Source organism: Macaca mulatta, chromosome 20 (assembly GCF_049350105.2).
Source record: "Macaca mulatta isolate MMU2019108-1 chromosome 20, T2T-MMU8v2.0, whole genome shotgun sequence".
Taxonomy (NCBI): Eukaryota; Metazoa; Chordata; class Mammalia; order Primates; family Cercopithecidae; genus Macaca; species Macaca mulatta.
This window is the reverse complement of record NC_133425.1, coordinates 64,014,732-65,168,164: the sequence shown is the minus strand read 5'-3', so window position 1 is coordinate 65,168,164 and position 1,153,433 is coordinate 64,014,732. Positions and strand designations below refer to the sequence as shown.

At 45.5% G+C, this 1,153,433-nt stretch overlaps 16 protein-coding genes, 22 long non-coding RNA genes, 3 other non-coding genes and 7 pseudogenes across 132 annotated transcripts in view; 29 read left to right on the top strand and 19 right to left on the bottom strand.

The window, feature by feature from the left end:
* Positions 1 to 9,452: 9,452 nt before the first annotated feature.
* CYB5B (cytochrome b5 type B) lies at positions 9,453 to 122,413 on the bottom strand. Of its 8 annotated transcripts, none has more exons than XR_013410877.1 (5): positions 122,081 to 122,319; positions 98,722 to 98,850; positions 97,597 to 97,888; positions 50,461 to 51,267; positions 49,959 to 50,053 (listed from the first exon to the last, which is right to left on the bottom strand). XR_013410877.1 is itself a non-coding variant. In NM_001194167.3 (5 exon segments), coding segments are annotated over 5 exon segments (453 nt in total). In that variant the 5' UTR covers positions 122,255 to 122,413; the 3' UTR covers positions 82,663 to 83,206.
* Positions 45,310 to 49,142, top strand: LOC144337716 (uncharacterized). Its single transcript, XR_013411150.1, has 2 exons — positions 45,310 to 45,527; positions 46,564 to 49,142. It is a non-coding gene; the product is annotated as an uncharacterized LOC144337716 (long non-coding RNA).
* A 41,582-nt stretch (positions 122,414 to 163,995) lies between the features above and the next one.
* On the top strand, positions 163,996 to 196,622 carry TERF2 (telomeric repeat binding factor 2). Of its 10 annotated transcripts, none has more exons than XM_077984464.1 (11): positions 163,996 to 164,170; positions 164,293 to 164,410; positions 164,518 to 164,613; positions 165,286 to 165,416; positions 177,807 to 177,893; positions 179,505 to 179,651; positions 181,700 to 181,806; positions 183,044 to 183,436; positions 188,761 to 188,846; positions 194,939 to 194,982; positions 195,448 to 196,622. In XM_077984464.1, exons 2-11 carry the CDS (start codon positions 164,404 to 164,406, stop codon positions 195,604 to 195,606), a joined length of 1,257 nt encoding a protein of 418 aa, XP_077840590.1. In that variant the 5' UTR covers positions 163,996 to 164,170; positions 164,293 to 164,403; the 3' UTR covers positions 195,607 to 196,622. The 10 variants fall into 10 exon arrangements, 9 of the variants coding, with proteins under 9 accessions (XP_077840590.1, XP_077840592.1, XP_077840591.1 ...); XM_077984466.1 differs by having other exon boundaries at positions 163,996 to 164,185; positions 194,942 to 194,982; XM_077984465.1 differs by having other exon boundaries at positions 163,996 to 164,185.
* A 3,685-nt stretch (positions 196,623 to 200,307) lies between these two features.
* Positions 200,308 to 207,766, top strand: TMED6 (transmembrane p24 trafficking protein 6). Of its 2 annotated transcripts, none has more exons than XM_028840634.2 (4): positions 200,308 to 200,608; positions 202,505 to 202,631; positions 204,227 to 204,321; positions 207,373 to 207,766. In XM_028840634.2, exons 1-4 carry the CDS (start codon positions 200,396 to 200,398, stop codon positions 207,604 to 207,606), a joined length of 669 nt encoding a protein of 222 aa, XP_028696467.1. In that variant the 5' UTR covers positions 200,308 to 200,395; the 3' UTR covers positions 207,607 to 207,766. The 2 variants fall into 2 exon arrangements, with proteins under 2 accessions (XP_028696467.1, XP_001100588.1); XM_001100588.5 differs by having other exon boundaries at positions 200,318 to 200,608; positions 204,173 to 204,321.
* A 135-nt stretch (positions 207,767 to 207,901) lies between these two features.
* Positions 207,902 to 211,921, bottom strand: NIP7 (nucleolar pre-rRNA processing protein NIP7). 2 transcript variants are annotated; one of them, XM_015126493.3, is made up of 5 exons: positions 211,809 to 211,921; positions 211,603 to 211,689; positions 211,363 to 211,501; positions 210,353 to 210,493; positions 207,902 to 210,138 (listed from the first exon to the last, which is right to left on the bottom strand). In XM_015126493.3, exons 1-5 carry the CDS (start codon positions 211,862 to 211,864, stop codon positions 210,019 to 210,021), a joined length of 543 nt encoding a protein of 180 aa, XP_014981979.1. In that variant the 5' UTR covers positions 211,865 to 211,921; the 3' UTR covers positions 207,902 to 210,018. The 2 variants fall into 2 exon arrangements, with proteins under 2 accessions (XP_014981979.1, XP_077840593.1); XM_077984467.1 differs by lacking the exon at positions 210,353 to 210,493 and having other exon boundaries at positions 209,514 to 210,138.
* Positions 211,922 to 212,125: 204 nt separating this feature from the next.
* On the top strand, positions 212,126 to 223,379 carry PDF (peptide deformylase, mitochondrial). 5 transcript variants are annotated; one of them, XM_077983260.1, is made up of 6 exons: positions 212,126 to 212,535; positions 215,333 to 215,540; positions 216,997 to 217,824; positions 219,460 to 219,628; positions 220,921 to 221,097; positions 222,821 to 223,379. In XM_077983260.1, the coding sequence occupies exons 1-6, from the start codon at positions 212,141 to 212,143 to the stop codon at positions 222,976 to 222,978; spliced, it is 1,935 nt and encodes a 644-aa protein (XP_077839386.1). In that variant the 5' UTR covers positions 212,126 to 212,140; the 3' UTR covers positions 222,979 to 223,379.
* Positions 223,380 to 224,475: 1,096 nt separating this feature from the next.
* On the top strand, positions 224,476 to 227,447 carry LOC144337666 (uncharacterized). Its single transcript, XR_013411077.1, has 2 exons — positions 224,476 to 225,674; positions 226,499 to 227,447. It is a non-coding gene; the product is annotated as an uncharacterized LOC144337666 (long non-coding RNA).
* On the bottom strand, positions 225,733 to 239,514 carry VPS4A (vacuolar protein sorting 4 homolog A). Its single transcript, NM_001267001.1, is given in 11 exon segments — positions 225,733 to 226,555; positions 228,067 to 228,207; positions 229,473 to 229,692; positions 229,974 to 230,055; positions 230,444 to 230,592; positions 231,182 to 231,338; positions 231,750 to 231,869; positions 231,975 to 232,036; positions 234,016 to 234,163; positions 234,267 to 234,378; positions 239,438 to 239,514. Coding segments are annotated over 11 exon segments (1,314 nt in total). The 5' UTR covers positions 239,459 to 239,514; the 3' UTR covers positions 225,733 to 226,453.
* A 3,144-nt stretch (positions 239,515 to 242,658) lies between these two features.
* Positions 242,659 to 247,606, top strand: LOC144337672 (uncharacterized). Of its 2 annotated transcripts, none has more exons than XR_013411085.1 (2): positions 242,659 to 243,556; positions 245,854 to 247,606. It is a non-coding gene; the product is annotated as an uncharacterized LOC144337672 (long non-coding RNA). The 2 variants fall into 2 exon arrangements; XR_013411084.1 differs by having other exon boundaries at positions 245,772 to 247,461.
* Positions 247,607 to 247,677: 71 nt separating this feature from the next.
* Positions 247,678 to 362,404, bottom strand: SNTB2 (syntrophin beta 2). Of its 2 annotated transcripts, none has more exons than XM_077984460.1 (7): positions 361,817 to 362,404; positions 303,133 to 303,346; positions 290,047 to 290,257; positions 279,622 to 279,764; positions 266,193 to 266,389; positions 250,729 to 250,954; positions 247,678 to 249,668 (listed from the first exon to the last, which is right to left on the bottom strand). In XM_077984460.1, coding segments are annotated over exons 1-7 (1,563 nt in total). In that variant the 5' UTR covers positions 362,388 to 362,404; the 3' UTR covers positions 247,678 to 249,667. The 2 variants fall into 2 exon arrangements, with proteins under 2 accessions (XP_077840586.1, XP_001100304.3); XM_001100304.5 differs by having other exon boundaries at positions 250,770 to 250,954.
* Positions 260,162 to 292,652, top strand: LOC144337682 (uncharacterized). Its single transcript, XR_013411096.1, has 3 exons — positions 260,162 to 261,091; positions 262,810 to 263,117; positions 292,165 to 292,652. It is a non-coding gene; the product is annotated as an uncharacterized LOC144337682 (long non-coding RNA).
* Positions 285,472 to 286,257, top strand: LOC144337665 (zinc finger CCHC-type and RNA-binding motif-containing protein 1 pseudogene; annotated as a pseudogene).
* On the top strand, positions 312,941 to 315,997 carry LOC144337684 (uncharacterized). The gene is made up of 2 exons (XR_013411098.1): positions 312,941 to 314,525; positions 314,664 to 315,997. It is a non-coding gene; the product is annotated as an uncharacterized LOC144337684 (long non-coding RNA).
* Positions 332,129 to 333,940, bottom strand: LOC144337671 (uncharacterized). Its single transcript, XR_013411083.1, has 2 exons — positions 333,155 to 333,940; positions 332,129 to 332,850 (listed from the first exon to the last, which is right to left on the bottom strand). It is a non-coding gene; the product is annotated as an uncharacterized LOC144337671 (long non-coding RNA).
* Positions 357,538 to 358,475, top strand: LOC144337670 (uncharacterized). Its single transcript, XR_013411082.1, has 2 exons — positions 357,538 to 357,701; positions 358,160 to 358,475. It is a non-coding gene; the product is annotated as an uncharacterized LOC144337670 (long non-coding RNA).
* Positions 362,405 to 382,977: 20,573 nt separating the features above from the next.
* UTP4 (UTP4 small subunit processome component) lies at positions 382,978 to 421,572 on the bottom strand. Of its 3 annotated transcripts, none has more exons than XM_015126490.3 (17): positions 421,247 to 421,572; positions 420,603 to 420,763; positions 417,062 to 417,253; positions 415,798 to 415,882; positions 413,008 to 413,097; positions 408,967 to 409,178; positions 401,339 to 401,510; positions 401,142 to 401,233; positions 398,064 to 398,160; positions 397,334 to 397,398; positions 395,832 to 395,954; positions 394,658 to 394,814; positions 391,474 to 391,580; positions 388,194 to 388,289; positions 386,186 to 386,371; positions 384,536 to 384,646; positions 382,978 to 383,181 (listed from the first exon to the last, which is right to left on the bottom strand). In XM_015126490.3, exons 2-17 carry the CDS (start codon positions 420,759 to 420,761, stop codon positions 383,065 to 383,067), a joined length of 2,061 nt encoding a protein of 686 aa, XP_014981976.2. In that variant the 5' UTR covers positions 420,762 to 420,763; positions 421,247 to 421,572; the 3' UTR covers positions 382,978 to 383,064. The 3 variants fall into 3 exon arrangements, with proteins under 3 accessions (XP_014981976.2, XP_028696650.1, XP_077840556.1); XM_028840817.2 differs by having other exon boundaries at positions 421,532 to 421,572; XM_077984430.1 differs by having other exon boundaries at positions 420,603 to 420,709; positions 421,532 to 421,572.
* On the top strand, positions 392,217 to 395,386 carry LOC144337680 (uncharacterized). The gene is made up of 3 exons (XR_013411094.1): positions 392,217 to 392,426; positions 392,866 to 393,501; positions 393,621 to 395,386. It is a non-coding gene; the product is annotated as an uncharacterized LOC144337680 (long non-coding RNA).
* LOC144337675 (uncharacterized) lies at positions 417,779 to 421,555 on the top strand. The gene is made up of 2 exons (XR_013411089.1): positions 417,779 to 417,851; positions 419,513 to 421,555. It is a non-coding gene; the product is annotated as an uncharacterized LOC144337675 (long non-coding RNA).
* Positions 421,573 to 421,628: 56 nt separating the features above from the next.
* On the top strand, positions 421,629 to 435,867 carry CHTF8 (chromosome transmission fidelity factor 8). Its single transcript, NM_001378398.1, has 4 exons — positions 421,629 to 421,737; positions 432,399 to 432,457; positions 432,721 to 432,838; positions 433,241 to 435,867. The coding sequence occupies exons 2-4, from the start codon at positions 432,435 to 432,437 to the stop codon at positions 433,463 to 433,465; spliced, it is 366 nt and encodes a 121-aa protein (NP_001365327.1). The 5' UTR covers positions 421,629 to 421,737; positions 432,399 to 432,434; the 3' UTR covers positions 433,466 to 435,867.
* On the top strand, positions 421,629 to 435,867 carry DERPC (DERPC proline and glycine rich nuclear protein). 2 transcript variants are annotated; one of them, NM_001378396.1, is made up of 4 exons: positions 421,629 to 421,737; positions 432,399 to 432,457; positions 432,721 to 432,838; positions 433,241 to 435,867. In NM_001378396.1, exon 4 carries the CDS (start codon positions 433,462 to 433,464, stop codon positions 435,028 to 435,030), a length of 1,569 nt encoding a protein of 522 aa, NP_001365325.1. In that variant the 5' UTR covers positions 421,629 to 421,737; positions 432,399 to 432,457; positions 432,721 to 432,838; positions 433,241 to 433,461; the 3' UTR covers positions 435,031 to 435,867. The 2 variants fall into 2 exon arrangements, with proteins under 2 accessions (NP_001365325.1, NP_001365326.1); NM_001378397.1 differs by lacking the exon at positions 432,721 to 432,838.
* LOC144337669 (uncharacterized) lies at positions 423,679 to 431,700 on the bottom strand. Its single transcript, XR_013411081.1, has 3 exons — positions 431,294 to 431,700; positions 426,214 to 426,288; positions 423,679 to 423,809 (listed from the first exon to the last, which is right to left on the bottom strand). It is a non-coding gene; the product is annotated as an uncharacterized LOC144337669 (long non-coding RNA).
* Positions 433,239 to 467,293, bottom strand: HAS3 (hyaluronan synthase 3). 9 transcript variants are annotated; one of them, XM_028840467.2, is made up of 6 exons: positions 467,092 to 467,293; positions 449,976 to 450,226; positions 448,664 to 448,766; positions 444,422 to 445,057; positions 440,307 to 440,408; positions 436,206 to 439,504 (listed from the first exon to the last, which is right to left on the bottom strand). In XM_028840467.2, exons 4-6 carry the CDS (start codon positions 445,055 to 445,057, stop codon positions 438,581 to 438,583), a joined length of 1,662 nt encoding a protein of 553 aa, XP_028696300.1. In that variant the 5' UTR covers positions 448,664 to 448,766; positions 449,976 to 450,226; positions 467,092 to 467,293; the 3' UTR covers positions 436,206 to 438,580.
* A 1,125-nt stretch (positions 467,294 to 468,418) lies between these two features.
* Positions 468,419 to 723,537, bottom strand: TANGO6 (transport and golgi organization 6 homolog). 2 transcript variants are annotated; one of them, XM_015126488.3, is made up of 18 exons: positions 723,429 to 723,537; positions 705,353 to 705,993; positions 702,825 to 702,941; positions 699,630 to 699,771; positions 691,375 to 691,511; positions 688,643 to 688,805; positions 685,703 to 685,785; positions 664,393 to 664,505; positions 662,398 to 662,574; positions 657,172 to 657,304; positions 655,352 to 655,543; positions 644,911 to 645,045; positions 634,775 to 635,290; positions 632,561 to 632,618; positions 581,321 to 581,461; positions 526,808 to 526,959; positions 506,448 to 506,561; positions 468,419 to 469,471 (listed from the first exon to the last, which is right to left on the bottom strand). In XM_015126488.3, the coding sequence occupies exons 1-18, from the start codon at positions 723,523 to 723,525 to the stop codon at positions 469,295 to 469,297; spliced, it is 3,288 nt and encodes a 1,095-aa protein (XP_014981974.3). In that variant the 5' UTR covers positions 723,526 to 723,537; the 3' UTR covers positions 468,419 to 469,294. The 2 variants fall into 2 exon arrangements, with proteins under 2 accessions (XP_014981974.3, XP_014981975.3); XM_015126489.3 differs by having other exon boundaries at positions 691,375 to 691,508.
* On the bottom strand, positions 478,694 to 487,392 carry LOC144337668 (uncharacterized). Its single transcript, XR_013411080.1, has 2 exons — positions 486,844 to 487,392; positions 478,694 to 479,442 (listed from the first exon to the last, which is right to left on the bottom strand). It is a non-coding gene; the product is annotated as an uncharacterized LOC144337668 (long non-coding RNA).
* On the top strand, positions 487,024 to 491,035 carry LOC144337667 (uncharacterized). Its single transcript, XR_013411079.1, has 2 exons — positions 487,024 to 488,944; positions 489,370 to 491,035. It is a non-coding gene; the product is annotated as an uncharacterized LOC144337667 (long non-coding RNA).
* On the top strand, positions 501,888 to 503,779 carry LOC144337679 (uncharacterized). Its single transcript, XR_013411093.1, has 2 exons — positions 501,888 to 501,949; positions 502,847 to 503,779. It is a non-coding gene; the product is annotated as an uncharacterized LOC144337679 (long non-coding RNA).
* Positions 510,773 to 523,461, bottom strand: LOC144337674 (uncharacterized). Of its 2 annotated transcripts, none has more exons than XR_013411087.1 (3): positions 523,403 to 523,461; positions 512,871 to 514,342; positions 510,773 to 511,881 (listed from the first exon to the last, which is right to left on the bottom strand). It is a non-coding gene; the product is annotated as an uncharacterized LOC144337674 (long non-coding RNA). The 2 variants fall into 2 exon arrangements; XR_013411088.1 differs by having other exon boundaries at positions 510,777 to 511,881; positions 512,871 to 514,349; positions 523,408 to 523,461.
* LOC106995067 (deoxyuridine 5'-triphosphate nucleotidohydrolase, mitochondrial-like) lies at positions 522,791 to 523,721 on the top strand (annotated as a pseudogene).
* On the top strand, positions 536,233 to 569,042 carry LOC144337681 (uncharacterized). The gene is made up of 2 exons (XR_013411095.1): positions 536,233 to 537,032; positions 567,889 to 569,042. It is a non-coding gene; the product is annotated as an uncharacterized LOC144337681 (long non-coding RNA).
* LOC114674567 (U6 spliceosomal RNA) lies at positions 544,591 to 544,690 on the top strand (annotated as a pseudogene).
* On the bottom strand, positions 545,934 to 573,105 carry LOC144337678 (uncharacterized). The gene is made up of 3 exons (XR_013411092.1): positions 572,741 to 573,105; positions 554,722 to 557,493; positions 545,934 to 545,974 (listed from the first exon to the last, which is right to left on the bottom strand). It is a non-coding gene; the product is annotated as an uncharacterized LOC144337678 (long non-coding RNA).
* On the top strand, positions 611,839 to 628,719 carry LOC144337673 (uncharacterized). The gene is made up of 2 exons (XR_013411086.1): positions 611,839 to 611,968; positions 627,993 to 628,719. It is a non-coding gene; the product is annotated as an uncharacterized LOC144337673 (long non-coding RNA).
* Positions 619,811 to 621,660, top strand: LOC144337683 (uncharacterized). The gene is made up of 2 exons (XR_013411097.1): positions 619,811 to 620,381; positions 620,618 to 621,660. It is a non-coding gene; the product is annotated as an uncharacterized LOC144337683 (long non-coding RNA).
* On the top strand, positions 635,899 to 635,962 carry LOC114674493 (U7 small nuclear RNA). The gene has a single exon (XR_003725649.2). It is a non-coding gene; the product is annotated as a U7 small nuclear RNA (small nuclear RNA).
* Positions 723,538 to 732,179: 8,642 nt separating the features above from the next.
* CDH1 (cadherin 1) lies at positions 732,180 to 836,966 on the bottom strand. 2 transcript variants are annotated; one of them, XM_015126485.3, is made up of 17 exons: positions 836,582 to 836,966; positions 834,255 to 834,504; positions 833,296 to 833,410; positions 766,773 to 766,996; positions 759,222 to 759,365; positions 758,941 to 759,096; positions 757,426 to 757,570; positions 755,913 to 756,088; positions 755,509 to 755,637; positions 754,253 to 754,435; positions 751,579 to 751,823; positions 749,108 to 749,253; positions 746,066 to 746,290; positions 744,665 to 744,892; positions 739,345 to 739,475; positions 737,855 to 737,998; positions 732,180 to 734,750 (listed from the first exon to the last, which is right to left on the bottom strand). In XM_015126485.3, exons 2-17 carry the CDS (start codon positions 834,300 to 834,302, stop codon positions 734,541 to 734,543), a joined length of 2,649 nt encoding a protein of 882 aa, XP_014981971.3. In that variant the 5' UTR covers positions 834,303 to 834,504; positions 836,582 to 836,966; the 3' UTR covers positions 732,180 to 734,540. The 2 variants fall into 2 exon arrangements, with proteins under 2 accessions (XP_014981971.3, XP_077840548.1); XM_077984422.1 differs by lacking the exons at positions 833,296 to 833,410; positions 834,255 to 834,504; positions 836,582 to 836,966 and adding an exon at positions 806,214 to 806,594.
* Positions 781,192 to 781,861, bottom strand: LOC703784 (large ribosomal subunit protein eL34 pseudogene; annotated as a pseudogene).
* An 11,918-nt stretch (positions 836,967 to 848,884) lies between the features above and the next one.
* LOC114674404 (uncharacterized) lies at positions 848,885 to 876,385 on the top strand. Its single transcript, XR_003725481.2, has 4 exons — positions 848,885 to 849,084; positions 874,421 to 874,597; positions 874,715 to 874,884; positions 875,229 to 876,385. It is a non-coding gene; the product is annotated as an uncharacterized LOC114674404 (long non-coding RNA).
* Positions 876,348 to 935,863, bottom strand: CDH3 (cadherin 3). Of its 10 annotated transcripts, none has more exons than XR_013411076.1 (16): positions 935,228 to 935,841; positions 934,899 to 935,013; positions 902,723 to 902,808; positions 900,295 to 900,438; positions 899,919 to 900,074; positions 899,669 to 899,813; positions 898,617 to 898,792; positions 897,496 to 897,624; positions 896,128 to 896,313; positions 892,804 to 893,045; positions 892,134 to 892,279; positions 890,052 to 890,276; positions 884,059 to 884,265; positions 880,268 to 880,432; positions 879,742 to 879,986; positions 876,348 to 877,184 (listed from the first exon to the last, which is right to left on the bottom strand). XR_013411076.1 is itself a non-coding variant. In XM_015126483.3 (16 exons), the coding sequence occupies exons 1-16, from the start codon at positions 935,270 to 935,272 to the stop codon at positions 876,975 to 876,977; spliced, it is 2,490 nt and encodes an 829-aa protein (XP_014981969.3). In that variant the 5' UTR covers positions 935,273 to 935,863; the 3' UTR covers positions 876,348 to 876,974. The 10 variants fall into 10 exon arrangements, 8 of the variants coding, with proteins under 8 accessions (XP_014981969.3, XP_077840552.1, XP_077840549.1 ...); XR_013411075.1 differs by having other exon boundaries at positions 879,756 to 879,986; XM_015126483.3 differs by having other exon boundaries at positions 879,756 to 879,902; positions 880,302 to 880,432; positions 935,228 to 935,863.
* On the bottom strand, positions 890,987 to 891,444 carry LOC106995065 (10 kDa heat shock protein, mitochondrial pseudogene; annotated as a pseudogene).
* Positions 928,364 to 929,516, top strand: LOC114674457 (calponin-2 pseudogene; annotated as a pseudogene).
* Positions 934,295 to 936,409, top strand: LOC114674432 (uncharacterized). The gene is made up of 3 exons (XR_013411078.1): positions 934,295 to 934,676; positions 934,909 to 935,288; positions 935,438 to 936,409. It is a non-coding gene; the product is annotated as an uncharacterized LOC114674432 (long non-coding RNA).
* Positions 936,410 to 961,347: 24,938 nt separating this feature from the next.
* Positions 961,348 to 961,442, top strand: LOC114674532 (small nucleolar RNA U109). Its single transcript, XR_003725681.2, has one exon. It is a non-coding gene; the product is annotated as a small nucleolar RNA U109 (small nucleolar RNA).
* A 37,868-nt stretch (positions 961,443 to 999,310) lies between these two features.
* ZFP90 (ZFP90 zinc finger protein) lies at positions 999,311 to 1,122,166 on the bottom strand. 35 transcript variants are annotated; one of them, XM_077984433.1, is made up of 7 exons: positions 1,121,817 to 1,122,080; positions 1,100,808 to 1,101,011; positions 1,035,767 to 1,035,924; positions 1,029,640 to 1,029,707; positions 1,010,352 to 1,010,478; positions 1,009,908 to 1,010,003; positions 999,311 to 1,003,440 (listed from the first exon to the last, which is right to left on the bottom strand). In XM_077984433.1, exons 4-7 carry the CDS (start codon positions 1,029,670 to 1,029,672, stop codon positions 1,001,786 to 1,001,788), a joined length of 1,911 nt encoding a protein of 636 aa, XP_077840559.1. In that variant the 5' UTR covers positions 1,029,673 to 1,029,707; positions 1,035,767 to 1,035,924; positions 1,100,808 to 1,101,011; positions 1,121,817 to 1,122,080; the 3' UTR covers positions 999,311 to 1,001,785. The 35 variants fall into 35 exon arrangements, with proteins under 35 accessions (XP_077840559.1, XP_077840568.1, XP_077840563.1 ...); XM_077984442.1 differs by lacking the exon at positions 1,029,640 to 1,029,707 and having other exon boundaries at positions 1,121,817 to 1,122,166; XM_077984437.1 differs by lacking the exons at positions 1,100,808 to 1,101,011; positions 1,121,817 to 1,122,080 and adding an exon at positions 1,039,117 to 1,039,526 and having other exon boundaries at positions 1,010,352 to 1,010,537.
* LOC144337677 (uncharacterized) lies at positions 1,024,961 to 1,028,771 on the bottom strand. The gene is made up of 3 exons (XR_013411091.1): positions 1,028,367 to 1,028,771; positions 1,025,993 to 1,026,946; positions 1,024,961 to 1,025,098 (listed from the first exon to the last, which is right to left on the bottom strand). It is a non-coding gene; the product is annotated as an uncharacterized LOC144337677 (long non-coding RNA).
* LOC144337676 (uncharacterized) lies at positions 1,024,975 to 1,028,659 on the top strand. The gene is made up of 2 exons (XR_013411090.1): positions 1,024,975 to 1,026,892; positions 1,028,389 to 1,028,659. It is a non-coding gene; the product is annotated as an uncharacterized LOC144337676 (long non-coding RNA).
* On the bottom strand, positions 1,033,917 to 1,034,061 carry LOC114674541 (U4 spliceosomal RNA). The gene has a single exon (XR_003725687.1). It is a non-coding gene; the product is annotated as a U4 spliceosomal RNA (small nuclear RNA).
* On the top strand, positions 1,094,793 to 1,095,137 carry LOC100425182 (large ribosomal subunit protein eL33 pseudogene; annotated as a pseudogene).
* Positions 1,122,167 to 1,125,830: 3,664 nt separating the features above from the next.
* The window catches only part of SMPD3 (sphingomyelin phosphodiesterase 3), a 92,081-nt gene continuing 64,478 nt past the window's right edge, over positions 1,125,831 to 1,153,433 (top strand). For 10 of the 11 annotated variants that reach the window (XM_077984350.1, XM_077984353.1, XM_015126462.3 and 7 more), the window contains exon 1: positions 1,125,831 to 1,125,982. The gene's annotated coding sequence lies outside the window, so the exon portion shown is untranslated. Of the gene's footprint in view, positions 1,126,036 to 1,153,433 lie in introns of all 11 variants that reach the window. The other variant, XM_077984352.1, reaches the window with a different exon arrangement.

Here is a 1,153,433-nt window from a genome sequence, read left to right as displayed (position 1 = left end):
TGTGCACACCACCGTGCCTGGCTAATTTTGTATTTTCGGTAGAGACGGGGTTTTGCCATGTTGGTCAGGCTGGTCTCAAATTCCTGACCTCAGATGATCCGCCCACCTCGGCCTCCCAAAGTGCTGGGATTACAGGCGTCAGCCACCGTGCCTCTCCCATACTTTAGTTTTAAAATACCTTATTGCTGGCTGGGCACAGTGGCTCACGCCTGTAATCCCAGCACTTTGGGAGGCCGAGATGGGTGGATCACTTGAGGTCAGGAGTTCGAGACCAGCTTGGCCAACATGGGGCAACCCCATCTCTACTAAAAATAAAAAAAATAAAAAAAATAAAAATCAGTCGGCCGTGGTGGTGGGTACCTGTAATCCCAGCTACTTGGGAGGCTGAGGCAGGAGAATCACTTGAACTCAGGAGGCGGAGGCTGTAGTGAGCCAAGATCGTACCACTGCATTCCACCCTGGGCAACAGAGCTAGACTCCGTTTAAAATAATAATAATATAAAATACTTTATTTCTAAAAAATGCTAACAATCATGTAAGCTTTCAGTGGGTGGAAATGTTTTTGCCCGTGGAGGGTCTTGCTGAGATGTTGATGACAGCTGATTAATTAGGGTGGTGGTTGCTGAAGGCTGGGGTGGCTGAGGCAATTTCTTAAGACCACAATGAAGTTTGCCACATCAATCCTTTCTTTCTCTGAGAAATCTCCAGATTTCTCTGGAGCATTTGACACTGGGTTTTTGTTTTGTTTTTAGACATGGGAAGTCTCTCTATGTTGCCCAGGCTGGCCTCGAACTCCTGGGCCAAGCAATTCTTTCTCCTCAGCCTCCTTAGTAGCTGGGACGATAGGTGGACAGCACGGTACCCAGCTTGTGATGCTGTTTGATAGCATTTTACCCACAGTGCAACTTCTTTGAAAATTGGAGTCAATCCTCTCTAATTGTGCTGCTGTTTTATCACCAAAGTTTTACGTAATAGTTTAAATCCTTTTGCTGCTGACCAGGTGCGGTGGCTCACGCCTGTAATCCCAGCACTTTGGGAGGCTGAGATGGGCGGATCACCTGAGGTAAGGAGTTTGAGACCAGCCTGACCAATACAAAGAAAGCCCGTCACTGCTAAAAATACAAAAATTAGCCGGGCGTGGTGGCGCACACCTGTAATTCCAGCTACTCGGGAGGCTGAGCCAGGAGAATCGCTTGAACCCTGGAGGCGGAGGTAGCAGTGAGCCGAGATTGCACCACTGCACTCCAGCATAGGCGACTTTTCTGTCATTTGTAACCTCATTGGGTCCTGACTGACCCATCTAGAAATTATCATCAAGTTAATCTAAATCAACATCCAGTTTTTTAGAAAAGGAAAAAGGCCACAACTATTAAGCAAAGGCAAAATGCCTAGACTGAAGGCCCCAGAGGCCAATCAAACCACAACAACCAACATTTCTGCTGTTTACAATGCACAAACTATTCCAGATAAGTCTGTTGATTGAAGCACAAAAGCAACAAATGAAAGAAGTGAAATAAATGTAATCTTAAAATAGAAGAAGATATTTTATAAATTAATGTCTTACAAACTCTATATTCATATAAATCAGCTCAAGGTGAAGTTTTTTCCTTTTGTTTTATTTAATTTTTTTTTTTTTTTTTTTTTTAAGACGGAGTCTCACTCTGTCACCCAGGCTGGAGTACAGTGGCACAATCTCGGCTCACTGCAACCTCCGCCTCCTGGGTTCAAGCGATTCTTGTGCCTCATCCTCCTGAGTAGCTGGGACTACAGGCATGCACCACCATGCCTGGCTAATTTTTTGTATTTTTAGTAGAGATAGGGTTTCGCCAGGCTGGTCTCGAACTCCTGACCTCGTGATCGGCCCACCTCAGCCTCCTAAAGTGCTGGGATTACAGGCATGGGCCACCATGCCCAGCCTTTTGTTTAATTTTAAAATAGGAAATATCTCAGCTGGGACCAGTGGATCACACCTGTAATCCCAGTACTTTGGGAGGCAGAAGGATAGCTTCAGGCCACTGTTCAAGACCAGCTGAGGCAACAGCAAGATCCCATCCCTACCAAAAATTAAAAAATAAAAATTAGGGCTGGGTGTGGTGGCTGATGCCTGCAATCCCAGCACTTTGGGAGGCTGAGGCAGGCGGATCACTTGAGGTCAGGAGTTCAAGACTAGCCTGGCCAACATGGTGAAACCCCGTCTCTACTAACAATACAAAAAAGAAAAAAAAAAGTAGCCGGGTATGGCGGCACACACCTGTAATCCCAGCTACTTTGGAGGCTAAGGCAGAAGAATTGCTCGAACCCGGGAGGCAGAGGTTGTCCGAGATTGTGCCACTGCACTCCAGCCTGGGCTGCAGAGTGAGACTCCATCTCAAATAAATAAATAAATAAGAATAAAAAGTAGCTGGGTGTGGTGGTGTGCATCTGTAGTCCCAGCTACTCAGGAGGCTGAGATAGGAGGATCACTTGAGCCTAGGAGTTCAAGGCTACAGTGAGCTATGATGGTCACTGCTCTCCAGTCTGAAAGACAGAGAAAGACCCTGTCTCAAGAAGAAGAAGAAGAAGAAGAAGAAGAAGAAGAAGAAGAAGAAGAAGAAGAAGAAGAAGAAGAAGAAGAAGAAGAAGAAGAAGAAGAAGAAGAAATTTAAAAGGAAGTATTTAAAATATACAGAAAATAGATGCCACATATCCACAATCCAGATTTAACAGATGTCAATGTTCCGTATATTTCTTCATATTGTTTTCATATTTTTTAGAAAGAAAAAAGATATATACATAACACCTAAGCCTCATTTCCTATTCTTTGTTCCTTTCTCCCTCCCCTTAGAAACTACTATGCTAGGCCAGGCGCAGTGGCTCACACCTGTAATCCCAACATTTTGGGAGGCTGAGGTGGGTGGATCACCTGAGGTCAGGAGTTCAAGACCAGCCTGGCCAATATAGTGAAATCCCATCTCTACTAAAAATACAAAAATTAGCAGGCATCTGTAGTCCCAGCCTCCTCGGGAGGCTGAGGCATGAGAATTGCTTGAACCTAGAAGGCAGGGGTTGTGGTGAGCTGGCATATTGCCACTGCACTCCAGCCTGGGCAATAGAGCAAGACTCCATCTAAAGAAAAAAAAGGAACTACTATTTTGAAGTTGGTATGTGTCATCTGTTTGTTTTCATACTTTTACTGCATATGTACATATCTCGTTGGAATTTGCATTTTCCTATGATGACTCTGGACATCTTTTCAGATGTTTATTGACCATTAAGTTTCCTCTTCTCTCCTTGTTTCCTTTGCTTATTTTTTCATTTAGGATATTTTTATCTCTTTTTCTTATTGATTTGAGCCTTTTCCTTTTTTTAATTTAATTTTTTTTTTTCTTTTTAAGGATAGGGTCTCACCCTGTCAACCGGACTGGAGTGCAATGGCACTCTCATAGCTCACTACAGCCTCAAACTCCCAGGCTCAAGTGGTCCTTCTGCCTCAGCCTCCCAAGCAGCTGGGATTACAGACATGCGCCACCACGCCTAGCTAATGTTTGTATTTTTAGTAGAGACGGGGTTTTGCCATGTTGTCCAGGCTGATCTTGAACTCCTGACCTCAAGTTAGGTGTCTTCTAATTCAATTCAATTCTAACACTGTCTACCTAGAGATAGTGTCAGATCCCATAGATTGAGGGCTCAGTCCCACAAGTCTGCCCCCCACTTTCTGATGCCAAATGCAAGTCCCAGGTTGTTTTTCCCATGCTGCTGACCAACCAGATATAAATAGGGGTTCTCACAACCCCCTCCCGGGTTTGATTAACTTTCTAGAGTAGCTCACAGAACTCGGGGAAACAAATGTTTACATTTACTGGTTTATTGTAAAGGGTATTGCAAAGGATACAGATGAAGAGACGCATTGGGTGAGGTACAGGGTAAAGGGCAGAGTTTCCATGTCCTCTCTGGGGTGCCACCCTCCAGGGACCTCCATGTGTCCAGCTATCCAGAAGCTCTATGAACCCTGTCTTTTTGGGTTTTTATGGAGGCTTCATTACATAAGCATGATGATTGATTAAGTCATTGGCCATTGGTGATCAACTTAACCCTCAGCCCCTCACCCCTCCCCAGAAGTTGAAGGGTGGGACTGAAAGTCCCGATCCTCTAATCATGCCTGGGTCTTTCTGGGACCAGCCACATCCTGAAGTTACCTAGAGGCTTCCAACCCACCAGTCAACTTATTAGCACATAAAAACACACATCACTTTGAAGGATTTTAGGAATTGTATGTCAGCAAATCGGATGAAGACCAAACACATATTTCACAATATCACAGTACTATTATTATCATCTTGCAGATGAGAGGACTGAGGTTTTATTCTCCTATACGGCTCAGGATTCCCATTCTTCAAGAGGGACATTAAGATGCAAAACAACAGGTATACTATCAATATGTTATACATCTAAACAACTCTATACAATCACTATATATTGAAACAACAGCTATATAAGCTGAGCATGGTGGTGCTAACCTTAGTCCCAGTTCTCAGGAGGTTGAGGCAGGAGAACTGCTTGAGCCCGGGAGTTTGTGTACAGCCTGAACAGCACAGTGAGACCCCACATCAAAAAACAAACCTATAAATATGGGCAATTTAAAAAAAACACTCAGAAGAATACTACATACTGTTTTATATAAAATATATGTATCTTGTGGCTCATGCCTGTAATCCCAGCACTTTGGGAGGCTGAGGTGGGTGGATCACCTGAAGTCAGGAGTTTGAGACAAGCCTGGCCAAACTGGCGAAACCCTGTCTCTACTAAAAGTACAAAAATTAGCCGGGCGTGGTGACAGGCGCCTGTAATCCCAGTTACTCGGGAGGCTGAGGCAGGAGAATTGCTTGAACCCAGGAGGCAGAGGTTGCAGTGAGCCGAGATTGCGCCACTGCACTCTAGCCTGAGCAACAGAGCAAGACTCTGTCTCAAAAAATAATTATGTATATATATACCTTATATATAATTATATGTTTATGTGAATGTTTATGATTTATGTACATATATATACTCTATACATACTCTTTTTTTTTTAGAAATGGAAGTAAAAATTTCAACCTCATTGTAGGGGATAGTGGTTAAATCTGTCTTTGGATTTATCTGCAATATTTCAGGGTTTTTTTGTTTTGTTTTTTGTTTTACAAAGGTAGAAACAAATAAAGACTGGTAGCAAATATGACAAAATGTTAATGATTATTTCTAGATGGTGAGAATATGGGTGTGATTTTTTTTTAAAGTCTTTGTGCTTTTCTGTATTTTAAAAATTTCTCAAGGCTGGGTGCAGTGGCTCACACCTGTAATCCCAGCACTTTGGGAGGCCGAGGCGGGTGGATAACCTGAGGTCAGGAGTTCGAGACCAGCTTGGCCAACGTAGTGAAACCCTGTCTCTACCAAACATACAAAAATTAGCTGGGTATGGTGGCGCATGCCTGTAATTCCAGCTACTTGGGAGGCTGAGGCAGGAGAATCACTTGAACCCAGGAGGTAGAGGTTGCAGTGAGCTGAGATTGCGTCATTGCACTCCAGCCTGGGTGGCAAGAGTGAAACTCCATCTCAAAAAAAAATTCTCAAAATATAAAAGACTTTCTAAAGAAAAAATGGGTGTGGGTATGGTGGCTCATACCTGGAATCCCAGCATTCTGGGAGTCTGAAGCAGGAGGATCACTTAAGCCCAGGAGTTCAAGACCAGCCTGGACAACATAGGGAGACCCTGTCTCTACAAAAATTAAAAAAAAATTATTTTCATGCTGAGCATGGTGACACACTCCTGGAGTTCCAGCTACTCAGGAGGCTGAGGTGGGAGGATCACTTGAGCCCAGGAGGTGGAGGCTGCAATGAACAGTGATTACTCCAGCATGAACAACAGAGCAAAACTGACTCAAAAAAAAAAAAGAAGAAGAAGAAGAAGGAGAAGGAGAAGGAGATGGAGATGGAGTTGAAGACAAAGAAGAAAAAATGGGAAGGAACTACACCAAAATAGTAATAGTGATCATCCTTTTATTCTTCCTTCTGCTTTTCTATAATTTCCAAAATTTTCATAATAAGCAAATCTATAATGGGAAGGAAAACACCAGATCATTCAGTTTTGTTCAGAAGTTTTGTTTTTAGCAAACTTAATCCTAATACCTGGAGGTCAGTTAATGTCAGTAGAGAATCAACACCCAGTACCAAGTATCTGCAATTAAATAGGTGATGGAAAAACCCACATTTTTCTTTCTTTCTTTTTTTTTTTTTTTTGAGACGGAGTCTTGCTCTGTCGCCCAGGCTGGAGTGCAGTGGCACGATCTTGACTCACTGCAAGCTCTGCATCCCGGGTTTAAGCAATTCTCTCACCTCAGCCTCCCAAGTAGCTAGGATTACAGGCATGTGCCACCATGCCCGGCTAATTTTTGTACTTTTAGTAGAGACGGGGTTTCGCCATGTTAGCCAGGCTGGTCTCAAACTCCTGGTCTCAAGTGATCTGCCTGCCTTGGCCTCCCAAAGTGCTGGGATTACAGGCATGAGCCACCGTGTCCAGTCAAGCCCACATTTTTCTAACAATATTTCCCCACCCAGATAAGTAGATTAAAGCCCTCTCCTAAGATTGAAATCATATGAACATGAGTAATGGACAAAACGCCAAGGTCTATTGTAGATTTAATTTCTAAAGAATAGAATATATATTTGCCTGCATGTGTATATTCTAAAATACTGAATTGTGGTTACTGCCCAAAGACAATTGACGCATTCAAACTAGTAGAAATGAGGTATTTACTGGAAGTAAAGTTTCTCTTACAATTATTATCATTGCATTGATATTAACAACTGGGTAACAGTAGATGTGAATGGGTAAAATGACTCTAAGTCACAATCACTTGGGGGAAGTTAGAAAAACTGTGTGTAGCATGGAAACCTTTTGACTTTTCTAGCTATCTGGGCAAGCAAAGCTGGGGTTTCCAAGTTTAGTGACAGATTTATTTTAATGTAATTAAATAATTGGAGTTTTCCACTGCCAGAAATTTTTATCCACTTTATTACTTAGAGGATTAAAAGAAAATTTGATCCGATGTTTTATAGAGCTTTCTCTTCCCAGGGACCCAGAGAGGGGACAACCGGGAACATATGACCCTGGATATTATCTGTTTCCGTTGCATCTGACTGAGCACAGCATAGACTAGACCATTGCCAAAAGTTTAAAGTCAGTTTCTCGCCTCTATTTTTCCAGAAGAATTAGGTTTTATGCTGGAGGAAGAAAACTTAGAAATCACTGAATCCTTCTTGTTTGACAAATTATGGCACCCTTCCTGGCAGGATTAATAAAATTACACTTATGCATACACTATGAAGAAATTTCCTTCCTAAGAACTAACCAGGAGGAGCCTAATGCTATAGTTTGAATGTGTCCCCCAAATTTCAGGTGTTCAAAATTTAATCTCCAAATTTGCATGTTGACTGGGGCTTTAGTGAGGTAGTTAGGATTAGATAAGTACATCTGGGTGGGGTCCCCAGAGTGGGACTTGTCGTTTTATAAGAAGAGGAAGAGAGATCTGAGCACACACACACTCTCTTCTCTTCTTGCCAAGTGATACCCTCTACCATGTTATGAAGAAGCAAGAAGGCATCACCAGAGGCTGGAGCCATGCTCTTGAAGTTCCCAGCCTCCAGAACTGTGAGCTAAATAGTTTTTTTCTTTATAAATTACCCAGACTGTGGTATCCTGTTATAGCCACAGAAAATGGACTAAGACCTCTAAGGAGACAATACAAAGACGTTCATTGCAGCATTGTTTGTAACGGAAAAAACAAACAAACAAACAAAACAGAAACAACCAAAATGTCCATCAGTAGGAGAATGGCTACCACTACATAAAATAGTCATACCATGAAGCACTATGCAGTAGATAAAAGCAATGAGCTGGATCTAACAGGACAGATACCAGAAACAGAATGAGTGAAACAGTCAAGTTACAGAACCTGTGAAACTATATTTGTATAAAAACTCATGCAACAGAACTATTTTACATGGGTGTATGTGATATGATCTTAAATGCAAAAATCTTCTAAAAGGTCTAGAACTGTGCTAATACAGTAGCTACTCGCCACAAGTGGCTATTTAAATTAAATGAATTTGTCCCACTAGCCATATTTTGAGGGTCCATTAGTAACTTACGGCTAGTGGCTTCTGTTTTGGACTACACAGATATAAAACATTTCCGTAATTGTAGGACGTTCTATTGAACAATGCTGATCTAGACAAATACATGCCAAATTCATAAGATCACTTAGCTGGGTAGTGGTAAAACCAAAGCTGGTGTCAGAAGACTACTATTGATGTATTCTTGGCATGAGGGCCCATTTGAGTCATGGATGAATGGATGGATGGATGAATGGATGGATGGACTCATTCATTCAGTCATTCATTCATTTACAAAGTCTTCATTCATTTGGAATCATTTGTTTACTATATGTTAAGCCCTGGTTTCAGCCCTTGGGAAACAAAATGTAATCTGATGCCATCCCAGGCCCAGAGGACAGAATAGGCAGGTGTCAGTCATCATCTATGCACCACATACCTTTTCTGCCACAGACTCTGTGTGAGAACTGGGTTCAGTGGCAAACAAAAAGACAAAATCCCTCTCCTTGTGGAATGTACAATCCACAGGAGGGTTTCTCAACACTGTGGACATTTTGGATGGCTCATTCTTTCTTCTGGGGGATGTCTTATACATTCTATTTTTTCTTTTATTTTCTTTCTCTCCTTTTTTTTTTTTTTTTTTTTTTTTTTTTGAGATGGAGTTTCTCCCTTGTCGCCCAGGCTGGAGTGCAATGGTGCCATCTTGGCTCACTGCAACCTCTGTCTCCCAGGTTGCAGGAGACAGTTGGCAGAAGAACTGAGGCAGTTATTCTGCCTCGGTCTCCTGAGTAGCTGGAATTACAGGTACATGCCACTATGCCTAGCTGATTTCTGTATTTTTAGTAGAGTCAGGGTTTCACCATGTTGGCAAGGCTGGTCTCGAACTCCTGGCCTCAGGTGATCCACCCACCTCGGCCTCCCAAAGTGCTGGGATTACAGGCCTGAGCCACTGTGCCTGGCCTAGTCTTGTACATCTTAGAATGTTTAGCAGAATCTCTGATCTCTATCCACTAAATGCCAAAAACATCCCTCCACCCTGCCTCCCTCCAGTTGTGACAACCAAAGATATCTTTAGACATTGTAAATGTTCCCCGGGGACAAAATTGTCCCTAATGAGAACCACAAGGAAAGACAGACATTAATCAAATTATAACAAATTATTTAAATGATGACAAGTGTGCTGACTGCTGCGCTAGGGATGTGTGGGATTCTCTGAAAGCTTTAACAAGGGGCCTGACCTAATCTTTAAGGGATAGATGAGAAAAGCTTCCCTGGGGATGTGACAGTGTTGCCTCCTCTTTTAGCCAAACATGGACAGAACTTACCTGCCATGGACACGCTTCTGTATAAACAGGTGTATGCCATGATCAGAGAGAAAGGAAGTGAGACATCGGGTTCCTTTAGGAGAGGTAAGGTAGGCTGGCTTTGATGCATAATTATCCATTTCAGATGCTGCTATCTAAAGCTCACTCAGCTGGCACAGCTTGGGCAAGCGGCCATGAACTTAAGACTAAACCAGCTAGTACGAAATGGAGACCAGCTGCGGATCCTGTCTTCTTCACGAGAGATCTGGAAGTCATAAACAATAGAGCAAAATGAGAATCAGGATTTACCACATTTTCTCATTTCTCAAAGGATTTGGATAAAATCTCCCTCTGCCTCACACCAGGCCTTTTACAACACAATAAATCCTAGTAGAGAGAAATGGAAGAGACCTGTGAGATGAGCAAATGTCTCCATCCCCAGTAGTCACGGGATTCAGGAGTCCCCAGTTGGAAGATGTGATCAGATCTTTCACTGTTCCTTAATGAGGCCAAAAGGGACTCCTTGGAGCTAGGGCCTCTATTTTAATGTTTTGAGAATTCTGTTTTAAATGACTTTGCATCCTACTGTGACTTCCTCATTTTGTCTCTCCCTAAAATCAGTGGGCTTGGACTGTGAATTGGACTGTGAAAGAGGGAGCTTAGTGATCTCTTGCCCTACCCACTTTTTTTTTTTTTGAGACGGAGTCTCGCTCTGTTGCCCAGGCTGGAGTGCAGTGGCACAATCTCAGCTCATTGGAACCTCTGCCTCTCAGATTCAAGTAATTCTCCTGCCTCAGCCTCCCAAATAGCTGGGACTACTGGCGTGTGCCACTATGCTTGGCTACTTTTTTGTATTTTTAGTGGAGACAGGGTTTCACCATGTTAGCCGGGATGGTCTGGATCTCCTGACCTCGTGATCCACCCGCCTCGACCTCCCAAAGTGCTGGGATTATAGGCGTGAGCTACTGCGCCCGCCAGTACCCACTTCTTTCATAGATGAGGAGACTATGGTCCAGAGAGAGGAAGTATCTGGCTCAAAACTGTACAGCTGCCTTGGCATGGTAGCTCATGCCTGTAATTCCAGCATTTTGGGAGGCTGAGGCAGGAGGATCACTTAAGCCCAGGAAGCTGAGGCTGCAGTGAGCTATGATCGCACCACTGCACTCCAGCCTGGCAATAGAGCAAGACTCTGTCTCAAAACAAAAATAAACAAAAACAAAACTGCACAGTTATTTGTGGCAGAGTAATTCTCAAGCATCTTGATCTCCTCTTTCCCCTACATTTGAGAACAACAGAAGACAATATAATATACATATTAATTTATATTTTACATATATATTGATTTATATGCAATGTGGGGATCCTGAGCATAAAAAGGATGTTAGTGGATAAACCAGTGAAATCCTAATAAAGTCTGGTGTTTAATTAGCAGTAATAAACTAATATGGGCTTCTTAGTTTTGACAAGCGTTCCATGGTTATATAAGATGATCACATTAGTGGGAACTGGGTGAGGAACATACAGAATCTCTGCACTATTTTTGTATCTATTCTGTACATCTAAAATTATTTCAAAATAAAAATATCATTTAAAAAAGAAGTAATAAATGTGCATAAAAACAAGTTCAAACAAAACAGAAGTGTTTAAAGAAACCACCACCAAAAAAAAGAATTAAAGTTCTTTATTTCTGCCTTATGATTCTGCCCCTAAGTTCCAACCACTTTTAATAGCTCAGTGTGTGTGTTTCATGTTTATTCAAATAGAGAGAGTTTTAAAATATTCTATCTCATTTAAACAATGAGCTACAGTCATATGATACAATCATATGAAATGGGCATGACAATCAAATGAGGAAACTGAGGCTCAGAGAGGTTACATACCTGGCCCAGAGCCACAGCTAGTAAATAATAAATGTCAGGGACTAGATTCAAAGCAGACTCTGACTCTACCTAACTCCAAAGGCCACGCTGTTCGCAGGGTCCACTAGAGCTGTGGAGTGGATGAGTGGGAGCCCATGCTGTGGAGTGGATGCATGGGAGCCCATTTGTGCTCTCCAAGCCACATGCTCCGGCAGGGGCTGTGCCTGCTTAAAGGACAGGTGCCACCCTTTACTGAGCATGAAGGCTCCCTACGGACAGCACCAGCCCTCCTCTTTCCCTCTATCCTATGCCAAGAGGAAGGTGATGCTGGCCATGGCCATGATCATTATAGAAAATAACGAGTGTGGCTGGGCGTGGTGGATCACGCCTGTAATCCCAGCACTTTGGGAGGCCGAGGCGGGCGGATCACGAGGTCAGGAGATCGAGACCATCCTGGCTAACACGGTGAAACCCTGTCTCTACTAAAAAATACAAAAAATTAGCCGGGCGTGGTGGCGGGCGCCTGTAGCCCCAGCTACTCAGGAGGCTGAAGCAGGAGAATGGCGGGAACCCGGGAGGCGGAGCTTGCAGTGAGCTGAGATCCGGCCACTGCACTCCAGCCTGGGTAACAGAGCAAGACTCCGTCTCAAAAAAAAAAAAAAAAAAAAAAAAGAAAAGGAAAAAGAAAATAACGAGTATGATTGAGGATGTTTCAGGTCGTCAGCAGTGAAGGATGCGAAGGGAGGTGTGTTCTGTAAACATCAGGAAACACAGGAGTATGAGATCTCATAATATGTTCTAGCAAACCCACATTCTGCAGGTGATGGGTGCACATTTGGGGTCCTTTGGTGTGAACCAATAGCAGAGGATTCAAAACAAAATACATTCAGCTCTCTTTCTCAAAGCAATGTGCTCCACTTGCTAGGAATGGAATTTTCACACATTTAAGGTTGAAATGAAATTTCTGGGAGGGATCTGTGAATCATCTAGCCAGTCACCACTTGCAGGGGCCTCTGAATAGGAGGAAATCAGGACAATATGCTGAGTTTTTCACCACTGGCCTCTGGGCTGTTCAGGATATTGAGCCTTGTGTGACCTTCCCAACAGAAAAATCACCTTTGGATACAATAGCAGAGTGGTGCTCGGAAAAATTGCCTGGCAAACTAAGTTTTGCACCTTAGAAAGGAGGAAACTACAGTCTGTCTTACTGTCCTTCACTCTGTTCCAAGTCCTGCATTAAGCACTTGTCTGTGCTCTCACTTATTCCTCACATCACTTTGTGAGGAATGTTCAGTACAATTATCATGCCCATTTCACAGATGAGGAAACTGAGTCCAAAGAGGAGAGGTATCTTGCCCATTCACATTCCATAACCAGCTAAGAAACAATTCCATACCACTGGGTGCAGCGGTGCACTACTGTAATCCCAATACTTTGGGAGGCCAAGATGGGCAGATCACCTGAGGTTAGGAGTTCGAAAACAGCCTGACCAACATGGTGAAACTCCCTCTCTACTAAATACAAAAAATTAGCTGGGTGTGGTGGCGCATGCCTGTAATCCCAGGTACTCAAGAGGCTGAGGCAGGAGAATTGATTGAACCCGGGATGCAGATGTTGCAGTGAGCCGAGATCACACCATTGCACTCCAACCTGGGCAACAAGAGTGAAACTCTGTCTAAAAAAAAAAATTCCACACCAAATCCTTTGCTTTTTTTTTGAGACAGAGGCTTCCTCTATCAGACAGGCTAGAGTGCAGTGGCTCAATCTCACTCATTGCAACTTCTACCTCCCGGGTTCAAGTGATTCTCCTGCCTCAGCTTCCCGAGTGGCTGGGACTACAGGCATGCACCACCATGCCCGGCTACTTTTTGTATTTTTAGTAGAGATGGGGTTTCACCATGTTGGCCTTGGCTGGTCTCGAACTCCTGACCTCAACTTATCTGCCCGCCTAGGCCTCCCAAAGTGCTGGGATTACAGGCGTGAGCCACCACACCTGGCTTGTAGTATTATTTACAGTGGAAAAATTGGAAACAATTTAAATGCCCATAATTAGAAAATGATCATGGTATCTTCAAAAGATGGCATATGATACAAATGTTAAAAAATCATCTTTCTTTTGCCTCATAGAAATATTTGTCAATCTAGCATACAGCATATGTGCACAATACAAATGTAATATGACATTCAAGGATGTAATTGCTATTCTTAGCCATATCATTCTCTTTGGTATAAGAAAATCATAGATTGAGTGTCAGAAGCTGAAAAGCACAGGGCACCAGGAGAAAAGGAGTCCAGGAAAAGATAGAAATGCTCTTTAAAGGGTGTCATCATATAGGATATGTCTTGTGTGCAATTAGCTAGTCTTGAAAAACTTGATGTAAGATTAAAAAAAATCACTAGCGTCCTTAATTGTGTACACATTTGTTGAGTGCTTATTATATGCAGATACTGGAGACTCAGTGATGAAGAGAAAGCGTTCCTATCTTTCTGAGCAATGCAGTCTGTATAAGAAAGCATTGTTGGCCAGCACAATGGCTCACGCCTATAATCCCACCACTTTGGGAGGCAGAGGCGGGCTATCACTTGAGGTCAGGAGTTGAAGACCAGCCTGGACAACATGGTGAAACCCCATCTCTACCAAAAACACAAAAAAATAGCTGGGCATGGTGGCACACGCCTGCAATCCCAGCTACTCGGGGGGCTGAGGCAAGGGAATCACTTGAGCCCAGGAGGCGGAGGTTGCAGTGAGCTGAGGACACGCCACTGCACTCCAGCCTGGGCAACAAAGCAAGACTCTGTCCCAAAAAAAAGAAAAACAAAGAAGTAATTGTTCTATCTAGTCTGTGGGTAGCATCAAATGAATGAGTTAGGAAACATTTCCTCCATCTGATAATACTTAGAGGGGTGATTCTCCGAGGGGGGTGATGTTCCCCGCAGGGGACATTTGGTAACGTCTGCAGACACTTTTGAATGTCACAGCTAGCGGGGGGCAGGGGAGGAGTGCTTCGGGCACCTAGTGGAAGAGGTCAGGATAGTAAACATCCGACAATGCACAGAACACCTCCTAAAACAAAGAATTATGTAGCTCAAATATCAATAGTGCTGAGATGGATAAACTCTGACTTAGACTATCAGGATTCTTTCTTGGAAGTTACAGAGTTACCTTTCGTGGTGGGAATGGGGAGGGAGTGTCCCACAAGGAGATGGCAGCCTTGCAGAGACGTGGTTGCAGGAGGGAAAAGGATTTACCTGGGTGATTATGTAGCTTGTTAGGCAAAACTATGGATGGAGACAGTCCCAATTTACTGAGAATCCTACTCCAAACGTTAATTTGTAAATTGCTTCTTTGGCATATCTTGGATCCCCTCCCTGCCTCCTTCCAGAAGGAGACCATATGTAAAAATGAAAGGCTCTGGAGATGAAATCAAAAGACATGGGTTGAATCTCAACTTCATAATCATGAAAATCATTTTACTTTTCTAAGCCTCAGTTCCCACTTTTGAGAAGCAGGGATGCAAATGCTACCCCTCCCAGCTGAGAAGAGAACAGGTGTTTGAACTGCTTGGCTCTGGATACAGGCTCATGTGTAACTCTGACATTGTATGTTTACAACGTATCATTAAATGAAAAGGGTGGTTATAAAGCAGTATATATTGCATGCATCCAATTTTTGTTCAATGTGACTATCTGCCAAGAAACTAGTCGGGAAGTAATTATATCAAACAGCTAACATGAATTGTTCTTGAGTGGCCAGAAACAAAAACCAAACCAAAACACAAACCAATATATTACTTTTGATATTAGATTATAAATACATATTATTGAAACTCATAAAAGTTTTTTTAAAAGATATTTTTTGATATGAGAAATACTTAGGATGCAATTTAAGCAAACACAAAAGCAAGATAGAAATTGCATGAACTTGCCAGGCAAGGCTCATGCCTATTATCCCAGAGCTGTGGGAAGGAGAATTGCTTGAGGCCAGAGTTTGAGACCAGCCTGGACAATACAGTGAGACCCTACCTCTACAAAAAATGAAAAAGAAATTAGGCAAGTATGGCAGCATACAACTGTAGTCCAGCTACTTGGAAGGCTGAAGCCGGGGGATCACTTGAGCCCAGAAGGTCAAGGCTGCAGTGAGCCACAATCATATCACTGCACTCCATCCTGGGTGACAGAGTAAGACCTTGCCTCAAAAAAAAAAGGAGTTGCACAGGCTTGCACTGTTCAACATGTTAGTCACCAGCCTCATGTGCCTACTGAGCACTTGAATGTGGCTAGCTCTGAATTGAGATGTGCAAGTGTGTAAAATATCTCCTTTTAATTTAATAATCATAAAAATTGCTAAATGTTTATATTGATTATATGATAAAATGATACTTTTGATATATTTGGTTAAATAAAATATATTGCGTGGTGGTTCACACCTGTAATCCCAGCACTGTGGGAGACCAAGGCGGGCGGATCACCTGAGGTCAGGAGTTAGAGACCAGCCTGACCAACATGGCAAAACCCCGTCTCTACTGAAAATACAAAAATTTAGCCGGGCATGGTGGCAGGCACCTGTAATCCCAGTGACTCAGGAGGCTGAGGCAGGAGAATCGCTTGAACCCAGGAGGCAGAGGTTGCAGTGATCCAAGGTTGCAGTGAGCCAAGATCACACCACTGCACTCAAGCCTGCACTCCATCTCAGAAAAAAAAAAAAAATATATATATATATATGTATATATATGTATACACACATACAATTTCACCTGTTTTTATTTTTATTTAATGAGGCTTCTGAAGCACTTTAAATTACATATATGGTTCACATCTGTGGTTTGCCTATTTCTTTTGAATAGTGCTGATATAGACAACAGAAACTTGACTGTATAATGAAAAAATACAGAGAAAAAAATAGAATGGAAAAATACCGAACTCATCACTGTGATACAGTTTAAACGATAGGATTATAGGTGATTTTTTCTGCTTCTTTGCATTTTTCTGCACTTTCAAATTTTCTATGGGGTCCAGATCTCCCTGTGATAATCTGGAAAAGGGCAAAGGGAGTCTAGAATCTCTCCTGTACTCCTGGGACAAAAACTATTCTTCCTTAAAAAGATTACATCTTACGGGGACTGTTATTGTGTGAATTAAAACATGGGGTGCTAGCTACTTGACGTCTCCATGGTTCTGGGTATGACGGAGAAGGTCCCACATTCTGATCCCTGCTCTGGGCGGGGACGGGCATCTTCCTCCTGCCTTCCCCACAGAGAAGGAACCAAGGGTATGAGAACTATGAGAAGCAGCTCCGTGGATGCTCAGAACATCCCTGGGCAAGGAAGTGAGTCATCTGGTGAGTCAGCCCCGCCGCCCTGCTTTCATTCTTGGGATTGTTCCATGTCACTGCTCCTCTCTGTTACCCTTTCCCCCCTCACCCCCGCATCACATGTGTGGTCTCAAGGCAGCCCAGGCAGATTGCACTAAGAAGGGCTCCTGGGTGCTCAGCACCTAAAGTGGGTCATTCATGGCACTGCCTGCGGTCACCCACAAGCTCGCCTCTTACTGTCATGTCAACTCATCCGGCAAAGGTGTTATTAGCATTCCCATTTCACAGATGAGAAAACAAGACAGAGAGAGGTGAAATACTTGGCCAAGGGCTCACAGCTAGGAACAGACTGGGTCCTGAGATTCAAGTTCAGGCTGATTCCAAAGCATGTGTTTCTAGAACTTTCATCTAGGTCTGCCGCAAACAAGACTGAGAAGTAATTTTTTTTTTTTTTTGAGACGGAGTCTCACTCTGTCACCCAGTCTGGAGTGCAGTGGCGCAATCTTGGCTCACTGCAAGCTCTGCCTCCCGAGTTCACACCTCCCGAGTTCAGGGTTCTCCTGCCTCACCCTCCCGAGTAGCTGGGACTACAGGTGCCTGCCACAACGCCCAGCTAATTATTTTGTATTTTTAGTAGAGACGGGGTTTCACCGTGTTAGCCAGGATGGTCTCCATCTCCTGACCTCGTGATCTGCCCTCCTCGGCCTCCTAAAGTGCTGGGATTCCATGCCTGGCCAAGACTGGGAAGCTTGTGTCTTCCAAGCCACCATTGCCCTAGATTTCAGGTGCTTGAGACCCTCATAAGGTCTGGTCACTCTCTTAACAAACAGGTCTCTGGGAAAGAGTCTAAGAATCTGGTATCAGACATTTACAACAAAGCATGAATTTAGGCTCATCATTACTCCTTCAGTGAAAATCTGCAATGCGAAGTCTTATTCCAATTGTGGGGTGAAAGACTAAAAGGAAGGTCTACCACTGGCAGACACACTGGGGAGATGTCCGGGGAAGAAAGGGAGTGTGCTCAGTGCTACTCTCTGTTGAACCGGACCACGAGCCACCCTGGCCATCTGCTCAGGAGCCCGGTCTTGCTTCCAGTTTACTAAGCCAGGTGGGTGGGGCCAAGGCCAAGGAAGAGATGCTCATGTGATGTGGCTGCCACAAGAATCCCACCCACTACAGATTCCTCCAGTGGAGAGTCACGCCTAGGGATGAAGCATTTCCCTTTCTTTTCAACCTTTTGATTTTTTGGTAATTTAATGTTTTTATAGGTAATCTGTTCACATGGTTCAAAAATTATATACATTACATACACGCACACACAATTTTCTTTCTCTTTCTCTTGCCAGGTCCTCCTTCTCCCTAACTCTTATCCCACTCCCACGGTCTCTAATGTTATTAGTTTCTTTGTATATTTCCAGAGTTTCTTTATGCATATACAATAAACGCACACATGCACACACCACCACCCTTCTTTTTATACAAAAGTCGCAGGCTCTTTTTACAAAAGTGAAAATGCTACAGGGAAGAACACATTGCTATAAACACTTGAATGAAAAGGAATCTGGCCGGGCACAGTGGCTCACACCTGTAATCTCAGCACTTTGGGAGGCCGAGGCGGGCAGATCACCTGAGGTCGGGAGTTCAAGACCAGCCTGACCAATATGGAGAAAGCCCAGCTCTACTAAAAATACAAAATTAGCCAAGCATGGTGGCACATGCCTGTAATCCCAGCTACTCGGGAGGCTGCGGCAGGAGAATTGCTTGAACCTGGGAGGCAGAGGTTGCTGTGAGCCAAGATTGCACCACTGCACTCCAGTGTGGGCAACAAGAGCGAAACTGTGTCTCAAAAAAAAAAAAAAAAAAAAAGGAATCTATAGGTATTTTCTTTCTGGGGCCATTAACTAGGCCCCAGTTTTTTTAGCTTTTGCATTTTTAATGTTAGGTTTAATGAGGCATAATGTACATACAGTAAAATGTATCCTTTTTAGTGGGCAGTTCTGCAAGTTGTCACAAATGCATATGGTCTCACAGCCATTACTATGATTAAGATGCAAAAGGGCCCAGCGTGGTGGCTCATACGCCTGTAATCCCAGCACTTTGGGAGGCAGAGGAGGGTGGATCACTTGAGGCCAGGAGTTTGAGACCAGCCTGACCAACATGGTGAAACCCCATCTCTACTAAAAACACAAAACTTAGCCAGGCGTGGCGGTGCACACCTGTAATCCCAGCTATTCGGGAGGCTGATGTAGGAGAATTGCTTGAACCCGGGAGGTGGAGGTTACAGTCAACCAAGATCACGCCACTGCATTCCAGCCTGGGCAACAGAGTGAGACTCCATCTCAAAAAAAAAAAAAAAAGATAAAAAAGGCTTCTACCACCCCCACCACCAAATTCTTTGATGCCCCTTTGCAGTCCCCTCTAGTGCCACCCCCAACCCCTAGCAACCATTGGTATGTTCTCTGTGCTTCTAGCTTTATGTTTTCTAGAATGTCTCATAAATGGAATCATACATCATTCCACAAAAAATATGCACTCTTTTGTGTCTTGCTTTTCTCACTTGGCAGAGTGCATTTGCGATTCATCTCTGTTGTTGTTGCATACATCCTGCATGTTAATAGTCTATTTCTCATTATTGGCGAGTTGTATTCCATTATTTGGATGTGCCACCATTTGTTTACCTTCGTATCCATTGAAGGATATTTGGACATTTGGACATTTGGGTTGCTTGCAGTTTGACGGTATCATTTCCATTACTTCTCTTCCTTTTTTTTTTTTTTTTTTTTTTTTTTTTGAGACGGTGTCTTGCTCTGTCACCCAGGCTGGAGTGTAGTGGCACGATCTCGGCTCACTGCAACCTTCGCCTCCTGGGTTCAAGTGATTCTCCTGCCTCAACCTCCTGAGTAGCTAGGACAACAGGCACCCACCACCATGCCCAGCTGATTTTTTTGTATTTTTAGTAGAAACGGGGTTTCACCATGTTGGCCAGACTGGTCTCAAACTCCTGACCTCAGGTGATCCACCTGCCTCAGCCTCCCAAAGTGCTTGGATTACAGGCATGAGCCAACCTGCCCGGCCTCTCTCTCTCTCTCTCTCTTTCTTTTTTTTGGCAATAGGGTCTTACTCTGTGTCCCAAACTGGAGTGCAGTTGTGCCATAATAGCTCACTGTAGCCTGAAACTCCTGGGTTCAAGCAATCCTCTCACCTCAGCCTCTCAAGTATTAAGAGCTGGGATTACAGATACATCACTGCTCCGGCCATCTCATTTTTAATCTTTATAATAGCCCCATGACTTACACTCATTAGCCTCATCCTAGAGGGGAAATCTGAGAGCAGGAGAGGTTCAGTGGCCTGCCCTCCCACATCATTCAGTGGAGAAGCAGCAGAGATGGGATCTGAATTCAGATTTGACAGGAAAAAACCTCCTGCTGGGAACGGCGATGTGATCCTGTCTTCCCGCCACTATGTTCAAAGCAGCCAAAGACACCTAAGCTGTAAGGGCTAAAGGTATTAATAAAACACAAACTTCTCTTTCTAATTTTGGCTCCCTTGCAAGAATTCAGACTAGTGGTGAGAGGAAATACTAACGGGGGCCCCTCTAGGCTGGCAGCATGCTCTACCACCTTAAGCCTACCAGCTTTCCCAAAGGGAATGATTCCTAATGTTTTTGAGTGGGTATGGAATGTGCTCTTAAAAGTTTATAGTTCACTTAATATGCATCATCTCATCAAAGAACAACTTCACAGGGGGTGGACCTGGCTCTCCCTGCAACCCACCCACAGAGCCACAGACGCCTGGTGAACTTCGTGCACAAGCCTGTGAGTGACCCTTAGCATTTCTCTCAATTCTGAGCCACACACACCTACCCTTGTGCAATGACAACCTGGCAATTCCATACGCCCTCCTGGCACGCCTGGATTGGCAGGGTGGTGGCCTGGAACGCCAGTCGTCCTCTTGGGAGTTTGTAAGGAATTAGAAGGGCCGTATGAGCACCCAGAGTGGGGCCTGGCATCCAGGAGACAGGCAGCAAATATTGTTCCCCTTCGCTTTGCTGAATCCAAGAGTCAGGTACCATGCCAGCAAACGACACACTGGAGGTTAGACCAATGCGCTACGTGCCACAAGCAAGTCACCTCCTACTCCAATGCTTGCAGTTTCCACATTCATAACGTGGAGCGGGTCCAAGTTCATTAAATGGCATGGAATTATATACGTAGCCTTTCTTTCAGCTGAAAGAGGAGGGATTAAGAAAAAAACTCTTGTAATCTCCTGGGTACCCAGAGGGCCTTGCCCAACCCAAGCAGAGAAAAAGATTTTACAACCATAGAGAAGCTATCAGACGCAGCTGGAAGAGACCCGAATCTTATTGATCACCAAAGCCAGGCCCACAAGGGGACGTGAAGGAGTGTTTCACTGGGTCATAGAATAAATAGATTCTCTGTGTCACACTCATTGTAGAAGTCTTTATAAAGTGGATTGTGGGGATAGCGACCTAGAGGGCACAGACACTTCACTGGGGTGAAATGAGATCATTGTTTATGAGCCAGCAGTCTCGCGTCACTTCTATTTGGCCCACACGTAGGGTGACCAGCTCATCCTTATTTGCAGTGAAAGTTCCGCATCCCAGGCGTGGTGGCTCACACCTGTAATCCCAGCATTTTGGGAGGCTGAGGTGGGCGGATCACCTGAGCTTGGGAGTTCAAGACCAGCCTGACCAACATGGAGAAACCCTGTCCCTACTAAAAACACAAAAAATTAGCCGGGCGTGGTGGCACATGCCTGGAATCCCAACTACTCGGGAAGCTGAGGCAGGAGAATCACTTGAGCCTGGGAGGCGGAGGTTGTGGTGAGCTGAGATCACACCATTGCACTCCAGCCTAGGCAACAAGAGTGAAACTCCGTACCAAAAAAAAAAAAGAAAAGAAAAAGAAAGTTCCACATCCCAGGAAACCTCTTATCCCGGACACAACTTAGTCCCGGACAAACTGGGATGGTTAGTCACCCTTCTTACATGATAATTTCTTAAAACCAAATTCATAACCAATATTCACGACTGAGAAGATTTCTCATGAAATATTCCAAATGCCCAGAATCTCTTAAAAACTGGACAACTTGGTAACTCTGCACCCACATTTGCACATGGAAACAATTGGCTGGTATTGAATGGTAGCAGCTTCTCCCAGATGGATCAAGCACTCACCGCGTTGCCACAGTCCCCATCACTCTTTGTCTTACATCCATCCACTTCATTCCAGGTGTTACCTGCCTGGCTCCTGTAGCATTAGTGTTTGCAACCCTTGAGGTAAATGTACTCTAGCCTTTGAAAAGCTTACAAATTTAAGAGATGGCCAGGCACAATGGTTCTCACCCGTAATCCCAGCTACTTGAGAGGCCAAGGTGGGAGGATTGCTTGAGGCCAGGAGTTTGAGACCAGCATGGGCAACATTGGGAGACTCTTGTCTCTATAAAAAATTTTTTCTTAAAATTATCCAGCTGTGGTGGCATGTGCCTATAGGCCCAGCTACTCCAGAGGCCAGCCTGGGCAACAGGGGGAGACCCTCATCTCTAAAAACAAACACAAACTTAAGAGATGAAACTTTTAAAGCTGACCCTGGGTTGCTCCTTTCCAAATGTTCCAAGATAGGAATATTTTAGGGGCTACAAAACACCATCAATTTTCTTTTTTTTTTTTTTTTTTTTTTTGAGACGGAGTCTCGCTCTGTCGCCCAGGCTGGAGTGCAGTGGCGCTATCTCGGCTCACTGCAAGCTCCGCCTCCCGGGTTTACGCCATTCTCCTGCCTCAGCCTCCCGAGTAGCTGGGACTACAGGCGCCCGCCACCTCGCCCGGCTAATTTTTTTTTTGTATTTTTAGTAGAGACGGGGTTTCATTGTGTTAGCCAGGATGGTCTCGATCTCCTGACCTCGTGATCCGCCCGTCTCGGCCTCCCAAAGTGCTGGGATTACAGGCTTGAGCCACCGCGCCCGGCAACACCATCAATTTTCTTTTTCTTTTTTTTTTTTTTGAGACGGATCTCACTCTGTTGCCCAGGCTAGAGTGCAGTGGCACAATCTCAACTCACTGCAACCTCCGCCTCCTGGGTTCAAGCAATTCTCCTGCCTCAGCCTCCCGAGTATCTGGGATTACAGGTACACATCACCATCTCTGGCTAATTTTTCTATTTTTAGTAGAAACGGGGTTTCGACATGTTGGCCAGGCTGGTCTCGAACTCCTGACCTCAGGTGATATGCCCACCTCGGTCTCCCAAAGTGCTGGGATTACAGATGTGAGCCACTGCGCCTGGCCAAAACACCATCAATTTTCTTGTGTTCTTACTTCAAAAACAAAATAATGTAAACAGTGAGACTCTACACTGTTCACCATAAAACTTAGTGTTGCTGTTGTTCAATGTAAAAAATAAAATAAAAAAAAATTTAAACTCCCGCTGTTTTCATCTTGAATTGACCCTCAAGCACAAATTCTAGTTGCAAGTAATAGAAACAGAATCTAAAGTAGTTTCAGGAGAGACTGATTTAATGACTTCTGTAATCAAATTACAGACCAGTGGGAGTGGGTATCTGGATCCACGGTCAACTGGATTCAGAAACTCCAGTTCTGCTCAGCCAGAATTCTGTTCCAGGTTCTCTGCAAATCGGCTTCATTCTCTCAGGCCAGCTTCTCCACAGGGAAGGGAAAATGAACAAAGGCAGCTCTGAGCTGACGTCCTTACTATTTGAAACCCAAAAGGTGGAAATATTGTAGAGAGAGGGAGTACACTTTTTTCTACCAGTTAGAAAAATCCTAGTAAAGAATTTCCGTTCCTGAGCCTATCCAGGGTCTGTTCTCAGAAGAAAGGAGGGCTGGGTTTCAGGTAGGCCCAAATCATATCTACCAACAGGTCATGCTCTGTGGGTTTTAATGATCTTTAGAGTCCTCCAGGTTGGAAGCTCTTCTCTGTAGTCTATAGTTTTTTTGGTAGCAGTGATGGTAACCATAATTGCTTACTATGTGCCAGACACTATTTTAATTGCTTTGCATATTAAATGCATATGCATAAATACATATTATCTCATTTAATCCCCTCAACAACCCCCTAAGGGAGTTCATTCTTCCGGTTTTACAAATTTGGAAACTAAGACACAAAGTAGTTAAGTAGTTGACACGCTTGCCAAGTGGGCCCGACTTCATCTGTGAACTGAACCCAGGCAGCCTAGCCAGAAATCACAGGACCCAATCATATCACAGCTGCCTATCTGAGAGAGCTACATACTAGACTATAAAAGATTTGTCACAAACGCCTGTGTGCTGGCAATGCGCAAAGGTGTGACCAATAATGGTGTGGTTTTCCATCTGTGAGCGTGGGTTGGGGACTGGGTGAGAGGTCTCCCAGATTCCTGCCATGCTTGCTACCTGTGCTGGGAAAGCCGGCTTTGATCTGCCCCCTGGAGCCACCGGGCACAGCACTATCTGTTTATCTAGCTCTCCGCCAGGCACCTTGCCTCAGACTCTCCCGCTGCTGCATTTTTACTTCTCATCAAATCTGCATCCAGTGACCCGAATCCTGCATCAGTAATCAGAAAAATCATGTTTTGATTTTTTGTTTTGTTTCGTGTTCCTAGTCTAGACTCTGTTTCTAACAGAATACAAATAGCAACATGTTTGTTGATTGTCTGGGTTTTAGAGGACTTAAACTCAATTTAACAAATATGTAGTGAGTTTCTACTCTGAGCCTTACTGTGTGGCCAAGGGTTATAGCAACAAATGAGAAGCAGATTCTGCCCTTAATGAAAAAACTACATTTTTAAAAAAGGACTTATCTCTAAACTCTCTGTTCTGGATTAAGCAAAAGCTTTCTTGATGGTCTGGGTCCCTTCAGGTTCTTGATGACTTCAATACTTTCAAAGAGCTGCAGCCAGTCTAGTGGCTGTAGAATGCTGCTTTCATCGACAGCGGGAATGTCTTTCCTCCCACCCTAGGACTAACTCAGACCTTTAAATCAGGCCTTCTCCCTTACCTTGGGGTGATCCAACCCAAGTGAATTGATTTGCTCCCTGCATTATTAACCTGTGGGAATTAAGCTTGTCTATTGTTGTCTCCCGGTCCACACCCCTTCTTTTTAATTGACCTTCATCCAGAGGTCTTGGTAGGCGTAGGCAGCCATATTTTAATCATATGATTTTCTTCTTGGCCACAGCTGATTGGTTCTGAATGATCACCTGACCCAGCCCAAAGGCTGAACTGAGCCAATCAGCTTCTTTGTCCTTGAGAGTCTGACTTAAATAGTTCAGAGAGTGAATGCCGAAGGTTGGCCGTGGAGCAGGAGAGTGTTGTGGCATTCAGGTGTCAAGCTTGCACCTGGTAAAATCCTAATAAGAGAAGGAAGCCAGAGAATGAAGTCTAAAGAACAGAAGTAAAAAGCCATCCATGAGGCATGATCGCAAGAAAGGAAAGGAGAGAGGGAGGAGGGTAGGTGCCCAGTTTTCCAGGTCTCTTGAATCCAAGTCTTAGCCTTGGGTGTCTGGTTCACCTTTCAGTAAACTCCCAATTTATTTGAGCAAGTTTGGTATGGCCTCGGTTTCATGCAACTTAATTAGAACATCAACATATTTTGTCCATACTATGATTATCACAGTTATTACAATAAAAGATAGATATTCTGCCAATCCCCAACAGATGGTCATGTCTTTTTGTTCATCTTTCTTTCTCCACTACTTTCCCTTGCCTGTGTGCCTAGAGCGTGGCCTGTGCTCAGTAAAAGCTTGATGAAAGAATGAAGGAATGTTCATCTCTAAATTTCTCTGCCTGGCTTTCCAGCCTTCCCCCATCTGGCCCCGTATCTAACCTCATTACCCACTCACTACTACTCACTCCACACCCTCCACTGTGGTTAAACCAGTCTCGCCAAGGCATCCGGCTCATTTCTCTGGGCCTTTCCTCCTGCTGGAATGCCCTCCTCCCTCTTCTTCACCTACTTATCCTTCTTATATCAGCCCTCTCCTCCTTCATTCATTCTTCAGACATCTACTGAATGCCCACTATGTGTCAGACATTATGCTAAGTGCTGAGCCACAGTGGGGAACGAAACAGATGTGCTTTCTGTAGCCATGTTGCTTATTGTAAAAGGGGAAAGATGTATTCGTTTTGAAGAGAAACCAGAGTATATGTTGCTTATTGTCTTACAAACATTCTCCGTGAAGCTTCCTCCAAGAGCTGCACCACCCTCCACCATCTCGCGCTCATCTTCCTCCTCTCTTACCTTATTTAATGCTTAGTAACTCACACCACTGTTAACAATTTCTCTTGAGTTTGTTTTGCCCACCAAGCCTCCTCCTATTAACTGGATTTTATGTGTCTTTGGGGCTGAAGCCTGAGTCTTGTACTTTTTCTATTTATACTTATGTGGCTCAGCAACAGGGACACAGTGGGCACCTAAAAAATAACTCTTCACTGCCTGCCTGCTTGATCAAAAATGTCTCCTGCCCTCCTTGCCTGGTAAATGGAAGGACAGAGAAGTATTTGTCTGTCTTTGCAATCCCAGGAATAAACATCAGCCTGGGTTTCAGCTGATCCCCATAACCCTGGCCATAAAGCATCATCTAAAGCCAGGGTAGAGATGAACAAATAGAGGTTGTATTTGTTCTGTTTAGTCCCGGGTACTCTGGGGAAGGCTTCACAGACCTCCTCGCCACAAACCCATGCTAACAAACAAGAAGCCAGTTCTCTGGCAGTCTCCTGTACAGTGCCCGTTTACCTGGGAGTCAGCTCCCTTGTCTCCAGCCCTTCTGAAAGACACCTTTCAGCTCTGTGTCTTTACTGGGTGGAAGGGAAAGAAAAAATAGGGGCACTAGATTTCATTCTCTCCCCAGACGTAAGCAAAGGCAGTCCATCCCAGACCGAGCTCAGCAAAACCTCACCACAGAGTTTCTCTGCATAAAGAAAGTACCTTTTTGAAACACAAAGTCAGTCTTTCAACTCAGGAAGGGAAAAAAAATAATCCACCAACCAACCCCAAACCTGCACTTGGCCAAAATCCTGAGGTTGGTGGCAGGATTGAAGTGAATCACTTCTCTTTACTCTGATTGCATCAGCGACAGGCAGCTACTTGGTCCCCAGAAGAGGCCTCATGCCATGTTTGTGCCTAATTCTGATTCCTTTTTTTCTTGTAAGCAAAGCCATCTTAACTAATGCGAGACGGGAATTGGATCCAACCCAGGCAGCCGAGTCCAGAAACTGATAGTTCTGAGACAGAAACTGTTACACCCATTAGGGGCTGATCCTCTTAAGTCTAAACTAGCTCCATCCCTCTGTTCCCTGTTTGAGAGGTTCCATGATACCTTTGACATGAAGTCTTAGCTCGTAAATATCCTAAGTTCTACGCAGTGATAACTACAACTTTTTGAGTGAAGCCTTCCTAAGTTCCCTGCCTTTGCCTAGGTACAATATATATTATGTATATAGTATTTCACTGAATCCTTTAAGAAAACAAACACCCCATGAGGTAGGTGCTCTGATTATATCCATTTTATAGATATGGAAACTGAGGCCCAGAGAAGTTAGGTGGCTTGTGCATAGCTGAGCCGGGACTTGGACCCAGACTGCTGACTACAAAGCCCATACTCTTTTTTTTTGAGGCGGAGTTTCACTCTTGTGGCCCAGGCTGGAGTGCAATGGCACAATCTCGGCTCACCGCAACCTCCACCTCCCGGGTTCAAGCGATTCTCCTGCCTCAGCCGCCCAAGTAGCTGGGATTCCAGGCATGCGCCACCATGCCCGGCTAATTTTGTATTTTTAGTAGAGACAGGGTTTCTCCATGTTGGTCAGGCTGGTCTCAAACTCCTGACCTCAGGTGATCTGCCCGCCTTGGCTTCCCAAAGTGCTGGGATTACAGGTGTGAGCCACCAACTCCAAAAGCCCACACCCTTAATCACTGTGCCAATGAGTCTCCCTTTCTTCTCAGCTTTCCAAGGACTCCCCATTCTCTAAAGACTGAAGGAAAGTCTACCCCCTTCCAGATATCTGCAGCCAACTCTGAGCTCTCCCTTAACTGACTGACTTCCTCTAATCTGTTAACAACTCGCGGGGCATTTTGAAATCATCATTCATTTGTGCAGTAATTATTGAGCATCTATGTATGCCAGACACTCTTCTAGGAGACCCAGGTGTGAACAGAACAGACAAAAGTCCTTGCCCTCATGGACTTTACATTCTATGGAAGCAGACAAACACACAAAAATACAAATATGCTTTGGGAGGCTGAGGCGGGTAGATCGCTTGAGCCCAGGAGTTAGAGACCAGCCTGGGCAACAGGGTAAAACCCCATCTCTACAAAAAATATAAAAATTAGCCTGGAGTGGTGCTGTGTCCGTGTAGTGCCAGCTACTCTGGAGGCTGAAGCCAGAGAATGGCTTAAGCATCAGGAGTTGAAGCTGCAGTGAGCTGTGATGGTGCCACTGCATTCCAGCCTGGGCAGCAGAGTGAGACCCCATCTCAAAAAAAAAAAAAAAAAGAATATAAATACATAAAAAATTTATATTAAGGCCAGGCATGTAGCTCACGCTTGTAATCCCGGCACTTTGGGAGGTCAAGGCAGTGGATCACCTGAGGTCAGGAGTTCAAGACCAGCCTGGCCAACATGGTGAAACCCTGTCTCTACTAAAATTACAAAATTAGCTGGGTGTGGTGGCACACACCTGCTGTCCCAGCTACTTGGGAGGCCGAGGCAGGAGAATTGCTTGAACCTGGGAGTAGGAGGTTGTAGTGAGCAGAGATCATGCCACTGCACTCCAGCCTAGGCAACAGAGCGAGACTCCATCGCAAAAAACAAACAAACAAAAAAAAGTGTATTAGATAGCAATAAGTGCTAAACTGGGAAATAAGACAGAGAAAGGAGATAGGGAATGTGTGATAGGGAAGTTAGAATTGTACACAGAGTGGCCAGGGCAGGCCTTCCTGGGAACGTGACACCAGACTTCAGAGCTAAGGAGAATACTGAGGCATGGAGAGGGAAGGGCATTTGAAATGGAGGGAAGGGAAACTGCAAGGGCATGGAGGCCGAAGAGTGCCTGCTGCATTCAAGGAACAACAAGGGGACCAGTGTGACAGGAGTAGGACAAGTGAAGACAAGGACAGTTAGGAATGCAGTGAGAGAGGCGAGAAGAGGAGACCAGCCTCTGTGGAGGCCCTCAGAGCCTGGTGAGGGTGTTGGTGTTTATTCCGAGTGGAATGGGGAGCTCAAAGAGGATTCTGAGTAGACTTGTGTGAATGGGAAAGTTCGATGCCTTTCCTCACCTATTATAAAGGTCACCACCAACACTCCTATAACAAAAGATAGGTCAACAAGAGAAAAATATAACACGTTTATTTATTTATTTGAGACAGAGTTTCGTTCTTGTCCCCCAGGCTGGAGTGCAATGGCGCAATCTCGGCTCACTGTAACCTCTGCCTCCCGGGTTCAAGAGATTCTCCTGCCTCAGCCTCCTGAGTGGCTGGGATTACAGGCATGCACCACCACGCCCGGCTAATTTTTGTTTTTTCAGTAGAGACGGGGTTTCACCAGGTTGGCCAGGCTTGTCTTGAACTTCTGACCTCAAATGATCTGCCCGCCTCAGCCTCCCAAAGTGCAAGGATTACAGGCATGAGCCACTGCACCTGGCCCTTACACATTTAATCAAAGTTTTATGTGACACAGGGAACTTTGGAAATGAAGACCCAAACACCCAGGGAAAACCGTCCATTTTCCTGCTTAGATTCAAGGAAGAATGGGCGGCTGCGTAGAGATGTCAATGGGGGTATGATCTAGTGGAAATAGACTGAGGCGGAAACCTAGCAAGGCCTGTCTGTGCCAATTCTTCTTGGCCTCTCTGTGTAGCATTTCTTCCTCTCGGATGTAGGGCAGGACCTTTCTAGAAAGAGGGCCTTATGACTTGCTATCAGATGAGGGGGGTCAGAGAATTTCTTAATGGCCAGCTCCTCCACAGAAAGGTGGGTGAAGGTTAGAGTGCGTGATAGTTCTAGGTTTTATGGCTTGCTTTGGGGAGAGGGGTTCTACATTTTTGGGTGTTTTGTTTTTGTTTTTTGAGATAGAGTCTCGTTCTGTTGCCCAGGCTGGAGTGCGGTGGCACAATCTTGGCTCACTGCAACCTCTGCCTCCCAGTTCAAGCCATTCTCCTGCCTCAGCCTCCCGAGTAGCTGGGATTACAGGCATGTGCCACTATGCCCGGCTAATTTTCATATTTTTAGTAGAGACGGGGTTTCACCATATTGGTCAGGCTGGTCTCAAACTCCTGACCTCAGGAGATCCGCCCACCTCGGCCTCCCAAGTGCTGGGATTACAGGCGTGAGCCACCTTGCCCCACCCAGGTTTCTAGTTTTTATGATGTGCCTTGGATAAAGAGGAATTCTGGTTCCTGTGACTCACTTCGATGGAGAAAAAGGGACAGGAGATAGGAGGGCAAGAAAATGTCAGAGAGAGACTTTGCTTCTGAGGCCTTCTAATGTCCTTTAGTTCAAAGTACTAAGCCTGTCAAAGCACCATACTTTGGGGTATCATTTTCTGAGCCCTAACATTTGCATTTTAACAGTACCACTCTGGGCCGGGCATGGTGGCTCACGCCTGTAATCCCAGCACTTTGGGAGGCCGAGGCGGGTGGATCACCTGAGGTCAGGAGTTTGAGACCAGCCTGGCCAACATGGGAAACACTGTCTCTATTAAAAATATGAAAATTAGCCGTGTGTGGTGGCAGGTGCCTGTAATCCCAGCTATTTGGGAGGCTAAGGCAGGAGAATCGCTTGAACCCAGGAGGCGGAGGTTGCAGTGAGCTGAGATCGCGCCATTGCACTCCAGCCTGGGCGACAGAGCACGACTCCACCTCAAAACAAAACAAAACAAAACAAGCAAAAAACCAGTACGACTCTGGCCATTGTGTTGAGAGCAGGCTGAGGAAGCACAAGGCAGGGATGCTGTGAATAATGGTGGAGGCTGATGGTGGCTTGGATGGAGGGAGTGAAGGTGGCGAGAGTAGTTGGATTCTGCGTTTTGAAGTTAAGTCAACAAAATTTCCTGACAGTTTGGAGGTGGGAGGTGAGAGAAAGGGAGGAGTTAGGAATGACACCCAGGTTTTTGGCCTGAGCGTCAGGAAGAATGGAGTTGCCATTTACTGAGATAACCGTGGGAGGAATGGGTTTGGAGGAGGGATCAGGAGCTCAGCGTTGGACATGATGCATTTGAGATGCCTACTAGGGACCTAGGTGGAGATGAGTAGGTGGTTCAATAAGCAGTTCTGAAGTTTAGGGGAGAGATCTGGCTGGAAACACCAATGCGGAAGTTATAAGGGTATAGATGGCATTTTTTTTTAAAGTCACAAGAGTGGGTGAAGTCGTCAAGGAAGTGAAAGTAGCTTAAGAAGAGAGGTCTAAGGATCATGCCCTGGGGCACTCCAACATTTAGTGGTCAAAGAGATGAGGAGGAACCAGCAGGAGCAGACCAAATATATACATATATATACATATTTTTAGTATATATGTATATGTATATATAAAATATACAAATATATACATACCATATATATATATATTAAAAAAATAAGGAGGTAAGAAGAAACTTACTTGAAGAACATTTCAAGAAAGCGGGAACGGTTGACTGTGTCAAGTGCTTCTCATTGGTCACGTAACAAGAGGACTGACACTTAACCCATCAGCTGAAAATAAGAAATGCTTAATTAAATAGTTCTCTTGCTTAGTTTAGATGTGGATTCCTCTAGACTTCTTGGCCAATTGCAAGACTGGGCAGGGCAGGGATTTTGTCCTTGAGCTCTGTATCCTACTCTCATCTCACCACCATATTTCTGTTCCTTCCTCCCCTATCCTCTTACCCTCATTTCCCCATACACCTCCATCCAGGCTTTGCTGAGGTCTGAGGATTGGCTTACCAGCCAAGGGACCCTCAAGCCTGAGCTGAAGCACTAGAACAATCTCTTAGGCAAGTCACTGCTTCCGAGATTTGGCAAAGGAAGTGAGCCGCAACCACCACTTTCAAGCAAAGAAGATGGAAGGGATAACTCAGGGTGGTAGAAGGGAAATATGCTGGCATCTCTGTAAAGGGAAGACAAATTTTGCTTTAAAAAAAAAAAAAATGCCCATGGCAATGTTTGTGGTTGTAAGGAAGCAAAGGAATTTCTCCTGGGCTGCATGGCCCCATGGTTTAGGTCATTAATAAGTTTTTTCTAGTTGGATTCATCCTGCAGCCTAGACAAGGGTAGAGGTTGAGAACTGAATTCCTCTGCACTGAGTTTTTCCCTGGCAGGTGAAGGAGACAGGCGTGTCAGAGCCTGGGAACCAGGAGAAGGGAGATGGGAGCAAGATGGCTGGCAAAGAATTCCCAGGGGTGGGGCTGGGCTGAGGAACCTGTTTTAGGAGGGGTGAGGGCTAACATTAATTTTTGAAAAACTTTTCACTGGAGCATATAATAGATAATAGGAAGAAGTACGTGCCATTCAATTAATTTTCACAAACTGTGCAGACCCTTATAACCAGCACTCAAGTCAAGCAACAGAACCTTACTCAAGGACACCCAGGAGCCCCGCCATGTCCTCTTCTAGCCATGATTCTGCCCAAGGGCAATCACTAGCCTGACTTTGAATGGTATGAACTTGTTTTGCCTGTTTCTACACCTTATATGAATGAGTTATATTTTATGTCACTTAACATTTTTCACTTAAGATTATATTTGTGAGATTCATTCATGCTGTTGCATATACTCATAGATCTTTCATTCTGATTATTGCATACTCTTCCATTACATGATTATATCACAATGTATCTCTTCTATTGTTGATGGACATATAAGTGCTTTCCACTTGGGGGCCATTACAAATGGTGCTGCTATAAACGTATTTAGACATGTCTAATACTCAATTTCCCCCCAAGAGTTTACTTTGAAATTTTTCAAACATATAGAAATGTTGAAATAATTGTACAGTCAATAACTATTATGAACCAACCACTCATTCTAAATTAAAATTTTATATTTGCTTTATCACTTATCTATCCTATATCCATTTATCAATTCATCTTTTTTTTTTTTTTTGAGATAGAGTCTCCCTCTGTCACCCAAGCTAGAGTGCAGTGGCTCCATCTCAGCTCACTGCAACCTCTGACTCCCAGGTTCAAGCCGGCCTCCCACCTCTACCTCCCAAGTAGCTGGGATTATAGGTGCATGCCACCACATCTGGCTAATTTTTGATGTTTTGTAGAGATGGAGTCTCACTATGTTGCCCACGCTGATCTCAAACCTGTGAGCTCAAGCAATCCAGCCACCTCAGTCTCCCAAAGTGCTAGGTATACAGGTGTAAGCCACCATGCCTGGCCAATTCATCTTTTTTTTTTTTTTTAAAGCATTTTTAAAATGCATGTGTTGGCCGGGCGCAGTGGTTTATGCCTTAATCTTGGCAGTTTGGGAGGCTGAGGTGGGCAGATTACTTGATGTCAGGAGTTTGAGACCAGCCTGGCCAACATGCTAAAACCCCATCTCTACTAAAAATATAAAAAATTAGTTAATGTGGTGGCAGGTGCGTGTAATCTCAGCTACTCGGGAGGCTGAGGCAGGAGAATCACTTGGACCCGGGAGGGGGAGGTTGCAGTGAGCCACGATCGTGCCATTGCACTCCAGCCTGGGTGACAGAGCAAGACTCTGTCTCAAAAATAAAAATGCATATGTAGAGTAAACTTCACACAGCAGTCCACTTTACCCTCACACATTTCAATATCATTCACAAAGGTTTAATATTTATTTACGAGTTTTTCTTTGAGGGAAAATTTATACAAAGTGAAATGCGTGGATGTGAACTGTGCCATTCAATGAGTTTGAGAAATGTATGTACCTATGTAACCTATAGCCCTATCAAAACATAAAACATTATCATCCAGAAAGTTCCCTCAGGCACCTACCCAATTTCTCTCACCACCATTGTGTTCTCATTTTTAAACCATAGATTAGCTTTGCCAGATTTAGAACCTCGTATAAATACTATCATACAATATGCACTTGTCAACAGCTTTCACTCAGTGCAGTTTTGAAATTCATTTATGGTGTTGCATGAATAAGTTTTTCCTCTTTAGTGCTGAGTAATATTCTCTTGTATGAATACACCACAATTTCCTTATCCATCCCCCTGTTGACCAACATCTGGAAGGTTTCCAGTTTTTGGGCTTTGTGAAGAAAAATGCTGTGAACATTTTCAATCTAGTCTTTTTGTGGACATATGCTTTCATTACTCTTGGGTAAACATCTGGGACTGAAATCACTAGGTCATAAGTGTATGTTTCGCTCTACAAGAAACTTCCAGATCTTTATTTCAAAGTGGGTTGTATGATTTTGCACTTCCACCAATAATATAGCAAAGTACTGTTCAATATCCACACCAACATTTGGTGTTGTCAGGCTTTTTAATTTAAGCTATTGAGTGTGGAGTGATACCCCATTGTGGTTTAATTTGTATTTCCCTGATAACTAACGGTGTTGAGCACCTTTTCAAGTGTTTATTGGCCATTCATATATTTTCATTTGTTTGTTTGTTTGTTTGAGAGAATCTCACTCTGTCGCCCAGGCTGGAGTGTAACGGTGTGATCTTGGCTCACTGCAACCTCCGCCTCCCAGGTTCAAGCGAGTCTCCTGCCTCAGCCTCCCCAGTAGCTGGGATGACAGGCACGTGCCACTACACCCGGCTAATTTTTGTGTTTTTTGTAGAGACGGGGTTTCTCCATGTTGGTCTCGAATTCCCAACCTCAGGTGATCTGCCTGCCTCGGCCTCCCAAAATGTTGGGATTATAGGCATGAGCCACCGTGCCTGGCCTGTCTAGTTTCTTTATCAGTTACTGAGAAGTAAAATGTCCAACTATGATATAATAGTGGATTTTTGTATTTCTCCCTTTAATTCTGCCATTCTGTCAGTTTTTGCTTCATGTATCTTGAAACTCTATTAGGTATACATATATATGATTATTATACCTTCCAGGTGATATTATTATACAATTTCTCTTTTAATCTCTAATAATAATCTCATCCTGAAGACTACTTTGATTTAATGTAGGCACTTCAACTTTCCTATGCTTATTGTTTGCATAATATATTTTTCCCATCTATTTCCTATCAACCTCTTTTGTATGTCTCTTGTAGACAGAGTATAGTTGGATCATGCTTTTTAAAATCTGTTTGGCTATCTCTACATTTTAATTGAAGTGTCTTAGACCATTAACATTTAATGTAATTATTGTTATGGTTGAAAGCAGGTCTACCATTGTACTGTTCCTCTGTTCATTCCCCCCACCCTTTTCCTGTTCTTCTGTTGCTCCTTTCTTGCCTTCTTCTGAGTTAATTGAATATTTTTTAGAAATCTACTTTCAGCTAGGCACGGTAGCTCACACCTGTAATCCCAGCACTTTGGGAGGCCGAGGCAGGCAGATCACGAGGTCAGGAGTTCAAGACCAGCCTGGCCAGCATGGTGAAACCCCATCTCTACTAAAAATACACACACACACACACACACAAAATTAGCCAGGCATGGTGGCACATGCCTGTAGTCCCAGCTACAGCACTTTGGGAGGCTAAGGTGGGTGGATCACCTGAGATCAGGAGTTCAAGACCAGCCTGGCCAACATGATGAAAACCCATCTCTACTAAAAATACAAAAAATCAGCTGGGCGTGGTGGCGTACAGCATGCCTGTAATCCCAGCTACTCAGGAGGCCGAGGCAGAAGAGTCGCTTGAGCCTGGGAGACAGAGGTTGCAGTGAGCCGAGATTGCATCACTGCCCTCCAGCATGGGCAACAAGAGCAAAACTCTGTTTCAAAATAAACAAATAAATAAATACTACTTGCATTTATGTATTAGCTTTTATTAACATACTCTTTGCATTTTTAAGTAGTCACTATAGAAATTATAATATATATCCTAATGCTTCACAATCTACTTAGAATTAATATTGTACCACTTTAAAATGTGTATTATGGACCAGGAGCTGTGGCTTATGGCTGTAATCCCAGCACTTTGGGAAGCCAAGGCGGGCAGATCACTTGCGGTCAGGAGTTCGAGAATAGACTGGCCAACATGGTGAAACGCCATCTCTATTAAAACACAAAATTAGCTGGGCATGCTGGCGTATCCCTGTCATCCCAGCTACTCGAGAGACTGAGGCAGGAGAATCACTTGAACCCAGGAGGCAGAGGTTGCAGTGAGCTGAGATTACACCACTGCACTCCATCCTGGGCAACAGAGCGAGACCCTGTCTCAGAAAAAATAAATAGATAAATATAAAATGTGTATTATATATTATATCTACGTAAGTTATAAACCTCACAGTAAGAGGTTACAATTTTTGCTTTAAACAATCATAGGATTTTTAAAAAGTGAAGAGGAAAAATTACTTTTTTTGAGACAGAGTTTCACTTTGTTGTGCAGGCTGGGGTGCAGTGGCATGATCTTGGCTCACTGCAACCTACACCTCCCGGGTTCAAACCTCAGCCTCCTAAGTAGCTGGGATTACAGGCGCCCGCCACCACGCTCAGCTGATTTTTTTGTATTTTAGTAGAGACGGGGTTTCACCATCTTGCCCAGGCTGGCCTTGAACTCCTGAGCTTAGGCAATCCACCGGTCTCAGCCTCCCAAAGTGCTAGGATTACAGGCATGAGACACTGTGCCTGGCCAGAAAAATTACTTTTTATGTTACTCTTACACTTACTATTTCTGGTGTTCTTCATTCTGAAGATATCTCATATCATGTCCTTTTACCCTGAAACGTTTTCCCCTTTAGCATTTTTAATAATGCAGGTCTGCTGGCAATGAATTATCTTAGTTTTTGATTATCTAAAAACATCATTTTGTCCAGGTGAGGTGGTGGCTCACACTTGTAATCCCAGCACTTTTGGAGGTTGAGGCAGGTAGGATTCAGCCCAGGAGTTTGAGACCAGCCAGAGCAACATGGCAAGACCTCATCTTAACCAAAAAAAATTTTTTAAATAGACAGGCATAGTGGTGGACACTTGTAGTCCCAGCTACTTAGGAGGCTAAGGCAGGAGGATCCCTTGAACCCAGGAGTTTGAGGCTGCAGTGAGCTATGATCACACCACCGCACTCCAGCTTGGCTGACCAATCAATACGCTGTCTCGATTTTTAAAAAATTGACAAGCATTATTAAGTGCTTAATGTGTACTTTTAATTGTTTAGGTTTCCATAGGCCTTTCAGACATCTTACTTTTCAGCCAAGGAATGTGAAGACTTGGCAAGAAGATCCACTCCCCCGGCATTGGGTCTATGGAGTCTGCTTAATCCGTGATACCTCCTGGAAAAGTTGCTTACCAGCCAGATGCTGCCACATGTGCCCCATGAAGAGGTAAACAAGGCGCAACAGAGAGAGGTGACAAAAGCTTCCTCTCACCATCAGTGATGCCAGGAAAAGACAGCATTTCCTGAGACTCATGTTGCTCAGGTCACCAGAGCTGGGCATGTCTGGGGCAGGTGGTATGGGGGCTGCTTCTAGCTTTGCCTAGGAAGGATTCGTGCATATCTGTAGACCCAGGACTAGGTAAGGCACATGAAACACTTGCCTCAAGTGCAAAATTTAAGCGGGTGCCCAAAAACTCAGCAATCAAAATAATATTTTAATACCCTGTAAAAAAACAAAGTTAATGCAAAAAAATCTCTGATGAACAAAATATCAAACTTTTAAATAAGACAGACTTTGCATTTGCATGACTCACATCACTCACCACCCCCCTAATCTTAGCCCTGTTGGATCCTGCCTTTACTGAAAACGTTGATGTTTTGCTCATCATGGATTTTTTTGCATTAATTTTGATTTTTAAATATATCGCATAAAAATGGCACTTATCTTGATTAATAGTGGGGTTTGGGACATGCTAAATTTTGCAGTTGCCTCACCCTAGTCCCATTCCAGAACATCATTATGTACCTCTTTACAATCTTCCTTGCTACACCCCCATCCCCACCAAAAGAAATCCCCCCAGCCTACTTTGATGATAGCAAAGCATTTTTTTCATACATAAAAATAAAACATTGACTGGTGACACTAATGACAGCCAAGTGAGGGGTTTGGGTAAGTTCTTGGCATAGTTCACTTAGCAGTTTTATAAATAGGAGTTCTAACAGACTTCTGGATCCCAGAGTAAAAAAAATTCACCAATTAAAATGATCCTAAATTTCCTCATCTCGACATAAGAGACTAAGAGCAAGATTAAGAAATACAAGGAATCTGAGTACTTTTACTGTTTGTTATAATGCACATTAATGTATTTGTTATTAATTTGGGGCTGCAAGTGGATGGAATAATGAAATCTCAGATCTTATATTTTGTGGCAGGAGATGGCCAGCATGGCGCCATTCATAAGATATTTCACCCCTTTTCTTCAATCCTATTGTGTGTCTGCAGAGGCCACATGGAACAGTACTGGGGACCCCAGTTGTATTACCCATACCAACCTGAGCAAGTTACTCATTATCTATCGGTCTCACTTTCCTCATCTGCAAAATGGGACTACAATTTACCTTAACTAAAGGTTAAAACAAAATTTATAGGACAGGCATGGTGGTTCACTCCTGGAATCTCATTACTTTGGGAGCCTGAGGCAGTAGAATTGCTTGAGGCCAGGAGCTCAAGAACAGCCTGGGCAACATAGGGAAAATTTGTCTCTACAAAAAATACAAAAATCAGCTGGATATGGTGACACATACTTGTAGTCCCTGCTACTTGGGAGGCTGAGGCAGGAGGATCACCTGAGCCCAGGAGTTAGGGGCTGCAGTGAGCTGATTATCCCTTTGCACTCCAGCCTGGGTCACAGATCAAGACCCTGTGTCTAAAACAAAAACAAGGCCGGGCACGGTGGCTCAAGCCTGTAATCCCAGCACTATGGGAGGCCGAGACGGGAGGATCACGAGGTCAGGAGATCGAGACCATCCTGGCTAACACGGTGAAACCCCGTCTCTACTAAAAAATACAAAAAACTAGCTGGGCGAGGTGGCAGGCGCCTGTAGTCCCAGCTACTCGGGAGGCTGAGGCAGGAAAATGGCGTGAATCCGGGAGGCGGAGCTTGCAGTGAGCTGAGATCCGGCCACTGCACTCCAGCCTGGGCGACAGAGCGAGACTCCGTCTCAAAACAAAACAAAACAAAACAAAAAACAAGTCTTCATGGTTCTCTCCTTTATTTATGCTAAATAGTTACAGGCTATCTCGATTATCCTTGGTCTCTAAAATTATAAAAGTTAATTCTGAAAAATAAAACATTATTATTTAGACATATGATCTCATTCTCACTCTCAGGCTGGAGTACAGTGGCTCAATCGCAGCTCAGCTCACTGCAGCCTTGACTTTCCAGGCTCAAGCAATACTCCCACCTCAGCCTCCTGAGTAGCTGGAACCAAGGGCATGCATCACCACACCTGGCTAATTGTTGTACTTTTTTTTTTTTGAGATGCAGTCTTGCTCTGTTGCCCAGGCTGGCGTACAGTGGCACTATCTCGGCTCACTGCAACCTCCGCTTGAGGTTCAAGCTTGAACCTAGTTTCAAGCGATTCTCCTGCCTCAGTCTCCTGAGTAGCTAGCTAGGACTACAGGCACGCACTACCACGCCCGGCTAATTTTTGTATTTTTAGTAGAGACAGGGTTTCACCCTGTTGGCCAGGCTGGTCTCGAACTCCTGACGTCAGGTGATCCACCCGCCTCAGCCTCCCAAAGTGCTGGGATTACAGGCGTGAGTCACCACACTCAGCCAATTTTTGTATTTTTTTGTGGAGACGGGGTTTCACCATGTTGCCAGTCTGGTCTTGAACTCAAGCTCAAGTGATCCGCCCACTTCAGCCTCCCAAAGTGCTGAGATTACAGGCATGAGCCACCATGCCTGGCCGCCTTTTTTCCCCCCTGGGCTAGAGTACAGTGGCGTGATCACAGCTCACTGCCACCTCAACCTCCCAGACTCAAGCAATCCTTCTCTCTCAGCCTCCCAAGTAGCTGGGACTACAGGCACCACATCTGACTAATTTTTGTATTTTTTGTAGAGATGGGATCTCACTGTGTTGCTCAGACTGGTCTCCTGGAGTCACTGCACCTGGCCCCGCATCTCCTTTATTCATTCATCAGCTGATGGACATTTGGGTTGTTTTCATTTTTTGGCTATTATGAATAATGTTGCTATGAACATTCAGGTACAAGTTTTGGTGTGGACAATTTCTTTTTTTTTTTTTTTTGGAGATGGAGTCTCACTCTGTCACCCAGGCAAGAGTGCAGTAGCACAATCTTGGCTCAATGCAACCTCTGCCTCCCGGGTTCAAGCGATTCTCCTGCCTCAACTTCCCAAGTAGCTGGGATTACAGGTGCACACCACCACGCCCAGCTAATTTTTGTATTTTAGTAGAGATAGGGTTTCACCATGTTGGTCAGGCTGGTCTGGAACTCCTGACCTCGTGATCCGCCTGCCCTTGGCCTCCCAAAGTGCTGGGATTACAGGCGTGAGCCGTTGCACCTGGCTGACAAGTTTTCATTTCTCTTGGGCATATGCCTAGGAGTTAAATTTCTGGGTCATGTGCCTCTTTATACTTTTCTTTTTTTTTTTTTCTTTTTCTTTTTGAGACAGAATCTCGCTCTGTCTTCCAGGCTGGAGTGCAGTGGCACGATCTTGGCTCACTGTAACCTCCACCTCCCAGGTTCAAGTGATTCTCCTGTCTCGGCCTCCCGAGTAACTGAGATTACAGGCATGGACCACCACATGTGGCTAATGTTTGTATTTTTAGTAGAGATGGGGTTTCACCATGTTGGCCAGGCTGGCCTCGAACTCCTGACCTCAAGCAATCTGCCTGCCTCAGCCTCCCAAAGTGCTGGGATTATTGACATGAGTCACCATGCCCGACCTCTCTTTATACTTTTCAAGAGAATCATATTAATTACCTACTGCTGTGTAGAAAATTGCTCCAAAACTTTATGGCTTAAGATAACAATAATAATAATAATAATAATAATAATAATAATAATAATAATAATATTTTTTTGAGATGGAGTTTCACTCTTATTGCCCAGGCTGGAGTGCAGTGGTGCAATCTCGGCTCACTGCAATCTCTGCCTTCCGGGTTCAAGCAATTTTCCTGCCTCAGCCTCCTGAGTAGCTGGGATTACAGGCGCCTGCCACCATGCCCATCTAATTTTGTATTTTTAGTAGAGATGGGGTTTCTCCATGTTGGTCAGACTGGTCTCAAACTCCTGACCTCAGGTGATCCACCTGCCTTGGTCTCCCAAAGTGCTGGGATTACAGGAGTGAGCCACCATGCCTGGCAGATAACAATAATTATTATCACTCACAGTTTCTGAGGGTCAGTTGTTTGAAGCCCTCCAGGTTGCTCGTGAGGCTGCAGTTAGATGCTGGTCAAGGTGGCAAGGATCCAAAGGCTTGGCCTGGAGCTAGAGGATCCACATCGAAGGTGGTTCACTCACATAGCTGGCACGTTGGTGCCGGCTATTGGCTGGGTGCCTCAGGTCCTGTCCACATAGACACCTGAGTATGCTCAAAGAACGTGGCTTCCTCCAAAACAAGCTGGCCAAGAGACGAGAGTGGAAGTTGCATTATCTTTTATGACTAAGTAGCAGATGTCACACCCAGTCACTGTCACCCTATTGTATTGTTCATGTATGCCAGCCCTGATTCACAGGAAAGGGACTACAGGAAGAGGTGGATACCAGGGGTGGTAGGGATCAGCAGGGACCATCTTGGTGTCCCATCCAAGTGTTAAACTGGCCCAACCTTGCTTAGCTTCCAAGAAAAGATGAGATCAGGCCAGGCGCAGTGGCTCACACCTGTAATCCCAGCACTTTGGGAGGCTGAGGCAGGCAGATCATGAGGTCAGGAGATTGAGACCTCCTGGTTAACACAGTGAAACCCCATCTCTACTAAAAAAACAAAAAATTAGCTGGGTGTGGTGGCAGGCACCTGTTGTCCCAGCTACTTTAGGCTGAGGCAGGAGAATCACTCAAATCAGGGAGGTGGAGGTTGCAGTGAGCCGAGATTGCACCACTGCACTCCTGGGTGACAGAGTGAGACTCCGTCTCAAAAAAAAAAGAAAGAAAAGAAAAGATGAGATCAGATCAGATGCGTTCAGGGTGCTATGGCCGTAGACAGGGATCATCCTGAAGCCTGGCTGATTTCAAATAGGTTGATTTCAAGGCTCTGTTCTCTTATTCCTGAGGAGATAATCCAATGTATGCACCCCAGACTGGAGATCAAAAATTATATGTCTGCTGAGCGCCTGTAATCCCAGCTCTTTGGGAGGTCGAGGCAGAAGGATCACTTGAGCCCAGGAGTTCAAGACCAGTCGGGAAACATAGAGACTCCATCTCTATTTTTTTAAAATAAAAATAAAGAATTTTTTTAATCATGTCTCAAAACTGGCCAACTGGCCTGACAGCAGGATCTGTCAGGATCTGTGGTTTACTTCCTCTTCTTGGTGAATTGAACAGCATGCAGTGGAAAGTCCTAACTCTCCTGCTGGGGAATTTGAGGAGAAAGAGAACCTTAGTGCACTACGTAATAGAAATAAGATAATGAAGTCTGAGTCTGCATTTTGCCCTTGGGCTGACACAGCCTGAAAGAGCCAGCCCTTTGTCTCTCTATCTACAGCAGCAAAACCTTCCTGGAATGTCATTTGAGTTATTCCACCCAGTGGTCCAATCCACTTTCTCTCCTGGCACATCAGCAAGTTACTTATTAAGCATCTACTGTGTACCCAAGAGCAAATCCCAGGATCGTTTGAGACTAGTGTAGATGGATAAGCCAGAACTGCCCAGGCATGACCAAAATAGATGTTGTCAAACCCACCTGTCCAGAGGCTTCAAAGGCAAGGAACTGAAAAATATTTCTTTCCTTTTTTTTTTTTACCCCCCCAAGTTAGCATTTAGAGAAGTCACGGCCACGAGAATGCTTTCAGATTTATTTTCATTTAGAAAACTCCCAAGGACATGAGAGACAAAGAAAGATTGAGCAACACTTCTACATGAAAGAAGAGTAATAGCACCTGTGACAACAACAACATGTAACGCGCATCCTGATTGGAGCCTGGACTGGGAGAAAATAGCTGTAAGATACATGATTGGAAATTGGTGAAATTTGGCATATGAATTGTAGATTAGATAACAGTATTCAGTATTAGATAACAGGATCAAGGTTAACTTTCCTACATTTTCTTTTTCTTTTTCTTTTTTTTTGAGATGGAATCTTGCTCTTGTCGTGAAGCTGGAGTGCAATGGTACAATCTCGGCTCACTGCAACCTCTGCCTCCCGGGTTCAAGTGATTCTGCTGCCTTAGCCTCCTGAGTAGCTGGGATTACAGGTGCCCGCCACCATGTGTGGCTAATTTATTTTTAGTCAAGACAGGGTTTCACCATGTTGGCCAGGCTGGTCTCGAACTCCTGACCTTGTGATCCACCTGCCTTCAGCCTCCCAAAGTGCTGAGATTATAGGCGTGAGCCACCGCGCCCAGCCTAACTTTCCTACATTTTCTAATTATATTTTGGTCATATAATAAAACAGATTTGTTCTTAGGAAATACACACTAAAAGATTAAGGGGTAAATGTGTCCACAACTTAACTGTCGTCAAGTTGTTCAGGAAAAAAGTATACACACACACACACACACACACACGTTTATGGAGAAAGGAAGAGAAAGAGGTAATCCTAGCACTTTGGGAGGCCGAGGTGGGTGGATTGCTTGAGGCCAGGAGTTCGAGACCAGCCTGGCCAACTTGGTGAAACCCTGTCTCTACTAAAAATACAAAAATTAGCTAGGCGTGGTGGCGCATGCCTGTAATCCCAGCTACTCAGGAGGCTGAGCCAGGAGAATCGCTCGAACCTAGTAGGTAAAAGTTGTGGTGGGCCGAGATTGCGCCCCTACACTCCAGCCTAGGTGACAAAGTGAAACTCCATCTCAAGGAAAAAAAAAAAAAAAAAAAGGAAGAGAGAGAACAAATGCAACAGGATGTTATTAACGCATCTGAGTGAAAGGTATACAGGAATTCCTTATAGTATTCTGTTTGCTGCTTTTGTGTAAATTTGAAATTTTTCAAAATAAAAAGTTTTTAAAAAAATGAAAGGAGGCCAGGCGCAGTGGCTCACACCTGTAATCTCAGCACTTTTGGAGGCAGAGGTGGAAGGATCGCTTGAGGCCAGGAATTTGAGACCAGCCTGGGCAATATAGCAAGACAATCTCCATTTAATTTAATAAAAAAATTAAGAAATAAAAGGGAACTGCTGAGGGTCTTCTGTCAAGGACAGGACAGGAGAGGTCGTGGTGTCATCATTGCTTCATGGAATGTGGAATGGTAAGTAGAGGTCGAGGTCAGATGGTTCCCGGCATGGCCATGCTGCCGCTGTGTCTTGGGAGCTGGAGGTGACCAGTGTCTGAGTTGACAGCATCTCCTGGCAGCTGTTAGGAACCCCAGCACTACCAAAACTTTACATTGTCCTTGTGACCCCAGGGTCAGCCCCTCAGTCAGTCTCTACTTGTTTCACTCCTACCTCTGATCTGGGGACATCTCAGTGGCTCCCCGCGATGTCTCAGGCTAGGCCGTCTTGCTCTTTGACTACATCTTTCTGTGGAGTTGGGCCCTGGGCCAAAAGGCAGAAATCTCTCCTTTTCCCTCCAGATGAGAAGCAGCCTGGCCAGAACACCATGGCACAAACCCCCAAGTTACCAAGAACATCTCAGAGCTGTGGAATTAACCAAATATCTTTGTGTGAGTTAGAAAACCCCTCCCCATGATGCCACAGCATCAGAGGTTTGGGCACCCACCCTGATTCCTAGTCCAGCGGATGTGGAAGAGGCAGATGAGAGCTCCATGAACGTAAGAAACAGATCCTCCGGCCAAGGCCCAGAGAACACCCAAGAGCAACACACAGGCCCTTTGGCCTTCAGAACTCACAAAATATGAAGTCTATAAAACAGTTTCAATGCCAGCCAAGACTGAGTATCACCATTGTGGGAGCCAACCTGCTGCCTTCCAATTAGCAGTGAGATGAAGTGGAAAGGGCGCCAGGCCCAGGGGCTTCAAAGAGGAGGAGGTCAGGGAGATCCCAGACAAGAGAAGCAATCACAGAGCCCCCAAGGAGATGAGCACAATGGGAGAAGAAGGCCTTTCTAGTTCCCATGAAAGTGGTTACTGGACTCTAATGGCCGCAGGCAAGCTCATAGCCCACACAGCCCCCTCCCGGGGACAAACCCCTTTCTCTTCCTCTCAGGTGTGTAGGGGTCAGATCAGCTGGACACTATTCACAGATGATATTCTCCGCCCTCCTCATTCCCAGCCATCAGGCAAATGAATCTCAGGCCCTAGCCCATAGCAAATTCTTTCTTTTCTCTTGAGACAGAGTTTCGCTCTTGTCACCCAGGCTGGAGTGCAATGGTGCAATCTTGGCTCACTGCAACCTCCATCTCTCGGGTTCAAGCGATTCTCCTGCCTCAGCCTCCCAAGTAGCTGGGACTACAGGCACGTGTCACCACACCCAGCTAATTTTTATATTTTTATCAAAGATGAGGTTTCACCATGTGGGCCAGGCTGGTCTTGAACTCCTGACCTCAGATGATTCACCTGCTTTGGCCTCCCCAAGGTGTGGGATTACAGGCATGAAACACTGCACTCAGCCCCATAGCAAATTCTTGACAGCAAACATTTTTTTTCTTTTTTTCTTTTTTCTTTTTTTCTTTTTAAGACGGGGTCTCTGTCACTCAGGCTGAAATGCAGTGGCACAAACACAGCTCACTGGAGCCTTGACCTCCCAGACTCAAGCCATCCTCCCACCCCAGCCTCCTAAGTAGCTGGAACTACAGACATGCACTACCATACCTGGCTAATTTTTGTACTTTTTTTTTTGAGATGGAGTCTTGCTCTGTCACCCAGGCTGGAGTGCAGTGGCCGGATCTCAGCTCACTGCAAGCTCCGCCTCCCGGGTTTACACCATTCTCCTGCCTCAGCCTCCCGAGTAGCTGGGACTACAGGCGCCCACCACCTCGCCCGGCTAGTTTTTTTGTGTGTGTGTTTTTTAGTAGAGACGGGGTTTCACCGTGTTAGCCAGGATGGTCTCGATCTCCTGACCTCGTGATCCGCCCGTCTCGGCCTCCCAAAGTGCTGGGATTACAGGCTTGAGCCACCGCGCCCAGCCAATTTTTGTACTTTTTTGTAGATACTGGGTGTTGCTATGTTGCCAGGCTGGTCTCAAACTCTTGGTCTCAAGTGATCTGCCCGCCTCAGCTTCCCAAAGATCTGGGATTACAGGCATGAGCCACCGCACCTGGCCAACATTTTTTTAGTGCTTACCAAACACTGTCCCATGTGCTTTACAGACAGCAACTCATGGAATCCGCCCAATAATCTCCTATGAGCATAGTACTGTTATTATTCCCATTTGACAGATATGGAAATTGAGGCATAGAGGCATGCCCAAAGTCACTCACCTGGTAAAAAAGGAAGCCAGGATTTGAACCCAGGCGTCTGGCTTGAGTCTAGGCTCCTAACCACTTCCTTATGTTAGGTCTCCTAGCCCACTCTACCTGCTGCTTCTAAAACCCTATTGATGAAGAAATAAACACTCGTATTTTAAAAATCGTACATAGCCAGGCGCGGTGGCTCAAGCCTGTAATCCCAGCACTTTGGGAGGCCGAGATGGGTGGATCACGAGGTCAGGAGATCGAGACCATCCTGGCTAACACGGTGAAACCCCGTCTCTACTAAAAAATACAAAAAACTAGCTGGGCGAGGTGGCGGGCGCCTGTAGTCCCAGCTACACAGGAGACTGAGGCAGGAGAATGGCGTAAACCTGGGAGGCGGAGCTTGCAGTGAGCTGAGATCTGGCCACTGCACTCCAGCCTGGGCGACAGAGCGAGACTCCGTCTCAAAAAAAAAAAAAAAAAAAATCATACATAGACAGAAAGAGATGGATAAGGGGGGTCTGCACAGCACAGACTGATAGATGATAGGGAAAAAGGAGTGGGTCTCATCGTTACCTGGTGCACTTAATCTCATTCATTCACTCATCAATTCATCGTATGTAGAATTCAGGGGCTACTAGGTGTTAGAATGAGAAGATATCAGAAAACAGTTGAGTTGGTGACATGAAACCCAATCACACACACAGTGAAATAATTGGGGAAGGGGAGTGCAGGTCCAGTGCGCAGTGCTGGCAGGAGCCGCGGGGTGGGGTCTGGGAAGGAAGATCTGGCAGGAGGAAGGGAGAGGGCCAAGCTCCAGGGAGCTTTCCCTGGCCACCCCACCCCCACTGTAGGTTGGGGGCCCTTCCCCTGTCCTGCTTATCTGATCCACACTCCCATCCTTATGTTAGCATTTCCCACACTGAGTTGAAGTTTCCTATTCAATTCTCTGTTATTAACATCTGTATCTCCAGAGATAGGCATGGATTCAGTGTTTGTTGAGTGACCTTCTGGAATGAAGAAGTCTCTGAGGGGGGGGAAAAAAAAGCTCAGGTGTGCAAGAGGGGAAATGAGCAGACAGGCTCACCTGAGCAGGCGGCGCTGCAGTGGGTGCTTCTCAAACTCTAACATGCATAAGAAACTCATGAGGAGCTTGCAAAGAACTGCAAATCCTGATTCAGGCAATGCGGGGGTGAGGGCCTGACAGTCTTCATTTCCAGTGAGCTTGCTGGGGATGCCAACACTCCCGGTCCCCAGACCCCACTTTGAGTAGCGAGACCCTAGATGATCCCGACCTGTCTCCACCCACAAGAGAGGCTCATTCCACACTAGGAATCCCTCCCTCCCTCTGCCTCATCTTCCGGAAGTCACTCACACAGCCTCAGCCAGCCACTGCTCCCGTTTTTCCTCCTCCTTCCCAGGACCAGGTTTAAAGACAATTGGCCTCATCCCTGCTGTTCCCACAAAGTGTGTCCACTGGTCCTAAGGGAGGTTTGGTGAGGGAGCTCCTGTGGTCAGGGACGTCTCCCAGGACTCACAATCACAGATCACTTTAGCTCCAAGAAGTCTTGAAATGAGAAAGCTTTGTTTAGGAGCCGGGGCTAGTGGGAGGAGGAGGGGAAGAGATGGCTGAAGTGGGGAAGAGACTTAGTGGTCCTACTAATCCTCCTCAGTACCCTCCACCCATGCTACTCAAATCTAAGTGACACCCCAGGTTTGCTACGCAGTGGTGGCTTCCCTGTCATCCAGATGCCACCCTCAGATCTTCCCCATAAGGAAATTCCAGAGCCACCACTAGAAACAGGCAAGGTTTGTCTTTGTTTTGGGGGAGGTGGAGGAGGGGAGGCACCTTTTCTCCAGTCAGTGACACTCTGTTCATTGTAACTCTTCAGGACCCTGGTCCCCAATCTCCTTTGCCTCTCTTCCTCACAGGATCTGTATTAGTCTGTTCTCACACTGCTGAGAAAGCCATACCCAAGACTGGGTAATTATAAAGGAAAGAAGTTTAATTGACTCACAGTTCCACATGGCTAGGGAGGCCTCCCAATCATGGCGGAACGGGAAGGAAGAGCAAAGGGGCGTCTTACACGGCAGCAAGCAAAAGAGAGAATAACAACCAAGCGAAAGGGGAAACCCTTTATATAACCCTTAGATCCTGTGAGGCTTATTCACCAGAACTGCAGGGCAAAGAACAGCACAAGAAAGACCCACCCCGTGATTCAGTTACCTCCCACCAGGTCCCTCCCCATGACAGGTGGGAATTTCGGGAGCTACAATTCAAGATGAGATTCAGGTGGGGACACAGTCAAACCATATCAGATCTGATGTCTTTATCTGCACTGAATTGTAAATGATTGATAAGATGGAATTACATCACCTCTGAAGCCTTGTTATTCTTGGTTTGTTCCCCTCTTCCAACCCCAGATCTATTTTCTGCTCTTCTCTGACCCTGGGAGGCTGACCTTTGGGGACCTCCTCACCCTCTGGCTTCCTGTTGGGTTCAGTCAATAGGGGGCTCTGCCAGGAGATCTGAGGGCAAGAGGAGACCACCATTGAGATATTTCCCACCTGCTTCAGCCTGGATAGGGGGCAATGGGTATGTCTCCACAGCCTCCATCCCCCTCAAGGCGGCTCCTCCATAGCGCTGTTCTCCCGGGCGCCCTTGAACTCTTCTGCCCCTGGGTGCTAACAGCTTCCTGCTGTTGCAAGGCCAGGGATGCCTCACTGTCTCTGCAGATTCCTTTAGTCCCATCCATCTCACTGTAAATAGTTCTTTTACTAATTTTTATTATTTTTTCTTCCCCCCACCCATTTAAACCCGGTTGAGTTTTTGAGTGCGCCTTCTGTTTCCCACTGGAATCTGACCGATATAGGATGTTGCATTTTTATCAGGTACAGGGTCCAGATTTGGCTGAAAACAAAGAAATGAAGCTCTAATCATAGAATTTGGGGCTAAAGAGAGTCCAGAGAGAGAAGGTATTTTTAAAGGGGAAAGTGTGTGGGTGTTTCTCAGTGCCTCAGAATCCAACTACAGCAAGGGCTGGAAGTTAGTTTCTCACTAATTTTATTCTCTTCAGCCGCCATGTACTGAGACACTGCTGTGTTCCAGACACCATGCTTGGGATTGTGGGAACTGAGGAAGATCAAGACCAGGCCCCATGTCCCGGAACCTTGTGCTTGGGGACACACACGACCAGGGCAGGATGAATGCCCTGGCAAGGAATTGAATGTGACAGGCAGCCAAGCAGGGCAAAGCTGGCTGAGATAAGGGCCTAATCACAGTTCAGACAGAACAGTGGCTAAGCAGCAGACGGAGGCTATGTTCCAATGCTAGGGACCTGGGAGAACCCTGGGGCCCAGGAGGAGGTCCCACAGGTCTCTGGAGGACTGTGAGGTCGGCCTCTCAACACCCTCAGTGCAAAAACCAGGGCAAGCGCCTCTCTGTGACCCCCTCAGGGAAGCCTTCTCAGACACCCAGGCAGGTTGTTGTTTTTTGAGATGGAGTTTCACTCTGTTGCCAGACTGGAGTGCAGTGGCACGATCCTGGCTCACCGTAACCTCCGACTCCCTGGTTCAAGTGATTCTCCTGCCTCAGCCTCCCGAGTAGCGGTCATTACAGGCACGCGCCACCACACCCAGCTAATTTTTATATTTTTAGTACAGACGGGGTTTCACCATGTTGACCAGGATGGTCTCGATCTCATGACCTCGTGATCCGCCCACCTCAGCCTCCCAAAGTGCTGGGATTACAGGCGTGAGCCACCACGCCCAGCTGCCCAGGCAGTTGTATTTGCTCTTCCTCAACTCTTCCTGCATGTCTCCTTTCCTTGCACATTTCCTGCTGATCAAGGGCTTCCCGTGCACACACATCGTGCTGGGGCTTTGCGGCTTGAGCTTTCTTTTTTTTTTTTTTTTTTTTTTTTTTTGAGACGGAGTCTCGCTCTGTTGCCCAGGCTGGAGTGCAGTGGCGCGATCTCGGCTCACTGCAAGCTCCGCCTCCCGGGTTCACGCCATTCTCCTGCCTCAGCCTCCCGAGTAGCTGGGACTACAGGCGCCCACAACCGCGCCCGGCTAATTTTTTGTATTTTTAGTAGAGACGGGGTTTCACCGTGGTCTCGATCTCCTGACCTTGTGATGCGCCCGGCTAATTTTTTGTATTTTTAGTAGAGACGGGGTTTCACCGTGGTCTCGATCTCCTGACCTTGTGATCCGCCCGCCTCGGCCTCCCAAAGTGCTGGGATTACAGACGTGAGCCACCGCGCCCGGCCTGCGGCTTGAGCTTTCAATCCTTCCAACCACCTTTGGGGGAGGCCTCATGCATCCCATTTTATAGATAAGTAAACTGAGGTTCACGCCCAGCAACTTGTCCAAGATTTTATAGTCACTGAAAGAACCACAGTTTGAATCCAGACTGCCTTCCTCCAAAATGCACACTCTCAACCACTCTATTATTGCTTTTATTTCTAACTTGCAGGAATAGCAGCATCTACTACCAGCCAGGAGTGGTGCCGCGCACTTTGCAGTCAATCCTCACAGCGCCCCCATGAGGTAGATCCTAGGATTCTCCTCAGTTTCCAGAGGAAGAAACTGACCATCTGGAGGTGACTTCACTCCCGAAGGGCCCACAACCGGGTAGTGGTGGAGCCGGGGTTTGAACTCAGGAGACTCCCAGTTCATGCCACCAGCCACTACGTTCCTTGAGGGGAAGACCTAAGCTATTCTTTTTAAATAGACCTTCTTTTGTAGGACCTTTTAGATTTACAGAAAAATTGTGAAGGTAATACAGAGTTTCCATGTAACCCATTTCCAATTTCTACTATTAACATCATCTACTAATAGGATACATTTGTTATAATTAATGCACCAATATTGATATATCATTATTAACTGAAGTCCCTACTTTATTCACATTGCCTTAGTTTACCTAATGCCCTGTTTGTGTTCCAGGTCCCATCAGGATACTCTAGGACATCGTGTTGTCACATCTCTCTCTTTTTTTTTCCTTTTTTTGAGATGAAGTCTTGCTCTGTCCCCTAGACTGGAGTGCAGTGGAGCAATCTCGGCTCACTGCAACCTCTGCCTCTCAGGTTCAAGTGATTCTCCCTCCTCAGCCCCCCGAGTAGCTGGGATTACACACGCCCACCACCACACCTGGCTGATTTTTGTATTTTTAGTAGAGATGGGATTTTGCCATGTTGGCCAGGCTGGTCTCAAACTCCTGGCCTCAAGTGATCTGCCCACTTCGGCCTCACATTGTCACATATCTTTAGGTTCCTCTTGGCTGTGACAATTTATCACACTTTCCTTGTTTTCGATGACCTTGACAATGTTTTAAATTGTGGTAAAATACGTGTAACATGAAAATTAACCACTTTTAAGTGCACAGTTCAGTTGTGTTAAGTATATTTACATCATTGTGAGTCAGATCTCCAGAACTTTTGCATCTTGCAAAATAGAAACTCTATACCCATTAAACAATAAGTTCCCGTGACCCCTCCCCTAAGCTCCTGGTCACCACCATTCTACTTTATGTTTCTATGCATTTGACTACTTTAGATACCTCGTATAAATGAAATTATATAATATTTGTCTTTTTGTGACCAGGTTATTTCACCTTGCATAACATCTTCAAGTTTCATCCATGTCATGGCGTGTATCAGAATTTCTTTTCTTTTTAAGGCTGAATAACATTTCACTGAATGGATATATACCACATTTTGTTTATCTGTTCATTTGTGAATGGACACCAGGGTGACGTCTACCTTTTGGCCATTGTGGATCGTGCTGCTGTGGACATGGTTGTACCAACATCTCTTTGAGACCCTGATTTCATTTCTTTGGGGTGTATACTCAGAAATGGGATTGCTGGATCATATTGTATTTCTGTTTTTAATTTTTTGAGGAATCATCATACCGTTTTCCATAGTGGCTGCGCCATTGAACGTTCCCACGGACAATGCACAAGGGTTCCAATGTCTCCACACTCCTGTCAACACTTGCAGTTTTCTGGGGTTTTTTGATGGTAGCCATCTTAATGGGTACAACGTGGCATCTTGTGGTTTTGATTTGCATTTTCCCAGTGACTGGGGCGATGAGCGTCTTTATTGGCCATTTGTGTATCTTTCTGTCTTCACTGGGGAAATGTCTACTCAAGTCGTTTGTCTGTTTTTTAATCAGGTTGTTTAATTTTTGTTACTGAGTTGTAGAAGTTCCTTACATTTTCTAGATATGCACCCCTTATCAGACACAGTCTTATGTCACTTAATGATGGGGATATGTTCTGAGAAATGAGTCCTTATGCAATTTTGTCACTGTACAAACATCACAGAGTATACTTACACAAACCTAGATGGCATATATATTTTTATTTACATATATGTATTATGCAAAACCAGGTGTCCCAGCACCAGTACTGAATATCAGTCCTTTCCCTTACTGGACCTGCAATGCCAATATTAAGTACCATATATCAGGTTTCTTTTTTTTCTTGAGATGGAGTTTCGCTCTAGTCGCCCAGGCTGGAGTGCAGTGGTGCAGTCTTGGTTCACTGCAACCTCCGCCTCTGGGTTCAGGTGATTCTCCTGCCTCAGCCTCCCAACTAGCTGGGATTACAGGTGCCCACCACCACGCCTGACTTTTTTTTTTTTTTTTTTAAGTAGAGACAGGGTTTCACCATGTTGTCCAGGCTGGTCTTGAACTCCAGGCCTCAGGTGATCCACCAACCTCAGCCTCCCAAAGTGCTGTAGCTGGGACTACAGGCATGTGCCACCAGGTCTGGCTAATTTTTTTTTTTTTTTTTTTTTTTTGTATTTTTAGTAGAGATGGAGTTTCACCATGCTGGCCAGGCTGGTCTTGAACTCCTGACCTCATGATCTGCCTGCCTTGGCCTCCCAAAGTGCTGAGATTACAGGTGTGAGCTACCGTGCCCAGCTGAAAGTATATTTCTAAAAAATATTCAGTTAACTCAGAAGTTATAATCTCAAGGGACCACCATTTTTTATTCAGTCATGAACTGAAACATTTTTGTATTGCCATGACTGTATGATTTGCAAATATTTTCTCACATTCCAAAGGTTGCCTTTTCACATTATTAACTGTGTCCTCTGATGCACAACCACCTTGACAGGTTTGAGGAGTACTTCTCAGGTACGTCATAGGCCCCTCTATTTGAACTGGTCTGATTGTTTTCTCACCATTAGACCGAGAGTAGGGTTTGGGGGAGGAAGACCACAGAGGTCAATCGCCGTTTCATCCCTTCATATCAAGGGTACATACAATCCACATGATCTGTGACCTTGATGTTGACCTTGATCGCCTGGCCGAGGTCGAGTCAGGTTTCCCCACTTTAAAGTTACTCTTTCTACCCGCCCCTCCCCCCACCCTTTTCCATATATGTTTCTCTTTGGAAGGAAGTTGCAGCCTTGGTGGTTTCTCTAGACCAAACACACCCTTATGCACAGTCCCTTTTTTTTTTTTTTTTTTGAGACGGAGTCTCGCTCTGCTGCCCAGGCTGGAGTGCAATGGCCGGATCTCAGCTCACTGCAAGCTCCGCCTCCCGGGTTCACGCCATTCTCCTGCCTCAGCCTCCCGAGTAGCTGGGACTACAGGCGCCCGCCACCTCGCCCGGCTAGTTTTTGTATTTTTTTAGTAGAGACGGGGTTTCACCGTGTTAGCCAGGATGGGCACAGTCCCTTTTTTAAACTCTTCTCGAATTACCTGCTGGGACCCTGGCTATGATATAAACAGATAACACATTTCATGAAAGTCTTTTTGTGGACATATACTTTTCTCTTGGATAAATATCTTAATTTTTTTTTTTTTTTTTTTTTTTTTTTTTTTTTTTTTAGACACAGACTCTCTCTCTGTCACCATGCTGGAGTACAGTGACACAATCATAGCTCACTGCAGCCTCCAACTCCTGGGCTCAAGCAATCCTCCTGCCTCGGCCTTCCAAAGTGCTGGGATTATAGGCACGACCCCTCATACCCAGTAGATATTCTGCCCAGCCTAAATACCAGTGCTTAGCACCTTGTCATCACTCAAAACTTTTTTGAGGGAGCGTATATTCAGGGCACTTGACTCTAAGCCCCCAGGAAAAAATATAAAATAATAAAAACCCAAAATGTTTGATGAGACTAACTGAGTCACAGAACTAAGAGCTGTTAGGTCAATAAGCGTTTCATTGACTAGAGTACAGCAATTTCCAAAGTTAAACACGGGCCGGGAATGGTGGCTCACACCTGTAATCTCAGTGCTTTGGGAGGCCGAGGTGGGAGGATCACTTGAGCCCAGGAGGCTGCAGTGAGTCCTGATTGCAGCACTGCACTCCAGCCTGGGCAACAAAGCAAGACCCTGCCTCAAAAAATACAACTAAAAATAAAATACAAACTTGAGCATGTAAGCCAGTGGTAAATGCCGAAAAAAAAGAAAGGACATCTGAGGTAGACAGTGATTAAGTTGTGAATTTTGCAAAAGGACAGGCTTTGAAGGAGAGCCAATATGTGGGGACAACCAGTAGCAGGCTTCTTCCTGCAAGAGACAAAGACTTCTGGCCGGGCGCAGTGGCTCACACCTGTAATCCCAGCACTTTGGGAGCTGGATCACCTGAGGTCAGGAGTTCGAGACCATCCTGACCAATATGGTGAAACCCTGTCTCTACTAAAAATACAAAAAAATTAGCCAGGTGTGGTGGTGCGTGCCTGTAATCCCAACTACTTGGGAGGCTGAGACACGAGAACTGCTTGAACCTGGGAGGTGGAAATTGCAGTGAGCTGAAATTGCGCCACTACACTCCAGCCTGGGTGACAGAGTGAAACTCCGTCTCAAAAAAAAAAAAAAAGAGAGAAAGAGGCAGAGACTTCTCTCCCATGCTGGCTGGACAGGGAGAGTCCTGGAGGGTGTCCCTGCTAGTGCCACAGCTGAGAGCCCTGTGGGCAGGGAGTCCCAACTAGCGCAAAGATTATGGCCCTGGGTTTGTTGTAGTAAGATTTTTCATGATGTTTTGTATCTTGTTGAGGAGCATTAATACCGTTTGTTTTTCCCTCTTGAAATCCACTCCTGAGTTGCCACACCGAGAGAGTTTGTCCTGGCCAGGAGACAATCACACAGTATTTTCTCCTTGGCGCTGGAAGATGTTTGTGTGTTGTCAGAAACTGGGTTTTGGCCTCTCACTAGCCATGTGTGTCTTTGTCTCTAAAGTTCCTTCCAGCTCTGAAATATTACAACACAACAACTATACTTCTTTCTTCCTACATATTTTTTCTTATTACAAAAGTATATGTGTTCACCATAGAAAGTTAGAAAACATACATAAGGGTGCAGAAGAAAATATAAAATCACTCATAATTTTACCAACCGATGCTAATTCTTTCTTTCTTTCTTTTTTTTTTTTTTTTGGAGACAGAATCTCGCTCTGTCGCCCAGGCTGGAGTGCAGTGGCGCAATCTTGGCTTACTGCAACCTCCACCTCCCGGATTCAAGCCATTCTCCTGCCTCAGCCTTCCGAGTAGTTGGGACTACAGGCGTGCACCACCACGCCCAGCTAATTTTTGTATTTTTAGTAGAGACAGGATTTCACCATGTTGGCCAGGATGGTCTCAATCTCTTGACCTCGTGATCTGCCCGCCTCGGCCTCCCAAAGTGCTGGTATTACAGGCATGAGCCACCATGCCTGGCCACCCGGTGCTAATTCTTATTAATAGTCACTCAATTATTTAGCTGATATTTAATGAGTGCTTACCATGGACTGAGCAGTTTGAAATAGATCTTTCTAGGCTATTTACATTTTAGTGAAAGCATCCTACTTTGTAACCTTCTTTTCACTTATTTTTTTTATTTTTTATTTTTGAGACAGGGCCTTGCTATGTCCCCCAGGCTGGGATGCTATGGTGCAATCATGGGTTACTGCAATTTCCGCCTCCCCAGGCTCAAGCGATCCTCCCGCCTCAGCCCCCTGGGTAGCTGGGACCACAGGTGCTCACCACCATGCCTGGATAATTTTTTATATTTTTGAAGAGACAGGGTCTTATCATGTTGCCCAGGCTCATCTTGAACTCCTGAGCTCAAGCGATCTTTCTACCTGGGCCTCCCGAAGTGTTGGGATTACAGGTGTGAGCTGGCTGTAAACTGCCTTTCACTTAATAAACAGTATGAACGCATTCCCACGTTGGTAAATATTTTCCTACAAAGTTCCAGTTTTTTTGTGTTAATAAACACTTTCAGAGCTCGATTTTGAGCAAAGTCATAACCATTTCTTTTTTCCTTTAGAGTGGGGGTCTTGCTCTGTCACTCTGGCTGGAGTGCAGTGGTGCGGTCATAGCTCACAATAGCCTCAAACTCCTGGGCTCAAGCAATCCTCTCACCTCAGCACCCTGAGTAGCTGGGATTACAGGCACACACCACCGTGCCTGGCTGATTTTTGTATTTTTTGTAGAGACAGGGTCTATGTTGACCAGGCTAGTCTCAAACTCCTGGCCTCAAGCTATCCTCCCGCCTTGGCCTCCCAGATCACTGGGGTTAAAAATGTGAGCCATTGCACCTGGCTGCATTTCTTTAGGATAATTCCTAAATCTCCTAGGTTAATTAGTAATCACACAGTGAAGCTTTTGGGAGGCAGTGCCAAAATGGTTGTCTCCAGCTTTCTTTACATCCTTCCACTCACACATATACATAGAAAAGGCCTAAACTGGGCCAGGCGCCATGGCTCACGCCTGTAATCCCAGAACTTTGGGAGCCTAAGGAGGGCAGATCACGAGGTCAGGAGATCGAGATCATCCTGGCTAACATGGTGAAACCCCGTCTCTACTAAAAATACAAAAATTAGCCGGGCGTGGTGGTGGGCACCTGTAGTCCCAGCTACTCGGAAGGCTGAGGCAGGGCAATCGCTTGAACCCAGGAGGTGGAAGTTGCAGTGAGCCGAGATTGCGCCACTGCACTCCAGCCTGGGGGACAAGAGCAAGACTCCATCTCAAAATAAATAAATAAATAAATAAATAATAAAAATAAAAATAAAAATACTGAGGTGGGGAGATCACCTGAGGTCAGGAGTTCGAGACCAGCCTGGCCAACATGGCGAAATCCCATCTCTACTAAAAATACAAAAATTAGCCGGGGGTGGTGATGGACGCCTGTAATCCCAGCTCCTTAGGAGGGTGAGACAGGAGAATCACTTGAACCCAGGAAGTGGAGGTTGCAAAGAGCCAAGATCACACCATTGCACTCCAGTCTGGGTGACAAGAATGAAACTCTGTCTCAAAAAAATAAATACATAAAAATAAATACATAAAATAAAAATAAAAAATTCAGCTCTTCAGTTTCACTAACCACATTGCAAGTGTTCAATAAACATATGTAGCTAGTAGTTACTATAATTGACAGCACAGAAAACATTTCCATCATCACAGAAAGTTCTATCAGACAGCACTTGTCCAGAATAATGTTCAGTTGATGCTAATCATTATTAGTTTGAGTTGGACAGATTTGGAGTGATTTTCTTTATGTTGCATTTCTTGACTCCTTTATAATGAGTATTTATCAATAAATATATACATATGTGTGTGTGTGTGTGTGTGTGTGTGTATATATATATATATATAATGTTTAAAAGCCTTCCTCACAAAGGTTGTACTTTATACCCACTAGCCACCTGTAGATATGTTTAATTCTTCAGAACCTTTATGTCTGGTCATTGGGTTTGAATTCTAATTTTCTTCCTAGAGATACAGCACAATAGAGATGTATTAAAACTCTGCCAGGTGCAGTGGCTCACACCTATAATCTCAACATTTTGGGAGGCCAAGGCGGGAGGACCACTTGAGGCCAGGAGTTTGAGATCAACCTGGGCAACAGAACGAGACCCCCTTTCTAAAAAAAATTGAAAATTAGCTTGTGACTGTAGTTCCAGCAACTTGGGAGGCTGAGACAGGACAGTTGCTTGAGCCTAGGAGGTCAAGGCTACAGCCAGCTACAATCACACCACTGCACTGGGTAACAGAAAGACCCCCATGTCTAAAAAAAAAAAAAAAGAAAGAAAGAAACTCTACACAAATTTACTTACATTTGCACAAAGAAATTCCAGAAGGATACATCAGTAATTAGTAAATTAGTTACCTCCGGCAGGGGGAAGGAGTGTCTAGGCAAAAGACAACAAGAATGAACGGGAGATTTTGCATGTGAATGTATTGCCTATTTAAAAGGAGATTAAAAACAACAGTTGAAATATATCTTTTTTTTTTTGGAGATGGAGTCTCACTCTGTCACCCAGGCTGGAATGCAATGGCATGATCCCAGCTCACTGCAACCTCTGCCTGCCCATTTCAAGCGATTGTCTTGTCTCAGCCTCCCAAGCAGCTGGGACTACGGGCGTGCACCACCACACCCAGCTAATTTTTGCATTTTTAGTAGAGATGGGATTTCACCATGTTGGCCAGGCTGTTCTTGAACTCCTGGCCTCATGTGATCCACCCGTCTCAGGTTCCCAAAGTGTTGGAATTACAGGCGTGAGCTGGTGTGCCTGGCCATATCACATATTTTAAATTACATAAATAGTATACAGTTGTTAATTAAATTATTTTAACAGTTGTTTTTAGCAGTTTTTTATTTTTTAATAAAAAAATAAAAACTAAAGGTAGACAGTGACATTCCTTTCCCTAAAGGTTATTATTGACAGGCTTTCGAGAACCCTTCCAGACTTGGTCTGTTACAGACAATCACACGTAATAACTTTATGATGTAAGCGGGTTCGTAGATATCTGTGCTGGGCACTGTGATTTTTGCCAATAGCACCATCTCTTAGATATTTGACCATGTCTGTGTGCATTTGTTCTTTTAGAAATCACCAGAATCCTGCCTCTCTTCCTGTTGATGAAGGCTGGACAAGGAGGGCCTTTTTCTCTCACACTGCAGGCGGTCCTTGACGCCACCTCCACGTCTCTTTTGAAACCCCTGTGTCGGCCGGGCGCGGTGGCTCAAGCCTGTAATCCCAGCACTTTGGGAGGCCGAGGCGGGCGGATCACAAGGTCAGGAGATCGAGACCACAGTGAAACCCCGTCTCTACTAAAAATACAAAAAAATTAGCCGGGCGCGGTGGCGGGCGCCTGTAGTCCCAGCTACTCAGGAGGCTGAGGCAGGAGAATGGCGGGAACCCGGGAGGCGGAGCTTGCAGTGAGCCGAGATCGCGCCACTGCACTCCAGCCTGGGCAACAGCGTGAGACTCCGTCTCAAAAAAAAAAAAAAAAAAAAGAAACCCCTGTGTCAGGCTGTTTCCAGGTGACGGCGGAGCTGGCGTCAGTGGGTCTAGTCGATCCACCCATGTTGCCAGCCAGGTGTGGGGGCGGGGTTGCCTCACTGACCTGGCAGGGGCTGTTCCTCCTGGCCCTCCTCCTGCCTCCGGTATCTCCTTGCTTGCATCTTTCCAAGGCGTGGGGGTGACCTGAGAAAGGCGCGCACCTACAGGTTGTCAGAAGGAGTCACCTACAGGTTCCTCTCTCCTCCAGGCAGCCAGTAAAAACAAATTATTGTTGTTTTTGTTTTTTCCTTTTTTGTGGAGAATGGGGTCTTGCTATGTTGTTCAAGCTAGTTTCACACTCAATCCTCCCTCCCTGGCCTCCTAAGTGCTGGGATTATAGGCGGGAGCCACGGCATCTGGCATAACAACACTTTTACTTACTCCTCTCCTTTGCCCTCCAAACTCTCTTCCAGCCTGACCTTGCTGGATGCATTCCTAAACCGTCCTTAACTCCCCTGCATTTCTGTGATGGGTTTGCCACGTTGACCTTGGAGGCCCACTCTCCACTCCTTTGCTAGGTGCATCATTGCTCATGCCTTCCACAGGCAGGGGAGCAGAGTGAGTGAGGTGCACTTCCAGAGCCTGCATGGATCTGGGGTGGGCAGGGGAGGGAGGCAGGGACACAGGTGCTGAGTCAGCTTCAGATGTCTCTGATGCTCTTGAAATTCACCACCCAGCACCTGGATCAAATGGAGACCCTCCAGTTCAGAACTTTGTGCAGGAAGGTAGTGGGCCTGTCCCCTCACGGAGGCCCAGTAACTGGCTGAGCTTCAACATTTGTGCTCCTGGGCCCACTGGACCAGAATATAGAAATCCTTAGAGACAGAAAGACATCAGTGATCGTCAGGGGCCCGGGTTGGGGAATGAGGAGTGACTGTTAATGGATACAGTACAGAGTTCCTTTTTGAAGTTATGAAAATATCCTGGAATCAGTGGAATTAGATGGTATCTCTGTGAATACACTAAAAACCACTGAATTGTAAACTTTAAAAGGGTGAAATTTGTGGAATGTGAATTGTTTCTCAGTAAAAAAATGTAGAGGGCTGTCCACGTATTGAGATCTAATTTATATGCGATAAAATCCACCCACTTAAATGTAGAGTTCGATGGTTTTTAAAACATATACCCAGGCCACCACCACCCCAATCAAAATATGAAACCTCTCTGTTATTCCAAAAAGTTCCCCTATGCCCCTTCAGCCTTTTCTTTTCACTCCCATGGCCTGAAAAAGTCAGTGGACCCCCAAACCAAGGAGTAGCTAAAACCCCCAGAGCCTAGAGATGATTAAGGTCTCCTCAATATGCTGAACTGGTCCCACCAGCCAGGGATGATGTGGAAAGAATCAGACCGATGTGGGTTTGGATCCCAGTTATCACTTGTTAGCTATGTGACCTTGGGCAATTTACTTAACCTCTCTGAACTTCAGTTTCCTCATCTCAAAAAAAGAAAGAAAAAAATAAATAAGTGAGGCTAATAATTTGCACTTCGTAGGGTTACTGTGAGATCAGATGAGATTGAGGTATGCAGTTGGCACTTAACACATGTCAGCTCTTCTTTTCTCCTCCTGCCTGCCAAGGAGGTTAACTTTCTGCAGGGACAAGATCAGCCAAGCCACCGTCTCTTAAGGAGGATTTTAATCGTTTTTGTTTTTCTGGAAGGGCAAGAATAGGAGACTGTGTCATGAGCAGAGACTCTAACTTTGGTGCTGCTAAAATGCATTAAGCTGCAGTTTCTATGGGGCCTTAACCACTGTGCATTTGCAACATATTATATTACAAAGAAAATTGTCTGCACCAGGTGTGTTCACCTGGAAAACAGTCCACTGTCTCTCTATCTGTAGTGCCGCCAAACAGGTTTGAGGCACCATGACCCCACTCACCTGGACCACTAATCAGCCTCTCACAGGTCCCCCGCTTCCATTTTTGCTCCCAAAATTATGCTCCTTTCCACAGACATCAGTTCTAAAAATGCAAATAGGGCCGGACACAGTGGCTCACACCTGTAATTCCAGCACTTTGGGAGGCCGAGGAGGGTGGATCGCCTGAGATTAGGAGTTCGAGACTAGCCTGGCCAACATGATGAAATCCCATCTCTACTAAAAATAAAATAGCCAGGCATGGTGGCACATGCCTGTAGTCCCAGCTACTCAGGAGGCTGAGGCAGGAGAATCACTTGAACCCGGGAAGCAGAGGTTGCAGTGAGCCAAGACCACACCAGTGCACTCCAGCCTGGGCAACAGAGCAAGACTCTGTCTCAAAAAAAATAAATAGATAAACAAAAATGCAAATAGTTTCCACTCTACATTCTCCATTGTTTTCCCATCACCCTTGCAATAAAATCCCAACTCCTTCCTATGGCAAGCAAAGCCCACCGTGACCTCGCTTCGCCTACCTCTCCCCTCTCATGTCTCATCTCCCCCACCTCACTCTACGCCGGCCACACATGTTCCTTCTGTTCCTCAAGCAAACCAGCTTGTTCCAGGCCCAGAACCTTTGCAGCAGCTCTTTACTCTGTCTGCAGCCCTCCTTCTCCAAACGAAGGTTTCAGCTCCAATCCTGCCTTCTTAGGGACATCTCTGATCATGTTCCTGCCACCATCACATCCATCATGTCACCTTATTTTATGTTCATTCTTGCACTTGTTGCTACCTAAAATCCTCTGGAACCATGTATGTGTTATTCACCAGGTAACCCCGGTTTCTAGAATTCTATCTGGCACATGGCAGGCACACAATATGTGTTTATTTAATCGAGCCCCTTTGACTCGTCATTGATGCCTGAGTCAATGACCTTCAGGATCAAGTCTGTCTTCGTATGAGAGCTTCTAACATGTAAGTGTCTAGACAGTCATTTTATTTTTGGTATTTTTGGCAAAGTGAGTTGCTTCTGGAAAACCAGACAACGCCTGTCTCCCTAGAGTCTCATCCAAAGCTGTGCCACCTCTTCTTTAATCTGCCAAGACTCGCACTGCCTGGCCCCTCCATCAGAAAGAGGCATGGATAAGACAAAGATTGTACAAATCTCACCGGAACATTCTACTGAAAAATAGGCATGCTACTGGATTGGACCCTTCAACCAGAGGCAGCCAGAGCTAGTAAGAGCTTGTGCTCCTCAGCGGGCTGGACACATGGGATTAATTCTGGCAGGAGCCAGGCAAGAAATGCTGGCCCCTGCAGAGTGCTAAAGAAGAGGAATTTTAAGATCTAGAGTGAACAGAAAGCTGGTGTGAGGGTGGGGATTAGGGGTGATGAAGAGAGCAGGAAGGACTTACTGCCTTAACCCAAGGGATCTTAATCTGCTAGGGTTGATATTAAATGTTTAATCTGGGGCCAGGCACAGTGGCTCTCACCTATAATCCCAGCACTTTGGGAGGCCGAGATGGGAAGATCACTTAAGACCACGAGTTAGAGACTAGCCTGGTCAACATAGTGAGACACCCATCTCTATTTAAAAAAAAAATTTTTTTTTGAGATGGAGTCTTGCTGTGTTGCCCAGGATTGCAATGGCACAATCTTGGCTCACTGCAACCTCTGCCTTCCAGGTTCAAATGATTCTCCTGCCTCAGCCTCCCGAGTAACTGGGATTACAAGCACCTGCCACCGCACCCAGCTACTTTTTGAATTTTTTGGTAGAGACGGGGTTTCGCCATGTTGGCCAGGCTGGTTTCGAACACCTGACCTCAGGTGATCCACCCGCATCGGCCTCCCAAAGTGCTGGGATTACAGACGTGAGCCACCATGCCTGGCCTATTTTTTTAAATTTTTTAAAGTTTAAATAAAATGTAACAAATAAAAATTTAACTTGGGGCATTTACATGTGTGAGTGTGTGAGAGTGTGTGTGTGTGTGTGTGTGTGTGTGTGTGTGTTTTAGAGAACTGGTCTGTAGTTTTTTATCAGGGTTGCAACACTATCTGTGTCCCAAAAGGTTAAGAACCACAGTTCGGGAAGGCATGCAATTAGGCTAGCAAATCATCTCCATCCTAAACATGACCTGCACTGAAACAATCACGAGAAAGGAAAAGTGCTTCATGCTCCAAAGAAAACAAAAGCCACTTCCAACAGGAATTGGCTGTCACATTCTCTGCACTTGGAAAAAAAAAATCAACAGAGCATCCGCCCAGCCTGCCCAAGGCCCATCCCTTAAGCCCAGGTCTCCAGGGAAGGCAGTGAGCTTTTGTTTTCCAGTCTGTGGGCAACTGGCTGGGCAAGGAGCCAGTGGGGAGAGATCTCGATGGAAGAAAATACAGCGATGTGCTGAGTCGAGTGGGCTGGAAGCACCTGAAGGTGGGCCCCGGCTAATGCCGGGACAGAGATGCCGCGAAGACCCATCGCGGGAGGAGCCCTGTGCTGGCTGCTGCCTTGTCTCCTGCTCTCTTGACTTTGCTCCAGCCAGGATGTTGGGCCTGCTTTTCTCTCTTGGTGCTCCAGGCACCTCAGTATTAATCATGGGCCTCAGTGTTTTTCTAAGTAGATTTTTGGACCCTTCATGGATGACAAGTCCATGTTTCTCCCTGGGGCCACCCGTGCTATCAGATCAGAGCACCTGCCTATAGTTAAGGTTGTGTCACATTTGGTTTTCGGCAAACACTCCCTTCGCCTGGCCCTTCTTGCCTTTGTAAGAGAAGGACCTAGGACATGGCAAAGGTCCCAATAAATGCTGGAAGGAGCCCTGAGAGCAAGCGGGAGGGACCGGAGCCAGCGTGCTGCGCCAGCACTCCGTGTAACCTCCAGGGAGGGCGCAGTCCACACATGTCCTGGCTTCCGAGAGGCAGGCCCTGGGTGTCAGCTCACAGCCATCCGCTCCAGCTCAGCCTCTCCGGGAGCCCCAGGGATTCTCACTCGGCCTGGAGTTGTTGTTTTTCTGTGTTTGCATATATGTCCTATCTTTACAGGAAACCAGGGGATTCCTGGTTTCCTTCCCCAAATCTGTTTCTCCACCAAGCTTTCTCATCTCAATAAACAGTGCCTTCATCACCCAGGGGCTCATCTTTCAGGTCCCAGCTGAAGCAGCACCTCCTCCTTGGAAAGATCCTCCCAGGCACCAGATCTGAAGCGACTCCATCACCCACCCACACACCAAGATACCCTGCTTCATGCCAGCCTGTTTATTGATCACATTCTGTAATTATTTCATTTTTCTGTCTGTCTCCTCACTTAAAATGTAGAGTTGGCTGGGCACAGGGGCTCACGCATGTAGTCCCAGCACTTTGGAGGATTGCTTGAGCCCAGGGGTTTGAGACCAGCCTAGCCAATATAGTGAGACCCTGTCTCTACAAAAAAGAAAATTTAAAAATTAGCCTGAAGTGGTGGCATGCGCCTGTAGTCCCAGCTACTCGGGAGGCTGGGGTGGGAGGATTGCTTGAGCCCAGGAGGTCAAGGTTGCAGTGAGCCGTGATCATGCCACTGCACTCCAGCCTAGGTGGCAGAGCAAGACTCTGCTCAAAAAATAAAAATAAAAAATAAAAAAGTAGAGTCCACAAGGATCGGAACAGCTGGATATACTGTGTTTGCTTCTTTCAATTCACTCTTCAGCCCTCTTCCCTCCTGCCTACAGCTCAGGAGGCTGACCAATAGGGACCGTGCCCCGGGCCTCTCTGCAGACTCCTGTGTCAGCCATGCACAGTTCCCATCCACGGAGGATCCCCAAGCTCCCAACTCCAAAGGCTTCTGGTTTGTGTCTCCTAAGGGGAGGTACAAGTAGGAGATGAGAGAGTGGAGGACAATGAGGCCAGGGCAGCTCCCTCCCTGCTGTGGTTCCTGCCCGTTCCCTCTGCTGCAGCCCTTACCAGGCTCTGGTAACCACTTTCTCCCCTTGCCTGTCTGGGCAGTAAGAGCTGCCATGTGTTACCATCCCTGAAATGCTTCCCCATGCCTTCAGCCAGAGTTTCCCTCTGCCCTGCACACATGGCTGCAAACGTTCCTTCATGAAACTCTCCTAATGACCCCTTTTGAATGTGCCATTTGTTACCTGCCAGGACGCTGGGGATGGTTCTGACCAATACTGGGGCCATGTCTGACTCGTACAGTGTTTCCCAGCAATGTGCTGGGGAATGTCTGGCATGTCTTAGGTACTTAATGCATGTATTTTGAATATGTAAATCAATGATAAAGATACTGTGCTTTTATTTACATTTTTATTAAGATAAAATTTATGGGTCGGGTGTGCTGGCTCACGCCTGTAATCCCAGCATTTTGGGAGGCCAAGGCAGGTGGATCACTTGAGGTCAGGAGTTTGAGACCAGCCTGGCCAACATGGGGAAACCCTGTCTCTACTAAAAATACAAAACTTGTCTTGGCGTGGTGATGTATGCCTGTAGTCCCAACCACTCAGGAGGCTGAGGTGGGAGCCCAGGAGGTAGAGGTTGCAGTGAGCTGAGATCACATCATTGCACTCCTGTCTGGATGACAGAGCAGGACTCCGTCTCAAAAAAAAAAAAAAAAAAAAAAAAGAATTTATGCACCACAAAATTCACCCTTTTAAAGTATACAATCCAGTGTTTTTCAGTGTATTCACGAACATATGAGATGAGACCATTACCACTGTCTAATTTCATCCCTTCAAAAAGGTACTCTGTGCCCTTTGGCAGTTACTCCCCACATCTCCCCTCCCCCTGCACCCGGAAACAACTTATCTACCTTCTGTCTCTGGGAACTTGCTTATTTTGGACTTTTTGTTCAAATGGAAGGTAGAGTATGTGGTCATTTGTGTCCAGCTTCCTTCACTTAAGCACAATATTCTTAAGGGTCACCCATGGTGTGGGATGTATCAATACTTGACTCCTTTTTATAGCTGAATAACACTCCAGCATATAGAGACAACACATTTTGTTTACCCATTCATCAGGTGATAGACGTTTGGGTCATTTCCGTGCCTTTGGGCTATTATGAGTAAGGTGCTATGAACATCGGCATACTTGTTTTTGTGTGAACATGTTTTCAGTACTCTTGGGTACATATCTAAGAGCGGAATTGCTGGGTCACATGGTAACTCTATGTTTAACTTTTTGAGGAAGGATACTGTGTTTTCCATGGGGCTACCCAGTACTTTCTTTATCCTGTGGTCCCAGTTATTGGCATCTGCATGGAAAAGAACCCAAACAGACAAGGATGTGAATCCAAGGAAGTCTCAAACACTGCAGGTCCACTCCAAGGTATACATCCAGGCGACATTCTTGCACATACAAACCAGACTATAAGTGCAGTAATGTTCATAGTAGCAGTGTTGGGGAAAAAAAAAAAGACAATGACCTATTGTCCTTTAACAGTAGACTGAACTGCGTGTCGTGGCATGGCGGCTCACACCCGTAATCCCAGCACTTCGGGAGGCCAAGGCAGATGGGTCACCTGAGGTCAGGAGTTTGAGAACAGCTTGGCCAACATGGCAAAACCCCGTCTCTACTAAAAATAAAAATAAATAAATAAATAATTTAAAAAAAATTAGCCGGGCATGGTGGTGCTCACTTGCTGTCCCAGCTACTTGGGAGGCTGAGGCAGGAGAACCGCTTGAACCCAGGTTGTGGAGGTTGCAGTGAGCTGAGATTGTACTACTGCACTCCAGCCTGGCCGACAGAGTAAGACTCCATCTCAAAAACAAAAAACAAAAAACAAAACAGTAGATTAGATAAATACATTGTGGACAATGCATCAAAAAAAAAAAAATGACAGTACACATAACAGCGTGGGTGAATCTCACAAACATAGCATTGAAAGAAACACATCATAAGAGAATACCTACATTATGATTTCATTTATACAAAGTTCCAGAACAAGCAAAACTAAATCGCGTGGTTTAAGATTGCATGTGTAGGTAGAAAAACTATTAAAAAAAACATTATAACCAAAAAACCAGGATATTGGTTGTCTCTGGCAGGGAGAAAGGAAGACATGTCAGAGAGGGGCACAAGAAAGTCTTCCAGGCTGTAGCCAGTGTTCTAGTTCTTGTCCTGGGTGACGGATACATGGGGGTTTATCCTGAATGACTCATAACTGTATATAGGTACTTACCTACTTATGCCCTATTCTGAAAGGCTTTTGTTTTTGTTTTTTTGAGACAGAGTCTCGCTCTGTCACCCAGACTGGAGTGTAGCGGTGCGATCTCGGCTCAAGTGATCCTCCTGCCTCAGCCAGGCTGGTCTCGAACTCCTGGATCAAGTGATCCTCCTGCCTCAGTGTCCCGAGTAGCTGGGACTACAGGCACACAACACCATGCCCAGTTTTTATATATATATATATATATATATATATATATATATATATATAGCGATGGGGTCTGGCTATGTTGCCCAGGCTGGCCTCGAACTCTGGGGCTCAAGTGATCCTCTTACCTCAGCCTCCCAACATACTGGGCTCACAGACATGAGTCACCACTCCCAGCAAGACCTCTAGTTCATGGAGGAAGAGATGTAATATATTTTGTTGTTTATGGAAGAATATATGGGCTTTGGGGACGAAAGTATCTGAAGAAAGACCTGGCTCTACTAGAGGAAATCCAACTAAAGAAAATTAGTGGAGCCTGAGGCAGGAGGATCACAGAAGACTGAGGCTACAGGGAGCCATGATCACGCCACTGCACTCCAGTCTGGGTGACAGAGTGAGACCCAGTCTCTATAAATACATACATACATACATAAAAACTAGAGGTCTAATAACCTAGACAGCATAAAGTTTATAGTTGATTTCTTCTAAGTCCAGTGATTTCTTTGGAGTTTTCCTCCCATAAATAAAATCTCTTTCTCTCAAAATGTTGCTGGACAAAGTTCTCCAAGGACCGATGCCAGTCCATTAATTTTTATTCTGGTTTTTCATATGAATTATGACTGGGTTCTAAAAATGATGAAGTTGTTCACTGGCAAGGCTTTGAGGCCCTTCCATCTAAACCAAAAGGGAAAACATTTTGGCTGAGATAAGCGTGGGTTGCGCCACACACTAGTGAAAGGAAAGCTTTACAATGAGCTTCTGGGAGTTTATGAAAGAAAGCAGAACCTACTGCTTCATTTGACTGCCTGGTAAAACGACCACAACATGCCATCCATATCCTTCCAGGCAAGATATAAACAGTTTGTTTGGAGGTCTGGTTACAATACGGTATTTTAAAAATAAACTTTTTAAATTGACGTAGAACTTACCAAAAAACACACAAATCCTAAGCACACAGCTCAGTGAATTTACCCTAAAGTAAACTCACTCCTATAACCACCACCCAGATCAAGAATTTACTGGCATTCCAGAAGCCCCTCTCAGTCACTGTCTCCACCCTCTCCCTAAAGGTAACCATTATAATTTTAATATTCTGACCTCCATATTTTTATATATCTGATGGCCCAGATAATTATCTCTGGAGGCCAGAGTTAATCAGAAGCTGGGAGGATTGCTTGCCCATGAGTCATTCCTCTTAGGAATAGTTTATCAGCGAGGATGCTTCCAGCTGCAAGTAATAGAAACCTCAACTCAAGTGGCTTAAACAACAAGAAAATTTATGATCTCCACATAAATGGAAGCCCTGCTGCAGGGTTAATTGAGTGAGCAGCTTGAGTCAACAGAGACCCATGTTCTTTCCACCTCCTGCCTTGGCCATCCTTGCTGTTTGCTTCCTGCTCTGGCTGGTGGTAGAACAGCCATCGATGCTCTTTCTTGTGGCTCTGTCTTTGGAGATGAAACTTCTCCCAGAGGTCCCTCTGCAGACAGCCCCTCACAGTCCATTGGTGAGAACAGGGTCACATGTACAACCAGTCAGACCAGGGGCTGGGATTATCCCAATGTCCTAGACTTTATCCCAATGTCCTAGACCTATCATTGGGGTAGGATGGACATGGAGAAGTCCATTCCGAAGCTCCCCAGTGAAAGTCATGTAATTAAATGGAAAGTGTCTGCTTTTCTTTATAAACATGCTTTACATTACTAAATGGTAACAAGAGTTATAAACAGGGGAGGTATGTGGCTAAACATACTGTTGGAGATTCAGGGTTAGAGGGAAGAAAGTAACTCTTTGATGAAAGAATAAATTGACCGTGGCAAAATAAACACAGCAGCTCTTGCTCTTGCTCCTCTGAACGTCAACGATCCTTCCTGTCTCAATTGCCTCTTTGGGTACTGAGTTATAAACATATGTTTTTTAAATTATTGGGATAGTGTCTGTTACCAGTTATGTTAAGCATGGGACATCATGTTTCAGTCCAATTTAGGACAAGTCTCCCCTCTTTGCAAATCACATGATGACATGCAGTGCACACGGGGCATGTCCCCTAAATGCTGCAAGGTGTGCAAGTCAAAGACTCCAGGTCCCTTCAGTCACCTCAATAATATTCAATAGCCATTCAGTTGCCCTAGATGTTTGAATATCCTTTCACATTAAAAGCCCAATTTTTCAATTAAAAATTGCCACCATTAAAAGCATGGTTGTGGCCAGGCACGGTGGCTCACATCTATAATCCCAGCACGTTGGGAGGCTGACACAGGTGGATTAGCTGAGGCCAGGAGTTCAAGACCAGTCTGGCCAACATGGCCAAACCCCATCTCTACTAAAAATACAAAAATTAGCTGGGCGTAGTGGCGTGCACCTGTAGTCCCAGCTACACGGGAGGTTGAGATGGGAAAATCGCTTGAACCTGGGAGGCAGAGGTTGCAGTGAGCCGAGATCATACCATCGCACTCCAGCCTGGGCAACAAGAGCAAAACTTTATCTCAAAAAAAGAAAAAGAAAAAAAGTCACGGTGGCTTATGCTTATAATCTCAGCATTTTTTGGAGGCCAAGGCAGGATTGTTTGAGCCCAGAAATTCGAGACCATTCTAGGCAACATAGCAAGACACTGTCTGTACAAAAAAAATTTGTTTTAATTAGCAGCTGTGATGGTGCACATCAGTAGTCCCAGCTACTCAGGAGACTGAGCCAGGAGGAGTGCTTGAGCCCCAGAGTCTGCAGCTGAAGTTAGCTATGAATGTGCCACTGTACTCTAGCTTGGGTGAGAGTGAGATCCTATCTCTTAATAAATTAAAATTAAAATATAAAAGTGTCTCTTTTTCTAAAGAATATTACAAATATGAATCATATATGTGGATACATGTATTAATATTTATATTCTCAAGGTGGCTGAGAATGTAACACACTTCCATCTCTTTTTTTTTTTTTTTTTCTTTTTTTTTTTTGAGACAAAGTCTTACTCTGTCTCCCAGGCTGGAGTGCAGTAGTACGTTCTTGGCTCACAACAACCTCTGCCTCCTAGGTTCAAGCAATTCTCCTGCCTCAGTCTCCCGAGTAGCTGGGATTACAGGCGTCCACCACCACACCTGTCTAATTTTTATATTTTTAGTAGAGACGGGGTTTCACAACGTTGGCCAGGTTGGTCTTGAACTTCTGACCTCAGGTGATCCATCTGCCTCGGCTCCCAAAGTGCTGGGATTACAGGCCTGAGCCACCATGCCTGGCCAAGAGGTCTTTAAATAATCATTCGCAGAGGATGAATACACAAAGTGATATTCTTAGTACCAGCAAGAAAGGATGAATACCAGGGCAATTCCAATTCAAGAGTAAAAAAGTTCAGCATATCCTTCAGAAAAATATTGACCACAAAACTAACATTTCTGAGGAAGGTTTTTTTTTTTAATGTTTCTAAGATTTTAATTGCACTATATTTATAAGACATTGTATCAGTGCAAGTATTATAAACATTATAGCTAATAGGCACAGTTCTGAGAAGTTACATCAATGATACTTGATCTTGACGGGCCTAACCCTACCCAAGTTTTAGAATATGTATTCCTTTTTACAAAGTAAAAATACAATATTGCACAATCATCAAATATTTTGGTTGTTTTTATGATATCCAACAGCCTTTCAGTATTCCTGGGATGTTTAAATTTTCATTCTTGTTAGAATTCCAAATCCTTTTCAAGAATAACATAGGAGTCATATACATTTTGCTGTTCTTTCTTAGGTCAACCAGAAATGTATCTTTTATTTGTAACTCAATACTATTTCGCTTTGCTTTTCAGTGTAGGTTAGGCCTTCTTGAAAGAAGTTGAGTATTTCATGATGTCAATATCCAGTGTAGCCAAGGATCCTCCAATGAGGGCCTTCAATGTCACAAAGAAGCCTCTGTTAATTTGTTCTATGAAGGTCAGATGAAGGTTGTAGAGATTTTAAGAGGAATGCTCTTTTCTACCATGCCAGCAGAGTGCACATTTTTCACTTCTGTTTTGCTAAAACTACCCCCACGCAAGCAATCCAATGGATTCTGAGCATCTTCTACGTGTAGGGTGTTGCACTGTGATATGGTTTGGCTCTGTGTCCCCACCCAAATCCCATCTTGAATTGTATTCCCATAATTCCCACGTGTTGAGGGAGGAACACAGTGGGAGATAACCGAATCATGGGGGCGGTTCCCTCCATACTGTTCTCGTGGTATTGAATAAGTTTCAAGAGATCTGATGGTTTTATCAGGGTTTTTGCTTTTGTGTCTTTCTCATTCTCTCTTTGCCTGCTGCCATCCATGTAAGACGGGACTTGCTCCTCCTTGCCTTTGCCATGATTGTGAGGCTTCCCCAGCCACGTGGAACTATAAGTCCAATTAAACTTCTTTCTTTTGTAAATTGCCCAGTCTCAGGTATGTCTTTATCAGCAATGTGAAAACAGATTAATACACACTGGTATAGTGAAGGAACACAGAGTAAGAATACTGCCCAATCTCTGCCCGCAAGGAGACTCCGGTCTATCTGGGAAGACTAACACAAAAACTATTCAGATGCCAAAAAATGACATGGCACAAGTGTGACAGGGACTCCGGGATGGAGAATTCAGTTGGAGTGAATGAGAGTGATTTGAGGTTTCATGGAGAAACTGCGACTTAGGCTGGTCTTTGAAGCCTGGATATGACTTAGCTAGGCCGACATGGTAAATATGCTGTCTACAGCCACTCTCTTCATGCCAATGTGGTTCCACTTCCTACTGAGCTCAGACCCAACACAGTACTCTAGGCAACCCAAGCCCATCCACTGGAGCCAGACTCATGACAAAATTCATTTGCCAACAGAAATGGGTGGGAGCGGATATTGGATATTGGCTCATGGAAAACAACACTCAAAAGTACAAGGGATAGGAAAGAACAAGGTGGGAGCAGAAGACGGTGGATGCAGCCAGCTGAAAGTAGGTTCTCTACATAACAAAAGCTGATAGGTAGTATTGGGTCAATTCATAGAAGCTATTGAAAAACAGGTAGTTCTCAAACAATGTTTAATAAATAGCTTGGAGGCCAGGCACATTGGCTCATGCCTGTAATCCCAGCACTTTGGGAGGCCAAGGCGGGTGGATCACCTGAGGTCAGGAGTTCGAGACCAGCCTGGCCAACATGGTGAAACCCTGTCTCCACTAAAAATACAAAAAACTAGCCAGGTGTGGTGGCACGTGCCTGTGGTCCCAGCTACTTGGGAGGCTGAGGCAGATGTTGCTTGCGGTGAGCCGAGATTGTGCCACTGCACTCCAGCCTGGGCAACAGAGCAAGACTACGTCTCAAAAAAAAATTTAAAAAGAGTGAGAATTCATAACTCTTATGAGCAAATGATTTCTTAAGTAAATAGACTGGATTCATTTTAAAAGAATTATGTGACCAAAATGATTTCTACTTTCCAGGTACCTAAGAAAAGGTACACCAGCATTGGATCCGACATGCAAAGTATCCAATTCCACAGTGAAACAGGCATTCTTAGATCTTGCTGGTGGGATGGTAAATTGTGCCACTCTTAGAAAGTAGTTAGAAAGTGATCCACAGACTTAACAATATACATATCTTTAGACTGAATAACCTCAGAGCAATAAATTGATCCAAAAAAAAAAAAAAAAAAAGCCAAGAAAAGGCTTTCAGACAAGGATTTCTTTACAATGCTGCTTATAATTTCTAGAAGTCTTATTCTCTGAATGTTCTTTTCTTTTTCTTTTTTTTTTTTTTTTTTGAGACGGAATCTTGCTGTCACACTACACTTTGTTGGAGTGCAGTGGCACGATTTCGGCTCACTGCAACCTCTGCCTCCTGGATTCAAGTGATTCTCCTGCCTCAGCCTCTCGAGTAGCTGGGATTAAAAGCAGCTGCCACCACGCCTGGCTAATTTTTGTATTTTTAGTAGAGATGGGGTTTCACCATGTTTGCCAGGCTGGTCTCAAACTCCTGACCTCAAGTGATCCGCTTGCCTCAGCCTCCCAAAGTGCTGGGATTACAGGCATGAACCAGCTGAATGTTCCTTTTCTAAAATAGCATCCTATTGTATTCATGGAGACAATGTCATCTCTCATCTTTTTGATGTTATCAGTTTGTTGTTCTGTTTCCCCCTTTAGTTTTCTTCTGCATTGTTTTCTTTCTTTCTATTTTTTTTTTCTTTTTCCTATTTTGTTTTGGTCTCTATCTTTCATGGGAAGGCTTTCCAAAAATAGTCGATGGCCTTTGGCTATCCACGTTTAGGCAAGTTACTAAACACCTTTTGGGGCCAGGCGCGGTGGCTCACACCTGTAATCCCAGCACTTTGGGAGGCCGAGGTGAGCGGATCACAACGTCAAGAGATTGAGACCAGCCCGGTCAACATGGTGCAAGCCTGTCTCTACTAAAAATACAAAAATTATACGGGTGTGATGGCACATGCCTGTAATCTCAGCTACTTGGAAGGCTGAGGCAGGAGAATCACTTGAAACTGGGAGGCAGAGGTTGCAGTAAGCCGAGATCGCACCACTGCACTCCAGCCTGGGCAACAGAGCAAGACTCCATCTCAAAAAAAAAAAAAAAAAAAAGCTACATATCAATCCACTATAAAATTCTGTGAAACCTGAGCATGGCGTGGTGTGGTGGTATGTGCCTGTAGTCCCAACTACTCAGGAGACTGAGGAGGGAGGATCACTTCGAGGCCAGAAGTTTGAGGCTGCAGTGTGCAGTGATTGATTGTACCTGTGAAGAGTCACTGCACTCTTGCCTGGGCAACCTAGTGAGATGCTGTCTCTAAAAATAAATATGTAAATAAAAAGAAATAAAACAATCTATGAAACCAATCTCCTATCCAGAAAGATTCTAAATAATGTATGCAGACACTCTGCTCTCAGGGAGATGGAGCATAACTCCCCACTCCTTAGGTGTGGGCTGTGCAGCGACTTCCTGCCACAGTGTGGAACAATATGGAAAGTCCCTCCTGAAGAGTGACTAGAGGGTAGAGAAACCTGATAAACAGTCCCGCAGCCGGGTGATCAAGGTCAACATCAACCATCACAGATCATGTTGACAGTGTGTCCTCTGGAGATGATATAATGAAAATGGCAATTTATCCCTGTGGTCCTCCTCTCCCCATTTCATAACCTCTGTCTAATCATGAGGAAAACATCTGACAAATTTTAACAGAGGGCATCCTACAATGTACCTGACCAGTACTCCTTAAAACTGTCAAGGTCAGCCGGGCACGGTGGCTCACGCCTGTAATCCCAGCACTTTGGGAGGCCAAGGCGGGTGGATCACAAGGTCAGGAGTTCAAGACCAGCCTGGCCAGCATGGTAAAACCCTGTCTCTACTAAAAATACAAAACATCACCCGGGCGTGGTGGCAGGCACATGTATTCCTAGCTACTCGGGAGGCTGAGGCAGAATTGCTTGAACCCAGAGGGGGAGGTTGCAGTGTGCCAAGATTGAGCTGAGACTCCATCTCAAAAAAAGAAAAAAGACATCAGGCAAAAACTAAGGAACTAGCATAAGAACTTCAATAATAACGTACCAATATTGGTTCATTAATTGCAACAACTGTCGCATATAAACATGTGATGTTAATAATAGGGGAAACTGGTTATGGGAACTCTACTTTTTTTTTTTTGAGACGGAGTCCCACTGTCGCCTAGGCTGGAGTGCAGTGGCACCATCTCAGCTCACTGCAACCTCCACCTCCCAGATTCAAGCAATTCTCTTGCCTCAGCCTCCCGAGTAGCTGGGATTACAGATGCGTGCCACAACACCCGGCTAATTTTTTTGTGTATTTTTAGTAGAGATGGGGTTTTCCCATGTTGGCCAGGCGGGTCTCAAACTCCTGACCTCAGGTGATGCGCCTGCCTTGGCCTCCCAAAGTGCTGGGATTACAGGCATGAGCCACCGCGCCTGGACTATACTACCTTCATTACAGCATGGCTATAGTTGTAGCCATGCAGGCACAGCACGGTAAGCCATACTGAATCCACTTTGCCCTCCCTATGGCCCAGCCCAATGCAGGGCACCCTGAGAAATGCAGAAGTGCCTTCCTTCAGAGGGCATTTAGTTAATTAATGAAGACATTTAAATATACACAAAGTATGCAATTATAGCATCTCCCTTGGGAAACTGCTTTCCCTTTGATCCCCTTCCCATTCAAGGCTGGGGGATGGGTTTCCATTCCCTTGATGGGACCAAAAGTAGACACTCATATTACCCAGTCAACCACATTTTCACTTCTAATTATTAATTTCCTTTAGAAGTTTGGACAGGAAACTAAAGTAACCACTTTGGTTCCTATGGGTTTCTGGTTCCTGTTCCTAGATCCTCAGGAGGGCCAGCTGATTTCTACCCTTGTGTTCCATCAGATACTCATTTGTTACTGATTCACAGCAAGTCATTTCTCTGTTACCTATGTGAGCTTAAGTGGGTTTCTGTATCTTACTCTATGACAATAATAATCTGTAGGTGTTTTAAAGTGAAGAATGTTTCTTCTTTCCAGAGATACTGAGACTTGGCATGGAATAAAAAATGAATTTCTGGGCACAGTAGCTCACACCTGTTATCCCAACGCTTTGGGAGGCCAAGGCCAGCTTAGGCAACACAGCAAGACTCTGTCTCTAAAACAAATTTAAATTAGCTGGCCACAGTGGCAGGCACTTGCAGTCCCAGCAACTCGGGAGACTGAGGTAAGAGGATTGCTTGACCCTGGGAGGTGGAGGCTACAGTGAGCCATGATGATACTCCAGCACTCCAGCCTGGGTGACATTGTGAGACCCTTATCTCAAAAAATTAACAACCAAAAAAGTGACTTTCTGTCTTATGGGAACTTAGGTATACTTGGAAAGGAAGAACTTTTTTTTTTCCCTGAGATGGAGTTTCACTCTTGTCCCCCAGGCTGGAGTGCAGTGGCACGATCTCAGTTCACTGCAATCCCCATCTCCCAGGTTCAAGAGAGTCTCCTGCCTCAGCCTCCCGAGTAGCTGGGATTACAGGCATGCACTACCACGTCCAGATAACTTTTGTATTTTTAATAGAAACAGGGTTTCACCATGTTGGCCAGGCTGGTCTCAAAACTCCTGACCTCAAGTGATCCACCCGCCTCGGCCTCCCAAAGTGCTGGGATTACAGGCGTGAGCCACCGCATCCGGCCAGAAAGGAAGAACTCTTACAAGGACATTACCCAGGCAAGTGTTTTACGGTCAGATAAGTTGCAGAGACCATAGTTGTCAAGATATGTGGGTTTCAGAAGCCCAATTTTAAGTAACTGAAAAGGCAAATTTGATTCACACGAAAGGCCCAGAGCTAGAATGTAGCTTTAAACAAAGGTGAATAGAGATGTTCAAACAGAACTGCATTCCTTCTGGATGGTCCAGTTTATAAACAAATTATTTCTTCCCATTGTTTTTAGGACAGAGCGTCAAGTACATTTTTGTACCACAACACAAAAATGAAGATGTAGCCAGTGCAGTGGCGCATGCCTGTAGCCCCAGCTACTGGGGAGGCTGAGGTGGGAGGATGGCTTGAGCCCAGGAGTTCTAGTCCAGACTGGGCAACATAACAAGACCCCAGCTCCAAAACAAAAGAAAAAGAAAAGAGGAGCATAGCTGAGGTGTTGTCCTTTATAAAATAAAACACGAGGCAAAGCAAGAGGGCAAGATGAGGTAGGATGAGAGGTAGGAAAAAAAAAGTTACAAAAGAGAAAAAGGGGGTCAGACTGGGAGTCTCGGAAGCTCATTTTCCTGTGCTGTTCATGACTTAGCCTCTCCTGATTCTATCTCTATTTGTCTCTGATTAGATTTCTTAGGTTATTAAAATCAGAGTGAGTAGGTCTGTCAGAAGATTCTTATTATGAACATCATTGTATTGTCTGGGAAGACAATCCCACCTCAATTTCTGAAAAACAGGGAAGGAAGAAAAAAAAAAAAGGAAAATGGGGCCAGGCACAGTGGCTCATGCCTGTAATCCCACACTTTGGGAGGCTGAGGCAGGAGGACTGGCTTGAGGCCATGAGTTTGAGACCAGACTCGGCAACATAGTGAGACTGTACTACTACCAAAAAAACAAAATTTTTTTTACGTTGCTGGGCATGGTGGCACACACCTGTAGTCCCAGCTAGTTGGGAGGCTGAGACTTGAGCGGAGGTGTTTGAGGCTACAGTGAGCTATGATCATGCCACTGCTCTCCAACCTGGACGACAGAGCAAAACCTTCTTTAAAAAAAAAAACAAAAACTATGTATTTACATACATGGTTCCATGTTAAATTTTATCCAGGATCCTAGACTGATGAAATGCAAGGACTTCTCATATGTGCTTCTTAAGGATTTCATCAGTCGTCCTCAATTCTCAATCCTTTGCCTCTTATGAAAAGTTGTTTTCAGCAACATAGTTCAGATCTAAATTCTCATTAACTGGCTTCAAGAAACTAAGCCATTTGCATGGGATTCAAGGGTCATTTCAAACTAGTCTCTACTGAGGCAGGTTTAAACCCTGGCTCTCAGGCCAGGGGAGGTGGCTCACGCCTGTAATCTCAGCACTTTGGGAGGCCAAGGCGGGTGGATCACTTCAGACCAGGAGTTCAAGACCAGCCTGGCCAGCATGGTGATACCTCGTCTCTACAAAAAAATACAAAAATTAGAAGTGCCAGCTACTTGGGAGGGTGAGTGAGGCGATTGCTTGAGCCCAGGAGGTGGAGGTTGCAGTGAACCCAGATCATACCACTGTGCTCCAGCCTGGGGGATAGAGACTCTGCCTCAAAACAAAACAGAAAAACCCTGGCTCTCCTCTTAGCTCTGTGGTCAAGTCAGGTGGCTCTCTGAGTTGCCATAAAAGTGTCCTTACAAGGTAGACAGGGACAGATCAGCAAGGTTTGTAAACCACATTGCATGGCACATAGTAGGTGTCAGAGAAATGACAGCATTACAAGTGCATTCTCATGTTTCACCTGGAAAGCCACTCTAGTCTCTCACTGCTTCATCAAATAATTTTGTTTTTAAAATGCTGGCATATATGTGATTAGGCTGACTGGGCTTTGCACATACATAGCAATCTAGTTCACTAATTAACGTTACATTTATGCTATCAATTACCAGCAGCTTAACAGATTGTGTGGATATTTCTTCCCTTAGATTTACATAATTGGAATCAGTCTTCTACCTCAGGCTTTCATGAATCGACCAGGATTTGTAAAGCACCTACCAACTATTCAGCATCAGCGAGAGTGCTATGATAATAAATTCTTATTAGTATCGAAGATTAAACATTAAATTCAAACTTTGGTAACAAGAATGGGGGCATCCTTTCCTGTTAGTAATCCTCAGTTCCTGTGATAGTGAAATAGCCAAGCCCTAATGAACAATCTCTCAACAGAAATCTGATACGTTAGTAATGGTAGATGGCTATCAGTATGTTTTAAAGGTAATTATAAAAATGGCTTATTTCCCTTGTTTTATTAACACAGTCACTAAACTTCAATCTCAGTGTTTAATTTCCCCCAACAGTTTAGCTATTTCCAAGAAAAACAATCATTTGAAGACTGGCATTGCAGATAACAAAACAGTATTACCTGGTACTGGCTTCTCTTTCAGTAGGTAGTTTCAGTGGAAACAGAACCTCAAACCTGGCTACCCTGTTCCCACCTCACACCCATTAAAACACAGCCTTACTTTTTGCATTTCACGATTATCAAATGAACGATTCACTTCACGAAAAGAACAGTGAGCAAAATCCTGGAGAACCACGGAACTCCCCACCACATTGTGCTAAACACATCGTTAGCACAGACACGGGAGACTGTCATGCTTCTCAAATCCTTCTCTTCCAGAACACCTGAGGATTACAAAACCAACACTTCCACTTAAAAAAAATTTTTTTAATTAAAAAAAAATAAGTGTAGTCAGGGCAAGAAAAGGAAAACAGTGTCTTTATTGCGTGTAGTTCTAACAAACATTCACTGTGTGCGCATTCCAGCAGAGAGAGACAAAGATCTTCGTTCAAAATATTCTGAAATAAAATAGGTAAACTAACGCCATTAGTGAATATACAAAAGGAATGTTAATGTTACTTGTTCACAGTCAAAGGTGAAGTTAAAAAAAAAGGGAAGTTAAATAACTGAAGTAATGGTTTGCCCAAATAGCAAACGTAGGATACAAGCGTGGGCAAAGAGCAGCTACTGAAGCTCACGAGGAGGATGCTGGATATAGGGTAGGTAACTTGACAAATGCCTCTGCTTCTTTGGAACCTTCTTCCTAGATCACCCCCACAAATTCCAAACCTGGCTCTTTCAGAGCACAACAGCCAAATGTAACTAAACTCCTCATTACTTCTGTGATATTTGGCAACAGAATGAGATAGTTAAAAAAAGAAAAATCAATTTCTTGTTGAGACAAGACATGTCTGAATCCATTTCTCCTGGGGTAGGAGGAGGTAATGAACATCAACGTTCTGCATCTCAATCTCCTAAAATGGAATTTAACCAGATAGATATTGCTTGAGATTTTAAAGCAGGAGATACCATAAGTAATGATACTTAAGGCCTGTAAAGCATTTTTCATTGTCCCACATTGCAGCTAAATGAGTATAAACTCGACAGTGTTCTGATTTCACAACATATGCATTTATGACAACTGCTAAAAGAACTTTACAGGCTCAAAAGATAAGTTCCAAGGGATTTTTGTTTTTGCTTAAGCAGTCTTGAGATCTAAACACAAGATAAACTTTGACCCCACCACTCTGTTATCTTTACAAATGCGGAAGTCATTTGGAAACCAAAACCAATTGCTGAGTAGGGGCTGGGGAATTTTGGTGTCATTTCAAACTAGTCTCTACTGAGGCAGGTTTAAACCCTGACTCTCAGACCAGGGGCAGTGGTACCAACACCCTCTATTTTGGTGGCATGAAACTTCTCTTACCTCCTCCTTCGTGTCCAGCAGCCATGATGTGTACAGTCCAGTTTGCAGCAGCAGCAGCAGTTAGTCCTCCTCAGGAATAAACAACCAAACACCCCGGAGACCAGCTCCAGGTGGCACTGTCAGCCAATGGGGACTGGCTCCACTTGCTCTCCAGAGGACTTTCACCACCTACCCATGTCAAGACTGTTTCGTGAATTCAAGTTTACTTCCTTAAAAAAAAAAGTCCTTTTGGATGGATTTGGCTAGTGTGCTATATTACTTTATTGTTTAGAAAAACCTCCGCAAACTCTCACACAAGATTTACCTTTCACCTGGCTGTTTTTGTAGGCAACAGAATAATAGTAAATGGACCCCCAACTGGTTTTCCTAATACAAAGTGACATCACATCAGCAGTAGCTCAGAAGCAGCCCTGGGTACTGCAGGGATTTCATGGGTGGAAGAGACAAAGTCTAATTATCTTTTCCTCTGGCTCTCAGTAAAAAACAAGTCCAGATGTAAACAGGAAAAGAAAACCCATGTGAAGTAGAAAAACATACCTTTTGCACTGGCATTTACCTTAAAAATAACAAAAACACCAATTTTACTTAAGATGGTAGTTCTCTAACATTGCTTATAAGCCAGATGTTTTTCATTCAATTTTGGACATTGCCAACACACTTTTACAACTGATTCAGTTATCTTCAGGCTTGGCTTTAGATTGAATGTTCCATTTCAAGCTCCTCAATACTCCACTGTTCTTTACTTTTACCCCAATGTACTCCAATAATCACGTAATTTATTTATTACAGGCAATCATATACCAATCCTTCCTTGCCTTTAAATAGAGAAGCATCAAGTCATACCACTGTTGTTAAATAATAACCAAGGTTTTTATCAATATTGTCTTAAAAGTAGCATCTTATAATGCATACGAACATTTTTCTAAAGATAAAAGTTTTACTAAACCCATATCCCTGACATTTTGTAAAACTCAGCCAGAAATCTCCTAAAATTACTCCCAAATATATCCAAGTGTGCAAGTACAAGGTTAATATTATTTTGATGAATTCTGTATTCATTCAACTGCTAAATCACAGGATACAAGACCTGGGTTGAACTTTTTCTTAAATAGTTTGCATGGGCAGTCCCTGGTTTGCTGGGCAGTTTCCTGTCTCATCAAATCCCTGGCAAGCTGGGAGGGAGGGAGGAGATGCTGAGCAGCCTCTATGGTCCTTCTTGAACCAAGCTGCTCCCTGCCGGATATGACAATGCCTCAGAAGCAGACTAGCAATTCTCAAAGGACAGGGAGAAAAATTACCACAGTTGCTGGCAGAAAACAGCCAGTGTACTATTTATTTCCTCAGGTGCTTCTATGGGGAAAAAAATAAAAGTCTAATATGCCAGAGAAATCATCACTGAACCAATAAGACACAGTAACATAATTCTAGTAACCTACTTCTCAATGAACACACATCAGAGAAAAAAACTGCCAGTATTTTATTCTCATGGAAAAACAGAACAAACCCACAAGTTGGAGTCATGGAGGTAAAATACAGAAGAAATGGAAAACGGGCTCTTGTCATGAACTCTCACTTTCAAATACCATTTTCTATGGAAGTTACTTTACTCGGGGCAAACAGAAGGCCATGCTGGAGTCTTTTACTTTTGGAAAATGGAGAATCAAAAATTTGCTAATCAACAAACAAAATAGGAGGGAAAATCCTTGGTAAAGCTCTACAGACATAATTATACATTTATATTTTACCAATAAAAGATAGCTAGGGTAGAAAAAACAGATGGTTAGAAACTGGTGCCAAACCAAAGTGAAAGCTTTGGTGCTTTTTCTAAACTCCTATCCTGAAGTAGTGTTTTTCAATATTTTTCTAAAGAAAGATAACTCTGAATTCACCAGGGTTCTATCACCCCAATTCATCCCTCCCTTTCCAGCCCCAAGACATAAAAGGGCCATGTAGTTTTTTTGTCCAGCACCACTTGGGAAGGGGCTGGGCTCAGGGGGTGGAAAGAGCTACCTGCTGCCCTAGCTTGAACGGGAGGAGGAGGTGGCCACACCATTCCTTGTAGCTTTATCATGCACATAAAAGGAACAAAACTCATTTGGCAGTTTTAAGCTTAATAGGTGCATATCTTTACTTCAGGAATTAAACCCCTTATGAAAAATAACAGAATTAAATCAAAAAAAATTTTTTTTTTAAAACAGATAAGAGTCTCGCTATGTTGCCCAGGCTGGTCTCAAACTCTTGGCCTCAAACGATCTTCCCACCTTGGCCTCCCAAAGTGCTAGGATTACAGGCCTGAGCCACCGCACCCAGCCCTAAATCAGAAATTTTTTTAAAAATTTACTTAAAAGAAAAATGAAAAAATAAAAGTTTCAACACTAGACTGCCGCCCTGTTAAGAATGTCTAATGTGCAATCAAAGTATTGGAAAGCAGGCATTTTTACGAAAGAGCAATGTCACTATAACTTATGAACAGGAAGTTTTGAAATATAAGGGTACTCATGGAAACCAGTGAAGAGAGGAAACACCGGCAATCATTTGACACAGAACAGTGAGCAGGTACTTTGGGAGTAAGGCTCTGAGAGATGGAGAACACTGGTCCCAGATCTGAGGTGGATGTCTGGCCAATCGTCTTGGCTCCAAGGGGGAAGAATGCAACTGGCAGGATTCAAGGAGAGGGCACTTCTGCAGCCCCCAAGCAAGTCTCTAGTTTTCACCCCAAAATGGATGCACTTTCCAACTTCAGCAAGGCCTCCTCAGGAGGATTTGCTTTCCGATGTGTAGTAGCGGTACAGGAAACCTAAGAGAACAGCGCCTATGATGGGTAAAATCCAGTATGACCAGCAACTAGGAGGAGGGGGAGAAAGCAATAAAACTGTTAATATTTTAAGACAAATGTTCACTATCTTTCAGCTTTCACATGTTTTTATATGGGCGAGGAGTTTTTATTTACTCTGGGAAATTTAACTGCTTTTATCACAAAGTAGTTGGGGAAAAAATATTTGGATTGGAGTGACAAAATTACAAAGTAATTTTTTAAAAGGTTAAAAACAACCAATAGTATGATATCAAATAAGATGCCTTTCCATGCCTTTATATGTGTTTCTACAAAGTCATATAGTGGTTATTTCTGAGTTAGGGATTATGGATACTCTCACATTGTCTTCTCTGTGCTTTTGCTTTTCACGTATTCTGCAATTAACATTTTTAAACAGGAAAAAACACCATTATGTAAGTGACATTTCATATATGTATTAAAAAAATCCATCCCAATATAAATTTGGAAGTAATCATATCTAATATAACTACCAGAAATATCCTATCTACTTCATATGTATTTTAAAGATTTAATCCTTACAACACCCTATGAAATAGGGCTATTATTCTCATCTCATACAAGAGAAACATAAGCTTTGCACCCCAAATCCCAAAGCTAGTAAGGGAGTTGGACAGTGTGATTCCAAACCCCTCTTCTTAATCCCTAGTTAAGTTTGGACACTAATAAGGATACACATACACAAAAAGTATATACAGTTCTAATAGGGTAAAGCAAATGGCAGCTTCAAAAGTACTGCAAGAGCCTTTCCTTAGGAGCTTCAGAACAGTCATCATTCTCCTTAACATAATAATTCTTTAATAGAACTTATTAGCACACTAGTTTTAAAGTATAATTCTTCCATGATCCAAATGACCTGGCTGCCCCTCTACTTAAAACATATGAGTCTTGGTATTAAAAGGTTTTGAAGTCAATAAAACGAGCTGAAGTTCATAAGAAAAATGATTCTTTGCCTAAACATGCCTAGCACTCTGTATGCTTACGTATGGCAGAAAGCTACGCTGGACTAGTTTGGAATGTTAGCCAGGCAGCTTTGTTTAAAATACCAAGCAATATGGCATGTATAACAGCAATATGCACTGGGAACTCTGAAGTAATCTCCTGATAAGAGTAATGAATTCAGACTCCTTGAAGAGCAACCACAAAAGCCTAAAGAATCCAAAAGTAGGATCCTTAAGAAAACCCTGAAGAAGAAAATTTGCCTTTTTTTTTTTTTTTTTTTTTTTTGAGATGGAGTCTCGCTCTATCGCCCAGGCTGGAGTGCAATGGCGCGATATCGGCTCACTGCAAGCTCCGCCTCCTGGGTTCACGCCATTCTCCTGCCTCAGCCGGTGGATCCGCCCGCCTAGGCCTCCCAAAGTGCTGGGATTACAGGCATGAGCCACCGTGCCTGGCCAGATAATTTCTTTAGTACAAAAGACTGAGAATGGTTGACACCAATACTCACATAATTTTTCCTAATACTTAACTGCGACTGAGGAGAGAACCAGACGAAACACATTTATACTGCATCACAGGAGATTCAGGTTCAACAATAACTTCCTGTCCTAACACAGACTTTTCTTCTTGGAGATTCATCCAGATTACTACATGTTTGTGATTCATTTATTTTTATTGTTTTGTAGTGTTCCATTGTATGGATATACCACAATTTATTAGGGTTGTTTCTGATGTTTGAATATCTCGAATAATGCTGCTGTGAACATTCTTGTACATATTTCTGGGTGTATTTGTGCACACATTTCTATCAAGTATATCATTAGAAATGGAATTGCTGGGTCAAAAGTTAATTCATCCTGTCAAATTTACTAGATAATGCCAACCTGCTTTCCAAACTGATTATACTCATTTACATTACCCTAGGAGTGTTTTTAAGAGTTGGGGGATAAACTTTCCAACCAACTCTTATTTACAAAATTTTTAATTTTTATCAATCTGGTTAGGTATGAAATATACCTATGATTTTAATTCACATATCACTAATGATGAATGAGATTTAACCTCATTTCCATATGTTTACATTTGTGTTTCCTTTTCTGTAAAGTGTTTAAATCTTTTTCTCATATTCTTTTTTTTTTTTTTGAGATGGAGTCTTGCTCATCGCCCAGGCTGGAGTGCGGTGGCGCGATCTCGGCTCACTGCACGCTCCGCCTCCTGGGTTCACGCCATTCTCCCGTCTCAGCCTCCCAAGTAGCTGGGACTACAGGCGCCCACCACAACGCCCGTCTAATTTTTTGTATTTTTAGCAGAGACGGGGTTTCACCGTGTTACCAGGATGGTCTCGATCTTCTGACCTCGTGATCCACCCGCCTCGGCCTCCCAAAGTACTGGGATTACAGGCATGAGCCACTGTGCCCAGCCCTTTTTCTCATATTCTACTGAGGTTTCAGAAAACTGATTTGTAGGGATTCTTTATATCTTCTGCCTGATAATTCTTAATCAGTTTTATGTTTAGCATAAGTCTAAGTTTTATAGCATAAGCATAAGGTGTTGTTTTTTGTTTTTTGTTTTTTTTTTGAGATGGAGTTTCGTTCTTGTTGCCCAGGCTGGAGTGCAATGGCACGATCTTGGCTCACTGCAACCTCCGCCTCTCAGGTTCAAGCAATTCTCCTGCCTTGGCCTCCCAAATAGTTGGGACTATAGGCACGCACCACCATGCCCAGCTAATTTTGTATTTTTAGTAGAGATGGGGTTTCAACATGTTGTCCAGGCTGGTCTCGAACTCCTGACCTCATGATCCACCCGCCTCAGCCTCCCAAAGTGCTGGGATTACAGGCGTGAGCCACTGCACCCCGCCCTGCATAAGCATAAGTTTTATGTTTAAAATCTGCAATTTTGTGGCTTGTATTTTCAAAATTTTATGCAGCATTTTGTTGACCCTAAGCCCTCAATATTAAGGAAACTAAATTTACTAATAGTTTGTACTTTTTTATACTGTGTCCATTACCTCAAATAATAGATCTGATATTTTATGGGAAAAGAAAGACATATTTTCTTTCTCTGAAATACCCTGAGATGTCCAAAAGATAGAATGGCTAGCTCTATATAATCTCCACAAATATATTGTACAGGCCAAGGATTCCACAGTCATTTTAGATAGAGGCACTTAAGGGAAGGCAATTTATAACTTTCAGAGCTAATACTAATGAATTACTAATATTAATGCCAAGGAATATATTGTAAGTAAACCTGAGAAAATCCAAATTCCTAAATATGACTGTAGTGTTTTTTTCTTCTGTAAAATGTAATAATAGCACCTATCTTACAGAATGGTTGTGAGAAGTAAATGAGATTAAGTTTTAAGTAGAATAGTGTAGCTGGTTTGAACTGCAGAGACTGAAGGCTGACCCACTAGTAGCTACCTGTCCATGCATACTGGCCTCTTACTGAGTGTGATTCCAATTTGTGTCACAATAAGATTAAAAAATTACTCAAGGCATGAACCTTTTAGATTATTCAAAACGGCTAAAACTATAAAAGTTAATTTTGCTAATGTCAAGGAACAACTGAATTTGCAGTGATTTGGGCCAAAAAAGAATTAGCTGTCAAGCTGCACTCGTAAGTTATGTTACATACATATACTTACGGAAGAGTCTCTTGCTAGACATTACTTTGAACATAAGGAAATCTGTTAAGGGGATACTAACCTTTTGCATGTATCATGTTTTGAAGGGTCCTGAAAATGACACATATTCAAAAATAACAAACAAAAAGAAACAAGATTAACATAGCACATATACATTTTCTTGAATAGCTACATAAACCCTGTAACTGATACCAGAACTTCACTTTTCATGCATTTTGGTGTTTACAAATATATAAGCAATGGATGGACTGGGAATTTTATTTCTGATAACATACTGGCACTTTGCTAGGTTCCTTCCTACTGAAGAATCACTAATGAAAGCATAGAAATGACCTAAACTTTTTTAGATGTTAAAAAATGTTAATAATACAAACTACATTGAAATGGACTACTTTGTGGTCATGATGATGTGCCTGGTTCAGCTGGGCTTGCCACTGGCAGTAGCTAACATCATACTTTCTAAAAACCTTTTTTAAAGCCCAAAAAGCTCTTCTAACACGTAGATCAACTGTGAAATCCTCTAGATCATATAGATGATTGCTTTGTAGATCACAAAAATATACTGGTTCACTCTTTGAAATCATAATAATTATGAAGGAAGACCTTAGAATTGATTTCACAATGAAAAGAGAAAAAACGGAGTCAAAGGAAAGAAAATGACAAAATAACCTTAAAATATAAATCTTAGCAATAAAAGGTACTGAAGTATTGATATCTGCTACAACCTTCAGAGCATTATACTAAGTGAAAGAAAGCAGACACAAAAGACTACATATTATATAAATCTGCTTTATAAAGTGTTCAGAATAGGACAATCAATAGAGGTAGAAGTAGATCAGTGGTTGCCTCGGGCTGGCATGAGGAGGACGAGTTGTGGGGAAGTGGAAAACGACTGCTAATGAGTATGGGGTTCCTTCTTGGAGTGAGGAAATTGTTCTCAAATAGACTGCACAGCTTTGTAAATACACTAAAAACCATTGACTTGTACAGTTTAAATAGGTGAACTGTATGGTATGTGAATTGTATCACAATAAGGTTGTTATTAAAATTTTTTACTCAATTTAAGTAAGTATCAAATGAGGTACTGATTCCATTAATCAGCTGTATAGTACAAAAGGCCTGCTAACTTACTGCCAGAGGACAATAACACTTTTAGCATAGGTTACTGCTGCCCAATATACCATCTTTGCAAAATGTAGAAGTACTTCACGGTATGAACATGGAATATTAGCTCTGCTTAACCACCGTTTTCAATAATCTCCAAGAATTTCCAATCACATTGGCCCCGATATACTTTAGAGCAGTCCATGAAATGAGTTTTAATTTCACATATCCAAAACACTGCCATGCAAATGAATACATGCCCCAAACCTGAAAGAAATTAGCCTGTAGACAAGAAAAATGTCAAATGAAAGGTTTTAAAGAAACCATACTAACATACTACTATACTTCTTTAAGATTTTAATGATTATTGTTATCTGGGACATTTCAGCTAGTCTAGTAAGGATCTAATTAATTAAAATGAGTTACAGGTCAGTCTTTGAAAAATACAACAAATGTTACTATCTACTTTACAGATTCAGAAGGTGGGAGTGGTAGCGATGGTAGTGTGTGCATCAAGTTAATTTATAATGTTGCCTTTTAAAATAAATATTCCACCACAGCAGCTGAGAAATAATTGAATTCCATCAAGAAAATGTTCATGGTCTTTTATGCTTTAGCTACATAAATACCAATGATTTATAGACAAAAAATGTAGTTACTATTTTTAAAAGGGATAATTTGAAAGGCTTATATGAGAGCATCACAGCATAATATATGTATTATGATGCTTAATCTATAATTAGAGTAAAAATCATATACTTCATATAAACAGATTCTCTAGATTTCAAAGCTTTTAGCCTCTTTTACGATCAAAAGCCCTGGATGTCTGCTAAGTAAGGTGAGCCTTAGAAAAAGGTAATAAGCAACTGAAGAAAGAGAACAGAGACAGCCAAAACTGTACTATGCTGAAACGTAAAAATTTCTAAACAATAAATAATTTAAAACATATGGTGTTCTTTGAACTAAGTACTGCAAAATGTGCCTGTTTTAAGATCAATCCATCCCTGGGGCCGAAAAAAAAAAAAGACCAAGTTGTCTAACTCATTAAAGGAAAGAAAAGAGAAAGAGGCATACACTCCCTTCTAGGATACTGACAGCCAAGTAGATGCAAACCATAGTGACCCCACTTTTAATCAAATACATAATAATCAAAGAGATGTTGAAGGCACAGCTCTTAGCAGCCAAGACGCTCAGTCAAATTTGGAAATAAGCCAAATCGGTTATTTTTAAACTGAAATGAAAAAAAGTTCTATTAACACATAACCTCCCTTCCCTAGGCACGGCTCCCCCCAATCTTCATTTCCACAGTTAAGCACTGGGCTAAATCTAATGGATGCTTAAGGGAAATTCGTACAGTTTATAGTTGACTTTAATCTATCCCTTCAGGTATTGAGGCATATCTACCCGGTTATGTCCATGCCCAGATTTTAATGCTCTCAACCTTTGGCATGGAAAGTAATAATTGCAATACTATGACTTTAGTTACAAGAGCGAATCAAATCCACAGTTCTTCCAGCATAACCCCTACCAAGCAATTAATATGCATGCTTCTTTTTCTTCAAAAAGCTTAGAATACACTGGCAAACAACAAAATTGCTGTGACTTTTGGTATTATAGGTTCTAAAAAAAAATTGCTGTTAAGTCTACTCTGACTTTAGCTCAAAACTCATGGAAATTAACTATTTAAATAAAACTGGTTCCTCAAGTTCAAGGTTCATTAAGGCTTTTCTTCCCCACTAAAATAAATAAGTAAGGGCTAGGCACTTGGTTCACACCTGTAATCCCAACACTTCGGGAAGGCTGAGGCAGGAGGATCGCCTGAGCCCAGGAGTTCAAGGTTGTAGTGAGCTAGGATTGTGCCACTGTACTCCAGCCTGGGGGACAGAGCAAAATCCTGTCTCAAAAATAAATAAATAAATAAGTATATTTATATACATATAAACACTAAAGACAGACTTTTTAGGGAAAAAGGAAATATTTTGTAATACCTTAATAGAATTTTTATAAAGCTGCTCATAACTAAAATTATATCTAATATCTTCAGGCCCAATGTTATAAATCAGTTTCCTAATTTGTAAAATGAAAGGCTCAGATCAAATAAATGTGAATTCTAAAGTCATATTCAATTATCTCAACACAATTTTCTAAGCCAAGGAGATTGTAGCAAAACCTAGAGGAGCAGGCTTCTAAAGGGTAGAGAGAAGAAAACACCATTCTCTCACGTCTAGGAAGACTGAAGAAGCACTACCATAGGTAGATTTTTCTCTCTTCCACCAGCTACATAAAGGAGTGATTTCCCAGATATTCATCTGAGAGTATCGCGTCAGTGCACCATAAGCATTGACCCAATTTGCTAAGATTAAGAGAATGACAAAGAGGCCGGGCGTGGTGGCTCACGCCTGTGATCCCAGCACTTTGGGAGGCCAACATGGGCGGATCATGAGGTCAGGAGATTGAGATCGTCCTGGCCAACATGGTGAAACCCCGTCTTTACCAAAAATACAAAAATTAGCTGGGTGTGGCAGCGCATGCCTGTAATCCCAGCTACTCAGGAGGCTGAGGCAGGAGAATTGCTTGAACCCAGGAGGCAGAGGTTGCAGCAAGCCGAGATAGGGCCACAGCACTCCAGCCTGGTGACAGAGTGAGATTCCACTCAAAAAAAAAAAAAAAAAAAAAAGAGAGAGAATGACAAAGAAATGTCACAACTGGCAACTACATGGAAAGGATGTGGGGGTCAATGGGGGTGGATTTCACGATGAACTTTGTTTATGAGAAAACATGACAGAAGAGCACACACTTAAGGAATGGAGCATACTTTGTCATCAGGACAGAAATGTAGGAAAGAATGAACCAGAATCATGATTATGATGCATTAAGACAGACAGGGCAGCCGGGCACAGTGGCTCATGCCTGTAATCCCAGCACTTTGGGAGGTCAAGACAGGCGGATCACGAGGTCAGGAGATCGAGACCATCCTGGCTAACACAGTGAAACCCTATCTCTACTAAAAATACAAAAAAATTAGCTGGGCATGGTGGCAGGGAGGCCGAGGCAGGAGAATAGCTTGAACCCGAGAGGCAGAGGTTGCAGTGAGCCGAGATCACGCCACTGCACTCCAGCCTGGGCAACAGAGCGACACTCCGTCTCAAAAACAAAAAACAAAAAACAAAACAAAACAAAACAAAAAAAAACAGGGCGTTATACCTTCAACCTATACAGCTTACATTTAGGCTTTCAAAAGCTTAAAAGGAAAATATGAGGTATATATATATATAGACCTTATGTTTTAATTCCCACATTGCTATTCCAAGAGGATTCTAAGTAGTTAAAATTGGAAAAAGCAGATTTTTTTTTTTTTTTTTTTTTTTTGAGACGGAGTCTCGCTCTGTCACCCAGGCTGGAGTGCAGTGGCGCAATCTCGGCTCACTGCAAGCTCCGCCTCCCGGGTTCACGCCATTCTCCGGCCTCAGCCTCCCGAGTAGCTGGGACTACAGGCGCCCGCCACTGCGCCCGGCTAATTTTTTTCTATTTTTAGTAGAGACGGGGTTTCACCATGGTCTCGATCTCCTGACCTTGTGATCCGCCCGCCTCGGCCTTCCAAAGTGCTGGGATTACAGGCGTGAGCCACCGCGCCCGGCCATGGAAAAAGCAGATTTTAAGCCACAGGACACCTTTGGCAAATTTAATGGGTATTTAGGTGGCCTGGTAGAGATTGTGTAGCTTTGAATTTGGAACACTTTGGTATCTCTGTAGCCAGTAACTTATGAAAAACAAGTTGGGAACTTCTGGCTTCAAATTCTAAACTGGAAAGGATTTTCCCCCCATAATACCATGGACCTTACAGTATGAGCTACCACTATATGAATTTTAACATTAGGTTCATTTTACCACCTAAAATGTTTGAGTATTGAAGGTATATGATTTCAGCATTTTATAGTCCCAACTATGACACAGTCATGTGGTATGGATCTTGAGGACAGCCTTCTCATCAAGTTCCAATATACTAAAATATACAAGTCAATAAGAACCATTTCTTTCTGGATATGAATATAATTTAACAATTACTGCCTTGCAAAGCATGTAATCCTAGAGTCGAACGGTTATATTAAAAAAATTCCCTGTAGATATGGCAAAATTCAAAGATAGAAAAACAGCTCCTAAAACAAATTGCTATAAACTCTCTTAAGAACTCATTGTGATAAAATATGTAACACCTCGCTCAAGAAAAAAAAACTAACACATTCACAGGATGATCTCTATTGGGACTTAAGAAGTGAAAAATTTAACATTGGAGGACTGATTTGAAAAGAATGTTTCCTTGCCCTTCTGATCCCTTGTTTTGCAAAACTATACATCATTTCTAAGTAGAGCTTTACCAATAGAAGACATTAGTCCTTGAGAACTCTCAGCAAAGGGTATTTTGTTTTTTAAGAGTAATTTTGTCATCACATTCTACGATTTCTTTCAAAAGATTATGTTACAAAGTGTAAGTGTTATACAAAAACAGGAAATAAGCCAAGCGCAGTAGCTGGTGGCTCACGCCTGTAATCCCAGCACTTTGGGAGGCCAAGGCAGGCGGATCACCTGAGGTCAGGAGTTCGAGACCAGCCTGGCCAACATGGTGAAACCCCGTCTCTACTAAAAATACAAAAATTAGCCAGGCGTGGTGGTGGGCGCCTGTAATCCCAGGTACTCAGAAGGCTGAGGCAGGAGGAGAATCGCTTGAACCCAGGAGGCAGAGGTTGCAGAGCCGAGATCGCGCCACTGCATTTCAACCTGGGTGAGAGAGCAACACTCCGTTTTCCCCACCAAAAACAAAACAAAACAAAACAAAACAACCCAACACAACGCACAGGAAATCAGGAAATAACCAGACAAAATTCTTTGGTAAATAGCAATCACTGCTTGTCTAAAGGACATCAGGATCCCATTCCAAACTTTAATAAATTAGGTAGTAGGTATGGAAGGGATATTAAATAATTCTTAAAAATAAAAATTTTAATTTAATATAATCAACTATATTTCATAATTATAAACAATATATTCTTTTTAGTTTCTCTCCCATAAAAGAGGTAAACTGTATGTTACATAATACATTATATAACAGAAAACTGTATGTATAATAAAATTCAGTAGCATCTGGGAGAAAAAAATATAACTTTAAATGCAATTAATAGACTGCTTCTAACATGTAAAATTTACCAGATTCCAAAAGTTAAGCTTCTTAAGTTAAAAATGAAGTTTAAAAAACACGTTAAGCCTCTATGGAGACAATTTTATTTGTTTTAAAAAACAGATCAAATCCTTTGAAAGCAAATGTCATCACATCAACACTTTCATCTATGGAATACTAAATATCTACTTAAAAAATGAGAAAGATCTTTTTTTTTTTTTGAGACAGAGTCTCGCTCTCTCGCCAGGCTGGAGTGCAGTGGCATGATCTCTGCTCACTGCAAGCTCCACCTCCTGGGTTCACGCCATTCTCCTGCCTCAGCCTCCCGAGTAGCTGGGACTACAGGTGATCGCCACCACGCCCAGCTAATTTTTTTGTATTCTTGGTAGAGACGGGGTTTCACCATGTTAGCCAGGATGGTCTTGATCTCCTGACCTCGTGATCCGCCCGCCTCAGCCTCCCAAAGTGCTGGGATTGAAGGCGTGAGCCACCGCGCCTGGTCAACATTTTTTATAGTATACTTGCGAACTATTAAAATTTTTTTTTTGGCCGGGCGCGGTGGCTCAAGCCTGTAATCCCAGCACTTTGGGAGGCCGAGACGGGTGGATCACGAGGTCAGGAGATCGAGACCATCCTGGCTAACATGGTGAAACCCCGTCTCTACTAAAAAAAAAAATACAAAAAAACTAGCCGGGCGATGTGGCGGACGCCTGTAGTCCCAGCTACTCGGGAGGCTGAGGCAGGAGAATGGCGTGAACCCGGGAGGCGAAGCTTGCAGTGAGCTGAGATCCGGCCACTGCACTCCAGCCTGGGCGACAGAGTGAGACTCCGTCTCAAAAAAAAAAAAAAAAAAAAAAAAATTGTTTTTTTACCATGTACATTTTAAACTACTCATTCAAAAAAAATGTAATGGGGAACTGGTCAAGTTACTAGACCTATTTGACTACAAGATTTGACTAGTAAAGCAGATGAACTATTATCTAGATAATATCTATTGAATAAATGAATGAAATGGTGCCCACTTTTTTAGTCAGGTTAGGATTTGTATGCACTTTATCTCTTGAACTGATGGCAGATTAAGTGATAAAACAGCTAACCAAGAAGTAAATACATCATCAAAAGAGAGAATTCACAGACCACGAATATTTATAGGTTACCTGCTAAAGAGCAGGCAAGCAGGCAGGCAAACTGGCACAGAGAGCACTAAGTCTGTTTCTAAGGTGAGTTTCCATAACCAAAAACAGACCAGAAAAATGTTAAGTCAAATATAAGTAGAAGATTGACGGCTCTCAGCATGAGGGCTAATCCAGCAAGGAAGAGATTCACAAAGACAAATGGTTTTTAATTCTAGTTAGTTATTTTTGATTGAAGCAGGTAAAACAAAAATCTGTTGATAGATCTTTAAGTTTTTAAGTCTTTAGGTTTTTAGTATAATAATTCTGGGCTTTCCACTCAGGTACTATCCATCTAACAAACAATAAAACAATGGTGACCATTAATTATTTACCTCTGTTATAAAAGTAATATGAAAGGTGTTTTCTAAAAGAATTAGGGAATGGTTACTGACTTATACACTGGAATAGCAGCATTTTGAGTGTTTCTTGGGGGGCAGTAGGGAAGGTGCGGTTCAGACAGGAAGTAGATATGGGGTTGTGGAGGTGGGAGAGGAGACAGGTAGAAATAGAGGAAAGGAGAAGAAGGAAAATGGAAATGAAAACTCCCCTCCATAGGCTGAAGATACCTTTAATTCGACTTTTAAAAATCACTTCTTCATAAAAATTCAGAAACCCTGAACCAAGAGAAAGGAAGGTAACCAATGAAATGAACTCCACTTCCATTTCTTAATGATGAATGGTTAAACCAGAGATAAAATATGAAGAAAAGAGACAGCTACATCCTAGACACCAAGTGCCTATTTAAACCTCTGTAAGAAATAAATGTGAGAGATCAAGAATTTATTCCTGGAACTGAAGTCAGGTTGGAATATTCGCTCTATAAAAACCTAAGTAGGTGGTCTTGAAAATGTTCCAAAAGGCCTTTCTTGCCTGGTCTGTCTAGAGTAGAGCAGAGTGACTAGAGACACAACAGCCAGACTCTTTACTTGATGAAGACATGGCCCTTGAGTACAGTGACATGAGGAAAACTGGATTGAAAACACTGCCTTTAGTCACTTTTTAACCCAGATAGGGGCTAAACTACATTTGGAGACTTCTAAATTATTACAGAACTCGGTGAGCTTAAATGCTTTTTCTATATTTCTTACAAAAAAATCTAAGGTTCAATAGTTGTTTTGGTTTTTTTGTTTTGTTTTGTTTTTTTTGAGATGGGGTCATGCTGTGTGACCCAGATGGAAGTGCAATGGTGTTACCATGGCATACTGCAGCCTCAAATTCCTGGGCTCAAGCTATCCTCCAGCCTCAGCCTCCCCAGTAGCTGGGACTGGAGGCACACATTACCATGCACAGCTAATTTTATGATTTTTTAAAAATAGAGACAGGGTCTCACCATGTTGCCCAGGCTGGTCTCCAACTGCTGGGCTCAAGCGATCCTCCCATCTCAGCCTCCCAAAGTGTAGGGATTACAGGCGTGAGCCACTGCACCTGGATGGCTCAATAGTTTTAATTCAACTGAGAAATTTCTAATTCTTTGGCCTATAGAAGGCAGACAATGCTTATCACTGAAGAGAATTAAATTTTCCTAAGTTTTCAAATGAAAAGATGGGCATATCATTCAGCAAAAAGTTTGGGCTTAGCTACCTACTTATCACCTAGATTACTTAAACTGCAAATTCCTAAACCCCATCTCCAGAGATTCCAAATCAGTAGGAGTGGAAGCCCAAGAAATAAACATTTCCTATATATTTTCATGTACATGCCAAGGGATTCCAATGGAGGTGATGCAAGAACAGAATTTGGGGAACATTGTTCTGCATTCCTAAGAATGGTCCTAACTATACTACCAAGAAAGAAAAACAGCAACAAGAAGCAATTTGTAGACTTCTAGACATTGTAATTGCAAGCATATTTTTTCTATTGTTTTAATATAAAAGATGCTCTCATAGTTGCTGTGCAGAAATGTGTTATGGCTCCTATATCCCTTGAATCAGATGTTGACCTCTGAGAGTGGTATTTTCTGGACATGTTCGATATACATATCAAGGCCATGCGTAGTTCAAATTTTACCATAATAACACAAGTTATTAAGAGTAAGCAACAACAAAAAATGATGGCTGCTTACCTCCAGGGAAGGGGAACTAAGACACTGAGAGCTGGAGATAGGAGGAAACTTTTTATAGAATACTGTTTTGAACTATTTAATATTTTTTTTTAAAGGATTCAAGAATGGATAATACATGTGTTAGGAGGAGAGGACAAACAACCAACAGTTGTTACAAAGTGTTTTAAGAACCATTTCATTCCCCCTTCAGAAACAATTCAATAGTTCAGAGTAGCAGTCTAGCAAGATGGAAGAGTTACTTTACACAAACACTCTGGATTGCAGGGCAACAGATGGCAGACACTGTTAAGCAAGCAATCTCTTGAGTTAATAGAATTCTTGTGTCTAGGCCAACTTTAATTGCTGTGTCAAACCTATTCAGTAATTCCAGCTCAATGAGGAATGGGAAGCAAGCAGCAAGGAGGAGAAAAAGGGGAGGAAGGCAGCATCACTTTCCTATGTTCTAGGTGGCACCTAAACTGCTGTCCCTTTAAATTAGAGTGCTGTGTAACAGCTATCTGAAGGACAGAAATTAAGGAAAAGTGTTAGGGAAGAAGGGAAATGAACCACCTAGCATGTGGGAGGCAGAAAATGGTTCCATATTTTCTTCCTGGTATGCAATGCAGTACACATTAAAGTTTTCAAACACTCAAATACTTAGTCTTTTGTTTTCGCTGTATTACTAAGTAACCGGGAAGGGTGTGAGCCTATTTGAGCCTACAGGATAAAAGAATTAAATTTGGAAAATAAGTACAGAAAGGCCTCTGTGTTACAGATAAAGAAGATAAACTATAAGAAACAAAACAACTTTGAAATTATTTTTTTCCAACACAGAAACAATTATTATCATTTGTTCTACATAATGTAAAAGTAAGGTATTTTTCTATAACTGAACCCATAAACTAATGTCTTTCAAAACCACACAAGGCATAGCTTTGGAGTTTCAGGGTTTTTTTGGTTTTTTTTTTTTTTTGAGACGGAGTCTCGCTCTGTCGCCCAGGCTGGAGTGCAGTGGCGCAATCTCGGCTCACTGCAAGCTCCACCTACCGGGTTCATGCCATTCTCCTGCCTCAGCCTCCTGAGTGGCTGGGACTATAGGCACCTGCCACAGCGCCCAGCTCATTTTTTGTATTTTTAGTAGAGACGGGGTTTCACCATGGTCTCAATCTCCTGACCTTGTGATCTGCCCACCTCGGCCCCCCAAAGTGCTGGGATTACAGATGTGAGCCACCATGCCCGGCTGAGTTTCAGTTTTTTTTTTTAAAAAAAAAAGCATATAGAAGCATTAGCAAAATGTTTCCTGCTGTTCAAGACTCAGCTATTCTTTTTTTCCTGAGATGACACCAAGTCCAAATTCCTGAAAAATAGGATTTTTGCTTGGGGAAAAAGGAAATACTTTGTAACTTCTCTTGTTAAGAAAAAATGTTTCAAAAAGCAGTTCTACTTGAATAAACAGAAATATAAGCACAGAAGACAAACCGATGACTTCTTACCTTACTACCATTTTCAGGTTTAAGGTCACTCTGTTAAAAAAAAAGGAAAACAAATAATATTTTAAGACATATCCAAATGAATTCTCATTATATGCTTGTTTCTAACTTTGGAATATGAGACTATATTCTGGTGATAGTGAATTCCCTGGGAGACTTGAGGATCATAGAAAGATACCCCTACTCTGAGCATATCACGGTCCCTTGTTAGCATGGTATATACAGACAGTTTTAAAAGTCCATAATTACTACCGTTAGCAAGGAGCTTGCAAAAACAAGCAAACCACTATTTTAGGTAGAGGTATTATTAACTGCGTTACAATAATAAATCAACACATAAAAATAATCCACAATCAGTTCCCTTAGCTTTTTAGAGATACTACATGTGCTACCTGGCAAAGAAGCTATATCCTAACACAATAAGACTGGATAATTTTGGAGAAAATTTAGCCTGATGGCTAGGTTGAATGAATTTCCATCTTTTTTTTTTTTTTTTTTTTTTGAGACAGAGTCTTGCTCTATCGCCCAGGCTGGAGTGCAGTGGTGCAATCTTGGCACACTTCAACCTCTGCCTCCCAGGTTCAAGCAATTCTCATGCCTCAGCTTCCCAAGTAGATGGAATTACAAGGGTGCCCCACCACACCCGGCTAATTTTTGTATTTTTTAGTAGAGGCAGGGTTTCACCATGTTGGCCAGGTTGGTCTCGAACTCCTGACCTCAAGTGATCCACCTGCCTTGGCCTCCCAAAGTACTGGGATGACAGGTGTGAGCCACCACACCCGGCCAATAATTCATTTCTTCATCCTGTTCTGCAGCTATTGAGTAGTTTTCTCTGCATAAGGGTTGCTAGCACTGATAGTTCTTACCGGATGGATATCACCAATATAGTACTGCTTTAGCATTTCTCTGGCATCAGAGGAGTGTCCTACATCTTCAAAGCTTTCACTTGCATCTACACCAGCTTGTTCCAGCAGAACCTCTTCTCCTCCAGGGTGCTACAAGGAAAATATATTTACTGAACTGAGGGTTCTCTAAAAAGCAAACCAACAAGTTACTTTCCCATACCCCTTTCTTCCTTTCTCCCTTTATTAGAAATAATAGAACAAATTGACACTGTGTGCTGCCCGGTAAGAGGCAATGGGAAGAACATAGCATAACTTCTGTGATACTGTGGTCAAAAATGCATAATATGGGGATTACTGTGAGGACACCTAGGACAACCACAAATTTAGAAATATTCTACAAAATCTCTCTGGACAGGTCTGGCCTGTGATCTCTAAAGATACCACCATCATGAGAAAGTAAAAGAAAGAGTGAAGAAATTGTTCCAGATTGAAGGAGGCTAGAGAGACATAACAACTGGGAACAATGTGCAATCCTAGGTTGGTTCCTTTTGCCAATATTATTAAGATAACTGCAGAAACCTGACTGAGGACTCCAGGCAAAGGGTATATGCAATTCTTTATTATATTCTTGCAACTTTTCTGTAACTTGAAATTGTTTCAAATTAAAAAGTTAACTAGGCCAGGCGTGGTGGCTCATGCCTGTAATCCCAGCACTTAGGGAGGCCAAGACGGGCTGATCACTTGAGGTCAGGAGTTCGAGACCAGCCTGGTCAACTTGGTGAAACCCTGCCTGTACTAAAAATACAAAAAGTGCCAGGCATGGTGGTGGCGGGTGCCTGTAGTCCCAGCTACTCAGGAGGCCGAGGTAGGAGAATTGCTTAAACCTGGGAGGGGGAGGTTGCAGTGCGCCAAGATCACGCCACTGCACTCCAGCCTGGGCAAAAGAGCGAGACTCTGACTCAAAATAGTGAAGAAATAGATAAGTTAACTATATAAAGTAGTGCCTCAGGAAGCAGATTCTATAACTATCAGCTATGTGACCCTGCACAAGTTATTAAGAAATTGAGATGTCTTTGGTTCCTTACTTGTAAAATGGAAATGTTAGTAAGAGTACCTGTCTTGACAACTATTGTACATATTAAATGAGATAAGCATATAGAACACTTTGTACTCCAGAAGAGCATAATATAACACCATCTACGATTTTTAAATATAGATACATATATGCATATTTATACCCCTGCATAAAATATCTCTAGAAATGGTGAAAGAACCTAGTGGCTGGGAGATAGGGTAGAAGGAAGACTTAACCACATACTCTTCTGAAATTGTGTTTTGTTTGTTTGTTTTTTGAGACGGAGTTTCACTCTTGTTGCCCACGCTGGAGGCACTGCACTCCAGCCTAGGCGACAGAGCGAGACTCCATCTCAAAAAATAAAATAAAATAAAATAAAATAAAAAATAAATAAACTGTAAATGTTACTTCCCAGTCACAGTCACTAGCCAATGAGCTCCCTGAGGATAAGGATAACTTCTATTTTTATCTCCTAAAAGGTCTCCACCCAATGAGTGGGTCTCACATCCTAGTATTTAAGAATGCTATTTTAAAGCAAGAGTAAGACAGCCACCATTCATTTGTTATTATATCTGAAACTCTCAGGTGTGGTGTGTTCTTTGTTGTGGAACTAAGTCATCAGTTCTGGAATTATGTCCCAATTTGTTCTATATATCTAAACTATGAACGATATTTTTTCATTTTGACACATCCCAACTATTGTGTTACCTTTCAAAGTAAAAGGACAACAAAGCTCTGTAGTAGATTACGGCATTTCAGGGAATGACTGAATTTATGACTTGCTACACAGTTCTTTCTAGAAAGTACTTTCACTTTCATCAATCTCTCGCCACTTATAAAAAAGAGAAATCACAACACTTTTTAAAAATATCAAGTAAAAATTATATATTCACTGTGGTAAATCTGGAAAAAAGAATAATCAACTAGAGTCCTGGAACAGAAATAAGTCCAGTTAACAATTTGGTGCATAAAATTTCATTTCCTGTGTATTCTTTCAATCATTTCAGCCATTAGTCTACAATGTTTTATTGAATCCTTACTATTTTGTGTGGTAGGCAGTAATAAATAGAAGTGTTTTGTGTTCTCACAAAGTGAATTCATATAGTACATAATGTTTTATAGCCTGCTTTTTTTTTCACTGAAGCACGTGGGGGTCAGAGTGATCAAACAAAATTCTTTGGTTTAATAACTTTCACTCTAAAATGTGATCTTAATAGAGATGGCTTAGAACAAGCAAAAAGATGTCAGGGAGCTCTTGGTTTCTGTTTAGAACTCCATAGTTTCCAGACATAGTGAGTGAAAATCAAATGGATAGAGGGCTGCTGTGGGCCACTGGCAGCCCAGCTGGAGGAGCTGAAATCAGTGCACTAGGCCCAAGGCTGTAGCAGGGTCCTGGCCAGTCTTAGGTCAAGATAATACCCAGGCTGAGGGAGCATGAGAAGGCATCGAGGAGAACTCAAAGAGCCCCAGCACCCCAGGAGAAGCCAGACCAGCTCTCAGTGAAGGAGCTACTGTTCAACTCCAGCATCAGCCACTGGATGGTCCTGCCCATATTTATCATCTCCTTCTTCTCAGACATGATCTGCCACTACATGTTCACCCTGGTACAGAGCGACAAGAAGCTCACCCAGGAGCAAGTTTCTGAACAGTTAAGTCCTAATTTGAAGCAGAGCCTTCAGTGAAAATGGAAATTACATTCCCAAAAAGTATTTTCTTGACATGAGAATATTACATCGACAACCCAGAGGATAAAAATATCACCACTTCCTCCCACTATGCTCTCAGGCATGATGAAAGGAAATATAACAAATGTCATCCCTATGATTACTTGTGAATGGGTCAACATGACATATTCAGGCATTGTTGCAACCAAGGTCCTATTTCCACTGACCCTCTGTTTTCTGTTGTTGTTTGTTTGTTTGTTTTGAGACGGAGTCTAGCTCTGTCGCCCAGGCTGGAATGCAATGGCACCATCTCGGCTCACTGCAACCTCCGCCTCCCAAGTTCAAGCGATTCTCCTGCCTCAGCCTCCCAAGTAGCTGGGATTACAGGTGCCTGCCACCATGCCCGGCTAATTTTTGTGTTTTTAGTAGAGACAGAGTTTCACCGCATTGGCCAGGCTGGTCTCAAACTCCTGACCTCAGGTGATCCACCCGCCTTGGCCTCCTAAAGTGCTGGGATTACACTGCGCCCAGCCGACCCTCTGGTTTTAAGCCTATCCTGCAGCAAGTTATCAAACTACTCACATTAGATCCACCCTGAATGAGCTCTGTATCCTGGTATTTCCTCAACATATTTGGGCTTCAGAGAATTTACTGTGATTCTGGGCCAAGATAATGGCAACTGACCAATAAGAAATGAGGCAGGAGCAAATAACCAGAGCAGCCATGCCCATGCCCACAGACACCAGCAAATCTTCCAAGACAAAGTAGAAAGTTTTGGAGCTGACGCATTACCAGTGGACACCAGATGATGTCAAAGAGCTCATGGGCAAAGACCTTCACTTTGAAGGAAGTCCAAAAAGGAGTTACAAGACCAAGTGCCATGGCTCACGCCTATAATCCCAGCACTTTGGGAGGCTGAAGAGGACAGATCACTTGAGGCCAGGAGTCTGAGACCAGTCCGGCCAACGTGGTGAAACCCTGTCTCTACTAAAAGTACAAAAATTAGCTGGGCATGCTGGCACTCGCCTGTAATCCCAACTATTCCGGAAAACCACTTGAACCTGGGAGGTGAAGGTTGCTAGTGAGCCACGATCGCGCCATTGCACTCCAGCCTGGGCAACAGAGTGAAGCTCTGTCACAAAATAAATAAATAAATAAATAAAGAGTTACAAACCTCTATTTTTTGAAGACGAAGCAGTAAAGATTAGCTCTGCCAGAACTTGGAGTAGCCTTTAACCTGCTAACTTGTGTTTGAGCTAGAGCCTCTCAGAATTAAAAAAAAGAAAAAAAAAAAAAGATAGCTAGGCACAATGGTTCACACCTGTAATCCCAACACTTTGGGAGGCCAAGGCGGGATGATTGCTTGAGGCCAGGAATTCAAAACCAACCTGGGCAACCAAGCAAGACCCCGTTCTCCACAAAAAAAAAAATTTAAATTTAAAAATTATCCAGGCATGGTGGCCTGTAGTCCTGGCTACTCAGGAAGCGGAATTAGGAGGATCACCCAGGAGCCAAGGAATTCAAGGCTGTGGCGCCACTGCACTGCAGCCTGGGCAACGGAACGAGACCCTGTGTCTAAAAAAATTAAAAATACAATACATACATATTAAAAAATAAAAAATAATAATTTAAAAAGAAAGATATATGAGCCTCTCAGCATACAGCAAGGATCATTCTTATCTGAGCCAGGTTTCCCTTTATGCCTGAAACTAGAAAAAATGAAGGGTGTGTGCTGGATGATTTACAGGCAAAGAGCCATTTTAAAAATGTTTTACATTTTCCTTCTGGTGACTCTAGAAATGAAAGGCAGAGAAAGGGGAAAACTTAAGCTAGCCAAAATATAAACATTTACCAAAAATTCAATCTTTGAAAAAGCATTATTATTTTCTGAAAGATTTCATGGAAACCAAAAAAAAAAGGGCTGGGTGCGGTGGCTCACGCCTGTAATCCCAGCATTTTGGGAGGCCGAGGTGGGCGGATCACGAGGTCAGGAGATCGAGACCATCTGGCTAACACGGTGAAACCCCGTCACTACTAAAAATACAAAAAATTAGTCAGGTGTGGTGGCAGGCACTTGTAGTCCCAGCTACTCAGGAGGCTGAGGCAGAAGAATGGCAAGAACCCAGGAGGCGGAGCTTGCTGTGAGCCGAGACTGCACCATTGCACTCCAGCCTGGACAACAGAACAAGACTCTCCCTCAAAAAAAAAAAAAAAAAAAAAAGCATTATTAATTATAACTAATTATTATATGCAGTCTGACTTTTAATCACAGTAAGCTCCTATTTTCTTAGGATCCAAGCACCCTGCATTTTTATATTTAATTGTGTTAGTATTTTTATAACTTTCTTTACAAAAATAATAATTTTCATTATCAAAAATTTAGAAACTATAGATAAGCAAAATGAATCTCCCTGTATTGTTCATTTTGAGCCTACAGGATGACATGAAGAGCAAATATGTGAAAACTTCATTCACACAAACTCTTTTCAGACAGATTATCCAGGGCCAGGAGACGTAGCAAACCTTCTATATATATTAATACTATCCAGGGAAAATTAGTGACCCTGACATACTGCTAGATCTATTTCCCATCTAGGGAACTTTCAGGACCATCAAAGACAGGTTAAGTAATGGGAAGTTCTTGATCTAGAGTTGAGAATATTATCAAACCCCCTGAAAAAAAAATGAGTTTCTATACTGTATATGTCCATTCAGTTGAACTAAAAACCCCAAATATTCTAGATAAGAGTTTACATAACTTTTTAAGAAGGCAAAGAGATCAACTGCTGGCAGATATATATAGGTGGGGGTTGTACAGGAATTTTTCTGTCTGGAATAAATGTCCAGGGAAGTGGCAGGGTACCATTTCTGTACCAACGGGTAGATGAAATTTGTATAATGAGCACTGTAATCAAGAAAGAAGTGACTCTTGACTACAAATTAAACCACCTCACTTTCTCTTTAAGAAACAAACCAAAGAGAAGCAAGGCCGGTCGTGGTGGCTCATGCCTGTAATCCCAGCACTTTGGGAGGCCGAGGTGGGCGGATCACAAGGTCAAGAGATCGAGACCATCCTGGCCAACATGGTGAAACCCCGTCTCTACTAAAAACACAAAAAATTAACTGTACATAGTGGCATGTGCCTGTAGTCCCAGCTACTCAGGAGGCTGAGGCAGGAGAATCACTTGAACCTGGGAGGCAGAGGTTGCAGTGAGCCGAGATCGTGCCACTGCACCCCAGTCTGGACAACAGAACAAGACTCTATCTCAAAAAAAAAAAAAAAAAAGAGAAGTAAAACTGGGAAATCAGAGTATCTGTGGACTGTATTGATGTCAATATCCTGGTTGTGATATAGTACTAAAGTCTTGCAAAATGTTACAAATGGGAGAAGAGTACAAAGGATCTCTATCATTTCTTACAACTACATATGAATTTACAATTATCTCAATAAAAATTTCCATTAAAAAAGAAACCAAATGAAGGCCAGGCACGGCAGCTAATGCTTGTAATCCCAGCACTTTGGGAGGTCAAGGTGGGAGGATTGCTTGAGCCTGGGAGTTCATGACCATCCTGGACAACAAGTGAGACGCTATCTCTTTAAAAAAAATAAATAAAAAATCAAACGAGATCCCCTAAATATATACTCAAATGTGTAACAGATATACGTATTTACACACACACACACACACAACACACAGGCCATAGCTGCATTATTCATTACAGTCCCAAACTGGAAATAGCCCAAACGTCTACAGCAGACTATGTATAAATTTGAGATATAATCATACAATGGAATCCTAACCTGCAATGAAAAAGAATGAACCACTGCCACATACACAACACATGAGAATGCAATATGTTGAACTGAAGAAACCAGACACAAAAGAATATACACTGTGAAATTTCCATTTATAAAAAGTTCAAACACAGGCAAAATGAATCTATGCTGTTATGGTAATACAGTGGGTACCTCTGGGGATGAGGGAGAACCAGATGGTGGTTATACAAGTGTGCTCACTTACTACAGTGACATCTTATGGCTAAATCTCAAAAATATAGGCAGTATGTAAAGTAATCAAATTCGTAGAAACACAAAGTAGAATGTGACTGCCAGGCGCTGGGGAAAGGAAAAAATGGGAATTTGTTTAATGTCTATAGTCTCATTTTTGCAAGATGTAAAAGTTCTGAAGAACCTGATTCACAACAATATTCAATATTCAAAATTCAAAACAATTGAACTGTACACTTAAAAATGTTTAAGATAGGCCAGGTGCAGTGGCTCAGGCCTATAATCCCAGGACTTTGGGAGGCTGAGGCAGGAGGATCAGTAGAGGCCAGGAGTTGAAGACCAGCCTGGGCAACACAGCAAGACTCCTATCTATATTAAAAATAAAGAAAAAAAATTGGCCAGGTATGATGGTGCACACCTGTAGTCCCAGCTACTTGGCAGGCTGAGGCAGAAAAACTGCTTGAGCCCAGGAGTTCGGGGCTGCAATGAGCTATGATCACACAACTGCACTCGAGCCTGAGTGACAGAGCAAGACCGTGTGTTTAAAACAAACAAATGTTTAAGATGGTAGATTTCGGCTCACACCTGTAATCCAGCACTTGGGGAGGCTGAGGCAGGTAGATCACTTGAGGTTGGGAGTTTGAGACCAGCCTGGCCAACATGGCGAAACCTCATCTCTACTGAAAATACAAAAATCAGCTTGGTGTGGTGGCCTGCACCTGTAATTCCAGCTACTCAGGAGGCTGAGGCAGGAAAATCACTTGAACCCAGGAGGCGGAGGTTACAGTGAGGAGAGATCACGCCACTGCACTCCAGCCTGGGTGACAGAGTGAGACTGCCTCAAAAAAACAAAAACAAAACAAAACAAAAAAGATGGTAGATGTCATGCTGTTTTTACCATAATATAAACTTTTAAGTAAAATACAATTAAAAATAGAAATAGGCTGGGCGCAGTGGCTCACGACTGTAATCCCAGCACTTTGGGAGGCCAAGGCGGGCGGATCATGAGGTCAGGAGTTCCAGACCATCTTGGCCAATACAGTGAAACCCCATCTCTACTAAAAATATCAAAATTAGCTTGGCCAGGCGCGGTGGCTCAAGCCTGTAATCCCAGCACTTTGGGAGGCCGAGACGGGTGGATCACGAGGTCAGGAGATCGAGACCATCCTGGCTAACACGGTGAAACCCATCTCTACTAAAAAAAAATACAAAAAACTAGCCGGGTGAGGTGGCGGGCGCCTGTAGTCCCAGCTACTCGGGAGGCTGAGGCAGGAGAATGGCGTGAACCCGGGAGGCGGAGCTTGCAGTGAGCTGAGATCCGGCCACAGCACTCCAGACTGGGTGACAGAGCGAGACTCCGTCTCAAAAAAAAAAAAAAAATTAGCTAGGTGTGGTGGTGGGCACCTGTAGTCACAGCTCTTCAGGAGGCTGAGGCAGGAGAATCGCTTGAACCCAGGAGGCAGAGGTTGCGGTGAGCCAAGATCGAGCTCTCAGTTGATTTTTCACAAGGATGCCAAGTCGATTCAGTGGAGGAAGGAACAGTCTTTTCAACAAATGACGCTGGGAAACTGGATTTCCACATGCAAAGGAAAGAAGCTGAACCCCTATCCCACACCATATTACAAAAATTAACTCAAAATGGATCAATAACCTAAATATAAAAGCTAAAATCATAAAACTCTCAGAGAAAACATAAGGGTAAATGTTCATGACCTTGAGATTGGCAATGGATTCTTAGATATGATACCAAAAGCATGGGAAACAACAACAAAAAACAGACAAATTGGACTCCATCAAAATAAAAACTTTTGAGCATCAAGACATTAAGAGTAAAAAGACAATCTACAGAATGTGAGAAAATATTTACAAATCATATATCTGATCAAGAATTAATATCCAGAATATATAAAGAACTGTAACCTAACAATAAAGACACTCCAATTTAAAAGTGGGCAGAGAGCCGGGCGCGGTGGCTCACACACCTGTAATCCCAGCACTTTGGGAGGCTGAGGCGGGCAGATCACGAGGTCAGGAGATTGAGACCATCCGGGCTAACACGGTGAAACCGTCTCTACTAAAAATACAAAAAATTAGCCGGGCCTGGTGGCGGGCGCCTGTAGTCCCAGCTACTCGGGAGGCTGAGGCAGGAGAATGGCGTGAACCCCGGAGGCGGAGCTTGCAGTGAGCTGAGATCCGGCCACTGCACTCCAGCCTGGGTGGCAGAGTGAGACTCCGTCTCAAAAAAAAAAAAAGAAAAAGAAAAAAAAAAAGTGGGCAGAGAAAGAGCTCTCTCGCTCTCTCCTTCTCACATCCAAATTTTAAAAAAGGCAAAGAACTCTAGTAGACATTTTTCCAAAGAAAATATACAAATGACCAATAAGAAGATGAAAAGATGTGCAATATCAGTAGTCATTAAGGAAATGAATTCTGTCAGAAAGGGACTCCCCAAACCAAAAAAAAGAAATGAAAATCAAACCATAACGAGACACCACTTTACACCTGCTAGGATGGCTACAATTAAAAAAACAAAAATCAAAAAATGGGATCTTTGTATATTGCTGGTGGGAATATAAAATAGTGTAGCTGCTGTGGGAAATAGTTTGGAGGTTCCTCAAAAAGCCAAACACAGAATTTCCATATGACCCAACAATTCCACTCTTAGATATGTCCAAATGAATTAAAAACAGATTCGCACAGATACTTGTACACCAATGTTCACTGTAGCATTGTTCACAACAGCCAAATGGTAGACAACCCCATGCCTATAAACAGATGAATAGATACACAAAATGTGGTATATACATTATTCAGCCTTAAAAATGAATGAAATTCTGATACTACAACATGAATGAACCTTGAAGACATTATGCTAAGTAAAATAAGCCAGATACAACAGGACAAATAGTGTTGATTCCATTTATATCCTAGAGTAGTCAAATTGATAGAAACAAAAACTAGAACTGTGATTACCAGAGGCTTGGAAGAGGGGGAAATAGGGACTTATAGGTACAGAGTTTCAGGTTGGAGTAATGAAAAATTCTGGAGATAGGTGGTAGTGATGACTGCACAGCAATGTGAATGTACTTAATGCCACTGAACTGTACACTTAACAATTAATAAAAGGGTAAATTTTATGTTATATATATTTTACAAATAAAAATAAAACAAAACACATTATGCTAAGTGAAAGAAGCCAAATACAAAATGACAAATATTATATGACTCCATTTATATGGGGTACCTAGAAAAGGCAAATTCAATAGAGACAGAAAGTAGATTAGACATTAGCTTGAGTTTGGGGAGAGGAATACGGAGTTATGGCTTGATGGTTAGAGTTTCTGTTTGGGATGGTAATGAAAAAATTTTGGAAATAGATGGTGGTGATGACTGCATAACAGTGTAAACATAATTAACGCCACTGAATTATACAATTAAAAATGGTTAAAATGGCAAATTTTGTTATCTATATTTCACCACAATAAAAGAGAGAGTAAAGTTAGGTTTATATATCTACAATTAATATAAACTAAAAATGTGCTTTTGTCTGAATCGTAACAAGACAGAAGTATATAAGAGGTTTTATGCTCAGTAGTCTAGATTAGCTGTCTATACTATTCAAATCCACTAGACACTCAAAAATTCCTCCCTACTTTTCATTAAGTAAACCTAGTAAGACAGTAGATATTTCCCATTTTCTTCTAGGATTTGCTTTGTATTTAAACCTCGCGTGAACTTGCAAAAAACATTCTTCTAACCTGAATAGCCTTGTACTTTAACACTAATGGACTCTTTGTCTACTTAATATTATGTACGCAATTACACAATATTACAAATGAAATGTTTCAAATAAACTATACTGCCGACAAGATTATAAACTGCCAAAAGAGACAAAACAATGATTGTGATCTATTCATTTCTATCTAAGTCAAGCAGTAATAATCAAGTGAAATACTTTACAGCTGCAAAGGAAATTTCGGAATGTCCTCTTGTGAAAAATTTTATCCAGTTCAACTGTCCCAAGAATATGTGATAGGAATAGGGGAAATCTATTATTGACTTTTCCTTAAGTTCATTTACTTTACTAAGTACTATTGGAACGCAGACAGAAAATCTGTTTCAACAGAGAAAGAGGACAAATTCCTTATGGAAAATAATACTTCCAGATTACTAATTCTATGGAAATAGGGGACTGATGGGCAGAAAAGAGGAGAATGTGAAGAATGGCAGCTACAGAATAAAAATCTTGTTGGAAAAAAAATTACACAAATTCTCTGTGGGTGGAAATTCCATAGTGATGTAATAAAAATGTAACAATGGAGATATACTAGAGACCACCTGACTTGGAAAATTAAATCTACAAACATTAAGATTGAGGAAGTGCAAAATTAGGCCTGGTGATGAAAAGGGGGTTCCTCTAGCCAAACACGTTACCTCATCAAAATAAAACATGGATATTAAAATTTTGGAGAGGACAAAAACTACTTCCTAAAAAACAGTCTGCAGGGCAGAGAAAGATAACAGACCTGGGGGGTGAACAGGAGGAAATGGTGCAGGTCTACAGGTGTTTGCGTTTGGGTTAGAATGAGCCTGATAAGAAAAGGCTGTCACCTAAGAGAGGCAAACCAGCTGGCTGCCAGGAATGGTGTAACCTTGGCAGGGTCTGAAGTACAGGTCTGCAGATCCAAACATAAGTTGACATCCTTATCCCCACCAGATGGGGTCCCACTGCACTGATTCTCACAATGCCATAGGTTCCTTCATGGTATTTATGTATCACAATTGCAATTATTTATTTAATATCTTTCTTCTCCGTCAGACTAGATAAACTCCATTGGGAACAGAGACCACATCTGTCCCATTCATGGCTGTTTTAGAACACAGCATGGTGCCTGGAACATAATGGGAGCTAGGGAGTGAGCACACACACAGCTCACAAGTGCGAACACACACTTGTGTGTTCTAGGATTTGCTTTGTACTTTAACACTGTTAAAGTGCATGCCATGCCCCTGGGCAAAATGAATACATAAATGAAAGTAGATTCCTTGATCAGGTCACCTCACCTGGGCAGTGGTAGAGGTTAAATTCTGCCTCCTCGGCCAGGCGTAGTGGCTCACGCCTATAATCCCAGCACTTTGGGAGGCCGAGGTGGGCAGATGACGAGGTCAGGAGATCGAGACCATCCTGGCTAACACGGTGAAACCCCATCTCTATTAAAAATACAAAAAATTAGCCGGGTGTGGTGGCGGGCGCCTGTAGTCCCAGCTACTCCGGAAGCTGAGGCAGGAGAATGGCGTGAACCCGGGAGGCGGAGCTTGCAGTCAGCTGAGATCGTGCCACTGCACTCTAGCCTGGGCAACAGAGCAAGACTCCATCTCAAAAAAAAAATAAATAAATAAATAAAAATAAATAAATTCTGCCTCATCTTATTTCTCACCTTCCCTAGAACCACTTGGAACCACTCTTGGCAGAGAGCATTCTTTCTATAAAATTATAATGTGAGGCTGGGCACGGTGGCTCACTCCTGTAATCCCAGCATTTGGGAGGCTGACCTGGGAGGATCACCTGAGGTCAGGAGTTTGAGACCAGCCTGACCAACATGGTGAAACCCTGTCTCTGTTAAAAACACAAAAAATTAGCCAGGCGTGGTGGTGGGTACCTGCAATCCCAGCTACTCGGGAGGCCGAGGCAGGAGAATTGCTTGAACCCAGGAGGCAAAGGTTGTAAAGAGACCGCGCCAGTGCACTCCAGCCTGGGAGACACAGTGAGACTCCATCTCAAAAATAAATAAATTAATTAATTTAATTATAATGTTAATTCCAATGGCCAGGCAACAATCCACTTTCTTTTGACCAGCCTTGGAGAAATCCAGTAGGAATTATTAGTCAAACTCCAAAGCTTTCAAGAAATACCCTAGGATTGTACCAAATAGAGCCTGCATTCCCAGCAGTCTTAAGGCAAGGCCACTCTATACCTCACACAACAATTGCTTGGGCACAGATCTTCCCTGCAAATCCAAGTCATCTAATTTATCTTCCAATCCTTCAAAGCACTTGCCACTTGGTACTCAAAAGATGCTGCAGGAAACAATGCAATTTTGTATTAAAAACAAAATAATCACTAACACTTACTGAGCTCTTTAAGCCAGGTAATATGCCATAGTAAATCTATATATGCATTATTTAAATTACTTGTCACAACCACAACTACCCTGTGAAGTATGTGCTATTATCTCCATTTTACAGAGGGAAAAGGGCCTTTACAGAGCCCTTTATAAGGTTCTACAACTATTAAGTGGTAAAATAGAAAGCTCAACCAGACACTTGGACCCCAAAGCTAACACCCAGCCACTAAAAAAAAAAACACGCTTTCAAGTCAAAAATAACAAACAACCCAATTTTAAAAAGGGCAAGACCAAACAGATACTTCATAAAAGGCATATATAAATGGCCAATAAGCCCATGGAAAGATACAACATCATTAGTCATCAGGAAAATGCAAGTTAAAACCACAATTATATACCATTACACACCCATTACAATTGCTTTTTTTATTTTTTTAGACAAAGTCTTGCTCTGTCTTCCAGGCTGAAGTGCAGTGGCGCGATCTCGGCTCACTGCAACCTCCACCTCCCAGGTTCAAGCGATTCTCCTGCCTCAGCCTCCCAAGTAGCTGGGATTACAGGCATGCGCCACCACACGTGGCTAATTTTGTATTTTTAGAAGAGACGGGGTTTCACTAAGTTGGCCAGGCTGGTCTCAATCTCCTGACCTCGTGATCTGTCCACCTCGGCCTCCCAAAGGGCTGGGATTACAGGCATGAGCCACAGCGCCTGGCCCACCACACACCCATTAGAATGGCTAAAAGTAAGATAACTGACAAATACAATGTGTCAATGCAGATGTGAAGAAACTGGAAAACCTACATTGTGGTGGGAGTATAAAATGATATAAACACTTTGGGAAATGCTCTGGCAGTTGCTTAAAAAGTTAAACAGACACATAACCTAGTAATCTCACTCCTAGCAATTTTACTACTAGGTATTTGCCCAGGAGGAATAAAATCATACGGCCCCACACAAAGATTTGTACATGACAGTTCCTAGCAGCTTTATTCATAGTAGCCCCAAACTGGAGACAACAAAAATGTCAATCAACAGGTGAATGGATAAACAAATTTTGGCATGTTCACACAATGAAATCAGAAGTTACAAATCACTGATAATACAGAAAAAATAGATGAATCTCACAGATATACTAAGCAAAAGAAGCTAGACAGAAGAGTACATACTATAGTGTTAGAAATAAAATCAGTGTGTATGGGGACAACACTGGTAGAAATGTTCTATACAGTCATGTGCCACACAATATGGTCAACAATGGACCATATATATGATGGTGGTCCCATAAGATTATAATACCATATTTTTATTGCACATTTTCTATGTTTAGATGCACAAATACTTGTTACTATGTCACAACTGCCTACAGGTTTGTACAGGTTTGTAGCCTAGGAACATGAGACTATACCATACAGCTTAGGTGTGCAGTAGGCTACACCACCTAGGTTTGTGTAAATACACTCTATGATGTTCACAATGGGATAAAATCAACTAATGATGCAGTTCTCAGAATGTACCCTCATTGTGAAGTGACCCATGACCATATATTGATTGTGACGGTGATTATACAGATGAGACATTTGTCAAAACTCACTGAATTCTACAGTCAAAATCTGTACATTTTATTGTCCCTACATTTGATTTCAATTAAGTCAATTTAGAGAAAAAGTGACAGCAAAATATTGATAAACCCAAATGTTTATCAATAGACTACTGCTTAAATAAATTATGATCCATACAATAAATCCTATGCAGCTGTGGTGAAGGAGGAGGAGGGATGCCAGTTATTGCTATGGAAAGATCCCTGAGATACACAGTTAAGTGAAAAAGGCAAGACACAGATCAGTGTGCATAGTATGTTATCTTTTGTGTAAAAAAAGAGAAACTATATTCACCTTGCCTTGTATACGCAAAAAGAAATTACACAAACAACGGTACACAAACAGCGGTAGTTAACTTTAGGAGGCGGTGAACCTGGGCAGAGGGGAAGGTGGCTTTTCACTATATACCTGTTTGATGTACTTAAGAAATGAAAAAATTACCTAGGTTCCAGGAAAGGGGTAACTGTTTTAACTCCCTATACCACATTCCCAATCCTTCCAAATTATATCTAAAATGTGAACAAAGCTATAAAACACACCTAATTCTATACTCTGCAGCCATGAAAAACATTGACGCAGATCCTAGGGTATGGTTAAGAGTACAAGCCATAGGCCAGGTGTGGTGGCTCAGGCCTGTAATCCCAGCACTTTGGGAGGCTGAAGTGGGCAGATCAACTGAGGTCAGGAGTTCGAGACCAGCCTGGCCAACGTGGCAAAACCCAAGGGGAACATCACACACCAGGGCCTGTCATGGAGTGGGGAGAGGGGACAGGGATAGCATTAGGAGATATACCTAATGTAAATGACGAGTTAAAGGGTGCAGCACACCAACATGGCACATGTATACATATGTAACAAACCTGCACGTTGTGCACATGTACCCTAGAACTTAAAAGTATAATAAAAAAAGAAAAAAATACAAAAATTAGCCGGGCATGGTGGCAGGTGCCTGTAATCCTGGCTACTAGGGAGGCTGAGGCAGGGAGAATCGCTTGAACCCAAGAGGTGGAGGTTGCAGTGAGCCGAGATCACACCATTGCACTCCAGCCTGGGTGATGGAGCAAGACTGTCTCAAAAAAAAAAAAAAAAGAAAAAAGAAAAAAGAAAAAAAGAGTAGAGTACAGGCTATAGGGTCACAGTGCTGGAGTTCAAACCTCACCTGTGTCACCTAACTTTATGACTGTGAAAGTTCCTCCTCTGCTCCTGTTTTCTCATCTCTAAAATGGGTTTTTGGGAGGCTTAAAAGAGAAATTACATGTAAAGCACTTAGAATAATAAGCACCCAATAAATACTATGACGACTACTAGGGCAAATCAACTAACAGAATACTATGACTCTATTTCTGTATATATTTGTACATATTTGTATATATAAGTATATACATGTTTGTACATATAAGTATATGCACGGAAGATGTAGTCAAATTATTGGGATTGAAAGAGTTTAGCCTAGCCTAACTTAAATGTGTTCAGAACACTTACGTTCACCTACAGTTGGGCAAAATCATCTAACATGAAGCCTAACTTATAATAAAGTATTGAATATTTCATGTAATTTATTGAATACCATACTGAAAGTGAAAAACAGAATGGTTGTATGGGTACTAACATGTCACTTTCACACCATGGTAAAGTCAAAAAATTTTAAGTCAAGCCATAGTAAGTCAGGGACAGTCTGTAAATTGCTCCAATGCCATCCCTCATCTTAAAACATGTCAGTGGTTTTCTATTATCTTTTGGATCTGATCCAAACTACCTACCAGACCTTGCATGTCCTGGCTCCTGCCTAGCTCTCTGGCCATTCTTGTCCTTCATTCACTATAGACATAGCTTCTTTCAGTCCCACTAATGTGCCAAACTCTTGCTTGACTTCAAATGCTGCTGGAATGCTCTTTTCTGTATTCTTTCCAAATCAGGTTCATGACCATCAGCTCAATTAAAAATTATCTTCTCACAGAGGCTTTCCCAGATCACTCTTATTAAATTAAATCTTTCCTGATTTTTCTTTCTCGTTTGTTTTCTTCATAAAAGTGCCATGATTTAAAATTATTTCATCTGTCTGTTTTTGTTTTGACTCCTCTAGAATGGTAGCTTCAAGAAGGCAGTATCATGGGATTTTTTGATTTTGTTTGTTTGTTTTGAGACAGGGTCTCGCTGTCACCCAGGCTGGAGTGCAGTGGTGCTATCTCGGCTCACTGCAGCCTCGATGTCCTGGCCTCAAGCTATTCTCCCACCCCAGCCTCCTGAGTGGCTGGGACTACAGGCTCATGCCACCATGATCGTCTAATTTTCGTATTTTTTGTAGAGATGGGGTTTCACCATGTTGCCTAGGCTGGTCTCAAACTCCTGAGCTCAAGTGATCTGTCCACCTTGGCTTACCAAAGTGCTGGGATTACAGGTGTCAGCCACTGCACTCAGCTTTGTTTTGTTTTTAAGACAGAATCTCACTCTGTCACCCAGGCTGGGGTTCCATGTTTATTTTTATACACCACCAGGGCCTACTACTACACAGAACTTAACAAATATTTGTTGGGTTAATAAAATGTTATCCCATTCACAAGATGGGTCCTAAAGTAATATTCTCATTTATGGTGACAGTTTCTAAAAACATATATAGGCTGGTGCTGTGGCTCATACCTGTAATCTCAGCACTTTGAGAGGCCGAGGTAGGCAGATCACTTGAGGTCAGGAGTTCGAGACCAGCCTACCCAACATGGTGAAACCCCATCTCATAAAAATTAGCCAGATGTGGTGGGAGGCACCTGTAGTGCCAGCTACTCCAGAGGCTGAGGCAGGAGAATCACTTGAACCCAGGAGGCAGAGGTTGCAGTGAACCAAGGTAATGCTACTGCACTCCAGCCTGGGCGACAAAGCAAGACTCCATCTTAAAATAAATAAATAAATACGCATATAAAGTTTTAAAATAGGGCTGGACATGGTGGCTCACGCCTGTAATCTCAGCACTTTGGGAGGCCAAAGTAGGTGGATCACCAGAGGTCAGGAGTTCAAGACCCGCCTGGCCAATATGGCGAAACCCCATCTCTACTAAAAATAGAAAAATTAGCCGGGCGTGGTGGCATGCACCTGTAATCTCAGCTACTCAGGAGGCTGAAGCATGAGAATTGCTTGAATCTGCGAGGCGGAGGTTGCAGTAAGCCGAGATCATGCCATTGCACAGAAGCCTGGGTGACAAGAGCGAAACTCCGTCTCAAAAAAAAAAAAAAAAAGTTTAAAAATATCACAATGTTATTTCAAGTTACTCTTTTGACAAATGGTTATTTATACACAAGTCAATGGCTTCCAAATTTTCACTTGTAATACCCAGTAAGAAAATAATTTTACACTGCAATCCAGTAAATACCATATACATGAGACATTATAGGCCAGGCACAGTGGCTCATGCCTGTAATCCCAACACTTTGGAAGGCCAAGGCAGGAGGATCACTTGAGCCCAGAGTTTGAAACCAGTCTGGGCAACATGATGAAACTCCATCTCTACAAAAAAAAATACAAAAAATATTAGCTGGGTGTGGTAATACATGCCTGTAGTCCCAGCTACCCGGGAGGCTGAGGGGGGAGGATTGCTTGAGCCCAGGAGGCAGAGGTTGCAGTGAGCCAAGATGGCACCACTGCACTCAAGCCTGGACAACAGAGCCAGACTGTCTCCAAAAAGAAAAAAAAAAAAAAGACATTATATATAACTGAACAAAGTTTCACAAAATTTTACCCTTGATAAGAGAGATGCACTTTGATATTTTCTATTCAATGTCATAAAATATTATAACCATTTTTATGTGATTTTTCTAAACTACTACATAGTGGAAAGATAATGACATGCACTACTTTCATTCATGATTTCAACAACTCATGAATGCACTGACTCAAACTTAATCTGCTAGGGAAAGATAATTCAATTATATTACCAATTCTAAACTACCACATTCAAACTCCAGTATCACACTAACCAGTCATCAATCAAAAAAAATGGTAACCTACAGACACAGGACACTTAGATTAGCAACCCCTTGCTAAAGGAGGGGCCCCAAAGTGACATCAGAGTGGAAAGAGAAGGATGAACATCAATGTAAGTCTTCCCTCTCTCATCTAATAGCAACCCAATTCTTGAAGACTCATAAGCCAAACACTTTGGTGTTATCGTTGACTCCTTTTTCTTTCATTCCCCAAATCTGGCACACCATTAAATCCTATTGGCTCTTCCATCACAACACATCCAAAATCTGACACTTGTTCTGGTCCAACCCACTATCTCTTGCCTAATTACTAAAACAGCCTCCTAACCGGGCTCCTCAATTCTGCCCTTGTCCTCTTGAGAAGGTGAAACCAGCTGGACTTCCTGGGTCGAACGGGGACTTGGAGAACTTTTCTTTGTCTAGCTAGAGGATTGTAAACGGACCAATCTGCGCTCTGTGTCTAGCTAAAGGATTGTAAATGTACCAATCAGCACTCTGTAAAAACACACCAATCAACACTGTGTCTAGCTAAAGAATTGTAAATGCACCAATCAGCACTGTGTAAAAAATGAACCAATTAGCCCTCTGTAAAATGGACCAATCAGCAGGATGTGGGTGGGGACAAATAAGGGAATAAAAGCTGGCCACCCCAGCCAGCAGTAGCAACCTGCTGGGGTCCCCTTATATACTATGGAAGCTTTGTTCTTTCACTTTTCACAATAAATCTTGCTGCTGCTCACTCTTTGGGTCCGTGCCACTTTTAAGAGCTGTAACAACTCACCGTGAAGGTCCGTGGCTTCATTCTTGAAGTCAGCGAGACCAAGAACCCACCAGAAGGAACCAACTCCAGACACACTCTTCCTTCAGTCTTTCACAACAATGTAGTCAGAATGATCCCATTAAGCCATTAAGTCACATCATGTCACTCTTCTGCTCCAGTGATTTCCCATTTCAAAATAAAAGCCAAAGTCCTTCCTAAAAGAAAGTTGCATGTGATCTGCCCTCCCCTGATCATTCTGATCTCATCTGCAACTATCCAACCACTGTGGCCTCCCTCACTGTTCCTCAAACACAGCAGACATCCTCCCATCTTAAGGCCTTTGAACTTGTTTCCTCTGCCAGGAATGCTCTTCCTACAGATATCCTCATGGCTAGCTCCCTCACTTTGCTCCTGGCTTTTACTTAGTCATCTTCATAAAGTTATCTCGCCACCATTGCTAAAATTTCAAACCCTCCTCCTCACACCACATACACATTCCACAGTCCTCTTCCCTGTATTATTTTTTGTGTGTGTGATGGAGTCTCGCTGTATCACCAGGCTACAGTGCAGTGCCACAATCTCGGCTCACTGCAACCTCCACCTTCTGGGTTCAAGTGATTCTCCTGCCTCAGCCTCCCGAGTAGGTAGGACTACAGGCACATGCCACCACGCCCAGCTAATTTTTGTATTTTTAGTAGAGATGGGGTTTCACCATGTTGGCCAGGATGCTCTGGATCCCGACCTCATGATCCACCCACCTCAGCCTCCCAAAGTGCTGGGATTACAGGCATGAGCCAGCATGTCCAGTCCTCTGTATTATTTTTCTTCTTAGTGCTCACCACTACCTAACACAGTATATATTTTAGTTATTTATTCTTATTGTCTGCCTCCTGTGCCGTGTAATCTCCATGAGGGCATAGCTGTTTATTCGCTACTAAATCCCCAGCACCTAGAACAGTGTCTGGAAAATAGTAAAGGCTTAATAAATATTTGAATAAGTGAATGAATGAGTAGGCTTGCAATGAACAAGAAAACAGAATAGATTAAATAAGAATAGCTAATTAGGCTGAGACAGTGGCTCACACCTGTAATCTCAGCACTTTGGGAGGCCCAGGCAGGAGGATCCCTTGAGCCCAGGAGTTTCAGACCACACTGGGCAACATAGTGGGACCCCAATTCTACAAAAAATTTAAAAAATTAGCCAGGTGTGGTGGTGCATACCTTTTCCTAACTATTCGGGAGGTTGAAATAGAAGGATCACTTGACCCCAGGAGACTGAGGCTGCAGGGAGCCGCACTCCAGCCTGGGTGAAAGTAAGACCTTGTCTCAAAAAACAAAACAAAAAAAAAAACAAAACTGCAGGTAAAGATCTGCGGCTTAAGCTCCAAGAGAAACCTTGGCACATTAGTGATGTCTCTGGCTATATCAGCATGTGGTTGAAACAGGTTAGTTACTTCTGGAATCTTCACAGAGGAAAAAAAAAAAGAAACAGGTACAACTATTACTTGAGACTGAATTAATGCTCTCTGTAAGGGCTGAGTGTTCCCTCCAAGCTCACCATCTATTCTGAATCAATCAAGAAAAAAAATGGGGGGAAATAAAACCACAAATGAAAAACATGATTTTCTTTTTTTTTTCTCTTTTTTTGAGACAGTCTCACCCTATCACCCAGGTTGGAGTGCAGCAGCACCATCTCAACTCACTGCAGCCTCTGCCTCCCAGGTTCAAGCGATTCTCCTACCTCAGCCTCCCAAGTAGCTGGGATCACAGGTGCCACCAAGCCTGGCTTTATTTTGTAGTTTTAGCTGAGATGAGGTTTCACCATGTTGGTCAGACTGGTCTCGAACTCCTGACCTCAGGTGATCTGCCCGCCTCTGCCTCCAAAAGTGCTGGGATTACAGGCATGAGTCACTGCGCCCGGCCAAAAAACTTGATTTTCTACCCATTATGAACCATGCTTTAGCAGGAAACTTATTATGAAGCAAATACCAGAAGTCATAGCTAAGGCTAGAATTTTGAAGTAATGCTATGCAGACAAGACAAATCAAGGGATCTGTCAAATCTGCTACTAATTGATTGTATGACCAGGGTCTCTCTGAACCTATTACTCGTACCTCTGTTAAAATAAAAATCACCACTATCCAAGCCACCCTGGACTAGTTGTTCTGAAGATGAAATAATGGGAAAGCCCCCCCCCCTTTTTTTTTTTGGAGTCTGACTCTGTCGCCCAGACTGGAGTGCAATGGCGCGATCTTGGCTCACTGCAACCTCCGCCTCCCTGGTTCAAGTGATTTTCCTGCCTCAGCCTCCCAAGTAGCTGGGACTACAGAGTCTCAGGCTGGAGTGCAGTGGGGTGCAGTGGCGTGATCTCAGATCTCAGCTCACTGAAAGCTCCGCGTCCCGGGTTCCCGCCATTCTCCTGCCTCAGCCTCCCAAGTAGCTGGGACTACAGGCGCCCGCCATCACTCCCGGCTAGTATTTTGTATTTTTAGTAGAGACGGGGTTTCACCGTGTTAGCCAGGATGGTCTCGATCTCCTGACCTCGTGATCCGCCCGTCTCGACCTCCCAAAGTGCTGGGATTACAGGGGTGACCCACAGCACCCGGCCGGAAAGCACTTTTAAAAGCATAAAATGAGGCCGGGCGCGGTGGCTCAAGCCTGTAATCCCAGCACTTTGGGAGGCCGAGACGGGCGGATCACGAGGTCAGGAGATCGAGACCATCCTGGCTAACAGGGTGAAACCCCGTCTCTACTAAAAAATACAAAAAGCTAGCCGGGCGAGGTGGCGGGCGCCTGTAGTCTCAGCTATTCGGGAGGCTGAGGCAGGAGAATGGCGTGAACCCGGGAGGCGGAGCTTGCAGTGAGCTGAGATCCGGCCACTGCACTCCAGCCTGGGCGACAGAGCGAGACTCCGTCTCAAAAAAAAATAATAAATAAAAGCATAAAATGCCATACACCATACAAATGCAAGAAGTTACTAAATTCTGAGTTTGTTAAGTTATTGTTCACTATTAAGATTTATTAAAAATAATGTTCTTTGGGGGAAACTTTTACATTTTAAAAGTTTTTAGAATTAAAAGTCAGGATGCAGAGACTTCTCTTTTAGGCCCCAAATTAATCGAAAAAATATTTCACTAGTATATTTGCTTCAGAGAAATAGAAGTGAACTTTCACAAGTCATTAATCTATTGCTCAAAATAAAATGATCTCACACACACGCACGCACACACACACACACACACACAAAGCTTCAAACCAATCTTTAGTGGTTGCATATCACTAGTTGCCTAGGGTTGGGAGAGAATGACTGCAAAGGGAAAGGAAGCTTTTTAGAGTGATGGAAATGGTTTATGTCTTAACATGGATGAATACATTTTTCAAAACTCAGCAAAATGTACATTTTAGATAGGCACAATTTACGTATGTACATTACACCTCAATAAAGTTAGTTTAAATTTTTAAGTCTATCCTCTTTCCTTAATTAAAAAAAAAAATTAGTTGCACCATGATCTCAAAGATAATTTTTAAAATGAGATCTAATGCAACAGGCTTGAAGATTAAATAAAACAGCCTTGAATATTTAAGAAAAATGACAAAACATGAGCCAATGACAAAAAAAAAAAAAGGTTGATTTATGAATTTCTGGCCTCAAGGTCAACTCAGATTAGGGGGAAAAAAAAGACAATGGAGGCATAATCAAGATGGGGGAGCGTGTGGAGAGAAATCTCAGCTTCTACTCTAGAAGACAAAAACCAAAAACGGTATTACTTCAGAAGGCACACTGGAAAAGCACAGATGTGGGTGCACTTCAGACCTAGGTTCAACGGATCTAGGCCGTTAACTGCATGGCCTTGAGAGTTCTCAACCTGTGAGCCTCAGTTTCCCTTTCTGTAAAATAAAGATAATGATGGCTTAGAGTTTAGCTGAGCACATAGCAAGTGCTCGACACATAAGTAATACATGATATTACATAAGGCACCAGAACTCGGAGCTGACTGGAAATGCATGCAAACTAAAGCCCTCCCCCCAATCCCACCCCAGTTTCCTTCTGAGGGTCGTGATCCCTTTCGTACGCCTTATCGCCCCCAGCCAAGCCTCCCTTCCTTCCCACATACCCTCCACACAGCCTTTTCACCCCTCGCCCCAGCAGCTCCAGAGGCCTCCCACCTCCCAGGCCCCACCTCGTTGAGGAAGCGGGTGACATCGTAGACTCGCCCATGGATCACAAGCCACAGTTCCTTCAAGGAGTTGCGCTTTGCCACCTCCTCCAATCGGTAATAGGTGACTGAGGTCTCGACTTCCTGCCCTTTCCCATCGCTACCGCTAGCTTCCGCAGTCGCCATTGAACCGGACATACCGCCTCTCCACCGCTAACTGAGATTCCGCGACTACTTTCCTGGAGAGACCGCTCTCAGCCTTCCTCGGCTTCCGTAACCAGGGCCCATAAGGCCTTGAGACGGTTCCTAGCAACAGCCAATCACACTTCCGAATAGTGCCTGGTTCGTTTTCTTTTCACCAATGAAACGAGTGACTCAGTTAGAAGTCCCGCCCACTCCTCGCCAGATCCTCCAGGTGAAAGTCTGGTTCGAGGTCGAACTAACCAATTAGGGTCGTTCAGCCCCTCCAACCTCGCCAATCAGATACCGCAATTTTTGGACTGGCGCCGAAAAGAGATGTGCTGACAGCTGTCACCTCAGGAGAGGTTCCCCTTCGCTCAGCCTGTGGGCTTTTAGGGTCTCAGTGTTCCGCTTCCCTTCCCATCGCTGTGGCTTTCTCCTGAGTCTCAGGAAGCTCGTTTCTCCTACACTACCGGCACAGCTTGTATCCCAACCGTGATTTTACATCTTTGCTGCCTCCAGGTCGTGATCTGGCCAATCCCGTCTCTCCTCAGTTTCCCCATCAGTAAAATGGGCTTCATAAGCTCTCTCTTAACAAATGGGTTTGCCTTTTCTTTTCTTTTCTTTTCTTTTTTTTTTTTTTTTTTTTGAGACAGGGTCTCGCTCTGTCACCCAGGCTGGAGTGCAGTGGTGCGATCTTGACTCACTGCAACCTCCGCCTCCCAGGTTCAAGCGACTCTCCTGTCTCAGCCTCCCGAGTAGCTGGAATTACAGGCACCCGCCACCACGCCCGGCTAATTTTTGTATTTTTACTAGAGACGGGGTTTCACCATGTTGGCCAGGCTGGTCTTGAACTCCTGACCTCAGGTGATCCGCCCGCCTAGGCCTCTCAAAGGGCTGGGATTACAGGGGTGAGCCACTGCGCCTGGCTCGGTTTGCCTATTTTAATGAGAGTGCCTGTAAAGCGCTTGGTGCATAGTAATCGCTAAACAGGGTAGCCAATTAGAAAGGCAATTGCTGTCCCGAGTCCTTGGGACAGCAGTTGGGGGTAGAGCGTGCCACGTATCCCATGTTTCTACCACCATTCCGAATCCGATTTTCAAACGAATTCTGTGATGATCAGGATCAATCTGCACTATTTTAGTCTCTACGTGATCTAAAATAGAACTGAACTTAACTGCTCTCCAATAGAGGTCCCAGCACTTTGGAATTCCAAGTTTGGTTAAGGTGCAGTGTTGTGAGCCACTTTTTAACTGCCATTATAACTGACAGATTGCTCTTCCTATAATGTCATTTTCATCTTGTCACTCTCTCAGTCTACCATTCAGGGGTCTCCACAATCCATTCGCAACCTCTTTCACTAACATATCATATTTTCCACCATTCCCTTTGTAAGCCTGTTGCACCAGCCCTGACTCCAAAACTTGCTGGTTTAAAACCACATCTGTGGTCATTCCAGGTCCACCAAGTTTATTTCAGATCACGTAGAGATGAAAATAGTGCAGATTGATCCTGATCATCACAGAATTCGTTCGAAAATCACATTCTGAATGGTGGTAGAAACATGGGATACTGCACGCTCTACCCGCAATTGCTGTCCCAAGCACTCCTCTTCCTTTCAATGCCTACTGGCTTTTCAAGTTCCTCTTCAGTTTCTTCTATTTTCAAACTTCTCCTGCCGTTCTGAGCTCCAGTGGTTCCATTCCTTTGTAGTACCTAAGAAAGCATATTACTATTTTTGGAAACCTGCTACATCTATAAATTTTAACTTTGCAGAATTTACTTCCCTAGTTAGACTGACACGATGAGAACAATCTCACAAGATTCTTAGGATCCTCCACAAACTCCAGATTCAAATATTTACATTTATTCCAGACATTTACTATTTACTGTTACAAGTCTTAGGATAGGCATTGGGAGTAGAGAGATAACATAAGAAACAAAATCTCTGAAAGAAATAAAAACATTTACAGGCTGAATGCGGCTGCTCAAGTCCCGTAATTCCAGCACTTTGGGAGGCCGAGGTGGACAGATCGCTTAAGCCCAGGAGTTCAAGACCACTTTGGGCAACTAGTGATGCTCTTGTCTCTTCAAAAAATACAAAAATTATCTAGGCATGGTGGCACGCAATTATAATCCCAGATATTTGAGAGGCTGAGATCTGAGGATGGATTGAGTCTGGGAAGTCGAGGCTGCAGTGAGGTGTGATCACACCACTGCACTCCAGCCTGGATGACACAGCGAAACCCTGTCTCAAAAAAGACAAATAAATAAAAATAAAAAATAAAAAATTACAAAGTCTAGCACTTAAGTGATATATACATGTAACATTTTATTTGAAATGTTTTTTTTAGAATTTCTAACAAGTAAGTTACAAGAATAACACAATGAATGACCGTATACTTTTAGCTTCGGTTTGCCAATTGTTAACATTTTTCAATATTTTATTTTTTTCCACATATATTTTTATCGTTTTTGTTAATAGTGCTGAACTATTTCAGACATCACCCACCCTTTACAGCCAAATAATTCTACGTGTATCTTCTAAAAATAAGAACATATTGTTACATAACTGCAGTATGATTTTCAAATTCAGAGAATTTAACATTCACACAAAACTATTCTCTAACATACTCTCCATATTATTTTCCATTATTGCATTCATGTCCTTTGTGGAATTTTAGTGTGTCTGTATGATCCAAGATCCGGTTGAGGATCATGTATTGCGCTTAGCAAAGTCTCTTGAGTCTCCTTTAATCTGGAACATTTCCTTAACTTTGCTTTTGCTTTCATGACATTGACATTTTTAAATAGTATAGCCTCAAATTGAATTTTACACTGAAAAATTATTGTGACCTAAATGTTTGGGTCATAAATTTATATTCACAATTTATAGCACATGTTAGCCGGAAAGTCTGGCTTGGAATACCTGTCCCTACCACTCACAGACTTGGTGACCTTAGGCAGGTTTCTTAGCCTCTTTTTTTCCATGCAGATACCCACTACCCACTTGTTCCGACACCATCTGATGAAAACACAATTCCCCCTTGAATTGTTTTCCAGTCTCTGTCGAAAATTGATTGATTATTTAAGTGTGGTTCTCTTTCTGAACTTTCTATTCTGTTCCAATGACTTATTTGTTTATCCTTATGCCAGTTCCACAGTCTTGATTACTGTAACTTTGTCATAAGGCATTAAATCAGGTAATATAAGTCTTAAGGCTTTGCTCTTAACTTTTGAAAATTATTTTCGCTATTCTACATTCTTTGTATTTCCACATACTTTTTTTTTTTTTTTTCACTCTCATCACCCAGATTGGAGTGCAATGGTGCAATCTCAGCTCACTGCAACCTACACCTCCCAGGTTCAAAAGATTCTCCTGTCTCAGCCTCCCGAGTAGCTGGGATTACAGGCCCCCACCACCACGCTTGGCTAATTTTTGTATTTTTAATAGAGAGGGGGTTTCACCATGCTGCCCAGGCTGGTCTCAAACTCCTGTCCTCAGGTGATCCACCCACCTCAGCCTCCTAAAGTGCTGGGATTACAGGCATGAGCCACTGTGCCTGGCCCCACATACTATTTAAAATCAGCTTATTCGGCCGGGCACGGTGGCTCAAGCCTGTAATCCCAGCACTTTGGGAGGCCGAGACGGGTGGATCACGAGGTCAGGAGATCGAGACCATCCTGGCTAACACGGTGAAACCCCGTCTCTACTAAAAAATACAAAAAACTAGTCGGGCGAGGTGGCGGGCGCCTGTAGTCCCAGCTACTCGGGAGCCTGAAGCAGGAGAATGGCGTGAACCCAGGAGGCGGAGCTTGCAGTGAGCTGAGATCCGGCCACTGCACTCCAGGCTGGGCGACAGAGCGAGACTCTGTCTCAAAAAAAATAAAATAAAATAAAATAAAATAAAATAAAATAAAATCAGCTTATTGACCAAGTGATCAAATTAAAACCTCTCCATAATAAATCGTGTTGACAGCACCTGGTGTGATGTGATGAAAAGGGCATGTTGCCACTGTGGCATTCTTCCACAAAACCCGTAACCATAGTTCAAGCATGGGAAAACATCAGGTAAACCCAAACTGAGGGACATTCTACGTAATGCCTGACCAGTACTCCTCAAAACTGTCAAGCTCATTTAAAAAAAAAAAAAAAAAAAGGAAAGACTGAGAAATTGTCACAGACTCAAGTAAACTAAGGAGACATGACAATTACATGCAGTGTAGTATCCTGGACTGGATCCTAGAACAGAAAAACGGCACTAGGGAAAAACTAGCGAAATCCAAATAAAACAGTAAGTTACCAGTGTTGACTTCTTACTTTTGACAAACATATTATGGTAATGTAAAGTGTTATCATTATGGGAAATTGAGTGAGTATACAGAAACTCACTGTACTATTTTTGCAACTTTTCTATAAATTAAAATTATTATAAAAATAAAGGTTATTATTTTTTTGCTAGGCACTGTGTCTCATGCCTGTAATCCCAGCACTTTTGAGGCTGAGGCACAAGGATTGCTTGAGCTCTGGAGTTCAAGACCAACCTGGACAACATAACAAGACCTCATCTTTTTTTTTTTTTTTTTTTTTTTTGAGACGGAGTCTTGGTCTGTCACTCAGGCTAGAGCACAGTGGTGTGATCTCGGCTCACTACAACCTCCACCTTCCGGGTTCAAGCAATTCTCCTGACTCAGCCTCCCGAGTAGCTGGGATTACAGGCACCTGCCACCATTCCCAGCTAATTTCTTTGTATTTTTAGTAGAGACAGGGTTTCACCATGTTGGCCAGGCTGGTCTTGAACTCCTGATCTCAAGCAATCCGCCTACCTCGGCCTCCCAAAGTGCTGGGATTACAAGTGTGAGATACCGCGCCTGGCCTGCAAGACCTCATCTCTTTAAAAAATGTAAAAATTAACTGTGCATGATGGTGGGCGCCTATGGTCCTAGCTCCTTGGGAGGCTGAGGCAGGAGGATTGCTTGAACCCAGAAGTTGTAGGCTACAGTGAGCTATGATTGTGCCACTGCACTCCAGCCTGGGTGTCACAGTGAGACCCTATTTCTAAAAAAAAGTCAGCTTCTTAATTTTTAGGCCGGGCGCGGTGGCTCAAGCCTGTGGTCCCAGCACTTTGGGAGGCCGAGACGGGCGGATCACGAGGTCAGGAGATCGAGACCATCCTGGCTAACACAATGAAACCCCGTCTCTACTAAAAATACAAAAAAATTAGCCGGGCGAGGTGGCGGACGCCTGTAGTCCCAGCTACTCGGGAGGCTGAGGCAGGAGAATGGCGTAAACCCGGGAGGCGGAGCTTGCAGTGAGCCGAGATAGCGCCACTGCACTCCAACCTGGGCGACAGAGCGAGACTCCGTCTCAAAAAAAAAAAAAAAAAAAAAATTTTTACAAAAGGGCCTATAGATGAATTTACAGAAAAAAGGCATCTTAAAAACCTTACATTTCATAAACCATTTATTTCAGTTTTTTAAAATTTGTTTTTAATGTAGATATCTTTAGTTTCTTTTGTTAAATTTATTTCTAAATATTTTGTTTTTTAATGCCCCTATAAATGAAATTACTTCATTTTCCAATTCTTTGCTGCCAGTCTAGATAAATATAATTGATTTTGTACATTGACCTAGTATCCTATACCTTGCCAAATTCACTTATAGTTCCTGTAATTATTTTGTGGATTTCTTAGAATTGTCTATGTAATAATTATGTCAACTGCTAATAGAGACAGCTTTGCTTCCACCTTTCTTCCCGATCTGTATGCCGCTTTTTTCCTTGTGTTATTGCACTGGCTAGGACTTTCGGTACAGTGTTGAATAGAAATGGTGAAGTGAGCATCCCTGTCTTGTTCCTAATCTTAGGAGGAAAGCATTCTGTCTTTCACAATTAAATATAATTTTTCAGTAGATGCCTTTTATCAGCTTGAGGATCTTGAGGATCTAGTTTCCTGAGTTTGTTTTATTTTTATTTTGTTTTTATTAAGAAAGGGTGTTGAATCCTGTTGAATATTTTTCTCTCTGTTTTTTTTTTTTTTTTTTTTTGGTTGTTATTGTTGTTGAGACAGGATTTTGCTCTGTGGCCCAGGCTGAAGTACAGTGGCATGATCATGGCTCACTGCCGTCTCGACCTCCTGGGCTCGTAAGCAACCCTTCCACCTCAACCTCCCAAGTAACTGAGACCACAGGCTGACACCACCACACCCGGCTAATTTTTGTATTTTTTGTAGAGACACGGTTTTGCCATGTCGCCCAGGCTGGTCTCAAACTCCTGAGCTCATGTGATACACCCACCTCAGCCTCCCAAAGTGCTAGGATTATAGGCATGAGCCACTGTGCCTGGCCTGTTGAATAATTTTTATACATCTATCAGAATGATCATATTCTTTTTCTCCTTTATTTTGTTAATATGGTGAACTACACTGAGTGGTTTTCAAAAACTTAACCATCTGGCCGCATTTGGTGGCTCACACCTGTAATCCCAACACTTTGGGAGGCTTAAGTGGGCGGATCATGAGGTCAGGAGATCAAGACCATCCTGACTAACACAGTGAAACCCCGTCTCTACTAAAAATACAAAAAATTAGCCGGGCGTGATGGCATGCACCTGTAGTCCCAGCTACTTGGGAGGCTGAGGCAGGAGAATCGCTTGAACCTGAGAGGCGGAGGTTGCAGTGAGCTGAGATCGTACCATTGCACTCCAGCCTGGGTGACAGAGCAAGACTCCTGTGGGGAAAAGAGAGATCAGACTGTTACTGTGTCTATATAGAAAGAAGTAGACATAAGAGACTCCATTTTGTTCTGTGTTTGAGATGCTGTTAATCTGTGACCCTACCCCCAACCCTGTCCTTGCAAGAGACATGTGCTGTGGTGACTCAAGGTTTAATGGATTTGGGTTGTGCAGGGTGTGCTTTTTTAAACAAGTGCCTGAAGGCAGTATGCTTGTGAAAAGTCATCACCGTTCTCTTAATCTCAAGTACCCAGGGACACGTACACTGCGGAAGGTCGCAGGGACCTCTGCCTAGGAAAGCTAGGTATTATCCAAGGTTTTTCCCCGCGTGATAGTCTGAAATATGGCCTCGTGGGAAGGGAAAGACCTGATCATCCCCCAGCCTGACACCCATGAAGGGTCTGTGCTGAGGAGAACTAGTAATAGAGGAAAGAAGGCCTCTTGGCAGTTGAGATAGAGAAAAGCATCTGTCTCCTGCCCATCCCTGTGCAATGGAACATCTTGATGTAAAACCCGATTGTATGTTCTATTTACTGAGATGGGAAAAAACTGCCTTAGGGCTGAAGGTGAGACATGCTAGCGGCAATACTGCTCTTTATGCACTAAAAAGGTTTATGGAGATGTTTGCATGTGCATATCAAGGCACAGCACTTTTCCTTAAACTTCTTCATGTCAGAGATCTTTATTCATATGTCTTACTGCTAACCTTCTCCCTATGATGATCCTATTATCCTGCCACTTCCCTTTTCTAAGATGGTAAAGATAATGATCAATAAATACTGAGGGAACTCAGAGACCAGTGCCAGCGCGGGTCCTCTGAATGCTGAGCACTGGTCCCCTGGGCCCACTTTTTCTTTCTCTATACTTTGTCTCTGTGTCTCATTTCTTTTCTCAAGTCTCTTGTTCCACCTAACGAGAACCGCCCACAGGTTTGGAGGGGCAGGCCACCCCTTCAACTCCATCTCAAAAAAAAAAAAAAAAAAAAAAAAAAACCTTAACCATCTTTGCATTCCTGAGATAAATCCCACTTTGGTTATGACGCTAATCTTGTTTATTGAATTCAATTTGCTAATATTTTAAAAGGATCTTTGCATTTATATTGATGAAGAGTATTGGTCTGTAATTTTCTCTTCTTGAAGGTCTTTGATAGATTTTTTTCAAGCTCTTTGACAAAAATTTACTGGGTAGCTACAGTAAAGCATTATGGCGACATGAGAATTAAACAAAATTCTTAGCACACTGCCTATCACAGAGAGTCACCAGTAAATGCTGGCTATTTAGGGAGCTATTCTTTCTAGATGCTGAAAAATGAAACCCAGTTCTTAAGGAAAATCACAAGGAAGATGGCACTTACCATATAAAACAATTTTAACATGAACATTTTACTATTGCTGTTTTTACAAGTTAGAAAATCCTCTCCCCAGGCTGGATGATAATCAGTGTGTATTCTGTAATTTATCTCAGATAACACTACCTTAGCATGTGAGACACTGCTCCACTGGAGTTGTTATTTTTATTTATTTTATTTTATTTATTTATTTTTTTATTTTTTGAGACGGGGTCTTGCTCTGTCCCCCAGGCTGGAGTGCAGTGGCACAATCTCGGCTCACTGCAAGCTCTGCCTCCCGGGTTCACGCCATTCTGCTTCAACCTCCCAAGTAGCTGGGACTACAGGTGCCCACCACTATGACTGGCTAATATTTTTGTGTTTTTAGTAGAGATGGGGTTTCACCACGTTAGCCAGGATGGTCTCGATCTTCTGACCTCGTGATCCGCCCTCCTCGGCCTCCCAAAGTGCTGGGATTACAGGCGTGAGCCACCGTGCTTGGCCTGGAGTTGTTATTTACCTTGCAAGCTCATTTTACTGCTTTTGCATAAACAGGAAATGGTCAAGGCAAACATTGTGCATGCTCTTTGAGAACAGAGCAAGAAGCAAGGTTGCTGTCCCAGTTTCTGCAGTCATCAGGCATGCCCTGTGTTCTCTTACCCTTTTGAGGTGGCAGCGGAGAGGAATGTTCCCTTTTCCTCTTCCAGGAATGAAATACAATGAGATGGCCCTCCAATCTTTCTTGCCCTTCTCAAGATATTATGTTCCCTGGCAACCTACTCTTTGCCCCTGCCAGAGGGAAGACAAACTTCTAAAGCTGTCACACTCCAACACTCCAACACTCTTTCCCTTCCCAGGGCCAGGCCTGAGTCATCCAGTGTTTGGGAGGCTTCAGGAAAGTTAGACTTCCTTGCAAAGTTAGGAACCTATATCCTCCAGGGTATAGCCTCAGAGGGTGTTTGGTTGTCAGCATTCTGGTGTAGATCCCACTCTCAAGTCAGCCAGATCTTCCTGGCCCGTTAGGTGGCCTCTTCTGGAGTTTCACCCAAGAACATCTTGTCAGTCTTATATCAGTGAGGCCCGACCCTCACCAGCCCAGCCCAGCTTCTAGGAGTGAAAGAAACTATAGGCTGATGCAAACAGCCATTGGCAAGGATGCTTTCCACCCTGGTTGGTTTTCCTGGCTTCAGAACATTCGCTGTTCTTCCTTCCAGTGTTTGCTACTTTATTTTTAATAGGTAATAAATACAATTCACTTGTATTTTGTTTATCCCTTCCACAGCCCTTCCCTTTTTATACAAAGCATAGCTTATTATAGATAAGTTTTATTGTTTTATTTGTTGCTTTATTCGCTTAAAATTTTTCTTCAAGTTCATTCGATTTATTTATTTATTTATTTACCGAGACAGAGTCTCACCCCATCACCCAGTCTGGAGTGCAGTGGCACGATCTTGGCTCACTGCAACCTTCACCTCCCAGGTTCAAGTGATGCTTCTGCCTCAGCCTCCCAAGTAGCAGGGATTACGGACACAAGTCACCATGCCCGGCTGATTTTTGTAATTTTAGTAGAGATGGGATTTCACCATGTTGGCCAGGCTGATCTCTAACTCCTTGCCTCAAGTGATCTGCCTGCCTTGGCCTCTCAAAGTGCTGGGATTACAGGCTCAATATCATTTTATTAGTTTATTATTTTAATTTATTATTATATATATATTTTTGAGACAGAGTCTCTGTCGCTAAGGTTGAATGCAGTCTCAGCTCACTGCAACCTTGGCCTCCCAGGTTCAAACAACTCTCCTGCCCCAGCCTCCCAAGTAGCTGGGATTACAGGCACACTCCACCACGCCCACCTAATTTTTGTATTTTTAGTATAGGTGGCATTTCACTGTGTTGGCCAGGATGGTCTCAACTCCTGATCTCACTATGTTGGCCAGCCTGGGTGACAGAGCAAAATTCCGACTCAAAAAACAAACAAACAAAAAAAACTGGCTCACAAATATTCCTAGCAGCATTATTCATAATAGCCAAAAAGTGGAAACAATGTAAATGTCCATCAATTAATGCATGGATAAATAAAATATGGTTGTATCCTTAAAATGGAATAGTAGGCCGGGTGCAGTGGCTCACGCCTGTAATCCCAGCACTTTGAGAGGCCAAGGCAGGCGGATCACGAGGTCAGGAGATGGAGATCATCCTGGCTAACATGGTGAAACCCCGTCTCTACTAAAAATACCAAAAATTAGCCCGTCTTACTAAAAATACAAAAAATTAGCCGGGCACAGTGGCGGGCACCTGTGGTCCCAGCTACTCGGGAGGCTGAGGCAGGAGAAAGGCGTGAACTTGGGAGGCGGAGCTTGCAGTGAGCCAAGATCACGCCACTGCACTCCAGCCTGGGCGACAGAGCGAGACTCCGTCTCAAAACAAAAAACAAAAAACAAAAAAAAACATGGAATAGTATTCAGCAACAAAAATAACATGCTAAAACATGGTGAAAACATCATGCTACGTGAAATAAGCCAGTTACAAAAGATCATATTCTATACAATTTTATTTATAGGAAATTTCTAAAACAGGCACATCTCTAGAAAAAGAAAGTAGATTTAGTGGTTGCCTAGGACAGAGAGAGTTGGGGAGAAATGGGGAGTGACTGCTAGTGGGTAAGAGTTTTCTTTTGGGAAAGATGAATATGTTCTAAAATTAAATTGAATCTCATAAATATTCATAATTATTATGTATCAAAATAATAAAATTAAATTAAATTGTAATAATGATTGCACAACCCTGTGACTATACTAAAAATATTCAATTTTACGAGATAAATGGGTGAATTGTATAGTATGTGAGTTATATCTCAATAAAGCTGTTAAAATCACAAACGAAACCTAGATATAGTGTTAGAAGTCTGTATTTGATGTTATAGAAAAGTCATGAAGAGGAGGAAGGAGAGTGATTTAAAAATATTAAAAGGCTGCAATCCCTGTCAGGTGCAGAGCCACTGAGTAAATGGATGTGAAAAGACTTTAAAATTGTGAAGCTCTTTATAATATAAGGGATTCTTTTTACTTTTTTTATTCTTCTTGTTTTTTTTTCTTTTAGTCGTGGTCTTGCTCTGTCGCCCAGGCTGGAGTGCAATGCCAAGATCTCAGCTCACTGCAATCTCTGCCTCCCAGGTTCAAGCGATTCTCCAGCCTTAGCCTCTCGAGTCGCTGGGACTACAGGTGTGCCCCACCATGCCCAGGTAATTTTTGCATTTTTAGTAGAGACGGGATTTCACCATGTTGGCCAGGATGGTCTTGATCTCTTGACCTCATGATCCACCCACTTCAGCCTCCCAAAGTGCTGGGATTACAGGCGTGAGCCACTGCACCCGGCTTTTTTTTTTTTTTTTTTTCAGACAGGGTCTCCGTCTCTTGCCCTGGAGTGCGTTGGCATGGTCATAGCTCACTGGAACCTCGAACTCCTGGGTTCAAGTTATTCTCCTGCCTCAGCCTCCCAAGTAGCTAGGTCTACAGGCATGTGCCACCATGCCCGGCTAATTTCTTTTATTTTTAGTAGAGACAGAGTCTCCCTATGTTGCCCAGGCTGGTCTCAAACTTCTAGGCTTAAGCAATCCTCCTGCCTCAGCCTTCCAAAGTGCTGGGATTACAGGCATGAGACACAGCGCCTGGCCAGATTCTTTTTGTTAAAGACAATCTAGCACATAGATTAGATGACTGTCACTATTTTTACTACAGTCTGTTGGGCAAAGGCCACTTTGATAAGTCATAATGTTTCTATAAACACAAAGTTTCCTGTAGGTTGGTTTTGTCCTCCAAATGCATCAGTTGTCTTTGGCCAATGGCCTTTTTCTAGTCTGTTAAGGATGAGTAGCAAGAAAGCTCCATGGTGATTAAATTAACTTTTACATTTTATTTTATTTTATTTTATTTATTTTATTTTATTTTATTTTTGAGACAGAGTCTTACACTGTCGCCCAGGCTAGAGTGCAATGGCTCAGTCTTGGCTCACTGCGACCTCTGTCTCCCAGCCTCAAGCGGATCTCTATCCTGCCTCAGCCTCCCAAGTAACTGGTACTACAGGCACACACCACCACGCCTGGCTAACTTTTGTATTTTTAGCAGAGACCGGGTTTCACCATGTTGGTCAGGCTGGTCTCTAACTCCTGACCTCACCCTCCCAAAGTCTTGGGATTACAGGCATGAGCCACCACGCCTAGTCATTTACTGTACTTTAAAAAAATCGCTTTATTAAGATATCATTTTTTGGCCAGGCACAGTGGCTCATGCCTGTAATCCCAGCACTTTGGGAAGCCAAAGCGAGTGAATCACCTGAGGTCAGGAGTTCAAGACCAGCCTGACCAACATGGTGAAACCCCGTCTCTACTAAATACAAAAAATTAGGCCAAGTGCGGTCACTCACACCTGTAATCCCAACACTTTGGGAGGCCGAGGCAGGAAGATCGCCTGAGCTCAGGAGTTTGAGACCAGTCTGGGCAACATAGAGAGATCCCATCTCTTCAAACATTTTTAAAATTAGCTGAATGCGGTGGCACACACCAGTGGGCCCAGCTCCTTCGGGAACTGTGGCAGGAAGATTGCTTGAGCCCAAGAGGTTGAGGGTGCAGTGAGCCATGTTCACGACACTGCACTCCAGCCTGGGCAACAGAGCGAGACCTTGTCTCCAAACAAAAAAACAAAAAACAAAACAAGGGTTTGTGAACACTGGTCTTGAGTGCACAGAGCGCCTACCTTCCTTTACCAGGAGCAAAACACTGAGTGGTCTTTGTAACCTCGGCCTCCCAAAGTTCTGGGATTACAGGTGGGAGCCACCGCGCCTGACTGTAACAGTCTACACATCTAACCTTTTGCACTGTCAGATCCAAAGGGAAAAAACCTGATGAGTTGTGATGAGTTGTTTGGGGAAGTGGCACAGGCAAACCACTCACTGTAGAGGACCCAGCATATCACAGAGGACTGAAGGGGCCAAGGCAAGGGAGAGGTTGGGCGGAAACGTGTTACACACCAATCCCCCAACTCTGGTGAGTCTCCGCCTTTTCTGGTACCACCAGCAGGAAGTCACAGTCCTTTCCTTGCAAATAATGTTTCAGAAATGTCCTGGCTGGTGTGGTGGCTTACCCCTGTAATCTCAGCACTTTGGGAGGCTGAGGCAGGAGGATTACTTGAGGCCAGGAGTTCGAGACCAGCCTGGGCAATATGATAAGACCCCGTCTCTACCCCAAAAAAATTCAAAAATTAGCCAAGCATGTGGCAGTTGCCTATGGTCCCAGCTACTCAGGAGGCTGAGGCAGGAGGATTGCTTGAGATCACTTGAACCCAGGAGGTTGAGGCTGCAGTGAGCTGTGTTCATGCCTCTGCACTCCAGCCTGAGCAACACAGCAAGACTCTGTCTCAAAAAAAGAAAAAAGGAAAAGAAAAAGAAAAAGCAATTAACTTCTGGAGCTCACTCCCGCCCCCAATCCACTCAGGCATCTTGTGTTTGGAGTCAAGGTTGTAGCAGGCCCCGTCCCACTCTGGAGCACAGATCCAGTGCAGCGTTTCGAGAGGCATCTTCAGTGCTTCCATACCGCTGAAGCCCATACCCATGGAGCACATACTGTTAGTGAGCACGATGGCACCTGCAGTTCTGCGCAACAGCTTCATAGCCTTTTGTTTGAAGTGCTGCCATAATGACGTTCACACTATTGTAACGCGGATGATTCAGATACGGCCTTGTCTCCTTTCCAACGCACACAACTCGTGTTTTTCATTTTCGGTTCCAGGGAGGGCTAGAAACATCCCCCTCTTCCCTCCTGAGGAAGAAAGTAAGCTTCGCAGTCTTCTCAGGATTTCTGAGGTTCACCTTGTTCTCTAGTGTCCGTGTTTTATACTTTGTCCCTGGGAGAAAAGGTTGAAATCCACCTCCGCTTTCTTCTCAATAGAAAAACAACTTTGGGGCCGGGCGCGGTGGCTCAAGCCTGTAATCCCAGCACTTTGGGAGGCCGAGGCGGGCGGATCACGAGGTCAGGAGATCGAGACCATCCTGGCTAACACGGTGAAACCCCGTCTCTACTAAAAAAATACAAAAAAAAACTAGCCGGGCGAGGTGGCGGGCGCCTGTAGTCCCAGCTATTCGGGAGGCTGAGGCAGGAGAATGGCGTAAACCCGGGAGGCGGAGCTTGCAGTGAGCTGAGATCCGGCCACTGCACTCCAGCCCGGGCGCCGAGACTCCGTCTCAAAAAAAAAAAAAAAAAAAAAAAAAAAAGAAAAACAACTTTGGGATTAGTTTATTTCGCCACCACTGTCAACGTGCAGAGTTTTAGAAAATCATAGAAAATGTGAAGCCTTATTTCCTTTTTCTCACTCTCTCCCGTCCACCCTCCTCCAAAAAAAATACAATTTTGCTGTATTTTCCTCTCGGAAAATGCCAACCAGGCCTCAAGGTAGGAGCACCAAACAGAATCGGTCATGTCGCTCCTTTTCTTCCATTTCTTTCAAACTTCCAAGACACCAGCTTAAGATAGAAGGCCTGGGTGGTGGATAAAAATGCAATATTCAAGCAGCTATCAAGGGGTGTTGGGATGGTGAGCCACGCTGGGGCGTCAGGGGCAGCCCTCCATCCCTTGAGTACAGTGGAGCCCCACGGGGCTCTGGTCAAGGTGGGCACAGCTCCTTCAGAAAGTGAGGACACCTGCCCGCTTACGCTGAGCCTGGCATCAGCGGCTGTCACTAGCCAGCATATGTGTCTCCAAAATGGCTTAATTTCTTTTTATTTTTATTTATTTATTTTTTGAGATGGAGTTTTGCTCTCGTTGCCCAGGCTGGAGTACAATGGCATGATCTCGGCTCACCGCAACCTCTGCCTTCTGGGTTCAAGCAATTCTCCTGCCTCAGCCTCCTGAGTAACTGGGATTACAGGCGTGTACCACCATGCCCGGGTTTCACCATGTTGGTCAGGCTGGTCTTGAATTCTTGGGTGATCCGCCTACCTCAGCCTCCCAAAGTGCTGTGATGACAGGTATGAACCACCACACCCGGCCTCAGGATAGCTTAATTTCTATATGTCAAGCACAGGCCTGTCTTGGAGGATTTTCCCTCTGCCGGAATGGTCTCCCCAACCCCTGCTTCACATACAGACCTTATTCTAATGTCAGTTTAAATGTCATTGCCTTCCTAAGATCATGGCTCACCACTTCCTCCTAAGTGGTTACCTAGTGTCTCTCTAACACATCATTCTGTTTTCTTTATTCTCCATTTGCTCATGGCTACATGACACTTTCTTTTTTTCTTTTTCTTTGTCTTTTCTTTTTCTTTTTTTTGTTTGAGATGGAGTCTCACTCTGTTGCCCAGGCTAGAGTGCAGTGGCATAATCTCAGTTCACTGCAACCTCTGCCTCCCAGGTTCAAGCGATTCTCCTGCCTCAGTCTCCCGAGTAACTAGGATCACAGGCACCTGCCACCATGCTCGGATAATTTTTGTATTTTTTGTAGAGATGGGGTTTCATCATGTTGACCAGGCTGGTCTCAAACTCCTCACCTCAAGTGATCCTCCCACTTCGGCCTCCCAAAGTGCTGGGATTATAGGCATGAGCCACCGCACCCAGCCTACATGACGTTTTCTGATTTGTGTGTTGATTGATCTGTATGCTTTCTGTGTCCTCTGTCCAACGTCATGCATTGCACACAGTAGGTGCTTGATAACTATCTGCTAAACAGATAAATGCTTAGCTTCTGGGATAAGGAAAAAGGGGTAAAGCTTCTAAACAGAGTTTTTTTGAAGTCGGAGTGTGGGAAAGGAATTTGGCCTTGCCGCTGGGTTGAGAATGCTTACAGCCAGCTCCAAACCTCGATGCTTTCTTCTTAAAGCATTTTAACTTTGTGCTAACTTGAGCAGTGGACATGAGACTCACCCCCGGTTAAGTTCAGGTTAGGTTTGGGACACTGGGATATTTTCTTTCATCCATAATCACTGGATCAAGTCCTATAAATCAAACAGTTGAGACACAAACCACAAACAAGGTCGTAATTTGTTTCTTCCTGCCCTCTGTTTTTCTTGGCATGGAAAAACTCAAGCTTTTCCTGACTAAGGATGGGTAATGACATTGAGGGGTGATTCATTAAAAGTGGCCTAAGTAACTGGCCTTTTATTTCTTCTCATTCTTTCCCCATATTGTCCCAAATTCTGTACGGAAACACGTTGAATAAAATAACTCTTCTGTTGATAAAGAACTTTCCCTTGACACTTTGTTCACTTGCAGCTGTATGTTCCCAGAATCAAATCCTTTGAATTGGAGAGGCCAGTGTGAGTACGGGTAAATGTGATGGGTATTTCTGGTAGAGAAAGAAAGGCCAAGGGCCCCGGCTTATGGAAGCCACTTCTCTTATCACCTTTTCTTTCTTTCTTTTCTTTTCTTTTTTTCTTTTTTTCTTTTTGAGACGGAGTCTTGCTCTGTCACCAGGCTGGAGTGCAGTGGCATGATCTCAGCTTACTGCAACCTTCAACTCCCTGGTACAAGCGATTCTCCTGCCTCAGCCTCCCGTGTAGCTGGGATTACAGGCACGCGCCACCATGCCCAGCTAATTTTTGTATTTTTAGTGGAGATGGGGTTTCACCATATTGGCCAGGATGTTCTCGATCTCCTGACCTTGTGATCCGCCCGCCTCGGCCTCTCTCTTTTTTTTTTTTTTTTGAGACGGAGTCTCGCTCTGTCACCCAGGCTGGAGTGCAGTGGCCGGATCTCAGCTCACTGCAAGCTCCGCCTCCCGGGTTTACGCCATTCTCCGGCCTCAGCCTCCCGAGTACCTGGGACTACAGGCGCCCGCCACCTCGCCCGGCTAGTTTTTTGTATTTCTTAATAGAGACGGGGTTTCACCGTGTTAGCCAGGATGGTCTCGATCTCCTGACCTCGTGATCCGCCCGTCTCGGCCTCCCAAAGTGCTGGGATTACAGGCTTGAGCCACCGCGCCCGGCCGCTTGCCTCGGCCTCTCAAAGTGCTGGGATTACAGGCATGAGCTACCGCACCCAGCCTCTTACTGCCTTTTCTTAACCAAGCTGCCTATTAAGTAAGGAAATTGTTCCTGTCCCCAGGGATCCTGGCCACCCAACCAAGAGTGGGGTGTTGCTGTGGCTGAGTCTGGGAGCCTCAGTTCCTCAACTCTACAATGGATGTCACAATATGAGTACCTTCTTCTCACATGAGTGCCATTTCTTTCTTTTCTTTTCTTTTCTTTTTTTTCTTTTTTTTTTTTTTTTTTTGACAGAGGGTCTGTCTCTGTCTCCCAGGCTGGAGTGCAAGTATAGTGGCATGATCTCAACTCACGGCAACCTCCACCTCCCAGGCTCAAGCCATCCTCCTACCTCAGCCTCCTGAATAGCTGGGACTATGGACACGAACCCACACACCTGGCTAATTTTTTGTATTTTTTGTAGTAATGGGGTTTCACTGTGCTGCCGAGGCTGGTCTTTAACTCCTGAGCTCAAGCACCTCCCACCTCGGCCTCCCAAAGTGCTGGGATTACAGGCATGAGCCACCTCGCCCAGACGTGTGTGCCAGTATTTCAACCATTCCTGAGGCCAGGAAAGAGAAAAGGATGTGGTGACAACAACAAAAATTCCATGTAATAATGTAACTACATCATAATATTAGGAGAAATAGCAGAATAAACCATTTTCGTCTTCTACATCATGTGCTTCTATATTATTTGAGCTACTTTTATAAAATTTTTAGGGAATATGAAGAAATTTTAAAATATGTATAGGAAAAAGGCTGAACAGTAATAAACTCAAAGGTTAACAATAGCTATCTCAGAGTTGAGGGCTTGGAGCTGACTTTAACTTTCATCTTTATACTTTTCTATGCTTCTATATATCTTTGTTTAGTTATTTCAAAGATTGTATATTATTTTTATAATGAAAAATTAATAATAAAATACTGTGTTATTTAAGCTGGTGTGTATGCACCAAACTCCTGCTTCTCTTTGTGGAAGTGGAACAATCTATTTTCCAAGAAGTGGGCGTAAAAGGATACAAGTGGGTTGGGTGAGATGGGGGACAGATGTGACTGTGGTCCCGGTCAGGGTGAGGCTGTGGAAAAATACCAGGGATGCCACACCCTGCACGTGGTTCTGATGAAGTCCACTATTAAATCACTGCTCCGTCGTTCCCCGCCCCGCTCCATGTGATATAATCCATTTCCTCTCACCTGCAGTTGTAAGTAAATCTAACTTTTCTGCCTTTCTCGTAATTTCCCTCTGAGGCTACTTCTAGCACTCCACTATCTCTGTGGATTCCCAAGGAGAACAGCTTCTTCTCCTGGGGCTGGGAACACAGCAAGGAAGGGGAGAGGTGAGAGGATGAATCTATAGGTCCCTGATCCTCTAAGTCGGTGGTTCTTGGTAACTTTTGAGAAGGGATTCAATAAATAGCAGACTCAGTCTGGCCAACATGGCAAAACCCCATCTCTACTAAAAATACAAAAATTAGCCAGACGTGGTGGCGCACGCCTGTAGTCCCAGCTACTTGGAAGGCTGAGGCAGGAGGATCACCTGAACCCTGGAGGTGGAGGTTGCAGTGAGCCAAGATGGCTCCACTTTACTCCAGCCTGGGTGACAGACTGAGACACTGTCTCAAAAAAAAAAAATATATATACACACACACACACACACACACACACACACACACACATATATATATGTATGTATGTATCTCACACTTCCTCCCTACTCAGGCTCTAAGTCAATTGAGAGGGCAAAAAAAGTCAGAAGATGGATAATCTTCTGATAAAGGCTATAGGCTGGAGAATGTGGTTGAGTGTGTCCTTGTATCCTAATAAGACAGACTATCCCATCAGTCCCAAGCAGTAGTGGACTGGAGCACCCTCCCATGTGGAAGGAGAGAATTTGTGCTCCCTTCTTGATCCTCAGATACCAGGAAGAGGAAGACACGGCAACTCATGCCCAGTTTCTCCTAATGCTCTCCTTTTCCCTATGTGCAGGAGTAAGGACTGAAGAGGAGGCTGGAGCATTACGGTAGTTGATGGCCCTCCACACCGAATGAAATATCTGGAGTGGGAGGAAGCATTTTCTTCTCCAAAAATTCTTTTAAAAAAAAGGGGGGGGCTTGCTCTGTCACCCAGGCTGGATGGCAGTGCAGTGGTGCAATCTGAGCTTACTGCAACCTCCGCCTCCCGGGTTGAAGCGATTCTCCTGCCTCAGTGGCTGGGATCCCGAGTAGCTGGGGTCATAGGCACCTGCCACCATGCTCTGCTAATTTTTGTATTTTTAGTAGAGACGGGGTTTCACCATGTTGGCCATGCTGGTCACGAACTCCTGACCTCAAGTGATCCACCCGCCTTGGCCTCCCAAAGTGCTGGGATTACAGGCATGAGCCACCGCGCCTGGCCCCAAAATTCTTACTATTTCTTGGATTATACAATAACTTTGAGTATGTGAAGCAAGCTATGAATCACCATCCAAGGAAAATGCACGTAGGTCTTCTCATGGACTTTTGTATCCCTTTCTGTCTTCTGGTTTCTGTAGCTCCAATTTTTCTTTTAGGAACTGTTCCTCTTCCATTCTATGTGAAGTAGTGGTGCTGCCAATCAGTATGCTCAACCTCCTGGTGATGACAAGGGTTGGGCATATGATCCACTCTGTCCAATCAGAGAAGCTGTTTTCCTGGCCCTATTGTTTCCTGAATAGGCATGTGATTTAAAGCAGCCAATCAGGGAAAGACAATTCAGGGAGGTGTGACATAACTTTCCTTATTAATACTAACCCGGCAGGGCAAGATAGCTCACGCCTGTAATCCCAGCACTTTGGGAGCCCCAGGCGGGCAGATCACAAGGCCAGGAGTTCGAGACCAGCCTGGCCAACATGGTGAACCCTCATCTCTACTAAAAATACAAAGTTAGCCGGGTGCGATGGTATACACCTGTAGTTCCAGCTACTTGGGAGGCTGAGGCAGGAAAATTGGTTGTACCCGGGAGGTGGAGGTTGTAGTGAGCAGAGATCATGCCACTGCACTCCAGCCTGGGCGACCGAGAGAGACTCCGTCTCAAATAAATAAATAAATAAATAAATAGGACCGGGTGCAGTGGCTCAAGCCTGTAATCCCAGCCAGCACTTTGGGAGGCCGAGGCGGGTGGATCACCTGAGGTCGGGAGTTCGAGACCAGCCTGACCAACGTGGAGAAACCCCATCTCTACTAAAAATATAAAATTAGCGGGGCCTTGTGGTGCATGCCTGTAATCCCAGCTACTCAGGAGGCTGAGACAGGAGAATCGCTTGAACCCGGGAGGTGGAGGTTGCGATGAGACGAGATCATGCCATTGCACTCCAACCTGGGCAACAAGAGCAAAAACTCCATCTTAAAAAAAAAACAAAAACAAACAAACAAAAAAATAACCTGGAGAAAAAGTAAAGCTTAGACTCTCTGTAGGTGCTTTTTTCTGCCAAGTAGAAAGAATCAGTCTGAAGAATGGAGCCCAACAAAGCAGAAATACATCTAAGGACATTAGTGAACACTTGAATCTAGTCACCAATGAAATCTAGTCTTCTGGTTACTTGAGCCACTAAATTCACCTTTCCTTTTGCCCAAGCTGCTGGAGGTAGGCTCCTGTTCTTTTGTATGTGCACACACAGAACTCGGCCTCTACTTTCCAGAAGTGCTATAAGCCCAGACCTACCTTGAATGTTAAGAGCCCCCTCTGTGAGCAGTGCCCGTTACGAATTTGAAGTATGATCAACTATTCTAAAACATTCAAACACATCTTGCTGCTGCATTTGGGGCAGCAATACTTGCTTCTTCATGTTGGCACCGTTTCTGCGTGTCAGCAACTTGGAAACCATACTGAAAATACAGGCCGGAGGGCATGTAGCTTAAGAGAAAACAAGTCTCATGGGTGTGTTACAATGTAGGAAATGCTCCCGAAAGTGTCTACCAGAGGATAGAGAGGTTATCTTAAAGTTCAGCCACCCTCTTTTTCTTTATATATATAATAGGTGAAAGTTGGAGGTGGGAAAGGGAGAAAGAGAATCCTACCCAAACCAAAGAGGATGTTTGGACAAGTTAACCTGCGGAAAGCTCTAGAAATTTGACGCAGGGTGATGAAAAAGCTGTGGCATGATAGCATCTGGTGTTTGATTAAGCCTTTCCTCTAGGCTGGATGTCATACTAAACACTTTACATACATTATAGCAATTCTAGTGGGTACTATTGTTATTCCCATTTTACAGATGGTGAAACTAACACTGAGAGGAGTTAGAAACTTGCCCAAGGGTCCTGCAGCTGGTAGAGCCAGGATTTGACATTGGGGCAGTCTGAACCCTATATTTGCTAACCATGATGCCCTTCTTTTCTAGCTAAAAACCTGAGTTTGAATCTAGCTCTGTCACTTGCTGGTTGAGTGACCTTGAGCAAATCAACCTCTTTGAATCTGTTGCCTCATGTAGAACATTCAGGGATTAGGCCAGGCGTGGTGGCTCACGCCTGTAATCCCAGCACTTTGGGAGGCCGAGGCGGGCGGATCACGAGGTCAAGAGATCGAGACCATCCTGGCTAACCAACATGGTGAAACCCCGTCTCTACTAAAAATACAAAAATTAGCTGGGCATAGTGGCGCATGCCTGTAGTCCCAGCTACTAGGAGGCTGAGGCAGGAGAATCACTTAAACTCGGGAGGCGGCGGTTGCAGCGAGCCAAGATCGCGCCACTGCAGTCCAGCCCAGGCAACAGAGCAAGACTGTCTGAAAAAAAAAAAAAAAGAAAAGAAAATAAAAGAAAGAAAGGAAAACTCAGGGATTATAGTAATTTGTTTTCTCTCTTTTAATTCTAACATTTCAAAAATTATAATACCCCCAATCCCCCAAACTAGGATTTGTATTACTGGCTTGAACTTTTTTCGCTCAAGACCCTCTAGATTGGTTTTCCCACGGATTTCGGATCAAAAGCCTCCTTTGGGTTATGTATTCCTTTGAAACGGATTCAAAGGCAGGGGGATCTGAAAAGAATTCATCCTTGCTGAGTGAATCAGCATCCCGTGAGCACAGGTGACAAGTTCTGACCCATCCCTTCACTGTCTGATAAGCCCAAAGGTCATGCTCTGGACTCAAACCTACTTTTCCTTCTTCCTGCCCATTTTGTGGGTTTTCTGATAAGGTGCCGCAAGTCAGCTGTGACACTGTTTTCTCTCCCTACAAACACAGTCCCCAGGGCATGCACTCTGCCTGCAAACTTCCCAGCTGCTTCCAGCTCTCCCTCTGCCCACGGCCCTTTATTGCTGCATTCCAACAAATTAGCCATGTGACAGATTATTTTTAACTTCAATAGAGCAGCTCTCTCTCTTTTAATATATCATGCTTGGCCCACATTCCCTCGGTGAAAAGGGCACCATCGGCTGCTTCTGAGAACTTTTAATTACTCCAATTGTTTGCAAAACTCTCTTAGAAGCTTGGGAAAAAATATTGTAAGCTACAGTTCTGATTAAAAAGAAGAAAAGAAAATACATTTCTTTCTCCATTCCCTTCCAGTCCCCTTCCTCCCCAGTTTTCTTATTTAGTGGAGACCTGGGAATTTTCCAGGTCTTCCCAAATCCCCTCTACCCCCCTGCTACCCATTATCTAAGAGCAGGTTTTTTAAAGTGTAAATCCATCTCGAAAAAAAGCTAGAGAAAAAAAGTAATAAAGTGCAAATCTATTTGGGAGGAAGGGAGGGCAGGTTCCTGAGTAACAGAGACCCCCACCCCAATCCCACAAAGAACCCCAGCAGGTGAAGGATGGCAGCTCCTGAAGCACTGAATTCCAAGACTCTTCCTAGGTCTTGGAAGTCACCAAGAGGGTCCTGGAGGTTGAACTTGACACTGAGGTTGAACCTTCTATCTTGAAGTAAACTGCACAGAAACAATGAACATCTCAGTAACCACCACACGGGCCAAAGGCCCTTCTCCAATTTTTCTGAACTTTCTAAATCCCAGATACTTCTCTAATTTCTTTTTTTTTTTTTTCTTTTTTGAGATGGAGTTTTGCTTTTGTCACCCAGGGTGGAGTGCAATGGTGCCATCTCAGCTCACTGCAACCTCTACCTCCCAGGTTCAAGTGATTCTCCTGCCTCAGCCTCCCGAGTAGCTGGGATTACAGGCACCTGCCACCACGCCCAGCTAATTTTTGTATTTTTAGTAGAGACGGGGCTTTCACCATGTTGGCCAGGCTGGTCTTGAACTCCTAACATCGGGTGATCCACCTACCTTGGCCTCCCAAAGTGCTGGGATTACAGGTGTGAGCCACCGCACCTGGCCCGTATAGTGTTCTATTGCTAATGTAAAATAAAATAAAGGAGGAAATAATATATGTGTTATTTTATTTTTTAATTTTTTTTTGGAGACAATCTCATCCTGTCATCCAAGCTGGAGTGCAGTGGCATGATCTTGACTCACTGCAATCTCCACCTCCTGGGTTCAAGAGATTCTCATGCCTCAGCTTCCCAAGTAGCTGGGACTACAGGCATGCACCACCACACCTGGGTAATTTTTTGTATTTAGTAGAGATGGGGTTTCACTGTGTTGGCCAGGCTGGTCTTGAACTCCTGAGCTCAGGCAATTTACCTCTGCCTCCCAAAGTGCTAGAATTACAGGCATGAGCCACCGTGCCAGGCCTGTAAAGACAAGCCTGGCCAACATGGTGAAACCCTGTCTCTACTAAAAATATTTAAAAGTGGTAGAACTGGGGAAGGGAACTGGGCAACTGGACAACAGGGATGGGGAAACAAATTTCACTTTATACCTTTTGTATCCTCTGAATTTTTAAATTATGCGAATGCACAACCTAATCCAGTATAATTACATTTTTTTTAAGTTGAAAGGAATATCTGGCAGTATTTCCAAGCACCTGGGCCCTTGAGATATGAGAAACGCCCACCATTTATGAATTGGGGCAGGAGGAAAGGGCCAGATCCCAGCTGTCACTCACTGTAGTCATGAACCGAAGGCATAGCATCACTCTAGTAAGATAAAAGAGGTACCAGGAGGACAGGAGGAAACAAAATCAGTCTTGAGTCACATATGGGCATCATCGGTATTTATAAAAGGCTTAGACGGTTCCTTCCTAAATTTGAATTTATGTCAAGAGAGAATCATTTCAGGAAGTGTGAGTTCCTCCCTTCAAACTGTTTTGGACAATCCCATTCTGACATGAGCTGCATAGAGCCAAGCTCATTTATAGGGAACATCTGTGTGGGAGGAAGCGGGAGGTGGGAGCGGGTAGAAAAGAGACCTCCTGAAGCTGAACTTGGACACCGCTTGTCTCTTTTCCTGGTTTCCCTTGAGCTGTGCATTTGCTTGGTCATGTGACAAGGAAGGTCTATGAAACTTTTATGGTCCATTATGTGGGTTTATGCATATAACATGGAAAAGTGACACGTGGAAGAGGAGCTTCACTGAAATCTGCACTCTTTCTGTGGATATCTGTGTTCCAGAAGGTTCCTAGAGTTGTTGGGTGATGGCTCTGATTACTGTCTCCTTGTGACCACTAGTCAGCCAAAATGAAAAAAAAAAAAGTTTGGCTTTGAATAACAAGTTTATAATTATTCATCTTATTTCACAGTAAGTTACCCCTTTAAAATTCTACCATTATTTTTCTTGTATTTTTATTAGCATTTAATTACTAGTGAATATATGGTAATATATTCTAACTTTTTGAAAAAAATTGGAGAATTGCAGACAAAGTTTAGGTTCTCTTTAATCACTCCCCACAATGCCAGTTCCTTTCTCCCTTCCTCTCAAAAAAATCATTTCTAGGAGTTTTGAGGCTATCCTCACTGACTTTCCAGTATACTTTTACATACATGTAAATGTACTCATAGAAAATAAATATGCAGTATTTTTATATGCATGTTTTTAAGAAAACAAATTATATTATATATATTATTCTGCAGTTTGATTCTTTTCATTCAATAATATAATATTGAAAACTTTATACGATTATTATAGATAGTCATTTTCTTTTTTTTTTTTGAGACAGGATCTCCCTCTGTTACTCAGGCTGGAGTGCAGTGGCGTGATGTTGGCTCACTTCAACCTCCACCTCCGGGGCACGAGTGACCCTCCTGCCTCAGCCTCCCAAGCAGCTGGGACCACAGTCACATGCCACCACGCTCTGCTAATTTTTGTATTTTTTGCAGAGACAGGGTTTTGTCATGTTCCCCAAACTGGTCTCAAACTCCTGGGCTCAAGCAATCTGTCTGCCTTGGCCTCCCAAAGTGGTGAGATTATAGGTGTGAGCCACTGTGCCTGGCCCTTTTTAACTTTTATACACTGTTCCATTGTGCTTGGCTATTTCTCTTTTGATAGGCATTTAGATTAATTCTAACCTTTGTCTACTATAGACAATACTTCAGTAAACATTCTTGTACAGTTCTCATTATACACACGTACAAGTACCTTGTAGTCAATAAACATTCGGTAGTGCAAATAAAAAGCCAATATGCAATCTTAGAATGAAGTTCAGGGACAATGAAACTCTAAATTTGCCAATTAAAAATTGTCATCATCGTGGGCATTTTGCACCTCTAGATTATTACGGTGTGGCCCTGAGGCTGGGGCTTGTGGAAGAACTGACTGAAGATGTTTCCTCGACCAGATAGAGAAAGAGAGAGCTGTAAAAGACCCTTGTGAAAGGTAGGGCTGGGATACTCAAGACTGTGCTATCTAACACAGTAGTCACTAGCTGCATGTGGTTATTTAATTTTAAACTTAAGTTTGTTCAAATTAAATCAAATTAAAAATTTGGTTCCTCAGTTATAGAAGTCGCATTGTAAGTGCTCAATAGCCACATATAGTCAGTGGCTACCATATTGAGTGCAAATACAGAACATGTCCATCATTAAAGAAAGTTCTGGCCGGGCGCAGTGGCTCATGCCTGTAATCCCAGCACTTTGGGAGGCTGAGGCAGGCAGATCACCTGAGATTAGGAGTTCAAGACCAGCCTGGTCAACAAGGTGAAACCCTGTCACTACTAAAAATACAAGAATTAGGCCGGGTGCAGTGGCTCACGCCTGTAATCCCAGCATTCTGGGAGGCCGAGAAGGGCAGATCACGAGGTCAGGAGATCAAGACCACCCTGGCTAACATGGTGAAACCCCATTTCTACTAAAAAAATACAAAAAATTAGCTGGGCATAGTGGCGGGTGCCTGTAGTCCCAGCTACTCGGGAGGCTGAGGCAGGAGAATGGCGTGAACCCGGGAGGCGGAGCTTGCAGTGAGCCCAGATGGCGCCACTGCACTCCATGCACTCCAGCACTCCAGCCTGGGCAACTGAGCAAGACTCCGTATAAAAAAAAAAAAGATTCAAAAATCAGCAGGGCGTGGTGGCGGGCACCTGTAATCCCAGCTACTCAGGAGGCTGAGGCTGGAGAATCACTTGAACCTCGGTGTGGAGGTTACAGTGAGCCGAGATTGTGCCACCATACTCCAGCCCGGGTGACAGAGTGAGACTCTATCTCAAAAAAAAAAGAAAAAGAAAAAGAAAAAAAAAACAGTTCAAATCAGGCTCAGTAGCTCACGTCCGTAATCCCAGCACTTTGGGAGGTCACTTGGAAGGTTGAGGCAGGAAGATCACCTGAGCCCAGGAGTTCAAGTCTGCATTGAGCTATGATGGCACCAATGCACTCCAGCTTGGGTGACAGAGTGAGACTTTGTCTCGAAAAGAAAAAGAAAAAGAAAACTTCTATGGGACAGTACTATTCCAGAAGTTATTTTATATGGTCTTGTCTAGCAGCCAGTTTAAAATTTCCTTTCCTGAAATGTCATTACTTTCATTATTACTAAACCTTTGATAACGTATTTTAAATAATAGTAACAGCTAACATTTATGGAATGTATGTATTGGTTAGTTTTCTTTGTTGCAGAAAACAGATTTTACTCTTGCTAATTTAAGCACAAAAAGATTTATTAAGGGGTATGGATGGCTCATGGAATCATTAGGGAAGTTGAAGAAATAGACCCTAGGATAAATATCCAGGAATGACTTTCAAAGTGACACCGTGGTTGGGCACAGTGGCTCATGCTTGTAAACCTAGCACTTTGGGAGGCCAAAGCAGGAAGATCATTTGAAGCCACTAGTTTGAGGCTGCAGTGAGCTATGATTGCGCCACTGCACTCCAGCCTGGGTGACAGAATGAGACCCTGACTCAAAAAAAAAAAAGAATTGCTAAGCAGCCACCACAGCTGTTGGCTCCAGAATAGCATTGCTTCTGCCCTGACCAGTGCCAGCAAAATGGATGCTTCCTGCTCTGTCTCTCCCTCCACGTGACTCATAGTTATCAAGTCTCACACAGTAGAATCTAACTCATAAACAGAACCAGAGCTGCAAGGGTGTTTGAGAAATGTCATATTTAGCTTTCCATCCTCTGCAGTCCAGGAAGCAAAGCTAGAAAGGGGTTGGGATGGGTTTTGAGTGACCCAGTCCAAAGCATCTGCCACAACTTGCCAGGTGCCAGGTCCTGGAAACATGCCTGATCTGATTTCATTCTTACAAGAATTCAGTGAGGCAGGGACTATCATCATCCCCATTTGACAGATGAGGACACAACAGTCATGGTGGGGTGCACGGTATGACCTTAGCTGTGCATTGGAGAATTAAAAGAGGACTGGCTGGGCGCAGTGGCTCACACCTGCAATCCCAGCACTTTGGGAAGCTGAGGCGAGAGGATCACTTGAAGCCAGGAGTTCAAGACCAACAACATAGCAAGACTCTGTCTCCATTTTATTTCTTTTCTTTTCTTTTTTTTTTTTTTTTTGAGACGGAGTCTCGCTCTGTCGCCCAGGCTGGAGTGCAGTGGCTGGATCTCGGCTCACTGCAAGCTCCGCCTCCCGGGTTCACGCCATTCTCCTGCCTCAGCCTCCCGAGTAGCTGGGACTACAGGCGCCCGCCACCTCGCCCGGCTAGTTTTTTTGTATTTTTAGTAGAGACGGGGTTTCACCGTGTTAGCTAGGATGGTCTCGATCTCCTGACCTCGTGATCCGCCCGTCTCGGCCTCCCAAGGTGCTGGGATTACAGGCTTGAGCCACCGCACCCGCCTCTCCATTTTATTTCAAAAGAAATAGGCCGGGTGCAGTGGCTCACACCTGAAATTCCAGCACTTTGGAAGGCCGAGGTGGGCGGATCACCTGAGGTCAGCAGTTCAAGACCAGCCTGGCCAACATAGTGAAACCCCATCTCTACTAAAAATACAAAACTTAGCTGGGCGTGGTGGCAGGCACCTGTAGTCCCAGCTACTCGGGAGGCTGAGGCAGGAGAATGGCGTGAACCCGGGAGGCGGAGGTTGCAATGAGCTGAGATCGCACCACTGCACTCCAGCCTGGGTAACAGATAAGACTCTGTCTCAAAAAAAAAGAAAAGAAAAGAAAAGAAAAGAAAAGAAAAGAAAAGAAAAGAAAAGAAAGGAAAGAAAAAGAAAAAAGATGGGCAACATAGCAAGATTCTGTCTCTATTTTATTTAAAGAAAAAAAAAAAAAGATCTTCTTGTCCACTCTTGGAGAGAAGTAACATAAAGAGAAGAGAAAGCTGCCTGGAGAAACTGAGATGATCCACAAGAAGAAAGCGTCGATCCCAAGGTGACAAAGGACAGCCAGGATGAATCTGAGAGCTCATGAGTAGTGCTGTTGAACGCGTTCATGCCAGACAGATTCCAGAGTCCCTGCTCTCTCCCTAAAACCATGCTGCCCCCAATGGATAGAACCAGAACTTAGACACCCATAGGGAAGACAGAAGGACACGGGCCTGGTTGCATTCCCACAACTCCACTTGCATCTGTGGCACAGAACACAGTGCGAAAGTGAAAAAACTCAACGGGGAATGCTTCCAGAAGGAGGTGAGTTGTCAGTCGCTTTTAGAAGAGAAGCGAAGTGTCAGGCTGTGAGAAAGCAGATGATTTCAGATGGAAGAATTCACACGCCTTCATGCCAGGACTCAGAAGCTGAGAGGGGCAGTCACTATAGCAAATCAAAGCAATGCCCTTGACTGAGGATAAAGGAAGTGAGTCAGTGTTTGGGAGAAAACAATAAATAAACTGGTGGGGAACGGGGGTGTGCAGCAGAATAAGATCATGTGAGACCCTTCCTGTGATTATAGTTTTATGAAAATATTAAACTATGTATTGAAATTCAGTTTGGAACAGAATGAAAATCTTGGAGACTGGGTCCTGGAAACTTTTTAACAAATGCCCCCAGGTGATTGGTTGCCTGTCTTGGCTGTCTTGATTTGCCTGTTCTGAGGTCTAGTCTCCATGTCTGCTCTCCTTCGATGGGACCTTGCCCAAGCTTTTGGGGCTTGGCAGGTGGGGCCTCTTTGCATCATTCTTTATCGAAGACATTCTAATATGATCAAAAGATAACTATCGGCTGAGTGGGATGTCTCACACCTGTAGTCTCAGCTACTTGGGAGGCTGAGGTGGGAGGAGCTCTCCAGCCTGAGAGGTCAAGGCTGCAGTGAGCCATGATCGAGCCACTGCACTCCAGCCTGGGCAGCAGAGCAAGCTCCTGTCTCAAAAAAGATAACTGGCCAGGCGCAGTGGCTCACGCCTGTAATCCCAGCACTTTGGGAAGTCGAGGCAGGAGGATCACGAGGTCAGGAGACCAAGACCATCCTGGCTAACATGGTGAAACCCCATCTCTACTAAAAATACAAAAAATTAGCCAAGTGTGGTGGCGGGCACCTGTAGTCCCAGCTACTTGGGAGGCTGAGGCTGGAGGGTGGCATGAAACCAGGAGGCAGAGCTTGCAGTGAGCCGAGATTGTCCCACTGCACTCCAGCCTAGGTGACAGAGTGAGACTCTCTCTCAAAAAAAAAAAGGTAACTATGTCAGGGGAAGAATACATTTCTTATAAAAATATAGGAAATGAATCTTTTGGTGCTGGGATATTCTGAATAATTTGAGAAGGGGTGTCTACACCCCAGAAATGTGGCTGTATGTATAATTCTTATTTTGCTTAAGCTTTATTAAACAATATTATTAACTCAAATTTTAACAAGTCTTTCCAGTTGCCAGGTCCCATGCTAGGCAATTTGATAATGCATGATATCATTTAACCCTCACAGCAATGAACAGTCTTAGAGGTTTTTGGTATCCCCATTTTACAGATGAGGAATCCCGAAGTGCTGGGATTACATGCATGAGCCACCATGCCCAGCTTATATATATATTATAAAAGTAATAGATTAGTGCATTCTCAGAAGAGTCCTCTCGCTAGAGTAGCCAGAGCTCTCTGACCTTCTCAAGGCCCCTCCTAGTGAGAAAGACTGAGCAGCAAGAACAGAGACTTGTTGTGGTTAAATGTTAACTTGTGTTTATTTCTCTACAACTGCCTGTTGTTTAATTTGGCCAAGTCAGTGAAGATTCTTTCGTAAGCCTGTATGTAATTTCTGAACACCAGACCCGCGACCTTTATACACATGCTAAACATTTATAGAGTGGGAGAGTTCTTTTTCTCCATCAGTGAGTTAAGTAAATACCAACATCCTCCCCCTTGAAAAAAAGTATTCTTTGATCTACACCAAAGATAAACCAGCAATAATTCACTGACCAGCTGAGGGTTTTAAAGCAGATTATTTGATAAGCCTGTTAATTTCAGAGGGTACTGGGGCTTGTTTCTTCCTGATGCTGGGTTTTAAGTCATAAAGCCTTAGCATTCCAGAGATGGAAAGAGAAATTTTAAAATGATCTCATCAAACCCCCTCAATTTAATGGATGAGAAAACTATGAGCTCCAGAGAGAGAAAAGGCATTTTAACTCACAGATGTGTTAACAAAGAACCATACAGAAATGTTTTGTTACACAACAATTCCTGCGGCATTTTAAGCCTTCTGTGGTTATTGCGTTTTGTTTCCTTTATGATCTGGTGATGCAAGGACAGTATTTGGGCCTGGAAATGGAAACCTGTGGACATTAATCCTCAGCTTTGTGCTGACGTCAGAGATATTTGAGAATCGTTGCTGCCCCCTGCTGGAAGTTTAAGATTTCATGGGCTCTCAAGATTATATGGAATTGGCCGGGCGCGGTGGCTCACGCCTGTAATCCCAGCACTTTGGGAGGCCGAGGCAGGCGGATCACGAGGTCAGGAGATGGAGACCATCCTGGCTAACACGGTGAAACCCCGTCTCTGCTAAAAATACCAAAAATTAGCAGGGTGCGGTGGCGGGAGTCCTGTAGTCCCAGCTACTCGGGAGGTTGAGGCAGGAGAATGGCGTGAACCCTGGAGGCAGAGCTTGCAATGAGCCGAGATCACACCTCTGCACTTCAGCCTGGGCGACAGAGCAAGACTCTATCTAAAAAAAAAAAAAAATTATGTGGAATTTTTAGGCCAGGTGTAGTGGCTCACTCCTGTAATCCCAACACTTTGGGAGGGCTGAGGTGGGAGGATCAATTGAGGCCATGAGTTTGAAACCAGCCAGGGCAATATAGCAAGACCTCCTCTCTACAAAAAATACATAAAAATAAAATAAAATAAAATTTTGAACCAGCCTGAAAGGTATAAAGAGAAAAGCAAAATCTTCCCTTCCTAGTTCCATTTTCTAGTTATATTGCTAGTAATTTTTTTAACATTCTTTCACAATTTTTCTATGAACGTATATCTATATGCATATGTATATAATTTTTGTCCATGAGTAGGATAATACTATATACCCTGTTTTGAAACTTGCTTTTCTTTCTTTCTTTCCTTTCTTTCTTTTTTTTTTTTTGAGACAGTCTTGCTCTGTCGCCCAGGCTGGAATGCAGTGGCGCAATATCTGCTCACTGTAACCTTCTCCTGGGTTCAAGCGATTCTCCTGCCTCTGCCTCCTGAGTAGCTGGAATTACAGGTGTGCGCCACCACACCTAGCTAATTTCTGTAATTTTAGTAGAGACAGGGTTTCACCATGTTAGCCAGGCTGGTCTCGAACTCCTGGCCTCAAATGATCTGCCTGCCTCCTCCTCCCAAAGTGCTGGGATTACAGGCGTGAGCCAGTGCACCCAGCCAATACTAGCTTTTCTCTTTTTTCTTTATTTTATTTTCTTCATTTGGAATAGGTAATACATTCAAAAGATTCCTAAGTTTAAAAAATTGTCTTTTACATCTTTTCAAAGCAGTATTTAGTAACAAACCTCATTCCTTTTGATGGAGGCATAATATTCCATTGCTTGGGTGTATCATACATTATTTATTCAGTTCTCTTTTGATGGATGAAAAAGTACATCTCTGTAAGAATAGGGACTTTATTATAGGTACTTGGTTTTTGCTGTTCCTGGTAGTGGGAATATGTCAACAGAATGTGTCTAATGAATGAATAGATATTTGCCAACTCTCAAATATTTGTCCATTTCAAAAATGCTGCATTGTTGGAATCTCAAACCTAAGCAAAAGAAAAAAATTGCTGCCCTGAATATCTTTGTGCCTATATTGTTGGCATAGGATGGAGCTAGGAGAAAGCATAGGTTCCAAATGCATGTGAATTTTAAGTTTTAATAGATACTGCCAAATTTTTACTTTGATGAGGAATATAGTAATTTGATCATTTACCTACCTGACAGGGCATCAAAACCAGAATCTCCCAGAGAGTTTAATTTAAAATAGCTCCTTTCTGCACATCCCACTCCATGCTAATTCAGCAGGTAGGAGAGGAATCCGAATAGATTCCTAATTCAGCAGTTAGGAGAAGAATCAGAAATACACAAATTTCCCATCGCTGGGGAATCTGTATATATAACGACGCTCCCTCAGGACTGGGAAGGGCCGCATAATGTACCCATTTTTTGCCATGCAGTAGCAGATGGGAATGTGCTCATATAGCCTCATCTTAATAGGGTTACTCACATGTTATTCATTCCATGCTGACCGACTGCCTGCTGAGTTTAAGACCCTGTGCTCCCTCTCCCAGAGGCAAGACAGAACTGGGGGTGTGGTGTGGATTTCTCCACTCCCATGGGTGGCGATGCTGGGGTGAGTGAGTGAGTTGCTGTACCTGCTGGCCCCTGGCTGGGGGTTGGGAAGGGAGCAGTGTGTGGGTGAAACTCAGGAATCCTGCAGCACTCCAGTGCCCAGAATTTTTAAAAGGCCCAGCCCTGCTCTCAGTGACATGTATCCATGTCTAGTACAAACGAAGCTGGCACCCCTGCTGGATCTTCTTGGGTGACTTCTACCAGGGGTTCCCTGAAAGCTAGTGTGTGGGACAGGGCACAGACCTCTCCCTCTGGGCCCTACTAAACCAGTTAAAGTATGCAGATAAAACCCACATGCAAAATGCGCCATCGACAGTCAACAGATGACACTCATAAAAAGAGATGACAGATTTCACCATCATTCATGACCCACCCAAATGTCACATCCTCTGGGCTCTTTCCAAGGCAGCTCCTGTCCCAAGTGGGTGTTGTTTCCATGCACTGCATGGCACTGGAAATATAACAACAAAAGAAAAAAAATACTACCTCTGCTCCCAGGGCTTACTATGTAAAATGTCTCCTAGCTGCTTTACTGCATGATTCCATCTGATGCTCCCAACCAACAGTGCAGGAAACTCAGACAAGTTAAACAACCAGATAAAAGCCACACAATTTGTTTAGTAGAGTGGTCTTCACATTTTTTTGCTTGCATATTCCATCAAATAATTTTGAAAAACTCTATGTCCCTAGAAACAGGTCTACACATATACAGTTACTTAATTTATAACAAAGGTAGCCCTACAGAGAGTAGGGAAAAGAGTTATTTTTCATAAATGGTGCTAGGATAGCTGGATATGTATATAGAAAAAAATGAAATTGGACTCTGCTTCATATAATTTGCAAACATCAAATTCAGGTGGATAAAAGACTAATACGTGAAAGGCAAAAATCTACAACTTCTTAGAAGACAACATAAGCTAATATCTTCATGACTTCTGAATAAGAAAGAATTTGTTAAACAAGCAACTAACAGCACTCACAATGAAAGAAAATGATAGATTCAGCCAGGTGCAGTGGCTCATGCCCATAATCCCAGCACTTCAGGAGGTTGAGACAGGAGGATCCCTTGAGCCTGGGAGGTTGAGGCTGCAACAACCCAAATGTCTATCAACAGGAGAATGGGTAAATCAATTGTGGCTTTTTTTTTTTTTTTTTTTTTTGAGATAGAGTTTCACTCTTGTTGCCCAAGCTGGAGTGCGATGGCACGATCTTGACTCACTGCAACCTCCACCTCCCAGGTTCAAGCGATCCTTCTGCCTCACCCTCCCGAGTAGGTGGAATTACAGGTACGCACTACCGCACCTGGCTAATTTTTTTTTTTTTTTTTTTTTTTTTTTTTTTAGTAGAAACAGGGTTTCACCATGTTAGCCAGGTTGGTCTCAAACTCCTGACTTCAGGTGATCCGCTGGCCTTGGCCTCACAAAGTGCTGGGATTACAGGCGTGAGCCACCACCCCTGGCCTAAACTGTGGATTTTTTATACAATGGAACACTACTCAGCTATAAAAAGGAACAACATGGATGAATCTCAAAAACAGTTATGCAAAAGAAGCCAGACACAAAGAGTACCTAGTGTATGATTCTGTTTCTGTGAAGTTCAAAAACAGACAAAACTAACCTAATCTCTGTCATTCTGTCTTGGTTAATATCAAACAGATCTGGATTTTAAATCTGATTCAGGCACGTTGGGTGAGTCACTTAACTTTCTAAAGCCTTAGTTTTTTCTTCTCTAAAACTGGCACAATGGCTGGGTGCGGTGGCTCACGCCTATAATCCCAACACTTTGAGAGGCCTAGCCAGGTGGATCATTTAATTCCAGGAGTTCAAGACCAGCCTGGTTAACATGACAAAACCTCATCTCTACAAAATATACAAAAATTAGCCAGGTGCAGTGGCACACACCTGGGGTCCCAATTACTGGGGTTGGGGGGCGCTGAGGCAGGAGACTTGCTTGAACCTGGGAGGCGGAGGCTACAGTGAATCGAGATCATGCCACTGAACTCCAGCCTGGGCAATAGAGGGAGACAAAACAAAAGCTGGCACAGAATTACCTCTTTGTAGGATTTTGGTGCAGACTAAATGAAATAAAGGATGTAAGGCACCGCAGCACACAGTAAGTGATATGTAATAAATGTTCTCGCTCTCACTGGCTCTCTGCCTCTCTCTCTCTGTGTCCAGAACTCCCGACCCCGCATGCGCGCGCGCGCGTGTGTGTGTGTGTGTGTGTGTGTGTGTGTGTGTGTGTGTGTGTGTTTAAGGTAGGGTTTTGCTCTGTCACCCAGACTGGAGTGCAGTGGCATAATCATAGCTCACTGTAACCTTAAAATCCTGGGCTCAAGCAATCCTCCTGCTTATCAGAACTGAAAAGGTCTGATAATAAAATTATTAAGTAAATCATGGTTTGTTCATCTTAAGGAATTTTATTCTGTTATGAAGATTTTCCGACCAGCCTCTCAAGTAGCTAGGACTGCAGGCCACCACTATGCCTAGATAATTTTTTATTTAATTTTTTTTTTTTTTTTTTTTTTTTTTTTTGGAGACGGAGTCTCGCTCTGTCGCCCAGGCTGGAGTGCAGTGGCGCGATCTCGGCTCACAGCAAGCTCCGCCTCCTGGGTTCACACAATTCTCCTGCCTCAGCCTCCCGAGTAGCTGGAACTACAGGCGCCCGCCACTGCGCCCACCCAATTTTTTGTATTTTTAGTAGAGATGGGGTTTCACCGTGGTCTCAATCTCCTGACCTTGTGATCCGCCTGCCTCGGCCTCCCAAAGTGCTGGGATTACAGGCGTGAGCCACCGCGTCCGGCAATTTTTTAATTGTTTGTAGAGACAGGGTCTTGCTATGTTGTCTTGAACTCCTGGCCTCAAGGAATCCTCCTGCTTTGGCCTTCCAAAGTGCTGGGATTCTAGGTGTGAGACACCACACCTGGCAAAAAATATATTTTATATAATATATAATTTTATATAATCGTTATTCCCATAAATTTGTGGTTACACCATTATGTTTCTATCTTTTTTCTCCTCTTATATCTTTTATATCTTTTTTATGCTCTTATTATATCTTAAGCGTGGAATAATCTTTGGGTACATAGTTATGTATTTATTCTTACTGAGAGGAGAAAATCTTTATTTTATTTTTATTATTTATTTTATTTTTATTTATTTTATTTTTTTTTGAGATGGAGTCTCGCTATGTCACTCAAGCTGGAGTGCAGTGGCCGGATCTCAGCTCACTGCAAGCTCCACCTCCCGGGTTCACACCATTCTCCTGCCTCAGCTTCCTGAGTAACTGGGACTACAGGCACCCGCCACCTCGCCCGGCTAGTTTTTTGTATTTTTTAGTAGAGACGGGGTTTCACCGGGTTAGCCAGGATGGTCTCTATCTCCTGACCTTGTGATCCGCCCGTCTCGGCCTCCCAAAGTGCTGGGATTACAGGCTTGAGCCACTGCGCTCGGCTATTTTTATTTTTGAGACAGAGTCTCCCTCTGTTGCCCAGGCTGGAGTGCAGTGGCACGATCTTGGTTCACTGCAGCCTTCACATCCCAGGTTCAAGCTATTCTCGTGTCTCAGCCTCCTGAGTAGCTGGGATTACAGGCGTGCACCACAACTCCCAGCTAATTTTTATATTTTTAGTAGAGATGGGGTTTCCCCACATTAGCCAGGCTGATCTCGGACTCCTGACCTCCGGTGATCCACCCGTCTTGGCCTCCCAAAGTGTAAGCCCATTACAGGCATGAGGCACCACGCCTTCTCAAAAAATCTTCATAACAGAATAAAATTTCTTAATATGAAGAAACCATGATTTACTTAATAATTTTATTATCAGATCTGATAATAAATTTATCAGATAATAAAACTATCATCAGATCTTTTCAGTTCTAGTTTTTTCTACTTTATAAGTAATTATGTGATAAAAATCCTTGTACTTACAACTTGTTACTTATTTGTGATTATTCCTGCACGACGACTTTCTTTCTTTTTTTTTTTTTTTTTTGAGACGGAGTCTCACTCTGTCGCCCAGGCTGGAGTGCAGTGGCCGGATCTCAGCTCACTGCAAGCTCCGCCTCCCGGGTTCACGCCATTCTCCTGCCTCAGCCTCCCAAGTAGCTGGGACTACAGGCGCCCGGCTAGTTTTTTGTATTTTTTAGTACAGACGGGGTTTCACCGTGTTAGCCAGGATGGTCTCGATCTCCTGATCTCGTGATCCGCCCGTCTCGGCCTCCCAAAGTGCTGGGATTACAGGCTTGAGCCACCGCGCCCGGCCGACGACTTTCTTAACAATGGAATTCTTATGGCTGTTGCTGATTTTTTTCTGGATTGCTCTTTAGAAAGGTTGTACTGATTTAACACTCCCACCAGTGCTGGCTGAAAGGGCCTGCTTCACAGTACCTTCCCTGACAATCGGGATTATTAACTTTTTTTTTTTTTGAGATGGCGTCCCACTTTGTTGCCCAGGCTGGAGTGCAGTGGCACAGTCTCGGCTCAAGTCAAGCTCTGCCTCCCGGGTTCACACGCCTGGCCTATTATTAACTTTTAAAACTGTGCTAGTGGAGGCTGGGCACGGTGGCTCACGCCTGTAATCCCAGCACTCTGGGAGGCCGAGGTGGGCAGATTGACTGAGGTCAGGAGTTCGAAACTAGCCTGACCAACATGGTAAAATCCCATCTCTATTAAAAATATAAAAAATTAGCTGGGCGTGATGGTGGACGCCTGTTTGAGACTCTGTCTCAAAAAAACAAAACAAACAAACAAAAAAACCAAAAACCTTGCTAGTGGCCAGGTGCAGTGACTCACACCTGTAATCCCAGCACTTTGGGAGGCCGAGGCAGGCGGATCACCTGAGGTCAGGAGTTCGAGACCAGGCTCACCAATATGGTTAAGACCCGTACCTACTAAAAATATAAAATTAGCTGGGTGTGGTGGTGCATGCCTGTAATCCCAGCTACTCAAGAGGCTGAGGCAGGAGAATCGCTTGAACCCAGGAGGTGGAGGTTGCGGTGAGCCGAGATCATACCATTGCACTCCAGCCTGGGCAACAAGAGCGAAACTCCGTCTCAAAAACAAAAACAGAAACAAAGAAAAAAGAGAAAAAAAAAAACCTTGCCAGGCCGAGCTTGGTGGCTCAGACCTGTAATCTCAGCACTTTGGGAGGCCTAGATGGGAAGATCGCCTGAGCCCAGGAGTTTCAGACCAACCTGGCCAACATGGCAAAACCCCGTCTCTACAAAATAATAATAATAATAATAATAATAATCTTTAGCCAGGTATGGTGGCATGTACCTATAGTCCCGGCTACTCAGGAGGCTGAGGAAGGAGGATCGCTGGAGCCCAGGAGGTCGAAGGTCAAGGCTGCAGTGAGCCATGATCACACCACTGCACTCTAGCCTGGGTAACAGAGCAAGACCCTGTCACAAAAAAAAAAAAAAACCTTGCTAGTTTGATTGGCATGTGTCAGGCAATTTTTTTTTTTCTTGAGACGGAGTTCTACTCTTTTCGCCCATGATGGAGTGCAATGGCACGTTCTTGGCTCATTGCAACCTCCACCTCCTGGGTTCAAGCGATTCTCCTGCCTCAGCCTACCAAGTAGCCGGGATTACAGTTGCCCGCTACCATGCCCGGTTAATTTTGTATTTTTAGTAGTTATGGGGTTTACCATGTTGGCCAGGCTGGTCTTGAATCCTGAACTCAGGTGATCCGCCCACCACAGCCTCCCAAAATGCTGGGATTACAGGCGTGACCCACCGTGCCTGGCCAATTGTTATTATTATTATTTTGAGACAGAGTCTCACTCTATCCAAGCTGGAGTGCAGTGGCACTATCTCAGCTCACTGCAACCTCTGCCTCCCAGTTTCAAGTGATTCTCATAACTCAGCTTCCCAAAGTGCTGGGATTAAAGTCGTGAGCCACTGCACCCAGCATTGTCAGACGTTATTTACAGACCTTATTTCATCTTTATTTTTGAGACAGAGTCTGGCTTTGTTGCCTAGGCTGGAGTGCAGTGGCGCGATCTTGGCTCACTGCAACCTCCGCCTCCCAGGATCAAGCAATTCTTCTGCCTCAGCCTCCTGAGTAGCTGGGATTACAGGCTTCTGATACCACACCCAGCTAATTTTTGTATTTTTAGTAGAGACAGGGTTTTACCATGTTGGCCAGGTGGCTCTCCAACTCCTGACCTCAGGTTATCCACCCGCCTTGGCCTCCCAAAGTGCTGGGATTACAGGTGTCAGCCACAGTGCCCGGCTGGTGTAAGCTGTTTTTATTAACTCATCCAGGACCTGCCTAGAAAGTCTCCTACTCGCCTCTATCCAAAAAAAAAAAAAAAAAAAAAAAAAAAAAAACCCTTATTTTTCTTTTATTTTTTCAAAATTAAGGTATGACTTACATAAAGTGCACAAATCATAAGTGTCCTGCTTGATGGATTTTCTCCTCATTTTTCAAAGTCCCATCATCCTCTGGTTATCCCAAAATCATTCTCTTTTTTTTATCTACCACAAATACCCAACTGTCTCTTTAAGGGAACTTCTTTGAAAGCCATAAGTGCTTCCTGCTTTCCTGTAATCCCAGCTACTTGGGAGGCTGAGGCAGGAGAATCAATTGAACCTGGGAGACGAGGTTACAGTGAGCCAAGATCGCACCATTGCACTCCAGCCTGGGCGACAGGAGCAAAACTCCGACTCAAAAAAACAAACACAAACAAACAAACAAACAAACAAAAAACAGCTTACACTTACTGAGCCCTTACCACAAGCTGAGCCCTTCACTAAAGGCATTAGAAATAGCAATTCATTGACTTTTCATATAATTTCCAAGAGGTACCTTCATTATTTGTGCTTGACAGATGTGGAAACAGAGGCACAGAGACAGTTAAGGGATTTGTTCAAGGTTACGCAGCTTGCAAGTAGAAGAGTTAGAATTGGCTGGGTGCAGTGGCTCACGCCTGTAATCTCAGCACTTTGGGAGGCCGAAGTGGGCAGATCACTTGAAGCCAGGAGTTCGAGACCAGCCTGGCCAACGTGGTGAAACCCCGTTTCTACTAAAAATACAAAAATTAGCCAGGCGTGGTGGCACACGTCTGTAATCCCAGCTACTCGGGAGGCTGAGGCAGGAGAATCACTTGAATCCGGGAGGCACAGGTTGCAGTGAGCCATGATCGTGCCACTGCACTCCAGCCTGGGCAACAGAACAAGACTGTCTCAGAAAGAAAACACAAAAGTTAGAATTGAAAGGCAAGTGATTTGGCACCAGGCACAGTAGCTCAACCCTGAAGTCCCCAGCATTTTAGGAGACCAAGGTGGGAGGAGTGCTTGAGGCCAGGAGTTTGAGACCAGCCTGGGCAACACGGCAAGACCCCTAACTCTACAAAAAAAATTTCAAATTACCCAGGCATGGTGGCACATGCTGGTAGTCTTAGCTACTTGGGAGGCTAAGCCAGGAGGATCACTTGAGCCCAGGAGTTCAAGGCTGCAGTGAGCATGATTGTGCCACTGCACTCTAACCTGCATTACAGAGTGAAACTGTCTCAAAAAAATTAAAATAAAGGCAGGTGATTTGGCTCCTGGTTAAGGCAAGCAGGCTGGAATGGAAAAGCAGCCATGATCACCAAAGATCAGTCAGACCTAGAGGCCTCTTCTCTCATCCTGGAATGTGTACCTCATGGAACTTCTGGCTTTCCAGGATACTATACATATTACGGTCTTGATATAATTAATTCAAAGGTTCAGCATGGGATTCACATCCTCAAGGACATGCCACCTGCCCTTCTGAGTTGTCTTTGAGTGGCCCCAAACTGGATCTTTGCTGGTTCCAGACTAGTGGGGCTGGTAGGACAATCTTTGAAGCTAGACCAGTTACTGGGCCTCTCAGGAAGAGGCACCCACAACCACCATCCTGAACTAAAGTCTGAGCTGGAGGTTCTCCATTTGGTCAAGTGCTGGTTGGTGAATTCCAAGAGTATCAGACATACCTGAAAGTGACTCAGACCCTCTATGGGACTATGGGTGGTCCTTTTGCTTATTTTTCTAATTGTTCTACAACAAAATGTGTTATTTTTGTGATTAGAAAGAGTATATGTCTAGAGGTTTCTGGGTTGCCAGGTGCATTCTATTTCTTGGTATCACTCTGGTCTTTGCTTTATAATTATAGTATTTGTTAAAATGCAAATTTGTTTAAAGACTTTCCTCTGTGCATGCTCTTTTCCACAATTTTCAAAGTGTTTAGTAAGTTGCACATTTTTTTTTCTTTCTTTCTTTTCTTTTTTTTGAGACGGAGTTTCGCTCTTGTTGCCCAGGTTGGAGTGCAATGGTGCGATCTCGGCTCACCGCAACCTCCGCCTCCTGGGTTCAAGCGATTCTCCTGCCTCAGCCTCCCGAGTAGCTGGGATTACAGGCATGCGCCACCACGCCGGCTAATTTTGTATTTTTAGTAGAGATGGGGTTTCTCCATGTTGGTCAGGTTGGTCTCGAACTCCCGACCTCAAGTGATCCACCCGCTTCAGCCTCCCAAAGTGCTGGGATTACAGGCGTGAGCCACCGAGCCCGGCCTGTTTTTCAATCTCTAATACACTGTTCCGCGTCCCTAGCATAGTAGCTGTTTTCTGTAAATTCGGAGCCAAGTTGACTGCAAACCCCGCCGGGTTCACCGGCCTGGGCGGCGTGGACTTCAAGCTCCAGGAGGCATTGCGGCCGGCACATGGAGAACTACGGCGTCTGAGAAGGGGGCCGGGCCCTCCGGTCCTTTCCCTCCCAGAAGCCCGCGGGCGGCTCGGAACGCTGTTCCTATCATGGCCGCGGGAGCCGGGACGGCGGGCCCCGCTTCCGGCCCGGGCGTCGTGCGTGACCCGGCGGCGTCACAGCCGAGGAAGCGGCCCGGCCGGGAGGGCGGGGAGGGCGCGCGGCGATCGGACGCGATGGCGGGAGGAGGCGGGAGCAGCGACGGCAGCGGGCGGGCAGCTGGCAGGCGGGCGTCCCGCAGTAGCGGGCGGGCCCGGCGGGGGCGCCACGAGCCGGGGCTGGGGGGCCCGGCGGAGCGCGGCGCGGGGGAGGCACGGCTGGAAGAGGCAGTCAATCGCTGGGTGCTCAAGTTCTACTTCCACGAGGCGCTGCGGGCCTTTCGGGGTAGCCGGTACGGGGACTTCAGACAGATCCGGGACATCATGCAGGGTGAGGGCCGGGCCGGGGGAAGGGGGTTGGAGCGCCGGGGAAGGGGGTCGGGGGCCCCCGGGGGTCGGGACTGGGGGTCGCCCGGCCAACGATGTCTTCTTTCCCAGCTTTGCTCGTCAGGCCCTTGGGGAAGGAGCACACCGTGTCCCGATTGCTGCGGGTTATGCAGTGTCTGTCGCGCATTGAAGAAGGGGAAAATTTAGGTATGGCTATTTTTGTGTTCTTCTCTGGGCTTACTTGCGTAGGGTTTTGTTTTCAAACTTATATCTGGAACTGAAGGATTCCGGGTTAAAGTGCGATAGTTTCCATCAGTGTGGTCTTTTCCATTCTACGATGGGTCTGTTTTCTGGCTCTAGTTTTCTCCGGTTAAGGTTGTATTGGCTGCTTTTCTCTGTTTTTTTTTTTTGTTTGTTTAAATCTTCTCCCACCTGTTCATTGCTCACCCCAACTTTGCTCATATCTAAAGTGAGTTATGTTCATGTGGACATCTTTTTTCCCCCATGGTAGAGTGTTTTTCAGAGTAGAAGTACATTTTTCCCCTCTGAATTTAACTTGAAAGCTATTTAACTGTTATCAGTTTCTTGCCACTCGTATCTGAGGAGGATGGGTGTATTCTGAATTTGAGAGGTAAATGCATGTATTTAAAAGTAATTTTTTTGCCTGTCTTGACAGGTGTTAAAAAATGGTCACGTTAAATTCATTGATTTGAATTTGGACCCTTATCGTGTATGTCAACCTGTAGCAAATGTGTCAAAATACTAAATGCAAATCTTACCATATTTGCATGCTCCATTTCCATAAGTATATATAATTTTTGGACATAACTTTTTTGCTCTTAGAAAAGAGCTTAAAATGGAAACTGTGCTTTGTCCTAGACTGTTCCTTTGATATGGAGGCTGAGCTCACACCACTGGAATCAGCTATCAATGTGTTGGAGATGATTAAAACGGAATTTACCCTGACAGAAGCAGTGGTCGAATCCAGTAGAAAACTGGTCAAGGAGGCTGTAAGGCTCTATTTTTATTTCTTTTTTGTTTGACCAAAAATCAGGGGTCTTTGAGGATACAGCCCTTACTCTTTCCTGTGTGGGGTAGAGGAAAACAGGAATGGGGAGAGATTGAGCAAGCAAGAAAGCACACACACACGGACGTTATCTCTTCAGGTGTCCCCTTTCCCACCCAGGCGTGGGAAGTAATGGCAGGTGCTCAGCTTTTGTGATTTGGGTGGTCTTCCTTGTGGCTTTGGCATTGAAGCACTGACGTTTTGGAGGTTATTGCACCATTCGGGAGCACTCTGCAAGAGCCTTAAGTAACTCTGGCCTAGGGTTTGGTCACCCTTGTTTATAATAAACCAAAGAGATAAGCGGGGCCTTGGAAAATGTGGTACTGACTTTGAGTTCTTTCTGTCTGCAGAAAGGGGCTTAGAGAATTTCCCTTTTGAACAGAAAGATTAGAATCAGAGGTGCTGAGATAATGAGCCAGCTAGCAAAATAGTAATGGTAGAAGAATGATAGAAGGTTGGCACACACAGTGTTCTTGAATTCAAGAAAAAAGCTAATGGAGTGTCTAGGAATTTGGGATTGTCACTGTGTTGTGGCTCAGGTAGCTTCAAACGGTAGAACTTATTTTAATTTAAAACATAAAAGTGGCTGTGGGAACCAGTCAGAAAAAGACTTTTGTTCCCCCAAAACCAAGGCTGGGGGGTGTGGAAGCAGATGCACGGGTGAAGATGGAAAACATCAGCTAAGCATTGCCCTAGTGGTAGAAAATAGGGAAATGGTTAAGAAAAGAGCACCCCTAAAAGGATGGAATCCCAAAGATGGGGGTGGGGTAGGAAGAGAAAACCTTGCTTAGCAAGGAAGACCTTCTATCTCTTGGCTGTGTACAAAGTACTTGGGTATCCTATTGAAAAACAACTAGTGTGCATGAGGTGCACATAGTTCATTTATTCAATTAAGGACCTTGGGCAGATACTACTTTTGGTCTTGTAAAAAATGCTTAGATATTAGTCATTTCCAAAGAAGAATAATTCCAAGAATACATTTTTGGTATAGGAAATTCAAGTTTGGGTTTGGGGAGCATATGCCAGAAAAGACATTATCAAGGGAGGAGAAATTCATGCCTGCTTTCAGAATGGTTAAGGATCTTTTGAATGGGTACCTGTTCAGAGTAATTCATTTAACTTCTATTAAGTACAGATTGAGTATCCCTCATCCAAAATGCTTGGGACCAGAAGCGTTTTGGATTTCAGATTTTTTTCAGATTTTGGAATATTTGCATTAAATTTAGGTTGAGCATCCCAAATCCAAAAATCTGAAATCCAAATGCCCTCAAATCTGAAACTTTTTGAGTGCCAACATGGTGCTCAAAGGAAATGCTCATTGGAGCATTGCAGATTTTGGATTTTCAGATTTAGGATGCTCAACCTGTAGCAACTCCTTTAGACTCAAAGCTGTAGATTTGCCATCTGGCCCCTCTTCTGGAAGAGTCTTTGTGGGCTTTCATCTTTCAGCTGCATATTTTTTATTATTATTATTTATGCTCATAGATCTCCTTATTTGGGTGGTTTATTAGGAAAAATCTATTAGAAAAATCTAAGCTCTCTTAAAGTAGTCAACCATTTTCTTATGTTGACTGTTCTGCTTTTCCAATCTCCACCGGGTACTAGATCTTATGCTTATTGTTACTGCAGCGTAACAAATTACTCCAAGACTAAGCAGCTCAAAACAGTTAATATTATCTTTCAATTTCTGAGGATCAGGAGTCTGTTAGTGGTTTAACTAAGTGGTTCTGGCTCAGGGTTTCTCATGAGGTTACAGTCAAGCTGTCAGCTAGGTTTGCAGTTATTTCAAGACTCAACTGCTTCCATACTCACATAGTTGTTAACAAGACTCACTTTCTTACTGGCTGTTGGCTAGACACTTCAGCTCCTGGCCTCTCCACAGATGGGGCTGCTTGCAACATGGCAGCTTTTTTTCCCTAGAGCAAATCACGCAAGAGAGCAAGACCCCAAGGGTGAAGCCTCATTCTTGTATAGTCTAATCTTGGAAGTGACACATTATCTCTTCTGCCATATGCTCTTGGTCATACAGACTAGACTCACTCTGATAGTGTGTGTGAATGGGACTCCGCAAGAGGTGAGGCACATTGGGGGCTGCCTTTGGGGTTGGCAAACACAATTACCTTGATCTCCTAGTTGTTAAATGATATTATTTTATCCACCTCTTCAATTTACTTTGTAAAAGTTTCTCATTTAGCGTCACAGAACCTGTTAATGGTCATCCTTGGGAAAATTCCACAGACACCTAGGTTCAGTGAGCCTTGTTGATGCATTTAAGCTTTGTAAAGTGCCAACACAATTTGTTTAAAAGTATATTGAATCTTTCACAAAATTTATCAAGTAAGTTATTTGTTAAGTTAGAACTCTCAGTGCATGGTCTAGGGATCTCTGGAGGTCCCCAGGACCCTTTCAGAGAGGCCATGAGTTCAAAACTTTTCATAAACAGAACCACAATATTATTTGACTTTTTCAGTGCATTGGCATTTGCATCGATGGTGCAAAAAGCAAGGATGAGTAAAATGGGTGATTCCTTAGCATGATCAAGATGATAGTAATTGTACTAGTAGTCATTGTATTCTTCACTGCCACAATTTTTTAAAAACTACCGATTTTAATTAGGAATGTTAGTCACAGTTGGCTGGGCGCAGTGGCTCATGCCTGTAATCCCAGTGCTTTGGGAGGCTGAGGCGGGTGGATCACGAGGTCAGGAGATCGAGACCATCCTGGCTAACGTGGTGAAACCCCATCTCTACTAAAAAGAGATGTGGTGGCGGGCATCTGTAGTCCCAGCTATTCTGGAGGCTGAGGCAGGAGAATGGCGTGAACCTGGGAGGCGGAGCTTGCAGTGATCCGAGATCACGCCATTGCACTCCAGCCTGGGCAACAGAGTGAGACTCTGTCTGAAAAAAAAAACAAAACAAAACACGGAGTGTTAGTCACAGTTGTTTAAAAGCCCAGAACTCCCATTACAATTTTTTTTTTTTAAAAGAAAAAATGTCTTTGGTAAAGCAGCAAAAACTGGATTATTTTTATTAACTCTGGAGGCATGAGTAAACATCTTTTCAGTATTTTGTGTGATGAAGTAGAAAGTATGGGCCAGGTGCAGTAGCTTATACCTGTAATCCCAGCACTTTGGGAGGCTGATGTGAGCGGATCGCTTGAGCCTAGGAGTTCCAGACCAGCCTGGGTAACATAGTGAAACCCTGTCTCTACAAAAATACAAAAAAATAGCCAGGTGTGGTGGTGTGCACCTGTGGTGCCAGCTACTTGGGAAGCTGAGGCAGAAGGATCGCCTGAGCCCGGGAGGTGGAGGTTGCAGTAAGCTGATACCACACCACTGTACTCGAGCCTGGACAACAGACTGAAGACCCTGTCAAAAAAAAAAAAAAAAAAAGGAAGTATGCCTAAAATGTTTCTGCCACATACCAAAACATGATGGTTACCAGGAAAAGTACTTGTGTCATTATTAGAGTTGCATGCTGAGCTAGCTGCTTTTTTTGTGGAATACTATTTTACCTGAAAGAACAACTGACAAATTACAGTTGTTCACACTTGGGTATTTGGCAGTCATTTTCTTGAGAATGAGTAAAGCAAACCTGTCACATAAAACAAGTGACAGTATTTGTTGCCAATGATAAAGTTTAAGCTTTCAAGTGAAAAATAGAATTTTGGAAAACTTGTATTCGTGTGCTTGATAGCTTCCCAATACTTAGTCTTTTCTGAAGATTGGTAATATTAACAACTGACATTTAAAAAATATTTTTAGGCTGGGCACGGTGGCTCACGCCTGTAATCCCAGCACTTTGGGAGGCCAAGGTGGGTAGATCACCTGAGGTCAGGAGTTCGAGACCAGACTGGCCAACATGGTGAAACCTCATTTCTACTAAAAATACAAAAAAAAATTAGCCAGGCATGGTGATAGGCACCTGTAATCCCAGCTACTCGGGAGACTGAGGCAGGAGAATTGCTTGAACCCGGGAGTGGCAGGTTGCCATGAGCCGAGATCGTGTCACTGCACTCCAGACTGGGCGACAGTAAAACTTCAGCTCAGAAAACAAAAAAGATTTAATGAATGTGCCAACATTTGAAGATCTTCGTAACTCAGTGAACCAGTATTTTCCAGATGACCAATGCATGCTATTACAAAATCATTCATAGACGAAAGATCTATTTAAACTACAAGATAACTGATGGATTTATTTTTTATTTTTTTTTTTGTTTTGAGATGGCATCTCTCTCTGTCGCCTAGGCTGGAGTACAGTGGCACGATCTCAGCTCACTGCAAGCTCTACCTCCTGGGTTCAAGCAGTTCTCCACCTCAGCCTCCTGAGTAGGTAGCTGTGATTACAGGTGTCCACCACCACACCTGGCTAAGTTTTGTATTTTTAGTAGAGATGGGGTTTCACCATCTTGGCCAGGCTGGTCTTGAACTCCTGACCTCATGATCTACCCACCTTGACCTCCCAAAGTGCTGGGATTACAGGAGTGAGCCACCACGCCCGGCTGACTGATGAATTTTAATGTGACAGATTAAGAAAAGTTTACTTACTATGGTTTTGTGTAGAATCAAACAAGAGTAGCCACAGTTTTCTGAAAAAACTATTAAAGTACTCCTCCATTTTCAACTTCGTATGTGTATAAAACCAGATTTTTTAAAATGCCCACGGGTGGGGCATGGTGGCTCACGCCTGTAATCTCAGCAGTTTGGGAGGCTAAGATGGGTGGATTACTTGAGGTCAGAAGTTTGAGACCACACTGGCCAATATGGTGAACCCTGTCACTACTAAAAATGCAAAAATTAGCCAGGTGTGGTGGCACGAGTCTGTAATCCCAGCCACTCGGGAGGCTGAGGCATGAAAATCGCTTGAACCCAGGAGGTGGGGAGGCTGCATTGAGCTGAGATCACACCACTGCGCTCCAGCCTGGGTGACAGAGCAAAACTTTGTCTCAAAAAAAAAAAAAAAACAAAAAAAACCCTCTACCGAAACAACACATCCCAACAGATTGAGTACAGAAGCAGTTATGAGAATCTAGCTATCTTCTATATTAAACCAGATATTAAAGAGATTTTCAAAATGAAAAACAATGCTACTCTTCTCATTAAACTTTTATCTTAGTAAATGCCGTAATTTTTCATGAAGTGTTATTTATGTTACTCTGTAATGAGTTTATTGTTATTTTTTAATGAATTAATAAATATTTTAAATTTTCTGTTTTATGTTTCTAATACAGTGAATATCAACTAATATAACCTACATAAACAGAAAGCTCTTTGAAGGTCTGCATTAACATTTTAAGAGGAATATAAAAGAATCCTGAGACCAAAAATTTGAGACCTGCTTTTGCAAGCTGTTAATTATATCAAGACTATATTTGTTTTCTCTTCATAACTAAAGGAGAGATTGATCAGTTAGGTTTCTTTGGAGGACAAGGGATAGCAACACATGTAGCATGTCCGTGAAGCATTTACTTGTTGCTTTTTACTGTGCAGTATTCTCCCCTGCACCTTTGGCAACAGCAGCTTGATGTTCTTTGGGGGCCTTACCCCATTTGGGTTGCTTGTATATCAGATACACTCTTTTAGAACTTTAATTTTTGAAACAAAAATATTTGTTGAGGCTTTTTTATTTTATTTTATTTATTTTTTTTTTTGAGACGGAGTCTCGCTCTGTCGCCCAGGCTGGAGTGCAGTGGCCGGATCTCAGCTCACTGCAAGCTCCGCCTCCCGGGTTCACGCCATTCTCCTGCCTCAGCCTCCCGAGTATCCGGGACTACAGGCGCCTGCCACCGCGCCCGGCTAGTTTTTTTTTGTATATTTTTAGTAGAGATGGGGTTTCACCATGTTAGCCAGGATGGTCTCGATCTCCTGACCTTGTGATCCGCCCGTCTCGGCCTCCCAAAGTGCAGGGATTACAGGCTTGAGCCACCGCGCCCGGCCTTGTTGAGGCTTTTTAAACATTGCTACTTCCCAAAACAGCCTTGCTTCTTTTTGCATCTTTTCTTTATTCTTCAGTTCTGTGAGTTTTGGTCTTCTCTTCCTCTGTTAATATATGTGCTTTCTGGCATTTCTTCCCAACATAAACCTACCTCACTTATTTTGAAAATCTTTTATTTAACTTACCCAGAGACCACTGATCTTGCTTATACCCTAAAAACCTTAACAAATACGTAAGAGAAGAAGCTATACTTACTCTTTTTTTCTTTTTTTTGAGACAGAGTCTCACTCTTTTGCCCAGACTGGAGTGCAGTGGTGTAATCTTGGCTCAGTGCAAGCTCTGTCTCCTGGGTTCACACCATTCTCCTGCCTCAGTCTCCCAAGTTGCTGGGACTGCAGGCGCCTGCCACCACACCCGGCTAATTTTTTTGTATTTTTAGTAGAGACGGGGTTTCACCGTGTTAACCAGGATGGTCTCGATGTCCTGACCTCGTGATCCCCCCGCCTCGGCTAGGATTACAGGCGTGAGCTACCGCGCCCGGCCTGAAGCTATACTTATTTCTGAGAACTGCCAGGTGAAAAAGCAGTGATTCATCTTTTTAAATTTTTTCCCCCACAGGAAACTAATACATAGTTTTAAAAGATAAGCTCATAGCACAACCTTTGAAGCAGACTTCTACATTTCAATTTGAAAGCATTCATATTTCCTTTCTTGTTTCACACATTAAATATAGAAGGATATGTGTTCCAATTCTGGGGAACATAGAGTAAACATACTCTCTTCTATCTCTCCCTCTTAATGTAATTATAAGTCTTGGACAGAATGCATGGAGTAGCTATCTGAGGATTCTATCTGGAAATAGGCATATGGGGAAGGATTTGAAGTTCCACCAAACCAGTGATGAATAGTTTACCATTTTTTCCTTCTCTGGTATCACCCAGCCCAGACTCAAAGGCAGTCTGAAACCTGGAAATGCACTCCAGATGTGAATGGAAAGAGCACCAAGAGAAGCTTTCTCTTTCTGGTCTGAGGGGCAAGGAGGGATCTCTTAAGGGTCAGAGATGGTGAAAGAAATCCCAATTTTTTCTCTTTTTTCCCTTCTTTCTTGCCCTGGCCCCCAGGCGGTACTATCCTGGTGGCAGCAGCTGCCTAGCAATGACAGTGGCAACAGTGAAGGCACCTAAAAGTGAAGGAGAAGAACTCTTTTTCTCACCAAAGGGGCTGTGATCCCCAGAACATGGAACAAATTCCATAGCCTTCTTCCACTGTCTGTCCTGCTGCTTGGCCCTGGATGCAGATGCAGTTAGAGTGTGACAGAGTGGGGAAAACCAAAGTCCAGGAATGCAAGGCTGCTTCACTATATTTGAAAATCAATCAGTGTAGTCCACCATATTAAGAGAAAAACTGTATGATCATATAAATTGATGCTGAAATTGACAAAATTCAACATTAGTTCATGATAAAAACACTTAGCAAACTAGGAATGAAGGGAACTTCCTCAACCTGATAAAAGGTGTCTACAAAAAGCCCACAGCTAATGTTCTTAATGGTAAAAATTGGAGTGCTCACCACTTGTATTCAACATCATACTGAAAGACCTAACCAGTGCAATAAGGCAAGGATGAAAAAGCATACAGAATGGAGAGGAAATAATAAAATTATTTCTTTTTGCAGATGGCAGGACTATGTAGAAATCCCATGAAGTAAAAAAAAAAAAAAAATCCTGTAAGTTTAGCAAGATCAACCCAAAAATCAGTCACATCACATGAAAACAGCATTTTAAAGTAAAAAAGGAAAAGTCAGTCATATTTCCATATACTAGCAGTGAACAATTCAAGATGACATTACCAAAACAATGCCATTTACAATGGCTCCAAAACAGAAAGAAAAATAAATACATGTAAGTCTAGCAAAATGTGAAGGAACTGTATGTGGAAAAATGTAAAATGCTGATGAAAGTAAGGCCAAGCGTGGTGGCTCACACCTGTAATCCCAGCACTTTGGGAGGCTGAGGTGGGCAGATCATGAGGTCAAGAGATTGAGACCATCCTGGCCAACACGATGAAACCCCGTCTCTACTAAAAATACAAAAATTAGCTGGGTGTGGTGGTGTGCGCCTGTAGTCCCAGCTACTTGGAAAGCTGAGGTGGGAGAATCGCTTAAACCCGGGAGGTGGAGGTTGCAGTGAGCTGAGATTGCGCCAGTGCACTTCAGTGTGGTGACAGAGCAAGACTTCATCTCAAAAAAGAAAAAAAAAAGAAATTAAGACCAAATGGAAAGACAGACCATGTTCATGGATTGGAAGACATGAATTAAGATGTCGCTTATCTCCCATTGATCTATGGAGTTAATACAATTCTAGTCACAATCTCAGCAGGATTTTCTTTTGGTTTTTGAGATGGAGTCTTGCTCTGTTGCCCACGTTGGAGTGCAGTGGCACAATCTCAGCTCACAGCAACCTCCATCTCCTAGGTTCAAGCGATTCTCATGCTTCAGCCTCCTGAGGAGCTGGGTTTACAGGTGCGTCCCTTGACACCTGGCTAATTTTTGTGTGTTTTTGTAGAGATGGGGTTTCACCATGTTGGCCAGGCTGGTCTCAAACTCCCAACCTCAGGCGATCCGCCCGCCTCGGCCTCCCAAAGTGCTGGGATTACAGGCATGAGCCGTCACACCCGGCCTAGCAGGATTTTCTTTTCTTTTTGAGACGGAGCCTTGCACTGTTGCCCAGGCTGGAGTGCAGTGGCGCGATCTCAGCTCACTATAAGCTCCACCTCCTGGGTTCATGCCATTCTTCTGCCTCAGCCACCTGAGTAGGCGGGACTCCAGGCGCCTGCCACCATGCCCAGCTAATTTTTTTTTTTTTTTGTATTTTTAGTAGAGACAGGATTTCACCGTGTTAGCTAGAATGGTCTTGATCTCCTGACCTCATGATCCGCCCACCTCGGCCTCCTAAAGTGCTTGCTGGGATTACACATGTGAGCCACTGCACCCGGCCAGGATTTTCTTTATTTTCTTTGTGTGTGTGTGTGTTTTTTTTTTTTTTTAAATGAGACAAGGTCTCGCTCTGTCATCCGGGCTGGAAGGCAGTGGCATGATCATGGCTCACTGCAGCCTCCACCTCCTGGGCTCAGGTGCTCTTCCCACTTTACCCTCTAGAGTAACTGGGACCACAGGCATGTGCCACTTTGCCTGGCTAATTTTTTTTGTTTTTGGTAAAAATGGAGTCTCCCTATGTTCCCATGTTGCGCAGTCTGGCCTTGAACACCTGGGCTCAAGTGATGTTCCCACCTCAACCTTCCAAAGTGCTGGGATTACAGATTTGAGCCACCCTGTCTGGCCTCAGCATGATTTTCTATAGGTACAGAATGACTGATTCTAAAATTTGTATGGAAAGGCAAAGGAATTAAAATAACCAAAAAGTGTTATATTGAAAAGTTGAACTCATACTACCCAATTTTAAGAATTATAAGAAAGTTACAGTACTTAGGACTATAGAGATTAGTGGAACAGAAGAGAGCATGTAAAAACAGACCCACACAAATATGACTAATTGATTTTTGACAAAGATGTGAAAGCTATTCAATGGGAAAAGGATAGTCTTTTCAACAAATGTTGTTGAAACAATTGAATGTCCATATGCGGAAATGAACTTTGACGGTAAGCTCAGATCTTGTACAAAAATTCACTCAAAATTATAATCTAAATGTAAAATGTGAAACCATAAAACTTAGAGGAAACATGAAGGAATCTTTATGTCCTGGAGTTAGACAAAAAAATCTTAGATAAGAATTTAAAAACATTCCTAAGAAGAAAAATTGATATATAGGACTTAATCAAAATTTTAAACTTTTGCTCTGAGAAAAACACTGCTAAGAGAATGGAAAAGCAACCTATAGGTTGGGAGAAAATATTTACAAATCACGCCTGACAAAGAACTGGTATCCAGAATGTACCAAGAGCTCTCAAAAGAAATGAGCCTATACAACCCTAGTTTTAAGTGGGCAAAAGGCTCACCAAAAAGAATACAGATGGCAAAAAAAAAAGTTACATGAAAAGATGTTCAACATTATTTACTCATTAAGGAAATACAAATTAAAACCACAGTAGATTCAAATACCGATTAGAATGGTTGAATTTTTAAAAATACCGATAGTGGGACCTGGTGTCACATGCCTGTAATCCCTGCTACTTGGGTACCTGAGGTGGGAGGATTGCTTGAGGCCAAGAGTTTGAGTTCAGCCTAGGTGATATAGACCCTATCTCAAGAAAAATCAATAAAAAAATACTAACTAAAAAGTGCTAGTTCCATGTTTCAAAACATCATGTTGTACATAAGTATGTACACTTTTTGTTTGTTTTTTAAATAGAGATGGGATCTCACTATGTTGCCCATGCTGGACTTGAACTCGGGCTCAAATGATCCTCCTACCTTGGCCTTTTGAAGTGCTGAGATCATAGGCGTGAGCCACCACACTCAGCCTGTGTTTTAAAAAGCACTAGTGAGGATGTGGAGCAACTGGAACTCTCATACATTGCTGATGGGAATGCGAAATGATACAGCTACTCCAGAAAGTAGTTTGGCCATTTCTCATTAACATATATTCCATAAGACCATGCAATCCTATTCTTGGGTATTTACCTTAGAGAAATGAGAAGTTCTATTCATATCAAAACCTGTACATGAATGTTTTAGCATCTTTATTTATAATAACCATAAATTGCAGACATCTCAAGTGTCCTTCAGTGGATTAATGTATAAACTATAGTACATTCATGGAATGGAATACTGCTCAACAACAAGAAAAAGTGAACTATTGACAGTACACCAACATGGATGGACCTTAAAGGCATTATACAACGTGAAAGGAGCCAAGCTCAAGGCTACATCCTTTAAAAAAAAGTCCTACATACTTATGGGTTTTTTGTTGTTGTTTTTTGAGACGGAGTCTCTCTTGCTCAGGCTGGAGTGCAGTGGTGCAATCTCGGCTCACTGCAGCCCCAATCTCCCAGACCCAAGTGATGCTCCTACCTCAGCCTCCTGAGTAGCTGGGACCACAGGCACACACCAAGATGCCTGGCTAGGTGGTTTTTTTTGGGGGGAGAGACAGGGTCTGCCTGTGTTCCCCAGGCTGGTCTCAAACTCCTGAGCTCAAGTGATCCTCCCACCTTGGCCTACCAAAGTGTGGGAATACAGTTGTACAGTTGTAAGCTACCACACCCAGCCGGCTTGCCTTTTTTTGTATAGTGGTCTTTTTAAAGAATCTGTATCTCTCTCAGACAGTATTTGAGGTAGCTGCTTTATTCTATCATATAACTTCAGATACTCCCAATTTTTTCTTGGCTCTTCTAATTTTTAAAAATGTTCCTGTGTATTATAACTTCCTTGTGAGTGTTCAGTCACTGTTATTTTTCCTCTGTATATTCTCTTGAGGTTTCTTTATGGAAGGACTCTTCTTTCTCTCTGTGACTGATGACACCTTATCTTACCTGGAACTTTGCCCTTTTTATTTGCTGCTTGTGAATGACCTGGGTTTGTTGGCTTCAGTAGTTCCCTAGGTGCTTTAATTGAAGTTGCCAGCTGGGGTTTATGGTAGTAAGGGGTTGTCCTTTCATTCTCCTACAGAACTGGCCTCAGGCCTTTCCAGAATGGAACTAGCAGAACTCTGTGGTCAGCAAATCCCTTTTTTTCCCCCTACACTATATCCTCCCTCCCTCATCCCCCCTTTGCTTTAAAGCTTTTGCATCCAAAAAGAACAGAATCAATTGTTCTGGGGACCTGAAATTACTGGGACCTAGAATGACTCCTGTCCATTGCGTCTTTCCTCAGGAGGCGCTATTGAAATTGGTTAAATGGTCTGTAATCCAGGGGATCAGATTTTGCTCTATCAGCCATGTAACAAAAGCCATTGTATTGTTGAAAAGCGACTCCCTTACAAGCAGAAAGAGACAGCTTCCAGTGGTTCACAACACTTGAACAATAATTGTTAGGTAGTTTTTTGGTTTTTTTTGAGACAGAGTTTCGCTCTTGTTGCCCATGCTGGAGTGCAGTGGCGTGATCTCGGCTTACTGCAACCTCCACATCCCGGGTTCAAACAATTCTGCTTCAGCCTCCCAAGTAGCTGGGATTACAGGCATGCGCCTCCACACCCAGAAAATTTTGTATTTTCAGTAGAGTTGGGGTTTCTCCATGTTGGTCAGGCTGGTCTCGAACTCCCGACCTCAGATGATCCACCCGCCTTGGCCTCCCAAAGTGCTGGGATTACAGGTGTGAGCCACCGTGCCTGGCTTAATAATTGTTAGTTTTTAAGTACAGGAATTTGGTACAATGTGAGAGAATGTTTGATATTCTGATTACACCTGTCATTACAAAAGTAAAAAAAGGTTTTTCCCCTCCTTTTTAGGCTGTCATTATTTGTATCAAAAACAAAGAATTTGAAAAGGCTTCAAAAATTTTGAAAAAACATATGTCCAAGGACCCCACAACTCAGGTAAATTTGATACATTTTTGCTCCTGTGACTTACATCCATCTCATTGCTTTTTGTGGGAAAACAAGGAAAGGGTTCTTGGTCAGGAATATTACCTAAATAGTCTCCTTTCAGCATGTAACACCTGCAGCGAGTTACCTTTTATATCCAAGATAACTCACTGTAAGATTGTTTTCATTAGAGAAATTTACATAAATTCTTCACTTGCCTCATTTCTGTCTGGTTCATAACAGACCATTGATTTAAATGATCAGTACCAGGTATGAAGCTGACAAATGTTGTAATGCTTCTAACTTTATTTACATTAAATGTTGATCCTGCAGATGTGAGGAAGCTTCTCTGGTGAGGACATAGCACCTGTTTCCTGGTGTCAACAGTTCTGTTGGTCCCCTGCTTTTATTTTTTCTTCTTCCTTTTTATTCATTTAAAAAAAAATTTTTTTTTGAGGCAGAGTCTCGCTCTGTTGCTCAGGCTGGGGTGCAGTGGTGCAATTATAGTTCACTGCAGCCTCAACTTCCTGAGCTCAAGCAGTTCTTCCACCTCATCCTCCCCAGTAGCTGGGTTCACAGCTGCATGCCACCACACATGGCTAATTTTTAAAATTTTTTGTAGAGACAACGTCTCTTTATGTTGCCCAGGCTGGTCTGGATCTCCTGAGCTCAAGTGATCCTGCCACCTCGGCCTCCCAGAGTGCTGGGATTACATGAATCATCATGCCCAACCATTTCTTCTATATACTTTTTTTTTTTTTTTTTTGATGGAGTCTTGCTCTGTTGCCCAGGCTGGAGTACAGTGGCTCAATCTTGGCTCACTGCAACTTCCACCTCCCAGGTTCAAGCAGTTCTCTTGCCTCAGCCTCTGGAGTAGCTGGGATTACAGGCGTGTGCCTTCATGCTGGGCTAATTTTTTTGTGTTTTTAGTAGAGACGGGATTTTAGCATGTTGGCCAGGCTGGTCTCAGACTCCTGACCTCAAGTGATCCGCCTGTCTCGACCTCCCAAAGTGCTGGGATTACAGGCGTAAGCCACTGCACCTGGCCTCTATATAAATTTAAATTTCATTATTTGAAAAGGTAATACATGTACATAATACAGAATTCAAAAGGTATAACAAAAGAGTTTGGTGAAAATTCTCTCATCTCTGACCCTCGGCCATCTTCTTCCCTTCACAGGCAATCGGTTTCTTTTTTTTTTTTTTCTTTTATCCTTTCAAAGATCCTCTGTGCATGTGCAAACAAATTGTGTGTGTGTGTGTATACAGACATCCACATATATCCATTTTCCCCATTCTCATACACATGATAGCATATCCTACACACTAATGTGAACACTTTTCTAAATTGCTTTTTTCACTTAATATTATATCTTGGAATAATTCTGTGTTAGCACATAAGGAACTTCTTCATCTGTTTTTTATAGCTGCATAGTAACCCGCTGTGGCTGAACCTGATGTATTGACCAATCCTTTGTGTTGGGCTTCCCTTCCTGTATGCGTGCCAGTGATTTGCATTGACGGCATTGCAGAAGTTCTCATAGTGTCTGTCTCACCTCATCATCATTGAATTTTTACTGGAGTTCTACTTTCTCATGTTGCAAATATCGGTCCATTGTGTAGAAGCTGAGAAATGATCTCCTGAATATTATTCGAGAAAAGAACTTGGCCCATCCTGTCATCCAGAACTTTTCCTACGAGACCTTCCAGCAGAAGATGCTGCGCTTCCTGGAGAGCCACCTGGATGACGCTGAGCCCTACCTCCTCACGGTGCGCCTTGGCCCTTCTCCCGTAACCATGGTGTGCCCTTGAGGATGTGCAGGGAATCAGAATATCTGAAGTGAAAAGAGTTAATGTGTGAAAAAGACATTGAATTGTGTGCACTAGCTTTCTTAATTAAATGCCTTAAAAATGCAAAAGCAGGCCTGGCACAATGGCTCACCCCTGTAATCCCAGCACTTTGGGAGGCCCAGGTGGGTGGATCACCTGAGGTCAGGAGTTCGAGAACAACCTGAACAACATGGTGAAACCCCCATCTCTACTAAAAATATAAAAATTAGCTGGGCGTGGTAGCAGGCACCTGTAATCCCAGCTACTTTGGAAGCTGAGGCAGGAGAATCGCTTGAACCCAAGAGATGGAGATTGCAGTGAGCCAAGATTGCACCATTGCACTCCAGCCTGGGCAACAGAGTGAGATTCCGTCTCAAAAAATAAATAAATAAAAATACAAAAGCACAGATAGTGGCAGAGGCAAATGGAACACACCTGGTCTCCCTCCTCTGTCGTTTTTATCTCCTTTATACATGATTAATCTGCCATGGCTGAAGGAGAACATTCGCTTACAATCGATGGTGGTTCCCAAAGGCAATGACTTGTGAACTAAGTTTGGAGGAAGAGTGGTTTGGTAGATATGGTACGATGGAGTTGCTAACAGGAAGAAGGTATGGTGTAGAGAAAGGTGTCACTGAAAGTATAAGGTCAAAAGAAGCCAAATGAAAACATTCTTTAATTGGATCAAAGAGATAAAAGAATGGAAGCAGTGAGGCTCAGGACAGCATAGGGAAGAACTAGACCCAGGCTGTCACAGATGGGAGGCTGTGATGAAGGAACACTGAGTGAGAGTGGTTTTGTTTTGTTTTTGAAACCAGGACTTTGGCTGAGTGCAGTGGTTCACACCTGTAATCCCAGCACTTTGGGAGGCCAGGGCGGGCAGGTTGCTTGAGCTCAGGAGTTCAAGACCAACCTGGGCAACATGGTGAAACCAAGTGGGAAGATCACTTGAGGCTGCCGGTGAGGTGTGGTCGTGCCACTGCACTTCAGCCTAGGCAAAAGAAACCAGGACTTTGAGAATGTGGAAAATATTCTGTTTCATAACAGATCTGCCAGGCCCATATTAGGGTAGTGTTCATGATCTTAGCAGTCGTTTGGCAAATCTCAGATTATTTATAAGCAGGTAGTTTGGGGTATTCAGGGAGCAGGTGTCAAGATAGTTGAGCCTGGCCTAGGGTCCTTTCCTTTCCATTCCAGGTAACTGGAAAATATCCTGCTGCTGTCTGTGTGTGGACAGAACTCTTAGCTTTTAGGACACCACATATTACAGATAAACAACTGAAACTGAATGACACTGGACTGATTGGAAATGTCTAAAACTTAAGCCAAGGGAGACAGATGAACAGATGGAGTTAGAGCAAGGTTAGCCTACTCAGGGCTCTTTGTGTTATATAGATAAGGATTCTCAAACAGTTGTTAATAAGGCAACACATTTGTAGAAACAGTTATAAAAAATTCTATACACAAACTGGAATATATTAGTGTAAGCATGTATTGCCAGGCATGGTGGCTCATGCCTATAATCCCAGCACTTTGGGAGGCCGAGGCGGGCAGATCACTTGAGGTCAGGAGTTCGAGGCTAGCCCGGCCAACATGATGAAACCCCGTCTCTACTAAAATACAGAAATTAACCGGACATGGTGGTGGGCACCTATAATCCCAGCTACTTGGGAGGCTGAGATGGGAGAATCGCTTGAACCCAGGAGGTGGAGGTTGCAGTGAGCGGAGATCGCACCACTGTACTGCAGCCTGGGCAACAGAGCAAGACTCCCTCTCAAAAAAAATTTATTAGTTATCTTAAGTTTGAATAAAAAAAGCTTGATTTATAAGTCTTATAAGTTCTCTCCTATTTTATGTCCTTCGTTTTATACCTAGATTGGATTTGTAAGTGAACTTGTTTGCATATTGAGTATATTCTTGGTGAAAGAAGCAGAGAATTAATGCAATTCTGTGGCCTCTTCTTCCTGATGACATCCTTCCTTTCCCAGATGGCCAAAAAGGCTTTGAAATCTGAGTCCGCTGCCTCAAGTCCAGGGAAGGAAGATAAACAGCCAGCACCAGGGCCTGTGGAAAAGCCACCCAGAGAACCCACAAGGTAAGAAGATGCTCTCTTGTGATCCTGGGTGAAACACTGGGGTGGTTGTTGGAAGAAGATGCTCTCTTGTGATCCTGGGTAGAACACTGGGGTGGTTGTTGGAAGCAGTCTCCTCCTTAGAGCAGGATCAGTTCCTCTCGGCGATCTGACCTGCTGACGTGTTACGAGGTTACTCGTACAGGGCACTGTGGGAGACAGCACACCCTGGGAAGATGAGGAGACAGGACGCCTGGGGTCCCTGACAACTTCCTGATTGGCCATTCCTCAAAGGCTCTTTCACCATTTCTCTCCTTGCCTCGCCCATATTGACTCAGTACTTCCTTGTGGACACCTAATCTCTTCATACATTCAGGAAGCACTGTTCAGATCTGTGAGTCGAATCCCAAAACCAGTTCCTAAAGCAGGGGTTACAAGCTTAGATGCCCTTTCAGGGCCTGGTAGGAAACCTAAAGGAACAAAGTGGACCTAGGCTGAGAGCGTGGGGCCAGGAACCAGGGCATTTGCTTTTCCGCTTCTTGTGGTTGTTGCTCTGTGGGAGTATCCAAGAATGCTCAGGCTTCAGGTGCTCAGATTTTTGTATGAGATGTCCAGGGTTTTCCGTGAGATTTCCCAATTTTTGGATGTTGACAGTTGATCTACTTAAAAAAAATTTTTTTCATGTGAGTTGGACAACAAGGCAGACTGGCAGCTGGATTTGGCCCGCAGGCTGCCAGTTTGCCCTCTCCTAACAGTTTTTCCCTAAAGCATACTAACTGTTCCAAATGATAGATGAACTTTGTTTTTAAAAGGCAGTTTCTCATTGTTTCAAGACTGTGTGGCATGTCTTTTACTCTGAGAATTCTCAAGATCCTGTTCATAAATGTGTTGTAGGCCAGGTGTGGTGGATCAGGCCTGTAATCCCAGCACTTTGGGAGGCCGAGGTGGGCAGATCGCTTGAGCCTAGGAGTTCTAGGATACAGCGAGCTGTGTTTGTGCCACTGTATCCTATCTCTCTGTCCTGTCTACTGTCTAGGACAGACCCAGACTCTATCTCTAAAAATAAAATGAGAAGTAAAATAAAGGTTATCTAACTTGGAGTTTTAAATTCATAATACAACTTACATATTACATTTAAAGCCTCCTCAACTGGAGGAGTCCTCTATCTAATTTGAAGCTTCAAACTTCAAAAAAGTTGTGGCCGTTTGGATGAGCATCAACAGTGGTGAAAAAGATCTTTGTGCCTATGCTTTATTTGCAGGCAGCTACGGAATCCTCCAACCACCATTGGAATGATGACTCTGAAAGCAGCTTTCAAGACTCTGTCTGGTGCACAGGATTCTGAGGCAGCCTTTGCAAAACTGGACCAGAAGGATCTGGTTCTTCCTACTCAAGCTTCCCCAGCATCACCAGCCCTCAAAAACAAGAGACCCAGAAAAGATGATAATGAAAGTTCAGCCCCAGCTGAGGGTGAGGGTGGCTCGGAACTGCAGCCCAAGAACAAGCGCATGACAATAAGCAGATTGGTCTTGGAGGAGGACAGCCAGAGTACTGAGCCCAGCGCAGGCCTCAACTCCTCCCAGGAGGCCGCTCCAGCGCCACCATCCAAGCCCACCGTTCTCAACCAACCCCTCCCTGGAGAGAAGAATCCCAAGTATGAAGACCTTGTTTGTAGAAATTTTGGGGCTGGTTGGTGGTCCTGGTTGGGCCTGGTATTACTTCCGTGAATGAAGTAACTTTCAGCTAAGTTACCACCAAGGCTTGCTCAGACTGCTAGAATGTGACGCAGGAGCGGGCAGTGACGACGTAGCCATCCCTGCCGGTTCTGAAGCCCCACATGTGGGCTTCCAAGCCTTGCACTAGGGCATGAGTGGGGATGGAAAAGTTTCAGAGCCTCCTACTCATCGCCGCTTTCATTTTTAGCAAACATCTGAGTGTCTTGACTTCTAAACATTAGTCTTGTGTGTTAAAAGAAATTTGTTTGCATTGGGCCACATTATACTTTGACCCTTAAAAAGAGACTGATGAATATGTATAATTTTGCACCCTTCTGAGCATTTGAGACTTGGCAAGTTCAGTAAATACTTACTAATCTCCCATATCCTGCTAGGTACTGTGGGGCAGTGGCTAGAATACTTTAATTTTGCTCCCCATGGTGATTCTCATCCTGGCTTTGAGTTTTGCTTCCCTTTGTGTCCTGTGGCGGATCCTGCTTCCAGGCAGACTGGCCTGCTTGTTCTCTGGAACACGTTATTTGTTTCTACCACTGTACTTTTGCTTCCTCTCATTCCCCACAGTGAACCGTCATACCTCCATCATTGCTTGTCCAAATGCCATTTGTCCTTTAAAGGGAAGAGAAGCCGTTGTTGATGAAGTGCTTTCTGGGGGCAGAGCACTTTCATGTGTCATCTTACTGAGTCGCTACAGTCCTCACTCTGTGATGTGATATATTAACCCCGTTACACAGAGGAGAAGGGCTCAGAAAAGTTCTTAGCTCACCTGAGGTCACACAGCTAAAAGTGGCAAAGATGGGCTTTGGGAGTTTTAATCCAAGTCAGTCTTGACAGAAAAGCCCATGGCCTGTATACCAACAAGTTGCCTCTCTTAAAATTCTCCTTCCTCAGGCTGGGTGTGGTGGCTCACGGCTGTAATCCCAGCACTTTGGGAGGCTGAGGCAGGCAGATCACCTGAGGTCAGGAGTTCGAGACCAGCCTGGCCAATGTGGTGAAACTCCATCTCTACTAAAAATACAAAAATTAGCCAGGTGTGGTGGTGGGCGCCTGTAGTCCCAGCTACTTGGGAGGCTGAGGCAGGAGGATTACTGGAACCCGGGAGGCGGAGGCTGCACAGTCAGCCCAGATTGCACCACTGCACTCCAGGCTGGGCAACAAAGTGTGACTCCATCTCAAAAAAAAAAAAAGAAAACAACAAAAACAACTTCTCCGTCCTCCATAGACTCCTCCCTGGTCAGCGCTTCCCTGCTGTAAGTGATCCACCTCATGGATCTCCCAAGGCCACCTCTGCCACTGCTCTATGTTGTAGTATTTGGGGACCTGTGCTCTGGCATGCATTGTACTCGGTGCCCCAAAAGGCTGTGGCATCTGATAAGTGATTTATCCTCAGGTACAGATTTGCACTATGTCACCACTACTAGTATTTGGAAGTGAGTCCGGCTGGCAAATGGGCATAGCTGCTGGGCAGCGGATGCAGCTCTACGCACGTTATTCTCATTTGATATAGGATGTCATTGGCTCCTCACAGCAACCCTGTGCAGTATAGGTATTGCTCCCGGAAACAGATGAGGAAACGGGAGAGTGCGGGATTACAGTAATTTTGTAAATGGGAGGATTCGTGAAGGTTTGAGACATACATCCTCTCTCATATGTCAAGGATATGAAGTCTAATGAGTCCCCTAAAGCAGCGGGGGTTGGCAAGCTGTGGCCCTGGGCCCAAATCTGCCTGCTGCCTGTTTTTGTAAATAAAGTTTGATTGGAACATGGTCACACCCATCATCAATGTATTATCTAGGGCTGCTTTCTGTTCAGTGGTAGTTTGTTGTGTAATCACAGCAGAGACAGTAAGGCTTACAAAGTGAAAATACTATCTGGCCCTTTACAGAAAAAAAGAGTCAGTGTCCCTGCTCTAAAGAAGTATGTGTGAGGTGCCCTGGCTGCTTATGGGAAGAAAAGCTGAGCCTACTCAGCAAGGTTTTAGGTGGCTCAGATCTTTTAGAGGAACAAAAATTGAACTGGCCTGGGAAGAATGAGCAGAAGGTCATCGAGCGTGTTGGGGGCTGGAGGACTCTAGGCAGTGGGAACTCCTTACATACAGGCATGAGAAAGCCTGGCGTGCCCCTCAGAGTGTCATGGAGCCTGTGGTAGGAGAATACGGTGCACAGGAAAGAGTGAAGGGAGGAGAGTCTGCATGCTGGATGGGCCAGGCCTGGGATTTCTTTTGTCTGGTGTGTCAGACAGGCTCTCAAGCCGGGCTTCATGACACAATGACCTGTGGAATGCTAAAAAAATACGTATTTCCAGGCTCCTGGCTACTGAATTAGAAGAGACAGGAGAATACTCTTTAATCTGCTTTTTAAACTATGCCCCAGATAATTCTAATACAACAAATTGGAAGGCCTGATGAGACCCCACTCAGGGAAAGGAGGGAAGGAGGAAGGCTGGAGACTGGAGACTGCTGCCAGGGAGCAGGGAGGGGCAGTGGGATCAGGAGGGAAGGCAGGGTTGGCGGTGTCACCTGGAGGACAGGGCCACCATGCCCCTATCTTGTATCTCCCACAGCACCTTGCACATAGCACGTGCTTACTAGGTACTTATTCACCAAATAAAATAAGGATTCTTTCTTCTTGCATTTTAAGGAGTGAACCCAAAACATCTGTAAAAAGCCAGCGGAGGGTAATATTTTTAGGCATTTTGGGCCACACGTGTTGTCTGTCTGCTCCATATTATTTTCTTGTTTTTTCTTTTTCTTTTTTTCTTGAGACAGGGTCTTGCTCTGTCACCCAGGCTGGAGTGCAGTGGCACAATCTTGGCTCACTGCAACCTCTGCCTCCCAGGTTCAAGCGATTCTCCTGCCCCAGCCACCATCCCCACCCCTATCCCAGTAACTGGGACCACAGGTGCGTGCCACCGCACCCAGCTAATTTTTGTGTATTTTGTACAGATGGGGTTTGACCATGTTAACTAGGCTGATCTCGAACTCCTGGACTTAAGCGATCCACCTGCCTGGGCCTCTCAAACTGCTGGGATTACAGACGTGAGCCACTGCCCCGACTGTCTTTTTTTTTGTTTTTTGTTAACAACCCTTACAAAAATGGGCTAGCCATTCTTAGCCCGAGCTTCATGGTACACAAGCCAGCAGCCACAGACTGTAGCTTGCCAACCCACGCTACACCATTGCTCTTCACGTTCAAACTGCCAGTCAGGAGCACAAGGACGAGGAAGTGACCTGACTTGGCCAGGACCACTCAGCCCATGACAGTTAGGAGGAGCAGCCAGATCTCAGGCCCATCCACATGGGAAGTTAGGAGAGGCAGTGAACACATCACCTGAAAGTCAGAGGTCTTGCAAAATCACCACCAAAGCATATATTTGTACAGGTAATAGTGCTGAGAGTTCAACAGAGGACAGGGAGAAGGTGACCTGTGAAGACTGCAGGGAGGGAGGACAGCCACTCAGGAAACATGATGGACCAGCCAGGGACTGAGGTTCCAACTGGTTTTATTCCAGCACTGGGATAAGCAGATAGAAAACAAACTGTAACCCCATCTGATTTTTATTTATAAATAGTCATTAACACAAGAATATCCTGAGAAGGAAAAACCTCCTATAAAATGTTTTCACTTTGTCTCAAGCAAATTATTCTCAAGTAACATTTGGGGATAAGATTCAATGTAAAAATGAGAAAGGTCTACCATTTGTCTCAGCCACTTAGCAATTTCATAGAAAACTTATGGAACTCAAGGAATTTTTTCAAGCGTATGTACTTACTCATCAATTTTCTTTTATTATTCATTTGCAGAATACCCAAATGGCATTAAAAATAAGTTTTTTCTTCATGGCGGGCGAAGGATACAGAAATTTGTCTCTACTCTTGGTTAACTTTTGCGGGTCATTTGATTTATATAAATTCTTCGAGACACTGAATTCAGACACTTTCCATGTTTGTAAAAGATGTTATAATTCTGAGGTCAGATTTGTGCTTTGCTCTGTTCCCAGGGCAGTTATTAATCAGGTAAATGCAAAGTTGATTAGAAGAAATGGACTATAATTTCCATTGAATAATTTGGGTTTGGGGTTATTTTCAGCTTTTGTACTTTTTTTTAGCCACACCCAAGCACTTAAATTGTTTCATGTTCACAGGGAGCATTCTTGTTTGCTTTTTACTCTAATCTTTGATAGTATAATTCCCTTGTGGCTCTCTGACAATCCCAATGTTAGTTCAGCTAATATATCTCCAGCTCACATTGGGATCTGTGTTACTGTGCTGAGTGTGCTATGTGTTTGGGATGGACAAAGGAAGATGTGGCCCCCATCTTCGAGGTGGTCCTGGTTAGGGGCACACTGCAAAGTGACAGTTGGTATGGTAGAAACAGCACTGCAGGCCAGAGGGGAAAGGCTTTCTGTGTGTGTTGGGGTTGGTAGTTAGAGAAGGCTTCATTGAGAACCATGGCCTTGAAAGATGGGTGGGATGTCACTTAGCAGGGAATGGACTCCCAAGCACAGGGACTATGGAGAGGCAGGAAAATACAGAGCTTATGGGAGGAAGAAAGAGCAGAACAGTGTGGCTGTGCTGTTTGCCCAGGTGTGGGCATCATGGGGTGGTTGGTTAGAAACTGACGGGCCAGACTGGATGGTCTGGACTCCCCCATACAGGCATATAGACGCCATTGTTCAGGCAGAGAGAAGCCATTAGGGAGTAGAGGAGGCATGTGGTAATTTTAGGATGATTGTCTTAAAATCATCTTTGGCTTTGGAAGGGGAAGAGGCTAGTGGCAGAAACTCCAGTTAAGAGGCTAGTGGAATACTGATGAAAGGCACTGTGAGCCTGAACAAGGGGGAGTGGAAACGGAAAAATCAGTCCAGATATAGGAAGAAGGCATGTCCAAGGAAGAGAGGGAGGTTTGCAGGTTCCCAATCAGAAAATACTGAGACCTTTAATAGAATCAAAACCAAACAAGCCAAAAACCAGGAAAATGAACAGATTTGTAGAGGGGTAGTGATGTACTTGATGAATTAGTGCTGAATTTGAGGGGTGTCCGACAGCCTGGGGGGTGTTATGCGGAGATGCCTGGCCAGCCAGGAGAAAGGACAGTGGCTTTGGGAGGTGCATGCAGGCGAACCTCGATGGTGGTCACAATGGGACAGGAAGGAATACAGGGCCAAGAGTGAGCCAAGGCCAGAATCTGGGACAGTCCAGGATGAATTTGTTTCACACCTTGTGCTCTCCTTGATCTCCCCTCAGAGTACCCAAAGGCAAGTGGAACAACTCTAATGGGGTTGAAGAAAAAGAGACTTGGGTGGAAGAGGATGAACTGTTTCAAGTTCAGGGTAAGCAGGAGATTCTCCTTGGCCTCTTCTTGATGCTTGCTGAAGTACAGATGCATGTTACTGTCATGTTAATATTCCAGAAGCTGCTTGTCTCCAAACTAGAAAAAGTTCAGTAAGTTCCCAATCTCATTTTAATTCATGAAGAATCCATTTTATTTTATTTTTTCCTTTTTCAGACAGGGTCTTGCTCTGTCATCCAGGCTGGAGTGCAGTGGTGTGAACATGGCTCACTGAGCTTCAACCTCCTGGGCTCAAGTGATCCTCCTGCCTCAGCCTCCCAAGTAGCTGGGACTACAGGTGTGCACCACCACACCTGGCTGTTTTTTTCACTTTTTGTAGAGATGGGGTCTCACTTTGTTGCTCAGGCTGGTCTCAAACTCTTGGGCTCAAGCGATCCTCCCACCTCAGCCTCCCAGAGTGCTGGGTTTACAGATGTGAGTCACTGTGCCCTGGTCAAGGAGTCAGTCTCATGTCCTCTCCCATTAAATAATGGAGACTGTCAGAGTAATACCTTATGTTTAAAGAAAGTGCTTGGTTTTGTTTTAATAATGCCTATGATATTTAATTATAGTTGATGTTCTTCCTAAAATACTTCAATTAGATGTGGTAGTAGGGGGTCATTCCTTGCATTTCTTGTTTAAGAAAAAAAAAATCTTAACAGTTTATATAAATCCTTTTTTTTTTTTTTTTTTTTTGAGACAGGGTCTCACTCTGTCATCCAAGCTGGAATGCAGTGGTGTGATCTTGGCTCACTGTAGCCTTGACATCCTGGGCTAAAGCAATTCTCCCACCATAGCTTCCGGAGTAGCAGGGACTACAGGCCCTTGCCATCACGCCCAGCTAATGTTTTTTTGTATTTTTAGTAGAGACAGGGTTTCACCATGTTGGCCAGTATGATCTTGAACTCCTGGGCTCAAGCAATCTGTCCACCTCAGCCTCCCAAAGTGCTGGGACTATACTTGTGAGCCACCATGCCTTGCCAAATTTTTTTTCTTTTTCTTTTTTCTTTTGTTTTGAGATGGAGTCTCACTGTGTTGCCCAGGCTGGAGTGCAGGTTGCTCATTGCAACCTCCGCTTTCCAGATTCAAGCGATTCTCCTGCCTTAGCCTCCTGAGTAGCTGGGATTGCAGGTGTGTGGCACCACACCCGGCTAATTTTTGTATTTTTAGTAATCGGGTTTTTACCATGTTGGGCAGGATGCTCTCAAACTCCTGACCTTGAGTGATCTGCTTGCCTCAGCCTCCCAAGTGCTGGGACTATAGGCATAAACCACTGTGCCCAGCCCAATTTTTTTTTCTTTTTTTTTTTTTTTTTTGAGACGGAGTCTCACTCTGTAGCCCAGGCTGGAGTGCAGTGGCCGGATCTCAGCTCACTGCAAGCTCCGCCTCCCAGGTTCACGCCATTCTCCGGCCTCAGCCTCCCAAGTAGCTGGGACTACAGGCGCCCGCCACCTCGCCCGGCTAGTTTTTTGTATTTCTTAGTAGAGATGGGGTTTCACCGTGTTAGCCAGGATGGTCTCGATCTCCTGACCTCGTGATCCACCCGTCTCGGCCTCCCAAAGTGCTGGGATTACAGGCTTGAGCCACCGCGCCTGGCCAAATTTTTTTTTTTCTATGATAAGAAACTTTTCTGGCTAGGCATGGTGGCTCACGTATATAATCCCCAGCACTTGGAGAGACTGAGGTGGGAGGATTGCTTGAACCTAAGAATTAGAGACCAGTCTGGGCAATATAATGAGAACCCCTAGCAACAAAAATAAAAACAAAAATTAGCCAAGCATGGTGTCACACATCTGTAGTTCCAGCTGCTTGAGAGACTGAGCCCCAGAGGTTGAGGCTGCAGTGGGCAGTGATCATACCATTGCACTCCAGACTGGGAACCGAGTGAGACCTTGTCCCAAAAAAAAAGAGAGAGAGAGAGAAACTTCCATAATTAATAACTTCATAGCCTTTGTGTTAGAATCTCTTCCCACCACATTTTATATTCTAATGGAAATATCTAAGTGCTAAACCTTAATTTAGGGGGTTATGAAGACTTTTGTAACATAGCAACAATAATCCTTTGCCAGTCCCAGAGGTTTTGTCCTTGAAGATTACCTTCACTGGCAAAAATGTAGTTGGTAAGATAAGATCGTGTGGAAAGTGGGGGAAGGAACAGAAAAACAAGAAAAAATGACATTAGATATTTAAAAACAACAGGATATAAAAGTTCTAGAAGCCAGGCACAGTGGCTCACACCTGTAATCCCAGCACTTTGGGAGGCTGAGGTGGGCAAATTACCTGAGGTCAGGAGTTCGAGACCAGCCTGACCAACATGGAGAAACCTCGTCTCTACTAAAAATGCAAAATTAGCTGGGCACGGTGGTGCACACCTGTAATCCCAACTACTTGGGAGGCTGAGGCAGGAGAATCACTTGAACCTGGGAGGTGGACGTGGCAGTGAGCCGAGATCCCACCATTGCACTCCATCCTGGTAAACAAGAGCGAGACTCTGTCTCAAAAAAAAAAAAAAACAAAAAAAGTTCTAGAAAACAACAATTTCTAATGCAGTCCAGATTCGTTAGCTTTAGAAACCTGCTTTCACTGTAATATGAAGTAGTTCATAATTTAAAAGTAATCTGTTCCTGGCCAGGTGCAGTGGCTCACGCATGTAATCCCAGCACTTTGAGAGGCTAAGGATGGTGGATCACCTGAAGTTAGTCGAGATCAGCCTGACCAACATGGTGAAACCCCATCTCTACTAAAAAAAATACAAAAATCAGCCGGGTGTGGTGGTGCATACCTGTAATCCCAGCTACTCAGGAGGCTGAGGCAGGAGAATCGCTTGAACCTGGGAGGTGGAGATTGCAGTGAGCCGAGATTGTGCCATTGCACTCCAGCCTGAGCGACAAAAGCGAAACTCTGTCTCAAAAAAAAAATAAATAAATAAAAATAAAAAAATAAAAGTAATCTGTTCACGTCAGTGTCCCTTTTCCAGAGCGTCTTCCATTGTTTAGGAGATACTGCTTAGGACATTGGCATCTGCTGAGGCAGACATTCTAGCAGGTTTCGTGTTTGTGTAATGTTGCCTTTTCTTTTTTTTTTTTTCTGTTTTTGAGACGGAGTCTTGCTCTGTCGCCCAGACTGGAGTGCAGTGATGTGGTCTCAGCTCACTGCAACCTCCGCCTCCTAGGTTCAGGTGATTCTCCTGCCTTAGCCTCCCCAGTAGCTGGGATTACAGGCCCATACCACCATGCCCAGCTGAGTTTTGTATTTTTAGTAGAGACAGAGTTTCACCATGTTGCCCAGGATGGTCTCTATCTCCTGACCTCATGATCCACCTGCCTCAGCCTCTCAGTGTGCTGGGATTACAGGTGTGAGCCACTGCGCCTGGCCCTTAAAACTTTTTAACTTATTCCCATTGGCTTTAAATGGCATGTCTTTTATACTTATATACCATCTCCCATAGCCCTCTGGTCTTTTATTTATTTATATATTTTATTTTTATTTTTATTTTTTAAGACAGAGTCTCCCTCTGTCACCCAGGCTGGAGTACAGTGGTGCAATCTCGGCTCACTGCAGCCTCACCTCCTGGGTTCCAGTGATTCTCTTGTCTCAGCCTCCCAGGTAGCTGGGACTACAGGTGCGATCTCGGCTCACTGCAACCTCTGCCTCCCAGGTTCAAGCGATTCTTCTGCCTCAGCCTCCCCAGTGGCTGGGATTATAGGCATGTGCCACCACGCCCAGCTAATTTTTATATTTTTAGTTGAGATGGGTTTCACCAAGTTGGCCAGGCTGGTCTTGAACTCCTGACCTCAAGTGATCCACCCGCCTCAGCCTCCCAAAGTGCTGGGATTACAAGCGTGAACCACTTCCCAGACCCAAATTGTACTTCTATAAAATGAACAAGAACTTGAAAATTCTAGGCTGGGCGTAGTGGCTCATGCCTGTAATCCCAGCACTTTGGGAGGCTGAGGCGGGTGGATTCCTTGAACTCAGGGGTTGGAGACCAGCCTGGGCAAGATGGCAAAACCATGTCTCTACAAAAAATACAAACAAAAAAAAGTTAGGCCAGGAGCGGTGGCTCACACCTGTAATCCTGGCACTTTTGGAGGCTGAGGCAGGCAGATCACAAAGTCAGGAGTTTGAGACCAGCATGGCCAATATGGCGAAACTCTGTCTCTACTAAAAATCCAAAAATTAGCCAGGCCTGGTGGCGAGCACCTGTAGTCCGAGCTACTCCGGAGGCTGAGGCAGGAGAATTTCTTGAACTTGGGAGGCGGAGGTTGCAGCGAGCTGAGATTGCACCATTGCACTCCAGCCTGGGCAAAAAAAAAAAAAAAAAAAAAAAAAAAAAAAAATTGGGAATGATAGTAAGAGGAAGATTTAAAAATGAAAAAAAAAAAAATTTAGTACAAAACAGCAAAACCATATAATTTCTTTTTTTTTTTTTTTGAGACAGAGTCTCACTCTGTCACCCAGGCTGGAGTGCAATGGCGCAATCTTGCCTCACCACAACCTCCGCCTCCTGGGTTCAAGCGATTCTCCTGCCTCAGCCTCCCAAGTAGCTGGGACTATAGGCATGTGCCACCATGCCCAGCTAATTTTTGTATTTTTAGTAGAGAAGGGGTTTCACCATGTTGGCCAGACTGGTCTCAAACTCCTGACCTCAAATGATCCACCCGCCTTGGCCTCCCAAAGTGCTGGAATTACATGCATGAGCCACCGCACCCGGCCAAAACCATGTGATTTCAAAGCAATGGTTAGCAGGGGGTTATAATGCAGAAATTATACATATAAACACACCTATAGTCATGTGCCACATAACGAAGTTTTGGTTAACAATGGACTGCATAGATGGTGACAGTGGTCCCATTAGGTTGTATATAATAGAGCTCAAAAATTCGTATCACCTAGTGACATTGTAGATGTCATAGGCATTGTAACATTGTAGTGCAATGCATTACCTTGTCTATGTTTAGATATGTTAGATATGTTAGATACACAATATTTACCATTGTGTCACAGTTGCATGTCACATGCTGTACAGGTTTGTAGGGTAGGAACAATAGGCTACACCATATATCCTAGGCATATTCCTTTTTTGCAGAGGTTGGCTAAGGTAATAGTAATCGGTAAGATTAAGGGGATTAGGACTGTTATAGCAGTGGAAGAATACATGTTTGTTACTTTTATTTGGAGTTGCACCAATGTTTTTGGTTCCTAAGTCCAGTGGATGACTCCAATCCTTTAAAAGTTGAGAAAGCCATGTTGTTAGACAAGGGGGCATGAGTTAGGGTAGGTAAGAAGTTGCAGGCTAGAGCCTAGGCTCTACCATCTAGGTTTGTGTAAGTCACACAAGGATGAAATCACCTAATGATTCATTTCTCAGAACATATCCCCATTGTTAAGCAACATACGACTGTATATATATATACACACACTAATACCTATATGTATATGTAGACATACATATACATAAGGGTTTGAAATATGATGTTCTCTCAGTAATTTTAGAAAACGATGTTGGGGCCAGGCGTGGTGGCTCACATCTGTAATCTCAGCACTTTGGGAGGCCAAGGCGGGCGGATCACGAGGTCAGGAGATTGACACCATCCTGGCTAACACGGTGAAACCCCATCTCTACTAAAAATACAAAAAATTAGCCAGATGTGGTAGCGGGTGCCTGTAGTCCCAGCTACTTGGAAGGCTGAGTCAGGAGAATGGCATGAACCTGGAGGGCGGAGCTTGCAGTGAGCCAAGATCGTGCCACTGCACTACAGCTTGGGAGACAGAGCGAGACTCTGTCTCAAAACAAACAAACAAAAAAAGAAAACAATGTTGATTTTACTGAAGAGCTTGAAACCCATCACTAGCCAGCATTTATGGATGCCTGTTTGTAAAGCAGTTGCATTGTACAGGTTCTCATAGGCTGAAGTGACTGGTGTTTGCAAACAAAGGAGAAAAGTAAATTATCCTTTAGTGATATCCTTTCTCTTCTCAATGCTTGTGAAATTTGAAAGTTTTCCCTTTGGGGACATTCTGTGTCTTTTTCTTGTGGTTTGTGCAGAGAAAGGTGAACTCTGAAATGAGTCTACTTTTAATGTTTTCCAGCAGCACCAGATGAAGACAGTACAACCAATATAACAAAAAAGCAGGTAATTTAAAATTCTCTTTTCTGATACTGGTTATGTGGGTAGAGCAGAGGTAAAATAAGCCCCATGTCTCATAGGCATAGACTGCTTATGTACCCAGTAAAAACCTTTTTTTGAGATTTTTCAGATAATCCAAACTAAGTTAAAGTAATAGTCATCTTCTGGAAGAAAAGCCTAGGAGGACAGAGGACACATTTTCCAGATCGTGAATGATGTAGATATGTTTGCAGTTTGGAATGCAGAAATGATTGTTACTTGAGGATCAAATGGCAGGACATCGAGAATTCCTCAATGTCCAGATCCACAGTGCTCGTATCCTGTCCATTCCATGTTTTAAAAACATAAGCCGTGCTTTCAGGTTCAGATGATTCTCCTGGGATTCTTGAGTTTACCTTATCACTACACTGGAGAAAATGTAAGTAAGTGGAGAGGAAAGGTGGTGATAAATCTTTTGGTTTTCTTTTGCAGAAGTGGACTGTAGAAGAAAGCGAGTGGGTCAAGGCTGGAGTGCAGAAATATGGGGAAGGAAACTGGGCTGCCATTTCTAAAAATTACCCATTTGTTAACCGAACAGCTGTGATGATTAAGGATCGCTGGCGGACCATGAAAAGACTTGGCATGAACTGAAACAGGCTTTCATTTCCACAGAATTCACAGGAGCATGGTTCCTAATAATAGCCCCTGATAGTCTGCTGTTTCTTTCAGAAGCTGGGCTGGGATGAGAATTTTGGGCAACCTCCTTCAATGTGGGGGAGGTCCCAGTTCCACTTCATCACTGTTGGAGATCATGGAGCTAAGAAGCAGAGCCAAGTCCACCCATGTCCTTGGCAGAGATGACAGGCACAGAGCTTGTGCAGTGCCAGAATATCATTAGTGTTTCCCTTCTTTAGTGGTTTGCTTAAATTTAAATCCCTGGTAATCTGTAGAACCTTCTCCTAGGAAATGGTGAAGTCTATTAGGAGCCACTTGTGACTCCATGACCTGTTAAAACCAGCAATGTGAGTATTATTTGGAGTAAATTTTTTCCACGTCAAGTTCTGGCCTTCTGATGGCAAATGCAAAGGAACTTAGTCTGTTATGAACCCAGGTTGATGAGAGACCAGTCCTTGTGGAATAAGATTCCCTTTAAAAACTCTTTAGCCAGTTGTGACATCAACCCTAGACCTGTCTGCCTTGGCATTTGCTCTCACCGTCTGCTGGGCTATGTAGGCAGGTTTATCCTCCACTTCTTATGTGGTTGAACCAGTGTGTTTTTTGGTAAAATGGTGACTGTAGATAAGCTTAGTTCCCCCACCCCCTGCCCCCTGTCCCCTGCCTCTTTTCCCAATTCCCTTCCTTATGCTGGACTTTTAAAGCTTAAAAAAAAATCCTGATTGAATATAAATGCCTAATTTCATTCTTTGTGAAATGGTTGCTTCCTTCTAATTCCCTAATTGTGCTGTGTTCGTGTCTTGCACTGGAATTCAACATTCCCTTCTCCTTTTGTACTGTGTTGTGCTTGCTGTCTCTCCCGGACACCCTTAAAGACTGTCTTTTTAGCAAAAAATTTCAGTAAAGTGTTTTCTGTAATCTTTTTTTAAAAGATGAGAACTAATTATTGTCCATACTTGTAGCATTCTTCATTAAAGTCTTGCTTCTCTCAACTGTAAGTAGCTGTTTAATTGCAGCACAGCATGTATTCACAGAGGGAGGTAGCAAAATGTTGAACAAACTTTGCTGAACTATTTTGATCAAGAAGCTGATGTCAGACTGTGTTGAATGTTTTAATCCTTGGAAGCTATGTCAAACAGATGATGTGGAAGTTTCCTCTTAACCTGTCAGTTTCCTCATATATCATTTCTGGGGACAAAAGAATTCCCCTTTTCTCACTTCTGAGTGAGTGAAAGGCAAAGTTTAAAAAGAAATGCCAAAGTTTTAAAATTCATCCATTAGGCCAGGAATGGTGGCTAATGCCTGTAATCCCAGCACTCTGGGAGGTGGAGGCAGGAGGATCACTTGAGGTCAGAAGTTCGAGACCAGCCTGGCCAACACAGTGAAACCCTATCTGTACTAAAAATACAAAAATTAGCTGGGTGTGGTGGTGGGCTCCTGTAATCCCAGCTATTCAGGAGGCTGAGGCAGGAGAATCGCTTGAATTCGGGAGATGGAGTTTGCAATGAGCCAAGATCTTGCCACTGCACTCCAGCCTGGGCAACAGAGTGAGACTCTATCTCAAAACAAAACAAAACTGGCTGGGAGCCGTGGCTCACCCCTGTAATCCCAGCATTTTGGGAGGCTAAGAAGGGTAGGATCACCTGAGGTCAGGAATTCAAGACCAGCCTGGCCAACATGGTGAAACCCTATCTCTACTAAAAATACAAAAACTTAGCCAGCCGTGGTGGCGGGTGCCTGTAATCCCAGCCTCTCAGGAGGCTGAGGCAGGAGAATTGCTTAAACCTGGGAGGCGGAGGTTGTGATGAGTCGAGATGATGCCATTGCACTCCAGCCTGAGCAAAAAGAGTGAAACTCCTCAAAAAAAAAAAAAAAAATTTAAAATTTAAAAATGTAAAAAATACAAAATTAGCCGGGCATGGTGGCAGGCGCCTGTAGTCCCAGCTACCTGGGAGGCTGAGGCAGGAAAATCGCTTGAATTCGGGAGGTGGAGGTTGCTGTGAGCCAAAATTGCACCACTGCACTCCAGCCTGGGCGATAGAGTGAGACTCCATCTCAAAAAAATTAAAAAAAAAATTCATCCATTAGTTATAAGTGGGAATCTTCATACAGCTTCATTACCTATTAACTGCATTTTGGGGTTTAGTACCTATTGTTCTTCTATCAACCAACCCCAACTGAAACCACAGGGAGAAGTTGAGAACTTGAGTTCCTTTTGGGCCAGCTGCCTTCTGCCTGCCGCTGGTTTGGTCTCCCTCTGAACCGGATTAGAATCCAGAAGCTTTTCTCCCCTTAACTCTCATGTGATTCAATGGTGCTCTCCAGGTAGAAGAGTGAAACTGATGCATTTAGGGAAAGAAAAGATCCTAATCAGTGTTTCTTTATTTCATTTTGTTTTTTATTTTTTTTGAAATGGAGTCTCACTCTGTCACCCAGGCTGGAGTGCAGTTGCGCGATCTTGGCTCACTGCAAGCTCTGCCTCCCAGATTCACACCATTCTCCTGGCTCAGCCTCCCAAGTAGCTGGGACTACAGGCGCCCGCCACCAAGCCCGGCTAATTTTTTCTATTTTTAATGGAGATGGGGTTTCACCGTGTTAGCCAGGATGGTCTCGATCTCCTGACCTTGTGATCTGCCCGCCTCGGCCTCCCAGAGTGCTGGGATTACAGGCGAGAGCCACTGTGCCCGGTATCAGTGTTTCTTAAACTTGAGAATGCCTATGTTCGTTAATATTTTTTCACGTAATTCAGTGTTGTTTTTATTATAGTTACTGAAATGTGTACAAAGATAAAACTATGCTTACAGCTTCTGTAGAACTATGAAACTTACTATGAACTGAAGATTGTTTCGCCGAAACCAAGTCACTGCTTATGACATGACCAGTGCTAGGACTGTGATGGTGGTGCGACTCGGGTGGGGGGTGCCTGTGCCACGTGTGCTGATAGAAGTTCCCAGACTCTTCTACCCGTCACTTGGGCGAGACTGCCACAGAGCCACTGTGCTCCCAGAGTGCTGGGATGTCATCTGGCCTTTGCTAGAACTGAACCACACATATAGAGTCTGTTTTCTGCTTAATTAGCTTGTGACACTTTGAGTCAATGCAAATAATTGCTGGAAGGTGTTGATGCTGTTTTGTTTTTTGTTTTTCAAGATTATGACCAAGGCTAGACGCAGTGGCTCACACCTGTAATCCTAGCACTTTGGGAGGCCAAGGCATGGGGATCACTTGAGCCCAGGAGTTTGAGACCAACCTAGGCAACATGGCAAAACCTTGTCTCTACAAACAATACAAAAATCAGCCAGGTGTGGTGGTGCACTCCTGTGGGTCCAGCTACTCAGGAGGCTGAGGTGGGAGGATCGTTTGAGCTCAAGAGGGTGAGGCTGCAGTGTCTGTGCCACTACACTCCAGCCTGGAAGACAGAGTGATGCCATCTCAAGGAAGCAAAAAATATAGATTATGACTAAAAGCTGTTTAGGCAGTGTCAGAACTCAGAGACTGACAGCTTGAGGATGAGAAACACTGTCCTGCTTGGTGGTTAAGAGCATGAGCCCCCACCGGGGACCCAGCTCTGCCGGGTGTGCTTGTGGGACGGTGAGCCATCACTGGAATCTCTGAATGTCTGTGTCCTCATCTCTAATGCCAGAGCTCACAATACCTCCCTTACAGGACTATTGTGAGAATAAAATAAGATGCAGGTAAATCTTAGCTCAGTGCCTGCCATAAAGGAGGTGGGTGTTGAAATCATCAATAAAAGAATAAAGATTAAGGATGTGAATAATACAATTGTCTTTAAGTGGGTTCTGGATAGCTTTTTCCCCCCATGGGTGCTGAAGAAGACCTGAATGAAAGATCAAGGCCGGGCGTGGTGGCTCATGCCTGTAATCCCAGCACTCTGGGAGGCTGAGGCGGGCAAATTACTTGGGAGTTCGAGACCAGCCTGGCCAACGTGAAAAAACCCCGTCTCTACTAAAATTTCAAAAATTAGCCAGGCATGGTGGCAGGCACCTGTACTTCCAGCTACTCCAGAGGCTGAGGCAGGAGACTTGCTTGAACCTGGGAGGTGGAGGTTGTAGCGAGTAGAGATCGTGCCACTGCACTCCAGCCTGGGTGACAAAGCTACACTCTGTCTCAGAAAAAAAAAAAAAAGGAAAGATTGAGGCTTTGGATAATATAATCGTCTTTCGGTGGGTTTGGATAGCTTTAGGTGACTGTTAGGTGGAAGGGATCAGGACGAGCACTGTCAGTGGAGGGGTCTGAGCACCATCCTGGCACTGTATTCAGCCACTTACATCTTTGCACACATATGCTGTGATTTGCTCTGAGCTGCAGCACTGGGCAGAGAGAAGTGTTGCCCCATGTGTTTATAGGAGCAATTTGATGTAAGAGAAGAGTCTCCCCAGCCAACTTGTTGTCCGTGTATTTAGAAAGTTGTAAACTTACCCAGTATTATATCCCCAAGAAGCAGGAACTAAAAAATGACAGCCCTAAGGAGGGGTGGAGAGACCTGTTCTGAGGTGGTAGACCTATGTAGCACCCATGAAGTAGGTTTGGTAAGCCACTGAGTTTTTGAGGTGAAAGCAAAACTTCCTCCTGCGAGCCAAACACAGGAGTATCATGGCAGTTCTATTATGAATATCTATGTGTGGCCCTGAAATGGGCCTAAATGTGACTTGTGGAGTTAATCATTAGCCCAGCGGTTGTCTGAACGACTTGATTCCCCTGGGCTGCGAGCAGTTCATCTGCAGAGGGGGCTCCAGAAAGCAGCATGTCCCCCTTGCTCTTTGGGGCTGGGCTGGTCATTCTGAATCTAGTGACGTCTGCCAGGAGCCAGAAGACAGAACCTCTAAGTGGCTCTGGGGACCAGCCACTCTTCCGTGGAGCTGATCGACATGACTTTGCCATCATGATCCCTCCAGGAGGCACGGAATGCTTTTGGCAATTTGCCCACCAGACTGGATACTTCTATTTCAGTTACGAGGTATGTGGGTGACTGGCCATACTGGGGGCTTTTTTTTTCCTCCTTTACTCATAAAGTGGGTCAGGTTTTAGGCCAAAACAAGGTCTGGTTGTCTTTATTATGCTGTGATTCCCCACCTGTTAATGAAATGGACCTGCAGTTAGAGGGAAACTCCAGCTGGGTGAATAATCATCAACAGGAGCTAAAACATATGGTTTGGTTCTCACATCAGGGGCCATGCTCAAAGCCATTGGGCAGACGGGGTGCCTCTCCCTGAAGAGGTAATCATTACATGTACTCGGATTTGGGGATGAGAGGAGAGAGAATACACTTTTAACATATTAAAACAAAATGGATAATAGTGCTTTGGAGACTGATCCAGAGATTTCAAAGAAAGCTGCTTCAGTTTATGGGGGTGGGGGAGTGAAGGCTCTGCTGCCTTTAGGAGCAATTCTGGCAAATCAGAGATTCACTAGCTCAAGTTTTCTGTATTCAGCCAGTTAATCCTTTTTTTTTTTTTAGGACGGTAAGTGTTTTCAAGTTACCTATTCAAAGGTCAAGTACTTTTATCCATACTATGGTCTTATACCATGCTGTCCCAGGATGGTGAACTCAATATGAAAGTTAGAGGTTGTTCATTTTGTTTGTTCTTTATCTTAGAAATCTGTTAACTTTCTAATTTTTGTTTACACAGTAATAGACTTTGTTGATCTTACTCCATTCCACTGTAACAACATTTATTTTAAATAAACTTATCAGAGACTTTTCTTACCTTTGAATTTCTATTAGAACAGCAGCCACTACTAAGCTCACTGTGGCCTAGGCTAATCAAGATCTAGCTTGGGAGTGAGTGTCCATGGAGTGCTTGCTGTAGGTGTGCACTGCCAAGCAGCAAATGCCCAAATCTGGGACATCATCAGGGAGCTCAACCACCTAGCAAGTTCATTCAAGAACTCTACAGCCCGGTCGGGTGCGGTGGCTCACACCTGTCATCCCAGCACTTTGGGAAGCTGAGGCAGGCGGACCACCTGAGGTCAGGAGTTCGAGACCACCCTGGCCAATATGGTAAAACCCCATCTCTACTAAAAATACAAAAATTAGCTGGGCTTGGTGGCATGTGCCTGTAATCCCAGCTACTTGGGTGGCTGAGGCAGGAGAATCACTTGCACTCGGGAGATGGGGGTTGCGGTGAGCCGAGATGGCGCCACTGCACTCTAGCCTGGGTGACAGGGCAAGACTCTGTCTCGAAAAAAGAAAAAAGGAAATTCTACAGCCAGAATCATACTTTTTTTTTTTAAAGACAGAGTCTTGCTCTGTTGCTCAGGCTGGAGTGCAGTGGCATGATCTCCACTCACCGCAACTCCCGCCTCCCAGGTTCAAGCAATTCCCCTGCCTCAGCCTTCAAAGTAGCTGGGATTACAGGCGCACGCCACCATGCCTGACTAATTTTTGTATTTTTTAAGTAAAGACAGGGTTTCACCATGTTAGCCAGGCTGGTCTCAAACTCCTGACCTTGTGATCTGCCTGCCTCGGCCTCCCAAAGTGCTGGGATTATAGGCATGAGCCACTGCGCTCGGCCCAGAATCATACATTTTAACCGATCCACACCAACTGTGTGGTCCGAGCAAGACATGTCTTCTTCACACGGGTGCTGTTGGCATTCTGGGCAGTTCTTTGTCCTGCTGTACTGTTTCCTACATTGCAGACGTTCAGCTATGCTGTGCCTCCTCCCCTTAACACCATCACTGTGACACCTCAGAATCCTCCAATCAGTTCCAAACCCCAGCAGCAGGTTGGGCAGTCCCACCCCAGACAGAGACCACTGTGCTGATGACTGTGGGATGTCAGTCTTACCACTCAGCTGGCTTCCTCGTGATGTAGCAGGGGTTCTGCTGCCTACTTAATGTGTCTTGGCAGGTTCAGCGGACGGTGGGGATGTCACATGACCGGCATGTTGCTGCCACGGCACATAACCCACAGGGATTTCTCATAGACACCTCCCAGGATGTTCGGGGCCAGATTAACTTCTCTACCCAAGAGACAGGTCTGTTCTCATTACCATGGCTATTATAATAATCATAGGGTTCTATGAAATTAGAGAAATAATGAGGAAGTATACAAAGATGTTTAAACAGTAGGAAAAAAATTCAGCCTTTAACACCAAAAACCAGTGTTCCTGGAGACTGCTGACCTCCAAGGATGCCAAGTGGCAGTCCACTGACAATTTGGGGACAACACTCCAGGTAAGCCTTCTAACTCTAGGGTTCAGCAGCTCAATTTTATCTCGTTATCTCCAGTCGATCAGATTCTGGGAAAGTGACCAAAAAACAGAGACCCATTTATAATACAAATTCCAATTAACAAATGTATTACAGGGAAGTATTTCTTTCCAGTCATCAGAATATTTGAGTCAGTTACTAAAAGCAGACTCAGAACAAAAGAAAATGCATGATATCCATGTAAGATATCCACACTCCACAACAAAGCACTCCTCCAGCCAGGTCAAGCCTGTCCCACTTTGGACAGCACCAGTGTCTTAACTGCCCTCTTTACTAGCCAGCTGCACTAAAAAAGACATTTTCTCAACAGGGGCATCAGACAGTCCTTCACTATAAAGCACAGGATATGTATCAGTGTTAAAAGATCTTGAACAGGCTGGGCGTGGTGGCTCATACCTGTAATCCCAGCACTTTGGGAGGCCAAGGTGGGCGGATCACCTGAGGTCAGCAGTTCGCGACCAGCCTGCTCAATATGGTGAAACCCCGTCTCTACTAAAAATACAAAAATTAGCTGAGCGTGGTGGCAGGCCACCTGTAATCCCAGCTACCCAGGAGGCTGAGGCAAGAGAATCGCTTGAACTGGGGAGGCAGAGGCTGCAGTGGCCCAAGAGCACGCCATTGCACTCCAGCCTGGGCGACAGAGAGAGACTCTTGTTTCAAAAAAAAAAAAAAAAAAAGATCTTGAACATCTTTGGCCCCTACATGCCAGTAGTGCCTTCCAATCATTCTGACTTTCAAACACTGCCACACCTTTCTAATCCCACCTCACCGCATCTTCCACCGGTCCTCTCCACCCCCTGCACACACAAAGGGAAGCAACACCAGCCCCAACAGATATCCCACACCATGAGTCAATGCACAGACGTCTTAGAGGCAATCACTCCAGGAGAGCTGCTTTCATGCACTATGCATCCAATTATTTTTTTCTTTCCTAATTTCAAGATGGTGTCCCTAGCTCTAATGGTATAAAAGGACCAGGCAAACACCCATGCTCTTAACTCAATCTGTTGAGCAGGAGTTCCTTAATACAAGATGTGGGAATTACATGTTGAAAAAGAGAAAATGTTGTTTGCCACTATCCAGTATGGAAAGGACTAGTTACTAAAATTTGGCCATACAATAAGTAATATTTAGTATGAGTTTAACATAAGGTCCATGTCTTCCGTGTCAAAAACGGGATCTTTGTACTTTCTAAGTAAAAAGAAGGTGCTGTAGAATTCCAAAACTAGAGGACAGATACCTCCAGAGAATCCTTAACAAAGGGGAGGAGACCAAAGACTTGGTAATGATCTAAGAATTCCTACAGGTTTTTATCAGCTTTGTCTAAATAATCAGCATAATCACTTTGGTTCTGTGCAAGTGTACCTCAACTTTGGAGTCTTCTATGAGGGGCCTGAGACTGATCACAAACAGAAGGAAAGAAAACAACTGAACGATATTCTGGATGCAATAGAGGTAAGGAAGTGTTTTGTGGAAGAGAAACATCTGTGGAAACTGATTTTAACTTCAGAGGGAAGATGACTTCATTTAGGTAGAAACCAAACAGGCAAGGGGATGTGAATCTCTTAATAAACTATGACTTGACTGGGCGTGATGGCTCACGCCTATAATCCCAGCACTTTGGGAGGCCGAGGCGGGTGGATCACTTGAGGTCAGGAGTTTGAAACCAGCCTGGCCAACATGGTGAAACCCCGTCTCTACTAAAAATACAAAAATTAGCCGGGCATGGTGGTGGGCACTCGTAATCCCAGCTACTCGGAAGGTTGAGGCTGGAGAATCGCTTAAACCCCGGAAGGCAGAGGTTGCAGTGAGCCGGGATCGTGCCACTGCACTCCAGCCTCGGATAGAACGAGTCTGTCTCAAAATAAAATAAAATACATTATGACTTGAAGCTCTTGAAATTCCACCTTCATTTTATACCAAGGGTTGGCAAACTATGTATGGCTCACAGGCCAAATCTGGCCCATTGCCTGTTTTTCTTTAAATTGAGATATAATTTTTACACCATCTTAAAGTGTATGTCCGTGGTTTTTTAGTATATTCCCAAGGCTGTGCAACTATTAGCATCTAATCCGGAAGTTTATCACCCACCCACCCCCAAAAATCCCACTACCCATTAGTCATTCTCCGTTCTATTACCCCAGGCCTGCCTATCACTGTTCTACTGTCTCTATAGATTTACCTACTCTGTACTTAATTTCTGAGACAGGGTCTTACTCTTGTTGTCCAGGCTGCAGTGTGCAGTGGCTTGATCACAGCTCACTGCAGCCTCAATCTCCTGCGCTCAAGCAATCCTCCCACCTCAGCTTGCCAAAGTGCTGAGATTACTCAGCATTTTGAGCTACTGTGTCGAGATTAATCAACAATTTGAGCCACTGCGGCTGGCCTCTATACGCTTTATTTAAATGGAATCACACAGTACATGGGGTTTTGTGACTGGCTTATTTTTATTGTCATTTTTTGAGACGGAGTTTCGCTCTTGTCTAGGCTGGAGTGCAATGGTACAATCTCAGCTTGCTGCAACCTCTGCCTCCAGGGTTCAAGTGATTCTCCTGCCTCAACCTCCTGAGTAGGTGGCATTACAGCCGCGTGCCACCACGCCCAGCTAATTTTTGTATTTTTAGTAGAGACGGGGTTTCACCATGTTGGTCAGGCTGGTCTTGAACTCTTGACCTTGTGATCTGCCCAGCTCAGCCTCCCAAAGTGCTGGGAATACAGGTGTGAGCCACTGCGTCCTGCCTGAATTGTCTTTTTATCGTTGAATTTTATTTATATATTCTGGATACAAATCCCTTCTAAGATACGTGAGTTGCAGATATTTTCTCCCATTCTGGCAATGTCTTTTCACTTTCTTTTTTCTCTTTTGAGACGGAGTCTCGCTCTGTCGCCCAGGCTGGAGTGCAGTGGCGTGATCTTGGCTCACTGCAACCTCTGCCTCCCAGGTTCAAGTGATTCTCCTGCCTCGACCTCCTGAGTAGCTGGGACTACAGGTGTGTGCCACAATGCCCAGCTAATTTTTATATTTTTATTTATTTATGTATTTATTTATTGAGACACAGTCTTGCTTTGTCACCCAGGCTGGAGTGCAGTGGCACAATTTTGGCTCACTGCAAACTCCATCTCCCGGGTTCAAGTGATTCTCATGCCTCAGTCTCCCAAGTAGTTGGGATTATAGGCGGGTGCCACCACACCTGGCTAATTTTTGAATTTTTAGTGGAGATGGGGGTCTCACCATGTTGGCCAGGCTGGTCTTGAACTCCTGACTTCAGGTGATTGCCCAACTTGGCCTCCCAAAGTGCTAAGATTACAGGAATGAGCCACTGCGCCCAGCTATTCTTCACTTTCTTTTCTTTTTTTTCTTTTTTATTTTTTTGAGACAGAGTCTCGCTCTGCCGCCCAGGCTGGAGTACAGTGGCACGATCTCGGCTCACTGCAACCTCTGCCTCCCGAGCTCAAACAATTCTCCTGCCTCAGCCTCCGGAGTAGCTGGAATTACAGGCATGTGCCACCACACCTGGCTAATTTTTGTATTTTTAGTAGAGACGGGGTTTCACCATGTTGGCCAGGCTGATCTCAAACGCCTGACCTCAGGTAACCCGCCCACCTCGGCCTCCCAAAGTGTTGGGATTACAGGCGTGAGCCACTGCGCATGGCCCACTTTTCACTTTCTTAGTCTCTCCTAAATGCACAAAAACTCACTGCCTGTTTTTGTAAATGTAAGTTTTCTTGAAACACAGCCATGCTCATTTGACAATTACATATTGTCTGTGGCTGCTTTTGTACTACAGTGGCAGAGTTCAGCAGTCACAAGGGCCTGCAAAGCCAAAAATATTTACCATCTGGCCTTAAAGTCCACAGGCTGTCTTCTACCATATACAGAGAATATAAAACATCACCTGGAATGGTAACAACATGCTGAGTACATCTAGATCTAGAGGTCCTCTGGAAGAGCTCTCTAGTTTGAGAACTGAAGTTTTCCATTATTTAAAAATAAAACAAAAGAAAAGGCCGGGGCAGTGGCTCATGTCTGTAACCCCAACACTTTGGGAGGCCAGTGTGGGTGGATCTCTTGAGCCCAGGAGTTCAAGATGAGCCTGGGCAACATGGCAAAACCCTGTCTCTACAAAACAAAACAAAAAAATACAAAAATTAGTCAGATGTGGTGGCACGTGCCTGTAGTCCCAGCTACTAGGGAGGCCGAGGTGGGAAGATCGCTTCAGCGCAGAAGGTTGAGGCTGCAGTGAGCTGTGACTGCGCCACTGTACTCCCGCCTGGGCAAACAAGTGAGACCCTGTCTCAAGAAACAAAAACAAAAATTGCAAACTCAAGTCCAGATCATATTTCATACATAGCACACACAACATTTATCAACAACTGTAATAGTATTGTACATCTTAAAATTGTATGGGTAAATTATTTGACTTCCAGGTAGGTTAGTGCTGGTGAGCACCCAGGTGAGGCTAGATGGGGGTTTGGAAGAATCCCTTTTAAAATTTTCTCTCATAGGACAGCACACAAAAGGTGCAGAACAATATCTTTCACATGTGGCGATACTACAACTTTGCCCGGATGAGGAAAATGGCTGACTTTTTCCTTACCCATTCAAACTATAACTACGTGAACTGGTGGTCGACAGCCCAGAGCCTCGTTATTATTCTTTCTGGAATCCTGCAACTGTATTTCTTGAAGCGTCTCTTCAATGTTCCAACAACTACAGACACAAAGAAGCCAAGATGCTAAGCTAAGGTGACTATAGCACCCTGGCTCTTTTCTTCTGGGGCTTAGTCGAAATCAGCTTTGTAATGTTATGGGAAAAAAATCAATCTATCTCATTAATGTTTTAGTCTGCTGTACACATCTAAAAAAGCAAAATGGCAATAAAATAATAATGAAAAAGTTCTGAAGAAGTATTAAATGTATGCATCAAAATACTGTTCATCATATAGCAGTCCCTTAGCCTTCACTGAGTCTACTTAGAGGCTAACAGAAAATCTTAGAAGGAAGACGAGTTGAAAAAGGCCACAATCAAGTTTGCTTACATATAAAAGCAGGAGTCGGTAATGTTTTATTCTTAAAGACTTTACCTTTGGAACTTAAAATAAGCAGTATATTCATTAAAGAAATAGTTTGGTTTTGCAATACAGGAAGTCTTTACATTTTTTTTTTTTTTTTTTTTTTTGAGACGGAGTCTCGCTCTGTCACCTGAGCTGGAGTGCAGTGGCCGGATCTCAGCTCACTGCAAGCTCCGCCTCCCGGGTTTACGCCATTCTCCTGCCTCAGCCTCCTAAGTAGCTGGGACTACAGGCGCCCGCCACCTCGCCCGGCTAGTTTTTTGTATTTTTTAGTAGAGACGGGGTTTCACCGTGTTAGCCAGGATGGTCTAGATCTCCTGACCTCGTGATCCGCCCGTCTCGGCCTCCTAAAGTGCTGGGATTACAGGCTTGAGCCACCGCGCCCGGCCAACATTTTTTGTCTATAAAATGTTACTAAAGAAATATTCTAATGATCTTAAAATAACTTTGGGAGGCACGGGGAGGACAAAGGGACTGAATTTTTATGTCGCGGTCTTTGATCAGTGCTTTTAGTTCAATCCAGTCAAGTAAGTAAAGGTTCATAGAAAAAATTATGTTTTATAAAATCATAGTGATGAAAAAAAATTCCAGCTTAGGATCATCCCATCCAAGAAAAATACTGAGAAAACAGCTTGTAAAAAAGAAGGTAATATAATCAAATTATACTCATAAAACTCTACACTTAATAACAGGAATACATAATATATATATAATATAAAAATAATTCTTACCATTTATTCCACACCTATCATTTCCCAGGCACTGTACACCGTACTAGATGCTTTACAATCAGACGGAGTCTCACTCCGTCACCCAGGCTGGAATGCGATGGCACCATCTCAGCTCACTGCAACCTCTGCTTCCCCGGTTCAAGCCATTCTCCTGCCTCAGCCTCCCAAGTAGCTAGGACCACAGCCATGTGCCACCACACCTGGCTAATTTTTTTATATTTAGTAGAGATGGGGTTTCACCATGTTGGCCAGGCTGGTCTCAAACTCCTGACCTCAAGTGATCCATCCACCTTGGCCTCCCAAAGTGCTGGGATTACAGGCGTGAGCCACTGTGCCCAGCCTACAATCATGATTTCTAATTCCAAAAATCAGAATTTCTAATTCTCAGGTAGATGGCCAAAGCTATTTTTTAAGTTTTGTATCTTTTTAAACAGAAGAAAACGAACCTTATTAAAGCTGAATGACTCATTCAAGGCCATACAGCTGGTAGGTGGCAGTAGTAGGGTTTGAATACATTTTTCTTCCATACCACACACCAATTACCGTATAGAAAAATAGCTGAATTGCTCTTATTATTTTAGACAAATTTCATTTTTAAAACCCCACATGTGGTTTATTATTCTGTTATGGAAATATCTATCTTGCATATTAATAAAAAAGACAATCCCTGTTCTTTTTTTTTTTTTTTTTTTTTTGAGACGGAGTCTCACCCTGTCGCCCAGGCTGGAGTGCAGTGGCGCGATCTCGGCTCACTGCAAGCTCCGCCTCCCGGGTTCAAGCCATTCTCCTGCCTCAGCCTCCAGTATAGCTGGGACTACAGGCGCCCGCCACCGCGCCTGGCTAATTTTTGTATTTTTTTTTTTTAGTAGAGACGGGGTTTCACCGTGTTAGCCAGGATGGTCTCGATCTCCTGACCTCGTGATCCACCCGTCTCGGCCTCCCAAAGTGCTGGGATTACAGGCGTGAGCGACCGCGCCCGGCCAATCCCTGTGTTCTTATCATGAGTTTAGAAAACAAAGTGTTATCACAGATAACAATAAGCTATTCTTGTTCCTAGTTCCAATGATTTTGAACCTATTTCTCAGAACAAGAAGCCCTCTGATTCAAATATGAAACAGAGTATTCTATTTCATCACAAACACAAAGATCTGAAACCCCATTTTTGAGCTCTCTCTGTATATAATAAGAATCCAGGCTGCATTTGTCAATGATAGAGAGTACAGTAAATAAGAAGTCCCTGAAGAGGTCAGAGTGTTGACAAAATTCAAGATGATGGTGGAGTCCACACAAACACAGGAAACAAAGCTCGGCCCTTCCACACAGCCGCCTGTCCTTGCAGTGACTTCGTTTTAAGTCAACGTCTCTTCATGCCGCACATATTCCCCAACGTCTGCCTGATGAAATACCACAATCGCCATGGGGTCTACTTTTCTGCAGTCTTGTGTAGATTTTGCTGCCACCCCAAAACCCTGGGATTCAAAAGAAGAGACATTAACTCACTGAAGTCATTCAATATACCCATATTGAGGGCTGGAAATAACAAAGACAGAAAAAATACAGTTCTGGTCTTTCTGGGATTCAAAAGGTGCTGCGAATTTATTCTCTCAATCACCCAGATTGAAAACATATCCTTCTTGAATAAAAGAGTACTTGAGTTCTGTAAGAGCTGCCATCTCTACTCACCAAAGGGATGTCTGCCATGGAGTACACCACCACGCCCTGGTACTGAGAAGTATTTTCAGTGATTCGACCCAGACCAGATTTCAACACATGGTTCCCATACAGGAATGACTGCTCTGCACCAGGCTTTATCCACACTTTATACTGTAAGAGAATTAAAATCCAAGAGACACAAAAACGTTACTATTTCTATCCATGCAGACAAACCAGCTGCTGGATCTGTGAATAATTTTCTGAAATAATTTTAGGGTAAACAGAAAGAGACTCATGTTTTCCTCAAACTGTCCATCTCCTGAACAGAAATGCAGGAAGTTGCCCAGCGCAGTGGCTCACGTTTGTAATCCCAGCACTTTGGGAAGCCGAGGCAGGTGGATCACTTGAGGCCAGGAGTTCGAGACCGGCCTGGCCAACACGGCGAAACACTGTGTCTACTAAAAACACACACAAAAATCAGCCAGGTGTGGTGGCACACACCTGTAACCCCAGCTACTCAGAAGGCTGAGGCACAAAAATCGCTGGAACCTGGAAGGCGGAGGCTGCAGTGAGATCGCACCACTGCACTCTAGCCTGGGCGACAGAGTGAAACTGTCAGGAAGAAAAAGAGAGAGAGAAATGAAAAGAAAAAAAAAGAGCAAGAAAGAAAAAGGAATTTAAAAAAAGAAATGCAAAAAGTTATTTTCTCAACTCTACAGGGATCATCTTCCATGGCCAGGTTAACAGCTCTTTTTCTGGACCCCGGTGTCTTCACTGCTGCCACTAACTTGCTTTCTGATCTCTAGCTGGGTCTGCCTAGGCTTTTCTACTTTGCTGGAGAAAACTAACACTACACAGCCCCACAGCACTCCTATCCCATAGCCCTGACCATGCCCAAGATGCAAGACCTCTGCACATCTCCATGTGCTGACACTCCTCCAAGCACACTATCAGGAACTCTGTGGGAGAAAAGCTGCCGGACAATCTGCCTAATCCTTGACTTCATCGCCCGTGGCAGAATTGGAAACCACCCCACAAACCTTGGCATAAGGTGCAAGGTAATCCAGGGCTGTGACGTGCAACCGAAACTTGTGGGTTTTAGTGAATTTTCCAAAGCAGGTCCCCAGCGACACCAGCTTGTCCCCGGAGATATTAGCGGCCAGCTTCATAATCTTCTCACTAAAAGGGTAATAGGGGAGCACCGCTGCGGATGAAGGAGGCTGGTGGGACCCAGGTCTCCCCTCCCCTGGGTCCATGCTGCCTGCCCGGCCCCGCCTCACCTCACATAGTACACCCGGTCGTTGTGCAGACGGAAACAGTAGGTGCCATCGGGCCGGTCCACCAGCAGCTGAAGATTCTCCCCGATACTGAGGGCAAAAAGAGGACTGGAGACCGCGCCCGAACGGACCGGTCTAGGCACCGCGCCCCCACTCCACCCCTAGCCACCACACCCACACACTCCCGCCTCCGCCCCGCGCGCTCCTACTATTTCGCGATCTTCTCAAACATGACACGGGTCTCTTCTTCAGTCAAAGGCCGCATTTTCTCCGTGGGTTGGAACACCGGATCCTCGTGCCTCCGTAAGCGGAAACGGAAGTCGGCCGCTTGCTGCTCCCCGGCAACCCCGAAGCCTTCCTCTCTAGCCCCGTACCAATAGTTCCTCTCGCCAGCGCCCAATAGTCTGGACGACCGCCGGGGAAAGCAAGCCGACTGGATGAGAAAAGATAGAGACCGGAAATGGTCCTGTTTCTTCCTGTCCTAAATTCGGAGTCAGCGCCCCCGGTGGTCCGGAGGGGAAGTGACGTTGTTGCGGGGAAGATGGCTACCGCGGCGACTTCCCCATCGTCAGCCACGGCCTCGGCCACGGCCAGGGCCACGGCAGCGGCTCTCGGCGAGGTGGAGGATGAAGGGCTCCTGGCGTCGCTGTTCCGGGACCGCTTCCCCGAGGCCCAGTGGCGCGAGCGGCCCGATGTGGGCCGCTACCTCCGGGAGTTGAGCGGCTCGGGGCTGGAGCGGCTGCGGCGCGAGCCGGAGCGCCTGGCGGAGGAGCGGGCGCAGCTGCTGCAGCAGACACGCGACTTGGCCTTCGCCAACTACAAGACCTTCATCCGCGGCGCCGAGTGCACCGAGCGCATCCACCGCCTCTTTGGCGACGTGGAGGCATCGCTCGGCCGCCTGCTCGACCGCTTGCCCAGCTTCCAGCAGAGCTGCAGGTGCGACGCGCCTGGCGCTAAAGGTTTTTAACTGTAAAAGCTGACGTTTACGATGGTAGAAATAACTAACACTTATAAAGCGTTTACCACGTTCCAGGCTCTCTGCTGAGCGCCTTATTAATCCATTTAAACCTCACAACAGCCTTCGAGGTAGGTACTGTTATCCCCCCCCTTTTTTTTTCTTTTTTGAGACGGAGTCTCGCCCTGTCGCCAGGTTGGAGTGCAGTGGCGAGATCTCGGCTCGCTGCAACCTACTTCCGCCTCCCGGATTCAAGCGATTCTCCTGCCTCAGCCTCCTGAGTAGCAGGGACCACAGGGGTGCGCCACCACGCCCAGCTAAATTTTTTTGTATTTTTAGTAGAGACGGGGTTTCAGCATGTTGGCCAGGATGGTCTCCATCTTTTGACCTCGTGATCTGCCCGCCTCGGCCTCCCAAAGCGCTGGGATTACAGGCGTGAGCCGCCGCACCCAGCCCTGTTATTTTCATTTTACATATGAGCAAGTCAAGACAGAGATTAGTGATGTCTAAGGACACAGCTAGGAGGTTGCGAATTCAGAACTGATGACCCAGGAGCATATCCCTCCCTCGAAGGGCTGTTGTGGGCACTAAAGAAAAAGGATTCATGCAAAGCTCTTATTATCGGGTCTGACATAGTTAACATTATAGGTGTGAGCTGAATATATGTGTACATTTGTATACTTATTTTATTTTATTTTATTTTATTTTATTTTATTTTATTTTTTTTGAGACGGAGTCTCGCTCTGTCGCCCAGGCTGGAGTGCAGTGGCGCTATCTCGGCTCACTGCAAGCTCCGCCTCCCGGGTTTACGCCATTCTCCTGCCTCAGCCTCCCGAGTAGCTGGGACTACAGGCGCCCGCCACCTCGCCCGGCTAATTTTTTTGTATTTTTAGTAGAGACGGGGTTTCATTGTGTTAGCCAGGATGGTCTCGATCTCCTGACCTCGTGATCCGCCCGTCTCGGCCTCCCAAAGTGCTGGGATTACAGGCTTGAGCCACCGCGCCCGGCCTGTATACTTATTTTATACGAAAGCTTGGACCAGAGGTCATCTGCTTCAAAACTTCCATTGACGGGAAGTCGACAAGGAAATCCTCCCATTTGAGGGCATCAGATATCAAAACGCCTCTCCTTTTGGACGTCTGGATGCGGTGGCTCAGCCTGTAATCCCAGCACTTTGGGAGCCTGAGACTTGAGCCCAGGAGTTCGAGAGCAGCCTGACCAACATAGCAAAACCCTGTCTCTACACAATAAAAAATTAGCTGGGCGTGGTGGCGTGCGCCTGTAGTCCCAGCTATACAGGAGGTTGAGGTGGGAGGGTCAGTTGGGCCCGATTGTGCCACCGCACTCCAGTTTGGGAGGTCGAGGATGCAGTGGGCTGTGATTGTGCCACTGCATTCCAGACTGGGTGACAGAGTGAAACTCTGTCTTAAAAAAAGAAAAAAAGCCCGGGTGCTTTGGCTCATGCCTGTAATCCCAGCACTTTGAGAGGCCAAGGCAGGCGGATCACGAGGTCAAGAGATCGAGGCCATCCTGGCCAACATGCTGAAACCCCATCTCTACTAAAAATAAAACAATTAGCTGGGTGTGGTGGCAAGCACTTGTAATCCCAGCTACTTGGGAGGCTGAGGCAGGAGAATTACTTGAACCTGGGAGGCGGAGGTTGCAGTGAGCCAAGATGGTGCATGCCAGAGCACTGCAGCCTGGTGACAGAGCAAGACTCCGTCTCAAAAAAAAAAAAAGTCCTTTGTGAGTCATATTCTGTCTCCATAGATCCTCAGTCCATTATCCTTAGTTCTGCCTTCCAGCCTTTCATGATTAAAGTTTAATTTTTCTTTTAAGCCTTCGGATATCTGACAGCAGCTTTTGCACCCTTCCATGCTCCAGAGTAGACAAGGGACTTGATAAAGCAGGTCTCTGCAAATATAGAGAAGTGTTGAAAGTAGACTGTGGCAGGAGCTATGGTTGAACATTAGCACAGGAGAAGATGAAGACCTGAGGGAATATGGGGAAAGGTGGTAGATTCTAGGCTAGTTAGTGCTTCATTATGAAAATAATGATAGCTATTGTTAAATATTTAACTCTGTGTCTTTTACTATTTTTACTCTGATGCATTTGCTCTGTTTCAAGTTCTGTGTTAAATGCTTCCCACGCATCATCTCATTTCTTACATCCTTGTGAGGAGGGTCCTATGTACTTTTTTTTTTTTTCCCCGAGATGGAGTCTTGCTCTGTTGGCCAGGCTGGAGTACAGGGGCGCCATCTCTGTTCACTGCAACCTCCACCTCCTGGGTTCAAGTGATTCTCCTACTCAGCTTCCCGAGTAGCTGGGACAACAGGCATGCGCCACCACGCCTGGCTAATTTTTTGTATTTTTAGTAGAGATGGGGTTTTACTTGAACCCCTGGCCTCAAGTGATCCGCCTGTCTCGGCCTCCCAAAGTGCTGGGATTACAGGCATGAGCCACCGCGCCCGGCCCTATATACTGTTTTACCAATGAGGAAATAGGTTCAGAGAGGCCAAGTACCTTGCCACAGCCAGCCAGTGGCATATCTGGATTTCTGTCTATTAGATTTATTAATTGTATGTTTTTGGACAAGTTGCTTAACCTCTCTGGGATTAAAAATTTCCTCAATTGTAATAATGCTTACCTTATAGGTGGGGTGTGAGGAATAAATCAGATAGATCATCCAGCCCAATGTTCATAGCAGGTGCTTGGTAACTGTAGCTAAGGTTTTGGTACAGAGCAGTGAAGGACCAACATTCTCCTGATTATTACTAGGAACTTTGTGAAGGAAGCCGAGGAGATCAGCTCCAACCGTCGGATGAATAGTCTGACCCTAAACCGGCACACAGAAATTTTAGAAATACTGGAGATTCCTCAGCTCATGGACACCTGTGTCCGGAACAGTTATTATGAAGAGGCCCTGGAGCTTGCAGCCTATGTACGCCGACTGGAGAGGAAATACTCTTCCATCCCTGTCATCCAGGTAGCCAACTTACCCAGAGAGGACTCAAAGTAATGTTCTTATAATCATTTATTCTGTGGTCAGGACTGAAGCTTTAGGTAGAAACCCTTGCATGTTTCATATCAGTTTCTGAAAACATTCATTTATTCAAAATACATATTAATCACGTGCCAAGCACTGCTCTATATGCTGGGGATACATTGTGAATAAAGTGGTCCTGGCTCTCATGCAGCTTATGTGCTAATGGGAAGTCTGATAATTGACAAAGAAATAAATGATATCATTTCAGATAGTGGTGTCTGATTAAAAAAACAAAATGGGGAATGGGGTAGAGGGAGTCTAGGGTAGGTTTCTTTAGGTAGGGTGATCAAGACAGACTCTTCTGGGGAGGTAACACTTAAGCTGAGACCTAAGTGAGAAGAAGGAGCCAGCCCACAAAGATCTGAGGAGAGAGCAAACCAGAAAGTGCGAAGAACAAGTGGAGAGGGCTGAAGTGGGCAGAAATTGAGGTATTTAAGGGATACAGAGGCAGCCAGAGTTAATGGATTGTAGCAGTGGGAGAGCATAAGGAAGCAGGTGAAGATGGAGAACCAGGTAAGGCCACCAGTATAAGTCCCAATGAGTGGTTGGAATTTTCTCGATTGCAGTGGGAAGTCACTGGAGGGTTTTAAGCTTTTTTTTTTTTTTTTTGAGACAGAGTTGCTCTGTCGCCCAGGCTGGAGTGCAGTGGCGTGACCTCGGCTCGCTGCAACCAACATTTATCTCCCAGGTTCAGGTGATTCTCTTGCCTCTGCCTCCCGAGTAACTGGGATTACAGGCCTGCGCCACCACACCCACCTACTTTTTGTATTTTTATTTTATTTTATTTTATTTTTTTTGAGACGGAGTCTCACTGTGTCGCCCAGGCTGGAGTGCAGTGGCTGGATCTCGGCTCACTGCAAGCTCCCCCTCCCTGGTTTACGCCATTCTCCTGCCTCAGCCTCCTGAGTAGCTGGGACTACAGGCGCCCGCCACCTCGCCCAGCTAGTTTTTTTGTATTTTTTTAGTAGAGACGGGGTTTCACCATGTTAGCCAGGATGGTCTCAATCTCCTGACCTCGTGATCCGCCCGCCTCGGCCTCCCAAAGTGCTGGGATTACAGGCTTGAGTCACCACGCCCGGCCTTACTTTTTGTATTTTTAGTAGAGACGGGGTTTCACCATGTTGGCCAGACTGGTCTCAAACTCCTGACCTCAAGTGATCCGCCTGCCCACGGTGCTGGAATTACAGGTGTGAGCCACTGCACCTGGCCAGGTTTTAAGCTTTTTAAGCAAGAGAGTTAACCTGATCTTTGTTGGTGAACCTACAGGCATCAGCTTTAGGAAATTACTTCATATTTCAGGAAAGCCATGGGAATGTTGGTCTGCAGTCTTCAGGGTTAGGGGAGTGGGTTCTAGAGAGCATCCTTCCCAGCACAGTGTGACTCTATGTATTGTCAGGGCATCGTGAACGAAGTGCGCCAGTCCATGCAGCTGATGCTGAGCCAGCTGATCCAGCAACTGAGGACCAACATCCAGCTCCCCGCCTGCCTCCGTGTCATTGGCTACCTGCGGCGCATGGATGTCTTCACTGAGGCTGAGTTGAGGGTGAAGTTTCTTCAGGCCCGAGATGCTTGGCTCCGGTCCATCCTGACTGCCATTCCTAATGATGATCCCTATTTCCATATCACAAAAACCATCGAGGCCTGCCGTGTCCATCTCTTTGATATCATCACCCAGTACCGTGCCATCTTCTCAGATGAGGACCCACTGCTGCCCCCTGCCGTGGGTGAGCACACCGTGAATGAGAGTGCCATCTTCCATGGCTGGGTGCTACAGAAAGTCTCACAGTTCCTGCAGGTGCTGGAGACCGACCTTTACCGGGGCATAGGCGGCCGCCTGGACTCTCTGCTGGGCCAGTGCATGTACTTTGGGCTGTCCTTCAGCCGGGTGGGAGCTGATTTCCGCGGTCAGTTGGCTCCTGTTTTCCAGCGGATGGCCATCAGCACTTTCCAGAAAGCAATTCAGGAAACAGTGGAGAAATTCCAGGAAGAAATGAACTCCTACACACTCATCTCAGCTCCAGCCATCCTGGGCACCAGTAACATGCCTACTGTTGTGCCAGCCACCCAGCCAGGGACGCTGCAGCCACCCATGGTGCTCCTAGATTTCCCACCCCTCGCCTGCTTCCTCAACAATATTCTGGTCGCCTTCAATGATCTGCGCCTCTGCTGCCCTGTGGCCCTGGCGCAGGATGTGACTGGGGCCTTGGAAGATGCCCTTGCCAAGGTGAGCACATTCTGTTGGTTTTCGGCTACTCTGGGCCTTCTCTGGTAATGGGTGGCCAGATTTTTGTAATAAACCCGTCTATTTGACAGTGGTGTCTGCTGACATGGAGAGGTTTAGTGTGGTGTTGGAGGTTCTCCTGGTTGAAAAGCTCTGGCCAGTTGCCCTTCATGGGACCTAGGATAGTCCATGAAGTGACTTGCCTATAGTAACAATTCAGTAATGCACGTATTAGCTTTCTAGTGCTGTGTAACAAATTCCTAGAAACTTAGCTTCCAGCAACACATTTATTACTTCCCAGTTTTGGTGGGTCAGGAGTCCAGTCTCAGCACAACTGGGTCCTCTCTGCTCAGGGTCTTACAGGGTTGCCATCAAGGTGTTGGCTGGCCTATGGTCTCATCTGGAGGTTGGGGCTCCATTTCAGACTCATTCAAGTTGGCAGGGGTCAGTTCCTTGCAATTGCAGAACTGAAGCTTTAGCTCCTAGAGGCTGTCTACTCCATAGGCAACTGACAACATGGCTGTTTGCTTCCTCAAAGCCAGCAGGAGAGCTTCTCTCTTGCTTGAGTCTCTTCTTTTAGGTACCTCCTTTCAAAAGATTCATTTGATTAAGTCAGATGATTAGGGACTTTAATTACATCTGCAAAACCCTTCACCTTTAGCATATTTTTTTTTAATGTGTTTTATTTTATGGAGAGAGAGTGTCTCCCTATGTTGCCTAGGCTGGTCTCAAACTCCTGGACTCAAGTGATCCTCCTGCTTCAGCCCCTCAAAGTGTGAGATTACAGGTGTGAGTCACTTGAACCCAGGAAGTCCAGCACCAGAGTCTGTGTTCTTACCCTGTCGCTATGCCACATGTCTGTAGTGTCAGCTAGGCTGCTCTGTTGGTTTTGAAACCTCTCTTTCCTAGCTGTTTTCTTCTAGTTTTCCAGTGGTTCTAGCTTTCTGGAACCTCAGGGGCCTTAGCGGAAACCTCATATAGTTTTGCTTCATTTTCCTGGATCCAGCACAGTTCTGGTTGGTCCTCTATGGAAGTTAAGAACCATGTATTGGGCCAAGCGCAGTGGCTCACACCTGAAATGCCAACACTTTGGGAGGCTGAAGCAGGAGGATCTCTTGAAGCCAGGAGCTCTAGACCAGCCTGGGCAACAAAACAAGACCCTGTCTCTACACAAAATTTTAAAACTTAGCCAGGCGTGATGGTGCATGCCTGCAGCCCCAGCTACTTGGGAGGCTACGGTGGGAGTATTCCTTGAGCCCAGGAGTTTGAAGCTACAGTGAGCTACGATGGTGCCACTGCACTCCAGCATAGGTGACAGAGCAAAATTGTGTCTCTGAAAAAAAAAAAAAAACCAAAACCATGTATTCTCTATAGTTTTATGACACTCCTCCACTAGAACTGGAAACTACACCCATAATGTAACAAGTTGGGTCTGAACTTCACATTAATAAAGTGACACAATTGTGGAGAATGACCATAATTTTGAGTTTAAATGAGACAGTAAAATAATGTACTGTTAAATTAGTTTGTTCAAGAAAACTTGAGGGGGGGGTATACCTTTTTTTTGCCTAGTTTCACGCACTGCTGTCTCAGTGGTGATAGGCTGTCCCAGTGATTGATGGTGCCCTTGTCTCTTAGGTAACTAAAATAATCCTGGCCTTCCATCGCGCTGAAGAGACTGCCTTCAGCAGAGGGGAGCAAGAGCTCTTCGTCCAGTTCTGCACTGTCTTTCTGGAAGACCTTGTTCCGTATTTAAATCGCTGTCTCCAAGTCCTTTTTCCACCAGCTCAGATAGCACAGACTTTAGGTAAGAAAGAAAATTTTGTAAACTGCCTTACTGATGTGTAATTCACATACTAAATAATTCACCCATTTGTGTAAGTCAGTGTTTAGTAAATATGAATCCAATTTTAGAATATTTCCATCACTCCAAAAAGATCCTTCATGCACATTTGTAGTCATTCCTCGACAGCATCCTTAGCCCCTGGCAACCTACTTTCTGTTGCCATATATTTGCTTTTTGTGGACATTTCATAAAAATGGAATCATACATTATATGGCTGTATCTGGCTAAGTGGAAGAAGCCAGTCACAAAAGAACCACATACGTATGATTCCATTTATGTGAAATGTCTAGAGAAAGGGTTTTTAAAGTCTTTTTTTTTTTTTTTTTTTGAGGTGGAGTCTCGCTCTGTTGCCAGGCTGGAGTGCAGTGGCACAGTCTTGGCTCACTGCAACTTCCACCTCCCAGGTTCAAGCAATTCTCCTGCCTCAGCCTCCCGAGTAGCTGAGACTACAGGCTCGCACCACCACGCCCAGCTAATTTTTGTATTTTAGTAGAGACGAGGTTTCACCACGTTGGCCAGGATGGTCTCGATATCTTGACTTGTGATCTGCCTGCCTCTGCCTCCCTAAGTGCTGGGATTACAGGTGTGAGCCATCGCGCCCGTCCTAAAGTCTTTTTTCCAATTCACTTTCACGTCCTTGTCCCCTTGTGATGGGAGAAGGGTTTGGTTGAAGCGCAGCTTCCCAAAGGGCAATGGGTCAGTGCATCACACCTGCAAAGCCTGGCTGCCCTCCACTTTTCCCCTGGGGCTCCCTGAGGTCTGGATTCCTGCTGCAGGCGCCCAACAGTGCTGCTCCATTACCTTCTGCTTCACAGTATAGCTTCCTGTTCCCTATGACAAAGGTGGTTTTTGCTGTATTGAAATACAGTAATTGATGACTGGGCGCAGTGGTTCATGCCTGTAATCCCAGCACTTTGGGAGGCCGAGGCGGATGGATCACCTGAGGTCGGGAGTTTGAGACCAGCCTGGCCAACATAGTAAAACCCCGTCTCTACTAAAAATACAAATATTAGCCTGGCTTGGTGGCAGGCGCCTGTGATCCCAGCTACCACGGAGGCTGAGGCATGAGACCTGCTTGAACCTGGGAGGCAGAGGTTGCAGTGAGCAGCGATCATGCCATGCACTCCAGCCTGGGCGACGGAGCGAGGCTGTCTCAAAAAAAAAGTAATTGCTTCTGTTTTTTCTCCTTAAACTTCTATATTGAATTTTATTAATAACTTTTTTCCATTTTGCTTTCCCCACGTCTGGGGCAGGCATTCCTCCCACTCAGCTCTCCAAGTATGGAAACCTCGGGCATGTGAACATCGGCGCCATTCAAGAGCCCCTCGCCTTTATCCTGCCAAAGAGAGAGACGCTCTTCACCCTGGATGACCAGGCGCTGGGGCCTGAGCTCACAGCTCCAGCACCAGAGCCTCCCTCCGAGGAGCCACGCCTGGATTCCGCGGGCCCAGCCTGCCCGGAGGGAGGGCGAGAGGAGGTGGACGCGGAACCGCCCAGCGTGGGGCCCTAGCCGGCGTCCCCAGCCTCCAGAACGCGGTGCGTGCGGTACCCGGCGCGGGGCTGGGGGACAAGGTTGCGTCGCCCTGGAAGGCCCAGGGCGGGCTCGGGAGGGAGGAAGACGCTCCCGGCAGGAGAGCGGAAGGGGGCGGTGCTCACTCCAGGTCTGGGCAGGAAGTGGGGGATCCAGCCGCTTCCTTGCTGTGCGCTGGCTGACGGCGCTTCCCGGCGTGCCCTGTGCTGCGGCCGGAAGGGGCGGGCCGGGTTACTGCTGCAGGGGCCGCCATGGTCCGGCTGTGGGGCGCGCTGAGCCTGGGGCCGGTCTGGGCGGCAGTGCCGTGGGCAGGGGCGGCAGCCGTCGGTACCCGGGCCTGCAGCTCCACGGCCGCCCCGGACGGCGTCGAGTGCCCTGCGCTCCGGCGCTCCTACTGGCGCCACCTGAGGTGCCTGGTACTGGGTCCTCCCGAACCGCCGTTCCCGCACGTGTGCCAGGTCGGGGACCCGGTGCTGCGCGGCGTGGCGGCCCCAGTAGAGCGGGCGCAGCTGGGTGGGCCCGAGCTGCAGCGGCTGACGCAGCGGCTGGTCCAGGTGATGCGGCGGCGGCGCTGCGTGGGCCTAAGCGCGCCGCAGCTGGGGGTGCCGCTGCAGGTGCTGGCGCTGGAGCTGCCCGAGGCGCTGTGTCGCGAGTGCCCGCCGCGCCAGCGCGCGCTTCGACAGATGGAGCCCATCCCCCTGCGCGTGTTCGTGAACCCCAGCCTGCGGGTGCTGGACAGCCGTCTGGTCACCTTCCCCGAGGGCTGCGAGAGCGTCGCCGGCTTCCTGGCCTGCGTGCCCCGCTTCCAGGCGGTGCAGATCTCAGGTGCGGGCGGCGGGGCCGGGGCGGCTGGAGCAGCGCGCGAGTCTTTTCCGCCCAACTCTGGCGAGAGCGCGGAAGTGGTCGCGGTTCATCTGCCGTACCTCCCGCAGGAACGAAGTGGGACGCGGGAGCGTACAGGTCTCAGGACGGGTAGAAGCTCTTGTGGGGCAGAGCCCGCTCAGATAGGACGCAGGGGCGAGGAGGAGTCTCCTAATTCTTGACAGCCTGGCGTCTTTTTGCTCCCTTGCTTTCTGAAGCAAACACTCTCTTCGGCGCTAGTTAGATCCGCCACGGTGGAGTTGGAGAAGTGGGGATTGGCCCCCCAGCCTGGCCCAGCCCGGGGGGCTAAGCCATTCCCCGCGTGGTACCACAGGATGTCTCGCGGAATGCGGGCTCTGCTGGGGTCGGGGTGATTGTTCCTGCAGAGCAAGCTCGTCGGTTGAAGAGGGTCAGAAAAACAGTGGGGTCTTAAGCTGCAGAACGTCTGTTAGGAGTTGAGAGCCCACGGATACCTCAGAAACGGGAGGAGTGTTCGGAAGGGTCGCACCGTAGGAAGATGATTTCTCATCTCAGCTCTACAGTGAGCTCCATAACCTAATTACCAGAGTTGGGAACCAGGTTGAACACTTGGTAATGGGCCGATGTGAGGCACGTTTTCCAGTTAGGAGAGGAGCTGCTGTCTACATTTGCCGTCTGCTGTTGCCTCTTGTCAGTGGGAACAGCCAGGTGCAGGGGTGAGGAGGTTGGGGATGATGCAGTTCAGCTGTTCCCACTCACCAGGGCTGTAACTTGCTTTGCAGGGCTGGACCCCAATGGAGAACAGGTGGCGTGGCAGGCGAGCGGGTGGGCAGCCCGCATCGTCCAGCACGAGATGGACCACCTGCAGGGCTGCCTGTTTATTGACAAAATGGACAGCAGGACATTCACAAACGTCTATTGGATGGAGGTGAATGACTAAAGCTTTGCTACTGGGGCTGAGGATTTCGGATACCAAGACGCACACACTTCCACTTTGACCTGGGCACATCTTACTTCGCATCAACTTGGATGGCTTGCATATGACAGGAAACTGGACTGCCAAGGCATGGCAGACTGAGCTGGAGGAAGATGTCAGAAATGTTTGCCCTGAAATCAGCTATGAACGGAATGTTGTTTACAACTTGAGGAGAAAAATCACCCCCAAAGGAGTGGACGTTTCCTGACAATTCTGTATGGAGGAAGGTGGGGTAACTGCATTCGTCTGCAATAGACACGAGTTCCTCTGACCTGTATAATCTCCCAAAGCCAAGGTTTGGTAATAATGTAGCCCCTAAATATCTGAAAGCTGTCTTTAAAAATGCAGGTAAGCGTGTGATTGGCCATTTGTGCCGAGTTCTTATTTTTACAGAGGGCTTGTGGCCTTGGACGCCAGTTTGCTTATGGAAATGAAACAGGACAGAATCGTCCCTGCTCAAGGAAGTGTTTAATGACAGCACGAGTGTAAATGAGTGCCCACACATTTTAACAGCCTTGGGCAGGATTTTGCTGCTGACATCTCTAGAGCAGCTGGTTCTTGGCTCATTCTTGGGTTAGAGGCCATGGATCAGGGCTAGGGGCAGGGGTGACAATTGAGAAGTGCAGTGAGCTTCCTTTAAAAATTGGGACAGACACAGAAAGCAGGACTAGTACTTCCTGGTTATACACTTTTTTTGTAAAAATGAATTAACGTCTCACCAACCAGTGTGTAGATTTAAGTGTCTGCCAGGCGGGGTGGCTCACGCCTGTAATCTCAGCACTTTGGGAGGGTGGGGCGGGTGAATCACGAGGTCAGGAGTTCAAGAACAGCCTGGCCAAGATGGTGAAACCCTGTCTCTACTAAAAATACAGAAATTAGCCAGGTGTGGTGGCAAGCGCCTGTAATCCCAGCTACTCATGTAGCCAAGGCAGAGAATTGCTTGAACCCAAGAGGCGGAGGTAGCAGTGAGCCAGGATCATGCCACTGCACTCCAGCCTGGGCGACAGAACAAGACTCAAAGGATGATTCTGACTGTAGAGTTTTCTTTTTTTTTCTGTCTCAAAAAAAAAAAAAAAAAGTGTCAGAGGTGTCTTTGTCAAGAGGTGAAGGAACTCCAGTTTTATTCTTTGATTTTTTTTTTTTTAAAGATAGAGACGGGGGTCTCACTGTGTTGCCCAGGCTGGTCTCAAATTCCTGGTCTCAGGCAATCCTTCTGCCTTGGCCTCCCAAAGTGTGGGATCACAGTTGTGAGCCACAGTACCCAGCCAAACTCCGGTTTTAGTTAAATTGTTTCACCTTTTTTTTTTTTTTTGAGACGGAGTCTCGCTATGTCGCCCAGGCTGGAGTGCAGTGGCCGGATCTCAGCTCACTGCAAGCTCCGCCTCCCGGGTTCACGCCATTCTCCTGCCTCAGCCTCCCGAGTAGCTGGGACTACAGGCGCCCGCCACCTCGCCCGGCTACTTTTTGTATTTTTTAGTAGAGACGGGGTTTCACCGTGTTAGCCAGGATGGTCTCGATCTCCTGACCTCGTGATCCGCCCGTCTCGGCCTCCCAAAGTGCTGGGATTACAGGCTTGAGCCACCGCGCCCGGCCTAACCTTTCTTAACCCCTAGTATTTGTTAAGGTGTTTAAGCAGTAGGAATGAGGAAACAAAAGTTCTGATTCAAGTAAATGTAACTAGAAGTTAAAAATTTAAAAACGTGTAAGCTCACTGAAGTGAAGCTTTGTAGACACGGTTCATTTCCTGGGGGCTTGGGGTACATAACCAAGAACTTAAACGAGTGCCCCCAAGCCACGAAGATCCCAGCTGCTGTGCTTGAGGGGTAACCCGTCAGCACTGGAGCCAAGTCTTGGAGCTACTGGTCCAAAGTTAGCTCACTTCTGCAGAGGCTTCGAACCAGAGCGAAGAAACGGCCCAATGCAAGGCCAGTGTGAGCCAAGAGCTGGCCATGTAATCAGTTCTGGCCCAGCCAGGTTTGAAAGGTAGAGAGGTACTGGGTTTTGGCGAAGGAGGCTTGGAACAAAGCCCTTTTCCCAGGCTACAAGCTTCATTTACTAGGCCAGGTCTTTCTGTGTGAATGTGCTTTGACTTAGGTCTGTTCATATGCATGGGGTAAACGTGGGACAGCCTCTGCAGCTTCACTGCCTGCCGGACACATGTCCGGGGCTGCCAGCTCTGGGCCCTTGGTGTCTGTTGGGGGTCACAAACTGAAATGGCCACAGGGGCTATCTGGGCAGGCAACACAGATGAGTGGGGAGGGGGCCCCTTTCTGCACAGAGCAGCCTCTACTCAGTGGCCACGGACAGGCTGCCTGCCCCATGAGGATGCAGGCCCAACATAGCCTAATTTGATCTTCTAGAAGTCAGAATTCTGAATTTTTATGTCAACTTTGAATTTTTAAATGTTAGCGGCAGACCAAACACAGCTGTAGGACGGGTCTGGCACGCAGGGCTCTCCTTTGCAGTCTCTGATCTGCAGGCCGAACAACGGCGAGAACTATCTGGATCCCAAACACCCCCAGCCAAACTTCTGAGGCCTTAAGGGGAGGCGGCCTTGCACACCTGACTGGAGAACAGGCCTGAGAACCGCAGCGTTCCTGTTTCCTGCTCTGCTTTAGAAGACAGAGCAGAGAGAAAACCAGAGGCTCTTTTAAATGGAGGTAAGGGTGGTCCTTCAGAGTCCCAGGCAAGAGTCAAAGATGAGATCACTCGGGTGGCTCAAGAAGGGAAAAGGATTTATTAGACTATTTCCAGGACAGGGACCCAGGGGCAGTGGCTGGGTTCAGTGTTCTCACGCTCAGGAAGAAAAGGCAGTGAACACCCGCCTGACTGCCTTCCCCTGATCTGAACGACACCATCTCCTCCCCCAAGGAAGACACAGCCCTGGATGTGAACCTAGGAGGGTGGGGAATGGCTTATGTCACTCAGTCTTTGAGGCAGAGCTTGGGCTGGGGATGCAGGGTCATCAGCCAATCTGCTCTCAAGGAGCAAAACTTGGGCGTAAAAGGAATGGGCAGTGGAGCTAGCCAACTGTCTGGAGGTCTGGGTGACCTCGCAGCATGGCTGCTCCCCCCGCCCCCCACTCCTTGATACTTCCAGGTGATTTTATTTTTATTTATAAACAAGACGAAAATCCAAGCAGCATTAATTTAGGGGAACAAAAGATGGAAAAAAAAAGGGGGGGCAGAAGGAGCTGGTGAGCATCCAGGAGAGGAGGAAGTAGGAAGAGCCAGTGTCCACCGTGTGCCCCAGGGCAGTGGAGTGTCTGTGGCTGCGAGGCTCTTGCTTCTGGCTCCCTGGCAGGCAGCCAAACAGCAGAGGGGACTCTGTAGTGACTTTGGGACAAGCCCTGGAGTCCTGTCTGGCTGCTGACACAGGGAGTGCCTGCATTTGCCCCCATCAACCTCCCACCTTCACCATCGCCCAAGTGAAGCAGCTTTTAACTCTCCTGCCCAAAGTCCTCTGAGAATTTCTTCACTTTCAGGAGGTCGTCTGCATTCACCGTGGGCCGGGTGGTGGCCAGAGACCGCAGCATGTCCGACTGTGAAGGCAAGAGCATGTGCTTGAGCAGAAGCCAGGCTCCAGGTCCCCAACCTCCCCTCAGCACACAACAGGCGCAGTAGAGGGTGGGAAGAGGCCTGCCTTCAAGGCCACCCCAGAGACCTGCTTGAATCTGCCTATGGCAGGGACCCTGTTCCCTCCGGAGGCAGCTCAGATGGGCCTCCTCCTGGTCAGAATCTAAGCTCCATCATCTCATAACTGCCCTTAGGAACTGTTTTTTGGAAACGGAGTCTCACTGTTGACCAGGCTAGAGTGCAGTGGCACAATCTCGGCGCACTGTAACCTCTACCGCCTGGGTTCAAGTGATTCTCCTGCCTCAGCCTCCCGAGTAGCTGGGCTACAGGTGCATGCCACCACACATGGCTGATTTTTGTATTTTTAGTAGAGATGGGGTTTCACTATGTTGGTCAGGTTGAACTCCTGACCTCAGGTGATCTGCCTGCCTTGGCCTCCCAGAGTGCTGGGATTACAGGCATGAGCCACTGCACCCCCAGGAGCTTTCTTAACTGCACACCCCCTACATCAGCCACAAGGGCAGACACTTGCCAGAACGGCACAGGTCATAATGAGAGGACCAGGTTACAGGGGTGAGGGGCTGCCTTTGCAACTGCAGCACAGTAAGCCGTCCTGACGCATTCACTGCCTCACTGCACCACACAAGCAAAACCCATGGATTGATGTCATATTATCTGGACCTGACTTTACTTGCTAAAGAACATAAAATGCAGGCTAGGTGTGGTGGCTCATGCTTGTAATCCCAGCACTTTGGGAGGCCAAGTTGAGGATCACTTAAGCCCAGCAGTTTGAGACTGGCCTAGGCAACACAGCGAGGCCCTGTTTCTAAAAAAAAAAAAAAAAAAAAATTGGAAAAATTAGCTGGGCATGGTGGTATGTGCCTGTTGCTGCTACTCAGGAGGCTGAGGTGAGAAGATTGTGTGAGCTGGTGAGGTCGAGGCTGCAGTGAACCATCATTGCACCACTGCACCCAGCCTTTATATGTACAAAATGCTAATGCTGCCACCAGCATCCTGGGCCCCCACTGAGTGTAACGGCTGGCACGCCAGCTTCCCTGAGCTACAAAGGCCATTCTCAACAGCCCAGGACATAGAAGGAGAAGACTGTTTTTTATTTTTGAGACAGAGTCTCGATCTGTCACCCAGGCTGGAGTGCAGCAGTGCAATCTCGGCAACCTCTGCCTCCCGACTTCAAGTGATTCTTCTGCTTCAGCCTCCTGAATAGCTGGGACTACAAGTGCACACCAGCACGCCTGGCTAATTTTCGTATTTTTAGTAGAGACACAGGGTTTCTCCATATTGGCCAGGCTGATCTCAAACTCCCAAGGTGATCCGCCCACCTTGGCCTCCCGAAGTGCTGGGATTACAGGCACGAGCCACCACACCCTGCCTGGAGAAGGCTGTTTTTATTCTGGGCCCAAGCCCCCAATTTTCTGGGCTCTGTGCAGCCCTCTTCCCTCCTTCGTCAGTCACTTACCATGCAAACCACAGGCTCTAAGAGTTTGTCCCCAGGGACATCCATCCAAGTCATCTCCATGGCTCCTGGGTCCCCTGGTGAACATGGGGTTAGGAGGTCATCGATCATCACGCTGGGGTTGGTGCGGGAGGGGCCACAGACCTGAAACCAAATGGATCTGACTGGCTGGAGCAGCTGCCCCTCAGTGTCAATGAGAGGGGCTGGACGACCCCTCCGGTCTCTAAGGAGGTCCCAAAGAGAATGCTCTGGGCCCCTAGCATCTGAGGAAGATGGGCTCCTTCAGAAATTGGGCTCGGTGGTCCAAGCAACTCATGATATGTGTGCGATTCCAGCAATCTGTAGCCCCAGTGCCTTGATGTCTTCCTCATTAACACTGTCACGTCTCACCACGAACACAGTGACATTAAAAGTGTGGTATGGTTTAGCTGTGCTCCCACCCACATCTCAACTTGAACTGTATCTCCCAGAATTCCCACATGTTGTGGGAGGGACCCAGGGGGAGGTAACTGAATCATGGGGGCTGGTCTTTCCTGTGCTATTCTAGTGATAGTGAATAAGTCTCATGAGATCTGATGGGTTTATCAGGGGTTTCCACTTTTGCTGCTTCATTTTCTCTTGCCGCCACCATGGTTCTGAGGCTTCCCCAGCCATGTGGAACTGTAAGTCCAATTAAACCTCTTTTTCTTCCCAGTCTCGGGTATGTCTTTATCAGCAGGATGAAAATGGACTAATGCAAAGTGGTTTTCCAACTGAAGTCTGCTGCCTTGGCAAAACATTCCCCCTGTGTCCACAAGGCTCATTCCCTCACCCCTTCACCTCCTGTCTCAGGCATCACCCCAGTGCCATCTGCCCTTCTCTCCATGCCCAAGACACCTCTCTCCTAATCCTGCTCCATCCCCATCCCCCTCTGAGAAACTCACTGACTGCGCTGACTGTCTCCCCACCAAGAACGAGGGTCCAGGGTTTGTCTGTTGGTCGCTCATATATTCCCAGCACTTAGGACAGTGCCGGGCACACGGGAGGACCCAGAGCAAACACTCAGCAGAGATGTGCTGAATGAATGGACGAGTCTTCCTGGTTATTTCATATCCAGCACTTTCCAAACACTGACTTGGTGTCCACCCCGCACAACAGCACACAGTGCTGACAGAGGAGGCCGCAGCAGGGTTAAGACGGTAAAGTGGCCCTGTCCTCTGCTTTCACACACCCTGGGATGGCCACACTGCAGAAGAGCTGCAGGGAGGGGAGAGTGGGTGCAGCCCCCATGGCACTGGCCCTCCGTTCTCCAGGAAGCCTCAGACTGTTATCACCTGAGCAGCCGGGGAGCAGGACCAGGAGCTAGGGGAAAAAAATGAACATCCTGTTCTTGCTATGACATTTTCTCAGCAGTGGCCACGGGCACTCACCTTTTTGAAGTGTGTGGCCGACTGCACCTTCCTCACGGGCTGCATGAGGGAGTCCCGCACGATGATGCTGATGTCCGCACCCGAGTAGCCTTCGGTCTTCCGGGCCAGCTCGTGGATGTTTGCATCCGTGAGGTTGTGGGGAGTGCTCCCCAGATGCAACCGGAACATCTGGGCACGGGCAGCTTCCTCCGGCAAGGGGATGTAAATTCGCTTTTCAAACCTAGAAAGCCCAGCACACGGCAGGCGTTGAGAGCGGATGATGGAATGCTATTCACTGAAGGGGAGGTGCAAAGATTTGAGTGAAACGGACACACTTCACGGGCCAGTGATGCTGGCAGCACATCCTCAAAAAGCCAGCCTCACAAATGGCTCTGCTTGGCAGGCAGGTGAGAAGATTCCAGGGAAAAGGGGCCAGGGCTGCACCCTGGCTGCCAGCAGCAGGCAGACCATGACCGTGGTGGGAGAAGCCTCCAGCTCTGGCTCCTCCTGGGGAAGACTCACCTCCTCCTGATGGCCGAATCCAACACCCATGGTATGTTCGTGGCTCCAAGAACCAGAGTCCCATCATTGTTATTCCCCACCCCTGTGGAGAAAGGGAGACAAACACGCAGACTCTGGACAGCTGCACGGGTCAGTTGAAACCTGGGGACAGACTCCGGGGGCTTTGCGTGTCAGCAGTTGAAGCCATCCCTGAGCCACCCACCCCTGGCAGGGTCCCAAGTGAGATTAAACCACATCTTAGTCTGGCTGTGCCATGTGAGACCTGTGGCACTGCCTGCCATGGGAGGGGTGGAGTGGCTGGCGCAGCAGAGGCCTCAGGCGCCTCCTGGGAATGGAAGTCCATCCACGGTCTGTGGGGCTGGAGCCTCTCCGTGGCTGAGGACAACCAAATCCAGCCGCAGCTCAGAATAAAGCCCAGGGTCGGCTTTAGGTGCAACAAGAACCAAGGGGGCCCTGGGCCCGGCACACACCCTGCATCTGGACCAAGAACTCCGTTTTGATCCTCCGGGCGGCCTCGCTCTCATTTTCATTTCGGGATCCGCAGAGGGAATCCACCTCGTCGATGAAGATGATGGAAGGCTTGTGCTGCCTGGCCAGCTCAAACAGGTTCTTGACCAGCCTGTGAAGGTGAGAAAGGGGGTGAGGACAAGACGCTCACATCCACGCCCGCCTGGGCTCCCGGCACTTCCCTCTTCTCACCCTTCCCACAGGGAGGCGCAGGCCACGGTCATGCCGGGATTGCAGAAAACGTGGTGGTGAGGAGCCCTCGGGCCGCACCGCACCAAGAGGAGCACACCCTGGTGTGAGCCCTGAACAGAGCCTCCATCCCAGGAGCCCCATGCACTAGCTCTGCACTTGGGACACGTCAGTCCCCTCCTTCCACGCCCGTCTCATCGCATGCAAAACAGGAGTCAGTGTGGGGAACGATGTCCCCCACACACTGCCCCAACAGGGACTGCAACCAGACCCCAAAACTATCCTCACTTCCTTTCCCTTCCCTTCTGGAGCACTTCACCTCTCCTGGGTCCCTTCCACCCTCGCCTGTCTTTGTTGGGACAGTGTCCCAGCCAGTAAGCTAGGCACGCACTGCTCTGGGTGCCTCCCTGAAAAGCAAACCACTCCTCCCGGAGGCGACTCCGCGGGCTGGGCCGCTGGGTCACTAGCAGGGCCGGGGCTGCCAGCAGAGCACAGCCTGGTGGCCGACTTACTTTTCACTCTCCCCCAGCCACTTGGACATCAGGTCTGAGGAGGACACAGAGAAGAAGGTGGAGTTGTTGGCCTCTGTTGCCACAGCTTTGGCCAAGTAGGATTTCCCCGTGCCAGGGGGTCCGAACAGCAGAATCCCCCGCCAGGGGGTGCGCTTGCCTGCAACAGAGATTCCACAGAAGTGAGGCCTCCTGACTGGAGAAAGGAATAGGAAAAGCGGAGGGTCTCGAGTCCCACACACAGAGTACGAGACGGCATTCTGTGAAACGACGGACTTCAGGGGCAAACGAGTGATGGGAGCTACCTTCCCTGCTGTGCCCTGTGCTGTGACCCCATGACCTTGCACAGTGACACCATCTGTCACTGCTTCCTGATCCTGCCCACCCTGTGAGGTGATCGTCATCTCAAAGCTCCAGCCACAGCAGTGTTGTGGACACCAGCGAGCAGCCAGGCCTGGCCCTCTGTGGAACGTGGGAGCTGAGTCAACAATGACCCCCGGGTGCCTCGGAGTGCCAGCCCTGTGGAAGCCTGGAATTTTTACATTGGGGCTTGAAATGGCTCAACTCTCACCTGTGAACAAGTGTGGGAATTTGATTGGCAAAATGACAGCTTCTTTGAGGGCCTCCTTGGCCCCCTCCAGCCCGGCCACGTCGTTCCACCGTATGTTGGGCTTCTCCATCACAACGGCACCTGCAAGAGGGAGGCCGACCCAGGCCCGGTCAAGGGACATGAGCCAGCCCAGCTGCGGACCCACGCACGTCCCCTGCCGCTGCCACCGGGCTGCGAGCCACTTACCCATCAGCTGTTCCTGCAGTTTCTTCTTCTCCGGATTATCCCCTTCACTGTCACTGTCACTGCTGGGAAAGGAGACGGAAAGTCACAAGCTGGCCCTTCAGCCTGGAACGCAGAGGTGCTCCCAGCAAGTCCAGGCTCCGCTGCCTGCACACTGGTTAAGGAACGAAGACTTCCTGGCTTAACAGTGCCGTGTGACCCACAAGCAAGTACTTCAGGGACATCTGGGCCGATGCTCTCAGCAGCTCACTTCAGGAACCCCCCAGCAAGCACCCCTATAACCCACCCTGTTTCTTTGTGGAGGGGATGGGAATCAGGATGTCGGCCCTCTCCTGAAGGCCGTAAAGGAAATGTGCTTCAGCTGGACTTAAAGAGCAGCCCAGGCCGGGCGCGGTGGCTCACATCTCACACTCTGGGAGGCCACCTGCAGTGGCTCACATAGCCCAGGTGGGGTGTGGTGGCTCACCCCTGTAATCCCAGCACTCTGGGAGGCTGAGGTGGGAGGATCGCTTGAGCCCAGGAGTTTGAGACCAGCCTGGGAAACAGCGAGATCCTGTCTCTACAAAAAACAAAATTAGCTGGGCATGGTGGCACGCACCTATGCTGCCAGCTACTTGGGAGGCAGAGGTTGCAGTTAACCAAGATCGCAGCACTGCACTCCAGCCTGGGAGACAGAGAGAAGCCCTGAGGGAAAAAACAAAAGCAGCCAGTCAAGCAACGTAGTTGCCAGAAGCTTTTTTTTTTTTTCTCTTTTTTGAGATGGAGTCTTGCTTTGTTGCCCAGGCTGGAGTGCGATGGCACAATCTCGATCTCAGCTCACTGCAACCTCCGCCTCCCGGGTTCAAGTAATTCTCTGGCCTCAGCCTCCCAAGTAGCTGGGATTACAGGCACATGCCACAGTGCCTGGCTAATTTTTTTGTATTTTTAGTAGAGACAAGTTTTACCACATTGGCCAGGTTGGTTTTGAAATCCTGACCTCAAGTGATCTGCCCGCCTCAGCCTCCCAAAGTGCTGGAATTACAGGCGTGAGCCACCGCAGCCCGCACCAGAAGCTTTTTCTAGAGACTCCGGGACAGCATGTGCCCCGACTCCAAAGCAGCCACTGCCGAACGACAGAGGAGAAGGCAAAACTGAAATCGAAAGGGAACTCCTGGGGAGAGCGCAGCCACTGCTGTCACCCCAGGGCTCCTTCCTCTCTGTATGGAATTTGTAATCCTCAGAACTTTAATCCTCCTTGGAGATCCCTGGCCTCCACCCCTGCCTCGCCAGGCCTCTCCCTCTGGGGATGGGAACGCGGTGCGGACCCTCCATCCAGGAGGCCTCGCCTCTGGTGAGACAGCTGACACCACCCGCACCTCTCCTGCCTGGGGGACCCCCTCATTTCGCCTCCCACGCCTCCGAGATACCACTAGCATTTGTGTTCAGATGACTGGGATCACCGTGGTGGGCGAATCCCGGACCTGAGGTGAGAGGCTGTGGAGAGGACCCTGGCTGGGGTTATCAGAGCCACCCGCCCTGCACTGGGGGTCCAGGCTCCAGCCTGTGAGACCTCGGCAGGGCCCCTAACCTGAGCCGGCCGCCCCACTTGTCAGAGGCAGGTGACTCTTTGACAGTCACAGCAGCTGGCACTCATTGCATGCTCTCGTGTGCCAAGCTCCAAGGGCAGTGCCCGCATCATCTCACTGCTCCCTACGGCAACGCTGGGAGGGGAGTTCCACGACCTTCCCTGTTCGAAGATGTGGAGATGGCAGGCACACCGGGTCCTGGCACTAGGCTGGGAGGTGACAGAGCTGGGGTACCATCCTGAGAGGCTCTACCATCTGCACCAAGCTCCCCTTGTCCCCATGACATGTGGGTCAGACCCAATGAGACGACGAACACGGAAGTGCTCTGGGCCATGCTCCCCGAAAGCAGCTGCTGGCACTGTCATCCCTGCACTATGAGGACCATTTCCACAGGGAAGTCCAAGGCAGCATGAACGCTAGGAATGACGGGGAGCCATGAGGAGGGGGCAGGTGCCTGGGCGGACGCTGCAGACACTCACCCCTTGCCCTCACTCTGGTTCTCTTTGACTGGTTTCTTGCCGTGTTTCTCTTTGCTTCGTAAATAATCCTTCAGCTTCTCAGCCCGGTCTAGGTACTGCACGCACTTGGCTCGAATGCTCTCCTTGGCCTTGTCGCTGTGGGCCTCATCTGTGAAAGGGAACACGGAGGGGCCCCTGTGAGGCTCCTGCATCACCCCCTCCCATCCCCTCCCCTCTGGAGCGCGGCAGCCTGAGGACCCCGCGCGACTCACACTTGATGGCGTGGAGGAAGTACTCCACCGCATGCTGGTACAGCCGCAGCGCCTCCTCGTAGTTCTTGGCTTTGTCCTCTTCTGTGGCTTTCGTCACCAGATCAATGGCTTTCTGGAAAGGCAAAGCAAACTGCTCAGCGCCTCCTTGGAGACACAGAAAGTCGCTGGGGTCACAGGCATGAGGATGGGATGTGACGAGGGATGCCGCTGGGCCTCTGGATTTATTGCTTGTGAGCCGTTTCATTGGCCTACTTTTTCAACATCGGCTAGAAAGGCCTTCAAAGGAGGCTTTAAAAGCCAGCCAGCCGTCTTCACAATAAGCTCAGATGGTTAAAAGCCACGCTCTGGATTTCAGCAAGTGGAAACCTGACCTAATATCTCAGGTCAGGGCTCAAGGGGCGAGTTCATGGGACTTTCTATTCTGCTGCCTCACAGGAAAAAGAAACAGACCCGAGCTGAGAGCCTGGCAGAAGAGACACACAGGAGCAAGAGACTGCTGGTTTGCTTAGCAAGGCGGCCAGAAACTGCACCCGGCCTCAGGGCCAGAGAAGAGCCAGCCAGAAGGAAAGTCCTGCCCGACTGCGAGTTTCCACGGGATACACTGAAAGGCCTCTCTCCGCCTCCTACTGGCTCCACGCAGCTTGCTTCTCCAGGCTGCAGAGAGAACACGGTTTCCTTCGCTGTCTAGAGTGACACCCCAGGAAGGGGCTCTTACACACAAGGCTCCACACACCAGTAGCTCCAGCAAGAAAAGTACTTGCTTGCTCCCTGCTGCCAACAGAAGGGAACTGTGTCCCTCCGGAACCTTGTAAGAGCTCTGTGTCTTTGGGAATCTCATAAATCCTGTAGGCCAGTGCCCTAGGCTGAACTGAAAGCACCTCTGTGGTTTTATTATTTTTATTTTATTTTATTATTTTTTTTTATTTTATTTTATTTTTTTTTGAGACGGAGTCTCGCTCTGTCGCCCAGGCTGGAGTGCAGTGGCCGGATCTCAGCTCACTGCAAGCTCCGCCTCCCGGGTTCACGCCATTCTCCTGCCTCAGCCTCCCAAGTAGCTGGGACTACAGGCGCCCACCACCTCGCCCGGCTAGTTTTTTGTATTTTTTTAGTAGAGACGGGGTTTCACCGTGTTAGCCAGGATGGTCTCGATCTCCTGACCTCGTGATCCACCCGTCTCGGCCTCCCAAAGTGCTGGGATTACAGGCTTGAGCCACCGCGCCCGGCCATTTTATTTTATTTTTAAGACAGAGTCTCACTCTGTCGTCCAGGCCAGAGTGCAATGGCGCAATCTCGGCTCACTGCAACCTCCACCTCTCAGGTTCAAGCGATTCTCCTGCCTCAGCCTCCCCAGTAGCTGGGATTACAGGTGCCTACTACCACACCCGGCTAATTTTTGTATTTTTAGTAAAGACAGAGTTTCACCATGTTGGCCAGGCTGGTCTCGAACTCCTGACCTCAAGTGACCCACCTGCCTCGGCTTCCAAAGTGCTGGGATTACAGGCGTGAGCCATCGCGACCGGCCAATAAAGCACCTACATGGTTTTAAAGCCTGGTTTTAAAAACTGAAGCTTCACCAACGCCTGCAGGAAGCATGACCAGAATTCTCCTCCTCAGATCCAGCACCAGTTACCAGGCAGACAATCCCACCGCAGACCCACGGTTCCAGGCACAGCAAACAATAAACCTCCTGACCGGCTCTTGGCAGGGCCGGGGCATTTGTTCAGCCCTCTCTCATCTGCAAGGAAGAAGTCTCCGAAAGAAACACACACAGACAGCTTGACAAAACAGACAGGCTGGGGGAGGCTGGGCCGGGCTGACGTGAAATGAACTCAGCGGATTGAAGAGATGAGAAGAGGGGTGAGTGCTGGCCATTATTTTCAAGCCTCTGCTCCCTCTACTACCTACAATGAATGGCTGGGAGCCCCAAACCTTCTTGGAAATGAGCTTAGGCACAGGCTGCCCTTGACTGTCCTCTTCTGCGTGATGTTCCTTCAGATGAGACAAGAAGGCAGTGCTCCTCTCCCTGGTGGCTTCTCTTCTGCAGAACAAACACCCCCAGCACCTCGGACTTTTTCACTCTCCGTAATATCATGCTTGGGTCTGTCCTTAGAACAATACTGAAGGTGTTCTTTGTCCTACAAGGAGCAGCACTGACCCCTCCCCTCCCTCCTTCTGGAAACTCTAGTAATGCACGTAAGAGTGCGCTGGGGCTGGGCACGGTGGCTCATGCCTGTAATCCCAGCACTTTGGGATGCCAAGGCAAGCGGATCACCGGAGGTCAGGAGATCGAGACCATCCTGGCTAACACAGTGACGTACCGTCTCTACTAAACATACAAAAAGTTAGCCAGGCATGGTGATGCATGCCTGTAGTCCCAGCTACTTGGGAGGCTGAAGCAGAATTGCTTGAACCCAAGAGGTGGAGGCTGCAGAGAGCTGAGATAGCGCCAGAGTGAGAGTCCATCTCAAAAAAAAAAAAGAAAAAAGAGTACACTGGACTTTTCTGGCAATCACATACAGTTTTTCACACACAGGGGGTCCGAGTTTCAATGGAGAGAAACAGTTTTACAGAACAGGAGGGTAAGGTGACAAACTGCCAGCCCCGCCGCATCTCTAGTAACACATATGGCAAAAGATGAGGACAAAAAGGTGCTAACGGGGGCTGGCAAATGCATCTGTAAAGGACCAGATGGTAAATAATTTAGGATTTGCCAGCCAATCTCTGTTGCAACAACTCTACCTTGGTGGCACAAAAGTGGCTGTAGACAGTATATCAGTAAACGAACAGGGATATGTTCCAATAAAACTTTATTTATAGACCCTGAAATGTAAATTTCATAGGATTTTCATGTGTCATGAAACACTTTTTCTCAAGTTATTTAAAAAATGTAAAACCTGGCCGGGCGCGGTGGTTCAAGCCTGTAATCCCAGCACTTTGGGAGGCCGTGACGGGCGGATCACGAGGTCAGGAGATCGAAACCATCCTGGCTAACACGGTGAAACCCCGTCTCTATTAAGAAATACAAAAAACTAGCTGGGCGAGGTGGCGGGCGCCTGTAGTCCCAGCTACTCGGGAGGCTGAGGCCGGAGAATGGCGTGAACCCGGGAGACGGAGCTTGCAGTGAGCTGAGATCCGGCCACTGCACTCCAGCCTGGGCGACAGAGCGAGACTCCGTCTCAAAAAAAAAAAAAAAAAAAAACGTAAAACCTATGACATTATGTTAAGTCATAATGAAGGAAACCAGCCACAAAGGACCACCTATTGTATGACTCTAGTTACATAAAGTGCCCAGAAGAGGCAAACCCACAGAGAAAAAAGGTAGATTAGTGGTTGCCCAGGGCTGGGAGAGAGAGGGGTTTGGGGGGAGGGGTTTCTTTTGGAGGTGATGAAAATGTTCTCAAAAGAGGTTGTGGTGATGGTCACACAACCATGAATATACTAAAAGCACTGAATTATACACTTTAAATGGGTGAGTTGCACTGGGCACAGTGGCTCACATCTATAACCCCAGCATTTTGGGAGGCCGAGGTGGGCAGATCACACTTGAAGTCAGGAGTTTGAAATCAGCCTGGCCAACATGGTGAAACCCCATCTCTACTAAAAATACAAAAAAAAATTAGCTGGGCGTGATGGTGGGTGCCTTGTAATCCCAGCTACTCGGGAGGTTGAGGCAGAAGCTGCAATGAGTTGAGATTGAACCACTGCACTCCAGCCTGGGCGACAGAATGACACTGTCTCAAAAAAAAATAAAAATAAAAACATGTAACAGGTGAGTTACATAATAAGCACACAAGTTATACCATAATAAAGCTGTGTTCAGGCCAGGCCCAGTGGCTCACACCTGTAATCCCAGCACTCTCGGACGCCGAAGTGGGCAGATCACCTGAGGTCGGGAGTTCGAGACCAGCCTAGCCAACACGGTGAAACCCCGTCTCTACTAAAGATACAAAAATTAGCCAGGTGTGGTTGTGGGTGCCTGTAATCCCAGCTACTCAGGAGGCTGAGGCAGGAGAATCGCTTGAACCTGAAAGGTGGAGGCTGCAGTGAGCCGAGATCACACCACTGCACTCCAGTCTGGGAGACAGAATGAGACTCCGTCTCAAAAAAATACATTAAGAAAATAAATAAATAAAGCTGTGTTTAAAACTGAAAACCATTCTTGGTTCACAGGCCATAAAAAACCTGCCTGGGCATACGGGATCTGTGGCTTCTGCTGGTGAATGGTGGGGTCTGCCTACCGACTCCATCTAATTCCTAACCTGGTACACAACTCATTCCATGTCTGCTCCTACTTCCGCCCTCCTCCACCTTCAGGTCTCTGAATGCTACTGGAACTCTGATGTCCCTTCTTCCACGAAGTCTCCCAGGCACTTTGTCAGTTGTTACTTAATGGACACCTACTATGTGCCAGACACACGTCAGGAATGCTTTACCGTAATTATTCAATTTAAAGCCATCATCACAACAACCTAGAGGGCATTACCCCATTTTACAGACCAGGAAACTCGAGAGCCAAAGATTTAAAAACAAAAAAAAACCTAGCCCAAGGTCACTTGCTGGTGAGTGGCACAGCTGAGATTGAAACCCCGGGCTGAGGCCTGAGCATGTTGCTATCTTCTGGCCCCGTAGAACTGACAGCACCTAGAGGGTGGGTCAGTCGTTCACCCAGGTGGCGACAGCCCAGCACCACCCTGCAGGATCTAGGGAATGAATGAAGGGTCGATGGACGAGAAGAGGCAGTCGAAGATTGGGGAAGGGGCCAGGGCTTGTTCGAAGTGGGGCCGAGGGGCTTCCAGGACCCGGGACAGGAGAGGAGGAAGCGAGCAACGCTGTCTTAGAGCCCAGCCGGACCCCGGGCCGAGCTTCCCGACGGTGCCTGTGCGGCCTGGGTGAGGCTGCTCCCCACGGCGGTACCGGGGCGCCGGCTACACGAAGCCGCCCAGGGGCTGGGCCAGCCAGGCAGGGCCGGAGGGCCTGAGGGTAGAGACGCCACCCCGGCTCCGAGTGCGTGGAAACAGACACGGGTGGAAGCGGCGAGGGGACGGCCAGGGCGGGGTCGCGAGGCCGAAGCTGGGAGGCGCCCACCTGACCACCCGCCCGCCGCCCGGCTCTGCGGCCCGCAGGCCCCGCCGCCTTCGGCCTCCGCAGTCGGGCCGGGCCGCACCAGGTACCTGGAGGGTTGACGTTGTCATTTCATCTCCTGGGTCCGCCCCACACCCCGCGGCGCTGCTTGCGGCCTCGGTCCGGCCCCGGGGAGCCGAGGTACTGAGTCCGGCGCGGAGAGCCCGGCGGTGGGCGCTGAGCGCGGTGCGCGGGCAGGGCGGCCGCTCGCAGCGGGAGCCGAGTCCGAGGACGAGCGAGGAGCGCGGCCCAGAGCGGTCGGGCCCGAGCTGAGCGGCTGCCCCCTAGCGGCCACGGCCCGCACTGCAGGCACGACTCCCTGCCGCGGCGAGGGCAGGGGGCGGTTCGAGAGGCGGGGCGGACTGGGGGCGAGGACGGGCGGGGAGGAGGTGGGACTAGGGCGAGGCGGACAGGGGGCGGGAACGGGTGGGTGGGACAAGGCCTGGGCGGGGCCTGGCAGGACGTACGTTCTCGGGGCGGGACCAGGGGCGGAGCGGGATAGAATCCGGAAATCCTGACCTCTCTTGGAATGACAACGCCCATCGGGCGTTTTTATCCTCACAATAAAACGAATTTATCAGAGCTTTGATTTCTCCATGTTTAATACTGCACGATTATAATTAGCCCCTCCCTTGTCTGGCTTTTGTGGGGAATAAATGAGCTGGCTAATGTAAACAGTGTGCCCCACAATGGGGCTCAATCCCTGGTGGGATGCCGCTGACTGTCTAAAGCCAGTTATGTTTTGCTTTGATTGACTGATAAGGAGTCTTGGTCTGTCGCCTAGGCTGGAGTGCAGTGGCATGATCTCGGCTCATGGCAACCTCCGCCTCCCGGGTTCAAGAGATTCTCCTGCTTCAGCCTCCTGAGTAGTAGCTGGGATTACATGCATGCACACCTACTGTGTACAGCGTTGTGTACTAGTTTCTGGGGATACAATGATCAAAACAGTTCTAGGGCTGGGGATGGTGGCTCATGCCTGTAATTCCAGCACTTTGGGAGGTCAAGGCAGGAGGACTGCTTGAGCCGATGTTCAAGACCAGCTTGGGCAACATAGTAAGACCTCGTCGCTAAATTAAAAAACAAAATAGGCCGGGCGTGGTGACTCATGCCTGTAATCCTAGCACTTTGGGAGGCCGAGGCGGGTGGATCACGATGTCAGGAGTTCAAGACCAGCCTGGCCAAGATGCTGAAACCCCGTCTCTACTAAAAATATAAAAAAATTAGCCGGGCATGGTGGTGGGCGTCTGTAGTCCCAGCAACTGGGGAGGCTAAGACAGGAGGATCACTTGAACCTGGGAGGCGGAGGTTGCAGTGAGCCAAGACCGCGCCGTTGCACTCCAGCCTGGGCGACAAGGGCGGAACTCCGTGTCTAAATACATAAATACAAAGGAGAAAACAATGAGGACACTAGCTTGACTAGGCGACCGAAGGGAACACCCCTGGTGGTGGGATGCGTGGCCCCCGTGTGTCTCCCGACATGATACCCTGAAGACAGCATGGCATCATGGCATCTCTGCGAAGAACATATGACACAGCCTGCTTGTGAGGCGACAACGAGCAGAGCCAGCTGGAGAGCTGTGCTGCAGAATGAAAGACCTGTGCTGAGACTCAGGCACATGCGACTTAGAGTGAGGCTGAGGAGCATTCCAGACTGAAGAACTGAGACGCGACGACAAAAGGCAAGAAAGTGGTACTGGCCAGGATCCCGGCCAGAGAGGAAAACAGGACATGGCCGGGATGGCTGGCATCATTTGAATGGGGTCCATGGAATGAGTGGTGGTGTGCCAATGTTGACTTCCTGATTAGGAGGGCTGTATGGTGGCAATGCAGGGACTGTCCTTATGTTTTAGAGCTCCTCACTAGAGAATCATATCAGAAAAATACAAAGTAATGGAATAAATATGGCAAAATGTTAACAACTGGGAGATTTAGATGAAGGAGATTTGTACTGTTTCTTAACTTTCCTGTAGGTTCAAAACTATTTCAGCATTTTAAAAATCGGAAAACAAAAACAAAAACACGTGACTAAAGCAACTTTTTTATTTACAGTATAAAGGTTACAAAGGTATATATTTATATATATAATACCCTTAAGTTACATATTTTCATTGTAATGTACAATGCTGTATGTTGATGTGCTACTCAAGGGGAAGTGTTTATGCATCTATATTTATAGAGTATACATAAAGCTTTTTCAAATTAGGAACATAAATACTGCCCTGTTTTACGCCTTGGGTTTTTGATTTGGTATTCAGAAGATCTGAGACTTCAATTTCAAACAAGACTTAAAAAGAAGTCTTGTTTAAATACAGAGTTCTAAAAAGAAGGAAAAAACCCAGAACATCACATACTTTTTAATTATTTGTAAAAGCATTATTCTAGTTTTCTAAGTCTTTATACTTAAACATGAAAGCAGTGTGGGAAAGAATCCACATAAGCAGGTTTCATCAGAGTTTGCAGATTAGCCAAAACAGGCCTTCAATAGGTAGTGGTTTTCTACATTATCTTCCAAAAGACCTCAGGTTTGGTACCAAAAAGGACACAGATTTTTTTTAGGCACCAAGGTCTTATAATGCTGCACTCCTCCAATGGATTGTAAATATAATACTGGAGTCGTATAGTGGAGGGAAAATTCTCAAACCTGTTCTTACGATAAGGACAGATTTGCTACAAAGTGAGAATATCGAGAATGATGACTGTGCCAAACCTGAAACGTAATTTATATCATCATTTCCTCTCCCCCCAATTCTATTAATTCACAAATCGAGGTGAAAAGACACAACTGACACCCGCTTTAACAGGACCCAGAGAGAAGGAAAAGCATTTCTTCCAACCTAGGAGGAACACGCATTTACAATACCTATGTGCTGGTTTTAATAACATACAATCATTAGCACCTGATTGTCAAAGGGTAGGTTTAAAGTAAAGAACAAGACACTGAAGGCATGGCCTAATTTTTGTGCACAACTCCAGGATACTTGAAAACCAAGGGGAGGGCACCCATGTAATTCGGTTCCCTATGCCATTCCAATCACTGATAGCTCAGGTACTTTCTGGGCATGACTAAGGATGTTGCCTGAAAGGCTAACGCTAGAGGTAAACGGAAGGCAAGCCGGATAGAAAGGGACTGTTACTGTGTGAAAATTATGGAAAACATTCATTCAGTCAGTCTTATTTTCTTTAAGTGCCCTTTTCACTGAGTCCGAATGCCAGCGTGTCCTGGAATAAGTGAAATAATGTTAATTTGTATTTATTTTTTAAATGTTAAACAATTTTTTTTTTTTTAATTATTTAGACGGAGTCGGGTGTCCCGCTGTGTTGCCCAGGCTGGTCTGGACCTCCTGGGCTAAAGTGATCCTCCTGCCTTGGCCTGATTTTGTTATTTTTTAAATATCTTCATTTTGATCTATCATTAATGGAGAAATACTCCGTCTACCATGTATATAAGGACTTTCAGCAAATGAAATGCTTAAATAGTTTAAGTGTGGAAATGAATACAGCAACATTTAGAAATAAGGGGTTGATAAAATATGCATTTAGTTTTGCTGTTATAGTTAAAGCAGCATTTTTTTTTTAAAGACTTTCTCATTTATCTACTTTGGGCAATAAAATTTTTGTTGTTGTGATTTATCTTACAAAGGATACTGTATACTGTCCTCTTTCCCAAACTAAAGTCTGATTTTGCATTAAAAAAAAAAATCATGCATGATGAAAAGACCAGCCCACTTAAATGTGCTTGGAGTCCTTTCATGTTGGCATGGATCAAAGCCTGAGTATCCCTTCAAACATTTTCCAGTTTGCCAGATCCAGATTAACAGACTTGTAATATACTTTGGTAAAAATATGAAGTGATGAATTACTTAACTGCTGAATGATAAACAGATGGCATGGTGTGACTGAGAAATAATGGATTATGTGCTACTTGAGGGCAGAACTTTCTTTTGGACCCTTCAGAATGCCTGATGTAGAACTATACATTAATACCTGTTTATTAGTTAAAAGAACACATGAATTAATATGTCATTAATTAGCTTTCCAGTTTCAAAATCAGTGTCAATAGCATGGATGTAAGATTATTGCAAAACTGAGAAAGGTACTTAGAGGACTCAGAAATTATAAATCTTTTTCTTTTTTTGGAGATGAAGTCTTGCTCTGTTGCCCAGGCTGGAGTGCAATGACACGATCTCAGCTCACTGCAACTTCTGCCTCCCGGGTTCAAGCAATTCTCCCACCTCAGCCTCCCGAGTAGCTGGGACTACAGGCACGCGTCACCTGGCCCAGCTAACTTTTTGTATTTTTAGTAGTGATGGGGTTTCACTATGTTGGCCAGGCTGGTCTCAAACTCCTGACCTCAGGTGATCCACCGCCCTCCGGCTCCCAAAGTACTGGGATTACAGGCAGGAGCCACCGCACCCGGCCAGAAATTATAAATCTAACCAGGATTCCCAAACCTACAATACAATGAAGTATTATTTCTTTGTTATAGGTTTTTGGTTTTAACCAATCTATTTTAAAAGGGGCAATTCAAGGATTATGGCTTATATGGTGGATTTCTGTTGAATATGATCAAATGTTCACTGGAGAACAAGCAATAATTTGCAAAAGGCGTATTTATGCATTACACATTAAATGTGGATCCTCTTCTAAAACTAGAATAAGCTTCAGTTCAGTTGCCCAATGTGGGAAGAAAGAATAGAGGTGGCAAGAAATGAAGCTCAAGTTTATGTTTTGAAACAAAAGAGGAAACTTATTAAAAGATTCTTCTTAGTTACTATGTAACAACCATTCTTCTAGCTGGCAGTTTAGCTAGTCAAAGAGAGACAAAAAAAAAAAAAACAAAACAAAAAAACAAACAAACCCAGATGTGCTCTATGTGCCTATTTATTGTACCTTACCCTTAACTTGAAATTCTATCCTTTAAGAGAATGAATTTGTGTCACTCATCTGCCAGATGTTTTTGTTTTAGAGAAAGGGTTTCAACTCAGCCACTTACGCAGTCTATTACTAGTGTAAAATAAATTCCATTTAACATCACAGCATAGGAATAATTATATTGCTGAAAAATACATAACCCTGATATATAGAATTATTTTAGAACTATCATCACACATTTTTTGAGTGTGTATGTATCCAGCACAGTGAAAGATTTAGCTTAAAGGGTGGAGGGGGGCAGATTGCTACAATAGGTTTTTAAAGACAGTATGTGGAAAGTCAGAATAATTTTAGATTACCAAGCAATTAAAATAAGGGCACAGAGAAAGAGCAGTAGGAGAAAGAGCAGTAGGAGATGGCAGACTGCTCTACTTTCATCCGCAGTGGTGCTAAAAAAAAAAAAAAAAAAAGCCAAAATAACAACAGAAATTTAACTGAAAGTGATTTCCAAACTCAAAGTAGAGTATAATACCACCTGGTATATGACTACAGTCAAATTCAACTTGAAGTTTAAGCACAATCCCAAATTTAAATAAGTCTCTTTTCATTACATAGATATTTGATCTGATCAGAGCAATTTGCTTTGAGACCAAAGAGATCTGGCATTTTACTTATTCATTAGGGATTGAAAGAAGACGACCTTTGGCTTTTCTAACCAGCCATTTCATTCATGGCATCAACAGCCTCTGACAGCCACGTGGAAATGTATGCTGGATATTTGGATAGTTTAAATATTATGTACAAGGAATAGCTTATAACCAGTGAAAATAATAACATAATTCAGCATAAGTGTCCAAGATAAGATACAAAAGAGCAGAGAAAGTGCTTGAGTCTACAGGTCTTCCCTGAAAGTTTCAAAAATGTTTAACTCTTAAGCAGGTAGGGCTTTTAATAGAGTTTGCATAGCAGCATACAAGGTAATTTGCATTAAAATATATGAACAGAGATTCTTCCACGGCTTTGAAAACAAATATATCCACATGCATATAAGTTAAGCAAGAAGACCTGGAGTTTCTCACACAATTTAAAAAAAAATCTATTATAACCTTTTCTCATACTTTTGTCCATCAAAACCACTTACAGCAAAACCTGTTTCTAGGAGAAACATAGCCTTGTCCAGATTCCACACAGCTTAAATTTTTTTTTATGTGTAATTTCTGGGGCCAGGTGCAGTGGCTCACATCTGTAATCCCAGCACTTTGTGAGGCCGAGGCAGGAGGATTGCTTGAGCACAAGAGTTCAAGATCAGCCTGGGCAACATGGCGAAAACCTGTCTCTACAAAAACCAAAACAAACAAAACAAAAAAAACCCATAAAAATTAGCCAGGTGTGGTGGCACACACCTGTGGTCCCAGCTACTCAGGAGGCTGAGGCGAAAGGATCATTTGAGCCCAGAAGGTTGAGGCTGCAGTCAGCTATGATCATACCACTGCACTCCAGCCTGGGTGACAGAGTGAGAACCTGTCTCACAAAAAAAAGAAGAAGGATAAAAAAAGAACAAATTCTGTTTTATCAGCTAAGTGCATTCATTCAGCTGGAAAAGCTTTGTTACCATTCAACTTAGGAGGATAAATTAGGAAAACAATCAGTAATAATGTTAGGTATTTGTTGTTTAGAAAGATTTTTTCTTATAAAAATATAAGAAATAAATAATCCAATCTCTCCTGCCATGCAATAATTTTCAGTAACAAAGTTTGTGAGAGTAGAGAACATAAAAACAGGCACTATCAGACCTTCTTTGGCCTAAAATGTGCTAAAATGGGTTTAAAATAGGTGAATGACATTTAAAGTAGTATTTTTCACTGCCTATATATGTTCCAGTATTTAACCTGAAACTCTTATCTACTAGGAAGGTGAGTTTACAGTTACAACTATCTAATAAATACTATATGAACATACATTTAAGTATTTCTTCATATAAGACATTAGATACTAATTTCCAGATAATGTTTCATTTGATGACTTCAGGAAAGGACTTACCTTTTTCAGAAAAAGAAAAACTGAATGTTTTTCTTTTATTCCTTTCCTTTTCTTTTTATGGAGAGAAAGGAGAGAAGTTTTAGAAGAAAAGGTGGGAGCCTTTTCATATACCAGCTGGCTGCTCCTAGGCATCTGTGTGGAATGTGGAGAAGCTGTCGAAGCCTCGGGTCTGGGGGCACAGGAAGCAGTCCCTCTGAATGGGGAGCGGACACTATTCTGCAGTTTCCTTTCCATTCCACACACTGGAACCTACCACATCCTCAACAATTTTCTTAATTAAAAATGAAAAAGAAATGAAAAGTGAGCTGGTTCTATAAAAAAGGTAGAATATTGAAAATGCCCATTTTTAGTTATCATTTGGAAATAATTTGCCATATATTTAATTTGGCATCTAAATATAAATACATATTTATCATGGTGTCCCATTCATTAGAGAGCACTTCATTTGTGGATTGAAAATCCCACAAACACATTTGATTGAAGAACAACCTTGGTCATCATGATTGGAGAGCTCTTAAGTATGTAAGACAAGCAGCAAAAGGGCTCTGGTTCTTGGGGCTGCTAATGGACAAAGGAAACCTCCCATTCTTTCATTTCACACCAAGACTCAAAAGATATTATTAAGAACCCTACAGACCTCAGTGCTATACATGTCAGTTTAACCTTGACCAAAATGAGTGAAAATGCACATGCCTTGCCTTTCCTGCTCACACTTTAATTCCACCTATTTTACATCTTCATATAACCAACGAGCAGGGTGGCTCAGAAGCTGCCCTGCAAATCTCAGTGGCTTAGCCTTTCACATTAACACAGAAAACCTCAACCAAATGGCTTTGCTGCTGAAGTCTGTAAAGGCATCATTCAACATCTCATATTAATAATGCTCTCACTGCATAGAGGATTTAAGATTGCCTACCTGAGGGTATTACATATTGAAATTCTGATTCCAGAAATCATTTCTGGACCTTCAAGAGATTTTTTTCCTTCCCTGAAATGAAAATTTATTGTGGGCCAGGTACGGTGGCTCACACCTATAGTCCCAGCACTTTGGGAGGCCAAGGCAGGCGGATCACTTGAGGTTGGGGGTTCAAGACCAGCCTAGCCAACATGGTAAAACCCTGCCTCTACTAAAAATACAAAAATTAGGCGGGTGTGGTGGTGGGCGGCTATAATCCCAGCTACTCAGGAGAATCACTTGAACCTAGGAGGTAGAGGTTGCAGTGAGCCGAGATCATGCCACTGCACTCCAGCCTGGGAGACAGAACGAGACTCCATCTCAAAAAAAAAAGAAAAAAAAGAAAAGAAAATTTATCTGAGATGGAGCCAATCTTAGGTTTATGAATTTTCAAAATATAAAGAGCTTTTGAAAGACATATTCTTGTCTAGATTTTAATTTCCAGTTTTAAGCCGTTCAGATAATTCATTTTTGGAACTTCGACAATTACATGAAGCTGGGGGAAGAACAGGCATGTCTTCCCAACCTCTGCATACTGTTGGTTTCACTGTAATGAGGAAGTGGGGCTGACTTCCGGGTGAAGGAGGACAGTGGAGTTACAATGTTAACCTAGAACTCGCTCTGCTCATGGGTCCTCCCACCGGTCAGGCTGCACTGAAACCAAATAGCTCATTTTGCACACACAGCTGTATTTTTCTCTTCTTTTCTCCCCCTGTGCCTGCCCCATCTGAAGCGACATCCTCCTCCACCCACCACAGCACTCACATTCTTCTATGGCACTCTTGATCGATCAAGCAAACAAGAACTTTCCCTAGACCTTTCTTCAGAGAGCATAAAGAATATCCAAGTCAATATTACCTATTCTTTGAGATCCAGGGACTACGCTAATTTTGACGTTTTATATTGATATTATACCATTTTAAATGTTTGCAGATATATGCCTCCTTCAAAATTAGGAAAAACAAGCTGAGTGTGATTTTCTAACACTACAACATCAGTATTTTTGCTGCTACTGTGTCCTAATGATGACATCTGGCAATGCTTAACCAAAAGGAGGCAGCTGTTCCACAGTCTCATCACCCTGCCCCCTGTAGGGTGTGCTGTGAAGCCAACACTAAGTCTTCCATTAGCAGTTCCTTGTCCATGCCACTGCTGCCACAAAGGGCCAGGCCACAGCTGAGATGCTGCATCCCGTTGTTTTTGGGCAGCCCCAAAACAACTCGACATGACGCTTGTGCGGAAGAGCTGGCTTCACCCACCAAGTCTACTCTGCAAGCAGGCTGGCTCTTCAGGATTTATCTTGCTCAAAGAGATCTGCCTACTAGAAGAGATGCCATTAAGGAAACCCACCTCAAAGACTATTCCTCAAAACTAGGATAGGTGATCTCCTTGAAATGGCAGTGATTTCCAGTTATTCAAATAGTGACTAATAAAGCTCCACTAACCCTAACCAAAGGCACATTTGGTAAGCAATTAAAAAAATGGCTTAACCTAGGAAGAGGATTTTCATTTAAAATAAATCTCACAATATCCTCTGGCTACCACCAAAAATAAAATGGAAAAACCTAAACCAAGCAAAACTTTTCTTTCAAAGCAAAGTGGCTTCCAACTTGCTTTTCAACTCAGTCACCACTAGAAAGGAAGTGAAAGGCAAGGCAAATCAAATTTGCAAGTCCTAAGTCCTAGAGACAGCACTTAAGAGTGGCAAAGCTTGGGATAAGGTGGGAAGTGATGGCCAGGCTGAGATAGAGAGAGAGCCAGGGCAAATGGAACATCCCTTTGGTGATACAACTCAAGGACTTCCTATGGTGGAAGGAGCTAGTGAGGACAGTAAATTCTAAGACATACAACCTATCTGGAATGCTCACGAAGCAACAGGCTGCTGCAAGCTAGCACCCGGGAAGGGACAATTGTTCTGAACAAGAGATCAAGGCTAGGCATAACACAAATCCTACAGGGAGAAGAAAAAGAAAACAATGCTTGGGTATTTGATTATGTCTAAAAAGGAAAACAATGAGCCATTCTTTTTGGCAGGAGAAACAAACCTAATTACTCATAAACCGTATTATGAAACGAAAATAAATCAACAGCTTCATTTTGGAGCCTTTTCGAGTCCTAGAATATCTGGCCAAGGTAGACTGTGAAAGGCAGGCTCTTCTTTAAACACGGTTATGGTTCAGCAGTGATTTGCAGGTCCTTGGGAAGGCACTGTGCTGAAGGAGAGAGCAAAGAGTTTTCTTTTTGTGCTTTTTTTTTTTTTTTTTTTTTGAGGTGGAAATATTTCTTGTGACAGTCAAGGCTCTTTTCTGATTTTTTGTTGCTCATACAAGCAGTCCCATACGAGTGACTTTGGCCGATAAGAATGTGTGCAACACAAATACAATCGGCTTCGGACAAGAGTGCAGGTCCATGGTCTGTGGAGAAAGGACACTAAGTATCACTACCTCACTGCCATATACAGACAACTGAATACATGAAGATGCAAAATAAATTTACTTTTAAGGTAGGTAAAGAATATGCCAGAGCTATGGAAACTCTTGGGAACTTAAAGCCACAGGCAAAAGTGCACTATGGAGTAAGGTTATTCCATGTCATAATACTGGTGTGAGGTTTCACATCCCCAATTAGGAGACAACTGGTGGTGTACTGGGTTCCACCATGCCTGGTAGGAAGATCTAAATAGTAGAGGATTTAAAATCTAAGGCCAGGCGCGGTGGCTCACGCCCGTAATCCCAGCACTTTGGGAGGCCAAGGCAGGCGGATCATGAGGTCAGGAGATCGGGACCATCCTGGCTAACATGGTGAAACCCCATCTCTACTAAAAAAAAAAGAAAAATTAGCCAGGTGTGGTGGCACATGCATGTAATCTCAGCTGCTCAGGAGGCTGAGGCAGGAGAATCACTTGAACCAGGGAGGCAGAGGTTGCAGTGAGCTGAGATGGTGCCACTGCACTCCAGCCTGGGTGACAAAGCGAGACTCCGTCTCAAAAAAAAATAAAAAAGAAAAATGATAACAAAAACCAACATCCAATGTCATCTGGAAAACTGAGAACAGCAGATACAGTGGCTCACATCTGTAATCCCAACACCTCGGGAGGCCAAGATGGGAAGATCACTTGAAGACAGGAGTTCAAGACCATCCTGGGCAGCAAAGCGAGACCTCATCTCTACAAAAAATACAAAAATTGGCCAGGCATGGTGGCACACGCCTATAGTCCAGTTCCAGTTACTCAGGAGGCTGAGGCAGGAGGATCACTTCAGCCCAGGAGGTATAGGCTGCAGGGAGCTATGATCGCACCACTACACTCCAGCCTGGGCGACACAGACCCCATCTTAAAAAAAAAAAAAATTTAATTAAAAATTTCATGGTTCTAAATGGAATGTCAGTCCATGATTTTGTATATAAGGGGTAAGAAGTAATGAGAAGGAAAGAGAACATCTATTAGAAAAAAATGTGTTTCAGAAACACTCCTACCAGTTCTCCCTCGGGACCACCAAAATCAGAAACACTCTTACCAGTTCTCCCTCGGGACCACCAAAATCCAAGTATAGATTTCGGATGCCATCATCCGCAGACATCTTCAGCCTTTCAAAGGGGTAGCGGTATAATATGCTGCTGGAGCCTCCGTTTTCCCTGGAGATGGTGAACCCATTTTCATAGTGAATAGTAAGCCTCACCTCTTGGCCATTTAACATGCAGCCTGTTGGAGAAAAGCAAAAAATATTAGTCGTAAAGTTGTTATGCCAGTTATCAAGTGAAACGGGATTCTTCTGACTTCAAAATAGGAAAAATATTTTCTTGAGAATGTGTGATACCGAACCTATATGGAACCTTCTAAAGTGTGTTTTGTTTTGGTGACTGAGATGAGGCAGAAATGACCATAACACTCCTTGACATCTGATTCAGTTTAATTCCATGAGTACCCACTGAACACTCATAGTGGCAAGTGTGTGTAGGCTGTGCAGGGCACTGGAGAAGCAAGAGAGGCACAGTCCCTGCTCTCAAGGACTTTGTAAACGCATTAGCATAAACAGGAAATCCCCAGCTGTGTAAGGCAGAATGTACAGAACATGAGCAAACACCAAACTGAATGAGGCCAAAGTCAAGAAAAGGTTTCCTGGAGGAGCTGGGCCTTCAGATAGGCCCTAAAGAACTGGTAAAACTGGCCGGGTACGATGGCTCACAGCTGTAATCCCAGCACTTTGGGAGGTCGAGGTGGGTGGATCACTTGAGGTCAGGAGTTCGAGACCAGCCTGGCCAACAAGGCAAAATCCCATCTCTACTAAAAATAAAAAATTAGCCAGGCGTGGTGGCACATGCCTGTAATCCCAGCTACTCAGGAGGCTGAGGCAGGATAACTTCTTGCACCCAGGAGGCAGAGGTTGCAGTGAGACAAAATCACACCACTGCACTCCAGCCTGGGTGACAATAGCAAGACTCTGTCTCAAAAAAAAAGGTAAAACTGGACAGGCAGGGAGGAACAGGCAGAAGGACTGAACTGGGCGAGAAGGAACAACCAAAGGACCAAAGGCAGAGAGGCCTTTCAGGAGCTGTGACATGGTTTGGTTGGCATTTGGGATGAAGATAAAGATTACGTTCATCCAAGTTAAAGGCTATACTCAGCAAAAGTCACAGATTCAATGCTATCAAAGATACAATTCAAAGGATACCTCTGAATTGACAGGATACAAACAATTTTGGTCATCAAGACCGGCAAATACCCCAGGTGTGGAGGCTCATGCCTATAATCCCAGCACTCTGGGAGGCTGAGGCAGGAGGATCACTTGAGGCCAGGTGCGCTAGAGACCAGCCTGGGTAACATGACAAGATCTCATTTCTACTAAAAATAAAAAATGTATCACGGCATGGTGGTGTGTACCTATAGTCCCAGCTACTCGGAAGGCTTGGGTGGGAGGATCACTTGCATCCAGGAGTTCAAGGTTGCAGTGAGCTATGATCACGCCACTGCACTTTAGCCTGGGTGACAGAGCAATGTCTAAACAATTTTAAAAAGAGAGTTTAGAAGTCCTTTTTTGTTTTGAGATGGAATCTCCTTTTGTTACCCAGGCTGGGGTGCAGTGGCGTGATCTTGGCTCATTGCAGCCTCAGTTTCCTGGGCTCAAGCAATTCTTCTGCCTCAGCCTGCTGAGTAGCTGGGATTACAGACGCACACCACCACGCCCGGCTAATTTTTTTGCATTTTTAGTAGAGACAGGGTTTCACCATGTTGGACAGGTTGGTCTTGAACTCCTGACTGCAAGTGATCCACCCACCTCGGTCTCCCAAAGTGTGGGGATTATAGGCATAAGCCATCGCACATGTTTTTTTTTTGTTTTTTGTTTTTTTTTTTGGAGACAGTCTCGCTCTGTAGCCCAGGCTGGAGTGCAGTGACATGATCTTGGCTCACTGCAACCTCTGCCTCCCAGGTTGAAGCGATTCTCCTGCCTCAACCTCCTGAGTAGCTGGGATTACAGGAGTGTGCCACCACACCTGGCTAATTTATGTATTTTAAGTAGAGATGGGGTTTCACCATGTTGGTCAGGCTGGTCTCGAACTCCTGACCTTGTGATCCACCCACCTCAGCCTCCCAAAGTGCTGGGATTACAGGTGTGAGACACTGTGCCCGGCCCCCCACCCCCCGTTTTTTTTTTTTAGACAGAATCTTGCTGTGTCACCCAGACTGGAGTGCACTGGCACAATCTCAGCTGACTGCAACCTCTGCCTCCCAGGTTCAAGCAATTCCGGTGCCTTAGCCTCCTGAGTAGCTGGGATTACAGGCGGGCACCACCACACCCAGCTAATTCTTTGTATTTTTTAGTTGAGACAGGGTTTTGCCATGTTGCCCAGGCTGGTCTCGAACTCCTGAGCTCAGGCAATCCACCTGCCTGGGTCTCCCAAAGTGCTGGGATTACAGGTGTGAGCCACTGTGCCTGGCCTGAGAGGGTTTTTTTGTTTGTGTTTTTTTTGAGATAAGTGTCTCACTCTATCATCCAGGCTGGAGTGCAATGGCGCAACCTCGGCTCCTTGCAACCTCCACCTCCTGGGTTCAAACGATTCTTATGCCTCAGCCTCCCGAGTAGCTGGGATTACAGGTGTTCACTACCACGCCTGGGTAATTATTGTATTTTTAGTATACAGCGATTTCACCGTGTTGGCCAGGCTGGTCTCAAACTCCTGACCTGAAGTGATCCGCCCACCTTGGGCTCCCAAAGTGCTTGGCCCCTGAGATTGCTTTATTTTTTATTTATTTATTTATTTATTTATTTATTTTTGAGACAGTCTCTCTCTGTTGGCCAGGCTGGAGTGCAGTGGCACGATCTCGGCTCACTGCAACCTCCGTCTCCCGGGCTCAAGCGATTCTCCTGCCTCAGTCTCCCGAGTAGCTGGGATTACAGGTGTGTGCCACTACGCCTGGCTGATTTTTGTATTTTAAGTAGAGACGGGGTTTCTCCATGTTGGTCAGGCTGGTCTTTAACTCTTGACCTCAGGTGATCCGCCCGCCTCGGCTTCCCAAAGTGCTGGGATTACAGGTGTGAGCCACCACGCCCAGCCATAGGTTAAAATTTATAATTAATACCAGATTCTTCTGAATGAGACTGTGACCTGATCATGTAAATGCTGTGCCAAATAGAACTAATTAAACAGGTTTTCCCTAAATGTTTAGTAGATCACACAGGCAATGATGGCAATGATGCTTAAGTGCCTAACACCCCTTACCCTTTTAGGAGTAATGAACCAAAGGGAGATAAGGGAAATAAGCCTTTCACTCTGATTTAACAGGTGTGTGTGTGTGTGTGTGTGTGTGTGTGTGTGTGTGTGTGTGTGTGTGTGTGTGTGTGTGTGTGTGTGTGTGTGTGTGTGTGTGTGTGTGTGTGTGTGTGTGTGTGTGTGTGTGTGTGTGTGTGGTGGCTCTTTGTTTTTTCTTTTTTTTTTAGTATAAATTCCCCATTTAGTAAGAGGAGTGGCCCTTGTGTGTGTGTGTGTGTGTGTGTGTGTGTGTGTGTGTGTGGTGGCTCTTTGTTTTTTCTTTTTTTTTTAGTATAAATTCCCCATTTAGTAAGAGGAGTGGCCCTTAACAGGGGTGTGTGTGTGTGTGTGTATGTGTGAAGTGGCTCTTTCTTTTTTCTTTTTTTTTTGTATAAATTCCCCATTTAGTAAGAGGAGTGGCCCTTTCTGATGGGATAGCTTCTGGGGTTTATTAGTTGAGCTGTTGCAGGTGGCTCATTATGTCTTGGTTCACTTAGAATGCTTTTGGATGGCTACATATCCACTATCCACTCCAATTTATAGATAAGTCAGTAAAAAATTCAGCATGTTGATTTTGTTTAACAGGGTTGTTTCCAGAAATAGAAAAAGACACACAATAGCAGCACAATTGTAAGTACTAAAGTTAAAGGGATAAAAAACTACAGTTTTGGCTGGGCATGGTGGCTCACACCTGTAATCCTAGTACTTTGGGAGGCAGAGGCAGGCGGACTGCCTGAGCTCAGGAGTTCGAGACCAGCCTGGGCAACATGGTGAAACCCCATCTCTGCTAAAATACAAAAGAAATTAGCCGGGTGTGGCGGCGTGTGCCTGTAATCCCAGCTACTTGGGAGGCTGAGGCAGGAGAATTGCTTGAACTTGGGAGACAGAAGCTGCAGTGAGCCGAGATCATACCACTGTACCCCAGCACTCCAGCCTGGGTGACAGGGCAGACTCTGTCTCACAAAAAAAAAAAAAAAAAAAAAAAATCAAAAACTACAGTTCTTCAGGTATCAAGAGAGGAAGGTACATAAGCACAGGGCTCTGCGGTGGGTGCTTTTATTTTATTTTAGATGGAGTCTCACTCTGTCGCCCAGGCTGGAGTGCAGTGGCATGATCTCGGCTCACTGCAACCTCCGCCTCCCGGGTTCAAATGATTCTCCTGCCTCAGCCTCCCTAGTAGCTGGGACTGCAGGGGCGCATCAAAACGCCCTTTTTTTTTCCAGTAGAGATGGGGTTTTGCCATGTTGGCCAGGATGGTCTCGAACTCCTGACCATAGGTGATTCACCCGCCTTGGCCTCCCAAAATGCTGGGATTACAGGCGTTAGCCACCATGCCCAGCCTGTAACATTCTTTATAGTGATAAGAGTTTCAGTGTATGCGACTAACTGATGGCTTTTTAGTCAAAAAACAATTTTTTTTTTCCCTGATGATACAAGCATGATATAACTTTAAAAATTCAAACAACTGGCTGGGCACAGTGGCTCATGCCTGCAATTCCAGCGCTCTGGGAAGCTGAGGTAGAGGACTGCTTGAGGCCAGAACTTTGAGATAAGTCTAGGCAACATAGTGAGATTCTGTCCCTACCAAAATTACAAAAATTAGCCAAGCATGGTGGCATACACCTGTAGTCCCAGTTACTTGGGAGGCTGTGGTGGGAGGATCACTTCAGCCTGGGAAGTCCAGGATGCAGTGAGTCATGTTCGTGCCACTGCACTCTAGCCTGGGCAACAGAATGAGACTGTGTCTCTAAAAAAAAAAATAAAAAAAAAAAATAAATAAATAAATAAATAAATAAAATAAAAATTCCCACAACATAAAAGTGGTCTATAACTGCAGTTGGATTTAGGGATGGAGAAAAAGCCAGGGATGTCTGTGGCCCAAATTACTGAGCAGTAAAAGGCACTGCCCACTTCAACAGCCAAGATAGGCTCTACATCTCCCTCCATTGTTTCCTCTCTTCCATCTGCCCCTCTTCCAGGCTAAGGCCAATCCCCTCACCTGTGCCTTGGATTGCATCTACCTCCACCTTCCTAGAAACTGTACAAGACTGATTACTCCTTCTACCTCTTGTGTTTTCAACACATCCCTCTGAATCAGATCCCTCCCATTCACTTTTAAATGCTCAAGCCTCTCTCATTATTAAAAGAAATGCCACTACTCAACTCTGTACCTTACCTCCAAGGACCACCCACCCTCTTCATATCAAAACTTCTTGACAGAGCTATCTACTCAGTTTGCTCCTGATTCACCTCATGTCCAGTCCTCAGCCCTCTGCAATCTGCCACTGCCATCACATCGTTTTGCATCTCTCCCCAAGGGGCATCAATTATCTCCATATTGCTAAATCCAACCTGCTTTTTCAGCCTCATCCTACTTGGCACTTGTAGTACTAATTGTTGGCTGTCTATCAGCTTCTATTTCTCTATTCTTCTTTATAGGCAAACTCCAATTTTATTCAGGTTTTTAATGGGTCCTAATGTGTTTCAGGGAAGGGTACTCCCAACTTATAGATAGACAACTTCTGGGCCAATCAGAGCATGGGTTTCCCCTGGTGATTGTTCTGGTTCAGACTGGACATATGAGCCAAACTGACTCAATCAGATTGAAAAGATACTATGACTAGGAAGAGAAGGCCCCTCTCTCTTTCACTCTTGCTCTCTCTCTTTTATGCAAGATATTTAATATTTATTCTAGTTTTAGTGGCCACGTCCTATTATTTTTAGCATAAACCATTCCAACTGATACATTTACTCCTATTGACTTTTCCTCCCTTGAAATACTCTTCCTTTGGTTTCCACAGCCCTTACCATCCCCACCAATCCTAGTTTTCCTTTTACTGCTCTGGCTACTACTTCTCAGATTCCTAAGTTGGGGGTTGTGGGGTGGGGCATTAGCTTTTTCACACCACACCACAGGGATGTTATTAAGTGTAAAACATACATTAGAGATGGCTTTCTAAGAAGCTCCCTGATAGTAATAAAGCTAGGAGGAAAACTTGCTCAATCACTCCAGCCTGGGCGACAAAGCGAGACTCCGTCTCAAAAAATAAATAAATAAATAAATAAATAAATAAATAAATCAAAAAACTGGTGTTATAATGAGGTGAACACTGGGCCGGGCACAGTGGCTCATGCCTGTAATCCCAGCACTTTGGGAGGCTGAGGTGGCGGATCACCTGAGGGCAGGCGTTCATGACCAGCCTGGCCAACAGGGTAAAACCCCGTCTCTACTAAAAATGCAAAAAAAAAAAAAAAAAAAAAAATTAGCTGGGCACGGTGGTGGGCACCTGTAATCCCAGCTACTCAGGAGGCTGAGGCAGGAGAATTGCTTGAACCCGGGAGGTGGAGGTTGCAGTGAGCCGAGATCACGCCATTGCACTCCAGCCTGGGAACAAGAGCGAAACTCCATCTAAAAAAAAAGGTGAACACTGGTAAATACAACCAGTGTTGTATTTATCCACTTTGTGTAGATAGTACAACCAGTGTATATGTTATCCACTTTGTGTCTATTTATTTATATTGATTTTTTTGAGACAGAGTCTCGCTCTGTTGCCCAGGCTGGAGTGCAACAGCATGATCTTGGCTCACTGCAAGCACTGCCTCCTGGGTTCACACTATCCTCCTTGCCTCAGCCTCCTGAGTAGCTGGGTCTAAAGGTGCCTGCCACCACACAGGCGCCCGCCACCATGCCCGGCTAATTTTTTGTATTTTTAGTAGAAATGGGGTTACACTGTGTTAGTCAGGATGGTCTCAAATCTCCTGACCTCATGATCCACCTGCCTTGGCCTCCCAAAGTGCTACGATTACAGGCGTAAGCCACCGTGCCCGGCCTATTTATTTATTTTTGAGACAGGGTCTCACTCCGTCGCCTAGGCTGGAGTGCAGTGCTACAGCCTGGACCTGCAGGGCTTAAGCAATCCTCCCACTTCAGCCACCTGAGTAGCTGGGACTATAGGCATGTGTCACTATGCCTGGCTAACTTTCAAAATTTTTTAGAGACGTGGTCTAACTCTGTTGCCCACGCTTATTTTATTTTTTATTTTTATTTTTTTTAGAGACAGGGTCTCATTCTGTTGCCTAAGCTGGAGTGCAGTGGTGTGATCACAGTTCACTGCAGCCTCAAACTCCTGGGCTCGAGTGATTATCTTGCCTCAGTCTCCCAAACAGCTAGGACTACAGATGCATGCCACCATGCCCGGCTCATTTTTTTTTTTTTTTTTTTTTTTTTTTTTAAATAGAGATGGGGTCTTCCTGTGCTACTCAGGCTACTGTCGAACTCTGGTGTCAAATAATCCTCCTGCCTTGGCCTCCCAAAGTGCTGAGATTACAGGCATAAGCCACAGTGCTGGGCCAACTATGTGTTTTTTTAAATGAGAACTACTGGTGGTTATCAGTGTGTCATGAGGGACAAAGAACCTAATGGCAGAGTTCTATGCTACAGGTCCTGTTTCTGGGGCTCTGGGGGGCTCTATCTAGTGTTTCCAGCAGGTCCCCTGGTCCATCTCTCTAGCAGCCATAGGACTGTGTGTGTTACTCAGAGCAACTCAGAAGGGAGTAGGTCTTTCAGGTTAGATCTGGCCTGACTGCCCAGGACTGTCTCAGAGAAAGGCTGGGGCATCCTTCCCAGTGACTGCACATAGGAAAAGCCAGCCCATCAGGTATAAGCAACAGGCTCATTATGCCCAGGGTCACAGAAAAGAACATGACACTGTGTTCTTCTCTTATTGCTATTTGGTCAAAGGCATGAAGTATGTCTTACTTATTTTTCTTTTTTTTTTGAGACGGAGTCTCGCTCAGTCGCCCAGGCTGGAGTGCAGTGGCGCGATCTCGGCTCACTGCAAGCTCTGCCTCCTGGGTTCACACCATTCTCCTGCCTCAGCCTCCCAAGTAGCTGGGACTACAGGTGCCCGCCGCCATGCCCGGCTAATTTTTTTGCATTTTCAGTAGAGACGGGGTTTCACCGTGTTAGCCAGGATGGTCTCGATCTCCTGACCTCGTGATCCGCCCGTCTCGGCCTCCCAAAGTGCTGGGATTACAGGCATGAGCCACCGCACCCGGCCTTATTTTTCTTTTATTACAAAGCACAGCACTTCATAAATACTAAAACACTCAGTAAATATTTATTAACTTAACAAATTAGACTGATATTGTTTGTCCTTCAGAAGTTTAACCTGGTCATAAGAATGAATCATTTAGAGAAATTTCAGGGCTTAAGGCTCTAGTTTTGGAGCCCAAAAAGGCCCCAATTCAAGTCCTAACCATACTAACACCAGTTCCCATATCTTGAAAATGCAGGTGACAACATCTGCCCCAGAGAGTTGTGTGTGAAGGTTAGATGATGCCTGTATTTCATTATGCCTTATGACAATCCTGATAGACACCTATTATTTTTTTGGTTTCTGTCCTTCCTACTTGAAAAACCGGGGCTATACTTACCTTATTTTATTATAACTAGTAAAAGCACAGAGTATACACTGGAAAATACTTGCCAAGTAGATGAGTAAAAAGGACTCAAGATAATTTCTAAGAAATGGTGAACAATATGGTCACAGAAAACTGTTTCCTCATATATTTTAACAATATAAATCATTTTAAATGCCTGTTTTTCTTCTCTTCTCCCAGATTTTCTTCATTTTTATTAACGTAATTCCTACCTATATTTACAGCTTCTTAGTCTTCATATCATCAAAACTACAGACATATAAAGTACCTTCATAAAGTTCTTGTATGACTTAAAAACTTTAATGGCTTAAATAATTGGTATGATGAAAATAAGCCTTTAAAAGTATACAATTTTTAAAATAGTTTCAAATCCTGTGACAAATGGAAAATGGCTTTATGTACTTGAGGAAGAGAACTGCATTCTATGCCTACTCATCTTAAAGTTCATATTTGCAAGCAGGAGAAAGTCCTTCTGTACCAGAGGGATCACTGATTACAGTAGAGTTACAGTTCTACAGTAACTATAGTCTAATCAAGGTTTAAAACCAAATGAACATTAGGAAGATTATGCATTGCATTTACTCGTCACATTTTGTAGGTATTCACTGAAATTTTCTAGATGGGTAAACTATAACCAAAACATAGAGACAAGGAATAGCTTAACTGATTTCTTTTTGCCAACTATAGTTTTAACAGACAGTTCTGAATCTCCCAGCAATTTTTTTTTTTTTTTTTTTTTTTTTTGAGACAGGGTCTTATTCTGTTGCCCAGGCTGGAGTGCAGTGATATAATCACAGCTCACTGAATCCTTGACCTCTTGGGCTCAAGTGATCCTCCCACCTCAGCCTCCTGAGTAGCTGGGACCACAGGCACACACTACCAGGCCTGGGTAATTTTTAAATTTTTTGTAAAGACAGGGTTTGACCATGTTGCCCAGGCTGAGCTCAAGTGATCCACCTGCCTCAGCCTCCCAGAGTGCTGGGATTATAGGTGCGAACCACAGTGTAATCTTTTTAATATTAATATGTAATATTTGTATGTATCTTAGGTGCACATGCAATATTTTGTTACCTGATACTTTGTTACATGTGTAAAATGTGTAATGATCAAGTCAAAGGATTTAGGGTATCCATCACATTGAATATTTAACAATTCTATGTGTTGGGAATATTTTAAGTCCTTTCTTCTATTTGAATTACACAAAGTTAACATTATTGTTAACTATAGTCATCACACTCTGCTCTTGAACATTAGAACTTATTCCTTCTTTCTAATTGTATGTTTATACCCATTAACCAACCCTTCTTCACAGCCCCTCACAACACACCCATCCCAACCTCTGGTATTTATCTTGTACTCTCTACATCCATGAGATCACCTTTTTTATTTTTATTTTTTTTTTTGAGATGGAGTTTAGCTCCTATTGCCCAGGCTGGAGTGCAATGGTGAGATCTTGGCTCACCGCAACCTCCGCCTCCCAGGTTCAAGCAATTCTCTTGCCTCAGCCTCCCAAGTAGCAGGGATTACAGGCATGCATCACCACGCCTGGCTAATTTTGTATTTTTAGTAGTGATGGGGTTTCTCCATGTTGGTCAGGCCAGTCTCAAACTGCCGACCTCAGGTGATCCACCTGCCTCGGCCTCCCAAAGTGCTGGGATTATAGGCATGAGCTACCACGCCTGGCCACTATTTTAGCTCCCATGTAAGTGAGAACATGCCATAGTTGTCTTTCTATGCCTGCCTTATTTCACTTAACATAATGACCTCCAATTCCATCCATGTTGCTACAAATGACATGATTGCATTATTTTTTATAGCCAAATAGTATCCCATTGTGTATATATACTGTATTTTCTTAATCCATTTGTCCGCTGATGGACACTTAGGTTGATTCTGTATCTTTGTTATTGTGAATAGTGCTGCAATAAACATGGAGGTGCAGGTATCTTTCTGATATGCTAATTTCTCTTCTTTTGGATAAATAGTAGTAGGATTGCTAGATCATATTGTAGTTCTATTTTTAGCTTTTTGAGAAATATTCATACTGTTTTCCATAATGGCTATACTGATTTACATTCCCACCAACAGTGTATGAATTCACTTTTCGGCCGGGTGCGGTGGCTCACACCTGTAATCCCAGCACTTTGGGAGGCTGAGGTGGGCGGATCACGAGGTCAGGAGATCGAGACTATCCTGGCTAACACGGTGAAACGCCGTCTCTACTAAAAATACAAAAAATTAACCAGGCGTGGTGGCGGGTGCCTGTAGTCCCAGCTACTCGGGAGGCTGAGGCAGGAGAATAGCATGAACCTGGGAGGCAGAGCTTGCAGTGAGCCGAGATCGCGCCACCACACTCCCGCCTGGGCGACAGAGCGAGACTCCGTCTCAAAAAAAAAAAAAAAAAAAAAAAGAGTTCACTTTTCTCTGCATCCTCACCAGCATCTGTTATTTTTTGTCTTTTGAATAATAGCTATCCTAATAGTTACCAAGGTAATATTAAAATACAGCTGTATGGCTTTAAAGGGAAGTTGATTTAAAAAAAATACAGCTGTGAATAAGAACAAAAAAGTTTAAAATTACCAAAAAATATGTTTCTTTTGTCTATTTAAAAACATAAGGAAGCAGCTGGCCCTCACTCATCCTTTCCTCTAGCCATCATATTTCAACAACTATGAGCCTGGGAAGCTTTATCCTGCAAAATGAAATGTAGCTGCTAGACACCAAAGAAACAACATGAACTAAAAAATGCTGAAAATCCAAGTTGCACTCTTCATTTTGGGGAGCATATCCCTTTGAATTCTTAAGGACAATACAGTGACCTCAGATGGTAGCAAAGGGCACGAGTGTGCTGGCCTGACCCCTCGAGTGCCCACAGGAACACAGAGCATCCCAGTGTGATTATGGTATAAGCCACCATGCCCCACCTCCAATACTGTATATATATTTTTAAACCTCATTTACTCTTTTTTTTCAATAGAGATGAGGTTTCACCATGTTGCCCAGGCTGGTCTTGAACTCCTGAGCTCAAGTGATCCACCCACCTCAGCCTCCCAAAGCGCTGGAATTACAAGCGTGAACTATCATGCTTGGCCCAATACAGAGTTTTTTTTTTTTTTTTTTGAGACAGAGTTTCCCACTGTTGCCCAGGCTGGAATGCAGTGGTGTGATCATAGCGCACTACAGACTCCACCTCCCAGGTTCAAGCAATTCTCGTGCCTCAGCCTCCCAAGTATCTGGGACTTCAGGCACGTGCCACTATGTCCAGCTAATTTTTGTATTTTTAGTAGAGACGGGGTTTCACTATGACGGCCAGGCTGGTCTCGATCTCCTGGCCTCAAGTGATCTGCCAGCCTCGGTCTCCCAAAGTGCTGGGACTATAGGCATAAGCCACCATTTCCAGCGTTTCTACTTTTGGAAACAGTCTTGCTCTGTCTCCCAGCTTGGAGTGCAGTGGAGCGATCTTGGCTTGTTGCAACTTCCACCTCCTGGGTTCAAGCAACTCTCATGCCTCAGCCTCCTGAGTAGCTAGGATTATAGGTGCCTGCCACCACTTCTGGCTAACTTTTGTATTTTTAGTAGATATGGGGTTTCACGATGTTAGACAGGCTGGTTTGGAACTCCTGACCTCAAGTGATCTGCCCACTTTGGCCTCCCAAAGTGCTGGGATTACAGGCGTGAGCCACCGCATCCGGCCCTAGCCTGTATTTTTAAAGGTTTTTATTTTGTCCAAAGCCAAAAACAATTAAAAAAAAGAAAAGAAAAACATTTGCAAATATCTATATGTATACATATATATAAATAGATATAAAACAATATTCCAAATTCATCACAACTAACCACAAGAGGGCGCTTCCACAATGGAAAGAAACCACCAACCTTATTTCCTTTAGATACTTATTTCAGTAAGTGTTGGGCACACATTTTCAAACTTTTGTAGAGGAACTCCTATTTCAAATCCTTTATTTTTCCACAGCCATAAGCTTGCTAGATACTCATATTTTAAGGGCGCCCATCCACAACTTAGATTTCAATCTTCTTAACTCGAGAGTCCATGTATCTAGTACTTGGTAAATGAGTCCTTACGTTATTTTTTCTTTTAAGAGACAAGGTCTCACTATGCTGCCCAACTGGAGTACAGTGGCTGTTCACAGGCTTGATCACTGTGCAATACAGCCCTGAAATGGGCTCAAGCAATCTTCCCACCTTAGCCACCCAAGCAGCTGAGACTACAGTGTGTGCCACTGTCTATTTTTTTTTTCATATAATTAAATTCATTAATTTATTTTCAGACAGGTTCTGGCTCCCATCACCCAGGCTGGAGTGCCATGGTGCTATCACAGCTCACTGTTCCCTTGACTTCTTGGGCTCAGGTGATCCTCCTACCTCAGCCTCCTGAGTAGCTGGGACTACAGATGTGTGTCACCACTCCTGGCTAAATTTTTGTATTTTCAGTAGGTATGAGGTTTCACCATGTTACCCAGGCTGGTCTCAAACTCCTGGGCTCAAACAATGGGCCAGCCTCAGCCTTCCAAAGTGCTGGGATTACAGGCGTGAGCCACTGTACCCAGTTTCATTTTTCATTATAGAGATGGGGTCCTCAATATATTGCTCAGGCTGGTCTTAAAACTCCTGGCCTCAAGCAATCCTCCTGCCTCAGCCTCCCAAGTAGCTGGGATTACAGGTGTGAGCCACCTTGCCTGGCTAGTCCTTACACTATTAAATGCAGATTAAATGAGAACTGGCCTGGCACAGTGGCTTGTGCCTATAATCCCAGTTACTCAGGAGGCTAAGACCAGAGAATAGCTTGAGGCCAGGAGTTGAGACCAGCCAGGACAACAGAGTAAGACCTCATCTCTAAAAAAAATAAATAAACTGAAGGCTGGGCATGGTGGCTCACGCCTGTAATCCCAGCACTTTGGGAGGCCAAGGTGGGCAGATTACCTGAGGTCAGAAGTTCAAGACCAGCCTGGCTAATATGGTGAAACCCTGTCTCTACTAAAAACATAAAACTTAGCTGGGCATGATGGCAGGTGCCTGTAATCCCAGCTACTCGGAAGGCTGAGGCCTGAGAATAGCTTGTACCTGGGAGGCGGAGGTTGCAGTAAGCCGAGATCATGCCACTGCACTCCAGCCTGGGCGACAGAGCGAGACTCCATCTCAAAAAAATAAATAAACTGAAAAGGCCAGGTGCCACCGCCTGGAATTCCAGCACTTTGGGAAACTGAGGCAGGAGGACCTCTTGAGGCCAAGAGAGTTTGAGACCAGCCTGGGCAACAAAGCAAAAAAAATTTTTTTTTTTTTTTTAATTAGCTGAGTCCTGTGGTGGGCACCTATAGTCCCAGCTACTTGGGAGGCTTGAGGGAGGATTGCTTAAACACAGGAAAGTTCAAGGCTGCAGTGAACTCTGATCATGTCACTGTACTGCAGCTCGGGTGACAGAGCTAGACCCTGTCTCAATAAATAAATAAATAAATAAATAAATAAATAAATAAATAAATGCTGGGCAGCTACTCCAGAGGCTGGAACTGGAGGATCCCTTGATCCCCAGAAGCTCAAAGCTGCTGCAGTGAGCTATGATGGATCATGCCACTGGACTCCAGCCTGGGTGATAGAGATCTCCACTCTAAAAAAAAAAAAAAGAGATGAACTATAAAAACGCCATGGTGTACATATGGTATTATAAATGTGCTTTGAGTCATATACCAGGCTTAAAAAAACTTTGCTAGTAAAATAGAGAAACCAGATTTCTTTCTATCATTATCACTTTTAGCTGCCATATTTTAGCACATTTTTAAGTCTGGCACAAATGATAATAGTTTTACTTTAAAACAAATTATGGTACAGTCATGCATCACCTAATGACAAGAATATGTTCTGAGAAATGCGTAATGCATCATAAGATGATTTCGTGATTGTATGAACATCACAGAGTGTACTTACATAAGCCTAGATGGCACACCCCACTATACACCTAGGCTCTATGGTATTGCCTATTGCTCTTAGGCTACACACTTATATAGAATATAACTGTACTGAATACTGTAAGCAACTGTAACACAATGGTAAGCATTTGTGTATCTTTTTTTTTTTTTTTTTTTGAGACAGGGTCTCACTCTGGTTGCCCAGGCTGGAGTGCAGTGGTATGATCTCAACTCACTCAGTCTCCCAAGTAGCTGGAACTACAGGTGCACACCACCACCCTCAGGTTTGTTTCTGTTTGTTTGTTTGCTTGTCTGTTCTTGAGACGGAGTCTTACTCTGTCGCCCAGGCTGGAGTACAGTGGCGTGATCTCGGCTCACTGCAACCTCCACCTCCCGAGTTCAAGCAATTCTCCTGCCTCAGCCTCCTGAACAGCTGGGACTACAGGCGCATGCTGCCATGCCCGGCTAATTTTTTGTATTTACGGGGTTTCACTGTGTTGCCCAGGCTGGTCACAAACTCCTGAGCTCAGGCAATCCATCCCCCTCGGCCTCCCAAAGTGCTGGGATTATAGGCATGAGCCACTGCGCCTGGCCTATTTTTTTTTTTTTTTTTAGTAAAGACAGGGTTTCACCATGTTGCCCAGGCTGCATTTGTGTGTCTTAACATATGTACACTTAGAAAAGGTATAGTAAAAATATGGTATTAAAATCTGAGGAAACTGCTGTCATATATGCAATCCATCACTGACTGAAATGTCATTATGCAGCACATGACTGTATAACAGTTCCATTTAATTACTACTAGAAATAAAAAGTCAGCATCTCTACCTAGAGAGACTTCCTTGATCAGCTCAGCAGCAGCATGGCAACCCTGAACAAGTATCCTGGTCCAGGATGACAGATCCCGATGTGTCTCCACCCTGAAGAGATGCATCTCAATGCCCTGTCGAGAGCCTGTCCTGGTAGCAAATGTAAGGTCAGATCCAAGGGAGGGGGATCGACATCCAGAGCCAGAATGAACCAACCTAGGACCACAAACAGAGCAGAAATCAAAAGTAACTATATTATCAGATAAAAATGTCAGGAATTTGTGCTCATTGATAAGCAGAAACTTATAAAAGCAATCAGCAGTTTTTGGATACAGACATTTCAAAGCAAGATTATAATCTGTGAAATACAGACCATTCTGTTTTCCCATAAAATGACCCCTGGTGTCACAGTCAGACAAGATACCAGTCTTGAACTCCTGGGCTCAAATAATCCTCCTGCCTCGGCCTCCCAAAGTGCTGGGATTACAGGTGTGAGCCACTGGGCCTACAGGTGTGAGCCACTGGGCCTGGCCAAGATACTGGGCTGGATGAACCGTGCCCTAATTTTCCATGAGCTCCTCTATGCTCCCAAGGGGTTATGTGTATCAAAAAGATATGATTTTGATTAGGAAACAAGTAAATTAACAGTAATAACTTAAGAGGAAAAATATGCTTCCATAAGAAAAAATGGATAGCTAACTGCATTTCAAACATTTCAGCCAAAGAGCTTTAAAAATGTATTTTTTTTAAACAACAATCTCTTGTCCAATCACCAAAGGACTTCCAATGGCAGAAGGCAGTGAATACCTCTTCTGGGGAGATGCAGCTAGTAAAGATGCACAGTGAACATAAAGTTGGGTTTTATCTAAAAATTCATGCTGCTTTTGCATTTGACTCTAGAATTCCTTGACCTATGAAGCAATGTTATGTGAAAAAAGATTCCAAAATAAATAAAACGGTCTTTGTTCGCAAATGACATGACTGTCTACATTTTAAAAATCCGCCAAAATAGACAAAAGAAATAAAACATATGGATGCATGCAGTGACGCACACCTGTAATCCCAGCACTTTCAGAGGCTGAGGCAGAAGGATCACTTGAGCCCAGGATTTTGAGAACAACCTGGGCAACACAGAGACACCCTGTCTTTACACACACAAAAAAAAAAAAAAAAAAAAAAAAGCTCAGCATGGTGGTGTGCACCCGTGGTCCCAGCTACTTGGGAGGCTGAGGTAGAAGTTGCTTGAGCCCAGGAGGTTGAGGCTGCCATGAGCCATGATTATGCCACTGTACTCCAGCTTTGGTAACAGAGTGAGACCCTGTACGCAACTCCTAAAACTAATAAGCAATTATACCAATGTTGCAGGATATAAGATTAATATACAAAAGTCAGTTGCTTTGAACAATTGAAATCTGAAATTAAAAACATACCATTTATGTCAGTTACCATAAAATGAAATGCTTAAGCATAAATCCAACAAAATATGTATAGAATCTCTACGAGAACAACTTCAAAACTTTCCCGAAAGAAAGCAAAGATGATCTAAATAAACCAAGAGATATTTTATGTTCATGGGTAGAAAGACCCCATATTAAGATGTCAATTTTCCTTTAGGTGATCTACAGATTCAATGCCATTCCATTAAAATCCCAGCAAGTTATTTTGTAGATACTGATAAAGTGATTCCAAAGTTTGTATGGAAACTCAAAAGACTCAGATAGTCAACATAATACTAAAGAAGAACAAAAGTTGAAAATACATCTGTATACTGGCACCACTCAACTTTGACTTACTATAAAACTACAGTAATCAAAACAGTGTGGAATTGGCAAAAGAACAAACAAATTGATCAATGGAACAGAATAGATAGCCCAGAAATAAACCCACACAAATACAGTCAACTGATCTTTGACAAAGAACAAAGGTGATTCAGGCCGGGCGTGGTGGCTCATGTCTGTAATCCCAGCACTTTTTTTTTTTTTTTTTTTTTGGATTTTTAGTAGAGGCGAGGTTTCACCATGTTAGCCAGGCTGGTCTTGACCTCCTGACCTCAGGTGATCTGCCTCCCTTTGCCTCCCTGAGTGCTGGAATTACAGGCATGAGCCACCGTGCCTGGCCAATCCCAGCACTTTGGGAGGCTGAGGCGAGTGGATCACTTGAGGTCAGGAGTTTAAGTCCAGCCTGGCCCACATGGTGAAACCCCATCTCTACTAAAATACAAAAATTAGCCAGGCATGGTGGTGGGCACCTGTAATCTCAGTTACTCGGGAGGCTGAGGCAGGAGAATCGCTTGAACCCAGGAGGCGGAGGTTGCAGTGAGCCGAGATCACACCACTGCACTCCAGCCTGGGTGACAGAGCGAGACTCCCTCTCAAAAAAAAAAAAAGAGAGAAAGGTGATTCAATGGAGAAAGAATGGTCTTTTCTTTCTTTTTTTTTTTTTTCTTTTTTTTTTTTTTTTTTTTGAGACGGAGTCTCGCTCTGTCGCCCAGGATGGAGTGCAGTGGCCGGATCTCGGCTCACTGCAAGCGCCGCCTCCCGGGTTCACGCCATTCTCCTGCCTCAGCCTCCCGAGTAGCTGGGACTACAGGCGCCCGCCACCTCACCCGGCTAGTTTTTTGTATTTTTTAGTAGAGATGGGGTTTCACCCTGTTAGCCAGGATGGTCTCGATCTCCTGACCTGCTGATCCACCCGTCTCGGCCTCCCAAAGTGCTGGGATTACAGGCTTGAGCCACCGCGCCCGGCCTTTTTTTTTTTTTTTTCCTTAAGATGGAGTTTTGCTCTTGTCGCCCAGGCTGGAGCACAATGGCGCGATTTCAGCTCACTGCAACTTCTGCCTCCTGGGTTCAAACGATTCTCCTGCCTTAGTCTCTCGAATAGCTGGAATTACAGGTTCCCGCCACAATGCCCAGCTAATTTTTGTATTTTTAGTAGAGACAGTGTTTTACCATGTTGGCCAGGCTCAACCTCAGGTGATCTGCCCGCCTCAGCCTCCCAAAGTGCTGGGAATAGAGGCGTGAGCCACTGCGCCCAGCCAAGAATGATCTGTCTTTTCAACAAATGATGCTAGAAATAAGTAGACATTCGTATGCAGAAAAAAAAAAAAAAAAAAAAGCGGACCTTACATACTTTTCACAAAAATTAACTCAAAATGGATCTTTGACCTAAGTGTAAAACACAATACTAAAATTTCTACAAAAATTAGCCGGGTCTGGTGGTGGGCGCCTGTAATCCCAGCTACTCAGGAAGCTGAGGCAGGAGAATCGCTTGAACTGGGGAGGCAGAGGTTGCAGCGAGCCGAGATTGCACCACTGTACTCCAGCCTGGGCGACAAGAGCGAAACTTCGTCTCAAAAAAAAAAAAAAAAAAAAAAAATTTCTATCATGTAGGAGAAATGCTAGATGATCTAAAAGGATGTAATATCAAAAGCACAATCCCTAAAGAAAAAAATTCGGTAAGTTGGACTTCATTAAAATTAAAAATTTCTGATCTGCAAAAAATACTGTTAAGAGAATGAAAAGACAAGCCGCAGACAAAAAAATTTTTGCAAAACACATATCTGATAGAGGACTGGTATCCAAAATATATAAGGAACTCTTGAAACTGAACGATAAGTAAACAACCCAGTTAAAAAATGGGCAAAGGACGGCCGGGTGCGGTGGCTCAGGCCTGTAATCCCAGCACTTTGGGAGGCCGAGGTGGACGGATCATGGGTCAGGAGATCGAGACCATCCTGGCCAACATGATGAATCCCCATCTCTACTAAAAAAAGTACAAAAAATTAGCTGGGTATGGTGGCAGGAGACTGTAGTCCCAGCTACTCAGGAGGCTGAGGCAGGAAAATGGCATGAACCCAGGAGGCGGAGTGTGCAGTGAGCCAAGATAGTGCCACTGAACTCCAGCCTGGGCGACAGAGCGAGACCCCATCTCAAAAAAAAAAAAGGCAAAGGACCCACTTCTTGGTATATATCCAAAAGATCTCAAAACAAGATCTTGAAGATACCTGCACATCTATGTTCACTACAGCATTATCCACAATAGCCAAGAGATGGAAGCAACTTAAATGTCCACTGACAAAAGAAAGGATAAAGACAATTTGTTATAAATATACAATGGAACATACTATTCAGTCTAAAAAAGGAAATACTGTCATAATCTACAACATTTAGACAAATACTACATGAAGTCTACTTATATGAGGTATCCAAGGTATTACTCATAACAACAGAAGGATGTAGTTATCAGGGGTTGAGGGAGAGATGGAAATGGAGAATTGTTGTTCAATAAAGTTTCTGTTTTGCAAGATAAAGTTCTAGAGATCTGCAACACAACAACGTGCATATAGTAAATACTAATCTACTGTACACTTAAAAGTAACTAGATGGCAAATTTTGTGAGTTTTTTAAAATAAAAATTTATCTGCTAAAGGCTCTGTCATTCACATTGAGTTTTTTTCACACACACACAAACACACACACACACACGCACACACACACACACCATTTCCCACCTCTGTCCATCAATAAACAATAACCAACCCAACAGCAACGAGTGTCCTTAGTGCCCAGATTGAAATCACCCCCTCCCTCAAAAAGATGGTGAGGCTTCTTGGAAAATGACTCTAGAGAAGGAAATACATCAGCTTGGAATATTGGCTGGGTGTGGTGGCTCATGCCTGTAATCCCAGCACTCTGGGAGGCCGAGGCAAGCAGATCACAAAGTCAGGAGTTCAAGACCAGCCTGGCCAACACGATGAAACCCTGTCTCCACTAAAAATACAAAAATTAGCTGGGCATGGTGGTGTGTGCCTGTAATCCCAGATACTCGGGAGGCTGAGGCAGGAGAATCACTTGAACCCAGGAGGCGGAGGTTGCAGTGAGTAGAGATTGCACCACTGCCCTCCAGCCTGGGCAACAGAGCAAGACTCCGTCTCAAAAAAACAAAAAAAAAAAACAAAAAACAAAACAAAACAAAAACCCTACAAAAAATGGTGAAGTATACATATAGGAAAACCATAAGAAAAATAATTTTCCTTAAGGTCATGAAACTATTCAGTATTTTGCTTCACAGTTTAATCTATTCACTTTTTATATTTTCTTTTTTTAAATTTTCATTCTGAGACAGGGTCTCACTCTATCCCCCAGGCTGGAGTACAGTGGCATGGTGTTGGCTCACTGCAACCTCCATCTACCCGGCTCAAACAATCCTCCCATCTCAGCTTCCTGAGTAGCTGGGACTATAGGCATGCGCCACCACGCGCAGCTCATTTTTACATTCTGTGTAGAGATGTGGTCTCATTATGTTGCCCTGGCTGATCTTGAACTCCCGGGCTCAAGCAATCCTCCCACCTCAGCCTCCCAAGTAGTTGGGACAATAGGCGTGTGCCGCCGTGCCTGGGTCATTTTTGTATTTTGTGTAGAGACAAGGTCTCATTATGTAGCCTAGGCTGATCTTGAACTCCTGGGCTCAAGCGACCCACCTGCCTCGGCCTCCCAAAGTACAGGGATTACAGGCATAAGCCACCACTCCTGGCCTCACTTTTTATATTTTGCCTATTTTAAAGAAGTATTAAGTAGATCTGTGTAACAGAACAAAATACTACCTCATTTATAAGGATTCACTCACCTGACAATGTTTTCTATAAAGGATTTTTAAAAATTTGGTGAGGAATGTATATCAAAGAGAAATAAATAAAATCTCTTTAATATCTAGCTTAAAAATAGCTGAATTTTAACATCTGCTTCAGCATTCTATTGTAGTATGCAGTCATAGCCTCACCTAGATATGTAGTTGGAAAAGGGAAGAGTATTTTAATAGCCCATTCAGATGATGTGGATAGCCTTCTGTCCACAGAACCAAAACTCAGCAAGTGGTTTCATAAAGATTAATTGCAACGTGGAATCTGAAACCTTATCAACAGTTTCTGTATCATGTTTACATTAAAAATCAACTGGTTTCCCTTGAAATTTCAATGGATCTTTTTTATGCGTGCATAATTTTGCAACATCATTTATCATTCATTTGGAAAAATATTTGTTCACTGAGTTACACAGATTTTCCATGTTAAAAATGGTTCATTATAAAAGATGAAAAAAATCTCATTTGATATTACCACTACAAGCTCACAGTAGCAGATATGAGTTTTCCAGCATTCTAATTTTTGCTTGAAAGCTACAATTTTATCATTGGCAACTAATACTGTCAGTGTTTTCCTTAAGTTACAGACTCATTTTGGTGATCTGACAAATACCCAAGTCTGACTAAACGTGTTTGTCAATCGGTCATTCTTTCAAGAAAAAATGATGTTTCCATGAAAAAGCATGGAGTTCAGCTGAGAATTCAATCACACATGTGCTTTTCCTTGAGACAACAGTCATTCTTCAGTATGTAGCAGAAGTGCTCCATGAGTACTTCCCATTTCATCACACAGAATGTTACAAAGATGAATACTCAAGGGTCAAGATTAAATAAAATTAATATTTTTTACTATTTCAGTAGAGACATTTTGAAGTTAAAATGGCATTTTTTTCCCTCTGCAAGTCCACGTGGGGACAGATACAATGACTCCCAATACAGTTTGGTGCCAACTGCCTTGATTCATGCTAAGGTGCCAGCAATTTTACCCACCCTCAGTGCAAATGCCAACAACATGAAAAAAAAGCAAATGACATTTTAGTATTACTATGAAAACAGCTTTGAACTCACAAGGCCTCTGTAAAGGGAATCTTGCAGAGGTCCACGAAGTATACTTTGAGAACTGCTTGGCCGGGCGCGGTGGCTCAAGCCTGTAATCCCAGCACTTTGGGAGGCCGAGACGGGCGGATCACGAGGTCAGGAGATCGAGACCATCCTGGCTAACACGGTGAAACCCCGTATCTACTAAAAAATACAAAAAAACTAGCCGGGCGAGGTGGCGGGCGCCTGTAGTCCCAGCTACTCGGGAGGCTGAGGCAGGAGAATGGCGTGAACCCAGGAGGCGGAGCTTGCAGTGAGCCGAGATCAGGCCACTGCACTCCAGTATGGGCAAGAGTGCCAGACTCCGCCTCAAAAAAAAAAAAAAAAAAAAAAAAAAAAAAAAAAAAAAAGAACTGCTTTACTGAGCTGATTCCCAAAAAACCAACATGCCAATTAAACATTAGCTACCTTAGAAAGAGTTAAATAAATTTCAAAATTACTCTACATATGATCCAAGTAAGACAAAGTGTTGGGGAAAGCAATAGATACTTTATCATATTCAGTTTGAATGCTAATCCCAAAACAGACATTAAAAAATATAAAGTCTAAGAGAATTTTTTCCTACAGATTTCATTATGAAATATTTGGCAAAGGGAATCTAATTCAAACCAGATGCTGGACTCTTGCTGAACAGCGGTTGGTTGGGAACAGTGCTAAAAGGCCCCCCTTTTGTGGAGAGGCCAGATGAGTTCATGCAAAGGCATTTTGGCAGCTTTTGCCCCACAAGTCCCATAAGCACAGCACTACTCAATATTCCACATTCTAAAGTCACCACACTTTTTTTTTTTGAGATCTTTTTTCTCTTCCAAAGAAAGCTTATAGGAAAAGACAACAAAATCCATATCCTGAAAAATCCAGAGCTCCTGTAAAACCGGTGTCTTTCTACCTGTGTCATGTATCTGGCTTTAATCTCAAGAAATGTGTAAAATAAAAATCCTCCTCATTTATCACTTTCATGCCTTCACTTATTCCTCATTGGCCTGAACTATCAGCTATTAAAATCCATGCACATACAGAGCTTTGGTTTCGAAGAATCTGTAAATGTGCAAAAATATAAACGGCAGCTCATGGTTAATTTATGTTACTCTAAGGATGTTATTTGATTTTGAAGTACAATCAACTCTTAATTTTTCAGGATTATCTACTTTGTTTAACATAATAAAGATCCTTAATTTCTTTTCCTTACCTGTGTGTTTATGTAATCCTTTTTTATTCTGTCTCATACACGTGTAAGAACATGGTCCAAAGTATTAACAATAGAATTAGGGAAATTAAACATTCAGCCCTTTCTCATTATTCGTTTAAATCTCAAATGTTCTCTTTCCCCTACATTAAAAACACTTTCTGGCCTTGCCTCCCTCTGCAGGATACCTCCTGGTCTGGATTCATCTTCTGGTCTCTCTCAGGGTTACCCTTTACCCCTCTCTGGTTGGTAGAGGATGATTAAGCCCCACTTAATTCTATTGTGCAGTGACTTCAACCAATTCTACCTTGCCAACATGGCCACATGGAAAAACTAAACCTTTCATCTGTCTTGTTTATTCTAATCCACCAGTACTTCCTGAACAAGGAGTAAAGAAGCCCTGTTGTTACATTAATTAAACTTATTAAGAAACAACATGAATTAATTAAACTTATTAAGAAACAACATGAACTGGTATGGTGGCTCACACCTGTAATCCCAGAACTTTGGGAGGCGGAGGCATGAGAATTGTTTGAGCCCAGGAGTTTGAGACCAGACTGGGCAACACAGCAACACAGGCTAAAAAAATTAGCCTGGCATAGTGGCTTATGCCTATAGTCCTAGCTACTCGGGAAGCTGAGGTGGGAGGATGGCTTGAGCCCAGGAGTTTGAGGTTACAATGAGCTATGATCCTGCCACTGCACACTCTAGACTGGACAATAGAGTGAGAGTTCGTCAGAAAGAAAAAAAGAGAAGGAAGGAGGGAGAGAGGAAGAGAGAGGAGAAAAGAAAGGAAAAGGAAAGGAAAGGGAAGGCAGGGAAGGGGAAGGGGAAGAATAAGGAAAGGAATAGAGAAAGGAAGGCAGTCTAGGAAGCTCTATATGACCCACCCATTTAATTAATGGTGAGTTCAATTTGCATGAATGAGCATGTTTGAATTCCTCACCTTTAATATGAAACTTTGACTATCTGTAAAAATTGGTGGCAGATCAAAAAACTGCTCCTTTTCCTTTCTTTTAATTTTTTAGAGATGAGAGGTCTCACTATGTTGCCCAGGCTAGTCTTGAACTACTGGGCTCAAGTGACCCTTCCAGCCTCCCAAGAAGCTGGGATTACAGGCATGTGCCATGGCACCCAGCTAAGAGCTCTTCTTTTTTCCTTTTTTTTTTTTTTGAGACAGAGTCTCACTCTGTCACCCAGGCGGGAGTACAGTGGCGCGATCTCGGCTCACTGCAAGCTCTGCCTCCCAGGTTCATGCCATTCTCCTGCCTCGGCCTCCCTAGTAGCTGGGACTACAGGCGCCCGCCACCACACCCAGCTAATTTTTTGCAGTTTTAGTAGAGACGGGGTTTCACTGTGTTAGCCAGGATGGTCTCGATCTCCTGACCTCGTGATCCACCCGCCTCGTCCTCCCAAAGTGTTGGGATTACAGGCGTGAGCCACTGCGCCTGGCCAGAGCTCCTCCTTTAACAATGACCAAATTAAACTAATTATTATACTTTTTTTTTTTTTGAGATGGAGTCTCGCTCTGTTGCCCAGGCTGGAGTGCAGTGGCATGACCTCAGCTCAATGCAACCTCTGCCTCCAGGGTTCAAGTGATTCTTCTGCCTTAGCTTTCCAAGTAGCTGGGATTACAGGTGTGTGCCACCACGCTGGACTAATTTTTGTATTTTTAGTAGAGACAAGGTTTCTCCAGGTTGGTCAGACTGGTTTCAAACTCCTGACCTCATGATCTGCCTGCCTCAGCCTCCCAAAGTGCTGGGATTATAGGCATGAGCCACTGCACCTGGCCTAATTATTATGCTTTTTACAAAGAATTCTTCTTGGGCATAATTTTCATTTAATAATAAATATTATAATTAAAGCAGCTAACATTGAGCAGTTACAATGTGTCAGGCACCATTCTAGGCAGTTTATTAGTATAAACTCATTTAATACTCACACCCACCCTACCTCATTAGGGTACACTTAACAAATGAAAAATATGTGTCACAGAAAGGTTCAGTAGCATGCTACCACTTAGTATAACATTCAGTTTATTATGAAACAGTCTCTCTTTTCAATCTTGTTGGGTTTAATTATTTTATTGAAATAACTGAATTATTAAAATATAATTCACACACCATACAATTTATCCCTTGAAGTACAATGGTCTTTCGTATATTCAGAATTTAGGAACCATCACCACATTCATTGTTAGCACATTGTCATCATCTCAAAAAGAAATCCTGTACCCATTAGCTACCTCCCCCTGTCAACGGCTAATCTACCTTCTGTCTATCCTGGGTTTGCCTATCCTGAACTTTTCATATAAATGCAACAATACAGTATGTGGTTGTTTGTGTCTGGCTTCTTTCACTTAGCATAATGTTTTCAAGATTCATTTACACTGTAGTGTGTATCAGAACATTATTGTTTTTAACTGCAAAATAGTATTCCACTGTGTGGATATGTCACATTTTATTTATCCGTTCATCAGTTGAGGGACACTTAGGTTGTTTCCACTCTTAGGCTATTGTGAATAATGCTGTTATGAATGGTCATATGTAAGTTTTCATGTGGACATAAGTTTTCATTACTCTTGGGCATAACTTAGGAATGGAATTATGGGTCACAGCGTAACTCTACGTTTAGCTTTTGAGAAACTGCCAGACTGCCTTGCACAGCAAGTATACATTTTACATTCTCACCAGCAGTGTATAAAGATTCCATTTTCTCCACATCGTTGTTCACACTTTTTATTTTATCTGTCTTTTTAATTATAGCCATCCCAGTGGGTGGGAAATGATATCTCACTGTGGTTTTGATTTGCATTTCCCTGATGGTTAAGGATGCTGAACATCTTTTCATGTTCTTATTGGCCATTTGTATATCTTCTTTGGACAAATATCTATTCATATCACTTTCCCATTTCTTTTTTTTTTTTTTTTTTTGAGAGGGAGTCTCGCTCTGTCACCCAGGCTGGAGTGCAGTGGTGAGATTTCAGTTCACTGCAACCTCCACCTCTGGGTTCAAGCAATTCTCCTGCCTCAGCCTCCCAAGTAGCTGGGATTACAGTCCACGCCACCATGCCTGGCTAATTTTTGTATTTTTAGTAGGGACGGGGTTTCACCATGTTTGTCAGGCTGGTCTTTTAACTCCTGACCTCAGGTGATCCACCCACCTTGGCCTCCCAAAGTGCTGAGATTACAGGCATAAGACACTGCGCCCAGCCCTGTTTCTTAATTGCGTAATTTATCTTTTCATTACTGACTTGGAAAATTCTTTTTTTTTTTCTTGAGACAAGAGTCTCACTCTGTCACCTAAGCTGGAGTGCAGTGGTGCAATCTCAGCTCACAGCAACCTCTGCCTCCCATATCCAGGCGATCCTCCTGCCTCAGCCTCCTGAGTAGCTGGGATTACAGGTATGCAACACCACACTGGCTAATTTTTATATTTTTAGTAGAGATGGGGTTTCACCATGTTGGTCAGGCTGGTCTTGAACTCCTGACCTCAGATGATAGGCCTGCCTCAGTCTCCCAAAGTGCTAGGATTACAGATGTGAGCCACCATGCCTGGACAAGAATTCTTTATATATTCTAGACACAAGTCTCGTCAGATATATGATTTTGAAATATTTTCTCCCATTCTGTGAGTTATTTTTTCACTTTCTTGATGGTGACATTTGAAGCACAAGAGCTTTCAAGTTTCTTAAAGTCAAATTTATCTATTTTTTCTCTTGTTAACTGTGCTTTTGGTATCATATCTGAGAAGACTCTGCCTAACCCAAAGTCATGAAGATTTACTATATTTTATTCTACGAGTTTTATAATTTTAGCTCTTAAATCTTGTCTATATCTTTTCCCTACTTGCAAATTAATACCAGTGATAGTACACACACCACCCCATCTCATTCTTTAGTACCAAAGTGCTTTGGTGGTCCATGCCTAATCTACTTGATAGCCAAGAAATTATTTGCTTATGGCATTATAATTTCCAGTATTAAACAAAAGCTCATCTATGGAATGTGATAAATTTCTGCTTCATGCTTCCAGGTGCACACATTTTAAAAAAGAATAAAGCTACCTTCCTTGCATTCTATGATCAGAACCAAAGTGTAAGCTGATTCTACAAAATTTAAACTTAAGAGATCTCCAGAGCCATATTCCTAAACTCTAAATCTTTGGAAAATATAAATTTATTTGCTCTAATTATAATTACTAAGACACGGTCACATATTTTTATAGGATTATCATCAAGTTCCTAATGTAATCATGACAGAGAAACTATAACTTAAGTAAAGAATTTAATTCAACTAAGATTTATTGATAGCCTCCTACATGCAAAGCATTGTGGGAAGTGCTGAGATGACTAAATCAGAGTTCTTGACTTCAAGGAGGTTATAATTTAGTGGGGATTTAAAAAACCAAATATTAAGAAATTTACAATAAACAATACTGTATATTTTATTTTTTTAAAAGAGAAACTGATAATTAAATTCAGTCTTTCTGCAGGACTATTCTGTCCTGAAGGAATTAATGAGGGCATACCTCCCTAATACTGAGGCTCAGCAAATCCTTTATTTCATTCTGTGATCTAGGAGCTCCAGCTCTAAATTACGGAGATACTACTGGAAGCCTATGTGAAAACGATTTTTTTTATAAAAAGAATAATATATGTAAGGGAAGAATAATATATGTGGTAAGTTAAGGAAATCTTTTAAAGTGAAACTTTTCCTGTAATGCAAAGAATACTCTGCCTTACATGAATCTTTGTCTCCTCAAAGCAGGAAAACCCCACTATTCCCACTGGGATATTCCAGATAGTTTCAGCATTTAGCTCTTTTGACTACCAAATACTTTCCCATGACACTCTTCTTTAATGTGTAGTTTTTGAGTTATACCAACACCTGATTATTTTATAAGTCCAAAAAAATTTGAATTTGGGTATGTTTTCTAGTTTCACAGTTATGATCCCTTAAGACATCTTGGCTTCCAAGTCTAAATTTCTCTATTCTTTTCCCTTTCAGCCCTCCATATGTGGAATGCTAGAAACACCCTGTGGCTTCAGGTCAAATCAATGGTTATTTCATAGAATCAAAATGATGTGTTCTTACATTAGAAAGAGAAGTTGAACAATATTTTGGCTGAGTTGTGTGGTTTATCCACAGTACCACATTCTGGTTTAAATGATTTCATCACTCAGTCAAAAGGCTGCCACAATTTTCAGTGGTTTTCTAGTCACAGTCAATAAAATAAAGAAAAAAAAAACCCCTATAATCTTCATGACTAAGCAAGTCTTGAAAGGGAACAGTTAGGAAGTTTCTTTGACAACTTAAAAGGTACACACAAAAATGCTCAGGAAAAAAACAATTTATTCTGAGCTAGCAGCTGCAAAATGATCAATAAGATTGTAAAAGAAAAAATTTTTGTCTGCATCTGCTACTTAAATGCTCTTTTAGGCACCTAAGGTAACAGAATTCACTTTAAAATTCCTTTGTAGATTTAGAGTAGGATAAATATTTTATTTCCTTATCTTTAGTCTTACTTACCTTGTGGCAACAAGTGGGTAGCTGTGGCATGGTGATGCCCAGGCATCTCTTGTCCATGGCATACAGTCATAGAGCAGCAAATCCTTCTCAGTCACAGCCATAAGGACAGGTCTCCATTGCTGTCTTCCACCATCTAGTTTTGCCTGTTACAATGGAAAAATTCAGAAATCAGGGCTAACTATAATGATATGTCTTTGTAAAAGTTCCTTCAGTGATGGCCTAACACAATGGGTCTCCATGTTGTTTTCCCAACCTGATGGACTTGACATACAGGAAACATCTCACCAAGTTTACACTGGTAGGGGCTCTCCACTGTGAGGTGTGAAGTGGTGTGTGTATTAGAGTTATAAACATTATCTAGTGATACAACACAGTTTTTCCCCATTCCATAATAACTGAGCATTGCCAATTCTGTTTTTTCTTTTATTGAGATAGGGTCTCACTCAGCTTCCCAAAGAGCTGCGATTACAGGCATGAGCCACACATCTGGCCAATATTGTCAATTCTAATTAAATATATAGTAATATGTTCAAAATTATAAGTTTCAGAATGTCTGATGTGTAATATCTTCTAAACATAGGACAGAAACTCCTACTACCAAGTAAGTCTGTATAATGTAAACATCAAAGTTTTTGATCAAGACTTACAATAAGAAATATAGTTTACATTGCAACCCAATATACGCATACATAGATAGTTGAATAAAATATTTTCCAAATAACATAACTCTCTTATTTTGTGCAATGTAATCTGTTAATGTCTTTTTTTTTTTTTTTTTTTTTTTTTTGAGACAGTCTCGGTCTGTCGCCAGGCTGGAGTGCAGTGGCACAATCGTGGCTCACTGCAACCTTTACCTCCTGCCTCAGCCTCCTGAGTAGTTAGGACTACAGGTGTGTGCCACCACACCCAGCTAATTTTTGTATTTTTAGTAGAGATGGGTTTCACCACGTTGGCCAGGGTGGTCTTGATCTCCTGATCTCATGATCCACCCGCCTTGGCCTCCCAAAGTGCTGAGATTACAGGTATGGGACACCTTGCCCGGCCCGTCTATCGTATTTTTTTAAAACGCAGATCATGATTCACTATGTCGTTTTTTTTTCTTTTTGAGACGGAGTTTCGCTCTTGTTGCCCAGGCCGGAGTGCAATGGTGCAATCTCAGCTTACTGCAGTCTCAGCCTCCCGGGTTCAAGTGATTCTCCTGCTTCAGCCTACTGAGTGGCTGGGATTATAGGCATATGCCACCACACCCAGCTAATTTTGTATTTTTAGTAGAAACAAGGTTTCTCCATGTTGGTCAGGCTGGTCTCGAACTCCTGATTTCAGGTCATCTGCCCGCCTCAGCCTCCCAAAGTGCTGGGATTACTGGAGTGAGCCATAGCGCCAGACCCACTGTGTGTGTGTTTTTTTTGTTTTGTTTTGTTTTTTGAGACGCAGTATCACTCTGTTGCCCAGGTTGGAGTACAGTGGTGCGATCTCGGCTTACTGCAACCTCTGCCTCCTGGGTTCGAGCAATTCTCCTGCCTCAGCCTCCCGAGTAGCTGGGACTACAGGTGCATGCTGCCACGCCCAGCTAATTTTTTTGTATTTTAGAAGAGATGGGGTTTCACTGTATTGCCCAGGCTGGCCTTGAACTCCTGGGCTCAGGCAATCTGCCTGCCTCGGCCTCCTAGAGTGCTAGGATTACAGGTGTAAGCCAATGTGCCCAGCCTCACTGTGTTGTATTTTTAAAAAATTATTATTAACCCAGAACTTAACAGCTTAAGAAAACACTTAAACTATGTTCCAAGAGTTCTCCATTGTATTTTATTATTATTATTATTATTATTATTATTATTATTATTATTATGTTTTTAGACAGAGTCTTGTTCTGTCACCCAGGCTGGAGTGCAATGGCAAGATCTTGGTTCACTGCAACCTCCACCTCCCAGGTTCAAGCAATTCTCCTGCCTCAGCCTCCTGACTACCTGAGATTACAGGCACCCGCCACCACGCCCAGCTAATTTTTTGTATTTTTAGTACAGCCAGGGTTTCACCATGTTGGCCATACTAGTCTCGAACTCTTGACCTCAGGTGATCCACCTACCTCAGCCTCCCAAAGTGCTGGGATTACAAGCATGAGCCACCGTGCCTGGCCCATTGTATTTTAGAAATTTATGTTTCAGCTTAGAAGGTTGCATTGAATTTACTTGTATAATGCTCAGTTATCTCTAAAAATGTTTTAAACTTCAGGAAAACAACTACTATTTATCCATACTGTCAAGGATCCAAGGCCAAAAAGCCAAAGACTATATTCAAGAAAAGCCCTGTCATGATCAAAACTTTTCCCTCCTCAGGAGACCTCTGAGCAAGGACTGTTTAACAACACTGTATTTTAACACTGACAGCTTCAAGGAGAATTCAAATTGACAATCACTTATCTCTGAAAGTGTTGCCTTCAGAGCCCTTTTCATGTGCTTTCCTTAAGGACTTCTGAAGGTAATCTGGACATGAGAACCTTACATCTATAATCTGAAAGTGGCCTGAGTGGTTTGGTTCTGTGCTATAATATCTATCACTGGGACTCTCTTCTCCTAGCCAAGGCCACGAGCTAGATCCCAAAAGTGGGAAATTAATTCTAGCCAGTGAAGGGACTAGTGTTCTACCATGTGCTGAAAGCAACAAAAGACAAAACCTAACACTGAGAATTCAAGCAAAATATTGTAGAAATAATTATGCATTTCTTATCAGTGAACCTTAGTTTTCCAAGACTCTATATTAGTCTGTAGTTTTCCAAGACTCTATATTAGTCTCTCCAATGTCTGGAAGGAGAGTATCAGCTCTAAAGAGGTTCTCTTAGAATCATACATTTTTGGATCACACATATCCCCCAAAAAATTCCAGTTTATGTTCACTACTAGGTATTTGTTCCCAAGACTATTACAGACAATATTTCAATAGGTTACATCAGATAGAACTGTCTTCCCAAAGGGTTAAAATGATAAACTGATTTTAATCCAGGCGCGGTGGCTCACGCCTGTAATCCCAACACTTGGGGAGGCCAAGTCAGGCAGATCATGAGATCAGGAGATCGAGACCATCCTGGCCAACTTGGTGAAACCCCATCTCTACAAAAATTAGCTGGGCGTGGTGGCGCGCGCCTGTAGTCCCAGCTACTCAGAAGGCTGAGGCAGGAGAATCGCTTGAACCAGGGAGGCGGAGGTTGCAGTGAGCTGAGATCGCGCCACTGCACTCCAGCCTGGAAACAGAGCGAGACTGTCTTAAAAAAAAAAAAAAAAAAGATAAACTGATTTTTGAAAATAAATGTTTTCCTGGCTGGGTGTGCTGGCTCACATCTGTAATCTTGACACTTTGGGAGCCCCAAGTGGGCAGATCACTTGAGCCTGGGCAACTTGGTAAAAACCTCATCTCTACAAAAACTACAAAAATCAGCCAGGCATGATGGTGTGCATCTGTAGTCCCAGCAACTCAAGAGACTGAGGTGGGAGGATCACTTCAGCCCAGGAGGTAGAGGTTGCAGTGAACTGAGATTGTACTACTGCACTCCAGCCTGGGGAACAGAGTGAGACCCTGTTTCACAAATAAAATAAAGTAAACAAGTAAATAATTTTTCCCCTTAAGTTACAAGAGAGAGATTTTTGAAGGCTAGATCAGAGTATAAGCATTTGGAAAACCTAAATTAAATGTATGTCTTCCCAAAGAAGGTATTTTAAGCCCTAAAGGAAAGATGCTAATGCCAATGGGAGCAATGTTCACTTTCAAGAAAGAGAACTTTAATTAACATGTTTTTCAAACTATTTACTCTCTTAGCTCTTTCAAGTCCTTCGTTTTTAGAGAATATCTTTTCCCTCTTTTACTTATATTGGGGAAAAAAATGAAACCTAAATTTAATCATTCTGATTGCCTATTTGCCTTAAGTTTTGTTGTTGTTTTTTTTTTTTTTTTGGTGATGGAATTTCGCTCTGTTGCCCAAGCTAGAGTGCAATGGCACCATCTCGGCTCACTGCAAACTCCACCTCCCGGGTTCAAGCGATTCTCCTACCTCAGCCTCCTGAGTAGCTAGGATTACAGGTGTCTGCCACCATGCCCAGCTAATTTTATATTTTTAGTAGAGATGGGGGTTTTGCCATGTTGGCCAGGCTGGTCTCGAACTCCTGACCTCCTGAGGTGGGTGATCCACCCACCTCAGCCTCCCAAAGTGCTGGGATTCCAGGCGTGAGCCACCACACCTGGCCTTGCCTTAACTTTTAAGGACACTGTTTGCTTTCAGTGAAGTCAAATGCTGTCTGCTATATATAGTATGTGTTTTTCGATTATGGTAGCACAAGCAGCCTTGGGGATCCCACCATTGAGTTTCTGGCCAGAGACAAAAGGGATACGAATGTTAGGGCTTTGGTTTGCTTGTGTTTGAATACCCACACATACACAAACCTGGCCAAACTACAGCTTTCTCCAAATTTTCTTTTTTTTCCCCTCATGGAGATTCACCCTGTTGCCCAGGCTAGAGTGCAATGGTACAATCTCGCCTCACTGCAACCTCTCCCTCCCGGATTCAAACAATTCTCCTGCCTCAGCCTCCTGAGTAGCTGGGATTACAGGTGCCCACCACCACGCTCAGCTAATTCTTGTATTTTTAGTAGAGACGGGGTTTCACCATGTTGGCCAGGCTTGTCTCAAACTCCTGACCTCATGATCTGCCTGCCTCAGCCTCCCAAAGTGCTGGGATTACAGGCGTGAGCCACCGTTTTGGGCCTCCAAATTTTATTTCTAATAAACAGAGGTGGACAGCACCAAAGATGAAAAAATACTAATAGTTATTATTCATTTCCCTTTTTGACAGGCAATGTACTTCTGGTTCTTTATTTTATTATTACAACAAAAAATGGACAGCAAAAAGTAAATAACTAATTACACTAATACCAACTGAATGTATATGATCCTAACTTGAGTCTTTATGCACTTTGAGAGTTAAAAGGCATCAAGTAGTAACTGTTAAAATAAACCTTCCTTGGTTGTCTTGCCTTTTCTTTTCTTTTTTTCTTTTTTTGACGGAGTCTTGCTCTGTCGCTCAGGCTGGAGTGCAGTGGGGCGATCTCGGCTCACTGCAAGCTCCGCCTCCCGGGTTCACGCCATTCTCCTGCCTCAGTCTCCCGAGTAGCTGGGATTACAGGCACCCACCACCATGCCTGGCTACTTTTCTATATTTTAGTAGAGATGGAGTTTCACTGTGTTACTCAGGATGGTCTCGATCTCCTGACCTCGTGATCTGCCCGCCTCAGCCTCCCAAAGTGCTGGGATTACAGGTGTAAGCCAACACGCCCGGCTTCATTTTTTTTTTTTTTTTTTGAGACAGGGTCTTACTCTGTTCCCCAGGCTAGGGAGCAGGAGCACGAACACTCACTGTAGGCTCACGAGACTCACTGCAGCCTCGACCTCCTGGGATCAAGTGATTCTCCCACCTCAGAATCTTGAAAAGCTGGGACCACAGGTGCCCACCATCTCTCCTAGCTAATTTTTAAAAAATTTTTGTGTAAAGATGGGGTCTCACTTTGTTACCTAAGCTGGTCTTGAATTCCTGGGCTCAAGCGTTCCTCTCGCCCACCTCCCAAAAGCTGGGATTACAGGCACAAACCACGGTACCCGGCCTTTGGCTTTTCTCATTAATGCCCAGGCCTGGGTCTCCCACAGTCGCAAAGAGGCACTGCTGCTGCTACTTTCTTGTCTCTGCACCTGACCCTTCCTAGGACCTGTGATGCCAAGGCCATTGTGAGGGGCAAAAAAGTCACGGTTTAGCCCCAGCTAAAACGAGGGCTCTCGCTCTTCTGGTCTCCTGGGTCTGCCCCACCTGAAGACATGAGCGGTGAGTTGGCTCCAAGTAAAAGCACAGAGCATATATCCACCTCACCTGTTCCCTGACAAATAATGACTTATACTGCATATTTTCCAAGCATAGCAAAGTTGTAAAGGTTACTATAATGAAATATAAACATACCAGGAAGAGTAAAGAGGTTGCATTTATTTTATTTTTCGATAAAATAATCTGCACAAAACAGTACTAGGGCAATAAACAACAGTTATTTGGTAGAGTGATAAAAGCAAGCATCACTATTGACAACAGAAGAGCAGCCGAGTTCACCCAAAGGCAGAACTACTTTGATGAATCTAAGTGTTATGTTTGTGGGAAAAGTGGACACCTAAGTTACGCCTGTCTGAAAAATATGCTTGAAGAACGTGAACCTCCAAAGAAGAAAGAAAAAAAAAGAAAGTTCCTGAACCAGTAGAAGAAACTGCAGAAGTAGAAGACAGTGACGATTAAGGGGAGAATCCTAGTCTTGACAGCCTTATGCCACAGCATTCCAAAAAGCCAAAACTGAGGAGGAAGAAAAGAAGAAAAAAAGAAAATCCAGTTCAGGAGGTCCCTCAACATCAGATGATTCAAGACGCTCAAGAATAAAGAAAAGCACATATTTCAGTGATAAGGAAGAACTCAAGTGATTAAAATTGCATTTATTGGCCAGGCGCGGTGACTCACACCTGTAATCCCAGCACTTTGGGAGGCCTAGGCGGGCGGATCACCAGGTCGGGAGATCAAGACCATCCTGGGTAACATGGTGAAACCCTGTCTCTACTAAAAATACAAAACATTAGCCGGGCTTGGTGGCAGGTACCTGTAGTCCCAGCTACTCAGGAGGCTGAGGCAGAAGAATGGCGTGAACCTGGGAGGAGGAGCTTGCAGTGAGCCAAGATAGCACCACTGCACTCCAGACAGAGTGAGACTCTGTCTCGAAAAAAAAAAACCATTACATTTATTTTGTATATATCACTAAAATAAAAAAGTCTTGGCATACAAAGTTAAAAAAAAATACTCAAATGCTTAAAAAAACTCATTTAATAGATAATACATGTCCTCCATTTGGTGGACTCAAAAAAATCTCCCTTTAAGAATATAACCGGCAGGGCGCAGTGGCTCACAGCTGTAATCCCAGCACTATGGGAGGCTGAGGCAGGTGATCACTTGAGGTCATGAGTTTGAGACCAGCCTGACCAACATGGTGAAACCCCGTCTCTACTAAAAATACAAAATTAGCTGAGCATGGTGGTGCGCACCTGTAATCCCAGCTACTTAAGAGGCTGAGGCACAAGAACTGCTTGAATCCAGGAGGCAGAAGTAGCAGTGAGCCAAGATTGCACCATTGCACTCCAGCCTGGGCAACAAGAGCTAAACTCCGTCTCAAAAAAAAAAAAAAAAAAAAAAAAAAAAAAGAACATACCCAGGCCGGGCACAGTGGCTCATGCCTATAGTCCTAGCACTTTGGGAGGCTAAATTGGGAAGATGACCTGGGCCCAGGAGTTTGAGACCAGCCTGGGCAACACAGTGAGATCCTATCTCTACAAAAAATAATTTTAAAATTAGCCTGGTGTGGTGGTACGTGCTTGTAGTCCTAGCTACTCAGAAGACTGAAGTGGGAGGATTGCTTGGGCCCAGGAGGTTGAGGCTGCAGTGAGCCATGATTACACCACTGCACTTCAGCCCGCGTGAAAGAATGAGACCCTGCCTCAAAAAAAAAATGTAGAGTGGAATGGTGGTTCCCAGTGGCTGGGGTGAGGCGTAAATGGGGAAAGTGAAGATGTTGGTCAAATGGTACAAAGTTTCAATTAAACAGGATGAATAAATTCTGGTAATCTTTTGCATAGTATGGTGACTATAGTTAATAATAATATATTGACCGGGCATAGTAGCTCACACCTGTAATCCCAGAACTTTGGGAGGGTGAGGCGGATGGATGACCTGAGGTCAGGAGTTTGACACCAGTCTGGCCATCATGGTGAAATCCCATCTCTACTAAAAATACAAAAATTAGCTGGGTGTGGTGGCATGTGCCTGTAATCCCAGTTACTCAGGAGGCTGACGCAGGAGAATAGCTTGAACTTGGGAGGCAAAGGTTGCAGTGAGCCAAGATCGCACCACTGCACTCCAGCCTGGGCGACAGAGTAAGACCTCATTTCAAAAAAATAAATTGCGTATTTCAAAATACGTTAAAAGAAAAAATTTTAAATGTTTTTACCACAAAGAAATGATAAATATTTGAGGTGATGGATATGTTGATTAGCCTGATTTGAGCATTCCACAATGTATACATGTATCAAAACATTATATTGTATCCCATAAATATACATAATTATTTGCCAATTTAAAAAAACCACTGTGAACATGGAAATTAAACAAAACAAACAAACAAACAAAACAAAAACCAATATAACCAGTTAAAGGGTAAAATCAGTCACATAAAAATTAGTATCAATAACCTAGGAGGCGGAGCTTGCAGTGAGCCGAGATCGTGCCACCGCACTTCAGCCTGGGCGACAGAGCAAGACTCCATCTCCAAAAAAACAAAAAGAGAAATATCCCCTACCCTCTGAACTCTCACTATCTAAACTTAGGAACTGATGTGAACCTTTGGATAAATCCCTTACTAACCAAAGTTTTACTATTTACTGTCAGAAACTTAAGAACTGAATATATGCAGATAATGTTGATATCCTTATCTGATCTACCTGGACATAGGAGCCAAAGGATCTGGACAGTGCATGTGTGAAAGGACCCAGCTAATTTTTTTTTAGTTGTTAATTTTTTGTAGAGATGGGGTTTTGCCATATTGCCCTGGTTGGTCTCAAACTCCTGGTCTTAAGCGATCCTCCCACCTCAGCCTCCCAAAGTGTTGGTTTTACAGGTATGAGCTACCACATCCTGCCTCATATTTTCTTTTTATTTGCATAAAGAAACTCTCAAAAGATTCAATAGAAAGGAATAAGAGTTGTTACCTTCCCAGGGCAAAGGGCATAACAGGTGGATAGGTAACAGGAATGAGGGCAAGACTTTTCACCTATTAATTTTTTGTTTGATTTTTCAACCATGTGAATGTGTTACCTTTTTAAAATCATGAGGATTTTGAACGATGCCAGAAGCACAGAACAATTACCATTCAATTCAAGTTTTCAACTAGCATATAAAATATAGAAACAATGATAAACACAACTAAAATGTTAAAATTTTCAAAGTCATAAGTACTTATACCATGACTTTCACTCATTTATTAGTTATTCTAATTATGCTTTATAGAAATGATCACTGTACTAATATTACATTCTCATTATAATTTTATTTGAAATGTTCATAAAAAGTTGAGAAGTGGCAAAAAATAAAATAAAAAAATTACTCTTGCTGGTGACCAAAATTGGCCCCTGAATTACCACAATTACTTGGTACCACCAAGATCACCAGGCACCACCACAGATCTACCACATCAGAACTGCTTTGAGGACAATATCCTCCTCAAATAAATAAAATCAACCTGGGCTTAAAAAAAAAAGTTAGAACTATGTTGGGGTGGAAGGTGGGAACCAGTGGGAAACTGTACTTAAAAAAAAAAAAAAAAAATCAAAACTGAAAGAACAGAATCCTTCCTGTGCTGATTCTGCTGTATTTGGGAACCAGTTATTTAGTCCACTCCCTGGCCCTTTGCACACACAACTAGGATTCAAAACGTAAGTTTCAAAAAGACTCAAAAGCAGTGAAAAACAGAGCTAGCACTTAAACACTCATCTCTGAACCCCCTAGTCCAGTCCTTTTTTTTTCAAGCCCCTCTAGCCTAGCTGATGGTGAAGAAAAAAGATGTAACATAATGTCACATAGAACTTTTACTCTCCTTTTGTCAAACCTGGGATCTAAAATAACTTGGGCTTTCAAGTTCTTCTTTTCCTTTCACTCAACATCTACTCAGGCTTTCTTGTTTCTTTTTTTTTTCACTTTTCAGTTATGGAAGACAATTGTACCTCTGTCTAATTGTAAAATCGTTTGTATATTTTATACTTTTCCCAGAGCAGGGGAATCAACTACAGCCTGCTGCCCCTAGAAGCTCTTCTAGTCAGGAACAAGGGTTGGGAAACTATGACCCCTGGGCCAGATCCAGCCAACCACCAGTTTACTTGTTTTTGTAAATAAAGTTTTACTGAAACGCAGTCACACCCATTCATTTTCCTATTGCCTATTACAGTTGTCTTGCTACAACAGAAGAATCAAGTAGTTGTGATGCTATCTTGCCCTCTACAGAAAAAGTTAGCTGAACCTGATCTAAAATCATGAAAATTATCCTCTGTCATTAAGGATAGAGATGGTAATAAGAACTTCTTTTTAGTAACAGTATGATAGTGATTACTATGTCAGTTACTTCTGGTTGAGTGGATAATTAGCAACAAATAGCCAAAGGTAGAAGGAGAAAAAGGAAGGTGAAACAAAAGACCGAAAAACAAAAGATCTGCAAGTTAGATATCCAGGACCTAACTGCATGTTAAGTATTACAGATATCTAAAATGAGGAACCATCCTGGCTCTGAATGGGAACCAGGTGATACCTGCCTCCCAGCCTACCTGTTCTGCCAGCCAGGCAATATGCTTGACCTCTTTACTGCCTCCTGCTGTACTGGTTGCCCCAAGCATGGCGTTGAGTTCAGCCAACACCTGTGGGAGGAGAGCCATTATGTTGGTGTGGATAGCTACGAACCAGGAGTGTGCTGTGGCTGTATCTTTGCAGCGTAGGATCAACGTGTTCCTGCTATCAGGAGAATGTAGCTCTATCAATCTGTGTGGAAAAAGAAAAAAAAAAAATGAGCTAGGACAGAAGTCACCAAACCTGCCAGGTTTAAAATACATAACTGCAAATCTATTTTAACTTAGCATTTTCAAATACATCTGTATACTCAAATAAAGATACTTTCAGGCCGGGCGCGGTGACTCAAGCCTGTAATCCCAGCACTTTGGGAGGCCGAGACAGGTAGATCACGAGGTCAGGAGATCGAGACCATCCTGGCTAACATGGTGAAACCCCGTCTCTACTAAAAAATACAAAAAACTAGCCGGGCGAGGTGGCGGGCGCCTGTAGTCCCAGTTACTCGGGAGGCTGAGGCGGGAGAATGGCGTGAACCCGGGAGGCGGAGCTTGCAGTGAGCTGAGATCCGGCCACTGCACTCCAGCCTGGGCGACAGAGCGAGACTCCGTCTCAAAAAAAAGATACGTTCTCAGCCAGGCACAGTGGCTCACGACTGTAATACCAGCACTTTGGGAGGCCAAGGCAGGCAGATTGCCTGAGCTCAGGAGTTCGAGACCAGCCTGGGCAACACAGTGAAACCCCATCTCTGCTAAAATACAAAAAATTAGCTGGGCATGGTAGTGGGTGCCTGTAATCCCAGCTACTCAGGAGGCTGAGGCAGGAGAATAGCTTGAACCCGGGAGGTGGAGGTTGCAATGAGCCAAGATCAGACCACTGTACTCCAGCCTGGGTGACAGAGCGAGACTCCATCTAAAAAAAAAAAAGAAAAAAAAGATACTTTCTCTTAATTCCCTAGAGCTCAATTCCAAAGAAAACAACATATGGAAAGATAAAAATCAGAGGCCGGGCGCGGTGGCTCACTCCTGTAATCCCAGCACTTTGGGAGGCCAAGGCAGATGGACTGTCTGAGATCAGGAGTTTGAGGCCAGCCTGGCCAACATAGTGACATCCCGACTCTACCAAAAATACAAAAAATTTAGCCGGGCATGGGGGCGGGCGCCTGTAATCCCAGCTACTCGGGACGCTGAGGCAGGGGAACTGCTTGAACTAGGGAGGTGGAGGTTGCAGTGAGCCAAGATCCAGCCTGGGTGACAGAGCAAGACTCTGTCTCAAATAAATAAATAAATAAATAAATAAATAAATAAATAAATAAAATATATTAAAAAATCAGAAAGACCAACTTGGGCTAGTTACTGAACCCGAGAAAAAATTAAAGAAACACCAACTGCTGGATCTGTCGTTTCAGTGTCAAAGTAATAAGCTGAGGGAACTTACTGTAGTCTACAGTAGATAACTTTACCTTAATTTCTATGTCTAAGAAATGAAAAGCATGCTTGCTGAACCATATAGGCACATTGAAAAGAAGGAACTGATACTCTTTTAAACATTTAGGAAATTCTGGTATAAAGTAGTGCCAGCTTAAAAATGTGTACTGCCAAATAATGAACTGAAATTTACATTATGTGAAATAAATAGAAAATTAGCAGCCGGGCATGGTGGCTCACGCCTGTAATCCCAGCACTTTGGGAGGCTGAGATGGGCAGATCACCTGAGGTCAGGAGTTTGAGACCAGCCTGGCCAACATGGTGAAACCCCATCTCTACTAAAATATACAAAAATTAGCCACGCATGGTGGCACATGCCTGTAATGCCAGCTACTCAGGAGGCTGAGGCAGGAGAATCGCTTGAACCCAGGAGTTGGAGATTGCAGTGAGCCAAGATCGCGCCACTGCACTCCAGCCTGGGTGACAAAGTGAGACTTCCTCTCAAAAAAAAAAAAAAAGAAAAAAGAAAATTAGCAGATTATTACTCTTTATGAAAATTTAGAACTGTGTTTGGGTACTTTTATGTGATTACTCATCCAGTGAGTTATGGTAGAAAAATAGTTAAGGGAAGGCCAGGCGCGGTGGCTCAAGCCTGTAATCCCAGCACTTTGGGAGGCCGAGACGGGCGGATCACGAGGTCAGGAGATCGAGACCATCCTGGCTAACACAGTGAAACCCCGTCTCTACTAAAAAATACAAAAAACTAGCCGGGCGAGGTGGCGGGCGTCTGTAGTCCCAGCTACTCGGGAGGCTGAGGCAGGAGAATGGCGTAAACCCGGGAGGCGGAGCTTGCAGTGAGCCGAGATCTGGCCACTGCGCTCCAGCCTGGGCGACAGAGCAAGACTCTGTCTCAAAAAAAAAAAAAAAAAGAAAAAAGAAAAATAGTTAAGGGATCAACACTATGACTGTTCTGTATTAGTTAATGCTCACCAAGAACAATCTATATTTCAAAAGTAACCTTTAGAAAACTGCTAAAATATTTTAAATATACATTGAACAAATTCTTTATAAAGCAATCTATTGAATATTGTTTTGTGTTTTAATCAAAGTTCTTGCAAAGATGAATTTTAAAAGTCAAATAAATAAATAAATAACATATATACTCTGCTGTGAACACATATCTTTTAAAATGGAAAAAAAAAAAGCAATTAGGAGTGTTTTTCATGGTAGGCTACAAATTCACAAACCGCCAATGACCAGGGAGTGAGTTTTCTTTACATTATTTTCTGAAGACAGTTTTTGTTGCCTAAAGGCACTATCATCAGATTCTATGCCACTTGTCAAAAAGATAAGCAATTTACAAGTACACCAGCATTTCTGCTTTGAAGCTCTTTTGTCACAGTTTCTAAGCCCTTTATAATTCCAAATACTTTAAGTTGTCATATTTCGTATTACAAATATTCATTTTCATTTGAATTCTGGTTGGTCTATACTTTCTTAAATAAACATTTATTGAGCACCTACTATATGCCAAATACTGTGCTAGGCACTGGTATTGGAGATACAGTGATGAAAAAAGTGTATCATCTAGCTACTTCCAGGCCTACCTACTAGTCTATCCATCTTTTATATGCTGTCAAAGTTTTATGGTAACAGCAAAATAGGACAAAAGTTCTAGAAAACAGAAGACATAAAATAAGAGTTGTGAACAGCCAAAAGGCTTAAGAAAAGTCTGTATTTGAAAGTTCATATTACTCAGAGGAAAACCTTTAGATATCAAGTTTTAAGCTATTTGCTTTTTATTTAGACACAGTTCTGATGAGCTCTTTATTTGATTTCCTATTATATACCTACGTATATTAAGAGGTAGCTTGGTTCCAGAATTTAGAGGGTCTTGAACAGCAGGTTAAGTCTGAATATTAATTGGTAACTTTTTTTTTTTTTTTTTTTTTTTTTGAGATGGAGTCTTGCTCTTTGCCCAGGCTGAAGTGCAGTGGCACAATCTCGGCTCACGGAAACCTCTGCCTCCCGGGTTCAAGCAATTCTCCTGCTTCAGCCTCCCAAGTAGCTGGGATTACAGGCACACACCACCAAGCCTGGCTAATTTTTGTATTTTTAGTAGAGACAGGGTTTCACCATGTTGGCCAGGCTGGTCTTGAACTCCTGACCTCAAGTGATCCACCCACTTAGGTCTCCCAAAGTGCTGGGATTACAGGCGTGAGCCACTGCGCCTGGCCTTAATTGGTAACTATTAATAACATAGAATCACTTAGGATTCTCAATAGGAGGGCAACATGATCAAAACAATCAACTTAAAAAATAATTTTATGAGACATTTGTACACCCATGTTTATAGCAGCATCATTCACAATAGCCAAAAGGTGGAAGCAACCCAAATGTCCATCAATGGATGAATGGATAAACAAAATGTAGTATATACATATAATGGCATTATTCACCCCTTAATAAGGAAGAAATCCTAACACATGTTACAACACACATCATTAAGGATATTATACTAAGTAAAATAAGCCAGTCACGAAAAAAGAAATAATGTATGAACCCACTTTTATGAAGTATCTACAGCAGTCAAACTCACAGAAAGTGGAATGGTAGGTGCCAGGAGCTGAAGGAAGGGTGAAATGGGGAGGTTTTTAATGAGTAGAGAATTTTAGTTTTGCAAGAAGAAAAACTTCTGGACATTGGTTGTACAAAAATATGAATATACTTAACACTTCTGACCTGTACACTTAAAAATGATTAAGAAATTTTATGTTATGTGTATTTTACCACAATTTAAAAAAATTAGGTCAAGTACAGTGACTCACGCCTGTAATCCCAACACTTTGGGAGGCTGAGGCAGGGAAATCACTTGAGGCCAGGAGTTTGAGACCAGCATGGGCAACAAAGTGAGACCCCATCTCTACAAAAAAAAAAAAATTTTTTTTTTTTTGAGACGGAGTTTCGCTCTTTTGCCCAGGCTGGAGGGCAGTGGCTGATCTCAGCTCACTGCAACCTCCGCCTTCCAGTTTCAAGCAATTCTCCTGCCTCAGCCTCTCCAGTAGCTGGGACTACAGGCGCCCGCCACCATGCCCGGCTAATTTTTGTATTTTTAGTAGAGACGGGGTTTCACTATGTTGGCCAGCCTGGTCTTGAACTCCTGACCTCATGATCCGACCGCCTCGGCCTCCCAAAGTGCTGGGATTACAGGCATGAGCCACTGCGCCCGGCCCCCACTCAATTTTTTTTTTTTTTTTTTTTTTTTGAGACAGAGTTTACCTTTTGTTGCCCAGGCTGGAGTGCAATGGCGCAGTCTCAGCTCACTGCAACCTCCAACTCCTGGGTTCAAGCGATTCTCCTGCTTCAGCCTCCCAAGCAGCTGGGATTACAGGCATGTGCCACCACGCCCGGCTAGTTTTTGTATCTTTAGTAGAGACGGGAATTCACCATGTTGGTCAGGCTGGTCTGAAATTCCTGACCTCAGGTGATCCACGTGCCTCAGCCGCCCAAACTGCTGGGATTATAGCCATGAACCATCGTGCCTGGCCCCCACATGCTTTTTTTTTTTTTTTTTTTTTTTTTGAGATGGAGTCTCGCTCTTTCACCCAGGCTGGAGTCGCCTGCCAGCAGGCCTCCCGGGTTCACGCCATTCTGCCTCAGGCTCCCGAGTCGCCTGCCAGCAGGCCTCGCTAATATTTAGTAGAGACGGGGTTTCACCATGCTGGCCAGGATGGTCTCGATCTCCCTGACCTCGTGATCCGCCTGCCTCGACCTCCCAAAGTGCTGAGATTACTGGCGTGAGCCACCGCGCCAGGCCGGGGTTTTTTTTTTTTTTTTTTTTTTTTTTGAGACGGAGTCTTGCTCTGTCACCCAGGCTGGAGTGCAGTGGCCGGATCTCAGCTCACTGCAAGCTCCGCCTCCCGGGTTTACGCCACTCTCTTGCCTCAGCCTCCCGAGTAGCTGGGACTACAGGTGCCCGCCACCTCGCCCGGCTAGTTTTTTTGTATTTTTTAGTAGAGACGGGGTTTCACCGTGTTAGCCGGGATGGTCTCTCGATCTCCTGACCTCATGATCCGCCCGTCTCGGCCTCCCAAAGTGCTGGGATTACAGGCTTGAGCCACCGCGCCCGGCCCGTGGTATTTTTTTTAAAAGCATAATCTTACAAATCCAAGGAGAACAGGAGAGGAGTCACTACAACAGAATTTTGGAGGCTAGTAAACAGAGGAGTTAAATGACTTAGCTGACTTAAGAAAACTGGAAAGAGCGAAATCCCAGCCAATCCATGTTGGAGAATCCCTAAGAGGCTGGGGAAGCGGTGGTACCAGTTACCTCTGGAAGTGGGAGTAAAGCATGCAGCTCTACTCTGCGTGGTATGGTTGAAAGCCTGTCAGCATTCCCCACACCCAGTGGCCAGTGACTGCCCCACCCTCATTCTAGCAAAAGATTCAGAATTACCCTCATCCCACGAAACTGGGTGGGGGACGCAATGATGTTCTTATTTCAGATCGTATATCAGGCTATTTTCTAGAGGGACTATTTATTTCCATCGAGTTGCTTTGGCACTGTAACCAGTGTAACATCTTTTAAGCATATGCTAAAAGTTCAGCCCCAAAACCTTGACCAGAAATTTCCTTCACTCCTCCTACTGACCTACTTAGCACTACAGATAGGAATCAGTTCATCCTTCTTGAGGCACAGAATGTTCACCTTCTGAAAGTCTTTACACATCATACAGTTCCTAGGACAATCTCTCAGACATTTCTCCTTTGACACAGTCTAACTTCTGAAAATCCTGATGTCTCAGATCCTAGTTATTAAAAACTGGAAGAATGGAAAATAAATCTGTTATAAAATAAAACTAAGCCTGATTAAACACAAGTAGATACCGGGACCACTGGGCTGAAAAAATATGAGAATAGACAGTAAGTTATTTCCCACTGACAGTTAACCAGTTTTTTTTGTTTTTTTGGTTTTTCTTTTTGAGACGGAGTCTTACTCTGTCGCCCAGGCTGGAGTGCAATAGCACCATCTCGGCTCACTGCAAGCTCCGCCTCCCGGGTTCACGCCATTCTGCTGCCTCAGCCTCCCTAGTAGCTGGGACAACAGGCGCCCACTACTATGCCCAGCTTATTTTTTGTATTTTTAGTAGAGACAGGGTTTCACTGTGTTAGTCAGGATGGTCTCGATCTCCTGACCTCGTGATCCGCCCGCCTCGACCTCCCAAAGTGCTGGGATTACAGGCTTCAGCCACCGTGCTCAGTCAGTTAACCAGTTTTTTATGAAAAGAAAAATTTTGCAATTTTTCTTGAAAAGGGATTGTGAAATAGAAAATTAAATTAGAAGAAACAGAAAAGAAGTTCCAAAATAGGACTGATGAGTCTAGGATCCAAAAGAGTCCACCTTTGAAGAAACCATTAAAACTGACAAAGGGGACAAAGTAATTTGTAAAGGCTACTGCTATTTTAAAAGAAAATTCCAATGAAAACTTTGCTAATAAAAATATGGAGGCAGTCTGCCAGTAATCATTTGGGTCCACAAGGGAGAAGAGGAGACAGCTATAATGTCTGAAGTTTTGGCCTCTTGTCAAACCACTGAGGATTTTCTGAGAAATGCAATTAAGATTTTGATCAGATGAATCAAATCAATGTTTAGGTACACAGGATTCTGTAAGTCTAGCTTACTTCTCCTGTTTAGCAAAGTCTTTAATATAACTTAAGTGTTCAACTTAGTAATAATCATATAATTTTATACATTATAAAGGCAAAATTTACCTTTTACGTGGAAAATAGCCAATGTGAAGATGAGTGAGGCACTGTGAACCAATGCAAAGAACATGGATTTACATTTCCAAAAGGAGTATTTGAGAACACCTTGTTCTTCCTAAACTTCATACTGCCTACAATACTGATTGCTAAGGAAGGGGCTCATGTTCTCTCCTTGGACTTCATCATTATTTATTAAGTGTTTGCTTTTCAAAATGAAATACTTATAATTACCAGATGCATCAAATGAGGTCTTGAAAACTCAAGGTAGAGGAAGGGAGTAAAATTCTTCTTCCCCTGTACTTACTCATTCTGATCATTAGCACTTTTTACTTTTTCTCAGCTCTATGGAACCAAATCAAAGTAGTAAAGCAGAAAAAAAAGGCATTTTCCTCTAATATCAAACACATTTTTGGTTTAGAAAGTGAAGGCTTTAGATACGAATGAAGGATGAGCCACAAAAAGATTCCACTATGTACCCACCAGAAAGGTAAATATTAAAAAGACTGATAACATCAATTTTGGTGAGGATGTGAAACAATGAAAACTCTCATATAATGGCAGGAACATAAAATGGCACAAAATAGCACAATTACTTTGGAAGGAAGTCTGGCAGTTTAGCTTATTTTATTTTTTTTATTTTTAGTAGACATGGGGTTTCGCCATGTTGGCCAGGCTGGTCTCAAACGCCTGACCTCAGGTGATCTACCACTCTCGACCTCCCAAAGTACTGGGATTACAGGCATGAGCCACTGTGCCCAGCCTGGCAGTTTGTTGCTGTTGTTATTGTTGTTTTTGAGACGGAGTTTCACTCTTGTTGCCCAGGCTGGAGTGTAAGTAATGGTGCGATCTCAGCTCACGGTAACCTCCGCCTACCGGGTTCAAGCGGTTCTCCTCCCTCAGCCTCCCGAGTAGCTGGGATTACAGGCATGAGCCACCATGTCCAGCTAATTTTGTATTTTTAGTAGAGATGGGGTTTCTCCATGTTGGTCAGGCTGGTCTCGAACTCCTGACCTCAGGTGATCTGCCTGCCTCAGCCTCCCAAAGTGCTGGGATTACAGGCATGAGCCACCACGCCTGGACTAGTTGTTTTTTTTTTTTTTTTTAAGCTAAATATGCACCTATCCTTTGACCCAGCAATTCCACTCCTACAAATTTACCCCACAGAAATGAAAAAGTTTCTGAGGCCTTTAAACCAGAAGAAGAAGAAGAAGAAAAAAAAGGAAAGTACAAAAATATTCAGTGACTTTATTAATACTAACTCTATACTGGAAATTGCTCAAGTGACCATCAATAAAAAACAGATGAACAAATGGATATTTCCTTTAACAGAGCTGAGATAAATTTAAGGACCAATGAGCTCCAAGTTATTTTATTATTTTATTTTTATTTTTATTTCTTTTTGAGACAGAATCTTACTCTGTCACCTGGAGTGTCCAGGCTGGAGTGCAGTGGCACAATCTCGGCTCACTGCAACCTCCGCCTCCCAGGTTCAAGTGATTCTTATGCCTCAGCATCTTGAGTAGCTGGGATTACAGGTGTGTGCCACCATGCCTGGGCAATTTTTTGTTATTTTTAGTAGAGACAGGGTCACAAACTCCTGGCCTCAAGTGATCTGCCTGCCTTGGTCTCCCAAAGTGCTGAGATTACAGTCACGAGCCCCCTGCCCCAAGTTATTTTATAGATTATTATTTATTCTCATTCTAAAGTATATAGTTGAGCAGATATTACGACCATTCTACAGACAGAGAAAACAGGCGGCCAGAGAAATTAAGGAACTTATTTAAGGTCACAAGGACACTAACAATGCCTATAATAATAACTTGAGAACTTACTGATTCTATAATTACTGTCTTATTTAATCCTCCTATAATCTTATTTTATACAGGGGAAATGCAAGGCTTGTGGAAAACAAGTAGCCTGACCAACATTACGAAGCCTATCTTCCTAACTTCTATCTTCTCTCATAACTGAGGTCTAATTAGTTAATGGTTCTGTACATTTTTTCTGCCAAGACACACAGATGTTCATATTCCCATAAGTATAGCCGAAATTATGCATATTTTTTGCAAACTCCTTGTAATCCTAATGCTCTTATGTCTAAAAAGCACATGGAAATGCAAGTATAAGTGGTATCATCATAGGAATAACTTTGAATCTCTTCCAATTTATATTTTACAAAAAGCAAATAATGTGCAAATTTTTTTATTTTTAAAAAATTTTTTTTGAGACACAGTCTTGCACAGTGCCATAATCTTGGCTCACTGCAACCTCTGCCTCCCGAGTTCAAGCAATTCTCCTATCTCAGCCTCCCAAATAGCTGGGATTACAGGCGTGCACCACCACACCTGGCTAATTTTTGTATTTTTAGTAGAAACGGTGTTTCACTGTGTTGGCCAGGCCGGTCTCAAACTCCTGATGTCAAGTGATCCACCTGCCTTGGCCTCTCAAAGTGCTGGGATTACAGGTGGGAGCCACTGCACCCGGCCAAATTTTGATATCTTAAGTAAAATTAGAACAAGTTGCTTTGAAGCATTAAGACTGAGAATCTCAAAACTAGCGTGGATCTTCTAAGACCTTTCCTTATATAGTATGCCATGGTCAAGTAGACTGATCATTTATTGAAAAGGAAGGTATAATAGCACAACTCTGGTAGCCCCAAACTGCCCTCTCCATTTGGTTCTGAAGACCTACTTCACATGTGACCATCACCAAATGTCTTTAGCGTATAAATATGTCAGAGAATTCAGCCCCCAAGTTTTAACAAAGACCAAGGTTACTGGACTTCAATCCTTAGTGAATGATGAAGTAGCACAACATTTAGCAATACAGCCAAGTCATATCATCTTCTTCCTTCTTTCTTTGCCCACTCCCACAACCCTGGGTTTCTATAGAAATTTTATAACATTTTGCCTTTTTCTTCAATACCCAGCTACATCAGCAGCACTATAGGTACCTATTCTCAGAAATAATTTATTGCCGGGCGTGGTGGCTCATGCCTGTAATCCCAGCACTTTGGAAAACCAAAGTGAGTGGATTGCTGGAATCTAGGAGTTGGGGACCACTCTGGGCAATGTAGCAAAACCCTTTCTCTACAAAAAATACAAATATTAGCTGGGCATAGTGGCATGTACCTGTAGTCCCAGCTACTTGGGAGGCTGAGGCAGGGGAATTACTTGAGCCCAGGAAGCAGAGGTTGCAGTGAGCTGAGACCATGCCATTGTACTCTAGCCTGGGCGATGGGAGTGAAGCCTGTCTCAAAAAAAAAAAAAAAAAAGAAATGATTTATAACAAAATTGACTCTGTACTTTTCTCAGCCTGACAGCTAGTTGACAAATGTAGTTGTAATTTGTTTTTCTTTATCACATTGTTTCTCTATTCTATTTAATTCTCTATGGTCCCTAACTTAAAAAAAAAAAAAGCCCATAATTAACAGACCAACTGCTCTATATAAATGTATCTCTTTTCTCTCTCTCTCTCTTTTTTTTTTTGGTAGAGATAGGGTCTTGTTATATTGCCCAAGCTAGTCTTAAACTCCTGGCCTCAAGCAATTCTCCTGCCTCAGCCTCCCAAAGTACTGAGATAAGTGTGAGCCGCCACCATGTCTGGCTCAAATGTATCTCATTTATTTTATTTATTTATTTATTTATTTGTTCTTGAGACAGAGTCTTGCTCTGCCACCCAGGCTGGAGTGCAGTGGTGCAATCTCGGCTCACTGCAACTTCTGCCTCCCAGGTTCAAGCAATTCTTCTGCCTCAGCCTTCCAAGTAGCTGGGATTACAGGTGCCTGCCACCACACCTGGCTAAGTTTTGTATTTTTAGTGGAGACAGGGTTTCACCATGTTTGCCAGGCTGGTCTTAAACTCCTGACCTCAAGTGATCCACCTGCCTCAGCCTCCCAAAGTGCTGGGATTCCAGGCGTGAGCCACCTATCCCAGCCCAAATTAAATTATTACTTTATGAAAAGAATACAAAATTTCTTTAAAGATCAAGCTGTGTTGCACTTAGATGATTCAACATACATACAACCTTCCAGGAATAAACCTATACGTAGCACAAAGTAATTTCTACAATGTCTTGAACTTTTAAAACAAAGCCAAAAATTTAAATATATCAGAATATAATTTTCAAAACGTGTTTACATAGTAGTCAGTTAAGACTTTTCTTGGCCGGGCGCGGTGGCTCAAGCCTGTAATCCCAGCACTTTGGGAGGCTGAGGCGGGCGGATCACGAGGTCAGAAGATCGAGACCATCCTGGCTAACACGGTGAAACCCCGTCTCTACTAAAAAATACAAAAAACTAGCCGGGCGAGGTGGCGGGCGCCTGTAGTCCCAGGAGGCTGAGGCAGGAGAATGGCGTAAACCCAGGAGGCGGAGCTTGCAGTGAGCTGAGATCGCGCCACTGCACTCCATCCTGGGCGACACAGCGAGACTCCGTCTCAAAAAAAAATAAAAATAAAAAAAAGACTTTTCTTAAGAGACAGGATATTGTTCTGTCACCCAGGCTACAGTGCAGTGGCAAAATCCTAGCTCACTGCAGCCTTGAACTCTTGGGTTCAAGTGATCCTCCCACCCTAGCCTCCCAAGTAGCTAGGACTACAGGTGCACGCCAGTAAGTCTGGCTAATTTTTTTTTTAAATGCCGTAAAGGCAGCGATTCACTATGTTGCCCAAACTGGTCTTAAATTCTAGCTTTAAGCAATTCTCTAACCCTGGCCTCCCAAAGTGCTGGGATTACAGGTGTGAGCCATTGTGCTCAGCAGAGTTAAGACTTTTTAAAAATACTATTTCTTGAGAACCTACTGTATGTGCTTGGCTCTGTGTAAGGGCCTTTACAGGTACCATCTCATATAATCAGCACACTAAGTATCATTATCCCTTTTTTTACAGATGATGATATGGTGTTGTATAGAAGTGAAGGGACTTGCTCAGAACCTTACTTTGAGCAGGTGACCTAGTTGGGATTCACACCAAGATCTATCCGACTGCAGAGCTCAGTTCATTCCAGCAAACCTTGTAAAATACTACAGAGCAGAAGCTTTGAAGCCTTAAATACCCAAGGAGGCCTTAAAAACCCAAGGAGGCAATTCAGTTTCTTGGTGTCTTCTGTGCTCCATTCCATCCTGATCAGGCACCTGGCTGTGCATTAAGATCAGAGGAGACCATAATAGTGAAAACACATTATAAAAAGTCTGTCCTTAACTATGTCTTTGGGCAAGTTATTTTCATCTTATTTTTTCCCCTAATCTCTAACTTAACATTCGGTCTACCAGTGCCACTTCATGGAGTTAATGAAGACAAAGTTACAGAACACATATGATTATAGAACTAGGAGGGACATCAGAAATCATCCAATCTAATTTTCTCATTTTGCAAATGAGGAAACTGAGGTCAAGGGGAGCTAACTTGCCAGAGTCACACTGCTGGTTGATTCAGCCAAAACCATAATGCAGATCTCTAACTCTATACTACCTACAGTCTAAGGAATTTCCATCTAAGGAGATACTTAAAAATTTCTCTTTAACAAGAATTCTTTCAATTATAAAGTAATACATATTCATAGTGAAAAAAGTAATAACAACATTATGGAAAGATATAAAAGGAAGAGAAGATGCCCCCTCTTTCTTTCTCTCCCTTAATCTTATTTGACACCTTAGGGGTAAAGCCATTAACTGTTTCTTGTGTGCCTGTCCAAAATTTTTTCTACACATATACATGTATATATGTAGAATAACTTAAAATGTGGAACCCCAAAAATGCATCTCTCACCTTAGACTGATGTTTTCCTCTGTATAATTAAGTTAACAGAGTCATATAATACTGCAACATGTCCTTAAGTTTGTAAAGCTGTAGGTATGATGATCTTGTTAGGTACACCTCACCTGTTTTCCAGATCCGGCATGCTTAGGTTTCTAGCAGCAAAGCACATTTTGAGAGGGATGATCTTCCTGTCTTTGGTGCTGTTCTGGTGTTTTGGCGAACCAGAGTCCTCACTGCCACTAAAGCTTGGTGACTGGGGGGCTGCACCTTCCCACGGCAGATCTGATACTAATGATGGCTTCTTGATATATGGTGTTACTTCTCGGATGAACTTGACTATGAACAAAAAAATCAAAGAAGGTGGTTAGTAATTTTGCTTCCTATAATAAATGATAACTAAAGTATTCACATACATGCTATATCTATAACAAAGTGGGGGAAATGGCTGGGCGCGGTAGCTCACACCTGTAATCCCAGCACTTTGGGAGGCCAAGACAGGTGGATCACTTGAGGTCAGGAGTTCGAGGCCAGCCTGGTCAACATGGTGAAACCCCATCTCTACCAAAAATACAAAAAATTAGGTGGGCGTGGTGGCACACGCCTGTAGTCCCAACTACTCAGGAAGCTGAGGCAGAAGAATCGCCTGAACCCAGGAGGCAGTGGTTGCAGTGAGCCGAGATTGTGCCATTGTACTCCAGTCTGGGCGACAGAGCAAGACTCTGCCTCAAAAACAAACAAACAAACAAAGAAAAAGTGGGGGAAAAAAAGTAAGTTAAAGAGCCATGAATCCGCTGGAGATAGATTCAAAGTCAGACCCATCTAGGCTTTAGATGACTCAACCTTTAGAAACTTCTCCATACTTCTACCCATTGGTTCCCTGTCTTCTCAAGTCATATAAAACAAACTTAATCTCTCTTTTACATGAGAACTCTATAATTATCTGAAGACAGATTTTTCTCTTCTCTCTCCTCCCCATATTAAGCCAAGTATTTCTATTTCCATTCAATTCAATCAACTTTTATTAGCTACCTATCAAGTGTTGGGAATTAGGCTAGCTAGTAAGGACACGAGGGCAAATGAGCCATGGATTCTATCCCTCAAGGAATGCCCAGCCTTGCAGGGGAGACAGCTATGTAAACAGGTCATTACAGTTCTTAAAATCATTACAGTTCTTAAAAGTGCAAAAATAAAGCATATTCAAGATAAGGTATGATCTAATAAGCACAAAGCCAACTCAACTGATCCCGCTTGCTTGTTCAAAATACTCTGTTTCCATTAATGTAGCCCCAAATGAAAATCAAGCTTTTAGTAAATAGAAAGCTTTTTTAAGTTCAATTTTAAAACTCATGAAACTCTTCTTTTACTTCAGTCATGACTACAATTACTATCACTTGAGGCATGGTGTTCTTGTTTCAAAAACTAGACAAACTGGCTGGGCACAGTGGTACACAGAGTTTCTCCTGTGAATAAGTAAAATATGCACATAAAATAAAACTCAAGAGGTATAAAAGGTTTTATAATAAAACTCCAGATTTCTAGCTACCCTGTCTCCATTCCTGGAGGCAACCATTCAAAGAGATGCCTGGTATGCCAAGCATGTATGAAAGTAAACACATACATGTGCATGTATATCTGATCATACATATGGTAGTATATTATGCTTACTGTGCTGTGCCTTGGTTTTCTTTATTTAATAAGGTTGATGATAGTCTTTTATTGGCCTAATAGTTGATAGCTAATTCTACAGCATGATGTGGTCATAGAGATGCCTTTGGAATCAAGAAGACCTGGTTCAAAACCTAACTGTGCTTCTACTCAAAGCTATGTGACCACCCTTAACTGTTCTGAGGTCCTCATCTACAAAATGAGAGTAACACTAAGCAAATAAAAATTTCAGGCACATACTAAACATTCAATAAATACAGTAGCTACCTTTCTTTTTCCTTCCCTAAATTAGAAAGTTAGAGAAGAGTTAAAAAATGTTAATGGTAATCAGTAGAAGAGTTAAAGTTATTTTCTTAAACATTATTTAAAAATATTTACTAGGCTGGGCGCGGTGGCTCAGCCTGTAATCCCAGCACTTTGGGAGGCCGAGGCGGGCGGATCACAAGGTCAGGATATCGAGACCATCCTGGCCAACATGGTGAAACCCTGTTTCTACTAAAAAAAAACAAAAAATACAAAAAATTAGCCAGGTGTAGTAGTGGACACCTGCAGTCCCAGCTACTCCAGAGGCTGAGGCAGGAGAATGGCGTGAACCCGGGAGGCAGAGCTTGCAGTGAGCCGAGAACGCGCCACTGCACTCCAGGCCTGGGCGACAGAGTGAGACTCCATCTCAAAAAACACACACACACACAAAGATTTACTGAAATTAAGTATAATAATAGAAAATATAACAATTCCAATGCTAGCATTTAGATGTAGTATATCTCTGTGCTGTTTGTGCATAGTTATAATACATGTGCTTCTGGGTAGAGTAAAAGCTAGCTGCCTCAGGTCACCAAGGAGATTTTTTTTACCCTAGAAAAATCAGCAGGAGTGCAGTCAGTATATCCCTCGAGCAGCTGACTCAGGCATTTCAACACATGCTTTTTAGCTTTATGCTTTGAAGAACTTTGGCAGAAATTCCTAAGGTTTCCAGGTACTGCAAATGGCAGAGGCATGCTTTTTGAACATTTAAGGCAGTACACTACTGGGCTACCAACTGGAGGAAATTAAAGACATTCTAAATGAATCACTGAATAATATAGTGGTTAGAAAAGAACCCTCAATGATCTACTCAGAAGTTCATTCAATCACACAGTAGCATCACTGAACTGATTACTATACATGTCCTAAAACAAAAACAGACATATGCATACAATTTATGTATTGCCTTATTAACAGAGCAATGAATTTTATCTGAGGTGATGGCAATGCAGTCCATACCCCCATCTAATGAGCCATCCATAATGGCAGAAGAGCTGTGGATGGACATCTGTTTCTAATGTACCTGAAGTTTGGGAATGGCGAAAAGTTAACAGTCTTCTGTTAACTTAACAGAAGTTAACAGGTTAACTTAACCAGGTTAAGTCCTATGTTAAGGCCTTAACCTGGACATGTGGCTGGATAAGCAGAGCCTTTACACCCCCACATGGAGCTTTCAGTTCAACGCAGAACCCACAACATATTTCAGAATCATTTCATTTTTCCTGATAGTTGAAGATAATCCTCAAAATATTTAATCAAACACCGATGTTTACAAACTGTTTTGAGTGTTCAGATGCTGAAGCTAATTTTCTTTCTTCCATTCATGTATCCCCCTCTTTTTTTTTTTTTTTAGACAGAGTCTCACTCTGTTGCCCAGGCTGGAGTGCAGTGGTGTGATCTCGGCTCAGTGCAAGCTCCGCCTCCTGAGTTCACGCCATTCTCCTGCCTCAGCCTCCCGAGTAGTTGGGACTACAGGCGTCCGCCACCACGCCCGGCTAATTTTTTGTATTTTTAGTAGAGATGGGGCTTCACTGTGCTAGCCAGGATGGTCTCAATCTCCTGACCTCGTGATCTGCCCACCTCAGCCTCCCAAAGTGCTGGGATTACAGGCGTGAGTCACCGCGTCCGGTCTCATGTATCCCTTTTACTGAATGTGAAGGGGGCTTCCTCCCACCCCAAAAGCATTACTGTGATCCCTTCTCTTCTTTAGAGTGACAAAAACACATACATGTACTGTACACATGTACTTGTAAACATGTCTGGAAGACATCTTAATCAAAATATCAATAGTGCTTATATACAGGTATAGGATTGCATTTTTTTCTTTATGTCATTGTGTGTATTTAAAATTTTTGTTTAAGTCCATAGCATTTATTTTAAAAAGTTATTTAAGAAATGAAGAAAACTTATTTTGTAACCTTGTTCAAACTCTATCTTAATTTTATTTTTGAGACAGGGTCTCACTCTGTCCCTCAGGTTGGAGTGCAGTGGCACAATCATAGCTCACTGTAATGTCAAATTTTTGGCCTCGAGTGATCCTGCCTCAGCCTCCTGAGTAGCTGCAACTACAGGCACACACCAACACATCTGGCTAATTTTTAAATTTTTTGTAGAGACAAGGTCTTGCTATTTTGCCCAGGCTGGTCTCAAACTCCTGGCTTTAAGCAAGCCTCCCACCTGAGCCTCCCACCTGAGCCTCTCAAAGCGTTGGGATTACAAGCATGAGCCACCAACCAGCCTCTTGCTCAAACTTTAAACATGAAAGACCTGTAAACTGAAATCTTGTTGAGGCTTCAAATACTATAATGCACTGGATGGGATCCAGAATCCAGCTGATTCTTACTGAATTTTAAGCTCTAATGAATAAGGTTATGAAGAGTTCCATGTTTGGGGCATGAGGCAGCATCTGATTTTAAACTGAACACTAGTTAAGTGGCTTTTTTTTTTTTTTTTTTTTTGAGACAAGGTCTGGCTTTATCACCCAGGCTGAAGTGCAGTGGCATGATCTCAGTTGACTGCAACCTCTTCCTCCTGGGCTCAAACCATCCTCCCTTCCTAGCCTCCTGAGTGGCTGGGACTACAGGCGCATACCACCATACCCAGCTAATTTTTGTATTTTTAGTAGAGACAGGATTTCGCCATGTTGCCCAGGCTGGTGTTTAATTGGTGAGCTCAAACAATCCACCCGCCTTGGCCTCCCAAAGTGCTGAGATTATAGGTATGAGCCACTGAACCCACCTGTTAAGTGGCTTTTTTTTTTTTTTAAGTAGAGACGGGGTTTCACCATGTTGGCCAGACTGCTCGCCAACTCCTGAACTCAAGTGATCCACCCACCTCGGCCTTTCCCAAAGTGCTGGGATTACAGGCCTAAGCCGCCATGCCCACCCTGGCTTTTTAAAGCTTATCTAGGCCGGGGCTGAGCATGGTGGCTCACACCTGTAATCCCAGCACTTTGGGAGGCTGAGGTAGGTGGATCACGAGGTCAGGAGTTCAAAACTAGCCTGGGCAAGATGGTGAAACCCCATCTCTACTAAAAACATAAAAATTCACCAGGTGTGGTGACAGGCACCTGTGATCCCAGCTACTGGGGAGGCTGAGGCAGGAGAATTGCTTGAACCCAGGTGGCAGAGGTTGCAGTGAGCTGAGATTGTGCCACTGCACTCCAGCCTGGGCTACAAAGTGAGACTCCATCAAAAAAAAAAAAAAAAAAAGAAGAAGAAGCTTATCCAGGCTGGGCACAGTGGCTCACACCTGTAATCCCAGCACTTTGGGAGGCCGAGGCGGGTGGATCACTTGAGGTCAGGAGTTCGAGACCAGCCTGGCCAACATGGCGAAAACCCATCTTTAATAAAAATACAAAATTAGCTGGGTGTGGTGGTAGGTGCCTGTAATCCCAGCTACTTGGGAGGCTGAGGCAGAACTGCTTGAACCCAGGAGACAGAGGTTACAGTGAGCCAAGGTCATGCCATTGCACTCCAGCCTGGACAACAAGAGCAAAACTCTGTCTCAAAAAAAAAAACGGACAAAATGAAACAAAAAAAAAAACCTTATCCAAAAAGATACAAAATAGCACAGACACAGCCTATGGCTGCAAACACACATATTTGGATAAATGGATCAACCTATTTTATAAACATCAACTTCTCATATAATCGTTATGTTCCTCTTTATCTCTAACTCTTACCTTTTTCATGTCCCAACTGGTGTTCTTTACTATCAGTTTAAGTGAAACTAAGTTAGTCACACAACATTATTTCCCCTGCTTTTGCAAGCAAGTTTGTTCCTGGATTATTCTCAGAGTGGAAGATCTGGCTGTGTATTCTGCACAGGAATGAGTTATGCTGACAGTCACTGTTAAACTATTTTCTCAGGAGGATTCTCTCCAACCTCTTCCCAAGCTCCTCTCTCAAGTCAGGAGCCTGATAAATGACCACCAAAAACATGAGGAAGGAATTGCTTTACTTTGAGTAAAAAGTCTTTTACATTCTCAACTTGCAGGTGTCTTTCAGCTCAAGTCTCCTGGCCATTTGGGGTTTGAGTAGACTGCAGTCTAGAGTCTGGTGACATGAACCTTGAATGAGTTCAGAGTGACTCTTTCACTCTCCCTCTTCATTCTAAAATAACATAGCATATTCATTAATTTATTGAGATCCTACTATATACCAGGAATAGTTTTAGGGATGTAGAATTATTAGTCAGTGAATAAAGTATGCAAAAAAGATGTAATTAAAAATTTAATGAAATTCTAGAGAAATAAAAACTTACATTCACACAAAAGCCTGTACACTAATGTTCTTAGCAGCTCTATTCGTAAGTACCACAACTGGAAACAACCCAAATTTCCTTCAATGGTGAATGGATAAACTGTGATACAGCTATAGAATAGAACACTATTCAGAAATAAAAAGGAATGAACTATAACTCAATAACTTGGATGAATCTGAAAGGCATTATACCAGTCTCAAAAGTTATATGATCCCATTATTGAAAAGAAAAAACTATATGATGAAAAATTCAGTGGTTTCTGGCCAGGCACCATGGCTCATGCCTGTAATCCCAGCATTTTGAGAGGCTAAAGTGAGCAGATCACTTGAGGTTCGGAGTTCAAGACCAGCCTGGCCAACATGGTGAAACCCCACCTCTACTAAAAATACAAAAATTAACCAGGAATAGTGGCGCACGCCTGTAACCCCAGCTACTCAGGAGGCTGAGGCAGGAGGCTTGAACCTGGGAGGCGGAGGTTGCAGTGAGCTGAGAATGTGCCACTGCACTCCAGCCTGGGCAACAGAGCAAGACCCTGTCTTGACCAAAAATAAATAAATAAATAAGAATAAATAAATAAATTCTGTGGTTTCTAAGGGTTAGGGGTAAGAAAGGATATGATTATAAAGGGGTAGCACAACAGAGTTTTCTGAAACCATGGAACGGTCCTGTATCCTGATTGTGGTGACAGTTACAAGAATTTATGTAGGTGTTATAATTTATATATGTGTCCGAATTCATAGAACTGTATACCTTAAGGGAAAAAATTCAATTTTACAGTATGATAATTACAAAATAAAATAAGCAAATTATACAGTATATTAGAAGATGTTAAGTGTGATGGGAAAAGGAAACACAGCAAGGGAAGGAAATGCTGCCTCTGGGGTGTCAGTTTGTAATTTTAAATATGGTAGTTAGGGTAAGCCATTAAGAAGATATTTGAGGCCGGGCGCGGTGGCTCAAGCCTGTAATCCCAGCACTTTGGGAGGCCGAGACGGGCGGATCACGAGGTCGGGAGATCGAGACCATCCTGGCTAACATGGTGAAACCCCGTCTCTACTAAAAAAATACAAAAAAAAAACTAGCCGGGCGAGGTGGCGGGCGCCTGTAGTCCCAGCTACTCGGGAGGCTGAGGCAGGAGAATGGCGTGAACCCGGGAGGCGGAGCTTGCAGTGAGCTGAGATCCGGCCACCGCACTCCAGCCTGGGCGACAGAGCGAGACTCTGTCTCAAAAAAAAAAAAAAAAAAAAAAAAAAAAAAAAGAAGATATTTGAACAAAGACTTCAGGAGATAGAGGAGTTGGCCATGCAAATATCTAGGAGAAGCATTCTAGCTAGGGAGACAGTGTTAAAGCAGTAAGGAGGCCCAGAGTAACTGGAGCTGGATAAGTGAGGGGGACAGAGTAAAAAATAGGGTCACAAAGGCAACGGGGCTGGGAGGCAGACCATGTACGGCCTTTTAGGTCATGGCAAGGACTTTGGCTTTTATTCTGAAATGGGAAGCTATTGGGAGATTTTCAGGAGCAAGTGACCACTATGTTGAAAATAGAATGAAAGAAGGCCAAAGCAGAAGCAGGAAGACCAGCTAGCGGGTTATCAGGGATGAGAGATGATGGGAGTTGGACCAGGGGAATAGTAGTGGAGGTGGTGAGAAGTGGCCAGATTCTACATCAGATTACATAAGGGGGTGACAAAAAGAAGAGTCAAGGATAATGTCAAGATTTTTGTCCTGAACAACCAGAAGGATAGAGTTCCCCTTGACAGGTTTAGAAGAAAGATCAGGAACTTGAGACATACATTACACAATCAAGTCTAACAGGCGGCTAGATGTATAAGCCTGCAGTTCAGGAAATGGGTGTAGGCTAGAAACATGAATTTGGGAACTATGAGCATATGGTTGCTATTTAATGCCATGAAACTGGATAAGATCACTGTATCAGTCAGGATCCCAGCAGGAAACCATAGTAAAGGATTTAATAGAGGGACAACTTATGAAGGTATGGGCAGAGTTCAGGGAAACCACATGGGAAAATAGAGTGTAGTATCCCAGGGCTATTAACAGAGTGGCTGTTTCCACCCCTAGGCCTGAAGGAACTAGGAAAGAAAGTGGGTATCAAACCCAGAAGAAAAGAGCCCTACAGAGACAGTCATGAGAGGAGCAGGACTTTCAGTCAATTCAGCCAGATTCAAATTGGGTGCCAAGGGGATAAATGCTCCAATCTCACCCTCCTCCTTCTTTCCTCCAATGTCCTACTGGGGCTCTACATTGGCCAAACCCAACAAAAACCAAAGGCCAAGGAAGTCTGCTGATGTTGTCCATGCAGGTCAGTATCCTGGGACAGATGGCATGTAGAGAAGGAGCGGACCTAGAAGGGTCAATGGAAGACTTTCAGCACAAGCAAGGAAGTAAGTATGGAAGAGAAAGCAGACACTCCATCATCAAAGGGCGGGAGAGAAAAGGAGGTAGGAGGTAGGCAGAAGATCCACGAAACACAAGTGCTCCATAGAAATACCGGCTTAATAGGCATGCTGGCTTACGCCGGTAATCCCAGCACTTTGAGAGGCCAAGGCGGGCAGATCACCTGAGGTCGGGAGTTCAAGACCAGCCTGACCACATGGAGAAACTCCGTCTCTACTAAAAAAATACAAAATTAGCCGGGCATGGTGGCACACGCCTCTAATCCCAGCTACTTGGGAGGCTGAGGCAGGAGAATCACTTGAACCCAGGAGGCGGAGGTTGCAGTGAGCTGAGATCACGCCATTTCACTCCAGCCTGGGTGTCAGAGCAAAACTCTGCCACGAAAAAAAAAAAAAGAAAGAAAGAAATACTGGTCTCTAAAATAGTACCAAGTTTACCCCAACTGAAAAAGCACTCCCTTGACCTGACGAATCCAGACTTGGCTCTTCCCTCCCTTCACCATTCCTTGAAAATCAAAACAAAACAATTTCTGCTTATTGTTTCTATTCTCTCCTTTCACTCCTTAATCTCTTCTGAATTAAAACAGCATTCTAAAGGGTCATTAATGTTTTCTCACCCAATCCAAAGGCCCTTTCTCAATCCTTATGCTCGACCGTTCCAATATGTATGGCAATGCACTGTACCAACTGTTTTGTATTCCTTCTTTCTGGCCATTTATTTTTTAAGTGCCTTTTTTCTCCTCCTAGCCCTATAATCTAGGTGTTCCCTAAGGCTCTGATGTTAGCACTTCTCACTTTGTCCTCTCATCCCTGTCAGCATTCTGCTGGATCTCTAGTTTGACACAGCTCTCTAGAACCAGTATCTCCTGGTGGCCCCAATCCCACCACCTGGGTACTGCCCCATCCTTCAGATTCAACATATCCAAACAAGTACTAATCATCATCCTTTATCCCCTGCTCCTGTGCTCACTCTTGTAGTTACTAGGATTAGCATCATCTTTCTCGCCACCCAGGATCTAAACCAGTACTATAGTTAGTCTGGTGTGAAGCATACTCTTCTGTATTTTATTAAGGGTTGCCCAGGTGGTTAATTCTCATGCTCAGTCAAGGTTTGGAAAATGCTTCTCTAAACCTTTGCAGACCACTCTCTGTCCCTATCCACTACATCTAATCAGGTGCCAAATCACATCTGAAATTGTTCTCTAGCCTACCTACTCCCCTCAGTTTCCACTGCCAACATTCCTTGGTTAACCCAGAACAGCCACTGTAATGGTGCTGCTGCTTTTTTTTTTTTTGGTAATTGTAAAATATACACAACATAAAGTTTACTATTTTAACCATTTTGTTTTACATGTACAGTTCAGTGCATTAAGTATTCACATTGTTGTGAAACCACCAGCCATCTCCAGAACTTTTTCATTTTCCCCAACGAAAACTCTATACCCACTAAACAATTACTCCCCATTCCCTTCTCCTCTGGCAACCACCATTCTACTTTCTGTCCTTATGAGTTTGACACTCTAGGTACTTCACATAGGTGGACTCATACAATACTTGTCCCTTTGTGTCTGCACTGGCCTCTTAACTGATCTCCTCGCCCAGACCCTCTTCCCTTCTCTCATTCCTTTACACAAGGTTGCCAGGTTGATTGTCCTAGAACCCAACTCATACCAGACCACTCCTGATTTCAGAGTCTCTATGGTTTCCTATTGTCTAAAGAATGTAGTCCAAAGCCTTGTGTATAAATTCATCTTTCCAACCATCTCTTCTCTTCTGTCCCCTCAAACATCTTACTACTTAAAATGCTTGCACAAGAAAACCCACCAAAAGATTCCAAGCAGAAGCACAGGCCACCACAACCCAGTAAACTACTTGCAGAAAGGTATATTCTGACTTTTCCTGTATCCTTATTTATATTGATTCGCTCATTTCTTCACTTCCATGTGTCCAAATCATACCCATTCCCAAAGCACATCTCAAATTCCACCTCTATTAATCCTAATGCAAAAGTAATGGGAGCTTACTAAGATCTAGCACAGATAAACCAGTAATTCTATATATCTAATTGGACTGCATCCACACAACTCCAAGAACAGTTGTAGAAGTGGTAGCTAATGGGTTCAAACTCACCACAATTCCAGGATATGTGAAGAAACTTAGTACAGCAGCTGATGTGCCCCTGATATTGGTCAGACAGAAATTTCCTCATTATAGGCCTGAAAGCAGAGAAAAAAATTCCTGGTACTATGTTGTTAGCCCTGGGGATACAGCAGTTTGAAGCCGTCATATTGGTGCCAGGGTTTTTCGTTTTGTTTGTTTTCTTTCTGTTCCCCACTTCCCGCCTTTCTTCCTTTCCCTTCCTTTTAGTTTCCCCCTCCCCCACTTTGGTCTCATTTCTAGGACTCTCACAGGTATTCTGAAGGACATTTACAGTGATTAAAGTCTCTAAAAAACTCCTTTCTCCACCTATATAGAAACTACAGAGAAAAGCCCAGTGTTCTGAAAGGCAATCATACTGGCTAATGCTTGAACAAGATGTTACTCAATATTGTTTCTATAATATGGATACACATTACAGGGGTTTTGAGATACCACTTAACATTTATGCTTAGGATAGTTCTAGACCCAGGAAGTGAACAAGAAGGGAAGACACCCACTCATCTATTCTACATAAAATTAAAACTGGCTAGGATGTTCCAAACCACTCATCAGAACCAAGCTGAAGGCCGGGCATGGTGGGTCCTGCTGTAATCCTACCACTTTGGGGAAAAAAAAATTAGCCAGGCATGGTGGCGTGTGCCTGTAATCCCAGCTACTCAGGAGGCTGAGGCAAGAGAATTGCTTGAAACCAGGAGACGGAGGCTGCAGTGAGCCAAAATTGTGCCACACACTCCAGCCTGGGAGAGACTCTGTCTTAAAAAAAAAAAAAACAACAACAAGCTGTCCAGGTCAGAGTGTAGTGGCACAATCATAGCTCACTGCAGCCTCAAACTCCTAGGCTGAAGGGATCTTCTTGACTCAGCCGCTTGAGTAATTAGGACTACAGATATGCACAACTGTCCCTGGCTAATTTTTTTTATTTTTTGCAGAGACAGTGGGGTCTCGCTATGTTGCCAAGGCTGGTCTTGAACTTCTGGCCTCAAGTGATCCTCCTGCCTTAGCCTCCCAAAGTGCTGGGATTACAAGTATTGAGGCACCATGCCTGGCCAGGGAACTTAGTTAACACTACACTGAACATCTTTTTCAGTGGAGAAATTAGTGGGTCAAAGTAATATTTAAGGATCATGGTAAGTACTGCCAAATTGCTCCCCCCAAAAATCTGTACCATTTTTATACCCCCACCAGCAATATATAAGCATGTCCACGTCAGTACACTTGCCAACATGAAGTAATCCCACTTAAAATAACCCTTGCTATTTTAATAGGTGAAAAATGGTATATATGCCCACCCAATCTTGATCTCCTGTCTCAACAAATGCAGGATATTATTATTTTCTTCTACTTAAAAGCAGGAAATCCATGTCTCTTTATGCTTTTATTTTGTCTGAAGAACTGGGAGGGGTGATTTGTGATAACAGTGGAGAGTTACAGGACAGTCACCAGAACCTCGTATCTCACACAAATAGAATTTGAGTTCTTGATGTACCAGCATATCTAAAGTCATACTTAATTTTCCATTATTGCCTTGTCATTTAACTCTGTGAATTTAGTTCCTTTCCTCTTGCTAGGCATGAGGGTGGGAAAAGTTGTCAACAAGAAAACCAAAAATGCCCTAAGAAGCAGCAGTGTCTCCCAGATTTATAAGATGTGGTTTAGGTTTATGGTGATCTTGGAATTTTCAGTTCAGTTCATTATCCATCTTTCCTTCTCTGTTCCAATCTAAGCTCTGGTCCAAATCAATAAAAGTAGGAGAAATATCCTTTTCTGAAGATCTCAAATTACTACTGGGATAACAAAAAAAATTCAAGTATAATTTTAAACCTCTGAGCTATAGTGAAATAAGGTAGCTCTGAAATTTGTCCCCAGAAATTAAAATTTCAGGATTTAAAAATTAAGGCCTTTTGGCCGGGGGCGGTGGCTCACGCCTGTAATCCCAGCATTTTGAGAGGCTGAGGTGGGCGGATCACGAGGTCAAGAGAACGAGACCATCATGGCCAACATGGTGAAACCCCGTCTCTACTAAAAATACAAACATTAGCTGGGTGTGGTGGCGGGCACCTGTAGTCCCAGCTACTCGGGAGGCTGAGGCACGAGAATCACTTGAACCCAGTAGGCAGAGGTTGCAATGAGCCAAGATTGCGCCACTGCACTCTAGCCTGGCGACAGAGTGAGACTCCATCTCAAAAAAAAAAAAAAAAAAAAAAAAAAAAAAAAAAAAAAAAAGAAAAGAAAAAAAAAGAAAAAAGACTTTTAGAATGAATTTATACAAATTGGCAAAAAAAAAGCGCCCCAGTATTTTTTAGGCCTCATCAAAGTCTAACTTGAATATCTATTACTTTTATACAAAAGTATTAGCATTCATGCTTTTATATATACAAATGTAGAATAACAAGCAAGATAAATAATATGGGGTTTTGACTATCTACTGTATAAATTCTCCTTGGTAAACTTCTTTAACTACTGATCTAATATAGTGAACTCGTTCTTGGTCATTTATAAAGTAAATATTTCTTAACTGAATTTAAAAAGTGTTTTTCTTTGGAATGTTTCCTCAAACTACAAAAGAATATGCAAGCTTCTCAATTTTTTATAAAAAATGTTTTAGGCCGGGCGCGGTGGCTCAAGCCTGTAATCCCAGCACTTTGGGAGGCCGAGACGGGCGGATCACGAGGTCAGGAGATCGAGACCATCCTGGCCAACAAGGTGAAACCCCGTCTCTACTAAAAAAATACAAAAAAAAAAAAAAACTAGCCGGGCGAGGTGGCGGGCATCTGCAGTCCCAGCTACTCGGGAGGCTGAGGCAGGAGAATGGCGTAAACCCGGGAGGCGGAGCTTGCAGTGAGCTGAGATCCGGCCACTGCACTCCAGCCTGGGCGACAGAGTGAGACTCCGTCTCAAAAAAAAAAAAAAAAAAAAATATTTAAATATCTTCAGTTTGCATTTTTAAATGTTTTTGTAAGGAAGACAGCTACCAGCAAATTTCCCTGTGGAAACTGCCATATGGTAAGTATGTTTGTTTAAAATTCTTTATATAATTAATTGAAAATCTGGGAGACACTGCATCTGAACAATCACTTCAAATTACATATTTTTTTTGGTTTTTAGTGTTAAGATTTATATTTATTTTCTAGGCCACATCTGTTTTGTCTGTTTGCTTGTTTGTTTGTTTGTTTTGAGATGGAGTTTCACTCCTGTTGCCCAGGCTGGAGTGCAATGACATTATCTCGGCTCACTGCAACCTCCGCCTCCTGGGTTTAAGCAATTCTCCTGCCTCAGCCTCCTGAATACCTGGGATTACAGGAATGCGCCACCACGCCCAGCTAATTTTATATGTTTTAGTTGAGATTTCTCTATGTTGGCCAAGCTGGTCTCCAACTCCCGACCTCAGATGATCTGCCTGCCTCAGCCTCCCAAAGTGCTGGGATTACAGGTGTGAGCCACCTCCTCTGGTGGGCCACATCTTTTTAAAAGTCAATTCTATTCTTTATACTTCTCTCCCCTAAAAAGCAGCACTGCTTTATGTGAAACAGTGTTACAACTTGTTTTATATCCTTCTGCTTACTTCAAAACACAGAGCAAATGAGAAGATTGTTGACAGTGACAGTAAAAAAGTTTAGACCCTGTATAGAATTAGAAAAGATAAGACTTTATTTAATTTCATTTTCACTAAGGGAGAGGCAATGAGAAAGGCAGTTTGCATAAGAAACAGGTTGGTTAGGAATAATTTATATTCCTCTTAGTCTCCAGCTCAAATATTAAAGTAGAGGCTACATTCTGAAAACCTGAACCCAGCCGGGCGCAGTGGCTCATGCCTGTAATCCCAGCACTTTGGGAGGCTGAGGTGGGCAGATCACAAGGTCAGGAGTTTGAGACCAGCTTGGCCAACATGGTGAAACCCCATCTCTACTAAAAATACAAAAAATTAGCCAGGCTTGGTAGTAGCTGTTTGTTATCCCAGCTACTCAGAAGGCTGAGGCAGGAGACTCACTTGAACCTAGGAGGCGGAGGTTGCCGTGAGCTGAGATCGCGCCATTGCACTCCAGCCTGGGAGACAAAGTGAGACTCCATCTCAAAAAAAAAAAAAAAAAAAAAAAGACATATACTATAAAATTAAGGGTATCAGAGTTATTGGTAAGTGATTAAAGCAAGTTCTAAGTTTGATATATTTTAAAAAAGTATATACAGATCAGTATGTTAATAAAGTGCTCAAGACAATAGCTAACAGTGGTCATATTTGTGAATGCAATTACAGGAATTTCCATTTTAGAAATTAAGCATTTCTATAATATTTGGACTTTCTATAATAAACATGTGCTCTGTAATAAATTATTATCAAGTTAACTTTTAAATACATGTCATCACGCCAGATGCAGTGGCTCAGGCCTGTAATCCCAGCAGTTTGGGAGGCCAAGAAGGGAGGACTGCTTGAGGCCAAGAGTCCGAGACCAGCCTGAGCAACATAGTAGGGTCATGTATCTACAAAAAAATTTAAAATTAGCCAGGCATGGTAGCACATGCCTGTAGTCCCAGCTACTCGGGAGGCTTAGGCAGGAGAATCCCTTGAGCCAGGAGTTAAAGGCTGAAGTGACCTATTATTATTATTATTTTTTTTTTTTGAGAAGGGTCTTGCTCTGTCACCTGGGCTGGCGTGCAGTGGCACGATCTTAGCTCACTGCAACCTCTGCCTCCCGAGTTCAAGTGATTCTCCTGCCTCACTCTCCCAAGTAGCTGAGACTACAGGTGTGTACCACTACGCCCAGCTAATTTTTGTATTTTTAGCAGAGACGGGGTTTCACCATGCTGATTGGCCAGGATGGTCTCGATCTCTTGACCTCGTGATCCGCCCACCTCGGCCTCCTAAAGTGCTGGGATCACAGGTGTGAGCCACCGCGCCCAGCCTGAAGTGAGCTATTACTGCACCACTGTACTTCAGCCTGGGTGACAGAGTAAGACCATGTCTCTTAAAAAAAAAAAAAAAATTTGGCTGGGCACAGTGGCTCACACCTGTAATCCCAGCACTTTGGGAGGCCGAGGTGGGCGGATCACGGGTCAGGAGATCGAGACCATCCTGGCTAACATGGTGAATCCCCATCTCTACTAAAAAAATTCCAAAAAATTAGCTGGGCATGGTGGCGGGTGCCTGTAGTCTCAGCTACTCGGGAGGTTGAGGGAGGAGAATGGCGTGAACCCAGGAGGCAGACCTTGCAGTGAGCCTAGATTGCACCACTGCACTCTAGCCTGGGTGACAAAGCGGGACTCCGTCACACACACACACAAAAATTCGGGCAGGACACAGTGGCTCACACTTGTAATCCCAGCACTTTGGGAGGCCAAGGAGGGTGGATCACTTGAGCCCAGGAGTTCAAGACGAGCCTGGGCAACATGGCAAAATGCTATCTCTACAAAAAAAAAAAAAAAAATAGCCAGGTATGGTGGCACGTGCCTGTAGTTCCAGCTACCCAGGAGGCTGAGGTGGGAGGATCACTTGAGCCTGGGTGGAGGAGGCTACAGGGTCTTGTTCATGCCACTGCACTCCAGCTTGAATGACAGAGTGAGATCCTGTCACTAAATAAATAATAAAGTGCCATCAAATAATAATGAAAAAAATTATCAGAAAAGTAATTTCAGAAATAGACTCAATAGCAAAACAATACAACAATGTTGGGGGAGTCACTCTTCAATAAATACTGAAGAAATAAAGGGGTATCAGTATGGAATTGCCTTACTTCTATATCTTATACCCTACAATGAATTTGCATTAATCTACAATTGATGCTCTCTGGATATTTTTTGTAAAATCATTAATGTACAGCAACAAGCTTTAAACTCAAATGAACCTCAGCTCAAGTCTTGATATTACCGTTTATCTGTTGGGAGGTTTGAAGATTACCTCTGAGCCTCAGTTTTCTCATTTGCAAAACATAACATACCACCCTTAAACTGCTATTGTGGGGGATTAAATGAGATAATGTGTAAAAGGTACATAGGCCTGTGTTTGAGGGCTGTAGGTACTTAGTATGTGTATACTTAGTGTATATGTATACATACACTTAGCGTGTATGTACATAATTAACAGAATATGCTTCAGAGAGAGTATAGCATAGTGGACAGAGTCAAAGATGTGAAACTGAACAGATCCAGATTTTAATTACAGTTCTTCCAATTATAAACTTTGAGATTTTGGACAAATAATTTCACTAAAAATCTCAGTTTATATTGACCGGGCACGGTGGCTCACGCCTGTAATCCCAGCACTTTTAGGAGGCCAAGGCGGGCAGATCATGAGGTCAGGAGATCGAGACCATCCTGGCTAACGTGGTGAAACCCTGTCTCCACTAAAAATACAAAAAAATTAGCTGGGCGTGGTGGCGGGCGCCTGTAGTCCCAGCTACTTGGGAGGCTGAGGCAGGAGAATGGTGTGAACCCTGGGAGGCAGCACCTGCAGTGAGCCAAGATTGAGCCGCTGCACTCTAGCCTGGGTGACAGAGCAAGATTCTGTCTCAAAAAAAAAAAAAAAAAAAATTCAGTTTATAATCTACGAAATTCTTTCTCTCTCTTTTTTTTTTTTAATTTTTATTTGAGATGGAGTCTCACCCTGTTGCCCAGGTTGGAGTGCAGTGGCGTGATCTCAGCTCCCTGCAACCTTTGTCTCCCAGGTTCAAGCGATACTCCCACCTCAACCTCCCAAGTAGCTGAGATTACAGGTGTGCACCACTATGCCTGGCTAATTTTTATATTTTTAGTAGAGATGGAGTTTCACCATGTTGGCCAGGCTGGTCTCGAACTCCTGACCTCAGGTGACCCACACTTGTCAGCCTCCCAAAGTGCTGGGATTACAGGCATGAGCCACCACGCCCGGTCATAATCTATGAAATTCTAATACTAACCCTAATACTAATTTTACCAAGTAACTGAGACGTTAAAGAAGCTTAACTAATAAAAGGAAACTGTTTAATAGTGTCTGAAAGACATTAGGCACTGAACATAACCTACAGAGTGAGGTTATTATGTACTATATCATTAAAGAATATCTGGACGTGGTAATTAAGGTATCTCCAGAAAAGCTCAGGCATAGGGGCGCACACCTGTAGTCCAAGCTACTCAGGAGGCTGAGAGGGGAGAATTGCTTAAGCCCAGGAATTTGAAGCTGCAATGAGCTATGATCATGCCACTGAACTCCAGCCTGGGTGACACAGTGAAACCCTATCTTACTTATCTAGAAAAAAAAAAAAAAAATCCAGAAAAACAGCAAGCTAACCATTCTTTGTCTCCCCTTCAGGAAAAGACCAATTTTAACAAAATATAACCTTCCTCACCTATATTCCTCTAACACTCTACATATCACTGACATGGCATCTGCCATATGTCACAGTTTTTGTTTTGTCTGTCTTTTCCAATTGACCAACGGGACACTGAAGGGATTAAAACTCAAGACAGAGTCAACAATAATTACAATACATCACTTCTACAGAGTTTATTAATAGTTTTTTAACTTTTTTCTTAGTCACCCTTCAGAACTGTATTGCAGTTTGTGTAGAGCTCTTAGGTCCCGAATACATTCTTTTGCACATTCATAAAGCAAAATTCATGTCTTTTTCCAGTCCACACCCAATATTTCTGTGACAGTGGCTTGAAATTAATTATGGTTGCTTCTAACCTCTTAAAGCAAGGTGAACCCCACTCTATATGGCATCACTGCAACAATGTGCATACAGAGGTGTAGCACAAATAAATTTTATACATCGGTCAAAAATTGGCAGTGCATTGAGAAACAGTTCGTAGCAGGAATCACTAATGCACAGATGTACAGTCAATATTGATTAGATGAATTATGAGAGATTCTGCACAAATACAGATATACTTTTACAGTCCTAATTTTGTCTGTCCTAGTGAAATTCTCAGAAGTATTTCTGGCATGAGTAACACAATTCAGTTAAATGTTGTTGCTAATTGCTCTAGATTATGGATTCTTGCAACCATTTGAATAAAAGGCCCTTGGTCAGCCCCACTAAGTGCTTATGACTATTTGGGACAGAGTCACTCTCTCCATATACTGAAGGTTGTCACATAGACTCTATATGTATAAACTTATCTGCTGAGGGGTTAATTCAGCTAAATTTCTTATTAAAACAAATCTGCCATTAAGAGCAAAATTCTCCTTAGTAAACAATTATAAGCTTAAACAAATGGCTTCTGAATGAGCAGTTTGCTCCTGCAGTTATATAAAAACATAACCTTAGGGCCAGGCACCATGGCTCACACGTGTAATCCCAACATTTTGGGAGGCCAAGGCAGAAGGATTGCTTGAGCCCAGAAGTTCAAGACCAGCTTGGGCAACATCACAAGACCCCGTCTTTACAAAACAGTTTAAAAATTAGCCTGGTGTGGTGGCATATGCTTGTAGCCCCAGCAACTCAGGACACTGATGTGGGAGGATTGCTTGAGCTTGAGAGGTCAAGGCTGCAGTGAGTCACAATCCCACCACCGCACTCCAGCGCAACAGTGGGAGATCTTGTCTCAGAAAAAAGCAAGAAAGATAAATGAAATCTTATCGTAAGGAGTCAATAATGGATTAAAATATTCTTATTAGAAAGTCAGTCCTTGCCTCACAAACACAACATATAGGCTTTTATCTATCCCTAGCACAAATGATAGGAAACAAAATTTTTGTTTTACTCTTAAGAACCATAGGGTGGGTATGGTGGCTCACACCTGTTACCCAGCAATTGGGGAGGCTGAGGTAGACAGATCACCTGAGGTAAGGAGTTCAAGATGAGTCTGGTCAACATAGTGAAACCTCGTCTCTACAAAAATACAAAAATTAGCTGGTCATGATGGCGGGTGCCTGTATTCCCAGCTACTCGGGAGGCTGAGGTGGGAGAATTGCTTGAACTCAGGAAGTGGAGGCTGCAGTGAGCTGAGATCGCGCCATAGCACTCCAGCCTGGGCGACAGAGTGAGACTCTGTCCCAAAAAAACAAAAAACAAAAGAACCATAGGCCGGGCATCTCATGTCTTTAATCCTAGCACTTTGGGAGGCTGAGGCCAGCAGATCACTTGAGGTCAGGAGTTTGAGACCAGCCTAGCCAACATGGTGAAACCTCATCTCCACTAAAACTACAAAAATTAGCCAGGTGTGGAGGTGGGCGCCTGTAATCCCAGCTACTCGGGAGGCCAAGGCAGGAGAATCACTTGAACCCAGGAGGTGGAAGCGGAGGCTGCAGTGAGACAAGATCACACCACTGCACTCCAGCCTGGGTGACAGAGTGAGACTCCCTCTCCAAAACCAAAAAGAGCTTCAATGTTCCCCCCTTTTCAACAACTGTCTCCTATGTGCAAAGCACGTGGATCTTTAAAATGTCTGACACACAAATTTTGTCCTCAAGTTGTTTAGTTGAGGAAGAAAAGACACATGTCCCCTAAAATAGGCCAACTAATAAAGTAGAAATTATAATAAGGCAAAACATGATAAATGCTACAGAGGTGTAAATACAATGTTACACATAATTGGATGTAACAGCAGCAAATAAAATGAAATAACTGAAAAATACTTATATAAAAATACTTACTAATGTTTTTCCACTAGACAACAAAACTTCCACTAGACAACGAAATTCCCACTAGACAACAACAACAAAAAAACCGTAGCAGTTCAAGTGCAAGGAAATCCTTATCTGTACTTTTGTTGCTAAGTGGATGTGTTCTGGACTAGCTGGATAAACCGGATGCTTTGTTTTAGATCAGCACCCTGAATGATAAACTATAGACGGAAATATAATATTAACCCAGCACAATAGCTGTGTTCAAAGGGTCAGCAACCACTCCATCCTGAACATCCAGTCAGAGTCACCACTTAGGAACAAGAAAGTCCTCCAAGTTTCCATGTCTTTAAACACTTGGTAATTTTCTTTTCTCTTTTTTTATATAAAAGAAATGCTAAAAGTAACTGCCAGGCCTTCATTGTTATTAGAGCTTTTCAGACCAAATAGGCAGAATTAACTGAGTTCAGGAAAAGAGAAAAGACAAAGATGTCTTCATGTTCTTTCCCTCTTCATTCTTACATAACACATACTAATGAATTCCACTGTAGTAAACTGAGAACTGTCAGAGTTAATAGACATCAACTACTGCATGTTAAGTAATATTGTGTGACATTGGTCAACCTACATACTATAACTGTATCCACTGATAATTTGTTTTATTAATTTTCTTAATGAAAAAGTAATAAAAACAAAAGCTGGAATAATTTGAGCATCAAAATAAATAACAGTAATACAGGAGTATAACTCACAGAATAAAATAAATATCCATGAGTCCACAATAATATAAATAATTTAATAAATACATAAATGGAGAAGGGTCAGCTCTTTCTTACAGAAGAATTCTCATTAGTAAGTGTAGCAAGCATGAGATAAATAGAAAATCATCATTAAAACACGATAGTAATAATTGTTGCAGGCAAGATCCATTGATTTATGCTAAAATTACTGGACAAAAGTTTAAAGAACAACTGTGTGTTTGCATAATCTCAACATATTTTCCAAGATATTTATTAATTACAAAGGAAATGGTGGCTCACGCCTGTAATCCCAGCACTTTGGGAGGCCAAGGCAGGCGGATCATGAGGTCAGGAGTTTGAGACCAGTCTGGCCAACATGGTGAAACCCCGTCTTTACTAGAGATACAAAAACTCATCTGGGGGTGGTGGCACAAGCCTGTAATTCCAGCTACTAGGGAGGCTGAGGCAGAAGAATCACTTGAACCTGGAAGGCGGAGGTGGCAGTGAGCCAAGATCGCGCTCCAGCCTGGGCAACTCCAGTCTGGGCAACAGGGCAAGACTGTCTCAAAAAAAAAGAAAAAATTACAAGGGAAAAATAGTAACTTTATGTGGAGAAACATGACAGTAATCATAATCAAGGTTTACATGACTAGATTAAGAAATATTGATGTCATACCCCACCCCTACCCAATATGATACACTGAGAATGATACATCCCTTCTCTAGTATCCTTCCTAAGAATGTGTAACCTCCATATATTCATGATGAAACAAAAGACAAACTCAATTGAGGGACATTCTACAAAACCACTGACCAGTATTCTTCTAAAGTGTCAAGGTCATGAAAGAAAAGACAAGACTGAAGAACTGTCACAGATTGGAGGAAACAAAGGAAACGTGACAACAAAGTGTAATGTGGGATCCTGGAAGAAAAAAAGGATATTAGTGAAAAATGGGTGAAAACCATAAAGAGACTGTAGTTTAACAACATCATACTAATGTTGGCTGGGCGTGGTGGCTCACACCTGAAATCCCAGCGCTTTGAGAGGCTGAGGTAGGTTGATCACCTGAAGTCAGGAATTTGAGACCAGCCTGGCCAACAGAGCGAAACCCTGACTCCGGCCGGGCGCGGTGGCTCAAGCCTGTAATCCCAGCACTTTGGGAGGCCGAGACGGGCGGATCACGAGGTCAGGAGATCGAGACCATCCTGGCTAACACAGTGAAACCCCGTCTCTACTAAAAATACAAAAACTTAGCCGGGCGAGGTGGCAGGCGCCTGTAGTCCCAGCTACTCGGGAGGCTGAGGCAGGAGAATGGCGTGAACCCGGGAGGCGGAGCTTGCAGTGAGCTGAGATCCGGCCACTGCACTCCAGCCTGGGTGACAGAGAGAGACTCCATCTCAAAAAAAAAAAAAAAAAAGAAACCCTGACTCCACTAAAAATACAAAACTCAGCCAGGCATGGTGGCTTGGGCGCCTGTAATCTCAGCTACTCGGGAGGCTGAGGCAGGGGAATGTTTGAATCCAGGAGGCAGAGGTTGCAGTGAGCCAAGATCACAGGATTGTACTCCAGCCTGGGCAACAAGAGAAAAACTCTGTATCAAGAAGAAAAAAAAAAAACTTCTTAGATATGATAATGGTTATGCAAGATGTTAACATTAGGGGAAACTGGAAACTCTGTATTATTTCTATAACTTTTAAGTCTAAAATTGTCTCAAAACAAAGGAACTGTAAGTAATAAGAACAAAACAGCTGGGCCCAGTGGCTCACAAGCACTTTAGGAGGCCGAGGCGGATGGATCACCTGAGGTCAGGAGTTTGAGACCAGCCTGGCCAACATGGTGAAACCCCATCTCTACTAAAAATTTGAAAAATTAGCTGGGCATGGTGACGTGTGCCAGTAATCTCAGCTACTAAGGAGGCTGAGGCAGGAGTCTTGCTTGAACCTGGGACGCAGAGGTTGCAGTGAGCCGAGATCGCACCACTGCGCTCCAGCCTGGGCAACAAGAGCGAAAACTCCATCTCAGAAAAGAAAGAGCAAATCACAGAAAATCTGGAAAAGAGAAAATAATCACCTTTATTACCAATAAAATGTATCTTTCTTTCTAGTCTTTTTGCCTATGTATTTTTTGTCTAGGTAATTTAATAGCTATAATCACACATAGAATTTTTATCTTGCTTTTTAACAAGCTTTTAAACAAATCCTATAAAAAAAATTTTTTTTTTTTTTTGAGACAGTCTCACTCTGTGGCCCGAGCTGGAGTGCAGTGGCATGATCTCAGCTTACTGCAACCTCCACCTCTCAGGTTCAAGCGATTCTCCTACCTCTGCTTCCTGAGTAGCTGGGATTACAGGTGCACACCACCACGCCCACCCAATCTTTGTATTTTTAGTAGAGATGGGGTTTCACCATGTTGGCCAGGCTGGTCTCGAATGCCTGACCTCAGGTGATCTACCAACCTCAGCCTCTCTAAATGGTGGAATTACAGGTGTAAGCCACCACACCTGGCTGACAGCCTTTTAAATACTACTTGATTGTGCTTTGTAAAAGCTATATTTATCATTTAAAAGATAAACATTAAAAAATTTACAGTTGATATTTTTTATGTATGTCAAGGAAAAGCAGAAATAATAGAAAATAACTATTGCAAAGAACTTGCAGTATAAGATAATTAATATAAAACGATGCCATAAATAACTGTGATTTAAAATCAGTTTGCTTTTCTGGACTATCTAGGAAAAGAACTTTTGGAAGTTTTAAAACAATGTTGTTCATGGCAAATAATACCTAAACATTTGAGTTTAAATGTTGAGTATGCAATGTCAACAAAGACTCAAGCTTTGTGCTATTTTGCCACCAGAGGCTTCAGTAGGTTTTGTTTTGCTTTGTTTTACATCTATCATCTCATACCTGAGTTCCATGAGTCTTCTAGTAGAGTCAGGTATTATAGGTATAAACCAAGATCTGAATTCAAGCCCTGGATACACCACTTATTAGCAATGAGAATTGTTCTACACTGACATAACAAATTTCTTTTTTTTGAGATAGAGTCTTATTCTGTCACCCAGGCTGGAGTACAGTGGCATAATCAGGGCTCACTGCAACCTCCACCTTCTTGATTCAAGCAATTCTCATGTCTCAGCCTCCCGAGGAGCTGGGATTACAGGCATGCACCACCATGCTTGGCTAATTTTTGTATTTTTAGGAGAGAGGGGATTTTGCCATGTTGATCAAGTTAGTCTCAAACTCCCAGCTTCAACTGATCTGCCCATGTCAGCCTCCCAAAGTGCTGGAATTACAGGCGTGAGCCACCGTGCCCTGTCTGACACAACAAATTTCTTATACAGAAGTTTCAAGATTTTTGGTAGAAAATTTCCAGACATTCTGTTAGTTTCTTATAAGTAAAACAGAGAAAACAATACCTATAAAACTCAAAATGAGATAAAAATTTTAGAGAATTTTTCGAAATAAACACATCATCAATCACTAGAAAATCATGTATAAAGCATTTATTACATTGTAGAAGCAATGTGCTAGGTGTTCAGGAATTTAGGTTTAGAAGGAAGTGGGACATGTAAACACTAAATGCAATGGAGTATATAAGTGTGAACTATCAGTATTTGTTACTACAAAGTTTACTTTTAGTTTCAAATGTTTTAAACCTTTGTATTCATTTTTTAAAAGCATGAAATGGCCACAATAAGTGTTACTATATTGTATTTGTAAACGTTCTTCAAATCTGACTTTCTTACCAGAATCAAAAGGCTATATATACCGTGAGAGTCCACATACATGACAACCTGGAAAAGGCAAAACTATAAAGGCAGAAAACAAAGTAGTGGCTGCTAGAGACTAGCTCTTGTTGGAGAAAAGGACTAACTACAAGTGAGGAACGGGGGAACTTTTGGGGGTGATAGAAATATTATGTATCTTAATTGTGGTGACAGTTATAGATCATATACACCCATCAAAATCCATAGAACTGGGCCGGGCACAGTGGTTTATTCCTGTAATCCTAGGGCTTTGGAAGGCTGAGGCAAGTGGATCACTTGAGGTCAGGAGTTTGAGACTAGCATGGGCAATATAGGGAGACCTTGTCTCTAAAAAAAAATTTTTTTAAATTAGCCAAGCATGTAGTGGTATGCATCTCTAGTCCCAGCTACTAGGAAGGCTGAGGCAGGAGGATTGCTTGAGCCCCAGGAGTTCAAGGCTGCAATGACCTATGATTGTGCCACTGTACCCCAGCTTGAGTGACAGAGTAAGACCCCGTCTCAAAAAAAAAAAAATGGAACTGTACACCTAAAGAGTGGATGTTACTATATGTAAATTATATCTCAATAAATCTGACATTTAAAAATCTGACCTTCTTGCACTGGAACATACATTTTCTAAATACTTACACAAAATCATCAAGAAGCTTAAATAAGTTATGGGTACCTTTGCTTACAAATACAAAATCTGGGGCTGGGCGCAGTGGCTCATGCCTGTAATCCCAGCACTTTGGGAGGCCGAGGCAGGCAGATCATGAGGTCAGGAGATCAAGACCATCCTGGCCAACGTGGTGAAACCGCCGTCTCTACAAAAAATACAAAAATTAGCTGGGCAGGTGGCACGTGTCTATAATCCCAGGTACTCGACAGGCTGAGGCAGGAGAATCACTTAAACCAGGGAGTCGGAGGTTGCAGTGAGCCAAGATTGCACCATTGCACTCCAGCCTGGTGACAGAGTGAGACTCCATCTCCAAAAAATAAATAAATAAATAAAATAAAATCTGGTTTCTATGACTATTGGGTGCAAACTACTAAATAACTGAAGAAATTTACAACCAAATGAGAAGGGCTTTTTAAATATCCTAGAATCACGTTCACTGCCTCAGAGAACTGAGTTCTTTTCTTTTCCCCTCTTGCACTATTACTGACTCACAACATGGACTTAAGCAAATTATTTAGTCTCTAGGTTTATATTCTAATCATATGTGTAGTAATGACTGTTAACTGCCATTACATGCACTTAAGATTCTCAGCTAAACATAAATCATCACATGCTGCAATACTATTTGTTCTGCCTTTGGAGGGACTGCCTCATAATTTCAGAGATATACTAGAATATTCTTTGAGTTGACATCTCCAGTAATCCAGCCATTAAATTAACATCTCCCTATTCCCCAGCTCTTCCATGATGGCCTTTGATGGTCCTGATCTAATTCTCCTTAAGTTATTTAATCTTTGCTAATATCAACCAACTATAGTTCCATGATTCATAATATGGTATTTATGGCTAAATAATGAAAAGTTCCTGAATCAGATCTGATGTCTTACAGGTACCGCAAACTCAATAAGTCTGTATTAGACACTTGGATGGCTAATCCAATACCCACTCCCAATCCTCCTCTCTCTCCTATCTATCTTCACCATAAAGTTAAATACTCACTTCTCCAATGCCCCTTGCAGTTACTGGTAACCATTCAACTAGTTACGGCCAACAAGATGTAAGCTAAAATCTGTAAGGGGCATCTGGGAAAGCTTTTCTTGATAAAGAGAACAGACCCAACCAGTATCTTTCCCTTTCCCTTTCTTCCTGCTTTGAATTTATGTCTCAAGGCAGCTTTGGATATGATATTTGGAGTTGCAACCATGAGATAAACAACCTTATTATGAATAACAGAACAAAGATGATATCATAGAGTGCTGCACCAGTCCTAAGAGTCTACCTTCAGACCTCTTATGATTTGAGATTTAAAAAAATTATTTGTAGCAGGCTGGGCACGGTGGCTCATGCCTATAATCCCAGTACTTTGGGAGGCTGTGGTGGGTTGATCACCTGAGGTCAAGAGTTCAAAACCAGCCAGGCCAACACAGCAAAATCCCATCTCTACTAAAAATACAAAAATCAGATGGGCATGGTGGCAGGCACCTGTAATCCCAGCTACTTGGGAGGCTGAGGCAGGAGAATTGCTTGAACTAGGAGGTGGAGGTCGCAGTGAGCCAAGATGGCAATACTGCACTCCAGCCTGGGTGACAAGAGCAAAACTCTATCCACCCCCCCCCCAAAAAAAAAGAAAAGAAAATTGAACCATCAATGCTTTGAAAACATCAAACAATATTGTAATTTTAGAACTACCTATATTTAATTCCAAAATTCCATGACAAATATTCTCGTGAAGTAATATTAAATTAATACTATAGAGCAGCTTTGGATATGTGGAAATTTGCCCTTGCAACTGACAGCCAATATGTGTTAATATTAGCTTCCTATAATCAGTAAGCATGCTTATCCTGTGATTATATTTATCTTTATGCATGCTAAATCCTCCTCTCTCTCCTGGAGATTATTCTAGGAAAGAAAAAAGATTCACCACTATAATACATATACATGAATTATAGAGCTATACCCAAATATAGCCTAGTTAAATTACCATACTTAGAGAAGATTAATGAAATAACTATTAATTCCAAGTGTATTGTTTACCACCTGCCCCCCCACACACAAAGTGTCCTGTGCACAAAGACAATAGATAACAGAATTTCAGAGCTACAGGAGACCTTAGTAATAATTCAGTCCAACATGTTCATTTTTACCTTAAAAAATTTTTTTTTCAGGCAGCTCTCTGAACCAGGATAAGTTGAGAGACTCCTACAACATGCTTATTTATAAAGATGTTTAAATTGAAACCTAAGAAATCTGAGGCCTAAAGAAATCAGAAAACTTCTTCTAAGTCACAGTCAGTCTACGGCAAAGCCATGGCTAAAAACCCTTGTCATCTGCTCCTGAATTTATCTCCAACCTTCAATTTGTTTTTTTAAGATAGCATAAAATCATAAAGCACTATTTGTGTATATTATTCAGCAGCAGTACAAATGAGTCAGAACTCAAGCTTGCTCACTGGATCTTTACAGTTAAAAACTGAAGTAGTCAGCTTTTATCTAAGATTAACACAAAAGTCTCACCAGTTATGAGAGTAAGTGAGCATTTTAAAATTTTTAATTTTATTTTTTTGAGACAGGGTCTTGATCTATCACCCAGGCTGGAGTGCAGTGGCTCAGTCGTGGCTCACTGCAGCCTCCATGTCCTGGGTTCAAGCAATTCTCCCACCTCAGCCTCCCAAGTACCTGGGATTACAAGTACATACCACCATGTTCAGCTAATTTTTGTATTTTTTGTATTTTTTTTAGAGACAGGGTTTCACCATGTTGCCCACGCTGGTCTCAAATTCCTGGGCTCAAGCAATCTGCCCACCTTGGCCTCCCCAGTGAGTGAACATTTTAATTCATGTTTTAAAAACGGGAAAAAAGGAAAAAGAAGGGCCACACATAGGCCTTGGCTAATAATCTAACAGAAGGCTACATTTTATTACGTTACTGTTAACATATTGTAAAAATTCAGGCCACAGTCCTTTCACTCAGAAGTAATTCACTTTTTCTATGTCAGATATCCAGACTTTAAAAAAATAATAATCAGAGATCAATATTTAAGTCAGTAGGCTTCCTACTCTGAAAGTAAACAGTGGTTTTTGAGCCATTGGAAGTACCAAGGAGCCTGGACAGTCAGAGACACACTCTCCTTCCCACTCGTAGCTTTGCAGCAATGATAGGGGAAGAGCATGGTTACAAAAGTGGCACAGCAGCCCCAGTCAAACTAAAAGTAGATAAATGGCACCAGAGAAGAATACTATTTTTCAAAAGAAGGTTATTACTTTTTTGTTGTTGTTGTTGAGACGGAGTCTAGCTTTGTCGCCCAGGCTGGAGTGCAGTGGCGTGATCTTGGCTCACTGCAAGCTCCGCCTCCCGGGTTCACGCCATTCTCCTGCCTCAGCCTCCCAACTAGCTGGGACTATAGGTGCCCACCACCAGGCCCGGCTAAATTTTTTGTATTTTAATAGAGACGGGGTTTCACTGTGTTAGCCAGGATCTTGATCTCCTGACCTCGTGATTCACCCGCCTCAACCTCCCAAAGGTTATTACTTTTTAGAAGAGATTGTGCTTCCCATACGTCCATCCCTTCAGACCTTAAATCCATGTAAGTGGTTTAATTCCATTACTTCTTTTTTTTTTTTTTTTTTTTTTTTTTGACAGGGTCTCGCTCTGTCACCCATGGGGCTGTAGAACAATGGTGCAATCACGGCTCAGTGCAGCTGTGACTTCCCGTGTGTAAGCAATCCTCCCATCTCAGCCTCCTGAGTAGCTGAAACTATAGGTGCACACCATGCTCAGCTAATTTTTTTTTTTTTTTAATTGTAGAGGTGGGATTTCATCATGTTGCCCAGACTGGTCTTGAACTCCTGATCTCATGCAATCCTCCCACCTTGGCCTCCCAAAGTACTGGGATTATAGGCGTGAGCCACCATGCCCAGCCTGATTTTAATTTCTTTATATGTAAAATCTTAATACCTATCCTTAGGGAATTATTATGAAGATTAAGTGAATTAATTTGTGAAAAATAATTTTAAAAACTGTGAAAGTCATACAAATTTGAGGTATTACCATTATTACCTAATTCAGCAGAACTTGACAAACATTTTCATGGATTTCAGAAATTGACAGGGTACATGGTAAAGAGCAGGAGCTCAGTAAGTGTTTATTGAATGAATTAACAAAATAATTAGAACCTCCTTCCAATAAGTATTATCTTATATACATAATGCGCTGGGTGCAGTGGCTCCTGTCTGTAATCCCCGCACTTTGTGAGGCCAAGGCCAGAGGATGGCTTGAGCCCAGAAGTTCGGGACCAGCCTGGGTAACATAGTAAGACCTCCTCACCCTCATCTCTTTTTTTTTTTTTTTTTGAGACGGAGTCTGGCTCTGTCGCCCAGGCTGGAGTGCAGTGGCGCGATCTCGGCTCACTGCAAGCTCCGCCTCCCGGGTTCACGCCATTCTCCTGCCTCAGCCTCCCGAGTAGCTGGGACTACAGGCGCCCACAACCGCGCCCGGCTAATTTTTTGTATTTTTAGTAGAGACGGGGTTTCACCGTGGTCTCGATCTCCTGACCTTGTGATCCGCCTGCCTCGGCCTCCCAAAGTGCTGGGATTACAGGCGTGAGCCACCGCGCCCGGCAACCTCCTCACCCTCATCTCTACAAATTTTTTTCTTTTTAATTAGCCAGGCGCAGTGGTGCATACCTGTGGTCCTAGCTACTCAGGAGGCTGAGGCGCAAGGATCACTTGAGCCTGAGAGTTTGAGGCTGCAGTGAGCTGTGATCACGCCACTGCACTCCTGCCTGGGCGACAGATCAGGACCCTGTATCAAAAACAAAAGAAAAACCTCTGAGCCTTTTTGAATCTGTGCATTCAATAGAACTTCTGTAAGGGTTAATGAGATAAAGCTCATAAAGCAAGCCAGGACTCTAAAGAAACATACTCCTCTCAGCACCTTCTTAAATATATGAGCGTGTCACACTAACATCACAAAGGCCAGAAAAAAGCTGAAAATTCAAGTTGTAATAGCTTTGGTAGCACACACACATCCACAAATCTTTAAAACGCCCTAGTGCTCTAATTTAATAATTAAGTTTTTATTTTCTGTTGGTGGAAATCCTGGAAGCAGAAGAATGGTCAACAAACATTATCTCACTAACAATCCCAGCACTTTGGCAGGCTGAGGCAGGTGGATCACGTGGTCAGGAGTTCAAGACCAGCTTGGTCAAGATGGTGAAACTCCGTTTCTACTAAAAACTACAAAAAAATTAGCTGGGCGCGGTGGCAGGCGCCTGTAATCCCAGCTACTTGGGAGGCTGAGGCAGGAGAATCACTTGAACCTGGGGGCAGAGGTTGCAGTGAGTTGAGATCATGCCACTGCACTCCAGCATGGGCGACAGAGTGAGACTCTGTCCCAAAAAAAAAAAAAAAACTCTAAAATAATAGTATTTATAGGCTGGGCACAGTAGCTCACGCCTGTAATCCCAGTACTTTGGGATGCCAAGGCGGATGGAACACAGGTCAGGAGTTCCAGATCAGTCTGGCCAGCATGGTGAAACCCCATCTCCACTAAAAATACAAAAATTAGCTGGGCATGGTGGCACGCGCCTATACTCCCAGCTACTTGGAAGGCTGAGGCAGGAGAATCACTTGAACCTGGGAGGCAGAGGCTGCAGTGAGCCAAGATCACACCACTGCACTCCAGCCTGGCGACAGGGTGAGACTCTGTCTCAAAAATAAATAAATAAATAAATAAATAACACAAAGGAGTGCTCAACTTTGAAGTGGGGACGGTAGGGTGGAGTCAGTCAGGAAAGGTTTCACGTAGGACACCTCGATCATTAAAAGACAAGTAAGAGAGTCCCAGGCAGATAACCTAGAAATAAGCCTGCCTGGCTGGTGTTACAGCACAGAGGCAAAGACTTAGAGGCAAGGGGAAAAAGAAACATTCAGAGAAATGAAAGTAGCTAGGAAAGGCTACAATGTAAGGTTCAAGGTGATAGATAATCAGGGAGTCACTGTTGAAAGGTTGTTGATAGTCAGTTAAGGGTTGTAAGATAACACGAAAGGTAATCTTGGTTGTTATGGATTATTCCTCCTTAAAGAGCTACCAAGATAAGTACATAAAGGAAAGAAGTACCCTAAAAACTACAAAAGACTTTTTCCCTCAGAGCAGAGCTTAAGATCACCACCAAAATACAGACTGCAAACTTCAGAGGATAATGAATAAATGTCTATTTTTGAATAACTTAAAGATTAAGGACACAACGTGTATCTCACTCATGTATCAAACACATCACAACCTTGTGACCAGAACATTAGTATAAGTTGTTTGCTAAGGGGGTCCCACCCTGAAGTAATAACACATACTCTAGTAAAGGCATTTTCTGTGTATTCCAAAGACAGCTGCTCAGGTTATCCCAAATTTGGCCCTAGCCTTAATCTATAAATCCACGTCAAACAAACAAACCAACTAACAACAGAAGACGCACAGGAAATCTTTTTCTCTTCTGCCTGTTTTTCTTTTCTTTTCTTATTTTTTTTCTTTTTTATTTTCCTTGAGATGGGGTCTCATTACGTTGCCCAAGCTGGATTCAAACCTCAAACTCCTGGGTTCAAATGATCTTCCCACCTCAGCCTCCTGAGCCAAGTAGCTGGGTCTACACGTATATGCCACCAAGCCTGGCTTTGTTTCCTTTTTTAAATTCAAGTTTATGTTGAAGAGTAACTAAAGAATGATTAAATGGTATTAGGATATTTACATCTGAAATGGTTACCATTTACATCTGAAAGGGTTAACAAATGGTCAGGATATTTACATCTTAAATACATACACTCAAAAGTACTGGGGATGAAATTAAAATTATAGAAGTTGTTTCTCTCCAAAGTGTCCCAGAATATTACCCTAAGCTTTGTCCAATTAATAGATTTTTTTCATTGCTTTAAAGCAATTTTATATTTATTGGGTTTTTTTTTAATTAGCCCATTGAATTTTTAAAATTTAACTTTTTTTAATTAATAGAAATTGGACACTTTTGGGAGGCCAAGGTGGAAGGAATGCTTGAGGCCAGGAGTTCAAAACCACCTTGGGCAACACAGTAAGAACCTGTCTCTATATTTTTTATATTTCTTTTTTTTTTTTTTTTTGAGACGGAGCCTCACTCTGTGGCCCAGGGTAGAGTGCAGTGGTGCAATCTAGGCTCACTGCAACCTCCACCTCCCAGGTTCAAGCGATTCACCTGCCTCAGTCTCCCTAGGAGCTGGGATTACAAGCACACCATCACGCCCAACTAATTTTTGTATTTTTAGTAGGGATGAGGTTTCACCATGTTGGCCAGGCTAGTCTGGAACTCCTGACCTCAGGTGATCCGCCCATGTCAGCCTCCCAAAGTGCTGGGATTATGGTGGGCTGTGCCCGGCCTACAAAACATATTTCTTAAAAATTAGCCAGGTATAGTGGCACATGCCTGTAGTTCCAGCTACTTGGGAGGCTGAGGTGGGAGGATCTCTAGAGCCCAGGAGTTCCAAGCTGCAGTGAGTTATGACCACACCACTGCACTCCAGCACGGGCAACAGAGCAAGAGCCTGTCTCCAAAAACATAATACAGTCGGATGTGGTGGCTCACGCCTGTAATCCTAGCACTTTGGGAGGCCGAGGCAGGTGGATCGCCTGATATCAGGGGTTCGAGACCAGCCTGGGCAACATGGTGAAACTCTGTCTCTACTAAAACACAAAAAATTAGCAGGGCATGGCAGCGTGCGCCTGTAATCCCAGCTACTCGGGAGCCTGAGACAGGAGAATCGCTTGAACATGGGAGGCACAGTTTGCAGTGAGCCAAGATTGCACAACTGTACTCCAGCCTGGGAAACAGAGCTATACTCCATCTCAAAAAACCAAAACCCAAACCAAACCAAACAAAAAACCATAATACATGTTTTTACACTTCTCTGCTAAAAATACGAAGTTAGCCAGGCATGGTGGTGTGCACCTGTAATCCAACTACTTGGGAGGCTGAGGCAGGAGAATTGCTTGAACCCAGGAGGCGGAGGTGGCAGTGAGCCGAGATTGCGCCATTGCACTCCAGCCTGGGCAACAAAAGCAAAACTTTGTCTAAAAAATAAAAATAAAAAATTAAATAACAAAAATCAGAATGTCAAACTTACCAGAAGGAAGAAATTACAAGAATGGGGATCTCTAAGATTGTGCCATGTCCACACTATCTTGCTCAACTTTTAGCATTTTGAATGGGAACTTTGAGCATATACTACCAGATCTACATAGTTTAAGCATCTCGGGGTGGGGGACTCATTCTGTTATGTAAGAAAAAGATAACTTTGTACTATGTCTCCCCTTCTAAATTAGATATATGTTTAAACTCAGCATGAAGAATTAAGGGGCAAATTTCCTAAGTCATTCAACAAAAACACATCTTGAGCAAAATCATGTGCATTAAAGTAGACTAAAAACATCTTAAATATAGCTACTAAAATACAAGCTACTGTGAAGCTACAAAAACTGTTTAAAATATTTCCACCAATGGCCAGATTTCAAACAAGCACCTCTGTAACACTAATACGTAGGGGACATTCATTCAATGTCTGCTGAATTAAATACTGGTTGGATTACCATAAAGCAGAGTATTTCAAGATAACAAATTTAATCTGATGTCAGCCTTTTAAAATACAGAGAGAAGCAATGATATAACACTTCTGGACAGAATTAAACATACCAAGCTTATAGTAAAAGGCATGTATACACACAGACAATAATGGAATTGGTAGAAGGAGCAATACGGCAATGATAGTTCAGGCTAATTTCAATAATATCTTCCCAAACAGCATGGGAAAGAGAACCTAAAAGCTGATTTAAAACATTCAAAAATTTGGCCAGGCGCAGTGGCTCACGCCTGTAATCCCAGCACTTTGGGAGGCTGAGGTGGGCAGATCACAAGGTCAGGAGATCGAGACCATACTGGCTAACAGAGTGAAACCCCGTCTCTACTAAAAATACAAAAAACTTAGCCAGGTGTGGTGGCAGGCACTTGTAGTCCCGGCTACTCAGGAGGCTGAGGGAGGAGAATGGCCTGAACCTGGGAGGCAGAGCATGCAGTGAGCTGAGATCGGGCCACTGTAATCCAGCCTGGGCGACAGAGCGAGACTCCATCTCAAAAAAACAAAACAAAACAAAATTTAAAAAACAGTGAAGAATAAAACAAATATTTTGAAACAAAAAACAAAAAACAAAATATTTTGATACAAAAAACAAAAGGTGATCTGCCCACCTCGGCCTCCCAAAGTACTGGGATTACACGCGTAAGCCACTGTGCCCATCTTCTTTTATCTTTTATGAGACGGAGTCTCACTGTGTCACCCAGACTGGAGTGCAATGGCACAATCTCGGCTCACTGCAACCTCCACCTCCAGGGTTCAAGCAGTGCTCCCATCTCAGCCTCCTGAGTAGCTGGGATTACCGGCATGCGCCACCACGCCTAATTATTGTATTTTTAGTTGAGAATGGGTTTCACCATGTTGGCCAGGCTGGTCTCGAACTCCTAACCTCAGGTGATCCGCCTGCTTCAGCCTCCCAAAGTGCTGGGATTACCGCATCTGGCCTATTTTTTTCATTTTTACATGAAGTTCAAAAACAGGGAAAACTAAGCTACAGTATTAGAGGCTACCCTTGGATGGGAGGTGAAGCGCCTGAAAAGGTGCATGGGTAGGATTTTAGGTTTTAATGTTTCCTCATCTGGGCACTGTTAACAAAAGTATGCCCAGCCTGTGAAAATTCATCCAGCTGTACATTTTTATGATTTGTGCACTTTTCTGAAGGTATGTAATATATCAAAAATTATTTTTAAAATACACATTCAAACTGAATCTCAACAATGGCTGTTTTCTTATCTACTTTATAATTGGTCAACATAAAACGTAAGACAAAATCAAATTTTGATTTTGAAAAATCTACATTTTGACCAGGCATGGTGGCTCATGCCTGTAATCCCAGCACTTTGGAAGGCCAAGGCAGGCGGATCACCTGAGGTCAGGAGTTTGAAACCAGCCTGGCCAACATATAGTAAAACCCCATCTCTACTGAAAAAATACAAAAATTAGCTGGGTGTGGTGGCGCACGCCTGTAGTCCAAGCTACTCGGGAAGCTGAGGCAGGAGAATCACTTGAACCTGTGAGGTGGAAGTTGCAGTGAGCTGATATCGCGCCACTGCACTCCAGCCTGAACGACAGAGCAAGACACCGTCTCTCAAAATAAATAAATAAATAAATAAATTAAGTAAATAAATAAAAGGAAAATCTATACTTTAAAGCCTCTAAGAATTCCTTTCATATTTTGAAAGAATAAAAATGGAAGGCCGGATGCTGTGTGGCTCATGCCTGTAATCCCAGCACTTTGGGAGGCCAAGATGGGTGGATCACCTGAGATCAGGAGTTCAAGCCCAGCCTGGCCAACATGGTGAAACCCCATCTCTACTAAAAATACAAAAAATTAGTTGGGCATGGGGGCGGGCACCTGTAGTCTCAGCTACTCGGGAGGCTGAGGCAGGAGAATCACTTGAACCTGGGAGGTGGAGGCTGCAGTGAGCCAAGATCGCGCCACTGCACTCCAGCCTGGGCAACAAGGGCAAAACTCTGTCTCAAAAACAATAAGTAAATAAAAATAAAAATGCAGCCAATTCCTTATTAACAAAGGCTTAGACAGAAGATTTTTTTTTTTTTCTTCTGAGATGGAGTTTTGCTCTTGTTGCCCAGGCTACAGTGCGATGGAGTGATCTTGGCTCACTATAACCTCCGCCTTCCAGGTACAAGCGATTCTCCTGCCTCAGCTTCCTGAGTAGCTGGGATTACAGGCATGCGCCACCACGCCTGGCTAATTTTGTATTTTTAATAGAGAAGGAGTTTCTCCATGTTGGTCAGGCTGGTCTCGAACTCCTGACCTCAGATGATCTGCCTGCCTCCTCCTCCCAAAGTGCTGGGATTACAGGCGTGAGCCACCGCACCCAGCCCAGAAGATACTTTCTTGTGGGGAAATTAGAGACTAATTACCCACATCTTGATCAAATAGTATATCTACTGGAGAGAAGAGTAATGATCGCTAAACAAAAAGCTAAAAGGTAGAAGCAGGCAGGGAACAGTGGCTCACGCCTGTAATTCCAGCTCCTTGGGAGGCTGAGGTGGAAGGCTAACTTGAGCCCAGAAGTTTGAGACCACCCTGGGCAACATAGTGAGAACCCTGTCTCTACTAAAAAAATTTTTTTAATTAGCCAAGTGGTGGCATGCACCTGTAATCCTCGTTTCTTGGGAGGTTAAGGCAGGAAGATCTCCTGAGCCCAAGAGTTACAGGATGCTGTGAGCTATGATCGCACCACAGCACTCCAGCCTGGGTGACAGAGCAAGGCCTGGCCTTGCCTTTAACAACAACAACAGGCTGGGCGCAGTGGCTCACACCTGTAATCCCAGCACTTTGGGAGGCCGAGGCGGGTGGATCATGAGGTCAGGAGATCGAGACCATCCTAGCTAACACGGTGAAACCCCATCTCTACTAAAAATACAAAAAAATTAGCCGGGTGTGGTGGCAGGTGCCTGTAGTCTCAGCTATTCGGGAGGCTGAGGCAGGAGAATGGCATGAACCTGGGAGGCGGAAGTTGCAGTGAGCCAAGATTGCGCCACTGCACTCCAGCCTGGGCGACAGAGTGAGACTCCGTCTCAAAACAACAACAACAACAACAACAACAAAAGTCGGAGCAAAGAGTTCCTACATTCCCATTACTTCCTAACAAGCACATAGCTGAGTATAGAACATCAATGGAAAGGATTTCATGAACATACAATGGGTTATTTTAGATAATACATTGGTTGCATTTAAGTATTTTTAAGAAGCATTATTAGAAACTTATGTTTTATTTGAGGAAAAGTTATTTATCCCACCTTTTCCTCTTTCAAATCCATCTAAAGTTACCAGAACCTTAGAATTCTTTGGGATCACTAGGGGGCCATATGTGAGAAATATGAAATATGAAAGAAGCAGGTTGGAAATGCCTAATGTAGGAAAGAGGAAATGGGAAAGAAAATATCACCCAAATAGAAGAAAAAGCCATTATGTCACATCCACCAAACAAGATGCCAGAACACAGATCCAAGGATCAATGGACAAGAGAGGGAAGGAAAGAAGCTAAAACTGAAGACCTTTATTCTTGCCTTACAAGGGGCCACAAGAGGTATCTGTTAAATATGAATTCTGCTGGGCTGGGCAAGGTAGTTCACACCTGTAATCCCAGCATTTTGGGAGGCTGAGGCGGGCGAATCACAAGGTCAAGAGTTTGAGACTAGCCTGGCCAACGTGGTGAAACCCTATCTCTACTAAAAATACAAAAATTTGCCAGGCGTAGTGGTGCGTGCCAGCTACTTGGAAGGCTGAGGCAGAGAATTGCTTGAACCCAGGAGGCGGTGGTTGCAGTAAGCTGAGATCACGCCACGGCACTCCAGCCTGGGTGACAGAGCAAGTCTCAAAAAAAAAAAAAAAAAAAAAAAAGAATTCTGTTAACATCTGTTAACAAAGTCTTTCCCAGAATGAAATTGAGGGCAACTGTACAGAGAGTACACAACCTTTCCTCCCTTAAAGTCTAGGGAATTAAATTGGGTCGTGTGTATGAGGACTCCTGTTTGCTAAGGAGTTCTACTCTGTATACATAGCCAACTTAAAATATAACATTAGGGAAACAAAGATCATCAGTATAAAAATACTATGGTCGTATGTAATGCACACAGCAGTAACATCACTGAAACTCTTGAATAAATAGTTTTCATTTTCACTTCCATGAGTGCATTCACCAGTGGTTAAACTAGCAATTTCATTTAAGTAGAAAAGTAATTTGATGCCAAGAAAGATGTGGTAAACTGGAGAGTGGAAAAATACTCTTGTAGGCCACAGACTATGCAATTGGGGTGGATTACTGAAGGGGCCAATGCTGCAGATTTCCATACACTGGCAGATCAACTGAAAATATCTTGCTTCCATTTAAAACTGAATGTTCTGGCCAGGCGCGGTGGCTCAAGCCTGTAATCCCAGCACTTTGGGAGGCCGAGATGGGCGGATCACAAGGTCAGGAGATCGAGACCATCCTGGCTAACATGGTGAAACCCCGTCTCTACTAAAAATACAAAAAACTAGCCGGGCGAGGTGGCGGGCGCCTGTAGTCCCAGCTACTCGGGAGGCTGAGGCAGGAGAATGGCGTAAACCCGGGAAGCGGAGCTTGCAGTGAGCTGAGATCCAGCCACTGCACTCCAGCCTGGGCGACAGAGCGAGACTCCGTCTCAAAAAAAAAAAAAAAACAAAACAAACAAACAAAAAAAACTGAATGTTCTTAGTATGTTTTAGTTTTCCCAGAGCTTAAATTCCACAGTCAATTGATTTAGGTTGTGGAAATTAACTTGAGGTCTTTTCTTTCCACAGAGCAAAACTAATGAATCATCTGTCCTTGTGAAAAATGTGTGATTCTGAAAGAATTTAAAATTTATGTTGAGAAAGGCCTGAGGTACTACATTTAAAAGGGATTGTGGCAAAGCCTGACTTCTTAATAACTACTGTCTCAACATGCTTTTCTTTTGAGGAGCAATAATATTCCATATATGGAATAGGACCTGATGGCACACAACCCAAAGATTCTGGTGCCCAATGGGAGATTTCTGGCGCTTCTAGCAAGCCTATGGAAGCAACTGCAGCTGAGCAGCAATGCTGTTCACTTCTGCTTCCTCATACTCCAAGTGAAGAAGAAGAGTACTCACCAGTCTCTAGCTGATCAGACAATATTAAGAGGAAGTTCTCAATAAATAATAGATTCTGGCCAGGCGCAGTGACTCACACCTGTAATCCCAGCACTTTGGGAAGCTGAGGCAGGTGGATCACTCGAGATCAGCCTGGCCAACATGGCGAAACCCCGACTCCACTAAAAATATAAAAATTAGCCAGGCGTGGTGGCACGTGCCTGAAATCCCAGCTCCTTGGGAGGCTGAGGCAGGAGAATTGCTTGAACCTGGGAGGCGGAGGTTGCAGTAAGCCGGGATCACGCCACTACACTCCAGCCTGGGTGACAGAGCAACACTCCATCTCAAAAATAATAATAATAATTGGGAGGCTGAGGCAGGAGAATCGCTTGAACCTGGGAGACGGAGGTTGCAGTGAGCTGAGATCACGCTATTGCACTCCAGCCTGGGCAACAAGAGTGGAACTCTGTCTCAAAAATAATAATAATAATTATTATTATTATTAATAAACAACGGATTCCCACTGTAACAAAAAAGGGAAAGGGAGAGTTTATGGAAACTGTTTTAAATGGAAAAGAAAGGCAAAAATCCAAAGGTTAATACTATCTATAAAAATTCCAGAACTGTACAGTGGCTCAGTCTGTAATCCCAGCACTTTGGGAGACTTAGGTAGGAGGATCGCTTGAGGCCAGAAATTCAAGGCAAGCCTGGGCAACACAGCAAGATCCTGTCTCTACAAAAAAAATTTTTTAATTAGCCAGGCATGGTGACATGTACCACTAGTTCCAGCTACTCGAGAGGCTAAGCAGGAGGATTGCTTAAGGCCAGGAGGTCAAAGCTAGCTATAGTGAGCTATAATCATGCCAGTGCACTCCTGCCCAGGAGACAGAGTGAGACCCTGTCTCTTAAAAACAAAACAAAACAAAACAACAACAACAAAAAAAAACACTGGGCACAGTGGCTCACTCAGGTAATCCCAGCACTTTGGGAGGCCGAGGCAGGCAGATCACCTGAGGTCAGGAGTTCGAGACCAGCCTGGCCAACATGGCGAAATCCCATCTCTACTAAAAGTACAAAAATTAGCCAGGTGTGGTGGTGGGCACCTGTAATCTCAGCTACTCAGGAGGCTGAGGCAGGAGAATGGCTTGAACCTGGAAGGTGGAGGTTGCAGTGAGCTGAGATCATGCCACTGTGCTCCACCCTGGGTGATAAGAGCAAGACTCTGTCTCAAAAAAAAAAAAAAAAAAAAAAAAAGCCCAAAAATAGGCGGTGCACAGTGGCTCACACCTTTAATCCTAGAACTTTGGGAGGCCAAGGTAGGAGGATCAATTAGGGGCAGGAGTTCCAGATGAGCCTGGGAAACATGGCAAAATTATCAGATGTGGCTGGGCGTGTTGGGTCACACCTGTAATCCCAGTACTTTGGGAGGCTGAGGTGGGCAGATCACTTGAGTCGAGGAGTTCGAGACCAGCCTGGCCAACATGGCGAAACCCCATCTCTACTAAAAATACAAAAATTAGCCAGGCGTGGTGGCACATGCCTGTAGTCTCAGCTACTTGGGGGGCTGAAGCACAAGAATTGCTTGAACCCGGGAGGCAGAGGTTGCAATGAGCTGAGATCGCACCACACACTCCAGCCTGGGCGACAGAGCGAGACTGATGCTCAAGCCACTGCATTCCAGCCTGGGTAACAGCGAAACCCTGGCTCAAAAAAGAAAAAAAAAATTCTAACAGTTCATAAAGTTCACAGCTTACATTTAGTATGAATAGTAACTACCATACTGTTTTCCATTATAAACTAGGAATGTATGTTTGTTCAAAGTAATGCCTACAAACCAGGGACATGTGAGGAGTTACTCCTTGCTTTCTTTATAAGCCTTGAGATGAAAGTTAGGAAGCACATGAACAATGAGAAAGCCTCCAAGTCAGAAAACAGAGGAGACAGTGCCAGAGACTCCAGCCCCTTCATTAAACAGTAAGTGACTGCAAAGAAGTTTGCCTCAATCATGGTTAAATTTTAAGGGATCACTGAAAGGCTGGGGACAAAAAGGTATAGCTAAACATCACAGACACTCAGGTAATACCTGAAATGATACACGACCTAAACATCAGGTGTAAACAAGGGAAAAGAGTCACAGCCCTATCCGCTTGTGTTGCTTCACTGGACTGCTTCTAAACTAAGCAGCATTAGTTTCTCTAGACATGCAGACTGATATCCTGAAGCAATTTTCCATCCAGGTATGAAGCATGGAAGAAGAAGAGAATTAACAATTTTAGAGACACTCAAAAAAAATAATAATAATACTATTGAATTCTCATGTTTTAAACAAACTCAAAATTATTACCCTCCAAATAAGAAATCTAAAATAACTATTCAAACTCTTTTTTCTGACAATCTGAGAATAATTCCTCAAATATTTTTGTTTTTTTGGTTTGCTCCGGGCTTTTTGTTTTGTTTTCTGAGAAGTGTTGTTGACAATAAGTATAATATAACAAAATTAACATTCCTTTTAGCTGTATACTGTATCCAAACCTGGCTAACACCCAATGATTTAGCAACAGTTACCCTCAATTTTAAACATACATCCCTTTCAGAAAGAATTTTAGATTTCTTCAAATGGATAAAATACCTTACTAAGCAGTATTAAAGGATTTTATGTCCCCATTTCCCTAATCCTTTCTATTTTGCTGTTTTTTTACTATTCAGCACCACATCAACATCACATAAATAAGTTAGCCTGCTGCTTTAAATACAGATGGACATTTAACAGAGTTTTACAAGTTATAAGACGGCAACTTTTTGGCTTAGTACATTCTCTCCCATTTATTGGTGTTAATGAGGAGTCCTTCTAGTTCGGTGACATTAATACTATTTAAATGCTAACAATATACAAGATGCTTAAATAAAAGGTAAAGAAGGCCTCAAAAATCCATTAAATAAGCATCCGTTCACATGTAAGATTTATTATTTCAGGTGGAACTTTTAGGCCAGGATGCTGTTTTCCTATGGCTTTCCTGAATGTTCTGCTTTCAAACCAGACCTCTGGAGGCCCTGAAAGTGTGATGAGGAGTAATTATTTTAAAAAGCAGAGAAATGACTCGATTTGTCTGAGATTTCTGCGACACATAAACGAATTGGCTGCAGCAACTCGGTGAAGTGTTTGGTAAAAGTTACAGAGCAGTCTTCTGCCATCACCCCACAAGAAAATAATGCAGATCTCTCAACTTTATCAGTCAGGTGAGGGTAAAGTAAAAGCAAACAAAAATAGAGTCAATATACAAAAATTACTTCAAGATGGATCACAGGGCCAGGCTCGGTGGCTGGTACCTGTAATCCCAGCAATTTGGGAGGCCAAGGCTGGAGGATGACTTGAGCCTAGGAGTTCAAGACCAGCCTGGACATTGTAGCAAGACCCCCGTCTCTATTTAAAAACAAACCAAAAATAAAATAAATAAACAAAACAAAAGGGTACAATATAATGAAAACTCACGTACTCAATTTTATCAGTGTTAACATTCTCAGTTTTACTTCCTAACAAAAAATCCCCGTGAACCTCTCCTTGACTCCATTTATCTTCCTCCTGCTCTAGCAGTTATATCCTAAATTTGGTGTATCACAAATGTGTTGTTTTTCCTGCATTTCAACCCATGGGCCTGAAAAATAAAGCATATTCCAAAAGCATTTTTAGGTTATTTATATTTTTAATGATCTTTTCATACGTGTAATATGATGTATATTCCACCCTTCTAGTGGAAGGATGGTACAGTCTTGAGGAGCAGAATGCCTGACACAAAAATAATTTTTTTTTTTTTTTTGAGACGGAGTCTCGCTCTGTTGCCCAGGCTAGAGTGCAGTGGTGCAATCTTGGCTCACTGTAAGCTCCGCCTTCCGGGTTCACGCCATTCTCCTGCTTCAGCCTCCCGAGTAGCTGGGACTACAGATGCCCGCCACCATGCCTGGCTAATTCTTTTGTATTTTTTAGTAGAGACGGGGTTTCACTGTGTTAGCCAGGATGGTCTCGATCTCCTGACCTCGTGATCCGCCCACCTTGGCCTCCCAAAGTGCTGGGATTACAGGCCCAAAGTGCTGTGAGCCACCGCGCCCAGCCGAAAAGTAATTTCATACTAGCACACTGATGCTAAGAAATAAGTATTAAATTTCTGTAAAAGAAATTGATTCCCCACTTTGTCAAAATACGCCTAATATCTAAATTCCTAAACTCACTGTGAGCAAATGTGCTTGACAACAATGGCCAACACAAATAAGTATAATAGTATAATATTTGTGTTAAAAATGTCCCCCTCTTTAGAGGTTGTCTAAATCTCTGACAATCCATGCATTTGTGTACAGTCAGTTCATATTAACTCTTCATTCTCTATCTCATATTTAGAATTGTAAAATATGAGCTGGAAGGGATCTTATTTTTAATAGATAAGAAACATACTGCTTATAATGCTGAAATTATTTTTTGCCAAGGTCACACAAAGTTAACAGCCATCCAAAATGTTTTGCTGTATTTTTGCCCATGAAAAATCTGGTAATTTTTAAAACTAAATCCAGATGTTTGGAGATGTCTTAATAATCTCAAAGATTTCTTTTCAGACCCAAGCACAGAGGAAGTAGGAGGGTATATGAGAAATAAAGAGAATAATGGGAGGAAACATGTAAGTGGTAGAGGAATAAGAACGAACTACATCTTCCTATCAACCACACACAAACTCCTTAAAGAGAAGCAGAGGAAGAGCGTGCAATGAAGACATTTCTCTTGTCAAAAATATACATGTGAAAAATAGGCCAGGCATGAGGGCTCACATCTGTAATCCCAGCACTTTGGGAGGCTGAGGCTGGTGGATCGCCTGAGCTCAGGAGTTCGAGACCAGCCTGCGCAACATGGCGAAACTCTGTCTTACCTAAAATACAAAAAACTAGCTGGGCGTGGTGGTGTAGGACTGTAGTCCCAGCTACTCAGGAGTCTGAGGCAGGAGAATTGCCTGAACCCGGGAGGTGGAGGTTGCAGTGAGCCGAGATTACCACTACACTCCAACCTGGGCGACACAGTGAGACTCTGTCCCACTACCAAAAAAAAAAAAAATCAACTGTTACATTGTAAAGGACAACACAGATTAATATTAAAACATCTCTGGTGAAGAATGGTTTTCAGAAATTCACTTTAGTGTTTTATTGTTGTTTTTAGCAGAGTTGATACTTGCCCAGAGCCAGTTTAATTTTTTTCAATTACTTTTACTTTGTGTTCATTGTAAAAAATATGTATTTTTATCCTAAAATGTAATTAATAATCTTTGAAGAGACGAATACAGAATATTCATCCATAGTACTCAAAAACATTATATATACTACTAGTGGTTTTCTAAAATGTTGCCATCCCTTATTGCAATGAAAACAGAGCTAACAATGTAAATACTTTTACTGGCCAACAATTACAGCAAAATAAGGAGGCAAATCCAAGACATTTAGTGTTAAGTAAAACAGATTTTGTTTCATTTGGGCAAACATTTACTTGTAAAGATGAATATACTTTGGAGAATGCTACTTTGTTAAAATTTGTGTTTTCCAAAAGTAAAATAACATAGTAATATATCAAAAGTAAAAGCAGTAACAAAAAAATGTTTGGCTAGAATAATTACAAAAGAAAAAATAATTTTTATATTACAAAACAGTTTGCAGATAATGAATACAATTATTACAAGAATATTTCAGAAATCAGTTATATTGTTATTACTAATATTTAAATTATTTTTAAAAAGGGGTACAGAGCCTTGAAAATGGGCTATTTCATCAAATCTGTTTGCTGAAGTTTGAACATCACTACTTGTTCCAGTCTTTGCTCTCTAGACACGCCCTTCCCCTCTAAACATGCCCTCCATCCTTCCCACTTCCCACACCTATTCCATGTCCCGCCCTTCTCTCATCTGACCCAAAATACATTCCTACTACTTGCTCACTTATTCCAAGTTCTCTCAGCATTTGTCTACCACTTATAATGTATGAAATACTTTGAATTCACTTATGTGTAGTTTATTAGTATTTATAAACCCATTTTGGGTACTTCATAAAAGTAAAATCTTTGGGGCTTATATATTCTATTTCTCTCAGAGTGTCTAACAGAGTGTAGTTATTCAATATGAGTTGATTAATTACATACAGCTTTAGGTCCAGTATGGAAAAAAAAAAATGAGGAAAAGACTGAGAGACATTAACTGGATAACCTCCAGATAGATGCAACAACACAGAATCCAAAGCACAATTTTCCTGAAAATTAAGCCAATCATAACAATAAATCCTATTAGTCTTTAGACTTGCTAGCTTCTTAACCCAAACTGATCCACCAGAGAGGCAGTCTATTATAATAGTTAATATCAAAGGCTGTGTAGTTTGATAAATCTGAGTAATATTGCCTCTATCCACCTACAAATTCTATAACCTTGCACGATTATTTAATCTTCCAGGACTCAATTTCTTTATATTTCATATGGGGATGATGCCACCTGACTCACAGGGCTGTTAAAAGAATAAGTTGTGGCCGGGCGCAGTGGCTCACGCCTGTAATCCCAGGACTTTGGGAGGCCCAGGCGGGCAGTTCACAAGGTCAGGAGTTCGAGACCAGCCTGACCAATATGGTAAGACCCCATCTCTACTAAAAATACAAAAATTAGCCAGGCATGGTAGCATGTGCCTGTAATCTCAACTACTCATGAGGCTGAGGCAGGAGAATAGCTTGAACCCAGGAGGCAGAGGTTGCAGTGAGCCGAGATCATGCCACCGCACTCCAGCCTGGGTGACAGAGCCAGACTCCATCTCAAAAAAAAAAAAAAAAAAAGTTGTGATAATAAAGAGCTTAGCAGAGTAAGCTCTCAGTAAGTGTCATTATTATCAATTTTGATTCCTTTTGTTTTTAAAAATTTACAATTTAGCTACTTTTTCTTTTTTTGAGACAGGGTCTTGCTCCATTGCCCCGGCTGGAGTATAGTGGCTCAAACACGGCTCACTGAAGCCTCAATCTCCCGAGCTCAAGTGATCCTCCCACCTCAGCCTCCCAAGTAGGTGGGACCACAGGCGCTTGCCACCACACCTGGCTAATTTTTTACATGTTTTGTAGAGACAGGGTCTTGCCATGTTGTGCAGGCTGGTCTTGAACGACTGGGCTCAAGTGATTCCACCTGGACCTCCCAAAGTGCTGGGATTACAGGTGTGAGCCAACATGCCCGGCCAAAAATATTTTAAGCTCTACAGCCTGTTATAGTGAACATAAGTTAACCTAGCAACCACCCCACTCCAGATTTCATAGTCTTGTGAGGCTGCCAACCTCAATACACAAGGGATGAGCACGTGACAGAGGTCTAGACTGCAGTCTCCATCATTTTGGTAATAGTGATAGGTCCAAGGAACTGGCAAAGCAGAACTATTGGAGTCCTTCCTATCTCCAAACTGATAACGTGAGTGGTAAAAGAACACTCCAGTTTTTCTTACAGGGGTTAGTTATTAAGTTAAGGCAATATATTCCTAGAGCTCCAGGCACCATCTTAGCTGACTATACAGAATTAGACCCTCCACAGCGGAGATGTTGCAGCCAAGATAATTTGAGCCTTTGGATCCCACTGAACCTAAACCTAGATCCACCCCCAGTCTCAGGAGTTACATAAGGCAACACATTCCACTTCCGCTTAAATTCATTGGTTTTGGGTTTCTGCAACCAAAATAATTCTTACTAAAAAAAAAAAAAAAAAAAATTGCAAGCCAGGAACAGTAGTTCATGCCTGTAATCCCAACTACTCCAGAGGTTAAGGCAAGAGGATCACCTGAGCCCAAGAGTTCAGGGCTGCAGTAAGCAACAATCATGCCATTGTACTCCAACCTGGGAAACTGAGTGAAACTCTGTCTCTAAAAAAAAAAACAACAACAAATACTTTTTAAAAACTAAAAATAAATTATATCTGTCTATTTTGATAGACAAAGATTTTTCTCCATCTCTGACTTCAAAAGCTGTCCCTGAGCTCTATATATTTTTGTTGAGCTCTATATACTTTTGTTGTTCTACCTATAAAAATATGATCTTAATGCACACTTACAAAGTTGCTTGAAATTCATAGAAATGTGATGTTCAAAATACCAATAAAACAAATGCTGAAAATAATTTCTTACTCACTTGACATGTCAAGCATTTTTTAAAAGCTCCAACAAGTTCACCTGTACCTAAGCAAATTTATTATTCTGACTTTCATTTTATAGCTGTCTATAATGTTTCTAAATCTCTTAATATGGTGGTTTCTCATTTAATCTATATTATCATCTTCTGATGGTTTTAGAATAATGTAATGAATGTCTGCTATTTATGCCTGCCTAGCATCCATTCCCCCTTCTTCTGTTAACATCACCTTAATTCTCCTTTGAGAAACCGCCACTTTCAGTCCATGTGGTTCTAGGAAAATTGCCCCATTCCCTGGGTACAGGTCTGAAGTGACCTGATATAGGCCTGGCCAATCAGAACATCTGGTTCCCCTTGGCCATGATTGGAACATGGATGAGTAAGTCCCAGTATTTCTGGCTGGAATGACTGGGAAACAGATATTACAAAGACATCAGTTCTCTCCAAATTAATTTATGGATTTAATATAATTTTAATCATTCTTAATCCAGAGGATTTAAGAATGATAAAATCATTCCAAAATTTATCTAGAGAAATAAGTAACTATACTATACCATCCAGCAATTGTCTATTGTTACTTTTCAAATTTTTCTTGGCTGGTACAGTCCACTTGAATTACCAGATATTAAATGTTATAGCTACAAAATACAGTGTGGGGCCAGGCACGGTGGCTCGCGCCTGTAATCCCAGCACTTTGGGAGGCCGAGGTGGGAGGATCACGAGGTCAGGAGATCGAGACCATCCTGGCTAACACGGTGAAACCCCATCTCTACTAAAAATACAAAAAATTAGCCGGGTGTGGTGGCAGGCACAGCTACTTGGGAGGCTGAGGCAGGAGAATGGCATGAACCCGGGAGGCAGAGCTTGCAGTGAGCCAAAATCGCGCCACTGCACCCCAACCTGGGCAACAGAGCGAGACACCGTCTCCAAAAAAAAAAAAAAAAAAAAACCAAAAACAAAAACAAACAAAAAATACAGTGTGGTATGTTACAAAACACTAAAATGGAATATACTAGAAACTCCAGAATCAGAGCAGAGAATATAAAAAGTGCTATTTAAAAAGGTATATTTAAAATCAATGAGGAAAGGACAGGTCATCTCATCCCAAGAGGGGCAGATGTATAGCATGCAAATTGCACCCCATCCTCAGGCACACTCACTGCAGACATCACTAATTAAGCATAGCACTTGTTCCTGCTGAACCCAGATATGGCCTTGGATCTTTCCCCATATGGCACTCTAGGCAGCTACCACCAAGCTATCAGACTAAGCATGCAAGAGGATTATTTGACAAATAATGCTGAGGTAATCAGTTAACTATTTGGAAAAATAAATAAAGTTAAACCTCTAGTGCATACCATATGCCAAAATAAATTCTACATAGATTAAGAAGTTAAATGTAAGAATTGAAACCATAAAAGGACTAGAACAAAGCTGTTGCAAAAGACATCCTGAGAGAAACAGAGAAGCTCTGCAATGAGAAGAAATGGGAGAGAGTAAGAGCAACTGTCCTCAGCACTGCCTTGGGTTCCTGACATCTGAGGCCCAGCTCTTCCTGAAGTCCTAAGACCTGTCTGGTTCTTTATAATATCTCCATCCTTTTATTTGAACTCATTTAAATAGGTTTCTGTGTTTTGAAACCCAAGGAGCCTTGAATAAGGCACGTGCATTTTCTTTCTTTTTTAAAATTTTTGTTAGTTGATCAATTCATTTTATTATAAGTAAGTAAGTTTAGGCTGGACATGGTGGCTCACACCTGTAATCCCAGCACTTTGGGAGGCTGAGGCAGGCAGATCACCTGAGGTCAAGAGTTCAAGACCAGCCTGGCCAACATGGAGAAACCCTGTCTCTACTAAAACTACAAAGATTAGCCAGGCATGGTGGCACATACCAGTAATCCCAGCTACTTTGGAGGCTGAGACAGGAGAATTTCTTGAACCCAGGAGGTAGAGGTTGCAGTGAGCCAAGATGGTGCCTCTGCACTCCGTCCTAAGCAACAGAGCGAGACTCTGTCTCCAAAAAAAAAAAAAAAAAAAAAGTTTATACCATCTGAGTCTCTTTCAATGAAACACTAAAGCTTCCAATTTTTCTAAGTGTGAGGTATAATTTTTTTTTTTCATTTTTAAAATACAGGTTGGGTCTCACTAGATTGACCAGGATGATCTCGAACTCTTGGCCTCAAGTGATCCTACCACCTCTGCCTTCCAAAGTGCTGAGATTAAAGGAATGACCCACCACACCTGCCTAGGTGTAACATTTTACATGCATGACAGATTAAATTCAAAAATACACTGCTCAACTTTCTCATCTATTTCATTAAGTTTACTTTCCATGACACATTCAAGATAATTTACACATTTTAAAGCAAGAGGGTCAGAAGATAGCAAAAAGAAAAATGTTGTAGAAAAACCAAAGAAAAAAAAACTGTATTTCACATATTCTCAACTAACTGTAGCATTCTAGCAATGTCTTGGGGGCCAGAAATAAAGCCAAGTTTGAATTTTATAATTCTTTTATTATTTTGAAAGGCAAATCTATGATACCATAATCACTAGCACTTTGTTCATATATAAAATTATTTCATGAGTTTTGTTTTTACACTAAAATCAAACACAAATTTTATTAAGGAATCAGTGTACTTTCCTCAGAAAGATACTTAAATAAAGTAACCAAATCAATTTTATTTCTCCAGGCACAAAATATTAAACATAACTGACCATACCATCATCTCTCCAAAGGAATTCAAAAGCTCTTTTCTCTAATCTAGAAAAAAGACCCTTTAAAGGAAGAATATGCTCTCATTCCATGTGACCAGATATAGTATACTGTTTATAAACTAAAAGGTTTCTTCTCAAACCCCAGAGACAGCAGACAGAGTTACATGGCTTAAGTGCTTTACAACAAGGCTGAATAGTATGAGGGTAACACTCTCCAAATTATTCCACTTTTCCACTGATAACCATTCTTCTACTGCCCCTGGATAGAAATCTCAGGGCTAATTGACTATATCCAATCAACCACTGTATCCTATCATTTCTTTCTTTGAAACAGTGTCTCTCAATTTTTTCACCCCAGTGTTTCTAAAGGATCAAACACCTGTGCCAGTAACAAAAACTCACTGCAGAATATTCTCTGTAAGTATCAAATTTTTGGGTGCACGGGCAGTTGGAAGGAGACTATCTAGGTAAGAAAAACTTCTTAGTGGACTCTACTATGTCCCCTGACAAGCATCAACTGCTTTAAAGTATTTCTTGAATTGAATCCTCCTCTCTATTCCCACTGCCACTACCACAACCAGCTCCAAAGATGATCACCTCTGGCTTGGATTATTTTTCACTACAACAGCTGCTGTTTTTCCCACCTTTGGCCTTTCCTCTTTGCACTGCATCCAGTGCTTCCACTGCTGCCAACCCAAAATTCTGTTCCCATCATATCACTTCCTGGATCAAAAATGAATTGCATCAATTTCCCACCTCTTCTATCTCTTCAACCTTTCACTCTTTCTGTTGGTTGGCCTTTTCTCTTGCTATACAAATCTGTCCCAATTATTTTCCCATTTAAAACAAAACAAGGCCAGGTGTGGTGGCTCACGCCTGTAATCCCAGCACTTTGAGAGGCCAAGGTGGGCGGATCACGACGTCAGGAGATCGAGACCATCCTGGCTAACACAGTGAAACCCCATCTCTACTAAAAAATACAAAAACTTAGCCGGGCGTGGTGGCGGGTGCCTGTAGTGCCAGCTACTCGGGAGGCTGAGGCAGGAGAATGGCGTGAACCTGGGAGGCGGAACTTGCAGTGAGCCCAGATCACACCACTGCACTCCAGCCTGGGCAACAGAGCGAGACTCCATCTCAAAAAAAGGAATAAATAGAAAGCATAGTCTACTCACTGCCTTCTGCTCCTGTCACTTTGCTGAAACTGCTCTTATGAGAACTCCAGTGGTCTTGTACGCTAATGATCAAACCCAATGGACTTTTTAGCTCTCAACTTTCTTGGCATCTGTAATATCTGAAGATGCCAATCACCTCCACCTCCTCGAAATTCTTGCCTGTCTGACCACCACTGCACACTTTTCTCCAGATTGTTCTCTTACCTCCCGGACAATTCCTTTCCAGATTCTTCCTCCTTCGCCCTGGCTCTAAATGTAGGGGTTCTGCAGGATTCCATCCTGATTCTACGTCTCAATTTGCACTACTCTTTTTTTTTTTTTTTTTTTTTTTTGAGACAGAGTCTCGCTCTGTTGCCCAGGCTGGAGTACAGTGGTGCAATCTCGGCTCACTGCAATCTCTGCCTCCCGGGTTCACGCCATTCTCCTGCCTCAGCGTCCCAAGTAGCTGGGACTACAGGCACCTGCCACCACGCCAGCTAATTTTTTTGCATTTTTAGTAGAGACGGCGTTTCACCGTGTTAGCCAAGATGGTCTCGATCTCCTGACCTCGTGATCCACCCACCTCAGCCTCCCAAAGTGCTAGGATTACAGGCGTGAGCCACCACACCTGGCCTACTCTCTCAATGACTTCATCCACACTCACGCATCAATTATCACTTCTATCCTGACATCTCATAAATCTTGATCTCAGTTGACATTTCTCTTGATTACAGTCCTGAATGCCCAGCCAGCTACTGACCTTTTCCACCAAGATGTCACACAGGTAATTCAAATTCAACATGCCCCAAACTAAACTTATCTTCACCCAGAAAACTAGTTTGTCCTCTGTTCATTTTAGTTTCACAGTTATCCAGCTTCTGAAGCCAGATATCCAGGAGTTAGCCTCCAGTTCTTTCTCTTAAGACCTTAAACATTTAGGCCTGTTGTTTCCATCTCACCATTTCTCCACTACATACTGTCCTATCCAGTCTCGCTATCCTTATGGTGTCACAATAGCCTCCTAACTGCTTTACCTTACCTCGTGTCTACAGCTCCTATACTCCATCTGCCACTCTCAACTTTCTAAAACATTTTCCCTCATTTAAAGCACTTTGGCAGCATCCTGTGGCCTAAAACTTTCTCAAAGCACATGTATATCAGTAAAAATTTGAGTATATGCCCTCAATCTATGAACATTTATTAATGAATATATACTATAAACCATAAATAAAATATATAAACCAAGAAAGACTGAGATACAGAAAAATAAAGATATAAACATAACCCAGATGAAGTCATGCTATCATTAGCTACTATATGACTCAAAGTACACTACATTCTTAAGGTGAAGTTCATTATCGACGATAACGTGTATATATATCCATATTTCAAAGTCTTCTTGACAATTTCATTTTTTAGGCTGACTCCTTGACAGATATAATTACCTTGAAATGTGACAAAGAGCTCCCACCAGGAGGAGAAACGTCGGTTCTACCTTTTTGTTATTGTTTGCAGTGTTAAAATTATCTCTAATCTACTATTTCTTTGTGCAAATCTCTAAGCCACTTGTTCATTTTGTGAAGATTAATGTAATTAAAAGCAGATAATATAAATCCACTCAACCAGGCTCAAGTAAACTGCAATAAGTTGCGTTCTGATAACAGCAGCCAAACTAGTAAGGACACCACTGTCAGTTCCTCAGCTTTGTGAAGCTTCTGTTCCTGTCACTTTGCTGAAATTGCTCTTATGAAGACTCTAACAATCATAAGGCATCAGCTTGTATATCGAGTGTGTAACGGCACCATCTTATAAGACTAAGAGAACCAGTGTTATCTATATATTAAATATTAATAGGCCGGGCGCGGTGGCTCAAGCCTGTAATCCCAGCACTTTGGGAGGCCGAGACGGGCGGATCACGAGGTCAGGAGATCGAGACCATCCTGGCTAACACAGTGAAACCCCATCTCTACTAAAAAAAAATACAAAGAACTAGCCGGGCGAGGTGGCGGGCGCCTGTAGTCCCGGCTACTCGGGAGGCTGAGGCAGGAGAATGGCGTAAACCCGGAAGGCGGAGCTTGCAGTGAGCTGGGATCCGGCCACTGCACTCCAGCCTGGGCGACAGAGCGAGACTCCGTCACAAAAAAAAAAAAAAAAAAAAAAAAAAAAAAATTAATAAAGCTCAATTTCTTTTTTTCAAGGTGAAAAAGTAAATATAAACCTCATTTAGAGACAATCGCTTAGCACTACGTACAAGGCTCTCGATAACCTGGCCTTTGCCCACCTTTCCAGACTGCTCTCCTAGCACACACTTCCTGTACCTTACCACACTTTACTTCTCTCAACAAATCTGCTACTTATCACTTTCTTACCTTTGACATGCTGTCTCCTTTGCACTCCTACCTCCAGCGCCCTGTGTTCTCACCTCTATTAAAGCGTCTATCACAACCTGCAATAACTGTTTCCTTACTAGCCTAAAAGGGCAGGGATTACTCCCAATTTGGAATTCCCAGCATCTACCACAACACTTTGTTTGCAGTAGGTACTTAATAAATGTTGGGGCCGGGCGTGGTGACTCATGCCTGTAATTCCAGCACTTTGGGAGGCCAAGGTGGGTGGATCACGAGGTCGGGAGTTCGAGACCAGCCTGGCCAAGATGGTGAAACTCCATCTCTACTAAAAATACAAAAATTAACTGGGCGTGGTGGCAGGTGCCTGTGATCCCAGCTACTCGGGAGGCTGAGGCAGGAGAAGCACTTGAACCCGGAAGGCAGAGGATACAGTGAGCTGAGATCGGGCCACTGCACTCCAGCCTGGGTGACAGAGCAAGACTTCATCTCAAAAATAAATAAATAAATAAAATGAAATAAATAAATAAATGTTGACAGAATGAGAATGGTCTAAATTATTCTGGTTGGCTTTCAATAACTTGCATAATCTGGCTTCAATCTATCTATCCAACTTTATTTTCTTCCCTCAAGTCCATACCAATTAGCCATTCCCCTCACTTTGTATCATATGTCATGCTCATTTTGGCTTTTGCTTAGGCCATCCCCTCAACTTGAACTGACTTCAGTCTACAGAGAAGTAGCCTGTCCTTCAAGCCTGAGATCAAATCTCCTTTCCCTAGGAAGTCATACTCAATTCCTTCATCACCCAATTAATCATTCCCTTTAGTGAACTCTTGAAGAGTGAGTTTTACACACTTTAGCAACTATTTTCTATGGGGTAGTTTTTCCTTTTCCCTTTTTTTGAAGACAGGGTCTCGCTCTGTCACCTAAGCCGGAGTGCAGTGGTGCAATCTGCAACTTCCGCAGAAAAACAAACAAACAAACAAACAAACATTAGCTAGCATTGCGGTGCACATCTGTAGTCCCACTACTTAGGAGGCTGAGGTGGGAGGAACGCTTGAGCACAAGAGGTTGAGGCTGCAGTGAACTGTGATCGTACCACTACACTCCAGTCTGGGCAACAGAGAGAGGCCTTGTCTCAAAATAAATAAAATGCATAATTTTAAAATCCTGATTAAAATGTAAGGCATTATTATACTATTTAGTGGAAGATGCAAGCAAGCAGCATTATTTGTTGTCCAGTTAGTTACCAGTGTACTAACCTAGCCAGGAACACTGATTGGATCCTCCAATAGTCAGCTGAGAACAGCAAAACACTGTTCTACTGCACTCCAGCTAAGCAACAGAGTGAGACTCCATCTCAAAATATTTCATTTACTTATTCATTTATTTATTGGCAGCGTTTCTGTTCACCCAGCCTGGAGTGCAGTGGTGCAATCATGGCTCCCTGCAGCCTCAACCTCTGGGGTCATGCGATCCTCCCACCTCAGACTCTCAAGTAGCTGGGACTACAATTGCGCCACTACACCCAGCTAGTTGTTTGTTTGTTTGTTTGTTTTTCAATTTTTTGTACAGACAGGGTCTCGTTATGCCGCCCCGGCTTGTGTCAAACTCTTAGCCTCAAATGATCTTCCTGCTCTGGTCTCCCAAAGTGCTGGATTACAGGCATTAGCTACCACACTTGGCTTTTTTTTTTTTTTTTTTAAAGCTAGTCAAGTGAAGCAGTGAGAGTGGAGAAGGAACAAATAATCTGTAACTAGTTGTGATCAATTAGTTGTAAACACCACTGCACTTGGACCAGCACAAACTAATTCTTAACCTATTCACCTAAAATAATTCTTATCATGTATTCTTCTTCAGGTAAAAATGGAGCCCTGGGTTTTATTTTAACAACTTGCCATCCTGGCTATTTCGAGAGTGTCTTTGTTAACTCGTAGCATACCTTCATGATCAGGTCCTACCTTCCTCATTCAGACTTGTGTTGTTCATTGCTGTATTCCCGGTCTCTTAAAAAGTACTCAACACATGAATTGCAAAATGAATTAACAACTTTGAGGGAGGTGTTATTATCATCCTGGCTTTATAGATGAGGAAACTAAGGTTTAGCAAGATTAAGTAACTTGCCTAGGGGTTACAAACCACTAGCCAGAAACAAACCCACATCTGACCACAAAATCCTTGCTTCTACTCTACCCTACTGGCTAGAGTAACTTTTTAATGTCTTGCACTTCTGTGTCTTTACTGGTGGCAGCTCTCTCTTCTTAAGGGGAAGCTCAATTTAAGCTTCATCAACCTGGGCATCCTCAACCTCTGATTCCCATGATGGACCTATATAGACCTCTATCTTTGGGTTGTGCCCTCTCCAAACTTCTATTAAAATAGCACTTTTAGCCCTCTGCTGTACTTATTTACTTCTCCTCCTTTTCCCCACATCTCAACTCTAAACTTCCCGAGGGCAGGAATCAGGTATCTTCAAGTGTCTCTGGCATGAGTTAAGTGTTAAGTAAATATCTGATGAACGAATAAATAATTCCTGCAAATCCCTGAGATAAAAAGGAAACTTTTCATTCAATTCCCTAACCACAGGCAACCAAAGACTATAGCTTTCCCTGGTGTGGGGTTGGCAAGAGTGCCTGAAATTCCCTGCCCACACCACAGAAAAGCATCACTGTGCGATGATACGGCAGTTTTTCAAGTTTTGAGACATCTAATGGAAGGACAATATGGTACAGCTTGAAAACTTTAAAGACTAAACTTAAAATCTATCTTCTAAAAGTGGTCTACCTGGATGGGACACCAGCTCTCAATTTTAAATAATGTTTGACTAGTTCAATTAAATCATTGTTTTCAGTGGTTTTACATATTTTGAGTAATTTTATTTTTACACCCAGTGGCTTCAAAATGCAACGTCATAAATCTACTATATTGACTTCCTCACAACTTATAAGAACAAAAACTGCTTGTCTTATACAAAGTGGGAAAATAAAGTAGAACCTGTGTGTTAGGCAAAAAGGCATTCAATAAACATGTTATTATGCTGCCATCTTTCTAAAAGCACACATGGCCTATTTTAGTCCAATAAAGACTGGGAAGCATTTGCTACAAGGTTTTCATTTTACTAGTCTGAATACTAGGTTCAAACTATACCTACACAAAAAGTGGGTTGTTTGTTTTTGAGACGGAGTCTTGCTCTGTCATCCAGGCTAGGCATCCAGGCTGGAGTGCAGTGGTGCCATCTTGGCTCACTGCAATCTCCACCTCCGAGGTTCAATCGATTCTCCTGCCTCAGCCTCCCTAGTAACTGGGATTACAGGCATCTGCCACCATACCCGGCTAATTTTTGTATTTTTAGTAGAGACGAGGTTTCGCCACGTTCTCCTGACCTCAGGTGATCCACCCACCTTGGCCTCCCAAAGTGCTGGGATTATAGGCATGAGCCACCATGCCTGGCCAAAAAGTGTTGGGTTTTTTTTTTTTTTTAAACATGGTGTAAAAGGTTCAATTGTCTGCCCATCACAAGTGAGGACTACATAAATAGTGCATTCTGGATGTAAGAATTTATAACCAAATGCTTAGCTAGACCAATTTCAAGGTACATGTTTAGAGTAACAATTTTTTTATACACACACCCAAACCACAATCTTAATTTTACTCCTATTAACACTAATTTCCGAGCAGTGTCTAGCCCCACCTAGACGTGCAATATAAATAAGGTTTATAAATAGGACATTATAAAGGTGGGACACTGGAATTTCACAACTGGTGTACATGAAATCATTTCTGGTAAACCAGTATTTTTCCAAATATTCACAAGCTGATTTATAAGAAAGTGAAAATCCATTGTGCCAAGTTGGACTTCTGGCCCCTCGGTTTGATTGGTCCTTCTTCACCAGCAGCCCCCAGCCCTTCCCTTCTGTCCTTCCTCTGCCAGGAATACCCTCCTGACTCATCCCTGCCTGCCTATGTCCATCACTTCCTTGGAGACCCGGCTCAAGATTTAGCTCCGGGAAAAAGTCCTCCCTGGCTAATTCCATCTCCACTACTTTCTAACTTTGCATTCCTTTGGTATTTAAATATAGTTTGCACGACGTAATCGCCAACTTCATTCCTTTCCTCCCTATAAGTTGTTTTGCATTTTTCTATCATTTCTCCAACTAGAGACCAAGTAGGGACAGCATCTTCTTTTATATTCTTTTCAACACAGCTAGCAATAATCACCAGCGAAAGAAAGCTGACCGCTCAAAAATTTATGAAGAAAGCAACTGACTCTTCGTTTATAATTTACAATATCACCTCCAACATGCATGAGTTCTTAGAGGAGAGGAATTTTATTTTTGCCCTAGTTCAAATTCATCAGAAAGATCCAACTTACAGATCACATACATATAACTTACTGTAAAGAATAATCCTGGTTACTGAAACCTATTTTGTGATTTGCCATTTCAAGTTTCTTACAAAAACCCTAATAGCGCGCCTGTGAGTGGTAGGAAGCTGGCAGCAGACTTGCAAAAGGGGCAAAACTCTAGTTGGCAGTAAATGTTCAAACACGTGAGCCTCCACTGTTAAACAAGGTTCATTAACCACACAGACTTGCTGTTTCAGCTTTCTGGCTTCAATGAAGTGCTATGATCTCCTTCGGTTATTGTTGAGAGCCAATGATGGGTTAAATTCCCATAAATTAACCAGCTCTTTGGTGGGTTGCCCAAGCATACAGCTGGCATCGGTGTGGACGGACTTTTTTTTTTTTTTTTTTTTAATAGACCCACCCGCCCCGAGGAGCCAGAGGTGAGTGAGTTAAGCGCCAACCCGGCACTTCTCAGCGGGCAAACGGAGACAGACCCACTCGAGCCGTTCGCTCTGCCTCAAGTTCTTAGTGTCAGCTTATCGGGCCGAGAGGAGGCTTCATAGGCAGCTGCTTTTTACTCAGTCTCAGCCGAGTCTTCCTTAGGGGCTGCAAGTAACACTTCGGCGGCTGCCCAACTTTTCCTGCAAGAAGCATCCGTTTTTCCACACTGAAAGCTCCAGAAACCCGGGTTTGGGGAGAGAGGGGGAGAGAACCGGCTCGCCCCGCCGGCGGGGCAAGGAACAAAGTGAGCTCCCGCGAGCCCAGGCCGCCGCGGCCCGCCCACCCTCCCGCCCGCCCGGCCGGCCCCGCTCACCCTCCAGCAGCACCTCCTTGCCCGCGCGCTTCAACGCCTGCACGGCCTGGTCGTGGGTGGCCTGGCGCAGGTCGGTGCCATTCACCGACAGGATGGCGTCGCCCAGCCGCAGCGCCCGGCTCTGGTCGGCGGCCAGCCCCGGGAAGATCTTGGAGATGAGGATCGGCATCCGGTTCTCGCGGCCGCCCTTGATGCTGATGCCCAGGCCGCCCGCCTCCTGCTTCACCACCCGCACCCGGCGCACGGGAGGCGACGCGCCCGCCTCACCCGCGGGGCTCCGAAGTGGCGCCGGCGGGCTTGGGGGCCCCAGGCCGCGGCTTGGGCTCCCGGGCAGCGAGTCGCCCGCGCCGCCGCCGTTCGGGAGGCCGTTGAAGGCGGCTGCCGCGGGTCCCAGAGCGGGCTCCAGCTCGGCCGCGGCGGCGTCGCCCGTCAGGCTCAGGCTCTCCCCGCTCAGCTCGGCCACCACTCGGACCCAGCGCTCCCTCAGGAGCAGCTCCACCAGCCCCGCTTTGGTGGCCCGCGTCCACACCGCCATGGCCGGCCCCGCTCCAGCCGCCGCAGCTACCCTCATTCCAGTCAGGCAGCCTCGGCGCTTCCCCCTTCCCGCCCGGAGGGGCGGGCCCGGCCCCTCCCCCGCGTGATTCATTATTCATGAGGCCACGCCTGCCTCCGGAGGGGCGGGGCCGGCGCAGCCGCTTCCGGGAGGTGCAGAAGTTGTCTGATCCCTTGCCTCTCGCCGGACGTGGGCAGCCCGAGTGCAGTGGAACTGCATTTCTCATTCTCCTTCCATTGGCTCCCCACGGCTCCCCCCGAAAATTCACGGGAGCTGCCCGGGCACGGAAAGTAAAATCAGCTTGGAGAAGCACTTTGCAAGCCTGCAAGACCCGGTGGCACGTTCATTCTTGCATTGATTGGTTCGTACCCTGTATACTGAGCGCTTAGCCCTGTACTCCGGCTCCTTTTGAGGCCCTGTAGATAAGCTTAGTAGTACCAACAACAGCTGAGAGTTTGCGGTCTAGTGGGGAAGGAAAATGCAGAACCAACCAACTAGGTGTGATACTATGTGGTTAAGTGACATGCAGAAAACGTCCCCAGAACAGCATAAAAGGAACATTTGGTTAGGCCTGGGGTCAGCTTCACAGAGGTGACAACGGAGGGTGAACAGCTCAAGCAAAGGTCCAACAGCATGATCCAAGCCTTTGTCAATGTTTTGTAATCTCGTTTACTTGCCTGTAATTCAAGAGGGAACCATGTTTTCTTAAAACTCTGAAGCCACAATTGGCAGGCCTCAAGGATATTTGCAGAATGATGGTGTCTTATGGTTCTTCAGAGAAACCAATCAATAGGATATATAGAGATATATAAATTTATTATTATTATTATTATTATAAGGGACTGGCCACGAGATTATGGATGCTGAGAAGTTCCACGATCTGCCATCTGCAAACTGGAGACCCAGGAAAGTTGGTGGTGCACTTCCAATCCAAGCCCAAAGGCCTGAGACGCACGGGAACCAGTGGTGTAAACCTGGGCCCGGCGCGGTGGCTCAAGGCCGGGCGCGGTGGCTCAAACCTTTAATCCCAGCACTTTGAGAGGCCGAGGTGGGTGGATCACCTGAGGTCATGAAGTCATGAGTTCGAGACAAGCCTGACCAACATGGAGAAACACCATCTCTACTAAAAATACAAAAAATTAGCCGGGCATGGTGGCACAATCCCAGCTACTCGGGAGGCTGAGGCAGGAGAATTGCTTGAACCCAGGAGCGGAGGTTGCAGTGAGCTGAGATGGCGCCACTGTACTCCAGCCTGGGCAACAAGAACAAAACTCTGCCCCAAAAAAAAACAACAACAAAAAAAGACTCACGCCTGTAATCCCAGCACTTTGGGAGGCCGAGGCGGGCGGATCACGAGGTCAGGAGATCGAGACCATCCTGGCTGACACAGTGAAACACCATCTTTACTAAAAATACAAAAAAATAGCCGGGCGTGGTCGTCTCAGCTACTAGGGAGGTTGAGGCAGGAGAATGGCGTGAACCCAGGAGTGAACCCAGGAGGTGTACCTTGCAATGAGCTGAGATCGTGCCACTGCACTCCAGCCTGGGCGAGAGAGCAAGACTCAGTCTCAAAAAAATGTCTGGGCTGGGTGCGGTGGCTTACACCTGTGATCCCAGCACTTTGGGATGCTGAGGCAGTGGATCACCTGGGGTCAAGAGTTCTAGACCAGTCTGGCCAACATGGTGAAACCCCGTCTCTACTAAAAATACAAAAAATTAGCCGGGTGTGGTGGCAGGCACCTGTAGTCCCAGCTACTCAAGAGGCTGAGGCAGGAGAATCACTTGAATCTGGAAGGCAGAGGTTGCAGTGAGCCAAGATTGTGCCACTGCACTCCAGCCTGGGCAACAAGAGCAAAATTCCATCTCCAGAAAAAAAAGAAAGTCCGAGAAGGGGGCCGCACGCAGTGGCTCACGCCTGTAATCCCAGCACTTTGGGAGACTGAGGCAGTCAGATCACTTGAGGTCAGGAGTTCAAGACCAGGCTGGCCAACGTGGTGAAACCCCCGTCTCTACTAAAAATACAAACATTAGCCGGATATGGTTGTGGGCCCTTATAATTCCATCTACTCGGGAGGCGGAGGCAGGAGAATTGCTTGAACCCAGGAGGTGGAGGTTGCCGTGAGCTGAAATCACGCCAGTGTACTCCAGCCTGGGCAACAAAGCGAGACCCTGTCTCAAAGTCTGAGAAAGGGGTGAGGGTGGGAGTTGGGGGGGGACAATGATGTAAGTCCCCATCCCAGTGCCAAGGCGCCAGAGCCAGGTGTACCAAAGTCTGAGGGCAGGAGAAGATAAATGTCCCAGCTCAGGCAGAGTGAATTCCCCCTTCCTCTGCCCTTTGTTCTGCTCAGGCCCTCAACTGATTGGATGCTGCCTGCCCACATTGGTGAGGGTGACACTCTTTAGAGTCTACCATGGAAATGCTAATCTCTTCCTGAAACACCCACACAGGTATACCCAGAGGTTATGTTTTACTAGTTACCTGGGGATCCCTTAGCCCAGTCAAGTTGACACAAAATTAACATCACAGATGGTTACTTAGGAAGATGCCAGAATTCCAATGTGAACAGAGCATAAGGTCAGTGGAAGTGGGAGGATATGAGTGTGAAAAGCATTTTTTTTTTTTTTTTTGAGACAAGAGTTTCGCTCTTTTTGCCCAGGCTGGAGTGCAATGGTGCGATCTCGGCTCACTGCAATCTTTGCCTCCAGGGTTCAAGTGATTCTCCTGCCTCAGCCTACTGAGTAGCTGGGATTACAGGCATGTGCCACCACGCCTGACTAATTTTGTATTTTTTAGTGAGACAGGGTTTCTCCATGTTGGCCAGGCTGGTCTCAAACTCCTGACCTCAGGTGATCTGCCTGCCTCAGCCTCCCAAAGTGCTGGGATTACAGGCGTGAGCCACCGTGCCCAGACGAAAAGCATCTTATAACAAAATATCAAAGAGTTTGGACTTGACTTTCTAGATCTTTCTTTTTTTTTTTTTTTTGAGACAGAGTCTCATTCTGTCACCCAGGCCGGAGTGGTACAGTGGCTTGATCTCAGCTCACTGCAACCTCCACCTCACAGGTTCAAGTGATTCTCCTGCCTCAGCCTCCCAAGTAGCTGGGATTACAGGCGTGTGCCATCACGCCAGCTAATTTTTATAATTTTAGTAGAGGTGGGGTTTCACCATGTTGGTCAGGCTGTTCTTGAACTCCTGACCTCGTGATCCACCTGCCTTGGCCTCCCAAAGTGCTGGGATTACAGGTGTGAGCCACCACACCCGGCCATAGATCTGACTTTCTTAGCCTGCAGGCCATGGCCTTTTGTTGGGGCAAGTGTACATGGGCATTCCCAAAAATTGTATGCAAAATTTGGTCTCTAAGGTATTTTTTTGAAGCCTGTGATTCATCCAATTGACAGGAAGTTTCCATGACCAAAGGCCATGAGCCACTGCTGTGCACATTGCAGAGCCTGCAGTGGCTTTTATCCAGACAGGAGTGATACAATCTACCCACCTCCTCTAGCTTCATGGACTAGAAGACCTGAGAAAACTGAGGGCCAGAGAGCCAAAGACCAAAGACCATGGCCCAAAGTCCACAGGAAGGAGGCAGAGACAACTCAGGACTCCCAGCCTCTGGATCCAGGGCTATTTTCACTATACAGTACCCCTCAGACCTCAAAAATAAGGGTCCAGGCTGGGCACAGTGGCTCATGCCTATAATCCCAAAACTTTGGGAGGGTGAGGCAAGCAGATCATTTGAGGTCAAGAGTTCGAGACCAGCCTGACCAACATGGTGAAACCCCATCTCTACTAAAAATACAAAAAAAAAAAAAAAAAATTAGCTGGGTGTGGTGGTGCATACTCCATCTCAGCTACTCAGGAGGATGAGGCAGGAAAATCACTTGAACCCAGGAGGCAAAGGTTGCAGTGAGCCAAGAGCGCACCACTGCACTCCAGCCTGAGCAAGACTTTGTCTCAAAAAAAAAAAAAAAAAAGTAAAATTAAAAAACTAAAAAATAAACTAAGGGTCCAGAAAGCACACTGTTAAGAAAGCAAGTGCGGGCTGGGCGCAGTGGCTCAAGCCTGTAATCCCAGCACTTTGGGAGGCCCGGACGGGCAGATCACGAGGTCAGAAGATCAAGACCATCCTGGCTAACACAGTGAAACCCCGTCTCTACTAAAAAGTACAAAAAAACTAGCCGGGCGAGGTGGCAGGTGCCTGTAGTCCCAGCTACTCGGGAGGCTGAGGCAGGAGAATGGCGTAAACCCGGGAGGCGGAGCTTGCAGTGAGCCGAGATCCGGCCACTGCACTCCAGCCTGGGCAACAGAGCAAGACTTCGTCTCAAAAAAAAAAAAAAAGAAAAAGAAAAAGAAAGCAAGTGCTCAGCAAAATCATGAGGTCAAGGTGTCCTCTAACTTTTCTTCAGCAGTAGTAGCAAAAAATCCCTGTGTTTTCATGTGGGCAGGGACGGGGGCAAGCAGAGGGAATGTGCACCAATTCCTGTAAAAGGGGCTGTAAGCTTGCTTGCTCATGAAGTGCACGTTGAGGCTCGTAAACAGTGGCCATGCACCACTCTGTGAATGCATGTTCATGTGCAGGCAGAAACTTCTGAAGAGCCTCCTGTAATAGAAGTTAAAATAATAAATATAGAGGCTGGGAAGTGTCCAGAGCCCAAATGAAGAAAGAATTCAAAATGAGAAAAGTATCTTACCAAAAAAAAAAAAAAATCATTACAGCAGAATCCTCTTTGCGATTAGTGGAGCCGGATTTTCTAAGCTGCAAATGTCAGCAAAAGCTCAACCCTCCAGCCCTCTCCTAAATCAACTGCAGAGGCCAGCTTGCCGTTCTAGCAAGTCCCAATGTGCCCAAGTGCACCTGCGGTCACAGGCATTCTGGCTTTGCTCCAGCTGAGGTGTGAGCCCCCAGAGGCCTGAGTTATGTGAAATTTCTGCTTATTAGAGAGTGTTTGGCAGCTGATTCCTTAGAGAATAAGCACTATTTTTAACACTTTTGCATTTGCAATCACCCAGGAGTTGGGCACTTGAGGACACCTTTATTAGTAAAAGGGAAGTGCTGGGAATTCTCTTCAAGGATATCAAGACTTTTTTTTTTTTTTTTTTTTTGAGATGGAGTCTTGCTCTGTCTCCCAGGCTGGAGTGCAGTGGCCGGATCTCAGCTCACTGCAAGCTCCACCTCCCGGGTTTACGCCATTCTCCTGCCTCAGCCTCCCGAGTAGCTGGGACTACAGGCACCTGCCACCTCGCCCGGCTAGTTTTTTTTGTATTTTTTTTTTAGTAGAGATGGGGTTTCACCATGTTAGCCAGGATGGTCTCGATCTCCTGACCTCGTGATCCGCCCGTCTCGGCCTCCCAAATGCTGGGATTACAGGCTTGAGCCACCGCGCCCGGTCAAGACGTTTTTATCAATAAAGTTGGAGTAAGTCACGGATCTGCTAACTAATAGTGAGGGCACTTACATAAGACAGCAAGTTATATAACAAAATATTTAACCCTGGAAGTAGCTAGTGGAGGTAGACTGGTATTGGGATTACTTGAGAATTTTTCCTTTCAAGATTATTTTCAGTCTGGGTGCGAGAGCTCACACCTTGTAATCCCAGCACTTTGGGAGGCTGAGGCGGGTGGATCACGAGGTCAGGAGATCGAGACCATCCTGGGCAACATGGTGAAACCCCATCTCTAATAAAAATACAAAAATCAGCTGGGCATGGTGGCATCTGCCTGTTGTACCAGCTACTCAGGAGGCTGAGGCAAGAGAATCACTTGAACCCAGGAGGCGGAGGTTGCAGTGAGCTGAGATCGTGCCATTGCACTCCAGCCTGGGCAACAGAGCAAGACGCCATCTCAAAAAAAAAAAAAAAAAAAAAAAAAGATTATTTAAAAATATGTCAATAAAAAAAAATCCCCCAACTGTCAAGCTGTATCTACAAGGCCATCCATAAGAACCGAAATGAACTTTTCAACATTGCCTTTCATCACTACCTTCAGATGAGCCAAACTCATTCAGTCAGTGTCTCCTAATGATGCCTTGCACGTTGTCTAAGTCCTTCTTTCCAGACACTTCCTGCCTCCTCTGGCTGAATTCCCTTACCACCTAGCAAGATTTCATTTCAGCTTTGCCTGACTACTCAGTTCATTGGGAATTTTCCTTTGAACAATTTAATTCTGTTCCTGGCTTGTTTGGCCAAGTAGATTATAAAATACAGGAGGGCAGGGACCACTCATCAACTTATATTTATTCCCCACTATTCCAAAACTATTACCTTGCAGAGAAGGAACTCATTAAACATATGATTGATTGAAATTCGGTACTTTCTGCGCTATAGTCCTTTCAAATAATTCCTCTGAAGGTTATTGGTTCCTTGCAGAGTGAAAATTACCATCTAGGAAATTGCAAGGAGTCAGTGGAAATCTACTTACTGTGGATAATAAAATCTGAAATAAAAAGAGTTCACATCTGTTTCCGCAGTTTCTTAAGGACAGCGAGACAAGCTAAGATCATTCTTTGAAGAGTCATGTTACTTTACCTCTAAAAAAAGGAAATGGCGGCTGGGCACAGTGGCTCACACCTGTAATCCCAGCACTTTGGGAGACCAAGGTGGGCAGATTGCTTGAGGCCAAGAGTTTGAGACCAGCCTAGCCAACATGGTGAAACCTCATCTCTACTAAAAATACAAAAATTAGCGTGGTATAGTGGTGCACGCCTATAATCCCAGCTACTCAGGAGGCTGAGGGATGAGAATCGCTTGAACCGAGGAGGCAGAGGTTATAGTGAGCTGAGATCACGCCATTGCACTCTAGCCTGGGCAACAGAGTGAGACTCTGTCTCAACAAATAAATGAAAGGGCCAGGCATGGTGGCTCACGCCTGTAATCCCAGCACTTTGGGAGGCCGAGGTGGATGGATCACGAGGTCAGGAGATCGAGATCATCCTGGCCAACATGGTGAAACCCCGTCTCTACTAAAAATACAAAAATTAGCTGGGCATGGTGGTATGTGCCTATAATCCCAGCTACTTGGGAGGCTGAAGCAGGAAAATCGCTTGAACCAGGGAGTCAGAGGTTGCAGTGAGCTGAGATTGCGCCACTGCACTCCAGCCTGGTGAAAGAGCGAGACTCCATCTCAAAAAAATAAACAAATAACAAAATAAAAATAAAAATAAAAAATAAAGGCTGGGCGCAGTGGCTCACACCTGCAATCCCAGTACTTTGGGAGGCCGAGGCAGGCTGATCACACGGTCAGGAGATCGAGACTATCCTGGCTAACATATTGAAACCCCATCTCTACTAAAAATACAAAAACCCCATTTCTACTAAAAATACCAAAAAAAAAAAAAATAGCCTGGCATGGTGGCATGCACCTGTAGTCCCAGCTACTCAGAAGGCTGAGGCAGCAGAACTGCTTGAACCTGGGAGGCGGAGGTTGCAGTGAGCCAAGATCGTGCCATTGCACACCAGCCTGGGCAACAGAGCAAGACTCCATCTCAAAAAAATAAAAAGTACCTACTGCTGTCATTATTACCAGTTGACTTTCAGCAGCACCAATAATAAAACATTTGATAGAAACTCTTGGCTGGGCACCATGGCTCAAGCCTATAATCCTAGCATTTTGGGAGGCTGAGGCAGGAGGATCACTTGAGCCAAGACTGGGCAATGTGGCAAAACTCCATCTCTACAAAAAAATACAAAAATTAACTGGGCGTGGTGGGCACCTGTAGTCCCAGCTACTAGGGAGCCTGAGGTGGGAGGATCACTTCAGCCCAGGAGTTCAAGGCTGTAGTGGGCTGTGATCAGATCACTGCACTCCAGCCTGGGTGACACAGTGAGACCCTGTCTCAAAAAAAGGAAGGAAGGAAGGAAGGGAAGGAGGGGAAGAAAGAGAGAGGAAGGAAGGCAGGCAGGGAGGGAGAGAGGGAGGGAAGAGAAGAAAGAGAGGAAGGAAGGAAGGAAGGAAGGAAGGGAGGGAGGGAGGGAGGGAGGGAGGAAAGGGAGGGAGGAAGAACGGAAGGAGGGAGGGAAAAGAGGAAGGAAGGAAGAAAAAAAAAAAAAACAACAACTCTCCAGCTGCTAGTCTATACTTTATCTAGGAATGACTATGCCATAACACCATTTGATTCCATGCTTAAAGGGCAAATGGCCAAATTAATTTCAGTGACAAACAGACCTTGTATAAAGCTACACTTCGGCTGAAAGAGAGTATAGATTGCCAAGAGTCCGTCAAAGGAAAAGAATTAGTGGATCTGGGGCTGGTTCCAAGGTATGAGTGTTGTGTAATTTCATAAGGAAGGAGGGCCTCAAGCAAAATTGCAGCCCTTAGCAAGCCTGAAGGTCACTGCCACAAAGGTGGCCTGATGCCAGAGGAACAAAAGCAGGAGCCACTCAATTACTACTAAAGAAGACGCCAAAGGGAGAAATAAGCTCATAAAATAACCGATCCAACATCCAGCTTTGAAAAATTATCTATGCATAACTCTTCCCCACTTAGAAGACAGCGGGATCAGTTATCCTTTTCAATGAATAGTACTACTTTACCTTCCAGTAGAAATATCCTGCAATATATTTTCACTCCAGCACAAACATGTCGCGAAAGAAAGGTGCATATGTCCTTTAGCTGATGCAAGCACATTTTTAATTCATCTCACCAAGATAAATCACTAACCATCTGAAACCCACAAAAATGGATTAACGATCTCATACAGCATGACTATGAAAACCCACATCTGCTAACCACATTCCTAATAGGAAGCAGCTGGTGACAGTTTTGTAGCACTGTGACATTTTAAAGGAAAATATTAGCAAGGACACACTAAATAGAAGTTTAGTTTCATTGAATCCACTTAGTTACGGAAAATCAGTATTTTCTTTTTTCTTTTTTATCGATAATCATGGAAATTACATAATTTGTCATGAAATTCAAATAATATCTAAAAATAAAAGTCAGCCCAGCACAGTGGCTCACGTCTGTAATCCTAGTACTTTGGAGGCCGAGATGGGTGGATCACTTGAGGTCAGGAGTTCGAGAACAGCCTGGTCAACGTGGTGAAATCTTGTCTCCACTAAAAATACAACAATTAGCCAGGGATGGTGGTAGGCGCCTGTAATCCCAGCTACTCAGGAAGCTGAGGCAGGAGAATCACTTGATCCCCGGAGACAGAGGTTGCAGTGGGCTGTGACTGTACCACTGCACTCAAGCCTGGGTGACAAAGCGAGACTGTGTCCAAAAAAAAAAAAAAATTTAATTAAAAGTCTACTTTCCCCCTTCACCAGTTCCCCTTTCCTTTCCTTTTTCCTTTTGCCTTTCCTCTTTCTTTTGAGACGGAGTCTCACTCTGTCACCCAGGCTGGAGTGCAGTGGCCTGATCTCAGCGCACTGCAAGCTCCGCCTCCCGAGTTCACGCCATTCTCCTGTCTCAGCCTCCCAAGTAGCTGGGACTACAGGCGCCTGTGGCCACGCCCGGCTAATTTTTTGCATTTTTAGTAGAGACGGGGTTTCACCGTGTTAGCCAGGATGGTCTCGATCTCCTGACCTCATGATCCGCCCGCCTTGGCCTCCCAAAGTGCTGGGATTACAGGCGTGAGCCACCATGACCAGGCTCTTTATTTTTTATTTTTTATTTATTTATTTATTTTTTTTGAGATGAAGTCTCCCTTTTGGAGTGCAAGGGAGGGAGGAGTGCAATGGCACCATCTCGGCTCACTGTAACCTCCGCTTCCTGAGTTCAAGCAATTCTCCTGCCTTAGCCTCCCGAGTAGCTAAGATTACAGGTGCCTGCCATCTCATGCTCAGCTAATTTTTGTATTTTTAGTAGAGATGGGTTTTTACCATGTTGGCCAGGCTGGTCTCAAATTCCCAACCTCAGGTGATCCGCCTGCCTCGGCCTCCCACAGTGCTGGGATTACAGGTGTGAGCCACCACACCCAGCCTGGAGATCCAATCTTTAAAGAGGTAACTAAGTTAAAATGAGGTCACCGGGGTGGGCCCTAATCCAGTTTGACTGTTGTCCTTATAAGAGGAGATGAGGGCAGACACACATGCATAGAGGGCAGACCATGGGCAGATGAAGGGAGAAGATGGTCATTTACAAGGCAAGGAGAGAGGCCTCAGAAGAAACCAATCCAGCCTGGCAGGGTGGCTCATGCCTGTAACCACAGCATGTCGGGAGGCAGGAGTATCACTTGAGTCCAGGAGTTTGACACCAGCCTGGGCAATACAGCAAGACCTCGTCTCTACAAAAAAACAAAAAGCGGAAAAACAAGGCTAGGCATGATGGCTCATGCCTGTAATCTCAGCACTTCGGGAGGCTGAGGCTGGTCGATCACTTGAGGTCAAGAGTTCAAGACCAGCCTGGCCAACATGGTGAAACCCCATCTCTACTAAAAATACAAAAATTAGCTGGGCCTGGCGTTGCACGGTTGTAATCCCAGCTACTCAGTAGGCTGAGACAGGAGAATCACTTGAACCTGGGAGGCAGAGGTTGCAGTGATCCGAGATCGCTCCATTGCACTCCAGCCTGGGCAACAGAGTGAGACTCTGTCTCAAAACCACCACCACATTGGCCGGGCGCGGTGGCTCAAGCCTGTAATCCCAGCACTTTGGGAGGCCCAGACGGGCAGATCACGAGGTCAGGAGATCGAGACCATCCTGGCTAACACGGTGAAACCCTGTCTCTACTAAAAAAATACAAAAAATTAGCCAGGCGAGGTGGCGGGCGCCTGTAGTCCCAGCTACTCGGGAGGCTGAGGCAGGAGAATGGCGTGAACCTGGGAAGCGGAGCTTGCAGTGAGCCGAGATCGCGCCACTGCACTCCAGCCTGGGCGATAGAGCGAGACTTCGTCTCAAAAAAAAAAAAAAGGCCGGGCGCGGTGGCTCAAGCCTGTAATCCCAGCACTTTGGGAGGCTGAGACGGGTGGATCACAAGGTCAGGAGATCGAGACCATCCTGGCTAACATGGTGAAACCCTGTCTCTACTAAAAAAATACAAAAAATTAGCCAGGCGAGGTGGCGGGCGCCTGTAGTCCCAGCTACTCGGGAGGCTGAGGCAGGAGAATGGCCTGAACCCGGGAGGCGGAGCTTGCAGTGAGCTGAGATCCGGCCACTGCACTCCAGCAAGGGGGACAGAGTGAGACTCCGTCTCAAAAAAAAAAAAAAACAAAAAAACAAAAAAAACAAAAAAACCACCACCACCACCACCACCACCACCAAAAATAATCCTGCTGACACCTTGATCTCAATCTCAGACTTTTAGCCTCCAGAACTATGAGAAAATAAATTTCTGGTCTGGCATAGTGGCTCACGCCTGTAATCCCAGCACTTTGGGAGGCCAAGGCAGGTGGGTTGCTTGAGTTCAGGAGTTCTAGACCTGCCTGGGCAACATAGTGAGACCCCATCTCTACAAAAAAAATAGATCCTTGATTAAAGAAAAAAAAAGAAAGAAAGAAAAAGGCCAGGTGCAGTGGCTTGCGCCTGTAATCCCAACACTTTGGGAGGCTGAAGCGGGTGGATCACTTGAGATCAGGAGTTTGAGACCAGCCTGACCAACATGGTGAAACCCCGTCTCTACTAAAAATACAAAAATTAGCTGGGTGTGGTAGCACACACATATTACCCCAGCTACTTGGGAGGCTGAGGCAGGAGAATTGCTTGAACCCTAGAGACAGAGGCTGCAGTGAGCTGAGATCATGCCACTGTACTCCAGCCTGGGCATCAGAGTGAGACTTTATCTAAAAAAAAAAAAAAAAAAGAAAAAGTGACAGTTTGGGCTATTAAAAAAAAAAAAATTAGCCAGGTGTGGTGGCGCACACCTGTAGTTCTAGCTACTCACGATGCTGAGGCTGGAGGACTGCTTGAGCCCAGGGGTTAAGGCTGCAGTGAGGTGAGTCAAGATCAAGCAACTGCAATCCAGCCTGGGCAACAGAGCCAGACCCTGTCTCAAAAAAAAAAAAGAAGTTCTGTTGTTGAAGCCATCCCAATAGTACTTTGTTATGGCAGCCCTAACATACTTACACAGATCCCACATCACCTATACAACAGCCTGTTTTTTGACTCCCTAACTTCCAGTCTCTTCTGCCCCTTACACAAATGGGCATTTTTTCTGTCATTCCATTGAATGTGTGAGTGACTCACAGCTGTGTTTTCCACTGAATGAAAATTCTGGACCACAGACAGGAAGGCCCACCCCAACTGGTCTTATTTCTCACTACATGTTGGCTCAAGGACTATGTATCCAAAACGACTTGTCTTTTCCACATACTTTCCTAAACTGCTTACCTTCCTTCTGTGGAAACTACTCTAGTGTGTGTGTGTGTGTGTGTGTGTGTGTGTGTGTGTGTCAGGGTCTTGCTCTTTTCTCAGGCTAGAATGCAATGGTGTGGTCCCGGGTCACTGCAGCCTCAACCTCCCAGGCTCAAGCAAGTCTCCCACCTCAGCCTCTCGAGTAGCTGGGAAACACAGGCATGTGCCACCACATCTGGCTAATTTTTTTATTTATTTATTTATTTATTTTTTTTTTGAGACGGAGTCTCGCTCTGTCACCCAGGCTGGAGTGCAGTGGCCGGATTTCAGCTCACTGCAAGCTCCGCCTCCCGGGTTCACGCCATTCTCCTGCCTCAGCCTCCGGAGTAGCTGGGACTACAGGCGCCCGCCACCTCGCCCGGCTAGTTTTTTGTATTTTTTTGTAGAGACGGGGTTTCACCGGGTTAGCCAGGATGGTCTCGATCTCCTGACCTTGTGATCCGCCCGTCTCGGCCTCCCAAAGTGCTGGGATTACAGGCTTGAGCCACCGCGCCCGGCCACATCTGGCTAATTTTTTAAAAATGTTTTCGTACAGATGGGGTCTCACTGTGTTGCCCAGGCTGGTCTCAAGTTCAAGCAATCCTCCTGCCTTGGTCTCCCAAAGTGCTGGGGTTACAGGCATGAGCCACTATGCCCGACCTCATGTAGCATCATTGATCTACTTGCTTCTCTCTCCAGCTAGGCGGTATAGTTCTTGAGGGCTGAGGCCATATTTCTCTTCCGTTTTTGGTGAGTTGCATATAGTAGCCACTCAATAAATGTATAACTGTTATTAAATTCTGTAACTTCCTAAAGACAATGAACTGACACAAAACTAAGCCTGAATATCTAGATCTGTGCTGTTCAATATGAAAGCCATTAGCACGTGTAGCTATTTAAATTAAAATTAAAAATCCTGGCCAGGCACGGTGGCTTACACCTGTAATCCCAGCACTTTGGGAGGCTGAGGCAGGCGGATCACCTGAGGTTAGGAGTTCGAGACCAGCCTGGCCAACATGGTGAAACCTTGTCTCTACAAAAAATATAAAAATTAGCCAGGCGTAGTGGCACATGCCTGTAGTCCCAGCTACTTGGGAGGCTGAGGCAGGAGAATCCTCAGAAGGTGGAGGCTGCAGTGAGCCAAGATGGTGCCACTGCACTCCAGCCTGGGTGACAGAGTGAGACTCTGTCTCAAAATATAAATAAATAAAATAGAAATGTTTTCTATTTGTGCTATGCTGTAAGATAGTTAGTAGGCACATGTGACTACTGAGCACTTGCAATGTTGCTAGTGTGACTAAGAACATAATTTTTTTTTTTTTTTTGAGACAGAGTCTTGCTCTGTTACCCAGGCAGTAGTGCAGTGGTGCGATTTCAGCTCACTGCAACCTCTGCCTCCCAGGTTCAAGCGATTCTCCTGCCTCAGTCTCCTGAGTAGCTGGGATTACAGGCACATGCCACCATGCCTGGCTAATTTTTGTACTTTTAGTAGAGGCGAAGTTTCACCATGTTAGTCAGGCTGGTCTTCAACTCTTGACCTCGTGATCTGCCCACCTCAGCCTCCCAAGATGCTGGGATTACAGCCATGAGCCACCTCATGCTGGTTTCAAACTCCTGACCTCATGATCCACCCGCCTCGGCCTCCCAAAATGCTGGGATTACCGGCGTGAGCCACCGTGCCCAGCCTTATTTATTTATTTTTGAGACGGGGGTCTCACTCTGTCACCCAGGTTGGAGTGCAGGGGCGTGATTATCTGTTCACTGCAACCTCTACCTCCCAGGCTCAAGCAGTTCTCCCACCTCAGCCTCCCAAGTAGCTGAGATTATATGCACACGCCACTACACCCAGCTCATTTTTGAATTTTTAGTAGAGACGGGGTTTCACGCTCCCTAGGCTGGTCTCAAACTCCTGAGCTCAGATGATTCATCTGGCTTGGCCTCCCAAAGTGCTGCGATTACAGGCATGAGCCACCATGCCTGGCCTACTTTTCTATCATCACAGAAAGTTTATTCGACAGTGCTGATCTACATCATAAAATACCTTGAAATACTAAAAGAAAAAGACAACACGGCCGGGCGCGGTGGCTCAGGCCTGTAATCCCAATACTTTGGGAGGCCGAGGTGGGCAGATCACAAGGTCAGGAGATCGAAACCTACCTGGCTAACACGGTGAAACCCCGTCTCTACTAAAAACACAAAAAATTAGCTGGGCGTGGTGTCAGGTGTCTGTAGTCCCAGCTACTGGGGAGGCTGAGGCAGGAGAATGCCGTGAACCTGGGAGGCGAGCTGGCAGTGAGCCGAGACCGCGCCACTGCACTCCAGCCTGGGTGACACAGCGAGACTCCGTCTCAAAACAACAACAACAACAACAACAAAGAAAAAGACAACACATTAGGGGAAAAAAAGGAGAAAGGGTTACGAATATGTAATTCACGCAATTGGCCAAACATTCAAACACATAAAGTGAGCAACCTCATTAGTAAACAGGGAAATGCAAAGTAAAATGAGATAGCATTTTTCACCCATTGGATAGGCTAAAATTAGTCTACCAGTACATTGGTAAGGAATAAGGAAACAAATACTTTCAAACACTGCTGATGGGAAAACAGCCAGACTGAAGGCCAAATAAAAGTGAAAGAAAATGGACAAAGTATGAGCCACACCCAGGAATTGGCCCAAGAAACACCCGGACATGAGCACTAGGAGACAAGGTCCTAGATTGTACATTACTACACTCTGTATGACTAACACAAAAGACTGCCCACATAACTCAGTATTACAGCTAGATCAGGTGCTCAAACACCTTCCCCCTTCCCTGTAGCCTATGAAATGGAAAATCCTTTGTGTATCATGCCTGCTAATCATCATGTTACAGGAAAGGGGTCCTGATCCAGACCTGAAGAGAGGGTGCGTGGATCTTATGCAAGAAAGAATTCAGGGCGAATCCGTAAAGTGAAAGCAAGTTTATTAAGAAAATGAAGGAATAGAGGAATGGCTACTCCATAGACAGAGCAGCCCCGAGGCTGGTTGCCCATTTTTATGTTCTTTTCTTTTTTTTTTTTTGGAGACAGAGCTTCACTCTGCCACCAGGCTGGAGTGCAGTGGTGTGATCTCGGCTCACTGCAACCTCTGCCTGCCCAGTTCAAGTGAGTCTCCTGCCTCAGCCTCCCTAGTAGCTGGGACTATAGGTGTGCACCACCAGGCCTGGCTAATTTTTTTTTTTTTTTTTTTTTTTAGACGGAGTCTCACTCTGTCGCCCAGGCTGGAGTGCAGTGGCCGGATCTCAGCTCACTGCAAGCTCCGCCTCCTGGGTTCACGCCATTCTCCTGCCTCAGCCTCCCGAGTAGCTGGGACTACAGGCGCCCGCCACCTCGCCCAGCTAGTTTTTTGTATTTTTTTAGTAGAGACGGAGTTTCACCAGGTTAGCCAGGATGGTCTCGATCTCCTGACCTCGTGATCCGCCCGTCTGGGCCTCCCAAAGTGCTGGGATTACAGGCTTGAGCCACCACGCCCGGCCTTTGTATTTTTTTTTAGTAGAGATGGGGTTTCGCCACGTTGGCCAGGTTGGTATGGAACTCGACCTCAGGTGATCTGCCCACCACGGCCTTCCAGAGTGCTGATATTACAGGCATGAGCCACTGCACCCAGCCTTTTATGGTTATTTCTTGATGATATGCTAAGCAAGGGGTGGATTATTCATGCCTTCCCTTTTTAGACCATATAGGATAACTTCCTGATATTGCCGTGGCATTTGTAAACTGTCATGGCGCTGGTGGGAGTGTAGCAGCGAGGACGACCAGAGGTCACTCTTGTGACCTTCTTAGTTTTGGTGGGTGTTAGCTGGCTTCTTTACTGCAACCTGTTTTATCAGGAAGGTCTTTATGACCTGTATCTTGTGCCGACCTCCTATCTCATTCAGTGACTTAGAATGGCTTAACTGTCTGGGAATGCAGCCCAGTAGGTCTCAGCGTCATTTTACCTAGCTCCTATTCAAGACACATTTGCTTTGGTTCAAATGCTTCTGACAATCATATTTATGCTTGGGTTCCTACAACTGAGATAGTGGGGGAACAAGCTGAAGAATGCCACCTTGGCCTCTAACAAATCACTGTGTGACTATGGGAAAAATTACCTCTTCCCTTCTTGGTCTCCCATTTCCACAACTATAAAAATGAGATTGGTTGGTCATGGTGGCTCACACCTGGAATCCCAGCACCTTGGGAGGCCGAGGTGGGTGGATCACTAGATCAGGGGATCGAGACCATCCTGGCCAACATGGTGAAACCCTGTCTCTACTAAAATACAAAAAATTAGCCGGGCACGGTGGCAGGTGCCTGTAGTCCCAGCTACTCGGGACTGAGGCAGGGGAATCGCTTGAACCCAGAAGGCGGACGTTGCAGTGAGCCGAGATCACACCACTGCCTGGTGACAAAGTGAGACTCTGTCTCAAAAAAAAACAAGAGAGAAAAAAAAAAGAAAAAAAAATGAGACTGAGAGTCACATTTATTTTACAAACTCCTGCTTCATCACCACCCAGTAGGAATAACTTCATTTTTATCTACAGCATACATTGTGGTTCAGTATTAAGTAGCATTTAAAGAAATGATTGATGCTCAAAAGAAAGCTTAAAAACCCCCAAATTTGATGTTCTCTATCTTCTAATATTCCAAGATTTTAGTTTTTCTTAGTTGAATTTGCTATACTCTCTACAGTACATGTGAATTATCCATTCAGAGATGAGTTTACTAACCAGTACATGAAAAAAGTGAGTTTTTAAAGCATTTGAGTCAGATTGGCAAAAAAAGACCTTTCCTGGGCTGGTTTCAAATCAGAATTTTTCTGTAGAACCCAAGAATGAGCAGAGGTATACAAAATGGTCAAAATAGAAACATAATGCCAAGAGGGAAACGTTTTATTTTTTTATTTTATTTTATTTTATTTTTTTGAGACGGAGTCTCGCTCTGTCGCCCAGGCTGGAGTGCAGTGGCCGGATCTCAGCTCACTGCAAGCTCCGCCTCCCGGGTTCACGCCATTCTCCTGCCTCAGTCTCCCGAGTAGCTGGGACTACAGGCGCCCGCCACCTCGCCCGGCTAGTTTTTTGTATATTTTTTAGTAGAGATGGGGTTTCACCGTGTTAGCCAGGATGGTCTCGATCTCCTGACCTCGTGATCCGCCCGTCTCGGCCTCCCAAAGTGCTGGGATTACAGGCTTGAGCCACCGCGCCCGGCCGAGGGAAACGTTTTAAATGTCTAGGTTACACAAATCCCCAAAGTAAAAACACCCTGAAACCCATGTACTAAAGCATTCCCCCTTTTTTAATACTGGTTTTCCTCCCCTTCCCTTCCCCTCACATCCCCTCCCCTCCTCTCCCCTGTCTTCCCCTTCCCTCCTCTCCCCTTCCCCACCCTCCCCTCCCTTCTGTTCCCTTCCCTTCCCTTCCCCCAAGTTCTCTAACTTGCTCTAGTCAGTTTCTGCTTCATTTGTATTCCAAGTTTTCTACTTAGGAAGAATTTCAAGGCCCAAAGCACTTACTTCCCATACCATTTAAGGAAGTCCAAATCACTGGCTGGAAAAGTTGAAAAGGAATGCTTTCTACTGTCAGAACTTTTACTTCCTCATTCAGATGATCTGTGGGTTCTCTCTGTGAGAATTACATCCTCCACAACCCACAAGATTTTAGAATTTAAGTAAGTCAAGCCATAAACTAGATTCCAGTTAACAAGGATTCTCTGAATTTACAGCTCTACAACTAGTGAAAAGCAAGTGAGTTAATTTATTATTTTATTTTGAGATGGAGTCTCGCTCTGCGTGATCTTGGCTTACTGCAACTTCTGTCTCCCAGGTTCAAGCAGTTCTCCTGCCTCAGCCTCCCAAGTAGGGAGACTGGGATTACAGGCACGTGCCACCATGCCTGGCTAATTTTTGTATTTTTAGTAGCGACAGGGTTTTGCCATGTTGGCCAGGCTGGCTTGCCTGACCTCAAGTGATCTGCCTGCCTTGGCCACCCAAAGTGCTGGGATTACAGGTGTGAGCCACTGCACCGGGCCACAAGTGAGTTAATATTTAAGGCATCCTAGCCTCCATCTGCTCACCAGCATTCAATGTAGACCAGCGACTTAACTTGTCATTTCAACCACTTAAAACATTTCTTAGAAAGGACAGGATCGGCCGGGCGCGGTGGCTCAAGCCTGTAATCCCAGCACTTTGGGAGGCCGAGACGGGTGGATCACGAGGTCAGGAGATCGAGACCATCCTGGCTAACACGGTGAAACCCCGTCTCTACTAAAAAAAAAATACAAAAAACCAGCCGGGCGAGGTGGCGGGCGCCTGTAGTCCCAGCTACTCAGGAGGCTGAGACAGGAGAATGGCCCGAACCCGGGAGGCGGAGCTTGCAGTGAGCTGAGATCCGACCACTGCACTCCAGCCTGGGCGACAGAGCGAGACTCCATCTCAAAAAAAAAAAAAAAAAAAAAGAAAGGACAGGATCTTCAGTAAGCTAAAAAGGTCCCTAACAGTCCAGTCTAATCCAGACTGGAAAAATATACCTTACAGAAAAAAATTTATTCAACATGAGGCAAGTTTTTTTACACAGGTGACCTAAAAAGTTGCAGGTATTTTTTCTTTGAGAGAGGGTCTCAAAAAAAATCCAGGCTAGAGTGCAGTGGCGTGCTCAGCTTCTTCCTCCTGGGCTCAAGCAATCCTCCCACCTCAGCCTCCTGAGAAGCTGGTACTACAGGTGCTTGCCACCACACCTGGCTAATTTTTGTATGTTTTGTAGGGATGGAGTTTCACCATGTTGCCCAGGCTGGTCTCAAAGTCCTCAGTTCAAGCGATTTGCCAGTCTCAGCCTTCCACAGTGCTGGGATTACAGGTGTGAGCCATGGCACCCAGCAGGTATTTGTTTAAATTACTCCTATCACTGTAAAACCTAACAAGTAGGGCAGAGGCAAACACATCTATTATAAATCTTATCATATCTGTTCTTTCTTATCAAACCTAAAATAGACTGTCCTTTATGTGATCAATTATTGGGCTCTGTTTATCTCTCTTATAATCTCTCTCTCTCTGTTAATTCTCCCCCCCTACATCTACCTTAAATCCTCATTTATTTTCCCTTTCCAGAATGGAGGGTGGGGCTAATCATAGCAAAATGTTTTTCACCAACCCTTCATTCATGATGTCACCAGAACCCACACACTTCTCTGCCCACACTTCAGCCGTCCATCCCCAAAACAAACAAACAAAAAGCACACATACTGGGTTTCCACGGGCATGCAACAGAATACATCCCGAGACGGGAAAGAAATCTATCTGCTCAGTTCAGTTAACTAGAGTTCTTCACTTTGTAATTTAAAGATCACATTAAAACTGGCCAGTTGATAACACACGTGGGAGTAACAATGTCAGAGCAGGTAGAAGAGAATGAAAAATGTGAAATACATGGTAGGCTCTCGGGTCCCCACCTCTACTCTTACTCCCTAACAAAATTCCTGCCTAGTGTTTCCTTTTTTTTTTTCTTTTTTAAGAGACAGGGTCTTACTATGTTGCCCAGGCTAGAGTGCAGTGGCTATTCACCCGTGATCATAGCACATTATGGTCTCAAACTCCTGAGCTCCAGTGATCCTCCCGAGTAGTTGGGACTACTGATGTGTGCCCAGCTCCTGTATCTTTTTTTTAAATATTGTATTTCTTTAGAGATAGGTTATCTCTATGTTGCCCAGGTTGGTCTCTGGACTCAAGTGATGCTCCCACCTCAGCCTCCTAAAATGCTGGGATTACAGGCATGAGCCACCACGCCTGGTCCTTCCATACTTTTGAAACCAGCATATAACAGGTAAAAAGGCAGTTAATGGGGCTGATAACCCAAGCTTCTTTTCCTTTTAAATAAAATTAACCGCTGACTGCCAAAGGTCAAAGGCATCTATTTTTTAGATGGAGCACTCCCTTATAATGCTGAAGTTGAAATTCTTCCTTGAACTCTTAAGGCTGATTATGGTTATTAGTGGTCAGGCTATCCTGAGTAAGTAATTACGGTCCTCTGCCCTCCAGGGCGAGGATGGGCAGATTCCATGCTGTTGCTTAGGCTGGGGGCTGGCAGGAAGTGAAGGCCATCAGCCCTCTGAAGCCTTAGGCGTGTAATAGGGAACAGAAGGCAAGTATCTTTTCTTCTGAGATTGCGGCCTACAGAATAAGCAGGACCCTATCAACATTAGATGAGTTTGCAGCTACTCAGCACATTATCCCAAATACAAATAACTCATTTGGAGTTTCCATTCACTTTCATTCAATGAAGAGAAATGACTGTCCATTATCTTGGAAAAAAACATTTATAATGCCTAGTCCTCAAGAATAACTTGTTTTATTACCATGATTTGTGAAAAGCGACAGGGTAGACAGTTCAAGGAAGGACACAGACAGTGCCCTGTTTTAGGTTCCAAATTTCTTCTTTTTAATGGGTGGTGGGAGCTGAGCAATGATGTCATCCAGAGGCCGTTCCACTGCCACGAGTGTTCTTTCATCCAAAAGATCCATGAAGAGTAGAGGCTGCAGAGGGATGATAATGATTCTATCAGGACTTACAATCCAGGGCTAGTCCTGAATGAACTGACTATAGGTAGACACCATCTAAACTAAAAGGTTAGCCTAGTTCAAGGCTCAAATGATTTAAATCTCTTGACAATCTTTCCTGCCCTGGGACTCAAAATAGTTGGAATGCATAAAAGCTTTTTTTTCTTTTTTAGAGATGGGGGTCTTGCTATGTTGCCCAGGCAGGAGAGCAGTGGCCACTCATAGACATGATCAACGTGCACTGAAGCCCTGAACTCCTGGGCAATGATCCTGCCTCAGTCTCCTGAGTAGCTGGGACAATAGGTAGGTGTGCACTGCTGCACCTGGCTCAAGACTGGGAACTTAACTGAGTTTACTCATAAAAGGTCTCAGCAGGATTTTTTTACATTTCTCTGGATAGAAAATCTATGCTTCTTATATCTCAAGAATCAGTGTTAGGCAAGGACTTTAAAGCCTAAATTATTATTTTTTTTAAAAGATAGAATCTCAACGTCACCCAGGCTGGAGTACAGTGGTGCAATCATACTCACTGCAGCCTTGAACTCCTGAGCAGAAGCTATCCTCCCATCTCAGCCTCTTGAGCAGCTGGGACTACAGGCATGTTCCACCACACCCAACTACTTTTTGTGTGTGTGTATATATATGTATATATATATTTTTTTGTAGAGACAGGTTCTCACTATGTTGCCCAGACTGGTCTTGAACTCCAGCCTCAGCCTCCTAGAGTGCTGAGATTATAGGAGTGAATCACCATACCAGACTAAGGCAACTGACAACTGGCAAGTTACAAATGCATCAAGAAGCTAATCACATTTGAGTAATTTACAGACCTCGCCTCTTTTTTGTGAATAGTGATGGGGTTTTGCCATGGTGCCCAGGTATTTGAGTAGTGCCCAGGTTGGTGCCCAGGCTGGTCTTGAACTCCTGGGCTGAGGAGATCCACCTGCCTTGGTGTCCCCCAAAGTGCTGGGATTACAGGTATGAGCTACCAAGCCCAGCCTGCTTGACATTTATCCTATGGAACACTCCAACAAGCAAAATTTAAAAGCCAGCTTTCACGCCAACAAAGACTCTACCTCAGTGCCAACGTTTCTCACTACTCACGCATTTCATTTTGGTTAAGTATGATGTGCCTGCCTCTAACCTACTAAGGCAAAAACAATAAAACATATACAAGGGACAGCCAGCTTCAAAAAGGTGATTTGTTTCCCACAATCCAGGTTCTCTGCATGGAAACTGAAGGTGCTCTTATCTTCCAATTGTGGAGTTTATTACATTTTGATATCACAAAGGAACCAACTATCCAGAATAACAACACAAGATGTTTTACCTTATATATCTTAGAAATTTTAAAAGCATGAGCTGTGCGCCTCCGGACGACATCTGATTCATTCGTGGGAGGAAATGGATTGTAGAGTAAGGTTTTGTCATTTGGAAGGGGCTAAAAAGACAAAGATACATTGTTTAAATGGTTACTTCTATTGGGCTTCCACAGACCAAAGATCTGTAGTGCATTTTTAGCCCAACATCATCTTCTAACCATCATATATATTCAGTACCTCCCTGACATTTGTTAATTCAGGAAAACAGCTGTAGCCATGATACTTCTATTCAGAAAAACTAGGGGGGAAAAAAGAAGAAAAGGAGAAAGAGAGAGAAAGAGCTGAAGCTACTCTTGCAGCCACACCACAGAGGGTTGGGAGTATGAGGCTAACAGAGCTTGTTACTCCATGCAGCAAGATCAAAGGGCCCTTCTGGGGCTTTTGGCCTGTCTCATCAGTAACACTTGGTCAGAAAGGAACAAACTGGCAAGTGCAGGAGCTCAGCCCACACAGGCTCTGTGCTTTCTAGACTCTCCCCCAACCAGATCACAGACTGGACAAGTGACTGAAGTTCTCCCCAGGCAAAACATCAACACAAACCACCCCTGCTGATGTCACTGACACCTCGGGGTGGCCTCTGGCCAAACAAATGATATTTTGTCTCTGACTTCCTTGGGAAATGGCTATGCCTACTATAGGGAAGCGATGAACTTAAAACCAATGCTTGGGAAAAAATGATCTGGGCTCAATTACAAGAGGCAAGAGAGTGGGAGGGGCCCTTCCTGTATCACTCATCTTGCAGAAGGCACTTGTCAGCCAGCTCTGCTTCCCACACCCAGAGGTCGCAGGGCCCACGAGATGATTCCAATGACACATCCCTGTGCACACCTCCTTTAGAGCCATCTGCTGCTTTCCCCCATGTTCCTTCCACCCCCACCTTCACAGACACACCAAAACACCGTGTCATGGTTGTAATCTAAACCCAAAGTGCAGGACAGGCATGGCCACAATGCTTCTAGGAAACAAAGCACCTACCCAGAAAAGATATAAATTCAGGGCGAATCAAAACAGCAGATGGCAAAGAGGACAGAATCTAAAACTGAAGAAAATGCTCATATCCCATCTAAATCACAGCCATGAAGAATTTTCCTAGCTAGGTTTTTCGGAGATGTTAAGACCAGTTCCTCAAGCCTGCAGACAGCATTTCAGTAGCTTCAGCCAAGGGGTACAGAGGTCAAAACCTCAGCCTGTACCTCCTTTAATGAAATCATGTTATTCAGATATCCCAGAGTTCAAAGTTGGAAGCAAGTTACCCAAATCACTGATTCTTCCTGATGAGGGTCACCTTCTGAATACTGGCCTAATCACTTTTCTGTGTAAGATTTATGTGCTCACTGGCAAAGCAGAGAAATAGTCAAATCAGCAAAAGCCAGTACACAAAGGCCAGCCCCTTCCCTGAGAACCTCCCGAAGAACTGTGGGAACACAAACCAGGGAAAAACAAAGGCCTCTCTCCTCCAAGAAATGTACTAGCTACCTCTATTCTGATTTACTAGCTACTTTTATTCTGATTCTCCTTCCTCTTATCTTATTGTACTTGTTGCTTTTAGAACTTGAAGATTCAGAAGAAGATTTGGGAGGTAGCAGTGAAGAACTCACCAATGACTTGTCAATGATGCAGAACATGTAGGCATCATGGAGAAGGATGTGCATCGGTCTCTTGGGATGAAAACTGATGTGTGTGATAGGAGTATCCCTTTGGAGCCAAAGGTGGTGAAAGCCCTGCTTCTGGACAGTCCGGCTCCAATCTGTATACTGTTTGTCTGGGATGCTGTACTCAAATACCTGAGGAAGGACGTGACACAGAGAAATGCAGGCTGGTACTCAGAAAGACCAGAAGGGCATTCTCATTCCTAACCAGAAAGTATCTACACAAACCTTCAGCTCCCACCACTCTTTTTTTTTTTTGAGATGATGTCTTGCTCTGTTGCCCAGGCTGGAGTTGGAGTGTAGTAGCTTGATCTCGGCTCTCTGCAAGCTCCGCCTCCCGAGTTCAAACCATTCTCCTGCCTCAGCTTTCCGAGTAGCTGGGACTATAGGCACCTGCCACCACGCCCAGCTAATTTTTTGTATTTTTAGTAGAGACGGGGTTTCACCGTGTTAGCCAGGATGGTCTCGATCTCCTGACCTCGTGATCTGCCTGACTTGGCCTCCCAAAGTGCTGGGATTACAGGCATGAGACACTGCGCCTGGCCCATCTTTTTAGAGCTATTTTATGCACATAATACATAGTGTCCTGTATCTTGCTTTTCTTGCTCAGTGTTATATCATGGAGACTGACCCACATTAATATACATATACATCAGTCATGCCCATTCTGAAACATACAACACTCCACTCATTTTATGCATGTATCATGATTTACTTATCCAGTCTGCTTAGTGGACATTAGCTTGTTTCATATCTTTGTCTACTACAACAAAGTTGCAATGAACTGTCTCTGTATAAATGTCTTTTTGCACAGCTAAAAGCATATATATATATATATATATATATATATATGAACTCTTAGAATTGAAATTCCTAAGTCAAAGATCATGTGGACTTAAAAAATTTTAAGATATTGCCAAAATGTCCTCCAAAATGGTTAGGATAATGTTCACAATGTGTGAGAGTACTGTTTCCCTACACCCTCACAACACTGTATATTATCAAGTCTTTGATCTTTGCTAATCTAACAGATATAAAAGACTTCCCATTAGTTTTACTTTCAGAAGCACTTAAGGGACTAAGTGCCAGTAAAAGGTATCGGGGGGAACATTATCATTATGTGGGACAAAGGCAAACATGTGGCTTCACTACTCTTTCAGTCTTTGGTCAAGGACTCAAATCTATAAAACTGAGAGATTTCACTTTTTGGACAGTGTGTATGTGTGTGCATGTTTGAGTGTAAAAACTGACCATCAAAGCAGTAAGCATCATTTGCCTAGCAGTCTACTTAAATGTGCTTCCCAGATGACATTTAATCTTTCCAACAGCTCACGGAGGTAGATATTATCATCTCCAATTTTACGGATGAATTATTGATAACTCCCTAATATAATTATTATTTCCTAATGTATTCTACAGCCCAGGTGTTTTTTTTTTTCTTTTTTTTAAAGATCTCCTTATAATTACAAACTCCTTATAAATTGGTATAGAAAAAAGTAGATTAGGTTCTAATTTTGGCTGAGATTAGGTACCTGATCTTACTAGTGCTTGATTTCCTCATCGGCAAGGGTAAAGGTGAATGATACAATCTTTTAGTCACTTTCAACTCTCAAAATCTTATTCCATCCCATACCCAGTTTAACACCCAAGCCCATGTCATCTCTCCTCTAAAACAATCAGGAAAATGAGTACTTCAAAACTCCTCCTCCCTCTTGTGATTCTTTACTCTAGAATCTTAGCACTTCTCCATTTAAACTGCATCCCATCAAACCAATGCATATTGCTGGCCTATGATGAGCCCAGACAGGCAAGGAAGCTTTACTTACTTCACACAGGAGAAAACTACCTTATATCCTCCAACACCTTCAAAGAAAGGCTCCCTGTAACTGCCTAATATCCCAGCTTCCAGGTTACTATCCAGCAGGAAGGCATTAGAAAGCACTGGAATCTCCCTTACCTGCTGGTCCGAATGAGCGATGACAAGGTTGTTGGTATTAGGGGCAATGGCCATAGCAGTCACTGGGAAATTGTAAGCAGGCACCGTGCAGTGAAGCTGGGAACGAATAACAAACACAAGGGGCAACTCTAAGTGACACTTTTCCTCAGCAAAGACTGAATGGTCTAGGTCAGGGGTTTAAATAGTGCTCCTCAGAACTCAAAAGGGTTCTAGAGAAGTTCCATAAATTTCAGGCATTTCCCCAACCAATGAACTTTCATTTCTTTACTTTTTCTTTTTTTTTTTTGAGATGGAGTTTCACTCTTGTCACCCCGGCTCGAGTGCAGTGGTGCGATCTCGGCTCACTGCAACCTCCGCCTCTTGGGTTAAAGTGATTCTCCTGCCTCAGCCTCCCGAGTAGCTGGGATTACAGGAGCCTACTACCACACCTGGCTAATTTTTTGTATTTTCTTTTTTTTTTTTGAGATGGAGTTTCACTCTTTCTCCCAGACTGGAGTGCAATGGCATGATCTTGGCTCACTGCAACCTCCACCTCCCAGTTTCAAGGGATTCTCCTGCCTCAGCCTCCCGAGTAGCTGGGATTACAGGTGCCCGCCACCATTGCCGGTTAATTTTTGTATTTTTAGTAGAAACGGGGTTTCACCACGTTGGCCAGACTGGTCTTGAACTCCTGACCAAGGTGATCCACCCACCTCGGTCTCCCAAAGTGTTGGGATTACAGATGTGAACCACCACACCTGGCTTAATTTTTGTATTTTTAGTAGAAACAGGGTTTCACCATGTTGGCCAGGTTGGTCTCCAACTCTTGGCCTCGTGATCCACCCACCTCGGCCTCCCAAAGTGCTGGGATTACAGGCGTAAGCCACTACACTGGTCCTCATTTTCTTAAGAAAGCCTATTGGTTGGCCAGGTGCTAAAAAATTAGCCGGGCATGGTGGCATGCACCTGTAATCCCAGCTACTCAGGAGGATGAGGCAGGAGAACTGCTTGAACCCAGGAGGCAGAGGTTGCAGTGAGCAGAGACTGTGCCACCACACTCCAGCCTGGGCAACAGTGTGAGACTCTGTCTCAAAAAAAAAAAAAAAAAAGGCCAGGCGCAGTGGCTCATGCCTGTAATCCCAGCACTTTGGGAGGCCGAGACGGGCGGATCACGAGGTCAGGAGATCAAGACCATCCTGGCTAACACGGTGAAACCCTGTCTCTACTAAAAATACAAAAAATTAGCCGGGCGTGGTAGCGAGTGCCTGTAGTCCCAGCTACTCGGGAGGCTGAGGCAGGAGAATGGCATGAACCCAGGAGGTAGAGCTTGCCGTGAGCTGAGATCGCACCACTGCACTCCAGCCTGGGTGACAGAGTGAGACTCTGTCTCAAAAAAAAAAAAAAAAAAAAAAAAAAAAATATATATATATATATATATATACACACACACACACATACATACATGCATACATATATGCCTACTGGCTGGGCGCAGTGGCTCACACCTGTAGCTATAGCACTTTGGAAGGGCCAGGGAGGGAGGAACATTTGAGTCCACGAGTTCAAGACCAGCCTGGGCAACATAGCAAGACCCCCATCTCTACTTAAAAAAAAAAAAAAAAAATTAGCTAGGTGTGGTGGGGCTCGCCTGTAGTCCCAGCTAGTCAGGACACTGAGGTGGGAGGATTGCTTGAGCCCAGAGGTCAAGGCTGCAGTGAGCTGTGACTGTGCCACTGCACTCAGTCTAGTTGACAGAGTGAAACCTTGTCTCAAAAAAATAAAAAGCGGCCGGGCGCGGTGGCTCAAGCCTGTAATCCCAGCACTTTGGGAGGCCGAGGCGGGTGGATCACGAGGTCAGGAGATCGAGACCATCCTGGCTAACACGGTGAAACCCCGTCTCTACTAAAAATACAAAAAACTAGCTGGGCGTGGTGGCGGGCGCCTGTAGTCCCAGCTACTCGGAGGCTGAGGCAGGAGAATGGCGTGAACCCGGGAGGCGGAGCTTGCAGTGAGCCGAGATCGCGCCACTGCACTCCAGCCTGGGCGACACAGTGAGACTCCGTCTCAAAAAAAAAATATATATATATAAAAAAATAAAAAATAAAAAGCATATTTAACTGCTTACAAAACTAACAGCATTTGTGAAGAACTGAGAGTAAAGCCTTTCCCTCCGAGTAAATCCATCTGTACAAACTGCTTATAAATGTGTTATTGAATAGGGAGTCTATGGCTCTACACCAGGTTTAAAAGAATTTAATGCCTAGGCATGGCTTTTTATGTACAATTGCAAAGCATGTGCACGCTACACACACTCTTTAAATACTAGGCAAGGCTCAAAGACAAGTGCTCAGTACATGCTCCTACCATAATGCAACGAAGGTTACGCTATGCAGTTAACAGGTAAACCCATTAAGTATTGCAGTTTGATGTTATTCTATACACTTTTAATGCTTATTGCAAGTTTTGGATAGTTCGAATCTGATTCTTATGATGAAGATGAGGACTTGTAAGGGATCACTAATGACTCAATTTATGACTGACGGTGTCATTACTGATTAGTGAAAAATGTTTTCCCAGCATTCCTTTTTCGAAGTTTTGATTATGTTTATCTTGAGATTACAAGGCAAGCCATGAAAGGAACTCTTATCTGCAACTATTTGTCTGTGTATATCAGAATTTTCCTCCCGAAAATATAGAAAGAACCTGGATGTGTTTACATCACCCACAAATCATTAATTTCAAATTTCCAGGTGTGAATGATTTCACTGATTCCATTAGCTGCTTTTAATGTTATACAGTATAGCTTCTGGGTTCCATAAAAATAAAACAGGAGGCCGGACGCGGTGGCTCACGCCTGTAATCCCAGCACTTTGGGAGGCTGAGGCGGGTGGATCACGAGGTCAGGAGATGGGAGACCATCCTGGCTAACACGGTGAAACCCCATCTCTACTAAAAATACAAGAAAATTAGCCAGGCGTGGTAGCGGGCACCTGTAGTCCCAGCTACTCAGGAGGCTGAGGCAGGAGAATGGCGTGAACCCAGGAGGCAGAGCTTGCAGTGAGCTGAGATCGTGCCACCGCACTCCAGCCCGGGCGACAGAGCGAGACTCCACCTCAAAAAAAAAAAATAAAATAAAATAAAAAAATAAAACAGGATTCCAAACCTGGAAAAATCATTGGTTAAAAAGAAAAAAGTCTAATACATTTCCAGGTCATGCCAATCTGCCTTGAATCTTGTAACTGCAGGGTGAACTGGCTCCTGTAAAATGGTTCAAACTGCTGCCATTAAGCCCTATGCTCACCTTTAGCTGTTTTACATTGTAGACATGGACTCCAGCACTGGTACCTGACGCAGCTAGCCAATTCCCATCTGAACTGACTGCCAAAAGACACATGGCCTCCACCGTTCCTGTGAGGACAGAACAGTTACATCTCTGAATTCACACAGTGTCCACAGCCAGCCCTGCCCTGGAGATGATGGCAAAAACCAAGGAGACCCTCAGAGTTTTAAATCACTGCCAGGATAATTTGCTGATCACTGTGCAAATTAGTTCTAGATGCTAATGTTTCTACTTTTTTCATCTACTTATTTAGCCATCCCGCCTGTAAAGAGGGTCCAGAGAGATAAAACAGAAGTTATTAGTTCCTCAGGCCTAAGACACTGCTTACTATAGGAATAGAGAATCACAGTAGCATCTGCCACTAAAATACATACTTTAACTGTTTCAAACTCCTTTCCTACCAAACGTTTTTTTGTTTGTTTTTGAGACACAGTCTCGCTCTGTCACCCGGGCTGGAATGCAGTGGTGGATCTCCGCTCACTCCAACCTCCAACTCCCGAATTCAAGTGATTCACCTGCCTCAGCCTCCCAAGTAGCTGGGATTACAGGCGCCCACCATCATGCCTGGCTAATTTTTGTATTTTTAGTAGAGACGGGGTTTCACCATGTTGGCTGGGCTGGTCTTGAACTCCTGACCTCAGATGATCCACCTACCTTGGCCTCCCAAAGCGGTGGGATTACAGGCGTGAGCCACCACGCCCAGCCTTTTTTTTTTTTTTTTTTTTTTTTTTGAGACGGAGTCTCACTCTGTCATCAGGCTGGAGTGCAGTGGCACAATCTTGGCTCACTGCAACCTCTGCCTCCCAGGTTCAAGCCATTCTCTTGCCTCAGCCTCCCAAGTAGCTAGGACTACAGGCGTGCACCACCACGCCCAGCTAATTTTTGCATATTTAGTAGAGATGGGGTTTCACCATGTTGGCCAGCATGGTCTCGATCTCTTGACCTCATGATCTGCCCGCCACGGACTCCCAAAGTGCTGGGATTACAGGCGTGAGTCACCGTGTCCGGCCCCAAATTTTTTTTTAAATCAAAATTATGGACAGGCCAGGTGTGGTGGCGCACACCTATAATCCCAGCACTTTGGGAGGCGGAGGTAGGTGGATCACCTGAGGTCAAGAGTTCGAGACCAGCCTGGCCAAGATGGTGAAACCCCCATCTCCACTAAGAGTACAAAAAAAATTTAGCTGGGCGTGATGGCAGGTGCCTGTAATCCCAGCTACTTGGAGTCTGAGGCAGGAGAATCACTTGAACCTGGGAGGCAAAGGTTGCAGTGAGCCAAGATGGTGCCAATGTACTCCAGCCTGGGCGACAAGAAACTCCATCTTTTGAAACTCTTTTGAAATTCTGTCTCAGAAAAAAAAAAAAAGTTACGGACAAACAGCAAGTTAAATAGACTTGAAGCATATCTTTAATTTATTGAGTGCCTGCTGTATATTTAGCACTAAGGGAGGATGGGCACGTCTGAGCCATCTTTGTCATCTAGAGACTTTAAACCAATCTGGCAACACAACAACTAGTGTGGGATAAAAATTGGACAGTGATGTTCTATGCCAAAATGCGTGCTGCATGTAACGCCCCCAAACGATAACACGGCTTTATAACAAGCATAACCTAGCTGCCAAAGGATGGGTGGTGATGAGGTAAAAAGGATGGGGAACAGTGCAAGCTAAGTGACTAGAATATGCAGGTTTGAGGGCTGTGAAGAAACCAGCTTGACTACAAGGGGAAGTGAGATGAGAGAAGTGGAAAAAATAAAGTCATATATATAATGCAGAGCTGAAGCTCAAGGAGTGCTAGATATAAATAGCCTAAGTTTTGTAATAAAAACATACATAGTTAATAGTCAGTTTGATTTATCTGACCCCTAACTTGTGGGTTTCTTCTCCTGTAGGCTTCTGGATCAGCTTATCAACAGTGAGAGTTGAGGATAAAAGAGGTGACTTTCACTAGGCATGGTGACTCAAACCTGTAATCCCAGCACTTTGGGAGGCCAAGGCAGGAGGATTGCTTGAGCCCAGGAGTTCAAGACCAGGCTGGGCAACATGGTGAAACCCTGTCTCTACAACAACTTAGCTGGGTATGGTGGCATGCTCCTGTGTACTTGGGAGGCTGAGGTGGAAGGATTACCTGAGCCTGGTGAGGTCGAGGCTGCAGTGAGCCATAATCACACCACTGCACTCCAGCCTCGGCAACAGAGTGAGGCCATTTCAAAAAAAAAAAAAAAGAGTTGACTTTCCAGGTTGATGGGAGTTTAAATGACAGTGAAGAAGCAGCTACAATCCAGGACAAGGGAGAGGGGAAAGGCCCATGGGAAGTATCCAAACAACTACCAGCTTAATTAAGCTGGAAACTGAGTCTAAGTCCTTAGCAGCCATAGCTAGCTACACAGCCACACTCATTCATTAATAATCACGTTCTCAAGGAAAACAGAAAAATTCTCAGGAACATTAAATGACCACAGGCAATTAAACTGCATGTATAATAATACTTTTGGGGCAGGCACAGTGGCTCATGCCTATAATCTCAGTTGGGAGGGCAGGATGGGAGGATCACTTGAGCCCAGGAGTTCAAGACCAACCCTGTCAACATAATGAGCCCATCTCTACAAAAAAAAAATGAAAAAATTAGCTGGGCATAGTGGTGGGCGTCTGTAGTCCCAGCTACTCAGGATGCTGAGATAGGAAGATAACTTGAGCCCAGGAGGTCGAGGTGGCAGTGATCTATGATTGTACCTTTTTATAAGCAAACAACCAAAAAAAGCAACATGCCCACAAAATACGTATATACAAACACATATTAGAAAATACCAAAATATTAATGGTAGCTATTTCTGGGTATCAGGATTGCATACGACTTTAACTTTCTTCGTGTTCTGCTAACAAACTAAGGATGATGAAACTTCTCTGGCCCCAAATAAGGAATCAAAAACCCAGTGAGAAAAGAGTAGGTGTGAAGAACATTGCATATCTCATCGAGAGTCTTCTTCTGCCAGCTATCTCCTCCTACTTGAAACTGCAAACATATGAGTGAGTGGATCTGTAGGGTAGGAAGAACATGAGGGAACCCCCAACATGGAGGCTTAAAAGGAAAAAAGTTACATCTCAGACATGACAAGTCTCCCCATGGCCAATTACCAGATTCCCACCTGACTGAGGCTGGAAAGCATGCAGGTGCTTGAAGCTTCCTCCCGACAGCTGAACAATATGCAGAGCTCCTTGATTTGATGCCACAAAGAGCTTTGTTGAATCTTCAGAAAACAAAATCTGAAGGGCACAGCGAAGGAATGGTGGCATTTTGGAAACCTTTGGGTGAACCAATAATAAAAGTGAGAGAAGGGAGACCTACAGCCCATCAGAAACAATCACAGCTAGGCTTAAGTTACATTAATGCTCCCTGTCTCTAAGTAAGCCAACTGACTCAGGGCACAGAACACTGGTTTCTCTCCAGAAACCTATACATCCCCCTTTCATCTCTTCAGTACATATTCACTTCCCTATCAAGGAAATAACTAAGTCACACATGAAACCACTAAACAGAAAAGCCTTAACTTTACTGCCTGTAGGGCATTACCCTATCCCTCTAAGAACATATTTCAAAACTTCAAAATGGAAATAAAGGCCGGGTGTGGGCTAGGTGCAGTGTCTCAAACCTGTAATCACAGCACTTTGGGAGGCCGAGGGGACGGATCACCTGAGGTCAGGAGTTCAGGACAGCCTGGCCAACGTGGTCAAACCCCATCTCTACTAAAAACACAAAAATTAGCTGGGTCTGGTGGTGGGCACCCGTAATCCCAGCTACTCGGGAGGCTGAGGCAGGAGCACTCCGGCCTGCGTGACAAGAGCGAAAGTCGGTCAAAAAAAAAAAAAAAAAAAAGCCAGGCGCAGTGGCTCACGCCTGTAATCCCAGCACCCAGCACTTTGGGAGGCCGAGGCAGGTGAGTCACCTGAGGTCAGGAGTTCAGGACCAGTATGGCCAATGGGTGGTGAAACCCCATCTCTACTAAAAATAGGAAAATCAGCCAGGTGTGGTGGTGGGCGCTTGTAATCCCAGCTACTCAGGAGACGGAAGCAGAAGAATCTCTTGAATCCAGGAGGCAGAGGTTGTAGTGAGCCAAGACCGCACTGGGCGACAAGAGCAGAACTCCGTCTCAAAAAAATAAATAAATAAATAAATAAAACAGCTTTGTAACAGCTCTCTCCAAATCTCCAAATAGTTTTTAACTGAGCAAGGATTCACATCCAGTTGATTTCCACTTCACACAAAAATGACATATTTAGGAAGTTTCCTCTTATGTGACCAGACATTGGACTATCACTTACCCTTTTGAGGCTTATATTGTCATGTTCATAATTCAGCCGATAGAGAAAAAACCGAGAAACTGTAGAATAGGCTATCCAACTTCCACACGGGGAGATACAGCTGCAGATAATGTTCTCAGGACCCTGGCAATATCAAGAATCAAGATGAACGTACAATTAAACTTCACATAACGAGGTGCACTGGGACATGACGCCTCAAGCTCTTGCCACTCTGGACATATCCACAGATATCTATACATAATCTCGATCCTCGTGTGGTCTGCGTTACTACGATGATCTCAGAGGCAGAGTACCTAAAAGGCGTGGCTTTGATTTCCAAATCCAAGAATGGAGGTCTATTCTTATTTTGGCCTTTTGAATACTTCATAGATAGCCTCATACTATACCCCAACTTCAGAAACCTGAGCAGGGAGGCATTTACTGAAGGAAAGCTCAGGAGGATAGGTGGTTTGGAGTACTTATTTTCTGTTTTGTCTACAACGTTCTGCTTTAAAGACTTCTAAGAAATAGCAAATGAAAAACATTTGGAAGCCAGGTCCGGTGAGTCGTGCCTGTAATCCCAGCACTTTGGGAGGCAGAGGTGGAGGACTGCTTGAGCCCAGGAGTTCAAGATCTGTCTGGGCAACATGGTAAAACCCTGGATCTACAAAAAATTAGCCGGGCATGGTGGTGCACACCTGTAGTCCCAGCTACCCGGGAGGGTGAAGTGGGAGGATCACCTGAGCCTGGGAGGTTGAGGCTGCAGTGAGTCGTGATGGTGCCACTGCTCTCCAGCCTGGAAAACACACTGAGACCCTGCCTCAAAAAGTAAGCAAACAAACAAAAAACCAACCAACCAAACAAACAAAAAAGAGTCTGGAGAATAAAGAAAAGTTGAAAGTAACATTTATGTAATTTTTAAAAACTCACAAAACAAAATGTTTTTTTTCATTGTATACGCTTTTGTACTATTTGAGTTTTTAAAAATATGCACATGGCCAGGCGTAGTGGCTCATGCCTGTAATCCCAGCACTTTGGGAGGCCAAGGCGAGCGCATCACCTGCGATCGGGAGTTCAAGACCAGTCTGACCAACCCCGTCTTTACTAAAAATACAAAAAATTAGCTGGGCGTGGTGGCGCATGCCTGTAATCCCAGCTACTCAGGAGGCTGAACCAGGAGAATTGCTTGAACTCAGGAGGTGGAGGTTTCGGTGAGCCGAGATGGCGCCATTGCACTCCAGCCTGGGCAACAAGAGTGAAACTCTGTCTCAAAAACAGATGAATAAATAAATAAATGCACATTATTTTCATAATAATATCAAAAGAAGAGAAACCTATTTCCTGTATACATCCATCTAATAAATCCTCAATGTCCTACTTATAATCACAGGAAACCCAGTCCTGGTGACACAGTCCTTCATTCAAATAGTTTTAGAATTTATACAATTTGTGGTGTAAACTAACCTCAAAATTCAGAATGGGAAAAACGTTCTAGATTTCAGAGCCTAAACAAACTTCCTTACCTTTGTCTTCAGGTGCAGTAAATGATCTGCATTTTTAGAGAGTGGAAGAGTATCCCCATTCTTGCCTGAAACAAGAAACTTCCCTGAGATTTCTCTTATGAAAGAGAATTTGTACATTTTTTTTCTTCTAAAAAGTCACTCCCTGGAAGAATGGAATCTCTATCCGGGAGAAATCAGAAAAATGTAAGCTCACAACTTTTGAGGTGTATATGAAGAGGAAAACAGTGAGTACTTCCTTTGCTTCTACCTCTGATACATCACTAATTCCCTGAAGCTCTATTCCATAGCCAGGCACGCAGGTGGAGTCTGTGTGGCCTCAATTTTAATCCACTGCAAAAGAGAGGACTCACACATTTCCTTAATAGGTCACACAAAAAGGCCACTAGGCTGCCACTCCAATAAGATCCATGTGATCTTCTTTTTCGTACAGGATCATCATTACCCACCATTAAATCTTGTTATTTTCCAACAGCCTGTTTTCTTCTCAGTTACTACACCCTGCAGCGCACCACCACAAGCCATAAACCTTTAAGAGATGATTCAATATCCTACTAAAGATTCTAATACTCTAAATAACTTATTTGCTTTATCTAATGGGTGGGTAAACCATTAGTTAAAATGGACATAAAAGTCTACTTCAGTTTTTCTATAAGCAGAATTCCAACCGCAATTCTGATTTCTGGCTTCTCTCTCCAGTTTTCTTATTGAAAAAAACGTGCTCTCATTTTACCTGTTGCAACTGTGGATCCCAGTCGCCAAAGTTCCAAGTGATGAGCAAACTGGAAGAGGAGAAGCTGCCTCTTTTTAGAACAGGAAATGAGACGTCGCTATATCCAAGAATCAAAAAGTTAAAAATAAGTCAGGGTCATCTACTGCCTCAGTACCAGATACAGCAGCACCACCTTAGCACATTTTTTACTGCTGAAATCCATTTCCTTGACAAATATTTCCTAAGTACTCCCATATACCAGGCACTGCCCTGGGATCTATGAACACAATGATGAATTAAAACATAGCTACTGCTCTCAAGATGCTTCTAAAGGGGTGACACAGAACTAAATCAGCAATAAGACTTTAGTGTGACAAGAATTTTAACACGGCTAAACACAGTATGTACTGAAAACTAAGGAAAGAGGACTTCTAACCTAGACGTGTGGTGGTAAACATAGAAGTCCAGATGAGGTTCACTGGGAAAGACCAGTCAGGCGAAGGAGGCAGGGCAGAATGTTCTGAGGAGGGCGATGGCATGTGACATAGCTCAAAGGTAAGAGTATTTGCGGGAACAAAAAGACCTTGAGAGTGGCTAGCCTGGGTGGGGGTGCTACAAGCATGAGAGGTGCTACAGGAAGCTAAAGGGCCAGGCCTGGATGGAGACAGGTTCTATAAGACACACTAAGGAAACTGTCTTTATGCTGAAGCCAACAGGGATAATCAAAGGCTTTGAAGCATGCAGCAATGAACAAAGTTGCTTTAAAACAGATCAATGGGCCTGGAGCAGTGGCTCATGCCTGTAATCCCAGCACTTGGGAGGCTGAGGTGGGAGGATTGCTTGAGACCAGGAGTTTGAGATCGGCCTGGGCAAGATAGTGAGATCTTGTCTCTATTAAAAATAAACAAAAAATAAAAAAATTAGCCGAGGCTGGGCGCAGTAGCTCACGTCTCTAATCCCAGCACTTTGGGAGGCCGAGGCTGGTGGATCACCTGAGGTCAGGAGTTCGAAACCAGCGGGGCCAACATGGTGAAACGCCGTCTCCACTAAAAATACAACAATTAGCCGGGCGTGGTGGCAGATGCCTGTAATCCCAGCTACTAGGGAGGCTGAAGCAGGAGAATCGCTTGAACCCAGGAGACCGAGGTTGCAGAGAGCCGAGATCACACCACTACACTCCAGCCTGGGCAACAAGGGCAAAGCTCCGTCTCAAAAAAAAAAAAAAAGAAAAAGAAAAAAAGAAATTAGCTGAGCGTGGTGGCGGATGCCTGTGGTTCCAGCGACTCAGGAGGCTGAGGTGGGAAGACTTCTTGAGCTCAGGAAGCAGAGGTTACAGTGAGCCAAGATCACACCACTGCAATCCAGCCTGGGTGATGGAGCAAGACCTTGTCTCAAAAAAATAAAGACAAATAAAATAAAATAAAATAAGATCAATGAAGAATAGGCTAGAATGACACAAATGGAAATAAAAGGACATGATTAAGAAGCTACTGTAAAGGAACCCAGATGAGAAAAGACATTGATCCAAACTAGGATGATGCCAGCATAGACAAAGAGAAATGAATGACTCGATTCAAGAGATTATGAGGACTATGTTCAACTTTATCAAACTATATGCATTAAATATGTATGGTTTTTAATATATCAAATATGCCTCAATAGAGCTGTTGATCGACCGATCGATCAATCGATCTCTCTCTACAACATATGTATAAAGATACTCATGAGTAGACTCAATGAGGTTTACTGGTGGAATGAATGGGGCAGCAGGTGTGGGGAGCAAGTTCTCTAGCTTGGGAAGATGGTACCATTTACCTAGAACACTGGAAGCCTGGGTTTTCCTGCTCCCACCCAGAATAGAGCCTACTCTGAAAGACAAACTAACAAAATTCCCATAACCCACAACTAATTAGAAAAGGGAAAAATTCCCCCAGAAACTGAACTAGGTGTGCTGCTGCATATCTCCTACCCCCCATAAATGTCTTTGCAGTGGCTTGCCTCAAAAACAGAAGGAATGAAGAAGGAGCTACAGAAAGTCCTACAATATCTCCATGTCCCAGATGGTTAAAAAAAAAGCGGGGCTGGGTATGGTGGCTCACGCCTGTAATCCCAGCACTTTGGGAGGCCAAGGTGGCAGTATCACAAGGTCGGGAGATCAAGACCATCATCCTAGCTAACACAGTGAAACCCTGTCTCTACTAAGAATACAAAAAATTAGCCGGGTGTGGTGGTGGCGGGCACCTGTAGTCTCAGCTACTTGGAAGGCCGAGGCAGGAGAATGGCGTGAACCTGGGAGGCGGAGCTTGGAGTGGAGTTGCACCACTGCACTCCAGCCTGGGTGACAGAGTGAGCCTCCGTCTCAAAAAAAAAAAAAAGGCCTACAAGACTGAGCATGGTGGCTCATGCCTATAATCCCAGCACTTTGGGAGGCCGAGGCAAGCAGATTACCTGAGGTTGGGAGTTCTGAGACCAGCCTGACCAACATGGAGAAACCCAATCTCTACTAAAGATACAAAATTAGCCAAGTGCGGTGGCACATGCCTGTAATCCCAGCTACTCGGGAGACTGAGGTAGGAGAATCGCTTGAACCCGGGAGGTGGAGGTTGCGGTGAGCCAAGATCACGCCACTGCACTCCAGTCTGGGCAACAAGAACAAAATTCTGTCTCAGGCCGGGCGCGGTGGCTCACGCCTGTAATCCCAGCGCTTTGGGAGGCCGAGGCGGGCGGATCACAAGGTCAGGAGATCGAGACCACGGTGAAACCCCGTCTCTACTAAAAATACAAAAAATTAGCCGGGCGCGGTTGTGGGCGCCTGTAGTCCCAGCTACTCGGGAGGCTGAGGCAGGAGAATGGCGTGAACCCGGGAGGCGGAGCTTGCAGTGAGCCGAGATCGCGCCACTGCACTCCAGCCTGGGCGACAGAGCGAGACTCCGTCTCAAAAAAAAAACAAAAAAAAAAAAAAACAAAATTCTGTCTCAAAAAAAAAAAAAAAAGTCCTACAAATTTGCCAAGCGTGAGCTGTGTTCAGAGCCTTGTGGGACAGGGGGACAAAGGGATGGGGAGATGAGGGGTTGGCAGGGGCTTGGAATGGACACTTACATGGGGAAAGGTGATTTTTCGGAGAGCGGCATCGTAATTCTTTACCTCCACCTTCTCCATGAGAGGACGAATGACTAAGTGGGTGTCAGTGCCTGGTAAAGCAGGGGAGAAGGTGTACAGAATTAGAAGTCGTCCTGCACGAGAACAGCCAGAGCTGGGCAGGGTAAAGCAGCAGCCTCGCCAGGAGGGGAACCCACCTCCAGATATCAGCGCTGTTGGGCTGTGGGCCACAGTGCGCACGTCGTGAGTGTGATGCTGGAACGGTTTTGTCCGCACCCACTGCTTCTCACTGCTGTTAGATGTCACAGGGACCAGCTGAAAATGGAAGACTGTTCCCTCGGCTGTGCCCACCACAAAACTGTCTTCTTGCTGAGGAATTAAATCATGAAGGAGGTACATGTAAGCAAAACAAGGTCTGGTTGGAAAAATATTCCCTGAGGTTTTCTGTCTCAGCAGCTTAGGCATAAACCTATGCCCAGAATCAGTAGGAAAGTTATAAGGGTCTTTTCCCTCCAGAAGCTAAGGATTCCATCAGAGGAGCAAGCTCAGACACTGGTAACAATGCGCCCCCTACTGACAAAATTAACAACGTCTAGAGTAGGAACAACACAGCAATGCTTCATATATACAACACAGATCTCCTTAGAATAGCATTGAGAGATAAAATACCTAGAACCTATTTGAGAAATTTAAATCCTTCGAAAGATCATAAGAGAAAACCTAAACAAAGAAATCCATAGCATGTTATTTAGTAGGAATATTTAACATGATCAAGTTATTATCACTAAAGAAACGTATTAAACCAATAAAAATACTGACAATCCTTTATTTAGAACTAGAACAGGTGTTTCTTAATAATGTTTATTTCATTAAAAATATCCAAGAAACATCAGTCAGACGTGGTGGCTCACTCTTGTAATCCCAGCACTTTGGGAAGCTGAGTTGGGTGGATCACTTGAGGCCAGGAGTTTGCGACCAGCCTGGCCAACACAGTGAACCCTGTCGCTACTAAAAATACAAAAATTAGCTGGGAGTGGTGGCGCATGCCTGTAATCCCAACTACTTGGACGGCTGAGGCACAAGAATCACTTGAACCTGGGAGGCAGAGGTTGCAGTATGCCAAGATCGCACCACAGCACTCCAGATTGGGCGACAGAGCAACCAAACAAAAAAATACAAGAAACAAAAACCAACCAAACAAAAAAATACAAGAAACACCAATAAGAAAGTTTCTTAAATAAACAAGGTGGGCAGAGCAGCACAAACCTATAGTCCCAGCTACTCAGGAGACTGGGCAGGAGGATCACTTGAGCCCAGAAGTTGGAGACCAGTCTGCACAACACAGTGAGATCTCATCTTTATTTTTTATTTTTTTATTTTTATTTCTTGAGACAGAGTCTCCCTCTGTCACCCAGGCTGGAATGCACTGGCATGATCCCGGCTCACTGCAACCTCTGCCTTCCCAGGTTCAAGAGATTCTCCCACCTCGGCTTCCCAAGTAGCTGGGATTACAGGCACACACCACCACATCTGGTTAATTTTTGTTTTTGTTTTTTTTGAGACGGAGTTTCACTCTTGTCGCCCAGGCTGGAGTGCAATGGCACAATCTCAGCTCACTGCAACCCCTGCCTCCTTGGTTCAAGCCATTCTCCTGCCTCAGCCTTCCAAGTAGCTGGGATTATAGGCATGTGCCACCATGCCTGGTTAATTTTTGTATTAGTAGAGACGAAGCTTCACCATATCATCCAGGCTGGTCTCAAATTCCTGACCTCAGGTGATGCACCCTCCTTGGCCTCCCAAAGTGCTGGGATTACAGGTGTGAGTCGCTGCGCACGGGCTTGCGTTTTTTTTTTTTCAGTAGAGACACGGTTTCGCCATGTTGGCCAGGCTGGTCTCAAACTCCTGACCTCAGGTGATTCGCCCACCTCAGCCTCCCAAAGTCTCATTTTTAAAAAGAATGAAAGAAATAAACAAGAAAAAAACAAAACAAAACAAAAAAACATAACTCACAACACAAACAAAAAACCCAAACAAGAGTAGTAATGTGGCTGGACATGATGGCTCACATCTATAATCCCGCACTTTCGAAGGCAAGAGAATCACTTCAGCCCAGGAATTTGAGACCAATCTGGGCAACACAGTGAGACTGCATCTCTACAAAAAATGTTAAAAACTTAGCCTGGTGGTGCATGCCTGTAGTCCCAGCCACTTGGGAGGCTGAGGTAGGAGGATTGCTTGAGCCTAGGAGGCGGAGGCTGCAGTGAGCTAGGATTATACCACTGCACTCCACCTAGGTGACAGAGCAAGACCTTGCCTCAAAAAAATAAAAAAAAAAAGTAACGAAGATACACATCCAAAAGACCTGAAGGCAGGAACTCAAACAGCTTTGCAAATACAGACTGAAGATTCCTAATCCAGGGCTGGGCGTGGTGGCTCACGCACCTTGGGAGGCTGAGAAGGTGGATCACTTGAGGTCAGGGGTTAGAGACCAGCCTGGCCAACATGACGAAACACCGTCTCTACTAAAAATACAAAAATTAGGCCGGGCACGGTGGCTCATGCCTGTAATCCCAGCACTTTGGGAGGCCGAGGCGGGCAGATCACGAGGTCAGGAGATCAGGACCATCCTGATTAACACAGTGAAACACCGTCTCTACTGAAAAAAATATACAAATAATTAGCCGGGCGCGGTGGCGGGCGCCTGTAGTCCCGGCTACTAGGGAGGCTGAGGCAGGAGAATGGTGTGAACCCGGGAGGCAGAGCTTGCAGACAGCGGAGATTGCGCCACTGCATTCCAGCCTGGGCAACAGAGCAAGACTCTGTCTCAAAAAAAACAAAAAAACAAAAATTAGACAGGCGTGGTGGCATGAGCCTGTAGTCCCAGCTAAAAAAAAAAAAAAAAAAAAAGGATTCCTAATCCAAAATCCTTTTTGAGTGCTAACATGACACCGCAAGTAGAAAACTTCACATCTGACCTCATCTGCTGGATCACAGTCAAAACTTTGTTTCACTCATAAAATGAATAAAATATTGTACAAAATTACCATCAGGCTACGTGTATCAGGTACATACGAAACATAAATGAATTTCTTGTATAGGCTGAGGTCCCACTCTCAAGATACCTCATTATGTATATGCAAATATTCCAAAATCCAAAAAAAATCCAAAATCTGAAACACTTCTGCTTCTAAACAGAACCAGATCAGAGACACTCAACCTATACTTGTACCACAATGTTCAGAGCAGCATTATTATTTTGTTTGCTTGTTTGGAGATGGAGTCTTGCTCTGTTGCCCAGGCTGGAGTGCAGTGGAGCGATCTCAGATCACTGCAACCTCTGCCTCCCAGGTTCAAGCGATTCTCCTGCCTCAGCCTCCCGAGTAGCTGGGCCTACAGGTGCACACTGCCACACTCAGCTAATTTTTTTGTATTTTAGTAGTGACAGTTTCACCATGTTGCCCAGGCTGGTCTGGAACTCCTGAGCCAATCCACCCGCCTCGGCCTCCCAAAGTGGTAGGTTTACAGGCATAAGTCACCACACACGGCCTATTATTATTATTTTGAGCTGGAGTTGCAGTCTGTTGACCAGGCTGGAGTGCAAAGGCACGATCTCAGCTCACTGCAACCTCTATCTCCCGAGTTCAAGCAATTCTCCCGCCTCAGCCTTCCAAGTAGCTGGGATTACAGGCGCGTACCACCACGCCGGCTAATTTTCGTTTTTTTTTTTTTTTTTTTTTTTTTGAGACGGAGTCTTGCTCTGTTGCCCAGGCTGGACTGCAGTGGCTGGATCTCAGCTCACTGCAAGCTCCGCCTCCCAGGTTTACGCCATTCTCCTGCCTCAGCCTCCCGAGCAGCTGGGACTACAGGCGCCCGCCACCTCGCCCGGCTAGATTTTTGTATTTTTTAGTAGAGACGGGGTTTCACCATGTTAGCCAGGATGGTCTCGATCTCCTGACCTCGTGATCCGCCTGTCTCGGCCTCCCAAAGTGCTGGGATTACAGGCTTGAGCCACCGCGCCTGGCCTAATTTTCGTATTTTTAGTAGAGATGGATTTCATCATACTGACCAGGCTGGTCTTGAACTCTTGACCTCAACTGATCCACCCGCCTTGGTCTCCCAAACTGCTGGGATTACAGGTGTGAGCCACTGCGCCTGGCCTAGAGCAGCATTATTTACAATAGCCAAAAGATGGAAACAACCCAAATGTCCACTAATAGATGGATGGATAAACAAAACACACACTTAAATATTATGCAGTCTTAACAAGGAATGAAATACTGATAAAGCTACAACATGGATGGACCTTGAGAACAATATGCTAAGTAAAATAAGCCAGATACAAAATGACAAATGTTATATGCAAATTCATAGGGACAGAAAGTAGAATAGAGGTGACCAGAGGCTGAGAGAAGGGAGGAATGAGGAGGTAGTATTTAATGAGTACAGATTTCTGTTTGTGGTGATGAAAAAGTTCTGAAAATGGGCCAGGCGCGGTGGCTCAAGCCTGTAATCCCAGCACTTTGGGAGGCCCAGACGGGCGGATCACGAGGTCAGGAGATCGAGACCAGCCTGGCTAACACGGTGAAACCCTGTCTCTACTAAAAAATACAAAAAACTAGCCGGGCGAGGTGGCGGGCGCCTGTAGTCCCAGCTACTCAGGAGGCTGAGGCAGGAGAATGGCGTAAACCCGGGAGGCGGAGCTTGCAGTGAGCTGAGATCCGGTCACTGCACTCCAGCCTGGGCAACACAGCGAGACTCCGTCTCAAAAAAAAAAATTCTGAAAATGGATAGTGGTGATAAATGCTGTTCAACAATGTGAATGAATTTTCCACTGAAATGTACACTTTTAAAATAGTTTAAAAGTAAATAAAGTATTGGTGAGAATTACAAAACTATGGTAAAAAGACTGAAGTTTCGAAAATCTTTTTTTTTTTTGAGACAGAGTCTCTGTCACCCAGGCTGGAGTGCAGCGGCACAATCTCGGCTCACTGCAACCTCTGCCTCCCGGGATGAACTCCCTGAAATATCTTACTGGTTCCCTCAACAATGAATTACAGAAAATCTGACTTATTTCCATTTCATACTTGTATGAATCATGATTATAACTTCTTTCTGTCTAATCATCATTTAGTAACTTTTTTCACAGATAAGGAAACCAGAGTTCCAAAGGGCTTAAAGACATGACAAACATGGCCATCTGGCCCCAAAGCCTGTGCTCTGGGCACACCACACTGCCTTAACCTCATGCCAACTCCTTTGTGGGGTCATGACTGTGTAGCAGAAAGGAAAGCATTTTCCAAGGACAGCACATAAGGTGGCTCTGAGGAGCCGCTCCCTCATCTCTAAAGACACTACTTGAAAACCATTAGCCTAAGACAAAAGTGGACATACCCAGCAGCTTAGGAACTCAAACACTCCCCAACCTGCAACTACACAGTTTACTTCATTTCTAAAAAAAAAAAAAAAAAAAAAAAAAAAAAACCCAACAACAACAACAAAAAGAAAAAGCCAGAGGTGGTGGCTCATGCCTGTATTTTCAGCACTTCGGGAGGCTGAGGCAGGCGGATCACCTGAGGTGAGGAGTTCAAACCAGCCATGGTAAAATCCAGTCTCTACTAAAAATACTAAAATTAGCCTGGCATGGTAGCATGCGCCTGTAATCCCAGCTACTTGGGAGGCTGAGTCAGGAGAATTGTTTGAACCCAGGAGACGGAGGTTGCAGTGAGTCGAGATTGTATCACTGCACTCCAGCCTGGGCGACAGAACGAGACTGTCTCAAAAAAAATTTTTTTAAGGGTAGTCTTCTTAAAGTCCCATCCAGAAAGAGATTTGGAAGGCAAGGACTTCTCCTTTACTCTGTATTCTATTTCTCTTAGGTGAAATTATTATTATTATTATTATTATTAATATTACTGAGATGGAGTCTCGCTTTTCTTGCCCAGGCTGGAGGGCAATGGCGTGATCTTGGCTCACTGCAACCTCTGACTCCCGGGTTCAAGCGATTCTCCTGCCTCAGTCTCCTAAGTGGCTAGTATTATAGGTGCCCACCACCACACCTGGCTAATTTTTGCATTTTTAGTAGAGACAGGGTTTCACCATGTTGGCCAGGCTGGTCTCAAACTCCTGACCTCAAGTGATCCGCACGCCTTGGCCTGCCAAAGTGCTGGGACTATAGGCGTTGAGTCACCACGCCTGGCCAATAATTAACTCTTAAGTATAATTATTACAACTGCTGTAGATTAAAACTCTATTTTCAAAGGGGAATTTATCCCACTCATTTCAACTTATATCACTATTATCACTTACATGTGACATCTATGTTTTTCAGGGCTTCAGCATACATCAAACTGTTCTCAAAAAACCTGTGATATGGAATAGGAACACTACACTAGAATATGGATGTCAGCACGTAGGATAGACCATCATTCTCAAACTAAGGAGATAAAGAAGGAGGTATTCAACAAATAAAGTCACTTTCCATGTCTCACCGCTAAAATACTCAAAGGTTTCTGAATGAGAATTCTTGTTACCATTCTTCTACAATATTATGTCATAGAAAATAATAGGCGGGGTGTGGTGGCTCATACCCGTAATCTCAGCACTTTGGGAGGCCAAGGCAGGCAGATCACTTGAGGTCAGGAGTCTGAGACCAGCTTGGCCATCATGGTGAAACCATAAACATATAAAAATTAGCTGGGCACAGTGGCAGGCACCTGTAATCCCCCCTACTGAGGCTGAGGCAGGAGAATCGCTTGAACCCAGGAGGCAGAGGTTGCGGTGAACCGAGATTGTGCCACTGCACTCCAGCCTGGGCGACAGAGCTAGACTCTGTCTAAAAAAAAAAGAGAGAGAAAATAGGCTGGGCACAGTGGCTCACGCCTGTAATCCCAACACTTTGGGAGGCCAAGGTGGGTGGATCACCTGAGGTCAGGAGTTTGAGACTAGCCTGGCCAACATGGTAAAACCCCGTCTCTACTAAAAATATAAAAATTAGCTAGGTGTGGTGGCGGGGGCCTGTAATCCCAGCTACTGGGGAGGCTGAGGCAGGAAAATAGCTTGAACCTGGGAGGCAGAGGTTGCAATGAGCCTAGATCACGCCATTGCACTCCAGCCTGGGGGACAAGAGGGAAACTCCGTCTCAAAAAAAAAAAAAAGAAAAGAATACTACTACTAAATAAGACATTTTGGCTAGGTGCCGTGGTTCCTGCCTATAATCCTAGCACTTTGGGAGGCTGAGATGGGAGGATCTTCCAGCCCAGGAATTTAAGACCACCTTGGGCAACACAGGGAGACCCCATCTCTATTTTTTTAATTAAATTAAAAATAAATAAATAAATACAAAGGTTTTAAAAGAGAAGAATTCATGTTACCAAAGGAAAAGAGGCCTATCTGTTCAACACAAATCTACTTGAGGATTATTCAAATAGAAGAAAATGAACATTTTTAAAATCACTAAAAAGTTATCTTCCAATGTTCCAAACAGATAGGAAGCAGCAGAGCACCTGGACAGAGAGAGAAACAGTGCTTCTCGAGATTCTTCTAGGCTGCTGCACCCTATCTACAATCAGACAAGATGAACTGGAGGTGAGCAGTGTCTGAAGAAAATCTCAATGCTAACTAATCTCTTGGAGAATCCTGCATTCTCTAACCAATTGTTAGATACTATGGAAACAATGTGGGTTTTCAGATGCATTTTCCTAAACTCATCTTCCTCCAGTACAACATCGGGATCAGGAACCAGTGTTCGTGGCACATCACTAAGGCTGCTTTCTCTGCTCACCCCCGAGGTCGTACATCAACCACTCTAAACAGGGACTGTACTCACCTCAGCTACAGCAATGGACTGCACATCAGCATTAGCGATGAGATGGCTCTTCACAAGCGTCCCAGTGGCTGAGTCCCAGAACTGCACCTTCCCAGCAGAGTCCACACTTATGACAGTGCCATCGGACAAGAAGGCGACACCCCACACGATGCACTTCCGTTTAGACACACCCATATGCTGCCTGTCCACAATCATCTTATGAATAGCACTTCCTGAAAATTCAGAAAAGCACATCTTTGAATGGTACTTATTTCTCTGTTTGTCTTCAAAATCTGTCTGCGGCCAAAGTGGGAGGATTGCTTGAGCCAAGGAGTTTGAGGCGAGCCTAGGCAACAAAGTGAGACCTCATCTCTACAAAACAAAACATAACAAACCAGCCAGTGGTAAGCATGATATGGTATGTGAGCTGACTGAACACAGTCAGCCTATAAATGGTAGTTCTGGTGAACCTGATCTGGGAACTCCAAAATGGTTACCTGAAGAGAAGGAGTATTGGGAGAGCCTGATAGGAATGGGATAGAAGGTGCGAGGGAGGGAGGAAGGGAGGGAAGAGAATGAGAACAGAAACCTCTTTTGGGGAGGTGAAATGGAAAGAGATATTTGGGACATTCACTTAAAGCTGGTCAACTGCACACACACATTACACTCTGCTCTTTTCCAAAATCCCACAGGAAAGGGAGAGAACAGTGACAAAATTTGGGGAATTGGAAAGCAGACAAGTAGTGGCAATGGACTTAGGAGAGCCCTGAAACCAAGTCCCAGGTCAGCAGAGAGGAAGGTGGCCAAGAAGCCACCTGAATTATACTATGGAATCCTTAGACTCAGGAACTGGGGAACCCAGATATTCTAGAAAAGGAGTAAGTGGGGCTTCAAAGAGGGATCCGTTACCAGCTGGTAGACCCCCCAGATAGCCATGCCCTAACTAAGAAGCTGGGAAGCTCCCAAAAAGCACGTCAGCAGAATACTGGAGATGCTGTCTGAGGAGGGCTATCAGGCAGAAGCAGTATATGAAAACCAGGATTAAGTGAACATTTCTCATTGAATGTTGAGAACACCATTCTTTTTTTTCCCCTTAGAATGCTGATAGCCAGGCCAATACTCACCAGGCAGGAAAATGAAAAACCATTTCTGAGGAACATAACTGGCACAAAAGAAAAGATCTGAAGATTCTGGCTTCAGGGCTACCCGGAATAAGCAGTACAGCCAGATCATTCTTCAGTGAAATCCAAGCTCAGTAAGCCACATGATGCAGTGAGGAGATGAGGAAAGCCTTTAATGTGAAAGGCAGAGGCCAAACGGACTAACAGAAACAAATAAATGAATAACAGGGAGGAAACAGGCAGAGTGAAAAACACCTGACAATTATTAATAGCCTTAGAAAGAGAAGAGTTTCCGTATAATGAAACAAAAAGAGAATGCTATAAAAAAGATGATTCAGGAAACAAAAAAGAACTCTGGAAATGTCAAAAATGAAAAACTCAACAGAGAATTCAAAGATAAAAATGACAAACTCTCCCAGAAAGCATAGTAAAAAGAGAAAGAAATGAAAAATAAAAGAATTTCCCCCCAGAACTGAAGGACATGGGTATTGAATGAAAAGAACCTACCAGGTGTCCAGAACAATTAACTGATCCACACACAAAGAAACCTAATTATTACATTTCATAACAGTAAGGAGAAAACATCCTAAAAGCTCCGGAGGGGAAAAAAATAAAACAGGTCCTATACAAAGGGATCAACTCTCAGAATGGCATCTGACTTGCTAATAATACAAGGAGCTAGAAGACAGCGGAGCCAGGGCTTCAGAATTCTAAGGGAAAAGAATTCCAAGCTAGAATTCTTTTTCATTCACTCTTACTCAGGATGCACCAAAGGATAAACCAAGAAAGTGAATAACACACAAACAGGACGTCCTATCCAATAGAGAAGCAAAGGACATCCTGAGAACAACGGAAAAATCAGAATTCCAAATCTCACAGTTGTGCAGCAGGCCCAGAGTGGCTAAGCCAGATGGGAGTGGGTCAGAAGGCACTGGGAGGGACTTATTCACAAAGATGAAAGTGGAGAAAGAAAACCAGATGGAATTGGCTGGGCGTGATGACTCACACTTGTAAACCCAGCACTCTGGGAGGCCGAGGCGGGTGGATCACGAGGTCAGGAGATCGAGACCACGGCGAAATTCTGTCTCTATTAAAAAGACAAAAAATTAGCCGGGCGTGGTGGCGAGCACCTGTAGTCACAGCTACTCGGAGAGGCTGAGACAGGAGAATGGCGTGAACTTAGGAGGTGGAGCTTGCAATGAGCGTCACTGCACTCCAGCCTGGGTGACAGAGCGAGACTCTGTCTCAAAAAACAAACAAACAAACAAACAAACAAACACAAAAAAACACAAAAAAACAAAAAGAAAACCAGATGGACTTGAACCTAATTTATGAAACTGGAAAAATGTGGGATTGTATCAGTAAGACAGAGACACTATTAAACAATGAGGATACAAGAAAAGAAAGGAAATTTACTATGTGAGTAGTATACACAGTCATAATAATAAAAATATCAACTACTAATCTGAACAAAGTTATAATATAACCATACTGGGAGGATCAGGAGAAAGTGTGGATGCCTGTGGCAGATGGTAGAAAAAGAGGGGCAAGTCATAGAAGTCACTAAAAAATGGTCTAAAGCTGAAAAATCAAAATGTAGCATAAAAAGCATGCTAGGTGCTGCAGTGATAGATACCAAAAGAATCAGGTAAGGGTCACAAGTGGTTTGCCTTGAGGAGTGTGAGAGATAGAAGGACTCCCTCTTTTTGTAATAAGCTAAAGGAATTTGTTTGTTTTTTGAGACAGAGTTTTACTCTTGTTGCCAGGCTGGAGGGCAATGGTGCAATCTCGACTCATGCCAACCTCCACCTCCTGGGTTCAAGTGATATTCCTGCCTCAGCCTCCTGAGTAGCTGGGATTACAGGCATGGGCCACCATGCCTGGCTAATTTTGTATTTTTAGTAGAGACAGGGCTTCTCCATGTTGGTCAGGCTGGTCTCGAACTCCTGACCTCAGGTGATCTGCCTTCCTCAGCCTCCCAAAGTGCTGGGATTACAGGCGTGAGCCACTGCGCCCAGCCAGGAATTCTTTATATATGCATATATAACAAATAAAAAAATTATTTGAGCATTGAGGAAAAAGGAGAGAGGTGTTTGACTTTTTTTTTTTTTTTTTTTGAGACAGAATTTCGGTCTTTTTGCCCAGGCTAGAGTACAATGGTATCATCTCGACTCACCGCAACCTCTGCCTCCCGGGTTCAAGTGATTCTCCTGCCTCAGCCTCCTGAGTAGCTGGGATTACAGGCATGTGCCACCACTCCGGCTAATTTTGTATTTTTAGTAGAGATGGGGTTTCTCCATGTTGGTCAGGCTGGTCTTGAACTCCTGACCTCAGGTAATCCACCTGCCTCAGCCTCCTGAAGTGCTGGGATTACAGGCGTAAGCCACCACGCCCAGCCAATCTGTTTTATCTCTGTATCTCAGACGGAAGTACAGACATGTCCACCAAACAAGTTGAGATCAACCCCATCAATGAAGGATTCTACGAAGCCAATTTTCCAGGTCAAGAACAGAAAATATGGTTCTCTGCTTTTCTGATCTCATGTTTCACCAATTATGCTACGAAGACCTTATGTTCCTCAATGACAGAAACCCATTTTTACCAAGGACTGGGATCTGTACATAGGTAATTCTACTGTTCGTAGTACATGAATGAACTGTGAATGAATGTACTAGTTAAGATAATCTTATTGTGAATTCTTATTATGATGAATAAAAAATACTACATCTTACTGAAGATCCAAGATTCCCCTAAAAGCAGTGGTAGTAATCCAAGAAAGGAGTAAAATTCATTGCGGACATCTCAGAAGATTAATGACATGTTAGGCCACAAAGATCATGAAAGCATGACAAAGGCTCAAGCTTTTGAAAACCCAGAAATGTGAATCTGACAAACAAGACCCACACTCCCCCACCCCAAATGAAATGAGAAAAACAATCACCTGATTTGACATCAAACACACTAATGTAGTCTATAGAACCAGCTGCAATGTGGGTACCAGACGGATGCCAGCTGAGACTCAGGATGCGACCTTGGGAGTTGTACAACAAAAAAAGAAAGTGACATACACATAAATATATACAAAGAGTAACTGAGCTCTCTTCCCACAATTATCTCTAGAGTGTTCTACAATCTTAGCTCTCTCGTCTACAGTACTCCCTAAAGCACCGTTTTGTAATAGATGAGGCACAACTCTGCCTTGGGATTGACAATGAAGTATTTGATACTTTCATAATGTATAAATAGTTGATGGAAGTATAAATAAATATAGCCTTTTAAGGAAGAGGCTGGAAGTGATCTCACGAAATTTAAATGTGCATACTTTTTGGCCCAGTAATTGCACTGGGAACTGATCAAAAAGAAATACTAGCATGAGGGCCCAAAAATATGTATACAAGAATGTTCATTGCAGTACTGGTTACAGTAGTAAAATAAATATACGTATATATACACATACACACACCCCCACACACACCCCCAGGTGTGGTGGCTCATGTCTGTAATCCCAGCACTTTGGGAGGCCAAGAAAGACAGATTGCTTGAGCCCAGTTCAAGACCAGCCTGGGTAACATGGTGAAACCCTGTCTCTACAAAAAAATTCAAAACATTAGCTGGGCATAGTGTTGCACACCTATAGCCCCAGCTACTTGGGAGGCTGAGGTAGGAGGATCACCTGAGCCCAGGAGATCAAGGCTAGAGTAAGCCATGATCATGCTACTGCACTCCAGACTGGGTGACAGAGTGAGGCCCTGTTTCCAAAAAAAAGAAAAAAGAAAAAAAAATACATATATGTATTTCAATAGAAATTAGGCTAAATAATTCCATTCCATAAAATGGAATGTCATGCAGACTGCCATGACTGGCACAGAAAGATGTCTGCAGTGGATCAAGTGCAAGAAATGTATGTACTTCTACATGAATACACAAAAAAGTCTAAAGGACTAGTTCCAAAACGTTGCCCACAGAGTAGAAATGAGATACCTATTTATTTGAGATGGAGTCTCACTCTGTTGCCCAGGCTGGAGTGCAGTGGTGCGATCTTGGCTCACTGCAACCTCCGCCTCCCAGGTTCAAGCGATTCTCCTGCCTCAGCCTCCCTAGTAGCTGAGACTACAGGCACCTGCCACCACGTCTGGCTAATTCTTGTATTTTTAGTGGAGATGGGGTTTCACCATGTTGGCCACGCTGGTTTCAAACTCCTGACCTCAAGTGATCCACCCACCTCGGCCTCCCCAAATGCTGGGATTACAGGTGTGAGCCATCATGCCCAGCTGAGATACCTATTTTCTATTTCATACTTGGGAAAATGTATGAGAATTTTAAAAAGCATTGTATTACCTTTGTAATTGAAAAAGAACACCCAGGCCAGGCGTGGTGGCTCACGTCTGTAATCCCAGAGCTTCGGGAGGCTGAGGTGGGTGGATCATGAGGTCAGGAATTCGAGACCAGCCTGGCCTACATGGTAAAACCCCATCTCTACTAAAAATACAAAAATTAGCCAGGCATGGTGGCACGCACCTGTAGTCCCAGCTACTAGGGAGGCTGAGGCAGGAGAACAGATTGAACCCAGGAGGCGGAGGTTGCATTGAGCCAAGATCACACCACAGCACTCCAGCCTGGGCAACAAAGCAAGACTCCATCTCAGGAAGAAAAAAAAAAAAAGCACCTTAGAGATATTAAAAATGAAGCAAGAATCTGATCAGCAGAGGACAAGTATTACTAATGGACACAGAGGACAGCTGCTACCCTCTAGAAGATGGGTCACCAAACTGTGGCCCACAGGCCAAATCAGGCCCACTGCTTGTTTTTGTAAATAAAGTTTTTACTGGAGCACAGCCTTGCCCATTAGTTTCAGTGTCGTCTACAGCTGCTTTTGCACTACACTGATACAGCTGGCAGACAATGTAGGGTTGTCAAAGCCTAAAATGTTTATTATCTGGTCCTTTATGGAAATATTCTGCCAACCCCTGTTCTAAAGGATCAATGCCAATTCAGCCCAGGTAAAGCCCAAGGATGGGCAATTGTTTATAAACTCCCTCATTCAACTTGAATGCACCAGAAGGATTAAGAACCACAGTTCCTTGGCCAGGCCGAGTGACTCAGGCCTGTAATCCCAGCACTTGAGGCCAAGGCAGGTGGATCATTTGAGTGAGACCAGGAGTTCGAGACCAGCCTGGCCAACATGGTAAAATCCTGTCTCTACTAAAAATACGAAAATTAGCAGGGCATGACAGCACATGCCTGGAATCCCAGTCACTCGGGAGGCTGAGGCACCAGAATCACTTGAAGCCGGGAAGCGGAGATTACAGTGAGCCTAGATCATGCCACTGCTACTGCCAGCATGGGTGACAGAGTGAGACTCTGCCTCCAGAAAAAAAAAAAAAAGAAAAGAACCACAGTTCCTAATGACAAAATTGTAATACAAGACTTCAGGTATGCTTGTTAAAACATAACAAAAGTAAATGACAACTAACAAATTGACTTCCACGGGAGCACTAGCTTTACAATTTTGGATTTCTGGTTTTCCATATTATTACTTAACCAAGCAGTCACAACTATGCTATACAATAGGTAAAGCCTGGGCTGGGGAAGGCTTCTAGCACATATCCTCCCTGTACTCAGTAGAGATAAAATATTACCTAGATTCATGGGAAAATATCCCATCCCCAGTGGCACAGAAACTTAACTTCTTGTTAAGGCTATTTACCGCCCCACGAAAAATGACCCTTACTTTTCTGCCGATCAAAATTTCTTTCAAACTGGATTTTGTCTGGAGTAATTTGAAATAGTTTCACAGATCCATCTTCACAGCCAACCTATTGCAGAAAGAGGTAGTAAACAGACAAGATAAACAATAAACATTTTATAGGACTAAACACACACACACACACACACACTCTCTCTCTCTCTCTCTCTCTCTCGTTCTCTCTTCCTCCTTAAAGCTATCAGTTGCCCTGAAAGAGAAAAATCATTTGTGAGAGAAACAAAGTACTAGTTATCAAGAAACTAAGTGTATTCTCAGTAGCCTTCATATCCTAGACAGAAAACAGACTGATATTAAGAGTTCTAATTAGTGGCCCCATTCCTGCATATGACATGGATTAGAAAGACCTATTAACATTATAACCTAAATGGAAACACCTTAAGATATGGTGCAAATTAGTGCAGATCAAAAAGAATGAGACTCATCACAGAGAATTAAAGATCCGGAAGCACCCATTCTAATGGTAATTATGTGAAGGGTCTCAGCGTGTGGTCAAATTTTTGAAACACTGTGCTGAAACACTGGTGCACAGGTTAACCTGCTGAAGGGACTCTTAGAACTCTTCATATCCCAATGTGCATTGTGAATTTACAGCAGGATTAAACATGCTGTATTTCTGAAAAGAAATTTATCATAAAACACAAAACATACCAAAACAAAAAAACCTCTACATCTCCAAATTCCACAGAACACAGTTTGGGAAATGTTGAACTGATGTAATCCTATCATTTCATAAATGAATCAACAAGGTCCAGACAAGCAGCAAAAAGAATGCTGGGGATTTTTTTTTTTTTGAGACGGAGTCTCGCTGTCGCCCAGGCTGGAGTGCAGTGGCGCCATCTCGGCTCACTGCAAGCTCCGCGTCCTGGGTTCATGCCATTCTCCTGCCTCAGCCTCCCAAGTAGCTGGGACTACAGGCGCCCACCACCATGCCCGGCTAACTTTTTTGTATTTTTTAGTAGAGACGGGGTTTCACCGTGTTAGCCAGGATGGTCTCGATCTCCTGACCTCATGATCCGCCCGCCTTGGCCTCCCAAAGTGCTGGGATTACAGGCGTGAGCCACCGCGCCCGGCACTGGGGATTTTTTAAATCTTCAGTATCAATTCCAATCTTGTAGTTGGGGTTGCCACATGCCATAATACATCGTTACTCTCCTATAAGCACAGGCAAGAAAGTTTGAGCAGGCACAAGAGAAATTTTGGATTGAATTACCAAGAGTTGCTTACTAACCAAAAGTTGAGAGCCACTGGGGCTGACAGCCATGCTCCAAATAGGTCCTCCAAAGACATCCACAGCATACTTGATGTTTAATGCCTGTAAATCATACTCCATAATCTCGCCATTGAGTCCAGCACTAAAGAGTCGCTGTCCTTCTGCCCAGCACAGAGCTTCTGTAGCCCGAGACTCATGACCTGGGAAAAACTGCAGAAACACAATAACTTCTCAACATTCCCACAAATTCATCAGGTACCAGTACTGAGTGGTAACAGACAACATGGCAAAAACAACTTCCCCATAAATAACTAGTGTGGAGTTCTGTGCTCTCAGATCATGCCTACTGACATTTTCGTTTCTTCAGCTCAAATTCTAACTAGTTTTATACAGTTAAATTTGTTTCTTTTACTAGGACTAGTTCAGCAAAACATTTTCAGCAGAAAAGGTTTAAATTGCACTCCAGCCTGGGCAACAGAGGGAGACACAGTCTCTACAAAAAATATAAAAAGTAGCCAGGTGTGGTGGCACACACTTACGGTCCCAGCTACTATGGAGGTTGACAGGGTAGGATTGTTTGAGCCTGGGAGGCAGAGGCTGCAGTGAGCCTTGGTCTCCCAAAGTCCTTGGATTATAGGCGTGAGCCACTGCACCCAACCCAAAAGTTTTCATATCTATCAAGGCATTTTATTCTTAGACCTGCTTGACAAAAAAGGAACTAAGTATAACTTTTCCTATTTCTTTTCTTTTCTTTTTTTTTTTTTTTTTTTGAGATGGAGTCTTGCTCTATTGTCCAGGATGGAGTGCAGTGGCGCGATCTTGGCTCACTGCAAGCTCCGCCTCCCGGGTTCACACCATTCTCCTGCCTCAGCCTCCCAATTAGCTGGGACTACAGGTGTCCACCACCATGCCCGGCTAATTTTTTTTTTTTTTTTTTGCATTTTTAGCAGAAACGGGGTTTCACCGTGTTAGCCAGGATGGTCTCGATCTCCTGACCTCGTGATCCACCTGCCTCGGCCTCCCAAAGTGCTGCGATTACAGGCGTGAGCCACCGCGCCCAGCTCTAATTTTTCCTATTTCAACTTGAGAAGGCCAAGATGCATACTGGTTAAGTGGGTTGCCAAAAGTGCCAAAGTCAATTGCATGAGGTGAATGAAGGTCTCCTTACTCCTAGCTCATATGTTCATATTCTTTTCACTTTTTTGTTTTTCGGAGATGGAGGTTTGCTCTTGTTGCCCAGACTGAAGTGCAACGGCACAATCTCAGCTCACCGCAACCTCCGCCTCCCGGGTTCAAGCGATTCTCCTGCCTCAGCATCCTGAGTAGCTGGGATTACAGGCATGTGACATCATGTCCCGCTAGTTTTTTTGTATTTTTAGTAGAGACAGGGTTTCTCCATGTTGGTCAGGTTGGTTTTGAACTCCCAACCTCAGGTGATCTGCCCGCCTCGGCCTCCCAAAGTGCTGGGATTACAGGCATGAGTGAGCCACCACACCAGGCCCACTTTCATTTTTTTTTTGAGACAGGGTCTCATTTTGTCATCCAGACTGGAGTGCAGTGGCCCGATCTTGGCTCAGTGTAGCCTCCTAAGCTCAAGTGATCTGCCCGCCTCAACCCTCCAAATAGCTGGAACTATGGGCATACAACACCACACCTACCTAATTTATTATTATTTTTTTTTAGAGATGGGGTCTCACTATGTTGCCCAGGGTGGTCTGCACTCCTGGGCTCAGGTGATCCGCCTGCCCTGGCTTCCCAAAGTGCTGGGGTTACAGGTGTGAGCCACTGTGCCCTAAAGTTTTCACTTTAACATACTAATTTTTTCTTGCTCTGAGAGTCACTGACAGAGGTAAGCAATCATATCTAGTAGGAAAAGGAATACAAGGAAAGCAGGAAACTAGCCTGAGTTAATTAATTGTTGAAAAATAAAACAGATGAAGGAGAAAAGAAAATAACGAACACTAGGCAAGGAATGGTTGACTTAACTATTCAACAAACATTTACTAAGCAGTGGCTTTGTACGAAGCACTTGATAAATGGTGGGAATGCAGATGTGATTATCACTGACATGGTTCCTTTCTCACAAAACTGGAAGTTCTGCATGGAAGACATTAAACAAACACACAAAGTGTATAGTTATAACTGTTATAAATGACAAACAGAAAAATCAAAATATAGCCATGACTGTTAAAGAAAAAAAAAAACAAAAGAAAATCAGTCTGGCATGGTGGCTCACACCTGTAATCTCAGCATTTTGGGAGACTGAGGTGGGCAGATCACTTGAGGTCAGGAGTTCGAGACCAGGCTGGCCAACGTGGTGAAACCTCGTCTCTATAAAAATAAAAAAAATTAGGTGGGCATGATGGTGCACACCTGTAATCCCAGCAACTTGGGAGGCTGAGGCAGGAGAGGGAGGCGGAGCTTGCAGTGAGCCAAGACCACGCCACTGCACTCCAGGCTGGGTGGCAGAGTGAGACTCTGTCTCCAAAAAAAAAAAAAGAAAAAGAAAAAGAAAGAAAATCACAGGATGCAAGAAGCACACAGCATCATATGTTCTTCATACCACAGAATGTAACCCATTTGTGGTGGGCCTGTAGTTTTTAAATTCTGATTAGTTCTTCAGGGGTGAGCTCAGTAAATCATCCCTTTCCACACTTCCTAAACCCACCTCTCAGGGAAGGCAATTCTCTATTAAGGTTCTATGCCTGTGTTTCAATTTATCATATTTATTTTACAGGCTGGAGACTGTACACTTACGTTTCTCCCACTGGTCTTTGAGCTCCGTAAAGGTAGGGCCTCTGACATCTGTCTCAGTACCCAGTATTTGCCACTCATTCACCGAGCAACATTTACAGAATGCCTAAATTCCAGGTACCAGGCTGCTGGGCACTGAATTCACTCATTTTCCCATCTATTCATTTACATCACAGTACCCAGTACATAACAGTCATTCAACATGTACTAAGATGTTGCACCCGAAATTACTAGTCAGTGACCTTGGAGGGGAGAAGAAAAAGGACTAATAGACCTCCGCATACACCCAAAGGACATTTTACCTAATTTTAAATCTCCTTTACTCCCAAATGTAGACATGTAGATCTACATTCTCTCAGACAGATGAACTTTGGAATCCACCTTCCTGCCAACAGTCACCAAAAAGTTTCTGATATTAAAATGTGTTATCATTTTTTTCTGAATTGACAATGAAACAGTACTGACACTCCCAGCAGGAAATGTTGCTTACCAAAGCTGCAATGGTGTTGAGACTGATATACCAACAATTTCCCTTCCTGTGGCCAAAATATCCAGCAAACCTCAGTTTCCAATGACAGGCAGTGAGATGACACATTTCTAGGTAGGACCCTTCTAATCAACATTACACAGATTGAAACTGAGCTTCTCTCATCAGTTAGACAGGAGATCTCAGAAGTTCGGTAGTTCTAAACAACTTCAGAGGGGCTAGGAAGTCACTCTATTAGTTTGATTATAAAAGACAAGTTTCTTGAACTTCAGAAGAAATTAACATCAAAACACCATATCAGACTCCCAAATGACTTACTTTCTCCTGAAAGTAGTTTGCTGACAAGTTATAAACTTCCACAGTGCCATCTGTTCGTGAAACAGCCAATCTGTTTGACTGGTTATTGTAAGCCACACAGCGGATTCCTGATGGAACATAATTAAAGAAACGTACTCGATGGACCTTAAATTCACCCATTCCTGCGGGGGGAAAAGAGAGTCATTATTGTTAAATGTTAACTGCAGTATGTCACGTATAGTATTCAGTTCCTTAATATCACTGTTCTGGATAGCAGGCTCCAACATCTCCCTGAAGTTCATTTCCAAATAGCTACTAACAATGCTCCCCACCCCCAAGAATTGCTTAATCTTCAAAAGCTCAGGATGGTTTGAATAACAAGGAGGCTTCAGCAAAAAATCAAAAAGGGTCCTACTCCATAGCTCCAGAATTCCAATCTCGGGGCGCCTAGGAATCCGCATTTTAGCAAGCATTTCTCCTCAACTCTATTGCTAAGTTTGCAAACAAGAGACCTAAACTGAGGTCGTGACAGTAAGGCTGATGGGGCAGGCAGAACTGAGCTCCTCTTGAGGAAGAAGCGACAGGGTTTGACTTACTCTGGCTGCCTGGTCTGACGTCTGTCACTTACCCTACCCCGTCCCCCCGACGCCGGCCAACATACGTACTGGGCCAGAGTAGAGACCCGGTCTTGTTCGCCCCTCACTCGTCTAGCTTCAAGGTTAGGAACCCGCAGAAAGAGCAGGCGCGTTCGGCAGGGCCAGAGCGCCTGGGGCGCGCGCGGTCTTCGCCTCCCCTTCCTTCTTCCAGGGTCTACAGAGTAGCCCCCACCCAGCCTCGGGACAAGGAGACCCTCGGGACAAGGAGATCAGCCGGACGCCGACCCTGGGCCGGCCCACCATGTAAGACTCCCAGCTCTCGCAGCCGCTTCCCACGCCCCTTCCCCAACTCACCAGCTGCCGCACGCTCCCCTTCCCGGCGCTCGCCTCTCTCCGCCCCGGCCCCACGTGCGCGCGCGCTCTCAGGCTCTGCCCCGGAAGTGCTCCTGGCGCATAGTCGGAAGTGCGCAGGCAGTGCTCGCGGCGGCGGCGACGGCGGCGGGAGGTTCGGTTGTCGCCCGTTGGCCGCGCGGCGCCGCGCTCGGCGGCCGCCATTGCAGGTCAGGCCGCGGGCGGGGGGCATGGGAGGCCGCGGGGAGCGAGGGCCGAGCCGGGGATGGGGGCGAGGGCGCGAGGGAGCGGGAAGCTAGGGAGCCGGGGTCGGGCGGGGCGCGCGGCTCGGAGAGAAGAATGGCGAGCCGAGGGGCGGGGAGCTCGGGCGGGGGAGGGGTGGCTGGGAAGGGGGAGGGTGGCGGGAGGGCGGTGCGGAGATGGGGGCGAGCCCGGAGGGGCCCCCGGGGTGGGAGGGCCGGGAGTTTGGGGGAAGGGAGCGGTGTGGAGACGGGAGGCGGAGGGAAGGAAGGGAGCGAGCGGGGAGGAGCGTGAGAAGGGCGGAAAGGGTGGCCGAGCGCGGGCGGAGGACGGAGAAGGGGGCGGCGCGGGCCGGAACCTCGAGGTACGTGCGGGAAGGGGTTCTTCCCGGGGTTGGGAGGGAGCCCAGCCCGCTATGCTTGCGGGAGCGGAGTAGAACTGGAACCTAGGAAGTAGCGGGAATAGCAGAAAGGGGAGTTCGGGGTGGGGGGAAGGACCGTGAGGTTTTGTTCCAGGGAACATTTGTAATCGTGGAGTAGGGAGGCTTCTGGGAGAGGTAATTGGGAAGGTGGTTGGAGAGTCATTCCAGGTTCTTTTGTGGATGGGAAGCCGTAGAGATGAGTGGGATGGGGTCCTGGAGGGGCGGAGTACTTGAGAACCGGGAACAATTTGGAGAACGAGGGTGGTAGAGAAAGGACGTTTAAAGAGTAATCTTTGGGAGGAGGGTGAACGGTTTGGAAGACCACTCCGGTGGGTGGTGTGGAGGAAGGCGGTTTAAAGAATAGTTTCCCTGGGAGGCAGGAAAAGGGGTTAAAACAGCTTGTAATTTAGAGGGGGGTGGAGAAGAGGGGGGAAGCGGATTGAGAAGTCCCAGAAAGTGGGTGGGACTAGAAATAGGAAGTGTTTGTAGCTCTAGCAGAAAGGGTGGGAGGGGGCCGAGAGGGAGTGGGTGGAGAAGATGGGGGTGGGTGGGAGGAAGAGGATAGAGGGAGACTCCACGCCGGGCTGGAAAGGAAAGGGTTTGGGGGAATACAAGGGTCCGTAGCATTAAGAGGAGGACAGGCTAAGATGGGGCTGCAGAGTAGCAGAAGATGGAGAAAACTGCAGTAACTCAGATCGACTGAAGCCATCTTTTCCACCCATTGCTACAAATACCAGTAATTGATTCCCTCCAACGTGGGAATCCTAAAATGTGATGGGAAGTATCACGTGTATGCATAGCATCCACATAAGTTTTTGAACACACTCTTCACTAATGTAAAGTTTGGAAGCATTCAATTCCACCAACCCTCCATAAGCCCCCTTTTGGAGGGGAGCAAGCTTCTCATTTGGAAACAGGATTTTAGACTTAGTGACATAAGCCTTTCAAGAGACAAGATCCCCTTCAAAAGTATAGACCTGTCCCCTTCAGTCGCAAAACCACGATAACACTACAAATAAAAATCATCTGTGTTCAGTTGTATGTAAAACGTTCAGAGTTGTTCACTTGGTGGAAAGGCACATATGTATTAGAGAAATTACCTTCCAGAACTTAATCCCTGAAGCAGTTTGGTGAACCACAACTGCCGTGTTTGAATTCTTCTGCTGTTATGAAGACTTGATTTTATTCTGATGACCTGCTGCTTTCGTAGAATGCTTTAGTCCATTATAAACATTAATATGCTAATACAGTAGTATTAAGACATTCTATTGGATGAATACTAAGAAAATGCCACCTTCCTCTGGGAAATCAATAGCTTGACCCTGAAGGTTTACCGTGTGTTAGACAATGTGCTAAAAGCTTTACATTCATTACTTGTTCTTGCAACAGCCTTTCGAAATAGGCGTTTGTGCTCAATTTGTTGTTAGGAAAACCTGTGAGGTTAAACTACCCACTGTCACATACGGGATAGGTGACAAAATCACAGAATCCAGGTCTGTATGACAAGTGAATGCTTCACTATATCCCTAAACAAAGTATCCACCCTGGGATCAAAAAACAAAAGCTCAATAAATGCCAACTGTTGGCTTAGCAAAAAATACAAAATTGTGAATATTTACACTCAAAGAATTAAGTGATTTCACCCCAGTTTAGAAAAGAATGTTTAAGGGTTGAGAATTTAAAGTCTTGGTTTCCTGTCTTAAAAAGTACAAAATGAAACAATTTCTAAAATATTGTTTAGCTTTATTAAAATTTAGTTATTTGTATTGAGGTTAAATCATTGAGTCAAAGCCTCTTTTTTTGCTCTAAGCCATATGTTCGGTTTAATTGGGTACACACTTTCTTCTGCCACATTTTATTTTGAAGGATTTTGAGGATCATTGCTCAGGCTGTTCTGTTCTCTGTAAGACAGTAATCTTAATAATTTAATATTTAACAATTCAGAGACCAGAGGATAAGAATTAAATTTTGTGGAAGATTAAAATGAATACTTGACAAAGAATGTCCTCTATTCACTTACTTTCACACTCGGGAGCAGAGGTGTAGGGTAAAGCTTTGTGTTCTAGAGGTGGCATTGAGTATTTTCTAAAAGTTTCAAAAACTGAAACATCTCAATTGGCTATGATAAAAAGCAAGCTTCTTGTTTGTTTTTAACTGCCTGCCCCACAGATACAATAGTTACTTGGGTGGCTAGTTGCAGCCTCTTTCCATAGGTTACTTATTTGCCATTTTGTAAGAGATGCTGTGAGAAGGAGGCTAATATTTGTAAAGTAAGGGAAGTTCTCACACAGAGGTGCTTTACAAGAGGGGACTATGTGAGAACTGCAAGAGGGGCAAGATTGTGGAGGGGTTAGGGTTCATATCCCAGCTCTCCACCTAAGTAGCTGTGTGACCAGTTAACATTTAGCTTCTCTAAGCCTGTTTCCTCATTTATGAAATGGGAGTGAGAAGACCATGCTAAGAATCATAGGGTGTTAGGGTGAAATAAGAGGATCTAGATAAGTGTTTGAACAAAGCTAGCTATATGAGAAATGAAGCTTTTTGTATTATAAAAATAATGTTCTGCCTGGACTTTTATTTCTTTTTTTTTTTTTTTTTTTGAGACGGAGCCTGTGTTGCCCAGGCTGGAGTGCAGTGGCATGATATTGGCTTACTGCAGCCGCCACCTCCTGGGTTCGCGCCATTCTCCTGCCTCATCCTCCCGAGTAGCTGGGACTATAGGCACCTGCCACCACGTGTGGCTAATTTTTTGTATTTTTAGTGGAGACAGGGTTTCACTGTGTTAGCCAGGATGGTCTCGATCTCCTGACCTCGTGATCCACCCACCTCGGCCTCCCAGAGTGCTGGGATTACAGGCGTGAGCCACCGCACCCAGCCTCTGCCTGGACTTTTCTTAAGAAATCGTGGTGGTGCTTTGATTTACCAGTTTTTTTTGTTTTGTTTTAGTTTGTTTTTTGAGATGGAATCTTGCTTTGTCGCCCAGGCTGGAGTGCAGTGGCGCGGTCTCGGCTCACTGTAACTGCCGCCTCCCGGGTTTAAGTGATTCTTCTGCTTCAGCCTCCTGAGTAGCTGGGATTACAGGTGCATGCCACCACGCCTGACTAATTTTTGTATTTTTCGTAGAGATGGGGTTTCACCATATTGGTCGGGCTGATTTCGGACTCCCAAAGTGCTGGGATTATAGGCATGAGCCACCGCGCCCGGCAGGTTTTTTGTAATAGTAGTTACTAACTTCAAAAGAGAGAAGCCAAATGCTGGTTAAATAAGGTATATCCCAGAATGGTCTGATGACAGCCAAAGCTTTTTGGTTTGGGGTAGGATTCCCATTGTGGGTCTGGATTGATTCTTTGAATGCTGGTGCCTTTTTAAGGGGAAAAAAGTTTCCTTTACTGAGATAAAGTCATTTGACTAACAGGAATACAGAATTTATGTATTGTTTAGTTCATTTAGCTGTGTGAAGGCCCGTAAAGATCAAGAAGAAAACTTTCCCCCTTCATGAGAATGGGGACAGGATATATAATTTATTGCAGGGAGAGTTGGTTTTCTTTATACCTTTTTATCTCTTCAAGGCTACACATGAGTTGTGGCCTGTGAGACTGATACCACACTGTAATATAATGAATGTAAATCTTTTTGAAAAGTGATATCACAGAAGTCTCTCCCCGGCTCTGCAGTTAACCTTGTCAACCTGGAATTACTGTTCTTAACGAAAGACAGGTTAGGACTTAATGTCAGTCCTAGCCAAATCTGGGGTTGAACTCTGCTCTTAAGAGAGAGTTGGCTGGGCGCAGTGGCTAACGCCTGTAATCCCAGCACTTTGGGAGGCCGAGGCGGCTGGATCATGAGGTCGGGAGTTCAAGACCCTTCTGACCTTTATGGTGAAACCCCATCTCTACTAGAAATACAAAAATTAGCAGGGCGTGGTGACAGGTGCCTGTAATCCCAGCTACCCGGGAGGCTGAGGCAAGAGTATCGCTTGAACCTGGGCAGCAGAGGTTGCAGTGAGCCAAGATCGTGCCACTACACTCCTGCTTGGGTGACAGAGTGAGGCTCTATCTCAAAAAAAGAGAGAAAGTTGACCGGGCATGGTGGCTCACACCTGTAATCCCAACACTTTGGGAGGCCGAGGTGGGCAGATCACTTGAGGTCAGGAGTTCAAGACCAGCCTGGCCAACATGGTGAAACCCTGTCTCTACTAAAAATACAAAAATAAGCTGGGTGTGGTGGCGGGCACCCGTAGTCTCAGCTACTTGGGAGGCTGAGGCAGGAGAATCACTTGAACCTGGGAGGCAGAGGTTGCAAGGAGCTGAGATCAAGCAACTGCACTCCAACCTGGGCAACAGAGGGAGATTCTGTGTCACAAAAAAAAAGAAAAAAAAAGTTACTGGGAGAGTTCTTCCACTGACTCCCTTTTAGTTTCTTGACATTATGTATAGTGTATTCATCAAACTGTGCCTTCAGATGCTCTTGATAGAGCTGCAATTTCTAAACAAGCCACATCTTAGAACAAACAACTAGAAATTGCTTTAGTTGTTTCGGTGTTGCTGGAATGAATTGAGACTGAAGACAGACATACTCTTATACAGATAATTTCCATTGTTATGCTTGTTATTTCTAATAGGGATTTATTTGTATTATACTTCTTCCCCACCTCTTTTTCCTACTCTGTCTACTCTCAAGGGGATGGGGGCACACTGGGTTGCATGTTCTCATATGCTTTTTTTTTTTTTTTTTTTGAGACGGAGTTTCTCTCTTTGTTGCCCAGGCTGGAGTGCAGTGGCGCGATCTTGGCTCAGTGCAACCTCCGCCTCCCAGGTTCAAGCAATTTTCCTGTCTCAGCCTCCTGAGTAGCTGGGACTACAGGCGCCCACTGCCACGCCTGGCTAATTTTTGTATTTTTAGTAGAGATGGGGTTTCACCATGTTGGCGTCAAATTCCTGACCTCCGGTGATCCGCCCGCTTCAGCCTCCCAAAGTGCTGGGATCATAGGCATGAGCCACCGCACCCAGCCTCATGCTGTTTAATCAGTTCCACACTGAATGAAGTACATGCTCCTTGCCACCTCCATCAGGTGTGTGCTCAGGGAGGTACTCAGGTATCCCTACCTACTATGCCCTACAAACAGTTGCGTAGAGTAGAATCTGAAGGAGCAAGAAAAGAAATCATGGAATTCAGGTGTTACAGGATATTTTAAAGTGCTAAAGTAGAATTTTAAAATTCATAAAATTTAATGAATTTTAAAATTCCTCTACATTCCTGACTAGTACATTCGTGACCAGTAAATACTACATTCCTGACTAGTAAATACTAGTATTACAAATACTAGTCAATGTACTACATTCCTGACTAGTAAATACGCCCATGTGTGTATAAATTACCTAACTGTAGCCAGAGCAGTCCGTGAGTTCTTGTGAACTAAACTCTTAGAAGCTGGGCTCGAACTTCATTTCTACATACATCTGCAGCATCCCAGTAGTTCTAGGATAAGACAAGTTTTTACCAGCCTGACTGAGTATGGCGCTAAGATGCTGAGGCCTTTGGGCCACAGAACTATTTGCAGGAGCATTGCTGGATGTCTGGTAATGCCATAGAAGTACACAGGCAGAACCTCCTACATCAGTGTATAAAGGTGTGCAGTCTTACTGAGGCACGGGGGATTGGTATGCAAGTAACAGCTGTGCCATCCCAGCAACAGTGGTTTTCCACACCGTTGTTGTGAATTCCTCTTCTAACAGGAGACTGTCCAGGAAATGGAGAATGCACTGAAAATATTTCTGCATTTTTCTCAAGCACATGGTCACAGTGCTTGACGATTGATTTTGGTTGTCAGTAGGCTCTGTCTCCTTCCCCGCCTTGATCTTCCTGGAATATACTGTGTACCTATGTGAACACCTTATCGCTTTTCTAAAACCACCTGTGTTTTACTGTCACTTGTACCCATCCAGGAAAATAATACTCCATCATCATCAAAAGCACATTTGCAAGAACCCTTCTCTCTCTGTCTGCATTATTGAGCCTTTTTTGATTTGTGGCTAAAATACACCATTCCTTAAGTTATAGTCAAAATGATGGATCAAAAGGCTGATTATCTTATCTCACTGTCTTAAAAAAACAGCCCGTCTCAGTAGAGCTTGGAGTCTTTAAACCACCTTAGCATGTGTTATATTTGGTCTTTGCAGTAGTTTAATAGGACATAATCTAGGTGTCATAGTCATAAAGAGCTCCACACTTACAGGCAGGAGAGCTGAATTTAGGCCTTCTGATTTTAAACTTTATCCTTCTTCAAGAAACCTTATAAAAGGATTTTAAAAGTGCTTTTAGTTCTGTTGACAGTAGTGGTGGGGCCTCTTTGGGAAATGTTTGGGTTCTGAGCTTGTGTATTACCCCTTTTCCAGTGGTCCCACAACCTGTGCTGGTGCAGAAGGTCTGACTCAATTCAAGGATGCTCTCCTGAATCTATATTGACCTTCTGACCAGCTCTTGCGTGTGCTTGATGCCTGCCTGATGCCTTGATTCCTTTTTGTTCTCATTAATACTTTCTTTTCCTTTGGGAAGGCAGAGTTGTGTAGTGATTATGAGTGTAGATAGACATGGCACAGATTTCTACTCTATCACATAGCAGCTGTGTGTGTCCAACATATAAGCAAGTGACTTAATCTCTGTATGCCTCAGTAGCCTCATCTCCAAAATAGGAATAAATACCTATATCATAGACTTGTTATGATGGTTGAATGAGAAACCACCAATATATGTGCACAGTAAAAATTCCACAGTAAAAATTCAAAACATGTTAGCTGCTACTTATATTTGAATTTAAAAAGTCTAGTGAGTTGGCCGGGCGCAGTGGCTCACACCTGTAATCCCAGCACTTTTGGAGGGCAAGGCGGGTGGATCACCTGAGGTCAGGAGTTTGAGACCAGCCTGACCAACATGGAGTAACCCTGTCTCTATTAAAAATACAAAATTAGCCAGGCATGGTGGCACATGCCTATAATCCCAGCTGCTCAGGAGGCTGAGGCATGAAAATTGCTTGAACCCAGGAGGTGGAGGTGGTGGTGAGCTGACATCATGCCATTGCGCTCCAGCCTGGGCAACAGGAGTGAAACTTCCTCTCAAAAAAAGTCTAGTGAGTTGACCAATTTCATGTTGCTGCCAGTGTTTGGTGCTCTAGGAGTAGAGTCATGCTATAAGGCTGGAGATCCAAAAGGAAGATTAACATACTAGTAAAGAAATCTCAAGCTTGCACAGTGTCTCACGCCTGTAATCCCAACACTTTGGGAGGCTGAGGTGGGAGGATCCCTGGAGCTTAGGAGTTTGGAACCAACCTGGGCAACATAGTAAGACCCCCGTCTCTTAAAGAAATCTGCTGGGCACGGTGGCTTGCTCCTGCAATCCCAGTACTTTGGGAGGCTGAGGCGGCTGGATCACCTCAGGTCAGAAGTTCGAGACCAGCCTGGCCGACATGGCAAAACTCCGTCTCTACTAAAAATACAGAAATTAGCCTGGCATGGTGGCGCGTGCCTGTAATCCCAGGTACTCAGGAGGCTGAGGCAGAAGAATCACTTGAACCTAGAAGGTGGAGGTTGTGGTGAGCCAAGATCATGCCACTGCACTGTAGCCTGGGCGACAGAGTGAGACTCCATCTCAAAAAGAAAAAAAATCTGCTTAACATTTTAATTGGGTGTTTGCTAAGCTTGAGCACAATTTTAATACCTATTAACTTTCCATACTACAGTTGGTAAACATTGAACTAATAACCTTCCACTAAACTCCATATATACATTGACAGTACTTAGCCAGAAGCTGTAGTTTTGTCCCCTCTCCCATCAACCCCCGATGAATCTATCCTTCGCAGAAAGTGAAGCCAATTGTCTTTAGGCAAAAATGTTCAGTTCTTGTAAAGTACTCCAAATTTGCCACCAGGTGGTGCTGCTGTTGTATATAATGAAAGCATATATATACATTTTTTTTCTTTGAGACAATTGCTCTCTTGCCCAGGCTGGAGTGCAGTGGTGTGATCTCAGCTCACTGCAACCTCCATCTCCCAGGTTCTAGTGATTCTCATGCCTCAGCCTCCCAAGTAGGTGGGACTGCAGGCATGCGCCACCACACCCAGCTAATTTTTTGTGTTTTTGGTAGAGACAGGATTTCACCATGTTGACCAGGCTGGTCTGAAACTCCTGTTCTCAGGTGATCCGCTCACCTCAGCCTCCCAAAGTGCTGGGATTGCAGGCGTGAGCTACTGCTCCCAGCCAAAGTCGGTTATCTAAGTATCAGGATATTTTCATATCTAAGTGAAAGGTGGTCAACGCTTTTGATAAGAATCACATCAGAAGTCAGCTTACCATTCGCTAAAGATGTTTGGAGGACTTTTTCAGTTCCCTTGGCTTTATTTATTTTTTGAGACAGTCTCACTCTGTTGCCCAGGGTAGAGTGCAGTGGAGCAATCTTGGCTCACTGTAACCTTTGCCTTTCAGAGTTCAAGCGATTCTCTTACCTCAACCTGCCGAATAGTTGGGATTATGGGCACCTGCCGCCACACCCGGCTAATTTTTGTATTTTTGGTAGAGACGGGGTTTCACCATGTTGGCCAGGCTGGTCTCAAACTCCTGACAGCAAGTGACCCAACTGCCTCAGCCTCCCAAAGTGCTGAGATTACAGGCCTGAGACACTGCACCTGGCCCCCTTGGCTTTATTTTTAAAGAGAGACCCCTTGAACCTTGAAAACCAAGGAGGTAGACTTGAAGCTTGTATCATTACCAAAGAAAAAAGTAAAATCTTAAGAAACTCTATAGGCTTTTTAAAGAAACATGCAGAGTAGGAAATAGACTACCCTAGGCTGGGTACAGTGGCTCATACCTGTAATCCGAACACTTTGAGAAGCTGAGGTAGGAGGATCACTTAAGCCCAGGAAGTAAAGGCTTCAGTGAGCTGTGATCTTGCCACTGCTCTCCATCCTGAGCAATAGAGTGAGACCCTGTCTCAAAAGAAGAAGAAAAGAGGTCGGGCGCGGTGGCTGAAGCCTATAATCCCAGCACTTTTAAGAGGCCAAAGCGGGTGGATCGTGCAGTCAGGAGATCAAGGCTGGGTGTGGTGGCTTACACCTGTAATCCCAGCACTTTGGGAGGCTGAGGTGGGTGGATCACCTGAGGTCAGGAGTTTGAGACCAGCCTGGCTAAGATGGTGAAACCCCATCTCTACTAAAAATACAAAAATGAGGTGTGGTGGTTCACACCTGTAATCCTAACACTGGGAGACCAAAGTGGGTGGATCACCTGAGGTCAGGAGTTTGAGACCAGCCTGGCCAACATGGTGAAACCCCATCTCTACTAAAAATAATTAGCCAGGCATGGGGGTTGTATACCTTAATCCCAGCTGCTCGGGAGGCTGAAGCACGAGAATCGCTTGAACCCGGGAGGTGGAGGTTGCAGTGACCTGAGATCACGCCACTGCACTCCAGCCTGGGTGACAGAGCGAGACTCCCTCTCAAAAAAAAAAAAAATTAGCTGGGTGTGGTGGCGGGTGCCTGTAATCCCAGCTACTCGGGAGGCTGAGGCAGGAGGAATGCTTGAATCTGGGAAGCAGAGTTTGTAGTGAGCCGAGATTGCGCCACTGCACTCCAGATCTGGTGACAAAGCGAGACTTGGTCTCAAAAAAAAAAAGAAAAAAAAATCCTTGAGAAAGGCACGTTAGCATAGTGAGCAAGAGTATGGTCTTTGCAGTGTTAAGTCTTAGGTTCATATTATCATTGCTTTAGTAGCTATGTGATCTTGATTACTTTTGCACATACAGTTGACCATTGGTGATCTTAAGCAACCTTATATGTACCATATTGGTAAAAGAACACTTCCCACTTACAGCATCGTTAGAGGAACAAGATAAAATGTGTCTAAAGCACTTAGAAAATTACTTAGCACACAGTAAGTAATATTAGTTGTTGGCCAGGCATGGTGGCTGACGCCTGTAATCCCAGCACTTTGGGAGGCCAAGGCGGGTGAATCACAAGGTCAGGAGTTCGAGACCAGCCTGGCCAACATGGTGAAACCCCATCTCTACTAAAAATACAAAAATTTAGCTGGCCATAGTGGCAGGTGCCTGTATTCCCAGCTACTCGGGAGGCTGAGGCAGGAGAATCTATTGAACCCGGGAGGTGGAGGTTGCATTAGTTGTCATTATTATCCTAAATCTCTTTTTCTTTTTTCTGTACAGCTTGTTTTCACTTGCTTTTTTAAAGACAGAAGGCTCATGGTGCAAATTGTTGTTTCCAGGTGAGTACATTTTGAGATTTTCAAATTTGGCTTGAAATGATGAGGGCTATAGAGGTGTGGCGTGTGTCTGGAAGAATCAGGTTCCTTAGGTGCATCTTGCACAAATCCTTGCCTTCTGATCTCTAGTTCAGTGCCTACCACTGCCCAGTTTCCCAAGAACTTGATCCAACGAAGAGGTCCTTTGGGCCTCGAATGGTGGTGTGAGGACACTATTTATCCTTCACCCCTCAAAAATATTGTAACCGCCAGCCCTTTGCTTGCAGTGCGAGGGCTGGAGGCCTGGCAGAATGGGTGCTGATGGAGCTACAGGGGGAGATCGAGGCTCGCTACAGCACTGGATTAGCTGGAAACCTCCTGGGAGACCTACATTACACCACTGAGGTGAGGGGGCTTTTCTTTCCCTGCCTAATGCCTCAGGAAAGCAAGCTACACCAAGGTGGTGCTCCCAGGACCCAGAGTGAGGACTGCCTCAGGTTTGTTATTCAAGGTCTAGCTAATCTGCGATGCTCTCTGCTTGTTCTCCCCCTACCTCTGCAGTAGCAGGGAAATTTAATTTTGGGGAATCTGGAAAGCTCACATTTCTGAAAGTGGAAATTATCCTATGTGGGGCTAGAAAGTAAAAATGGCACATGGGTGGGTGGTCCAGTGTGGCTGCTCCACAATGGCAGAGCCAAACCAGGGAGTGGAGGTGCCAGCAGAGCCTGCCAGGAGCAGCTTTAGGAGGCACCTGAGTGTCATGGCCTTGCCCCGAACCTCAGGAATCTCGTTCTTGTTCTGCCGAAGGGAACCCCTGTGCTGATCGTGGGCCATCACATCCTGTATGGGAAAATCATCCACCTGGAGAAACCTTTCGCAGTCCTTGTGAAACACACTCCTGGGAATCAGGACTGTGATGAGCTTGGCCGCGAGATTGGCACCCGGTACCTGGTGACAGCACTCATCAAAGACAAGATCCTTTTCAAAACCCGCCCCAAGCCCATTATCACCAACGTCCCCAAGAAAGTATGAAAGAACCTCGGATTTTCCCTAGAGAGCGGCCAACTCCTTGGACTCGTGCTCCGCTGCCACCTCGAGGACGGCTCGACAGTTCCCTGGGACCACAGGGGGGTCCTGTTCTCAACACAGGCCACCCATTGGGTGTGAACTCGGATCCCTTCCTTATGGCGGCCGGTTCTCTTGGTGGAAATCTGGCCCCATTTCCAAGGAACCCATCTCCTTTTCCAGCTTCGTCAGGCTCATTGGCTTCAAATCCAGCACCTTTCCCAGCTGGTGCTCGTGACCCGAGTATGGCTTCTTTTCCAAGAGGGATGAATCCCACTGGCACAGGTGCAGTTTCTTTCCCAAGGCCTGGTGGCCTCTTGGGGCCAGGCCCAGGCCCCACCCTAAACCCTAGGACAGGGGCTCTGCCAGGCCCAGGGCCTCTGTCTAACCCCAGGTTAGGGGGTCTCCCAGGACCAGGTCCTATGTCCAACCCAAGGGCAGGTGGTCTCCTAGGAGCAGGTCCTGACCCTAGAAGTGGTGGTCCCATAGGCCCTGGATCTGGACCTAACCTGAGAGCAGGTGTTCTGTTGACCTCTGGGAATGGTCCTCCCAATCCTAGGCCAGTTGGCCTGGGCCCAGGACCAAACCCCAATCTGAGATCAGGCTTTTTAGGGACAAACCCTGCCCCCAGGTCAGGTGTGTTTCCAGGCCCAGGCCTTGGGCCCAACCCAAGACCAAGTGGCCTGGGCCCGGGCCCTAATCTAGATGCCAGAGCAGGTGGCCTCTTGGGCACAGGATCTGGTCTTAACTTAAGAATGGCTGGACCTCAAGGCCTCGATCTTGCCCCCATTCTAAGAGCAGCAGGTCTTTTAGGAGCAAATTCAGCTTCTTTCTCACAGGCTTCTGGAAACATGGGCACAAGCCCATCCTCCATGGCAAGAGTACCTGGGCCCATGGGCCCAAACTCAGGTCCTGGCTCTCGGGGAATTGGCCTTCCAGGGCCAAATCCATCTCCCATGTCAAGGGCTCCTGGCCCCATAGGCCCTAATTCAGCTCATTTCTCAAGGCCAGGTGGCCCCATGGGGGTAAATGCCAATTCCTTTCCCAGGGGAGCAGGTTCATCTGCCTTTTCTCAGTCTTCTGGCACATTGGCATCAAACCCAGCTACCTTCCAAAGGTCTGCTGGCCTCCAGGGCTCAAATCCAACCATTTTCCCAAGAGCCTCTGGGCCACTTGGCCCCAACCCAGCTAACTTCCCAAGGGCCACTGGCCTGCAGGGTCCAAGTCCAACTACCTTCCCAAGGTCTACTGGCCCATTAGGCCCTGGTCAAGTTACTTTCCCCAGGCCAGCTGCTGGGCATTTGGGCCCTTCTCCAGTTGGCCCTGTGGGTATCAACCCGGCTCCTTTCGCAAGGCCAACTGGGACCCTCAGTCTCAACCCAGCTTCCTTTCCAAGGATGAATGGCCCTGCAGGCAAGAGTTTCGTCCCATTTCCTAGAGTGGGGAGCCTCCCTGGCACTAACCCAGCTGCTTTCCCCAGACCAGGGGGTCCAATGGCTACAATGTACCCAAATGGAATGTTACCCCCTTAAACACCGTTTTCCCTCCAGGACCACCTTGGTTTCTAGGCACTGTGGTTCTCGGCAGGGGCTGTCTTAGGTAAAAGGGTAGTTGTGGAGCTACAGTCTGAAGAACATAGCTGGGGCTCAAGTTCAAATGAGCCATCTTTTTCCTCTGCGTTTTTCTTGACTGAAGGTGAGATGTTATTTGTGGCATGTGAACTGTGGCAGGTGGGAATAATCCTGGCCTTGAGAGAAAGGATCTCCAGCCTCCCAGAAGCCTGCTGTGCTTTCGTCCCACAGCTTTCTGCCCATTGTTTCTTACTAGTTTCTTGAATTGTTCTTGTGGACTTTTCCTCAGGGATACATTGGCCTGCAGGTCCCAGTTCACATGTAGTCCCCTGCTCACCATTGGAGAATCAGCTCACTGCTCTCTAGAAACGTGGCGTTGGTGAACGGACCATGCTTCCGTAGCTCTGAACTGGGCAGCTTGGACCTGGTCATCCTCTACTGCCATACAATTCGCTGGGGGCTTGAACACAGAACAGGGAGATGGACAACCACTTCAAAGACCTACTGAATGCAGTTTCTGCTTGACTGACTGGGCCTGCAGCTCCCTTCTCCTGGGACTTAGAGGTGGCCAGATTTAAGGCTCCTCTACTCATCCAACTCCCTCTTCACTGGTACTCCCAATCAAAGAACCTCAAAATTTAAACTGATGTGGATGGGAATATGCGAATTGGGGTGGGGGTGGGGGATGAAGGGAAGAAATCACTGTGCTTTGTTCAGCCTGATGTGCAAGGATGGTTGGTGGTTTTCCTGCATTGTATCTTTTCTTACTGTTTCTTTAATAAATGGGATGAGAGGGCTGCTGGGGTCACTGCGTTTTGTTACCTGTTTCTTAGGGAAGGAAGTTTGCTTTTCATTGTTTCAGCTTGGCTGCAGTCTTACATCATGTTGGTTAAAATGCTTATGCTTCAAGAGGAAGCAAGCTTTGGTTTTTAGCCTTAGCAAGGGCCCATTCATCTGCCAGTTATTTCACCAAAGACCCTCTACACTAAAAGTTAAGCCCCCATGGTGTAGTTACCAGGATGGACCTTGTCCAGGTCTTGAGTCACACCTGACTAAACTTTGTATTTTAAGTCCCCTTTGGGAACTGGAATAAAGAGCTAGCTTTCATTAAGTACAAAGAAGTAGTAGTTCCGAGATAACCAGCATATGTGAGAATCTTTATTTTGACAAATAAGTGCAGTATAAAAAACTTGACCTGAAAATTAAAAAAAAAAAAGCAGGTAAAAATAAATATGTTTACAAATTATTGTAGAAACAATACAAAAGAGGATTAGAATTCTCAATGAGGAAAAACCAAAATGCGTCCAATTGTATAAAGGCTCTTCCCTTGCAAGAAACGGGGATAAAGCTGAAGACCCAGTTTGGTTTTGCTGCTGAAAAATGTACAAAATAACTTAGTAAAACCAGTCGAGGTCAAACGTTGTGAGCCCACTACCTGTACCTGCCTATTTTTGATTTGAGGAAAGTTGATGACCACAGTGCAAGGCAGAGCTGATGGTAGGACAGCCAGGAGAGCCTGACATCCCACATTAATCTTCAAGTAAATGCTGAAGAAAAGCCCTTAGCGAAGTCCGAACTCTGCACTTGGCTGACCGGATTTCCTCCATTCTCATGCTCAAAATAGTTTACTTCTTGGCCAGCAGAACGATTGCCTGGATCAGCTGCCTTAGCAAATGCCTCCTGCCTTCCAGCCTTCATGGGTTGGGTCTGATGTCAACCAGCAGTCTTACCAGAAACTCAAGGTCTGTGTGATGTGGCAACTGTTAGCTACACCTGGAAACCCTTGAGTTCATAGGAGATGAAGGAAAGCACCAGGGTTTGCCCATCTGTGGCTCAGAGCACATCTTGTGTCTTTGTAGGAAGCACCTGGGTACACTTGAGGCTTGCCCTCTCGTCTGCTGTCCACCTCAGTGCTGGTTCTGCACGGGTTAGCTGGCCTCTGAGAAAGGACATTTGGAGGGCAAGCCAGCAACCCCTAAGTCAAAGGCTTAGTCAGGATCCCAGGTTTAAACTCCAACACCGAGAACAGCCTGGATTGCAAGTCACTAGAAAATGGCTTCCCTCATTCCCCAAAAGCAGCAGAGGGAAAACAGCCAAAAACAGCCTCAGGAGGCATGAGAGAGAAAGCAACCTTAGGATGTAGGAACCAGTTTCATCTCCTAGTTTGGTTTCTGGAAAGAAGCGAGCAAATGCAGTGACTGTCACAACTGGGCTGTAAGAATTGCCTGGAGAAGCCACTGAGGAGAATGGATGTTCTCAAAGATAACCATTTTGGATTTGAGAGTTCACTTTGGGAACACCGAAAAGCTTTCCATTAGAGATGATTGTCAAGAACAGTAGCCTGAAAGTCACACATGCTAACCCGGCTGCCAAGAAATCTGTCCAAGCAGCTCCAAGATTGTAGCCAATTTGATCAGAGGCTCCTCATAGTTCCCATATGTGCTGAGAACACGCTTGCATCCTGCTGAGGGTTCTATAAGAGCCCAGGCTCCACCCCAGTTGCCACCTTGAAAAACTTACCCATGATGATGAGGGTAGAAGAGGTGACTGCAGTGATACCTCAAAAAATATGCCTTCAGAGAAAGTGAAGTGAGGAGTGTGTCTTAGCCTCAGATCAGAGCTGAATTTGAGAGGAATTCAGGAGTATACAGGTTAAAATACCCAAGACTTCACTTCTTTTCTGAACATGTTGGGGCTTAATCTTTTTATCTCCCCAGCAGAGATCACAGACAAGCTAAGAAGCCATCTAGACGTCTGAGCAATTTCCAGGTGGAACACCCAAGGCCTCTGTATAGCTTATGGCCTCCTTTAGCACCACCACAATCTCTCTGTTCCTCCTGGCACTTTCCTTTTTAACGTACACTTTTAAAAGCAGTTCAGTGCTAACTCCCTGCTGGTTTGGCGCATCCCTGGAATGTTGATGTGGAGTGGGATATCTCACATAAAGCACCATTCCTGGACCCTGTTTTCTGATGCCCAAGGATCAGGCTTCTGGGCCTTGTATCTCAGGCGCAATCTTATTGCATTGATGACTACTTAGGGGTGGGGTGGGGGTGACATACACTAACCGGCCCAGCTAGCTCAGTAGAAATTCTCCTGCCACCTCTGGTTGTGTTCACATGGGCTGGGAGAACCTCTTTCCACAGGTGGCCATCACTCAGGTACCTATCACAAGTTGCCACTGAATGGGACTTACTTGCTTTAGCGCACTTCTGAGTGCCCTCTGGAGCCCAGGGGGAGACTACTGCCTATGTGCAGATGCAAGCAGACAGGCAATGTGAAAACACAGAATCCCCTGCAGCCCTGCACCTGGGGGGATCAGTGTTGCCCCCTCTAAACAGAGCTGCCAGGCCATTACTACATCACCATTCTTTGCATTTTAGATTTGTCCTTTGGACCATTAAGAGACTCAAACACAGCACTCCCTCCTCCCTCCCACCCCGTCTTTTCTCTTCCATTCCCCTTCCCTCCCTTACCCATTGCACTTTACCCGCTCTGCTTGGGGGCCATGTCACACCTCAGCAAAAGCCAAGCTATACTGCTCTGGCTTCTTCCCACATCGCCGGGCGATGATGGCCAGATACAGCATGAGGAGGGCCACCCAGTAGCAGCCGTACAGGATAGCCCCAGAGACAAGGAAGGCTAGCTCCGTCTCACTGAACAGGTCCTGGCAATAAGCTGTGTAGGCCAGCCCTCCCAGGAGAACTGCCACCCAGATGGACACAGGGATGAGGCCGATGAAGTTCACCACAATGGTTTTTCGGCCAGAGGTGCCCCAGCCAGACTTGTTGATGGTAGCAATGGCAAAGATCTTGGCCGGCAGAAGGCTGGACATATAGAGGAGGGAGTAGAGGGACATGAAGATCATCTCTGCATTGCCCCGAAGGAAGCAGGCATAGGTGGCCTTGATAATGCCCACCAGCTGCACCGTCAGCAGGAAGAGGAGAATGTTCCAGATGCGGCCCCGGTAGAAAAGCTGTATGACCGTGGCGATGAGGAAGAAGGGGAAGAAACCTGTGACCACTGACTCGTAGGTCATCCAGAGGTGGTGCTTATGGAACCACAGAGAGTTGTAGAGCCACTCCCGGAAGTAAGACTTGCTCCAGCGGGTTTGCTGGTTGAGCCACCGGAGGTACTTAGTGGGGGTCTCTGTGAGGCACTTGGAGCGCGCAGTATACTTAGTTCGGTAGCCAAGGCTCAGGACTCGGTTGGTGAGGTGCCGGTCATCCCCAAAGCTGCACTTGCTGCCTAGGAACTTCTGATGGTACCAGTCCTCCAGGAACTGCTGGAGGAGGCTGTTGCGGTACATGCCCAAGGGCCCGCTAATACACTGCACGCAGCCAAAGTAGGACTGGCAGGCCCGCTCCACGTTGAAGGCCATCCAGTACCGCACGCTGCTCAGGAAGGAAATCCATGAGTCGTACTTGTTGAGGATCTGCAAGGGAATAGAGATGCTGGGCCTCCTCACCTAAGGATGCACGCCCGGAGGACAGACATCAGAGACCACGAGGCCTCCTTACCATGGCTTCTGTGCCCACTGCTCAGATTCCTGGCCATCGGTTCCTTTGGAGCTGGTAAACCTGAGGCTTAGAGGAGCTAACCACTTGCAATCACTGTCCCAAGCACCAGCTCTACCTCCCCCTACTGTGTCATCTCATCTGCAGAGATTTTCTCCACTAAGCGGCTCTAGCAGTCAAAGCCACCTTCAGTCTCAGGAGGCAGCCTGTGGTGGTGGCGGCAGAGAAGGGGGCTTGGGAAGAATGCAAGACACCACCACAGCCACCTGTTGTGAGCTTTCTGTGGCTGGAAAGTAACTAGGGGACCTGGGAGGCTGCTTCAGTATCTCTGGCAGATTGGGCTCCTTATTCTTACCATATTGACCAGAGCTCTTCAGCCCATCCCCTAAGAGCAAGGGCTTCTCAAGGATCTGACTTGGGAGCTACTTGCTGCACCACCAGCCAAAAAGGAAGTACCTTCTAGGATGTACGGCCTCAAAATACTGTGCCCCTTCTGCAGTATAGACTCTTCTCCATACCTGTTAAGTGACTGCCCCTCATGTGGAAGAAGAGCAAGAAAGGGGTTGGGCAGCGAGGGAGGTGAGCCCTTTGGTGTCAGTGAAAATGCCAGGAAAGAACCTCCCCACAAATACTAGAAAGTACCCATTTCCCAGGAGGCACACCCAGCTGGATTAGGAAAGAGTCCAGACCCTCCCCCAGATAGCCCTGGTCTCATCTTACTTGGACATCTCCCCCGACTCCCCCTACTTGGGGATCCTCCTCCAGGACTCGAAGCATCTCGATGGTGCAGGCTGGATCCAGCACAGTGTCAGAGTCGCACACCTGCAGAGGGAGTGCGCCGTCAGCCCATTCTGACCTCAGGCCTGCACACCCACCCCCTACCCCACTGCCAGGCTGCTCAATGCCTGAGAGACATAACCCCTTCTCACGTGACTCACTTCCAGCCTCTAGCTAAGAGATCTGCGCTACCAGAAGGTGCCAGAGGTAAAATGAAAGTAAAAGTGTTCAGCTACCAGACTTGACAGCCACTAGGCTGAGAGGGAGAAACCCTGAAGACGGTAGGTGCCAGGCCTGGAAAGGAGACATGCTTAGCACTGGATGCAAAAGATTGCTCAGGGGTCATTTGGCAGAAGGGAAACATGTCACTGAAATCAGATGGCAGGCACAGTAGGGTAGCCCAGGACTAACAGGCTACATATGGCCTTAAGTGACCCCACAGAGTTAACCCCAGGGGTCCCCGCGTCAGCCTCTGACCCCTTGGACAACCCGCAGCCCAGTGGTGGTTACCAGACCACCTACTTACAGGCACCTCCATGAGACCAGTAGCAAGGCTGCTGGCCTCTGCACCCTCAACAGACTCCCTTGGCCGAGCCTCTCAGACCAGGGCACGGTATGGCTGAGGGCTCCCCCTGGAAGCTGCTCTGAATAGGCATGGAAGCTGCAGCAGCTGCGTCCAGGCAGACCCCAGGGCCAACTCTGCCCAGCTCTTAGGAGGCTTATGGCCTGATTCTAACAGGTGGTCCCATATGAGTTGAACCCAGGCCACTAGTTGCCCTAGTGGCTGACTCCTTTTCTGTTTTCTAAAAAATTACCTAAGTGGTACAAAGAATCCAGTAAGCATTGGCCAGAAGAACTGGTTTACAGACCTGATTCGCTCTGTGGTCACTGTTAGGAGAGCAACGAAGAAATCCACAGATAAACCAAAACCCTGTTCTGCAGAAGCCTAAAATCCTTGTAATAAAATTACTGAGTAAGATTCCTGCAGGAAAGGAGGCTGCTTTTGACACCACAACCACACCCGGCTTTCTCTATGTTGGAGGACAGGGTGGCGAGATAAGCAGTAGAAGGCTAAGGGGGAATCCGAACAGCCTTGGCACCAGGCTGAGTCCCTCATATGTGCTTCTTCCCACCTCCCCACCAGGCACATCCTTACATCCTGGTCCGTGCCTGGGAAGGGCCCAGGAAGCCTCAGGCCAGACTCACAGAGCCTCCTCCACTTACAGGCCAAGACTCCCAGGGCTGCTGCTGTTCTCACTGCTCCTCCCTGCCCCTGCGCTAGCCCATTCTTTATATGCTGCTTTGCTTCCTTCAGTCCTGGGAGGTCTTTCTAACTGAGCAAGGTTAGGGGAAGAAGAGCTCTCGTGCCGCCTGGGCTTCCCCACTGGCTGGGGCAGAGTTCTGCCTCAGAGAGAGAGATACCTCCCCAGCAGGCGGTTAGAAAACAGGCTGAGATCCAGCAAGCACTCACTAGCTCTGGCCCAAGGCAACCTTATGCAGTGATCCTGGAGCCGTAAAGAGACAGCTCAGGTGCGTGAGCCTGTTTGCTGATCTACCGGAACCCAGATGGCCAGGAAAGGGAGATGGGGTGGATTGGGTGCAGGTTAGATCCTATGCTTGAAGGGAATAGATGACAAAGTCACTGTGGCTTGAGCCTGTGCCAGGTCTCAAGGGCTCTTCCCTAAGCATTTGGGTCCCCAGGAAAGTTTCATAAGGTCCCACGACCCCAAGTGAACTGCAGTCAAACACCCTGCTAGGCTCTCCTCACTCACTCCATGACTGAGGAGGTCCTGGGCCTAGGAAGCCAGAAAAAGATAAACTTATCAACCCTCACGCAGAGACAACTGTCAAAAGAGCCAGACACGCAATCTGAGTGAGCTAATTGTAGGTGGGTACACCAGAGAAAACTTAAATAGTATTAGAGGACTCAAAATGCTGTCACTCAACTGAGTTGGTACACAGGTGGGCTGGCAGGACAGCCGCTGTGCCTTCAGGCACTGAGGAAGCGATGGGCAGCACCCTACTCTGGCAGGCGTGGAGAAAGAGAACAGAGTCAGGAAGAGAGACAGCGTGGATGCCATCAAGAATCCTGGCTTAGGCCGGGCACGGTGGCTCATGCCTGTAATCCCAGAACTTTGGGAGGCTGAGGCGGACTGGTCAGCTGAGGTCAGGAGTTCAAGACCAGCCTGACCAACATGGAGAAACCCTGTCTCTACCAAAAGTACAAAAAGTAGCTGGGTGTCGTGGTGCATGCCTGTAATCCCAGCTACTCGACTCGGGAGGCTGAGGCAGGAGAATCACTTAAACTTGGGAGGCGGAGGTTGCAGTGAGCCAAGATCATGCCACCGCACTCCAGCCTGGGCAACAGAGTGAAACTGTGTCTCAAAAAAAAAAAAAAAATCCGGGCCTAGAAATCCAGGGTCCCAGGGTTTCTACTTTGTACTGAAGTATGTGGACTTTAATCTTTTCAACCCTTGAGTGTTTTTAAATTTGAAGACGGAAACCATATCAACCTAGTACAATTTCCAGGCTTATGTCAATGATTGCTTTGACCAAAGCTGGGTAGGGTTTAATCAGGGTCCCGGCCCTGCTGATGCTCCTCCAGAATGAAGCTGGTCATTCACACCTGTCTCTCTCACCTCCCAGGCATGACTTTGACACTAGGAAGAATGGGACTTTTTGGCCATAACTAGAATATTTTGAGTGTTTTTGAGGATGGTTTCTTTTGCTCTTCACCACGCTTTCTTATGAAGAGGTTCGGCTCCACATTGCCACTGCTGAAGCAGTGCTACATCACGGGTAAGAGCAGACATGAGACAGACGGCCTGGGCGCAAATCCCGGCTCTGCACCCTACTAGCTGTGGGACATTAGGCAAGTTACTTAGCTTCTCTGTGCTTTACTTTCACCTTCTGTGGGTGGAGAATAATAGTACTTATTCCCTGGGAGTGTTATGAGTATTAAAAGAGCTAACATGGAGTTGGGCACAGTGGCATATGTACCTGTAGTCACAGCTACTAGGGAGGATGAGGTGGGAGGACTGCCCAAAGCCAGGATTTCGAGGCTATAGTGCATATTGATCATGCCTTCAGCTATTGCACTCCAGCCTGGGCAACATAGTGAGACCCTTTGTCTTTAAAAAATAATGCCAGGCGCGGTGGCTCACGCCGGTAATCCCAGCATTTGGGAGGCCGAAGTAGGCAGATCAAAAGGTCAGGAGTTCAAGACCAGCCTGGCCAATATGGAGAAACCCCATCTCTACTAAAAATACAAAAAACTTAGCTGAGCTTGGTGGCGAATGCCTGTAATCCCAGCTACTGAGGAAGCTGAGGCAGGGGAATTGCTTGAACCTGGAAGGCGGAGCTTGCAGTGAGCGGAGATCACACCACTGCACTCCAGCCTGGGCGACAGAGTGAAACTCCATCTCACATAAAATAAAAAATGTCATGAAGTACATACAGTTGTGCCTGATAGCAAGTGACTGCTCTATACCCATTTGCTATTATTGAGACAGCAGTTAAGAGATGTGCCCAAAATCACAGAGCTATGTAACAGCAAACAAAGATTCCACCCAGGTCTTTTGGACCCTGGGACCGCTGTTCAGAACCATTATGCCTTGTTGCCTCCTTTTTTTTTTTTCTTGAGATGGAGTCTCGCTCTGTTGCCCAGACTGGAGTACAGTGGTGCGATCTCGGCTCACTGCAAGCTCCGCCTCCCAGGTTCAGGCCATTCTCCTGCTTGAACCTCCCAAGTAGCTGGGACTACAGGTGCCCACCACCACGCCTGGCTAATTTTTTGTATTTTTAGTAGAGACGGGGTTTCACCTTGTTAGCCAGGATGCTCTCAATCTCCTGACGTCATGATCCGCCTGCCTCGGCCTCCCAAAGTGTTAGGATTACAGCCATGCCACCACGCCCAGCCGCCTTGTTGCCTTCTTAAGTGCACGGGGTGTGTGCACAACCCAAGGGACCTAGACCAGACCTCAGATTCCTGGCGGAGAGTTTGCCAGGCTGTCCAGACACGTCCCCATGTACACACGCTTCTAGGGAGGCGTCCTTACCTGAATGTAGTCCACCGAATCGCCGAGGGCCTTGAAGGCCGTGTACATGACCTCGCGCTTGCCTCCCCACTTCTGCATGATGCACGAGAAGGTGCTGGTCCGCACCACATCCCGCACACGGTCCATGCCCTCCCGCAGGCTGGCCTCCGTCTCACCCTCGCCCGCCTCATGGAAGTTGCTGCGCCACACAAAGAAACCGGCCTGCTCAGTGCCGCCCAGCACCTCATGGAAGATATCCAACATGTAGGCGTCCTCCTGGCGGTTGCCGTCCACCACCATGACCACCTTGAGGTCAGGGAAGGAGATGCGCTGGGCCGAGCGCAGGCACTTGCGCAGGTAGTCAGGGTCCTCCTGGTATGCGGCAATGCACAGTGCCACGGAGCCCCGCCGCCGGGAGGGCAGCTTCAGGGCCTGGCCGGCCCGCCGCATGCGCCGGTGCTCCAGGAAGGCAAACAGGCTCTGAATGAGCAGGTGCAGGCCCAGGATGGCGCCGTACAGGCCGAAGGACAGGTAGTGCTTTTCTGTGTGGATGAACTGGTAGCCTGTCACATAGGCGGCCAGGATGCCACCCAGCACTGCCAGGGCAAACAGGCTGGTGCCCACCACACGCAGGGCTGTCGTCAGCTGCACCGGCATCTGGCGAGAGAAGGCAGGAGATGGAGGGTCAGGCAGGAGGCAGCATTTCCAGTCCGTGGGAGCAGGGGCGTTCTCTGTTACTAATGGACATGACCCACTAATCAAAACCGTCACCGTTACCGCCTACTGAGCATAAGACTTGGTAGACTCAAGCCAGACTACTGGGGTTCAGATCCCAGCTCTGCCACTTGCTCTCTGTGCCACCTTAGTCATGTCCTCTGTAAAATGTGGGTTGCAGGACTAACCTCAAGGCATCTTTGAGGGTTAAATATACAAAGCCCTTAGTGTAGCACTGGGATAGACAAGCCAAGGCCCAGAGGGTCACGTGACACCTGCTGGTGGGTGGCATACTGGGCTCTACCTGGCCCAAAGCGCTGAAGAGGTAAGCTTCAAGGGGGTGAGCCTGAGGCAGCTCTGGGCACCTGAAGGCCAGGGAGGTAGCCAGTGGCCTAAAAGCTTCCCCCTGCCCTGCACCCACTCCTGGAGGGGATATTCACCAGTATAGCACAGCCACAAAAGATCCAAGAAAAAAGTGCGGGAGGAAAAGAAACGGCAAACAAAGGGGCATTGGGGAAAAAGCAGCAGCTTCCCTTTCTCAAGACAGTTATTAGAGAAACTTTCCCTGCCCTCCACTTTCTCACCTTTTACTTGAGAGGCAGGAAAGAAAGGGAAAGCAGGGGGAGAGGCAGACCAGGAAATGCGAGCTGAGGAGTAGACAGCCTCCTAGAGCCCAGGGCTGAAGAGCGCAAGGGGAACTGCAGCCACCACTGCAGCAGCCTCCACAGTGGCTGCCTGGGCATCCCATCTGCTTGGTCCTAGTGCCCGTGTAGCATGCATCTCTGTGCATGTCCCCCTGCCCAGCCACTCCTGGAAACAGTGCCCGGTTTCCATTTGCAACTAAGTCAGGGCTCCTAACATCTGCCCTGTTGGAAACAGCTGTATTTTATAAGAAGAGCCCAGGACTTGGCACCAGAGAATTGGGTTTAAGACAGCATGTCTGCCTCCTGGTTGCCTGACCTTGCCCCAGTTCTCTGAGACTTGGTCTCCCCATAGCACAATGGGAGTTCTAATGGATTCCTGCCTCATGTCTCAGGTAAGTCATTTCCCCAAAAATGGCAACACTTCCGGCCCGAAGAGCTACCCTAGTGGCGAGGCTGACTGGTTTCCTCCAGAGCAGGTGAGGAGGGGGAATGTGAGGGAGGGGAAAGAAGAGGTGACAAGGATGGCTGCTGGCCCTCCCATTCTGACCCACACTATCTCCTCGCTGCCACCTGCCTGATCTAGAGAACCCCACGTTCACTGAGGTCTACAGACAATGATGCCTCACTTCCAAGCTTGCTCCAACTCTAGGTCTCAGGAAATGGGGCCCCCAAAACAAACACACTTTCCTGTCGGGACGCCTCTCACATGGAAGGGGCGAAGAACACGCAGTCACTGCCTAAATCGACCTGAGACTCAGGCACCAGCAGCCTTCCAGCAGCCGTGGCCAGGAAAGAGCTGCTGGCAGCCTTGCCTCTCCGGGAAGCCGCGGCCTCCGGGCGCTCTGCCCCACCGGCCCGGGGAGCCCGCCGCGTGCTTCCTTCACAGGACTCCCATCCCTCCCTGTTCCCACCCTACTGCTCGCGCCTGCGGCCCAGGAGTCCCCAGGCCTGCATCCGCAGCCCAGGAGCGGCCCCATTCCCCTCCGGAGCTTACATGCTGAAGGGACGCAGCCGGTCCCCCCTTCCTGCCTGCGCTCTGGGTAGGGGAAGGGGGCGCCAAGGCCAGCCCGGCAACCTGGGCGCTGGCGCCCCACCTCGGTGCAGTGCCGGAGGCGGCGCCCACTAGGTGAAAGCGGCCGCGAACGCACTCGCCACGCTTCTCATCCCCGCTCGAGCCTCGCCTCTTGGCAAAGGCGGCGCCGGCCACACCCACGTGCCGGTTTCCCACGACCCACCCGGGAAGGAACGGAAAACCCAAGGATTCCCTCTCGGACCAGGCCTTGCTCTTCTTCCCGGAACCCCAGCTACCTTGGCAAAGTGTGCCTGTAGACAAAGGCGCATCCCCGGTGTCGCCGGCCCTCTCCTTCCCTGGGCGGGACCCCTCCCCCGCAGGAATTAGAGGCATTACCCAGATTACTACCCCCAACCCCAAATAGAGGTCCCTAAAATGTCCCTCAACCGGATACCCCACGTGCAATCAGGCGCTGGTGCAGGCTGTGGTCGAGTTTCTCCTGCCCAGACCTGGGGCGGGGAGCTGTGTCACCCCAAGCCGGCAGAGGCTGGGGGGTGATCCTACAGCCTGGACAGCCTCCTCCTCATGCCCTTCGCTCATCCATGGGAGCCCAGCCCAGGCAAACTAACGCGCACTCGGCTTTCAAGGGCACAAGGTTGGGGGCGCTCTCAAGTCCGGTTCCCAGGACCACGGAAGGAGAACCTCCAGTCAAGGACGCACGCTTCTCCATCCAGCCTCCGAAACTTTGAGGGGCTGCTGGTGTGCAGCGTCTCTCCCGCTGACAGGTGCGCCCCGCGGCAGGGCCACATGCGGCGGCATGGAAACTTGTGCGCCCAGCGGGGCTCCTCCTCTTGTGCCCGGCCGCCCTCCGGACCCCTCCAAGCCGGCCAGGGGAGAGGAGCCCAGTCCCCCGGACACGTGCTGCCGCGGCCCAGTCGACCCGCAGGAACCTGGGCGCCTGGTACCTTGGTGCCCAGACAGGTGTGAACCCCCGGGCGGTCGTAGAAGGTGCGGGGGAGGGGTACCCCAACCAGCCTGGAGCCCCGCACCGGCGTCCGCCTCCTAATTCATTCACAAAACAGGAGCCGCCGGGGAGGAAGGCGGCGAGGCTGGAGGAGGAGAGGATGCAGGAAGAAAGGGAGGAGGGGTCAGTGGGGAGGGGGCTGCAGGAACGGCCGCCGGGAAGCCCGGGGCTGCCGCGCCCCCAAACCCGCCTCTCCGCGCCGGACTCGGCGCCCGCAGGGCTGGGAGCTGGCTGGGTGCGGGGGGCTCCGCGAGAGGCACCCCTGCCGCCCGGCGCGCCCCGGCCTCGGCGCAGCCCCGCGCGGCCCGCCCCTCCTGGGTACCGGCCGGCCCGCGCTCACCGTGCCGCCGGCTGCCGCGCTCCGGAGCTCAGCAGGCCCGCGGCGGCTCCATGCCCCTCCTCCCGCTCCACTCCGCGCCGCCGCGCGCTCCGACTGCCGCCGGCCCAGCCGAGCCGCCCTTAAGTACCCGGCGCGTGCCCGCCAGGAGAGGCGCCTCCCCCGGCCCTGGGGCCGGGAAAGTTGACCAGAGTGGGAGGGCCCCCGAGGGCGCACCCCCGACCCCGCGCGGTCCCAGGGAGCGCCACGGGCCGGCGCTTGGATGGGACGCCTGGTACCGGGTGGACGCGGCTCCGGCTCGCAATACTCGCAGCCCCTGCGCCCTCTCCGAAGCTGGGTCCCCCGAGTGGGGCCGAAGGCCGCGCGGCTCCGCAATCGCCCTGGGACCAGCTGCCAAGGCGAGACGGTCATTGGGCTCAACCTAGAACCTGAAGCGTCGTTAACTTTCCAGATACCACGCAGGGACTTCCAAAATTGTTACTCTCCCTCCCCGCCCCCACGCCCCGCTCTCTAACCCGCAAAACCTACTCACCCTGCAAGGAAGGCGAGCGGAGAGCACTCTTCCCCGACTTCTGCTCCCGAAGGGGCAGTTCGCTGTCTAGGGGGCTCCCTAAAACCAAGGCAGCAGAACCTTCCTGCTGGCAGGAAAGAAGCGCAGAAGAGAATTGTCAAATGTAAAAAGGCTGGTCAAAGAAGGTGTTAACAATTGTGACAGCTTAGCTTTGAATTCCGCAGTGGGGCGCTGATGACTTTAAGGCGGTTTGCAAAAGCTGCAAATGGTTTTGCAGGAACCTTGGAGGTTCCGGTGTCTTCAAGCCAAAACAATTCCTCCTCTTCTTTTTCACACCTTTATTTCCGACATCCATGACCTCCTAAATTCCCACCTGACCTTATTGCCAGTAGTTTTCAGGTCCCTAAAAGATGGTGCTAGACTCGGGTAAAGTGAGATGAAGTGAGTTGGGGTGCGCTGGGGTGGGGTGAGACCGACGAGGCGAGGGGAGTTGCTAGCAGAGACCAGTTTAGAGCCAGCTGAAGGCGCTGAGTTTTTACATCTCAGGAAAACTTTAAGAGAAATGATAATAACTAGTTTTTAAAAAATGAGTGGCCAGGCGCAGTGGCTCAAGCCTGTAATCTCAGCACTTTTGGAGGCTGAGGCAGGTGGATCACCTGAGTTCGGGAGTTCAAGACCAGCCTGGCCAACATGGTGAAACCCCGTCTCTACTAAAAATACAAAAAATTAGCCGGGCGTGGTGGTGTGCGCCTGTAGTCCCAGCTACTCGGGAGGCTGAGGCAGAAGAATCACTTGAACCCAGGAAGCGAAGGTTGCAGTGAGCGGAGATCGTGCCACTGCACTCTAGCCTAGGCAACAAGAGTGAAACTCCGTCTCAAAAAAAAAAAAAAAAAAAAAGAAAGAAAGAAAGAAAAATGCCTTATCTGTCTTGCATTATGAACCCCGGAACCCTGGGCTACCTCCTCCACATCCAGAGGCATCACAGACGCCTGGAGTTGCTGCAGACCAGGCTATCTCTGATCCTTGCTCCTTCCCAGATTTGCAATCTGCAACATCATAGAAAATAAGCAGGGGCTGGGCAGGGGCAAAAGTGAGTGCATCAGCCTGGCGGAGAGCAGACGCTCCTCTTAGAGGCTCATCTCCCTGTGGAGGGCAGGCCCCATGTGGCCAGGTGCTCTGTTGTCAAGAGAAGCCAGAAATCTAGATTCTGTATGTGAAATCTCCTAACTTTTTAAAGCATTGATAATTCAAATGTTGAAGGAAACACACACACACACACGCCAGACATAATGTGTCTGAGTCATATCCAGCCAACTGGCTGCTTGTAAGTGACCTGTTTAGAAGTCCAAGGAATGGAGCAGCCAGTTTGGAAGGATCCCTTCTGTCCTCACTCAGCAGCAACATGACTTCTCTGGGTGCAAGTTTATCTCCCTGGGGCTGGGCCAGGATCATCTCATCCCTAGTTAGTTTCTTAGACTCCAACTGTGTCCCAAGGCTTATTGCCCTTCTCACGCCGCCAGCTCCACGGAGTTTTCCAGGTGGTGGGGCTGGTTCAGCACCACCCCACGAGTCCATTAAAACCTCCTAAATCAACAGTGGGAACAGATAGAACAGATAGAACCTCATGAGGACAACAAACACCCTGCCCGTACCAATTAATTGGCTTTGCCCCCTAAATGGCCTACCCCAGGGAGCACTCTCTCGTTTTCTGATCTGCAGGGCCAAGGACCTGGTGTTACCAGGCAGATAAGAGAGTCTTTACCTTTGTGGCAGTCTACGCCAGGGAGGATTTGCCTGTAATTAGCATCCAGTTTGTGGTGTCCTATTTGCATTCATCCTTTCACGGGGAGGTGGGGAGGGTTTTATTTAAGGGGCTGTTACAATCAAGCTCGAGTTTATCTCTGCTTACCACTGGGGATTTAGAAATAGGGCTAATTCCATACCCAATCACTTAAAAACGTGAATTCAGATGTTGCTGAATTGGCTTTTCCACAGGTTCCAGAGGATAAGCCTTCCTATGTGGCTCAGTGGTAGAAGATTCACGCTGCACTTACAACACTCATTTAACAAATGCTGAAGGCCTGCTCTGAGCAGAGAACAGTGCTTTGGCACCTGGAGATCTCGGGCTGGTCCCTGCCATCTAGAACGTTACCCATTTTGAAGACAAATGTGCTTGAGAGTACAAGTAGTACAAGTATAGGCCAAGCGCAGTGGCTCACGCCTGTAATCCCAACACTTTGGGAGGCCGAGGCAGGTGGATCACGAGGTCAGGAGTTCAAGACCAGCCTGGCCTACATGGTGAAACCCCGTCTCCACTAAAGATACAAAAACTTAGCCGGGCATGGCAGCGTGCACCTGTAATCCCAGCTACTTGGGAAGCTGAGGTAGGAGAATCGCTTGAACCTGGGAGGCGGAGGTTGCAGTGAGCCAAGATCGTGCCACTGCACTCCAGCCTGGGTGACAGAACGAAATCCCATCTCAAAAAAAAAAAAAAAAAGAGTACAAGTATAAACTGTACAAGACAGTTTATAATTAAATATTGATGAGAGAATCCAACATGAAGAGTTTGAGGATTTCAGGAAAGGTCTCTGTAAGCTGAAACAGGCTGGGTAGAGTTTCATGGGGAACCTGAACTGCTATATAGAAAGGGAAGAACATTTTGGGTAGAAAGGATAGCTTAAGTACAAGGCCAGGTGTAGGAATGGGGGACGTGTGTTTAGAGGACAGCCAAGAGAGGCCAGGGTGGAAGACGAAATCTACCCTAAAGAAGTTCCACCAGCCTGACCAACATGGTGAAACCCCATCTCTACTAGAAATACAAAAATTAGCCAAGCGTGGTGGCACATGCCTGTAATCCCAGTTACTCAAGAGGCTGAGGCACGAGAATCCCTTGAACCCGGGAGGCGGAGGTTGCAGTGAGCCAAGATCGCACCACCGCATTCCAGCCTAGGTGACAGAGTAAGACTTGGCCTCAAAAAAAAAAAAAAAAAAAAGAAGCTTCCAGCAGGGCCTGTTGTGTAGGAAGTGCCTGGTACCCTCTAGCTGCTGTGAGGAGGAGGATGCTAGGGCCGGAGCGGAGGACCTGCAGTGACCGAATAAGGAGTTTGGATTGTATCCAGTAGGTTATGGAGAATTACCGAACATGTCTGAGCAAGATAGGAGTAGATTGCAAGTACTGTTTGGGGAAGGTTGGGCTGGCAGCATTTTGGGGTAAGGACTACGAACGGGGTATGGGAGATCTGTTAGGAGGCAGATGGAACAAAAGGCTGAGGAGAAGCCGCAATGAGAAGTGTGGGTGCTGCCTTCTGGAGGTGGACTTGAGGACAGGCAGTGACAGGGACTAATTCTAAATGAGTGCCTTGCACGCCAGGAATAATCCTCCAACACGGGAGGCATAACCAAGAGAAAAGTACTCGGCAGTGCAGAGAATTCAAGGGGCCTTTCTCAATGCTTTGGCGGGTTGGAGGTAACTGAAGCTGACAGTTCCACAAAGATTTCACTTTCAATGAAATTTCAAATCCAAACTCACGAAATGCTCAAATATCTTGTACCTGTAACCTCTCTGCCATCACTGGTGCTGGAAGCTGCAGAGCAACCTTGCCAGGACCCAGGTGCTCCATCCTCCCACGGTTCTGCTCCACTGTCTCCTAGTGAGTGGCTTTGAGCAGGGGAGGTGGGAGGAGGGGCATCCAAGCTCTATAGGCTGCCCCCTCACCCTCTGCCCTTACGCTTCGATGCTCCTCCCTGGCATCCAGCCCATCACTTCCAGCAAAGCAAAACAGAATAGAGGATGGCAGCCAAGCTACCCAGGCTGCCTCCAACCCTCCAGGTTTCATCCCCATCCACTTTCCCTGGGCTGACCACCATGAAAACCTCTTAAAGCTAAGGAGGGCGAACTGAAAATGGCTCCTGAATAGTAGCAGGTTATGTTCCCCCAGCTGACCAAACAGGGCTTTCTCTTCAAGGCGGCTTCAGCTGCAATACTAGTTAATACATAATTCAAAGTGGAAAGTGTGTGTCTTGACTACAGCAAGGCAGCTACTACCAAACAAAGTTACCCTTTCATAACTTTCCCCTCTTACTGACAAGCACTCTGTAATCAGGACCATTTCCAGGTGCTATGTTTGAAGAAGCAGGCTTAAGGACTTTCCTGTGCTGCTGTTAGAATGGTTCAATTTTAACTCCAGTCTCTCTCTCCTTTGATGGAAGAATCGTTTCATTTCAAATTAAGGGGCCTCTGCTCTGCTGGAGGCAAAGCGGTCAGCCCCTGCTAAGGGACCAGGTTCTTTTATGCTGGCTTGAAGGTCAGGATTAGGAGGGGCACACTAGACCGATAACCGAATATCAAATCAGACCTGGAGATGCTTTTCTCGGAATCCTAAACAGAAAAAGCTCTTCCCAGCCATCTTTCTTTTCTCTCCCTCCTCTAGGAGAGTGTAGAAAAAAAAAAAAACCCAGAAGGCAATTTTCAACACTTATCTATCTTTTTGGTGGAATATTGTGCAGCTACTAAAAAATACGTTCATGAGGACAATAGAGGAATACTCCAGACACCTATGCAGTGTTAAGTAATGAACAGGAGACACAATTGTTATGTATGCATACCTACATTTACGTTGTTGTTTTCTTTAAAACCGTATGAATTAGGCTAGGCACAGTGGCTCATGCCTGTAATCCCGGCACTTTGGGAGGCTGAGGTGGGTGGGTCATGAGGTCAGGAGATTGAGATCATCCTGGTCAACATGGTGAAACCCCACCTCTACTAAAAATACAAAAATTAGCTGGGCGTGGTGGCATGCACCTGTAGTCCCAACTACTCGGTAGTCCCAACTACTCGGGAGGCTGAGGCAGGAGAATCATTTGAACCCGGGAGGCAGAGGTTGCAGTGAGCCAAGATCGCGCCACTGCCACTCCAACCTGGAGACAGAGCAAGACACCATCTCAAAAAAAAAAAAAAAAAAAAAAACCGTATGAATTAAAGGCAGGTAAGAAGTTCACCCAAATATCAAGGTCAGGTTTGATCATTAAGATCAGGTTTAGGCTGGGCGCAGTGGCTCACACCTGTAATCCCATTTTGGGAGGCCGAGGCAGGCAGATCACCTGAGGTCAGGAGTTCAAGACCAGCCTGACCAACAGGGAGAAACCATGTCTCTACTAAAAATATAAAATTAGCGCCGGGCGCGGTGGCTCAAGCCTGTAATCCCAGCACTTTGGGAGGCCGAGACGGGCGGATCACGAGGTCAGGAGATCAAGACCATCCTGGCTAACACGGTGAAACCCCGTCTCTACTAAAAATACAAAAACTAGCCGGGCGAGGTGGCGGGCGCCTGTAGTCCCAGCTACTCGGGAGGCTGAGGCAGGAGAATGGCGTAAACCCAGGAGGCGGAGCTTGCAGTGAGCTGAGATCCGGCCACTGCACTCCAGCCTGGGCGACAGAGCGAGACTCCGCCTCAAAAAAAAAATAAATAAATAAAATAAAATTAGCTGGGCATGGTGGCACATGCCTGTAATCCCAGCTACTCCGGAGGCTGAGGCAGGAGAATCACTTGAACCTGGGAGGCGGAGGTTGTGGTGAACCGAGATTATGCCACTGCACCACTCCAGCCTGGGCAACAAGAGTGAAACTAAAAAAAAAAAAAAAATTCAGGTTTAATAATATATTAATAGGTTTGATATTAAAATCAAGTGGTAGAACAATGGATTTTTTTCTCTGAAATTTCTATTAATAAGTAAAACAATTTTGTAATAAAAAGGTATTTTAAGGCCAGGCACAGTGCCATGTGCCTATCGTCCCAGCTGCTCAGGAGGCTGAAGTGGGAGGATTGCTTGAGTCCAGGAGTTTGAGACCAGCCTGGACAACACAGAGAGACCCCATGTTGTAAAAAAAAAAAGAATGAAGATAAATTCTCAGTTCACAGGATTTCCTTATAAGCTGGGGCAGGGTGGGGTGCAGTCTCTATCATACATGGATTCATGTGAAAAAGCTTTCACAACCTGTTTACAAGAAAGCAGTAAATAAAGTGGAAGGGCCAGGATTTAGAATTAGTGGTAGCCAAAAATGGAGTGATTTCCTTTATTTAAATTCCTCCCACTGTTCCTTTGAGAGAATTTAGCAGGGAAAGGCGGAGTCTGCAGAGCTGTGCCAGCTCTTCTGGCACCTTTGACGGAATTATAAAAAGGCACATGGCTCGGCTGGCACAACCCCCCGGGGCAGCCCACACTGACCTCCTCATCGAGGACCACAGTGGTCCTGGGCAAGAGGGGGGAGGCACATGCTAAATACGGCTCTAGGATTCCCCTAGAAGGAGGCTTTTCCCTGAAGAAAGGATTTCCAAGCCTGGTGATGTCAGCAGCAATGTCTTCCCACCCAGGGAAGTCCCAGGGAGAGGTTCTCTCCTTTGGGCATTGTAAGCCTACTCCCACCAAGTGTCTGCACCACACACGTGTACAGTTATGTGACACAAAATGGACACACAAGTGCACACTCTTTCCCAGACTGGTGGAACACAATCCCTGTCTACACTTAAGATAAGCTTGCTCCGATTTTGTTTGGCTCTTGTTACGATAACATCAACTACAATTCTTTTTTTTTTTCCCCTCAGTCTTGCTCTGTTGCCCAGGCTGGAGTGCAGTGGTGCCATCACGGCTCACTGCAGCCTCAACCTCTTGGGCTCAAGTGATCCTCCCATCTCAGCCTCCTGAATAGCCGGGACCACATGCCACCATGCCTGGCTAATTTTTGTATTTTTTGTAGAGACGGGGTTCCACCATGTTGCCCAGGCTGGTCTCGAACTCCTGGGATCGAGCGATCTTTCCACCTCAGCCTCCTAAAGTGTTGGGATTAGGCCGGGCGTGGTGGCTCACACCTGTAATCCCAGCACTTTGGGAGGCCGAGGTGGGTGGATCACGAGGTCAGGAGATTGAGACCATCCTGGCTAACACGGTGAAACCCTGTCTCTACTAAAAAATCAGCTGGGCGTGGTGGCGCTCGCCTGTAGTCTCAGTTACCCAGGAGACTGAGGCAGGAGAATCACTTGAACCCAGGAGGCAGAGGTTGCAGTGAGCTGAGATGGTGGTGCTACTGCACTCTAACCTGGGTGACAAGAGCGAAACTCTCCAAAAAAAAAAAAAAAAAGTGTTGGGATTACAGGTGTGAGCCAAGCCTGGCCCCACAATTCTTTTTTCTGAGACAGAATCTTCCTCTGTCTTCCAGACTGGAATGCATGGTGTGATCTTGGCTCACTGCAACCTCCACCTCCCGGGTTCAAGCAATTCTCCTGCCTCAGCCTCCTGAGTAGCTGGGACTAGAGGCGTGCGCCACCACATCTGGCTAATTTTTAAAAAATATTTTTAGTAGAGACGGGCTTTCACCACATTGGCCAGACTGGTCTCAAACTCCTGACCTCAAGTGATCCACCTGCCTCAGCCTCCAAAGTGCTAGGATTACAGGCGTGAGCCACCGTGCCTGGCCATGGTCCCACAATTCTTAATTGTGCTGGCACTTCTGCTTTATGTCTTCTTTCTTGATGAAAGACATCATTAGTCACTGTCACACAGGAGGTCCAAAGTTAGACCCTTTATAAAAGCAGTTAGAGCAGAGCTGAGGGTAGGGGCCATTCCCATCAGTGCCTTTGTTGGAGGGGACCCCCTGCCAAAATATGTCCTACTTGCAGCAGTTAATTTTATTTATTTTTTGGCTAGGACCCCCACTCCCCAAATTTCTTTTCTCATCAGATAAGCCAATGTAGTGATTCCCATGTCTGGCAGGGTGTTGCACAGTAGGCTTTGGGAAACTGCAGAGCTTTTTAAAAATCACGAATGCCTGGAACCCATCCCAGATCAATTTAATCAGAATCACTGGGGGTGGACCCCAGGCTTGAATTAAAAAAAAAAAAAAAACAAAAAAACTCCCCAGGCAATTCTATTCTGCATCCAGGGTTGAGAAAACAGCCCGAGGGTTCTCCTCAGCTGACACTTACAAGTGCATTTCTGGCACCGAGAGGCCAGTCAAGAGCCAGCCAGTCAGGCGGTGAGTTCTAGAGCACGTAAGAAGAGTATCTGTCCATTTTCCTCCAGCACCAGGCCTGCCATGGTGTTGGCACCTGTTTAATTTACTGACCTTAAAAACTTAACAATGGGCTGGGCGCAGTGGTTCACGTCTGTAATCCCAGCACTTTGAGGGATTGAGGTTGGTGGATCACTTGAGGCCAGGAGTTCGAGACCAGCCTGGCCAACATGGCGAAACCCTGTCTCTACTAAAAATACAAAAAACATTAGCCAGGCGTGGTGACGCACGCCCGTAATCCCAGCTACTCAGGAGGCTGAGGCACAAGAATCCCTTGAACCTGGGAGGCAGAGGTTGCAGTGAGCCGAGATTGTGTCACTGCACTCCAGCCTGGGTGACAGAGCGAGACACTGCCTCAAAAACAAAAACAAAAAAGTTCACAATGGACTAATGAGCTGTCAAGCCAGAAGGAACAAAATAAAAGAAGGAAGGATGTGGGTTTGAGTTGGAAATTAGGAAGGAGAGCCAGGGAGAAACAGAGGAACAGGATCAGATGGACGAGGTGAGTCCCCAGGTCTCTCCGACGCACCTGGAATTAGATTTCAACAACCGTTTTGTTCGCTAAGTTGCTGTCTGCTTTTTTTCCAGGAGAACTGGGAAAAACCCAGCCAGCCCTTGTCTGTAGGACGGCAGAGCTGTCAAAACAACTTGGATTCACTTTGTTTTCAAAGGACAGAACTTCTGCACTGTGGGGTTTTCCTCACCCAAACATGGGAAAGGGTAGTCTCTAGAGACTCATGAGGGGTCTGAGCTGCTCTCTTTTGGGGAATAGAGTCCCTATTACTCTCTCTCTCACACCGCCCTGGTCTTGGCCACAGAGAAAGACCCACAACTTAGCGCCTGTCCCTTGAAATCTCGCAACAGCAAAAATCTCAGGTCTTTGAAACATTAGCATTCCCATTCTCTTTTCTTCATAGAAAGCCTATTTTCAGGCTGGCCTTTCTCTAGGATTAACATGGCCGCCAAGTTTTGAAGTTTTGAAGGTGGTGTGTGGTCCAATAAAGGTGTGTGTGTGTCGGGGGTGGCTCTAGAGACTCTGGGAGTACAGAGCAGGCCACTTTGTTCTCCCCAGCGCCAGGTGGCTACCTGTGTGTGTGATGATACATTAGAAAAACCCCACCCAGGAGCTCTTCTGAGCTAGCTCTTGCTCTTCAGGTAGACAGCAAAGATGAAATCTGACATCATTTAATAAACCACTTCAAGGCCCAGTAGCTTTCCTAGTTCCCCAGAAGAGGTGCTCCTGTCGCTCTGGCACCACACAGGAGCTGAGGCTCCTGCCCTCAGCCTCCTGCAGCTCCGTGCTGGAGTTAGGGGCTGGCCAACTGGTTGACTTTTTATTTGCAATAATTGACTTCTCTGGACCTTATTTTTCCCTTCTCCAAAGAGAGCCATTAACCCAGCTTCTTTTTCCTCTCTCAAGGAATGGTATGGGAATAGAGCTATGAACGTATTTATGCTTTGAGCTTCTTGCAAGGAATAACTGTTAAAAATGATACACTGTAGGCCGGGCGCAGTGGCTCACGCCTGTAATCCTAGCTCTTTGGGAAGCCAGAGTGAGAGGATCACCTGAGGTCGGGAGTTTGAGACCAGCCTGACCAACATGGAGAAACCCTGTCTCTACCAAAAATACAAAATTAGCCGGGTGTGGTGGTGCATGCCTGTAATCCCAGCTACTTGGGACGCAGAGGCAGGAGAATTGCTTGAAGCTGGGAGGTGGAGGTTGCGGTGAGCCGAGATTACGCCATTGCACTCCAACCTGGGCAACAAGAGTGGAACTCCATCTCAAAAAAAAAAAAAAAAAAAAGACACACGGTAGGCTGGGCTCAGTGGCTCATGCCTGCATTTCCCAGTACTTTGAGAGGTCAAGGTGGACTGATCTCTAGAAGTTCAAGACCAGCCTGGCCAACATGGTGAAACCCCATCTCTACTAAAAAATAAAAAAAGTAGCCGTGTGTGGTGGTGGGCGCCTGTAATCCCAGCTACTCAGGAGGCTGAGGCAGGAGAATCGCTTGAACTCGGAAAGTGGAGGTTGCAGGTGAGCCGAGATTGTGCCACTGTACTCCAGCCTGAATGACAGAGTGAGACCCTGTCTCAAAAAAAAAAACAAAAAACAAACAAAAATGATATAATGTTATTCTGAGAATGATACCTGAAAATTGAAGCCCTGCTTATAGGAAATGAATGGGAAAGCAACAACCTTCAAAAAAGACATTTCTGGAGTTCATGGGAAGACTTGCTACATTTTCTATGTTGCACACTTGCCACATGGCTTTCTGCTTCCTCTGCTCCCAGGAAGGCAGTCTTGGATGTTTACTATCTTGGCCATCCTACAAAAGAAGCCTTTCCATAAGCAATTTGCCAAAGCTGCCAAAGTGCAGGAGCAGGTGGGCTGTGGAGCTTTCATACACCTCCTTCCAGCTTCTGGGCAAACTACAAGGTCAAACACAAGAGGTGTAACAAATTTTGGTGTTTGAGGTTGTTTCTGTGGTTGTTTTCCCAGAGACGGCTTTGTTATGTTGCCCAGGCTGGCCTCGAACTCCTGGGCTCAAATGATCCCTCTGCCAAGGCCTCCCGAGTAGCTAGGATTACAAACCACCGTGCCTGGCTTGAGGTTGGGTTTTAACGTACTAGGACACTCTTTTGAGGCTATTTGGGCTAAAGCTTAACTTGACGTAGGTGTTTCATTTAAACAAGCAGGGAATCACTCTTTTTTTTTTTTTTTTTTTGAGACGCAGTCTCGCTGTGTCACCCAGACTGGAGAGCGGTGGCACAATCTCGGCTCACTGCAACCTCCACCTCCTGGGCTCAAGTGATTCTCCTGCCTCAGCCTCCTTAGTAGGTGGAACTATAGGTGCGTACCACCACACCTGGCTAATTTTTACATTTTTAGTAGAGATGGGGTTTACCATGTTGGCCAGGCTGGTCTTGAACTCCAGATCTCAAGAGATCCACCTGCCTTGGCCTCCCAAAGTGCTGGGATTACAGGCATGACCACGGCGTGGGAACCACTTTCTTTATCCACACTTACACTAAGAACAGATTTTAACAATTTGGAAATATAGTATCTATGTATCAGGTAGCAGCAAGCACAGTGGGGAAAAGCACAGCCTTTGGAGCCAGACTGCTTGGGTCCAGTACTGGTTTGGCTGCTTCTAACTGGCTACGTAATCTGAGGCAGTTAGCCTCGTGTGTGCCTCAGTTTTCCTATCTGTAGAACAGGGTCACAGTAAGACCTATCTCACAGGCCCAGTGTGAGGATTAAAGGGATTAATATGTGTCACATGCACAGAAGAGCATAATAAGCTCTGTAGACTGTTAACTGTAATCGTGATCTTGACATACAGTGATGCAGAAGTACAACCATTCAACCTAGACTTTCCAGATGAACCCAGTATTTTAAGGGGCCATCAGACCTTATATCCTGAATCTGATTTGGGAAATAGAGTCATTATTCTAGGGACATTCCAAACCCCATGAGAAGGCATACCCCTATACACTAAGGGCAGAGTCTCAGAGATGAGAAACCTCTTTTAAATAGACCTGCAGGGGCTCAGGATTTCTCTCCCGGGTGAGTACTTATAAGCCACTAACTAGTAATTATAAGCCACTAATTAGTATTTGCACCTGGGACATAGCTGCTGGTGGGTGTAACTTGCAAAGCATATTAGCGTGTCCCTGATGGTGGTTTTTGGTACACAGAAAACTCCAGGCCTGAAGATTTCCTAGTCCTGAGTTATTTAGAGAATGGTATCAACACTGCTTTGAGACTGAGCTTTTGCATTTCATGGGTGTTAAAGAAAAGTCAGCTGAGGGTGGGAGAATGTAGACGGGTACAAACTTTTGGGGGGACATTTGGTACTAACATTTGAAATGGTTACACTCTTTTGATCTGGCACTACAATCTCTTAAGACCTATTGCATAGTAACATTTCAGTATGCAAAGTTATGTTTGAGAATCATTGAAAAACCATTGGAAGTTAGAAACAAGTCAACGGAACCATCAATAAACAAATGCATGAGCTGCAGTTTACCCCAACAATGGAAGCCATGCCATCATCACAAAGGAAGAGATCTGTGAGTACTGATATGAGTGTCTCCAAGGTATATGACTCAGAAAAAATGATGTGGGACGCTATTTGGGGTAATAAAACATGGTAATAAATAAAGATCTAGAGGGATTTTACACCAGTTTGTCAGTGGTAATCTTGGGTAGGAGTTGAGGTGAGATTGTGGGAATTTTTCTTTCTTTGGAAATACAGTATCTATTGGGTAGCAACAAAGCACAGTGGTAAAAAGCAGAGCCTTTGGAGCCAGACTACCTGGATCCAAATACTGGTTTAGCTTCTCCTTACTGGTCATATAATCTGGGCAAGTAATCTGCCTCTTGTGTGCCTCAGTTTTCCCATCCGTAGTCATAGTAAGACCTATCTCAGAGTGTGAGGGTCAAGGGAATTAACATGTATTGTGCTGGGCGCAGTGGTTCATGCCTGTAATCCCAGCACTTTGGGAGGCTGAGGCAGGTGGATCTTTTGAGCCCAGGAGTTCGAGACCAGCCTGGGCAACATGGCAGACCCTGTTTCTACTTTTTTAAAAAAACAAAAATTAGCCAGGCATGGTAGCACGCCCCTGTAGTCCCAGCTACTCGGGAAGCTGAGGCAGGATAATTGCTTGAACCCGGGAGGCAGAGGTTGCAATGAACTGAGATTGCACCACTGCACTCCAGCCTGGACAACAGAGCAAGACTCCATCTAAAAAATATATATATTAGCTGGGTGTGGTGGTGCATGTCTGTAGTTCCAGCTACTCGGGAGGCTGAGGTGGGAGGATCACCTAAGCCTGGGAAGTAGAGAGTTCAGTGAGCTGTGATTGTGCCACTGCACTCCAGCCTGGGTGGCAGAGAGACTGTCTCCAAAAAAAAAAAAAAAGTGCCAAACTACATATACATTAAACTTGTTCTAATTCACATCACATATCATCTGAAAATGTACACAAATACGCACAGCAGCCGGGCATTGTACCTGTGGGCTGTACCGCCCCTCAGACTTGAGGGCAAAGGGCCAGCAGGGGGGAGGTGGTAGGTAGCCCCTGTGTCAGCGGAGCGCAAACGCCTTCTTGGTGGGACCCACGTGTTGGGGTTCATGTGTATATGTGAGTACCTGAGTTTGCATCTCAAACTCTACTCTGCTTGAAAGGCTTTTACGGCCGGGCGCGGTGGCTCAAGCCTGTAATCCCAGCACTTTGGGAGGCCGAGGCGGGTGGATCACGAGGTCAGGAGATCGAGACTATCCTGGCTAACATGGTGAAACCCCGTCTCTACTAAAAATACAAAAAACTAGCCGGGCGTGGTGGCGGGCGCCTGTAATCTCAGCTACTTGGGAGGCTGAGGCGGGAGAATGGCGTGAACCCGGAAGGCGGAGCTTGCAGTGAGCCGAGATCACGCCACTGCACTCCAGCCTGGGAGACACAGCGAGACTCCGTCTCAAAAAAAAAAAAAAAAAAAGAAAGGCTTTTACTTCTGTACTCACTTTGAGCAGGAGAAGCTCCATTGTATTCAACAGATGTTCAAAACATTTCATGGAGGGTCTTCCGATGTAGTAAACAGGCTCCTGGCTGCGACCCAGCAGACTTGGAGCCAAATCCCACCAAGGGAGGATGCCAAGAGCCTGCCTCCCTGTTCTTCAAGATTGTTGTGAGAATCAGACAAGCTTATGGATGGAAAATGACTTTCCAAACTAAAGGAAATGCAAACACTGATCCTGCAACACTGTGTTACAAAGAACCGCAGAGGGCACTCTGGGGGAGGGGCACAAAAACTGAGGCCTGGCAGCGTGGGGCTCCTGACTCCCTATGAAGAACTGGGGAGGACAACAGGTGATGACCCCTCGAATGATAAGTTTCAGCCTTCCAGGGTCGAAGGTGGGGTCTGCATTCCCCTCTCACCTTGCCAGCTTGTGCAGAGGGCGCTGAGCACAGCCCTGAGCTCTGCCTGCAGGAAAGAGGCAGCAGCGGGTATTGTAAGGAGCAACACAGGTTCCCAACCCCCAAGCGGTGATTCAGTTCCAACAGAGTGGAGCATGGCAGGCAGAGGTGCCGCGCACTGCAGTGTGGCTGCTGCATGTGACTGCAGCATGTCTGTGGCTGCAGAGCTTGCTGAGGACACAGCCAGGCCCTCTGAGGTCAAGGCTGCTGCTGGGGGAAGGGACGTATTGGAGAAGAAGACCCCTCATGGTCAGGGAAATGTGGCACCTCTCACAGCTCCGTTTTCTGACTCTCTCTTTGCCACAGAAATTCTGGCCGAGATTTTAGATTTTTGTGCAGACTGCAGAAGCTTATCTGGTTTTGCACAGGTCAGATGACTCATCTCTCGGCTTATCAATTGATCCACTCTCACATGTTGTAGCCAGCCCTCCAATGCGGCAAACGGTTGGGCAAGAGGCACAATTAAGTGGCAGGCAGCGCTTCATTCCATCACCCTCGCAGACAAAGGGACACAACAGGTGGATGGACACAGGGTAGATCAACACGCTTGCTCTCCTCTTTTTGGGCCACTGAGGAGAAACTGCTGCTACCAGAGAAGAGGAGCTGAAACAACAGAGCCCCTGAGGCCAAGTTGGGGGGTGGCATGAAGGGGGCTGGGGATCACTGCTTCCTTTTTATGGAGCGGAAAAACTGACTGGGTATGGTTATATGTATTTCTTTCATTTTTTCCATTTCGGGGCAGGGCCTCACTCTGTCGCCCAGGCTGGAGTGCAGAGGTGCAGTCATAGCTCACTGCTGCCTCAAACTCCTGGACTCAAGCGATCCTCTTACTTCAGCACCCCTCCCTCCTGAGACCTGCTCTTACCTCTGGGCCTTCGCACTTGCTGTTCCCATTACTTGGAACAATCTTTCCCCATTATTTCAGTACTAATTCACCTCCTGATCATTATTCAAATAGCAACTTCTCAGCAAGGCTACCTCTGAACAACAAATCTCAACTTACTGTTCCCACCCTCCTCCCTCCTGACTTTATTTTCTCCATAGCATCTCTCACCACTTGATTTTTTTTTTTTTTTCTTTTCTTCTGTTTTTTTGAGACAGAGTCTTGCTCTGTCACCCAAGCTGGAGTGCAGTGGCACGACCTCAGCTCACTGCAACCTCTGCCTCCTGGGTTCAAGCGATTCTCCTGCCTCAGCCTCCTGAGTAGCTGGGATTACAGGCGCGCCTCACCATGCCTGGCTAATTTTTGTATTTTTAGTAGACAGGGTTTCACCATGTTGGCCAGGCTGGTCTCAAACTCCTGACCTCAGGTGATCCACCCATCTCGGCCTCCCAAAATGCTGGGATTACAGGTGTGAGCCACCACGCCCGGCCCCACTGGACATTGTTTATCTTATTTGTTGTCTGTCTCCCTCCCCTGCCTCATAAGCTCCCCTCAAGGGTAAGAGTTCTGTTTCGTTTACTGTTGTGTTCTCAGGGCCCAGTGCAGCATCTGGTATGTAATAGGTGCTCAATAAATTTTTGTCATTGCTTGCAGTTTGCTTTCCTACATCCCAGTCCCTGACATACTGGCTCTTACATGTGAATGGGCAGGCAGAGCCATAGGAAAGCAAAGAAGTGCAGGAGAGGGTGAACAAACGAAGCAAGGGCTGGGTGCGGTGGCTCATGCCTGTAATCCCAGCAATTTGGGAGGCCGACGTGGGCAGGCCACCTGAGGTCAGGAGTTGGAGACCAGCCTGGCCAACATGGCGAAACCCTGTCTCTACTAAAACTACAAAAAAATAGCTGGGTGTGGTGGCAGACACCTGTAATCCCAGCTACTTGGGGGGCTGAGGCAGGAGAATTGCTTGAACCCAGGAGGCGGATGTTGCAGTGAGCCAAGATCGCACCATTGCACTCCAGCTGGGGCAACAGAGCAAAACCGTCTCAAAAAAAAAAAAAAAAAAAAAAAAAAAAGCCAGGTGCGGTGGTTCACGCCTGTAATCCCAGCACTCTGGGAGGCCAAGGCGGGTGGATCATGAGGTCAGGAGTTCAAGACTAGCCTGGCCAAGATGGTGAAACCCTGTCTCTACTAAAAATACAAAAAGAAAAAAAAAAACAACAACGAAGCAAGGGACGTGGAGGAGGAGGTTGGGAAATATGGGAAATTATGAGTGTGGAGAGATGATAAGGAGCAAAGCAAAAGATAAGAGATTTCTGATTAAATAACACTGAACTTGGAGAAGGGCAAGTTTGTGCCAAGGAGGAAGAAAAACAAAGCAGAGAGGGGAAACTCTCCAGAAAGTTCAGGAAGTCTAACCTGAAAAAGCAGTTGAAGGTTGAGCAGAAGCTTGGGGTTTGGCTGTAGCCACAAGTGGGGCCTCTGCATGTCTCCTGAGGCTGAGCCATCGCCTGTAGAGCAAGGGGGTGGTGGATGGCGGGCCTGGGAACAGGAGGAAGAGCCTAGGAGGGGAAAAAGGAGAGGAGGAGGCACGGAGCCAAGCAGAACGCTGAGTGAGTGCCACAGAGCAGTCTAGGAAAGGGGCCACTGGGTGGTGGAGGACGCTGTAGGTGAGGGGTCAGCAGAGCCTCAGCGGGCCAGGTGGAGGCGGCAGCAGAAGGGGCGGTGGGAGGTGGGAAGGTGGTCTCTGAGGGAGAAGAGCAGGGTGGGGGTGGGAGGCAAGACACACCTCACAGGGTCCATGCAGGAAAGTGTCACTTTTGTTCCCATGTATTTCGTTTAAGTTTTTGTGCTTTTATTTTTCGGGGGGGACAGAGTTTCCCTTGTTGCCCAGACCGGAGTGCAGTGGCACAATCTCGGCTCACCGTAATCTCCGCCTCCCGGGTTCAAGCGATTCTCCTGCCTCAGCCTCCCGAGTAGCTGGGATTACAGGCATGCGCCACCATGCCCGGCTAATTTTGTATTTTTAGTAGAGACAGGGTTTCTCCATGTTGGTCAGGCTGGTCTTGAACTCCCGACCTCAGGTGATCTGCCCACCTCGGCCTTCCAAAGTGTTGGGATTACAGGCGTGAGACATGCGCCCGGCCGTTTTTGTGCTTTTATTATCCTAAAGTTTTCACATTCTTTCCCAAGGACTGTCATTCATATATACATACACACACACATATATATAATATAGAAAATCTGGAAAATTTTAATAATTTGGTCATGTTTAAGAGGATTACATTAGGGCCCAGTGTGGTGGCTCACACCCATAAACCCAGTGCTTTGGAAGGCTAATGGGGGAGGATTGCTTGAGGCCAGCAGTTCAATACCAGCCTGGGCAACATATCAAGACCCTGTCTCTACAAAAAAAAATTAGCCAGGTGCAATAGTGCACACCTGTGGCCTCAGCTACTTGAGATGCTAAGGTGGGTGGACTGCTTAAGCCCAGGAGGTTGAGGCTGCAGTGAGCTATGATCATGCCACTTCACTCCAGCCTGGGTGACAAAGTGAGACCCTGTTAAAAAGAAATAGGCCAGGCGTGGTAGCTCATGCCTATAACCCCAACACTTTAGGAAACTGAGTCAGGAGGACTGCTTGAGTCTAGGAGTTTGAGACAAATCTGGGCAACATAGCAAGACCTCATCTCTGCTAAAATTTTAAAAAGTAGCCAGGAGTGGTGGTGCACACCTGTGATTCCAGCTACTCTGGGGGCTGAGGTGGAAGGATTCCTTGAACCCAGGAGGTCAAGGCTGCAGTGAGCCATGACTGCGCTACTCTATACCAGCTTGGGCAACAGAGCAAAACTCTGTCTTAAAATAAAGGCCAGTTGGCCGGGCACGGTGGCTCAAGCCTGTAATCCCAGCACTTTGGGAGGCCGAGATGGGTGGATCACGAGGTCAGGAGATCGAGACCATCCTGGCTAACACGGTGAAACCCCGTCTCTACTAAAAGATAGAAAAAACTAGCCGGGCGAGGTGGCGGGCGCCTGTAGTCCCAGCTACTCGGGAGGTTGAGGCAGGAGAATGGCGTAAAAACCCGGGAGGCGGAGCTTGCAGTGAGCTGAGATCCGGCCACTGCACTCCAGCCTGGGCGACAGAGCAAGACTCCATCTCAAAAAAAATAAAATAAAATAAAGGCCAGGCACGGTGGCTCATGCCTGTAATCCCAGCACTTTGGGAGGCCAAGGTGGGCAGATCACCTGAGGCCAGGAGTTCGAGATCAGCCTGGTCAACATGGAGAAACCCTGTCTCTACTAAAAATACAAACATTAGCTGGGCATGGTGGTGTGCACCTGTGCTTCCAGCTACTTGGGAGGCTGACGCTTGAGCCCAGGAGTTGGAGGTTGCAGTGAGCCGAGATTGTGCCACTGCACTCCCAGCCTGGGTGACACTGTCTCAAAAAAAAAAAAAGAAAAGAAAAGAAAAGAAAAATAAAAAGAAAAAATAAATCAATAAAGTTAGGCATAATAGTGGCACATACCTGTAATCCCAGGTACTCAGGAGGCTGAGTGGGGAAGACTGCTTGAGTTCTGAAGTTGAGAATAGCCTGGGCAATACAGTGAGACCCCACCTCAAAAAAAAATCAATAAAGAACAGATGTTTTTAGTACCTGACAAATAGTTCAAATTAAGAGGTGATCTATAACTAGAGATAAAGGTACTAGGATGCTTCATGAGACACTCGAGGGTTTGGACTAGATAGTGTCTTAGACTAATCAAGGTGGTCAATCAGGCTCTGTCCTCAGAACTGGAATGCAGTTAATGCAAACGAAGTTGTAAGTGAAATGGATTGTGTAACACATTCGATCTGCTGATGTGAAGTGGGTTGTGGAGTCCAGTTAAAGGAAGGCCAAGAAACAAGCATTTTTATTGTATATCCAGCTGGCCCAAAGGAGATTCTTCTTATATTTGAAAGCCACAATGCCCATTTTCTAGACATCCTCGATTTGGAGAATAGAAATTAATCCAGCTACAATAGCTGAATGGAAATATTCCTTAAACACGCCTAGCTAGGTTTGTTCTAATTCTCTGCTCACTAAGCTCACTTGTGATTCTGTTCATAAGATGGCCTCTTTAAAGGGACGCCATCAAGGAAGTTCTGAACTCAGAACCGTGTCTGTGATCTGGCCAGAGAGAAATATCCTGTTGTTAACTAGCAAATGGCCATGTTTGTGTACAGATCCTTCAGTCACTCGAGCTTTTGGAAACGGCGTTTTGGTTCCTGTGGGTCTGGTCACCCCAGAGAGCGGGATAAAATCCTGTGATAAAATTCTGTACCTAGCCCCGCAAAGCCGAGGACTGATCAAGCAGCTCTGGGTTCGCCTCATCAAGGTGTTGACAACGGGGAGGTATAATCTGAAGCAGCCAGCCAGTATCTCCTTTCTGTTATCTCTTTTAGCTGCCATCAAAATGCAGTGGCCAAAATACATAAAGAAATAAAGCGGAGACCACAGTGCTATATCTGAAATTGTTTCAACAGCCCTGGCATCAGGCCACCAGCATGCATTCTTTCCAGCCTGCATTCAGTGTGAACCCATTGTCTAGGCATTCATCTTTCTGAAGGAGCAGAGGACAGAAGGCAGGATGTAAACTCTCTGGATGCTTGTGGTTCTTTTCTCCTGATAATAAGGGCAACTCTGCAAACAGCAGCAGAGGGAGTGAAGAAAAATGGCCTGGGAGGACAAACACAGGGCTCACCCTTTTTCTCTGGAAAAGTCAACCAGCTTGATTGTCCTTTCCGGGCATCAGAGCCTCTTCAACTCCATAGTTTTCCATCTCAACACCAGAGGACCATATTTAGCCCTGTTGTTCTTTCCATCCAAGATCATTTTATTTCCTTTTGCATTATTTGATAACTATTCCCTTCCCCTCCCCACGTCCAACTGCATCTCCTACTCTGAAATGCTTCTTGAGCTGCCAAGGGTGGCCAGCTCTGCTCCTCATTTTCCTGAGGAAGAAGAATCTCAGCGTGGAAGAATATAGAGCTAGGTGACATATGGGTGGCCAGTCTCTTCTCCCCAAGTTCCAAGAGAGTGGACAATTAGTCAAATGCCATCAGTCATGTTAAAATATACTTCCACCAGCTAGACATCCTTCTCTCAAAGCTAGAGGACAGTGAAAAATGTGCAGATTAATGAGATTTGTAATTGTTTTCCTTTTTTTTTTTTTTTTTTTCCCGAGACGGAGTCTCGCTCTGTCACCCAGGCTGGAGTGCAGTGGTGCAATCTCAGCTCACTGCAACCTCCGCCTCCCGGGTTCACACCATTCTCCTGCCTCAGCCTCCCGAGTAGCTGGGACTACAGGCATCCACCACCACGCCCGGCTAACTTTTTTGTATTTTTAGTAGAGACGGGGTTTCATTGTGTTAGCCAGGATGGTCTTGATCTCCTGACATCATGATCCGCCTGCCTCAGCCTCCCAAAGTGCTGGGATTACAGGCGTGAGCCACCGCGCCCGGCTAATTGTTTTCTCTTAACTGCACACCCTTCAGGCTGAATGCGGGAGTGCTAAACAGATGCCTTAGGAAGGGACCCTGAAGACCCAAGTGACCAGCACCATAAAGCCACCCCCAGGGTCAGCCATGCTGCCAGCACTCAAGAGGCAGCAGGGACACCTGCCAGAAGACCTGGGCGTGGCTCTGGGTGCCTGGCCCTGCCTGCCTCCTCCATGTCCTTGGAGCCAGGTCTATGGCAGGACCACAATCTTCTTCTCCAGCTTCTGTGCAGGGAACAGGAAGTTTTTCATGATGTCATCCAGCTCTTCTAGGGCCAACTGGGCATGGAGCTTGGCCACGTCATCGGGCTCCAGATGCACCACGTGCTTCAGCAGGTGGTAGAGATCCTTGAGGACGGCGCTCAGCACCTGCACGAGAGAGAGAGCCATGACCACCTGTCTACTGTGCCAGCATTTCTCAGTACGACTGAACTGCCCTCTCCTCCTGCCTGAGGAGATCTGTGAGGACATCCACAGACTTCCTGAAGATAATGTGGCTGGGTGCAGTGGCTCATGCCTGTAATCCGCACTTTGGGAGGCCAAGGCAGGCAGATCACTTGAGTCCAGGAGTTTGAAACCAGCCTGGGCAATGTGGCAAAACCCCATCTCTACAAAATATACAAAAATTAGCCAGGTTTGGTGGCGCATGCCTGTAGTCCCAGCTATTCAGGAGGCTGGGGTTGGGAGGATCATCTGAGCCTGGGAGGTCAAGGCTGTAATGAGCCACGATTGTGCCACTACACTCCAGCCTGGGCGGGAAAAAAGAAAAAAAAAAAAAGAAGATAATGAAAAAAAAGAATTGCTTGAACCCGGGAGGTGGAGGTTGCAGTGAGCCAAGATCGTGCCATTGCACTTCAATGTGGGCAACAGGGCATGACTTCATCTCAAAAAAAAAAAAAAAATTTGTATAATTGGCACATATGGAAATAACTTATTTTTTATAGTTGCAGAGGATGAATGTAATGCAATTTATTTACTCATCTTTCCAATGAAAGTAATTTAAATTCTTTTTTATCTTTTGCTATTGCAAATATTGCTGCAATAAACAGTTGTTTTTTTTTTTTTTTTCCTGAGACGGAGTCTGGCTCTGTCGCCCAGGCTGGAGTGCAGTGGCACGATCTCAGCTCCGCCTCCTGGGTTTACGCCATTCTCCTGCCTCAGCCTCCCGAGTAGCTGGGACTACAGGCGCCCGCCACCTCGCCCGGCTAGTTTTTTGTATTTTTTAGTAGAGGCGGGGTTTCACCATGTTAGCCAGGCTAGTCTCGATCTCCTGACCTCGTGATCCACCCGTCTTGGCTTCCCAAAGTGCTGGGATTACAGGCTTGAGCCACCGCGCCCGGCCATAAACAGTTTTTTGAAGATGGGGTCCTGCTATATTGCGTAGGCTGATCTTGAACTCCTGGCCTCAAGTGATTCTCCCACCTCAGCCTCCTGAGTAGTCAAGATTAGAGGCATAAGCCACTGTGCCCAGTGCAATACGCATTCTGATACTTAAGTCATTACAGACATGTATAAGTATATCTGTAGGACAAATATCTAGAAATGGAATTTCTGGCTCAAAAGGTAATGCGCATTACAATTTTGATAGATATGGGCAGAGAGTTTCCAATAATTTACATTTTTCTCAAACACTATGAAAATTCCTGTTTCACCATATTCTTATCAGTGCCACGTACTGTAAACTCCTTATTTTTGCTAATCCAGTAGAAAAAAATAGCATTTTGCTGTTATGAATTTTCATACTTCTAACAAATATATAAACATAAATTTGTATTTTTTTCTGGTATGTATAATTCAGCTTCTCCTTAATGATTTGTAAAAACTCTTTTTTTTTTTAAGTCCATTATCTGTCATATGAGTTGCAAATATTTTTCTCCCAGTCGGCATTTTTTCTTTGTGAAATTTTTTATTCTAGTGAAGAAATTTCCATTTTTGATGTAGTTAAATTTATCAAATGTTTTCCTTTGTGGTTTCTGGATTTTGTATTTTGCTTAAAAGAAATAGGGCCTACAATCTTAGCCATTATACTATGCAATGTTTCTTTATTTTATTTTATTTTTATTTATTTATTTATTTTTGAGACAGTTTCGCTCTTGTTGCCTAGGCTGGAGTGCAATGCGTGATCTTGGCTCGCTGGAACCTCCACCTCCCCGGTTCAAGCAATTCTTCTGCCTCAGCCTTGGGAGTAGCTGGGATTACAGGCATGCACCACCACGCCCGGCTAATTTTGTATTTTGTATTTTTTTTTTTTTTTTAATAGAGACAGGGTTTCGCCATGTTGGTCAGGCTGGTCTTGAGCTCCTGACCTCAGGTGATCCGCCCACCTTGGCCTCCCAAAGTGCTGGGATTACAGGCATGAGCCACTGCGCCCAGCCTATTTTTTATTTTTGAGACCAAGTCTCCCAGGCTGGAGTGCAGTAGCCAAGACAGGCAGATCACCTGAGCTCAGGAGTTCGAGACCAGCCTGGCCAACATGGCAAAACCCTGTCTCTACTAAAAATATACAAATTAGCCGGGCGTGGTGGTGGATGCCTATAATGCCAGGCTGATAGGAGAATCACTGGAACCAAGGAGGCGGAGGTTGCAGTGAGCCAAGATTGCGCCACTGCACTCCAGCATGGGTTACACAGCAAGACTCCATCTCAAAAAATAAAAATAAAAATAAAAATAAATAAAATATAGAAACATATTTAACTTAATAAACTCTAAGCAAAGAGTCTGTAAGGCCATTTAACAAGGGAAACATCTAGATCTTGCCTTTAAAAGGCTTATGGTCTAGTGGGGATGAATAAGAAGATATTCACGTAAAGACAGACAATACAGGATAGAACATGGTAAGGGTCACAGGGAGCAGAGAGAGGGTGATGAGACATCAGAGAAAAGAGAGGCCACATTTTAGGAACAGGACACTGGAGATGGTGAAGGGAAATGATGGGAAACAGTTAATCCAGCGGGTAACAAGCACATGGTCTGGGCCCAGGGTCCCCTGAACATTCCACCAAGTAGACTGTGTCAAGCACCACGCGTCTTGGACTTGCTGTAAGAAGAGAGCAAGAGCCTTTCCATCTTTTGAGATTCCTGATCAGCATGGGCACTGGGGAGTGGAGGCAGGAAGTCAGGGGAAAGGGCTACATAGAACAAGCTCCCCAGGCTGACTCTTCCCCACAGCCGACCTGCCCCTGGCTGCCTGTGCTCCAGCTGTGCTGGCCTTTTTTCTTTTCTTGCCTGAACAAAGCTCCTCTCAAGGCCTTTGCATATGCTAGTCCCTCAGCCTGGGAGGCTATTAATATTTTGCTTCCTCTTGCTAGGACTCCTATATTCTTGGCCTCCGGGATTCTTCCCCTCACCCCCGCCCCAGGTCAGTCTTCCTGCCCTTCCTGGAGTTCTGTCCGTAGCCCCTATCATGGAAACATTGGGGGGTGGGCAGGTGGTGTAAAAAAAATAATAATAAAACATAAAATAAATATTGATTGTGTACTTTAAAAAACGTTTTCCTCTCTAGATGGTAAGTACTATTGACACTGAGGCCATGTTTTGCCTTTTTTTCTTTTTTCTTTTTTGAGAAAGAGTGTTGCTTCATTGCCCAGGCTTGAGTGCGGTGGCTCTATCTCAGCTCACTGCAAACCTCCGCCTCCTGGGTTCAAGCGATTCTCTTGCCTCAGCCTCCCGAGTAGCTGGGATCACAGGCACGTGCCACCACGCCTGGCTAATTTTTGTATTTTTAGTAAAGACAGGGTTTCACTGTGTTAGCCAGGATGGTCTCAAGCTCCTGACCTGAAGTGATCCACCCACCTCGGCCTCCCAAAGTGCTGGGATTACAGGCGTGAGCCACCATGCCTGGCGGCCTTGCCTTTTTCACTCTGGTATAACCCCAATGCCTCAGAAAGTGACTGGTACATTGCTCATACCTAAAAAAAAATATGAATGAATAAAGACATTCATGCGTGCTACTTCTGGCTAGTCTCTCACTTGGTAAAAGCAGAAACTCCTAAGAATGTCGACTGAAACACTGCCAGACAACCAAGGCCGGCTTCATGGGTATGCGAACTGCAGTCACACAAGGTCCCATGCTCAAGACAGCCAGGTTTGCTTGGTCTAATGATCTGCTGTTGCCATCCTAAAATTCTTCCAGCCTGGATAACATAGCAAGACCTCATCTCTACTAAAAAAAAAAAAAAGTCAGCCAGGCATGGTGGCACACGCCTGCAGTCTAGGGCGTGGAGGCTAGGCCTGGAGGATCCCTAGAGCTCAGGAGTTTGTGACCGCAGTGAACTATGATCGTGCAACTGCACTCTAGCCTGGGAGACAGAGTGAGACCCCCGTCTCAAAAAAAAAAATCATCATAATCTTATTTTTGAACTTTTTTTTTTTTTTGAGACAGTCTTGCTCTGTCGCCCAGGCTGGAGTGCAATGGCGCGATCTTGGCTTACTGAAACCTCTGCCTCCTGTGTTCAAGCGATTCTCCTGCCTCAGCCTCCTGTGAACTTGTGTTTTGTAAATGAAGTCCAATGGGACAGGGAGCATGAATGTCAGTGGAGGAGGTAAGATTGTGTCCACTCCTCTTAGCCAGAGCATTTGCATCTGGAGTTCACTGTGCCCCATAAGCACAGGATTCTGGTGGTCGCATTTGAACCAGAGCAACTCCATTTTGAGTGAGGGCTGGGAAAATGAGGCTGAGACTTGCTGGGCTGCATTCCCAGAAAGTTAGGTATTCCTAACCTCTAGATGTTTATGGTTAAGGGAATAAATTAATAATGTTTACTAAACAGACTCAGACTTAGGAGTGTCCAGATATCCCGATACCTGGAGAACAAAGACATTTTTAATTTTGCTTTAAAGATAATAATATTGATTCTTGCAAAATACAGTAATTAAGAAATTTAGGCCGGGCGCGGTGGCTCAAGCCTGTAATCCCAGCACTTTGGGAGGCCGAGACGGGCGGATCACGAGGTCAGGAGATCGAGACCATCCTGGCTAACATGGTGAAACCCCGTCTCTACTAAAAATACAAAAAATTAGCCGGGCGAGGTGGCGGGCGCCTGTAGTCCCAACTACTCGGGAGGCTGAGGCAGGAGAATGGCGTGAACCCGGGAGGCGGAGCTTGCAGTGAGCTGAGATCCGGCCATTGCACTCCAGCCTGGGCAGCAGAGCGAGACTCCGTCTCAAAAAAAAAAAAAAAGAAAATTAATCCTTTATCACAAGCCCTTGAAGCGGAGTACCTCTCCCCATATATACGAGTATTGTATCTAGGGCGGACGCGTTCCTCCTCTTAGTTTCGGGAATGTCCTACTCTGTCTATGGAGTAGCTGTTCTTTCACTACTTTGCTCTCTTAATAAATTTGCTTTACTTTGCACAGCGGACTTGCCCTGAATTCCTTCTTGCATGAGGTCCAAGAAGCCTCTTTTGGGGTCTGGATCGGGACCCGTTTTCTGGAATATACATACACATATACATATTTATACACATACACACCACTAATGGTACTTTCTTCTTCTTGTTTTGTTATTTGTTTTCCCCAGCAAGCAGCCCTGCATTTTAATCTGCACTGGGACCCACTTATGATACGGTCAGCCTGCAAACAACCCTCACTGCTCCTTGCCCAGTGTCACCACGTGAAGCGTCTGAGTCCTGTGAGCAAACCTCAGCAAGATGCTGCCTGGTCCCTGCTGGGCAGTTACCTCCTGGGCTTTCTCAGGGAGCTTCTGAGCCACAGTCGGGTCTCCTAGGTCAGGGGCCTGACTCTGTGGCCTCGCCCGAGCACCTTTTTTTTTTTAGATGGAGTTTTGCTCTGTGCCCAGGCTGAAGTGCAATGGCGCGATCTCGGCTCACTGCAACCTCTGCCTCCTGGGTTCAAGCGATTCTCCTGCCTCAGCCTCCCATGTTGCTGGGATGACAGGCACCCACCACCACGCCTAGCTAATTTTAGTATTTTTAGTAGAGACGGGGTTTCACCATGTTGGCCAGGCTGGTCTCAAACACCTGACCTTGTGGTCTGCCAGCCTCGGCCTCCCAAGGTGCTGGGATTACAGGCGTGAGCCACTGTGCCCGGCTTCGAGTGCCCTTTCTAACCTGTCTTTGGGCGAGGAAGTCTTATCTTTCCTGAGGCTGGCAGCATGAAAATGAGCTAATTCCCAGCAGAGGATGACTCTTTACCGCTATTGCCTCATGATTACTCACTCATTCAATAATCAGTACTATGGGCCTCTGTCATGCCCAGGCAGTGTGCTGGTAATAGAAAAGATGAATAAGGCACGAACCCTCCCAGGTGGCAGCTACAGCCCTGTGGGGAGGCAGTACACACACCCCACATGGAGTGATCTCCGTTCTAAGAGAGAAACGCAGGCAATTCTGTACGAGTAAAGGAAGTCATTTCTACCTTTGGAGGTGGGTGGAGGCAGAGGAACCTGCGCCTACTATGTGAAAGTGCCTTCACTCTGACATTTATTCCTAGCCAATGGGTGGCACCAAGGAAATGGCTTGGGGGAACTTTAGTAAGTCTTCTAGCTCCCAAGCCACCACACCAAAAAAGGCAGTTTCTAAGCAAAACCAGCATGCTTGCTATGCAGGTACAGCCTAAAGACAATCGCCCAACACCCTCTCCAATGGATTATAGCCCAAAGCGTCTCTATATATAGAAATTCTGGAGCTTTCACTTTTTTTTTTTAAAAGAGGGTCTCACTCTGTCACCCAGGCTGGTCTCCTGGCTTCCCATGCCCCATCCTCCAGTGTTTGTTACAAGGTCATTTTTTTTTCTCCTTCTAGAGGAATCTTTCACTTAGAAATATCTTTGAGATTTTTTTGCTAGAGCCTCCTAACATTCAAAGTAAAGTCAGCTTTTACTTGTTAAAAAGGGATACTCACAGGTATTCTGTTCTTTCTCCGTGTGGGTAGGAGTTCCCCCCTGGGCACTGCTGTGTCCTTAAAATAACAATACTGCCTGTGCAAAACCCACTCCGCACTTGAGGGGTGCTGAGCTCCCTGTTATCAGTTACCGGATCTCTTTTTTTAGTAACTGAGTGTTAAGCAAAGGCTCCTGCTTAATTAATGGGTCTATCTTAGCAACCCACACTGGTATAGAGCTTCTTCCCAATCCCTGTGACTCTAGGGATCCCACACATCACAGGACTTCCTCTGGACTCCCCAAGGATCAAAGCTTCCTGCCAGCCAGGGATTGTCACCAAATCCCATGGATCAGGGGCTGAATACAAGGAGAGTTCAAAGGTAAAGTGACAGGAGCCTCTGTGGGGGGCAGGATATAGGCAATCCCACAGCGGAAACCTCTCATTATGAGTTCAGCACACCTGCTGTTCATCCCCCGACTGTATCAGGCCCAAGGACTCCAGGGCAAGGTGGAGCGGGTATGGCTGTGAGTAGGCTGGGTGCGTCTCATCCAGAGGAAAGCTAGTTTAGCTGCTTGCAGTCAGTGGTTGAAACAAACACTTTTCGCCATCTGAGAAGCTTAGGCCAAGGATATCTTTTTTTTTTTTTTTTTTTTTTTTTTTTTTTTTTTGAGACGGAGTCTCGCTCTGTCGCCGGGCTGGAGTGCACTGGCCGGACCTCAGCTCACTGCAAGCTCCGCCTCCCGGGTTCCCGCCATTCTCCTGCCTCAGCCTCCCGAGTAGCTGGGACCACAGGCGCCCGCCACCTCGCCCGGCTAGTTTTTTGTATTTTTAGTAGAGACGGGGTTTCACCGTATTAGCCAGGATGGTCTCGATCTCCTGACCTCGTGATCCGCCCGTCTCGGCCTCCCAAAGTGCTGGGATTACAGGCTTGAGCCACCGCGCCCGGCCAGGCCAAGGATATCTTAAAGAAGTACCTCCTGGTCTGAAAACTCTTTGGAAGGGGGTGGTATTCAGATTCTTTATCAAAAGAATTTAGAGAGCGCATGTCACACACACACACACACACACACACACACACACACACACACGGTCTCCTCTCTTCTCCACCCTCCCTCTCTCCAGGCGCCAGTTGGCCTGAAACACACAAAGCTGAAGCTTCAGGGACAAGGGCAGTCTTTAGGGTTAGACGTGGCTCAGAAAGGACCAGAAGAGGCTTGGCAAACTGAAAAGGGAACGGTGTGAGTAAGAGACTGCCTTGGGCACACAGGTGCACTTTCAATGGAAAAGCAGGAAGACAGTGTTTGACTCTTTCAATGAGCTTGACCTGGAACATCTGCGGACTGGTTGTATCTTTAAGATCAAAAGAAGAAATAAATGGCAAATATCTTTCTTCTCTTTACTTCCTAAATTTATTTGTTTGATTATAAAAGCCACATTACCACAATCCAGAATATATAAAAATAGAGGAAGAAAGAAAAAAGGCTCTAGTTAGACTGCCTCTCTAACACGAGCTCCATGAGTAAAGACAGTAATGAGTAGATTCATTTATACTTAAAATTATTTTAATATTTTAAGGGTTATTTACATTTCAAGGTGTTTTTTACCACTGGAACTTAGTGAATGAAATGGCTATTCTGTTCTTATTGTGTGAGATCAACAAGACACAACACGAATGGTCAAAAATAAGACATTTACAGAAATAAGGACTCTGGAAACGGTGATCTAGCAGAGGCTTTTCCATCTGTAACTTCTTAATAGGAAAATGTGTTGCTAAATAGAAAAGGACAAAAACATTAAATGCTCGCATACACTCATTGTGTCAGAGGTGTCCGAACCAGAGCGACCCCATTTTGAGTGAGGGCTGGGAAAATGAGGCTGAGACTTGCTGGGCTGCATTCCCAGAAAGTTAGGCATTCCTAACCTCTACATGTTTATGGTTAGGGGAACAGATTGATAATGTTTACCAAACAGACCCAGACTTGGAGTGTCCAGATATCCCAGTATCTGGGAACAAAGGCATTTCTAATTTTGCTTTAACTAAGGCATCCCTAATATTATAGTGGCTCATACCTGTAATCACAACACTTTGGGAGGTGGAGGTGGGTGGATCACCTGAGGTCAGGAGTTCGAGGCCAGTCTGGCCAACATGGTGAAACCCCGTCTCTACTAAGAGTACAAAAATTAGCTGGGCATGGTGGTGGGTGCCTGTAATCCCAGTTACTTGGGATTCCATCTCAGAAAATAATAATAATAATAATAATAATATTGATTCTTGCAAACTACAGCAATTAAGAAAATTAATCCTTTATCACAAACCCTTGTAGTGGAGCACATCTCCCCAAGATCTTTTTTTGTTTTCTGTTTTTTTTTTTGAGATGGAGTCTCCCTCTGTCACCCAAGCTGGAGTGTAGTGGTGTGATCTTGGCTCACTGAAACCTCTGCCTCCCAGGTTCAAGTGATTCTCCTGCCTCAGCCTCCCAAGTAGCTGGGATTACAAACAAATGCTTCCATGCCTGGCTAATTTTTGTATTTTTAGTAGGGATGGGGTTTCACCATGTTGGTCAGGCTGGTCTTGAACTCCTGACCTCAGGTGATCTACCCGCTTTAGCCTCCCAAAGTGCTTGGATTACAGGTGTGAGCCACTGCGCCCAGCCCCAAGATCTTTTTCTATCATATATAATAAGCATTATACCTAGGGTGGACGTGTTCCTCCCCTTACTTTCAGGAATGCCCTATCTGTCTATGGAGTAGCTATTCTTTCACTACTTTCTTTTCTTTTCTTTTTTTTTTTTTTTGAGAAGGAGTCTCGTTCTATCGCCGAGGCTGGAGTGCAGTGGCACGATATTGGCTCACTGCAACCTCCGCTTCCTGGGTTCAAGCGATTCTCCTGCCTCAGTCTCCTGAGTAGCTGGGACTACAGGCGCGTGCCACACCTAGATTTTTTTTTTTTTTAAAGTAGAGACGGGGTTTTGCCATGGTGGCCAGGCTGGTCTTGAACTCCTGACCTCACGTGATCAGCCCGCCTGGGCCTCCCAAAGTGCTGGGATTACAGGCATGAGCCACTGCGCCCGGCCCACTACTTTATTTTCTTAATAAACTTGCTTTTACTTTGCAATGTGGATTCGCCCTGAATTCTTACTTGCGCGAGATCCAAGAGCCCTCTCTTGGGGTCTGGATAGAGACCCCTTTCCTGTAACAATTGTATTTAGAAATTCCATCTTCTATAGAACCAAGAGATGAAGCAAATAAAGATAAAAAAGAAAGAAGGCTACATTCCACACAATCCTATCAACCACCAATTGTGACTCCCTTTGTGGCTGAGTAATAAATAAGAGGCACAAACACAAAAACAGAGGAGTAACAGGGAAGTTATACACCGAAATAAAAGACAGGTGAAGACAGGGGAAAGAGGTGAACTGCAGTTGTTGGCTGGAGATTGTCCTGGAAGAAAAAAAGTTTCTCTAGATTGAGGCCCATGAGAAGACTCCAGAATCCGACTAGTTCTGTTTAAAAACATGTTGGAATAAGCATTAGGTGTGGTATGAATCTGTCAGAAAGCAACAGTCCATCTTCTAAGCACCTTCATCTTGCCCAAGATGTGATTTTGTGGCTGAGAGATGTGAGAGGGAACAGATGAGACTATTATGGGGCAGAGAGGCAAGAATCGTCAGTAGAGAACAACTCAGCAAAATTTCCCAAATTGTGTGCAGGAGACTAGGCTAAGTATTCTGCTGAATGGCTCCCACACCCAGGAGCTCACACGCTGTTGGGGAAGCAGACGCACAGAATTAAACCTAATGGTCAGGAGGCAGGCAAACTGGGTGAAGTGGACCCTAGAGCTCCAATTACTAGCTAGGAAATTTTGAACAAACCACTTCCAGGAACCCCAGTGATCTCATCCGTAAAATGGGAATAAGTCTGCCTCCTGAAGGTTGCAGTAAGAATTAATGTATCTAAAGATCCAAGCACATGGCCGGGTGTGGAGGCTCATGCCTGAAATCCCAGCACTGTGGGAGGCTGAGGCGGGTGGTTCACCTGAGGTCAGGAGTTCGAGACCAGCCTGGCCAACATGGCACAACCCCGTCTCTACTAAAAATAGGGAAAAAATTACCTGGGCATGGTGGTGGGCACCTGTAATCCCAGCTACACGGGAGGCTGAGGCAGGATAATTGCTTGAATCTGGGAGGCAGAGGTTGCAGCGAGCCAAGATGGTGTCACTACACTCCAGCCTGGGTGACAAGAGCGAGACTCTGTCTCAAAATAACAACAACAAAAAACAAAGATCCAAGCACAAGGACTTGCAAATGGTGGGTGCTAAAGAAGTGATGGTTTGTCAATGAAGACTGTGACCTCTGTGAGGGTTAGGACCATGTCCATCCTGTAACTCTTACATCACTGAGGCCTGGAAGAGAGCCTAACATGTAGTAAATCTTTGAAGAATGAATGAATGGCAATGGTAGCTAATCCTTACATAGTACTTAGTATATGCCAGGTTTGATTCTAGGCATTTTGTCTACATTAACTCAATCCCCACAACACAATTATCATTTCCAATTTGCCCAGGTTCACACAGCTAGTAATGGGTAGATCCAGGATTCAAACCCCGGTAGCCTGACTCCAGAGTAGTGTTCTTTATTAATCACTATACTGTACCATCTCTCAAAGCAGTTGTTATTATGGCTATTGTTATTATTGAGACAGAGTCTCTCTCTGTACCCAGGCTGGGTTACAGTGGCACAATCATAGCTCACTGCATGCAGCTTTGAAGCTCAGGTGATCCTCTGCCTCAGCCTCCCAGGCAGTTGCAACTACAGGTGTGCATCACCATGCTCAGCTAATTTTTTTTTTTTTTTTTTAAGACAGAGTCTCACTCTGTTGCCCAGGCTGCAGTGCAGTGATGTGATCTCGGCTCACTGCAACCTCTGCCTCCCAGGTTCAAGCAATTCTTCTGCCTCAACCTCCCGAGTAGCTGGAACTACAGGCATGTGCCACCAAGCCTGGCTAATTTTTGTATTTTTAGTAGAGACAGGGTTTCTTTTTTTTTTTTTGAGACAGAGTTTCGTTCTTGTTGCCCAGGCTGGAGTTCAATGGCACAATCTTGGCTCACCACAACCTCTGCCTCCTGGGTTCAAGCGATTCTCCTGCCTCAGCCTCCCGGGTAGCTGGGATTACAGTCATGCACCACCACACCCAGTTAATTTCGTATTTTTAGCAGAGACGGGGTTTCTCCATGTTGGTCAGGCTGGTCTCCAACTCCTGACCTCGTGATCCACCCACCTTGGCCTCCCAAAGTGCTGGGATTACAGGCGCAAGCCACAGCGCCCAGCATTTTTTTTTTTTTTTTGAGATGGAGTTTCGCTCTTGTTGCCCAGGCTGGAGTTCAGTGGCGCAATCTCGGCTCACTGCAACCTTCACCTCCCAGGTCTCCGGGTTCAAGTGATTTTCCTGCCTCAGTCTCCTGAGTAGTTGGGATTACAGGCGCCTGCCAACACGGCTGGCTAATTTTTTGAATTTTTAGTAGAGATGGGGTTTTACCGTGTTGGCCTGACCTCAGGTGATCCACCCGTCTTTCCTCCCAAAGTGCTGGGATTACAGGCATGAGCCACCGTCCCTGGCCTCAGCTAAATTAAAAAAAAATTTTTTTGCAGGCCAGGCACAGTGGCTCATACCTATAATCCCGGCAGTTTGGGAGGTAAAGGTGGGAGGATTGCTTGAACCCAGGAGTTTGAGGCCAGCCTGAGCAACATAACAAGACCCTCTTGTCTATAAGAAATAATAGAATTAGTCAGGCATGGTGTCATGCATTTGTGGACCCAGCTACTTGGGAAGCTGAAGAGGGAAGATCAGTTGAGCCTGGGTGGTTGAAGCTATAGTGAGCCGTGATTGTGCCACTGCATTCCAGTCAGGGTGGCAAAGCAAGAAAGACCCTAGCTCAAAAACAAAAACAAATTTTTCGTAGGGACGAGGTCTTGGTATTTTGCCGAGGCTGGTCTTAAACTCCTGGCCTCAAGCAATCTCCCCGCCTCAGCCTTTCAAAGTGGTTATTATTTTCACTACTATGGAGTGGGAGGCATGAGGTACATATAACCATCTACCTTACAAGTATATTGTGGGGGGTCAAAAAAGATAATGTATGTGAGAGTATTTCACTATCATCAGCAAAGTGATAAATAATTCAAAGTATTGCTATTATTACCACTACATTAAGAAAATTTGGTTTACCACCAAGGAATAAGAATAGGAGGGGAACACCAGGTGTGGTGGCTCATGCCTGTAATCCCAGCACTTTGGGAGGCTGAGGTGGGCAGATCACTTGAGGTCAGGAGTTCAAGACCAGCCTGGCCAACATGGTGAAACCCTGTCTCTACTAAAAATATAAAAAAATTAGCTGGGCATTGTGGCATGTGCCTGTAATCCCAGCTACTTGGGAGGCTGAGGCCACAGAATTGCTTGAACCCAGGAGGCGGAGGTTGCAGTGAGCTGAGATCATGCCACTGCACTCCAGCCTGGGCAACGGAGCAAGACTCCATCTCGAATGAATGAATGAATGAATAGGAGGGGAAAGGCACAGCTCTGAAAACAAAGAATAGAGAGCAGAAGCCAAAGGCAGAGTGGCTGGGCGGATGAATAAATGAAGGGGATTGAGAGGAAGAGGAAGGTGGTGTAGATGCGAGGAAATGAATTTAATGTGGTCTGAGCACAGTATTGGGCCAGCGCGGGTCAGATGATGTTGGTGGCTGGCATACTGGAAGCTCTGATTAAGCTATGCCGCAGAATGGAAAGCATCAGGAAGAAATCTGCCCGGCAAGCAGAAAGGGGCCAGACTCCAAGGTCTTTGAGGCGAGTGGCCTCTCTAAGATAATGGGCAGGAAACAAATAAATTGGGGAAGCAGAATGGACACAGACAATTTGGACCTCATTCAGGAGCTCTGGACTGAAGAAGAATAATGCTTTCCTGATAAAACCCAAACTTTCACTTTGATGGGTCTATGAAAAAGAAATTAGGGCCAATTCAAACCTGAAAGACCAGGCTTTTGAGACACTTCACTGAAAGCGTCGGGACGGTCAGTAAAGAAAGGCAGGATTACTAATGTCTAAGAGATTTCTACCCATGCCTGACAGATAGAGAATCTCAAACACACTGAAGTTCACAGTGGCATTATTATTAACTGGAGGTTACTGAGCTTTTCAAAAACCTTTTATTTTAAAAGTATTTTTCTCTGCTAGACCTAGAGATAAATGGCAGTTTTACCCTTTCTGGATTGTGTCTGGCTGCTAAATGGGGAGAGCATCTAAACTGCAAATTGGAGATGGGGTGGAAAGGGGATGAGGCGGGTATCACGTGTGGTTTGCACTGAGAAAAAGGGAGAAATATTTAACTGGCCAACTGCCAAAAATGCTACAGGGACATGGACAGTCTAGGTTGTTTAGGGACAAAGACCAAGATGGTGGGTTGCAGTTAACCCTTGGGAGGGATGATAGCTCAGGGGTCCTAAACCAAAAATAGGCAGTCAGAACTCCCAACACCTAACTGTGTATGCTCCCCGGCTGGCTTATGCTGAGGCATGCTGCCCAAGGGCTGGAGTGGTCAGTGACCTGCAGCTGGGACAGGAGTGGCAGCCGTGGTGGCAGGAGCAGCGGTGGCAAAATGTTTCAGAATGTCTTTAAATAGCAACCTGAGGAAGGCGGCAGCTTTCCTACACCCCCACAAGCCCTGAAATAGCACAAAGGCACAGGGAAAATGGTCGGAGTGTGTGCAAAGGCAGCAGGCTACTGTTTGTGAGAAAAGAGATTGGCAGCGTTGTCCTGAGAAGGTGAGTACAACCCCAGCTTTCAAACTGTACTCAATTATCACATATGGGGGAACAGGCTTCATTGTTTCCAGTCCTTCAAGATCTCCATGCAGACAACCCACTGAGGGCACCACAGTTCTCTTTCCTTTCTGCACGGAAAGCCTCCCACGTGGGATTAGACAGCATCGGAAAAAGGCTCACTACTACTGTTTATTGTTTACTACATTTCAGTCATTGTGCTAAGCCCTGGACACACATTATCTCATTTAACCCTATGAGGCAGGTATTATTAGCCCCAGTTTATGAATTAGGGCACAGGAGGTTAGGGAGGTTTAGAGATTTGCTCAAGGACAAATAGCTAGAATTTAAATCTGCATCTGTCAGATCTAAGTTCACAAACCTTGCTTTTCATATGTGCATTACTAGGAAATCCAATATGCATGAGGACACCATGCAGAGAATTCGATCTTCCTCCTGCACCATCAAAAGTTGTTTATTTGGATGGTGCCTGGCCGGTGAGAGAAGACAGGGAGCAGCAGATGGGCTGGTGGCTGACTCCACGGTTTAGGCTTCCTTTAGGATGCCAGTTTGCTTTAGGGCACCCTGAATCACCTCAGGCTTGCCCTGGTCACACAGCCTCAGGTCATGCCTCTGTGGATGGAGGAAGTGCAGACTGCAGTCCTTAGCGCATTTGCTCACGGGAATTCAGCTCTGTGCAAGATGCTTCAGGAACGTAAGGTGCTGCAGTAGCACCAAAGGCCAAAAAACCCAGAGTCCCTGACACATCAGAGGCTCTGGTAAGGGTTTGTATTATGTGCTAATATACGCATGGCATGAACCAGACTGGAAAAAACAACCTCCCACCCACACCAGAAAAGTATGGCTATAGAGCTGGGCGTGGTGGCTTATGCCTGTAATCCCAGCACTTTGGGAGGCCAAGGCAGGCAGATCACTTTAGGTCAGGAGTTTGAGACCAGCCTGACTAACAAGGTGAAACCCCGTCTCTGCTAAAAATACAAAAATTAGCCAGGCGTGGTGGCACATACCTGTAATCCCAGCTACTCAGGAGGCTGAGGGAGGGGAATTGCTTGAATCCGGGAGGTGGAGTTTGCAGTTAGTCAAGATTGTACCATTGCACTCCAGCCTCGGCAACAGAGAGCTCCAACTCAAAACAAAATAATAATAATAATAATAATAAAGAAAAGTATGGCTACACCGTCCAGAGTGTATACCATTGCCTCTGAATGATACCATCATTCTAGTTAATGATTCTCTATCCTTACTACTCATTAAAATCCCCCAAAGAACTCTGTTTTTTTTTTTTTCCTTTGGAGATGGAGTCTCGCTCGGTCACCGAGGCTGGAGTGCAGTGGCCACTGCGACTGGCCAGGTTTTTGTATTTTCAATACAGATGGGGTTTCACCATGTTGGCCACGCTGGTCTCTAACTCCTGACCTCGTGATTCACCGCCTTGGCTTCCTAAAGTGCTAGGATTATAGGCATGAGGCACTGCGCCTGGCTGATTCTTTTTTTTTTTTTTTTTAATTTCTTTTTATGGGCCAGGCACGGTTGCTCACGCCTGTAATCCCAGCACTTTGGGAGGCCGAGGTGGGTGGATCACACGAGGTTAGGAGTTCCAGACCAGCCTGGCCCACATGGTGAAACCCCATCTCTACTAAAAATACAAAAATTAGCCAGGTGCGGTGGTGGGCGCCTGTAATCCCAGCTACTCGGGAGGCTGAGGCTGGAGAATCGCTTGAACCCAGGAGGCGGAGGTTGCAGTGAGCCGAGATCTCGCCACTGCACTCCAGCAGGTGACAGAGTGAGACTCCGTCTTAAAAATAATAATAAATAAATAAAAATTAAATTTCTTTTTATGCTCCCCAGGTAACTCTTACAATCTAATAAGATGCTCCCCAGGAAACTAATAATCTAATAATAAGGATGCAGGATGGTAGGAAAAAACACTGGCTAGGAGACTGCAAGAGAGATACCATGGTTTCAAAAGGAGAGGTCACTTTTTCATAGACTTTGCCTATGAAAAATCTAAGCATCAGGTACAGGCAAAGTGATTTGGACATAACCTATTGCACTTCTTGGAATTTTCTGAATTATCAGCAAGGATTTTATTTTCCAGAAGGCAGGTGGTCAGAATAAGTTTTGACCCACAAATTAAAATTGCATCTTTTCCCCAAAAATATTTTTAAAAATTTGTTCTTAAACATACGTATGTGAAGTATGATTCTGAAGATAAAGTCACAGGCTACCGAAATGCATTTTTTTTTTTTTTGAGATGGCGTCTCAGTCTGTCACCCAGACTGGAGTGCAGTGGTGCGATCTCCACTCACTGCAAGCTCTGCCTCACCGGTTCACGCCATTCTCCTGCCTCAGCCTCCCAAGTAGCTGGGACTACAGGCGCCTGCCACCATGCCCAGCTAATTTTTTGTATTTTTAGTAGAGACGGGGTTTCACCGTGTTAGCCAGGATTGTCGCCATCTCCTGACCTCGTGATCTGCCCACCTCGGCCTCCCAAAGTTCTGGGACTACAGGCGTGAGCCACTGAGCCCGGCCCTGAAGTGTATTCTGTAGGAAGATGAAAGGATAAGATAAATGCAGCTCCTCCTTGGCTGGGAGCAAGCATTATGGCAAAAACCTCTGCCCAGAGGGGACAAATTAAAGGAAATACATGAGCTAAAATTTTGACAGCTAAATAAATATAAATATAATGGGAAGATGCCTTTTCTTTTTTTTTTTTTAGACAGAGTCTTACTCTGTCGCCCAGGCTGGAGTACGGTGGCATGATCTTGGCTCACGGCAACCTCTGCCTCCCAGGTACTGCTTCAGCCTCTTGTGTAGCTGGGACTACAGGTGCATGCCACCACACCCAGCTAATTTTTGTATTTTTAGTAGAAATGGTTTCACTATGTTGGCCAGGCTGGTCTCAAACTCCTGACCCTCAGGTGATCCACCTGCCTCGGCCTCCCAAAGTGCTAGGATTATAGGCGTGAGCCACCACGCCCGGCCAGAAGCCAAATTTTGAAAAGCAGAGTGGTTCTAGCCAAACGTCAGTATTCATTCTGTCACTCTGCCTCAGGACTCCTTCACTCAGCTGCTTTGGTATAGCATGTCCGCAACCCAACTGCAACAACAAAAAAACCCTGTAGGTGTTTCCAAGTAAGGAGGCAAAATTCCCTCCTTAAGAGACCTTAAGAAAACTTGTTCAGACAACTTTTGCTCTTGGGAAACCTGAACACTAGATTTTGGAAGTCCCAGAATTCTCGTTTTTTTTTTTTTTTTTTTTTTTTTTTTTTTTTTTTTTTTTAGATGGAGTCTCCCTCTGTCACAAGGATTTTGGAAGTCCCAGAATTCCCAGTTTTTTTAGACAGAGTCTCCCTCTATCACCAGGCTGGAGTGCAGTGGTGCTATCTTGGCTTACTGCAACCTCTGCCTCCTGGGTTCAAGCATTTCTTCTGCCTCAGCCTCCCGAGTAGCTGGGATTACAGGAGTGGACCACCACACCCAGCTAATTTTTGCATTTTTAGTAGAGATGGGGTTTCACCATGTTGGCCAGGATGGTCTCGATCTTCTGACTTTGTGATCCTCCCTCTTTGGCCTCCCAAAGTGCTGAGATTACAGGTGTGAGCCACCTTGCCCAGCTTAGAATTCCCGGTTTAAGATCAAGATTTAAAAAGTAATTTATTGCAAAGGTGGGTACCAAGAAATTTAAGAGCAATGTTCTATGCCTCTTTTTTCTTTTTTTTTTTTTGGAGACAGAGTCTTCTCTGTTGCCTGGGGTAGAGTGCAGTGGCACAATGACAATTCACTGTAGCCTTGAACTCCTGGGCCCATGTGATCTTCTTGCCTCAGTTTCCAGAGTAGCTGGGACTACAGGCATGCACCATTATACTAAGCTAAATTTTTTATTTTTAGTAGAGATGAGATCTCACTATGTTGCCCACGCTGGCCATGCCTCTTGTAGAAATGATTTCATTCACTCAGAAACAGGGCAAAGTGCTAGCTTTTGGGAATATAAAAGTGAATGGAAGTTGGGGGCAGTGGCTCACACCTGTAGTCCTAGAAATCTGGGAGGCTGAGATGGGTGGATCACTTGAGCCCAGGAGTTCAAGAGTAACCTGGGCAACATGGTGAAACCTCATCTCTATTATAATTTAATTAAACTTAAAGAAAAAAAAGCCTTTTCACAAAGAGTGTAACATGTAGTAGAGTCCTACAGGATTAATACAAACTCATCAGATGGATAGCTGGGGGAATTTGAGGCATTTGAGGCATAAGAAACAGTATGGACCAAGATGTGACCAAGATGTGGAGGCAGGAATCAGGATGGCAGATTATTCTGGGGCTGCCATGAGCTTCTCAGCGCATAAGAAGGCAAGCACGGGACAGAAAGTCATAGAAGGCAGGTGGGTCCAGATTACAAAGGGCCTTGTATGTCATGCAAAGGAGTCTGACCTTCATCTGATAGACCACAAGGAACCACTGAAAAATTATTAGTTGGGACCAGACTTCAGCAGATTTGCATCTCAGAAAGATCTCTCTGGCTGTAGTCCCATTACCATCCCTGGGTATCTAAATACCTGTCGACCCAGGAGAATTAAAGAGTAGAAAGTGACCAGGCCAACATGGTGAAACCTCATCTCTACTAAAAATACAAAAATTAGCTGGGTGTGGTGGTCGCGCGCCTGTAATCCCAGCTACTCGGGAGGCTGAGGCAGGAGAATCATTTGAACCTGGGAGGCAGAGGTTGCAGCGAGCAGAGATTGTGCCGTTACACTCTAGCCTGGTGACAGAGCAAGACTCCGTCTCAAAAAAAGAAAAAAAGAAAAGTGGCCAGGCGCGGTGCCTCACGCCTGTAATCTGAGCACTTTGGGAGGCCGCCGTGGGTGGATCACCTAAGGTCAGGAGTTTGAGACCAGCCTGGCCAACATGGTGAAACTCCGTCTCTACTAAAAATGCAAAAATTTCTGGGCGTGGTGGCTCACGTCTGTATTCCCAGCACTTTGGGAGGCCAAGGCAGGCGGATCACTTGAGGTCAGCAGTTCGAGATCAGCCTGGCCAACATGGTGAGACCCCTGTCTCTACTAAAAATACAAAACATTAGCCAGGCGTGGTGACGTACGCTTGTAATCCCAGCTAATTGGGAGGCTGAGGTGGGAGAACTGCTTGAACCCGGGAGGTGGAAGTTGTAGTGAGCCGAGATAGCACCAATGCACCCATCCCAGCCTGGGCAACAGAGCGAGACTCCGTCTCAAAAAAAAATAATAATAATTAGCTGGGCGTGGTGATGGGTACCTGTAATTCCAGCTGCTTGGGAGGCTGAGGCAGGAGAATCACTTGGACCCGAGAGGCAGAGGTTGTAGTGAGCCAAGATCACGCCATTGTATTCCAGCCTGGGCGACAACAGCAAAACTCTGTCTCAAAAAAAAAAAAAAAAAAAAAAAAAAGAGTAGAAAAGTCCAGTGGTTCAAGACCATCCTGGCTAACACAGTGAAACTCCATCTCTACTAAAAATACAAAAAAATTAGCTGGGCATGGTGGCAGGCGCCTGTAGTTCCAGCTACTCGGGAGGCTAAGGCGGGAGAGTGGTGTGAACCCGGGAAGCAGAGCTTGCAGTGAGCCGAGATCGCTCCACTGCACTCCAGCCTGGGTGACAGAACGAGACTCCATCTCAGAAAAAAAGAGAAAAGTCCAATGGCTAAGGAAGCAGAAGTCCCAGGAACCCAGGTTTGTCCTACTGCACTTGTAATACTTCACCTCTTCCTCAAGTATAATCTCAAGGCAGTTCTAATTAGTTCCTTCAGAACAGTCAGGCTGGCAATAAGACAGCCTGGGTTTGCGTTCAGTTCTCCTGCTTACTGGCTGCGTGGCATCCAAACGTAAACCTTCTGGACCTGAATTTTCTTATCTATAAATAGAGTTAATAAGCATATGTCTCTCAAAAGGTTGTTAGGGGGACTCAGTGAGATAATAATGTAAAGAATTTAGCGCTCTGCCTGCCATACAATAAACCCTTAATCAGGGTTAGTTATATTACTATTAAGAATCAAACATTGGAGGACATGGAATTTATTTGGCGCAGATTTGCTATGAGCAAACAATCCATGGGGTGATGAGCAATGAGCTGGAACAAACCCCAGAGCATCAATCCAGACTGTCATTTCGCGTCACCCCAAGGAAGGTACCCTTAGTCAGAACTCCTCCCTTTCAGAGGATGGAGCAAAGATAAATGGGTTTTGCAACCCATAGGCGCATCTGATTATCAGCATAATCACTCTCTGGGAAGAAATAATCCCCGAATCAGGTTGCAGACAAGGAGGAAAAGTCCCAGGACTGACTCCCCAGCTTGGCAGCCCTGAAGGTGTCTGGTCTCTTTCAGTTTTTCTCTACCCCCTGCTTTTTTTAGTTCTGTGTACATTGTGGGAAGTTGCTGGATCGCGTAGTCTGTGGTTGGACTGTGCTTTTGGCAAGAGGTAGGGGAGCATGAGGCAGGGTAAAAAAAGAAGCCAAGGTTGTTTCCTGCTTTTGCTCTCTTATAGAGCTCCTGCTGGCAGGTCCTAGGAGGTCAGGAAACCTGGGTGCCCGAACACTTTCCCGTCACTGTCTCATCATTCTTCTGGGCTGGTAGTAAATATGCCAAAGGAATGTGGTCTGGCCTCTTTTCCTTTTGGATACCATGGTTTCTGGGATTAGAAGCAGCCTTCTGTTGGCCATGATCTGTGCAGGGAATGCCCAGGTGACTAAGAATTGGAGTCCTTCAGGTGAAAGGGACACAGAAGATGGTGTGTGAGCTCTGGAGCTACACTGCCTGGGTTTATCTACTGCCCTGACGCTTAATAGTTGTTGAACAAGTTACTTATCTTCTTTGTCTTAGTCTCCTCATGTTTAAAATAGGGATAGTAGAATTCTGTGAGCCTATTTGGCTTAGGAAGCTGGCCATAAATAAAAGAAAAAATAGTGATAGTAATCATACTGAAATGGGGTTACTATGAGGATCTGGTGAATTAATTAATGTAAAGCACACAGATATAAGTGCTGTCATATATAGTAAATGCCTAAATAAAGGTGTTTTTGTATAGTTTTAATTTATACTCTATTTTTCAGAAACACAACTACCATATAAACTGAGAGCGTATTTTTATTTCTTTGGGATTTTACAAAGAGCAATTAACCATTTTCGAAAATCAGGCCATTCACAGGAACCTATAGTCCCAGCTAATCGGGAGGCTGAGGAAGGAGAATGACGTGAACCCGGGAGGCAGAGCTTGCAGTGAGCCAAGATCACACCTCTGCACTCCAGCTTGGGCAACAGAGCAAGACTCCATCTCGAAAAAAGAAAAAAAAAAAAAGAAAATCAGGCCATTCAAGACTGGGCGCGGAGACTCACACCTGTAATCCCAGCACTTTGGGAGGCCCGGGGCGGGCGGATCACAAGGTCAGGAGATCGAGACCATCCTGGCTAACATAGTGAAAACCCCTCTCTACTAAAAATACAAAAAAATTAGCTGGGAGTGGTGGCGGGAGCCTGTTGTCCCAGATACTCGGAGGCTGAGGCAGGAGAGTGGTGTGAACCCAGGAGGTGGAGCTTGCAGTGAGCCAAGATTGCGCCACTGCACTCCAGCCTGGGTGACAGAGTGAGACTCCGTCTCAAAAACAACAACAACAACAACAACCACCACCACCACCACCACCACCAGAAAATCAGGCCATTCAGTGTCTCTCATGGTACTCCTGAGTTGCCAATATAAGATGTCTGAATCAATTTGCATTTGTAGCAATTACATTCGTGGTCACTCACTATATAAAAGCAACTGAATAGTTCATTATATCTTAGAGTTAGCCTAGACACATTAAAATGCATAGTATTTTATTACAAATGACTATTCTTTTATTTCTTCTTGATATTACAATTAGGGCATGATGTTGATTTTTAAAATATGCATGTAGGTTCAGCTATAAATTTTATTTTGGGAAAATAAATAGAGCACTAAAAAATACTGGTTATAAGACTTTGCTATAATAAAAGTACATCGGGTCTGATATACAGGAGGAGGCTGATGGAGTAGACTTTCCCAAACCTGGTGCTTAATTTGTCCTCTAACTCACCTTAATGATGTTACCTAAAATACCACGGATAATCAGACAAACCTTCTTCCAGATTTTTTTTTTTTTTTTTTTTTGGGAGGGGGGACGGAGTCTCGCTCTGTCACCCAGACTGGAGTGCAGAGGCGCAATCTCGGCTCACTGCAAGCTCTACCACCTGGGTTCATGCCATTCTCCTGCCACAGCCTCCCGAGTAGCTGGGACTACTGGCGCCCGCCAGCACACCCGGCTAATTTTTTGTATTTTTAGTAGAGACGGGGTTTCACCGTGTTAGCCAGGGTGGTCTCGATCTCCTGACCTCGTGATCCTCCCGCCCCGGCCTCCCAAAGTGCTGGGATTACAGGCGTGAGCCACTGCGCCCGGCACCTTCTTCCAGATGAACAAGATGAAGGAGGGAATTAAATAAGAGGAAGAAGAGGGAAGGTATTCTATTTCATTAGTACTTGGCCAAGGTAAGTTACCAGTAATAACTGGTAACTTGCATTGCTAATGAGTGCTAATTCTTCCTGGCATTAACTTTGGAAAATTATAAACTATTGTCTCTTCATGAGCTTTAGTTGCCTAATTCATAAAACAAGACGGTTGCATTATTTCCTAAAGTATCTTCCAAGGAACTTGGCCTGCTTATGATGAAAAAAGGGTTCCTTGGTAAATGAATTTAGGAAATTGTTGGTTTTTTTTGCTGCAGGACTTCGCAGACTCCTTAATAGGTTAACATGTACTGAGTCTCCAAGAGGAGAATGTCTAGTTGTATACAGCATTTTCTAAACTTATTGACCAGGAAGACCTTATTTCAAAGGAGCAGCTCATGAAGTTAGTGTGCCAGGGACATCTCTGTGAAATATAAATTAAATAGTCTAAGTCCTCTTCTACTTCTAACATCTTAAAATTCTGTGACATTAAATGTGTAAATGAGAGAATCTTGGCCATTTTAAATAACAATCAGAAGAGTAAAGCAAAAGCTAGCCTACAGAAAATAAAATATTGTAAGTCTGATGTAGAAGAGGAAAACAAACCAAGTTCTAACACATGTAGATCTATGTAAATGATTTTGCAGAAGAGGCAGAAAGGGAATAGTTTTAAATGCTAAGTTTCTACACTGTCCCTTATGTCATCACTAGCAAAGGTTGAACATTTATAGCTTAGCAATCCCAGTAAGGTACTGAGTCCTCATCTTTAATTTTCCTTTTCCTTTTTCTTTTTTTTTTTGAGATGGAGTCTCACTCTTGTTGCCCAGGCTGGAGTGCAATGGCGCGATCTCGGCTCACTGTAACCTCCGCCTCCCAGGTTCAAGTAATTCTCCTGCCTCAGCCTCCCAAGTAGCTGGGATTATAGACGCCCACTACCACGCCCAGCTAATTTTTTTGTATTTTTAGTAGACACAGGGTTTCACTATGTTGGCCAGGCTGGTCTCGAACCCCTGACCTCAGGCAATCCACCTGCCTCGGCCTCTAAAAGTTCTGGGATTACAGGCGTGAGCCAGCACGCCCGGCTCAGCTTTACTTTTCAAGCCCATCACTAACATGGTGTGGATTTGGCCAAATTACTGTTGAGGAAATCTATGGGATTATTCCCTAGTCCTAGGCATTGGCCCCAGCCTGACTTTGCACAAATGGCTATGGTGGAGGCTGAACCTGATTTTACATAAACTAGCAACCACACACACCGCACTTGGCCCAGCCAAGTTGGCTGATCTGGGGATGAACATGTAGTCTTAGTTGGAACATTAAGCTTCCTTTCTACAATTTTTGCATTTGGGTCTAGAAAGGGAATCTGAGTGTTGGATATAACACTGGGCCACCATCAGTGGTTATGTTGCTGCAACAGGAAGAAAGCCGGATTCCAGGACAGGGGACCGAAGCTGAAATGAAAGGGAAGCATGGGCAGGAGATAGAGTACTTCAGTTTGCGATTCTGAGTCGCTGACCCCCCAGCTCTATCTCTGCTTTTCCCACAACGTGGTTGTTCAGCCCTTCTATGGATACAACAGGCTAAACGCTCCCTTTGTTTAAGCTTGTTTAGATGAGGTTTCTTTTACTTAAAACCAAAGAACTCTGATTACAGTCACACAGTCCCTTCATACCTACTTTCTCCATTGATAAAGACGGAAGAATGAAGCCTGTCTCCCGAAAGCTGGTGGACTGAACATATGCACACATCACTGCTCTCTCTTGAAATCCCACTAAAATTATGTAGAGGGATAAAAAAAATTGGCATCTTTAAGTTATCAGAACAAAAAGAACTAACAAGACAATAGCAACAAAAGTTTTGATACTAGAAAGTAGTTGGATGAATCCTAGGGTCATGGTCTTGATTTGCCCAGGATAATACATTTTATACCTGATGCCCTGGTAATAATTATTAATAGTATCCTCTTTCACCCTCAAAAGTGTCCCAGTCTGGCTGATAAATTGATTCATTAAGCCTAAGAGTCCCAGAAGCAGGCCTAACGTACCACAGAATCTCAGAAAATTTTAGGAGCTGATGGCACCATGCCTCTTAAAATCAGGGTGAACAGAAGACCTGGTTGAGAGTATGTCTGAGTAGCAATCACGTTCCCTGAGCCCTCTTCTACTACTCTCTGCATGCAGGTAACTATCCCTCCCCAACCAGCAGAAGCCGGGAGTGTTTACCCTTTGGAGGGTTCTACCAGAGAGACTCTGGATAGGTAGAGACTCTGGATAGGTAGACATTAGATGCAGACAGAGATGGGAGTGCGACGGTAAAAACAGGAGGATAAGTGAAAGGCTACATACTGAATGGTGAGACCTCCATCATTCTCTTTCCACTCATCTTCCGGAACCCTCCAGCCAGGCTTTTATCCTCTATGGGAGACCAAGATTCTCTTTTTTTTTTTTTTTTTTGAGACAGAGTCTCGCTCTGTTGCCTAGGCTGGAGTGCAATGGAGCGACCTCAGCTTACCGCAACCTCTGCCCCCAGGGTTCTAGTGATTCTCCTACCTCAGCCTCCTGAGTAGCTGGGATTACAGGCCCCCTCCACCATGCCCGGATACTTTTTTTGTATTTTTAGTAGAGACAGGTTTTGCCATGTTGGCCAGGCTGGTCTGGAACTCCTGATCTCAGGTGATCCAGCCGCCTTGGCCTCCCAAAGTGCTAGGATTACAGGCGTGAGCCACTGTGCCTGGCCGAGATTAAGATTCTTTTCTGCCAAGCCCCCAAAAAAGACTTCAACATAGTCACAGTACGGAGTCTCCCAGTGAAATCACCTGGCCAGATCATCACCCTCTTATAAAGTCCTCTAGTCCATAAATAAGTACTTGTACACAGAGTATTATCAGCTTTTGAGTGCTCTGTTCTTAAATCTTGCAGTAGGCTTAGAAGTAACCAGTCCAGACAAGAGCAATAGATGAAGGCTTATAGGAGACATGCCTCCAAGAAGATGAAGCTGTTAGATTACCTGATGTGTTTGAACCTTTTATGAGATTTATAAACTTTCAGCAAAGATTGGGGATGAATTAATGATAGGTTCATAGAAGTAAACACGAGACATTTATTAACTTCAGAGAAAACTAAAATTCAAACAAGAAAGGAAATGTGATCATAGAATAGATAACAGTTTTAGTCATAATAATATAAACACTGAATGCTGATATTAAAAACCTGTAATGTAACTAAATAGAATGGAGAGGAGGAATATATGTATTTGTGAGAGCATGTTAATAATAATAATAATGAACACATATTGAGCTTTTAGAACCTATACATGCTAAATGCTTTTCATAGATAAACTCAATTAATTCTTATAACAATTCTATAAAGTGGTACTATTATTATTATTTCCATTTTATAGATGAGGAAGTTGAGAAGAGAGGTCAACTAATTTGTGCAGGGTCTCACTGCCAGCAAGTTGCAAAGCTAGGATTTCAGCCTGGACATCCAGCTCCGGAGTCCATACTTAAAGCCAAAGCCACTGGACTGCTTCTTCATCCCTCCCACATAGGCCAGTTTTTCCACCTTTGGAACAGAAGCTGAGGGGGCTCACTTTTATACATGAGATCTACTAGGAGATCAAGTGAACTGAAAAATCAAGGCTGGGTGCAGTGGCTCACACCTGTAATCTTATGACTTCGGGACGCTGAGGTGGGCAGATGGCTTGAGCTCAGGAGTTCAAGACCAGTCTAGGCAACATGGCGAAACTCGGTCTACACAAAAAACACAAAAATTAGCTGGGTGTGGTGGTGTGTGCTTGGGACTTCCTCAGCTTGGCCTCCTCTCAGCTACTCGGGAGGCTGAGGTGGGAGGATTGCTTAAGCCCAGGAGACTGAGGTTGCAGTGAGCTGAGATTGTGCCACTACACTCCAGCTTGGGAGACAAAGAAAGACCCTGTCTCAAAAAAAAAAAAAAAAAAAAAAAAAAAAGAAAAAAAAAAAGAAAAAGGAAAAGAAAATAAAAATCAAGGCCTGAGAGCAATGGCTCACACCTGCAATCCCAACATTTTGGTAGGCCAATGTGGCAGGATTGCTTGAGCCTAGGAGTTTGAGACTAGCCTGGGCAATATAGGGAGACCCTATCTCTACAAAAAATTTTAAAAATTAGCCAGGTGGGTAGTACACACCTGTAGTCCCAGCTACTCAGAGGCTATGGTGGGAGGACTGCCTGAGCCCAGGAGGTCAAGGCTGCAGTGAGCCATGATGGTGACACTGTGCCACTCCCACCTGGGTTTATAGAGCAAGACTGTGCCTCAAAAAAAAAAAGAAGAAAAAAGAAAAAAGGAAAATCAAGAAATAGCAGTATAAGCATATCATCTGTAAATATGGAAATATATACATATGTGAGACAGTCTTGCTCTGTTGCCCAGGCTGGAGTGCCATGGCGTGATCTTGGCTCACTGCAGCCTCCATCTCCTGGGTTCAAGCAATTCTCCCGCCTCAGCCTCCTGAGTAGCTGGGATTACAGGCGCCCAATATCATGTCCTGCTAATTTTTGTATTTTTAGTGGAGACAGGGTTTCACCATGTGGGCCATGTTTCACCATGTTGGTCAAACTCCTGACCTCAGGTGATCTGCCTGCCTCAGCCTCCCAAAGTGCTGGGATTACAGGTGTGAGTCATTGTGCCCGGCCTTTTGTATTTTTAGTAGAGTCGGGATTTAATCATGTTGGCCAGGCTGGTTTTGAACTCCTGACCTCAAGTCAGGATCCACCCACCTCAGCCTCCCAAACTGCTGGGATTATAGGTGTGAGCCACTGCGCTCAGCCGGAAGTAAATTTAAAAACCAAAACAAAACAGCGAAACAAGTGGAAAATGGTTGCTGATGGGGAATAGGAACACTGGGTGAGAAATAAGCTTTGTAAAACTATTGTTTTAAAAATACAGATATTTATGCAATTTTATTTTTATTTTACATAATATTTAATTACATTATATTTTAAATTATGCCATCAATTTAATATGTAATTTAATTACATAATATTTTTATTTGGGGGGAATAAAAATTAAATTAGAAAATAAATCAACAATAAAGACAACCCAATTAAAAGATGGGCAAAGAAATTGAGTAGACATTTCTCCAAAGATGATATACAAAGAGCTAAGTGCAATGGCTCACGCCTGTAATATCAGCACTTTGGGAGGCTGAGGCAGGACGATTACTTGAGCCCATGAGTTTGAGACCAGCCTAGGCAACATAGTGAGACCCCATCTCTACAAAAAATAAAAGAATTAGCGCCAGGAGCAGTGGCTCATGCCTGTAATCCCAGCACTTTGGGAGGCTGAGGTGGGTGGATCATGATGTCAGGAGTCCGAGACCAGCCTGACCAACCTGGTAAAACCCCGTCTCTACTAAAAATACAAAAATTAGCCGGGCATGGTGGTGCATGCCTGAAATCCCAGCTACTCAAGAGGCTGAGGCAGGAGAATTGCTTGAACCTAGGAGGCGGAGGTTGCAGTGAGTCAAGATCGCACCTCTGTATTCCAGCCTGGGTGACAGAGCAAGACTCCGTCTCAAAAAAAAAAAAAAAAAAAAAAAAAAAATTAGCCAGGCATGGTGGCATAGTTTAGGATACTGAGGTGGAAGGATTGCTTGAGCCTAGGAGTTTGAGGCTGCAGTGAGCCATGATCATGCCACACCACTCCAGCCAGGATGACCATGAGACCCCATTTCAGAAAAAACAAAAACAAACCTAACAAGCTCAACATCTTTAGCCATGAGGGAGATGCAAAATCTAAACCTTATCACTTCATACTTGATACATGCCAGAATGTATGATGGACAATAACAAGCATTCGTGAGGATGTGGAGAATGTGGAAACCTCATGCATTGCTGGTGGGAATGTAAACTGGTGCAGTCACTTTGAAAACAGTCTGGCAGTTCCTCAAAAGTTAAACATAGAATTACCATATGACCCAACAATTCCACTCCTAGGTATATACCCAAGAGAAATGAAAACATATTTACACAAAAACTTCTACACAAATGTTCATAGCAGCATTATTTAAAATAGCCAAAAAGTAGAAACATCCTATATGTCCATCAGCTGATAAACAGATAAACAAATGTGGCATACCTATACAATGGAACCTTATTCAGCTGCAAACATTAAGCTCTGATATATGCTACACCATGGATGAGTTAGGCAGGGTGTGGTGGCTCACGCCTATAATCTCAGCACTTTGGGAAGCAGAGGCAGAAGGATCGCTTGAGCCCAGGAGTTCAAGACCAGCCTGGGCAACATAGTGAGATATCATCTTTATAAAAAAGAAAAAAAAAAGCCAGACATGGTGGCTCATGCCTGTAATCCTAGCACTTTGGGAGGCTGAAGGGGGTGGATCACTTGAAGTCAGGAGTTCGAGACCAACCTGGCCAACATGGTGAAACCCCATCTCTACTAAAAACGCAAAAATATCTCGGCATGGTGGCACGTGCCTATAATGCCAGCTGCTCGGGAGGCTGAGGCAGGAGAATTGCTTGAATCTGGGAGGCAGAGGTTGCAGTGAGCCGAGATCACGCCATTGCACTCCAGCTTGGGGGACAAGAGTGAAACTCTGTTTCCAAAAAAAAAAAGAAAGAAAAAAAATTTTTAAAGAAAGAAAACATGGGCCGGGCGCGGTGGCTCAAGCCTGTAATCCCAGCACTTTGGGAGGCCGAGACGGGCGGATCACGAGGTCACGAGATCGAGACCATCCTGGCTAACACGGTGAAACCCCGTCTCTACTAAAAAATACAAAAAAAAAAAACTAGCCGGGCGAGGTGGCGGGCGCCTGTAGTCCCAGCTACTCGGGAGGCTAAGGCAGGAGAATGGCGTGAACCCGGGAGGCGGAGCTTGCAGTGAGCTGAGATCCGGCCACTGCACTCCAGCCTGGGCGACAGAGCGAGACTCCGTCTCAAAAAAAAAAAAAAAAAAAAAAAAAACATGGATGAGCCTTAACCACGATACTAAATGAGTAGAAGGAGGCAGACACAGAAGGCTACATATTGTATGACTCATTTATATGAAATGTCTAGAATAGGCAAATCCATAGTGAGAAGGTAGATTAGTGATTGCTAGGGGCTTGGGGGAGAGAAGAATGGGGGCGTGGAGTATGGAGTTTCTTTTGGGGGGCAATGAAAATGTTGTGGAATTAGATATTGATGATAGTTGCATAACTTTATGAATATGCTAAAAATGCAGAATTATATACTTTGAAAGGGTGAATTTTATGCTATATAAATTATATCTCAATTTAAGAAACTGTGACAAGAAATACAAGGTAAGGGGAAGAGCGGGCTCTGGTGCTACTGATGAAGAGAGCACACTCATTTTACCTCCTTCGGGTCAGCAGCAGCAGCCTTGCAGAAGGCCGGCCCCATCTGCCTGGGCCTGGCTTTGACTTTCTGCTGTTCATCAACTTCTCTCAGCTTGGGTCTGTCCCCAGCCTAGTACTGCTCCTTTTCCGACACCCTTTTGGCCCTGCTCTCTGAGGACCCTGACTCAAATCCTGGGACAAATAAGCCCCTGAAATCTCTAGGAGTAACTCTTGTAATTAAAAAGGCAGAGCATCTTATACAAACTATTTCTTTCTTTTTTTTTTTTTTTTTTTTTTTTTTTTTTTGAGACGGAGTCTCATGCTGTTGCCCAGGCTGGAGTGCAGTGGCGCGATCTCGGCTCACTGCAAGCTCCGCCTCCCGGGTTCCCGCCATTCTCCTGCCTCAGCCTCCTGAGTAGCTGGGACTACAGGCGCCCGCCACCGCGCCCGGCTAATTTTTTGTATTTTTAGTAGAGACGGGGTTTCACTGTGGTCTCGATCTCCTGACCTTGTGATCCGCCCTCCTCGGCCTCCCAAAGTGCTGGGATTACAGGCTTGAGCCACCGCGCCCGGCCTATTTCTTTCTTTTTTTTTTTTTTTTGAGATGGAGTCTGGCTCTGCCGCCCAGGATGGGGTACAGTGGCCGGATCTCAGCTCACTGCAAGCTCTGCCTTCCAGGTTTACGCCATTCTCTTGCCTCAGCCTCCCGAGTAGCTGGGACTACAGGCGTCCGCCACCTCGCCCAGCTAGTTTTTTGTTTTTTTTTTTTTTTTTTTTTTTTTTGAGACGGAGTCTTGCTCTGTCGCCCAGGCTGGGGTGCAGTGGCCGGATCTCAGCTCACTGCAAGCTCCACCTCCCGGGTTTACGCCATTCTCCTGCCTCAGCCTCCCGAGTAGCTGGGACTACAGGCGCCCGCCACCTCGCCCGGCTAGTTTTTTGTATTTTTTAGTAGAGATGGGGTTTCACCGTGTTAGCCAGGATGGTCTTGATCTCCTGACCTCGTGATCCACCCGTCTCGGCCTCCCAAAGTGCTGGGATTACAGGCTTCAGCCACCGCGCCCGGCCTAAACTATTTATTTTCTTAACCAGGGTTTGCCTTCTCTCTCACAGAGAAGTAGGAGAGTAATCTCCAGTATTAATGGTGAACCCACCATTCATAAATAACCTTATTAGGAAGAGGCTTCGGCCATCAGAGTCCAATACCGAGCTCACGTGACTAAAAATCATTCCTGTGTGGAGGCCTGAGTTTGCCTCAGAACTTAAACCAGCCATCAATTAATAATTAATCCCCAGGAAGCTAAGGCAGGAGGATTGCTTGAGCCTAGGAGTTTCAGGCTGCAGTGAGCTCTGATCATGCCACTGCACTCTAGCCTGGGTGACAGAGCAAGACATCCATCTCTTTAAAAAAAATTAATCCTGGCAGGGCACAGTAGTTCACGCCTGTAATCTTGGCACTTTGAAAGGCAGAGGTGGGCAAATTGCTTGAGGTGAAGAGTTCGAGACTAGCCTGGCCAACATGGCAAAACCCATCTCTCCAAAAAAAAAAAAAAAAAAAAAAAACAAAAAATTAGCTGAGCATGGTGGAATGCACCTGTAATCCCAGCTAGTCAAGAGGCTGAGGCACAAGAATCGCTTGAACCCAGGAGGCAGAGGCAGCAGTGAGCTGAGATTGAGCCACTGTACTCCAGCCTGGGTGACAGAGCAAGACTCTGTCTCAAAAAAAAAAACCTCACAAACTCTTTCCCTGAAGATGCTTCCAGGCTTTGCTTATTTTTGAAGAAACAATCTGATGTTAAGACTTTTTATCATTTTGAAGGAATTAATTCTAAAGCTGAATACTGATCTCCCAGTAGACAGAGCAGAGAATAGATTATTCTTTTGTCATCTAAAATTAGGGATTACAAGGAAGAAAAGCTGCTCTGGGAATTATCTTTTAATACTAAAAAGCAAGGGAAAGAGTTTCAATATAAAATGCTGGCATACCTAGCCACTATAAATCCATGTGCAAAGTTCTCAAATATTTCATAGTTCTTCTAAGAAGTCAACTTTCAATAAACTATGTAGAGGGCTGCAGCAGTAGTTACCTTGATAAATCAACTCCCCAATCACTCATTTTTTTAAGATCAACTTTTTTTTCCAATTGTATATATATTCAATTCTCGTTATTTGTGGTAGTTATGGTTTATAAAGTTGCTGTGAGTGCTGCATTAGCAGATATTGAACCACTGCTCCTAGGGGAAACGTAAGATTAGGGTCCTCAGAGCCTTTGGTCACACCAAATCACTCATCTTTTTTTTTTTTTTTTTTTTTTTCTTTGAGACGGAGTCTTGCTCTTGTCACCCAGGCTGGAGTGCAATGGTGCGATCTTGGCTCACTGCAACCTCCGCCTCCCAGGTTCAAGTGATTCTCCAGCCTTAGCCTCCCCCAGGAGCTGCGACTACAGGCGCCCACCACCATGCCTGGCTAATTTTTGTATTTTTAGTAGAGATGGGGTTTCACTATGTTGGCCAGGCCGGTCTTAAACTCCTGAGCTCAAGCAATCTCGTGCGTCAGCCTCTTAAGTAGCTGAGACTATGGGCATGTGCCAACACACCCTGCTTTGTTTTTGTTTTTGAAGCAGGCAACTACCTTGCTTGGTTCAGGGGTTAGCGTGAAAAGCAGGCAAAGAAAATTGGGAAATCTTCTCTTTGGATCTTTCCCTTCCAAATTGCCTCTCTTCCTCCTGCAGCTGTGGTTTCCCCAGACTTGGTCTCCTGGTTCCTCAGGCCAGAAAAGCTGTGATCTCTCTGCCAGTGCCCCTACTATATCGCATGCCTTGCCAAGTATACTTGTCCCTAGGTTAAAACAAGCAAATGGAACTCATCGTGTGCATCACCTCTCCCTCTAAGCATGAACTCCCCATCAGAACTGGCCTGCTTCTAAGCCCTCTCCAGGGATTTCAGGTAGCCCACCAAAGTGCTGGGATTACAGGCGTGAGTCACTGCACCCGGCGAAAATAAGTTTTTCAATAACAAAGTGAATGCAGGGCCAGGCACAGTGGCTCCGTTGAGGTCAGGAGTTCAAGAACAACTTGGCCAACATTGTGAAACCCCGTCCCTACTAAAAATACAAAGATTAGCAGAGCGTGATGGTGCGAATCTGTAATCCCAGCTACTCAGGAGGCTGAAGCACGAGAATTGCTTGAACCCAGGAGGTGGAGGTTGCAGTGAGCCAAGATCACACTACTGCACTCCAGCCTGGGCACCAGAGTGAGACTCTCTCAAAAAAAGAAAGTGAATGCAGTATTTCCCTTCAATGTGGATATTGTGTTGGCTGCACAAAACTCTGGCTACGTTCAAATGGGAAAGAGGTAAAAACTGCCTCATGAGTTAGGGGCATTGTAGTTTCCCCTTTCTGATCCCATTCTATCTCCTGAACCCCTACCTCCTTTTCCAGCTGCCACAACCACAGAGGCCCTTGGCTGACGCATCCTCAAGCAACAGAGAATTCACTGAAACCTGGTATTATCTTTTGGCACTCTATAGCTTGAGAGACAGTGATTAGAAGGGGGAAAAACATAGAACTTCATCAACAGTGTGGCATTTTCACTTCAGCTGTTCCTGGGGGCAAAACAGAGCCATAAAGAGAAATTCCAGATTGAAAGCTTTGTGGTTATCTCTGCTTCTCATTAAAGTGCCCCTGATTATAATCACACCTACGATTACAAGATTTAACACACCTGGTCTCAAGGATGTACTAGGAAGAGGAATCATCTGTTCATCCCTTCCCATTTCCTTTTCTTTATTCACTAAGCACAACTTACACGTTTCAGTGAGTGCAGACTAGAGACGGTTTGGAGAACAGGCGGAGGTTTTTCATTCACATGGGTTTTGAAAGTGACAAAAATCTTCCATGGCCACAAATTATTTTAGTACTAGTGAGACAAGTGGTGTTGGTTTCATTGGCTACACACAGATGTGAGAAATCTGGATAGAGTTTCTATTTCTTCTCTGACTTTGCTAACCAGACATTTTCCTCTGCTACACACACACACACACTCGCTCTGTCTCTCGCTTGCTCTCTCGCTTGCTCTCACTTTTACTCTCTCACTCAGTAAGGGTGTGTGCACTTACAGAGTCTCTCTCTGACACCCAGACTGAAGTGCAGTGGCGTGATCTTGGCTCACTGCAACCTCCGCCTCCCAGGTTCAAGTGATTCTCCTGCCTCAGCCTCCTGACTAGCTGGGATTACAGGCATATGCCACCATGCCTGGCTACTTTTTTGTATTTTTAGTAGAGGCAGAGTTTTGCCAGGTAGGCCAGGCTTGTCTTGAACCCTTGGGCTCAAATGATCCACCCACCTCAGCCTCCCAAAGTGCTGGGATTACAGGCGGTGAGCCACTGTACCCAACCAACTTGTATTTTCAAATACATTTTTGCTTTGAAATAATTTTAGATTTACACAAAAGTTGCAAAGATAGTACAAAGTCCCTGTATACCCCTCATCCATTCCCCTACTGTTAACAACTTACTTAACATCTTCGCCAAGAATTTTGTAGATCTTAACAGTGGATGAAAAACACTGATTCTTCTTAACTCCCTCTCATACAGTGGATTCTCAATAAGAGCAGTGTGTGTTATTGTCCCTATAGCAATTTATTTAATTATATGCATTACTGAGCTATAATCTATATGTCCCCCATCCCCATCGAGGTCCTAGGTAAAACCCTGGATCCACCATCCTTCCAGGTGAGTGCTCCAAGTTAATGAGCAAGTCTTTCCCTACAGAAGTTTTTTGTTTGTTTTTGTTTGTTTTTTGAGGAGACTCACTCTGTCACCCAGGCTGGAGTGCAGTGGTGCGATCTGGGCTCACTGCAACCTCTGCCTCCCAGGTTCAAGTGATTCTCCTGCTTCAGCCTCCTGAGTAGCTGGGATTACAGGCGCCCGCCACCACGCCCGACTAATTTTTGTACTTTGAGTAGGGACGGGGTTTCACCATGTTGGCCAGGCTGATCTCGAACTCCTGACCTCAGGTGATCCATCCGCCTCAGCCTCCCAAAGTACTGAGATTACAGGTGTGAGCCACTGTGCCCAGCTACATAAGTTTTTATGAGTCAGCCAACCCATATTCCTTTGTATCACTATTAGTTGCCACCCCAATACCCATTTCCTGCCAAAATTCAATTTCATTCAGAGTAGCAATGTGCCAACTAAATACATTGTCAGGCTCCTCTGCAGCTAGAAACAATTGTGTGACAGAGTTTTGGCCAACGAAATAGAAATTCTCCTGGGGGGTTCTGGGAAACTGTCCTAGTTCCCCAAAATAAGAAACAAAAGCACTTACGGCTGTCCTTCTCTTATCTTCTTTCTTACTCATTTAAATCATTCACAATGGCCAGAGCTGCAGCAGCTATCTTGTAGCCATGAAGCAAAGGCCACAAGGATTATAGAAATGTTGATCCTGTTGATACTGAGCTGCTAAACAGACACCACCTACTTACATTTCTTGTGATGTGAGAAAAATCCTTACTTGTTTAGGACATCGTAGTTGAAGTTTTTCTAATTTGTAGTTGAACAGGCTCATAGCAGATAAGTTCATTCAATCCAAACCTTCACCTACACAAGGTGGAGGAGAAGGGGGAGAAATGCAGCTGAGGGTAAAGCACTATTCCCAAAGCACTGGGAAATCCAACGGCCTCGCTAGTGAGCTGCAACAACAGCAAGTCGCTATGTAAAGAGAAAAGGTGGCTATGTAGGAAAGGAAGGGGATAACTTACCGAGTCCATGCCTGTACAAAAATGGCATCAGAAACTCCATATGGTAACATTCTAGGATGAATAAAGCCCATGTGTGTGACAAAACAATCACTCTTTTTTTTTTTTTTTTTGAGACAGAGTTTCACTCTTGTTGTCCAGGCTAGAGTACAATGGCGCCATCTCGGCTCACTGCAACCTCCGCCTCCCAGGTTCAAGCAATTCTCCTGTTTCAGCCTCCTGAGTAGCTGGGATTACAGGCACGCACCACCACACCCGGCTAATTTTGTATTTTTAGTAGAGACGGGGTTTCTCCATGTTGGTCAGCTGGTCTCGAACTCCTGACTTCAGGTGATCCGCCTGCCTCGGTCTCCCTAAGTGCTGGGATTATAGGCATGAGTCACGAAGCCTGGCCTAAAAGAATCACTTTTATAATGGCTTCACTGACACTTGGTTAAATACCGATGTGGTAGCCACAGATGAGCATTGTGGATACTGGGTGGTGAATTATTAATGCAAATTTTCCATAGGAAGTCAACTGGGAATGTGTTTCCATATTATACTGACATGTAAAAGTATATATGTAAATATATACTTTCTTCCTGTATGGGCCATACACTGGGAAGAAATCCAGCCAAACCCTCTCGAAGGAGGAAGAAATTTTAATTTATGCAGCAACTAACATGTCATGGATTGAACTCAGCTAGAAAGGAAACATCTTCAATGAGGCCCTTTAGTAATTCAGAATGAACAATTAAATGAGTCAGGAAGGCAAGTCACTGAAGTTCATGCTGCAGAGGCAGGGTGAATGTGCTCTAGCTAGCTCACCTTGGAACAATGAGGACAATGCCAGGATTCAGGGCCTCAATCTATAACCTTGTGCTCTGGTTTTTCTCCAGCAGTTAGTATACAGTTTGGTCAATGTTACTGAGGTAATACAGACATACACTGAAGATACAAACAAGGATTTTTTCCTGCTACAAAATCCCTGTTGACGGACTCATTTGGATGAATCCATCGACGGAAGAGGTTTGAGGCCTTCCCTGGTAAAAGGAAAATTGAGAAATAGACAAATAAAAGAGGTGGAGAAATTGCAAAGGGCGAGAGACTGACTGACCTCAGTAGCTTTCTGGCTGAGTCCCCGAAGCAGCAGCACAACCACATGTATGGCAGCTCTGCGTACTTGAACTTCACTGTCTGTTTTGGCCACAGCAATCAGGCAAGCTGTTACCTAGGAAGATGAAGGAAGATGAAGTTGATAAGAATCAGAGTTGCACAATTACCTATAACCTTTCAACTGTGTTCCACTTACTATACATTCATCAAGAGCAATCTGGCTTAGAAAGGGCTGGACAGTTGCTTAATCCTCAACAAAGAGGGTGAGATCTAGTGGGAGAGATCTTGATGCAGTCTGGCTTTTCTGGTAGAGGACAAAATCTGGTTTGGAATTTAAGAACGAGATTATAGAGTGGGAAGGAATATGTGTACTGTATATTATATGTATTTTTTAAAAGGTAAGGTCAAATGCTAGTATTTCCACAGAAGTGGGGAAGAATTGTTCCTTGTCCCCCTTTAAGAACATCAAATCAAAGGAAAAAAGACGGTCCAAACCATAGCTGCTTCTAGAGAAGGAGGATCATGGGGATTTAGCTAAGGAGACTTCAGAGTTCACAGTCTGGCATGAATGTGAATGTACCATTGATGAAAGTTTCAGCCTAGGGATACAGAAATACAGATATATTCTAACTGATCTTCTTCAGCATGTCCAGACATTCCAGTCCTACAAATGTAGTGTATACCCGATGTGAGTCAGCAGGGGTCACTTTCAGAGACTTCCTGAATATGGAATAGGGCTTTCTGTGCTCAATTACTTTATGTATTTTTTCTGTTTTGTTTTGAGACAGGGTCTCACTCTGTCACCCAGGCTGGAGTGCAGGGGTGCAAGTGACCCTCCCACCTCAGCCTCCCAAGTAGCTAAGACTACAGGTGTGCACCACCATGCCTGGCTAATTTGATTATTTTTTGTAGAGATGAGGTTTTACCATGTTGCCCAGCTGGTCTTGAACTCCTGGGCTTATGCAATCCTCCTGCCTTGCCCTCCCAAGGTGCTAGGATTACAGGTATGAGCCACCGTGTCAAGCCTGTGCTCAGTTACTTTTTTTTTTTTTGAGACGGAGTCTTGCTCTGTCGCCCAGGCTGGAGTGCAGTGGTGCAATCTCAGCTCACTGCAACCTCTGCCTCCTAGGTTCAGGTGATTCTCCTGAGTAGCTTGGACTACAGGTGCACATAACCATGCCTAACTTTTTTTGAGACAAGAGTCTCACTGTGTCACCCAGGCTGGAGTGCAGTGGCACGATCTTGGCTCACTACAAGCTCCGCCTCCCAGGTTCATGCCATTCTCTTGCCTCAGTCTCCCGAGTAGCTGGGACTACAGGCACCCACCACCATGCCTGGCTAATTTTTTGTATTTTTAGTAGAGATGGGGTTTTACTGTGTTAGCCAGGATGGTCTCCATCTCCTGACCTCGTGATCTGCCTGCCTCAGCCTCCCAAAGTGCTAGGATTACAGGCGTGAGCCACTGCGCCTGGCCCACCTAAATTTTTGTATTTTTAGTAGAGATAGAGTTTCGCTATGTTGGCCAGGTTGGTCTCGAACTCCTGACTTCAGGTGATCTGCCCGCCTCAGCCTCCCAAAGTGCTGGGATTACAGGCATGAGTTACTGGGCCCGGCCAGTGCTCAATTACTTTAAAAGACCATACTATCACAGGAAAGAAAGACTGGAAATTACTTGCAAAACGGATACATAATTAATTATGTCATAAAATCAAACAGTTGAATGTAATAGCCACTGTACCCCTCCCTGACTCCTGGTAGGCAGAAAAATGTTTGAAAATCTCAATGAAGTGATACAATTAATAATAATGACAACAAACCTTTCTGAGGCATTCATGTAAGATTTAAAAAGAGAAAAAAAAATTTTTTGAAAGTGCGACCAATGGCAGCAACAATCTGAAGGTATGTCTAACTTATTCAACTGGTCTCTCATATACTTTTATTTATTTATTTATTTATTTGAGACAGGATCTCGCTCTGTCATCCAGGCTGGAGTGCAGTGGTGCAATCTTGGCTCATTGCAACGTCTACCTCCTGGGTTCAACTGATTCTGACGCCTCAGTCTCCTGAGTGGCTAGGACTACAGGCACGTGCCACCATGCCTGGTTAATTTTTTGTATTTTTTGGCAGAGGCAGGGTTTCACCATGTTGGCCAGGCTGGTCTTGAACTCCTGACCTCAAGTGATCTGCCTGCCTCAGCTTCCCAAAGTGCTGGGATTACAGATGTGAGCCACCGCGCCTGACCTCTCATATACTTTTGTCGTTGGACTTACTGTGTGAGTATATTTCTTGGCCAGTAGTGGAAGGATATCTAATTATGATAGGAAAATAGCCAGACTGTGTTTAGAAACACGTACAAATACATATTATGTTTAAAGAATGGTGAATATGAGAACAAGTGAGGAAACAGGCTTGTGCAGAAATTTTAACTATACAGGTTGTATTTTTCACAGCTTTCAAACAGTTGGGCATAGTTCAAAGTATCTAATTAATCAGTGATGGCAGAGAGATTAGAAGAACTAGCTCGTTCTTAAGTATAATTGCGTCTGTGACGCACTGGCATTTAATCAAGTTGTGCATCTATTAGACAAACTTGCAGCTTGCAAGTGAAGGAAAATCCCAGAGGAGTTCAACCCTTTGGGGACTGCTTTCAGTAAGACCCAGCAAGCTGTTCTGCCTTTGACTTGGGATGCCCAACCCTAAGGCCAGCAGTGGCTTCCATGCCTCTGGCATTAACAGTAGAAGCAATTCAGTCCTAAGAGGAATTCCTTGGGCAACCTCCAAACAGGCAACAATATAATAGCTACCTCCACTTTCAGGCTTAGTATTTACAAGGTAAGAGCTGAAACCAGAGAAACAAGTTAGAGCTAGGTCTGAGTCCCTCTTGACACAGGGAAGTCAAATCTGGTCTGATGGCTAAATTATGGAAGCCAGCCCAAGGCCATGGACCGAGCGGAGGGTCTTAGGCGTTCTGCTTGCTCCCCTCTACATTTAGCTTTGGGTCCCTGCTTCCATGTTTAGCTGACCAAGGCTCCCTGCCTAGAACCATGTTGGTGTCTGCCTTTGTCACCTCTGTTCTGCCTCTCTCTGCTAAGCGGGTCATGCTTCCGCCTCAGGTCTCAGTGTAAGGCCGGCTCTCACAGTTGGGCATTTGGGCATTAATCCCACAGTCGAGATGTCCAGGCAGAAGCATCCTGCCTGGAAAAAGGCTTTTCCTTCAAGGGCAATTCTTTTTGTTGAGATGGAATCTCGCTCTGTTGCCCAGGCTGGAGTGCAGTAGAGTGATCTCAGCTCACAGCAACCTCTGCTTCCAGGGTTCAAGCAATCCTCCCACCTCAGCCTCCCTAGTAGCTGGGACTACAGGCATGCACCACCATGCCCAGCCTTCTTCTTCTTCTTTTTATTTTTTTGGAGACAAGGTCTCGCTGTGTCACCCAGGCTGGAATGCAGTGGCATGATCTCAGCTCACTGCAGCCTTCACCTCCCAGGCTCTGGCGCTCCTCCCACCTCAGCCTCCTGAGTAGCTGGGACTGCAGGCGCCCAGCACTACACATGGCTAATTTGTGTAGATTCTGTAGAGATGGAGTTTTGCCATGTTGCCCAGGCTGGTCTCAAACTCCCCAACTCAAGTGATCCGCCTGCCTCGGCTTCCCAAAGTGCTGGGATTCCAGGCATGAACCACTGCACCCCAGTCAAGGCCAATTCTTGAATCCCTGTGCCACCTTGAAGGTATGACTGAGAGAGGAGCTGGTTATGACAAGCCTTGCTGAGATCAGCTGAAATAGCCTTCTGCTTGCTATGGGCTATTAGTGACTTATGCACCAGACTCCACCAAACCCATCTGTAGTCAGCCATCCAGGACAATCAGGAAGAGGCCCGAGAACTGAAGAGCATTTGGGAAACTTCCTCAACCCCTCTGTCACCAGGACCAAATCATGTGAAATGTATAATGGTCTGCCACATAACATGTTTTTTGAGCATCAGAATTTCAATATAGTCTTACGGATATCATCTAAAGATTAGAACAGCCTTCTGTTCAGGTCAGGCACCCATAACCAGCTTATAATGCTGCTCTCCAGCAGACCAGAGAGACAGACCCCTTGGCCAACACTAGAAGTGGGGAGGATGTAGGCCACTCTCTTCTACGTATCCAGGCTGGAAAAGTCACTTCAAGGCTAGTCTTTCACCTCCAACTCCAACAACATAATGAACACTGAGTTCTACCTCTAAAAAACCTTGGTGAGATAGATAGATGATGTAAGGTCTTTACTAATTTATGAATTGGTATATTATTTCTATTCTCTAAGTTCTCTCAGAGGGCAGAAATCCATTCTTTTTTTTTTTTTTTTTTTTGAGGCAGAGTCTTGCTCTGTTGCCCAGGCTGGAGTGCAGTGGTGTGCTCGCAGCTTACCGCAACCTTTGCCTCCCGGGTTCAAGCGATTCTTGTCTCAGTCTCCTGAGTAGCTACACGCGCCTGCCACCACACCTGGCTAATTTTTGTATTTTTAGTAGAGATAGGGTTTTGCCATGTTGGCCAGGCTCTCAAACTCCTGACCTCAAATGATTGCCCACCTTGGCTTCCCAAAGTGCTGGGATTATAGGCGTGAGTCACTGTGCCCAGCCAGAAATTCATCCTTTTGTCACCTGCTTTGAGTAAAGCATACTATGGAAGGCTTTCTCTTCACTGGTGAAATCAGTAAATTGCATCCACTTCTAAAAACCATCCAGAGAGAAACATGCTGATTGCTTTGGAAGCATTAAAGGTCAGTTTCAGCAATTTAACACTTAACAGGAGCCAAGAGAAATAAGGAAAAACACTCCCAAAACAGCTGGCACACACCAAGCATAACCAGAACTATATAAATAAAGATAGTACAAATGGCAAGATTACCAAAAACTGACTTTGGAAAATTCCAGGCAAGAAGTTGCCAGAATTGAGGTACGTATCAAGGAAGCATGACTTTAATTTTCCAACTGCATCTTCATCCATTTTGCTAAAGCTTCCTTTGTTAAAACTCAGTTGGTTTGCTAACTTGTCTACAACTTTACCATCTGTAAACCAAGAAACCTTAACAGCAAAGACAGTGTGACCAACCATTCTCATGAGCTTGGCTTACTCAACCCGCCATGAAAGAAACCATGGCAGACACTTTAGCTTTCTTGGGGTTTCCCAGAACATCTATCTCAGGCCTCATCTCAGGGGTCTATGTATCCTCAAACTGCACTGATTGTGCAAAACTGATAATAAATTCAGGTCATTCCGTGGGATCAGAGGCAGTGGCTTTGTATCAGCCCCCAAACCTCAGGTACGTGGAATTCTGGGCACCATGTTAAAAGGAGACTGGACTTGTCACCTCGGACACATTTTTTTTTTTTTTTTTTAGATGGAGTCTGGCTCTCTCGCCCAGGCTGGAGTGCAGTGGCTGGATCTCAGCTCACTGCAAGCTCCGCCTCCCGGGTTTACACCATTCTCCTGCCTCAGCCTCCTGAGTAGCTGGGACTACAGGCGCCCACCACCTCGCCCGGCTAGTTTTTTTTTTTTTTGTATTTTTTAGTAGAGACGGGGTTTCACCGTGTTAGCCAGGATGGCCTCGATCTCCTGACCTCGTGATCCGCCCATCTGGGCCTCCCAAAGTCCTGGGATTACAGGCGTGAGCCACCACGTCCGGCCTGGGACACATCTTATTTGCTGTAGTGAGGACAGGCCTCTCACTGTGGTTCACTTAAATCATATTTACTTCTCACAGAGAGTGATAAAGATGAAGAACCTATCAAGATTTGGTTTTAAGCGACACGGCCTTTGACAAGAACAAGGAGAAATTGGAAAAAAAAAAGAAAAAAAAAAGAATGTTCTCTACAGATTAATTCTTGACATCAACAGAGAGGAAAAACCTGAATTCCCAGTATAGTGACTGTGGAAGGGGTGAGCCTATACTTTGTATTCCTTCCCGACCAGCTGGCACCATCAGAGCAGACAGTGCCCAAATCTGGATCACCCAATAGTTACGACAACTTTCTTCAGATGCCGAAGAGCCATAGCCAGAGAGGAAGGGCTCTGATGCCCTCAGACCACGTTGTGTTAGAAGGGACTACAGTGGCTGGTTTGTTCAATTTCATTTTCTTCTGCTTATTATTTTTAACAGGTTTAATTCACTTTATTCTTCTTGTATGCCAGCTTATGTTGTGGCCAGGTACAGTGGCTCATGCCTGTAATCCCAGGACTTTGGGAGGCCGAGGCAGGCGGATCACCTGAGGTCAGGAGTTCGAGACGAGCCTGGCCAATGTGGTGAAACCCCATCTCTACTAAATATACAAAAATTAGCCAGGCCTGGTGGCGCACACCTGTAATCCCAGCTACTCGGGAAGCTGAGGAAAGAGAATCGCTTGAACCCGGGAGGCAGAGGTTGCAGTGAGCCGAGATCCCCACTGCACTCCAACCTGGCGACACAGTGAGACTCTGTCTCAAAAAAAAAAAAAAAAAAAAAAAAAAGAAAGCTTATGTTGTAACCACAGCTGGAGCCTGGGTCCTCTGCATGGAGACTCTGGTGTGGGTCTTGATGAGACGGTCAGTGCATTCCTGACAGGGAGGCTTGGTGAATAGTGTCTTTCCAGAGGTTGGGGGTCAGGCAGCTATAGGTCCTAGAGATGGCATCAAAGGTAGCCTTGGTGAAGTTGTCCAGGGTGGCAGTGCAGCCCCTGGCTGAGGTGTAGCAGTCGTCAATACCGGCCATCAGCAGCAGCATCTTGGACACAGGAGTTGAGATGATGCCATTGTTCCTGGGGGCAGGGATAAAGTGTACTAGCTTAGAGCTAAAGCAGCCTGTTCACCATACAGGGGGCGATGTAGGACTTGCCGGTCTTGTTCCCCCAATAACATCACCACATAGGGACAATGGAAAGCTTGGCCAGGATGATGGTCCCTTAGATGGCAGTAGTAACCTCCTTGAAGCACTTGACACCTAGACCGATGTGGCCATGATAGTTCCTAACAGTAGCAAATGCCTTGAATCTGGTGCGCTGGCCAGTGTGGGTCTGTTTCTACACAAGCATAATCTTCAAAACCTCACCCATGAGAGACGCCCCCCTGAAAAAAGCCAATGATATCACACTCCTCAATGGGCAGGGAGAAGAGATAGGTCTCCAGGGACTTGATCTTCATGTGCTTGACCAGAGGGCCCAGCTTGGTGATGGGTATCCACTCCTTGTCCTCAGTCGTGCCTCTATGAGTTCCATAGTCTCAGCTCCAGCCTTGACCATGACCGCAAGCCCAGTCCTGCATGCTGCTACCAAAGCCTCTGAGGAAGCCATGGCAGTTTTCCATTTAGGGTCCCCAGGGCCTCTAGGACCTCCTGCCACATTGGCATCATCCTCCAGTTTGGTGATTTCTCAGAAAGGAAGCTGTTCAATTTGATCTCAAAATAGATTATGCTTCTCCTCTTCCTCTGCCTGGCTAACACTTGATCAACATAACCTTCTTGATGCCCTGACAAGTTAACCCAGGGTCCCAGCTCTGGGTTCCCCAGTGCTTTGTGCTGGCTCTATCGTGTCACTCCTATCCACTGTGGATTTACTCCTCTGCATTTCACACACGCTACTGAAACTTCCTTAAGGGAAGAGATTGGGTCCTTTATTTGTGTCTTCTAGCATACTTGCCAGATAACAGATGCTCACGAAGGAGAATTCCTTCTGTTTGCAAAGACAAGTTTCCCAAAGCTCAAGTTCCTTCTCCACTAGCACGCCCTGGAACTAAGCAATTCTGAGACTTCAAGGGCTTTCACAGGACACTGAAAGAACTGTCCTAGAAGAAGCCACAGTAACTTTTTATTTTATTTACTTATTTTTGAGACAAAGTCTCTCTCTATTGCCCAGGCTGGAGTATAATGGTGTGATCTCAGCTCACTGCAACCTCCACCTCCTGGGTTCAAGTGATTCTCCTGCCTCAGCCTCCTGAGTAGCTGGGATTATAGGTACCTGCCACCACATGGGGCTAGGTGTTGTATTGTTAGTAGAGATAGGGTTTCACCTTGTTGACCAGGCTGGTCTCGAACTCCTAACCTCAGGTGATCTGCCTGCCTTGGCCTCCCAAAGTGGTGAGATTACAGGCATGAGCCACCACACCTGGCAACAGTAACTTTTTTTTTTTTTTTGAGATGGAGTCTTGTTCTGTCGCCCAGGCTGGAGTGCAATGGTGTGATCTCGGCTCACTGCAACCTCAGCCTCCAGGTTCAAGCAATTATCTGCCTCAGCCTCCCCAGATTACAGGCGCCTGCCACCACACCTAATTTTTTGTGTTTTTAGTAGAGATGGGGTTTCACCATCTTGGCTAGGCTGTTCTTGAACTCCTGACTTCGTGATCCACCCACCTCAGCCTCCCAAAGGGCTGGGATTACAGGTGTGAGCCACTGTGCCCGGCCAACAGTAACTTTTTAAAAGAAGTTAGATTGGCTGGACACGGTGGCTCATGCCTGTAATCCTAGCACTTTGGGAGGCTAAGGCGGGTGGATTGCCTGAACTCAGGAGTTTGAGACTAGCCTGAGCAACATGGTGAAACCCTGTCTCTAGTAAAAATATAAAAAAATTAGCTGGGCATTGTGGTGCATGCCTGTAGTCCCAGCTACTTGAGAGGTTGAGGCAAGAGAATTGCTTGAACCCAGGAGGCAGAGTTGCAATGAGTTGAGACTGTGCCACTGTACTGCAGCCTGGGTGACGGAGTGAGGCTCTGTCTCCATAAATGAATGAATGAAGGAACGAATGAAGTTAGATCATTTCATTCTTCCACCCTGGCTTCCCATCTCACTCACAGGGAAAGCAAAAGTCCACACAAGGCTCCGCTGGGACTGGCCACTGCCTTTCTGGTGCCAACTCCTGTTCTTCTGTGAAGCCACACTGGCCTTACTGTTCTCCAGCACATGAAGCCTGTACCTGTCACAGGGCCTCTGCACTCACATCTCCCTCCACCTGGAATGCTCCCTCCCTAGGTTTCTAGATCAACCCCTTGCTTCCTTGTATCTTTGCTCAAAGGTCACTTGTCAGTCAGGCACAGTGGCTCATTCCTGTAATCCCAGCACTTTGGCAGGCTGAGGCAGGCAGGTTGCATGAGCTTAGGAGTTTGAGACCAGCCTGGACAACATGGTGAAATTCCATCTCTACTAAAACAACACAGAAAAAATTAGCTGGGTGGGGCGGCACACGCCTGTAGTCCCAGCTACTTGGGAGGCTGAGGCAAGAGAATTGCTTGAACCCAGGAGGTGGAGGTTGCAATGAGCCAAGATCGTGCCACTGCACTCCAGCCTGGGCGACAGAGCAAGACTGACTGTCTCAAAAAACAAAAGTCACTTGTCAGGAAAGCTTTTCCTGTCCATTCGAGACAATAGCAAACTCCCTTTGGGCTCCTTATCTTGCTAAATTTATCTCTTTGGTGCTTATCATCACCTGACACAGTATAAATCTGTATATCCATGTTTACTTGTTTACTGCCTACCTCTCCTCTCCAGAAGTCAGGTCCAGGAGGACAGGGACTCTGTTGTCTTCACAGCTGGGTCCCTAGCACAGAGCATATGGCTTGGCTCTAGTCCCAACTGGCACAGGGTAAGTGCTCATTACATATTTGTTGAATGAATAAATGAATGAAGAACTACTTAAGAGCCAGGCCAAATACCCCACTCTTTGCGTGTGGATGAACTAGAGTTGTCTGACTATAGGAGGACTCAAATGCTGAAATACTAAGACTGGCAGGTATCCAACATGTTCAAACTTGTAGTCCACCCAAGGTAGCTGGTTTGGCAACGAAGACAAGGCGAACATGGGATTCTGCATAAGAAGGAACATCTAAAAGGAAGAGAAATAAATTATATGGGATGAAAACACCTGTTTTTTTTTCAAATCAGAGGGAAAATATTGCCTTCTGAAGTCTCACTGCCAAAAGCAAGTGCTATTAAAAACCAGAGCTGTATCACCCTTCCTGTGTGTAGCTTTTCTCTTATGGCAATCCTATTCAGCTTCCAAGGCACAAAAGCAACCTTATAAATGAACTGAAAACATTTATTTATTTATTTATTTTTTTGAAACAGGGTCTCACTCTATTACACAGGCTGGAGTGCAGTGTTGCGATCATGGCTCACCACAGCCTTGACCTCCCCTCCCCAGGGTCAGGTGATCCTCCTGCCTCAGTCTCCGAAGTAGCTGGGACTACAGGCATGCATCACCTTGCCCCAATTTTTTTTTTGAATTTTTGTAGACATAGGGTCTCGCTGTGTTGCCCAGGTTGGTCTTGAACTCCTGGGCTCAAGTGATCTGCCCACCTTGGCTTCCCAAAGTGCTAGGAGTACAGATGTGAGCCACTGTGCCCAGCCTGAAAACATTTATTGAGAGACAATATAGAAGAGTGGTTAAGAGCTGACTTCTGGAACCAACTACCTGCATTCAAATCCCAGCCTTGCCACTTTCTAGTTGCACAACCTTGGCAACTTATTTATCTGTGCCTCAGTTCCCTCTATGAAAACTGGATCAGTAGGCCAGGTGCAGCGGCTCATGCCTGTAATCCTAGCACTTTGGGAGGTTGAGGTGGGCGGATCACGAGGCCAGGAGATCGAGACCATCCTGGCTAACACGGTGAAACCCCATCACTACTAAAAATACAAAAAATTAACCAGGCATGGTGGCGGGCACCTGTAGTCCCAGCTACTGGGGAGGCTGAGGCAGGAAAATGGCATGAACTCGGGAGGCGGAGCTTGCAGTGAGCCAAAATTGTGCCACTGCACTCCAGCCTGGGCGACAGAGAGAGACTCCATCTCAAAAAAAAAAAAAGAAAGAAAAAAGAAAATTGGATCAGTTGACATCTGTAAGGTACTCAGGAGTATAGAGTGCTTGCTATGCTGTTATGACTATTTTTTTTGAGACAGGGTCTCACTCTGTTGCCCAGGCTGGAGTGCAAGGATACCATCACAGCTCACTGTAGCCTCTGCCTCCCAGCTTCAAGCAGTTCTCCTACCTCAGCCTCCCAAGTAGCTGGGACTACAGGCGTGTGCCACCACACCTGGCTAATTCTGGTACTTTTTGGTAGAGATGGGATTTAACCATGTTGCCCAGGCTGGTCTTGAACTCCTAACCTCAAGTGATCTGCCTACCTCGGCCTCCCAAAGTGTTGAGATTATAGGTCTGAGCCACCGTGCCTGGCCTTGCTATGACTATTATTGAAACACATAGGAACTAGCCTTCCCAACCAGCTTTCTCCGCTCTTGAAACATTCAATATTGTATTAATCAGCCAACACTTAGCATCCACTATGTACCAAGCACTGTGATAGGTACTAGGGGGTATGACAAGGTGAATCAAGATGAGTTCTGCCCTTGTTATGCTCACAATTTACTAATGACCACAAACATTCCTGGGACTGATTCTGTAGAAACAGTCTAGCTCTCTAGAAGTGGGGCAGGATCACTGGACAAGAGGTTTGCCAGGAAGGCGCCCCAAAGCAGCAGCTCCGCATCTCAAGTTTTTTTTTATTTTTAATTTATTTTATTTTATTTTTTGAGATCGAGTCTTGCTCTGTTGCCAGGCTGGAGTGCAGTAGTATGATCTTGGTTCACTGCAACCTCCACCTCCCAGGTTCAAGCAATTTTCCTGCCTCAGCTTCCTGAGTAGCTGGGACTACAGGTGTGCACCACCAGGCCAGCTAATTTTTGTACTTTTGTTTAGTAGAGATGGAGTTTCACCATGTTGGCCAGGATGGTCTCGATCTCTTGACCTCGTGATCTGCCCACCTCGGCCTCCTAAAGTGCTGAGATTACAGGCGTGAGCCACAGCGCCCTGCCCTCACCTGTTTTAAGGTTGAAACATAAAGGAAAATGGTGCTTTTCTTTGTGTCAGCACCCATGGTAGGCAAACAACCTACTACCTATTTGCACAAGGCTTGATTCTTGCTGTGAGCCAGGAAGCCATAAAGTAACAAGGCCTTTCATGATGTGGCCCCTACCTGCGCTTTCTTGCCTCAGCTTCTGCATTTGTTCAAGTGAACGCAGTTAAACTTACCCCCCGCCCCTTCACTCCAGCATTTGGAACCTTCCTAAACATGTCAGGCCATCTCATGCCCTTTGCACAGCTGCTCCCTCTGCTGAAATGCTCATCCCTGACTTTTTTTTACCTAATTTCTACTTGTTCTCTGGATTCAGCTCCAAGGATTTCTTCCTCCAGGACATCTTTGCCAATACCCGAACCTGACCAAGGGACTCCTCAAAGGTGCTCCCATAGCATCGATCCCAGTGGACTATAATTGTAATCACTGATGTCTGTGTCTGCCATATTCTCCACGCCCAGAAGGCAAGGTGGTATCTGACAGGGTTTTGTATCCTCAGCCCCTAACACGGCAGTTGTTTTGAAAACATACGGCTGGGGACATCTGAAGGACACTGGTCACTCTGCTCTTCTTATTTCCTTTTTTTTTTTTGAGATGGAGTCTTGCTCTGTCACCCAGGCTGGGGTACAGTGACGTGATCTTGGCTCACTGCAATCTCTGCCTCCCAGGTTCAAGCGATTCTCCTGCCTCAGCCTCCTGAGTAGCTGAGATTACAGGTGCTTGCCAACACTCTCGGCTAATTTTTGTATTGTTAGTAGAGATGGGGTTTCACCATCCTGGCCAGGCTGGTCTTGAACTCTTGACCTTAGGTGATCCACCCACTTTGGCCTCCCAAAGTCCTGGGATTATAGGTGTGAGCCACCACACCCGGCCTGTTCTTCTTATTTCCTTAATGCTCATCCTTATCACTGTCATCATCAGCCCCCTTCAAATGACCAAGATGATCCTTAAGAAAAATCTTAATATAGAAAAATAAAATGTCTTTACTAGAATGGCACCTTCTCAGTGAGACTCACCTGATACCCTGTTGAGCACTGCAGCCGCCCCACCACCTAAGACTACAATCCTCATCAGTTTCCCTTCTCCTACTTTTTTTTTTTTCCATAGCACTTGTCATGGTCTTATATACTAGATACTTTACTTACTGATTATATATAGCATTTATTACCTGTCTACTCTCTCTAGAATAGAAGCTCCATGAAGATGGGAATCACTGTCTAGTTTGAAGAGTGATGTGTCTTAAGTGTCCAGAATACTGCTTGGCATGTAGTAGGCACTCAATACAAATTGTTGAATAAATCGTTATGTCAAACATATATGTCTTGTAACAATCTTGTAACAATCTTGCATTGCAGGTATTTTAATCCCATTTTCTAGATCAAGAAACTGAACTCAAAGTCATTTGTTCAAGTGAATGCAGTTAAACAGATGGTATAGCTGGGCTCTCATTCATTCCCATTTCCAAGTGTACCTGGCAGTTTTGTTATCTTTCAATAGGTCGGGTGGGTCTCCTGACAGATGATGTTTCTTGAATGTTACAAAATCTGCTTTAGCTTAATCTTCCTGATCAACCAAAACCAAGAAATTTCTCTAACACTTTGGATAGTAAATCATATGCTGCTAGCATGCTACAGTTTCCTTAGGAGAGAGAAAGAGAACAGTCTAGGGATTCAAAAATAAATACAGTCTTAATGTTTGAGTTCAGAGGTCATGATATTCAGGTATTGTTCAGGTTCATTAGTTTTACAAAATATATAGATCCCATCAAGTCTCAGCTGGTCCACTTGGAGATCTGCAGAAAACTTTTCTGAAATGCATGGCTATGTTAATTTTTTTTTTTTTAACTGGGCATGGTGGTGTGTGCCAATAGTTCCAGCTACTCAGAAGGCTGAGGCAGATGGATCACTTCAGCCCAGGAGTTCGAGACCAACCTGGACAGCATAGCAAGACCCCATCTCTTAAAAAAAAAAAAAAGTGTGTGTGATTGTACCAACAACTCTGATTGTACTAAAAACCATTGAGTTGTACACTTTATTTTTATTTTCTTTTGAGACAAAGTCTTGCTCTGTCATCTAGACTACAGTGTAGTGGTGCAATTTTAGCTCACTGCAACCTCCACCTCCCATGTTCAAGCGATTCTCCTGCCACAGCCTCCTAAGTAGCTGAGATTACAGGGATGTGCCACCACGCCTGGCTAATTAATTTTGTATTTTTGGTAGAGAGGGGGTTTCACCATGTTGGCCAGGCTGGTCTTGAACTCCTGACCTCAGGTGATCTGCCTGCCTTGGCCTCCCAAAGTGCTGAAATTATAGGCGTGAGCCTCTGCACCTGGCCTGAATTGTACACTTTAAATGGGTAACTTGTATAGTGTGTGAAGTGTATCTCAGTAAAGCCATTATTTAAAAATAATAATATTTGGAGGGCCGGGTGCGGTGGCTCATGCCTATAATTCCAACACTTTGGGAGGCCTGAATCAGATGGATCACCTGAGGTCAGAAGTTCAAGACCATCCTAGCCAAGATGGTGAAACCCTGTCTCTACCAAAAATACAGAAATTATCCAGGCGTGGTAGCAGGTGCCTGTAATCCCAGCTACTCGGGAGGCTGAGGCAGGAGTATCGCTTGAACCCGGGGGCTGGAGGTTGCAGTGCGTAGAGATCATGCCACTGCACTCCAGCTTGGGCGACAGAGGAAGACTCCGTTTCAAAAAAAAAAAAAAGAAAGAAAAAAAAATTACAAATATTAGTTGGGTGTGGTAGCAGTCACCTGTAATCCCAGCTACTTGGGAGGCTATAGTAGGAGAATTGCTTTAACCCGGGAGGCGGAGGTTGCAGTGAGCTGAGATCACACCATTGTACTCCAGTCTGGGTAACAGAGCAAGAACTCATCTCAAAAAAAAAAAAAAAAAAATTGGGTTTGGTTCAGATCATGGACCAGTAACTTGTTTTAGTACACAGTTTACAGTTCAGTTTGGTTTGGGTTATGTGAAGAGACCAAGAAAACAGAGAAAAAAATGTGGGAATCATTTCAGTATCTGACCCAGAAAAGTTACAGTAGTCTGAAACCGTCAGACAATATAACCAAATAGACCCATAAAAGCCTTCTCTTAAGTGTTACAAGTTAATAACACTAAAGAACAAGAGATTTGCTAAGTCCATCTAAAACAGGATGAGATGCCTAATGGTTCACATATATTAGAGCACTTGGGTTTTAAGTAGGTACTTAATGTTGTTGTTTCTAAGTTATTAAAAGAAAAGAAGATACAAAAACCGAGGAATGGGATATCCCTGGTGATCTCTCAGAGAACAGTAAAAGGGAAGGAAATAACTGATATATGTGTAACTTTTCTGAAAATCCTAGGTTGAAATTTAATGAAAAGAGTAGCCCTTATAACCAAATAAAGCAAAATATATGAAGCTCAAGAATCAGGAAATACCATAAATTCAAGTGTATACATACATCTGTGAGTGGGCTTCTCTGCTTATTGATATGACACAACTGCCAAACATTGAAAAAAATTCCCTCTCAGGCCTGGGCACAGTGGCTCATGCCTGTAATCCCAGCACTTTGGGAGGCTGAGGCACGCGGATCACTTGAGGTCAGGAGTTCGAGACCAGCTGGCCAACATGGCGAAATCCCATCTCCACCAAAAATACAAAAATTAGCCGGGCATGGTGGCTCACACCTGTAATCCCAGCTACTCAGGAGGCTAAGACAGGGGAATCGCTTGAATGCAGGAGGTGGAGGTTGCAGTGAGCCGAGATTACACCACTGTACTACAGCCTGGGGAGCAAAGTGAGACTCCATCTCACGAAAAAAAAAAAAAAGAAAAAGGAAAAAGGAAAATTCCCCCTCAGTAGATCCTTCTTAAGATTTGATCCTCTCACTCCTGAAACCTGGGAGGCGGAGGCTGCAGTGAGTCAAGATCACACAACTGCACTCCAGCCCAGGTGACGGAGCAAGACTCCATCACAATTGAAGCAAGACTCCATCACGTTGAAGACTCCTCACCCTTCAATATCCAGTGTATCCTCATTTTCCTTGGGTGCGGTACAAGAGCTTGGGAACCGCTGAATGAGGTACAAGCTAACACAGGTGAGCTGGGGCACGCCAGCATAGCCAAGTGAGGCCAGGATGGGGCATTCCCAGCCAGAGGTCCCTGGCTTGCAAAGTGACTAAGAAGAAAAATCCTACACCACCAGCACTTTGGGAGGCTGAGGCAGGAGGATCACTTGAGTCTTGAGTCTAGGAATTCAAGACCAGCCTGGCCAACATGGTGAAACACTGTCTCTACTAAACATACAAAAATTAACCAGGCGTGGTGGCGCATGCCTGTAATCCTAGCTACTTAAGAGGCTCATGTGGGAGAATCGCTTGAACCTGGAAGGTGGAGGTTGCTGGAAGGTGGAGGTTGCAGTGTGCCAAGATTCCACCACTGTAAACAAACAAACAAACAGATTTGATCCTCTCTTCTACTCACCTTCTCGCTCTGCCATGCCCTGCTTTGATAAGACACTTGCCATTTCCCCCAGCTAGCAGGCCTGGCCTACAGAGGAAGGCAGCACGCAGCTTGCTTTGTCTGGCTCTCTGAACACCCCATGGCCTCAACCTGGGGGTCCATGTAGGTTGCGAGCTATGACCTGTACAGTACCTATGATGATACAATACCACCTACAGAGAAAGCTCTTGTGAAAATGGACACTCAGACAGCCCTTCCTTCTGGGTGTTATGGAAGAGTGGCTCCATGGTCTGGTTTGGCTGCAAAACACTTTCTAGATGTAGGAACTGGTGTCAGAGAGAAAGATTATAGTGTACATGTTGATTGTGTACTATTTAATTTTGGCAAAAAAAAGTTTGAAGTTGGTGGGGCGTGGTGGCTCAAGCCTGTAATCCCAGCACTTTGGGAGGCTGAGGTGGGTAGATCACTTGAGGTCAGGAGTTTGAGACCAGCCTGGCCAACATGGTGAAACCCTGTCTCTATTAAAAATACAAAAATTGGCCGAGTGTGGTTACGGGTGCCTGTAATCCCAGCTACCTGGGAGGCTGAGGCAAGAGGATTACTTGAACCCGGGAGGCAGAGGTTGCAGTGAGCTGAGATCGTGCCACTGTACTCCAGCCTGGGCAACAGAGTGAAACAATGTGTCAAAAAAAAAAAAAAGAAAAGTTTGAAGTCAAAAAAGGTCATCAAATTGCATAGCTCATTTGTGAACTAAATTTTTTTAACCAGAAATAGAAGAAGTTTAAGATTTGGATGACACTGAAAGGGGTTCAGGAGGTTTTGGTTCCACTAGAAAGAATTAAAATTTATGCCAAGAATAGAAAATGAGAAATCATACCTGGTCTTAAAGAGTTTTTGCTTAAAGATTAAAAAAAAAAAAAAGGCCAGGTGCAATGGCTCATGCCTGTAATCCCAGTGATATCTACAGGCGGCAGCCAAACACCTAGGCGGATAGGGGCAGGTGCCCAGTGCAACCCCACCTCCAAGCTGAAGACAGTTTAAAGCCCAAAAGCTAAGCTACAAGTTAAATTCTCAGACTGAATCGAAAACTTGTCTTCCTGTTTGGCACATTTTCCTCTGATTAGTGCCCACCCTTCACCTATTTTACATACACCTACCATTTCCTAACTGGTTTTCTATACTGTCAGGCCCACCTTTGAGTGGTGCCTTGTTTTAACCTTTTTTGCATACTCACAAACCAATCAGCATGCGTCATGTGCCTATGAAGACCCCAGACTCAGTCAATAGAGGAGGAAATGGGTTGACTTCAGGGAAGAGACAACTTGATTTTGGGGAAGACAACCTGCCCCTTCACATCCTCTCTCCAGCTCCCTTCTCTGCTGAGAGTCGTTTCATCGCTCAATAAAATTCTTCTCCACCCTCTTCACCCTTCAATGTTCAGTGTATCCTCATTTTTCTTGGGTGCGGTACAAGAGCTTGGGAACCCTGAATGTGGTACAAGCTATAACACAGGTGAGCTGGGGCACGCCAGCATAGCCAAGTGAGGCCAGGATGGGGCATTCCCAGCCAGAGGTCCCTGGCTTGCAAAGTGACTAAGAAGAAAAATCCGACACCACCAGCACTTTGGGAGGCTGAGGCAGGAGGATCACTTGAGTCTAGGAATTCAAGACCAGCCTGGCCAACATGGTGAAACACTGTCTCTACTAAACATACAAAAATTAACCAGGCGTGGTGGCGCATGCCTGTAATCCTAGCTACTTAAGAGGCTAATGTGGGAGAATCGCTTGAACCTGGAAGGTGGAGGTTGCTGGAAGGTGGAGGTTGTAGTGTGCCAAGATTCCACCACTGCACTCCAGCCTGGGCGACAGAATTAAAGACTGCATTTGAAAAAAAAAAGAAAAAGATAATTTAAATTGTATTTCACTTACTTATTTATAATTTATAAGGCATCTTCTTCTTTTAAAAACTTAAGATGGTCATGTACATTGGTAGTAAAGACTCCTGGCCATATGTTAACTAGTCTTTTTCTGTCTATCATCATCTCTAAACAGCAGAGTAGGTACACACAGCAGATACTCAAGATATACACTGATACAATGATAAGTACATAAATACAGGGTAAAGGTACAATTTAACAGGCTAGAGGGGCCGAGCGCGGTGGCTCAAGCCTGTAATCCCAGCACTTTGGGAGGCCGAGACGGGCGGATCACGAGGTCAGGAGATCGAGACCATCCTGGCTAACAAGGTGAAACCCCGTCTCTACTAAAAATACAAAAAAAAAATAAGCCGGGAGAGGTGGCAGGCGCCTGTAGTTCCAGCTGCTCGGGAGGCTGAGGCAGGAGAATTGCGCAAACCCGGGAGGCGGAGCTTGCAGTGAGCGGAGATCTGGCCACTGCACTCCAGCCTGGGCGACAGAGCCAGACTCTGTCTCAAAAAAACAAAAAAAAAAAAACAAAAAAAAAACCAGGCTAGAGGGACCAGGAGTGGTGGCTCACGCCTGCAATCTCAGCACTTTGGGAGGCTGAGGCGAGCAGATCACAAAGTCTCTTCTAAAAATACAAAAATTAGCTGGGCATGGTGGCGTGCACGTGTAATCCCAGCTACTCCGGAGGCTGAGGCAGGAGAATTGCTTGAACTGGGAGCCGAGATCGTGCCACTGCACTCCAGCCTGGGCTACAGAGCAAGACTCCGTCTCAAAACAAACAAACAAACAAACAAACAAAAAACCAACAAACAAAAAAAGAGGCTAGAGAAAGACACTCAAAGAGGCCAGGGGCAAGATGCACATTTCATTAATTAATAAACCCTGAGTTCAGGTGTGGTGGCTCATGCCTGTAATCCTAACACTTGGGGAGGCCGAGGCAGGTGGATCGCCTGAGGCCATGAGTTCAAGACCAGCCTGGCCAACATGGTGAAACCCTGTCTATACTAAAAATACAAAAATTTGCCAGGTGTGGTGGCACATGGTCCCAGCTACATGGGAGAGTAAGGCAGGAGAATCATTTGAATCCAGGAGGCAGAGGTTGCAGTGAGCCAAGATTGTGCCACTGCACTCCAGCCTGGGTGACAGAGTGAAACTCAGTTTCAAAATAACAATAATAATAATAATAATAATAATAATAATAATAATAAACTCTAAAACCAGAAGAGCTTCTGGTCCCAATACCTTGCATGGTTATCATTTTGATGGTTCACCATTCATCTTTTCAATAATTTACTGACTGCCTACTACATACCAGGCAGGCACTGGGTGTGAAATGCTGAGCAAAATATGGAACTTAAATGGTTTTTTTGGTAAACAACACCATCCCCCTGAATACACGGTGCCTTGGCCAAAGAGGGTCAATTAGAGTATTTGCCCGAGATTTTTCTGTGAGTGGAGATAACACTCACAGATGTCCCAGAGACTCAGGGTAAAGCTCTATCTACTTTTCCTAAAGGTTTCTCCAATTCTGTTAGTTACATCAGACTCTCTATGATAAATCATCTTTTATTGCTTAAGGCAGGTTAAGATGACTTCCTCTCAGCTATAACTATGAAATTCTTACTAACATAATTTTTTGTTTTTGTTTTTTTGAGACAGAATCTCGCTCTGTTGCCCAGGCTGGAGTGCAGTGGTGTGATCCTGGCTTACTGCAACCTATGCCTCCCGGGTTCAAGGGATTCTCCTGCCTCAGCCTCCTGAGTAGCCGGGATTATAGGCATGTACCACCATGCCTGGCTGATTTTTGTATTTTTAGTAGAGATAGGGTTACGCCATGTTGACCAGGCTGGTTTCAGACTCCTGGCCTCAAGCAATCCACCCGCCTCGGCCTCCCAAAGTGCTGGGATTACAGGTGCAAGCCACCATGCCCAGCCCTTACTAACATAACTTTCAATATACATGTGAGACAGATGAAGCTTTGGGAAGTTCAAAGACTCACTTGCCCTGTCTCACAGGGAGGCAGTGGCAGATCTGCAAAAAGAGCCCAGGTCTCCTGACTCCCAATCTCTAGATGCATCATAGGTCCAAGTGAAAACAAGTTTTAGAAAAAGGAATCAAAATACAGTACCTCATGGACCACGGAGCCCAGCAGAAAGTCCAGCCTTTGGCACAGCTCCCCAAGGTTGGCCAAGCTGCTGGCCCTGTGAGCACCGTCGGGATCTCTCACTCCCCTCAGGAAGGTGTGGATCAAAGGTTCTCGGTACTTTGAGACCATGTCTCCTATAGGAAAAAGGAAGAAATCAAAACCCCTTAAAATAAAATTTCAACTTCTCAAAAAAGGAAGAATGATATTTCCGTGGTTCACTGCATGATGTCTTATTTTTTTTATTTTTGTTTTTATTTTTTTTGAGACAGGGTCTTGTTGTGTCACCCAGACTGGAGTGCAGTGGCACGATCACAGCTCACTGCAGCCTTGACCTCCCAGGCTCTGGTGATTCTCCCATCTCAGTCTCCCAAGTAGCTGGGACTACAGGTGCATGCCACCATGCCCAGCTAATTTTTGTATTTTTTGTAGAAATGGGGTTTCCCCATGTTGCCCAGGCTGGTCTTGAACTCCTGGGCTCAAGCAATCCATCTGCCTTGGCCTCCCAAAGTGCTGGGATTACAGGAGTGAGTCAATGCATGTGGCCAGTGTCTTATTCTTTTTAAATACTTGCATAACCATTAAAAATCGTGCTCCGGAAGAATATTCATGTTACGAAAAATATTCATGATGCATGGTTTTGTGAAAAAGCATGTAGAATCTCAATTTTATTCTCAAAAGTCTACATATAGAGATAAAATATGTGAAGATATTCCCCATAGTGTTACTAGCAGTTATTTTCAGAGAGTCTTATTATAGAAAACTTTAAAAATTTACATATACATACAAAAAATGTATATATCATAAGTATAGCTTAATAAACTTTCACAAACCCAGCCCAACTATAATTAGCCCATGGTCATACAAATAACAAGTGTGGCCCCCAGGCTAGACCCTAGACCCCGATCATCAGCCTACTTTTCCCTGTCTTACCCTGCTGTCTGCTCGGATAAGCAAACTGAGTGAAAAACAATCAAGGCACTTGGGTCCTGGAGAAAGAGAACTATGATTATTTGATAAATATTTATCGAGAGGCCTAGTATGTGCTAAGCATTGTTCCAGATGCTTGGTATATGCTGCAAAACAAGAGACCATGATTCCTGCCCTTCTGTAGCTTATATTCTAGTGTAAATTATATAGAATGTTAGAAGGTAATACATACTACAGGGACAAAAAAAGTAAAACAGGTAAGGGAAATAAAGAATAATGGGAATGGTGGCCGACTTCAGGTTTTAAAAAGGTGGTAAAGGTAGGCTTCATTGAGAAGGTTTAATAAAGACATTTAAACAAAGACTGGAAGGTGAATGTATCAGTCATGTGCATTTCTGGGAGAAGAGCATACCAGGAAGAGGGAACGGCCAGTGTGAAAACCCTGTAGAGGAGCACACCTGGCATGTCTGAGAACACCAAGGAAGCTCTAGATAAGGCTAGAGAAGTAAGGGCAGGGATGGGGAGATGGGGTAGATCATGAAGGGCCTTGCAGGACACTGCAAGGACTTGAACTTTTTCTCAGAGTAAAATAAGAGGCCTTTGGAGGATTTTGAGCAAAGGAGTGCAAAAAGATCACACTGGTTGCAGTGCTGAGAACACACTGGTGGGCACTGTGTATGTCCAGGGTGGAAGAAGGTCCAAGGTAGAAACCTACTACAGTAAGTGGCTGGAGAGACAATGGTGACTTGAACAGTAGAGGTGGTGAAAAGAAGATTCTGCATATATATATATATATACACACACACACACACATACACACACACACATACACATACACACACACACACACACATACACACACACACACACACACACACATACATAAATACATATAGAGAGAGGGGGGTGGGTCTTGTTCTGTCACCCAGCTGGAGTGATCACAGCTCACTGCAGCCTCAATCTTCTGGGCTCAAGTGATCCTCTCACCTCAGCCTCCAGAGTAGCTGGGACCACAGGTGTATACCATCGCACCCGACTAATTTTTTGACTTTTTTGTAGAAACAGGGTCTCACTATGTTGCCCAGGCTGGTCTTGAACTCCTAAACTCAAGTGATCCTCCTGCCTCTACCTCCCAAAGTACTGGGATTACTGGTGCGAGCCACTATGTCTAGCCAGACCCTGCATATATTTTGAAGATAGAGCCAACATGACTTCCTGATGACTCCAAGAATGACTTCTAGGATTTTTGCTTTTGAGACTAGAAGGATGAAGTTACTATCAACTGAGATGGTAAAGTCTCTAATTGAGGCAGGAGGAAGGATCAGGGTTCAGTTTTAGACATGTTAAGTAGGTAGTTGAAGATTTATATGTATAGAGTTCAGGAGCAGTCTGGGCTAGAGATAAATACTTTGGAATCAGTGGAATATAGATTACATTTAAAGCCTTGAGACTATGAGACATGATTACCAAGAGAGGGAGTGTAGGCAGGGAAGAAGACCAAGGGCCCTTCAACATTAAGAGATCTAAGAAGGGAGGAACCAGCAAAGGAGACTGAAAAGGAATAACCAGTCAGGTAGGAGGAAAATTGGAGTAATATCCTAGAAATTAAGGGAGAAAAGTATAACAGAGAGGAGGCAATGGTCAACTGCATCAAAAGCTGGTCATACATCAGGTAGAAAGAAGACTAGAAGTTGACAATTAGATTGAGTAAAAATGAAGTCACTGTTGACCTTGACAAGAATGGTCCTGACAGACTGATGGGGGTGAAAGCATGACAAGAGTAGATTTAAGTCAGAATGGGAGAAGAAGAACAGAAAACAGAGAGATCACTTCAGGAGGTTTTTGCAAAGCAGATCAAAGAAACGGGGTGATAGTCAAGGAAGTGGGGTCAAGAGAAGATTTTTATTTTATTTTTAATTTAATTTAATTTAATTTAATTTTTGAGACAGAGTCTCGCTCTGTCACCCAGGTTGGAGTGCAGTGGTATGATCTTGGCTCACTGCAAACTCTGCCTCCCAGGTTCAAGTGATTCTCCTGCCTCAGCCTCCAAGTAGCTGGGATTATAGGCGCATGCCACCATATCTGGCTAACTTTTGTATTTTAAGTACAGACGGGGTTTCTCCATGTTGGCCAGGCTGGTCTCGAACTCCTGACCTCAGATGATCCACCCACCTTGGCCTCCCAAAGTGCTGGGATTACAGACGTGAGCCACCGTGACCAGTCTTTATTTTGTTTTTAAAGAGCGTAGAAATAGCAGCATGCTAGGACATTCTGAATTGAATGTCTTTAATGTATGTATTTCTATATATGGAAGCAATGTCTTCCCCCATTGGTGTACCAAGAACCAAGTCTATTTTGGCTTGATCTTGGTTCTGAGGTCCTAATTCCAGAGCCCAGGTATAAAACATTCGCCTTTGGCCATAAAGATATATAATATCTATAAGGTGACAAAATGTTTTCTGAAGCATTTGTTTAAATTCACCTTTTTTTTTTTTTTTTTTTTTTTTTGAGATGAGGTCTTGCTCTGTCACCCAGGCTGAAGTGTAGTGGTGCTGTCATAAGTCGTTTGCAGCCTCAAACTCCTGGGTCAAATGATCCTAATGCCTCAGCCTCCCAAGTAGCTGAGAATATAGGCACATGCCATTACTCTTGGCTATTTTATTTTATTTTACTTTTATTTTTATTTTTTTTTGAGACAGAGTCTCGCTCTGTCGCCCAGGCTGGAGTGCAGTGGTGTGATCTCCGCTCACTGCAAGCTCTGCCGCCTCCCGGGTTCACGCCATTCTCCTGCCTCAGCCTCCCTAGAAGCTGGGACTACAGGCGCCTGCCACCACGCCTGGCTCATTTTTTTGTATTTTTAGTAGAGACGGGGTTTCACCATGTTCGCCAGGATGGTCTCGATCTCCTGACCTTGTGATTTGCCAGCCTCAGCCTCCCAGAGTGCTGGGATTACAGGCGTGAGCCACAGCGCCCGGCCTTGATTTTATTTTTTTGCAGAGGCAGAGAGTCTCACTTTGTTGCCCAGGCTGGTCTTGAACTCCTGGTTTCAAGCGATCCTCCTGCCTTGGCCTCCCAAGTGCTAGGATTATAAGCATAAAGTCACCTATTTTTAATCACCAAAATGATGACCTATATTGATAAATCACTGGCCTGTCCTACCAGGCCCAGCTTAAATGCCACTTTCTTTGTGGAACCTGCCTCTTCCCCTCAGTCAGCTTCACTTAGTCCTCCTTGAAACTCTCACAATACTTTGTGCTTAAGTCGCTTTGACTTAAATCACATTTGTCACTCATGCCTTGGTTCCTAAACGTTTTAAGCCTGTATCTATTTCTCCCATAAGACTATAAATTCCTTGAGGGTAGAACTTTGACTCCTTCATCTCTGATCCCATCAGGTCTTAGCAGTCTTTGCACATACAGTCATGAGCTGCGTAACAATGCTTTGGTCAAAGATGGCCTGAATATACAACAGTGGTCCCATCAGATTATAGGGCAGCATACATTTAGAAACCTGATGTGATATTGGCATTGCAGATCAAGTTGGGGAAATAATTAGCATTCAGCAATGGTGCTGGGACATTTGATTTTCTGTATTACAAAATATATGTAAATAAAATATCATCTAGGTTTGTGTAGGTACATTCTATGATGTTTGTACAATGACAAAATCACCTAACTACACATTTCTCAGAACATATTCCCATTGTTAAGCAATGCATGACTGTACTAGGTACAGGAAATGGTAATATTGAATTGAATTCATTAATTTATTTAACAAGACATAATTATGTACTAGGTATCATGCTAATATTCTAGGAACACAATAATTGATGAAAAGTTCTTTTTACCCCTTAAGAAGCCCAAAGTAGGCCGGGCACGGTGGCTCATGCCTATAATCCCAGCACTTTGGGAGGCTGAGGCGGGAGGACTGCTTGAGCCCGGAGTTCGAGACCAGCCTGGGCAACATAGGGATACTTTGTCTCTACAAAACTAAACTAAACTAAATTAAAATAAAATAAAATAAGGAGAAAAGAAGATGCCCAAAGTTTAAGGAGTACATATAAACAGGGAAGTACTGACAATTATAGAACTGTGTGGCAAATGCTGTCATAGAGCCAAGCAGAGGTTGCTCGAAAGCATTATTTTGCTAGTGTCAGTCCCTTGGAAGGAAGAGGACAAGGAAGTTTTTTGGTTTTTTTTCTCGTTTTGGTTTTTGTTTTCCCCTCAAGGTCCAAAATACAACGTACCTTCCATACAGTATAAGAAAAAGATAAAGGAGTAATTTCTCCAAAATGCTGCCAATTCCTAATATACTACATGCAGTTATAAGACTTACCTCTGTCCTGTCAACATCAAAGTATGCTGCCAAAACTAAATCAATAATGATTGATAGCCTATTTTCACAATAGAAAAGAGGAGATTTGAACTGTCATCTCAGACTCTTTGACCCAGTCTTCGCATTTCTAATTATCTATCCTAGAGAGGTAGTTACATATCTGCACAAGGACATCCACATAAAGAATTTAGTGAATTGTAATCATGAAAAATGAGAAAAAATAAACTAAAAAATTCATATAGGAAAGGTTAAATAACCATGGTATACCCATATTACGGAATACTATGCAGTCATTAAAAGGAACATGACAGAATTATATATACTGACATGAAATTCCTCAAGACATTGTTAAAGTGAAAGAAACAGAACCAGTATTACCATTTATGTATGTAAATATGCACACATACAACTTTTCCTACTATAAACAAATCAAACATACAGATTTACATATGTACATTAAATATTCAAATGCATAGGAAAAAAGAGAAAGGACTAAGACACAGGAGTTAACTTGTTTGAAGAGTAAATAGAGCTGGGATCAAACTTAAATGGTCTGATACTTAACTCCTGTGAGTTACCTATGAGTAACTCCTACGATATATTGCATCTAAGAGATTTCCAGCTGGGCGCGATGGCTCACACCTGTAATCCCAGCACTTTGGGAGGCCGAGGTGGGCAGATCACGAGGTCAGGAGATCGAGACCATCCTGGCTAACATGGTGAAATCTACTAAAAATACAAAAAGAAATTAGCCGGGCACGGTGGCAGGCGCCTGTAGTCCCAGCTACTTGGGAGGCTGAGGCAGGAGAATGGTGTGAACCCAGGAGGCAGAGCTTGCAGTGAGCCGAGATGGTGCCACTGCACTCCAGCCTGGGCGACACAGCGAGACTCTGTCTCAAAAAAAAAAAAAAAAAAGAGAGATTTCCAATGGCCAGGCACGGTGGCTCACCATGGTGAAACCCCATCTCTACCAAAAATACAAAAATTAGCCAGGTGTGGTGATGGGTTCCTATAATCCTAGCTACTTGGGAGGCTGAGGCAGGGGAATCGCTTGAACCTGGGATGCGGAGGTTGCAGTGAGCGGAGATCATGCCATTGCACTCCAGCTTGGGCAACAAGGGCGAGACTCTGTCTCAAAAAAAAAAAAAAAAAAAGGATTTCCAACTAAGACTACAATATACTTTTCTACTTTTGTTGCAGTGCTTTCTCTTTCTGGAGTTAGGAAAGGGGTTTGCTCACTCTGCAGCTGGAAATGAGGATCCAGAGTAAGAGATCTGTGTTCTAGGGTTGTCCCTGCTGCCAACCAGCAGAGTGACCCTTGGGCAATTCCCTTCACTTCCCTGGACCAAGTGGAGATGAGCCAGTGAGACAAGATGATCTCTCAGGCTCCTTCCAGTTCTAAGTGTGTGAGTTGGTGAGTCACTTTCGGTTTAGTCATCAGGAAAATGAGATTTAGGAGACTGGGGAAGGAAGAAAAGGCACACATTCATGAGCCCTGGAGTGGAAGGCTGTTCTGGTTAAAGGAAGAAGGTTCCTTGTCAGGAAGGAAGGCACATAAAAAAATGAAGGAAGTTTGGAAATCCACAAACAGGGGAAACTGCAGGTTGAAAAGGGTAAGAACACAGGAGAAATATGCTAATGTTTACAAATGTAGGGGCTTATAGTTAAAAATAAATGATAATGAAAGAAAAGGCACATTAAATTAACTTATAAAATAATGATTAAGTGTGTACTATGTGTCTGGCACTGTGCTAGGCCCTGGCGGGGCTAATCATAAGCAAGAAAGATACAGTCCTTGCCCTCATAGCAAAACCTAATGGGGAAGAGGAAAAATACTGACCAAGCAATAACAATGGAGTGAGATGTGCCAAAAAGGTGACAGAGAGGGACTTTTATGAGTAATGTTTGATCTGGTTCCTATTCTATTAACAACAGCTCCAGGATTATCTTATTTGCTCAGACTCTAAAGTGCGTTCTTTTTTTGTTGTTGTTGTTGTTGTTGTTGTTTTTAACTTCTCCCTGTTACCCTCAATTAGTTCACTTATTATTATTCAGTCTTCATTTACTTCCACATAGGATGTGAAGCAACTTACAATAAATAACGTTGAAACCATATGTCATTAAAATAAACATTTTAGGCTGGGCATGGTGGCTTATGCCTGTAATCCCAGCACTTTGGGAGGCTGAGGTGGGTGAAACACCTGAGGTCAGGAGTTTGAGACCAGCCTGGGCAACATAGTGAAATCCATCTTTACTAAAAATACAAAAAAATTAGCTGGGTGTGGTGGTACCTGCCTGTGGTCCCAGCTACTCAGGAGGCTGAGGCAGGAGAAGAGCTTTAACCCGGGAGGCGGAGGTTGCAGTGAGCTGATATTGTACCACTGCACCTCAGCCTGGGTAAAGACTCCATCTCAAAATAATAATTAATAAAATAAAATACATAAAATAAATATTTTAAAAGCTCTACAGTGAGAGGAGTGCAGATATCCCAAGCTAAGAATGGCTACTGCAAATAAACCATGAGTTTAGTAATTTAGTTTTATAATTCTTGGTAGCTAAGGCAAAAAAGGAATTAGAAAACACAGCTTTCATTATCCAATAAAAGAAGGAACATCATGAGGAGAGACAAACATCAGGAAGGACGCTAAGAGGTATCTCATTCATCCATCTGGCAAATCTTCTTATTTATTTATTTTTTTGAGACGGAGTTTCACTTATTGCCCAGGCTGGAGTGCAACAGCGCGATCTCGGCTCACTGCAACCTCCGCCTCCCAGGTTCAAGTGATTCTCCTGCCTCAGCCTCCCGAGTAGCTGGGATTACAGGCACGTGCCACCACGCCTGGCTAATTTGTCCAGCAAATCTTAATTGAATGCCCACAGTACTCCAATGTGCTAGTGTTCTCAGTACTGAGGACAATATAGCATGAACTTAAGAAAGCAAAATTCCCATCTTCATGAAACCTACTTCTAGCGGGGAAGAAAGACAATAAATAATAAAATCTCCAGCAGCAATGAAGGCTATGAAAAAAAATAAGGAGCAGGGAAGTTGACAATGTGGGTGAGGGCTCAGGGAAGAGCTCTTAGAGGAGAAAACCTCAAGGAACAAGTCATGTGAGGGCCTGTTGGAAAAGTGAAGAAGACAGTGGGCAATAGAAGCTTTATATTCAATGCAGAAATCATATAGCTGTTTCTTATACTGACTGGCCATATAAGTCAAGAGCATATCACCATATTAACCAAACTGCAACTTAACATTCCATTTATGTAAATTCCTGCCCTAACTGAGCTCCAGCCCTCCTTTGAAAATGAGCATCCATTGGCTGGGTGCGGTGGCTCATGTCTGTAATCCCAGCACTTTCGGAGGCCTAGGTGGGCGGATCATGAGCTCAGGAGATCGAAACCATCCTGGCTAACACGGTGAAGCCCTGTCTCTACTAAAAATACAAAAAATTAGCTGGGCGTGGTGGCGGGTGCCTGTAGTCCCAGCTGCTCGGGAGGCTGAGGCAAGAGAATGGCGTGAACCCAAGAAGTAGAGCTTGCAGTGAGCCGAGATCGCACCACTGCACTCTAGCCTGGGTGACAGAGCGAGACTCCATCTCAGAAAAAAAAAAAAAAGGGCATCTGTTAAACTACATGCTCCACCAACCCATCCCAGCTGCACCTGAGAACCCAAGAAGCCAGTGGGAGGGTGGGCATCTCAGACCCTGCATTGTACCTGGTCTGCTGACTGTGGGCTCACTTGCTACCTTGTTTTCCAGGTGTTGGACTGGAAGAACTGGAACACTCACTTCATCCACGTTGCATTTCTCAAAGAGCCCTGCCTCCACGTTCTCCAAGACTGGACCTCCCCTAGGCCTCACATACATAGCCTAGATCTGTCACACCCTTGCTCAAACCTGGTCTTCTCTGGGGATTTATGACCTTGCCCCCTTTTCCTGGGGCTCTGCTACCCTCTAACTAATCTTCCCTCCCTTCTTTTCTTGTGATAGAGGTCTCAGGACTGTATTGCACCCTAGTCTCCAGGTGGAAGTCTAGGTTTGACCAGCTTGAACAGGTTTCTGTGGAGAACAAAATAAATGCACATAGTCAAAAGAGTCTTCCAGGGCTGCAATTTGGCATAGGCATTGAATTTTAAGATCCTATATAAGAGGTTCTTTTTCTTTTTTGTGTGGTTTTTTTTTTTTTTTTGAGACAAGGTCTTGTTCTGTCACCCAGGCTAGAGTGCAGTGGTGCAATCATAACTTACTGCAGAATCAAACTCCTGGGCTCAAGAGATCCTCTTGCTTTAGCCTTCTGAGTAGGGTGGGACTATAAGTGCACACCACCATGCCCAGCTGGTTAAAAAAATTTTTTAATAGGGATTAGGCCTTGCTATGTTGCCCAAGCTGGTCTCAAATTCCTGGGCTCATGTGATCCTCCTGGCTTAGCCTCCCAAACTGCGGAGATTATAAGTGTGAGCCACTGTGCCCAGCCCAGGGGTTAATTTGAGCTTTAGGGATTTCTATATGTCAAACTTTGTATACATCTCATTGGCATTTTCCCATTCTTCCTTATAAACAGTACACTAATTTTGCTCAAGTATCCACCTGTCGCCACCCCTCCCCATGTGATTCAGGCTACAGTTTCCATTGGTCTAAGTGAATCATGGTGGACATCTTCCTTTGCTTTAATTGGTTTAGGCATGGACATGTGACCCAGTTCTGGACAATGAGTTGTGAAGGAAAGTCTGCTAGAAGACTCTGAGAAAACTTTTTTGCCTTTGGCTATCATAAGGATACATGAATTAGGGTTGCCTTAGAGTTTGCTGCAACCAACTTGAAACCATGAGGAACTAAAGGATAAGGCCCATAAGCTGTGGTTGACAGAGGAGAAAGATAAAAAGAATATGGGTCTTTATTTTTTTTTTTGAGACAGAGTCTCGTTGTGTTGCCCAGGCTGGAGTGCAGTGGCCAGATCTCAGCTCACTGCAAGCTCCACCTCCTGAGTTTACGCCATTCTCCTGCCTCAGCCTCCCGAGTAGCTGGGACTACAGGCGCCCGCCACCTCGCCCGGCTAGTTTTTTGTATTTTTTAGTAGAGACGGGGTTTCACCGGGTTAGGCAGGATGGTCTCGATCTCCTGACCTCATGATCTGCCTGTCTCGGCTTCCCAAAGTGCTGGGATTACAGGCTTGAGCCACCGTGCCCAGCCAGAATATGGGTCTTGAATGATGTCACTGAGCTACAGAATTACCAATCCTGGAATTTTTGTTATGTGTGATAATTCATTCTTTGTTAAGCTACTTGAGTTGCGAATTTCTGTTACTTGCAGCCAAAAACATTCTAACTGATATATGAACACTGGAATGCTCTTCATTTATAAAGTTGTAGAGCACTTCAATGTCAATCCTATGTCTATCAATATGAAACATCAAAAAAGTTACATTTGTCAAAACAAAGGAACTTGGGGGCCAGACGCAGTGGCTCATGCCTGTAATCCTAGCACTTGGGGAGGCCAAGGCAGGCGGATTGCCTGAGCTCAGGAGTTCAAGACCAGCCTGGCCAACATGGTGAAAATCTGTCTCTACTAAAAATATAAAAAATTAGTTAGGCATGGTGGCACATGCCTGTAGTCATAGCTACTCGGGAGGCTGAGGCACAAGAATTGTTTGAGCCCAGGAGGTGGAGGTTGCAGTGAGCTGAGATCGTGCCACTGCACTCTGGCCTGGGCGACAGGGTGAGACCTGGTCTTGGAATAGAAAAAAAAGAAAAAAGGAACTTAAGGCAGTCCCGCCTTTTTTTTTGGAGACAGGGTCTTGCTCTGTCACCCAGGTTGGAGTGCAGTAGTGTAATCATGGCTTATTGCAAACTTGACCTCCCAGGTTCAAGTGATTCTTTTACCTTAGCCTCCCGAGTAGCTGGGACCACAGGCGCATGCCACCACGCCCAGCTGATTTTTGTATATTTTTGTAGAGAAGGGGTTTTGCCAGGTTGCCCAGTCTTGTCTCAAACCCCTGAGCTCAAGTGATCCTCCCACCTCAGCTTCGGCCTCCCAAAGTGCTGGGTTACAGGTGTGAGCCACTGCGTACGTGTTTTTAAAATGACTCAAAAGTCAATTGTATAACCAAGTATAACAAAAGAAAAAATTAAACCAAATAATTTTCTTTCTTCTAATTCCAATTTTTATTGAGACAACAACCTGGTATACAGCATGACTCCTATAATATCAGCATAAATACATATAACTTTCCCAAAGAGCTGAGTCATCTTTACTATATGTGCCAACCTATTAAAAAAAAAAAAAAAAAAAAAAGGTGTGTAACTACTTACAGTAGTAGCTTCCAAGAAGGGGTTACATGCCGAGTGTATTTCACAACTATTGGCTAACCCATTTGATTATGAATTAAAATCTAGGGTTCTGGGATACCCACTACTATTTCTAGTTTCTGATTAGGCAACAAAACCACTATTATCCCATCCAGGAGGGGTTCTTTGGTTTCGGTTGTTGTTGCATGTTTGTTTGTACTTTTCTTTATCCAGATGAGATGTTCCTATTGACTCAGTTGAAACTTATTTGAACCAAAAGCTCCGAGATCCTAATTCACCTTTTAATGAAGGACGGCACACATTTGTTCCCTGACAAGGGCAAACATTCATTACTATGCTGCTGTGCCCTTAAAAATATGCATTAAATGGCTTTTACAAAAAACGGTACTGATTTCCAAGTTCCCCTACTCCATTTTCAGAAAGCATTCATGGCTGGGCACGGTGGCTCATGCCTGTAATCCCAGCACTTTGGGAGGTCAAGGTGGGCAGATCACGAGGTCAGGAGATCGAGACCATCCTGGCTAATACAGTGAAACCCAGTCTCTACTAAAAATAAAAAAATTAGCCGGGCGTGGTGGCGGGTGCCTGTAGTCCCAGCTACTTGGGAGGCTGAGGCAGGAGAATGGCGTGAACCCAGGAGGCAGAGCTTGCAGTGAGCCAAGATCACGCCACTGCACTCCAGCCTGGGCAACAGAGCGAGACTCTATTTCAAAAAAACCCCCACAAAAAACAGAAAGCATTCACTACACACTACAATATTTAGATGAAGAGGTACTCATGAAACTGAAGTTAAAGAGACCATCTTCTTTTCCTCAGGTATTTCTTTTTTTCTTTTTCTTTTTTTTTTTTTTACATGGAGTTTTGCTCTTGTTGCCCAGGCTGGAGTGCAATGGCATGATCTCAGCTTACCGTAACCTCCACTTCCCAGGTTCAAATGATTCTCCTGTCTCAGCCTCTCCAGTAGCTGGGATTACAGGCATGCACCACCACACCTGGCTAATTTTATATTTTTAGTAGAGACGGGGTTTCTCCATGTTGGTCAGGCTGGTCTCGAACTCCTGACCTCAGGTGATTCACCCGCCTTGGCCTCCCAAAGTACTGGGATTACAGGTGTGAGCCACTGCACTTGGCCTCCTCAGGTATTTCTAAAAAGCTTCAGAGAAATGAACACAGTAAATCCAAACCCACTTTTAGAAACTTACCCAGTAGATTCTAATGAGTGGGGTTTATCTTAGCTTAGTTCTAATGGCTTCTACTTTGTGCAATGGTAATGACAACACCTGGCTATTTGCATCTCCCTGTTCTCAGGAAGTCAGCACCAATCAACCTTATTGAGAAGGAAACAGCTGTGTGTTCAAGAAAGCCAGTGAAGGATCTAGATTCATTTGAAAAGAACTCGATAAAAACGAGTTGCTTTGGAAGGTGAACAATCAAGTGAGAGAGCTGAAAAAATTTTAACCTGCCTATGACTTGCCTGTATCAATTCTGGCACTGTGAAAAGATTCTTTTAACAAATTAGAATTTGGAAGATTTTTCATTAAGCTTTTCAATGGTACTCTGAAGTCTGGAGTGATAGATTCATTTATGTATATCAGATCCCATCTTTTTCCAGAAAGGATCTGAAATGACTTGCAACAAGAGTTGCTTACATAGCAGAGGGGTGCTGTCGAATCTGAATTGACAAGCTTTGGGCAGCTGAGGTGGGCGGATGGCTTGAGGCCAGGAGTTCAAGACCAGCTTGGGCAATATAGCGAAAGCTTGTCTTTAAAAAAGGTATTTTAAAAATTAGCTGGGTGTGGTAGCATGTGCCTGTAGTCCCAGCTACCAGGGAGGCTGTAGTGGGAGGAGAACTTGAGCCCAGATGTTCGAGGACTGCAGTAAGCTATGATTGTGCCACTGCACTCCAGCCTGCGTGACAGAGCAAGACCTTGTTTCAAAAAAAAAAAAAAAAAAAAAAAAACCACACACACACCCTAAACTTTTGGAGTCAGAGGACCTGCTAATTTCAAGGGCTCAATCATTCCCCTAGTTCACTAAAACAGGCCATAAAAGTGAAATTGAGAAAAATCAAGTGAGAAAAAGAATTCCACTCTTCGCCAAATTCTTACACCATTCTTTCAAAACTCTATTATTAATGCATGGGGGCTCTCTTCCTTCTCCTCCTGTCCCCCCCCCCCTTTTTTGAGACACACATGTGAACACAGATAAAACCATTCCTAACTGCTCTCTCCATTTTCTACCAAGAAGTAACTAAAGAATATCTTATCCTCAGATTAAGGTACTGCTGGCTAAAACCAATTATATTTTCCAAAAATCGAATGATCACTTACAGCCAGCACTCCTCTGTAATCAGAACTTCACACACATTCTGAATAATGTTTTACTCCAGTGTTTCTCAAACACAAACATGGGCATTAAAACTGTGCAATGCAACTTGATTATAACGTGGATCCTGGTGATTCAGAATTATTATTAAAATGAAAATACAATATTTTAAAACTATTTTGGAGAATATACATAGTCCTGAAAATATATCAGAATTTAATTTCCAAACTACAGTGTAAAAAATATCTTTCCATCTAGCCAATTCAATGAAAACATTGAATGTATACATACTATATGCAAGGGACGCCATACGGCACTGGAGATTGAGAGATGATGGAGATTTTGTCCCTACTTCTAGGAAGTCAGAGGTACTAAGCAAGATGAGAGCAACGGGATGGGTGATATCTATTCTTCTTGGGGAAAATTTCATAGAGGAGGGAGCACTTAAACCTAATCTTGAAGAATGGTAAGGATTCTCATAGAGACAGACAAGAGGAAGATTGCTTCAGGTAGACAGAGCTGTGGCAGCAGAGGCAAGGTGGTGGCAGGGGTAGAGAGACAAAATATATGGCATATTTAGAAAACAGCAGCTGTACCAGGTAAGTGCAACGAAGAGCACAATGAGAGGTGAACATGATCAGAAATAGGCAGTGTCAAATCATGGAGGGTGTGAAATTAAAGATGTAAACAAGCCAGAGCTGATAATGCTTTTCTGAGCAAGGAAATAGCTTAACTAGAGATACATTCTTGGTGGATTAGAATTAGATAATGTGTTCACTGAGGATGGAGGTCTTTGTTTGATAACACAGAATGAGGTTTTTAATCTCCAGTGGATATTCTACTGCAATGCCTTTAGCATAACATTACTCTGGTGCAAAGTCACTGTAATCTCACTACAGATGAAGAGTATGATAATCTTTCCGGAATCAAATCTCTCTTCCAAATGAATGATGGCACAAATAGTACTGGGACTGTTCTATTTAGTGAGGGTAGCAAATAGAATGATAAGATACACAGAATGATTGAAAACTTTCTAGATACTTTGGCAAGAGAAAGTCTTTCTCTATAACAGTCATAGAGGAATCAGGTCATCAACAGTATAGTCATGTAGGGGGTGGCCTCACCAGCTTAGCAGTGCTGATACCCATTTCATTCTCAGTACATGCATGAAATAATTTAATTCACTTCAAGTAACTGATGTATCCTAATACGCCCTTCAGTTCCTGCCACCAAATGCCAAAAGTAAGTATTCAGGTTAGCAATGAATACTCTGTATAAGAAAACAATTCCATTTGCAATTGCATTGAAAAGAATAAAATAGGAATACATTTAACAAAAGAAGTGCAACACATACTCTGAAAACATTATTGAAAGAAATTAAAGAAGACAAATAAATGGAAAGACAACCCATGCTCATGAATTGAAGGACAATATTATAATGGCAATATCCAAAGTTGATTCACAGATTCAACACAATCCCTATCAAAATGCCAGCTGCTTTTGTTGTTGTTGTTGTTGTTGTTGTTGTTGCTGTTGCTGTTGTTGCAGAGATTGGCGACCTGATCCTAAAATTCATATAAGAATGGAAGGGATCCACAACAGCAAAAAGGTTGGAGGACTCACACTTCTGATTTTAAAACTTACTACAAATCTACAATAATCAAGATAGTATATACTGGCCTAACAATAGGTAAATCAATAGAATAGAACTGAGGGTCAAGAAATAAACTCTCGGGCCAGGCGGGGTGGCTCACGTCTGTAATCCCAACACTTTGGGAAGCCAAGGCGGGTGGATCACCTGAGATCAGGAGTTCGAGACCAGCCTTATCAACACGGAGAAACCCCGTCTCTACTAAAAATACAAAATTAGCCTGGCGTGGTGGTGCATGCCTGTAATCCCAGCTACTTGGGAGGCTGAGACAGGAGAATCACTTGAACCCGGGAGGCGGAGATTTCAGTGAGCCAACATTGCGCCACAGCACTCCAGCCTGGGCATACAGAGCAAGACTCCGTCTCAAGAAAAAGAGAAATAAACTCTCCTATTTATGTTCAATTGATTTTTAACAAGAATGCCAAAACAATGGAGAAAGAATGAGGCAGGAACAACTTGACAGCCACATGAAAACCCCTTCTTGACACATGTACAAAATTAACTTCAGCCAGGCATGGTGGATCACACCTGTAATCCCAGCACTTTGGGAGACTGAGATGGGCAGGTCACCTGAGGTCAGGATTTTGAGACCAGCTTTATCAACATGGCAAAGCCCCATCTCTATTAAAAATACAAGAATTAGCCAGGCATGTTGGCAGGTGCCTGTAATGCCAGCTACTTTGGAGGCTGAGGCACGAAAATTCCTTGAGCCTGGGAAGCAGAGATTGCAGTGAGCTAAGATGGTGCCACTGCACTCCAGCCTGGGGAACAGAGTGAGACTCCATCTCAAAAAAAACCCAAAAAACAAAACAAAAACAAACAAACAAACAAAACTTCAAATGGATCACAGATTTATGCATAAGAGATAAAATCGTAAAACTCTCAGTCCTTTGGGAGACTTAAGTGGGAGGATTGCTTGAGGCCCGGAGTTCAAGACTAGCCTGGGAGTGATGGCTTTGATCAACACAGCAAGATCTCAGCTGTACAAAAAACAAGAAAACGGAGTAAATCTCTGTGACTTTAGGTTAGACAAAGCCTTCTTACATATGATGCCAAAAGCAAAAGTGACAAAAGAAAAAAATGCATACGTTGGACTTCATCAAAATTAAAAACCTTTGTGCTTCAAATGTCACCATCAAGAAAGTGAAAAGAATTTTGATAGTGAAGGAGGCTGTGTTGGGGGAGGGAGCATATGGAAACTCTCTTGACTTTCTGCTCAATTTTTATGTGAACCTAAAACTGCTCTTAAAAATGTCTACTTTTTCTGAAAGAAAAAGTCTATTCTTCTTTTTTTAAAAAGTGAAAAGACAACCCACAAAATGGAAGAAAATATCTGCAAATCACATAAGTGTAAGGGACTTGTCTCTTGAATTTATAAAGAACTCTTACAACACTAAAAAGAAAGACAACTCAATTAAAAAATGATCTGAATAAACATTTCTCCAAAGAAGATATATGAATGTCCAAGAAGCACAGGAAAAGGTGCTCAACATCATTAATCACTGGGGAAGTACAAATCAAAACCATAAGGAGATATCATTTCATATTCACTGGGAGAGCCGTAATCAAAAGGGCAGACAATAACAAGCCCTGGTGAGAAGAAACTGGAACCCTTCTACACTGCTGGTGAAAATGTAAAATGAAAAACTTTGGAAAACAGTTTGGCAGTTCCTCAAAAAGTTAAACATAGAGTTACCATATGACTTGAGAGAACTGAAAACACTTTTCCACATAAAAACTTGTACACAAATGTACATAGCAGTTTTATTCATAATAGACAAAAATTCACATATCCATCAACTGATGAATGGATTAAAAATGTGGCATATCCAGGCCGGGCATGGTGGGTCACACCTGTAATCCCTGCACTTTGGGAGGCCGAGGCAGACGGATCATGAGGTCAGGAGTTCAAGATCATACTGGCTAACACGGTGAAATCCGCCTCTACTAAAAATGCAAAAAATTAACAGGGTGTGGTGGCACGTGCCTGTAGTCCCAGCTACTCAGGCTGATGCAGGAGAATTGCTTGAACCCAGTTGGCGGAGGTTGCAGTGAGCCGAGATCGTGCCACTGCACCCCAACCTGGGTGACAGAGCAAAACTCAGTCTCAAAAAAAAAAAGAAAAAAAGTGGCATATAAATACAATGGAATATTATTCAGCAATAAAAAGAAATGAATTACCAATACATGCTACAACATAGATGAACTTTGAAAACACTGCGCTCGCCTCAGCAGCAAATATACCAACACTGGAATGATACAGAGATTAGCATGGCTCCTGTGCAAGGTTGACAGGCAAATTCGTGAAATGTTCCATGTTTAAAATAAAAGAAAAAGAAAACATTATGCTAAGTGAAAGAAGCCCACATGGTGTATTTCGTTTATATGAAATGTCCATAAGTAAACCCTTAGAGCAGCAAGTACAGTAGTGATTGCTCGACTGGGAATGGATACAAGGTTGCTTTTGGGGTGATGCAAATGTCCTAAATTGATTGTAATGGTGATTGCACAAGTCTGTGAGCATACAACAACAACAACAACAACATTGAGCTGTACATTGTAAATGGCTGAATTACATGGTATATAAATTCTATTTCAATAAGTGTGTTTTTGGTTTTTTTGTTTTTTTTGTTTTTTTTTTGTGAGACAGAGTCTTGCTCTGTTACCCAGGTTGGAGTGCAGTGGTGCAATCTCAGCTCACTACAATCTCCGCCTTCCAGGTTCAAGGGATTCTCCTGCCTCAGCCTCCGGAGTAGCTGGGATTACAGGCGTGTGTCACCATGCCTGGCTAATTTTTGTTTTCTTTTTTTTAGTGGAGATGTAGTTTCACCATGTTGGTCAGGCTGGTCTCGAACTCCTGACCTCAGGTGATCCACTTGCCTTGGCGTCCCAAAGTGTTGGGATTACAGGCGTGAGCCACCGCACCCAGCCAGAAGTCTGTTTTTTTAAAAATGAAATTTTGCGAATGGAAGGACTGGAGAATCTATTTTTCAGTGAAGCTGGAAAAACAGAAGCAACATATAAAAATATTCACATACTAGAAAAGAAGCAGTCTATGTGTGTAAGCACAATCTAATATGAAACACATCCCTGCCTCCCAAAAACTCAGAGACCAAAGGCTTGGGACTAATCTCACAGACAATTCACAATCATCGCTGCCCTCAAACAGAGGAGGCAGGAGATCTGGATTCTTTGGTAATCCGCCCACTATAGGAACCGAGTCCTGCCTCCACCACCAGCCAAGCAGAACCCAGGGCTTTCCCACTGCTTTCTGACTGGCATCGCTTCTGCCAGCTCTTCCTTTCCTTATTTGTCAGTAAACGATGGTGACAATATAATTTCAGTCTTTACTGCTTCAGAGCCGGCCATTTAATGAGTAACATTTGTAAAAGCCTTCTAAATTTTCGTTGTTTCTGTTTTTGAAAAAATATTAGTATTATTTAAAAGTTTCTTAACCAAGGCAAGAAAAACACTCCAGATTCAGACTCTTGGAGCTCCTTATATCAAAGGCATTCAAATCAGAGCAGCTCCAGGGGCTGGGTAAAATGAGGATTCAACTTGCTACCTTTTTTGGGGGGGGGACAAAGTTTCATTGTTGTTGCCCAGGCTGGAGTACAATGGCACGGTCTCGGCTAACTGCAACCTCTGCTTCCTGGGTTCAAGTGATTCTCCTGCCTCAGCCTCCTGAGTAGCTGAGATTACAGGTGCCTGGCTAATTTTTGGTATTTTTAGTAGAGATGGGGGTTTTACCATGTTGGCCATGCTGGTCTCAAACTCCTGACTTCAGGTGATACACCTGCCTTGGCTTCCTGGGATTGGCCTCCTGGGATTACAGGTGTGAGCCACCGTGCCTGGCTGCTACCTTTTATTCAATTTCGATTTTGGATTCTCTGTCCTTTTTTTTTTTTTGAGACGGAGTCTCGCTCTGTCGCCCAAGCTGGAGTGCAGTGGCTGGATCTCAGCTCACTGCAAGCTCTGCCTCCCGGGTTTACACCATTCTCCTGCCTCCTGCCTCAGCCTCCCGAGTCGCTGGGACTACATTAGCTGGGACTACGGGTGCCCACCACCTCGCCCGGCTAGTTTTTTGTATTTTTTAGTAGAGACAGGGTTTCACCGTGTTAGCCAGGATGGTCTTGATCTCCTGACCTCGTGATCCGCCCATCTCGGCCTCCCAAAGTGCTGGGATTACAGGCTTGAGCCACCGTGCCCGGCCTGGATTCTCTGTCCTTTATTTTGAGTAGATGGGAAAGTGGCCATGAGACCTCTGGCTTAGGAGCCTGACTGCAGCCTCCCATTGTCTGGGTGCCCCAGATGGGAGCACACCTGGCCAGTCACTTCCTTAGTAGCCCACCCTGTCACCCCTTCTCTGTAGTTTTGCTTTGGATAGTTGGGCAGTTGTTTAAAGCAAGATACTTGGTTGTGAGTGGTCCCCCACTGTGTTGATCCTGGGATGCCAGAGTCATGTTATATTGTGGCCCCCAACTGTGTTAGGTCTCATGCCTTTGGGGTTCACTGTTGGACACTCCTGAGGTGTTCTGGGGTTTTCAGCATTTAGTATGTTTGTCATCCATGCCAGATGCTCTGCAGTGTTCAGAATTGGCATTCCCTCTAGAATTGTGGGTTAGAGTCTCACCCTAGGGGAATCCTGGTCTTACTTTTTCTTGTTTTCTATTCTAAAGTTATTGTTTTCTGTAACAGCATTTTCTTGTCTTATTGTCACTTCATTTAATGATTTGATGCAGGAGGTGAGAATTTGCAGGGGTAGATAACTGGATAGAAAGATAGATTGAAAAAGTTCTATGTCTAGTAAAGATCCTTGTTGGACATGGGGACAACAGTCCTGAAGGACTTGCTGCTAAGGTGCCCTTTAAGCAACTACAGCAAATTCAAATTAGCAAACAAAGTTTAGCCATTTGGACAAGTCCCGATTTTGTCAGAGAAATAATTTGGGGCTGGGCATGGTGGCTCTTGCCTGTAATCCTAGCACTCTGGGAGACCGAGGCAGGCAGATCATGAGGTCAGGAGTTTGAGACCAGCCTGACCAACATGGTGAAACCCCATCTCTACTAAAAATACAAAAATTAGCCGGGCGTGGTGGCAAGTGTCTATAATCCCAGCTAATCAGGAGGCTGAGGCAGGAGAATTGCTGGAACCTGGGAGGCGGAGGTTGCAGTGAGCCAAGATCGCACCATTGCACTCCAACCTGCGTGACAGAGTGAGACTCCATCTCAAAAAAAAAAAAAAAAGAAATAATTTGGATCTAGCTGTCTTTTTTTTTTTTTTTTTTTGAGACGGAGTCTCGCTCTGTCGCCCAGGCTGGAGTGCAGTGGCGCGATCTCGGCTCACTGCAAGCTCCGCCTCCCGGGTTAACGCCATTCTCCTGCCTCAGCCTCCCGAGTAGCTGGGACTACAGGCGCCCACAACCGCGCCCAGCTAATTTTTTGTATTTTTAGTAGAGACGGGGTTTCACCGTGGTCTCGATCTCCTGACCTTGTGATCCGCCTGCCTCGGCCTCCCAAAGTGCTGGGATTACAGGCGTGAGCCACCGCGCCCGGCCGGATCTAGCTGTCTTTTACGAAACAGTGAGTCTGTATTACTATCTCATGACTAGAGCTTCAAGATAAAAGCTATTGGATCTTTGTGTGTGTGCATACATACATGTGTGTTTATGTGTATTCACATTATGTTATATATTGTCTACAGGGTAACAAATTGACTTATAAATAAAAGAGCACTCATAAATTAAGTAAGTCCAAGCATTTTTCAAGTTCTTTTAATTTAAACTCATTAAAATTTAGGATTACTAAAAATTCATATATAATTCTGTATGTAAAATGTGCCAAAGAAGATATAGTGTTATTGAAAAAAATTTTTTTTTTGCCAATTCAGATGTTATTTAAAGTGGGGTTTAACATGTGGATTTAGGAAGAAAATAGAAACAAGGTAGAAAGAAAAAAAAAACAGTAAGTAGGGGAGAGAGATGAGTAGAAAGTTATGGATATGAAGATGTATTTTTGGTAAGGAAGGCTATAAACAAAAGAAATTTTATGTGAGAAAGGATCTTGTATGGTAAATTCTTGTTCTAAAGTAGAATGACTGATTATTTAGGAAAGAAGAAAGTATACCACAAGTCAAAAGGTCCAAGCATGTCATAGATGGTCTACGTAAGTCGTGATAAAGTTCATAAAAGATAACTTATTAAACTTTTTTTTTTTTTTTTTGGAGACAGAGTCTTGCTGTGTTGCCCAGGCTGGAGTGCAGTGGCGTGATCTCCGCTCACTGCAAGCACCGCCTCCTGGGTTCACACCATTCTCCTGTCTCAGCCTCCTGAGTAGCTGGAACTACAGGCGCACATCACCACACCAGGCTAATTTTTGTATTTTTAGTAGAGATGGGGTTTCACCACATTGACCAGGTTGGTCTCAAACTCCCGACCTTGTGATCCATCCGCCTATGCCTCCCAAAGTGCTGGGATTACAGGCATGAGCCACCATGCCCGGCCTAAACTTTTTAATATAATTAAAGAAACCACAATGAAAGAAAATTTATTTATAATAGTCTATCTAAATTTTGGTCCCCTATATTAAAACATGTTTTTTAAAGTATTGGTTTGCTTTCAGTAAGACTGAAAGAAATACTGACTTTTAATTCTAAAATCTGTTTTCTTTTTTTTTTGAGACAGAGTCTCGCTCTGTCGCCCAGGCTGGAGTGCAGTGGCATGATCTTGGCTCACTGCAAGCTCTGCCCCCCGGGTTCACGCCATTCTCCTGCCTCAGCCTCCTGAGTAGCTGGGACTACAGGCGCCCGCCACTGCGCCTGGCTAATTTTTTGTATTTTTAGTAGAGATGGGGTTTCACTGTGTTAGCCAGGATGGTCTCAATCTCCTGACCTTGTGATCCGCCCACCTCAGCCTCCCAAAGTGCTAGAATTACAGTAAAATCTGTTTTCTTTTCCCTTGAAAAGGTATGTTCTTCACAAGCTCAAAAATGGCTGCTCTAGACTCCTGGGGAAAACAATATGGTGCTTACCTTCTGCTGTAGCTCAGTAGCAAAGGCTTTGCTCTTTTGTGATGGTGGCCTGGATTAAACTCCTGGCTTAGGGAATGAGTTCCTTTTGATTTGATACTTGTGGGACTTTCGCCATTTATTTATTCTTTTTCCCTCTATGGACAGCTGCTGATTTCCTGACTTGAATTTTCTTTTCTCTGAGCTACCTTAGGCGTGATTCTAGATCTTATAAAAACTGCTTGCCATCTCTTTGGAGACACCTCGTACGTCCATGGTTAAATCATAACCTTCATTAAGGCTTTTTTGTTTTACTTGGAAGAATACCTTTGAGGGGGGAAAAAAAGGGCTTAAAAGCCAGAGGTGTTGGCTGCTTGTCCTGGCTAAAGTCTAATGATAAAAGATTTAGAAAGATTTTTTTTTTTTTTTGAGATGGAGTCTTGCTCTGTCACCCAGACTGGAGTGCAGTGGTGCCATCTCAACTCACTGCAACCTCTACCTCCCGGGTTCAAGCGATTCTGGTGCCTCAGCCTCCCGAGTAGCTGGGACTACAGGTGTGTGTCACCAGACCCAGCTAATTTTTGTATTTTTCGTAGAGAAAGGGTTTCACCATGTTGGCCAGACTGGTATCAAACCCCTGACCTCAGGTGATCTGCTTGCCTCAGCCTCCCAAAGTGCTGGGATTACAGGTGTGAGCCACCGCACCTGACCCAAAAGGACTTTTTTAAAAAGTGCTCTATTGTTAAAAGTCAGCTTAATTAAAAACAGATACCCAATGTATTAGTCCATTTTATACAGCCAAGACTGGGTAATTTATAAGGAAAAGAGGTTTGACTCACAACTCTGCACGGCTGGGGAGGCCCCAAGAAACTTACAATCATGGTGGAAGGGGAAGAGGCATGTCTTACATGGCAGCAGGCAAGACCGAGCAAGCAAGACCAGGGAAAACTGTCTTATAAAATCATCAGATCTTATGAGAACTCACTCACTATCCTGACAACAGCATGGGGGAAAACATCCCTATGATCCAGTCACCTACCTGGTCCCTTCCTTGATACATGGGGATTATGGGGATTACAATTCAAGATGAGGTTTGGGTAGGGGCACAGAGCCAAACCATATCACCCAAGTTTTATATGTATAAAAATTAAAGGGTTTTATGCCTTTTCTTCGATCTTATTTTTTTGGTTTGTTTTTCTTCTCAGTCAACTGAATTATTTCTCCAGTCTTTTTTCTTGCTACCCTTGATGCCCACATGAGAGGACCTATGGTAATTTCTGACAGCCTGGGACTCCTTGGGAGAAAAATAGAAGATGTCACAGATCCTGTTTTGGAAGAAAAAGCTGTTTTCCTCATGGAACTCCAAAAACTGTAAGTAGACAGGTCCCTTTCAAAATCTAACACTCTGCTCTGCTTTGCATCATGTTACTTGATCTTTTTTTTACTTTTGGGGGTATCAGAAATTATTTTGCATTATGAGAGAACTTTTAGCCATGGTACAACAGCTAGGTAGGACATATACTTTTAGGAATAGCTGATGGCAGTTGCTTACAGTGAGCAGTTATTACTAAAGGCCAATACTTCTTTCTTCTCATATTTAAATGAAAAAAGCATGCTCTTGGGTACCTAAAACGTATGAAATGGGGAATGGGCAGATTGGCTTTGGATTGGCCACCAGCCTTGGGGGAACGTCTTTGCAGTGAAATGCAAGGTAAAAGCATTGCATTGTCTGTTCCCATGGTCTTCCTTTCTTTTTAGGAATCCAGAATCTAGTGTAAAAATGGGATCCTTGATTTTTGGAGATCTGTTTTGTTTTCTAGCTGTGCCTACTGATTTGGCCCTAGAAACTGCAGGCTTTAATGAGAAACTTAAAAACTGGCAAATGAGAAATCTTACAACTACTGGATCTTCTGTCTGTGTATTTATATGTGTTGTATGTATAATGTTTAATAAAAGAGCTCTAAATAATAGGCACAAAGAAAAATAAGACTTAAATACTTTGCTAGAAAAATAAAAACTTTAGTGCCTTTTAGTACGTATAACTAATAGTCTTTTAAAAATAAAGAAAGTTTAAAGATTACTGGTAAAATAAAATAAAAATGTCTTCAAAATTTGGACATTTGGTCTAAATCATGCAGGTCAGATATCAGGTTTGCTAAACGCTTTAAGGTCATAAACTGTTTCTATGACTTTTGGTAATTGTTCAACTTACCTGCGTTAGAGCCATTTAATTCAGGATAAGGCCTGGGAACATAGAGGGTGAGCCATTTCCCCCTAACTGTGCTGGCAAGAGTCAGACGTTATAGGCAGTTCTGTCCTGCATCCTAGGCTCTGCACCTGGTATGTAATTAAAATTTCTTACACTAAAGAAATTAAAATTACATGTTTTTGGTAAAAAGGCATGAGAATGTGTTTTTTTCCTTAAAAAAATAAAGTAATTTTGTCTAATTTAGGGGGTGTAAGAATCATTTTAAATTTAAAAAGATAGGATAAAACTAAAGGCTTAAACAAGTTGTAGAAGGTTTGTGAAAATTTAACCTTGTAAAGAACTGTGTGGAAGCAAGTTGACTAAAATTAAAAGAATATTGGTCAGGCTTGGTGGCTCATGCCTGTAATCCCAGCACTTTGGGAGGCAAAAGTGGGCAGATTACTTGAGGTCAGGATTTCAAGACCAGCCTGGCCACATGGTGAAGTCCCATCTCTACTAAAAATACAAAAAATTAGCCAGGTGTGGTGGCATGCACTTGTAATCCCAGCTACTCAGGAGGCTAAGGCAGGAGTATTGCCTGAACGTGGGAGGCAGAGGTTGCAGTGAGCTAAGATTGTGCCACTGCACTCCAGCCTGGGCAACAGAGTGAGAGCCTGTCTCAAAAAAAAAAAAAAAAAGAAAAAAACAAAAAAAGAGAGAGATTTTTGTTTACCTTTAAAATAAACTATAGGAAAAAAAGAGGAGAGAAAAGAGATTCAGTTGACCTCATGCTGTTTTTACTGGATCTTGTCTGGAAAGCTAAGTCTTCCCTTCATCAATGAGTAAAAGTTTTTGTCTTTTTGAAATCTTTGAGTTATTTTAGCTAAATAAACGACCTGTGATTCTATTTTATAATATCAAGTGTTTTAAGCCTTTGACACTTGACAAGTTTCCAAACTCAAATTCTAAAGTTTTTTTCTGACTCAATTATTACTTTTAGATATTAGGTCCCCTAAAGTCTAAAAATGACATATTTGGTATATTAAAAGCATACAGGAAGCACTGTTAAATATACAATGGTATTTGACTTTCTTTGGGCTGTATTTGTATAAATGTGTTACTGGTATGTGTTCCAAAATTATGTGAAACTCCTATAATTCTGATTATGACTTAGTGTACATTATCAGTAATAATTATAATTGTTATGCTAAATTATTTTCTGCCACAGAGGTACCCACATTTCCTTGCTAATCGCATCTTCGGCTGTGGTTGCCCTAAGACTTTTTGTCATCCACAGATAAGTGTCTTGTTTTGATCCTCTACAAAAGATGGTTTGTAATCAGGTATAGGACTCTGACAAGCACTCTTCAATACACATCTCTGATAGCTTTGGAAAGTGTGCCACTAAAACAGAGAAAAAAACTTTCTTTTTTTTTTTTTTTTTTTTTTTTTTTTGAGACGGAGTCTTGCTCTGTCACCCAGGCTGGAGTACAGTGGCCGGATCTCAGCTCACTGCAAGCTCCTCCTCCTCTCGGGTTCACGCCATTCTCCTGCCTCAGCCTCCCGAGTAGCTGGGACTACAGGCACCCGCCACTTCGCCCGGCTAGTTTTTTGTATTTTTTAGTAGAGACGGGGTTTCACCGTGTTAGCCAGGATGGTCTTGATCTCCTGACCTCGTGATCCGCCCGTCTCGGCCTCCCAAAGTGCTGGGATTACAGGCTTGAGCCACCGCGCCCGGCAAAAACTTTCAAGACTCTCTTGGAAAGCTAATGTGTTTATAGATATCAAGCAAAACAGGAATTAATTGCATTGATTGAAATAATAAAATACTAAAATAATCTTTTTATGATTTTTTGCTTAAAACACTGCTGATTCTTTCTGTTTGGTTTTTCAGACTCAAAAAAACTTTTGAGCTATTTACAGCTTTCAAAAATTGAGTAAAGTATACCCCTATAAGGAGTATAAAACAAAGTTTTTGTCCAAAAACAAAATATGGAGCATGTTTCTTTTTCTCTATCTGATTTCTCCAGAATTTGGAAACTATTTGTGAGTATTGTTAATTTATGGCAATGCCATTATTTGCATAAATGTAATAAGAACCTGTTTTCTTTTGTAATAGGACACAACTAGAGACACTGGTTATTTTACCAAGGTTTTGACTGGAACGGCATGCTTTCAAATATAAACAGACTGTTTTAAGGGACCAAAGTTGACTCATAGAGCCAATAAAAGCCCCTTAGGAAAACTGGCCTCATATCTTATCTACACAGTCCCTGTACAGAGTTCCTGACCTGCAGTAAGTAAAAAATGTTGCTTTCTAGGCTGGGCGCGGTGGCTCAAGCCTGTAATCCCAGCACTTTGGGAGGCCGAGGCGGGTGGATCACGAGGTCAGGAGATCAAGACTATCCTGGCTAACATGGTGAAACCCCGTCTCTACTAAAAATACAAAAAAAAACTAGCCGGGCGTGGTGGCGGGCGCCTGTAGTCTCAGCTACTTGGGAGGCTGAGGCGGGAGAATGGCGTGAACCCGGGAGGCGGAGCTTGCAGTGAGCCGAGATCACGCCACTGCACTCCAGCCTGGGAGACACAGCGAGACTCCGTCTCAAAAAAAAAAAAAAAAAAAAAAAAATGTTGCTTTCTGACAGGCCCAGGAGATACAGGTTATCTTGGGATCTCAAGAAAAGAGGAATTCACCCAACTCATACAAGTATTTGCAGGCACAGATGAATTTGTGGCTGGATTCAAGGCTCATACAAGTCTGAGAAGGCTGGGCATGGTAGCTCATGCCTGTAATCCTAGCATATTGGGAGGCCGAGGTGGGAGGATCACCTGAGCTCAAGAGTTCAAGATCAGTCTGGGCAACATGGCAAAACACTGTCTTTACTAAAAAATACAAAAATTAGCCAGCCGTGGTGGTGCACACCTGTAGTCCCAGCTACTAAGAGGCTGAGGTGGGAGAAGGGCCTGAACCTGGGATGTTGCGGCTGCAGTGAGCCAAGATTGTGCCACTGCACTCCAGCGTGGGTGACAGAGTGAGACGTGTCTCAATTAATCAATAAAGTCTGGGATTTCTATGGAACAATGTTTCATCAAAGACAATTTAAAAAGGAGTTTCTATGGCAAATAATTATTCTTGCAGCACTTTTATATACATGATCAGGCCAAGTTTAATAAGACAAAAACTTATTTTGCAAACAAACGGTTCTACCATGATTTGTCTTTAGTAAAAATGAGAGACTGGAGAGAGAAAAATTATGATTCAAAAACTATGGTATACCTGTTATTAGGTTCTAATCACATCCATTGTTTTTGAATTTTTCCTGCAATATAGACGGATCCTGCTTACTCCTGTGAACCAACCAGTGATCTCTGGCGGCTGCTCAGAAGAAACAATAGGGATGGGTAATGTGAAAATCTGGATGAGTATTCTAGTTCTGGGCATGACCTCACATCAGCTTGGTTACAATTGCTCAGTTCATGAAAAGCCTTCTTATTTAGTTTACTTGAGATAATTTCACTTATTTTGCTTTACTGCTGTGGAATATATTGTCATTGTACTCTTTGTGTAGGAATGCAGGATAAGCCTACTCAACATTTTCTTAAATTGAACACTTATGAATCTTCCAGATTATACCTTCTGTTGAGACTCAGTTATGAATGGCCCTCACCATACCAACACCTTCTCATTGAGCTCCTCTCTACCTTGAATACAAGAGACCCTAGTAATTAGGTAAGAATATCATTGCCCCCATTCAGCCTGAAGAAGTTACAGAAGATGGATCTTCATCCCTTTACAACTCTTAGGATTAAGGGTGCCCTTGTAAAAGGGAGGGAGGAAATATGTCAGAGGTGTTCTAACCAGAGTGACTCCATCTTGAATAGGTGCTACATAAGACAAGCACGAGACCTGCTGGGCTGCATTCGCAGGAGGTTAGGCATTCTTAGTTACAGGATGAGATAAGAGGTCAGCGGGACTGGTTTCACAAGATACAGGTCACAAAGACCCCACTGATAAAATGAGATGTGGTAAAGAAGCCGGCTAAAACCCACCAAAAACAAAATGGTAACAAAAGTGACCCTCTGGTCATCCTCACTGCTCATTATACACTGATTATAATGCATTAGCATGCTAAAAGAAACTCCCACCAGTATTATGACAGTCTATAAATGCCATAGCAATGTCCAGACATTACCCTATGTGGTCTGAAAAGGAAAGGAATCCTCAGTTCCAGAACTCCCCAATCCTTTCCTGGAAAACTCATGAATAATCCATCCCTGTTTAGCATACAATCAAGAAATAACCATAAGTATACTCAGTCAAGTCGTCCGTGCTGCTGCTCTGCCTATGGAGTAGCCATCCTTTTATTCCTTTACTTTTCTTAATAAATTTGCTCTCACTTTATTCTGTTGGCTCACTCTTGAATTCCTTCCTGAGTGAGGCCAAGAATCCTCATGGCCGCCATGAACCCTAATTTTGGGATTCACCCTGTGACACTTAAACACAGTGGGCCATTTGGTCCAATATTCCATAGTTTCCATGTATAGCTGCATCAAATGACATTTGACAGACATTAACCCACAGATGTTAAGATCTTAGGCCAGAAGTTAAAAACCTCTGTGCTCCAACCTTTTTGTTTTGCTCAATCCAAACCTCTTCTGTTCTTTATTTCATTTCCTCTATGGACCAGGTTGAAGTAGAGATGAAGAACTGGAGTCTTTTTCTGTGTGTCTTTGAATTTTAATCTTCTTTCCAGGCTCCAGGATCTCAATTAGAGTGTTTAAATCCCCCCTGTAGTCTAACTAGTTGAAGTTTGCTCTTCCTTTCTCCAGGACTGTACTCTGTGTACTTTCAGTTTGATATTAAATATTTTGGGGAGTAAAAAGGTAAAAGCATAAAATGGTCAAAGGATGTAATACATAATTGACCTCCTGAAATCAGTTACTGAAAAAAGGGATCCAGATAAACTACTTTTCCTCCTGTCTTGGATACCATTTATTTGGGTACTAAAGTGTATGGATCTCTAGGGATGACACCCTGGAGAGCCACATGCCCTCAGCAGAAACATCTTTTTGATCCAGGCAACGAGGAAACAGGAGACAAAATATAGATCTGACTCTGTTCATGTGCCCTTTATTTGTGCTCGCTAACATCTACTCTTTTTTCATGCATTTCAGGGCCTAGAACTCAACCTCACTACTGTTAAGAAATATAATAGAAGAATCACCGGTTTCTTGTAACATTTCATGAATACAATTTATTACCACGTGTGAGCCAGAGTCAACACAGTTTACAATTTCTGTCAAGGTCCAAAGGAAATTAGATTGACACGGCAGATCCTAACAGGCAGGATTTCCTCTCCAAAAGCCATTTAAAGAATTAAATAATTTAAATGCAATTAATTTTTGATGAAATTCATCATTAAAAAATTCATAGGTAAATTGTGATCTATTAACAACAGTTACTTTTCAGCCTCGAATTTCCCCTTCAGCTCTGGGGAAATCATTTCTGTTCTGACTTCAGTTTCCCTCCTCCACATGGCCCTTTATGAACAGAGGAGGGATCTTAGTTAATATAATGTATGCAGCTACAGTGCAGCACAGACATAAAATGCTGTGGAATAAAACACTACTGTGTGCATTTGTAAGCCTCTTTATCTACAAAATACTTCTATGTCTATTATCTTGTTTGAGCCTCACAAGAATCTGAGATAGGTAGAATAAAATATTATTAACCCTGTATCACAAATAAGAAAGTAAAATTTAGCCAGGCGCGGTGGCTCAAGCCTGTAATCCCAGCACTTTGGGAGGCCGAGACGGGCGGATCACGAGGTCAGGAGATCGAGACCATCCTGGCTAACACAGTGAAACCCTGTCTCTACTAAAAAATACAAAAAACTAGCCGGGCGAGTTGGCGGGCGCCTGTAGTCCCAGCTACTTGGGAGGCTGAGGCAGGAGAATGGCATAAACCCGGGAGGCGGAGCTTGCAGTGAGCTGAGATCTGGCCACTGCACTCCAGCCTGGGTGACAGAGCGAGACTCCATCTTAAAAAAAAAAAAAAAAAAAAAAAAAAGAAAGTAAAATTTAAAAGGGGCTCATCCCTTTTAAGTCCTAAAACAAAGGACTTAAATGCAGCCAACGGATTGCCCCACATCTCTGACATTTCAAGGTCCTTGCACTTTTCATCTCTTTGTTTAACTTCGTAAGGCATGGGTAGAAGAGAAGCCAGTGACTTAATCTTAAAATGGTGCATAAATAACAGGGTACAGGCCGGGCGCAGTGGCTCAAGCCTGTAATCCCAGCACTTTGGAAGGCCGAGACGGGCGGATCACGAGGTCAGGAGATCAAGACCATCCTGGCTAACACGGTGAAACCCCGTCTCTACTAAAAAATACAAAAAACTAGCCGGGCGAGGTGGTGGGCAACTGTAGTCCCAGCTACTCGGGAGGCTGAGGCAGGAGAATGGCATAAACCCAGGAGGCGGAGCTTGCAGTGAGCTGAGATCCGGCCACTGCACTCTAGCCTCGGCCACAAAGCGAGACTCCGTCTCAAAAAAAAAAAAAAAAAAAAATTAACAGGGTACAATGAAAATAAGTTCTAGTCCATGGGCAAACACCAGAATTGGCACTGAGTAGTCTTGAAGGGCTGGAATCCTATTCATTCTAGCCTGGAGAGGAGAAAAAATTCCCCTGTTCCTTCCCACTTTCAAAAGTGGAAAGAACGGAACACTTCGGATTTCCTAACCATAAAGGATGACTGAGAATGGCCTTGTGAAAGCTGTTAAAGCCCTATATGGATGCACATATTAGAGCACTGCAGAGTGTTGGAGCCAAAGCCATCTTCTGGTCTTGATGGGGCTTGCCAGGCACACAGGTCACAACAGTAACTGGGCAAGAATGCTGGGTAGTCCCTGGATAGATTTCCCCTTACTGGTGTCTACATGTCAGGACCCATTTTTCTCCCTAAGGCTAATTGTTGATCTGCTGCTTTTGTTTTTTCATTCATTTCCTCTTTAAGGTAATGTAACCAAGAGGTGACCCTGAAGTTGGAGTGGGTTAGCAAAGATTTCAGGGGCTCTTAAGCTTTCCCTATCCGGTCACACACAGACCACACAAGTAGGAATGATTTAGATGCAAATTATATGTAAATAGACTTTGACAGGCTTAGATTGGGACCATGAGAAGATCCCTGTGGGACAAGTTATTAAACAAAAAGAAACTTGATAGTGCAACTATTGTTGGTGTAAGTAACCTACCGAGAATGTTTTAAAGAGACAGAGAGATCTTCTTATCTTCAAATACTTCTTCTATTAGCAAATTGTATTGCCTTGGATTCTATTTAATCATTCAAACTTTATTCCTTTGGATTAAATACTCTCCTTATTGAAAATACAAAATACAAATACAAAATAAGCTGGGTATGGTGGCTTATTCCTGTTTTGGGAGGCTGAGGTGGGAGAACTGCTTGAGCCCAGGAGTTTGAGATTAGCGTGGGCAACATGGTGAAACCCCATCTCTACAAAAAACAATTTTTTTTTTTTAAATTAACTGGACGTAGTGGTGTGTGCCTATGGTCCCGGCTACTTGGGAGGCTCTAGTGGGAGGATTGTTTGAGCCCAGGAGGTAGAGGCTACAGTGAGCCACGATAGTGCCACTGCACTCCAGCCTGGGTAACAGAGGAAGAACCAGTCTTTTGGGGAAAAAAAAAAAAAATCCCAGGAATGGCTACACAACAGGAGGCTACCATCATCTCTTGGCAAATATTAGTATATCTACTACCTGCTTCTTATAGGCTGGGAAAGAATAAGAGAAAGACTTGAAGGTAGGGCAATGTCTGAAATTTGTTTACTTTCTAGAGATGGTCAAACCTGGGTAAGGACCTGTAGAGGGAAGTTTTAAACGGGAGAGGAGAAGAAAAACAGAGGTGAGGGGAACTGAAAAAAGACACAGAGGCCTACTTTGCACTTCAACTTGCAAAAGGATGTTTTCTTTCTGTTTCTTCAGAAATCAGAGCGATGTGCAAATAAAAACCATAACTAAATATCTTTCAGAGTAAAACAATGTACAGGAAATGCTTTGTATTAGTGGATTTTTGGCAACTCAACAAACTAAAACAACATAGAAACATAGACAGTTTGAAACAGGAGATGCCAGAACTTCTATAGTTATGTATTAACTAGATTACTCATTCCATCTGAACAGCTCATTGAACTCCAAGATTGGCTTAATCAGTGCATAAGCTTTCAGTTTACACAAAGTTACCCTATGAGGAAAATCTATAATAATTGACTTTACCCTAGTGTGTTACTGACAAGACAAACAGATTGGTTCTCCTGAAAAGTGTGCTCCAGACAGTAAGTGCCTCCAGAAACTTCCTTGAAGGGTGAAATTATAACAAAGTCCAGAAATGTAATCATCAGGAAGGAAAAATTCTAGGTTTATGGTAACTTATTTTAAAAACTGAAAGAAGAAAAAAATTCTAGATATTTTAAATGAATGAGATGCTCTTTACAATTCTGTAATCATGAAAGTATTAAAACTATTCCTGTGATTTAATTAATTTAATTAGATATATAAAAGTTCAAACTCATTAAAGCATGCCCAAGAGTTAGTTAGCCTCATAATATTGACAAATACAAATCAGGAAGCCTGTGGATTGAGACTATAACTTCATGTTTAAATTATTAACAGATCATCCATCCCTCAAGTGCTATGAATCAATCCCTACTACATCAAGCCAGGGAGAGGAAAATTAAGTAACATTGTCTTCCTAAAAGGAATACTGTATTTCAGTTACACTGTTTACTCTCTTGCAAGCGCGTAAGTCAAAATGAATGCAAAAATCTATTTCAAAGCTTGCAAAGAGAAAATCAGGTGCTTCATTATTCTGTGTTCTTTCTCATACATATATTGAAGTAGAATCCAAATGAATGCTTTAATTTATTCTGAATTAGAATAGTGAGAAGACAAAAGTATGAAGACACTGAAAATAAAAATAACAGCAGAATAAAATGCTGAAACATCTAAGCATAATTATGTTGTTATCTTTAAAGAAAGAACCCCTTGCCAATGGCATCTTGTGTCTCCTAAGCCAGTGATTCCTGCAGCTGGTGATTTTTAGAAAAGAACTGCAATATCCACTTGAATCTATTTAAAGAGATCTAATTATAAAAGACAAGATTTCGGCTTTCTTTTTTTTTTTTTTTTTTTGAGACAGAGTCTCACTCTGTCACCCAGGCTGGAGTGCAATAACGCATCTCAGCTCACTGCAACCTCTGCCTCGCGGGTTCAAGCGACTCTCCTGCCTCAGCCTCCAGAGTAGCTGGGACTACAGGCGCAAGCCACCACGCCTGGCTAATTCTTGTACTTCTAGTAGAGACGGGGTTTCACCATGTTGGTCAAACTGGTCTTGAACTCCTGATCTCAGGTAGTCCACCTGCCTTGGCCTCCTAACGTGCTGGGATTAAACAGGTATGAGCCACCGTGCCTGGCCAGATTTCTGCTTTTTAACATAGAATACAAAGCTTCATTTGAGAGGGAAAAGGGACATAATAATAACTTGGAAAGATGAGTAATTTCCAAAGCATCTCTGTTGAAAAGCAAACAATGAAGGGCTGTCACAGAAACAAATACATCTACTTAGATTTTTATCCTGGAGTAGAACAGGATGATCACACATTTTACTCAACTGAAGGGCTACTTACTAGGGTTGACTTTTGCCTTGGGATAATGCAGCAATGTGATGTACTCATTCAAAAATAACACATAAAAAAATAGCAACCAACATTTATTCACCCCTTACCATGAAAGACACTGGTTCTGAACACTTAACATATATTATCTTATTTAATTTCATAACCATCCTATCAGGTATTTAATAGAATTATCCCCACTTTACAGATAAGGAACAAAGAAGTTATATAACTTGTTCATGCTAGTAAATGTTACAGTCAAGATCAAAACTCAGTTACTTATGACTCCAGGGTCACAGATAGCACTTCTGTTAAAGAAAACTAAAATGCATTCCAAAGTTAAATCCATATGTCGAATTCTTATTTACCTGCCCAGTGGCTGCCACTGTAGATGGTCCCACTTCCCTACTTTGGTATCTGGCAACCCCACTAGAGGACTAAATATAGTGATAAATTTATCTCTGCGATGATACTCATATATTTATAAGAGACTTCATATATATTACTTTATTTGAGTCTCTCAATAGTTTTGTGAGAATAGTTGCTGGGTGGATTATAACTCCGTTTTCACTAAATTTTTTTTTTTTTTTTTTTTTTTTTTTGAGACGGAGTCTCGCTCTGTCGCCCAGGCTGGAGTGCAGTGGTGTGATCTCGGCTCATTGCAAGCTCCGCCTCCCGGGCCCACGCCATTCTCCTGCCTCAGCCTCCCGTGTAGCTGGTACCACAGGCGCCCGCCACCACACCCGGCTAATTTTTTGTATTTTTAGTAGAGACGGGGTTTCACCGTGTTAGCCAGGATGGTCTCGATCTCCTGACCTTGTGATCCGCCCGCCTCAGCCTCCCAAAGTGCTGGGATTACAGGCGTGAGCCACCGCGCCCGGCCCACTAAATATTTTTTTAAAAAAAGGATGATGGTCTCTCATTTATTCCTCTGAATTGCTGGTAGTATTCACATTTTCTCACCATTTTCACTAACCATTCCTCTAACCAAAATCCTCATCTCTTTGTGTCAAGGAATACCACACAACCACCTCCCAGCTTTCTCTCAGGCTCCAGGCTCTCCTTTCTTTTTTATTTTTATTTTTTGAGACAGAGTCTTGCTCTGTCACCCGGGCTGGACTGCAGTGGCACAATTTTGGCTCACTGCAACCTCTGCCTCCCTTTAATCAGATTCAAGTGATTCTTCTGCCTCAGCCTCCCGAGTAGCTGAGATTAGAGATGCATGCCACTATGCCCATCTAGTTTTTGCATATTTATTTATATATTTATTGATGAAATCTCACTCTGTCTCCCAGGCTGGAGTGTACAGTGGTGCGATTTCGGCTCACTGCAACCTCTGCCTCCTAGGTTTAAGCAATCCTCCCACCTCAGCCTCCCGAGTAGTTAGGATTACAGGAGTGCACCACCACACACGGCTTTTTTTTTTTTTTTTTTTTTTTTTGTATTTTTAGTAGAGGCAGGGTTTCACCATGTTGGTCAGGCTGGTCTCGAACTCCTGACCTCAAGTGATCCACCCACCTCAGCCTCCCTAAGTGCTGGTATTACAGGCGTGAGCCATTGTGCCCCGCCTAGGGTCTCCTTTCTTCAGCATCTTTCATGTCCCTGCCAATCACACACCTATACATTTATCATCATGCTGTTTCCTTTAAGAATCTATAGTGATTCCCAAATGGCCATCATGGCAAGTCTAGACTCCTCTGCTCAACTCTCAGAGCTATCTGTGGTATGGCTTTACCCTATCTAGCCTTTCTTTTCCAAGGTACCAACACAACCTCAACAGAGGGGCAGGTTAAGTCTCAGGTCTTCATTCTCACCATATATATCCCACTTCTGTTTTGTTCTCACACTTTCTTTCCTATCTGGGGACATCTTTTTTCTGTCTTTATCACGTGTAAGCCTTTGTTCAAGATCTACCATCATCTCTTGCCCCAACAACATCCTAATAGGTCTCTCTGCTTCAAGTCTTGTCCCATTCTAAGTCATCCTTCACAGAATGACCGGAGTAATTTTGCCAGAATATAATTATTATTACTTCTTTCCTCCTTAAAGTCTTTCAATGGCTCCCATTTTATAAAATCAACATAAACTCCAAATCCAATAACACAGCATATGTATCCTTTCATGATCTTGACTCCCTGAACTAAGCCAGGCCATAGAACCTAGCCTGAGTTCAATGATGAATGGGAATGGTAGCCAGGCATGGTGACTCATGCCTATAATCTCAGCACTTTGGGAGGCTGAGGCAGGAGGATCACCTGAGTCCAGGGGTTTGAGATCAGCCTGAGCAACATAGTGAGACCCTGTTTCTACGAAATATACAAACAAATTAGCCAGGTAATATGGTTTGGCTGTATCCCCAACCAAATCTTGTCTTGAGTTGTAGCTCCCATAATTCCCAACCGCTGTGGGAGGGAGCCAGTGGGACATAACTGAATCATGGGGGTGGTTCCCCTATACTGTTCTTGTGGTAGTAAGTATCATGAGATCTGATAAAGGGAAACCCCTTTTGCTTGGTTCTCATTCTGTCTTTACTTGCCACCATATAAGATGTGGTTTTGCTCTCCTTGCCTTCCGCCATAATTTTGAGGCCTCCCCAGCAATGTGGAACTGTAAGTCCATCAAACCTCTTTTTCTTTATAAATTACCCAGTCTCTGGTATGTCTTTATTAGCAGCGTGAGAACAGACTAATAAGTCAGGTGTGGTGGTGCATGCCTGTGATCTCGGCTACTCAAGAGGCTGAGGTGGGAGGATCACCTGAGCCAAGAGTTTGAGGCTGCATGGAGCTGTGATCGCACTGCTGCACTCCAGCCTGAGTGACAGACCAAGAGTCACACACACACAGAGAAAGAGAGAAAAAGAGAGAGAATAAGATTTCATCTCTTTTAATTTTATGTACTCCAAAGCAGAAAACAAGCAGGATGAAGATCATGAATAAGATAAAGATTCAGGTGGGTGAATACAGTCCCCTATTTTATCTCTTGGATCTCAGAAAAATGTGCTAAAATTTACCATGCATACAGTAGACTCAAAGCAGCATGCAGCTAAGGCTAAAAGAGCTGAACTGAGATTTCAGCTGCTGCCCACCACAGGCATGACAAAGTTTGCCATTTCAGCCTAAGTTAATTTTCTGTTGAAACAAAAATTTATGGCTGGGCGTGGTGGCTCATGCCTGTAATCCCAGGACTTTGGGAGGCTGAGGTGGGCAGATCTTGAGGTCAGGAGATCGAGACCATCCTGGTTAACACGGTGAAACCCCATCTCTACTAAAAATACAAAAAATTAGCCTGGCGTGGTGGCGGGCGCCTATAGTCCCAGCTACTCGGGAGGCTGAGGCAGGAGAACAGCATGAACCCAGGAGACAGAGCTTGCAGTGAGCCAAGATCGTGCCACTGCACTCCAGCCTGGGAGACAGAGCAAGACTCCATCTCACAAAAAAAAAAAAAAAAAAAAAGAAACAAAATAAATTTAACCCTGTTCAGGGTATTATATCAGAAACCACAGTTTCTGCAATGTAATATTCATAATGTCTAGTACAGAATCCAAACTTCTAATTATGTGAAAATATAAACCATTCTCAAGTAAAAAGACAATCAACAGGCCAACACTGAAATGACCCAGATACTTTAGTTATCAGATAAGGATTTTAAAGCAGCTATTATAACTATGCTTAATGAAATAAAGGAAAATACACTTCTAATGAACAAAAAGATAGGAAATGTCAAGAGAAAAACAGAAAATAGAAAAGGATCAACTACAAATTCTAGAAATGAAAAATACAATATTGAAAATAAAGTATTTACTGGATGAGTTAAATAGTGAAATAACAATGACAGAGGAAAGAGTCCATGTACCTAAAGATAGATCAATTGAAACTATTAAATCTGAAAAAGAGAGAGAAAAAGACTGAAAAAAAATTGAACAAAGCCTGTTCTTATAGAACAAGAAAGAAAGATCTAATATATGTGTAAAGTCCTAGAATGAGGATTAAAAAATTAAACAGAAGAAGAGCTATTAAGCCAAATATTGAGATTAAGAATCACAGGCCGGGTGTGGTAGCTCATGCCTGTAATACTAGCACTTTGGGAGGCCAAGGTGGGCAGATCACTTGTGCCCAGGAGTTCAAGACCAGCTGGGCAACATGGTGAAACCCCATTTCCACGAAATATACAAAAATTAGCCAGGTGTGTTGGCATGCACCTGCAGTGCCAGCTACTTGGGAAATTGAGGAGGGAGGATCACCTGAGGCTAGGAGGTCAAGGTGCAGTGAGCTGTGATCATGCCATTGCACTCTAGCCTGGAAGACAGAGTGACATCCTGTCCCCCCTCAACCAAAAAACAAATTAGCTGTACGTGGTGGCACACACCTGTAGTCCTAGCTACTTGGGAGACTGGGGTGGGAGGACCACTTGAGCCCTGGAGTTTCAGGCTGCAGTGAGCTGTGATCGTAACACTGTACTTTAGCCTGGGAGACAGAACAAATGAGACCCTGTCTCAAAAAAAAAATAAAAAAATAAAAAATAAAAAAAAGAACTTAAACTCTAACCAATTACCAAATACAAAAATTAAATTGAAAAATTGAAACAGGTCATAGACTGAAACATAAAAGCTAAGATAACATTCTAGGAAAAAAAAAGGAAGAAAATGGTTACATTAGGTAAACAAAAATTTCTCAGGACAAAAAAAAGTACAAACTTTCTATTAAAAACACTTATAAAATGGGCTTCATAAAAGTTAATGTCTTGAGTAGCACTATGTGCATGGAACAGAGAAGAGGACCAAGGGCAGAGCCCTGGGGGACTCCAAACTTGAGAGATCTGTGAGTGGGGGAGGATCCAGCAAAGAAAACTGAGGAAAAGCAGCCCTGAGGTGGCAGGAGAAATAGGCAAGTCAATTGTCAGGAAGGCCTGGAGAAGAAGGCGTTTCAAAAAGCAGGGGTGGTCAAACACATCAAGTGCTACTGGAAAGTCGAGTCATATGAGGAGGAATAACCGATCACTGGCTTGTCAATATTTAGGCAGATAAAGGAATGTTGGGGATGAAAGACCCATTAGAGTGACCCGGGAAGAAAAGGGGGAGGGAGAAAGTAGAGGCAGCAAGGCAGACAGTTTTTCCAAGAATTTTACTCTGGAGGAGACCAGATAATTAGCCTGATAGTTAGAAGGAGATGTGGGGTCAAGAGAGGTTCCACTACATATAAAGAACCCTCGCAACTCAGTAATAAGAAGATAACTAGCCCAACTAAAAATTGCAAAAAGATCTCAACAGTTGCTTCACAAAAGAGATGCTCAGTATAAGTCACCAGGAAAATACAAATGAAACCCACAAAAACAAATTCTTTCTCCACAATGCTATCAAGACAAACAACAAAATAATATAAAAGGAGGACTTTCTTCATCCATTCACTTTGAACAAACACAGTTTTTTCTTTTTTTTTTTTTTTCTGAGACCGAGTCTGGCTCTGTGGCCCAGGCTGGAGTGCAGTGGCGCGATCTCAGCTCACTGCAAGCTCCAGCTCCCGGGTTCACGCCATTCTCCTGCCTCAGCCTCCCGAGTAGCTGGGACTACAGGCGCCTGCCACCACGCCTGGCTAATTTTTTGTATTTTTAGTAGAGATGGGGTTTCACCTTGTTAGCCAGGATGGTCTCGATCTCCTGACCTCATGATCCGCCCATCTCGGCCTCCCAAAGTGCTGGGATTACAGGCTTGAGCCACCGCGCCCGGCCTACAAACACAGTATTCAAAAGATATTTTTCTTTATTTGACAAAAGACATAGCAGATGGCTTAAAAAGCCCCATGTCACTTAAAATTTTAGGAAAAGATCTGTTAGTATATAAACAATTTAAAGGCTGGGTGCAGTGGCTCATGCCTATTAATTCCAGCACTATAATTCAGCCAAGGTGGGCGGATTGCTTGAGCCCAGGAGTTCAAGACCAGCCTAGGCAACACGGTAAAACACCGTCTCTACTAAACATGCAAAAGTTAGCTGGGAATGGTGACACGTGCCTGTAGTCCCAGCTACTCGGGAGGCTGTGGCATGAGAATTGCTTGAACCCAGGAGGCAGAGGCTGCAGTGAGCCAAGATCATGCCATTGCATGTCAGCCTGGGCGACAGAGCAAGACTGTCTCAAAAACCCCAAAAAACAACAACAACAAACAAAACAATTTAAAATATAAATAACCTATGACACAGTAATTCCACTTTGGTGAATATCAACCCAAAAGAAATAAAGGTTCTAGTACTTTAACATGTACATGTATACAAGATATACACATATAAAAATATTTTTTATTGGCACACATAGATGAGAATGTATATTGCAGTACTGTATATCATAGGGGAAAAAAATAGAAAAAAGTGAATACCCATCCACAGAAGAATGGTTGAATAAATGATGTCAACTGCGGCATGGCGAGCCTATAACATATGCAGCTGTTTAAAACTTTCTCCCTTATCTTAATTACCAGGTGAAGCCAACTGGAACTCACAGTAGCCTGCTAGACAAATCCAATTATTCAATTTTCCTTTGTTTTCTTCAACTGGCTGGAAGAAGGTATCTGTCAGAGCAGAATTTAGGGCTGAATTTTCTCCACTCTAGACAGATGATAGGGGTCTCGCTCTATACCCAGGCTGGAGTGCAGTGGCGCAATCCTGGCTCAATGCAACCTCTGCCTCCCAGGTTCAAGCAATTCTCCTGTCTCAGCCTCCTGAGTAGCTGGGATTACAGGTGTGTGCCATCACGCCTAGCTAATTTTTGTATTTCTAGTAGAGACAGGGTTTCACCATATTGGCCAGGCTGCTCTTGAACTCCTGACCTCAAGTGATCTGCCACCTGGGCCTCCCAAAGTGCTGGGATTACAGGCGTGAGTCACTACGCCCAGCCCAGATGATAGGTTTTCTAAAATTGGATTATGGCTTCATTCTGGAGCTGCATGAACCATTAGAGACCTGGGGCGATCCGATACTCATCGCTTGGATGAACTGAAGGGGTAAAGTGATTGCTAAACTAAAACACAAAAATCAAGCAGGTGACATGGAAAAGAGCTGACAAAGCACATTGAATCAGGGTGTTTTACAGCCGGAAACACCCCATAAAGCCTAGGACTCACCCTTTTCCTAGAATATAGAGTAATCTGAGGAGCTGCTTTGCCTCAGGATTCCTGGGGGTCACTCTACTTACCGTGGCATACAACAGAAGAGATCAGAGATTTAATTCTCACCCCTCAGTCTTCATTCAAAATATTAATTCCCAATCTCTCCTAAAAGCAAACTCTTCAGACGGAGCAACATGAATCTGGCTATTTTTGTTCTGACTTTTAGAAGTCTCTGGCCTAGAGTAAACTGGAACTTGTCTCAGCTTGCTGATTACAAGGCTACATTCTGCCTCCAAAAATAATTAAGAAGTACTGTTCTTTGTACGTCATGATGACACCACCAGCTCTGAGTTGCTCTTCCAGGGAAGCAAAGGGTTCACACTGAGTCACGTATCCCTCAGTCTCACTCTCCCCGCTTCCACCCACCCACCTCCTCTGACAGGTTTCTTGATTCTGGGAGCACAGCCGCACATTTTGGAGATGGCTGGTCAGGGTTAAACATTTAGTCTATACCAAAGGTGTCAGAAGAGAAACAAAACAAAACGAAACCCGAAAAACATTTAGTCTGAAGCTGTGAAACAGTTTTTTTCTATGAGATATTAGCAGTTTAATTCACTGCTGAAAAGACTGTACATTTCTGGAGGACAACTTGGCATTAAATATCTTTTTTTTTTTTTTTTGAGATGGAGTCTCGCTCTGTCGCCCAGGCTGGAGCGCAGTGGCCGGATCCCAGCTCACTGCAAGCCCCGCCTCCCGGGTTTACACCATTCTCCTGCCTCAGCCTCCCGAGTAGCTGGGACTACAGGCGCCGGCCACCTCGCCAGGCTAGTTTTTTTGTATTTTTTAGTAGAGACGGGGTTTCACTCGCCCGGCTAGTTTTTTTGTATTTTTTAGTAGAGATGGGGTTTCACCGTGTTAGCCAGGATGGTCTCGATTTCCTGACCTCGTGATCCATCCGTCTCAACCTCCCAAAGTGCTGGGATTACTGGCTTGAGCCACCGCGCCTGGCAATAAATATCTTTTTAAATTAAATTTGAAAAATTTGTTTTTTGAGACAGGGTCTCTGTCGCCTAGGCTGGAGTGCAGTGGCACAATCGTGGCTCACCTCAGCCTTGACCTCTGGGGCTCAGGTGTTCTTCCCACCTCAGCCTCCTGAGTAGCTACGACTATAGGCGCCTGCCACCATGGCCCCCAGCTAATTTTTGTACTTTTGTGTAGAGATGGAGTTTCGCCATGTTGTCCAGGCTGGTCTTGAACTCCTGGGCTCAAGCGATCTGCCTGCCTCAGCCTCTCGAAGAGCTAGGATTACAGGCATGAGTCACTGCACCCAGCCGGCGCTAAATATCAAGAGGTATATGTTGACCTAATAACTTCCCTTATAGAAACCAATCCCAAAGAAAGAACCAAAGAGTCACCAAAAGGAATTACATGTAAGAATAATCAACAGCACGCTTATCATAATCAGTAAGAAACTGGAAACAACCTAATTAAACAATATGTTCCCAGAGATAATTAAATAAAAGTATAATAAATTCAGGTAGTTATATAATTAGATTATAACACAGTCAATATTACATTTTCAAGAAATAGGCCAGGCATGGTAGTTCACGCCTGTAATCCTAACCCTTTGGGAGGCTAAGGCAGGAGGATCACTTGAGCCCAGGTGTTGGAGTCCAGCCTGGGCAACATAGTGAGACACCATTTCTATTAAAAAAAATTAACAACAACAAAGAAATATTTAATGACATAGGAAAGTACTTACAAATAATGTTAACCAAGAAAAAAAAAGCAGTATATATACATACAGTGTAATTACAATTCTGAGAAAAAAAAAAAGCTTGAAGAAAATACATCAAAATGTAAACAAAGAGTGATTACTCCAAAGTGAAATTATAGGTGATTATTTTCTTGTTCATACTTTTAAATATTTCTCAGGGCCAGGTATGGTGGTTCACACCTGTGATCCCAACACTTTGAGAGGCTGACACAGGCAGATCACTTGAGCTCAGGAGTTTGAGAACAGCCTGGGCAACATAGTAAGACTCCATATCTACAAAAAATAAAAAAATTAGTTGGGCATGGTGATGCATGCCTACAGTCCTAGCTACTTGGGAGGGTGAGGTGGGATGATGGCTTGAGGCCAGGAGGTGGAAACTCTAGTGAGCCAGTGATGGCACCACTGCACTCTAGCCTGGGCAACAGAGCAAGACCCTATCTTGGAAAAAAAAAATCCACACTGTCTAATATAAGTAGGAAGTCTAGTTCAATCTATAGACTTTTCCCTTCCCCTTATTATATCAGTAATAAGTTATAGCCATCACAAAACTGATGTGAGAAAGAAAAAGAGAAACGAGAAAGGAAAAATAGTTACTTAGTCTGGATTTCAACCTTCCATTCTGGCCATATTAGTATTTCCATTTATATTAATATGTTTGTTGAATTGAACTACACTGATGCCAGCCTAGGCAGACTCGGCAGGGAGCATTTCATTTGATCCTCTGAGTTTTGATGAAAATTCCTTCTTTAAAAATATGTGAGCTCTAATGCTTGACTGTTGCTTATTGCTGCTGAAATCCGTGAATGCTAAATTCCCAGACTGGTATCCAATTATTCACACTTCCAACCTCGCTTTTCACCTGAATTTAAGCCTGTGCTATGAAATAGAAATCTCGGAAAACTATCATTTAAAAGCTATTTTTCTTTCTTTTTTTTTTTTTGAGATGGAGTCTTGCTCTGTCGCCCAGGTTGGAGTGCAGTGGTGCGATCTCGGCTCACTCTGCCTCCCGGGTTCATGCCATTCTCCTGCCTCAGCCTCCCAAGTAGCTGGGACTAAAGGCGCCCGCCATCACGCCCGGCTAATTTTTTTTGTATTTTTAGTAGAGACGGGGTTTCACCGCGTTAGCCAGGATGGTCTTGATCTCCTGACCTCATGATCCTCCCACCTTGGCCTCCCAAAGTGCTGGGATTATAGGCATGAGCCACCGCGCCCGGCCCTACAAAAGTTATTTTTCAAAAACGGACCTGCTGTGCTGTGATGACGATAAGGAACTGATGTAGCCTTGTGCCACACTCAACTGCAGAGTTTGGAGAAGAAAAGGGACAGACATGACCACTTCTTCTGTGCCACACAATACTCTATACAGGCCTCTCCCTCCATGGGCCAGGCTTCCTACCAATACGATTTGTACATGAGTTGACCTCTCCTTCTAAATGATAAGCTCCTTGCAGGAAGAGACCATTGTTTTTTCATGTTCCTGTTTCCAGCTACAGGCAGAGAACCCAACCACTCAGTAGCTACTCAATTAATGTTTCTGAACTTGGCCGGGCGCGGTGGCTCAAGCCTGTAATCCCAGCACTTTGGGAGGCCGAGACGGGCGGATCACGAGGTCAGGAGATCGAGACCATCCTGGCTAACACAGTGAAACCCCGTCTCTACTAAAAATACAAAAACTTAGCCGGGCGAGGTGGCAGGCGCCTGTAGTCCCAGCTACTCGGGAGGCTGAGGCAGGAGAATGGCGTGAACCCGGGAGGCGGAGTTTGCAGTGAGCTGAGATCCGGCCAATGCACTCCAGCCTGGGTGACAGAGCGAGACTCCGTCTCAAAAAAAAAAAAAAAAAAAAGTTTCTGAACTGGACTACATTAATGTCCCATCCCCAGGATTAAGAAAAAAAAAAAAAAGTGTTTTCAAGATAAAGAATTTTGAACATTAGAAAGAGCAACCAAATAACCTAGGAATTTATATGACTTAGAACTTGACAAAAACAGGAAACTAAATTAGAATTCAGAGAGTATTTGGGTGTTACTGTGGGCAGAGGTGGACATAAATTGTTTTTCCATCAAGGATTTCTGACCCAAGCGAGATTCAAATGAGAGCCACATACAAATAAGACATAACTTCAGCCCAGTGCGGTGGCTCACGCCTGTAATCCCAGCACTTCGAGTGGCCAAGGCAGGAGGATCATTTGAGGCCAGGAGTTTGGGACCAGGCTGGGTACTGTTCTCTAAAAAAAAAAAAATCAAAATAAAAAAAAGAAATAACAAGACCTGCAAATCTGAAAAATCTGAGGCATCCTGAAGTGATGCAGGAGCAACACAGCATCAAAAAAAAAAAAAAAAGGCAACTTCATTTTCTCTTGTGATCCCTTTGGAGGAGAAATAAATATTAGCAAGGAACATGAAATATTCTCTAAATGCAAAGGATAATTTAAAAATATACTTTAGCTGGGCGCGGTGGCTTATGCCTGTAATCCCAGCACTTTGGGAGGACCAGAAGGGCGGATCACGAGGTCAGGAGATCAAGACTATCCTGACTAACATGGTGAAACCCCATCTCTACTAAAAATACAAAAAAAAAAAAAATTAGCCAGGCATGGTGGCGGGCGCCTGTGGTCCCAGCTACTCAGGAGGCTGAGGCGGGAGAAAGGCGTGAACCCGGGAGGCGGAGCTTGCAGTGAGCTGAGATCACGCCACTGCACTCCAGCCTGGGTGACAAAGCAAGACTCCGTCTCAAAATAAATAAATAAAAATAAAAATATACTTTAGTTCATTTTATGGTCTATTAAAAGAAAGGAAATAAAGGCTAAGAGGCATATATACAAAGGTTCTAATAGAGGTGAAATAGAGGGCTAGGCACCATGGCTCATGCCTGTAATCCCAACACTTTGGGAGGCCGAGGTGGGAGAAGTGCTTGAGCCCAGGAGTTGGAGACCAGCCTGGGCAACATAGTGAGACCCTGTCTCTACAGAAAAAAAAAAAAAAAAAAAGGTCGGGCGTGGTGGCTCACACCTGTAATCCCAGCACTTTGGGAGGCTGAGGTGGGTAGATCACCTGATGTCAGGAGTTCAAGACCAGCCTGGCCAACATGGTGAAATCCTGTCTCTACTAAAAGTATAAAAATTAGCTGGTCATGGTGACAGGTGCCTGTAATCCCAGCTACTCGGGAGGCTGAGGCAGGAGAATGGCTTGAACCCAGCAGGCAGAGGTTGCAGTGAGCCGAGATTGTGTCACTGCACTGTAGCCTGGGCGACAAAGTGAGACTCTGTCTAAAAAAAAAAGGTATGAGATAGGCTAGAATTTAGTTAGGGCCAGCAGGCTGACTACATAGGTTGTATATTATACAACTCCAGGGCCAGGGCATGCCATTCATATAATGAGGACCCTAGGAGTTTATACAACAGCAGTGAACAACCTGCATAATTATATGTGGCAGCCCTGGATTTAACACATTTGAGAGAAACAGAATGGCCCACATGGGCTCTAGAACAAGGTGTTTCAACAGGGGCCTTACTGCCATTTTGAGCCACATCTTCTTTGCTGTAGGTGGCCATCCTGTGCATTTTAGGATGCCTGGCAGTATCCTGGGCCTCTACTACATGCCATAATAATCCCCTCCCCAGCCAGTTCTAACAACCAAAAGTGTCTCCAGACATTGCCAAAGAAAGAGAAGACATACGTTGAGTATCTCTTATCTGAAACACTTGGGACAGAAATGCTTTGGAGTTTTTCAGATTTTGAATTTTTTTGGAGTTCGGAGTATTTGCAGAATATATACTGCTTGAACATCCCTAATCCTAAAATCCAAAATGCTCCAGTGAGCATTCCTTTGAGTGTGTCATGTCAGTGCTCAAAACATTTTGAATTCTGCAGCATTCCAAATCAGGCATATGTGAGAAAGGAGTGTGGTATACAGCAGATCAATTAATTCTCTAGGCAATTGCAAAAGGAAATACCCACAAAGATGCATTCAATTTAATTCAATTTGCCAAGAAACATCCCAATGACCAATTCATTATCTTGGGTGCAGTAATAGTAATATCAGGAACATATTACTAAACAGAAAATACGTTATATTTTAAGAGAAGTTTTAAGAAATGCAATGGGCTGGGTGCAGTGGCTCACGCCTAAAATTCCAGCATTTTTGGAGGCCGAGGCGGGTGGATCACCTGAGGTCAGGAGTTCGAGACCAGCTTGGCCAACATGGCAAAACCCCGTCCCTACTAAAAATACAAAAATTAGCCAGGTGTCATGGCTCATGCCTGTAATCCCAGCTACTCAGGAGGCTGAGGCAGAAGAATTGCTTGAACCTGGGAGGCGGAGGTTGCAGTGAGCTGAGACCGCCCCACTGTACTCCAGCCTGGGCAACAGAGCAAGACTCCGTCTCAAAAAAAAAGAAAAAAGAAATGCAGTGACATGTAACAATCCACAAGTTATTGTCAACATTGACATTGGACCACATAAGAGGAAACAGATGGAAAAACATTTGGAATGATCGGTAATTTAACAACGTGTTAAGATTAAATTTCTAGGAGTACAAAAACTCCTAAATTGTTCCTTAAATAAAAGAGACTGAACCAAAATCTTTCCACAATTCTTTTTTTTTTTTTTTTTTTTGAGACAGAGTCTCACTCTGTTGCCCAGGCTGGAGTGCAGGGGTGCGATCTCGGCTTACTGCAACCTCTGCCTCCCGGATTGAAGAGATTCTCCTGTGTCAGCTTCCTGAGTAGCTGGCACTACAGGCGCGTGCCACCATGCCTGGTAATTTTTTGTATTTCTAGCAGAGACAGGGTTTCACCATGTTAGACAGGATGGCCTGGATCTCCTGCTCTCGTGATCTGCCCGCCTCAGCCTCCCAAAGTGCTGGGATTACAGGCGTGAGCCACCTTGCCCAGCCTCCTTCTACAATATTTTCTACATTGAAACGTAGACATAATAATATATAAAGCCTCGCTGGGAGTGGTGGCGCACACCTATAGTTCCAGTTACTCATAACAACCTCAAACTCCTGGGCTCAAGCGATCCTCCCACCTTGGAGTCCTTAGTAGCTGGAACTATACGTGCAGTGGCTCATGTGCATAATCCCAGCTAATCATGGGGCTAAGGCAGGAGGACTGCTTGAACCCAGGAGTTCAAGTCCAGCCTAGGCAACATAGCAAGGTCCTATCTCAATAAAAAAAATATATATATATATATATATATGTGTGTGTGTGTGTGCGTGCGTGTATATATATATATATCTCTCTATTGCGCTCTCTCTCTATATATATTTATATATATTTAAATCTATCTATATATACATATAGAGAGAGAGAGAGACAGAGAGATTCATACTTATGTAATCCTGGTTTGAGAAAACTGTTCTCTATATAAGAGAAAAATCGTAAGGGAAAAGACAGATTTATCTTCATTGAAATTAAAAACTTCTGTGTGTCAAAAACAAAATGAAACAGAAAATATGAACAAAACTAAAAGAAAATATTTATGATATAAATGTCAATGGTTCAAGATATTTAAATACATAAAATTTTTAAAAATCAAAAAATAAGGGCCGGGTGCGGTGGCTCACGTCTGTAATCCCAGCACTTTGGGAGGCCGAGGCGGGCGGATCACGAGGTCAGGAGTTCAAGACCAGCCTGGCCAGCATGGTGAAACCCCATCTCTACTAAAAATATAAAAAAAAAATTAGCTGGGCATGGTGGCACACACCTGTAGTCCCAGCTACTCAGGACGCTGAGGCAGGAGAATTGTTTGAACCTGGCAGGCAGAGGTTGTAGTGAGCTGAGATTGCACCATTGCACTCCAGCCTGGGCAACAGAGTGAGACTCTGTCTCAAAAAAAAAAAAAAAAGTCAAAGAACAAAATCGATACCATAATGAAAAAACAACGGACTAGAACCTAGAACGTGTAATTATCACACACACATGCATACCCTCCACATATACAGAATCTTAGCTAGTCAATATATGGAAAAATATTTAACCTTATCAATTGAATAAATGGAAACAAAAACAAGATAGCATTCCTTTATATATCTTCTTGATAAAGATTTTTTTAAATGATAATACATAGACTATATCGTACTTTTGAGGGTACAGACAAACATTGATAATATAAACTGGCACAGCCTCTCTGGAAGACATTTTAGCAATGAATATCTTCAAAAATATTCCTGGGCCGGGTGCAGTGGCTCACGCCTGGAATCCCAGCACTTTGGGAGGCTGAGGTGGGTGGATCACCTGAGGTCAGGAGCTTGCGACCAGCCTGGCCAACAATGAAATCCCATCTCTACTAAAAATACAAAAATTAGCTGGACACAGTGGCAAGCACCTGTACTCAGAAGGCTGAGGCTGGAGAATCCCTTGAACTGGGGAAGTGGAGGCTGCAGTGAGCCAAGATCACACCACTGCACTCCAGCCTGGACGACAGAGCAAGACTCCATCTCAAGGAAAAAAAAAAAAAAATTCATATACTTCAGGCTGGGTGCTGTGGCTTACACCTTAATCTCAGCACACTGGGAAGTGGAGGTGGGAGGATCACTTGAGCCCAGGAGGTTGGGATCAGCCTGGGAAACACAGCGAGACCCCATCTCCGTAAAAAACTTAATAAATAGCTGGGTATGGTGGTGCACACCTGTGGTCCTTGCTACTCGGGAAGCTGAGGGAGGTGGATCAGACTGACAGGTCAAGGATGCAGTGAGCCATGATCGCACCACTGCATTCCATCCTGGGCAACAGAACGATACTCTGTCTCAAAAAATAAAATAAAATAAAATCATATATGTTATGTACTTTACTGTATATATGTACTACCTCAATTTTTTTTAATGGAAAGAAAAAAAGCTCCTGCTGATTTTGCACCATGATCTAGTGGCAGGAAGACAAGTAGGTGTGGCTAGGGAACTAGCATGATGAGAGAGGTAACATAGTGTACTGCACCCTGCTCCCACGGGTGGGCCGCATTCTCCCACCAACTCCCACCACTGCAGAGAAGAGGTAGAGGTGGGGAGACAGCAAGGCCTAGGCTGATGGAACTAGAACTTACCAAGCGGCTGTTCACAGCATTTCCACAACACTAGAAAACTAAGAATATTGGCTATGTTGTCAAAATGGGCTTTAATGTTACTCAAAGGATTTCAACACACCACTTCATCTATGTACCGGGACAAGTTGATGATGTGAACAGAAACAGAAACTAGCAGTTAAAGCTAAGGCTGTGTTTACAATTGGACACTCTGAAGAGTAGGCCACACAAAGAAGGGAACTTTGAGAATTAGTGGAATTTGCTTTGAAATGGCAGAAGGCTGTTTTGGAAATTGGGCTAATTATAAGAGTATGTAAGGAGGAGTGAGGCCTCACCTCAACTGTATCCAGCCCTTCATCCCCACCTCCACTCTCACCCCAGGAAATCATTTGGACTGGCCAATGGGGACTCTGAAATATGTACTTTTAGTGTTTATCATCCCAAAGGTAGAGGTCTACCAGAGAAAATACATGTTGATGTTGTCTGTGTATGGTTTATATTCTTCTCAGCTCTGATAATCCCAGTGGTGCACCCTTCACACCTACTGTGAGAGAATGATTTCTTATAATGGTGTACTTGTCTGGCATGTTTTAGATTCAAATTCAGAACTAAGGCAAATATAGAAAGTTCATCTTTCTTCTTAGAAAAAAAGTATTTTTAAATTTCACTCTCAGCTGGGTGCGGTGGCTCATGCCTGTAATCCCAGAACTTTGGGAGGCCAAGGCGGGCGGATCACCTGAGGTCAGGAGTTCGAGACCAACCTGTCCAACATGGTGAAACCCTGTCTCTACTAAAAATACAAAATTTAGCCGGGCATGGTGGTATGGGCCTGTGGTCTCAGTTACTCGGGAGGCTGAGGCAGGAGAATCAGTTGAACCCAGGAGGCGGAGTTGCAGTGAGCCAAGATGGTGCCACTGTACTCCAGTCTGGGTGACAGACATCTTTTTTTTTTTTTTGAGATGGAGTTGGGCTCTATTGCCAGGCTGGAGTTGCAGTGGTAAAATCCCGGCTCACTGCAACCTCCGCTACCCAGGTTCAAGAGATTCTCCTGCCTCAGCCTCCTGAGTAGCTGGGACTACAGGCACATGCCACCATGCCCAGCTTTGTATTTATTTATTTATTAATTTATTATTTATTTATTTATTGAGAAGGAGTCTCACTTTGTCTCCCAGGCTGGAGTGCAGTGGCGCGATCTCGGCTCACTGCAAGCTCCGCCTCCCGGGTTCACGCCATTCTCCTGCCTCAGCCTCCCAGTAGTCGGGGCTACAGGCGCCCGCCACCACGCCCGGCTAATTTTTTGTATTTTTAGTAGAGACGGGGTTTCACCGTGTTAGCCAGGATGGTCTCGCTCTCTTGACCTCATGATCTGCCCGCCTTGGCCTCCCAAAGTGCTGGGATTACAGGTGTGAGCCACCGCACCCGGCTAAGACTCCATCTCAAAAAATAAAAATAAAAAAAGATAGATAAACAAATTTCACTCTCTGTGACATGAATCCATTGGTCAGAAAAAAAAAATAAAATAAATTTCACTCTCAAGTAATTCTCCTTTCACTGATAAAAGGATTTAAGTGGTTGGAGACCTAGGTTCTATCATTCTTAGCCAGAAGAGTCACCTAGAAATTGGGAAAATTAAGGGCTATGTCCATAAAAACAGTACATGGCTATATGGAATTTCTATAAATCCTTTGACATGCTGATGAAGGAGGAATTCAGTGTGATCTCCTGATGCAAGTGGCAAAAAGCTACCCCACCTCCACTTTGTTCTCCAAAATCTTCCTCTACCGGATAAAGAGTAAATTTACAAGTTTTACTAGAGCTCACGGACAAATTGCCCAAGCTGAAGTTGAGATTGTATCTTCTTTTTCTGCCTTAGATAACAGACTAGTGAGTATATAATGGAATTACTAAAAAGTCAAGGACAAATATAGCAGTACTTGAGAAGTGCTGATATAATTTAAAGAATAAAAGAAGTGTGGCACTGTTATTAAGCCAAATATTAACCACCAACAGCTACACTTTATAACACAATCTGATATAGGCCATGCATGACAAGAACACAGCCCTAAAACGGAACCTCATTCTCAAAAATCAATATGGCAGCTAGCTGGCTCAAATGGATACCGTACACCACTGGCTCTCACCTGTATGATTGATTTGCCTTATTTTAAGCCTTCTAGTGATATTCAGTGTGACAGCTAATGGTTAAGTCTGTGGAGCACAGGTTAAATAAATGAATCTTTTCTCAATTCTATGTTATATAGCCCAGTACAAAAAAATCCAAAGTGTACTTGCTGGCTTATGGAGAAATTCATCTTAATTTAACCTCTCTCTTCAGAATGAACTATTGTTTTCTTTGTCCTTGTTCCCTAGGGTCCCACCTCCTAGCTTCATATGAGCACTCAATAAACAGCAAAAAGTATTTGTTTTCCTTCATTTTTAATCTTTAAAAAATGTTTACATCATTTTTGCATAGGCAAAAATAAAATTTTACTGAGCCCTTATTGTATGCCAAATACCACTGTAAGAATTACCTTATTTAATCTTTACAACAGCCCTATGAGTTAAGTGTTACTAATAACCAAATTCTGGCTGGGTGCAGCGGCTCATGCCTGTAATCCCAGCACTTTGTGAAGCCAAGGTGGGAAGACTGCTTGAGGCCAGGAGTTCAAGACCAGCCTGGGCAACATGGTAAAACCCCGTCTCTACAAAAATACAAAAATTAGCCAGGCGTAGTGGCATGTACCTCTAGTCCCAGCTATTCAAGAGGCTGAAGTAGAAGGATAAAGGCTAAGAGGCATATATACAAAGGTTCTAATAGAGGTGAAATAGAGGGCTGGGCACCATGGCTCATGCCTGTAATCCCAACACTTTGGGAGGCTGAGGCAGGAGGATTGCTTGAGTTCACGAGTTTGAGATTAGCCTGAAAACACAGTAATACCCCACCTCTACCAAGAGAAAAAAAAAAAAAAAAAGCAGCGGCAGTTCAGGATTTGAAGTGAGGCAGTGTAAGTCTAGAGCCTATCCCTTAACTACTCTTCTCAGCTTATACAGCCTAGAGCAACTTCCTTCAAGTTGGTGGTTCAATTCTTAGCACTATCACTTACCAGCTGAATGAGTCTTGGACAAATTGCTGAATATGTTTGAGCTACAGTTTCTTAATCTGTAAAATGGGTTTAGTAACAGCCTCTTTACAAGATTTGTTGGGAAATTAGATGAGATTATATATATGGACAACCTGGCATACAGCAGACATTCAGCAAGAGTCAGCACTCTTCCTTCCCTGCTTGACATTTCTCTTCTTTATTCTGAGTCTCGCTCTGCTGCCCAGGCTGGAGTGCAGCGGTACAATCATTGCTCACTGCAGCCTCGACTTCCCAGGCTCAGGTGATCCTCCCACCTCAGCCTCCTGAGTAGCTGGGACTACAGGTGTGTGCCACCATGCTTGGCTAATTTTTGGTAGAGACAGGGTTTTGCCATGTTACCCAGGCTGGTCTTGAACTCCTGCCAGGCCTAAAGCGATCCTCCCAAAGTGCTGAGATTACAGGCGTGAGTCACGGTGCCCAGCTGACATTCCTCTTCTTTTAGCTCAAGTGTGAGACTTCTCATTCCAGCTCCATTGAAAATCAGGGCCCAACACAGCTCCCGGGGAAGGAGACTAAGCAGTTTTTTTGGTGTTGTTATTTTTGAGACGGAATCTCATTTTGTTGCCCAGGCTGGAGTGCAGTGGCACAATCTCGACTCAACCACAACCTCTGCCTCCCAGCTTCAAGCGATTCTTCTGCCTCAGCCTCCCGAGTAGCTGGGATTACAGGCGTGCACCACCATGCCCAGCTATTTTTTGTATTTTTAGTAGAGACAGGGTTTCACCATGTGGACCAGGCTGGTCTTGAACTCCTGACCTCAGGTGATCCACCTGCCTCGGCCTCCCAGAGTGCTGGGATTACAGGCATGAGCCACCACACCTGGCCAGAGACTGAACAGTTTTAAGAAAAAGGACATTGTTGCGTTCAGTCTCATAGTAGGGATCTGAGTATTTCCTAAATTCCTAAATGGGTACTAGTTCATCCCAGCCCTCAAACTACCCTCACCACGCTAGTATAACAAGCCCCCAGGTACACACACTTTGGTTTCAAAGACACTGATCTTCCACGCTTTTCCAGGTGGATGGAACAAGAAAACTCACCTAACGCCCTGACGATTCGCATCAGGACTTCCCCGACTTTCATTCTGGTCTCTGGTGTGTGCTTGTCTTTGCTGCTGTCATATTGAGCCAACAGGTCTGGCAAGATTTTCTCAGGATAGACATCTGAGAGCAGGGCAACCCCTAGGGTTGAAAACAAAAAGAAAGGATGCATTACTGTTTAGGATCGAAAGGCAAATAAACCAGTCACTCTGTGATGGGATGAACACAGAAATGCTGAAAACCATCTCTACAGCTCTTCCAGCAAGGGCTGCCTGTTGTTTGGAAAGTCAGCATAGTGAATGGAATGAAGATGAGCCTGGTAGTTGAGACTCCTGCGTTTCTCTAGTCCCAGCCTGATACGATCTCTAAGGTCACTCACAGCACTGATGTTCTATGATCCAGGCAGTGCCTCCTGCTTTTGCTGCAGTTCTCCATTCCTGCATGATTTTCCTCTGTAGAATAGCCAGTGATGGGAGCAATTTCTACAAGGAAACATTTTCAGAGCATCCTAGACATGATCAATATTAGATCTAAGCTCATGGCTGAGTTTCCTAATCAACAGAAATAGGGAAGACCCTGACGCTGAGTCCCCCTTCGTAGGACTTGCTGATCCTCTCTCCCATCCACAGCAGCACCTTCTAAATGTGTAGCCTGGAACAGTGTTATCATAATCTGAGCCCAGCCCCATACTCAGCAAGCTTTATAGGGGTGGCAGGGAGGTGAGAGGTGACCAGACAGATCCAGAACAAAACCTCTGGTCGGCCTCAAAACTATGTAACTACAAATTATATGATTCGTGTCTATACTGTTGTTTATTCCTATTTTCTCTCATTAGTATTTAGCAGAGAACAGGAAAAAGGTTACACACTGTAAAGAACAGTGAGGAAAAAGAAAAAAGGTAAAGAAGGAATAGGTAGAAATAGGGGTTCCAGGATGAGAATCCACTTCTACCTCAAGCACCCTGGCCCATCAACTCTGCTTTGGGTTTTTCCAGTAATCTCCTCATTGGTCTCCCTGCTTCTACTCTTTTCATCCATTGCAGCTGGAGCTATTTGGTTTGAATCATAAGTCTGGCCCCTTCATTCTTCTGCCCAGACCCCTCAGTGGTTTCCCTTCTCCCCTGAATATGAGCAGTCCCCACCCACCGCCTTCCTTTGTTCTCTCTCTGATCTCATCTTTTAACACACTCCCTTGCTTCCTGGCCTCCTTGCTATTCTCCAGTAGACCAAGTGATCCTGGCCTGGAGCAGTCGGCCTCACTTCCCCCTCTGCATCGGCTGCTCCTCCTGGTGGCCTCACAGCTTGCTCCCAAACCCTATCATGTCTCTGCTCACAGATCACATTTGTCACATCTAAAACGGCAGCCTCCTTCCCCTACCACTCTTTACCCCTCTCAATCTGCTTCATTTGTCTTAGCACTTAATATCACCTGACAGGTTGTGTATTTCCTTATTGTCTGCTCTCCTCCTTGGAATGTGAACTCTATAATAAAGTCAAGGATTTTCTTTTGTTCCCTGCTGTATCCCCAATGCCTAGAAGAGTCCTAGCACGTGTCGGGTGCTCAGTAACTACTTACTAAATGAATGAATGGATGAATGGATGGATGAGTAAAAAGGGTTCAAATATACAGTCCTGATATAAATTTCAGGAATTAAGAAAGAGAGGATGGGGAAGAAGTAATATAAATGCTTGAGAAATCTATACTTATTTTTCATCTAAGTTTACCATTCTCATGTTTAAACTGACAGCCTTGCAGGCAAAGTCTACGTGCAGCTTTTTATGTTATAGGTTGTGATTCCCTTCTCTTCTAAATCACATCCACACTCTTCACTGGGCTTCTTAACCGCCGCATCTGCTGAGCTGTGAAGGCGGAGCACCTGCTGAGGGCTGCACCTGTCTGCCCATCCTCCTTTCTGCCCTCCCCACCCCCACCTTTCCTTGCTTCCAAAGAGCCTGGGAAGTCTCTGCATGTGATCCTAAGCCAACACCTCTGCATGTGGTCCTAAGCCACACTTCCAATCCAGTGTCCAATCTTACACAAGCAGAAGCTCTGCTCTTAAGAGAGATTCAGGTTGTGGCACAACACTGTCGCCAAAATGTGACACTGTAGTAGTAGTTCACTCTATTATGTAAAATGATGAAGTCCTTGGGGGTTCAACATGGAGTTATGGAATATTGTAGCATAGAAAAAAAAATCTGTGTCGGCTGGGCGCGGTGGCTCACGCGTGTAATCCCAACACTTTGGGAGGCCGAGGTGGGCGGATCACTTGAGGTCAGGAGTTCAAGATCAGTCTGGCCAACATAGTGAAACCCCGTCTCTACTAAAAATACAAACAGTTAGCTGGGCGTGGTAGTGGGTGCCTGTAACCCCAGTTACTCAGGAGGCTGAAGCAGGAGAATCACTTGAACCTGGGAGGAGGAGGCTGCAGTGAGCCGAGATCGCACCACTGCACTCCAGTCTAGGCAACAACAGCGAAACTCCATCTCCAAAAAAAGAAAAAAAAAAAAAATGTCTGAGGCTTAAGGGTAAGTGAACTGTTTGCTAAGAGAAAGAAGAGGGGGCTAGGTGCAGTGGCTCACACCTGTAATCTCAGCACTTTGGGAGGCTGAGGTGGGAGGATCACATGAGGCAAGGAGTTTGAGGCCAGTCTGGGCAACACAGGGAGACCCCATCTCTATAAAAATATTTTTTAAAAAATTAGCCAGGTCCACAATCCTCCTGCCTCAGCCTCCGAGTAGCTGGGATTGCAGGTGCCTGCCACCAAGCCTGGCTAATTTTTATATTTTTAGTAGACACGGGGTTTCACCATGTTGGCCAGGCTGGTCTCGAACTACTGAGGTGATCCGCCCTCCTCGGCCTCCCAAAGTGCTGGGATTACAGGCGTGAGCCACTGCGCCCGGCCCATAACTACTTTCTAAAATGAGTTCTCAACTCAGAAAATCTGGTGGGTGTTTCCCTATGACTTTGCAATGGAAAACAGTAGAAAAATGGGATTTGCTTTATACAACTTTGACCTATTTCTAGCTTTTCTGAAACCTATTACTAAAGTCCCTCCTACTGTTGTTTATTCCTATTTTCTCTCATTAGTCTTTAGCAGAGAACAGTCATTTACTTCTGTGAACATACTATCCTGGCCAAATAAGCTCTGGACTTCCTCTCTGTAGTGGGCAGACGTGTGATTACACATAGCATCCACTCTCTCTTCTGGTAACAACACTATGGTGTTCTTTTGGAGAAATATCCCTTTCTTACTCTTGGTCTGCGTGGTTTGAGTGGGCTAACTATACCCACTTTCTCCCCCTGCAGGTGTCAACTTGTATTCCAGGCTGGCCAGTTAGGATCTTCCATTCCATCCCCACCACCATGATTGGTTCAGAAATGGGGAATGAGATGCGATCCTGAAACTCACATTGACACTACTGGGAAAGATACATTCCCCTCCCCACCACCCGCTGAAGAGACTAACCTGGAGCTGCCAGTGGCCACCATATGGAAAAAGCCCACCCAAGAATGACACCAACACAGAGGAGAGCCCACCTGAGAGGGAGGGAGAAGAGGAAGAGACCCGGTGGCATCTTTTCAGCTCCTGGACCCAGGTGTACTCTACCCACTCGACTTTCTGGACACAAAAGCCAATAAAGACCCTCTAATGCTCATACCAGTTTGACTGTTTTTCAATTAAAAGAATCCTAACACACCCTTTTTCAGATTAACAATGATTTTTCAGATTTTTTTTTTCTTTTCCTATAATGCTAAACTTTAAACTCATTAGGGAGCTTTTAGCTCTCCCGGTCTTCCATAAAAAGGTTGCCAAAGCAAAGCACAGTTTCCTTGCTTCCCACAGTCCCAGGTCTACTAGCAATTGTTTATCTTCCTTTTGGTCTGCTCCACGGACGGCTGCCAAGCGGCTGGCTGTTTGAGTTTTACCTTCTAGGATACAGGTGCCACCTATGAGTTTATAAATCCCTGGAGAATAAGAGTACAGTTCCCCCTTTATTCACCAAGCAGTGAAGAGAGTCATACATGATGGTTAACAACGTATAAAAATGAAAGGGATGAGATTGTGTGGCTGTTTTTATTTATTTCGAAAAAACTTTCTGTACTTTGGCACTCTGTGGAAGCATGGCTATAAACCTTCACATGACCATGGGCCCATCACACTTGATAATTCCTTTGTGACTTGAAAATGGGGTAATTTCTGGGTCAGCACAAGATTCAAGAAAACATCACACATCAATCCCTTTGGCCATGAGACCCAAAGGACGGTGTGAGAGAGACCTCTTTCCATTCTGATCGTAGGAAACTAGTTATACATTTTAGGATGTGGTGCAACAGATGAGATATAGAGAAGGTAAAACTGAATCCAAACTGGCAAGAGTTCACAGAAGCATTCTGAAATTTTTTTTGGAGGCAATGCATAGAATATTGGTAAATTAACATAACTAAAAAAATGTTAGGCTGGATGCAGTGGCTCACGCCTGTAATCCAAGCACTTTGAGAGGCCAAGGCGGGTGGATCACCCGAGGTCAGGAGTTCGAGACCAGCCTGACCAACACGGTGAAACTCCTGTCTCTACTAAATACAAAAAATTAGCTGGGTGTGGTAGCAGGTGCCTGTAATCCTAGCTACTTGGGAGGCTGAGACAGGAGAATCACTTGAACCCAGGAGGCAGAGGTTGCAGTAAGCCAAGATTGCAACATTGCACTCCAACCTGGGCAACGAGAGCGAAAACTCCAACTCAAAAAAAACAAAAACAAAAAAGGCCGGGTGCGGTAGCTGACGCCTGTAATCCCAGCACTTTAGGAGGCTGAGGTGGCCGGATCACGAGGTCAGGAGTTCGAGACCAGCCTGGCCAATATGGTGAAACCCCGTCTCTACTAAAAATACGAAAATTAGCTGGGCATGGAGGCATGCGCCTGTAGTCCCGGCTACTAGGGAGGCTGAGGCAGGAGAATCTCTTGAACCTAGAAGGTGGAAGTTGCAGTGAACCAAGATCACACCACTGCACTTCAGCCTGGGTGACAAGGTGAGACTCTGTCTCAAAAAAAAAAAAAAAAAAAGTTATTACAATAACTACATGTAACAAAAAAGACTGTCAACTTTGTAAAATAACTGTTTTTTTTTTCTTCCCCCAAGACTTCCCTGAAAGCCACAAACATATTTTGGTCAAAACAGTGTTTACTTCAAGATGATCCCACAGCATGTTAACTCAGTGATTCTGAGTAGTAAAAGGAGTTTGGGTGTCGTGTACTTTTACTTAGTACTCTTGCATTAACAAGAAAGTCAGTCTAATTCTAAAATGTCTTTGCTAACTGGCTGTGTCCCAGGAAACTGCTAAGCCATTCCTACTTCAAAACTAACCTGCCTCGTTTCTCCTGGGCAGATAACAACCTCCCAAAATACCCACAGCAACCCGGAAAACCACCTACTCACTCGAAACTCACAGGTATTTCTGCCAACAAAACTGCAAGAAACACAAAAACCCACACATTGTATAATTCCATTGAAATGAAATGTCCAGAATAGGCAAATCTCTACATGGGGAAAGTAGATTTAGTGGTTACCCGGGGCTGTGGTAGTTTGAGAAAGTAGGGAGTGACTGTTAATAGTTACAAAGTTTCTTTCTGGGGTGACAAAAACATTCTAAAACAGGGGTCCCCAACTCCCAGGCCACAGACTAGTACTGGGCATGGCCTGTTAGGAAAGGGACCACACGGCAGGAGGTGAGCAGCAAGGGAGCATTACCGCCTGAGCTCCGCCTCCTGTCAGATCACTGGAGGCAACAGATTCTCCCAGGAGTGTGAACCCTATTGTGAATTGCACATGCAAGGGATCTAGGTTGTCTGCTCCTTATGAAAATGGAATGTGTGATGATCTGAGATGGAACAGTTTCATTCTGAATCTATCCCCACCCTCCCAACACCGCCCCGTCCATGGAAAAACTGTCTTCCACGAAACCAGTCCCTGGTGCCCAAAAAGTTGGGGACCATAGTTCTAAAATTCCAGCCTGGGCAACATAGCCACACCCCATCTCTACAAAAATTTAAAAACTAAGCCAGATAGGCTGGGCACAGTGGCTCACACCTGTAATCACAGCACTTTGGGAGGCTGAAGTGTGTGGATCACTTGCAGTCAGGGGTTTGAGACCAGCCTGGCCAACATGGCAAAAACTCCGTCTCTACTAAAAATACAAAAATTAGCAGGGCATGGTGGTGCATGTGTGTACTCCCAGCTACTTAGGAGGCTGAGGCAAGAAAATCGCTTGAACCCAGAAGGCAGATGTTGCAGTGAGCCGAGATTGCGCCGCTGCACTCCAGCCTGAGTGACAGAGCGAGACACTGTCTCCAAAAAAAAAAAAAAATTAGCCAGACATGGTGGTGCATGCCTGTAGTCCTAACTACTTGAGAGGCTGAGGCAAGTGAGTCACTTGATCCCAGTAATTCAAGGTTTAGTGAGCTAGCATAATGCCACTGCACTCAAGCCTTTGTGACAGAGGGAGACCCTGTCTCAAAATGTTAAAAACTTCTCAAATTGACTCTGGTGATGGTTACACTCTGAAAATATGCTAAAAACCAGTGCATTATTCCATTATTTATTTATGTATTTTTTGAGATGGAGACTCACTCTGTTGCCCAGGCTGGAGTGCAGTGGCACAATCTCAGCTCACTGCAACCTCTGCCCCCTGGATTCAAATGATTCTCCTGTCTCAGCCTCTTGAGTAGTTGGGACTACAGGTGCGCATCACCACACTCAGCTAATTTTTTGTATTTTAGTAGAGATGGGGTTTCACCATGTTGGTCTTGCTGGTCTCTAACTCCTGAACTCAGGCAATCCACCCGCCTTGGCCTCCCAAAGTGCTGGGATTACAGGCATGAGCCACTGCACCTGGCCTCATTTTTTGTTTTTTAAGACAGAGTCTTGCTCTGTCGCCCAGGATGGATTACTTTGGTATAATCACAGCTCACTGCAGCCTCAACTTCCCAGGCTCAAGTTATCCTCTCACTTCAGTATAGCTGTGTGTGTATAGGTGTGTGCCACCACACGTGGCTAATTTTGTTTAGTTTTTGTAGAGACAAGGTCTTACTATGTTACCTTGGCTGGTCTCAACACCTGGACTCAAGTGATCCTCCCACCCCAGCCTCCCAAAGTGTTGGGATTATAGGCGTGAGCCACTGCACCTGGTCTGAATTGTTCACTTTAAATGGGTCAATGGTATTGTATGTGACTTATATCTCAAAAAGTTGTTTTTAAGAAACTATAAGAAACTATTTCATACCCACCCTTTTAGGTTTTTATTTCTTATTTTAAAAATGTTATTATTATTATTTTGAGACACAGTCTTGCTTTGTGGCTCAAGCTGGAGTGCAGTGGCACAATCTCAGCTCACTGCAACCTCCAACTCCTGGGTGCAAGCAACCCTCCTGCCTCAGCCTCTGGAGTAGCTGGGATCACAGGTATGCGCCACCACACCTGGCTAATTTTTGTATTTTTAGTAGAGACGGGGTTTCACCATGTTGGCCAGGTTGGTCTTGAAATCCTGAGCTCAAGTGATCTGCCTGCCTTGGCATCCCAAAGTGCTGGGATTACAGACGTGAGCTACCACGGCTGGCAGGTTTTTAGAATAGAAGAAAAAGGAAGAAAATAATATAGCATATCTTAAGTATAAAGAGAAATCACTGCCAAGAGCAGATTATCAGCTTCCTTCCGTATCCAAATCTGTTTTGGTTGCCCCTGCAGGGTGACAGTGGAAAGAGGGGGAAAATGAATTGTAACCCGTTACTCGATTAAAAAAGAAAATCAAAATTAGCCGGGCATGGGCTGGGCATGGTGGCTCACGCCTGTAATCCCAGCACTTTGGGAGGCCGAGGTGGGTGGATCAGGAGGTCAGGAGATCGAGACCATCCTGGCTGACACGGTGAAACCCCGTCCCTACAAAAAATACAAAAAAATTAGCTGGGCATGGTGGCATGTGCCTGTAGTCCCAGCTGCTGGGGAGGCTGAGGCAGGAGAATGGCGTGAACCTGGGAGGCGGAGCTTGCGGTGAGCTGAGATTGCATCACTGCACTCCAGCCTGGGTGACAGAGCAAGATTCTGTCTCAAAACAAACAAACAAACAAACAAACAAACAAAACATTAGCCAGGCGTGGTGTCATGCACCTGTAATTCCCGCTACTCAGGAGGCTGAGGCAGGGGAATTGCTTGAACCAGGGAGGTGGAGGTTGCACTGAGCCGAGATCGTGCCACTGCACTCCAGCCTGGGTGACAGAGCGAGACTCCGTCTCAAAAAAGAAAAAAGAAAATCAAGTATTTTGCATTTCATACAATGCCTTGCATTCATAAGAAAATGGTGTATTACATTTAAAAGTCAAATTCTGTGGTATGCTAGAAATTCTACTCTAGAAATCTATCCTAATAGGTGTATTAACACAAGCAGGAAATTACTTATGTACAAAAATCATCACTGTAACACTATTCGTAATAGAAAAGACTGGAAACAAATTTTCATCAACAGAAAATTGATTAAGTTGTGGTCATTCATACAATGGAATATAATGCATCCGTTTAAAAAATGAATAAGGCCAGATACAGTGGCTTACGCCTGTAATCCCAGCATTTGAGAAGCCAAGGTAAGCAAATGAATTACTTGAGGCCAGGAATTCAAGACCTGCCAGGCCAACATAGCGAAACCCCGTCTCTACCGAAAAAAAAAAAAAAAAAAGTGCACTGAGACACATCCCTAGAATCCCAGCTACTCGGGAGGTGGAGGCAGGAGAATCAGTTGAACCCAGGAAGCGGAGGTTGTAGTGAGCCAAGATTGCGCCATTGCACTCCAGCCTAGGCAACAGAGCGAGACTCGGTCTTATATACACATACAAAAAAAATTAATATGTTTTTAAACAACTGTAATGAAATGAATTCTAAGATCTATTGTTAAGTAAAAAGCAAGGTGCAAAATCATCTCTATTGAATTCAACTATTTGCATACAAAGAGGAAATATACACTCATCGAATAATTCTGGAAGGATACTCAAGAAACTAATGATATTGATTTTTTCTGGGGAGGGAAACTGGGTGACAAGGGGACAGATGTGAGAGAGAGACTTTTTATTTTTGTGTCTTTTAGTAAGTTTAATTTTTTTTTTACTTTTAATTTAATTAACAAATAATAATTGTACATATTCATAGGGTACATGGTGATGTTTCCATAGCTATAATATAGTGATCAGATCAGGGTAATTAGCATATTCTTCACTCAAATATTTATCATTTCTCTGTGTTAGGAACATTTTGAATTTCGAATGATATAAATAAAATATACATTTTTTAAAAATCTGTGATAAATTTTAAAATTTATGTTTAAACATTTTAACAAATTTGTCTTTCAAAGTAGAACAGTCTCTTTTAGAGGTAAAAATGTAAAAAGAATTGCAACTAGGCCGGGAGCGGTGGCTCACACCTATAATCCCAGCACTTTGGGAGGCCCAGGCAGGTGGATCACCAGGTCAGGAGATCGAGACCATCCTGGCTAACATGGTGAAACCCCGTCTCTACTAAAAATACAAAAAAATTAGCCGGGCGTGGTGGCAGGCGCCTGTAGTCCCAGCTACTCGGAAGGCTGAGACAGAAGAATGGTGTGAACTCGGGAGGCGGAGCTTGCAGTGAGCCAAGATTGCGCCACTGCACTCCAGCCTGGGTGATAGAGCTAGACTCTGTCTCCAAAAAAAAAAAAAAAAGCAACTAACAGCAGAATGACCACAAACATTTGTATCCTCTTTCTCCTGAAATCTCACTAAAGTGACAAGGTGTAAAAAAGGTATGAACCCACAACCAAGGAAAAAGACAATGGGATAGGTGTCAAAGGGTGAAGTCTGGGTAAACAGAACAAAACTAGAGCAAAATTATGATATGTGCATGATAGAGTTGCTGGATCTTTGGAAAATATATCAGTAAGTATATAGAAAAGGAAGCAAATGTGCAGGGAAGGCTGATGACTGCACTAGGCTCAGCACTGAATAACATCCAGACAGTGCCCAATGATTTAGCCAAAAATTGTGATGGGAAATGGCAGGAGAAGTTGTTGGAGCAAGTGTGTACCTATGTGTGTGCACTAAGTCCACATCTAACATGTAGAAAGCAAGTAAGTCATGTCCAAAATTTTTTAAATCAAGAGAGGTCTGTGTAAGCATTTTATTTAGAAACAGAAAAAATTACTAGAAAAAACTACTTTAAAAAGGAGGGGTATGAAGATGGCAATCTCTGGGGATTGGAACTAGGGTATAAAAAGTAGGGCAAGGGGCTGGGCATGGTGGTTCACACCTGTAATCCCAGCACTTTGGCAGGCCAAGGTGGGCAGATCACTTGAGGGTCAGGAGTTCAAGACCAGCCTGGCTAACATGGTGAAATCCTACTAAACATACAAAAATTAGCTAAGCGTGGTAGCCCACACCTGTAATCCCAGTTACCATGGAGGCTGAGGTGGGAAGATTGCTTGAACGTGGGAGGTGGAGGTTGCAGTGAGCTGAGATTACACCACTGCACTGCATCCTGGGTGAGGTGACAGAGTGAGACTCTGTCTCAAGAAAAAAAGGGCAAAGACAAGCTTTTTTGACTCTTTATTTTATTATTATTATTTTTTTGAGACAGAGTTTTGCTCTTGTTGCCCAGGCTGGAGTGCAATGGTGCAATCTTGGCTTACCACAACCTCCGCCTCCCAGGTTCAAGCAATTCTCCTGCCTCAGCCTCCTGAGTAGCTGGGATTATAGGCATGTACCACCACACCCGGCTAATTTTGTATTTTTAGTAAAGACAAGGTTTCTCCATGTTGGTCAGGCTGGTCTCAAATTCCCGACCTCAGGTGATCCACCCGCTTTTTTTGACTCTTTAAAGACTATGTTCAAAGTAATCAATAAAAATAAGTTCATTTAAAAAACTAGAAAGATATGAAAATGTATATTAATCTCTAGTGAAAGCTCTAAAGAGAATAACAAATGATGGTTAAGAGAAGTGGAAGGCACAATGAAATTTTCCTCCTGATTAAGAAAAGAGAATCACCAGTCTGTGATTGTCCTCTCTTGCAGATCTAAGCCACAAAGATAATAAATAACTCTAAAGAGAAGGAAATACCACCCTTTAGCAGGATACTTCAGTTGTTACGCATGCGAGACCTTTTATTATGATGGAAACTAACAATAATTTCAGCTCTAAGAATTCAGGAAGTTGCACAAACTGGGGAAGTTGGTTATTAAATAAAGGAAGTATGGGAAACTCAACTAAATAGCTGGGCTGTCTTTGTAATTAGAGTAAATGATAATGTCTAGCATGCCAATTTGATATTTAGTTTCTCTAAAGCTCCAAAGTTGTGTTAACTGTGGACAGGCCCCAACAAATTTATAAAGATTCAGGATGAGTGAATGTTACTTAGGCCTGAGGAAAAAACAGGGTTAGACGAAAGAGCTACTGAAGCATCCTGCTAAAGGGTGGTATTTTCTTCTCTTCAGAATTCTTTATTATCTTTGTGACTTAGAGCTGCAAGAGAGGACAATTACAGATTGGTGATTACCTTAATCAGGAGGAAAATTTCTTTGTGCCTGACCGCTTCTCTTAACCATCATTGATTGTTCTCTTGAAAATTTGTAAGAACCACACCCAATGTCTATCTCTTTAAATCAGGATCCAAATAATATATCTGAACACTAAGATAATGCCAATATATTTCCTTAAAGTGTTTTCTAATTCCCAGTTTGGAGGGGAAAAAGTAAAAACATGTGAATAATCTATATTTACTGACAGCCATTTTACTGGAAGCCATTTGGATCATGAAATATTATTAATAAGTAAAACAATAACAGCAAAGACACTAATACTGAATGTTTTCAATATGCCATGTATAGTCCTAGGCACTTTACATGCATTCATCCATTATGTTCCCAACAATCATCTGAAGTAGATACCACTGTAATTCCTTGAGAGAGAAGTTGAGGCACAAAGACTTGAGGAACAGAGAGGTGAAAATATGGCCCAAGATGACAGAGCTGCCATGTGGCGGGGCAGGACTGCAAACCTGGATGCTCAGTCACTCTGCTACATGACAGTCCACCTGGCAGCAGTGCCTCAGAAAAAATAGCTACTAGAATCATACTAGCTTTGCAAATCCTAACCCTCAAGATAGCAAACCTCATAGTTTCAGGCATATAAGGTCAGCCTCACTCCAAAAAAATCTCCTTTCTCATGGACTCCAAGGTCAGCATAAAGAGAGGAACTCTGCATCCCACATACACAGCCAGCATCCTCCACTGTGGCTAGCTGGGCTTCACAGGGACTGCTTTGTTCCTAGTTGGTATCTTTGTTTAGCATGTGGAAAAGGGAGGTAGTGATGTTAATAAAATTCACGAATGATTCTAACTTGAGGTGCTGCCAACATTAAGGATAACGGAAAAGCCATATGAAAGAAAATGGAGAACTTGGATTTTAATGAGTTTCAGTTTTCTAACCAGTGATTCTCAAACACCTCCACTCCACAACATCTTTATAGGCTACTACAAGCCCCCTAAATCTCTTGTTCTACTACACTCAAACAAATAAAACAAATCCAAAAACACAGCTGGGCACAGTGGCTCATGCCTGTAATCCCAGCACTTTGGGAAGTTGAGGTGGGTGGATCACTTGAAGCCAGGAGTTTGACCAGCCTGGCCAACATGGTGAAATCCCGTCTCTACTAAAAATACAAAAATTAGCCATGCGTGGTGGTGCACGCTTGCAAGCCCAGTTTCCTGGGAGACTGAAGCAGAATTGCTTGAACTCGGGAGAAGGAGGTTGCAGTGAGCCAAGACTGTGTCACTGCACTCCAGCCTGGGTGACAGAGCGAGACTCTGTCTCAAAATAAATAAATAAATAAATAAAATAATTAATTAAATAAAAAATAAATTAAAAAACAGCACTGGAAAGCTTATAGTCAGCCGTGCTGGGCTGCCTCTATCAAATACCTATGAATGAATCCCAGAGGGGAAGGAGTGAGAGAGCGGAAGACAGGAAAACTGTGCCTTAAGAACAGCATGATGATCAGCGTTCTGGAGTACGTACAGGAGAAAAAAAAAAAAAGCTGCCCTAATACTGATTGAAGGCATAAAGAAGGAAGCGAAAGAAAATGGCAATGACTGCTGCATTGAAAGTAATCACTGCCCTAAGTATTCAGTGAAACTGGTAATTCAGCTGATCATGGGTAAGAAATAAAGAAGCCAGGCGTCATTCATTTCATTTTCTTTATGCAGCTTTCAAAGAGTGAAAAAGCACATAAATATTCTCTTCATGCTATCAAAAGAAACAGTTACCGGTAAAAAGAAAAGAGGGGCTTCTGATATCCAAGAAAATAATGGGTACTTCTCTGTCAGCCAAATTTAGGTAAGAAAACAAAACATTCCTCACATCTCCTAAAAACCCTGAGATGGGTGGTCCAGGTAGGAGGAGAACCACCTGAACTTCAGGTTTATTTTTCCCCTAAGTTTTCTACTGACATTTCACCTCAAGCCTACGCAAAGAAAAGCTGTAGAATCAGCAGAGCTGACTGACCTGTCAGGTTCTCACTAGTTTAGAAAAAGCTAAAGGCTCCCAAGGGGAGTTGCCACCTGGCCTAAAGTTCTGGCAAGACAGGGCTGATCTTTCATACCCTCCAAGTGTCCTGAGAAAAGCTTGGTGGGCTAGGAGATGTGCCCTGTGTCTGGGGCACCAGCCAGTGACAGAGGCAAGGTGGAAACTCTTCCTCAATTCTCCATTTTTTCCTTATTTATTTTTATTTATTTTTTTGAGATGGAGTCTTGCTCTGTCGCCCAGGCTGGAGTGCAGTGGCGTGATCTTGGCTCACTGCAACCTCCGTCCCCCGGATTCAAGCAATTCTCCTGCCTCAGCCTCCTGAGTAGCTGGGATTACAGGTGCCTGCCACCACACCCAGCTAATTTTTATATTTTTAGTAGAGACAGGGTTTCACCATGTTGGTCAGGCTGGTCTCGAACTCCTGACCTGATGATCCTCCCGCCTTCGCCTCCCAAAGTGCTGGGATTACAGGCGTGAGCCACCACACGCAGCCCATTTTTTCCTTATTTAACCCTAACAGATGTCTTGATGAGACGATTAGGCAAGTTGTTGTGACAGGTGCTCCAGGCTAGCAGTGGCTTGGAAAAAGTGATCATTGTGAAATGAGCAAACATGACATGCAGGACTTAAAACTGTAGTGTCACATGGAAACCAAACAGAACTACTGTAAAACTCTTCCAAAGACTTCTTCTCTCCTAAAATATGAAAATACACACATAAACTCTTTGCCTATAATTTCAGGGAGTTATCCAACCTAATCAGGCACCCTGTAGGGTTCTACATAGGGGTTAACTTGACATTAACCCCTCAGGTTAAAATCCTGTGTTTAGTGAGATATAACAGGACACCTGTTTTTTAAATTTAGAGACAGGGTCTTACTCTGATACCCAGGCTGGAGTGCAGTGGCATGATCATGGCTCACTGCAACCTTCAACTCCTGGGCTCAGGATCCTCCCACCTCAGGCTCCTGAGGAGCTGGGACAACAGACAAGCACCACCACACCCTGCTAAAATATTAAAAAATGCTTCATAGAGACAGGACCTTGCTATGTTGCCTAGGCTAGCCTTGAACTCCTTGTCTCAAGTAATCCTCCCCCATCTCAGTCTCCCACAGTGCTGGGATCACAGGTATGAGCCATTGCGCTCATCCTGGACATCTATAAATAGAGGGAAAGCCTCTTAAAAATCTGTTTCTGCAATTAAAAGAAGAGTTTTTTTTTTCTTCTTCTTTTCTTTCCTTCCTCCCTCCCTTCCCCGTTTCCTTCCTTCCTTCCTCTTTTTTTTTTTTTCTGAATGGTGTGTCACTCTGTTACCCAGGCTGGAATGCAGTAGCCCAATCTTGGCTCACTGCAGACTCGAACTCCCAGGCTGAAATGATCCTCCCGCCTCAGCCTCCTGAGTCCCTCCTGAGTATGCACTCCTGGGACTACAGGCGTGCATCACTACTCCTGGCTAATTTGTGTAAGTTTTGTAGAGATGGGGTTTCGCCATGATGCCCAGGCTGGGCTCGAACTCCTGAGCTTAAGAGATCCACCTGCTGGCTGACTCTCTTTTTGGACTCAGCCCGCCTGCACCCAGGTGAAATAAACAGCCATGTTGCTCACACAAAGCCTGTTTGGTGGTCTCTTCACATGGACACACATGAGACATTTGGTGCCGAAGACCCAGGTCAGCGGGACTCCTTCGGGAGACCAGTCCCTTGTCCTCACCCTCACTCCGTGAAGAGATCCACCTATGACCTCCGGTCCTCAGACCAACCAGCCCAAGGAACATCTCACCGATTTTAAATTGGGTAAGCGGCCTCTTTTTACTCTCTTCTCCAACCTCTCTCACTATCCCTCAACCTCTTTCTCCTTTCAATCTTGGCGCCATCCTTCAATCTCTCCCTTCTCTTAATTTCAATTCCTTTCATTTTTTTGGTAGAGACAAAGGAGACACATTTTATCCATGGACCCAAAACTCCAGCACCGGTCACGGACTTGGGAAGGCAGCTTTCCCTTGGTGTTTAATGATTGCGGGGACGCCTCTCTGATTATTCACCCACGTTCCATTGGTGGCTGATCTCTGCGGGGACGCCTGCCTTGGTCATTCACCCACATTCCCTTGGCGGCAAGTCAGTTATGGGGACACCTGCTTTGGCTGCTCCCCACCCCCCTTCTCCGTGTCTCTACCCTTTTCTTTAAACTTGCTTCCTGCACTATGGGCAACCTTCCACCCTCCATTCCTCCTTCTTCTCCTTTAGCCTGTGTTCTCAAGAACTTAAAACCTCCTCAACTCTCGCCTGACCTAAAATCTAAGCATCTTATTTTCTTCTGCAACACTGCTTGGCCCCAATACAAACTCGACAATAGTTCTAAATGGCCAGAAAACGGCACTTTTGATTTCTCCATCCTGCAAGACCTAGATAATTTTTGTTGAAAAATGGGCAAATGGTCTGAGGTGCCTGATGTCCAGGCATTCTTTTACACATTGGTCCCTCCCTAGTCTCTCTTCCCAATGCAACTCGAACCAAATCTTGCTTCTTTCCCTCCCACCTGTCCCTTCAGTCCCAACCCCAAAGCGTCTCTGAATCTTTTCAATCTTCCTTTTCTATGGACCCATCTGACCTCTCCCCTCCTCCCCAGGCTGCTCCTTGCCAGGCCAAGCTAGGTCCCAATTTTTCCTCAGCCTCTGCTCCGCAATCCTATAATCCTTCTGTCACCTCCCCTCCTCACAACCGGTCTGGCTTACAGTTTCGTTCCGCGACTAGCCTTCCCCCACCTGCCCAACAGTTTCCTCTTAAAGAGGTGGCTGGAGCTAAAGGCATAGTCAAGGTTAATGCTCCTTTTTTATTTATCTGACCTCTCCCAAATCGGTTAGCATTTAGGCTCTTTTTCATCAAATATAAAAACCCAGCCCACTCCATGGCCTGTTTGGCAACAACCCTTAGACGTTTTACCGCCCTAGACCCAAAGGGGCCAGAAGGCTGTCTTATTCTCAATATACATTTTATTACCCAACCCACTCCCAACATTAAAAAAAGCTCCAGAAATTAGATTCTGGCCCTCAAACCCCACAACAGGACTTAACCTCGCCTTCAAGGTGTACAATAATAGAGTGGAGGCAGCCAAGTAGCAATGTATTTCTGAGTTGCAGTTCCCTGCCTCCACTGTGAGACAAACCCCAGCCACATCTCCAGCGCACAAGAACTTCCAAACGCCTGAACTGCAGCTGCCAGGGGTTCCTCCAGAACCTCCTACCCCTAGGAGCCTGCTACAAGTGCTGGAAATCTGGCCACTGGGCAGAATGCCCGCAGCCCAGGATTCCTCCTAAGCCGTGTCCCATCTGTGCGGGACCCCACTGGAAACTGGACTATCCAACTCGCCTGGCAGCCACTCCCAGAGCCCCTGGAACTCTGGCCCAAGGCTCTCTGACTGACTCCTTCTCAGATCTTCTCGGCTTAGCGGCTGAAGACTGACGCTGCCCGATCGCCTCGGAAGCCTCCTGGACCATCACAGACGCTTTGGGTAACTCTTACAGTGGAGGGTAAGTCCGTCCCCTTCTTAATCAATACGGAGGCTATTCCACATTACCTTCTTTTCAAGGGCCTGTTTCCCTTGCCTTCACAACTGTTGTGGGTATTGATGGCCAGGCTTCTAAATCTCTTAAAATTCCCCAACTCTGGTGCCAACTTAGACAACATTCTTTTATGCACTCCTTTTTAGTTATCCCCACCTACCCAGCTCCCTTATTAGGTCGAGACATTTTAACTAAATTATCTGCTCCCCTGATTATTCCTGGGCTACAGCCACACCTCACTGCCGCCTTTTGCCCCAGTTCAAAGCCTCCTTCACATCTTCTCCTTGTATCTCCTCACCTTAGTCCACAAGCATAAGACACCTCTACTCCCTCCTTGGAGACAAATGATGCACCCCTTACCATCCCATTAAAACCTAATCACCCTTACCCCGCTCGATGCCAATATCCCATCCCACAGCACGCTTTAAAAGGATTAAAGCCTGTTATCAGTTGCCTGTTACACCATGGCCTTTTAAAGCCTGTAAACTCTCCTTACAATTACCCTGTTTTACCTGTCCAAAAACCAGACAAGCCTTACAGGTTAGTTCAGGATCTGCACCTTATCAACCAAATTGTCTTGCCTATCCACCCAGTGGTGCCAAAGCCATATACTTTCCTACCCTCAATATCTCCCTCCACAACCTCTCCACAACCCCTCCACAACCCAGTATTCTGTTCTGGATCTCAAACATGCTTTCTTTACTATCCTTTGCACCCTTCATCCCAGCCTCTCTTCGCTTTCACTTGGACTGACCCTGACACCCATCAGGCTCAGCAAATTACCTGGGCTGTACTGCTGCAAGGCTTTGCGGACAGCCCCCATTACTTCAGTAAAGCCCAAATTTCTTCCTCATCTGTTACCTATCTCAGCATAATTCTTCATGAAAACACATGTGCTTTGCCTGCTGATCATGTCCAACTGATCTCTCAAACCCCAACGCCTTCTACAAAACAATAACTCCTTTCCTTCCTAGGCATGGTTGGATATTTTCGCCTTTGGATATCTGGTTTTGCCATCTCAATGAAACCATTAGATAAACTCACAAAAGGAAACCTAGCTGACCCCATAGATCCTAAAGCCTTTCCCTACTCCTCTTTCCGTTCCTTGAAAACAGCTTTAGAGACTGCCCCCACACTAGCTCTCCCTGACTCATCCCAACCCTTTTCATTACACATAGCCGAAGTGCAGGGCTGTGCACTCGGAATTCTTACACAAGGACCAGGACCGCGCCCTGTAGCCTTTTTGTCCAAGCAACTTGACCTTACTGTTTTAGGCTGGCCATCATGTCTCCGTGCAGCAGCTACCACCGCCCTAATACTTTTAGAGGCCCTCAAAATCACAAACTATGCTCAATTCACTCTCTACAGTTCTCATAACTTCCAAAATCTATTCTCCTCCTCACATCTGACACATATACTTTCTGCTCCCCGGCTCCTTCAGCTGTACTCACTCTTTGTTGAGTCTCCCACAGTTACCATTGTTCCTGGCCCAGACTTCAATCTGACCTCCCACATTATTCCGGATACCACACCTGACCCCCATGACTGTATCTCTCTGATCCACCTGACATTCACGCCATTTCCCCATGTTTCCTTCTTTCCTGTTCCTCACCCTGATCACACTTGGTTTATTGATGGCAGTTCCACCAGGCCTAATTGCCACACACCAGCAAAGGCAGGCTATGCTATAGTATCTTCCACATCTATCATTGAGGCTACTGCTCTGTCCCCCTCCACTACCTCTCAGCAAGCCACACTCATTGCCTTAACTTGAGCCCTCATTCTTGCAAAGTGACTGCACGTCAATATTTATACTGACTCTAAATATGCCTTTCATATCCTGCACCAGCATGCTGTTATATAGGCAGAAAGAAGTTTCCTCACTATGCAAGGGTTTTTCATCATTAATACCTCTTTAATAAAAACTCTTCTCAAGGCTGCTTTACTTCCAAAGAAAGCTGGAGTCATTCACTGCAAAGGCCATCAAAAGGCTTCAGATCCCATCGCTCGGGACAATGCTTATGCTGATAAGACAGCTAAAAAAGCAGCTAGTATTCCAACTTCTATCCCTCACAGCAGTTTTTCTCCTCCTCAGCTGGCTACTCCCACCTACTCCCTCACTGAAACTTCCACCTATCTCTTCCCACACAAGGCAAATGGTTCTTGGACCAAAGAAAATATCTCCTTCCAGTCTCACAGGTCCATTCTATTCTGTCAATCATTTTATAACCTCTTCCATGTAGGTTACAAGCTGCTAGCCTGCCTCTTAGAATCTCTAATTTCCTTTCCATTGTAGAAATCTATCCTCAAGGAAATCACTTCTCAGTGTTCCATCTGCTATTCTACTACTCCTCAAGAATTTCTCAGGCCCCCTCACTTCCCTACACATCAAGCTCGAGGATTTGCCCCGCCCAGGACTAGCAAATTGACTTTACTCACACGCCTTGTGTCAGGAAACTAAAATACCTCTTGGTCTGGGTAGACACTTTCACTGGATGGGTAGAGGCCTTTCCCACAGGGTATGAGAAAGCCACTGTGGTCATTTCTTCCCTTCTGTCAGACATAATTCCTCGGTTTGGCCTTCCCACCTCTATACAGCCCAATAACAGACCGGCCTTTATTAGTCAAATCACCCAAGCAGTTTCTCAGGCTCTTGGTATTTAGTGGCTCCTGGTTTTACCTCAAATCGCCATCCTTAAGTCTCTCTTGAAGTGGATAGAAGATCTTCGTGGCAAGGTACCCTCCAATACTTTCACCCTTACGAAGTCCTATTCTTTACTTTTATACTTACTCTTATTCTCGTTCCCATTCTTATGCTACCCTCTACCTCTCCCCAGCCATCTCCACCACACTATCAATCTCAGTCACTCTCTCCTAGCCGTTTCTAATCCTTCTTTAACAAACAACTGCTGGCTTTGCATTTCTCTTTCCTCCAAAACCATCAAGGCCTTGACTTACTCACTGCTAAAAAACTCCTGAGCTCAAATGATCTGCCCGCCTCATCCTCCCAAAGTCCTGGGATTATAGGCGTGAGCCACCGTACCTGGCCAAAATTCACCCTTTTTTTTTTTTTTTTTGAGACGGAGTCTTGTTCTGTCACCCAGGCTGGAGTGCAGTGGCCGGATCTCAGCTCACTGCAGCCTCCGCCTCCCGGGTTCACGCCATTCTCCTGCCTCAGCCTCCCGAGTAGCTGGGACTACAGGCGCCCGCCACCTCGCCCGGCTAGTTTTTTGTATTTTTTAGTAGAGACGGGGTTTCACCGTGTTAGCCAGGATGGTCTCGATCTCCTGACCTAGTGATCCGCCCGCCTCGGCCCCCCAAAGTGCTGGGATTACAGGCTTGAACCACCGCGCCCGGCCCAAAATTCACCCTTTTAATGTGTTTAATTCAGTGGCTTTTAGTATGGTATATTCACAAAGCTGTGCAACAAGCACCACTAACTAATTACAGAACATTTTCATCACTTTAAAAAGAAACTTCTTGGCCGGGTGCGGTGGTTCACACCTGTAATCCCAGCACTTTGGGAGGCCAAGGCGGGTGGATCACAAGGTCAAGAGATCGAGACCATCCTGGCCAACATGGTGAAACCTTGTCTCTACTAAAAATACAAAAAATTAGCCTGGCGTGGTAGCGGGCGCCTGTAGTCCCCAGCTACTCAGGAGGCTGAGGCAGGAGAATCACTTGAACCCAGGAGGCGGAGGTTGCAGTGAGTAGAGATTGCGCCACTGCACTGCAGCCTGGGGACAGAGTGACACTCCATCTCAAAAAAAAAAAAAAAAAGAAAAGAAACTTCCTACCCATTAGCAGTTGCTTTCCTTTTTGTGCCCAAACCCCAATCACAAATCAATTTTCTGTCTCCAAAGATTTATGCTTGTGCTTGTGGTGGTTGCAAATCTTTTTAAATTATGCTTTGCATTTTAATTAAGGTTGTTTTTGACATCAATGAGTTTTAAACTTTTAGATCAAATTTATTAATCTTTCCTTTCTGACCTTTCCACCCAGAGACTAAATATTGTCTCTCTCTGCTGCATTCTCCATAATTTTTTCCTTTCTACTTTCTGGTTCATTAATTATCTCTTCAGTTGTGTCTGCTGCAAAACTCATACACTGAATTTTTAATTTCATTTGCTTTTTTTTTTTCTTTTTTGAGATGGAGTTTCACTCTTCTTGCCCAGGCTGGAGTGCAATGGCACAGTCTTGGCTCACTACAACCTTTGCCTCCCGGTTCAAGGGAGTCTCCTGCCTCAGCCTCCCAAGTAGCTGGGACTACAGGGGTCTGCCACCATGCCCGGCTAATTTTTGTATTTTTAGTAGAAACGGGGTTTCACCATGTTGGCCAGCCTGGTCTCGAACTCCTGACCTTAAATGATCTACCCACCTCAGCCTCTCAAAGTATTGGGATTACAGGCATGAACCACTGGATTTGGCCTGAATTTTTAATTTTAGTTATTCTACTTTTTACTTTAAGATGTTCCATTTCATTTTTCTTTTTTTTTTTTTTTTTGAGACGGAGTCTCGCTCAGTCACCCAGGCTGGAGTACAGTGGCGTGATCTTGGCTCACTGCAAGCTCCACCTCCCGGGTTCACACCATTCTCCTGCCTCAGCCTCCCAAGTAGCTGGGACTACAGGCGCCTGCCGCCACGCCTGGCTAATTTTTTGCATTTTCAGTAGAGATGGGGTTTCACTGTGTTAGCCAGGATGGTCTTGATCTCCTGACCTCGTGATCCACCCACCTCGGCCTCCCAAAGTGCTGGGATTACAGGCATGAGCCACCGCACCCGGCCTATTTAATTTTTCAAATCCATTAGATAATCGTTGTTTCCTATTCCCTGAAGGTATTTTCTAACTTATCTTGTATTTCTTTAAATATAGTAAGTATGGTTACTTCATAATTTGTATGTGACAGTTCCAGTATCTAAAGTCTTATGCTTGCTGGGCACGGTGACTCACGCCTATAATCCCAGCATTTTGGGAGGCCAAGGTGGGCGGATGATTTGAGGTTGGGAGGTCGAGACCAGCCTGGCCAACATGGTGAAACCTGGTCTCTACTAAAAAATCCAAAAATTAGCTAAGCACGGTGCTGGGTGCTCGTAATACCAGCTATTCAGGAGGCTGAGGCACGAGAATTGCTTAAACTGGGGAAGTGGAGGCTGCAGTGAGCCAAAATCGTACCACTGCACTCCAGGCTGGGTGACAGAATGAGACTGTCTCAAAAAAAAAAAAAAAAGTGTTATGCTTGGTTATTTTGTGACTATGTACTAATTATTACCCTTAAATAATTACATGGGAGAAGGAAGAAATGGGGAATTATTGCCTAATGTTATAGAGTTTCTGTGTGGGTTGATGAGAAAGTTTTAGAAATGGTAATGACTGTACATTATCAATACAACTAATAACATTGAATTGTAGATTTTTTTTTTTTTTTGAGATGGAGTCTCGCTCTGCCGCCCAGGCTGGAGTGCAGTGGCACGATCTCGGCTCACTGCAAGCTCCACCTCCGGGTTCACACCATTCTCCTCCCTCAGCCTCTCGAGTAGCTGGGACTACAGGCACCTGCCACAATGCCTGGCTAATTTTTTGTATTTTTAGTAGAGACAGGGTTTCACCATGTTGGCCAGTATGGTCTCAATCTCCTTACTTTGTGATCCGCCCGCCTCGGCCTCCCAAAGTGCTGGGATTACAGGCGTGAGCCACCGCGCCCAGCTGAATTAAAGATTTTTAAATAATTAAAATGGCCAACTTTATGTTGCTATACATACATGCATGCACACACACATAAAACCACAATAAAATATTTTTTAATTATTAAAAAATTTAAAAAGTAAAAATACAAAATGACAATGAGGATTCTTTGAGGTCTAGGATGAAGAGGCCTTCTTCCATAGAAGCTATGCTTTCATTTTTGCAAGACTCTTACAGACGCTACAGTTATAGAAACATTTTACATTCTAATTCCCTGCTTGAGATTTCCTGAATCCCAAAAAAGCAAGTCAGCAGAAGATGTCCATTCCGTGATTGTAACCTCTCAAATACGCATTTTCTTTTTCTTTTCCTTTGTTTTCTTTTCTTTTTTTTTTTTTTTTTTTTGAGACGGAGTCTCGCTGTTGCCCAGGCTGGAGTGCAGTGGCCAGATCTCAGCTCACTGCAAGCTCCGCCTCCCAGGTTCCCGCCACTCTCCTGCCTCAGCCTCCCGAGTAGCTGGGACTACAGGCGCCCGCCACCACGCCCGGCTAGTTTTTTGTATTTTTTAGTAGAGACGGGGTTTCACCGGGTTAGCCAGGATGGTCTCGATCTCCTGACCTCGTGATCCGCCCGTCTCGGCCTCCCAAAGTGCTGGGATTACAGGCTTGAGCCACCGCGCCCGGCCCTTTGTTTTCTTTTGAGACAGAGACTTACTCGTCGCCCAGGCTGGAGTGCCGTGGCACAATCTCGGCTCACTGTAACCTCTGCCTCCTGAGTTCAAGTGATTCTCCTGCCTCAGCCTCTCGAGTGGCTGGGATTACAGGTGTCTGCCACCATGCCCGGCTAATTTTTGTATTCTTAGTAGAGTCAGGGTGTCACCATATTGGCCAGGCTAATCTCAAACTCCTGGCCTCAGGGGATCCAACTGCCTTGGCTTCCCAAAGTGCTGGGATTACAGGCATGAGCCACTGTGCCTGGCCTCAGATAGAGGTTCTCTTTCCTTATTCCCTTACATTCAAACTGCTCTGCTCAGTGCCAAGACAAGTCTACTCCCAGACCCTTGGGAATAGGTGAAGGTACTTGAAGGTGCACCTTGAGGTGTATTCCTTAGAGGGTCTAAGCTTAATGTTGGAGGGCTTTCTATTAGATTCCTACTTTAAACTGGGTCTGGGCTTTCATTTCTGCAACTTAGCCTTCAAGGCCATGAAACCCACAGCTTAATTTCAAGCAAATGCCCTCAGAGTAAATGCAGGTTCTTATGTTTAGTTCACCTCATAGAGTTCTGGTTTTCTCTTTAGATGCTGGCTTGGCTATTCCCTGTTTTCTTTCTTTCTTTCTTTCTTTCTCTCTTTCTTTTTTTTTTTTTTGTGTGATGCTTTTTTTTTTGTTTTCTTTTGTTTTTCTTTTGTGTTTTTTTTTTTTTTTTTTTTTTTTTTTTGAGATAGAGCCTCGCTCTGTAGCCAGGGTGGAGGGCAGTGGCATGATCTCAGCTCACTGCAACCTCTGCCTTCCGTTTTCAGGCAATTCTCCTGCCTCAGACTCCCAAGTAGCTGGTTATACAGGCACCCGCCGCCACGCCCAGCTAATTTTTGTATTTTTAGTAAAGACGGGGTTTCACCATGTTGGCCAGGATGGTTTTGAACTCCTGACCTTGTGATCCACCCGCCTTGGCCTCCCAAAGTGCTAAGATTACAGGCGTGGCCAGGCGCGGTGGCGGGCGCCTGGTCCCATCTACTCGGGAGGCTGAAGCAGGAGAATGGAGAGGCAGGGCTTGCAGTGAGCCGAGATTGCGCCACTGCACTCCAGCCTGGGGGACAGAGCGAGACTTTGTCTCAAAAAAAAAAAAAAAAAAAATTTACAGGCGTGAGCCACCGTGACCGGCCAGTCATTCCCTGTTTTCTTATGAGCTCTTTAATGCTTTTAAAGTGTTTTAAATATGTTGCCCTATACAATAGTTGTTTTTATTTTTTGTTTTTGTTTTTTTTTGAGACGGAATCTTACTCTATTGCGCAGGCTGGAGTGCAGTAGTGCAATCTCGGCTCGCTGCAACCTCCCCCTCCTGAGTTTAAGCAATTCTCCTGCCTCACCCTCCCGAGTAGCTGGGATTACAGGTGCCCACCACCATGCCCAGCTAATTTTCGTATTTTTAGTAGAGATGGGGTTTCACCATGTTGGCCAGGCTGGTCTCGATCTCCTGACCTTAGGTAATCCTCCTGCCTCGGGCCTCCCAAAGTGTTGGGATTACAGGCGTGAGCCACCATGCCCGGCTTATATAATAGTTATTTTTAGCTGAGTTATCTCATTATTACTAGAAGTGGAAGGCAGATACCTATTTTTTTTTTTTTAGAATATGTCTAGTTTGAATGTAAGATTTAATGTTTTAATCTACCTGACAAATATGCTGCATGTTAAGGTTTCTTTGTATTAGTAATAGTATATGAGACTTTCCACTGATAAATTCTATCATTCTAAACAAGTATATTCACTCCTGAATCTTTCTCCTTTATACTGTTGTCTCACTGAGTAATTTAAATTGAATTTATTTTCACATTTTCACGTACAATTTTTGACCCAGTGACCCAATTGATCGTCTCAGCATCTTATTAAGTGTTGCAAGTAACAGCTTCTAATGAGTACGAGTGAAAGATCAAACACCACTGTGCCACTGCAGTCCCAGTGAGGAGCAGAGCAGGGATGCTCTATGAGCTGTCATTTTCCTTGTATGTCCCTGTTATGAATGGCATCTGGATAGATACATCCTGGATGCAATTCTGCTCCTAGCTTAACCATTTGATTGCTGAATTGCAAGACAAATAATAGATACATTCAATTTTATCTAATTAGTATTCTCTGACTTAATAATTTTGCAAACTGAATCACTTTACAAACTAAATATAGAAAAGTATTATGGTCTGGTTTCTAAGCAACCATTTCATTAAGAAAAGCTCCACTTGGGAAAAACATCTGTCAGTTAGGTTTCTGCTGTCATATTATTTCACAGTGAAAAAGCCATGGTCACTCTGTGCTTTAGTAATCCCTAGTTGTGAAAAGGTCAACAGGGGGTACTACACCGAGGGAAGCCATCTGTTTAAATCTGTACTAGTCCCTGAATCTTGTTATCATGAAGCAATTCAGTTTCCCTAAACAGCCATGTAATTTAAAAAAAATTCTCTTCTTATTATAAAAGCAATATATGTTCATATTAGAAAACAGGAAAAATATAAAAGACACAAAGAAGAAAATAAAAATCACCTGAGTTTTTGATGCCTTCATGTTAGATCTCATTTGAAAATGGATTCCACTGCTAAAAAATTACTTAAAATCCACTGGCCTAAAATAATGCCACATGGTTTTACCTTCTTCATCTGCAATTAGGATGTGTTTCATAATGGTTAAGGGCTATGTGTTGAACAACCAAGCTCAGAAATTTGTACAGATATCCAAACATTCCCATTGCATTTCATGAAAGTAGGCTTAAGGAGAGACTGAATTCTCCATCAGTGGTGAAGAGGTGAGAAATGGTGTGTGTGTGGCATGACACATGAAATGTGATATATAACTTCCTTGCTAGGCAGGTACATGGTCCGACTGAGTTCTCAAATCTTATACAGTAGCAGAACTTTGTTTTTCCATGAAATCTTAAGAGAGGGCTTAATGAAAGAGAGAAAAGGAGAGCCATCTGGTTAGAGTGGTTGCCTGGTGCTCCAAACCCACTCACCCATGCCCCTCCTCACTGATCCTAAGGGTCTGGAGGGCACAGGCATTCATGCAGTTCTTGTCTCCTGCTCCTCCCTGCCACAGTCCTGCTGCTTTGCTGTTCCACATCCTGCGACACTCTTTCCTCCTTTTTTTTTTTTTTTTTTTTTGAGATGGAGTCTTGCTCTGTTGCCTAGGCTGGAGTACAGTGGGGCAATCTCAGCTGACTGCAACCTCTGCCTTCTGGGTTTGAGCAATTCTCCTGCCTCAGCCTCCCAAGTAGCTGGGATTACAGGCACGCACCACCACACTCAGCTAACTTTTTTTTTTTTTTTTTTGTATTTTTAGTAGAGATGAGGTTTCCCCATGTTGGCTAGGTTGATCTCGAACTCCTAACCTCAAGTGATCCACCCACCTTGGCCTCCCAAAGTGCTGGGATTACAGGCGTGACTCACTGTGCCTGGTCTCCTTCTCTTCTTTTCTAGGTTAATTCCTAATTACCCACAGATTTTAGCTGATGGGTTACTGCCTCCTTCCCTCGCTGTTAGGGAAAATGGCCCTAAAATATGTTTAGTGAAGCAATTAAATACTTCTTAATTTCATGGTTTCTGGGGCTCATTTCAAGTCCTTCTCCTATTCATATAGACGGTCACAAAGGCAGGTTTCATGACCAAGAAGGCAGTGTGAGATACCTCCAGGTAGAGTCAGTTGCTTAAATGTCTACTTTACAAGCTATTAAGGAGGTGTAAGTATCTTCCCTACAGCACAGCTATTTAAATTTTGCCCTGGAGCCACTCTTTCTCTAGTAAAGTTGGAATTTGAAGGCAAGTTAAGGAGGACAAAGTTAGTGAGAGAACATCATGTACCTTTTCTTTAGAGTACCTGTCAAAACCATGTTTTACATTTGTGTGATTTTTTGTCATTTGCTCTTCTCCAACTGTAAACTCCATGAAGGCAGGACATGACTGTTTTTCTCAGTGCGGTACCTCACACAGCACTCTCAAACATAGTAGTGCTCAATAAATATCTGTTGAGGCAGGTGCAGTGGCTCACGCCTGTAATCCCAGCACTTTGGGAGGCCCAGGCAGGTGGATCACCTGAGGTCAGGAGCTCGAGACCAGCGTGGCCAACATGGCGAAACCCGGTCTCTACTAAATACAAAAAACTAGCTGGGCATGGTGGTGCGCGCCTGTAATCCCAGTTACTCAGGAGGCCAAGGCAGGAGAATCGCTCGAACCTGGGAGGCACAGGTTGCAGTGAGCCAAGATCGTGCCACTGCACTCCAGCTTGGGAGACAGAGCTAGACTCCGTCTCACACACATAAAATAATAATAATAATAATAATAATAATAATAAAAAATCTGTTGAGTGAATGAATTAACATTTTAAGCTATTAACAACGACAACAAAAAAAAAACCCTAGTGGCCAAAGATAATATTTTACAATTCTCTTTTTGTCCCTATTTAAAGGTTATCAATAGTGGAAAACAAAAGTTGAACACAAAGGACAAAAGTGGTTCTAAAACAGCTTTCTCCTAAGAAAGAAAAACCTTAGCAATCATGTCCCAGCAGACGGACAGAGAGATGACCTAACAAGGTCTTTGGCAGCTCAAGGTCTGTGATTCATTCCCCGAGGCTCAATTCATTCCCAACCTTCAATCCTCCTCCAGGGCAGCAGACATACCACAAGGTCAGGAAGCAAAAAGGCCTAATGTAAAAATCTAAAAATGTGTTGCCCAAACTGTACAGACACCATTTAAGTGTACTGTTCCACCACTGCCAAGATCTCAACATGACCTGAGAGGGGGTAACTGATGCTTCAGTCAGTTAAAAATTTTAAAGTTATGATTCAGCAACAAAAGGAACTATGTCAGTGTTAATAAAAAATATAATTGGGCTTACTAAGCATGTGAACAGCTTCAAGTGTCATCTTAATCACATCTGGTGAGATTAGGAATTTTAATTTGTATTTGAGATGAAGGGTGACATAGGCTGCTTGCTCTTTAGTTGGGGAGGGAAACGCAAAAGCAGGGTGCCCCTCCAGCTGATACCGCAATATAGCTCCAGTAAAAACCATGGATTCCTTAGAGAGTGTGATGCTGTACTTAAGGAGAAGTCTGAAGAGGGACGTGCTGCTTTACTTACAAGCTCTCTCACTACTCTATCCTCCTTAACTTGCCTTCAAATTCCAACTTTACTAGAGAAAAGGTGGCTCCAGGGCAAAATTTAAATCGCTGTTCTGCAGGAAAGGTACTTAGACCTCCTTAATAGCTTGTAAAGTAGACATTTAAGCAACTGACTCTTTACCTGGAGATAAGTCACGCTGCCTTCTAGGTCATGAATCCTGCCTTTGTGACAGCTAGTCTATATGAATAGGAGGTGAGGGACTTTAAAGGAGCCCCAGAAACCATGAAATTAAGAAGTATTTAATTGCTTCACTAAAAATGTCATGTTCCACTGGTTCCATGGTTTAATTTTACTATCCGTAAGAGCAGAGGCCATGGTATTTTGACAAAGGTGAGAAAATGAAACGGAGAAAGGAAAGAAGCACAGAGGCGTAAATGAGGGCCTTGGCTTTGGAGTTGAATCCAGCCTCCATCACATACTGGTTGGCCAAGCAATAACCTCCTAGCCTTGGTTTCTTTTTCTGAAAAACGGGAGATGAAGATACTGACTCCTATCCCTTGCCTTCATGCCCATTTTGCTCCACTAACAACCTGAACTGCTTCCCTTCCATTATACTTTATATTTGCAACCCCCCACTTTTTTTTTTGAGACAGGGTCTCTGTCACCCAGGCTAGAATGCAGTTGTACGATCATAGCTTGCTGCAGTCTTGACCTCTTGAGCTCAAGTGATTCTCCCACCTCAGCCTCCAGAGTAGCTGGGACTACAGGCATGCGCCGCCACACCTGGCTAATTTTTAAAATTTTTATAGAGACAGAGTTTTGCCATGTTACCCAGGCTGGTCTTAAACTACTGGGCTCAAGTGATCGCCCACCTCGACCTCCCAAAGTGCAGCCACAGCACCTGGTCTGACCCCACTCTTGAACATCTTCCTACCTTTGCTTTTCCCTCAGCTTCAATCCCCTCACACTCATTTGAGTGTCTAAATCGTGCCTACCCATCTTTCATAGTCCTGAGAGCTTCATAAAAAACAACAGTACTGTTCTGAGTTTTTAAAGTTATTTTTTACTTTTTTTTATTATTTATTTATTTATTTTTTTGAGACAGAGTCTAGTTCTGTTGCCCAGGCTGGAGTGCAATGGCGCCATCTCGGCTCACTGCAACCCCCACCTCCCAGGCTCAAGCGATTCTCCTGCCTCAGCCTCCTGAACAGCTGGGATTACAGATGCCCACCACCACACCTGGCTAATTTTAGTATTTTTAGTAGAGATGGGGTTTCACCATGTTGGCCAGGCTGGTCTCGAACTCCTGAACTCATGATCCACCCACCTCAGCCTCCCAAAGTGCTGGGACTATAGGTGCGAGCCACCACACCCGTCCTAAATTTTTTTTTGAGACAGTCTCGTTCTGTCACCCAGGCTGGAGTGCAGTGGCGCGATCTCAGCTCACTGCAACCTCCACTTCCCAGGTTCAAGCGATTCTCCTGCCTCAGCCTCCCGAGTAGCTGGGATTATAGAAACCCACTACTATGCCCAGCTAATTTTGTATTTTTAGTAGAGATGGAGTTTCACCATGTAGGACCAGGCTGGTTTCGAACTCCTGACCTCAGGTGATCCACTTGCCTCGGCCTCCCAAAGTGTTGGGATTATAGGCATGAGCCACCACACGTGGCCTTTAATTTTTTTAAGTGTACAATTCAGTTAGTTTTAGTATATTTACCAGGTTGTACAATAATCACCACTATCTAATTCCAAAACATTTTCATCTCCTCACAGAGAAACCTCATATCCATTATCAGTCACTCCCCATTCCTCCATCCCCTGCATCCTCTGACAACTATTACTCTACTTTCTGAATTTATACATTTGTCTGTGTTGGGTATTTCATACATATAGGGATCATACAATACATGGCCTGTTGTGTCTGGCTTCTTTTCCTTACCATATATATATATATTTTTTGAGACGGAGTCTCGCTCTATCACCCAGGCTGGAGTGCAGTGGTGCAATCTCGGCTCACTGCAAGCTCTGCCTCCCGGGTTCACGCCATTCTCCTGCCTCAACCTCCCAAATAGCTGGGACTAAAGGCACCTGCCATCACGCCTGGCTAATTTTTTTTGTATTTTTAGTAGAGACAGGGTTTCACCGTGTTAGCCAGGATGGTCTCGATCTCCTGACATTGTGATCCACCTTCCTCGGCCTCCCAAAGTGCTGGGATTACAGGCGTGAGCCACCGCATCTGGCCTCCCTTACCATATTTTCAAATTCATCTATGTTGCAGTATGAATCAATACTTCATTCCTTTTTATTGCCAAATAATATTCCACTGTGTACATATATCAGATGTTATGAATCTATTCCTCAGGTGATAGATATTAATATTTATGTTGTTTCAATTTTTCAGCTATTATAAGTAATGCCTCTCTATATATAAATATAAACTTTTATGTGGACATATGTTTTCATTTCTCATGGGTATATACCTAGGAGTGGAACTGATAGGTCACATGATAACCATGTTTAACCTTTTGAAAATGGCCAGACTATTTTTCAAAGCAACAGTACCATTTTACATTTCTACCGGCAACATAGGAGGGTTCCAGTTTCTTCACATCCTCATAATTTGTATTATTTTAAAGTAAGCTTTTTTTTTTTTCCTTTGAGACAGAGGTTCACTCGTCTCCCAAGCTAGAGTGCAGTGGTGCAATCTTGGCTCACTGCAACCTCCGCTTCCCAGGTTCAAGCGATTCTCCTGCCTCAGTGTCCCAAGTAACTGGGATTACAGGCACTGACAATCAGGTCCAGCTAATTTTTGTCTTTTTAGAAGAGACAAAGTTTCACCACGTTGGCCAGGCTGGTCTGAAACTCCTGACCTCTAGTGATCTGCCTGCCTCGGTCTCCCAAAGTGCTGGGATTACAGGTGTGAGCCACCGTACCTGGCCAAAATAAGCTATTTTTAAATGCCATTTATTGGCACCAGAAATACAACAGATATCAAAAGTTCTATACAGAAAGCTATGTGCTTACTTAATTCACGCTCTCAGTAAACTGGATAAATCCCAAGGTTTCTTTCTTTCTCTCTTTTTTTTTTTTTTTGAGACGGAGTTTCACTCTTGTTGCCCACACTAGAGTGCGATGGCTCGATCTCGGCTTACCACAACCTGCCCCTCCCAGGTTCAAGTGATTCTCCTGCCTCAGCCTCCCAAGTAGCTGGGATTACAGGCATGCGCCACCACACCTGGCTAATTTTGTATATTTAGTAGAGACGGGGTTTCTCCATGTTGGTCAGGCTGGTCTTGAACTCCCGACCTCAGGTGATCCGCCCACCTTGGCCTCCCAAAGTGCTGGGATTACAGACGTGAGCCACCGCACCTGGCCACCCAGGATTGATTTCTGAAACCTCTTTCCTAATGCTCCTAAAACAATGCTGAGGCCGGGCGCGGTGGCTCAAGCCTGTAATCCCAGCACTTTGGGAGGCCGAGACGGGTGGATCACGAGGTCAGGAGATCGAGACCATCCTGGCTAACACGGTGAAACCCCATCTCTACTAAAAAATACAAAAAAAAAAAAAAACTAGCCGGGCGAGGTGGTGGGTACCTGTAGTCCCAGCTACTCGGGAGGCTGAGGCAGGAGAATGGCGTAAACCCGGGAGGTGGAGCTTGCAGTGAGCTGAGATCCGGCCACTGCACCCCAGCCTGGGCGACAGAGCAAGACTCCGTCTCAAAAAAAAAACAAAAAAAACAAAAAACAATGCTGATACTCTCAATGCTGAAACACTAATGATTGTCCGCAGGAAGAGGGGTGGGCAGTGTGTGAGGTAATACATACTCACAGTCCACGTGAAAGATGAGTTTCAAAGATACACACAGAGATTGCTTAAAAATTAACTCTCGACACATTGCCAAGTTAGCAAAAATAAAACAAAAACCAAGCATGAGGTCAGCATATTGTTAAGTTATAAACAGGGTTGATATGTAGTGAAACAATCTTCCAAAGGTAGGCCTGGTTCTCCTATACTTAAGACCCCTAGGAAACTCAGCCCTTCCATCTTGGGAACAGAAAGAATGAGTGCACTACGATTGATTATTTTTCCCTGTGGCAAAAATGTAGACTTCAGAGCCAGAGGCACAAATCCAAATCTTGATGTTGTCATGAGGTATCTGAATCACTTTGGGCCAGTTACTTAACATCCTTAAGCCTCAGTTCCCTCAACTGTAAAATGGGGAGAATAATTCGTAACTTGCACAGTCACTGTGATTAGCACATAGATAGTCAATAAATGCTAACTTGTCATAATAAATGACAATAAGTACTTACTGTCATTTCTCTTTACATCCAAGGCAATCTTGGAAAGTGAAAATAGCTAACAGTGAAGTAGCCAGTTCATCTTTTACTTACATATGAGTACTAAACTGTTAAATATTCTGATGCAAATTTGCATGTATCAATCTTTGATTGATGGAGGAAACCACTGGACAGATATTCCAAAAATGAAGCTAGTGTAAAACTCAAGTGTTGTGGGCTTTGAAATGCAATCTCTGGCTTGGGAGAGGGAAAGGAGGCATCATATACATATATATATAAAAAAGATAGGTTATAATATCTAGTCTTATTATATTTCACGCTTGTTGACAGAATCAAAGCTTTCTAGATAATTAAGCATTATTTAATTTTTTTTTTTGAGACGGAGTCTCGCTCTGTCTCCCAGTCTGGAGTGCAGTGGTGTGATCTCAGCTCACTGCAAGCTCCGCCTCCCAGGTTCACGCCATTCTCCTGCCTCAGCCTCCGAAGTAGCTGGGACTACAGGCGCCTGCCACCACACCTGGCTAATTTTTTGTATTTTTTTTTAGTGGAGATGGGGTTTCACTGTGTTAGCCAGGATGGTCTTGATCTCCTGACATTGTGATCCACCTGCCTCAGTCTCCCAAAGCGCTGGGATTACAGGCGTGAGCCACCGCGCCTGGCTTAGCATTATTTAATTTTAATAAATATTATTGACAATCATAATACATCTTTTTATTTTATTTTATCTTTTTTTTTTTTTTTTATGGAGTCTCACTCTGTCTCCAGGCTGGAGTGCAGTGGCACAATCTTGGCTTACCACAACCTCTGACTCCCTGGTTCAAGCAATTCTCTTGCTTCAGCTTCCCGAGTAGCTGGGATTACAGGCACATGCCACCATGCCTGGCTAATTTTTGTAATTTTAGTAGAGACAGGGTTTCACCATGTTGGCCATGGTTGGCCAGGATGGTCTTGATCTCTTGACCTTGTGATCTGCCCGCCTCGGCCTCCCAAAGTGCTGGGATTACAAGCATGAGCCACTGCGCCTGGCCTTTAAATTTTAAAGATACAACAACATCACCAATTTCTATCATCATTTGAAAGTTCCAGAGAAGTAATCTAGTATACTGGGGGGGAAATAAGGTTAAGATTAAGATTAAGAGGCCAAGAACATGGTTCAAATTATTTGCTGTGTAATCTTGAAAAAGGAACTTAACTCACGTAGGCCTCAGAATTTTCACCTATAAAATGGGGATATCTCACATCACAACCAAAAATTATCCCAAAATGGATCACAGACCTAAATGTAAGAGTAAAATCTGTACAACTTTTGGAAGTAAACACAGAAATAAATCTTCATTATCTTGGGCTAGGCAATGATTTGTTAGAAATGATATAAAAAGTGCAAGCAATGAAAGAGAAATTAGGCGGGGTGCAGTGGCTTACACCTGTAATCTCAGCATTTTGGAAGGCTGATGCAGGCAGATTACTTGACCCCAGGAGTTCGAGACCAGACTGGGCAACATGGCAAAATCTTGTCTCTACACGAAATACAAAAATTAGCTGGGCATGGTGGTGTGCACCTGTAGTCCTGGCTACTTGTTACTTGGGAGGCTGAGGTGGGAGGTCAAGGCTGTAGTGAGCCAAGATCAAACCACTACACACCAACTTGGGTGAGAGCAACACCCAAGAAAAAAAAAAAGAAGAAAGAGAAATTAGACTTCATCAAAAGTAAAAACTTCTGTGTTTCAAATGACACCATTATGTAAGAGAAAAGGCAATCCACGGGATGGCAGAAAACACCTGCAAATCATGTATCTGATAAAGGACTTTTCTCCAGAATATATAAAGAACTATTATAGCTCAATGATAAAAAGGAAAATAAAATTAAAAATGGGCAAAGAGGCTGGACGTGGTGGCTCACGTCCTAGCATTTTGGGAGGCCAAGGTTGGGGGGATCATCTGAGGTCAGGAGTTCGAGACCAGCCTGGCCAACAGGGAAAACCCTGTTTGTACTAAAAATACAAAAATTAACTGGGCATGGTGATAGGCATCTGTAATCGCAGCTACTCAGGAGGCTGGGGCAGGAGAATCGCTTGAACCTGGGAGGTGGAGGTTGCAGTGAGCCAAGATCATGCTGCTGCACTCCAGCCTGGGCAACAGATGAGACTCCATATCAAAAAAAAAAAAAAAAAAAAAAAAAAAAAAGGCAAAGGATCTGAATAGACACTTCTCTAATGAAGACTTACAAATGGGCAATGAACTCAAAAAAAGACCCTAAACATCACCAGTCATGAGAGAAGTACAAATCAAATCACAATGAGATACCACTTCACACCCATTAGGGTGGCTATGTGAAAGCTGAACATACAAATTCAGTCATTCTTGTCATACCCAACTAAGAGTTGAGAGGCCAGGGAAACAAAGCGTGCAGTGCACATAACATTGCTCCAAAAGTATGATTCTCTACAAGCCTGGCTGCTGAAACTGCCTACTGTGACCTAAAACCAAGAAATAAAAAATAAAAAGAAAAAAGAAATTTAAAAAAGTAACCTAAAACCAGTTTTATCTCATAGCTACTAAAACAAACTTGCTGCAACTCAAAGACTAGTTTTACCCACCACTGTCACTCCTCAGAGCTTGTCAGCTGCCCAAAACTTTACTAGGTGCCAATGAACTTTCTTTCCAGAACAATATGTTACATTTCTCCTTTTTATAAAATCTCCAAACTTCTTCCTCTTTTTTTTTTTTTTTTTTTGAGACAGAGTCTCGCCCTATCACCTAGGCTGGAGTGCAGTGGCCTGATCTCGGCTCACTGCAACCTCTACCTCCTGGGTTCAAGTGATTCTCCTGCCTCCAGAGTAGCTGGGATTACAGGTGTGTACCACTACACCGGGCTAATTTTTGTATTTTTAGTAGAGATGGGGTTTACCATGTTAGCCAGGTTGGTCTCGAACTCCTGAACTCAAGTGATCCGCCTGCCTCAGGCGTGAGCCACTGTGCCTGGCCAAACCTCTAAACTTCTCTTTGTTCTTCAGACATATGGAAGACCACCCTGTCTGTGTATACCCTGTACTGCAATTCTTGCTTCTGCAAAAATGTTTTAAATTTAGAGATTTGTCCTTATATTTTATTTGATTTTGACATACTTGGTGTCAGAAGTGGGATTCCAAAGCTGACTCACCTTGGGAAAAATCATCGGCCCTTAGAACTATGACATAAAGTACTCACATGGAAGGCCTTTGAGCATCCTCTCTTTCACGAGTCACCTAGGTGTTCCCTAGTGAGTCTCCTGGATGGCACTCCTGATTTGGGTAAAGTTCTGTTTTGTTTGGGATTTGGTTAGAGAAGGGTCTTTCCTCCTCTTGTTTGGAGGGAGGTCTCTCTCTGGTTGGGAGATCTCCTGTTGGGGAGGATTCTTTTCCTCCTGGCAGACCTCAGCTGTGAGGTCTGAGTGAAGAGATATTTTTCCTCCAGGTTGAGGCCTGGGTGAAAGGATTTTTCCTTTTCACTTCAGTTGGGAAAGGCAGCTTATCATCCTCTTGGTAAATACATGCTTTATTTTCCATCAGCAGTTGCGTTTATTTGGCTTTTGCATATTCAACACTTGCATTTAATTGGCTTTTGTATATTCAACATTAAACCGAGTCACCTAGATAAGTTTAATTACAAATGGGCTCTCAAAGTTCAAAGGCATGCCAAGATATATTTTGAGATTCCAGCTGGTAACATGTTCAAACATTATAGGGATCATGCAGTCTGTTGTTCTTAAAACTAAACTAAAAGACCATGGCAATAAAATCATACATTCCAAATAAGACTTATATCTCAAGGGATATCTTGAGGCTAAAAAAACAAAATCCAACCCAGACTCAAAGACTGACTAGCTATAAAATACTATCTCAAAGTTAGTTGAGACTCTCTGCTTTGGAGCTTGCCCCTCCCCTTCTTAGAATTCCTTCTTTCTTGCTCTAAGCTAACTCTCTTTTTCCAAAACTCCTCAGCGAGGCTGGCATACTGACTACTTAAGTAAAAAACATGTACAAACTAGCAGATATTTTTTAAAATATTATTTTGACCTTCATGCTGTTTCTTAAAAGCGAAAAATAAAATTCTCATATAAAAGACCCCTTCCTATACTAAAAGGAATGAGGAGATTCTTATCTTCAAGGGCAAAAAATTGAGACCAAGACAATACTTTACAGACACTGTTAAAAAAAAAAAAAATCTCTTGGCCAGGCACGGTGGCTCACACCTGTAATCCCAGCACTTTGGGAGGCTGAGGAAGGTGGATCACGAGGTCAGGAGATTGAGACCATCCTGGCTAACATGGTGAAACCCTGTCTGTACTAAAAAATACAAAAAATTAGCTGGGCGTGGTGGCGGGGGCCTGTAGTCCCAGCTACTCGGGAGGCTGAGGCAGGAGAATGGTGTGAACCTGGAAGGCAGAGCTTGCAGTGAGCTGAGATTGCGCCACTGCACTCCAGCCTGGGTGACAGAGTGAGACTCTATCTCAAAAAAAAAAAAATTCTCAGATTCAGGTTGCAGTGAGCTTTGATCATGCCACTGCACTCCAGCCTGGGTGACAAAGTGAGACCCTGTCTCAAAAAATAAAAATAATAATAAAAATAAAATAAAGAACAAAAAGAAAAAAAAGGAATAAAAAAAATAAGAATATAAATATAAATAAGGCCGGGCATAGTGGCTTAACCTGTAATCCCAGCACTTTGGGAGACCAAGGCAGGCTGATTGCTTGAGCCCAGGAGTTTGAAACCAGTCTGGGCAACATGGCAAAACCCTGTCTCTACAAAAAACACAAAAATTAGCTGGGTGTGGTGGCATATGCCCGTAGTCCCAGCTACTCGGGAGGCTAAGGTGGGAGGACTGCTTGCACTCCAGGAGGTGGAGGTTCCAGTGAGCTGACATTATGCCACTGCACTCCAGCCTGGGTGTCAGGGTCAGACCCTGTCTCAAAAAAAAAAAAAAAAAAAAAATTAAATAAATGAAATAAAATAAAATTTCTCAGATTCATATTTCAGAGGCTCAACTTCTGCAGTATCTTGCTATATGGAATTCATAGGTCATACATCACTGCATTTAGCATTTTCTCCCCTTAAAAAGTCCTGAGATGATAACGCTCTCCTTCAACTTTGTCATCAGCTCCTGAACTTTTTCTCCAGTTCTAACTCTGCCGTTATGGCCTGACACTAAAACGTTTATTTTAATGGCCTAAAAAAGCAATGTTTTCCTCCAATATAATTTGATTCTGTATTCCTCACTTTCCTTGATGCATCTAAATTGTTACTCTTATAACCTAGACCCATTCTTCCTATGTCAGATTAAATTCAAATAATCTTTTCACCAGCTTTGACTTCCAGGTTATCTAAATGAGGTTCCCTTTAGAAAAAACAATCACACTGTAAGAGGTTTTTCTTTATCTTTTTGGTAAAGAAAAAGACTTTACATTTTACTATGATGATTTTCTGCATTGCCTTTATTATGTTTTTGATGACTTTAAAAAAACTGAGCTTTAAAAGGGTTAAGGTTTTAACAACCATGTAACTTTTTTTATTTTTTTTTTGAGATGGAGTGTTGCTCTTGTCGCCCAGAATGGAGTGCAGTCGCATGATCTCGGCTCACTGCAACCTCCGCCTCCTGGGTTCAAGAGATTCTCCTGACTCAGCTTCCCAAGTAGCTAGCATTACAGGAACCTGCTACCACGTCTGGCTAACTTTTGAATTTTTAGTAGAGATGGGGTTTCGCCATGTTGGCCAGGCTGGTCTCGAACTCCTTACGTCAGGTGATCCACCTGCCTCGGCCTCTCAAAGTGCTGGGATTACAGGTGTGAACCACTGTGCCCGGCTCTACATTACTTTTTTTTTTTTTTGGAGACGGAGTCTCGCTCTGTCACCCAGGCTGGAGTGCAGTGACCGGATCTCACCTCACTGCAAGCTCTGCCTCCCGGGTTCACACCATTCTCCTGCCTCAGTCTCTCAAGTAGCTGGGACTATAGACACCCACCACCATGCCTGGCTAATTTTTTGTATTTTTAGTAGAGACGGGGTTTCACCGTGTTAGCCAGGATGGTCTCGATCTCCTGACCTCGTGATCCACCCGTTTCAGCCTCCCAAAGTGCTGGGATTACAGGCTTGAGCCACCGCGCCCGGCCTCTACATTACTTTTAAAGTCTTTTGATTATCACACTGGTTAAATAAATGGCTATAATTTTACAATAACCTGTAATTCTGGGGTTTTTTTTTTTTCCCCTTTCTTTCTAAGAGATGGCGGGGCAGGGGGTTCTTCCTATGTTGCCCAGGTTGGCCTCAAACTCCTGGGCTCAAGAAATCCTCCCACTTCAGCCTCCCAAGTGGCTGGAACTACAGGCACATGCCACTATGCCCAACTGTAATTCTGTTTTCATCAAATGTTTTCAGCATTTTAACATCTTTGAGAAACTTCCCCAAAATCAAACCTAAGCTGTCTTTTTCCCCCCCACCCTCAGAGACAGTCTTGCTCTGTCACCCAGGCTGGAGTGCAGTGGTGCAATCTTGGCTCACTGCAGCTTCCACCTCCCAGGTTCAAGTGCTTCTCCCACCTCAGCTTCCCGAGTAGTTTGGACTACAGGAATGCACCACCATGCCTGGCTAATTTTTGTATTTTTTGGAAGAGATGGGGTTTTCACCATATTGGCCAGGCTGTCTTGAACTCCTGACCGCAAGTGATCCACCCACCTCGGCCTCCCAACGTGCTGGGATTACAGGTTTGAGCCACCATGACCAGCTCTGATAACTTTAAAATCAACAGACTCAATACAAATTTCTAAGACTCTAATAAAAAAAAAAAAGTGATAGATTCATAAAACTACTAATAGAGATCAAACAGGAGTTAATTATGAGATTAAGTAAATAATGTTTTATGACTTTTATTTAAAACATTGTTACTTTATGCAAATATTTTGTTTCCCCCTTTAAAAAAATTTTTCTAAGTTATGTATCATTTCCAACAAGTTGATAAAGTGTACTTTTGTAAACAAAGATAAAAACATGTTTTTTCTTTTCCTTACTTAATCCCTCCAAAATTCAAAAACTATTTCTAAATATTCTTAGGACAATATGGTTATTTACATAAACCCAATAAAATTCTGTTCTTAAATGTTAGTTATATTACCAAGGCTTTGACTAAAATGTCATATTTAAAAATACACATAAAATGCCTGACTTCAAGGGTTCCCAGCCTTATAGTAAGTAAATAAAACTGTCACTTTCTGGCAGGCCCAGAAACTTTAGGTCTATAAATAAATGTAAAGTCTGCCTTGGTTTGGCTTCCTAGCTGCAAGATCATTTAAATGTGAGATTCCTATATTTCAATAGGAAATATTTTACTTTTCAATGTAAAAAATAAATTATGTTCCCAAAAGAAAGCTATAATATACCTATTATTAGAATATAACTCTGTACATTGTTTTCAAGTTATTGTTATCTATTTTTGAGTAGTCTAGGTCCTAAAATCTCCCAAGTTCCTACAATCCAAGTTTCTTCCATAAAATTACTAAAACGGGAATTGCTCTGTTCCTAAAGCCCTATAAACTAAAACTTGAGAAATTTTTATAAACAAGTTTTGTGCCTGTTGGCTTGATGTATAGGCCACATAGAAAGTTCACCAAATGGTCCAGTGCCCTAACCAGTGACATTCAAACTACAAACCAGGATGAGAAGTGGACATTGTCCAGGCTGCAAACAGCTTTTCCTAAGATGTCAAAACAAAACTCCACATCATCATGAGACCTTTACTTCCCTTAATGCTCCTCTTTTCATTTGATAAGATGCTGTAATGAAAATTTCACAGTCAATAACTGTTAGTGATAACCTGACAAAACCTGACCTAAAAAATCCTTTTAGGATTAGGCGTGGTGGCTCATGTCTGTAATCCCAACACTTTGGGAGGCTGACGTGGGGGGTAGTTTGAGCCCAGGAGTTTGAGACCAGCCTTGGCGACACAGTGAGACCTTGTCAAGAAAAGAAAAGAAAAACGAAAAGAGAAGAGAAGAAAGAAAGAAAAGAAAAGAAAAAGAAAGGAAAGAAAGAAAAGAAAGAAGAAAAAGAAGGAAGGAAGGAAGGAAGGAAGGAAGGGAGAGAGAAAAGGAAACAAAGGAAAGAAAGAAGGAAGCAAAGAAGGAAGGAAGGGAGGAATGGAGGGAAGAAGGGAAATTAATTATATATTTTTAAAAATCCCTGTAGTCAGACTAAATCAGAATCCAGCTCAGGTGCTACACAGTTTATGCCTGACCTCAAGCTCATGAATCATAGGCAGTCCCACCCAGGAGATGTAGATATGTACAACACACTAGAAACTGAAGCAGACTGCAAAGAGAGACTGCATAGACAACTATGAGATGTGTGAAGTTGCAAATAATTATTTTAAAAATCATGTAATCAAGATATGAACACCAATGAAATTAAAATCCGAAAATATGTACGTGTGTGTATATACATATACATATTTACACATATGTGCATGCATATCTGCTCTAGCTTTTCTGAATTAATGTCAGTTAAATTGGAATGGTATGTGGAAAAATGTGTTCCCTGTTTTGTTTTGTTTTTTCCGTTTCCTAGAATAAAATATCCACGCTTTATGGCAAAAAAAAAAAAGAAAAAAAAAAATCCTTTTAGTCCACCTAGTGGAAAACTATCCCTTACACAACTTACTGTTCAAATTTGCTGGTGGTCCCTTTTCTAAAGTTGGCAATTTTCTGTTTAATTCAAGCAAGTCATAACAACATACTACTTAATGACAACTACAGGTCTCACCCAGTTTCCACTATGGTTTTTGTTTTTGTTTTTGAGACGAAGTCTTACTCTTGTCTCCCAGGCTGGAGTGCAATGGTGCTATCTTGGCTCACTGCAACTTCCGCCTCCTGTTCAAGCGATTCTCCTACCTTAGCCTCCCGAGTAGCTGGGATTACAGGCGCCCGCCACCACGCCTGGCTAACCACTATGGTCTTTTAATTTGTTTAGTTTGCTGCCCTTAGTCTTGGACTCTTAGTTCAAAAGCATTTTACAAACTAAATTTATTATATTGTTGTATTTTTTATATTATAACTTTTAAGCTTTTTTGTTGTTGTTGTTGTTACTTTTTGTTGTTGTTGTTTGTTTGTTTTTTGAGACAGGGTCTCATTCTGTCACCCAGGCTGGAATGCAGTGGTATGATCATAACTCACTGCAGCCTTGACCTCCTGGGCTCAAGAGACCCTCCTGCCTCAGCCTCCCAAAGTGTTGGGGTTACAGGTGTGAGCCACCATGACTGGCCAGCTTTGCTCTTACTGATTGTTTAATCTTTATAATGCCAGCTCTCCCAACAAAATAATGTTAACCCAGTCCTCCGAGATGATTGCTAATGCTTATAGAACTGTTAAGATAGAACTTGATAATTGACTCTAGAACAATGTACCCTAGGAACACTCTTTCTTCTGGACTCTGCTACTCAAATGTGGCCCCAGGTCCCTGACATAAGCCCCCATACTTCCCCGCTGATGTGGGACAGAGATAACCAGAATAGGTCCATCCTAGCTCCAAGGGACAACTAAGCTAACTTATAAGTAGTTAATTGGCAAGGCTTTTAAAAAGAGATCTCAATCAAAAGGGGAAAATGTGAGAGTGGATCATAAGAATTGGGTCATGCCTGTCATATCCAACTAAAATGGAGTTGAGAGACCAGGGGAAAAAAAACACAGGGCACATAACATTGCTGCAAAAATATAATTCCCTGCAGGCCTGGCTTTTGAAACTGCCTGTTGTAGCCTAAAGCCAGTTTTATCGAATCGCTACTGAAACAAACCTACTGTGACTCTAAGACTTATTTTACCCACTGCTGGCACTCATTAATCAGAGCTTGCCAGATCTCCAAAACTTTACTAGTCCCAATGATCTTTCTCCAGAACGATATGTAACAATTCTTCTGTTTACAAAACCGCCAACCTTCTCAGTGTTCTTCAGACATATGGAAGACCACTAGGTCCACGTGTATGCACCAAATTACAATTCCTGCTTCTCAAATAAAATGTTTTAAATATAGAGATTCACCTTTATATTTTATTTTACCTCGACAGCTTTGACCAAAAAAACAGACCATAACAAGTATTGGCAAAGCTGTGGAAAAATCGGAACACTCATACATTGCTGGTAAGGAGGTAAAATGGTATATCTGCTTTGGAAAATAGTTCAGCAGCTCCTCAAAAGGCTAAACATAGGTTTACTATATGACCCAGCAATTCCACTCCTAGGTATATGTATATACCCAGGGGAAATGAAAGCATATGTTCACACAAAAACTTGTACACAAATGTTCCTAACAACACTATTCATAATAGCCAAGTCTACGGGAATAGCACCCTGAACGTGCCCAATCTCATCATAATAGCCAAAAGGTGGAAACAACCCAATTGTCCACCAATTAATGAGCCGGATAAACCAAACATGGCTAAGCAATACCATGGAATATTAGTCAGTCATAAAAACGAATGAAGTCATAAAAAGGAAACCTCAAACCTCAAAAACTTTACGCTAAAGTGAAAGGAGCCAGACAAAAAAGATCGCATATTGTATAATTCCATTTATATGAAATGTCCAGCATATGCGAATCCAGAAATTAAAAAGTAGATCAGTGGTTGCCAGGGGTTGGGGGGAGTGAGCAAGGGAAAGTGACTTTTGATGGGTATGAAATGCTAAAAATGTTTTAAAATTAGATAGTGGTGATGGTTGCACAACTCTTTAAATACACTAGAAACCATTGACTTGCACGTTTTAATTGGGTGAATTTTAGGTATGTAAATTACATCTCAAATAAGAAGTTTTAAAAATGGAGATAATGTCTACTTCCCAGAACTACTTAGAGAACTTACTGAGAGAGCATATAGGAGAGACTTTCTCTGAATGCTTATTTGTTAATTAAGTGGTACAGAAACCAGGTCAGGATATAAAAGAAATCTTCCCTTTTCCAGGACATAAATGGAGATGATAAACTTCGCAGGACTGCATTCCAAATTTCCATGCCAGGTCCAATTAGATGATCCTTCAAGGGACAGAATTATTTTCAGTTAATGGTTTCTCAACTTATTTGAGGTAGAAATCTGAGAATGAGATAGAGATTCAGTTCCTGACAAGTTAAGACTTGTAATCCTGCTCAATTTGAAACTCTGTGAAAACAATTTCATCTTGTATCTACCTTCCCCCTTCCGGGCTTTTGCCTTCCCTCTGCTCAGCTCTTTTGCCAGAAACGAAAGCTCTTCACTGAAAGGAAGAGGGTGGAAGAGCTAGTGTGATTTGTTTGGGCACGTCAAGATGGCTAGATCTCTTCACTCTACACACTGGCATGCTTTCACCTCCCATGGTTGGCCCAGAGCCCAGTTTTTTTTTTTTTTTTTTTTCTTTTAAAAGAAGGCTGGTAGTTTTATCCAAAGATCCTTTTGACACTGAGAGGGACCACTTGGGTCCCTAAAATGCATCTGTTGCTTTCAAAATACCCTTTAAATAATTGAAAGTGACTGAGAGGACATATGAACAGATCTACAGTATAGAAATAATCTGGCTATAGGCAGGGCACGGTGGCTCACGCCTGTAATCCCAGAACTTCAGGAGTCTGAGGCGGGCAGATCACCTGAGGTCAGAAGTTTGAGACCAACCTGGCCAACATGGTGAAACCTCGTGTTTACTAAAATTACAAAAAAATTAGCCGAACATAGTGGTGGGCACCTGTAGTCCCAGCTACTTGGGAGGCTGGGGCAGGAGAATTGCTTGAACCCAGGAGGTGGAGGTTGCAGTGAGCCGAGATCGCACCATTGCACTCCAGCCTGGGTAACAAGAAAGAAATTTCGTCTCAAAAAAAGAAAAAAAGAAAGAATCTGGCTATAATGTCTTATTGAAAAATATCACTTATTTATCATATTCATTATTGAACATCCATTTCAAAACTAAAATGTGAAAAAATGCCCAAACATCTAATGTACACTATGGGAATCTCAAGGATGTATCCTTTTTTTATTTTCTTTTTGAGATGAAGTGTCACTCTGTCACCTAGGATGGAGTGCAGTGGTGCAATCATGACTCACTGCAGCCTCAACCTCCTGGGCTCAAGTGATCCTCCCACCTAAGCCTCCTAAATAGTTGGGACTACACGTGCACACGAACACACCTAGCTAATTTTTATTTTTGTGTGTGTGGAGACAAGGTCCCACAATGTTGCCTAGGCTGGTCTCGAACTCTTGGGCTCAAGCAATCCTGCCACCTCAGCCTCCCAAAGTGTTGGGATTACAGGCATCAGTCACTGAGCCCAGACTTCAAGGACATATTCTAACTCCCATTATGGAAAAGAGAAAGGCTTCTGCCTTTCACCTTATATACTTCATTCTTGTTGAAATTTTTTAAAAACATTGAGAGTGTATTACTTGTATAACAATGATGATAAAAACAGTGAAGAAAGAATATACAAGGAATACAAAAGGGGAGATATTTATCTTCGTCTGTGTAAGATTAAGTTCTCTATCTGTAAACTCTGTAGGGTAACCGGAACTCAGCGACTTTATACATAATTCTGAAGAAGCTGTTATTGAGTATCTGGGAGAAGCTGCTAGAATGACTAAGTCAACCACTGCTTCCCAGTAAGAATAAACAGAGATACACACAGTTTTTCCTAAAATTATATTTAACTCCTAGGGTATTTAGTTCTCAGATTGCTGTGATAGATAATATAGATGCAGAAATTTCTAAGTCCGGAATCAATATATAGCTGTTAAATGAATTGCTGTATTTTATTCTCTTCTGCTCTCCACCTAGACTGTAAAGTTGGTCAGAATTTATAAAAGAAATATAAAATATCAATAAATTAAGCAAAAAGTATACTATAATTTCCACATGGAGCCATTTAGGCAGCTCAGAAAAGGAAAACTTTAAAAATACATAGTCCCCACAACTGAATGCTACTCAGACCACAACCAGGCACTTCCCACCCTGTACTACAGGACAAGAGGGCTAGTCTTGTCTGTCTGGGAGCCCAGAATGGCTTTGTTCCTGTAGTGCTTCAGGCCCAGGCAAACTACATTGGCAATGCAGGTGGGAAAATTCAGCTATTTTCTTTCTTAATGGGAAACTCACCTAAAGCCTTGGCTTTTAAGTGCATATTACAAGCACCAAAAACATCAATTAGTTCAAACTTGTCCATCATCTTGGGAAGCTGAGAACAGAAATTACGCCTCTACCCCTCACGTTCTTCATCACCAAATTAGCTACTAACTGATTTGCACACCAATCAAAATTACTAAAAACAAACACAACACCAACAGCTGTGATTCTGATAGCAGGCCCTAGAGGCTAATGAGCTCAGTGGGTTAATCAACTAAGATGCTTATTCCAAACAGCAAGGTGGCCACATTAGAATGACATGCCACCCATTCCCAAAAATCCAGTCTTAAAAAAAAAAATCAGGCCGGGCGCGGTGGCTCAAGCCTGTAATCCCAGCACTTTGGGAGGCCGAGACGGGCGGATCACGAGGTCAGGAGATCGAGACCATCCTGGCTAACATGGTGAAACCCCGTCTCTACTAAAATATACAAAAAACTAGCCGGGCGAGGTGGCGGGCGCCTGTAGTCCCAGCTACTCGGGAGGCTGAGGCAGGAGAATGGCGTGAACCCGGGAGGCGGAGCTTGCAGTGAGCTGAGATCCGGCCACTGCACTCCAGCCTGGGCGGCAGAGCAAGACTCAGTCTCAAAAAAAAAAAAAAAAAAAAATCAATGGAAACATCTCCTTGACAGTAGTACAGTTTCTTCGGAAAAGTACAGGATGACGTGTGTTCTGAGACTTCTGAATTATAAGCACTTTAGGTTCTTGCTTCTTTGATTTATCTGACTTCCATAAGCACAACTTATGGTCATGTGATCTCCGGGACCCCCAGGTCTATCTCAATTCCTGCCCTCTTTGGCCTCTCAGCTGCCGGTAATTACTTTCTCTCTTGAAACCTGTTACTCTTAGAGCTTTCATTCTCACCTAGTTGTCTTTTACCACTTTGGGTGGTCATTTTGTCTCCTTTGAAAAATTCTCTTTTTGCTTTTGAACCTAATTACAACTTGCAGTTAATCTAAAGTGTTTTGTATATAGGAGATATACAATATATGTTTGTTGAATAAAGAAAGAATTTGGCTGGGCACAGTGGCTCATGCCTGTAATCCCAGCACTTTGGGAGGCTGAAATAAGAGGATTGTTTGAGTTTAGGAGTTTAAGCCTGGGCAACATAGTGAGACCCCCATCTCTACAAAATGTTTTTTAAAAAATTAGCCTGATGTGTGTTGGCACACATCTGTAGTTCCAGTTAATCAGGAGGCAGAGGTGGTAGGATTGCTTGAGCCCCGGAGTTAGACGCAACAATGAACCATGATCATGCCACTATACTCCACCCTGAGTGACAGAGCAAGACTCTGTCTCTAAAAAAAAAAAAAAAAAAAAAAAAAATTAAGAAAAGAAATTCCAGAACTCCAAAACTCCAAGGCTCACGCCTTCTTCGCTATATGATTTCCCCTCTGCATGCTCTCTCAAGCTTCAAGTACTAAGTCTGTATAGATCATATCCACATTATACCCTGAAAGAACTAGCCAGTAAAAACCTGCAGTTACCTTTGTGCTCACTGACAACCTTGCCTCTGGGAGGTAAACAGAACACATCAACGTGAAGAATGGTGTTACTGCATCAATGCCCGTTGCTATGTGACTTGAAAGTGTGTCCCACTAAAGGGATAGCATATATTTCTCTATCCCTCAACTTTTGGGTTGGGCCTCATGACTTGCTTTAGCCAACAGAAAAAGGCAGAATGATAGGATGTCTGCTCCGAGTCAGGCCTGAGGAGCCTCTGGAATTTATGGTTTCTCTTTGACACTTCATGGTTCTCACCATGAGCAGAACAAACCCCGGTAAGCCACTGGTTCAGGGATGATCAGGAACACATGAAGCACAACTACCACAGCTGGCCTGAGATCTGCAGCGAGGGGACAGCCGCCCAGCTGAGCCCTGCTGAAACTTCAGCGGGTCTACAGATGCATGAGTGATAATAAATGATTGGTGTTTCAGGTTACTGAGTGTCAAGGTAGTTTGTTGTTGTTGTTGTTGTTTTCTGAGAAGAAGTCTTGCTCTGCTGCCCAGGCTGGAGTGCAGTGGTGCGATCTTAGCTTACTGCAACCCCTGTCTCCTGGGTTCAAACAATTCTGCTTCAGCCTCCCAAGTAACTGGGACTACAGGCATACACCACCATGCCTGGCTAATTTTTGTATTTTTAGTAGGGACAGGGTTTCGCCATGTTGATCAGGCTGGTCTCAAACTCCTGACCTCAGGTGATCTACCCACCTCGGCCTCCCAAAGTGCTGGGATTATAGGTGTGAGCCACAGGGTAGTTAGTGAAATAGCAATAACTGACAGAATCGGCCTACTCAAGCTTCAGATCTGAGAAGTTACAGAGATCACCACATTATTACCTAGTCATCCAACAGTAGATGTAATAGTGAAGATTCTGATGATGATAACAACACTAAAGTATTAATAGTTAACACATGTTGAACACTGTGTGCCAAGCAGTTGCAAGGAATTAACTCATTTAATCCTAATATTAAACCCCCTTTTATTAATAAACATTTTATGATAGAATAGTCATCTTATGAACTAATGTTGACACTTTATTATCAACTGAAGTTTATAATTTATTCAAATTTCCTTAGTTTTCCCCTAATGTCCTTTTTTTTTTCTTTTTTTTGAGACAGAGTCTCACTCTGTTGCCCAGGTTGGAGTGCAGTGGTGTGATCTCGGCTCACTGCAACCTCGGTCTCCTGGGTTCAGGCAATTCTCGTGCCTCAGCCTCCCAAGTAGCTGGGATTACAGGGGTCCACCACCACACCTGGTTAACTTTTTTTGGTGTTTTTTTGTAGAGATGGGGTTTCACCATGTTGGCCAGGCTGGTCGCAAACTCCTGACCTCAAGTGATCTGTTTGCTTTGGACTCCCAAAGTGCTAGGATTACAGGTGTGAGCCACTGCGCCTGGCCCTAGTGTTCTTTTTCTATTTCAGAATCCCATCTATCACATTACATTTAGTCATCATATTTCCTTAGGTGCTGACAATTTTAGCCCTCTCCGCTTTTACTAAATTTTATTTTATTTTGGCCAGGCGCGGTGGCTCCTGCCTATAATCTCAGGACTTTAAGAGGCCGAGGTGGGTGGATCACCTGAGGTCAGGCGTTCAAGACCAGCCTGACCAACATGGAGAAACCCCCGTCTCTACTAAAAATATAAAATTAGCCAGGTGTGGTGGCTCACGCCTGTAATCCCAGCTACTTGGGAGGCTAAGGCAGGAGAATCACTTGAACCCCGGAGGCGGAGGTTGTGTGAGCCGAGGTTGCACCATTGCACTCCAGCCTGGGCAACAAGAGTGAAACTCCATCTCAAAAAAAAAAAAAACAAAACATTATTTTATTTTTTTGATAACAGTTTAATTGAGCTATATAACTCACATACCATACAATTAACCCATTTAAAGCTCCTAACTCGGCTGGGCGTGGTGGCTGACACCTATACTCAGGTGGCTGAGACACAAGAATTGCTTGAACCTGGGAGGCAGAAGTTGCAGTGAGCCGAGATTGCGCCACTGCACTCCAGCCTGGGCGACAGAGTAAGACTCCATCTCAAAAAAAAAGTGTATAACTCAATGGTTTCCTAGCATACTCAACAGAGTTGTGAAACTGTCACCACAATGAATCTTGGAACATTTTCATCACCCCCAAAAGAAGTCTTGTATCCTTTACCTATCACCCTCAACTATTTCTCGTTTGCCCCAGCCCTAGGACAGCACTAATCTATTTTCTGTCTCTAAAAAATTGCCTATTCTGGACATTTCAAATAACTGGAATAATATAAAATGCAGTATTTTGTGGCCAGTTTCTTTCACTTACCATGTTTTCAAGGTTCATCCATATTGTGGCATGTATCAGTCCTTCATTTTTATAGCCAACAATATTCCATTGCATGTATATACCACATTTCGTTTATCCATTCATCAACTGATGGCTGTTTGAGCTATTTCCACTCTTGGCTATTGTGAATAATACTGCTGTGAACATTCACATACAAGGTTTTGTGTAGACATATGTTTTCATTTATCGGGTATATTCCTGGGAGTGGAATTGCTGGGCCAAGTAGTAACTCTATGTTCATCTTTTTGAGGAACTGCCAGACTGTTTTCCAAAGTGGCAGTACCATTTCACATTCCTATTTAGTCCCCTTTTCACAGATAAAAAATTGAAGCCCACAGGGATTAAGTAATTTGCCAATGCACGGTAATGGGGTGGCCCACCCAGGTGGTCTGCCGACTGTATCTCACTGACGGAGCCAAGGGAAACCGAGTTAAGTCTGACCTCACCATGTCTGCTTCTGGACCTTTTGGGAAGGGTGCCTTATTCTCTACATCCTCTCTAGATTTGGAGCCCACAAGTTAAAGGGGATGTGGAGAACAACAAAGAATCATAAAAAGAGAAATAAAGTTACTGCAAAAAATGTTTTGATGAGAAAATATTTAATTCCTGAGTTCTTTTAGCTTCATGAGAGAGCAAAGGTGCATACAGACAGGAGTTGAGGCTGGGCGTGGTGGCTCATGCCTATAATCCCAGCACTTTGGAAGGCCAAGGTGGGTGGATCACTGGAGGTCAGGAGTTCGAGACCAGCCTGACTAACATGGTGAAACCTTGTCTCTACTAAAAATATAAAAAATTAGCTGGGCGTGGTAGCGGGTGCCTGTAATCCTAGCTACTTGGGAGGCTGAGGCAGGAGAATCACTTGAACCTGGGAGGCAGAGGTTGCAGTGAGCCAAGATCACGCCACCGCACTTCAGCCTGGAAGACAGAGCAAGACTCTGTCTCAAAAAAAAAAAAGAAAAAAAAAGAAAAGAAAAGACAGTAGCCGACTAACATAAAAGGTTAATGTGATAAGAATTCATGCATGAGTCATTCTTTACCTCCTTGAATTAGAGGAAATACGATTTAATCTATAGAATAAATAAACATTAATAAAAACTTCCTCATCATTATGAGACACTGAAACTCTATAGAGACCCTTTGGAAACCCTCCAGGAATATTATTATTATGACTGAAAGTGTCCTAGCTAGGAGGCAGGAAGATGGATAAAATGACCCGTAGTCTCATGGCCCTAGGACTTTAGGGATTTTGTGCAAATAAACATGACACAGTCTTTGGTCCACAGACTCAAAGTCCTTTAACCAGGACTGACTTACCCTGAATTGCAGATAGATATACAAAAGTGTCTTCATGTTCCATGTTTTCCAAGAATATCTGGAACCACAAAATACAGCAGTGATAAGATTTACAAAGAATAAGGAAGATTGAAGAGTTCCCTTATCAGCAGCTCAAAGGAGTAAATGCTTTGCTTCTTGTTTTTCTTAGCTAGAAACTCGTCTGACAGAGTTTTGTGGGGGAAATGGCATATATGCTTAAAGTCTCATTTTTATAACCGTTAAAAAAAGGATAGAGACTGGGGGAGATACTTGTATTCTTCCAGCAGTAGTCCTGGAAAGCAATGGAAGAACAATCCTCAACATTTTTCCATGACAGCCATGGTGAATAACATTCTCACATATGGCATGACAGACTATGGGCTGTGACACACAAGAGACAAGGTTTGGGGTTATGTGCAAGGGATGGCACATTTGCTGTAATTTGATCCTTTTCTCTTGCACTCACAAAGCATATGGAAGTGCAAGTGAGATAGAGATGTTATTATTGAGATAACTTTGAATCTAATTTATTTTTGAAAATCTTGTAAATTTCAGCACTTTAATTGACATTAGTAACAAATTACTCTCAAAATATCTTACAATTTAGGAACCTATCAGGGGTATCAACTGCAGTGAGTACAGCTTATCTGGAAGATACTACATGATATGTTAGGTTTAGGCCCCAACATGAGAGCCAGAGAAAGGAAGACGGAAGTGTCTGCTCCATATATAATGCTGTGTTCTTCGCTGGCACAGTAATTCTTGACATCAACTTGAGGCTGCTGGTCTCCACATCTGAAGTATGTAGGGAGAGCCTAAACTTACCCCAGTTAGGAAGACAGCCAGAAGGTAGGGAATCTTTTATGGAGTAAGCAAGGGAAGTTTAATTTAGGGTAATGGCCATGGAAATAAAGAGGATAAGACACATTTGAAAGACCTCTTGGAAAAAATAATTGACAGGACTTGGTGACCAATTATGTACAGCAGAAGAAGGTTTAATAAAGCTAAAACAAAATCCCAAGACGTTCATTGCATTCACCTTCAAACAGGTGTATAAAAGGATATTTTAAAGCTGGGTGTGGTGGCTCACACCTGTAATCCCAGCACTTTGGGATGCAGAGGCGGGTGAATCACTTGACGTGAGGAGTTCAACACCAGCCTGGCCAATATGGTGAAACCCCATCTCAACTAAAAGTACAAAAATTAGCTGGGTGTGGTGGTGGGCACCTGTAATCCCAGCTACATGGGAGGCTGAGGCAGAAGAATCACTTGAATCCAAGAGGTGGAAGTTGCAGTGAGCTGAGATCGCACCACTGCACTCCAACCTGGGTGACAGAGCGAGACTCTGTCTCAAAAAACAGAACAAAACAAAACAAAAAAACCCAGCTATTTCACCACGAGGGAGGGAGAGAAGAGGAGAGGAGACCCAGTTTTGCCCAATGCCCCACTAAAGATGCCCAGGGAAAACAGGTGGCTTCTCTGGGCTGAGTCACAGTGTTGAAGCAGACTTATTTACCACAAAAGATACTTTCCCATCTCTGGGAATTTGCTCATGCTCTCGTACCCCTCTTTCATCTGCTCAAACTTTACCGGTTCATTATGGCCATATAAGACCCACATCCTCCACAAGATTTCAACTTTCTCTTTTTCCTGATTGCCCACAGTATTTCTTTCATGCAAAAATTTTGAAGGCCAGGCGCGGTGGCTCACGCCTGTAATCCCACCACTTTGGGAGGCCGAGGCGGGCAGATCACAAGGTCAGGAGATCGAGACCATTCTGGCTAACATGGTGAAACCTTGTCTCTACTAAAAATACAAAAAATTAGCCGGGCGTGATGGCAGATGCCTGTAATCCCAGCTACTCAGCAGGCTGAGGCAGGAGAATGGCGTGAACCCGGGAGTGAGCCGAGATTGTGCCACTGCACTTCAGCCTCAGGGACAGAACGAGACGCCATCTCAAAAAAAAAAAAAAAAAAAAAAAAAAATTGGCACTTGGTTCATATTCAGTTGAGGAGTTTAAGTCTTTCCTGTGTCTAAATAAGTCTTTCCTGCATCTAAGTGTTGCCTCCTCACAAAATTCACAAATTTCTGGAGGGTGGCCCAGAACAGTGCTTGACACATAGTCCAGGCTCCAAAAATACTTGAGTTGAATGAACGCTCCCCGACGGCTGCCCCACCCGGAGCCCATGTGTCTTTACAGTGTGCTCTACTCACCTTGAGAAGCTTCTCTTGCATCTCAAGGGCTTTTGCTTCTCTCTGCTCTATCCAGCGGGAAAGAGTACGCAGGGCAGCAGCCCGTGTTGGAATTTGAGGGTCATAAGTTGATAAAAGAACCTCTTGGAGCTGTTCTGTGGTTATGCTTCCAGATTTCTGGCTTGTAGTAGTGCTGGGCTCATTGACTCCTTGAGGAATGATTGGAGCATTTGACTGCAGGCCTGTCTGGGGGGCTATCTCATGGCTCTGCTGTTGTTCAAGGTGGCTATGAGCTACATCAGCGGGTCTTTCACGACTGGTTTGTTGCTGCTCTTCTATTTTCCCTTCCGGATCTTTTCTGTTCAGTGTACTTTGCGCAGCCGTGCTGATGGCCTCAGTGGCAAAGGCTCCATGGGTAGAGATGGTGATGCGGAGATCAACAGCGAGTTCTTGGATGACAGGATCAGGGTATGTGTTGGATATCTTCTCCAACAGAGGCAGCAACTGCTTCAGAACAGCAAAATCACTTGACTTCAACTACAAAATGAAGTAAAAAATGTCAAACCCACATTAACATAGCAAATGTCAATATGACCTGAGCACCAGGAAACATATTCTGAGAAAAAGGGGCAGGGATCAAATCTTGCTTATGGTGTAATCAGTATATTGCCTGGGTCCCGCACTCAATACCATTTGTTGAATAATCATACCTAACATTTATTGAACACTTATCATATACAGGTTCTTTTTTAAGATAAAACACACACACACATTCATATCCCTGTGATATAATGACTATTATTATCTACATTTTAAACAGGTGGAAACAGAACGGTTAAGTAACATGCCCAAGGTCACAAACCGGAAGATAGTAAGATGTGAACTCAAGAAACTGGGATCAGAGCCCACACTCTTACCCAATACCCTACACAGTCTCCCTTGAAAAGATAAGGCTGTTCTTAACTACATGATCTAAAGTGGCCGGCCAGTATGCAAGTGCACCATAGATCTGGAAGGGATCAGGGAGACAATGGGAAGAAAGGGATTTCTTCTGGAAAGTAGAAGTGAAAATTATGTAACATTTTATTCTCCATGGAAGTTTTGTCCAAATGATGTCATATGCCTTACTACTAAGAAAGGTGCATGAGTGTTACAGCTCATTTAGAATTTGTCTAGCAGGTTTACTGGTCTTCACTAGAAAGCACCCCCCTCACCCACTGCCACCCAAAAGGTGTATGTGCAATCAACGAAAAGTAAGAATCAATGATAACAGTTTTCTGTTTGAAAACACTGGAGAAATTATCAGATGATGCTTCAGGAGTCCCTGAAAATGTGAATACTTTAAAGATCTTAAATCCTTTTTATTGGCCAACATGGCAAAACCCCGTCTCTACTAAAAATACAAAAATTAGCTGGGCATGGTGGTGTGCACCTGTAGTCCCAGCTACTTGGGAGGCTGAGGCAGAGAATCGCCTAAACCCAGGAGGCAGAGGTTGCAGTGAGCCGAGATCACGCCACTGCTCTCCAGCTTGGGCAACAGAGCGAGACTCCATCTCAAAAAAAAAAAAAAATCCTTTTTATTTTTATTTTTTTCTTTTCTTTTTGGAGACAGAGTCTCGCTCTGCTGCCTAGGCTGGATTATAGTGGCGCAATCTTGGCTCACTGTAACCTCTGCCTCCTGGGTTCAAGCTCGATTCTCCTGCCTCAGCCTCCTGCGTAGCTGGGATTACAGGCGCTCACTACCACGCCTGGCTTTTTTTTTTTTTTTTTTTTAGTAGAGACGGGGTTTCACCATGCTGGCCAGGCTAGTCTCGAACTCCTGACCTCAAGTGATCCACCCACCTCGGCCTCCCAAAGTGCTGGGATTACAGGCTTGAGCCACCATGCCCGGCTTAAATCCTTTTTAGAACAAGGCAGAGTATTTATTACTTAACCATTCACTCCCTCACTTCATTATCCAACCAACCAATCAACCAACTAACCATTTTCATAGAACCTAAATAACATTGTTATTTGACACTGTAAGTCCACAGATTTGTTATTGTTCCCACCATTATGCTCCAAGTAAATGAAGATTTGAGGTATATGTCAGGTTTGTATCTTAGAATTTCACTATACACTCAGATTGTTTTGTTTGCATATTTACTAACTAATGCAAAATCAACATAAGATAGAGTTTCTGCCTCCACAGAATGTTAGTTTATCTTCATGTGCAAAACAACTGACATTCAGAGGTTACTATATCTTAAGGGAAGAAGAGAGTACATACACAAAGCAAAGATATATGTTATTTAAGGAAAGGGTCAGTTTTTTTCTGGAATCTATGTGGCACTGGAAGAAACATTTTCCTCTTTCTTTCTTTTCTTTCTTTCTTTTTCTTTCTTTTTCTCTCTCTCTCTTTCTTTCTCTTTTCTTTCTTCCTTCCTTCTATCCTTTCTTTTCCTTTATTTCTTTCTTTTTCTTTCCTTTCTTTCCTTCCTTCTCTTTATCTTTCCTTTTTCTTTCCTTTGTTTTTCTTTCCTTTCTTTTTCTTTCCTTCCTTCTTTTCCTTCCTTCCTTCTTTCCTTCCTTCCTTCCTTCTTTCCTTCCTTCCTCTTTCTCTCTCTCTCTCTCTTTCTTTCTCTCTTGCTCTCTCTCTTTTTATTTTTTTGAGATGGAGCCTCGCTCTGTCACCCAGGCTATAGTGCAGTGGTGTGATCTCGGCTCACTGCAACCTCCACCTCCTGGGTTCAAATGATTCTCCTGCCTCAGCCTCCCAAGTAGCTGGGACTACAGGCACACACCGCCATGCCCGGCTAATATTTTATATTTTAGTAGAGATGGGGTTTCACCATTTTGGCCAGGCTAGTCTTAAACTCTGGACTTCAGGTGATCCGCCCACCTCGGCCTCCCAAAGTGTTGGGATTACAGGTGTGAGCCACCACGCCCGGCTGAGACATTTTCAAATAATTCTACTAGTATTATCATTATGCTAAACTTCATTCAGTGCCTCTGTTGTATTGTGGACTTTTTTAAAGCATCTAAAATGAGAATAATTTATCTATAATCTATTTGGCCTCTTTTTCATTTCTCTTCTATATAACAATTTCTTCTAAAAAAAACCAGCCAAGACAAATAGATCAATGGAACAGAACAGCAAGACTAGAAATAGACCCACATAAATAGAGTCAACTGAACTTTGACAAAGGAGCAAAGGCTTTAAATGGAAAAAAAATATACAGTCTTTTTTTTCTTTTCTTTTCTTTTTTTTAATTGGAACAAGTGTCAGTAGAAAAAAAAAGAAAGACAATTTTTTCAAGAAATGGTGCTGGAACAACTGGCATGCACTTGGGGAAAAAATGAATCTAGACACAGACCTTGCACCTTGCACAAAAATTAACTTGAAATGGATCATAAACCTAACTGTCAAATACAAAACTATAAAACTCCTAGAAGTTAACATAGTAGAAAATTGAGATGACCTCTTAAAAGCAATGACCTTTTAAATACACCACCAAAGGCACGATCTATGAAAGACACAGCTAAAAACCTGGACCTTATTAAAATTAAAAATGTCTGCTCTGCAAAAGAAACTGTCAAGAGAATGAGAAGATAAACTACAGAACGAGAGAAAATATTTGTAAAAGACATATCTGAAAAAGAACTAATCGCCAAAATATACAAAGAACCCTCAAAACTCAACAATAAGAAAATCAACAACCTGACTTAAAAATGGGCAAAAGACCTAAACAGATAGGTCTACCAAAGAACACCACCCTACCAAAGAAGACATACAGGCAGGCTGGGTGCGGTGGCTCACGCCTGTAATCCCAGCACTTTGGGAGGCCGAGGCGGGCGGATCACGATGTCAGGAGATTGAGACCATCCTGGCTAACACGGTGAAACCCTGTCTCTACTTAAAATACAAAAAAAAAAAATTAGCCGGGCGTGGTGGCGGGCGCCTGTGGTCCCAGCTACTCAGGAGGCTGAGGCAGGAGAATGGCGTGAACCCGGGAGGCAGAGCTTGCAGTGAGCTGAGATGCGCCACTGTACTCCAGCCTGGGCAACAGAGTGAGACTCTATCTCAAAAAAAAAAAAAAAAAAAAAGACATACAGATGGCAAATAAGCACAGGAAGACATACTCAATGTCATAAGTCATTAGGGAATTGCAATTTTTTTTTTTTTTTTTGAGACAGACTCTTGCTCTATTACTCAGGCTGGAGTACAGTGGCACAATCTTGGCTCACTCCAACCTCCACCTCCCAGGTTCAAGCGATTCCCCCACCTCAGCCTCCTGAGTAACTGGGACTCCAGGTGTGGCCACCTGCCTGGCTAATTTTTGTATTTTTAGTAGAGTCAGGGTTTTGCCATGTTGCCCGGGCTGACCTTAAACTCCTAACCTCATGTGATCTGCCCACCTCAGCCTCCTAAAATGCTGGGATTACGGGCGTGAGCCACCACACCTGGCCTCCCACCCACCCCTTTGCATCCACAGAGTTCTCAATCCTTGGCATGGCAGAAGCACCAGCCTCATCCCTCCCTGATCAAAGGTGTGCCCTGGGATCCCTGGCCTCAGGCTGGACAACCAGGTGCCCACATCCTGGATGGGTATTTACTCATCGAACATCTAGCCCCTGGGGTTGTCCAGGGAAATACATTGGGTGGCAGCAGATATCTGAGGAGCTTTTTTTTTTTTTTTTGGGGGGGGGGGGACAGAGTTTTGCTCTGTCACCCAGGCTGGAGTGCAATGGCATGATCTCGGCTCACTGCATCCTCCACCTCCCAGGTTCAAGCGATTCTCCTGCCTCAGCCTCCCGAGTAGCTGGGATGACAGGTGCCCGCCACCACACCCAGCTAATTTTTTTATATTTTTAGTAGAGATGGGATTTTGCCATTTTGGCCAGGCTGGTCTCAAACTTCTGACCTCAGGTGATCCTCCCACCTCAGCCTCCCAAAGTACTGGGATTATAGGCATAAGCCACTGTGCCCAGGTGAGGAGCTTTTTTTTTGAGAGGGAGTTTCGCTCTTGTTGCCCAGGCTGGAGCGCAATGGCATGATCTCGGCTCACTACAACTTCCACCTCCCAGGTTCAAGCAATTCTCCTGCCTCAGCCTCCCAAGTAGCTGGGCTGGTCTGGAACTCCTGACCTCAGGTGATCTGCCCACCTCAGCCTCCCAAAGCACTGGGATTATAGGCGTGAGCCACTGCACCCGGCCAAAGCTCTGAAAATCTTTAACAATGTGTATAAATGAGCAGAACGAAGACAATTCCAGAAATAGATGGTTTAATCTCAAAAGCAAAAAGAATTAAATGGAACTAGTCAGATTAGTTAACTGGAAAGTCATTTTCTTTTTAAGTTGTAAAATTGGAGGCACTGTGGTTTGCAAGTAAGGGCTTTTTTAGCCAGTTTGATCACCTGCATACAAGCGGTTGAAGGATGCCTCTCCACTCTAGGGAAATTCTGAGAAAAGACTGGATCACCTAGAGGATAATCAAGTGAAAGCCTGTGAAAACAAGAAGCATGGCTCTCCTTTGCCCCTCATAACACATGACTAACATTCACAACACTCCCATGGGTGTGTCCAGATCTGGAGGTTGCTCACTATGGGTGAGGGCAGTGTTTTTCAACTTTTTGAGCCCATACCCTTTTGATAAACAAAACAAAACAAATTCATGCGTCCTTCGTTAAACATTATCTTTCCTTTCTTCTTTTTATTCTTTCTTCCTTCCATTTATCCATCCATTCAAAAACTGTTAATTAAGTACCTACTGTGGCAGGTTTATTAAATACAGCAGAAAGTAAGACATCTCTAAATGAGGCTGCTTGAAAGTAACAGTAATTAAGAAGGATTGGCCGGGCGCGGTGGCTCAAGCCTGTAATCCCAGCACTTTGGGAGGCCGAGATGGGCGGATCACGAGGTCAGGAGATCGAGACCATGCTGGCTAACACGGTGAAACCCCGTCTCTACTAAAAAATACAAAAAATTAGCCGGGCGAGGTGGCGGGCGCCTGTGGTCCCAGCTACTCGGGAGGCTGAGGCGGGAAAATGGCCTGAACCCAGGAGGCGGAGCTTGCAGTGAGCTGAGATCCGGCCACTGCACTCCAGCCCGGGCGACAGAGCGAGACTCCGTCTCAAAAAAAAAAAAAAGAAGGATTGTCTGCTCTTTGGAGTTCTACATAACAGCTAGAAATAATGGGAATTTTCCCAAGCAGATCTATAGAGCATCCAAATTGGGCTCGGTGAAGAGAAAGGACAGCATTCTAGCACAGGAACTGGGTCAACCAATTCGCCTCACCAGCATGCAACAGATTTCAGCGGTTTTCCCTCTCCCCTTCCTCCATTCTGCAATAGACCTCTAGCTTGCTTACCACTACTTCTACCCCAGCCCCTAAGCATTTGCAATGATTCTAATATGTAAGTGAACAGCACCTAAAACACAGTCCATGTTCATAGCGACCTTTTTGCCAAAGAGTCTGAGCAATGACCTTTGATCAAAAACATGACCTAAGCAGTGTAGAGTAACACCAAGCTAAAGACTCCTTCCCCCTTAGAGAAGAGACGCACCTTTTCTCGCCCAATAACGGGCCCCTGCCCCAATAGAATCTAGATTTAAAGATTTGGAGCCCAGTTTTTAACCAGAGGCTCTGCTACCACCCTGGAACAACATGGTTTTAGTTTTTCCTAAAGAAGGTCTAGAATGGTCTGCTCAGCTTCGTGCTTTAGAGACCAACGGACAATGCAACATCATGCAGAAACTGCTTCTTGAGGGGACAGGGAGGAGTAACCAATGTATAATATTTTCAGTGGTGACTAACTCTGAAATTTAGAAAATGAGCCTGGAATTACAGTTATCTTGTCAGCAGTCTTTTTTAAAAAAATTTTTGTTTGTTTGTTTGTTTTGAGACGGAGTCTCGCTCCGTTGCCAGGCTGGAGAGCAGTGGGGCGGTCTCAGCTCACTGCAACCTCCGCCTCCTGGGTTCAAGCAATTCTCCTGCCTCAGCTTCCCAAGTAGCTGGGATTATAGGCATGCACACCATGCCCAGCTAATTTTTGTATTTTTAGTAGAGATGGGGTTTTTTGTTTTGTTTTGTTTTGTTTTTGTTTTTTTTGAGACGGAGTCTCGCTCTGTCACCCAGGCTGGAGTGCAGTGGCCGGATCTCAGCTCACTGCAAGCTCCGCCTCCCGGGTTCACGCCATTCTCCTGGCTCAGCCTCCCGAGTAGCTGGGACTACAGGCGCCTGCCACCTCGCCCGGCTAAGTTTTTTTTTTTTTTTTTTTTTTTTAGTAGAGACGGGGTTTCACTGTGTTAGCCAGGATGGTCTCGATCTCCTGACCTCGTGATCCACCCGTCTCGGCCTCCCAAAGTGCTGGGATTACAGGCTTGAGCCGCCGCGCCCGGCCGAGATGGGGTTTCACTATGTTTGCCAGGTTGGTCTTGAACTCCTAACCTCATGATCTGCCCACCTTAGCCTCCCAGAGTGCTGGGATTACAGGCATGAGCCACCGCGCCTGGCCTTTTTATTTTTTAATTTTTGTCAGCAGTCTTAAATACATGCTTTTTCCAAATTAACTCCTCTTCCCAGACACGATGTTCTAATAATCACTTTGATTATATAAATTAGAAAGAAATAAAAAAGGTTCAGATGATGTTAGATTCTTTTTTCATTAGCCAAAACAATGAATCCTAATAAGGGATAGGAAAAAACAGTATATTGTTGGCCTGACAACAATTAACTGAAAACACAATTCAGAACCATGACTTTTTTTTTTAATACAAAGAAAGAAAATTTAGCATTACTATAGAAGCCATTTACAAATCCATGATTCAAACAGAAAAAAAGTAGCAGATTTAGGCCAAAGATAAAGGGGGTGACGTGCTTATGTTCACTTAACTAACTGCAAAGTCAGAGGAATGCCGGATGTAATCAGTGAGTCAGGATGGCTCACAGAAAGGCAGGGGCCTGCAAGGTATAACCTTGACATCAGTCAGGTGAGTCTGTCTTAGAATACAACTAACATGCACAGCCAGCCCTCCAACAATGGGCTTCTAGAAAGGGAAATGGAGATTTCTGTGATCTATCTTCCATTTGGGATGTGGTTTGAAACAAATGTGAAGTAAAGACAAGCCAAAAAAAAGACTATTCAAATTAATATTCAACCAGAAAAACAAAAATCAATTTGGCCAACTAAATCTAATAAGAATACAACTTAAGAAAAATGATTCCAGCCAGGCACAGTGGCTCACGCCTGTAATCCTAACACTTTGGGAGGCCGAGGCGGGTAGATCACCTGAGGTCAGGGGTTTGAGACCAGCCTGGCCGCCATGGCAAAACCCTGTCTCTACTATAAATACAAAAATTAGCCAGGTGTGGTGGCGCATGCCTGTAATCCCAGCTACTTGGGAGGCTGAGGCAGGAGAATTGCTTGAACCCAGGAGGTGGAGGCTGCAGTGAGCCGAGATTGTGCCACTGCACTCCAGCCTGGGCGACAGAGTAAGACTCTGTCTCAAAAAAAAAGAAAAATGATTCCATCAGTGAAATTTTCCTTGATAGTTCTAACAGCAAGGGTATACTATGGTGCTAGAAACTGAACCAAAAGCTTTTTTTTTTTCAAACAATGTGGAAAATATATATTAGAAGTGCTAAGTAAATCTACCAAGAAATGGGCTTCACACTAATAACAGGCCCAGATAAAATTCCTTTTCCTTTTTGACAGGCTAGTGAAAGGCATATTCTAATACATCAAGAATCAGAATCAGATTTGAATCCTCAAGCTCAAAAATCCATTCCCAGAGGGTATCCTACTCATTGCTAAGGGTTTTGAGCAGATTGGCTTCAGGGTGGATTTCGTAAGACTCACACTAAACCTATTCTGCTTTCCTGCAGACTCCTCACCTAATTTGGTATGTAATCAGCCAGTCACACACACATGCATGGTCTAGCCCTTGCCTATCTTTTGTCCTTGCTGGCATGCTCTTCCCCTTGGTCTCTACAATTCACCAACACCAGCCTTCTATCAGTGTCTCAAGTATACCAAGCTCTTTGCTGCTTCTAAGCCTTTGTACGTGATGTTTTCCTTACTTGGAAGAGTTTCCTTCAAATCTTAGCTTACGCTTACACTTCCTCAGTAGAAATATTCCCAGCCTAGGTTAGTTGTTATGTGCTCTTGGTACCCACCACTTCTCTTTTGAGGCCCTTCATTCAATTCTAAGTACATTTCTGAACGGCCGTTGGGTCTGCCCTGTCCCCTGCTGTATTCCCAGTACCCTAGCTTAGTATGTGTGGCACATGAGTATGCAATATGTAGTTTTTTTTTTTTTGTTTTGTTTTGTTCTAATTTTTTTTGAGATGGAGTTTCGCTCGTCACCCAGGCTGGAGTGCAATGGCACGATCTCAGCTCACTGCAACCTCCAGCTACCGGGTTCAAGCAATTTTCCTGCCTCAGCCTCCTAAGTAGCTGGGATTATAGGCGCCCACCACCACATCCAGCTACTTTTTTTTGTATTTTTAGTAGAGACGGGGTTTCACCATGTTGGCCCGGCTGGTCTCAAACTCCTGACCTCAGGTGATCCACCCACCTCGGCCTCCCAAAGTGCTGGGATTACAGGCTCAGTGAGTCACTGCACCCAGCCAATATGTAATGTTTAAAAAAAAAAACTTTAAAAATTATAAATTAGGTATGTAAAGGACATACACACTTAAAAGTGGCGAGAAGCAAAGCTTTAACATGCTGCCTGATGTGGGATGAAGAATGAATCCTGTGCTAAAATGAAGCATTCAAAATAGATGGATCTTACGCAACCAGCAGGTTATTAAGGACTTTCCCCAACAACAGTAGCAGAAACAAGGGCTGGGCTTTGGAGAGTGAAGGCCAGAAAATCTAGTATTCACCTCAGATGCAAAATGCCAGGCTAGATGTTCCCAGATTCAAATTGTAACAGGTAGAGAGGACCCTTCCCTTCTGATAGTGAAGTCTATTCAGGTGACAGAGTGGAAACGGTGCAACTTTCTTGTTCTCCACTTTGGAGAGAATTCTCATTAACAAACTAACTTCTTTATTCTGGTTCTCCTATGTACAATATCCATTCTTATTTCTCACAAGGGTATGGAAGGAAAACAACTGGTATTTTGCTTCTCCCTTCCCTCCATTCAAGCTTGGCTCATGTCTACAACTCACCTGAACAGCTCCTCCCAGCATGACAGCCACCAGCCCCATAGACATGCTCAGCGTCTGTGATTCCACGGTGCTCTCTGCCCGATGGGCCAAGCTTGCACAGGCTCTCTGTAATGTTGCTGCTACAAAGTCCACCACCTACCAAAAAAAGGGAATTGAGAATCAATGAGGAATAATAATTTAAAAAATCAAAATTCTCCTTACATCTTATGCCTACATCCTCATCTTCTTTATCTACATCATGATAGCAAGAATCATCCAGAACAATTGCTACTTACCATGCAGGTATGAAGTTCAGTGTTTTGCTTTTTTTTTTTTAAATAGCATTTACTGGTTTATTATAAAGGTTATTACAAAGGACGCTGATGAACAGACAGATGGATAGGAAAAGCGGGTGGGGGTGGAGCTTCCATGCCCTCTCTGGGTTAGCCCCATTCCCAGCATCTCCACATGTTCAGCAAGCGGGAAGCTCCCAAGTGTTTCACGTGTACAATCTCACTTAGTTCTCTTCTCAACTCTAGGAGGTCAGTACTATCATCCTCATTATGAAATGAAGAATCTGAGACTTTAAAAGGTTGTTTGTTTAAGGCCGTACACTTAATAAATGAGAAAGCCTATTTATACTTTTCCAAATGTTTTAATATGCTACTCCAACTTCCTTTACTTTGCATGAATTTTGCCTGAAAATTAAAAAGCAAAATGACTTGTAAATGAACTCAAAATGGATCATGGACTGCAATGCAAAATACAAAACTATAAACTCCTAGCAGCTACCATGGAAAATCTAGATGGTCGCGGGTATGGTGAGGACTTTTCAGATGCAACACCAAAGGCACAATCCGTGAAAGAAAGTAATGATAAGCTGGACTTCACTGAAGTTAAAAATTCCTGCTCTGCAAAAGACACTGTCAAGAGAATACAAAGAGAAGCCACGGACTGGGAGAAAATATTCATCCAAAACAGTCTGACAAGAGACTGTTTTCCAAAATTTACAGAGAACTCTTAAAGCTCAATAATAAGAAAACCCGGGTTGGGCACGGTGGCTCACGCCTGTAATCCCAGCACTTTGGGAGGCCGAGGTGGGTAGATCATTTGAGGTTAGGAGTCCAGACCAGCCTGACCAAAAGGTGAATCCTGTCTCTACCAAAAAATTACAAAAAATTATCCGGGCATGGTGGCGCACCTGTAGTCTCAGCTACTCGGGAGGCTGAGGTAGAAGAATCGCTTGAACCAGGAGGCGGAGGTTGCAGTGAGTTGAGACAGCACCACTACACTCCAGCCTGGGCAACAGAGTGAGACCTTGTCTCAAAAAAAAAAAAAAAAAAAAAAAAAAAATTAGCCATGCATAGTGGCAAGTGCCTATAGTCCCAGCTACTCAGGAGACTGAGGTGGGAGGATTGCTTGAGCCCAGGAGGTCGAGGCTGCAGTAAGCCATGATGGTGTCACTGCACTCTAGCCTGTGTAACAGAAAGAGATCCTATCTTGAAAAGAAAAGAGCCCAATTAAAAAAGAGCAAAAGTCCTAAACCGATATCTCACCAAAGAAAATATATAGATGGCAAAAAAAGCATATGAAAAGATGCTCCACATCCTATGGCATTGGAGAATTGGAAATGAAAGCATTGTTGATATACTTTTACACACCTAATAGAATGGCCAAAATCCAGAGAACTGATTTCACCAGGAATGTTGGTGAGGATGGAGATCAACGGGAGCTCTCATTCATTCATTGCTGCTGGGAATGTAAAATGGTACAGCCACTTTGGCAGACCGTTTGGCACTTTCTTACAAAACTAAACATACTCTCACCATACAATCTAGCCATTGCTTGCCTTGATATTTACTCAAATGAGTTGAAAACCTATGCCCATACAAAACCTGCACATGGTTGTTTATAGCAGCTCTAGTTATAATTGTTAAAACCTGAAGTAACCAAGATGTCCTTCAGTAGGTGAATGCATCAATAAACTGTGGTACATCCAAACAATGGAAAAATAGCACCAAAAAATGGGCAATCAAGCTATGAAAAGACACGGAGGAACCTCGAATGCGTATTACTAAGGGAAAGAAGCCAAGCTGAAAAGGCTACATGCTGTATGATTTCAACTATATTACATTTTGGAAAAGGCAAAACTATGGGGACAGTAAAAAGATCAAGGGTTGCCAGGGGTTAGGAGAGAGGGAGAACAGAACAGGTGGAGCACAGAGGATTTTTACGGTGGTGAAACTATTCTGTATGATACCATCATGGTGGATACATGGCATTACAAATTTGTCCAAATCCATAGTTTGTACAACGCCAAGAGCGAGCCCTAATGTAAACTATGGACTTTGGGTGGTGATGTGTCAATGTAGACTGATCAGCTGTAAAAAATGCATCACTCTGGTGGGACATGTTGACAATGGGGGAGGCTATGTTGTTTGAGTGCAGGGAGTGTAAGGGAAATCTCTGTCTCTTCTGTTCATTTTTGTTGTGAATCTAAAACTGCTCTAAAAAATAAACTCTCCTTGGCCGGGCGCAGTGGCTCAAGCCTGTAATCCCAGCACTTTGGGAGGCCGAGACGGGCGGATCACAAGGTCAGGAGATCGAGACCATCCTGGCTAACATGGTGAAACCCCGTCTCTACTAAAAATACAAAAAACTAGCCAGGCGAGGTGGCGGGCGCCTGTAGTCCCAGCTACTCGGGAGGCTGAGGCAGGAGAATGGCATACGTAAACCCGGGAGGCGGAGCTTGCAGTGAGCTGAGATCCGGCCACTGCACTCCAGCCTGGGCGACAAAGCGAGACTCCGTCTCAAAAAATAAATAAATAAATAAACTCTCCTTATAAAAAATGACCTGTTACTTTCTGACTATGTCAGGGGATCCTGGATCTGCTTCTCAAAAGGAGGTTTCCTCCTCAGGGATTCCTGCCCTGACTCACTCCTGACATTTTGACAGTCTAATTCTAGTAAGTAAAGAATGGAGGGGTAGTGTTCAGTTTCATCTAGAAGTCAGTGTCTTAGAACCATTTGTGCAAATGATTGACAGCAGTGATCCCCAAACTTTTTGGCACCAGGGACCGGTTTCATGGAAGACAATTTTCCCGCACACCAAGGCTGGCAGAAGCGGGAGGGGGAGAGGGGTGGGGAATGGTTTCAGGATGAAACTATTCCACCTCAGATCATCAGGTGCTAGTTAGATTCTCATAAGGACTGTGCAACCTAGATCTCTTGCATGCACATTTCACAACAGGGTTCGCGCTCCTATGAGAATCTAATGCTGCTGCTCATCTGACAGGAGGCCGTGCTCAGGTGGTAAAGCTCACTTGTGCGCTGCTCACCTCCGGTTATGAGGCCGGGTTCCTAACAGGCCACAGAACAGTACTAGTCCGTGGCCTGGGGGTTGGAGACCCCTGATCTAGAGTCTTTTCTTAAGTATTAAATAATTGAAAGGATTAAGATTGTTCCTAGACAAGACTTTATATAGCATTTGGCTAACAACTAAGCTTTAAATAGAATTAATTTGGTCAGCATCATTTTCAATGCATTTGGATTAATCACCTTAAGTAAAAACACCTTTGAATAAATGACAGCACACAAATGCACATGCGTGCACACACACATGCATACTTAGGATTAATGACTCAAAAGAGAGAAATCATTTTAGAAATGGAAAGGCTGAGAAGGTCATAATAAGCCTCCAAATAACATGCAAGCTTGCATGTTTAATTCTCTGGACAAATCACATGCTGTGCTAGAATCTTTATTGCAAGCTTAACGTCAGGAGAATGGCTTGTTAACACTTGTCTTCTGAAGCAATGCAGGAAACTAGAAAGGTTATTAAAAGTTCCACTTACTGAAATGAACAATGCTGTTTATGGCAGTTTTCACCACCTCCTTCATCCCTACGATTTTATTCATACTAGAAGATAAGGACACTGGCCCCTTCTAGAAACACTAGGTAGAAACTGTTTCTACTATCTTGGGCCAACTATTTTGCCTCCAGGGAGTTTTCTAAAGCACTCCTTAGCTGGGCACAGTGGCTAATGCCTGTAACCTAATACTTTGGGAGGCCAAGGCAGGAGATCACTTTAGGCCAGGAGTTCAAGACCAGCCTGGCAATAAAGTGAGACCCTATCTCTACAGAAAATTTAAAAATTAGCCAGGCACAGTGGCACACACCTGTAGTCCTGGCTACCCAGGAAGCTGAGGTAGGAGGATTGCATGAACCAAGGAGTTCAAGGTTGCAGTGAGCCGTGATTGCACCACTGCACTCCCACCTGGGTGACAAAGAGTGAGACCCTGTCTCTAACAACAATAACGAAAAATAAATAAAGCATTTCTAAATTACTCAACTAGGATTATTTAGCCTTCCAACTGTTTCTAAATTCCTCTCCAGTTTTTTTTTTTTTTTTTTGAGATGGAGTTTAGCTCTGCCGCCTAGGCTGCAGTGCACTGGCGTGATCTCGGCTCACTGCAACCTCCACCTCCTGGGTTCAAGCAATTCTCCTGCCTCAGTCTCGCGGGTAGCCTCCCTAAGTGCTGGGATAACAAGCATAAGCCACAGCGCCTGGCCTCCACGGGGGTGTGTGTGTGTGTGTGTGTGTGTGTGTGTGTGTGTGTGTGTGTGTGTGTGTGTGTGTCTATCAAAACAAGTCGTATGATCCTATTACTAAAATATACACTTTCTATGTTTGTATGTTTGTAAAAACAAAAAACAAAAAAAAACACAGGGAACCGTTAACTATAAAGAGATAGCCAGCTATCATTGTCATCTATGAAGTACCCTTTCCGCCAAACATTCTTTGTGTTAACACCAAAACCCCCTACCCATTTGGACAGCAGCTCCTCCACCTACTACACATTTCCTGTGATTTTGGTGGGGCTGCCAGCCACAAGAATAGGTGTGGGACCGAAGCCTGTTCTAAAATTTATATATGCTGTGGAGAGTGGGGACAGACCTTTACTTTTTACTTAAAACTTCTTATAAATGTACATAATTTTAAAAGCCAAATATTCCTGAAAGCTTAGAGTGAAAAATAGCAGTGCCCTACATAATTTATTCCCATCTGATTCAGGCTCTACAGAAGCAACCACTTTTAGTTTGATTTAATAATAAACTCTTTAGTTTATTAATAACATTAAGTCCAGGCGCCTGTAATCCCAGCACTTTGGGAGGCCAAGGCAGGTGGATCACCTGAAGCTGGCAGTTTGAGACCAGCCTGATCAACATGGAGAAACCTCATCTCTACTAAAAATACAAAAATTAGCCGGGTGTGGTTGCAGGCACCTGTAATCCCAGCTACTCCAGAGGCTGAGGCAGGAAAATCACTTGAACCAGGGAGGCAGAAGTTGTGGTAAGCCAAGATTGTGACATTGCACTCCAGCCTGGGCAACAAGAGCGAAACTCCATCTCAAAAATAATAATAATAATGACATTAAACATTTCCTATTTACCAAGCACAATTCTGAACATGTTACAGGTATTAACTCATTTAATCCTCACAGTAGTCCTATGGGGGTGTCTAAACCTGTTGCCAAGACTCTGACACCTGAGTGGAAGGGGTGGAGGCCTCATTGTTGAGGATGCAGACTTCAACTTATACCTCCTACTTTTCAGTTTGCCTCTCCCACCCAGTTCAGAGTCTCTTGGGCTCATCATCTCTCAAGAGTAAACCTCCAGTCTTTTGCTGGGAAGGGGAGGTGGTTGTACAAAGGGAAGGAACAAATGAAGGGATCTACTGAATCCTATACAGCCTTTCAAACTCTTTCAAGCTCTAAATTCAACTCCATTTTTAGAGGTTATCTGATGCTTCCTGTCCGTCCAGGGTTCTGCAGTAAAAAGGAGCTTGCTCCTTTTTTTCTTATTTTTCTTTAAAAAAAAAAAAATTTAGGCTGGGCGTGGTGGCTTACGCCTCTAATCCCAGCACTTTGGGAGGCCGAGGCACCTGAGGTCAGGAGTTTGAGACCAGCCCGGCCAACATGGTGAAACCCCATCTCTACTAAAAATACAAAAATTAGCCAGGCGTGGTGGCAGGTGCCTGTAATCCTAGCTACTTGGGAGGCTGAGGCACGAGAATCGCTTGAACCTGGGAGGCAGAGGTTGCAGTGAGCTGAGATTGCGCTGCTGCACTGCAGCCTGGGCAACAGAGTGAGACTCTGTCTCAAAAAAAATAAATAAATAAAAATAAAAAAAATAACAACTTTATTGAGGTATGGTAGTGTGCTTCTTGGCTTCTCCACATGCAGACATCTAGATTTCCAGTTTCTCAAGTTGCTAGCCCAGACCAGCCTGGGCAATACAGTGAGACCCCATCTCTACAAAACAAACAAACAAACAAACAACAACAATTAGTTGGGCGTGGTGTTGCAAGCCTGTAGTCGCAGCTACTTGGGAGGCTAAGGTGGAAGGATTGCTTGAACCCATTGGGTAGAAGGTTGCAGTGAGCTATATCTCGCCACTGAACTTTGCAACATTTGTTATTACCTTTTTTTTTTTCTGAGTCTCACTCTGTTGCTCAAGCTGGAGTGCAGTGGTGCAATCTCGGCTCACTGTGACCTCTACCTCCTGGGTTCAAGTGTTTTTCATGCCTCAGCCTTCCAAATAGCTGGGATTACAGGTGCTTGCCACCACACTCCACTAATTTTTTTTTTTTTTTTTTTTTTTGAGAGATGGGGTCTTGCTATGTTGATCAGGCTGGTCTCAAATACCTGGGCCCAAATGATCTGCTCACCTCGGTCTCCCAAAGTGCTGGGATTATGGGCGTGAGCCACCACACCTGGTCGGCTATTACCTTTTATCTACTGTCTCTTCTCTCCTGTTCCGTTGGTCCCTATGGCTTCCAGAGAGAGCAGATAAACATGCGTTCAGTACACTGTCTTTCACCAGAAGTCCCTACTTTTTACGTTATGTACTTTCTTGTTGTTTAAATGTTTTTTGAGACGGAGTTTTGCTCTTGTCACCCAGCCAGGAGCGCAGTCCAGTGGTGCGATCTCAGCTCACTGCAACCTCCGCCTCCCAGGTTCAAGCGATTCTCCTGCTTCAGCCTCCCAGTAGTTGGGATTATAGGCACGGGTCACCATGCCCAGCTAATTTTTGTATTTTCAGTAGAGATGAGGTTTCACCATGGTGGCCAGGCTGGTCTCAAACTCCTGGTCTCACGTGATCTGCCCACCTCAGTCTCCCAAAGATCTGGGATTTCAGGCGTGAGCCACTGTGCCCAGTCTAGTTTTTGTATTTTTAGTAGAGGTGAGGTTTTGCCATATTGCCCAGGCTGGTCTCAAACTCCTGAGCTCAGGCAATCCTCCTGCTTCAGACTCCCAAAGTGCTGAGATTACAGGCGTGAGCCATAGCACCCAGACAAGATGTAATTTTCTAGTTTTCTTTTTGAATTTTTAGCTGTAATTCTCTATGAAGATTTTCCTTCATAGACCATTTGGTTACCCTGACATACAATTCCTACAGGAAACACAAGACAAATGCTTTATTCTTTCCCTTTACTTATCAATGTACAAAATAATGAGTTGATGCCCTGGCAATCCCAAAGATGTCATATGAGGGCTTTTTTCTTTGACTCAGATTTTTATATCTTTGATGTACTTCAACTATTGCAGGCATTATTCCTTTTAATGATCTAATTGTCCTATCTATGGCAATGGGAGTCCCTTCAAGTTGGCTCCAGTGTGCTACAGATATGATCCCATTCATCTCAGGTCACTTTCTTGTATTCAAGCACAACAAGATGCCTTGAGGTTTATAATGTATGATTCCCACCTGCCTCAGACTTTGAATCAACTTTATTCCATATAGAGCTTAGAATTTAGTAGAAAATGATATTTAGAAACTATAAGGCCGGGCGCGGTGGCTCAAGCCTGTAATCCCAGCACTTTGGGAGGCCGAGACGGGCGGATCACGAGGTCAGGAGATCGAGACCATCCTGGCTAACACCGTGAAACCCCGTCTCTACTAAAAATACAAAAAAAAACTAGCCGGGCGAGGTGGCGGGCGCCTGTAGTCCCAGCTACTCCGGAGGCTGAGGCAGGAGAATGGCGTAAACCCGGGAGGCGGAGCTTGCAGTGAGCTGAGATCCGGCCACTGCACTCCAGCCCGGGCTACAGAGCAAGACTCCGTCTCAAAAAAAAAAAAAAAAAAAAAACTATAAATTGGGCTGGGCACAGTGGCTCATGCCTGTAATCCCAGCACTTTGAGAGGCCGAGACAGGTGGATTGCTTAAGGTCAGGAGTTCAAGACCAGCCTCGCCAACATGGTGAAACCCTGTCTCTACTAAAGATACAAAAATTAGCCAAGCATGGTGGTAGGTGCCTGTAATCCCACCTACTTGGGAGGCTGAGGCAGGAGAATCACTTGAACCTGGGAGGTGGAGGTTGTAGTGAGCCGAGATTGCACCACTGCACTCCAGCCTGGGCAACAGAGTCAGACTCGGTCTCAAAAAAAAAAAAAAAAAAGAAACTGTATATTGTCTCTACCAATGCTTATTGACACTGGGTTGTCATTGCTTCTTGGGATTGACAATGGACTGAGCTGGAAACAGCTATTTTTAAAAAAGAGAAAAATAAATCATGAGTTCATACTAATATTTCCAACTGAAATTCAATATTACAGGGTTTTAAGCTGGGCATGGTGGTGTGCACCTGTGGTCTCAGCTACTTGGGAGGCTGAGGTGGGAGAATCACTTGAGCCCAGGAATTCAAGTCCAGCCTGGGCAACATAGTGAGGCTCTGTCTCTTAAAATAAAATAAAATAAATTATAGGGTCTTTACTCTGGTTCTTTACTTTATATCTCTTTTTTTATGCTAAAAATCTTGATTCCTAATAATATTCATAAAATTAACTTATTTTCTTTATGTGTGTATTTCCAAATAATATACCAATAATGGCTGGGTGCGGTAGCTCACGCCTGTAATCCCAGCACTATGGGAGGCCAAGGCAGGTGGATCACCTGAGGTCAGGAGTTCAAGATCAGCCTGGCCAACATAGTGAAACCCCATCTCTACTAAAAATACAAAAATCAGCTGGGCACAGTGGTACACACCTGTAATCCCAGCTCCTCAGGAGGCTGAGGCAGGAGAATTGCTTGAACCCAGGAGGTGGGGGTTGCAGTGAGCCGAGATTGCGCCGCTGCACTCCAGCCTGGGTGACAAAGAGAGACTCCGTCTCAAAAAAATAATAATAAAATAAAATAATATACCAATATTATCACTAGCAGTGAGATTACCAAATACAATTTAATATTTCCTTGTGGTTCTTTTGGCCCTGATACATTTTAACCTTAGCTGAAGGATAATTTAATGGGACAAATCATTTCTGTACCAGCCTGACACCATTATTCCTTAATTAGGAGTAAAGGGAACTAAGTGCAAAAGCTCAAGTCATATCAGTTTTTAGACCATTTCCCCTTCCAACTAGCATCCTGAGACAAAAACATAAGGTCTGGATGAAAAAGTCTTCAGGGAATGGATATAAACACAGGAGAAACAAATCACCCTACTGAGTAACACGGGGTCAGTGAACTGAAAGAATAAGAGGCCAGGAAAGAAATCATGAGCATAATTCTCATTAAACAGGCACGGTAAGTCAGAGCTGACAGGCAGCTGCAAATTTTCTCAGCAGGAGCTATAGTGAAATGCTGCTTAGCAACACCCGAAGGCAGATGACAATGACGACCATACAAAGAGCTGGAGAATCAGATTTAAGCGTGACAATCATGCCATCTTACAACTGCCTATTGACCAACCAAGCAACAACTAATTCTGGTTAAGTGGTAAAATCTGGCGACTGTACTGCCTTTGCTTTGTTACTTTTATTTCCTGTCTTTTTTAAAGGTGGGAAAAATAATGTCTGAGCCAATAAAATTCAGGCACTGACTCGCATAAAGATACTCCTCTAAAAGCATTTTTTAAAACATCTTAAAACTTTATAGAATGTTGTGGAGATAACTGTGAGTTAGAGGACCTATAATAAAATTCAAGGTGATCTCACTATTATTAGTGATTTCTTTTCTTCAAATTGAGTGTATAATCATTTTCAAGTTTTGATACACATTAGAATCATCCATGGAGCTTCAGCAGGACAAAGATGCCCAGGCTCTAATGCAGACATGCTGAATCAGAATCTCTAAACGTGGGCTGGCTATCAATATACTGAAAAAGATCCCAGATAACTTTTTTTGCACAACTACTATAACATAACATATAAACATTTAAGACAAAATTTTATGTGCATGAGAATCACCTCGGGAGCTTGTTAAACGTGTGGAGTCTCAGGACACTGGAACGTTTTGGATTCAGTGGCCTGGTGTGGGCTGTGTAGTTTCCATATTTAACCAGCATTCCAGGAAACACCTCACGATCCAGGTGTCATCAAATCACACTCTCAGCAACATTTTTAAACTATATTTTTTGGAAAGAAAAAAAGGCTAGGGTCCAGAATGTGGCAACTACTGACCTGAGTGATGTTTGTGAATATCTGCTCAGACATTCTCTCGCACAGAACAGCCATCAGCTGCAGGACAAGCAGCTTCTGCTCTTGGCCTTCCACAAGAAGAGTCTGATATTGCTCTAATTCCAAGAGGCTCTTGCTGGAGAAGGGCTCAGTTTTTAACCCTGTTTCATTTTCCGTGGCCACAAGAGTCAACTCCTACAAGCATGGCAGGAAAGAAAAAGTGAAGATAAAGCCAGTAGAACTAAGGCCTTCTCAAACATAAGTAGAAAACTCTGTTTGAACTGCATGTTTAAAGAAATAGTCTGTGTTTGTTGCAACATTATTTATAATAGCCAAAACTTGGAGACAAGCTAAATGACCAGCAATAAGAAAAAATTATGATGTATTTATAATATCACAGCAGTTAAAATAAATGAATTAGATTTATATGGGTATCAACATACATAGATCTCAAAAAACACTACTGAGTGAAAAATGTAAGTTTCAGAATAATATATACAGTATGATACCATGTATATAAAAATTTAAAGTCTCACAATAAAAAACATACACACACACACACAAAGAAATAGTTTGACAAGCTTTCGGCTTTGTGGGTATTTCTATGATTTCTACTAGTGGCCTTCCTTGAACTGAGCCTCAGATCACCTCACATTCTCAAACCCCTTTTGGAGACCATTAGATGCCTCCAGCACTACAGCTCTTTTCCTCTAAGATACTTAGAACTAACTTCTAAGAAATTATGTATTACTGCGGGTTTTGTAGGCTATTCACCTACCCTTCTTGGCTTACTGAAACCTCTGCCTCCTGGGATCAAGTGATCCTCTCATCTTAGCCTCCCGAGTAGCCGGGACTACAGGCACAAGCCCCCATGCCAGGCTACTTTTTGTATTATTGGTAGAGACGGGGTTTCGCCATGTTGCCCAAGCTGGTCTCAAATGCCTGAGCTCAGGTGATCCACCTGGCTCGGCCTCCCAAAGTGCTGGGAGTGAGCCACCTTTTTTTAAGTATACAATTAAGAGCACATCCCCTTGGAATGTTATTTAGAAAGAGTATCGCTGGGCATGGGGATGGGTGTGAACATGGGAGGTAAGAAAGCATCAAAAAGTGTCTCCTACTTCAAGTTCTAGAAATGTTAGCCCTGATTCCCTCCTTGAATTCTCCCATACCTACAGAAACCTTAAACTCTCTTACAGCTCTTTTAGAGTAGACACTTTATTTAGGGGAAAGAGTTGAAAAGGCAGAGCTGGAGGTCACTGGCTTATGATGTCATACAGTGCAACAAGGAGTAACAGTATGGGGTACCAGTTACTGTCAGAGAATAGAAGAAAAGCAAGCAAAGCACAACCACTGGCACTAAGAAACAAACCCGGAAAAGGCTTCAGGTGCCTGCAAAATGAAATGAAGGAGGCAGAATTGCTAAATCTCCTTTGCAAATACCTGACAAAACAACAGTCAGAAAGGATAAGGGATTACTCTATAGCTGTAAAACCTGCTATTAACTTCAAAAGAGTTCTTACTGTCAACACAGAGCAAAGATTAACCCTTTCATAGATTGAGGGTTCTGCTTTGTTCATCTCTAAACTGCCAGTGCCGATTATTTGAGGAAGTAGTAGATAACATGAGTACTAGTGAAGAAAAATTTCTTCTTTTTACCAATCCAAAGGCTACTAAAAAAATAAATTCCTTTATGTCCTTTGATCGCTTTCCTTAAATTAGGGCCTACATTTTAGGATCTAAAATTATAAATGCTTTGAAAATTCAAAGGGTTTCCTGGCACTCCCCTGGAATAACACTGACCAGGAATTACAGGTAGTTCTTACTTTCAAACAGAAGATGAAGAAGTCTCCTGCCAAACCGCATTCCTGGCAGTGGGACAGCAAGTCCCCGAGATGCTCTACCCGGCCCTGCTCTGAGGATACCTTCTGGTACAGAGCTTCATCTTCATCTTCATCACTGCAATGAGGGTAAAATTTATCTTGGCAGAGTTACCAGAGATACAGATAATTTTAAACCCCATAACAATCTTCTTTTTTTTTTTTTTTTTTTTTTTTTTTTTTGAGACTGAGTCTGGCTCTGTCGCCCAGGCTGGAGTGCAGTGGCCGGATCTCAGCTCACTGCAAGCTCCGCCTCCCGGGTTTACACCATTCTCCTGCCTCAGCCTCCGGAGTAGCTGGGACCACAGGCGCCCGCCACCTCGCCCGGCTAGTTTTTTGTATTTTTTAGTAGAGACGGGGTTTCACCGTGTTAGCCAGGATGGTCTCGATCTCCTGACCTTGTGATCCGCCCGTCTCAGCCTCCCAAAGTGCTGGGATTACAGGCTTGAGCCACCGTGCCCGGCTAACAATCTTCTAAAGTAACACGTTATGTCCAAACAGTTAATCATTAAAAAGATCCCCCAAATTTATTTAACTTATTTTACTATTTCTCCATTCTGAAAAAATGATTCTCAGAAACTAGGCTGTTATGTCCTGCATGGTCATTTGCTCAAATAGGGAAAGATTCATGAAGATGGATGTTAGCCGGGCACAGTGGTGCACACTGGTAGTGTACCAGGAGGCTGAGGCAGGAAGACTGCTTGAGCCCACGAGTTTGAGGTTGTAGTGCATTATGGTCACAACTGAATAGCCACTGAACGCCAGTAACATAGACAACATGGTAAGATCTCATTTCTAAAAAAAAAAAAAAAGATGGATGTTGGAGAATTACTATTACTTTTACAAAAGCAAGGAGGAATTAAAGTATATACAAGTCATATGCAGATATTCTGGGTCCTGAGGAAAAACAGAAAGAGAAGGCTGTAAAGTAAGGCTAGATCACAGAGGGCCTTGGATGTCATTCAAAAGAACTTTGACTTTTTTCTGATAAGCTACTGAAGGGTTATGGGCAGCAGAAAAAGATGTGATCATCATGGGAGGACATGCAGTCTCAACTGAAAGGAACCAATTAGCTGAGATAAGAAAATGCATAAAGGTTCAGAAAAATGAGTAGGTTGAATGTGATTACCACGTTATAAAATCTGGCTAAATCAGTGCTATGATTACTGCAAAAATTTATTTATTTATTTATTTATTTATTTATTTGAGATGGAGTCTCGCTCTTGTTGCCCAGGCTGGAGTGCAATGATGCCATCTTGGTTCACTGCAACCTCCGCCTCCCGGGTTCAAGCAGTTCTCCTGCCTCAGCCTCCGGAGTAGCTGGGATTACAGGCGCCCACCACCACGCCCAGCTAATTTTTGGTATTTTTAGTAGAGACAGTATTTCACTATGGTGGCCAGGCTGGTCTCGAATTTCTGACCTCGTGATCTGCCCGCCTTGGCCTACCAAAGTGCTGGGATTACAGGCATGAGCCACTGCACTCAGCCGTTTTTTGTTTTTTTGTTTTTTTTTTTAATTTTTGAGACAGGGTCTCACTCATTGCCTAGGCTGGAGTACAGTGGTGCAATCATGGCTCACTGCAGCCTCCACCTCCCAGACTGAGGCAATCCTCCCACTTCAGCCTCCTAAGTAGCTGGGACTAGAGAGGTGCACCATCACAACCAACTAATATTTGTATTTTTTTGTAGAAACCGGGTTTTGCCATATTGCCCAGGCTGATCAAGAAATATTCGTACTTTCTCATGAGGTACTATGGCTTTTAGTTTTTAATTCCTCTGACAAGTGAAAAGACAAAGATACCATGTATACATATATATACACCTGTGTGTGTGTGTACATACTTTTTTTATAATTTTTTTTTTTTTTTAACACGGAGTTTTACTCTTGTCACCTAGGCTGGAGTACAATGGTGCGATCTCGGCTTACTGCAACCTCCACCTCCCGGGTTCAAGTGATTCTCCTGCCTCAGCCTCCCGAGTAGCTGGGATTACAGGCAACTGCCACCACGCCTGTCTAATTTTTGTATTTTTAGTAGACACAGAGTTTTACCATGTTGGCCAGGCTGGTCTCGAACTCTCGACCTCATGTGATCCGCCCGTCTTGGCCTCCCAAAATGCTGGGATTACAAGCATGAGCCACTGTGCCTGGCCTTTTTTTTTTTTTTTTTTTTTAAAGAAATGGGGTCTTGCTATGTTGCCCAGGCTGATCTTGAACGCCTAACCTCAAGCAATCCTCACACCTTGGCCTCCCAAAGTGCTGGGATTACCAGTATGAACCACCATACGCAGCTCAAGATACTATATTATTATACCATATCATCATATAAACAAATACAAAAGCATTGAAAATGTACTAAAAAGCAAAACACTAAAATAATGTGAACAGGAAATAAGACACTAGTTGACTTTTGTTTTCCTCTTTATATGTTTTTTGTATTATAAAAAGAATATGTGTTATTTCAGTGACCAATGACATAAAATTTTTTCAGACTAAATTGAGAAAAAAAAAATGACAGATGTTTCTTCATCTCATTGAAAAGTACAATTATTAACTTGGCAGACCATCTCATAAGGCAGTATGTCTCAGTGTGCCAGTTCACTAAGAACATGGACTTCCCACACCTGTAATCCCAGCACTTTGGGAGGCCGAGGCAGGTGGATCACAAGGTCAGGAGATGAAGACCATCCTGGCTAACTCGGTGAAACCCCGCCTTTACTAAAAATACAAAAAATTAGCCGGGCGTGGTGGCGGGCGCCTGTAGTCCCAGCTACTTGGGAGGCTGAGGCAGGAGAATGGCATGAACCTGGGAGGCGGAGCTTGCAGTGAGCCGAGATCGCGCCACTGCACTCCAGCCTGGGCGACAGAGCGAGACTCTGTCTCAAAAAAAAAAAAAAAAAAAAAAGAAGAACATGGACTTCCTATTCCTCTAATAGAATGAATAACCTATACATTTAGCTTAGGATATTTCCTGTATTATCCCAGAATCTTCCAGAGTCCTTCAGATCAGTCATGTTTTCTCCACAACATTCTATGTTGAAGGAAAAGCCAAAATGGATAAACATCACTTCTAAGCTTCTGTGAGCCATTTTGATTGTGAAAATGAAGTACTGTATTCAAATACTTCTAAAACAACATGACGTTAGCCTGGCATGGTGGCGAGTGCCTGTAGTCCCAGCTACTCGGCAGGCTGAGGCAAGAGAATTGCTTGAACCCAGGAGGTGGAGGTTGCAGTCAGCCAAGATCATGCCATTGCACTCCAGTCTGAGCGACAGAGCAACACTAAGCCTCAAAAACAAAACAAAAACACATGACAATTATCTTAAGAAGCACTACTTTAGTCACTCTTAAAAATTCAACGATAAGGCCACTTTGGGAGGCTAAGGTGGGTGGATCACCTGAGGTCAGGAGTTCAAGATCAGCCTGATCAACATGGAGAAACTCCATCTCTACTAAAAATACAAAATTAGCCAGGCGTGGTGGCACATGCCTGTAACCCCAGCTACTTGGGAGGCTGAGGCAGGAGAATCGCTTGAGCCCGGGAGGCAGAGGTTGCAGTGAGCCAAGATCGCGCCATTGCACTCCAGCCTGGGCAACAAGAGCAAAAACTCTGTCTCAAAAAAAAAAAAAAAATCAATGATAAAGAGTAAATTCCAAACAATTATATTTAATTCCAGAAAAGTAAAAACTCTGGATCTAAAGATCATAAAATCTAAGCTGCTCTTATAGAGTTTCTTTAAATAAACTTTTTTTTTTTTGAGACAGAGTCTCACTCTGTCACCTAGGTGGGAGTGCAGTGGCACGATCTTGGCTTACTGCAACCTCCACCTCCTGGGTTCAAGTGACAGTCCTGCCTCGCCTCCCGAGTACCTGGGGCTACAGGTGCCAGCCCCCACAACTGGCTAATTTTTGTATTTTTAGTAGAGATGGGTTTCACCATGTTGGCCAGGCTGGTCTTGAACTCCTGACCTCAAGTGATCCACCCACCTCAGCCTCCCAAAGTGCTGGGATTACATGTGTGAGCCACCACGCCTGGCTCTTCTTTCTTTCTTTTCTTTTTTTTTGAGACTATCTCACCCTGTTGCCCAGGCTGGAGTGCAGTGTTACGATCCCAGCTCACTGCAACTTCCACCTCCCAGTTCAAGCAATTCTTGTGCCTCAGCCTCACAAGTAGCTAGGTCTACAGACATGCACCACCATGCCTGGCTAATTTTTGTATTTTTAATAGAGATGGTGTTTCACCATGTTGGACAGGCTGGTCTCAAACTCCTAACCTCAGGTGATCCACCCGCCTCAGCCTCCTAAAGTGCTGTGATTACAGGTGTGAGCCACCATGTCTGGCCAAAAACATCTTGATAAACTGTTGCTGGGCAGAATAGCAGCTTGAGTTCGTACTGATGATTCTGTTTGCAATCTATGTGTTTTTCTATTTTCCTCGAGTCCACCAAACTGAAGGGGTGTTTTAAAACTTTACCAAGTTAACCATGAATATATAATAATATTTCAGCGCTTCAACAAACAGCAACACTTTGAAAGTGATGTGAAATCCAAACAGGATAGCAGTCACTCATTCATATTACATGGACTATGACCAACAGGAAATTATGTTCTGAGGTAATAACATTAGATCATCCAGAAAGTGGAAATAATTTAAAACATGCAATTGTGAGATGTTGGATACATAAATGATCCATTTCACTAATATTTATTAAGCACTTTCTAATCAATCCCTATGAGAAACAAATCTCCATCATAAAATTACCATAAAAGATAGCTATCGGACAATTTCCCTCAGGAATAAGTCTGAAGATAAACACACACATATACCATTTTGAGAGTCAGAAAGATAATTGGATTATTATGGTGTTAAGGGTGAACATGTGTCTGCCCTTTACTCTGATTAACTGGCAAAGATGGTGAAGTAAGTGGGCTTGTTGTGATGCAGAGCTGTGAGGCTCCAGTAAATTGCACCAACCATTAGCAGGCATCTTGGGAAAAAACCTGGAGAATTATTTAAGGCTTACGTTTCATTTAGAGAATATAAACAGCAAGCACCTCAGCCACTTGAGTTTCTGGTTTCTTTTCTATCAGCGCCCCTTAGTGGTTGAATGACTGAATGGCCTTTTGGGCAGAACTAAATCTGAAGAGAGACAGTAATGGATGGGTGGACTCACCTAATGGCCTCTTTGATGGTAATCATAATGCCACCTTGAGTGGCAGCTCTAAACTGACACAGAGAATGGAGAGAGGGCACAGCTTTGTCCAACCCTGCAAATCCTTTCAGGCTGGCAATTGCCTTCTTCCTTTCCAGCTTCCCCAGAATCCATAATAAGATTTCTTGGCAAAGTGACCTGGCAGAAAAAGCAGTAATGAATGAGCTTGTCATCTTACTCCATGCATCTAACAAGCTAACATAAAAAAAGAAAGAAAGGCTGTCAGGTTCCACTGCATTTTAAATGCTGGCACGATCTCCTAGTACTACTGAAATGCAGGAGTGGAAAGTATGCTTCTTGTGAATTTCAGAATGCAAATATACTGAAATTCAATGACTGACTGACTAATCCTTGGCTCTGGCAGCAACCCTGATTTGCCACATAAGCCCCACGTGATTTTTTTTTTTTTCGGTAATTCCAAGTGTACTACTGCCTTTGCATCAGGTACTGTCAAAGAAAGTACACACGTATAAAAAGCATCTACTCTCAGCAAGACCAATAGCTGGAGACCAAGAAACTGCATACCAACAAAATATTGCTGATACCTCAACTCCTTTCATCTGTGTCAATCAACTAGAAGAGGAACTATATCAATGTTCACATGTTCCTTGTCTGTCTCTGATGAGGACATGATAGTGCTGTGAGGACCTGAGTTTTAAAACAAAAACCAGAGGCCAGGCGTGGTGGCTCACGCCTGTAATCCCAGCATTTTGGGAGGCTGAGGCGGGTGGATCATCTGAGGTCAGGAGTTCGAGACCAGCCTGGCCAACATGGTGAAACCCCATCTCTACTAAAACTACAAAAATTAGCCGGGCGTGGTGGCAAGTGCCTGTAATCCCAGCTACCCAGGAGACTGAGGCAGGAGAATCGCCTGAACTCAGGGACGGAGGTTGAAGTGAGCCAAGATCGCACCACTGCACCCCAGTCTGGACAACAGAGTGAGACTCCGTCTCAAAAAAAAACCAAAAAACAAAAAACAAACAAAAAAAAACAAGAGTTATTTTGTGGACTGTCCCTTGAAACCAAGTTCACAGATGTACAGCCTCCCTCTTCCACTGCATTCTCTTGTCATTGCCATTGTGGCTGTGGGCCACAGTGACGTGCTGACTCAAGCTGAAGAGCCAAGGGCACTATGTAAGCTTTGAATAGTACAAAAGATGGTGTTTTCCTTCACCACTTAGCAATGGTGATAATGATAGCTACCATTTATTGAGCTTACTATTTGCCAGGGACTGTGCTAAACATATTAATGCATATTGAGTCTTTACAATAACTTTGCGAAGAAGATACTATTATTGTATATTGGATTACATGTGAGGCTCTCCAAACACCAAAAATAATAATTCTGTAGGACTTGAGATAAGATAACTCTTACCTGGAGGAAGAAACAACATAAATTACTGTGAAAATATAGCTGATATAAAATGAATCCTACTTAAATTCTATGACAAAGGAGTATTTTCTGGATGACTAAGAAATCCCTTCTTTCTAAACAACACACTGTATCACCAACACCAAATCCCAGGCTAAATACAAAGTGCCACATTCAGATCTAGATTTCCCAAACATGTTTTCTAACTCCCCACAAGGTCATTATGATCCATCCCCTATTTCCTCCTTCCTAGACATGTAATTGCAGTATTTCTCACTGATTGAAAAATGGCATGTTTACACGTGTAAACAGAGATTTTGTCTTTGAGATTTACGACAGAGGCTGAGGAAAGTAATTGTAAAAACTGTATCCAATGCCCTGTGATCTGCAAAATTCTTGTTCTTTTCCAGATGAGCAAAATAGGAAGATCCCAGTGTTTTCCTGACTTTGAAAGGAAATGATAATTTCAAAGTGGCAAATATAAATTCAAAATAAGAACAAAAACAACATGCAAAAAAGATGTCACAATTTATAAACAAGTAAGATTCTATTTATAAACAAATAAGGGTCCCTTGATTGTTTACCTTATGTGAGATACACTCTGCTTAGTAAAACAGTAGAGAAGAAAAAGCACTCCCAGGACAGGAAGCAGAGAATCCATCAAAACTGTTAAAGGTTCATTCCCAACCACGTACACCTAGAAAAAAGGAAATGGTGAAGAATAATCCCATGACTGCCTGGCCAGAGCAATGGGGATCACACACCAAACACCTAGCAAGGCTCAGTGTCTTCAGCAGTATCTCCTCCGAATCACACCATTTTAGCTCCAAGGATGTGCTCAGACATGGCAATGAAACCATTTGAGTTTGGCAGACAGGCTGAAACGAGAGTGAACTGGAACAGCACCATTTCATGTGTGCAGTCTCTAGACCTGCCCAGAATTGGTCAACTACCCCGCTTTCTGACCTCTTCCTTTCCTACTTTTGGCTACGTCTGAGTTTCCTAATCTACCTATTGTTTAATTATATAACTGTCCTACTGCTGAAGGCCCTGCTATTAGGAACAAGTAATTACTACCAAAGGGAAAAACTTTAAACTAGATTTGGAAAATCAAAACAAACCAAACCAAACCCAAAACACTGCTGACTTCAGTTTCATCACTCTTAAGATGTGACCACCACATGGAAATGTCCTATTCTCCCTAATTCTATAAATGTTCAAAGAAATTATACTGTAGGGCTGGGCACAGTGGCTCATGTCTGTAATCCCAGAATTTTTGGAGGTCACGGAGGTAGGATTGTTTGAGGCCAGAAGTTCAAGCTAGGATTGTTTGAGGCCAGAAGTTCAAGCCTAGCTGAGCAACACAGTAAGACCCCATCTCTACAAAAACATTTAAAAATTAGCCAGGCTTGGTAGTGCATGCCTACAGTCCCAACTACTTGGGAGGCTGAGGCGGAAGGATGGCTTGAGCCCAGGAATTCAAAGCTGCAATAAGCTATGATCATGCTACTGCCCTCTAGCCTGGGTGATGGAGTAAGACCCTGTTTCTTACAAAAAAGAGAAAAGTAATTGCACTGTTCACCTAGATCTGTACTGGCTCTACACAGTTAAGTGTGTGAGGATGCTAACTACTGCCTATGAAAAAAAGTAAAAAAAAACAAAAACAAAAAACAAGTATGTAAGGATGGTGACTTTTATTAACAATCACAATGTTGCATGTTTTAGTTGTACCTTTCAATAAGGCTAGAACAAATGCATTCAATTCAATAAACTTTTACTGAACACTCACTGGGTTCAAAGCACTGTTTTAGGTACTGTAGTGAATATAAAAATCAGTAAGGGTCATTATCCTTCATATTGCTTGTGATGTATGGGAAGAATAAAAAAAGTAAAACTATTATTATATTTGAGATGCGGTCTCTCTCACCCAGGCTGGAATGCAGTGGTGCAATCACAGCTCACTGCAGCCTCAATCTCCAAGCTCAAGTGATATTTTCATCTCAGCCTCCTGGGTAGCTGGAACCACAGGCACACACCACCATGCATGGCTAATGTTTTGTATTTTTAGTAGAGCTGGGGTTTTGCCATGTTGCTCAGGGTGGTCTCAAACTCCTGGGCTCAAACAATCCTCCCATCTTTTCCTCCCAAAGTGCTGGAATTACAGGCATGAGCCACTGCACCCAGCCAAGTAAACCAATAATAATAATAATAAGGCAGATAATTGAAAGTATCTTAAGAAGTACAAAAATGTTATTCAAAACTCCAGTTAAACACAATAGGATTTCTTTTTTTTTTTTTTTTTTTTTTTTTTTTTGAGACGGAGTCTTGCTCTGTAGCCCAGGCTGGAGTGCAGTGGCCGGATCTCAGCTCACTGCAAGCTCCGCCTCCCGGGTTCACGCCATTCTCCGGCCTCAGCCTCCAGAGTAGCTGGGACTACAGGCGCCCGCCACCTCGCCCGGCTAGTTTTTTGTATTTTTTAGTAGAGACGGGGTTTCACCGTGTTAGCCAGGATGGTCTCGATCTCCTGACCTCGTGATCCGCCCGCCTCGGCCTCCCAAAGTGCTGGGATTACAGGCTTGAGCCACCGCGCCCGGCCACAATAGGATTTCAAAATGTAATTCTGTTATAAGAAGTTAATTTAAACCTGATAGTATGGATAGTGATAATGGTAAAAAGAGAAAGAAAAGGAGCTGACAATGATTATGATCATGGTATATGTTCCGGAAACCATGATAGGTTTTTATCTTCCAAGCACTATACTAGATTCTTTAAAAAGCTAGCTCGTGCCGGGCGCGGTGGCTCAAGCCTGTAATCCCAGCACTTTGGGAGGCCGAGACGGGCGGATCACGAGGTCAGGAGATCGAGACCATCCTGGCTAACACGGTGAAACCCCGTCTCTACTAAAAAATACAAAAAACTAGCCGGGCGAGGTGGCGGGCGCCTGTAGTCCCAGCTACTCGGGAGGCTGAGGCAGGAGAATGGCATACGTAAACCCGGGAGGCGGAGGTTGCAGTGAGCTGAGATCGTGCCACTGCACTCCAGCCTGGGCGACAGAGCGAGACTCCGTCTCAAAAAAAAAAAAAAAAAAAAAAAAAAAAAAAAAAAAAAGAGCTAGCTCGTTAAAATCATAACAATCTCACAAAGTCAGTACTAGCGGCCCTATTTTGAGAGTGAAAGGGGCCCAGTGTGATGGCTTACACCTGTAATCCCAGCACTTAGGGAGGCCAAGGAGGGAGGATCACTTGAGCCCAGGAGTTGGAGAACAGCGAACAGCCTGGGCAACATCGTGAGACCCCATCTCTATAAAAAATAAAATAAGGGAGGGGGGAGGGGAGAGGGGGGAGGGATTGCATTGGGAGTTATACCTGATGTAAACGACAAGTTGATGGGTGCTGACGAGTTGATGGGTGCAGCACACCAACATGGCACAAGTATACATATGTAACAAAGCTGCACATTATGCACATGTACCCTAGAACTTAAAGTATAATAATAAAAATAAAAATAAATAAAAAATAAATAAAATAAAATAAAAGGGAAGGGAAGGGAAGGGAAGCTCAAAGAAGCCCTTATTTATAGAAAGAGTTTTGAAGTCGGAATCAATGTTGCTCATGAAACTAAAGGTCATGGAGGTACTTTCATGAGCTGGAAAAATCTCTGTGCTTTTCCAGTGAATCCTGTCTCTTAAAAATCAACCCTAATTTTTCACATCCCTTAAGCCTCCTGACTCCTCTCTGGAGCCTGTTAGCCAAGGAGCCAGCTTCCTGTGCATGATCTAATCTCCGTAAGCCCAGCTAAATGAAGTGCTGTGTACAGCAGCGTTCAGAAGTCATGTACAGGCCTAATGATGAAATCACCAATTACAGGAGGCAAAAGAAGAGATTCTTCCAGATAACGTAAAGACCTATTGTTCGGCTTTGCATCCTGTGTTCTCAGAGGTAATCCCTGTGGAGCCATCCTTCCTTACCAGGATTTTTTGTACAAAAAATAATAAACCCCCAAACAAGAACAACAAAGAAAACAAAAACAAATGGAGTTAAGTCTTCATTATTTACTGGCTTAATAGGGCCAAAGCACCCCAAACTTTAACAAGAACTCAACTGAGCACATTCCTCAGGGATATATGTTGTTGCTGATAAATTCCTCTGATTTGGCCAGGGGCAGCGGCTCACACCTATAATCCCACCACTTTGGGAGGCTGAGGCGGGCGGATCACCTAAGGTCAGGAGTTCGACACCAGCCTGACCAACATGGTGAAACCCCGTTTCTACTAAAAATACAAAGTTAGCAGTGCGTGGTGGCACATGCCTGTAATCCCAGCTACTTGGGAGGCTGAGGCAGGAGAATTGCTTGAACCCAGGAATTGGAAGCTGTAGTGAGCCGAGATCATGCCACTGCACTCCAGCCTGGGCAACAAGAGTAAAACACTGTCTAAAAAAAAAAAAAAAAAATCCACTAATTTTTTGTTTGCTTCTTCCTTATACTTTTCTATATCTTCTTATAAGGAACAAGTACTACTTGTGCCTAAAATTTAGAAAATAATGTACGGCAATTTATACATATGTTATTTATTTTTGTGTAAAGGTTCAACAAATGTTTATTGAGTGCCACTTTTGTGCTAGCACACTTGTAGCCCTGCAGATACGGTGCTGAACAAAGTATCTGCTTCAAGGAGCTAACATTCTAGTTGAGGAGGCAGGCAAGAAACACCAACTATACAATACCAGGTAGTGACAAGTGCTAGGAGGAAAAATAAAGCAGGTTAAATGGATAACGATGAGGGGAAAAGCATGCGGAAAGAGAGAGAAAAATTAAGAATAGCCTTTATAGGCTGGGTGCAGCAGCTCATGACACCTGTAATCCCAGCACTTTGGGAAGCAGAGGTGGGTGGATCACGAGGTCAGGAGTTCGAGACCAGCCTGACCAACATGGTGAAACCCGTCTCCACAAAAATACGAAAGTTAGCTGGAGGTAGTGGTGCACACCTGTAATCCTACCTACTTGGGAGGCTGAGGCAGGAGAATTCCTTGAACCCAGGAGGTGGAGGTTGCAGTGAGCCGAGATCATACCATTGCACTCCAGCCTGGGCAATACAGCAAGACTCCGTCTCAAAAAAAATAAAAAAAATAAAAAATAAAAAAGAATAACCTTATCAATTTACCAACTAGAATCTATCAAGTTCACAGATAGAAACAGAGAAATAAGACTTTTTTTAAGTGAAAAGATTTAGAATTAAGGCTTTCTTTTGGTTCAATCTGATAAATAAATGTTTTCTACAGTATCTTAAAGAATGTCAGTGGCCTCTCCTTGATCTATACACAATTGCCACCTCCCTTCCAACAATAATAGTAAATTTCTTCTGTACTGAACTCAAATCTACCTCCCTTTAAACTTCTTTGATGGAAGTACATGTATTCTTTATAAGTTTTGGGCTGGGTGCAGTGGCTCATGCCCATAATCCCAGCACTTTGAGGCTGAAGTGGGAAGATCACTTGTGCCCAGGAGTTCAAGACCAGCAACATAGCATGACTCCCATCTCTACAAAAAATAAAAATTAGCTGGGCATGGTGGTGCATGCCTGTACCTCCAGCTACACAGGCGGCTAAGGCAAGAGGATCTCCTAAGCCCAGGGGCTTGAGGCTGCAGTGAGCCACAGCACTACAGCCCGAGCAAGAGAACAAGATTCTGTCTCTAAAAAATAAATTAAAATAAAAAATAAAAGTTTTGGGCTGGGTATGGTGGCTCACATCTGTAACCCCAGCATTTCGGGAGGCTAAGGAGGGAGGATCACTTGAGTCCAGGAGCTTGAGACCAGCCTGGCCAATAAGACGGAACCCTGTCTCTACTAAAAATGCAAAAATTAGCCAGGTGTGGTGTGGTGGGCCTGTAATTCTGGTACTCCAGAGGCTCACGCACAAGAATCATTGCTTGAACCCAGGAGGTAGAGGTTGCAGTGAGCCAAGATCGCGGCTACTGCACTCCAGCCTGGGTGACAGAGTGAGACACTGTCTCAAAAAATAAAATTAAATTAAAATTAAAAAGTTTTGGACTAGTCATCTAAAAACAATAATCAAAATCAGTTTCACATAACTATGTACAATTATGTGTCAATTAAAATTTAAAAATAATAAAAATACATAATTTTTAAAAATAAAGTTTCTTTTATCTGCCTTAAGCACTGCTATGCATCCTAATGACCAGATTAATTTTGGAGATGAAAGATATGCAATGATACTTATTAAACTGACCCAGCACAAGTTCTGCCTCCTCCATAAGCCTGCCATATACTTAATCTTCAACTGTTCATTCATTCACTCACTCATTCATTCAAATATTCAGCACCTAACCACTATGAAATGATTTTTCTTCTTCTCTAAATTCCAATTGCATTTTAGAGCCTGTGATATATAATTGGTCCAGGAATATAGTATATAGTTATCTCCCAACTCCTGAACTAGCCTGGAAGGCAAAAGTCAAGCTCCCTTCTTCAGCGCCTATCAGAGTAGATTATGAAATGGTGCTACCTGAATTTTTGGTGACTAGGCAGTGAATATAGTAGTACACAATTTAAAGGAACCCCACTGTTACTGCTTTTATTTTTTTATTTTATATTTTTATTTTCTGAGACAAAGTCTTGCTCTGTTGTCCAGGATGGAGTGCAGTAGCACAATCTCGGCTCACTGCAACCTCTACCTCCCAGGTTCAAGTGATTCTCTTGCCTCAGCCTCCCGAGTAGCTGAGACTACAGGCACATCCCACCATGCCTGGCTAATTGTTACTGCTTTTATGAAGCAAACAATAACTACCATGTACTGCATTCCACTAAAGAGTGAGCCAGGTATTCGGCCAAACATTTAACATACAAAAAGTCTTCGTAAGAGGAGTCCTGCAGGTGAAGCATTTTTGTTCCCACTCTAAAAATGTGGAAAACTGAGGCTCAGAGAAGCAGTCGGTCAGTTGAGCAAAGACACATTGTTAGCAAATGGCAGAACCAGGATAAACCCAGATCTGTCTGACACAAAATCCATTCACAATCCACATAGAGGGAAAGCAGATGAGTGGCTGCCAAGGACTCGGAGGAGGTCAGAATGGGGACTGATTGCTTCGTGGATACGGGATTTCCATATGGGGTGATGAAAAAGTTCTGGAACTAGATAGTGGTGATGGTTGGGCAACATCATGAATAGACTTAATTCCACTAAATTATACCATTTCAACTGGTTAAAATGGTAAATCTCGTATGTATTTACTACAATATTAAAAATCCCCAAACACATACCCCTGGCCTCTCAATACTTACCTTCTCCCCCTGTGCATAATGAGATTTTCATTGCTTCAGTTCCTAGCCTATACCAATTTTATCCCAGCTGTCCCCACCCTCTGAGTCAGTAGATCCCAGTTTGTCAGGCTTTTAATAACTCTAGTCCTGCAAGCTCTGCAAGCTGGAGCCGAAGTGTCCGTGTGGCACCATGGACAGCGGCTTCTGTAACACCTCCCCTTCCGCCTACTTATACAGCTCCGTTTTCTTATACAGCTCCCCTCTATTAATACCAAGTTTTCCAGTAGATCTCCAGGGGCATACTCTGACCAGCTGCTTCCAAGGACAACCCCCTTCTTCCAGTCTCTTGCCTAGTACTGAACTCCTATGCAGGTTAAAGTTCAGTCTGTACCTGACATCCAACATTACCCCCTATATACACTCCCAAAGTAGAATCTGGTCACTTCCCCCTTAACGTCTCCTGATCATTGGTTTATATTTGGAGTTTAGTAACCTATTCAGGGAAATGAGAGGCTGGACTGATTCAGCCAATGCTGCATTTCGAACTCAGCCAGCACTTACAATAGCCAAACACAGCACTAAAAAGGAATAATCCTTCCCATGAAATCACACTACACATGGAAGAAACAGTTGGGATAGTTCCTTCCAGCCTCCTCCACATTGGACTGGTATCGGTATGGACTGAAGAAGCAGCAAAGGCACAAGAGACAAGCTGTTCCTGCCCATGGAGGGCAGGGCCTGACTGCTCCACCTCTGTGCCCCAACATCTGGGTGTTGTGTGATTTCCTTGGACTGTGCTTATGTTCAGTCTCTTTCTAGTTGGGGGGCAGGGGGAGTCTTCCCTGATCACATGGAGGCAAAGTGGGATGGGAATTCAAGTTCTAAAACACAATACAGTACTTCGCATGTTATTTTTCTTTTCTTTTCTTTTCTTTTTTTTCACAGTCTCACTCTGTCGCCCAGGCAGGAATGCAGTGGCGTGATCTTGGCTCACTGCAACCTCCGCCTCTTGGATTCAGTATTTCCACGGACCAGTTTTGTGACTTAACACAAATCAGTGGACTTCTCTGAATCTGTTTCCTTATGTGTAAAACGAGGTTCGATAAATGGTGCTGTAAGGCCTCTTTCATATCTCATCTATGATTCTCTGACTTGACTGAAACTTTGCTCATTTCCTTCAGAATTCCCTTTTGGTACCTCAATCATTAAGAGGTGAGACTAGTTGAAAAAAATTAACCACCCTTCTAAAAAAAAATGCAAAACAACTGAAGCTTCAATGTGACCAGATGTAATAAGTTTCTAACCCTTCCTCATATGCTTTCTGTTATGCTGTCAGTCCTGAAGTTAGTTCTTTAAAGATGAAATCATATTCAGTTGAAAGGTTTTCTAGTTATTCTAGGTATTTCTACAACTAGGGATCCCCAAACAAAATACCAAGATATGGGAAAGCTGAAGCAGTGAAGGGAGAGACCCGAAGGCAGCTTTTCAATTGTGTGGTATGATAAAAGCCTCTCTGGGAGTAAGTGAAAGGATGCCTCGAAGAAAGGTTGAACCTGGCCAGGTGCGGTGGCTCACGCCTGTAATCCCAGCACTTTGGGAGGCCGAGTCGGGCAGACTGCCTGAGGTAAGGAGTTCAAGACCAGCCTAGCAACATGGTGAAACCCTGTCTCTACTAAAAATACAAAAAATTAGCTGGGTGTGGTGGTGGGTGCCTATAATCCCAGTTACTTGGGAGGCTCCGGCAGGAGAATCCCTTGAACCGGGGAGGTGGAGGTTGCGGTGAGCCGAGATCACGCCACACCACTGTACTCCAGCCTGGGCAACAGAGAGACTCCGTCTCAAAAAAAAAAAAAAAAAAAAAAAAAAGAAAAACTGAACCTCCACTTACCTGTGGTTTTTCAAATATAAACATGCAGCAAGAGCTGAGAGGCAAAGTCAGAGGCCAATGTGGGTCAATGAAAACAGATTAGGCAAGGATACAGACTGGTACCAACAACCCCAGTGGCAGTCTGGGGATTTCCTTGTTCCTTTCTGGGGATTTCCACATTTCTTCCTGATTGCCCCTCGGCTTTCTTTCACAGATCCAGCCAGCTATGATATGAGGCGTCTGCGGTTAAGCCTTACAATCCTTCATCTAAGCTTAGAGCGCTACTCTGCAATAAGCGATAGGATGATCTTAGCTATGGCCCACACACTACTGTAACTCTTTGCCTACCTGACTAGGAACTTCTTGAAGGCAGCAGTTGGCTCTTAATCATTTCTGTATTTGTGAACCTGGCAAAGTGTCTGGCATTCAGTAAATACCTGATAAATGTTTTTGTGACTGATTGAATCAAAGGATAAATGAACAAAGTAGGCTGCTGTTTATTTTCTCAAAAGCTCTATTTTTGTGGGGAAGTTACAATGCCCTATGCATTTCCTTTCTCCTTCCCTCCCTCCCTCCCTCCTTTCCTTCCTTCCTTCCTCTCTCCCTCCCTCCTTCCCTCCCTCTTTCCTCTCCCTCCCTCCCCTTTTCCTTTCCTTTCTTTTCCTTTCCTTTCCCTCCCACCCCTCCTCCCTTCCTTTCTTCCTTCCTTCCTTTTTTAAGCTGTAGCTAGTGGCGATTCCATCAGTGCTAACTAACAGAGCAGAATCATAGAACTTCAACTATGAAAGGGAGAGCGGACTGAGCAAAGCTGGACTTTATATTGGCTTGTACAGCATCTACCTTCAATATCTGGAGGATGGAATTTTTCTGGAAGGATTGGCTAGAAATTTAAAAGAGAAAGAAAAAAGTGGGTGGAATCAAAATGGTCAAAAATATTAAGAATAAACACGTGTTTCTGTTTCAAAGCAAACAAAATAAAACAAAACAGAAAGGAGTTCTCACATGCTCCATTACTTTCTTTTTTTTGAATTCTTGAGAGGGAGCCTTGCTCTGTCACCCAGGCTGGAAAGCAGTGGCGCGATCTTGGCTCACTGCAACCTCCGCCTCCCAGGTTCAGGTGATTCTCCTGCCTCACCCACCTGAATAGCTGGGATTACAGATGCCCATTATGCCCAACTAGTTATTTATTTATTTATTTATTTATTTTGAGACGGAGTTTTGCTCTTGTCACCTAGGCTGGAGTGCAATGGTGCGATCTCGGCTTACTGCAACCTCTGCCTCCTGGGTACAAGCGATTCTCCTGCCTCAGCCTCCTGAGTAGCTGGGATTACTGGCACCCCCCACCACACCTGGCTAATTTTCATATTTTTAGTAGAGATGGGGTTTCATTATGTTGGCCAGGCTGATCTTGAACTCCTGACCTCAGGCGATCAACCCACCTCAGCCTCCCAAAGTCTTTTTTTTTTTTTTGAGATGGAGTCTCGCTCTGTTGCCCAGGTTGGAGTGCACTGGTGCAATCTTGGCTCCCTGCAACCTCTGCCTCCCAGGTTCAAGTAATTCTCCCGCCTCAGCCTCCTGAGTGATTAAAGGGACCTGCCACCACACCCGGCTAATTTTTTATTTTTTATTTTTTTGTTAGTAGAAATGGGGTTTCGCCACGTTGGCCAGACTGTTCTTGAACTCCTGACTTCAGGTGATCCACCTGCCTTGGCCTCCCAAAGTGCTGGGATTATAGGCGCAAGCCACCACACCTGGCCATGTGCCCCATTTCTCATTCCATAGACTTCCATGACATTGCTAAGCACGTCCCTTAGAGACTACTGCAGAGTAGTTGAAAGAGCACAGGGAAGTCAGTAGTCAGGAAACTTGGATGTGAATTTTGTTTCTGTCACCTTTGTGACTGCCCCAAATTACACATTAAATGAGTGAACATGGATAAGACATTTAAGTCTCTCGGCCGGGCGCGGTGGCTCACGCCTGTAATCCCAGCACTTTGGGAGGCCGAGGCGGGCGGATCACAAGGTCAGGAGATCGAGACCATCCTGGCTAACACTGTGAAACCCCGTCTCTACTAAAAATGCAAAAATTAGCCGGGCGAGGCGGCGGGCGCCTGTAGTCCCAGCTACTCGGGAGGCTGAGGCAGGAGAATGGCGTGAACCCGGGAGGCGGAGCTTGCAGTGAGCCGAGATCGCGCCACTGCACTCCAGCCTGGGCGACTAAGCGAGACTCTGTCTCAAAAAAAAAAAAAAAAAAAAAAAAAAGACATTTAAGTCTCTCTCGGTCTCCATTTTCTCATTTATAATGTAGGTATCAAGCTTTTGGCATAAGGACAAATTAAGATAATTCATGTTAAAGGATTTTGTGAAATATATATACCCCATACAAATGTTAGATTTATTCCTGAATGTTTTATATGTTTGATGCTATTGTGAATGGAAATATTTTCTTAACTTATGGGCTTATCTTTTACAGGGATGTACATGTGTGGGAATACAAACATGACGGGCCTGTTCGGAATCAAGCTGACGGAATCCTAACACTGAAATTCAGTATAGGCTGGAACTTGATTTTACACCTCCTAAAGATTAAACTAGTCAAATACAGCCTTCTAAAACATTACAGTGATCTTTCTGATAGTAGTGTTCCAGAACTTCTAATGCACTTGCTGAGTGTAATTAAGACTTGTGAGAGGAAAAAAGAACAAGGCAAGTTACCTAATATAGCAAGTATTTTGCACTGTGCATGCTTTCAGAACATATTGCATAAGATCGTCTTTTTAAAAAACAAGTTTCCCTGAACCAAAAGAGAACTGACAGTTTTTTGAGCACTTATGTGCTACAATATGCCATGAACCCACCACGTTACCTTATTTCATCCCCACAAATCAAATGATAAATAAGTTACCTAAAGTCGCACGGACAGTCAACTTTGGAGCCAGATTCCAACCTAGGTCTGTCTGGCTGAAAGGTGCTACACCATACCAGAGAGTCTGAACCAAAGCATTTAGAAAAGCTAACATTTGCAATTCCCACAGACTTGAAGGATACTTCTTTTGGTCTTTTGCTTGTAATTCAAGGTCACAGTTCAATTACACATGGACATTTCCAGAAAGAATTATTGCCAGTGCAGGGAACCAAGGTTAGAAGGAGACTACTTTTCACTATAAAGTTTTTTGTCCTTCTTAAATTTGTACCATGTGCAAACATGATCTTTTCTAAATACAGAAAGGGAGAGTGAAAGGGAAGGAAAGATTGGTTCCTGGACCTGCTCTGCCACTCCCCAACTGTATGATTAACAAGTCACTTCACAAAATCTTTTGGATTTTATTTTCTTTACTACAAAATGAGGGGTTAATTTGTCAAAACTCATAGACTATACAACTCCAACAGTGAACCCCAATGTAAACTATTGACTTTGGATGATACTGAGGCATTAATGTGGGTTCATCAATTGTAACAAATGTACCAGGCTGTCTGGAGATAAATATATGGGACCTCCCTATACTTTCCACTTAATTTTTCTGTGAACCTAAAACTGCTCTTAAAAAATAAAGTCTATTGGTGGGCGTGGTGGCTCAGGCCTATAATCTCAGCACTTTGGGAGGCTGTGGGTGGATCCCCTGAGGTCAGGAGTTAGAGAAAAACCCGGCCAACATAGCGAAGACCCACCTCTACTAAAAATACAAAAATTAGCCGGGCATGGTGGCACATGCCTATGATCCCAGGTATAATCCCAGCTACTCGGAGGCTGAGGCAGGAGAACCACTTGAACCCAGGAGGCGGAGGCTGCAATAAGCTGAGATTGCGCCACTGCACTCCAGCCTGGATGACAGAGCGAAACTCCATCTCAAAAAATAATAATAATAAATAAAGTCTATTTAAAAAGTGAGGTTATACTAAATTATTTCTGAAGTTCCTTCCAGTTCTAAGATTCTATTATTCTAATTTACTCTGCAAATCTAATTAAAAATTCAGAAACAGTCAAATATCCAATCTGACAGAATAACTGTAATTAGAAATTCATTAAGATTAGATGCCGAAAAGACTTGAATAATTAAAGTCAAGATTCCCTGAATCTGGAAACAGAGAGATAAAATGGAAATGAGAATGTAGGAAATAAACTAATTAAGTGCCTCCTAGTTTTTCCTACCCTAACATTTCTTCTGCTTTTAGGAAGAGTGTCAGGCAAGTACTGTGAAGAATGCTAAAAGGAAACGTTTTTGCCATTTCAGAATCTAGCCAGTCCTCTTACAAGCAAAAAATGTCCAAATAAAAAGGAATTGTAAGTCTCTTCTTATATTGTCCTACCCAGAACCAATCTCTGTGCAATCTAGGCCTCCCTTCACCTCTCTAGGCAAAGAATACACTATTAATCCTTCTCATGCCAGGGAGGACAAAAAATTTACGCATTCTAAGGACTGGGCCCCAGGCATTCAGAGCAGAAGGAGAGAATGAGGAACCACTGGACTAAAAGTGTTTTGAGTTGCATATTCCTTTTATGTCTTAGATAATTTTACCAGATAGAAGGTACATATATAGAAGTGAGAATCATTTATGCAGATAAAGTACACGTGGCTGTGTCAAGTTTTCAATTCAATTCAACTAGCACCTATGAATGCACCTATATGTGGAGAACTTTCCTCCTGGCCCCCCAGAGCCATCAGAACCACCTGCTCTACACCCTGCTGGAGTGAAGGATACAAGAGTAAAAAGGCCTTCCCCTACAATTGTTCCTATCATAAAATTTTCATTCAGAGCACTGACGGTTTATTCTTTTCTTTCTTTGCTTTTTTTTTTGAGACGGAGTCTCGCTCTGTTGCCTAGGCTGGAGTGCAGTGGCACGATCTCGGCTCACTGCAACCTCCGCCTCCCGGGTTCAAGCAATTCTCCTGCCTCAGCCTCCCGAGTAGCTGGGACTACAGGCGCATGCCACCACGTCCAGCTAATTTTTTGTATTTTTAGTAGAGATGGGGTTTCACAGTGTTAGACAGCATGGTCTTGATCTCCTGACTTCGTGATCCGCCCACCTTGGCCTCCCAAAGTGCTGGGATTACAGGCGTGAGCCACTGCGCCCAGCCTAAGGGTTTATTCTTTAAATACCAAAATGTATTTATATTTTAGGCTGGCGCAGTGGCTCACACCTATAATCCCAGCACTTTGGGAGGCTGAGGCAGGTGGATCACGAGGTCAGGAGATCGAGACCATCCTGGCTAACACTGTGAAACTCCGTCTCTACTAAAAATATAAAAAATTAGCCAGGCGTGGCGCCAGCTACTAGGGAGGCTGAGGCAGGAGAATGGCATGAACCCAGGAGGCAGAGCTTGCAGTGAGCCAAGATTGCACCACTGCACTCCAACCTGGGCAACAGAGTGAGACTCCGTCACAAAAAAAAAAAAAAAAACTATTTACATTTTAATGCTTTCAGAAGGAAGTATTTCTTTCTTTCTTTCTTTCTTTTTTAAGATAGAGTCTCGCTCTGTTGTCCAGGCTGGAGTGCAGTGATGCGATCTCGGCTCACTGCAACTTCTGTGTCCCGGGTTCAAGCAACTCTCCTGCCTCAGCCTCCCAAGTAGGTAGAATTACAGGCACGCGCCACCACGCCCGGCTAATTTTTTTTGTATTTTTAGTAGAGACAGGGTTTCACCATGTTGGCCAGTTGGTCTCGAACTCCTGACCTCAAGTGATTCACCCGCCTCAGCCTCCAAAAGTGCTGGGATTATAGACGTGAGCCACTGTGCCTGGCCCTAGAAGGAAATATTTCTTGGGAGGCTGAGGCAAGAGAATAGCTTGAACCTGGGAGGCAGAGGTTGCAGTGAGCCAAGATCGTACCACTGCACTCTAGCCTGGGCGACAGAGTGAGACTCGGTCTCAAAAAAAAAAAAGTATGGGCCAGGCGAAATGACTCATGCCTGTAATCCCAACACTTTGGGAGGCTGAGGCAGGTGGATCACCTGAGGTCAGGAGTTCAAGACCAGCCTGACCAACGTGGTGAAATCCCATCTCTACTAAAAATACAAAAAATTTGCCGGGCATGGTGGCAGGCACCTGTAATCCCAGCTACTGGGGAGGCTGAGGCAGGAGAATTGCTTGAACCCAAGAGGCGGAAGTTGCAGTGAGCTGAGATCATGCCATTGTACTTCAGCCTGGGAAACAAGTGCGAAACTCTGTCTCAAAAAAAAAAAAAAAAAGTATGGAGAGACTGAGATGAGATCAGTGAAGACGATTTCTTTGAAGTGAGCTGTTTGTTAAGCCAGGAGCCCATCCCTCAACTCATCAATAATGAAAAGACAACAACCCAATTTAAAACTCGACAAAAATTAGCCGGATGTGGTGGCGCACGCCTGTAATCCAAGCTACATGGGAGGCTGAGGTAGTAAAATCGCTTGAACCTGGGAGACAGAGGTTGTTGCAGTGAGCTGAGGTCTCGCCACTGCACTCCAGCCTGGGAGACAGAGCAAGACTCTGTCTCAGAAAAAAAAAAAAAGAGAAAGGAAAAAGGGTCTTAATAGATGCTTCTCCAAAGAAGACATGAAAATGGCCAATAAGCACCAGAAAAGCTGTTCAATATCATTAGCCATTAGGAAACGTAAATCAAAATGATAATGAGATACTACTTTACTCCCACTAGGAGGACTAGAATAAAAAAGGCAAGACAGGTAATAAATTCTGGCCAGATGTAAAGAAAGTGGAGCCCTCATATATTGCTGGTGGGAATGTAAAACGGCGTAGCTGCTTCGGAAAAGTGTGGCAGATCCTCAAAAGGTTAAACATACAGTTACAATATGATCCAGCATTTCACTCCAAAGTACACAGGCAAAAGAAGCGATAACATAGGTTCACACAAAAACTAATTGTGTACACCAGTGTTTATAGCAGCATTATTCATGAGAGCCAAATGGTGAAAATGACCCAATTATCCATCAACAGATGAATAGATACGTAAAATGTGGTATATCCATATAATGGCATACTTTTTGGCAATAAAAAGCACTGAAGTACTGCTTCATGCTGCAATACAAATGAACCTTAAAAATATCAGGCTCCAGTGCAGTGGTGTTTACAACTAATTAATCACAACCAGTTACAGATTTATTTGACCTATTTCCGCTCTGACTGCTTCATTTGACTAGATTTGAAAGAAGCCAATCACAAAAGACCATAAATTGTATGGTTCCATTGATATGAAATGTCCAGAATAGGCAAATCTATAGAGACAGAAAATAGATTAGTGGTTGCCTAAGGCTATGAGCAGAGTGGGGAGAATGGAGAATGACAACTAATGGATATGGGTTTCTTTTAAGGAGAACAAAAACATTCTAAAATTAGACTGATGATGGTTACAAAACCCTATGAATATACTAAAAAACACTGAGCTGTACACTTGAAATGAGTGGACTGTATGTTACATGAATTTTTATCTTAATAAATCTGTTAACAAGAATAAAAAAAGAGAGAAAAAAAGAGCTGGAAATGTTCCCGAATGCTTCTCTAAAATTAAACACTCTTTTGTTATCCTCCATGTTACCTAGTGAGCTGCTGGATCGATTTACCCAGCCCCGATATTTTCCTTATTTCCTGCCTTTGAGCTGTACTCTATAATTTAGTATTAACAGAAAGTTAATAGACACAACACATCCTTTGTTATTAAATTTTACCCAGTGTTTACCATTTTCCCCCAACATACACATTTCCTCTGTTTTCCCACTGCAGCTGGCTGCCAAAACCTTGCAGAGAGAATAATTACCCTTCCGCCCCTCTTAGTTTCACGACAGTGCCAATCCTTGGTGCATAATCGAGTGTCTACAGAAAACTAATGGTTTGCTTGCCTCTCCAGGGGGCTTTAAATTCGCCAAACTGTTGACCAAACTATGAAGGTTTCCTCCCTCCTTTTTGGGGACCAAGAATAGGAGACATGGCAGGATTCATTATGTCCAGATCTCTCTGTTTTTTAGAGGATAACTCCCTTGCTAGAAAGAAATACTCGGTTTGCTTTTTTTTCTCCCTCTAAGTTTACTGACTTCCAAGGCATATTATAAGGGGTTTCCACCAAAATTTAGTCACAATTAGTCTTACCCCTATCCTGACAGTACTTTCAAGTCTTTCCAACATTCTAAACCCAACCACTTGGCAGTTTTTCATCATGCTATTTCTTGGATGGGACATGGTCTTTCTGAAAGTTAGTAGGCCACTGTTCTCTAATTTAGAACATCTGCTTTCTAGACTGCTCTAATAATTTCTTATCTCTCCATAATCTGAAAGTCTTTGCCTAGAAGACCGCTCTTTTCAGGAGTCTATCCATGAGGCATTAAAAAATAAAAACAGCATTATATTCACATAGTTACCATGTCATCTTTCAATCTCTGAGCAATCTGATTCCATATTTGTGTGCCAGGTCAACCCTTAAAGGGTAGACTTTATTTTTTAAAATAGTGAAATTAAATAAAAGGGTAGTAAACATTCCACTTTACAAATAAAGTGAGTGAGGCCAGGCATGGTAGCTTATGTCTGTAATCCCAGCACTTTGGGAGGCCAAGGCAGGCGGATTGCTTGAGGTCAGGAGTTTGAGACCAGCTTGGCAAACATGGTGAAACCCTGTCTCTACTGAAAATATAAAAATTAGCTCAGCGTGGTGGTGGGTGCCTGTAATTCCAGCTACTGCGGAGGCTGAAGCAAGAGAATAGCTTGAACCTGGGAGGCGTAAGTTGCAGTCAGCCAAGGTCATGCCACTACGCTCTAGCCTGGGTAACAGAGTGAGACTCTGTCTCAAAAAAAAAAAAAAAGAAATGAAGTGAGTGCTATGGAGAATGAGTTTGCATTTTCTCTCTGTGAATCTACTAGTATCATGCAGAAAGCTTAAAGCAAAACAAAACTATCTGCCTTCTTATCTGAAAGAATGTAATTTACTTTATACCCTCATGTACTGCTGATGGGAATGTAAAATGGTGCAGTCACTTTGGACAACAGTCTAGAAGTGCCTCAAACAGTTAAACATAGAGTTACTATATATCCAGCAATTCTATTACTAGGTATATACCAAAAAGAAATGAACACATAAATATACACAATAATGTATACATAAATGTCCATAGCAGCATTATTCATATAGCCAAAATGTTATTATGGTTATTATGGAAACAACCTAAATGTCCATTTACTGATGAACAGATAAAATGAGGCATGTTAATACAAGAGAACACCATTTGGCAATGAAAAGAAATGAAGTATGGCTCCATGTGATAATATCATGCTAAGTGAAAGAAGCCAATCACAAAAAAAACCATGTTGTACAATTCCATTTATATGAAATGTACAGAATAGGCAAAACTTGAGAGAGAGAATACAGGTTAGTGGTTGTCTATTTATAGGGGACGGGGGATTGGTGGTGGAGAGATTTCAGAGTGATGGCTAAGTGGTGTGGGGAGGGTTCTTTTCTTTCTTTCTTTCTTTCTTTTTTTTTTTTTGTTTGTAAGACAGAGTCTTGCTCTGTCACCCAGGCTGGAGTGTAGTGGCGTGATCTCGGCTCACTGCAACCTCTGCCTCCCAGGTTCAAGCGATTCTCCTGCCTCAGCCTCCCAAGTAGCTGGGATTACAGGCGTGCGCCACCATGTCCAGCTAATTTTTATATTTTTAATAGAGACGGGATTTCGTCATGTTGGTCAGGCTGGTCTCGAACTCCTGACCTCAGGGATCCTCCTGCCTGGGCATCCTAAAGTACTGGGATTACAGGCATGAGCCATTGTGCCCGGCCAGGGTTTTCTTTTTTGGGAATAAAAAGTTCTAAAGACGATCGTGATGACAGTTGTACATACCTACGAATATACATAAAAGCCATTGATCTGCACCTTTATTTATTTATTTATTTATTTATTTATTTATTTATTTTGAGAGAGAGTCTTGCTCTGTCACTCAGCCAGAGTGTAGTGGTGCGATCTCAGTTGACCGCAACCTCCCGGGTTCAAATGCTTTTCCTGCCTCAGCCTCCCGGGGAGCTGGGATTACAGGCGCCCACCACCATGCCCAGCTAATTTTTGTATTCTTAGTAGAGACAGGGTTTTGCTTCGTTGGCCAGGCTGGTCTTGAACTCCTTACCTTAGGTAATTCACCCACCTTGGCCTCCCAAAGTGCTGGGATTACAGGCGTGCCTGTACACTTTATTTTTATTTTTTATCTTTTCGTTTTTTGAGGCAGCGTCTTGCTCTATTGCCCAGGCCAGAGTGCAGTGGTGCGATCTCAGCTTACTGCGACTTCCATCTCCCAGGTGCAAATGATACTTCTGCCTCAGCCTCAAGAGTAACTAGGATTACAGGCACGCGCCATCACATCCAGCTAATCTTTGTATTTTTATTTATTTATTTTGAGACAGTCTCACTCTGTCACCCAGGCTGGAGTACAGTGGCACAATCTTGGCTCACTGCAACCTCTGCCTCCCAGGTTCAAGTGATTCTCCTGCCTCAGCCTCCTGAGTAGCTGGACTACAGGTGCGTGCCACAACATTCGGCGAATTTTTTGTATTTTTAGTAGAGACGGGGTTTCACCATGTTAGCCAGGATGGTCTTGATCTACTAACCTCATGATCCGCCCATCTTGGCCTCCCAAAGTGTTGGGATTACAGGCGTGAGCCACCGTGCCAAGTCTTTTTTTTTTTTTTTTTAATAAAACTAGTTTATGGAAGTATACTTTAAAAACCATAAAATCATTTATTTTAAATATACAGTTCAGTGAATTTTAGTAAATTTACAGATTTGCAAAACCATCACCACAATACAATTTTAGAACCTTTCCTTCATCAAAAGATCCCTTGTGCTATTTGTAATTGCTCCCTGTCCTACCTACTAAATTCACGTACAGGTTTTCGTATGAACATGTTTTGTTTTTTTTCTGTTTGAGACGGAATCTCGCTCTGTCGCCCAGGCTGGAGTGCAGTGGCACAATCTCGGCTCACTGCAAGCTCCGCCTCCCAGGTTCATGCCATTCTCCTGCCTCAGCCTCCCGAGTAGCTGGGACTACAGGTACCCGCCACCACACCTGGCTAATTTTTTTGTATTTTTAGCAGAGACGGGGTTTCACTGTGTTAACCAGGATGGTCTCGATCTCCTGACCTCATGATCCACCTGCCTCGGCCTCCCAAAGTGCTGGGACTACAGGCATGAGCCACCATGCCCAGCCTATATGAACATGTTTTCATTTCTCTTGGGTATATACCTAGTAGTGGAATTGCTGGGTCATATGATAACTCCATGTTTAACTTTTTGAGGAAATGTCAAACTATTTTCCAAAGCAGCTGTACCTTTTTCACATGAAATACAGTTTTGAAAGCTGTTTTCTAATGTAAAAGTGTTCAGCAGTAAATTATTATAAATATATTAAAATAAACCTTATTTATTATTTTTATTTTTTATAGAGATCGGATCTCACTATATTGACCAGGCTGGTCTTGAACTCCTACCCTCAAGTAATCCTACTGCCTTCGCCTCCCAAAGTGCTGGAATTATAGGCATAAGCCACCACACTGGGCCTAAAATAAACTTTAAAGAATATTTATCCTAATTCCATCTAGCCATAACACAATGAATTTCATTTGTTTTCCAAAAGCATATACCACATATATTTATAAGATTGTGATAATAAAGAACATAACACTTAGATTCTTAGTTTTCATTCATTTTTTTTCTTCCTATGAATAGAAAAGCAGTTTTCACTCTTGTTATATATTTATGTCATCATTTGCAGGAATCATTTTTTCAGACTTAATTTGTTATGACAGTGATTACTATCAAAAGTTATAAAGTAGATTCAATTATCATACACTTTTAGGAAGGCTAGAATACTGAAAACACCCGTCAATTTCTTTTTTTGTTTGTTTGTTTGGAGACAGAGTCTCGCTCTATCCCAGGCTGGAGTGCAGTTGCACAATATTGGCTCACTGCAACCTCTGCCTCCTGGGATCAAGCGATTCTCCTGTCTCAGCCTCCTAAGTAGCTGGGATTACAGGTGCATGCTACCACGCCCGGCTAATTCTTGTAGTTTTAGTAGAGATGGGGTTTTGCCATATTGGCCAGGCTGGTCTTGAACTGCTGGCCTCAGGTGATCCACCCTCCTCAACCTCCCAAAGTGCTGGGATTACAGGTGTGAGCTACCATGCCCCGCTCCGTGTCAATTTCTTCAAAAGACATGCTTTCATCAGTGGCATTTGCCAGTCAGAAAATCTAAACTATTTCAACATTTAGAATAAATGATGTAATTAACAGAGTTTCAAAAATATATCAGTTTTTTCACTTAAAAAGGTCAGCTCGCCAGACACAGTGGCTCACGTCTGTAATCCCAGCTCTTAAGGGGGCAGAGGCAAGAGGATAGCTTGAGCCCAGGAGTTTGAGACTTGCCTGGACAATACAGCAAGACCTCATTCTCCACAAAAAGGAAAAACAACAACAAAAGACTAAAAAAGGTCAGCTTATAGTTTCTGGTTTTCATAGTGAAAAGATTCTGACAGCTTGGAGCTTTAGATTAGTTATTCCAATGCTTCAAGTGCTAATTAAAAGGTAAAATTATTTTAAAAGGCTGGGAGCAGTGGCTCACACCTGTAATCCCAGCACTTTGGGAGGCTGAGGAAGGAGGATCGGTTGAGGCCAGGAGTTCAAGACCAGAATGGGCAACGTGGAGAGATCTCCATCTTTACAAAAAAAGAAAAAATTAAAAAAAAATTTTTAAATAAGAAGGCAATAAAAACATTAGTGGCTCAGATTACCAACCTTAAACACATCCTCAATGCATCTACTAAGTTCTTCTTCTGTCACCAAAATAGTTCCTGGTACCATGTCACTCTCTGGAATCTCTAGAAAAACAAAAACAAAAACAAAAACACAAAATTACCCATATTTAGTGCCTCACTGAATAGAACATATTAAAGCTAAGGAAGAAAGTTTTACTAAAAAGATGGCTCAGTAAGTAACAGCTAAGATCAGAAAATTGACACGGTTACCATTGAACAATATACCCTTCATACACATTTCATAGAATATATGATGCCAGTGATTATAAACATGAATTGTTATTTTACATATCACTAAGAAAAAACACCAACATTGCCAATTAACCTATAACACATTATCACTTAGAATTTTCATTTTAGGCCAGGCACTGTGGCTCACGCCTGTAATCCCAGTACTTTGGGAGGCCGAGGCGAGCGGATCACAAAGTCAGGAGTTCGAGACCAGCCTGGCCAATATGGTGAAACCCGGTCTCTACTAAAAATATAAAAAGTTAGCCAGATGTGGTGGCGCAGGCCTGTAGTCCCAGCTACTCAGGAGGCTGAGGTAGGAGAATCACTTGAACCCAGGAGGCGGAGGGTGCAGTGAGTTGAGATTGTGCCACTGCACTCAAGCCTGGGCAACAGAGTGAGACTCTGTCTCAAAAAAAAAAAAAAAAAGAATTTTCATTTTAAACTTAATTGAATAAAAATTGGGGATTGGATAAATGAAAATGGCAGCGTTGGCCAAGTGCGGTGGCTCATGCCTGTGATCCCAGCACTTTGGGAGGCCAAGGTGGGTGGATCACAAGGTCAGGAGATCAAGACCATCCTTGCTAATACAGATAAAATCTGTCTCTACTAAAAATACAAAAAATTAGTCTGGGTGCGGTGGCTCACGCCTGTAATCCCAGCACTTTGGGAGGCCGAGGTGGGCGGATCACGAGGTCAGGAGTTCGAGACCAGCCTGACCAACATGGTGAAACCCCATCTCTAATAAAAATACAAAAATTAGCCAGGCGTGGTGGCCTGCGCCTGTAATCCCAGTTACTCAGGAGGTTGAGGCAGGAGAATCGCTTGAACCCGGAAGGCTGAGGTTGCAGTGAGCTGAGATTATACCACTGTACTCCAGCCTGGGTGACAGAGCAGGACTCCGTCTCAAAACAAACAAACAAACAACAAAAAAAATTTAGCTGGGCGTGGTGGTGGGCGCCTGTAATCCCAGCTACTCGGGAGGCTGAGGGAGGAGAATGGCGTAAACCTGGGAGGCGGAGTTGCAGTGAGCTGAGATCGCGTCACTGCACTCCAGCCTGGGTGACAGAGCGAGACTCTGTCTCAAAAAAAAAAAAAAAAAGAAAGAAAATGGCAGAGTTAATAGTTGTATCTAGGTGATAGGTACATAAGAGTTCATTATATAATCTCTATAGCATGTGTTTTAAATTTTCCCTTCAAAAAGTTTTAAAATAGTTATATTTTATTTTTATTTATTTGAGACAGGGTCTTGCTCTATAACCCAGGTTTTGGAGTGGAACTGTGCAATCATGGCTCACTGAAGCCTCAACCTCCTGGGCTCAAGTGATCCTCCTACCTCAGCTTCCTGAGCAGCTGGGAATACAGGCGTGCACCAACACGCCCACCTAATTTTTAAAATGTTTTCTAAAGACAGGTTCTCATTATGTTACCCAGCCTGGTCGCAAACTCCTGGGCTCAAGCGATCCTCCCGCCTCAGCAATCCCAGCACTTTTGGAGGCTCAAGCAGGAAGATCACTTGAGCCCAGGAGTTCCAGACCAGCCTGGACAATATAGGAAGACCCCAACTCTATAAAAAACAAAAATTTTTAAAAAGTTTTTTAAGTTTTACAATGTCTTTCTATTTATTTAGACATAGTTTTATTATATATATATATATATATATATATTTTTTTTTTTTTTTTTTTTTGAGCAAGGGTCACACTCTGTCACCCAGGCTAAAGTGCAGAGGCGTGATTATGGCTCACTGCAGCCTCAATCTCCCAGGCTCAAGCGATCCTCCCACCTCAGCCTCCCAAGTAGCTGGGGCTATAGGTGCTTGCCACCACGCCTGGCTAATTTTTACATTGTTTTTTGGTTAAGATGAGGTTTTGCCATGTTGCCCAAGTGGTCTCGAACTCCTGGGCTCAAGCAATCTGCCCGCCTAAGCCTCCCAAAGTGCTGAGATTACAAGCATTAGCCACCATGCCCAGCTATGATTCTTGATTGAACTTTGGATTTTAAAAAAACAGCTCTAAAAGAAATTATTGAAAAAATTAGAGAAGTTTGAATGGAATTTATATATTATATCACAGCATATTGTATAAATGTTAAATTTCCTGGGTGTGGTAATTGCATTGCGGTTATGTAGGAGACTGACATTTTTCTTTGGAGATGCATACTGAATTATTTAGGGGTGAAGTGTTGTGATGTCTGCAACTAACTCTCAAATGCTTCAGAAAAGATATGTTTATATGTGCAGAAAGAGAGAAAGATAAAACAAATGTGGCCAAAATGTAAAGTCATTCAGTCTAGGTGATCTCTTTTTTTTTTTTTTTTTGAGACGGAGTCTCACTCTGTCGCCCAGGCTGGAGTGCAGTTGCTGGATCTTGGCTCACTACAAGCTCCGCCTCCCGGGTTCACGCCATTCTCCTGCCTCAGCCTCCCAAGTAGGTTTCACTGTGGTCTCTATCTCCTGACCTCGTGATCCGCCCACCTCGGCTTCCCAAAGTGCTGGGATTACAGACATGAGCCACTGTCCCCGGCCCAGTATACTCTTCTTGAAACTTGTAAGTGAATTTCTCAAAATAACAAGTTGCCGGGAGGGGAAGGAAAACTAAAGACACTGAAATAACACAGATTTAAATCATTTAAACATAAAATACTGAAGAAGGTCCTTTAGAGGCACACCCAACCACCACACTTCCTCCTTTACCTGCTGTACTCAAACATCGATGAAGAGGAGCTAACACTGGCTGGAGCAAATACTTTGCTGCCAATTGTGGGCGTTCTCTTGACAAAGTTATAAAGGTAGTGGTGGCAACTCTCTGAAACTGTCGTGCTGTCAATTTATCCTGAAAGTGAAATAAATCCAGAACCTACAAAAATATTACAAGAAGTAAATGCCAGTTTTTTGCAAGGAATATGACATTAACTAAAAAGAAAAAGCATGAATTTTTTAAGCCAAAAAAAATAAACTCACTTCAATAACACTAATTCAACAGAATTCTTTTCTTAATTTAACATACCCAGGATCAAAGGGTAAGAGAGCTGAACAGGCAGTGTTTTTATTTTTAATTAAAAATTTGTTTTGCCCATCCCTCATACTTGCAGTGTTTTCATTATTTTATCAAATTTATAAAATACAGGCTCATTTTAGGCACACGCATAGGGAGTATTAATTAAGAAAACTCCTTCCACATTTTTCATGTATCAGATTAGGAAAGATCAAAAACTTTGTAACACATTGTGTGGGTAAAAATGTTGGAAAATAGGTACATAAAGCATATCAATCAAAAATTTAAATGCATAAAACCTTTGAACCAATAATTTCAATTCTAGGAATTTTTCCTATGGTAATACTGGTAGTTATGTACAAAGACTTAGGGATATTAACTGTAGTGTAATTTGTAATAGAAAAAGAATGGAAAGAACTCAAATGTCCATCAATAGCAATGTACTATAATAAATTATAGTACATTAATATGATGAAATATCATGTACCCATGAAAATGAATGAAATGATCTCCAAGGTACACTATTTTTTTTCTTTTTTTTTTAGATGGAATCTCGCTCTGTCATCCAGGCTGGAGTGCATTGGTGTGAACTCGGCTCACTGCAACATCTGCCTCCCGGGTTCAAGTGATTCTCTATCCTCAGCTTCCTGAGTAGCTAGGACTACAGGCATGCACCACCACACCTGGCCGATTTTTGTATTTTTAGTAGAGACGGGGTTTCTCCATGTTGGCCAGGCTGGTCTCGAACTCCTGTCCTCAAGTGATCTGCCCGCCTCAGCCTCCCAAACTGCTGGGATTACAGGAGTGAGCCATTGTACCTGGCCAAAGTACACTATCGCCGGGCGCGGTGGCTCAAGCCTGTAATCCCAGCACTTTGGGAGGCCGAGACGGGCGGATCACGAGGTCAGGAGATCGAGACCATCCTGGCTAACACGGTGAAACCCCGTCTCTACTAAAAAATACAAAAAAAAACTAGCCGGGCGAGGTGGCGGGCGCCTGTAGTCCCGGCTACTTGGGAGGCTGAGGCAGGAGAATGGCGGGAACCCAGGAGGCGGAGCTTGCAGTGAGCTGAGATCCGGCCACAGCACTCCAGCCTGGGTGAGAGAGCGAGACTCCGTCTCAAAAAAAAAAAAAAAAAACAAAGTACACTATCAATGAAAAAAAGCAAAATGAAAGAGAGCATGCTGCATGCTATCATTTAGATAGAAATTAGCACTGGCCTTGTGTGGTGGCTCACGCCTGTAATCCCAGCACTTTGGGTGGATCACCTGAGGTCGGGAGTTCGAGACCAGCCTGACCAACATGGAGAAACTCCATCTCTACTAAAAATACAAAATTAGCCAGGCCTCGTGGCGCATGCCTGTAATCCCAGCTACTCAGGAGGCTGAGGCAGGAGAATTGCTTGAACCTGGGAGGTGGAGGTTGTGGTGAGCCGAAAGCTCGCCATTGCACTCCAGCCTGGGCAACAAGAGCAAAACTCTCTCTCAAAAAAAAGAATTAGCATTAATTTTACCATCATATGTGTATATGTTAATGTACGTGTGTATGCACATACACGTTAATACACATATACATTAACATATACACATATGATGGCATATGCACAATACACAGAATATCTCTGGAAAGAAATTCATAGCAGTGACTACCTCTGAGGGACTGAAGAACAGGAATGGGAGACTTAGATTTTGGTTTACTCTTGTATGCTTTTTAAATTGTTTGCCATGTTAATTTACCTTGTTTATTTAATATCTACCTTTAAATATCTACCAATATTATACTTGAGTTCCATTCCTGTGCAGTAAGAAAAAACTCAGAGGAAAAAAACTAATTAAAAACACATGGAGAGAAAAGATAATGAACAAGATGAAACTTGAGTTTCGTATTCTAGCTCTGAGAGCGAGCTGGGCCAATCATTCAATAGTGGTAAGGCATTCTTTTTTTTTTTTTTGAGACGGAGTTTCGCTCTTGTCGCCCAGGCTGGAGTGTAATGGCTCAATCTCGGCTCACAACAACCTCCACCTCCGGGGTTCAAGCAATTCTCCTGCCTCAGCCTCTTAAGTAGCTGGGATTACAAGCATGTGCCACCACACTCAGCTAATTTTGCATTTTTTTTTACTGGAGACGGGGTTTCTCCATGTTGGTCAGACTAGTCTTGAACTCCCGATCTCAGGTGATCCGCCCACCTCGGCCTCCCAAAGTGCTGGGATTACAGGTGTGAGCTACTGCGCCTGGCCTCGCCGTTCTTAAACTGAACAATTAGGTCAGTCTCTTCCACAGGTTTTTATTCATTTATTAAGAAGACTCCTCACTAAACAATAAACTTAAATATTATACTGCTTTTATCTCAATCCTAGAGGAACATTAAAAGTCCTCTTTCTGTACATAAGCTGATAATCCTCAAATGGTCAACAGAAACAAAATGATGTACCTGGGCGCAGATGTCCCGGTAGTAACTCTCTGGTGAAAGAGACTGCTGGGGACAAGAGGCCAAAATCGTTGCGATCAGGTCACACTTCTTCCAGTCAGCAGCCGTCGCCTCAGCATCACTTCCACCAGCTGCCCCTGCTGGTACAATGGAGAGAGATGTCAGCAGCTCACAGCAAATCCCCACAGAAGGTCCCATATAACACATTTGTCTTAAAATTCAGGGTAAAATGCATTTATCTTCTCTATTGAAAATAGCTTATTTTTTTTCTATAAGATAATCTACCCTTCTATACTTTCCTTTTTATGTTATTTCATATTTGTTTATTATTATATTTTTGAGACAGAGTCTTGTTCTGTCGCCCAGGCTGGAATGCAGTGGCATGATCTCAGCTCACTGCAACCTCTGCCTCCCAGGTTCAAGAGATTCTCTTGCCTCAGCCTCCCGAGTAGCTGGGATTACAGGCATACACCACCATGCCCAGGTAATTTCTTTCTATTTTTAGTACAGACGGGGTTTTGCCATGTTGACCAGGTTTTGCCATGTTGACCAGGCTGAATTCTGACCTCAAGGTGATCTGCCCACCTCGGCCTCCAAAATGGTGTGATGACAGGCATGAGCCACCGTGCCCAGCCTATACTTTCCTTTTGATGCTAGTTTCTGGGAAATTCAGAGAAAAACTAGCACTTAGTCACTATAATGATATTATTCATATAACTAGAATACTAGCTTCACCATGTTTATTACTATTATTATTATTCTGTCTCCTTGTATGTATCATTTCATCTAAACTGTCTTAAGCCACAGCCGTAGAGTGACAGGGACCAGAATTACTTTACCATCTTAAGCAATTATAAAATTGGACAAAATATATAAACAATGGTTTCCAGACAATGCACAACAAGCAGCCCAGGGCACTGATCCCTGAGAGAAGGGAAGCAAACAAACTGAGCTTGACAACTGCCCTTGTTCACCGCCTGGAGAGTTTTCAGGCGATAGCAAGAGCAGCCCAAATGAAGCCTGGCATCTTGGTGAGTGGAAGAAACATAGTTCAGAGTTCAGGGAGGCCAACGCAGCTGGAATTTTCAGGGCAAAAAATACCAGAGAGGAGGAAGTTACACATAGAGAGAGTTCCAAAGATCTGCAAAAGGGTCCTTTCTCAGGTCTTTGGTAGAGTATGATACCTGTATGTGTGAGGAAAATACCAAAGCCTGGGGCAATAACCAACAGAAAAGAGTAGGTGGGAACAACCCCCATGGTTCATAATGGCTGGGAATAGTTGTATTCCCACTAGCCAGCCTGGGAGGATCTCCTAATACACAGGGCAACAACTAGAATTCTCAGAAGTGTATTGTCTTAGTACAATCTGTATTGTTACACTTAGTACAATACACTTAGTATAATACAATAAGGGGTTAAATTACCTTAAAGGTTGCTGTAGAACCACACTAACACAGCTGAAAAGCCAGGATCAAATGAACTAAACTAATTATAAGTAACTTAACTGCATTCCAGAACAAAGTCCAACCAAGGAATATAAAAATCTGGCACTCAGCAATGTAAAATAAAAATGTTCAGCATCCAGTCAAAAATTACCAGGCATATCCATATAAGGAAATATTATTCAGTCATAAAAAGGAATAATGTTTATGGAGGACTGATTCATTCATGTTATAACACGACTAAACCTTGGCTGGGTGCAGTGGCTCACACTAGCACTTTGGGAAGCCGAGGCAGGTGGATCACCTGAGGTCAGGAGTTTGAGACCAGCCCGGCCAACATGGTGAAACCACGCCTCTACTAAAAATACAAAAATTAGCCAGGTGTGATGACACGTGCCTGTAATCCCAGCTACTTGGGAGGCTGAGGCAGGAGAATCGCTTGAACCTGGGAGAAGGAGGCTGTGGTAAGCTGAGATCACACCATTGCACTCCAGCCTGGGTAACAACAGCAAAACTCCATCTCAAAAACAAACGAACAAACAAACAACATGAATAAACCTCAAAAACATTATGTGAAGTAAAGGAAGCCAGACACAAAAACCATATATTGTATGAAATGCCAATACGGGTAAATCCAAAGACACCAGGAAGTGAACTAGTACTTACCAGAGTCTGAGAGGAAGGGAGAATGAGGAGTGGTGATTGCTAGTGAGTATGAGGGCTTCTTTGGGGGGATATGGGGAGAGGGTTGATAAAAATGTTCTGGAAATAGATATTGGTGATGATTGCACAACTCTGTGAATATACTAAACACCACCAAACTGTACTCTTTAAAAACAAAGTGACTTCTGGCCGGGTGTGGTGGTTCACTCCTGTAATACCAGCACTTTGGGAGGCCGAGGCAGGTGGATCACCTGAGGTCAGGGGTCCAAGACCAGCCTGGCCAACATGGTGAAACCCCATCTCTACTAAAAATTTTTTTAAAAATTAGCTGGGTGTGGTGGCATGCACCTGTAGTCCCAGGTACTCGGGAAGCTGAGGCAAGACAATCTCTTGAACACGGGAGACGGAAGTTGTAGTGAGCCGAGATCGCGCCACTGCACTCCAGCCTGGGAGATTGCAGTGAGCTGAGATTGCGTCACCGCACTCCAGCCTGGGCGACAGAGTGAGACTCTGTCTCAAAAAAATAAATAAATAAAAAATAAAAAGTGGCTTCTATGGTATGTGAATAACATCTAAAAAAAAAAAAAAATTACCAGGCATGCAATGAAGGAAAACAATATGGCTTATAATTAGAAGAAAAAAATCAACAGAACAGGCTGTGGGCGGTGGCTCATGTCTGTAATCCCAGAACTTTGGGAGTCCAAGGCGGGCAGATCACCTGAGGTCAGGAGTTCAAGACCAGCCTGGCCAACATGGTGAAACACTGTCACTACTAAAAATACAAAAATTAGCCGGGCATGAGGATGCACACCTGTAGTCCTAGCTACTTGGGAGGCTGAGGCAGGAGAATCTCTTGAATCTGGGAGGTGGAGGTTGCAGTGAGCAAAGATTGTGCCACTGCACTCCAGCCTGGGTGACACAGCAAGACTCCGTCTCAAAAAAAAAAAAAAGAAAAAAATCAATAGAACAGACCCCAAAAAACAGAGATAACACAGAGATAACAGAATTAGAAGACAAGACCATTAAGACAACTTTATTTACTTTTTTTTTTTTTTTGAGACAGTCTTACTCTGTCATCCAGGATAGAATGCAGTGGTGTGATCTTAGCTCACTGCAACCTCCCCCTCCCGGGTTCAAGCAATTCTTCTGTCTCAGCCTCCCGAGTAGCTGGGACTACAGGCATGCACCACCACACCCAGCTAATTTTCTGTATTTTTAGTAGAGGAGGGGCTTCACCATGTTGGCCAGGCTGGTCTCAAACTCCTGACCTCGTGATCGGCCCACGTTGGCCTCCTAAAGTGCTGGAATTTCAGGCATGAGCCACTGTACCCGGCCCATTAAGACAACCATTAAAATTTGTCCTTGGCACTTTGGGAGGCCAAGGTAGGTGGCTCACTTGAGACCAAGAGTCCAAGACCTGCCTGGGCAATATGGCGAAACCCTGTCCCTACTAAAAATACAAAAATTATCTGGGTGTGGTGGTACATGCCTGTAATCCCAGTTGCTCAGAAGGCTGAGGCACAAGAATTGTTTGAACCTGGGAGGCGGAAGTTGCAGTGAGCCAAGATCATGCCACCGCACTCCAGCCTGGGAGACAGAGCAAGACCCTGTCTCTGGGAAAAAAAAATTTTAAAAGAGAAAAATAAAAAAGACATAGAGAAAAAAAGACACACACACAAAAAGAGCATTAGTTATTTGCAGGACAACATTAAACAACATTAAACATAATATTTGGTGTAATTCAAATCTCAGAAAGAGAGATCTGAGGGGAGTACAGAGAAAAATATTTGAAGATAATGTCTGAGAAATTTCCAAATATGGCAAAACTATAAACCCACAGCTCCAAAAAGCAGAAAAAAACAAAAAGAAACCAACACCACACCAAGGTATATCATAATCAAATTTCTAAAAACCAGCCATAAGAGAAAAATCTTAAAAGAGGGAAAAACAGTATATCATTTACAGAGGAACAAAGATAAGAATGATAGCAGACTTCTCATCAGAAATGACCCAAGCCAGAAGACAACGGAATATCTTAAAAGTACTAAAAGAAAAAATAAATGTCAACCTAGATTTCTATACCCAACAAAAAATATATTTCAAAAAGGAAAATGAACTAGACTTTTTGAGACAAACAAAAGCTAGAAAATTAATTGCCAGGCCAGGTGCAGTGGCTCACACCTGTAATCCCAGCACTTTGGGAGGCCAAGGCAGGTGGATCACCTGAGGTCAGGAGTTCAAGACCAGGCTGGCCTACATGGCAAAACCCCGTCTCTACTAAAAACACAAAAATTAGCCAGGTGTGGTGCTGTGTGCCTGTAGGCCAAGACAGGTGGATCACCTGAGGTCAGGAGTTCAAGACCAGGCTGGCCAACATGGTGAAACCCCATCTCTACTAAAAATACAAAAAGTTAGCCAGGCCAAAAAAAATTAGCCGGGCATGGTGGCAGCCACCTGTAATCCCAGCTACTTGGGAGGTTGCAGCAGGAGAATCGCTTGAACCCAGGAGGCAGAGGTTGCAGTGAACCGAGATCGTGGGCAACAAGAGCAAAACTCTGTCTCAAAACAAAACAAAACAAAACAAAACAAAATTCATTGCCAGTAGACCTACACTATAAGAAATGGTAACTAAAGTTCAGGCAGAAGGAAATTTGCACTGAAATTTTGATCTACGTAAAGAAATAAAGACCACCAGAAATGGCAAATATAAACCTGCCTCAAACCATTTTGGGAAAGAAACAAGGTATGAATAGATAACAAGAAATATATACATGCACAAGTTGGGGGAACTCATAGGAAAAAGAGGGTTCTGATTTTCTTATAGCACCTCTCCAATCTGCACGCCCTTAAGTGAGATCTAACCCTTCTTGGAAAAGGAAGGTGCAAAGACCTGTTTCTAGGGGACAACTTCTTATGGGTAACTGACCATTTCTCATTTCATTGGCCCTAGAAGCCACTGTGGGGAGAACTGAGGGAAGGTAATATTATAGCCACTCTAGACCAAATCTACCAATGTCTGCCAACCACACTGACCTCACTTTTGTCTGATAGGACCAAGGTACATTAACTATGCCAAAAATGAAGTCAAGATTTATTCTTCTAGCTCTCTTCCTTCTTCCCCACATATCCAGCCCTTCATTAAGTTTTGGCAACTCTCCTCCTTAAATATCTCTCAAACCCATTCGTTTCTCTCCATTTCCACGGCCACTGCATTAATCCAAGCCTCCGTGATTCCTCAGATGTCTGCCTTTTAACTGATCTCCCTGCTTCTGCTTTTACCCAATCCATTCTTCACAATACCTCCAGATAGATATTTCTAAACTGCAGATTTGATCATGTTCTCTCTTTCTTAAAACCTGTTAATGGTTTCACATTTCCCTCAGAATAAAGTTCAACATCCTGAACTCAGCCTATCAGGCCTCCCTAAGGTGGACCCCAGCCACCATCCCTGCTCAATGCACACCACTCTAGCTGTACTCTGCCCTCATTACTCTACCCACATGGAGATATCCTCAGAAGCACTATGCTCATTCCTACTTCAGTTCCTCATATATGCTACTCTCTCTGCCTATAACTATCTTCCCTCACTCTTCAGCTAGTTAATTCCAACTCAGCCTTCAGGGCTCAGTTTAAATGCCATTTCTGTAAAAAAGCCACTAAGTTTGTGGTAAGTTGTTGCAGTAACAATAGGAAACAGGCATGGGATAAGGGAGATAAGGGATTGAACACACAAAAAAGGCAAAGTGTTCACCAGGATAAAGGTGAAGGGGATCCTTGGATGGCAGCTGAGTAGAAGGTAACCAGGATAGAGTAAAGCAGGTCAGAAAATCCAGAGAAAGATGTTTCCAAGAAGATAAAACTGATAGAATATCTGGTGAGTTTTTGTTTGCTTGTTTGAGAGAGAACATCGCTCTGCCACCCAGGCTGGAGTGCAGTGGTGTGATCATGGCTCACTAAAGCCACAACTTCCAGAGCTCCAGCAATCCTCCTGCCTCAGCCTCCTGAGTAGCTGGGACCACAGGTGCGTGCCACCATACCCAGCTAATTTTTGTATTTTTGGTAGAGATGGGGTTTCACCATGTAGCCCAGGCTGGTCTCCTGAGCTCAAATGATCCACCTGCCTTGGCCTCCCAAAGTGTTGGGATTATAGGCATGAGTCACCGTGCCCAGCCTTTTTGATGTTTTTGAATGTATTAAAAGGAGATTTAAACAAAAGAGGGAGAGCTTGAGAAAAGATTAGTGATAAGCACATAGAAAACTAATCAGATGTACAAAAAAAAAAAAGATTAACTTCAGGAAGTACAAAAGAGTATGTAAAAAAAAGAAAGTAAACATAATATACAACATAGCTCAGCTGTAAATAATAATTACAGAGTTACAGTAATATAAATACTGAATATTGATCTAACCAAAACTGAGATATAAATATACTAAGGAGATGGGAAAATACAAATGTACTTAGGGGAATGATGCCATTGTTATGAAAGAGAACAAGATCCTCTTCCACTCATGGTGAGAGGTAGATACATGATGCCTGAAACTGAAAAAATTATGAATTCCCATATATTAGAAATATAGAGGTAAATGGCCAGGCGCAGTGGCTCACGCCTGTAATCCCAGCACTTTGGGAGGCCGAGGCGGGCGGATCACGAGGTCAGGAGATCGAGACCATCCTGACTAACACGGTGAAACCCCGTCTCTACTAAAAATACAAAAAATTAGCCGAGCGTGGTGGCAGGCGCCTGTAGTCCCAGCTACTCAGGAGACTGAGGCAGGAGAATGGCGTGAAGCCGCGAGGCGGAGGTTGCAGTGAGCCAAGATCGTGCCACTGCACTCCAGCCTGGGTGATAGAGCAAGACTCTGTCTCGGAAAAAAAAAAATACAGGTAAATACCAGAAAAAACTCACTGGAAGAGTTCAAAGTGGTTGCTTCCAGAGATGGGAAATGCATTGGAATGGTACCAAGGACTGCTATTTTTCACTATTAGTCTCACAGAACTATTTGACTTTAAATGATGTATATGTCTAATTTTCTCTAAAAAATGAAACAAAAAATATTTAAATTAAAAACTACTACCATGCTTAGCATTGACTTTTTTCCTATTAATGAGAACTTAGATAGTATAATTGGGGAAATGACTCTAAAACTTCATCACAAAGTTTGTGTCTCAATGGTATTTCTCAAAGGTATTTCTGGCTTCAAGAAAATTATTTTACATTTCACTTTTTTTTTTTTGAGACAGGGTCTTGCTTTTTTTGCCCAGGTTGGAATGCAGTGCCATGACATTGGCTCACTATAGCCTCGAACTCCTGGGCTCAAGTGATCATCCTGCCTTGGCCTCCCAAGTAGCTGGGACCACAGGTGGGCACCACCATACCTGGCTATTTTTTTTTTATTTTTTGTAAAAACAGAGTCTTGCTATGTTGCCCAGGCTGCTCTTGAACTCCTGGCCTCAGACAGTCCTTCTGCCTCAGGCTCCCAAAGTGCTAGGATTACAGGTGTGAGCCACCACACCCAGTTTTATTATTATTATTATTGAGACGAAGTCTCACTCTGTCACCTAGGCTGGAGTGCAGTGGCACAATCTTGGCTCACTGCAACCTCCACCCCCCAAGTTCAAGCGATTCTCCTGCCTCAGCCTCCCAAGTAGCTGGGGTTAGGCACCCACCATCAAGCCAGGCTAATTTTTGTATTTTAGTAGAGACGGGGATTCACCATGTTGGCCAGGCTGGTCTTGAACTCCTGACTTCAAGTGATCCGCCTGCCTTGGCCTCCCAAAGTGCTGGGATTACAGGCGTGAGCCACCATGCCCAGCCCACACCTAGCTTTATTTAACATTTACTTTAGGGTTTTTACTTCAACTTTCTGTGTAATGTTTTCCCCGGATATTATAAATTATTTGAAATGGCTTACAATATTGTTCATTCAAATAGGCAGTGTATCACAAATGTTTTAGGAAAAGAGCAAGAGAATTGGTTTCTTTGGAAAAGAAGTTCATTAAGGACCTCTAAGTTTAACCTGTTCAATCCCTGCAAGGACATAGTTGAGTTTCAGTCAGGTTTTAAAGGTAAATACTAAAGACCAATAATTCACCTCAGACTCTGACTCAAAGGAAAACAGATACCAAAGTCACAGAAACATTTTATTTCTTACCACCTGCTCCTTCCAAAATGCCCCGGACTACTGCCTGAACACCATTAGGCCTCATTAACCTTTCAGAGAGCAGCTGTCCACATAGACGCCGAAGCCAAGCTGGGGCCCGACACCTCAGCTGTGTCTTCACATCTGTGCAGGACTGAGAAAAAGAAGAAGGTGTGAATTCTGAATGTCACTGAAATAGATATGATGGCCGGGAACAGTGGCTCATGCCTGTTAAAAAAAAAAAAGGAGAAGAAGAAGAAATAGCTATGATATGTAGACTTATTTATTTATTTAGAGACGGAGTTTCACTCTTGTCACCCAGGCTGGAGTACAGTGGCACAATCTTGGCTCACTGCAACCTCCACCTCCTGAGTTCAAGCAATTCTCCTGCTTCAGCCTCCTGAGTCATTGAGATTACAGGCACACGTCACCATGCCTGGGTACTTTTTGTATTTTTAGTACAGACGGGGTTTCACCATGTTAGTCAGGCTGGTCTCGAACTCCTGACCTCAGGTGATCCACCCACCTCAGCCTCCCAAAGTTCTGGGATTACAGGCGTGAGCCACCATGCCCAGCTAGACATTATTTTTTAAAAGTCCTGAGTCATACTGACAATTAACAGCATGCTATACAGACTTCAAAAGAGCAACATTTTTTCCTTAAAAAACAAAAAACAAACAAAAAAAACTTTACAAAACCTTCTTCTGCATTACTTTTAAGAAAGTAAAAAACAGTGGAAAAGCAATGAAATTTCAAACTCATAAACAGACAAATGCATTAGCAATTAAAATGTAGATCTTGGGAACACAAGGTTAATGCAACCCATCTCTGAATGTAGCCCTGACAATCAAATCCAGCTTCCAAGGAAGATTCTTATGAACGTTATTTGCCACTAAGAGGGTGGTTCACGACAGGGAGGGAGCACTCCAGCCCTTGCCTCTGTGGCATTAGCAACTCTGATTCCTGTGACACAGTTCCAAGAAATAGTTGGATTTCTTTCTTTTTTTTTTTTTTTTTGAGACGAAGTCTCACTCTGTCGCCCAGGCTGGAGTGCAGTGGCACGATCTCAGCTCACTGCAACCTCCGCCTCCAGGGTTCACGCCATTCTCCTGCCTCAGCCTCCGGAGTAGCTGGGACTACAGGTGCCCGCCACCACACCCAGCTAATTTTTTTTTTTTGTATTTTTAGTAGAGACGGGGTTTCACTGTGTTAGCCAGGATGGTCTCAATCTCCTGACCTCATGATCCGCCCGCCTCAGCCTCCCAAAGTGCTGGGATTACAGGCGTGAGCCACCGCGCCTGGCCAGATTTCTTTTGTATTTCTTTCCTGCTCCAGTGTGATCTGCAAGAAAGAGCTGGATTTCTTCAAGGGCTCCTTTCTGGGAGTTCTGTGGAGCCACTGTGAACAGACTTGGTGTCCCTTATTGTTGAGGATGGACTAAATTCACTTATTAGCTGGTTTTGGCATACACCTCTCAGCTCGTTCCTCTTCTGTCTTTTGAGAGTGACTGCGTATTTTGTTCTGCTTTTTCCTGTTGGGTACTTTTCAGAGGCCTATCCCCTGCAGAAGACGCTGCAGTTTTGTTGCTGTCAACCACTGCATTTAAGTATGTAAGCATCAAAAATAGTAACAGAAATATTTCATCCTAACTCTCCTGCCCTCTCTCTTTTAGTGAATTATTACCATTTACTGAGGGATTATGGTGTGCCAGGCACATCATAAGTAACTCCCATATAATCTCAACAGGGACTTATAAGAAAGGCATTGTGATTATCCCTATCTTATGGGTAAGAAACCTGAAGAATGGAAAGGTTTACAAATTCAAACACGTGCACACAGGGGTTGAATCCCAGAGAGGCCTGATGGAAGGCTTACAGTAAGATTCTAAGGATGAGATGAAAATTACTCAATTAGGAGATATCTTTGTAGCCAGCTTCAGCTGGTCCTTGCTCCTGACCTACAGCTAATTCCTTTGGCTTCTCACTCTTTTTCTTTTCTTTTTTTTAAAGACAAGGTCTCACTCTGTTGCCCAGACTAAAGTGCAGTGGCCCGATCACAGCTCACTGCAGTCTCAACTTTCTGGGCCTGAGGAATCCTCCCACCTCAGCTTCCAGAGTAGCTGGAACTACAGGTGCATGCTACCACACTTGGCTACTTCTTTATCTTTTGTAGATACAGGGCTCTTGCTATGTTGCCCACGTTGGCCTCAAACTCCTGACCTCAAGTGATCCTCCTGCCTCAGCCTGCCAAAGTGCTGGGTTTACAGGTGTCAGCCACGGTGCCTCGCTGGCTCCTCACTCTTTACACACCTAGATTAATAACTAAAATGTAGGTACTAAAAGCAAACAGACAATTCCATCTATATCATCAAATTAAATCATTTCAGATAAACATTTTTTTTTTTGAGACGGAGTTTCACTCTTGTTGCCCAGGCTGGAGTGCAATGGCGCGATCTCAGCTCACTGCAACCTCCATCTCTTGGGTTCAAGCGATTCTCCTGCCTCAGCCTCCCGAGTAGCTGGGATTACAGGCATGCATCACCATGCCCGGCTAATTTTGTATTTTTAGTAGAGACAGGGTTTCTCCATGTTAGTCAAGCTTGTCTTGAACTCCTGGCCTCCGGTGATCCACCCACCTCGGCCTCCCAAAGTGCTGGGATTACAGGTGTGAGCCACTGCACCTGGCCCCAGATAAACATTATTTTTAAGAAAACAAAGAAACTATCTTATCCCTAGCAGAATATATACTACTATATGTTTGAAACAAAGGAACTAAGAATAGAACAAATAATATCTCTAGTTTTAATTTCTTGACTTCAAATACATTATCCATTCAAAGAATTAGCGTCCAGATACTTGTGCTGAAAGAACATTTTGTCAAACAGCCAATTTTTAGTTAAAAAAAGAGAAGATCTAGTTTCAGAATGAATAAAATATATCTCACATAAAATTGCCATAAGTCTTAAAAAAAGCGATCATAATATTCTTGGGAAAAGTGTCCATCATTTCATTAGAGAAAAGGTCTTTTAAATTATCCTAAGGGTCAATGTCATCTAGTTTTATAAATATCATTTTATGATCTAAAAGATGAAAAAGGCTCAACTAGATCATTAAATAGGGAACTAAAGTTATTTAATTTTCTAGAGGAAGCCAGCATACCACACATTATATTAATGAGTCACCCCCAAGAGTCCCCAGGCCTGAGTACCTGGGGTGGTCCTCCCTGGAGGATAAGCAGTTCCCGGACTGCTAAGGGCTGATAGACTTGATCCAACATGTCTCTCAAGGCCCCCCTGGATAGGGTTCTTTCCTCTTCAGTTAGAACCTAAAAGAAATGTGCACTTGGCTTTAGTGGAATTCAAACCAGGCAGACAATAGAAGGTAATGTTTTACAACACTGTACAGAGATACTTGTGAGAGGAGCGGAAGGAAGGTTTCTACCCTCTCTTGATTTCCTTCCACATGGGGGAAGCTGTACTACTAAAACATTCCTGGTCCTCTCTCCATCTTGCTCACTCCACTTCTGGGCAGGTTATGAGACTGATCTTACTGCTGAGGGTGGAGTAAACTCACTTATTGGCTGGTTTTGGCATGCATCTCTCAGCTCGTTCCTCTGCTGTCTTTTGAGAGTGACTGCACATTTTCTTCTGCTCTTTCTTGCTGGGTATTTTTCAGAGGCATATCCCCTGCAGAAGGCGCTGCAGTTTTCCAGTGCTCCTTAAAATGGGTGATTAGTGAGAGTGTCTAATTCTGAAGAGCACTGTATTGTCTCCCGCCAGGCGCAGTGGCTCACGCCCGTAATCCTAACACTTTGGGAGGCTGAGGGGGACAGATCACCTGAGGTCAGGAGTTCAAGACCAGCCTGGCCAACACGGCAAAACCCCATCTCTACGAAAAATACAAAAATTAGCCAGGCCTGGTGGCGGGCGCCTGTAATCCCAGCTACTCAGGAACCTGAGGCACAAGAATCACTTGAACCAGGGAGGTGGAGGTTATAGTGAGTCAAAATTGCACCACTGCACTCCAGCCTGGGCAACAGAGCAAGCCTCCATTTCATAAATAAATAAATAAATAAATAAGCAAGTAAGCAAGCTGGGTGTGGTGGCACATGCCTGTAATCCCAGCTACTTGGGAGGCTGAGGCAGGAGAAGCTCTTGAACCCAGGAGGCAGAGGTTGCAGTGAGCCAAGATTGTGCCACTGAACTCCAGCCTGGGTGACAGAGCAAGGCTCCGTCTCAAAAAATAATAATAATAAAAATAAATAAAAAATAAAGATTTGTCTCCATCTATAAGCTACATCCTCCAGCTTTGCCTTTATGAGCAATAGAGGTAACATTGTTCATCTCTCTTACTCTTCTTAACTCTCTTTTAATTCATTTGGGACTTGGGCAGCAAAGAGGGGTACAATTTTGGGGTACCCTTGAGCCATAACAGTACAGTTCTCCTTGATGATTACTGCTCAGGGTCAAACAGTCAGGGTTCTGCCCATTACCGTTTCACACACTGAGGTATGGGTGCTACTTAGAACACAGCTATTGGTGGGACTTTGTCCAGCTTCATAATGTACACCCAGCGTGTTTCCCCTCTGTCAACTCCTTCTCCTGCCTTCCTACTTGGTTCTTTCTCTGTGTTTCCCTTTTCATTTCTCTCTCCTGCCTGAGATCCCCGGGCACAGCTCAGCCTCAGTAACAGTAATAAGACCTGTCAACCTGGATCACACTACCTCAGGGAAGTGCAGGCAGGAGGTGCTGCTAGAAGTGTCAATATGCATAACCCTGCCGGAAGGAGGAGGCGCTCTGCTCCTATCACATAAAGGCCCCAGGGAGCTCAGAATTTCATGCCAACACTTGAATGATAGTGGCTTTTAGGCAAATGTTTATGAATGCAGGCAGGAGAGAGAAGAGAAAAGGAACAAGGACAAGGGTGACACAGGCAGGTGATAAAGAACATTGTGAAACCTGGCTGTGGAGGCTGCGGAATCACTGTGCCTGGGGGCCACACTGACCCTTGAGACATTTACATCTTAACGGCTTCCGCTGGCCAGTTCCTATGCTGATGCCAGTGGTCCTCTCATGGCGGGGTAGTGGTTCCTGCTATGTCATCCCTCTAAGTCTTATCTCCCCAGTCAGTGTGTGAGTTATTTGCAGAAAAGGACCATGTCTTATGCGTCTATGATCTCCACAGCAACTTCTGTAGTCTGGGTGCTCAACTGCTTACTTGACTGAGAGCAACCCCTAACACCTAATAATAACAATGAACATTGATAGAGTTCTGGAGTGTACCAGGCGCTCTATACGTGTTATCTCATTTAATCCTCCCAGGCATTTAATGAGGGAGCCATGATACTAGTATCAGTAGGAATTATATGAGCACTACTAGAGATTGGGCCAGATACTTGGCACACATTATCCTTAATCCTCACGACCACCTTCTGAGGCAGGTATTACGATACACATTTAATAGAAGAAGAAACAGAGGCTCAAAGAAACAGCCTGCAATAGCTGTTTCCCAAAATGATAAGGGACAGGTAAAATGGACTCTACAGGTGTGCAAAGGATGAGTACCCAATAAATGAAACCTCCACCCACCCTGAAAAGATTCATTTATCCATTGGATATGCTTTGGCATATCCAGTTCTGAAGAACTAAGAGTTGCCTTTTATAACAACTATCCACAAACATATTCACATATTCACACACACACAATCTCTCCCTCTCTTTCTCCATGTATATTTACCTCTTCTGCAGCTGTTAGCAGTTTTCTTTTGGTTGGGCAGAATCCCAGTTGGCACAGACCTGCTGCAATATCCCCAAAATGGTGGCAGAATATCAAGCTTCCCAGACATGTGTGCTGAGCAACGTTTAGAAGGGCCCTGCAGCTGGTGTACAGTCTTCGAGTTGCATCAGGGGCAGCATCGAGACACACCACGTCTTGAATGACGGCACCAAACTCAGTTCTATATCTCAAAGGGACTCCAATGCCAGGCATGAGATAGGGGCAAATACCCAAGGTGACTACAAACTGCAAAACGAACTGGACAGTCTTCTGCTGTGAGATACTAAGTGCATCGGGACTCAGGGCAGGAGCAACTTCCGGAGTCCTAGGGTTGGGTTTACCTGGATTGAAATTAGCTGCAAGGAGGAGCATGGTTTCCTTCAAGCACAAAAGCAACAACAAGGTTTCAGAGGTAAAACTCCAAGTGACATCCACAGAGTTTTGTGGCCATTCTGCCTTACCAGCAATTTCATCTCTTAGGAGTTTCAGATTCTTCCACTGAGGATCCTTCAGAAACTTGTCCTTCAAAGCAGACAGGTTAGATTTTAAAGTAGCCAACAAGACATCGTGTTTTGTGACCTGTAGTGAACTTGAGCCTGATCCTTTTGAAGAAAAAAAAAAAAAAGGAGAGATTATACACATAGAAAACAAACTGCACTTCTCCCTGTGGAATGCCCTGCCTATTCCAGTTCATCCTTGCAGGTCTGGCCCCGCTGTCACTGGCTCTGGAAAGCCTCCCCCAGGAGTACCAACCCAGCCTATGAAGAATTTAAGACCACATTTTCTGCCTTCCCACAGCACTTTGCATGTAATTGGAGTAGTGTCCTAACATTATAGCTCATCTAGTTTGCTTCTATTCCCCACATGTTTTTAGGGCAGAGACCAGGTCTGAATCATCTTACTGGGCTTAAATTGTAGCCAGAACAGAAATTTAAAAGCTGAACATTTACCGTAGAACATTCATTCAGTCCAGCTGTTCCAGGTGCTGGGGATAAAGCACTGAACAGAACAAAGGCTCTGGTCAGGTGAGGTGGCTCATGCCTGTAATCCCAGCACTTTGGGAGGCAAAGGTGGGATGATCGCATGAGCCCAGGAGTTCAAGACCAGCCTGGGAAACACAGTGAGACCCCATCTCTAAAACAACTAAAAGAATCAGCTGGCTATGGTGGTGCGTGCCTGTAGTCCCAGCTACTCAGGAGGCTGAGGTGGGAGGATCATTTGAGCCCAGGAAGTCGAGGCTGCAGTGAGCTGAGACTGTGCCACCGCACTCCAGCCTGGGTGACAGAGCAAGACCCAGTCTCAAAAACAAAATATAACAACAACAACAACAAAAAAAACAGAACAAAGCCTCTTTCCTCATGGAACTTACATTCTAGTGAGGAAGATCACAAAATACAGACACAGTGCTCAAACATTAACCACATCGTTTCCCCCCAGAATATCTATTTTCAATGGATGTCTTTTTCCTATCGAGTATGTTCTCTGACTACAATGGCATTAAGACAGAAAGTATTAACAACAAAACATCCAAAGAGTCTCAAATGTTTGGAAATTAAGCAATATACTTCTAAATAATCTATGGTCAAAAAAGAAATTACAAGATTTCCAACTGAATGCTAACAAAAAATATCAATATTTGTTGGATATAACTAAAGCAATGCTTATAGAGAAATGTATAGCTGTAAAGCTTATATCAGAAAAGTAAAAAGGACCAGGCACAGTGGCTCACACCTATAGTCTCAGTACTTTGGGAGGCCAAGGCAGGAAGATCGCTTGAGCCCAGGAGTTTGAGATCAGCCTGGGCAACGTAGGGAGATCCCATCTCTAAAAACATTAAAAAAAAAAAAAAAATTAGCCAGGTGTGGTGGTGCACACCTGTGGTCCCAGCTACTCAGGGGGCTGAAGTAGAAGGACTGCTTAAGCCTGGGACATAGAGGCTGCAGTGAAAGAAAAGAAAGAAAGTTTAAAGCATAACAGAGAAGTTAATGAACATTATGCCAAAAACCAAACAATATACATGAAATGAAAATATTCCTTGAAAAATACAACTTATCAAAACTGTCACAAGACAGAATAAAAACCCTAAATAACCCTATATGTATTAGATAAATTTGCTATCTAAAAATCTTCCGCTGGGCGTGGTGGCTCATGCCTATAATCCCAGCACTTTGGGAGGCTGAGGTGGGAGGATCACTTGAGGTCAGGAGTTGGAGACCAAGCTGGCCAACATGGTGAAACCCCATCTCTACCAAAAATACAAAAATTAATTGGGCGTGGTGGCAGGCACCTGTAATCCCAGCTACTTGGCAGGCTGAGGCAGGAGAATTGCTTGAACCCGGGAGGCAGAGGTTGCAGTGAGCCGAGATCACACCACTGCCCTCCAGCCTGGGCGACAGAGTGAGACTGTTTCAAAAAGAAAAAAGAAAAAGTCTTTCAAGAGATAAAATTTCAGGCCTAGATGGTTTCACTGGTGAATCATTTAAGGAAGAAATAACACCAAGGTTACACAAACTCTTTCAGAAAATAAAGAAGAAGGAATATTTTTCAATTTATTTTGAGAGGTCATTAGAACACTGATCCCAAAATCTGACCCTGATAAAATCACAAAAAAGAAAAATACTGATCAATATCATTCATTAATCTAAACTTAAAAATCATTACTTAAAAATCTAAACTTAAAAAACAGTACACATGGCAAACAAGCATATGAAAAGATGCCCAATATCATATGTCATTAGGGAAATGCAAACTAAAACAACAGCCAGATACCATTATATACCTATTAGAATGGCCAAAATCCAGGACACTGACAACATTAAATGCTGACAAGGATGTGGAGCAACAGGAACTCTCATTCATTGCTGGTGGGAATGCAAAATAGTACAGCCACTTTGGAAGATAGTTTGGCAGTTTCTTAGAAAGTTAAACATACGATCCAGCAATTGTGCTCCTGGGTATTTATCCAAATGAGCTGAAAACTTATGTCCACACAGAAAAACTGCATATGTATGTTTATAGTAACTTTATTCATAATTACCAAAAAACAGGAAGCAACCAAAATGATCTTCAAAAGGTAAAAGGATTTTTTTTAGAAAGAAAAAAAAAGAATGGATAAACTGTGCTACACTCAGACAATGGAATATTAATCAGTGATAAAAAGAAATAAGCTATCAAGCCACAAAAGACATGGAGGAGTCTTAAATGCATACTTCTAAGTGAAAGAAGCCAGTCTGAAGAGCTATATTCTGTATAATTCCAATTACATGACATTCTGGAGGAGGCAAAACTATAGAGACAGTAAAAAGATCAGGAGTAGCCAAGAGGTCAGGGATGGGGAAGGAAAGACTAGGTGAAGTGTGGTTTTTTAGGGAGGTGAAACTATCCTGTATGAGATTATAATTATGGATATATGACATTATGCATTTGTCAAAACTCATAAAATCATATAACACAAAGAATGAACCCTAGATATAAACTTTGGACTTCAGTTAATAAGAATGTATCAATATTGGTTTATCAGTTGTAACAAATGTACCACACTAATGCAAGATGTTAATAGGGGAAACTAGGTTTGGGGTAGGAAAGGGAGTATATGGGAACTCTCCATACTTTCTGCTCAAATTTTCTATAAACCAAAAGCTGTTCTAAAAAATAGAATCTATTAATAACTTTAAAAATGCTTAAATATTAGCAAATAAAATGCAGTGATATAGAAAAGAATATAAAAGAATACTTTATTACCAAGTGTTGTTTATGCCAGGAATACATAGTTGGCTTAACACTTGACACTCAATCAGTATGATTCATCTTATTAACAGTATAAGGAGAAAACCCATGTGATCATTTCAACGAACGCAGAAAAAGCATTTGACAAAATTCAACACCCGTTCACGACACAAATTAAGAATAAAAGGGAACTTCTACAATCTGATAAAGGGTATCCATGAACAAACCTACAGTTACCATCATACTTAGTGGTGAAGTAAAATAGACACAGGATGTCTATTCTCACTTCTATTCAACATGTTACTGAAAATCTTTGTCATTGAAATAGGACAAAAGCAGCAATAAAAGACATACAAGAACAGAAAGGAAGAAGCAAAATTGTTTCTATTCACAGATGGCATCATCGTTTATGTAAAAGCCCTAAGGACTTTATAAAACAACTACTAGAACTAATAAATGAATTTAGAAAGTTCACAGAATACAAGCAATAAAACAAAAATTAAAAAACAAAAAAACAAGAAATTTTATATTTGCAGCAAAAATGACAAAATGAAATTTGGTTTATTTTTATTTATTTATTTATTTATTTTTGAGACTGAGTCTTGCTCTGTCAAGGCTGGAGTACAGTGGCACAATCTCGACTCACTGCAACCTCCACCTCCCGGGTTCAAGAGATTCTCCTGCCTCAGCCTCCTGAGTAGCAGGGATTACAGTCACCCGCAATCATGCTTGGCTAATTTTTCTGTATTTTTAGTAGAGATCGGATTTCACCATGTTGGCCAGGCTGGTCTCAAACTCCTGACATCAGGTGATCCACCTGCCTTGGCCTCCCAAAGTGCTGGGATTACAGGCATGTGCCACCACTCTCGGCTGAAATTTAAAACTTTTTTTTTTTTTTGAGACAGTTTCATTTTGTCTCCCAGGCTGGAGTGCAGTGGTGTGATCTTGGCTCACTGCAACCTCTGCCTCCCAGGTTCAAGCAATTCTCGTGCCTCTACCTCCCCAGTAGCTGGGACTACAGGCACATGCCACCACACATGGGTGATCTCTTGTATTTTAGTAGAGATGGGGTTTCACCATGTTGCCCAGGCTGGTCTCAAACTCCTGAGCTCAGGTGATCCACCTGCCTTGGCCTCCCAAAGTGCTGGCATTACAGGTGTGAGCCACCACGCTCGGCCTAAAACTTTAATTTACAAAAGTTAGGATAAATTTAGCACAAGATATACAAGCTCTCTACACTGAAAACTTGCTGATAAATTATTTATTTATTTTTTTTTTGAGACGGAGTTTCACTCTTCTCGCCCAGGCTGGAGTGCAATGGCGGATCTTGGCTCACTGCTACCTCCACTTCCCAGGTTCAAGCAATTCTCCTGCCTCAGCCTCCTGGGTAGCTGGGATTACAGATGCCCACCACCACACTCGGTTAATTTTTGTATTTTTAGTAGAAACGGAGTTTCACGTTAGCCAAGATGGTCTCGAACTCCTGACCTCCGGTGATCCACCCGCCTTGGCCTCCCAAAGTGTTGGGATTACAGGTGTGAGCCACCATGCCCAGCCAAGAAAAAATTTTAAAGACCCAAATAAAGAAGAGATATATCCAGCCGAGAGAGGTGGCTCATGCCTGTAATCCCAGCACTTTGGGAGGCAGAGGCGGGCAGATCATGAGGTCAGGAGTTCGAGACCATCCTGGCTAACACGGTGAAACCCTGTCTCTACTGAAAATACAAAAAATTAGCCGGGCGTGGTGGTGGGCACCTGTAGTCCCAGCTACTCAGGAGGCTGAGGCAGGAGAATGGCGTGAACCCTGGAGGCGGAGGTTGCAGTGAGCTGAGATTGCACCACTGCGCTTCCGGCCTGGGGGACAGAGCGAGACTCCTCTTCAAAAAAAAAAAAAAAAAAAAATTTAGCCGGGCATGGTGGCGGGCCCCTGTAATCCCAGCTACTTGGGAGCCTGAGGCAGGAGAATCGCTTGAACCCAGGAGGTGGAGGTTGAGGTAAGCCAAGGTTACGCCATTGGACTCCAGCCTGGGTGACAGAGCAAGACTCTGTCTTAAAAAAAAAAAAAAAAAAAAAAAGCTGGGCGCGGTGGCTCAAGCCTGTAATCCCAGTACCTTGGGAGGCCGAGACGGGCGGATCACGAGGTCAGGAGATCGAGACCATCCTGGCTAACATGGTGAAACCCCCATCTCTACTAAAAAATACAAAAAACTAGCCGGGCGAAGTGGCAGGCGCCTGTGGTCCCAGCTACTCGGGAGGCTGAGGCAGGAGAATGGCGTAAACCCGGGAGGCAGAGCTTGCAGTGAGCTGAGATCCGGCCACTGCACTCCAGCCTGGACGACAGAGCCAGACTCAGTCTCGAAAAAAAAAAAAAAAAGATAGCAATTGTCCACAAATTGATCTATAAAGTCAATGTAATGACAATAAAAATCTCATCAGACCTTTTTGCAGAAATTGATAAACTGATTAAAAAATTTATATAGAAACCTATAAGACCCAGAATAGTCAAGAACAATGTTAGAGAACTTATACTACCCAACTTACTATAGAACTACAGTAATTAAAGACAATGTGGTACTGGCATAAGGACTGTTAGGCAGATTGATAAAACAGAATTGAGAATCCAGAAACAGTCCCACACTTATATGGCTATTTGATCTTCAACAAAGATATGAAATCAATACAATACGGAAAGAAAATTCCTTTACCAAATGAGGTTAGAACAATTGGATATCCATATGGGAAAAACAAAAACAAAAACAAAACAAAACAACAAAAAACCTTGACCCTTAATTTACACCATACACCAAAATTAACTCAAAATAGATCATAAATACAAAATCTAAACTATAAAACTTCTGGAAGAAAACACAGAAGAAATTCTTTTATGATTCTAGAGTAGACAACAATTTCTTGTTTTTTGGTTTTATTTTGGTTTTTGTTTCTTTTCTTTTTTGCAACAGGGTCTTGCTCTGTCACCCAGGCTGGAGTGCAGTGGACTGATTCCAGCTCACTGCAGCCTTAATCTCCCAGGTTCAAGTGATCCTTCTGCCTCAGCTCCCTAGTAGCTGGGATTACAATTGTATGCCACCATGCTTGACTAATTATTTATAGAGATGAGGTCTCATGATGTTGCCCAGGCAGGTCTTGAACTCCTATGGTTAAGCAATCCTCCCACTCTGCCTCTTAAAGTACTGGGATTATAGGTGTGAGCCACTGTGCTCAGACAGAATTCTTAAAACACAAAAGGCATGAGCCAAAAAGGAAAAAAACTGGACTTCATCAGAATTTAAAACTTCTTTTCAAAATATACAGTTCAAGCCACAGATAGGGAGAAAATGTTTGCAGTACATATATATGACAAACGCATTGCTCCAGAATACATGAAGAACACTTTACAGCTCAATAAAACAAACTATTTAAAAAATGGACAATTATTCAAACAGACACTTCAAAAAAGAAGTTATTCAAATGACCAACTGCATATGAAAAGATGCTCAATATCATTAGTTATCAGGGAAATGCAAATTAAAACCACAATGAGATACCACTACACACACCAGAATGGCTAAAATTGACAAAGATTGACACTACCAAATGACGTGAAGCAACTGGAACTCTCATACATTGTTGGCAGAAGTATGACATGATCAAAACACAGTTGGTCTGGCAGTTTCTTAGAAAACCAAACATATACCTACCCTATAATCCAGCAATTCCACTCTAACATACTTGCCCAAGAAAAATTAATACACAATGCACATTTTTATAACAAAGACTTGTACAAGAATGTTCATAGCAGCACTATTCATAATAGCCCCAAACTGGAAACAGCCCACATAGCCAACAAGATGTTTCTTGTTTACATTAAGTTCTAGAATAGGCAAAACTAATCTACGGGTTAAAAAACCCAGAACTAGTTATCTCTAGGGGAGTAGGAGTGGGAAATGATGATTGTGAAAGGGCAGAAGGGAACTTTCTGGGATAACAGTAATGATGTATATCTGCTTTTTCTTTCAGTTTTTTTTTTTTCCTTTTCTCACCTGGAAGTAACAATGTGTATCTTGACAGAGGTTTTAATTACAAAAGTATATGTTTCTTTTTTTTTAGAGACAGAGTCTCGCTCTGTCACCCAGGCTGGAGTGCAGTGGCGCAATCTCAGATCACTGCAAACCCTGCCTCCTGAATTCAAGTGATTCTCATGCCTCAGCCAAGTATATGCATTTTTAAAACTCACTGAATGATATATGTATTATTTGTGCATTTCATTGCATATAAATTTTACCTAAAACAAATGAACTATAAAAAATCCAAATAAATATTAAACTCTAGTTAATGTTATAATGCTGAAGTGTTTATGGGTAAAATGTACTGATATCTGCAACTTACTTTGAATGCATCAAAAAAAAAAAAGAAGAAAACATGAATTGATGTATGGGTAGATGGATAGAAATGTGATAAACCAAATATAATAAAATGTGAATTGTGGAATCTAAATGATGTGTATAAGGGTGTTTGCCATATTCTTTCAACTTTTCTTTTTTTCTTTTTGAGACGGGGGTCTCGCTCTGTCACCCAGGCTAGGGTGCAGTTACGCAATCACAATTCACTGTAGCTTTGATTCTTGGGCTCAAGCAGTCCTCCCATCTCAGCCTCTCGAGTAGCTGGGACCACAGTTGCATACCACCCCACCTGACTAATTTTTTCATCTTTTGTAGAGATGTGGGGGTCTCACTATGTTGCCCAGGCTGGTCTTGATCTCCTGGGCTCAAGCAATCCTCCCGCCTCAGCCTCCCCAAAGTGTTGGGATTACAGGCATGAGCTACTGCACCTGGCCATCAGCTTTTCTATTTGTTTAGAAAACTATAATAAAAATTTGAAAATATATATGGACATGCAGCCAGGTCAAATAAACCAAAAACTTTTTTTTTTTAAATATAAATACAAGCAACAGACCTCAAAACTAAAGCTAATATACCTTCTAAGAAACAAATTAGAAGGAATCAAAATGTAATTGATAATAACTATGTCCAATACTACATGATTTATAATAGTGTAAAATTAGAAATGCATGTCCCATAACAGGTGTTTGTTGAGTAAATTATGGTCTAATTGTATCTAACATACTATATGTATGTGAAGTACTTATTTTGTTTATTGTGTATTGTCTTTCTACCAACTAGAATCAAAGCATCTAGAAAACAGGGGTATTGATTTGTTTTGTTCACTGCTGTATTCTCTTTGCCTGAAACAAAGCCTGACAAGTAAAAGCTGTTTAATAAATTGTTATTGAATGAATAAACAATGGAATATTTTGTAGCCATTAAATGATGTTGAACATTATTTAATGACATGTTCATAATATATTCTAATGTGAACAAAGAGTACAAAACACTACATGAGCAAAAGATACAGACAGCTTATAGAAAAAGAAATGCAAATGGCCCTTAAACATGAACATATGATCAATCTTGCTCATAATAAGAGAAAAGTAAATTAAAGTTACACTGAAGTATCACTTTCCATCTATCGAACTGGCTAAAATCCAAAAGTTTTATAACACATTCTGTAGCAAGTCTGTGAGGAAACACACACTCTCATACATTGTTGGTAGGAACTAAAATGGTACATCCCCAAGGAGAGAAATTTGGCAATATCTAGCAAAATTACATAGGCATTTCCCTGTGGCCCAGCAATCCCACTTTTAGGACTCTAACTTATAGATACACAGGCAAACAATGCAAAAGGACACATTTACAAGACTATTCATTGCAGTACTTCTTAAATTAGCAAAAGACTTGAAAACAACCCAAATGTCCACTAGTAGAGAACTGGCTGAATAAACTATGCAGCTATAAAAGAGAAAATGGAAGATTTATATGTACCACTGTGTAGCAGTCGCTAAGACACTAAGTTTAAAAAGTAAGATGCAGGCCAGGTGTAGTGGCTCAGGCCTGTAATCCCAGCACTTTGGGAGGCCAAGGTGGGCGGATCAGGAGGTCAGGAGTTCGAGGCTAGCCTGACCAGCATGGTGAAACCCCCATCTCTACTAAAAATACAAAAAATTAGCCAGGGGTGGTGGTGCGCGCCTGTAATCCCAGCTACTCGGGAGACTGAGGAAGGAGAATCGCTTGAACCTGTGAGGCAGAGGTTGCAGTGAGCCAAGATTGCACCACTGCACTCCAGCCTGGGCAACAAAGCGAGACTCCATCTCAAAAATAAAAATTAAAATTAAATTAAAATAAAAATTAACGGCCGGGCACAGTGGCTCACGCCTGTAATCCCAGCACTTTGGGAGGCTGAGGCAGGTGGATGATGAGGTCAGGAGATTGAGACCATCCTGGCTAACACAGTGAAACCCTGTCTCTACTATTAATACAAAAAAATTAGCCAGCTGTGGTGGCGGGCGCCTGTAGTCCCAGCTGCTGGGGTGGCTGAGGCAGGAGAATGGCGTGAACCTGGGAGGCGGAGCTTGCAGTGAGCAGAGATCACACCACTGCACTCCAGCCTGGGCGACAGAGCGAGACTCCATTTAGTAAAATAAAATAAAAACAAAATAAAAATTAAAAGATGCAGAAAAAAATATATAGTATGCTACCTTTTGTGTAAAAATGGGAGTGAATATGAAACCATAGATTATTTGTATGTCTTTTCAAAAAAGAAGCAATTTAAGAATAAATTTAAAACTAATTAAAGTAAGTCATCTACAGAGAAAGGGAGAGAGCAGAGGAGGAAACATGGATAACTGTATCTAATTTTATTAGTTTTAGAACCCAGCAGATGTTTTTCATAGTTAAAAAAAATTAAATCAAAAAAATGCAAAACAATTTCTAAAAATCAAAAACAAACAAATGAACCAATGAACCAAATTCTGTGCTCTATGTCAAAGGTCACCAAACTATGATCTGCAGTCCAAATCTGGCCCACCAACTGTTTTCATGAATAAGGCTTTACTGGAACACAGTTATGCCCATTTACATATCGTCTATGGCTGCTTTTGAGATACAGTGACAGAGCTGAGTAGTTACAACAGAGACCATATGCGCCGCAAAGCTCAAAATATTTACTATCTGGTCCTTCAGAGAAAAAGTTTACTGACTCCTACTCTATATTAAGTTAGCAGTGTAACCACACAGAAAATTATTTTAAGAGACTTGAAATAAAGAATTTTATATATCCTGAGAACAAAAATCAACCAAACAAAAACCCCTTAAACAGTGGGTTTGTAGCGGTAATGTTGGATTTGTTCTTTGAAAAGATTATAGACATGTATGAGTATGTATTGTGTGATTATACATTTTATATAATGTGATTATATATTTATATATGTATGGGTATATATATGTGTATATATAATACATTAATTTCATTAGGAACCAATATTCTCAGATAAAGGAAATATAAATATAAAAATGTAAAATGTAGGATAAAAGAACAGCTAGAGGCTGGACGCAGTGGCTCACACCTGTAATCCCAGCACTTTGGGAGGCCGAGGTGGGCAGATCACAAGGTCAGGAGTTCGAGACCAGACTGGCCAACATAGTGAAACCCCATCTCTACTAAAAATACAAAAATTAGCCAGGTTTGGTGGCACATGCCTGTAGTCCCAGCTACTTGGGAGGCTGAGGCTGGAGAATCGCTTGAACCTGGGAGGCAGAGGTTGTAGTTAGCCGAGACTGAGCCACTGCACTCCAGCCTGGACAACAGAGCAAGAATCTGTCTCAAAAACAAACAAACAAACAAACAAAACCCAGCTAGAGAGACACATATGTGATCAAGCAATTACAGTAAAATTACAACTGTAGAATGAAGGTCATGGTATCTTCACTATAAAAGTTCTTCAATTTGTCTGTCAGCTTCATAATTACAAATTTTCATAATGAAATGTTAGAAAAAAATTTATAAAATAAAAGGAGCCATTATATTTCATTTCAATTGGAAATACTGGTAAGAACTCAAGATTTATTTTCATTTTCTAAAAATCCACATATTTCCTAGCTCTAATCCTTCAAAAAGTCTGAAAGCAATGACAGTTTCTTTTTCCTTTTCTTTCTTTTTTTTTTTTTTTGAGACAGGGTCTCACTCCGTCACTCAGGCTGGAGTACAGTGGTATAATCATAGTTCATTGCACCCTCAAACTCCTGGGCTCAGCTGATCCTCCTATCTTAGCCTCCAAAGTAGCGGGGACCACAAAGCATGTGCCACCATGCCCAGCTAATTTCTGTATTTTTTTTTTATTTGTGTATTTTTTGTAGAGACAGTGTTTTACTATGTAGCCTAGGCTGGTTTTGAAGTCCTGGGCTCAAGCAATCTGCCCACTTCAGCCTCCCAAAGTGGTGGGATTACAGGTGCCAGCCACCACATCCAGCCAACGATACTTTCCTTTTTTTTTGAGATGGGGTCTCACTTTGTCACCCAGGCTGGAGTGTAGTTGCGCGGTCTCAGCTCACTGCCACCTCTGCCTCCTGGGCTCAAGCAATTCTCCTGCCTCAGCCTCCCAAATAGCTGGGATTACAGGCGCCCACCATAGCGCTTGGATAATTTTTGTATTTTTAGTAGAGACAGGGTTTCGCCATGTTGGTCGAGCTGGTCTCGAACTCCTGATCTCAAGTGATCCACCCACCTTGGCCTCCCAAAGTGCTGGGATTATAGACGTTGGCCACCGCGCCCGGCCCATAATTTCAATAGCAATGAATATCGTGTGTCTACACTGTGGTTTCTAAATACCACTTTTCCTTACAGAGAGTTGTTTTCAAAAATGGGGCAGGAAATACCTCAGATGAGCCTGGGATATCTTCTGCTGGAGAGCAAGGAGGCAATCAAAGACTACCACGGTCATGTCAAAAAGCCCAAGAGCCAATCAGAAATGGTTCCCACAGGTCAAAAATGGGAAATTTGATTGTTACGAACAAGGAATACAATAATTGAAACATCAGATACATAAAATCTATGATTCATAATACAGGAAAAAAGATCACTTCATTGGTTACCTTTGGAGGTTGCTAAGACACTAATTTATTATTCTGAAATTTGGTCAATAAAGGAACAGAATGATACTAACTATATTAAAATATATTCATGTTTATACGCACAGAAAAGGGTCTCAAAGTTTTAATACCTCGAGGTTTTGATAGTGATGATCTCTGGGTGACAGGGCCAGAGGTGGGATTTTCCTTTTCACCTAATTATAGTTTTTAATTTTTTTTTACAATAAATATGTATTGTCTCTGCACTAAAAGTTATTTTAGGGTTATAAAACAGTATGTGGCATATGAGATCATTATTGTAAAAAGGAAAAACAGTATTTTCTGAATTGCTAATAGTAGTACCCTCTGGGTAGTGAGATTAAGGTAATTTTAATTTTCTTCTTTTGGTTTCTCTATATTTAAAAAATCTTTGCTATAGTAAACATTAACTACTTCTATTTTAAAAAAAGAATAAAAGGAAAGCCAGCATAGTGATATCCCTGTAGTCCCAGCTAGCTGGGAGGCTGAGGCAGAAGCATCACCTGAGCCCAGAAGTTTGAGGCTGCAGTCTACTATGATCACATCTGTGAATAGCCACTGTACTCCAGGCTGGGCAACATAGGGAGACCCTGTATCTATTTAAAAGAGAGAGAGGGAAACAGAGAGAGAGAAACAGAGAGAGAGAAACGATAATATCCTTTAAAAAGAATGAGAACAGAAGAGTAAGAAATTTGCAACAGTTTTTTCTTTTTTTTTTTTTTTGAGATGGAGTCTTGCTCTGTCACCCAGGCTGGAGTGCAGTGGTAGGATCTCAGCTCACTGCAACCTTGACCTCCTGGGTTCAAGCAATTCTCCTGCCTCAGCCTCTCGAGTAGCTGGGACTACTGGGGCGTGCCACCATGCCCAGCTAATTTTTTTGTTTGTTTTTTTGAGATGGAGGCTTGCTCTGTCACCCAGGCTAGAGTGCAGTGGCATGATCCTGGCTTACTGAAATCTCCACCTCCTGGGTTCAACCAATTCTCCTGCCTCAGCCTTCCGAGTAGCTGGGATTACAGGGGCCTGCCACTGCACCCGGCTAATTTTTGTATTTTTAGTAGAGACGGGGTTTCACCATCTTGGCCAGGCTGGTCTCAAACTCCTGACCTCATGATCCACCGGCCTCGGCCTCCCACAGTGCTAGGATTACAGGCATGAGACACCGCGCCCGGCCATAATTTTTGTATTTTTAGTGGAGACGGGGTTTCGCCATGTTGGCCAGGCTGGTCTCAAACTCCTGACCTCACGCCACGGCCTCCCAAAGTCCTGGGATTACAGGTGTGAGCTACCGCGCTCAGCCTTCTATATTGTTCTAAGACTTTCCAGGGCAAGTGTTCTGACTCACTGGCATAAATATCTGGTTCCTTTGGCTAATGTATACCTCAAATGGAAATGAGTGTTATTTCCCTCTTGTTGCCCCTAACCATTAAGATCACTAACCAACCTCTAAATGACTTCCTGTGACATAAGATCTTTGAACCCAAACATAGAACACAAAGAAAGTGATTTAAAACAAAAGCTCTTAGTGAAGTTTTTCCAGAGCCCCTTTAATGAAGTAATCTTCTCTGCCCTCTACTGGTGATGAAAATAACATCTACTTGGAAATAAATGGAGGCATTTCCATAAAGCAGCAGTTAGTACGCTATGGGGACCTGGCTTGCTTTGCCAGGGGGTTTCCAAGACCCTCTCAGGGGGTCTGCAAGGTCAAAACCATTTCATAATAATACTAGGTCATGATGTGCCTTTTACATTCTCAAGCGTGTACTGAGTACCAAAGGCTTATTGATATGAGTTCTGATTTCATACTGCAACAAATCTTTAAGATATTACCTCTTGGCCAGGCGAGGTGGCTCACGCCTGTAATCCCAGCACTTTGGCAGGCCGAGGCAGGCAGATCACTTGAAGTCAGGAGTTTGAGACCAGCATGACCAACGTGGAGAAACCCCATCTCTACTAAAAATACAAAATTAGCTGGGCGTGGTGGCGCATGTCTGTAATCCCAGCTACTCGGGAGGCTGAGGCAGGAGCATCGCTTGAACCCAGGAGGTAGAGGTGGCAGTGGGCCGAGATTGCGCCATTGCATTCCAAACTGGGCAACAACAGAGAAACTCCATCACAAAAAAAAAAAAAAAAAGATATTGCCTCTTGTTGAGTTTCTCTTCACTTTTTTCCCCACACAATTCATGCACAGATTATCTTGTTGAGTTTTAGAATTGTATAAAAGAAGGCCGGACATGGTGGCTCACACCTGTAATCCCAGCACTTTGGGAGGCCAAGGCGGGAGGATTATAAAGTCAGGAGTTCGAGACCAGCCTAGCCAATATGGTGAAACCTGTCTGTACTAAAAAAAAAAAAAAAAAAAATTAGCCAGGAATGGTGGCACGTGCCTGTTGTCCCAATTACTCGGGAGGCTGAGGCAGGAGAATCCCTTGAACCTGGGAGGCGGAGGTTGCAGTGAGCCGAGATTGTACCACTGCACTCCAGCCTGGGCGACAGAGCAACACTCCATCTAAAAAAAAAAAAAAAAAAAAAGAAAAGAAAAGAATGTACATAATTATCTGAAAAGATGATTGAATTCTCCTCCCTTTTCCAGCTACATATCTATGTGAGTCTAGGTTTTCTTCATGTACTTCAGTCAAAACAACCTATCTTGACAGACTGGAGAAGCAGATATGAAAATCCAGCTGACTTCTAGGTTGGGCATGGTGGCTCACGCCTGTAACCCTAATCCCAGTACTCTGGGAGGTCAAGGCAGGCAGATCACCTGAGGTCAGGAGTTCAAGACCAGCCTGGCCAACATGGTGAAACCCCGTCTCTACTAAAAGTACAAAAAATTAGCCAAGCGTGGTGGTGCATGCCTGTAATCCCAGCAACTTGGGAGGCTTAGGTAGGAGAATCACTTGAATCCAGGAGGCGGAGATTGCAGTGAGCCGAGATTGCACCACTGCACTCCAGCCCAGGCAACAAGAGCGAAATTCCATCTCAAAAAAAAAAAGTACAAAAATTAGCTGAGCATGGTGGTGGGTGCCTGTGGTCCCAGCTACAAGGGAGGCTGAGGCATGAGAATTGCTTGAACCCGGGAGGTGGGGGTTCCAGTGAGTCAAGATCATGCCATTGCACTCCAGCCTGGGTGATGGAGTGAAACTCTGTCTCAAAAAAAAAAAAAAAAAAAAAACCCCAAAAAACAAAACAAAACAAACAGGGTCTTACTCTGTCACCTAGGCTACAGTGCATTAGTGTAATCTTGGCTCACTGTAGCCTAGACTTGGACCTCTCAGGCTCAAGCAATCCTCCCATCTCAGCCTCCCCAGTAGCTGGGACCACAGGTGTGTAGTACCATGCATGGCCAATTTTTTAATTTTTTGTAGAGACAAAGTATCACTACCTTGCCCAGTCTGGTCTCAAACTCCTGGGATCCTGCCTCAGCCTCCCAAAGTGCTGGGATTACAGGTATGACCCACCCCACCCAGCCACTACAGATATTTTTAAATTCCCTAAGCAGCTAATATGATAAAATAGTAGACAGATTCATATAATATACAACAGACTACATCTACAAAATAATTTTACACACTAATTCCTTTTAAAATAGGAATGCTCGAATTTCTGTAAATTAAATGAGTACATATATGTGTACTCCACCACATACTCATAGAGATTAGAGAGTCTTCTATAAACAAAGCATAATATACGTGTTTCATGACAGAGGATTACTTCCAGGATTTTTGCTTATTTAAACTTGTTCTCAGTCGTATAATAGAGAGTTGCAGGCCAGGTGTAGTGGCTCAGGCCTGTAATCCCAGCACTTTGGGAGGCCAAGGCAGGCAGATCACTTGAGGTCAGGAGTTCGAGACCAGCCTGGTCAACATGGCAAAACTCCCTCTCTACTAAAAAGACAAAAATTACCTGGGCATGGTGGTGGGCACCTGTAGTCCCCGCTACTTGGGAGGCTGAGGAAGGAGAATCGCTTGAACCTGGGAGGTGGAGGTTGCAGTGAGCCAAGATTGTGCCACTGCACTCCAGCCTGGGCAACAGAGCGAGAATTCGTCTCAAAAAAAAAAAAAGAGTTGCAGTTGCAAGACAAGTGACCTCTCGATTAGCAACTTAAAATTCTATTTTGCAGTCTGACTCTTAATTGAGACAGTGTAGTATATTTACAATATTTTTAGTGGAAATAACCTAAATTCAAATTCTGCCACTTACTAGTCTGACATTGGGCAATTTCCAATGTACCTGAACCTTGGTTCCTTCATCCATTAAAATGGAATACAAGTAGTACCGATCCCACGGGATCGTTATGAGGATTAAATGATGTATATGTAAACAGACTACTATGGGGACTGATACTTAGTAGGTACTCATTTACTAATATTAATAACTTGTGTTCACTCCCCGCTGGTGTGGTGTAATGTTTGCAGAAGTTTTTGCAGTTTTGAGTATAAAATCTGAGACTGGGAGGTGATCCCCTTTGGCCTTTCATGTGCCCTTGCTAATTGTACAGATCCCGTCCCATCCCTTCCCCCAAATATACACCCCAATGATAAGTAGAGCTCTATCTCCTTTCCAAAAGCTCCAGATAACATCAGAGCCTCTATATTGAATAATTTGTCTGATTCTGAGAAGGGGGTTCAGTAGATCTCGGGCCTAGGTCCGTGTTCTGCCCCTAATTTGACCACGTGATCTTGGACAGGTTACTTAATTTCTTCAGTGAGTCTTGGGTGTTCTCAGTCGTAAAAATAATGCAGCTTCAACCACTCCCAATGTCCCTTCAGATTTTAGATTGGGAAGAAACTGTCCACGCACCACAGAGATTAAAAGCGACTGGAAACCCCTAAATACTCTCCCCAAACCCATTTCAAACGTCACTGCTTCCGATTTCTGGACTTCTTGGAATTTCGTACAAATCTCAAGGGTTCACGCTGGCCCCTGCGCCCTCACGCGGCTAGGACCTCACATCCTACGTCGCGGGCGTCCTACCCTCTCTGGAGCTGTGTCCAGATCCCCTTCCCAAGAGCGCTGTAGTAAGGACTGAATGAAATAACGGCGGCGCCTGACAGAGCTCAGCATAAGGCAAGTGCTCAAGAGATGTTGGCTAATATCAGCAGTCAACGGACCCCGCGCCCTCCTTGAGCCTCGGTTTCCTCAAGGATGTAATGAGGACGGGCAGAGACCATGCTCAAAGCCCCCAGCAGCGGGCGGAGGGTCCCTGGGCGGGCCTAAGGGGCGCACGCTGCGGGAGGCAGGTCAGCCCCGGAAGCCCGGCGGCCCTAAGAGTCCCTTGTGTAGCCCAGCGCCGAGATGCGTCCTCTCACCTCCCGGGCTCAGCAGCAGCTTCAGTGCCTCCAAAATCCGATCCAGACCGCATGTCTCCTGAGCCCCGCTGCCCACAGCCTGCCCCGGGGCCGCCATGACTGGAGTGTCACGCGACGCTCCTGACGCGCTCAGGCGCCTCGGCAGGGCGCCGCCGCCGCCATGTTGAGTGTGGCAGAAGGCGATGGGCACACTATGGGGCGGGGCCCGCAGGGTGGGGCGGGGCCAAATCGGTCGGGAACGCCCCCTTCACTTTTTTTTTCCGTCCCAACTTAGTCCAGGAGGTAGGAGGGAACCCAAAAATGGCTAACACAGTCTGCCCACGCGCACTATTTCAGAAGCTCAGTATGATTAACCGCTATGTAAAGAAGGAAGAGAGAAGTAATTTATCATTAAATAATCTGTATTTCAATATGAAAATACTTAGGTACTCAACACTGGCAGACATAATAAAGCAGACAGATGCTTACATCTGCTTACAGTGAAACATGGATAAGGAAAAACAATATTCAGGCTGGGCGCGGTGGCTGACACCTGTAATCCAGCACTTTGGTAGGCCGAGGTGGGCAGATCACAAGGTCAGGAGTTTGAGACCAACCTGTTTAATACGGTGAAACCCCGTCTCTACTAAACTTAGAAAAATTAGCCAGGTGGTGGCGGGCGCCTGTAGTCCCAGCTGCTCGGGAGGCTGAGGCAGGAGATTCGCTTGAACCTGGGAGGCGGAGGTTGCAGTGAGCCGAGATCGCACCACTGCACTCCAGCCTGGGTGACAGAGCGAGACTCCATCTCAAAAAAAAAAAAAAAAAAAAAAAAAAAAACCTAAGTACAGACGTACACTCGCATATATATCCATTGTGAATGTAAAGCTACAAATGTTGCTATGGGTAATATGATTTTTGTTTTTTTAGTGAACTTGGTGAAGTTTCCAGTAAAAGTTCGATCTTTCTTCTGTTTTCATGGTTGTTGCATTCCTTGAAAATTCAGTGTCTATCAAAACCATGCCCTCCCCCAAACTGTTTTTATATGTAAAACAGAATGGATTTGAGATTCAGATAATCAGAAACAGGTTTTCACCTACATAAATCCTGCTGGGACATTGAAAAACCGTGTTGTCTGAAAGTCATGCTGCAGAAACAGGACAATGTTTTTGAGGGCAGGACCTTTATTTTTATTTTTTGAGATGGGGTCTCGCTCTGTCGCCTAGGCTGGAGTTCAGTGGCGTGAACCACCACTTCACCCAGGCTGGTCTTGAACTCCTGGGCTCAAGCAATTTGTCCACTTTGACCTTCCAAAGTACTGAAATTACAGGCGTGAGCCCCTGAGTCTGGCCTTAAAAATATTTTTGAATGGGAAATAAATGACCTACAAAATTGCCACCATGCTCTTTTTATTCTGTGTATTCTTTTCCAGGCTTTGTCATTAGACAATGCTTCCTCCATTGTGTATGGGCACAGATTCATTTGGGAAATAAAAAATTTTAAGAGTATTTTGAGATGTTAAACATTTAGTGAGATGGGGGTAAAGCATTGTGTGGGAAAAGCTTGAGGGGTTTGGTGCAAAAATACAAGTAGAGGCCCTCACACCACCAGTCGAAATATTTCAGTGTTAGAAATCAAGCAAAGAGCCTGGTAAATAAAATATTTTCTATCCTCCTACCTTGAAAATTCTATCAAGGTGGAATTCAGAATTCTCAGACTGTCTCAGAGCTTCACAATGGAGAAGGGGAGCCAGCCCCCATGTCTGGCCTGACCCATTTTTCTTCTCACCAGCATCTCCATCCTGCACCATGAAGGCTGGGCACTTAGACATGTGGGCACCCACAGCCCCGCACATTCAGGTTCTGTTCACACCCCACACCCCATCCCTTCCACAGAGCAGCTACCAGTTGGCCCTTCTGGGTCTAGAAGTGCAAATGGGGGCCGGGCGCGGTGGCTCACGCCTATAATCCCAGCACTTGGGGAGGCCAAGGTGGCCAGATCAGGAGGTCAAGAGATCGAGACCATCCTGGCCAACATGGTGAAACCCCATCTCTACTAAAAATACAAAAAGTAGCTGGGCATAGTGATGTATGCCTATAGTTCCAGCTACTCAGGAGGCTGAGGCAGGAGAATCACTTGAACCTGGGAGGCGAAGGTTGCAGTGAACCGAGATCGCACCACTACACTCCAGCCTGGCGACAACGCGAGACTCTGTCTAAAAAAAAAAAAAAAAAAACACTGCAGATGGGGAGCACAGTGCACCGTCCAGAGGGCAGACCCATGGAAGAGTCCTGCAAAGCCCTAGAAGAAGGCCTGGGATGGTTGGGCAGGGAATTCCAGGGCCTCAGAATCCAGAGTGTGGGCCAGGTGTGGTGGCTCATGCCTGTAATCCCAGCACTTTGTGAGGCTGAGGTGGGAGGATTGCTTTTGCCCAGGAGTTTGACACCAGGCTAGGCAACATAGTGAGACCCTGTCTCTATAAAATAAATACAAAAATTAGCAAGGCCTGGTGGTACATGCCTGTGGTCCAGCTACTTGGGAAGCTGAGAAGGGAGGATCCCCTGAGCCCAGGAGGTTGAGACCGCAGTGAGTCATGATTGTACCGCTACACTCCAGCCTGACCAACTGAGACCTTGTCTCAAAAAAAAAAAAAAAAAAAAAAAAGGCCATGCGTGGTGGCTCATTCCTGTAATACCAGCACTTTGGGAGGCCGAGGCAGGCAGATCACAAGGTCAGGAGTCCAAGACCACCCTGACCAACATGGTGAAACCCCATCTCTACTAAAGATACAAAAATTAGCCAGGCGTGGTGGTGCGCACCTGTAATCCTAGCTACTCAGGAGGCTGAGGTAGGAGAATCGTTTGAACCTGGGAATGAACCGAGATCGTGCCACGGCAATCCAGCCTGGGCAACAGAGCGAGACTCTGTCTCTAAAAACAAACAAACCAACCAACAAACAAAGAACATGGAGTATGGTCTTAGAGGAGGGTGAGGATTTGGAGATTTGGATGGGCAAGTCCCCCAGGCCTGGCAGATTTCTTGCCCAGGGGGAGGGGCATGGTGGAGGAGGCCAGATGGAGCTTCTCAAGCATGGGCCCAGGGCCAGGAGCCTACCAGGCCTAAGACTAAGGACAGTACTGGTGTGGAATTTACAAAAGATGATTAGAGGATATTCAGAGCTGAGAATCCTTTATCCCAAAGTATTATAGGACCTAGACATCTCTTCTGTTTTTATCTGTTAGGCTCTGTGGGCTGAGCCACCACAAATTGTCATGCATAATTTCAAAAGCAATGTCATGAGATCCCATAAAAATTTTTGTAGCAAAGTAATATATCCCATGTGGAACACTGGGTGCATTTTAATATGTGTGATAGGATGTCGGAGGAGTGCCCGGGTCCACGAGGCTGTAGCGTAAATTGGCCCTTGTTTGAAGAGGAAGAAACATTCTCAGGCTTCTCCCAGCCTCAGATCATTCAGATGTGCTTTAAGTACCCTGTTTCTGTAGAATCTTGTATTTAAGCTTATGGAATTTTAGTTTATAGGACTTGAATTTTGGTAGCCCCTTCCTTGGTTTGCCCTGAGCAGCTTTGTTAAAACAGAGAAGTACAGCTCGGCGCAGTGGCTCACACCTGTTATCCCAGCACTTTGGAAGGCTGAGGTGGGCAGATCACCCGAGGTCAGAAGATTGAGACCAGCATAACTTACAAGGTGAAATCTTGTCTCTACTAAAAATACAAAAATTAGCCTAGTGTGGTGGGGCACGCCTGTAATCCCAGCTACTCGGGAGGATGAGGCAGTAGAATCACTTGAACCCAGGAGGTGGAGTTTGCAGTGAACTGAGATTGCACCACTGCACTCTAAATGCTTTGTACATATCAACTCATTTAGTGCTCAAAACACTATAAAGCAAATACAATTACCCTCTTTTTTTTTTTGAGACAGAGTCTCGCTCTGTTGCCCAGGCTAGAGTGCAGTGGTGCGATCTTGGCTCACTGCAACCTCCACCTCCCGAGTTCAAGCGATTCTCATGCTTCAGCCTCTGGAGTAGCCAGGACTACAGGCTGTGCCACCATGCCCAGCTAATTTTTGTATTTTTAGTATAGACAAGGTTTCACTATGTCGGCCAGGCTGGTCTCAAACTCCTGACCTCCGGTGATTCACCCACCTCGGCCTCCCAAAGTGCTAGAATTACAGGCATGAGCCACCGCACCCAGCCCAATTACCCTCATTTTAGAGATGAAGACACTGAGGCATAGAAAGGTCAGGTCAGGTCACTTGTCTAAGCTCATAGCTCATAACTGGAAAGGACAGAATCAGAATTTGAACTCAGACAGCACAGCTCTAGTGTCTTGGCATTTAATGAACCAGCGAAAGAACAGAGGAGCTGTTCCCCAGGTCTCCTGTGCTTCTAGACCCTGGCCGGAGGCAACTGCCTTCACCACGGACTTTTTCAGAGGTTAAAATTTCCAGCGTGGATGACATGGTGGAATCTCGTCTCTATAAAAAATACAAAAACTTAGCTGGGCGTGGTGGCACATGCCTCTTGTCCCAGCTTCTTGGGAGTCAGGGCGGGAGGATCGCTTGAACCCATGAGGTCCAGGCTGCAGTGAGCTGTGTTCGTGCCATTTCACTCCAGCCTGGGTGACAGAGGGAGACCGTGTTCCAAAAAACCAAAATTTCCTTGCTGGTACTGACCCTCGCGCATAGTAGATACTCTGTAAACAATTTTTGTTTTGTTTTGGAGATGGATTCTCGCTCTGTAACCTAGGCTAGAGTGCAGTGGCATGATCTCTGCTCACTGCAACCTCCGCCTCCAGGGTTCAAGCGATTCTCCCCCCTTGGCCTCCTGAGTAGCTGGGATTACAGGTACCCTTCACACCCGGTTAATGTTTGTATTTTTAGTAGAGACGGGATTTTACCATATTGGCCAGGCTGGTCTCGAACTCCTGACCTTGTGATCTGCCCATCTCGGCCTCCCAAAGTGCTGGGATTACAAGTATGAGCCACTGTGCCCAGCTTTAATTTTTATTCTATATAAAACCATTTGTCTTTCTTTGTCCTCATTCTACTTTTCCTGTTTAAAATTTGTACTAAATTATACCAAAAATTTAGAATGTATAAGTGCACAGTTCAGTGGCATTAAGTTGTTGTGCAACCCTCGCTACTATCCATCTCCAAAACTTTTTCATCTTTTGAAACAGAAACTCTGCCCCGATTTCTTCACATCCTCCCCAACACTTGTTTTAATTATTCTACATTGTATTCATAAATCATAACATCACTTTATAGCCCATAAATTAAAAAATGGACAAAGGATTTGCACGTACATCTCTCCAAAGAAGATATACAAATGGCCAATAGGCCTATGACAAGGTGTTGAACATCACTAGGAAAACGCACATCAACACCACGAGACACCACTTCACACACCTTAGGATGGGTACTATAAAAAAACAAAACAAGGCCAGGCACGGTGGCTCACGCCTGTAATTCCAGCACTCTGGGAGGCCAAAGAGGGTGGATCACTTGAGGTCAGGAGTTCGAGACCAGCCTGGGCAACATGGTGAAACCCCATCTCTACAAAAATTCAAAAAAATTAGCTGGGCGTGGGCTGGGCACGGTCAGTCACACCTGCAATCCCAGCACTTTGGGAGGCCGAGGCGGGCGGATCACGAGGTCAAGAGATAGAGACCATCCTGGACAACATAGTGAAACCTCATCTCTACTAAAAATACAAAAATTAGTTGGGCTTGTTGGCACGCACCTGTAGTCCCAGCTACTCGGGAGGCTCAGGAGACTAGCTTGAACCCAGGAGGTAGAGGTTGCAGTGAGCCGATATCACGCCATTGCACTCCAGCCTGGGCAGCAGAGCAAGCCGCTGTCTCAAACAAGAAAAAAAAATAGCACCTATAATCCCAACTACTTGGGAGGCTGAGGCAGGAGAATCACTTGAACCTGGGAGGCAGAGGCTGCTGTGAGCCAAGGCGGCACCACTGCTTTCCAGCCTGGGCGACAGAGCAAGACTTCATCTCAAAATAAATAAAATAAATTTTAAAGTATTATAAAATACATAGAAAAAAACAAAACAAGTGAGCAAGTGCTGGGGAGGATGTGAAGAAATCATGTATCTGATAAGGGATTAATTTCCAGAATATACATTTAAAAAACTCAACAGCAAACAACCCAATTCAAAAACAGATAAAGGGATCCATACGTATATAAATGTATATACATATTTTCATATATTTATATATTTTTCATATATTATTCTATAATATAGATAGATAGATTTTTTTTTTTTTTTTGAGACAGAGTCTTGCTCTGTTGCCCAGGCTGGAGTGCAGTGGCACGATTTCGACTCACTGCAAGCTCCGCCTCCTGGGTTCCCACCATTCTCCTGCCTCAGCCTCCTGAGTAGCTGGGACTACAGGCACCTGCCACCACGCTTGGCTAATTTTTTGTATTTTAGTAAAGACGGGGTTTCACCGTGTTAGCCAGGATGGTCTCCATCTTCTGACCTCGTGAGCCGCCTGCCTCAGCCTCCCAAAGTGCTGGGATTACAGGCATGAGCCAACGCGCCCGGCCCCAAAATATCTTTTTTTCACTGCAGGCCAGGTGCGGTGGCTCATGCCTGTAATCCCAGCAATTTGGGAGGCCAAGGTGGGTGGATCACTTGAGGTCAGGAGTTGGAGACCAGCCTGGGCAACATGGTGAAACCCTGCCTGTATTAAAAATACAAAAATTAGCCAGGCATAGTGGTGCGTACCTGTAGTCCCAGCTACTCGGGAGGCTGAGGCAGGAGAATTGCTTGAACCCGGGAAGTGGAGGTTGCAGTGAGCCAAGATCATACCACTGCACTTTAGCCTGCACAACAGAACAGAACCTCAAAAAAAAAAAAAAAAAAAAAAGGCCAGGCACAGTGGCTCACGCCTGTAATCCCAGCACTTTGGGAGGCTTAGGTGGGTGGGTCACGAGGTCAGGAGATGGAGACCATCCTGGCTAACACGGTGAAACCCTGTCTCTACTAAAAATACCAAAAAAAAAAAAAAAGGAAAAAAAAATTAGCTGGGCGTGGTGGCGGGCACCTGTAGTTCCAGCTACTCAGGAGGCTGAGGTAGAAGAATGGTGTGAACCCAGGAGGCGGAGCTTGTAGGGAGCGGAGATCACGCCACTGCACTCCAGTGTGGGCGACAGAGCAAGACTCCGTCTCAAAAAAAAAAAAAAAAAAAAGCCAGATGCAAAAGGATGATTAAAGGAGTCTACATACATGGAAAGTAGAATAGAGATTACGAGGGGAGCGGGAGAGGCAGGAATGGAGAGTTATTGCCCACTAGATACTAAATTTATTTGGAATGATGAAAAAGTTCTAACACCAGAGCTGGTGGTTATACAATATTTTGAATGTAGTTAATACCACTGAATTGTACACTTAAAAACAGTTGAAATAAATGGGCACAGAGTTTCAGTCTGGGATGATGAAAAAGTTCTGAAGATAGTGGTGATGGTTGCAACACAATTTGAATATACTTAGTGTCGTTGAACTGTATACTTAAAAATGGCTACAATGAGGCTAGTGTGGTGGCTCCCTCCTGTAATCCCAGTACTTTGGGAGGCCAAGGAGGGCAGATCACTTGAGCCCAGGAGTTCAAGACCATCCAGTGCATCATAGCGAGATCCCCGTTTCTACAAAACAATTTTTAAAATTACCTGGGTGTAGTGGTGCACACCTGTAGTCCCAGCTACTAGGGAGGCTGAGACAGGAGGATCATTTGTGACTGGGAGATTGAGGCTGCAGTGAGCCGTGATTGTGCCACTGCACTCCAGCCTGGGTGACAAGAGTGAGACCCTGTCTCAAAATTTAACAAAATGGCTAAAATCATAAATTTTACATTGTATTTTACCACAATAAAAAATTACCCCAAGAAAAAAGTCATACCCCTTCAACAGAGAAAAGTTTTAGGCTTACACCAGGGTTTCTTAACGGTGGCTGACATTTTGTGCAGGATAATTCTTTGTTGTGGGGAACTGTCCTGTGCAGGGATGTTTAGCAACATCCCTGGCTTTGATGTGATGACAGGACCACCTCCCTAGGTACTCCAGAAATTGCAAAATGTCCCAGGGAGGAGGGGGCACATTCTTCCCCAGCAGAGAACCACTGGCCTGTACTCACTTGTTGACCCTGAGAACGTCGTCTGAAACTTTGCTCTGTCTCGTCCTTCAGCTGGGCCCACAGTCTCCCGTGGACATGGGAATTGTATTGGTTTCATCACATGCCACATGGATGGATACTGTTCAAATAAAGTTACCATGTGAATGTAGTTTCTCCCATGTTGTGTCCAGTAGAATGATAGAAGCTTCTGGAGAAGTCACTTCAGCATTAAGCTTTTTAATTTTTTTAATTTTTTTGAGATGGAGTCTTGCTGTGTCCCAGGCTGGAGTGCAGTGGCGCAATCTCGGCTCACTGCAACCTCCGCCTCCCGGGTTCAAGTGATTCTCATGCCTCAGCCTCCGGAGTAGCTGGGACTACAGGCACGTGCCACCACGTCCAGCTAGTTTTTGTGTTTTTGTAGAGACGAGGTTTCACTGTGTTGCCCAGGCTGGTCTCAAACTCCTGAGCTCAAGTGATCCACCTGCCTCGGCCTCCTGAAGTGCTGAGATTACAGGCGTGAGCCACTGTGCCCCGCCTCTTTCTCCATGTTTTGACTAAGGCTATATCCATCCATCTTCTCTCTTGCCTGGAAATGTGGTGGAATCAAATAAAACAAGTTCGACAATGGTTTAACAAAATTCTTTAATAAAATTTATAAAAATGCATCTTTGAGAATACTTTTCTCAGCTTGTTTTCCTTTTCCACCCCTAAAGAAAATATACAATGATCAGCACCCACACACGTACACACTCAAAACTACAGTGACATTCTCTACACAGAACTATATTCGATACAGCTTGAACTTTAGAAAAATCAAGACAATTCCAAAAAGTGATTGCAGGGTTGATTTTTTTCTCCCAAACACTTGAGAAACAGTAAAGCTATTTCAACAAAAGTCTTTTCTTTGATTGTCAAAAAGTTGCAATTCACATTTAAATAAAAAGAGCTCCAAATCAAGATCCTCTCCACCCCCCCACCCCTCGATTAACCCCCTTTAGGGCCACATTTTCTTCTTGCTCCTAAGAAAAATGTTTAGAATTTCGAATATTCTCAGTTTTCTATGCACATTTGGAATTGGACAAATGTGTTCAGATCAGCCAGCATTTTCTGTAGACATCATCAAAAGCAGGCACTTGGGGATTCTGGGCTTTGAGTACAAACCACAGATCCTGTGTCAGAAACACATGTTGAGACTCCTCCATTCCTTCCAGAATTTTCAGAGATGAGGTAGACCCACCTCAATCATCCTTGGCATCAGTTTGCTAAATTGCCAGGCTCAATGAGAAGCTCTCCTGCCATCTCCAAGCCCACTTTTCCTAGTTCCACTCTGTCTTTGGCTGCAGCATTTTAGGCACTATTCTAAGTCCTGGAGTATGTCACCCTTGTTTCAGAGCTAAATAAACATTAACGAACACACTTACTCAGAACAAGTCACTGGATAGATGACCGCTGCAAGTTACATACTCAGGAGATGAAAGAGGGAAGCCATTAAAAGTCTTCAGAGTAGACAATACCTAGTCAAGATGTGGCCAGACGAAGACATGAGCTGCTTACCCTAAAAGGGCCCAATAATTTCCGCACCGAAGAACTCCTATCTTGGGCAAAGCAACTGAATTCAGGAGTGAGAGTAGATATTAAAACATGGAGGCTGGGCACAGCAGCTCATGCCCGCAATCCCAGCACTTTGGGAGGCCAAGGCAGGAGGATTGCTTGAGGCCAGGAGTTTAAGACTAACATGGCAATATAGCAAGACCCCATCTGTTCAAAAAAATAAAAAGGAGGCTGATGGGAGAATTGCTTGAGCCCCAGAGTTCGAGGTTACAATGAGCTATGATCACATCACTGCATCCCAGGCCTGTGTGACGGAGCGAAACTGTCTCTTAAAAAATGGCAGGGAGGCCGGGCACGGTGGCTCAAGCCTGTAATCCCAGCACTTTGGGAGGCCGAGACGGGCGGATCACGAGGTCAGGAGATCGAGACCATCCTGGCTAACACAATGAAACCCCATCTCCACTAAAAATACAAAAAAATTAGCCGGGCGTGGTGGCGGCGCCTGTAGTCCCAGCTACTCGGGAGGCTGAGGCAGGAGAATGGCGGGAACCCGGGAGGCGGAGCTTGCAGTGAGCCAAGATCGCGCCACTGCACTCCAGCCTGGGCGACAGAGCGAGACTCCGTCTCAAAAAAAAAAAAAAAAAAAAAAAAAAAAAAAAATGGCAGGGAGTTGGGGAGCTGGGCAGATGCAGTGTCTCATGCCTGTAATCCCAACACTCTGGGAGGCCAAGATGGGAGGATCACTTGAGCCCAAGAGTTTAAGACCAGCCTGGGTAACATAGGGAGACCCTGTCTCAAATATTTAAAAAATTAGTCGTGCATAGTGGCACATGCCTGTGGTCCCAGCTACTTGGGAGGCTGAGGTGCAAGGATTGCTTAAGCCTGGGAGGACAAGGCTTCTGTGAGTTGTGATTGCACCACTGCACTCCAGCCTGGCCGACAGAATGAGACCCTGTCTTAAAAAAAAAAAAAAAAAAAAAGGGCAGGGGGACAAACCATTGTAGCAATGAGCAGGAGCATACACATTAAAAAAAAATTATATACACAGAAAAACAGAACTAGAGTAGCTGACTTCTCCCTTTTTTTTTAAAAGTGAGACAAAATTCCTTAAGAAAATCTGCAAGGTGCTAGGTGAACCTTCTGATGCTAAAGTTGTTCTTCTGTAATATTAAAATTTGGGTATCTTATGGACATCACCACCATGTAAAGCGTGGTGGGGAAAAAAAAACCTTCAAGGAATAAGTCAAAACTTTTCTAACACACATCGATTACAGCTATAAAGTGGAAAGACTATAAAGCTATACTAACTGCATCACTGACCAGTCTCTTTTTTTCCCAGAAACTCATCTCAAGGGAAGGGAGCTGAAAAACCACCAGCAACATGATCTCTGCATTTCCCAGCACAGAGGTCTAGGGTCCGCCTCTCTCGAGTCCCCTAGTCATCCTCGCCGCCTCCGTACATGTCTGCCAGCTTCTTGAAGCGATTGCCCCATTCATTCAAGTAATCATAGTCCTGGTCTTTGTCTGACTCTGAAGAGTTCAGGGAGCTCAGACTAGCAGCTTCGGAACCGCTTCCTTCATAGTCAAACACGAGCAGAGAATCATAAGGCGGGGCCGTGGGGTCACTATCAGCTGCCTTCAGATTCTAAAGAAGAAAAGGGGACAACAGGACCTTTTAGTGAAAGGAAGGACACACCTGTCACCCGGGGCAAGAAGTCTCACAACATGTAAGGTATGACAATGCACCCAGACTGGCACACCACGGAGCAGTGAATACCAGCAAGGTACATTTATACACACTGGCATGGAAAGATGCACAGGATACGCTGTTGATGGAAAGAGAAAGTAAAATGGTAAGTTATATGTAGGCAGGAGAGATGCAAGCACCAACCAGTCAGGATGGAGTCCCCACAAATCAGGGTGGGGCTTCCACACCACCAGCTGGATGGACAGAGCTGGAAACTTTGCATACTGGTGCATTCAGGCTGCATTTCCACCCAGAAAGGGCTGGAAGGATGAATGCCAAATGCTTAACAGTTAAATCTGGGGAGTGGGGGTGTGGGAACTAAGGAAGGACTTGTATTGTTTTCTTTTTCTTTTTTTTTTGGAGACGGAGTTTCACTCTTGTCACCCAGGCTGGAGTGCAATGGCGTGATTTTGGCTCACTGCAACTTTCGCCTCCCAGGTTCAAGCGATTCTCCTGCCTCAGCCTCCCAACTATAGGCATGTGCCATCAAGTCCAGCTAATATTCATATTTTTAGTAGAGACGGGGTTTCACCATGTTGGCCAGGCTGGTCAACTCCTGACCTCAGGCAATCCACCTGCCTCAGCCTCCCAAAGTGCTGGGATCACAGACGTGAGCCACTGCGCCCAGCCTTTTTTTTCTTTATATATTTTCATTTTATGAACTAAATAAAGTATATTTATTTATTTTGAGATGGAGTCTCAGAGTTTTGCTCTGTCACCCAGGCTGGAGTGCAATGGCATGATCTCAGCTTACAGCAACCTCCACCTCCCGGCTTTAAGCGATTCTCCTGCCTCAGCGTCCTGAGTAGCTGGGATTACAGGTGTGTACCCCCACACTATAATTTATATTTTTAAAATAGCAAGCATACTTAAAAAAAAAAAACTTTTAGGTTTGGGAGTACATGTGAAGGTCTGTTATATAGGTAACAAATGGTAAACTCATGTCATGGGGGTTTGTTGTACAGATTATTTCATCACCCAGGTATTAAGCCCAGTACCCATTAGTTATCTTTTCTGCTCCTCTCCCTCCTCCTATGCTCCTCCCTCAAGCAGACTCTAGTGTCTGCTGTTCTCTTCTTTGTGTCCATGAGTTCTCATCATTCAGCTCCTACATATAAGTGAGAACACGTGGTATTTGATTTTCTGTTCCTGCATTAGTTTGCTAAAGATAATGGCCTCCAGCTCCACCTGTGCTCCTGCAAAAGACATGATCTTGTTCTTTTTTAGCATATTATTTTTATAGTTTAAATAAAAACTACAAATACAAGTGATAACTTGCAAATGAGTGTGAATGGAGGAAAGGCCTGAATCCAGATGTATCTAAAAGGGGTCCGTAGCCATGCGCGGTGGCTCACACCTGTAATCCCAGCACTTTGGGAGGCCAAGGCAGGCAGATCACCTGCAGTCAGGAGTTTGAGACCAGACTGGCCAATATGATGAAACCCTGTCTATACTAAAAATACAAAAATCAGCCGGGCGTGGTAGCAGTGCCTGTAATCCCAGCTACTTGGGAGGCTGAGGCAGGAGAATTGCTTGAATCTGGGAGGCAGAGGTTGCAGTGAGCCAAGATCATGCCATTGCACTCCAGCCTGGGCGACATTTCAAAAAATGAAAATAAATAAATAAAAGGGGTGGCTAAACTGGTTTCTTCCTGTTTCTTGTTTTCTCCAGTGGCCAAAATGAATGTGGCTTGGTCAATTCTAACACTGCAGTACCTCATAGTCCTCAGTGACAGCTCCTGTAGGAATATAAGGCAAACACAGACCTCACCATGAAGACTCACCAAGGGTCACTGGACCATCAGAAAGCCCAGAAAATCATTCCAGTAACCGAGCAAGTTATTAGAGAATATAGCTTAAGGAAACAGATCCTGCCAGACTATGTCTTTACTGGGTTCTTTCTCATCTTATCCTAAGCTAATTAATTTAATGCCTTGTTATTCTCCCTTGCAGACAGATACAACCTTCTGATAGTTCTGGCCAATAACTGGTTGGACAACTCCCTTGTTAAATAAGAAGACAGTTCACTAGAAGAAAGACTTTTGCCCTCTGCTTTGCTCTTCATACTTTTTCCTGACTGGAATACAGACCTAAGGTTTGGAAGCGTGGCAGCCTTCTTGTGATCATGAGGCAACAAGCCTGAGAACAAGGGTCTCCATGCTAAGATAATGGAGCAGAAACATGGAACGGCCTGATGCACCAGCCTAGGCTGCTCACCCCAGCTTTCTATTTGTACAAGGTAAATCTGTTTCAGCATCTTGTATTTAGAGCTGAATGCATTTCTGACATATACAATACAGATTCTATTTTTCTAGTCCTCAGGTAGGCTTGTGATATACATTTATCATTATATCTCAACCAGCAGCGGGAGGCAAGGGAAGTAAATCCCATTAGTGAAACTAAAATGAAATTTACTTAGAATCTTCCTAGTTTCATTTCTAGATCTACTAAATCCTTTCAGGCAATTCTTGGTTTTGCCACATGGACTTTGCAATTTGAAGCACTATTAGATCCAAAATTCAGATGAGACACAGAAGAAGAAAGACAGGCTGCTGAGTACGGTGGCTCGCACCTGTAATCCCGGCACTTTCGGAGGCCGAGGTGGGTGGATCACCTGAGGCCAGGAGTTAGAGACCAGCCTGACCAACGTGGAGAAACCCTGTTTCTACTAAAACTACAAACCACTACCATCCCGGGTGTGGTGGCGCAGGCCTGTAATCCCAGCTACTTGGGAGGCTGAGGCAGGAGAATTGCTTGTACCCAGGCGAAGGTTGCAGTGAGCTGACATTGCACCACATTGCACTCAGCCTAGGCAACAGAGCGAAACTCTGTCTCAAAAAAAAAAAAAAAAAGAAAAAAGGAAAAACAGGGTTCAGGGCTCAGGCAAGCTGAAAACATAGTAAAGGAAAGAATCTAGAGACTCTTTTTCTCATTTTTGACACAACTCCTCCTTTCTGAGCTTAGAGATGAGCAATGCTTTGGCTTTCCATGTGGATTACTTACTTCATCAATAAAATTTCCAATTTCATCAGGATTGGCAGGGCGGGGAAGGTACCGGGGGACACTCAGGAGGGTTGGTGCAACGTCGTTACGAGTCACTTCAGGCCGAGCATCCAGGCCCCTGTGCAACTGGCTCAAGTCAAAGTCCTTTGGAGAAAAAGGTTGAAGTACAACAAAGAGTAAGAAACAGTCATACACACAGGGCTATGTTCAGTTTATAGATTATGGCTGGATGATGCCTTCACTACCAGCTGTATGATCTTTACCTGTTTAATGCAAAATGACAGTTTTCAAGCTGAAAGTCTCCCAAATAACACTGGAAAAAAACATAGCCCAAAGGATTGTGAGTAGCATGTGTGAATCCAGATATAGGCTGTGTGCCTTACTAATTTTCACAGGACATGATGATTAGATCACTGTTTGGCAAATATTTACTCCCTCCCAACCCCAGCCTGTAAGAAGAGTATACATCCATCAATTTGGGGCTTTGTTGTGTAACTTGCTTAGGCAATGGGACTGTAACATGTGACACAGGCAAAGGTCTGAAAGGCACCAGCTTCTGGTACAAAGATGAGACTTGCATGGAACAGACCTGGACACGATTCGCAGATTAGAGCCATTCAGCTAAACTCTACCTAAATCTGCTGAGCCCCAGCCATCCTACAGATTCTCATGAGCTTAGATGAGACCAGCAGTTGCCCCAGCTGCCCCACAACACATGAGAAACACACGCATGTTGTGTGCTGCTGGGATTCTGGGATTGGTTGCTCTATTGCTCACTGATACAATATATATGGTATCCCCCAACTAGACTTAGAAGTCCCTGAAATCTAGAACAATATTTTTCTCTGTACACCCACCTCCCTATGTTGTATGGAGCTCAGTAAATGGTGCCTCACTCTATGACCTCAGTCAAAAGCAGGACTCTGTAATAGACCCCCATGGTTCCCTTTCTATAATAAGTAGGTTCTCCAAGACCCTGAACAGTTCCCTGGACAACTCCAGAGTAAGATGTTAAGATCATCTCCAAAATCAGGAAATACAGAAGGACTAAAGGTATAACATTGACAAAAAGGAGTTTGCTCTAGCTGAAAACTCAAGAGAAACAAAGCAGACCAGTTGTTCTATGTCAAAGATAATCTGGCTCAAGTTCATATCCGGAGAATGGCAATGAGGAGTGCAGACTCTGAGACAGACCATTTGGCTGTGTCGCTTCCTAGCTGTGTGACCTTAGACAAGTTACTGAGCTTCTCTGTGCCTCAGTTCGCTCATTGAGGTGCAGAACAGTATGCGATCAATAAATGTTAGCTGTGTTGGTGATGATGTGATGATGATGATGATGGTCAATGACAATGTCTACTTTCTTGGGTAAGGCCTTAAAAAGATAATATCCAAAGTGAGTCAGAGCTGTTTCAAATGCCTACCTCTTACTAATCATTGCTTCTTCCGAATTAAGAGATCACCATTGAGCTACCATGGTTTAAAAAACCCACCTGGTCCTCTTCTCCACCTCCTTCTTCATCATAGTAATAAACATTGTCCCGGGTGTCATCCTCTGGGGGCAGTAAGGGCTCTTTGACCACCGCTCTCCTCCGAAGAAACAGCAAGAGCAGCAGAATCAGAACTGGGGTGGTGGGGGAGAGAGAGCAAGAGTGATGAGAGCCAAAGATAAAGAAGGCCAGAAGCAGCATTATCACAGAGCACGCCTCATATCAGACAATGGGCAGTCAGACAGCCACCAGCTGCCTTCAATACACTTGAAGATGTCAATCCATGTGACACTCACATCCCTGAAGTTGGTATGTACAGTACAACATAGTAGACAGTGATACATGAATTCAAGCATGGTCCCTAACTTTCAGATGGGTCTTTTTTTTTTTTCTTTTTTTTTGAGACGGAGTCTCGCTCTGTCACCCAGGCTGGAGTGCAGTGGCCAGATCTCAGCTCACTGCAAGCTCCACCTCCCGGGTTCACGCCATTCTCCTGCCTCAGCCTCCCAAGTAGCTGGGACTACAGGCACCCGCCACCTTGCCCGGCTAGTTTTTTGTACTTTTTAATAGAGACGGGGTTTCACCGTATTAACCAGGATGGTCTCGATCTCCTGACCTCGTGATCCGCCCGTCTCGGCCTCCCAAAGTGCTGGGATTACAGGCTTGAGCCACCGCGCCCGGCCTCAGATGGGTCTTAAACTCAATCACTGTCATTTTCCCAAATCTGGGGGAAAGTGTTCCAGGCAGAGGAAACAGTAAGGGCAGAGGTCCTGAGGCAGGAGCATGTGTGGTGTGATGGAGGGAAGGTGAGGAGGCCAGCATGGCTGTAGCAGGGTGCATGAGGGGAAGAGACATGGAGAAGAGCTCAGAGGGGCAAGCAGGGCGGGAGGGACATATAGGCCACTGCAAGGACCTTGGCTTTGATTCTGAGTTGGAGCCACTGAAGGTTTGTGAGCAGGGCTCCTAGGTCAGCCCAAATGTGACTGATACATAATCAGCTATGAGGAGAGGGACAGAGACTATAAAATTGCCTGGTATGTTCTTAGTTTCTCTTAAGATAGAATCATGTAAAGCAAGCTTTATAATCTATTTAACTTCCAAGGCTTAAGACAAGGGTTACATTTGATCTTGGGATTATTTCTAGGATATATACCATTAACATTCAACTTTTAAAAAATTCTCTAAAGCAGCCAGAAAGAAAGCACTTAACTTAAAAAAAAAATTATATTATTCACTGTGAATGAAAAATAAAAAGATTCCGTGTGATTTCTATCTATGGGCATGTGTGCCCAAGTACCTATATGCTGTACCCTATGAAGCATAATCTTTATGTATTTATGATTATTATTTTGAGACAGAGTCTTGCTCTGTTGCCCAGGCTGGAGTGCAGTGGCGCAATCTCAGCTCACTGCAACCTCCACCTCCTGGGTTCAACTGATTCTCCTGCCGCAGCCTCCCAAGTAGGGGGGACTACAAGTGCCTGCCACCATGCCCAGCTAATTTTTGTATTTTTAGTAGAGACGGAGTTTCAGTATGTTGCCCAGGCTGGTCTCAAACTCCTGACCTCAAGTGATCCACCCATCTGGGCCTCCCAAAGTGCTGAGATTACAGGCATGAGCCACCATGCCTGGCCGAAGCATAATCTTTAAACAGGAGGTTGCATAAACTTGGGGAAAAGATTTCTCAGATGTACCCCAACTACCTATTTCTGAAATCAGAAAAATGCCAGAAACCTTATCCAGATAAACAGTATAACTCCCTTGTCCATGATTCATCAACAAGAACAATGAAGTGGCTGCACAGGGAGACAGTACTGAACAAGACTATAGGAGCTACACAGTCCCCATCCATGCACAGCAAGAGGCAGCTTACCATTTCCAAAACGATGCCTCTTATCAGCTGTGCCAGAAGCCCAGTATCCTCAGGCTCTGAGAAAAAGCCTGGTACAGAGTAAGCAACCAAATGTTGGTGGAAAACACGAAAAGCTTCAGATCTCCTGGTGTCTCTCTAGTAATTTATTTATTATTATTACTTTTTTTTAATAGAGATGAGGTCTTGCTATGTTGCCCAGGCTGACCTTGAAACCTAGGCTCAAGCAATCCTGCCACCTCAGCCTCCCAAAGTGTTGGGATTATAGACGTGAGCTACCACAACCAGCCTCTAGCACATTTTTGCCCTTAAGAAACAAGAATTGGCTGGTGGAGTGGCTCACACCTGTAATCCCAGCACTTGGGGAGGCCGAGATGGGAGGATCACTTGAGCTCAAGAGTTTGAGACCAGTGTGAGTAACATAGCGAGAACCCGTCTCTAATAAAGAAAGAAAAAAATAATCATAGAAGGTAAAAATACAAGAAATTGAACATCTGAATTCTGGCATTGCCTCTGTTTTAAATGTTGTTCTATGTGGGAATCCCCACCCCCAGTGTCTAAAAAAATACATACCCATAGCAAATTTAGGTAATCCTACTCTTAAAAAAATATTTCAAGTATAACTACAATCTTTAAGATTCCCTGATTGGGCGCAGTAGCTCATGTCTGTAATCCCAACACTTTGGGAGGCCAAGGCGGGAGGACTGGTTGAGACCAGGAGTTTGAGACCAGCCTGGGCAACATGAGGAAACACTGTTTCTACAAAAAAATATAAAAAATTAGCTGGGTGTGGTGGCTCATGCCTGTGGTCCCAGCCACCCGGGGGGCTGAGGTGGGAGGATCCCCTGAGCCCCAGAAGTCAAGGCTGCAGTGAGATGAGATCTGAGATCACTCCACTGCACTCCAGCTGGCCCACAGAATGAGACCTTGCCTGAAAGAAGAGAGAAGAGAAGAGAAGAGAAGAGAAGAGAAGAGAAGAGAAGAGAAGAGAAGAGAAGAGAAGAGAAAATGATTCCCCTTAAAATGAATGTACTAGTCAGTAACCACTATCCCAAAAGCAGACCAGGCCACTCAAATGTAATTTGACTAGGAAGTGGGCAGGCAGGGCTTGTGTTACACTGCCCAAGACAATGATGAATTAATCTAATCTCATGGCACAGTAAAGCCATGTAAAGCCTGGCAGGATGAAAGTCCAGAAGGCTTGCTCAATTCTCAACAGCAGTATCCTTCTCTTCAACTTTGGGAGAACACTAGGAGGGGGCAGAAGCAAATGGGATGCCCAGCAAGCATTTCTGGAAGATTGAAAGGCACCCTCTCCTGGAGTCCACTGAGGCAGCAGCAGCAGGATCAATGGCACCCATGCTCAATCTAAATGGAAAGCCCTAGATTCAGTCCCACTGCTCCCTCCAAAAATCTTTTTCCATTCCCACCAGCTTGGCCTGGTCTCTGTCCTCCTAGGAGTCTCCTCAAGCCTCTGCTGTGCTTTGCTAGGAGGGGAACCTTCCTGAATATCCATAGCCTGTTGGAATTCTACCAGCCCCTGTGGCCTAACCACTTATATCTTCCACAAAACTGTCCTTGAGACTCAATTAACAGCTTTTTCTGACTACGCTGACTACAAACGCATTCATGAACTGGACCACTCCTTGCAGTCACTAATTATTTATGATCTTTAAACATTTCTTTAAAAAGATATATTTTTCGGCCGGGCGCAGTGGCTCAAGCCTGTAATCCCAGCACTTTGGGAGGCCGAGATGGGCGGATCACGAGGTCAGGAGATCGAGACCATCCTGGCGAACACGGTGAAACCCCGTCTCTACTAAAAAATACAAAAAACTAGCCGGGCAAGGCGGCGGGCGCCTGTAGTCCCAGCTACTCGGGAGGCTGAGGCAGGAGAATGGCGTAAACCCGGGGGGCGGAGCTTGCAGTGAGCTGAGATCCAGCCACTGCACTCCAGCCCGGGCGACAGAGCCAGACTCCGTCTCAAAAAAAAAAAAAAAAAAAGATATATTTTTCATTTTGTAGAGACAGGGTCTTGCTTTGTTGCCCAGGCTGGTATCAAACTCCTGGCTTCAAGCAGTCCTCCCACCTTGGTCTCCCAAAGTATGAGCCACCATACCTGGTCAAAGGTTTCTAACTGACTTGCTCTCATTTGCTTTGAGAATCATTCGCTTGCTCTTCTATCATTCATATGTTTAAAGCCCTACCAGAGTTCCGATGTAGTGCACTCCATATGGATACTTTGTCTTTTGATGCACATAATCTGTTTTCATAGCTAATGTATTCCTTTAATAGATTCAGTATTTTCTCTCTGCGTGTGAATGACAAAAGTATTTACCTTGACCGTAATAGCACCTGTGTCACCCCTAGGGCTCACTCCAAGTGGGCTCCAATGGAAACAGGCTTAAGGACTATGGCAGAAACTGTCAATTTTCCTCAGCATTCTTTTTCTCCTTTATCCTTTTAGTCACTGACACTCACTGCTCATCCTGCACTCCACCCCTACTCCATGCCAATTTTCAATTGCAAGTAGAAACTTCCAGGCTCCCTTGCAGCTAGGTGTGGCTGTGTTTGGGCCAGTGGTATGTAAGTGGAGGTGATATATGCAACTTCTAGTCATTTGGCCTCCACTTCCTCTCTTATCCCCTTCCCCCATCTAGGATGGAATGTAGAGGTGGTGGTGGTGAGCTGGCTAGCTTAGAACACGCTGATGAGGGCAGCCCCCAAGGTCTTGCTACTCTGCTTATGGTCTAAGGAACTGCAACATCAGTACCCCCTGGGAGCTGGTTAGAAATGTAGAATCTGGCAGGGTGCGGTGGCTCAAGCCTGTAATCCCAGCACTTTGTGAGGCTGAGGCGGGTGGATCACCCGAAGTCGGGAGTCCGAGACCAGCCTAACCAACATGGAGAAACCCCATCTCTACTAAAAACACAAAATTAGCTGGGCGTGGTGGCACATGCCCATGGTCCCAGCTACTCAGGAGGCTGAGGCGGGAGAATTGCTTGAGCCCGTTAGGCGGAGGTTGCAGTGAGCTGAGAGATAGCGCCATTGCACTCCAGCCTCAGCAACAAGAGCGAAACTCAGCCTCAAAAAAAAAAAAGAAATGCAGAATCTGTGGCCCTATGCCAGACCTCCTGGATCAGATTTCCCAGTTTACCAGAGGCCCAGATGATTTGTATGCACTCAAGCCTGGGATGCCTGACTTGAAGGATGAAAAGAAACAGAAGAAACCTGGGTCCCCTGTTGACTTCATGGCCTTCCCATCTTAGACCATTTACCTCTGAAATGTTCAGTAAGAGACAAACTTCTATTTTATGGAGGCTAGCATAACTTGGGAGTCTCTTTCCTGTATCAGCTAACCTGTATCCTTATTAATAACAAAAATAACTTCCAGGAAATAAACCTCCTCCATTTTTTTAAGTCAAAGGCTGAGTCACCTGCCAGCTGGACTTACTTAGCAAAGCAAGAATTCCTCCAAGAATCCCCAGAATGGCAGGAATTTGCATTCCTGCTTCGACAAGCGGTGCCTTCTTACAGATGCCGGCGGCCCCTTCACAGTCACACACGCTGACCTCTAAGGTGGTCACTTGGTCTTTCTTCTGGTTATCCATGAGTTTGAGATTGATTTTGTAGTCACCCACCTCTAAGGCTATCTTTGGCTTCAAAATGATAGATTCTTGGGCTGGAGAAAGCAATAAAAAGAAATGATGAGATCAGGGGAGAAAAAAAAGCTCATTCCAGAATAAAATTGTTAGTGAACTAAAGGCACTTGAGTGCCTTGAGTGAAGAGAGCAGAGCTGCTTGGGTTTTATCTAGGTATGTACTTTTTTTTTTTTTTTCTGTAAAAAGCTTTATTTCCATTTGGTCTAAGGCTTGGGAGAGGGTTCTAGGGTTGCTTAAAAAAAGCTGCCTAGTAGCTGGAGGGAGAGGCTCAGGCAGAGCGGGGCTCTTCAGATGTCACTGGGTTCGGTAGGCTCCTGATTGTGCCTGAGAGTGAACCTTTTCGCCCGGCCTGGCCTGGAGGCTGGCCAGCCTGCAGAGGTTGGTCAGGTGGTCACCTATCTTCTTGATGAGTTTCACTTCTTCATCTAGGAAGTGGCTCTCCAGGAAGTCACAGAGATGGTGGTCTGTGCAAGCGGAACCCAAAGCATGAAGATCCAAAAGTGCCTGGTTCAGGTTCTTCTCCAGGGCCACAGCGACTTTCATCGCGCCCAGGGTTTTACCCCATTCATCTTAACATGGCTTCTGGATGTCCTGGAAGACAGTGCGGCCGCCACACTGGTTTTGCATTTGTAAGGGACGCTCAGCGCCCTTGTGCTTCTCCTTGGCCAATTTGTGGAAGAACTGGCACACGCCTTCCAGATCCACATCACTGCGGTGGAAATGGAAGCCCAGAGAGAGGTAGGTGTAGGAAGCCCACAGATGCAAATTGACCAGGCAGTTGACAGCTGCCTCCACTTCGGTAGAATAGTGCTGACAAATCTGGGAGCTCATGATTGGCTGGCAAGAAGGAGCTAAGCACAAAAACGGTGTTGCTTGGTCCCAGGAGCAGGAGGTGGCAGAGAAGATGGTCCTAGAGGTTGCAAGTGGAGAGGGGAGTGGAGGGTGGCTAGAGGCTGGGAGAGGGAGCCCTGCTTGGGTTTTAGATTACTGGGTAGCATGCTACAATGTTAGATACCAGTAAAGGAAAAAGACCTCTGGAGCAAGGCCTCAAAGACAGAAGGGATAAGGAAGCAAGTACCAATGGAAGGGGTGACATCTGGAAGTTGAGAAGGGAAATTGAGAGGTGGGGATCTGGGGGAAGGGAAGCATGGCCATTGGAGCAAAGTTGCCAAAATAAAACTCAGGTACCCACTTGGGTCGTTGTACTCAATGGTCCAGTTGGCACTCGCCCCATGCATTAGTTCTGCTGTGAAGGGAGATGTATTGGGAGGAAGGTCTGCATCAATGATGTTTATGACCTGAGGCTTTGGATTCCTCTCGCAGAAGAATAGATTTCGAGATTCTGGTATAGGGGCGTTGTCATTCACATCAGACAGGATCAGCAGAAGAGTCCCTGTTCCAGTAGCAACTGGAGAACCTAAGAGAAAATACAGAGGAAATGTAGTAGCTTGGCAACACTAATGAATCCCCACTGCCTTCCACCAGACCAAGTCCAGTTCTTGTCCTGGCTCTTCAGTGGTCCCCCATCAGCCCCCACTCCACCCCCAGAACTTCCTGTCCCACCAATCCCAAAGGACCTCCACTCCTAGGTGGGCAGGTCTCTGACTGTTTCATACAGACACGCTTATTCCCACCTTGATAACAATTATTCAAGTTATTCCTCACACCAAGGACACGCTCCTCCTTCTTCACATATCATTATTCATTCATTGAATTTTAGCTACTCCAAGAAGTCCTATTGCCTGCCTGCTGTTTCCCTAGTTCTCCTTTTTCTGCATTTTCATGCCATTTAAGGTCATTATCAAAGCACTGAGTCTTTTTATTTTACTTATTTTAATTTTAAGCCTGACTAGAAACTTAAAATCAAAGGGGATGAGTTGGGTCTTTTTAAGTCTCTGCAAATTGGTTTTCAAAATAGATTGGGGAGTTCATATATTTTTTTTTTGAGGCAGGGTCTCACTCTGTCACCCAGGCCAGAATGCAGTGGCATGAACACAGTTCACTGCAGCCTCTACCTCCTGGGCTTCATCTCCCACCTCTGCCTCCCTAGTAGCTGGGACTACAGGCGCATGCCACCATGCTTGGCTAGTTTTTAATTTTTTTTTTTGTAGAGAGGGGGTCTTACCATGTTGCCTAGGGTGGTCTTGAACTCTTGGGCTCAAGTGATCCTCCCACCTTAGCCTCCCAAAGTGTTGAGATTATAGGCATGAGCCACCGTGCCCAGCCCATCCACACTTCTGTTTGCGTTTCTTTTACATCTTGACACAACACCAAGCATATGGTAGTAGGAAAAATTGGTACCCAGGGAACTATCTTCAATATGAATATACGATAGGGATACAAAACAACAGAGGAATCCATCTCAAACCGATAAATAGATATGTCTAGATGGCATGACTGTAAATTTTAAAAAATTGTTTTCTCATGTAAATTTTCTTTTTAAACAATGAACGCATGTCATTTAAAATTAACTGAAGGAGGCCAGGCATGGTAACTCATGCCTGTAATCCCAGCATTTTGAGATTATGGGCAGCATGTTGCCCAGCTGGTCTTGAACTCCTGGCCTCAAGCCATCTCCCAATTCAGACCCCCAAAGTGTTGGGATTACAGGTGTGAGCCTAGCACCCAGCCTATAAATGTATTTAAATACACAGAAAGAGTCTGGAAGGACCCACACCTAACTGATTTAACACCTAACTAATTTCACCCACATGAGTATTATCATTTTTCAGGTAAAGGAATTGAGGGACATAAAAACTAAACAGCAGGCCAGGCGCGGTGGCTCACGCCTGTAATCCCAGCATTTTGGGAGGCCGAGGCGGGCAGATCACAAGGTCAGGAGTTCAAGACCAACCTGGCCAATATGGTGAAACCCCGTCTCTACTAAAAATACAAAAAATTAGCTGGGCATGGTGGCGCACACCTGTAATCCCAGCTATTTGGGAGACTGAGGCAGGAGAATTGCTTGAACCTAGGAGGCAGAGGTTGCAGTGATCCAGGATTTTGCCACTGCACTCCAGCCTGGGTGACAGAGCGAGACTCTGTCTCAAAAAAAAAAAAAAAAAAAAAAAAATTAAACAGTAAATCCAAGGTCACATGAATATTAAGCTTTGGAACTGGATCGTAAACCATCATTGTCGGGTTCCCTTAGGGAAGGAATAAAGAGTGCGTGTGTAGTGAAAAGGAAGTTCTGTCTGACCAAAATTACTTGAAAAAAAAATTTTTTTTTTTTTGGAGACAGGGTCTTGCTCTGTTGCCCAGGATGGAGAACAGTGGCGCAATCTTGGCTCATTGCAGCCTCCACCTCTCAGACTCAAGCAATCCTACCACCTCAGCCTTCTGAGTAGCTGGGACTACAGGTGTTCACCAACATGCCCAGCTAATTTATGTACTGTTTGTAGAGAAAGTGTATTGCCATGTTGCCCAGGCTGGTCTCGAACTCCTGGGCTCAAGTGATCCTCCCACCTCAGCCTCCAAAGTGCTGGGATTACAGGTGTGAGTCACCATGCCCAGCCCACTTAAATTTTTGATAAGAATGCCTTTAAGAATAAAAGATAAATCTTTTGCAGCAACATGGATGAAACTGGAGGCCATTGTCTCAAGTGAAACAAATCAGACATGTAAGGAGAAATAACTGCATGTTCTCACTTAGAAGTGGGAGTTCAATAATGTGTACACATGGATGTAGATTGTGGAATGATAAACAATGGCAGCTGGGAAGGGTCCGAGGGGTGGGAGGGGGTAGATGATGAGCAATTACTTAATGGGTACAACGCATGTTATTTGGGTGATGCGTTAGGCTTTTCCTTAGGGCTTTCTTTTCTGTTACTGACATTTTTTTAATGTGCTGGCCAGTTGTTTTCTAGAGTGCCCTTAATTTGGGTTTGTCTGATTACTCCTCAAAATTTAGATTCAGGTAATCCATTTCAGGGGTTGGTGGTGGGGACAAGAACACGACGGAGGTGATGTTGTGGCCTCCCTAGTGCAGGACACTGGGAGGCACATGATGTTTGTTTGTGCTTCTATTGATACACTAAAAGCCCTGCCTTTATCACTACACATCTATGCTTGTAACAAAATTACCCTTGTACTCCATACATTTATACAAATCAATCCAACAAACACAAAGGATAAAAGAAAAAGAATAAACTCTTGCCTCCAAAAGAAGGGAGGGGCAAGAAAGTCAACTAGCCAGGAGGGTGAGGCAGCAAAGGCCCAGATGAGGCCCCCTTACCATTGTCTGTAGCTATGATGAGGGCTGTGTACGTGCTGTTCTTCACGTGCTCAACGTCCTCCCTGTCCAGCTCAGCCCGAGTGGAAATGGCACCAGTGTCCGGATTAATCTCCAGCCAGTTGGCAGCGTCTCTCCAAATCCGATACCTAAACAGGCACAAGCTCTGGCTTTTAGAATAGGACCAGCAAACAACATGTAGCTGAAAATGGCTCAAGCTCTTCTTCAGTTATATGGTTACTTCCAATGTTTTATTTTGAAAACCAACAATAGGTTGGGCACAGTGGCTCATGCCTGTAATCCCAGCACTTTGATAGAATACTACTGTTGAATATATGGTGCATATTCAAATTGTCAGATTTTCCAAAAATGTCCTTTATAGCAACCTTGCACCATTCTGGATTCAGGATCCAATATGGCCTTTGGTTGGCATGGCTCTTCCTTAAGGCTTTCTTTTCTGTCACTGACATTTTTTTAATGTGCTGGCCAGTTGTTTTCTAGAATGCCCTTAGTTTGGGTTTGCCTGATTACTCCTCAAAATTTAGATTCAGGTAATCCATTTCAGGGGTCAGTGGTGGGGACAAGAACACGACAGTGATGCTGTGGCCTCCCTAGTGCAGGACACTGGGAAGCACATGATGTCTGTCTGTGCTTCTATTGATAACTTTGATCACTTGGATAAGGGAAAGGCCACCAGATTTCTTCACAGCAAAGGTGCCTTTTTATACTGCATGATTAACATATAATCTGCAGGTAGATAATTTAAGAATATCTTGTTCAGCAACTAACTTTCACCCAACAGATTTGGCATCTATGGATGATTCTTGCTGAAGCAATGATTACTATAATCCTTATTTATTTTTAAAAGCAGACTCCTCCAGACCAGCTCCCCCAAAACAATACAGTAGTTCCTAAATGGTAGCAACATGTCACCTCTTCTCCTGTCATGAACATCTGGAGATGCAGGTTGCCTTGTTGACTTGTGGGTGGGCTGTACTATTGGCATTTAATGGGAGCTAAAGGGAAGCTAACAGAGATCTACTGCTCATTTATTTACTAGGGTCATGGAAAGGCTCTGAAAGGGAAACTAAGAAATCAAAGGAGGAAAGGACTCTGAGAACCTGCGGGCTTGGCCTCACTTCTTTGGAAGTGCAAAGCAATGAATTACATCAAGTGGTCATTGTTCCAGGTGTAAGGGCCTCTGCAAACAGACACTAGAGACCTGGTCCCTGAATCTGCCCCAGGAGATGCTTTGAACTATCTATTTCACTACTGCAAGCTTTCAGCCCAGCCTGGAAACTGTACAATCCAGGGTTTCATCACAGAACCAAATCCTACATTATTGTCTTTGACTTTTCACCATTCTTTTAAACTTCAGTTAAAACCCATCTTGCCAGGCCTTACAGTTCGGAGCATGTAGAAATATCTCTAGATTATGAGGAGTCCATTGGCTACATATAGAAAATGAGAGTTTTTATTATTATTATTATTTTTTGAGATGGAGTCTCACTCTGTCGCCCAGGTTAGAGTGCAGTGGCTCGATCTCAGCTCACTGCAACCTCAACCTTTTGGGTTCAAGTGATTCTCGTGCCTCAGCCTCCCAAGTAGCTGGGATTACAGGTGTGCACCACCATGCCTGGCTAATTTCTTGTGTTTTTAGTAGAGGCAGGGGTTTCACCATGTTGGCCAGGCTGGTCTTGAACACCTGGCCTCAACATGATCCACTTGCTAGACCTCCCAAAGTTTTGGGATTACAGGCATAAACCGCTGCACCCAGCCCAAAATGAGAGTATTTTAAAGCAAGTGTTGTAGTTGGTTGGTTGGTATGTGGGTTTTCAGCATCTGTGTGATTTACATTATAGAGGTACCTTCAAGTTTGAAAGGAGAAATACTAATAGTAAGCTACTTAGAACACAATACTATGGGCTGGGTGCGGGGGCTCACGCCTGTAATCCCACCACTTTGGGAGGCGGGCAGATCACTTGAGGTCAGGAGTTCGAGACCAGCCTGGCCAATGTGGTGAAGCCTCATCTCTACTAAAAATACAAAAATTAGCCGGGCGTGGTGGCGGGCACCTATAATCCTGGCTACGTGGGAGACTGAGGCATGAAAATTGCTTGAACCCAGGAGACAGAGGCTGCAGTAGGCAGAGATCACCACTGTATACTAGCCTAGGTGACAAAGTGAGACTCCAAACACAAAAAAACACACTATTGTGTATGCAAAGTAAAATCACATTTCTACCATACTACAAGAGCTCAAAGAGAGGCAGCACATCAGACCAAGAACGGCTGTCTGTAGAGGGAAGGGAACAGGTGAAAGGAGTACAGATAAAGGGAATAAAAAATAAATTAAGAGAATGGTCTTGTACAGACAAATGACAAAATGCCATGAACTATGTATTATTGATTTATATATAAAATGATATAAAATACCCAGCTGCTGTAAGTCAGTTGAAAAATCCTCACACTTACGTTATTTTCTGTTCCATAAATGTGTCTGGCTCCCGGGCAGTGTAGGATGTGATTTCCTGGCCCACGCCAAAGTCCTCGGACACTTCCACTCTCTTTTCTGGAGGCACAAAGATGGGGGCTTCGTTCACATCCAGCACATCCACGGTGACAGTGGCTGTGGAGGTGGTGAGAGAGACCTCAAAAGGCGCCACGTTCGTCACTGCCACGTGTAGAATGTACTGCTGCTTGGCCTCAAAATCCAAGCCCTAGAGAGCAGAAACAATGAAGTTAAAAACAAAACAAAACATTTTGTGTTAGTAAAAATGAAATTAAATCCTTAACTGTTGCTTTTGGTAATACAGTAGGTTGGTGCAAAAGTAACTGTGGTTTCTGCCATGACTTTCAATGGCAGAAACCATAATTACTTACCAGGGCTTCTCAGATCTGCTCACCTACTCAAGAGGAAGTCAAAGCTCTGGGGCTATTCTAGGGATCCAGTCACTTCAACAAGCAATTCACTCAAATTCTTAGTTTTCAAGTTTCTTTCCTTATTTTGTTTCTGAGACAGAATTTTTGCTCTTGTCACCCAGGCTGGAGTGCAATGGCTCACTGCAACCTCTGCCTCCCAGCTTCAAGCAATTCTCCTGCCTCAGCCTCCCTAGTAGCTGGGATTACAGGAGCCTGCCACTACACCTGGCTAATTTTTTGTATTTTTAGTAGAGATGATGTTTCACCATGTTGGCCAGGCTGGTCTCGAACACCTGACCTCAGGTGATCAACCCACCTTGGCCTCCCAAAGTGTTGGGATTACAGGACTGAGCAACTGTGCCTGGCTACCTTTTTTTTTTTTTTTTTTTTTTTAAAGAGACGGAGTCTCGTTATATTGCCCAGGTTAGAGTACAGTGCCATGATCATAGCTCAGTGCAGTGTCAACCCCCTGGGCTCAAGTGATCCTCCCACCTCAGCCTCCCAAGTAGTTGGACCCACCGCCATGCACTACTGTGCTTGGCTAGTTTTCAAGTTTCTAGGACATTTTTCAAAAACAACCATATCTGCCCCACTTCTAAAATAAACCAGCACAAGAGCAGAGACCAGTAAATCATTTTCCCTCTCATTGCAAAATGGAAAGAGCTAAGGGAAGGAGAATGTTTTGGGAAAGAGCCTTTTTCAATTTCAGGATCCTGTGTAAGAGCTTCTTGATTTCTTCTTTTTTTTTTTTTTTTTTTTTTTGAGACGGAGTCTCGCTCTGCCGCCCAGGCTGGAGTGCAGTGGCCGGATCTCAGCTCACTGCAAGCTCCGCCTCCTGGGTTCACGCCATTCTCCTGCCTCAGCCTCCCGAGTAGCTGGGACTACAGGTGCCCGCCACCGCGCCCGGCTAGTTTTTTGTATTTTTTAGTAGAGACGGGGTTTCACCGTGTTAGCCAGGATGGTCTCGATCTCCTGACCTCGTGATCCGCCCGTCTCAGCCTCCCAAAGTGCTGGGATTACAGGCTTGAGCCACCGCGCCCGGCCTTTTCTTTCCTTCCTTTCCTTCCTTTCCTTCCTTTCTTTCCCTTCCTTCCCTTCCTTCCCTTCCTTCCCTTCCTTCCTCTCTTTCCTCTCTTTCCTCTCTTTCTCTCTTTCTCTCTTTCTTTCTTTCTTTCCAGACAGAGTCTCACTCTGTTGCCCAGGCCAGAGTGCAGTGGCATGATCTTGGCTCACTGCAACCTCTGTCTTCCAGGCTCAAGCAATTCTCCTGCTTCAGCCTCCCAAGCAGCCGGGATTACAAGTGTGCACCACCACATCCGGTTAATTTTTGTATTTTTGGTAGAGACAGGGTTTCACCATGTTGTCCAGGCTGGTCTCAAACTCTTGACCTCAGATGATCTGCCCCCCTTGGCCTCCCCAAGTGCTGGGATTACAGGCATGAGCCATCAAGAAGCCTTAGCTTCTTGATTTCTTTTTTTTTTTTTTTGAGACGAAGTCTCACTCTGTTGCCAGGCTAGAGTGCATGGCACGATCATGGCTCACTGCAACCTCTGTCTCCCAGGTTCAAGTGATTGTCCTGCCTTAGCCTCCCTAGTAGCTGGAACCGCGCTAGTAGTGGGAGCACGCCACCACGCCCAGCTAATTTTTGTATTTTTAGTAGAGATGAGGTTTCACTATGTTGGTCAGGATGATCTCGATCTCTTGACCTTGTGATCTGCCCGCGTTGGCCTCCCAAAGTGCTAGGATTACAGGCATGAGCCCCCACGCCCGGCCTCTTTTTTTTCCCCCCCGAGATGGAGTCTTGCTCTGCTGCCCAGAGCTGGAATGCAATGGTGCGATCTCGGCTCACTGCAACCTCCACCTCCCAGGTTCAAGCAATTCTTCTGCCTTAGCCTCCCGAGTAGCTGAGATTACAGACGTGTGCCACCATGCCCAGCTAATTTTTGTATTTTTAGCAGAGACTCGAACTCCTGACCTCGTGATCCACCTGCCTCAGCGTCCCACAGTGCTGGGATTACAGGCGTGATCCACCACACCCAGCCCAGTTTCTTGATTTCTTACATGGGCAGGAAGAGCCACTGCAAACCCCACATGGTCCACTAGAATCTGGGAAAGTCACCCTGTCCCCCTGCCAAAGCGAATCTACTTCTAAGAAGATACCAGGGGACAAGGGCATGAACAGCTTCAAGGATGCCAGTTTCTGCATCTTGCCATATACCATACAAACCTTTGCTGTTTTCAAAATGCCATCGTTGGTCACTGGATTTGTGGTGACAACAAATTGTCCGTCATTATCATTCAATATAGTGTATACAGCCTCCCACGCTGGGGTATTGGGGGCATCAGCATCAGTCACTTTCAGTGTGGTGATTACGAAGTTCGCCTGGTTCTCAGGCACCTGACCCTTGTACTGCAGAGGAAAGAGATGGGTCATTTACAAAGTACCAAGACTGCTAGCAGAGCTGAGTCTCAGGGGGCTAAAGGAATCCTCTTTTTTTGTTGTTTGAGACAGGATCTCACTGTCATCAGGCTGGAGTGTATTGGAGCGATCATGGCTCACTGTAGCCTCAACCTCCTGAGCTCAAGCAATCCTCCCACCTCAGTCTCCAGAGTAGCTAGGACCACACACATGCGCCACCACACCTGGCTAACTGAAAGCAAGCTTCGAGGAGCAGATGTGACGAGGAGAGACCAGGCAATGGGCACATTGGGTTGCAATGGTGCAATCTCAGCTCACTGCAGCCTCCACCTCCTGGGTTCGAGCAACTCTCGTGCCTCAGCCTCCCAAATAGCTGGGATTACAAGCATGCACCAACATGCCCGGCTAATTTTTGTATTTTTAGTTGAAACGGGGTTTTGCCACGTTGGCCGGGCTGGTCTCAAACTCCGTCCTTAAGGCCGGGCTGGTCTCAAACTCCAAACAGCCTTGGCCTCCCAACTTGTTGGGATTACAGGTGTGAACCACCACACCTGGCCATTATACAGGATGATTTAAACTTCCCCTACTTGGTTCTCAACACCTTCTCCTTGAATGCATGTAATATCCTTGGTGTTCAATAACTCTCATAAGATGTCTTCCTAGCTATAGTAGAAACACCATGAGAATAGAATCTTTGTCTGCTTTGTGTGTGATGGTATCTCCACTGTCTAACACAGTGCCTAATATAAACTTAGAAAATACGTGTTCAATGAAGAAATGAAACCCAGTAATATTTGCTATAAAAATGTACCATATGCAGATAGGAAATCAGTAGGTGCTTTCTGCAACTTCACAATCTTGAGCCAACTGGCCCCAGGCCAAGGGTGGAAAAAAGATGCTAAAAGACAACTGTCATCTCAAGATGCTTGCTTTTAAGTTTAAAGTTAACATTCGCTAGTCTGGAGAGAGTTTTCAAAGACTTTGCCCATGAGCAGTGGTGAAACTTAGTTCACGAACAACAAAAGACCTTTCTTTGGAAACCCTCTGAGGAGTTGTAGAATTACCGTGGTGGGATTGAAGACTGGAGGGTTATCATTGGTGTCAGTGACTGTGATCACAGCTGTTGCTGTTGTGCTTAACCCTTCACCTTGAAGGTCAGCAGCTTGAACCACCAGGGTATACATAGGGAAACTCTGCAGAGAGATCAATGCAACCAAGTTAGGACCAGGACTACCAGCCACCTCTGGCCTAGCCCAGCCCAACACATGGAACCAGAATATTTAACCATCTGCTTCACGCCAGTCAGCCTGTCTTCTAGGCACGGAACCTCTGGGCAGAAGCTTAGATGCAAAGCTCAGACCAACACTGTATTAACTGACAGGTGGCCTAGCAGGATTTTGCTTTGTCCACGGGATTGAGCTAATATACATTTGTCCTCCACACCCTCTGGATCCTCCTGACATCTGACCTCTCGGTCCAGCCCAGTGGTGACCACACTGATGACTCCTGTGTTCTTGTTAATGGTGAACATATTTTTGTCAGGCAGCTCAGGATCTTGGCTGAGGATGCTGTAAGCGATGGCGGCATTGTAGGTGTTCACATCATCGTCCGCGTCTGTGGCTGTGACCTCCATTACGGAGGTCCCTGGAAGAATTCAAGGAGACGAAGGTTTAGACAAACTGACCCTTTGGGACAGGGTCAGTATTGCTTAATCCAATTCTGCCCTGAGGGATAAAGGAGGGGACATGGGGGTGGTACCATGTCAGAGTTCCCCCATTATCTAATTCCTAGAATTCTTACCAAAGTGCTAGGGGAGGAAGAAAGCTCAAACTATCAATTTATTATTCAGGTATAAATAGACAAATGGTAATGAAGAAAAGAAAGGGAATGATTACCACAAAAGTCAGGGTGCGGTTATCTTTTTTTTTTTTTGAGACAGAGTTTTGCTCCCGTTGCCCAGGCTGGAGCGCAACGGCGCAAACTCGGCTCACTGCAACCTCTGCCTCCCAGGTTCAAGCGATTCTCCTGCCTCAGCCTCCCAAGTATCTGGGATTATAGGCATGCGCCACCACGCCCAGCTAACTTTGTATTTTTAGTAGAGACAGGGTTTCTCCATGTTGGTCAGGCTGGTCTTGAACTTCAGACCTCAGGTGATCTGCCTGCCTCCTCGGCCTCCTAACGTGCTGGGATTCCAGGCATGAACCACCGTGCCCAGCCTAGGGTGTGGTTATCTTTATGGAAGAGAGAAAAGAATGTGATCAAGGGAGATTGTTTAGGACTTTAAGGTACTGGCAAAGATCTGTTCCTTAATTAGGAAGGTTGTTCTTAGCCAGGTATAGTAGCTCATGCCTATAATCTTAGCAGCTTGTGGGGCTGAGGTTGGAGGATTGCTTGAGGCCAGGAGTTTGAAAGTAGCCTGGACAACAAAGCGAGACCCTATCTCTATAATTTTTTTTTTTTTTTTGAGACAGAGTCTGGATCTGTCACCCCAGCTGGAGTGCAGTGGCGCAATCTTAGCTCACTGCAACCTCCACCTACCAGGTTCAAGCAATTCTCCTGCCTCAGCCTCCCAAGTAGCTGGGATTACAGGCACACACCACCACGCCTGGCTAATTTTTTCGTATTTTTAGTACACATGAGGTTTCACCATGTTGGTCAGGCTGATCTTGAACTCCTGACTAGAGGTGATCCACCCGCCTTGGCCTCCCAAAGTGCTGGGATTATAGGCGTGAGCCACCATGCCCAGCCTAAAAAAAAAATTTAACAAGAAAAAAGGGAAGATTGTTCTTAAACTCTGTTTTATGTGTTTCCATAGGTAGACTGTTATACACATGCATATAACACAACAATGGCTTCCCAAGAAGTTCTGTCCATAGGAAGGGTCAGCTTTAGTTACACAACCTTCGGGGTTGGACAACACTTTGGGGTCCAAAGAACCTAAGAGTCTTTCTGGATATTCAGATTCTCATTAGTGGATATACCTGGAAGAGCACCTTCCATGACAGACCCCTTAAAGACCTCCTGGGTGAACACGGGCTTGTTGTCATTCTGATCGGTCACCGTGATCAAAATCTCCATTGGGTCCTCAACTGCATTCCCGTTGGATGACACAGCATGAGAGAAGAGCTGAAAGAACCAAGTGAGGGTGAATTGAGCTCTGATGAGGAAGAAAATGTGGCAGAAGGAGCCCGGCCAGAGCAGAGTGTACTCCCTGGGCTGCCACACCCTCCCACTCTCTGAGACCCCAGTGGGTGACTTTTCTCACACATGTGCTGCTGCTGCTTCAATGAGATCATAACAAGGTAAGACCCATGGAGTGGAACACCCCCACTGGCTCAGACCTCCCATTTCCCACATGAGGACCAGGGCTTCAGGCCTAGAGATAAAGGTGGGGTCCTGAAGAACTCTTATTCCATGCAGGGTGAAACTTGCTCTGGTCCTTCTGGTCTAGCATTTCCCCCAGATATTTCTGAATTTGGCATCAATATATGACTTCCTGGCCAGGCATGGTGGCTCATGTAATCTCAGCACTTTGGGAGGCCAAGGTGGGCAGATTGCTTGAGCTCAAGCCTGGGCAACATAGCAAGATCTTGTTTCCACAAAAAATACAAAAATTAGCTGGGTGTGGTGGCCTGCGCCTTTAGTCTCAGCTACTCAGGAAGATGAGGTGGGAGTGTCGCTTGGGCCCAGAAGGTCCAGGATGCAGTGAGCTATGATTGTACTACTGCACTCCAGCCTGAGTGACATAGGTAGACTCTGTCTCAAAAAAAAAAAAAAAAAAAAAAAAAAAAATTCCAAAACCAAAACCAAAACAAAAAAAATGACCTCTTGGAGGCCGGGCACGGTGGCTCACTCCTGTAATTCCAGCACTTTGGGAGGCCAAGTAGGGTGAATCACCTGAGTTCAGGAGTTTGAGACCACTCTGGCCAACATGGTAAAACCCCATCTTACTAAAAACACAAAAAATCAGCTTGGCGTGATGGCAGTTGCCTATAATCCAGTTACTCAGGAGGCTGAAGCAGGAGAATCACTTGAACCCAAAAAGTGGAGGTTGTGGTAAGCTGAGATCACGTTATTGCATTCCAGCCTGGGTGACAGAGCAAAACTCTATCTCAAAAAAAAAAAACTTCTTGGTTTCCTCAAGCTCTTGCTGCTGCCAAGCCCAAGAAATGGGTTTTGTTCCCTTTTATCATCACTGTCCTGTTCTTTTAGGTCAGGGACTTCCAGCCCCAAGAACAGGTTGACATCTTGAGTCTAAATTTGCCCTGGTTGTATGAGGATCATGGGGATTCTCCTTCCTTTCTTCCTGACAAGGAGAAAAATTAACAACCCCAAACTGTCCCACATTCTCCCATCATTTCTCCTTAGCAACAGGTCAAGAAGTGTCAAGCTCCTCATGTGTTCAGAGCCTCTGATCTGGAGATCCAGCATGGGTTGACCAAAAAATCCTGGATGGATGTTACCCCAGTGTCAACAAGCTTCTAAGAGATACTTACAGTGTATGTGGCAATGTTTTCTCTATCCAGAGGCTCTGTCACTTTCAGCCATCCTGTTTCTCTTTCAATAATAAAGACGCCAACAGGTGGTGTGTCAGCTCCTTGGCCAGTGATGCTGTAGAAAACCTTGCCTTCTTTGTCTTTGTTGGATTTGATCTGAAAACAAAATGAAAGAAAAAGTATTAGTAAAGAAGGATCCCAACATTCGGTCTTTTCCCTTTCTCTCCTTGGTACTTCTCTGCCAAATTCCTCCCAGAGAAATAGAGAACTTCTTTCTCTACCTGAACCAGGTTTTTAGGAAATGGGCCTTTTTCATTTTCTGGGCAGCTGATAGGAGGAATAACCCAGTCTCTCTTCCATCTTCTGAGGCCAGGAGAGGAGTTGGGAAATGTGAGCAATTCTGCTTGGACTCCAGAAACAGAGGCCTAAAAGGAAAGAAGATGAGGAACAAGATTAGACAATTCAGGACGGATACTACAGGTCTAATAGTCCAACCTAGCCAGACAGCATCCCCAGCCTTCTGTGGGCAGTGTACAGTTTGAATTTAATGATACATTCTCTTATCAATGACAAATTATATATATCCACCAAAATGACCAACCAAAACAAAAACCAATGAGCCCCTTTTCTGTATCATAAAGACCGCATGCTCTTTTTATCCTTCTTAGTGTCCAGAGTTCCAATAATCATCAAGCATACGCAAGTATTGGTTTCAGGGTTTGATATTATAATTTACAAGCTGTTTCAAGCCTACATAATCTCATTTTTATTTTTTTGAGACAAGATCTGGCTCTATCACTGAGGCTGGGGTACAGCAGCAAGACTTTGTCTCACGGCAACCTCTGCCTCCCAGGCTCAAGTCATCCCCCCCATCTCAGCTTCCTGAGTAGCTGGGACTACAGGTGCACACCACTGTGCCTGACTAATTTTTGTATTTTTAGTAGACATAGGGTTTTGCCATGTTACCCAGGCTGGTCTCGAACTTGTGAGTTTAAGCAACTTGGCCTCCCAAAATGCTGGGATTATAGGCATAAGCCACCATACCCAGCCCATAATGTGATTTTTAATAGCAACATTATACTCTGATGATTTAATATCAGAGCTTACTCAACAACTGAATATTTGGGTTTTCGATTTGTTTTCTTTTTTTTTTTTTTTTTTTTTTTTTTGAGACGGAGTCTCGCTCTGTCACCCAGGCTGGAGTGCAGTGGCCGGATCTCAGCTCACTGCAAGCTCCGCCTCCCGGGTTCACGCCATTCTCCTGCTTCAGCCTCCCTAGTAGCTGGGACTACAGGCGCCTGCCACCTCGCCCGGCTAAGTTTTTGTATTTTTAGTAGAGACGGGGTTTCACTGTGTTACCCAGGATGGTCTCGATCTCCTGACCTCGTGATCCGCCCGTCTCGGCCTCCCAAAGTGCTGGGATTACAGGCTTGAGCCACCGCGCCCGGCCTATTTTCTTTTTTAAAATAGAGACAGGGTCTTGCTCTGTCACCCAGGCTGGAGTGCAGTGAAGTGATCAAAGCTCACTGCAGCCTCAAACTCCTGAGCTCAGGTGAGCCTCTGACCTCAGCCTATCAAGTAGCTGGAACTACAGGCATGTACCACCACGTGCACCTAAATTTTAAATTTTGTTTAATTTTTGTAGAGGCAGGGTCTTGCCATCTTGCCCAGGCTGGTCTCGAACTCCTGGGCTCAAGTGATTCTCCTGCTTTGGCTTCCCAATTTGCAAGGATTACAGGTGTGAGTCACCGCACCCAGCCTCTTTCATGTTTTTCTTGGGGACATAGGTCCCCAAAGTGGAGTTATCAGCCAAAACAAGTAGATTTTGAGAACGGGTACTAAGAACTACTTTGTGATCAATACAAATCTCTTCATTTCACTGTATCATTATATCTATATGGTTTCCATTTGTTCTAACAGAAGCTGTTGGGATGGGAGCCAAAAATACCCTTTGAGACTTGTATTGAACAGTTTTCATATGCAATAAGGATAACTTTATGCACATGCAGGGAAATAAGAGAGTTGAAAATGGAAGGAAAATATTTGCCAAATTGTTTAAGTGTTTTAAAGTGATTACTGTAGTAAAGTTTCCAGGGGAAAATTCCATCTCTCACCGTCCACATAAAAACTCACAGTCACTGATCACTGCTTGCCAAGTTTGAGTTCAGCTCTATTTTCTGGCTTTAAGATTGAAGATGTGCCAGGCACAGTGGCTCACGCCTGTATTCCCAGCACTTTGGGAGGCCGAGGTGGGTAGATCACGAGGTCAGGAGATCGAGACCATCCTGGCTAACATGGTGAAACCCCGTCTCTACTAAAAATACAAAAAATTAGCTGAGCGTGGTGGCGGGCGCCTGTAGTCCCAGCTACTCAGGAGGCTGGGGCAGGAGAATGGTGTGAACCCAGGAGGCGGAGCCTGTAGTGTGCGGAGATGGCGCCACTGCACTCCAGCCTGGGTGACAGAGAGAGACTCCATCTCAAAAAAAAAAAAGATTAAAGATGCACCAGATACATGTGAGATATAACCAGGTATCATCACAGAGCCCTTCCTCAATGCTGCACACTGGCCACAAGTGCACACATGCGCACACACCTACACTCTCTGCCCTCTACATCCTGTGTTTGTCTCCTAGAGAGGCAGCCCAGCCTGAGCCAAGGGCAGGCTCTGGAGCTAGGCTGCCTGGCTTTGAATCCTCACGATGGTGCCTCCTTGCCCCAGGCAGATATTACTTAAGTTCTCTGTACTACAGCTTCCTAATGTCTGAAATGGGGATAGTATTAGAACCTATCTCATAGAATTCTTGGGAGGATGAAATGAGATGCTGGTATTGCACATTTAAAGCACTGTGAATAGTGCCTGAAACACAGTAAGTGCTCAACAAAGATAATGATGCAGATGATGGCTGGACTGGTTGGAAAACACTGAGCTATGGTTTTATTGAGATTTATTTTTTTTATTATTTTTTTTTTTTTTCTGAGACGGAGTCTTGCTCTGTCGCCCAGGCTGGAGTGCAGTGGCGCGATCTCGGCTCACTGCAAGCTCCGCCTCCCGGGTTCATGCCATTCTCCTGCCTCAGCCTCCCGAGTAGCTGGGACTACAGGCGCCCACAACCGCGCCCGGCTAATTTTTTGTATTTTTAGTAGAGACGGGGTTTCACCGTGGTCTCGATCTCCTGACCTTGTGATCCGCCCGCCTCGGCCTCCCAAAGTGCTGGGATTACAGGCGTGAGCCACCGCGCCCGGCCGGTTTTATTGAGATTTAACCCCAGCACAGGAACAAAATAAAAAACTGACCCTCAACACTGTATCCTGGGCCAGGAGTGGTGGTTTACACCTGTAATCCCAGCACGCTGGGGGGCCAAGGTGGGCGGATCACTTGAGGTCAGCAGTTTGGGATCCGCTTGGCCAACATGGCAAAACCCCGCCTCTACTAAAAATATAAAAATTAGTTGGGCATGGTGGCGCACACATGAGGTCCCAATTACTTGAGAGGCTGAGGTACGAACCCGGGAGGCAGAGGTTGCAGTGAGCTGAGATCGTGCTACTGCACTCCAGCCTGGATAACAGAGATCGTGTCTCAAAAACAAACAAACAAAAATTAGCCAGGCATGGTGGCATGTGCCTGCAATTCCAGCTACTCAGGAGGCTGAGGCAAGAAAATTGCTTGAATCCGGGAGGCAGAAGTTGAAGTGAGCCGAGATCATGTCACTGCACTCTGACCTGGGAAACAGAGTGAGACTCTGTCTCAAAAACAACAACAAACAAATAAACAAAAAACAACCCCAGAAAAACCACTGTATCCTAAGCCTTAAAACAGCCACCTTCACTAGGCGCAGTGGCTCATGCCTGTAATTCCAGCAGGTTTTTCCTTTGGGAGGCCAAGGTGGGTGGATCACCTGAGGTGAGCTCGAGACCAGCCTGGCCAACATGGTGAAACCCGTTTCTACTAATAATACAAAAATTAGCTGTGCGTGGTGGCGCACACCTGTAATCCCAGCTACTCGGGAGGTTGAAGCAGGGGAATTGCTTGAATCCAGGAGGTGGAGGTTGCAGTGAACAAGATGTGCCACTGCACTCTAGCCTGGGCGACAAGAGTGAAACTCCATCTCAAAAAAAAACAAAAACAAACAAAACAACAACATCAACAAAACCCAGCTACCTTGCACAGTCATGGTGAGCACATGGGCACTCATGAATGAATGCAAACCCAGTTATCACATTGAAAAGGAAAGGAACATGCACGCCTTGCTGACATTAGGACTGTGGAATATTTTCAGAGAATGAATAATGATGAACACTGTGCTGGCAAAACATAACACTAACATTTTCATGCGTGAAATCAAAGGGAGTCATGCCTGAAAATACTGCACGTGGAACTGATCCCTCAGAAAAATAGGACACCAGGTGGGGCGCGGTGGCACACGCCTGTAATCCCAGCACTTTGGGAGGCCGAGGCAAGTGGACTGCTTGAGGTCAGGAGCTCAAGACCGGCCTGACCAACACGGTAAAACTCCATCTCTACTAAAAACACAAAAGGAAGGGAAGGGGAAAGGGAAGAAAAGAAAAGAAAGAAAAGAAAAGAAGGATGCCAGACTGAGAAAACTCACCCAAATAAGGTGAAAGAACTAGAGACTAAGATCTATTCTTATACAAATGTAGTGAGCCTGCACAAGGTGAGACCCTATCTCTACAAAAAAAAAAAAAAAGTAATAATAACAAAAATTAAAAATTAGCTGGGCATGGTGGTGCACCCTGTGGTCCCAGCTACATGGAAGATTGAGGCAGGAGGATTGCTTGAGCCTGGGAGGTCAAGGCTGCAGTGAGCTGTGCTCCCGAGACTGTGCTCCAGCCTGAGTGACAGAGCAAGACTCTGTCTCCAAAAAATAAAAAAAAAATTTTGTTACCTGGATATGTTGTTTTTTTAAAAAGTTGAAAATTAATAAATATATATTGAAAGTGAGGTAAGACTGCCATCTAATTACAGTACCATCTGGTTCCAGAAGGATCCTTTGAACTATAGAGACAAACCAAGGTGAATCTCAAACCAGCTGAGGCAGAATCTGCTACCTACCACCCAATATCCATTCTTTGTTCCTGATTAAAAACAAAATAAAAACCTATCTCTCCAATATATATCTCAATTTTCTAATTCTGGGATATACGTTCCAGAAATGTATTCATATAAGACTACATTCCCTGGACTGCACGTGCAGCTAGATGTGGTCATGAGGCTAAGTTTTGGCCAGTGTTTCTCAAGTGTTGCTTGAGGAGAATTCCACAAAGGTTTCTTAAAAGGCAGACAGATAATTAAGTAATGCATTTTTGTGCTTCTCCTTTCTCCTTCTTCTTGCCTAGAATAAACACGATTTAAAAAAAAAAAAAAGACATGACGACTGGAGCTCCAGCAGCCATCTGGGATCACTGGGATCATGACGTCTCCTTGAGGATGAAGTCATGTGCTGAAGATGATGGAGCAAAAAGGAAAGGGGGAACCTGGACTCTTGATGACTATCAAGTCTCCATACTGGGCACAGCTTACCCTAGGGCTTCCTTAACTTGAGAGTATTTTGCACAAACCACGACAATTGGGAGATTTATATAACACGTACTTGAACCCAATCCTGATACAGCAGACATGGAGGCAGACACAAAGTTCAAGAGATGTGGAAGCAAAGTTGAAGACCGAAGCTCAAAACTGTCTCTGCAGCCAGGCACAGTGGCTCAAACCTATAATCCCAGCACTTTGGGAGGCTGAGGTGGGAAGATCGAGACCAGCCTGGCCAACATGGTGAAACCATCTCTACTAAAAATACAAAAATTAGCCAGGCATGGTGGCAGGTGCCTATAATCCTAGCTACTTGAGAGGTTAAGGCAGAAGAATTGTTTGAACCCGGGAGGCGGAAGTGTCCTTGAGCCAAAATTGCACCACTGCCCTCCAGCCTGGGTGACAGAGCAAGACTCTGTCTCTAAAAAAATAAAATAAGGCCGGGCGCGGTGGCTCACGCCTGTAATCCCAGCACTTTGGGAGGCCGAGATGGGCGGATCACGAGGGGTCAGGAGATCGAGACCATCCTGACTAACACGGTGAAACCCCGTCTCTACTAAAAATACAAAACTTAGCTGGGCGCGGTGGCGGGCGCCTGTAGTCCCAGCTACACGGGAGGCTGAGGCAGGAGAACGGCGTGAACCCGGGAGGCGGAGCTTGCAGTGAGCTGAGATCCGGCCACTGCACCCCAGCCTGGGCGACTGACCGAGACTCTGTCTAAAAATAAAAAATAAAAATAAAATAAAATAAAATAAAATAAAACTGTCTCTGGATCGTAAGAGGCTTCCACACACAGCTGCTTGGCAAGGACTCACTGTGCTGAAATTTTTTCACATGAATGATGGGGTCCCTTGGAGACTCTGAGTCAAGGAGCTATGTTAATATAGTCCTATAGTATTAGACTCCTCATTTTTCTGGTCTAATTACACCAGGGAGAAAAATCAGATCAGGAGGACCATTAAGTTCCAAGAATATCAAGAGTCTTCAGGGAGAAAAGAAGATGCCAACCTTACTGGCCCTGGCACTTACAACACATTCCACACTTCCAAAGCAGTAAGCAGGACACAACCAGAATATCCCCCAGAGAGACATTTCGGTAGGAAGCACCACGGGAGCACTTGAGAAACTCGCTTCGATTAACAACCCCTAGAAACATTCCTGCCAAGAACCTAGGCAGACATCCATCCATCCTTCCATTCATGGCCAATTCATCTGTTTGTCTGTTCCTGGTATGGGCCAGACCTAAGGCCAGGCACTGCAAATACTATGGGAAAGGGTCTTGTGGAGGTTACAGTCTAATGGGGCAAGAGCTGCCCACTGGTTCTTCTCTTGCTTCGCCAAGACTCTTCTTACTGGAAGCACAAAAAGCAAAATGATCAGAGAATCCAGCTCTCGGCCAGGCACGGTGGCTCACTCCTGTAATCCCAGCACTTTGGGAGGCCGAGGCAGGCAGATCATTTGAGGTCAGGAATTCAAGACCAGCCTGGCCAACATGGTGAAACCTTGCCTCTACTAAAAATACAAAAATTAGCCGGGTGTGGTGGCGGGCACCTGTCATCCCAACTACTCAGGAGGCTGAGGCAGGAGAATCACTTGAACTGGGGAGGTGGAGGTTGCTGTGAGTCGCACCACTGCACTCCAGCCTGGGCCACAGAGTGAGACTACGTCTTTAAAAAAAAAAAAAGAGAGAGAGAGAGAGAGAGAAGAAGAAGAATCCAGCTCTCATTCATTCTTCTTCCCCCAGGAGGGGAGTTGTAAAGATAGCTAACAATGACTAATTATGCCTTGCGTACTTTTAGCATTTCACATGCATTAATTAATTCCATCCTCACTATTATCTCCATTTTACAGATAAGGAAGCTCAAGCATAGACAGGTGACATAATTCCTCCAACGGTACCCAACTAGTAAATGGCACGGCTGAGATTCAGTCCCAGACGGTGTCCAGGCCTTTACCACTCTTCTACACTACCCGATCCCCACACCCCAAAAACCCCAGCAAGAATTACTCAGTTAGACCAAGAGCTCTCAACTGGGGCTGATTTGTCCCCCCAGGGGCCATTGGCAACATGTGGAGACACTTTGGGTTGTCACAAGTGGTGGAAGTGCTACTGGTGTCTAACCAGTTAAGGCCAGGGATGCTTGCTAAACATCCTACATGGTGCACAGAACAACCCCTGCAACACAAAATCATCCAGTCCAAAATGGCAACGGTACCAAGGCTGAGAAACCCAGATCAGATAGCGCACTAAAACAACAGCGAACTTCTCAGAAAAATGCCAACATACATGAAGGGGCGGGGTGCGGCTGTGGTGCCCCACTGTATTCAGCGTGACTTTGGTGGAAAACTTTCTGTAGGTGGAGTCCCAGGCGTAGACCAAGAAATGGATCTGAGGGTTATGAAACTGTAGAGGCCTTTTGACTGTAATCACACCATCTGGGCCCACTTTGAATCGGGTGTCGAGGGAAAAATAGGCTGTCCTTTGTCGACCGGTGCAATCTTCAAAACTCACTGCGGGGCAGAAATCACAGAGATTAGGAAATTGGACAGATTAAAGACAAGAGCATTCCTTCTCCAAAGAGCAAACTTGTGGGAAGCCTCCCACAAAACCAAACACAACCAAAACAAACCATAATCCAGTGACAGAACAACAAAGCTATCACCACAATGTTCTTCACAATTACCGGATGACTTTCTTGTGCTCTGATTTCTTTCTCATCTTGTTGTCAATTGAAATATTATCTTGTCTAGAAAGTAACTTATCGGCTGGGTGTGGGGGCTCATGCCTGTAATCCCAGCACTTTGGGAGGCTGAGCTGGGTGGGTCACTTGAGGTCAGGAGCTTGAGACCAGCCTGGTCCAACATGGTGAAACCCCATCTCTACTAAAAGTACAAAAATCAGCCAGGCGTGGTGGTAGGTGCCTGTAATCCCAGCTACTTGGGAGGCTGAGGCAGGAGAATCGCTTGAACCTGGGAGGCGGAGGTTGCAGTGAGCCAAGATCCGCACCACTGCACTCCAGCCTGGGCAACAGAGTGAAACTCAAAAAAGACAAAAGTAATTTCTCTTTTTCAATAACAACGAAAAAAGGAGGCTGCTCCGTCCAATGGTCCTTGTCAGTCAGCATGAGAACAGATCACTAAAATAACTGAGATTGAAGACCTATTGTACCCAGAAGTTAGTGCCTAAGGTACAGTGAGATGCTCTGGGTAATCTACATTTAAATAAGCCATTTACATTTAGAACAACAGTGGCAGATAATGAGACAGCCAGCATGCAGTAATGGTTAAGAGTAGACTCTGGTCCAAACTGCCTGGTTTAAGTCCCAGCTCTGCCACTTATGAGCTCTGTGACTTCGGGCAAGTTACTTGACCTCTCTGTGCCTCAGTCTACCTATCTGTAGAATGATGGCAACAACATTAACTATCTACTAGGATTGTTTTAAGGTACATAGAACAGCGCCTTGCACATAATAAGCATTATATTAGTTTGTTAAACAAAAATTTTAAGACAAATGTAGCTTTGATTAATCATTGATTCAGCCCCCATGAGTATTCCACAAAAGTCACTGATAAAAGTCAATAGTTACTGAGTGCTGATTACATGAATATCCTCTGAGGAACAAAGAGGTATTACCTATTTGCAGCCTAGGGCACAGAGGAGAAACTGATCAACTAATCACTGTCAGTTTGGAGAGATGGTGAAGGTTTCATAGGAAAAAGTCTTTAACCTGATCATGCAGGGTAGCAAGACAAATGCAAAAGACAGAAAAGGACTACTTGGGTGGAGAACATTATGATCAATGGCTTAGAGACAAAACTACTCAAAGCTCTATAGCTATTAAAGTATTAAAACTTTTAAAAGTATTAATATCGGCCAGGCACAGTGGCTCATGCCTGTAATTCCAGCACTTTGGGAGGCTGAGGCAGGTGGATCATTTGAGCCTAAGAACTTGAGACCAGCCTGAGTTACATAAGGAGACCCTATCTCTACAAAAAAATAAAAATAAAATTAGCTGGCCGTGGTAGTACACAGCTGTGGTTCCAGCTACTTGAGAAGATGAAGTGGGAGGATCACTTGAGCCCAGAAGATTGAGGTGGCAGCGAGCCATGATCGCACCACTGCACTCCAGCCTAGGCAACAGAGTGAGATCCTGTCAAAAAAAAAAAAAAAAAAAAAAGCTGGGCACAGTGGCTCATGCCTGTAACCCCAGCACTTTGGGAGGCTGAGGTGGGCAGATCACTTGAGGTCAGGAGTTTGAGACCAGCCTAGCCAACATGACAAAAACCCCGTCTCTACCAAAAATACAAAAAAAAAAAAAAAAAAAAAATTAGCCAGGTATAGTGGTGGGCACTTGTAATTCTAGCTACTTGGGAAGCTGAGACAGGAGAACCTCTTGAACCTGGAAGGTGGAGGTTGCAGTGAGCTGACATGGCGCCACTGCACTCCAGCCTGGGCAACAGAGCGAGACTCTATCTCAAAAAATAAATAAAGTAATTAAAACTTTAAAAAGTATTAATGCCCTAAAGCTGGAGAAGCTGTGGTTGAAGCATCTACACTATACATTAGAATCTCAACGGACTCATTCAAATAGGTAACCATCAAGCTCTATGCCAGACACTGTGTTGGACTGTGAGGACAAATCATGACGAAGATAATTAAGGTTCCTGCTGTCATTGAGCTTACACTACTGAGGAAGAGATGGACAAAGACAGGAACTTATAATTTCAGGCAGTGGTAAGTAATAGAAATTAAAATAAAAGAGGGTGATATAAGAGTGGCAGAGGAGAAGGGAGTTTGCTGAAGATGTAACATCTATTGCAACGGTGAGGGCAGGGCTTTCTGAGGTAGAACCACCTGAGCTGGGACCTGAAGGAACCAGCCTTGCAGAAGCCTGACTCAAAGAGGCTTCCAGGCAGAGGGGAACAGTCGATAAGATCATTCATTCTAGGAAACTCTCAGCTTGGCCTGTTTTCCTCCCTTTCAAATAATTGTCCAATGGAATTTCTATTTCATCCAAGTGCTCTTTTATAAAAATTCCCGCTGTCCTATCTTACAAGGCTAGACATGAAGTTCAGGTTTCTGCCAGACAGCCCTGAAGCCATCCCTGACGCCTGGGCAGCGGTTCTCATTTCTTCCACCAGGGGCCACCCTTGCAAACATTTCTGAAGCCAACAGCCCTGCCCTTGCCAGAGAAAAGTAAGACTGCGTTTGGGGGGTGAGAGGGGAAGTACCCGATTTTCTCCATTTTGAAGACGAAACAGGCTCACAGAGGTAAAGAAATTTACCTGACATCCCGTAACTATTAAACGGCAGAGCTGAGACAGGTCTTTAACATGAGTTAGTCTCATGATTGGCTCTTCCTCTCTCTGGAGAGACCCTAGTAAGGCTTTTTTTTTTTTTTTTTTAAATAATTTTTTTTTTAGAGATGGGGTCTTGTTATGTTACCCAGGCTGGTCTAGAACTCCTGGGCTCAACCAGTCTTCCTGCCTCAGCCTCCCAAAGTGCTAGGATGACAGGCGTGAGTCAGTGTGCCCGGCCAAACTAGGTTATTTTTTTATTTTTTATTTTATTTTTTTTGAGACAGTCTCGCTCTGTTGCCCAGGCTGGAGTGCAGTGGCACAATCTCGGCTCACCGCAAGCTCCACCTCCTGGGTTCAAGCGATTCTCCTGCCTCAGCCTCCCGGGATTACAGGCATGTGCCACCACACCTGGCTAATTTTTGTAACTTTAGTAGAGACAGGGTTTTGCCATGTTGTCCAGGCTGGTCTCAAACTCCTGACCTCAGGTGATCCACCCGCCTCAGCTTCCCAAAGTGCTGGGATTACATGAGTGAGTCACCATACCTGGTCCCAACCTTGGTTATTTTTAAAAGGAAGATTATGCCTCCAAGCTAGGATCCCAAGACTGAGATCAGAGGCTACCCCATGCAATAGCTGGGAGTCTGGTACCTGGCAAATAAACTGAGCAACCAAACCAGGAGGAGTTCATTCATAGGAAGGGAGCTGTGTCATTCAGAGAGTCACCCACCTGACCCTCCCTCCCAGTTCATTAAAAAAAAAAAAAAAGAAAAAGAAAAGAAAAAAAGAAAAAATCACCACCATGCCCCAACCCCTACCTTCTCAGCCCTCAGACTGGGTCTACAACTCACTTCCGCAACTTGAAGGGAAGGATGGAGTGAGCATGGGGAGCCATAATAAATGATGGTAAGACAGAGGTAAGGAAGGGCTGGATCCAGTGTCTGCGATGGGATTATAAACCCAGATTCTGCCATGTTCTTGCTGGGTGGCCTTAGCAAATGGCTAAACCTCTATGGGCCTTGGCTTTCTCTACTATAACATAAAGGTTATCGCCACTGTTTGAGCCTACCTCTTTAGGATTTTGTGAAGACAAGACAGTGAATGGGATGGCATTTTCTAAGTTAAAAAGCAATGCAAATAGAAGAGATGACTATTATTGTTGTGTATTTGGGTAGACAAGTATTTGTTAACTGAACAGCTGAGCCATAAGATGATGAAAGCATCAAGAAGAAATGCCAAGTCCTTAAAGGATGGGCAGATACCATCCTTTTAAGTCTAAAATAGAAATTTCTTTTCAAACTAGCAAAACCAGATGCTCCTCAAAGAGCCCTCCCCAATCCCCAGCAGAAGTAATGGGGCAACTGGGTCATTTTTAGGGGCTTGTCATGTAAACAGGGAATGGGGGCTGCACTGAATTCCTTTCTCCAGCCTTCCCAAATCCAGGCAGTGAAAGCTGAGACAAGCATGATTGGACTTGCCAAGGGTGGCGGCCTGAAAAAATGAAAATGGTTTTGCAAATAACTTGATCCAAGGCACTTAACCTGCTTTGGGGCACCTCATCTGAATGGTGGTTAAGCCCTACCCTTTGAGAAGTGACAGTATGATGGGGAGCCCCAACCTGAATTCCAGGTGTTCATAAGACTCATTATCTCCCCACACAAGCTGATCCCCTGGGCTGATTATAGGAAATTATAGGAAAGACTGAAATGTTCTCCAGCTCCAGGAAGGCTCTGGGAAGCTCATTGTCGCCCTGGCAAGGGCTGGGCTGTCTCTGAGCCCCACAAGTGGGAGGAAAGAAGAATGGCAAAATGTTGAAACTAGAGGATCAGTACATGGGGACTGGGTATATTTCGACATGCCCATAAAAAAAGCTAACAAAAATAAAGCTAACAAGGGTCTAAGTATTCTTTAACCCAGCATGCCCACCTTTCATAAACTTATCTGGTCACTTGGTGTAAAAACCAAATCCCAATAAAAAAAAGCTAAGACCCCACTACTGGCCATCTCTATGTGGGAAAGTCTTTTTTTTTTTTTTTTTTTTTTTGAGACGGAGTCTCACTCTGTCACCCAGGCTGGAGTGCAATGATGCAATCTCAGCTCACTGCAACCTCTGCCTCCCAGGTTCAAGCAATTCTCCTGCTTCAGCCTCCTGAGTAGCTGGGATTACAGGTGCCCACCACCATGCCCAGCTTTTTTTTTTTTTTTTTTTGAGACGGAGTCTCGTTCTGTCGCCTAGGCTGGAGTGCAGTGGCGTGATATCAGCTCACTGCAACCTCCGCCTCCTGGGCTCACGCCATTCTCCTGCCTCAGCCTCCCGAGCAGCTGGGACTACAGGTGCCCGCCGCCACACCCGGCTTTTCGTATTTTTAGTAGAGACGGGGTTTCACTGTGTTCACCAGGATGGTCTTGATCTCCTGACCTCGTGATCTGCCTGCCTTGGCCTCCCAAAGTGCTGGGATTACAGGCGTGAGCCACCGTGCCTGGCAACCCAGCTAACTTTTGTAGTTTTAGTAGAGACAAGGTTTCACCATGTTGGACAGCCTAGTCTCAAACTCCTGACCTCAAGTGATCCACCCGCCTCAGCCTCCCAAAGTGCTGGGATTATAGGTGTGAGCCACTGCGCCCGGCTGGGAAAGTCTTTTCACCACAATAATATCATCGCCATCATCAAAAACTGCAGCCTCAACTAAGCTTCAACTAGCTTTTGTCAACTATTTTATTCATATTTTATTTGTGTGCTTTTTGAGACAGGTCTCTGTCACCCAGGATGGAATGCAGTGGTGCAAACACTGCTCACTGCAGCCTTGGCTTTCTGGGCTCAAGCAATCCTCCTGCTTCAGCCTCCTGAGTAGCTGGGGCTACAGGTACATGCCACCATGCCTGGCTAATTTTATTTTTGTAGAGATGGGGTCTGACTATGTTGCCCAGGCTGGTCTCAAACTGCTGGGCTCAAGCAATCTTCCCGCTTTGGCCTCCCAAAGTGCTGGGATTACAGAAGTGAATCACTGCACCCAGCCTCATTTTAATTTTTTGAGAAAGGGTTTTACTGTGTCACCCAGGCTAAAGTGCAGTGGCACAAACACTGGCTCACCGCAGTCTCAGCTTCCTGGGTTCAAACCATCCTCCCACCTAACCTTCAGAGTAGCTGAGACTACAGGTGTACACCACTGCAGCTAATTTTTAATTATTGTTTGCAGGGACAGGGTCTCGCTATGATGCCCAGCCTGGTCTTGAACTTCTGGTCTCAGGTGATCTGCCTGCCTCAGCCTCCCAAAATTCTGGGATTATAGGCAGGAGCCACCATGCTTGGCCTATTTTATTAGTATTTTAAGCATTCGTAGAATATCAGTGTGCCATGCTCTATTTTAAGCATGCACTGCCACACCCAGCTAATTTTTGTATTTTTTGTATTTCAGCAGAAAATGTAATTTTATGTTTACAAGACTAGATGGGGTTTTGCCATGTTGCCCAGGCTGGTCTTGAACTCCTGGCCTCAAGCAATCCACCGATCTCGGCCTCCCAAAGTGCTGGGATTACAGATACAAGTATTGTGCCTGGCCAGGAGACAGTTTAAAAACAACAACAACATATTTTCCTTATATATCCTTGTACTACATTGCCTGTTACAATTAGAATGAATTCCTTTTTTTTCTTTTTTTTTAACGACTAGTAAGAATGTCTTTTAAAAAGTGTTTTTAACACCCTGTGACCCCTGCATGCTGTTATTAAACCTATAGTGCCCCACTTTCTAGCCTACTGGGCAAAAGTAGCTTTCAAGAGAGGACCCCAAGAGAGATGACTGATGTTCAAATACAAAAGAAACCCAAGTTCATGAAAAGCTTTTGGTCCCGGGGCAGGCTCTGAGCACTCAGCAACATTCCTTGCTTGGAATTGCCATCATGCCACACGGAACAGTCCCACTTTGGCGATCCCGTTTCTTCTCCCACGCCCGCCTGGGTCCCATAACTGGAATGTGAGTAGGTAGAAACAAGATAGTCTCAAAAGCCTCTATATTATTTTCAGAAGATGTTGGGCTTGAAGGGCAGGGGCCTGCTATGAAAGGCAGCAAACCATAGTGGAGTTATTTGGTAACCAGTGGAATAACCCAGTGTCTTAGACACAACTAGTTGGAAGCAGTGTTTTGCCCACGCTGCACACAAAGGGCACATTATGGACTGCCTCCCTCTTTCCCACAGCAAACACCAAAGAGTACTGCATTTAGCAATTTTTTTTTTTAAAGACAGAATCTCGCACCATCGCCCAGGTTGGAGTGCAATGGCAGGATCTGAACTCACTGCAACCTCCGCCTCCCAGGTTCAAGCCATTCTCCTGCCTCAGCCTCCTGAGTAGCTGGAATTACAGGCACCCGCCACCACGCCCGGCTAATTTTTTGTATTTTTAGTAGAGACGGGGTTTCACTATGTTGGTCAGGATGACCTTGAACTCCTGACCTCGTGATCCACCCACCTCGGCCTCCCAAAATGCTGGGATTACAGGCGTGAGCTATCGCCCCCGGCCTGCATTTAGCTTTATTCAAAGACCATTTGAACTTGAGAGCTCCGCCTCAGTTATGCACAAAAACTGGAGGACAAGATCAGAGAACTGGCTGGGTGTGGTGGCTCATGCCTATAATCCCAGCACTTTGGGAGGCCAAGGCAGGTGGATCACCCGAGGTCAGGAGTTCCAGCCTGGTCAACCTGGTGAAAGCCTGTCTCTACTAAAAATATGAAAAATTAGCCAGGAGTTGTGGCAGGCGCCTGTAATCCCAGCTACTCAGGAGGCTGGGACAGAATTGCTCGAACACAGGAGGCAGAGGTTGCAGTGAGCCGAGATTGCACCACTGCACTCCAGTATAGGCGACAGAGCAAGACTCTATCTCAAAAAAAAAAAAAAAAAAAAATCAGAGAACTAGCCAGGCGTGGTGGCTCACACCTGTAATCTCAGTATTTTGCAAGGCCAAGGCGGGGGATCACTTGAGCCCAGGAGTTTGAGACTAGCCTGGGCAACATAGTGAGACCCCATCTCTTAAAATAAAAAAAAAAAAAAAATGAAATCTAACTTGATGGAAGAAAGGAATCCTGGGAAGACAGCCTCATTCAGCTAGTCAGGCATTTTTCTTTTTGCTGGTTAGAGACAATGTTTCTAACTCCATCGCCACAGATACTGCTGCCTATAAGATTTCCTTCCAGGCTATTTTCTTAGATGACACTGGGGATTCTGGTATGTGTTCTTTTAATGAGTGTTCATGAAATCAGTAAACATTACAGGTTTATTGAGCACTCATGCTCAGCAGAAAATGTAATTCTATGTTTACAAATGCAAGACTAGCATGAGCAACATAGCGAAGCCTCATTTTCTACCAAAAACAGAAAATCTAAAAAGTTAGCCCGGCATGTTGGTGCACGCGTAGTCCCGGATCTTAGGGAGGCTGAGGCAGAAAGGTTGCTTGAGCCCAGAAGTTGGAGGCTGCAGTGTGCCACGACTGTAGCACCACACTCCATCCTAGGTGACAAAGCAAGACCCCATCTCTAAAATTATAGTAATAAAAATTAAAATAACGAATTTTTAAAAATAAAACTGCAAAGGAACGAACAATCAGGCCTCCAGTTTGTCCACACTAGGGGCATGTTGAAAAGGACATTCAAGTTCCACCAAGAAGACTCTCACTTGATAAGTCTCTAATGGTGTGTGTCCATTTGCTACTAAGAACTATGCACAAGGCCGGGTGTGGTGGCTCATGCCTGTAACCCAACACTTTGGGAGGCAGAGGCAAGAGGATTGCTTGTGTCCAGGAGTTTGAGACCACCCTGGGCAAGAGAGGAAGACCGTGTCTCTATAAAAAACTCAAAAAGTCAAAAATTAGCTGGGAGCAGTGGTGTGTGCCTGTAGTCCCAGTTACTCGGGAGGCTGAGACAAGAGGATTGCTTGAGCCCAGGAGGTCGAGGCTGCAGTGAGCTGTGATGGCAGCACTGCACTCAGCCTGGGCAACAGAGTGAGACCTTGTATCAAAAAACAAAAACAAAAACAAAACTATGGACAACAACAACAGTATATATCCTTATTATTAGATAAAGCAGTCCTGTGTGGTAGGGATTTTAGCATTCCCCCATCTTTTTTTATTTTTTGAGACAGAGTCTTGCTCTGTTGCCCACACTGGAGTGCAGTGGTGCAATCTCAGTTCACTGCAACTTCTGCCTCTCGGGTTCAAGGGATTCTCCTGCCTCAGCCTCCTGCCTCCTGGGTTCAAGGGATTCTCCTTCCTCAGCCTCCCAAGTAGCTGGGATTACAGGCGTGCGCCATCCCGCCCAGCTAATTTTGTATTTTTTCACTAGAGACGAGGTTTCACCATCTTGGTCAGGCTGGTCCTAAACTCCTGGCCTTGAGCGATCCATCCATCTTGGCTTCCCCAAGTGGTGGGATTATAGGCGTGAGCCACTGTGCCTGGCCAGCATCCCTTTTTTTTTTTTTTTTTTTGAGACAGAGTCTCGCTCTGTTGCCCAGGCTGGAGCAGTGGGGTGATCTCGGCTCACTGCAAGCTCCGCCTCCCAAGTTCACGCCATTCTGCCTCAACCTCCAGAGTAGCTGGGACTACAGGTACCCGCCACCACGCCCGGCTACATTATTTTTTATTTTTAGTAGAGACGGGGTTTCACCGTGTTAGCCAGGATGGTCTCGATCTTCTGACATTGTGATCCACCCACCTCAGTCTCCCAGAGTACTGGGATTACAGGCGTGAGCCACCGCGCCTGGCTGCATCCCTTTCTTATAAATGGGGAAACAGAGATGAACTTAACCAAGTTCCATAGCTATGAAGTGATGGAAGCTGTGGTCTGATACTACTTAGCCACCAGGACTCACCAGGCAGCCTGTCTGTTAGTACTGATGAGCCATTCACAAGTCTGCTGGCTGAATGGATACTAAGAAGTTACTTCTCACAAAAGAATAGGGCAGTTGGAGAGTAACTTGAATGAGAATAACAGCAAAAGCATCATTATACACACTCCCTCTCTTCTTGGATGAAAACTGAGCCTTGGAAATCCAGTTCCAGGCCTCAGAGAAACCTAAGGATATTCCACCAGCCACACAGAGGAGGAAGTGCTATACTTCAGTTTCAAAAAGGTCTCGCTGTATGTTACCACTTTGCATAAGCTGAAATAAGTCAAAGTTCCTCTAAACTGCCAACGTCAACAGCAACGTTTTTCCAGGGAAGATAAGCAGGTTGGAGTATCACGTTGCACAACCATGCCTCTTAACGTGCCCACAACATCCATGCAATGTGCTCTCAGGGCGGCAGCTGAGACTCCTACACCCCTGTTGACAGGCAACCCCTACGGGTTCCCAGGGATTGGAAGTTAATTTGCATGAAGCTTATCAAGTCCCTTCTAACGTCCCCCAAACATATGTGCCCAGAACAAATTATATATCGTCTCTGTCTTCACTGAGCTACACCCTGAAAACAGATGTCAACAATGAGCGCTGCCTGGATGGGAAGCAGGGAGCAAAGTCCCCTTGGCTTCTGTCCCCATCAAAGCAGACAGGGGTGGAGAGAGGAAACAGTTACATTGAAGATAAGGAAAAATTAGCCCAGGACCCTTTACCCTTTACTTTGTGAAGGGGGAGAAACAAGGCTAAAGGTGTAAGCCATCGCCCTTGACTTTTTCCCTTTGTTTAAGATGACTCAAGCGACTTGGTCACACTGGCAACTGGTGTCTTTTTGATTTCCCAACCATGGTTCTGCTTGGACAAATGCTGTTTCCTTCTCTGTCGGCAAACACCATGGGTGTTGATCGGAACCAGCCCGGCGGGGAAGGGTCATGAATGGCGCTTCTGGAATTTATTAAAAGTCAGTGTCGCCAGGCGTGCTGACTCACGCCTGTAATCCCACCACTTTGGGAGGCTGAGGTGGGTGGATCACTTGAGGTCAGGAGTTCAAGACCAGCCTGGCCAATATGGTGAAACTCCATCTCTACTAAAAATACAAAAATTAGCTGGGCGTGGTGGTGCATGCCTGTAATCCCAGCTACTCGGGAGGCTGAGGCGGGAGAATTGCTTGAACCCAGGAGGTGGAAGTTGAAGTGAGTTGAGATTGCGCCACTGCCCTCCAGCCTGGGCGACAGAGCAAGACTCCATCTCAAAAAAAATAAAAGAAGTCAGTGTTTAGGCTGGGTATGGTGGCTTATGCCTGTAATCACTGCACTTTGGGAGGCCGAGGCAGGTGGATCACCTGAAGTCAGGAGTTTGAGACCAGCCTGATCAACATGGTGAAACCCAATCTCTATAAAAATTCAAAAATTAGCTGGGCATGGTGGTGGGCGCCTGTAACCCTAGCTACTCAGGAGGCTGAGGCAGGAAAATTATTGAATCTGGGAGACAGAGATTGCAGCAAGCCAGGATCATGCCATTGCACTCCAGCCTGGGTGACACAGTGAGATTCAATCTCAAAAAAAAAAAAAAGAAAAAAAAGTCAGTGTTTATATTTTTACATTTGTGTGAATGGCATCAGACTAAGGTGGGTTCAAATCCCAGTGTTGCTTCATAGGTGCCACCATAGGCAAATTATTTTAACCTCCTTCAAGCATCAGGTCCCCCATTCTATAAAAGGCAGACAACCAGGTGCGATGGCTCACGCCTGTAATCCCAGCACTTTGGGAGGCCGATGCAGGCGGATCACTTGAGGTCAGGAGTTTGAGACCAGCCTGGCGAAATGGCGAAACCTTGTCTCTATTAAAAATACAAAAAATTAGCCAGGCGTGGTGGCGTGCACCTGTAGTCCCAGCTACTTGGGAGACGGAGGCAGGAGAATCGCTTGAATCTGGGAGGTGGAGGTTGCAGTGAGCTGAGATCACACCACTGCACTCCAGGATGGGCAACAGAGAGAGACTCCATCTCAAAAAAATAAACAAACAAAATATAAAAGGCAGACGTCCCCACCTCCTTTGAGGGATTGCTTCAAGGATTCTTCCTTCAGTACATCTTTAGCCAGCCGCCCTTCCTCTCTTTGTCAAGCATCATCCTAAGGCCTGAGAAATACAGCAATGGACAAAGCAAAGTCCCTGACCTCATGGGGCTTTCATTTCAATGTCAAAGAGATCATTAACAAATAAATCAATAAGTAATCATGGTAGCTCATGCCTGTAATCTCAGCACTTTGGGAGGCCAAGGTGAGGGGATCACTTGAGCCCAGGAATTTGAGACTAGCCTGAGCAACACAGCAAGACCCCCTCTCTACAACAAATTAAAAATTAACTTGGTGTGGTGGTACGTGTCTGTAGTCCCAGCTACTTAGGAGGCTGAGGCAGGAGGAACACCTGAGCCCAGGAGGTCGAGGCTGCAGTGATCTGTGACTGTGCCACTGGACTCCAGCCTGGGCGACAGATTGAGATGCTAGCTCCAAAAAAAAAAGAAAGAAAAAGAAAAAAAGTATCAGGAATGAAAAGTGTAATAGATAAATATAAGCAGGTAAGGAATTTCCAAGGGCTTTATGCGAGAGGCAGGACAACTTACTAAATAAAGGACATTAGGGAATATGAGGGCATATGAAGGAATAAAGGGAAGTGAAAGACACTGCCCCAGTGTCAAGCTGTGTGCTAACATAAGGGAGACAGCAGGCAGCAGTGTGGGGGGGAACAGTTCCAAGGTCTACTCAAAGCCTGCACACCTACTGTGTGCATGCCTGCTGCATGGGGGGCAGCCTGTTGTAGTACTGAAGATCCAGCCACAAGCACAACAGATAACCACTCCTGCCCACCCAGGGCCAACATTCAAGTGGAATTAACATGATTTTAGCACAGGCCTATGAGAAAGCTTAGCTCTTGTTCCTGAGGGCCAGATTGCCTCCCCATGCCCCATGCCCTTCTTGACAACAAGGCCAGAAGAGAACTTAGTTTTAAATCATTTCTCTTTCCAGGCCTCTCCCAGAGAGTACAGAAACAGCCAGTGTGCCCACTGATTAACAACCCCACCCAGTTTCATCTCAATATTCCTGCCTGGATTAGGATCTGGTGCCTCGACTGGAGAAGCTGGGGTTGCTTCTCTGCTCAAGTCAAAACCAACTGCTTGGTTTCAATCTTCCAGAGTCAACACCAACTGGCAAGGAATCTCATCTCAATTCGTTTTAAAGAAGAGGGGAGAGAAACAACTCATCTCCATTCTAGCAAGGAGCTGGCAGCGACATTAGGCCTCCTGCAGAGGTGGAGGCTGGAGGGCGACTGCTTCCCCACCTGTCTTAGGGAGGGAAATGTGTTTGATTTCCTCAAAAAGAGTAAGGAGAATGGGGAGGCCCTCTGGGTTCCACAGCAAATTGGAGGGGCTTTCTTGTCCCAGTTGTGGCTGCATGCGTAACACACAGCCTGTCTGCCAAAACAGAGGCCATAACTGATCATTTTCATGGACTACAACCCAGGAACATTCCTGTGGTCAGGGTGCGCAACTCTAGGAACTGTTTGCTTAATAAGTAGAAAGAAAATCGTCAGTTTCTTCCTCCTTTTTCTTTCTGTTGGATTCCCCCAGGCAAGGGAGGCCCCATGTACTGAATTCCAAAGCTGCTAAATCCCCCCGTGCTGTCCCGTGCAGGAAAGGGCAGCTGACAGGACTGAGATGTGGGAGAACAAGTCTTGGGCCCTCATAGACAGTAGTAAGGCTTAGATTCCCACTGGTGAAATAAAGCGTGCACCAAAATGCCTCCTAACATCATTTCCGTCCAGGGTCTAACGTGCTGCACAGAGACTTTCCTGGTTTTTGTTGTTGTTGTTGTTGTTTGTTTTTGGTTTTTTTGAGACGGAGTTTTGCTCTTGTTGTCCAGGCTGGAGTACAGCGGCATAATCTCAGCTCACGGCAACCTCTGCCTCCCGGGTTCAAATGATTCTCCTGCCTCAGCCTCCTGAGTAGCTGGGATTACAGGCGTGCCCCACCACACCCAGCTAATTTTGTATTTTTACTAGAGACAGGGTTTCTCCATGTTGGTCAGGCTGGTCTCGAACTCCCAACCTCCAGCCTCCCCAAGTGCTGGGATTACAGGCATGAGCCACCAGGCCCAGCCTCCTGGGGCACTTTTTAAAAATACTCAGCCAGGGCCCCGCCTCAGACTAACTGAATCCAGATGTCCAGGGCTGGGGCAGTAGCAACTAAGGAGTGAGGGATTTCTTCTGGAGGTGATGAAAATGTTACAAAATTGATTGTGGTGATGCTTGCTTATGTCTGTGACTATAAGGGAAACTGTTAAATTCTACACTTTAAATGGTGTAATGTATGCTATGTGGATTATGTTTCAGTAAAGCTGTTACCAAAAAAAAAAAAAAGGATGAGCCAATCACACAAAGTATTCACAAGCCCATCTGTGCAGAGAGATCACTGCTAACACCTGCTATGTGTCCTTCAGATCCTGGTCTACACCCCTTTCCTAATTCATTTCCTCCCTTCTCCTGCATCCCTTTACATCCTGTTTCTCCAAAATTAGGTTCTGGGCATTATTGTATTTTTTTTTTTTTTTTTTTTACAGCAAGTCTTTTCATTTTTATTACTCAAAAAAGTTGCATCTTTTTTATTTAGCTTTCTGACTCTGTGTTTGTGCCTTCAACACTTTCACAACGATTTGCTGCTCCTTGATAAGGAAAGCACGCTTGATCCTGTCACGAACACATTTTGCACACATGGAACCACCATAGGCCCTGCTGACATGTTTCTTTGTTTTGGACAATCTCATAAGAACTTTAGGTGTTACAGCACGAACCCCTCGAAGTCAGCCTGGGCGCACACCACATGCAGATTTTGGTGCTTTCCCAACCTTCTTGGTATAAAGGTAAACAATTCTATTACCAGGGGTTCGGGACAGCCTAGTTTTGTTAGAGGCTGTATTGTAGGAAAGCCTACGTCGGTATGTCAAACGCTGGACCATTCTGAGTGCCTGCAGACAACGTGCCCGGAAGACGAAGAAAAATCGCATTATTCTATTTTTAAACACCTGGCCAGATGTGGTGGCTCGTGCCTGTAATCCCAGCACTTTGGGGAGGCTGAAGTGGGCGGATCACTTGAGTCCAGGTCCAGTCAAGACCAGCCTGGGCAACATGGGGAAAGCCCATCTCTACAAATAATACAAAAAAATTAGCTGGGCATGGTGGCATGCACCTGTAGTCCCCATTACCTGGGGGGGCTTAGGTGGGAGGATCACTTGAGCTGGGGACATAAGGGCTGCAGTGAGTCATTTTTGTGCCACTGCACTCCAGTTTGGGTGACAAAGTGAGAACGGATCCTCCTGTCCAATTTTCTTTTCTTTTCTTTTATACATTCATTCATTTTTTGAGACAGAGTCTTGCTCTGCCACCCAGGCTGGAGTGGAGTGGCATGATCTCAGCTCACTGCAACCTCTGCCTCCTGGGTTCAAGTGATTCTCCTGCCTCCGCCTCCCAAGTAGCTGGGATTACAGGTGCACACCACCATACTCGGCTAATTTTTTTGTTTTTTTAGTAGAGACGGGGTTTCTCCATGTTGGCCAGGCTGGTCTTGAACTCCTGACCTTGTGATCCACCCATCTCAGACTCCCAAAATGTTGAGATTACAGGCGTGAGCCACCGCGCCCAGCCCCAACTTTCTTCTTATTTCACATTTACCCATTTAAAAAAACAACTTATAGTTATATATAGTCAACCTATAAAGTGATTAGGATGGGTAAAATATGGTATAGTTACTCAGCAATAAAAAGGATCAAACACCGCAAAACGCAGTAGCATAGATGAACCTTAAAAGCATTACACTGAGTGAAAGAAGCTGTTCACCAACATACACAGTTCATATGAAAAATCTAGAAAACTATAGACAAAAAGCAGATCATTGGTTGTCTGGAGCTGAGCTAGGCTTAACTACCAATAGGCCCACGGGAACTTGGGAAGTATTCTAAAACTGGATTGTGGTGACAGCTGAACAGCTGTGTATATTTATAAAAATTATCTAACTGTACACTTACAGTGGGTAAATTGTGTGATATGTAAATTAAATCTCAATGAACCAGTAAGAAATATATAGCTATTAGGGTCTCTTGGGGAATACCCCATGAGTCAAAGTCCTATGGTTCAAAAATGAAACAATCCAGGCACCCAAAAATGCCAAGGTTATGAAAAAGTGCAGAGAAGAGAAGCCATAAACAATTCTTAATTAACAGTAGGCTGAGTGTAGTGGCTCACACCTATAATCCCAGCACTTTGGGAGGCCAAGGCGGGCGAATCACTTGAGGCAAGGAGTTTAAGACAGGCCTGGCCAACATGGTGAAACCTCGTCTCTACTAAAAATACAAAAAATTAGCCGGGCATGGTGGCACATGCCTATAATCCCAGTTATTCAGGATGCTGAGGCAGGAGAATTGCTTGAACCCAGGAGGCAGAGATTGCAGTGAGCTGAGATTGCACCATTGCACTCCAGCCTGGACGACAAAGCAAGACTCTGTCTCCAAAAAAATAAATAAATAAACAATAGTTATAAGCTGGGCATAGTGGTTCACGCCTATAATCCCAGCACTTTGGGAGGCTGAGGTGGGAGGATCACTTGAGGCCAGGAGTTTGAGACCAGCCTGGGCAACCTAGTAGGATCCCATCTCTATTAAAAAAAAAATCAACAACCAAAAACTAAAAGCAAAAAATCTTTTTGAGAGTAAATATTCACGATGACAGTCATTACGTGTGGGAACTGTGCACTTTACATTGACTCCTATGTTGCTGTGAGGCAGGTAGGGTTTTTAACCCCCTTAATGCTGATGAGCAATGGAGGCGAAAGTCATTTGCTCAAGGTCAGGGCCTTGTCAAGGTCACAAAGCAGGTCAGCCTCTGAAGGAACATGCGCCCCAGAACCAGCCAGCACCAAAACTTCTGTTCTTCAGTACTAGGCTTGTGGAGGGAGAGAAATTCCAGAGGTAGTTAACAGCAATATGGGATGGGTAAAAGTAACCACAGACTTTTCTCTATAAAAAACACAACCCAGATATAAACACGCATCAATGTAGGGCCACATTTTCTAAGCACTGGCCGACCCCAAAATGTGCTGAATCTGGCTGCGAAAACACAGGAAGCCGTTGTGGAATTCAGAACCTTTGAATCATTCAATAACTCAAGAACAAGATCTGGAAACCTTCTACAAAGAATGAATATGAGGCTTGCACTACTTTCAGATGTGGGCTGTGCTGGAAAAGCTTGGACCCTCTGCCTCTGACCTTTGGAACAAAACTCAAACAGCGCAAGAGAAGAGCTGGAAGCCAACGCTGCGAAGTGAGGCATTTCCCACAGTCTCCAGGTCACATGCACTTGCAGATGACTGTACAACAAGTGCTCACTTGTCCAATAGAGCTCACAAGAGGGTGCCTCTTCTCTTTTAATGGATGCTAGCATCATTTTTCAATATCAAGAACAAATAAGCATTGATGGGAAAGGCAGCTGCTTCCAAGAGCATTTGCTGAATCTACTCTGACTGCCTGGAAAGGTAACTGCTCAGACTATATGTGTGCCTTTGCTCAGTCTCCTGAGAAATGGAGCCTACAACCCATGCTGCAGCCTTCTGAATACCAAAAAAAAAAAAGAAAAAGAAAAAGAAAAAGAAAAAAAGACAGCAGAAAGATCTCAGACTGGGGTGCTCACTTCAAGAATTCCAAGTAGGGTCAGGCACAGTGGCTCACCCCTGTAATCCCAGCACTTTGGAAGGCCAAGGCACGTGGATCACCAGAGGTCAGGGGTTCAAGACCAGCCTGGTCATCATGGTGAAACTCCGTCTCTACTAAAAAAGCAAAAATGCCGGGCATGGTGGTGGGCGCCTGTAATCTCAGCTACTCGGGAGGCTGAGGCAGGAGAATCTCTTGAACCCAGGATGCGGAGGTTGCAGTGAGCCGGTATCGCACCACTGCGCTCCAGCCTGGGCAACAGAGCAAGACTGTCTTAAATTAAAAAAAAAAAGAATTCCAAGTAGGCAAAAATAATAAGAAAAGAAAAGAGCATGAAGAAGAGTGACCCACAGGTACCAGAATCCGACTGTGGCATATGCTAGAGGACAGTCACAGGTCACTCACAAGATGCTGTGGTACTGTTGCTACCACAAGGAGATGGGGCACCTGTTCCAGCAGTGGTTCTCCAGCCTTTTATTTTCCTGGTTGCTGCTCTTGCAGAAAGGCTCCATGGGCCATTTACCTGGCCTGTTCCCATTTTCCAATGTGAAATTGGAAAGCTCGCACACAAAAATGACGTATGTAAAAGGTTATTCACTAAGGCATTGTTTGTGCTAGCAAAACATGGGCAACAACCCAAAGAGCCGTCAATAGAGGATTAAATTATGGAATTTCCTTGCAATGAAATACTATGAACCTATTAAAAAAAAAAAAAAAAAAAAAAAAAGCTCTTTATGCTCTCTAGGGCAATGATCTTCAAGTCTCCAGGTCACATGCACTTGCAGATGCATGTGACCTTTTTATTATTATTATTTGCTGATTGTTTGCTGATAAAACCAAGTGCAAAGCAGCACTATCTTTTGTGTAACTAAAAAGAAGGGAATAAGAAATAAGTTTATGCCTGTAATGCCAGCATTTTGGGAGGCCGGGGCAGGAGGATCACTTGAACCCAGGAGTTTGAGTCTGCAGTGAGCCATGACTGCACAACTGCATTCCAGCCTGGGCCACAGAACAAGACTCTGTCTTGATCAGGCATGGTAGCTCACACCTATAATCCTAGTACTTTGGGAAGCTGGGGTGGGTGGATCACTTGAGGTCAGGAGTTGGAGACCAGCCTGGCCAACATGGTAAAACCCCGTTTCTACTAAAAATACAAAACTTAGCTGGGCATGGTAGTGTGTGCCTGTAGTCTCAGCTTCTTGGGAGGCTGAGGCAGGAGAATCGCTTGATCCTGGGAGGCAGAGGTTGCACTGAGACAAGATCGCGCCACTGTACTCCAGCCTGGGCGACAGAGCGAGACTCCATCTCAAAAAAAAAAAAAGAACACGACTCTGTCTCAAAGAATATATGTTCATATTTGTTTATAGTTATATACAGAACTTTAAAAGACACTAACAAGTGAGATTTTAGGTATGGGGGAAGCACGTTATTAGACCAAAGGGGGACAGGGTGGGAGCAGAACTTTTCATTGTATACTTTTTAGATTATTTGATTTTTTTCAATGGTGCCCATGTGAACATATGACCTATTCATAAAGTTAAAAATAATTCCTTCTTGTAATCACAGTGCAACAGGCATGAGGGTGAAAGTCATCTGCTAAAATGACCGAACAGGAGGGTAGGAGCGGCCCCCTCCCGCCTCACCCTCCTGAGTCACTGGGATTAGAGACAGGAAACACTGGACCTAGGAACTGAAGCTGTTAAAAAAAAAAAAAGAATGGAATTGGAGGTTAGTATTCTAAGTGAAGTAACTCAGGAATGGAAAACCAAACATTGTATGTTCTCACTCATAAGTGGGAGCTAAGCTATGAGGATGCAAAGGCATAAAAATGATACAATGGACTCTGCGGATTTTAGGGGAAAGGGTGGGAAGGGGGTGAGGGATAAAAGACTACACAGTGTACACAGGTACAGTGTACACTGCTCCGATGATGGGTGCACCAAAATCTCAGAAATCACCACTAAAGAACTTATTCACGTAACCAACACCACCTGCTCCCCAAAAACCTATTGAAATAATAAAAAAGTTTAAAAAAAACCACACACATGCAAAGGATCAAGAAAAAAAAAAGTAGGGGATCACGTGTGAACTGCTTACAATTTACTCCACAGGAGGAAACACTGTATTTTTACAAACACTCAGAGGACTTAGGAAGTAAGTTGTCGACCAGTCAGAAGGCTCTTTGCAACCACTCCCAGAGGACTGGCACCCCTCTGAGAATCTTAGCAATGCAGGATGCAGGAGACCAGAGGGAGGGGTCCGTGTGAGTGGTGGAAAGGAGGATGACCCACACATGATGGGAGAGGGAAGGGGGTACTGCCGGCGGATGATGGTCAGCTGGTCTAGCAAAAAAAATGCTGGATGCCAGTTGACCAGAGTCAGATGACCAGCTTCTCTCTGGAGAGTTTCAGGCAAGCCCCTTGCATTTTTTCCGGGTTCGTTTTATCATCTGTAATGCACAGAGGTAGAACTGTACCAGCAAAGATGTGGGGCTCAAAGACTTTGGACATCATGGCAAGCAGGAACCAGTATGGCTTTTTAAGAGAACATTCTGATCATGTTTATAGATTTTACATGCATAAATCCTTTCTTTCAGCAAAGCCCAATTTTAGGACTTCATCTCACAGAGGGACTCACACATTGCATGAGGGCAGATATACAGAGGGCCACTACCAGCTTGTTTACGGTGGCAAAAGATAGACACATCATTGACAGAGGGCTGGGTAAATCAATGATGGGCATCCACTCAATGGAAAATGATGCAAAAATTAAAAACCGTGAGGGACCAGGCACGGTGGCTCACGTCTAAATCCCAGCAATTTGGGAGGCCCGGTTGGGCAGATCGCTTGAGGTCAGGAGTTCAAGACCAGCCTGGCCAACATGGTGAAACCCCATCTCTACTAAAAATACAAAAGTTAGCCAGGCATGGTGGTGGGTGCCTGTAGTCCCAGCTACAAGGGAGGCTGAGGCATGAGAATTGCTTGAACCCGAGAGGTAGGGGTTGCAGTGAGTCCAGATCATGCCACTGCACTCCAGCCTGGATGACAGAGCGAGACTCTGTCTCAAAATAAATAAATAAAATGAATGAGGGAGCTGTTTAAAAAAGAATCAAGTTAAGTGTATATGTAATAACATGGGAAGAATCTGTCTTTAAAGAGCACAAAGCTAAATGGGATAGGGAATAGGCTTAGAATATCTTCAGAAGGAGGCCGGGCGCAGTGGCTCAAGCCTGTAATCCTGGCACTTTAGGAGGCCGAGACGAGCGGATCACGAGGTCAGAAGATCGAGACCATCCTGGCTAACACGGTGAAACCCCATCTCTACTAAAAAATACAAAAAACTAGCCGGGAGAGGTGGTGGGCGCCTGTAGTCCCAGCTACTCGGGAGGCTGAGGCAGGAGAATGGCGTAAACCCGGGAGGTGGAGCTTGCAGTGAGCTGAGATCGCGCCACTGCACTCCAGCCTGGGCGACAGAGCGAGACTCCATCTCAAAACAAAAAACAAAAAACAAAAAAAAAAGAATATCTTCAGAAGGAAATAAGAAATCAGCAACAGTGCTTGTCTCAGATGAACTGCTGACAGGCGGAGCTTTTAGGCTCTTAGGTACCATTTAAATTGGCTTGTGTTTGTCTTTCCATGTTCACATATACAAACGCTTTTCTTTTTTTGAGACACTCTGTCACCCAGGCTGGAGTGCAGTGGCGCAATCTCAGCTCACTGCAACCTCCACCTCCTGGGTTCAAGCGATTCTCGTGCCTCAGCCTCCCAAGTAGCTGGGATTATAGGCATGAGCCACCACGCCCGGCTAATTTTTGTATTTTTAGTAGAGACGGGGTTTCGCCATGTTACCCAGGCTGGTCTCAAACTCCTGAGCTCAGGATATCTGCCTGCCTCGGCCTCCCAAAGTGCTAGGATTACAAGAGTGAGCCACCACTCCTGGCCCTTTTTCTTTTCTTTAATGAGAGGGTTGAACCAAAGGAGGGATGGGTGTTCAGTTGACCATAATCTCAAAGGGTAACATGTGATGTGGCTTCCAAAACCAGATTTCAGTTGCATTTTCAGAAATGAGACACTCAGGATATGGGAGACCATATAGTCCTTCTCTGATTCTATTTGTGGTTTGATAAGTACATTCTCAGGGTTGCAATCTAATGATCTCAATGGTAAGTGCTGTTTTTCTTTCCAAGAGTCATGCTCTAAGAGGAACACTGACCCATGGAGCTGGTCCAGAGGCGGAGGGGCAGGGATGGGAAGGAGCCCTGTGTGGGGTGAGCGGCAGGAAACGGACTCATTGTCAACATTTCTAGTGCTGACTCCTTTACGAAGGATGGGTCACAATGGCACCAGAGGGTAAGATGTGGGCCAGCGGAGAGAAGAAAAACAAGATAATCTGACCCTACACAGAACTAGGCTGCAGCCTTCTGAACGCCCCTCTCAAAGCACAAGTGGCTTCACCAGGTGCTGCTTCATAGAGCACTAATGGTCAGTGCTTAGGCCTGGAGTCTAGATAGATGAGGACTTTAAAGCGAACTGTGCCTCTGACTAGCTGTGTTAACTCCAGGAAAGTTCAGTAACGCTTGAGTCTTAGTTTCCTCTTCAACTACAGGGTGGCCCCCACCTGTCACAGTTGATGGGAACATTTGAAGAGTTTGTATGTGGTAAGCTGCTGCTCCCGTTCTGCCACAGATGGCTTCTGCAGAACTGGAAACTTCTGCAACTGCCTCTGAGGTCACTCTAAGGACAGTTAGTGCCCCCAAGGTGGATGCGCAGCTTCCTGGACAGGGCAACATCCCCAGGGCCTTCCCTGTAGAGTCAAATCCTGAGGGCGTGAACTGCCTCCCTGCGGCCCCCGTCCACGCCCTCAGGATTGGCCACTCCTGCCTTTGGGTGTGGTGGTCCTTTGCCTGTAGGGGGTGCCTGTGGAGCCAGAAGGAAGTCCTGAACTTGAGAAAGTCAATCCTTCTCCACCCCTCTTGATCAAAGGTTTGATACTATGGGGAACAACAGCTGCCCACCCCAACCACTCCCTTCTCAGGCCATCTGGAAACATCTCTGTGGCCATGAAAGGAGTGTCTTGGGCTGCTGTTCTGCTTTTCTGACCCCTCCTTGAGGCTTTAGCAGTGAGCACCTAGGACTTGAGCCAAGGTTTGGGCTAGTGAGGGCGTCAAGGAAGATGTGGGCCCCCTGGAACTGTGGGTTAAGATATGGGTACCTGTGGGAGGCTCCGTGGCCTTCAACAGTCTCTCAAAGCGTCTCAGATCCCAAAGGGGATCTCTGGATTAAAGACATCCAGAGGGGACTGGGCATGATTGCTCAGGCCTGTAATCCCAGCACTTTGGGAGGCTGAGGCAGGAGGATCACTTGAGTCCAGGAGTTTGAGACCAGACTGGGCAATATACTGAGACCCCTGTCGCTACAAAAAATTTAAAAATTGGCCGGGCATGGCGGTGCATGCCTGTAATCCCGACACTTTGGGAGGCCAAGGCGGGGTGGATCGCTTGAGCTCAGGAGTTCGACACCAACCTGGGCAACATGGCAAGACCACATCTCTAAAAAGAGAAAAAATTAGCCAGGTGTGGTGGCATGCTCCTGTAGTCCCAATTACTGGGCAGGCTGAGGTGGGGTTAATTGGTTGGGCCCAGGAGGTCAAGGCTGCAATGAGCCGTGATCACACCGTTGCACTCCAGCCTGGATGACAGAGTGAGACCCTAACTCTAAAAAAGAAAGAAGGAAAAATGAAAAGACATACTGAGGGGTTAAAATGAGTGCTGTGGGTGTGTGGGGGAGGTTGGAGAATGAAGGGGAGGCAACTGAGGCCACAATGTCTAATTGTTTCCAATACCCCCACCCCCAACTCAAACCAGATAAATAATGTCAGGCCTCCTGCGTGAGTGCTTTGAGTGCTGTGAATGACAAAATACAAAGCACAGCTGAGGAGTGGGGACAGGGTGGGCAAAGAGGGGCCGGGAGAGGAGAACACAGCGACAGAACAGCTTGTCAGCCGACACTTCTTTTCCCACAGACCCAATTCATCTCTGTTTCATCTCTGGACGCCTGGACCACTGCAGTAGCCTCCTTAATCTTCCCAATTCTGGCCCAGGTTGCTACGGCCTCTTGTCTACACAATAGCCCCAGTGAGCTTGCTACAACCTCGGTCAGGCCATGATAAGCCACTGCTCTATGCAGAGTCCTCCAGAGACTCGCTTCTCCCAGAATGAAAGCCCAGCTCTCTACAGTGAGGCCTCAGCTACTTCTGACTTTGTCACCAACTACCCTTATGTCACTTGCTCTGCTCAGGTAACACCCTGTAGGTAACCGTGGGCATGAAATCATGAGAATGAGGTGCAGTCCTAGCCAGCTTTAGAAGATGTGTGCAGTTATGGGAGAGCCGCTCCTGATTCTTCAGCATTGTTCTCCTGGGGTTGACTCCAAGGTCCCTTGGCCAAAAACATACAATAAGGTAGTAAACGCTGTAGAGAAAACAATAAAACAGGGGCTGGGCATGGTGGCTCACGCCTGTAATCCCAGCACTTTGAGGTCGAGACGGGTAGATCACTTGAAATCAGGAGTTCAAGATCAGCCTGGCCAACATGGTGAAACCCCGTCTCTACTAAAAATACAAAAATTAGCCAAGCATGGTGGCACACACCTGTAATCCCAGCTACTTGGGAGGCTGAGGCAGGAGAATCACTTGAAACCAGGAGGCAGAGGTTGCAGTGAGCCAAGATCATGCCATTGCACTCCAGCCTGAGTGACAAAGGGAGACTCTGTCTCAAAATAAATAAATAAATAATAATAAAATAAACAGGGAGGAAGAATAAGGAGGGAGTGCTGGAGGCAGTGGGGTGCCATGTCAAAGGCAATGAAGGTGACTTAGAGCAAAGGCAGTTTTAGCTGAGACCTGAGACTCACTGGAAGGGAGGGAAGGAAGGAGGGAGGGAGTCACATGGTCCCTGGTGGAAGGACATTCCAGGCAGAGGGAAAAGCAAACACAACTTGGTTGGGAGCCAGTCCAGGGTGGTGGTTGAATACAGCGAGTGACACAAGGGCAGTCAGTGACAAAGTCCGATGTAGCTGGAGCCTCACTGGAGAGAGCTGGGCTTTTATTCTGGGAGAAGTAAGAACTGTCTTGGAGTTCTTTATCTGCAGATCAGAGGGTTTGAGTTGGTGGTGGGGGGATTCGAAACAGCCAGACATTGTGGCCTCAGTTGCCTCCCTTTCATTCTCCAGCCTCCCTCCAACACCCCCAGCACTCATCTGTCGCCAGGCTGGAGTGCAGTGGCGTGATCTTGGCTCACTGCAACCTCCACCTCCCGGGTTCAAGCGAGTCTCCTCAGCCTCCCGAGCAGCTGGGACTATAGGCACGCGCCAACACGCCCAACTAATTTTTGTATTTTTAGTAGAGACGAGGGTTTACCATATTGGCCAGGATGGTCTCGATCTCTTGACCTCGTGATCCACCTGCCTCGGACTCCCAAAGTGCTGGGATTACAGGTGTGAGCCACCGCGCCCGGCCAACCCCTCAGTTAATGACCCTATCAGAAGCACCAGGCAGAATTGCAGTCAATCTTCACAACGACCTGGAAGGTGGGTACTGTGTTACTCCCATTTCACAGGTGAATAAAGCAATACTCAGTGGTAAGGGATTTGTTCAAACCACACAGCTACAATAGCACACAGCAGAGCTGGGAATTGAACTCAGGCCTGCCGGACCCCAAAGCCCATCACCTTAACTTCCACCTAGCCCTGCCTCCCTGGATGATGTGCCTCCTTGACCCTCTGTGCAGGGAGTAAAGAGTCAGAGAGAGGCAAAGTTACCCAAGGAAGGCGGCAAGTTACAGATGGGAGCGGTTTGTTCCCAGGAGAAGCCACTGGGGCATCTCAGTCAAGCCCGCACAGCAGGTGGAAGGCTAAAAGTGCTGATGAGGCAGGCGGTGTGGATGTCTGACCAGGCCCATTTAGACCAGGCCTTTGGGGATTTCAGCAGCTCAGGAACTGGCTCTGAGCGCTGTAAATAAGTTGACTCATCACCTTGGCAGGTGATAGGGCTGTTTGGCCCTGGCAAAACCTGAAAGGCCACCTGGCTGTTCCCAAAGGCCTTAATTTGCTTAAATAATAGCAAAACCTCTGGTGTGAATTCCCAGAGAACTTCCTGCCTTCTGACATGAGCGGGCACACACCAAGGGAGCCAGGAAGAGAAACACCTCTCTCCCCCTCAATCAATTCCGCAGGAAAACTCTTATTAACTAAATCAGGAGGCAGAGGCTTGCCGTGCATACCAGCGTTGTGAATGCACCGTTTCTGCTGACAGGGCAGGAGTTCAGACCAGTCAGGCTACTGCTTTCTCTTTCAAACACCCTTTTAAGCCATTAGCTTAGGCTCATCTGGAAAACCTGCCTGCCTGCCTGCCTTTTGATTACACACACAATATATCCAGCTTATCTTGGGTGTCCATTTCCTTCAGCAGGTAGGGAGCTGTGGTTTCCCAGAAGCCTTTCTGTTTCTGGGAAGGCTGCAAACCACGGCTCTGCTTCAGAGGGCAGGACCACGTGGAATCAGTGGGGCTCATAACTGTTTACTAAAAGCTCAGGCCTGGAGCTCTACTTACTAATGTGAACAAGAGCTATTTCACTAATGATGATTTGTTCCCCGTTGGCATTTCAAAAAACATTGAGATACCATTAAAATAACACAAAATTTGCCAATTTAAAGTGTACAATTGGCTGGGCGCAGTGGCTCACACCTGTAATCCTGGCATTTTGGGAGGCCAAGGCGGGCGGATCACAAGGTCAGGAATTCGAGACCAGCCTGGCCAATATGGTGAAACCCCGTCTCTATTAAAATTACAAAAATTAGCCGGATGTGGTGGTGGGCACCTGTAGTCCCAGCTACTTGGGAGGCTGAGGCAGGAGAATTGCTTGAACACAGGAGGTGGAGGTTGCAGTGAGCCAAGATTGCACCACTGCACTCTAGTCTGGGTGACGGAGCAAGACTCTGTCTCAAAAATAAATAAAGTGTACAATTTCAGGCCGGGCATGGTGACTCATGCCTGTAATCCCAGCACTTTGGAAGGCTGAGGCAGGTGGATCACCTGATGTCAGGAGTTTGAGACCAGCCTGGTCAACATGGCAAAACCCATCTCTACTAAAAATACAAAAATTAGCTGGGTATGGTGGTGCACACCTGTAGTCCCTGCTACTCGGGAGGCTAAGGCAGGAGAATTGCTTGAACCTGGGAGGCGAAGGTTACAGTGAGCTGAGACCGTGCCACTGCACTCCAGCCTGGGCAACAGAGTGAGACCCCCATCTCAAAAATAATAATAATTAAAAATTTAAAAATACAAAAATTAGCCAGGTGTGGTGGTACACACCTATAGTCAAGCCACTCAGGAGGCTGAGATGGGAGGATGGCTTGAGCCTGGGAGGTTGAGGCTGCAATAAGCTGTGGTTGTACTACCACTGCATTCCAGCCTGGCTGACAGAGTCAGACCTCATTTCAAAAAAAAAGAAAAAAAAGGAAATGTTACCTTTTCTAAAACACTACCACCCCACAAACACTGCTTTTGAAGGCAGTCTTGGCTAAAGCCTTTGGTGGTGGAGATAATATTAGCAGCTAATGCTCTATAGCACACTACATGCCACGCTTATATTAGTCATTTATGTTCATAATAGTATGAATTAGGTACTATTATTGTCTCCATTTGACAGATGAGAAAACTGAGGCATATGGAGGTCGAGTAACTTGCCCAGGGTCACATAACTGACAAGTTACTGGTGTGAACCTGGAATTCGAGTGAGCACAAGCCATCTGGCCCCAGAGCCCATGGCTCTTGACCACTATGCTTTCGTGACGGGTTTTCTGCCTACGAGGCTTGAGAAAGACTGGAGGAAGCACGATGCCAACATACCTGAACACCACACTAAATGAACCCAGTGGGGACTGTGGCTTTTTCTCTCTGAACCAGTTCATGATATGAGGCTTAGAGGCACCAATGCTGCATTAGGAACAGCAACAAACACAAGCTTGGGACTGCATAGTGGTTACAAGTAACAAGTCTAAAGTCAGCCACACCAAGATTGAGGTTTCAGCTCCACCACTCAGACATACTTAAGGTTAAGTCACTTACCCTCTGTAAGGCTTAGTTTCCTCTCTATAAGATGGGCCAAATGGCAATCTCTACATAACAGGACTGCTGTGAGAACTACATGAGAAAGTAATGTAAAATGACCAGCCCAACCTGACAAGCCTGTTGGATTTTATGCATGGGCTGTTTTGCTGAAAACTGTGCATAACTCAAAACGTGCTCAGCTTTCCTTTAAAAGTACATGTGATGCACTCCCATTCTTTAAAAGTTGCAATATAAAATGAGACTTTATGCCAGGTGCAGGGACTCATGCCTATAATCCCAGCACTTTGGAAAGCCAAGGTGGGAGGATCGCTTTAGCCCAGGAACTCAAGACCAGCCTGGGCAATATAGTGAGACCCCTGTCTCTACAAAACATACTATTTAAAAAAATATTTTTAATGGGATTTTATTAAGTAAAATATCATAGTGCAGTTTCAAGTCTGAATGATTCAAACCCGCTGAATGTCAGGTACTGTCCATATAGCTAACATTGGACTCCTGCTGTGTACCAGGCGTGCCGCTCAGCACTTTAATGCACTATTCACGCTCAGGAAATATTGGTCATTATTAAAAATAGTAAAAGTATATGAACTATGCTTGTTACCTTCTACTACATTCAAAGAAATCTAAAATAGGCCTGGTGTGGTGGCTCATACCTGTAATTCCAACACTTTGGGAGGCGAAGGTGGGTGGATCACTTGAGGTCAGGAGTTTGAGACCAGCCTGGTCAAGATGGTGAAACCCCATCTAAAAATACAAAAATTAGGCATGGTGGTGCATGCCTACAGTCCCAGCTAGCTACTCGGGAGGCTGAGGCACAAGAGTCACCTGAACCCAGGGGTTGGGGGTGGAGGTTGCAGTAAGCCAAGATTGCACCATTGCACTCCAGTCTGGGTGATAAAGCGAGACTCTGTCTCACCAAAAGAAAAAAAAAAAAAAAGAAATCTAAAATAGTTATATTTGAGGACTTTTGACAATCTTCCCTCCTAACTTTCCTCCTTTGGGGTGGATGGGGGAGACCTGTAGAAGACAGGGGAAATGTAAAGGGGGACATTTTGCTTAACATCTGAGTGACAGCTTTGGAAAACGATCACACCTAAGTTTACACTGTCTTGACCTTGATGTCTAATTTCAGGGCCTATCAAATCATAACCTTTTGTTTCTCTTGAAAGCAACATGCTGATACCATCAGCTTTATCTTAGACGCTTCAGATGTAGAAATGCCAGCTATGCTTTATTATAGGGGAAGGAAATGTCTTTTTAAATTACAAACTTGAGGCCAGGCGCGGTGGCTCACGCCTGTAATTCCAGCACTTTGGGAGGCCGAGGCGGGCGGATCACAAGGTCAGGAGATCGAGACCATCCTGGCTAACATAGTGAAACCCCGTCTCCACTAAAAATATAAAAAATTAGCTGGGCGTGGCGGCCAGCGCCTGTAGTCCCAGCTACTCAGGAGGTTGAGGCAGGAGAATGGCATCAACCCAGGAGGCGGAGCTTGCAGTGAGCAGAGATCACACCACTGCACTCCAGCCTGGGCGATAGAGCAAGACTCCATTTCAAAAAAAAAAAAAAAAAAAAGTTACAAACTTGAGTCCCATGTGTGGCTGGTGTGTGCATGCATATAGCTTACATGAAACTTACATGCTTTTAAACACAAAAACAGAAACATGTAACTGCTCCTAGAATCCAACCTATGCTTCAAATTCTATCTCCAAAGTGGGAGAACAAAAAGGGGGCCTTAGGCATATCAAAGGCAGTAACATCACCTTCTCTTCTCATGTTCCCTTCTGGGTACACAAGGACCTCGGGAGGCGATGTTTGAAATGACTGGCATGTGAGCGTTTGTAATAAACACAAGACATTCTTGGGATGGTTGGGGATATCTGCCATCAGAGTGGATGTTAGATGATATACATTTTCTTAGCTGTGATAATGGCATTGTGGTTCAGGAGATGCAGACTAGAGTATTTAGGGGTGAAATATGCCTGCAGCATACTTTCAAATGACTCATAACATAAAGTGCATGCTCAGACGCACACGCTTAAGAGGCACACACGGAGAAGGCAAATATGACAATGTTAATTGTAAAATGAGGGTGTTCTTTTTTTTGTTTGTTTGTTTGTTTTGAGACAGGGCCTTGCCCTATTACAGGGCAAGTGCAGTGGTGTGCAGTGGTGCAATCATAGCTCATTGTACCCTGGACGTCCCAGGCTCAAGCAATCCTCCCACCTCAGCCTTCTGAGTAGCTGGGACCACAGGTGCGCACCACCATGCATGGCTTCATTGTACTATTTCTCAACTTTTATGTATTTAAGTTTCCATAATTAAAAGTTTTGGGGATGGGGAGGGGCTTCTATAATGAGAACTAACCAAACTCACCATGTGGATTTACTGCAGATAAAATCAGGGCTGAGACTCACCTAGTATGGACTGACACAAACACACCAATGGTTGACATATTGAGAAGTCCCATCAGTTGATGAGTAGCCTTTGCTCTGATCCTCCTGGGGGCCTCCCCAGTGCCCACTCTCCACCTGCTGCCCAGGGCCCCAGCACTTCTTGAGCACCGAACACCAGGCATCCACTTTGATTGCAAAGGGTCCAGGCTGTACTGGTCATCCAACTTTACTTATTTATTTAATTTATTTATGACAGGGTATTGCTCTGTCACCCAGGATGGAGTGCACCACGCTGAATGCAAAGGGTCCAGGCTATACTGGTCATCATCAAACTTATTTATTTGAGACAGGGTCTTGCTGTGTCGCCCAGGCTGGAATGCAGTGGTGCAATCTCGGCTCACTGCAAGCTCTGCCTCCCGGGTTCAAGCAATTATCCTATCTCAGCCTCCTGAGCAGCTGAGATTAAAGGCGCCCACCACCACGTCCAGCTAATTTTTGTATTATTAGTAGAGATGGGGTTTCACCATGTTGGCCAGGCTGGTCTCAAACTCCTGAGCTCAAGTAATCTGCCCACCTTGGCCTCCCAAAGTGCTAGGATTAGAGGCATGAGCCACCGGGCCCAGCCATCATCAAACATTTTAAAACTGTGCTTCTGGCCATTCACGGTGGCTCATGCCTATAATCCCAACACTTTAGGAGGCTGAGGCAGGAGGATTGCTTGAGGCCAGGTATTCAAGACCAGCCTGGGCAACATAGCAAGACCCCGTCTCTACAAGAAATTTAAAATGAACCGGATGTGGTGGTGTGTGCCTGTAGTGCCAGCTACTTGGGAGGCTGGGGTGGGAAGATCGCTTTAGGCTGGGAAGGTGAGTGGCAGTGAGCTATGACTGTACCACTGCACTCTAGCCTAGGTGACAGAACATGGCCCTGTCTTAAAAATAAATAAAACATTATTCTTGCAGATTCTTGCTACTGGCCATACTCCAGCAATCTCTCCTCTTGGCCATCTTTGTCCACATAACTTGTTTCTCATGGATATAAACAGGAAGAGCCCTGTGGCACACAGGTTAAGTGCTCAGGCTGAGCTGAGTTTAAATCTTGGCTCTGCCACCTCCCATCTGCAGGACCCTGGACTAGTCACTTTACCTCTCAGAGCCTCAGTTTACTTCAGTGCAAATTGGAGATAATACAGTCAGTTCTTCAATAATTCTTGTTTTGAAAATGCAAATGTGTTTCAGTGTAAACGATGTATTAGGAAATAACTTGAGCAGGCTGGGTGTGGCGGCTCACACCTGTAATCCCAGCACTTTCGGAGGCCAGAGCAGGCAGATCACCTGAGGTCAGGAGTTCGACACCAGCCTGGCCAACATGGTGAAACCCTGCCTCTACTAAAAATACAAAAAAATTAGCTGGGAGTGGTGGTGCACACCTGTAATCCCAGCTACTGGGGAGGCTGAGGCAGGAGAATCACTTGAACCCAAGAGGCGGAGGTTGCAGTGAGCTGAGATTGTGCCACTGCACTCCAGCCTGGGTGACACAGCGAGACTCCATCTCAACAAAAAAAAAGGGAAAATAACTTGAGCATAACTCAATGTCAAGGTTGCTCACATGTGCAGTTTTGTCTCCAACCAACACTAGGTGAATGCAGAAGACTCTATCCAGCTAAGCACAGGAATGCACAAAACACCCACCTTCTCCAGCTGCCTCAGCTCATGTGTTACACACCTCACCCACCCACACCTGGTGTTACAACTTCCATCTCATTTCAGACAATTCTCCTTCCCCCGCTTATAATAACAAGCCGCAACCCTTCAGAGACCCATTTCCACAAGCAAAATTCTTTTTATCTAATGTATTATGATGAAGTTCTTGAGTGCTGAGCTCCGGAACCCATTTTCCCATAAGCCTGGTGGTTTTTGTTTTTGTTTTTTGAGACTGGGTCTCACTCTGTTGTCCAGGCTGGAGTCCAATGGCACAATCACGGCTCACTGCAGCATTGACCTCCCAGGCTCAAGCGATCCTCCCACCTCAGCCTTCCAGGTAGCTGGGACTACCAGGTAATTTTTTTGTACTTTTTGTATTTTTTGTTAGGATGGGGTCTCACTCTGTTGCCCAGGCTGGTCTCAAACTCCTGGGCACAAGCAATCTACCTGCCTCAGCCTCCCAAAATACTGGGATTACAGGCTTGAGCCACCGCGCCCAGCCTAAGTCTGGTGTTTTTAATAGGTGATTTGACATAGTGTGGTGATTTTCAGGAAGACCTACGTCACAGGGTATGGAGTGAAGTATACATAAGATCTGTACACAGCGGGGGTTAGCCCAGAGCCAGGCCAGTTGTAAGTGGTCCATAGATGTCAGCTGTGACTGTTCTCTCGCTCTGAATGTAGACAGAGCCTGGTGCATAAAAGATGCCCAGTGAGCATTTATTGAATTTTCCTTGATGGGTCTATGGCTTATTAATCTTAGTGAACTAATTAAAGAGACTTATCTATCTCTCCCATATGTTGGAGAGGAACAAACCATAAATTAGAGAGGAAGCTTCCAAGTTCTAATGGAGTCCTGCCCTTCTGTGCATGGCACGAAGAGGATAAGAAAGACAGTGTCCCTGTCTGCTAGGCCTGCCTGATTAGGTGGTAAGCAAGGCAAGGACATGAGCGACTGGCCGTTGTGTGGCAACACGGGGCCAATTTTGAGATAAGGAGCCTAGACCCCGAGTCCTTAAGTCAGGGTCCCAGTGTAGCATTAAGTGGTTGAGAGCCCCAGGTCAGAGGTCAGACGACCCAAGTTCAAGCCCCAGAACCACTTATCAACTATGCCATCTTGGGCACGTGATTTCACCTCTCCTGCCTCAATTTCCTCGTATGCAAAACAGAAATAGTGATGGTCTCTATTTCCTAAGGGCATGGGATGATTCAACAAGTGAATCCACGTAAAGCCCTTTAGCACTGCCAGACACAGAATAAAAGTTCAATGGGTTAGGCACGGTGGCTCACACCTGGAATCCCAGCACTTTAGGAGGCAGAGGCAAGATGCCAGGAGTTTGAGACCAGCCTGGGCAACATAGTGAGATCTCATCTTTACAAAAAAAATTTTTTTTTTTAGATGGAGTCGCGCTCTGTCACCAGGCTGGTGTGCAGTGGCACGATCTTGGCTCACTGCAACCTCCGCCTCCGGGGTTCAAGCGATTATCCTGCCTCAGCCTCCAGAGTAGCTGGGACTACAGGAGCGCACCACCATGCCCAGCTAATTTTTGTATTTTTAGTAGAGATGGGGTTTCATCATGTCGGCCAGGATAGTCTCAATCTCTTGACCTCGTGATTCACCCGCTTGCACCTCCCAAAGTGCTGGGATTACAGGCATGCGCCACCGCGCCCAGCTACAAAAAAAGTTTTTTTAATTAGCCTGGTATGGTGGCACAGGCCTATGGTCCCAGCTACTCAGGAGGTCAGGTGGGAGGATTGCTTGAGCCGAGGAGTTCAAGGCTACAGTGAGCTGTGATCTGCACTGCGCTCCAGCTTGGGTGACAAAGTGAGACCCCGTCTTAAAAAGAAAAAGGGGCTCAATATATATTAGCTGCTATTCTGGGATTCTAGGGCTGAAAAAGAAGATCAGAGTTTGCATAGGAAAGCGTAGGTGTGAGTAGCAGCCAGGGAAGGTCTGAGTTGCCTGGGACTACAAGGCAGAATAGCCGGGAGCCAACTCCCACCAACCGCCCGCCCCGAACCCTTTCTCACACACCAGCCCGTGCTTAGCCGTGTGCATGGAAGAAATGAGAATCAGCTCTGTCTCCTGCACATCATTTCCAAAAGACGGAGAGCCTCCTCCGCTGGCGGGGAAAGGATTCCTATGGAACCTGACGCAGGAGTTGGCTGCACGGTCTGGTTTGTATCACTTCATCTCGGTGGAAGCTGACGGAGGCAGAGGCACTTATCTGTCTTTTGGAAGACAAGGTCTAAAAAACTAGAGATCAGCTCTAGCCTCTGCCTTCCCCTCCCAGCTTATCTCCCGCCTGTGAGCCCATCTGCCCACCAGGCCCTGCCACACTGGGCCTCTTGCCCACCCGCATACCGCGCTCCTTCCCGTCTCAGGCTCTCAGCCCTTGCTGTTCTTCTGCTTGGAATTCTTTTCCTATTGCTCTCTTCATGGTGTCCTCCTTTCTACCACGAAGTACCACACAAGCGTCCTCCTGCCTGACCCACTCCTCAGCTAGAGGGGCCCTGCGCCACTACCCCAGGCACTCCCTACTGCGTTTCACTGCTTTACTTCCTTCTAGAATGTACCGCTCTCTGAAATCCTTCCTTATTGCCACGTTCTCTGAAGGCGCAGGGCTGGTGCCTTGCCCATGGCAGGCTCTGAATGAATCTGGATGTCGACTGGCTGGTACCCACCTGAAGGCAGAAGTGGAGTCATTCATCTGTCCATGAACATCCCCTAAGGGCCCTCTATGTGCTGGGGACCTTTGGGTTCTGGCAATAGGGATGGGACACAAGAGACCCAAACCTTTACCTCTAGGTCCTTCAAGGCACAGGAGAAGGTGTAGTCAGGGGATGCCTAGCCAGGCAGTGTCTTGTGGACGACAGGCCCAATCAGGAAGGTGATAGTTTTAGGACGGGAGGCGGAGCTCCCCAGAGCACACACCTGGTGGTGGCAGAGAGGGCTAGGCCAGGTGGCCCCAAAAGCCCTTCCAACTTTATGATTCTGAGGCAAAGGTGAAGAAAGCAATATAATAGTAGCCAAGAAAGGACCCCTAAATGACAGGGAGGAAAGGTCTCCAGACAGACTCGGACCTGAAAAGAGCCAGGGGCATGACAGTAGCCATCAGAGGCTACCATTTTCTTTAAAAAAAAAAAAAAAAAAAAAAAAGGGTGGGCGCGGTGGCTCAAGCCTGTAATCCCAGCACTTTGGGAGGCCGAGACGGGTGGATCATGAGGTCAGAAGATCGAGACCATCCTGGCTAACATGGTGAAACCCCGTCTCTACTAAAACACACAAAAAACTAGCTGGGCGAGGTGGCGGGCGCCTGTAGTCCCAGCTACTCGGGAGGCTGAGGCAGGAGAATGGCGTAAACCCAGGAGGCGGAGCTTGCAGTGAGCTGAGATCTGGCCACTGCACTCCAGCCTGGGTGACAGAGCGAGACTCTGTCTCAAAAAAAAAAAAAAAAAAAAAAAAAGGCCAGCCACGGTGGCTCATGCCTGTAATGCCAGCACTTCGGGATCACGACGTCAGGAGATCGAGACCATCCTAGCTAACATGGTGAAACCCCGTCTCTACTAAGAATACAAAAAAAATTAGCCAGGCGTGGTGGCACGCACCTATAGTCCCCAGCGTGAGCCACGGCTCCAGGCCCCAGCTAATGTTTTTATCTTTTGTAGAGATGGGGTCTCCCTGTGTTGCCCAGGCTGGTCTTGAACTCCTGGACTCCAGTGATCCTCCCACGTTGGCCTCCCAAAGTGCTTGGATTGTAGGTGTGAACCACCACTCCCAGCCATGGATAAAATATTTTAATTATGAAATTACATTTGCAGGTCAGGCACAGTGGCTCATGCTTGTAATCCCAGCATTTTGAGAGACCGAAGCAGGAGGATCACTTGATCCCAGGAGCTCAAGACCAGCCTGGCCAACATAGTGAGACCCTGTATCAATAAAAAAAAAAAAAAGAAAAGAAATTGCATTTGCAGAAGGTTTTCTATGAACACCTGATAGACCACGGTACAATTTAGAGACATTTTACCACATGCTGCCTCGAAGGAATCAGAAAGCAGCCAATAGACATTGAAGTAGGAAGAGCAAGAGCATGATTTTGAAAAAACATGTACATAAATCTAACTCTATGTATGAAACATTTCTATAGGCATACTTTAGTAGTTATTGATATAGGTCGATTTGTAATAAATATAGAAACAAGAGAAATAGCTGTGTAGTCATTCATTTTCAAATATCTGAGGACTTCCTGTATGCTGGGCAGAATTCTGAGCCCAAGCCCTAGACATACAGCAATGAACAAAACAGACCCACCCTCAAGGACCTCATATTCAAAGAGAGGAAGACAAGCAGTTCATGAAGTTGAATAGTAATTAGTGCCATGGAAGAAAGGCAGGGTGGGTGGTACAGTGACAAGGGTATAGATGCGAGCTATTATCCAAGACAGACTCTGCTGAGAACTGGGGCAGTTTGAGCAGAGACTGGAAAGAGATAAGCAAAAGTGGCAGAGGACACCTGGGGGAAGGGTGCTCTGGACACGGGGAACAGCAGGCACAATGGCCCTGAGGCAGGAGAGTGTTGGATAACGATTTGCTTTAGTAAAATGCCATTACTTATTCTTGCATTTATATTACAACATATAAGATAATAATAGAGACCTCACTTCTAGGAGGATGTATACAAAAATGTTCCCTGGTGGTGATATCTAGATAGTGACTTTACACACAATTTAAATATTTTTGTTCTTTTTATTAAGAGATGGTATCTCCCTGTGGAGGCTGGACTTGAACACTTGGGTTCAACTGATCCTCTCACCTCAGCCTCCAGAACACCTGGGATTATAGACACGTACCATTGCACCCAGCTTTTTTCTTTTAGCTATCTGTATTTTCCAGTGTTTTCCCCACATCAAACATGTATTAGCTGCATAATAATGATAAATACCAATGGAAAGGCCTAAGTATTAAGGGCTGTTGCCAAAATCACATGAAGTTAACAGCTCTGTGGAGAAGCCGGATCCTCTCTAAGGCACAGATTTATGCTTAACTCATAGAAACCTAATTATGCAACTGATCTTATTTTCCTGTTTGCTCAGAGTCAAATTTGTGGTCTGCTTTTAGCAGGGATCTAGGTCTGTGGCAAGCACATCAGTATCCAACCTTCTTTCTATACTCATCTTTCTTTTTAAATTGTAATGAAGCCAGGCGCGGTGGCTCACGCCTGTAATCCCAGAACTTTGGGAGGCCGAGGAGGGCAGATCACGTGAGGTCAGGAGTTCGAGACCAGCCTGACCAACATGGAGAAACCTCGTCTCTACTAAAAATACAAAATTAGCTGGGTGTGGTGACACATGCCTGTAATTCCAGCTACTTGGAAGGCTGAGGCACTTGAATCCTGGAGGCACAGATTGCGGTGAGCCAAGATCACGCCATTGCACTCCACCCTGGGCAACAAGAGCGAAACTCCGTCTCAAAAAAACAAAAAAAGTGTAATTAAAATATTTTATAACATATTTTTAGAGATGGGGATCTCTCTCTGTTGCCCCAGCTGGTCTGGAACACCTAGGCTCAAGTGATCCTCCTGCTTTAGCCTCCCAAGTAGCTGTCAATACAGGTGCACACTACCACACTTAGCTCTCCTCTTTTATTCTTACTTCGCCTTTGCCCATTTCCTTAACCCTTTCTGAGAAATACATATAGCTATTATGCAGTTATGCATCTGGGTGCCCCAAACTTCAAAATTCTTTGTTTGAGAGGTGGGAATGAACAAAGCAAATACAAAAACAAACGAGCAACAATAACAACAAAATACAAGATATAAACAAGAGATTCTTAATGAAGTCTTGAAAAAGAAATGTTGTTTTGGGAAGTCTTACTACTATGAGAAAGAGAATCCCCGTCTCTGGGGAATCCCAACTTTCTCATTATTGAAACTTAATGGTCTAAAATGGAGCAGGGATGGTCTGGTTCACTGTGTTCTATTATGAAAATAAAACGACCCTAAAACTTTCTAAGTGACAAATCTCCCTGTCACAGTAGACCACAGCTAAATGAACCTCTCTGGATCTTAGTTTCCTCATAGAAAAACGGGGTCTAGGCCGGGCACAGTGGCTCACGCCTGTAATCCCAGCAATTTGGGAGGCCGAGACAGGCGGATCACTTGAGGTCAGGAGCTCGAGACCAGCCTGGCCAACATGGTGAAACCCCATCTCTACTAAAAATACAAAAATTAGCCGGGTGTGATGGTGGGCACTGTAATCCCAGCTACTCAAGAGGCTGAGGCAGGAGGATTGCTTGAACCCAGGAGGCAGAGGTTGTAGTGAGCCAAGATCACACCACTGCACTCCAGCCTGGGCCACAGAGTGAGACTCTGTCTCAAAAAACAAAACAAAACAAAAAAAAATATGGTCTGGAACTTACTACTCCCACAGAATAACTGGGAGAATTATATGTTACTATACAAATGCTCAGGGCAATGCCCCACATAAAGTAAGGCTATGTCAGTGTTAATAATAATAGCAATTATGTTTACCCATTATCAGTAATAACTAATAGTATTTCTGAGTGCATACATGACACTCTATATTGTTCATCTCATTTAATCTCCCCCAAAACCTTACGAAGTAGGTTCTACTAATGCCATTTCACAGAGGGAAAACATTGACAGGAAGACAAGATGCCCTTGAAAGAAATCCTGCTACTGGTCCCGTGGATTTTGGGAGAGCCTGAGTCAATTTTCTCAAGGAAGGGAAGTGGTGCATCCGGCAGTTAGGGACAAGTTGTGAATCTTTGCCCTGCCACTAAATAGTCAAGGGCATGTCTCAGAGCCTCAGTGTCTTCATCCATAAAATGGGATAATAAAAAAAATTTTTTTTTTTTTGTAAACAGAATCTTGCTCTGTCGCCCAGGCTGGAGTGTAGTGGTGAGATCTCGGCTCACTGCAACCTCTGCTTCCTGGGTTCAAGCGATTCTCCTGTGTCAGCCTCTCAAGTAGGTGGGACTACAGGCCCACGCCACCACACCCGGCTAATTTTCTGTATTTTTAGTAGAGAAGGGGTTTCACCATGTTGGCCAGACCGGTCTCAAACTCCTGACCTCGTGATTCGCCTGCCTCAGCCTCCCAAAGTGCTGGGATTACAGACGTGAGCCACCACGCCCTGCCGATACAAAATTACAGTAGAGTTGGTGTGAAACACTAAACAATCTCACATAGGTAAAACTAAATGCATATCAGTAACTGAGGGGTTCTCGATCAATAAATAACTGAAGGGTCTTTGATTATTTGACACATAGGAGAAGATTAACTAAAAACAAGGCACAAGATAGAAAGAGAAACTAGATCCAACTGTGACAGAGAAATTTCCCATGAGAGGAAAACAAATCTTTTAAAAAGTGTTAAATATCTGAAAGTCATGACGTGTCTAGAAATAAAGAAAAAAAAAAAAAGGAGACAAGTCACCTGGCTTGAGGCAAACAAGCAAAGACAGCTCAGGAGCCCTCAGGTTCATGATTAATTGCCCTGCGATTTCGGGATTTCATTTAGATTCAAATAACTAAAATGCCTTACATACCTGCTGGATCTGTTACCAACTCCAGATGGATTAATCATAGACCAAATCCCCTCCACCTTTCCAAAAACATTAAAAAGCAGCCAGGCGCAGTGGCTCATGCCTGTAATCCCAGCACTTTGGGAGGCCGAGGCGGGCGGATCACGATGTCAGGAGAACGAGACCATCCTGGCCAACATGGTGAAACCCCGTCTCTACTAAAAATACAAAAATTAGCCAGGTGTGGTGGCGGATGCCTGTGGTCCCAGCTACTCAGGAGGCTGAGGCAGGCAAATCGCTTGAACCCAGGAGGCAGAGGTTACAGTGAGCCGAGATCACACCACTGTACCTGGCGACAGAGCGAGACTCCATCTCGAAAAATAAAAAATAAAAATAAAAAAGCAATTTAATTCCCCATTCACAGCACGGAAAGTCCCCAAAATTCTTAGTTGGCCCAACCTAAAAGTGAAACTGCAGCTGCCTTATCTCCATGCTGGATCTGTTTTCTGCTCAGCTTGGGTTTCATGCTGGCTTCTCCCAGACAGCAGGAGAGTTTGGTGATGCATTTTAATATTGGGTTGGGCAAGTCAGAAATAAGGGAGTTGTGTTTGCAGACTCATAAGAGTGATGCCTCTTCCCAAAACCATGTAAGTTAACTTGTCAAATCATCCACTCGTCTGCATTATCCAGTCTACCCTCCCTGCACTAGGAGTCTAGATGGCTAAGATCTTGGATACAGCAGGTGCCTAATGACTACCTGAATGGAAGAGTGAATGATGGGTGAACAGATGAACAGACAGGCAGAAGGAAGGGGCCCCCTGGCCACCTACGGTCTCCTCTCCAAATACACTGGAATCCCTCCTCCACCACTGAGTTGCTGGTGCTGCTACACACCTTGCATATTTTGCTTGTTTTGCTTCTCCAAGAACACACAGGGAGTTTGCAGGCCTCAACTTCATTTCCCTTCACCTCTGTCTTGATAGACCCTGAGATTGGCTCTATGTTATTTTATTTTATTTTGAGATGGAGTGTCACTCTATTGCCCAAGCTGGCGTGCAGTGACGTGATCTCAGTTTGCTGCAGCCTCTTCCTCCCAGTTCAAGCAATTCTCCTGTCTCAGCCTCCCAAGTAGCTTGGACCACAGGCACACAGCACCACACCCGGCTAATTTTTGTGTTTTTAGTAGAGACGGGGTTTTGCCATGTAGGCCAGGCTGGTGTCAAACTCCTGACCTCAGGTGATCCACCCGCCTTAGGCTCCCAAAGTGCTGGGATTACAGGTGTGAGCCACCACGCCTGGCCGGCTCCCATTTTAGACTGGTAATGCCACTCAGTCAGCCCTAAATGTCATCTGGGATGATTCCTCAGAGAAATCTGATGAAAGATGTGGACATGATCCACATCTGTGAACTGATCACACACACACATACACACACAGACACACACCTTTGTCTACAACTTCGGGTGGCTTCATAGCCCATCCCCCACCAAGCCCAATCAATAATCATCTTTTTTCAAAAGTAAACAAAGAAAACAAACATCAACTCTCAAATCTCTTGACTCGAAACCTCTGGGAGGGAAAGCCCCTCAAAGTCTCCACTTTTAAGCTCTCCATGTGACCACCCCCAGCTCTGGCCCAGGTTTGGAAACCTGCTCTCGCCCGGCTTGTCCTCGTAGTGGGATCCAGGGACCACCAGTTCCAGCACAGGACGGGCTTATTTTAAAATGCAGATTCCTGGACTCACTCCAGACTTAAACATCAGAATCTCTAGGGGTGCAGTCTGCACTTGTAGTTAGTTTTGCAGGTGGTTTTGAAGCATATTAAATACAGAGAACTGTTTCCTCAGACTTCACAGGGTTAAAATGTCAGACAGGCCAAAGGCCTGTAAACAACTGCTAATGAACTAATCAGCATTTCAAATGATGGAGCCGGTACCTGTATCCACTTTCCCAGAAGTAGGGGAGGAGGACCGAGGGCAGGAGACCCCTCCACAAAATTTCTTCTTCCCTCCCCTACTTCCAGGTCCCTTGCCCCTCCCACTCTGGGAGGTCCTCACCTTTCCTCAACTGCCTCAGCAGTTGCCTCTATCAAGCCGGCTGTTCCCCTCTCTAAACCTCAGTCTCTTCATCTGTAAAGTGGGGAGGAGGCTAGGAGCCAATGGGCTGTGGCCATAAGGGAATTTGAGGTGTAAACCCACTCCCAAGACCCATGTTCGCAGCTGAAATTGGACTTCTTCCCCCAGCACCCGCACCAGGCATTCTCCGGGATCTACAGGCTGTGTTTGTTTCTCCCTGCCCGTCTCCAACTATAATGTGAATTCCACACATTGTAGGGAGTGGGGATTTTCTTCTGGCACAGGGTTGGCTCCACAGTCAAGAGTGAGTTGGAGTTTTGGGCTCAGTGCCTGGCTGGTACTAAGCACGCAAAACAGGAATAGCTGTCACCATAATTTCTCCTCAATGTAAAAAGCAGGGGAATTGAACGCTTTAAATTAAGCTACTTTTTACCACTGATTTATCTTCAGGAAGCAAATAGCCTTGCTGAGGGGAAGAGAGGAATCAAACTTCTAAAGGTCCCTTACTGTTTAAAAAGATGGCCAGAGAGATCCACCTAAGCTCAGCTGGTTTTGGGCTTTTCTTTTTTTTGAGACTTTTCTTTTTTCAGAGTCTTGCTCTGTCGCCCAGGCTGGAGTGCAGTGGTGCTCACTCTTGGCAACCTCCACCTCCCAGGTTCAAGGGATTCTCCTGCCTCAGCCTCCTGAGTAGCTAGGATTATAGGCGCCCACCACCATGCCCGGCTCATTTTTATATTTTTAGTAGAGACTGGGTTTTGCCATGTTAGCCAGGCTGGTCTCAAACTCCTGACCTCAGGTGATCCTCCGGCCTCGGCCTCCCAAAGTGCTGAGAATACAGACGTGATCCACCGTGCTTGGCCTGTGTTTTTGTTTTGTTTTTGAGAGGAGCAAAATGAGACGAAAAAATAGTGGAATTTTAGGACTCTGGCTTCTTCCTCTCCATTATAATGCACTCGCTCCTGCAAAAGTCCCCAAAAGATGGAGATGTCACCTCCACTGGGGGTTGGGGGGTGACCCTGCAGCCTAATCCTCCCGCAGCAAAGAGCCCCTCATCAAACTACTCACTGAGTGGCAACTACACACCAGGCTTAATGCTGGGGGCTGTGAATACTTCCCAAGTACCCAGCCTGGTGGAGGAGCATAAAGGAACCCAGGGAATCCCAACTGGCAAAGGGAAGGGGTGGGACGTATCCTGACACAGGCCTTGGGGATGAGGATCAGAGAAGGCTTCCGGGAGGTAGCAACAATGAAGCTGGCCCTGAGAGAGAAATGAGCCAGGCAGGGAACACTGGGAGGTGTCCCCAGTGGAGGGGGTTAGAATATGTCAGAGCCAGCAGCACCATTGGAAATGGGAGTCCATGGCCCCACCCTGGGCCAAGTGGAGTAGAAGTCCAGGAGAGGCCCAGGCCTCTGTGCTCAGTTCAGAACCTGAGCAGGCAGGCCAGTGCCCATGCTACTAACCACCAGGCTCCACTGCCCAGAATGGAGAGGGGAGGCAGAACTGGCGGGAGAAGGCAGCCGGTGGATCTGGGCCAAAGGCCCAGAGGAGTACCGAGGGAAAGACAAAGTCCTGGTGATGGGTACAAGGCCCTCCACATGCTGCCACCCCCTCTGCCCTTCTGCCAGCCCGTGCCCCTTGATCACTGACCTTGTCCTGCTGCTCAGTATCAGGGGTGTGTTTTTGCTGTTCCCTCCGTCTAGAACACCCTTCCCTACCTAGTCACATGGCCTGATCCTTCAACTCTATCAGGTCTTTGCTCAAATGGCCCCTTCAGTGAGGCCTTCTCAGATCACCCCAGTGCTTCCCAGCAATGCCCCATTCCGATTCATCTTTCCTACACACCTGTCTCCACCCAGCACTCTAAATATTTTGCACATGGATTATGTTTATTGCCTGCTCCCCGCAATACCTGAGAATACAAATTCCATGAGGAGGGAACATTCGTATGTGTCTGGGTCTCTGTGTCCCCCATTCAGAACAGTGCTTGGCACATAACAGCCCCTCCATCATTACCGAACAAATGAATGGAGGATGGACACGTGGATGGACAGGATGGGTGAGATGGGCACCCAGAAGCAAGCTTGAGGAGGAGGGGATTTGGGATAAACATCTGGGGCAGCAGAGAGGGTATGGGATAGCCCAGCAGGGCTGCCCCAGGCCTGATATATCAGCCTGGACTACTCAGGCCTCTCCAAGGGCTGCCCCAGGCAGAGAGAAGGTGGAGGACCTGCTGCCCGGGTTCTCCAGGTTCTCCCAGCTTGCTAGCCTTCAGGCCAACAGGGCCCCACCCAACCAGCCACACTATTGTCCTTCTGCAGTCCTGCCAGGCTCTGTTGGGCCCTATCTGCCTCAAAGGCCCTGTACAAAGAACCAACAACGAGGGAGTTTTCTCACAGCCCCTACCCTCCTGTGTGACTCGAGGACCGGAAGTTCAGTTTCACTTGACCTGTCTGAGTCACCATCCAAATATACCGTCTGTCATGTTCCTGTCTCCCCTCTCTGCACAGGAGGTCCCGCCCCCACCCCTCCAGGCTTGGGGCATCCCCCTCTCAGCAAACAACAGAGGCTGAGAGTCTCCTCGTCTTCCTGCTCACATGCCACCCCACATCCCAGACTCCCCCTGGCCTCCCCACCCTGGGGAAGCTCTGCCAGCTGATCCAGCCCACACAGTCCCACCCCACCTGGATTCTGAATGAGCCCATTGTCTGATGACTTGGCAGCCCAGTGCTTTCTATCACCCCTGGGTCATCTCCAAACTCCTGGAGACAAGGCTGGTAACTGACACAGAGCACACAGAAGGCACTCACACACCATGCCGAGGAGAACTAAACCTCAAGGTGTATGTGGTGGTCTGCGATATTATTAATAAAAACAAGTTGCCCAGATTAAAGAGAAAGAATGGGGGAGAAACATTCTCCAAGGCCTATTATAAAGGAGAGGCAAAATTCTCCAAGGCCTGTTATAAAGGAGGGGCAGGAGACGGTTATACTTTACAAGACAATTCACATTCCCATCTTTGGAAAACTAGAATTTAAAATACAAGGGCCGGGCATGGTGGTTCATGCCTGTAATCCCAGCATTTTGGGAGGCTGAGGCGGGCGGATCACGGGGTCAGGAGATCGAGACCATTCTGGCTAACATGGTGAAACCACGTCTCTACTAAAAATACAAAAAAAATAGCTGGGCGTGGTGGCAGGCACCTGTAGTCCCAGCTACTCAGGAGGCTGAGGCAGCAGAATGGAGTGAACCTGGGAGGCAGAGCTTGCGGTGAGCCGAGATCGCGCCACTGCACTCCAGCCTGAGGGACAAGAGCAAGACTTTGTCTCCAAATAAACAAATAAATAAATAAATAAAAATAGAATACTTTACAAGACAATTCACATTCCCATCTATGGAAAACTAGAATTTTAAAAACCCAGCCGGGCACGGTGGTAAAGGGGATTTTAGGGGCTGCATGGGTGGATCTTGACATGAGGTTCCTTTCTAGGCCAAAGTGATGGATCTAGAATAGGAATATTCTTAGAAATAGAGCCGCTGGGCACGGGAGGGATAAAAGCCAGCCAGTGCAGGACACACACCTTTTCCTTCCCAGCTCCCCTAGCTGTGGAACTCTAGGTAAGTGAATGGCCTCTAGAAGCTTCTGTTTATGATTTGAAAATGGAATTGCCAGGCCAGGCATGGTGGTTCACCTGAGGTGAGGAGTTTGAGACCAGCCTGGCCAAAATGGTGAAACCCTGTCTCCACTAAAAAATACAAAAATTCACTGGGCATAGTGGTACACGCCTGTAATCCCAGCTACTTGGGAGGCTGAGGCAGGAGAATTGCTTGAACTCGGGAGGCAGAGGTTGCAGTGAGCCAAGATCATGCCACTGCACTCCAGCCCAGGCAACAGAGCAAGATTCCATCTCAAAAAAAAAAAAAAAAAAGAAAGAAAGAAAGAAAGAAAGAAGAAGAAAATAAAATGGAATTGCCATAGTATCTAACTCTAAGGCTGATGTAAGGATTTAAAAAACAAGATCATACATGAACAGCTGAGTACTCAATCAATAAACGAATGCAAAGACCATGGTGGTTATTGTATAACAATACTATTATTATTGGTAGAGATGGGGGTCTTGCTACATTGCCCAGGCTGGTCTCAAACCCTTGCGCTCAAGCGATTCTCCTGCCTCGGCCTCCCAAAGGGTTGGGATTACAGGCATGAGCCACTGTGCCCCCTATAATCCCAGCACTGTGGGAGGCTGAGGCAGGAGGATCGCCCGAGCCCAGGAGTTGGAGACTAACCTGGGCAACACAGTGAGACCTTGTATTTTTTAAAATAAATTAATTAAATTTAATTAGCTGGGCACAGTGGCTCACACCTGTAATCCCAACACTTTGAGAAGGCTGGGGACGCAGATCACCTGAGGTCAGGAGTTTGAGACCAGCCTGACCAACATGGTGAAACCCCGTCTCTACCAAAAATAGAAAAAACTGGCTGGGCGTGGTGGCAGGCGCCTGTAATCCCAGCTACTCAGAAGGCTGAGGCAGGAGAATGGCGTGAACCTGGGAGGCAAAGGTTGCAGTGAGCCGAGATGGCGCCATTGTACTCCAATCTGGGCAACAGAGCAAGACTCCATCTCAAAAAAAAAAAAATTGCACTGAAATGGGTGTTGGGTCAAAGGAGCGTCTTATCCTTTAGGAGGTCAAGAGCAAAGTGACAAAGGGGTGTCACTCTTCCTCATAACCTCTGTGGCTCCTTTGACATTTACACCACTCCCACATGTTTTTTCACTCCCTTGACACAAGTCTAAAGCAGAAATATCTAATGAGAAAAACTAATTTATTTTTTTAGAGATTGATTCTTGAGACATTGCCCACGCTGGAGAGCAGTCGCTATTCACAGGCACAATCAGCATGCACTGGAGCCTCAAAACTCCCAGGCTCCAGTGATCCTCCTGCCTCAACCTCCCAAGTAGCAGGACTACAGATGTGCTCCACCGAGCCCAGCCAATAAAAACTAAATGAAGAGTGGTTGCTGCGTACCAGGCACTGGAAGCACTTCGCACACGCCAACTCATTGAAATCTCATTGCAATCCTTTGTGGTAGGAGCTACGTTTATCCCCTTTGTACAGGTGAGGGGACTCAGGCACAGAAAGATTAAGAAATTGGCTCTAGGGAATTCCCATTTGGGTCTCTCTCTCTCTCTCTCTCTCAAAAAAATAAATAAATAAAAGGAAGGCTGCCCTAGGCAAAATGGGATGGGGTTGGGGTAGAGGGGAAGGATGAAAAAAAAAAAAAATGGAAAAAAAAGAAAGAAAGTAACAGGCCAGTGCAGCAACTCACACCTGTAATCCCAGCACTTTGGGAGGCCAAGGCAGGCAGATGGCTTGAGCTCAGGAGTTCCAAACCACCCTGAGCAACATGGCAAAACCTCGTCTCTATAAAAAATACAAAAATAAAAAAAAAAAAAATTAGCCTGGAGTGGTGGCATGAGCCTGTAGTCCCAGCTACTTGGGAGGCTGAGGTGGCAGGATGGGGATGACTTGAACCCAGGAGGCAGAGGTTGCAGTGAGCCAAAATTGTACCACTCCACTCCAGCATGGGTGACAGAGCAAGACTCTGTCTAAAAAACAGAAAAGAAAGGAAAAGAAAAGAAGAGAAAAGAAACTTGCCCCAAATCACAGGACAAGTAAGGGTTCAACTGGGATTGGAATCCAGGCAATCCTGCTACATTACACCCTCCCAGTTCATCTTCTCTAAGAGACATTCATAGGCTAAAAGAGAAAGAAATGCTGAAGAGTCAAATCTCCGTCGAAACCAGAAATGAAACCTCACATCTGGCAAGTGAAATGTGGTTTCCTAGGTTGAACACCTTCCCAGGTATTTAAACACTCCCATGGTAAAGGTGAGAGGATTAGCAGAAAGAAGGATGAAAAATCATAACCAAATTACCAAGTCCCAAGAAAAATAAGTACAACTTACATGAAGTTTCAAAATCAAAAACTCAGCTGGGCAGTGGCTCACACCTGTAATCCCAGCACTTTGGGAGGCCAAGGTGGGCGGATCACTTGAGGTCAGGACTAGCCTGGCCAACATGGTGAAACCCTGTCTCTACTAAAAATACAAAAATTAGCCGGGCATGGTGGCGCTGACCTATAATCCCAGCTACTTGGGAGGCTGAGAAAGGAAAATCGCTTGAACCCGGGAGGTAGAGGTTGCAGTGAGCTGAGACTGCAACCCTGCGCTCCAGCCTGGGTGACAGAGCAAGACTCTGTCCCCCCGCCCCCCCCCCAAAAAAAAGAATTAAAGACTCAAAACAGAAGCTCTGAAACATCCAAAAACCTCAGGCAGTAGCAGAGGGCTTTGTTTCATTTTGTTTTTTGTTTTTGAGAGAGCGTCTCGCTCTGTCACCTAAGCTGGAGTGCAGTGGCACAAAACACAGCTCACTGCAGCCTCAACCTCCTGGACTCCAGGGATCTGCCTGCCTCAGCCTCCCGTGAAGCTGGGATCACAGGCACATGCCACCATGCCTGGGTAATTGTTTTTGTATATAGAGACAGGGTTTCACTTTGTTGCCCAATCTGGTCTCCAACTTCTGGGCTCAAGCAGTCCTCCCACTTTGGCCTCCCAAACTGCTGGATTACAGGTGTGAGCTACCGCACCTGGCCTCTTTTTAAATGCAGACTTGAGACAAGAAGGCAAAACTTACAGAAAATACAACTACACATTCTATTTTCTCCAGAAAGTGTAGTCATGATGACAAGCCTGGGAGTTAGGTGGTAATGAAACCAGCCACATGAACGTCACCAAGCAGCTGTCATTTCTCCAAAACCTCTTAGCATCAAGCTAACAGAGAAGAGATCTAGGGCTAGTATCTCCCGGGACTCATGACTAAGAGCCGGCACCTAGAGTACCTGTCACTATAGAAGGTGATGTCACTGCTGATTCAGTCTGATATTGAAAAACCTCACCAGGAGAGGCCTCTCAATGTCGGTGACTCAGGGCTCCACCCCACCTGTTCATAAAGTAAGTGCCCAGGTGTTTGCCTCACTGCTTGTTCAAGGGATGATGTTTTCCAATAGGAAAGCCACAACTCTCCCCACAAACAAGTTGATCATCTTGTTCCCTTTTTCAAACACTCCCACATAGTCGTGGTGAAGAATTTGTTGGGGAGGAAGCCTCGTACTGAAGTCCAGTTTCCACAGTAAGTACCAGGTCCTAGGAACACTTGTATACATGCACCCAAAAAAAAAAAATTCTGCCCAAGAGGTCACGATGCCTGTTTAGGAAAATCTCATTCCTCTGCAGTAAGAATCTTTAGAAAACTCGGCTAGGCTCAGTGGCTCATTCATGCCTGTAATCCCAGCACTGTGGGAGGCCGAGGAGGGCTTATCATCTAAGGTCAGGAGTTGGAGACCAGCCTGGCCAACATAGTGAAACCCCATCTCTACTAAAACTATAAAAATTAGCCGGGTGTGGTGGCACAGGCCTGTAATCCCAGCTACTCAGGAGGCTGAGGCGAGAGAATCGCTTGAACCCGGGAGGCAGAGGTTGCAGTGAGCCGAGATCGGTCCACTGTACCCTAGCCTGGGCAACAAGAGCAAGACTCTGCCTCAAAAAAAAAATTTTTTTAGAAAACTCCACTAGAGCAATATTCCTCTTGGGCAACATGCGGAGGGATGGGGGGTGGCTTGGGATGAGCATGATTTCCTAGATTTCCAGATTCCTTTGACTCTGATACCCTTTAAAGGAGAAGTTCCTAAAGTGGCAGGTCAAAAGAGAAAGATAAATAAATAAAAAATAAAGGAGATGTGAAAATGAGCCCTCAGGATTCCTTCTCTAGAGAATGCCTGGCCTGGCCGGGCATGGTGGCTCAGACCTGTAATCCTAGCACTTCGGGAGGCCAAGGCAGGGGTATTGCTTAAGCTCAGGAGTTCAAGACTAGCCTGGGCAACACACATAAGAAGACCCTGTCTCTCTTTTTATTTTAACAAAACATTTAAAAATTAAAAGAAAAATGCCTGACTAGAGAACAATTTTTTTCAATGACATGAATATAGACTTGAATGTAGAAGTCCAGTCCCCTCAAGACACACAGTCCAATTCTTTTTTTTTTTTGAGACAGAGTCTTGCCCTGCCCTGTCACCCAGGTTGGAGTGCAGTGGTGCGATCATGACTAAACCTCCCAGGCAGCTTCAACCTCCCAGGCTCAAGTGATCCTCCCACCCCAGCCTCCCAAGTAGCTGGGACTACAGGCATATGCCACTATACCCGGCTAATTTTTGGATTTTTTGTAGAGACGGGGTTCTCACTATCATGCCCAGGCTGGTCTTGAACTCCTGGGCTCAAGAGATCTACCTGCCTTGGCCTGGGATTACAGTCATAAACTATGACACCTAGCTGCTGACACAGTCCAATTCTAACACCTACTGAGCACCTCACTTCTTCATCTTTACACAAATGCCATCCTTCTTAGTGATGACTGCCCCTAAATTTCTCCACCCTAATGCATAGTTTTTATCCCCTTCCTGCTGAGTTTTATTCTTTCTTCCATACCTCACCGTCTACCTGTCCCCTCCAATTAGAAGAGAAACTCCACGAGGACAGGGGTTTTTCTCTGTTTGGGCCCTGCTGCACCCCCAATGCCTAGCAGAGGGCTTGGCAGGTACTCAGCAAAAATTCATTCGGTGAGGGGACAGGCAAATGCCTCCGTCACCTGAGACCTTCAGAGGAGGAATGATCCATCCCTTTCACCTGGCTGCTCACAGACTATCATGTGAGTTGCCTTTTCCTGCTGTAAAGAGCACAGACTTTGGAGTCCAACAGCCACCAGACATACGGCCAGGCCCTCCCACTTCCTGTGTGCATGACACACCTGTGTGCATGAGGGTTACAGGAGATGGCATACGGGAAGAGTTCAGCATACAGAAAGCACCGCTCAATACACTGTTGCTTATGATCACAATAGAGAAGACAACGACAAATACCTTTTTTTTTTCTTGAGACAGTGTCTCACTTTGTCGCCCACGCTGGAGTGCAGGGACGCAATCACAGCTCACTGCAGCCTTGACCTCTGTGGTCTCAGGTGATCCTCCCACCTTAGCCTCCTGGGTAGCTGGGACTACCAGCTCATGCCACCAGGCCTGGCAAATTTTTAAAAGTCTTTTGTAGAGACAGGGTCTCCTTATGTTGCCCAGGCTGGTCTCAAACTCCTGGGCTCAAGGGATCCTCCCACCTCAACCTTCCAAAATGCTGGGATTATAGGTATGAGCCACTGCGCCCTGCTGAATAATTTTTTTTCTTTTTTTTTTTTTTTTTGAGACAGAGTCTCGCTCTGTCACCCAGGCTGGAGTGCAATGGCTCACTCAGCTCACTGCAAGCTCCACCTCCAGGTTCAAGTCATTCTCCTGCTTCAGTCTCCCGAGTAGCTGGGATTACAGGTGCCTGCTACTATACTGGGCTAATTTTTTTTTTTCGTATTTTTAGTAGAGACGGGTTTTCACCATGTTAGCCAGGATGGTGTCGATCTCCTGACCTCATGATCCGCCCGTCTCAGCCTCCCAAAGTGCTGGGATTACAGACGTGAGCCACCGCATCCTGCCCCTGCCAAATAATTTTTTTTAAGTATGTTTCAAATATTGCATGGGACATACTTATACTAAATACTAGACATCGTTTATCTGAAAGTCAAATGTAACTGAGAGTCCTGTATTCTTATTTGCTAAATCTAGCAACACTACCCATTAAGCAGTTACTCTCCTGAAGGCAGGGTGGTCTAGGTTACATAAAGATTTACAAGATGCGCTGGGCACGGTGGCTCACGCCTGTAATCCCAGCCCTTTAGGAGGCCGAAGAGGGCAGATCACAAGGTCAGGAGATTGAGACCATCCTGGCTAACAGTGAAATCCCGTGTCTACTAAAAATACAAAAATTAGCCGGGCATGGTGGCTAAAAATTAGCTACTCAGGAGGCTGAGTCAGGAGAATCGCTTGAAGCCAGGAGGTGGAGGTTGCAGTGAGCCAAGATCGCACCACTGCACTCCAGCCTAGGCAACAGAGTGAGACTCTATCTCAAGAAAAAAAGAAAAAAAAATAAGATTTACAAGATGTTGCTCTACAGTACTCTCTCATGAATATTTATTGATCAGATGGATTTTTATCTTAGCTGAGATCTGATTAAGCAGGACTTGCTTTTTTTTCTTTTTTTTTTTTTTGAGACAGTCTCACTCTGTCGCCCAGGCTGGAGGTGCAGTAGCGAGATCTCAGTTTACTGCAACCTCTGCCTCCCAGGTTCAAGGGATTTTTGTGCCTCGGCCTCCTGAAGTGCTGGGATTACATGTGTGAGCCACCATGCCTGACCAGCCTTGCATTTTTGTCTTTGAGCTTTTTGCATCTCTCATCAAGCTCTTTCCAGACTCCTCTGCACTGCCAAAAACTGGAAGAATGGACACCGGTTCTTGAACAATTCATGGGTCTGAAGGATGCTGGAGATACTCAGGGGGAAGGTGTTGGGTGTATCTGAGAGCCTTGCTCAAGGAAGGTGTTACCCACACAATAGGAAACCAAACAGATGGCTCTGGCGGGCTCAGGTATCCGCCTAGATTTTGATCTGGTGCTTCCTTACACCCAGAAGTGTGGGGCAGAAATGGCTCATCTGACCTTTAGACTCCAGACTGCAAGCTGTTTTGTGACAAGACAATTAGGTAAGGTTACATCAGGGGTGTGCAGAGCTCAGAGAAACTGGGGAATGCCAACCAGAGGCACACGCCCTGAGAACACCCCTCCTCCCTTCTCTGTGGCTACTACACAAAGCCGTGCCTTCACCAACATGGCACAAGTATACGTATGTAACAAACCTGCACGTTATGCACATGGACCCTAGAACTTAAAGTATAATAATAAAGAAAAAAAGAAAAAGAAAAAACCATTACGGCGGAATATCCACTAGAAAGAGAGATCTGTATAGACCTGTCTGTATTAAATACATTCTGAAACCTCTCATTCATTCATTCCTTCTGCTACTTACTGAGCCCTTTTCATGTACCAAGTACTATTCTAGCTGCAATATAGCCCAAGTACAAAACGAAAGACCTTAAAAATCCCTGGCTTCCTCAGGCTTCTGTTCTAGCGGGAGGAGACAGACAGTGAACAGGAGAAATAAGTGAAATACACAGCATGTTAGACAGTGAAAAGTACTAGAAGAAAATTAAGTAAAAGAGGTGGGTAGGGCTGACAGCAGGGTTTACTATCATAAATAGGTCATCCAGGTGGGGTGTGATGGCTCACGCCTGTAATCCCCGCACTTTGGGAGGCCGAGGCAGGTGGATCACCTGAGGTCAGGAGTTTGAGACCAGCCTGGCCAACATGGTGAAACCCCATCTCTACTAAAAATACAAAAATTAGCCAGGCGTGGTGGCACACGCCTGTAATCCCAGCTACTTGGGAGGCTGAGGCAGGAGAATTGCTTGAACCCGGGAGGTAGAAGTTGCAGTGACCCGAGATTGAGCCACTGCATGCCAGCCTGGGTTACAGAGATGAGACTCCGTCTCAAACAAAACAAAACAAAACAAAAAAAACAAAAATTAGCCAGGTGTGAGGGCAGGCACCTATAATCCCAGCTACTCTGGAGGCTGAGGTTGCAGTGAGCCGAGGTCAAACCACTGTACTCCAGCCTAGGTGACACAGCAAGACTCTGTCTCAAAAAATAAATTGGGCCAGGCACGGTGGCTCATCCCTGTAATCCCAGCACTTTGGGAGTCCGAGGCGGGTGGATTACCTGAGGTTAGGAGTTCGAGACCAGTCTGGTCAACATGGTGAAACCCCATCTCTACTAAAAATACAAAAATTAGCCAGGCGTGGTGGCGGGCGCCTGTAATCCCAGCTACTCAGGCAGAGGTTGCAGTGAGCCAAGATCGTGCCACTGCACTCCAGACTGGGTGATAGAGTGAGACTCCATCTCTAAATAAATAAATAAATAAATAAATAAATAAATAAAGGCTTCAGGAAAGGCCTCCCTGAGGGCGGAAGTGACATTTAAGCAAAGGCTTGCAGTCTTTTCAGGATAGAAAGGAGTGAACTGTGCAGATATTATGGGAATGGTCACAGCCAGTGCAAAGGCCCTGAGGTAGAAGAGTGTGTAGTGTGTTCTAAGTATAACCAGGAAACAAAGTTGTTGGACAAAGTGAGCATACGGAAGAGTGGGAGGAGATGAGGACCCCAGGTACATGAGTCAAAGGACAGATCAGTGAAGCCTCAGAAGTCATAGAAAGGACTTAGGCGCTTATTTTGTTTGAAATGGGAAACCGTGGGTAATTTTGAGCAGGAGTGATATTGTCTAACTTAATTTTTAAAAACCATCAACTCTGACTGATGGATGAAGAAAAGACTGGCTTGGGGGAAGCAGAAGGAATAAGTGGGGAGACCAGGAAGGAAGCTGCCGCGACAATGAAGGTGAAGACATGCTGAAACTTCTCTTTTAGGAATAGAGAAAACAGCTGGGCGTCATACCTGTAAATCCAGCACTTTGGGAGGCCAAGGTGGGAAGATCCCTTGAGCCCAGAAGTTCCAGACCGGTCTGGGCAATATAGTGAGATCCCTTTTCTAAAAAAAACTGTAAACATTAGCTGGGCATGGTGGCATGTGTCTGTGGTCCCAGCTACTTGGGAGGCTGAGGTGGGAGGATTGCTTGAGCTCGGGAGGTCGAGGCTAAAGTGAGCCAAGATGGCTCCACTGTACTCCAGCCTGAGCAACAGAGAGAGACTCTTGTCTTCAAAAAAAAAAAAAAAAAAAAAAACAAGGAGAGAGAAGGTGTACCGGCGTGTCTGAATGCCAAACCACAGAATCAGGTGCTCTTCTTCTTCTTCTTCTTCTTGAACTTGCCCAGGTCAAGTGAATTCGAAAGGCTTTTGACTTGTTACAAGCTCTCCTAATTACAAAGCCAGCTAATTATTACCTAGAACTTGACCAATTATCCCACGGGGTCCTGAGCTGGCCACCGTTTATGATCTTGCTCATGTGGAACAGGTTCAACCCTTCTGGGCAGGCCCCATTAGGTCCCAGTAGTAACTTTCCCTCTTTCAGCAGCAAGAGTCACGCCCCAGGTACCTGCCTGGCCCAAGCACCTTCAATAGGTCTCATTTGGAACAAGAGTTTCTCTAGGGCGGTTTCCCTGTGCCCACACTCCCAAGTCTTGAAGGCCAATATAAATAGATTTTCTAGGACCCAGAGAGTTGAAAGAGACCGAAAGAAAGAGAAGTGCCGTTCGGCCAGCATTTATTTGGAAGTGAAGATCAAGAGGGAAACCAGCTGAAACTGCCCATAAGCAAAAGACAAAAGAGGCCTTCCAAAGGCATAAAAAAAAAAAAAAGCTGAATTCTAGCATCACAATCAAAATTAGTGAGAGGCAGGCCAGGCCTGGTGGCTCACACCTGTAATCCCAGCACTTGGAGAGGCCAAGATGGGAGGATTGCTTGAGCCCAGGAGTTCAAACCACTGCACTCCAGCATGGGCAGCAGAGCAAGACTCTGTTTCTTTTTAAAAATCATAAAATCAAATAAATAAAATCAGTGAGATGAAAAGGTAAATGACAGCTTCTCCAAAGGGAAGGAGGGTTCACATTTCCTTTAGAAAGGTGAATCAAGTCCCACTGAAGGTGCTGAGTTTGGCAACAGGGTAGTAGAGGGAACTGGATGAGAGACCTGGTTTTGGAAGATGAAAGGCCCGGCCTGCAGCCCCAGCACTGCCATTACCTGGCGGGGTGACTTGGGGGCAAGCAGTACAGCCTCTGAGCCTGATTCCTCTTCTAGAGTATGGGATGATGAAGGTTCCCCACCTTGGACCACAGGGAGGACTAACTGTCAAGTCTGCAAGGTCGCTGGCAGGACCCACTCTCTAACCCTGTGCAAATGGATACAAATATTTGTCTTTCATCTGCTGGCCACCTTCAAGTAAACACTCTCCAAATAAACACCTTCTATCATTTAATCCTCCAGCTTGTGAGGTCTCTGAAAACTCTCTGTATCTATTGACAGAGATTAAGGAAAAAAGACCACTATCCTATACAAATCCTTCTTTAAACTGGTACTTCACATTCTTCCAAGCACAGAGCTGACATTCCCAAATACCCCTTCGAAAACTCCACCTCTGGGTCCTTCAGACACTCAAACTCAATATATTCCTCACCAAGAACTAATTTTCCTCCCCCAACTTGTTCCTCTTTCTCCTGTTTCCAGTGTTGGTCCAAAGGAACATTCTAGAAGCTGCTGGCATTACTTCTTGTTTAGAACCACTTAGGTGCTGGAAACCTTCCCCCAAATCAAAACTGTATTATTGGTAGGGCACGGTGGCTCACGCCTGTAATCCCAGCACTTTGGGAGGACAAGGCAGGTGGATCACCCGAGGTCAGGAGTTCAAGACCGGCCTGGCCAACATGATGAAATCCCACCTCCACTAAAAGCGCAAAAATTAGCCAGGCATGGTGGCGGGCACCCGTACTCAGTTACTCAGGAAGGTGAGGCAGGAGAATCACTTGAACCCAGGAGGCAGAGGTTGCAGTGAGCCAAGATTGCACCATTGCACTCCAGCCTGGGCGACGAGAGTGAGACTCCATCTCAAAACAAAAACAAAAAAAACTGTTTTATCTTCAGACAGGCAGGCACATAACACCTCTCCCAACCTCGTGCTCAAAACCTCCATTGGGACAGTAGGAAGCGACCGTCTCTAGACACTGATGTGCAAATGGATCACAGTCTTTGTGGAAGGCAGTATCTGCCAAAATCACAAATGCACATACCTGGGCCCAGCAGGCTCACCCATGGATATTCATCTTCCAGATACACCAGAATGTGTAGAAAAAAACGTATATCCCAGGTTACTTTCTGCAGTCCTGTCTCCTAAAAGATAGGACACTACCCAGTGTCCCAGTGTCCATCTATCAGGGACTGGCTAAATAACCTATGATGCAGGTAGCTATAAAAGGAAAATAAAAGAACATACCCCACAAATATACACACCAATTTTGTACCCTCGGATATTAAAATTAAAAATTTTTAAAAAGGCCAGACGCAGTAGCTCATGCCTCTAATCCCAGTACTTTGGGAGGTCGAGGCGGGCGGATCACCTGAGGTCGGGAGATCAGCCTGACGAACATGGAGAAATCCTGTCTCTACTAAAAAAAAAACGAAAGTAGCCAGGTGTGGTGGCACATGCCTGTAATCCCAGCTACTCAGGAGGCTGAAGCAGGATAATCACTTGAACCTGGGAGGTGGAGGTTGTGGTGAGTGGAGATTGCACCATTGGACTCCAGCCTGGGCAACAAGAGCGAAATTCCGTCTCAAAAAAAAAAAAAAAAAAGTAAATATTAAAAACCTTTTTTTTTTTTTAATAAAAATAGGCTGGGCACGGTGGCTCACGCCTGTAATCCTAGCACTTTGGGAGGCCAAGGCAAGTGGATTGCTTGAGCCCAGGAGCTTGAGACCAGCCTGGCCAACATGGTGAAACCCCGTCTCTACTAAAAAATACAAAACTTAGCCGGATGTGGTGGCATGTGCCTGTAGACTCAGCTACTCAGGAGACTGAGGTATGAGAATCACTTGAACTAGGCGGAGATTGCAGCAAGCTGAGATTGCGCCTCTGCACTCCAACCTGGACAGCAGAGCAAGACTCGGTCTAGGGAAGATATGTGCGGAGAGAGAGAGAGAGAACACACAGATATATTGTTGGGAGAAAAACAAGGTACGGAGCAGTGCTATCATATGCCATGCTTTGTGTAAAAGGATCATATGTTAGGAATTTACACTGGCATAATGAAACAAGACTATGTTTGTATTTCCATAAGGAAACCCTGCAAAGGATACACAGGAGACTAATGAAATCGGTTCCCTGTGCCCTGGGGAAGAACTGAGTGAAGCATGGATTGGGGTGGGAAGGAGACTTCACTGTCTGCCATATAGACATATACATAAGCTTTTTCATATATATATGAAGATGTATATTTAAACTTATTTTTTAACCAAGTGAATAATTTGCCTATGAAAAGACCAGAAAGAGAAAACCCTCCATGAACCACGACCCAAGGCCCACAGGTAACCCCGCCCAGCTGCCTCTGCAGCCTCATCCCAGGACCCTCTCCTCCCTCCTCCTTCCATGTCCAGGATGGCAGAGCTCCAGCCTTCTGCCTCCATGACCCCGCCACACCTTTGGGCACCCCACTTCCTCCTCCTGGAGTGCCCTTTCGCTTTCCTTGCATGGAAGACGCCCTCTTACTCATCAAGGCCCAGCAGGTGAAACTGACCACTCCTGGCATCCTCTGAACACATTCTCACTCCAGTGGCATTCTCGGAGCCTACTGGAGTTACCCGCTGAGAGGTCTCTCTCGGAGCTTTTCTGGAATCTCCCTGAGCATAGGGGGTGAGTCTTAGGCCTGGGTGCACTAGCTACTTCTCTGGGTCCCCCACTCCCACGCCCATCCACCACACTTTGGTTTTTTCTTTTATTTTTCTGAGATGGAGTCTCGCTCTGTCACCAAGGCTGGAGTGCAATGACACAATCTCCACTCACCGCAACCTCCACCTCCCAGGTTCAAGCAATTCTCTTGCCTCAGTCTCCCAAGTAGCTGGGATTACAGGCATGTACCACCATGCCTGGCTAACTTTTTTTATATTTAGTAGAAACAGGGTTTCACCATGTTGGCCAGGATGGTCATAAACTCCTGACCTCAAGTGATCTGCCCACCTTGGCCTCCCAAAGTGCTGGGATTATAGCCGTGAGTCACCGCACCCAGCCTCCCATCCACCCCCTCTTTGCATCCACAGAGTTCTCAATCCTGGGCATGGCAGAAGTACCAGCCTCATCCCTCCCTGATCAAGGGTGTGCCCTGGGATTCCTGGCCTCGGGCTGGACAACCAGGTGCCCACATCCCAGTTGGGGTATCTACTCATCGAACATCTAGCCCCTGGGGTTGCCCAGGGAAATGCATTGGGTGGCAGCAGATATCTGAGGAGCTTGCTAATTTATTTATTTATTTAGAGACGGAGTCTCACTTTGTCACCCAGGCTAGGGTGCAGTGGCACAATCGCAGCTCACTGCATTCTCCACCTCCTGGGTTCAATCAATTCTCCTGCCTCAGCCTCCCAAGTAGCAGGGATTACAGGCACACACCACTACGCCCAGCTGATTTTTTTCTATTTTTAGTAGAGACGGGGTTTCACCGTGTTGGTCAAGCTAGTCTCAAACTCCTGACCTCGTGATCTGCCTGCCTCGGCCTCCCAAAGTGCAGATTACAGGCGTAAGCCAACCGCGCCTGGCCCGAGGAGCTTTTAAAAATGTCAAGTTCAAGGCTAGGCGTGGTGGCTCACGCCTGCAATCCCAGCACTTTGGGAGGCTGAGGCAGGCAGATCGCTTGAAGTCAGGAGCTGGAGAGCAGCCTGGCCAACATGGTGAAACCCTGTCTCTACAAAAATACAAAACAATTAGCCAGGCATAGTGGTGCATGCCTGTAATCCCAGCTACTTGGGAGGCTGAGGCACGACAATTGCTTGAACCCAGGAGGCGGGGGTGGCAGTGAGCTGAGATCGTGTCATTGCACTCCAGCCTGGGTGACAGAGCAAGACTTCATCTCATAAATAAATAATAAATAAATAAATAAATGTCAAGTTCAGATCTCCACCCTCGGAGATTGGCTTTCAGTGAATCTGCAAGAGGGCAAGTCTGCATGAAGTACCCCAGGTGATTTGATTTTTAACCACAAGGATCTCAGTGGCTGGCACACAGCATTTTTGGCAGTGGGAGAACAGACAGGTATTCTTAAGCATGTGCATCATGAAATATATATATATATATATACACACACACACACACACACACACTTTTTTTTTTTTTTTTTTGTGACAGGATCTCTATCACCCAAGCTGGAGTGCCGTGGTGCAATCATGGCTTACTGCAGCCTCGACCTCCCAGGCTTCAAGCAATCACCCCACCTCAGCCTCCTGAGTAGTTGGGACTACATGCACATGCCACCACGCCCAGCAAATTTTTGTCTTTTTTTGATGCTAGGACCACAGGTGCATGCCACCATGCCTGGCTAAATTTTTTTTTTTAATCTTTGTGCAGATGGGGGTCTCGTCATGTTGCCCAGGCTGGTCTCAAACTCCTGGGCCCAAGTAATCCTGCAGCCTCGGCCTCCCAAAGCACTGGGATTATAGGTGTGAGCCACCGCATCTATCTGGCCTGAAATATTTTAAAAGCCAAGCAGAAGCTGACAAGTTCAAGATCATCCTGACTCCCCCGGCCCTAGCTACAACTTGCCCCACTCTTCCCATCCCAGTTCTACACAACCTCCATGAGCAGGTCCCCTTTCTTAAGCCACAACAAACCTGTTCCAGTCCACCCTGAGCACCCTGCACAGTGGCAAGCAAGAAAATGCCAGTTTCTTCCCAACAAAGGCAGTAGGCTTAGTCACTGTTTGCAGTGCACTCTTTGCTTAACACAGAAGCAGGCAGGGTGAAGAAACTGGTTTGGCTGGTTTGCTGGGTGAGAGGGAGCGCAGGGGATCTTTTGAACCAAAGGTAAAACGTGGGAGACTTTCAAACAGACAGCACCAAGTCCTCCTGGGGCTCTAATATTTCATATTCACTGAACGCTTGACATACCATCCTATGATGTCTCCGTGCTATTATGCCCATTTTACTGAGAGGGAAAGTAAGTCCTCAGCTGATGTCCCTAGGCTGGGAAGGCACACCGTCTAGACTTAAATCTAAGCAGTCTGACTCAAGAACCTTCTGAATTTGGGGAAGATGCCGCCCAAACCTTGGGCAGAAGTGGAGGATTGCAGGCAGGTAAGAGGAAGGAAGGAGGACGATGAAAAGTGCAGAAAGGGAGGAGGCCTACAACCCCCAACAGTAAGAAGAACAAGCTGGGACACTGGGATCCCTGGCCTAGGGAAACTTACCTTAACAAAGAGGAAGAGAGAAAGAAAGAGAGAGAGAGAGATAGAGATGGGGCTAGAGAAACAGCGAGTGAGCATGCACCACAGATTTCTTTTTATTTGACCAAAGGTGGAAAACACTTAAAAATGACTATATGCCCTCCCATTTCCAGATTCAGGTTTGAGATCTCCCTCCCTGCCCTCCACAGTTGTCAGAGGGAAGCTATGAACACAGTATCCCCGGCACACACAGAGCATAAAGGAAGGTTCTAACCGATCAAATTCTTCCCTGCCCATTTACAATCAACCTTAAGGGCTGGACCAAGTCCATAGAGTCTGAGAGTGAAAAACATTGGCCAAGATAGTGATTTATTCATGTGTTCATTCATTTGCTCAAAATAACACTGAGAGTTTACTGTGTCCCTAGGAAATATCAATCACTGTTGAAATTATTCTGCTTTCTCTCTTAACGTTCCTTCCCACTGGCACGTATGTTCCATCCAATCTGCCGTAACCTCAGGGTTCAGCCTGGAGCTAACACACAACAGGCACTCACCTTTGTGAACTAAATGAATGAATATGCATACTTAATTTTCATAACAGATCAATAAGTATTACCGCCCCATTTTACAAGTGGGAAAACTGAGGCTCATAGAAGTAAAGTGACTTATTCAAAGTCAAATAGCTAGTGGCTAAAATTCAAACCTGGCTTTCCTGTACTTCCTCGCTGAAGGATCCATTCTTGAAAGCCTTGTGCCCCCAAAGGAGATAGAGCTGAGGCAGGATAGAAACCCAGTAAGGGGCCCGGCTTGGTGGCTCACGCCTGTAATCCCAGCACTTTGGAAGGCTGAGGCAGGTAGATCACTTTGAGCTCAGGAGTTCAAGACCAACATGGTAAAACCCCGAATCTACTAAAAATAGAAAAATTAGCCGGGCCTGCTTGTGGGCACACCTGTAATCCCAGCTACTCAGGAGGCTGAGGCTGGAGAATCGCTTGAACATTGGAGGTGGGGGTTGCAGTGAGCTGAGATCGTACCTCTCTACACCCCAGCCTGAGCGACAGAGTGATACTCCATCTCAAAAAAAGAAAGAAAGAAAGAAAGAAACCCAGCAAGGATTGGATTGGGACAGGTGCCTCTTGGGGATTTTAGGGTCTGGGCAGCTTCTGAGAGATAGGAGAGCTTCAGCCTCCGGTGTATCTGGGGTTACTTTGGAAAGGAATGTATAAGACACAAGGTGAGCATTTCGGAAGAAGAGCCTCACCCAATAAAAAGCCCAGGAGAGCAAATAGGGATTTCCATAACCACCTGGCAGAGAGGGGCAGGCAGGGCCCCACTGGGAGGAAGCAGCAGCCAGCCTTCCTTAAATGGCCTTGCCAGGCCCAAGACTTTCCACCTCCGCACCTCCAGAGACACAAAGGCAAGGCCAGAAGGGTGGCCCACTGGTCTCCTTTCACAGATCAACCTTTGTCACAGACATGAGTAATTGGGGAAGTGACTTTTAGGAGTTTGAGGGGTAGGGAGTGGGGATCTGATGATGTAAGGTGATCCCAAAGCTGGTTTCCGGGTTTGCTTTTTAAAAGTCTAATTGTATTAGGGGGCCTGCATACTGTTTTCTGAACCTTTCAGCACATCCTTCAGAAAGGAGGGGATATGGCTGGGATTAATGGCTCACGCCTGTAATCCCAGCACTTTGGGAGGCCAAGGCCGGTGGATTACCTGAGGCCAGGAGTTTGCCCAGCCTGGGGAACAAGAGCAAAACTCCAGATTGTAGACCAGCCTAGCCAACATGGTGAAACCCTGTCTCTACTAAAAATACAAAAATTAGCCAGGCATGGAGGCGGATACCTGTAATCCCAGCTACTCGGGAGGCTGAGGCAGGAGAATCGCTGGAACCCGGGAGGCGGAGGTTGCAGTGAGCCGAGATCACATCACTGCACTCCAGTCTGGGCAAAAGAGCGAGACTCCGTCTCAAGAAAAAAAGGAGGGGAAATGGGTGTATTTAATGCTTGAGGTCAACCCCTCAAGCAGCCAAACCTCAACACTGAAATATAGGCCATGTGTTTCCAAGGCCAGACTGCAGAGCAAGCAAAGGAAGAAAACAATCACTGGCAAAGCCGGCCAGCTTTTCTTTCTTCCGCCCCTGAATTAACTTACAACTGTGGTAACTAGGCTACTACTTTAGAGATCCCAAACTGTCTAATAGCCTGGGTTTCTCAAACCGGTGTGTGCTATGAAGAAGGAAAATAAGCAGCAACTCTAAAGAACTGGTTTATTGGCCAGGCATGGTGGCTCACACATGTAATCCCAGCACTTTGGGAGGCCAAGGCAGGCAGATCACCTGAGGTCAGGAGTTCGAGACCAGCCTGACCAATACAATGAAACTCTGTCTCTACTAAAAATACAAAGGCATGGTGGTATGTGCCTGTAATCCCAGCTGCTAAGGAGGCTGAGACAGGAGAATCGCTTGAACTCAGGAGGCAGAGGTTGCAGTGAGCTGAGATCGCACCTCTGCACTCCAGGCTGGGCAGCAAGAGCAAAACTCCATCTCAAAAATTTAAAAAAAAAAAAACTGGTTTATTATGGTTCAGTTTTTTTTTTTTTTTTTTTTTTAACGGTCTTCATTCTAGAAGCTGGAGAGAAATCAATAGAATAAATACAAGGTTGAGATCATGGGGTCAGCCATGGCATGGGGCAGAGGAATGACCCTAGCAAACCACTCCAAAGTCCCCTGAGTTAAGACCCTACAGCTACCAGTGCACAAAAAGTGACAGGTTTCAAGTTTCAAAATTCCCATGGAGTAAATTCTTCACAAAGTCAATGTCTAAATCTGGTGCCTATGTTACATCCATCCCTTCACTTCCCTGCACTGTCCAAAGAGAGTCAGGCCACATCCCAAGTCTTATCTGGCTTTTAAAATCACAAGCCAGCTCCTGAGATCGAACGTGTGATTTTACCACAAGGGCACTTCCATCCTGGGGCGATTCCACATTGGACTGATACAAGGAGACCCACAGTCCAAAAAAGCCAAAACAAATATTAAATGTCAGGAAAACTGTTATGTGGGGGTGGAGGTCTGTGAACATAAAGGGAACTGAAACCAACCACACCAGAGGCCTGTGGATTCTGTGTGGAGGCTGCCTCTTCCCACTAAACCAGCAGCCCCAGGGTCCCCCCCACCTCCCCCGCGTCTGACCCGTCTCCATCATCATCACCCCCTCTCGGAGGTCCCACACTATCAACACCTCCATTCTCAGCTTACTTCACGCTGGACACTAATTCCCCAAACACCTTTTTTGTTTTTGTTTTTTCAGGTTATTGAGGTGAAAAACAAGGGGAAAAAGGAAGAGAAAAGACCAACTGTGGATCAGATTACAGAATTGCTTTATGCCTCAGTTTCCTTACTTACAAAGTAGGAAGAATAATACTGCCCACGCTCCTAATGTTCTAGTGAAGACTAAATGAGGTAAGATATGTGAAGCACTTGCCCCAGAGTCTGAGGCAAAAGTGAGTATGTGTCACTATTAATTATTATCATATTAGTGTTAATATGTAATAACATTATTGGTCAGACACAGGAGCTTAGAAGGGAGAAATAAAAACCAGACCAACCTACCCTTGGTGCTACCAAGTATCTTGGTGCAGGAAAACAAAATCACCAGCCTTAGCACTGGGCCACGCCAGACACACGCTCAGATACAAGCTCGTTTCTAGCCCCTGCCTTGCTCTCCAAGGCTAGATCAAGCTTGCCTCCCCCAAGAAAACGCTCCTCAATGCCTACTGACATCAAAATATTCAATCCCCAGCACTCTGGGAAGCCAAGGTGGGTGACTCACTTGAGCCCAGGAGTTTTAGATAACTTCTGATCCAATAGAAAGCTCTAGAGCACACAGAGCAAATATACTTCATCAGTCGAGCTGTAGTTTCTCTGTAAAAAACTTCGAATGACTTCCAAGTTCAAAAAAAAATTTAAAGACAACAGCATGATTGCTAAAGATTCATGTGGTCAAAGACCAGAAGAATAGACACAATGGAGGTGTTCCCTCAGGGGAATTGTGGGTGATTTCTCCTTAAAAAAAAATATGCCTTTTATTGTGATATCCAATCAACTAAAATCATGAGAGAGGAGAAAGTGGTTTGATATAAAGTAAGCACTCGGGATTCAGTGAATTCAGAAGAGAAACTAGCCCCTTCCCTTGCTCCCTGGACAACAGTGGAGTGGAACAAAGCAAACTCTAGATTATCACAAAGATAAGCCTAGAAGTACATTGGGTGTATGCATTTTCATCCTGAGTCAGAACTACCATGCTTTTTTTTAAAAAAAAGATAATTATTCCTGGCCAGGCATGGTGGCTTATGCCTGTAATCCCAGCACTTTGGGAAATTGAGTCAGGTGGTCTCCTGAGGTCAGGAGTTCAAGACCAGCCTGGCCAACATGGTGAAACTCCTTCTCTACTAAAAATACAAAAAATTAGCTGGGCATGGTGGTGGGCACCTGTAATCCCAGCTACTCAGGAGGCTGAGGCAGGAGAATCATTTGACCCTGCGAGCCAGAGGTGGCAGTGAGCTGAGATCACACCATTACAACACTCCAGCCTAGGCAACAAGATTAAAACTCTGTCTCAAAAAAAAAAAAATCATTATTTCTTGGGGGAAACAGTACCTGTAACAAGGTATTTTGGTTCAGGCACAGTGTCTCAGGCCTGCAATCCCAGCACTTTGGGAGGCTGAGACAGAAGGATCCTTTGAGCCCAAGAGTTCGACACCAGCCTGGGCAACATGGAGAGACTCCTGTTTCTAAAAAAAATTTATTTTAGTTTATTTTTTGGAACAGAGTCTTGCTCTGTCACCCAGGCTCGAGTGCGGTGGCACTATCTCAGCTCACTGCAACCTCCACCTCCTGGGTTCAAGCAATTCTCCTGCCTCCTCCTGAGTAGCTAGGATTACAGGTGCACGCCACCATGCCCAGCTAATTTTTGTATTTTTTTTAGTAGAGACAGGGTTTCATCATGTTGGCCAGGTTGGTCTCGAACTCCTAACCTTGTGATCCACCCGCCTCGGCCTCCCAAAGTGCTGGGATTACAGGTGTGAGCCACTGCGCCCAGCCTTAAAAAAATGTTAAAATTGGCCGGGCGCAGTGGCTCAAGCCTGTAATCCCAGCACTTTGGGAGGCCGAGACGTGCGGATCACGAGGTCAGGAGATCGAGACCATCCTGGCTAACACGGTGAAACCCCGTCTCTACTAAAAACTACAAAAAACTAGCCGGGCGAGGTGGCGGGCGCCTGTAGTTCCAACTACTCGGGAGGCTGAGGCAGGAAAATGGCGTAAACCCGGGAGGCGGAGTTTGCAGTGAGCTGAGATCCGGCCACTGCACTCCAGCCTGGGCGACAGAGCGAGACTCCGTTTCAAAAAAAAAAAAAGTTAAAATTATCCAGGTATGGTGGCACATGCCTGTGATAACCAGCTACTAGGGAGACTGAGGTGGGAAGGATCACTTGAGCCCAGAGGATGGAGGCTGCAGTAAGCTGTGATTGTGCCACTGCACTCCAGCTTGGGAAACAGAGCAAGACCCTTTTTTTTAAAAAAAAAAAAAAAAAAAAAAAGCTTTAATATCTATAAACAAAAGCCACAGCCCAGTAACCAAGAGAGAGCTGCTCTTCAGTCATCCCAGAGATGGTGCTTAATGGGGCTTGGGAGTCAGGTCCCAGTTCAGATACCTGCTCTGCTGACCCTGGGCAAGTAGACGTCACCCTCTCAGCCTCGGTTTGCTCATCTGTAAAACGGGAATATTCCTGCCGGAGCCTTCCCACCCACCAGGTTTTTGCAGTCTGAAATGGGACACTGTCTCTACAGTGCTGAGGGCAATAAGAGAAATACGAAGGCTTCTAGTAAGTGCCCTCAACCTCTGCTTTTTTATAACATGGTTAACAACCAGGCAGGGCTACCCCCTCCACCAGTGCTCAGTCGTAAACGTTTGGATCCCCAAATCTGTGTAAATTCCAAGGGGTGTCGTTTGAGCCAAGGAGAGAGCTTGCCCATTCCAACCCAGGGGTGTGGGAGTGCAATTTCTCGGCCCCTTTCCAACCCCACCCTACTCCGCCCAGGGACACCGGCGGCGCGCCCTCACCTCTGCCCAGGACGCGTCCTCTCTCCAGGTGCCGCCGGGGCACCGTGAACGTGTAGCTCTCGGCGTCAAAGCCGGGGTGGCAGGGCTCCGGCTCCTGGCAGAGCCAAGACGAGACCTGGGGTGGGGAAAAGGTAGATGGAACCGGGTGACTCGGAGGGTTCCCTCCAGCTCACCGAAACCAACAACGCCGCCCCTCCCTCGCTCCCGGCGTCGGGATTGGGGGAGGACCCCCGCCCCCAACCTCGGGCAGGGCGGGCAGCGACGTCACCCTCCCCCACCCCGAAACCTACGGCCGCCAAGCCCCCAGGAACTCCCGGAAGGGGGCCGCCGAGTCACCCCCTCGAGACCTAGCCCATCGTTCTTTTCGGTCTCCTTTCTCATTTTATTGGAGATGTCTTTATTCTCCCCAACCCCACTTTCCTTAGACCGGGAATGCACCACTCCTTAGAGCGAGGGGCGCTCCCACCTCCCTCGACCCCACTTTCTTATCCCCGGGACTCCCACTTCTATTTACGACCTTTCTTGGCATGGCAGGTGCCTTTATTTCTACGGATGCCCCTCTCCTTCCCTCGAGGATCGTGCCCACGACTCCTGGCTCCCCCTCGACTTGCACCGGGGCTCCCCTTCTCCACACCCCACCCCCCACACCCCGCTCCACGACCCCCGCGCCAGCCCAAGCCCACCCCGCGGACTCGGAAGCCAGACGCCCCCGCCTCGGTCTGCGCTGGAGGGGCAGCAAAGCCGCGCTCGCCCCTCACCACCCACGCCCCACTCCCATCACTGCGGGGTCCGGAGCGCGCGAGGCTTCCAGGCCGCTCGGCTCCTCGGGACCCGAACTTTCTTGGAAGAAGGGAAGCGGTGACTACGGGAGAGGAAGGGGCGCAGGGCTGGGGCGGGGGGCTGGGGCGCAGAGTGTGCGGCCCGGACGCGTCCCTCGCAAGGCAGGGGACCCGAAGTACCTGCAGCAGCAGCAGCAGCGCCGACAGGCTGCGGCTCCAAGGGCCCATGGCTGGCCGGGGACGCCGAGCGAGGGCAGGGGCCGGGTGCGGTCGGATCGGGCCGGGCTGGATCGGGCTGGAGTCCGAACTGACTTCCGCGAGCTCACAGGTGCTTTGCAGTTCCGACGCCACTGAGACTGGGGTGCGCTGCTGCCGCCAGGTGTGCCTCGGAGGGACCGCCCCCCGTACCGCTGATTGGCTGAGGGTTCACCTGCCGGCCACAGCCAATCAGCAGCGCGGACCCCTCCCCCGGACGGAGCTAACGGCCCGCCCCCCCGGCCTCGCGCAGACCCGGTGACCCTCTAGCCTGGAGTTGCTAGGGTCTAGGTGGGTTATGGGACCTGCACGGTTCTGATTCCACTGGGTTCGAATCCCAGCACCGCTGGTGGCTCACTAAGACCTGGGATCAGAAAGGGCTTTTACACTTGGCTGAGTTCTTTTGTTTTTTGGGGTTTGTTTTTGTTTTTGTTTTTTTGTTTGTTTTGGAAATGAGGTCTCACCCTTTCACCCAGGCTGGAGTGCAGTGGTGCGATCACAGCTCACTGCAGCCTTGAACTGGCCTCAAACAGTCCTCTGGCCCCAGCCTCTCTAGTAGCTGGGAGTACAGGTGCACACGACCACACCAGGCTAATTTTTTTTTTCTTTTGTCTTTTTGTAGAGAGACGAGTCGGGGCAGACAGGGGCAGTGGGGGCGCTGTGTCTCCCTATATTGCCCAGCCTGGTCTCCAACTCCTGGGCTGAAGTGATCCTCCTTCCTTGGCCTCCCAAAGTACTGGGCTTATAGGTGTGAACTACGAGCCACTGAGCTAGCGGCCTAATTTTTTGTGTGTTTTGTTTGTTTGTTTTTTGAGACAGAGTCTCACTCTGTCTTGCCCAGGCTGGAGTGCAGTGGCACGATCTTGGCTCACTGCAACCTCTGCCTGCTGGGTTCAAGCGACTCTCCTGTCTCAGCCTATTGAGTAGCTGGGACTACAGGCTTGTGCCACCAGACCAACTAATTTTGTATTTTTAGTACAGATGGGGTTTCACTGTGTCGGCCAGGCTGGTCTGGAACTCCTAACCTCAGGTGATCCACCCTCTTCCGCCTCCTGAAGTGCTGGGATTACAGGCGTGAGCCACTGCAACCTGCCTCAAGTGGCCTAATTTTTAAAAAAATTTTTCTAGAGACGGGATCTCACTATGTTGCCCAGGCTGATCTCAAATTTCTGACCTCAGGTGATACTCCTGCCTCAGCCCCTTTATTGAGTTCTTATTTTTTAATCTAGTCTTTTTTTAACTGCAGGGCTCCATGGGTTAGTGAGTCAGCAAATTGATTCCCTAGGTCAGGACCACCTCCCAAAGCCTCAGTTTCTCCACCCTCCTAATGGGAATAATGATCAGAAATGTCTCCCTATGTTGTTGTGAGGCTCCCATACAATAAATGACAAATGTTTCTTGAGCCATAAATGCTCTGTACAGAAGTGAGGGGTAAAAATAGTAACAACAGGGCCGGGTGCAGTGGCTCACGCCTGTAATTCCAGTACTTTGGGAGGCCGAGGCGGGCGGATCACGAGGTCAGGAGATCGAGACCATCCTGGCTAACACAATGAAACCCCATCTCTACTAAAAATACAAAAAATTAGCCAGGCATGGTGGTGGGTGCCTATAGTCCCAGCTACTTGGGAGACTGAGGCAGGAGAATGGTGTGAACCCGGGAGGCAGAGCTTGCAGTGAGCTGAGATCGCGCCACTGTACTCCAGCCTGGGTGACGGAGGGAGAGTCTGTCTCAAAAAAAAAAAAAAACAGTAACGATAGGTGCTGGGCATTGAAGATTACTGTGCCAGTCTCTGTACTAAGCATTTGACACTGACCAGCTCTTTTTTTTTTTTTTTTTTTTTGAGATGGGATCCTGCTCTGTCTCCCAGGCTGGAATGCAATGGTGTGATCTTGGCTCACTGCAACCTTCGCCTCTTGGGTTCAAGTGGTTCTCCTGTCTCAGCCTCCTGAGTAGCTAGGATTACGGGCATGCGCCACCACAACTGGCTAATTTTTGTATTTTTAGCAGAGACAGAGTTTCATCATGTTGGCCAGGCTGATCTCCGACTCCTGACCTCAGAAGATCCGCCTGCCTTGGCCTCCCGAAGTGCTGGGATTACAGGCATGAGCCACTGTGCCCAGCCACTGACCAGCTCATTTAAGCTCATTTCAAAACAACCCAAGAGCTGTATTATTATTCTCATATGATAGATGAGCAACTGAAGCTTGGAGAGGTTGAGGCCAATGAGAGGAGGCACAGGACTGGAACCGACCTCTCTGATTCCAGGGCCTTTCTTCTAACAATCAGCTTCATCTCATGTGGTCCGTCTTCCAGCTGGAGCTGCAGTTTTCAGTCTGTTTTTTGATGTTGACCTGGAAGAGACTTTTAGAGTTCACCCAAACCTACGATTTGCAAATAACTTGTTCAATGTCACATAGGCAGGTCAATGTCAAAGCCAAAGACCAGAACCCAGGATCTTCTGACCCCCAGAGTGAGGCTCTTAATGCCACAGCCACACCATGGCTACCCCCACCTTCTCCAGAGAATTCTGTCCCCAGTGAAATAATTTTAGGATCAAAAATAGAATAGATAGGGGCCAAAGGTCTCAGGTCCTGTGCCAGTGGCCCTCCAGCACCCACCGTCCTCCACCAAAAGACAAAAACAGAATAGACAGGCAAATGTTAGGTCAGACAACTTCCCTGTCTGACTGCCTGTGGCCAGCCACATCTGGGTGGCTAGTCTACCCCGACAAGGGCACCTCCTTTCCCTTTATCCTGCAAGCCTGGTTAGAACTACACAGCATTAAGTGGAGTCAGCCACTCACTAGCCCTGTGACCTTGGGGAAGTCAGTGTTCTCCTTTGTATAAGTGAGTTGGCATGAGCTAATACAAAAACAATTGCTAAGCAGAGTTCTTGGCTCATCATAGCAACTGCTCAATAAATATTTGAAGTGGGGGTGACTCTTTCAAAAGGTCCACCCCCTACTTCCCTTCCTCCTGGGGAAGGCCATGTTTGGAATATTTCACCCAGAGCTAAAGATGCCTCTGAGCCCATCGAGGGTAATTTCTCAACTGCAGATGATTTATGGATAGCCCAGCGCCCCCCCTCCAACCTGTCCCCTCAATTTTAATGGGTTTCCAATCAGGTCTTTTGGATGTCTGTATCTTGGCTCCCTCTGCTCTTAACCCACCAGGAGGCTCAGAGGGAAAAGGCTCCGGTATTTCCTTTCCCACTAGGATCATGCTTTGAACAAGATAATGGAAATACAGAAAGAGGCGTTTCCCCCATGGGGCTGCACTGTCTGCTTATTTTTTTCCTCTCAGTTATGTAAAAATACATATTTTATACCATCGCTGGGCCCAGGGAGCCTTTAGGGCTTTACTTGCTTCTACCCAGCAAGCCTTGGCCTTGTAACTCTGCAGCGACTCTCATCGACTCTTCCATTACACTCTGATAATTCAATAAAAAGGATTTTAGAAAACAATTAGGGGCAGCAAAGTCAGGCCAGGCCTGATGCGTTCTTCAGACTTCTCGCAAGTCCTTCTCCAAGCTCTAAAGAGTAGATCAGGTGTCCAGGGTGAGGCGGGAACACCGAGGGGCTCCTTGTGGAAGACAGGTGCTGTGTGATTTTTACAACGCACTGAATTGCCTCTCTGCGTCCTGTTTGTTTATTTATTTATTTAGTGACAAGGTCTTGCTCTGTTGCCCCGACTGGAGTGCAATGGCGCGATCTCGGCTCACTGCAGTCTCTGCCTCCCAGCTTCAAGAGATTCTTGTGCCTCAGCCTCCTGAGTAGCTGAGATTACAGATACCCGTCACCACACCTGGCTAATTTTTGTATTTCAGTAGAGACGGGGCTTCGCCATGTTGGCCAGGCTGGTCTCAAACTCCTGACCTCAAGTGATCCGCCTACCTCAGCCTCCCAAAGTGCTGGAATTACAGGCGTGAGCCACTGTGCCCCGCGTCTGTTTTCTCTTCTGTCAAACAGGGATACCTCAGCGGGCCTGGTGGCTCACAACTGTAATCGCAGCACTTTGGGAGGCTAGTTGGGAGGTGAGAAGATCACTTGAGCCCAGGAGTTTGAGACCAGTCTGGGAACATGGTGAAACCCCATCTCCCCCCAAAAAATTATTTTGAATTAGCTGGGCGTGCTCGCTTCGGCAGCACATACACTGAAGTTGGAATGAATTAGCTGGGCATAGCAGTGCATGCCTGTAGTCCCAGCTACTCTGGAGACTGGGGTAGGAGGATCATTTGAGCACAGGAGGTTGAGGCTTCAGTGAACCATGACCACGCCACTTCACTCCAGCCTGGATTCACTTCTGGCTCTGCCGTTAGTTGAGCAGCATAAGTCATTTTATCTCCACCATTTTGGTTTCCTCATATGTAAAATGGGGATGTTGATAGCACTTAATTAATAAAGGTTCTTGTAAACACTCTGCAAAGGTGAGTGATTAGCCTTCTTGGCCCAATACACTCCCTTTCCAGTTCTAGGCAAAATTGTGAGCTGCCCGGAGCCTCGCCTCCCCCCAGGCTCTCCTTCCCCCACCCCCGCCACTAAAGCTCCTCAGGTTATCTCTTGCATCTACTGGAAAAAATTCTTTCACTCTGGCCACGTTCGTCATTTCGAACCTCCCAGGGCCGACTGCGCTTTAAAGAGGGCTCTAGAGAAAGACTTTTCTTCCTTCAGAGAAGTTGTAAATGCTGTCCAGGGTTTTAACCTGTTGTCTGTGGCTGGGCTCTGGTAGGGTCCGTGAATCCCCTGAGACTGTACACAAACCTGTCCGTGCAGGTGATAAGGCCCATTGTTTTCCTAACATCTCAACTGGGGAAAACCCAAACTCCGGGAGTTGAGCTTTCTCTGAGATCTTGCTGAGATCCAGCGCTAACAGTGGAATTTCAGGCATCACTGGGGAAAAGAAATGTTTGGCCAGAGGCCTTGCCCTTGAGATCACTGCAGGTAGATAAGAGAACCTGCCACCTGTCAGATAACAGACCCTGCATGATGGGATCACAGACTCCAGGTTTCCTTATGGCAGAGGACAGACTTTCACTTCCTGGGTGTTTTGGCCACTGGCCTGCCTGGAGGCTAAAGATTAATCCTTCAGGCAGTCTTCTCCCTTTCATCTCCTGACAAGGGGTGCAGTCATGGGGTTCAGACTGGGGTGGGAGTTGCCCCTCACCGGACCTCTGCGGAGAAGGGTCCAACCGCCAGCCCCACTGGGGAGGAATCCCCAGAGAAATTGGAATTGCTAGGGATTGCAGCCTGATCAGGCTCCTGGCTAGGTGGGTTAGAGGAGGCTCCCTTCCTGCTACTCCTAGAGGCTCCTGACACCTCTGCTGGCCTGGCTGCCTGCCAACATGGAGGGGTGGGAACTGGCTATACCACCTCCAGTTGAAACGGTGCTAACTGATAGGGGTGCCGCCCTTCCAGTCTGCAAGAAAAAAGTTTTATATAAAACCCAAAGTAAAGAAAATAGTGTAACACACACTATGTATAGTATAATGAAACCCCAGGTATTCATCACCCAGCCCCAACAGTAGTTTTTTGCAATTTTTAAAGCTTTTGTAAACTTTGTAATTGTACCAAATCTTTCATCTTTGTAACTTTGCATTCTTATTTTTGTCTTTGCAGGAATTTTTTGTTTGTTTTTGAGACAGGGTCTAACTCTGTCACCCTGGCTGGAGTACAGTGGCCCAATCTCGGCTTACTGCAGCCACGACCTTCTGGGCTCAAGCCAATCCTCCCACCTCAGCCTTCCAAGTAGCTGAGAAGGCAGGCATGAGCCACCACACCGGGTTAATTTTTGTATTTTTTGTAGAGACAAGGTTTCATCGTGTTGCCCAGGCTGGTCTCAAACTCCTGAGCTCAAACGATCCGCCTGCCTCAACCTCCCAAAGTGCTGGGATTACAAACAAGAGCCATCACGCCCAAATTATATATATATATGTGTGTGTGTATATATGTGTATATATATGTGTGTATATATATGTGTGTGTATGTGTGTGTGTGTGTGCGTGTGTGTGTGTGTGTGTGTGTGTATATATATATATATATATATTTTTTTTTTTTTTTTTTTTGAGATAGAGTTTTGCTCTTGTTACCCAGGCTGGAGTGCTGGAGTGCAGTGGCGTGATCTCGGCTCACTGCAACTTCTGCCTCCTGGGGTTCAAGCCATTCTCCTGCTTCAGCCTCCCAAATAGCTGGGATTACAGGCATGCGTCACCACGCCTGGCTAAGTTTTGTATTTTTAGTACTCCAGCCCTAATATATATATTATATATATATTATTTTATTATATATATAATATATATTTAAATATATATTATATATTATATATTTTCATATATTTTAAATATATAATATATAAATTATAAATTATATTATATATAAATTATAAATTATACATAATACATACAATACATAATATATAAATATATTATATATATTTATATATAATTTTGAGATGGAGTTTCCCTTTTGTTGTCCAGACTGGAGTGCAATGGTGTGATCTTGGCTCACTACAACCTCCCCCTCTTGGATTCAAGCCATTCTCCTGCCTCAGCCTCCTCAGTAGCTGGGACTACAGGTATGCACCACCACGCCTGGCTAATTTTGTATTTTTAGTAGAGAAGAGGTTTCTCCATGTTGGTCAGGTTGGTCTCGAACTCCTGACCTCAGGTGATCCACCCACCTTGGCCTCCCAAAGTGCTGGGATTAAAGGTGTGAGCCACCGCACCTGGCCCAAATAATATTTTAAAGCAAATCCCAGATAACATTTCTCCTGTAAATATCTCAGTCTGCATATCTGAGAAAGACATCTTTGAAACATGATCCCGTGCCATTGCCATTAGTAAAGCACCTAATACAATTCACAGTAATTCCTCAATATCACTGAATGACTAAGCCACATTCTAAAAAATATCTTTTAAACAGTTTTTGGGTTTTTTTTTTGGTTTTTGGTTTTTTTTTTTTTTTTGAGATGGAGTCTCTCTCTGTTGTTCAGGCTGGAGTGCAGTGGTGCAATCTCAGCTCGCCGCAACCTCCGCCTCCCAGGTGCAAATGATTCATGAGAATCAGCCTGTAGCTGGGATTACAGGTGTGTACCACCATGCCCGTCTAATTTTTGTATTTTTAGTAGAGACGGGGGTTTCACCATCTTGGTCAGGCTGGTCTCAAACTCCTGACCTCATGATCTGCCCGCCTCGGCCTCCCAAAGTGCTGGGATTACAGGCATGAGCTACCGCGCCCAGCAAACAATTATGAATAGTTTGTGTTGGGTGTGATGGCTCACACCTGTAGTCCCAACACTTTGGGAGGCCAAGGTAGGAGGACTGCTTGAGCTCAAGAGTTCAAGGCCAGCCTGAGCAACATAGGCAGACCCCATGTGTACAAAAAAAATTTTTTTTAATTAGCCTGGTGTGGTGGCACGCACCTGTGGTCCCAGCTACTAGGGAGGCTGAGGTGAGAGGGTCACTTGAGCCCAGGAGGTCGAGGTTTCAGTGAGCCGAGATCACGCCACTGCACTCCAGCCTGGGCAAGAGAGGGGACTCTGTCTCAAATAAAAAAAGGTATTTGAATCAAGATCCAAGTAAGAGCCCCATTTTACTTTTGTCTGTTATGCCTCTTAAGACTCTTTTTACCTATAAGCTTCCCCATCCCTTTTTGTTCATCTTTTTTGAGGTATAATTGACTACATATGTTTAAAATATACAATTTGATGAGTTTTGGTATTTGCATACACTGTGAAACCACAACTATGATAGTGAATGTATCCTTTGTTTGTTTCTATTTTGATGTAATTGCAGACTTACAGACTTCTTTAAAAACAAAACAAAACAAAACAAAAACACAGGGTCATTTGTACTGTAGGATGTCCAGCTTTTTTTTTTTTTTTTTTTGAGGCGGAGTCTCACTTCTTCGCCCCAGCTGGAATGCAATAGCGCAATCTCAGCTTACTGCACCCTCCGCCTCCCAGGTTCAAGGAATTCTCCTGCGTCAGCCTCCCCAGTAGCTGGGACTACAGGCCAGTGCCACCACGACCAGCTAATTTTTGTATTTTTAGTAGAGATGGGTTTCACCATGTTGGCCAGGCTGGTCTCGAACTCCTGACCTCAAGTGATCTGCCTGCCTCAGCCTCCCAAAGTGCTGGGATTACAGGTGTGAGCCATTGTGCCCAGCCCTGCATTTTGTTTTGGTTGAATGCATCTTTGAGGTGTCCTTAAATGTGTTCCTCAATCCCATATGTAACATGAACTAGTACTGAGATATATAGGCTTGCCTTGATTCAGATCAATATTTTAGGCAAAAATATTTTATAAGTGTTGCTGGGTGCTTCCCATAGCATTGCATCAGGAAGCAAGAAACCCTCTTGCTGACTCACCTTCAGGATGCTAAGGTTCTGTAGGTGTCAGCAGATCTCTCCATTATCAAATTCTCCATCAGCCCCTTCACCTTGTGGTTTTAGCACCATGGATGATGGCTGTTCCCATCCATTAGCTCAAACAACAAACATTCATTAAGCACTCCCATGTGCCAAGCATTCTGCTTAACACTAGGAACAAAGAGATAAACAAAATATGGTCCCTGTCTTTAAGAAGCTCATGAGGGGCTGGGCGTGGTGGCTCAAGCCTGTCATTCCAGCATTTTGGGAGGCTGAGGCAGGCAAATTACTTGAGGTCAGGAGTTCGAGATCAGCCTGGCCAACTTGGTGAAAACCCATCTCTATTGAAAATACAAGACCAGGATTACAGGCTTACACCTGTAATCCCAGCACTTTGGGAGGCCAAGGCGGGTGGATCACGAGGTCAGGAGATGGAGACCATCCTGGCTAACACAGTAAAACTCTGTCTCGGCCGGGCGCGGTGGCTCAAGCCTGTAATTCCAGCACTTTGGGAGGCCGAGGCGGGCGGATCACAAGGTCAGGAGATCGAGACCACAGTGAAACCCCGTCTCTACTAAAAATACAAAAAATTAGCCGGGCGCGGTGGCGGGCGCCTGTAGTCCCAGCTACTCAGGAGGCTGAGGCAGGAGAATGGCGGGAACCCAGGAGGCGGAGCTTGCAGTGAGCCGAGATCGCGCCACTGCACTCCAGCCTGGGCAACAGCGTGAGACTCCGTCTCAAAAAAAAAAAAAAAAAAAACTCTGTCTCTACTAAAAATACAAAAAAATTAGCTGGGCGTGGTGGCAGGCACCTGTAGTCCCAGCTACTCAGGAGGCTGAGGCAGGAGAATGGCGTGAACCCAGGAGGTGGAGCTTGCCATGAGCCAAGATCACACCACTACACTCCAGCCTGGGCAATAGAGCAAGACCCTGTCTAAAAAAAAAAAAAATTAGCTGGGCCTGGTGGCAGGTGCCTGTAGTCCTAACTACTTGGGAGGCTGAGGAAGGAGAATCGCTTGAACCCAGGAGGCGGAGGTTGCAGTGAGCCGAGATTGTGCCACTGCACTCCAGCCTGGGCGACAGAATGAGACTGAAAAAAAAGAAGCTCATAAGGGGCCATGCAGTGGCTCACACCTGCATTGTAATCTCAACACTTTGGGAGGTGGATGTAGACAGATCGCTTGAATCCATGAGTTCGAGCCCAGACTAGGCAACACGGCAAGACCCCATCTCTATAAAAACTTTTTATAATTAACTGATTCACACCTGCTACTTGGGAAGCTGAAGCAGGAAGACCACTTGAGCTTGGGAAGTTGAGGCTGTAGTGAGCCATGATCATGCCCACTGCACTCCAGCCTGGGGACAGAGTGAGATGCTCTCTCAAAAAATAATAAAAATTTTTTTAAAAAGGCCAGGTGTGGTGGCTCATGCCTGTAGTCACAGCACTTTGGGAGGCTGAGGCAGGCGGATCACGAGGTCAGGAGATCAAGACCATCCTGGTTAAGACGGTGAAATCCCATCTCTACTGAAAATACAAAAAATTAGCCGGGCATGGTGGTGGGCACCTGTAGTCCCAGCTACTTGGGAGGCTGAGGCAGGAGAATGGCAGGAACCCAGTAGGCGGAGCTTGCAGTGAGCTCCGCCTCATTTAAAATCGTGCCACTGCACTCCAGCCTGGGCAACAGAGCAAGACTCCATCTCAAAAAACAAACAAACAAAAACTCATCAGGTACTGTGGGATGGAGACAAGTAAACACTTAACCTTTTATTTATTATCTATTGAAAGCCAATTATGTATCAGGCTTTGTGCTAGATGCCAATAATTGCATTATAACGTGTAATAAAAGTGATACCTACTACTTATTGGAGTGCACCATAGTATGCATTGTCTTACCAGTCTTCAGAAAGTCCTTTGCTATAATACGTACATACATTGTACAGATTTTGGGGTTTTGTTGTTGTTGTTGTTGTTTTCGGAGACAGAGTTTTGCTCTTTCTCCCAGGCTGGAATGCAGTGGCGTGATCTCGGCTCACTGCAACCTCTGCCTTCGATTTCAATGATTCTCCTGCCTCAGCCTCCTGAGTAGCTGGGACCACAGGCGCCACCTGTGGTACAGACGGGATTTCACCATGTTGGCCAGGCTGGTCTAGAACTCCTGACCTCAGGTGATCCACCCACCTTGGCTTCTGAAAGTGCTGGAATTACAGACATGAGCCACCGCACCCAGCCCTGTTTGTTTTTTTTTTTTTTTTTTTTTTTTTTTTTTTGAGACGGAGTCTCGCTCTGTCGCCCAGGCTGGAGTGCAGTGGCCGGATCTCAGCTCACTGCAAGCTCCGCCTCCCGGGTTCACGCCATTCTCCTGCCTCAGCCTCCCGAGTAGCTGGGACCACAGGCGCCACCACCTCGCCCGGCTAATTTTTTGTGTTTTTAGTAGAGACGGGGTTTCGCCGTGTTAGCCAGGATGGTCTCGATCTCCTGACCTTGTGATCCGCCCGTCTCGGCCTCCCAAAGTGCTGGGATTACAGGCTTGAGCCACCGCGCCCGGCCACCTGTTTGTTTTTTATTAGAGATGAGGACTCATTATGTTGCCTAGGCTAGTTGTGAACCCCTGGCCTCAAGTGATCCGCTCATCTTGGCCTCCCAAAGTGCTAGAACTACAGTCATGACCACTTTACACATTTGGAAGCAGAGACTCAGAGAGAAGTAAAGGGATTTGCCTGATGTTACACAGTGTATTAGTCAGGGTTCTCCCAAGAACAGAACACATAGGATATATACAGAGAGAGATGAGAGGGGATTTATTAGGGAAATTGACTCATGGGATTATGGAGACTGAGAAGTCCTAGGATAAGCCATCTACAAGCTGGAGAACCGGGAAGCTGGTAGCATGGCTCAATCCAAGCCTTTTGGTCCCAGGCTGAAGGCCTGAGAACGTTGGGGGTGCTGCTGGTACAAATTCCAGAGAAGGCAAGAGACCCTGGAGTTCTGATGTTTAAGGGCAGAAGGCAGGTGTCCCAGCTCTAGAAAAAGAGAGAGAGAGAAAGGGAGTGAATTCACCTTTCCTGTCTGCCTTTTTGTTCTATCCTGGCCCTCAGCAGACTGAATGGTGCCCACCCACGTGGGTGTGGGTGACTCTTCCTCACTCAGTCCACTGATTCAAATAGCAGTCTCTTCAGGAAACGTCCTCCCAGACATACACAGAAATCATGCTTTATGAGTTATCTGGGTATCCCTTAATCCAGTCAACATGACACCTAAAAATCACCATCACTCACAATAAAAATGACAGAGCTGGAATTTGAACCCTGGGCCGTTGCCCTCCGCAGTCTCTTAATCTCTGTGCTATTCCACTGAGATCAGGGTAGCTTTTGTTTCCCGGTGCCATTGGAACTGAATGGCAAACCCTGCCTAATTTAGCAAGGAATAGTCTTTTGTGGGGACCTGAAATTCCAGACTCCAGGGCAGCCAAGAGAAGGAAGGCAAGAGGATGGCCTGAGCTCCCTGTTGTCCAGCCCAGCAAGAGCTTCCATGACAGCCATGGGTCAGGGGAGGAGGTGACCAGGACTGGAGCCGGAGGGGCATTTGGTCCTCTGGCCAGGCTATAGAGCAGACACAATCATCCCCATTTCCCAGAGGAGATGACTGAGGCTTAGAGAGATGAACGACCAGTTTCATGGCAGAGGCAGGGAGGCTGGTGTTCTGGCCTAAGACCATCCTGGCACAGTGGTTCCCAGCACAGACTTCAGTGCCCGACTGCCTGGTTCTGAATTCTGCTCTTCTTCTTTTTTTTATTTTTCTTTTCTTTTTTTTTTTTTTTTTTGAGACAAGGTCAGGCTGGAGTGCAGTGGTGCAATCTCAGCTTACTACAACCTCTCTCTGCCTCCTGGGCCCAAGCGATCCTCCCACCTCAGCCTCTTGAGTAGCTGGGACTATAGGCATGTCCCACCACGCCCAGGTAATTTAGGTATTTTTTGTAGAGACAGGGTTTCACCAAGTTTCCCTGGCTGGTCTCCAGCTCCTGGGCTCAAGAAATCCACCCACCTCAGCCTCCCAAAGTGCTGGGATTACAGGTGTGAGCCACCATGCTGGCCTGAATCCTACTTTTCTACCTGGTAGTAATAAGCCTTTGAGTCAGAGTCACCGACTCTTTGGACTTCTAATTTCCTTATCTGTACAACTGGGAATAATAATGGAACCTACTTTGTTGAGTGGTTTCAAGAATTAGGTGAAATAACCTAACCAAACATGGCAGATGGGAGTGCAAATCAATGTGAACTATTATTTCCGTATTCCGCGTTACTCAGGGGACAAGATTTTTCCTGAACCAAGTCCATGGGCAGCAGGCCCCTCCAACCAAAGTGGAGTGAGTTAAGCCCTCTGGAAAGTGGTGCTGCTGTCATGGAGCCCCATGGCTGACTGGGTGTCCTCCCGTTGCTCAGATACCTTTGGACCTGGCATCTCAAGAACAACAGATAAGGTGCTGCAGTTCATACCTGTGGAGGCCCAGGCACCTGTTGCTTCCTGTCCCCCGCTTCCAAGCAAAGAAGGCCCCACCCTCTTCTCAGAGCAAGGGAATCAGGTGCCAGAACTGTGTCCACTTGGGATGGAGAGAAAAACCCTTCCCCAACCAACCCTCCCCAGGCTCGGCAGCCAATGAAACCACACCCTGCCGAGTTCAGCCTAGCCCAGTTTGGAGACAAAGGGCGCTCTGATTTTACCTGCTGTAATTAAAATATTTCATTTTCTTAGTGTATACCCGTGAATCCTTGATGTGACATCCATACAGATGAATTTCCTTTCAAAAAAAGGGACTTTGTGGCTAACACCATTTATTTATTCGTTTATCACATCCCAGGAGGCAGGCAGACAACGTAGTGTAGGGAACTGACAGGTCTCGAGACCTTTTTATTTTTTTTTTTAAGCAATAGGGTCTCGCCTCTGTCACTCAGGCTGGAATGCAGTGGTGGGATCATAGCTCACTGCAACCTTGAACTCCTGGGCCCAAGGGATCCTCCTGTGTCAGCCTCCTGAGTAGCTGAGACTAACAGGTATGTGCCACCACGCCTGGCTAATTTTTTAGTTTTTTATTTTCTGTACAGTCGGGGGGGGGGTCTCACTATGTTGCCCAGGCTGGTCTTGAACTCCTGGTCTCAAGTGATCCTCCTTCCTTGGCTTCCTAAACTGCTGTGATTACAGGTGTGAGCCACGGTGCCCAGCCGTGGGCGCTTGAATCCTTGATGTAAAGTCTATATAGTTTAAATTCCCTTCAAAAAAGGTACTTTGTAGCTAACATCATTCATTTATTTTTATTTACTTTTTTGAGACAGAGTCTTGCTCTGTCGCCCAGGCTGGACTGCAGTGGCACAATCTTGGCTCACTGCAACTTCCACCTCCTAGGTTCAAGCGATTCTCCTGCCTCAGCCTCCCAAGTAGCTGGGATTACAGGCGTGCCCCACCATGCCTGGCTAATTTTTGTATTTTTAGTAGAGACAGGGTTTTGCCATGTTGGCCAGGCTGGTCTCAAACTCAAGTGATCCACACACCTTGGCCTCCCAAAGTGCTGAGATTACAGGCGTGAAGCACCGTACCTGGCCTCATTTATTTATGAAATCCCAGGAGAAGGCCAGAACATGGTGTAAGGAATTGACAAGTCTTATGACTTGAAGCAAAATTTATTTCCTTCTCTAAGTCTCAATTTATCTTCTGTAAAATGACTCAGTTAGTTAGAAGGAGGCTTGAGATCTCTTGTGCCTCTAATAACCATGACATTGAGCTTCTTGAGATTGAAAACTGGCACTGCACAGGATCCCATTTTTTTCTTTAGGGGGCCAGGAGTTCTCAAGTGAGGGGTGTTTACGGAATCATGATGCTGTTAATTGCTTTTCAGTATTTAGACTCAACCTCCAGACAAAGTACAGAAGATTTAATTATAGCTAAAGAACAAGATGTAAATGTTATGAATAATATATAACTATTAAAAATTGGGAATTGCTTGGGAGGGAAGCCAGGAAGCTTGAGAAGGACATTAAATTCCTCATCTTCAGCTGGGCGCGGTGGCTCACGCCTGTAATCCCAGCACCTGGGGAGCCCGAGGCGGGCGGATCACGAGGTCAGGAGATCACGAGCATCCTGGCTAACACAGGTGAAACCCTGTCTCTACTAAAAATATAAAAAATTAGCCGGGCGTAGTGGCGGGCGCCTGTAGTTCCAGCTATTCGGGAGGCTGAGGTAGGAGAATGGCGTGAACCTGGGAGGCGGAGGTTGCAGTGAGCCGAGATCGCGCCACTGCGCTTCAGCCTGGGCGACAGAGCGAGACTCCGTGTCAAAAAAAAAAAAAGATTCCTCATCTTCGAACTGGTATTTCTCTAGAGAAGGAGAATTGGGCTGAGTGGTGAGTTCATAATTATTCACTATATTATTATACTTTATAATTTATATATGTGATATATTTATTCTCTTTATATGTCAAATATTCTCTCTCTAAAAGATTAAAAAAAAAAGTAATAGAGGCAAACTCCTGAGGTCAGGAGTTTGAAGTCAGCCTGGCCAACATGGTGAAACCGTGTCTCTACTAAAATACAAAAATTAGCCGGGCATGGTGGTGGGTGCCTGTAATCCCAGCAACTCGGGGAGCTGAGGCAGGAGAATCCCGGGAACCTGGGAGGTAGAGATTGCAGTGAGCCGAGATCACGCCACTCCATTCCACTCCAGCCTGGGTAACAAGAGTGAAACTCTGTCCCAAAAATAAAAAATTTAAAAATCCGTGTTGAAGGTCCTACTCCCTCCACTGTCCACAAAGATGACCCAACCAATCTGGTGCTACCAACTGCCCCTATTTGCCTGGGATCCTGGGTTGCTGGGGGTGTAAGACTTTCAGTGCTAAACCCATGAAAATCCCAGGTAAACTGGGAGAAGTTTGTTCCCTTCCCAGAGTCAGTGAGGACTGATTGGATGGATTGTCCACCCCACGCGCTCACCTACTCATGTATTTGTGGAAGGGCTGTGTCTTGGTCTTGCCAGGTGTTGTAGGTGGGAAGGGTGGAGCTGGCCAGGCTGGACTCACACTGTAGCCAGTGGCAAGAGATTCCTGCCAGGGTGGAGACCTGCAGAGCAGTAAAACCTGGGCAAAGGACAAGGGTTCCAATGAGGCCTAGAAAATTTCAGAGTCCAGATACAGGATGAGGTGTCTATAATTCTCCAGAGTAACTGTCCAACTTTTCAGGTCACATTCATTCAGTCACTCATTCATTCATTCCTTCAATAAACACTCACTGGCACCAGCATGCACAAATGCTTAGCTGGTGACAGGGGCTGCTCCCTATCCTGAAGAAGCTTTTGATCTGATGGAATAGACAAGGGAGCCAGGGATTTACAACTCAGGGATTTACAACCCAGAGCAGTAAGCAAGGATAATGCCTTTGTTGTTGTTGTCGATAGTCTTGCTTATCTCCCAGGTTGTTGCACAGTGGTGCCATCTCAGCTCACTGCAACCTCTGCTTCCCAGGTTCAAGCAATTCTCCTTCCTCAGCCTCCTGAGTAGCTGGAGTTACAGGCACCTGCCACACATCCAGCCAATTTTTGTATTTTTAGTGGAGATCGGGTTTCATCATGTTGGCCGGGTTGGTATCAAACTCCTGACCTCAAGTGATCTGCCCGCCTCAGCCTCCCAAAGTGTTAGAATTACAGGCGTGAACCGCCACGCCTAGCCAACAAGGATGATCTTAACAGTTATTTATTATTATCATTTTTTTGAGACAGTTTCAAAAATGTGATGGGGAGCAAAGTGACATTTAAACTGAGTTAACCGGTGTTTGTGGCAGAAGTCACCACCTGGGAAAAGGCCGGGAAGGGAGAAGAGCTTGGTCTAGCCAAGAAGGGAGAGGTGGGAGGTTAGACTGAAGAGCAGGGTAGGAGCCGGGCATGCTGGCTTACACCTGTAATCCCAGCACTTTGGGAGGCTGAGATGGGCAGATCACTTGAGGTCAAGAGTTTGAGACCAGCCCTAGCCAATATGGTGAAATGCAATCTCTACTAAAAATACAAAAATAAGCCGGGTGTGGTGACATGTGCCTGTAGTCCCAGCTATTTAGGAGGCTGAGGCAGGAGATTGCTTGAACCCAGGAGGTGGAGGTTGCAGTGAGCCAAGATCACGACACTGTAGTCCAGCCTGGGCAACAGAGCCAGACTCTGTCACAAAAAAAAAAAAAAAAAAAAAAAAAAAAAAAAAGAAAAGAAAAAGAAAAGAGCAGGTAAGGACCAGGTGGGGTAGAGGTGGGGGTTGTGTTAATCATGGTCAGCAGATTGCACTGTGTCTGGAGACCAATAGGGAGCCACTGCAGGATTGTCAGCCAGGTGTGGTGGATCATAACCAGCACTTTGGGAGGCCAAGGCAGGCAGATCACTTGAGCCCGGGAGTTGACCAGCCCGGGCAGCATGGTGAAACCCTGTCTCTACAAAAAACACAAACATTTGGCCAGGAGTGGTGGTTCATGCCTGTAATCCCAGCACTTTGGGAGGCTGAGGCAGGAGCACCGCTTGAGCCTAGATTAAGACCAACCTAGGCAACATAGTGAGACCTCATTTCTAAAACAAAAAAAAACAAAAGATAGCTTAGTACAGTGGCATGCACCTTTTGTCCCAGCTACTGGGAAGGCTGAGGCGGGAGGATCACCTGAGCCCAGGTAGGTCCAGCCTTCGGTGAGTCACTGCACTGAAACCTGAGCTACAGAACAAGACCCTGTTTCAAAAATGAATAAAATGAAATGAAATAAAAAGTTCAGGGATGGCCGGGCGTGGTGGCTCAAGCCTATAATCCCAGCACTTTGGGAGGCCGAGATGGGCGGATCACAAGGTCAGGAGATCGAGACCATCCTGGCTAACACGGTGAAACCCCATCTCTACTAAAAAATACCAAAAAAAAAACTAGCTGGGCAAGGTGGCGGGCACCTGTAGTCCCAGCTACTCGGGAGGCTGAGGCAGGAGAATGGCGTAAACCCGGGAGGCGGAGCTTGCAGTGAGCCAAGATCCAGTCACTGTACTCCAGCCTAGGCGACAGAGCGAGACTCCACCTCAAAAAAAAACAGTCCAGGGATGAGCTGGGCGCAGTGGGTCACGCCTGTAATCCCAACCCCTGGGAGGTTGAGGTGGGCAGATCACCTGAGGTAAGGAGTTTGAGACCAGCCTGACCAACATGGTGAAACCCCGTCTCTACTAAAAATACAAAAAGTAACTGGGCATGGTGGTGCATGCCTGTAATCCCAGCTGCTCGGGAGGCTGAGGCAGGAGAATCACTTGAACCTAGGAAGCAGAGGTTGCAGTGAGCTGAGATGGAGGCACTGCACTCCAGCCTGGGTGACAGAGTGAGACTCTGTGTCAAAAAAAAAAAAAAAAAAAATGCCTGGCATGGTAGCTTACGCCTGTAATCCCATCACTTTGGGAGGGCAAGGCAGGCAAATCAGAAGGTCAGGAGATAGAGATCATGATGGCCAACATGGTGAAACCCCATGTCTACTAAAAATACAAAAAATTAGCCAGGTGTGGTGGCATGCGCCTGTGGTCCTGGCTACTCTGGAGGCTGAGGCAGGAGAATTGCTTGAACCTTTTTCACTCTGTCCTCCAGGCTGGAGCGTAGTGGTGAGATCTTAGCTCACTGCAACCTCCACCTTCCCGGTTCAAGCAATTCTCATGCCCCAGCCTCCCCAGTACCTGGGATTACAGGCGCCTGCCACCAAGCCCTACTTATTCGTCAGCTGTTTATCATCCCCTTCAGGGAACTGAGGCCCCTGGAGGACAGGGCCAGGTCTATCCTGTTTGTCACCATATTCCTGGTGCCTAGCATGGGCCCTGAAACAGAGCTGACTGAGGTAAATATCTGTTGAATGAGTAAAGGATTGATTGAATGGTTATAGTCCTGGCAGCCAGGACTACTGAACTCTAAGCTGGCTGTGTGACCTTAAGCAATTGGGTTCCCCTCTCTGAGCCTCCATCTTAGCCTCTGTAAAGTAGATCAGGTCAGTGTCATGCAAACTTTTTCAGTCAGAACCCTCAGTAAGAAATACATTTTGTGGCCGAACGTGGTGGCTCATGCCTATAATCCTAACACTTTGGGAGGCCGAGGTGGGAGGATCACTTGAGGTCATGAGCTTGAGGCCAGTATGGCCAATATAGTGAAACCCCGTCTCTACAAAAAATACAAACATGAGCTACTCGGGAGGCTGAGGTTCGAGAATCACTTGAATCTGGGAGACGGAGGTTGCAGTGGGCCAAGATCACGCCACTGCACTCCAGCCTGGGCGACAGAACAAGACTCCGTCTCAGAAAAAAAAAAAGAAATGTATTTTGCATCCTACCGGGGCACACTGAAATTGGGTTTTCACAATGTGTATAACATTTCCTTTCTTATGTGGAATGAACTCTGATATTTTCTTTTTTGTTTTTTGGGTTTTTCTTTTTTTTTTTTTTTTTTTGAGACAAGTCTGGCTCTTGTTGCCCAGGCTGGAGTGCAATGGCGCGATCTCGGCTCACTGCAACCTCTGCCTCCCAGGTTCAAGCGATTCTCCTGCCTCAGACTCCCGAGTAGCTGGGATTACAGGCACCTGCCACCACACCCAGCTAATATTTTTGTATTTTTAGTAGAGACAGCATTTTGCCGTGTTGGCCAGGCTGGTCTCGAACTCCTGACCTCAGGTGATCCACCCACCTCGGCCTCCCAAAGTGCCGGGATTACAGGCGTGAGCCACTGCGCCCGGCCTGAACTCTGATATTTTCTATTTTCTTCTGTTCTACTACTTTATTTTATTTTATTTTATTTTATTTTATTTTATTTTATTTATTTATTTTTTTTTTGAGATGGAGTCTCGCTCTGTCGCCCAGGCTGGAGTGCTGTGGCACGATCTCAGCTCACTGCAAGCTCCGCCTCCCGGGTTCACGCCATTCTCCTGCCTCTAGCTGGGACTACAGGCGCCCGCCACCTCGCCCAGCTAGTTTTTTGTATTTTTAGTAGAGACGGGGTTTCACCTTGTTGGCCAGGATGGTCTCGATCTCCTGACCTCGTGATCCGCCCGCCTCGGCCTCCCAAAGTGCTGGGATTACAGGCTTGAGCCACCACGCCCGGCCTACTTTATTTTATTTTAAAGACCGAGTTTCACTCTTGTTGCCCAGGCTGGAGTGCAGGGGCACGATCTTGGCTCACTGCAACCTCCGCCTCCTGGGTTCAAGCGATTCTCCTGCCTCAGCCTCCTGAGTAGTTGGGACTACAGGCATGTGCCACCACTCCTGGCTAATTTTTGTATTTTTAGCAGAGATGGGTTTTTACCACGTGGGCCAGGCAGGTCTTGAACTCCTGACCTCAGGTGATCCGCCCGCCTTGGCCTCCCAAAGTCCTGGGATTACAGTCGTGAGCCACCGTGCCTGGCCCTCTACTTGAATTTATGTATGTATGTATGCATGTATGTTAGACACTGCAGTGAATGCATTCTTCTTTTTCATTAAAAAGAATGCTTAGGCAGGACACAGTGGCTCATGCCTGTAATCACAGCACTTTGGGAGGCCAAGGCACATGGATCACTTGAGGTCAGGGGTTCAAGACCAGCCTGGTTAATGTGGTGAAACCCCGTCTCTACTAAAAGTACAAAAATTATCCAGGCATGGTGGCATGTACCTGTAATCCCAGTTACTTGGGAGGCTGAGGCAGGAGAATCATTTGAACCGGGGAGGTGGAGGTTGCAGTGAGCTGAGATTGTGCCACCGCACTCCAGCCCGAGCCACAGAGTGAGATTCTGTCTCAAAAAAAAGTTCTTTGTGCTCATAGTGGTTTGGGAGGGGAAAAAAGTGCTTGTCCCAATCCAGGAAATTAATTTGAAGCTTCCCTAACTGCTGGGGACCCACAGTTAAAAGACTGAACTGTGGCCGGGCATGGTGGCTCATGCCTTTAATCCCAGCACTTTGGGAGGCCAAGGCAGGTAGATCATCTGAGGTTAGGAGTTTCAGACTAGCCTGGCCAACATGGTGAAACCCCGTCTCTACTAAAAATACAAAAATTAGCCAGATGCAGTGGCGGGCACCTGTAATCTCAGCAACTCGGGAGGCTGAGGCAGGAGAATTGCTGGAAGCTGGGAGGCGGAGGTTGCAGTGAGCCAAGATTATGCTACTGCACTCCAGCCCAGGCCGACAACAGCGAGACTCCATCTCAAAAAAAAAAAAAAAAAAAAAAAAAAAGACTAAACTGCATGAAGGGTAAGGTCCAGGAACACTGAGATGCTGAGATGATGTCACACAGCTTGTCTGCAGGAATGTCCCATGATTTAGTGTGACGATTAGGAGCATGGGCCCTGAAATGAGAGGGCTGGGTCAAATACTGGGGATACTGGGCTATGTTGACCTTGACAATTTATAAAACCTCTGAGCACCTAGATTCTTGTCAATTAGTAAAATAGAGGTAGTACTAGTTCCTACCATCTAGGAGTGGTATAAGGATGAAATGAACTAACAAGTGCAAAGTGCTTAATACATTTAAATGCTCAATAAAGGCCGGGCACGATAGTTCATGCCTGTAATCCCAGCACTGTGGGAGGCTGAGGAGGGCAGATCACTTGAAGTCAAAAGTTCGGGATCAGCCTGGCTAACATGGTAAAACCCATCCTTACTAATAATATAAAAATTGACAGGCCGGGCGCGGTGGCTCACGCCTGTAATCCCAGCACTTTGGGAGGCCGAGGCGGGCGGATCACAAGGTCAGGAGATCAAGACCACGGTGAAATCCCGTCTCTACTAAAAAATACAAAAAATTAGCCGGGCGCGGTTGTGGGCGCCTGTAGTCCCAGCTACTTGGGAGGCTGAGGCAGGAGAATGGCGTGAACCCGGGAGGCGGAGCTTGCAGTGAGCCGAGATCGCGCCACTGCACTCCAGCCTGGGAGACAGAGCGAGACTCCGTCTCAAAAAAAAAATAAAAATAAAAAATAAAAAATAAAAAAAATAAAAATTAGTCAACATGGGGGCGGGCGCCTGTAATCCCAGCTACTCAGGCTTGGGAGGCTGAGGCAGGAGAATTGCTTAAGCCTGGGAGGCAGATGTTGCAGTGAACTGAGATCGTGCCACTGCATTCTGGCCTGGGCAACAGAGCGAGACTCCATCTAAAAAAAAAAAAAAAAAAAGCTTAATAAAGAACACTTAAAACACCAATGTCTTGCCCTACCCTTCTGATGTGAGAAAACACATGTATGGGTAGCCCGGCAGAGACTCAGTGCCCAACAGATGTCTGTGCCTTGTTGGAGATGTTTAGAGCTCCCTCTTCCCTTTCTGCGCTGAGAAACTGAGTTTCCGGGAGGCAAAGGTATTTGCCCAAGGTCACCAGCAAGTCCCGGACACAGCTGTCGGGCTTACTTTGACAAACTTCAGATTTTAAGAGGTTCTACAAAGATCTGATTCAGGGTATGCATGGGAAATTCCCTTGCTACCCAGAATTTCACAGATCTCAAGCCCTCTTTCTTTCTCTTTTTTTTTTTTTTTTTAGCCTCCCCCCATTTAAAACAAAAATTAGTTTGTATATGGTAAAATTCACACGTTTTGGCATTCAGTTCTGTAAGGTTTTTTGTTTTGGTTTGGTTTGGGGTTTTTTTTTTTTTTTTTTTTTTTTGAGACAGGATTTCACTGTGTCACCCAAGCTGGTATGCAGTGGTGTGATCATGGCTCACTGCAGCCTCGACCTCCTGAGTTCAAGAGATCCTTCCACCTCAGCCTCCCACGTAGCTGGACTACAGGTGGGCATGCCACCATGCCTGGCTAATTTTGTTCATTTTTTGTAGAGATGAGGTTTCTCTATGTTGCCCAGGCTGGTCTTGAACTCCTAGGCTCAAGGGATCCTCCCTCCTCAGCCTCCCAAAGTGTTGGGATTACACACATGAGCCACTGCATCTGGCCAAGTTCTGTGAGTTTTGACAGACACAAGCAGTTGTATATCCACCACTATAATCAAGATGTAGTACAGTTCCATCGCCGGGTGTGGTGGCTCACACCTGTAATCCCAGCACTTTGGGAGGCAGAGATGGGCGGATCACAAGGTCAGGAGTTTGAGATCAGCCTGGCCAATATGGTGAAACCTCGTCTCTAATAAAAATACAAAAATTGGCTGGTGTGTGCCTGAGGTCCCAGCTACTTGGGAGGCTGCGGCAGGAGAATTTTGCCTGAACCCGGGAGGCAGAGGTTGCAGTGAGCCAAGATCGTGCCACTGCACTCCAGCCTGGGTGACAGAACAAGACTCCCTCTCAAAAAAAAAAAAAAAAAAAGAACTGTTCCATCATGCCAAAATATCCCCCTGTGCCCTTGTAGATGGCCACACCCCTCATTCCTAGTCCCTGACAACCACTGGGCCCTTTTCTGTCCCCATAGTTTTGCTTTTTCTAGATTGTCATATAAATGGAATCATATAGTATGTAGCCTGTTGTATATGTTTCTTTCACTTAGCAAAATGCTTTTGACCATATTGTTGTGTATGTCTGTAGTTCATAGTTCATTTTTTTCTTAATAGTCTTCCGTTATTGTATAGACACAATTAATTGTTTTATCCATTTACCAGTTAATGAGCACTTGGGCTATTTCCTGTTTGGGACTATTATACATAAAGCTTCTAGGAACATGTATGCGTCTTTGTGTGGACATATGTTTTCATTCTTCTTGGGTAAATACCTAGGAGCAGAATTACTAAATCATATGGTTAGCATACATTTAACTTTCTAAGAGATTGCCAAACTGTTTTCCTTTTTTATTTCTATTTTTTGAGACAGAGTCCCATTCTGTTGCCCAGGCTGGAGTGCAGTGGAGCAATCTTGGCTCACTGCAACCTCTGCCTCCTGGGTTCAAGAGATTCTTCTGCCTCAGCCTCCTGAGTAGCTGGGATTACAGGCGCCTGCCACCACGCCCGGCTAATTTTTGTATTTTTAGTAGAGACATAGTTTCACCATGTTAGCCAGGCTGGTCTCGAACTCCTGACCTCAAGTGATCTGCCCACCTCGGCCTCCCAAAGTGCTGGAATTACAAGCGTGAGCCACCACACCTGGCCTGACCTAATCACATCTTTAAGGCACTGCTTCCTAACACTGTTACACTGACAATTAAATTTCAACATGAGTTTTGGTGGGGACAAACACATCCAAGCCACAGCTGTGGCCGTACCATTTTATAATGCTGTCAGCAATGCATGAGACTTCTAGTTGCTCCACATCCTTGTTAGCCTTTGGTATGTTGCCAGTCTTTTCAATTTTAGCCATTCTAATAGGTATGTAGTGGTATCTTATTGTCTTTTTAATTTATCTAATCATGAACATTGAGCATTGTATATTTTCCTTTTAAAAATTATACAAGTAATAAAGATCTGCAATAGAAAAAATTTTTAAATGCAGATAAGCAAAAATAAGAAAAATACAAATGATCTGTCACTCTAGAGATAATCACAATTGACATTTTGAGCTATATCCAACCTTTGTCTCTTTGGACAAAAACATATAATTGTATTTATTGGACAGGCCTGTTGGCTCATGCCAACAAAGTGGGAGGATCACTTGAGCTCAGGAATTTGAGAGTAGCCTGGACAACATAGTGAGACCCTGTCTCTACTAGAAAAGAAAAGAAAATCAAAAAATCTGGGCATGGTGGCTTGTGCCTGTAGTCTCAACTACTTAGGAGGCTGAGGCAGGAGGATCACTTGAGCCTGGGAGGTCAAGGTTGCAGTGAGCTATGGTCACACTAAGGCACTCCAGCCTGAGAGACAGAGTGAGATCCTGTCTCCAACAAAACAAAGAAACCAAAACAGTAAGTCTTACTGTACCATCCCATGCTACACTCCTTCCCTCCCCAGAGGCAACTACAGTTAACGGTTTCTTTCTTTTTTTTTTTTTCTTTTTCTGAGACCGAGTCTTGCTCTATCGCCCTGGCTGGAGTGCAGTGGCGCAATCTCGGCTCACTGTAAGCTCCACCTCCCGGGTTCCCACCATTCTCCTGCCTCAGCCTCCCAAGTGGCTGGGACTACAGGCGCCCGCCACCTTGCCTGGCTAGTTTTTTGTATTTTTAGTAGAGACGGGGTTTCACCATGTTAGCCAGGATGGTTTCAATCTCCTGACCTCGTGATCTACCCACCTCAGCCTCCCAAAGTGCTGGAATTACAGGTGCGAGCCACCGTGCCCAGCCGGTTTCTTTCTTTTTATTTTTTTGAGACAGAGTCTCATTCTGTTGCCCAGGCTGGAGTGCAGTGGCGTGGTCATAGCTCATTATAACCTCAAACTCCTGGGCTCAAGTAAATTTCCCACCTCAGCCTCTGTAGTATCTGGAACTACAGGCAAGAACCACCACACATGGCTAATTTTTAATTTTTTGTAGAGATGAGGGTCTCGCTATGTTGCCCAGCCTGGTCTCGAGCTCCTGGGCTCAAGCAATCTTCCCACCTTGGCTTCCCAAAGTGCTGGGATTACAGGAGTGAGCCACTGTGTCTGGCTGCCTCAATAGCACTTTAATGTCAGTATCATTTTCCACTGTTTGAATGCCTACAATTTATTGAATCAATTCCCTTTTTGAAGAACCTGGGTTTTTTCCAGTGCTTAGTCTTTTTTTTCTCTCACTGCAACCTCGGCCTCCCGGGTTCAAGTGATTCTCCTGCCTTAGTCTCCCAAGTAGCTGGGATTACAGACATGTACCACCACACCCAGCTCATTTTGTATTTTCAGTAGAGACAGGGTTTCACCATGTTGGTCAGGCAGATCTAGAATTCCTGATTTCAGGTGATCCGCCCGCCTCAGCCTCCCAAAGTGTTGGGATTACAGGCGTGAGCCACAGCACCTGGCCAATGCTTAGTCTTATAAGCAATGTTGCGAGGAACTCCTTCATCCGTACACCTTTGAGAAATTGTATGGGCAGGTCTTTAAGATGAATTTCTCCAAGTGGAGTTACTGGGTCAAACGTCATGTGCTTGTTTCAGGTTCCTGAACCATATATTGTGCCCACCAGCAAAGAGGGGTGGTCCAATGATCTGGCAGCAGGTCTGGTACTGTAAGGTCTTTTGTTTCTTATGCTACTCCAGAGGCTATTCATCAGCAAAGCGATGTTAACCATTCCCAGGACCTCCCTGTGGGGTGGCAGGAAGTGGGGCGGTTTCTCAGGGCAAAGAACAACATGTCTTTATGAAAATGCTGTGCACCAAGAACGCTTTATGAATACAGACCTTGGCCTTGCTCTTGGGCAACTCCCTACAGGCTGGAGTGGGACTATGTCTCTGGGAGAAGATGAGCAAGACTCCAGGGTGTGCCCGGGCTACTTGAACATCGCTCCACTTCCCCTCACTCAGTTATGCAATTAATACCACTGTGGAGTGGGCAATAGCTGGGTTCAAATCCTCTTTTCTTTTTTTTTTTTTTTTTGAGGGTCGTGCTCTGTTGCCCAGGCTGGAGTGAAGTGGCATGATCTCAGCTCACTGCAACCTCCGTCTCCCAGGTTCAAGTGATTATCCTGCCTCAGCCTCCTGAGTAGCTGGGACTGCAGGGCTGCACCACTACGCCTGGCTAATTTTTTGTATTTTTAGCAGAGATGAGGTTTCGCTATGTTGGCATGGCTGGTCTTGAACTCCCGGCCTCAAGTGATCTGCTCACCTCAGCCTTCCAAAGTGTTGGGATTACGGGCGTGAGTCATTGCACCCGGCCTCAAATTCCCTTTCTGCTACTTCCTGGCTGTGTGGCATTGGGCAAGTTTAGAATTTCTCTGACTTTGGTTTGCCCCTCCGTAAAATAGGGCTAATAGTGTCTCTCTTATGAGGTTGTCTTGATACTTTTATTTTTTTAGACAGGGTGTTGTTCTATTGCCTAGGCTGGAGTGCAGTGGCCCAATCATAGCTCACTGCCAGCCTCAAACTCCTGGGCTCAAGTGATCCTGCCTCAGCCTCCCAAGTGGCTGGGACCACAGACATGGCTACCATGCCTGGCTAATTTTTAAATTTTTGTAGTGATAAAGTCTTGCTATGTAGCTCAGGCTAGTCTCAAACTCCTGGCTTCAAGCAATCCTCCTGCCTCGGCTTCCCAAAGCACTGGGATTACAGACAAACCACTGAACCCGGCCTTGTCTTGATACTTAAATGAGGTAGTGCACAGAAAGTGCTCGGAATACATTTGGTAGCTGAAAGTGCTCTACAACTATTACCTATCACCAGGGACCTTCAGTGGGCGAGATCACAGTCCCTCAGACTGGTTGGGGACTGGTCAGGTAAAGAGACAATTACAATTCTGGGTGCTGGGTACATGCATACAGGTGCTAAGAAAAGTCTAGTGGGAGGAATACTAAATCCAGAAGGCTTCCAGGAAAAAATGACATTTTGGCAGGAACTTGTAGGCTAAGTTACTTGTAGGCTAAGGCAGCGGCAAAGTCGTTGAGAGACTAGAGACCAGCCATTAACTCCCTTTGCTGGGAATGTGGTGATGGAATTCAGAGAAGGTTTTCAGTTCCAGATTTTAATTCCAATTTCTCAGCACCTGTCTGGGTCCCAGGACCTGTGCTCGGTGCTGAGGTGAAGGTAGAGGCTGGAGATAATTAGGCAAAGGTGCTCAGTGAGCTTAAGATCTAAGTGGGGGGCTGGGTGCGGTGGCTCATGCCTGTAATCTCAGCACTTTGGGAGGCCAGGGTGGGCAGATCACCTGAGGTCAGGAGTTCGAGACCAGCCTGAGCAGCGTAACGAAACCCCATCTCTACTGAAAATATAAAAATCAGCCAGGCATGGTAGCGTGTACCTGTAATCCCAGCTATTTGGGAGGCTGAGGCAGGAGGATTGCTTGAACCCGGGAGGCGGAGGTTGCAGTGAGCTCAGATCAAGCCACTACACTCCAGCCTGGGCGACAGAGTGAAACTCTGTCTCCAAAATAATAATATACTAATAAATAGAATAAAAATTGATCAGATTTGGGCAGGGATGGGATGAGAAGAAAAGGTACCCCAGGTAGGAGAAACAGCACGAGCAAAGGTAAGGCAGTGGGAAGGCCTATATTCCAGGAAGGGTACATTGCCCAGTGTGGCTGTGTGGTCTGTACCTGGGGAGCGGGACAATGGGCAGCAGCTAGGGCTATAAGGTCAACCTAGGCTGGGATGTGAAGGGCCTCCGATGACATGCTGCTTGGCCCTTGTCGAGTAGGTCATGGGAACGGAATGGAAGTGTTTAAGTAGAGAAGGGATGTGATGGGATCTGTGTTCTGGCATAGCTGGGGGAGGAGTCCTCGGGAAGCAGGGAGCACAGCTGGGAGGCCTCTGCAATCATTTCAACAAGAAATCTGGGGGTCTGGCCTTGGTGAGGGGAGGTGGGCACTGAGAGGAGGGGTGGAGGGTTTGTAAGCAGACTCTAAAACACTTGAAAGCAACACCCTGACACTATTCCCTGGTGGCTCCAGGGTCGGGATGTCTAAAATCCGTGGAAAAACAAACTTGCTCCCGCCTCAGCCAGCAGGAAGAAGAGCAATCTGATATGCTTGTTGATTAGGATTAGGGAACTTTTTCCCCCTTTATTGAGGGTCACCTGAATTATTAGTGGGGGCAAAAGAGACAGAGGGAGACATAAAAGTGAAGCGACCTAATTTTATTGTTTTTCCTTGACGGAAACAATATATGAGATAGATCAACATTTAAAATGTTTTTCAACGGTCATAAAGTGTAGTCAACCAAAAACAATCTTGACTTCATTTCCACAGAGACACAGAGAGCAGGGAGAGGAGGGACAGAAGGGCGGGGAGATCACGGGAGGAAGGGAGACAGGCCAGGAAGGGAGGATGCTGCACGGGGCTGCGAGGGAGCTGCTTCAGAATTTTGGAATTGATCAGGCACGGTAGCTCACGCCTGTAATCCCAGCACTTTGGGAGGCTGAGGCGGGTGGATCACCTGAGGTCAGGAGTTTGAGACCAGCCTGGCCAACATGGTAAAACCCCACCTCTACTAAAAGTACAAAAATTAGCTGGGCGTGGTGACTGGTGCCTGTAATCCCAGCTATTTGGGAGCCTGAGGCAGGAGAATTGCTTGAACCTGGGAGGCAGAGCCATTGCACTCCAGCCTGGGTGACAGAGCAAGTCGCTCTCTAAAAAAAAAAAAAAAGAATCTGGGAATTGAGAGGTCCCGAGTTCAGATCCCATCCAAGTTCTCCCACCATTCTCCTGTATCTGTCAAATGGGGATTATAACATCCTCACCATCTGTACAATGTTATGGTATTGGATTTTCATCTTAGATCAGATCGCTCTGGCCACCTAATTGGAGCCAGATAAGAGAAAGTGTACCCAAAGACTACCTGTTCTTAGAATGCTCTTAAGGAGGCTATTATAATTATTATGACCATTATTATTATTATTATCATCATAGCTTGATGATTATTTTCTTTTGAAATTCTGCTTGGCCACTGTTTACTCCCAGCTCTTCAGCTGCCCTTGTTGGAACCTCTCTGGGCCGGGTGTGATGGCTCACACCTGTAATCCCAGAACTTTAGGAGGTCAAGGTGGGAGGATTGCTTGAGCCCAGGAGTTGGAGACCAGCCTGGACCACATGGAGAAACCCCATCTCTATAAAAAGTACAAAAATTAGCCAGGCATAGTCGCATGCACCTGTAGTGCCAGCTACTCCGGAGGCTGAATGGGAGGATTGCTTGAGCCTGGGGGGTTGAGGCTGCAGTGAGCTATGATTGTGCCACTGGGTGAGTCTGTCTCAAAAAACACCCCAAGAAACAAAACACAAGAAATCTCTCTGGACTCCTAGCTTCCTAGGATCATGCAGGGTGGAGGGCACACTCTCAAAACTTCCACCTCAGGGCTGTCCCGGGAGCACTGGCTGCTCCTCCATCCCTGGGCCGCACCCGGGGTAGACGGGGCCGCCTTGTTCCTCTTATCCTCCCACTCCACTGTCCAATAACCAAAGGTGACACAAGCAGGGTTCGTCTACTCCCCTCTGCGTCAGTGCCCACGCCCTCGCCCTCGTGCCCCCTACTCAGGCCTCAGCCTTCAGCTTTTACTTCTCTTCCTGGGAAACCACCCCAATGGGGAGGCGAGGAAGATGAAATAAAGGATGTAAGTTCCCACGGGACCACCACTTCCCCTTTCCCCTTCCTCTCCAGCTGCTAGCCACTTCCCCATCCCCTCTCTAGTGGGAAGCAGAGCAGGGGCTACAGGAAGTCGGCACCATACAGTCCCCAGCATGGGCACAGCCAGCCCTGTGTGCAGTTCCTCACCTGCGTAACCTTGGGTAGCCCTGCTGCACCTGAACTTCCTCACTCACAGGTCCCCCAGCCGCTGTTCAAAATGCTCAGAACTCCACACTGCCCTCCTCACACCTGCTCGCTTTCTCTCTCTCTCTCTTCCTCTTCCTTCTTCCTCTTCCTCTTCTTTCTTCCCAGTCTCGCTCTGTTGCCCAGGCTGGAGTACAGTCATTCGATCTCAGCTCACTGCAACCTCTGCCTCCCAGGTTCAAGCGATTCTCCTGCCTCGGCCTCCTGAGTGGCTAGAATTACAGGTGCCCGGCACCACACTCAGCTAATTTTTGTATTTTTTTTTATTTTTATTTTTATTTATTTATTTATTTTTTTGAGACGGAGTCTCACTCTGTCGCCCAGGCTGGAGTGCAGTGGCCGGATCTCAGCTCACTGCAAGCTCCGCCTCCCGGGTTCACGCCATTCTCCGGCCTCAGCCTCCCGAGTAGCTGGGACTACAGGCGCCCGCCACCTTGCCCGGCTAGTTTTTTGTATTTCTTAATAGAGACGGGGTTTCACCGTGTTAGCCAGGATGGTCTCGATCTCCTGACCTCGTGATCCGCCCGTCTCGGCCTCCCAAAGTGCTGGGATTACAGGCTTGAGCCACCGTGCCCGGCCAATTTTTGTATTTTTAGTAGAGACGGAGTTTTGCCATGTTGGCCAGGCTGGCCTCAAGAGACCTGTTTGCCTCGTCCTCCCAAAGTGCTGGGATCACAGGCGTAAACCATTGTGCCCAGCCACAGAGTTTTTCGATCTAAGCACTATTGATTTTTCAGAGGGAGGATCGTGTGCTGTGGGGGCTGTCCTATGCATTGTAGGGGGTTTAGCAACATCTGTGGCCTCTATTCATTAGAGGCCAGTAGCACCCCCACTGCAGTGGTAACAACCACAAATGTCTCCAGACATTGCCAAATAGCCCCTGGGGTGGCAAAACTGCCCCTGGTTGAGAACTACTCAGTTAGGGTGACCAGCTGGGATGGCGAGGCATCCTCAGACTAGCAAATGGGAAGCCAGTGCAGCCCTTAGTCCTAACAGGGCAAGGGCAGAAACTGCCTGTCAGACCCCAGGGAGTATTGGAGCCATGGAAGAGGGTCCACACAACAGGAGCTGTGGCCATAGAGGGTGCAGAGCGCAGCCAATGCCAAACCCAGCCCGGCAGGCAGGGAGCAGGTGGAGTGATACTTCCGCTTCCCCTCCTTCCCGCCCCATCTCCTGTGGGTTCCGTCCCTCAATGTAACCAGCCTAATCCAGAACACAGGGCAGCTAGGGATGCCTCCTGGGTGAGGGGCAGCAGGAAGAAGGGAAGAGAGTGGATCTTGAGAAATGGGGAATTAAGCAGAGCAGAGGCCATTGTGGTCATCCCAGCTGGGGTGCTGCTGGCTGGGACAAAGGCGGTGGTGGAGAACGGACAGAAGCGGCTGAATTCCAAGATATCTGGGAGGACTCCATGCTGATCAGCACAGGCAGTCAATAAGAGGAAGGAGTTGAGGACAAGGTGTTTAGGTTTCTGGCTTGGGCAGCTGGGCTGATGATGGTGCCGTCTTCCGAAATGAAGGAGACAGAAAGAGGAGGCCAGGCGTGGTGGGTCACGCCTGTAATCCCAGCACTTTGGGATGCCTAGGTGGGCGGGTCGCTTGAAACCAGCCTGGCCAACATGGCGAAACCCTGTCTCTACTAAAAATACAAAAATTAGCCAGGCGTGGTGGCAGGCGCCTACAATCCCAGCACTTTGGGAGGCTGAGGTAGGAGAATCGCTTGAACCTGGGAGGCAGAGGTTGCAGTGAGCCGAGATTGTGCCACTGCACTCCAGCCTGGCTGACGGAGGGAGACCTGTCTCAAAAAAAAAAAGATTCTGCAACCCTGCGCACCCCACTGTAGGCTGCTCCTCCATGAACCCTCCTCCGGTCACCTTTTGAGCTTGCCTCTCTTGCTTGCCAGCACTCTAATTGACAAGGGTGTTTCTGGGCCTGGTGCAGGGGCTCGTGCCTATAATCCCAACACAAGACCCAGGAGGGAGGATAGCTTGAGTCCAGATTGAGACCAGCCTGGGCAACACAGTGAGACCCCGTCCCTACCAAAAATAAAAAATTAGCTGGGGGTAGTGGTGCACACCTGGAGTCCCAGCTATTCAGCAGGCTGAAGCGGAAGGATTGCTTGAGTCCAGGAGGTGGAGGCTGCACTGAACCACTGCACTCAGCCTAGTAGACGGAGTGAGACCTTGTCTCAAAAAAACAACAAACAGGCTGGGTGTGGTGGTTCACACCTGTAATCCCAGCACTTTGGGAGGCTGAGGCGGGCGGATCACCTGAGTTCAGGAGTTTGAGACCAGTCTGGTCAACTTAGTGAAACCCAGTTCCTACTAAAAAATACAAAAATCTGCTGGCACGGTAGCTCACACCTGTAATCCCAGTACTTTAGGAGCCAAGGTGGGTGGATCACCTGAGGTCAGAAGATCAGGACCAGCCTCACCAACATGGTGAAACCCCATCTCTACTAAAATACAAAAATTAGCCGGGCCTGGTGGCGCATGCCTGTGATCCCAGCTACTCAGAGGCTGAGGCAGGAGAATCGTGCCACTGCACTCTAGCCTGGGTGACAGCTACTTGGGAGGCTGAGTCAGGAGAATCGCTTGAACCCAGGAAGCAGAGGATGCAGTGAGCTGAGATCGTGCCATGGCACTCCAGCCTGGGCAATAAAAGCGAAACTTGGTCTCAAAAAAAAAAAAAATTAACTGGGTGTAGTGGCACGTGCCTGTAGTCCCAGCAACTTGGGAGGCTGAGGCAGGAGAATTGCTTGAGTCATAGCACCCAGCCCAGATATTTCCTTTTCAATTTTCTTTTTTTTTTTTTTTTTTTTTTGAGACGAAGTCTCGCTCTGTCGCCCAAGCTGGAGTATGGTGGTGGGATCTCGGCTCACTGCAACCTCTGCCTCCCAGGTTCAAGCGATTCTCCTGCCTCAGCCTCGTGAGTAGCTGGGATTACAGGCATGTGACACCACGCTCAGCTCATTTTTGTATTTTTTTAGTAGAGACAGGGTTTCACTATGTTGGCCAGGCTGGTCTTGAACTTCTGACCTAGTGATCTGCCTGCCTCAGCCTCACAAAGTGCTGGGATTACAGACGTGAGCTACCGTGCCCGGCCCCAACTTTTTGCTCTTACAGTCAGTGGAACCATGCCCGGCCTTTTTTGGAGAGACAAGGTCTTGTTATGTTGCCCAGGCTGGTCTCAAAGTCTGGAGCTCAAGGAATCCTCCTGCCTTGGCCTCCCAAAGTCCTGAGTCTGCATCCTTTGGATTCTCTTGGCTCTGCTCCTTACCATCTGGGCACCATGCTAGGTGACTTACTGCACCTCCTGGGGCCTTGGTTTCCTCATCTCTAAAAAGGAACCTGCCTTGAAAGTTTGTAAAGCACCTTTATTCAATACATCTTTATTGAGTACCTACTATGTGTCAGGCACTACTCTAAGAGCTGGGGATACAGTAGTGAAGAACACAGATGGAGGCCAGGCACGGTGGCTCACGCCTGTAATCCCAGCACTTTGGGAGGCTGAGGCAGGCGGATCACGAGGTCAGGAGATCGAGACCATCCTGGCTAACAAGGTGAAACCCCGTCTCTACTAAAAAATACAAAAAAATTAGCCGGGCATGGTGGTGGGCACCTGTAGTCCCAGCTACTCGGGAGGCTGAGGCAGGAGAATGGCGTGAACCCGGGAGAGGCAGAGCTTGCAGTGAACTGAGATCGCGCCATTGCACTCCAGCCTGGGCAACAGAGCGAGACTCCATCTCAAAAAAAAAAAAAAGAACACAGATGGACAACCCTGCCCTCACGGAGCTTATACTCAGAGGAAAGAAAGCCACTTAGGAGGACAAAGAGCTAAAATGGATAGTACAGTGTGTTGTGAGGTAACACACGTGACAGAAAAGATAAGGTATGGGGCCAGGCACGGTGGCTTACACCTGTAATCCCAGCACTTTGGGAGGCCGAGGTGGGCTGATCACCTGAAGTCAGGAGTTTGAGACCAGCCTGGCCAACATGGTGAAACCCCGCCTCTACTAAAAATACAAAAATTAGCCAGGCATGGTGGCGGGTGCCTGTAATCCCAGCTATTCAGGAGGCTGAGGCAGGAGAATCGCTTGAACCCGGGAGGCAGAGGTTTCAGTGAGCTGAGATCATGCCACTGTACTCCAGCCTGGGTGATGGAGTGAGGCTCCATCTCAAAAAAAAAGAAGAAAAGAAAGAAAGAAAGAAAAGATAAGGCGTGGAGGGGGGTGAAGGGCTGCAATTCTAAGGAGGATGCAGTCCCCTTCAGGGCTGGCATCTCTGACAGGCTGACATGTGGGTGATGCCTGAAGGACGTGAGGGAGCCGAGAGGAATCTGGGCAGAGGGCACAGCAAGTGCAGAGGCTCTGAGGAAACGTGGTTTGATTTGGAGTGAAACTTCAGCATTTTGCCTGGCACATGGTAACTGCTTAATTCGTACACGCCCTACTAATTATCTTTTTTTTTTTTTTTTTTTTGAGATGGAATTTTGCTCTTGTCACCCAGGCTGGAGTGCAGTGGTGGGATCTCAACTCGATACAACCTCCACCTCCCAGGTTCAAGGATTCTCCTGCTTCAGCCTCCGGAGTAGCTGGGGTTACAGGCGCCCTCCACAATGCCCCACTACCTTTTGTATTTTTAGTAGAGACTGGGTTTCACCATGTTGTCCAGGTTGGTCTTGAACTCCTAGCCTCAAGTGACCGGCCCGCCTCAGCCTCCCAAACTGCTGAGATTACAGTCTTAAGCCACCGTGCCCAGCCTATCATCCTTGTAATTACTGGGCATCGTCTTCCTGGAGTGCCTGGGTCGTCAGGTTCCTGGATGACACACAGAGGCCTCAGCGCCCTGCCCTGTCAGCTATGGGCCGGCCGGCCGTGGTTTACCGGACCGACAGTAGTGGGGACAGGAAGGGTTGGAACGGAGCCCAGGCATTCCTGACCTGCCCAGCCCCTCTCAGATTTCTCCCCGGCCCGCCACACCCCTGCGGCTTGCTGGGGGGTGGGTACTGGAAATGCAGGGGCAGCACCCCACCTCTAACTTGAAGAGGGCCTAATACCAAGCAAGGACAACAAGGCTGGCAGTGACCACCTGGTGACCCCTAACTGCACTGCAGGCACAGCGCTAAACACTGAGTGCTTTTCCACCGTCTCCTCCTAGGGGCGTCCCTTCAGCCCACTGAGAGGCCAGGCTGGTGAGTCACCCCCACATCTGCAGCCTTTGGGGGCTGCTGTCTTAGCCACCACCCTACCAGACTACGGGGTGCTCTTGGACAGGCTCCCCAGTTCCCTGAGAGAGGAATCTCATAGCTCCTGCCTGCCAACTCTCTGCAGCTGCCCACAGGCCCCAACAGGCCCCGCTGTGTCCTCAGGGACTGAAGATGGGAGCAGAGGAGGAACCAGGTTTTGCCAGCCCCGGGATGGAGCTGAGTCAGGCCTTTTCCCAGGGCTCCTGGGACTGGGCCTTGCCCTGAACTCAGCCTCCAGCCCAGGCGTGGAGAAGGACACCCAGGACTGGGCCCCTCACTCCTTACCTGTCCAACCTCATCTCCGCGCACACTCTCAACCCATCCCTCTGCTCCAGCCACGCTGGCCTCACTGCTGAACCCTGCTGTCCGCAGGCCTTAGCCCTGGCCATTCCTTCCATGTAGAGAGGACACTCAGGACACTGCATACTTGCTCCCTGATAGCCTCCAGTCTTTGCCCAAATGCCACCTTCCCAGCAGTGACTTCCCTGGCTCCTAGAATTGAGCCTTACCTCCAGGCCCTTCCTCCCTAGGCCCCATCCCAGCTCCATTTTCCTCCATGCTTCACCTTTTACTAGACCACGTGTCTTACTGATTTATCTTGTTTGTGGTCTGTTTCTAATTGAAAACTCCTTTAGACTGGGCAGGAAGGGCCTCTATCCTGCCCTTCTGCCCCTCCTCATAGAGCTAAGGAAATGTGACTACTGGCCGGGCACAGTGGCTCATGCCTATAATCCCAGAGCTTTGTGAGGCTGAGGCAGGCAGATCATTTGAGGTCAAGAGTTTGAGACCAGCCTGGTCAACATGGCAAAATCCTGTCTCTACCAAAAAATACAAAAATTAGCTGAGTGTGGTGTTGTGTACCTGTAGTCCCAGCTACTCGGGAGGCTGACGCATGAGAATATCTTGAACCTGGGAGGCGGAGATTGCTGTGAGTCAAGATTGCGCCACTGCACTCCAGCCTAGGCAACAGAGTGAGACTGTCTCAAAAAAAAAAAAAAAAAAAAAAAAGGAAATGTGACTACTAGAACCAGCGTCTTCGTCCCTCAGGCCTTCCCCAGTTCTGTCCCCAGACAGCACAGCCCAGGTGTGTACTCCAAGGCCCATGGGGTGGTCAACAGAAGGCTGTGTTGGGGGACAGTGGAGGGAGCTGGGACATGTGGGTTGAGGTGCCACACAAGGAACCTGGTGGTGCTGGATGGTGCTTGGGCTGGGTGGAGCAGGGCACTGGCCGCTGCTCCTGGGCTGGGACTCGCCCTCCCCACGGAGCCACGCTCTAGCCCAGTATTCTAGGTGTCTGAATTCAGATTTAAACCTGGCTTTCCCAATCACTGTGAAGATACACCTGTCCAAGTAGAAAGACTATCTTAAGAGTTTGTGACGTTGATCTTGACACATTTGGTATGTGGGCCCTACACATATGTTTACCTGTAGCCCCCATGTGAGTGCTGGGCTTTTTTACTGTTTTCTGCATTGCTATAACCCTAGCACCTAGAAGAGTGTCTTGGGGCCGGGCGTGGTGGCTCACGCCTGTATTCCCAGCAGTTTGGGAGGCCGAGGCGGGTGAATCACCTGAGGTCAGGAATTCAAGACCAGCCTGGCCAACATAGTGAAATTCCATCTCTACTAAAAATATAAAAGTTAGCCAGGCATGGTGACATGCATCCATACTCCCAGCTACTCGGGAGGCTGACGCAGGAGAATCACTTGAACCCAGGAGGTGGAGGTTGCAGTGAGCTGAGATCCTGCCATTGCTCTCCAGCCTGGGGGATAGAGCAAGACTCTGTCTCCAAAAAAAAAAAAAAAAAAAAAAAAATTTCATTCGTTTAACAACTTCATTAAGCACGTATCTTGCACAGAACATGTGCTTAATGAAGTTGTTAAACGAATGAATAAAAAAGCCTTAGATGATGCCACATACTCAAGGGGACCCCAGAAGTGGCTGGGAACGCCATGGCTTTTCTGCTTCAGGGCTGCAGAGTCTCAGGGTCAGTGAGGCCAACTCCACCTTTCAGGAGGCCATAAGCATTACCTGAAGGGCACCTTCTGCGGCCTACCTCCCGCATAGCCCCATCTGCAGCTGGAGTTTATATCCTTAATTGTAAAACGAGCCCACTTGGCAATCAAGGAGATCTAGACCTCAAAACTGTCTCTGCTGCTTGCTGACTGGATGCGGCCATTAACCTCTCTCTCATTTTTTTTTGTTTTGTTTTTTTTGAGGCAGCGTCTTGTTCAGTCACTTAGGCTGGAGTGCAGTGGTGCAATCATGGCTCACTGCAGCCTTGACCTCCTAGGCTCAAGTGATCCTCCTCAGCCTCTCAAATAGCTGGGACCACAGGTGTGTGTCACCACACTCAGCTGAATTTAAAAACTTTTTTAAAATAGAGATGGGGTCTCACTGTGTTGCCCAGGCTGGTCTGGAACTCCTGGACGCGAATGATTTTCCCACCTTGGCCTTCCAAAATGCTGGGATTACAGGTGTGAGCCACCACGACTTGCTGCAATTTCCTTTAAAAAAGGGGAACCATCGAAACTCTCCCCAGGGTTGTGAGGCGGGAGAACATGTAACTGACTCCATATTGACTGCTTATGCCAGCGCCGCCACCACCATTGCTGTCTTCATCAGTGTCCAAGGCTGTTCCTGCCACCCAGCGGACTCCCTGTGTGGCATGTGGCAGCCAGTGCCACTGTTTCCTCCCTCCCTCCCTCCCTCCCTGCAGACCTGGCGCTTGGGCTGGGAGCTCTATGGGCCTTGGTGGTGGTTTGGGTGAATGGTGCCCTCTGCTGGGGATGGGGGGAAGGGCCTTCAGGGAAACCACACCTGACACTGGCACTCCCTGCAGGCTGGGAATCTCCGGGACTTTCTCCTGCTGGAAAGTTCAGTTTCCACCCAGGCAGCGCTAGCAGGCCTTGTGAGTCCCTCCGCCACCACAGCAGTAGTGACAACACGCAGTAGCTTGTGCGCCAGGCACCCTTCTAAGCCCTTGCAGATATCAACTCTTACTTGCCCATTTCATCTTATTTATGATTATTATTTCAGACGAAGTCTCTCAATCTTGCCTAGGCTGGAGTGCAGTGGCACGATCTCGGCTCACTGCAACCTCCGCCTCCCAGGTTCAAGAGATTCTCCTGCCTCAGCCTCCCAAGTAGCTGGAATTACAGGCATGCACCACCACGCTCAGCTAATTTTTGTATTTTTAGTAGAGACAGGGTTTTGCCATATTGGCCAGGCTGGTCTCAAACTCCTGACCTCAGGTGATCCCCCTGCCTCGGCCTCCCAAAGTCCTGGGATTACAGGTGTGGGCCACCATGCCCAGCCTACTCCCCCATTTTAGATGAGAAAACGGAGGCAGAGAGGTTATGTGGTTCGTCTAAGGCCTCATGCCTAGAAGTGCCGGGATTTGAACTTGTGCTCTCCTGGTTGGATTGTTTAAATGGGAGGCCAGAAGGTGGATTCTGCCTTTAGCCTGGAGGGAGTTGGTCCCTGGAGCTCCCCAGCGAGCCTGGAACTGGACACTCACGGTGTGGGCTGTAAAAGGGGGTCCCAGGGTGACCGCTCCCACACTTTCAATGGCAGGCCCATCACCTCAGGGCCCTTTCCTAAGTGGCCACCCTCCAACAGTCCCCTGGCTGGGTCTTCCCCAAGTCCCTTTGTAGGCCCGGAAGTGAGTGACGGAGGTCCCTGCCTAGAAATGGGGGGCCAGGAATTCAGAGCCTCAGCTCCTCACCAACAGTCTAGGAATGAGAGCGTGCCACCCTCCTCAGGCCTCTCTAGGGACTGGGAAAAGCACACTGTGGGGACACGGCCTATCTGTAGTCCCTTTGGGGGAAAAAAAAGATTGTTGGATCAGTGAAAAGGCATCATGGAAAAGGCATGGTATGAAGTGAGGCCTGGGTGCTGACCCATTTCTGTCCCCACTAGAGGGGCCCAGGGAGTGCCTTCTTTTGAGCCTCTTTTTCCATCTGTAAAATGTCAGGGATGGATTGGGGCAGTTTTCAAAATGCTCTGGATTTGGGAGTTCATAAGAATACAAGCTGGGAGGATGAGGCTAGAGAGAAGGCTCTCTGGGTACCCCCGACCCCTTCTTCCAATAAAGAAAGCTCCACTTTTTTTTTTTTTTTTTTTTTGAGATGGAGTCTTGCTCTGTTGCCCAGGCTAAAGTGCAATGGCATGATCTCGGCTCACTGAAACCTCTGCTTCCTGGGTTGAAGCGATTCTCCTGCCTCAGCCTCCCGAGTAGCTGGGAGAACAGGCATGCCCCACCACACCCGGCTAATTTTTGTATTTTTAGCAGAGATGGGGTTTCACCATGTTGGCCAGGAGGGTCTCAAACACTTGACCTCAGGTGATCCGCCTGCCTTGGCCTCCCAAAGTGCTGGGATTACAAGCGTGAGCCACCACACCTGGCCAAAGCTCCACTTTTCTTTTCTGTTGGACTTGGATTCTGGGACTTTGCCTTTTAAAAGTCTGGGGGAAAAGATCACTTAATAGAATGAGTGCCAGGGGTGCTTTCAAGGGTCAGTCATCCAAGAGCGAACCCCTCATTCAAGGAAGCCCTGATCTCAACCGGGACCACAATCCATCTCCTGCCCCACCCTGTAGAATGGAGGACTGGCTTCGAAGCATCTGCACAAGTGGATGCTGCAGGTTGACATTAAGGGCAAAAAATTAGAATATCATCTGTGGATTGTGGTGGCATTAAATAACATATCCAAACTGGATGTGTAGGGGGACAGTAAGTCAATATGCCGTGTTATGAAAAGGTATAATGCAAAGTGTGTGTGTAGGCCGGGCATGGTGGCTCACACCTATAATTCCAGCAGCACTTTGGGAGGCCGAGGTGGGTGGATCACGAGGTCAGGAGTTCAAGGCCAGTCTGATCAACATGGTGAAATCCCGTCTCTACTAGAGATACAAAAATTAGCCAAGTGTGGTGGTGGGCGCCTGTAATCCCAGCTACCCAGGAGGCTGAGGCAGGAGAATCACTTGAACCCAGGAGTCGGAGGTTGCAGTGAGCCAAAAAAATAGTGTGTAATGCATAGGGGATACGGATACTGGAAGGAGGCACACCAAAGTGTTGAAACTCAAAATTCAAAGGACCGATGGTCCTCATCATGGCCAGTACATCAGTTGTTTCTGGTTAGTGTCCACTCTGCATGGTTAGCGCTGGTGTCTTACCAATGCAATATTTTTACTTATTACAGGCCCTAAACATCAGAGTCCTAAGCTTCCGTTTTGCAGATGAGAAGCAGGCCCAGAGCGAGAGAGTGACTTAATATTGTCCCCATCACAGAGCCCAGGCTCGGATTCTTTCCAAACCACTCGGGGGCTGGTGCCCAATTCCATTGCCGGGGGACTCTACAGCCATCCACCGAGGCCAGGTGAGGCTGGGAAAGGCTGCTTTTCTCCAACTATCTCAGGGGAGGAAGGCCAGCCTGAACAGGGGCTGCTTGGTTTCATGATTAGCCGCCACTGAAGATAGTTTCTGATTTATCCAGGCTTCTCTGAAGGGAGTTGAAGATAACGGGCAGCAGGTGTTTGCTAGCAGACACTCAATCTTCCCACACCCCATCAGCAGACAGCCTTGGCAGAGGGGAATCTGAGGCCCCAGCTCAGTGGGAGAGGCAGGAGGTGGCTTTGTCCTGAGGGCGCCGTGGACCAAGGACAGGTGAGCTTTCTCATCCGACTTCATCCCCTTTTAAGATAGGGTCTCACTCTGTTGCCCAGGCTGGAGTGCAGTGGTGTGATCTTGGCTCACTGCAACCACCACTTCCCGGATTCAAGCGACTGTTGTGCCTCAGTCTCCCGAGTAGTTGGGAGTATAGGCACATGCCACCACACCCAGCTAATTTTTATATTTTTAGCAAGGACAGGGTTTCACTGTGTTGGCCAGACTGGTCTCGAACCCCTGACCTCGTGATCCACCCACCTCAGCCTCCTAAAGTGTTGGGATTACAGGTGTGATCCATGATGCCCAGCCCCAACTTCATTTCCTTTGGTTTCCCCATCCAGGGTCTGAGGCTTCAGGCTTCTTAGCCTTATCCTTCAGAGCCTTGGCAGCAAACCTGAGTGTGCATGAGCATCCCATGGGGGGCTTGTCAACCCACAGCAGGGCCCTGCCTAGAGGTTCCGACTCAGCAGGTGGCACCGATACCTTCGGGTCAGGGTCTGTGCTTTGAGCAGAGGCGCTTTGCAGATTTAGTCATCCTCATGGAAGATGTTTATTTCAACATCAGCAATTTCCTCAGCTTCGCTTCAGATTTTTTTTGCTAACTGCAAAGATGACTTTCAACTTCACGTTAACAAGGACACAAACAGAATCGTTCTATCGCTGCTGCCTATTCCCGATTCCTGCATTTATGCCCTGGTGTTGTTAGGAATGTTCCAATTTCGCTGACATCTTGGGTAGGTTCTGTAACTGTTTTGCTTGATTTTGATAACCAGATGTCATTTTAAAAAAATACAATGTGGCCATTCTTTAAAGGAGAAAGTCCCCTCAGAGGGTGATTATGAGGATTTAGAGGAAATAATCAAAGTCCTGTCTGGCCTTTAAAAATACTGAATAAATGGTAGCTGTTACCAACTCACAAATTGCATGGACCATGTGTCAGGTATTAATTCATTTAATCTCCACAAAAACTCCCCATTTTGTAAATGTAAAATCTGAGGCAACTAGAGGTTAAATGATGTGCTAGCAAGTAGCAGAGCTCGCTGTTCTCCAACCCCTGCCTTTCAACAGCGACCCCCGCCCCCAGCATAGAAGAGGAAGGCGTCATGCACTGCCCTGCAGGGAGGGCAGCCGCTGTTCCAGAAGATACCTTGCTGGGGCTCTGGGGGGGCTCAGCCTTGGGGTAGGAGGTTAATGGTTCTCTCTCACGGAGCAAGAGACTTTGCAAAGGAGGGCAAGTCTCCCCTCCCTGAGCCCACCTAGGCATGGAAGCTGACCCTGAGTATCCCCTGCCATCAAGAGGAAGCTGGGAGGAAGCCGGGAAAGAGCACACTCTTTTTGCAGAACTCTGAAAATTCTAAAAACCATTGAATTGTACACGTTAAACAAGTGAATGGTATGGTACGTGAGTTAGATGCCAATAAAGCTTCTGTTGAACAAACAGTTCACTCCCCAGGCACCTCTGGGAAAAGTTCTTTAATAAAAAATTCTAGTACATCTACACGATTGTCCTCACCCTTCCTCTACAGCAACGCAACGGGGAAAATAATAAGGGGCAATCTAGACATACTCAGTATAAAAACGCGGAGATCCATCTGAATGGGAGGCCTTAGGGTCTGGAAACCAGAAATGCAGGATGGCCAGTGGGCCCGGCAGCTCTGGGCTGCACTTTTGAAGAACTGTCTCTAACGTTTTGAAAATAGCATTAAAAAAAAAAAGGTTGCATCAGGAGGCCTCAGAAGGGTCCATTCCAGAGACAAAGCCATCAGGGGTCGGTCACAGCAGGCCCAGGCCCAGGCCACAGGGCTGAGCATTTTACGGCAGGTGAGAGGCTTCTGGAAACCTGGCCTCTGAGGCAGCCCTGGACCAGGTGGAGAGGTTTTCAGTGCTGAAGTCAAACTGCCCACATTTCTCCATCCTCAAAGGCTAAGGAACTAACCACTCTAAGGCCAGACTCATAGCCTGTCTCCTCCAAGTTGCTACGGCCGCTTCCTGACAAGCTCCAAAGTCCTTGGCTGAAGGGGGGACTGAGACCCCTTGGAGATGCTCTGTGGCCTGACATTTGGTCCCCAGCCCTGCAGGCAGGCGGCCTAGTCGTCGTCCCCGCCACCGTACATGTCTGCCAGCTTCTTGAAGCGGCTGCCCCACTCGTTCAGATAGTCGTAATCTTGGTCCTGGTCAGAGGCGGAGGAGGTGAGGGAGCTCAGGGACGCGGCGTCGGAGCCGCTGCCCTCATAGTCGAACACCAAAAGGGAGTCGTAGGGCGGGGCTGTGGGGTCCGTGTTAGCTGCCTTCAGGTTCTGCGGCAACAGAGAACAGGTGGTTAGAGTGGTGCGCCCTGCCACTGGTCAGCTGCAAGCCTCCATTTCCTCATCTTTGATCCCCCCTCCCCTCCCCTAAAGTTTCAGAGGTTGAAATGAAAGAATGCGTTATTCATGCAGAATTCATTTGCTCAGGGACCAGCACTCAACAAGTGCTCAGTGCAACACAGGCCGGGGGTAAGGGCAAGGACTGAAATCAGACAGCCTGGGCCAGAACTCACACCACACACTAGCTTTGTGGCCTTGGACAAGTCCCTTAACCGCTCTATGCCTGTTTCCTTGTCTGTAAAATGACAAAATTTCATATGGGCTTTTTTTCTTTTTTAAACGATGCACGCCTGTGACACAGCCTTGGGAGGTCTTGAGGACATGTGCCTCCTTCGCACAGGAACAGATGAGTAAGTAAATGAGTAAATACCTGTAAAGCAGTTATTAGAATAGCACCTGGCAACAATAGCTATGATTACCTAATCAACGCTGTGTGCTAGGTCAGTAGTTCCCAAACTTAAATTACCTGGAGAATCTTTTATAAATTCTGAAGCCCAGGCCACACCCAGTTCAATTACACCACAATCTCTGGGGGTGAGCTGAGGAATCAGTGGTTTCCGAAGGTGCCCACGTGATTCCAATATGCAGGCAGGGTCAGGAACCAGGGTGCTGGCACTGTCCTAGCTGCCTGCCCGTTCGATCTTTGAAGTCCTCTACAGCAGAGGCTCCAAACTTTGCTCTAAGTGCAGTCACCTGGGATCTGTAATTCAAACCCAGGTAGTCTGGCTCCAGAGTATTCAACTGCTGTATGTGAATAAATGAATAAATCGTTCCTAATTTTTTTTTTTTTTAGATGGAGTCTCCCTTTGTTGCCCAGGCTGGATGCAGTGGCGCGATCTCGGCTCACTTCAACCTCCACCTCCCGTTCAAGCGATTCTCCTGCCTCAGCCTCCCGAGTAGCTGGGACTACAGGCATGCGCCATCACGCCCAGCTAATTTTTGTATTTTTAGTAGAGACAGGGTTTCACCATGTTGGCCAGGATAGTCTCAATCTCTTGACCTTGTGATCTGCCCGCCTCAATCTCCCAAAGTGCTGGGATTACAGGTATGAGCCACCAGGCCCGACCCTTTGTTTGTTTGAGATGGAGTCTCCCTTTGTTGCCCAGGTGTGGGGGGCACACAACAAAACATTCAAGCCTATGGGTTGAGGCATGGAAATATACTGAGGTGCTGTGTGCATGTTGTTTGTACATGAGACTAGATCTCCTGGGCCCTGAAAACAGGACAGGGAGTAGTAAGTGTGATAAGTGCTGAACACAGCCTCCTAAAAATGTTGTTTGAGTGTTTTTTACAAGGCCATATGTGCCTCATGACCTGACCACAAAGAGCCACCTGGTGGATGTCTCATTTGTCTACATTGTAGTTTAAACAAGCTCTCTCAATAAATACCTGGCAGACACATCTTAGAGCGACGCTCTCTCAAAGGAACTGCTCCCCACCCTGCTCAGCTAGAACTGTCTGAGTACTTCAGTCCCGGTGTTCACTACAGCTCTAAGTTGTACCCAGGCTGGAGTGCAGTGGCGCAATCTTGGCTCACTGCAACCTCTGCCTCCACCATGTTGGCCAGGCTAGTCTCAAACTCCTGACCTCAAGTGATCTGCCCACCTTGGCCTCTGAAAGTTCTGAGATTACAGGTGTGAGCCACTGCGCCCAGCCTCCTAATCACTTTTTGTTTTTGTTGTTGAGACGGAGTCTCGCCCTGTCACCCAGGCTGGAATGCAGTGGCGTCATCTTGGCTCACTGCAACCTCTGCCTCCTTGGTTCAAGCGATTCTTGTGCCTCAGCCTCCCAAGTAGCTGGGACTACAGGTACCCGTCACCATGCCTGGCTAATTTTTGTATTTTTAGTAGGGGCGGGGTTTCGCCATGTTGGCCAGGCTGGTCTTGAATTCCTGACCTCATGATCTACCCGTCTCAGCCTCCCAAAGTGCTGGGATTGCAGGTGTGAGCAATCGCGCCCAGCCCCTCCTAATCATTTTTTTTTTTTTTTTTTTTTTTTTTTTTGAGACGGAGTCTTGCTCTGTAGCCCGGGCTGGAGTGCAGTGGCCGGATCTCAGCTCACTGCAAGCTCCGCCTCCCGGGTTTGCGCCATTCTCCTGCCTCAGCCTCCTGAGTAGCTGGGACTACAGGCGCCCGCCACCTCGCCCGGCTAGTTTTTTTGTATTTTTAGTAGAGACGGGGTTTCACCGTGTTAGCCAGGATGGTCTCGATCTCCTGACCTCGTGATCCGCCCGTCTCGGCCTCCCAAAGTGCTGGGATTACAGGCTTGAGCCACCGCGCCCGGCCGTCCTAATCATTTTTAACCACTCTGCAAGTGGGAGTTCTATGGAGGAAGAAACAAACCCCAGAAGTTACTCAAATAAGCCAGAGGTCACAAGCTGGTTGGTGGTGGAGTCAGAATTTGAACTCAGACCCAAGACTCCAGGCCCATGCTTGTTCTCCTGTGTGGCTGGCGCTGGGCTTGAATAAAGGGTGGCCCCTCGACTGACCTGCCACGTCTCACCTCGATTATAAAGTTGCCGATTTCATCTGGGTTGGCTGGCCGAGGACGGTACATGGGTGTGGGGATGAAGGTTGGTGCCACGTCATTGCGGAGAACCACCTCCGGCCTGGCCTCCAGACCTCGGTGGAGCTGGGTGATGTCATAGTCCTGTGGGGAAATGCAGGAGAGCAGGGGACTGAGGACTCCTGTCCCCCCTCCCCTGCCACTTACATCTCACTCACCCCACACCCCCTACCCTTTGGATACTCTGGCTCATGGGGAGGTCTTACAAGACAGATGATGTCAGAGATTTTGGAAAACCCTCGTTTCCATCCTCCCTTGTCCTAGCAAATTAAACACAGGCTCGAGGTTAACTTGGTGAGGGTCAAACAGATTACAGCAATGGACCAGAGAAGCGCTGGAGGATGGAAAAAAAGGAAGACGCAAGCTTCGTGCCAGGGCCTGGTCAACACAGCTAACTTGGTCAGTTGGTTGACCCAATGGCTTAGCCCTGCCAGTGGACTTGGGGGCACCCACCTCCCAATCCCAGAGCCCCCAGTGCCCCACCTGGTCCTCTTCGCCACCCCCCTCTTCGCCGTAGTAGAAGACGTTGTCACGGGTGTCATCTTCTGGGAGTAGGAGGGGCTCCTTGACCTTCCGCTTCTTTCTCACCAACAAGAGCAGCACCAGCAGGAGGACTGCAAGGGTTGGGGAGTGAGTGTTCCCTCTGCAACCACACAGTGGGCCAAGACACCCAGGCCCTCAGAGCCCCTCTAACTGCTGACGTCCTCACTCAGTAGCCAGAGCTTAACATGCTACAACGGCTTCACTTGCACCTAGGAAAACTTCAACTCCTCATCAAGGCTGGCAGGATTTGGTCCCAGCCTATGCCTCCCAGTCCCCCTACCCACTAAGGTCTAGGCACACTGGCCTCCTCTGTGTTCCTTGAATACCCCCAGCAGCTCCCCCTCAAGAACCTTCATACAGGCTCCTTCCTCACCTGGCAGACTCTATGCCTACACATGGCTCCCACGTGTCAGCTCTCAGCTTAATATCACCTCCTCCTAGAAGATTCTGACTTCCTTCTCCCCACCCATAATGCTGTCAGTCTAACCAGATTGGTGATACTGATCCTTAAGAAAATCTTCTGTCAAAATGTCGGGATGGGAACCTCCCAACAGATGTTGTCTTTCAGTGAGACTCTCTTTTAGTCACCACATGTCCCCTAACTAGCCACAGACTTTAAGAACAAGATAATGCAACTTTCATAGGGTACAGTAATTTAAACTTAGGTGAAATGCAGTGTTGGAATTTTTTTTTTTTTTTTTTTTTTTGAGACGGAATCTCACTCTTGTAGGCTAGAGTGCACTGGTGCAATCTCAGGTCACTGCAACCTCCGCCTCCCCGGTTCAAGCGATTCTCCCTGCTTCAGCCTCCCTAGTAGTTACAGGCGCCTGCCACCATGCCCAGCTAATTTTTGTATTTTTAGTACAGACAGGGTTTCACCATGTTGGCCAGGCTGGTCTCGAGCTCCCAACCTCAAGTGATCCAACTGCCTTGGCCTCCTAAAGTGCTGGGATTACAGGTATGAACCATTGCACTTGGCCGGATTTTTTTTTTTTTTTTGAGATGGAGTCTCACTCTGTCGCCCAGGCTGGAGTACAGTGGCACAATCTCAGGTCACTGCAATCTCTGCCTCCCAGGTTCAAGTGATTCTCCTGCCTCAGCCTCCTGAGTAGCTGGGATTACAGGAGCCCACCACCATGCCTGGCTAATTTTCGTATTTTATTATTATTTTTTTTTCTTTACCTATTTTTGAGACAGATTCTTGCTCTGTCACCCAGGCTGGAATACAGTGGTGTGACCTCAAATTTTTGTATTTTTAGTAGAGACAGGGTTTCCCCACGTTGGCCAGGCTGGTCTCTAACTCCTGACCTCAGGTGATCTGCCCACCTCGGCCTCCCAAAGTGCTAGGATTACAGGCATGAGCCACCATGCCCAGCCCCAGTGTTGGAATTTTAAGAGGGTCTGGCTTCAGTGATGTGGTCTGAAAGGCTGGCAGGCTATTTGGATATGGGGGGACTGGCCAACTGGTTCCTGGCTGCCTTCTCTGTCATGCCTACACACAGCTAAGAGGGGACCCTCTAGCCATCTCTCTATGGCAGTTCGATGAGAGAGCACACACCGCTGCTCAGGATCATTACTTTTGTGCCTGCTGATGGAACTGCTGTCTGTCCTTGGCCAGACAAAACAGACCCAACCTTCCTTGGGAGTCCACGGGTTCTGAGGATGCACACGCATGTGGGCTAGATGGTAACCTCTCCTCTCCCGAATCTGGGGGAAGGCAAGACGCCAAGCGGACTTCTCTGAACCCGGGTCTAACTGCCTACTGACACCTCCACTTGGACTGGCCTGGCAAGTGTCTTCCCATGGTCCTTCCCAAACTGGCAAATGGAAATGCCATGTTTCTCCTTAAGCCAAAAGCCTTGCAATCATCGATGGCTCTTACCCTCAACTCCACACATCAATCTGAAGGGACTCTACCTTGAAACATGACCACCACTGACCACCTCAATGCTGCCATCCTGGCCTGAGCCTCCATCACCTTGCCCCTGGATTATAGCAACAGCCTCCTAAATGATCTCCCTGCCTCCACCTTCGACCCCATATAGTCTGCTCAGCAGGAATCCTGCAAAATTTAAGTCAAATCACATCATCCCTCTGCTCAAAACCTTCTGATAACTTTTGGTTCTATCCAGAGTCTTCACAATAGCCTATGAGGCCCAACACGACTGGGCCCCTGTGCCCATCACCTCTCTGACCTAATTTCCTACTTTCCTGGGTTTTTGTTTGTTTTAAGGCAGAGTCTTGCTCTGCTGCCCAGGCTGGAGTGCAATGGTGTGATCTCTGCTCACTGCAACCTCCACCTCCTGGGTTCAAGCAATTCTCCTGCCTCAGCCTCCCAAGTAACTGGGATTACAGGCATGTGCCACCATGCCTAGTTAATTTTGTATTTTTAGTAGGGACAGGATTTCACCATGTTGGCCAGGGTGGTCTCGAACTCCTGACCTCAAGGGCCTTGACCTCCCAAAGTGTTGGGATTACAAGTGTGAGCCACTGCGCCCAGCGAAAAGCATGTTCTTGTATTCATGTGATTGGTCTCTGACTGACGATGTGTGTTGTCTATGTTAAGACCAAGTCAAAAGGTGGAAAAAACAACTGTGATAGGTTCTGTCTTTACAGCCAAGAAATTTGTTTTTAACTAAACATTTCCTCCCACTAGAGCAGTCATTTGCAAACTCTAGCATGTATCAGAATGCCTTAGGAGCTTTTTAACATGCAGATTACTGGGTTCTATTCCTACATTTCTGAATCAGTAAATCTGGAATAGGTGCTGAGAATTTGCCTTTCTAATAATAGCAAATTCCTGGTGATGCTAATGCTGTTGGAAATCACCCTTTCAGAACCACTGATGACCTGGTGGCAGGGCCGAGTCTGTTTGCTCACCACTGTATCGCCAAAGCCTGGTACATTCCACAAGCCCCAGAATGATTGACTGACGCTCCTAGAATTAGGAGTTTAAAGAGTGGGCCAGACGCAGTGACTCACACCTATAATCCCAGCACTTTGGGAGGCCAAGGTGGGTGGATTGCTTGAGCCCAGGAATTCAAGACCAGCCTGGGCAACACAGTGAGGCCCCGTATTTACAAAAAATACAAAAATGAGCTGGTCGTGGTGGCCCACACCTGTAGTCCCAGGTACTTGGGAGGCTGAGGTGGGAAGGTCATTTGAGCCTGGGAGGCAGAAGCTGCAATGAGCCGAGATCACGCCACTGTACTCCAGCCTGGGCGACAGACTGAGACCCTGTCCTTTTTTTTTTTTTTTTTTTGAGATGGAGTCTTGCTCTGTCGCCCAGGCTGGAGTGCAGTGGCACAATCTCGGCTCACTGCAAGCTCCGCCTCCCAGGTTCACGCCATTCTCCTGCCTCAGCCTCCCAAGTAGCTGAGACTACAGGGGCCCGCCACCACGCCCGGCTAATTTTTTGTATTTTTTTTTTTTTTTTTAGTACAGATGGGGTTTCACTGTGTTAGCCAGGATGGTCTCGATCTCCTGACCTTGTGATCCGCCGGCCTCGGCCTCCCAAAGTGGCTGGGATTACAGGCATGAGCCACCGCGCTCGGCCGAGACCCTGTCTTAAAAAAAACGTTTAAGGGCTGGACAGGCGATGTTGGTGGCCTCTTAGTTCCAGGAGCTGAAGTTCAACATAGAATCCTGTCTTTCAACTCCCCCATCCTCAGGGAGGGGGTGGGGGCCTGGTACTCACGCAGCAGAGCCAGGACAGCCCCCAGCACAGGGAGGATGAAACCCCCCTTCCAGGGATCAGGGCATTTCTCGACATGGCCGTGGCAGTCACACACGGTGGCCCTGATCACTGTCAGCTGCTCCTTGTTGCCATGGTCAGACAGAGAAAGGTGCACATCATATGTGTCCTGCTTCAGGAACTTCTTCAGGGACAAGACCACCGTGTCATCTGGAGTGAATAGATCATTGATTAGCTATGGGATAGCATCAGTGCAGGGATCTGAGTACACCATGATGAAAGTTTGAGAATACGGCTCCTACATGTGGCCAATGGGGAGAAATACTCCACAAGCATACTTTGGAAAATAGCAGTAAAAGCTGATCTTTGGCTAAAGCAAAACTCACCATAATGAAAAGGATTATTGGGATAAAAACACTCATTTGTCGTTTTACTTTAAAAAAAAATCGATAATCACAGTATTTTTTTTTTTTTTTTTGAGACGGAGTCTCGCTCTGTCGCCCAGGCTGGAGTGCAGTGGCCGGATCTCAGCTCACTGCAAGCTCCGCCTCCCGGGTTTACGACATTCTCCTGCCTCAGCCTCCGGAGTAGCTGGGACTACAGGCGCCCACCACCTCGCCCGGCTAGTTTTTTGTATTTTTTTAGTAGAGACGGGGTTTCACCGGGTTAGCCAGGATGGTCTCGATCTCCTGACCTCGTGATCCGCCCGTCTCAGCCTCCCAAAGTGCTGGGATTACAGGCTTGAGCCACCGCGCCCGGCCAATCACAGTATTTTTATAACATGAAGTTTTAAAAGCCATGTCGGCCGGGCGCGGTGGCTCAAGCCTGTAATCCCAGCACTTTGGGAGGCCGAGACGGGCGGATCACGAGGTCAGGAGATCGAGACCATCCTGGCTAACACGGTGAAACCCTGTCTCTACTAAAAATACAAAAAATTAGCCGGGCGAGGTGGCCGGCGCCTGTAGTCCCAACTACTCGGGAGGCTGAGGCAGGAAAATGGTGTGAACCCGGGAGGCGGAGCTTGCAGTGAGCTGAGATCCGGCCATTGCACTCCAGCCTGGGCAACAGAGCGAGACTCCGTCTCAAAAAAAAAAAAAAAAAAAAAAGCCATATCATGCAGGACCAATAACTTCTTTGCATCATTGGCTGCTACACTGTTTTTTTCCTTCAAAAAGAATACTCTTCCTAAAAGACAGCTAACCCAATTTTTTTTTTAAAGTAAAAGCAACTTTATTAAGAAAGTAAATGAGGGCCGGGCACAGTGGCTTATGCCTGTAATCCCGGCACTTTGAGAGGCCGAGGCGGATAGATCACGAGGTCAAGAGATCAAGACCCTCCTGGCCAACATGGTGAAAACCTGTCTCTACTAAAAATATAAAAATTTGGCCAGGCGCGGTGGCTCACACCTGTAATCCCAGCACTTTGGGAGGCCGAGACGGGTGGATCACAAGATCAGGAGATCGAGACCATCCTGGCTAACACGGTGAAACCTTGTCTCCCCTAAAAATACAAAAAAAAAATTAGCCGGGCATGGTGGCAGGCATCTGTAGTCCCAGCTACTCAGGAGGCTGAGGCAGGAGAATGGCGTGAACCCAGGAGGCGGAGCTTGCAGTGAGCCGAGATTGCGCCACTGCACTCCAGCCTGGGTGACAGAGCAAGACTCTGTCTCAAAAAAAAAAAAATTAGCCAGGTATGATGGCACGCGCTTGTAGTCCCAGCTACTTGGGAGGCTGAGGCAGGAGAATCGCTTGAACCCAGGAGGTGGAGGCTGCAGTGAGCCGAGATCATGCCACTGCACTCCAACCAAATGACAGAGCAGGACTCTGTCTCAAAAAAAAAAAAAAAAAAAGAATGTAAAGGAATAAAGAATGGCATAGGCAGAGCAGCTGATAGCTAACCCAATCTTATATGAAACACCCATATTTCCAACTAAGCATTCAATTTTTTTTTTTTTTTTTTTTTTTGAGACGGAGTCTCGCTCTGTCGCCCAGGCTGGAGTGCAGTGGCGCGATCTCGGCTCACTGCAAGCTCCGCCTCCCGGGTTCACGCCATTCTCCTGCCTCAGCCTCCCGAGTAGCTGGGACTACAGGCGCCGCCACCTCGCCCGGCTAGTTTTTTGTATTTTTTAGTAGAGATGGGGTTTCACCGTGTTAGCCAGGATGGTCTCGATCTCCTGACCTCGTGATCCGCCCGCCTCGGCCTCCCAAAGTGCTGGGATTACAGGCTTGAGCCACCGCGCCCGGCCCATTCAATTTTTTTGAGACTAAGTCTTGCTCTGTCGCCCAGACTAGAGTGCAGTGGCGTGATCTTGGCTCACTGCAACCTCCGCCTCCTGTGTTCAAGTGATTCTCCTGCCTCAGCCTCCTGAGTAGCTGGGATTATAGGCACCCGCCACTGTGCCTGATTACTTTTTGTATTTTTAGTAGAGATAGGCTTTCACCATCTTGGTCAAGCTGGTCTCAAACTCCTGGCCTTGTGATTCACCTGCCTCGGCCTCCCAAAGTGCTGGGATCACAGGCGTGAGCCACGGTGCCTGGCCTTCAATTTTTTTTTTTTTTTTTGAGATGGAGTCTTGCTCTGTCCCCCAGGCTGGAGTGCAGTAGCGCAATCTCAGCTCACTGCAACCTCCGCCTCCTGGGTTCACGCCATTCTCCTGCCTCAGCCTCCCAAGTAGCTGGGACTATAGGCACTCGCCACTACGCCCGGCTAATTTTTTGTATTCTTTAGTAGAGATGGGGTTTTACCGTGTTAGCCAGGATGGTCTCGATCTCCTGACCTCGTAATCCGCCTGCCTCGGCCTCCTAAAGTGCTGGGATTACAGGCGTGAGCCACTGCACCCAGCCTCAATTTTTTTTTTTTTAGACAGAGTCTTGCTGTGTCACTCAGGTTGGAGCACAGTGGCGCGATCTCAGCTCACTGCAACCTCTGCCTCATGGGCTCAAGCGATTCTCCTGCCTCGGCCTCTGGAGTAGCTGGGACTACAGGTTTGCGCCACTATACCCAGCTAGTTTTTGTATTTTTAGCAGAGGTGGATTTTGTGCCAGGCTGGTCTTGAGCTCCTGACCTCAGGTGATCTGCCTACCTCGGCCTCCCAAAGTGCTGGGATTACAGGCATGAGCCACAACGCCAGGCCACATTCAATTATTAATAAAACTAAATGCACATGACTTGGTTATGTAAGTGCTAATGTTAAGCAGATCGGATCTGATGCTAACCTGTGTTATCACAGCATCGGTGATCACACAAGCGCAGGAATGCCAGAAGTGAGGCTGCAGCAGGTGTTGGGCTAACTGGCCTTCCAAGGCCCAGGGGGTGGCAGGCTAACCACAGAGCAGAAGAGGCCACTGCACACTGGGCACCACTTGGGGGACACTGCGTGGCAATCCCACAGTGGAGAAGGGGCTATGTGTGCAGTGGCCTCTTTAAAGAAAGGCCTTTGCTTTAGACTCAAGTTTCTCAAGAAGGGAGCTGTTAGCCTGTGTGGAAGTTTTTTCATCGTGCAGGATTTGCCACCACAGCATTGCAGGTTTGTACCATTAAATGCCAGTAGTGCCCCCAATCATTGGGGAAATCAAAAACCCCCAAGTTTCTACCTGCCCCTCCCCCCATCCCAGGTTGTCAGCCTATCTCAGCACAGATTTCAAGTTTTTTCTGTTAAAATGTTCTGCACTCTTGCTGGGCTCCTCTTAAGTCAAAGGGCCAGAAGGCAGAATCCACTCTGTCCCCATTTAGTGCCAGGAGGCAGGGACAGCTCTCTGGGCTGAACAACTAGTCGACCATGTGGAGCGGCCAACATGGAGTATCTGTCACTAAAACATCTCCGCCACCCTATAAGGCTGATTTCTCAGTTGTTGATGACGATGGCAGTGGTGACTAAATAGGCACTTTTTTTTTTTTTTGGAGACAGAGTCTCGCTCTGTCACCCAGACTGGAGTGCAGTGGCACGATCTCAGCTCACTGCAACCTCCGCCTCCCAGGTTCAAGTGATTCTCCTGCCTCAGCCTCCCGAGTAGCTGGGACTACAGGCACATGCCACCACACCTAGCTAATTATTTTTTGTATTTTTAGTAGAGACAAGGTTTCACCATGCTGGCCAGGATGGTCTTGATCCTCAAGCTCATGATCCGCCCACCTCAGTCTCCCAAAGTGCTGGGATTACAGGCGTGAGCCACAGTGCCCAGCTAAATGGGCACTTACTAAGTGCCAGGTCCTACCCTGATCCTCACCATCGCTTTAAGAGGTGGGAACTGCTGTTATCCTCATTTTACAAATGCAGAAATTGAGGCTTAGGGAGTTAGGTAACTAGCCTGAGGTCACATGGAGTAGAGTCTGGATTAATTTCCCTGACAAGAGGACAAGGGCAAACAGAAAAATGAAATTAAAGCCAAGAACCAGGATATCAATACTGTTCCAGGTTATTAATAACATTGGGTTTTGGCCATAATGCTTATGCTTCCCCCCCCGCCCGCAAGGTGAGTGAGACTGCCTAGATTAAAATCCTGATAGGCCAAGTGTAGTGGCTTATGCTTGTAATCTTGGCACTTTGGGAGGCCGAGGTAGGAGGATCACCTCAAGTCAGGAGTTCAAGACCAGCCTGGCCAGCATGGCAAAACCATGCCTCTACTAAAAAATACAAAAATTAGACGGGCATGGTGACAGGCACCTGTAATGTCAGCTACTCAGGCAGGGATAATTGCTTGAACCCAGGAGGCAGAGGTTGCAGTGAGCCGAGATTGTGCCACTGCACCCCAATCTGGGAGACAGAGTGAGACTCTGTCTCAAACAAAAAACAACAACAACAAAAACCCCTAGTAACATTTTTATTTTATTTTATTTGAGATACAGTCTCACTCTGTCCCCCAGGGTGGAGTGCAGTGGCACAATCTCGGCTCACTGAAACCTCCACCTCCCAGGTTCAAGCGATCCTTCTGCCTCAGCCTCCCGAGTAGCTGGGACTACAGGCGCACGCCACCATGACTGGCTAATTTTTTAGTAGAGACAGGGTTTCATCACCATATTGGCCAGGCTGGTCTCGAACTCCTGACCTCGTGACTTGCCCGCCTCAGCCTCCCAAAGTGCTGGGATTAGAGGTGTGAGCCACCATATGTGGTCGTGACATTAATTTTTAAAGCCATAACACAGCCGGGTGCGGTGGCTCACACCTGTAATCCCAGCACTTTGGGAGGCTGAGGCGGGTAGATCACGAGGTCAGGAGCTCAAGGCCAGCCTGGTCAAGATGGTGAAACCCCGTCTCTACTAAAAAAAACACAAAAATTAGCCGGCATGGTGGCGGGCGCCTGTAGTCCCAGCTACTCGGGAGGCTGAGGCAGACAATCGTTTGAACGCAGGAGGCAGAGCTTGCAGAGAGCCGAGATCACGCCACTGCCCTCCAGCCTGGGCAACAGAGCGAGACTCTGTCTCAAAACAAAAAACAAACAAACAAAAAAGTCATAATGCTTCTGGCAAGATACTTCGGCTTCTGTAAGCCTTGATTTCCTCATCTGTAAAGTGTGTGTGTGTGTGTGTGTGTGTGTGTGTGTGTGTGTGTGTGTGTGTGTGTGTGTGTGTGTGTGTGTGAGAGAGAGAGAGAGAGAGAAACCTGCTCACAGGCTGCTGTGAGGATGAAGGAATCTAACCTACATAGAGCATGTGACGTGGACCTGGCACAGAGCATGCTCAGTGAGTGGTGGCCACGATCACTGTGCTGGGTCCTGACTTGTATGTGACACGGGCCAAGTCACTCCCTCCCTCTCGAGGCCTCAGTTTTTCCGTCTACACAGGAAGGCGGCTGGGCTAAAATGGTCTTTTAGGGGTCCTGTGGAATTCCAAAGGCCTCCACCAGGTTAATAAATGGCATCTGATTGAGGTTCTAGAGGAGACCGTTGCCCCCATGGCCCAAAAGCTGCTAGGATGGGAATGTGTGCAGAATCCTGGTGTGGGGCAGACGCCCACTAGTGGAACTGGCACCCACCCGCTACCACCACTCACTCAGGTACCTTTCTCGTTGACCTCTGCCATCCAGTAGATGTCTGAGTCGTCTGTGAGCTGGGCCTGGAAGGGGGAGGTGTGGGGGGACAGGTCCTTGTCCGTGATGTTCAGCACCTGGGACTCAGGGCTTTGGTTGCAGATGGTGATCTCACGGGGCTCAGGGACTGGGCCATGGTCGTTGACATCAATCAGTGTTAGCAGGAGGGTTCCCGTGCCAGTGGTGGGAGGGCTTCCTGTTTATAAAGACACATATGATGAGCTCCCTGTGACCCACCCAGTCAGCCTCAAGGGGGCTGTTTACCGCCCAGCTCTCGCCTCTTAAGACCTTCCATGCCCTTGCTTCCAATACATGGCACATACATGCCAATCAGGCCATCATTCTCATTTCGGTAAACAGCAGACATTACTAACTATCATGGCACAGTTGCAGCCACTTCATCCAGACAGCCACTATAACCACAAAGCGAATCCTACTGGCTACCTCAGGGTTACTCCAGGGTTTGGTCCATCAGCTTCAGGGAAGCCTCCCTTCACAGCCCCACTGCAGCCTCTCACATGCCTGCAGGTCCTGGTTCAACACATGTCAACCAGAGGTGACAACTACGTCATAACCCCCCATCTGTCATGGTGTGGCATCACTGATCTGTCATGGCACTTTCCAGTCAGCCCCTAGTAATCAATCACAAGGGAAAACTGACAGGCCAATTCAGGACCCAGTGAACCAGAAACTAAGGCTGAAGGGACTCTCCTAATGCTGATGTTTTATTTACTTATTTATTTTGAGACTCCTGCTCTGTTGCCCAGGATGGAGTGCAGTGGCACAATTTCGGCTCATTGCAACCTCTGCCTCCTGGGTTCAGGTGATTCTCATGCCTCAGCCTCCTGAGTAGCTGGGACTACAGGTGTGTGCCACCACGCCCAGCTAATTTTTTTTTTTTTGTCATTAGTTATCATTAATTTATTATAAAAGAGAAATATGGAAATTATTTACACGATTAAAAGATTTCAGAACTTCAGTGGAATGGGCAGCTTCACGTTGATGCCATTTCAATAGTGAATTATTTCAGTCTATGTACTTTCCAAGAATGTCACCATCTCTAAATAGGAAATAATCCTTGTCATCTAGAACTACTTTGGTGCCTCCATATTCTGGGAGAAGACCTTTATCTCCAACTTTCACGCTAACTGGTCGAATCTCTCCACCCTTTCCTTTAGAACCCGATCCAACAGCGACTACTGTTGCTGCAATACTTTTCCTTGAGATTTTTCTGGAAGCATAATGCCTCCTTTGTTTACAGTTTGCAGCACTTCTTTCAGCCAATACTCGGTCAAAGAGTGGAAGAAACTGTCTAAATGCTTGTCCTGCCATGACGCCCTCTGCCTCAGACTCGTACTCTGCTCGTGTAGTGCCGCAACCCTGTCGACAAGTGAGAAGACCGCCTGGGCACAGGCGCGCTCGCCCCAGCCCCCGCCGTTCGCCCTTGTCCCTCCCCTTGTCCCTCCCCGTGAGGGAGAGCGGTTGCCCCAGGGCATGCTGTGATTCGCCCCAAGGGCCCTGTGCAGGCCATAACTGCGGGGACTGGGAGGCGGCACACTCAGCTAACTTTTTGTTTTTAGTAGAGACAGTTTCGCCATGTTGGCCAGGCTGGTCTAGAACTCTTGACCTCAGGTGATTCGCCCACCTCGGCCTCCCACAGTGCTGGGATTACAGACTTGAATCACCACGCCCGATCCTAACTCTTATTTGCTGGGACTACAGGCATGCGCCACCACGCCCAGCTAATTTTTTGTATCTTTAGTAGAGATGGGGTTTCACCGTGTTGGCCAGGCTGGTCTCGAACTCCTGACCTCAGGTGATCCACCTGCCTCGGCCTCCCAAAGTGCTGGGATTACAGGCGTGAGCCACCGCACCCGGCCTAGGACCAATTTTTAAAAGACTCCTCTGAAAGACCCTTTTGACCGTCTGGACTGGTTTGCAAATAGCCCTCCCCGACACATGTTCCCACCTGTGGAGCGAACATGCTGTGCTGTGTCATGTGACCTGAGAACCAAAAGTGGCCCTTGTGGGAAGGCTGGGAGGATGCTCTCACCATTGTCCACAGCCAAGACCATGACTTCGTAGATGTTGTTTCTCACAAACCGCTCATCCTCACGGTCTAGGGTGCCCGCAACAGTGACCTGCCCACTGTCTGGGTCCACGGCTAGCCACCCTGCTGGGTCTCTCAGGATGCGGTAGCTGGAGAGGAAAAGTTGAGACGAGTAACATCCAGAATATTTAGAATTCTGTAGAATTGTGTAGCGCCACAAGGAGAGACCTGTGGTCTGACCCTGGCGACACGTGAAAAGACTGCCTGGGCGCAGGCGCGTTTGCCCCAGCCCCCGCCGCTCACCCCCTTATCCCTCCCCATGAGGGAAGGCAGTTGCCCCAAGGTGCGTCATTCAGGGCCTCCTCATACCAACTGGCTGATGGCCTCTGGGCACCTAAGCAGGATCATATGGAAAATAAGCCTCGCCCATAAACGGGGTCCTAAAGCAGCAGGTGCAGGAGTCCCAAGAGGGATACATGACAGAGTGAGAAATACCTGCCCCCAAACCCCTATTCAGTCTTCAGCCTCAAAGAAGGTAGGAAGAAGAGGACCTATGCAGGAGGGATATTCCTATTTAACAGTCTCTATGGTAATCAGAACAAACGCTGGCCATCATCACCCACCCGCCAACTGTATCAGTGCATGCTGCTCACCGAGCCCCGCTCCTGAGTACCTGATCTTTTGATTCTCCTTGTCAGGGTCTTTTGCAGTGTAGACACACACAGCCTCCCCAGTGGGGATGCCCTCCTGGACCTCAACGACTTTGGAGGGCGGGACAAACACGGGTGCCTCATTCACATCCTCCACGTGGACCACTATGGTGGCTGTTGAGGTTGGGAGCTTCAGCACAAAAGGGGCCTCATTGGTCACTTCAACGTACAGGGTGTGCTGGTTTTTGGCCTCAAAATCCAAACCCTAGGAGAGAAGAGGAAGATGGACCTGAACCACCATTTTGAGAGGAGTACAGTACAGTTGAGATGTCAGAAGGAAAGAGCCAATACTGAGGGGCTTTAGCCCCCACTAGCAACCATGCTGCCCCTTCTCTGTCCCAGGAACACTCCTGTGTTTCCTGAGCGCGCATCATCTTTTTTTTTTTTTTGAGACGGAGTCTTGCTCTATCACCCAGGCTGGAGTGCAATGGCAGGATATCAGCTCACTGCAAGCTCCTCCTCCCGAGTTTACGCCATTCTCCTGCCTCAGCCTCCCGAGTGTAGCTGGGACTACACCCACCACCTCGCCCAGCTAGTTTTTTATTTTTTAGTAGAGACGGGGTTTCACCGTGTTAGCCAGGATGGTCTCGATCTCCTGACCTCATGATCCGCCCGTCTCGGCCTCCCAAAGTGCTGGGATTACAGGCTTGAGCCACCGCGCCTGGCCCCTGAGTGCACATCTTATGGGGCCTCTCAGATCATCCTAAAGGTAACTCTATTAATAAGCCCCAGAATAATGGTTCCCAGTGGAGTGGTGGTGATATTTGAGAAAATTGGGGGGCCTGGCATTGTGGCTCACGCCTGTAATCCCAGCACTTTGGGAAGCCAAGGCTGCTGGATTGCTTGAGACCAGGAGTTCAAGACCAGCCTGGGCAAAATGGCGAGGCCCGGTCTCTACAAAAATACAAAAATTAGCTGGGCCTGGTGGTGCATGCCTCTAGTCTCAGCTACTTGGGAGGCTGAGGTGGGTGGATCATTTTAGCCCAGGAGGTTGAGGGTGCAATGAGCCAAGACTGTGCCACTATACTCCAGCCTGGGTTGACATACCAAGACCCTGTCTCAAAACAAAACAAATTGTAGAAGCATTTCTAGTTGTCGTAATGACGGGATACCACTGGCATTTACAGGCTGGGGCAGGGATGATGTGTCTCAGAATCAGAATGCTACAGATACGAAGAGCTGTTCCATATCCCATATGACTTGCTAATATCCCCATGGACATTAATACACTCCTGGATGTGAAAAATCTGTATAGAGTCTAGAACACATTTTACATATAAGCCAAGTTTTTGTGTGGTTTTAGTACATACTGCATCTTCTAGGAATGCAGCCCATGGACATTAATACACTCCTGGATGTGAAAAATCTGTTTACTATAGAGTCTAGATCACATTTTACATATAAGCCAAGTTTTTATGTGGTTTTAGTACATACTGCATCTTCTACGAATGCAGCTACTATTTTAATTTGTTCAGGACTTCAAGAGTTGCTTCTTCACTGTTCTGAAGACATCAACACAACTTGCAGTTTGAGCTGCCAGGGTAACCAGTGTCCGCTGCCATTTGGATGATTCTACAAATGGATGTGGGGAAATGACCACTTCATTATGTTTTCTAGTATAGCTGTGCTCAAAAGTTTACATATCAAAATATTTTATATTCAGTAAACTTTTTTTGGTAAAATTTTAAATTTTTATTTGAGACAGGATCTTGTTCTGTTACCCAGGCTGGAGTGCAGTGGCTTGATTATGGCTCACTGCAGCGTCGACCCTTTGGGCTCAAGCAATCTTCCCACTTCAGCCTCCGGAGTAGCTGGGACTACAGGTGTGTGTCACCACATCCAGGCTGGAGTGCAGTGATGCACACTCGGCTCACTACAACCTCCTCCTCCTGGGATCAAGAGATTCTCCTCTCAAGTAGCCTCAGCCTCTCAAATAGCTGGGACTACAGGCACATGCCACCATGCCAGCTAATTTTTGTATTTTTAGAAAATACAAAAGAGACGGGTTTCACTGATGTGTCGGCCATGGTGGCTCACGCCTGTAATCCCAGCATTTTGGGAGGCCGAGGCGGGAGGATCACCTGAGGTCGGGAGTTTGAGACCAGCCTGACCAACATGGAGAAACTCCATCTTTACTAAAAATACAAAAAAATTAGCCGGACACGGTGGCGCAGGCCTGTAATCTCAGCTACTCAGGAGGCTGAGGCAAGAGAATCGTTTGAACCCGGGAGGCGGAAGTTGTGGTGAGCCAAGATCATGCCATTGTACTCCAGCCTGGGCAACAAGAGCGAAACTTGGTCTCGAAAAAAAAAAAAAAAAAAAAAAAAGAAACTGATGCAAGATTAGGCCCATCTTCTTTTTTTTTCTTTTTTAGTGCTGATGGGATCTCGCTATGTTCACCAGGCTGATCTGAAATTCCTGGCCTCAAGCGATCCTCCCACCTCAGCCTCCTAAAGTGCTGGGAATATGTGTGAGCCACTGGGCCTAGCCTTATTCAGACTTTTTGACCCAACCCACGTCCTATACCCCAACAAAAACAAAAATACATACACACAAAAAAGAGACTTTGAGAGGCAGGAGTGTGCCTAAGTACTAGGTGATTCAAAACATTTTATTATCTAAACACCTAGACATGAGTTTTAGAGTAAATGCAAAGTCAACATGGATTTCAATAAAATGGACCCTCTATGTGAGACTGGTCTGGGGCAGCCACTGGACACTTTGGTCTAGGAGGAGGCTCCACTGATGTGCTTCAGTTAGATCAGTGACTTTTTTTTTTTTTTTTGAGACGGAGTCTCGCTCAGTCGCCCAGGCTGGAGTGCAGTGGCGCGATCTCGGCTCACTGCAAGCTCCGCCTCCCGGGTTCACGCCATTCTCCCGCCTCAGCCTCCCGAGTAGCTGGGACTACAGGCGCCCGCCACCACGCCCAGCTAATTTTTTGCATTTTTAGTAGAGACGGGGTTTCACCGTGTTAGCCAGGATGGTCTCTATCTCCTGACCTCGTGATCCGCCCGCCTCGGCCTCCCAAAGTGCTGGGATTACAGGCGTGAGCCACCGCGCCCGGCCAAGATCAGTGACTCTTACCTATTTATGAAGTGGGCTCCTGGGTAAGATTTAGTTTGAACAAAGGGGATCCCCAACACGAGAGTGGTAGAACACTGTTGGGAGCCACTGGGCTGGTACGATTCCTGGTGACTAGCCCACGGTAGACAGTGGCTCCTCATCCTGAAGGCTGCAGACCTGACCGCCCCAGGTATAGCCATTGTCTGGGGCCGGAACTCACTCACCTTCCTGGTTGTCAGGATGCCCTGGTTGCTCTCAGGGTGGGTGGCGATGGTAAAATGGTCCCCGTCGTCACCGCCCACGATGAGGTAGGTGGCACGCCACGCTGGTGAGTTGGGGGCGTCCAGATCAGTGACCGTCAGCCTCTGCACCTCATGGCCCACTGCATTCTCAGGCACATGGGACTCATACTGCCAGTGTGAGAAGCACAGTGCTGTTAGAGCAGAGAACGACTCTCCCACTCCAGAGGCTAAGAAGCCTCCATCCAACCTCAGGGCATCCCCACACCTTTACCCTTTTCTTGGACCACCCACCCACTTCGCGGGGTTTCAGGGTATACACAGCAGCAGGATGTCCCCAGCAGCAGCCTCACAGCTGCCGGCACAGACCACACCAATCCTGTGCCTGCTTTCCTTACACACAGGGGCCTGATGTTCCAGAAATCTCACAAGCTTGCATGCCCAAGCCCCTGCCACGTGTAGCTACCTATCCCGCTGAGATCAGAAAGGAATAAGGAAGGTGGCAAGAAGGGCTAGGTGCCTGAATGGGCTGGGGCACTGAACAGGAATTTTTTGGAGGTTCTCGGACATGTGACAAAGACTGGAAAATTAGTTGCTCAGAAGTTTTTTTTTTTTTTTTTTTTTTAAGACAATCTCACTCTGCCACTCAGGCTGGAGTGCAGTGGTGTGGTCTCGGCTCACTTCCACCTCCACCTCCCAAGCTCAAGTGATCTTCATGCCTCAGCTTCCCAAGTAGCTGGGACTACAGGTGTGCGCCACTGCACCTGGTTAATTTTTGTATTTTTAGTAGAGACGGGGTTTTGCCATACTGGCCAGGTTGAACTCCTGGCCTCAACTGTTCTGCCCGCCTTGGCCTCCCAAAGTGCTGGGATTACAGGCATGAGCCACCATGCCTGGCCCCATTACACATTTTGATTCAGACCTAACTAACGTTCAGAGCTGTCTAAAGATGGAAGCGGGAGGATGTAATTGGCACCTTGATAGGCACTGAGTCCTCTGCCTTGGAGGTGCGCAAGCATTCACTGGGAAAAGATAGGCAGGTGTAGGTACAAGGGAAATATGTTTTCAAATCAACAAAGATTTTCATATTGAGCACTTCTTTTCAGGCATCGTGTTAGGAAACGTCCATAGGTTATTTCATTTGAAACTCAGAACAACGCAGCAGGTATTATTATTTCCTTTTCACAGATTAGGAAATGGGGCACAGAGAGGTTAGGTAGTTTTCCTAAGGTCACACAGCCATAGTGCTGGGACTGGCATCTGAAGCAACATAGGGTGGTTCCAGTTTCCTGAGAAAGGCAAACCTTGGTCGTTTGTTATGTGACGAGTGACTGAGTGAGGAAGGGGCATTACCTTCTGGGGGTCAAACACGGGAGCATTGTCATTGGCATCGAGGATCTCCACTACTGCCACTGCCGTGGTGGTGGAGCCGTCCCCATCCATGTCTGTGGCCTGGATGGTCAGTGTGTACTCAGGGACTTTCTGGGGAGAAAGAGAGGAGAGGGGAAGCCCACTGCGGGTGCAATCTGAAGGGTCCCTCCCTTGACCTCCAGGAAGCACTGGCGCAGGGGTGTGCGGACGCAGAGGAGGATCTCTCCCTATCATAATGCTGACTCCTTGACCAGCCCTCCCTCACTGCCAGGAGAACAGAAGCAGAGGATGCTGTTGGAAAGGGAACCAGAGATCCAAACAGTTCTCCTGGGCCTGTCCTAGGGAAGTCTTGGCATCACCCCCTGACCCTTGACTGCTCCAGAATGAGTTTTGTTTTTGTTTTTGTTTTTGAGACAGGGTCTTGCCCTGTCTCCCAGGCTGGAGTGCAGTGGCGTGATCTTGGCTCACGGCAACCTCCACCTCCCAGTTTCAAGTGATTCTCCTGCCTCAGCCTCCCAAGTAGCTGGGATGACAGGTGCCTGCCACCATGCCAATTTTTGTATTTTTAGTAGAGACAGGGTTTCACCATGTTGGCCAGGCTGGTCTTGAACTCCTGACCTCAAGCAGTCCTCCCGCCTCGGCCTCCCAAAGTGCTGGGATTACAGGCGTGGGCCACCGTGCCTGGCTTCAGAATAACAGTGAGGATTTGGATAAAGGTATCAATTAGGAAACAGGCACCAACTCCAGTATCCATGGAGCTAATTCTACTTTGTGGCACATAAGGGACCAATTTGGGTAATGTGCACACTAAGTGAGCCACTCTGACAGGAAATGAGAAAACCCACAGAAAATACCAAAAGTAGGTATTTTACAGCTGCCTCCCAGCCCTGGAGGAGATTTAACGAGATTGGCTGGCAGTGGGCCACGGGCCCAAGGGAATCAGGGGCATCACATGTGAACCCAGCAGCAGCCATCCCAGCTGACGTGGGTCCTCATTGTTCTGCCTTGGGCTCTGTGGGCAGGGATGGGAGCTTCTGCTCTCAGAGTCAGACCTCAGCCTGGGCAAGTCTGGGTAGGCAGCACTTTCCCTATGGGCCACTCACTTCCCGGTCCAGGCCGCTGGAGATGACACTGATGGTGCCTGTGCTCCGGTGAATGGTAAACATCAGGTCGTGTGGATCCTTTGGTTCTTGGCTATGGATGGAGTACGCAACCACCCCATTGTAGGTGTGGATGGCATCATCCTCATCTGTGGCCGTCACCTGCATCACAGAAGTACCTGGAGAGAAGGGATGAGTATCTTGTCTTCCCAGTTCCAACTCCAGCCCTGTCTACTTCTGGAACTCTTTTTTTTTTTTTTTTGAGATGAAGTCTCACTCTATCACCCAGGCTGGAGTGTAGTGGCACAATCTCAGCTCACTGCAACCTCTGCCTCCCGGGTTCAAGTGATTCTCCTGCCTCAGCCTCCTGAGTAGCTGGGATTACAGGTGCCCGCTACCACGCCTGGCTGAATTTTTTTGTGTTTTTAGTAGAGATAGGATTTCACCACGTTGGCCCAGCTGGTCTTAAACTCCTGATCTCAAGTGATGTGCCCACCTCAGCCTCCCGAAGTTCTAGGCTTCCAGGTGTGAGCCACCACGCCTGGTCTCCATCAGCCATGTTCTAACACCTCCAGTTTTTGCTGCATTCCCTGTAGCTGCCATGCACTCAAGAGCCTCGCATTAGGCGCCTTGTATGATATAACAGTCTGCACATGGTATTTCTAATCTTCACCACTCTTCAAGGTTGATATTATTCCCATTTTTAGACGTGAGAGTTGAGGCTCGGAAGTCAAGAATATGCCCAGGATCACAGCCATTAAAGAGGCAAAGCCAAGACTCAAATCTAGGTCTTTGAAGCTCCAAAGCTAGTGGTTCCCAAGCTTGGTTGATCATCTGAAGCTTTAGGAAAAATTTCAAATCTACAGATTGCAGAGCTCTGCTCCAGGATCATTCTTATTCAGGAACCTTGGGATGGAAGGGGGTGAATCTGGATTTTTAAGAAGATCCCAAGTCATCTGATACACAGCCAAGGAAATCAGGTATGGCGGGATCTTCTAGCATTTAAGGGTATGGGCCCAGCAGCCCCGTAGCAGTCCCCTTCCCAGTCCTCTTACCTGGTAGGACTCCCTCTAAGACACTCCCTCGGAAGGTGTCCTGGGTAAACTTGGGCTTGTGGTCATTCTGGTCGGTCACGATGATGGAGATGTTCATGGGATCCTCCACTGAGGCACCATTCTCTGACACAGCGTGGCCAAAGAGCTGTGGGGTACACAGCTCTGGGGTCAGCCTGGTGCCACCCACCTCCCCAGGCCTAGGACCCCACTTCTGAGGGGACATTTACAGTAGACACTAAAGGCTACTTGCCTCATACTTGGCAATCTCCTCCCGGTCCAGTGGCTTGTTCAACAACAACCAGCCTGTCTCTTTCTCTACAGCAAAGACGCCCTCAGGGGGGCTGTCTGCCCCCGGCCCCGTGATGCTGTAGAAAATCTTCGTGTCTCTGTCTTTATTAGACTTGAGCTGGAGGGAAAAGAAAATGGCAGCTGACAAAGTAACAAATATCCCATGACTGCGACAAAGAGTCCTCTGTGAAGAGGGGCACTGCCATAGGAGAATCTGCTCACATAGGAGAGGTCTTCCTCTCTCGGCCCACACATTCAGTAGCAAGAAATCTCATGCAGGCCTTTGGAGGGGGGTCCCTGGGGCCACCAACGATTCCCAGGAGAAGGCACAGTCGTACCTGATTCAGCCTCTGCGGGAAGGGACCCTTGCCATTTTCAGGGACAGATATTGGAGCAACCACCCAGTCTCTCTTGTGTCTTCGTAAGATACGCTTGGATGGGAAGATCTTCAATGGATTCCTTTCTTTCAGTGACTTTCTGTCCTGCAAGGAGAGATACCCCTTAACCCAGAGGTGCAAATAGCTGGGACATACTCAACATCCTCTCACCTATAAGAGTTAAGGGCAGCTGGGCACGGTAGCTCACGCCTATAATCCCAGCACTTTGGGAGGGTCACTTGAGCCCAGGAGTTTGAAAGCAGCCTGGGCAAGATATTGAGACCCTAAGTTTAATTAAAAAAAAAAAAAAAAAAATAGAGTTAAGGGTGAGGAGACCCAGATGAGCCTATTGCAAGGGGAACTCGGTGTTTACTTATACAGGAGGACCAGTGAAATATACCACAGCACATCCGTCTAGTGGAATACTATGCAGCTCTCAAAATAAGAATGAGTATGCTCTTTATGTGCCAACAGGGAGAGTTTTTTTCTTTCTTTTCCCTTTTTGGAGATGGAGTCTTGTTCTGTTGCCCAGGCTGGAGTGCAGTGGCAAGATCTCGACTCACTGCAGCCTCTGCCTCCCGGGTTCAAGTGATTCTCCTGCCTCAGCCTCCTGAGTAGCTGGGATTACAGGCATCTGCCACCATGCCCAGCTAATTTACGTATTTTTAGTAGAGACAGGTTTTCACCATATTGGCCAGGCTGGTCTCGAACTCCTAACCTCAAGTGATCCACCCGCCTCAGCCTCCCAAAGTGCTGGGATTACAGGCATGAGCCACCGCACTCGGCCTGATCTTTGATTTATGCTGTCAAATGAAAAGATTAAGGTATAGGGCAGCTTAATATAGTTTAGCATTTTATTTAACAAACACATTGTGCTTAGGCCGGGCGCGGTGGCTCAAGCCTGTAATCCCAGCACTTTGGGAGGCCGAGGCGGGTGGATCACGAGGTCAGGAGATCGAGACTATCCTGGCTAACATGGTGAAACCCCGTCTCTACTAAAAATACAAAAAACTAGCCGGGCGTGGTGGCGGGCGCCTGTAGTCTCAGCTACTTGGGAGGCTGAGGCGGGAGAATGGCGTGAACCAGGGAGGCGGAGCTTGCAGTGAGCCGAGATCACGCCACTGCACTCCAGCCTGGGAGACACAGCGAGACTCCGTCTCAAAAAAAAAAAAAAAAACACACATTGTGCTTAATATGTGCCAGGCACTGTTCCACCTTTTGTATAAAAGGGTAGGAAATAAGACCATATAGTCATATTTTCTTATACATGGATGAAGTCAGGGAGAATATGGGAAAAACTAATAGGGGTTGTCTGTGGAAGGAGGGTTAACATTGTGCTGTGCTGATATACCGTTAAGTAGAAAAAGAAAAGTGCAGACATGTAAACAGCATCCTAGCTTTTGCATAAGAAGGAAAAGAATGTTTTTATATATGTATATATACAAAATAGATAACATGTAAAAACATGTGTAATATAAATAAATATGTAACACATGTAAATATAGACTATATATAAACTCTGGAAGGAAAGAAACTGGAAACAGTGGTTAACTGCGTCTTCTCTTGGAGGGGTGAAGAGGGCTTTAGGCAAATGGAGGCAAACGAGGGGAGATTATTTATTGTATAGCTTATTAATACTTTTAATTTTTGAACCACGTGGCTATATTAGCTATTCAAAACTTAAAACAAAGTGTGGCCAAGCACTCCAGGTGCATCTTCCTGGAGGCTCATGGGATTGGCAGGCCTGTGTTTAGAACTGCCTTCAGTTGGGGTTAACATGGATAAGGGAGGCCGGGCGCGGTGGCTCAAGCCTGTAATCCCAGCACTTTGGGAGGCCGAGGCGGGCGGATCACAAGGTCAGGAGATCGAGACCACAGTGAAACCCCGTCTCTACTAAAAATACAAAAAATTAGCCGGGCGCGGTGGCGGGCGCCTGTAGTCCTAGCTACTCAGGAGGCTGAGGCAGGAGAATGGCGTGAACCCAGGAGGCGGAGCTTGCAGTGAGCCGAGATCGCGCCACTGCACTCCAGCCTGGGCAACAGCGTGAGACTCCGTCTCAAAAAAAAAAAAAAAAACATGGATAAGGGAAGGAAGTAAAGGGAGGTGGGAGAGGGAATCCAAGGGACCTAGTACATGGGGTGATTACTCACAAGGCAGCTCTTGGCTCCACTGCCCTGACCTCAGGCACCACCGTTGGGTAGCTGCAAGCACTACCACCCTTAGATCAGTGCTCACACCCAAGCTGTGGGCAGCTGAGGACTAACACTTGCTCCTCTGAAGGGTTGACTTGGCTCACAACACCCGTAGCAACCAAGGGCTCCTGGCCAGAGATCTGGGCATGCACAGAGAACATTTTTCTTTTGTCCTGCAGGTGGACATGGTGTTTTACCTGGACTGTCTCGCCATTCTGCACAGTGAAGTCGTCATTAACAGTGCTAAACAGAGCTGGCTCTTGCCCAGGGCAGCCCATGAATACTGTGGGGAAGGGGAAAAGAGAGCATTAGGAATGCAGGAGTATTCTGGAAGTTGCCCCAGGAAACGAGACTGACAAGAGTCCCCTGACTGGATCAAAGACTGCTAAGTGGCTGCAGAAGGGGGACTTAGCTTACTTCCTCTGACCAGGAGTATGACTAATACAAGTTTCAGATGAGGCTTCCAAGTTTGGTTTCCAGAGGGAAGATCGCCTCGAGAGAAGATCTCCTCGTGGTCAGTTTGTGGGTCAAACTCTTCTTTGTTCTTGGTCCCAGAGGACCAAGATCATAGACATTCAGGGAGGCCTCATGTGACATGGGGTTGACTAAGGTCATAGCTAGAGGCAGAAGATTTTCTGAAGACTGTGAGTCTATTTACACACAATATATATGCCCACACGGATCACTTGGACAACCTTGGGTTGTTTCAGTTCATTTCGCTCCTTCTGAATCCCCAATGCTTAGCTACTCTTTAAACAAGCACTCCAGGCCGGGCGCGGTGGCTCAAGCCTGTAATCCCAGCACTTTGGGAGGCCGAGGCGGGTGGATCACGAGGTCAGGAGATCGAGACCATCCTGGCTAACATGATGAAACCCCGTCTCTACTAAAAATACAAAAAAAAAAACTAGCCGGGCGTGGTGGCGGGCGCCTGTAGTCCCAGCTACTCGGAGGCTGAGGCGGGAGAATGGCGTGAACCCGGGAGGTGGAGCTTGCAGTGAGCCGATATCGTGCCACTGCACTCCAGCCTGGGCGACAGAGCGAGACTCCGTCTCAAAAAAAAATAATAATAAAAAAAAAATAAACAAGCACTCCAAGTTAGTAACCACCATTCACCAGCTGGAGGTGAATTTCATCCTTGCAACTATGATACCAAGTTGGTATTATCCCCTCCCCCTACCTTTTTTTTGAGACACAGTCTTGCTGTATCACCCAGGCTGGAGTGCAGTGGCACGATCCCCGCTCGCTGCAACCTCCCCCTCCCGGGTTCAAGCGATTCTCCTGCCTCAGCCTCCTGAGTAGCTGGGGTTACAGGTGTGCACCACCATGCCCACCTAATTTTTGTATTTTTAGTAGAGATTGGGTTTCACCATGTTGTCCAGGCTGGTCTTGAACTCCTAACCTTGTGATCCACCCGCCTCAGTCTCCCAAAGTGGCGAGATAACAGGCGTGAGCCACCGCGCCCAGCCCCCTTTTCAAAGATTAGAAAACTGAGGTTCAGAAGCCAGGTCTACCTGAGTCCAAGACACACACTAGAGAACATTCACAACCAATGTTGTTACCTACTCTTCCTTATGGCCAACGCAAGAAATCAGGGAATCTGCCAGGGGCTACACCCTGGATCCTGCCAGCACCATGCTCTGCCCAGTGCTCCCATTTTTGCTAGGCTGCAACGTAACAAAGACCACAAGGACGGTCCCACGCCTGTCCATAGATATGTCAGGCGAGGGCACCAACTGTCCTTTCAGAAAGGTTGTCTTTTAGTTTCAGATTATTATTTTGGTTTAAAAATATCTTTCCTTAAAATAAGAAAGGATAACAGATGAGGGGGTTTTTTTGGTCAATTTTTTTTTTTTAATTATTTTTTGGAAACAGTCTCTCACTCTTATCACCCAGGCTAGAGTGCAGTGGCACGATCTTGGCTCACTGCAACCTCCACCTCCCAGGTTCAAGTGATTCTTCTGCCTCAGCCTCCCAAGTAGCTGGGACTATAGGTGTGTGCCACCACACCTGGCTAATTTTTGTATTTTTAGTAGAGATGGGGTTTCACCGTGTTGACCAGGCTGGTCTCGAACTCCTGACCTCGTGATCTGCTCGCCTAGGCCTCCCAGAGTGCTGGGATTACAGGTGTGAGCCACCACACCCAGCCCAGATGAGGTTTTAAAAATAATAAAAGTAGGCCGGGCGCGGTGGCTCAAGCCTGTAATCCCAGCACTTTGGGAGGCCGAGACGGGCGGATCACGAGGTCAGGAGATCGAGACCATCCTGGCTAACACGGTGAAACCCCGTCTCTACTAAAAAAATACAAAAAACTAGCCGGGTGAGGTGGCGGACGCCTGTAGTCCCAGCTACTCGGGAGGCTGAGGCAGGAGAATGGCGTGAACCCGGGAGGCGGAGCTTGCAGTGAGCTGAGATCCGGCCACTGCACTCCAGCCTGGGCGACAGAGCGAGACTCCGTCTCAAAAAAAAAAAAAATAATAATAATAATAATAAAAGTAATATGGACATGACAAAGTATTCACATAGTATATAAGAGTACAATATAAAAAAGTAGAATTCTTTTTTTTGAGACAGGGTCTCATTATGTCACCTAGGCTGGAGTGCAGTGGTGCAATCACAGCTCACTGCAGCCTCAACCTCCCAGGCTAAAGGGATTCTCCTGCCTCAGAAGAGTACAATTTTTTGTACGGATGGGGCCTCACTTAGTTGCTCAGGCTGGTCTCGAACTCCTGGGCTCCAGCACTTCTCCTGCCTTGGCTTCCCAAAGCACTGAGATTACAAATACGAGCCACCACACCTGGCCAAAAAAGAATTCTAAAGGATTAATATCCAGAATATATAAAGAATTCATCAAGCTCAACAACAACAAAAACCCAATTTTAAAAAATAGGCAAAGGACTTGAAAAGGCCTTTCTCAGAAGAAGATATACAATGGCCAATAATAAGCACATGAAAAGATGCTCAATATCATTAGTTAATAGGGAAATGCAAATCAAAATCACAATGAGATACCATTTCACATGCACTAGGATGGCTATAAAAGAAAAAAAGGAAAACAAGTATTGGCAAGGATAGAGGGAAATTGGAATCGTTGTACACTGCTGGTGGGAATGTGAAATGATGCAGCTGCTGTGGAAAACAGTTTGGCGGTTCCTCAACATGTTAAATGTAGAATTATCACATGACCTGGCCGGGCGCCGTGGCTCAAGCCTGTAATCCCAGCACTTTGGGAGGCCGAGACGGGTGGATCACGAGGTCAGGAGATCGAGACCATCCTGGCTAACACGGTGAAACCCCGTCTCTAATAAAAAATACAAAAAACTAGCCGGGCGAGGGGGCGGGCATCTGTAGTCCCAGCTACTCGGGAGGCTGAGGCAGGGGAATGGCGTGAACCCGGAAGGTGGAGCTTGCAGTGAGCTGAGATCGGGCCACTGCACTCCAGCCTGGGCGGCAGAGCGAGACTCCGTCTCAAAAAAAAAAAAAAAAAAAAAAAGAATTATCACATGACCTAACAATTCAATGCCTAGGTATATACCTGAAAGAACCAAAAGGATTCAAACAGATACTTATACGCTCATTTTTATAGCAGCGTCATTCATAATAGTCAAAAGGTAGAAACAACCCAGTGTTCATCAAGAAATGAATTTTTTTTTTTTTTTGAGATGGAGTCTCACTCTCTTGCCCAGGCTGTGGTACAGTGGCTCACTGCAACCTCCACCTCCCAGGTTCAAGCGATTCTCATGCCTCAGCATCCCGAGTAGCTGGGACTACAGGTGTGTACCACCATGCCCAGCTAATTTTAGTATTTTCAGTAGAGATGAGTTTTCACCATGTTGGCCAGGCTGGTCTTGAACTCCTGGCCTCAAGCGATTGGCCCACCTGGGCTCCCAAAGTGCTGGGATTTCAGGAGTGAGCCACTGCACCCAGCCTCTACATGAATTTTTTTAAAAATTAGCTGGGTTGGCCAGGCACAGTGGCTCACGCCTGTAATCCCAGCGCTTTGGGAGGCCGAGGCGGGCGAATCACGAGGTCAGGAGATAGAGACCATCCTGGCTAACACAGTGAAACCCCGTCTCTACTAAAAATGCAAAAAATTAGCCGGGCGTGGGCGTGGCGGCAGGCGCCTGTAGTCCCAGCTACTCGGGAGGCTGAGGCAGGAGAATGGCGTGAACCTGGGAGGCGGAGCTTGCAGTGAGCCGAGATCGCGCCACTGCCCTCCAGCCTGAGTGACTGAGCGAGACTCCGTCTCAAAAATAAATAAATAAATAAATAAATAAAAATTAGCTGGGCATGGTGGTATGCACTTGTTCCAGCAACTTGGGAGGCTGAGGTGGGAGGATCATTTGAGCCCATGAGTTTGAAGCTGCAGTGAGCCATGACTGCACCACTGTACTCCAGCAAGACACTTTTCTCTAAGAAAAAAAAAAAAAAGAAAGAAAAGAAAGAAATTGACCAGGGGCCAGAGAGAGAGAGAGAGGGGAGAGGAGCTATTGCCTAATGCCTAATGAGTACAGAGTTTCTGTTGGGGATGATGAAAAAGTTCTGGAGATAGATAATGGCGATGTTGCACAACACTGTGGATGTACTTGGTGCTACTGAATTCTTTACTTAAAAATGGTTGAAATGGTAAATTTTATGTTATGCCTATTTTAACACACACACAAACAAAAGACTGATATGGGAGGACAATCACTTTGGAAAACAATTTGGCAGTATATATCGATATACGAATTCCCTAAGACCCAGCAAGTCCACTGTGATGTATAGACCCAACAAAAATACATTTGCCAAAACTTATTATAATGTTCATAACAGCACTATTTGTAATAGCTAAGCTGGAATCAGCCCAAACGATGAGGGAGAATGGGTAGAAACACTGGGGTATATTCACATAATGAAGTGAATGAAGCACAAGGAGGGGCAATAAACAACATGGGAAATTTAACAAACGTAAGGTTGGCCAGGCGCGGTGGCTCACGCCTGTAATCCCAGCACTTTGGGAGGCCGAGGCGGGCGGATCACAAGGTCAGGAGATCGAGACCACGGTGAAACCCCGTCTCTACTAAAAATACAAAAAAAAAATTAGCCGGGCGCGGTTGTGGGCGCCTGTAGTCCCAGCTACTCGGGAGGCTGAGGCAGGAGAATGGCGTGAACCCGGGAGGCGGAGCTTGCAGTGAGCCGAGATCGCGCCACTGCACTCCAGCCTGGGCTGGGCGACAAAGCGAGACTCCGTCTCAAAAAAAAAAAAAAACAAAAACAAAAAAAAACAAACGTAAGGTTAAGTAGTAGAAGCCAGATGAGAGGATATATGTATGATTCCACTGACAGGAAGTTCAAAACTCAGGCAAAACTCATCCAGGCAAAGGAAGTTAAGACACTGGTCATCTTTTAGGCAGTGGACTCAGTGAATGGGAGAGGACAGAGGGGCTCAGGGACCCTAAAGAGCTGCCTCAGAGCCCAAGAGCTTACCACATACAGAAGGATCCTCTGTGGGAAGGCTGGAATGTGATGATGAGAAAGGGAAGATTGCTTAGGAACCAGCCCTGCCTCCTTGATGACATCCCCGCTGAGGAGTGCTGGGCTGTGACATGCTTGGCCAGTGGGAAGAAGGGGAAAGGGGATCCGGGCCTGATTCAGCTCCAGAGGGTCCCAGGGGCCACACGATCCCCAGGGTGACCCTGCCTTTTATTGCCAGAACACAGCTTCGTAGACTCATCTTCTGGGGAACCCCGCTTTGCCTTAGTGCTAGAAAGACCCGGAAGGATAATGTGGCAAGGTTAAATCATCCTCAATATAGGGCAAAAGGTAAATAATCTATAGGGCACTTACTCCATGGGTTATTTATCCAGCTATGCAATGTAAGTTTATATAGGGAAGTTCTACTACTATAATAGTAAGACAAAATAAACAGAATCCAGAACTACTATGTAATACATGTAACTATGCACAGAAAAATGACTGAAAGGAAATGAACTTTCCCAGTGATTAGGGTCATCAGAAACTTACTATCAAGTTCACTGCAATAACTATTCAGCCATGACTACCTGTTGGCAACTTATTTTCTCGATTTTTTGGCAGGTCCAAGTTTTCCCTTAACACGAATTGTGTCCCTCCAAAATTCTTATGTTGAACTTCTAACCACCAGTACCTAAAATGGTGACTGAATGTGAAGATAGGGACATTAAAGAGGTAATTAAGTTAAAATGAAATCGGCCAGGCACAGTATCTCACGCCTGTAATCCCAGCACTTTCGGCGGGCCAGACGGGTGGATCACCTGAGGTCAGGAGTTTGAGACCAGCCTGGCCAACATAGTAAAATCCCATCTCTACTAAAAATACAGAAATTAGCCGGGCGTAGTGGCCTGCGCCTGTTGTCCTAGCTACCTGGGAGGCTGAGGCAGGACGATCTTGAACCCAGGAGGCAGAGGTTGCAGTGAGCCGAGATTGCACCACCTCACTCCAGCCTGGACAACAGAGCACGATCCATCTCAAAAAAAAAACGGGTAAAATGAACTCATTAGGGTAGGCCCTAATCCAGCATGACTGGTGTCTTTAGAAGAGGAAGAAGTTTGGTTTGGATACAGGTAGTTACAGAGAGAAGACCACATGAAGCCACAGGGAGAAGATGTCCATCTACAAGCCAGAACTATAAGAAAATAGATTTCTGTTGTTTAAGCCACCCCAGTACCTGGTACTTTGTTATGGCAAACCTAGCAAGTGGGCATCAAATCTCAGTTGGGCATGGTGGCATGCACCTGTAGTACCAGCTACTTGGGAGGCTGAAGTGGGCAGACTGCTTGAGCCCAGGAGTTTGAGTCCAGCCTGGCCAATATAGCTAGACCCTGTCTCTTAAAAAAAAAAAAAAAAAGTACATCAATCTCAAATCCCTCCCCTTCTAAATTACTATTAATAGATAACATTTGTGTACTACTTTTTTGTTTGTTTGTTTTTGAGACAGAGTCTCGCTCTGTTACCCAGGCTAGAGTGCAGTGGTGTAATCTCAGCTCACTGCAATCTCCGCCTCCTGGGCTCAAGTGATTCTCTTGCCTCAGTCTCTTGAGTAGCTGGGATTACAGGCGCATGCCACCACGCCCGGCTAATTTTTGTATTCTTAGTAGAGACAGGGTTTCACCATGCTGCCCAGGCTGGTCTCGAACTCATGGTCTCAAGCGATCCACCCGCTTTGGCCTCCCAAAGTGCTGGGATTGCAGGCAAGAGCCACTGTGCCAGGCTGATTCAGTATTATTTAAAGCTGTGCTGAGGACCCATGTGAAAGTCCCTCAAGAATCCGTCAATTGGAAATATCACTGCTGATGTGGAACTTGAATTAGCTTATGAGGAATTTATGCTTTCTCATTTGGAAGTTAGATATTACACTTCAGAGAACTATCATGAGTAGCATACAAGTTGAAACTCCAAACCATGACATAGTCCCAGCTGCTTGGGTAACTGAGGTGGGAAGATAGCTTGAGCCCAGGAGGTCGAGGTTACAGGGATCCATGCTTTTGCCACTGCGCCCCAGCTGGAGACAGAGCAAGACCATTTCAAGAAAAATAAACCCCAACCATGAATGTGTACACCCCCAGAACCTTACAAACAACTACCCACCATTTACCACATGAGGAAACCAGGGCTGGGGGTGAGGGGTGGTGGTGGTGAGATGACTTGCCCAAGGTCAAACAGCTGGCACATGGAATTAGAATGAGAACCCAGGGTGGCAGGTTCTAAAGCCAGGTTCTTCCACGCAGCATTCATTCAGGAGCTACTTAAGTACTTCCTATGTGCCAATGACTTTCTTTCAGACACTAGGAATATACCAGGAAACCAAAGTATCTACCCTCAAGTATCTTTGAATTTTTACAGAATACTCCAAAATCACCTTTCCTCAGCTATCCAACCAAACTAATCCACACCACATCAGTTGTAATAGCAAAAGCTCGGATACAACCTAAATGTCCATCAATAAGGGATTACTTTGTGTTATACCATCACCTATACAATGAAACATTACACAGCCATTTAAAAAAGACACAAAAGGGCCAGGCGCGGTGGCTCAAGCCTGTAATCCCAGCACTTTGGGAGGCCGAGACGTGCGGATCACGAGTTCGGGAGATCGAGACCATCCTGGCTAACACAGTGAAACCCCGTCTCTACTAAAATACAAAAAAAATTAGCCGGGCGAGGTGGCGGGCGCCTGTACTCCCAGCTACTCGGGAGGCTGAGGCAGGAGAATGGCGTGAACCCGGGAGGCGGGGCTTGCAGTGAGCTGAGATCCGGCCACTGCACTCCAGCCTGGGCAACAGAGCTAGACTCCGTCTCAAAAAAAAAAAAAAAAAAAAGACACAAAAGATGAGGAAGCTCCTATTCCATATCTATATGGGAAGATCTCTAGGATATAGTGTTCATTTTTAAAAATTATACCTTTATAAAAAGGCATAGAGCAATATATTCGGAACTAATACACTAACATTCATATTTTTTTTTTTTTTTTTTTTTTGAGACGGAGTCTCGCTCTGTCACCCAGGCTGGAGTGCAGTGGCCAGATCTCAGCTCACTGCAAGCTCCGCCTCCCAGGTTCCCGCCATTCTCCTGCCTCAGCCTCCCGAGTAGCTGGGACCACAGGCGCCGCCACCTCGCCCGGCTAATTTTTTGTGTTTTTTTTTTTTAGTAGAGACGGGGTTTCGCCATGTTAGCCAGGATGGTCTCGATCTCCTGACCTTGTGATCCGCCCGTCTCGGCCTCCCAAAGTGCTGGGATTACAGGCTTGAGCCACCGCGCCCGGCCAACATTCATATTTTCAAATTGTATTTGAAAAATAGCTCTGGAAGGCAACCCCAAAAACTAGGTTTATGGACAAGAATGAGGCTTTATTTTAAAAATTTTTATTTTTTAAGACGGAGTCTCACTCTGTTGCCCAGGCTGGAGTGTAGTGGTGTGATCTTGGCTCACTGCAACCTCTGCCTCCCGGGTTCAAGCGATTCTCCTGCCTCAGTCTCCCAAGTGGCTGGGATTACAGGAAGCCACCAACCTGCCCAGCTCATTTGTTGTTGTCGTATTTTTAGTAGAGATGGGGTTTCACCATGTTGGCCAGGTTGATCTGGAACTCCTGACCTCAGATGATCTGCCTGTCTCGGCCTCCCAAAGTGCTGGATTACAGGAGTGAGCCACCATGCCCGGCCTTAAAAATTATTTTTTTAAAATGAGACAGCGTCTGTGTTGCCCAGGCTGGTCTCAAACTCCTGGCATCAAGTAATCACCCAACTTTGGCCTCCCAAAATGCTGGGATTATAGGCATGAGATACCGCACCTCATTGAGGGATAAGACTTTTTACTGTATACTTTTTTTTTTTTTTTTTTTTGAGACAGAGTCTTGCTTGTTGACCAGGCTGGAGTACAGTGGTGGCATCTCGGCTCACTGAAACCCGTGTCTCCCAGGTTCAAGCAATCCTCCCACTTCAGCCTCCCAAGTAGCTGGTACTACAGGTGCATGCCACCATGCTCGGCTAATTTTTTGTATTTTTTAGTAGAGACAGGGTTTCTCCATGTTGGCCAGGCTGGTCTCGAACTCCTGGCCTCAAGTGATCCACCTGCCTCAGCCTCCCAAAGTGTTGGGATTACAGGTATGAGCCACCACACTTGGCCTATTGTACACTCTTCTTAATACTGACCATTGTGTCTGCATTAGTTATTAAAACACTGATTTTTTTTAAAAAACTAAGGGTCACTTTTTTTTGGTAGATACAGGGTCTTGCTATGTTTCCCAGGTGGGTCTAGAACTCCTGGGCACAAGTGACTCTCCCACCTTGGCCTCCGGGTGCTGGGATTACTGGCACGAGCCACCGTGCCTGGCCACTTTTTTCAATCTTAAAACAGCCCTCTTCCTAAGGGAAGGTCTTCAGCCAGTAAAGGGCTAACCAGACAATTCTGTCAATTATTTCCTTTAAGGAGAGACTCAATGACTCCAGTCCTCTCCTACCAGGTTACCCAGCAGGAGGCCAATGGATTGACTCCCCTATTACTCAGAAGACTTAATCCCCAAAACTCTGAGAGCTGCTATTGCCCCTGGGAGCTAGAAATCCTCTTCCTGCTGTCTACAAAATCTACTTCCCACTAGAGTGTACAGCTCACTCCACTACCCTGTCTTCTGGCATATTTCCACTGTTACATGCTTCCAAATATTTGTAGCACAGTATCTGGGCTGTCCATCTATTCTTAGAAGGGACAGTGTCAACAATCAAGGAGAAGCCAATAGTCATGTATTATAGGCGTATGTGCCTCCCACTCAGGGTGCATAGTCCAGATACACCCAAAGGGCTGGCCTCATCAGTTCTAAACTGCTTTGAGTTGGGTGCAGAGCACAACCAAGGGACAACAGTCCAGACTGATAGGAATAAGCTTCAAACACCCACTCTGCTCAGGACACCCAGCTACGTGTTTTCCTACCCAAATCCTCACAAAATAACCTGCAAGGTGGTATTACTGCTCCCAATCTGACAACTCAGGAAACAAGAGGCTGCCAGGGGTTGAACTGTCCCAGGAAGCAGCAAGATCAGGTTTCAAATCCTGAAGGCAGGGAAATAATGAAGAATATGAAATGTGGAGTCCAGAAGACTTGGCTTCCAATCCCTATAATGTCACTTACCTATCACATGATTGGATAAATTGTGTGAGTATATAGCTCAGTTTCCTCATCTGGAAATGAAACGATAACACCTACCTCATCAGGTTATTAGGAAGATTAAATGGGATAGTGTTCAAACAGCACTGAATACTGTGCCTGGCCCAGGGTAAGTAAGGTAAACTCTCAATAAAAAGTACCTCAGACTACTCACAATTTTTTTTTTTTTTTTTTTTTTTTTTGAGACGGAGTCTGGCTCTGTCGCCCGGGCTAGAGTGCAGTGGCCGGATCTCAGCTCACTGCAAGCTCCGCCCCCCGGGTTTACGCCATTCTCCTGCCTCAGCCTCCCGAGTAGCTGGGACTACAGGCGCCCGCCGCCTCGCCCGGCTAGTTTTTTGTATTTTTTTTAGTAGAGACGGGGTTTCACCGTGTTAGCCAGGATGGTCTCGATCTCCTGACCTCGTGATCCGCCCGTCTCGGCCTCCCAAAGTGCTGGGATTACAGGCTTGAGCCACCGCGCCCGGCCAGACTACTCACAATTAACCTAGGCTTCTGACATCCACACCCTGGCCTCTTTCTATACCACTGAAAAATTCTCTGTCAAACTGGGAAGAAGTTAGCTACAGCTGTGTGCTTTACTCAATGGATGAAGCTGGTCAAAGACGATGACACATGGGACCAAAGGGCACGACAGGGAACTGGCTCAGTCTGCATTTGGAGAGGGCTGTTTTATAGGGGTCCCTTGTGGTTTACCAGAGGAAGCAGAAGATGGAGATTTCACGAAAATGCTGGCCTTTCCAGGGAAACTTGCTGGGCACATGTAGGAACATGAGTAGTCTTCTCTGCAAGCTATGAGTCAGAGAGAGGCTGGTAAATGGTAAGCCCTGGGGCAGATCATTACAATTTCCTCCCAGATGCTTCCTGGCACCACTGGCTTGTATCACTAGTTTCAAAATGAAACTCATACAAAACCAGGTCTCATCATCACTCATCCCTCCTTTACCCCATCTTTTAATAGTCAGCGAAGTAAACTGACTCCTATTCCTAACTGCAGCATGGTTCCACAAGGCCACACATCTTGGCCAAATCACGGGGGCATGAACGGGCTTGCGTCAAACTCTTTCTGGGGCAAGCTGATGATGAGCACACGGGGCAATAGTTCAGAATTAAAGGCTGGAAAATGGAAGCCGAAACATAGCTCTTTCTTCCACACCCATCCAGGGCTTCAGACAGTCATTTGACTGCATTTGCCTCAGTTTCTCCCACAAGGATTCTTGAATCACAAGGTCAATAAACCCGATGAAGAGGTGCCTGCTCTGCTAATATAAATGGACAGATTTTAGCACTGAGCCTAAACGTACATTTCCTAAAATATTGTCGGGGAAGGGAAAAAGGGAATCAGTAACCTGAAGCTGCTTCTAGAGAAATTAACAATTAATATCATAGAACACATTATAGGTAAAAATAAAAAAAAAAAGAAATTAACAACAAAAAAGCCAGAGCTCTGTGTATCTGCACTCGATAGAAGACATCCAATGGAAACCAGGAGTCTCTGGCCTATGTTCAAAGCTCCTCTCTAAAGATCATCCTGCCAAGCCTGGCCTCAGGTCCTGAACTGGCGCCACTAATAAAACCTGGGCAATAAGAGTTTGGTCCCTGGGGTACTAGAGCTATTGGGAAAAGAAAGCTTTTTAAATAGACTTATAAGAATTGCTGGATGCTGGGCTGAGAACTCATTCCTCTTATGTTCTAGGCCTGGTTTTAGGTTGGAATTTGCCTAGACACCTCCATACTCCCAACACCCTTGAAGGTCAGGGGCTTTTCTCTTCCTGGAGGTGCTATGTGGTCTGGATGTCCAACATTACTAGATGTTCTGGCAAAATAAAACCACCCATCTCTCTGGAGACAAAACATCCATCAAGTGATCAATCTCCACCAATTTCCCTACTGATCTCTGGGTATTTTGACTAGAGGAAAAGGAAAACATCAGCTTAAACATATTGTGGCCAAAAGGCAGCCTGGGGAGTGGGAGAAAGAGATTGCCTAGGAAATTTCTATTCTAGCTTGGCTTAGGGACATATCTAGCTCACATAACAAACAAATTTGTCCTTACAGCTATCACTACCTTCTGTTAAGGGATTGGGATAAGAGGGCACAGGGGAAAAGTAAGTGGAAGTGACTTGAAGAAAGATTCTGGCATTTTTCCTAAGTAAAACTACATGTAGAAAAAAATTCACCAACTAAGAAATACAAATTAAAAGGACAAGTGCTGTGTCACAGTTGGGAACTGGGTGCTGCTATATATTGCTAGGGGTGGGGGAATGTTAACTGGCACAACCTTTCTGGCAAATTAAAATACCTTAAGCCTGTTGACCCAGGAATTGTGCCAAGATACCATCCCAGATGTGGCAAAACCATACTTGCTGGGATGTTTGTGACTGTTGCTTAATAGGGAAAAAAAGCAAAAAAAGGTCTCAACAACCTTACAACCCAACAGTCAAATGCTGTGTCACAGTCATCCAAATGTCTAATCTACAGCCTTAAATATTGTAAAAGAAAACCTACCCAGGAAAAAGTACTTTGCAGAAGGGGGAAAAAAGCAGGTCACAAAGCCATTTATAGCATAAGCCTGACAATTATTACATAAAATATTTATAGTTTTATTCTTGTACCCAAAAAAAAGAGAGGTGGGGGGCTGAGCCCTGGTACCAAGGCTGCCTCTCCCGTCACCAAGTATTTTCCACGCACAGGAAAACCAAGATGGTGGCCAGTGAGCCATATCCGTTTTGAGACCAATGGGAGAGGTCATAGGGCAGCAAGGCGGGGTAGGGGGAAGAGGCAGCGCATGCTGGGATCCCAGGAGGCCTCAGGGCTCCTGGATTCACTTGGGAGCTGCCCCTGGGCATGCTGGGAGGCCCATTGTCCTTGCCAAGCAAGCTTGGAGCAGCTACACAAGGGCCTGCCAGAGCCCCGGGTGCACCTATTGGGGGTCCAGGCCTTTTTCCCCAGAGCTGTAAGCACAGCAGCTCCTGGAGGGCAACAGGACCCAGGTGGAGTGCAGCTGCACCTGACGGATGCCCCCCATCTACACACAGGCCCCCTGGACCTGGATCTTCTCGTAGATGGGGCTGACGGGGTGTCTGAGGCCCTCAGCTTGGAGCCCTTCTTCCACCCACCAAAGGAGAAGAGGAAGCTGGGTTACTGGGGAGGCAACCCTGAGAGTGAGTGGTGAAATCATTCAGACTCGGGTCCTCTGTCTCAGATCAGATACCCTCAACAAAGACTCGGGTGGAAAGATCGAGAAATGGACTATCGATTTATTCATTTGAAAAGACAAAGGTCCTGTATGGGTGGTAGGCCCGCATTTTGCTTATCTTCCAGTTTTTCCATAGTAAACATGTATTTGATTTTAAATAAGAATTTGATGTGAGTTCTTGCCCCTGACTAGAAAAATTATATGGCAACCCCATGTTGTTGAGGGTGGAGAAAGCAGTTCTAGGGGAGTTTTGGCTGAAAAAGCTCTGCTGTGTTCATCAAGTTCCTCATAACCCTTAGGAGGTGAGTCTTCCCTCCCAGAGTGAAACCCAAACTCTCAGAGTTTGGAACATGGCTGACTCAGCATGAGGCGTGCTGTCTGGCTCATTGACTACCACCCTCAAGGACCATGCCAGAACAAAGATACCAGTGACCAACCTGAGACAGCTGTGATAACAATTAAGGGTCTGGTAGGTAAAAGTGCTGTGTATTGGCTCTGCAGCCTTGAGTCAATCACTTTATCTCTAAACTGTTTAACAGTAAGTACTCAATAATGTAAGCCCTTCTTAATTTCCAGTCTCTAAAATGGGAATACACACACACCCAACCCACCCACCACAGTGCTTGTTAGGGTCAAATATGATGTGTTGTGCTTTATTTTTATTTATTTTTATTTATTATTTTTTGAGACGGAGTCTTACTCGGTCACCCAAGCTGGAGTGCAGTGGCATGATCTCGGCTCACGGCAACTTCCACCTCCCGGGTTCAAGCGATTCTCCTGCCTCAGCCTCCCAAGTAGCTGGGACTACAGGCACGTGCACCACGCCCAGCTAATATTTTGTACTTTTTGTAGAGACGAGGTTTCACCGTGTTAGCCAGGATGGTCTCGATCTTCTGATTTTGTGATCTACCCACCCCAGCCTCCCAAAGTGCTGAGATTACAGGCGTGAGCCACTGCATTCGGCTGTATTGTGCTTTAAAAAGCACAATTAAGTATTAAAAACCAGGGGCAGTGATTTGGAAAGCAAAACAAAAGGACAGGAAGGTGAAGAGGCCTTAATGTTGTCACAGAGCAGTGATTCCCAAACATAGTTGATAGAATCATCTGGCAAACTATTTAAAAACTCCAGATTCCCTGCCGACCGCCCACCTATCACTTCTACTAAGTCAGCTTCTGGAAGTGGATCTGGGGAAAGCAGTTTGTTGCTTTTTTTAAAAGTTCTTGATTCTCTCATTTATTTCTCATGAGTAGGTAAATTGGTATGGCTTTTTGATGGCACTTCAGACCACATATCAAAAATTTAAATATCCAGATGCTTCCTCTGACCAACACTTACATCTGTCTATTCAGCATCTCCTTTGGATGCTTTCAAGATATCCTGAAATCAGTATGTCAAAACTTAAATTCACGATCTTTACTTAACCCAAATATGGTCTTTTTCTAGCATCTCTCCCAGGGAATAGCATATCATGTACTCCAGCTTGAGAATAGAATCTGGGCATCCAGAGACTGGAGCCAGAGTGCCTGGGCTCAAATACCAGTCCACACTGACTTTGGGCAAGTTGGTTAACCTCTGTGTTTCCTCTGCTATGAAATAGGAATGATGCTAATATCTACCTCAGTTGAATGAGTTAATACTTAGCATAATGCCTGGCATATGGTTTAGCCAGCAGCTGCTTCTTCCTTGACCATTTCTCCCTTAGAGCTTCCCTTCCCAGACTATCACCCACCAAAACCCTTCCATCTCTACCCCCACCAACTTAGTGCATACAAAATCATCTTTAGTATAAATGAGTGCAAAAATCTCCATTTAAAAAGATGAATCTCTTAAAAATTCAACAGCATAGTATACTTGAAAAAAATGAAATAAGGTCATTTCCCTGTTTGAAACTCAGTGATAAGCCTTTGGTCTTAGTATAAAAAACAATATGGCCGGGCACAGTGGCTCATGCCTGTAATCCTAGCACTTTGGGAGGCTGAGGCAGGTGGATCACCTGAGGTCAGGAGTTCGAGACCAGCCTGGACAACATGGTGAAACTTTGTCTCTACTAATACAAAAATTAGCTAGGCGTGGTGGCAGGCACCTGTAGTCCCAGCTATTAGGGAGGCTAAAGCAGGAAAATAGCTTGAACCCAGGAGGCAGAGTGTGCAGTGAGCCAAGATCACACCATTGCACTCCAGCCTGGGTGACAGAGCCAGACTCTGATTCAAAAAAAAAAAAAAAAAAGTTTTTTTTAATCCACCAGCCTCCAGGCACGGTGGCTCATGCCTATAATCCCAGCACTATGGGAGGCTGAGGCAGGCAGATCACAAGGTCAGGAGATCGAGACCATCCTGGCTAACACGGTGAAACCCCATCTCTACTAAAAATACAAAAAAATTAGCCAGGCATGGTGGCAGGCGCCTGTAGTCCCAGCTACTCAGGAGGCTGAGGCAGGAGAATGGCTTGAACTTAGGAAAGACTCTGTCTCAAAAAAAAAAAAAAATCCACTGGCCTCAGCCTCCCAAAGTGCTAGGATTACAGGAGTGAGCCACTGTGCCCAGCCAAAAAACTCTTTTTTAAAGAGACAAGGTCTTGCTATATGGCCCAGGCTGGAGTGTAGTGGCTGTTTACAGGTATAGTCATCATGTACTACAGCCTAGACCTCCTGGGCTCAAGTGATCCTCCTGCCTCTGCCACCCCAAGTGGTGGGACTAAAGGTGCATGCCACCGTGTCCTAAAACACAAATTCTTTCATGTGCCAATCTCTCTCTCTAGCCACATTGAGCCTCTCCTTAAATACAGCATAACCCCCTACCACAGGGCCTTTGCACACACTCCTCTCTCTCTGTCTCCTTGCATTCCCACTCTGATTTTACAGTTAACTCCTGACATCTTTCAGATCCCAAGTCAAAAGCTACTTTTTCAGGGAAATTTCCTTCAACCCTCCCAAACTAGATCAGATTCCCCTGTGAAAAACCCTTCTGGCTTTGTATAACTTTCTTCCATAGAACTTATTACAACTTGTGATTATATCTTTAGTAGTGATTGGCCAGGCGACATGGCTCACACCTGTAATCCCAGCACTTTGGGAAGCTGAGACGGGCAGATCACCTGAGGTCAGGAGTTCAATACCAAGCCTGGCCAACATGGCGAAACCCCATCTCTACTAAAAATACAAAGAATTTAGCCAAGTGTGGTGGCAGGTACCTATAATTCCAGCTACTTGGAAGGCTGAGGCAGGAGAATTGCGGGAGATGGAGGTTGCAGTGAGCCAAGATCGCGCCACTGAATTCCAGCCTAGGATATAGAATGAGACTCCGTCTCAAAAAAAATAAATAAATAAAGTTTACTAGTGATTAATTGCCTATCTCCCCCACTAGAATTTGCTAATCACTGTCTCCCAGCATTTAGCACTGTGTTTAATTGTTGAATGAACAATTTCATAGTTGAATGAACTATGAAAATCACGTGACCCAACAATTTCACTTCTAGAAATCCAGTCTAAAGAAATATGTATAAACTATTCCAGCTATAACAATACTGCTATTCCTCCTGCCACAGGCACTTAACATTGATGTACTCACTACATGCTGTTGCATACACAAACTCATTTAATCCTCACTATAACCATATGAGATCCCCATTATTATATTCATTTTACAGATGAGAAAACTGAGGCACAGAGGTTAAGTAACTTGCCCTAAGGTTCCACAAGTAATAAGTAGACAGATTCAACCCAGACACAGTGGCTCTGGGACCCCAATTTAGGAACTCTCTACATTATAATACAGATATATTTCATGCAAACTTCAACAGCAGAAATTTGAAATGGTGCCATAAATATTAGTCTTGCTTTTTATGTAAAGTTTGAAGAAATGCAAATCTCCCAAACTGAAAGTTTTAAGTTACATAATTTCAAAGCTGGAGAGAGTAGTGAATTGTAAGCATCCCCTTGCCGCCCCCCTACCCCATACATATACTTCACGTGTTCATATGAGAACATAAGACTGGAATCATAGGAATTATGAATTATTTGTGGCTTTTTTCTTCAAGACAAGTCTGGCTCTGTTGCCCTGGCTGGAGTGTAGTGACGCGATCTCAGCTCACTGCAAGCTCCGCCTCCCGGGTTCACGCCATTCTCCTGCCTCAGTCTCCCAAGTAGCTGGGACTACAGACGCCCACCACCGCGCCCAGCTAATTTTCTGTATTTTTAGTAGAGACAGGGTTTCACCGTGGTCTCGATCTCCTGACCTCATGATCCACCCACCTCGGCCTCCCAAAGTGCTGCGATTATAGGTGTGAGCCACCGCCCCCGGCCTATTTGTGGTTTTCAAGAATGCATCCTTTATATCAATGCAACCACCCTGTCCTAGGCTTTAGTGCAGCAATATTTGAGTTTAAGAAAAAACTTACAAGCTCCTCTTGGGGGAAAAATAAGAACAGAAATGAGTGTCTGCTTTAAGACTAGAAATCAACTTTTATTCAGCAAAATGCTTGCTAACTAGATTTTGAAATCTAAAGAAAAACTTGAGGAAAAAATGCACTTTGCATTGACTGATGACACATTCTCAATCTCTGAACACCCAGAGAAAAAAATGCTAGTGTGAATCAATGTGGTAGTTTACTTCTGAGTCATGCAATTTCAAAGTTTTTGAGTTTTGGTAAATTCATATGCTTTTGAAACTACTATTATTTAGTCATTAAAACAAAAGTTAGTATGAAAACTAATTATTTTTAAATGGTATAGTAACCTTAAGTTTACAGCACAGTCTGTCTTAGAGGTATTGTTTAAACATAAAAGCTCGATTTATCTGGATCATGTTAAGATGAACAGTTCACTCGATCATCTTTCTACAGCAGTCTTTCCTAATAAGGCAATTACTGATAGTCAGATTGCTAAAAATCCAAACACTTTACAATTTTGATGTTAACGCTTCCCCACCACCACATCTGTAAAAGATAAAAGTAGAAGATCGGCTAAATAAATCCTGGTACATTCACCATGTAAAAGACTACGGCGCTATTGAAAACAAGATAGATGTGTATTTAACAGTCTGGAAAGATGCCTGTGATAAGTTAAAAAGCAAGTTACAGAATGACATTTGTATGCATGATATAGTCCAATTCTTGTTTTTAAAATTCCTGTATGCATACATAAGTTTTTTGTGCCCAAAAAAAGGGGGGTCTACAAGGATTCTTATAAAATCAGTAACTGTGTGCTTGCCCTTAGAGAGTAGAACTGAGGAAGAAAAGAAATTTCACGTATTTCTTTTTCTCTCTTTATTTATTTTTTGTTTTTTTGGAAACAGGGTCTCACTCTGTTACCCAGGCTACAGTACAGTGGTGTGATCTTGGCTCGCTGCAACCTCTGCCTCCCGGGCTCAAAAGATCCTTTTTTTTTTTTTTTTTTTTTAAGACAGCATCTTACTCTGTTGCCCAGGCTGGAGTACAGTGCAGTCATACAATCTTGGCTCACTGCAACCTCCACCTCCCAGGTTCAAGCGATTCTCCTGCCCCAGCCACCTGAGTAGAGTAGACAGGACTACAGGCATGCATCACCATGCCTGGCTAATTTTTGTATTTTTTATAGAGACGGGGGTCTCACTATGTTGCCCAGGCTGGTCTTGAACTCCTGGGTTCAAGCAATCCTCCCACCTCAACCTCCCAAAATGCTAGAATTACAGTTGTGAGCCACCAAACCCAGCCTCATGTGTTTATTTCTGACTTGCTTATATTGACAGGCACTAGAGTTCAGTGGTGTAAGCTCAGTCTGCTTAGGTTTGAATCTGGGCTCTACTACTTACTTAGCTGTGTGATCTTGGGCAAGTTACTTAACTTCTCTGGCCTCAGTTTCCTCACCTGTAAAATGGGGACAACAATAGTACCTCCCTCAAGGGATGTTTAAGGATTAAATGAGCTGATGCATATAAAGTACTAAGAACTTATCTGTCACATTATAAGTGCCACATATTTTATTGAAAAAAGTGTGTCTTTACAGTGAACATATTTTCATGTATTAATTTGAAATCCCAACCAACCATCCCTGTGTAAACAACGTAAAATGGTATACATTGGGGAGAAGATGATAAAAAATAAAAAGCTCCCCAGGCAATTTGATCACCAGCCAAGCTTGCAAACTACTGACTCAGAGGCCAAAAGCAGGGATGAGGCCAAAACCAGTTGGAGTGGGGCTGAGCTCCAGTTGGGGAATGCAGGAGACTTCTGGAAGCGGAAAGAGACCATAAAAGACAAGAGAAGAGCAGATCTCGAAGTGCGGTGGGAAGCCTGGATGAAGCGACTCTACAGGGAGAGGGCAGTGTGTGGGCCTGGCGTCGTGTCCTGGCTTGTGTGGGGAGAGCTCACAAGTAGCTGTTTCTCCCCTGCCTCAAGTTACGACAAGATGGGGCTTGCTGTGCAGATGTGCAAAGGCCGCTCAGAAGGCAGCCAGCCTTCAGCAAGACACCCAGGAGAGCAGCCGAACTCTCCACCCGGGCCCTCTCACTGGCCAGTTTCCCACGCACGTACAGGAGAGTTAGGGCCTCAAGGTTGAGGAGCCTGGACTCAGTAAGTCGCCTCAGGCCACATGATTTGGGATAAGAAACAGCTTAGAATCCATTTTTCCCTTGCCTATGCTGGGATGTACACCATCAGGTCTCTTCCCACTGCTGGGTTTGACGAGAGTCTGAAGAATTTCCAAATGGACGCAGGTACAAATCATTTCTCTAGACCGTAGTTCTAGCTTCTCTATAAAATGACTGGGGGCCAGGAATGATGGCTCACGCCTGTAATCCCAACACTTTGGGGGACCGAGGTGGGCGGATCACTTGAGGCCAGGAGTTCAAGACCAGCCTGGGCAACATAGTGAGACCCTGTCTCTTAAAACAAAAAAAGAAGACTGGGAGATCTGGGGAATACCTGTGGTCCCCAAATTTGGAGGAAGAGACTTCTCAGAAAGATGTACATGTGTTCTTAGACAAAGTTAATTCCTGGGGATCAACGATTTCCTAAAGAGAATATGACCCTAAAGTTAGAACTCAAGCAAAAATACCTTCTACTTCTCCTAGCGCACAACACAGGCTGTCAAGGTTTCTTGCTAATAGGTAACTTCCAACTTTACGCGGTCTCGAACAAAAGGGGGGCTACCGAGACTGAAGGAGAAGAGGGCCTGGGATTATACCTCCCTATTCCCCATCTCCCCATTTAGCTCTAACATGCCTCAGAGTCCTAGGAAAAACCAGATCTTTCCTCCTGGTGTTCAGTATCACCTGGAGAGGCTCTCACGAGAGGAAGCAGTCCACCAGCCCTCCCACCTCCTGGCTCTGTGGCCTTGGCTCTCAGCCTTCTCCTCAGATATTAGATAGCCACAGAGCCAGAGTCCTGAGTTCAAAGATGGGGTCGAGGGAGAAAGGAAGACATTTGTTTGGCTTTTTGAGAGAGAGTCTCGCTCTGTCTCCCAGGCTGGAGTACAGTGGCGCAATCTCGGCTCACTGCAACCTCTGCCTCCCGGGTTCAAGCAATTCTCCTACCTCAGCCTCCCAAGTAGCTGGGATTACAGGCGTACGCCACCATGCCTGGCTAGTTTTTGTATTTTTAGTAGAGACAGGGTTTCGCCATGTTGGCCAGGCTGATCTCGAATTCCTGAGCTCAGGTGACCCACCCACCGAGGCCTCCGAAAGTGCTGGGATTACAGGTGTGAACCACCGCACCCAGCCCATTTGGCTTTCTTTCCCCAGGTGAGGCATTCTGGTTCACTGCCCAAGCAGCAGGTCCCCAGCACCCTGAAGTCTGGCAGACAGAGGCAGCTGCAGCCTGGAGGGAATGTTGTCAGCTGGGGGAATTTGCAGACCTCTGATGCTCTAGGTAACCCAGAGCCCTGAGAATGCCCAGATTTGGCTGGGGGAGGAGGAGTGAGTGGGGAAGGGTCTGTCAAGCCCTTCTACCCAGAGCAAGAGGTGAGAGGTCTTTGCTGCTGGAGGCAGGTGGGGGTGGGGTGAGGAGAGGCAGAGCAGATTCTCTGCAGAGGACTGTCAGTTTGAGTGCTATCAGGCCTGGTATCTGAACCCTCCTTGTTCCCCCATATCTTAAAAGGGAGGCCAGAGGTCCTGGGCAGAAGTGCCTGCCACCCCCCACCCTCCTGGCGATTAGCAGGGGCCTCTGGAGGGAACAGGAATTCAAAGCCCTTGGGCCAGAAGTTAACTATTTCCAATCTTCCTCTAATTTGGCTGGGGCCAGAAGACTCCAAATGTATTTCCCTTTCCCACCCTGATTTCCAAATGGTCAGTGCCTCATATTTAGGGGTCACACCTGTGTTCAAACTGTGACTCCACAATTTATTAGCTGGGTGACCTTGGATAGTTACAAAGTGACAAGCCGAGGTTTCCTATCCAGTTAAATGGGGCCAATTCCACCCACCCCACGGGGCTTTTAGGAGGATTAAAGGGGCTTATGACATGAAGTACATAGTGTGATTGTGGAATGCAGGGAGCTCTCAAGTGGTATCTGGGTGGCGGTGGTGAGTTTTCACAGCCCTTCCTTGCCAGCCCTGCTTGCCTGGGGTGGCAATGCCAGGTGACTAAATGAAATGAGAAAAAGGCGACTGAGGCAGATATGGTCCTCCAGTCTGAGAAGCGTGAGGGGAGTCAAGAAGGGTTGCTGGGAGTGGGGGCCAATATCCTGGCTCCAGAGAAGACTTCAGAGACCCTGGTCTCCATACTGGTACAACTGGGACTTCAGCTATTATGTCTCCATACTGGTACAACTGGGATTTCCCCAAACACGCTGCTACAACACTCTGCTGCCTCTGGTATGGGGTGAGACAAATTTCAAGCGGGGCTGGACCCTGCCTATGCCTCACTGGCTCTCTCCACCTCCCACTCCATGATCCAGACAGATTCAATGTATCCAAGTCCCTGGAACCCTGGTGTTGTTCCTCTGCCGGAACACTCCACGCCACCTCTCATGCCCAACTCCCTTGCCTAATTCTTCTTCCTCGGCTGCCAGCTTGGACATCAGTTCCTCGAGGTTTCCACAAGAACATGTCAGCAGCCCCTCTTATGTGACTCTATATCACTCTTTTCCCACCTCCCCCTCAATCTCTTTTTTTTTTTTTTTTTTTTTTGAGACGGAGTCTTCCTCTGTCGCCCAGGCTGGAGTGGAGTGGCTTGATCTCGGTTCACCGCAACCTCCGCCTCCTGGGTTCAAGCCATTCTCCTGCCTCAGCCTCCCGAGTAAGCCGGGATTACAGGTGCTTGTACCACCATGCCGGGCTAATTTTTTTTTTTTTTTTTTTTTTTTAAGCAGAGATGGGGGTTTCACCATGTTGGCCAGGCTGGTTTCGAACTCCTGAGCTCAAGTGACCCGCAGGCCTCGGCTTCCCAAAGTGCTAGGATTACAGGCATGACCCACCATGTCCAGCCCCCCCTCAATCTCATATATACATATATTGTATTTATTTTGTCTGTCTCTCTACACTAGCAGGTAAGTGGCCCTCTGAGGCTAGGATTTTTGCACACTTTGTTCAGTAATGAATCCCCAGCACCTAGAACAGTACCTGAACCTTAATCAGGAGTTCACTGAGGGTTAGGAGCAGTGGCTTGCTTACCCTGAGTATCTAGTACCCAGCAGGTACTCAGACGTTTGTTGGCTGACTGACCATTTCAACTTGGCCTTGGATCTCAGACACTTCACTGTTTCTATAATAAGAGAGGAGCTGGATTTGAACATGCTGCCCACCCACACACTGGTCAGGATAAAAATCTCCACCCAGGGCCATGCACAGTGGCTTACACCTGTAATCCTAGCACTTTGGGAGGCAAAGGCAAGACAATTGCTTGAGGCTAGGGGTTCAAGGCTAGCCCAGGCAACATAGTGAGACCCCTTCTCTATTTAATGTATTTTTTTTTGGAGATGGAGGCTTGCTCTGTTGCCCAGGCTAGAGTGCAGTGGTGCAATCTTGGCTCACTGCAACCTCTGCCTCCCAGGCCCAAGCAATTCGCCTACCTCAGCCTCCTGAGTAGCTCTGATTACAGGGGCACGCCATCACGCCAGGCTAATTTTTGTATCACGCCAGGCTAACTTTGGGAGGCCTAGGCTGGCGGATCACGAGGTTACAAGATTGAGACCATCCTGGCTAACATGGTAAAACCCGGTCTCCACTAAAAACACAAAAAATTAGCCAGGCATGGTGGCATATGCCTGTAGTCCCAGCTACTCAAGAGGCTGAGGCAGGAGAATCACTTGAACCTGGGAGGCGGAGGTTGCAGTGGGCCAAGATCATGCCACCGTACTCCCGCCTGGGTGACAGAGGGAGACTGTCTCAAAAAAAAAAAAAAAAAAAAAAAAAAAAAAAAAAAAAAAATTTTTTTTTTTTTTTTTTTTTAGATAAAGTAGAGGCGGCCAGCGTTGTGGCTCACACCTGTAATCCCAGCACTTTGGGAGGCCAAGGAGGGTGGGTCACGAGGTCAGGAGATCAAGACCATCCTGGCTAACACGGTGAAACACCGTCTCTACTAAAAATACAAAAAATTAGCTGGGCATGGTGGCACATGCGTAGTCCCAGCTATTAGGAGGCTGAGGCAGAAGAATCACTTGAATCCGGGAGGCGGAGTTTGCAATGAGCCGAGATCATGCCACTGCACTCCAGCCTGGGCAACAGAGTGAGACTCATCTCAAAAAAGAAAAAAAAAATTAAAAACAAATCTCCACCCAGGAAGAAGTTCTCACTTATGAAATTCAGGGCCCTTTTCAGATTCCCTTTCTGCTTTTGAGGAAAGAAGCGAGCATCAGGGTAAGGACAAAGAAAGGGAAGCTTTTCTCCCCCAAGACAAAGGATGAGGCCAAGTACATAATAAAGACTTGCTGTCTCTTAGCATAGGGCCAGATGAAAATCAAGACTCCAGAAGGGGTGGGTCTGGCAGAGAGACTGTTGGGGTGGGAGAATGCAGGAGACACCTCACTACTTCAGAACAGAGAAGAGCCGATATCTCAGTCCAGGATCACGGTACTGGAATCCTCAGTCAGTTAACCCGGCAATTGTGCCCCAGGTGTATAACTAACAATTAGGGGTGCACAGGTCACCAAAAGACTTGCACAAAATGGAACTACTGAAATGCCCATCCACAGCAGAACTGTGGATAGTCACATAATGAAATACTATACAATGAGAATCGACTAGAACTACATCCCGAATTATGCAAGAATCTCTCAAGGGTGCCGTGAAAGCAGTCAGAGCTAAGGGGATAACTCTATGATCCTCCTACAGAAAGTTCAAATGCAGGCAAATTCACCTGTGCTACTTAGAAGAGTGGTTACCTTGAGAGAAGGGTTGAAATTAGGAGGAAAGGGGCATCTAAGGCCCTGGTAATGCTGTTTCTTATCTGTGTGCCAGAAACACAGGGGTTTTAAGTTTGCGACATTCATCGGGCTGCACACTCATCATTTGGGCACTTTTGTCTACATTTGTTATTCTTCAATAACATCTAGTCTCTGAATGGAGACCATTCAGCCTCAGGACCAAAGCCTCAACTGACTGGAGCTGGGGAGGCCCTTCCCTCCCTCATCTTCCATCATCCTCCAAATGCTTTGCAGAGCTATAGTTTCTGGCCCTAGAAACTCTTTGCTTGTCATGAACAATAACTTCTTTGTGCAGTAGGGAGGTGAGAGCACCCTGCGCTGGGTAACCTAGGAACACAGTGGCACATGAGGAGGTGGGAAGGGAGACTAGAGGTTTGAGACCTGCTCCCCAGGCACAAGCTACTGGTGATGCAGGACAGAGTCTTCAGCAAGGTAACCCTACTCTGCTGCTAAGCCAGGAAGGCAGCCTGCTAGGCTTGAAGCTCCAGTTCCCATTCATTCCTCAGAGCAAGATTTATGGATATCCCCCTGGGCTGTGGAGGCAAAACACCAGGGTTTAAATCCTGGCCGTCTGTTTACTGCACCAGTGACCTCTCACTAAGTTCCTCAACCTCATTTTACAGCTAAGTGGAAATTATCAACTCCTTTGCAGGACAGCCCACAAGCACAGAAAGTTACTAAATTAGGGCCCATTGGTCACCTCCAGTCGGTCCAGTCCTGCCACCGCACCCGCCAGCTGTGTTCTCCATGCAGTTCAACAAGGGCCCCTCATACTGGCTCTCGGCCGAGGTCAAGAACCGGCTCCTGTCCAAATACGACCCCCAGACGGAGGCAGAGCTCCGCAGCTGGATCGAGGGCTCACCAGCCTCTCCATCAGCCCCGACTTCCAGAAGGGCCTGAAGGACAGAATTCTTACACACACTCATGAACAAGCTGCAGCCAGGCTCAGTCCCCACGATCAACCACTCCATGCAGAATTGGCACCCGCGAGGAAACCTCTCCAACTTCATCAAGGCCATAGTCAGCTACGGCATGAACCCCATGAACCTGTTTGAGGCCAATAACCTGTTTGAGAGTGGGAACATGACGCAGGTGTTGTCTCTTCTTGCCCTGGTGGGGAAGGCCAAAACTAAGGGGCTCCAGAGCAGGGTGGACATCGGCATTGGGTACTCAAAGCAGCAGGAGCAGAACTTCGACTACAACACCACGAAGGCCGGCCAGTGAGTCATTGGGCTGCAGATGGGCACCAACAAATGTGCTAGCCAGTTGGGCATGACCATGTACAGCACAGGAAGGCATCTCTACAGCCCCAAGAACCACATCCTGCCCCCATGGACCACTTGACCATCAGCCTCCAGATGGGTACAAACAAGTGCGCCAGCCAGGTGGGCATGACGGCTCCCTGGACGCAGCAGCAGATCTATGACACCAAGCTGGGCACCAACAAGTGTGACAACTCCTCCATGTCCCTGCAGATGGGCTACACGCAGGGTGCCAACCAGAGAGGCCAGGTCTTTGGCTTGCGCCGGCAGATATACAATTCCAAGTACTGCCCACAAGGCTCAGTGGCCGACAGGGCTCCCTCGGGCACCAATGAGTGCCCAGGCCCAGGGGAGGCCCCTGAATACCCCCCTTACTACCAGGAGGAGGCCAGCTACTAAGGCTCCCAGCACGCTTTCTCCCCACATCGTCTCCCTGTCTGGGTTTTGGGGTTTTTCTGTGTTTTCTTTTTTTTTTTTTTTTTTTAACCTGTTCAGTGTTGCCAATCAACCGAGGGTCTGTGAGTGGCGGCATGGGATCTGGCAGCAGGGTTTTGCCCCCTTGCCTTGGTTCCTTCGCAGAACTGGGCCACCGGTTTGTGCGGGAAGGGGTTAAGGCCGCATCCCGATGCGTGTAGGGTGAGGGTCCCTGCTGGCATGTCCAGGCTATGGGCTGCTGTGCTGCGGAGAAGACACCTGCGCATGGAGGCAATCGCTCCCCAAAGGTTTCCAGTTGCCTTGCCTCTTCCCCCGTTTGCTGGCCGATCAGTTTGTGGTTTCTGCACCCACAAAAGTTTCAGGAAGTATTAACAAAAGAAAAATATGGCCGGGCGTGGTGGCTCACATCTGTAATCCCAGCACTTTGGGAGGCTAAGGTGGGTGGATCACCTGAGGTTGGGAGTTCGAGACCAGCCTGACCAACATGGAGAAACCCTGTCTCTACTAAAAACACAAAATTAGCCAGGCATGGTGGCGCATGCCTGTACCAGCTACTTGGGAGGCTGAGGCAGAGGAATCGCTTGAACCCAGAAGGTAGAGGATGCAATGAGCCGAGACCACACCATTGCACTCCAGCCTGGGCAACAAGAGCAAAACTCTTGTCTCAAAAAAAAGAAAAATAAATATATTTTTTTCCCCAAGGAATGGGGCAGGGACAGTGGAAATGAGTCCCCTGGGAGAGGGGGCCTGGCCAGGATGCTAAAATATCTCAGGCTCCTGAGTGGCTGGCTTTCTCTAGGACCCTCAAGCCTGCCTAGGGGCCCAGTGGGGAAACTGAGACCCGCACAAGGAAGTAGAATTCTGAGTCATTGGGGCTAAGCCTGACCCCCTCTCCATGCTGACCACCCCCTACTGTGGTCCTCAGTAGGTTTTTTTTTCTTTGAGGCGGAGTCTCCCTCTGTTGCCCAGGCTGGAGTGCAGTGGTGCAATCTTGGCTTGCTGCAACCTCCACCTACTGGGCTCAAGCGATTCTCCTGCCTCAGCCTCCCAAGTAACTGGGATTACAGGCACACACCACCACACCAAGCTAATTTTTATATTTTTAGTAGATACGGGATTTCACCATGCTGGCCAGGCTGGTCTTGAACTCCTGGCCTCATGTGATCTGCCTGCCTCAGGCTCCCAAAGTGCTGGAACTACAGGCGTGAGCCACCATGCCTGGCCCCTCAGTAGGTCTTAAGAAGCCCCCAGCCCTCCGTCTCCCCTTCTGGGCCTGACCAGCTATACTGTTTCATCTCCCATGGCCACACACCCCACCCAGGGGCCCTGCACCGTGAGATATGAAATACCGACTGTGGACCAAATGCAATAAAACCTCTGTTTTTAAGAAAAAGAAAAAAATTACTAGACTGTTAAGCTCCCCAAGGACAGGGACTTCATTTTGTCCATTGCTTTAGTTGAAGTTGTAGAACAGTGCCTGATCTATGCAGATGCGAAATATATGCTTACAGGAAGAATGAAATGTAAATAAAGGGCATACCCCAGAGTAGGGACTTCCACAATAAAAGGCCGTTTTCACACCCAGAGCTGAAATAGACAAAATCATCTTGATGTTAACTTGTGCTCAGTCAGATGCGTTATTGAACCTGGAAGTTTCCTCCCAAAGCTGATGATGGTTAGTTTTTAATCTGACCCAAAGGCTGACTATGGGTCAGCTGAACCTGCTGAAGGCCATGATGAAGGACTGCATCTGTTTGACTGCCATTAAGCTGCCTCTCTCAGTTGTTCGCCCTTAAGGATGAGTAGACCACTGTAGGTCACTCACTTTTATTCACTGCACTGATACCATGAAAGTTCCCTCCTCCCACCTCTCCACTGTCAGCTTCCAGACCACACTTGAAGCAAAGGTGGCCCCCAGACTGTGGCACTGGGATGGGGGTATGTGCCAGCTCTCCTTCCCTCCAAATTAACCTCTCCTCTTAAGCTAGTCAAGACCCCTCACTTGGGCCCTTAGAGACTAAAGCCAAACCAATTTCCTCTACATGAATGTTTCTGGAAAACCCTAAAATAAAAAAAAAAAAAATAAAGACTAAGCACTCTTGGGGCAAGGGGCCAGGAGAGCTTGTTATTTAGAGCTATGGGATTCAGGGATCCAACATTCTACCCTCTCCACTTAGGCCCTGCTTTCTGGTAGTAAAAAAATGCCAGGGAGCTGGGCATGGTGGATCCTACCTGTCATCTTAGTGCTTGAGAGGCTGAGGTGGGAAGATTGCTTGAGCCCAGGAGTTTGTGACTAGTCTGGGCAACATAGTGAGTGAGACCCCGTCTCTAGAAAACATTAAAAATTAGCCAGGCATGGTAGCACATGTCTGTGGTCTCAGCTACTTGGGAGGCTGTGGTAGGAGGATCACTAGAGCCCAGGAGGTAGAGGCTGCAGTGAACCGTGATTGGGTCACTGCATTGTAGCCTGGGATGGGTGACAGAGCGATATCCTATCTCAAAAAAAAAAAAAAATCCAGGGAACTTTGGAGTCCGAAATTTCCATTCAAATCCCACCTGATCACTGCAGTGATGACTTGGTGAAGCCACAGTCATGTAGGCTTCATCTATAAAATGGGCCACCCTTCACAAGGTTGTCAAATTCATTCATAATTAATAATTCATACAGCACCGGGCATCCTGTAAGGTACCAGGTCCTGGACATATACCAAGAGGTAAAGGTTGTGTCTGTCACCCTCAAAGAAGTTAATGAGCTGTTTGGCTTAGTGAATCCAATCCATTAAGCTGTGCCTCTGTTTCTCCACCTTCGAAACCTCAGGCAAGGCTAGACTATGGGATTTCTGAAGTTCAAAATTCTGAGATTAAAAGCTCAGCTTGTTTAATATTTACCTCACCTGCTTCAAGGGAATGTTAGGAGGATAAACCAAGCTCAGAGTTGCAAAAGGGCTTTGAAGGGGAAGATGCACATACAAACAAGGCATTAATTACATCAGATAAGTTCTTTGAGCTGAACTTCATAGACGCCCTTGATATTCATAACCCAGGGGCGAACAACAGGGGTGATTGTTCCTTAGCAATATGGAAACGTGTCTGCTTGGCTAAACTTGAGAGTGTATATGTTCCTGCAGAATAACCCTTTCAACGTGGCTGGATCCAGGCTGGGGCTGTATGTTTTGAGGATGAGGAACTAGGGTGCGGGTGGGGTGATAGAAAAGTGCCAGTTGAAGACCAAGGGTAGAAATAGCAAGATGTTTTATTGGGACTAACTGGACCAAGAAATGCGCTTTTACTTAAAAAAGAAAGCAGCAGCCCATGCCACCGGAAGCCTATTCTAAGACCCAGCCATGTGGCAGGGAGTTTCAAGGTACGCCAAGCCCATTAACCCGTCCTTTGTTGTATAACCCAGGTGTGCTCCTGGCACAAACCCACCATTTTCACAGTGGAAAAGCAGACATCCGAGAAAGCTGAATTTCCTCTAAAGGTTTAAAATGCCTGACGTCATCGGGAAGCACACGCCAACTAAACCATGAAATCCAAAACCTGATCACTGCTTCCCCCCAAAACCTCAAGCCTAGTGAAGTGACAGCTAATCTGATATTTTTTGCTTCAGTAGGAAAGAAGGTACAGACAACTTGACTCAAAGCTATAGCCTGCTCTGGGAGGCTGTAGTCAGAGAACTTGACAATGGGGGTGGGGTGTAGATTTGGCAGAAGTCTGGTTAGCAATAAGGCTTCCTCAGGGAGCCGGAATTGGATTTGGGGCCCTGCCCGAGTTCACATTTTTACAGGTTGGCTGAGTTGCAGTTTGTTAGCCAGCCAGTAATAAACCCCTGCGCAAGAATTTAAAGTTTATGAGGCATGGCTTCTTAATGCCTCTCCTCAGCTCCCTACAGCCAAGGGTTTAAGGAGCCTAGCCTAGCCCGGGTGTTAATTGTTTTGTCAATCTACAGTTACTTGGAGAAACAATTTTTTTAAAAAGGGCTTCCACAGACTCAAGGTCCTCAATCCTCTTTTGGAGAAATAAAAGAGCCACTCTGTCCCCTCGGCATTGACAGCCCCACATGCAAGCAGTGGGAATTTGTGCCTGGGATGAGGAGTAAGTTGATGGAGATTTTAGAAGAATGCTGGGTAGCAAGGATTCTCAATGTTTTGAAAGCCAGGTAAGCCAGAGTTCCTTCCCCCAAAAAATGAATACTCAAATTCCCAAAAATTTCAGTGTAAGGATCCTCTGAAACCCCACCCAAGGATCCAGGGTTATACCCGTTTAAGAACTAAGGTTTCGCCGGTGCGGTGGCTCACGCCTGTAATCTCAGCACTTTGGGAGGCCGAGGCGGGAGGATAACGAGGTCAGGAGATCGAGACCATCCTGGCTAACATGGTGTAACCCCGTCTCTACTAAAAATACAAAAAATTAGCCGGGCGTGGTGGCGGGCGCTCGGGAGGCTGAGGCAGGAGAATGGCGTGAACCCGGGAGGCGGAGCTTGCAATGAGCCGAGATCGGCCACTACACTCCAGCCTGGGCGACAGAGCGAGACTCTGTCTCAAAAAAAAAAAAAAAAAAGAACTTAGGTTTCATCCCTTGCTGGAACCCCCACCCATTGTCCTCCTAACCGAGAGGGAGAAAGCCCTCCACTAGCCAGCAACAGCCTGGGTCTCATAAGACAATGGTTCTCCTCACTTAAGTTGCACCCCCCACCCCCTCAGGTTTTTGAACTTGGGGTGGGGTGTAGGAGTAACTGAAGGATCAAAAATGTGCTTTGATCTCCCGTCCATCGCCCCCATAGCCCCAGGCCTGCCAGCTTGGGACACTCTCCCCCTCAGACTTCCCCCAGTGACCTAGCATCCCAGGCCCGAGACGCTGGGGGCGGGGTGGTTCCCTACGTGATAGCCCCAGCCCAGGTGTGCCAGGGCCCAGTTTCCAGGCAGGCTGCAGGGGCGCAGGCCCTCCAGGAAGGGCAGGGTTAAGAGTGCATTCCAGCTGCCGAGGAAGAAGGGGGGCGGGGTAGGGGAGCGCGGAGAAAAGAAACAGACCCGGTCTGTCTGACGGAGACACAAAGCACGGTTCACAAAGGGGGCCCGAGAGGGGCGAAGGGGGCTGCCCGGGGCACGGCTCATCCCCACACCTGCGCGGGGGTTGGGGGAAGAATGTGGCCGGCGCATTCCTCTGCTGGGGCCAGCGGGGGAGAACTTCCCACGTCGAGACTGGGTGAGGGGCTCAGCCATCCGGCACCTCGGAGAAGGGGGTAAAGGTAGGCAGTGGCTACCGGACGGGGGCTGGATGTCACAGGCGCTCTGCTGCCCAGCTTTCTTCGTCAGCTAGCACCCCCAACCCTAGCCCCCGGGGCGCGTTCTGCGCCTCCCCGGGACCTGAGGTGGCGCCAGGAGTCCCTTGCCCCAGCCCGAACACCCCTCGCGCGGGCCACACTTCACGTTGCGGCCCCTACCCCGCGGTTCCAACCGGAGGGTCTTACCTTTCCCCAGGGCCTGGCTGGGCTCCTGCTCCGCGCCTCCCGCCTCCAAGGTCACTTCAGCCTCCCCGAAGATCGCCCGGCACGGCTCGGAGGCCGCGCATTGCAGCCAGCAAACCTGCGCCCGAGGGCAGAGGGGGAAGACGGAGGCTGGGTCATAGGAGTGCCCGGCCCTGCACTCCCCACCCTGCAGAGTCTCACAGGCCCTCTGGGACTCCCTTGGCCCCAGGGAGCGCAGCCCCAGGCTCTCCCCAACGCCACTTCCCCAGGCGGACCCCGCCCGCCCCCCAGGGAGCGGTCCTGGTCGGGGCCAGGGCGAGGCTGTGGAGTACCTGGACGAGGAGGAGACACGCGAGAGGTCCACGAGGGAGCCCCATGGCTGCAGAGAGAGGGGTGAGGCAACTGCCGCGACGGCGGGCCGGTGCTCCGCTCCGCTCTCGCCCCTTTGAGCACCGCAGCCCGGGGGAGCGAGCGGGAGGAGGCCAGGTGAGCGCAGGTGGGTGCTGATTGGTCCAGCACCACGAGGTCCCGCCCCTTCGCAGGTGGTACCGATGCCGGCGCGGTTGAGGCCCCAGAGAACCCCTCCTGGCCTCCCGGATACCCTCCTGCGCTCTCCTTGCTTTTCTGGAGCTGTTCTCTGCAGGAACTCAGCCCATGTCTCGCAGTTCTGAGTTAGAGGAGAAAAGAACACCCAGCGTACTCCTCAGCCTCCGCAGTACGGGAAGAGAAATGTTTCTTTGCCTTGCGGTTACAGCGGAAAAAAGTGGAGACACATCTGAAGTCTACTGAAAACAGAGGCTCCGCATTCATGATCCCCGGAGGCGCTGTTATCCCAAAGCTTTGAAGCAAGCCCGTGTGTCCTCCCACACGCGGCTATAGCGGGGCCGCCCAAGCCTCTTTCTCCACCTCCCGTGCCAGCCCGCCGGGGAGGATCCTCCGGGGTTTAAACTAGCAGGTCCCGAGGGACTGCGTTTCTGAATTGGATACAACTTCCTCATCTTTTTTTTTTTTTTTTTTTTTTTTTGGAGACAGCGTCTCGCTCTGTTGCCCAGGATTGCAGTGATGCGATCTCGGCTCACTGCAGCCTCGACCTCCCAGGCTCAAGCGATTCTCCTGCCTCAGCTCCCGCGTAGCTGAGACTACAGGCTTCCTCCACCACACTCGGCTAATTTTTAAAAATTTTTTGTAGAGATGTGGCAGGGCTGGGAGGGGGGGAGGGTCTCCCTATGTTGCCCAGGCTGGTCTCGAACTCGTGACTCAAGGGATCCTCCGCCTCCCAGAGTGCTCAGGTTACGGGTGTGAGCCGCCACACCCAGGCTGCTGCTTCCATTACACAGCTAAACAAATGGAAGCTAGGAGAGAAAGTCCCAGAGTTTGGAAGCTGTAGTGGTGCCAAAGGGTGCGAGCTAAGAGGATGGTTACTAGTCCCATAACCTGCAGCACCCCATCCCCCATATAAATAACGCTTTCTCAACTTCCTGTAAAATATAAATAAAGGCAATTTTTAAAACGCAGAGGTTTTGAAATTGGTCTGAAATGCTGTATATAACCTGCGTAAAAACTGCTTGCTGCGCAAAGCAGCTTCCAGAGAGTCTCCCTTGGAAAACAGCTCTCCCACACTCTTCCTAGGAGATAAACGCCAGACCTGGGATTCATTCCTCTACCTTACTCCCATTCCACTACGTTAAACATGAAGTGCTTTCCTCTTTGCCGTACACAAGTGGGCTCTGGCCATAAAAACGGTCCTGAGTTTCAATCAGTACCCTGGCAAGCCCTTCCCCACGGAGCTGAGCTTTCCTGGCCAGTCTCTCTCGCCGGTCCCCTCACTCCTCCTCCACCTTCTCCTGCTGCCTTGAGAAGCCCTGGATGCCACCTCCTCGTCCTTCTCCCTCCCCGTCCCCAGCTCAGATTTAGGGGTTTGAGGAACGGACGAGACTGGAGAGTTTTTTTGTTTTGTTTTTTTGAGATGGAGTCTCACTGTCGTCCAGTGCAGTGGCGCGGTCTCGGCTCACTGCAACCTCCGCCTCCCAGATTCAAGCGACTCTTCTGCCTCAGCCTCTCCCAGTAGCTGGGACTACAGGCGCCCGCCACCACATCCAGCTAATTTTTGTATTTTTAGTAGAGACGGGGTTTCGCCATATTGGCCAGGCTAGTCTCGAACTCCTGACCTCAGGCAATCCACCTCCCTTGGCCTCCCAAAGTCCTGGGATTACAGGCGTGAGAAACGGCGCCGGGCCTGGAATTTTAAATGACAGATTCTTTGACCTTCCAGGGCTAACTTGGTAACCTACCCATCCTTCTCCCGGCCAGGCCAGTGGCTAAGCCATGGATTGCTTGCGTTGAGAGGGTGGGGGGTCTTGTTCTCTCAGGCCTAGCACGGGCCCTTGGGCCGGCCCCGCCTGGGTTCAAACCCAGGTCCCACCCCTTAGTAGCAGTGAAGCCTCCGGGAAGTAAAATAAACCCCTTGGACCTCAGTTCTGCATCTGTCAAATGGGGCGGTTATGATCTTAGTATTTTACCCTCTCATACGTGAGTATTAAATAAATTAGAAGGTTTAAAACGCTAAACATAGTATCTGGCACAGAGCAGGTGCCCAAATGCTGCCTGGTATCATCGCTCTCAGATGCCTGGCGAGCCGTCTCTCTTTCTAGCACCCCCACGTCCCCTGAACTAAGAGGAGAAGCGTTGTAATCCTCCAATTTCATGGCTGAGGGTACAACGAGCAAAGTGGCATCTGGTATCTCGGGAGCACTCCCTTATCCGGCGGCTGAGCCCAGCAGCTGGGGCTGGGACTGAGGCTGGGGGTGAACCACGCGGTGGGGAAAGCCTGGGGCTGCTCTCTGAGCTCCGCGCCCTCCGGGCCTGGATCTCCCACAGGGCGCTTTTTATGCCTAAAGGGGGTCAGGTCTCCGCGCACCCGCGCGGCGCAATGGAGTAGGCCCCAGGCGGGACAGAGTGGCCAGGCCGACGCTCGCCTCGCAGGTTCCCCCGCGCCGGCCCGGAGCCAGACGAAGCCATTAGGCGGACGGTTAAACACAAACGAGCCTCGGGATGCAAGCCCTAATTAAGTAAACACCCGGCTGGAGGGCTGTTGAGCGCGCTCATTTCCGCCTCCTTCCTGGGCACTCAGCATTCCGGGCGGGGGCGGAGAGAGGAGCGGAGATTGGAGAGTCAGCTCTTCTGCCTGCAACGCGGAGCGCACCGCTGCCTTCTCCTTAGCTCCCCTTGTCGGTCATTCACTGGTTCATTCATTTCACAAACATTTGCTGACAGCCGGCGATGTGCCAACCACTTAAGATACAACAGTGAGCAAACAAACATCCCTGCGCCTTCGGACTTGCTATCTAGAGTGTGGAGGGTAGAGGAAAGTGAAAAAAAAACTGGAAATATAATATGTTAGATGGTAACATGTGCTGTGTACAAGAACAAGGACGGGGCCCGGTGCAGTGGTTCAAGCCTGTAATCCCGTTTAGGAGGCTGAGGCGGGTGGATGGCTTGAGCCCAGGAGTTTGACGCCTGCCTGGGCAACATAGCGAGACCCCCGTCTCCACAAAAAATACCAAAAAAATTAGCCAGGCGTGCTGGCACAGGCCTGTAGTCCCAGCTACTCAGGAGGCTGAGGCAGGAGGATAGCTTGAGTCCAGGAGGTTGAGGCTGCAGTGAACTATGATCGCACCACTGCACTCCAGCCTGCTTTATTTTTTGAGGAACCACCATACTGTTTTCCATAGCAACTGCACCTTTTTTTTTTTTTTTTTTTTGAGACGTCTCGCTGCTGTGCCGAGGCTGGAGTTGAGTGGTGCAATCTCGACTCACTGCAGCCTCTGCCTCCTGGGTTCAGGCGATTCTCCTGCCTCAGCCTCCTAGTAGCTGGGACTACAGGCGCGCACCACCATGACCAGCTAATTTTTGTATTTTTAGTAAAGACGGGGTTTCACCATGTTGGCCAGGCTGGTCTCAAACTCCTGACCTCAGGTGATCTGCCCACCTCAGTTTCCCAAAGTGTGGGGATTACAGGCGTGAGCCACCGTGCCAGGCCACGACTGCATCATTTTACATTCCCAACAGCACAAAGTGAGACCCTATCTCAAAAAAGGCGGGAGGGGGTGGATTGGGATTGAAATGGGAAATTGGAAATAAAGTGATTCACAACGTGTTCCAGTCAGGGTCTACCAGGAAACAGAATCGAACTCAGGAGGTTCAAGTCTTTTTTTTTTTTTGAGATGAAGTCTTGCTCTTGTTGCCCAGGCTGGAGTGCAATGGCGAGATCTCGGCTCACTGCAACCTCCGCCTCCCAGGTTCAAGTGATTCTCTTGCCTCAGCCTCCCAAGTAGCTGGGACTACAGGCTCCTGCCACCACGCCCGGCTAATTTCTGTATTTTTAGTAGAGGCGGGGTTTCACCATGTTGGCCAGGCTGGTTTCAAACTCCTGACCTCAGGCAATCCGCCCACCTTGGCCTCCCAAAGTGCTGGGATTACAGGCGTGAGCCACCATGCCCAGCCAGGAGGTTCAAGTCTTAAGGAAGGGACTAGAGAAATGGCAGGGTTCAGGGAACCCGGACAACCGGGGTGTTAGTCATCAGAGACAAGCAAGAGCTGGAAGGCATGACTACTTTGAGAACTGAAGGGCAGAGGGGAAATCATGTTATTGGAAGTCCGTGGATAAGGGGACAGGGAAGTGTGGGATCCGTTCCCAAATGCAGCTGTGATCGAGAAAGGCACAGCCACTGCTCACAGCAGAGCAGAGAAAGTGCAGGGAAAAAATACCCCCCCACCGCATCTCTCCCCTCTTGCCTTTCTTCTCCTGGTGGCACCTCCTGTTCGCCAAACCCACTCAGAAGCCTGAGGCAAGAAAGCCCAGGTTGCATTCTAGAGGGGTCATTCTCCCCCGGCTCAGGACAGGGGACAGAAGGGCAGAAAATGATGGGAGCCGGGAGAGCAAACAAGACAGCCCAGAGGCTTTACTCAGAAAGTAGCATTTGAACAGAGACTTGAAGGAAGTGAAGGAACCATGCTTCTGAAAGAGCATTCCAGGCAGAGAAAACAGGGCAGAGGCCCCGAGGCAGTAGATTACTTGGAACAGCAAGAAAGCCAGTGTGGCTGGAGTAGAGAAAGCAAGTAGGAAGTGAGTCAGAATATGGGAGGGCCAGGAACACACCTTGTAGAGAGCATGTAGGCCATTGTAAGAACTTTGGTGTCTACTTGGGAAAGCAGGGGAGTCAGCCACTGTTGGTTTTGAGCAGAGGAGTGACGTTGAGAAAATTATAAGGGACAAGGGAAGCAGGGAGGCTGGTGGGGGCTCCATTGCAGTTATCCAGGCAAAAGATGAAATGGCTTGGTTCAGGTTGGTCATTATGGAAACAGTCTGACTTTTTTGTCTGAAACAGTCGGACTTTTTTTTTTCTTTTTCTTTTTGAGACAGGGTCTTGCTCTGTCACCCCGGCTGGAGTACGGTGGCATGATCACAGCTCACTGCAGCCTCAAGCTGTCAGGCTCAAGTGTGATCCTTCCACCTCACCCTCCCAAGTAGTTGGAAATACAGGTGTGTGCCATCACACCTGGCTAGTGTTTTGTTTTGTTTTGTTTTGTTTTGTGATGTAGTCTCACTCTGTCACCCAGGCTGGAATGCAGTGGTGCGATCTGGGATCACTGCAACCTCTGCCTCCCAAGTTCAAGCAATTCTCCTGCCTCAGCCTCCTGAGTAGCTGGGGCCACAGGCGGGTGCCACCACGTCCAGCTAACTTTTGTATTTTTAATGAAGATGGGGTTTTGCCATGTTGGCCACTCTGGTCTTGAACTCCTGACCTCAGGTGATCCGCCCACCACGACCTCCCAAAGTGCTGGGATTACAGGCATAAGCCACTGCATTTGGCCTAATTTTTTAATTTTCTAATTTTTTTTTTGTTTTGGTGTAAACAGCTTCTCCCTATGGCCCAGGCTGGTCTCTAACTCCTGGGCTCAAGCGATCTTCCTGCCTCAGCCTCCCAAAGTGTTGGGATTACAGACATGAGCCACCATGCCTGGCATATTTTTTAAAACCCAGAAAATAACAAGCATTGGTGAAGATGTAGAGAAATTGGGATCCTTGTGTGGTGTTGGTGGGAATGTAAAATGGTGTAATAGCTATGGAAAACAGTATGGTAGTTCCTTAAAAAAAAAAAAAAAAAAAAAAAAAAGAACTACCATATGATCCAGCAATTCTATGTCTGGGTACATACTCAAAAAAAGTGAAAGCAGGGGCCAGGCATGATGACTCAGGTCTGTAATCCCAGCACTTTGGGAGGCTGAGGCAGGTGGATTGCTTGAGGTCAGGAGTTTGAGACCAGCCTGGGCAACATGGCGAAACCCCATCTCTACTAAAAATACAAAAATTAGTTAGGCATGATGGTGCACATCTGTTATTCCGGCTACTTGGGGGGTTGAGGTGGAAGAATTGCTCGAACCCAGGAGGCAGAGGTTGCAGTGAGCCGAGATTGTGCCATTGCCCTCCAGCCTGGGTGACAGAGGGCAACTTCATCTCAAAAACAAACAAACAACAAACAAACAACAAAAGCAGGACTTAAAGAGATGTTTGTACACCCATGTTCAGAGCAGCATTATTCACAATAGTCAAAAGGTAGGAACAACCCAAGCATCCACTGATAGATGAATGGATAAGCAAAATGCTTAATAGGTACAGTTTCAGTTTTGCAGGATAAGAAGAGTTCATCGGATGGACGCTGGCAATGGTTGCACAATAGGAATGCACTTAATACCACTGAAGAATACACTAAAAAATGGTGAAGATGGTAAATTTTATGTTATGTGTATTTTAATACATTTTTTTTTAATTTACTAAAAAAAAAAACCCGTGATCAGATTCTGGGTATATTTTGAAGTATTGTCAACAAGATTGACCAAAAGATTGGATGTGGAGTATGAGAGGCAGAGCAGGTCAAGAATGACTCCAGGGTTTTTGGCCTGGCCTGAGCAACCAGCAGGATGACAATACAATTTCCTCTTTTGAGACAGAGTCTTATTCTGTCACCCAGGCTGGAGTGCAGTGGCATAATCACAGATCACTGCAGCCTTGATCTCCCAGGCTCATGCAATCCTCTTGTTTCAGCCTCCCAAGTAGCTGGGACTACAGGTGCATACCACTATGTCCAGTTAGTTTTTTTATTTTTAATTTTAGTAGAGATGAGGTCTTGCTGTGTTGCCCAGGCTGGTCTTGAATTCCTGAGCTCAAGAGATCCTCCCTCCTCGGCCTCCCAAAGTGCTGGGATTACAGGTATGAGCCACCGCACCCAGCCAGATAACGCCATTTCTGAAATAGGGAAGGGAAGTGTAGTGGACACTGTCAGGGCCCTGCTTGGGCTCCCCGGATCACTTTTCCAGTTTCTGAACTCGTCTCCCTTGGTGCTGTGTGCTGTGCTCCTCACAGCCTGCACCTGTAACTAACTCTTCAGTCTCTCTGCCCTTGCAAGGAAGTGCCCAGGAGTTGACTCCCCCAGCCCATAGCCAGTTACCAACTGGTACAGGAATGTGAAAACCCAGTTTCCTTCCCTCCATTTGGACAAACTCCAAGATACCACTTCCTTTCCCAGGGTGAAGCCACCCTCTTTGGGACTTGGCCTGGTATCACATCCCTGTTTGGCTTATTTCTCTTCTTTATCCTGCTTCTCCCACTCATTTACCACTTCCTCCTAGGAACACTTCCTTAATTCACTTCAGGACCAGGGGCCATGGCTCATGCCTGTAATCCCAACACTCTGAGAGGCCAAGGTGGGAGGATCACTTGAGCCCAGGAGTTCGAGACCAGCTCTCTACAAAAAATAAAAATAAAAATAGGCTGGGCATGGTGGCTCATGCCTGTAATCCCAACACTTTGGGAGGTTGAGGTGGGTGGATCACCTGAGCTCAGGAGATCAAGACCAGCCTGGCCAACACGGCAAAACCCTATCTCTACTAAAAATGCAAAGATTAGCCGGGTGTGGTGGCGCACACCTGTAATCCCAGCTACTCAGGAGGCTGAGACAGGAGAATCACTTAAGCCTAGGAGGCAGAGGTTGCAGTGAGCCGAGATGGAACCACTGCACTCCAGCCTGGGTGGGCCACAGAGCGAGAGTCTGTTTCAAAATAATAAATAAATAAAACTAGCTGGACGTGGTGGTGTACACCTGTGGTCAGGAGGCTGAGGTGGGAAGATTGCTTCAACCCAGGAGGTTGAGGCTGCAGTGAGCCATGATCAGGCCACTGCACTTCAGCCTGGGAAACAGAGTGAGAACTTGTCTCCAAAAAAAAAAAGTCACTTCAAGCCCGTGAATCCTTGTCTCAGGACTGGCTTCTTGGAGTCTCGGGTAGAGCAAGCTTGGGACTGGGGAAAGATCAGAACTTCCATTTGGGATATGTTTGGAAATGCCTAGGGGTAGCATGTTGAGAGGCTGGGTTGCATACACCAGTTCAGGGGAGACATCTAGCCTAGGGAAGTTCATTTGTCATAATAGGAAAGTATCCATTCTGGGGCAGCCTGTGGAGAAAGGCTTGCCCAGGTACAACCCTGATCCTTCAGGGTCTCCCCGTCTCTAAGTGAGCATGGCCTTCTTCAGCAGTCAGAATGTCCACACTGTCTCCAACACTGTCCAACTACACAGGGCCAGAACTCCTTCTGTTCTTTCCGAAAAAACTGCACTGGCCGAGCACGGTGGCTCATGCCTGTAATCCCAGCACTTTGAGAGGCCGAGGTGGGTAGATCACCTGAGGTCAGGCATTCGAGATCAGCCTGACCAAGATGGTGAAACCTCATCTCTACTAAAAATACAAAAGTTAGCTGGGTCTGGTGGCAGGCACCTGTAATCCCAGCTACTCAGGAGGCTGAGGCAGGAGAATTACTTGAACCTGGGAGGCAGAGGTTGCAGTGAGCCGAGTGCGCCATTGCACTCCCGCCTGGGCAACAGAGGGAGACTCTGTCTCAAAATAATAATAATAATAATTTTGTTTGTTTTTGTTTTTGTTTTTGTTTTGAGGCGGAGTCTGGCTCTCTCGCCCAGGATGGAGTGCAGTGGCCGGATCTCAGCTCACTGCAAGCTCCGCCTCCTGGGTTCACGCCATTCTCCTGCCTCAGCCTCCCGAGTACCTGGGACTACAGGCGCCCGCCACCTCGCCCGGCTAGTTTTTTGTATTTTTTAGTAGAGACGGGGTTTCACTGTGTTAGCCAGGATGGTCTCGATCTCCTGACCTCGTGATCCGCCCGTCTCGGCCTCCCAAAGTGCTGGGATTACAGGCTTGAGCCACCGCGCCCGGCCAATAATAATTTTTAAAAATAAAAAAAAAACTGCTGGATGTGGTGGCTCATGCCTGTAATCCCAGCACTTTGGGAGGCTGAGGCGGGCGGATCACGAGGTCAGGAGATCAAGACCATCCTGGTTAACACTGTGAAACTCCGTCTCTACTAAAAATACAGAAAATTAGCTAGACATGGTGGCGGGCGCCTGTAGTCCCAGCCACTCAGGAGGCTGAGTCAGGAGAATGGCGTAAACCCAGGAGGCAGAGCTTGCAGTGAGCTGAGATCACGCCAGGGCACTCCAGCCTGGGCGACAGAGTGAGACTCTGTCTCAAAAAAATAATAATAATAATTTAAAAAAATAAAAAAACTGCACCTTCCCAGTGCCTCTCGCCTGCATTCACATGTAAACCCATGCTACCTCCTGCCGTGTGGAATCCCTGGCATTGTTTCTTTCCTCTGAGTGTCTCTTCTGCTTCTCTCTTCCTCTTTCCTCCCTCTTAGGAAGCTCATCGGGGCCTGACATGGTGTTGATATTTGTCCCTTCCAAATCTCATGTTGTTGTGTAATTCCCAATGTCAGATGTGGGTCCTGGTGGGAGGTGTTTTGGTCACGGGGGCGGGTCTCTCCTGAATACCTTGGTGCTCTTCTCATAGTAATGAGTGAGATCTTGCTCTGTTCGTTCATCAGGAGCTGGTTGTTTAAAGAGCCTGGTGCCTCCCCCACCTCTCTGTTACTCTCTCTCTCTCTCCATGTGACATGTCCCCACTTTGCCTTCCACCATGATTGGAAGCTTTCGGAAGCCCTCAGCAGAAGCGGATGCCAGCACCATGCTTTCTGTACAGCTTGCAGAACCATGAGCCAAAATAAATCTTTCTTTATAAATTACCCAGTCTCTGGTATTCCTTTATAGCAATGCAATGGGACCAACACAGGGTCAGAGGTCAGGGCTATCAGACGCTTACCTCTCCAGACTTCCCCACAGCACCCAAACTGAGACATGCCCATGGCATTGAAGTTAGGGTCCACAGACCTGAGTTGTGAATCGTGCCTCTGAAAATGACTGCCTGAGTGACCTGGCGTGAGTTCCTTGACCCCTGTAAGCCCCCTGGTGCTTTCCACTTGATGAGTGATGGTGAGATTATCCCAAACTGAACTCCTGGCCTTCCCCGACACACCTGCGCCTCCTGCACTCTTTCATTCCAGAGGCTCAGGCCAAGCCATCTTCCACTTTGGCTCCCACTAGATCCCTGAGCTTCCCCAACATCAGGGGAGGGCCCGCCACAGGCCTTTGCACTTGCCGTTCCCTCTGCTTGGATCACTCTTCCCGGACACCCACCTGCCCCTCTCCCTGACCTCCTTCAGGTCTCTACTCAGATGTGGCTCCTCAGAGAGGCCCTCCCCGAACCCCCTGCAGAGACAGCACTCTCCCATCACTCTCTTTTCCCCTCTTTACTCTGCTTTTCTTTTTTTTTTTTTTTCGCTTTTTAGAAGTTAACCTTTGTAGAGCTGGGGTCTCACTCTTGCCCAGGCTGGTCTCCAACTCCTGGGCTCAAGAGATCCTCCTGCCTCGGCCTCCCTAAGCAGTGGGATTACAGGTGTGAGCCACCACACCCAGCCTATATATTTTTTATAGCACTTATCACACTTTAATTTATTAGTATATATAAGATTTTTTTTTTTTTTTGAGATGACCTATAGTAGAGATTAAGAGCATGGACTGGGCACAGTGGCTCATGCCTGTAATCCCAGCACTTTGGGAGGCCGAGGCAGGCAGATCACTTGAGCTCAGGAGTTTGAGACCAGCTTGGGAAACCTGGTGAAACCCTGTCTCTACCAAAAATACAAAAAATTAGCCAGGCATGGTGGTGTATGCCTGTAGTCCCATTTACTCGGGAGGCTGAGTTGGCAGAAGCACTTGAACCTGGAGATTGCAGTGAGCCGAAATTGCACCGCTGCACTCCAGCCTGGGCAACAGAGGGAGACTCTGTCTCAAAAAAAGAAAAAAGAAAAAAAAAGAGATTAAGAGCATGGGCTCTGGAGTCACACTGCCCGGCTTTGAGTCCTGAATATAGCTCTCCTTAGCTGTGAGACCTTGTGACTTTCAATCCCCTTGGAACTCAGTGTTCTAATCTGTAAAATAGGATAAGCATAATAACAACTTCCTCATAGGTTGTGAGTTAATAGTTGTAAAGCACTTTGGGAGACAGTTAACATAAGAGTTTGTTAAATTATACTCACTGTCTCCCTGCACTGAGTGTATCCTCTGCGAGAGGCAAGGGTTTTTGTCTCCTTTGTTTATAGCTATATCTCCAGTGCATAGAATAGCCTGGCATAAAATAGATACTCAAATATTTATTGAATAACGGAAACCAACAAGTTGATCACTGTTAAGCATGTGGCAGGGTGCTAGATCCACAGCAGAGTGAAGATCAATGTTGGTTCCCTGACCCACCTCACAGTGCTGATAGGAGATCCAATCAGCTAATATAAGGGAAAGTGTTTTGCAAAGTGTCATAAAAGTCATGCAAGTCATAATAAAATGAACTATTACCATTTCTTGATTATTCACTGGATACCAGACTCTGTGCTAAATACTCTCATACATGACCTCATTTTAATCCTCATAACTTTACAAGGTAGTTCTTATTACTCCTATTTTACATACAAAGAAACTGAAGTTAAGTCCCTTGCCCAAGGCCACATAGCCAGGGCAGAGGCAAAGTCAACAGGCTAATCTAGTTGTCACTCCCAAACTCGTTGCCTGACTTAGTAGCCAACCTGCTACCCATAAATATTTGCTGGAAGAATGATTTGGGGGAACAGGTCTTTTGTGTATTTGGAAGAATTCCACAATATTCAATCCTTTCTCTAAGAACCTCTCAAAATAAACACATTTGCCTTTGGTCAAGGTTAAATTCTGGGTCTTCCAAGAAACATTCAGAAAGAGCTTTTCTGCCCATTTTTGGTAGTAAATTTCCCAGCACTTCACTCCCACGGAGCACACTTAAAGGGATGTGTCCCAAAGACAAGAGGGTGTTTTCCAGTCTTCCAGGAAGTGGCCTTAAAACCGGGTGAGGCTCTATTTTCTGGCGCCTCATACCCCAGGGCTCTGCGAGAATGATTCCACAATCTTACCTCCTTGCATCTCTTTGCCCTGTGACATCACCGGCCAGCTCTTCCTATTTATCACTTCTGAATCCTTAAAGGTGCTGAGGCAGCCTGCCCAGATCGAGAAACCTGGGCTGCATACCTTCCCTTTCCCTGAATCTTGGGTGGGGCTGTGCTGCCTTCAGCACTGGGGAGTTTTTGCCAAGGCCTGAGCTGTCAGTTTCCAGAGAACAGAAGCCAAGCATTTGTGTATGTGTGTACGCTGAGGGCAAGGAGTCAATTAATAAGCACTCACGACGCCCCGAGTCCCGCTGCAGTGGTTGGTTAAGGTCTAGAAACTCTGAGAACTTTAGGGCCAAAAAGGACCTTAAAGAAAATAATAATGGTAATAATAATAACAACAAAATAATACAAATCTGCCCTCAGAGCCATTCTTCATCCTTCCCCTAAAAGGCAGGGGTGACCCCTGCAGACTGTTTCCCAGGCTCCCTTGAAAGATGACATCCTGCTGGATTCAGCTGATGGAGGCACTACTGGGAGGGCAGAAGGCAGGACAAACAAAAGAGCCAGAGAGCTTTCTCAACAGGGTCTTAGAAGTGGTTGTGTCTTGTCTGCAGATCCAGCTTGGCTGTGGGTCTGCTAGGTGACCCCAGACTCTAGGCTCCAGTAATACCAGGTTTCCTTTTTATTATTATTTTTTTTGAGACGGAGTCTCGCTCTGTCGCCCAGGCTGGAGTTCAGTGGCGCAATCTCGGCTTGCTACAACCTCCGCCTCCAGGTTCAAGCGATTCTCCCGCGTCAGCCTTCTGAGGAGCTGGGACTACAGGTGTGTGCCACCACACCCAGCTAATTTTTGTATTTTTAGTAGAGATAGGTTTCACCGCATTGGCCAGGCTGGTCTTGAATTCCTGACCTCGTGATCCACCCACCTCAGTCTCCCAAAGTACTGTGATTACAGGCATCAGTCACCGCTCCTGGTCACCTTTCCCTTTCTTCCTTTTGCTAAGGGGTAGCAGGCGTCATGCTGTCTAATCTCTGTGTGGCATCACCATCCCTGTTTGTCTTCTCATCCTCTCCATTACCTCTTTTTTTTTTTTTTTTTTTGAGATAAGGTCTCACTCTGTTGTCCAGGCTGGAGTGCAGTGGTGCCATCACAGCTCACTGCAGCCTCAACCTCTTGGGCTCAAGCAATCCTCCCACCTCAGTCTCCCAAGTAGCTAGGACTACAGGTGCACGCCACCATGCCTGGCTAATTTTTATTTGTTGTACAGATGGGGTCTCCCTATGTTACTCATGCTCCTCTGGTTTAAATACTCACAGTGGTTTTTGTCTTCCTGACTGGATCCTGACTGATAGAATAGTTAAAACTTACACAGTACTTACTACATGCCAGACACTGTTCTAAGTGCATGATGGAAGTTAGCTTATTTAATTTTACCATCAGGGGAATGATTACACGTTACAGATGAGAAAACTGAGGCACAGAGAGTTTGATCCAGCCCAGCGAGATCCCATATCTGGATCCATATCAAAAGTTGCCCAGGAAGGCCAGGTGCAGTGGCTCACGCCTATAATCCCAGCTCTTCAGGAGGCCGAGGCTGGTGGATTACTTGAGGTCAGAAGTTCAAGACCACCCTGGCCAAAATGGAGAACCCCTGTGTCTACTAAAAATACAAAAATTAGCTGGGTGTGGTGGCTCAGGCCTGTAGTCCCAGCTACTCGGGAGGTTGAGGCAGGAGAATCGCCCGAACCCAGGAGACAGAGGTTGCAGTGAGCCGAGATAGCATCTCTGCACTCCAGCCTGGGCGACAGAGGAAGACTGTCTCAGAAATAAATGAAATGAAATAAAATAAAATAAAATAAGAGGAAGTGATGGATGCCATCCTATCCGCCCTGAGTCAGACTCTTCCAACCTATTGGGCCCAGCACTCTGGAGATGTAATAGACTCTCTAGGTGATTTTGATGCAGTTAACCCAGCACCTTTCCATGAACTGGTACTATCCAAGAAAGTGTAACTTTGTTTTGGTGATGAGCACACCAAGATTTAGATCAGTAATGTGACCTACACAGCAAGCTCAGTGGCAGACAAAAAACAGGGCCAAGGATAGCACTTTCTACTCCTCCCACCACTTTCTCGTTCAAGGTCGCATGTCTGGTTCTGATGTTTGGACTTGCTTCTCCTTCAAGCCATCTGAAGCCACTTCTTATTAGAAATATTTTGGAAAATTCAGTATATAAACAGATGTATATACAGGATTGCTGAGTGGCTGATCAGTGTTTGGGAAAAGGAAAAGGGAGGCAGTTTAGTTCACTTAATCTCTTATTTTCCAGCTGTTGTGAATAATTTTAGAGAGCTTGTTAACTCTTGCACATACTATCTTCCCCTTATTAATTCATTAAGACTGTGGTCAGGCCAAGAACCTATATTTTTTAACAGAAGCCCAAAGTCATATGACAATTTGAGAAAATAGAATCAAAATCCAAAAAGCCCAGAATCTGAATGCATTTCAGCAAAATGTCAACTCTATAAGAATTGGATTTTTACGTTGTGGTGCACACTTGTGATCCCAGCTACTTGGGAGGCCGAGGTGGGAGGATTGCTTGAACCTGGGAGGTGAAGGCTGCAGTGAGCCTTGATCACACCACTGTACTCCAGCCTGGATGATGGAGTAAGACCCTGTCTCAAAAAAAAAAAAAAAAAAAAAAAAAAAAAAAAAAAAAAAAAAAAAGGCTGGGTGCAGTTCTCATACCTGCCTGTAATCTCAGCACTTTGGGAGGCCAAGACAGATGGATCACTTGAGGTCAGGAGTTCAAGACTAGCCTGGTCAACATGGCAAACTCTGTCTCTACTGAAAATATAAAAATTAGCCAGGCATGGTGGTGCACATCTATAATCCAGCTACATGGAAGGGTGAGGTGGGAGAGTCGTTTGAACCTGGGGGACAGAGGTTCCAGTGGGCAGAAACTGTACTACTGCATTCCAGCCTGGGCAACAGAGTGAGACTCCAGCTCAAAAAAATAATAATAATAAAAATGAGAATTGGATTTTTGTCCCTTTTCCTCCCATTGCTACATTCCCAGAATCAACAACAGTGTCTGGCACACTGTGTGTGTATGTGTGTGTGTGTGTGTGTGTATTTTTTTTTTGAGACAGAGTCTCACTCTGTCACCCAGGCTGGAGTGTAGTAGTGTAATCTCAGCTCACTGCAGCCTACACCTCCTGCATTCAAGTGATTCTCTCACCTCAGCCTCTGGAGTAGCTGCAACTACAGGTGCACACCACCATACCCAGCTAATTTTTATATTTTTAGTAGAGACAGGGTTTCACCATGTTGGCCAGGCTGGTCTCGAACTCCTGACCTCAAGTGATCTGCCCGCCTCAGCTTTCCAAAATACTGGGATTACAGGTGTGAGCCAGCGCACCTAGCCCCTTAATAAATATTTATTGAATGAAATAATAATGATTTTTTAATTGTATTTTTAAAATCTTTTCTATATAGTTATTCGCTGATCCTCATGATGGACAGAACAGATATCTGTATATCCCAATATTCAGAAGAGTCCCTGTGATGGTTAATACTGAGTGTCAACTTGACCGGATTGAAGGATACAAAGTATTGATCCTGGGTGTGCCTGTGAGGGTGTTGCCAAAGGAGATTCATATTTGAGTCAATGGGCTGGGAAAGGCAGACCTACCCTTAATCTGGTGGGCACAATCTGATCTGCCGCCAGAGAATATAAAGCAGGCAGAAAATCGTGAGAAGGCAAGACTGGCCTAGCCTCCCAGACTACATCTTTCTCCTGTGCTGGATGCTTCTTGCCCTCATCGGACTCCAAGTTCTTCAGTTTTGAGACTTGGACTGACTCTCCTTGCTCCTTAAGCTTGAGGACAGCCTATTGTGGGACCTTGTGATTGTGTCAGTTAATTCTTAATTAAGTCATATATGTGTGTGTGTATATATATATATGGGAGTCATATATATGTATGGGAGTTATATATATAGGATAGATATATATATAGGATATATATCCTATTTATGTGTGTATATATATCCTATATATTTACATATATATATCCCATTAGTTCGGTTCCTCTAGGGAAACCTGACCAATACAGTCCCCAGTAAACACAAGATAAAACTGAGTTCAGGCTAGGCGCGGTGGCTCATGCCTGTAATCCCAGCACTCTGGGAGGCCAAGGCGGGCAGATCACAAGGTCAGGAGATCGAGACCATCCTGGGTAACACAGTGAAACCCCCGTCCCTACTAAAAAATACAAAAAATCAGCTGGGTGTAGTGGTGGGCGCCTGTAGCCCCAGCTACTCAGGAGGCTGAGACAGGAGAATGCAGTGAACCCGGGAGGCAGAGCTTGCAGTGAGCCAAGATTGTGCCACTGCACTCCAGCACTCCAACCTGGGCGACAGAGCAAGACTCCGTCTCAAAAAAAATAAATAAAAAAAAAACTGAGTTCAGAGAGCTTAGGTAGCTTGCCAGGTTAGGTGTTACAAACTCTCTTCATGAAATTTTTCTCTCCCAGCTGATAGGATGAAAGTGATGAGAACGGCCGGGCGCGGTGGCTCAAGCCTGTAATCCCAGCACTTTGGGAGGCCGAGGCGGGTGGATCACGAGGTCAGGAGATCGAGACTATCCTGGCTAACATGGTGAAACCCCGTCTCTACTAAAAATACAAAAAATTAGCCGGGCGTGGTGGCGGGCGCCTGTAGTCTCAGCTACTTGGGAGGCTGAGGCGGGAGAATGGCATGAACCCGGGAGGCGGAGCTTGCAGTGAGCCAAGATCACGCCACTGCACTCCAGCCTGGGAGACACAGCGAGACTCCGTCTCAAAAAAAAAAAAAGAAAGTGATGAGAACAAACACAGGCAGAAGAACGCAGATATAAATGCAAAATAAACTACCATAATAAATAAAATAACTTGATAGGGATAAGAAATCCTAGTATTTATCACTAGAGGAGGAGATTGGAGGCTCAAAGATTCCAGGGGACACACAAATTCCTCTCTCTCTCAAACTCTTAACTTTAGTTATAATTCAAGCAGTCCTCACTTGCCTGTTAAGTGCTAACAAAGATCCCCCCGTTGGCTGGGTGCAGTGGCTCACTCCTGTAATCCCAGCACTTTGGGAGGCCAAGGCGGGTAGATCACCTGAGGTCAGGAGTTCAAGACCAGCCTGGGCAAAAAGGTGAAACAACATCTCTACTAAAAGTACAAAAATTAGCCAGGTGTGGTGGTGGGTGCCTGTAATCCCAGATACTTAGGAGGCTGAGGCAGGAGAATTGCTTGAAGCCAGGAGGCGGAGGCTGCAGTAAACTGAGATGGTGTCACTGCGCTCTAGCCTGGGCAACAGAGTGAGGTTCCATCTCAAAAATAAATAAATTAATTAATTAAATAAAAATAGCTCCCTCTTATTCCATGTCATTAAGTGCTAAGGGCTTTGTGCACGTTATTTCATTTAATTTTAGCATATTTCCCCTGGACTACTGCAATAGCTTTCCTTAGTGCCCTTCTGATCTATTTTCCCCACTACTGTTCAACTGATCTTTTAAAACTCCCAAATCTGGCTGGGTGCGGTGGCTCATGCCTTAATCCCAGCACTGTGGGAGGCCTAGGTGGGGGGGATCACCTGAGGTCAGGAGTTCAAGACCAGCCTGGCCAACATGGTGAAACCCTGTCTCTGCAAAAATACAAAAAAATTAGGCAGACATGATGGCGGGTGCCTGTTATCCCAGCTACTCGGGAGGCTGAGGCACAAGAATCACTTGAACCCAGGAGGCGGAGGTTGCAGTGAGCTGAGATCGCGCCACTGCACTCCAGCCTAGGCGACAGAGCAAGACTCCATCTCCAAAAATAAATAAATAAATAACTCCCAAGTCTGATCACTTTGCATCCCTGATTAAAATCTCTGAATGCTGCCGGGCACGGTGGCTCAAGCCTGTAATCCTAGCACTTTGGGAGGCTGAGACAGGCGGATCACAAGGTCAGGAGATCGAGACCATCCTGGCTAACAGGCTGAAACTCCATCTCTACTAAAAAATACAAAAAAAACTAGCCAGGCGAGGTGGCGGGCGCCTGTAGTCCCAGCTACTCGGGAGGCTGAGGCAGGAGAATAGTGCGAACCCGGGAGGCGGAGCTTGCAGTGAGCTGAGATCGGCCACTGCACACCAGCCTGGGCGACAGAGTGAGACTCCGTCTCAAAAAAAAAAAGGTAAAATCTCTGAATGCTTCCCCACTGGGCTGTTGCCAGGGCTTGTAAGGTCCTGTGGGGCCTAGTCCCCACCTACCCCTTCATTCACTGTACTCAACACATACTTACTGAGGGTCTACTATACGTCAGACACTATTTGGGGCACCAGAGATACAACAGTGAACCAAATAGGCAAGGTCGTTGCTTTCATGAAGTTTATGATAATAAACAATTGGAGAAATAAAAAAGATAATTATAGACCATGTAGTGTAAGTGCTGTGAAGGAAAAATAAAACAATGAGATAGTTACTGGGAAAGTCCATTTTTGATAGAAAAGTCAGGGCAGATGCGCTCAGGTGACATCGAAGCTAGGACCTGAATGTGGAGAAGGAGCCGGTCATGGAAAAAGCTGGGAGAAGGGGTATTCTAAGCAGAGGAAATAGCATGTGCAAAGGTCCTGAGGTAGGCAACTTCTAGACACCAGGAACAGAGAAGTCAGTATGGCTGAAGGAAAGAGAAAGAGAGAGAAGGTGAGGTTAGAAAAACAGGTGAAAGCCAGAAAGAGGTTTGACTTTTATTCTAAAATAAAAGGAACCTACTAAGGAATTTTCTTTCTTTTTTTCTTTTTTTTCTTTCTTTCCTTTCTTTCCTTCCTTCCTTTCTTTCCTTCTTTCCTTTCCTTCCTTCCTTACTTTCCTTCCTTTCCTTCCTTCCTTTCCTCCCTCTTCCCTCCCCTCCCCTCTGTTCCCTTCCCTTCCCTTCCCTTCCCCTCCCTTCCCCTCCCTTCCCCTCCCTTCCCCTCCCTTCCACCGCGCCCAGCCAAAGCTACTAAAGAATTTTAAGTAGAGGAAGAATATGATGTAATTTATATTTTATAACAATGCCCTCCTGGCTACTGTGTGAAAAATTGATTGGGAGCAGGAGGGATTAAAGGAAGGTACAAGAGAGAAGGCTGGTGCTGTGTCCAGGTGACAGGTGATGGACTTGGCTTGGACCATGGTGGTGGCAGAGGAGATGTAGAAAAGTGGTCAGATTCTAGATAGAGCTTTGAGTCAAACTGACAAACTGGCTGAGATACTGGCTTTGGAGGTGAAGGAAAGAAGGACTCAAGGTGGCCTCCTACAGAGGCTTGGATAGATGGTGGTGCCATTTATAGAGGAAGGAGTCAGCATTTCCTAGTGGACTGTGATGTTGGAGGTGCTAAGACCTAGCCAGGTGCAGAGGCCAGTTGGTTGTGGGCAGTTTGGGTCTGGTACTGAGGTTAGGCTGAGCTGGAGTTACTCATGCGACTATCTCCACACAGATGATACTTAAAGCCATTGGATTGGCCTGAGGGACTTGGATATTTGAAGACTGGGTGGAGGGGGAGGGACTAGAGAGGTAAAAGGAAAACCAGAAGATTGAAGTCCACAGGAGAGAGGATTTCAGAAAAGAAAAAAAGTGGTCGGCTGGGCATAGTGGCTCACACCTGTAATCCCAGCACTTTGGGAGGCCAAGGCAGGTGGATCACTAGGTCAGGAGATCAAGACCATCCTGGCCAACGTGGTGAAACCCTGTCTCCACTAAAAAAATACAAAAAAGATTAGCTTGGCGTGGTGGCACATGCCTGTAATCCCAGCTACTCCGGAGGCTGAGGCAGGAGAATAGCTTGAACCTGGGAAGTGGAGGTTGCAGTGAGCCGAGATCACGCTACAGCACTCCAGCCTGGCGACAGAGTAAAACTCCGTCTCAAAAAAAGAAAAGAAAAGAAATGAAAAAAAATGGTCAACTAAGTCACATGTTGCAGGGAGGCCGTGAAAGATGTGTTCAGAGATAGGTCCACTGAATTTGGCTACTGGGAGTCTTTGGGAGAACAGTTTCACTGGAGAATCAACCCAGAAACTTGATTGGATGAGACAGAAGAGTGAAATGGAGGTGAGGAAACATTTACAGAAACTTTTTCCAAGTTTGGCTTAAAGGGTAGTAAGGAAATTGGGTATAGCTGCAGGGGTGTGTAGGATCAAGTGAGGGTTTGTTTTCTATTAGGTTGGTGCAAAAGTCATTGCAATTTTTGCTGTTAAAAGTAATGGCGGCCGGGCGCGGTGGCTCAGGCCTGTAATCCCAGCACTTTGGGAGGCCGAGACGGGCGGATCACGAGGTCAGGAGATCGAGACCATCCTGGCTAACACGGTGAAACCCCGTCTCTACTAAAAAATACAAAAAAAAGTAGCCGGGTGAGGTGGCGGGCGCCTGTAGTCCCAGCTACTCGGGAGGCTGAGGCAGGAGAATGGCGTAAACCTGGGAGGCGGAGCTTGCAGTGAGCTGAGATCCGGCCACTGCACCCCAGCCTGGGCGGCAGAGCAAGACTCCGTCTCAAAAAAAAAAAAAAAAAAAAAAAAAAAAAAAAAGGCAAAAACCGCAATGACTTTTGCACCAACCTAATAAATAGAATTTACTAGAACCATGTTCTCCAGACTTTAGTCATTGAATAACCATCTTTATTTTTGCCCATCCTTATCCCTGGGTGCTGCATACTTAAAATTTTTCTTACAACTCAACTTACTTTTTTTTTTTTTTGAGACAGAGTCTCACTCTGTCGCCCAGGCTGGAGTGCAATGGGGCGACCTCAACTCACTGCAACCTCTGCCTTCTGGGTTCAAGCCATTCTCCCGCCTCAGCCTCCCAAGTAGCTGGGACTACAGGCGTGTGCCACCATTCCCGGCTAATTTTTTGTATTTTTACTAGAGACGGGGTTTCACTGTGCCAGGATGGTGTCAATCTCCTGACCTCATGATCTGCTCGCTTCAGCCTCCCGAAATGCTGGGATTACAGGCGTGAGCCACTGCACCTGGCCTAAAAAAAAAATCAACTTACTTTTAATTAAGTCAGCAGTGCACCCGCCTGTAGTCCCAGCTACTTGGGAGGTTGAGGTGGGAGGATTGCTCGAGCCCAGGAGTTCAGGGTTCCATCATTAAATTCTAGCTGGATATTGCTGCCTGCTGGAGGCTGAGCATAGGACCAGCTCTTTGTTTAAGAAAGGAAGTTGTCGCCAGGAGCGGTGGCTCACGTCTATAATCCCAGCACTTTGGGAGGCTGAGGCAGGTGGATCACTTGAGGTCAGGAGTTCGAGACCAGCCCAGCCCCATGGTGAAACCCTGTCTCCACTAAAAACACAGAATTTAGCCAGGTGTGGTGGTAGGCGCCTGTAATCCCTGCTACTCAGGAGGCTGAGGCAGGAGAATTGCTTGAACCCATGGGATGGAGGTTGCACTGAGCTGGGATCACCCCACTGCACTCCAGCCTGGGTGACAGAGCGAAACTCTGTCTCAAAAATATAAAATAAAATAAAATATTAAAAAATAAAAAGTCTGAATAGGAAACATTGGCCATCTATTGTCTCTAAGCTTGGCCACCTGTGAGATATAAGAATCTTGGTCTCCACAACCCCTTATCTTAACCCAGACACTCCTTTCTTTGGATTCCAAGTCTTTAGACTAATAACAACTCTTTCAACCAATTGCCAATTGGAAAATCTTTGAATCCACCTGTAAACCCCTGCTTCCAATTGTCCTGCCTTTCTGGACCAAACCAATGTATATTTCACATGTGTTGATTGGCGGCTTATGTTCCCCTAAAACATATAAAACCAAGCTGTAACCCAAGCATTTTGAGCACATGTTCTCGGGACTTCTTGAGACGGTGCGTCCAGCCATGGTCACTCATATTTGGCTAAGAACAAATCTCTACATATTTTAACAGAGTTTGCCTCTTTTTGTTGACATGTCCCAGCCTAGAATATTCTCTTTCAAAGAACATTCTAAATAAGGCAAGTCTTTCAAGTGTTACGTAAATGCTGCATTCACTGATGGAGTAGGAAATAGCCATTTAACATGCTATTGTAGAAAAATATTTATTTTTATGAAAAGATGTACACATAAAGAGAAGTTTCCAGCCAGGCGCAGTGGCTCACGCCTGTAATCCCAACACCATGGGAGGTTGAGGTGAATGGATCATGAGGTCAGGAGATTGAGACCATGCTGGCTAACAGGGTGAAACCCCATCTCTACCAAAAATACAAAAAGCCAGGCGTGGTGGTGGGTACCTGTAATCTCAGCTACTCGGGAGACTGAGGCAGGAGAATCACTTGAACCCAGGAGGCGGAGGTTGCAGTGAGCCGAGATTGCGCCACTGCACTCCTGCCTGGGCGACAGAGAAAGACTCCATCTCAAAAAAGAAAAAAAAAAAGATGTACACAATGTTTTGTTGGATATAAGAAATGTATCAGGCCGGGTGCGGTGGCTCGAGCCTGTAATCCCAGCACTTTGGGAGGCCGAGATGGGCGGATCACAAGGTCAGGAGATCGAGACCATCCTGGCTAATATGGTGAAACCCCGTCCTGCAAAAAAATACAAAAAACTAGCCGGGCGAGGTGGTGGGCGTCTGTAGTCCCAGCTACTCGGGAGGCTGAGGCAGGAGAATGGCCTAAACCCGGGAGGCGGAGCTTGCAGTGAACTGAGATCCGGCCACTGTACTCCAGCCTGGGCGACAGCGTGAGACTCCCTCTCAAAAAAAAAAGAAATGTATCAATGACTGGATAGAGTGATAGCTAACTGGACGGATACTTGATGAAGCAAATGTATCGAAATGTCAATAGGAGAATCTAGGTGGTGGCATATGGGTGCTTGCTATACAACTCTTTCATTCTCTTGTGTCTTTGAAAATTTCTTTTTTTTTTTTTTTTGAGACGGAGTCTCGCTCTGTCACCCAGGCTGGAGTGCAGTGGCCGGATCTCAGCTCACTGCAAGCTCCGCCTCCCGGGTTTACGCCATTCTCCGGCCTCAGCCTCCCGAGTAGCTGGGACTACAGGCGCCCGCCACCTCGCCCAGCTAGTTTTTTGTATTTCTTAATAGAGACGGGGTTTCACCGTGTTAGCCAGGATGGTCTCGATCTCCTGACCTCGTGATCCGCCCGTCTCGGCCTCCCAAAGTGCTGGGATTACAGGCTTGAGCCACCGCGCCCGGCCGAAAATTTCTATAATAAAATATTTGGGGCCCGGCACCATGGCTCACGCCTGTAATCCCATCACTTTGGGAAGCCAAGGTTGGCGGATCACTTGAGGTCAGGAGTTGAAGACCGTTCCGGCCAACACGGCAAAATCCCATCTCTACTAAAACTGCAAAAAATTAAAAAAAAAAAAAAAAAAAAAAAAAATTAGACCGGGCACGGTGGCTCACGCCTGTAATCCTAGCACTTTGGGAGGCTGAGGTGGGAAGATCACCTGATGTCAGGAGTCAGAGACCAGCCTGACCAACATGGTGAAACCCCATCTCTACTAAAAACACAAAAATTAGCAGGCCATGGTGGTGCACGTGTGTGATCCCAGCTACTCGGGAGGCTGAGACAGAAGAATTGCTTGAACCAGGGAGGCAGAGTTTCCAGCTAGCCAAGATAGTGCCATTGTACTCCAGCCTGGGCGACGAGAGCAAAACTCTGTCTCAAAAAAAATAAATAAGGCCGGGCGCACTGGCTCATGCCTGTAATCCCAGCACTTTGGAAGGCTGAGGCGGGCAGATCGCCTGAGGTCAGGAGTTCAAGGCCAGCCTGGCCAACATGGTGAAACCCCATGTCTACCAAAAAATACAAAAATTAGCCAGGTGTGGTGGCGGGTGCCTGTAATCCCAGCTACTCAGGAGGCTGAGGCTAGAAAATCTCTTGAACCTGGGAGGCAGAGGTTGCAGTGAGCCATGAGTGATTGTGCCGTTGCACTCCAGCCTGGGCAATAGAGTGAGACTCCGTTTCAAAAATAAATAAATAAATAAAATAATATCTAGGCCGTGCGCGGTGGCTCACACCTGTAATCTTAGCACTCTGGGAGGACGAGGTGGGCGGATCACCTGAGGTCAGGAAATCAAGACCAGCCTGGCCAACATGGTAAAACCCTGTCTCTACTAAAAATACAAAAATTAGCTGGGCATGGAGGCAGGTGCCTGTAATCCCAGCTACTTGGGAGGCTAAGGCAGGAGAATCGCTTGAACCCAGAGGCAGCGGTTGCAATGAGCCAAGATTGCACCATTGCATTCCAGTCTGGGCAACAAGAGGGAAACTCCATCTCGAAATAATAATAATAATAAGTAAAGAATAATTGCCTTTTGTGGAAAAAAAGTAGTACATAAATGCACAAGATATGTAATAAGTAGTCTTTTCCAAAAGAAAGCCTGTTAATGTCACCTTCTCTGAATAGAAACCCGTTAATGGTTTCCCATTCTCTGAAATAAAAACTCTTAAAGTCTTCAGGGGCTGTCTGGTCTGGCCCCTGACTACTCTCCCGCCCACACTGCCCTGTGCTCTAGTGGTAGGTCCTCTGGCCATCCCTTGAATGTGCCATAATCTTTTCTGCTATAGGTCTTTTGCTCCTGCTCTTTCCTCTGCCTGGAGCACTCTTCTTTTCCACTTAATTTACGCTTATCCTTCAATCTTAGCTGAGTGCTGTTTCCTTAGGGAAGGCTTTCTTGACTTCTCTAACTAGGTCAGAAAACTTTTTTTTTTTTTTTTGAGACAGAATCTTGCTCTGTCACCCAGGCTGGAATACAGTGGCACCATCTAGGCTCACTGCAACCTCCACTCTCCCAACCCTCCTGCCCCCCGGGATCAATCAATCCTTCCATCTCAGCCTCCCAAGCAGCTGAGACCACAGGTGCACACCAGCATGCCCCGTTAATTTTTGTACTTTTTGTAGAGATGGGGTTCTGCCACGTTTCCCTGGGAGGCTGGTCTCAAACTCCTGGGCTCAAGTGATGCTCCTGCCTTGGCCTCCCGAAGTGCTGGGATTACAGATGTTCGAACCATTGTGCCCAACCAAAGCCCAATATTTGATGCTCTTGTAGGACTGAATATACTAACCCTTGTCATTGTTTAAATTGTCCATTTATGTGTAGACAACTTGGCTAATTATCCACATTTAATTTTAATTTTTGGTTAAATTCTATCTCCTCACTAGCCTGTGAACCATACAAGGACAGAGAGTAAGTGTTTAGCTCACGGTTAGATCCCCAGGATTCAAAATAGCAAACAATAGGTGCTCAATAAATACTTATTAAATGAATGAATGGAGAACAGACACCAAAACCACATTTCCAGATGATGAAATTATGAGTAATTTTGTTCTGTCTCTCTCTGCGGCGTATCTATATCTTCTTTTCCTATTCGTTTTCTACCAGAAAAAGTGTGCTGTGAGTTAAAAACTAGTCTTTTGTGGACTAGTGTGGAACTGTCTGTTCCTGATTCCTGTGGAAGCAGGAATACATTCATAATATGCTCCATTAAAAAAGGAGTTCTAGGCCAGGCAGAGTGCCTCATGTCTGGAATCCCAGCACTTTGGGAGGCCAAAGCAGGAGGATGGCTTGAGGCCAGGAGTTCAACATCAGCTTGGGCAACATAATGAGCCCCCTGTCTCTACGAAAAAATAAAAATAAATTAATAAAAATTAGCCAGTCATGGCGGCACACACCTATAGTCCCACGTACTCAGGAGGCTGAGGATTGCTTGAGCCCGGGAGGTTGAGGCTGCAGTGAGCTGTGATTGTGCCACTGCACTCCAGCCTGGGCGACCCAGCAAGACCCTGTCTCAAAAAAAAAAAAAAAAAAGGCCAGGTGCAGTGGCTCACGCCTGTAATCCCAGCACTTTGGGAGGCCGAGGCAGGTGGATCACCTGATGTCAGGAGTTTCAGACCAGCCTGACCAACATGGCAAAAGCCTGACTCTACTAAAAATAAAAATTATCCAGTTGTGGTGGCGGGTGCCTGTAATCCCAGATACTCGGGAGGCTGAGGCAGGAGAATCGCTTGAACCCGGGAGCCAGAGGTTGCAGTGAACCGAGATCACGCCATTGTACAGAGCTAGATTTCATCTCAAAAAAAAAAAAAAAAAAAAAAAGGATCCTCAGGGCTGCCAACTTTATAGTAGAAGTTGAGGTGGTAGTGGATTTCTCCTACACAAAAGACCAAGTAAACAAACAGGACAAAAAGTTTAAAGAACCAAAACACCAATCTTATCTGAGTTCTAGTTTTCCAGGGTGTGATCCAGAACCTATGGATCAAAACCAGAATCCAGCAGCAATTCAGCGTGAGGCACTAACAGTTCTCCTGCTTCCCAATACCCGTACCCCACCTCTGCTCCCACCCACGAATCTTCGTTTTGCAGGTCCCTGTAGCAGCCTTGGCTTTCACACCCTCATACACAATAGTTAAGGACACTAAAGCCCATTTGCCTGCCCTCTTTGATAAAACAGTGACAGCAAGACAAAACATCACCAGCAAAAGTCTTTAAAAATTTAAAGACCCTGATAAAGTCCTCCATTCTGCATCTGCCAGGGAAGGAAATGGCCTCTGGCAAGTGTCTCTGTTGCTGTCCCCACTCCCACCCCACTACACCTTTTCTACAAACATCCCCTTCTCAATTTGTCCTTAGCTGCCTGCTGGAGGGCACCAGATCCACTTGCCTGAGGAGTTGGAGGAAGGGGAAGCCCCCACGACCCCACTGTATAGTCACGGGGGTGAAACTAATGAGCTGACGTTCTTCAAGCATTTGGAGGATCAAAGCCTGAGATCTGAGGACCTGGCGAGAACACAGCGCTTGCAGGCATGGGTGGGCACAAGCCAAGAGGTCCCTCCCCTCCCTGAGGCCTCCCCACCCCGCCTCCCCGTGATCACACAGGGCCAGGTGCTGTGCATACTCGGGTTGAGCCCACCTGCCAACAGACAGGTGTGAGGGCTGCCCCGAGAAAGTCAGGTCCCTAAACTGATAGTGCAGAAAAGGAAGAATTCTGAAACGTTGTAATTAAATTAATACAGGAATTTGGGAAGGGGAGGGGAAGTAAAGGACAAGGAAGAAGAAAACAAGAAAACAATCACTCATTATCTCTCTAGATCAAATTAACCTGTGCTAGGAGTTTAGTTTATTTGCTCCTAGTCTTTTTTTTTTTTTCTTCTTTTCCTTTTTTTTTTTTTTTTTTGAGACAAGAGTCTTGCTCTCTCACCCAGGCTGGAGTGCAGTGGCACAATCTTGGCTCACTGCAACCTCTGCCTTACAGGTTCAAGCGATTCTCCTGCCTCAGCCTCCCGATTAGCTGGGATTACAGGCGTGTGCCACCACGCCCAGCTAATTTTTTGTTTTTTGTTTTTTTTTTGAGATGGAGTCTCGCTGTGTCGCCCAGGCTGGAGGGCAGTGGCGTGATCTCGGCTCACTGCAAGCTCCGCCTCCCAGGTTCACGCCATTCTCCTGCCTCAGCTTCCCCAGCAGCTGGGACTACAGGCACCCGCCACCACGCCCAGCTAATTTTTTGTATTTTTAGTAGAGACGGGGTTTCACCATGTTAACCAGGATGGTCTCGATCTCCTGACCTCGTGATCCACCCGCCTCGGCCTCCCAAAGTGCTGGGATTACAGGCATGAGCCACTGCGCCCAGCCTAATTTTTTGTATTTTTAATAGAGACCGGTTTTCACTGTGTTAGCCAGGATGGTCTCGATCTCCTACCTTCGTGATCCGCCCACCTGAGCTGGATTACAGGCGTGAGCCACCATGCCCTGCTGCTTCTATTAATTTTTATTTTTTGAAACAGAGTCTTATTATGTCACCCAGGCAGGAGCACAGTGGTGCAATCATGACTCACTGTAGCCTCGACCTCCTGGACTCAAGCCATCCTTCCACCCCAGCCTCTGGAGTAGCTGTAACTACAGGAGCACACCACCACACTCAGCTAAATTTTTATTTTTTGTAGAAATGGGATTCCACCGTGTCGGCCAGGCTGGTCTTGAGCTCTTGGGCTCAAGCCATCTGCCCACCTCGGCCTCCCAAAGTTCTGGGATTACTGGCATAAGCCACCGCACCCACCCCAACCTACTACTTTTTCCTTCAGATATTGACATGATAATATTTTTCTCCTTTAACCAGGTAATGTGGTGGATTACATGAATAGGGTTTCTGCAGTTGAAATGCCCTTGCCTTCCTGGGATAATCAATTGCAATTATTTTCTACTGTGAGTTCCTTTTCTAGCCCCCTGTCTCAGTTCATGCCTTGGAGGGGCCATGTTATTTCCCATCTTGGCTCCTTGTCAAAACTCTAGTTGCCTAGCCGGAATGTTCTAGAAGCTTCCAGAAACTTGGTTTGCTCATTAGTGATGTGGTAGGAGTGGTCTCACTCATTGCTGAGGTGGGGACAATGAAGTGGGAACAAAAGGAAATGAGGGAGGTCTTGCTCTTACCAGCCTGCATAGTTCTCAGGAATGAATTAGTTCCCTCGATAATGGGTTGCTATAAAGCCAGGATGCCCATCAGGTTCTCCCCTCCCCACAGGTGTCCATTTCCCCTTTGACCTTCACCACACTGTAACAGCGCAAAAGCTCCTGCCAGAGCCAGGGCCATGTCCTTGAATTTCTCAGCTAGCAGAACTGTGAGGTTAATAAATCTTTCTTTGTTAAGTTACCCAGCCTCAGGGATTCTTTTATAGCAACATAAAGTGAACTAAAACAGTCAGCATTGAAAAGAAATGAAGTACTGGCTAGGCACGGTGACTCATGCCCATAATCCCAGCACTTTGGGAGGCCAAGGTGGGTGGATCACCTGAGGTCAGGAGTTCGAGACCAGCCTGGCCAACATGATGAAATCCCATCTCTACTAAAAATATAAAAAATTAGCCGGGTGTGGTGGTAGGTGCCTACAATCCCAGCTACTGGGGAGGCTGAGGCAGGAGAATTGCTTGAACCCGGCAGGCAGAGGTTGTAGTGAACTGAGATCGCACCACCGCACTCCAGCCTGGGCGACGAAGCAAAACTCCATCTCAAAAAAGAAAAGGAAAAGAAATGAAGTACTAATACAATCTACCTGTAGATAAAACTTGAAAATATTATTTAAGGTGAAAGAAGCCAGTCACAAAAACTACAACTAATTGTTATGTTAGTCAACTAATACATCTAATAGTTTGCCTATTCTGGACATTTCATATAAATTAATACAATTAATTGTATTATTATTATTATTATTTGAGACTTAGTTTCGCTCTTGTTCCCCAGGCTGGAGTGCAATAGCGCTGTCAGTTCACTGCAACCTCCACCTCCCGGGTTCAAGTGATTCTCATGCCTCAGCCTCCCGAGTAGCTGGGATTACAGGCACACACCACCATGTCTGGCTAACTTTTTGTATTTTTAGTAGAGACGGGGTTTCACCATGTTGGCCAGGCTGGTCTTGAACTCCTGACCTCAAGTGATCCGCCCACCTCGGCCCCCCAAAGTGCTGGGGTTACAGGCATAAGTCACCACACCCAGCCAGTTGTATTAATTGAAAATTGTGTTAATTTATTTGAAATGTCCAGAATAGGCAAATCTATAGAGACAGAAAGTAGACTGGTGTTTGGCTGGTGCTGGGGAGTTTGGGAAGAAATGAGACATGATTACAATGGGAATGAGGCTTCTTTTTAGGGAGATGAAAATATCCTAAAATTGATTATGGCGAGGGCTGTGTAAGTCTGTGAATATACAAAAACCACTGAATTGTACACTTTAAATGGGGGAATTGTGTGGCAGATAAATTACATCTCAAATAATGCTGTTCTTTTTTTTTGAAGCTTTAAAAAGCATGTACCACAATTTCCCTAAGGGAGCTATTACTGCAGACACCCCATGTGAACATGTGTCACAGCTGGCACTGAGACCAGTCAGACCACAGATGACTCCAGCCAATTGCATTTGGCAATGCTTGGTCATGCACCGGTCACACGGAGCTGCCAGTTCTTAATAACACTGATCATGGGGGTTTACAGGCCATTTCCTAGATGCCATGCTTGGGCTGACAAAGTGATGTAGCGATGGTTCATAGCAAAGACTCTGAAATGAGACAAATTCGACTTGGAAGCTGGGCCCTGTCTTATGAGCACTGGCAAGTTATCCCCTCAGTCACAGTTTTCTCATGCTTAGAATAGAGCTAATGCCTACCCTATAGGGTGATTAATGCCTACCCTATAGGGGATTAAATAAAATGCTATTTGCAGAACAATGAACACAGTGCCTAGAACTGGGGAAGGGATCAGTACATGGTAACTGACATCATTAATAGTAAGGCATATAAAAAACAGCACAGCGTCTGGCCCTTAGGGAGTGGTCAAAACACAAAATGATAAAGTTACACTTTTCAGAAAAATATCTATGACACAGGATAAACTTTCCAGACAAGGGCAGAGAATTTGAATTCTGTTGCTAAAAACAAAAGTAGGTAACTTTGGATGTTGCTACTTGCTCACAACCTGGCTTTCACCTGATTCTACAGCCTAAAGCACCAGGTTCTCTCCTGAAGCCTCTTGACCAATCCCGTCACATCACTAATGAGCAAACTACGTTTCCAGAAGCTTTTAGCACATTCCAACTAAGAAACTGGAGTTTTTGACAAGGAGCCAAGACAGGAAATGACATTGTTCCTCCAAGGCATGGACTGAGACAGGGACCTAGAAAAGAAACTCACGATAGAAAATAAATGCAATTGGCCGGGCACGGTATCTCACGTCTATAATCCCAGCATCTTGGGAGGCTGAGGTGAGCGGATCACGAGGTCAGCAGTTTGAGACCAGCCTGGCCAACATGGTGAAATCCTGTCTCTACTAAAAATACAAAATTTAGCCAGGCGTGGTGGAGGGCACCTGTAATCCCAGCTACTCAGGAGGCTGAGGCAGGAGAATCGCTTAAACCCGAGACGCGGAGGTTGCAGTGAGCCAAGACTGCACCATTGCACTCCAGCCTGGGTGACAGAGCAAGATTCTGTCTCAAAAAACAAAACAAAACAAGACAAAAAAAGAAAGAAAGAAAGAAAATAAATGCAATTGATTATCTAGGAAGGCAAAGGCATTTCAACAGCACAAAATCTTTTCATATAATGGACCATATTCCCTGGTTAACAGAGAAAAATATGGTCATCTCAATATCTGCAGGAATAGTTTGGGCTGGGCAAGGTGGCTCATGCCAGTAATCCCAGAACGTTGGGAGACCGAGGTGGGCGGATTGCTTGAGCCTAGGAGTTGAGACCAGTCTGGGCAACATGGTGAAATATTGCTTCTACAAAAAACATACGAAAATTAGCTGAGTGTAGTGGCACGTGTCTATTGTCTCAGCCACTCAGGAGGCTGAAGCCGCAGGACGGCTTGAGCCCAGGAGGTCCAGGTTGCAGTGAGCCATGATAGTAACACTACGGTCTAGCCTGGGCAACAGAGCAAGAAAAAAAGTCTCCAAAAAAATGAAAAGAAATGCAGTGGCTCACGCCTGTAATCCCAGCACTTTGGGAGGCCAAGGCAGGCGGATCACCTGAGGTCAGGAGTTTGAGACCAGCCAGGCTGACATGATGAAACCCCTTCTCTACTAAAAAAAATACAAAAAATTAGCCAGGTGTGGTGGTGGGCACCTATAATCCCACCTACTTGGGAGGCTGAAGCAGGAGAATTGCTTGCACCTGGGAGGCAGAGGTTGCAGTGAGCCCAGATTGCACCACTGCACTCCAGCCTAAGTGGCAGAGGGAGATTCCTTAAAAAAGCAAGTCTTTAAAATAAATAAATAAATAAATAAAAGGTGCATTTGTATGTATATGCTCTGTATCAGTTAAGTATTACTGTGTAACAAAGCACTCCAAAATTTAGTTCTTAAAACAACCAACATTCTCTTTACTTATAATTCTGTGGGTCAGCAATTTAGGCTGCGATCAGCTGGATGGTTCTTCTGTTAGTTTTACCTTGAATCCCTCAAGCAGCTGCAGTCATCTTGTGGCTGGACTAGGATTGGATGGCTTAGGATAGCCTCATTCATGTCTGGTGTTGGGTGTTGGTTCTTAGCTAGGCCTCCCTACTTGGGCTTTTGTGTGTGTGCGTGTGTATGTGTGTGTGATGGGGTTTCTTATTTTTGAGACAGAGTCTCGCTGTGTTACCCATGCTGGAGTGCAGTGGCCCAATTAGGGCTCACTGCAACCTCCATCTCCCAGGCTCAAGCCACCCTTCCGTCTCAGCCTCCTGAGTAGCTGGGACTACAGGTGCATGCCACCATGCCTGGCTTTTTTTTTTTTTTTTTTTTTTTTTTTTTTTTTTTTGTAGAGACAGGGGCTTGCTATGTTCCCCAAGACGGTCTTGAACTCCTGGGCTCAAGTGATCCTCCTGACCTAGCCTCCCAAAGTGCTGGGATTATAGGTGTGAGCCCCTGTGCCCAGCCTTGGGCTTCTTTTTTATTTATTTTTTTGAGATGGAGTCTCATGCTGTCGCCCAGGCTGGAGTGCAGTGGTGCAATCTCAGCTCACTGCAAGTTCCACCTCCCGGGTTCAAGTGATTCTTCTGCCTCAGCCTCTTGAGTAGCAGTAGCTGGGACTACAGGCATGTACCACCACACCCGGCTAGTTTTTGTATTTTTAGTAGAGACGGGGTTTCACCAAATTGGCCAGGCTGGTCTTGAACTCCTGATCTCATGATTCACCTGCCTCAGCCTCCCAAAGTGCTGGGATTACAGGCATAAGCCACCACCCCCGGCTGCCTTGGGCTTCTTTATACAGCAGTGGTAGAACTTCCAAAGACCAAGCTGCAGGGTCTTTTAAGGTCTAGGTGTGTCATGGTTAATTTTATGTGTCAACTTCACTGGGCTAAGGAATGACCAGATAGCTGGTAAAACACTCTGGGTGTGTCTGTGAGGGTGTTTCTGGGGGAGATTAGCATTTGAATCAGTAGACTGAGGACAGAATTTTTTTTTTTTTTTTTTTTTTTTTTTTTTTTTTTTTTTTTGAGACGGAGTCTCACGCTGTTGCCCAGGCTGGAGTGCAGTGGCGCGATCTCGGCTCACTGCAAGCTCCGCCTCCTGGGTTCCCGCCATTCTCCTGCCTCAGCCTCCTGAGTAGCTGGGACTACAGGCGCCCGCCACCGCGCCCGGCTAATTTTTTTTGTATTTTTAGTAGAGACGGGGTTTCACTGTGGTCTCGATCTCCTGACCTTGTGATCCGCCCGCCTCGGCCTCCCAAAGTGCTGGGATTACAGGCTTGAGCCACCGCGCCCGGCCCTGAGGACAGAATTTGACTCTCTGCAATGTGGATGGGCATCATCCCATCTATTTGGGGCCGAAATAGAACAAAAAAGTCAAGGAAGGTAAGAGCTTCTCTCCGTCTTTCTCTTCTTGAGTGGGGACATCTATCTTCCGCTGCTCCTGAGCTCAAGAGATCCTCCTGCCTCAGCCTCCCAAAGTGAGGGGATTAGAGGCGTGAGCCTCTGAACTTGGCCTAAATGTCTTAAAACTTTGCAAATTTTCAAAAATGTATACAACCATGTGAACAGATTGCCAGGGCTGCCTTCTGGGTCTTAATGAGAGGCTTGTGCCAGTGGGCCCTTGAAGCTTAAGCTTTGTTAGTTTCTGGGAAAATATCTGGGGTAGTCAGGCTAATGGCCCCCCACATATGTCTACATTCAAATCCCTGGAACCTGTGAATATGTTGCTTTGCATGGCAAAAGGGATTTTGCAGGTGTGATTAAGTTAAGGATTTTAGGCCCGGCTTGGTGACTCATGCCTGTAATCCCAGCATTTTGGGAGGCCAAGGCGGGTGGTTAGGAGTTCGAGACCAGCCTGACCAACAAGGCAAAACCCCGTCTCTACTAAAAATACAGAAATGAGCTGGGTGTGGTGGTTCGTGCCTGTAGTCCCAGCTACTCCAGAGGCTGAGGCAGGAGAATCACTTGAACCCCAGGGGGCAGAGGATACAGTGAGCCGAGATCGCACCACTGCACTCCAGCCTGGGAAACAGAGTGAGATTCTGTCTAAAAAAAAGAAAAAGAAAAGAAACTCCCCAAGCCCAGGCACCCATGCTCTGGTAGTAGTTTGATATCAAAACTGGCCACCCTTACCCCTCACTGTATTTTCATCCTTTATGATAAGACTTTGCAGCCTCTCCTCTCTAAATGGTGGCATCTGTTTCTCCAGCCCTAGAATCTGGGCTGGCCTTGCTTTGGCCAACATAATGCAGCAGAAATGATGGTGTCCACACCTGGGCCTTGCACATGTCTGCTCTTCTCTTGGGAGACTGCCCCCACTGTGAAAACAAGCCCAGGTTAGATTGCTGGAGCATTGTGGACCAGTCACCCCTGTTGCTCAGATAATAGGCAGCCAAAAGCCACCACTGCACTCCAGCTTGGGCAACAGGAGTGAAACCCTATCTAAAAAAAAAAAAAAAAAATCCATGAAATTGCATGAGATAACTGAGGGAGGGAATGTAGATAAAGCAAATGTTTAAGGACTGAGCCCTGAGGCATATCCAACTTTAAGAGGCTGGGCAGATAAGAAACCAACAGAGGAGACTGAGTCAGGTAGTAGAAATGGATGACAGAGTGCCATACTGAATTAAGGAAAGAAAGAGTTTTGTAAGGGCTGGGCGCAGTGGCTCAGGCCTGTAATCCCAGCACTTTGGGAGACCAAGGCAGGTGGATCACTTGAGGTCAGGAGTTCAAGACCAGCCTGGCCAACGTGGTGAAACCTCATCTCTACTAAAAATACAAAAATAAGCTGGGCATGGTGGTCCATACCTGTAATCCCAGCTACTCCAGGAGGCTGAGGCAGGAGAATCGCTTGAACCCAGGAGGCAGAGGTTGCAGTGAGCTGAGATCGCTCCATTGCACTGCAGCTTGGGCAACAGAGCGAGAATCCATCTCAAAAAAAAATAGAGAAAGTTTTGTAAGGAGCAGGGAGTGATCAACTAAGTCAAATTCTGCAGCTGATAGGTTAAGCAAGAGTAGGACTGATCAATGGCCATTGGATCTCCTAAAGTGGAAATCATTGGTGAGCTTTGAGACATTTTGGTGGACTGCTGGGGTGAAAGCTGAATTGTAATTGTGGTGAGAAGAAACAGGAGGAGGAGAGGAATTGGAGGTATGAGCTCAGACAAGCTTTTCAGGAGATTTTCTGGAAAGGGAGGGAGCAGAGTAATTAGGTAACAGCAGGAGGAAGATGTGAAGTCAAGCTAGGAACCTTTTCCCAACATTTTATTGTGAAAGTTTTCCAACATACCAAAAAGTTGAAAGAATTTTACAGTGAACATATGCAGACACACTCTCTAGATTCTGCAACCAACATTTTACTATACTTGCTTTATCACATGTATACCCATCTATCCCTCCCTCAGACAGCTGGGGCGCAGTGGTGTGATCATGGTTCACTGCAGCTTTGACCTCCTGGGCTAAAATGGTTCTCTTACCTCAGCCTCCCAAGTAGGTGAGACCACACTTTTAACAAATGTTTTGGCTGGGCATGGTGGCTCGCACCTGTAATCCCAGGACTTTAAGAGACCGAGGAGGCCAGATCACCTGAGGTCCGGAGTTTGAGATCAGCCTGGCCAACATGGTGAAACCCCGTCTCTACTAAAAATACAAAATTAGCCGGGTGTGGTGGCGCATGCCAGTAATCCCAGCTATTCGGGAGGCTGAGGCAGATAATCTCTTGAACTCGGGAGGCAGAGGTTGCAGTGAGCTGAGATTACATCATTGCACTCCAGGCTGGGTGACAAGAGCGAGACTTCATCTAAAAAAAAAAAAAAAAAAAATTTGTAGAGATGGAGTCTCACTATGTTGCCGGGGCTCGTCTTGAACTCCTGGACTCAAGTGATCCTCCTGCCTTGGCCTCCCAAAGTGCTGGGATTACAGGCATAAACTAGTTCGTCCAGCAGGTATTAGTTTTGTTTTTTTGTGGGTTTTTTTTTTTTTTTTTTGAGATGGAGTCTCACTCTATTGTCAGGCTGGAGTGCAGCAGCACGATCTCAGCTCACTGCAACCTCCGCCTCCCAAGTTCAAGCGATTCTCCTGCCTCAGCCTCCTGAGTAGCTGGGATTACAGACGCCTGCCACCATGCCCAACTAATTTTTGTATTTTTATTAGAGATGGGATTTCACTATCTTGGCCAGGCTGGTCTTGAACTCCTGAGCTTGTGATCTGCCCGCTTCGGCCTCCCAAAGTGCTGGGATTACAGGTGTGAGCCACTGCGCCCGGCCGGGGGTATTTGTTTTCTTTAACATTGATAAATTAAGGATGACTGAAGGCTGACGCGAAAATCCAATGGGTGAAGATTAATGATGCAGGAGAAAGCGGCAGGGATTATTGAAGCAAGAGCTGAATAGAAAACAAAGGCCAGGATTGGGGGCTCTCTCACTGATCAGTGCCAGGGGATTTGCTGGGATCTCTTCCTATCATGTCACAGAGGCTTTAGGAGACAGACATTTTGTCACAAGAGATCAGCTTGAGCCACGACCCTGCTTAAGTCCCTTAGTTGATTTTCATGGGGGAGACAATAAGAGAGAGAGGAAAAGGAAAGGAAAGGACTCTCGGAGATTCTCTAAATTGTGGGGAAATGTGGGTTATTTTATTTTATTTTATTATTTATTTATTTATTTATTTATTTATTTATTTATTTATTTTTGAGACAAGGTCTCGCTCTGTTGTCCAGGCTGGAGTGCAGTGGCACGATCTCAGCTCACTGCAAGCTCGCCTCCCGGGTTTATGCCATTCTCCTGCCTCAGCCTCCCAAGTAGCTGGGACTACAGGTGCCTCCCACCTCGCCCGGCTAGGTTTTTGTATTTTTTAGTAGAGACAGGGTTTCACCGTGTTAGCCAGGATGGTCTCGATCTCCTGACCTCGTGATCCACCCGTTTCAGCCTCCCAAAGTGCTGGGATTTTATTTTATCTTAATAAAATTTTATTGGCCGGTGCGGTGGCTCACACCTGTAATTCCATCACTTAGGGAGGCTGAGTCAGGCAGATGGCTTGAGCCCAGGAGTTCAAGACCAGTCTGGGCAACATAGCAAAACCCTGTCTCTATAAAAAATACAAAAATTAGCTAGTGTGGTGGCACGTGACTGTGGTCCCAAGTGGTTGAGGTGGGAAAATTGCTTGAGCCCTTGAGGTTGAGACTGCAGTGAACCGTGATGGTGCCATTGCACTCCAGCTCTAAAACAAACAAACAAACAAACAACAACAACAAAAAAACAAGAGAACCTATTTTTTTTTTTTTTCCTGAGACAGAGTCTCACTCTGTTGCCTAGGCTGGAGTGCAATGGCATGATCTTGGCTCACTGCAACCTCCACCTCAGAGGTTCAAGCAATTCTCCTGCCTCAGCCTCCCAAGTAGCTGGGATTACAGGTGCGTGCCACCATACCCAGGTAATTTTTTGTGTTTTTAATAAAGATGGTGTTTCACCATGTTGGCCAGGCTGGTCCCAAACTCCTGACCTCAGGTGATCCACCCACCTTGGCCTCCCAAAGTGCTGGGATTACAGGCATGAACCACCATGCCCAGCCCTTCTTTCCATTTTTTGACAGTGTTCTGGACCTTACTTCTTTCACTTTATATAATTTACAGCTTGTTCTCTATGAGTATATAGCAAGCTGTTTGATTATTTTTCTTCCTTTTTTCTTTTTAAACTGCTGCATAGTAATCCACTGAAATGGGTCTCCCTAATTTATTTAGCTGATCTTCTACTGATGAACATTTGGCTTGTTTCTGATCTTTTACTACTATAAGCAATGGTGCAGTGAACATCTTTGTGCATAAATTATTTCACACATGTAAAAACATATCTGTTAGCTACAGTCCTAGGAGTAGAAGTACTAGCTAAGAGGCATATTTTATTTGCATTTTCTTTTCATTTGTTTGTTTGTTTTTTGAGACTGAGTCTCACTCTGTCACCCAGGCTGGAGTGCAGTGGCATGTCCATGGCTCACTGCAGCCTTGCTCTCCTGGGCTCAAGCAATTCTCCTGCCTCAAGCACCTGAGTAGCTGGGACTCCAGGCATGCATTACCATGCCCAGCTAATTTTTTTGATATTTTGTAGGATGGGGTCTCACTATGTTACTCAGGTTGGTCTTGAATTCCTGGGCCCCAGGGATCCTCCCTCCTCAGCCTCTCAAAGTACTGGGATTACAGGGTGAGCCACCATGCCTGGCCTCATATTTGCATTTGCAACTTTTATAGATTTATTTAAATCATGCTCTATATCAACCACGGTTTTGTGCAAGAACGAGAAACCACTTTAGGTAGTTCAAGCCAAAGGAGATTTAATAGAGGAAATTAGGTGTTCACAAAATTGCTGAAATGACTGTAGGAGGGGCTTTAGCCTGGGCTTCCAAGAGGTCCCCAGGTTAATACACAGCTAACTTTCTGGGGAAGCCACTCCTCTGAGATCACTACTGGAACTGCAGCCAGAAGTTAGGATCAAAATGTCACTACTGACACCTAGGACACCAGATAATGGACTCTGAATATGCTGCAGAAAAATCTCAGGTCTCCACAACCTTACTTGACAGCAGAGACAGCCAAAAGTACAGGGAAAATGGCCTTTGTCTTTCCATCACCTACCCCATGTCTCATTAATTCTTCTAACTAGTAGGTCCTAATTTCTATCCAAAACTCTAGCTGCAAGGGAGTCAGGGACGTGTAGGTTTAGCTTTCCAATGTCTCCACCTAGAAGTGGGTGGAATGAGTCAGACTGAGAGAGCCAGTCCACAGTGCTCTCCACACCCTCCATAAAAGGGGTGTAGAATTACACTCCCACCAACATAGGATCCTGTCAACTCTTTGATTTGCTAATCCAAAACATGGAAAACAGTACCTTATTGTTTTAATTAACATTTCTCTTATTATAAGAGGTTGAGTATCTTCTCTCACAAATCATCAAAATATATATCCCTGTGAATAGAATCCAATGTGAGTGCTGCCCCTGGAATTGTGCAACATGGTGACCCTGTAATATGAATAAATGCCATTTAAATTTCTTCTTTATGTATGAATTCTGTATGTCTTTTGCCCACAGACCCACAGATGGCCTTTTTTTTTGCCCACCATGATATATTTAACATACATGGAGTCTGTATAATGGCACAGTTTTCTAAACCTAGAGTTTAGCTAGTGATCCAACAATTTTTTTCCCTTTGGGTCATTTCTCCCCAGGGTATAGTCCCAGTGAGGGGTAAGAAGGGACAGCCTGTACTTGAAATGTCACAAGCATGTCAAATTCTGGAGTTCTAGAACTTTGAAATTAAACTACACTCAAAGTGTCTCTCCAATGCCAGTTTACACAAAATTCTAGTTTGCCTGCTGCCTGAAGATTTAATTATGAATCATGCTGGATGGAGGAGTGAGGACACTGTGTGCCTAGTGAGCTGGGCGGCCATTCCTGCCTGCTGGGCTTACGTTTCTGTGGTTTATAATGTCTTCTCCAGTGAATAATAATCTCGGGTTCATGCCAGGCCTTTTGGTCTTTGTTGATGACCTATAGGGACTAGAAGCCTGAGATTTTAAATTCAAGAACAGGCCTTTTAAGCCTGGTCAATCAATCAGGCTGCATAGTCAGAGCCACAGAACAAGTTGCCAAGCTGCTGATGTAGAAAGAAACCCAAGTACTCAGAGGAACACACCATTTGCCAGAAAGTATGGGGTTGATATTTTTTTTTTTCTCTCTTGATATTGTTCAGTTGCTATCAGGCTTCAGGTGCTCAGTGGCAAGGCCAGTCAACAAGGAGAGCACTTATGGACATTCCTACAAACCCCAATCTGATGCACCAAATTTTGCCATTAGGTATTCACTCCTTTGGCTTAAACATTCCCCCATCAACCCAGCACTCCCTCCTGACCTGCTGATTATTTTCCACTTGGTCAGGCTCGAAGTGTTCTTGTCATTTTTGATCCTTTCCTCTCCTCCTCCTCCTCCTCCTGTCCCAATCCAATTAATCATGATGCCCACTGAATTATTCCTTCAGGGTGCCTGGGGAAGGCACCTGGAGTTGTGAAGTACCGGCTATGACCCTGAGCAAGTGCTTCCAATCCTCTCTGAGCCTCGGTTTCTTCACCTGTAAAGGAGAGCTAACAATACCCTGCCTCACGAGGTTTTTGTGAGGATTAAAAATAACACACGGAGGCCAGGTGCAATGGCTCACGCCTGTAATCCCAGCACTTTGGGAGGCCAAGGTGGGCAGATCACAAGGTCAGGATTTCAAGACCAGCCTGACCGACATGGTGAAACCCTGTCTCTACTAAAAATACAAAAATTAGCTGGGCATGGTGGTGCGCGCCTGTAATCCCAGCTACTCAGGAAGCTGAGGCAGGAGAATCACTTGAATTCGGGAGGCAGAAGTTGCAGTGAGCCGAGATGGCGACACTGCACTCCAGCTTGGGCAATAGAGTGAGACTCTGTCTCAAAAATAAATTAAAAAACAAAAAACAAAACAAAACAACACAAAAAAAACCCCACATGGTTTTATAAAAACAAATATGCACACATATACCCCAACACGTCCCCACAAGCCTCTTCAGCTGATTAGTGTCAAGCCTTATAAGACCACATAGATTATATATTAAAACACACACAATACTAATAATACATGGTTTTATAAAAGTGAGGTCACAGCCCATGTATAAAAAATAGATATTTGAGAAAAGAAAAAGAAAACTTAACAGCAACAATAAAATAAATATGTGGCCCCAAGTTGGTACTTTCCTTTCTAGTCCTTTCTTTCATAATCTAACCTAGGTTCTTGCTTCATTTCTGCCACAGCTCTTTTTTTTTTTTTTATTTGAGACAGGGTCTCACTTCCATCTCCCAGGCTAGAGTGCAGTGATTCGATCTCGGTTCACTGCCACCTTGACCTCCTGGGCTCAAGGGATTCTCCCATCTCAGTAGGTGTAGCTGGCACCAGAGGCATGCACCACCATGCCCAGCTAATTTTGGGGGATTTTTTTTTTTTTGAGACAGAGTTTCGCTCTTGTTGCCTAGGCTGGAGTGCAATGGCATGATCTCAGCTCACTGCAACCTCTGCCTACCAAGTTCAAGCGATTCTCCTGCCTCAGCCTCCCAAGTAGCTGGGATTACAGGCATGAGCCACCTCTCCCAGCCATTTTTTTTTTCTTTCTTTTTTTTTGAGACGGAGTCTTGGTCTATCGCTCTGGAGTGCAGTGGTGCAATTTTGGCTCACTGCAACCTCCATCTCCCAGGTTCAAGCGATTCTCCTGCCTCAGCCTCCTGAGTAGCTGGGATTACAGGCGGGCACCACCACACCCAGCTAATTTTTGTATTTTTTGTAAAGATGGGTTTTTACCATGTTGGCTGAGCTGGTCTCAAACTCCTGACCTCAAGTGATCTGCCTGCCTTGGCCTCCCAAAGTGCTGGGATTACAGGCATGAGCCACAGCGCCTGGCCAGAATGTGGCTATTTTTGACCACGTTGGCCCAAGCCACTGTCATCTCTCATCTGGATTATTGCAACAGTTTCTGCTCCACTTCCCTCTGCACCTGCAGAGGGAAGGATAGAGCCTATCCTTCTCACAGATGCCAGAACAAACTCTTAAAAATTGAAAATCAGATCCTGTCACTCCCCAGCATAAAATCATTCAACTGCTTTCTATTTCTCATAGAAATAATCCATTCCTTCTATTTTTTTTTTTTTTTTTTTTTGAGACGGAGTCTCACTCTGTCACCCAAGCTAGAGTTCAGTGTCACGATCTCGGCTCACTGCAAGTTCCGCCTCCCGGGTTCACGCCATTCTCCCTCCTCAGCCTCCTGAGTAGCTGGGACTATAAGCCCCTGCCACCACACCCGGCTAATTTTTGTATTATTATTTTTTTTTTATAGAGATGGGGTTTCACTGTGTTAGCAAGGATGGTCTCAATCTCCTGACCTCGTGATCCGCTGCCCACCTCGGTCTCCCAAAGTGCTGGGATTATAGGCGTGAGCCACCGCACCCGGCTCATTCCCTCTATTTTGTTCCTCAATTGGTCTCAATTCTTTCACCTTCAGGGCCTCTGCGCTTGCTGTTCTCTCTGCCTGGTCCATTCTTACTCTGCAGCTCAGGAGTTTGCAAACTATAGCTTGTGCACCAAATCTTACCTGCTGTCTATTTTCATACTGCCCATGACCTACAAGTGGTTTTTACATTTTTTGTTTGTTTGGTTGGTTTTTTTGAGATAGGGTCTTGCTCTGTTGCCCAGGATGGAGTACAATGGAGTATTCCATTCTCCAGCCTCAGCCTCCTGAGTAGGGACTACCTGGCTATTTCTTTTTGTAGGTGGGGTCTTGCTATGTTGCCCAGGCAGGTCTCAATCTCCTGGCCTCATTCTATCCTCCCACTTTGGCCTCCCAGAGTCTTGGAATTACAGTTGTGAGCCACCATGGCCCAACCAGTTTTTACATTTTCAAGTAATTAGAAAAAATTAAAATTAAAAAGACCAATATTTCAGATATATGAAAATCATATAAAATTCAAATTTTAGTACTGTATCCATAAAGTTTTATTGGAACACAGCCTCACTCATTCATTCATGTATCATCTAAAGCGGCTTTCTAAAAATAACAGCAAAAGTAAGCTAAAGAGGCAAAGATCGTATGGCCCACAAAGCCTAAAATATTTACTAACTGGCCCATTAGAGAAAACATTTGTCCTGCTCTGGTTCTCCTGGGCAGCTCTTCATGCTTCAGGTGTCAATTAAAAAAAAATCTCCTGCCCATTCAATCTCATCCCACCCTCCATTACTCTTGATCTCAACTCTATTTTCTTCCCAGCAAATACCACAATCTGTACTTACTTCTTTGTTTTCCTGTTATTTTATTTTATTTTATTTTGAGACAGGGTCTTGCTCTTTCACCCAGGCTGGAGTGCAGTGGTGTGATCACAGCTAATGGCAGCCTCAACCTCCTGGGTTCAAGTGATCCTCCCACCTCAGCCTCCTGAGTAGCTGGGACCATAGATGTGCACCACCACGTGTGGTTAATTTTTGTATGTTTTTGTAGAGATGGGTTTTGCCATTTTGCCCAAGCCGATCTCAAACTCCTGGCTCAAGCCACCTACCAGCCTCAGCTTCCTGAGTAGCTGGGACTACAGGTGTGCACCACTGTGCCCAGTCTTAATTTTTTGTAGAGACAGGCTATCACTGTGTTGCCTAGGCTGGTCTCAAACTCCCAGCTTTAAACAATCCTCTTACCATGGACTCCCAAAGCACTGGCATTAGATGCATAAGCCACTGCACCCGGCTTCCTGTTTGTTATTTATATCCCCCACTAGACTGAACACTCCAGTGTCTGGCAGAATGTCTAGGCATGGTAGGCCTCTAATACATATTTAATAAATATTTATTTAATAAATATTTAACAGATATTAAATAAATATAAATAATATGAAATTTGCAAGAGTCATAGATTGAATTATTATTGTTATAATTCTGTCCCTTTAAAGAACCCATATTCTCAGCCAGGTGCAGTGGCTCACACCTGTAATCCCAGCACTTTGGAAGGCCAAGGCGGGAGGATTGCTTGGGCCCAGGAGTTTGAGACCAGCCTGGCAACATAGACCTGGCAACATAGCAAGACTATTTCTTAAAAAAAAAAAAAAAAACCCGTATTCCCAAAGTGCCACCCTCCGCTTTGACGGGCTGTCCAGTTGGGAGGTGCCTCCATCACTCGGTTTCTCTCTCTCTCTCTCTTTTTTTTTTTTTTTTTTGAGATGGAGTCCTGCTCTGTTGCCCAGGCTGGAGTGGAGTGGCGCAATTTCGGCTCACCACAACTTCCGCCTCCCAGGTTCAAGCGATTTTCCTACCTAAGCCTCCCAAGTAGCTGGGATTACAGGCACCCACCACCATGCCCGGCTAATTTTTTGTATTTTTAGTAGAGACAGGGTTTCATCATGTTAGCCAGGCTGGTCTCAATCTCCTGCCCTCAGGTGATCCACCTGCCTCAGCCTCCCAAAGTGCTGGTATTACAGGTATGAGTCACCACGCCCAGCCTTATCATTCAGTTTCTGAATGCCTATATTTTGCCCCCAGTAGGTTCACAAGGCATCTTTCTGGACTCTGCTTCCCACATCTTAACTTCTTAAGCAGCTGCCATTTACTAACTAGCTGTGAGATCCTAAGCAAATTATCACTCTACCTCAGTGTCCTCATCTGTAGGATGGGGACAATAGAAGTCCCTACCTCATACGGTTGTGAGGATTAAATAAAAATGTTTAGTGCATGGTAAGCATTAAATAGATGTTTGCTAAGTTGGTTCTTTCCTTCCCACCAGAGATCTTCCCAACAGTCTTTTACATAGTCTCTATAAAGGGCTGGATTTGTTAGCTATTGCTCTCTAATAAACTGCCCCCAAAACCCAGTGGCTTAAAACAATTGCTCGAGTCTGTGGGTCAGCTCGGCTGTTCTACTGATTTCAGCAGGCTTAGCCCACCTCCACGGGGCTCACACATGAATCAAGAGTCAGCTGCCGGGTCCCAGGTTGGTTGGTGGCTGGCAGGTCTGGGGTGGCCTCATTCATATGTCTGGCTGTTGGCTGCCTGTTACCTGGGCAACAGGGGTGACTGGGCCACGATATTCCCGCCATCTAGCCTGGGCTTGTTTTCACAGCGGGGGCAGTCTCCCAAGAGAAGAGCAGACATGTGCAAAGCCCAAGTGTGGACAACATCATTTTTGCTGCATTATGTTGGCCAAAGCAAGGCCAGCCCAGATTCTAGGGCTGGAGAAACAGATGCCACCATTTAGATAGGAGAGGCTGCAAAGTCTTATTATAAAGGATGAAAATACAGTGAGGGGTAAGGGTGGCCAGTTTTGATATCAAAATACTACCAGAGCATGGGTGCCTGGGCTTGGGGAGTTTAGAATAGACTTGTCAGTTGCAGAAGCAGGAGTATCAGCTCTTGAGGCCAGATCTAACTGGATTCAAATCTCAGCTCCACCAGCTACCTGTGAGGCCTGTGGGTGAGTTACTCCATCTCTCGAGCTTCAGTTTCCACCCAGGGTTGTGATCAGAGGAGGTAAAGTGTGGAAGGGGCTGAGCACACTGTCTGGCTCACACAGAGCAAATACACAGCAAATAGCGATCACAGCATTCTTACATACAAGGTGCATCCTGGGCTCTGCTGATTCCCGCCTCTGCTTCCCCAGGTGGAGAAGAAGGAAAACAGGCCAGGCAGGAGCATGATTTCAGATGGAGAACCATGAATTGGCAATTACAGAGTAAGAGCTTAATTACAGTTCTTTGGGAAAAGAAGTGAGGAATGCAATCTGGTGGGCAGAGGGGAGGGGTCTGGGGTGGAGGAGGAGAGGGGGAAGTAAGAGGTGGAGGAGGAAGGGGCGGAGAGAGGGAAGAGACTGGGAGGCCCAAGAGGGAAAAACTGAGCCACTGGAAAGGAGTCTTCCCTCCCCTAAAATAATGTCGATGACATTTTGTGGTTGCTCTGATTACAGAAGTACTGTGTGCTCACTCCATGGTGTTTGCAAAATGCATAGACTGTTTCACCCATGATCCCACCAAGCAGATATTTACATGCCCCTAGGGTATGTCAACATTGTCACAAATCTTTTACACTTTAATGTCTCCTGTGAAGACCCCCATGAGTAGACACTGCTATCCCCATTGCACAGGGGACGTGAGGAAATGGGAAACAGAAGATGTAAGTAACTTGTCCAGTGTGACACATCTAGTAAATAGCACGTCCACATTCAAATCCAAGCTACCTAGTGCCAGGTCTCGCATATCACCAAGGGGTATATGTCCCTCCATACATTTTTCTCTTTCAGGAAAGGGTACCAGGCCGGGCGTGGTGGCTCACACCTGTAATCCCAGCACTTTGGGAGGCTGAGGCAGGTAGATCACCTGAGGAAAGGAGTTCAAGACCATCCTGGCCAACATGGTGAAACCCCACCTCTACTAAAAATACAAAAATTAGCCATGGTGGCACGTGCCTATAATCCCAGCTACTAGGGAGGCTGAGGCAGGAGAATCACTTGAATCCAGGAGGGGGAGATTGCAGTGACCCCAAATCACTCCACTGCACTCCAGCCTGGGCAACAGAGCACGACTCCATCTCAAAAAAAAAAAAAAAAAAGAAAAGAAAGGCTTACCAACCCCTGAACTATGTTTTGGTGTTGTCGGGTTTTGTTTGCCACTTGCTCGGGGCAGCTTGGGTATGCACTGCCTCCAGTTGAGTAGTAACAGGACCCAGGTCACCAGCCCTGTTCTGCAGGTGCTGGTCTGATAGTATAAAGAAATGAGGCCGGGCGCGGTGGCTCATGCTTGTAATCCCAGCACTTTGGGAGGCTGAGGAGGGCGGATCACTTGAGGTCAGGAGTTCGAGACCAGCCTGGCCAATATGGTGAAACCCCATCTGTACTAAAAACACAAAAATTAGCCCTGCATGGTGGTGCGCGCCTGTAGTCCCAGCTACTCAGGAGGCTGAGGGAGGAGAATCACTTGAACCCGGGAGGTGGAGGTTGCAGTGAGCTGAGATTGCGCCACTGCAATCCAGCCTGGGTGACGGAGTGAGACTCCATCTCAAAAAAAAAGAATGATAGCTGGCCGGGCATGGTGACTCATGCCTGTAATCCCAGCACTTTGGGAGGCCAAAGCAGGTGGATTACTTCAGCTCAGGAGTTCGAAACCAGCCTGGGTAACATAGCAAAACCCCATCTCTACAAAAATTAAAAAACAAAAAAATTAGCCGGGCATGGTAGTGTGCACCTGTAGTCCCTGCTCACACCTCACACTGGGGAGGCTGAGGCAGGAGGACAGATTGAGCCTGGGAGGCAGAGGTTGCAGTGAGCTAAGACTATGCCACTACACTCCAGCCTGGGCGTTAGAGCAAGACCCTATCTCAAAAAAAAATTCAAAAAACAAACAAACAAAAAAAACGAAGAAATGAGAGCTCACATCTGGCCCCATTTTCTGAACCGAGAAACTGAGTCCTGTGGGGGCTGCTCAGGCTCATGTGAACTTGAGGGGAAGTGAGAGCTTAGCTTTCTTCTACTCCTAGGCAGTCTCCTCTCTCCCAGTTAAGAAGACCTGGCCATGAATAATTCACTCTCCTTCTTGTCAGAGCACTTTGATTATCATTAATTAGTCAGAACCTGGCTCCACTGTTGCCCAATAAAACAAAAACAGAAGTGGCTTTGATGCCCTGGGAGCTTCCATCGCCACACGAAGACTGACCTGCAGATTCCTCCTCTCTGCCCATTGTCCCATCACCTCCCAAAGCCTGAAAGCCTATTGTTTTGGCCTCAAAGTCAGGCCTCCCACCGGAAATGAGGCTGTCTCAGGCTTGAAGCCCCAACCCTTATAGCTGGTGTCATCTCCTCTCTGCCCTCATTGTCCTCGTCTGAAAGATTACAGCAGTGATGCCTATCTCTGGGGTTGTTAAGAAGATTATTGTTGTGAGTTTATGTTTATAAAAGTGTCCTAAGCTAAGTGTGGTGGCTCACACCTGTAATCCTAACACTTTGGGAGGCCAAGGTGGGAGTAGCCCTTGAGCCCAGGAGTTCAAGACCAGCCTGGGTAACACAGTAAGACCTCATCTTTACAAAAAAATCAAACAATTAGCTGGGTGTGGTGGCTCCTACCTGTGGTACCAGCTACTGGGGAGGCTGAGGTGGGAGGATCACTTGAGCCCAGGAGACTGAGGCTACGGTGAGCTATGATTGAGCCACTGCACACCAGCCTGGGTACACGGCGAGACTCTGTCTCAAAAAAAAAAAAAAAAAAAAGGTGTTCTGAAGAGAACCGTCATACACTGCTTATGGGACTACAAAATGGTGTAGATGTTTTGGAAATCACTCTAGCAATTCTCCATACGGTTAAAGATACCGTACGACCCAGCAATTCTACACCTAGGCATCTACCCAAGAGAAATGAAACGTGTCCACACAGAAACTTGTACACAAGTGTTCACAGCAACATTATTCATAATAGCCAAAAAGTTGAAACAATCCATATGCCCCTCAACTAATGAATGGATAATTTTTTTTTTTTTTTTGAGACGGAGTCTTGCTTTGTCCCCTAGGCTGGAATGCAACAGCGCGATCTCAGCTCACTGCAACCTCCGCCTCCTGGGTTCACGCCATTCTCCTGCCTCAGCCTCCTGAGTAGCTGGGACTACAGGCGCCCGCCACCACACCTGACTAAGTTTTTGTATTTTTAGTAGAGACAGGGTTTCACTGTGTTAGCCAGGATGGTCTTGATCTCCTGACCTTGTGATCCGCCCGCCTCGGCCTCCCAAAGTGCTGGGATTACAGGCTTAAGCCATTGCGCCTGACTGAATGGACAAATATTAATAAAACATGTAGATCTATACAATGGAATATTATTTGGCCACAAAAAGTAATGAAGCACTGATCCATGCTACGACATGGATGAACCTGGGAAACATTAAGAAAAAGAAGCCGGTGTGTGGTGGGTCATGGCTGTAATCCCAGCACTTTAGGAGGCTGAGGTGGGAGGACTGCTTGAATCCAGGAGTTTGAGACCAACCTGGGTAACATAGCAAGACCTCATCTCAAAAAAAAAAAAAAAAAAAAAAAGAAGAAAGGAAAAAAAAGAGAAGCCAAACACAAAAGGCCATATATTATATGATTCTTATTTATATGAAATGTCCAGAACAAGCAAATCCATAGAAACAGAATATAAATTAGTGGTTCCCTTGGGCTGAGGAGGCAATGGAAAGTGACTGTAAATGGACACAAAGCTATTTTGGGGGATAATGGAAATTTTTTAAATTAGCTTTTATGTTTTAACTAAAAATGTAATTAATAGATGTGGTCTGACGCAGGAATAAATACACAAATTACTGGGGAAAAATAGAAATACTTAAACATTCCCTATTACATATGACCTCAGTAGTGTATATGGGTAACATCACAAAGCAATGGAAAACATGGGCATTCGGTAAATTGACTGGAGAAAAAAAAAAATATATATATATATATATATATATTCTCATTTCTTCCCTCAACAATAAAATAATATAAAAGTATTAGAGTAAAATGTACTTGGAAACAAAAGGGGAGGAATATGTGTAATATTTGTTAAATTGGTGGGTACCTTCTTCGCCCTTTATATATTTTTATTATCATAGCTTTTTTAATAAATGTGTTTTTTTACCTTATTTTGTTTTGTATTTGGTAGAGACAGGGTCTTGCTATGTTGTTCAGGCTGGTCTTTAACTCCTGGGCTCCTCCCACCTTGGCCTACCAAAGTGCTGGGATTACAGGCATGAGCCACCACACCTGGCCTGATCCTAATTTTTAAAAATATGTGTATATACATTTGCATAGGAAAAAAGAATGGAAGGAACCCAGCACTTTGGGAGGCCGAGGCGGGCGGATCACAAGGTTAGGAGATTCAGACCATCCTGGCTAACACCGCGAAACCCCGTCTCTGCTAAAAAATACAAAAAATATTAGCCGGGCGTGGTGGTGCACGCCTATAGTCCCAGCTACTTGGGAGGCTGAGGCAGGAAAATTGCTTAAATTCAAACAGCAGGGGTTGCAGCGAGCCAAGATTGCACCACTGCACTCCAGCCTGTGCGACAGAGTGAGACTCTGCCTCAAAAAAAAAAAAAGAAAAAAAAAGAAAAGAAATGGCCAGGTGCGTTGGCTCATGCCTGTAATCCCAGCACTTTGGGAGGCCAAGTAGGGCAGATTGCCTGAGGTCAGGAGTTTAAGACCAGATATAAAGATATTTTCTTTATCTGTATTTTTCTGGTTTTTCTGCACTTAATTTTAAGAGATCTACCCCCGCCACCTTCGCAGTAGCGGCTTTGGATATATGAAAGTTGGGTGAAGCTGTGGAGGGACACACTGTGAGAAAAGAATCAGGAATGGGATGGGGTTTTGCTCACCTCAAGCCCTCCTCCAGCCCCAAACCCCTCTCCTTTCATTCTCAAAGATATTAAGGAAATCAAGGTCAAATTGCCAGCTGTGTGGCCTTGGACTGATTCCTCACCCTGTCTGAGCCCTTTCCCATATATGTCATGTGGACTAAATTTCTGGAAAAGGCTCCCAGTCCTTTTCTTCCTTTCCTTCCTAGCACTGCTAAGCAAGACACAGGGAGTAACAGCTTTGCTTAGCAGTGCTGGGAAGGAAGGAAGGGAGAGAAAAGGAAGGTGGGGAACATGGGGTGAGGAGGAGAAAGCTGGCATTGGAATGGCTGGTGGGTGTGGCAGAGGCAGCAGGGTGGGACAGGTAGAGGGATTGGTCCCCTCCTGTCATCTTCTCTGCCCTGGAGCTTTGAGGGCATGATTACCCAATCTCTGGATGTAACTCTTAGAAAGTCTCTGCTGGGCTGGGCACCGGACATGGAGTCCAAAGACCTGCATTCCACTCACACCTCACATTGGCCACCTGTGACCTTGGGCAAATTAGTTCCTCCTTTGAGCCTTGTCTTGCTCAGCTATGTAAGGAGTTAATGCTTGGCTGGTTGCAACAGCTCTAGGAAAGGTGCTTTATAAAAGGCTAAGCAACTATGGTGCTGTCAGTGATGAACAAACTGTGGCACACCTTCCCTTGTGTTTTCAAATGTCTTTATCAAGGTGTAATTCACACACCACACGATTCGCCCATTTTAAATGTGTGCTTCAGCAGGTTTTAGTCTATTCACAGAGTTGCACAATCATGATCACAATCTATTTGAGAACATTTTCATCATCCCAAGAAGAAATCTGTACTCTTGCCAGCAGCAATGGCTCCTGCCTGTAGTCTCAGCGATGAGGGAGGATTGCTTAAGTCTAGGAGTTCAAGACCAGTGTAGGCAACATTAAAAACAAGAAAACCCCCCAAAAAACCTTAGCTGGGTGTGGTGACACAAACCTGTAGTCCCAGCTATTCATGAGGCTGAGGCAGGAGGATCACTTGAATCCAGGAGTTTGAGGCTACAGTGAGCCATGATCCTACCCCTGTACTCTAACTTGGGCGACAGAGCAAGATGACTCAAACAAATAAACAAACAAACTAAAACTAAAAACAAAACCATACTCTTATTTTATTTTTTAGAGATAGAGTCTAATTTTGTTGCCTAAATTGGTCTTGAACTCCTGAATTCAAGGGATCCTCCGCCTCAGCCTCCCAAAATGCTGTAATTTCAGGTGTGAGCTGCACCCAGCCAAAACCCTACTCAGGAGCTCTCACCCTCCAGTCTTCTCAGACCCCTGAGCCCCAGGCAAGTACTCATCTACTTTCTATCTCTATAGATGTGCTTATTCTGGACATTTCATAGAAATGAAATCATATAATGTGTTGTCTTTTGACTGACTTCTTTCATGTAGGATAATGCTTGCAAGTCTTGTTCATTTTGTAACATATATAAACATTTAATTCCTTTTTATAGTTGAATAATATTCCATTGTATGGGTATGCCACATTTTAGGTATCCATTCATCAGTTGATAGACATTTGTGTTTTTTTCCCTATTTTGGGGCTATTACGAATAGTGCTGCTATGAAGTTTTTGTATAGACACATGTTTTCATTTCTTTCTTTGCTTTTTTTTGAGATAGAGTTTTGCTCTGTCGCTAGGCTGGAGTGCAATGGTACCATCTCAGCTCACTGCAACCTCCGCCTCCTGGGTTCAAGCGATTCTCCTGCCTCAGCCTCCCGAGTAGCTGGCACTACAGGCATGCACCACCATGCCCGGCTAATTTTTTGTATTTTAGTGTAGATGGGGTTTCACCATGTTGGCCAAGATGGTCTCAATTTTCTGACCTCGTGATCCACCCGCCTCAGCCTCCCAAAGTGCTGGGATTACAGGCGTGAGCCATCGTGCCTGGCTTTTTTTTTTTTTTTTTTTTTTAGACAGAGTCTCACTCTGTCACCCAAGCTGGAGTGCAGTGGTGCGATCTTGGCTCACTGCAACCTCCACCTCCCAGGTTCAAGTGATTATCCTGCTTCAGCATCCCAAGTAGCTGGGATTACAGGTGCATGCCCCCACATCCAGCTAATTTTTGTATTTTTAGTAGAGACGGGGTTTCACCAAGTTGGCCCGGCTGGTCTTGAACTCAAGCAATTTGCCTGCCTCGGCCTCCCAAAGTGTTGGGATTACAGGTGTGAGCCACCGCACCCGGTCTATTTTATTTATTTATTTTATTAGAGGCAGGCTTTTGTCATATTGCCCAGGCTGTCCTCAAACTCCTGGGCTCAAGTGATCTGCCTGCCTTGGCTTCCCAAAGTGTTGGAATTACAGGCATGAGCCACTGTGCGTAGCCATTGAGTTTTATTTTTAACTGGCAAATAATAATTGTTTATACCTATGGGGCAGGACATGATGTTTCAGTACATATATACATTATGGAATGATCAAATCAGGCTAATTCACATACTTATCAGTTCATATACTTACTGTTTCTTTGCGATGAGAACATTTAAGATCTGTTCTTTTAGCTTTTTTGAAATATATGTTATTAACTATCACCATGCTGTATACTAGATCACTAGAACCTGGTTGGAGAAAAATCAAAAGGATACCTTGTGACGATGAAAATTACATGAATTCAAATTTTAGCCTGAAATATCTACTATCTAGTGCTTTACAGTAAAACTTTGATGACTTTTGAACTAAACAAACACAGAGAAACTTGGATAGATCTATAGGCTGAATGAAAAAAGCAAATGTAACAGTGATCTGTTGCTGCATAACAAACGATCCCAAAAGGTAATGGCTTAAAAATAGACATTTATGGCTGGGCGCGATGGCTCAAGCCTGTAATCCCAGCACTTTGGGAGGCCGAGATGGGTGGATCACGAGGTCAGGAGATCGAGACCATCCTGGCTAACACGGTGAAACCCCGTCTCTACTAAAAAAAAATACAAAAAACTAGCCAGGCGACGTGGCGGGCGCCTGTAGTCCCAGCTACTCGGGAGGCTGAGGCAGGAGAATGGCGTAAGCCTGGGAGGCGGAGCTTGCAGTGAGCTGAGATCCAGCTACTGCACTCCAGCCTGGGTGACAGAGCCAGACTCCGTTTCAAAAAAAAAAAAAAAAAAAAAAGACATTTATTATCTCACATAGTTTCTATGGATCAAAAATTTGCAAGTGGCTTGGCTGAATGGTTTTGGCTTGTGGTCTCTGACAAAGTTGTGGTTAAGATGTTGCTGGGGCTGCAGTCATCTGAAGGCTTTCCTGGGGCTGGAGAATCACTTTCAAGATGGTTCACTTACGTGGCTGGCAAGTTGGTGCTAGCTGTTTGCAGAAGGCCTCGTTCCTCTTAGACCTCTTCATAGGGCTACTTGAGTGTCCTCATAACGTGACAGCTGAAGGCCGGGTGCCTCAACTCATTGTTTTAATTTACAGCTCCCCCTGAGCATGGTGTCTCACGCCTGTAATCCCAGCACTTTGGCGGTCCAAAGCAGGTGGGTCACTTGAGGTCAGGAGTTCAAGACCAGCCTGGCCAACATGGCAAAACCCCGCCTCTATAAAAATACAAAAAAAAAAAATTAGCTGGGCATAGTGGCATACACCTGTAATCCCAGCTACTTAGATGGCTGAGGCAAGAGAATTTCTTGAACCCAGGAGGTGGAGGTTGCAGTGGGCCAAGATCATGCCACTGCACTCCAGCCTGGGCGACAAAGCGAGACCTCATCTCAAAAAAAAAAAAAAAAAAAAGGGAAGAAAGAAAAAGAAAATGCGCCGGGCGCGGTGGCTCAAGCCTGTAATCCCAGCACTTTGGGAGGCCGAGACGGGCAGATCACAAGGTCAGGAGATTGAGACCATCCTGGCTAACACGGTGAAACCCCGTCTCTACTAAAAAATACAAAAAGCTAGCCGGGCGAGGTGGCGGGCGCCTGTAGTCCCAGCTACTCGGGAGGCTGAGGCAGGAGAATGGCGTGAACCCGGGAGGCGGAGCTTGCAGTGAGCTGAGATCCGGCCACTGCACTCCAGCCCGGGTGACAGAGCGAGACTCCGTCTCAAAAAAAAAAAAAAAAAAAAGAAAAAAAAAAAAGAAAAAGAAAATGCTCAATTATTTTTCATTTATTTCTTTTTTGAGTCTTGCTCTTTTGCCCAGGTTGGAGTACAGTGGCGCGATCTTGGCTCACTGCAAGCTCCGCCTCCCGGGTTCATGCCATTCTCCTGCCTCAGCCTCCCAAGTAGCTGGGACTACAGGCGCCCGCCACCACACCCAGCTAATTTTTTGTGTTTTTAGTAGAGATAGGGTTTCACTGTTAGCCAGGATGGTCTCGATCTCCTGACCTCGTGATCCGCCCGTCTCGGCCTCCCAAAGTGTTGGGATTACAGGCGTGAGTCACCGCGCCCAGCAAAAAATGCTCAATTATTATTACCCAAATGGTGGTGCTGCTGGATTGCTCACTCCTCCTGCCAGCCTTCTGCCCTCTGTGGAGACAAGGGGCTCTTATATACCAGAGCCCTGTGAATGCCCCCAGATCTAGCCTGTTGGTGGGAGAATCAAAACTCTCTTTAAAAATATTAATATATCCTATGACTCTAGGCCTTGTCATTTCTTTCACTTAGCTCTTTTTTTTTTTTTTTTTTTTGTTGAGACAGAGTCTCGCTTTGTCGCCCAGACTGGAGTGCAGTGGCCGGATCTCAGCTCACTGCAAGCTCTGCCTCCCGGGTTCATGCCATTCTCCTGCCTCAGCCTCCCGAGTAGCTGGGACTACAGGCGCCCACAACCGCGCCCGGCTAATTTTTTGTATTTTTAGTAGAGACGGGGTTTCACCGTGGTCTCGATCTCCTGACCTTGTGATCCGCCCGCCTCGGCCTCCCAAAGTGCTGGGATTACAGGCGTGAGCCACCGCGCCCGGCAACTTTTTTTTTTTTTTTGAGACGGAGTCTTGCTGTGTCTCCCAGGCTGGAGTGCAGTGGCGTGATCTCGGCTCACTGCAAGCTCCGCCTTCCGGGTTCACGCCATTCTCCCGCCTCAGCCTCCCAAGTAGCTGGGACTACAGGCGCCCACCACCTCGCCCGGCTAATTTTTTGTATTTTTAGTAGAGACGGGGTTTCACCATGTTAGCCAGGATAGTCTCGATCTCCTGACCTCGTGATCTACCCGCCTCGGCCTCCCAAAGTGCTGGGATTACAGGCTTGAGCCGCCGCGCCCGGCCTGATGTGAACATTGATTGGATCTTGGATCACAAATACAACCACAGCTACACAGGATATAAATGAGACCACGGGACATTTAGGTATGTATAGGTGAGATAATAGCATTATATCAAGGTTGAGCTTTTAAAGTGTGATAATGGCATTGCGGCTGCCTACGGAGATACAGGCTAAAGTATTCAGGGGTGAAGTGTCAGGATGTCTGCAAGTAACTCTCAAATGGTGCAGTCAAGAAAATAAAAATACAAATGAAATATGTGTGCAAAATGTGTTGACAATTGATGAATCCAAATGGGAGAAATAAGGGTGTTTGTTGATTGTGCGATTTTAAAGCGTTTCTGTGGGTATGAAGTTTTTCAAAATAATTAGTTGCGAGGAAAAACTAACGCTCTGCTCATGGAGATGCTGGCTGCTCCTGCACCCCCACCACGGGCCCCTCGGATGTGTGGATTTGGGGGTCTCGTTGTTTTATTTATTTAATTAATTTATTTAGAGATGGAGTTTCACTCTTTCGGCCAGCCTGGAGTGAAGTGGCGATTCTCCTGCCTCAGCCTCCTAACTAGCTGGGATTATACCCGCCTACCACCACGCCCAGCTAGTTTTTGTATTTTTGGTAAAGACAGGGTTTCGCCATGTTGGCCAGGCTGGTCTCGAACTCCAGACCTCAGGTGATCCACCCACCTTGGCCTCCCAAAGTATTAGGATTAAAGGCGTGAGCCAGCGCGCCCAGCCAGGTCTCATTATTTCTGACACTCAACCTCATCCCTGCTGTCGCTGGGTGCCCCAAATCTTTTCCTCTCACGTACAGGACCTGTGACCTGTGGATGGACATCGCCTAGAGAGAGAAGGAGAAATTCCAGCATCGTTTAAAGGAGGGAAGGGAGAAAAGAAGGAAGAAAATGAGAGGAAGCCAGACAAGCTCGTCTCTTGCAGGATCCGTGCGGCGGGACGGCTCTGTGCGGCCGAGCTCTGCAGTCCTGGGAGCCCTTTGCGGTGCGTCACTGCCCCCCGGTGGCCACCAGGCAAGCACGCGGCGCCCGGCAGGGAGGTGAAAGGGGTCCTGCAACCCTCGCTCTTGGAGGCTCCGGGGAGAGCTCCTGGCAGGCCAGCGCCGCCACAATCCTAGCCTGTTCGCCTTGGGTTAGCACATCGTAAAAAGCAACTACTATGAGCTGAGCACGGTGCAGGTGCAGGTGCTCTGTAGCTATTAACTCACTTAATCCTCATATCAGCTTTAATAGGTGAGATTATGGTAGCCCCCATTTTACAGAAAAACTCAGGCTCAGAAAGGGAATGCAGATTGCCCAGGCTGGTCTTGAAATCCTGGCCTCAAGGGATCCTCCTGTCTTGGCCTCCCAAAGTCCTGGGATCCCAGGTGTGAGCCACCTCACCTGGCCTGGGGCCTGGGTTTTAACCAGCAAAGACTGCACAGCTAGAGTTGCACCTTCTAACTCCAGGTCCAATGCATGGCCCACCACAGTACACCTGTGTGTGTGTGTGTGTGTTTTTTTTTTTTTTTTTTTACTTTCCACATGTGATAACGATAACAAAATAATAGCAAGACATGTCTATAGTGCTGACCATGGGCTACACATAATGCAACATATTAACCCATTTAATCTGCAACAGCCCTACAGGGTAGGTTCTATTAATATGGCCATTTTACAGTTGAGGAAACTTAAGTACAGACAGCTTAAGAAATTTGGTGGATGTGGTGGCTCACATCTATAGTCCTAGCTACTCAGGGGCTGAGGCAGAAGGATGGCTTGAGCCCAGGGGTTCGAGACAAACCTGGGGCAATATAGTGAGACCCTCATCTCTATAAAAGATAAATTAGCTAGGAGTGGTGGCAATACCTGTAGTCCCAGCTACTTGGGAGGCTGAGCTAGGAGAATCACTTGAGCCTGGGGAGGTCGAGGCTGCAGTGAACCGTGATTATGCCACTGCACCCCAGCCTGGGTGACAAGAGTGAGACCCTGTCTCTAAAAAAAGAAAGAAATTTATCCCAGACCACTCAGAGAGCAAGGGATATTGACTGGAAAAGTATTGAGCAATGTTGGGATTGTCTGTTTATTTATTCCATTTATAAATGTTTATTGAACACCTACTAAGTGCAAGACCCTGAACTAAGACCTCAGTGTGCAGGGACAGAGAGAGACAACAAACAATGCTACTGAATTGAAAAATGAAAACTGCAACGAGCAAACCTAATGTAATTACAAAGGTGTTACTGGAAATAAGATCCTTAATATGGAGAATGGAATGGTTTAAGATAATTTAGAAATAAAAGTAAATGTGAACAGCTGACTACTTCTGGGGGAGTGGCTGAGTGATGGCTTAAGTGAATAAACACCCTTTCACTGCAATCCACCAGCAGAAGTAACACACTGGTAAGTCCTAATTTAAGGCTTGGCTGAATATTTGTTTTGACAACAAAAGAAGGAACTGCCATTTTCCTGAGAAATTAAGAAACGGGGTAGCTTTTAAAAATTGTATTGAAAGTCCTACTCTTGGCCGGGCGCGGTGGCTCAAGCCTGTAATCCCAGCACTTTGGGAGGCCGAGACGGGTGGATCACGAGGTCAGGAGATCGAGACCATCCTGGCTAACACGGTGAAACCCCGTCTCTACTAAGAAATACAAAAAACTAGCCGGGCGAGGTGGTGGGTGCCTGTAGTCCCAGCTACTCTGGAGGCTGAGGCCAGAGAATGGCGTGAACCCGGGAGGCGGAGCTTGCAGTGAGCTGAGATCCGGCCACTGCACTCCAGCCTGGGCTACAGAGCGAGACTCCGTCTCAAAAAAAAAAAAAAAAAAGAAAGTCCTACTCTTAATAAACAGAATCTAGTGATTCAATCTGACTTTCAGAGAATGACAGCTATCACTTGCAATCACCTCCTCCCACTTCAAGCCTCTGGCCTCATGCAGAGCACCTTGTGGCAGTGCCAGCTACTCAGTCCCCTGCTGGGTCAGAGGAAGTCCATCTGCTTAGCTCTTGTCAGGCCACCCCATCTCTTCTGTGCCTCTCAGGCCCACTGCTGCACCATGTTTCTTTGGAAGGCCCCAGACTTGGGCCTGCTAACCGTCATCAGAGACTCACTCCTTCCTTACCTGGGTGGGCGAAACCCCAGGGAGAAGCAACCTTCCCAGGGGGCTCTGTCTACAGCCTTACTGTGACTGCGCTCAGCACCAGTGGGGCACTGCCTCTGCCTCCCCGTGAACACACTTTTTTTTTTTTTAAGCTTAATTACCTTATGTATTCACACAAGATGCATACAGAAAAATGTGTAGGAAAATGAAAAGCACAAGGTTTTATCATTTTCATCTTAATATCCTTGTTAATATTTTGATCTACATCCTCCATGAAATATTATCTGGATATATTTGAGGAAAAGATATGGCTGGAGAAACTGGCTAAGAGTTTGAATAAATTGGAGGGCGTGTTAGATCCAAAACAACACAACAGCAAAACACAGCATCCCCCAAAAGTAGTTGTATGTTTTGTTTTTATTGAGACAGAGTCTCACTCTGTTGCCCAGGCTGGAGTGCAGTGGTATGATCATGGTGCACTGCAGCCTCAACGTTTAGGGTGATCCTCCCATCTCAGCCTCCTGAGCAGCTGGGACTACAGGGAGGTGCCACCATGCCCAACTAATTTTTGTATTTTTTTGTAGAGACAGGGTTTCGCCATATTGCCCAGGCTGGTCTTGAACTCCTGGCCTCAGTCCCACCTCGGCCTCCCATAGTGCTGGGATTACAGGCCTGAGTCAGTGTGCCCAGCCAGTAGTTGCATTTTTTTTATTATCTGTATCAGTGGTTCTCAAAATGTGGTTCCTAGGCCAGCAGTATCAACATCATGTGGGAACTTTTCAGAACTGCATGCTCAGTAGCCAGCCCAGATATGCTGGATCAGAAAATAGGCTGGAGCCTGTATTTTTTATTGTACTTATTTATTTTTTCGTTGAGACCGGGGTTTGCTTTGTTGTTCAGGCTGGTCTCAAACTCTTGGCTTCAAGCGATTTTCACGCGTTGGGCTCCCAAAGTGCTGGGATCTCAGGCATGAGCCATCACACCCAGCCTGGTGTCTGTGCTTTAACCAGCTGTCCAACTGATTGTGATAAATGCTCAATTTCGAGAACCACTGTACTGCACAATGACCACACCTCTTAGGAATTCGGTGTTTAAAAAATGAATTGATACTTCTCTAACCATAACAACATCGACTTATAATTTCAGAAATAACAGCAAGAGGGCTTATGCCCTGAGGGGTACCAAGCAGGTGGCCGTGTGGGAGGAGGGATCAGATAAGAAAAAGGAGGTCAACTTTAACTGTAAATGAGTTTAAACATTCAGAGAGGCACATACAACAAATACCTATGCACCACTGTGGGGACAAGAGGTTTAAGTTTTATTATTTACTATTATTATTTTTTTGCCTTTCAAATGAGTTTAATAAAGACTAGTTTGGAAAAGAGTGATTTTAAATTCTAATCCACCACGTGACTTCTGACTAACCCTCAGTCTGGGAATGCCTCTAAAATGTCTAGTTGATGTATTACTCTTTATGTAGAAACACCTATTTCCTTTCCCTCAAACAACGCTTGATGCTGTTGCAGAAATCATAGGCTGATACCCAGAGCATTCCCTCAGCACATTCCTTCAACAGCATGTATACCTTCCCCCAAGATACAAGCCCTGGTCCTGATGGGGTGTGGTGTGAAGATCTACCTTCTGGCCACCCAAGACCACACTTCTGTCTCTAAGTTCCCCCTAAAAATCACCCAAACCGACAAACTGGATTTGTCTGCCTCATTCTTTGGTTTCCCAGCTCCTTCAGCATTTGAGGGTTGCTTTGTATAGATGGGCCTTTCACAGAACTGAGCCCTGGGGAAATTCCTATGCCTAGATCAAGGAAAGATAACTTGGGAGAAGTAGCTGTCAATAAAGGATAAGAAAATCTAGTAAGTGTAACCTGGAAGCCAAGTGAAAAAAAATGGGTCACTGTGAGGAAGTGATCAACTAATATATCAAATAATGTTGAAAAAACAAGTAAAAGTGAGGCAGGAGACCAGCAGGACTTCTTTTTCAGTTCCAACAGGATAAAGTGAAGAAACGGTGGGAACCAGCAGACAGTGCTGAAAGCAACCTCTAGCTTCCTTCATTGCTCGTTAGTGTAAGACACTCCCACCAGCACCATGACATTTACAAATACCAAGGCAACGGCCAAGAAGTTACCACCTTTCTGTCACAATAATCCGAAAATTACCACCCTTTTCCAGAGATTTCTGCATAACCCTCCCCTTTATTTGCATGTAATTAAAAATGGGTATAAATACAGCTAGCCAACCGTCCACAAGTGCTCATTTGGAGTGCACTGCTTAGGAGCTGGATGTGCTTCACAGGAGCAATTCCAGTTCAGTAAAACTTGCTAACACCACTGGCTTGCCTTTTAATTCTTTCCTGGGAGAAGCCAAACACCTGTATGGGCTCATCTGCCCTGCCTCAATAGGACTGAAAAAGACCACTGGATTTAGCCACATGGAATCCCATCAGGGATCTCTGACAAGAGCAGACACAAAGACCTGATTGGAGTGGGTGCAAGAGTGAATGGAAGAAGAGGAATTAGAGACGAGTATTCCACACCTCTACTGAGGAATCTTGCTATTAAGTGATGCAAGAAATGGAGTGTTAGGTAGGTAGAGGGGGATATAGAACACACACACACATATATAACATATATGTACACATACATAAATATATATATTTGAGATGAGAAATACATGTTATTATGCTAATGGGAAAGATCCTGCAGACCAAAAAAAAAAAAAATGCAGGAAAGAGAACAACTGTAGGAATTATGCCCTAGTTTAAGGATGAGATCTAATATACTAGAGGAGGACTTGATCTTAGATAAGAGAACAAATTGTCAACCATAGCAACAGAAAGAATGCAAGAATAAGGTGCACAGAGAAGAGGAATTATCTTCTGATTCCTTTTTTTTTTTTAAATTTATTTTTTTGAGACCAGGTTATGAGACTGGCTAATTTTTTTTTTTTGCATTTTTGATAGAAACAGAGTTTTGCCATGTTGCCCAGACTGGTCTCGAACTCCTGGGCTCAAGCAATTCGCCCACCGTGGCCTCCCAAAGTGTTGAGATTAAAGGTGTGAGCCTCTGTACCTGGCCTCTTCTGATTCCTTTTATTGTTCTCAGTTACCTAGGAAATAAGGTCACCAGCTGAGTGAGGAGTGGGTGAAGTGCTGCAGAGTTTAAAGACAGAAGCCATAAAATAGCAACTTAAATGAGTGGGACAATGACTGGATAGGAAAACAAATGCTGGAGGTTAGTATACAAGAAATTAAAGTGGGACTAATAGGCTGAGCGCAGCAGTTCACACCTGTAATCCCAGCACTTTGGGAGGCTGACATGGGCAGATCATGAGGTCAGGAGTTTGAGACCAGCCTGATCAACATGGTGAAACCCCATCTCCACTAAAAATACAAAAAATAGCTGGGCATGGTGGTGCATACATGTAGTCCCAGCTACTCAGGAGGCTGAGGCAGGAGAACTGCTTGAACTTGGCAGGCGGAGGTTTCAGTGAGTTGAGATCATGCCACTGCACTCCAGCCTGGGCAACACAGCAAGACCCCATCTCAAAAAAAAAGATGGGACTAATTGTCATAGTTCTGTTTTTCTTCAGCCACATTTAGCTGCATGGATATAGGAGTGGAACAGACAGCTCTAGGCTTTTCTTGTTTATTGTTTTGCCAGATGCTCTGGTTCCTTCATTTAAAAACTGTATGTTAAATTATAAGAATATGCTATGATTGACTGGGCATGGTGGCTCACACCTGTAACCCAGCACTTTGGGAGGCCAAGGCAGTGGATCACTTGAGGCCAGGAGTTTGAGACCAGCCTGGCCAACATGGTGAAAACTCATCTCTACTAAAAATGCAAAAATTAGTCAGGTTTGGTGGTGCACACCTGTGGTCCCAGCTACTCAGGAGGCTGAAACATGAGAATCACTTGAACCTGGGAGGTGGAGGCTGCAGTGAGCTGAGATCATACCATCGCACTCCAGCCTGGGTGACAAGGTAAGACCCTGTCTCAAAAAGAATATGTCGGCCAGGCGCGGTGGCTCAAGCCTGTAATCCCAGCACTTTGGGTGGCTGAGATGGGCGGATCACGAGGTCAGGAGATCAAGATCATCCTGGCTAACCCGGTGAAACCCCGTCTCTACTAAAAAATACAAAAAACTAGCCGGGCGAGGTGGCGGGCACCTGTAGTCCCAGCTACTTGGGAGGCTGAGGCAGGAGAATGGCGTAAACCCGGGAGGTGGAGCTTGTAGCGAGCTGAGATCTGGCCACTGCACTCCAGCCTGGGCGACAGAGCGAGACTCTGTCTCAAAAAAAAAAAAAAAAAAGAATATGCCATGACTTATTGTTAACCTATTCACTTCCCAATATTTCTGTTGTGTTCATATTTTTACTGTTTAAAACACTCCCTCAATAAACATCTTTGTGTGTGTCTCTTTTACTCACATGGGAGAATTTCTAGTCTAGGGTATATACTTCCAAGTGGTATTGCTGAGACATAAGATATGCTTAGCTTTGATTTTACTTGATATTGCCAAATTACTCCCCAAAATAATTATACCAAGTTATCCTCTTGCCAGCAGTGTATAAAAGTTCTAATACCCCTCTGCCAGATTTCTCAATTTTTGCCAGCCTAATTGGTATGAAACAGTACTACATTGTTTTATTTTGTAATATTCTGACTTTGAGATTGAGCATCTTTTCATTTACCTGCCAGTCTTCTTTTGTCTAGCAATCAATCTCCACTCAATTGCTCACTTAAAACACTGTATTAAGTACCTACCATATGCCTGGCATCAATTAGCAGGGTAATAAAAAGAGCTACCGAAACAGACATGGACTCTTGCCTTCCTGGAACTCACCATCTAGTGTAGGAAAAAGAAAACCAAATAATCACAAATACAAACTGTGGTAACATGGAGGACATTAACAGTAATCTATGAAAATTTTTAAAAGGGAGACCAATGTAATTGAAATAGGAGTGTCAGAAAAACCTTTCCTGAAGCACCATTTGCATTTTTAACAGATGAGTAGGAACTAACCACCTTAGTATTTTTAAAAAGTGCTCAATCTTGAAGTCAGAATACTGCAAAATGAAAAGCCTATTGCAGCTATAGAAAAATCAAGCATCACTACCATCAATATGGCTAAAAGTGCAGAAGTCTTTTCTCATCTTCCATGGAGGTGTGCTAGATGCTCAGGCAGATACAAGTATATCGTACATATTTCAGGTTTCTTTAATGCAAGCAACAGAAACATAAAAAATTAGCTTGAGCAAAAAGGAGAAATTGTTGGGACTGATGGGGAGATCCCTGAATCCCAAGACCTTCAGAAATTGAGCCAGGTCTAAGGACATCAGGAAATAGAAACAAGAACACCATCATGTCAACCTTGTCCTCTCCTACTTCACATCTCCGGTAAGAAATCAGGTTCCAGGAAGCTCTAGGCCTTTATCTTTTGGCCTAGCAACACAAAAGACCAAAATAGAGCTCCTTCCAGCTCTATTTTGAAAAAATTCTGGCAAAGGACTCTGATTAGCTGAACTAGGTCTCATGCCTGCCCCTAGAACTATCAGTGAGCCCCAGGGACATCCTGACTTGGGTTCCTACAGTCAATACAATAGATTGTTACAAGAGGAAAAGGGGGAAAATGCTGGGCAAAGACAACAGCTACCACCACACCGCTAACCAGAAGTTATAAGGATTGAATGAAATGACAGATGTGAAACACTTAGCACAATGTCTTTAAAGTAGTAAGCATTCAATAAATGGTAGCTATTATTAACTCACCTGGCTGTGATGAGTTTAGCAGTTAGTTCCTCCTTCTTGGTGCACCACTCTTTAATCTTAGCCAAGTTCTGAAAATTGAAAAAGACAAACTGACTCCCATTCAACTCAGAACGTTATTTATTGAAAGAATACAATGATGTTACAAAGATGCATTTCACATAGCCCTAAAAAGCTGGGTATCCATAAGTGCATGATGCATGGCTGCTGGGACTAAGAAAGTCTTCTGGTCAATGAGCCACACATATGTCCTGGGCTCCCTCCCTGTCAATGAAGATGTGCTGAGGTTCAGAGAGTGGTGGTTGGATCTAGGCCAAGCTGCAAACACAAACCAGTGGTCTCCTTTGGGTCTTCCGGAACTAAGTTTTTATAAACTTCCCTAACAGTGGGGGCAGCACTCAGTTTGTTACAATTCATGCCATTCCTGAAAGTAGTCCACTATGGGGATCCCCAACCAACCAGTAGCAAAATGAGTTCCTGACAGGCATCCTAGCCAATCAGTAGGGAGGGTCTGGGTAGAATTACCCATTGTCAAACTATGTATCGGACAATACAAGCATGGCCTTGGCATTGTGTGTGAGCTAATCATGGAGCACCATAAACAAGGTTTTTTGGATGGTCATCATCTCAGAAGGGCAGATCTGCCATGGAATATTCCATTTTGCATCACAGAGGATAGGCTAATTGAGCTACACATACCACATTTCAGCCCCCATGCACATTTTTTTCCCTGCAAAGAATGAAGAATACTTGGGTGCTGCCACATGCTGTCCATGATGAGAGAAAGGCAATGGATCCTGCTATCTGGCATGCAAAGAATCCAGTAGGAAAGGTTCACCATCAATACCACCAATATCATCCTGCCCCACGATTCATAATCAGGGTTGGGAAAATTTATCTATCTTTGGGAGGCAGCTCTTGTGTAAACGGAATCAATGTCCAGTTGCGCCCAAATTGGTCTGCATGGTCAATGTCAACACACCAACAAAGCTTCTGGAAATTCCTTTAGGATAGCCCATGGGAGTCATTAGGGGATGGGGCAGACCACTGAAGCTTAGCTGATGCTTTACTAATGGAAAAGCATTATAGAACTAAAATAAGTTGTGTGTGTGTGTGTGTGTGTGTGTGTGTCTTGCTCTGTTGCTCAGGCTGGAGTGCAGTAGTGTGATCTCATCTCACTGCAGTCTCCACTCCTGGGTTCCAGTGATCCTCCCACCTCAGCCTCCTGAGTAGCTGGGCCTACAGCTACATGCCACCAAGCCCAGTTAATTTTTGGATTTTTTTTTTTTTTTAAGAGATGGGGTTTCACCATGTTGTCCAGGCTGGTCTTGAACTCCTGGGCTCAAGCAGTCTATCTGCCTTAGCCACCCAAAGTGCTGGGATTACAGGTGTGAGCCACCATATCTAGCCAAGTTAATTTTTTTAATGGTGAAATATTTTCTTTGCACATAGAATGAGCCAGTGCATGTTGTTTCTCTAAACCGAGTAAAAGACAAAAATTATGGCAATGGGCAATTAGACTTATACTTTTCTGCAATAAAATTAACAGGGGAAAATTCTCCTCTTAGTTTTATGTTGTTTTCCCATTGATCTGATACTGTAGGCTTAAGGCAGTGCTTTTTCATGGGCATGCCATAAAAAGTACAATAAAAGGACTTAATAGTTCTGTAAAACTGGTATATGTTAGCTGAAAGTATAATTGTAACTGGGAAAAGGGAAAAAAGTCACTAGTAGTTCAACTCTCTACAGTTTCTGTTAAATTGTGGTTTATAAGGCTTCAAGAAGTTGCTTTAAATAGTTTGTGATAAATTTTCATACATTTTGCTGCCACTTATGCTTTTAAGAATTCCCAAAGTGTCCAACCCATAGGTGCTCATTAAATGTTTGTGTATCTGATGTATCTTAAAATTTATTTTAAAGCCCTGAGTCCGAAAATACCTTTTCACTGGCAAGGCCATGGGGCCCCAAATCCAGGAAACCTGCATTTTTAACCCAGCTTTACCTTTATGGGCTGTATCATACTGTGGAAACCACTTCACATCTTTGGCTTTCAGTCTCTTCATCTGTACAATGAAGTGGTTGGGCTAGTTGATCTAATTCTTTGAATGGTGCCTTCCTGGAGTTGGAACTGGTTTCCACGGTGAAGTTAACATAAGAGCTACAGCTGAGTGCAGTTGTCAAGCAATTTTTAAAATGAGTTTTTGTCATTACTGCAGGAATTTATTTTTTAAAAAAGCTGTTGACATTGGGGGTTATAAGCCAAGATGTTGAAACTTGACGATCTCCTGCATACATATATTCAAAAGCTTTATAAAGTCCAACATATGGGCATTTCATCCCCAATCAGCTACATATGATATATGTAGTTGTTTTTACACTAGTCTGTAATCAGATCTGAGAATGTGTCTTTTATTTATATTAAAAAAATCTGTTTACTGGCAGTTTTCTCCACACACATCATATAAACACACACATAATTCATTACATTCCCAAGCTCTCTCTCTAAGAATCCTCTGATCCTGAATCAGAACAACATTTTAGCTAAAGCATTCTGCAAATTCCTTAATTTCACAGTTCCTAGAGTTTATTTCGAGTATGAATTCTCTGGTGTTTAGTAAGAGCTGAACTTCGGCTGAAGTTTTTCCCACATTCCTTACAAGAATAGGGTTTTTCTCCAGTATGAATTCTCTGATGATCATGCAGGTTGGTTTTCTTTCGAAAGGCTCTCCCACATTCATTACATTCATAGGGCTTCTCTCCAGTATGAGTTCTCTCATGCTGAATGAGGGATGAACTTTGACTAAAGGCTTTCCCACAGTCAATACATTCATAGGGTTTCTCTCCAGTGTGGGTTCTCTCATGTTGAGTAAGTGATGAGCGTCGACTAAAGGCTTCTCCACACTCATTACATTCATAAGGTTTTTCTCCAGTATGAATTCTGTGATGCTCTATGAAACTTGTACTTCTTTTGAAAGCTTTACCACATACATTACATTGATAGGGTTTCTCTCCAGGATGAGAAATAGCTTGCTGACTAAAAGCCTGCTCACAATCATAGGGGTTCTCTCCAGTATGGATCCTCTGATGGTCAGTAAAGTCTGTAATGTGACTAAAGTCTTCCCCACAGTCATTACAATGATAGGATTTCACTTCGGTAAGAGTGCTTTCATCTTGAGTGAGAGATGAATTGTGCTTGAAATCTATGCTGTAGTTATTGTTTTGGTAAGGTTTGCCTCTCTTATGAATTCTCATATGTTTATAAAGGGATGGGCTCTGACCAAAAGCCCTCCCACATATGCTACATTCAAAAGGTTTCTCTCCAGTATGAGTCCTCTCATGTTGGACAAGGGAAGAACATCGACTAAAGGCTTTCCCACATTCCTTACACTGGAAGGGCTTCTCTCCACTATGTGTGACCTCATGTTGAGTGAGGGATGTGCCATGCCTAAAGGACCTCCCACATAGATTACATCGATAGGGTTTCTCTCCAGTGTGAATTCGCTGGTGTTGAACAAGGGAGGAGCTGCGCTGGAAGGCTTTCCCACAGAGACTACACTGATAGGGTTTCTCTCCGGTATGAGCATTCTCATGCTGACCAAGAGATGAGCTATGCCTGAAGGCCTTTCCACACACATTGCATTCAAAGGGTTTCTCCCCAGTGTGAATTCTCTGATGCTCAGTAAGCTGTGTCTTCCAGAGAAAGGTTTTCCCACAGTCAGTACATTCATGGTGTTTCTTTCCGGGATAAATTCCCTGATCTGTTCCATTAGGGAAAGCTCCGTCTCCTTTATGAGTTTTCTCATGTTTAGTAAGTGATGATCTATGAATAAAGGCTTTTCTACATTTATCACACTTATAGGGTTTCTTTTTTGCAAGAATATTATTCTGATTAAGTAAATCTGCATTATGTTCCAAATTGCTTCCAGGGGTCTCACATTCACTAGGCCTTATTCTTGCAGGAATGTTCAGTTGTGTAACCAAATTGGTGTTCAATCTCGAGTTTTCACCAAATTTACTTTGCTCAAAACTTCCTTGTGGTGTAATTATTTTCTTCTGGGTGGATGCCTCTGATCCCAGATGTCTTTTCCAGTTTTCCTGTTGCCTGTTTAACTGGCTGCTAACATCCCAGGAGTCTTCTAATGTAGCATGTGAGAGATCATGTGTGCAGTGGGATACTTCTGATACATCCTGCTGCAGATGTGATGATTTAACCTCAAGCCTGGTCTTCCAGTCTGAAAGAAATCCAGAGTACAAAAGTCCCCTATTCCTTCCTGTTGAAACAAACTGCTAGAGTAGGAATGAAGAAAGAGACATAAGTTACACATGACTCTGTTTTGAAATTAGTCCTGTATCCTGGGAAGAAGACCCAAAATGGAGAAAAGGAAGAGTGAAGAAATGATAGTGAAGACTGAAGATCCAGAGTATGTGGTAAGTCCAGAGAATGAGGAAAGCCCATCTAGGAGGGCTGGTTGGAAAATAAGGAAATAAGTGAGCAGGACTGTGTTAGGCACAGATAACAAATGGAACAGGATCATAGTCCATCTTAGGATCCTATATGCTCTCCATGACTCCTATCCTTTTATAAACCACCACAAAATCTGTCTTTCTAATATATCCATTTCATAATTTCCTTACTGTCAACTCGGAGGTTCCAGGTCTCCAAATGCTGCAGAGAAAATCTGTACCCAGTGACATAACTGAAAAGATTATTTGAAATACTGTATTTTCTCAGTTTGTAAAGTATAACCCTTGGAGATCAAGGAGGTCCTTGATCAGGAGGCAAATCATCTTTGTCTTTACAACCAGTACTGTGGTTTTCATCTTTTTGAGCTCTGGTTCTACACTTATTTTTTTAATTTATTTATTTTTTTTGTTGAGACGGAGTCTCGCTCTGTCGCCCAGGCTGGAGTGCAGCGGCTGGATCTCAGCTCACTGCAAGCTCCACTTCCTGGGTTTATGCCATTCTCCTGCCTCAGCCTCCCAAGTAGCTGGGACTACAGGCGCCCACCACCTCGCCTGGCTAGTTTTTTGTATTTTTTTTTTTTTTTTTTTGAGACGGAGTTTCGCTCTGTCGCCCAGGCTGGAGTGCAGTGGCTGGATCTCAGCTCACTGCAAGCTCCGCCTCCTGGGTTCACGCCATTCTCCTGCCTCAGCCTCCCGAGTAGCTGGGACTACAGGCGCCCGTCACCTCGCCCGGCTAACTTTTTGTATTTTTTAGTAGAGATGGGGTTTCACCGTGTTAGCCAGCATGGTCTCGATCTCCTGACCTTGTGATCCGCCCATCTCGGCCTCCCAAAGTGCTGGGATTACAGGCTTGAGCCACCGCGCCCGGCCAGTTTTTTGTATTTTTTTAGTAGAGACGGAGTTTCACTGCGTTAGCCAGGATGGTCTCGATCTCCTGACCTTGTGATCCGCCCGTCTCGGCCTCCCAGAGTGCTGGGATTACAGGCTTGAGCCACCGCACCTGGCCTGGTTCTACACTTATTATCTCCCTTGACCAAAAAGGATTTATTTCAATCTGCCTAATAAATTGATGTTTAAGTCCCTGTTTTTACTTCAGAACACTGATATGAGCAAACTGATTAATTTTTAGGGTTTAAGAATAAAAACCTTTAAAAACTAAGGGCAGAGAGCTTTTTGGAGTAATGGAAATGTTCCATATCAATAGGAATTTGGGTTAGGCAAGTGAATGCATTTGTCAAAATCAACCGGATGGTACATATAAGACTTGTACATTTCACTGTATATAAAATTTTCTTTTTTTTTTTTTTTTTTTTTTTTTGAGACGGAGTCTCGCTCTGTCGCCCAGGCTGGAGTGCAGTGGCCAGATCTCAGCTCACTGCAAGCTCCGCCTCCCGGGTTTACGCCATTCTCCGGCCTCAGCCTCCCGAGTAGCTGGGACTACAGGCGCCTGCCACCTCGCCCGGCTAGTTTTTTTTGTATTTTTTAGTAGAGATGGGGTTTCATCGTGTTAGCCAGGATGGTCTCGATCTCCTGACCTCGTGATCTGCCCATCTCGGCCTCCCAAAGTGCTGGGATTACAGGCTTGAGCCACCGCACCCGGCCTAAAATTTTCTTTTAAAACTAAAAAAAATTGAATTCTAGTTAATGACATACATATTAAAAGTATAGGGGTGAAATGCAATTATGCCTGCAACTTACTTGGCAATGCATCAAAAAGTAAGATGGATTGATAGATGGCTAAAGAAATACATGATAAAGCAAATAAAACAACATGTTAACAAAGCAAATAATATAATATGTTAACAACAACAAATGTGATAATCTTGGTGGTAGGTATGTGGTATTGACTGTAAAATTTTTTTCAACTTTCCTATTTGAAAATTTTCATAATAAAACATTGAGAGAGGAAATCAGAATAAGGCCCTAAACCCCAAATTCCTTACCCTGCAATAAGAATCAACTCATAGCAACTAGCAAGATCATCTGAATAAATTGCTGGTTGATGAAAAAAAAAAAAAACTACTTTAAATGTAGTTCTGAGCAAAAGCCTGAACAAGTGTTTAATTTTCTTTTTTTTTTTTTTTTTTTTTTTTTTTTTTTTTTTTTTTGAGATGGAGTCTTGCTCTGTCACCCAGGCTGGAGTGCAGTGGCCGGATCTCAGCTCACTGCAAGCTCCGCCTCCCGGGTTTACGCCATTCTCCTGCCTCAGCCTCCCGAGTAGCTGGGACTACAGGCGCCCGCCACCTCGCCCTGCTAAGTTTTTGTATTTTTAGTAGAGACGGGGTTTCACTGTGTTAGCCAGGATGGTCTCGATCTCCTGACCTCGTGATCCGCCCGTCTCGGCCTCCCAAAGTGCTGGGATTACAGGCTTGAGCCACCGCGCCCGGCCGTGTTTAATTTTCTTTATAAGACACCATAAAACATTATCAATTTCATAATTAAGAGCGTATTAAAAACAACCATTTTTCTTTGATATAATAGTAATATTATTTCTCTTTTTTTTTTATTTTTTTTTTGAGGTGGAGTCTCACTCTGTCGCCCAGGCTGGAGTGCAGTGGCGCTATCTCGGCTCACAGCAAGCTCCGCCTCCCGGGTTCAAGCGATTCTCCTGCCTCAGCCTCCCGAGTAGCTGGGACTACAGGTGCCCGCCACCACGTCCGGCTAATTTTTTTGTATTTTTAGTAGAGACGGGGTTTCACCATGTTAGCCAGGATGGTCTTGATCTCCTGACCTCGTGATCCGCCCGCCTCGGCCTCCCAAAGTGCTGGGATTACAGGCGTGAGCCACCGCGCCCGGCTTAATAGTAATATTATTTCTCATGAAATAAGCTTATATTTAATAACCTATATTTTATTTTCCTCAAATTATTTCCCATGACCATTAAATTATCTATATTTAAAAAAAAAAAAAGAATCAACTCAACTCCTGAGGGCAGAAAATGCCTTGTAATTTTTTTAAGAATCGTTCTCAGTGGGACAAACCAAAAATGTTTGTTGAAATGAATAAATGAGAAAAGTTCTCTTGCTAGCCAGATTTCTTACTGATCAATCAAGTATGTTCTGATTGTTTTCTATATGCTCTGCCACACAGATAAAATATATAGAAATACCATAATAAACAGAGCTTGAATGGAAACAAGACAATCTTTTGGCAACTAAGAAAGGGTAAAACCATCAGATGGCATATTATTAAATCTGAGTTTTTATAGTGTAGATGATATAAATGATATTTGCTGTCAGGAACGGAATAAATAAACATAAATAAATAAATAAATATATCTGGTCTCATGGATTAGATAGATCTTGAACTCAAAGAACAAATGGCTTTGGATAGGCAGAATATATTGCCTAACAAGGGAAAAGATATGCTATTTAAAGAGAATATTAAGAGAAGTTCAACCTAAGGGGATCTGTTTTAGCAGGAATAGAAAGATAATACTGGAAGTATGAGAGGGAACTTCTGAATCAGGGAGTTTCTATTTCCTATGGTAAAGTACAGACAGTAATAGCAAGGGTTTGTCAGAAGTTTTAAGAAGATAAAGCATTAGGCTGGGCATAGTGGCTCATGCCTGTAATCCTAGCACTTTGGGAGGCCTAGGAGGGCAGACTGCTTGAGCTCAGGAGTTTGCAACCAGCCTGGGCAACATAGTGAAACCCTGTCTCTATTAAAATACAAAAAATTAGCCGGGTGTGGTGGCGTGCACCTGTAGTGCCAACTAATCGGGAGGCTGCAGCAGAAGCACTGCTTGAACCCGGGAGGTGGAGGTTGCAGTGGGCCAAGATCATGCCACTGCATCATGCCACTGTATTCCAGCCTGGGTGACACAGTGAGACTCTGTCTCAAAAAAAAAAAAAGAAGATAAAGAATTAAAATCCAGTGGCTGGGCATGGTGGCTCAGGCCTATAATCCCAGCACTTTGGGAGGCTGAGGTGGGTGGATCATATTAGGCCAGGAGTTTGAGACCAGCCTGGCCAACAGGGGTTTTAGTAGAAACCCCATCTCTACTAAAAATACAAAAATTAGCCAGGCTTGTTGGTGCGTGCCTGTAGTCCCAGCTACTTGGGAGGCTGAGAATTGCTTAAGCCCAAGAGGTGGATGTTACATTCAGCTGAGATCACACCACTGCATTCCAACCTGGGCGACAGAGTGAGATTCTGTCTCTAAACAAATAAATAAATAAAATCCAGTGTAGTTCAGCAACTGACAGAGTGAGATTCTGTCTCCAATAAATAAATAAATAAATAAAGTCCAGTATGGTCCAGCAACTGATGAATAATTAAACAAAATGTGATATATCCATACAATGGAATATTACTCAATGGTAAAAAGAATGATGTACTGATACACGCTAGAGCATGATTGAACCTTGAAAACATGATGGTAAGTGAAAGAAGTCAGTGCCATATTATATGATTCCATTTACACAAACTATGCAGGATATACAAATCCATAGAAATAGAAATTAGATTAATGGTTACCACGTACTGAGAGGAGTGGGGAATGGGGAGTAACTGTTCATGGGTATGAGGTTGCTTGCTGGGTGAAGAAAATGTTCTGAAATTAGACAGTGTTACTGTTTGTACAACTATCTGAATATGTGAAAAAACCACTGACCTCTACGCTTTAAAGGGGTGAATCTCATGGTATGTAAATTATACCTCAATAAAGCTATAATTTTAAAAAGATTTATAAAAAGAAAAAACAGAGTGAGCTATTCCAACTGGGAATTACAGCAATCTAAATTTGGGACCTCAGCAGTGGCTCACACCTCTAATCCCAACACTTTGGGAAGCAAAGGGAGGAGGATCGCTTGAGCCTAGGAGGTCAGGGCTGCAGTGAGCTGTCATAGAGACATTGCACTCAACCCTGGGTGACAGAGCAAGATCCTGTCTCAAAATAAAAAATTAGGCTGGTGTGATGGCTCACGCTTGTAATCCCAGAACTTTGGGAGCCAAGGTGGGTAGATCGCTTGAGCTCAGGAGTTTGAGACCTGCCTGGACAACATGGTGAAACCTCATCTCCACCAAAAATACAAAAAATTAGCTGGGTGTGGTAGTACATGCCTATAGTCCTAGCGACCTGGGAGGCTGAGGTGGGAGGATTGCTTGAGCTCGGGAGGCAGACTGCAATAAGCCAAGATCACACCACTGCACTCCAGCCTGCGTGACAGAGTGAGATCCTGTCTCAATAAAATAAATAAATAAATAAATAAATAAATTAATTAAAGATTTGGGCCCTGGTTTACAGTGCCACCAGTAGAAGATAAAAGGCAAGAAAATCTAAGCTACTTCTCATAGGAAGAAAATAACCTGGGTTGGAATAAAAGACTAAACTAATTAGGGTGTCCAGCCTGAGCAATTAAAAATTCATTGGGTTCTAATAGGCAAGGGCAGAAATGGGAAATAGGCAAGGTAGCAAAATATACTGGCAGGGGATGAAAGGTGATGAATTTAGATTTTATGTATTTAATATGAACTACGTGACTTCTGAGAAGGATAAAAGTAACTCAGGTACAAATAAGGAAGACTTCTGAGTCTACAGCATAGAATAAAGAGCTGCAGCTACCAGGAGGCAGGTACTCTGTTAAGGAGGTAATGAAGAAAGGGGGCTAGAAGGCAGGTTCCTTAAGGCAGAGTCACTTAGGGAGAAAAGCAAGAAAAGCTAAAGACCTAAAGCTAAGAAGCACTAACAAGCAAGGAACCGGGAGAGGAGGATACTACAGGAACTGTGGAGGGCGGTAATGAGTCAAATCAGCATGAACATGAGATGGAAGGAAGATGGTGGCAAGGCACGGAGTCTGAAGGCAGGTTATGAAGGGAGAGAGAATCAAGGAAGGCTGTGGGTGTTTCCTGTAAGTCTGGGGCATCTGACAGTGAAAGCAGCAAGACTAAACAAGGAAGACATGGGGGAGTGCAATACAAGAAAGAGATATGGGAGTTCAATGCAGGGAAGAAATACGGGAGTTCAATTCTGAATGAGTAAGAGAAGGGATCTCTAATGAAGGGAATCAGAGGCCACCAGAAGAAAAATAATCCAGCAAGAGCAGGGGCACCCTTTTGAAGAGGAGAGTCCTACAAGGTGTTGGCCAGGCGATGGCTTCGGCCTCCTATGCAGATCTAGGAAATCCCAAGCCAGCTGCTGGAGGGTACCTTCCCCTCCCTAAGCTGTACCTCCCCCTCCCTAAGCTGTACCATTATCTGCATTAATTCCTAATGCCTGACTCTCACTCATTTACCTGGACAGAAAGGTCTTTGGATTTCTCCCTCTGATATCCATGGCTCTTCTCCTTGCTCCAATTTGAAGATCACCTCTGGCTTGGAAACTTGATATCCTGCTCATGGGTAAATACACAAGATTTGGTTGTTTGTGCAAGTGGACAAAGAACCCTCCTAAGGACAAGTCAGTACTAGTCCTTGATCCTCAGGAACTCTGAAGGAAAAAAAAGGTGCAACTTAAGGAGTCATGCAATCAAATTGCCTATTTCCAGTTTTGCAAAATAAAGACCTTTTACCTAAAGAGCAGGCTCAAAACCCCATAAAGCTGGGTCCCAATGAGATTAACAAACTCTGACCCCTGAGCACCCTGGTCACAGTTACCTAAGCTCTGGGCACCACCACTATAGCAACCAAGGAAGGAAAGACCCATCAGCAGGAAAGACACTCAGAGAAGTGGTCCTTACCAAGAGAAACCAGGTGGCTATAGTTCTCCAGCATCACATCCCTGTATAAGCTCCTCTGAGCAGGGTCGACGTGGTACCATTCTTCCTGGGTGAAGTCCACAGACACATCTTTGAATGTCACTGATTCCTGTAAGATCACATTCCTGCTCAACTGGGGATCAACCCCACAAATGTTCTGTGGCAATGCTGGGAACATAACGTAGGATCTATCAGAAGTGGTGATCACACATTTGTTAGACTGAGGAGGCAATGTTGGGTTACATAAACTCGCTGTTTACATAATTTTGTAAAGGATCTAGTATGGCAGGCAGGAAAGTTATGAGGGGCAATTTGTCCTGCAAACCTGTATCCCTACCTAGCTATCTTCTTGGTTTCCTTCAAAGCCAAGCCTTTTTATACAATCACCAATTCATTGCTGCCTATTCATTTTCTTTGTTACAAAATCCAAATACAGTGGGTAGTAAAAAGTGACGACTTTCCTTTACCCCCATAACCAATCCCACTTTACTTTCCAGAAATAACCACTCTTAATAGTTTGGTGTATACACAATGTCCCTTGTCCATGTTTTTCAACACCCCCCCCACCCGCTCAACCACACTCACACCCCAACACAGAATCTTGTTTTATGAAATACCACACATATTGTTCTACAACTTGCTTTTTGCATTTAGCTGTGTATCCTGGAGATCTTTGCATAGTGCAATAATTGCACCTTATTGAACTGCTTCATAGTACTCCACAGTACAGCTGTACCACAGGTACCTACTGATTAAAACCAACAACACCTCTCTGTATTAAGAATAAAATGCGGCAGGGCACAGGTGGTTCACACCTGTAATCCCAACACTCTGAGATGTCAAGGCTGGCAGATCGCTTGAGCCCATTCACTTCCTTTGTTATAGGAGCCCAAGAGTTTGAGACCATCCTGGGCAACAGAGCAAAACTCCATCTCTATAAGAGATCAAAAAATTAGCCTGGCATGGTGGTGTGTGCCTACAGTCCCAGCTACTCAGGAGGCTGAGCTGGGAGGATCACTTAAGCCCAGGAGGCGGAGGTTGCAGTGAGCCATGATCATGCCATTGTACTCCAGCCTGGATGACGGAGTGAGACCCTGTCTCAAAAAAAGAGAATAAAATGCAATTCCCTCATGGCTCACCAGGCTGTCGCATGCTGATCTTGATATTCCTTGACTACATCAAACTTGTTCCCACCCCCACCCTCTTGTTTGTTATTCCCTAGCCTCCTGCATCTCCACAATAGTTAACCAGTTATTCAGGCATCATCTCAAGCATGGCATCCTCAGAAAGGCTGCCTTAGCACCTCCACTATCCATTGCATTACGTGTTTAATTTTCCTGCTAGTCCAGTTATCTCTCACTGCCCAATTCTTTCCACCTCTCAAGAACATAGCAGATTCCAACAGAAAGAACACTTGTGCTTCTAGCAATGATCAGAGACATTAGCTTGTTACCTTATTGTCTCTCTCCCCACTGTAAGCTCCATGGGAATAGGGACTTTATCTATCTTGATCACAGTTACATGCCTGGCACCGAGACCAATGCCTGGCACATAGTGGGTGCTTAAAAAAATACTTGCTGAATGAATCAATGAACTAGTCCCTGTCAGCAGGTACTGAGATTATTTCCAGTATTGTGCTATTATAAACATTACTGTAATAAATATTCTTTGTGCAAACATGCTACGATTTCTCCCAGCTTGCTAGCTAAAATTACAATGGCTAGGTCGAGTCTTTCACTGCTTCTTACCCTATTCCAATCACTTCTTCCTCCACCATCCCATGGACACATGGCTGGCTGAGGTGTCCCATGCCTCCCAATCGTCAGTTCTGATGCTTGTGGGCTGATTGTCTAGAATCACTTGGCCTTGTTAAACCATGAGTCACCTGTGACCATGGCCTCCTTGAGCTATGTCCCCCCCCACCTTTTTTTTTTTTTTTTGAGACAGGGTCTCACTCTCTCACCCAGTTTGGAGTCCAGTGGCTCAATCACAACTCACTGCAGTCTCAACTGCCTGAGCTCAAGTAATCCTCCCACGTTAGCCTCCAGAGTAGCTGGGATTACAGGCAGGTGCCACCATATCTGGCTAATTCCTGGTTAGGCTTCTGTCTCAGAAAGCATATAATAAAGTATGGAACAGACGATTAGTGCAAAAAGACATTGAAAGCAGAACTGAGTTAGCTGGAGCAGTGAGGGAAGGCTTCAGAGGCTTCAGCTTTATTCTGTACCCTTCTCTTGTTTGCTTAGGTATAGCTGAACTGGATTCGCTCAGATTCTTCAAGGGTATCATTCTCTCCTCCCATTTCCCTTAGCTAAATCCATTTCATATTTCAGGTGCTGGTTAGCACATCTCCAGTGAAGTCTCCTGATCCCCAGCTGGAGAGTCAACCTCCCTATCATGTGCTTTAAACCACTCTGCACACCTACCATTATTCAAACAAACCTCCTCATCTATTTAATGCTTGTTTTCCTAGTAAAACGGTACATATTATGAGGGCAGGGATAATACTTTTGGTTGTTTTTTAAATTCTACACACCATTGTCCAGCAAGTGCCTGACTCACACTATGCCTCTGTTTCCTGAATGAGTTGAGCCTTAAGGAGATGGATGAGATTTGAATATTAAAGAAGGCAGGCCTAGCCCCTTAGTTGTGTGAGGTGCATGACCACATCCACACACCATACTAGCTCCTCTGCCCCATATTCCTGTTCAACACTTGGCTGTGTCCCTGCAGGAACAGGGGAGGGTTGAAACTGGGGCCATTTTTCTGACGGACTAGATACTTACAAGGTGCCTGGCTTTACTATATACATTGTGGCAGACTAAAAATGCAAAAGAAAAACACTGCAGTCCTTGAGTATGGTTCAGTTTATTTTAAAAGCGTTATTTATTAGAGCACAATATGAGATAATACACAGTAAGGTGAGGTGCTGCAGGCACTCAAAGCAGGAAAGACTGGGAGAGGGAGAGAACACTTCAAGGTAGGTTCTGTACCAGGTCCTAAGAGGTAAGTGCCATCTGCACGGAAGAAGAAAATGTGGGAATCCAATCCAGGGACTGGGAAGCTTGAGAAGGGAGGCTGGTCTTGGGAGAGGCATGACCAGCAAGGATAAAGGCGTTGGACCAGCCATTTTGAGATAAGTGGTGAGAAGTAAAACCTTCTCCCCATTGCCTACTCTACCCTCTAGACATATTGTCTCTTTGGTTTAGTAATAGTCATTGCCCAACCAGGACTCCTTTGCTTAACTGGTTCCTCATATTTAACATATGGCCTCATGGTTTCTTTTGTTTTATTTTGTTTAATAGAGATGGGGTCTCACTATGTTGCCCAGGCTGGTCTGAAACTCCTGGACTCAAGTGATTCTGCCACCTCGGCCTCCTAAAGCGCTGAGATTACAAGTGTGAGCCTCTGAGCCTGGCTGGCCTCCTGGTTTCATTCTGCTTTCCCAAAGATTCTGTACTCAAGGTGAAGAATGTGCTAACCAGCAAGCAAACATCTGCTCCAAGCCGCTCATCATTTCTTGCCTTGACAGGGCAACCACTGGCCTCTGTTCTTTAATTATTAATCCCACTCCCCCTTTTTTTCCCCTGGGCACCATCAGAGTTACATCAAAACACAAATTTGATCATGTTCACAAACCCTTCACTGCAGCCGGGCCGAGTGGCTCACACCTGTAATCCCAGCACTTTGGGAGGCTGAGGCGGGCGGATCACCTGAGGTCAGGAGTTCAAGATCAGCGTGGCCAACATGGCAAAATCCCGTCTCTACTAAAAATACAAAAATTAGCCAGAAGTGGTGACGGGTGCCTGTAATCCCAGCTACTCGGGAGGATAAGGCAGGAGAATCACTTGAACCTGGGAGATGGAGGCTGCAATGAGCCGAGACCATGCCATTGCACTCCAGCCTTGGTGACAGAGCAAGACTCCATCTCAAAAAAACAAAAAACAAAAAACAAAAACCACAAACCCTTCACTGCCTCCCACTTTTCCCTATTCCTGTCACCCTCACCCTAGTTCAAGTCACCATTTCTTACCTGGACTACTGATTGCTACAACCTCCTAGTTCATCTCTCCTCTCACTCTTGCCCCACTACCCAAGTCCATTTTCCACATGACAACCAGAGAGATCTTGTTAAAACCTGCCAGACTGCTGGGCATGGTGGCTCACACCTGTGATCCTAGCATTTTGGGAGGCTGAGGTGGGAGGATCACTAGAGGCCAGGAGTTCCAGACCAGCCTGGACAACATAATGAGACCCCATCTCTAAAACAAACAAATTATTTTTTTAATTAGCTGGGCATAGTGGTTTACATCTATGGTCCCAGCTACTTGGAGGACTGAGGCAGGAGGATTGCTTGAGCCCGGGAGTTCAAGGCTACAGTGAGCCACAATGACACCACTTCATTCTAGCCTGGGTGACAGTCAAGACCCTGTCTGAAAGAAAAACAAAACAAAAAAAGAATCTGCCAGATCAAGTCACCTCTGTTTCAAGGCCTCCAAAGGCACCCTGATTCATTCCAAGTAAAGTCAAAGTCTTTACGGCCGCCTATAGGCCCTTCACAATCTGGGTGCCAACTAGCTCCCTGACTTCACCTCAAGCTTCCTCCCCAACGTGCAGCTCTCCCCTGCACCCGACCCATCCTCCTTCTGATTCCTGGAAGACACTAAACCTACCTTCTCCCTGGTGCCTGTGTTCTGCCTGTTCCCTTGACTTGAGCCTCTTCCCGCATGTACGCCCATGGCTCCCTACTCACTGGCTCCAGCTTTGTTCAAATGTCACTTTATCAGAGCAACCTTCCCTCACCATCCTCCATAAAATAGCACCCCACTCTATTCTCACCGTCTTTTTTCACAGCCTTTGCCACCTGACATGTCATGTTTGTTGACAGTCTATATCCCACAGCAGAATGTAAACCCCAAGAGAGTAGGAATACTATTTATTTTCTTTACTGTTGAATCTCCATTGCCTAGAATAGACCTGACATGTAGTAGGTGCTCCACAATTTAATACATTTTTCTTTTGAGACAAGGTCTTGCTCTGTTCCCAAGCTGGAGTGCGGTGGTGCAATCATAGCTCACTGCAGCCTTGACCTGCTGGGCCCAGGCAATCTTATCATTTCAACCTCCTAAGCAGCTGGGACCACAGGTGTGTGCCACCATACCTGGCTATTTTTTATTTTTATTTTTGTAGAGATAGGGTTTCTCTATGTTGCCCAGGCTGGTCTTGGACTTATGGGCTCAAGCAATTCTCCTGCATCGGCCTCTCAAAGTGGTGGGATGACAGGTGTTAGCCACTGTGCCTCATCCACAAATATTTAATAAGTATTTGTCTTGAGATGAAAACTTAGATTCCTCAGTGTGAGCTTCAGAGCCCTACATGGCCTAGTCCCCTGGAGAGCTCCACAGCCCCTACTCTGGCTTCTCCTCCCGTCAGACACTAACATTTGGCCGTGCACAAGAGTTACAGCTCCTTGTAACCAGAACACTCTTTCACCTCGGCAAGCATTGCTTCAAGCACTCAGGCTTTTTCCTTGGCCTGGCTAAGGCTTACTCTTCACTCTTCACCAAGACTTGGTCAAGTTCTCTCCTCTGCGGCTCCATACATACCCTAGGTCTGGGCTGTGTCCCCCTCCCATCCCAGCAGCTCTCCTCCTTGGGCCTCCATCTAGCACAGCTCATAAGACAATACTACATTCAGGCGTTTTGTTACCCAGTGGTCACTCCCACCAAACTGTGCTTCTAGAGGGTCAAAGACCTTGGCTCAGGCACCTCCAAATTTCCAGAGGCCAGAACCAGTTTGGTACATAATGGACAATCAAAAGTTTGCCACAGTAAATAGGTAAAATGCACTCTGAGATCCTCGGTGGAAGTTAGTCACTCTGAGTCAGATCGACTTCAGGGCATTCTCATGCTGCAGGTCACACCTTGAACCCTAATAAATGATCCAGTAACACCTTGCAGACAGCTGCTCATCCTTCTTCCAGATATAACAGGACCTCATCATCAACCCCTTTTAAAAATTAACAAAGTGGCTGTAATCCCAACACGTTGGGAGGCTGAGGTAGGTGGATCACGAGGTCAGAAGATTCAGACCATCCTGGCTAACATGGTGAAACTCCGTCTCTAATAAAAATACAATAAAATTAGCTGTGTGTGGTGGCAGGCACCTGTAGTCCCAGATACTCAGGCGGCTGAGGCAGGAGAATGGTGTGAACCCAGGAGGCAGAGCTTGCAGTGAGCGGAGATCACGCCACTGCACTCCAGCCTGGGTGACAGCACGAGACTCCATCTCAAAAAAAAAACCAACCAAAAAAAAAAACAAAAAAAACAAAAAACTAACAAAGTTATTAGGAAGTATCACGTATTACAGCCAGGTGCAGTGGCTCACACCTGTAATCCTAGCACTTTGGGAGGCCGAGGTAGGCGGATCACCTGAGGTCAGGAATTCGAGACCAGCCAGCCAACATGGCAAAACCCTGTCTCTAGTAAAAATACAATTAGCTGGGCGTGGTGGCAGGCACCTATAATCCCAGCTACTTGGGAGGCTGAGGCAGGGAGAATTGCTTGAACCCAGGAGGCGAAGGTTGAAGTGAGCCGAGACTGTGCCACTGCACCTCAGCCTGGGCAACAGAGTGAGACTCTGTCTCAAAAAAAAAAAAAAAAGAAGTATCACATGTTCCCTTTCCTTATGCTGACATACAAGGATCTTGGCCAACTAGTGGAGCCCAAAGCAAGGAACTAGGAACAGCACATACTAAGTTGAGAGGACTCAATTTCATGGGCTTCTAAAAAGCTCCATAAAGCTCCTAAAAAGCTCCATAATGAATAAATGCATAATATCCTTGAGTAGATCTCACACCTCCTGGAGATCCAATTACCTCATCAATAACACGAGTTCCCTGAACTACAGAAATAGAGTTTTATGAGCAGATGGGGTGAAAGGGCACTTCCAGAAAGGACATGTGCAAATACAGAGTTTGCCCAATTAGAAAACATCACATTCGGCCGGGCGCGGTGGCTCAAGCCTGTAATCCCAGCACTTTGGGAGGCCGAGACGGGCGGATCACGAGGTCAGGAGATCGAGACCATCCTGGCTAACACGGTGAAACCCCGTCTCTACTAAAAATACAAAAAATTAGCCGGGCGAGGTGGCGGGCGCCTGTAGTCCCAACTACTCGGGAGGCTGAGGCAGGAGAATGGCGTGAACCCGGGAGGCGGAGCTTGCAGTGAGCTGAGATCCGGCCATTGCACTCCAGCCTGGGCGGCAGAGCGAGACTCCGTCTCAAAAAAAAAAAAAAAAAAAAAAAAAAAGAAAACATCACATTTATGGCAATACAGTGTGGTGTCTCCACTTAAGTACTTAGTGGCCTCTGATGCCAGACCGATCATAGTTTAATAAGCTGATAGCTGACAATGTAACTAACAATGGTGTACAGACAGAAGAAACATCACTATCAACCTTTGCACACACACAGATTCCTACTGCATCACCATCTGCAGTACTGAAGACTGGAAATCTGGACCTCATCCTTGACTCTTCATTTTTCCTTTATGCCTTGCAGTCACCAAAAGCCTCAGAAATGTCTCCTGAATTCAGTCCCTTGCCTTCATCCTTCAAATCCAGCTGAAATTCTCCCTTGCCAATGACAGCATTAATCCAAGGAAAGGCAATCTAGAGCTACACAATCTAATATGGCAGCCACTGGCCACATGTAGCTATTCATTGTGTTTTTAAATTAAGGATTTATTTTTTATTTATTTATTTATTTTTTTGAGACGGAGTCTTGCTCTGTCGCCCAGGCTGGAGTGCAGTGACCAGATCTCGGCTCACTGCAAGCTCCGCCTTCCGGGTTCCCGCCATTCTCCTGCCTCAGCCTCCCGAGTAGCTGGGACTAAAGGCGCCCGCCACCTCGCCCGGCTAGTTTTTTTGTATTTTTTTAGTAGAGACGGGGTTTCACCATGTTCGTAAATTAAGGATTTAGATGTTCACCCAATTACAAACCGGTTTTAAATACTGGGAGGAAAAGAAAAAGAGCAAACAAACTTTTTTTTTTTTTTTTTTGAGACGGAGTCTCGCTCTGCCGCCCAGGCTGGAGTGCAGTGGCCGGATCTCAGCTCACTGCAAGCTCCGCCTCCCAGGTTCACGCCATTCTCCTGCCTCAGCCGCCCAAGTAGCTGGGACTACAGGCGCCCGCCACCTCGCCCGGCTAGTTTTTTGTATTTTTTAGTAGAGACGGGGTTTCACCGTGTTAGCCAGGATGGTCTCGATCTCCTGACCTCGTGATCCGCCCGTCTCGGCCTCCCAAAGTGCTGGGATTACAGGCTTGAGCCACCGCGCCCGGCCAGCAAACAAACTTACAAGCCACACTTGCAATGTAGCTAGTCCAAATGGGCATGTGTGATTAAGTAAAATACACACGAGGCCAGGCACAGTGTCTCACACCTATAATCCCAGCACTTTGGGAGGCTGAGGTGGGTGGATCACCTGAGGTCAGGAGTTTGAGACCAGCCTGGCCAACATGGAGAAACCAAGTCTCTACAAAAATACAAAAATTAGCTAGGTGTGGTGGAGCACACCTGTAATCCCAAATACTCAGGAGACTGAGGCAGGAGAATGGCTTGAACCCATAAGGCAGAGGTTACAGTGAGCCAAGATCGTGCCACTGCACTCCAGCCTGGGTGACAGAGTGAGACTCTGTCTCAAATAAATAAATTAAATTAAATACACACTGGATTTCAAAGACTTAGTACCAAGGAAAGAATGTAAAATACCTCATAGTAATTTTAAAATATTTATTACATATAGAGATGATAATATTCTGGATATATTGTTTTAAATAATATATATTACTAAAATTAATTTCACCTGTTTCTTTTTACATTGTAGCCACTAGAAAACTTAAAATTATACATGGAATCTATATTTCTTTGGGACACCACTGTTCTACATTGTTATACATCTCCACCTCAGGGCATCTTCTTTCTCTCAAATGCTGCCTCCTGTCACACACCCAAGCTTCTGCCACATGGACTCTTTGTCCCAGTAACAACATTCTCTTTTGCGTCTCTTTGCCTTTATACATCCTATTCTGACCATAATGTACTTTCTTCCCTCAGTTCCACAGGGAAAAATTCCTAGTCATCCTTGTAGAACCAGTTCACTGTTCTGTTCCCTCCTGAAGTTTCCCCACATCCTCCGTGCTCCCCATCCCCCTTAAGCATTTGGTCCCCATCTCCATTTCAGAACTGTAGCCATCTAGCTACACTTTTCTCCGTCAAGAATTTCTTTAAGGCCGGGCACGGTGGCTCAAGCCTGTAATCCCAGCACTTTGGGAGGCCGAGACGGGCGGATCACAAGGTCAGGAGATCGAGACCATCCTGGCTAACATGGTGAAACCCCGTCTCTACTAAAAATACAAAAAACTAGCCGGGCGAGGTGGCGGGCGCCTGTAGTCCCAGCTACTCCGGAGGCTGAGGCAGGAGAATGGCGTGAACCCGGGAGGCGGAGCTTGCAGTGAGCTGAGATCCGGCCACTGCACTCCAGCCTGGGCGACAGAGCGAGACTCCGTCTCAAAAAAAAAAAAAAAAAAAAAAAGAATTTCTTAAACTCCTTTTTATTTCAGTATCTCCGACACTGCAAGCAGAGAGTGTCCAGAATCACCTGGGCAGCTTTTCTAAATTGCCCATGCATGGAGGGTCCTGCCCAGCATCTTTTAAAAGCTCTTCAGGTGGTTCATTATCAAAGAGCGACAGTTCAGATTTCTTGCACACTTGCTGCTAGGCAAGCACTGAGCTCAGTCATTTACGTGCACTCTCATCACATTTCCTCACTGAAATGGAGAACCCCAGAGAAAGCAGGCACCACTTCCTGACTGGTTCTGAAGCATGACCCTGGTTAAGAACCATTGCCTGGTACAGGGCAAGCATTCCAAACACGTCTGCTGAGTGAATGGATACAGAATTTGGGTAATTCTCACTGAAAGAAAATGAGGAGTTGTTTCAAGGATTAAAAAAAAAAATGTGGGTTAGTGAATTAAATTCTCAGATTATAAAAAGTAGAGGCAAAAAGAAAATGATGGCATTAACAGCCAAATCTAAGGCTGGTTCTTCTCAAGCACCAGCCAAACAGAAAAACCTCTGATAAATCGAGTAAGAAGAAATTTTTAAAAGATGAACTTGAAGATAGGAGGATAAGGCCAGGCACGGTGGCTCCTGCCTGTAATCCCAGCACTTTGGGAGGCTGAGGCGGGTGAATCACCTGAGGTTGGGAGTTTGAGACCAGTCTGACTAACATGGAGAAACCCCATCTCTACTAAAAATACAAAATTAGCCGGGTGTGGAGGTGCATGCCTGTAATCCCAGCTACTCGGGAGACTGAGGCAGGAGCATTGTTTGAACCCAGAAGGCGGAGGTTGCAGTGAGTTGAGATTGTGCCATTGCACTCCAGCCTAAGCAATAAGAGCAAAACTCCGTCTCAAAAAAAATAAATAAATAAAAATAAAAAAGGATAAACAAAACAGTGAAATACACAAATAGTGTGTTAAGAAATGCAAAATATCTTAACAAAGTGGAAAACTTTTAAATTCTAAACTACCAATGTTGACACAAAAAAGCAGAAACCTTCATAATTGAGGAGGAAATAGAGAAAATTGTTGCCAAACCATCCTATGTATAAAAATTCTGGGTCTAAATGTTTTATAGGTAAATTCTTTCAAAAGACAGAAAAAGGTGAAAAGCAATCTGAATGTTTCCATAAATTAAGGATAAGTATGACACCAAAACCTGTCCAAGAGAGTGCTTTCTCTCTGATGGCTATTTCCCTTAGTAATACAGACATAAAAAAGTGATCATTTGGGCTAGACGCGGTGGCTCACACCTGTAATCCCAGCACTTTGGGAGGCCGAGGCAGGTGGATCACTTGAGGTCAGGAGTTTGAGACCAGCCTGCCCAACATGGTGAAACCCCGTCTCTACTAAAAATCAAAACTAGCCGGACGAGGTGGACATGCCTGTAATCCCAGCTACTTGGGAGGCTGAGGCAGGAGCATCGTTTCAACTTAGGAGGTGGAGGTTGCAGTGAGCTGAGATTGCACTCCAGCCTGGGCAACAAGAGCAAAACTCTGTCTCAAAAAAAAAAAAAAAAAAAAAGAGAGATCAACTGTATTTTGAAAAACTTATGTATTGTAACCAAGTGAAATTTTTTCCCAGCATTATGTATAAGAGTAAAAATTTCAGAAACAACCTAAATGTTCTGTGAGAAACGGCTAAATAAATTTTGGTACATTCATACAAAGCAATATAATACAGTCATTAAAACTGATTTGATTTTAAACAACAAAAAAAGAATCCTCATAAAACTTAAATGAAATTTAAAATATGCTAAAAATGTTTAAGGGGAAAAACATGCATAACGAGAAAAAGAAATTCATCAGAACAAATACAGAGGTCCTAGGGAAGAGGGATCATAAATGACTTTTTTCTATTAAAAAGTCTAGATTATTAAGCAATTAATACCCAGAATATATACAGAACTCCTAAAAATCCAACAAAAAACCATTCAAAAATGGGCCAGGAACTTGCATAAACATTTCTCCAAAGAAGATATACAAAGATGTTCAAAATCACTAATTATTAGAGAATGCAAATCAAAACTACAATGAGATATCACCTCACACAAGCTAGGATGGCTACTATCAAGACAAAACAGAAAATAACAAGTGTTGGCGGGATGTGGAGAAATTGGAACCCTTTGTGCACTGTCGTTACGAATGTAAAAAGGTACAGCTGCTATGGAAACAGTATGGTGGCTCCAGGAAAAAATTACCATATGACCCCGCAATTTCTCTCTGGGTATACAACCAAAAGAATTGAAAGTAGGGACTCAAAGAGATATTTGTACCCCCACGTTCAACAGTTCAATGCCTCATGTTCATGTTCAGTGCTATAGCAGCATTATTCACAACAGTTAAACATGGAAACAATCCAAGTGTCCATCAACAGATGAATGGATAAGCAAAATGGAATTGTATTTAGCCTTAGAAAGGCTTTTATGTTAGAGCATTGTATTCAGCCTTTAAAAGAAAGAAAATTCTGATATATGCTATGACTTAGATGAATCTTGAAGACATTATAATAAATGAAATAAGCCAGCCACAAAAAGATACATACTGTATGATTCTGGCCAGATGTGGTGGCTCACGCCTGTAATCCCAGCATTTTGGGAGGCTGAGGCGGGCAGATCACTTGAGGTCAGGAGTTCAAGACCAGCCTGGCCAACATGATGAATCCCCGGCTCTACTAAAAACACAAAAATTAGCTGGGCGTGGGGGCGCATGACTGTAGTCCCAGCTGTCAGGAGGCTGAGACAGAACTGCTTGAACCTAGGAGGCTGAGGTTGCAGTGAGCCGAGATTGCGCCACCACACTCCAGCCTGGGTGACAGAGCGAGACTCCGTCTTAATAAAAAACAAAACAAAACAAAACAAAACATACTGTTTGATTCCACTTATATGAGATAGAGTGGTCAAAATCATAGAGATAGGAAGCAAAATGGCAGTTGCAGGGACTGGAAGAAAGAATGAAGGGTTATTGTTTAATGGATTATAGAGTTTTCAGTTTTACAAGATGAAGAGTTTTGAAGATGGATAGTGGTGATGACTGCACTACATATGAATGTATTTAACACCACTGAACTGTATACTTAAAATTAGTTAAGATTGTCTTATGTATATTTTATCAAAATTTTTAAAAATTGAAAAAGATTATATCAAAGCTAAAAAGTCTCTAATATATATGCTCACATATATACTTTATTTATATACTTTATTTATTTATACAGTAAGATATACTTTATTTATTTGTTTTGAGACAGAGTCTTGCTGCGTCTCCCAGGCTGGAGTGCAGTGGCGCAATCTCGGCTCACTGCAACCTCCACCTCCCGGGCTCAAGCGATTCTCATGTCTCAGCCTCCCAAGTAGCTGGGATTACAGGCGTGTGCCGCCCCACCCAGCTAATTTTTGTATTTTTAGTAGAGATGGGGTTTCACTATGTGGCCCAGCTGGTCTTGAACTCCTGGGCTCATGCAATTTGCCCGCCTTAGCATCCCAAAGTGCAGGGATTATAGGTGTGAGCCACTGTACCCGGCCATAAGATATACTTTAATAAAAGTAATACAACACGGAAAAGTAAGGAAAATAATCTTATTTTTGAAACAGGTTTTTTTTTTTTTTTTTGAGACAGAGTCTTGCTCTGTCGCCCAGGCTGGAGTGCGGTGGCACGATCTTGGCTCACTGAAAGCTCCGACTCCCGGGTTCACGCCATTCTCCTGCCTCAGCCTCCCGAGTAGCTGGGACTACAGGCGCCTGCCACCACGCCCGGCTAATTTTTTTGTATTTTTAGTAGAGACGGAGTTTCACCCTCTTGGCCAGGATGGTCTCGATCTCCGGACCTCGTGATCTGCCCGCCTCGGCCTCCCAAAGTGCTGGGATTACAGACGTGAGCCACCACGCCTGGCCTGAAACAGTTCTAAGAGGAACAGGTTTTGACATCCTAACATCCAAAAGACAAATTTTTAAAAACTGTTCAGTGCAAATCATATTATTTCATGTAATCATTTTATCGGAAAATAAAATGGGGTCATTGTGACTGAGAAATATAATTTGTGCTATCTTAGGAGCAGAAAGTATAAAATTGCTGCTTCGACTTAAGTGGTTATGAATGATCATGTTACCTCGTGTTTAGTCTGGGCAAGGGGTTGAAGGGAGGAGTCAAATGGCCTTACTCGAAAGGAGCACAAAGCCTGGTACAGAGAAGGCTGGGTAAATGCACCACTCCATTCCATGTAAGAACAGTATTATAATAGGTGTGCATGGGCCGGGCGCGGTGGCTCACACCTGTAATCCCAGCACTTTGGGAGGCCAAGGCGGACAGATCAAGAGGTCAGGAGATTGAGACCATCCTGGCTAACACGGTGAAACTCCTTCTCTACTAAAAATACAAAAAATTAGCTGGCCGTGGTGGCACGTGCCTGTAGTTCCAGCTACTCGGGAGGCTGAGGCAGGAGAATCGCTTGAACCCGGGAGGCAGAGATTGCAGTGAGCTGAAATCACACCACTGCACTCCAGCCTGTGTGACAGAGTGAGACTCCGTCTCAAAAAAAAAAAAAAAAAAAAAAGGTGTTCACAGGTGTTATGGGCACACATAGGAGCAGTACCTAACCTTACACAGGGGAAGGTGCAATCTGTGCTAAGGCTTAGAGACCACCTCCTGCTAGCTCAGGTCGAAGCTGAGAAGGGGAACCTCTGGACAGATGGAGCTCAGACATCCTTAACCACAAACATGCTGACCTGATTCAGCAAGTGGTCTGGTTTCCCCTGGTGGCCCCAGGAGCATCTTATCTGAGTTTGGGTGACCTAAGCCAGGTTTTGCTGGGTCTGTTCACCCTGATGATCTATCCAGAGCTTTTGGGATCCAGAGTCAACAGAGACCAGGCTATGACCCCTCCTCCCCATTTCCTCTCTATCAAGGAAATCTCTTCTCTAACATGAAGAGATCTGGTCTCCATATGTAGCATTTTTCTTATAAAACTTCCCTCATTTTTCTTTCTGTGTTTTTTTTTTTTTTTTTTTTTTGAGATGGGATCTCTCTCTGCTGCCCAGGCTGGAGTGCAGTAGTGCAATCATAGCTCACTGTAGCCTCAAACTCCTGAGCTTAAGTGATCCTCCCACCTCAGCCTCCCAAGTGGCTGGCACTATAGGTGTGTGTGCCACTACACCTAGCTTAAAACTTCTCTCATTTCTTATTGTTCTGGTGGCTTCAAATTTAAGAATGGCAAATGCCTTTTTTGTTTCCTAACTAAAAATGTAGTACACGTGTGATGAAAAAAAGGCAAGCCAATGCGGTGGCTCACACCTGTGATCCCAGCATTTTGGGAGGCTGAGGCGGGTGGATCACTTGAGGTCAGGAGTTTGAGACCAGTCTGGCCAACATAGTGAAACCCCATCTCTAGTAAAAATACAAAAAATGAGTTGGGTGTGGTGGCGCACACCTGTAATCCCAGCTACTTGGGAGGCTGAGACAGGAGAATTGCTTGAACCCGGAAGGCAGAGGTTGCAGTGAGATGAGACTGCACTACTGTACTCCAGCCCGGGTGACAGAGCGAAACTCCATCACCCCCCTAAAAAAAGGGGCAGGCCAGACGCCGTGGCGCATGCCTAAAATCTCAGCACTTTGGGAGGCTGAGGCGGGCAGACCACGAGGTCAGGAGATCGAGACCATCCTGGTCAACATGGTGAAACCCCATCTCTACTAAAAACACAAAAATTAGCTGGGCATGGTGGCACATGCCTGTAATCCCAGTTACTCGGGAGGCGGAGACAGGAAAATCGCTTGAACCAGGGAGTTGGAGGTTGCGGTGAGTCAAGACCACGCCACTGCACTCCAGCCTGGCGACGGAGCAAGACTCCATCTCAAAAAAAAAAAAAAAAAAAGAAAAGAAAGAAAAGCAAATGAGGATGCATAATGTTTACATAGACATTGCTACTAAAGATCCTATAGATACATAGCTATATCTATGTAAACATTCTAAATGGGTATCCCGGCTCCTCCATCTCTGCTCCCAGTCCCACCCTGCTTCAGATGGAGCCAGTTCAGGAATTTGCTAACTATGCTCAGGGGAAAGGTCCCACTCATCAAAACACCTCTCCAAAGGAACTATTATCAAATATAATATCAAACTTTTTCTCCTAGGATTCATCATTCATGGCAATCTTTAAAAAAATCTAAGAAGTCGTATTAGTTCCCTGCCCCAAATCATCAGCTCAAGCTACACTGGCCTCTTTGCTACTCCTTGAATACACCAGACACACACCCTGCTGCTAGGCTGTTCCCTCTGCCCAGAGCATTCTTCCTCTAGACATTAACTCCCTCATCTCCTTCAAGTCTGCTCAGATGTCACCATCTCAACAAGGATAAGGCTTACCCTGACCACATCATTTTAAATTGCACCCCTACTACAAAACCCCCACCTCCCCACTCAATCGCCCTTACCTTTCTCTACCTTTTTTCCCTTTTGAGATACTACTGCCTTCTAGGATACCATACAATTTACTTATTTACTGAATTCTTGTCTGCCCTCTTTAGAATGTAAGCTCCTTGAGAGCAAAGTCCTTTCTAATTTTGTTCACTGAAGTATCCCAACTGCCTAGAAAAGTGCCTGACACATCACAGGGCTCAATGACTATCTGGTGAATGAGCAGATGAATGAATGATGAATGAACGAATGAGTTACAAGGCCAAAAAGAACAAGTCCAAACTCCTTCCATTCTCCTCTACCCACTGCCAGCAGCCCATAGCTGATGTTACACAGAACAATGCTTTAACGAACATGCACCCCCCCATCTTCTTGCCTCCCAACTTGCCTGATTCACCAAGTCAATCAACTCTACCCTCTCCCTTCTGTTTTTTAGGTTTTGTTTTGTTTTGTTTTTTGAGATGGAGTCTCACTCTGTCACCCAGGCTGGAAGGCAGTGGCGGGATCTCAGTTCATCGCAAACTCTACCTCCCAGGTTCAAGTGATTCTCCTGCCTCAGCCTCCCTAGTAGCTGGGACTACAGGCGCCCATCATCATGCCTGGGTAATTTTTGTATTTTTAATGAAGACAGAGTTTCACCATGTTGGCCAGGCTGGTCTTGAACTCCTGACCTCAAGTGATCTGCCTGCCTCGGCCTCCCAAAGTACTGGCATTACAGACCCCTTTTGTTTTCACCTGCGTAGACTCTGCTCCTATTCAAAGGTGAAAACTGCACTGACTTCTTCCCACTGGCAGAACGTCCTGGCCCCTCTCTTAACTCCAAGCAGCCTCTGGACCTCTGTAACAACATGTGACACCAGCTCTCTTGTGCTCTACTTCTGCAGGAGACTGTCTGCTCCCACTAAATCAACTTCACAGTTAAGCAGTCACAGGACTCATTACTCATCTTTGCATTCCCCTGAGGGCCATGCTCAGAAAAGGGGAACCACTGCTAAAGGGAAATTTCTGCCTGAAAAGCCCCATTTAGGACCAGTATTCTGTCCGTCCTTCATCCCTGGTTATCATCTGCAGCCTGAGTTAGATAACCCACGTGGACATCATCAGGCCATTCAATGAGAATGCAACTGAGCCAGGGTGTTCGGGAAACATAGCTTTAAAAGTAAAGTTTACAGTGGTCCTTAAAATTCACTGCTCAGAACATGAATCCACTTTCACCACTAAAAAGGTATCCTCCCACTATAGAAAAGACCGAAGTCCCTGATGAGGTGTTAAGTCATCTAATTCTCACAATCCTATGGAGGACACTTTGCATGTAAAAGGGATAATGATCATGATGTGCTCTGGCTCTCCTCAAACCAAGTAACTGTCTTGTTTTAGTATTGTCAGGTGTCTTACTCCTTAAGGCTCATCCCTGTAAAACAGAAACATATAATAAGAAGTAAATATAAATATATTTATTCGAAAAGGCAGGCCGGGCCTGGTGGCTCAAGCCTGTAATCCCAGAACTTTAGGAGGTCAGGAGATCAAGACCAACCGGGCCAACATGGTGAAACACCATCTCTACTAAAAATACAAAAATTAGCTGGGTATGGTGGCATGTGCCTAGCTGTGGTGGCTCACACCTGTAATCTCAACACTTTGAGAGGCTGAAGTGAGCAGATCACTTGAGCTTAGGAGTTCAAGACCAGCCTGGCAAAACCCCATCTTTACAAAAAATACAAAAATTAGGCCAGGTGTGGTGGTTCACACCTGTAATCCCAGCACCTTGGGAGGCTGACGTGGGCAGATCAATTGAGGTCAGGAGTTTGAGACCAGCCTGGCCAACACGGTAAAACCAACTCTACTAAAATACAAAAAAGTTAGCTGGGTGTGGTGGTGCACACCTGTAATCCCAGCTACTAGGGAGGCTGAGGCAGCAGAATCACTTGAACCCAGGAGGTGGAGTTTGCAGTGAGCCGAGATCAAGCCACTGCACTTCAGCCTGGACAACAGAATGAGACTCTGTCTCAAAAAATAAAATAAAATAAACAAAAAATACAAAAATTAGCCAGGCATGGTGATGTGCACCATGGCAGAGGTTGCAGTGAGCCAAGATCATGCCACTGTACTCCACACTGGGTGACAGAGACCCTGCCTGTCTCACAAAACAAACAAACAAACAAAAAAATAGCATGATGTATTGTATGCTTAATTTACTATAAACTGCTTTTAAAGGACATTACTAAGTTGCTATTTTTATCTTTTTACTTTTCAATTTTTTGTTTTTTTGCAGAGAAAGGGTCTACGTTGCCCAGGCTGGTCTCAAACTCCTGGGCTTAAACTAAGATCCTACTGCTTCAGCTTCCCAAAGTGCTGGAATTACAGGTGTGAGCCACTGTACCTGGCAACTTGGTATTTTTATTTGGATTGATCTTGATGTCTCACACACCTAACAACTACAGTCTATCATTGTTCCTTAATTCTAAAGAGCGTGTAGATTCAAAGATACAGATATTATCTGGATCTTGGTGTATTTTCACCAATATGTAAATCAATAGATAACCTTAGAGTTGTGATGCTTCTAGAAAATGTCCCCTCTGCCACAAGAATAAATGGGTTCACGAATCAGCCTCGCACTAATTAAGGTGAAAGCTGGACTTCTGCGCGGGGGCGGGGGGAGTGGTATGCTCTATGACATTTTTGTTAAAGCAGAAAAGGACACAAAAAGCTCTGGGAGAATCAACCCTGGTTTTGTTTTTGGTTGTTTTTTTATTTTGTTTTTGCCTCCTTGCCCAAGAAAGCCCATCTCCAGCCTCGTCCTAGACATGTTCTAACCAGGCTTCTACGGCCCCTTACGGACACTCTATGGGCCCTGGGTCAGAAGCTGGGGCTCCTCTCTCCTCACTTGCCGACAGTCACTTCCTCCTCTACAGTGTTCCATCCTGTCACCTCACTCTCCATTCCTTATTGACAAGAGTTCAAAAAATTGGCGTGACATTCAGGACTCTCAAAACTGACACTTCCCAACGCATCCAATCTCAACTCCTCCCATAAGATCACACCACACTGGCCCCCTCTACCCCACGGAGCAGCCTCCCCTTTGGGAATCTAGCTCCCCAAAGCCTGGGGAGCAAGGCTAGGAGGCTCCGATCGAGCCAAGCAAGCAAGGGAGTCGCCAGGAGGAGAACAATGACTGCTCCAAACACCCCCGGGAGATGTGATGGATGGATGGGATGCCCAGGAGGTTAGGAACGCGTTGCTCACCTGGGGCGTGGCCGTCGGAGGCCTCGGGGCCATTCCTGCCTCGCCAGGGCCCGGCTCCGGGGCAGGAGCTGGGGAGAGAGGACAGGGCCCACTCACCCCGCCGCAACACCAACCCCACCCCACTCCGCCCCGCCTCCGCCCCTAAACCACATCTCCAGCGGAGACGGTGGCGAGGACGGCGGAACCAGCCCGGGCCTGCCGCTCCCCATCCCCGAAATGAAAGGCTCGGCGGCCTCCCGGACACCCCCCTCCGGCCACGCCCAGTCCCCTTCGCAGGGTGGTGGGCGAGGCCCGGCTGACACCCGCCAAACCCAGGAGGGGTGCCGCCCAGACCCGCGCACTCGGAATCACCGCCTCTGGGGGGCTCCGGATTTCGCGACCTCCGGCCCACCCAGAGCCTCGGGCAGCTCCTCCCGCCCCCGCCGCAGGCTTGGTTATCTCCAATTCCGATCTGCTGAGGGGCTGCCTAAAGGGGCCTCAGCCGCACCGGGGTCGGACAATGGCCGCAGCGGCAGGGCAGAGCCGGAAATGCGCCTGCGCACGCGGAGCCTCCCTCCCGCAACCCCGGGGCCTCGCCGGGCGCGCGAACTACGCTTCCCAGAGGCCCGCGCGCGCGCGGGCCCCGCCTAGGCGGCCTCAGAAGACGCATTAGGGACCCCTGCGAGGGCCAAGGGAGGCGGCCGGAGTGGCTCGAGTGTGCATGTGTCCGTGTATTCCACAGTCACTGTGCGCCTCCTCTGTGCAAGGGGCTTGTTACTAGCCGAGGGATCGGCCGGGAAAGACCCTGGTTTCGGGGAGCAAGCGTACGCCCCGTGGGGCGAGGCTGAAAATAAAAACGCAAACATAATGTCAGGTCTTGACTTCAGCTCTAAGAGTGACACACGAAGGGCGTGAGACAGCGTCAGAGGGTGGGGCATTTGCATCTTCATCAAAAGGCAATTTTCCATTTCTCGTTTCAGAGAAAAGAGAAACTTCGGACTTCGGATAAATCCGTGGCCTCCTGAACAGTGTGCCAACGCAGACCGACTGCCGTGTTACTTCATTACTCAGTAGTCCCTTGCGCAGGATTTTGTGTTTGGGACAGGCCAATAGTGATGGAAATTTTCTTTCTTTTCTCTTCCTTTCTTTCCTTTCTCTCTCTCTTTTTTTTTTCTCTCTCTCTCTCTCTCTCTTTCTTTTCAGATGGAGTTTCGCTCTTGTTGCCCAGGCTGGACTGTAACAGCGCGATTTTGGCTCACCGCAACCTCCGCCTCCCGGGTTCAAGCGATTCTCCCACCTCAGCCTCCCGAGTAGCTGGGATTACAGGCATGCGATGCGCCACCACGCCCGTTTAATTTTGTATTTTTTAGAGACGGGGTTTCTCCATGTTGGTCATGCTGGTCTCAAACTCCTAACCTAAGGTGATCTGCCTGCCTCGGCCTCCCAAAGTGCTGGGATTACAGGCGTGGGCAACCGCGCCCGGCCGGATGGAAATTTTCAGCACAAAGATAGGTCAACTTTTAGATACAGCCATTAGGTTTATGTAATTATGTGTTATATATCACAGACATTCAGTCTACATTTCCTAGATTTCAGCTTGATTTCTTAACATTAGAGCATCGCATACCAACATGGTAGAAAATGACTGAAACAAAATGTTCCTGATGTCACACTGCTTTATCAAAAATATGAACATTCAAAAATAAATGCTTTATGCCAGGTGCGGTGGCTCAAGCCTGTAATCCCAGCACTTTGGGAGGCTGAGGCAGGTGGATCACCTGAGGTCAGGAGTTTGAGACCAGCCTGACCAACATGGAGATACCTTGTCTCTACTAAAAATACAAAAGTAGCCGGGCATCGTGGCGTATGCCTGTAATCCCAGCTACTCAGGAGGCTGAGGCAGGAGAATCGCTTGAATCCGGGAGGCAGAGGTAGTGGTGAGTCGAGACTGCACCATTGGACTCTAGCCTGGGCAACAAGAGCAAAACTTCATCTCAAAAAAACAAAACCAAAACAAAACAAAAGGAAGAAAATTTCCATTACTGTTGGCTTGTCCCAAACACAAAATCCTGCGCAAGGGGCTACCAAGTAATGAAATAATATGTCAATTGCACAGGGAGGCTGAGGAGGGAGGAGCCCAGGAATTAAAAGACCAGCTTCGGCAACATGGCAAAACCCGTCTCTACAGAAAATACAAACATTAACTGGTTGCAATAGTGTGCGCTTGTCAAGTCCCAGCTACTTGGGAGGTTGAGGTGGGAAGATCGTTTGAACCTGGGAAGCAGAGGTTGTGGTGGGTTGTGATTTCACCACAGCACTCTGGCCTGGGTGACAAAGCGAGACTCTGTCTCAAAAAATATATATATATAAAAATTAATGAGTGCTTTCTATCACTGCTTTGTGAATAAAGTGCTCTGGAATTAGCAGAAGGCATAATTCAGAAGTATGAATTAGAGTGGACCGGGAGGCCTGAGGCAAGTGACTTAGTAGCTGCAACTAAGGCAACTGCAGGCTGGGCACGGTGGCTCACGCCTGTAATCCTAGCACTTTGGGAGGCTGAGGGGGACGGATCACCTGAGGTCAGAGTTTGAGACCAGCCTGGCCAACATGGTGAAACCCCATCTCTACTAAAAATACAAAAATTAGCAGGGTGTGGTGGCATGCACCTGTAGTCCCAGCTACTTGGGAGGATGTAGCAGGAGAATCACTTGAACCCCAGAGGTGTAGGTTGCAGTGAGCCAAGACTGCACCAGTATACTCCAACCTGGGTAAGAGATGGAGACTGTCTCAAAAACAAACAAACAAACAAACCACCACTACCACCACCAACAAAAAAACCAACTGCAGGTGCACAAGGGGAAAAGAATTCCAGGCTGAAGAAACTGAAGGTGCAAAAGCTCTCAGATGGGAACAAGCTTGGTGTGCTTAGGAACAGATAGATGCCTAATGTAGCTTAGCAGAGTGAGGGATAAGAGAGTGAGCAGAGCAGAGGTAGGGCAGGTAGACTGGGGCTTGATGGAGCAAGGCTTTGGAGGTTGTGATGAGGGGTGTGGATTTTACTTTGTGTGATGAGAGTCACTGGCTTAGTAACAGCAGTGGAATCACTATGAGAGAATAAGAGGAATTTTTCCTATTGTCCCAGAATTGGTAACCAGGACTCAGAATTGAGGATTAAGTTCTATATTCTAAGGAAAGATGAAAACATTTCAGGTGAGAACCTCTCAGGTCTTATCAAAGGAAGCTGGGTGCTGAATTCTGAATTTGCTCTGTTACTATTAACCATTGACTCAATGCCACCCTTCTTTCCCAGGCTATCTAAGAGTATGATGGGAAAGAAAAGAAAAAGTCCCTACCCAGGCATGGTGGCCTGTAATTCCCACACTTTGGGAGGCTGAGGAGGGAGGATCGCTTGAGCCTAGGAGTTCCAGACCATCCTGGGCAACATAGTGAGACCTTGTTTCTATAATGGTAATAATAATAATAATAATGCCAGGTGTGGTGGCACACCAGTAGTCCCCGGCTACTGGGGAGCCTGAGGTGGGAGGATCACCTTGAGCTAGAAGAGGGTGAGGATGCAGTGAGCTGAGATCGTGCCACTGTACTCCAGCTTGGGTGACAGAGCAAGACCCTCTCTCAAAAGAAAGAAAAAGAATTCCTCAGATGAGCAAGCCTTCTACCTAGTGCGGAAGGCAGCGTTCATCCCCACTCCCACCTGCAAGATGAATGTGAGAAAGAGCACTCAAACACTGAGCCTACCCAGGAGAGGGGGAGGTTTTAAAAACTGCCCCGCTACCTCCCAGAGAAAAGGGAAAGAGAACAACGCTGTTTGTAAGGAGAGCAACCTAAATTTCTACTGTTTGTGTAGAAAGTACATGTACTGGAAAATAATTGGGCTTTAGCCCCCAGGGGAGAGGTGTGCAGTTCACAATGGTAAGAGGCTGTGGAATTAACTGGGTGTGAGAAGAAGCTCACACCCAGCTGGAGAATGAAGGCAGCTGAAGCAGAGCTGGGTGTTTCAAGTCAGGTATCTACTGGTTTCCTCTAAGGAACTCACAGATGCACTCCTGCTTCTAAGAGTGTGGCTCAGCAACCTTAATGCTGGATAAAACATTTTAAAAATCTTTTAAAATGTATTGATAAGCTAGAAAATTGGTAAGGAATACAGAGAAGCCCAAACCCAAACAAAACGAGTAACTTAGAGTAGTAGGCAGAACATAGAATGCTAGCTTTCACCTGGGAATCATTTGCCAAATGAGGCAAACTTGAGCTTTGTTTTTCTTTCTTTTTTTCCCCTTCAGTCTCCATAGAGACTGTCAAAAATTAAATTGCCAATGTCTAGTATAGTTCACGTCATTATGGCAGTGTGTTGGGAAAAGTTTTCAATTAGCAGTAATTGTGCCTCGGATAAACCCCATTTTTACGATACTGCCATTGCACAAAGCTAAGAGCTTTGTTTTTCATAGTCCTGTAGGCACAAGAGCCAAGTGACAAAACCCAGACCCCATCCAAAGTAGGATATCTAATAGAAGACACTCCCCACCACCCAATGAAAATTAGGACTCCATAGATGAATACTCCCATGGTAGAGACTGCAAGGTAAATTACCTGTTTCAAACTTTCACAATGAGTAGGGGGATTGGTGGAGGTGGTTGGTGGATATCTTTCCTGAGAATTTGTAACCAAAGCTGGTTCCTATGTGGAATTACAACCTGTATTCACAGTCCCTGGGTTGTTCAAAAAACTGCAAGCTGAGAATGTAGTTTAAATTGGTTCTCGGCTAACAGTGCTTCCAGGCATCTGGCAGAATCAAACATAAATCCAATCTGGGAGAACTTACCTCCAGTCCAGGCTTCAAAGGACTTCCTCAAATGTAATCCCAAGAAATATGAGCTCACAGTCATGAATCACAAACACAAAGCACATGCAGAAAACATGGAACCATGAATGACAGTAGAAAAAATAGTATAATATTCATAACAACCTCAAATATAGGGAGTTGTCAGTGTCAGACACAAAATTTATAATACTATGTCTAATATGTTTCAAAAATTAATTTTATTTCATTTTTATTTGTTTATTTATTTTTTGAGACAGAGTCTCCCTCTGTCACCCAGGCTGGAGTGCAGTGGCATGATCTCGGCTCACTGCAAGCTCCGCTTCCCAATGGGTTCACACCATTCTCCTGCCTCAGCCTCCCGAGTAGCTGGGACTACAGGCACCTGCCACCAAGCCAGGCTAATTTTTTGTATTTTTAGTAGAGATGGGGTTTCACTGTGTTAGCCAGGATGGTCTCAATCTCCTGACCTCGTGATCTGCCTGCCTCGGCCTCCCAAAGTGCTGGGATTACAGGCATGAGCCACCGTGCCCAGTCGTCAAAAATTTATTTTAATAGACTAAAGTAGGGGTTGGACATATGAATAAAGAACAAGAATCCAAAATCTTAAGAACCAAATAGAATTTTAAAAATGACCAGGCGTGGTGGCTCACACCTGTAATCCTAGCACTTCAAGAGGCCGAGGCGGGTGGATCATGAGGTCAGGAGCTCAAGACCATCCTGGCGAATACAGTGAAACCCTGTCTCTACTAAAAATACAAAACACTGGCTGGGCGTGGTGGCATGTGCCTGTAGTCCCAGCTACTCGGGAGGCTGAGGCGAGAGAATCACTTGAACCCGGGAGGCAGAGGTTGCAGTGAGCCTAGATCACGCCATTGCACTCCAGCCTGGGCTGCACAGCAAGACACTGTCTCAAAAAGAAAAAAAGAAAGAAAATCTTTAAGTTAAAAATGTAATGCACAGGGTTAACCATAGATTAGACATAGCCAAAGAGAAAATTAGTGAACAGAAGGTCGATCTGAGGAAATTACCCACAAATGGACAAGGAGATGAAAAAAAGTTTAAAAAAGGCAGAGAGCTATAACACATCTAATCTGGGTTCCAGAAGAAGAAAAGAAGAGAATCGAGGCAATATTTGAAAAAGATAAAGGGTGAAAATTTCCAGAACTGATGAAAGATATAAATTTAAAGATTCTGGAATCCTGACACTCCAAGCCAGATAAACAAAAATAAATTTACACTGAGACACATCATAGTGAAACTGTAGAACATCAAAGAAGATCTTTAAAATGCAAGAGAGAAAAAACATATTACCTTTGAAGGAATGAAAATTAGAAGATGGATAGCTGAGTGTGATGGCTCCCAGCTACTTGGGAGGCTGAGGCAGGAGGATGGCTTGAACCTGGGAGATGGAGGTTGCAGTAAGCTGAGATTGCACCATTGCACTCCAGCCTGGGCAACAGAGCAAGACTCTGTCTCAAAACAACAACAAAAAAGGAGAATTAGAAGATGGTAACAATGGAAGACAGCTGGAATTATATCTTCATGAATGAGGATTAAATAGAGGGATTTTTTGAAAAACAAAAAACAATGTCATCAACAGAGACTTATTAAAGTTGGGTGTGTTTCAAATGGAAGGAAAATGATTCCACATGAAAAGTCATATATAGACAATGAAACAGCGAACAAAGAAAATGGTAAATCTATGTGTAAATCTAAATTAAAATTGACTATATAAAACTATTGATTATGTCTTGTGGGTTTAAAAAAAGATGAAACTAAAATCCAGGTCAACAGAAGAAAATCAAGGTGCTCCTGATGAGAGATTAAAGGTTCTAAGGTTATTATATTGTTTTGGAGGATAAAGAGGGACTTCAGTGGGTTGACTATATGTCACAAAAGTCCCTATGGCCTCTTGGTCTCTCATTTTCTCTTAATGTCAGCATTTGTTTCTTTTCCTCCTTTATGAAGACCTCACAGCCAGTCAACTGAACTTTCTTCCTACCAGGGCTCTTGATTCTTTTATCCCCACCTTGTGCTGAAACTGACCTACAAAATCCAGTATCATGCCAGTTGAAAACTGCTGGGAAAATGAGCCTGTTGACAATTTTTTTACCCATTTTCAAGCCCACTTCTCCACTTCACCTCCAGTCTTAGAGACAGACGTTCCTTTACTGATTTGGAGAACAGTGCTCTCTCTCGGGGTCCTTGGTCCCCAATCCCTTCTAATCTATCATCCATATTTCTTCTACATCTCACATTTTGTTTTTTCTTTGGTCTTTTTCCATCAGACTTATAACCATGCTTAAATCTCTCCCTTCTGAGAGTCAGATACACACACACACACACACACACACACACACACACACACACACACACAGATTTCTTGTCCCCAGATGTCTCTCAGCTGCCACTCTTCTTTACCCCTACCCATTTCATCTGAACTTCTAGAAAAAGTATACCATCTTGTGAAGACCAAGTCCTCATTTCCCATTCATGCGTTGTTTGACTGTTGTTTGGCTCCTACCTTCACCTTACTCTGATACTGATTTTGCCAACGTGACCAGTGATTAGCTAGTTGATGACTTGAATAGACATCAGGCAGATTTTATCTTATGCTATCTGGCACTTATCTCCCTGAAACTCTTTCCTCCACTGGCTGCTAATACTGCCTTTTCTGGAGCTCCTAGAATTTCTCTACATTCCACCTTTGCCCCACTCCACCCATTTTTTTTTTTTTTTTTTTGAGACGGAGTTTCATTCTTGTTGCCCAGTCTGGAGTGCAATGTTGCAATCTCAGCTCAATGCAACCTCCACCTCCTGGGTTCCAGCGATTCTCCTGCCTCAGCCTCCTGAGTAGCTGGGATTACAGGCGCCAACCACCACGCCCAGCTAATTTTTGTATTTTTAGTAGAGACGGGGTTTCACCATGTTAGCCAGGCTGGTCTTGAACTCCTAGACTCAGGCAATCCACCCATCTTGGCCTCCCAAAGTGCTGGGATTACAGGCGTGAGCCACCACGCCAGGCGCTTTCTTTTTCTAACACCTTTATTGAGATATAAATCATGTATTATAGAGCTCACAGTTTAAAGTGTACAATTCAGTAGTTTTTATACAACCATCACTACAATCTAATTCTAGAACATTTTCATCATCCCCAAAAGAAAACTTATGCCCATTAGTAGCCATTCCATAATCCTACCCTGCCACCTTGCAGTCCTAGGCAACCACTGTTCTACTTTTTCTCTATATAGTTTGCCTATTCTGGACATTTCACATTGCAGGCATGCAGTATGTATTTGTTTGTATGTGTATGATTGGCTTCTTTCACTTATCGTGTCAGAGGCATGTGACCCAGAGCAACTCCATTTTAAATAAGAGCTGGGTAAAATGAGGCTGAGACCTACTGGGCTACATTCCCAGAGGGTTAAGCTATTCTAAGTCACAGAATGACATAGGAGGTTGGCACAAGATACAGGTCATAAAGACCTTGCTGATAAAACAAGTTGCAGTAAAGAAGCCAGCTAAAACCCACCAAAACCAAGATGGCGACAAGAGTGACCTCTGGTTGTCCTCACTGCTATACTCCTAAAAGCGCCATGACAGTTTACAAATGCTATGACAACATCAGGAAGTTACCCTAAATGGTCTAAAAAGGGGAGGCATAAATAATCCACCCGTTGTTTAGTAGATCATCAAGAAATAACCATTAACATGGGCAACCAGCAGCCCTCTGTCTATGGAGTAGCTATTCTTTTATTTCTTTACTTTCTTTTTTTTTTTTTTTTTGAGACGGAGTCTCGCTGTGTCTCCCAGGCTGGAGTGCAGTGGCGTGATCTCGGCTCACTGCAAGCTCCGCCTCCCGGGTTCACGCCATTCTCCCGCCTCAGCCTCCCAAGTAGCTGAGACTACAGGCGCCCGCCACCACGCCCGGCTAGTTTTTTTTTGTATTTTTAGTAGAGACGGGGTTTCACCATGTTAGCCAGGATAGTCTCGATCTCCTGACCTCGTGATCCACCCGCCTCGGCCTCCCAAAGTGCTGGGATTACAGGCTTGAGCCACCGCGCCCGGCCATTTCTTTACTTTCTTAATAAACTTGCTTTTGCTTTGCACTATGGACCTCGCCCTAAATTCTTTCTTGCGAGAGAGCCAAGAGCCCTCTCTTGGGGTGTGGATAGTGACCGCTTTCCTATAATAGTAGTGCTTCTGAGGTTCACCCATGTTGTAGCCCATATCAGCAACGCAATCCTTTGTATTGCTGAATAATATATGATTATATGGATATATCACATTCTGTCTAGTCATTCATCAGTTGGTGGGCATTTGGGTTGTTTACACTTTTGGCCTTATTGAACTCCAACTCGGGCTCAAGTGACCCGCCCGCCCCGCCTCCCAGGTGCTAGGATTACAGGCGTGAGCCATCGCACCGGGTCTCAAAGATTATTATTTATAAAACCTGGAGTTGCTATGGGAGAGGGGACCAACTGGATATTTTGGAGGGTGAAGCTCTCCCCATTCACAGAGGTCTAGTGGTTGGCTCGGCTTTCTGCACAGACGGAGACACATACAGAAAACACACACTCGGGGGAATTCATCGGCTCCTGCGCACAGTTCCAAAGCGCCACCCCAACCAGAACCACCCCTAAGCCCTCAACCCAGCGCACCAAGGTCCCAGGTGCACCAGAAGTGTAGTCTGACTCATGCAGGTCCGCTGACTGCTGCTGGGGAGGGGGCCCCGCCCAGGCTCTACGTCCTGCGCCTTGGGGAAGGGGCCGAGCACCTGAGGAATGGGGGTTGGTCGGCAGTGAGTCCCAGAGCAACGACGCGCGCCCCTCGACTGCGGCCCCGGGTTCGAGGCACTGCCCCCTCCTCTCCGCTCCAGGTCCGCGCTCGGGGCTGGGGGAGGGGGCGCAGGGAGGGAAGCGGCGGGCTAGTTGCAGAGGAAGCGCAGCTTTGCCTCGCCCAGCACCTGCCGCAGGGGGTCTGGAAGCCCTTGTCGTCGGGTTGCGAGGCGCAGAAGTCCCCAAGTGCTAAGAGCCCGCAGCCATTTTCTCCCGCGGGTCCTCATCTCCTTGTAGGCCGCCCAGCCACCAGCGGGAAGGGGAGGGCGGGGACGTGCCTCCTAGCCAATCAGGAACCACATAGTTCGGCGTGCTGTCTCCATGACAACGGCCTGGGGTTCCGCTAGCTCCTCTGGGTTCTGCTAGCTACTCAAGAGTTCGAAGGCAGGAAAGACCTACTCGCACGTTCACCGGAAACCGGGAACGCAGGGGCGGGACCAGAGAGACTGGCAGAGGTCTCCAGGTGCCCGAGTGGTACCCCAAAACCTCTTCAAACCCCGCGTCCGGTGGGCAAGAGGGCGCTCCTGGGCTTGGAGGGCGGAGGATGAGGCATTCAGCGGGACCTAGTCCCATCCCAGCCTGGGAGAGCATCAGGGACCCGTCGTTAATATCAAATGCCTTCCTTGTTGCCTGTTCTAGCTTTCATATCCACGAGAACCCCATTCTCCATGATGTGCTTATTTCACGTTGCATGTCTGTATCAAAACCTCTCATAGACCCCATAAATATATACACCTGCTGTGTACCTACAAAAAACAAAAAACAAAAACATCCACGAGGGACCGGGCTTGGTGGCTCACACCTGTAATCACAACACTTTGAGAGGCCGAGGCGGGGGAATCGCTTGAGCCCAGGAGTTTGAGACCAGTCTGGGGAACATAGTGAGACTCTCCCGCCCCACCCCTGTCTCTACAACAACAACAACAAAACAAAAACAAAAGCAAACAAAAATTAGCCAGGTGTGGTGGCCCAGCTACTTGTGAGGCTGGGGCAGGAGTATCGCTTGAGTCCAGGAGATCGAGGGTGCAGTGAGCTATGGTCAGAGCGAGACCCTGTCTCTAAAAAAAAACAACAAAAACAAAAAAAAACCCAAAAAACAAAAAACAAAAGAAAACAAAACATTAACATTCACGTGGATTGGACCTCCAGTTCCTCCCTCGGCCCGGAGTGGGTCTCCCCCATAACACAAGAATATCCAACTTTCGGTAACTTAAAACGTTCATTAAAGTGCCCCACCCTCTGGTTTCCATGAAAACCGTGAGAAGAGATGGGACCCGGCGAACGTAGCCAGATCTGCTTCTGTTAAGCCAGAGAACCTGCGATTCCCAGAGCAACAGGGAACCCGGGTGCCCTGACGGGAAAACAGGGCTGAACCGCTAAGTGGGGCCTGGGTAGCTTCTGACCTCCTCTGCGGGGTCTGAGGACGAGATGCGCGCCCACTCACTTTCGACCTCGAGAAAGCGTGTCCCAGCACCCCGGCTACCTTTCCTCTACTGACACCAGGCACCTGCTTTGCCTCGACTTTCTCGGGCGTGCATCTCAAAACTGCTGGGCTCGAGCGCCACCTGCCGTCCTCTGCGACGCAATACTGCTCTAAAGCCAACCGCATAGCAGCAATACCGGCAGGGGACCGGGCGAGGCACTTCACCTGCGTTATCTCAACTGAATTTAACAACCTGTGAGGTAGATATTCTCATCCCCGTTTGACACCTGGGGTAACAGGTTCAGAGAATTTAAGAAACTTGCCAAGCCCACTCTGACACCAAGTGTCACCCAGGATCCAAGAAGCCGCTGTCCTCAGAGCTGTATACCTTCCCATGTCACAGTTGAGCCTCTGTATTCAAGGGCCCTCCAGGGTCCCTTCTGGCCTGCCTCTGACTCTGTAGGCTCAGCATCGTTCTTCTCCAGGGCTTTCTGCCCCTCTGTGGTTGAGAGACTGGATGGCGCTGGTCTGATGACCAACACCGTCTGTGCAAGCCACCACACCGGAACCTGAACTGCATTACAAAATAGTTTTTTTGGGTTTTTTTTTGAGACGGAGTCTTGCTCTGTCGCCCAGGCTGGAGTGCAGTGGCGCAATCTCGACTCACTGCAACCTCCGCCTCCTGGGTTCACGCCATTCTCCTGCCTCAGCCTCCCAAGTAGCTGGGACTATAGGCGCTCGCCACTACGCCCGGCTAATTTTTTGTATTCTTTAGTAGAGACGGGGTTTTACCGTGTTAGCCAGGATGGTCTCGATCTCCCGACCTCGTAATCCGCCCGCCTTGGCCTCCTAAAGTGCTGGGATTACAGGCTTGAGCCACCGCGCCCGGCCTGAAAATTGTTTTCTTATAACCAATAGATTTAGGAACTAATTTTCTATTAATCAATATGTACGTTTACCTATTTTATATGTTGTAATGGGATCTCTCCCCTACCCCACCCAGCATCCCTTCCCTCATCTCTCAGTAAGAGCACCCTCTTCCTTTAGGGGCAGTTCTTCCTCCTCCTCTATGAAGTTCTGGTGATGGGGGCAATCACAGACTCCATGTGACCCAAAGCAGGCCAATCAGATGCTTCCCTCTGGATGTTTTATGTAGATGCTCTATAGAAGGAAGCCTTTCCCCCTAGATTGCAGCAGAGCTGTGAGGACTGGAAGCCATTACACAGACAGGAGTCCAGAGTGCAGGCTGAGAGAGACAGAAGGGAGGAAGAGATGAGGGATGGGAGAGGAGATGGGAGAGGGAGATGGGAGGAGGGAAGGGAGAGGAGGCGACAGAGAGAGAGAGAGAGAGAGAGAGGAGTTCTTTTTGTGCCAGTCCCAAGTTAGCTGGCCCTGCGTGCAGCTCTAGCCCTGCTAGTTTGACAGTTTAATTATACGCACCAATAGTTTCTTCCTGTTTTGTTTTGTCCTATGCTAGTTTAAAATGGGTTCTCTGGCCCGGCGTGGTGGCTCACATCTGTAATCCTAGCACTTTGGGAGGCCGAGGCGGGTGGATCACCTGAGGTCAGGAGTTAAGAGACCAGCCTGGCCAACATGGTGAAACCCCATCTCTACTAAAAATACAAAAAATTAGCCGGACGTGGTGGTGTGCCCCTGTAATCCCAACTACTCAGGAGGCTGAGGCAGGGGAATCGCTTTGAGAGGCGGAGGCTGCAGTGAGCCGAGATTGTGCCACTGTACTCCAGCCTGTGTGACAGAGGGAGACTGTGTCTTAAATAAATAAATAAATAAATAAAGTCAATAAATAAATAAATAAAGTGGGTTCTTTGCTGCAACCAGAGTCCTAGATAATATTCCATGACACTAGCCACCCCCAAACTCAAAATGTTCAAAATAGAATAAAGCTAGTACAGATTTTGTTACACTTTTGATTTTGAGTTAATGATAGACTCACAAGAAGTGCAAAAGTAGAACGAAGAGGTCCCGTGTACCCATCACCCAGTTTCCTTCCATGGTGGCACCTTACATAGGACATTCTCAAAATCAGGAAATTTATATTGGCACAACATATTTATCTAAAGACCTTACTTGGATTTTTACCTGCTTTGCATATTTTTTTATGTCTTTGTTTATAATTCTATGGCACCTTATCATATGTATATATTAATAGAACCATTGTAAATTTAAGATACAAAACTCCTATTACCACAGAGAGACTCCCTTTGGTCTACTCTCTTTTTTTTTTTTTTTTTTTTTTTGAGATGGAGTCTTGCCCTGTCGCCCAGGCTGGAGTGCAATGGTGCAATCTTGGCTCACTGCAACCTCTGCCTCCCAGGTTCAAGCGAGTCCCCTGCCTCACCTCCCAAATAGGTTGGACTACAGGTGCACGCCACCACGTCTGGCTAATTTTTTGTGTTTTAGTAGAGACGGGGTTTCACCATGTTGGCCAAGATGGTCTCGATCTCTTGACCTTGTGATTTGCCCACCTCAGCCTCCCAAAGTGCTGGGATTACAGGCGTGAGCCACCGTGTCCAGCCTGGGCTACTCTCTTATGGTGATACCCTTTCTAGCTCCTTCTCTAATCCATGACAACCACTGATCTATTCTCCATCTCTACACTTTAAAAATCTCTATTACTTTTAAATGTTATACAAAGGAAATCATGCAGTATATGAGCATTTGAGATTGTATTTACTTTTTACTCAGAATAACGCTCTTGAAATCCATCCAAGCCATCATGCGTATTAATAATTGATTCCCTTTTATTGCTGAAGACTATGCTATTGTATGGAATACAATTGCATTGTATGGAAAACTGTACCACAGTTTGTCATTCGTTCAATCTAATTAAAGTTTCTTATTCAGATATATGTTGGGGAGGGCAGATAACAAAAAAAAACCCGGGCACTCAGTCCCCCAGACCCACACAGTGAGCTGTGAGCATCTGGGGCCTTGTCACAGACACCCTGTGGTGACATCTGATAGGTCTGATCTTAGTCAGGTTACTGACACCTCCACAAGCCCCAGAAAATGACTTTCAGTTCAACAAAAGTTCACCAAGCACCTAGTAGCCCCAGCTGTCTGAGTTCCTCTGGTGTTCTACCACCCTGGACCAATCTGAAGGGCTCTACAAACTCTTTATTTTTTATATATTTTCATTTATATAGAAATGGGGTCTCGTTATGTTGCCCAGGCTTGTCTTGAACTCCTGGGCTCAAGTGATCCTCCGGCCTCTGCCTCCCAAAGTGCTGGGATTACAGGCATGAGTTGCTGTGCCCAACCTTCCACACACTCTTGATTAATCTCAACCGGGGTGACTCAGGCCAGAACCAAGTGGTGTCATCTCAAGGCGATGTAGTCCCTCCAGGTAACAAGGGTCAGCAGTCAGGAGACCTCACACTGGGCTCCAGTTCAGCCACCTGGCTCTCCCAGAGAGGCCCTGCTCAGGCCAGTCACTTGTCCCTTTGTCAGTTGATGGATGGGCCCCAGGAGTACCCTAGTGAGCGGTGAAGCCAGCTGGACTTCCTGGGTCCAGTGGGGACTTGGAGAACTTTTCTGTCTTACAAGAGGATTGTAAAACACACCAATCAGCACTCTGTAGCTAGGAAGGGGATTGGAAAATGCACCAATCAGTGCTCTGTAGCTAGCAAGAGGATTGTAAAATGCACCAATCAGTACTCTCTAAAATGCACCAATCAGCGCTCTGTAAAATGCACCAATCAGCAGAGTCCTAAAAGTAGCCAATCACAAGGAGGATTGAGAAAAGAGCACTCTGATAGGACAAAAACAGAACATGGGAGAAGACAAATAAGGGACTAAAAGCTGGCCACCCCCTTCAGCCAGCAGCAGTGGTCCCCTTCAACACCATGGAAACTTTGTCCTTTTGCTCTTAACAATAAAGCTTGCTACTGCTCACTCTTTGGGTCCATGGCATCCTTAAGAGCTGTAACACTCACTGTGAAGGTCTGCGGCTCCGTTCTTGAAGTCAGCCAGACCATAAACCCATCAGCAGGAACCAACTCCGGACACCCTAGCATCCCATGTTGGCCCTCACCCTGTGGCCTGGTCTCTTTTACCCCAGGCTTTCCTCATGGACTTGAAGTCATGAATGTCCACCCAGGCAAGGCTTTCCCCAGATACCTCTGTATCCCCAGGACAAGGATATTCAATGACCCTGGGATGTGGCTGGTTGTGGGAAGGGAACTGATCCCACATAGCCATTCAAGATACAGATGGCATCTGAGGGTTTTTGCAGCCAAGCAGAGGACTGTGCTTAGAGACAAGAAAGTGGACAAGGCCGGGCATGGTGGCTTATGTCTGTAATCCCAGCACTTTGAGAAGCCAAGGCGTGCAGATCGCTGAGGCCAGGAGTTCGAGACAAGCCTGGCCAACATGGCGAAAACCCATCTCTACTAAAAATACAAAAAAATAGCCTGCGCTTGTAATCCCAGCACTCTGGGAGGCTGAGGTGGGCGGATCACGAGGTCAGGAGATCGAGACCATCGTGGCTAACATGGTGAAACCCCGTCTTTACTAAAAATACAAAAAATTAGCCGGGCGTGGTGGCGGGCGCCTGTAGTCCCATCTACTCTGGAGGCTGAGGCAGGAGAATGGAGTGAACCTGGGAGGCGGAGCTTGCAGTGAGCCAGGATAGCGCCACTGCACTGCAGCCTGGGTGACAGAGCGAGACTCCGTCTCAAAAAAAAAAAAAAAAAAAAAAAATAGCCTGGTCCAGTGGCTGTTCGAAATCATGCCACTGCACTCCAGCCTGGGCAACAGAGCAAGACTCCATCGCAAAAAAGAAAGAAAGAAAGTGGACAAAATGAGCCAAGGACAGGATAGAAAAGGAGGGCAGAGAAAGAGTGAGGGACTAGAAATTAAACAAAATTGGGCCAGGTGCAGTGGCTTATGCTTGTAATCCCAGCACTTTGGGAGGCCGAGGCGGGCAGATTGCTTGAGCCCAGGAGTTTGAGATAAACCTGGCCAATATGGTGAAACCCTATCTCTACTAAAACTACAAAAATTAGCCAGGCCTCATGGTATGCACCTGTAGTCCCAGTTACTTGGGAGGCTGAGGCACAAGAATCACTTGAACCTGGGAGGCAGAGGTTGCAGTGAGCTGAGATCGCACCAGTGCACTCCAGCCTGGGCCACAGAGTGAGACCTTGTCTCCAAACAATAAAAATAAATTAAAAATTAAACAAGATTATTCTTATGCTATATTTATTGAATTATGTTTGTATCTGAATTTATTTATTTATTTCAGGTGGAGTCTTGCTCTGTCGCCAGGCTGGAGTGCAGTGGTGTGATGTGAGCTCACTGCAACCTCCGCTTCCCGGGTTCAATCGATTCCTCTGTCTCAGCCTCCCGAGTAGCTGGGGTTACAGGTGCCCACCACCACAGCTGGCTAATTTTTGTATTTTTAGTAAAGGTGGGGTTTCATCATGTCGGCCAGGTTGGTCTCGAACTCCTGACTTCAAGTAATCCGCCCACCTTGACCTCCCAAAGTGCTGGGATTACAGGCATGAGCCACTGCACCTGTCCTTGTATCTGAATTTTTAAATAAACTTGCAAATTAATTAACTTGCAAATATTATAGCTGAGGTAGTTTTTGTTCACGGCTAATGTCCTCCAACATTACAATCAGATACATGAATCCAAGAACCTGGGTTAGATTGTCCTGAGGCTGGGCCTGCCAGGGGCCCAGTTACAGGGACATTTGACAGTCAAGCAGGTTCTGCCCGTAAGAGGAGCTTATTCACTCGTGTGCCAGGGAATGTGCTGAATTAACTGAGCTAAGCTCATGACATAAAAGCTTTACTTTATTTATTTATTTATTTAGAGACGGAGTTTTGCTCTTTCACCCAGGTTGGAGTGAAGTGATTCAATCTCAGCTCACTGCAACCTCTGCCTTTTGCTTTCTAGCGATTTTCCTGCCTCAGCCTCCCAAGTAGCTGGAATTACAGGTGCCCACCACCACGCCCAGCTAATTTTTGTATTTTTAGTAGAGATGGGGTTTCACCATGTTGGCCAGGCTGATCTCAAACTCCTGACCTCATGATCCACCCGCCTCGGCCTCCCAAAGTGTAGGACCACAGAAGGCTTTGCTTTATTATAGAGAGTAATGGGTTTTGAGAAGAACTAAGATATCTCCTTCATTGTGTAGATGAAACTAAAGCCCAGAGAGAGAAAGACACTAGTTGGAGGAGGAAGAATGTGGTGTAGGAAGGAAAAGATGCCTGTCATCTGCTGGAGGGATTCTTAAGTTACACTGTAGCATTATGTCTTTTTAAATTCAGGTAAAAACTTATGCTTAAAACTATTTAAATTCAAAAGTGGTAATTTAAAAAATAGAATGTCGAGTGAAGTGGCTTGAACCTTTAATCCCAGCACTTTGGGAAGCTGAGTCCGGAGGATCACATGAAGTCAGGAGTTCAAGACCAGCCTGGGCAACAAAGCGAGATCCTGTCTCTACAAAAATACAAAAATTAGCTGGGCATGGTAGCGTGAGCCTGTAGTCTCAGCTACAAGAGGAAGGCTAAGGTGAAAGGACAGCTGGAGCCCAGGAGTTTGAGGTTTGAGGCTGCAGTGAGCTGATTGCACCACAGCACTCTAGCCTGGGCAACAGAGTGAGACCCTGTCTCAAAATACTACTACTACTACTACTACTAAAGTGAACACATTGCTTGACTGGGCTTTGCTCATTTGCTTTGCTTTCTTCCATTTTGTTCCACTTTCTCTTCGCTGTTTCCAGGTCTGCTGTTGTGTGATCTCCAAGTGCCTTTCCCTCTCTGGGTTGCTATTTTTTTTTTTTTTTTTTTTTTGAGACGGAGTCTTTTTTTTTTTTTTTGAGACTGTTGCCCAGGCTGGAGTGCAGTGGCCGGATCTCAGCTCACTGCAAGCTCCGCCTCCTGGGTTTACGCCATTCTCCTGCCTCAGCCTCCCGAGTAGCTGGGACTACAGGCGCCCGCCACCTCGCCCGGCTAGTTTTTTGTATTTTTTAGTAGAGACGGGCTTTCACCGTGTTAGCCAGGATGGTCTCGATCTCCTGACCTCGCCTGTCTCGGCCTCCCAAAGTGCTGGGATTACAGGCTTGAGCCACCGCGCCCGGCCTTGGGTTGCTACTTCATCTGTACAATGCAGGAGCTGTTTTGGCTGATCCCAAACACCATTTTAATTTTTTCTCCCACAACTGCTAAATCCGGTGTGTGAAGGTGTGACCTGACCAGAGGTGAGAAAACACGAAGGTGAAAGTCAGCTGGGTCCTTCCTCTCTGTCTGGACCTGGGTCTGGGCTCACGGCCTGCCTGGGGCTGATGGCCACAGGCCCCTGCCCCCCACTGCCCCAGCGTCTGATACGCTGCGCCTGGGGCGTTCTCGGTACCTCCCCGCCACCGCCTGGGGACAACACAGCCGCAGCTCCGCGGTTACCATGGCGACCCAGCTGATGTAGTTTCGGTAGCCCCCTAGCGGACACTTATGGAACCTGAAGTTCTTTCCTTTCCCTCGGACGGCGTATTTCACCTGCAGCCCTGTCCAGAGAGGGGGCGGTTCTCTTACCCGGCCTCTGTATTGCTTCTCATTATCCTGAGCCTGGCCATCGGCCCCTCTCCAGACATTTCGGTTGCTCCGCCAGGGACCAGGTTTCTCTGGCTTTGTCACCCAGACACAACAGCTCTAATTACCCATCCCTTCCAGCTAGGGTCCTGGAGACTTCAGAAGGGCTGTCACCTATGGCACTTCCAAAGTCCCTCTTGAGAGTGTAAAAGTCTGGCTGGGCGCGGTGGCTCACGCCTGTAATCCTAGCACTTTGGGAGGCCGAGGTGGGTGGATCATCTAGCCTGGCAAACATGGTGAAAACCCGTCTCTACTAAAAATACAAAAATTAACCGGGCGTAGTGGCAGGTGCTGTAATACCAGTTACTTGGGAGGCTGAGGCAGGAGAATTGCTTGAACCTAGAAGGCAGAGGCTGCAGTGAGCCGAGACCATGCCACTGCACTCCAGCCTGGGCGACAGAGAGACTCTGTCTCAAAAGAAAAACAAAACAAAATGAAAAAAGAAGACAGAGCGGAATTTATTATAATTTTTTTCTGAGACAGAGTCTCGCTCTGTCGCCCAGACTGGAGTGCAGTGGCACTATCTTGGCTCACTGCAACCTCCGCCTCCCGGGTTCAAGCGATTCTCCTGCCTCAGCCTCCACAGTAGCTGGGCTACAGGGGTGCACCAGCAGATCTGGCCAATTTTTGTATTTTCAGTAGAGATGGAGTTTCACCATATTGGCCAGGCTGATCTCGAACTCCTGACCTCAAGTGATCCACCCGCCTCGGCCTCCCAAACTGCTGGGATTACAGGCGTGAGCCACTGTGCCTGGCAATGAGTGTAAAAATCTTATGTGATGTGGAATAAAATACACTTCCCTCGGCCAACTCCCCCTGCTCACTCCACCCCCAGCGACCCTCGACTCAGACTCTAGCTTTGGGATCCACTTTTCTTTATAGGCTTCATGCATCTGCATGATGGAATCCCATAGGCAGCACAGACCGGCCAGAATCCAGGGAGCCATTAGTGCATGGGGTGGGGCAGCATCACCAGAACTGTGCATACAGCCTCAGATGGGAGACTGGCAAGCATACAGACAAGCCAACCCAATACAGGACTGGAGGTGGGCAGTCACAAGGTTGGTGGCACAGTGTGCTGGGAGCACTACATGGAAGGAGGAGGACCGCAGCCTGAGCTGGGCAGAAAGGCTTCCTGGAGGAAGTGATGCATGAGCCTTAAAGGATGAGTAGGCGCTGGGCTGGGGTAGAGATCTCAGTGATGGCTTGAGGCGTAGGGGAGGACTTCTCTTCAGAGTCTGCCTTCCTGAATGTCACTCCTCATCAGGGCCCCTCCTTGCCCTTTTCCTCTTCTTACCCTGGCCCCATTCCCTGGGCAACCTTCCCCAGCCCAACAAATGTAACCAGCATCCCCTTGTTACATGTGATCCTTTTCCCCTTGTTACAGGCAGTCCCTGGATGTACCTCGGACTTACTTGCCTTCCTGGTGAGTTTATTCATCCTTCAAGACCCAGCTAGAAGGCTGGGCGCAGTGGCTTATGTCTATAATCCCAGCAATTTGGGAGGCTGAGGAGGGCAGATCACTTGAGGTCAGGAGTTTTAGACCAGCCTGGCCAACATGGTAAAACCCTGTCTCTACCAAAAATACAAAAATTAGCCAGGTGTGGTGGCGGGTGCCGTAATCCCAGCTACTTGGGAGGCAGAGGCAGGAGAATCACTTGAACCCAGGAGCCGAGGTTGCAGTGAGCAAGATTGTGCCATAGCACTCCAGCCTGAGCAACACAGTGAGGCTCCGTGTCAAAAATAAAAAGACCCAGCTAGATGTTCACCCTTTCTGGCACCTTCCCAAAACCACCCTTTCAATCCTGTATTTATTCCACAAACTTCTACTGAACACCAGATATTAGGCCCAGGATGTGGCCTTACATTGCAACTTTTTTTTTTTTTTTTTTTTTGAGACAGGGACTTACTCTGTCGCTCAGGCTGTGGTGCAGTAGTGAAATCATAACTCACTGCAGCCTTGAATTCCTGGGCTCGACGAATCCCCTTGCCTCAGCCTCCCACGTAGCTAGGACAACAGGTGTGTCCCACTATGCCTGGTTAATTTTTGTATTTTTTGTAGAGATGGGATCTTGCTTGTTGCCCAGGCTGGTCTTGAACTGGCCTCATATTACCCTCTCACACTGGCCTCCCAAAGTGTTGAGATTACAGATATAAACCACCACACCTGGCCCCTACATTGCAACTGTCTGTTCATTTGTTGGTCTTCTTAGCTGGCCAGTATCTCCTATGAGCCAGGGGAAGCTGAGTTGTGTATTTTATTAATCCTCAGCCTTTAACATTCACGCCCTGAATGAATGGGTTAATGAATGAGTGAATGTAAGTACAGCTTCTCCTTGCAAAAAACAAGTAAGAAACACCTCAGTTCACAGGGCTGGCACTCTCTGATTTCCAGTTCTGTCCCCTGCCACTGTCTCAAAGGTATTTGGTCATATGTTATTAAATTAAAGTGAATTAAAATTTGCTTGAAATAACTACAGACTCCCCCGCTCTCCTGGGCCTGCAATGACCAGATTACATCTCCTCCAGGCACAGAAGTTTGACATTTCATTGCAAAGTCATTTTCTTCTCATTTCCTTATGTTGCTAAAATATTCTATTTCTCTTCACTTCCCCTTTGTGTCCCCATTACTCACGTTTAGTTAAATTTATCTGCTGCCATTTAATCATCTGAGATAATCTTGCTAGTGTGGCTGTTCCTAGGGCACTGCTTCGCCTTCCCAGACCATCTGTCTCCTCCTGGGCCACTTGGAGAATGGGATCCAGACCCCTCCCCCAGGGCACAGGGTGTCTGGGTTACCTTCAGACCCTGGGCTTCTCCCCAAGGCAACTGACTTCAGGGTCCTCCCTGCCCCGAACCCACCCACTGCCTTCCTCCCCAGCCTCCTCCTCTTCTGTTTTCTGGGGTATGGTTTTCATTCTGCCTCCTGATCTGGCACTTCTGTAGCCCCTTTGGTCACACTGAGCAAGTGGCCTCATAACTCTTCTCTCAGTGGGATCAATGAGTAAATCCTTAAAGGGACAAAATACCTAGCAGGGTAGCCAATGTGGGAATCGTTCAGTGCCCGCTTGGGATGCTGCCAGACCTGCCACATTCCCAGGGCTGGCTGGGGCACCTTTCTCCTCTCTGGTCCACCCATTCTCACAATGTAGCCAGGGGAACATTATTCTCCCTGGAGGTAGTTGGTGGAGATCAGAAAGACACATTTTGGCTGGGCGCGGTGGCTCACGCCTGTCATCCCAGCACTTTGGGAGGCTGAGGTGGGCGGATCACTTGAGGTCAGGAGTTCAAGACCAGTCTGGCCAACATGGTGAAATCCTGTCTTTACTAAAAATACAAAAATTAGCCAGGCATTGTGGCAGGCGCCTGTAACCCCAGCTACCTAGGAGGCCGAGGCAGGAAAATTGCTTGAATCCAGAGGCACAGGCTTCAGTGAGCTAACATCGCACCACTACACTCTAGCCTGGGCAATAGAGCAAGAGCAAGACCCTGTCTCCAAAAAAAAAAAAAAAGCCTCCTGGAAGGAACACAAAGACATTGGCAGAAAGAAGTTGAAGGTTACTTCTGGGCCAAGGGGTGAAGAAGAGGTTGTCAGGGGACTTAGCCTAAATTTCACTGTGGGACAAAGGGAAAAGAAACTCCATAGGGTCAGTTTAAAGGACAAAGGGAGACAAATAGAAATTATTTTATAGCTACATTTTATGAGTCATGTTTGTAGGACTATACATATATTATCTCATTTAATTTCTTTCTTTAAATAAATATGCTTTGTTTAATTAATTTATTTTTTGAGACAGGGCCTCACTCTGTTGCCCAGGCTGAGTGAAGTGGCACGATCACAGCTCACTGCAACCCCAGCCTCCTAGGCTCAAGGGATCTTCCCACCTCAGCCTCCTGAGAAGCTGGGACTACAGGTGGGTGCCACCATGCCCAGCTAATCTTTCTTTCTTTCTTTCTCTCTCTTTCTTTCTCTTTCTTTTTCTTTCTTTCTTTTTTTTTTTTTTTTTGAGACGGAGTCTCGCGCTGTGTCACCCAGGCTGGAGTGCAGTGGCGCGATCTCGGCTCACTGCAAGCTCCGCCTCCCAGGCTCACGCCATTCTCCTGCCTCAGCCTCCGAGTAGCTGGGACTACAGGCGCCCGCCACCACGCCCGGCTAGTTTTTTGTATTTTTAGTAGAGACGGGGTTTCACCATGTTAGCCAGGATGGTCTCGATCTCCTGACCTCGTGATCCACCCGCCTCGGCCTCCCAAAGTGCTGGGATTACAGGCTTGAGCCACCGCGCCTGGCCTTTTTCTTTCTTTCTTTCTTTCTTTTTCTTTTTCTTTTGTTCGTTCATTCTTTCTTTTTTTTTTTTTTTTTTTTTTTAAGGTAGAGGGGTGTCCCTCTGTCACCCAGGCTGGAGTGCCGTGGTGCAATCATAGCTCACTGTAGCCTCAAACTCCTGGGCTCAAGTGATCCTCCTGCCTCAGCCTCTTGAGTAGGTGGGACTACGAGTGTGCAACACCACACCTGGCTAATTTTTTAAAAGGATTTTTGTAGAGATGGGATCTCACCATGTTGCCCAGGCTGGTCTTGAACAACTGGTCTCATGTGATCCTCCCACCTCCGCCTCTCAAAGTGTAGGAATTACAGGTGTGAGCCACTGTGCCTGGCCTGAAATATACTTTATTCTTGTGTCAATTCAAAACGTATGCATCTTTCTAGAATAAGATCCTATCTCCAGTCTACATTCATCTATATTTTCTATGATCTCCAATTGCATCTAGGTCAAACAATCTATTATATTTATCATTTCCCAGTTTATGCTCTTAAACTCTTATTTAATTTAATTTTCACAACAACCCTGAGACAGAAGAGCTCTTGTTCTTTGTGTTCTATGTCTGAGGACCAGAAATTAAGAAAGGGATCCAAAGAGTAAGTGACAGAGTCAAGGTTGATTGGAAAAGTCAGGCCTGGCATTTGGGTGGGGGTGCAGGCACTGGCGGTGCCAATAGGTGGTGTCAAGGGGCTTTAGGAGCAGGCATCAGCAGCTGCCATGGGCTGAACGTCTATGTCCCTCCACAGTTCACCAATGTGATTGTATTAGGAGTGGGTGTCTTTGGGAGGTGATTCAGTCATGCGGTTGGAGCGCGCTCATGATGGGAATTAGCGTCCTTATAAAAAAGGTTCCAGAGAGCTAGCTCACCGCTTCCACCACATGAGGACACAAGGAGAAGTCGTCCTCTATGAACTGGCAAGCAGACCCTCACTAGACACTGACTCTGCTGATACCATGATTGTGGACTTCCCAGCTTCAGAACTATGAGAAATCAATTTTTGTTGCATATAAGCTGCCCAGTTTATGGTATTTTGTTAATAGCAACCAAAACAGACTAAGACAGCAGCCCTCCCTCAGATCTCAGTCACACCTCTATTCTTAAGTACAGACAGTTGCTTAGATGCCCTCTGAGGAGGTTCTGGGTGGGGCCTTTTGATAGATGCCTTTAGGACAGTGGCACTGTGGCAACCAGGACTTCGACAATGGTGCATGAAGCTCTCTGTCTTTCTCTGTGTGTGTGTTTTGTTTGTTTGTTTTGTTTTGCTTTTGTTTGTTTGTTTGTTTTTGAGAGGGGGTCTCGCTCTGTTACCCAGAGGCTGGAGTTGCAATGGTGCGATCTTGGCTCACTGCAACCTTTGCATCCCGGGTTTAAGCAATTTTCCTGCCTCAGCCTCCTGAGTAGCTGGGACTACAGTCACACACCACCATGCCAGGCTAATTTTTGTATTTTTAGTAGAGACAGGGTTTCGCCATGTTGGCCAGGCTGGTCTCAAACTCCTGGCCTCAGGTGATCTACTCACCTTGGTCTCCCAAAGTGCTGGGATTACAGGTGTGTGTGTACCACCACGCCCAGCCTTCTCTCTCTTTTTGAGAAGATTTCTCACTGTGTTGCCCAGGCTGACCTTGAACTCTTGGGTTCAAGTTATTCTCCTGCCTTGGCCTCCTAGGTTAGCTGGGAGTACGGGCATGCACCACACCCAGCTACTCTGTTTCTTGAAGATCCCCACGAACACTGGGTCAAGTGTCATGACCAGAACTGATAAACCCAGAGCCTTGCTTGAGTGAGCTCAAGTTTTGCAGGGAGCAAGAACCAAGAGTCTGTCTGCAGGGAAGAGGGTGCCCAGGCCCAGGAGACAGGTGAGCACTTCCAGGCTCAGTGCCAGGGGGTTGCTACCTGCAACTGGACAGTTCCCAGGAGGCCTGGCAAGGCTCTTACCTCTGATTCCCTCCCAGAGATTCCCCTGGGTCTCTGCAGGGACAGCCTTCCCTTTGTAAACTTGGCTGTGGATGGTTCTGGTTTCACATCAACACATCCCTGACCAAGACAGAAATTCTAAAAACCTAGATTTCTTGAAAAATTTAAAATTTCTTGTATGAACTGGATTCTTCCTTTCTTAATGCCACTTACTTATGGGTACTGTACCTTCAAGAATGCAACAGGCCCCCAAGAAGCCTGGCTTGTGTCCCCAGCCTCCTTTCTACCACTTCGTTCCCTTGGAATAGATGGATGAAAATGGGCAGGCCGGCCTATGAGCACCCGCCTAGTGCAGACACATAGCTGTCGTTTGCAGTAGGGATGGACTGAAGTCCCACGGGGTTTTCTGAGCTCAGCCACAGGTGCCTGGAGGTCAGAAGAGACACCTGCCAGGGGCTTAGATGCAGCTGACATTGGACTATTCCTTTTTTCTTTTTCTTTTTCTTTTTTTTTTTGGAGACAGAGTCTTGCTTTGTCACTCAAACTGGAGTGCAGTGGCGCAATCTCGGCTCACTGCAACCCTGCCTCCCGGGTTCAATGTATTCTCCTGCCTCAGCCTGCCAAGTAGCTGGGATTATGGGCATGCACCATCATGCCTGGCTAATTTTTGTAGTTTTAGTAGGGTGGGGTTTTGCCATGTTGGCTAGGCTGGTCTTGAACTCCTGACCTCAAGTGATTCGCTTGCCTCAGCCTCCCAAAGTGCTAGGATTATAGGCATGAGCCACCATGCCCAGCTGACATTGGACTATTTCTGAAGGAAGAGTCTTGCATTTTGCCCTTTAACAAGACTTCACAGGTGATTTAATGTGACTCCAATAGAGGCCACATCTGAGGTGTCCAATGGGTGTTATTTTTTGAAGCTCCTCTTTCATTTTTTCCAGTGAACGAGTTTCAGCAGGTGTTGAGAAGTCTGAGGCGGCACTGGGTGAGCTGCCATGAGACAGTGTATGTCTGGTGTCTAATTTGATTTGACTTGTTTTCATGTCCATGAGAACTTGGAGCCAGGAATAAAAAGCACAAGCGGCAGAGATGACAGCTCCTTGCCACACGTCCTGCCTCTCTCCACTCCAAGGGTTCACTCAGTAGTCACAAAGAGATGGGTCACAAAGGAGTGTGTCAAAGAATTAATGTCAGACACACATAGCATGGGTGATTGTTTTTGATTACTTGTTTTTTTTTTTGTGAGACAGAGTCTTGCTCTGTCGCCCAGGTTGAAGTGCAGTGGTGCAATCTCAGCTCACTGCAAGCTCTGCCTCCTGGGTTGAAGCGATTTTCCAGCCTCAGCCTCCCTCGTAGCTGAGATTACAGGTGCGCATTACCACGCCCGGCTAACTTTTGTGCTTTTAGTAGAGACATGGTTCCACCTTGAGGGCCAGGCTTGTCTCGAACTCCTGATCTCAGGTGATCCACCCGCCTCAGCCTCCCAAAGTGCTGGGATTACAGATGCCCGGCCTACTTTTGATTACTTCTGAAAAGCCTCAGAAAAACCTCTTCCCCAAACTAGCCACCATAAGGCAAGAGGGTGATTTATTAAGCATGAGTTGGACTGGCTTAGCTCTCCTGGTTGGCTAAAATTGGCCAGAAAAATAAAGTAATTTGTGGTTGTCAGATTCTAAATTAAATGATTCAAATACTACTGTGGCTGATTAAAAGGCTTTATTCAATTTCCTCCTGACCACATGCTCTCCCGTGAGAGGAGGAGATACAGTTTCTAGAAGAAATGCACTATTTGGAGCCTGTTGATCTAATCTAATGGATGGTGGTTATTAAATACCATCTCCCTACTTTTCTTCTAAATGAAAGGTGAGACTAAAGAAGAAAGAAATGACTTCCTGTTTGTTTAACTATGAATGATTCTCTCTTGCCAGGTTTCTGGGTAGCACCCTCTACAGTGAACCAGGGTGGGTACCTAAGACATTTTTAAGTACGCTTAAAAGACCTCTAGGCAACCATAACAAAGGTCAACAAATGAAACTCAAGCATGAATAAACAGGAAGAAGAGTCTGGGATTGCAGTTGACCATCTAATGGTGCCGTGCATCACCCACGGTACCCGCTGAAGGGACAGTCTCGTGCCAGCCACCTTAGTGCCCTCCCTTCTCGGCCTTGCTGATTAGACCCCGAGGGAACCAGGACCCAAGGCGGCCAATCCAGATGTGTCATGTGCCCTGGCAGAAAACAGATGAGCTGGCTTAGGAACATGAATGAGGAACTCCAGCAATGAGGAGGTTAGCAGCAGCTGATGCAGGCACTGAAAGGGGGAGAGAGAGGTCAGAGAGAGACCGCAGGACTCTGGGAGAGCGCTGGAGTAACCAGATGGCCAGAGTGGGCTTTACTCTGGTCCAGGCTCTGTCCCAGTTTGTTGCACTCATCTTGAAAGCAAGCTCAGCCCTTCTTCTTCTTCTTCTTTTTTTTTTTTTTTGGAGACAGAGTCTCGCTCTGTCGCCCAGGCTGGAGCGCAGTAGCGGGATCTCAGCTCACTGCAAGCTCCGCCTCCCGGGTTCACGCCATTCTCCTGCCTCAGCCTCCCGAGTAGCTGGGACTACAGGCACCCGCCACCTCGCCTGGCTAGCTTTTTGTATTTTTTAGTAGAGACAGGGTTTCACCGTGTTAGCCAGGATGGTCTTGATCTCCTGACCTCACGATCCGCCCGTCTCGGCCTCCCAAAGTGCTGGGATTACAGGCTTGAGCCACCGCACCCAGCCTTTCTTCTTTTTTAAAAAAATTTTATTTACTTATTTTTTTGAGACAGGGTCTTGCTCTGACACTCAGGCTGGAGTGCAGTGGCGCCATCTCCACTCACTGCAACTTCTGCCTCCCAGGCTCAAGTGATTCTCCTGCCTCCCAAGTGAGTAGCTGGAACTTCAGCCACACATGACCACGCCTGGCTAATGTCTGTATTTGTAGTAGAGATGAGGTTTTGCCAAGTTGGCCAGGCTGATCTCAAACTCCTGGTCTCAAGTGATCTTCCCACTTTGGCCTCCCAAAGTGCTAGGATTACAGGTGTGAGCCACCACTCCCAGCCTGCAACCCTTCTTAAGGTGGCCTAAGCAGAACTCAAAGGAGCCCAGCTGAACCCAGGAATCAACAGAAGATTTTCAGCAGGAACCACAGAGCAGTTCACCACCATATGAAACAAAGCGGCTTTTGGAGAGTGAGTTGTGTAATCTACAAGGGATATGATGAGGCCAGACCATGGGGCAGGAAATGGCCCTTTGGCCAAAGCAAGGAGGAGGGTAGCAGGCACTGGGGGAGAATGGGGCTCACCTGCCTGCGGCCACCTCCCACTAACCTCGCCTCTAGGTTTCCGTCTCTGGAGGAAAGGATGCCACAGCCTGGCCCTCCTACCCCAGGCCAACAGACAAGGGGGCTCCCAGAAGGGAAGCTTGCTTTGAACTCCAAGTACCTCCAAGGTCTGGTAAGACAGCATGACCTTGGACCTTGGAAGGGAGCACAAGTGGAAACACACCTAGGCTCTGGCTTGGCCCATCGATAGGTGCAGAATCCCTCATCTGGGATTCCCTCGGTTTACTGGATGAATTTGTTTCCATTTACACTTTGGTTTTTAGCCAATGTATAATTTTCATTATGTTAAGAATTGGTCTCATGTAGTGAATAAGGCCATAGGCCTTGGTGCCAGGCTGTTGGGTGAGCTTCTGGCCCTGCTACTTAATGTGTGGCCTTGACCTAGTCACTTAGCCTCTCTGTGCCTCAGTTTACTCATCTGTAGAATAGGAACAATCTGCGCCTCCCTAGGAGCATTGTCTATGAGATTAAAGGAGCTGTCTGTTCTGTGCCAGGGCTTGTAACAGATCCTGCCCATGTCAATATCAGCTTGACTTTTTTTTATTTTTTTTTTTGAGACAAAGTCTGGCTCTGTTGCCCAGGCTGGAGTGCAGTGGCACGATCTCGGCTCACTGCAACCTCTGCCTCCTGGGTTCACACCATTCTCCTGCCTCAGCCTCCCAAGTAGCTGGGACTACAGGCACCCGCCCCACGCCCGGCTAATTTTTTGTATTTTTGGTAGAAACGGGGTTTCACTGTGTTTGCCAGTATGGTCTCGATCTCCTGACCTTGTGATCCACCCGCCTCGGCCTCCCAAAGTGCTGGGATTACAGGCATGAGCCACTGCGCCCGGCCAGCTTGACATTTTATTGGACATTTGTATTTCTTTTCTTTCTTTCTTTTTTTTTTTTTTTTTGAGACTGAGTGTTGCTCTGTCACCCAGGCTGGAGTGCAGTGGCGCGATCTCGGCTCACTGCAAGCTCCGCCTCCCGGGTTCACACCATTCTCCTGCCTCAGCCTCTGGAGTAGCTGGGACTACAGGCGCCCGCCACCTCGCCCGGCTAATTTTTTGTATTTTTAGTAGAGACGGGGTTTCACCGTGTTAGCCAGGATGGTCTCGATCTCCTGACCTCGTGATCCGCCCACCTCGGCCTCCCAAAGTGCTGGGATTACAGGCTTGAGCCACCGCGCCCGGCCTCTTTCTTTTTTTTTTAAGACAGAGTTTTACTATTGTCACCCAGGCTGGAGTGCAATGGTGTGATCTTAGCTCACTGCAACCTCACCTCCGCCTCCTGGGTTCAAGCGATTCTCCTGCCTCAGTCTCCCGAGTAGCTGGGATTATAGGCTCCCGCCACCACATCCAGCTAATTTTTGTATTTTTAGTAGAGACGGGGTTTTACCATGTTGGCCAGCCTGGTCTCAAACTCCTGACCTCGTGATTTGCCCACCTCAGCTTCTCATAGTACTGGGATTACAGGCATGAGCCACCGCGCCCAGCCCTTGTGTTTCATTTCAAATGCTTCTGTCCTGGCCCTTTGACCGTTTTTTATGGGGGGGTGTTTTTCCAGTTGACCAGCAGGAGTTTTTTTTTGTTTTGTTTTTTCGTTTTGTTTTTTGAGGCGCCCGCCACCACGACCAGCTAATTTTTTGTATTTTTAGTAGAGACGGGGTTTCACCGTGTTATCCAGGGTGGTCTCGATTTCCTGACCTCGTGATCCACCCGCCTCGGCTTCCCAAAGTACTGGGATTACAGGTGTGAGCCACCGCGCCCGGCCCAGCAGGAGTTCTTAATAACGCCAGCGCCCTCCTCCGTCTGCGCTGCGTGGCTGAGGCCCATACAACCTCCAGGGGGCGCCCGGGGCTCGCGCTGCCTCGACGCGGTGGCCCGTGGGTGTCCGGGCCGGAGAACTGCAGATCCGAGTGCGTCCTTCCTCTTGGTCCCCGAGCCTCCTCCCTCTCCCTTACCCAAAGACAGTGAGCTGGAGCGCGGGCGGCTGGATGCATAGCGCAGCCTTCGCAACGGGTCTTTTTTCGTCCCACTTTTTATGGGACCTTGGGCTTCCAAACCGACGTTGGATGGTTTGTCAGCGGATACTTTCACCGCCCACCGCAAACTTGCAGAGCCAAGCGGGGCTGCTCTCCGGAGGATCTCGGAGGACGCCCCCTGCCAGCTGCCAGCATCTGGGGGAGAGGGACTGCGTTTGGGGTGGGAAATGAAGTTCTGGTTTTTCACATTTACTGGCCTACACTGGCGTCTCACTGTGACCTAGGAACTGGAGATGGAGGCTAGGAGGGGTGGGAGTTGGGGAGCCACAGGCGGTGGGACGGGGGTTTCCACCGAGATCGGTGGTCACCAGGCAACAGCTCCTCACCAGGCAGAGGCCTTAGACAGCAGCATCATGGGCGACGGATGGAGACCATGGGATTCAGGGGCCTGAGAGGGAGGCAATGGGATGGCCACAGAATCCAGCCAGAAATGAAGGGACAAAAAAATCCTTGGGGCTGCAGACCAGAGGCCTCTGTGGTGGCCAAGGATGAGGGAGACACAGGGTGCTAGGTATGGCAGAGGTGTTACCCTAAAGGCCAAGACTGTACAGGGCTGGACCTGGCAGCTTGGGTGTGGCAGGGAATGGAGAGAGACCAAGGAAGTTTGTGACCTGGACAGTGACATAGGTCGTTGTTACCCATCACAGTTGCCCAAGATGAAGGGAGGTCCTTGAGTTGAGAAAGGGGCTGGGTGCCTGTAATCCCAGTGCTTTGGGGGGGCTGAGGTGGGAGGCCAGGAGTTCAAGACTGCAGTGAGCCATGATCATGCCGCTGTACTCCAACCTGAGTCACAGAGTGAGACTCTGTCTCTAAAAAAAAAAAAAGAAAAGGAAAAAGACTGGGCGTGGTGGCTCCAGCCTGTAATCCCAACCCTTTGGGAGGCTAAGGCTGGCAGATGGCTTGAGCCCAGGAGTTCAAGATCAGCCTGGGCAACACAGTGAGACTCTGTCTCTACAAAAAATGCAAAAATGAGCCAGGCATAGTGGTGCTCACCTGTGGTCCCAGCTACTTGAGAAGGTGAGGCAGGAGGATGGTTCGAGCCTGTGAGGCAGAGGTTGCAGTGAGCCAAGATCGTGCCATTGCACTCCAGCCTGGGAAAAACGTGGGGAGAGAAAAAGTGAGCCAAGCCCCAAAGCAAGGGCTGGGAAGGGAGAACAGCAAGCAGGAGCCTCAAAAACTGGGGCAGTGGGGACAGGCGGTGTGAAGGGGGTGGGATTGTTCAAAGGCACAGGAGCAATGGTTTCCAGGGATATTGGGGGTTCTGGAGAAGGGACAGCAACTCCCAGGAGATGTGGGGAAGCTGTGGACAGCAGGGGTCACCTGCAAAGCTGGAGATGGAAGGAGAGGCTGAGGTCGTGTCTGTAACAGATGGCCCCGGCTTTCCAGAGCGTGGAGGACAGCACATGGGGAGTGGGTGAGAAGATATGAGACTTCAGTGGGTGGGAGGACAAGATGGGGTGACCAAGAGCATGAGGGTGGGAGTCTGGACAGGACCCTGGGCTCATCACATGGGCTTCTGGGCAGAACCAGGGTAGCAGAGCCTCCACTCACAGCCCGGACACGAGCCTCTCCTTGGAAGGACCCATCTCCTATTAAGAACCCCGTGGCACAGTGGCTCATGTCTGTAATCCCAGCACTTTGGGAGGCTGAGGTGGGCAGATCACCTGAGGTCAGGAGTTCGAAACCAGCCTGGCTAACATGGCAAAACCCCATCTCTACTAAAAATACAAAAATTAGCTGGGTGCGCTGACTCACGCCTGTAATCCCAGCACTTTGGGAGGCCGAGGCGGGCAGATCACGAGGTCAGGAGATCAAGACCATCCTGGCTAACATGGTGAAACCCCATCTCTGCTAAAAAAAATACAAAAAAATTAGCCGGGCGTGGTGGTGGGTGCCTATAGTCCCAGCTGCTCTGGAGGCTGAGGCAGGAGAATGGTATGAACCCGTGAGGTGGAGCTTGAAGTGAGCCGGAGCTTGCAGTGAGCTGGAGCTTGCAGTGAGCCGAGATTGTGCCACTGCACTCCAGCCTGGGCAACAGAGCGAGACTCTGTCTCAAAAAAAAAAAAATTAGCCAGGCATTGCGGGCGCCTGTAATCCCACCTACACGGGAGGCTGAGGCAGGAGAATCACTTGAACCTGGAACCCGGGAGGTGGAGGTTGCAGTGAGCTAAGATCATTCCATTGCACTCCAGCCTGGTCGACAAGAGCAAAACTCCGTCTCAAAAAAAAAACCCAAAAAACTAAACCAAAACAAAAAACCATGCTGCACCATGACAGGTCCTTAGTGAGTGGGTCATGGGCTCTCACTGCACACCAAGGAGCCCCACATGTAAAAATGCTTCCAGAAACACTGAGTGCTTGTAAAGACCTACTGCTGGGCATATTGGCCCTATTAGAGGGAACATTTTATCACATTGGAGACAGAAGTAGGTTGTTTCGTGGTAATTGCTTTCCTAAACCATAGAGAAAAATGCATCACAAACCCAGCACAATTAACTAAAGTGGTCACATTCCTCTTCTTTGATTTAAAACTGTTTAGAAATATTAGCAACTGACTTTGCTTCCAGGTTGTTGGTGCTTTTTTTTCTCAACTGTAACTTTTTCTTTTGAATCCCATAAAATATCCTGAGGACACCAGGAGGGAGGAATGAAAAGATGCTTGTGTTTCTAGCTCTGCAGCCAACTGCTACTCAGACAATACCCTCAATGTGTAACCTGGGAGTTTAATATTCTCAAATATTTATAATTATGCAGAAATAGCCCTAAGAAATGTTCAGCTTCTTCACAGCTGGATAATTATCTACATTCAACGTTCACAACCTCAGAGCTGCTTCTCAGAGTTTGGGGTGCCTCTCTGCCACTTGGGCATGCAGAGTACATGGGTTCTGTGGGCAGATTCCTAAGGGGGCATAGAGGTGGCATGGGGAGATCCCAGCGTGCTCTCTCTCTCAAGAGTCCTGCTCTGTGGCGCACGCTGGAGTGCAGTGGCATGATCATTGCTCACAGTACCTTCGAACTCCTGGGCTCAAGCAGTCCTCCCATCTCAGCCTCCCGAGTAGCTGGGACCACAGACGCATGCCACCACACCTGGTTATTATTATTTTTAAAAACTTCAATAGGTTTTTGGGGAACAGGTAGTGTTTGGTTACAAGGATATGTTCTTTAGTGGTGATTTCTGAGATTTTGACGCAGCCATCACCGAAGCAGTCTACACTGTACCAAATGTATATGTAGTCTTTTATCCCTCACCCCTCTCCTACTGATTTTTTTTTTCTGACTAATTAAAAAAAATTTTTTGTTTGTTTTTGTAGAGACGGGAATCTCACTTTGTTGCCTAGGCTGGTCTTGAACTCCTGGCCTCAAGCAGTCCTCCCACCTCAGCCTCCCAAAGTGCTGGCATTACAGGGTCAAGACAGGCTCAATCATTCCCAGCAAATCCTGCAGTGGACCCATGAATAAAGTCCTACATTGAAGAGTCCCTGTGGAAGTGTCTCATGGAGCCCCAGGTGCGCCCCACAAAAGGGTGCTGTGGTCAAAGCAGCGCTGCCTCTGTCTGCCTTTGGAGAGGCACCATGCATTCCGCTATTCATACATTTTCTCCTTGCCTGTCATCTCTCCTGCTGCTCCCTCTGTTCCACGCATATTTCCAGAAGAATATCAAGAAAACTATTTTTCCTGCATAATTACCCGCCTCCTCTCCACCCACCTCCACACATCTTTTCAGCTTTGACGTGGCAGCTGCTCTGATTTCTTTAAGTGGACTGCATTCTGCATTTACCAGGCAGGTGGAATTCTATGAAGGGAGCCTCCAGCTGAGCCTGGGAGTGAGGGCCCTGGACGTGATCATCCCTCCCTGCACCAGACCTGTGGCTCCCCTGTCTGCATTGAGGTTCTCCTTCCCACAGCCCCTGGGGCACAAAGCTATTGGTTCCTGAATGAGTGTCACCAACCAACTGCCTGGTCCTCTTTCTCCCAAGCCTAGGCTGCCTCAGTCCTGACCCTGTGACCTGAAAGGAAATTCCTCTATAGTGAGATCAGCTGGCATCTTCTCAGTTGCAGCTTTCTGAACTCTCGACCCAAACTAGCACAAGCTGAAGAGAATGGGCTGTCCCATGGAACCAGTCTTGAAGCCCCAGCTGAGTTTCACTGTCGCTGCTGCTCTGGAATTCTTTCCACCTGCCCGCCTTGGGCTATGGGCTTCATCCCCAGGCTGGCCATGCCCCGCACAGCAAAGGGGTCAAAGGTGTGCCAAACCCTGGTTCACACTCTGACTGCCTGGAAGAGCCAGCAGTTCCTTCTCCAGGTGGCTTCTACAAATTATCAGGAAAGCATCTTCCCTTGCTAGGTGCGGTGGCTCACACCTGTAATCCCAGTATTTTGGGAGGCAGAGGCCGGTGCATCACTTAAGGTCAGGAGTTTGAGACCAGCCTGACCAACATGGCAAAACCCCGTCTCTACTAAACATACACAAATTAGCTAGACTTGGTGGCACGTACCTATAATCCCAGCTACTTGGGAGGCTGAGGCAGGAGAATTGCTTGAACCTGGGAGGCGGAGGTTGCAGTGAGCCGAGATCATGCCACTGCACTCCAGCCTGGGCAACAGAGTGAGACTCTGTCTCTAAATAAATAAATAAATAAATAAGAAAGCATCTTCCCAGGGGCCCATCAAAAGTCCTGTGGGTCCGATTGGTCCCAGTGGGGTCTGGTGCCCGTCCCTTAGCCAACCACTGTGGCCAGGTGGCTGGGACATGCTGATGAGTGTCAGTCTATCAAGGCCTGTCCCTGCAGCTGGGAGAGTGTGAGAAGTCCTTGAGCTGCATGGGGGAAGGACGGACACCCAAGTCAAATGTGGAATACTGGACCAACGAAAGTGGGACTGGACGGCAGAAGATCCCGGAAGTGAATGTTCACTTCTTTGTGTAACTTGCAATTGAGTCTCATCACCTTCTGTCTCTGAGAAGCAAAGACCAACCTCTTTCTTTGTGCACCTCAAGATGTAGTTTTCCAAGCAGGGTCCTTGCCTGTCTCATGGACTTGCTGTGTCCCCAGCACCGAGGACGCTGACTGGCCAATGAGGTGCTCCACCAGGATGAGCAGATGGAAGGAACCCAAGGGAGGAAGAAAGAGGCATGCTTGTGCGCAGGTGGCTTTGGGGCTCTGGATAGATAGAGACAGCCCTGGGATCCATGGAACCGTCTGGATGAGGGGCCCAGGGCCCAGAGTGACGCATCTCTTCTTCCACAGTCCTCACTCTAAGGTGGCCAGGAAGAGAGCTGTTACCAACAGAAGTGTGGATGCCTGTCACTCAAGTGTTTCACTGCACGAGGCTGCGGGAATCATTCAGTAAGATTCTAGAAGCATTCATGGGACATCTATTCATGCCAGGCCCGGGCATAGGCACTGCAGTGCCCACAACAAGTGGACAAGGCACAGCTAGTCTTTGCCCTGCAGGGGCACACTTGGCAAAATCAGGTCCCCACAAAGCCAGGACAAAAACAAAGGGAACCCTGTCATCAGAGGTGGGAAGAGCCACCCCACTGCCCCCTCGGCACCTCTGCCAGCCTTTCTCTCAGCTGCCAGAATGAGCCCCCAGGTGCCCTCACGTAGCTGTGAGGTGTGCCAGACACTTTTCTTTTATATACATATGATTTGTGACAAGTCAACCCCAACTTGCATCATAAGACACTAAAAGGCTTAGAGGGAATTTTTCCCACATGGAAGACTCAGAGATGCCCAGATAGTCTCTCCTTGGTTACCGCTAAGTCTGACATCAGTCATGGTGTTCCATTTGTTTGGTATGTCTATGATAATATGTAAATCATGAGCTTCCCATCACACCAAGGCTTAGAGGGAAGAACCTCTCCCGAATTTTCCTTTTGAGGAAGTTGGTGCCTTGGACACAATGTTCTTCTCCCTTGAGGACTCTTCTTAGTAAGCAGAGTACATTTTTTCTTCACTAAAAAAATCTATTTCTCCAAATTTTTGAAAATTGGTTTAATATCCTGCTTTAACTTCTGTGCCCAATTCCAGAGGCACCAGCCCTCACCAGGACCAGGCTGTGTTTAGCACCCCATGCAGGCGAGCCCCCCAGCAGTGGATGGCACATTCTGGGGGCCTCACCTGAGTGTCGGACACATCTGCAATTTCTCCAGCCACAACGCAGCCTCCGCTGCCTGTGACCCTGAGGTGGTTGCTCGGGTCAGCGTGGTCAGTCTCTCTAGCCACCACCCCTGAGGCCCCTTTCTGGCTTCCAGAAGGGATTCTCTCTGCTTGGGGCCGAGACATCAGTCCTGACAGGGCTTGTTGGCAGATGACAGGGATTTTCAAAGTCAGAGCCCCAGAAATGGCTTGACTTTGGCCACTGTTGTGATCGCCCCTGAGTTGTCACCACCAACCCCTCCCAGCCAACAGCAGCTAACTCTGTTATCTAGTCCCTTGCTCCTTCTGCCTCAGCGTGGACAGCTGGGTCCCCACACTGGAACCACCCGGGTTCCAGTGTAGGGTCGTCCAATGGTCTTGCTTTGCCTGGGTCTGAGCGGTTTCCTGGGATGCGAGACTTTCCATGCTAAAACTTTCAGTGGGGTACAATCCAGAGGTCTCTCAAGCATCTGCAGAGAGAACAGAAGTCTCTTCCGTTACCAGTATCCTCCTTCTGTCCCCAAGAGTAATCACTTCTGAGACAGTTACCTAAGGAAATTATTTGTTTCTGGGGCAACTGCCCCTCAATCATCAAATAATCTGAGAGGAGTCCACATCCTGGCATCTGGGGAACCCCGCTCTGGGCATCACCCTCATTAGAGCTAACGTGAAACCGTCCCTGTTAACAGAGCCTACTGCTGGCAACTCAAGAGGCCGTGAAGTGCCTGGGAAAGACAGGGCGAGGCAGAGCTATTACTGAGCATCTTCTCTGTGTCCAGTGCTGTTCTAGAGCCCACAGGCAAGAGGAGGCTGGTGAACTATGACTCATGCCCTCAGGACTTACAAACCCCAATTCTTGGGAGAGAGTCCCAGTTATTTCCTACTGGGATACCCGGCTTGACTTGAAATCTGAATGTTGGGGTGGGTCTTACGAAGGAACTTAAAACCTAAATTCCACCTGCCCCTTAAGAAGAAGCAACCTTTGTTGCTTCTTCAAGGGAAAGGCTTTCCTGTGAACAACCTCCATTTCTGCATAGAACACTTACTTCCAGAGCCAACTCCTAACCTTATGAAAACACGAGGACATCAGTGAGTGTCAGTTTATCAAGGCCTGTCCCTGCAGCTGGGGAAGAGTGTCTTTGCTTTGCCCCTTAGACCTTGGTTAAAGTTGCCTACAAGCCAAATAAATTCCAGCTCTAGGTCATCAAGATGGACCCATCGAGGTACAAATGAAGTTTCCAATTCAAGCTTCTCCCTGGGCAGGCTGTGTTGCTCGCATATGAGTAGGCTCTGCTCGTCGACACATCCAGCAGGAAAATGCATGCATGGTGCCACCTGCATTCTCACCCTGTGTCCCAGGCTGGAGTGCCGTGGTGCGATCTTGGCTCACTGCAACCTCCGCCTCCAGGGTTCAAGCAATTCTCCTGCCTCAACCTCCTGAGTAGCTGGGACTACAGGCGTAGGTCATCACACCCGCCAATTTTTAGTATTTTTAGTATTTTTAGTAGAGGTGGGGTTTTGCCATGTTGGCCAGGCTGGTCTCGGACACACAGCCTCAAGTGATCCGCCTGCCTCGGCCTCCCAAAGTGCTGGGATTACAGGCGTGAGCCACCGTGCTCGGCCAGAAAACCAAGGTTTAGAGATGTTTGTGACTTGTTTATGGTCTTGTAGCCAGAAAATAGAAGCAGCTTTGGGGACCCAGGAAATTCAACTCCAGAGGCCACCAGCATAACCACCAACTTATAACAGGGACCCTTCCTAAAAGATAAGGAATCTTGCAACATTTGATGTGTGAACAATGTATTTGGGAAACCTTTTTTTTCTGGGAAGAGAGTCTAAAGCACTCAATGGATTTCGAGAACGCACCAGGACACCATACAAGTTGAAGAGAAAGTCTGGGGGTGGTGGACCACCTCCCTTTTACTCTGAAGATAGAAAAGGGCTGAACTGTGACATCAGGACTTGGGTGCAACCCCAGGAACACACGTGGAGGGTGGAACTGTGTGGACTAGAATGGACCCTGAGGAGTTGTGAAATCATCTTCCCTGGAAGCGTTTGTGAAGGGAAGGGTCCCCCACTCGGCTGCGAGGACTCAAGTTTGACCTATGCGAAGCTCTGGGAATGTGACCCCTTGAGGACCCCAACTTAGGGAGGGAGGAAACAGCTTGAGCTTTAGCAGCCCAGCGAGGCCACCTGCTCCCATGCCTGCCTGCCTGATACAGGCCATATACCCAATATCCACTGGGTGCCTACAGTTTGAAGCACTGTGCTTAGTGCTGCATATGAAAGAGCGTCTTCATTTCTCACAATAGCCCCAGGGGATAAATACTATTATCATTCCCATTTTACAGGATGAACTGAGCCTTCAAGACGCTAATGGGCTTGCTGAGGTCACCCAGCTGGTAAGAGCTGGCCCTGGGATTTGAACTCTGGCAATCGGCCAACAGATCCCCTCTATCCAGCACTCGGCTGCTTGCTCCTTCAACCAGGCCAACCTCCGTGGCCTGGATGACTACTCTTGCTCCTTCTTTCGGGCACCAAGGATGTTTGTCTGTGGAGTCCCTCTGGGGACGCTACAGCCGTCAGCATGGTGACAGAGATGATCATTCCTACAGTAAGAATGGAAAGTGAGAGGAGAGAGAAGGAAGGAGGCCTCCTCACTCCATACCCTTGTGCCCATCTCCAGGATGAACCTGGCAAGACAAGGCTAAAGAGACCACAGCCACCCAGCCCCCTGAGTAGCTGGGATTACAGGTGTGTGCCACCACACCTGCCTAGTTTTTGTAATTTTTTTTAGTAGAGACAGGGTTTCACTATGTTGGCCAGGCTGGTCTCAAACTCCAGACCTCAGGTGATCCGCCCACCTTGGCTTCCCAAAGTGCTGGGTTTACAGGCATGAGCCACCACACCTGGCTCAGAAGTTGCACATCTGCCGTGGAGAAGGCCAGGGTGTCAGATCCCAGCTCCAGTGTCAAGAAAGCCCTTCTCAGGCCCTTGCTTCTCTTTCTCCCTCTCCCCAACTCTAGTCCATCCCTGAAGAGATGGACAGCACTTCAGCTGTCACATGGAGGATGAGTTGCAGCAGGGAAGAAGAGACCCGCCACAACCTCCTGTCGCCACTGCAGGACGTGATTCTAAATAGGATAGATTTTTGATGATGTGATGATGGCTGGAAAAACTATGGAGCCTGCCCGGGAGTTTTTCCAATATGTGGGGATGAGAGTTGGAGGAAGAGCAGGTTTGCAGATGCCAAGCCCAACTTATTCCGTACACTGGGTACAGGAAAGTTGGAGATAGAAGGGTGCAAGGCCTGTCCAAGGAACCAGGCTCTGTGCAGCTCTTAGGTGGAATATGCTGGGGGAGGTTAGAGGGTGATGATGAGTAACTGGCAAGAATGGATCACATTGGCCTTATGGGCCAGGTCAAAGAACCTGGAACTTACCCTGAGGGCAATGGAGAGCCATAGAGGGCTGTAGGCAGGGAGTGTCATGATCCAATTCATGTACTCTAAAAGTTTGTTCCAGCTGTAACTATGGAGAGTGGGGCGGAGAGGACGGAACAGCCTGGAGAGGCCTGAACTAGGACAGAGGTGACAGAGTTGGCAAAGAGGGGGTGAGCTGGTGCAAAATTAAGGAAATGAAACTGGCAGGCGATGCTATATACTAGTCTCAGGGCCCCTTGCTGCCCCAGTGAGTCACTGAGGCCTAGGGGAGGAGCTGAGCACCTACTGCACACCAGGCCCCATGCTGGGTCTCCCCACTTGTTCTCCCAAATAACCCTCAAATAATCCTTGAGACAGGAATTATCGTCCCCACACAGTCAGTGAGGAGATGGCCTCAGAGAAGCCTAGTTACTTGTCAGAGGCCCCACCCCTCTGGGCAGTGATGCTGCCAGGACTGGAATCCAAGTCTGCCCTGGGGCAGGGGCACAGTCCTGAGTCTACAGACCAACACATCTGCCAATAGCTGGGGCAGCATCTCTTGTGGAGGGCACCGTGTGTGGCTCCATGGTACCCCCTCACCAGGTACACCCTCACCAGGGACGTTCAGAGAAACAGCCAAAGTACCAGAGGATTGCTGGGGGTCCCAAACAACACAGCAGGGCACCAGACATGGTACACACCGACAAGGACCCTGAGGGCAAAGTCGTGGGGGAAGCTGAGAACTTGGCCAGAGCTCCTTCCTGAGCAGAGGAAAGTGGGCAGGGACGTCAGCAGAAGGTGAGGGGGACTCGAATCCTACACGTGCCCAACACCCTAACCAGGCAGAGCCATAGCAGCTGGCAGCCTGCACTGCCTCACTGCCAGTCTCCAGTGCTGGGAGTCTTCCTTCCCTGCCCTTTGTGGTGGAGTTGCAGGTGACTAACTGTCCTTCATCTACTTGCTGAGGAACAGAGCAGGGCCAGCCAGGGCTGGACTACAAGGGGCTGCAAAGTGCCAGGCATGGTTCTGGGCTCATACCTGTAATCCCGGGACTTTGGGAGGCTGAGACATGTGGATTGCTTGAGCCCAGGAGTTTGAGGCCAGCCTGGGCAACATGGTGAACTTTCATACTTAACTCACCCCTCTTAATGATCCTTGGTACAAGTGACTGTTACTATACCCATTTTACAGATGAGCAAATGGAGAAACAGAGAGGTTAAGCAGCCTGCCCAGGGTTATACCACACCTGGGCACTGACCAGGCTGGGGCTTAAACCCAGGCAGTCAGGCTCCAGTATAACCACCGTACACCTGCACCCACCCATTCCTCCCACCTACCCCTCCTCAGCCTTCCCCTCTCTGTACCCCCTCCCCACCTTTCCCATCTCCAGAGATGCTTCCACACCCATGGCACGAGGACCTGGGTACTGACCAGGGCTGAGTGACCTTGACCTAGCCATGGCTTCTGGACGAGACCTTGGCTACTCGCCTAACCCTAGTGTCTGCTCTGCCCTGCCCACCTGGCTTGAGGGGAGTAAGGCCAGATCTCTGGGGTGAAGAATGGGCACCCTGCAGGCACGCTGGCCCACAGGAGGTCAGATGAGGGCTGAGAGCTAGGCCCATGAGTCCCACCCACCACAGCCTCACCATGTGCACAGACCACAAAGACACGGAGCCCTTCCCTTTGTCCCAGTTTAAAATGTCAGGCCACCCTCCTGAAATGTGCAAGAAGATCTAGGCATGCAACTTGGTAACCCATTGTGACCACATTAAACCACTTCAGCTGTCCCTCCCTACCTCTCCCGCTACTGGCTTCAGGGTGGCCTCCGTGAGAGGCTTCAGGGTAGCCCCCATTTCAGACACCATTGCTTTTCTCATCTTGGCCTGGTCAGTCCAGGCTCTCCTGCCTCCCAGACCAGTGGTCACTGTTGAACAGAAATGGAAGGAGGGCAGCTGTTCCCTGGACACAAAGAGGCATGAGGATGGGGTCTTGGGCCCAAAGGACAGGCCAGACTGGGTCTCAGCCTCTCCCACTCCTGCTGCTCAACTGTTCTTTGTCATTGCCATGGGGACTCTGCATCCCAGCCCACCAGAGGCTGAGGCAACCCATTCTTCTCGTTTTATTTTATTCTTTATTCGTTTTGAGATGAGTCTTGCTCTGTCATTCGTGCTGGAGTGCAGTGGCATGACCATAGCTCACTGCAGCCTCCAACTTCTAAGTTCAAGCAATCCTCCCACCTCAACCTCCTGAGACGTTGGGACTGCAGGTGTGCACCACTACACCTGGCTAATTTTTTGTTATGTCTTTTTTCTTTTCTTTTGAGACAGAGTCTTGCTCTGTTGCCCAGGATGGAGTGCAGTTGCGTGATATCAGCTCACTGCAACCTCCGTCTCCTGGGTTCAAGCAATTCTCCTGCCTCAGCCTCCTGAGTAGCTGGGATTACAGACGCACACCACCATGCCCAGCTAATTTTTGTATTTCTAGTAGAGACCGTGTTTGACCATGTTGTTCAGGCTGGCCTCGAACTCTTGACCTCGTGATCCACCCGCCTCAGCCTCCCAAAGTGCTGGGATTACAGGCATGAGCCACCCCATCCAGCCTCATTATTCTCACTTTAAAGACAAAGCTGGTGAAGTCTGGAGACGTAGGGCCAGCTCAAGGGCACCCAGAGAGCTAGTGGCAAAGCCAGGATTCAGGCTTCAGTCTATTCCTATAGCAGTGGGTGCCCTGCCCCATGAGACCCTCCTAACATGCGCAGGAAAAGCCATTTCAGGTTCCGATGCCCTAGGACACCCTAGACATGCCATCGAAGCAGAGAACACAAAGCCCACTATTCCCCTCAGTAGATTTTCCGAACCACAACACCCATGATTTTCCCTTTCATTTGTTTTCCCACTGATCAACATGAAGACAACATAAAGAAAACATAATGAGAGGCTTCCCGAATTAGAGACGGACCATAATGGCAGAGAAGTTGAACTATAGATAGAAGAATGCTGGCCTTCTCCAAGCTGCCCCCAGGATGGTCTGCTCGGGCAGGGCCAGCACCCTCTCATTAAGCAGCCTCATAGCCCTCCCTTGGGTCCTGGGAGGCAGTTGGGTGGGGTCTGGGGCATGGGTGAGGTTGTTAGCAGGGCTGGATGGGGGGCACTTGCCAGGCACATCACATAAAGTTTTGGGGAGAGAGTTTCAGCATCCTTCTATCGTGGACAACATTTCCTCTGTTGGGGCAGGGGGCAGGGAGCTGGGGGCAGGACTGGGGTCAGGTTGTGGACAGGGGTCACCTGGGCTTTGGCAAAATGCCTGGCTGCCCTCTTAGGACAGATTCTTAGACATGGATGATGGATGTTCTGGGAGATCCAGAGGCAGGCGGTTCAGCATGATCGTTAGCTGACCTTAGCTGACCTTCCTTGGCTACTTACTATACACCAGCCTGACGCTAAGCATTTTCCATCATGGTCCCATTTAATCCTCTTAATAACAATATACAGTAGTATTAGGATTGTCCTTATTGTACAGAGAGGTTAAGCAACTTGCCCAGGGTCACACAGCAGGTAAGAAGCAGAGAGAGACTGAACCTAGAACCTGTCTCTTGTGCCTGTTGGTGTAACCACAACACTACACTGCTTACCCCAGAGGGCTAGGGAAGAGACCTATGGAGGGAAGTCTCCAGCAGGGAGCCAGCAGGCTCTGGGCTCAGCCCCATCTGGTTTGACAGGCCCTGGATATGGGAAGAGATAGATAATGGCTGGCTATGTTTGAGGAAGACAGGAAGCCAGTAGGGGAAGAGGGAGGGAGGGACAGCTGACACGGAGGACAGTGTTCACGATCTTCAGAGCCTCCTGGCAGAAGTGACGAGTTACATCCACTAAGATGCAGGATACCTAGGGGAAACGGGGACAGCTGGGACTAGTCCCCAGAAACAGGATCCAACATGGGGGAGGCTGCACCGTGTCTTAGCAGTAGTGCACACAACTGGTACCCATCAAAGGGGGTTGGTTAGAAAAGCCAACATACCAGAAGTTGGCCGGGGGGCACAGGCTCCAGGGTCAGTGGGGGTTGGGGACTATGGGTCCCCTGAGTTGAGGACACCCAGAGCCACACATCCTTTGGGCTGCAGATCCTCAAGTTCATGGGCCTCCCGGGTTCCTAAATTGAAGGATCCCCAGGGTTATCGGCCCCAGAGCTGAGGGCACCCAGGGCCACAAATGCTGGCTCCTGGCCCATGTCTCCTTCTAGCTTCTACTCCCCTGGCCAGAGAACCACCCCAGTGGTTACAAATGGGTTTGTGGCTAGTATCCGAGGGCAGCGAGGCTCTGGTTAGAGTGGGAGGGGTTCCACATGGAATCCAGACACTCTTGCCGTCAACAGGGACCCCTGAAGATGGCATGAGATGCTCCTGGGTAGGTGGCTTACAGGATGATGTTGTCTTGTCAGAGGCGTTTGAGCCAGACCAACTCCATTTTGAGTAGGGGCTGGGTAAAATAAGGCTGAGGCCTACTGGGCTGCATTCCCAGATGGTTAAGGCATTCGAAGTCACAGGATGCAGCACAAGATACAGGTCATAAAGACCTTGCTAAAACACGTTGCAGTAAAGAAGTTGGCCAAAACCCACCAAAACCAAGATGGTGACGAGAGTGACCTCTGGCCGTCTTTGCTGCTACACTCCCACCAGTGCTATGACAATTTACAAATGCCATGGCAATGTCAGGAAGTTACCCTATTTGGTCTAAAAAGGGGAGACATGAACAATCTACCCCTTGTTTAGCATATCATTAAGAAATAACCATATAAATGGGCAACCAGCCGGAGTCGTCATTCTTTTATTACCTGACTTTCTTTTCTTTTTTTTTTTGGATGAAGTGCAGTGGTGCCATCTCGGCTTACTGCAACCTCTGCCTCCCCGGTTCAAGTGATCCTGGTGTCTCAGCCACTGAGGAGCTGGGATTACAGGCATGTGCCACGATGCCTGGCTAATTTTTGTGTTTTTAGTAGAGACAAGGTTTCGCCATATTGGCCAAGCTGGTCTCTAACTCCTGACCTCAGGTGATCCACCCGCCTTGGCGTCCCAACGTGTTGGGATTACAGGCATGAGCCACCATACCTGGCCATTACTTGCTTTCTGAAAAACTTGCTTTCACTTTACGGACTCGCCCTGAATTCTTTCTTATGTGAGATCCAAGAACCGTCTCTTGGGGTCTGGATCGGGACCCCTTTCCAGGGTCTGAGATGGGGTCTTGGAGGGGTGTCAGAACAAAGGAGAGGGGCTGTGCCCTGTGGCCTGAGGAGAGCAGGATACTTCTGTAGGGGGTGTGGGAGAGGGGTGGTTCTTGACCAGAGCAGAAAGGAGGCAGCAGGCAGGAAAGACTGGAGCTCAGGCAAGATGGAACGGCTCCCTGCCCCAGATTGCCCTAGGCTGAGGGGCAGTGTCAGTCCTCCCTGCAGGGCTCCAGAGAGCCTGGTGGTGCTTAGTCTAAGGAGGCACATCTAACACAGGAAGGACCGGCCATCTGGGAAGGTGACAGGTACCCTCACTGGGAGTCCTTCTTTAGGCCTGGAGGGACAATCACCAAGATTGCTGCAGGGGTCTGCCCTGTCATCTCTCCAGATCCCCAAAGTGGAGGTCTTCTACTCACTGTCCACTAAGAGTCCGGCCACGCCTGCTACTCAGGGTGGCTGCCCTGGAGCTCCCGACCCTAGGAGTGGCCTGGAAAGCACGAGAAGGGCCACAACAGCCAGTGGCAGCCTGGCCTGGACTCCCTGGGATCAGCCCCTCCAGGGACCTACGTGAATGACAAGAAGGCTAGCTTCTTTCTCCTGCGTAATGCACTGGTGTTAATAAGGCCAGCGTTGTACACATTTACAGAACCTTTGATTTCACAATCACCAAGGGCCTTGCAAGTATTAATTAAGCCTCAAAACCCCTGGAGCCTGGAGCAGATTCTCATTAACCTCGTTCGGCAGAGGCTATGACTCTGCTTCCCTGCCAGAGCCTCATGCATGTAGCATGGCTCCAGCCCTGGGAGCCTGGCTGGCAGAGTTCCCTCCCCACGTTATGGGATGGCGGAGGTCAGGAAGGCTTTGGGGCTTCTAATAACTCCGTGGTGCTCATGACAAAGCCCAGTTCAGACCAGACAGATCACAGTCTTCTATTAGAGTAGCCGACACAGAAAGGATTCCCGCTCCCTTTAGGCTTTATTGAGATCTAAGTTACACACCGCACGCTGCACCTATTGAGCGCGTTCCATCCAGTGGCTTTTAGTGTATTCACAGAGCTGTGCATCCGTCCCCACGATCAATTTTAGAACATTTCATTAACCCAGAAAGAAACCCTACATCCCTTGGCCATTTTCCTGGCATCCTCCCCAGCCCTAGGCAGCCACGGATCTACTTTCTGTCTCTAGAGATTTGCCTATTTTGATTTGTTTTTATTTATTTTTGTTGTGGTAAAATATCCTTAACATACAACTTTCCACTTTAACCATTTGCAAGTGTCCAATTCAGAGGCATTAAGTACATTCACCTTATGGTTCGACCGTCATGACCATTCATCTCCAGAGCTTTTTCATCTCCCCCAGCTGAAACTCTGTGGCATTGAACATCAACTCCCCGTTCCCCCTGCCCCTGGCAACCATCATGCTACTTTCTGTCTTTATGAATTTGACTACTCTAGGACCTCATATTAGTGGAATCATATAGTATTTGTTCTTTTGTGTCTGGCTTATTTCATTTGGCATAATGTGTGTGTGTGTGTGTGTGTGTGTGTGTGTGTGTGTGTGTGTGTGTGTGTTTTGAGACAGAGTTTTGCTCTTGTTGTCCAGGCTGGAGTGCAATGGCATGATCTCAGCTCACTGCAATCTCTGCCTCCCGGGTTCAAGCAATTCTCTTGCCTCAGCCTCCTGAGTAGCTGGGACTACAGGCATGCACCACCATGCCCAGCTAATTTTTTTTTTTTTTTTTTTTTTTTTGAGACAGAGTCTTGCTCTGTCGCCCAGGCTGGAGTGCAGTGGCGCAATCTCGGCTCACTGCAAGCTCTTCCTTCCAGATTCACACCATTCTCCTGCCTCAGCTTCCCTAGTAGCTGGGACTACAGGCACCCACCACCACGCCTGGCTAAATTTTTTTTTTTTTTGTATTTTTTAGTGGAGACAGGGTTTCACCGTGTTAGCCAGGATGGTCTTGATCTCCTGACCTCATGATCCACCCACCTTGGCCTCCCAAAGTGCTAAGATTAACAGGCATGAGCCACCGCGCCCAGCCTAATTTTTGTATTTTTAGTAGAGATGGGGTTTCACCATGTTGGCCAGGCTGGTCTTGAACTCCTGGCCACAGGTGACCCACCCACCTCGGCCTCCCAAAGTGCTGGGATTATAGGCGTGAGCCACTGTGCCCAGCCTTGTTTTGTTTTTTTTTATTTTGTGAGACGGAGTTTGGCTCTTGCTGCCCAGGCTGGAGTGCAATGGCATGATCTTGGCTCACTGCAACCTCCGCCTGCTGGGTTCAATCGATTCTCTTGCCTCAGCCTTCCAAGTAGCTGGGATTACACACTTGGCATAATGTTCTTAAGGTTCATTTTGGCCTGTTTTTAAGATATGAAATACTTCAAGCAAAATTACAGAAAACAATACACAACACATCCCCGTAATTTAACTCAGACATCTCGGACTTAACAAGTGTTAACATTTTGCCATAATATTTGCTTTTTGTTTCTTTTTGTTTGTTTGTTTTGCTAATGCCCTCCCCAGAGCTAACCAAGTTCTAAAGTTAGCGTTTATCTTTCTGTTTTCTTTTTTTAAAAAATTTTTTCTTAGCTACCCTATTAACTGAGAAGTTAGTATGTATGTTTCTTGTTCCTGTTTTTTTGTTTTATAACCTAAGTTTATATCCATAATCCCATACAGTACTATTTTGTGTTTTTAAAACATATACAAATGGTGTCATATATGTTCATCTTATCACTTGTTCTCTTAACATTGTATTTTGAGATATGCCCATCTCGACACACATAGCTCTGGTCTATTTGTTTTTTCTGCAGTACGTGATCTGACTATGTGTGATCAATAATTATATGTCCTATGTAACATGGGATTACACATCCTATGTAATGTGGAATTTATCCTGGGATTTCTCACTTCTGAATTCTCACCAGAAAACCATGGTGATATGGTTTGGCTGTGTCCCCACCCAAATCTCATCTTGAATTATAGTTCTCATAATCCCCATGTGTCATGGGAGAGACCCAGTGGGAGGTAATTGAATCATGGGGGCAGGTTTTTCCTGTGCTATTCTCATGATAGTAAATAAGTCTCACGAGATCTGGTGGTTTTATAAAGGGCAGTTCCCCTGCACACGGTCTCTTGCATGCTGCCATGTAAAATGTGCCTTTGCTCCTCCTTTGTCTTTCACCACAATTATGAGGCCTCACCAGCCATGTGGAACTGTGAGTCCATTAAACCTCTTTTCCTTTATAAATTACCCAGTCTCAGGTATTTCTTCATAGCAGTATGTCTTTATTAACAGCATGAGAACGGACTAATACACAAGGCGACTCGTGTCTCACCTGGGCAGACACAGACACCTCCTGAGCAGAGGAAGAGCCACCTAGCAAGAAGTTGAACACATAAGTGGGCCCAGGACTTCGACTCTTCCACCACTACCCAGCTCTGTGATCAGAGCTGTGAGGGGCACATCTGGTGTAGGGACAGCACTTCATGGTTTTCATTTCAATTTCCCCAATGACTAATGATGTTGAATGGCTGTGTTTTATTACCAGTTAACCCTGTGGCAAATGGCCCAGATACAGATGCCCATTCCCTGGGATGCTGGGAGCTCCCAGACCACCATGAGACCTCTGTGAGGGAAGGCTGCAGGCCCAGGGCTGTCCCAGGACCCCCACTGTGCTCAGCATGATTGGTGCTTACCACCCCTCCATGCTCAGTCCCTCACCTGTGACAGGCCAGCTGCTGGGTGACACCTGGTTCAAGCAGTACCAGGTGCTGAGAATTCCTCTGACCATCCATAGTGGCCCCTCTTGGGGCACAGATCCACTTGTAGTATCAGGAGTGGGCCTTCCTCTATAGTAAGCCATTGGGTGGAGCTGCCAATGCTAAAAGCCCATGCCAAAGGTGGTGTGCTGCCTCCCACGAGCTCCACTCCAAACTTGTCAGGAGAAGGGTGCTGCCCCATTGAATGGCTGGGGCCTCACAAAAAGGGGGAGTGTCTGCCTCTGCACCTAAAGTGGGCTCCCCAGTGACTCACTATCAGGTCCTGTCACCCTGTCCCACCTCCCAGCTCCTGCTGGCAAGAGCCCCAAGGGAGGCTGCAGGCAGTTGGGCCCCAGCCTTCACCCCACCATCCAGAGAGAGCCACACTCAGGTTTCTCACCCCTCCCCCATTGTCCTGTGTCTGACATTGACCACAACCCCAAGTGGTACCCCAATGCGGCCCCAGCTTCACCCAGGTTTGACGCTGGAAGTGCTTGGTGGCCATCGAGAAGGCCAGGGGCAGTGGCTCATTCGATCTGCTGGGGTTCCCTGACACACTGGAACCCCAGGACACCTTCCCTCCCCTGTGGGCCAGCGGAAGCCCCGGGGGCTGAGGGCCCATCTGTCTGGCCACCTTCCTCTGTAGGGGCATGCAGCCAGGGGTATTGCCACTCCTCCATGCAGGGCCCAGGTAGCACCTGAAAGACACGGAGGAAAGCCCAGAGGATCTTTGAGGGAGTGACTGAGCCTCAGGGCAAGGCCACACCACCCCCAGGCCGTGCACCTCACAACTGCAACTCCCAGGTGGTGCCAGGGGGCCTGGGGGAGTGTTTGCTGCACAAATACACACAAAGATCACAGCCTCCCTCCTCAGGGCACACCCCACCCGGTTCCCCCACATTCCTCTGCTCCTGAGGCAAGTGGCAGCCATCCCAGGGGACCTCCCAGCAGGGCTGCAGGAGGCATGAGGGGCACCCCGCAGGCTCCACCTGAGTTGCTGGCAGGACTTTGTGCTCCAGGTGCAGGGATCCCCAGCCTGACCATCTGGCCTGTGGCCAAACACCTCCTCACTGAGCCTCTACCCCAGATTCCTCAGGCTGCACCCCCATTCAGTGCCTGGCTCCAGTCTTCACTGTCTAAGCCCCAGGGGAGTGCCCTGGACTGAGAATAGCAGCTACACCCACAGCTCCCCACCCTGTGCCAGGCACAGCCCAGCTCCTCACAAACCTTATCTCCTGGTACTGGGGCAGAGCCAAGGCCTCTGCCTCCACTCTGGCCTTGGACTCCCCGCCTTTGTTATCTGAGCCTGGACCCCTGCACCAGGACAGTTCCCCCCACTCCAACCCTGTGACTGCTACTGCTGCATTAGCCTGGCTAACATGAAACCAGGCCTGACTGGGCAGGTTCTCTTCTCTCAGGGATTTGATGTGCAAGGGGAGGAGGGCCCCACTGGTGGTGCCACAGGGCAAGGAACAGGCCAAGGCGGTGGCAGTGACCAGGGCAGTGACCACTGGGTGTACCCTGCAGTGCAGCCTAGAAGGCTGAAGCGTTGAGGTCCCTGGGAGCCCTCAGAGCCCATGCGGACAAGGTTGACCATTTCTAGCCAGGGCCTCGCTGGCTGTTCCTCCCCTTGGGATCTCCATTTCATATTATATCAAATAAAGGGTTCGGTGGATGTGTCTAAATGCCCTCCCAGCTTTTGGAAACACTGAGACTGAAACCCCGGATGGTCCAAAAGACTCGTGAGTGGCTCACAGGCCAGGAGCCATGGCCAAATAATCACATTCCTCACAATCAAATGAAATTCTCCCAGCTGGCCTGTTGTAGATCTCGGGTCGAGATTCATGCACTGTAAACACTTGGTATCAACTGGCTGACAAGTTGCAGCCTGCACCAGAGAAACAAGAGGGAATGGCTTCCATCTATCTTCCCAAAGCCAACTCAGAGGGTCTGTGCCATGTCTCAACCCTGGCAGGCCCAGATTGAAGGCACGAGAACATGGATTTACAGTCCCTTGTGATCAGGGTCCAGAATCAGCTCAGCAAGGTGGAGTGAGTCTCGTGGGCCTCCAGCAAGTGGCACAGGGGCTTGGGATCCAGGCCTCCAGGCTTCCCCGCACATCCCCGGTGCTGTCCCCTCCACACCACAGAGACCCACAACCCCTGCCCCACTGCTCCTTCGGCCTCTTCTTCTCTGCCCCCTGGCCTCACATAGTGTTTTGAAGGTGAACTCTGCATACAGTGATACAGTGAATGCCATTTTGAGGTCACCTGTGGACGGAGCCTTCTGTAGATCAGTGTAAATGACACAAACGTGCCTGGCCAGTGCTATACTCGCCATGCGTAACCAGAAAAAGGTTATAGGATGCAAAGGCTCAGTGATCACAGCTGAGACCCAACTCCTCCTTGGCAGGGATCAAGTTCAGACTTTCAACCTCCTCACCGGGCAGTTTCCTCTCCCCTGCCCTCCTGCCCCTGAGGATGGGGGTCTCCATAAACACCTGAGTCCCTTCCTTCCTAGAAGTTCAAAGTTGTGGTCCCAGGGAGTCCACAGCCCGAGGAATTCAGGGCAAGAAGGGATCATGTGCCCTTGTTTCACAGGTGACTAACAGCCTCCCAGAGCCTGTCCAGGCTGAGAGCCGTCAGACATGAGTCAGTGGTTTCCTGCTGGACAGGGGAGGACAAAGCAGTCCCCACCCGCACCTGGCGGTTCCACACTGGCTGTTCCACAATGGCGGTGGACGGGTGGGCGGGGAGATGCATGCCCTGGCACCACTGCCACCTCACAGTGCTTGTTCCAAGCTTCGCCCCTGAGCCCAAACACCTATCCCCCATCCCTCCCACCATCCCTCCATCTATTTACGCACACAGTGTATGGTGGGAACTGGTGAGAGCAGCATTGCTGAAGCCATGAGAGGAAAGGGTTGGGGGCACAGGCTGTGCTGACTGTCCTCTGCCCTCACCCCACATCTGTCCTTCCCTGTCCTCCTGACACACTGCGCTGGTAGACCCTCCCTCAACTCCTCTGAATAAGCTTCCTGGGCTCTAAACCACTCTCCATATTGCCTGCCAGGGATCTTTCTAAAACACAGACCTTGGTGGGTGTAGGTGGTGGCTCACACCTGTAATCCCAGCCCTGTGGGAGGGCGAGGCAGGAGGATTGCTTGAGGCCAGGAGTTCGAGACCAGCCTGGGCAACATAAGACCCTGTCTCTTAAAAAAAAAGAAAAAATCCTGGACAGGATTTAACAAGTGTCCCTCTTGTTAAATACTGTCTAAATCCCTTGGCAGGGAATGGGAGGCTTCACAACTGGATCCAACCTGCCTGAGTCATATCTGGCTCCTAGGAGACATTGATAATGTTGATGAATGAATGGATGGATAAATGCATAGCACACCCCAAACTCTGGAGGGGCTCACACCCTACAGATTGTACCACCTCCTAACATCAGGGATCCTGAGTCACAAGCAGGGCCAGCTGGAAAGGCCAGGCCCCAGCAGTAATGGGTAGGTACATGGGCGTTGACATTGTCCTGTAGTCCTGGGCACTGGCCCATAGCTCCTTCCAGTGGGGAATGGGCCTAGATCAGTATCCTTCCACCCAGGAGGGTCCTCAGGACTCTAGGGCCCTCAGTTCTGCGGGTCCTTCCTGGGAAGTCTGCTGAGGGACACCTCCCTGGAACAGGTCTCTGAGCCAGTGACCATGACTGCTTCTGGGGGCCCTGGCACCAGCTCAGATACTTAGTTATGCAAAAGCGAGTTTCATGAGAGTTGGGCTGTAATATGGGATGGTGGCCTCTTCAGGTGCAGAGGGATTTTTTTCCAATGCTGCGCTAGAGGGTCCCTCGGGCCCTGCTCAATATTTCCCACCCCTGGGGCATTCCTGGGGCCAAGAAGCTTCCTTAGAGAATGCAGATTCCTGACACTGTCTTCAGGAAGTATTTCTAGGACACCCCTCCCTCTTTGTCCTGGGCCCAGGGAGTGCAGGCCTCAGGGCTTTGGTTGTAGTCACCAGCCCGGTAAACCCAATGGGAGACTCAGTTCTGAAGCTTCCGATGCAGTTTGTAGCCAGCGAAGAAATGCTATGTGGAAGCCTCATACATGCTGATGGGAATGGCAAATGGAATGACGGCTTTAGAAGATACTTCAGCAGTTTCTTTAAAAGTTAAATATTTCCCCCGACATGGTGGTGCACACCTGTAATCCCAGCTACTCAGGAGGCTGAGGCAGGAGAATCACTTGAATCTGGGAAGAGGAGGTTGCGGTGAGCCGAGATCGTGCCATTGCAGTCCAACCTGGGCGACAGAGCGAGACTCTATCTCAAAAAAAAAAAAAGTTAAATATTTCTATTCTGCTGTATTGGCCTAAAGAACAACAACAACAAAACATTAAAAATATAACTATTACATGACGCAGCCTTTCCACCCCTAGGTACTGATTGATTGATTAATTGACTGACTGAGACAGGGTCTTGCTCTGCCACCCAGGCTACAATGCAGTGGTGCAATCATAACTTACTACAGCCTCGAACTCCTGGACTCAAGCAATCCTCCTGCCTCAGCCTCCTGAGGAGCTAGGACTACAGGCTCATGCCACCATGCACAGCTAATTTTTAAATATTTTGTAGAGAAGTGGTCTCACTGTGTTGCCCAGGCTGGTCTGGAACTGCTGGCCTTAAGAGATCCTCCCACTTCTGCCTCCCAAAGTGCTGGGATTATAGGCATGAGCCACCGCTCCCAGCCTTCACTTAAGGGAAATAAAAGCATATATTCACACAGAACCTTGCATACGAACATTCATAGCAACTTTATTTGTAATAACCCCAAACTGGAATCAACCCAAATATCCATCAACAAGTGAAGAGTTAACAAATTGTGGTATAATCTATGCAATGGAATACTACTTAGCAATGAGAAGAAATTAACTATTAACATACACAACAAGGATGAATCTCAAAATAATTACACTGAATGAAAGAACAAACAAAAATAGTACATAGTAGATAATTCCATTTATTTAAAATTCAGAAAATGCTAACTCATCTACAGTAACAGAGAGCAGCAGATGGGTGGTTGCCTGGAGACGGTGGAGATGGGAGGCAGCGATCACAAAGGGACAGGAGGAAACTTCTAGAGCTGATGGATGTGTTCATTATCTTGACGGTGGTAGTGGTTTCACAGGTGTATGCATACATATGTTAAAATTCATCAGATTGTACATTTTAAGTATGTGCAGTTTACATATTTCAACTATACCTTAATAAAGTTGTTTTTGTTTTTGTTTTTAGAGACAGGATCTTGTTCTGTTGCCCAGGCTACAGTGCAGTGGTGTGATCATAGCTCACTGCAGCCTCAAACTCCTGAGCTCAAGCAATCCTCTCACCTCAGCATCCTGAGTGGCTGGGACTACAGGTGTGTGCCACCATGCCTACTTTTGTGAAGTTTTGTAGAGAAGAAGTCTCATTTTGTTGCCCAGGCTGGTCTGGAACTCCTGGCCTGATCCTCGCCGCTCAGCCTCCCAAAGTGCTGATATTTCACACATATGACACTGTTCAGGGGTTCTGAGCAGGTCTCTGGCCTGATGACTGTGCAAGGGAGACTCGTTCCCTACCCAGCCCCATGGCCTTGTCCTTCCCATTCAGCTCCAGCCTTACATGAGCTGGTCTTTCTTGGGGGAGCTGGTTCATACAGGCAGGTGAGAACTCCTCCCCTGCCTAGATCAATCAGGGAACAGTGCAGAGGGAACAGTGCAGAGGGAACAGTGCAGAGGACAAATATAGGAAGCCCTGGGGGAATCAGTCTTTGGGGATCAAATCTAGGAGAATAATGCCCCAAAATGATGCCCACCAAGCTGCTATGTTGGTAGCTAGAGACACATGTGTACCAAGGGCCAAAAGTCTTTGCACATAGCAGCATATTTGTGGGGAGGAGCAGCCAAGAGCCAGAGGCACTGTCCCAGGGGAATAGGCCTGAGCTGGAGGTAGAAGCGCTGTCCAGTGATGATCAAATGATTTCCTGATGCCACAGGCAGGCAATCATTTATGCAACAACTCTTTCAAAACCCAAGTGACACCCACGGGGGCTGTTTGCCTTGTTCATCCTTGAGCAGAGGCAGCTGTGAGCTGGTTGTTCTCAGATCTCTTCCCAGCTGGGTTAGTAACTTGTTTTCCACCAAAGGGCTCCTCAAAGTTCAGCCTCTTCTAGAAGGTACCTCTTTGCATCTTTTTGGGGGATAGACCCCCTAATGTCACATTGCCTTAAAATTTCTCAAGGTGGCACCCCAAAGTGAAGTCCTAGAAACTCACTTCGAAGCCCACAGATTTTAGCTTAGGAAAGTTGCTAAGGCTCTTGGCATCCTCCATCGCAAAGGATCTAAAATAAAGTCCGTTTTCTTTTTGCATTTCACAGTGTGTTTAAGGTAGCTGCTGCATGCGGAGCCCTGTACTAGACGCCTTGGGGAAGGCAGATGAATACCCTACTAGAGGGAGGCTTGCGCACTTGCTCACTGACTGCCACAGCCTTCAGAGCCAAGCCCAGCAAGGGTCCCTGGGGACATGGAGAGTGGGTGGAGTGGGTGTAAGGAGTGGAAGTCTCGGGACTTCTCTCAAAGAACTCACAATCCCATAGAGGCATGAAGAGGCAAACACAATGCAGGGTGCTTTATGCACTGCTGGAAGAATGTTCCAGAACAGGTGTACAGGAAGAAGGTGGGAATAGCACCTGTTTTATCTCATTCTCATTCATAACTGACTCTTCAGCAGAATTCAATGTGCTGGTCTTTCTGTTGGGAGTGCCAAGTGTCAGGGCAGGCTTTGTTGGGAGGTGCCATTTGAACAGTTTCTTGAATAATAAACAAAGCTTTGCCTGGCTGATAAAGGGAGGAGGGGCAGTCCGGGCCAAAGAAACAACATGAGCGAATCTCAGAAAACATCTTATGATGTAAGATAAGAAGCGCCTTAAAAGAAATATTAACTTTGCTATGGGAACTCAAAGAATTCCAGAGAAATTCCCAGATTACAAAAGATGCAGTGATGTTTGCCTCTTGATACCTGAATGTGTGCCTCTGAGTCTGGCACTGGCCTAATTCTCCTCCCTCCGCCACTGTAGGGAGGAGACAGCTCATGCTAAAAGCCCTTAGAAATGTTTTCCTCCGAAGACACACCGATTTCCCACTGGGTAATTAGGATGTAGTTGAAGCTTCCTAGAATGGTTGCGGTCTCTGAAGGATACAACTGCGGCAGGCCAGGGATTGGGACTTCTTAATTGATATATTTAATCCACATTTGAATCTCATTTTTCATTTGGCAAGGGCACATGCCTTTTTTTGCCATCTGGATGAGCTTGTTTAAAAATTCATCTATGCGGCCGAGGAGGGCGGATCACCTGAGGTCAGGAGTTCAGGACCAGCCTGGCCAACATGGTAAAACCCTGTCTCTACTAAAAAAAAAAAAAAAAAAAAAAAAAATTAGCTGGGTGTGTGGTGGACACCTGTGATCCCAGCTACTTGGAGACTAGGGCAGGAGAATAACTTGAACCCGGGAGGCAGAGGTTGCAGTGAGCCGAGATCGTGCCATTGCACTCCAGCCTGGGCAACAAGAGTAAAACTCTGTCTCAAAAAAAAAAAAAAAAAAAAAAAATCATCTGTGCATGTATACAGGTAAAATGGCCAAAGTGCTGCATTTGATTGGAAAATGGCTTCATTCTATAATATATTCTCTAATGATTTAGGATCAGAGGACTTTTCACTCTTCCAGACCTCGGCTGCTCTATGGCCAATACAGTGTTTTCCAACCTGCTCCTTGTCCCAACCTGATTCTGAAATCTAGAAGGGCTTCTCTGGGCTGGGACCTTCCAATGCACACTGTTAGGGTGGACATGACCAGCCTGCCTGGCCAGACCTCACCTTCCAGGGATCTTGTGTAAGGGCCATGGTGACAGAAATGACTGCAGTAAGCTCAGGGAAGGACAGGAGGCTCCCTAACCAATACCAAATGGGGCTGAGGGGACAGGAGGCTGCAGTGCCAGCTGACCCTGAGTGTTGGGAACCTTCGCTGGGGAGAGAATGGCATCCACATTCTCTCATTAAAACCCTCTGGTGGGCCAGGCGTGGTGGCTCATGCCTGTAATACCAACACTTTGGGAGGCCGAGGCAGGTGGATCACTTGAGGTTAGGAGTTCGAGACCAGCCTGGCCAACATGGTGAAACCCCATCTCTACTAAAATACAAAAATTAGCCGGGCATGGTGGCCTGCACCTGTAATCCCAGCTACTCAGGAGGCTGAGGCAGGAGGAGAATCACTTTAACCAGAGAGGCAGAGGCTGCAGTAAGCCGAGATTACGCCATTGCACCCCAGCCTGGGTGACAGAGTGAGACTCCATCTCAAAAACAAACAAACAAAGAAAACCCTCTGGTGTCAGGGAGGGCTATGGTGACCCTGGCCAGGCGGTGGGTGGCCAGGTGGGGGACTGTAATGGAGGGGATGGAGAGGTTAGAACTGACTCTGTGAAAAGTCTGCACTGCCCCCAGGAGACACTTATTCTAGCTCCCCACAGTGCAGAGGAGCACCCTAGCTTTCTGGTCTGGGAAGCTGGTCCCTCCAGGATAGGCATGTACCACTGGCTTCTAGATCCAAGTGGGAGAGTTTTCCCTAGAGGCCTGGCTCACAAGCCAGAGGCTACCCCAAGCCACTTGCAGTTAAGCCACCCTCACAAGCCAAATGGCAGCACTCCCAGGGATGCTGCGGTGCAGAGGCCATGAGTCCAGGCTCCCCCAGGGGCCTTTCATGCTCCCCGGCACTGGTACTGGGTCATGTGCCTCCCCTGCCATTGGCATCTGGCCCAGCTTGGTTAAGCTACAGGACTCCCATCTCTAGGAGCAAACATTTAGCTGGTACCTCAGGGGTTGAAAAAGGATGAAGAACTCTGGGCATAGGCACACAAAACTCAGCTGCTGCTGTAACCTAGACCTTAGGCCAGATTGGATGACTAGGCTTCTGTTTTATCCCAAGGACCCAGCCCCACCAGGCAGTAAGAGGGAAGAGAACTCATGTGTATTGAGTACCCTATGTGCCGAGCACTGTGCTAGCCCCTTTACCTTCGTGTTCTCATTTAATCCTCCCAATCATGCCATGGGGTAGGCGAGGTTACACAGCAAGATCTGCCAACTTCTGTTTTACAGGATATAATTGTTGAAAACAAGCAAAAATGCTGGATGAAGCATGAAAAACACTTCGTTAAAAGCAGTGAAGAACTGGCAAGAGAAAAAGGAATAAGGTCAGAATCTAAGGAGAGGTAAGAACCTAGACAAGTAGGAAGCACTGAAGTCATTTTGGCTCTGTGGGTGTTTGCTGATATATAAGTTTGCTGATATATATATCAGGTTTTGGTTTTTTTGTTTGTTTTGTTTGTTTGTTTGTTTTGTGTGTGTGTGTATGTGTTTTTTTGATATGGAGTCTTGCTCTGTTGCCCAGGCTGGAGTACAGTGGTGTGATCTCGGCTCACTGCAACCTCTGCCTCCCAGGTTCCAACAATTCTCACGCCTCAGCCTCCTGAGTAGCCGGGATTACAGGCACCTGCCACCACGCCCGGCTAAGTTTTGTATTTTTAGTAGAGATAGGGTTTCACCATGTTGCCCAGGCTGGTCTCAAACTCCTGGCCTCAAGTGATCTGCCCCCTCGGCCTCCCAAAGTGCTGGGATTACAGGCGTGAGCCACCACACCTAGCCAAGAACCTCAGTTTTAATGATCTTGTGGGCCAGTGTGACAAATGTCAAATCTCAAGGCCTGTCCCCAGTGGGGAATCTATCAGGAGGCTCTCCTAGATTAAGCTGGCACCCTAACAGGTCTCCCTGCCTTGGGAATGCAAGAGAAGAGGGAAGGAGATGTCACTGAGATGTTGTAACCACAAGCTGGCCATCACTTAGATTGGCGGCCCAAGTTCACATCATTTGGGTGATTCATAAAACCTCTACTCATGAATTTAAAGTACCCCTGGGGCCAGGTGCGGTGGTTCATGCCTGTAATCCTAGCACTTTGGGAGGCCGAGGCAGGCAGATCATTTGAGGCCAGGAGTTCAAGACCAGCCTGGCCAACATGGTAAAACTCCGTCTTTACCAAAAATATAAAAATTAGTCAGGCGTGATGGCACGTGTCTGTAATCCCAGCTACTTAGGAGGCTGAGGTAGAAGAATTGCTTGAACCCAAGAGGCGGAGGCTGCAGTGAGCTGAGATTGTGCCACTGCACTGTGGCCTGGGTGACAGAGAGAGACTCTGTCTCAAAAAATAAAATAAAATAAAATAAAATAAAATAAAATAAAATAAAATAATAAGGTACCCCTGGACTGCTAATGCCCCTGGCACCTGGTAGAGGGACCCATCATCCTTTCTGGAGAGAGGCATATTCATCCTAGGCCTCAGTTAAGTACCCACCAATAAGTTTTCAAATATACTCAGTGGTATATAAGCCCCAAATAAGTCAGCTACAAAAGGAAACCTGAGAACCAGAAGAAACAACAGACAGCAGACAGACCTACAACAACTTGAGATCATGGAATTATCTAGCATCGATTAGAAAACATAGTTACCATGTGTAACAAAATAAAAGACAAGCTTGAAAATACCTGTTGGGAGTAGAAAACTATAAAGAGTGACCTAACAGATATGAGAAGGAAGCAAATTTTCAGCAGTCTTGAGAAAGGGGTATATTTTTCAGAGGTGAAAAAGATATCATAACTGAAATTTTAAAATGCAGTGGAAAGGACAGTTTGTGAGCTGGCAGATGGTTTAGAAAAAAGCAATGGGGGCCAGGCACGGTAGCTCATGCCTGTAATCCCAGCACTTTGGGAGTCTGAGCTAGGCAGATCACTTGAGGTCAGGAGTTCAAGACCAGCCTGGCCAACGTGGTGAAACTCCGTCTCTACTAAAAATACAAAAATTAGCTGGGTGTAGTGTCAGGCACCTGTAATCCCAGCTTCTCGGAAGGCTGAGGCAGGAGAATGACTTGAACCTGGGAGGTGGTGGTTGCAATGAGCTGAGATCGCACCACTGCACTCCAGCCTGGGTGACAGAGACAGACTTTGTCTCAGAAAAAATAAAAAATAGAAAAAAATAAAAATTGGCCAGGCATGGTGGTGTGGGCTTGTAATTCCAGCTACTAGGGAGGCTGAGGCACGAGAATCACCTGAACCTGGGAGGCAGAGGTTGCAGTGAATCGAGATCATGCCACTGCACTCCAGCCTGGGCAACAGAGCAAGACTCTGTCTCAAAAAGAAAAAAGAAAAAAGCAATGGAAAACAGCACAGAGAGACCAAAAGACAAAATATATGGAAGAAAAATTAAGAGACGTGGAAGAGATTAGCCTATGATTAGTAGGAGTTTTAGGAGAAAAGAAGAAGGAGAATGGAGAGAGGCAATATGTGAAGAGATATTGGCTGAGAATTTTTCCAGAATTGATAAGACACACCATTCATAGATGTTAAGAATCCTAAGGAATTCCTACCAGGATTTTTAAAAAACAAGAAAAGAAAGAAATACATATTTAAACGTGTATCGTAAATTGCAGAATACACACACATCACTCACATATGAGAGAGAGAGAGAGAGAGAAAACCAGAGGGAAAATGTCAGTATACCTTAGACTAACAGCTGATTTGTCAACCTCCACATAGAAAGGTAGGGAGGGATGACCTGACACCCTAGAATTCTTTATCCAGTGAAAATATCTTCCAGAATGAGCACCAAACAAACATATTGTCAGAAAAATGAAAACTGAGAATATATAATTAGTGAACTCTTATTAAATGATATTCTAAAGGATGCACATTAGGTGGAAGGAAAGTGATCCCAGATGGAAGATCTAGGACGCAAGAAGGTATGAGGAGCTATGAAAATGGTAAATACGTGGGTAAAGCTAGGCAAACATGGACTATATAATATAATAATCACTCTAAGGTTTTCTGAAGTTACAACAAAACAAGAGATAATGAAAATATGCAGAGTCAAGATGGGGGGAAACAGTTAAAATGCTTTAAGGTCTTGCAATACCGAAGAGGAAGGTAAAGTGATTGACTAACTTTAGACCTTGATAAGTATGCATGTGGTAATTTCCAGGGCAGCCACTAAAAAGAAAAAGAAAAAGAAAAAGAAACACCATGTATAACTTTCAATTTGTAGAGGAGAAAAAAGACAATAACAAAAAAATTAATGCAAAAGAAAAATAAACAAGAAAAAGAGAGAAAAATGGCAGAAAATAAAACAGTGGATTCAGGATCACGTAGTATGTGTGTGACAGAGCTGGGCCTTGTTCCCTGTTCCACGGAGCTTTGGAAAGTTGTCCCCTACCCCTAGAGTACTCCAACTGTCTCCTACCCCTAGAATACCCCAACTGTCTCCTGACACAGCCCCCAGCACTACTTGTCTATTGTACCTGTCTGAGCACCACCAGGCTTCACACCCACCACTTCCTCTGCTCCCCGCTCAATGCTGGGATCCCTGAGGCCAGAGACTCAGACTATGGCAGGGGCTTATCCTGGGCGATGAGCTAATGACTATGTGTGGCCCTCTTAAGTGTCTGTACTTCTGTCACAGTCACCTGGGTTTTGCCTAACCCTGTCTTGAAGTTTGATACCTGCTAGTACTGTTGACCCACCTCCCCTCTCCTCTTTACCCCAGTTCTACTGGTGCCTGGATTCTGAACTTGTAAGCTCTCACCTGGGCCTTTGCAACAGCCTCACAACTGGTCTTCCTGACGCCACCTGACTCTTCTGATCCACCCTTTAAGAATGCTGAGGCCATGCTTCTCTTTGGCTCAGAAATGATCCATCCTATGAGAAGGCCCAGAGTCTGAACAGACAACATTAACAATGATCATCTGTTGGGCACTTACTGTATGCAGGCACCTACTGTGCACATCACAAGCAATATCTTCACTTACTCCTTACAGCTACCCTTTGAGTTGGTTTTACTGATGAGGAAACTGAGGCTTTGAGAGAGGAACCAACTTGCCCAAGGTTGCCCATCTATGAAGCAGTAAAGCTAGATCTACGTGTCTGACTCAGAGAGGTCATGCCCATAAAGCATTAAGTTGGCTTTCAAGGATGTTGATAAATTGATCCCAAGCCAATATCTTAGCCTCATCATCCCTATATTCACCTATATTAGGCAACACAGGCCATTTGTTGTCCCCTGAGCATGCCCTTGTTGATCTCCACTCCCTACCTTTGCTCACACATGTTCCTCCTCCTGAAATTTCCTTCTCTCATTTCTATCCTTCCAGAAGTCTTGTCCTAAATGTCTCCTCCCCAGGGAAGATCTCCTTCCTTTAATGATTGTCAGAGCCTTGCATTACACTCAAGCATGTTCATGTGTCACCTTCTCTAGTGGGCAGCAAGTTAATTGGTAGCCGAGACCAAGCCTGATTCATTCTCAGCTCCTCAGAAGTGCCCCGTACTGTGCACGGCACGCATGTTTTCTGAATTCTTTCAATCCAGTTCACGCAGACAGGTAGAAGCTGCACACAAGCAGATCCTTTCCCGAGCAGCACAGCTTAGAGGATGTGGCACGTTTTCCGGAGCTTGGCACGTGGGGCATTTGTGCATGTGCTGTGTAATCATCCCAGCCACGTACCCTTTCTGTGTATGGTGCAAAGGAGACATTCTTGTGGGCAGAGGCGCTCCCGGGAGGTGTAAGCTCTGAGCTCAGGACCTCTTTTCGGTGGACGCTCTTATTTCTCTTACCTTCAGAAATGAATGCCAGCTTTATTAACCCCAAGCCTCCATCCCTGACAGGGGCATGCATCTCACTGTCAGTGTCCTTCCCAGAACTTATAGGAAAACTGTAAACTGCAGCTTGCAAACCTCCCACCTTCTCCTGCCAAAACTTGGACCTGGGCAAATCACACTGAGACAATCCATACTGGCCGGGTGCAGTGGCTCACACCTGTAATCCCAGCATTTTGGGAGGTCAAGGTGGGTGGATTGCCTGAGCTCAGGAGTTCAAGATCAGCCTGGGAAACATGGCGAAATCCCATCTGTACTAAAAATACAAAAAAATTAGCCAGGCGTGGTGGTGCTCACCGGTAGTCCCAGCTACTTAGGAGGCTGAGGCATGAGAATCACTTGAACCCGGGAGGCGGAGGTTGCAGTGAGCCAAGATCACATCACTGCACTCCAGCCTGGGCAACAGAGCAAGACTCTGTCTCAAAAACAACAACAATAACAATCCATATAGATTTGGGCGGTGTGGAGGATGCCAGATGAAGAGGAGATATGATGGAATGAGGAAGAGTCAGACTTGTCTGTGCCCAGGAGTTTACAATTTAAGTGGGAAGATAAGACACATGGGAAAGCTATGCAGAGGGAAATGAGATGATGCTTAATTACCAGTTTCAGGTCACAGGTGAAGAGGTTTTGCAAGACTGAGCCTTGCAGACAGGCTTAGCACATGGAAGGGTGGCCAAGCCTGAGGGGTGACAGGGCAGGAAACAGGCCTGCTCACCTCACAGAAACTGGGATCCAAGCTGGGTCTTGGTCTCCTGAGAGGAAGGGCATTCGCGCATGCAGAGCTGAGGGTTAGGAGAAGGGTATGCACCTAGTAAAGGGTGTGGGTGTCCACCCTGGCTGGGTGGACAGAGACCCGAATGAAAAGGCTGGGAAAAAGTTTGGAAATTGGCCAGGTTGAGAAACTTAGGTCCTGAAGGGGTCAGCAAGGCATTGTGGAGGGCCTGCTGCAAGCAGAACTGAAGGAAGGTACATCCAGGCAGCCTTTACTTCCTCTCCTCCACAGCCTTGGTGCTGTGAACTGACACCCAAACCCTCCAGGAGCACTCCCTTTCTAGACCCAACAAAGGGCAGAAGAAAAAAATAAAGCCTGGATCCATTTGAAAAGGGGCCAACCAGCCCCTCCCAAACCTAGTTCTTTGACTTGCACCCAAGACTTAAATACACCCTTTGAAACTCCTCATCCATTGAAGTTCCTTTCCTTTGAAACCATAAAAGAATGTAGGGCTGCATTTTGCCTTGGTGGTAGGAAAATTCCACATGCAACTTGCAGCATTTACAGGGTGGAGACTTCTGTCCTGGGAGCAGGAGGTCTGAGCCCAGGCCTTTCTACAACAGTGACAGCCAGGGGCCTGGCAGTGCAGCCCAGAGGTCGAGGCATGTTCTGGAGTCAGGTCCTGTGTGATAAGCCAGTTAAGTGACCTTAAGCAGGCCACTGGATCTTGTGAAATCCCAGTTTTCTCACTCCTAAAATGAAGACAACATCTGCCCTCACTCTGGAAGGCTGCATACCTTTCATGCACAGGGGTGTATGCACGTGCCAACAAGGGTATCAGGCCAGCTGACATCTGGTTGTTTTTCTCTCCCTGTGGGAACTTCCATATCCTTTGGCAGTCACTGCTGCAGATGAATACATGGGATGGCAAATTGTCACCAGAAATAAACAGCCATCAAGAGTAGAATGGCCTCAAAGGTATGCCATCTAGTCTTTGCCTCTGTGACCAACACCAAATGAGGCTCCATGACATCCAGAGCAGGGTGAGAGGGATCTCTGTCCCCACCAAGTGCTTAAGTGTACAGCAGGAGGTCAGAGGCTGAAGAATGTATTATAGGAGACATCAGAGACTGGAATAGATGGCAGCTTGATTAAGAGGTGGAGACAGAGGTGTAGTGGGGAGAGGGCAGAATACTGACTCAGAGCACCAGGAATCTTAAAAAGAAAATGACTGAACCGAGACCCTTACCTCATACCATAGACAACAATTAACCCAAAATGAATCATGGACCTAAATGTAAGAACTAAAACTATAAAACAACCAGAAGAGAACATAGGAGAAATTCTTTGTGGCTTTGGATTTACAAAGATTTCCTAAAAGTACACAAAAAGCACAAGCTGTAAAGATAAACATCAATACCTTGATCTAAAAATCATCATCATGATTTAAAACTTTTGTGGGCCGGGTACAGTGGCTCATGCCTGTAATCTTAGCATTTTGGGTGGCCAAGTGGGCGGATCACTTGAGGTCAGGAGTTCAAGACCAACCTGGCCAACATGGTGAAACCCTGTCTCTACTAAAAATACAAAAATTAGCTGGGTGTGGTGGCATGCACCTGTAATCCCAGCTACATGGGAAGCTGAAGCACAAGAATTACGTGAACTCTGGAGCTGAGATCATGCCACTGCACTCCAGCCTAGGCAACAGAGTAAGAGTCCATCTCAAAAAAATAAAAATAAAAATAGCTTCCTGCCATCTTGGATCATGTGGAAGCCTACTGGGAACAGGACTTCTAAAAGAAAATATGTCTGGAAGGCTGTGGTCCAAGGCCATTTTTGCTGGGTATAAGCGGGGTCTCCAGAACCAAAGGGAGCACACAGCTCTTCTTAAAATTAAAGATGATTATGCCCGAGATGAAACAGAATTCTATTTGGACAAGAGACGCACTTATGTATACAAAGCAAAGAACAACACAGTGACTCCTGGCGGCAAACAAAACAAAACCAGAGTAATCTGGGGAAAGGTAACTCAAGCCCATGGAAACAGTGGCATGTTTCATACCAAGTTCCGAAGGAATCATCCTGCTAAGGCAGGAAGCCTGTCATGGGGACACAGAATCCGAGTGATGCTGTACCCCTCAAGGATTTAAACTAATGAAAAGTCAATAAATAAACATGGATTTGTGCTCTTGTAAAAAATAAATAAAATAAAATAAAAATGAAAAAGATTTAAAACTTTTGTGCTTCAAAATGCACTGCTACAAAAATGAAGAAGTATGGGCCAAGTGCAGTGGCTCACACCTGTAGTCCCAGCACTTTGGGAGGCCGAGGTGGGAGGATCAGTTGAGGTCAGGAGTTCAAGGCCAGCCTGGCCAACATGGTGAAACCCTGTCTCTACTAAAAATACAAAAATTAGCCAGGTGTGGTCGTGGGCACCTGTAATCGCAGGTAGTTGGGAGGCTGAGGCATGAGAATGTCTTGAACCCAGAGGCAGAGGTTTCAGTGAGCTGAGATGGTGCCACTGCTCTCCAGCCTGGGAGACAGAGCAAAACTGTCTCAAAATACAAAAACAAAACCAATAAAAAGGGTAAAGAATTTGAAGAGACACTTCACCAAACAAGATGTTTGGATGGCAAGTAAGCATATGAAAAGATGCTCAACATCATTAGTCATTAGAGAAGTACAAATTAAAATTACAATGAGATACTACTACACACCCACTAGAATGGCTAAAATTAAAAAGACTGACCATACCTTGTGTTGACAGGGATATAGAGCAGCTGCAACTCTCATAAACAGCTGGTGTGGATAGAAAATGGTTCAACCACTTTGGAAAACAGTTGGCAGTTTCTTTAAAAGTTGAACATACGGCTGGGTGCAGTGGCTCACGCCTGTAATCCTAGCACTTTGGGAGGCCAAGGTGGGTGGATCACGAGGTCAGGAGATCGAGACCATCCTGGCTAACACGGTGAAACCCTGTCTCTACTAAAAATACAAAAGATTAGCCAGGTGTGGTGGCAGGTGCCTATAGTCCCAGCTACTTGGAAGGCTGAGGCAGGAGAATGGCATGAACTCAGGTGGTGGAGCTTCCAGTGAGCTGAGATCGTGCCACTGCACTCCAGCCTGGGCGACAGAGCAAGACTCGGTTTCAAAAAAAAAAAAAAGTTGAACATACGCCAGTTATTCGATTTCTAGGTACTTTGCCAAGAGAAATAAAAGCATATATTCACATAAATACTTGTGAGTGAACAGTCATAGCAACTTTATTCGTAATAGCCCCCAAACTAGAAAGAACTCAAAGTCCACTGACTAATGAATGGATAAACAAATTGTGGTATATTCATATAATGGAATACTACTCAGCAATAGAAAGGAACAAACTGTTTATACAATGATATGGATGAGTCTTAAAACAATGACATTGAGTGAAAGAAGACAGACCCAAAAAAGTGTACATACTGCATGATTCTACATACATACAATTCTAGAAAATGTGAACTAATCCATAGTGACTGACAGCAGATCAGTGGTTGACTGGGGGCAGGAGGGCAGCAAGCAAGGATTTCCAGGGGTACAAGGAAATGAGTGATGGAGATAGTCATTGTCCACTGTGGTGCTGGTTTCACAGGGCAGACGTATGTCAAAAATCCATCAAAGTGTGCAGTTTACTGTATATCAATTATGCTCAATAAAACTGTGCAAAAGGAGGACGGGAGGGAGGCAGTAGCTCTTGGCCCCAGGGGGACAACCAGTCACTCCTTAGGGTTTATCTACAGAATCTATGAATTCACTCTCCTCTACCACCCAGGGGTTCTTTACCAACTCAGTTACACCTCCCCAACTTGTCCCAGGTTCTTTGAGGGCAGGGACTGTGCCTTCTGTATCAAGTCTCTCCTGTTGAGAAAGTGGATAATGGCAATGATGAGGCAGCTTCCGTGGGTGGTAGGAGAGGGGCCGGTCTATCATTAGGACCAGGGCTGATCACATCTGGATCTTGGGGGAGTCTACCCAACTGTGGGGCAATAACACCACTGTCATTTCTACCTTGTTTGTAGAATTCATGGTGACTCACTCCAGGAAGACTCCCAGCACTGCTGAGGAACAGGATAAGGCAGAGGTGAGATGGTGAGCTACACTTGACTGCGAAGGAACTGAACCCCCAGGGCTCACCCTTCAAGTTGGGGCTGTCGGACAAGATGATCCTTATGTAATCTACAGAGAACCATTTACTTCTGGAGCGAGGAAGCCAATGCTGTGTGCCAGGTGCTCCTCCAAGATTCCAATGTTGCTGAACCTAGATTCCAATGTTTACCACACTGACCTGACTGAAGTCTCTGTGGTCTTGGTCACCATCATTCTGGTTGAGGCACCCCGAGGCTGACAACCCTTGCTAAGCCAGAGCTGGAGCTCTCCCTTCTAGAAGCCAGGCCAGAATCCTGCGTGGCCACCAAGTCTTGACTTTCGGAGGCCAAACACTTGATTCAACATGATGAAGCTCATTTCTGTTGCATTCAAGCACCATGAGGGCCTTCGGTAGTGATGGTTCCCATAGATTTGTGTAAACCAAAGTATGGACTAGCTTACACATGCAATCCTTCACTTTGATGCTGGTCCTGCCAACCTCTATGATCTGCCCTCACCCCTGTGGATTTTCCTTGATAGCGTTACTCTTACTAAAGAAAAGCTTGATTCAAAAATCCAACCACATGGGCTGGTTCGAAGGTAGTGTGTTATCTCAGTTGATTGCTCACTGTCAGTTACAGGTTGAACTCCTTGTTCTACTCTTTCCCCCTTCTTGCCACTGCACTTGACTAGTTTAAAAAAAAATCCAACCACAAAATGGACATACGTGTTGGGTTATATGACACTTATGTGACAAAGGAATAAGTCATTTGATGAATAAGTGTCCTGGGTGTTCCTTTAAATCAGACACTTGAGCCAGGCACGGTGGCTTAGGTCTGTAATCCCAGCACTTTGGGAGGCCGAGGCAGCTGTATCACCTGAGGTCAAGAGTTTGAGACCAGCCCAGCCAATATGGTGAAACCACGTCTCTACTAAAAATACAAAAATTAGCTGGGTGTGGTAGCAGCGCCTGTAATCCCAGCTACTTGGGAGGCTGAGGCAGGAGAATCGCTTGAACCTGGGAGGCAGAGAGTGCAGTGAGCCAAGATGGTGCCACTGCACTCCAGCCTGGGCGAAAGAGTGAGACTCCATCTCAAAAAATAATTAATTATAATTAATAATTAATTAATAATTAATTAATTAATCACACAGTCTCTCATGGGCATTCACAAAATAATCTGGTCTGTGGAAACTCCCTGCAGGGGGATTTTCAAATGTGCCTGGGAAGTAAGGTGATACGTCTAGTGAGAGCCATCCTTTCCTCTGGGCCCTGCTAGGGCTCCATTTCCTCAGGAAGTTCCCCTGACTTTGAAAGGGGCCAAGCTGCAGAGGCGGGAGAAGGGCGTGTGTGGCGGAGATCTGCACTTCCTCTCTAGGCCATTCTCGGTGCCCCGCTGACCTCCATTGACTCCACAGAACTTGCCCTGCTCTCTAGCCTGGCACAGCGGCTCCGTAGACTTTGAGCTCACCTCCCATGCTCCCAGGCACTCCTAACCGAGCTCAGCTCCTCAAATGGTGGGAAAGGTCTGTTGTTTAGATCTCTCATCCATTAGACATCAGGTGACACCACTTGGCCAAGTAACCTAGCAAATCCTGCTGATGCATTTTAATTGAAACCATATGCCCAGAATGGCCACCCCAGTGAGCAGGGCAAAATGAAGTGGCCTCTCCCCAGGATGAGCACCTACACAAGGCACAGCACATTGCCACAGCACACGTCTCCCCAGTACAAATGCACTTGTATCTTAACAGAAGAGCTCTCCTGGCCACTGCAACTGGGGACACAAGGGTGTGAAAATGAGCAGGGCACTAAGGCTAACTGCAGAGTCAGATGGAGGAGGACATAGGCATCTGAGATCTAAGACCGATCCTTGGAGCCCTGAGGCAAGCTGTGAATCCCACAATGGTGTGTGCATCTAAGTGGCACCAGGTGGAGGGGAATCACGGTTCTGACCCTGAGACCACCCACCTCCTTGATGGGAGCTCAGGCCCCTATCCAAATAGTTACGGTGTGCCCACTAAGTGCTGACACTGTGGACTCAGTGGTAAACAAGGACAAGCCCTTGCCCTCAAGTTTTCACAGCTTCATCTCTGTGGCATCAGCCCTGAGATATCATGAAGCAAGAGCAGGGCTGGCCAGATAGGGTGCCAAAAGTGGCCCAGGTAGAACTGCAGAACTCCATCTCTTAGTGAAGGGAGAGAGAACTCAGGATAGGACAGGGCAGGGCCAGACATTCTCAACTGAAGCCACTGAGACCTTGGCCAAAACCAAACAGGGACATGTGTGTGAATTCTGGCCGGGATCAGAAAGCAGCCAAGGCTGGCCAAGCTTCAAGAGGGCCTGAACCAAGTCGCAGGTCACATCAGAGCTTCTTCTAAAAGGGCAGCTCCTATAGCAGCCTGGGGCCAGAGGTGCAGCAGCCTGGGCTGGGAGCAAAGGCTGGGCTTGCAGGGAAGAGCAAGAGTGTACAAGTGAGTGGAAAGATTCAGAAGGTGGCCTGATAGGTGGCAGAGGAGGAGCAACCCTAGTGGGCATAGAGGTGACAGCTAAGGATGGGGCCATGCTGTGCATCACAGCCCAGGGGGCAGACCCTAGTCAGAACTATGGCTCCACGCTACCTTCCCACAAGTCCCCATCTGAGATGCTCGGAAGCCAGAGCCCCTCAGCTGCTCCAGCTGGCTTCTGGTTTCTGCTTTTCACTCACCACCTCCCTCCTAGCCACCCTTCATAGGCTTCAGCCTTCTTGACTGTGTTACCTGTGTCCCTGCTGTGGACCCCACATCAGGGTTGGGCTTCCTTGGCTTGGCTCTGGGGTAGCCCCATGTCCAGCTGTCTCTCCCGTCTTCTGTCTATTGGGGTCCCACCTGACCCAAGTCTGGCCTCACCCCACACCTACCTGACAAAGTATGAGGTTCGCTGGTGGTTCCTGACAAGGCTTTCCATGATCCCACTTTTTAAATTATTATTTTTATTATTATTTTTGAGACAGAGTCTCGCTCTGTGCCCCAGGCTGGAGTGCAGCGGCATGATTTCAACCCCTGGTTTCAAGCGATTCTCCCACCTCAGTCTCTCAAGTAGCTGGGACTACAGGCGTGCGCCATGCCCGGCTAATTTTTGTATTTTTAGCAGAGACAGGGTTTTGCTATGTTGCCCAGACTGGTCTCGAACTCCTGAGCTCAAGCGATCCATCTGCCTCAGCCGAGTGATCCATCACTCAGCTCAAGTGATCCATAGCTCACTACAGCCTCCACCTCCTGGGCTCAAGCAATCCTCCCACCTCAGCTTCCCTAAGTGCTGGGATTACAGGTAAGAGTCATTGCTTTCGGGCCTCGACCCCACTTGACGTGGGATGGTCCAGACAGGAACAAGGAGTATGTGGCTCTAGAGAAGTGGGCCAAATGCAGGAAATCAGAAGGTTGACACTTCGGTAAGAAACCAGGGACCACTCAGGAGCTGGGTCTGGAGGCGCCCCAGGTCTGCTGGGCAGGCATGAACTAGAAGTAGGTTTGGCTCCAGATTCAAGAGACAGAGTTCTGAGGGCAATCAAGGCTGGGGGCTGGGGAGCCTCCTGGAGACCCCAGGAGCTGAATGAGAGGTGTCGAGAGTGTCTAAGCTGAGGTTGGGGCCAGGAATCTGAAAGACTGCAGGGAACTAGGCAAGTGGCTGGGGACAACTGTCAAATCGGCATCTTTCTCACCTGGGCTTACTGTCTTCCTGTCCCTCGGCATCTCAGAAATGCTGCTGATCCCTGAAGGGTCGGGGCCACGCAAGCCAGAGAGGTGGAAGAGGCTGGCAGGGTGAAGAGCCACAGTGACCGTGGGAGCTCGCCTTGTAGCCCTGGCTGGACAGGATCATCCCCAGGGCATGTCAGCCCTGGGGTCTTCAGAAAGTCCCTTAGCTCCTACAGGCCAGAGAGACATAGTTAGTAAGTCTTGTTCTAAGGAATTTCAGGTGAACTGCTCCCACCTATTCACCCCAAATCTAGAACAAAGTTGGGGTGAGACATGAGACAAATACTCAACATCCCAAGATCTCAAATATCAGTGAGTGAATTTAGTTTGGGGAAACATATAATCAATTCCCAAGGAAAATGTGGCTCCAAGGCTCCTAACAAATGAGAATGACGCCAAGATACCAACACCCAGCAGTCCTACAAGTGGCATCTACAACCATTTGCAGCTGCATGGCCCATGCTGATTGGAGCAAAGGCTGCCAGAAGCCCAGTGCGGGAGCCACACTCTGCCACACAGTCTGCTGTGGGGTCCTGGGCAGATCACTTCTCCCTGGCCTCAGGTTCCTGATCAGCAGGACACTCGCAGCTCTTGTCAGGCTGCATGGGGGAGCCTCATCCACTGAATACCGCTCACTCCCCGAGGGCTGAGCTCTGGGGACAGGCTGTCAGGGCCATTCACCTTCTTCCATCAGATAAACTGAACTTCCCCTAAAGCTCTGCAGCTGGGGGAGCCTCAGCCCTCACAGAGCACTCAGGGACTGCCTCCAAAAACTGCCAATTCTCTCCACGTGATCAAGTGGAGTGACCAAGGACAACTGAAAGGAGAACAAAGAAAGGAGAACCAGACTAGAGGCATACATGACCTCAGAGAACACGCAGCTTCCTCCCCCAGACCACAGGGCTCAGTAGCACCCAATTCCCTGCTGTTCTCGAGAGGGACAGAGTGGTGTCAGCTGGACGGGCCCTGCAGCTTCTCCACTTGTGGCATTGGCCAAGTGACTACCCTGCCCTGCACCTCAGCTTCCCCACGTGCCAAGTGGCATGGTTGTGAGGATAAAATAAGAATGTGTATTAAACAAAGGTCACATAACACACACCCTGTGAGTGTAACTTCCAGGCTTCCCTTCTGACCACACCATCACTCCACCTCCAAGCAGGGCCAACAACTGCTCTGTCGCTCTCAGTTTATCAAAACACAAATTAGAAGTCTGTCTCCCCAGGCTGTCAGAGGAAATGGTTCAGAACTGTAAACACGTGTAGTTGCATTTCGAATAACAAAAACGTGGGTGTTCCGTGTTGCTTCCTTTACAATCTATTATTTTTTCTGCAAACGCTACCACTAACAGCACAGAACGTAGCATTTTGGAAAGTTTTAGTGGCTAGGAATAGAAAAACAAAAAAAACAAAAAAACCCCTATGTCAGCCCCAATTACTTTAAAAGATGAAGAAAAGAAAAAGAAAACAAAACAAACCAAATTTATTTTTAGAAATGCCGTTCTTTGGGCAAATATTGATTTTAAAACAGCAAGAATATTTATACACACATTAACAGGATTTCTCTTACAAAATCTTTAGCTGCTGAATCTCAGGAAATCCTGGAGTTATTTTCAAATTTTTCATTCTGACACAAAGCCAATTTCAGTTCTTGTTAAGAAGAGATTCCATCCTGGCTAACATGGTGAAACCCCGTCTCTACTAAAAATACAAAAAAACTAGCCGGGCGAGGTGGCAGGCGCCTGTAGTCCCAGCTACTCGGGAGGCTGAGGCAGGAGAATGGCGTAAACCCGGGAGGCGGAGCTTGCAGTGAGCTGAGATCCGGCCACTGCACTCCAGCCTGGGTGACAGAGCGAGACTCCGTCTCAAAAAAAAAAAAAAAAAAAAAAAAAAGAAGAGATTGCCTTCTACTCATATGAAACAATGTGAAATTGATTTTTCTATTCTCGATAATATTTGTTGAGAAAATAGTCTTATAGTTTTAAAAACAAATCTGGAAATATTTTGAAAGTAACTTTACACTATTTCTTAATATGACATTATTATTTTGATTGGAATATAGTTTCATTAGTCAAAAATCACCTTTACTTTTACTAGTGGTTATCACGTTCACTTCATGTTTCACTACATTAGACAAGGAGCCACACAATGGATCAGCGAAACAGAGCTTTAGCCAGCTTAGTCTGCAGTGGGATTTCTGTACTTTTCCATCAAATCGTTTTAAACATTATTTTGGTACCCGAAGCCTTAGTGACATGACTGTAACCATCACGAACAAAACTATTATTACACTACAGAAACAAAGAGAAGAATTAGGTTAAGTGGCTGAGGCCACTGAGGAGAAAGGGACAAATACAAACTCCAAATAGACACAAACAATTATTTGGGGATCTTTTTGCAGAAACCATGACATCTGTGCCAGTGAAACTCAATATACACGCACCAGGGCCTCCAGTGAATCCAGGCTATGACAGGCGAGGGGGGTCTTGGGCACTGGGTCTGAGGAGTGAATCAGGCAGCTGCACAGGACCCTGAGCTTGAAGTTTAATGCTCTTCAGTCACCATCTCGAAATCCTTAATAATTCTATCATTGAGTTTGTGTTTTCTAAGTGATATCTGATGGGACAACACCTAGCAAAGAAAAGGAAGTAGGTATCTGAATTGAGGCAGGTGTGACTTGCGCCTTTTCCTTTGGTTAGAAATACGTTGCATGCTGGTACGAATGTACAGCCTTTAGCAGCAACTTGTTATTAACTAGTAAAATTCACGTGCCAGGAGCTGGGAGCCTCCATTCACTTGAGGTCCTACCTCCCTCCACCTCCCCACCTCCCTGGGACAAGTTCTGGGCCACCTGCCCCTCCACCCAGTGACTGCACCCATCCTGGCATGGGTCTGGGTGCAGATACGGGAAGGATCAGGGTTGGGCGTCTGTGTGAAGCGATGCTTCTCAGCCTTCCTGCCCATCAGCTTCCCTCTGTGAGCTTTTTAGTGAGAGGAGGTGTGAATGTGACCAGTGGCTGCTCAGCAGAGGGCAGAGCCTCAGGCACTGAGAGGATCTGCACTTGAGCTGTAAGGATCTCTTGTGCCCGAGGAAGAGCAGCATTAAATAGCAAATTAAAAAAAAAAAAACAAAACAAAAAAAACCCACCATACAAGTAGAGAGAGACTGGGGGAAAAGGAAAAAGCTTTTTCCTGCTTCGTGAACAAGGGGCGTTACATTTTCATTGGCACTGGGTCCCACATATTATGTAGCTGGCCGTGGAAGCAGGCACTTAGAGAGAAAGTGCCAATCCTAGAAAAAGTAGAAATAGCCTCACTGTAGGGTATGGGGACTTCTCCCAGCAGGGCTCAAGCAAGAAGGCTGATAAACAGCACTGAGGGCCCAAGTGAGGGTGGAACCAGGCATAGGGAGTCTGGTATCTTTTCCACATAGTCATGTGGAAGGTTCAACCATCACCTAGCAACCTGGTAGCAAAGAAAAGGAAGTAGGTATCTGAATTGAGGCAGGCAGGGCTTGTGCCTTTTCCTTTGGCTAGAATGTTGGGGACGATGTTGCATGTCAGTAGGAATGTACAGCCTTTGGGAGCAACATGGCATTAACCAGTAAAATTCAAGATGCACATAGACCCTGGAGAAATCCCTGCATGTGTGCAAGAGGAGACCAGCATGAGAGTGTTATGGCAGCAGTATGGGAAATACCTCAAAACTGGAAATAATCTTAATGTTCATCAAGAGAATGGAGATGGGAGCATATCCATGCAGCAGGAAACCATAGAGCTATGAAGACAAATCAATCAGAGCTCCATGTGTCAGCATGGAAGACTCTGGAATGTAATATGGAGCAGACCTGTGGGCACCCAGCCTTTACAGGCCACAGTTCTATGTCCCCCAAGTTGGCTGAGTCTTGGAGCAGGGAAAGGCCTGGCCTCCTGTGGGGTAATATGGGAGTCATCTACAAGACCTACCTACATCCAGTCCACCAAGGGCCCGATGCCTGAGTTTCCACCATTAGTAATCTGTTCCTTTGAGTCAAGGCTATGTGCTCTGTAGGCAATCAGAGAGACCAGTGGTTTAATTCTGCTGAGCAGCTATGGGTCACACTCATACCTCCTCTCACTAAAAAGCTAACGGAAGGAAGCTGATGGGCAGGAAGGCTGAGCAGCAGGGTCAGGCCTAAATTCAAAGCACAATGGTATTTAGGATGGGTCTGATGACAAGAGGTCAGAGGAGGCAGCTAGAAAGCATCAGGAAACAGAAATGCTAATGAAATTATAAGAATTTTAAGAAGGAGTTGCAGAAACTGGTCAAATATCAGGAGGTAGGTCAATTCAGGAGAAGATCAAAAATATGTCATTTAATAATCCAACAAGAAGTCACTGGTAACCTTAGTGGGGACAGTTTCAGTAGACTGATGGGGATGGAATCCAGACTTAGTGGGTAGTAAAAGAAGCTGAGGAAATAGAGGCACAAAATTCGGGCTCCTTTCAAGAAGTTTGTGAAGGGCAGGGTGGGAACTCTGAGGAGAGAGAAGGTAAAGGTTTTCCAGAATGAGAAAGAATTATGCTTGTGGGGTGAAGGAAAGGAACCACACAAGGGAAGGATTAGAGAATCAGAGAAAGAGGGGTAATTTATTGAACTGGATCCTGGGGGAGGCCAGAGAGTGTGGGAGGGAGAGCTTGAGGGAAGACTGGTCTTGGAAATACCATGTGGATCCTGTTAGAAGCAAAGAAAAGAGCAGTGAACCTGATGTGCTTCACTCTCCCAGGGAAGGAGACATTAAGGTCACTGGAGACAGAGATAGGAGTGGGGTGAACAATTTGAGGAGAGTTGGACACACAGGAAACAGTCATCATGGGGGAATGGAATTAGAGTCTAGCCTAAGGTGTATTAGGTGTAAGTAAAAGGACCAGCAAAGAGCTGGCTGAGTTGGAAACCATGTCTCTGTACTGGTGCTAATTTTCCTCTGTCCCAGTAGAACTTCACAGCCCCGAAGCCCCGCAGAGAAGCTGGAAGACTGGATTATTCCTGACTGGGGTAGGCAGGGAAAGTACAGCTGGACATGGGGCTTATGGCCACTGAGAGCTCTGGTTAGACAACAGCAGCTCAGGGACAGCTGGGGTTGACAAACAAAAGAGACTTTGCCAGTTCTCTTTTCTAACAGAGATCACTATCTGTTACAACTTTAAAAACGTTAAATAGAAAAGCATTTAGAATGGCTGGAGTTGATGTTTTCAACATTGAAGTAGCAACCTGCACCCCACCTTGCTCTGAGTCACTGACCAGGGTCAAGTGCCTTCTATCAGCACGCGGCCTTGCCAATCTTCAGCTCTTGGCATAGCATCAGGTCTGCCCTACAAACCCAGAGGTCAGTCATAGCGGGATGAGATTCTTATCTACTTCCACCCCAGCCCCTGCAGGCAACTGCTGCTGCAGGTGCTTAAGAAGAAAAGTTTATAAGTTCCTCAAATGTGGCATTTGGGTTAACCTATTGACCTACTGAAAAATTGACTGGATTGAAAACTATTATGTCCAGCGACTGCTTTTTTTTTTTTTTTTTTTTGAGGCGGGGTCTGGCTCTGTCACCCAGACTGGAGTGCAGTGGCACGATCTCGGCTCACTGCAGCCTCAGCCTCCTGGGTTCAAGCAATTCTCCTGTCTCAGCCTCCCAAGTAGCTGGGACTACAGGCACCTGCCACCATACCCAGCTAATTTTGTATTTTTGGTAGAGATGGGGTTTCACCATACTGTCCAGACTGGTCTCAAACTCCTGACCTCAGATGATCCACTCACTTTGGCCTCCCAAAGTGCTGGGATTACAGGCATGAGACACCATGCCCAGCCTTGCCACTGCTTTTTGAATAGGGAACATGCTGCTGGACACCAGCAGTTTTCTAACCCTGGTAAACACCTTTAAGGAATTTTCAGTTTTTCAGAATTTTGTTTATGGGTCTATTTTTAGTTTGTGTGTTTTATAACTTTTAAGTCATTTTTAGCCAATTATTTCTACTTGGCACTGTTTATACTTATAAAAAGAATTATTTAAATATCCAATGATAGGATCTGTTTACAGTTTCCTTTATTTATTTTTATTTATTTATTATATTTTTTGAGACAGAATCTCGCTCTGTCACCCAGGCTGGAGTGCAGTGGCCGGATCTCAGCTCACTGCAAGCTCCGCCTCCCAGGTTCACGCCATTCTCCTGCCTCAGCCCCCCGAGTAGCTGGGACTACAGGCGCCCGCCACCTCGCCCGGCTAGTTTTTTGTATTTTTTAGTAGAGACGGGGTTTCACCGTGTTAGCCAGGATGGTCTCGATCTCCTGACCTCGTGATCTACCCGTCTCGGCCTCCCAAAGTGCTGGGATTACAGGCTTGAGCCACCGTGCCCGGCCTCCTTTATTTTTTTCTTACTAGAAAAGCAGAATTTTGGCCAGGTGCGGTGGCTCATACCTACAATCCCAGCACTTTGGGAGCTGAAAGCAGGAGGATCTCTTGAAGCCAGGAGTTTGAGACCAGCCTGGGCAACATAGTGAGATCCTGTCTCAACAAAATATTTTGAAGTTAGCCAGGCATGGTGGTGTGTGCCTGTAGTCCCAGCTACTCAGGAGGCTGAGGTGAGAGGATCGCTTGAGCCCAGGAGGTTGAAGCTACACTGAGCCATGTTCATGCCACTGCACTCCAGCCTGGGTGACAGTGAGACCCTGTCTCTAAAAAAAAGAAAAGGAAAGAAATGCGTATTCATGACAAAAAAAATTAAAAGCAGAGAAGTGGCCGGGCGCAGTGGCTCATGTCTGTAATCCCAGCACTTTGAGAGGTTGAGACAGGTGGATCACTTGAAGTCAGGAGTTCAAGATCAGCCTGGCCAACATGGTGAAACCCAGTGTCTACTAAAAATACAAAAATTAGCTGGGTGTGGTGGCAGGTGTCTGTAATCCCAGCTACTTGGGAGGCTGAGGCAGGAGAATCGCTTGAACCTGGGAGGCAAAGGTTGCAGTGAGCCGAGATCATGCACTGCACGCCAGCCTCGGTGACAGAGCAAGACTCCATCTCAAAAGAAAAAGAAAGCAAAGAAGCAAAAGAAGAAATGAAGGATGCGTGTATTACTTCTCAGAGATGACCACTGTTAGTTAACACTGAGAAACACATCTTCTAGCTCCTTTGGTAAGCCTGTATATAATGAATTCACACCATATTTACTTTTTGCAACCATTTATAATTGCTTTAAGGAATCCAGCTCTCCAGAGCTGAAGTTCCCCCCACCCACCCACCTGCTCTGTGCCCTAAGTAAGGGGTGTTGGAAGCAAGAGTTGAGGGTGCTGTGAGGATAGCATAAGACAGAGACAGACATCGTGGGCTCCCTTTGGAAGGTGAAGTGGCCACATCTGCTTCAGGGACTGCAATGCTGTCACTGAATTACCAAGCTAACAACCACTCCTGGACATCTGTGAATAATCTGGAACCTTATAATTTTGTGTTTTTGGAGAGTTTGACAAAGCCATGGTGGCTCCCTCAACCAGGGTCGCTCAACTTATGGCTGAGTGGAGCTAGTGAAACTTGAACTTGAACCATAAACAGACTAAGAGCAAAGTTTGAAAGATAAAACAAGTGAAAATATCAACAACCATACTAAATGGTTGTTATCCTGTAGTAATATGGTAAGGCCATCCCTTTCCTCACACAGCATGCCAAGGTGCCCCCAGCAGTAACAGTATGGGTGTCCAGTTTCCCCTGAAGTTTCTGGGACAAGAATTGGACAAAGGTCAGTGAAGAACATCTAAACCAGCAGCTGCTCAGCCCACAGGGCTGCACTATGAGTGGGCAGCAGTGAGGAAGAACAGAACCAAGGTGGGCATAGTTGTGGCACTGCAGATTGGGGTCAAATCAGCAGACATGTCTCAAGACCAGTGTACCTTAGGGTCCTGCAGCCCGGAAAACACTGTTTGGGGACAAAAAGTCACGTACCCCTTATACAATGAAAAGTCACGGTCTACTTGGGCTTGGGAGGGACAACATTACACTTTATGCCTACATGCCTAGCTGCAAGGCCTGCTGGGGGAGAAGGGTTGGAAAATTCTCCAGAAGCAAACTGGAGTTTGGGCCAGAAAAGGGCCAAGACAGAGGCCATGGGAAAGCCAGGCCAGAGGGGGCATGCAAACTGCAGACAGGACCTCAGATTTGGCCTCACAAGGTCCTGGGAACTGGACAGCTTGAAAATTTGAGGATAGGGATCTTAAGAGGTTTCAATGAGCTGTGAGTCCTCCAGGAGAATCTGGTCCACAAATGGGCAAGAAAGATGAGATTTGAGACTTGCAGGAATGAGGATGATGCAGCCCCCACCTCTATCCACTCCTTACTCAACAGATGAAGAAACTCATTGCCCAAGAGATTCACAGAAAAGGGGGCTGAGGGAGCTCCAGGAAGAGGCATGGGTGGCAGTAGAAGGGAGAGAGCTTCAGCTCCACCAGACCATGATGGGGGTAGGCACTTTAATGGTAAGGTAGGGAGTAATGAAGGCACCTTCCAAAGCTCTGGTTTTCAGGGTAGGAGCTGAGCTCATCACCCCTGATTTGCTGGGCCAACTAGGTGGAGGTCTGCATGTGCCTAGGAGCTTAAGATGCACAGCTGGTGTGTATCTAGGCTGACTCCATCATCCGGGCAGTGCTGGAGGCCAAGGCTCAAAGAGGACAGGCTGATTTCCTGACTTGCAAGGCAGAGGACAATCAGGGCAATCTCAGCCCCAATTCCAGCTTCACTTGAGGTTCCAGTCCACTGGCTTAATCTCCAGCCTCTATGCAGAAAACTTCCTGCCTGAGATGGGGACAGGGCTCTTAGTCCCATTTTCTATTGCTAAAACTGAATACCTGAAAGTATTCAGTTATACTGAATATTTGGTATAACTGAATACCTGAAAGAATACCTGAATACCTGGGTAACTTATAAAGAAAAGAATGTATTTCTTCCAGTTCTGGAGGCTGGGAAGTCCAAGAACAGGAAGCCACATCTGGTCACCTTCTGGTGAGGGCCTTGTGCTGTGTCATAACATGGCAGAAGGCATCACAGGGCAAGAGGGGTGCACTGAGAGCCAAACTGGCTTTTATAACATTAATCCATTAATCTGTTAACCCATTAATCCAGAGCCCTCATGACCCAATCATCCTTAAAGCCTCCACCTCTTAATATTGCTACATTGGAGATTAAGTTTCAACATGAGTTTTGGAGGGACAACCTACTCTTGCTCACCAGAGTTCATTCCTCTTCCTCTGCCTGCTTGGCCCACTTGGGGAATGAGGAGCTGCTCCAGACCCTCCTAGATACTGCCTTCCTGTGCCCACCATCGAGTCCTACAAACCTTGCCCTTTCAGCCTTCAATAAGGAAGACAGACATGAGGAGTTTCTTTCATGTCCCCAGGACACAGAAGTGGGTCATATTCCCCATGCAGTCTCTAAGAAAATGGTGAGTGAACTGGCCTCGGGGGGCTACATGGTATATAAGGAGAGCAGAGCCTCAGACAGATCAGGAAGGATTCCTATCTTGGTTCTATCCTATTCCAGACCTTAAGAAAGTTCCCTAATTTCTATGATTCTCCCATTTCTTGCTTATAAAATAAGCACCCTTGTAGGGTATAAAGATTAAACTGAGGCTATGTAGGTAACACCTGGCACCTTACCTGGTATATAGGTGGGGCCCACTGAATATTAATGTATTTACCTCTCAGCCTAGTGGGCTCACTATGCCTTTTCAGACCTGCTAGGACCTGAGCAAGGGCATCCTGGAGATGGGGGTGAACAACATTCATTCAACCAACATTTTCATAAAGTCCCTGTGCACTGATCACCCTGGACATCAACTTCACTTAAAGATTTTTCTTGAAAATAATTATTTTGATATTAAGATGAATATTCTGGGCCAGACGTGGTGGCTCACACGTGTAATCCCAGCACTTTGGGAGGCCAAGGTAGGTGGATCGTCTGTGGTCAGGACTTTGAGACCAGCCTGGCCAACATGATGAAACCCCATTTCTACTAAAAATACAAAAATTAGCCGGGCGTGGTGGCACAGGCCTGTAATCCCAGCTACTCGGGAGGCTGAGGCAGGAGAATCACTTGAACTTGGGAGGCAGAGTTTGCAGTGAACTGAGATCACATCACTGCACTCCAACCTGAGTGACAGAATGAGATTCTGTCTCAAAAAAAAAAAAAAGAAAAAAAAAGAAAGAAAAGAAAAAAAAAAGTATAAAGACGAAGTTCCTCTTGCCTAGCTGTTTCCTAATGATTTTACATTCTGCATTCAAATTAGAAATTTAAAGCAGAAAGTCAGAATGTCTTTCCATAGGATACAAGGCTAGAAAGCCAATACCTCATGCATATTGCTCTTTATCAGGCTGAATCAAATTCAGATTTATACTTAGTGTTACACAATCAGATGAAATTACTTTAGAGAGCCTGGGTGCAGTGGCTCACACCTGTAGTCCTAGCACTTTGGGAGGCCAAGGCAGGTGGATCACCTGAGGTTAGGAAATCGAGACCAGTCTGACCAATATGATGAAACCCCGTCTCGACTAAAAATACAAAAACTAGCCAGGCGTGGTGGTGCACGCCTGTAATCCCAGCTTGTCAGGAGGCTGAGACAACAGAATCACTTGAACCGGGGAGGCAGATGTTGCAGTGAGATGAGATCGCACCATTGCACTCCAGCCTGGGCAGCAAGAGGAAAACTCTGTCTCAAAAAAAAAAAAAAAAAAAAAAAAAAAAAGATTGCTGTAGAGGCAGAGTTATTTATTCACTGTACTTTACATATTGTTAAGGCTATCTTCTTATGAGTCAAAATCACACAAAAATTAGAAAAATTGCTAGTAAGATAAGGGAAAACAAAATTCAAAGCATTGGACTTCGGAGATCACATTATTCCCCCCAAACAATTTAATAACACAAGAAAGTAGCACCAGATGTGGAATTGTACTGTTAACGCATTCAACAAATAGTTCAATATTTACTGTTCTCCAGGCACCATTCTAGGCACTGGGAACTCAGAAGTAACCAAAATTAGCAAAACCTGCTCTCAGGAAGCTTTCATTCTAGTCTGAGGAGCAGACAGAATATTCCTGTTCAGTAATACAATTCTTAGTGTAGTAGTAGTGCTGTTTCTGCTGTTTTGTTTTCTTGCCATTTTTCTTGGGGAAAGAGAACGTTCTACCAATCCGCTTCTAAAGTTTGTGGTCATGTTTATGATTTCTTGCCATGCCCCTGCCAGGAGTAAGACAAACTGAATACCAGAACCTTTGGAGTCAAAGTAAACAAAGAACTGGAGAGCTACCTGCAGTGATTCTTCTAAGAACTTAGCTGATACAAAATGGTTCAGAGGTTCCTAGAGGAAGAACTTGAAGTGCCCCCGGGAACAAATGGGGTAGAGAACTGAGCCAGAAGAATAGGAGACCAGGAGCTGCCATAATGGGCTACTAGCATAAGCAGAAACAGGAGTGGGACTGACAGGGAGAAGCAAAGTTCAGTTCCATGTGAGGAAAAGCATTTCAAAAACTAGAGCCTCCCCCCAGTGGAATGGGCTGATGGAAGGGCAGTTCTCAGTCTCTGGGGGTGGGTAAACAGACATTTCATGGCTATGTGACCTTGGGCTAGTCCTGTAAGCCTCTGGGCATCCGTTTCCTTGGCTGTAAAACGGGGAATTCTTATATAATAGTACCTAGTTCATAGTGTTGTGGCTAAGATTAAATAATAGAAAGCATGTAAAATGTTGGAGCACTGCCTGACACAAAGTAACTTAGGCATTGAAAGCTGTCTAGATCAGATGATGCTTAAGAACGTACACTCTATGTTGATTTTGTAATGGATTTTATTTTAATTGGTATCAAAACAATATTATAGTCATATTTGGCAAGAAAATTAAAATCTGTAGTTGTGATCTTAACATAACAAAAACCAATCAGTCACAAAAACCAAACAGAACCTACAGTTCTCTATATGAGGATCCCTCTGAATGATGCTATCATATTTCTGATACGACTATAGTCCAACCCCAATACATGACCCCTGGCTGCTTTGGACACATGTGATCTCAGGACTCCTTGAAGGTGTGCCAGGCTACTGGGCAAAGACAGGCATCCAGCCATACCAGTGTCCAGTGTACACTGGGATCAGGGAACACCCTAAGGGAGGAATACCCCCCAGCCCAAACACACGCTCTCCAGCAGGACTGACTTGGCGAAAATCTTCATGATAGGAAGACCCCAGCATCGTGACAATGCTACCGAGAGCCCATTACTCTCCTGAACAGAGCAACAGTGCCAGCCTCAGCCCCAGGGCTGATGGACCCAGGTGTCAGTCTGAGGGCAGCAAAGGATGGAATCCCAACTCACTCATGACGGCTTCTGGGTTCTAAGGGCAGAGGGCAAATCCAAGCAGGTGTCCTCTTCCACCCCCTGTGAGAATGCCCCACAGGCAGCTACAAATCCCCAGGTGACCTGCTTATATCCTAGCCCCACTTCCCAGCCCTGACAGTTGGTAATTGTCCAAGGGTCAGAGAGGCAGGCAGTCAATCTGCTTATGTGTGCCCAGCAAGCCCTCTGGTCTCTGCCATCCCTACGTCAAGCTAGTGTGGCTCTGTTCACACCTGCTTTAGGATCAATGACCAGCCTTTAACTGTCAAGCCAATGTCCAGTCCCCAAGTTCTTTCTATCCCACTCTCCCACCGACCAGCTCTCTGGGCATGCTAGACTTGTCTGAACTCTCAGCAGATACGGAGCTCAGGCATATCCCCTCCCAATGCCCTCACCCCCACAACTTAAGAATGAAAATCTCAAACAACAATATCTTTTACACGTGCGGTGCTTAGCACTTTTCAATGCACTTTTCATATCCTGTATATATTGAGGATTTTTAGTTGCAAGCAAAAGTAACTACCTTTGGCTGTCATGTACAGCAAAGGAATTTATTTAAAAGATAGTGAGTAGGAAAAAAAAAAAGAAAAAAGAGGAAAAAAAGATAGCGAGTAGCTCATAAAATCTCTAGGAGGCTAGGAGAACCAGGCTTGGAAGCACACAGTCAGGAACAACGCCCCAAATCCCAACTCAGCACTAGTCTAAGAAGACATTATTGTGACCACCGAGGCTGGAATACTGTCCCCGACCCCCACCACAGACTGTAACCCCATGCTGGATGCTGCCCATAAAACTCTTGTCACTGGTAACTGAGATAATGCCCATTGAATCACTAAAAGCGCTGCTAAGCAAGCCCTGCCCCTTTGCTGTCTTTTGCTTCCAATTAAAAATTGATGAAGGGAGCCAATAGTGGGTATGGTTTGTCTGGCCAGAGAAGCCTGAGTCTCAGGCCAGTGCTCATGCCCTAGGTGCAAAGGAATATGGCTCCACCTCATGACACATGGAATTCCTCAAGCACAGAAAGGAGGCTCAGACGTCAGGCAACCAAAATGAGTGACACACATCTAACCCTGCATCTCACAGTCAATCATCACACCTACACGTGAAGTTGTCAGGATGATTCTTATTTCCTTTTCAGATAGGAGGAGTGGGACCAGGGCAGCTTCTCTACAAGCAGGTTGAAATAAAACAGGGAGAAAATCAAACTCCTGCTTTCAGGTTTCAAAAAAAAAAAAAATATATATATATATATATATATATATGTGTGTGTGTGTGTATATATATATATATATATATACACACACACACACACACACACACACACACTGTGGGAGTGTAGGATAAGAGGAACTAGGTTTGGCTGCAGGTCATATAAAGATCTCAGCATCTTAGCTTACCATAAGCTTCACATGAACCCAGCTGGAAAGGTTGCTGACTTGGCCACTGTGAAGACTTATGGCCAGGACAGGGTTCTGGCCTCTGGGCCTGCCAGACTTCACCTGGGGTTGAACATTCTGGTCTGGGTACATATTTGCTGAGATAGGCAGTTATGGTGGAGGAAGTTCTATAACACTTGGTGCATGGGCCCTGCTGTTCCTGAGGGCAGAACTGGGTCACATGAAAGCCACAGGGGTAGGCTGGGTACAGTGGCTCACACCTGTAATGCCAGCACTTTGGGAGGCTGAGGCAGGTGGGTGACCTGAGGTCAGAAGTTTGAGACCAGCCTGGCCAACATGGTGAAACCGTGTCTCTACTAAAAATACAAAAATTAGCCAGGCATGGTGGTGCACGCCTGTAATCCCAGCTACTTGGGAGGCTGAGGCGGGAGAATCACTTGAACCTAGGAGGCAGAGATTGCAGTGAGCAGAGATAGCACCACTGCACTCCAGCCTGGGCGACAGAGTGAGACTCCGTCTCAAAAAAAAAAAAAAAAAAAAAAAGAATGAAAGTCACAGGGGGAAAATGCCAGCTCAACACCTGAAGCGCAGGTCAAAAACTGGACAGGCTGTCCCATGAGGTGGCAAGGTCCTCATTACCAGGGATGTGTAAGCAGAGGACAGAAAGCCATCTGTCCGAAATTTTAGTTGAACTAGATGATGAACGCAGTCCCTTCCAACTCTAAGATGCTATGATAAGCTTCCGCTGTGTGCTAAATATTGGGCACCATCTACAAGGCAGGACATTGGCCCTCCAAGAGCCTCCTGGGGACCTACTGAACTAACCAATTACCAAAAAAAAAAAAAAAAAAAAAAAAAAAGAAAGAAAGAAAAAGAAAAGCAAAAAGGTGCATCCTTACTAGATATTAATTACACGTAAAAATAAAAGGAAGGATCATTTTATACTCTACATTAGTAAAACCTGAAAGTAATGCCTAATGTTGGTAAGGCTGCAATAAAGCTGAAACATTCATTCATATTGGTGTTTAGGTAAAATGGGTACTACCATTTTTAAAAGCAATGTAGCGTGCGGTGGCTCACACCTGTAATCCCAGCACTTTGGGAGGCTGAGGTGGGCAGATCACCTGAGGTCAGGAGTTTGAGACCAGCCTGGCTAACATGGTGAAACCCCATCTCTACTAAAAATACAAAAATTAGCCGGGTGTGGTAGCACGCGCCTGTAATCCCAGTTGCTCAGGAGGCTGAGGAAGGAGAATCATTTAAACCCAGGAGGCAGAGGCTGCCGTGAGCTGAGATCATGCCACTGCACTCCAGCCTGGGCAACAGAGCGAGACTCCATCTCAAAAAAATAAAAAAATAAAAGCAATGTGGCAGATGGTATAAAAAAAAACAAAACCATATTTAATCCTACAACCCAAAAACTGCTTGGGAACTCACCTTAAGAATGATTTGTAAAAGGTAATTGCTATAAACTTGAAGATATTCATTACATTATTATTAATAGACAAAAAGTCCTAACTAGGGGAGAAGTTAAGTGTGGTATGGTAGATGATAGAATACTGGGCCATCATTACAAATGGTGTTTATAAAGAACCACTGTTTCTGAAAGGCAAATCCTGCATCTTGTTCACCACTATAGTCCCAGCACTGTCTAGAACATAGAAACGTTTCATTAAATATTTATTGAATGAATAAATGGACAACTGAACAAATGAATCCAAGCAAAGGAAAATGCTTATTATATGTTATATATTTTCTAAAAGAACCAAAAATTATTCCTAAGCTATGATTTCCAGAATATGAAAGATTATATACACATATGTCCTAGATGTGGACTATAATATGGAAAACTTAAAAAATTAAAAATAGGTCAGGCTTGGTGGCTCACGCCTGTAATCCCAGCATTTTGGGAGGTAAAGGTGGGTGGATCACTTGAGATCAGGAGTTCGAGAGCAGTCTGGCCCAAACGGTGAAACCTGTTTCTACTCAAAATACAAAAGTTAGCTGGGTGCGGTGGTGGGCACCTGTAGTCCCAGCTCCTCGGGAGCTATGATTGCACAAGAACCGCTTGAACCCAGGAGGTGGAGGTTGCCGTGAGCCAAGATAGACTGCTGCACTCCAGCCTGGGCAACAGAGGGAGACTCTGTCTCAAAAAAAAAAAAAAAAAAAGAAAAAAAAGAAAAGTTAGGTTTATGTATTAGGGAGGATATGCTGTTATTCTTATTCATTCAAAGCATTTTGCTGAGTACTTATTACGTACCAGATACTGTTCTACATGCTGAGTATAGCAGTGAACAAAATAGACAAAGTGTCTACCCTGATGGAGAGCTTATTCTACTGGGTCACTGGAGAGTTGAGAGTGGGTATACACAGACAAAAAAAAAAAAAAGAAAAAGAGAGAGAGAGAGAATGTATATGTCACATGGTGATAAGTGCTATTGACAAAAAAAAAAAAAAAAAAAAAAAATACCAGGCAAGGGTGATAGTAAGTGTCAAGAGAGAAAAGGGTGCCATTTTATAGGACGACCATGAGCATATTTAGGGAAAGAGCTTCCAAGCGAAGAAAACAGCAAGTACAAAGGCTACAAAGCTGCTGAGGCCACAGTGTTTGGTACAATCAAAGAAGATTAAGGTACTGGAGCAGAGAGTCTACGGGAGGGGTCAATGAGGCTACAGGAGTCAAAGTTCATGCTCTATAGCCTACCATAAGGACTTTAGGGTTTGCTCTCAATGACACAGAAAAGCCTCTAAGAGCAGAGGTGTGACATGATCTGACTTGGGTTTTAAAACAGTCACTCCTCTTGTAAAAATATTTTATGAAAGTTTAGGATAAAAAAGAAGAATTTTAAACATTGGCCAGATTATCATAACATTCATGAACTGATTCACAAAATATATTTTGAGCTGCCCCCAACCCCACTTCGAGGGGCTGGAATGCAGGCCTATTTCAAGATTACAAAGACATATCAACCATACGAAAATGTTTTAATATAACATTCTTTTTTTCAAAGATAGGGATTGCTCAAAGCAATTAACTGATTTTGTCCTTTTTTCTTTAGACATTACGGAGATTGTTTTTCTTAATTAACATTTAGATGCACGTTTCATATTCTATACCAAGTCCTGTAATTGCAAACTGAGCTCCTGCTTGGGAAATCCTAAAGTTGGCTGCTTATTTGACTTGTCTTAAATATCCCACGCACAGCACTTTGGCAACATCACTCACAATCCGGCATTATTGATAGGAGACCCTTGTGGGAAGTCTAAATGTGCTGGCAAGATTATTTGAAAAACTAATAAAATCCTTGTAATCCCTTTCAAGGATGCAGAGAGGAATATGGCTGCATTTCAAATTTGTGGCATTTCAAAGGCATGAATTAAGCTCTAAGCTCTACATTTGGAAAAAAATAAATCAACACAAGTTCTCTAATTTATGTTCTAAACTGAGAAAACAAATCGTTGCTAAGAAATAAAATTTGCAAAAAATATTCAAATTTGTTTCCGAAACACATTTTCTAGTTAATATGCACATACTTAAATCTACAAACTATACCAAAACATAAATTACAGGAATCACTACTGTTGAACTTGGTTGATACAACTTCACCATGAAATCTGGAGTCACTTCTTCGTTTGGTTAATTTTATTCTGATAGTCTGCCTTTTAGGGATGTATAAAACTGATCATGTGTATTGATTTTGACACAAGACTTCTGTGAAAATGTATGAGAGGCCAGACGTGGTGGCTCACGCCTGTAATCTCAGCACTTTGGGAAGGCGAGGCAGGTGGATCACCTGAGGTCAGGAGTTCGAGACCAGCCTGGCCAACATGGTGATTCCCTGTCTCTACTAAAAATACAAAAATTCCATATGAACTTTAAAGCAGTTTTTTCCAATTCTGTGAAGAAACTCATTGGTAGCTTGATGGGGATGGCATTGAATCTATAAATAACCTTGGGCAGTATGGCCATTTTCACGATATTGATTCTTCCTATCCATGGGCATGGTATGTTCTTCCATTTGTTTGTGTCCTCTTTTATTTCACTGAGCAGTGGTTTGTAGTTCTCCTATTAATTCAAGATGGATTAGAGACTTAAATGTTAGACCTAATACCATAAAAACCCTAGAAGAAAACCTAGGTAGTACCATTCAGGACATAGGTATGGGCAAAGACTTCATGTCTAAAACACCAAAAGCAACGGCAGCAAAAGCCAAAATTGACAAATGGGATCTAATTAAACTAAAGAGCTTCTGCACAGCAAAAGGAACTACCATCAGAGTGAACAGGGAACCTACAGAATGGGAGAAAATTTTTGCAATCTACTCATCTGACAAAGGGCTAATATCCAGAACCTACAAAGAACTCAAACAAATTTACAAGAAAAAAACAAACAACCCCATCAAAAAGTGGGCAAAGGATATGAACAGACATTTCTCAAAAGAAGACATTCATACAGCCAACAGACACATGAAAAAACGCTCATCATCACTGGCCATCAGAGAAATGCAAATCAAAACCACAATGAGATACCATCTCACACCAGTTAGAATGGCAATCATTAAAAAGTCAGGAAACAACAGGTGCTGGAGAGGATGTGGAGAAATAGGAACACTTTTACACTGTTGGTGGGACTGTAAACTAGTTCAACCATTATGGAAAACAGTATGCCGATTCCTCAAGGATCTAGAACTAGATGTACCATATGACCCAGCCATCCCATTACTGGGTATATACCCAAAGGATTATAAATCATGCTGCTATAAAGACACATGCACACGTATGTTTATTGCGGCACTATTCACAATAGCAAAGACTTGGAATCACCCAAATGTCCATCAGTGACAGACTGGATTAAGAAAATGTGGCACATATACACCATGGAATACTATGCAGCCATAAAAAAGGATGAGTTTGTGTCCTTTGTAGGGACATGGATGCAGCTAGAAACCATCATTCTTAGCAAACTATCACAAGAACAGAAAACCAAACACCACATGTTCTCACTCATAGGTGGGAACTGAACAATGAGATCACTTGGACTCGGGAAGGGGAACATCACACACCGGGGCCTATCATGGGGAGGGGGGTGGGGGGAGGGATTGCACTGCGAGTTATACCTGATGTAAATTACGAGTTGATGGGTGCTGATGAGTTGATGGGTGCAGCACACCAACATGGCACAAGTATACCTATGTAACAAACCTGCACATTATGCACATGTACCCTAGAACTTAAAGTATAATAATAATAATAAATTTTTTAAAAATACAAAAATTAGCCAGGCATGGTGGCACACGCCTGTAATCCCAGCTGCTTGGGAGGCTGAGGTGGGAGGATTGCTTGAACCCAGGAGGCAGAGGCTGCAGTGAGCTGAGATCGTACCACTGCACTCCAGCCTGGGTGACAGAGCGAGACCCCATCTCAAAAAAAAAAAAAAAAAAAAAAAAAAAAAAAAAAGAAAGAAAGAAAGAAAACAAAGTGTATGAGAAAGCTCATTGCCTCGCTTCCTCCTCACCCCACCTATCCCGGGCAAGAGGGCTTCTTCTTAGCACCCAATATCTTGGTTTGTGTGAATCTCATGTCAGAGGGCTCTGTACTCCATCTCTCCACCTTGCCATCATCAAACACGCCACTCACTGTACATTGGCATGGAGCTACCAGGGTTCCTGTCTCCTTCAAACTGGTCATCTTTCCAGGAGACTTGCCAATAACCCATATAACAAACTTGCCTTTCTCTCTGTCCACCCCAGCCACCCTGCCCCCTCATTCCTGCCCAGAGCTCCTCCATCTCTGACCAGCATTGTTTGCCCTCCCTGCTCTTCCCTGCCACCCACAGCATCTGTCCTCTCACTCCACCAAGAACCTCACTACCTGCATCTGCCCTATCCATCCAGGCTTCACCTTCCTCTTAGTGGACCACCATTTCCACCTCTCTTGTCAGTATCTCCAAGTCCCTTGCTTTCTTGTTTCCCTTGTCCAGCAAAGCCCAGTCTGGACCAGCCTCACCAAAGCTATCTCAGGGCCGACAAGATGCTGGAGAAAGCCCACAACCGCATGGATTAGTGCTTCCACACCCATGGTCTCCAACTTCAGCAGGCCCCCACCACTACCCTGCAGCCTCTGTGGATTGCCATTAGCTTTCCCTCCTGTTTTCCACAGCAGCCATCTTGAATCTTTTCTTCTTTCTCCAAGTTTCCCACCCCACTCCACCTCCTCACACTGAGCACATATCCTTGCTTCCAGCATTGGAGAAGAAGTAATGGCCATGGAATATGAACTCCCTCAATTTCCAGAGCCCACCTCTCAACTACCTAACTACATGTTTATTATCGTTAGATGTTCTAATTTCTCCCAACTCAAAACAAAATTGTTCCTCAACCTATATTCCTTCTGGTTTTCTCTCTGCTCCCTTTCCAAAGCAATCCATTCCCCCCAGTTGTCTACATGTACTCCCATTCACAGAGACTTCTGTCCCTGCTACTCCCCTACACCCACTCTCTCCCAGGTCACCAGTGACCTTTTTGTTGCTAATTTGGTATTAGTTTTTTCAGACCTTGGCTTATCTGAAGGTACCACGCCACCCCACTTCCTCCCTGTGGCTTCTGTGGCACCCCACCCTATGATTTTCTTCCAGTCTCTCTGACTGGTCCCACCTTTTCCTCTGGGCTCCTCTTTCTCTACTTGTTCCCTAAATGTTGGCATTTCCCAAGAAATTTTGTTCTTTTATTTGACCCTCTCTACTGAAGGATTTCATTAATTCCCATGGGTTCAATTATGATCTATATGGTGATAATTTGATAATTTATGACTATCCCTTAACCAGATCCCTCTCATAAGCTCCGAACCACCTCCTAGACACCTTGTTTGGACATACTATACCCAATTCAAACTTATCTACTCCTCTTCCTGCCTAAACTTGCTCCTTTACTGTATCACATCTCAGGGGACAGCACTCCCATCCATCCCCCTAGTTACCCGGGGCAGACACCTGAGCATCGTCTTTGACTTTTACCAGTTTCCTCCATGCCCTCAGCTCTCGTTCACAAAGTCCTCAAATATTTACCTTCTTAATATCTCTTTGATGAGCTACTTTAAAAAGATGGGAAATTTGATGAACTATTAATACTTAAAAAACAAACAAACAAACAAATAAAAAAATATCTCTCAGATCTACCCCCTCTTTTCCACTCACCATGCTGGATCACCGCAGCACGTTCCCGATCCACATCCCAGCCTCATCTTCTCCTGGCCGTTCTCCAAACAGCCCCTCGACTTTTTCAAAATGCACATCTCCTTAAAAACCTTCATTAGCTTTAGAATAAAATTATATTCTCAGCCTAGAATACTAAGTTCTTCAGGATCCAGCCCTGGTCAATCACTCTAACCTCTCAGTGTCTGAGATTCAGCATTCTAGTTAATCTCCTCTACTTACTGAGAAGACCCATGGAACTTCACTGAGATCTTTTCTTCCCCAAGAAGAAGGGAGAAGGCCAGCACAGTGTTCCCCTGGAACCTTTCACAGCTCTAGCTTCAAAGCACTTAGAATTCCATTCATTCCTTTAGGTTCTGTGCCCTAAAACCACCCCTTAAAAATGACAAAACAAATATATTGAGCATTTTCTCATATGAGTCAGGCCTTTCATCTCATTTAACCCTCACAATTCTGAAGAACACATCATTTTAATTTCACAAATGAGAAAACTGAGACCCAGAACAATTAAATACTAAATAACCTAATCAAAGTCATACAATTAGTAAGAGAGAGAAGGGGGATTCAAACTCAGATTACCCAAGAAATTATCCCCTGTTTATTCATAGTCAAACCAATTTCTGGTAATCCAAGAATAATGTGAAAACAGACTAACATTTGGTAAGTGCTTAATATTTATAAAGTACTTTACATAAGGAATCTCATTTATCCCTTATGACATTTTCAAATAAACAGACTGCAAATCCAAGAAGGTAGTTTAGGCAAGGTCACACAGCTAGTAAGTAGCTTTGAATTTCCCTACCTCTACGCTTAAAAAAAAATTTCTTTTTTTTTTAAAAAGACCAGCCCAAGCTGGTCTCAAATCCCTGGCCTCAAGCAATCCTCCTGCCTTGGCCTGTCAAACTGCTGAAATTACAGGTGTGAGCCACTGCACCCAGTCCCACCTCCATCCTTATTAGCTGCTACCTAACACCAATAAATAGCATTTTACAACTGAAGAAACAGCTCCAGCCCAGGGTCACACATCTAATCAGAGGCAAAGTCAGGATTAGGATCCAGGTTTCCTAACTCTACTTGGCTGGGCAGTTGCTGTTATAGTCTCTGAGTGCTGACAGAATTGTGGAACCCTGACTTTTTCCTATTTATAACAATTTGCCAAAACTGAAATTGGATTCCAGTGGTAGATGGATGGTGGTGCACTACTTCTGAAGGGGTAAACTGACCTCCAAAGGGTTTCAGCTCTGGCTCCAGGTGGACTTTTTTAGTATCCCTCTGCAATACTCGGGTGATACTCTGCTGATGCCCACCTGGTGGCATGGTCCTCCCCTGATCCACTTTTCCAACAGCTTCTGCTCTCACTGCATCCACTGAACGAGGCACTCTGCTTTAGCACACGTCCCATTTCCCCCTGCCTCTTTACCATTTTCTCTTCAGTAATAAGTCCCCATCTGTTCAACCAGCTCCAGTTGCCTTCCCTGATGGTTTGGCCAGGATCAAAGCCCCTCTGCCATGCCTCTTAAAGTCCTGTTGGTTCTTCCCTAAATGCCATCTGTTTTACTCACTCCCCCACCTTAGCCTTCCCTTCCTGGATGTTACTAACTCAAGGATGACAGAGCTGCTTTCTCTCAGGCTCTCTCTCTTTGGTTTGAATTAGGTTCAGAGTAAAAGTCCCCTTGGTCATTTCCTTGTTGTCCACAAGTTAATTATTCTCATATATTAAGGCATTCTCCCCAGAATGTATCGGCTGACATACACAAAAAAAATCTGGAGAAGGTGATAAAATGAAATGTGTAGATTAACTAGGCCATCTAGCCAACAACAGAATGTTTAGTGGAGAAATATTCAGGAAAGATGCTACCTAGAATGAAGCCTAAGATGCTGAGCAGACGGTAGAAAGAAGAGCAGGAGGCCAGGCATGGTAGCTCACGCCTGTAATGTCAGCACTTTGGGAGACTGAGGTGGGCCTGGGAGGCAGAGGCTGCAGTGAGCTGAGATCACACCATTGCACTCCAGCCTGGGCAACAAGAGCAAAACTCCATCAAAAGAAAAGAAACAAAATAAAAGAAAATAAAAGAAACAGCAGGAATCTTAGGACGTCTTTGCTTTATAACTGACAGGGCAGATCTTTCTCAGAAAAGGAGTGGGAGGTAGGGCATTTAGGCACAGAAAGGAGTAGGGCCAATAGCTAGAAATAGTGGAACATGAAAAACTGATGACATTTCAGGGAGAACTGACAGCAATAATAGGCATGGGTCTATCAGTCTCTAGCATCAAAGGATTAAAAGGGTACTCAAAGCATTCAGGTAAAATCCCAACCCACTGTACAAATGAAATAAACATTTCTTCAAGGGGGCGGCATCCCTCTGATCGAACACTTCTAGCAATGAGAAATGCCCAAGTTTAGGAAATCAGAATTTTGGAGGTGTATATGAATGAGGTTCCTTTATTTTCTTTTTTAAAATTTTATTCTTTGTTTCTTTCTTTTTTTTTTTTTTTTTTTTTTTTGAGACAGGGTCTCACTCTGTTACCCAGGCTGGAGTGCAGTGGTGCAATCTCAGCTCACTGCAACCTCCGCCTCCAGGGGTTCAAGCGATTCTCCTGCCTCAGCCTCCTGAATAGCTGGGATTACAGGAACGCGCCACCATGCCTGACTAATTTTCGTAGTTTTAGTAGAGTCAGGGTTTCACCATGTTGGCCAGACTGGTCTTGAACTCCTGGCCTTAGGTGATCGGCCCGCCTCAGCCTTCCAAAGTGCTGGGATTACAGGTGTGAGCCACCACGCCTGGCCCAATTCATTTTCAATTCAACAAATATCTATATTTATATCTAAATAGCTAGTGAGTGCCTACTACGTGCCAGATACTAGACACTGGACTGTAAGTATGAATAGTATAGACATGGCCCCTCCCCTGTGGATCTTATAATGAGGAAGACGAGTACATAAACATGCAAGTAGAACAGGGGAAGTAGAGGGTGCTGCTCAAACACAGGGTGGGGCACTCAACAGAGAGCCCAGCATCTAGATGTCTTCACAAAACAGGCGGTGTCTAGGTTGGGGCTTGCCGAGGAGTTAGCTGAGGGCAGGGTGGAGGGACCCAAGGGAGTAGGAGACTTCTCAGCTTCCAAAGAAGTTAAGAGTGTTGCAAAAAGGTGGAGTCCAGATCTCGAAGGGGAGAGTGGGCTTAAGTCCCGGGGCATGGGAAGCGCCCTCCATCTGCTGCGTTAGGGGAGATGCTGCGGTATCCGGTAGTGGTGTGAAGGAGGCCAGGACCTGCGATGGGAAGACGGAGACGGGAAGGCCCTGGTAGCCCAAGGGATGACCAAAAGTGAAGCGCTCCTCTATGACAAGATTGAGACAAAAATAAAGGAATAAAGTTCTGAATGCGGTGGGAGAGTCTCCTCCGTCCTCCCTCACCTTTGCTGGGCAGGAACCAAAGCGGCTTGCCCTCGGTTTGCCCCATCACTGACGGGTGTGGTGGGGGCACAGCTCTTCGCCCTTCTTCTCAGATAGGAAAACTGAGGCCCCGGGTCCTGAAGCAGAAATCAAGGTTTTCTCCTCGAAATGGCCTCCCAAGAGGCTGCCCGGGGTCTCACACGATCCTTCGAGGGTCCTGCGGCCTGCCCCACTTCTCTGCCAGCCATCCTCGCCTGGTCGTCTTTGCTATGGAAACGGTCCTCCCGCCCTGCTCCGCGCCTCCGTGTCTTCAGTGCACCCTGGGAAATGCAGTCCCTCTCTGTTTGCCTGCCCGCGGCGTGAGCCCACTCCGCGTCCTTAAAGAACTATAAGTCCCAGAAGGCTGTGTGAAACTCCACCGGTCTCTGGGGGATGTGGTCTTGAAGGAGAGACCCGGTAACCAGCGGGCGGGGCCGGAGGGAGAGGGGACGACGCCCCCAATGGGCAGACTCCTGGGCGGGGTCCGGGTCACCATTGGCTACGGCGGCGCGAAGGAGGCGGGGTCAGAGGAATGAAGCGCGGAGCTGTTCGCCGCTCCAGGTGCTGAGTCTGAGGGAGGCTCCGGACCCGAGAGCCACGAGAGCAGCCGCCGCTGCAGCCGCCGCCAGATCTGCGGCCGGGAGCCCGGGCTGAGGAGCCGGGAGGAGCAGGGTGCGCTGCCGGGCGCTGACCGCCCTCCCGCCCGCCGTCAGAGGTCGGTGCTGCTGAATTCGCTTTTGTTTTCTTGGGGAGGGGGCGAACCGAGGCGTGAGGGGCTCGGGGAGTTGACGGGACGTGTTCTCGCTGCTCTCAGGACCGTGGGTCCCGGACAGCCATAGACTGACTAGGGGCCTCCTGTGGCCCGGCGCCGGAGGTCGGAGCAGCTTGGGTTAGTTTTTGTTTTATCGTGGAGAAGGCTTTTGAGTATGAGGGTCGAGGGCTGGGGGACACCACCCCCAATCTCTCCTGGGAGAGCGAGGAGGCTTGGACCCTCCTTCCCACTGTGCCTGGCGACCGGACTGCTCGGATTACTGAGGACGGGAGGAGGGGGTGTTGTGGGATGAGGGGACTGGAGGCAGGGGGACCCCTCCCCGCAACACTTCGGCTGCTCGAGGTTACAAAGGAGTCTGGTGGTGATGGATGAGATCGCGGACCGCTATCCCCAGCCCAGACCCTCCCAGGGTTATTAAAGAAAGGCGTCTTGGGATGCCGGGAAGACCCTTGCCCAGACCCCTTCCTCCACACTCGCCCCCTCCCTATCCCCCCTCCTCCCCAGGCCCTAGGGTTTTGTAAAGAGGAGGATCGAGGATGTGGACGAGACAGAGGACTCTTACTCCTTCCACTTGGACCCTCCTAGGTTATTGGTGAGGGGTGGAATTGGGATGTGGCAGGGAAAGGCTGGGAGACCCCTCCCCATGCTGCTCGGAGTCGCGGGTGGAGGAAAGCACTGACTCTCGGAATCCCCCGCGCTTGGGCCCGCGCCTAGGGTTGGGTGGCCTGGGTGTGGGAGGTGGTGTAGGGGGATGTAAGAGGAGACGAGGGACCCCTCCCCATCTCTCCCCACCCGGGCCTCATCTCCCAGGCCCTCCCTACCTGGATCCAGGCCTGGGGCTCTAAGTCGAGACGACCCTCACTAGCCCACCACGCCCCGGGGACTGAGCCTCTGGCACCTCAGCTGGGGCCCAACCCCAGATGGGCATGTGCAGAGCGGGACGGGGCGGATCTCCTCTCAAGCACTCAAGAGCTCCAGGTAAATGCCACCCCCAACCTCGTGCCCGCGAATCTTTGGGGGCTGCTCCGCTCCGATGCAGGGCGCACCCCAAACCGAGGCTCGGGGACCTGCTTCTAGGACCCGTGGTGGCTGTTCCCAGGCACGGGGCTTTCGCGCTCGGCCCAGGCATCCTCGAGAGGACAAAGCGGCGGTCGCTGCACTGGCAGGCCTGCGCCGCGGGCTGGGCGGGGGGCGCGGCCTCGGAGGGGGGGCTTCGGGCGCGGCGCGGGCAGCTTCCACAGAAACGTGCTGGGAGCGGGGCGGGAGACAAAGCGCACGGGCTTCTAGCGGGCCAGCGCGAGCCGGGATGGAAAATCCCGAGGGAGGAGGCGGCTGAGCCGGGGCAGGGCACTATGCCCCACATCTTTCTCTTTTCCCATACCCCCTACCCTAAGGCCAGCCAGGCACCCAGGATTCTGTGCACACGATGGTAAACAGGGCCCCTTCGGGGGCCGGTACGGGGGGCGTTCAGGACCTGTGACCTGTGACCACTAGGACAGGGACAGGTGAGGGCTCCACCTTGAGCAAGGGGCCTGGAGTTCACGGGGCATGAGTGGACCAGGATCCAGAGGGACATCCTGACTGGACCCTCCCACGCCCCATCAGCCATGTTAGGTCAAATTTGGTTCTGGGGTGGGGATGTGTTTAAATGTGTGAGGGTTTGCATGGATGATGGTGTGGGTCAGAGTGTGGATGTGAATGTGTGACCGGTTGAATGTACCCATGTGTGTTTCAGTCTTCATGTGTGTGACATGGCCAGAGCTTGTGCTTCTGGCTGTGTGTGTGTGTGTGTGTGTGTGTGTGTATGTAGGTGAACCACTTACTCATTTACTGCTGGACTTGGATGTTGTGGGGGTGGGGAGCAGGGTAGTCACATCTTCAACTCTCAAGCCACAGCAATGGCCTAGGGTCTGAGCGGATGCCCTCAGGGTGAAGGCAGCTTCAGGCTGCTTTGTGCCTAGCCTGCCTGGCCTGCGTAAGGCCCAGTAAGTGGGGAGTTCACAAGTATGTGGAGACTTCTTCAGCCCTTCTGAGGTCTCAGGTCTGACCCTAACATACTCACCAGTGCCCTGTCCTTCCCATTTTATCAGAAGCTTTATCCTACTGCAATAGGCTGCTCCAAAGACCAGAATTCTGCCCCCTCACCACCACCATGTGCTTCCAAGTGAGGCTTAGCAGGGGACTCATCAACAGAGTCACTTATGATGTGGGTGCAAGACTACGTGGCAAGACAACTTTTGCCGCTTTGGCCTCCATGTCTGGAAGGGCATGGCAATGATGTTGCTGGTCAGTCACAGGTGGTGTCTCAGAAATACTAGGTACACTCAGACAAAAAACAAGGGTAACACAGACGTACACTACAAGGTGATACCCCTAGAGGATGAGCATGGCCCTCCCAAACTTGCCCTCCCCAATAAGTTACCCTGATCTCACAGCGCTTGTATAGCAAAGGTACTGTGCAGCTTTGAGATAATCTTCACAGAGATCTACTTCCCATAGGATGAGAGACCAGATGATGGCCAGCAGAACAGCAGAAAGAGCAGGTACCACACAATGTAGCCACCATCTATCTAACCCAGGCTGCCTGGTCCAGTTCCCACAAGTATCCACTCCCAGTGTCCACAGCGACCTCTGCTGGAAAGAGGTTAAACCAGACACAATTTGGCAACTAACACTCCCCCACGGTGTAGAGGCTCAGAGTGGGTGTGAGCGTTGTTAGGTAAAATCACAAACCTTTTTACTGGGGGGCTCCCTCCTACCTTCAGAGTGTCAAGTTGATGTTCTTGTCTGAAGTTCTTTCAAGTTAGTTCAAGCCACGGAATTGCTGCTGTCTTCAGCAATGGAAATGTTTAAAGAGGGCTTCAAGTTTCTGACCAGTGGAAGGTGGGCATCAAACCCATTTATAAGGATAATGCATGGAAAACACTTACCAAGGTCAAAGAGGTTTAGGCATCTCCTGTCTCTCCCTCTACCTCTACTACTCTCTTCTCCTCTTTTCCTGTTCCACATTTATCCTCTTCTTTCCCTCATTATTAAATTAGTCAATAACATTTTTCAAAAGTAAACCCTCTTTTCCTCAAAAACAATGTAGCCCAGAAAATGAAGGCATCTGGAGGCTATTATCAAATGCAAAAAGCTGCAAATACGGCTCTTCCAGGCCTAATGACAGAAGTGGGGGAGAGAGATGAGACATGCTCAATCCTAAATGCCCATCTGGTGACATGCGTCTCTTCTCCTGGAGTCACTCTGAAGGAATTTCACACAGTTACAAAATCTTAAGAGCTCCTCAAAGGAAAGAAGGTATTTTAATACCTGGTATTGTTCCTACTTTGGCATCCATGTGATTTGCATTGAACTATGTGACTCAGTATCATAAAGTAAAAATAGGACTTTAATCTCTTCCTTGCCTGTTTGGAAGGTGACTGCATATGGTGTGTTGTGTTCTGCATTGGAGAGTGAAAAGCTAAATTGCCTCATAAATTGAACCACCTGCTTATCCTGATTAGAATGGTGCTTAACATCACCTACAGGCAATAACGTTATTTTATGTTTCTTTTAATTTATACCTGAATCTTTGTCTTGTAAAACATTTCCTCATGCTCATACATTATTACTTTCACTTGAAGTTAATCAAGAATGTTTAATCCTTGTACTGAAGCCAAACAAATTAAATATCAGCAGATTCAGGAAGATGTGGGTGGTGTTTCTGTTCTTTTTGGGCTCAAAAAAAAATTTGGAGTTCATAGAAAAGAAGGAAAAGGCCCTAAGATTTGGTAAATCTTGTGAGCATTTCTGAAAGGCTCCTTAGAAATTTCCAGAAGGGCTGGTCATGTTGAAGAATCTGAACATGCATGCAAGTGGCAGCATGCATGCTGGAAATGAGACTGCAGCCCTGGCTTTCCTAAATCACTGCACTAATGCAGCCTTTGGAAAATTTCCCAAGACCCTCCTGTTCCCTGGGGCAGCCGGCTCGATCGCTGTGGAGTAGAGCTGTCCAAGGTTCTGGAGTGCTGGCCTCACCCACCTGGTGGGAAGGGAGGACTTCAGGGTGTGGACTAGAAGCAAGAGCTGAGGGCCATGGCCTCCGAGAGGATTCCCCCAAAGCTGATTACAGAATGGAATAGGAGGAAACAGAGCTGTGGAGGGTATTACTGAATTACTTCGAATGAACTCATCAGCAATCCCTGTTTAAAGAATTATGAGCTAATAAGAGGAGACATTTTCTGACTCAGGCTCTTCACATGTAAGAATGTATTTAATCCTCACAGTCCTATGAGGTAGGTGGTGGCATAATTCCCACTTTCAAGGTGAGGAAACAAAGCTTTGAGGGCTTTCCCAGGGTTGCACAGAAAGGGAAGAGTTTAGGTTCCATCCTGGATCTCAAACTCTGGAAGTTCCTCCTTACCACTGTTTTTCCCTATTGCTATTATAGAAATAAAATTGAACTATTGGATTGTCCTATGTAAGGTTATAACCAAATGCCAGAGGAATAGGATTGGGGGCCAACTAGGATTTAGACACAAATCAGTCTTTTCAAGTTCAGCAAGGATAGTGCCACCTACTTTACATCTTATCCAGGTTTGTTAACTGAACTTGTTTACCAAAGAATGGGGAGAGGGCAGTATAATGACCCTCATGACCAATAGCCCAGGGGTTTCTTTCCAGCGTGGAAAATTTTCATAGGAAGCCAAGCGTAGATGGCAACAAAGTGTTGTCATTGTTTTTCCTTTTTAAGAAAGGAAGGAAAATTTAAAAAAATGAGGAAGCTGTTATTATTTGACAAAGAGTACACATAGAGCCAAAGAAATAGAGCTTATCTTTATTTCCTAGCATCCTGTTACAAAGCTGAAGACACTCTTATTGTTAAGAGATTCCTTCCACCTATTCCCACTCTCAGATTTTCATAGCAAAGCCTCTAACACCTAAATAAAATTTTCACTGTGTGGGCCTCAGCCAATCTCAGGGAAGCATTACATTCCTGTCCTTATGCCACCCAACCAAAGCTCTACCTCCATATGTGGCTGCAAGACTCTAGAAGGTGGGAAGGTTTGGGGTTTGGTGAATTTCAGACCACAAGTCTGGTCCTCCTAAAGTGGCAGTTCCAACTGCTCCAATCTTGCAACATACACAGGGACTGGTTTCTGAGAACTCCCATTTCAGTTTGGGTGTCTAAAGAGGGTAGAAAGGAATGAACTTACATTTTTTCTCCTCTCCCAGGGCCTCAGTCTGTACAACACTCAGATAGGGGGTTAGCCTTTTAAGAAAAATGCTTCATATCCAGCTGAGTCTCCATTACATTTTGAGTGATTTCTTCCCCTTCCAAGTTGGGGCTTTGCAGAGCTCTGATGAAAGGAGCAAAGGCTGCTACTGCTTCTTCCGAGGGCACTTGGAAGCCAAGGACCCGGCACCCCGTCTGGGTCTGCTCTGACTCATATGACTGCAGACAGATTTGATTGTTTTCTTATTTAGAGTCATTAATTAACTCTCCTCAGCATCAGAACAGCATGTAATAAGAAGGAGACCATTTGCGGGGGTCTCTAGGCAGCCATGCCTAGGGCTGAGTACCATCTCCTTTGCACACAGGATCAGGAAATGGTTTCTAATCCTGGCTATAACCCTTCAGAAATCTTAGATTGTTAAGATTTTAGGCCAATATGAGAAAGTGCAATTAATTGCTAAGGCGGTTATGATCATTCTGGCAAAAACTGGGAGGCCTAGGAGTCCCTCAAAGGAGGACTGGATTTCCATTCATTCAAGAGACGTTTCTTGTGCCTACAGAAATGTGTCAGGCACAGAGCTGGGCACAGGGAACACAACCACAATGTGGGATAAGTCCTTTCTTACAGAAATCTTGAATGGAACAAGGAAACAGGCACAGAAACCCTGAAAGAATGTGTACTCTAAGCAGAAAGAACTTTAGAAATGGGAAGAATCTTAATAATCATAAACCATCATGTATTTTTTAACATGAGGAAAGAGAGTGAGGGAAGTTGAGGGTTGCTCTGGCCACAGCCCTGGTTAGTGGTTCTAAGATGGGGCTTAGAACCCAGATTTTTTAATGCCTAAAGCATGTTCTTTCCACTGTCCTAAACTGTTGCTCTGTTCATTTAATTATACAAAGGGCACATTTCCATTAATATAGGCTTCTTTGATCCAATACCAATGCAAAACCCAATTTTAAAGTTGAAATAGCCCAGGCACAGTTGCTCATGCCTATAATCCCAACACTTTGGGAGGCTGAGGCGGGAGGCTTGCTTGGGGCCAAGACTTCAAGACTAGCCTGGGTAACATAGTGAGACCCTGTCTCTATAAAAAATGAAAACATTAGCTAGGCATGGTGGTGAATGCTTGTAGTCCCAACTACTTGGGAGGCTGAGATGGGAGGGTTGCTTGAGCCTGAGAGTTCAAGGCTGCAATGAGCTATGACTATACCACCACATCCTAGCCTGGGCAACAGAGCAAGATTCTAAAATTTTTTTTAATTTAAAAATGTTAAAAATAAAGTTGAAATAGAAACAAATAATAAAAAAATAGGAAAAGTAGAATGTCCTTCTATATATCTGTTGTCCAATATGGGGCCATAAGCACTTGAAATATATCTAGCAGCAATTAAGATGTGCTGTAAGTATAAAACATACACCAGCTTTCAAAAAATTAGTATAAAAAATAATGTAAAATGTTGCATTAGTAATGGTAATATTGATTACAGGTTACAATAATATTTTAGATATATTAAGTAAAATATATTTAAATTAATTTCACCTGTTTCTTTTTACTTTTGTAATGTAGCCACTAGAAAATTTATATTATATATGTGGCTTGCATTTATAACTCATATTATATTTCTACTGGGCAGTGTTGTTCTAGACTGCTTCCATTTAGGAGGATATTTTCTTTATAAACTGAGGCATTTAGCAAAGTAGGTCTGCAATCAATTAGCCTGGAATTTGAATCCTGGCTCTGCTATTTGGGCTGTGTAACCTTAAGCAAGTTGTGCGTTTGTTTCCTCACCTGTAGAATGAGGTGATAATAAAGCCTGCCTCCTAGATTTCGAGCTAAATCACTTAGAACAGTGACTGACAGGTCCAGAGTGAGTGTTCACTTAATATTAACTATTGTTATTACTATTGGAGGAAGCTTATGAAGTGTTACAAGATAAGGGCTGGGAGGCCGAGACAGGTGGATCACGAGGTCAGGAGATCGAGACCATTCTGGCTAACACGGTGAAACCCCGTCTCTACTAAAAAATACAAAAAACTAGCCGGGTGAGGTGGTGGGTGCCTGTAGTCCCAGCTACTCGGGAGGCTGAGGCAGGAGAATGGCGTAAACCCGGGAGGCGGAGCTTGCAGTGAGCTGAGATCTGGCCACTGCACTCCATCCTGGGTGACACAGCAAGACTCCGTCTCAAAAAAAAAAAAAAAAAAAAAAAGATAAGGGCAACAGGAAGGAGAGCAAGCAGACAATTTTCAGATAAATCAAGCTAAAGATTTATTACTAGTTAAAACGTGATTGAAAACACTTGCTAAGTATGTGGCCCCTATTTTCTGACAGATAATGATGTTGAGGAAAGATTTCAAGCCATTTACATAAGCATACAATGAATAAACAAATTAGCTAACTGCATTATGCACAGGTCTTGACTTCAGCTAATGAGTTGAGGAAGAGGATGATTGTACCAGATGACTCAAGAGCTCTAAGTCTCTTGGACTCCCAGATTCCTCAGGGAATGACAACCTTGTGCTCTGGGAGAAAAATTCTGGACAGGAATCAGACATACCCAAGGTCAAAGCTACTCTGCCACTTACTGGGCTTGGTCAAGACACTGAGTCTCAGTCTTCTCTTTTGTAAAATGGAAGTAGTATCAACTCTCTCGCAGGTTGTAGTGAGGATTAAATTACATAATACAAATAAAACATCAGGTACATAGTAGGCACTCAACAAATGATAGCTGTGACTAAATGGGATTTCAGGTATTCTTTAATAGAGAACTTTAATTCTTTAATATAGAATTTATATTAAATATAGAATTATATTTGTTCTTTAATATAGAATGTTCTTTAATGTTCTTTAATATAGAATTTGCAGTTCAAGCCAAGCACAGTGGCTCATGCCTATAATCCCAGCACTTTGAGAGGTCGAAGCGAATGGATTTCTTTAGTCCAGGAGTTCAAGACCAGCCTGGGCAACATGGTGAAACCCTGTCTCTACTAAAAATACAAAAAATTAGCCAGGCACGGTGTGTGCACCTGTAGTCCCAGCTACTAAGGAGGAGGCTGAGGTGGGAGGATCACCTGAGCATGAAAGGTAGAGGCTGCAGTGAGCCAACATTGCACCACTGTACTCCAGCCTGGGCTACTGGAATGAGACCATTTCAAAAAAACAATGAAAAACAAGAGAGAGAATTTGCTGTTCAGAATCTTCAGAGCCTTTCCTACAACTCTACCGTGTCATTCCCTATCCTTATTCAGTCCCTGAGGAGATTGAATGGACAGTTTCACCTGATTAAGTGTGTCTACACCAAAACGTAGGATCTCAGGAACTTTGGGCACACTCTACACAATCTTTCATGTTCTTCTCTGTCTGATTAATGCACATGAGGCTCTTTCCTGGGATAATGAAGCAAGTAGCAAAATGGGCATTGTTCTCTATCATGTTTACTCTGAAGTTCTGACCTCAGTGTTTAGAGCACTTTACATGTAGCTTTGCTTTAAAAAAGAGATAACATAAATATGGAAACCAGAGCCCAGAGCCATTTCTCCCGACCCCTAGGGCAGACCATGGGTCCATTCACTGCGTAGCTCTGAGGGAACACATATTGTTGCTGTTCTCAACCATTGCCTCTTCTTCCAAAAGTTTGCCTTCTGGAGGAAGACGGCCGAAGACATATGTATTAAGCTCAGTGAAGGCTTATGTTAACAGAGCATGTTGAACTGTAAAGAAAATACTCAGATTAGTCCTATAGGAAAAGTGAGGATCCCTTCAAATGTTTTAGCAGGAGAGCAACACAGTTTCTTGACTCAAAGAGCGGTGGGTGAATTGAGGTGGAGGGAGGCTCACCTCTGGTTCTGTTGAGAGGCCCCTGACTTCCAGGTACCAAGTACCAGTGATAAGTTATCTGGGGATAGTCTGGAGTTAATATGCACATTTTCCTACTTATTCTTTCTTTTGTTCATTCAACAAATGCCAAATGATGGATAGCTACAGTGGGGTGTTTTGAGAACCTTCCCCAGGAGGAGACCAAGGTCTGGCTGGGGAGAGGAGAGACGCTCATATGCAGATTGAACCAAGAAACAGGGGCTGGAGTAACCATAGGAGGCCTGATTAAGGCTATGGCAGTGGAAAAGCTATGGATGCCAACCAAACTTGAGTCTGAATCACACTTTTACCACCAAATGTGTGGCCTTGGGCAAGTGCTTTAACCTTTCCAAACTTCCTCTTTCTCCTCTGGGGCAATAAAACTAACTTTTCCTGGGCTGCCATGGAAATTACATGGCAATATATATGAAAATGGTTAGAGACAATACTAACCCTCGTTCAAGTGTTTACAGTGGGTCAGGCATTGTGCTCAGCAACACATATGTGTAAAAGAATACCATTATTATCCCTACTTTATAGCTGAGGAAAGCAATGCTCAGGGACTTTAAGTAACTTGCTCAAGGTCATGCAGATAGTAAGAGGACCAGGACCCTAACCCAGGCAATCTGACTGCAGAGCCTGTTCTTAACCCCTGAGATCACTGCTTCTCTGGTTCAAGATCAGCAAGAACCCAATAACTATTATTTTGAAGGAGAGAGAGGTGATTTGTGGGTCAGCTTGTGGAGAAGTCTTATGCTTGGTCTTCAAGCATGGGTACAATATGGAGAATCTCTGAGGGGTGAGTGGGATGGGGAAGGAAGGCAAGGGAAAGTTGTGATCAAATGAACAGGGGTAGGAATGAGAATGCTATGTTCTGGGAGCACTGAAACGGAGAAGTTTCCACATGAAATAGATGTTTGGAAGGAAGAGTTGAGAAAGCCTTGAATGTCAGACTAACAAGTGTTAGAGAATCAAAAAAGTTCATAGGCAAAGAAAGAGATATGAAATCTGAAGCCTTCAGTTTGAGGCATCTCACTGAATCTGGGTAATTTGTGGCAGTGTTGAGTGTGCTCACCAAGTATCTGAAAGCCAGAGCTTCTGGAGGGTATTGCCAGGTAGCACCACAGTCGAGCATTCCTACCAGTACTATTTAGTTTTCAAAGAATTTACATGGTCTTTTCTCTCATTTGGTCTTCACAAAAGCCCTGGGCAGGTGAAGGGTAGCAGGTCTGCCACAAGGATTCCTGCCTGTGTCAAGTTGCAGGCAGGAAAGTCTGCCACGAAGCACAGATGCCAAGAACAGCTGCAGTGCCCAAACCTAAGCACAAAGCTTAGAAGAGGCTTTCTCTGTGAGGGAAGAGAGAAGATTTGCTCCCTGTGCTCTGGGAGGCAGGAAATAGTATCCTTTGGTTCATGATTCCCAGTGACACCCCTGAGCAGCTGCCTCCCAAGGTGGCTGCTGGGAGGGCCTGAGTTGGGGTCACTGCAAATTCCACAGCCCTTTTTGGTTGCAGCACCATCAGTCACCTGCTCCCATGCAAACAGCTTGTTTCACAAAAGATTTTTTTAGACCTGCCATCTTGAATTCATTCTGCTTATTTCTCTGTAGGCTGCAGGGGCTGAAAACCAAACCCCATCCTTCTTAGGCTGGTTAGAAGGAAAATCTGTCTTTTCTAATGGCTGCAGTCGTACTCTGCGCCAGATTTCTCTCCATGGCTATGCTTCTAATGACAATGGAAAACAAAGGCAGGAAGGGAGAGGGGCACAGATGCAGCACTTCTTCCAAGAGGCACCAGCAGTTCTGTGGAGGATGCAAGGCAGTGAGGAGGTAACTTTCACAGCTATGAGAGAGTCTCTTGATGAGTAAAGAGTTTTGATGTGCCCGATGATAGAGGATGAAAGAGATCACTGTGTTTTGTTTGAAAAGTCATGCTAGAATTCCAGATGCTCTCCACAGTTCTGGAAGGGTGAATACAAGGGTGGTCAAGGCCACAACAATTTTGACAAGTTGTCCAGGGATAAGACCTTAGTGATTATAAACATATAACTAATGAGAAATGACAAACACCTGGAAATGAAATGTTAAGGTTCATCTGGCCATTGACCCCAGTAACAATGTGTGTCAGCACATGCTGAACTCAACAGGGTTGAATGGTGACTTCTGGAAAATAAAATCAAGTTGGGAAATCAGAATGATAATAATACAGGCACAGATGTTTGGAATGGCTGTGCATCCGAAAGTAGGGCTGTTTGGTTACGTCAGAGCAACTTCATCAGCCAGGACCAAGTGTTCACGCCTTGCTCACACACCTGGTTCCTACTCTGGGTTGAACCCTGTGCCAGACATTGGAGAGATGGAAGTGAATGAGACACAGTCCCTGTCCTCAGGGAGGTAGTCAATTCTAAAACAGAACAAGAGATGCAGTGTAGAAAATGTACAAACGAACATGGCCACTTCATGAAGTTCCCTTCTAGGTGCTTCCTCATGCCTCTGAAATTAATGTAGCCCAACAGGTGAGGCAAGTTGGGATCTTATAAATACTGCCAACCTTATCTCACATCAGGTCTATGCAGACCTGGTATGTGGAACCTGAGGTAGCAGAGTAAAGGCAAAGGAGGTAAAGGCTGGTGTATTTCAGAAGCTTGTATACAGTCAGTGAGGATGATTTGCCTTTGTATTCTTTATTTGAAAGACAAGCTCTTGAGACCCTTTGCCTGCAATTAGAGCATGCTGTCACAAGGGGTACCATGAATTAGTGTGGTCCAAGCAGCCATGTGTCCCACAGGCATGGTATGCTGAGCAAAGTACAGTTTTTCCATTGTTAACCTTCAGAAGAATATAATTTTAAATTAATTGACTATAATGGGATTGCACATTTAATAAGATCAAGCCATAGTAACCTATATGTACTGAGTGGAGGGTTGTGAATTCATCAACATTCATTTAACAAAATCCATTGTGTGCCTACTACTATGTACAGAGAAAAGCACAAAGTCCCTGCTTGGTACTCAAGTCCTAGAAGGAAGACAGAGATAGATAATTACAGTGCAGTGAGATAAGTGGTAATATGGAAGGAGGAGCAGAGAGCACTGGGAACATGGAGGAGTGAATAATTCTACCGGGGAAACACACACCACACACACACATGCACACTGTTGTGTGTTGGGTCCAGACAGTAGCACCTGAGTCAGAGGGTTTATATCAACACACACAGAAGGGGAAAAGCCAATGTATTGGAATCCTTTTAGATGCTATAAGGGATTCAGATTGTTCTATTGCATGAACTTGGACATATCACCTCTGTCTCTTGACCTCAGTTTCCTAATCTGGTGCTCTGAGGGTTTGGCAGTGGCTATCTTGACTATGTGGGTAGAGCAGCATGGAGGTTAGAGTAATGACTTTGATCTCCAGTGACCAAGCCTGGGATTGTCCTTGCCCTGAGAACTCCTCAGCACTTGTATGTTGGGACCCTAGTGATGCCACCACTTGATTCCAGCTGAAATGTTCCAAGGAATCATAGAGGATAAGCTAAGATTCTGGTTCCAGAGGAACTTGGTGTTTGTGGGGTACAGACTTTGGTGTAGAGTGGAAATGGTCTAGATCTCCTGAGGTGCCATTGGCTTCACCACCCTCCCCAGTAGCCAGGCTGGCCCTGCCATAGCACTGACCGCTGCACACACTGCCTGCCCCCTTCTCCCCAGTGGTCTTCTGACCTGTGGCCTGTCCCTGAGGCCACTGTTGGGAAAGCCTTGTCCTAGTCAGGCAGAGGATCGCCGACAGCAGGCCAGTCCCACTCCTGCCCCTCCGGCCCCCCAGAAGATGAGGCCCTTCTTGGCCTGGGACTCCCTCTGGAGAACTTGGGCCCTGGCAGGATGTCCCTCCCACCCCAGCCAGCCCCCACCCTGCCTTTCCCAGGCCCCAGCCCTCCCTGTCTGTGGCCCTCAGCAGAACAGGCACCTCTGTGTTAGGGGATACAGAGGAGCAACCAACTTGAGTAAATGAAAAAAAAAAAAATGCCAGTGTTTAATTTTAAACAAACCATTTAAAGCTGCTAATTGCCCTATAGAGAGTTTTAATATGCAATATATTAGAGCAATACCTGGTTAAGAGAGCAGACAAATGGAGGCACTGAAAAAGCCCTCTGAAATTCCATTTACAAGTCTTTAAAAGGACTTTTTAGGTGAATGCTCAGGAAACAATTTGTATGCCCAGGAAATTTCACAGCTGAGACCAATAGGCCTTTACCCACCTGTCTAGGCCAGGGCCAGCTCAAGTCCCCTTCCCCCAACCTACCCTCACTCTGGTCCCTCAGCCCTAGAACCCTCTCTCTGCAGAGTTCATCCCTACCAGCAGGGACCAGATCTGCTCAGGCTGCCTTTCTCAAACAAGGGCCGGTGGAGCCAGAAAGAAGGGCTTCCAAACACAGGTGGTAGTGATGACACTTTCTGCCACGCCTCCTACCCACCATTGCCAAACACACACACCCTGTGGCCTGGACAATCCCTTCATCTTGCAGGAAGCACTGGGGCACCTCCCAGGAGTGGCCTGCCACTCTCCTGCTCCAGGCCTGCAGGACTCCCTTCCTGGAGCTAGCAAACAAAGAAAAACCAACATAGGGCCTTTAAAACCACTCTGCAGAGGATGTCGCCTCCACCAAAGATGAGAAGGGCAGGCTGAGATAAGCAGAGCTGCTTAGAAACCGAACACAGAGTCAAATTAAAACATTCATTGGAGGCAATAGAACGCGGATCAGTGGAGTGAGAAACAAGATGTCTCCCTTCCAAATCACTGCAAAAGAGAAAAGAAATCATCAGCTATGGCTCAAAAGTCAGAAAAGAAAGGAAATGCAGAAAACATAAAACAGATGACAGGGGGCCACCTGGAATGGTTATGACGATAAATCTAAGCATTTAACATTCCCTTGTAAGAAGACAAAGGTTCTAGATTAAATTAATACAGGAGACTCACCTAAAATTAAATGGCTCCAGGGTAGGCAAAGCTATCCCAGGTAAATGCAAACAAAAGAAAAAGCGTGAGTGGCTATATCAGACAAAGCACAATTTAAGGCAATAAGCAGTGTCAAGTAGGATAAAAAGGGTAATTTTATATTCATAGGAGCAATTGTGAAAGCATAACTGTTCTGAACATTTGTACACTGAGTACTTTAGCATCGAAATACATGAGGCAAAATTTGTTACCGTTAGAAATACAAGAAGCTGGCCAAATGACAGTTGTGGGCATAAATTTACATTCTTCTCTCAGTACCTGACCTCAAATAACCAAAACATATATGACAACAGAAAGGAGTAATATAATGAAAATTTAATTAAAAGGTGGGTACTGAACTTTGTACCAGTCTGAATGATGCTTGCCATGTTTTAAAAGCCATAAATTGATGCCTGTGACATGTGTTAAATTTAGTACACATTTATGTATACAACATAATTATAATAGCAGTTTTCAAAATCCTAAACCACTGAAAAGCCACTGAAAGAAAATAGACCAAAATGTTAACATATGGTACGTTTAGAAAGGTTGAAATTTAGGCATTTTTAATTTTTCTTTTTTTCACCTTTTCTTCCCGTGTTCTTTAATGATCAAATAAGATTCCATGACCTAAAAAAAAAAAAAAAAAAAAAAAAAAACGAGAAAAAAAAGAGTAAGACTCATTCTCATAGCACAGGGTTTAGAATTTCCAAGATCTGAGACCATATATTCATGGGGTTTGGGTAAAATCTAACAAGCAAGGGCAGCAGACAGGAATCCCAGCAGGCCCCACACAGCCTGGGTTTCTTTGCTCCTCCAGGTCCTCCTAGGTCATTGCCTACTTGAAATCCTTTGTTTTCCCCAGGGCACTGCATTCTCCTAACTCAGTTCCCACTCCTCCTATCTCATAGCTAAAACGTGGTTGCCCCAAGACATAGCCCGGTCTCCTTGCATACCCCATCTGCCGTGCCCTGGTGACTTCACCCACTCTTGTACAGGGATATAGCTCCCCATTATGTGCTATGGACTCCTGAATTCATCTCTAGCCCAAAACTCAACACAGAACATCAAGGGTGTACATCAGCCTGCTGACTGGACATCACTCCCTACATGTGGGGAAGGAATGGTAGATGCAGGTAGATGTGCCTGCAGTCAGTCCCTGTGAGCACATGAGGGTGGGGCAAAAGGATTGAGTGTGAGGCAGGGATGCCACAGAGGCTGGTGATGAGAGCATTTAAACATCCACAGTCAGATGTAGTAGAAGGTTCTTACGAAAGAATCAGAATAAATCATCACCTTGGGTACGGCCTACTCTATGCCATCCCAAAATAAAACCAATGGCTCTCTCTGACTTACATGATTATGAACTGTGCTTATTGCAGTAATCAAGAAAAGCAACAGCTGAGAAGGGAGGCTCATGCCCGTAATCCCAGCACTTTAGGAGGCCAAGGCAGGAGAGTCATTTGAGCCCGAGAATTCAAGACCAACCTGGGCAACATAGTGAGACTTCATCTCTACCAGAACCAAAAACATCAGCTGGGCATGGTGGCACACACCTGTAGTCCCAGCTGCTCTGGAGGCTGAGATGAGAGGATCACTTGAGCCTGGGAGATTGAAACTATAGTGAGCCATGATCGCACCACTGCACTTCAGCCTGGGCGACCCTGTCTCGGAAAAAGAGAAAAAAGAAAAGAAAAACAAAGGCAAATTTTTAAAACCAGACCCAGGCTGCCCTAGCACTTGGAATACTCACTTTGGACCCCTCAGATTTTCTTCTGCCCACCTCATACATCTAGCTGCCAGACAGACTCTGCTCCCCCACTGAGATTTGTTGGTCAGTGGTTTCTGGTCTGTTCTCCTTACTTCTCAGGGCAGAACAGAAAGTCTGTAAGTTCCCTGAAGTTTTTAATCTAGCAGTAAAACAAGTAAGGATGAGATGAGGTTCTTAGCCCACTGATGTGGTATGTTAATTTAAAGGCTTTTATAACTACAAGGTACTGTCTCTTTTGAAAAAGACAAAAATAAACTTAAGTACTTTTTATAAACATATATTCTTATCAATTTCAGCTCTAAGTGCATACTCTCATTGGAAAGTAAATTACTTTAAGAGAGCTTTCTAAAATTATTACATATAATTTCTCTTATATAAGAATCCTAGGTTTGGATTGCTATCCAGTTACCATTTTATTTTAAAAGACAAACATGCATGAGACCACTCTGGAAAGATGGTTCCATGAAACGCTGCAGCTCTCTGGCTTTGGAGACGGAAGTGAGTCCTCTAACAAGTCACATAACTTTTATAATTTGCAATCTCCTCTTTTCAAAAGTGAAGAAAATAATACCTACCATAAAGGATTATTGTAAAGAAAATCCTGTTTATTTTTTTTTTTTTCTTTTCTTCTTTTTTTTTTTTTCTTGTGAGACAGAGTCTCGCTGTGCCACCCAGGCCGGAGTGCAGTGGCACAATCTCAGCTCAGTGCATCTCTGCCTTCTGGGTTTAAGTCATTCTCATGCCTCAGCGTCCCAAGTAGTTGGGATTACAGGCCTGCACCACCACACCCAGCTAATTTTTGGTTTTTGGGTTTTTATTTATTTTTTTTTTTTGGAGACAGCATCTTGCTCTGTTGCCCAGGCTGGAGTACAGTGGTACAATCTCAGCTCACTGCAACCTCCACCTGCCGGGTTGAAGTCATTCTCCTGCCCCAGCCTCCCAAGTAGCTGGGATTACAGGTGCCCACCACTATGCCTGGCTAATTTTTGTATTTTTAGTAGAGAAAAGTTTTCATCTTGTTGACCAGGCTGGTCTCGAACTCCTGACCTCAAGTGATCTGCCTGCCTTGGCCTCCCAAAGTGTTGGGATTACAGTGTGAGCCACCACACCTGGCCAAAATCCTGTTTCTTAAGTGTCTAGTACAGTCTTGCAGTACAAGCTCAGTAAACATAGCAGTTATTATTATTCTCATGTCAAACAGTGGTTTTCAGGCTCCCCACTCCTGCCCCATGTGCATTATAAATGGGAGTCCATGTGGGAAAAAACCTAGGTCTGATACAATTGCCAGCAGGACAGCTTTAACTCCACATCCCTTCTCCTCTCACTCAAGAAACATCAGAAGGCACTGATTCTGACTGCAACTGAAGCTAATACAGAAAAAGTCCCTAGACTCTTTACTTTTATTTTTGAGTAAATTAGTCCTGGACCTTATTGTCTTATCATTAGTAACAAATTAAAGGGCATGCACTAATGTCTACAAGACAAGTTCCAATTATCTGAGAGCCTGTTTTCTCAGAACCAGGCATGTCATCACTTCCCTGGGAGTCGGCAGCCCCCTTTATTATGTGAGACTTGGTGGCCTAGCTCCTTGCCTCAGTTATAATCTCAAGTAACTGAAAATCTAAGGCCACATTTTCTTACTCCCTCAGTCCCTGTCCTCCCACTGGTAGGGTGCCTTGCCTTTAGCCAACAGTTCCTAAATGTTTCATAAAGAAATATATCTGAATTCTGCCCCCACTCCCTGCACAGGGACTAGCGAATATGCATTATGGGCCAAAATCAGGTCAGATGACCTGGCTTCCAGCAACAATGTGCACAGAAGGCAAATGATTCAATAGTGCATGTCTATCCACTTGACACGACATTCTGCAGCCACTGGAAATGATGCTCTCGAAGACTCAAAGGCCACGTGGAGATGGATCTAACATTAATTGAATAAATAGACCATAAAGAGAGTGTCCCGGTTCAGCCATCACATGCATGAATCCAGGCAGAAGAGGAAGGCCAAACAGGATTTGTTGCTATGAGAGGGGCGTGATTCTGCATGATGTGTTTCCAAATTCTCTTCCATGTTTTTTGGCTTTTATAATGAACAGTGGGGTGATGGGGCAGTGGGAGGGAGAAGGCCCCAAGACTTGAAATTAGCTCAGGGCTTCTTCATAGGCACGTAGCCAAACTCAGCGGGCTGAACTCAGAATGAAGGGTAAGGAGCCAGACCAGGGGAAAGGATGGGTAAGCTAGAGTCCATTTAGGGATGAAATGTGGACTTGACCCAAAATAGCCGTCATGCTCAGCCTCGGAGTCTAAATTAATCCTCCTCTTAGTTTATTGACATCTATGAAATTGATTCTCACAACAGAATCACAACCTCTGGCCCTAGCATTGCAGTCGATAAAGCATGACTGGGGAGGAGGTAGGAAGCATCTGCACCCAATATTCACAGAGGGGCACCATGGTGGGCTTTTCTAAGGCCTGTGTGTTATCCTATGCATTACTAGGGAGAAAGAGAAACTGGTGGAGGGAGGGAGCGTAGAGGGGAGATGGGAGTATGTTAGTGGCTGGGGGAGGCAGGGCAGCTTTTGCTGCTGTCAGGTCAAAGCTGACCTTGGGTACCACCTCCTCTACACTCATGCTGGAAGCCTGGACCCACTTTAATTGAATGTGCTCCTAACCCCACTCCAACCCCACCCTGCAGATTTGGGGGGTAACAGGTGCAGCAGCAGAAGGGCCTGGATGTCTTGCTCCAGAGGGGACTCTTCATCCTAAACTTTCTAAGAGGGGAGTGGGTTTATCCCTTTGTCCTCATACTGTCTTGAGTCTGGACTTCAAAGGGCAGGAGGTAAATAGCAGAACTGGTCTCAGGGAGAAAAGGGCTTTCCAGGAAGTCATGCTGGGAATTGAAACATCTAACCCCTTCCCTTCCTTGCTGCTGACCCAGACTTCACTACCCTCTCCTAAGAAAGGACACAATGCTTGGTCCCAGGAACAGGTCCCTCCCTTCGTCCTCAAGTCCTTCATTTTGAAAAGCACAGAGAAGGGGACAGCCCAAAGGGCTCATACTCATTGCTGACAAGAGTAACTAGGACAGGCCAGTATCAGCCCTGGGCTACACAGCCCCACCTCTCCCCAGCTGGGCTGCAACTGATCACGCTACCCTGCAGGAGTAAGGACCTGTGGTGCCCATTGAATGCACCCCAAGCTCCTTTTTTCTCCCCCAAGCTCTTGCTGAGAGCAGAAACAATTATCCTCCTGGAATCAATACAGGAACCTTGAAGCCCTGTGCCCCCAAACCTACCCAGATCCCTCTCAGGAAATCCAGCCCAGCCCCAACGTTTCCAGAGTAGTCAGAGTGCCCTGATCACTGGGCACAGAGACTAACTGAGATTTTCAGAACAACCCTTCTCAAGCACAGAGCACTTACCAGCCCTCATGCAGCACTGACTGTTGCCTGGCTCTGGCAGCCCCTATTACACCGAGCTTTACAGGATCTGGCAGACAGCTAGACTGGAATGGAGCCCACTGTATCCAGCAAGAAAGCAGGCAGGCCTTGGCTTTGCCCACAATGGAGCCTAGACCACTAGCAATCCATCCCTGGGGCTTCCATGCACCCCACCTCAGGGTACCTGGTAGGCTGGGGCCAACTCTGAGTCTATAACCCTGCAATGGCCTAGCCCATAGCCCATGTCTGCCCTGTCTATGGCACCCAATGTATAGCCAGCAGAGAGGGGTTATCTCCTACAGGGCAGCCAGATACAATTACATCACTGAGATTGACTTTCCTCTGGCTTGACTAGGCTGACCTGCTCTGACCACAGTCACCATTGTCTGCTGGGATTTTTTTATGTGACCATATTTCCTAGACAGCAGAACCCAACTGGGCCTGGTCTCCTCTGGGCTCTCCACACACACTGCTGTGCATGACCATCTGTGTCCAGGTCTGCCTCCCTTCTCTAGGGCAGGGACCAAGTGTGACCTCCTCCAGCCCCTAGTTCAGGTATCAATGGAGGGTTCTGTGATGTGGGGACCTTAGGGACTGTCTCTTGCAAACCTCCCAAGCTCACTTTTTCTCTTTCTTTGTCAGATATGGAAAAGAAGGGGTTAGATATTCCAGTTCCCAGCATGACTTCCTGGGAAGCCCTTTTCTCTCTGTGACCAGTTCTGCTATTTACCTCCTATGTTTTGAAGTCCGGACTCAAGACAGTATGAGAACAAAGGGATAAACCCACCCTCCCCTTTGAAAATCCAGGATGAGGAGTCCCTTCTGGAGCAAGCTGCCCAGGCCCTTCTGCTGCTGCTCCTGCTCCCCGCAAATCTGCAGAATGGGGTGGGAGCAGGGTGAAGGATGCATTCAATTTGTAAACCAGGGTGGAGTGGCTGTTTGAGGCAGCCTGTGTTTCTCCTCTGTTCAAAGCATTGCCTCTGGCACACTAGTCAAGGATTTGTCCTACTCTTTCTGATCATACACCGTTTATTGCCCTCTGCTTCCTAATGTCTTTTTTACCGTGGCCAGATCTTCTTGGGAGATGCTCACAGGGCCTTTGAGCTGGAAAATCTTGGGCCGTTAGCCACTGTAAGTGAAGTCAAGTGAGTTTGTCTCCATGACGTTTATTTCCCTGATCCAAGGATGAGGCCTTGGCCTACTCACATACTCCAAAGCAACATAGAAATTGGGCGTGGATGAAGGTGGACATAGCTCATGGGAAGTCTAGGACTCCGACAGAGGCACAGGAAGATGCTTCCCTGTGGGTAGATCCACTAAGTGGCATGGGACCCTCCCCTCTCTGAAGTCTTCATCGTTCCTTTGCATTTCTGGGTCTCAAGCACAGGGAACAAGGGACTGGATCCTCAGGTGAACCTGTCTTGTATCTGCCCCCGCTTGCAAAGCTCCTCCCGTCCCCTCTGTCCTGCCCACTCCCTTCTTCCTTCCTTTCTCTGATTCGATGTCTCAGCTCCCACATTTGGAGGTGACTGCTCACAATGCATCAGCACCCCCCCAGTCATTTTTAACTCCCCATCCCACTCCTGTGACCCAAATGTTAGATGTTACACAGATCTCAACCCAGAATCATCCTGTTGACTTCTGCCCATAGCACTAGGGTTGTGCTGTCCAGTATGGGAGCCTCTAGCAACGTGTAACTATTTAAATATAAATAAATAAGATTAAATTAAAAATTCAGTTTCTCAGTCACCCAAGCCACATTTCAAGTACCTGATAACCATGTGTGGCTACAGGCTACCATATTTGACAATGTCGAAACAAAACATTTCCATCATTGCAGAAAGTTCTATTGGACAGTTGCTACCAGAGCCTCCAGATACCTTAGGGTCCCAATTCTTTCACTAAATGCATTCACTATTCCTCCCAGTTCTTCTTGCAGTCTGGCAAGTCTGACGATACAGAAAAGTGGAAAGATCATCTTTGAAATCAGATAGACCTTAGTTTAAGGCTGGGCATGGTGGCTCATGCCTTAATCCCAGCACTTTGGGAGGCTGAGGCAGGTGGATCACTTGAGGTCAGGAGTTTGAGACAAGCCTGGCCAACGTGGTGGAACCCTGTCTCTACTGAAAATACAAAAATTAGCCAGGCATGGTGGCACACTCCTGTAATCCCAGCTACTTGGGAGGCTGAGGCAGGAGAATTGCCTGAGCCCTGGAGGTGGAGGTTGCAGTGAGCTGAGATCTCACCACTGCACTCCAGCCTGGGTAACAGAGCAAAACTCTGTCTCAAAAAAAAAAAAACAAAAAACAAAAAAACAAAACAAAAAAAAAACTCTGATTTTATTTATTTATATTTTAAATCTCTAATTTAAAATAGGCTGTTGAGTGGACCTAGGAAGCCTTAGCCTCCTCGTCTGTGAAATGGGAATAACCATATTGACCTACGTGGATTGATGGGAGGGTTAAATGAGTAAATTTACAGTAGCTGGCAGAAAGAAGCACTCCACAAATGAGGTTATTATTGTTCTTGTTATTAATAAAAAGTTGAAGAGCCCAGTGTGAGGCTGAGTCCGTATGAAATATTTACAAGTGTACACACAGTCAGGGTTGGAAAATGAGTGCAGTAACAGAAACAGCAATGACGAATGTACATCTATCCCTTGGCCTCTTGGGGATATTTCTATTTTGGGTGCTATTTCCACACCATATTGATTTTAAATCAATTGTTAAGAGCTTTTCATTGTTTCACAGTTTTCAGAAGCATGTCTCTCCCTCAGATATTCAGTAGCTCCCCCTGGTAACTTTCATCAATGAGTCACTTGTATGGAGGCCAAGCAGTAGGGACAAGCTAGTAGGTCAGCCAGGAGTCAGCTCCAGGCTGCTGTGGGGAGACCCACAGAAGCTTCTTGACATAGTCATGAACTGGTTGTCAGTGTGACCAGGGTCAGCCAGCTCACCACTCTTTGTTTCCTCTTCTTCCAGTCTCCAGTCCCCAAAATGACATAATAAATGGGGTTGTCAAAGATCAAATAAGGTTATTGAATCAACATTCATTTCCTTGTGGGTACACCTGTGTCTGACATCTGTGGGGCTTGGTTCTGCATTAAGCCTTAGTAGATTCTCTGTTCTAATGTTGACTAGATACCTGATCATATAAATGTTCTATTTAGAACTATGCTATGCATCTTGCAAAAGTGGAACAGGATTATTGATACTGGAGTGGATAAGATGGTCTAAAATAGAGCCTCTATTTTATTTTCACCTTTGTTGTGTCTTAAGTCTGAGGTTTATTTTCCTTGAGGAAAATCTAGCCCATCATCAGCACTAGGGATCCCTGCTTCTTTTTAAGCAAATCCACTGTCAGTGCTCCCTTAGCATCCTCCACATGGAAGCCTCTGTGCTGGGGGTACCTTGTTACTTCAGAGACACACATGTGATTGACTTCCCCGCAGCAGAGTACAAGGGAGGAGGGCTGGCAAACCCAGGTGTCCTTCCTTCTGGGTGGCACACCTCTCCCTCTCTTTCAGCAGAGAGGGCTTGTTCTCCAGATCCTCACCACCCAGCCCCAGCCTGGGCTGGGCCAAGGCCAGATATCTTGCTGAGTATCCCACCAGCCTTCCAGCCTGTAGGTTCATGCATCCTCATTGCCTCACAGTGCTAACAACAATCTGAAGAGCTTAGGGTCAGCATTGATGCATCCCATGGGGCTGCCACCTTCCTGCCCCTGTCACCACAGCCTCCTTGGTTTCTGCCCATCCTTCTTCTGACTCTGGCTCCTTAGGGCCTCCCCCTTGTCCTCATGACATCCAATAGAGTTTGCCTCCCATGGCTGTCACTCTGCAGAAGCCAAAGACCCTCTCCAAGAGATGAGGAAGCTAGGCTCCTTCGCTCCCTCCCACTGATTATTCATGTGGAACTTTGGAACCTTCCAGCTGGAGGAGACCCTCTTGGCATGCAAGCCTCTTGGCCCCCCCTTCACCCACCCCAAGCAGTCTATTTCTTTTGAATAGGAAAGATTCTCCCTCACCAGTTCCAGCCTTGACTTCAGAGCACCTCCAGAGACATCCATGCAGTTCCCTTTTGATTTCCCATATGCACAGAATTGACAATAAAAGGTCTAAAGCCATAGATTCTAATTCTGGCCCTTGTAAGCCCTACTATCTGATAAGCAGGAGTGGGTGCTATGACTACCAACCCACAGGCACCATCCCATCAGCTGAGGCCCAGGCCTCTCTTCCACATCTTCCTGGGAGGAGATTTCTGCATCTTTTATTAGGGACTGTTTTCTTAAGAACGTTCTTCTGGTTTATAATACAGCCAGGCACAGTGGCTCAAACCTGCAATCCCAGCATTTTGGGAGGCCAAGGCGGGCAGATCACTTGAGACCAGGGGTTCGAGACCAGCCTGAGCAACTTGGTGAAACACTGTCTGTACCAAAAATACAAAAAATTAGCCAGGCATGGTGATATGCACCTGTAATCCCAGCTACTCAGGAGGCTGAGGTGGGAGGATCACTTAAGCCCAGGAGGCAGAGGTTGCAGTGAACCGAGATCGTGCCACTGCACTCCAGCCTAGGTCGCAGAGTAAGACCTGATCTCAAAAAAAAGAGAGAACATTCTTCTGGTTTATAATAGAGTCATCAAGACAATAGCTTTGCAGGAGAATGCCACAGCATCTATTGAGCATGCTGATGCCTGGCATGGGGCTGAACCATTCTGTGTGGATTCTCCCATTTCATCCCCTCAGCTGTCGTATGATGCAGCTACTCTGATTACCTCCATTTTACAGATGTGAGAATTGGGGTTCAGAAGTAAAATTACTTTTCCCAGGTCACTGTGGAGTCAGGCCTAACATGACTTGAGGGCCTGACTGTTTGACCATTATCCACAGGCCCTTGCACACAGGACCAAAGCTCTGCAGGCAGTGCCCAGGAGTCACAAGGGTCTCTGCTGATGCTCATTCCCCCTGCGGCACCTGCAGCCCCATTGTGGAGGGACAGGTGAAGAAGGCAGAAAGGCAGACTTAATGCTGGGGCTGGGAGTTCAGGATTCAAAGCTTCAAGATGGTATCTTTAGGATAATTATATCCTGCCATGTATACACAGGAGTAAGGACACGGCAGTACTCCTGGCCAAAGAGAGGATCCAGGAGAGACTGCTGTCCCCACAGCCAATGACCAGGGCAGGCTTAGCCAGGGGGCTTAGGACCCTCTGGCCCCCCTGGCTAAGCCTGCCCTGGCCATTGGCTAACTCCTTGGACTTTGTGCAGGGAGGGCCTAGACTGGGCAGGTGACCTCCCCAGGCCAAGCCTTTGGTCACCTTGGGCCATGTCCACCCTCAGTGTGGACTGCTTACCCCCACTGAGGCCTCCAGACCTTCCATCTCCCGAGCACTGCTCTGCTAGGTGACATCACTCCCTCCTCAGCCGCTGCTGGGGTCCAGAACCACCCACATCGGCCTCCATAACTTGCTTCACTTGTGCCAGTCTGTTCTTTCATGCTCAGAGTGCCCCATGGGGTCTGGAATAATGCCAGGCTTAGGAAGTACCTGCTGGTGGGTAAAAAATGAGGTGGTCCTAGGCTCCCTGGCTAAGCCTGAAGCAGAGATCTGGGGTGCAGGAACAAGACCACTAGGAAGAAAAAGACTCAACCCAGTCTTAGTTCATTTTCTGTTGCTGTAACAGAACACCTGAGACTGGGTAATTTAGAAAGACAAGAAATGTATTTTTCTTACAGTTCTGGAGGCTGGGAAGTCCAAGGTCAAGGGGTCGCATCTGGTGAGGGTCTTCTTGCTGTGTCATAATATGGTGGAAGATGGAGAGAGATGGAGAGTATGCCAGCTCAGATCTCTCTTCCTCTTATAAAGCCGCCAGTTCCATCATGGAGCCCCACCCTAACTACCTTAACTAATCCTAATTACTACCCAAAGGCCTCAGCTCCAAATGCCATCAATATATGAATTTGGAGATTAGGTTTCTAACACATGAAATTTGGGGGACACGTTAAAACCATAGCAGCTAGTAAGTCTCTGAGGAATCCCAGGAAGCATCTTCAGCTACTCAGAGCAAGGTCACAAGATGGGAATGATCTCTGAGATCCCTTTTGTGCCATAAAGGAGGTGACAAAGAGTCCAGAAAACCTGGGTCAAAATCCTGACTCTGATGCTAACTTGAACCAATTACTTCACCTCTTTGAGCCTTAGTTTCCTCAACTGTAAAATAAGGTGATACAAGTGCATGTCTCTTAGGTTGTTGTGAAGATCAATGAGCTAATAACTTTGAAAATGACTGTGAAGCCCCCACTGAGGACTGTGTGAAGGTTTACCATTACAACTAAAATCCTCTAAATCAGGTTGGGGCTGTATATATGTACAATGGTTAAGGAAACTGGTGCTTTTCAAGGAGACTCCAACATTTTAGCTGAAAAGGACCTCAGAGATCCTCACATTAACCTCCTCACTTTAACGAAGGAACCAGTGCAGCCCAGCCCAGAATCTCCCAGCAGCCTACACACCACCTCTTTCCCTGCAGCAGGTACACCCAGGGGAGGCAGAGACTCGCCCACTGTTCCCTGGAGGTTAAAATAAGGAGACTGCATGGGAAGCTATTTGCAGTCATCTCAGATCTGTGGCTAAGGAGAAAATTCCCTCCCCTTTTCTCCAAACCTTCAGCATCATCAAACTAAACAACCCCTCAAGTGGGAGGTGGAATTCTTCACCACCAGTTCTCACCTGACTGGAGGCCTCCAAGCAGCTGGGCCTGTACTTTTTTTATTTCAGCAACAGCAAAATGTTCTTTTCCTCCTCTGAGTGCTTTACTATACTCTGTTTCCTGCACATTCTTCCAGCTCCTTTCTCGGGGGCTTTATACGTCTGTCTTGTCCAAGCACCTGCCCAGATCACAGGTCAAATGAGAACCAGGTCCAACATCCATGACTTTCCCAGTTCTGGGCAAGGGAAGAAGTTAATTCAAATTCTGCGAGGGCCTCTGCCGAATCATAATAGTTCCTCACTTAGGATAAATTCCACTTCTTTCTGAGGATTTCTGCTGTAGTTTGGTGATGCTGAGGAATATGTTTTTTTACAGTTTTGGAGGTCAGAAACCCAAAATCAATTTCACTGAGCTAAAATCAAAGCGTCAGCAGGCTGGCGTTCCTTCGGGAAGCTCTAGGGGAGAATCTGTTTCCTTCTAACTTCTAGAGCCTGCCTATATTCCTTGGCTCCTGGCTCCTTCCTCCATCTTCAAAGCTTCAGCCTCTGCTTCCTTGTCAAACTCTTCTGCCTTCAGCGGTCTTGCTTCCCTCTCATAGGGATCCTTGTTGTTACATTGGGCCCATCTGGATAATCCAGGCTTCTCTCCCCATCTCTAGATGCTTGACCTTATCACACCTGCAAAGTTCCTTTTGCCACATAGAGTAGCATATTCACCAGTTCTGGAGATTAGGGTATGGACATCTTTCAGGATCTAATAGCAATCCTACCATAGGCAGGTCACTGGACCCCTAAGCCTTGGTTTCATCAAATACGTAGGGAAGAAAACAATTGCCCACCCCTAGACTCTTTAATGGGTCTAACTCAATGGTGCCCTGGAATGTCAATGGCTAGGAATGGAGGCCGAGCTATGAGTATCAGGCCTCATTCCCTAGTCATGCCAGAGAGATGTGTCTGGGAGGTGGTAGGGTGAAGGAGTGGGGCTTGGACGTAATTGTTTTACCAGACATGGCTTCTTCAGGTATACTGGGGGTGTGGTTTGCACAAACACTACCAGGTTGGTCATAAGTCTGTCCCCCGAGCTCATTGCCATGCCGGCTTTGGCCCCATTGCCTCTGGCCTCTTCACCCCCCACCCCACATACCTATCTTCCTGTGCTGTCATTCCAAAGCACACATATAACCACCACGTCTCTCCCTTTTGTGGCTCCGCTCATCCTTGGGTGGAGGTCCAGTCTCTTTACCTTGAATTACACAGTCTCTGCCATTCCCCACAAGCACCAGACAGAGCCACAGCAAGCAGGTGGCAGATGTGGGAAGGCAGAGCTGGGAATGGGGGTGAAGCAGATGAGGGAGGATGAGGATACTGTGCAGATGGTGTTGCAGGAACGGGCCTGACTCCAGGGGCCCCTGTGTAC

Bases quoted from the DNA above. Each gene is read 5' to 3' on its own strand.
- PDF (XM_077983260.1), top strand. From the start codon at position 212,141: ATGGCTACCGCGGCGACTTCCCCATCGTCAGCCACGGCCTCGGCCACG. The intron at 215,541-216,996 runs GTAGCCAACTTA...ATGTATTGTCAG, and splicing joins CTTCCATCCCTGTCATCCAG to GGCATCGTGAACGAAGTGCG. The intron at 217,825-219,459 runs GTGAGCACATTC...CTTGTCTCTTAG, and splicing joins TGGAAGATGCCCTTGCCAAG to GTAACTAAAATAATCCTGGC.
- ZFP90 (XM_077984442.1), bottom strand. From the start codon at position 1,100,838: ATGCCGAGGGACAGGAAGACAGTAAGCCCAG. The intron at 1,035,925-1,100,807 runs GTGAGAAAGATG...GTTTTGAGACAG, and splicing joins CAGGAAGACAGTAAGCCCAG to AGTCTTGCTCTGTTGCCCAG. The intron at 1,003,441-1,009,907 runs GTAAATGAGTGA...GATTTCTTTCAG, and splicing joins CCAAAGACCTTTCTGTCCAG to ACTGGAAGACCAGGCTTGAG.
- NIP7 (XM_015126493.3), bottom strand. From the start codon at position 211,864: ATGCGGCCTTTGACTGAAGAAGAGACCCGTGTCATGTTTGAGAAGATC. The intron at 211,502-211,602 runs GTGAGGCGGGGC...TTACCCTTTTAG, and splicing joins GACCGGGTGTACTATGTGAG to TGAGAAGATTATGAAGCTGG. The intron at 210,139-210,352 runs GTGAGTAGAGAT...TTTGAATCCCAG, and splicing joins CCATGGCAGACATCCCTTTG to GGTTTTGGGGTGGCAGCAAA.
- CDH1 (XM_015126485.3), bottom strand. From the start codon at position 834,302: ATGGGCCCTTGGAGCCGCAGCCTGTCGGCGCTGCTGCTGCTGCTGCAG. The intron at 756,089-757,425 runs GTATATCCACTA...GAATTCTTCCAG, and splicing joins CATGGAAGGTGCTCTTCCAG to GGACCTCCGTAATGGAGGTC. The intron at 739,476-744,664 runs GTAAGTCCAGCT...CCACCACCCCAG, and splicing joins AGGAATTCTTGCTTTGCTAA to TTCTGATTCTGCTGCTCTTG.
- HAS3 (XM_028840467.2), bottom strand. From the start codon at position 445,057: ATGCCGGTGCAGCTGACGACAGCCCTGCGTGTGGTGGGCACCAGCCTG. The intron at 440,409-444,421 runs GTAAGGACGCCT...CTCCCTCTGCAG, and splicing joins ATTCGGTGGACTACATTCAG to GTGTGCGACTCTGACACTGT. The intron at 439,505-440,306 runs GTAAGATGAGAC...ATTCCCTTGCAG, and splicing joins GAGTCGGGGGAGATGTCCAA to ATCCTCAACAAGTACGACTC.
- TERF2 (XM_015126497.3), top strand. From the start codon at position 164,032: ATGGCCGCGGGAGCCGGGACGGCGGGCCCCGCTTCCGGCCCGGGCGTC. The intron at 179,652-181,699 runs GTGCGCCTTGGC...TTCCTTTCCCAG, and splicing joins CTGAGCCCTACCTCCTCACG to ATGGCCAAAAAGGCTTTGAA. The intron at 183,437-188,760 runs GTATGAAGACCT...ATCTCCCCTCAG, and splicing joins CCTGGAGAGAAGAATCCCAA to AGTACCCAAAGGCAAGTGGA.
- TANGO6 (XM_015126488.3), bottom strand. From the start codon at position 723,525: ATGGCGGCCCCGGGGCAGGCTGTGGGCAGCGGGGCTCAGGAGACATGC. The intron at 688,806-691,374 runs GTACATCATTTT...ATATTTTTGTAG, and splicing joins ACCGGGACATCTGCGCCCAG to GTTCTGGATTTATTTCACTT. The intron at 469,472-506,447 runs GTCAGTCAGTCT...TCTCTCGTGCAG, and splicing joins TCAGCCAGAAAGCTACTGAG to GTGCTGAGCGCCGTCCTCAA.
- UTP4 (XM_015126490.3), bottom strand. From the start codon at position 420,761: ATGGGTGAATTTAAGGTCCATCGAGTACGTTTCTTTAATTATGTTCCA. The intron at 395,955-397,333 runs GTAAGGAAGTTT...TGATATTGCCAG, and splicing joins TACTGCACCTGAAGACAAAG to GGTCCTGAGAACATTATCTG. The intron at 394,815-395,831 runs GTAAGTGATAGT...GTTCACCCAAAG, and splicing joins ACAATATAAGCCTCAAAAGG to GTTTCCAAAATGCCACCATT.
- CYB5B (XM_077983713.1), bottom strand. From the start codon at position 122,254: ATGTCCGGTTCAATGGCGACTGCGGAAGCTAGCGGTAGCGATGGGAAA. The intron at 98,851-122,080 runs GTGGGGCCTGGG...TTTTCCTTGTAG, and splicing joins TCACCCGCTTCCTCAACGAG to CACCCTGGAGGAGAAGAGGT. The intron at 83,353-98,708 runs GTGCTAGCAACC...GCTGAAAGATAG, and splicing joins CCATCCGGTAAGAACTATCA to TGAACATTTGTCTTAAAATA.
- SNTB2 (XM_001100304.5), bottom strand. From the start codon at position 362,387: ATGAGGGTAGCTGCGGCGGCTGGAGCGGGGCCGGCCATGGCGGTGTGG. The intron at 303,347-361,816 runs GTGAGCGGGGCC...TTTTGTTCATAG, and splicing joins CAAGGAGGTGCTGCTGGAGG to TCAAGTTCATCCGAGAAGTA. The intron at 249,669-250,769 runs GTAAGAGTGTTT...CTTTCTCCACAG, and splicing joins GTGGTCCCGAGGGAGAACTG to ACCATGGACCTGCACTCTTG.
- TMED6 (XM_001100588.5), top strand. From the start codon at position 200,396: ATGTCCCCCTTGCTCTTTGGGGCTGGGCTGGTCATTCTGAATCTAGTG. The intron at 202,632-204,172 runs GTCTGTTCTCAT...GAATTCCTACAG, and splicing joins CTTCTCTACCCAAGAGACAG to GTTTTTATCAGCTTTGTCTA. The intron at 204,322-207,372 runs GTAAGGAAGTGT...TTTCTCTCATAG, and splicing joins ATATTCTGGATGCAATAGAG to GACAGCACACAAAAGGTGCA.
- CDH3 (XM_077984423.1), bottom strand. From the start codon at position 935,272: ATGGGGCTCCCTCGTGGACCTCTCGCGTGTCTCCTCCTCGTCCAG. The intron at 897,625-898,616 runs GTGAGTGGCCCA...CTTTCTCCCCAG, and splicing joins CCAGCGGCCTGGACCGGGAA to AAAGTCCCTGAGTACACACT. The intron at 884,266-890,051 runs GTACCTGAGTGA...TATTCACTCCAG, and splicing joins GGCAGAGGTCAACGAGAAAG to ATGACACGGTGGTCTTGTCC.